Source organism: Pan troglodytes, chromosome 1, assembly GCF_028858775.2.
Source record: "Pan troglodytes isolate AG18354 chromosome 1, NHGRI_mPanTro3-v2.0_pri, whole genome shotgun sequence".
Taxonomy (NCBI): domain Eukaryota; kingdom Metazoa; phylum Chordata; class Mammalia; order Primates; family Hominidae; genus Pan; species Pan troglodytes.
The window spans coordinates 31,694,031-32,847,463 of NC_072398.2; the positions used below are offsets into that span (position 1 = coordinate 31,694,031).

General features: G+C 37.6%; 2 protein-coding genes, 1 long non-coding RNA gene, 1 other non-coding gene and 2 pseudogenes across 49 annotated transcripts in view; all 6 read left to right on the forward strand.

Annotated features, from left to right (window-relative positions):
- Nucleotides 1–99,702: 99,702 nt before the first annotated feature.
- Nucleotides 99,703–99,785, forward strand: LOC112207313 (small nucleolar RNA SNORD45). Its single transcript, XR_002941746.1, has one exon. It is a non-coding gene; the product is annotated as a small nucleolar RNA SNORD45 (small nucleolar RNA).
- Nucleotides 99,786–203,851: 104,066 nt separating this feature from the next.
- On the forward strand, nucleotides 203,852–211,225 carry LOC134809570 (tigger transposable element-derived protein 1-like; annotated as a pseudogene).
- Nucleotides 211,226–220,599: 9,374 nt separating this feature from the next.
- Nucleotides 220,600–244,181, forward strand: LOC112208633 (uncharacterized). The gene is made up of 2 exons (XR_002943135.2): nucleotides 220,600–220,757; nucleotides 243,913–244,181. It is a non-coding gene; the product is annotated as an uncharacterized LOC112208633 (long non-coding RNA).
- A 26,489-nt stretch (nucleotides 244,182–270,670) lies between these two features.
- ESRRG (estrogen related receptor gamma) lies at nucleotides 270,671–911,371 on the forward strand. Of its 46 annotated transcripts, XM_063791977.1 has the most exons (13): nucleotides 270,733–270,818; nucleotides 338,476–338,633; nucleotides 450,061–450,184; nucleotides 465,032–465,122; nucleotides 470,739–470,830; nucleotides 504,518–504,636; nucleotides 544,918–545,035; nucleotides 732,759–733,174; nucleotides 759,148–759,264; nucleotides 846,497–846,607; nucleotides 850,214–850,375; nucleotides 895,163–895,432; nucleotides 907,432–911,371. In XM_063791977.1, the coding sequence occupies exons 8-13, from the start codon at nucleotides 732,772–732,774 to the stop codon at nucleotides 907,674–907,676; spliced, it is 1,308 nt and encodes a 435-aa protein (XP_063648047.1). In that variant the 5' UTR covers nucleotides 270,733–270,818; nucleotides 338,476–338,633; nucleotides 450,061–450,184; nucleotides 465,032–465,122; nucleotides 470,739–470,830; nucleotides 504,518–504,636; nucleotides 544,918–545,035; nucleotides 732,759–732,771; the 3' UTR covers nucleotides 907,677–911,371. The 46 variants fall into 46 exon arrangements, with proteins under 46 accessions (XP_063648010.1, XP_063647995.1, XP_063648048.1 ...); XM_063791903.1 differs by lacking the exons at nucleotides 270,733–270,818; nucleotides 465,032–465,122 and adding an exon at nucleotides 317,996–318,877 and having other exon boundaries at nucleotides 850,193–850,375; XM_054658893.2 differs by lacking the exons at nucleotides 270,733–270,818; nucleotides 465,032–465,122 and adding an exon at nucleotides 325,726–331,475 and having other exon boundaries at nucleotides 850,193–850,375.
- Nucleotides 545,042–581,488, forward strand: LOC134808119 (tigger transposable element-derived protein 1-like; annotated as a pseudogene).
- Nucleotides 911,372–991,999: 80,628 nt separating the features above from the next.
- The window catches only part of USH2A (usherin), a 798,713-nt gene continuing 637,279 nt past the window's right edge, over nucleotides 992,000–1,153,433 (forward strand). The window contains exons 1-10 of the mRNA XM_016938662.4: nucleotides 992,000–992,553; nucleotides 995,727–995,892; nucleotides 1,049,199–1,049,331; nucleotides 1,086,644–1,086,707; nucleotides 1,088,691–1,088,985; nucleotides 1,089,938–1,090,122; nucleotides 1,090,595–1,090,816; nucleotides 1,092,312–1,092,405; nucleotides 1,121,901–1,122,096; nucleotides 1,124,894–1,125,024. Of these exons, the coding sequence (XP_016794151.3) occupies nucleotides 992,069–992,553; nucleotides 995,727–995,892; nucleotides 1,049,199–1,049,331; nucleotides 1,086,644–1,086,707; nucleotides 1,088,691–1,088,985; nucleotides 1,089,938–1,090,122; nucleotides 1,090,595–1,090,816; nucleotides 1,092,312–1,092,405; nucleotides 1,121,901–1,122,096; nucleotides 1,124,894–1,125,024 (1,971 nt within the window). The 5' untranslated portion in view covers nucleotides 992,000–992,068. The remainder of the gene's footprint in view (nucleotides 992,554–995,726; nucleotides 995,893–1,049,198; nucleotides 1,049,332–1,086,643; nucleotides 1,086,708–1,088,690; nucleotides 1,088,986–1,089,937; nucleotides 1,090,123–1,090,594; nucleotides 1,090,817–1,092,311; nucleotides 1,092,406–1,121,900; nucleotides 1,122,097–1,124,893; nucleotides 1,125,025–1,153,433) is intronic.

Here is a 1,153,433-nt window from a genome sequence, read left to right on the forward strand (position 1 = left end):
TAAATTAAAATGCTGTTGTTAGAGGGGAGAAAATCATTTGAACACAGTGTGGGGTGGGTTTTTTTCTCTCTCTCTCTTTTATTTTTCAGGCAGCACTGACTTTCAGAATGATCTCTAACAAATTTCCCCTAGAGCCACTGAATTTGTAACACTCAGACTCTCCCTCTCTCTGCAGATTCTTTTCAGGCTGAATGTGAAGCCCACCTGAGAGTAAATTTACAGTTCCCTGGACAAACCATATCTATATTTATATGGGCCTTTGTAAATCAATGAAATATATTTTCTTTTTAAAATGTAGGTAGGCATTTGTGTGAATTTAAACATAATTGAAGCTGTATCCCAGAGTTCCTGATATGATGCCATTCACCGTTTGTTGGTCCTTACCTGGAATATTTAAAAACAAAATTCTGGCTATGAGCTATCGATTTGCATCAGTTACACAAATGTGTAGGTGTGTGTATATGTATGTGTGTGTATGTATATATGTGTATGTATATATATGTATGTGTGTGTGTGTATGTGCACACACACACAATTGTCTTTTACCCCTTCTAATCATATTCACTTTATGGCTCTAGATAAAGAGACTAAATCTACCCTAATTAGGATTGCTGTGTAGTGTTTAGTGGGCTGTTTTTTGTTGTTAATTCTGATTTATCATTTTTTTTTTCTTTTCCCATGGTCAGCCCAAGAGCTATTTCTTCTGAGGAAATATTTTGTGCAATATTTCAGGTAATCTATTCCATAAGATCCACAAAAATGTGCACCAATTCAAAGAAGCAAAACAACATTTTAAGTTAAAGGCACAAATGACCCTGAAAAGCCATATTAACATTTAAAAATGTTCATACTACCACTGTTATCAGAAATAAATCATTGTAGTTTGTAATTCAATCTTAAAAATTCCTTTAGGTTAAAGATGCTTTTGTGTCAGTAAAAACTAGTTAAAACAATAATAACAATATTTAGTTATTTATTGAGCTCTCACTATGTGTTAGAGTTTTTTTTGGCATTTATGTCTATGTTAGGAAAAAGAAATCCATTAATTTAAAAATTGTTAGGGTAGTAGATAGAAGGAAACAGCTGGCAATGCATGTTAAATAAAACCCTCAAAGAACAGTTTCATCTTTTGTTTACTACCTACAGTACAAGTTTACTGTATTTACATAGTTATTTTTGTATAAACACAGACATTAAGCAGTAATATTTACCACAGATTTTCATCAAATTATTTAAATAACATGAACTTTTAAGGATTGCAAAGAAAGCAATATAGATGTAATAAAACTTTTATTTAAATGTAAAATAACTCACACACACAAACACACACACACATACAAACACACACATATACACATACATATACATACATGTGAGGGAAAAAAATATGTCAAGTAATGGTCTGTCATTTAGGAAATACAGCTTCCAGGTCTGGGTTAGTTTCTAGAATAGCACAATGTGAATGTACTCTTAACTGGGGAAATATCTTTGATTTCTGGAATTGTCATTACCCCCTTGATTTACCTTGGTTTAAGGCATAACATAGCTTTAAATAAGTATTTTAATCTGTTATGTTTATCTTATTTTTATAGGTCTGAATAAGAAAAGTAAAAATACTCCATGTTTAAATCAGTAGCACAGAAAAAATATGAAAGATTAATTTACACTTTGCATTTTTCTTAATAGAAAAAACCCATAAATATTAAGGAGGACGAAATCACTCGTGTCAACTTCAATAATATCCGCATTAACTCCTCTGTGTACTATGTACTCTTACATTTTAAGAGTGTGCCTTTTTTGAATACAATAATGACGTAAATTCTCCGTCCTTATGAAATAGCTGGGTACTCTTTATTCTACCCTGAAACCCTAGTGATTTTTGATTGACAGGAAGATTACCTAATAAACCTTCACTACAAACTAATTAATCACTTTGAATACAACACTAAATTGTCAGGCATAAAAAAGCAAATGAGATGGGTGTTGAAGACCATTTTCAAATGACCTTAGTTAAAAGCCAAGTACAGACTTAATTCTTCTTTACCATGCCTTCCTCATGTTCATGGAAACGGGTTCAAATATACACTTGCGTGTCCCCTCCCAGATGCCTCTCTGCCACTCCCTAACAGACATTTAGCTTCTGCAAATGAAACCATACCACAAATCAAGTATTTGCTGAGCTCTAGAATAAGGCTATAACAATGTTACCAATTACAGTACAGATTATGAAGTTTTCAGGTATTAATAGTATCCTGGACCTCCCACCTCTCTCAACGTCTACAGCACTTCTGGTCCATATCACTGTAACAGCATTTATTGCACTGTAGCATAGTGACTTTTACATGTCTTGGGGCACATGAGAAGAACATCGCTTATTCATTTCTGTATCCACCATGCGTGACACAATGTCTGGCGCTCGATACTTGTGTAATAAATACATGAGGTCTAAAACAGAAGATGGTGGGTGAGTGATATGATTTGTCTGGGTCCTCACCCAGATCTCATCTTGAATTGTAGTTCCCACATGTTGTGGGAGGGATCTGGTGGGAGATAATTGAATCATGGGGGTGATTTCCCCCAGACTCTTCTCATGGTAGTAAATAAGTCTCACAAGATCTGATGGTTTTATAAGTGTTTTCCCCTTTTGCTTGGCTCTCTCATTCTCTTTTTCCTGCCGCCATGTAAGACCTGCCTTTTGCCTTCTGCCATGATTGTGAGGCCTCCCCAGCCACCTGGAACTGTGAGTCCATTAAGCCTCTTTTTCTTTATAAATTATGGTATGTCCTTATCAGCAGCATGAAAACGGACTAACACAGTGGATTTCAGACATCTTTTCTACTCACTGTATTTCCATGCAGACTCAATAAAGTTAAAAGGAGTACCGCCTATTTTGGCTAAAAGATACTATTGATACTCAATAGTATCAAGATTTCTTGTCCATTGCTTTTTTAAAAAAAAAAAGAAAGAAAGAAAGAAAGAAATTTCTTAGTCAGTCTTGATCATTAAGGCAATTTTATGTTATACACAGGGCCCACAACTTGATTGAAGTTTGAGACAGTTTATTATACATTAGTCCTGTCAGTTTCATTTGTCACTGCCAATTTGGTGAGATGGGATCCTCCTGAGCTTCTTTTCCTCACTATCTATGCATTACCACTAACGGGTTCATCATTTTGGTCCCACCAATCTCTAAAAGTGATACCTCTGTTAAGGAGAAAAATATTAAAAGCAGAGGTTTTTAAAATCCACTCAAGGCATAGATTTTACCAAGTCCCTGGTCCACTTTCTTTTGCTGTTTATCTCAAAAAGAACAGTCACAGTCCTCTAAAAATCTATCTTTACCACCATCCGCCATGTCCAACTCACTGAACACACAAAAGATTCCTCCATCTTTTGTGCTGCATGCGTTATACAATCAAACTACTACAGGTGGGAGTACAGGGCCCTGCAGGAACCAGAAAACATCTATAGACTCCCTCTGTTCCCACTGGCAACAAGTAACTTCTCAAGGTTTACCTGATACTCATCTTCTAACCTCAGTCCTAAAAATAAATGAAGACAAAACAAACAAACAAACAAATAAGGGACAGTCTAAAGAAACACAGTACTAGTAATTTATTACTTTGGAAGGGCTCTACCCACCCCCAGCTCTATCATGAGTTGGCTCCTCTCTGCTTCACAGTGTTGCCTGCTGTGGCTTTTGTTTGCTGTACTCATTCATGGCTGGCTGGCTGTGCTGGATGAGTGGGTAGGATACGTCTGGTCTCAGGATCTGTCTGTTGAACTCCAAACATGGACATTCCTCCTACCAGACAAGCAGAGGCTTCTTGGGATATTAATGAGTCCCCAGCTATTTCTTGGGCCTCCCTTTCCCCATCCCCCTTTCTCTGCCTGGCTGTCTCTCTTACTGCCTCCACCCAACCCCGGCAGTCCAGCCCCGCTCCTCCAGCTCCCTCTCCTCACAGCTTTTATCCAAGCTGCTCAGAAACAGAGAAGGAGAGAGGAATTATTTATTGTGCGTCTGTTTAAAATGAAAGGCTTTTACATTTTAATGGGCACTAAATAGGTGCGAGGAAATATTGTTCATTAGCTGTAATCTGCGGAATTGCTTGAGTGAACTTCCTTTGGAGGCTGCTTTAAACGGTTCACTCAAGTAAAGCAGTTTGTATGGTAATTAAGGGAGCATTTTTCTGTCAACATCTGTGCTGCTATTTATAACAGGGGAGGTAGTTTGCAGCTCCACTGGAAGAGCTGGAAGGGGTAGGTGCTGGAAGAGGCAGGTGGGGTGGGGCTAGTCCTTTGGTTGACAGTTAGCACTGGCACAACCATTTCTTCCTGGCACTCTTTACCATGACAACAAGCGCCTTTTTCTTGCTCTCCTTCCATTCAAACTCTAACACTTCTTTAAAAAAAAAAAAATCCTTCCCACTCTTCCTGGATAGAAGAATTATCTCTCTGACATCTCTTCATTAATCACATCCTTCACTTGGCAGCCCAGGCAGGGAGATTCAAGCTGCTTTGGAGAAGCAAGCGTTCTTCAGCTTTGTCAGATGGTTTCTTTCTGTCTGTCATCCATTTTTCTCTCTCCCCATCGCCCTTCCACACACATACAGTGGCAGCAAGGTACCAGGATTAGGACTGTGGAATTCAGGGCAGGGATAGATTGCTGGGAAACAAAGAACTAAATTGGATACTTCAAATCCCTGCCAGGATGAGAGGACCAGTCATCCCTCCATAACATATGATGGCCAGTCTTAGCAGCACCAGCAACCAGCCTGATTTGTGGTTTCCCTGGAAAGACTTGTAGGATGACGAGCATCCTCTCCAAAGAAAGTGACCTCAGCTCTCATGCCCTCAGACCAGAGAGTCTCAGGACAGGGTGCTGATCTGGAAAGTTCCAGGACATAGTGAAGGCAAGAGAAGTTCATTAGGAAGGTGGCTTGGCTACACTGAAGCCAGGATCAAGAAAGACGAGAGCAGGCAGTCAACAGTTGCAGGAAGGCAGACAACAATAACTGATGGTCCTGCAGTTAGGACTGGATTGGGCAATGCCCCAGTGCCTGGAGGAACCACAGAGGAGCAAGTCAGAGCCACAATCCTGGGTGAAGTTGGAATTCATGAACACAGGGATCAAAGAGGGAAACTTTGTATGGAGAATAAGGCAAGGATTCAGTTCCTAGAACCAGTGAGGCATCAGGTCTGGGCAGAACCAGCAACTATCTCAATTGTATATATTATCTTTGAAACATTAATAAGTCTCCCCTTCTTTTCACTAAAGGCAGAACCAGTGAAGATTGTTGAGAAGAGCAGTTACTTTCTCCAGCCATGAAGGTTATAGCCATACCGGGGCAAGGAGCCAAGCAGATTTTAACTGCTGAAGGAAAACTAAAGACCGTTTACCAACTAGACTGTAGGATTCTTAAAGGCAAGGAAAATATTCCATTTTTCACTACTTTTCTTTCTGTTTTTTGGGGGGGTAGAGGGAAGGGGGATACCTGGGAAGTATCTGACACATAGTAGGTACTCAAAGAAAATGTCTTTTTAATCAATAAATAAATGATTGAGGATTCTGCCAGTAATGGGAATGACTTACAATAATGGAATCATGGATAAAACTGAGAGTGGCGATGGCCAACTTTTCTTCTCCTGGGGACCTTTTATTTAACTGAGGAATTGGTAAAGAATCAATAGCCTTAAAATTGAATATTCTTGTTCATTCCATTCAATATCTTGATTTGGAAAAATACACTGAGAAACTCCCATTAAGTGCCTGCTGAAAGTAAGTATAGTAAAACCACAGTGTTCTATTTCTGACCAGTTTCATCATAACTCTGACTATCAGGAATTCTCGTCCCTTATTAAATATCATCTTCACGGACAAAACTTGTTATTAAGCACAGTGTTTTATGCCCATGCTATTTTTGCCTTGACTATATTTGATTTTTTTTTTTTTTTTTTGAGGCAGGGTCTTGCTGTGTCACCCAGGCTGGAGTACAGTGGTGTGATCTTGGTTCACTGCAGCCTCCACCTCCTGGGATCAAGTGATCCTCTCACCTTTCAGCTTCCCAAGTAGCTGGGACTACAGGTGTGTATCACTATGCCCAGCTAATTTTTGTATTTTTTGTATTGACTGGGTTTCGCCATGTTGCCAAGGTTGGTCTCAAACTCATGGGCTCAAGCGATCTGCCCAGAGTGCTAGAATTATAGGTGTGAGCTACCGCACCCAGCATGTATTTAATTATTAATCCATCTTTAGATTCTGTGTTTGGTCCCAAGGCAACTTCAATAAATGACTAATTTTGAAGTCAAAGGCATAAACAAATGACTGAAGATAACTCACACTGAGAGATAGCAGGAATAACACAAATCTACAAGTGACCCCCAAATTACTCTCAGTTTAAAATAGCTGCCCTACCCCACTCCACTGGTATAATTAGGCTGGGAAAACTCTGTCATTTGCATGTTTTTCTCTTTTCTCCATGGTACAGCTCTTCTCTAAGTGAGCGACGGTAGTAAAATATGGGAGAGAAAGCAACAGAATGGAGAAAAACAGAAATAATTAACACTAGATCATTTCCCAAATATTTATTTAAGTGTTATCTATGACCCAATATATGTAATATATACTTGCAGCATCTGATGTGAGTGCTGAACGGCAGGGATAGTGGAGCCAAAGTATCATCTCTAAGAGTTTTGAAATTTAATTTTTCCACAGGACACATTGTCACTCTGTAGATACTGTGTTAAGCCTGATCCTAGCCATCAATGGGCTTTAAGTATATTCATGGAGACAGATTATAAGTGAAAAAAAGTACAACGGAGGCTCCTAGATCCCATCACATGTGTGTATACCGGATAGAGTAGGAGCATAAGGAAAAAATTATCAATACTATCTGAGAGAAGGGGACAGAAGGAAAATATACGGGACTGGAAGATGGATGGAGTGGAAGTACAGTGAGTTGTACGGGTCAAGGCAAATACTCATGCATGCATCTTGAGGAATTTCACTCTCACTAGAGTTTGTAGACAATGGAGAATCACTGAAAATATCAAGTAAGACACAAATACGATCCAATTTGAATCTTAGGCAACTTGGGCAGCAGTGGAGATGGGATTAGAGGAGTGGAAGACTTGAAGTAAGGGAAACCAACTGGGAATCAATTTTAAATAAAATTATTGTTTTGTAATATTATGAGTGTGGGGGAAAGTACATAGAGAAGATAAGATCTAGAATGACAAGATCCAGAATGTAGGCAACCATCCTGATGACAGTGAGGAGGAGTTGGATTTTCTACAGACACAGTGACTGTGGGACTTGCAGACTGATTCGACATGGAGGGTAACGAAAAGAGTAAGTTTAAGATTGGTTTTAAAATCTATCTGTTCAACACAACAAAGTGTAATTGTTCATTATTACTGTTTGGACTATATTATTTTTGTGTTATGAGTTAGGCACAGAACCAGGTCCTGAGAATATAATGAAGCATCAGACTTGAACTGTGCCCTAAGATTCCAAAGTGGGTAGTTGATGGTGGCACCTCTTGTAACAGGGAATATTAACATAGGAGCAGGTTGGTAACCATTTTTCTTTTTTTCGATTGAGATATAGTTTACATGCAATAAAATCCACTCTTGTACAACCATTACTACTAATTCCTGAAAATTTCCATCACCCCAAAAGAAACTCTGTGTCCATTAGCACTCTTTCTTCATTCCTGACAGAAAACATGTTGTGTGAATTTGGTATCTTAACCTGAACTCGCTTTAGGAATAGTGAATTAGAGATGGCTGTGGGGTGTCCAAGTGGCGCCATCTAGGACTTGTTCAGGTCTGGAGCTCAGTGGGGAAGTCTGTATTGGAAATGGAGATTTGGGCCTTAGCGAATGGGAGCTAGCAGAAACCATGGAACAACTATTTCTCAGAAAAAGGATCTCTAAGGACAGGCCCTGAAGAATGCTAACATTTAAGATTTGAGCAGACCAATGGCAATGTGATTTGAATCATTCTAAATGTGCCTTTTTACAAGTATAAAACTCATCTGGTCGTTGGCATATCCATGAAATTTGCTGTCTATAGAAAGCTAGATATCTACTATCATTATTTTCCTAGATTGGCCAAAGTGAACACATCCAGAGGGTGGTCATTATTCACGCTCCTTTGACTATCTTTTTCTGCAAATTATAGTACATGCTGTACTCAGTTATAGAAATTCTTAAAATATCAAATCTTTACATTTCCTACCAATGACATGCTGAGTTCCTCAAGGAGAGGGACCAGGTCCCAAGTTCCCAACTGGACATAGTGCTTATATATAGGGAATGCAAAATAAATGTCTATAAACAAGAAAGGAATGGTTCCATGGGTACTTATTTTCTGATAAGACATTTAATCTCCATGGTCATTCATCCAATCATTTATTCATTCAACAAATACTTATCAAGTGCCTCATATGTGCTGCTACAATCTTACAGATGCAGGCTAAAATGTAAAGAATATTAGATATTTTCTTATTTTACATTTATATTTTATATTCACATTTCATTCTGTTTATTAATAATAAAGCAAGGTAACTATTGAATCAGTTCTAAGCATCAAGTTTAAAAATAGGTATGTAAATTTTTAATGACACTAGATATTATCTTTTAAAATTATTTCTCTTTATGGTTGGTTTATGTGATTGCTTTTTGTCTTGTACATTTTTAGCCCATTTAAGTAAGACAGTCAAATATTTTAAAGTAATCTTTTCCGAACTGACAGAAGGAGTTCCCTTTTGCTGGCTTCATGCCCAATTTGATTATTTAGTATTTATGAGTGAAGCATTGCATAATGGGTGCTATCAGATTATTTTAAACTTGAGCCAATTTTTATTACTGTATGTGAAAAAATAGATTTTGTCAATGGAATTTGACATATGTAATCAATAAATTGCCATGTTTTGAAAACTTCACTAACAGTCAGTTGGGGCTTCTATCCTAATTTAGGTGTCATTGCAGGTATTATCATACTAAAATTCAGCGTTAAGACCCAACAGGGCATATTTTGGTGCTCCATTAACATTTGCCTTGGAATTAAAACTTGATACATTCAACCGCTTGCTGCATATATTAATGGGCTCCTAAAACATGCCCCAGAGTGACTTTTAGTACATACACAAGATGGCTTTTCTTTAACTTTCCACTTAATTCTAATCCTTCTCCAAATATTTTTAAAAAGTGTTTTTCTCAGCCTAAAACACATTTTATAAAAAAGTCACAATAGAGTATAAAAGACAATTAGAACAAATTGATTGGACTGCTTTCTTCTATGGTATGCAAAACATTTAAACGAATATGTAACTGGAGAAATAGAAACCACCATTGAGGAAGAAATTTTGCTTACAAATGAGTTAGAGAAGGTCACTTACAAACTTTTTTTTTTTTTTGAGACAGGGTCTCACTCTCTACACTGAAGTGAAGTGGCACCATCATAGCTCACTGCAAGCTCGAACTCCTGGGCTAAGTGATCCTCCTGCCTCAGCCTCCCAAGTAACTGGGACTACAGGCATGTGCCACTACACCCGGCTAATTTTTTTAAATTTTTATTTTTAGTAGAGACCAGGTCTCACTCTCTTGCCCAGGCTGGTCTTGAACTCCTGGGCTCAAGCGATCTTCCTTCTAATTTGCCTCCTAAAGTGCTGGGATTACAGGTGTGAGCCATAGTGCCTGGCCTACAAACATATTTTTAAAGCTTCTGTCATGGCCTCATCTATCTCTGAAAATGCTGAATTGAATATGGGGGGGTGGGGCAGGAGCTAAACACAGATAAGTTACTTTGCATAAGAAACGGTAAATATGGGGATTATGAAATAGAGATAGGGTCTGAGAAGGGTTGAAGAGAATGAGATGTGAGTGAAGGCCAATCATTGCAAGCAATATGGCACAGAGACTGTTAATAATAGGGATTTGTAATGTTCAAGTTTTGTTTTGCTGCAATAGAAATCCCTCCATATCTTCAAACTTCTGTAAAGTCTGATATGCACACGTATGCCTTGTTCTGCAGAACAAATTGCAAGTCCTAGGAGAACACAGAGGGTTCCTTCTCCCTCCAATGCTCCTCTATGTCTTTTTCTCTGGCTTCCACAAAGCCTATCTTTAGCTCTCACCTTCCCGTGGGAAACAGTTGTGTTAGATGTTTCTTCTCTGGGCAACACGATTTTCCCTCATTGTATGGTAATTGATTGTCTCTTCCAGTAAACTCATACTTCTTGAGAGCTGGAACTGTGTTTTATTTTCTGATTTATACCCAAGTGTAAGCACAGCATGGAATACAAAGTTGGTGCTCCATAAACATTTGTTAAATTAACAAATAGAATTTGTGGGAGCATTCTATGGAAGATACTGTTGAGGTGGCTGTTGAAGGAATGACTGTCAACTATTGTTTAGTTTTGATTCCTTGCTTTTTCTTATGGTCCATAGTTAACCTTTCATAAATCCTGTCAGTTTTGTCTCATATCAAGAATCCAGACTTTTCTGTTCAACAGATGCTATGGCTACTTACTGGTAAAAAAGATAGCGGGACTTACTAGTGAGTACAGGCTCTCACATGAAGGAGACTTCAAACTTGGACAAAAGACACACCACACATCTATTTGTTGTCACTACTAACATCATAATAATCTAGGACATGTGATTTATAAAGCTCTTTAACATTCAAATTTCTGATTTTTTTTTTTCATAAGGTGCCCTTAGAGTAGGTGCTCTTGTGTCTTAATTTGGGGGTGGGGAGGACAGGGTAGACTCAAAAAGATAGAAATATGCCCAGGGTGACATAAATAATTTAATAGAATTGGGATTAGAACCAAGGCCTTGTGATGCCTAGTACAATGCTGATTCCACAATGTTTCAAAATTCAGATATTGTGATATAATGTTAATATCACTAAAAATGTTTTATGATCCCAAATTTATATTACTTTTTCAAGTATGTGAATTAAAACTTAAGTTAGATGCCCCAGGGGGTTAGATAAGCACTTTTTTCCTGAGTAAACATGGGGGAAAAACGTGGAAAATCTACACACAAATAATATTAAAATATAAATTATCAGAAAATAATGTACTCAAAATAGCTAAGTCTTCTTTCTGAAGCCTGCTGAATATAACAAAAAAGTAGTCTCAAAGACCATGTAAAATGTGATCTCAGGTTTGATTTTGTTGTTTGAGATTACCCATCTTTCCATGGGTTGTAACATTTATTCCATGTTAACATTTTTTAGCTATTGATTTTAATCTGATTTAATATAATACTATAAACATGAACAGATATGATGTATAAAATATTAATATTGTATTGTTCTCTGCCATTTGCATATAGGCAACTGATATGTTTTTCAAAATTGATTTTTTACTAACTCCAAGGTGATGACAATAAAGTTGAACAAATAGTTAGAGGCGTACAGGGGTACTGATGGCCAAGAAAGAAGCCTACATGTCAGAGAATCACTGGTCATTGATGTGTTTATTCAGAGCAGGTATCTTTGATGTGCCCTTTCAGCCATTGGTATCTGACTTGGATTGTGTGATCCTTGAAGGGAGGATGTACCCTTACTGCCATCTTTGTCAGTGCTAACTCAGTTGCAAAGAACAGAAATTAACTTAAAGGAGCTCAAATGCAATGCAGAGGAGGAGGCTATTTTAAAGATGGAGGAGAACCCCATGGTAGCATATATTACTGGGAAGAGGGCACAGCCAGACTTCGTGGGACTAGAAAATTGCCCGAGAGCTCCTCTAGCAATCTCTCTTTCTAAGGTTATGTTGTTTATCTCTGCTTGTTTCTGCTTTCTGCACCGTTATTTTCTCTACTAATCTCCCCTGCAAGGCAAAATTTTGGATTCTGCTCATTAAACTTACCTTGTTCTGGTTTGCTGTGCTTCCAGTTGTAACCTCAGCTCTAAATGACATTTTAGTTCCAATTTCTGTGTATCATAATTGGAGAGAGAGAAAAAGAAGGGAGTAAGGAAACAAAACAAACCCAACAACCTTACTAGCTCAGTCCAAGCCAGGATCAAGTTCCCCTTGGGTGGTGATGGTGGTAGGAGGTGTCGTGCATCTACCTCTAGTCCAGTCAGCTGAAGCTGGAGAGGGATCATGAGGCATAAATAGGGATGCCTAAGCTCACTGATTTCATAGGGGCTACGGGCTGGGAAGGAATTTCAAAGAAGTAGCAGCTGAAGACAACGATAATTGTTGCTACCATGTCTGTTTAAGTCACCTGATAGACCCCTTTCATGAACTGTTGATGACAAGTCTTGAAGGAGATGAAGGACAAACAGGGAGAAATTCTTTCTTTTCCTCTCCCATCCCTCTTTCTCTCTTTCTTCATCTTCCTCTCTCTCTCACACATGCAAATACACACACACACACACACCCCAAGGTAATAATTTTAAATAACCTTCTTCTGTCTCTTTTTTCAACTTTCTACAGATTTCACCTTGCCTTAATAAATATCATTCCACATGCTTCTAATTTTACAGTAATAATGAGGAAAGGGAAGGAGAAAAAGGAGACATGAAGTCAGATTATTATTACAGTTGAATGTTGGAAAACCAGCTGGCAACTTATAATTTACTGCTGTTCATTAATCAGGTACCGCTTAGATCTCAAATATAAGATTTCCTCCATGCATATTCTTGTACAAGGTTAGGAGATGAGCATAATAAAGATAAATATTCAATGATAATATAACGTTTTGCCTTGTCTGGTAAATTACTCTTTGAATATATTTTAAAACCTAAGGGGTTTTTTGTTGTTTCTCTGTCTAGAGCTTTATTATAAACTTGTATGTATGCCATGAAAGACAACCAAATACCATTTAAAAATTAATGTTTTTATCACATCAACCATGGAAAGTCAGTACAGGGAAAGAAGTTTGGGTTTGTGTATCCAAAAATAAGAAATAAGAGTGATGAAATACAAGCTTGGATGGGAGCATTGTAGGCTTGGGGAAGCAAGCCAATGATGAGAGCAGAGTTAGGATCTGGAATCCAGACCTAGAGCACATTTGGGCAAAGCATCACGCAAAGGTCAGTACCTAGCAAGCAGGTGCTTGGCAGGCATTTGCTGCTTGAAGATGGGACACAGCTTCAGATCACATGCAAGCCATGGGTCTGCACTACAGGCAGATATGTAGCAGACACTCAGAAATCTAGCCAAAGAGAGCCTGAATAAAGAGGCAATGCCAGACCCAAGTGAAAAGTCTGACCAGCAAGTAGAGGGCACTAGTGCAAAGCAAAGAATTTTCTGACCAGAGGGTTTCTGCATAGTGGATGTAACTGCTCTTGGCATGAAGAACAAGAAACCCAGAGAGGATGAAAATTCCTAGGGGGTAGGGGTAAAAGATAAACCCAACACTTTTTATAAGGAAAGACTTAATCTTGCTTATATTGTGACGTAGATCCTACAGAGATAGCTAAGAATATAATCTTCTCTTGGCTTCAACAGACTATTATACATGACACAAATATAGAAAAATTCAAGAAGCAACATATATATTAATAAATTCTATACAATTATCTTTGATTATATTATACGGCCCCAACTTTGGCAGGTATCTTGTACATTTAAGGAAAGTTTTGTAAAACCCTGTTTAAGTTAACCACATAAACACCCTTGAACATGTTCTTTCTTCCTTCATATATTCAGATGTTTCACTAACTGTTTAAAAATACCACTCTCTATATCGTGTTAGTAAGCTGTACTTCTTGCCTTCAACAAAATTAGAATTTAATAAAAGTGTCTGATTTTGCTTAGTATTAAATTATTAATACATATTTTTACTTGATGGTGAAATTAAACTATAGTATTTTAGTTTTGGGAAGAATATTCTCTGGGGAAGCAAAATCGTTAACTTCTACCAAGCAATTTACTAAAGCATTTTCTAGATCAGATAAACGCCCACATTTAAAAATGTTTAAACATCATTTATATAATAGTAAATATAACTATAATGATATATGTTGATATAAAATATATTAATGAGAAATTTTAGAGTAATGTCAATACAATGTTTATATTATTGCATTTATAACAAAGATAGTTTTTCAGGGCAAAGATTTTTCTTAAAAAGGGTTAACTACTTTATGATTATAGAAGGAATGCATTCTAATTAACAAAAGTCACAAACAACCTGTTTATTTAGCATATTTGTGGGACCATTTCGATTTAAAACATTCAAAGCACCTTAACAGGGTGACAAAATATCTTCATTTTACAGAAACTTGATTAATTTCCTGCCTCAAATTGCTAAATGTTTGTAATCATATCTTGCAATGGAATTTCACTTCACTTAAAAAGTGCTAGAAAAAGAGAGTTTCGTTCATGCAATAAGAAAAGTCAGAATGTAATGTAGTGTTTACTGAACAATATATATAAAATATGCTATTTTTTCCAATGGCACGCTCCAAACCAATGAGATCGTGATACAACACAGATATGAAAGAAATAAAAGCTAAAGGAAGCACAATGATTGTGCCAGTTATAAAGCTCTTTTCAAACATGGTTGCGTCTAGAATTATACTGTTAGCATTAACTACTCTGCTTAATGTAATTTCAGAGCAGCTTGGCTATGCTGGGACCAATAATGTTTCAGCAGATGTTAACAGTGAGGGAATTTAAAGATTACAGAGTTTCATGGGTGTAGTAAAGCTGCAGTGGGAACAGAAATATTACCGTAGCTGTTATGTTCTGAGTGCATCACATTTACTGACAAGTAATACATGAGTGATAGTGAGGACCAAGGGAATGGAACTTTATACTTACTGGTCAGCAGCATATAAATTCCATAAATTAAACAAAGTTTTATGTATTCTTCATTTCTTTTCAGACTGATCTTCCTCAGAGGGCCTTTGTTTCATGTTAATTCCATCATCAAAGCTTTGTTCAACCATCCTGTTCTCTTTAGGAAATGTATATCCTTGTTCAGGGTTTCCTTCCACAAATACATCTCTGTTATTTTTTAAACTTGTAGTGATCTCCATGTGGAATTTGAGGGAGCCTCAACATTTTTTATTATGGATTTTATCAGACTACACACTCCTTGCAGAAATCCCATCCTTGTCCATTTAAAAGAGACAATGTTCAGCATATTTCTTCCCTTAATGATCTAAAAGGAACAATACTGTGATATCTGAAGATGTGAATGGGAGAAAACTTGGTTAAGGACATTGTCTTTCCTTACGCATAATCTGGAGGTGAGGACAGTGGAGGGGGGGTCACTCTATTCACCTGGGGGCTAATGGACAATGGGCATAATAGTTCATATAATCTACAGTGTGACCTCCAGCTTTTTCAATGGGCCAAATAATCAGCCACTAGAAAATAAAAAATTCATGGTGGACTGAACATATTTCATCCTAATAACTCCACTGGATCTCAGAACAGAGCCAGAGTTAGATTATGAGATTTCTTACTTACAAGACTGTGAGAAGCAGGACTGATATGACACTTTCAAGTCAGCAATGCTTACAAAATTTAGACAGTATGAATGTTGGAAATAAGAGCTAAACTAATAGTATTTGGTGACTTCTAATAGACGTAAAGTTAGCCATGTACAAATGTAGTTTTTCCTGGTCATATAGATACAAAGAAACAACTTCATATATCATGGACCTCATCTCACCGCACTGAGACATTGACCAGATCCTGGAGTAAAATTTTCAAGTAATATGTAGCATATAGATATTCCCACTTAAAATCCAGAGGCCAGAATGCCCATGTGGAGCCCTCACCTGGTACTTCCGGACACTTCCGCCCTCTTCCTTCTTTGTGGCTCACTTGACTCATGTGTGTGTCTCACTTGTTGCTAGACAGTGAACCTGATTGAGAGCTTGGATTGTCTTATTTCTTGTTGTTCCCCTGACCACTAGTACTTTTCCAGTGCTTTGCAATAGTAAGCAAAGAGATAATAGAGAGTGAGAGAAAGGCAGAAGACATTGCCAAAGATCCTAGCCCTAGTTAGCTAGACATTATGTAAATTACTGAAAATCATATTTAAAATTATGTTATTATGCAAATACACATTTCTAAATTTTTATATACAGTAGTATGTTAGTTTTTCTACTTACCATACATATTTCTTTTCTTCCTATTTAAAGACTTTTTTTTTTTCAGAGCAATTTTAAGTTAAGAAAAAAAAATGAAGAAGAAGAAAGTTCAGAGTTCCCAAATACCTCCTGCCCCCACACATGCACAGTCTCACCCATTATTGACATCCTCACCGGTGTGGTGCAGTTGTTACCACTGGTAAACCTACACTGATACATTATTATCACCCAGAGTCCAGAGTTTATGTTAGGGTCCACGCTTGGTTTCGTACATTCTATGGGTTTGGACAAATGTATAATGACATGTATCTATCATTTTAGTATCATACAGAGTATTAATACTGCCCTTAAAATCCTCTGTGTCTGCCTTTTCAACCTTCCCCCACACAAACCCCTGGCAACCACTGATCTTTTTATTGTCTCTCTAGTTTTGCCTTTTCCCCAGCATTGTATAGTTGAAATTATACAGCATGTGACCTTCTCAGATTGGCTTATTTCACTTAGTAATATGCATTTAAGGTTCCATCATGTCTGCAACTTGATTGCTCATTTCTTTTAACACTGAATAATTGATTGTTTGGATGTACCACAGTTTATTTAACCATTCACCTAGGGAAGGACATCTTGGTTTTTCCAAGTTTTGGTAATTATGAATAAGGCAACTACAAATATCCATGGGCAGGTTTTGTGTGGATGTCAGTTTTTAACTGCTTTGGGTAAATACCAAGGACTGATGGGTTTTACAGTAAGTATATACTTAGTTTTGTCAGAAACTGCTAAGCCATCTTCCAGAGTGGCTGTACCATGCTGCATTCCTACCAGCAATGAGAGTTCCTGTTGCTCCACACCTTTGCTAGCATTTGGTGTCAGGATTCTAGATTATGGCCATACTAATGGGTATATAGAGGTATCTCATTGTTGTCTTAGTGTGCATTTCCCTAATGACATATGATGTAAAGTATCTTTTCAGATGCTTATTTGTCAGCTGTATATGTTCTTTGATAAGATGTCTGTTCAGGTCGTTGACTTATTTATTCATAGGGTTTTTTTTTTACCATAAATAATTCTTAATATTTCAATAACCTTCTGAATTGAGGAACTGGAAGCGACATTACTTTGCCACTCTGTCATTTATTAACATCTTTTTCGTCAGAAGGCTGAGGATATTTTTACCCCCCAGAGATTCAAGAACGTGAAGTTTCCTCAATAACCCTCCCTAATCTTCATCTTTATACTAGCTTCTCACTGATTATGGTCAAAGGAAAACTCTACTCTTTTAAATGTGGAAATCTGGTGGGAAATAGAGATATATTATGATGTAAAGTATTTTTATTTTAAATATTACACATACTACTTTTCTGACTTCACATTGCTGATGATTTTATCTGTTTCTAAGCTAAGAAGTTCGACTTATTACTTATGGCAGGCAGGAGCCAGTGAATCAGCATTTGCATCAGTTCCGCGATCCCCAGTTCCCATAAAGCAACGTGAAGAGGACCAGGTGGCACCTGTACACATAGTGGATTGTGTTCCAGGAGGACTGCTGAGCTTGAAGCCTGGCCTTGGCTCCAGAGGGCGACCCCATCTCTCTCTTCTAAGGCTGTTCCCTGTACAAACATCATGGAAAGAGGAGTCTAGAGCCAAGAGAGAGAGTGCTTCTGCTAACAGGATCTACAGACATGTGAAAGACACATGGAGAATATCTCCCAACAGTGATAATCTGGAAGTGTCAGATTGTTCACCTCTTATCTAGAAAACTGTTTTTTTTTAATTGAAAGTCACTTTCAGACTCACATGGTTAGGCCCCCTGTAGTACTGGTAAGACAGCTGCAGGGTTTTCTGGCATTAAATCGCTTCTCATAGACTCTAAGACAGGTCTCCCTTCAAACAAATTCTTATGCCATCGTAGGATGTATAAAGGGTAAAAGTTATGCACTATTGAAATATAAGTGGTGAAAGCAGTTTTAATTTTCTTGCTGGCGCTATTATCTTTTAAGTCCTAATAATCTCTCCCATGCTCAGGCCATGAGCCTATAAATCGTACAAGTGCAATTAGCAGTGCAGGAGAACTTTTCCTCAACAGTGCAAGGGACTGATAAAAGCAAACAATACAATTCTAGCATGCTGCTTATTAAAAAGAAGACACCCACACAGCCGACGGCAGACTGAAAGCCTGTTTATTTTGACGGTACTCTTTGACTGTCTATCATAAACTTAGCAAAGCAGGCTTTCTCCATCCTGCTCTTCTTTTATTGGATATAAATCACCCCTGACAGGAAGTTTTATGTTCGAATCCGTTTACTGTCCTTGTTGGTAGTCTTTAAATTAATATTTATAAGCTGAAAGAGGCCTAAAAGGATGCAGCAGCAAAATAGCTAAATGCCTTAGTTGGGCTTGAACCGATTTCCACCTCCTTGGCCATTGACATGTTTTAATTACCCCTGACCCAGGCATCCATTGTCAATGCCGTCCCTATACCCACAAATCACTGGCTTTGGAGGAACCACGGTGGACAAAGGAGGAGTTCAGAAGGGTTTAGCTTCTGTGTCACATGTGATTTTTGAAAAGCTTTAGTAGTCAAGGATAGAGACAGAAGAAAAGAAAAGAGAGTTATATGAGTTAAGCAGTGGCTGGCCGGGTATGGTGGCTCATGTGTGTAATCCCAACACTTTGGGAGTCCGAGGCGGGCAGATCCCTTGAGGTCAGGAGTTCGAGACCAGCCTGGTCAACAAAGTGAAACCCTTTGTCTACTAAAAATACAGAAAAATTTTAGCTGGTCATGGTGGTGTATGGCTATAACCCCAGCTATTCGAAAGGCTTGAACCCAGGAGGTGGAGGTTGCAGTGAGCTGAGATCATGCCACTGCACTCCAGCCTGGGTGACAAAGCCAGACTCTGTCCCCCGCCCTCCCCCCCAAAAATAAGAGTTAAGCAGTGGCTGAAAAACAATGGCTTGGGAATTGTTCTAATCGGAATTGTATAATAATGGATTTTTTTAATTCCATAAAAATGCACAGCATAGCCTAAGATTACCCGCAAATCAAAAATTAAACTAACTTAACCACTGAATTTTAATGTACAGCATGAGCTTTACACCTTGGGATAATGTTGGTTCCATGCCTCCATCCTCCACTATTACCTTTGTCAGTAACCCTTCTGATATCAGCCTCATTGTGATCATTCCTGTTTTATTTAGGGTTCTACATTTTTCTTCCTTTGCCTAGCCAAATGCTGCAGGCAGGCTGGCCCCAGCCTCTGGGGATAAATTTTGAATGGTTTAAGTCAATCATGGTGTAGGTATGGGCGCATGACACAATTATTGGCTAATATGACATTAGAGAAAGTAGAGGAGGGCACGTCCGCAAAATCCGTTCTCACTTTCAAGAGCACAATCAAGGATGGCCCTTTTAAGTTCAGTGTCCTTGGAACTAACGTGGCCTTCTTGGCACTATGAAGGGAGCCAAGCTGAGGTCAAATTCAACACACAGAGGAGGACAGGTCCAGTGGGATCTCAGAGAAGCAGAGCTGATGCCCTCACATGCCACTCCTAGATACTGCCCTAATAGGGACTTCTTATTCCAAAGGTAATAAAGTCCTTTAGTGGTTAAGCCAATGAGAGTCAACATTTTCTGGTACGTGCATCCAAAGTCATCTACTTTCTCTAAATCAAGATATATGGTGGCTGGGCATGGTAGCTCACACCTGTAATCTCAGCAATTTGGGAGTCTGAGGCTGGAGGATCACTTGAGCCCAGGACTTTGAGACCAGCCTGGGCAACACAGTGAGACTCCATTGCTACAAAAAATTAGCTAGGCATGGTGGCACATGCCCCTGGTCCCAGCTACCCAAGAGACTGAGGTGGAAACATTGCTTGAGCCTGGGAGGTTGAGACTGCAGTGAACTATGATCATACCACTGTACTCCAGCCTGGGTGACAGAATGAGACACACACACACACACACACACACACACACACACACACACACACGGTATTAAGTAGGATATTGAGACCTTAAAAGTTCAGCATTTATATTAAAACAAAGCAAGATAAGCATCTATATGTTCAAGTTTTCTACAAGTCCTTACTTTTTGCTCCATAAAATCAATATGTGCTTCTGTGTGTTGCATCTCTTTAGGAAAGCTTGTATTTAGAATTCTACTTTTCCTCCTCTACAATCCCCATCTATAGGATTACATCTGTTCTTGTGAATGTTGTTCCATATGCTTATTGTTTCCAAGCATACCTGTTTACTCTGCATCTTGCTATTCTACAGTCCTCTTTCTCCAGCTGTTCCAAGGGTGTATAACTTTGGCTTGGAACACAAGTACAAAAAAGTGAACTCATTGTCTTTCTCCAAATAAATTCAACTTCCTTATTTTTTTTCCATCTTTTACAATGGCAATAATCATGCATTCCATACTTCCCTTAGGAGTTGTCTTTGCTGTCTCCATCCAGTCAGTCATCTAATCCTAACAATTTTTCTCCTATAGTGTCTCCTGACTGCAGTCAGGGGTTTGAGCTGCAAGCAAGAGAAAAGAGATCTGGCAATATCTTGCAAAATGGGATTCTGTTGAAAGGCTATAGGCAGCTCCTAGAACTGATGGATGGCTTATAAAGCAAGCAAGAGGTGAGAGGGCTGGAAGCCCAGGCAGAGGAAGTCAGTTCTCTTCACCTTTGCTGCATTGCCACTGCAATAATCTCACCTTCAACTTGTTCCATATACCTTTATCACCTGTTCAAGATTCAATGTCCCAGGAGAAAACATTACATTTGTCAAAGTGAAGGCTCATCTTCCATCCTCCCCTCTCATTCCTGCTGTTCAGGAGAGAAAGGGGGAATGTGGTCCCTTTAGATTCCAGAGTGGGAAATGGAGAGATGGAGAGATGGACACCAACCCACCAAGACCATATGCAATGAGGGATTCCTTCAAAAGGGAGATCACAAGCTCATAGACAGGGGTGAGTGTGAGGAGTTAGACGCTCAATGGTTAAATAAAAAAATTATGTACACTAACCATACATTTTACCTTTCTTTCAATTTCCACAATATGGTTCTAATCGAGATCTCTGACACTTTCTGTTCTTCTTGCTGGGTCAGCCACTTATATGGCTTCCCACCTATACAGCTGTACACTCCCCAAGCCTACTTTAATCATCTTCAACTTCTAGAATTAGTGACCTCAAATATGGCCTCAAATTTAGAGATTTTCCTGCTTAAGGACTTCTCTGTCCTAACCCAAGTAGCCCATCACCACTTTTCAAGTTCTCTTGCTTACTTTATCTTCAATATGACTCGTAAACTGTATCCTAAATTTCCATGTTGCTGCCACATCTGTTTGATTTACACACAATCCATTTTGCTTCTGTTTTCTTTTGCTCCCACACTTACTATTTTTAAAAAATTATACTTTAAGTTCTGGGATACATGCACAGAATGTGCAGGTTTCTTACATAGGTATACATGTGCCATGGTGGTTTGCTTCACCCATCAACCCATCAGCTACATTAGGTATTCATCCTAATGCTATCCCTCTCCTAGCCCCCAACCCCACAAAAGGCCCCAGTGTGTGATATTCCACTCCTTGTGTCCATGTGTTCTCGTTGGTCTCGAGTGAGAACATGTGGTGTTTGGTTGTCTGTTCCTGTGTTAGTCTGCTGAGAATGATAGTTTCCAGCTTCATCCATATTCCTGCAAAGGACATGAACTCATCCTTTTTTATGGCTGCATAGTATTCCATGGTGTGTATGTGCCACATTTTCTTTATCCAGTCTATCATTGATGGGCATCTGGGTTGGTTCCAAGTCTTTGCTATTGTGAACAGTGCCGCAATAAACATACGTGTGCATGTGTCTTCATAGTAGAATGATTTATAATCCTTTGGATATATACCCAGTAATGGGATTGCTGGGTCAAATGGTATTTCTGGTTCTAGATCCTTGAGGAAGTGCCACACTGTCTTCCACAATGGTTGAACTAATTTGCACTCCCACCAACAGTATAAAATCATTCCTATTTCTCCACATCCTCTCCAGCATCTGTTGTTTCCTGACTTTTTAATGATCGCCATTCTAACTGGCATCAGATGGTATCTCATTGCAGTTTTGATTGCATTTGTCTAGTGACCAGTGATGATGAGCATTTTTTCTTATGTTTGTTGGCCGCATAAATGTCTTCTTTTGAGAAGTGTCTGTTCATATCCTTTGCCCACTTTTTGATGGGGTTGTTTGTTTTTTTCTTGTAAATTTGTTTAAGTTCCCTGTAGATTTTGGATATTAGCCCTTTGTCAGATGGATAGATTGCAAAAATTTTCTCCCATTTTGTAGGTTGCCTGTTCACTCTGATGATAGTTTCTTTTGCTGTGCAGAAGTGCTTTAGTTTAATTAGATCCCATTTGTCAATTTTGGCTTTTGTTGCCATTGCTTTTGGTGTTTTAGTCATGAAGTCTTTGCCCATGCCTAAGTCCTGAATGGTATTGCCTAGGTTTTCTTCTAGGGTTTTTATGGTTTCAGGTCTTACGTTTAACCTTAATCCATCTTGAGTTCATTTTTATATAAGGTGTAAGGAGGGGGTCCAGTTTCAGTTTTCTGCATATGGCTAGCCAGTTTTCCCAACACCATTTATTAAATAGGGAATCCTTTCCCCATTTCTTGTTTTTGTCAGGCTTGTCAAAGATCAAATGGTTGTAGGTGTGTGGCATTATTTCTGAGGCTTCTGTTCTGTTCCATTGGTCTTTATATCTGTTTTGATACCAGTACCATGCAGTTTTGGTTACTATGACCTTGTAGTATAGTTTGAAGTCAGGTAGCATGATGCCTCCAGCTTTGCTCCTTTTGTTTAGGATTGTCTTGGATATGTGGGCTCTTTTTTGCTTCCATATGAAATTTAAAGTAGTTTTTTCTAATTCTGTGAAGAAAGTCAATGGTAACTTGATGGGGATAGCGTTGAATCTATAAATTACTTTGGGCAATGTGGCCGTTTTCACAATATTGATTCTTCCTATCCATGAGCATGGAATGTTTTTCCATTTGTTTGTGTCCTCTCTTATTTCCTTGAGCAGTGGTTTGTAGTTCTCCTTGAAGAGGTCCTTCACATCCCTTGTAAGTTGTATTCCTAAGTATTTTATTCTCTTTGTAGCAATTGTGAATGGGAGTTCACTCATGATTTGGTTCTCTGTTTGTCTGTCATTGGGGTATAGGAATGCCTGTGATTTTTGCACATTGATTTTGCATCCTGAGACTTTGGTGAAGTTTCTTATCAGCTTAAGGAGATTTTGGGCTGAGACAATGGGATTTTCTAAATATGTAATCGTGTCATCTGCAAACAGAGACAATTTGACTTCCTCTCTTCCTATTTGAATACTCTTTATTTCTTTCTCTTGCCTGATTGCCCTGGTCCAGAACTTCCAATGCAACGTTGATTAGGAGTGGTGAGAGAGGGCTTCCATCTCTTGTGCCGGGTTCAAAGGGAATGCTTCCAGCTTTTGCCTATTCATTATGATATTGGCTGTGGGTTTGTCATAAATAGCTCTTATTATTTTGAGATACGTTCCATCAGTACGTAGTTTATTGAGAGTTTTTTTTAGCATGAAGGGGTGTTGAATTTTGTTGAAGGCCTTTTCTACATCTATTGAGATAATCATGTGGTTTTTGTCATTGTTTCTGTTTATGTGATGGATTATGTTTATTGATTTGAGCATGTTGAACCAGCCTTGCATCCCAGGTATGAAGCTGACTTGCTCGTGGTGGATAAGCTTTTTGATGTGCTGCTGGATTCAGTTTGCCAGTATTTTATTGAGGATTTTTCGATGCAAAATCAGGGATATTGGCCTCAAATTTTATTTTTTTTGCATGTATTTCTGCCAGGTTTTGGTATTAGGATGATGCTGGCCTCATAAAATGAGTCAAGGAGGAGTTCCTCTTTTTCTATTGTTTGAAACAGTTTCAGACGTAATGGTACCAGCTCCTCTTTGTACCTCTGGTAGAATTAGGCTGTGAATCTGTCTGGTTCTGGGCTTTTTTTGGTTGGTAGGTTATTAATTACTGCCTCAATTTCAGAACTTGTTATTGGTCTATTCAGGCATTTGACTTCTTCCTGGTTTAGTCTTGGGAAGGTGTATGTGTCCAGGAATTTATCCAGTTTTTCTAGATTTTCTAGTTTATTTGCATAGAGGTGTTTACAGTATTCTCTGATGGTAGTTTGTATGTCTGTGGGATCAGTGGTGACATACCCTTTATCATTTTTTATTGTGTCTGTTTGATTCTTCTCTCTTTTCTTCTTTTTTAGTCTGGCTAGTGGTCTATTTTGTTAATCTTTTCAAAAAAACAGCTACTGGATTCATTTATTTTCTTGAAGGGTTTTTTGTGTCTCTATCTACTTTTCTTCTGCTCTAATTAATCTTAGTTATTTCTTGTCTTCTGCTAGCTTTTGAATTTGTTTGCTCTTGCTTCTCTAGTTCTTGTAATTGTTATGTTAGGGTGTCTATTTGAAATCTTTCTACTTTTTCCTGTGGGCATTTAGTGTTATAAATTTCCCTCTAAACACTGCTTTAGCTGTGTCCCAGAGATTCTGGTATGTTGTGTCTTTGTTTTCATTGGTTTGAAGGTACTTACTTATTTCTCCCTTAATCTCGTTATTTACCCAATAGTCATTCAGGAGCAGGTTGTTCAGTTTCCACGTAGTTGTGCGGTTTTGAGTGAGTTATCCTGAGTTCTAGTCTGATTGCACTGTGGTCTGAGAGACTGTTTAGTATGATTTCTGTTCTTTTGCATTTGCTGAGGAGTGTTTTACTTCCAATTATGTGGTCAATTTTAGACTAAGTGTGATGTGGTGCTGAGAAGAATGTATATTCTGCTGATTTGGGATGGAGAGTTCTGTAGATGTCTATTAGGTCTTCTTGGTCCAGAGCTGAGTTCAAGTCCTGAATATCCTTGTTAATCTTCTGTCTCGTTGATCTGTCTAATATTGACAGTGGGGTGTTAAAATCTCCCACTGCTATTCTGTGGGAGTCTAAGTCTCTTTGCAAGTCTCTACAAACTTATTTTATGAATCTGGGTGCTCCTGTATTGGGTGCATATATGTTTAGGATAGTTAGCTCTTCTTGTTGCATTGATCCCTTTACCATTATGTAATGCCCTTCTTTGTCTTTTTTGATCTTTGTTGGCTTAAAGTCTGTTCTATCAAAGAGGCTAGGATTGCAACCCCTGCTGTTTTTTGCTTTGCATTTGCTTGGTAAATGTTCCTCCATCCCTTTGTTTCCAGCCTCTGTGTGTCTTTGCACGTGGGATGGTTCTCCTGAATACAGCACACCGATGAGTCTTAACTCTTTATCCAATTTTCCAGTCTGTGACTTTCAACTGGGGCATTTAGCCCATTTACATTTAAGGTTCATATTGTTATGTGTGAATTTGATCGTATTATTATGATGCTAGCTGGTTATTTTTCCAGTTAGTTGATGCAGTTTTTTCAAAGTGTCAATGGTCTTTACAATTTAGTAGGTTTTTTTTGTTTTTTTGTTTTTTACAATTTAGTATGTTTTTGCAGTGGCTGGTACTGGTTTTTCCTTTCTATGTTTAGTGCTTCCTTCAGGAGCTCTTCTAAGGCAGGCCTGGTGGTGACAAAATCTCTCAGCATTTGCTTGTCTGTAAAAAGTTTTATTTCTCCTTCACTTATGAAGCTTAGTTTGGCTGGATATGAAATTCTGGATTGAAAATTCTTGTCTTTAAGAATGTTGAATATTGCCCCCCAGTCTCTTCTGGGTTGTAGGGTTTCTGCAGAGAGATCCACTGTTAGTCTGATGGGATTCCCTTTGTGCATAACGCAACCTTTCTCTCTGGCTGCCCTTAACATTTTTTCCTTCATTTCTACCTTGGTGAATCTGAGGATTGTGTGTCTTGTGGTTGCTCTTCTCGAAGAGTATCTTTGTGGTGTTCTCTGTGTTTCCTGAAGTTGAATGTTGGCCTGTCTTGCTAGGTTGGGAAAGTTCTGCTGGATAATATCCTGAAGGGTGTTTTCCAACTTGGTTCCATTCTCCCTGTCACTTTCAGGTACAACAATGAAACGTAGGTTTGGTCTTTTCACATAGTCCCATATTTCTTGGAGCCTTTGTTCATTCCTTTTCATTCTTTTTTCTCTAATCTTGTCTTCGTGCTTCATTTCATTAAGTTGATCTTAAATCTCTGATATCCTTTCTTCTGCTTGATCAATTCAGCTATTGATACTTGTGTATGCTTCAGGAAGTTCTCGTGCTGTGTTTTTCAGCTCCATCAGGTCATTTATGTTCTTCACTAAACTAGTTACTCTAGTAAGCAATTCCTCCAACCGTTTTTCAGGGTTCTTAGCTTCCTTACATTGGGTTCGTACATGCTCCTTTAGCTTGGAGGAGTTTGTTATTATCCACCTTCTGAAGCCTACTCGTTCTTAGTCCAGTTTTGTCCCCTTGCTGTCCAGGAGTTGTGATCCTTTAAAGGAGAAGAGGCATTCTGGTTTTTGGAATTTTCAGGCTTTTTGCGCTGATTTTTCCTCATCTTCGTGGATTTATCTACCTTTGGTCTTGGTGTTGGTGACCTTCGGAGGTGATTTTTGTGTGGACATCCTTTTTGTTGATGTTGATGCCATTCCTTTCTATTTGTTAGTTTTCCTTCTAACAGTCAGACCCCTCTGCTGCAGGTCTGCTGGAGTTTGCTGGAGGTCCACTCCAGACCCTGTTTGCCTGGGTATCACCAGTAGAGGCTGCAGAACAGCAAAGATTGCTGCCTATTTCTTCCTCTGGAAGCTTCATCCCAGAGGGGCACCCGCCAGATGCCAACCGGAGCTCTCCTGTATGAGGTGTCTGTCGACTCCTGCCGGGAGGTGTCTGCCAATCAGGAGGCACGGGGGTCAGAGACCCACTTGAGGCAGTCTGTCCCTTAGCAGAGCTCAAGTGCTGTGCTGGGAGATCTGCTACTCTTTTCAGGGCCATCAGGCAGGAACATTTAAGTCTGCAGAAGCTGTGCCCACAGCCACCCCTTCCCCCAAGTGCTCTGACCCAGGGGGATGGGAGTTTTATCTATAAGCCCCTTACTGGGGCTGCTGCCTTTCTTTCAGAGATGTCCTACCCAGAGAGGAATCTAGAGAGGCAGTCTGACTACAGCATCTTTCCCAAGCTGCGGTTCGAACTTATGCCCAGTTTGAACTTCCCAGCGGCTTTGTTTACACTGTGAGGGGAAAACCTCTTACGCAAACTTCAGTAATGGTGAACGCCCCTCCCCCCACCAAACTCCAGAGTCCCAGGTCAACTTCAGACTGCTGTGCTGGCAGCAAGAATTTCAAGCTGGTGGATGTCAGCTTGCTGGGCTCCAAGGGGTGGGATCTGCTGAGCTAGGCCACTTGGCTCCCTGGCTTCAGCTCCCTTTCCAGGGGAGTAAATGGTTCTCTCTTGCTGGCATTCCAGGTATCACTGGGGTATGAAAAAAAACTCCTGCAGCTAGCTCAGTGTCTGCCCAAATGGCTGCCCAGTTTTGTGCTTGAAACCCAGGGCCCTGGTGGTGTAGGTACCAGGAGAATCTCCTGGTCTGCAGGTTGTGAAGACCATGGGAAAAGCGTAAATCTGCATTGGAATGCACCGTTCTTCAGGGCACAGCCCCTCAGGGCTTCCTTTGGCTAGGGAAGCTTTCCCTGACCCCATGTGCTTCCTGGGTGGGGCAATGCCCCACCCTGCTTCTGTTTGCCCTCTCTGGGCTGCATCCACTCTCTAACCAGTCCCAATGAGATAAGCCAGGTACCTCCTCAGTTGGAAATGCAGAAATCGCCTGCCTCGTGCATTGTTCTTGCTAGGAGCCGCAGACTAGAGCTATTCCCATTCAGCCATCTTGCCCAGCTCTTGCCCAGCTCTCCCTAATCCTTTTTTTTTTTTTTTTTTTTTTTAGATAGAGTCTCACTCTGTTGCCCAGGCTGGAGTGCACTGGCATGATCTCAGCTCACTGCAACCTCTGCCTCCTAGGTTCAAACGATTATCTTGCCTCAGCCTCCTCAGTAGCTAGAATTATGGGTGCCCGCCACCACACCCAGCTGATTTTTGTATTTTTAGTAGAGACAGGGTTTCAACATGTCGGCCAAGCTGGTCTCAAACTCCTGACCTCAAGTGTTCTGCCCAACTCAGCCTCCCAAGATGCTGGGATTTCAGGCATGAGCCACCACACCCAGCCCTTCTTACTATTATTAAGCCCATGAAAAATGTTTTATTCAATTATTAGTTGATCATTGTTCTCCAGGAGTGCCTCTTACCAAATCCTACCATCTTTATGTGACCTTCTCATATCCAATATCCTTTAGTATTTACATATGAAGTAGTTCAGTGAGCTGTAAAACATGAATTAGGCAGTAAGATGCAAGAAGGGCAGGAATTGTGCCCTAGATCCTGTTGTAGGTTAAGCACGTAGGATTCGGAAGTAAGAAGACATTCAGTAAATGTCTCTCATCCTGTTTATCTCAATTCAAATGCTTGCTTCTCTGAGGCAAGTGCTTTCAATACTTCTGGGTGTTTTTTGTGTATGTGTGTGTTTATAATCTATTTCTAAATAACTTGGTTTTCTTGATTTTTCAGTTTTCGGTTTTTATATCCTCCTATGAAAAGAGTATATTTACCTAATATCCCATTTAGGTCTTAACCTTCCCACTTCCCTGCCTTAATACATCCATATACCGTCACTCCTCCTATCTTTCCGAATTAGTTATACTGACTGCTATTTTGGCTGAGACTTTATTTAGTATTTACATTATTAGGACTATCAGAGTAGTATGTACAGCTGGATCACACTCTACTGTGGTAACATTTCCTTTTTTCCATAATCTTTTTTCCCTGGCTTCAATTACTTGATTTTCATTAGGAGATTAGGCTTTTATTCACCAGATATTAGTTTATCCCCAAACTCCCTAACAGATTTCTACAGGTTATTTCAATATGCCCAGCTATACAAGACAATCCAATTGGTTTCATGTTTCTCTTGGCAATGTCTCTCCTGGAGCCCTCTGACTTCCTATGCTGCTAGCCCTCTAGGCTCCCACCCACATGGCACTATGGACTGCTCTTCACCATCATCTTGGAAATCCTTCTTGTCTCTCATGTGTTAAATCCCTGGTCTTCTAGATTCCATGCCTTCAATCTCTTGTTTTCACAGAGCACATACTTTAATAGTTCCCTAAGAAAATAGTAATAGGAGGTAAATTTTTTTCCCAAGCCCTGCATGTTTACAATGTCTTCATTTAAACTCACACTTGATTGATAGTTTAGCTAGGAACAAAATTCCAAATTGGGATCATCACTTCAGAATTTTGAAGATATTTCTCCTATGTTTTCTAGCTTCTAGTGTTGCTCCTGACAACCTGTGACATCCTAACCTAATCTCTGTATTTCACCAGTTTTTTATTTTAGTTTGTCTGGCTTTGCCTTTTTGGAAGATTTTAAAAATCGTTTTACCTCTAGAGAACTGATATGCATGATGGTAGGCCTTGGTGCAGATCTTTTTAAAATTCGTTGTGCTATGAAGGAGCAGGCCCATCAAGAGCTCAAATTGTTAAATTCAATGTGCAATTCCTAAGCCTCATCTTACTTGACTTATCAGTGGCATCTGACCTCATTGGTCAGTCTGACATTCTTTGCCTCCTACTTCACTGCTCACTCCTTTGCAATCTTCTTTACTAGTTCTTCTCTACTTCTCAGACCTGTTAAATTTGATGTATCTCAGAGTTCAGTTCTTCCCTGTCTTCACCCACTCCTCTGGTGATCTTCTCCATGCCACCTCTCTTTACACACCAGCTATAAGCTCCAGAACAACATGTTCAACAGCCTCCTTGACATCTTGACTTGGGTTGCTGGTAGACGCTTTAAATACCAGGTATGCTCCTGTCTTAGGGCCTTTGTTACCTGGAAGATTTGCTCAACTTTATTTTGTATTTATTCTGTTCAACTTTTTTGTTTCTCTAATAGTTACAGGAGTTCTTTTTCCTGTCTTTTGAAAGCACCCTTTTTTTGGTGGTTTTAATATCTTCTCTTATTTTTTGGAAGATTTTCTTTTAATTTTTTTTAATTTTTTTTTTTTTGAGACAGAGTCTCACAGTGGCATGATCTCAGCTCACAGCAACCTCTGCCTCCTGGCTTCAGTGATTCTCCTGCCTCAGCCTCATGAGTAGCTGGGAGTACAGGCATGCGCCACCACATCTGGCTAATTTTTGTATTTTTAGGAGAGACAGGGTTTCACCATGTTGGCCAGGCTAGTCTTGAGCCCCTGACCTCAAGTGATCCACCTGCCTCGGCCTCCCAAAGTCCCAGGATTATAGACCTGAGCCACTGCACCCTGCCCTTTCTGAAGATACTAATAGGGTTTTGAAAACGTTTTCATCTGCTTCACAGTTTTTCTCAAATCCCTGCATTGCCTTTCTTCTCTGTAGTTTCCTTGCTATTAGTCTCTGCTTTTCTTGGTAGAAATTTTCCTCATATGTCAGGTGATTCTGAGCTGTCTGTTTATATCTCAGATTCAGCCACTAGCAAGACCATAAAGAGCCATGTGTTTTTGTAAGACTTGTTGACTGATGTGCTGTACTATAGATGACTCGGTGAGAACTAGGCCATTTCACAGAAGGACCTTTGATAACATGATCTTCTTTTAAATGTGTCTTTTTTCTTGGATTTCGCATAGTCCTCAGTCTCCTTCCTCATGGGTGTAGTTCTGCATTTTGGTCACCAAGCAGAAAGGAGGTGGGTGTCTCAGTGTTCAGCAGATTTTCACTTATGGCCTATTTCTAGTAAGGACTTTCATCCTTGCCTTGCAGACTGTTGTTCCAGAATGCAGGTGTCTCTGGGTTGGACTCTCCAGAGGATGGCACTCACTTCTTCTGCTGGGTTTGGGGAGGAACTGTTGCCTGGCTGGGGGAAGGGATCCAGGTGGGCTAATTTCTCTTTATACAAGTTTTCAATGAATCTTCTTTTTTTTTCCATCCCCATGCTACATGCCTGCCTCCTTGAGTTACTTGTCTCCAATTCCCAAGGCAGGGTTCTGAGGTAAAATTAGTCTATCACCTAACTTTCCTTATGACAGGCTCAAGTTTCAGATTTCTTGGGTCTGCTAAGTCCATGGCCACTTCTCCATCTATTTTCCAGTTTCTTAAATACTGATTCCAATTTCTTCCTGAACCTTCTTTCTCACTTTGTCTTTGCAGATTTATGCCTTTTTTCTTTCTTCATTGTCACTTTAGTATAGTTTCAGAAGGAGGCTGACATAAACAGGTGTGCTTATATAATAGATCTTCTTTTATGACACATTTGACTCAGAAAGCATAAGAACTAAATCTGCTAAGTAATAATGCATCATCCTTCTGGGTAATGCTGTTTTTTGTCAAATGCATACTGTGATGTGAAATAACAAGATTGGCTTTCTGATGTGGCTCATAATCTACCTTCAAAGGCAATTTAAAAAAATCAGTGTCGAAATGTTTTGAGCAACAGCTGCCTGCTTAGGATAAGTGTCTAACCTCCAAGGGAACTGCTTCGTAGGGGACAACAGTCCTTTAGATATTTTAATTCTGGTTTTGTATAAAAATCCATTTTTTTACTTTGTTGGATCATACTTTGAAATTGCCCTTTCATTGTTTCCCTTGTGTGTGTTTTGTCAGTGAAATCATTAATTCCACCAGGGAACTTTGTGACTCTCCAAGAGTGGTCGTCAGATTACATCTATCAAAACCACCTGGGAAAGCTGTAAAAATGAACTTTCTTGAGTCTCAAACCAAGCTGACTGCATCTGAATATCTGGAAGACTGTGGCCTGGAATTAGATTTTTCACAAGCATCTCAGGTGATTTTTATGAATAGTAAAGTCTGAGACCCACTACTTTAGCATTTTGTGTGATTTGTAGTAATTGTGGGGCCAGGAACAAGGGTGCAGATGGAAGCTCACATTCCATATGTCTAAATATTTAAAGGTTAAAAATCAACCTAAAAATTGTTAAAAATAATACATTTCATTCTCCCACCTTCACAGGTATTCTTTTATAATGGTATGGAGGGACAATTTCAAGTGTGGCATTTTCAGGCTCAGTCCCTTGAAGTTCCAACTGGAACATGGAGAGAGGTGACCCCAGCCCCTGGCCCCCAGCCTGTAGCCTCATCCCCTTCTCTTGTCATCCCACCTCAAACTCTCACCGTGAATGACCTGAGGAGCACATGTATCAACACTGCAGCCCTGACCTCCAAGCCTAGCTCCTCCATGAAGAGCACCCCTTTAGTCCAGGGATGCATACATCAGTGGTACAATTTTCCCTCAAAAGTTCAGACCCCAGGAAGAGGCCTGTGTAGGTCCTGAAAGTGGACAGAAGACCAACTTAGCAGATAATTCTGGGGTCTACTATGCCTGGAACATGGTCTAGAGGGAAGGTGTGGACTCCAGGTGGCCCCATAACTCTTTGCCTGGGGTGGGGTGTGGCCAGATGAAAGCTGGAGGAGAAACCTTTTACCTAAATCTAAGGGTGGCACTGCTCTTCCATGCCTGGTGCGATATGTGATGATACTAAGCGTTTAATTAGACACAGTAAAAATGAGACACAATCCAGTTTGCTTTATCCTGCTAAATGATTTTTAGGGCACTCTATTTGTGATCTTCAGTGAGGCACTGCTATTGTTTTAATCTCTACAGACAGAGAAGCACAGAAAGACCAGGCCTGGCCCCTGCTCACTCAGGTGTGTCACCAAGAACATCCTGGCTCTTTGTCCTTTATTTTGCATGCCAAAACAGCCAGATAGTGCTAACTATTAGGATCCAGATTCCTGAGAAAGGCTCTGCATTACTTGAACCCATATGAAAAAATTCTAACAGAAGGTTAGAGAAGGTATTTGCAGGGAGCATCTACAAATACTGATTAATGTGAATTGGTTTCAGAACACCCCGCCTCCGTGAGAACTTGTATGCTTTTTCAGACTTAATTCAGCTTATTTACATTTCTGAAGCATACAAATTCCAGCCAGAGGAAGCATTAAGCAAGTCTTGCCTCCTGAGGTTAAAGAAGGATGACAAAATTTGCATAGTGCAAGGATTTTAGCCATAGTGTCATAGGATCCTTGGGGTGTTGCTTTGCTAGCCAGAAACCTCTGTGGCCAGTGGCGCCTTTGCCTGAGTTTTCATTCAGGCCTGCTAGGCTCATTCTGCCCACTTTGCCTGGCAGGCTGCACTCAGCTCGCACTACCTGAATCTCATGCCTGCCAAGGGTCAGTCAGGCATGAAGTGGTGATGGGTGTGCGAGCAAGCAAGTGTAGGGTCCAGCCACTGCACACAACCAGGCATGCTGGCTATGGCAGGGCACCAGCTCCCTGTGAGGCTGTGGCTGGACCTGGTATACTGCAAGCAGCTTCCATGGCTGGTGCTGGGGAATGCTGTGGAACCTGGAAGCTTGGCGACACTAGGAACCGCAGAAACCCAAAGAGGGAGTCACAGCCTTGGCTTGGGGAGCTGTTAGGTCTGGGCTCCCCAAAGGGCCACAGCTATTCTCTCCTTTTCTCTTTTCTCCTTCTTGTTGCCCACAGATCTTTTTGGCCCACCATTTGGCGGGTCCTGAGTTCTTGTCCTATGTTCAGGAAGAATGAGGTACCCGGACAAGTGGAGGATGAGCAAGGCAAAGAGGAGCTTCATTCAGTGACAGAACAACTTAGAGGAGACCCACACTGAGTAGCTCCTCTCTGCAGGCAGGGTGTCCCAATATCTGCTCGGCTCTCAGCAGAGAGGAGACCCTGGAGTGGGTGGTTCCTCTCCACAGCTGTTTGAACCAATGTCTGCTCAGCTCTCAGCAGAGAGGAGACTGTGAAGAGGGTAGCTCCTCTCCACAGGCAGGTCTTCTGGTTGTCTCCTGGAGTCTGGCTGAGTCTGGGGTTTTTATGGACTTCAGACAGAAGGAGGTGCAAGCTGATTGGTTTCTGGGCAATCATGGGCAGGCCCAGAAAAAGTACCATAAATTCCCATTCTGTCTGATCAGCTCAGCCCCCAGGCTTCAGGCTGTCCCTGGATTGAAGGTGGGGCTTCAATGGGGAGCCCCTATCTACACAGGAACCTACCTGTCTGCCTCCTGCCATCATCCACAGCACCCAGGCTATTTATGTTGAGGGGTGCCTGCAGGCCAGTGTTGAGCTGCTCTCAGCTCCCGCTTGGCCTCCCTCCCCATGCTCATTGACACCCAAAGTCCAGAGGGGTCCAAGGCAGCAGGGAGCATTGCTCCGAGAGTGCAAGCACCCAGCCGGGTGTACCCAGGCTCAGTCTCAACTTCGGTCTGAGATCAGAGTGGATGCCAGGAGCAGGAAGCAGGCACTTATGAGGCTGCAGGGGGAGTGGGGCTTCCTGGGTCCCTGAGAGTCAGAGATACTGGGCCTGCACCTGCCACTGGTAGGCTGCAGCTGTGCCTGAAAGTGCAGGGCTCCTGCTTGCTCCAGGCCCCCAAGAGCACAGGGATGCCCGGGTCTGGAGCCATGGCTGAGTGGCTGCAGCTGTGTCTGGGGTGCATGAGACTCCTGCCCTGCCAACTCAGAAGTTGGTGGGGCTTCTGCCTGTTCCAGCTCCTGCAGGCTCTGTGGAGCACTCAGCCCCAGCCATGCCTCCCCCACTGCCGCCTGCGCCATGGCAGCGGCCACTCCAGACAGGCCACTGCTGCAAATAGGACTGTATTACATTGCTTCAGAGTGAGAATAGACAAAACTTTGCCTGGTGGTGGCCTGGAGGCGACCTGGTCAATAGCCCCAGGACCATATCTGGTGTCTCTGGCTCCTGTAGACTCCCCTGGGTGGTGGCACAGTCAGAGGGAAAAGAAAGGCCTTCTGTTATTTTCTAACTCAACTCACAGGAGGAGGCTGCCATTGACTGGCAGCTTACTTCAGACTTGAATTTTATCTCAGGGGGAATCTTTTCCCATGCATTTCTCCAGGCACTAGTTTAGGCAAAGTATGGGTGAGGAAAGGGGAACAAACAAAGAACTAAAACAAAGATAAACTATGCATAGCAGGACAGCATGGCTCTAGGGCCACTGCCCTGAAGGATCTGTGCACTGTGTCCAAATGATTGTGCATTTGTTCTAAGGCCAAGCAATAAATGTTTGGGCTTTATTGCAGAAGGAACATGGAAATATTACTCAGGGCTTTGCAGTCTGAGTGACCAAGATTCAAATCCTGAGTCTTTGTCTCACTTGCTGAATGCTTTTGGGAAAGATACCTAAACTCCCAAAGCTTCTATTTCCTTTCCTGGGAAATGCCAAAGATAACACCTTGTGGCAGGGCTATTGAATACTGAACAAGATAATAAATGAGCTCCAAAAGAGCAAGAGGTTTTTCCTGTTTGTTTACTACTTGTAATCCCAGCACTTAGAACAGTGACTAGTACATAGCAAGTGCTCAATAAAAACGTATCTAAAATAACTGCAGTCATTGGCATATGAGAAATATTCAAAAAATAAATTCTCTTTAATTGAATTTTATTTAAAGCTTTATGATGGTAGTACTGTTTGTGTTTCTATAACCCTCATAGATCAGAACTTTTGAATATGTTGAGTTCAGTCATTCTTGTTGATTGCAAATAACGACATCTAGATTTAATATAATTGAAACTCCAGTTGAATAATAATGTAGCACAATTTTTATTTGGGCCATGATTCTTGTATGTCAGAAATCACATATAGCTTTCTGAACAATTTCATCAGTATTGCCTATTATTTGTATATTATATTGAATGAAAGATGGTGAATTAAATTACCATCTGCTTCATGATGTGATAGAAAGAGCACAGGATTTAGTCTCTGATGATTAGATCCCACGAGATGTATCATATTGTATCCATATAACATTAAGAAGTCACTTAAACTTTCTGAGTCTCATTATTTTAAATGTGTAAAATGAGAATGAAAACATTTATATGGCTCCAGAATGACTGGGAAGAAAGGATGAAATAGGTGAAGTGTAAGTAAGTACTTGTATGCCTGTTCTGTTGGGCAGGACTGGCGTGGAGAGTGGATGAAGGCCACCGTGCTCTTCAATTGTGAGTGAGGGAGCCAGCATGGGGGACCCTTTTGACAGCGAAATTTGGTGACCTGTGTTGAGAAGTGGCTTTGGTGAACAGGCCATTTGGGCAGTTGTCAAAAAGAGAGGCAAGATTTGAGGTGGACCAGAAGGCAAAAAAGCAAGTTACCGGTGAAAAGCTACGGATACAACCACAAATACAGGAAAGACTTGGCTGTGCACGGATGGCTGGGACTCCATGGTGGTGCTCAGTTCCTGTGCAGGTGGCCTGGCTCCATCCCCTCCGCACATCTGCCAGGCTTTCTCTCCACTGTAACTCTCAATGTTGTCACTACAAGGCTTAATGTTTATTTAGCGCCTACTGGTGTCAGGTACTGTATTAGATTGCTAGGGCTATCCTAACCCAGTCTCACAGACTGGAAGTCTTAAGCAATAAATTTTTTTTTTTTTTGAGATGGAGTTTTGCTCTTGTTGCCCAGGCTGGAGTGCAACGGCGCAATCTTGGCTGACTGCAACCTCTGTCTCCTGGGTTCAAGTGATTCTCCTGCCTCAGCCTCCCAAGTAGCTGGGATTGCAGTCATGCACCACAATGCCTGGCTAATTTTTTGTATTTTTAGTAGAGATGGGGTTTCTCCATGTTGGGTCAGGCTGGTCTCAAACTCCTGACCTCAGGTGATCCACCCGCCTTGGCCTCCCAACGTTATGGGATTACAGGCATGAGCCACCTCGCTCGGCAAACAGAAATGTTTTTGTTGAGAATTTTAGAGGCTACATGTCTGAGATCAAGGTATTGGCAGCATTGGTTTCTTCTGAGGCTTCTCTTCTTGGCTTGTATTAGATTGGTGCAAAAGTAATTGCGGTTCTTGCATTAAAAGTAATGGCAAATTACTACATTAAAAGTAATGGTAAAACCCTCAATTACTTTTGCACCAGCTTAACAGGAGGTCATCTCCTCCCTGCACCCTCACATGGTTTTCCCTCTGTGCTTGTCTGTGTCATAATCTCCTCATTTCATAAGAACGTTAGTCATATAGGATTAGAGGCTACCCTAATGACCTCGTTTAACCCTATTTACCTCTTTATAGGCTTTCTCCAAATTCAGGCACCTTCTGAGGAACCGGGAGTTAGAACTTCCACATACGAATTTTGGGGAAGCACAACTCGGCCCATAACTGGGGCTTTACCCAGTGTCTCAGGATGGTTATTCTTTTTCTCATTTAAGAACTTTGGAAATTGAGGAACACGGAGGATGAATTAGTTGCCAAAGGTCACACAGAATTTCTAAATGCTGAATTTAAATTCAGACCCCTTGGACTCCACTGGTTCATGCTGGTAAGCAATTTAGAGAGAGTCCCTAACCCTAACCGCAGTGAAGGCACTGGCTGCGTTGGCAGTATATGTAAATAAAGACCCTTTAGGCTTCCTGTTGGGTTTTTCAAACAACTTCTCTGGTTTCTGTACCTGAGCTGAGCAGGATTAGAGTCCTGTGACTGATTAGATCTGCCGGCAAATCTCTGACACACCAATTAATGTGATCTCTATCTTAACCTCTTCCTCTCCTCCTTTCCCCTACCCCAAATTTCCCATGCTCTTAGCAAAAACAACTTGAAGTGTTTTTTTTTTTAATGGTAAGTGTTTTTGAGGAATGCATTTCCTCTCTCCTTGTACGAACTTGTTTCTATTTCTGTTCTCTATTTCAAATGACATGAAACCCATATTGCTCAAAATGTTCTCTCTTCTGGTGTATAAGTTTGATAATTTATGCAAATTTACCATTTATACGCTGTATTTGGCAGGGCCAAAAATGCACAATGACCAAGGCCAGACTTGTAACACCCATTAGCCCTAATACTAACATTGGGCAAATAAGAGAGTCAGTAAATGAATGTCAGTGAGCTATAAAATACATGATAGTGAAACAGTTCTCTCAGTCACCTTTTGTAGACAAAAGTTGGCCACCAGAAGATATATAAGCCCAATAAATCAATGAGAAGGAATTCCAAAATGGATAAATCAATACTGAAGCAGTCAGAGAATCCTACAGGTATATGAAAATGACCAACTGGGGCCTTTAAACCTCAGCCAGGAGGTTTAGCCAAGATAGTCTATAATGATAAATATCTCTGTGGAGGAAGCTTGTATTGTTCGTATTTTTCTAAAACACCCTTCATACAATGGCAATATAAACTGACTTCTTTAAACTAAAGAACAGTTTCATAACAGGTTCCAGTTGTAAATCCATACACCTGGGGAAGATCTCCAAGGACTTAGGGCATTTGCATAAATAGTTTCAGGTGTGACTAGTCTACATAATTAAGTTGGTTACCATTTGCATTTTACAGATGTGCAATCATGCAGTGGCTGTTAATGGGAGTGTATATCAATGCCTTCCTTCTGGAATAGAATGTGACATATGTAAAAACACTAATTGCCGTTTACTGGCTATTTGACTTCTAGGAGGCCAACCTAAAAAGGTCATGTGATGTTGATAAAGATGTTCATTTCAGTGTTATTTATAACTTAAAAGAAAAAAACAGAAATAGCCTCCCAAATGTCCAATATTAGGAGGGTGTGTAAAATCACAATAATATGTTCACAAAAAGATATTAACAGGCAAACAGTAAACAGATATTATCAAGTAAATTTAATGATACAAGAAAGTGCTTATGATTTAAACTTAGATTTAAAAGCAGGCTGCCAGACTGTATTCATATCCCAATATAATTGTAATTATGTTTTACAATTAAAGCCAGAATAATATAGCATTAATCTCTTCCTTAAAGAAGAAATAGGCAGACCTAGATATTAGATAATGAATAACTAAGGAGGTTTTCAGTTTCTGGGGCTCTTTGGAGAGCTGCATCTGATGAGTTAAATGTTGATTTTGTACAGGCAAAAAGTTAGAGTTACTACCAGGTTGGCTGAAAACTCCATAGTTACTAACTAAAGAAATTTAATTTTGCCAGGTGAATTTTAGACATACATTGTTATTGCAGACAAATAATTAATACTAGAATTTTAACTTTTCAAAATTAAAATATGAAATTATCAAAGTAATTCTGAATATTTTCTCATTGTTACAAAAACTCAAATATACAGGAATCAGCTCTCCTTACTTCACCCCACTAATTTAATCCTGTTTGCAGAGGCTACCACTGTTAACAGGTTACCGTGTATAATCCTAGATTAGCCCTGTGCATTTTCAAATATGTTTGTATGCATGTAAGTGTATTGTATATTTAATATAAATGCACATTTTAACTTGTTTTTACATAAATATATACATTTATACAAACATACACACATACCTGTCTGTTTCTTTCTTTTAACATCAATGTTATTGAACTGGATGCATTGTTACTCAATATACTTTTAACTGTTAACCATATATCATGAATATATTTCTGTCACTACATACATATTTCTCCTATTCTTTTTAACTACATAAGTTTTATTTATGATGCTGATGGTATTATGTTTTTATTTGTGAAGAATTTTATTTGGAAACTAATATACAAATATAAGAAAAATTCAGAGTAAAAAAAATGACAGAAAGTAAGCCTAGACTTCTTCTTACTCCAGACCCTCCGTTGCCTTATACACTTCCATATTAGTTCCCTATATTTCAAAGGCATTCTATGAATATATAATCAAAAAATATATATACATGCATACATCTATAATACATATGATATGTTTTATATGTAATGTATCTATGGTATACTTCCTTTTGTGTTAAACATATTTCTGTGTGTATACGTGTATGTAGGTCTATCATATGTACATAAAATACATATAATCCTTTTGACAATTGACACCCTTCTGAAATGTCATTCTTTCATTAACAATGTATCTTGTGGCCAGGCACAGTGGCTCAGGCCTGTAATCCCAGCACTTAGGGAGGCCGAGGTGGGTAGATCACGAAAGTCAGGAGTTCGAGACCAGCCTGGCCAAGATAGCGAAACCCCGTCTGTACTAAAAATAAAAATAAAATTAGCTGGGCATGGTGGCGATTGCCTGTAATCCCAGCTACTTGGAAGGCTGAGGCAGGAGAATCGCTTGAACCCATGAGGTGGAGGTTGCAGTGAGCTGAGATGGTGCCACTGCACTCCAGCCTGGGCGACAGAGACTCAAAAAAAAAAAAATGTATCTTGTAACTTTTTCATTTTGGCATATATGGATACATCTCATTCTTTCATAAAACTGTATAATCTTTTCATATGAATATTCCAAAATGTATTCTACTACCTCCCAATTAATGGGCATATATAGTGTTTCCAGTCTTTTTCTATAAGTAACATTCCAATGAATTTTCTTGAATTACAATATTGCATATGTCAACAAAAACTCCCAGATGAGCCATAATTTATGTACTTATTCTTCTACTGATATTTAGTTATTTCCAATATCTTGTTATTATAAACAGTGCTGCAACAGACAACCTCATACATAGTACTCAGTGTCATGTATGAGTGTTGCTCTAGGGCAAATATCTAGAGTTGGAATTCTTGAAGGTTTATTAAAATGTAATTTGAATAGATGCTGTCAATTTGCCCTCCAAAAAAAAAAACTGATTTGTTTCCACTAACTGGTAATAAATAAACTTTGTCCATACATTTGCCATCACATATTGATTTTTGACAATTTAACAAGTGGAAGAAATGGTATTTAATGATTGTTTTATTTTTAATTATTTCCCTGACTCCTGGTGAAGTTGAGCATATTTTCATGTGACTATGTTCTTTGCAGTTTTCTTTTCTGGAAGTTGTCTATTCCTTTCCTTTTCAATTTAGTTTGTTTTTATTTATTCATAGGTGTTCTTTACATATTTCAAATATTATTACTCTTTATTCTGCATCATTGCAAATGTTTTTTTCAGCTTTTGGTATTTGCTATAATTTCTTTTAACATAGAGTTTTCAATTTTTTATTCTGTCAAATTTATCCATTTTTTTCCTTCACAGCTAGCTTTTATGTTTTATGTCTTATTTAAGAATATCTTTCACACATTTCTTTTCTCTTTATTTGCAACACTTTTATTTTTAACCTTTGGCTCTCTAATCAATCTGTAATTTATTTTTGTGAATTGTGTGAGGTAGCAATCTAACCTTTTATTTTTAAAATGGGTAATCTTCCAACACAATTTGTTAATGCATTTTTCTCCATGGGCCTGAGATTCTACCATTATTATAAAAGGAATTTTCATATCTTTTATTTTGAAATAAATGTGTTTTGAAATAGATTTGTTTCTGAATTCTTTCTACTGTTTCATTGATCTATTTTTTTCCTGAACCAACACCACGGCGATTTAACTATTAAGCACTTAAAAAATATTCTGAAATTTGATAGGAGAACCTACTGTCCTTAACCCGAAGAATTCTACTCCTTAAAAAATATTCATAGCTTTTTTTTTTGGTATTTTTTGGTATTTTCTTTCTTTCAGGTGAATTTTAGAATTAATCTATCAAATATCTTTCACAAATCATATTGAGGTATTAATTGAGGTTGCCTGGAATTCAGTGGATAATTTTGAGAGTACTGTCAGCATTTAAATGCCAAATTACTCCATATAGTCATAGTTTTTAAGAGGATAGGCAAAGAATTTCCATGCTAATTGAAGAAAATATATGATCGAGTTTATATTTGGAATCCTCTACTTTAAACTTCATCATTCAATAAAATTTCCAACACAGTTCTATAGGCGTCTTGCCTATACTATCCACTAAGTATGAATCAGCTTAAGTGGAATTTTATTTTTAATTAGAAGTGGTTCTAGAAAAAATGGCATTTTCAACTAAAGGAGAGCCAAATCAGGTTGAAAAAGATCTACTTTTCCTTGTTACCTCAATGATTAACAAAATATCTGCACTATCAGTTTATTTGGACTTAACTTTATGCGTGTATTTTTACCAACTTTGTATGGGAAAACATAATAACTTAGACTTCACTTATTTTAGGTTTCTGTGATACTTCAACTTTAGCTGGACTGATGATTCACTTTTGTCCTAATTAAAAAGAAAGGTTTACTTAGCAAATTAATAGTATAAATAGGCAGTGAGCATGTTTAAGCCATTATGAACACTATTTTTAAGGGCTTTAGCAAATTAATTTTATGCAAATGGTGTTTCTAATGCTAGAGCTGCTAATCTGTTCATTAAAGCCAGAGGAAGCAAACCTTATTTTGGCAATTAGTTGAAGTTACTATATGTATTAAAAAGCACAAAACTGCATTTCTTTTAAAGTGTACAATAAATTTAGATTTTTCACGAATTCAGACTTTTCTCCATTACATAGTATGGAAATTATGAGCTTAGATGCTTGCCTTTGGTAGTAGTTACAGGGAAGTTGCATTGCTGACAAATTACTACAATAAAATATCATAGGTGCTTTGAGTTCAGGAAAAATGTATCTAGTGAACTCATACCTGTAATTGAAAGAGAAAAGCAACTCACCTGTCTGGAGGCACATGGCTGCCCCTCTGACTGAGGGAAGCAGGGAGACTGCACGGGTTCATCTTTCAAAGGCAGAGAATTGCCTTTACTTAACAGGACAATGATGTGCCCTGATCTATTATCAAATGTCAGGCTGCTGCTGCATTTGACTTCTTTCCCTGCTCCAGAAACACCATGTTGTCTGATAGTGTTTGGAACGAGAGACATAGCAGGTGGCAACTATCGATGTGACCTTTCGGGTTATCTACAGAACACTGAGTGCATTTAAAGGAATAAAGTTGACATTTGTTGTTATGATCATTCATATTCTTGTCATCTGTCCATTGATCTAAGACACTGGTCACATCAATGTCTGGAAGCCCAGTGACAAATGTGACATCTGACTGATAGGCAAAAGCTCAAGTGAATTTTGCCATTTATTATTATAATTATTGTTGAGTCAATTTTCCTTTCCCCAATTATGGGGCCATAGGGTAGTGAGCTGTCAAAAGAAAAGATATGGCTGCCTAATGTCACAGCAAGCTATAGGAAATATTTTGATGGAGATAAAGTTTGTCTTTCAGCATCCATGCCTTCCTCTTCCATTATTTCCTCTATAAAATAAGTTTCAAAATGATGAAAACTATCAGACTATTTCGATATGCACCGGGGTCTACATTGTCCTAGATGTTTTATATGCCGTATTGTTTTTATTCCCATGTGTGTTAGTTATTTTTTGCTGTGTAACTAGTTACCTCCAAATGTAGCAGCTTTAAACAACAAACTTTTCTTAGCAATGAGTTTCTGTGGTCAGGAATCATGGCACTGCTTACTAGATACCTCTGGCCCAGGATTTTCCAGAAAGCTGCAATCAAGGGATCAGGTCAGGTCTTTCACAAGGCTATACTGAAGGTAACAGCTGGGCTGCACTCTTCTCAAGGCTCAACTGGGAAAGGATCTGCTTCCAAGCTCACTCATATGGATGTTGGCAGGCCTCAGATCCTTACTAACTGTTCGCTGTATACATCAACTCCTTACCACATGGGCCTCTCCACAGGGCAGCTCACAAGGTGGCAGCTAGCTTCCCTTAGAATAAGTGAACTTATTCCAGAGAGAATACACGAGGGTGAGAAAGAACACCTGAGATGGAAGCCACAGCTTTTGGAAATTAATCTCAGAAGTGGCATCCCATATAGCTTTGGCTAGAAGTGAATCACTAGGTCCAGCTCACACTCACGGGGGTGGAGTTGCCCCAGCGTTGAATACCAGGAGGCAGGACTCATTCGAGGCCATCTGAGAACTTCCTACTAGACTAGGACAAATGGAGGAAGTGTGTTTCACATTGTTTATGTGCTTTAGAGAAAAGGCAACTAACATTTACGGAGTTACTTGTGTGAGAACATACAGCTAATCTTCTAGAACAGGGATTTGAATCAGATCAAGTCACTCTGATGCTTTTAATCACTGCATAGAACTGCCACTCCAGGTCAGGGCACATGACTGACCCTCAGGTGTGCCAGAAAACGAATTCTGCTGTCTCAGGAAAGGCTAAGGTAAACACATTCCAGCAGCTAAGCCTTACTCCCAGGACCAACGCACAAGTTTTTAAATTAAACCTTCAGGGTCTGACATAGCTGGCTTTGTTCAACTAATGGCTTTAACACTCAGTGGCTCTGTGATTTTAGTCATGCTTCTTAATGTCTCTGATTAAGATCAAAATAGATAATTTGTGTAAAGATACCTAATATTCATATATTAATAAAATGCCAATTCATCTCTTATGTATGATACATGATAAATATATATATCATATATATATTTATGTGTGCGTGTGTGTGTGTATAATGTAGTATAATGTATAATTGATACTTAATTGGTTTTCTTTCTTTTCCGACCCCACCCAGTTGTGGAAATTTAGCAGACAGAAATGTTAGCATTTTCTTCAAGCAAAGGAACTTTTCTTGAGTTACAAAAATCAGTTTGCTAGTTATTATTGCCTACGCTTAAGGGTCAAACCTGTAAAGATATTTCACTCCTCATTAGGGGGAATTTTAAATTTCTTTACCTAAATCCTTCACTCACAGTCAGGGACATGTGCTATGGCACCAGGCTAGGACTGTGGAAGACTCTGACAAGATCAGCTGGATTACGTATAAGGGGTTGGTGCCTGTGGATGACAAAGGTGCTTTGGGTGGGACATTAACCTTAATTTCACTTTTGTTTTCACCTCTCCCTCCCTGGTGCATATCTCTCAGTTGAACACCATGAATTGAACACTACTGCAGATGAGACAGAAACACATGTTCTATCCACCCCGTACTCTGCCCCGTCTACCCTAGACTACAGTTATTCTGAATCCCATTCTTCTGATCCTTACTGAACCCATAATATCCAATTCTTCATTGTGTAATGTTGCTCTTCCCGATGTCGTAAATCTTTCCAAAGGCCAGACCCGCGAAACACCAGAAGGGGTGGAAGTGAGTGGATGTAGAGGGCAATTTCTGTTTTCCCTCTGTATTTCTTTTGTAAACACAGACTTTTCTTGGAGATATTTTGTTACAGAAAAATCTCAACCAAACTTTTGATAAAATGTATTTTGTTCTGCAGCTTATCTAAAAATGAGAATGTTGTTGGTGTTGGATGGTTTCACACACTGAAGTGTTAAGAGATTAAGCTGCAATGTATCCTTGGGCAGCTTATGATCATTGATTTTTTCTTAAGCTGATTTTTCAAGAAGAATGGTGGTCGGCCCCATTGCCTCTACAGACTTATGGACAAAGATACCATGTGCATTTAAAAATTGGACTGGAGTTCTAAATCATGCCTTTTTCAGACTGTCAGGAATGCAACATTAATTAAATTGTATTAACTAGTATTTATAAAGCAAGTGCTACGTGGAAAGCACTGGGCTAAATAGCTTCATCTCTATTATTTAATACTTATATCAACCCTATAAATTATTACTATCATTGCCATTTTTTAGATTCAGGGGATAAGCTTAAGGAGATTAAATGATTTTCCCAAGGTTATATAGATAGTACTTTGCAGAGCTAAGATTGGAACTTATTTTTCTGATTCTACATAAAAAGCTCCTTCTGTTGCACATCAAACATTGATAGCAACGTGTGGCCACATTTTTAAATACATTTGCCATAAATTATATAGGATAAATATATTTCTGATGGCATAGATTCTTCATGTTTCAAAAAAGCACTTTTGGGGTCTTACTGTTTGGCAGAGGAGCAACAGGAACTTCTACTTTAAATTTCAAATTCTCTGCCAATTTCCTTGCCCAAATTGCTTGCCATTAGAATCACAAGATTAGCATTTAAGGATGAGGTGTTCTCTAGGACTGAAAGCAGTCATGGCTGAAAAAAGAAAACATAGCCAGCTCTCCACTAAGATAATAGGGGACAGGAATTGTGTGCATAACTGGATCTGCAGTAAACTTTGATATTGTATTTTAGCCAGTATGTTAGGCTTTTTCTCAAATCATTCTGTTTCTAAATTTCACTAAGAAGAAGCAAAATTAAATATTGTTATGTTAGAATTAGGTTCAGCTATGGTAAGCCATACTCCTCAAGTGGTGAATAAAACAGCTAATTTCTCTGTCATATGAAAACAAGCTGGAGATAGTTGGCTCCAGAGTGAGATGGCAGCTCATCGTCATCAGGACGCAGCCTTCTTTTTTTTTTATGTTTTCATATTTTTAGTTTTTATTTTTATTTTTTTGAGATAAGGTCTCACTCTGTTGCCCAGGCTGGAGTGCAATGACGTGATCTCAGCTCATTGCAATCTCCGCCTCCTGGGTTTAAGCGATTCTCTTGCCTCTGCTTCCTGAGTAGCGGGGATTACAGGCGCACACCACCACACCTGGCTAATTTTTGTACTTCTAGTAGAGACGGGGTTTCACCATGTTGGCCACCAGCCTTCTTTTAGATGCTGCATTGCAGCATTTCCAGGCTCTGGTCTTTGTGCTCCTGTCTAAGATGGCTGTGACCAACAGCCATCACAGATATATTTCAAGCTGCAGGATGGCAGAAGGAGGGAACAGGATTTTATCCTCCTTCTAAAGAGACTTCCTGGAAGTCTTACGTAATACTGTCACTTATATCATGGTGAGCAGAATTCCTCCCTTGGGAAGCTGAAAAACAGTTTTAAGGGAATATGTCAGTGTATCTGACTGAAAATAAAGGTTTTGATAATTTGAGGGAGAAGTTGAGGATATATCATTGGTGGGAATGAGGAAAATTGACCTCAGTTGTGCAGCTACTTTTAATTTTTAAAGGTATACAAAAATGATAATGTCTGGTGAAGTGGTGAAAAAGTTGGAGATCGGAAGAGGTTTGAAAGGTGATGTATGTATCAATTCCTGAGTAAATAAAAGTAGAATTTCCACTTTACACATTTAATAATGGTCACTATTGGGAAGTGTGAAGTTCAATTAAAAAAAATAGGAACAGCAGTGTATGGCCCAACCGATGATCCAACTGACTTTGACTGTGGCAATAAGGGATATTTATAAGAGAGAGGAATCATCTCCTTGATAAAAAGCTGAAAAGTCTGTTTTCTCACATATTTTAGTTTTGAATACTAGCCTACATGGCCTGAGCACACGTTAATTTATTGAAGCTAGGTTTGAACTTTTATTATTATTATTATTATTATTATTATTATTATACTTTAAGTTTTCGGGTACATGTGCACAATGTGCAGGTTAGTTACATATGTATACATGTGCCATGCTGTTGTGCTGCACCCATTAACTCATCATTTAGCATTAGGTATATCTCCTAATGCTATCGCTCCCCCCTCCCCTCACCCAACAACAGTCCCCAGAGTGTGATGTTCCCCTTCTTGTGTCCATGTGTTCTCATTGTTCAATTCCCAGCTATGAGTGAGAATATGTGGTGTTTGGTTTTTTGTTCTTGCGATAGTTTACTGAGAATGATGATTTCCAATTTCATCCATGTCCCTACAAAGGACATGAACTCATCATTTTTTATGGCTGCATAGTATTCCATGGTGTATATGTGCCACATTTTCTTAATCCAGTCTATCATTGTTGGACATTTGGGTTGGTTCCCAGTCTTTGCTATTGTGAATAGTGCTGCAATAAACATACGTGTGCATGTGTCTTTATAGCAGCATGATTTATAGTCCTTTGGGTATATACCCAGTAATGGGATGGCTGGGTCAAATGGTATTTCTAGTTCTACATCCCTGAGAAATTGCCACACTGACTTCCACAATGGTTGAACTAGTTTACAGTCCCACCAACAGTGTAAAAGTGTTCCTATTTCTCCACATCCTCTCCAGCACCTGTTGTTTCCTGACTTTTTAATGATTGCCATTCTAACTGGTGTGAGATGGTATCTCATTGTGGTTTTGATTTGCATTTCTCTGATGGCCAGTGATGGTGAACATTTTTTCCTGTGTTTTTTGGCTGCATAAATGTCTTCTTTTGAGAAGGGTCTGTTCATGTCCTTTGCCCACTTTTTGATGGGGTTGTTTGTTTTTTTCTTATAAATTTGTTTGAGTTCATTATAGATTCTGGATATTAGCCCTTTGTCAGATGAGTAGGTTGCGAAAATTTTCTCCCATTTTGTGGGTTGCCTGTACACTCTGATGGTAGTTTCTTTTGCTGTACAGAAGCTCTTTAGTTTAATTAGATCCCATTTGTCAATTTTGGCTTTTGTTGCCATTGCTTTTGGTGTTTTAGACATGAAGTCCTTGCCCATGCCTATGTCCTGAATGGTATTGCCTAGGTTTTCTTCTAGGGTTTTTATGGTTTTAGGTCTAACGTTTAAGTCTTTAATCCATCTTGAATTGATTTTTGTATAAGGTGTAAAGAAGGGATCTAGTTTCAGCTTTCTACATATGGCTAGCCAGTTTTCCCAGCACCATTTATTAAATAGGGAATCCTTTCCCCATTGCTTATTTTTCTCAGGTTTGTCAAAGATCAGATAGTTGTAGATATGTGGCATTATTTCTGAGGGCTCTGTTCTGTTCCATTGATCTATATCTCTGTTTTGGTACCAGTACCATGCTGTTTTGGTTACTGTAGCCTTGTAGTATAGTTTGAAGTCAGGTAGCATGATGCCTCCAGCTTTGTTCTTTTGTCTTAGGATTGACTTGGTGATGCGGGCTCTTTTTTGGTTCCATATGAACTTTAAAGTAGTTTTTTCCAATTCTGTGAAGAAAGTCATTTGTAGCTTGATGGGGATGGCATTGAATCTATAAATTACCTTGGGCAGTATGGCCATTTTCATGATATTGATTCTTCCTACCCATGAGCATGGAATGTTCTTCCATTTGTTTGTATCCTCTTTTATTTCATTGAGCAGTGGTTTGTAGTTCTCCTTGAAGAGATCCTTCACATCCTGTGTAAGTTGGATTCCTAGGTATTTTATTCTCTTTGAAGCAATTGTGAACGGGAGTTCACTCATGATTTGGCTCTCTGTCTGTTATTGGTGTATAAGAATGCTACAGAGGTACAAGGAGGAATTGGTACCATTCCTTCTGAAACTATTCCAATCAATAGAAAAAGAAGGAATCCTCCCTAACTCATTTTATGAGGCCAGCATAATGCTCATACCAAAGCCGGGCAGAGACACAACCAAAAAAGAGAGTTTTAGACCAATATCCTTGATGAACATTGATGCAAAAATCCTCAATAAAATACTGGCAAACTGAATCCAGCAGCACATCAAAAAGCTTATCCACCATGATCAAGTGGGCTTCATCCCTGGGATGCAAGGCTGGTTCAATATACGCAAATCAATAAATGTAATCCAGCATATAAACAGAACCAAAGACAAAAACCACATGATTATCTCAATAGATGCAGAAAAGGCCTTTGACAAAATCGAACAACGCTTCATGCTAAAAACTCTCAAAAAATTAGGTATTGATGGGACGTATCTCAAAATAATAAGAGCTATCTATGACAAACCCACAGCCAATATCATACTGAATGGGCAAAAACTGGAAGCATTCCCTTTGAAAACTGGCACAAGACAGGGATGCCCTCTCTCACCACTCCTATTCAACATACTGTTGGAAGTTCTGGCCAGGGCAATTAGGCAGGAAAAGGAAATAAAGGGTATTCCAGTAGGAAAAGAGGAAGTCAAATTGTCCCTGTTTGCAGATGACATAATTGTATATCTAGAAAACCCCATTGTCTCAGCCCAAAATCTCCTTAAGCTGATAAGAAACTTCAGCAAAGTCTCAGGTTTGAACTGTTAAAAATAAATATGGAAGCCATCTGTTAGATACACCTTAAGGCCAACCACTCATAACCACATAGCCAAAATTTAAGTCATCCTGATTTCCCTGAAATGCCATCCCTAATCATGGGCACAAATATGAGCTTTAGGTCCTTGTCACCATGATTCAGTGAAATTAAACCGATCAGCTATGGACAAATCAGCTTAAACAGCTCTATTTGTCTTAAAAAGAATGATAATGTATAACAGCAAATCACAGACAAAGGTCAGAATACTTCCTCCTTTATGCTTTAAAAACTGGTGGCTCATGCCTCTAATTCCAGCACTTTGGGAGGCCAAGGCGGGCAGATCATGAGTTCAAGATCAGGAGTTCAGGACCAGCCTGGCCAACATATGAAACACTGTCTCTACTAAAAATATAAAAAATTAGCCGGGCGAGGTAGTGGGCGCCTGTTATCCCAGCTACTCGGGAGGCTGAGGCAGGAGAATCACTTGAACCTGGGAGATGGAGGTTGCAGTGAGCGGAGATCACACCATTGCACTCCAGCATGGATGACAGTGTGAAACTCCATCTCAAAACAACAACAACAATAGCAACAAACTGCCGTCACTGCTGTAAGGCCAGCCTCTTCCCACTTGGTTTGAACTCTCCCAGATCACAGTCTGTACTTTCTCTTACTGTATGACAATAAACTTTTAACTTTTTTTCTAACTAGATCTGATTGTATTTTTGACAGAGCCTATTCAATCTTCCATCTATTTCTTGATGTAATGAAAAATGTATTACCCACAAGATAAATTAGTATTTGCTTCATTTGTCCAAAATTTATCTCTGTCAAGCTTCAAGTATCTCCCCTTTGAGCTGCCTAGTGTTCTAGGCTGTGAACAATGTTTGGCCCGTTTTACTTAGTTCATGAAGAAAAAGTCATATAGGGCCCCACCCTGATATTCCAGCAATTACTAGTTGATCCTAGAATTCCCTTTCCAAAAGAAATATGCTTCTATTATTTTAAAAAATGCCCTCATACCACCCTTGCCAGTATTTCTTTGTTTCATTAGCAATGTTTCTTTCCTGCTCCTGACAACATTTTTTTTCTCGCTGACAATGCCCTGACTAACCTAGAAACTAGTGGTAATAGCATAACTAGTTGTACATAAACATTGAAGACTTAGCACTTTCTAATTTTTCTTGTCTGGCCTCATCAGTAATTATGTGGCATTTTATCTCCCTGGGCTCCAGTTAACCTAATGGTGAAATAAATGAAATTGGGCTAGATGGTTTCTGAGATCCCTTACAGCCCAGGAAAAGTCAATGACCCTGTGACCCTACTGGTGTATGAGCTCATAAAAATGTTTCAGAAAGTCCCATTCTTTTAAACGCACAGTAGTGAGAGATATGCCTAGTTCTAAAAATGACACAAAGGCTCCACCTGCCCTCTGCTAACTGCTAATGGCAACCCAATTGTCTAGTCTACATTCTGTACACTACTCAAGAGTGAAAAGAAATTACTCCATGACTTAACGTATAGTCAATTCTCAATTAGCTAAACCATGAAGGTATAATGGCATGGACAGAGATTACATTAATTAAAAATCACTCATATTTGGTTTTGGCACTGTTACATTTTCTGTGGAGCACTGATTTCTGAATAATTATATATTGTTCTGTCTAAAAAATTACTCTTCTGTATTTTCTGATGATTCACATTGCATTACATTGCTCCATAGCTCAAGCTAGAGGAAACCAGCCAAAAAGAGTGGTGGGTAATCCACAAACAGATAGTTGAAAATGTAATTTTATCTACCATCTTTCATTAAAAATAACTTGAAGCAGTTTATAAAACTACATATGACACCATGTAATTGAGAATTTATCATATTCTGTTAAATCGAAACCTCATGTTGGGGCAATTGAAACATTCAATTAGGTGAATTTGTCTTTGGGAAGTTTGCAACTAGTCAAGATAGACTCTTAGTCCGCGTAAAACTTTTACAAATAAGGATAATAACAGCTCCCCTGCTGTATCAATAAATTACCGGAGCTCCTATGTGAGAGACTGACAGCAGCTGTCAGAACACAGTTTCTTTGAAATGCTTTATAAATACCATCTAAAGAGCCAGATTGTTCTTTAACAGCCTTGTTATCCTAATGAAATCACTCTGCTTCCTAATCTTTGCTCCAGACACAACCAAGGTTGGGCAAAGGAAGCCCCATCTCCCCAAATGACTCTAAACACCAAGTTTGGATGACAGATTAATGATTGGATCTGCCTCCCCATTAATTTATTTGCAGGAGACACCTGTGCCAATAACCTTGTTAGGGTTTGGAGCTTGTCCCTAGAAAGGCATGCCTTCCCTCTCACTGAATCCGCTTCCCATAATTCTTAATTACTTTCTATTGCCTAGTGGGGAAAAGGCACATGACATGGAAAATTTTATAGGATGTAATCATTAACCAACTCTATTCTTGAGTGGAGTTAGAGTCTCAGAGAAAATGGTCTGTCTCAATCCCCCTAGCTACTTTCAAAATCACCGGCCAAAGGAATTTTCCACATGTATTTTCTGCTTGAGAGCCATTCCCTCAAAGATAACAGCAAATACTTTCAAGGCACTTGCTTTGTGTCAGGTACTGCTCTAAACCCTTTACATAGCATTCATCTAGTCCCCCAGCAACTCCACAAGGGAAGTTACAATAGTTATCTCATTTTACAGATGAGGACACTGAGGCACAGAGAAGTGTCACTTGCCCAGGTAGTAGAGTCAGGATTCAAAACCTGGTTGTCTGGCTACTGAGCTCTTCCTCTTACAAACATGTTCTTCTTCTTCTAGAAAGGAGACTTTAGGAAAGAGAGAAACAACTTTTGAACTTGGCCTTCTTTGTTTTGATAACTTATCAAAATTATAGTGGAGATAAAGGGAGTTCTGAGATATCCTTTCGGATTCACAAAACTAAAATGATCAGCAATAATGTAGAGATTCCAATTCCACTCTAGCAGTTGAAAGTCTGCTTCATGTGTTTAGCTCCTGCCCTCAAGTCCTGTGAATCTCAGCCCTGGAATCACCTGGAAACCTTGAAAGAATCCTGATGCCCATGCACTAGCTTGCAAGTGTGCTTCACTCTCTCCTACATCCTCTCTCTCTCATCTATCTGTTATCTACCTACCTATATACCTACCTACCTGTCCATTCATCCATATGTATTAGTCCATTTTCACACTACTATAAAGAACTACCTGAGAATGGCTAATTTATAAAGACAAGAGGTTTAATTGACTCACAGTTCCACATGGCTGGGGAGGCCTCAGGACTCTTACAATCATATTGGAAGGAGAAGGGGAACCAAGGCAGTCTTTCATGGCGGCAGGAGAGAGAGAGAGAGAGAGCGCAAAGGGGGAAGTGGCACACTTTTGAACCATCAGGTCTTGTGAGAACTCACTCACTATCATGAGAACAGCATGGGGGAAACCACCCATATGATCAAATCAGCCCCCACCAGGTCCCTTTCTCAATATGTGGGGATTACAATTTGAGATGAGATTTATATGGAAGCACAAAGCCAAACCATATCTCTATCTATCTATCTATCTATCATCTATCTATCTATCTATCTATCTATCTATCTATCTATCTATCTATCTATCTATCATCTATATCTATCTACTATCATCTATCATCTCTGTCACATATATCAATCTATCTCTATCACATCTGTCTATCAATCATCTGTCATAATGTCAGATAATGATAATGCTATGAGGAAAACTAAAGACAAATGAGAATGGGGTTGTTGGAGGAGGGTATTTTTTTTTGAGGACGTCATCTTTGAGAAGGTGATATTTGAATAGAAACTTCATTGAAGTGGGGGAGCAAACCTCATCGATATCTGGAAAAGTGTGTCAGCAAGTACAAAGGCCCTGAGATGGGATCACAATAACTCAGTTTGAGGAACAGCAAGGAGCTCAGGGAAGTTGGCTAGCAGGCAAGTGAGGTGGATACTGCTAGCGGGAGAAGAGGTTGAAGAGGTGACCAACCACAGATGGTGTGAGACCTTGCAACTTATGGTAAGGAGCCTGGATTATATTGTGAGTGCACAGAAAAGCTCTTGGAGCTAACAAGCAGGAGAGTGGCATGATCTCACATATTTTAAAAGGATCACTCTGGGCATGTGTGGAAAATGAACTAGAAGGAGTGAGTATAGAAGATGGGGAACTAGTTAGGATGTGTATGTAGTTGCTCATGAGAAGGAGACTGTTGACTTTAGCTGAGGGGTGAGCAGTGGAGGAAGGAGAAGGGAGATAAACCCTGTTAATTGAACATAAGCCAAGAGGGAAGATGAATCAAAGATAATTTTTACGTTTTACTTCCAAAAAAACTGGATAATGCTATTTATAGAGGTTATAAAGAAGAAATGAAGAGTAGGACTATGGAGTGGGAATAGGGATCAAGAGTCCTGTTTAAGACAGTAAATTTGATTTGCCTTTTGGATCTCCAAGTGGGACTGTCAAGTGAGAAGTTTAATAATCAAGTTTGGAGCTCATTAAAGCAGTCAAGCATGAAGATATAAACCTGGAATTCATCAGTATACAAACAGGTGATTTCTGAATGCTTTATAGACCTCCTAAATTATATTTTTAAAAATATGTTCACTGCTTAACTATTTTGCTAACATATATTTCTAGATGCTTTAATCAAACTTAACTGTGACCGAAAACATTTATGAATCATGTGCAGGCACCTAGATTCTCCTTGTCCCATCCCAGATTGAAAGTAATATAGTTCTTTCCCATTCAACTTCCAACTCATTTTTTCCATTTCAACTTCAAATTCTTTTTCTTATCTCTTCTTATCTTTACTAGACCCTTCCCACTCCTTACAGGCCAAATCATTTCAAAAGGGTATTTCTTTTACAAAGACACTAAAATCCTCCAGTGTGAGTTGAGCTATGAATGCCTAGGGATCGGGGTGGTTCAGTGAACTAATAACTGCCTTCTCACCTCTGGGATTCACATTCCAATATAGCCTTCGATTAAAGTGCCTCTAAATCATCCTGATTATCATTGCCCTTATTATAAAGTGTGCACCACTCTAATTTGTGTTGAGACACTTTAAGAAGTTTTCTGTCATTCATGTAACTGCCTGCCCATGAAACTCTCATTAGATTTGCTCTCTTACATCTTCTACATTTGAGTGCGTATGTGTGGATGGCCTGATGAGAAACAAACGTCTGGCAATCACTTTTTTTAAACATAAGACTTGCAGGGGGAAATTTACCTGCAAAATGTTCAGGTTTCCAAAATGTTCAGGGTCCATTTCTGCCTCACTACTTCCTCCTCCTTTTCTTTTTCTTCTGCCTCTGTTTCTTCCTACTCCTCCTCTTCCTCTTCTTCTTCTCCTCCTTCTCTTTTTCTTGCATTAGGTATATTAACTGATTTTACTGCTAAAAAGAGAGCTCAAGAAAAAGAAACTGACAACTATCCACAACTCAAATTAATCCCTAGGATATTTGTTTTCATATTTGCCCCAAACATTGATGGGAAGCAAACATATTGATGATAGATGTAAGAGTCAAAATAAACCTAACTGAAATTAAAATGTATAGGTATAAAGGTAAAGTCTTACACTGAGATTAAAAGAGCAATGACATGAGTGCAACAAATGGGTGGAGGAGCTTAACAGACCCAAACTCTAAATGAGCTAATAGCCTCGGAAAACACCTAGATAGCTGCAAGAAACAAGCCTCATTAATGGAAGTACAGCAATCAGATTAAGGGAAGCAAGGGTTCCTTTAATCAAGCCACAACTAGATTTTATATGCATATTGCCACCACAGAACATTGACAAGATGGAAGCCATTTAATGAAAGATGATGATGGTGAGTGCAGAAATTCACATCTTATAAGGAACCGATGAAGCAAGTGGAGATCTTCAGCTTGTGGAGAGGTAACAACAGGAGAGGAGGAGGTTAGAGCATGAGAGTTGTCTTCAAATCTTTGAAGGACTATTGCGTAAAAAGGATTCACCTTCTTTGAATGTTAACTGCAGAGAACAGAACTAGAAACAGTGAATGAGAAGAAGACATTATGATAGAGGTTCTTAACCCTGGCTATACTCAGAATCATGTGTTCTTAACCCTGGCTGTACCTCAGAATCATCATAACCTTAAAGTTTAAGATTTATGGGCTCCTTCCCTGTTGATTCTGATTCAGTGGGCCTTAGGTGGGGCTTGGTAATCTGCAGTTTTTAAAACGTTTTATGGAGAGTGGTGCTCAGTTTCGTTTGAGAACAACTCTAAGGAGGTCAATTTCACTTTAATATAAGAAATAATTTCTAACAATTACAACTATTACAAAACTGATATAAAAATTAGCCTGTCCTGTAGGAAAATAAGACCTTTAGAGCTGGAAATGTCCACACAGTGACTACATGCTGAAAGGAGGATTTATCTTTGTAAGGCAAATTGTATTTGGTGACTCCAGAGACTACTAGGTACTTTAAAGACCTGTAAGTTCTCTGAGGGCAGAAATGGGATCTGGTTGCCTTTTTCCCTGGGCCCAGGATATTGCAGGTGCTAAGATATCTGCTATTAAATGAATGAATGCCAAGGACCCTTTATCCAGCAGGTAATAGGGACACAGAGGCTGGCATCTGATTTCTGAGACTCATTTCTAAACCTATGCTGTCTCACACTCAAACTTCGCTCCCTTTCTGCAGCATATTTTTCCCTTACCCTTCACACTGGTGCAATGGAAAGTTCCAACATACAGAGCCAATGTCACAGAATGTCAAATTCAGCTAAAACATAATATAAAGGGTAACACATAAAAGTGTCTTTCCAAGAGAGGAAATAAAGCACAAATAAACATAGACAATTGGGGCTATTTTGTAGCAATGCCAATGACTACCACATCCTTGGACTCCAGACCTCATACCCATCCTCACTGTTCACCTCCCGAGCATCTCAACCAAGCCAAACCCCAGCATGAGTTTCCCCATTTGCCTACTCTTTTGAGTCACCAGAATACCGAGGATCTGCGCTCTTCAAAATATCATGTAGTACTTTGGAATTTTTTAATCTCAAGATTCTTTAACTCTGACAGGAGGAAATTACAATACTCTTTAGTGCATTTTTCTGTCAGCTCAGCATTAGAAGGATGTCCTTACTGTGCATGATACACACCATGTTTATTTTCACTTCTGTGATTTTATTATATAAATATTATTTTTCCTTTCCATGAACCCAAATGTATCCATATTTTATGATTCAACTCAAGCTACATTTTCCTCATAGTTTTTTTCTCAATTACTCCAGAATTTGCTAATCTCTCCTGTCTCTGAATTCCTAAAATATTCATATTCGTCTCTCACCAACTCCTTGGTGCCTTGACCAACTCCTGTCTTGAAATGTTGTTCGGCAGTGTGATCCTGTGAGTGAAGAGGATACAACGTATTTCTTGGTATTTTCCAGTGATTTGATCTGGACTGTACACAGCATATTTCCTCGGAAAATGTATGCCTATGGATTTCATGTAAAACTAAGTGTGTCAATCTGGTTATGTTGAAAAAGCATCTGACACTGGAATTTCTTTGATAAATCTACAAGAAAAGATTCCAAATCCAAATTCTGGAATGATACACAGCCTCAGAAGCTCTTTGTGTGTGTACTTGCTTATGTGCTGTGGCTATGCCCAAACTCCCTGCCTGCCAGAAAGCTCCATCTCCAATTCTACCTCATCTCCATTCTCACCACAGGCCTCACTCTCACTCAAGGCTGCAGAGGATGATGAAGTCCAACTTGTCAGAGGTGGTTACTTGCTAGCAAAATATTCACACCTTTGACGGAGCTGTCAGATTTTTGTCCCCAAACCAAATGATCACACAAACTGAATTTTCCTCCCACTAGACTGGAGGGCAACGCTTTAAATCAACTCTCAGAAATAGTTCAAGTCAGTGGCTCTATACCAGCAAAAAGCCAAGGGAGAGTAGCTCTTCATCCATAGTTCATGAGGCTCCTAAGAAAGGTGCTTTCACATTAAAAAAAAAATTAACCATCCTTCCCTGGGTCGGGGGCAATGGAAAGCAGTAAAGGGACGCTAGGGGTCAGACCGTGTGAATGCTTAATGCCTTCGTAAATAGCACGCAATCACCAAGTTTGGATTTTCACAATGAATGAGGAAGCTAGATTAGTAAATATTCTAAAGAGTTATCCCCAGAGACTTACAGAGACCAACCTAGTGAAAAAACAAATAAGAAAATATTAGCAGTAGTTAATAATTTATAAAGGTAGTATATACTCTAAATGAAACAATATGAGTTGAAGATGATAGATAGTCAAAGATACACAAAGTTAAGTGGTAAAGAGATAGAGAGGGAAGTGGATTCCTAGCACATACAGGCCCAGATCTGGGCTTCTGACATTTTAAATGCCATCTAAAACATCACTTGTAATGATTTTTATGAGTAATAGCTACAGGGTAAACAATAGTAGCAAAACCTCGTTTGATTTAAGAAAGATTTTATATGAGTGATTCTGGGAAGACAGTATCCTCAATATGTCTACCCTCCCTGGTCAATGCCAATCTAGACATCATCAACAGCCCATGGTGTTCACAAACTGGCAGGTCTTGGACAGTAGTGAAAGCTGAGGCAAGATTTCTTTACCCCTGGGGAATACTTGGCCTGTAGAAATCCATGGACCAGAGAAGGGAGGCAGTGCTGAGCTGCGTGACTGTTCCTGTAAGAGGGACTGAGGGATTACTAAAAGATTTAGCTAGTGCTCCCAACCCCCAAACCTTAGGAGAGCATGAACTTCTGCAGTTGGAGAAATGGGGAACCATTTATCAACAAGGAATTGGCTACTTGCTGGCTGTTATATCACCAACTCACAGGGCAGTGGTTTCTGCTTCTCCAACCTGTATAGATTTGCAAATGCTTAAGCTACCTCAGCAGCAAGAGCTGACCCTCAAGGATGAATTGAACCATGAAAAAGAAAAGGGAAATATAATTCATTTAAGAGGATCAGTAGCAAGAAAAAGGGAAAACAAGCAGAACACCCAGAAAATAAACTAGAGTCTTTAGAGGAGACAGGCGGAAGCTTAAATGGCTACAAAAAAAAAAAAAAAAAAAAAAAAACCCAAAACCAAAAACCAAATAAACAAAAAACATATAAAAAAGACTTAGTCACAGTATTAAAATGCTTCCTCGAAAAAATACTAATTAAATGTTTAAAATTGAGTAGTTCCAGGATCCCTAATGCACAAATAAGAAGGGTTCCAGAAAAGGGAATAACAAATAAATGAAAAGAGGGAAAATGTAAGCATGTAATAGAAGAATTAAATACTTTGGTCAGCATATTAAAAGTTTTCATAAAATTCTAGGCAGACTGATAATAAAGCACAAGTTTAATGTGTGGTAAAGTTCCTGGACTCCAAGAGAAAATTTTAAATATTCTAAATCAAACAAGTTACTTAAAAAAGGATAAAGAAGAATAATCAAATGAGCATCAGACTTCTCAGGTGCGACACTGAAAGCAAGAAGATTTTGGAACAGCAGCTGAGGATAACTGGGTGTAAAGACTGTGGCCCAAGAGTTATTCCCAGCTGAGATAATAATTACCTAAAATAATTTTTAAAAAGAGAGAGAAATTGCTAGATGGGCAAGAGCTCAGATAATTTTTCTCCAGGTACTTTATCAGAAGAGAGCCCTCACGAACAGGCTTTAGTCAAACAGCAAATGAATCAGGGCAGAGATTTGAAGGTAGGAGACGAAGAAAAGGGGAAGCAAGGAATGAACAATAAACACACCATGACAGACGTTTAAGTGAATAACGATAGTGTAACCAGCAATGTGTGATATAAATGCTACATAAAGATCCTTAATATAGAAATGGCATTCTATAAGGAAAAGCCCAGTGATGATCTAAAAGAAAAATAACTAAACGATCTAAGCAAAATAGGAGTTTGTGGGGCAGGAAGAGTGGGGAATAAAAACATCTCAAACATTGTATTCATGGGAGACGGTGTGGATGCTGTGGACTGGGTCAGCAAAAATTTTCCGAAAGTCTCATTGAGATGGGCAGGAGCAGTGGAAGAAAGAAAATAGAGGGAACAACAATAGGTGTGTAGTTTTCATAAAATAGTATATAAATATGTGATTAATTATGGCTGTTAATAGAAAAGTAAACACTAGTGGAATTATAAAAAATAAAAATAAGTTGTTATGCTAAAGATGAACGGGTTGAATTCTTCTAATGAAAGACAATGGCATATTGAGTTAAAAAGCCAAACTCAATTATGCTATTTACAAGGAACATATTTATAAAAAGTGATTTTAAAATATTGAAAATAATGGGACAGTAAATTAAATGCCTGGCGCATGCAAAAGAGGGTGGAAAAAGAGGTGGAGGAGGAAGAAAGGGAGAAGAAAAATAGGAGGAGGGAAAAGGAGGGGGAGAAGGAGTGGAAGAAGAGGAAAGCAGAAGTGATATGAATATTAGTTAAGGCAACACAGCTGCTGTAGTGATAAACCCTGAGATTTCAGGGGCTTAATACGATAGAGATTGAATCATCACTCAAGTAAAGTCCAAAACAGGGGATTCCTTGTGGATCTCTTTTAGGCAGTGATTCAGGAAATCCTTTTCCTTTCACCATTTTATTCTATTATCTTCAACACAAGAGTTCTGAGCTACTGTACTCATCTGCATAAAACCCAAAGGGGAAAAAAAGGGTGAGGAGATCAAATACAAGTTTTTATGGGCTAGACCCAGAAATAGTACAGGCCACTTCTCACATTTCATTGGCTGGAAGCTGTCACATGACCACACGTGCCTGAGCCGCTGGCCAATACAGTCTAGCTGGGTGCCCAAGAAGAAAAGGAAAAGGATTTGATGAGTAGCAAGTCAATTTCTGCCACTTCTATATTACCAGTTACGCATTTTAGGAAATTAAAATCAAAAGAGAGAAAGAATTTTAAAAGTTTCACAGATAAACATACCATTTATAATGATAAATAATCTTATTTGTGATTTATATATACATCTGTATATGCAAAATCATATGCATGAAAGGATGATTACTAAATATTAATAACGGTTATTGGATCACGAGGTCAGGAGATCGAGACCATCCTGGCTAACACAGTGAATCCCTGTCTCTACTAAAAATCCAAAAAAATTGCTGGGCGTGGTGGTGGGCGCCTGTAGTCCCAGCTACTTGGGAGGCTGAGGCAGGAGAATGGCGTGAACCCAGGAGGCGGAGCTTGCAGTGAGCCGAGATTGTGCCACTGCACTACAGCCTGGGCGACAGAACCAGACTGAGCCCCCACAAAAAAAAAAAAAAAAATGGTTATCACTACATGGTGAAATTTCAGGTGATTTTTTACTCTCTTCTCTTTACCTTTATTGATTGGTTGACTTTTAAAAAATTGATGCATAATTGTTTACATGTTTATGGGGGCACATGTGAGTATTTGTTACATCCATAGACTGTGTAATGAGCAAGTCAGGGCACTTGGTGTATCCATCATCTTGAATATTTATCAGTTCTATGTGTTGGGAACATTTGGAGTTCTTCCTTCTAGATTCTTTCCAATAATGTAACACATTGTTGCTAACCTTACTCTGCTATGGAACATTGTAACTTATTTCTTCTATCTAACTGTATGTTTGTACCCATTAGCCAAACTCTCTCCATCCCACCCACACACCCTTCCTGTCCTCTAGCATCTATCCTTGTACTCTCTACCTCCATGAGTCAACTTTTCTTTTTAGCTCCACACATGACTGAGAACATGCGGTATTTGTCTTCCTTAACATAATGTCTTCCTTAACTTAACATAATGATTCCAGTGGTTGACTTAATTTTTTTTTTTTTTTACAGTGAGCAGATGTTGTTTATATAACCAGAAAAAAATGAAACTAATTTTATTGTGGGGAAAAGAGTCTTTATGATAATGAAATGAAGTTTACTTGCTCCCATCTTTGGTTTTTGGTTCTTGCTAAGAAAAATGTAAGATACTGACAACACAGTTCATGTCAAATTGCCACTTAACAACAACTACATCCACACCATGGATGATTTAATTTTCAATATCATAATCTTATTTCTAAATTTTTATTCTGCATATATTTTAGGAGCTGGGAGGTAAGAAGTACCTACCATTTACTGAACATTTAATATACATCAGATCTCTTATGTATGTATCTCAATTTTTTCCTCAAATAATGCTATCAGGCAAAAATAATTATTTTCATTTTTAAGATGAGAAAATTAACAAAAGACTACACAGCTAATTAGCAAAAGAGTCAGTATTCAAATCCAGGACTAGTTTTAGAGCTTGTATAATTTACCATTATCTCAATTTTTTTCTCAGATAACCCTATCAGGTAAAAGTAATTATCTTCACTTTTAAGATAAGCAAATTAACACAAGACTAAACACGGTAAAAGAGTCAGTATTCAAATCCAGGACTAATTTTAGAGGTTGTACAATTTACCATTATGCTCTATGTAAGTTTTCAAAAATAAATATGTCATATATCCTCATGTTATGTGCCTTAAGTTTGTCTATGTATCTCAAAGGAAGCAGCTCATTTAATTCTCATAACAGCTCCATGAGGTAGAAATATCTATTTTTAGAGATGAGGCAATTAAAGCCTAGAGAGAAGTTAAGTTCTTCCCAGCACTTCACAGGGTATAAACAAGGGCCAGGCCTTCTGCAGAGAGTAGTTCCTAAGCTCACCTCAACTGCACCATTTTATTCTGGCTGGAACTTTTGTGCTTTAAGATTTCTCCCTGACTCCTGCCTTGAAGCAGCCTATGTGGAGGTCTGCAACTCCAGAGAAACTGTAGACTCATCTCACACTAACACTGAATAATTAAGGCTGTGAGAGGATTGATGAGTTCCTTCCAAGTTATCAATGCCACACTAGACTTAATAAGCCATCTTTCCCGCAAGGCTTGGAGTTTTTCTTTCCATGGGAACCAACAGAAGCAGGATTTTCCCTCTTGTGCAGAAGAGGTTTAAAAGCACTGGAATCACCAAAAAAAGACAATGTTCTTTGATATTCAAGTGTAATTTACATTTCTCTATTCAGCCTCAAGCATGTGCTCAAATGTAATTGACTATACAGGCGACTCGCATGCTGCCCATTGACATACCTCAGGTCACAGATGTCCTACCCATTTGCATGGTGTGGCCTAGTTTTGTTCTCCTCTCAAGATAAATAAATATGCTGCAGACGTGGGGAAAGGGAGTAAAGGATTGGAGGGGGTTATAACATTTCTGTCATAAGACCTCTTTCTCTTTACACCACGGGTTGAGTGCAAGCTGCTTTGCATCCATGAGTGGTTTCTCCAGCCCACCCCACCCCCATCTCTGGCCCAGACCCCTTCGTATGGTCCTGAGGCCTGTGTTCATCACCTGGAGTGAAAGCTGACAGGAATGAGCACAGGCAGGGAGCAGCGAGACACGCGGGCATTGTCATGCATGACTGACCAGCAGCCATCAACGGCAATTAAACATGGAGAGCTCGGGATCTTTTTGGACAGGTTCAAGTTCCCTGGCACTGCTGTGATTAGATGTTTTGCACTGTTTCCCTGAAGTCAGGATGTGACATATTCCCTTTCCCTTGCTCTTTTCTCATCTCCTTTGTGCTGTCCTGGTGCTGCCTGATCACCCAGCAAAGACATTTAGACGACTTTATTTCGATGAGAGTTTGGTTGAAGCAGATGCAAGAGGAACAAAATCAGAAGTGGTCCTAATTCAGGGAAAATTAGGGTTTTTTAGATGCATTTTTTTTTTCCAGATGCATAAATTTTAGCTTATTAGATAGAACCTGCCAAGGGAGGATTCCTGCCGCTATTTCCTTTTCTTTGTGGTAATTTACATCCTGAATTGGATTCTGTAATTTGGTTCTATAGAACTCTGCTGTTTTCAAGGGAACTGAAAGAATGCTAAGCTGTGCTTTCTGAGTGTCTTTGGTCACTTAATTCTCACAAAGTTGAGATAGTTTAAGTTGCTGTGATTTTTAAAATGGCTAGTATGAAAGTTGGCATAATTAGACTTATGAAATGGGCCTTCCAGGGAAAAGGAACTGGATCACTTTAGCAGGGTTAGATACTTAGTTTGGGGTCTGGGAGAAAAGGAATTGATGAAGCGAAGAAACCCTGTCTCTTTAAAGATACATGAAAATAGAGGAAAGAAATGATCATTGTTCTCTGCTTCTAAGATCTACCTATGATCATGATTACCTCCCTATAGTCTGGTCATTCCAATTGTTCTTCCATTAATTAATGGTTCACAAATATTTAGAGAACTCCTTTTGTGTGCAGAGTAAGGCAATGGGTAGAGTGAGGATACAGAAAGGTATAATTCAATGTAACAAACACTTATTAAGTCCTAATATGTGTCAGGAAGTGTCCTAAACATTGAGATATAATGAAGACTAAGATCAGGTGCCAGGTGTTAAGGAAGGGACACAAGCACATCTAAATACAGTGCAACTGAGGGTCTGAGAGGCAAGGTACAGGAAGTGAGACTCTGAAGTCACAAAATTATAAGGGCTTCTGGTGCTGGAGCAGACAGAAGACAAATACCTGTAAATTAAATGCAACAAAGTGAAATGATTTTATAAGCCTGTAACTGAGGGGAAGGAAAATGCTAAAATGTATCCAGCAGGTAAGAGATGATCACTTAAATGAAAAGCACAGTGTCCCTATTTAGTACTTTAAGATGTACAGAATATCATTCATGGGGACGGGTGTGCTATGCATTGTTTTATTATTAGGAACATAAAAACAGTTATAAAGGCTGTTCAAGGCTGACCTCTGTTAAATTTTTAAATTCTGAGGTCTCCTTTGTGGGGTTTTTAGAAATTCAATTCAGAAGTTTGGGAAGATAGGTACTATTGTAGCCTATTTGACTCTGAGTTAGGAAAAAAAAGCATCTAGTTAATAAGATAGTGTAGTTCCCCTTTGCCACCTTAAAACTTGGATTGAAAAGTAAATGCTGTGGACAAATAGGAGGCTTTTCTAGGGGTCTACCAAGGATAACAATCTTAAGTTATTTGAAAGTGAAATCACTTACAGTTTGACACATGAGAGAGATTTTGCTTTCTTGTTGAGGAGTAGTCCCTGCAGGTATCCTTGAATGTGGGGCTCATGACCTGCATCCTTAATATATGAAAGGAAACAGGAATTGTAGTGCAGTCAATGCAAAGGAGGCAGGTGGTACAGGAGAGACTACATAGGCTAACCTTGGTTTCAATTTCAGCTCTTGTCCTTACTAGCTGGGTGGTTTGGGGCTACTTTCTTAATTTTTACAGGCCTTAGTTTCCTCTTCTGTAAAAGGGAAATTGTACTTCCTAATGTGGTTATTGTGGCATCAGAGAAATGCATGTGAAAAGTACCTAACACTTAGAAGATGATTAATGTATTATCAATAATTATTGTCATTATTTTTTATATGGGTTGTAGTGACTGCAGTGTTGGAACAGCCTAGGTATTTTGTGCACAATTGATCACTGCTGGTTAGAAAACAAGAAGTAAATGAACAACATCATTTTCTGGCTTTATTAACTGTATAAACCCTACTTAAGCTCATGCTTATTGTTTTTGAGTCCAGCTTTTGGAAACTGTGTGTCCTTAACTTCCTAATGCCTTTCTAAACATTTTTAATAGCTGCTCTCTTAAAAAGTGTCGAAGGAGGACTTATCTGTAATGCATGGGATCTGAAGAATTAAACATGTCAGAGCATCAATACTAGAAAAGCCTCTTGACATTGATTTTTCCTCTCTGTGAAATGGGGATAAGTGGATCATCTCCTAGGGAAGTGCACCTGAGTTACAGCAAATAAAGGTGACTGGAAAGCAATGTAGGACTCACAGCGAGTGTATCAGTAGTCTTTCCTGAGTAACAAACTATCCCAAAGCTTAGTGATTTAAAACGCAAATCATTGTTGTCAATTTCAGACTGGGTTTGTTAAGGAAATTCTTTTGATGGTTTTTTTCTCAGGCTCACTCATATGTCTATATATAGTGCAAAAGGCAGATAGGTTTGAGGCTGGATGGTCTAGAATGGACCCACTCACACAGTTGCTAGCAGTTGGCTGGCAATCAGTGAAAGCATCTTTTCTTTTGCAAGGAAAAGAAACTGGCGCATTCTAATAGGGTTAAATACTTAGTTTGGGGTTTAGGAGAAAAGAATTGATGAAGCAAAGAAACCCTATCTCTGTAAAGATAAATGAAAATAGAGGAAGGAAATGGTCATTGTTCTTTTTCTTCTAAGATCTGCCTAGGATTATGATTACCTTTGTAAGTGTTCCTTTATATGATTTCTCCAGAAGGCTAGCTTGTATTTTTTTCTATGGTGGCTGCAGGATTCCAACTGCAGCAAGAGAGGGCAATACAATACAATACAATAAGCAAAAGCCGCGTTCAAATCATATTTGTTAATATTCTATTGGCCAAAGCAAGTCACATGGCTAAGCCCAAATTCAAAGGGTCAAAAAGGAGACTCCATCTTTTTATGGAAAGGGCTGCAAAAGACTGTCCCCATTTTTTTGAATATACCAAAGTGAGGCAATATGAATGACAGCATAATCCCAGATCTGTCATTTAGGCAGAAAGGTGGGAATAAAAAGAACTAAACAATTTACAGAGCATCTGATAAGACTAGAGTTGATTGATATTACTCAAGAAAAACTTCAAAAAGATAAGATCTGAGCAGGACTGCTGTGAGTGGGGTTGGATAGGGAGAGTTTCTGCTTAGTGCAGTAGAGAATTGCTGCTGTTAAGAAACAAACTATGTGTTGTTGGTTTGGTTGGCTGGAGTACAGAGTTTAAGCTGGGCAGTTAGGGTGAAGTTGAACAGTCAAGTTGACTGGTGCCAGTGGGAAAAGGCCCTTTAATTAATATTTATTTTTCTGGAAGTCAAAATACATAAATTTTACTCCAGGCTCTATAACTCACTGAAAAATAAAACCAGTCAGGAAGAGTGGCTCATATCTGTAATCCAAGTGCCTTGGGGGGGCTGAGGTGGGAGGATCACTTGAGGCCAGGAGTTCAAGACTAGCTTGGGTAACAGAGCAAGATCCTCATCTCTATAAAAATAAAAATTCAAAAATGAGCTGGGCATGGTAGCACGCACCTGTAGTCCCACCTCCTCAGGAGGCTGAGGCTGGAGGATTGCTTGAGCCTGGGAGGTTGAAGTTATAGTATGCTATGACTGTGCCACTGCATTTCAGCCTAGGTGACAGAGCAAGACTGTGTCTCTACAGCAATAAAAATAAAAATAAAAATAAAATCTTGTACAAATGATTTCACTTCCTTGAACCTGTAAAATGAAAATTCTAGAATAAATACTCTCTTAATTCCATCTGAACTCAAAAATTGGTTTTACATTAAATACATTTTTACTCAGAGAATTTACAACCTGCCTGCTTACAAAATAATGTAGAAATAGACTATTTATTCCTCCAATATATACGTATAGCATAACAGACCCTGTGCCAGGGACTGGGAAACATCAATGACCAAGGTGGACAAGGTCCAAGTCATAGCTGGTGAGTGGGTTGGGGGCAGGCGAGTGATAATACAAGGGAAGCAAATCAGTCAACATGACAGTCACCAGTCATGTCAAATATCATGAAAGCAATAAATAGAGTGAAGAGATTTTGTGTGTGTGTGTGTGTGTGTGCGTGCACGCACATGCCAAGGGCTTCTTTATTATAATCATGGAGGGCCTCTTTGAGGAGATGAAAATTAAACTGAAACCTAAAAATTAGAAGAAGCCTGTCATGTAAAGAACAGACATAAAATAATGTTCCAGGCAGAGGGAATAGAAATCCTAAAAGTAGTGAAAATAGAATATTCTGGTAGGGAAAATTCAAAGTGCTACCATAAAATTTTGTAATATCAAAGAAGAGAACTTCTAGCATAGACAGAGATTCTCCGTAAGCCAAGTTGTTAAGCACTGAATAATCCTATAAACAAAGTCTTCAAAAGAAATCCTAAAAGATACTCCAGACAGCTGAAAAACACTAAGGAATAAAATTCTAGCTTAGTAATCACAAGCACTCCATGACCAGAAAAAAAGTATTGGTAGGTTAATCTACAGAAACCAATGCAACTGACTACATAAGAACTCATATATAAAACTGCAACTGCAGAAAGTTAGGCCTAGAGAGGCCAATGATGGGCAAAGTTCATGAAACTGGAAAAAAACATAAAAGAAAAATATAACTGTATTTGGAGACAGAGGCCAAAGATGAAAGAGGTATGTACATATTTGGGGGTTTGGGGTAATATTTAGCACACAGGTTAGAGCAAGAAAGCCAAGTTATTCAACTCCCGTTTGACCTCCATCTTTCTCATCAAGAAGAATGATACTCGAAAATTAAGCATATTGAACAAGAATGTTGAAAAAGTCATTGAACTCCAGGCAATAGTGACAGAGACCCCTGTGCAGATGAAGCAAGTATAGAAAAAGAATAAGCTGAAGTGTTGGGATATGCCTATGAAATTTTGACATTGCAGTGAACAGCTATTTGTTGGTAATACATCCTTAATTGCATTACAAGCCTGTATTATTGTGGCTTGGATTTTGTTTGAAAATCAAAAGCAAATAAATATATTCTGTTTATGAGTTTTTAATAGCACTATTGGATCATTTCTATAATGATAAACGTTTACATTCTCATGAAACTTCTTTCTGAAAGAACTATTTTTCCATTTCGACCACCTTTTATCACAAAGCTTAGTCATTTTTCTTGAAGACATACTAAAGTAATTGCCTTGAGCTAATAATTCTTATCATCATCTTCATCCTCATCATCTTCAACACCTTCACAGAATGTATAGTGCTTTGGCATTCTTCATCTTATAGATCGTTTAGATCTGTATATTTACTCTGTGAGGCAGGCAGAACAAATATAAATTTACTCCCTTTCACAGATGAACAAAGAGGAGGCTCAGAAAGTGTAATATTTGATGATAATAGAGATATGGAGCTGTTGATATTACTCAGAACCAGGTCTTTGAATTCCACATCCAGTGCTCTTTATACTTAGCCATTGTATGTTGATTAAGTGCATCTCCCTCTTTCCCCAAAATGTGGAATAAACAATTCTCAAGTTTGACTTATGAATGTACCATTTGCATAGAGAGGACTGGACCAGGTTAGATTTGAATTCCAAAGAGCTAAAGAAGCTAATGTCTTTGATTTTTCTCATCCCCATGCTCTTAACATATATGCTGCTCCTCCCATGGAGATAGTTCTGTGGTCTGATTTTGCCTAGTTTTAGTGATGAAAGGCTCAGTGGGTTCCAACACATGGAGTTATTAGGGTCCTGTGATCACATGCTCTGTGATATTGTGTGGTCAAGCAGATTGCTTCAGGGGGACCCTATGAGTGTCTGATCACAGGGCTGGAGCTATCAAGTCATTCTGCAGATAAATATTTTAATAGAGCAGGTATGTAAGATCTCCATTGCTACCCCAGAGGAACCAGTTCCTGGATAATCCTCATGCTGGCTTATCTCACCAAATCCCTCTCAAAAACACAATGCTGTTCTACTATGATGAGCTAATCTGTAGGGGGGGAAAGCTTACACTTTAAGGAGGGAAATGGACAGAGTGTCTGGCATTTTTTGTTAATTTGGTAGCTATTTCTTAAACAACTCACAGGCATTTGAAATGAGTTGTTTATTTTGCTTCTGATGCCCCTGTCTCAGAACAAAAGCAAATGTACTATTAATTCTCATTTGCAACACTAGTTTGATTTCGATTTCCATCTCAATTTACTTTGATGTTTTGTGGTAGTGTGAGTATGTGTTTAGGATCTAGAGATGTGGCAGTAGAAAGGTTGGATTTATTAAAATAAATGCTTATGAAGTTTTTTGTTTTGTCTTTAGAATTTACCTGTCTTTTGGCAAGTTTTCCTTCATTCTTTAATATCACTAATTTGATGATACCTGTTCTTTTAAAAAGTGACCCTTTCTTTTTTTTATTTTTTAAGGACCTCTGAGTATTCCATTAACTGCTAGATTGGTTCCACAATGTCTTTCTAATGGCTTTTTGCCTCCTGGGAGATCTCTGTCTATTTTATATCCTTAATTATAAGTTCTTTACCAATTGCTACACAATAATGGAGTATTCTTTTAAGCTTAGCGAATATGTTGGTGCTTGTTAACTCATTCTAGGACCTAGATAATTTGAGTTGGTCCTGCTGATGGAATGTCAGTGGACATAACTGTAGGTACTCTAGTCCTAAGAGAAAAGGATGGCGCAATCCATTCTCGGGATTTCAAGTGAGCACAGGGAGGTAACCACTTGTGAGTGGGAAGGGTTAAGTGGCAAATGACAGCAACAGATATAGGAGAACAAAGGTTAAGAAAATCATTTAGATTCTTGAGAGCTCTTGAAGAAAGATAAAAACAAAAGATGGCATTACCAGTCTCCAGTCTGGAATGCATCTGACCCTAACTTTCCAGGGGCTAGTAAGATGTAAGCCATGGTATGTCTCCCTCTCACCACCTCATTGACTAATTCATTCATTCATCCCTCATATTTTTCAGCCATTATCATGTACCAGCCTTGGACTGACAATGAGGAATAAGATATTCTTCTTACTCATAAGAAAAGGGCCTACGTCAGCTTTTTCCCTAGCAGACCAAATGATTAAGAGAATATAGAGTGAGGTAGTTCCCAGTTGAATAGTCTTCAGATGCAGTAGGGCAAGACTACTCCATCTTGCATCCTAAAGGCTTATATGCTATACTGAATGATGCGTTAACCTGAATTTTTTTAAAGAACGAAGAGAGTCCAAAGGAAGAAGATGAAATGTTACCACAAACTGAGGTGGAGGAGAAACGGAGGAGAGGAAGGGAGGCCTTTTTAGTTTATTAGGAGTTTGATAAGTTTTACAGAATTCTAAAATATTAGAAATCAGTAGGACTGAAGGTCTCTCTTTCTGTAGATGAGAAGACAAGCAGAGAGAGGTTAAGTCTATTTCCTAAGACAAAATAGCCAATTAGTGGCAATATGACTCTTGCCTTGCCTTTTCCCATTCAGTCCAGTGATGTTCTACTAGATATTTCTGAGCTCAGGTGTCAAATTCATCTTTTTTCACATTCCCTCTGCTCTACATTAGGCCCTCATTGTCTGCCATCCAGACAATGAAATATCTACCTTCTTGACTTTTTTCTTCCAGTGTTTTTTTCTCTCCATCGTATCATCCCCCAAAATAATCTTCCCCATTAAAAGCACCCTGTACCAAAGTCTTTGATGGATCCCATGCCTTACTGAATCAAGGCCAATCAGGCACAGCATTCAAAAGTTCCTAGATCTGCCTCCAGCCTGTCTTTCCAGACTCTACATTTTCTTGTGCATCCTGTACTTCCATGGCCCCACCCATGCCTTTTACAAGCCAACTCTAAGTGTTTGCTCATGCTTTCCTCTCTGCTCTCCTTCAACTAACACATACCAGGGACTATCTTAAGCATAGGGGATAAAAAGTTCACCAAGATATGCAAGATCCTTGTTTTCTTGGGAATTATCTTCCAATATAGAGGTTCCCAAATTGTAAGATGCAAATGAATTATGTATATGCCCAAAATACTTATTCCTTCAGCCTTCAGAGCAACAAAGTTTGTTCAGCTTTGGTGGGAACCTGTGGCCAATTGCCTTTGGTCAGTGTCCTATATAAATATTATCATTCTCTTTATGTGCTATGACCCAGAGAAGATTAGGAAACACAGTTCCAGTAAGTTACTTGAATACCTTTAACTTCCTTCACTGTCTATCAAAATCATACCCATTTTTCAAGATTCAGATCAAGTGCAAACTTCTGTATGAAGCCATCCTCAACGTCCCTCATTGGAAATTTCTCTTCTGTATTTATTGGCCACTCACTGGGAATGCTAGACATAAATTTAGGTTTTGGGATTACAGCAATGAAGAATTTATGACACTTTCATTATACCATAAGCATACTGGGGACAGGAACCATTGCTTAGTCATCTTGGTATCCTTATCTTCTTGAAAAGATTTCTTGATTATTTCATTATTTTCTAGATCTATTCCAAAATATTTGCTTAATATAATACTAATAGTGGATTTCTGTGCACTCTCATTTCATCATCACAATAATCTTATGAAGTAATTATACTTAATCAATATGCAAACCGAGAAAATTGAAGCACAAAATTGTTAGCTAACTTCTCCAAGGTCATCTAGGTGGAAGGTGGCACGGGTATTCGATAAATGCCTGATGAGTTGAAGTACTTCACATACTTAATCACATCTTCAGGGGAAGGTAGTACTTACAATATAATTACTAAGAACTTTCTGGCATATTTTAGTGATTTTTGAATCCAAATAACAACCTAAAAATCTGCATAATCACTTTATCCCCAAACTAAACCTAGATATTAACCCTGGGGAACTGAACAATAAACCATTTGCCAAACCAACACAAGAAACATAGGATGGTTTAGCAACACTCAAGCAGTAGGAGTTTCATTTGAAAATAAGTTTTCTGCCAGAAGAGTGATGAAACTGGCTATCTAGCTCTAGAGGGTTATGGAGCCTTTATAACAAGAAGTAAATAAATAACATCAGTAGTTTAATGATGCACCTACCTAAGGGAGGAGAAGGGATCGGGGGATCTCATGTGCTCTTTCATTCTTTAGGGCTCTCTGGTCATTGTTGCTTTCCCACCTTTACTTCGTTGTATAATTCTTTTGCAGATAAAATGCAATGCCAGTGGGCCCACCCATCTCTGCCTTCTCATTGAAAGGTAGAATCTCTTCAGAAAAATGCTGTCAAGAGCAATATGCCACAAAAACTAAAGACCACAAGAAGACATACGAAAGGACTAAATCTGCCAAGGGAGGATTTGGGTAAGGGAGAATGTAATTACCTGAGTTGGAACTTGGCCAGCAAACAAAGATTAATGCAGAAACAGGAAGGCTTCTATCCTGTGAGAAGTTCCAAGCAAGCCTTTGGGACCAGAGGTGGTCAGGGCCTGAGTGTTATATTTCATTTTATTTCTGCCATCCCTGGGAACACAGTGGCCCCTTGCCGAAACATTAGTTCCAAACTTACTTGAAGAACAGCCTTGCTTACTAAAGCATCAGCATTATCAATTACACTGGACAGTCTAGGAAGCAAAAGGGATTTAAGTGTTGGCAGGATTATGAAACGCAATCCAGTGTGTGAGGGGAGAGGAAGGGAGGAAGTGCTATTTCAGAGGCATGGACAGCTTGTACTTAGCAGCTCCCCAGTGGCTCTCAAATTGTGTCCCTCCTTTCCCCTCTGTCTCCACCACCCCTTCAAGCTTTTTGCTTGGTATTTGCTATTTTGGGGCCAAATTGTTGCAATGGAGACACGAAACTCTAGGGGGAGCTCCAGCCTCCCTGGTGGGTTCTATGCCCTAGGTTGGGAGCAGAAACTCGAGATGAGGCCTCCAAATTCACAGTTGATGAGCAGTGTGGCTAGAACCAAAAACCTGAACGCCGTCCTCTGTCAGGAGCGCCTCCTTTTGATTGCTCTACTCTCTTGTAGAATTCTATCTATGTCGTGCTGTGGCAAAGCAGCCTGGTACTTCTTACAGAAAAGCAAAACAGTTTAATGATGAAAAGCAAGGGCAGGTTACCAGGGGCTTGGGGGAGATGAATGGTGGTGATGATTGCACGATGTAAATGTACTTAATGCCACTAACTGTACAATTAAAAATGGCTAAAAGGCATATTTTACCACAATTTAAAAAAATGCTTAAGTGTATATTTTACCACCATTTAAAAAAGTCTTTCATTACTAGTTTGAATAGATTCAAAGGTCTAAATTCTTTGGTATATTGTAATAGTGGGATCTTTAAATGAAGCTATGACATTGCTCTTAAAAAACAAAATAATCAAACGTCATTGGAGGCATTTAGACCTGAGTGATCCTCTCAGGTAAATTTCCCTCCAAATTTACTCTCTCCACAGGAAATGTGCTCAGAGAAAGTCAAGACTGGAATCTACCCTGCTATCTTGCAGAAGAGAAAACTTAGACCAATGCAGCAACCCAACTAAATCTCAGTCTGCTGTTCCCATGGTCCTGGAATCTTTATCTGCACCTTTGATGCTCTTATTCATTTCCACGCTTTTGTTATGCTGTTATTCCAACAAGACTCAACTCAGGTGTGGGATAAGTTCAGCTCCCTCTTCTCTGTGCCCAGCTGCATTTGTTCTCTTTCTCACTAAATTAGACAGTGAACTTCTAGAGTGTAAGAACTATCTTTAAATCCTCAATACATAACCTGGCACATAGTAGGTGCTCCAGAAATATTCGTCAAACTCAACTTTACATGCTATGAATCCCTTAAACATATCCCCTTTCCCAGTTTCCACAAAGACACCAGAATATCCAAGTTTAGAATATGGCCCACCCTATGCAAAGATAACTAAAATTCCTGTGCAAATAGATCATTAAGTATGTAGATGAGAGAACAGGGGCCGGGAACAGAACCAAACACCCAAACCCTAAATACAACTCTTTAAACCCGAAGAAAGTTTCACAGAATGATAATCTTCCACCACAGCACCAAAGTAACTTGGCTGTTTCATTCACTCCTGCATCCACCTGATGTCACTCTCACTGCCCAGTAGAACAATGTGTCAAAGGCTTTTGGTCACAGAGCTCCTACATTAAGAGCCTTTGGAAAAGCATAGCTATACCTGGTTTGGGAGGAGTTGAAGGTTCCCTGAAGACAAAGAACTATCTACAATGCGTCATCCTTCTTGGTTCTCTCTTTCTTACTCTAAGAACAAGATACCCTCAGCCTGTTTCATTTCCAAGTTCTTTGTCCTGAAAACACTCAGAGAGAGATCTAGTACTTGTGGAGCTTGGCACTGAGCCAGGCCTGAAAGAGTGAATGTTACTGTCTGCCTGGGAATATGGACTTAAGATTAAATTCAGGAGCTTTCCTTCTTGTTCTCATCCCATAGAAACTTATTGTTTTTCTGCTGTGAATTCTCCGTTTTATGAATTGACCAATTACATTTTCCCCCAAGATAGAATTTTGCTATATGCTAATTTGTAGGTCCTGAAAATGCAAAAATAAAACAAGAAACATAGGCTCGCCCACTGTAACAGTTAAAAAGAATTGGAATATCTGGGTTCTATTCCTGGCTCTTCTACTCACTTGCTAGTTGACCCTAAATGGATCATATAAACAGGCTGTCTTTTAAATGTGGATTTTTAACTAGAGCGCATATGTGAATAGTTTTAGGGTCATGATGAAAAGAATTTGGCAAGCTTTCTAGAGAACTTTTAAGGAAAATTCACAGCATAAAGCCTGGCTGGCATGATTCTCTTTTCCAAACCCAATTAGTGACATAACTTTGGGAATTCTCAGCCATAAATATACAGGAGCTGAACTCTCAGATGCACTTTCCTCTCTTCCCTCTTTCACCCAGTAGTAGTCTCATCAAAATGCCACAGGACAGAGGACAAAATATTTTGCTTCTTTAAGCCTGGATTTAAACATTGTTCACAGTGAAACCCAGCTCTCCCTGTGAGCTCTTCATTGCCAAAGTCCATTGGCCAGGATGAAATACTTTGAGGACGGTCATCTGCTGCTCTGTGGAGCCCTGATCCTCTCACTGCTGTCTGCTTGCAGCCTGAGTAGCAAACACTTTGTGTCAGTTCACAGACATCTCTTGGTGCCACGGTCCAGATCAGATCTGACGCTGCTGCAGGATTGTGCTTATTTTTCCTCACCAGCCTGGCCATGAGTGTTCTCTTTTTCTTTGTGCCTTCTTCATAATCAGCCAGTTGTCTTGAGCTCTCAGACAGCGTCGAAGAGAGACCAAGGAGCTGTTTGACAGTGTTCAATGACTCAGCAACACCTCCTATTCTTCCATTCTCCCAGGTGCCTGTGCCTGTGTGTGGCCCTTGCTGGTACTCAGACAAACGTCATTCAGAATGTGATTGATTGATTGAAAAAGCACATTGTTTTTTTTAACCCAAATACATAAATCCACCGACAAGTTCAAACTACTTAAGAAAACTAAGTGATTTCCATAAGTTTTTACTTCAAATCAATTACCATTAGTGATATGGTTTGGATTTCTGTCCCCCTCCAAATCTCATGTCAAATTGTAATCTCTAATGTTGGAGGAGGGGCCTGAGGAATATGGTTGAATCATGGAGGCAGATTTACCCCTTGCTGTTCTCATGCAGTGAGTGAGTTCTCACAAGATCTGGTTGTTTAAATGTGTGTGCCACCTCCCTCCTCTCTCTCTCTTCCTCCTTCTCCAGCCATGTAAGGCGTGCCTGCTTCCCCTTCAACTTTCACCATGATTATAAGTTTCCTGAGCCCACCTCTGCCAGCCATGTTCCCTGTACAGCCTGCAGAACTGTGAGTCAATTAAAGCTCTTTTCTTAATAAGTTATCCAGTCTCAGGTAGTTCTTTATAGCAATGTGAGAATGGACTAATATAGAAAATTGGTACCAGGAGTAGAGTATTGCGTTTAAGATACCTGACAGTGTGGAGGCAACTTTGGAACTGGGTAGTGGTCAGAGTTTGGAAGAGTGTAAAGGGCTCAGAAGAAGACAGGAGGATGAGGGAAAGTTTGGAACTTCCTAAAGACTTGTTGAATGGCTTTGACCAAAATGCTGATAGTGATATGGACAATGAAGTCCAGGCTGAGGTGGTCTCAGATGGAGATGAGGAACTTATTGGGAACTGAAGTAAAGGTCACTCTTGCTATGCTTTAGCAAAGAGACTGGTGGCATTTTGCAACTGCCCTAGAGATCTGTGGAACTATGAACTGGAGAGAGATGATTTAGGGTACCTGACATAATAAATTTCTAAGCAGCAAAGTATTCAGGCTGTATCCTGGCTACTTCTAACAATGTATGCTTATATGCATGAGCAAAGAGATGATGTGAAACTGGAACTTATATTTAAAAGGGAAGCAGAGCATAAAAGTTTGGAAAACTTGCAGCCTAGTCACATGGCAGAAAAGAAAAACCCATTTCCAGCAGGGAGAATTCAAGCAGGCTTCAGAATTCAAGCAGGAGCTATGTGCTAACAGCCAAGACAATGGGGAAAAGGCCTCAAAGCCATTGCATATACCTTTGTGGCAGCACCTCCCATCACGGTCCTGGAGGCCTAGGAGGGAAGAATGGTTTTTGTGGGCCAGGCCCAGGGCCCTGCTGCCCTGCACAACCTCAGAGCCCTGCTCCCTGTGTCCCAGTTGCTCCAGCTCCAGCCGTGGCTAATGAGCCCCAGATATGTCTCAGGCCGCTGCTTCAGAGGGTGTAAACCATAAGTTTTGGTGGCTTCCATGTGGTGTTAAGCCTGTGGGTGTGCAGAGGGCAAGAGTTGAAGTTTGGTAGCCTCTGCCTAGATTTCAGAGGATGTATGGAAATGCCTAGATGTCCAGGAAGAAGTCTGCTGCAGGGGAAGAGCCCTCATAAAGAACCTGTACTAGGACAGTATAGAGGGAAAATGTGGGGTTGGAGCCCACACATAGAATTTCCACTGGGTCACTGCCTACTCTACTAGATCTGAGAGAAGAGGGCTACTGTCCTCCAGACCCTAGAATGGTAGATCCACTGACAGCTTGCACCGTGCACCTGGAAAAGCCACAGGCACTCAGTACCAGCTCATGAAAGCCGCTGAGTGGGCTATACCCTGCAAAGCCACAGGGACAGAGATGCCCAAGGCCTTAGGAGCTTACTCTTTGCCTCAGTGTATCCTGGATGAGAGACATGGAGTTAAGGGAGATTATTTTGGAGCTTTAAGATTTAATGACTGCCCTGTTGGTTTTTGAACTTGCACAGAGCCTATGGCCCTTTTGTTTCGACTGATTTCTCCCTTTTGTAATGGGTGTATTTACCCAATGCCTGTACTTACATTGTATTTTGGAAATAACTAATTTGTGGGGTTTTGTTTGTTTGTTTTTTGTTTTGAGATGGAGTTTTGCTCTCTCACCCAGGCTGGAGTGCAGTGGCATGATCTTGGCTCACTGCAACCTCTGCCTCCTGGGTTCAAGCAATTCTCTGCCTCAGCCTCCCAAGTAGCTGGGATTACAGGTGCCCACCACCACGCCCAGCTAAGTTTTTGTATTTTTAGTGGAGACAGGGTTTCATCACCTTGGCCAGACTGATCTTGAACTCCTGACCTCATGATCCACCCACCTCAGCCTCCCAAACTGCTGGGATTACAGGCGTGAGCCACTGCACCCAGCCACTAACTTGTTTAACTTGTTTTTCACTTCACAGCCTCATAGGCAGAAGGGACTTGCCTTGTCTCAGATAAGACTTTGGACTGTGGGCTTAAGAGTTAATGCTGAAATGAGTTAAGACTGGGGGACTGTTGAGAATTGATGATTGTACTTTGCAATGTGAGAATGTGAGGAGGCCATGAGATTTGGAAGGGGCCGGGACAGAATGATATGGTTTGGATTTGTGTCCTCACCCAAATCTCATGTAGAACTGTATTTCGCAATGTTGGAGGAAGGGCCTGGTGGAAGGTGATTGGATCATGGGGGCGGACATCCCCCTTGCTGTTCTAGTGCTAGTGAGTGATTTCTCACAAGATCTGGTTGTTTAAAAGTGTGTACCACCTCCCTTCTCTCCCTCTTCCTCCTTCTCTGGCAATGTAAGACATGCCTGTTTCCCCTTCACCTTCCACCATGATTGTACATTTCCTGAGGCCACCCCAGCCATGTTTCCTCTACAGCCTGCAGAACTGTGAGTCAGTTAAACCCCTTTTCTTAATAAATTACCCCATCTCAGGTAGTTCTTTATAGCAATATGAAAATAGACTAATACAATTAGTAATATATAGCTATACATTTTGTTTAAAATTGTTTTCTATGCAGCTGGTGAATTCCACAGGAGTAGTGACTGTGCACTTTTGTTCTCAGTGAACTCCAGAGCCCAGGATGGTGTATGGCTCACAGTGTAGTCAGTAACATTCCATGAAAAAAAAAATTAACCTTTTTGGAAATCTTTATTATATAGAATCTTAAGGCGTTAAAGCCAACAAAAGAATGTTAGTGATTGTCTTCTTCAATTTCCCTCTCTTGAAGATCAAGAAATTCTGTCCAAAGAGTGAAGTAACTTACCTAAGATTACATAACATATCAGCAGCAGAGAGTAAGCTTCAGGCAGTCCATTTCTACCAACTCTATTTTGTTCCCTTCTGTGTCCCCAGAGCTCAGATACTTCCTGGAACATAGTAGATGTTGAGCTACAGCTCCAGGGACCACAGTTTGAGATCCACTGGTCTTGTAACACCGAACGTCTTGTACTTAGCTGACATATCATCTACTTAACCCAATCATTTATGACCTGCTTTGCCTCCACCCAGGAATTCCTTTCACAAGGCCTTTTCTCAGTGGCAAACACAGCATATACTTCTATGCAGCACATACCATATTAGAATGAAACTTGTTCTGCATCCTAGTCTCCCGCATATGACTGCAATCTCCTTGAGAGAAGGAATTCCATTCTTGCTAATAGCACCCTCAGCCTAGCACAGCACTTGGCACATAACAGGAGCCCCTTGAATGCTTACCTGTGGGAGAACTGAAGGCAATTGTGAACATTCACCGTACATATTCTTTCAAACCTATATACCAAAGGTATTGTTTTCTCACATTTTGGTCTTCCAAACTCAGCAAATACCAGATAAGAGTTAAGGACAATTAGAATCATAGGGAATGTTTGCAAGAGGACTTGTTCCATTGTACTATAAGCATACAACATAACGTGTGTTCAATGACAGAAGGAACAGTGCAAGAAAGTGCTGGAGGAATAAGGAGGTATGTGAACAGAGAAGTGGTGAAAATATGATAAATGTGCATGTTTGCTGGCAAGGAAAATCTACTCTCAAATGTTCTTATTGTTTATTGTGAATGTTGAATACATCAGATGTGGTTTCCAGCTTTCAAAATGAATAATATACATTGATGTAACTGCACAGGGTTAAAATGCAACAGTGGAATCCTGGAAGACAGGCTGCAGAGTGTCACCTCAGCTGCTGAAATGGGGTTGTGGAGTGCATCACCACTGTGAAACTTCTGGGCGAGGCAACAGGTACAGATCCCGAAGGCGAATATTCTAGATGTCAGGAGTCCTGGCAAGGGCACATGCTTTGAGTTGGGAGTGAAAATCAGGCCTCTGCTACTTTCTGACCAGAGCAAAGTACTTAACCTGTTTGAGCTTTCCTTCCTTCATCTGTAAATCAGAGCTAAAATCCTGGCTTATCTGAGTATTAGATATCAAGCCCTCAGCACAAGGGAAGGCATATGGTAGATGATCAATAAATATTAGCTATATTATTCCACAAGCAACTCCATAACACTGCATATAATGCATGTGTTCAATGGATTATCTTAATATTTTCAATTAAGAAATCAGAGGGACCTTGATCAAATGATCAAAACACAATTCCACCTTAACATGACAGGACCAATGACACTAGTGTTCGAGGAAAGCTCTGGCACATTTATTTGGAATTGATTATTAATTTGTCAATATGGGAGTGAAAATTGTCACTCAAAATAAATACAAAGTTGAAGTAGTAATTAAAAATGGTAATGTTATTGTTATTATTATTAATAGCTCCCCTTTAATGAGGCACAGATATATGCTGGCAACTGTGCTAAGAGCTGTATAACCATGATTCCCACTTAATCCCCCAAAGGACTATGAGGGATTACTCTTATTAAGAAGTAGATTCTTTGAAGTAGATACTGTTATTGTTCCATGCAGCAGGTACTATGAGAATCCCTATTTTGCAGATGAGGAAACTGAGGCTTAGAAACAGGCAGCTCAGGGATGAGCCCAGAGATGAACACACATGGAAAAAGCAACTTGCTAAGGTCACATGGCAGAGAATGGCTGCACAGGAACTTAAACCCAGGTCAGACTGACTCAAAACATCATGCCTTGCCCCACAACCCTAGATGGCTTCCCATGTATGTAATACGGAACAATCCCATTACACCTAATAAAATCATGATCCGTAGTTTCTTAAATCCCTAAGCATGGTTTATTTTAGAGATCGACTTAAGAAACATTTAATGGGAATGGCATTATGTGCAAAGTTCTGCGTTAGCCACACTGGGGAATTTAATAAATGAGCAAGTCTTGATTTTGTCTTCAAAGCAATTTACAAGTAACTCAAGGTATAAAAAGAATTAAATCTGGGTACAAAGTTAGGATCAGACAAGGGGCTGAGTAAGAATTCAGCAACTTTTATCTTCCAAGTTGAAACTGTTTTTCTAGCGTGGGCCTCTTTTAACTCCTGTCTGAGTGGCACAGTTAAAGGCAGACTTTTACTGAAGTCTGGGGCAGACAGGCTGGATGGACTGCTTTTAAATCCACAAACTCCCTCAGGTCTAGCCCATCAATCCAGGGTGTTATTTCTTTCCAAGATATCTCAGACACAGCTCTCTTGGCAACTAAGTAGCATATCTAAGTTGAAATCATAGGTTCAACACTGCTGGTATCTTCTTGGTAGGCTGACTTCTCACCTTTGCCCCTCTCTGTCTTTGAAAAATGTCAGCCTCTCATTTTAGCTGGCAAGAGAGTCTTTACAAAGCTCTCTCTCTCACACTTCTGTGCTCACTTCCTCAGGGTTTTCTGATTTCAGTGCCTTCTGGGCTAAGGCTGACTGGCTAGAAGTGAGGGTGGCTGGACTAACTCGCAAAGCTGGATCAGCTGGTGAGAGTTTCTTGCCATGCATTTTTACCATGTCTGCTGGGTATGTGGGGAGTGAACGCACTGGGGAGTGAACGCACTGACTTGATGGAGTTCTTACGATTATTGGTTTTAAAAATTAGTCTATGATTGACTTTTGGGGATTTTATCTTTTTTATTTTTTTGAGACGGAGTCTCATTCCCCAGGCTGGAGTGCAGTGGCATGATCTTGGCTCACTGCAACCTCTGCCTCCTGGGTTCAAGCAATTCTCTTGCTCAGCCTCCCAAGTAGCTGGGATTTCAGATTTGCACCTCCATGCGCGGCTAGTTTTTGTATATTTAGTAGATACGGGTTTTCACCATGTTGGCCAGGCTGGTCTTGAACTCCTGACCTCAAGTGATCCACCTGCCTCAGCCTCCCAAAGTGCTGGGATTACAGGTGTGAGTCACCACGCCAGGCCTGACTTTGTTTTTGCTCAAACACTGGTTTCTATTAGAAATGAAGGCAAAACTTGATTTTAGTGAAATGAATGAAGATCATGTCCCCAAATGGCTTTAATATAAATACATATAGATGATAGCAGCTCATCTTTAGCCCAGTAGCAGTGGTTTATGAACATAGAAAAGTGTGAAGTACAGGAAGCAAACCTATACGGATAAGAAATATGCAAGAGACATTTCATTGTTCTTGAGGGGACCAGGGCAATATCAAGAAAAGATAGTAATAAATAGTTCTGGACTGGTTGTGAGTGCCTGGAAAAGATAGATGGAAACAAGGTAGTGAAAGTGAAATAGACCCACATGGACGTAAGGAGAAGGTTGTAATGCTTGGGAGAAGGAGAGAGCTGGAGACAAATTCCTGTGTCGTCATTGTGCTTAGGTCTAGGAACACTAGAGTCACGACAGCAACCACACATAATAACAGTCATAGTGAAAGTAGTTATTATTTATTGAATGCTGTTTTTCTTGTGCCAAAAATTGTACTAGGTGCCATCCAAACATTTTCTTTATTCTTCATAACTACCCTGCAATATACATATAAATTATATTCCCACACAGAAACTGAGGCACAGAGGGATGATTTGAGTAATTTGCCCAAGGTCAGACTCGTAAATGGCAGAGCAAAAACTCAAACTCAAGTCTGTTTGATCTTAATGTGCTCAAAAGTGCCTCTCCTCTATGCCTCATACAACACTTTCCAAGGTGGTAAGACGACTTGGGGAAGGGGAGAGACCCAGCAGCACCTACTGCTCATTGGTCGTAAGGGCAGAAACCATGCCCCTTCCAAACCCTAGTCATGACACATCAGAGCCTGGAACGAGCCACTGTTGGGCTGGAAGAAACTCTCAGAGTCTTCTAGTCAACTGGGTTCATTCTTGGAGACACAAGAGAGACGAAGGACTCAGGTTTCCAGATGGCTGGTCCCAAGTTTTTCTACTTCTCTATAATTATTTCTTATCAATAATAGTGTTGGGACTTGGAACTCAGTCCTGTCTAGAATAAATTCCTTACTCTTTCCAAGTTACTGTGTTAGATAGACACTTTTATTTGCCTTCCCAGAACGCTTCCATCCTTTGTCCTTAATAACAGGATCCAGTTTTGCTCAGGGTAACAGAGCTCCAGGTGATGGATCACAGCCAGTCCTGACAACCCTGATGCTGGGCTTCCCAGCCTTTCTTGCAGACAGAGGTGGCTGTGTGATGCACTCAGAACTCTGCTGGGGAAAATTTTGGGGAAATACTTTGTTTTCCCTATAAAAATAGACAGATGTGGCTGGTATGCATCCTTTCTCCTAGTTCACTTTATCCTGACTTAGATGTTGACATATGGTTGGGTCTAAAGAAGCTATCTTGGAACAGTGAGAGAAAAAGTCAAGGGAATTGGAGAGATACATGCCTCAACATGATTGAACTGCTGAACCAATACCAGAAACCACTTAATTTTTACATCAGAAAAGTATGCTACTATAAGTCAGGGTTTCTTCTTTCTTTCTTTCTTTCTTTCTTTTTTTTTTTTTGAGACTGAGTCTTACCCTGTTGCCCAGGCTGGAGTGCAATGGCACAATCTTGGCTCACTGCAACTTCTGCCTCCCGGGTTCAAACAATTCTCCTGCCTCAGCATCCCGAGCTGGGATTACAGGCACCCACCACCATGCTAATTTTTGTATTTTTAGTAGAGATGAGGTTGCACCATGTTGGCCAGGCTGGTCTCAAACTCCTGACCTCGTGATCTGTCCACCTGGGCCTCCCAAAGTTCTGGGATTACAGGTGTGAGCCACCGTGCCTGGCCAAGTCAGGTTTCTTACTTGCAGCCAAACACATTCTCACACACTAAGCTCTATTCTGTCACTGAAGTCTGTCCTCCTGTTTCTCAAATATGTATCTGGTGAATGGTGATCAGATATGTCATCTTTTGACCCCCAGCATAAAAGGGAAATTATTGCTCTGACTCACAGACAATGAGGAAATAAGGATCTTGCCATTTTGTCCCAAAAAGATGCCTTCATAAATAAATGATTGTTTATTTAAAGGAAGCTCAGATTTTCTTCTTGCAAAACATAAGGATACACCATGCCCCCACTTTACCATGACATATTCCTTTTCCTTTAGTCCTGTGTAAAATGTGCTTCAGTGCAACTAAGTAAACTGAAGTGTTTGGAAGCAGAAGAAATTGAGTGGCATGCACAGGCATTTTTGTGTGCAGCTCTTTTCAGCATGTAGCTCTCCTGCTCTGTTGCTGTGTGAGGAGGAGCAAAGGCTCCCCTTCTGCTTTCACTTCCTCTGTGCTCTGTGGTTCTAAACTCTAAGAGGGCTAGGAAATCTCTCTTTCCTCCCCAACCCTCACACCGAGGGCAGTGCCTTCAGAGAAGAAAAAAAAACTCCTCCTTTGTCAATCCATGCATGCTTGAAAAGGAAATTTTCTTTCCTAATTAAAAAATACAGATTTGGGAACAGTCTGGGGTCATCTGATTCAATCTCTCATTTTAAACAAATAAAAATTCAAGTCAGACTACCTGTTTTTAGGAAAAATGCTATGGAGAGAGATATCACATTCATCTTTGGTAGAATTGGATCAAACTTGTGTCAAGTGGCCTAATTGACCTATATTTCTTTAATTAAAAACGGAAAATGGACAAAAGAAAGAGCAAAAAAAAAAAACCCCTCAGATTACCTCTTGTTCTCAAAATAATATTTAATGAATTTGCAAATAAATACTAATTCTCCTTTCTTCCTTTTCCAAGATGAAACAAGTCCAAGTGAAAATCTTATTAGACTCTTCCCATTTTCCATCTTTTCATTTTCATCTTTCACAGTTAGTCCAGGTTTTATTGTAAAATTGGGATGTGTAGGCCATGTGGCCCTTCAGCTGTACTCTGGTCACACACCAAGTCCTTCTCAAGGTCTTTCTCTCCTGCCATGTGGCTCTCATCCTTCACTCCTCCCAAAACACATCTAGATTCACGTCTTCTTTGGTTTTTGGCATCCAGACCCACCTGCATCTGATGGAGATGGTATATGCTTACATGAGAGGCTCCACATACTCCCCGTGGGCTGTACACACTTTACTTAGCCTTCAACTAGTTTTCTTTGCTATTCTGCTCACTACCTGCAGTAGATCCAGATTTTTTTTTTAATGTAGCAATCCAAACTAGATATGGGTCTGCACCCTCAAGAGGATGTAAACATAGTGCTTTCTTGCCTTTTTTTCTGTTTTTATTTTATGTGTGAGAAAATGCATTTTCTCTTCAGTCAGAGACCATCCCGGCCTGGCCCACGTGCCCCCATCCATCAGGCTTGGTATAGTCAGGGTGGAAGGAAGGGAGTCTAAAAGTAGGACTCATTTCAGAATTAAGTGCAGGGTGAGCCAGCGTTATCGACAGAAATTCTTTCTTATAATTGGTCTGCTGATATACTCAGAGACTTGGAAGACTTCGGGCTTTGAAGAGGAGACACTAGGTAGGGCTGAGTCCTGGCCTAGCCCAGCCAGCCGTTGCTCTTTGAGTGATGGCTTGACACTACCGTCCTCTGTCAGCACTATTGTTTCTGTCATCCCTCGAGACCAAAGCAAGTGCAAAAGCTAAGAAAACCACGACCTCGAGAGCACATGGATTCACTCTCAAGCTTCATAAGGGAATTCTTCCTCAAAATGTGGACTAATTCCTTTGCATCTTATAGCACAGGAGGAGAGGCCACTGCCTCCCTGTCTCTGAAGAATATGATCTATTTTTAAAATTTTATATGCCCCCAAATCTGGGTTTTCCCTGTGGGTTCCATGATCGCTTCTCTTTATTTACTTTTTCCCCAAATATAAAGCATACACTGCACGATGGTAAAGACCACTACATAGATCCATGCTTTTTATTTTCTCTGTCTTTTTCCGTTTCCTACTGCTACTTTATGACAGTATCCATGAGGATTTCCACAATCTTATTAATATTTAACGTTTATTGTTAGTCTCTTGAGCCACCACAGGGACATATATTATCTCTTTGCAAGATTTAATGTCACCCTTAGTGATTCATATTCTCAATGGTATGCTTTCTACTTAGAAAAAAAAGACCCTTCTTCATCTCCAAATTAAAGCATTCTGTGCTCAGCTGAAGTTCTAGCACTTGGGCAGAGGAGTGAGTAATAGACAATGAGGGATACTTTGTCTATTATACTTTGTCAGCCAGGGATCAGAAGTTTTTCACAAAAACTTTTGGAATTATTTAGCTCATGTCCTGTGTTTATATTTATATTTATATGAAGTGCCTTAAAATATAGACTTTAAATGAATTAAAAACGTAGTAAAGTCAGACATTTAACTTTGCACAGTCTTGAAAGCAAAGTTTACTCTGCAAGCAAATATTATAAACTTAATATCATGGGACTGATTTACTCCTCGATGGGAAGAAGTTGTTTTTGAATCTTTTAATAGTGTCCTTCGACATACTAATAATTAGTGTACTAATTGAAAATGATTCTTATATATTCAAAAATATGATCGGCAGAACTCATTTATAAATATGTTGTTGGCTTACTTTGACCAATTGGAACTCCCGATTTCAATTGACAGATGCCCAATTTATTTAAAAGAAATATTCTCCAGTGCTGACTGTATAGTTTTTCAAATTAGTAATTGACCTGACTAGCACTTTTGGCTTCAACCTGGCAATCAGAATTCAAATTTGCCCTCTAGCATATGCAGCTCAAAACATCTAGGTCTGGACCGCAGACAGGCCTCATTTTAATATTGGCTCCTCATTTCCTTCCTATGTGACATATAGAACAAACATTTAACCTCTTAAAAAATATTGATTTGCCTGGGTACAGTGGCTCATGCCTGTAATCTCGATGCTTTGGGAGTATGAGGCGGAAGGATCACTTGAGGCTGGGAGTTTGAGACCAGCCTGGGCAACATAGCAAGACCCAGTCTATGCCTGAAGTCCCACCTACTTGGGAGACTGAGGCAGGAGGATTACTTGAGCCCAGGACTTTGAGGCTGTAGTGAACTATGATCATGCCACTGCACTCCAGCCTGGTGACAGAGCCAGACACTGTCTCTAAAATAATAATAATTAGCAGAGTAGCAAGAATAACAACTGCACTTATTGAGGTATAACTATGTTTTAGTAACTTTCCTTGGTGCATCTGCTGGTCATTTCTGATGTACAGGAGAGTCCATGCATAACTCGAATTAGGTATCCCTGGCCATGTATCTTAGCTCTATACAAAGCCACATTAAGTCACAGCAAAATGTTGGCTTCAGTTTCCCCATCTCATTGAGACCAGATGCAAAGCTTGGTGAGTTTAGTAAAAGACTGGTGCATCCCTGGTGATCCAAGGTAAGTGTTTTACTGCTTCATATAGGGATGTAATAATTACCACTTTTCAAGAAAGATTGTATCTTTCTGTAGCTGATTCTAAGCAGAAAGCATATGTCACCTCCAAGTATTCAATCTACGATTCAAGTATGTCTATAATGTCTTTCTTTTTATTTACTTAGTGCCCTCCTTCAATGTAGTTGAATTGGTTGTTGCATTTGCTCCTCCCTTTAAAGATCTTGAAGATAAATGCTTCTAACATGAAGAATTAGCCAGAAAGATCTAGTCTGCAGTGTGAACAACAAGGTACAAAGCATGAGAGAACACGCTACCTTCCTGAATATTCTGTTTGTTTTAATAACTAATGCTTATTAAGTGCTTACTAACATTATTATTCCCACTTTATAGATGAAGAAACTGAAGCCCCCAGAGGTTGAGTGACTTGTCCAAGCTCCCACAGCTTATAAGGGACAAAGCCAAGGTTCACACAGGGTAACTTGCCTCTTAAGCTTGAGTTTGTAAACTTTGCCCTGTCTTGCCTCCTTCTGTAATCAAACAAACCTCCTCTAGCCTCTTTTGTTTTATTTTCTCACTTGAGATTCTGCCTCTACTTCTTCAATGTACCCCATAGGAATAAATGAGTACATTCCTGCTAATGTGTCCCACCTCTCTCCAATAAACATCTCATTCAGCTTCAACTCCCAATAAGTTACCCATGAATTGCCTGAGAACTTTATCTTCTTTATACACCTCCTTCATAAAGTTATTCCATCAAGGGTCTTTTTTTTGTTGTCAGAGAGAAGGTTGCATAAACAATACATATTTCTTACTCTTCCAAGTTAATAACCAATTGTCGTATGGATATAAGAGACAGGTAGGTATAGACTTTAATTGGGTTGTTTGTCTATTACTGAGTTTTAAGAGTTATTTGTATATCTTGGAAGCCAACTCTTTATCTAATTATGTATTTTGCAGATATTTTCTCTCTCCCAGTCTGTGGCTTGTCTTCTAATGTTCTTAGCAGTGTCTTTCACAGAGCAGAAACTTTTCATTTTAATGGAGTCCAACTTGCCAGGTTTTTCTTTCATGGATTCTGCTTTCAGTGTTATGTTTTTAGTCATTGTCATACCCAAGATCACCTAGATTTTCTCTTAAAGTTATCTTCTAGTTTTATAGATTTGCGTTGCACATTTAGGTCTATGATCTATGTATGAGTTAATTTTTATGAAAGGCATAAGTTTTTTGTCTAGATTAATTTTTTCTATGTAGATGTCCAGTTGCTCCAGCACCATTTGTTGAAAAGATTATCCTCTCCCCACTGTATTGCTTTTGTTCCTTTATCAAAGATAAGGTGACTATATTTGTGTGTATCTATTTCAGGACTCTCTTTTGTTCCATTGATCTATTTGTCCATTCTTTCACCAATACTGTTTTGATTACTGCAGCTTTATAGTAAGTCTTGAAGTCAGGTAGTGTCAGTTCTCTGACTTTGTTCTTCTCCTTCAATATCGCATTGGCTATTCTGAGTTTTTTTGCCTTTCCATATAAACTTTAAAACCACCAGTTTGTCAATATCCACAAAATAACTTGCTAGAATTTTGATTGGGATTACATTGAATCTCTAGATCAAGTTGAAAAGAACTGACATTTTGACAATATTGAGTCTTCTTATCCACATATATGGAATATCTCTCCATTTACTTAGATCTTCCTTGATTTCTTTTGATTAGAAGGTTTTCATTTTCCTCATATAGATCTTGTACACATTTTGTTAGACTTATCCCTAAGTTATGTTTGTTTGGGGATTTTTGGTGTTAATATAAATGCCATTGTGTTTTTTATTTCAAATGTCAATTGTTCACTGATGGCATATAGGGAAAAAATTGACTTCTGTATATACGAGAAGATTTAAAAAATCAAATATATTACTGATCAAAGCTGGATTTCAGGATATGAATAGAATTGTGGCTTTTTAAAACTATATAATGCATTTGACATTTTTTGCTACCCACTTTCAACACACCTGAACAGCCACAGGCCTCTCCCAGACTACTGAAGGGAGATCACCACAGAGAGAAACTGAGAATGTGCCCTGAGAACAGGCATCTCCACAAGGAGAGAGAAAAGCCCAGGAGGGGCAGAGCCAGCGTTACCAGCAAACAAATCACTCCTTCTCTCTTGGGCAGGGGCAAGGTCAGTGGCTGAGAGAGTCTAGGAAACTCTACTCAAGCAGAGCTGCCCATCAAGGACATCTGAGACCGATGAAGGGGAATTCTCTCAAACATTCTCCACTAGTCACTACAACTTGAAAAGACTTAAAACATTAAGACAGACAGTGAAAGTTAAAGGTGGCATCAAAAACGTACTTTACTGTGTGTGTGCTTATGTGTGTGCATATGCATGCGTATCCCTTCCATCACGTACATCAAACCTCTGTAAAAGCAGTCCTATTAAAATATTGTCACTTAAGGCCTGGGCTTCCTACATACATGGTATGTCACCAGGAATTCTGTTTTTTGTTTTGTTTTTAAAATAATATACCATTTATAATAAATCATTAACCTAAAATGTGGAAAATAGAAAAAAAGCACAAAACAGCCCCACATTATGTCATCAGAGTTCAGTATTTTCCTCTATGTGTGTGTATATATGTATATGTATATACAGACACACATATATACACACATATACATATATACACACATATACACATTTAAAAGAGGATTGCAGTCTACATATATTTTTATGACCTGATTTTTAATTAATATATCTTGAAAATTTTCTACTCATTAAATAGTCTTCTACAAGATTACTTTTAAGGTATGAGTAGTATTCCATCATATGTAGATGTGTATGTATCATAATTTATCAAATCAACCCCTTACTGCTGAACTCTTAGATTATTTATAAGGTTTTCTCCATCATAAATGATTCTACAGTGAACATTTGTGTTCATAAATCTTGCACAATTGTCTAATTATTTCCTCAAGTTATAGCCCTGTAACTAAACTTACTATGTGACTAGGTATGCACTGTTTTTTTAAGCCTTTTGAAGCATAGTGTCAAACTATGCTCATATCTGCAACTTTTAATAAATTGATTCTCCCAGTTTCTCAACTACTCGCTGGTACTAAGTTTGTCATCAGTGAAAACTGTTTACAGCCATGTAGTTCATGTTTAGACCATGGACACATGTAGTTCATGTTAGACCATGGACACATAGATTTGTTGAAATCACCCTAGAAGAATAAATGAATTAATGTAGATTCTAAAATTAGGAAGTAGTTGAGCTACAAAACTAACCTACCAAATACCATGGTGCACACACTGTTGTACTTTTCTCCAACTTTCTAAACTTCTCAGAGAAATTGAGACTGCCTCTTTGGATAAAAATGCTCATATGGAGAGAAACTCCTTAAGCTCTGAAATACCTTTTTACCTAGATCCTGATAGACAGCAAAATCTGTGGTGTGACAAATGGCATCTGACATCCAGGAAGGAACATATCCTAAAAAATAAGTCCATATCTCTCATCCATCTCTAATTTCAGGGGACAGGCTTTCGTGCAAGATCTGTATCTGCCTCTGCCTTCCACAAACACCAAGTCTTAGTTTTCTGGCTCTATAATCAACTTGGCTGAAACACAGCCACAACACAATTTGAGTTAAACTTTGTTCCCATAAAGAACCCTGACATGCTGCTTGTGTGAAAGTGATTTCTAAGGAGAAAAATATAGGTAAGTAAGCTATCAATCAAATCACAGATATTTTCCGAGTTTTAAGAAGTGTGCTTAAAGAGTTCATATTTTTGCATTTATATATAATATGTATCAATGTATTTGAGCTATTTCAGGAGAATATTTATAATAGACATTAACTTTTTAGGACCTTTCTTGTGAGGAGTTCAAAGCACAGTACTGTGTATTAGCCAGGGTTCTCCAGAGAAACAGAACAGGTAGGAGAGATAGGTAGATAGATGAAGGGATTTATTAGGAAATTTGGCTCACATGATTATGGAGTCTGAGAAGTCCCATGACAGGCCTGCTGCAAGCTGGTGACACTGGGATGGTGACAGTGTGGCTCAGTCTTAGTTCAAAAGCCTCAGAAGGGGGGGACACAGATGATGTAATTCTTAGTTCAGTGGAAAAGGCCTGAGTGAGACATGGGGAGGAGTGGGCACTGGCATAGTCCTGGAATCCAAAGGCCAGAGAGCCTGGAGTTCTGATGTCCAAAAGCAGAAGAAGAGCATCCCAGCTCCTGGAGGGTGGAAGAGAAAGGATATCTCTTTTTCTCTCCCTTTTCTGTTCTATCTGGGCCTTCATCCAAATGGATGGTGCCCACCCACATTGAGGGCAGATCTGCCTCACTCAGTTCACTGACTCACATGCCACTCTCCTCTGAAAACACCCTTGCAGACACAGCCAGAAGCAATGCCTTACAAACTCTCTGGGTGTTTCGAAATCCTGTCAAGTTGACAACTAAAATTAACCATCACAAGTCCACCCCAAGTCAACTTGGCACCCATATGTATTTCTTTAAACCATACTTAATCTCCAAACAAAGGTAACAACAAGGTAATAGTTCCTACTGAAAATGTACTAATCCTTCCCTCAAGTGAAGTCCTTGGGTAATGTTTACTATTCTCTGGATATCCCATAACTTAAATACTATGATGTAAAATGAACAGTACTTAAATATTGTTATAAAGTCAATATGTCTTATGTTACATGATAAAGGAATAAGAAAAGAATGAAAACAAAGATATTTGCCTAATATATGTCTATATACACACAAACATATTCTTAACCAAGTAAGGAAGAAATAGTCATGAAATAGTTCTCTTTTCTGTAACTGGTCATGCTGTGATAGTTGATATTTGTAACTACCTTCTGTAAACCATTCTGTATTCCCTTTGCCTTCAGCAAGCACCCCAGCTGGTCATTGTTTTTTATTTGGCATGGTAACTCAAACCTTCATTCCTGAAGGGTCTGGACCATTTGTAGTCCTGCCTGGATTGGACGGTTGTAATTTCCCATTGACCTTAACCACAGGGCATGGTAATACTAGGACACTTTCTAAGTGATCTCCTGTATTCCAGCCATACTCTTCCTTACGTCCATTATGGAGTAGTAGTTTCAATTTCCTCTGGGAAGCCTGGCTCAACCATCCCAGCCAACACTACAACTTCTTTCTTAGTCTGTTGACTCAGAAGCATAAAGTGCCCAAAGAGCCTAGGTGGCAGTCTTAACTTCCAGTTCAGTGGAATCATTATTGTCTCCTGGTGGAAGTTTTCATCCTCTGACTAGCAGAGCATAAAGTTGTGGGAACCGGAAACAAAAATATTGCTAGTCGGTCACTAGGGGAAATGGTGAGTGGTGCCACATCCATTTCTATTCCTTGATATCTGAACCTATGAATCCTCACTATGAAACAGTACCATATATTGAATGCTGATTCAGAACATACACAACCTTCCAGAGAACTTTTCCCAACCCTACAAAGTATGACAGTAGGTGACAATCCAGCTGGCATTGTAACCGCAACTTCAAGTCAGCTGCTTCAAATCAGTGAATGCCATGAGCATGAGGCCATTACTGCACTTCTTTGGCTGTGAAGTGAGTTGCTTGGTCAGAAGCAATGCTGTGTGGGACACCATGATGTTAGATAAGGCATTCTTTAAGTCTGTGGGTGCTGGTTTTGACAGAAGCATTGAATGCAGGAAAGGCAAATCCATATCCAGAGTAAGTTTCTATCCTAGTAAGGTGCTGTTCCTTCCATGATGAAAGCAGTACCGTGTAATCAATCTGCCGCCAGGTAGCTGGTTGATCACCCCAGGGATCATATCAGTGACTCAATGCTGGTCTTTGCTGCTGGCAGATTGAGCATTCAGAGGTGGCCCTAGCTGGGTAGATTTTGGTGAGTAGAAGTTCATTTTGCTGAGCCCATATACAATTTCCATTCCTGCCACTATGGTTGCTTTCTTTCATGAGCCCATTGGGTGGCTGGGAAAAGAATGACTAATATCCATAGAATGGGTCATCTTATTTACTTGATTATTAGAATCCTCCTCTGCTGAGGTCATCCTTTGGTGAGCATTCATATGGGACACAAATACCTTCACATCTTTCGTTCACTCAGGGAAGTCTATCCATACTTCTTTCCCAGATGTCTTTGTCATCAATTTTCCAATGAAGTCCCTGACCATCCAGCCAAACCTTTGGCTACAGCCCATAAATTGGTATCAAATTGCACATATGGACATTTTTTTTTCCAAGCAAAGTGCAGAACCAAATGCACTGCCTTAAGTTCTGCTCATTGAGATTTCCGTTTACTATTGTCCTTCAGAGATGCTCCCAAAATGGGCTGTAGAGCTACAACTGTCCACTTTTGAGTGGTCCCTGCATATTGTGCATAACAATCTGTAAACCAGGCCCTAGTCTTCTTTGCCTCTGTAATCTTATCATAGGGTACTCCTTATGAAGTCATAAGTGCAGACGGGGAAAGAGAAGGCAGTGTAGAAGGAGTAAGAACCATGGGCATTTGGGCCACTTCTTCATGTAACTTTCTTGTACCGTTAGGACCTGCTCAGGCCTGATCATGTATATACTACTTCCATTTGATGACAGAGTGCTGCTGTGCACATCCAACGCTTATGGCTTGATGAGTCAGATAACATACAATTCATGACGGGCAGCTCAAGTTGCATGGTAACTTGGTGAATGATAGTCAAATCTTCAGTTTCCACTAAGGCCCAGTGGCAGACCAAGAGCTGTCTCTCAAAAGGAGAGCAATTATCTGCAGACGATGGTAGGATTTTACTCCAAACTCCTAAGGACGTCTGCTGTGATTCATCTATAGGGGCCTGCCAAAGTGGCCAAACAGCTTCGTTATCTGCCATTGACATCTAAAGCACCATTGGATCTTCTGAATTATATGACCCAAATGGCAGAGCAGCTTGCACAACAGCTTGGCCCTGTTGCAGAGCCTTCTCCTGTTCTGGGCCCCACTCAAAACTAGCAGGTTTTCCAGTCACTCAGTAGATGCACTGGAATAACACACCCAAATGAGAAGTGTGTTGCTTCCAAAAATCCAAATAAGCCTACTAGGCATTGTACCTCTTTCTTGGTTGCAGGAAAGACCAGATGCAGCAATTTATTCTTCACCTTAGAAGGGATATCTTAACATGCCCCACACCACTGGACCCTTAGAAATTTCACTGAGGCAGAAGAACCCCAAACGTTAGTTGTATTTATTTTCCACGCTCTGACATGCAAATGTCTTACTAATAAGTCCACAGTAGTCACTACTTCACTACTCACTAGGTCCATTAGCAGAATGTAATCAGTGTGATGGACCAGTGTGATATCTTGTGGAAGGGAAAATTGATCAAAATCCTTGGAAACTAAACTATGACATAGGCCTGGGGAGTTGATGTATTTCGGATGTAGGACAGTGAAGGTGTATTGCTGGCCTTGTCAACTGAAGCAAGATGCCTTACAGACAGAAAGGGAGAAAAAGGCATTTGCCAAATCAATAACTGCATACCAAGTACCAGGAGATGTGTTAATTTGCTCAAGCAATGAAACCACATCTTGTATAGCAGCTGTGATTGGAGTCACCACTTGGTTAAGCTAATAATTCACTGTTATTTTCCGGAATCCATGTCTTCTGCACAGGCCAAATAGGAGAGTTGAATGAGGATGTGGAGGGAATCACCACCCGTGTATTTTTCAAGTCCTTGATGTTGGCACTAATCTCTGCATTTGTCTCCAGGGATATGGTTTTGGCTTTAGTTTACCATTTTCTTAAGTAGAGACTGTTCTAATGGCTTGTATTTGGTCTTTACCACTACAATAGCCCTCAGTACACAAGTTAAGGAACAAAAGCTGCTGAGTATGTCTATTGTAATTATTCATCTGGAACTGGGGAGATGACCACTGGATGGGTTTTGGGTACCCACTGGGAGGCAGACTTGAGCTAAAACTACATTGATTACGGGACCTCCAGAAGCACTTACACTGACTGGGTGGCTGCAGTGATGTTCCAAGACTCTTGTTAGTTGAGATCCAGGATCTAGTAATCCTGAAAGGTCTGATTATTTTCTTTCCTCCAATGCAGTTACCCTGGTAAAAGGCAGGAAGTCCCTTTGGGGAAGAATGGGGGATAGATTAATGGTAAATTCTCACTAATGTACCAGGTTTCTTCCTGGAGGGGACCCAGCCTCCTCTTCATTCAAGGGGTTCTGGATCTGTAAACTGGCTCAAGTCTGGGAACTGATTGAGGGGCTGTGATTCCCTCTTTTAATCATTCAAATTCAACTCTTGTTCACTTGACCTGAAAGTTTTCTGCCAATACAGATCAAGTAAGAACTTAGTAGGTTTATTCTTTATTTCACTTCTAGGAACATCATGATTTACTAGCCAGCACCACATTCATTCAGCATATGAATCTACATGAGTCAGACTATTCTGAATGTTGCTTTGCTTCTGCTGTCCATTATGGTACCTACGCCCACCTTGTTATGGATGATTGAATGCTGCCGCTTGTCCCCTGCCACCCTGGGATCCAATCATTACCACTGCATTTTTTTTTTCAATTGAATGACTGCAATTCTCACTTCAAGGACCTGTCTTCAGAGAAGAGCAATCACGGAACTCTTCAGGGATGTTGGGGCTCCCCTTGCAAATCTATTTATCAAAGTATTGGTGAAAGGTATGTGTGGGTGAGGAGGTTTTAAGTGACAAATCCACTCTAGGATTCCAGTCTCCCTAAGCCTTTGCATCCCTTCCTCTATTGTAAACTGGGAGATAGGGTGTTTAGGTCAGCTCCTACTCACTCATGGTGGGCTATCTTTTGAGTCAATCAACCAAAGTGTTAGAACCTTTCCTAACTCCCTGAACTGCAACATTAAATGCATAATCTCAGCTTAGTAGGCCCATACCAACAAACTTGGCCTGATCCAACTTTATGTTCCTTCCACCATTATCCCACACCCTTGATATCTATTCCCATACATGTTCCCCAGATTTCTGCTTATATAAGTTAGAAAACTCAAGTAGTTCCTTTGTAGTGTAGCGCACCTCCTGGTGGGCCACACTTTGTACCTCACTCTTAGGGGCCTGCTGGGACTTGAGTCTCTTTATAGATCTAGAAGCAAAGAGGGGTGATAGAGTTGAGTCCTGAGGAGCATCAGCAATTGCCTTGCTTGACAACTGACTCAGAGGAGGACATTGCCATTTACTCAGGCAAATGCAGAGTTAATCCCCTGTGTCAGAGGTGGAAAGGCTGATCGCACTGTGGGTGGGAATGCGCTGCTGCTAGGAATGGAGAGCACTGGCAAACAATGCTCGTCAGAATTTAGGAGCTTGATGTCCCAGCCTCACCTGGATTTTCCCACACCATTACACTCTGACTTATGGGACCTCATTCTTTACCAACAAATGCCCTCACTTTAAGTGGACAGCCTTCGAGACTGAGAGTTCAACTTTTGTTGTTATTCAGCCAATTGCATGATGAGGGCTTGTGTTTGATTTTCAGCTATTTCAGCCCTGCGTCTACAGGAGAGAAGATGCTCCCTCAGGGCACACTTAGAAGCTCTTAGGCTGTTTATGGTTTTCCACACATGTTCAAAGGTATCATATACACAGTTACCAAGCTCCTTGCCTTTTATAAGTGGTTAGTTAGGAGTACCAAATACAGATGTTTTGTGTATCCTGATAAACAGTTTATACCATGAACTATCAGTGCTGTCTGTGCTATTATAAGTAGAGTTCTCAGCACTTTTAGGTCTAATCAGATTAGGCAGCCAATTCTAGAAACCCCCAAACCAATTAAGAAAACTCATCCTAAAAATTCTGTTCTTCTAAAACCATTCCTGGTACCAATTCTCTGTCTTAGTCTGTTTTTTGCTGTTATAACAGAATATCTGAGATTGGGTAATTTATAAAGAACAGACATTTATTTCTTATAGTTCTACCTCCTAGAGTTCTAGGAGGTAAGGGGGATGAACTCATCCTTTTATCAGGAACCCACTCCCATGTTAACTAACCCACTGTCAAGATAACAACATGAATTCATTCACGAAGCCAGAGCATCTTAAAGGTTCCACCTCTCAACACTGTTTTTTTGGGGATTAAGTTTCCAATGCACAAACTTAGAGAAACACATTCAAACCATAGACATACACAGAAACCATGCCCCAGCCCTTAAAATTCATGTTCTTCTCACATGAAAAATGCATTCATTTCATCCCAATAGCCCCATATTCATTTCATCCCAATAGCCCCCTTACCTCCTCTTGCTCTCACACTCTCTTGCCTTCTCACTTTCTTCCATGTGATCATGCAGCATAAAAGCCCCAGTTGTGGGGCCCTTGATCTTGGACTTTCCACCCTCTAGAACTGTAAGAAATAAATCTCTGTTCTTTATAAATTAGTCTCAGATTTTTTTTTTTTTTTTCAGACGGACTCTCACTGTCTCCCAGGCTGGAGTGCAGTGGCGCGACCCCGGCTCACTGCAAGCTCCGCCTCCCGGGTTCACGCCATTCTCTTGCCTCAGCCTCCTAAGTAGCTGGGACTACAGGCATCCATCACCATGCCTGGCTAATTTTTTGTATTTTTAGTAGAGACGGGTTTCACCGTGTTAGCCAGGATAGTCTTGATCTCCTGACCTCGTGATCCACCTGCCTCGGCCTCCCAAAGTGCTGGGATTACAGGTGTGAGCCATCATGCCTGGCCTCAGATACTTCGTTATAACAGCACAAACAGACTAAGAGAGAGAATTGGTACCAGGAATGGTTCTAGAAGAACAAAATTTTTAGGATGAATTTCCTTAATTGGTGTGGGGGTTTCTTAACTTGTTTTCATCATCAACTCAAAAGTCCAAAGTCCAGAGTCTCATCTGAATTAGATATGGGTGAGACATAGGCATGATTCATTCTGAGTCAAATTGCTCTCCAGCTGTGAACCTGTGAAATTAACAAATTGTGTGCTTCTAAAAGACAACAGGTGGACAGGCATAGGATAGACATTCCCATTTCAAAAGGGAGAAATAGGCCAAAAAGAAGGAATAAGTAAGTCCAAAACCCAAAAGAGAACATTAAGTCTTAAAGTTGGAGAATATTCTCCTTTGTCTCCATGTCCCACATCCTGGGCATACTAGGGTGGGAATGGGCTCCCAAAGCATCAGGTAGCCCTGCCTCTGTGGCTTTCCTGGGCTCAGTCCACTCAGTGACTCTGCTGGGTTGGAATCTCATGCCTGCAGGTTTCCCAGGCTGAAGTTGCATGCTGGTGACCCTACAGCTCAGGGGCTTCTGAGGTGGCCTTACCCCCATGGCTCCACTAGGCATTACCCTAGTGGGGACTCTCTGTCGAGGCTCCAACCCTACATTTTTACTCTGCATTTCCGAGCTGTCCATGACATCCTTTGAAATCTAAGTGGAGGCTACTATGGCCTCGCAGCTCTTGCATTTAGCACACCTATAGAATTAACACCACATGGACACCACCAAGGCTACTGTTTACATCTTCTGGAGTGGGAGCACAAGTTGCAGCTGGGCCTACTTGAGGTACAGCTGGGATTGTGAAGAAATGCTGTGCTGGAATGAGAGAAGCAGAGACTTGAAGCATTTCAGGGCAGCAAATACTGATATCCCACTGGCACCTCTCTGGAAACATTGCCCTCAAGATCCTGTTCTGGACCAGTAATGGGAGGGGTAGACTCGAAGATCTCTGAAATGACTTTGGGGTCTTTCTCCTATTATCTTGTTGAATAGCACCTGGCTTACTTCTATCCATGCTAATCCCTTTGTCAAAGGGTTGTTTGGCCCTTGTTCTCCTAAAGATGCCTTCACTCTTTTTTTTTTTTTTTTTGAGACGGAGTCTCTCTCTGTCACCCAGGCTGGAGTGCAGTGGCGCTATCTCTGCTCACAGCAAGTTCCGCCTCCCAGGTTCGCACCATTCTCCTGCCTCAGCCTCCTGAGTAGCTGGGACTACAGGCGCCTGCCACCACGCCCAGCTAATTTTTGTATTTTTAGTAGAGATGGGGTTTCATCGTATTAGCCAGGATGGTCTTGATCTCCTGACCTCGTGATCCGCCCGCCTCGGCCTCCCAAAGTGCTGGGATTATAGGTGTGAGCCACCGCGCCCGGCCAAGATGCCTTCACTCTTTACATGTCCAGGCTGAGAACTCTGCTCTGCTTGCCTTTTAATTATAAATTTCACCTTTAAATTGTTTCTCTCCTCTTGCATCTTACCGTATGCAGTTAAAAGTAGCGAGGCAGCTCCTCCAATATTTTGCATAGAAATTTCTTCCACTAAATATGCTAGTTCACTGCTCAATTCCACCTTTCATAATGCCCTAAGACATAGATAAAATTCAGCCAAGTCCTTTGCAAATTTACAACACAGATGGCCATTACTCTAGTTTCCAATAAGATATTTCTAATTTCTGGTCAAAGTGTGTTGACATGTATTACCTGAATTTATTGCTGATGTATAATAACACTTTAACTCTAAAATAATATAGCTTTTGGCTGAGAAAACCAAAACTTCCCCCAAATTTTGACAAACTTGGTTCCCAAAGCCACTATTTTCATTCATATAATTTTTCAGAGGTCTCCAAATTCTAGTTAAGAGAATAAAAGAAAGTGCTCAGAGTACTTGATTATCTTGTTTCCTTTTTTTTTTTTTTTTAAAGAAATTACTTGGCCGGGCTCGGTGGCTCATGCCTGTAATCCCAGCACTTTGGGAGGCTGAGACAGGCAGATCCGGAGGTCAGGAGATCGAGACCATCCTGGCTAACACAGTGGAACCCTGTCTCTACTAAAAATACAAAAAATTAGCCAGGTGTGGTGGCAGGCGCCTGTAGTCCCAGCTACTCAGGAGGCTGAGGCAGGAGAATGGCGTGAACCCAGGAGGCGGAGCTTGCAGTGAGCCAAGATCACACCACTGCACTCCAGCCTGGGTGACAAAGTGAGACTCTGTCTCAAGAAAAAAAATGACTTTTATGTTTTTATTGTGACTTTTTAGAAATGCAGGAACGATTCCAATAAGGAAAAGATAAAATGTAAAGAGAATCACAATTAAAAGCCTTAAAGGGGCATACACTTAATAACACACACACACACACACACACACACACACACATGCACACACAGATATTCCTAATTTCTAAGACCTCATCAGAATGGCCTTTACTGTTTATATTTCTACCAACATTCTAATCATAACCACTTAAGTAATCCCTAAGAAGATTTAGGTACTTCCTACAGCTCGTCTTCTCAGCCCTCATGGAATTGTCCTTAAGGTTTCATTCATGGTAATATGGACTTTTTCTAGCTCGCTCCTCCAGATTCTTCGGGCTTCTACCCATTACCCAGTTCCAAAGCCACTTTCACATTTTCAGGTATTTGTTATAGCAGAAGCCCCACTTCTTTGTTCCAAATTCTGCATTTGTCAGGGTTCTTCAGAGAGTCAGAATCAGTAAGATGGAAAGATAGATAGATAGATAGAGAGATAGATGATAGATAGATAGATGATAGATAGATAGATAGATAGATAGATAGATTAGATAGATAAACAGGTGATTTATTAGGAGAATTGGCTCACATAATTGTGAAGGATGAGAAGTCCCATGACAGGCTATCTGCAATCTGGCAACCCTGGGATGCTGATAGTGTGGCTCAGTCCTAGTCCAGAAGCCTCGGAACCAGGAAGCCAATGGTATAATTCTCAGTCTGAGGCTGGAAGACTGAGAATCCAGGAGGCTGCATTATAAGGCCTAGCGTGCCAAGGCTAGAGAGCCTGGTGTTCTGCTATCTAAGGGCAGGAGAAGAGGAGGATTCCAGCTCCAGGAAAGAGAGAAGAAATTGCTCTTGCTGTTCTATCCAGGCCCTCAGCCATTTGGATAGTGCTCCATTGAGGGCAGACTTGCCTCACTCAGTCTATTGATCCACACTCCAGTCTCCTCTGAAACACACTCACAGGCATACCCGTAGTACTGCTTTACCGGTTCTCTAGGTATTTCTTAACCCAGTCTAGTTGACACACAAAATTCATCATCAAATACTGATAAAAATTAAATATGTATTCATTCTTTTTATAAATATTACTATAAATGTATCCCTATGATATGTCAGTTTGTATTTGGTTCCTGAGATAGTAAAATAAATAATATTTGGGACCCACACTTAAGAATCTTCCAGTGTATATTAAAAAATGCTTAGCATCATTAATTATGTAGAGGGACTCATTATTAGTCAGGGAAATCAAATCAAAACCACACTGAGTGTGTTAGGCTATTCTTTGCATTGCTATAAAGGAATACCTGAGACTGGGTAATTTGTAATGAAAAATTTAATTGGCTCATCGCTCTGCATGCTGTAGAAGCGTGGCGCCAGCATTTGCTTGGCTTCTGGGAAGCCATCAGGAAGCTTACAATCATGGCTGATGGTGAAAGGGAAACAGGCATCTCACGTGGCGACAGCAGGGGCAAGAGGTAGGGGGAGGTGCCATATACTTTTAAACAACCAGATCTCGTGAGAATTCACTCACTATGGTGAGGACAGCACCAAGCCATGAAGGATCCTCCCCCATGATGCAGTTACCTCTCACCAGACACCACCTACAATATTGGGGATTACAATTCAGCATGAGATTTAGAGGGGACAACATTCAAACTATATCAGTGAAATACCACTTCATGCTCACTGGGTTGACTCAAGTCACAAAGATGGAGAATAGCAAGTGTTGCCAAGGATGTGGAGAAATTAGAAACTTCATCCACTGCTGGTGACATTGTAAAATGGTACAGCCACTTGTACAGCAGTTTGGCTGTTCCTAAAATGTTAAACGTGAAGTTGCCATATGATCTAGCAATTTCACTTCTAGGTATATATACAAAAGAATTGAAAATGTATGCCCACATAAAACAAGCACATATTTTTTAATGAATTAATGATTTTAGAGAATTATTTGATTTGACATTGTGAATGTACATGGCAGCATTATTCATAGTAACCAAAAACAACTGGAAACTACGCAGATGACCATCAACTGATGAATGAATAAACAAAATGTGGTATGTCTATACAATGAAATATTATTTGTTCATAAAAAGAAATGACATGCTACAGCATGGATGACTCTTAAAAACATTAGTAAATGAAGTAAAAGAAGGCAGACACAAAAGCCCACTTATTTTTATTTCATTCAAAAAATGTCCAAAAGAGGCAAATCTATAAAGACAGAAGGTAAATTAGTGGTTGCTAGGAGGTGGGGGGAAGAGGGAGTGGGGAGTACATGATAATGGTATGAGGTTTCTTTTTGGGGTGATGAACATGGTCCAGAATTAAATCACAGTGATTGACACATAATGTTATGAATATACAAAACCTATTGAATTGCACTCTTTAAATGAATGAAATTTGTGACTTGTGAATTATATCTCAATAAATGTGTTATTCAAAAAAAAGAAGAAATTCCCAGGATAAAGCAACTTACTCTACTCATTCTGGTTGAGTAGAATGAGTCACACTATCCTGGAAGTTCTACCATGCCATCCTTTAAGAAAGGGTGGGGAGGGGCTTCATGAAGGCACTAACATCTTCCTTAAATATTCAAGGATAAGTAGAAATAAAGTTCATGCAAGGAGAAGGAAAGAACAACCAGGTAAAGGGAATGACACTAGCACTTTGTAGATATTGAATAAAAAACAAACAAAAAATAAATTAGTGATTTTAGAGAATTATTTTATTTGACAGTCATGAGAACTCCCTTTCCAGGGGCCAAGAAAACTAGGGACCTGCCCCAAAACTATAATGAAACTGGGACGGGAACCACTGTTTATTGGCAGATTGCACAATAACAAAGTTATTATCTTATTAGTTTCCTCTGATATAAAACATCTAGCAATTTCTGGATTGATCTCTGATGAGATCTTAGAAGAAATCTTTGCTATTTCTTTTATCCTAGAACATGTCTACAAGATACATGCATAAAGCATGGTAAAATATCAAGCAAATGCTAATCATCTCACATCGTATAAATAGGCAAGATTAAGTTGAATTTTTCCTTTTTAAACTTTTCAACCAACTTTTTTGGAATAGAGGACTATAGACTCATGTCTATAAATTCTATACATTTTATAAATTATGGATGATGTTTATAGAATTCACAGCTAATCTTTTTCTATCCCTAGATTTCAAGAACATTTAAACAAGCTAAGTGTTCAAAATATGTTAAAGTTAAATTCAAAAACCACAGTTTGAATCCCAATAGGGTTTCAGCTATAGAAAAATTTAGTTAAACCAGTGAAGGTAGGAGATGGCAAATGGAGTTGAGTGCTACATAATTTAACTTTAAGAAAAACATAATTAACCAGCCTATCATTTTATACAACTGATCATTTATAATGAGAAGATATGGGGTAAAAGCCAGGCGTGGTGGCTCATGCCTGTAATCCCAGCCCTTTGGGAGGCTGAGGTGTGTGGATCACGTGAGGTCAGGAGTTCGAGACCAGCCTGGCCAACATGGTGAAACCCTGTCTCTACTAAAAATACAAAAATTAGCCAGGTGTAGTGGCGGGTGCCTGTAATCTCAGCTACTCAGGAGGCTGAGGCAGGAGAATTGCTTGAACCCAAGAGGCAGAGGTTGCAGATTGCGCCAGTGCACTCCAGCCTGGGCAACAGAGCAATACTTCGTCTCAAAAAAAAAAGAAAAAAGAAAAAAGAAAAGATTTGGGGTGGGATGATAACAAGAACCAACCTGAGTGAAAAACATTTTGCCTAGGTGAAACTGTCAGTGGTTTGCGAAAGTGAAGAGAAGAGAATAGATGTCTAAGAGGGTGGGTTAGAGGTAATAGGATTTTGCCCTACTATGGAAACTTAAGCTAAAGATTGCAAAGCTTTTATGTGATATCGCCTTTGGAGTGACAACTGCCAACAGGATACGAACGGTGCCGAGGTCAGTATAGATTTTTTCTAGGTCTCCCTGCTGCCATTTCCTGTCATGAGAGTTGCCATCTTCAAATCACTTACATACACTCAGCTATTTTACTGCATCGGTATATAGCAAAAACATTGAGGTAGGAATATTTATTTGGTTTGAAAAATTTTCCATTTTAATGTATACCAGGTTGGGAAATGCTCTGAACACTGTTGAAAAATTCTTTCTTTAAAAATAGGTTAATAACCTGCAAGTAATTTTTTTCAAAGGCTTGGATAAGTGTATTTTATGTTTCCTTTAATGAATAGAAAATTACTCCTGTTTAAAAGACTTTCATTTACTCTATTGTACATTTTTCATCTGATGGAGAGAAAAATCAATTACTTTAAGAGTTAAATTCTTTCTGTCAGTTCATTTAAGTAAATCCTACTAAGTTAAATGACCATCAGTATTTTTTTCTTATTTATCAACTCCAAGAAAAGTGCTATAATGTACAGAAGTGGAATATAATTTGCTGTTGAGGAAATGGCATTGATTTTTCTGTCTGTTAAAGACTGCTAGTTAGAAAACAAGAATGATATTTAACTTCTACTTGGAAAAATTTTCTTGGTAAGAATTATTCTGGAGTCAGAAAAGAAGGCAGCTAGTCCCATATCCTCTATAACCAGCTTTTGCCTGAGTGTTAAATGCTCAGGTAGAAATAGAGAAAGGATGTTACATATGGAATAATTATAACCAAAATGTTTTACAATTTTATATGCATAATGTTTTTTGCAATATATAAAAGACTTTTACATACATGACATAATTTAATTACTAATACATGAATTTTATGTAATCTGGCATTGGATGGCTAAAAGGAACGACTGCTTCCAAATTGCAAATTAAATTATAAAATACATCTTAGGGTTTGCCGGATTTGATCAAAACACATAATGTACCTATATCTGTTTTATTTCTTTAAGTGCTAACATCTGATTAGATGTCCACAAAACTGTCAAAATACATAAACCATCAAAGTATAAAAACTAGCAAAATATATAAACTTCTCAAGGGCCAGGAACATTTCTTTTCATTGTTGATTTTTTCTATTGAGGTCCAGATATGAAAATGATATCAATAGCAACAATTTTGTGTGTTGTTTCCCCTAAAGGCATTAAATAATAAAGACATATTTGTTGGTCACTTAAGGGGCTCCAAATGGTTTCCCTTGATGCCCACTTGGATTCAGAGCTAACTGAAAGAGAAACAAAAGAGCAAGGCACAAGGAGTTTTGGGAGAAAGTGGCTTGGTTGTGTAGCAACAATGGGACCCCAATGCCCTCACTCAGCCCCTGGGTAACCTGTGGTCTTCAGGACCCCTTCACACGGACAGAACCTGTGGCGGTAAACACAATGGCACAGAGGAGCAGAAATGAGAAAGAAGAAGGAGTGAAAAGAGATAACGCTATCAAGTCCTCTTTCTCATCTAAAACTCACCAATCTGATCATTTGGAGGAGTGAGTGAGGTAACACAGCCCAGGGGGGCTAAAATGGTTGTCCCATCATGTTAAAGTGCCTCCACTTAGAAACTCAAAACATGGGGATAACTACTGTCAACAAATAACAGAAAATAATGCATAATTATAATATTTCTTTAATATCTAATGTTGCATTATAAGACATGTCTTCAAAAATAATTTTTAGAGGGAATTTGGCCATTACTTGTAAAGTATTTGATTGAGTATACCTGTAAAAAATGAGATTCGGTTAAGGATTTATCCTTTTAAAACCCAGATCTAAGAGAAACACCTCCCTGATTATTTCTTGCGTTATAAATTATTTCAAGTCAAGAAAGATTTAAAATAGTTTGAAAATGTGTATTTAAATATTCATGATAGAGCTGAAATCTATAATACCTCCAATAAATTTTTAATTTAAAAATTATAACCTTTAAATATATGTTATATGGCAGATAATAATAGTAATGGTCAAAATAATATGACCAAGATTGATTGAATTGATGGAGTGCATATGATATTACAAGTATTATATTAGGTAAATGCATGGTTCCATTAAAACACAACTGCCTTGTGAGGTAAGTACTATTACTATTTGCATTTGAGAAATGTCTACTTGGCTTGAAAATTCCATATGAAGTGTGTGAATGAGACTCTATTTGTGCTGTTTTTCCCTTTCACTAAAAAGAGAGACAAATATAAGCCCTGTCCTTTATGCTAGTAAATAAAACCAATATCAGTTTTCCACAGGTTAGCTCTTATAATTGTGCTAGTCAGGGATAGGAAAGCTATCATATGCCCACAGAGATGCAGGCATTGAAGAACATAAATAATTAGTTCAGAGAACCTACATGTACCTTTAGGAATTATCAGTAAGAAAATAAACAGAATGACTTGGATTCAAGTCTCACCAGCCCTCTTTTCTAGCTGTGTACCTTAATTCCTTGAAGATTTGGTCTAATAATCTCAAAAATGGAAATAATAAATGGTACTACCTCACAAGGTGTTGTGAGAATCAAATAAGATATTAAAGCAGCCTAAAGCAAATTGCCTATGTAAACACAGCCTTTGCCTCCCCTGTATGTTGCTGGGCTGCCACTTCTTTCTCCAGCTCATTCATCCCTTTGTGCTCTTTGGCACATTCCTTCCCAAAACTGGCTTCCTCCTTGGTAAGGATACTGGGCTTAATCTTTACCTGCCGGTGATAATGATATCTGCTTCAGATGCCATTTCCTCTATCTCTGTGGTCACATCATGGGTTGCTGTCTGCATTGACTGTGAAATACTTACTTTTGTTATAGCAAATACATATGCAAACAAAAAAGAGGGAAAATATTCAATTTTGGGGTGAAGCTTAGGAAAAAACCACTTTTTCTTGCAAAAGTCAAAGGACTTGGAAAGGACATCTGTTATCAAAATGAGATGACTTGCTTTAGAAATACATATTTTTTAACTAAAATGCTTATATTAAATAAAGCTCATGACATTCAAATCCTTAAAGATCCAAGACTTTGGATTTTGTTGTGAAAATGTCTTCCTAAGACATGGCTTTGATCAAGCTTTCTTGGATTCAGTTCCAGTCCATTTAGGTAGTCATTGAATTTTATTTGGAAATGAAATTGAAAACCCATACTAATAATTGGAGACTGTCATCTGAAAGATCAGACATGAACTGGAATCAGCTTTTATCAAGACACTGAAGCAGGCATAGCCATTGTGTCTATCCTCTTTGAAACATAAAATGCTTGGGTTGAAGGAACATTAGAGATTAGGTGGCTCAGAGATTCCCCTCCATCATTTGAATATCAGAGGACCTACTATAAAGACACATGCACACGTATGTTTATTGCAGCACTATTCACAATAGCAAAGACTTGGAACCAACCCAAATATCCATCAGTGATAGACTGGATAAAGAAAATGTGGCACATATACACCATGGAATACTATGAAGCCATAAAAAGGATAAGTTCATGTCCTTTGCAGGGAAATGGATGAAGCTGGAAGTCATCATTCTCAGCAAACACAAGAACCGAAAACCAAACACTGCATGTTCTCACCCATAAGTGGGAATTAAACAATGAGAACACATGAACACAGGGAGGGGAACATCACATACCGGGGCCTGTCGGGGGTGAGGGCTAGGGGAGGGATAGCATTAGGAGATATACCTAATGTAGATGATGGGTTGATGGGTGCAGCAAACCACCATGGCACGTGTATACCTATGTAACAAGCCTGCACGTTGTGCACATGTACCCCAGAACTTAAAGTATAATAATAATTTAAAAAACACATTACTTGGACTTAGCTTAAATGAATGGGTGGGAGAAGCAGACACTAATTTCTAGATCTTAAGTTCTGGAAGAGAGCAGGTCACCAAACATGCTGCATAAAATACAAATCCTGCAAAAAGACTTCTAGCCTGTCTACCTCTGCTGGAGAGTCTGAACGAATTTCTTCACCAGGGTTGAATGTGTTGCTTATTTCTTCTCTTTCCATGATGGCTCATCTCCTCCTTTTCTACTGCAACGCTTCATCAACTCACTTCATTGCAACAAGATGAATCTCAGTGTCCTAAGGTGTATGAAGAGAGGTGACTTCCTTTTTACACAATTGAACATAATCTTTATTTCAAGCTTTCATTCTACCAGAGCATAGAATCCCAATGTCAGGCCACTGAGAATTGCTTCCGAGGCAGTTTGTAAAACTTAGACACTGGGGTGGAGATGAGCATTGGATTCTGACTGGGCATCCTCTATTCCCTCAGCATTCCTCATTCCTGTGATCTATGGGCACCCCGTCCTCCACCTCAGCCCACCATAGTCCACTTCAATAGTTTTTGGTAAGATCACTAATGCTCTCCATTGCTAAATACAAGAGACATTTTTCATTGTCACCTTGCTAAGATACCCATTGGCGTTTGACCTATTTTCTCCTTAAGGCACTTCTTTTCCTTAGCTTCATCAGACAGTTTTCCTCTGCTATTTCCTGCCAGTTTTTTTTTCTTTTTAAAAGTCCATCTCTGTATCTTTTAGGGGCACTTCTGTTTCTCAGGTTCTCTCCTCTCTCTCTATTTTCTTCCTAGGTGATGTCTTTCATTTCCATTGCTTCAAATGCAACCCAATTCAGATGACTTAGCATTTATATCTTCAGGCTAGAGAGAGTGTCTCAATTTATAACTGCATATTTGATGACAAACATTACATCTCTACTTAGATGTCTCAAAGACACTTCTAAGAACAAACCCAAAAGTAAATTCAGGGTCATTGTCTCCACAAAACATGTTCCTCTTTGAATTTTTCTGCTCAGCATGTAGTATATTCTTGCCTTCTCTCTATTTCACTTCTTCCCCTATACGTCAAGTCCTGTAATGCCTATCCTCCAAATGTATCTTAAATCCACCTACATCTTACAATCTCCACTAATGACATGAACCCCTGCACTGACCTTTTATGTGGTTACCTTGTACTCACTCTTGCCTTCATCCAATTCCTTCTCTACAGAGTAACCAGAGTGACCTCTTAAAAATGACTCGAATCCCATTACACCCTTCCAAAAATGCTTCAGAAGGCTTGTGATTGCCCTTATAATAAAGTATCTAATATTGAAGGTACCCTACAAGGACTTACATGAGGTCCTTCCCAATTGCCTCTCCTGCATCATCATCCTGCATCACTGCTCTCTCAAACATCATGGGCAAGATACATTTTCTCAATTTGTCCAGCAAAATATCTCAGATTTTTGGTACTTTCCTTAGAATGTGCAGCTTTCCTCTACTGTAGTGGTCTGTAGCCTCCTGTTCACCTGGATAATAGTATGCATGTGGACACTCCTACCCATACTTTGCCTTATTTAGGGCAAAATCTTTCTCAAATCCTCAAACTATACCCTTATTTTATATTCTCACAGTAGCATAAGTAGTCCATTGGTTTAATGTCTACCTTATTTGTTACCGTATACTCAGCCCCTAGCACAGTGCCTGGCAAACAGTTGACAGTTGATAAGCAATTACTGAATTTGAAAAATACAGCCTTTATTAGTTTCTTACAGCTGTCATAACAAACTTGGTGGCTTAAAACAATTGAAATTTATTCTCTCGCAGTTCTGGAGTCTAGAAGTTCGAAGTCAAGGTCTCAGCAGGGTCATGCTCCCACTGAAGGCTCCAGATAAGACACCTTCCTTGCCTCCTCCAGCTTGTGGTGACCCTGTGCATTTCTTGGCTTGTGGTGGCATAACTCCTATCTCTGTCTTCATCTTCATATGGCTGTCTCCTCCTTGTGTCTCTCTGTGTCCTCTCTTTTTATAAGGCCCTGCCATTGGATTTAGGGCCCACATTATGTCCGGGATGATTTCATTTTGAGATCGCTAATTAATTATATCTGCAAAGACCCTATTTCCAAAGAAGTCACATTCTAAGGTTCCAGGTGGACATGAATATTGGGGATACTATTTATCTCTCTATGCAGCTCATCTCCCAATACCTCTTGCTGTTTCCGCTTTTCTTCCTCCTTCCCCCTCATCAGCTGGAGTTCATTAGAAAAGCTGGCTTCATCATTAACATTTATTGCAGGATCTTTCTCAGCTGCTCAATTAGAGCTTAATTCCCAAGATCAAAATAACACCTTAGGGGGCAAAAGTCCTCTGTGATTATTTTTATCAGTGAAACAAGAAATATCTTTAGAAAATATAGTCATTCTCAGTAAACTATCGCAAGAACAAAAAACCAAACACCGCATATTCTCACTCATAGGTGGGAATTGAACAATGAGATCACATGGACACAGGAAGGGGAATATCATACTCTGGGGACTGTGGTGGGGAGGGGGGAGGGGGGAGGGATAGCATTGGGAGATATACCTAATGCTAGATGACGAGTTAGTGGGTGCAGCGCACCAGCATGGCACATGTATACATATGTAACTAACCTGCACAATGTGCACATGTACCCTAAAACTTAAAGTATAATAAAAAAAAAAAAAAAGAAAATATAGTCCAGAGGAGGGAAAGAATTACTTAGCTTCCAAGAGGCTGAAAAAATGACACACATTACTCTTACTATGTGTGCCTTGCTTCCAAACAAGAAGTGAACTTAAACATTAATATTGACTTATGTGTAAACACAGAAAAAAAGGAAGTGTGCAATTTTTGAAATCCACAATCATGTAATCAACTGTGAATAGTGAAGGGTATAAAAATTATTACTTGACCCAAAACAAGCATGAGCACTGCCAAATGCTCACTTTTCAAATGTGCTTGGAAAGGACACTATGACACGGATCTTCTCATTCATAAAAAGACCCAGTCAGAAGCACTCAGGGCACCACACTCTTTAGGTAACCCCAAATCTCTGTTTCCAACCTACTACCTGAGAAATATAAGGTAATGATTTTCATGTTTCTAGTATATGGTTATATTTTCTAGCATATTTCACACTCTGCATGCCCCCAGCCCTTGCCCTGCCACCCTTCCACCATTGCTGGTCATGTGTAACTTAGAGAAAAAGGTAACACTCAGTGCAGGTGAGCAGATGATGAAACTTACATTAAACTTCTTCCACTTTTGTGTTCTGGTGACAATATAAATGAGTACAAATCATTTGTAAAGTTATTTCAGGATATATTTTTAAAAATATAAAATTAATTGTTTAGGCCTAGAATAAGTAAGAGATTTACATTTATTGAGCATGGCCAGCCCTAGTGTCCGACAGTGGGCAGACAGAAGTCAATAAGGAATGGTTCCTGCCATTGAGGAGCTCAAGTTTCATAGGGGGGGGAGACATGTAAATAAATAATTATGAAACAGAGGAAAAGGTTAAATAATAGAACTCTGCTCTTGGTTCAGAAATAGTACCCCTAAACCCACAGACAATAACAGAAAAAAGCAATGTTTAATCTATTTGTGTACAAAAGCAGGAAAAGTTTCCCAGAATAGGTATCTGAACAGTTTTAAAGGATGAATGGGGATTTTTCCAGACAGTCAGTCTTGGGGCGTGGTTGGGAGAACCAGGTGGAGGGAGGGAAGGAGCAGCAATGTTGAGAAAGGAAATAGATGTGCAGGAAATAGGAATAACAGTGATTGTCCTGGGAACTATAAATTATTTTATAATATCAGGACATAAAGTAAGTTCGGTGACCAGAGAATTGACTCTAGACCTAGAAGGCTAGATAGGAAGGTCTTATGCACCATGCTAAGGACCATGGTCTTAGACCAATGAAGATTTGTTGAAGAGATTTAAGCAGCGTGTGGTGGTGGTGGTGTGGGGTGGGGGAGATCTGATCATATCTTCATATATACTCATTAATCCCATTCCTATACTATTTCAATACATATTTATTCCTGATAATAAAATAAAATACATTTTTCTTCCAGACACAAACATTGTTTATTATATTTTGCACATCAAATTAGAAAAATATTATGTCACACTTAAAGCATAATAAAGGATTTTGTAACTACGTGGCAAAAATGATATACTTTAAGCATGCCTTACTATAAATAAAATGAGATGCAATTATAAACTGTGAAGTTATTCTTTTATTTAATTCCCTGATTTTCTATTGAATTTCTGATGGCCTATAAATAAATGTCATAATGAACATAAAATGTTTAACAAAAATTAAAATATCTAATATTTATGGATTTCATTTGTTACTAGCATTTTTTTAAAAGAAAATATGAAATTCACCTTTTTAAAGAAAATTCTTAATTGTTACCACATTCTCATCCCGCAAAATATATTCGAGCTTTTTCTCTTGTTGTTGGTACCAAAGAATGCTCATTGTCCTCTAAGTGACTGAACCTATCAGCCCAGGAAAAATAAGTGAGTATAAATCACAAAGTTCAATTCCTTTCATTTGTATGCTGCTTTGGAATTTGTAAAGGCCTTTAACATAACTTATTAAAGCATGTGTCTGACACACAGGTATAATCCTTTGAGTGAACTGTTTGTTACAAGAGTTTAGTTCTTGCCTGGGAAGTTCAGAGTATTTGGTTCTTCAGGAACAGAATTTAGTTTGTCTGGGTTCAATCTTCGAAGCAGCATCAAGTGCTGAAACTGCTGACAGTACAACTCTTCTCAGAACGTATATGCAGTATCTGAATTCTCCATGTAAGAACAACTCCGTATTCTACCCTTCTGTATGGCTTAGAGCAGACACTAATGGTCAGACTACCAGGAAAAGTGTCATGTCATAATGGATTTGGGTTTTAAATAGTAGTTCACGTGAACCAACTACAATAAGAAGTCTGGTTCAATACTTAAAGATCTATAACTAAATTCTTCCAGTAAGGGCTTATTGGCTGCCTATTAATATCCAGCCCTGTGTTTAATGCTGGGGGGAATCAAAAGAGATGTAAGAAACTCTATAAATTTATCAAAAATTACTGAATGTGTACTTACACTGAGTAAATTGCATGATATGTAAATTATACCTCAATAAAGCTGTTAAAGAATAAGGAGGAGGAAGAGAGGGAAGGGAAGGGCAGAGAAAGGGAAAGAGATGAATCGATTTACCCAGCTGCTGCAGCGGGAATTCTAAAAGGACAAGGCAGGATGGAATACAGTCATTTTTACCAAACTGTAATTCTTCATTGGTGGCTTTTCCATGTTGCGTTATCATGTAATGTCTGTATTTTAAATTATTAAATGGTTTTCTATTTTTGGCTGTTTTTTTAGTCTAAAAGCTTTATGTTCTCTTTAAACCAGCTCATCTTTTTGTGTGTACCCAAATAAACAGTAGAAAGCAAAAAAGATGTAAGAGATGTCTTTGCCCTCCAGGAGCTTACAATATATGTAAATTATCGGCTGCCTACTAGTGCCCAGCACTGTGTTTAGAGCTGGGAGGGAATTAAAAGAGATGTAAGATAGAAAGAATAACTAAGATTTTAGTATTTGATAGCACAACTGGGTGACTATAGTCAATAATAATTTAATTGTACATTTTAAAATAACTAAGAGGGTATATATAAATGGATTGTCTGCAACACAAGGAAAGGATGAATACCTGAGGTGATGGATACACCATTTACCCTGATGTGATTAATATGCATTGTACACCTGTGTCAAAATATCTCACATATCCCATAAATATTTACACCTACTACGTACCCACAAAAACTAGAAATTAAAAAAGAGAGATGTAGTAAACACTAGGGAAGATAATATATGTAAATATAGCAAGTCCTCAATGTCATCCAATGTCATCATTAAGTTCTTAGAAGCTGTGACTTTAAGTGAAACTTTGTATAACAAAACCAACTTTACCATAGGTGAATTGATATAAACAAGAGTTAAGTTCCCACGGCATATCTGTGATCACAAAACATAACCAAACTTTTAAATAAAGACCAAAACACTTGTAATAATATTAAACTTTGAAATAAATGTGAGCTATATATACATTTAAGAAAGATGAATAACAACGAGTAAGATAATTATTTACCCAATTTTTGGTGAATCAGTAAATGGCTACCATCGTCGTGGTTGTAGGTTAAATCAAGCAATATATGTTTGCACAGCAAAAATTGTAAGGAGCACTTCCTATCACCAAGCAGTTCAAAAACAAACACAAATAGCACAGACTCACTGAGCAATTTGGTACTGCATGATTCATTGGCATGCATTTGTGTGATTATTGTAGAGTTGAAGAATATTTAGACAACAATTTGTATCCATTCATTTTCCAACCTGCTTATTCCAGTTCAGGGTTGAGGGTGGTCAGGCCCCATCTGGGCAGCTCAGGGCATCAGGTGGGAACCCACCACGGATAGACCACCATCCCATCACGGGGCGCCCTCACACACACCCACACTCACTCACATTGGGACTAGGGGGACACTCCTATTCACCTAATGGGAGGAAACCAGAGTACCTTGAGAAAACCCACGTAGACATGGGGAAAATGTGCAGCTCCACACAGACAGTGGCCTTGCCAGGAAGCAATTTTTGTCACCCATGTTATAACAAAACGACATTCAACAAAATGGCATTATTTGAGGACCTATCCAGGCAAAGCAAATTTCATAACAAATCAAATCTCATACAGTTAAGTGCTATAGTTAATGAGCAGAAAATAAACATATAAATTAAGGGAAAAGTGACATTAATATGGGCTAAATTTGTGAGGAGAGTAAGTCACAGAGAAACTGGGACTTGAGCTGGACATTGCAGAATGGACAAGATTTGGAAAGTGAAAGAAATGAATTTTATCCAATATCCATCATTTATTGTGTCCTTCTTATATGCTAAACACATTATAGGCAATTCACATACAAGTGTCATATATTATCTTATTTAAATACCATAGTGATCATTTAAAGAAGTAGTACTCAGTTTACATATGAGGAAATCAGACCTCATACATGTTAATGGACATGCCCAAGGTCACACAAGTTGTCTAGTACTGCCAGATTTCAAATCCATGCCTGTTTGATGACAAAGGCAATGTTTCTTCTGGAGGAAAGAATATTTTAGATAGGAGAAACAGTGTGAGTCGGGGCATGAAGTCATGTGCATGGCGTGTGAGGAGCCTGTCCTGCTGTGAATAGAAGGTTCTTGAAAAATAACTCACCCTCTATCTCCACAGAATTACAACCTACTTATGATAGCATATCTCTCCACAGAAAGAAAAGGGGTATTTACTATTAGAAGAGAGAGAAGACTTGGATCCCAGGGATTTCTACTACCAGCCATTTGGATGATTTAAGACTATGTGGTTATTTTTAGCAGGACTATATTCTTTAATAAACTGTATTTTTCTTTGTCTCTGCAATGGAGTTGTTTCAAGTATTATGACTCTACTAGTCTACTACAATTATTTCATTATTTCATAAGCAAACTTGAGCATATGTAGGCAGAAAAGATGTAAGAACTCCCCGCCTTCTACACACATACACACATGGCTATCGGAGGGCATGAAAAGTAGGATGAGAGCATCTTTTTTTTTTATTACAGTGAAAATTTATAGAAATCTGTAGAAATTATTACATATTAGACAATGAGTACTAGACTGACAATATTATTGTTGACCCTTAAAGCAGAATGGAATTCTATTGACTCACACCATAATTTATGTAAATCAAGCTCCCAATAACAGATGAATGGATAAAGAAAATGTGGTATATATACACAAAACTACTCAGCCATAAAAAAGAGTGAAACTGTCATTTGTGATGACATGAATGAAACTGAAGGCCATGATATTATTAATAAATGAAATGAGCCAGACACGGAAAGGCAAATACTGCATGATCTCACTCACATGTAGAATCTAAAAAGGAAGTTGATAAAGAATCAGAGAGTAGAATAGTGGTTACTAGTGAAGGGTAGGGCAGTGGGGAGGGAAGGATGGGGAGAGGTTGGTCAACAGGTACAAAAACAGTTAGATAGGCAGACTAAATTCTGGTGTTTTATTGCACATTCAGGTGACTATGGTTAACAGTAAAATATTTTATATTATGAAATAACTAGAAGAGAGGCTTTTGAAGGCTATCAACACAAAGATATGATAAATGCATGAGGTGTGGGATATACTAACTACTCTGGTTGGATTATTCTAATACATAGATATGTATCAAAATATTAAGTTTTACCCTATAAATATGTGCAATTATAATGTGTCAAATAAATACATAAATAATTTTTAAAATATATTATTACACTTAGTTTGGAGTTTAAAATGATATATGTTTTATTATAAAGTTTAGAAAGTATCAGAAGACATTAAGAAGAAAATAATAATTATCCCAAGTTTTATTACCCATAAAGGGGAAGGGAAAGCGAACACATACTTCTTCACATGGTGACAGCAGGGAGAAGTGAGAGCGAAGTAGGGGAAAGCTCCTTAGAAAACCATCAGATCTCCTTAGAACTCACTCACTTTCAGGAGAATACCATGGAGGTAACTGCCCCCATGATTCAATTACCTCTCACCAGGTGCCTCCCAAGACATCTGGGGATCACTGGAACTACAATTCAAGATGAGATTTGGGTAGAGACACAGCCAAACCATATCAATATTATATATAAATATATTATATAAATGTATTTAACATTTATATTATATAAAATTTAATATATAAATGTACTATATCAAAGCATATCTTTAAATATATAGTATATATTTATATGTATTGTATATTTAAGTTTCAAATTTTTGCTTGTGTAACTCTGAATGAATGTCATTTTACTGAAATAATTTTACACATCTTTAACTGTTTCTTTAGGAAAAATTCCTGATATGTAATTGCTGGGCTAAAGGGAATGTATTATGTTTAATGCTCTTCATTCATACTTCAAAATTACATATTAGATAGTTTATATTAGTTTAAACTCCAGCCAACAGTTTTTGAGAGTGCAGCTTCTACATGTCAACTCCCAGCTCCGTTCCTCACCACATGGTTACTATATCATTAAATTGTGCATATATACTTGTTAATTTGCTATGTGAAAAGTGGCATTAATTTCATTGTAATCAGATTGACATTTTATGCTTAATTGATCATTTGTATTTCTTCTTTTGTAAATTACTTTAAAAATATTGCTATTTTTTCATTGATTTATAAGATTCTCTCTTTGCATCAATAACGTAAATTTTGTCATATATGTTGTAAATGCTTTTTCTAATTTTCATGGGTTCTTTAATACCAAGTTTCAAGGTTTATGTAACATAATATATCAATCTTTGCCTCATGGCATCTTCCCTTCTTATATTTTAAATTTCTATAGAGAGAGGGTCTTACTTTGTTGTTCAGTCTGGAGTGTAGTGGTGTAATCCTAGCTAACTGTAAACTAGAACTCCTGAGCCCAACCCATCCTCCCACCTCAGCCTCCCAAAAGTAGCTAGGACTACAGACACGTACCACCATGCACTGATTTTGTAATTTTTTGTGGATATAGGGTCTTGCTATGTTGCCTAGGCTTATCTTGAACTATTGGGCTCAAGCAATCCTCCCACTTTGGCCTCCCAAAGTGCTAGGATTACAGGTATGAACCATGATGCCCAGCTGGCAGCTTTCTCTATTTAATGTTAGAAATGTCTGCAATGCAGATGGTTTTATTTTTTATATGTAATTATTTAATCTATTTTATTTTAATTTTGTTACATAGTATGAGGTAAATATACTCTTTTTTGCCCAAGTAATTAACCAATTGTCCCAGAATCATTTAAAAATAATCCAGATTTCTACCCATTGATTTAAAACCACCAGTACTTAAGTATGTTTCTGGTCTTTCATTTCTGTGTCATTTCATTCATCTTTATGCCAGTTGTATCTCTGTTAATTAATTAGTACTGCATTGCATTTTTACTATCTTTAACAGTTTTCTGTTATTATTTGAAAAATAAATTATTCTAGATGAACTGTGAAATCATTACATAGATTAAACATTTACATTGTACAGATACATTGTTTCCCCCTTTCTTCATTATATAAAAGGCAGCACAACTCTTATTTTTACACTATTCAGTCCCTCAGGAATGAAGTCTCTCTATAAAAATATTTCTTCATGTCCTTCATTATAGTCTTGTATGTTATATATGCAGGACAAAACATATAGGTCCTATACATTTCTTATAAAGTTTATTCCAATATACATATTTTTAATTAATATTTCAAGTAACTGCTTTTTCTAACTATATGTATATGGTACTTATTTTACTAGTAGTCATCTGAATAAATTTACCAAATCTTACTAGTTTTAATTGTCTGTGATTGGGTTTTCTGAATTTTCTAGTAGATTACTATAGTTTTTACATCTTTTAAATTAGTTTTTTCTTATTTCTGCCTTATCATCTATTGACTAGAACTCCTTGAACAATGTCAAATAAGTAATTGGTTTGTGTTCATGCCTTTGTTCTAACTCTCATAAGAGTACCTCCAGGAATAATAAGCTACCATTTGTTAAGCTCTTACTTTTTGGCTGGCATAGATTACTTAAAGTAATCATAGAAACCTCTTTTAGGTAGGTTCAATTATTGTCCCCATTTTACAGGTGAACAAACTGAGTTTTATAAGTTAATTTGCATAAGATCAAATAGCCACAAAGCTACTGTTGAATCCAAAGGAGACTAAATATTGAGTACAGTTGCTTAACCACTTTAGTGTCTCATCATGAAATATTATTTTGATTGATAGTTTGAAATAGTTATTCCCATTTAATCTAATATCTTTGTATTAATATTCCTTTTTTAATTTTAAATTTATAGTGAATTTTATATGCCTTTTTCATCTATTGAGCTATCTTTTTTACCCATTGAACCATCCTTGCATTCCTAGAATAAAATGATTTGACCATAACATATTATTATTTTAATATGTAGATGTTATGATTTGCCTAAATTATTTTATAAATTATCTATACCTCTACTATTATTTTTTCTGCTTGTCCAATTAAGAAAGAGATAGTGAAATCTTTCAATGTATTAGAGATTTAAATTTTTTCTCCTTCAAATAGGAATGCTTTTACACTATTGGTGGGAGTGTAAATTAGTTCAACCATTGTGGAAGACAGTATGGCAATTCCTCGAGGATCTGGAACCAGAAATACCATTTGACCCAGAGATCCCATTACTAGGTATATACCCAAAGGATTATAAATCATTCTACTATAGACACATGAACACATATGTTTATTGAGAACTGTTCACAATAGCAAAGAATTGGAAGCAACCCAAATGCACATCAATGATAGACTGGATAAAGAAAATGTGGCACATATACACCATGGAATACTATGCAGCCATAAAAAAGGATGAGTTCATGTCCTTTGCAGGGACATGGATGAAGTTGGAAAGCATCATTTTCAGCAAACTAACGCAGGAACAGAAATCAAACACTGCATATTCTCACTCAAAAGTGGGAGTTGAATGATGAGAACACATGGACACAGGGAGGGGAACATCACACACTGGCGTCTGTCGGGGGATGGGAGGCTAGAAGAGGGATAGCACCGGGAGAAATACCTAATGTAGATGACAGGTTGATGGGTGCAGCAAACCACCATGATATGTGTATACCTATGTAACAAGCCTGCATGTTCTGCACTTGTATTCCAGAACTTAAAGTATAATAAAAAAAATTCTCCTTCAGGTTTTATAAATTTTTACTTTTTTTGTTTTTAGTCTATTTTAATAGAAATATGCAAGTTTAAAACTGTTATGTCTCTCTGGTTACCTAACCTCATATAATTAAGTAGTTGAGTCTTAATATTGCTTGTTTGTCTCAGAGTCTACTTTGTCTGACAATCATATAGCAAAACTAGCTTATCTTTGATTTTGAATGATGTAATTTTCCTTCTTTTAGTTTTATTCTTCTCTGTATTGTATTATTTTAGTGTATCCTTTGTAAACAGCATATAACAGGATATTTTTGTCTACTCTGAGAATACATTTTAATGAGTTTAATCTCTTTAAATTTATTAAAATTTATTATATAGTTGAATATAGCTGGAATTTTGCAACCATATATATCTTGCACTTTACAAGAACCTCAGGACACTTAACTCCAACATTTCCCTTTTGAATTAAGACTATTGCTAACAATATTTTAGTTCTGCTCTTAATACATCTGCACAAATTAAACATTATTATTATTTTATGCAAGCAATGTTTACGTTTACATTTTTGGTTATTTTATATTCTCGGTATTTCTTTTTGAACATCAGATAATCCTTTCATAAATCATTTTTGTTCTTCCCGAAATGCATTCCTTAAAAGTTCCATTGGCACAGGCCTATTGATAGGAAAGTTTTCATTATAAAATTATAAAACAAGATACTTTTATTATAAAATCAAATGTCCATTATTTTATTCTCATTCTTGACTGACAGTTTTTCTGGATGCTGAATTCTTGGCTGATAGTCATTTTCTATTAGTGCTCTGAAATCATTATTCCTGTATTTTTTGGCTTCTTTTGCTGTTGTTGAGGAGTCTCTTGTAGTCAAATTGTTATTCCTTTGTAGGTAATCTTCCTTTCCTTTGCAGCTACTTTTAAAAAGCAGAATTTTAAAATAGCTATTGGAAATGGGATTGCTTTCTTGATTTCTTTTCAGCTAGTTTTGTGTATAGAAGTATTACTAATTTTTGTATGTTAATTTTATATTATGCAACTTTACTATACTTATCAGTTCTTAGAATTTTTTTAATGGAATTTTAGGTTTTCCTATATATATAATCATGTCATCTGCAAATAGGGACAATATGATGTTCTCTTTTCCAATTTGGATGCCTTTAATTTCTTTCTCTTGCCCAATTGCTCTGGATAAGATAAAAGAAGTTGAAGAGGAAACCAAAAAAAAAAAAAAAAAAAAAAAAAGAGAATGCTATCCTTTGTTCATGGGTTGGAAGAATTAACATTCTCAAAATGACCATACTACACAAAGCAATCTACAGGTTCAAAATACCAATGACATTCTTCACAAAAATAGAAAAAAAATCCTAAAATTCCTATGGAACCACAAAGGACCCCAAATAGCCAAAGCATTATTGAGCAAAAAGAAAAGCTAGAGGCATCACACTACCTGACTTCAAAATATACCACAAAGCTGTAAAATCCAAAACAACATGGTCCTTGTATAAAAATAGATACATAGACCAATAGAACAGAATAGGGAACTCATAAATAAATCCACATATTTACAGCCAACTGTTTTTCTACAAAGGTGCCAAGAACACATATTGAGGCAAGAACACCCTGTTTAATAAATGGTGCTGAAGAAACTAAATATACATAAGCAGAAGAATGAAACTAGCCCCCCATCTCTTACCATAGACAAAAATCAACTCAAAATGAATTAAAGACTTAAATGTAAGACTCAAAACAATAAAATTACTAGAAGGAAGGGAAATGCTTCAGGACATTAGTCTGGGCAAAGAGTTTATGAGTAAGACTTTAAAAGCATAGTTACCAAAAGCAAAAATAGATAAATGGAATCATACTAAACTAAGAAGCTTCTGCACAGCAAAGGAATAATCTTCAAAGTGAAGAGAAAACCTGCAGAATAGGAGAAAATATTTTCAAGCTATTTATCCAACAAGGAATTAATATGAAGGATATACAAGAAACTCAAACTACTCAACAGCAAAAGACAAAACAGAGCAAAACAAAAATCAAATAATTTGATGAAAAATGGACAAAGTGTCTGAATAGACATTTCTCAGAAGAAGACATACAAATGACCAACAGCTATATTTAAAAATGCTCAATATCATTAATGATCCAGGAAATGCAAATAAAAACCACGAGATATCATCTCACCCCAGTTAGAATGGCTATTATCAAAAAGACCAAAAATAGGCCAGCATGGTGGCTCATGCCTGTAATGAGCTTTGGGAGGCCAGGTGGGGGTGAATCACCTGAGGTCAGGAGTTTGAGACCAGCTTGGCTTACATGGCGAAACCCCGTCTCTACTAAAAATACAAAAATTAGCTGGGCATGGTGGCACGTGCCTGTAATCCCAGCTACTCAGAAGGCTGAGGCAGGAGAATCGCTTGCACCCGGGAGGCAGAGGTTGCAGTGAGCTGAAATCTCACCACTCTCCACTGCACTCCAGCCTAGGCGACAAGAGTGAAACTCCATCTCAAAAAAAAATTTTTTTAAAAAAAGACCAAAAATAACAAATGCTAGTGAGGATGCAGAGAAAAGCTAACTTATATACTCTTGGTGGGAATATTAATTAGTACTGCCATTATGAAAAACAGTATGAAGCTTCCTGAAAAAATAAAAATAAAAACAGAACAACCATATGATACAGCAATTCCACTACTACCGGGTATTTATCCAAAGGAAAGGAAATCAGTGTGTTGAACAGTTATCTGCACCCCCATTTTTATTGCAGCACTATTCAATATAGTTAAGATACGGAATCAATCTAAGTGTTCATCAACAGATGAATGGATAAATACAAATTGGTATATGTACACAATATGCACAATACATTACAATTCATTCATAAAAAAGAATGAAATCTTGTCATTCCTGGCAACATGGATAAGCTTGAAGGATGTTACGTTAAGTGAAATAGGTTAGGCATAGAAAGAGATACTGCATATTCTCACTCATATGTGGGAACTAAAAAAGTTGTACTCACAGAAGTAGAAAGTAGAGTAGTGGCTACTAGAAGCTGCAAAGGAGAGGGGGGATAGGGAGAGGATGGTTAACTGATGCAAAATTACTGCTAGATAGGAGTAATAAGGCCTAGCGTTCTATAGCACTTTAAGAAGACTATGATTAAGAATAATTTATTGTAGTCTCAGCTACTCGGGAGGCTGAGGCAGGAGAATCACTTGAACCCGGGAAGCAGAATTTGCAGTGAGCCAAGATTGTGCCACTGCACTACAGCCTGGTGACAGAGCGAGACTCCATCTCAAAAAAAAAAAAAAGAATAATTTATTGTATATTTTCAAACAGCTAGATTATAGCATTTTGAATGTTCCCAATACAAAGAAACTATTTGAGATGATGGATAAGCTACTTACTCTGAATTGATGATTATACATTGTATACATGTATTGAAATATCACTATGTGCCCGATAAATATGTACAATTATTATATGCCAATTAAATCTAAACTTTTTAAAACACAGACTTTGGTTTTCTGCAGTGTCACTGTGCTGTGTCTGGGCATGGATTTGTTTTTATTCATTCTGCTTGAGAAATGTTAAACTTCCTGAAGGTGGGTTTATATTTTTCATCACTTAGAAAATTCTCAGCAATTATGACTTCAAATTACCTTATGATCTTCTTTTGGGACTCTGATTACTTGTATATTAAGCCTTATGTTATCCTTTACCTCTCTTAATTTTAATTTCATGTTTTATATCTTCTTGTTAATTTGTGCTGCATACTAATTTTTCAGTTATATCTTTCAGGAAATTATCTCTGTATTCAATCTGCTGTTTAATCCATTCACTGATGGCTTTGCTCAACTATTATATTCCCACTTCTGGAACTCCATTTTGTCTCACTCAGATCTATGTAATCATTCCTGACAATCTCCTGTAGCTGCTTACTTTCATGTGACTCCATCCTTCAGTTCTTCATGTATTTCATATATGACTATTCAATTCTGTTTGTGATGAATCAAATATATGAAGTCCATGGGAGTCTATATCTGTTGATTTTTAATTTTCCTTTTTAAAAAATGCCCCCCAATGGAAACTTGCTCACTTTTGAGCTTGATGATCTTTGTGAACTCCAAATTGCACCATCTTTATCTGTGGAGATTCTGCAGGATTAAATTGGAGGTGCTTTCCTCCAGATACAATTTATACTTGCCTCTGCTAGGAGCAGATGGTGCCACCAATCTACACTCCCCTGGAAGGGGGTTTTGCTCCCTTCCAGGGTTATGTCTTAATGAGGAGTTGTCTAGCTCAGCTCCCACTCATTACCACTGGCCAAAGACTTGCATCTTACTTGTAGGATGGAGGGCTGCCACTGGCATTGCTGTCAGGATAGTGTGGGTCCTCTGGCCTGTTCATAACTCACTGCTCCCAGCAGTCATTCATCTCTATGGTTGGTTCTCCCTCTTTTGAAGTGGGGTAGGAGAGAGATACTTGGAGATTTCCTTTCTTCCACTAGGTAGAGGAGTACATTCACAAGTATGTTTTGCAGCAGGAAGTTCCCTCAGTTTATCTGGTATACCAAACTTCTGAAAAGGGAAGACCTCTCTTTAAATCGTGGCAGGAAAATTATACTCATTGAATATAAAAATAAGAATAAAATTCTAGTTGTTATTGTGTGAAATGCAAATAAGATCCAGTTCTGCCTGATGCAACATATGTTGAAACACAGTAACAAATTATTTAACTCTGCCTGAATGAAAACATAAAACTTACTCCCTGTGATAAAGAAGTACCTCTACTTACAAATAGTTTAGATTTCAAAAGGCTTTTCCCAGTTCCATTTGTTAGCAAATCCAATGTGACATATTTCAATTGATGAGGGCATGGTATCTTGGTAAATTTGAGGTTCACTTCTAGGTCTATCATTATCGTTTACCTCTTCCAACCTACTCAACATTGTCACATTTTTTACACTTGTATTACAGCGAATAACCTCAAATAAGTAGAAAAACAGTGATATACTGTAGACTGAAACTAAAACAATGGTCTATGTTTGCTAACACTGTGCTGACAGTAAAGGTAATGTTCTCTTGCTCTGGCCATAGCTTTGTTCTAGCTACAAATCTCTTTAATTCCCTTAGAGGCAAAACTAAATCTTTTAATAGTTAGTATAGATGGAGAATAGATGGAGAAATTGCAGCTCCTGGGGAAAAAAGATAAGTACAGGAAATATGCTATATTGTTCAACATAAGTTTTTGTCAGAGCACATGTTTAACATTTAATTGCATGTAGTACTCTGCTAAGTACTGTATTACATAACCATATAGGTGTGCTCCTGGAAACTAGAAGTATGCAGTATAAATCAGCATTTATAGAGTACAATCAGGTTCCATATAACAGCATTCTGGCCAATGATGAACCAAGCATATGGCTATGGTCCTATAAGGTTACAATACCATATTTTTACTGTACTTTTTCTATGTTTAGATACACCAATACTTATCATTGTGTTACAATTACCTGTAGTATTCAGTACAGTAACATGCTGTACAGGTCTGTAGCCTAGGAGCAATAGGCTATGCCATATATCCTAGGTGTGTAGTAGGTTATAGCATCTAGGTTTGTGTAAGTATGCTTCATGATGTTCACACAATGATGAAATTACCTAATGAAGTATCTCCATCATTAAGCAAAGCATGACTGTGTGTGAAAGAACTACTGAGAGCAGAGTAAAAATATAAATTCATTCAAGAGTAAGGTGTTTATAGTATCTATGATTAACAATGTATGCATTTTGGAAGTAGATAGGAGAGAATACTCATTTTGGGAATAAAATAAAATTATAATAATTGGAAATCTAAGTAGAGCTAGGTTGACAAGAAAATATCAATAATTTTGTGCCAATTTATTCTGTGAAGAAGAGAACACTGCTTTCCACTCCTAATGTTGCATTCATTGTCATTGACATAGAAAATATTGCTGGTAAAATAGGAAAGAATGAACTGGGAATGCCCAGTCTAGTGCTACCTTCCTTACTGAAGCCAAGCTGTTCACAGCAAACAGTCATCCTTCCACCTGCCTCCACCAGGACAGGTTCTTTTCTTGTCACGTGATGGGTAGTGGTGAAAGGATGGGGCTGTCATCCACCAGCCCTACCTGAGATTGGGCAGGTAAGTCTGCCAGATCCTCTTGTTCAGGTAACAGGTTGATTTGTCTCAAAATACCATGTATACTGTATTGTTCAAATTACTCTTTAACAGTAGCAAAAGTGACACTTTGGTTTCACCTGCTGACTTTTGTCTTATTCTTCAATTGGCACAGAATTCACAATGGCAAGATACATGCTATTTATTATATTATTCTTTCATCAGTGGCAGAACAGCTTAAGCATTCTTTTTGTTTTGTTTTGTTTGTTGTGTTCCTCTGGTGGGATTAGAAACCCAAATACCTCTTGTAAAATACTTTAAGAAATGTACTATGCAAGAAATGTCCTATAGTATCACCACACCCACAGAGCCCAATTCTCATATTTGAACCAATTTTTATCATGCTTTGTACAAGGTAGTAAACACATACTTATTTTTTTAATTTTAATTTTAATTTTAAGTTCCAGGGTACATGTGCACAATGTACAGGTTTGTTACATATGTAAACGGGTGCCATGGTGGTTTGCTGCACCTGTCAACCCATCACCTCGGTATTAAGCCCAGCATGCATTAGCTATTTTTCCTCAGTCTCAGTGTGCGTTGTTCCCCTCCCTGTGTCCATGTGTTCTCATTGTTCAGCTCCCATTTATAAATGAGAACATGCGGTGTTTGGTTTTCTTTTCCTGCGATAGTTTGCTGAGGATAATGGCTTCCAGCTCCATCTATGTCCCTGCAAAGGACCTGATCACGTTCCTCTTTATGGATGCATAGTATTCCATGGTGTATATCTAGTCTGTCACTGATGGGCATTTGGGTTGATTCCATGTCTTTGCTATTGTGGATAGTGCTGTGATGAACATATGCATGCATTTATCTTTGTAATAGAAAGATTTATATTCCTTTGGGTATATACCCAGTAATAGGATTGCTGGGTCAAATGATATTTCTGGTTCTAGATCTTTGAGGAATCGCCACACCATCTTCCACAATAGTTGAACTAATTTACATCCCCACCAATAGTATAAAAACATTCCTATTTCTCCACAACCTTGCCAGCATTTGTTGTTTCTTGATTTTTTAATAATCGCCATTCTGACTGGCAAAGATGTATCTCATTGTGTTTTTTTTCTTTCTTTCTTTTTTTTTTTTTTTGAGATGGAGTCTCGCTCTGTCACCCAGGCTAGAGTGCAGTGGCGCAATCTCCGCTCATTGCAAGTTCTGCCTCCCGGGTTCATGCCATTCTCCTGCCTCAGCCTCCTGAGTAGCTGGGACTACAGGTGTCCGCCACTGCGCCTGGCTAATTTTTTGTATTTTTAGTAGAGACAGGGTTTCACCACTCATTGCGGTTTTAATTTGCATTTCTCTAATGGTTAGTGATGTTGAGCTCTTTTTCATGTTTGCTGGCTGCATAAATGTCTTCTTTTGAGAAGTGTCTGTTCATGTCCTTTGCCCATTCCTTAATGTTTTTTTCTTGTAAATTTTAAACACATACTTCTTAATTCAGCTCTTCTTCAATGCATTGCCTCAATGTTATCCATAGTGTTGCTTCGATATGTCACATTTGATGCATTACAATCCTGTAGGACAGATTTTAAGTTTGTCTTTCAAATTCACTTTGCAGCAAGAGCTCTTCTTGTTGCATCTCTAGCAGTAGTGATTGCCAGAAAGAATGTGCAGAGAGAGGCTGCATTTATCATTTCTATTATCAGTAATTTGAGATAGTTTAATGAATTCATTTACCTGCTAAGGCAGGATTGAGAGAAGAACAGAGCAAAATCGTAATTTTTAAAATAATGAATGTAGGAAAAGGTATATAGATAATCAGACCATGAGAACATTTAGTTCACTGCTCAGTGTGTTTTGTCCCATTTCATCTCTGCAAAGAGCTACATGCAGTGACAGAAACCCTTTTCCCATTTATTCTGAATGCCAGTGCTGGTGTTCCTTAAACCAGTGCTGTGAATCTGTTTCCATGCATTGAGGTGATGTCACCTTCAGCTCTGTTTTGCCCTCTGCTACCTTCCTTGGATTGCTCTAACACAATACCATGTTTCTGTCGACTGTGGCAGAAAAGCTTCCTTTGGCTTGCTAATCATCATAAGTGGGTTCCAATGAATGTTTTATTCAAGGTACTGATTCAACTAGCTGCTTTTTAAATATCAATTTCTGAAAGAGATTACTTTACAGTTGCTCCTATTTGTTCATGGGGATGACTGAATACCCACCATATTGCCAGTGATGAAACTGACTCCTGGGCTGTGTCTATTCAGTTTAACAGTTCAGTTCAACAAATATTCACTGAGCGCTTACTATGTGCCATACACAGTGCTAGGCCAGGAACAAATGCATATTTGCCTTTTTGCCAATCAAGTAAATGGTTACTTTTAAATCAATTTGATTTGTTGACATTCTAAAAATATTTTCATCTTTTTAGGTTTTTGTTTTCTACTCTATGCAAACTACAACCAACTGTCATGTTCGTTGTTACAAATTTGAAGAATTTCTTTCATTCACTTAGTGGAGACCAGTTTCTAGGGCTGCCAAGAGGGTTGATGACAAGGAATATTCACGAATGGGCAATTTGGGGATTAAAAGTTTTAGTAAATGATAAAATCGTTTTAAATTCATATTTTATTTATTTCAAACAGGAGCTACTGACATAAGATATAGATTTCTCTGATCGTGTTTTATTTCCAATTGGGTTTCCAGTCTGTGAAGTAGAACTACGTGTAAATATAGCAAGAAGTGTGTACATATATTCAGTCTGGGCTAAATACTTTGTCTAACTGGATACTGACATTAAAAAAACAGGAGGGAGGCAAATTCAAACCCTTCCACTTTTGTGTCTCATACACACACATGCACACACACACTATAGTATAAGTATGAAAAAAATTATAACAAAGGTAAAAAAGGAATACGAGGAGAAAGGTCAATAAATATTGCTTTTAAAATACTCTATCTCTCTAACTACCATAAACTTTTCAAATGTCTGTGTTCAAACACAACATAATCATCTGATAAAAATGTAAAGCACATTACTCATTATCTAACAAGCACTGTCACTTTTTCATTCTTTTCTAGAAACAGGAGAAATAATTTATCCATGAGTTTCTCAACATTTATTTAACATCTATGTGTCAGATTCCATGAAATGTGCTGCAAATACGAAGTAAAATCAGGTTTCTAACCTTGGAGGATAATAGCCTGTTTGGAAAGACTTACATATAAACTCACAAAAGTGTTTTATATAATTTGTGCTATATATGGTTACTAATGGCAGTTTAAATTCAATACATTGTATATTTTGCCTTAAAATAATAAAAATGATGAATCAAAAACCAGTCAGGAGAAAGTAATCATTAGGAATTTTCTTAATTCTAGCAGCATCTTTTCCAAGGGGCAATTGTTTCTCTTTAGTTTGGTGTCTTTCAAGGTTCCCTAAAATGGTTGAAAATATATGAATATTTTATTTGCACTCCTGTATATGAGATCTGTGAGGAGTTGTGGCTTTGTAGAAAATTCCAAGTTTATTTTACACTATTATTTTTACCGCTAAAAATAGTCTCCATTTATTGAGCAAGGTATTAGTCCATTTTCACACTGCTATAAAGAACTGCCTGAGACTAGGTACTTTATAGAGGAAAGAGGTTTAATTGACTCACAGTTCAGCATGCTTGGGAAGGCCTCAGGAAACTTACAGTCATGAGAGATGGCAAAGGGGAAGCAAGGCACCTTCTTCACAAGGCAGCAGGAATGAGAAGTGCAGTGTGAAGGGGGAAGAGCCCCTTATAAAACCATCAGATCTCGTGAGAACTTACTATCACCAGAACAGCATAGGGGAAACTGCCCCCGTTATTCAATTACCTCCACCTTGTCTCTCTGTTGACACACAGGGATTATGGGGATTACAATTTAAGATAAGATTTGGCTGGGGACACAAAGCCTAACCATATCAAGCAACTATTATGTGCAAGGCTCTATACACACATTATCTTAAAACAATTTTTATTTCAACAGGTTTTTGAGGAACAGGTGGTTTGGTTACATGAATAAGTTCTTTAGTGATGATTTCTGAGATTTTGGTGTACCCATTACCCAAGCAGTCAGTGTACACTGTACCCAATGTGTAGTCTTTTATCCCTCAGCCCCCCACCCTTTCCTCCAAGTCCCCAAAGTCCATTGTATCATTCTTATGCTTTTGCATCCTCTTAGCTTACCCCCGACTTGTGAGTGAGGACATATGATATTTGATTTTCCATTCCTGAGTTACTTCACTTAGAATAATGGTTTCCAATTCTATCTAGGTTGCTGTGAATGCCATTATTTCATTCTATTCTGTGGCTGAGTAGTGTTCCATGGTGTGTGCGTATGTATATGTATATGTGTATATATATATATCACATTTTCTTTATCCACTCATTGATTCATGGGTATTTGGGCTGGTTCCATATATTTGCAATTACAAATTGTGCTATTATAAACATGCATATGCACACATTATCTTATTTAATCCTCATAGCCATCCTAAAAAGTAGGATATTATAGATAAGATGTCTGAGGCATGAAGAGATTGACTTTCCCAGGACTGCACAAAAAGTAAATGGTGACATGAGTATTTGAACTAAGGTCTATCTTAGTCTCCAGTCTCTGTTCTTTCCCACCAGCTCAATTGCCTCCCATTTTGTATAGAATCTTCCATGTGCTCTTCTGCATTTCCAAGGAATGATGGCAATAATCCAAATAAAAGGAATGAAGTACATAGGTTATATTGACAATTTAGAAAGTTAGAAGCTATTTAAATTGTAGGGAACTGTAAAAAATATCCAGATAAGGGAGTCTTCATTAATATGTATCTCTGTGTTACTGATTGTTGTTTTATTGAAATACACCTTAATCTCTAGCCCAATAAAGCAGGAGTTAGACCAGTGGTTCCTTTCTACTTTTTAGCAAGATCTTCCCACCCTGGTTTGAGGAGTACAATGAGGGTGAAGGATTAAAACAAATATTAGTTCAGAGTGAGAAACCTGGTGGGAAACTTTAGTTCTCTGAAACAAATTGTTTCTCATAATACCCAAGACAAGGTATCTGAAAATGAGTCTGGCTCGTGGGCCTATTTATAAAGTAGATCTTTTGATAAAAATGTATCTTGCAGCACATCTGGTTTGATTTAGCAAAGTCCACAGAAACAGTGCATTTGCCTTAGCAGCTTCATCTCTAGGGGTTTGAGCAAAATGAATTATCCATGAATATTATCTAGACATAAATAATACAATGTTCTTGCCTTTATTAGCTACCTAAATCAGTAGTCATGAGCATTTATTTTTGATGTGTCATGTTACTTTTCTGATGAGTCATGTTACATTACATACTCTTTGGCAGGGAAGAGGCGTGTCATTTTGCTAAAATGAGTTGCAGCCGGACATTGAAACAACCCACAAAATAAAGTACCTCGTCAGAAAAATCACCTAATCAATAGTCCTAAAATATCAAACAGCTATGATGAAAAGTACAGAATGTTCACACTGTAAGCGAGCAAACAGTTCTCATCCTGTATACTTTTTACTCTGCAGTCTCTCCAATGAGCTGAAAAGGAAAGCCAAGTTTTCAGTTCCTAACACTCTCTTCCAACATATCACTCTATTTTAAAACAATAAATCACCTCCCTTTGCTCACATGCTAAACAGCATATCATACTGACAAGAACCTGGCTTAGAGTCAGAAAAACTTAAGTTTTGAAACCTAGACGAGCCATTTACTAAATCCGTGACTTCAGCCAAGTTAGTTGAGTTCCCCCAGCTTCTCTGTCTCATATGGAAAACTTTTTGGAGTTATCATGTGTTTTGAAAGATGTAACAGAAACAAAATGCCTGGCATAATGTTTGTGGAGTCAATGAATTAGTGGGGGCTACCCTGGTACTGGTGTCTTGCTACCCTGCCTTGTATAGATACATGAGCAGGATGCCTCTCTTCATGTGTTGTGATTATTCAATTCAATCAACAATCTGTTTCCCTTTTTAGAATATCCGTCATGAAACTGTGTGAAAAAGTGGCACAGGCCATAAACTATGAGTCAGAAACTACTAATCCTGTATGTTCAGAAATCAGTCATTTGATCTCTCTGGAATCCCATTTTCTCTACAGTATGTGGGAATTGAAATTCATTCTTAAGTTTCCTCACAGCTCTGACTTGCTATAATATTATGATTTGAACTCTCAAGACAGACAAAACCAGATCAAAGATACTTTGGGTCCCTGATAATTCCTTTAAATAATAATATAAGCTGGTTATTTTCTAGTTTGTGAACCAGGCCTATTTGATGAAAGAATCTCATAGTCAGAAAGAAACTTATCTAGTGACATGCAGTCCAGGCCCACAAGAAGGGTATAAGTGAGTGGTCAAAGAGAAAATTATGTCAGATTTAATTGTGACTTCCTATCAGTGTAGAGAATCTCCTAGATATGTTGAAAAAGAAAACAAGTTCTTTTGTAGACAAATTGAAATTGAAATTATTTATAATGATGGCTAATCGATCTTTGTGACAAAAGTTTGATGATATTAACATGAAATGCTACAAATTAATGCTAACAGTAGGATGCTATCATATTATCATTATAATAGGTCATTATAATAAATCGATATAATAAATAGGTAAATCATAGATATTTGATAGCATCAACAGTATTCAATATTCAGTATATTCTATGACTGACATATACACAAAACACAGTGTTTATTCTTTAAGGTAAAGCATTTCACACAAAAAGTGAACATTGATTTCCACTGAGTGAAGACTTTGCCTTTAAGAGGGATCACATTTTCTGAAACATTAGATTACACAATGTTGGGAACCATGAGGGAAAATGCTGCACTATTTAAAAGCTGTGTGGGTGGTAGACTTTAGTTTCCTGAGAAATTGGAGGACCTATTTCAGTTTCAGCATTCTGGGGAGGTGATGACTTGCTAATGGGTACTTACAGTCTTGGTAATAATGTGTGTAGCGGCACATGGGAAGCCTACTTTTATCTGTAAAATAAGAGGTAGTAAGAGTATCTATTTTATAGGATTGCTATGAGGATTAAAAAAGATATAGTTTTGCATATAGTAAGTACTCAATAAATGTAAGTTATTATTAGTAGTAATTATAACATACTACCAAGGAGTACTTGGAAGTGTCCTAGAAATCGAAGTTGCCAAAAGATCTCACATCCAGTTTAAATATGATATCTTCAACCGTATTAGTGGTTTTTTTTTCGTAGATACTAAACTAAAGCGATAAAGCAGTCTGTACCATGAGAATATTCTGTGTGTACTTTAGAATTAAGAGCATTCTCAATGGAATGTAAGCTCTGGCATTTCCTTTTTTGAGAACTCATAGATTGGAAAGGGCTGGAATAAGGGCAGATTGTGGTACGTGGAACTATTGGAGAAATGAGTAACGTGCACAAATCTCTTAGGATCCACTGCATGAATTGTAATGCAGGAAAGAGCAGTAATGACTCCCGATTGGCCACCCTGAGTCTAGGACACAGAGCCAAGCCAAACCATAATGAGACAATTGTCTAAAGAAGGGGAGAGGAGCCGGGCACAGTGGCTCACGCCTGTAATCCCAGCACGTTGGGAGGCTGAGGTGGGCGGATCACGAGGTCAGGAGACGGAGGCCATCCTGGCTAACACGGTGAAACCCCGTCTCTACTAAATATACAAAAAATTAGCCGGGCGTGGTGGCGGGTGCCTGTAGTCCCAGCTACTCGGGAGGCTGAGGAAGGAGAATGGCATAAACCCGGGAGGGAGAACTTGCAGTGAGCCGAGATAGCGCCACTGCACTCCAGCCTGGGCGACAGAGCGAGACTCCGTATCAAAAAAAAAAAAAAAAAAAAAAAAAAGGGAAAGATTCTTTGCCTGCTTCAGTGATGGGGAATATCACCAGTTACAGCAGAGACTGATGTAATGGAAGTATATATTTTCTTCTTAGACAAGATTTCTGGACAGTTAATTCATCTCTCAGGATTTACTTCTGGAAATGCAGGTAAAAATAACAATCTGTTAGAAAATTTTCAAGCGTCATGATAAAAACATTTGATTTTCATCCCTCTGAGAACTGGAAAAGTATGTTTGTAGGATGTTTGCTTCTTAGACAACTATGTAGTTCAAAAATTTCATGTCTGTTTGGTAATAACAGAGATAAAGCCATTATTCACAGTCTGAATGCAGGATCAAACAACTGAAAAGCATTAATAAAATCTCAATTGAGTATACATGTACAGTAATGATTGAAGAAATAACTGAATTTGAATCAGCTCAAACTGAATTTGAAGATGAGAGAGTTGTTTCTTGAAGTGACTTATTTAAAACTCAAATTACATGGTTCCCTTAGGTGCTAATTGGGTTACTTGTAAAAAAAATTTTCTGAATTTTTTTCTCAGTATTGAACTAGGCAACTGCAAGAGGCCTCAGTTTAAAGGCATCCACAACACTTTATTGCTCGGTCATATTTGGCTTTGACTGTTTCAAGACCATCAGCCTGATTCTCTCTTCTGCCTCCTGCAAGAATAATAAAGCTTCTTCTGGAGCCAGAGATGCGAAGGTATTCTCACCGCTGCTCTTGCAAAGAAAAGAAAGATTCTCTCCTCTGTACACTTGGCAGTGCTGCCCTTCAGGGACCTTCAAACACCAGTCTCTACCAAGTGCCATGTGGATAGATCTGCTCTTTTAATTCTTTAAGTGTCAATATACAAATGGATGTGTGCTATTAAATTCCATGTTAGGCTAGAACATTATCTTTTATAAATTCAAAATCCTCATAAACATTATATCTATGTGGAGTACAAGTTGGTGCTTACTAGAGAAGTTTCTTCATAGACACTCAGTTACTGGGATTTTTGGCGACTGTTTTTCATTGTTTTGAAATGATTCAGTGGTTTCCAAGGGGATCAGATGTCCTAGACTACAGCCTGTTATTTTGCTGATAAGGTCTTATAGTAGAAAAAATATTCTTAAAATACCACCTGGTGTCTTTTTAAAATTTCCAGTCGCTCCTAGAGTCTCCTGGTTGCCTACATACACATAACTTTCCACTCATATAATAGCATTCATATTTTTGAAGAAAAGGCAGATTCAGGCTTTTACCCAGCTCAGAGTTTCCAAATGAGTTTTTCAGAGCTCATAACAAAGATAATGGTCTGAAACCTCAAAGGGTTCTTTTGGTGTGTAGGAACCAAGCTGATGAAAGAGACACATTTTGAGGAAATGTAAAAATATGGTTTGCTTGGATATATCTTAAAACACAGTCTAGGAATCTTTGGTCTATGGGCTTTACTTTTTCTTCTTTATTCATTGTTGAAGTCTAGTTCAGTGAATGGGCTGAGGGAAGCAGGTGCAGGTGCAGGGGGGCAGAGGAATGGCTTCTTTTAGCTAGAAGTGGACTGTGAATATGGGTGAATGTAGGGTTTTGGAAGATGAGGCTGAATAGAAAGCCAGAGGTCAGAAGAGGAAATGTCCTTCATGCCACCCTGAGGTATTCAGATTTGATTCTAGAGGGCAAGAGGGAGCCATTGAAAGGTTTAGTACCGGAGAGTAACATAAGCAGGTTTTCCTTTAGCAGGACTTCTCTGGTAGCAGTGAGGAGAACTTATTAAGATAGGTGAGTGACATCTGAGTTACATCATTACAAAGTTAGGAAGTATAATAATTAAGAGAAAGCATTAAAAGGGTCTCAATTAAGAATTGGAGGGAGAAAATTATAGGTCAGATTATTTAGGCATAAAATATGTGAAACCTGGTGACTGAAGATGTAGGGGAAAAAAGGAAAAAGAGGTTCATAGAAAGGCTTCAGGGCCAGGCATGGTGGCTCATGCCTGTAAGTAATCCCAGTGCTTTGGGAGGCTAGGGCAGGAGAATCACTTAAGGCCAGGAGTTCAAAACCAGCCTGGCAACATCATGAGACCCCTGTCTCTATAAACATTTTTTAAAAATTACCTGGACAGGGTGGAGCATGCCTGCAGTCCTAGCTACTCAGGAGGGGGAGGCAGGAGGATCGCTTGAGCCCAGGAGCTTGAGATTACAGTGAGCTATGATCATGACACTGCACTCCAGCCTAGGCAACAGAGAAAGACCCTGTCTCTATTTTTTTAGAAAAGACATCAACATTTCCATCTCAAGTACTGGTTGCATCATTCATGGAGCTACGAAACTGAGGTCAGAAAAAGAAGATGGCAGGGTGAAGTGGGTTTGAAGATGGTGTGAATTTCAGACATTTTATGTTTGAGGAAGCATTTGGAAGGAGGTGAGGATTTGGTAAATTTGGTAAAGCACTTTTAATTTCTTCAGGCCACAGGAACCAGGCAATTAAAACCATTTTCCAAAACAACTTCATTATATTCTGTGATTTACTATAAGCTCCCCTACGTTAGGAAAAAGTGGATTTGTGTATCTTCAAAGCATACAAACTGTCTTTGCATGACCAAAGCTGATTTTCTTGATTGAGTTCTTAGGACTGAGTTTTGAATTAGATTCCAAATCTAGTTTAATTCACCTTTTCATGAGGAAATTAGGACCTAACTTCAGTGTACCTTCAGAAGGTCATCCTTCTACTAGGGTTCCATTATTTTCTTCTTTTCTCCCTTCATCTACAGCCTAGCTATTTCCACCTCTGGTTCTTACGGAACTACCCATCTTCTTTATCTTTTTTTTTCCTCTCAATATTTCTTCAAGCATTCCACAGAACAAGCTTTCATTCTATGAAAAATTAAGTGATGAAAATATGTGTCAGTAATATTTGATATCTTTACATGGAAAAGATAGGTACCCTTAGGGTTATAATAAGTGAATACCCTACTTGATATATTTTACACATTACAGAGGGGGCATTTATAAACTTTTTGTTTGTTATGGCATAGGTCTGTATATGCTTTCTTACACATTGAAAGAGTCTGATGGTATTTTTCTGTCTACAAGATGGTGTGCAGTTGGGTCTCAATGATGTATAGTGGGACTGATATATTTTTTATGCTTCATGTACTAAATTTTAAAAAAGTTACACCTGCAGATTTTTATCTGTGTTCCATCAGCATAAACGCTCCAGGATCAGCACTTTTCAGTTCTCCCATGAAAAGTGATGAGGTCTTGCAAGGGCTGAAGTCATATGATCTGTCTCAGTGCTGTCTTAAACGGTTGCCAGAAGCTAGGGCATAAAGTGAGTGCTATTTTGGCCACACTTTATTGAATTCCCTCTCCAGATGCTCTACATATTTCACAGCAGAATTAGCAATAGCAATCATCGTGGAAGATCATAAATGTCCCAACTCCTCTCTCAATCCCCAAACCAGTTCACAGCTACTACTAGCCGAAGATGATGACAAACTTATTCCATCCACCTGACAATGCAAAAAGTCCACGTGCTTGAGGGCTGTGGGACTCCAAGGGAGATAGGAGGGATGTTAGGGGGAGCATCATGGGAATGCAAAAAGTTTGGCTTTAGTCTGACACTTTTCCTTGCTCGACATTCTGTGTATTTTATAAGGCCTAAGGGGGCAGCCAATAACTCTCAACTGTGTTTCATACCCTGAGCCCCAAGCTGGTCTTGTCATTTTCATTCCAAGCTCACATAATCCTCCTGCAAGCCATTGCAACCAGATCCATTTTAGCAGGTAATTTGCATAGCCAAACATTTCTTGAAAACTCTCTCTGGGGTGAATTTACCTGGGAATCTCTGAGGTGTCATCTGAAATAAAGTGACCAGGATTCTAGTTTTCACTTAAAACTGCAATCTAGCTCAGCAGTTCTGTCAAAATGATGTTAATGCATACTAATATTCATAAGGGTCCATGCCTTGTGGGAAGATATATTTAGAAGTTTTTCTTTCCGTGCATCTATTTAAGGCCTGTGGATTGGTCTCTTTATCATGGCATCCCCTGAAATATAGTAAGTGACTTTCAGCAAATAAGTGCAAAAGTCAGACTAAATCTTCAGTTTTTTTAAAATGCTAGGGTTAAAGCACATGCCTGAACCTCAGGGCTCTGTGATAATCTTGATTGAACCTCAGGGCTCTGTGATAATCTTGATTATTGGGTATCTATTCTATGTGGCCAACATGACCTGATGATAATTTTTGCATATATTTCTCAAGTATTTATTTTCCTGATCAAGCTCCATGAAACCTTAGAGTGGAGCCACTCTCCATCTCCACGTCCATCCGTAATTTCATACCTCCAATACATGACTCTAATATCTGCCCTCTGAAGAATTAGAAATGCTAGAAGATTCATTTATGTGAATGATATAGGAATTTTATGACCTGTATTTTTTTTTAATCCTATGTCTCTTCACTTTAATTATGATTGTTGTCATAGTTAGATTTAGACTATAATCTTAGGTCCAAAAAGTGTCAGATAATCTATAATAATTATTATAAATACATCCACTTATTTCCCCAGATTTTCAGGCTATTGGCTATAGTGATCAACATATTTTGGACTGTAGCCCTATTGAAAATTGTCACATGGAAAAATGGTTTTCAGGAGTTTATACAATAGATTCAGCTCACTGTATGCTTGATCTAGTTGATTAAACTATTTAAGGTGCTGATAGTAATGAATTAATGAAAGAGTGGTCAACTTCGTGTCATCAAGTTGAACTGAGTCACATTGCTTTCCATCTTATTTTGGTTTATTTGTTGAAGTTTGACCTATAGACTTTGTTTAATTATAGAGCAAACATGTTCTGCCATCCTTAAATCTCTCAGAAGAAAATCATACATTCTTCAGCCTAGAAGCTATCTTGAGAAATCACCCAGTCCATAAATTGCCTTTAGGCAAAAATATACCTAAATTAGTCTATGTGATTATATTTTAAGCCTCAGAAATAATTTCACAGCTACCTGTGATGCCCATTCCTGTTCCCTTTTCTATATCTAGAATGGTGTGTCTTCTCTTCTCTAAGGGTTCTGCTTTCCCTTCATTACTGACAAATGTACACACACACACTCCCGTGTACTATACCCTACAATTGTAGCCCATTTCCTGTGGTTTTATCCTTTACAGAAACCTTTGTATACAACACTGACTTTACAACAGTTTAAAACACATCCTAGTTTTCTTACCCAGGTTTCTCCTTTGGCTGGGGTTGTGAGAATGTTAATGGTGAATGGTGTGGGGTGAAGTGGAGTCCCTGTTATCACGCAAGCAATTGCTAACTGTGGACCTCTGACTTTGTAATTTGTTCTTTATGGACTCGCCTGCAGCCAATAAGCAAAATCAATAGTCTTTGCTGAAAAGTAAGCAAGTGCCAGTGTGTTATGTGACAGGTGAAGATACATGTGCTTACCAGGGGTCAGGGGGCCACATCAGATTTCTCTCTGACTTCTTTTCAAAAAGCTAAATCCATTTAGGGAGCATTCGTCATTGGAAAATGTTGCAGCGGGGAATAAGAAAGGCTGCTGTTCTTCTTTTCTCATTTAACGATGTTTGTTTTCAACAGCCTGTTCAATAATGTCACTGGGAAGAAATTATGTGAGAAGAATAAAGTGCTTAGAGTCTATTTATTTATTCATTCATTCGTTTTTGTAGAATAACACTAGGTGTTTCTTTCTCATGTATATTAATACAGCTGCAGTTGTCCAACCATTTGTTTGTTCTGTTCTTTTCCAAGAAATAGGTAAGTCTCTTTCTATTGCCATGGAATTGATTACCTGTAGTTTAAGTCAGAGGGAAGGTTATATGAGCTTGATGGGAGACATACATATCTCTAAGCCAACCTTATGGAGGGATGTAAATCTACTCAATAATTCGGCTTCTGATAAGATGCCAAGATCCTTTTCCATTTTCTCTTCAGAACCATCAGACATCAGGCAATTTTGGAGAAGGATGTAAAATAAAAGGCTAATGAGAGAAAGATTCAAAAGAACTAAAATAAAATAGGCTTTTAATCTTTGATATTTTATCACTGCACTTCTCTATTTGGCTTCTTGTACTGCAATTTGTTTGAATGTTCAACTCAGAAAACAGGATTTCATTCACAAGTAGGATTTCTTAACTTGGTATTAAATTGAAACAATAAGTGAACAGGGGATTTTCTTTCCCATTTCTTATTCAGGAGATTTTAAGGCATCTGCAAAAGACCATGAATCAACATATCTAGCATTTATCAGGCACGGGTGTCAAAGGAAGAAAGAGCTGACTAACAGCCATGTGGCTGCCCATTGGCAGTGTCTGAGCACGTGGTTTCATGCGGCATGGGAGTCTCCTATTTTGACTTGGAAATTCTCAAGGAAAAATTAAATTTAGGACATGTTTATGTAGAATACGGCTTGACTTCAATGGTTTCTGTGGTTCTTAGTGGTAAATTTGATTTTGTTTATATTTTACAATCATAATCAGTATTTATTTTTGTAGTCATGTCATTCCAAGGGCAAACATACATGGTTTATTAAGAACCATTACAAAAACTAAGATGATACCACAAGAACTGCTTGTATGTATGTATGTATGCTTTTGAGACAAGGTCTCACCCTGTCACTGTCACCCAGGCTGGAGTACAGTGGTGCTATCATGGCTTACTGCAGCCTTAACCTCTTAGGCTCAAGGGATACTCTTGCCTCAGCCTCCAAGTAGCTAGGACTGCAGGCACTGGCCAGAACGGCTGGCTAATTTTTTAATTCTTTCTACAGATGTGGTCTCTCTATGTTGCTTAGACTGCTCTTGAAAGGCTGAGCTTAAGTGATCCTCCCACTTTGGCATCCCAAAGTTCTGTAATTCCAAAGGGATTGCAGGTACAAGCCACCATGCCCAGCAAGAGCTGTTTTAAGTGTACTATGGGTTACTTTGAAATCCTCTGAGAATTCAAATTTCTATGGCATCAGAATTGATGCTCAGTAAGATTACTGGTCATCTATTACATGAATTCATTACAATGAAAATTCCTGCCTGCCAAAAGGATATGTAACATCTATCTAATATCTTGTGTATTTCATGTTATATTTAACATTACAGAATTCCAGTGTGTGAAGGTAATTTGAGCAGTATCTTAGAGCACACTGGAGCTCCTGCATTTAGACAGAGTATAGACATTTTTCCTCAACTGGAGTGTAAATTCCTTGAGAGCAGGGACTGTCTTACATTTTTTATATTCCATATATTTCAGCTATCTATTCAGAGTCTTTTATGAGCAAAATCTGAATCTGATTTTGAGGCTGACATATATACAAATTTATCTACTATGTGTATATGTAAAATATGTATATGAGTTACATAAGGCTATGCCTGTCAATGTAACATAATTTGTTTTTGAGTTAGATAAAGCTATATATACAAGCTTCATTTTCAAGAACATATTACCATATTCATTTTGTATTTATGTTTTTAAATAACTATGATAATAAAAAATGGGATAGAAGTCTTCTCTAAGGGAGTTTAACACCCATTCCAGTAAGTTTCCCTGCTACATCAACATGAAGTAATTGTAGAGAGACAAATACTCTTATAATTTTTAGATATATAAATTGCTAGAGAGAATATAAAGCTTCACTTTCCAATATTCACTTGGCAATTGAGCACTTGAAATGTAGCTAGTCAAAACTGATATGTGATATAAGTGTAAAATACACACTAGAGTTGAAAACTCAATGTGAAAAATATGTTAAATATCTCATTCATCATTATTTTATTGATAAGATATTTAAGTGATAATACTTATTTATGTTATATTTAATAAAATAGACTAATAAAACTAATTTCATGTGTTTCTTTTAACTTTTTGAAATATGGCTACTAGAAAATTTAAAGTTTCATTAGTGGTTCTTATTATATTTCTATTGGGCAGATTTGATAAAGTGTGACTTATCCAGGTTAACACAGGTTGACAGATCCAAATTGCCACATCAGATCTACTTGACCATTGACATAAATATCATTTCCTGTTTCTCTTTGCTATAATTATAAGATCATATTTTTTGTATTTTTTCCTTCAAAAAAGGCATCTAAATAAATAGCTCATGTGGTTAAATATTTCATTTTTTTATGCTTCTTACAAAAATGAATTTATAAACTGAACCAAAAGCTTTGTTTGACCTAGTGTTCTGAGTTTTGTGACATAAAGAAGGAGATTCACATGAAGCAATTTGCAACCTTATTCATTGATAAATAGAAAGCGGCTGTAGGTTTTTCCCAGTTAATAGTATTTACTTACCTACTTGCTGTCGTCTTCCTCCTCCTCCTCCTCCTCCTGTGACCCAATGTTGTTTCTTCATGATTATCCTCAACATCACTGCACCCTGTTTCACTCCAAATGATCTAAATCAGGGTTTTCAGATTTGAACAACTCTAACATTGGGAAGCAACTTATAATCAATGACGTCATGAACACTGTGTTACAGTGTAATTGACAACATTTTTTCTTTCCTAGAACTAGGTAAAATAATGCTCCCATCTATAGCTGATTGCATTTTAGATTTGTTGAAATCTGGTAAATCATGTAGAGAACAAAATACAGCTTTCAGGGTATCATCCTATGCACAAGGAACCATACTATTTGGATGGTGCAGCATGGTAGTTTGCTCTTGTTAAGCACTGTCAAAGTGATCCTGCTGTAGCCCTAGGACCAGCATTTCAAGAACCACTGATCTCAACTCTTATTTAACACAGTGTGGGTACCCTGACCAATGGTGTCAATTCAGTCCAACTAAAAAACAATCAGTTAACCAATGAACAATTTTTGCCTAGTACCAGCAATTGCTAGTTACTGAGAAAGCCATTAAAAATGGGTAAGATAGTCTTTTTTTTTCCTCAAGAAATGTATAACTTGCCTTTTACATTGCACTGGAATTTTTTTAAGTTCCAACATTGTCCTGAAGCTCAAATGTTATATCCCTTCTGCCATTCTAGATAATAAAAAAAGAAGCATTGTTCAATGAGAAGTTGACTACAACCTTTGTGAAGAGACAAGATTGTATGATGACCATTCTGGAGCAAAAGGTGCCTCTTGGTTAGAAGCAGAGACTGCAGGCCCACACCTATGGCAGTGATGTAATCTGAAAGCTAGATCACAGGAGCAGAACAGGAGGTAATGAGTTCCCATTTTTGACTTAATTAAGACTTTAATGGTTATAAGGACCAAAGACTCCCCTTAATTCCACACCAACCGAGGATAGCAATTTCAATCACTTTTATAATGTTGATGCAAAGGTACAAAAAAAGAGGAAAAAGTCTGACGGTACTAAGGATCCTGTGTTATCCAGGTCACTTTAAGCCCAGGGCAAGGACAACATTACTATCCCATTGCTTAAATTATCTCCTAACTCTAACCTAGCTGCTTGATGTAGAGCCATCAACCCTGCAGGGCCGTTTGGAGGAAGATGAGAGTTCACAGTCACAGAAAGGGAGCTGGAATGTGACACACTCTGAGAATGCAGGCAACTATCCTCAATATCTTATTGTATCTTATTGCAGGGACTAGAAGGTCACTTATGTGGCATCCATTGAAGAGTGATAGGAAGGAGCACTACCCCTTCCCACGGAGAGTTTTCTCTTCGTCATGTTGAAGATGCTTGAAATTTTCTATTGGAAATTCCTTTAAGATATTTTCTCCCCTTGCCTGAAAATGCACTTAGTATATAGGACATATTAAACTATCATTAGTTATCCATACCTTGAACTTAAATACTTACTAATCCACTAAACAATTATTTATTGAACCACAAGATGGGTCACATACTGTGTGAGGCACTGGGAATATAACGCGAAGGAAAAGTAGATACAGCTTCTGATCTCATGAGGTCACAGTCTAGTAGTAGAAACAGGTACCGACAGAAAAAATTGCAGCAATAAATGGCTGATCATAAACTGAGGTAAATAAAAGAGCATCAGCTTATGTGTTAGTCACTAATAACCGGTAACAAGTGAACTTAAAACTAAACCAAGAAAAAAGGAAGGAAAGCTTCTTTGAGGAAGTGACCATTGAAATACATCTGAAGGCTGGGCTCGGCAGCTCATGCCTGTAATGCCAGCACTTTCGGAGACTGACGTGGGCAGATCGCTTGAGTTAAGGAGTTCAAGACCAGCTTGGCCAACATGGTGAAACCCCGTCTCTACTAAAAATACAAAAATTAGCCTGGCATGGTGGCGCGCATCTGTAGTCCTAGCTAGTCAAGAGGCTGAGGCAGGAGAATCGCTTGAACCCAGGAAGCCGAGGTTGCAATGAGCCGAGATCGCACCACTGCACTCCAGCCTGGGTGGCAGAGCAAGACTCTGTCTCAAAAAAAAACAAAAAACAAAAACAAACCAAAAAAAAATGAAAGAAAATATATCTGAAATAAGCATAAATATAAGTAGAAATTGACTAGATAAAGAAGGAGGGCAGTGCTTGAGCCTAACTGGGATAGTTTCAGCCCTCTAAAAGACAGATTTTAATAGGTTTTACTATTAACAAATCAAGGAGAATGGTAAATCTGCTGAAACATGAAAAATATCTTTGACAGGTTATTTCTCGAGTATTAGTGAAATAAAATTTTACATATTTATAAAACATTAATTTAACCGTAAATAGTAAGTAGAATGTATTTAAGGGGGCAGAGAGTAAAGCTCAGACAATTAAAATCTACAGGTAATATGTATATTTATTTTAGAAAACACTTTGCTTCCTTCTTTGAACCAGAATTTTTCTGGAGTATATAAAAATAATAAGTGCATGTGTGCATGTCTGTGGCAAGTGTGTGTGTGTTTGTGTGTTCAATTTCTAGCACAGAGGCTGCTAAAATAAGGAACAACTGGTCATCGGGGGAAGGATAAAAGAAAAGACAAAAAGCTAGAAGAGAAAGGATATAAGGGTTTAGAAAATTGATTCGCCATGGTGGTAGGAAAAGTCAAGTTTCTGGGGAAAAGGAAAAATATGACATTCTAACAACTAATGGTTGGACAGATTGACGCTGTTCAAAGAGTAGAAATTGAGGCTATTGAGTCATTGGTGCTGCCATGCATCTTTTGAAAAGGGACACATGCAAAGACTTATCTTTTTTCATAAATGAATTGAATTGGTTTAAATTATGTATAGCAACAATGTCTCATCTTACATGCCAGGTCCTATAGATGGAAGACCAATACCTAAGAGCATTGAATACAGGCTACGGAAACCACGTCTAGGTTTAGTAGGAAACAGCACACTGATTAGCAATGCCTATCATAGACAAGAGAATTGCTTGTCTATGAGAACTTTTGTCATCCTTGCTCTAAATAGTCTCATTCACCTGAATTTTACATGTTTTACCTTTTTTTTTTTTGGCCACCTAGAGCTATTCCAAGAGACAGAAAAGAGGAAACCATTTTTAACATCTTTAATAACTGTCATTATTACACAAGCAATATTAGCTCATCAGGGTTTTTTTTTCCTTTAATGATTTTAGAGAGGAAATAAAACCAGCAAACAACAAAGGCAATTTCCTTAACATAAAGATGAAAGTTTTAAAGAAATTTGCATTTTCATTGTTGAGAAGTGTCAGGCCTTTTTTGGACTCAAATCCGCTATGTCACACCAGGGCAAGAAGGGTAATGTTTATAACATCTGAATCTCTGAACCAGTGACTATAAGATGTAAGTGTTACTTAGCTGAGATATGAATAAATATTTATAACAATGGCACATGCATAGCTAATTGAGTGACTTTTGTTAATATTAAACTAGATATTCATCGACATGTGCCTTTTTCTATAATGAAAATACTGCCTTGGGCTAGTTTTGTTTTTCTTGTCTAGAACAATTTATGTGCTTTCAATGAAATGAATATAAACTCCTATTCTCATGACAAAAGAATTCACCATTAATTTGAGTAAAGAATTTCTTTATTCCCTTTGTAGTATACTTTATTGAGAAAGCAAAGCCTCAATGTATCTTGAAATTTTGTTCATGCATTTTATTTAATTTCAACAACATATTCAATGTCTATAAATAGAGATTTCTAGGATTATTAGAACCAGATGTATTGTTATCAAGTTCATGAGAGATTTTCTTTCAATTAATTTAAAAAGTAATAAAAGCAAAGCAAAAAAGCAAAGCAAAATAAAATTCCTCTGTGGTGGTTTGTGTGAAGTTTGAATCCAATATTTTCCTCATTTCCTCAATCTTTTTTTCTCCCTTCTTTTTCTTCTCCTCTTCATTATTCCTTACGTGCACTGCAATATATATTTGGTTTGGTTTTTTTTTGAGACCGGATCTTGCTCTGTCACCCAGGCTGGAATGCAGTGGTGCCATATTGGCTACTGCAACCTCTGCCTCCTGGGTTGAAGCGATTCTTGTGCCTTGGCCTCCCAAGTGGCTGAGATTGCAGGTGTGCACCACCACACCGGGCCAATTTTTGTATTTTTAGTAGAGACAGGGTTTCACTATGTTAGCCAGGCTGGTCTTGAACTCCTGGCCTCTCAAAGTGCTGGGATTACAGGCATGAGCCACTGCACCCATCTGGTATTTATTTTTTATTGGCTGCTTAGCATTTACTCTCTCTTCTTAGTAGGACCTGACTTCCTTTTGAACAATGAGCTCTTCCTTATTGTGATCAGTCCTGCCTCCTACTAGGAAATCTGGGCTGTTGAATCTACTGTCTCCCTGCTACTGGTGTAATCAAGGGAGCTGGCAATGACCTAACTTTGATCAATTAGATATTCTTCCTGAGAACTTTGGATGATAAACAAGGTAGGCATGGCCAGAATGAGCTCTTGCTGGTCTTCTATCCAAGAGCTATGGTGGCAGCATCTTGACCAGCCTGTTCCTGCTAATGAGTTGGTTGCTCTATTTCTTGCTTCCTAGACCACCAAACTTCCTTAATTTCTGCCCATTGACCAGCCCTTTTTTCCTACCTCCAGCCAATTTAGTGAATCCCTAATATCCTTCCGACAAATTCCTTGCAGTATAAAGTAGCCAAAATCTAAGAAATGCTGACACAAACTCATCTATTCCCTACTCTGTTCTCTTTCTTTTAAGTGATGCATTCATAGCTCAGTCATTGGAGTTATATAATAGTTAGATCTTAGATTGCCAATACATTGATCTATCCCCTAAAATTTGCCTGATATGGTCTCAAGAAAGATTTCGGTGACCTGACTAATGTACTAAATACAAGAGCATATAAAATTCACAGTGTGATCCAGGGTTTTCTCCAGTTCACAATCACTCTGTAGTGATTAATTGAATTGAACTTGAAGGTGTTTGAGTAATTAGACATATCCTGTCAGAGCCTCAGTGTTACTCATTTGTTGTTTTCAGGGTGTAGGAAACCAAGAGAGGATCCATAAAAACATAGAAAAAATACAAAGGCGTTGGTTGCTATATAATCTGTTATTTGGGCCTTCCATATGTAGTGATTTCCTAATTTGACTGGTAATAAAAATTACTTAAGATCTTCTGTGCAAATGCAAATTGTGTATGCTGGCCCCATCTCGGGTGTTCTGAGTAACTAGATCTGGGGTGGGATCAATATTAGCAAATGCATGCACTCCAAGAGAGGAAGACTGTAGTAGAGGTGATTCAAAAAGAAGATGAATTCAGTGATTCAAAGGAGAAAATTTGATGTTACAAATTAAAGCATTAATAATGGGAAATGAATAGGAAGGAATGAATTTGAAATTTATTTAGGAGGTAACATAAGCCAGTCATGCTTATGATTAATTTAATGGAGTTGAAATAAATATGGTTAATCTTGAATTCTAGGTTTTTAAATTGTTCAGTTGGGTAAATGGTGGTTCCATTGCTAAGGCAACAAATAAGGGAAAAAGATTTAGGAAGAGGTGTGTTTGAACTTAATGAGGTAAAAGTTTTTGTGTGATAACCAGGAAAAATGTTCAGCATGAATGTAAGGTCCAAAGATCAGGTTAAAGATAATGTCTAAGGATATAAATTTGAGTACTGACTGCATACAGGTAGTTCTAATCATACGAAGGATAAGATCATTCAAGGAAGGTGTGGGAAGGGAAGCGTGCTGAGTCAGAATCAGGATTACTAACATTTAAAGAGCATTAGGAAAGGAACCTGGGAGGAAGAGGTGAGTATGGACAAAGGAGAAGAGAGTACTATGAAATAGGAAGCAGTTACATTGTCAGATACAGTGAAGGTTCATGAGTATAAAGACTGAAAAGTACAGGTTGAGCCCGTAGAAGACCTCCATATATTTTTTACCAAGATTGTCAGGTGAAATTTTGAGAGCAGACTTTGGGTAGAAATGGGTTAAGGAATCAATATAACTATACATGTAGGCAATTCTTTTAAGAATCATCAGGTTTTTTATTCATTTCAGATCTTCTGTCCCATGTATAGGCCAATTCTGCGTTCACAAAAGTTCAAGCATCTGAATTCAGGATAACTATGCCATGAGATACTACCATGGTGTGTTCAACTCAAAGGTAGAGATGGTCACCAAAAATTTACGCTCCCTCTTTCATGGTGTAGAGTTGTTTCTGATTGATAACTGTGCAGCCATAGATATTTTCAGAAGCCTTTGTATTTAAGTGTGGCTATGTGACTAATTCTCAATGGAATATAATAGAAGCAATAGTTAGCACTTTCTGTCTAAGGTTTTAAGAGGCAGGATTCTCCACTCTTTCCTTTTCTTTTCTTTTTAGAGTTGGGGTTTTGCTCTGTTGTCCAGGCTGGAGTGCAGTGGAGTGATCATAGCTCACTTCAGCCTCAAACTCCTGGGCTCCAGTGATCCTCTTGCCTTGGCCTCCTGAGTAGCTAGGACCATAGGTGTGCACCACCACACCTGACTAATTGTTTTTTTATTATTATATTTTAAGTTTTAGGGTACATGTGCACAATGTGCAGGTTTGTTACATATGTATACATGTGCCATGTTGGTGTGCTGCACCCATTAACTCGTCATTTAGCATTAGGTATATCTCCTAATGCTATCCCTCCCCCCTGCCCCCACCCCACAACAGTCCCCAGTGTATGATGTTCCCCTTCCTGTGTCCATGTGTTCTCATTGTTCAATTCCCACCTATGAGTTAGAACATGCGGTGTTTGGTTTTTTGTCCTTATGATAGTTTGCTGAGAATGATGGTTTCTAGCTTCATCCATGTCCCTACAAAGGACATGAACTCATCATTTTTTATGGCTGCATAGTATTCCATTGTATATATGTGCCACATTTTCTTAATCCAGTCTATCATTGTTGGACATTTGGGTTGGTTCCAAGTCTTTGCTATTGTGAATAGTGCCACAATAAGCATACGTGTGCATGTGTCTTTATAGCAGCATGATTTATAATCCTTTGGGTATATACCCAGTAATGGGATGGCTGGGTCAAATGGTATTTCTAGTTCTACATCCCTGAGGAATCACCACACCAAATTCCATAATGGTTGAACTAGTTTACATTCCCACCAACAGTGTAAAAGTGTTCCTATTTCTCCACATCCTCTCCAGCACCTGTTGTTTCCTGCCTTTTTAATGATCACCATTCTAACTGGTGTGAGATGGTATCTCATTGTGGTTTTGATTTGCATTTCTCTGATGGCCAGTGATGATGAGCATTTTTTACTGTGTTTTTTGGCTGCATAAATGTCTTCTTTTGAGAAGTGTCTGTTCATATCCTTTGCCCACTTTTTGATGGGGTTGTTTGTTTTTTTCTTGTAAATTTGTTTGAGTTCATTGTAGATTCTGGATATTAGCCCTTTGTCAGATGAGTAGGTTGCAAAATTTTCTCCCATTCTGTAGGTTGCCTGTTCACTCTGATGGTAGTTTCTTTTGCTGTGCAGAAGCTCTTTAGTTTAATTAGATCTCATTTGTCAATTTTGGCTTTTGTTGCCATTGCTTTTGGTGTTTTAGACATGAAGTCCTTGCCCATGCCTATGTCCTGAATGGTATTGCCTAGGTTTTCTTCTAGGGTTTTTATGGTTTTAGGTCTAACATGTAAGTCTTTAATCCATCTTGAATTAATTTTTGTATAAGGTGTAAGGAAGGGATCCAGTTTCAGCTTTCTACATATGGCTAGCCAGTTTTCCCAGCACCATTTATTAAATAGGGAATCCTTTCCCCATTGCTTGTTTTTCTCAGGTTTGTCAAAGATCAGATAGTTGTAGATATGTGGCATTATTTCTGAGGGCTCTGTTCTGTTCCATTGGTCTATATCTCTATTTTGGTACCAGTACCATGCTGTTTTGGTTACTGTAGCCTTGTAGTATAGTTTGAAGTCAGGTAGCGTGATGCCTCCAGCTTTGTTCTTTTTGCTTAGGATTGACTTGGCAATGCAGGCTCTTTTTTGGTTCCATGTGAACTTTAAAGTAGTTTTTTCCAATTCTGTGAAGAAAGTCATTGGTAGCTTGATAGGGATGGCATTGAAGCTATAAATTACCTTGGACAGTATGGCCATTTTCACGATATTGATTCTTCCTACCCATGAGCATGGAATGTTCTTCCATTTGTTTGTATTCTCTTTTATTTCATTAAGCAGTGGTTTGTAGTTCTCCTTGAATAGGTCCTTCTCATCCCTTGTAAGTTGGATTCCGAGGTATTTTATTCTCTTTGAAGCAATTGTGAATGGGAGTTCACTCATGATTTGGGTCTGTTTGTCTGTTATTGGTGTATAAGAATGCTTGTGATTTTTGCACATTGATTTTGTATCCTGAGACTTTGCTGAAGTTGCTTATCATCTTAAGGAGATTTTGGGCTGAGACGATGGGGTTTTCTAGATATACGATCATGTCATCTGCAAACAGGGACAATTTGACTTCCTCTTTTCCTAATTTTTAATTTTTTTTTTGGAAACAGAATCTTGCTATATTGCCCAGGTTGGTCTCAAACTTCTGTCCTCAAGAGATTCTTCTGCCTTAGCCTCTTGAGTTTCTGGGATTATAGGTATGTGCCACTGTACTTAGCTCCCACTCTTTCCTTTTCTATCAGTTATATGCAACCAAGTTCAAGACTCAAGGTCATAGCAAAGCACAGGGTGGAAGGAGTCTGTGAATCCTGATCATTCAAGAGGAAAGCCACCAGCCAACTAGGAACATCTGTGTTATATTACCAAAATGTTAGTACTTATTTGTTTTATCAGCTTTAATACAAACCATATCTAAGCATGATATGGACCAAAATTTTAGATAACTGACTTATAGCTTAAATGTATTAAATATAAGGATGTGTTGGCATCATATAAATGTAGGTGACAACATTTATTTGATGGAAATCTGAGATAATGTGGTCCGTGGTCCATGGTCCAATTCGTTGTTTACAAACTTTAATAATTTGAAGTTTAGTGATGCTATTCAAAGGTAACAAGTGGTATTAAGCACTAAATTAACTAATCAATTAATTCAATTCAGAAAGTAAATTGAGATGGTCTGGTAAATTAAAGACAACTCTTTCCACTAGATGATTAAAGCTTAAAGGTCCACCAACTATTATTTTCCTTGTGGGTTATATTAAGATATCATCAATCCATTATTTCTGTTCAGAGAAGAGAGATAATTGGTTGATAGTATGCTTATGTGCCAAAAGAACAGATGTTTTTGTTTCTTAAATGCCATCTTTAAAAGTAATGTAAGTGTTTGATCTGGAGCCAAGGTGAGCACATATGGCTCTGCCCTCCACAAGGGTGTGAGATTGAGGAGGTGAGTGAGGCTAAAATCTTTTCCTGCCTCATTCACAAGCAATGGGTCCAGACAACAACTGTGTCTATGCAAAAGAAGAGGGCATCTTTTTCTAATTTTTACAAAAACACCATGTGGGGCAGCAATGGTCCTTGATAGTGACCTTTTTCTCCTCTTAATCTTGGAGGTCATTACATACTAACACAGTTTTATTTTTAGTAGTTTTAAAAGTCTGACTGATGGACATATTGAGTTACTTTCAAACATTTGCTCTTATAGACAATACTCCATTGAACATCTTTGTACATGTATATGAATATTACTCTAGAATAAATTTCTTAAACTGGGATTGTTGCATCAAAGAGCAGATGTATTTGTAATTTCTATAGGTATTATCAAGTTGCATTCCATAAATGGGTTAATTTACAGCCCCACAAGCAACATATGAGAGTGCCTGTTTACTCACACCTCCAGACAACCAATGTGTTATCAAACTTTTTGATCTTTAGTAATTTGATAAGTGAAAAGCCCCTTCTATGGTAATTTTACTTTTAACTACTTTATGAAGAAAAGTTCTTTTTCATATGTTTTAAAAGCAGTTTATGTCCTTTGTAGTTAACTGTCTTTTTTTTGTATAACAAACTTTTGTACATTTTATTTTCAACCTTTCTTTGTCAATGTGTTTTGATGGTTTTTTTTTTTTTTTTTTATAGACAGGGTCTCACTTTGTCACCCAGGCTGGAGTGCAATGGTGTGATCTTGGCTCACTGCAGCCTTGACCTGCTGGGCTCCAGCGATCCTCCCACCTCAGCCTCATCTAGTAGCTGGGACTACAGGTATGCGCCACCACACCTGGCAAATTTTCATATTTTTAGTAGAGATGGGGTTTTGCCATGTTGCCCAGGCTAGTTTTGAACTCCTGAGCTCAAGTGATCTGCCCACCTTGGCCTCTCAAAGTGCTAGGATTATAGGCGTGAGCCACTGCGCCTGGCCTTATCAATGTATTTTAAATATGTGTTTATTGTATATATCATATGGTTGGATTTTATATTTTGATCCAATTTGAGAGGCTTTATGTTTTAATAGAAAAGTGTATCCCATTTATATTTACTGATATAAAATATACCTTTCAGTTATGGAACTGTTACCTTTTAATGTTATTCTTATTTTTGTGCTTTTATTCAATCTTTTATTCTATGATTCAGATTTTCTTTGTGCTTTTTAAATAAAGGTTCCTTCTGAAAGCTTCCATTCTGTCTAGTGATATAATCTTAGAAATTATAAATTTAGAACAAATTTTTTAAAATATTATAAACATTGTCTCTTTAGGCAACATCTATCTCCCTACATCAAACGATGGCAAAATTCCTATATTTGTATTTCTTCCTAACTCCCATTATTCCTCACTTGATTTTAGCTAATTATATTATTGTTTCATAGAGCTTTCCTATATTTCTTTAAATATGTTTAAACATATACTACTTTATTTGTTTGGTTGATGTCTTTTGACACTCATCTTTTCTCCTCCACTATAAAAGTTGAGCAAATCAGCCTACATATATGGCTTTCCTCTTTTTCATCCCTCTTCTACTTCACTATTATTTATTGTATTATGTTGTTTCTATTGAAGTGATATTAGAGAGAAGAAAAAGAAAAGGCTTCTTTACTCTGCTGTCTTAGAAGTTCTAATCCATCTTTATCTACTCCCCAGTACCAAGAACATTACTCTGCATGTAGTAATTACACAACAATCTAAAATACTAAGCTTGACCTGTTCATGGTTGAGCTGGCCTGGAAGAGTGGTCTCATCCATTTGAATATATCGACTCAGTTATATGCAGCACTAAACAAAAATTACAGGCCTTCCTCTACAGAGGCAGGGCATTTACCCCCTGAGCTTAGGCTGTGGCCAAGAGTGGACGAGTGCTCATGCTCCCTGCTGGCAGACAGATTCCAAATGTGACCCTCAACAAGAGCTGAACCATGCAGTCCTTGTTCCGCCTCCCAAAGTCACATAGTGGTGGGGAAGAATGAAGGGAGAGTATAAGAGAGGCCAGGAGTGTTTTACTAGAGAATCTTTCTCCATATCGAAAGAAACATCAGGAAAAGGAAACATGTGCACCCCAATCTCCATCCCAGTATCTCACCTGCTTCAAATAGTTCTGTAATACTTCCCGGGTAAACACAACAGGACCTAATAGTCACAAGAAATAATTCTAGAAGGAATGTAATGACATGAGGACACATTACCCCATAATTACCTATCTTTTGGCATTTGGTATTGTGGTAGGCAGGATAATACCTTAATCTCCAGAACATATGAATATGTTATGCTACATGACAAAAGGATCTTTGCAGATATGATTAAGTAACAGAGCTTTAAATAGGGAGATTATCCTGGATTATCTGGTGGACCCAATCTAATCATTCAAGCTTTTGAAAGAGGAAGGCAGAACAGCCAGTCGCAGAGATGCAGCATAAGGGGAGGAGGGAGAAGGGTTCAATGCACTGTTGCTGGCTCTGGATGCAGGGAACTAACATGCAAGGATGGGAGAGAGACCTCTGGAACTAATGGCAGTCCTCATCAGACAGCCATCAAGAAAACAGGACCTCAGTCCTACAGCCGCATGAACCAAACTGTGCCAACAATCAAAAGGAGGCTGGAAGTAGATGCCTAGAGACTTCAGAAAGGAATGTAGCCCTGCCAACACCTTCATTTCCACCTTGTGATATTCTAAGCAGAATATCAGCTCACTGTACCTGAACTTCTGACTTACTCAATTTGAGGTAATAAATTTGTGCTATTTTAAGCCACTTAAGTTTGTGATAATTTCTTACAGCAGCAATAAAAAATACAGGGCTAATTCAGGCAACAGCACAACCCACTTTGGAACCTGGTAGTCTACAGTGGCTATCCTCAAGATCTGTGTAGCCCAGTCTGTGAAATGCAGACATCTAATAGGCACCTGCAGCAATCACCAGGTTAGTATGACTGGAAGATCTAATACTTTCAGTTATTAATATTTCTGTGCTATTAGAAAACAAAATAAATGAACAGAAATTGGTAATTTTACCCATTCATTTGATAATTGAAATATCCAAATCAGCTGTAGGCTTGGTTTTTCTAGTTTGTGTAAGTTTTAAATTCACAATATAACTTTCAACACTCCCTCCTTACCTACTTGAGATCATACGAACTGGGTCATGAGGGTAAGCTCTGTTAGTCAAAAAAAATGTAAGAACTAGGAGCTGAATGTGTCTTCTGTCTTCACTTGATATCCTGGATTTCCACAACAGCATTCTTAATAGTGAAACTCACATTTCTATCTCTAAGATGAGTGGACTTGGCCTCAGAGAACAAACTAAACCAGTAGGTATCTTGTTCAATCAGATAGCTAAACAATAGTGACAGTCTAAAAGTAAATCAAATTTTAAAAAACTTGCCTACTAGCCCTATCCCTCACTCTAGTATTATTATTACTAATTATACCAATTATCTAAATGATTTTCTTTGGGGATACTTATTTCATTTCATCCTTATATCTGTAGATTACGGATGACCAAGGAAGCACAAAGTTAAGTGGACTGACAGAGATAACACAGCAAGTTCCGGGCAAAACTAAGGCTGGTACAAAGGTCTTAGTTTTTTATTACTACTTTTGTTCTTCTCTGTTTTTTTATTTCTACTTATTGTTCTCTTTACTTTGACACTTTGATTTTTTTCCCAAATAAGTAAAATCCTCATTGTCCATTAAAGGTCTAGTCGGATGAATGGCCCTAAAACCCATCCATTGTCTTTCACTATAAGCCAGTGTTTTACCAGCCCACTGTCATGATTTTTCTTTATTCACAGTAGATGGTTTATGTTGAGAGAAACATTTTTGTCACTATTGCTTCCTAGTACAATGATGATTTGCTAATTAATATATGGGAAATTCAACCTCATTGTTGCTCTTTTCTTCTGCGTGTCATGTAGTACTCAATAACTTAACAACTTTTAGTTTGTTTCACTTTTGCTTATGGGATGTCATCTTTGTTCTGGGTTCCCATGCAGAAAAGAATTGATTCCTTTAAATTAGAAGACAGAATTGTAAAAAGGGATTACATGTACATGAAGCAAGAGACTTGGTGATTTTTGCACCATGCAAAATCTGTCTCACGGGATATTTCTGAAAGGATATATAGGAGGGAGATTTTTTACACTACACGATTTTTGACATTTTTTATTTTATGCAAACTATACCCATTCCAAAGGTAAATTAAACCTGAATCTTAAAAAGAAAAAGATAAAAGTAGAATTCCTATAAATAAAACAAAAAAAGGAAGCACATGAACAAAGAGAGAAATAGAACTGTAGCAGGCAATATTAGTGGTCTGCCCAGATGCCTAGGATCCCTTCTTTCCCTCTCTGTGCACTCTCACCCCACCACACCCACTTCTCCATGCCTGCCCTTCTGTGGACCAGCACCTGCAGCTTTTCTCTGGAAGATGCCCCTTGGGTCATTGGAGCCATTGTGCCCACACTACACAGAGGTTTGGAAATATCTAGTCATTTGCAATCCAGCTGGGTGGCTGTCGTCCAAAGACAGACAGATATAAAGGTAGGAAAGTCCAGCTCCTTTACTTCAGGCTGGGACAGCTCTGAGATTTCACACTCCAGAGTTCCCCTCTGAGATCAGGCCGAAGTCTACCTTTAGAGTGACCTTTGCCTGAGATTACACCCATGCTAGACTTCCTCTCTGTCCCTATCCTGCATTTCCTGTTCTTTTACTAGTCTCCTCCCAAGAATTTTCTGAATATTTTCTGAAATTGTTTGCATATGAATCCCCACTTCAGAGAGTGCTTCTGCAGAATGGCCCTGAGATAGTTGATACCAGAACTGGTCCTAGGAAGTAGGAAATGCAGACCAGATTCTGGAATTGGATATTTGATGGCCATCTGAAAACACAGGGTCCCTTTATTAGTACTAAGTCGGGGAGTGACTATCCCTGGCAGTAGCACAGTTAGTAAGACTTCCATCTCTGTTAGGTTGGGCTGGAGTAAAGATGGGAAGGATTCTTTGACTCATACAACGTTGCTTGCATTTGAAAGAAATGGAAAATTCATAATTATAAGAACAATGACATTGATTGGGTGTTACTGAGTGTCACTGGTGCATCAGAGAGAAAAAAAATACAGATTTAGGTCAGTCAGTTGTCAGCTTAAGGCATAAAATGAAAGCCAGCAAAACTTTAAACACATCCTTCAGCCAGAGGAAGGACATACTTAAGACCGGGCATAAGACTCAATTGTGAGAGTAACCAAACTTCAGAGAAGACTGAATTTAACAAACAACCCAAATGCCCTACACCAAAACTGTGGCCCTAACAAGAAAGAAAGGGGACCCTGAGACTCAAGACAGGTATATCTGAGTAGATGTGCTATAGAACGTTGGATCCCTAGGTTCTACTGGACCCTCTGAGCCTGCAAAATTGCCACGCTCTCTCTCCTTTTCTAGCGTATAGCAGTCCCCTTGATGCTTGGGGATTACTTAGAAGCCTCAACTAAGGCAGATGCATTGAAACGCAATACTTGCCCTCCTCTTGATTTGCCCCCACCTTCCCTCCTAACTAGACAGACACCTAAGGTGAGGCTTCAGCATGACTGAACTGGGGAGATTTTGGCCTTATGAAGCAGGGAATGAATTATTTGCCAAAAAAAATCTGTAGGACTTGAGTAACATGTACTCTCAGATACTAGCAGAGCATGACTAGAAGTAGATTTTGAGGATGCCAGTTCAAGATGGTGAATAAAAGAGAGTTGACTGATATAGGGCCCTCTCCTGTGACTCAGTATTTAACACAGCAGCACCTGGAACTGTTCCTCATATGCCACCAGAATAGCTCATTGAGGCTTGAAACAAATAATGACCTGGCAGACTATTGAGAAAGGGATAAAAGGATTTAGAGGTGTATGCATAATTATGTTCTTCATGAAAGCGCAGAGGGAACTTCCTTCACTGGAGCAATGAAGAATGTGCTGGTGAGTAGGGCATAGCATTATTGTTAAATTCAATAGGAGCTGGGAAGAATCTAGAATGGATGGTAAAAGAGGGGATGATGAAACATTCTTACTTCAGGACCAGTTTGTGGCAGTAGAGACTGTAGCTTGTTCCACTCACCTTCCACTTACAAATTTCACCGCGAAATTTTGAGCAACCACTGCTTTGAAGAATTAAAATGTAATAGAATTTGAGCAGGTAAGGGGTGGACTGTAGCAGAAAATGTTTGTGCCTTGCCCAGATCTTTTGAGGTTTCTCATGATATCTTCTGTGCACAACCTCCATTGCCCCCAATACTAATTTTCGGGTTTTTTTTTTTTTTTTTTCTTGACAGAGTTTTGCTCTTGTTGCCTAGGCTGGAATGCCATGGCATGATCTAGGCTCACTGCATCCTCCACCTCCTCGGTTCAAGTGATTCTCCTGCCTCAGCCTCCCGAGTAGCTGGGATTAAAGGCATGTGCCACCGTGCCCGGCTAAGTTTGTATTTTTAGCAGAGATGGGGTTTCTCCATGTTGGCCAGGCTGGTCTCGAACTCCCAATCTCAGGTGATTCTCCCACCTCGGCCTCCCAAAGTGCTGGGATTATAGGTGTGAGCCGCTGTGCCTGGCCCCCTGTGTTTTTAATGACTGGAACTTGAAGCTTTTCTTTGGAGAACTGCCTTCAGGTTACTGGAACTGCTTTACCTGAGAGCTACACATGCTTGCTTGGGGTTTATCTCTTCCCCAGGGTGGAACTGACAAATGACTGTTAGAATATGGAGGTCCAGCTCCCTTGCCTCTGTGGAGCATCTTGCCTGAGAGTACAATTTTGCATGACTTCCTTCCTTTCCCTGCTATGTTCCTTACTTCCTTACTCATCTCCCCAGGAAGTATTTCCTGAATATATCACTTGCATCAAGATTTTTTTTATAAGGTTTGCTTCTAGAGACTCAATCTAAGATGTCAACTTTTAGTCTCATATATTTTTGATGGAAGTAAATGTTAGTAAGTCTTTTTGGACAGCAGTTTAACAATATTGCCAAAGACAATCAACAGACTTTAAAATGTGTATAACAGTTGCACTATCCATCTCATATAAATATTTATGCACAATTAGGTTTAATGCAGTGCGGTTTATAATAGCACTGAAATAGAATGAAAACAGTCTAAATATACAGTGATAGGAGATTTTGTAAGCTGTGATACATTCACATCATGGAATATTAGTCAGAGACTGAAATTCAATTAAGAAGCAAGAAGTAGACAAAACACAAAAATTATTCCCATTTTCTTCAGCTGGTCTTCACCTTCCAACCTGCCTCACAAATGTCTTCTAATATGGGGAAATAAGTTCATTCATGAATCTCAGAGTGATTTAGAGGGTACTTTTAAGTCATCTGGTAGTTAAGGGGGAACAAAATTGTACTTGAAATGCCAAAACCTCAGTTCATATCCCAGTTATTCTATTTACTATCTTTGAAGATTTAAACAAATCATTTTACTTTCCTGGCTACAAGAAAAATTTGTGTTCTTTCTATTTTGAGGACAAGAAACTACTGGGGTTAATCCCCAATTGGACAGACTGGCTTCATTGCAGAAGGAGCCCCCAAAAAGCTGGCAACATTATCCAATGGCTTAGTCAGAGGAGCCAGGGTGCAGCATAGCAGCAGGGTTATAAACATTAAATATTTGATTCAGGAATGTCTAAATCCATTTGAGGATGTGGGTGTAGAAAAGATTGACAGTTGTCCCTCAATATGAATTATTTCCTTCTTTGATAGTGGTAGAACTTCTGATCTGAATAACTTTTCTCAGCTTCCCTTGCAGTTAAGAGCCTCCATGCAATTAAGTTCTACCCAATAGGATGCAATCAAATATAACTTGCAATTTCTAGGTAGGGACTCCAAGGGAAGGGATGTTCCTATCCTTCTTTCATGTTCTTGTAGTTGGAAGGTAGACATAGCGGTAAATCATCTTGGACTATACAAAAGAAGATAACAACCTAGGAATATTTTCCTTTGTAAGTGTCCAATAAATATTGGCTGTTTTTATGATGCACAGATACTGGCACATAGCAGATAATAAATATTAGTTTACTTTTCTATTAGATTTTCAGGATGCCATAACAAAATACCACAGATTGGGTGGCTTAAACAACAGAAATTTGTTTTTTCATAGTTCTGAAGGATGGAAGTCTAAGATCAAGGTGCTGGCAAATTCAGTTCCTGGTGAGGGCTCTTCCTGGTTTGTGGACAGCCTCCTTCTGGCTGTGTCATGACAAAGACTTTTCTCTATATAGATGCAGAAAGACAGCAAGCCCTAGTATCTTTTCTTCTTTTTATAAGGATATCACTCCTATCAGATAAGGGCCCCAACCTGATGACCTTATATAACCTTAAAGGCCCTGTCTCCAAATACAGGAGCATTTAAGAGTTAAGGCTTCAACACATTAATTTGGTGTGTGTGGGGGGGTGGGGACACAATTTAATTCACAAAAATCTTGTTCATCTGTCAGCCCATGTCCCTCATATATAATTGCTGTAAAGAAGAGACAGAATAAATAGCAAGATTCCTGGTAGTAGAGCACTTGCATTTCCTAAGCATTGGTATACATTTGTTGAGTCATTTGTATTGGATATTCTGAAAATCATATTCTTGTTATAAAACTATATCTAAATGCTTGGTATCAGTACATTGTGGGGAATTAGATTTTAAATAGATTAAATTTGTAATTGGTTTTCACAGTGTCAAAGTTAGAATACTACTTTTTTATTTTTATGATAATAAAAAGTGTTTAAGTTGGCTGAAAATTATGGCTGAGTTTTTTTCTTTTTCTGAGTGTGTAGCTTTGCCTGGAGACTCAAATCTGCAAATGCAGGAATGATATTTTTCTAGTGCATCACTGGCACATAATAAGTGTTCAATAGTATTTATGAATAAATTAGTCTTTATTTTTTTCTTTGCTTAGACTATAAGCTTTAGATGAATCAGGTTCCACCTTATGACTTTTCAACTGATTTTATTTATCTCACTCAGTATCTAGCATGTTGGTATCCATTCAGAAAACACTTTATAAGGCTAAATGCCTATGAAAACATATCAAACGGCAATATTCTTAGAAGATCAATTGGTAAGACTCCCTTCAACCTAATGAGGCTTTTTATTAAAAGTCTGTATGTCTTAAAGAATATATTGTATATTTTGGCCATAAAAATATTAAGCAATGACTACTTCTGGGCTGTTTCTCAAAAAGCAAAATACAAAAAATATATAACCAACTTATTGATGTTATTTGCAAGAAGTTCCTTTTCCAAGAGATAATTTATCTTCTAATGGAATATTTGTTCAATGTTTAGTAATTTGTCTGTGAACACTACACCATTTTTAATAGAAAAGCCCTAAACTACCTGTAATTCAGATGGACTCAGAAGTAGAGACCAAACCATGGGCTCTACCACATGAATGAGAAGTCCGTTGTCAGCTACGTGTGCCAAGCAATATGGAAAGGGGGAATGAAAAAGGTGTGGGAAAGAAAAATGTTGGAAAAGGCCACACAGGTAGGAATGGGCCTGGGTGTACAACACATGAAGACCGTGACAAGACTGGCTTCACAAAAATAGAGAAAGAATATTTTCATAATTTCCTTATGAATGAGGAAAAAAACTTTTCAACTTCATATGTGAAGAGTTAGAGAGCTCATGAAAGATACACTCATCATATGATCATATGAACTCCAACTTTATCATTCTGTTGGATTTCAGTCTCTTCTTTAAAATACAACACACGCGCAACACACACCTAGAGCCCAGAGGTCCCTCTGGCTACTTACCTATCTCTCTCCTTCCCTTGGTAGTTACTTGTCCTCTCTGTCTGATACCACAAGTTAGCACCTACTTGTTCTCAAATTTCAGCTTAGTTCTCTCACCTTCTTACAGGGAATCTTTGGCTTTACACTGGTTATTATGTGCTCTTAGAGCCTCATACATTTCTTCCATTTAAAAATGAGCACAACTACAATTTCACAAATTTGTGTATGACAATTTAATATCTGTAACTCCACTAGACTGTAAGTTTAATTGGGGTAAGAATCATATTATTGATTGTTATTATTCTTTCTATTTCAAATTTCTATTTCCCAGATCTTAGCACTTAAGGAAAGAAAAAAAATTGGCATTAGGGGCAAAGAATTACGAAAATATGAGATGGCTCCAGTCCCTGAACAACTCCTGTGTGTCACATGAAAGCCTTTATTCCAAATAATTAGGACTCCTGGCATTCTCTGGCACTTTTTGAGGTTGGCACCCAGTGTGACTGTAGTTTTCTCTTATCGTATGCTATAGCTCTTTGATTTGCCATGCACCTGAGCTGCCATGAGCATGTGTCTCCATGCTGAGCTTTGCCTTAGCCTGTTTTTTATGATGGCCAGATAAACTGTGGTCAACGCAAATGGACTTGAACCTTGCTGGCTTTCTTCCATGCAAGCTGCTCCTGGGTAACAATACTTTTTTCATTTCCAGATGAGAAGTCGCTGTCAATCTACTTGAGACTGAACCTGGAGATTATTTCCACTGTGAATCTCTTTTCTGGGGCTTGCTTAGCTGAACTGATTATATATTTCTGGGTCTCTTATGAGCAAGCTGCCAACCAGGCCAAACTGTCTGCTGGGGAATTTGAGGAAAATGCTAACTGGAGCTGAGTATAAGCTTGCCAAATTCATGGCTCAACCTGACATTTAGTGGAGACATTTGGTTCACTTAACACAGTATCCCAGCACCCCTTGCCTTAGTTAGTATGATGATTAATTCCTTCCTTGCAGGGTGGAGTTCACTGAACCAAAATGCATGCTTACAGCCTACATCTGGCCAGAGGACAGATTTCCCAGTGCAACATTTATAGAACCCAGGCAGTTGGTCTTATGGGACCCGAGGCCTTCTTGGAGTTCAAGCGCCTGAACTGACTATTTGCCACGGTATCTTTGGATGTTATCAATCCTCCCTTCAGAAAAATGCAGGGGGATTTGGGAGTTTGCCATTAGGTCACATGCAGCTCTGGCCTCCACTGTGTCTCAATGCATATATAATCTCTGGTGGGAACAATTTAAATGCATCATTAATCCCTTGATGGTCACGAGTAGTTGTACCCTCTGGGGTTTCAGTGGCAGGGCAACCGGCATCTGCTTTCTCACGATTTCCCAATGGAGCCAACAGTTTTTGGCTCTGCATCTTGGTCCCTTTCCACAGTTTTAGCCCTGACTCAATTTGTTAATTTTTTTTTTTTTTTCATGAGAACTTTCTTTGGCTTCACCTATGTGAGTGCCAATGCTTGGGTATGAAAATAATGCTTTTGCTTCTTTTAGTAGGTGATTGCATAAAAGAAAGGACTGGGTCTTATCTTCATCTGTATTCCTAACATGTAATACAGCACCTGGAAAATTGTGGGTGATAAGTGCATACATAGAATTGAACCAAATTGTTCCAAGTCTTCTAAAATTAATTTCCTACTGTATTATTTCCACTCCTTTAATAGAAAATTATATACCAAGGATTACCATTATGATGATACCATTTTCTTGGATGTTGGTAGTCATCCTAGAAAGAACATTTTACAAATGTAGTTTTGCTCCTGTAGGACTAAATCTCAGGATTGGTAACATTGCCCTGGGGCTATGTTACAGAAACACAAGAGAATAAAAGCTTTGAATCAAAATATAAATGGTTAGATCGTACTTAGGTGGTGGAGGGAATGTTTGAAGTGGGGACTCAGATCTTACGTATACCAATGTTGGACTTGGGGAGAGGATGAGAGTGTCTTGTCAACAGAGATCACAAAGAGGGAAGCACATTGCACACATCCAGGAGACACCACTAACATGGTGTATTATTGAATAGAGTCTTATCTGAGCCCTCTTCTAGACAGGGGCCTGCCGTTTGTCTAGAATTACTAAAAGTTAACGCCTGGAAGAAACTATAGATGTCATCTAATCTGACTCCTTCATTTCACAGTCGAGGAAACTGCAACCCAGACAGGTGAAAATAACTCTGAGGTAACACAGTTAGCTGGTGGCAGAGCTATGCCTAGAATACAGATCTCTGAAATTCAAAGTTAACATAATATATAGAGAGTGTCTAGAAGAGAACTTGACATGTACATTTAATAATTCCTGTACCCCAAAGACAGGTCCATGTCCACATCCCTGGAACTTGTGAATGTTACCTTATTTGGAAAAAGTGTCTTTGCAGATATAATTAAGTGAAGGATCTAGAGATGAGAGCCTTTTGGACTATCCAGGCAGACCCTAAACCCAACCACAAGTGTTCTTCTAAGAGACAGAAAGAGAGAAGACGTGGACAAAAGAGGAGGAGGCAACATGAACAGAGGCAGAAATCAGAGTGATGCAGCCACATTAAATACCAACAAACACCAGAAGCTGAAAGAGCCAAAGAACAGACTCTCCCCTAGAGCTTTCTTCATGCTTCTGGACTCCAGAACCAAAAGAGTACATTTCTGTTGCTTTTAGCCATGAAGTTTATGATGATATGTTACAGCAGCCTCAGAAACCTAATGCAGTAGGTATTAAAGAAGTAAATCCTATTCCTTAATTCTGCTTCTCACTTCTTGCCTCTGCATAAGGATGTTCACAGATCACTTGTTATTTTAAGTAAGTGGCAGTTAGAGCTACCAGGACCTCCGCTCAGCACCGTAGCCTCCCTGGGATCCAGGGTAATGTAGTAAAGAGAGAGACCAGTGTGGCTCATTGAATCTTAGGAAATTTTATCCATCTCAGGATGCTACTGGCATCTTGGGAGAAGGCAATAAAATATCACAAGTCTAGTTTCCAGGAAGAAATTTTCATGACGATTTATATGGCTTCTGTCCTTGTTCATGTTATCTAATTTTTCCTAATTCACCCCACACTGTAATTACCATAACTATCCACATCCCACAATAGGCTACAGATGATTTATCAGGCGATCTGGAAGAAATAAACCCACAGGCGCGATCTTAGCTTCTGATTCAGAGAAGATTATGACTTGAGATCTCACCCAGTAGCCTCAGCTGCTGCTTATGAGCTCCTGGCATCACGTGAAAAATGTACCAGCTTGCACACACTGGAGAAGTCCCCGGGTAGACCCAGACACTTTCAACATTTTGACACAGGGGTGTATATGTGTCCTCCGCAGTGCCCAGCCTCATTAATAGAGAAGACAAAAATACAAATACAGAAATCACATATGACGGCCAAGGGGAAAAGAAAGGGCACTTTAAAAGTTCTGAGACAAAAGGGGATGCCAGCTACCACCAGATAGCGCTACATAAAGTGAGATGTTAAATTGTAGAGAATAGTAAAAGGTATTGTCCAGGAAGAGCAGGGGTGGGGAATAGTCAAGGCATGCTGACTGCAAAACCTGTCTTCCTGAGATGGGCTGGTACCGCTTAACGCAGTTTTGAAAGAGTCTGCTCTCCTGCTTTCCTGAGACCAACAGTGACTGCCAGGGAAAGAATGTCAGGAGGAGAAAACGGCCGCTGACATCTGAGAGGTCAGAAGGCCTGTGTGAAGACCCACGCACAGCTTGACACAAGCTCCGGACTAAGGCTTTCTCAGTGAACCCCACAGCTGCCATCACCATGAAAAACAAGATATTCCAGAAAATACTTTTTTTAAATGTTCTGGATTTTGCCTTGTGGAATGCAATTCTCTGTAAAAGGGCCAATATCTCAGGGAGGTTTAAGCACTTTTTTCATCTATGCTACCATAGTCCTTTTTTCATAACACTAATATAGCCCTCATCTCCCTGTGCAAATTGCACACACACCTGTCTCTGGAGGATCCAGATGGCAAGACAGATAATAATGATGGATGATGAATAAATGAATGAATCCAATATGGTTTCTTTTATGATTGTGCACAAGAGTTTTTGTTCCTTAAAACAAGCATATTTTGCAGAGACCTTACGATACAAAGATGTAAGTAACTCATCTGGGAACAGGGCAAGTATCTTTATATATAGATAACTATTTCCTCTTCCTTCAACATCTAAGGCATAATCTTGGATAATAAACTCAGTTTTGAGGGAACTCGTGAATCTTTTGGTCAAGTATTTCAGGCACTTCAATTTCACCCTAAATAAAAAGCTGTGTAATAAATTGGTACGGTTCATTTTCAGGCTTTCCCTAAAGACTCTTTCATTCCCCAAAGGGCTCAGCAAACTGACGATGTTCATTAAATTAGGATTACTATTTGGCTTTGACAGGCAAATGTGTTTCCCGGAGCAATGTTGCTTGTACATTTAGAGTGTTGTATTGCTTTGTTTTAAAAGGCATCAGAGTGTTTCTTGGTATATTACCAGAAAAGCAATATTAATCCTTCTGGCCTCAAGTAGGAATATTTTTCAGCAAATATAGCAATGGGATTACATCACTCAGGAATATAAATCTACAGATTTTGCTGCTAGAAATCTAGGTTTTTACAGATGCTTGTATTTTAACCAATAAGTAACAAAATTCTGTAAGATTTGCTGGTTCATTCAGATATTTTCTCCTTCAACACTCAATGCATATCTATTCCTCCAAGTACTTATTCTTCTTCCTTTATGGCTGAGCGCAAGTTTCTTAAAATCTTTAATAGTAATAACCTAATTGGCTTGTCTTCCATGAATATTTAAGTTTACCACGATTTGCCTGTTTGGTCTTACTTGGTTCTTTGTTTCTCTTGGAACTACTCTTCTCACCATCAAACTCCTGGAAACTGCTTATTGAATACATTTAAATATTTTCCTAAACTGAAAAGAGAAATTTGCATTTTCCTCTCAGAATATCTTACCTTTGAATAATTTCTAGGGTGGCTTTGGTAAATATTAGTAAGAATTGAATTCATCTTCCTTTTCTGTAAGAGAAGAAAACTAGCACAAATCCCTTAATGAGTTGATATTGTTCTAATGTCCAGTGTAGTGTTGCTAATCTGTCAGATATTTATGGGCTAGATAAATAGCTTTAGAAATAAAAGATCTTTCTAGCTTTTTCTGTTCCTACATGACTAAGAAAAGCAACATTCCTTCACGAGCTTCTGATAAAGACATGATCCCACCACTGAAACTGAAAGGAGAAAGGCTCCTGGCCTTACACAAATCTGTAAATCAGCTCAAGAAGGAAAATGTATTTTAAGAGAGATTTCATTTATGAACTGACTCTTACTGAAACCCTCAGGAGCTGGTAACCAAAGTTTTGATTTTTTTAAGTTATTAGTTTTAAAAACCAAGATAGAGAAATAATCTTAAAGTGGATGAATTTCTTGGACTCAAAAAAATTAAAGTTAAAACATGGAAAATTTAAACAAGTGTGGAGAGGATAAGACATCACAAATAAGAGTTGAAACCAGGATAAAAGAGTAGAATTGATGAGGGCAATTTAAATGGGTTTTTGTCAAATAGTCAGAGTGAAAAAAACCTCAAATAAATCAACTGGCTTCATTTTTATCAGAGGCTGACACCAAATGAGGACATTGGGCTGGACATCAGTCAGTCCGTGACAAACAGAATCTATCTTATTTTTCCCTTCACAAAGTGGTATACAGACATAGTTCAGCACCTGAATTAGTGTTCCTTATTTCACTTAAACCAATCAATATTTATTCATCTCATTTACAATAGAGCTCAGAACATAACACACAGCTGCTTGATCATTAACTTAAACTCACATCTAATCTCCTAGCTTACGTATGTGCGTGTGTGTGTGTGTGTGTGTGATGTAGGCAAAATAAGTGGACAAATAGCCAATAACCATTTTGGTGTCTTAATAAGTTGCTTTTTTGGGATCTTAATAGGTTGCTTGTACTGAACATATTCAGTACTGGTAAAGTTTGAGAGGAGTACCAAAACAATATTCGTTTCTATCCTTTACCCCCTATATAAAGCCAATTCTAATGGTTGTGATTAAACCCTACCTCTTCCAAAAATCTCTCTGATTGCTCCAATGCACAGCATTCTCTCTTCTGAAATCTTATAACATTGTCAAACATAATTCTCCTAATAGACTTGATATATATCACACACTACTCTGCAGTGTGTTTGTTTATGTGTTGCTTGTGTGTGTATGCCTTATGACCTCAGTGAAACTACAAATTGCTCAAAGATTGGAATTAAGCCTTAAACTTCATGATCTGCCTACTTAGGAGAGAGCTAGACACACACAGGATCTTTATTCATTATTATTCATCTTTAAAATATGTATTTAAATATAAACAATTGGATTAATTAACAGTTAATAATTATTGATTTACTCTACAAACATTTATACAGGATCTACTATGTGCTCAGCACTATTATAAGTGCTAGGGATTTAAAACGGATAATATCTCTGCCCTCATTGAGTTTGTATTCTACTCAGGAAGACAGGCAATAAACACATAATAAAATAACAAAATAATGCCAGATTGTGATAAGGGTTATGAAGAAAAATAAAGCCGAGTGAGAGAATAGAGAGAATTGGGCTATTCTAGATAGGGCACTCCCAGACAACTTCTCTGAGGAGGTAATATTTGAGCTGCAGCCTAATATAATTGAGGGAAAAAGCCATATGAGTATCTGGGCATTGAGTTTTCTGGGCACTTGATGTTGGTTTATTTAAGGAACAGCAAGAAGACCCCAATTGCTAGAGGAAAATACATGTGAAGGCAAATGGTGGATTAATATATATGAAATAAAATACTTGTTTTTATATATTATAAATATATAATATATTAGATATTATACATTATAATATTTATTAATATATAAATCTATATTTATTAATAACTATAAATAATAAACATTATTTATTTATAGTTATTAATAAATATAAATTAATAAATATAAATAAATAATAAACATTATTTTCCAAGAAGTTTCTCACTCTTTTGTATTTATTATATATGCATTTTGTTCTCATTGATACCTCCAATGTGTTTTGATTCTGATCTTCCAGTCTTTTACCTTCTCCTGTATTTACCTCTGTTAGGCACTCTTGAATCCAGACCAACATTCTCAACTAGAGAAATACCAGAATCCTGTTTCATACTGGACCCCTCTCACTTATTCAAGCATGAATATGTCCCAGCGATCATCTTCTTTACTCTTACCACCAAGTTCACGTGTGGTTGCCAGAAGGCATTTCCGTAGTATGTAATGGGTTCCACAGTATCCTGAGTTCCCTGGTCTCAACAAAGATCTGAAATCCTTTTACTCAACTCCGTTTAACTCCTGTCTTAGTCTGAGGTTCCTAGTAAACAGAGACTGAACATAGATTAAATGTTGATCATTTGTTTGGGAAGTGATACACAGTGGCAGTGAGAGTAAAATAAAAGGGAAATGAGGCGGGAAATGAGGCAGGAAAGGCTGAGTAGCAATGCAAGGAGACATGCTACAGCTAGAGCCACTGCTTCATGGCAGGCCATGAAGAGACATAGGCAGTCAGTCAGCGAGTGTGTCATTTAAACTCAGTAGTGTGTATAGTAAATATTTAACAACCATCCCTCCATGGAGTGCAGTGTTTGCCAATTTCCGTGGTGTAAATAGTCCAACCATGGCTGATTTTAAGCTACCAATGTGACATCACTGAATGCAGGATTGGAAAGGGGTGTATGTAATTGGCTCTTAAAAACCTACAAAAGTCAGTTCCATTATACCACTAAATGACTGCACAAGGTATATTCCCATAGGCTATTGAAAAAACATGCATATAAGAATTTCCTTGGAGAGAGAAGAAATTTATCTACTTGACTTTTTTTCATGTCCTTTCCCCATTGGTCAAATTTCACCGCATAAGTAGATAAGTACCTTGCACTTCTGGGCATATAATTGGGCCCCTTTGACAACTACTTGAGAAGCTAGATTCCTCATTTTGTGGTGTGGTATTTCATCAGATCTGTAAGTAGAAGGAGAAGTCAGAAACTTGGATGCGAGGTTGGTGGGGCTCAGGCTGCAGAACCACAGATTTAGGTCAAAGTGTTGGTTTTGGCAGAACGAGTAGCAGAGGTTCTAGAAGGCAGATGAGGCTGAGAAAATCTGAGCAAATAAGAAATGCTTAATACAGTTATGCTGTGAATCACACATCCTCCTAATTTATGTCTAGTCTGCATACTTCAATATAAGGTCTCCTTTGTGTGTGTGTGTGTGTGTGTGTATGTGTGTGTGTGTGCGTGTGCGTGTGTGTGTGTGAATAAGACGTTCTTATTTCTTCCTGAGAGGACAATCATAAACCCAGACAGTTTCTTAGTCCTCTCATGGCAATAATCCTTCTCAAAATCCTGAAAAACCTAAGGCCTGATGGGATAACCTGGACCTTTGTCCCCAAGGAGTCTGAGACATTGGTTGCCCTTCTTTATTGGGTTGCAATTGCTGTAATTGTCCATTAACAGTATTACTAGGCCTGGAAATTAAAAAAAAAAGATTCCCCTGGGATCCAGACATACTTCTCCCTGTCTAATTGCATTGTGTAGTAGCAGGCCCAACTTCTTATGGTAATCAGGGTCAATTGCTCTTCATGATAATCAGCTACAATTATTCCAGCAACTCCTGCTGATGTGCTGGCATGAGACGCCCAGAGTGGCCAAGTGTTAGTCAAAGCTTCCAGTTCAAATGAATTCTTGCTGTTTCCTCTGGAGGAAGTGTTCCATTTCTGACAATCAGGACTTTATTCTGGTAGAGGCTTAGGCTGCAGGTGCATGAAATACAAATTCCAAAAGTGAGTCATTGGGTGTGAGAGCGGCTGTTCCAACTTTGTTTCCCAAATCCATGTATTCTAATATTAGAGAAATAATTCCATATATCATCCTTTGGCTTAATGAATATTCTGCATGATGGAAAACAGAGCCCAACCCTGCACAATGTCCCCCATCTTGCATCTTAGCTAAGCTGTCAGAAGCTGACTGCTTTTGGACAAGGGGGTACCTGGTAAAACCAGTGGCTCTCATGGTTATAAGCCCACTATCATCTTTTTGTTATAAAAGCAGCCCTCTAGTCTGAGGTTATGGTATATGGGTTATCATGTTGATGGCTAAGGCATTTTGTAAGCCCTCAGATTCTACAAGTGTTTTGATAGCAGAAAACTAACAGCAGGAAAGGAAAATCAATAATTATATTGTGTATCAATTTGAGTAACAATGAATCTCTGCCTTTTCGAGGTAGAAAGATCTACTTGATTGGACCACTACCGGTGGCTGGTTAGCCAATGGTACCATAAAAGGGGCTCCATTGTGCCGTATGCCACTAGCAGCACTCAGCAGTGTCAGCAGCTAGAACAATCTTGGTGAAAGAAAGCCCATGCAGATCCCAGAATAGCCTCTATCCTTGCCACCAAGCCATTCTGATCATAGGACCCTTGCACTAAGGTGACTGTGGAGAAAGGCTATCTGACATCCCTAGGGAATGTTATTTTTTCCTTCCGGCAGGTTAATGAGAATCTCTACTGCAGTGAATGTTCTTTGGCAGCCATGCACCTGAGACACAAGGATCTTCATGTTTGGAGCCCAGTTTCATATGTTAAATTATGTACTTCTTCCCCACACTCCTTATCCCCTAATCTTACAGTATTATGCTTTCCAGGGCTCTGATCAATTGGGCAAACTATTTGCTTCTGCCTAGGAATAAATGCATATCTGTATTTCAAACTTCATGTCATCTCCCTCCATACAAAGTATAGGACCAAATGTATTTCTCAAAGTTCTGCCTATGGGGAGGATTTCCTTTCACTTCTATCCTTAGGTGGGGCTGTAATTCAGCAATGGTCCATTTCTAGCGATTGCCAACATTGTGCCAACCCATCTATAAATGAGGCCTATGCTCATTCTCTTCTCTTGCTTAGCTTAGGAATATCACCACCTCCCACCTCACATACACACACACTTACCTGCAATGAGGTCATGATGTGAATTGAGGGAAGTGCCATTGGGGAACAGCCCAGGAAGCTGATGAGGTAGTATGGGCTCCTCTTCTTAAAATTTACTTGTGGCTTTCTGGATCTGCTTGAGCTTTGTCCTGAATACATCACTCCCATTCTATAATCAATAACTGCTCTTTCTGCCCAAATTTATAACTAGGTGAATCTAGTAATAATGAGTTCATGATGGCTAACTCAGGTTGTAGAGTCATTTGGGCTCTGTAGTGAGATGCTTAGTGTCTACTATGGCCAAATAGTAAAGCAGAAGCTATTTTACAAATGTAGAGTGATCCTTTGCCAGTTACAGCATAGTCTTATGCTAGCACCCTAAGGTTCTGAGCTTTATAGGGGCTTGCTAGAGATGATATACTGCAATCTTATCCATCATAGAAAGTTCTAGCATCATAGGATTTGCTGATATGGCCCAAGTATCAGAAAAGCTTGCACCACAGCATGGGACCCACTACAGAGATCCCTCTTGTTCTGAAGTTCACTCAAAACTAAAAAGTTTCTGGGTCACTTCATAAATGGGTCATTAGTGTTCCCAAATGCAATATAATATTGCTTCCAAAACCCAAAGGGGTCTAACAAATATTGAGCTTCTTTCTTAAGAAACAAAGTACAACAATTTGTTCTTTATCCCAGAGGAGATATCCCAGCATGTCCAACTAAACTAAAAATCTTCACAAATGAAGGTCTATGAATCTTGATGATTTTCTCCCATAGTCTGGTATGCAGCTATATATTTTACTGGGGCTATAGCATACTTACCATTTCCTGCTTCTCGAGGCCAGTTAGTGTGATATCATCATTACAGTAGGCTGGTGTGATATTTTATGCAATATCAGGTGATCGATCAATCAAGATGATTGAGGTCCCAGTAGATTATATTATGTCAAAGGGCAGGAGAACTAACAGGACTCATGAATAAGATAATGTAGGTATATTCCTGTCTTTGCCATGTAAATGAAAATTGCTTTTTAATCTTCTGTATTACTGAGTTTTGAGAACAAAGGATTTGTCCAATCAATACCTACATACCAAGTGCAAGAGGTTGTGTTCATCTTCTTAAGAGAAAATACTATATCCACCACAACAGTTGCAACTGAGTCTACAAGCCAACTAGTTACACTTATAAAAGTTCACTATCAGCTGGGCATAGTAGCTCATGCCTGTAATCCCAGCACATTGGGAGGCTGAGGCAAGAGGATCACTTGAGCCCAGGAGTTCAAGGCTGCAGTAAGCTTTGATAGCACCACAGTACTCCAGCATGGGCAACAAAGTGAGATCCTGTCTCAGAAAAAAAAAATGTTCACTGTCATATGTTAAGATCCGCTAGATTTTGCAAAGTCTAAACAGGTGAATTAAATGGATAGATGAGAAACCACCATGCTTTCTATTCTTAATGACATTACTGATGTTTTTCATTGCTTTAGGAATGTTATTTTGCTTTTGATTTACTACCTTAACTTGGGTGGGGAGTTGGGAAGGACATTTTTAGGGACTTCTACTTGGTCATTTTCCTATAATAATATCCCTTATTCCCATGTCAGGGAATAAATATGAAAATTCTGATACCTATTAATTATAATTAACCCAACTAAACATTTGGAAAGCACAAAATGGAAATGGGAGATTATAAGTGCCAATTGTGAAAGGAACTCAGACCACATCTGTATTTATCACTTGGCTTCCATTGAGTCCTCACTCTAACCAAAGAACTGCAATGGCACTGAAGTTACTCTGGGGTTAAGAACAGCTCAGTACCGTTTCTAATAGTCCTCAAAAATACTGAAATTCCCCTTTATCCAGAGTATACCGTAGGAGGCTGCAGATCCCACGGGGAAAAAGGATTGAAAGAATATTTACTGGATATACTTGTGCTGGCATCTAAGAGGTCCTTCACCTGGAAGACCTGACTTCCTCTTCAGTCAATGAGCTCTATCAAGAAGCTGACTTAGATTTGAAAACTGGTGAGAGACCAGGATTTTCCTTTGTGGTGACTGACATCAGCTTTCTTAGCTCTCAATTTTGTTGTCACATAACTGAGCAACAGCCTTGTGGGTTGCCTTCCCATTTTCCCCCTAGGACTACCATAGTTCCTGCAGATCAGGCACATTGATTGCCACTCCGACCTGGATAACTTTATGGTACATAACTGTGTGTAGTCTCTGATGATTAACAGTTGCCACTTGGTCTCTGCCATTCTAGGATATTATTTAACACCACTGATATTAGTGGGCTCAGTTTTATGGTAGTATTTCTCACTGTCAAACTTGGCCTTCTGGGGAAAGTCACCACTGAGCTTTTCCAAAATGCTGGTGCTTTCCATCCCCCACAACTGGTGCATTCTTTACAACCTCTCAGAGAACAGAGATGGTAAGCTCTCAGGCCATACCTAATTATCCAGCATTCTCACTTCCCTGATACGCCAGCCTTACTTCCATGTTAACAAAGAAAGTTTTGGCATCTCCATTTCATTTACTGAAAGCCATCTTTGAGTTAAGTCTTCAAAGAAGTATCTTGATAAACCATTAGGTCCAGTGCTAGTTGTCCCTGTCAAGACATTGAACTGAACCATGGTTGAAGGCTCCCATGTCAATGAATTCTTTCCTCTCCAGCCTCCATTCTTCCCTCCCCTCTCTTATCTAACACCTTCAAGATATATTTATCCACTTCTCACAAGTGTTCCTCTAATTCCTTTGGCACATAGAGTGTTTTTTCCAAGAGAAGAGCTCGTAATTTCTTGCTTGGGATGCTGAGAGGTGACTCTATTTATCAACCTACAGGCAATATTGGGTGTGGCAGATGGAACTTGAGGATAACAGGCATCATCTTGCAAGGGAACTACTTCCTATGTGGTCGCCGCATGATCTTTAGGAAAGGGGAGGCTATTTAGCAGTAAAACAGAGTCTGCTTCTGCTGGTCAGGACAGTTAGAGGAATCTGTGGGTTCAAGAGTCCCAGGCTTGTCCTAAATGTTTTCATACTAGGTTTCCGAGTCCCACTTTTCCCCTGTCAGAGGCAATGCCCTGTCATAGGACACCTCCAGGCTCTTTGCATTTAGTCTTCTGCAATTCTACCACTTTACAACTCAACCATGGATCTGATTTTCTGATCATCTGTCCCACAGCTGCATGAGATAAGAGTCTCTTTCGAATTTTCCACAGAGACTCTGTGGCTTTTAGAGTGTGTCTTATGTTAACAGCTAACTACTTTCAGCCTGTTATTTTATTTTTTTTGCAAGTTTCCAATTCCATCAAAATGTTGCACTCACCAATCTCATAATTATAGTTGCTCCCATTACCTTAAGTGCCTCAGCTAATTGATTTCCCAAAGTCCTCTCCTTGCTTCCACCTCATCTCAGTTAACCATGATTGTATTCATTGTGATGCTGTTGATTGCCATGAATTACTCCATCCTACTGGCCAACTACACTGGCCTGCCTCTTGCTTTCACACACACTGGGAGCTCCACTTCAAAATCCCATCCTGTAGGTGTACTTTTTAAAACACTGTAGCAATTATCTTTGACCTGGTCCTTTAGAAAACAGAGACTGGGACAGGAATTAACCTTTGATGCTTTACTGTGGAGGTGAAATTTCAGTGCATTGAGAGTGAAGGAAGTGAGACAGGGAAGTGGGGGAAGCCAGACAGAGTGATGGATTACTATAGAGCCACCACTTCATGGGGGCAGCAAAGAAACAGCCAATCAAACAGAAACAAAAATATTCACACTAAATGGGATCAAGTAAGACAATAGCTTAAGGCCAAATCTTGCCATTGAATGAGTTCAGTTTAGGTCAGGTTTTGCTATCAAAGAAATTATGAAAAAAAAAAAAAACTCTTCCATTTTTAGACATTGACACTGCAACTAAAAGGTTGTAAAGATAGATTTCTCCAATGGCACATACCTCATTTTGTCTTTTAAGTAAGCTATTTTATATCTTGTATTCTAAACTGGCTTCCCTTTCTCTCCTACTGCAGGGTAGACACTGTCTTACATACATTGGTATCCCCAAGCATATAGCGAAGAATCTGGGAGTAGACACTCAGTAAATGATTTTAGAAATTAATTGAAAATAATATTGATGAAATAATAAAAAATCAGTAACTATGAACATTTATTGTGATCTTATTACATGATAAACGCTATGCATGTTGTCTGTATTAGTCTTCTAGGGCTGCCATAACAAAATCCTACAGACTTGGGAGTTTAAACAACAAAAGTTTGTTTCTCACACTTCTGGAGGCTAGAAGTCTAAGATCAAGATGTCAGCAGGTTTGGTTTCTTCTGAGGTCTCTCTCTTTAGTTGCAGATGGCCATTTTCTCATTGTGTTCTCACATGGTCTCTTCTCTGAGTTTGTGTATGTCTGTGCCCAAATCTCTTCTTCTTACAAGGATACCAGTATCACTGGATTAAAGACTTCATTTAAGTTAATTATGACTTTAAAGACATCATCTTCAGCTGGGCATGGTGGCTCATGCCTGTAATCCCAACACTTTGGGAGGCTGAGGTGGGCAGATCACCTGAGGTCAGAAGTTTGAGACCCGCCTGCAACATGGCGAAACCCTGTCTCTACTAATAATACAAAAAAATTAGCCGGGCGTGGTGGTTGGTGCCTGTAATCCCAGCTACTTAGTAGGCTGAGGCAGGAGAATTGCTTGAACCTGGTAGATGGAGGTTGCAGTGAGCTGGGATTGCACCACTGCACTCCAGCCTGGGTGACAGAGCAAGATTCTGTCTCAAAAAAAAAAAAAAAAAAAAAAGATATCATTTTCAGGCCAGGTGTGGTAGCTCATGCCTATAATCCCAGCACTTTGGGAAGCCAAGGCGGGTGGATCACCTGAGGTCAGGAGTTTGAGACCAGTCTGGCCAACATGGTGAAACTCTGTTTCTACTAATAATACAAAAATTAGCTGGGCGTGGTGGTGGGCTCCTGTAATCCCAGCTACTTCGGAGGCTGAGGCAGGAGAATTGTTTGAATCTGGGAGATGGAGGTTGCAGTGAGCTGAGATCACACCATTGCACTCCAGCCTGGGCAACAGAATGAGACTCTGTCTCAAAAACAAACAAACAAACAAACAAAAAAAAAACAAGAAAAGAAAAATAAATAAAGACATCATCTTCAAATATGATTACATTCTGAGGTACTGAGCTTTAGGACTTCAACATACAAATTTGGGGAAAATGCAATTCAGCCCATAACATGTCTTAAGTTGAATTCTATAAAATCCCATTATCATGAAATAATATATTAGGGAATTCAATTTAAGAGAAAATTCTGAGCCAGCTCATTTATTTTTAGGTTAGGCTTCTCCTATTTCATTCAAAATAAGCCAATTCATAAATAGTCTAAATATAAGTTCTTAATTGGGCTTATGGTATACATTTTTTGAAACACCAGATGGTGCATGCTGCCTAGTTCTTGCTCATACCCTCTTGAATTCTCTGGGTGCAGACTTGTTAAAATGCAGTGAGCCTGGGTCAGCGTGTGCAAATGTTTCTTCTAGCATCTAGGTGTTATAAAATCATTACTGAGGGATCCCACAAATGATGGTTCTCAGGTGTTCCTGAAGCATTGACACCCTGCACAGTTTGCCCAGGAAAGCTAAGTATCACTGTTGGTGCTCTCACATGTAAAGTAAAGAGGAGAATTGAGTCAATTGCCTGAATAATTATAGCTTGAACGAGCTCTTCTTTTGCTTATCTATTTCAGGAAAATATTTGAGGGCAGTAGCTTAACATAAGATGACTGGAAAACGGTCTCTATTCTCGGCTTTTCTTAGGATATATATATATATATATATATATACATATATATACACACACATTGTCTACATCAGTGATTTTTTAACTGGGGTGATTATGCCTCCCCCACCCACCTTTCACCCCAGAGATATTTGGCAGTATCTGGAGGTGTTTCTGATTGTCACAACTTGAGGGTGCTACAAGAATCTAGCAGGTGGAGGCTAGGGGATGCTACCAAGCACCCTGCCATGCACAGGACAGCCCCCTCTACAATAAAAAACTTTCTAGTCGAAAATGTTAATATCATTGAGGTTAAGAAATTAAACCAGGCTCTATACACATCTACATCTATGATAGTTATACCCAAAGATTTGTGTGGGAGAATTATGGCCAATTAATAGGATATGTTTTCTTCTTTGATTGAGTTTACTGAAATTATTAAACAAAATCACTCATGCAAAAAGAAAAGGAGAGGCAGTCTTACCTAAAATACTATATAACTAGCTAAATTGGACTAGGACAGGCCTAGAATGCATATAGAAAACCCCTTCAAAAATTACAGTTGTAATTTTATTTTTAATAGATAAATCTCACATTTGAAATCCTAGCCTATCACTGCAGATAACAGCTGTCTCTGGTCAGATTTAAGTGTTTCTGCTCTACACATGGTTTCATGTCATGTAGTTGGATTCTAAATTTTCAAAATCTTAATTTTTCAAAGAGATTATCTTTTTCAGAAAATTATACATCATGAAGAACAGTAATTAGTGTGACTGCATTCTTTAAAGTGGCAGATCCAAGTGGAAAATCCAAAACTTTTCTTGGGCTTTTCTTGGCTCTTCATTAATTTTTCCTTAATGAAATGGGGAAGTGATGACTTTATCCATTGTTGGTCTTCCCTGACATAAGAAAAACACAGCTGTGTATTTTGAGAAACCTAATAGTCAGTCCTTAGATGAGGCATGTGGCCCTATGAAATCACAGAAATCCTAGCTATCAAGAAATGTGATTTTTGATTCCTGCCTCACATCTCTGTGAAGTACCCCTAGTGCGAGGACACAGTAGGGTTCATTGTTTTCCCAGTTTGTCAGATTATAAGGATTTTCAGAGGTGTTTTTTAAAACACATTTGCTGGTGAGTGTGTTTATTTTAAAATCTTTGCAGATTATTCTTTTGATGCAGGAATGTTGAGATATACCATCATAGAAGGTGGGCCAAAATTGGCCTGACACTTGTATTTGTATATAAAGTTTTATTGGAACGCAGCCACATCCATTCATTCACTCATTGTCTGTCACCTCTTTTGTGCTATAATAGCAAAGTCGAGTAGTTGCATACGAACGGCGAAGCTGAAATATTTACTCTCTGGCTCTTTACAGGAAAAGTTTGTTGACCCCTGCTCTAGGCTAGGATAAAGTAGGAAGGTAAATGTGGGCAAAACAGACTGTTCCCTGCCTGGAGCTGCAACACAGCACTTGCTCCAAAATAAACACAGACATTTAGAAATTTCAAGGATCCAATTTTCTCCTTCAGTTAATCAAGACTTACAGAGTCCAAAAATGCATTTAGGAATATTTTAAAATCTGAATACCCCTGTCCTTTGGGAAGATGGCCAAATATAACATATAAAAGCCAATTAAAGCAATATTTTGGGCTAAACTGTATGTTACTGACTAGAAAATCAGGAATTTTAAGAAGGAAGACATGAGTTCAGATAGGATTAGTCTGGGAAGATAAGATAGGGAAGGATCTGATGTTAAAATGTGAGACTATGCTGGGCATAGCAAGAGTGAGTAGTAAACACATACTTAGTTGGCTGATTGACTAATGTATTGGTTTATACATGTCAGGAGAGTTTGCATCTTGAAGAGCAATGGGAAATGAGGTTGAATACTAAATTAGTTGTCTGTTGCTACGTAACAAATTACCTCCAAACTTAGTGGCTTAAAACAACATTGATTTTCTCACCCATTTTCCGAGAGCCATGAATCTGGCAGCAGCTTAGCTGAGTGGTTCTGGTTACGAGTTTCTTACAATGTTGAAGTCAGATATAGGCTGAGACTGTAGTCAAATGAAAGATTGCCTGGGGATGAATATCCACTTCCAAAATGGCGCACTGACAGGGCTGGAGGGTGGAAGCCGCAGTCTCTTGCTGGCTGTAGGCAGAAGGGCTTTGTTCTTTAACAAAAGAACCTTTTCTTGTGGCTGCTTAAGTCTCCTCATGATACCGTGGGTGGCTTCCTTCCGAGTGAAGGACCCAAAGGACAGAGAGTAAGAAGGAAGGTGCAATCCTTTGTATGACCTAAGACAGACAGACCATCACTTTTGTCATAGTCTACTTATTAAAGATGAGTCAGTAAGGCCAACCCATATGCAAGGGGATGGGAATTAGGTTCCAACATTTAGAGGGAGGGGTGTTGAAGAATTTGTGGACATATTTTAAAATTGCTACAGATGGTAGATGAGAGTCAAAGCAGGAATCCAGGACTAGAATAAAGAACTGCTATTTTCTCCAGTGTCAAGAAGACATGGGGTTTGTTTCCACCTGTGAAACCCCAAAACCATCATCCATCATTAATCAACTGAATTATCTTGTTTGTGGGTTTTTTCAACTGGCCTTGCTGTAAAACAGCAGAAGGATGTTTTGTCTTGATTTACACAGGACAAAGAGAGGTCAGTTCAACAGGCTCCTCTCTCTACATACCCCTTCTCTTTTACCAGGGGAAAATATGGGGAAGGAGGTGGAGTACAAAACATAACATCTTGTCCCTTTCGTGGCTCCAGTGAGTATACTGCTAAACCATGAAGAAAAATCAGAAACTTCATGTTAAGATACTATAAACAAAAAGGAAACTATGGCTCTGGAATCCTTTATAAGAAGACATATGAAATCTTGTTTTTCATAGGTATTTAGTAATAGATCTTGTTTGTAAGTAAAGTCATTAATTTCATTTGTAGTATTGGCTTGGTGTTAATACAGTTGCATTTTTATTCTTACGTTTTTAAAAATGATATGAACCTGTGTGCTTAACATTATAAGTTTCTGGTGATAAATTATGGGTACAGGCCAACTTATCACCATACTTTTAAAAGATGATTCTAGCAGTAGCATGAACTAATTCAATAAACATTCCTCAAACCTGTTTTACCTGTCTCTACCAGTGGTTTTGGTCATACAGTATCTTCTCATCAGTCTTCTGGTAAAATAGTACCTTGAATTCCTTCTGAAAAATCACTTCTGATGGACACCTCAATACTTGCCTTGAGATGGTATGAATCCCATTCTTTTTTTTTTTTTTTTTTTTTTGAGACAGAGTCTTGCTCTGTCACCCAGGCTGGAGTACAGTGGTGCAATCTCGGCTCACTGCAACCTCTGCCACCTGGGCTCAAGCTTTTCTCCTGCCTCAGCCTCCTGAGTAGCTGGGACTACAGGTGCCCACCACCACATCTGGCTAATTTTTGTATATTTAGTACAGATGGGGTTTTACCATATTGGCCAGGCTGGTCTCGAACTCCTGACCTTGTGATCCACCCCCCTCGGCCTCTCAAAGTGCTGGGATTACAGGCATGAGCCACCGTGCCCTGCTATGAATCCCACTCTTAACGTCAGGATGTGATGTCAGGATGTGGCCTTAATTGAATCAGTACATCCTACCCCTCCTGCCACAGAGATAGGAATGAGCGTGTGACTCTATTCAGGACCCTCTTCAAGAGGCAGGAACTGGGCTTTGTTTTTTTCAGCTATTACGGGAAAATCTCAACTCTGTTCCTTGGAAGCCATTTCGCTGTCACGTGAAATGCCTTGCTTTCACCTGGAGAATAAGGATGAAGTTGACACCAACAAGGAATGAACGGAAGGAAGAAAAGGAGGGAGCGTATGTAACATCACACGAGCCTCTGGATGGAGACTCAACCAAAGCTAGATTTGAGTTTTCTGTTACTTGAAAACAAAAAAATCATAACTGATAAAATATGCACTTGTTTGAGCTTGTTGAACTCTTTTTGTTTGTCTGTATATGTCTTGCTTTCAAAACGTTTTGTGTATAGACAGCACACATTTTATCACTGGACACTTGCTGGGCCATTTTTCAAGTCTCTGATTCGAGTAAATATTATTACAGTTGACTTGTCTTGTTTTTATGTGGGCTTAAGGTGGGAGAGTATGATGATTTTTTTTTAAATGTAAGTCTCCCTGTGGGTCATGTCATTTGAGACTTCTGTTTGTCATGCGTATGGTGCAGGCAAAAACACTCACTAAATTCAATCTTTGAATTAAGCTGTAACCAAGCTTGTATATTCATTAGAGGAGAAAAATTCTCCTCGAAGAAGTTCAAATTGTTTATTGATTTTCATTTCTGTGTTCAAAGGAAGCCTGAGTAAGTCTGTCTGAGCACAGTCCCCATGGGGCTCAACAGCCAACAAGTGCATCACATTTAAACCCAACTGAACAGCTACCAACCAAAACGGGAGGATTCCTCTAAAACTATATTAATAAATAATAAGAGGATGATATTTCCAGTTCAATAAAGTTGATTCTTAATGAGGAATATCAAAGGTGCCACAGCTGGCAAGGAATGGCAATTTAGGGGAAAGCTTGGGGAAAAAAATGAAAATAAAATAATGGAATTTTGTTGCATTTGGATGGTCTCCTTTTGCCCATGGGCTAGGGGTTAAGAGAGGGTGCTATTAAAAAACTACTTCTTCCTGGCCAGGCATGGTGGCTCACGCCTATAATCCCAGCACTTTGGGAGGCCGAGGCAGGCGGATCACCTGAGGTCAGGAGTTCGAGAACAGCCTGGCCAACATAGTAACACCCCGTCTCTACTAAAAATACAAAAATTAGGCAGCGTGGTGGTGCATGCCTGTAATCCCAGCTTCTCGGGAGGCCGAGTCAGGATAATTGCTTGAACCCTGGAGGCGGAGGTTACAGTGAGCCGAGATTGGGCCACACATTCCAGCCTGGGGGACAGAATGAGACTCCGTCTCAAAAAATAACAATAACAAAACAAACAAACAAAAAACTACTTCTTCTTTACCTTTGATGATCGAACTACATATGTGGTAACTCCACTGCATAATCATTGAGAGAATGTATTAAATAGGTCATGAAGAAAAAATATGAATGTTCCATTTGTCAGTGATCACAGCTATCTATGTGAATACTCTCTCAGGCATCAGCGAAAGAGGGAGATACTAGTTTCTGGAAAATGAGTATAAATGTGAATATTTTATGTTTCTTGAAGCAAAATCTAAAAATTGGCATTTAAAAATAAATATGGAGGTTGCTGACTTTTTATGGTCCTTTGATAGATGTCCACTACCAAAAAATCCTCCCCACACACTGATACAGCACAGTCACCACGGGAACTGGAGGCAGTCTCAGTCTGTATCAGGCTGTAAAGTCTTCTTTTATTGTCTTCATTTTAGAAATACATTTGGACAGAATTTTACCCTTCTAAGTACAAAGATAGCTTAGGAAGATGTATCTTCTCTCTTGAATTCAAGATTTATAATATAAAATATAATATTTGTAATAAATATATGATAAATATAATATATTATAAAATAAAAGATATTATAAAATATATATTTGTATATTATAAAATATATAATTATATAAAAAATATTTATAATTATATTATAAAGCATATTGTATTTTATAATATGTATTATATATAATATATGATATATAATATTAATTCTAATTTGTTATTATTTAATAATTAATATGTTATATCTTGATTATTAATATTATAGCAACAGTATTAATAATATATTAATATAATGATGTATTAATATTAAATACTAATTTATTATTGATACTTAATAATGAATATATTATATATTAGCTAATACATAAAAGTATGTATGCATATTAGCCATGTGTGGTGGCACATGCCTATAGTTTCAGCCGCTTGAGAGGCTGAGGTGGGAGGATCACTTGAGCCCCGCAGGTCCAGGCTGCAGTGAGCAGTGATTGTGCCACTGCGCTCCAGCCTGGGTGACAGCAAGACCCTGTCTCAAAAAATAAAATAAATAAATAAATAAATTAATTAAATAAACCAATTTTTGAATTAGAAGATTATGTAAACTAAATCTTTACCTTTGTTGTATAAAATAGGAGAGCAATTTCCTTGCCTATTCTATTCCTTGAAGACTCAGGTTTTGGCCTCTGTTCTGCCAATGTCTTCTGTAGACCTGAAGAAAATTACTTCATCTCTATGTGTAACAGCTTCCTCATCAGTAACTGAGAATAAAAGCATTTGTTCTGCCTCAAAAGGGTGTATTGAGGATAAAATATGGTAATGTCGGCTGTAATATTTTTGCAAGAATAAAAGCATGTAAAACTATAAAGTTTAATAGCATGAGTGATGTTACATGATGCATGTCAGGCAAAAATCACACTGCTAGAAGAGCAACTGTTCAGAGCTAATATTAAAGCCAAAAAATGCTTTCCATGAAAACAACATTATAACAGAAAAAACCTCCAAGTAAATGATTGCATCCCTTCCATTCACACCAGTAAGCATAAGAAGTTCTGGGAAAGCTATCTGAAAGATATAAGTCAAGATGGTTCTCAGAAACTCAACATTGCAGGACTAGATTCAATTTGGGGAGGTTGAGAAAGAACTTGTAATTATAGGATATCAAAATATTCAAATTAAAATGAATAATCAATCAACCAGATGCTTTATCTATACAAAGACAAGCAGTCAATATCTAGAAACCTGCATCAGGTTGCACATTTTTATTGGGTTTGATCCACATGTTTGGCCCTGAAGAATTTGTCCTGGACACATGGCTTAATTCTTCGGTGAGCAAAATTCCATCTCTGTGTATTGAAATAAACTTTATCAAATTTAGGAATCCGTAGTAATGTTCAGCGTTATAAACTATCTCAGCATCATGACATAAGTGTGAGAAGCCTAGAGAAAATCCCAGGGCTAAGAGGATGCTTTCACTTATCAGCAAGGCTTCATTAAGATGCATAATTACATTCCTAAGAAAGTAATTTTCACCAGTACTTTTGTATTGAAATCAATTTGTTATTGAAAAACAGTGTCTGAACAAGACATCTATTAAAAAAAAAAACAGTGAAGTCTAGTGTAACAAAGTTCAGGCAAAAATCTTTTCATTCTGGTCCTAGATCAAGCACTGGTTTAGTGTGCACACTTAAGTCATTGACTTGTCCTTCTCATGTTTATGAAGACACACCAAACACCCAGATAAGACTGAAGAGGATGAAGGCCTTAACCGAGTTATCTGTTAGGGCTTCAGGTGTGTACCTTTCTCTGGGGACCAGGAGGTACTCAGCAGAATCCCAAGGGCCTGGAGGTGCTTTGGGGTCCTGTGTGCCACACAGAAACTGTCACAGAAAAATCCTTTGCTTTTAAAGTCCGTGGCATCTAGCTAAGCCAACCATCCTTCCCTCATAAAAGTATAATAAATTGGCTTCAGGTAATTGCCTCATAGTCATTGGCTAGTCCATTCTCCAACTTACAATTTTCCTATTGAGTCCACTTCCTGACACATTCCAAGAAATTACAAAATGCATGCTAATGATACAGCCAATACGTAAGTTCTTAGACTTCCTTGGCTTCAATGATTCTCACTTCCAGCCCCTTGAAGCCCCTTGAACCTGGAGACATTCTGGAACTTCTCCCATAGTGTAAGTCCTTGTTAGGCTCTTTAAATTCAGGCATTTCGCTCTCAGGCTATCCCATACTCTCCGGGAAGCTCTCACTGCTCTTTCTCTCTACCCTATGGAGAGACCAGGTCTTTGATCCTCTAAATGTTTTCCAGTCTATCAGAGCTCTTCTAGCTTCAAGGCCTTTGCTTCCCAGCTTGGATCATGTAATTGATCACCTTGTCTAACTTTTTACCTGTGCTCACCTCCAAGGCCTTATTTGATCTCCTCAGTAACCCCCAGACTCATCACCAGGCCTGTCCTGCCTCATCCTCTGTGCAGAAAGAGGATCAACTCTCGTAGAGTTCTCTGCAAGCATTCCACTCAGCTGTTTTATGTCCTGGGAACTTATAGAAGGTTGCCATACTGTCTGAAGATTTGGCATTGACATCCCCATACTTAGGCATCATCCACTGGCACTTTCCCATTCTCAGATAAGGGCCTCTGCCCCTCACACTCTGCTGTTATAACCATCATGGTACTGACCACATGCTTGTGACGAGATCTGCTATCATTTCTGTCTTTCCCAGTAAACTACAAGCTCTCCTAGAAGAGAGACTTTATTTGTTCAATTCTTGACTCCTGTCAAAATATTTGGGATCTTATGGTGCTCAGTAAATATTTCTTGATATGAAATGAATGATACTTTTGCCTTTCTTCCATATTTGCTTCTCATTTTTTTTCAATCTGGAGCAATTAAACAACCGGCCTTCTTTATTTCTTACACCAGAGAAAATGCCATGATTGCTATCCCTCCAGAAGATGAACTACATAAAATATTGGCTGTATCCCTTGTGCCTAGAACAATGAAGCACATATTAGGTATTTAAATATTTATGGCATTTCAAGGTTCCATTTAAATATATGCTCTTCCAACATTAGGTGGGCTCAAAACATAATTGAATTTGTTTCTTGCCCTTGACCAGGCTTTTCTCCTATTTTCTTCAGAGATTACTCCACAATGCTCTCAGTCTCCTCAAGCCTTATAACACATCTCCAACTAATTCCTCTGCTTCCTATTTCTTTGGAAAAAATGGACTATCAAGTATGTACTTTGTCAACCTCCCTCACCATGATTTGCTAGTGGCTCTATGGTCTACATTAGAAATGGTGAATTTTGGCCGGGTATGTTGGCTCATGCCTGTAATCCCAGCACTGTGGGAGGCTGAGGCAGGTGGATCACCTGAGTTCAGGAGCTTGAGGTCATCCCAACCAACATAGTGAAACCCCGTCTCTACTGGAAAAAAAAAAAAAAAAATTAGCCGGGCATGGTGGCAGGCCCCTGTAATCCCAGATACCTGGGAGGCTGAGACAGGAGAATCGTTTGAACCCGGGAGGTGGAGGTTGGAGTGAGCTGAGATTGCGCCATTGCACTCCAGCCGGGCAACAAGAGTGAAACTCCATCTCAAATAAATAAATAAATAAATAGGAAATGGAATCCATGCTAAATACCAGCATTTTCATCAACTTGATTACTGATTAACATTAGGATTATAATTTTGTGCTTTCTAACAAGCACAAGTAATATAAATAGGTCTATTGAAAAAATTATTTTTCATTACTGCTAATAACTCTTTGTTTTATTAAATTATCTTGTAATAACAAAAAGTTATCTTTCACTACTATTATCAACAAATTATTCATACAGCCTGTACACATGGATGTCTGATCACATAACCCATTATGGAAAACTATAAGAGAAGAGGCATGGAGATATTTAATCATTCAGTACTCTTGTTACTAAATATAAGAAGCAATTTTCATCAGGGCTGGGGCACTAGAAACATTGGATGGTAGTTGAAGATAATTGTAGATCTCACAAACAGTAACATATCTAAACATTCCCTTTATGCCTATTTATTCACAAAACAAAAATCCAGATGAAAATAAAGAGATTAAATATGTTTGATCTTTTATCTATATTTAATCTATGTAAACCACAAGTCTAACTGTTTCATAATTTTCAGACTTTGGCTTTAATTTATTCCTTTGCATATATGCACCATGTTTTAGCTCAAAAACTCTTCTTATCATAGCTTTCAGAAAAACTGTAAATAAATTCAGGTAAACCACTTTTACAAAACTCTCAAAGGATCAAACTTTCCTTATATTAGGGTTTTGTTACATCAAATATTATTTGAAGTAGGGGCAATGAGAGTTAAAAGTCTCTGGCTCTAAAGAAAGCTTTCATTGCAATGTAATTTGTTGCAATGTAATTTAACCCTGGATATAAGCTATAATCAAAAAGCAGAAAATGGATCATTTGCAAATTAAGAGGCATGACCCACCAAAGTACAGAAGCTTTATTTATTACTTAAAACACAGAAAATTTATTTATGACTTTAAAATGATGAAGTTAATTTTTAAAAAGTATTGAATTCAGCAATAATGGGTTTAGAAACAATTAAATTAATATCATTGATTTGAGACTAAATAAAAACTTTTTTATTATTGTCATTATTTTTGAACCCATGTCAACTCAATAAATGTTTGTTACTGAAGTTAATTGTTTTGCCTGAAGAAAAATAGACTTTTACATTAATGTCATCATTTGTTTCAATCCTTGAATCAGATATTTTTCACACAGGGAATGCTTCCTGCTGGTTTGCACAATATTTGTCCACTTTTCAAACAAACTGATTTTGTCACAAGGACCATTATATTCACTCAAGGTCTAGAAGACTCTCAGAATAAATGGAAAGATTGGAAAGATCAAACGTGATTTATACTGATGAATGTGCTCTTCCTAGACGAGACTAACCTTACTACAAGAAATGAATATTGAGTTGAATTTTTAAGAGAAAGAATCTGAACCAGCAATTTACTTCTGGAAGGAGACATACCATACATAAGGAAAAGGGGCAGAGCAAGATGGGGAAAAGGACTACAAAACATATTTACCTGGAGATAACACACTCTACTATGATCTTTCATAAGAGAAAGGCAGACTTTTTACACAAAAAAGTCTGTTGTTAAAGGCCACATATTTTTACATCATAACCCTTCTGGAGACATTGTTTCCTATTAGGAAAATAAGCTCAGAAAAATACGTGTTAAAAATCTGTATTTCAACATTTATTCTTGTAAGCTACTGGAGAAAAACATCTTTAAATACATTCATACATGATTATAGCTCAACTGGGTTTATAGTGACACCATATTTATCCAAGTCAACGAGAATTTGCCAGATTTTGTTGCAGTCATTTGCTTACAATACAATGGATATAATTTGGATTTTCTGTCTTGAGACCACAGCACAAAGTTAGGGCATATCCACTCATGACTAAGAATGCTACCAAATTGCTCACAGATAGCCAAAATCTAGTTACGTGATCAAAGGAAGACAGATTTTGGAGGACAGCTATTAGTCTATACCACAATGAGTGTGGGCCACCATGTGTGATCTGAAAATGCAAAGTTGGTTTCTCGAGGAACTCACAATCCACTAGGAAGTCAGACACAGAAATAGATCATTATAAAACAATATGAAGATCCAGTGGTAGGGATGTGCATTTATAACCCTCTCACACTAGGCCTTCTATTACCGTTGATAGTATAGAAAGCATTTAGCTGTCCAACTCTGATTTTAAAAAGAACTCTGTAAAGCAAAATGGCTCAACAATTTTGTGAACTTGGCCCAATCATCTTGGCCAAGGATTTTACGTCAATTTTAGTGTGTCATTTTATATCTATGGAGCACATGGGATAATGAACAACCCAAGAGTTGATGGTTTAAAACTGGCCTGATTTTTAGATGGCTAAGAAAATTATTTCATTCCAATTTAATACCCCGTGCTGTTCTGAAAGTGTCCCAAACCTCCCTTGGTGTATACACTGGTAAAAGCTTACTTGTTGCAAAGTAATTAAAATTAGAATTCAAATTGGGTGCAATCTTAGAACTTATGAGAAAAAAATTTTTGCTAAAGGCCTTGCTATAGTAGTTCTTACAAAATAAGGTTCTGTTCATCCTTTCCTGAGTGTACCCATGGAGATCCACATTTGGCCACTGCCTTTTGAATGGTGTCCAATGTGCCAAGGTGAGACCCTGAATGTCCACATGCTGACAAAGCTGCAGCTTCCACCCCTAACAGTCATTGTGTGGACATATGCCACTTTTATTTATATCAGTTTTTGGGTTGTGTTCAAGTTTCTTAATATTCCTGCCCTGAACCTCAGCACACTTGCCTAAAGACCTGGTCCTCTAACTAGTTTCCACTTTATTATTCTCTCTTAGAAAGTAGACCTTGCTACTTTCTAAGAATCTAATAGAATTCCCTACAACAATGATTTTGGAACCATACTCATTACAGACTCCTGATGCCAACCCTTGCACCAGATTTGATCCTTTGGATAACGACCCTCTGAAAGAACTGAATTTGCTACACTCCTTTGGAGGTGAAAACAATAACACTCCCCAGCCCCAAGTCCACTATTCCCATAATAATGTTCTCTTTCTGTTGACTTGCTATAGTTTCTTAATATCCTGGGGGAAAATGAAGGTTATAACAAGCATTTATTTGGAAATTACAGCAAAATTTTGTAAATGCTGTTCTTTCATTTCTAAGATTGTCACAAGGGCTAGAAAAGAGATTTGGTTATAGACATCCAACATGGCAGAGGTGGTTCAAATATTTTTGGACCCCTACTATGTTGCAAGCATGGTGTTTGGCAGAAGGGCTCTTATGGTAAACCAGATACAGAAACAGCCATAAAAAATGTTCATAGTCTCGTTGGAGAATTGAGCAAATGAAAAGGTGGCAACATTTCACTGTGCACATGCTATCTTAGGTGCAAGAATAGGGTGTTATGGGGACATATGAAGGAATCCTAATTCAGCCTTAAGAGTACAAGGAAAACTCTTTATTGACACTGACAACTATGATTTGATATGAAGTATTAAGATAATTGATGGGTAAAATGGGAAGAAGTAGAGAGAGGCTAAAGTGTTACAAGCAGGGGAGCTACAGAAAATAAAGCATGCAAAATAACGGTGATGAGATGAGAGAGTATATGATGCTTTTGAAGTACCAGAAGTATTTCATTCTCACAGGATTGTAATGGCTAGAAGTAGATAGTTATGTAAAACCTAGAAGTAGGCTATTCTATTGATTTAAAATACCCACCATCAACAAAATTTACCTCCAATTTTTTCCATGAAAGGCTTCCCAAAATATTTATCTGGCAAATGGACTAAAACTCTCTGACTTCCACTATGATCATTTGTTTTGATTTTTCAGTCTATTATCTTAAAATTGATTCTTCCCTAGTCTCTTTGCCTTCTAGTCTTCAAGGGCTGTGATGAAAGCAGAAGTGGAAATTAAAATTAAACACTGAAGCACAGCTTGCATTGCTGCACCACAACAGCAGCCAACAGTCCCAATAGGTGTGTAATAAATGAACACAGAGGTGGGGTGGAGTAGGGCGACGATGGTGGAGGGTGGTGGGCCAGGAAACATCTTCAATAATGATTTCAGAACAATTAGCTAATGGAGAATAAGGGATTTATGTTATTATTCACAGCATTGTATGAGATTATGCCTATAGAATATAAGGCTCAATTTTTTGTCTATTGCTTGATTGCCTGTAGTCAATTGCTTTAGACAAATCAACTAGAACACTCAAGTCCAGGCATAGGCAAAATAATAATATTGTCTTCTGGGCTTTCATAATTTCCTTCAGAATATTGACATTAGGTAGCCAGTATAGTTATTTCCTTTCCTCCTCTCCTCTATGAAAATTTCTTTCTCAGGTGCCCCATTCCAACCAAGGTAACAAAGGCCTTATAATAATTAATGTTCTCACAGGAATTTATAATTTAATGGATAAGTGCCTGGCTCCTGAGTTTCTAGGCATTCAATTACTGATTATGTAAAAAAGATTTCAGGAAGGCAATAGCACCTTCCTGCTACCCAGAATCCACATCAGTAGGTGGGCACCTACTCTGCTCTAATTTGTATTCCTCAGAGAGACCATCCAAAAGTGTCCTTTTTAGGCAGGAAGGCTACTATGTCTGAAGGGTGTGAATATGGATGACAAACCCAGGCTCAGGAAACTATCTAACCTAGGAAGATCAGACAAATAAAAGATAGCAATGGGAAGACTAGGCAGGACTAAAGAGAGTAGAAATATACACAAAAACCATGTGATTATCTCAATAGATACAAACAACAACAAAAAAGGCCTTAAATAAAATTCAACATCCCTTCATGTTAAAAAAAATAGGTATTTTAACATGTAAACTCAGTAAACTGGGTATTGATGGAACATACCTCAAAATAATAACAGCCATTTATGACAAACCCACAGCCAATATGATACAGAATGAGCAAAAGCTGGTAGCATTCCCTGTGAAAACCAGCACAAGATAAGGACGCCCTCTCTCACCACTACTATTTGACCTAGTATTGGACGTTCTGGCCAGGGCAATCAGGCAAGAGAAAGGAATAAATGGCATTCAAATAAGAAGAAAGGAAGTCAAATTGTCTCTGTTTGTAAATGACATGATCCTATATTTAGAAAACCCCATCATCTCAGCCCAAAAGCTCCTTAAGCTGATAAGCAACTTCAGCAAAGTCTCAGGTTACAAAATGAATGTGTGAAAATCACAAGCATTCCTATACACCAACAATAGACAGAGAGCCAAATCATGAATGAACTCCCATTCACAATTGCTATGAGGAGAATAAAATACCTAGGAATAGAGCTAACAAGGAATGTGAAGGACCTCTTCAAGGAGAACTATAAACCACTGTTCAAGGAAATAAGAGAGGACACAAACAAATGGAAAAAAATTCCATGCCCATGGATAGGAAGAATCAATATTGTGAAAATGGCCACACTGCCCAAAGTAATTTATAGATTCAATGGTATTCCCATTAAAGTACCATTGACATTCTTCACAGAATTAGAAAAAAAACTACTTTAAAATTCTTGTAGAACCAAAAAAGAGCCCATATAGCCAAGACAATCCTAAGCAAAAAGAACAAAGCTGGATACATCATGCTACCTGACTTCAAACTGTACTACACAGCTGTTGTGGAAGACAGTGTGGCCTTTTCTCAAGGATCTAGAACCAGAAATACCATTTGATCCAGCAATCTCATTACTGAGTATATACCCAAAGGAATAGAAATCATTCTATTATAAAGATACATGCACGTGTATGTTTATTGCAGCACTATTGACAATAGCAAAGACATGGAATCAACCCAAATGCCCATCAATGATAGACTGAATAAAGAAAATGTGGTATATATACACCACGGAATACTATGCAGCCATAAAAAGGAATGAGATTATGCCCTTTATAGGGCCATGGATGAAGCTGGAAGCCATTATCCACAGCAAACTAACACAGGAACAGAAAACCAAACACCACATGTTCTCGCTCATAAGTGGGAGCTGAACAATGAGAACACATGGACACGGGGCAGGAGGGGGAGAACAACACGCATTAGGGCCTTTTGGGGGGTCATGGGAAGACAGAGCATCAAGATAAATAGCTAATACATGTGGGGCTTAATACCTAGGGTTGATATGTGCAGCAAACCACCATGGCACACTTTTACCTCTCTAACCTGCACATCCTGGACATGTATCCCAGACCTTAAAATAAAATAAAATATTTTAAAAAAAGAATGGTAAGTGGTAGGAGAAAAGTCTGTGGTAGTAAGTTCCCAGATTCAAACTAAAACTGAGAGGCAGTGCTGAAGTCAGAAAGAAGACAGTTGCCCAATTATTTGACCAGGAGAATCAGAGGTCAGAGCTAGACTTAGCAGCAAGACTGATGATGGTGAATCTCAGACACTATCCTTCTTGATTTTAAGCCAGCCCAACATACCCATCGGATTGCCGTGTAACCATAAACGTGATGAGGCAATAGTCAAAGACCTCCTCAGATCTTCTTGGCATTTAATCTCCCCAGGGCCTATCTCTTACATCAACTTTTTTTTATGATCTTCTTCCTCTCCCTCCACATTTCAACCTCCTTTCCCAGGCTAGTACTTACCCCTTGGCTCTCCTTACTTCTTTATCACCTTGATATTCTTGCCATGGCCAGTCCATCATGAGGCAATCCTCAATCTGGAACTTTATCTGACTTTTCTCCCTTTTAAGGGATGGGACATTCAGACATTAGTATATTGTCCTAAGAGCTACAGGCAGGACTAAATTTACAGGTGAAAAATTCAAGTAGTCCATGCTTTAGGAAAAAATATGAATAGGATAACAACTACTAGACACACTTTTAAATATAAATGACTTCTCAGACAATGCCCAGTATCTCTAAAAACATAAAGACAACATTCTGAACAGACTTTCAAATGTGAATTTATTCCCTGTTTTTCTCAACTCGTAAAAAGTCATAGTTTCAAAATTAGCTTGGTATTGAGAATGATTATTCTCTTTCCAGCCCTGTGTGGATACCTTCCTCTTTTTACGCTACTATTGCACGTGTTCTCAATGTTATGGCACCTGGCTCTTAATTCTCTCATGCTATACCTGCCCATGATCACTGGATGGACTATGATATATGCTTTTACATTTTATATCTTTTTCAGAACAAATTCAAGATGATTAACCATAGTGAAATCTAATTCAAACATTGAAACAGTATTTTTATTTTTTATTTTTACTATTATTATTATTATTTGAGATGGAGCCGTTCTCTGTCATTCAGGCTGGAGTGCAATAGTGTGATCTCTGCTCACTGCAACCCCCGTCTCTCAGGTTCAAGTGATTTTCCTGCCTCAGCCTCCCGAGTAGCTGGGATTACAGGCCCTTGCCACCATGTCCAGCTAATTGCTGTATTTTTAGTAGAGATGGGGTTTGACCATGTTGGCCAGGCTGGTCTCGAACTCCTGACCTCAAGTAATCCACCCATCTCAGCCTTTCAAAGTGCTGGGATTACAAGTGTGAGCCACCGTGCTCAGCCTGAAACAGTATTTTTAAAACCCTGGTGTTTGAATTGGCATACTTTATGCGTTAAGAACCCATGTAATTTGATTTTTAAATTGCTTTTTTTTTTTTTTTTGAGACGGAGTCTTGCTCTGTCACCCAGGCTGGAGTGCAGTGGCCCAATCTCGGCTCACTGCAAGCTCCACCTCCTGGGTTCACACCATTCTCCTGCCTCATCCTCCCGAGTAGCTGGGAATACAGGCGCCTGCCACCATGCCCAGCTAATTTTTTGTGTATTTTTTTTAGTACAGACGGGGTTTCACCGTGTTAGCCAGGATGGTCATGATCTCCTGACCTCGTGATCCACCCGCCTCAGCCTCCCAAAGTGCTGGGATTACAGGTGTGAGCCACCGTGCCTGGCCTAAATTGCTTTTTTCGTAACACCCAGAAGTATGCTCCATTCTCCATGTCAATGATGAAAATCTTAAAAAAGAAACAATGGATCTAAGACCTATTCCTAAAGGCGATCTCTTGTCAGCAAGTCAGCTCACATTTGTATATTTCCATTTGTAGGAAATATTTCCATTGCTATGAAGATTCTAATCTAAAAAGTTTTTACAGTGTGTCATTGGCAAGTCAACTTTCTGAAGAGCATTCTAATTAGTAATGTTGAAAGCCTTCCATAAATAAGATGACTGTCACCAATATTCTTTTTTCCTGTCCTGAGTGACAATAAAACAGAACAAATAAAAAGAGAAAACTATAATTGGTCTGGCAATTGAGCCATGAAATTGTAACTATAAAGAATGTAAACCTAAAAGAAAGCCACAGAAATTGTGGCATTTCAAATAATTTAACTAGCATTCCAAATAAGTCACCAGTTCATCCTGGATGGCACACCTGACAATGGGTTTTTGTTTTTATTTTACTTTTTAATATTAAAGGAATGTCAGCTACACTTTGGAAAACAACAGGATTCACTTCTGGATTTCCTCACTTCACTAGTGGAATGCAGAGACGTCTGAAAAGCTGTCATTTTATTTAGAGCTTCACTTATTTGGGGCTTTGTCCTTATATTAGGGGAATAAAAGGACACATTTATTACAGCTAGCTAAAACATAATAATCTGACATTTTTCCTGTCTCCTCTGCCCTCAATTCATTGTTTTCTATCTAACTCCTTATCCAAGGAAATTTATTAACAATTTATGTTGTGATATCATCCTACCACATAAGACCTTAGATTTATGTCTAATTAAATAAGTACTATTTCTTTTGGATGAAGTTGTAAAATCTAATACTGTACTCTTTGGGCACTGTTCTCTCACAAACAGACTAAACTTTTCAGAGTCTGGGGAAGACTGATTAATACTGATTAAGAAAAAGATGTTTTTCCCTACAAATATACATATTGGTTTTACATAATAACTATAAAAACCAGATCATGGTGTGATATCTATTTGGAAAATAGAATGAGGCTTCTGTTTTTCACCATGGGATGGTAACTGACACTAGACTTGTCCTCCCACTGAAAAACAACTATAAAACTGGACAAAATGTATGAAACATGTATTTTCAGGCATTGAGCAATAAGTAGAACAGAACTGTGATCCTTAAGAGAATGAAAACACACCAGATGAGTCCCATGATTTTCTTGCCTTCCTGCCTGAACCATTTACCTGTCGTGGTGAAGGGAGTTAGAGCCCAAGAGTAGCAGAGGTCTAGCTGAGCAGAAGAGGCAGACATTAGAATTCTAAGCTTTTAAAGAAGCTGGAATTTTTCAGGACAAAGTACCAGAGAGAATAGAGTTACACACAGAGAGAATCCCAGAAGTCTAGGTAGGGATTCTCTGCAGCTTCCTGAGTGAGTTTTGAGAAACGTACATCCAGAGAGAGGCTTTGTGAAACCTAATAGGGACTTTTTCCTATGGGTCTGAGAGCTGAAGAGTAATACCAGAGATCATGCTGTGTGAAAAACATTAAGCATCTCATCAAGCCTGAGTGAAAAGACCTCACTGAGCACATTGGGCTTTCCACTGAAATCCCCAAAAACCACAGTTTAGTAGTAAAGATCATGCCTGAAATGAGAGCCTCATGAATAGCACTTGTTCACATCAGAACGAGGCCTGCCCACGCAAAAAGTAACAAAGCCTGACAGGAACAAAGGATCTCACAGAACAGTATGCAATCTCTTTAAAGAAAAATAAATAATCTAGACTATAAGTCATATCATTTACACTGTCCAGCATACCATAAAAATTACCAGATATGGAAAGAAGCAGAAAAACATGAAGCCATGTTTGAGAGGGAATAAAAAAACCTTCACATATTGAGATGAACCAGATATTATAATTAGCAGACAAGATATATACAGAAAATGTTAGAATATGACCAAAGACATATTCTAACAAAGAAAAAGTGGTCATAATGAATAACAGATGAGGAATCTAGAAGAAATGGAATCCGTGAAGAACCAAATGGAAATTCTAGAATTGAAAGAAACAATAATTTAAAAGAAAACATTTCTCTGTATGGTCTGAAGAACAAATAGAAAATTACAAAATGAAGGAGTAATAAGCTTGAAGATAAAACAACAAAATGATGTAATCTAAAGAAGACAAGAAAAATACATTAAAAATAAATGAACAAACCCCCCAGTACCCATGAGGTTGTATCAATCAGGCCGGCATTTTGAGTACTTGGAGTCTCAGTGGAAGAGTAGAGAGTGACTAGAGAGTGAATGGGATAGGACAAGAAATGTGAAGAAATAATGGCTGAAATCATACCAATTCAATAAAAATATTAAATTATATGCTTCAATAAAATCTCCTTGAGATAAGCCTTGACAACAATTTTTTGGCTATCATACCCAAACTCAAGCTACAAAAGCAAAAATAAATAAATGGGACTACATTAAACTAAAAGTCTTCTGCACAGAAAAGGAAACAACTAAAATGAAAAGGCAACCTACAGATTGGAAGAAAATATTTGCAAACTACATGTCTGATGAGGGGTTAATATCCAAAATTTATATTTAAAAAACACACACGACTCAATACCAGAAAAACAAATAATTCAATTAAAAAAAAAACTGCAAAGGACCTGAATAGACATTTCTCCAAAAAAAGACATAAAAATGGCCAACATTATATGAAAAAGTGCTCAAACTCACCAATCATCAGGGAAACGCAAATAAAAGCCAATATGAGGCTGGGTGTTGTGGCTCATGCCTGTAATACTAGCACTTTGGGAGGCTGAGGCAGGCAGATCACCTGAGGTCTGGAGACCGAGACCAGCCTGGCCAGCATGGTGAAACCCCACCTCTACTAAAAATACAAAGATTAGCCGGGCATGGTGGTGTGGGCCTGTAATCCCAGCTACCCAGGAGGCTGAGGCAGGACAATCTCTGGAATCCGGGAGGCACAGGCTACAATAAACCGAGATAGTGCCACTGCACTCCAGCCTGGGTGACAGAGCAAGATTCTGTCTCAAGAAAACAACAACAAAAAAAGCAATATGAGATATCACTTCACACCTGTTAGGACAGCTATTATCAAAAAGATAAGAGATAACAAATGTTGACAAAGGTATAGAGAAAAGGGAATTCTTGGCCAGGCACAGAGGCCCATGCCTGTAATCCTAGCACTTTGGGAGGCCAAGGTGGGAGGATCACTTGAGTTCAGGAGTTCAAGACCAGCCTGGGCAACATGGCAAAACCTGTCTCTACAAAAAATACAAGAATTAGCCTGGTTTGGTGGTGGATGCCTGTAGTACCAGCTACTTGGGAGGCTGAAGTGGGAGGATGACTTGAGCCTGGGAGGTGGAGGTTGCACTGAGCCGAGATCATACCTCTGCACTCTAGCCTGGGTGACAGAGCCAGACTCAATTTTATTTATTTATTTATTTAAAAAAGGGATTCTTGTACACTGTTGGTAGGAATTCGATTGTGTAGATTCGTGCAGCTGTTACAAAAAAGTGTGGAAGTTGCTAAAGAAACTTAAAATAGGACTGCCATATGACCCAACGATGCCTCTTCTGGGTATATACCCAAAGAGAGTGAAATTACCACTTCATAAAGATATCTATGTCAGGCTGGGCATGGTGGCTGCTGCCTGTAATCCCAGCACTTTGGGAGGCCGAGGCGGGCGGATCACGAGGTCAGGAGGTCGAGACCATCCTGGCTGACACGGTGAAACTCCGTCTCTACAAAAAATACAAAAAATTAGCTGGGCGTGGTGGCGGGCGCCTGTAGTCCCCGCTACTCTGGAGGCTGAGGCAGGAGAATGGAGTGAACCCGGGAGGCGGAGCTTGCAGTGAGCCGAAATCGCGCCATTTAACTCCAGCCTGGGTGACAGTGCGAGACTCTGTCTCAAAAGAAAAAAGAGTGATCACCAATGGCAGAGGTGGGAGGAGAGAGAGAATGGGGAGATGTAGGTCAAAGGATACAAAGTAGTAGATATGTAGGATGGACAAGCCTAGATATTTAACGTGCAACATGAGGACTATAGTTACTGATATTATATTGTATTCACGATTCTTACTAAATGAATAGACTTTAGCTGCTCTTACCACAAAACTAAAAGGTGACTATGTAAGATAAGATGATAGATATGTCAATTTGCCTCACTGTAGTAACCATTTTATACTGTATTTATGTATCTCACAACCTTATGTTGTATACCTTAAAAATATACAATAACTTTTTTTTTAAAATCACATACCCCATTGCTCAGCAAACCTTAAGCAGGGTAAATACAATGAGAACCACACTTGACTTATACATCATAGTCAGAATGCTGGTAGTCAAAGAAAAAGATAAAATCTTAAAAAAAGACAGACAATAAAAGACATTTCTTATAGAATAGGCAATAATATTACTGAGGGCTGCTATTTATCAGAAACAATTGAATGACACCTTTAAAATGCTTAAATAAAAAAAGCTGTCAACACAAAATTTTATATCCAGTGAAAACTACACATTAAAAGTAAGGGTTGGCTGGGTGCATTGGCTCATGCCTGTAATCCTAGCATTTTAGGAAGCTGAGGCAGGTGGATCACTTGAGGCCAAGAGTTCGAGACCAGCCTGGCCAACACGGTGAAACCCTGTCTCTACTAAAAATACAAAAATTAGCTTGGCATGGAGGCGTGCACCTCTAATCCCATTTACTTGGGAGGCTGAGGCATGAGAATCACTTGAACCAGGGAAGCAGAGGTTGCAGTGAGCCAAGATTGTGCCACTGCACTCCAGCCTGGGGGACAAAGCAAGTAAGACTCTGTCTCAAAAAAAAAAAGTAAAGGTCAACTAAAGACATTTTCAAAGAAATAAAAGTTGAGGACCTTCAGCCCCAGCAGATGTACATTAACAGAAATACACAGGTAAAATTGTTTAGAGGAATGGAAATAACACTAGATAAGAACTTCGATATACCAGAAGAAATGAAGGACACTAGAAATGATAAGTATGTGGGTAAATATAAAAGACTGTTTTCTTCTCTTCTTTTTTTTTTTTGATGGAGTCTCATTCTGTTGCACAAGCTGGAGTGCAGTGGCACAATCTCAGCTCACTACAACCTCTGCCTCCTGGGTTCAAGCAATTCTCCCTGCCTCAAGTCTCTCGAGTAGCTGGGATCACAGGCACCCGCCACCACACCTGGCTAATTTTTCTGTTACTTAGTAGAGACAGGGTTTTGCCACGTTGGCCAGGATGGTCTTGAACTCCTGACCTCAGATGATCCACCCTCCTGGGCCTCCCAAAGTGCTGAGATTACAGGTGTTAGCCACCACGCCCGGCCTTTTCTTCTCTTAATGTCTTTGAAAGGCAGTTGATGGTTTAAAGCAAAGAAAATAACATTGTATTATAGAGTTAAATATATTAAAACAGTATTAGAAAGGATAAGAGGAAATGCAATTTTACTGTTGTTAGCTTTTTACATTTTACATGAGCTAATGTATTATTCTTTTATTAAGAATGCATATTATAATCCCTAGCGTAACCACTAAAACGCAAAGATAACGGCTGTATTAGACCATTTTCAAGCTGCTGATAGAGACCTACCTGAGACTGAGCATTTTACAAAAGAAAGAGGTTTAATTGGACTTACAGTTCCATGTGGCCATGGAAGGCAAGGAGGAGCAAGTCACATCTTATGTGGATGGTGGCAGGCAAAGAGAGAGAGATTGTGCAGGGGAACTCCTCTTTCTTAAAACCATCAGATCTCATGAGACTAATTCACTATCATGAGAACAGTGTAGAAAAGACCTGCCCCCATAATTCAATCACCTCCCACCAGGTTCCTCCCATGACACATGGGAATTGTGGGAGTTACAATTCAAGATGAGGTTTGGGTGGGGACACAGCCAAACTATATCATGCCACCCCTGGCCCCTCCCAAATCTCATGTCCTCACAACTCAAAACCAATCATGCCTTCTCAACAGTCCCCCAAAATCTTAACTCATTTCATCAACTCAAAAGTCCATAGTCCAAAGTCTCATTCGACACAAGGCAAGTCCTTTCCACGTATGAGCCTGTAAAATCAAGAAGCAAGTTAGTTACTTCCTAGATACAATGGAGGTACAGGCATTGGGTAAATGCACCCATTTCAAATGCGAGAAATTGGCTAAAACTAAGGGGCTAGGGGCCCCATGCAAGTTAGAAATTCAGTGAGGCAGTCAAATATTAAAGCTCCAGAATGATCTCCTTTGACTCCATGTCTCACATCCAGGTTATGGTGATGCAAGAGGTGGATTTACACTGTCTTGGGAAGCTCTGCCCCTCTTGCTTTGTGGGGTACAGGCTTCCTCCCAGTTGCTTTCACAGGCTGGCATCAGTGTCTGCGGCTTTTCCAGACACATGGTGCAAGCCGTTGGTGGATCTACCATTCTGGGGTCTGGAGGACAATGGCCCTCTTCTCACAGCTCCACTAAGTGGTGCCCCAGTAGGGACTCTGTGTGGGGGCTCCAACCCCACATTTTCCTCCTGCACTTCCCTAGCAGAGGTTCTCTATGAGGGCACCACCCCTGCAGCAAACTTCTGCCTGGGCATCCAGGCATTTCCATACATCCTATGAAATCTAGACAGAAGTTCCCAAACCCCACTTCTTCACTTCTGTGCACTCGCAGGCTCAACACCACGTGGAAGCTGCCAAGGCTTGGGGTTTGCACCCTCTGAAGCCACAGCTCGAGTTTTGTATTGGCCCCTTTTGTCCATGGCAGGAGTGGCTGGGGTGCAGTGCACAAAATCCCTAGACTGCACACAGCAGAAGGACCCTGGACCTGGCCCATGAAACTATCTTTTCTCCTAAGCCTCTGGGCCTGTGATGAGAGGGGCTGCCGTCAATGTCTCTGGCATGGCCTGGAGACATTGTCTTGGGGATTAACATTCAGCTCCTTGTTACTTATGCAAATTTCTGCAGTCAGCTTGAGTTTCTCCTCAGAAAAATGGGATTTCCTTTTCTATCACTTTGTCAGGCTGCAAACTTTCCAAACTTTCATGCTCTGCTTCCCTTATAAAACTGAATGCCTTTAACAGTACCCAAGTCACTTCTTGAATGCTTTGCTGCTTAGAAATTTCTTCCACCAGAAACCATAAATCATCTCTCTCAAGTTCAAAGTTCCACAAATCTCTAGGGTGGGGGCAAAATGCCACCAGTCTCTTTGATAAAACATAATAAGGGTCACCTTTGCTCCAGTTCCCAACAAGTTCCTCATCTCTATCTGAGACCACCTCAGCCTGGACCTTATTGTCCATACCACTGTCAGGCTTTTGGTCAAAGCCATTCTGCAAGTCTCCAGGATGTTCCAAATGTTCCCACATTTTTCTGACTTCTTCTGAGCCCTCCAAACTGTTCCCTCCTCTGCCTGTTACCCAGTTCCAAAGTTGCTTCCACATTTTCGATTAGCTTTTCAGCAGCACCCAACTCCTGGTACCAATTTAGTATTAGTCATTTTCACGCTGCTGATAAAGAAATACCCAAGACTGGGCAACTTACAAAAGAAAGAAGTTTAATTGGACTTACAGTTACACGTGGCTGGGGAAGCATCACAATCATGGTGAAAGGCAAGGAAGAGCAAGTCACATTTTATGTGGATGGTGGCAGGCAAAAAGAGAGATTGTGCAGGGAACTTCTCTTTTTTAAAACCATCAGATCTCATGAGACTTATTCACTATTATGAAAACAGCACAGGAAAGACTCCCCCCTCCCCCATAATTCAATCACCTCCCAATGAGTTCCTCCGATGACACGTGGGAATTGTGGGAGTTACAATTCAAGATGAGATTTGGGTGGGAACATAGCCAAACCATATCAATGGCATGTAGAAAAAGAGTCAGTTAAGAAATTAAAATGGAAAATGAAGAATGATTCAATTAACATAAAAGAAGATAGGAAAAGCTAAACAGAGGATGAAAAATCAACTGAGATAACTTAAAAGCAAATAGTAAGATGATAAACTTAACACAATCATATCAATTATCATATTAAATATAAATAGACTATGCACTCTAATTAAAAGGCAGAGGCTGCGAGGCTGGATAAAACAGTAAGAATCAGCTACAGGTTATGCACAAGAAGCTCACTTTTCATATAAAGACACAAATATATTAAGAATAAAAGAATGAGAAAAGTTATACCATGCAAACAATAAGTATTAAAAATGCGATTTCATTATATCTTTATTAACCTTTATTATATCTTTACAATATAGTGATATATTAATATATCTTTTGCCTAAAAAACAACATCATGAAAGAAATTAGAAAATATCCAGAAGAAACTAATAATAAAAATATTACACATTAAAACATATAAAATATATCATTCAACAGGGAAAGGACAGTCTTTTTAATAGTGCTGGGAAAACTGGATATCCACATACAAAAGAATGAAGCTGGACTTTTGCTTTACGTCACATACAAAAATTAACTCAAAATGGATCCAAGACCTAAACATATGAGCTAAAACTATAAAATTCCTCTAAGAAAGCATAAGGAAAAAGCTTCATTTTATTAGATTCAGCAGTGATTTTTTGGATATGACACTAAAAGCACAAGAAATAACAGTAATGTAGATAAATTTGACTATGTCAAAATTTAAAATGTCTATGCATCAGAAGACACAATTAACAGTGTAAAAGGCAACTCATGGAATGCAAGAAAATATTTGCAAGTCATATCCAATAAGGGGTTAATATACAGAATATATAAAGGAACTGTAATTCAACAATAAAAAATGAACAGTCAAAATTTAAAAATGGACAAAAGAATAGCTATTTCTCAAAGAAGATAGATCAATGTCCAATAAACACATAAAAAGGTGCTCAGCATTACTAATCATATGGTAAATGCAAATTGAATGCACAATGACATATCACCACACATCCATTATTATGGCTTCTGTCAAAAAAAAAGGGTTGACAAGGATATGGAGAAATTGGAAACCTTGTGTACTCTTGACAGGAATGGAAAATAGTAGAGCAGCTGTGGAAAACAGTATAGTGGTTCCTCAAAAAACTAAAAATACAATTACTATATAACCCAGCTATTCCACTTCTGGGTATACACTCAAAAGAATTGAAAGCAGAGTCTCAAAGAAATAGTTATATACTCGTGTTCATATTAGCATTATTTGCAATGAGTGAAAACACCCTAATATCTGCTCATCAACAAATGAAAAGATAAACAAAATGGGGTATACACCTATAATGGAATATTACTCAGTCTTAAAAAGGCAGGAAATTCTGATATATGCTACAACATGAATTAACATTGAGGACATTATGCTAACTGAAATAAGCCCGTCACAAAAAGACAAATATTATATGATTCTACTTATATGAGGTAGCTAAAGTAGTCAAAATCAGAGACAGGAAGTAGAATGATGCTTTCCAAGGGCTGGGGGTAGGGGTGATGGGCAGTTGTTATTTAATGAGTATAGAGTTTCAGTTTTGTGAGATGAAGAATTCTGGAGATTGGTTGTACAAGAATGTGAATGTACTCAACATTATCAAACTGTACATTATAAAATGATTAAGATGGTCAGTTTTTGTTATGTGTATTTTACCAGAATTTTTAAAAATTGAAATAAACAACATATAGCATGCAGCTAAAAAGGTGATTAGAAGAAAATGTACGCTTTAAATGCTTCTAATACACAAGAAGAAAAGTTTATAATTAATGACCTAAGCTTTCACATTACAAAAACAGAAAAAGAAGAGAAAATTAAAGTCAAAGTAAGTAGAATGAAGTAAATAAGTAAATAACAACCATAAAAGTGGAAAGAGATGAAAAAATAATAATTAAAAAAAAGAAAATGAAAAACTGGTTTATTAGAAAAATAATTAAATTAACCCCTAGCAAGACTGATCATGAAAAAAAACACTAATTTCACTATCAGAAACAAAATTAATAATATATCTATAGGTCCTACAGATATTATAATGAGGGAATATTATAAATAATGTCAATAAATTCAACAACTAGATGAAATGGGCATATTCCTTGGGAAAATACAACTTACCAAATTCTGAATAGACCAGCACTATTGAAGAAATTAAATAAATGATAGGGGTCCTTACACAAACAAAACTCCAAACCCAGGTTGTTTCACATGAGTTCTATGAAACATTTAAGAAAGAAGTAATGTATTCATGCATAAATGTTTGGGGAAAATATGAAACAGTACATTTTATAGGTAAGCATAACCATAACCAAATTTGGCAAAGGCATTACAAGAAAACAGAATTCTAGGCCTCTATCCCTCATGAACATAGAAATAAAAATATTTAGCAAGTTGTTAATAAATTAAATCTAGAATTACATAAAAAGTTTATACATCATAAGCAGCTAGGATTTATTCCAGGGATGCAAAGATGGTTTAATAATTGTAAATCAACCAATGTAATTTAACTGATTAACAGAAAAAGGAAGGATAATATATGATCTATATGATCACCTCAATAGGTGCAGAAAAAGCATTTGACAAAATTAAGCACATATTCATAATTTTTAAAAAACAAAATCCTGAGAAATCTAAGAATAAAAGTAAATTTTATCAGTATGATAAAAGGCATCTATGAAAAACCTTTGGCCAGCAACCTGCCATGGTGAAACATTAAACACTGTCCCCTTAAAAACAAAAATGAGGAAAGTATATCACCACTACTTTTCACCATTGCATTGAAGATTTTAGCCCATGCAATAAAGCAAGGTTAAAAGGACAGATAGAAGAAGAAATAAAGTAGTCTTTATTTACAGAAAATATGATCATAGAAGTAGAAAGTACTAAGAATCTGCAAAAAATTTTTAAAACACTTTATTAAACTAATAATTTAGCAAAGTATTAGTATATAAGGTCAATCTACAAAAATCTATATTTCTATACAATTGGACAATAAAATTAAAAGATTTTTATAACAGTATCAAAAACATAGGACAACTCACATAATAGGAGAAAATATTTTCAAGTTTTCTATCTGAGAAGGAATTAATAACCAGAATACATAAGGTGCTCAAACAACTCAATAGGAAAACAATCTAATAATCCCATTAAAAATAGTGAAAAGATCCGAATAGCTATTTCTCAAATATGAATGACAGTCAGGTATGTGAAAATGTGCTCAACATTATTGATCATCAGGGAGTTGCAAATCGAAACTGCAATGAGATATCATCTCACCACAGTTCAAATGGCTTTTATCCAAAAGACAGGCAATAATGAATGCTGGTGAGGATGTAGTGAAAGGGGAACCTCTCATACACTGTGGGTGGGAATGTACATTAGTACAAACACTATGGAGAATGGTATGGGGGTTTCTCAAAAAAACTAAAAACAAAACTACCATATGATCCAGCAATATCATTGCTAGTTGTATACCCAAAAGAAAGCAAATCAGCGTATCGAAGAGATCTCAGCACTCCCATGTTTATTGCAGCATTATTGACAATAGCCAATTTTGGAGTCAACGTAAGTGTCCATCAATAGAGGAATGGATAAAGAAAACGTGTACATACACACAGTGGAGTACTATTCAACCATAAAATAGAAGGAGATCCTGTCAGTTGCAACAACATTGATGGAACTGGAGAATATTATATTAAGTGAAATAAGCTAGACACAGAAAGACACTCATTTATTTGTGGGAGCTAAAAATTAAAACAATTTATTCCATAGGGAAATGGAGAGTAAAATGACAGTTACCAGAAGCTGGAAAGTGTAGTAGAGGGGGTAAAGGGTTATGATAAATGGGTACAAAAAAATATTAGAATGAATAAATTCTGGTATTTGATAGCACAACAGGATGACTACATTTAACAATAATTTATGATACATTTATAAATAACTAAGAGTACAATTAGCATGTTTGTAAACATAAAGAAAGAAAAAATGCTTGAGAGGATGGATACCTCTTTTACCCTGATGTGATTATTACACATTGTATACCTGTATCAAAATATTTCATGTGCCCTGAAAATATATACACCTACTATGTACCCATAAAATTAAAAAACTTTAAAACTATATACAGTATTTAGAAATAAACATTTTTAAAAGACGTGTAGTACCTCTCCACTTGAGTCTTCAAAACATAACTGAGAGAAATTTAAAAAGGCCTGAATAAACAAAGAGACATAAAACATCTACCATTTGGAAGAGTGTCATTATCATTTCATTCCAAATTGATCTATGGAATAAACACAATACCAATCAAAATCTCATGGACTTTTTTTGGTAGAATTGACAAGTTGATTCTAAAAGTTATATAAAAATTCAAAGGACTTGGAATGGCTAAAAAAGTCTTGAGAAAGAACAAATTTGGAAGGTTCACTCTACCTGATTTCAAAACTTACTACAATGCAACAGTAATCAGGATAGTGTGGTATTAATGTAACTAAAGACAAATAGGTAATTGGAACATAATAGAGCCCAAAAATATACCCAGACATATCTTATCAACTGATTTTCCACAAATGTGTTAAGGCTATTCAATATGGACAGGACAATTGTGCTAAAGCAACCAGAAAAATGTGAGAAAAATAAATGAACCCCAACATCAACCCTTAAAATATACACAGACATTACTTTGAGATGGACTGTACACCTAAAATTAAAATCTGTAATTATAAAACTTCTAGAAGAAAATAGAATAAAGTTGTGACCTTGGAATAGGCAAATATTTCTCAATGAGAACAAAAATGTACTAATTATTTTAAAAGTCAGTGTTCTTCATCAAAATTAAAAAGTCTGCTAATCAGCAGACATATTAGGTAAATGAAAAAGCAAGCCTTAGATTGGAAGAATACTTGCATTACACACATGTGACAAAAGATTTAAAGCTAGAAGACAAAAGACAAGTATCCAATAAAAATATATGCCAAAATATGGAACAGACACTTTGCAAAAAAAGTTACATGAATGGTCAAAAAATACATTAAAAGTTGATCAAAGTCATAAGTTATTAGGGAAATCCAAAATAAAAATCACAATGGCCTATCACTTCAGACCCACAAGAACAGGTAGAATTAAAAAGATTGAAAACACCAAATGTTGGCAAAGATGTGGAAAATGAGAACCAATGGTACAACTACTTCAGAAAACTGTTCGTTACTTTCTTATAGATTTAGAGGTTTGCTGACCCCAGAATTTCTACTCCTAAATATATGCCAAGCATAAATCAAAATATGTGTTCACAAACAGGCTTCTAGAGGAACATACTTAGTCACTTTCTTTATAATAGAAAAACACAGTAAAGAATCCAAATATCCATCAATAGAAGAACTAAAAAGTAAATTGTATTATAGTTACATAACGGAATACTGCTTAGCCATAGGAATCTCCACAACACTGTGTTGAATTAAAAAAGCCAGACACAAGAATATATATTGTATGATTACATTTACATGAAGTTCACAAATAGGCAAAAGTTATCTATGATGATAGAAATTAAAATAGTGATTCTTTTGAGTACAGTGGCTCATAACTGTACTCTCTGGAGGCTGAAGTGGAAGAATTGCCTGATCCCAGGAGTTTGAAGCCAGACTGGACAACATAGCAAGACTCTATCTCTAGAAAAATAAAATTTCCAGTTGATAGCAGAGAAGAGATTGGAAGGAGGCAAATGGAGACTTTCTGGGTTGATGGAAATGCTCTATGTCCTGATTAAGCTGTTGGCTATACAAGTGCATATATTTGTTATAAATCATTGAATTATACACTTAAGATTGGTGCATTTCACACAACAAATTTTTACCTCCATTACAAAAAAATTAAATTTGTAAAAAGATAAATGAACAACATTCATAGACAAATCTTCCACACAAATAACTCTTGTGGTAGCTGGTAGTCCTAAAAAAAAAGAGAATACTTTAGGATATGTGCCCAGGTTCAAGATGTTTTAAGATATAACATTAAAAATTGTCTTTAGGGCTCAGAATTTGATCTCATGTCTTCAAGTACAACAGTATAGTTATACATTAAAGGTAAGAAGATTAAAAACAGAACTTTCTAAATTTCCCCAGAAACAGATTAGCTGATGAAGGAGTAGCAGCAGAAGCAGCAGCAATGACAACAGAACCAGAGTCCAAGGTTGATCTCTGTTGCTGTCTTTGCTCAGCTTTGCTTTGCAGACATAAGTGGGTCATTTGGTCTCTGTGGTTTTCACAGAGGCTTCTAATAAGAGGGTTAGTCAGGTCATTGGCTTTCTGAGAAACATCTTCCAAGAAGCACACTCAGATTGACTGTTTTCTAAGTGAATCTGATGGAATGCAGTTGCAAACATAAATATTGGAGGGGATGTGTGCCCCAAATTCACCTGGTTAATAATTACCATAATGATGTATTTTCCTGCTCTGACCCCAGTTGCCCAGCTCTCCAACAGACTAAAAGGGAATTATGTGAAGTCTTGATACAGAACTTGGTACAAGGAAGCCTATTCTCTGCCTTACTTCTCTGGCTACCCTTAAGTAGTAAATGAGCCCTCTAGAAGATGGACAGATGGGAGCATGGACTGGTTCTTATACAGGCACACCTCGTTTCATTGCACTTCACGTTATTGTGCTTCTCAATCACCAAGAGCAGTTATCTCTCTGTGGGACAGGACAATATTACTGAGATGGCCTGATATGCCTGTTTCACAGTGTCTTGGTTCATAATTAAAATAAAATTTAGGGTACATTTGGATCCTGTTGGTGTGAATGATGATCATTTAAGATTCTGTAGAATCTAGGATGACAGCTGAACAGTATAAGCATGAGTTTTATACTGTGGCCTTAAGGAATAAAGAAAGCTATTATTATAATTATAGGCATACGTCAGAGACATTGCAATACTGCATTTTTTTTCCACAAATTGAAGGTTTGTGGCAACTCTGCATTGAACAAGTATATAGGTGCCATTGTTTCCAACAGCATGTACTCACTTCATGTTTCTGTGTCTCATTTTGGTAATTCTCACAATATTTAAAACTTGTTTGTTATTATTATATCTGTTGTGATGATCTGTGATCAGTGATTTTTGGTGTTGCAATTGTAATTGTTTTGGGGTGCCACTAGCTGTGCTCATATAAAGCAGCAAACGTAATTAATAATGTGTGTTCTGACTGCTGCACTGTCAGGCTATTCCCCCATCTCTCTTTCTCTCCTTGGGCTTTTCTTATTTCCTGAGACACAAAAATCACAAAATTAGGCCAATTAATAATCCTACAGTTGCCTCTAAATGTTCAAGTGAAAGAAAGAGTTGCAAGTTTATTTAAATCAAAAGCTAGAAAAGATTAAGCTTAGTGAGGAAGGCATGTTGAAAGCCAAGATAAACCAACAGTTAGACTTCTTGCACCAAACAGATAGCCAAATGGTGAATGCAAAGGAAAAGTTCTTGAAGAAATTGAAAGTGCTACTCCAGTGAACACACAAACGACAAGAAAGTAAAACAGCTTTATTGCTGATGTACAGAAAGTTTGAGTAGCCTAGAGAGAACATCAAACCAGCTCCAACATTCCCTTAAGCTATAGCCTAATCCAGACCAAGACCCTAACTCTCTTCAACTCCATTAAGCCTAAGAGAGATTGACAGGCTGCAGAAGAATAGTTGGAAGCTAGCACAGGTTGGTTCATGAGGTTTAAGGAAAGAAGCCGTCACCATAACATAAAAGTGCAAGGTGACGCAGCAAGTGCTGATGTAGAGGCTGCGGAAAGTTATCCAACTTATCCAGAAGATCTAGCTAAGGTCATTAATGAAGGTGGCTACATGAAACAACAGATTTTCAATATAAATGAAACAGCCTTCTATTGGAAGAAGATGCCATCTGGACTTTCATAGCTAGAGAGGAGAAGTAGATGCCTGGCTTCAAAGGACAGGCTGACTCTCTTGCTAGGGGCAAATGCAGCTGGTGACTTTAAGGTGAAATCAATGTTCATTTACCATTCTGAAAACCCTAGGGCTCTTAAGAATGATGCTAAATCTACTCTGCCTGTGCTTTATTAATGGAACAACAAAGCCTGGACGACAGTACATCTTCTTACAACATTGTTTACTGAATTTTTTAAGTCCATAGTTGAGATCTCTTGCTTAGAAGAAAAGATTTTTTTCTAAATATTACTGGTTATTGACAATGCACCTAGTCACCCAACAGCTCTGACAGATGTGTACAAAGAGATTAATGTTGTTCTATGCCTATTAACACAACATCCATCCTGCAGCCCATGGATCAAGGAGTAATTTTAACTTTCAAGTCATATTACTTAAGAAATATATTTCATAAGGCTTTAGCTGCCATAGACAGTGATTCCTCTGATGGATGTGGTCAAAGTAAATGGAAAAACATCTGGAAAGGATTAACTATTTTAGATGCCATTAAGAACATTTGCGATTCATGGGAACTTGTCAAAATATCAACATCAACAAAAGTTTGGAAGAAGCTGATTCCAACTCTCGTGGGTGCCTTTGAAAGGCTCAAGAGTTCAGTAGAGAAAATAAATGCAGATGCGGTGGAACTAGCAAGAGAAGAAGAAAAAAATGGAGCCTGAAGATGTGACTGAATTGCTGCAGTCTCATGATGAAACTTGAATAGACGAGGTGTTGCTTCTTATTGATGAGCAAAGATGTTTTCTTGAGATGGAAATGTATTCCAGGTGAAGATGCTGCGAACGTTGTTAAAATGACGAGAAAGAATTTGGAATATTACATAAACTTAGTTGATAATGCAGCAGCAGAGCTTGAGAAAATTGACTCTAATTTTGAACAAAGTTCTGCTGTTGGTAAAATGCGATCAAATATCATTGCATATAACAGAGAAATCTTTCATTAAAAGAAGGGTCAGTCAATGAGGTAAACTTCACTCTTGCCTTATTTTGAGAAATTGCCACAGGCACCCCAACTTTCCACAAACTACCACCCTGATCAGTTAGAAGTCATCAGCATCAAGGCAAGACTTTCCATCAGCAGAAAGATCACAACTTGCCGAAGGAACAATTGACTGTCTGCCTTTTTTAACAATAAAGTATTTTTAATTAAGGTATGTACATCGTTTTTTAGACATGATGATATTGCATACTTAATAGACCACAGTATAGTGTAAATATAACTTTATATGCACTGGGAAACAAAAAAGTTTACATAACCTGCTTTATTGTGATATTTGCTTCATTGTGGTTGTATTAATCTGTTCTTATACTGCTATGAAGAAATACCTGAGCATGGGTAATTTATGATGAAAAAGAGGTTTAATAGATTCACAGTTCCACATGGTTGGGGAGGCCTCACAATCATGGTGGAAGGTGAAGGACAAGCAAAAGCACATCTTACATGGCAGCAGGCAAGGATGTGTGTGCAGGGGAGCTGCCTTTTTTTTTTTTTTTTTCTGAGACAGAGTTTCACCCTTGTCGCCCAGGCTGGAGTGCAGTGGTGTGATCTTGGTTCACTGCAACCTCCACCTCTAGGGTTCTGCTGCATCAGCCTCCCGAGTAGCTGGGATTACAGGCAGATGCCACCACATCCAGCTAATTTTTGTATTTTTAGTACAGACAAGGTTTTACCATGTGGCCAGGCTGGTCTCGAACTTCTGACCTCAGGTGACCTGCCCACCTCGGCCTCCCAAAGTGCTGGGATTACAGGCGTGAGCCACCGTGCCCTGCTGGGAACTGGTCTATATAAAACCATCAGATCTCCTGAGACTTATTCATTATCGTGAGAACAGCATGGGAAAAACTCACCCCCATAATTCAGTTACCTCCCACCAGGTCCTTCCCATGACACATGAGGATTATGGGAGTTAATATTCAAGATGAGATTTGGGTGGGGACACAGCCAAACCATATTAGTGGTGGTCTAGAACCAAATCCACAATATCTCCAAGGTATGCCTGTAATTATAGTAATAGCTTTCTTTATTCCCTAAGGCCACAGTGTCAAACTCATCCTTATATTGTCCAGCTGCATCCTAGATTCCACAGAATCTTAAACGATCATTATTCACACAAACAAGATTCAAATGTGCCCTAAATTTTATTTTAATTATGAACCCAGACACTGTGAAACACACATCAGGCCATCTGAGCAGTATTGTCCTGTACCACAGAGATAACTGCTCTTGGTGATTGTCAGAAAATTTGATTACTTTTCTATTGACTTTATGTAGAACCATAAAAATTTTGAAAAATTAATTAATATCTCAGTATTCATTTAGCTCGCTTCCACAATTGAAACTGCTCCTAGGCAGCTCCTTGGCTAGAGCATGATCAGTGACAACAGTATCACCTAGGTACACTTTAGTGACACTAATGGGTGCAGTAAATGGAGAAATGTTTGGCAAATGCTGTTACAGGGAATACTCCATTTTTCATTTACCTCTTAAGTCCTGCTTATCTCCTATTTTGTCACTTAGCCCGTTTCTCACTCCAAAGCAAACGACCAAAACCTAGTGTCTGGCTTAAAAAAAAAGACTTTATGCCAATCGTGCAATAAAAGGGAGTTCCCCAGAGGAAAAAAAAAAAAAAGCATACAGGTACACACACAACCACCCAACAAGACCCTCCATCCTTTCTTCACGATCCTATAAAAGGGACAAAGGGGAAGACAAACATTTATGGAGAGGGAGATTTTTCTCATAATGGCCCCAATAAATATGTTTGTTGTAGAGAAATAAATGTGAAGGGAAGACATGCAAGTCTGATGTTGAAGAAAGGCTTGTTCATGCTTAATACATTGGAAAAATTTTCAAGAGCTGTTCATCCATGTTAAAAAATATTACCCCTGTAATGCTGCCAAGGACAGGGAGACCTATGGTGACCAGCAGAGTAAGTGCTGGCCATCCAAGTTAAAGTGCCTGGGGGCAGAAATAATTTACGTACCCAATTTTTCCAGCATGTCAACAACTGAAATTTCAAGGAGGAATACATGTATCATGAGCATGCTTGTTTATAAACACACACATGCACACACATGGATGCACATACACCAGAAAGTCCCTGAGATATGCTTTTTGAAATATGCTTTTTGAATACATCTATCATGGGCATGTGGGCTACTTGTTTATAAACACACATATGCACACACATTAATGCACATACCCCAGAAAGTCCCTGAAATATGCTTTATGAAAGAAAAAAATAGAGCAGAGGAAACTGTGTTGACTACTTCTACTGACAAGCATCCTACTGCCTCCCCTATATCCCAGGATTATCTGTGGGCTGTGAAAATAATCTGAAAAACAATCCAAGGACACAGGATAATTCCAGAATACAGGGTTAAGGACAGTGGTATGCTTCAGTGACAAATAATAAGAAGACAAGCCACATATCTACAAGCTACTTCAAACCTTGTCCTCCAAGGCAAATTTCTGGAATTATTAAAGCCGGAAGAATTGGATAAGCATGATACCTTTCTTATGATTTATATGCCCAGTTAATTATTTAGCAAAAATTTGAGGGGTAATGAATATGTTTTGGTCACTGTCCTTGGTGCTGGGACTAATGCTTGAGAATCTGGCATTGTAAGTTAAAGCTCTAAAATAGTATTTTAAGCACATTATAAAGATAAACACAATGTTGTATTATTTGGTGAAAATGTTTATTTTTATGAGCTCTTTTTTTCCCCAAAATGTTCCAAACAATTCATATTCATTGCTTTGTTTCTTTCCTGCAAATGAGACTGTTCACCAGTAATAAGATAGTTAAAAATTCAGATTTCACAGTGGAATCGGGGTGGTACCAAATCCCTCTCTGCCTGTAGCAAAATTTATTGCAACTCTGAAAGCTCTCTGCCAATCACAATTATAATCACGAAACTGAACTAGTATTGCAGGTCATATAACCAAGTCTTCAAGGAGAGGATGACAAGATGGATAGGAATTTAATGGATTTATGGTATTAGACAATGATGAAAAATACCTGTCTGGACTAATCATAAACTTTTCTTTAGCTGCAATTAACCTCATGTTGAAATACTATGTGGCGGCTATGTAACTGATAGCACTTAAGGAAAGCAATGAATGTGTAATTGTCTGGTGCTTTTAGGAAAAAAAAAGACTCTTGAAAATGAACATTTTCACCCAATAATACAGCATTGTGCTTATATTTAGAATGTGCTTAAATATCATTTTAGAGCTTTAGCTCACAATGAGAGATTCTCAGGCATTAGTCCTAACACGAAGGACAATGACCAAAACAGATCTGTTGCCCCCCAAAAATTCTAAAGATTTTCTAAATAATTAACTAGACATAAAAGTAATAAAAAAGTATCATGCTTATTCAATCAATATAGTACAATTTGAAATGTATATTTAACAACAGAATGAAATCTATAGTTAAAGGACTAGACAATAAACTCCTTAAGAGAAGTGATCTTATTGTTTATTATCATTATGGTAGTTTTCTTCTTTTCCTCTCAATTTTGCATCCACCACATAGCACAAAACCTGAAGCATAACATTACTCTAATATTTGTTAAAAGTATATTCTGTAAATAAAGCCACTCCAGACACTGTCTCCGGTAAAAATAGTGCCTGCTCCCTGACCTACACTTCAAACCAGGTCATCTGCCTTCAGTTACCTTCCTTAGCAAGTATTTCGTCCTATAACAATCAGGAATTTTATTCTACCAGAGTGGGAAGGAAAATAATCAGTTAAGTTTGGAAAGATGAATGAATCATCATTGGATTTTACTTGATTTCTGTGGCATTTCTATGTTCTTCGTCCTGGATTCTTTACCTGATGTTTGACCTCAGCTGCTTGGGTGAACTTATCCATGTAGGTACTTGAAGGGTATTACCTCTTAATTATTTGCTGCCAGGATTTGCATCCACAGTTTTCTATGACCTAGATATGCCTATGTCTTCCATTTTAACTTACCTCTTCAGTGTCTCCTCTCGTTCTCTTTTCCCTTCTCAACCTTATTATGATCTATAATTGTCTTTAGAATCACAGATCATGGCAGAGCATTTCTGGTCTTCTACAACATAATAGAATTGAAAAGTGGGGCTCCATTAATATATATTATTGATATATTCATAGTTTCAGAATACATTACTTGATTATCTTAGTTTGGGTAGATAGAAATACTTACTTGTAGGCTTGTAAATTTTTTAATTAAAAAACTTTATTATTAACTATAGAACTAAGCCCACAAAATGCATAATGGAATTCAGAAAGCATAGAGTCACATTTGTCAAACAATTTGAATTTTGCACATAAGCTGAGTTTGAATTTAATAAATACTTACATTTACTATTTTAGTGTGTGTGTGTGTGTCTGCGTGTGCATGTGTGTGCATGAAGTACTGTTCTAATTTGGAATGTATAGTTCAACGCATCATAGAGTGACCATATATTGTCCAAACTGCGACACTTTTGAGAGTGAAAAGTGCATAGGGAATAATTATACCAGAACAATAGTCATAAATTGAGATGGTCCTGAGAAACCCAGGATGTCTGGTCACCCTCAAAGAAGTGACTGGGGCTCATTTTAACAGAACTGACAGACACCTGAAGGTAACCTGCCTGGGAACCTGCAACAGAGAAACTGGTCAGCAGGTGCCCCACACGTAGCCAGATTGTGAGTCATCAGTCTGGGAGAAATTGAGTTTTCAGTTTGGACTTTGGTGGTGTGTTGTAATCTGTTCCCTAGAGATCTGCCAAACTCCAGGTTGAACACATGGATCCTTAGAAATTATCCATCTTGAATCGTTTGGTATAAAAATAGATTTCAGAAGTCCCAGGGCAGATATTACAAGATTTCTATGAAAAAGAAATAAAGAATAGAAGTATAAACCTACAGGAATGGTGAAGCAAGGGGGATAATGGATGTTAGAAATACTGGCAAAGAGGGCAAAAATGTGCAGTTAGCTAATGATTACATGAATATAAATATGGAATATTTATTAAATAGGAAAATTAGGCCCTAAAAGAAGTCTTCTGTCACTGTTTTAATATCTCAGTTTTTGGTCATTTCCAAAACCAGGAGTTGAAGTGGGATCTATGTTACCTTGGAGATATAGTTTGGATGTGTGTCCCTGCCCAAATCTTATATTGAAACGTAATTTCCAATGTTGGAGGTGGGGCCTGATGGGAGGTGACTGGATGATGAGGGTGAATTTCTCATGAATGGTTTAGTACCATCTCCCTTGGCACTGTCCCTGCAATAGTGAGTGAGTTCTTGTGAGATCTGGTCATTTTAAACTGTGTGACACATCCCCCCTTGCACTTTTTTGCTCCTTCTTTCACCATGCGACATGCCTGCTCCCCCTTCACCTTCCACCATGATTGTAGGTTTCCTGAGGCCTCCCCAGAAGCTGAGCAGATGCCAGCATCATACTTCCTGTACAGCCTGCAGAACCGTGAGTCAGTTTAACCTCTTTTCTTTATAAATTACCCAGCCTTGGGTTTTTCTTTATAGCAATGAGAGAACAGCCTAACACACTTTGAGTTCTTAAAGATATGCACCATCTGTAATTTGCTTGTGTGCACCTAAAACCCCTTAAAAAGCAGATTCTTACATGTATCTTTCTGTCCTGAGTACAGATAGTTTGTTATTCTTTTGGTATAAGGTACTGGGTAGGCCTTCCAATATCCCCATTTCCTGGTCTACCTGCCCTGTGTGATCCCCTTCCCATCAGTATGGTTGAGATGTATGAATATGATACGATAATCATTCCCTTGATTGCGTAACATTATTTGACAAAGATAATGGAATAATCACTCCCATAATGAATTTGCTGGAAAAGCTGATTTTTGGTAAAGCTTAGTGTAAAGACCAAATGGGCTTCTTAGGATCTTCTGAATTGAATGAAACCTCCCAGGCACATGCAGTGGCTGGAAAACCACAGGCTAAGACATCATTAAAGTGGAAAGGAGGAGAAATGACACAGTCCCTGCACACAACAAATCCCAGAGCCAAGAGCTTCACTGAACTCACTCACAAACTTTCCCAAATTCACCAATCAGCTAGCTCTTTAAACTCACCCTCTTGGTGAAGGGACAGGCAAAGAGGCAGAAAGGCAACTCTAGGTGAGCTGCCTCTATGTAGGGCACCATGAAGGCAAGGGAAAATATGTTTCTCCCCCTACAGAGAATTGGGGATAAATAGTCATTGTTCTGTTTCTTTATCTTAGGTCTAGCTGGCTTAAATATGTCTCCCATCAAGTGAAGACATATGTGAGGCTAAATACAGAAGTCTTTAATAAAGCAAATTTTCAACTCAATAATAAAGCAAACAATCTAATTTTAAAAAGGGAAAAGATTTGAAGACATTTCACCAAAGAAGATATGTGAGTGGCCAATAAGCCACTGAAATATGCTCACATCAATAGTTATGAGGACTAATGTCCTTAGTCTAACTAAGGAAATGAAAACTGAAACCACCATGAAATATCAATACATTCCCTAGAGCAGCTGCGATTAAAAATCTGATAACACCCAGTGTTGATAGACATGTGCAGCATGTGGAAATCTCATATGCTACTGGTTGGATGCAAAATGGCACAGACACTTTGGAAAAGAGTTTGGAAGTTTCTTATAAAGTTAATTATATATTTACCTTACAATCGAACAATTCCACTGCTACATACTTACCTGAGAGGAATAAAAACATATGTCTCACATACAAAGTTGTAAGTGAATGTTCATAGCAGCTTTATTCATAATAGCCAAAAGCTGGAAAGAATCCAAATGACTATCAACTGGTGAATACCCAAATTATGGTATATCCATATAATACAGTGCAGACTACAAGTACACACAACAATATATTTGCATTTTAAAAGTATCATACTAAGTGAAAGAAATCCTTTATGAAAGACCACATGTTTTGTCATATATAAAATTCTCTAATAGGTAAAACTATAGTGACAGAAAACAAGTGAGAGATAGCTAAAAGCCAACATGGGGAAAAACGGTTGACTGACTGAGCACGAGGGAAACTTTCAGGCTGATGGAAATGTTCTATATCTTGAGGATGGGGGTTGCTACATGTTAAATCTCATGAGACTGATACTGTCTAAAGTGAGTAAATTGTATTTTACAAAATTATATTTCAATAAAGCTAATTTTTTAAAAATGCTGTAAAAATGACAATTTTGGTTTTAAGACTATTTAACCCTCAGGATACTGGAAAGTGACGATCAGGACTGCTGCATATGGTTATGTAAATTGTGTGTTTACGTAACTGTTCAGTTAAATGCAGACGCTCACTCAAGAATCCGAGTAGTACCAGCTGTCCACCGGCATGAATCATTTTCCTACTCTTGCCTCACCCAGAACAAGGGGCAGAGACCATCCAAAACCTGAACTGGTAATTAAATTGCCTTATAAGGTTTTAGTTAAGAAATCTTATCCACAAAAGTTCAGAAACTTCAACGAAGTACCAGGTTTTATTAATGTCATATCTAGTAGAAAGGGGACTGGATAAATATTAATACAGGTAGTACACAACTCCTTGTTTGTCTGCTTCATACCCTTTTACATGGATACCATGTCTCCCCTATGTTGCAATTACCCAGTTCACTCAGCATAAATTAGGTGTGATATTGCTCTGCCCTTGCTCCAGGTCCCAAGGGTGGGCTTATAACCCAGGCCCAGGCAGAGTATTTCATCTCCTTAGCTATGATATTTGATTCATGGAAGGTCATGTGACCCAAGAAGGCCATCAGGAGATTGTGAGGTAAAAAGACCGTATAAAACTGAAGCTCTTGGTAGCTTTCTTTATGTCTCATAGAAAGAGCCGGCCTGGGAATGTAGCCAAGAGCTAAAAGCAAAACTGAGAGATGAAAACAAACAGAGCCCTGACAATACATTTTGGGCATTGGAATCTCACCGTGCAGGGACTTTTCAGTTACTGGAGCCAACATATTTCTCTTATGTTTAAGCTAGTCTGAGTTAAGTTTCTGTCACGTGTAACCAAGAGTGCCAAATAATACTGAACAAAGGCTATTGGAGACTTTCTATGACAGAACCAAAAGTAAAATATAAAAAGGTTTACTCAAAAATTTTTTTATAGTTAATTTGTTTTTAGATTCTCTTTCTTTCTTTCTTTCTTTCTTTCTCTTTCTTTTTTTTGAGACAGTGTCTCATTCTGTCACCCAGGCTTGAGTGCAGTGATGTGATCTTGGCTCACTGCAACCTCCACCTCCCAGGTTCAAGTGATTCTCCAGCCTTAGCCTCCCGAGTAGCTGGGACCACAAGTGTGCACTATCACACCTGGCTAATTTTTGTATTTTTTATAGAGATGGGATTTGCCATTTTGGCCAGGTTGGTCTTGAACTCTGGAGCTTGAACCAATCCACCCACCTCTGCAGGCTGGTCTTGAACTCTGGAGCTCAAACCAATCCACCCGCCTCAGCCTCCCAAAGTGCTGGGATTACAGGCATGAACCACCATGCCTGGCCTAGTTTACTCACAATTATAGGTAGCCAATGTATAGAATATTGAAGTCAAGAGCCTCACCCTAATCCTAAAATTACCACTGACTTATTTTGTAACAATGAATCAATATCTCAATCTGGCTAGGAGCAGTTGTCTTATATCTAAAATGAGAGCATTGAATTAATCCACTTTGAGCTCTCTAAATTCACAGGGACTCCATGGCTGGCAGAGCTAGAGCCCTAAAGCTGTTAGTGCTAATAACCCTCCTCCAAGCCTTCCCAGTAATGTTATCAACTATTGATAAGCATAGATTTTATTTTATAAGCAGTAGAAAAGTTTTGGGCCTGGGTAGGATAAAAAAAGTGCATAGCAGTAGCAATACTTAGACTTCTTCCTGGGATTTCACAAGCCATGTTAGAGGGAAGGCATAAAACAGAAAAGAGCAGCTGATTGTGGTGGTACATGCCTGTGGTCCCAGCTACTCAGGAGGCTGAGGCTGGAGAATCACTTGAGGCTGGGAGGTGGAGGTTGCAGTGAGCCAAGATCATGTCACTGCACTCCAGCCTGGGGAAGATACTGCTTGATGACTGCGGGGTGAAGGCTTTTGTGGGAGGTAATCTTCTGGGGACTCAAAAAAAAAAAAAAAATAACTGAGGTATATTTCACGGGGAGTGAGGAGGAGAGATATTTGTCACAATTAAGCCAGTGGTGGCTCAACTTTAATACAACTTCATTAAAAACACTGAAATATGAAAATATGCTCAACTCCATTCATAATAAAAATGGGAATTAAAATTATGCTAAGATAATATTTTAAACATTTTTATTATTCAATTAAAAATCACTCTTGCAGCATATATTTAGGGCATCTTGAGTCTCTATACTCTTAGGTTGCAGGGGAAAAAAATCACTCTAGAACCTAGCAGCTTGAAATAACAATGGTTTATTATTTCTCATGATTCTGAGAGTTGATGGGGCTCAGCAGGGTGGTTCATCTGGAGGTGGGAGCTGGGCTACAGTCATCTGGGGATCTGAGTAGGCTGGAGCACTCATGATGGCCCACTCATATGACTGGTGGCTGGTTCTGACTGTCACCTGGCAGTTCATCTGGGACTGTTGACTAGAACACCTTGGTTCTCCACATATCTTCTCCCTATGGGCTGGACTCCTTGTTGTCTCAGCTCCACAGGGGTAAGTGTTCCAAGCTTGAGAAAGCAGAAAATGCAGATTTCTTAATACCCTTTTATAACTTCTGAGTTTTGTACTACATGATTGTATTCTTATTAAAAAATAATTGAATATATTTACATTTTCTTAAATCCAAACAATGAGACATAGAAACTCCAATTCTGAGCATGAACTCCAAGAGAAATGTAGATCCCTTATAAAAGGAGACAAAATTAGAAATGTTATTATTGCAGCCCTGTTTGCAACAGTGTAAAAAATGGAACTAACATAAATGTCTACCAAGAATAGATGGCCAATAAATCACAGTGTAGCCATATTATGGAATACTATACAAAAGTTAAAAAACTAAGAGTTATATACTTACTAACATGGAAAGATTTCCAAATGATAGTGTTGCATATTAAAAACTCAGAAAACATATTATGAATTCAGTGTCAAAAATGATTAAAAATAAATATGCATATACATATATGCATACATGTACAAACATAGCACAGAAAATGATCTGAGAGTTCTAGGGAGCTTCAGTGTCTCTGTGGTTTCCTTTTTACAATAAAAATTACATTTTTATTACATGTATTATTATATATTAATGGAATTAAATTAAAAAGAAAGTCAACTTTTGTCTCAAGATGGTGGATTAGCCATTCTCAAACAATGAATACTGTGCTTGTCTTCTAAGGCTCACTTTAACCTTATTTTTCTACAAACCTCACCCCACTTGATTGAAACACATGATAGAAAGATATAACAACAGCTAAAGCAAACAGTAGAGTTAAATAGAATGTAGTAATAAGTAACAGGAAGGAAGATTCGAGAAAATGACTAAATAAAAACAAAAGAACACCATCATTTCCACGACAAAGATACAATGTAGTTTGCTAAAATGCGCTGTAAAAAATAATTATTTTATAGAAAGCAGTGTATGTGATTCAAATCAGTGAAACATGGGCTCATTAGCTGTCCTTCACATATTCTTGAAAAAAATTTAAAGCCCATTTTCCAATAAAGAGGAGGTTGATAATGCACTATAAACTGTCATAAGGAATTCTCACTGAGTTGCAATGGGTGTGAAAAAAAATGTAGCTTATTCTGCATTTACAGGAGCAGTAGAGAGAAGTTTTCCATTTCCTCACTAATTCATTCAAAGACAGGTCCTGAGGCTTCCATGTGAGACGCACACATCCTGCAGAGCCTGTACGAGGAGACAGACTTTCAAACAATTACAGCAAGTGTCTGGGAATATGGCTGATAGACTACTTATCTGGACCTAGGAGAGGCATAAAAGAATGATTAAAAATTACTAATAATATGGTCACATCTAATACTTTGAGTCCTTACTAAGTGCCAGGAGCTGTACTGTGAGTTTTACATACATTCACTCTTTGATTCTTCCATAATTCTTATAATGTAGATACCATTGTTATTCTTTCTGGTGAGGATTCTGCTGGTTAGTGACTTAAGTAATTCCTTCCAGGTCACGAAGCCAGTCAGTAGTGGAGCCTGGATTCCAGCTCGTGACTGTCTGGACTTCATGCCCTGACTTTTTCCAAGATTTGTACAATATTGCTGGCCAGCTGGCTCTTGATGAATTGGTAAGCTGGCACTATGCTAGTGTGGGGAGGCATAAAAGAAGGTAGTATCTTTGAAGACCTACTGGTGGTTTAACTTGGCTGAAACTCAGGAATGAAAAGTGGCAGGACATGAGGCTGAACACGGAGGCATTGGCTGAGCCATAAATGGGTCATAAGCCAGGAAAGGAATTTAGGTTTTATCATATAAACTATACAAAGATACTGAAATGTCTCTGGGAACAAGTCAAGTCAAATATCGTAATTCTTGTAGCATAGAGTACAAATTATTCTAAAGGTATTAAGAAAGCAGAGAGATCATTTAGGAAGATGTTTCAAAGAGTCTAATCAATACATAAAATGAGCTTGAACCAGTAAGAGTAGAGAGAGATAGTCAGTATGAAAACTGTTCTCTCGAATCCATTTGTTGCCATCCTTCTGAGACAAAAGTAACAGAATCATGCTGAACAAAACTTACCTATCGAGGCACCAAATGTACTGTGTTATTAACATTCACATTCCAACCCAGTGGCCACAGCCATATGTTGCTATTTCCTACTCGATTTTAATTCCTGGACCATTGACCTCAGTCCCTGAGAAATTCCTGTGTTAACACAGGGCTGAGAGAATGTTGATTTGAGTTGTTAGGATTTCATAGCTCAGAAGAAGATTGAAAGATACAGTGCAGAGTTAATGGATTTTTCAGCAACTTTCTAAATACAATGTATGGCCTTTGCTAAATATCACCTTGTTTACTAATGTATTAGCCAAGATTCTCCAGAGAAACAGAATCAATGTGATATATATAATAGGAATTGGCTTGCACAATTATGAAGGCTAAGAAGTCCCAAAATCTGCTGTCAGCAAGCTGGAGGTCCAGGAAAGCGAGTGATACAGTTTCAGCCCAAGCTCAAGAGCTTGAGAACCAAGAGAGCCAATTGTGTTAAGTCTTGGTCTGAGTTCCAAGTCCCAAGTGCCAGAAGTGCCAATCCAAGGACAGGAGAAGGTGGATGTTCCAGCTCAAGCAGAGAGAGAGAAGAATTCATCCTCTCTGCCTTTCTATTCCATTCTGGAATTCATTGAATTAAATGAAGCCCACCTAAATTAGAGAGGGTCATCTGTTTTATTCAGCCTACTGATTCAAATGCTAATCTCTTCCAGAAACAATCTCACAGACATACTCCAAAATAATGCTTTACCAGCTATCTGGACATCCAGTCAAGCTAACACAAAAAATTAACTATTGCAGCTAATGTGTGAGGTCTTTGTGATTCATATTTCCCTAGTGTTCCAGGATGAAATCATCCACAGTTCTTGAAGGGAGAAAAAGACAAAATTCAAGTAGGTCAATTTTATTGCATGCTGGAAGCTCTGGTAAAAGAATTGGTACATGAGGAGATTGAAAAGATTAGTTAGAGTGAGACTTGGGATTATTGTTGTTTTTCCAGTTATCCATGCTTACACTTTACCCAATGGCCATGGAAAATCAAGACTCAGTCACATTGTCAAGAATCCTCTTGTGAATGGCACACGTCTCATGTAAAATAATATTTTATAATAGGGAATTATTTGGGGCTACCTTTTCAAATAGAAGGGTGCTGATATTTTAAATGTGTCCACTTTTCTGTAGTATTGTAGCTACAACACGGCACTCTTTAGGCAAGTATTTGGGCACTTGAATTTTAAATACTGAAGACAATTTTTACTAAGGAAAACTGTTTTACTAAGGAATTTTACTAAGGAAAATCTTTAAGTTAGCAGAGAAAAAATATTTTTAGAATTATGAATGCTAATAACAATATGAATCAAAAATAATTGCTTTAAGTCCTTCTGTCACAGAAGAGGCGTACTACGCAAAGAGTAAGGGTGTGAACTGGAAGCTGGGAGAGCTGGCTTGGTTCCCTTCACCGGCCATCACTGGGGTGCGTCACTTGATATAAAGGATTTCTGTTTATCAACTACAAAGTGGTGGTAAAAATGGCTTTCTTTACCACTGGCTTCTGAGGTAGATAAGTGATAGCTAGACTCATGCCAACTACTTGGTAAAATGTGAAGATTCCAGTTAACTAACCTTTTTTTTTTTGACTGCCATAACAAAGAGTCAATTGAGTTTTTCCACTAGATTAAATGACTTTCAGTTTTTTTAAATTGAAGGAGTTGGCCAGACATTTTGATTTGAACTGTCCCTTCTTCCTAGACTAATCCTATATCCAATTAAGCCCAAGCCCTGCTGATTTTACTTTCTAAATGTTTCTCATATCTGTCTACTCCTCTCAACACCCATTCCATTTCTCTAGTTCAGAGCTCATTATCTTTTCAACAAACGCTACAGTAGCCTTTTAATCTCCCTGTCTCCATTTTTATTCTGTTTTAAAATTTCCCTCATCTTGCAGGCAGAGTCATTTTCCTAAAACTCAGCCTGACCATCTGTGGCTTCCCATTTCCTGTGGGCAAAATCCATGCTCCTTAGCCCAGCTTGCAAGAATGTTCTTAGACTGTGTCCCCCTTCTCTCTTCCATTTTTGCTCCCTCTACTATCCATTTTGTATGGCATGCCCTAGTAATAGCAAACCACTTGCAGTTCCTTGCATTTACCAGGGCATTTTATTCCTCTGTGTCCCTCTGCCTGGGACAATCCTACGTTTTTTCACCCAACTTAACATTTCTCGTTACTTAAGGCTTAGCTAGTCATCATCTCCTCCAGAGGCCGTCCCTAAACATTTCATTTGGCTTACACTTTCTCCTCTGTTTTCATAGCCTTCTGGGCTTGCCTTTTCCAGTACACTTACCTTTTATATTAACATGGCATTTCCCCTACAAGACTACAAGTTCTTCAGTGTCAGGAACCATATCTTGATCGTCTGTGTCTCTAAAACCCTGGACTGTGGGAGGTTCATGCTAACCTTCAATAATGTCCCTTGCTCTGATTCTTCCTCACTTTTCTATCCTTATTCATTTGCTTCTATAGAAGTTTAATGCTGGAATTAGAGACCATCTGGTCCAATTCTTTTCTCTCTCACTCCATTTACAGAAGAGAAAATGGAAAGTAGGATGTTGTGCCCAAAATCATACAAGCAAATAGTAGCAGGGTCAGATACAGAACTCAGTTCTCCAGAGAACAAGGGTTAAACTACATGAAATAAAAGTTATGGTAAAGTTTTTGGCAGAATGCCTGGCATGTTGTAGGAGCTTAGTATGTGATAGGCCATTTCTGTTCTAAGCCAATTGTCTTTCCATTATACTCCATTGCCTTTCTGCAAGAGTAACTCTTCCAGTTGCTTTCTTTTTGCTCTTCAGTCTCTTAGGTTGATACAGCTATGGAGATTATAGCTTTCAAAGTGTTTGAGAGGAACCATATTTTATAAATTAAACATTGCTGACTGCTGAAGGTATGCTATTAAAAATGTTAACTCACCAGGACCAGAAACACCCCAATGAGGGTGCAGAGTTTTCCTGTTACATTTAATTAAAAGATCATTTTTATGACAACATCATATTAGGGGTGATAAAAGGATCGTAAATTGCTTCATGAGGTCACCAAGAAAGTTCCAATGCCCCATTAGTTTTCATTGTCCAGTCCCAAGATATCAACACTTACTTTTATCACAAAGTACATAAAACATACTGACCTTTCTGGTTGCCATACACAAATATTCCCCAAAATCATATTGAACTTGTTTCACATCTGAAACTTATTACTGCCAAGGGCAGATGTAAAATGCAGCTAATATTTTATATGCTATAAAAGGATGAAGTTCTGGAAAATTACACATGTTAAGTGCTTTGATCTCTGAAACTTACCATGTCCTTCTGTAAATATAACAGCTTTGACCTCCTGTTTTTGATTATAGAATTACAACCTAAAACATACAGTGGGAAGCCATGTATCAGCAAGAATATGGATAAGCAGGGATGATTATTTAACTGAAGCACATGCTTGTTGTTTAGAATCAAAGGAAAAATTATTTTAATTTTGTTACTTATGGAAATATAGATGTTACTCTACAAAGATGTATTTTATCATTGTAATTAAGAAATGGTTTTACACAACGTCAAAAAAAGGCTAAACTACTAACCACAATTTTATGAAGAACGTGTCAATTTCCACAGAAGTGACAGAATCTTCTGTGTCTTTGTTACTTTGGTTTGGACATGCCTGCTTAATATTCAGAAAATCACAGTGCAAAGGAATTTCCAGAAGTCAGGTTCTCCAAAGTGGCTTTACAGAGCACTAATTTCTAAAACCTTTATAAAACGATTTTATTAAGACCTTCACTGAAAACCTTGATTTTTTTTTATCCCCTGGTTCGCTCCTCTTTCCAAAGGAAGTGACCAGCCAAAACTGTCTGTATGCAACAAAAAGATAAAAATTTCAATTAGGCTCAGTGCTGTCATAAGCGGACCACATGAGAAAGCTTGAGATAATCCACATTACATATTGATGTCTATCAGCTTCGAGACCACAGCCGTGATTCATTCCAGGCCCCTTTTGTAGGTTTGGCAGCCACTGCACCCAATAAAGGCCTAATCATATTAATTTATGCCCCTATCAATTATACATTCAGATTCCCCAGATAGCTTGTCAGTTTTTATTCACTATTTTCCAAAAAATATGCCTATTACAGTTACTGTGCAAATAGTAGGACTGTCAGAAATGGAGATTTAAAGAATATTACTTAAAAGAGGTGGGCTTCCTTAATTTATAAATGTTGTATTATGTGTCATACATGTGCTAGTTTTAAAATCTAGAAAGGGGGAGGGTGAACCTTCTCAATCCTTTTGTGGTGTTTTAATAGTTCTTTAAATCAAACAATCTTTGGTCTATCTGTAAAATATCTCAGATACTATTATTTGAGACATCATTTATTTTTGTCTTTCAAACAAGAATCATCAATTAAATTGCTTTACAGGCACTATCTTCATGCTATATTTTGCCATGTGGCTGAAGGTCTTGTGAAGGTGGTCTCAGAGTATCTGCGTATTATCTTTGGCGATGGTATCAAAGGCTGCTTCAGGCAGGTATAGGGTGCCTCAGCATGGTAGAGGAATCCTTGTTCATAAGCAAGGGAGTATCAGGACCCCAGGAACCAGGAGCTATGGGCAATTCTGCAGTAAGGAATAATACCAGTTATAAGGTACTGGGAGTCAGGCAGTGAATTAGCCAGAGCAAGGGGTAAAGTAAACCAAGCCTAGCTCTGTGCCCTTCTGCTTTTTCTTTTTTTTCCCCTCCATCTCCCAAATCAGCTGCCCACTCGTGTCCACGCTTGCAGAACTTTGTCCTCCTCTAGCTGACATCTAGTTCTTGATGACATATTTGTGAATCGCCACAAAGCTGAGCCTTTTCAAGGAGAGATGTAGAGAAGAGCCTCTGTGTGGGTGACCTGAGCAGTCACCTAACTACCACAGGGAGGGCTAGAGGGATTGGAACTGTTTAGAACCTACAGGACAGTAGAAAATCCTTTTTTTATTGAACAAAAACACATAGAGATCTACAAAAAAGATGTAGACTCTGATTCATGGAGCCGAGACTCTAGTGGTTGAGTGGTAAAACAACAAATAAAGATAAAATTACAAATTGTGTTCAGGTTATGAAGACTAATATATGATGTTACAAGAAAGCAAAAGAGGAGACCTTTTGATGGGAAGATCCAGGAAGTTCCATTCAAGCTCAGGATTGGGTACGACTCAGCAGGGGGAGAAGAGCAGCTTGAAGACACACGCTACCTCCACTTCTTTCCTAATCCCACAGACATGACGATAGAAATGTACAACTATAAACCCATAAGGGGCAAAAAGAGTTAGAGAAGAAACTGCAGCAGATGTATTGACAAGACACTGGCAGCTGGAAAGTCTAATTGGAACATTGGGTTTGCCTAAAAGCTGAAGATGAAACAAAACCTTATATGGAAAATGAACCGGGACTGCAGAAGTGAGAAGGTGGGGAATGTGAAACTGGAAGGGGGCTCATGAGCTAGCTGACTCCTATATTGCACAACTGGGTCTCAGATCCCTTGGGGGCTTTCAGAGGAGCCGTGTTGAAGCAACTTGGAGCAGGCTAGAGCATGTGTTCATGACTCCCTCCCCTACCTGTAAAGGGCTGCCTTCAGGAGGATTAAAATCTTTATACCTCTGGGTTGCTTTCAGGCAATGACTTCAGACAAAACTTTGGGATGGCAAAGCAGAGACAGGCTGAAGTCCATGCTGGATGTGGGAAACAGATCATGCACATGGGACTGTCTACCGCTGCACTGAAATCAGCTGGGCAGACAGTTTGTGGCACACAATGCCTTACAAGTGGTTGCTACAGGCAGGGAATAGAGAAACCAGGATTCCAACTGTCTGCAGGGGAGAATGCCAGTAAGAACAAAGATAGCTGCTATCACAAGCCCCACTACCTTTGAAGGCTGGAGTGTGATGTGGAGTTGATAACAGAAGAATGGCTTGGAAACCTGTACAAGGAGCATTCATTAACCCCACCATGCCTGCCCCAGCTCCAGGAATCAGGCAGTTTCTCCTTCCCTTGCCAGAAGAACGGAAGCTTTCTTTCCTAAGGAGCCCAATGTAGACTACTGCTGAAAGTAACTATTATTGATAGTAATTGCTCCTGCTCCCTGGCTATTCATTTTCTCTTTTCTTGCGCAGGTCTCTGAGTAGCTAGACTTTTTCTCTATACGTTTTCACTTTCTTATTTTATGTGGTTCTGTTAGTTTTTAGTAAGAAACTTCCTCTGTGCTTGTGAATCTCAAATGAACTTCTGTGTGGATGTCACCAGGAGTTACTGAGCATCATATGAATGTTTCCCAAGTTCTAATCTCTTAATCTTACCCCATGGGAAGAAAAGTCTGCTAAGTTGCCTTTTAGACAGTCATCTTTTCCCATTACCTTCATATTGATGGATAATCCTCAGAGAATTCCATTCTTTAATTGTGTCAAGCTCCTCCCCACTTTGCTGCACCAGCCTTGGTGCCAAACCTGAAGGTGGGGTGGATTACTTCCACAAACATATCATTGAACAGAGCTAGACATATAGCCCCACTTAGATGCAAAGGAGGCTGGGAAATGAGGGCTTCTTATGACCAGAAGGAAAACAAAACAGCAAGTAAACACATAGTATATTCTTTTCGCAGTGACTTTGGTCAATAGCCACTTTCAGTATTCTAGAATCCCAGGAATATTACTCTTCTGCCACCTTACTCCCACCACATTCAATTTGCACTCATCTCTATTTGCACATTGACTTTTAGGAACCAGATTTAAGATATCCAGTGCAGTGCCTGGGAAGTTCTCTGCCTATTGCCAGGAGAATGGAAATTTCCCTGGGGTATATGAGAGGAAGTTGATGAATGCTGGAGTAAACTAGAGGAGACAAGAATTGTTTCATTTGAGAAAAGTGAATGGCGCTGGAGCAGACAAATGAATCTGATGCAAGAACTAATCAGAAAATACAAATGAAACAAGCTACAGATGTCCCCTGGAAAACAGAATCACTAAAACTGGTTGAACCAGAAAAAATGGGCTTAATGAGAAAGAGAAAGAAAATGGGGGAAAGGAGGGTAAGGAGGTATCTTAGCTCAGGCTGCCATAACATAATACCATAGACTGGGTGACTTAAGCAACAGAATTTACTCCTCACAGTTCCAGAAGTCTGAGACCAGGGCATCAGCATGGTCCTGTCCTGGTGAGGGCCCTCTTCCTGGCTTTCAGATGACTGCTTCCTTGCTGTGTCCCCACATGGAGGGGAGATGAAGGTCTGGTGTTTCTTCTTCTTGTAAGGATATTAATCCCATCCCAATGGCTCCACCTTCATGACCTCATCTAAATATAATTGCCTCCCAAATCCCATCCCCTAATTCCATCATATTGGAGGTTAGGGCTTCAACATATAAATTTTGGAAGGACACAAATATTCAACCCGTAATAGCCGGTCAGTTGAGAAATAAAATTTGTTAATGAGTGGCTTTTTGGCAAACATGTCAGAAAGGACAGGAAGTAAGTATCAAGGACTTTCCTATTCATTAAAGGATATTTGACGACTTGTTATGAATCAGAAGAGAACAGTTGAAAATGAGTGGCTGGCAAGATACTAATCCAGGGACCTGGGCACTGTTACATCTGAGTCACATCACCAAAAGGGAACTCCTTTAAAAAGAAATTTAACATTGTAAATTCCTTTAAAAGACAGTGAATATTACCTGAGTGTCTAAAAGACATATTTGTTTCCTACTTTAAAATAGTTTTCTATTCTTTTATCATTTTAGTTATACAGATTTCATATAAATTTTAGCTGAACCGAGGTTGTTCAATTATAGTCAGCTCTCAGTTTCCCATAAGAGAAAAATACTCTTCATTTGGCATTTGAGAATGCTATTTAACAGTTGCTTAAATATCCACTACATGCAAGGTGTCATTCTTGGAATAAACAAAATGAAATCCCTACAGTCACAGAGCTTACTTTGTTTGTTTGTTTTTTTTTTTTTTTGGAAGGGGGTGGTGGTCATGCACATGAAGCAATAAACAAACTAGAAGAAATCAAGTGATCATAAATATTATAAACAGAATTTACTCAGAGGATGAGATATGAGATAGAGAGTGATCAGGATATAGGAGAAGGCCTGTCTCAGAAGAATACATTTAATCTGAGGCCTCAATGCAAAGGAGGAGCCCGTCATACCAAGATTTGGGGGAAGTGCATTCCAGAATAAGTTCCTGGGAGCTCAAGTACAGCACGGTGACTACAGTTAATAATACTGTATTGGGTATTCAAAATTTCCTGAGAGTAGATCTCAAATGTTCTTACCCTACACACACAAAAAGATAACTAGGTAGGGTGATGGATAACTTCATTGTGGTAACCATTCCACAGTATATGTATACACGAAATCATTACATTGTATATCTAAAATGTGTACAATTTTATTTATCAGTTATACCTCAATAAAGCTGGGGAAACAAACATTCCAGACAGAAGAAACATTTCAGGTTCTTTGAACCAAGAAAAAGTTTGTTAACTTATGGAAAGACAAGCATTTTGGCTCAAGACCTAGGGTATAAAAGAGCAGATGGTGGGGGATGTTGGTAATGGGGGAGGCTATGCATGAATAGGAGCAGGGTTTTATGGGAAATCTCTGTACCTTCTGCTCAGTTTTGATGTGAACTTAAAACTGCTGCAGAAAAAAATAAGCCTGCTTAGGCTGGGCACGGTGGCTCATGCCTGTAATCCTAGCACTTTGGGAGGCCGAGGTGAGTGGATCACGAGGTCAGGAGATCGAGACCATCCTGGCTAACACAGTAAAACCCCGTCTCTACTAAAAAACAAAAAATTAGCCGGGTGTGGTGGTGGGCACCTGTAGTCCCAGCTACTCGGGAGGCTGAGACAGGAGAATGGCGTGAACCTGGGAGGCGGAGCTTGCAGTGAGCCGAGATCGCGCCACTGCACTCCAGCCTGGGTGACAGAGTAAGACTCCGTCTAAAAAATAAATAAATAAATAAATAAATAAATAAATAAATAAATAAAAATAAGCCTACTTAAAAAGAAAGACAGAGAATAGAATGAGATGATATTAAAAAGAGAGCAGGGGTCAAATCATGCCAAACTTTGAAAGCCAGAGTAAGGATTCAGAATTGTCTTCTAGGTGCAGTTTTAATTCTTCCTGGCTATTCTTTGCATATTCCTCTTTGCAGTGGGCCTTTGTAGTGCAGTGGCTCTCATCAAAAGATACAGCCTATTTCTCCACCTCCTAGAGTCTGGGTAGGCCCAGTGACTTACTTTGGCCCGTGGGACATTAGCAAACATGACGTAAACAAAGGCCTAGGAAGCTTCTTGTGCATTGGGGTTTGCTCTCTGGCTGCTCTTTGGAACTCTGAGTCTGCTGTTGGAAAAAACCTGGTACAGCTTGCTGGAGAATGAGGGATCACATGGAGAAGGGAAGAGATATCTCAGCTAAACCCTCTACGACTTGGCCAACTAAGCAACCACAAGACATAGGAATGAGGCCATCCTGGATCATCCAGCCCCAGCTTAACACTGGAGAGCAGATTAAATATTCAATAGACCCACAGAATCAGGAATGAAAATAAATGAATGTTACTTCAAGCTACTAAATTTTGAGGTGGCTTGTAATACAACAAAAGCTAACTAATTTGGTGTGATGGAATCCTTTGGAAGATATTAAACAGAGTGGTGACCTTATCTGATTTGCATGTGGGTTTAAAAAAAAATCCCTCCAGCAGCAGCATGGAGAATGGATAGTAAAAGGGCAGTGGAATCAGGGAGACCACTGGAAAGTTAATGAAGAAGTCCAGGTGGGAGATGGAGGGGGCTTGGACAGGTTTGGAAATATTAGTAATAATTGCTGTGATCTCATCTAGTTTTAAGGTTTTAAATATCATGCATTTGCCAATGACTCCAAAATGTATTAACGTATGTCCAACTTGGACCTCACCCATTATTCCTAATTCATACACTCAAGTGTTCCTTCTGGACATCTTCACTTTGATGTATACTTGGAATTCCCAATTTAACAGAATTTGTGATTCTTACTGATTCAGTCTGTCAAAAAGATATCAAGCCTGTTCTTCCCATAGTCTTTCCATTCTCAGTCACTGAACATTCCAAACGTTCAGTTGCTCAAGCCAAACATCTTGCAGTCATCCTTGATGTCTTTCTCTCACACTCTGCATTCAATCCATCAACAAATCTCATTGGCTTGACCACCAAAAGATATGGCATTACTACCCTGACCCAAGCCACCATCATCTCCCATCTGGAGAACTGTATAGCCTCTTAACTACATAGCCTCTCTGCTTGTTTTCCACCATTGCCATTTTCTATTGCTCTGTAAAAAATTGTTACATACACAGTGGCTTCAAAGAACATAAATTTATTATTTATTATATTTATTTGTTTATAATTTATTATTAAAACAACAAATTATTTTCTTACAGTTTCTATGGGTCAGGAGTCTGAGTACAAGTTAGCTGGTCTTCTCAGTATTTCATCAGGCTGATTTCAAGGTGTCAGTATAGCTGCAATCTCATCTGAGGCTCATAGTACTCTTTCAAGCACACAGGTTGTTGGCAGCATTCAGTTCTTTACAGTTGTGGGACTAAGGTCCTTGTTTTTTAGTAGCTGTCAGTGGCCAGGGACTACTCTCAGCTCCTAGAGGCTGCCTGCAGCTCTTTCCCATGTGGGCCTCATAGACATGTCACAACATGGCTCTTTGCTTTCTTCCAGGCCAGCAGGGGTGCACCTGCTGCAGCTGCTTTTCTTTTAAAGGGCCTATCTGATTAGGCCAAGGTAACTAATTAATAACTGGATCACAGGTTCTACCCACCCTCAAGGCGAGGGAATTATACAGGGGGCAGGGTTCTTGGGGACCATCTAGAATCTTGTCTACCACACTCACTTTGTTTTTCCATTGTGAACGCACCAACTTTAGCTGGGTTCTCCAAAGAGCAGGTAGAACAATCCTGCTTTTGTGTTTTAAAAAGTGAGATCATGTCAATCTTCAGCTCAGAACATTCCAACAGTGTTTCGTCTCTGTGATAGAAAAAAATGCAGTCTTTATCTGGGTCTATAAGGCCCTAAGAGAGCTGGCTCTCCACTGCTCATCTGCCCTTATCCCCTACAGTTCATTCACCCCCTTGCTCAAGTCATGCCAGATATCTTGGCTTCTTCTTGGTCCTTAAACACACCCAGAATGTTCCCATCTCAGGGTTTCTGCACTTGCCAATGCTTTTGTCTTAAATACACTCCTTCTGGATATTGGCATACCTCACCCACCCACAGATCAAAAAATTCTCTCATCTTATTAAATAGGCATTCAGTAAACACCCTGTGTATCTCTGAGTCACTTTCTAGCTCCCTGACCCTGTTTTATTTTTCTTTTTAGCACTGGGTCAGTTTGGGTCTCCCAAAAAGCAGATGCCAAGATGGATTTAGATGTGCAAGAGGTTTACAAGGGAAAATGCTTTAGAAGGATAAAGGGGAGAGGGAGGAGAAGTGGGTGGGTAGAGCCTTCAGACAGCAATACAGGTCTGATATCTGCAAAAGAAGACAGGTAAGAGGAGGATCAGAAGGGAAGAATGGGTAGGAGGATCTTGGATTACAGTGCAGCTCTGAGAAAGCCTTGGACAGGCTGGTGGGAAGCCCTGGAGCAAAGATGGCCTGTTAGAAGAGTCTCATGTTGAGCAGAAATGACCTGGCTGTAGCACCTTCTGGTCAGTACTGTCTAGGATTAGCCTGGGGAAATCCAGGCCTGTGTGAACACAGTAGGAGGTCCAAAGATGTTATAGGTAGAGGCCATCAGCCAGCTTCACTCCTCATAGCTCAACCTCCATAGTAATCACAAACACTATCATCACTTAATGTACATTACTCCTTTATATCACTGGATATCCACAGTGCCTACAACAGTGCCTTTCACAAGATTGCCGCCATTCTATAGCATTTATGAACAAATGACTAATAACAGCTAATACTTTTTGAATATTTACTGTGCACTAGGGATTGTTAAAAGTGTGCACATTTTTACTGGACTAATTATCACAAAAAACTCTATGAGGTAGGTGTTATTTTGTCCTCATTTAGAAGTGGGAGTATAGAAAATGTAAGCAATTGAACCAAGATTTCACATCTACCAAGAAGCAAGATGATAGACATATTAATTTGCTTGGCAGTAGTAATCATTCTACTATGTACCTGTATATCAAAACATCATGTTGTACATTTTAATATATACAAAAATAAAATAAAAGTTCCTTAGAATACTTAAAGAAGAACCCAGATCCCAGGTGTTTAACCTCTGCTCTGCATGCTCTGCTCCTCTAGAGAGAATAAATACATTCAAACTCAGGATGTGATTGTAGGTGCAATCAAGAGAATTATTAAAGAATTTAATGAGAAAAGTAAAAGAAACAGAAAAATCAAGAAGAGTGCCTCAATATCTATCTTGGCAAATAGTGGGTGTTGAAATGAAAAAGATTGGTGCTTTCTCCAATTCTTTTTAGTTTTAAGAAGAAATTGTTTCGGCCAGGTTAATTTTGGGAAATGTATTAAGCATTCACAAAGTCGTAAAGTAGATATCTGAATATCCAAGACGGAATTTCTAGGAACCTGGAAATAAAGATTTAGAAGTCATTATCATAGAGTTTATATTTTTAACTACAAGACCAGAAGAAATTATAATAGAGGAATTATAGAGATAAAGAAGTGAAGTAGTGCAGCTATTGTGGAAAACAATACGGTGTCTCCTAAAGAAACAAAAAATAGAGCTCCCATATAACACAGCAATTCCACTTCTGGGTATATACCCAAAAGAAATGAAATCACAGCCTTCTAAAGATATCTGTGCCCAGCCACGCGTGGTGGCTTACGCCTATAATCCCAGCACTTTGGGAGGCCCAGGCGGGTGGATCACCTGAAGTCAGGAGTTCGAGACCAGCCTGGCCAACATGGTGAAACCCCATCTCTACTAAAAAATACAAAAATTAGCCAGGCATGGTGGCAGGAGCGTGCAATCCCAGCTACTCAGGAGGCTGAGGCAGGAGAACTGCTCAAACCCGGGAGGTGGAGGTTGCAGTGAGCCGAGATTGTGCCATTTCATTCCAGCCTGGGAGACGGAGCAAGACTCCGTCTCAAAAAAAAAAGAAAAAAAAAAAAAAGTATCTGTGCCCCATGTTCATTGCAGCATTACTCACAGTAGCCAAAGTATGGAAAAAACCTTAGTGTCTGTCCATTGGCAGATGAATAGGTAAAGAAATTGTGCTATCTACACACAATGGAATAATATTCAGTCTAAAAACATGGATAAACCTAGAGGACATTATGTAAGAGGGAGTAAACCAGACTCAGAAAGAAAAACATTGCATGATCTTTTTGCATCATAGAATCTAAAAAAACAAAACTGGAATACATAGAAACAGGAAGTAGAAGATGGGGAGATGAAGGTCAAATGGTACATAGTTACAGTTATGTAGAATGAATAAATTCTAGGGGTCTAATGTACAATATTAAGATTATAATTAATAATATTGTATAGCATACCGGAAATTTGCTAAGAGAGTAGATTTTAGGTATTTTCACCACACATGCTAAAACAGTAACTATGTAAGATGATAGATATGTTAATTTGCTTGACCGTAGTAATCATTTCATATGTATATGTATGTCAAAACATCATGCTGTACATCTTAAATATATACAAAAATAAAATAAAATAAAACTTACTTAGAATACTTAAGAAGAAAAAAGAGAAGGAGAAGAGAAGGGGGCTCAGGGCAAAGCCCTGGAGGAACCTCAAGCGCATTGCGCTGAGTGAGAAAAAGTCGATCACGAAACATACGTGCTGTATAATACCATTCATGTCACATTGTCAAAATGACAAAATTATAGAGAATAGATAGAAAGTTGACAGAAATTGGCCGGGCGCGGTGGCTCACTCCTGTAATCCCAGCACTTTGGGAGGCCAAGGTGGGTGGATCACCTGACGTCAGCAATTCAGGACCAGTCTGACCAATATGATGAAACCTCGTCGCTACTAAAAATACAAAAATTAGCCAGGCGTGGTGGCGTGTGTCTGTAGTCCCAGCTACTCAGGTGGCTGAGGCAGAAGAATCGCTTGAACCCAGTAGGTAGAGATTGCAGTGAGCTGAGATAGCGTCACTGCACTCCAGCCTGGGCAACAGAGCCAGACACCATCTCAAAAAAAAAAGTTGCCAGAAATTAGTCTTGTGGGCGGAGGAATGTCACTGTAAAGTGATAACGTGAAGGAGATGAACACAGTTCTGTATTCTGATTATGGCGATGGTGGAACAAAACTATAGATGGGATAAAAGTTTTTAGAATTCTAAACAAAAAAAGAGTATTTGTAAAAATTAGCGTCTCAAAAAACTTAAGTACAGCCCGTATTCTTATAATTGTTTGTACTGCAGCAAAGTCAATTTCTGGGTTTGGACAATGTATTCTATATGTAAGTGCTGGGTACACAGGAACTCCCTGTACCATGCTGGCAACTTTTTGTGAATCTTAAACTATTTCAAAATAAAAACTATTTAAAAATATAAAGACAGTTTGTCTGCAAAAGTGGTATCTGTACATTTATTTAGATGTCTTTTTATATTTTTAAGAAACTTTTATAATTCTCTACAGTCAAAAGAATTTAAAAAGTATAGATTTGAAATGAATTCTTTTTGATTCTAGATTGAAATATTTTAATAAAAGAAATAGAGTGCAGGGAAGAATAACTTAAACTGCTGGAGGCCATTTAATTTATGTATTTATTTATTTATTTATTTTTGAGATGGAGTCTCACTTTGTTGCCCAGGCTGGGGTGCAGTGGAGCAATCTCGGCTCACTGCAAGCTCTGCCTCCCAGGTTCACGCCATTCTCCTGCCTCAGCCTCCCGAGTAGCTGGGACTACAGGCACCCGCCACCACGCCCAGCTACTTTTTTTATACTTTTAGTAGAGATGGGGTTTCACTGTGTTAGCCAGATGGTCTCGATCTCCTGACGTCGTGATCCGCCCACCTCGGCCCAATTTATTTATTAAACTAAACCTGATCACTCGTTATGTGGTATGCAATATGCCAGAAGAAGGGGGATGCACAAGTAAATAAATGGTGCACAGTCCTGGTCTCAGGGAGATCCCAGTCTAGTGTGGGACACACAACAAAACTCATAGCTACAATGCAGTCTTTTACGGGTGATTTCAATTTCTCATTGTGATGATCTTGTTATGGGAGACATGGAATAAGAAACAAGTACCGGCTTAAAATTCTATAAATACTTACATTTTTTAAAAAGGCAGAGACATTAACATTGTATATCTCTTCAAGGTCTGAGGACAAGATTATTTTGGTTTCCAATTTTACCAGACTTTGGCTTCTAATAATATTAAATAGTTTCCTAAGCAAGAAAAATGACTTGGGTCAATAATAATTAGGCTATCTTTCTACCACTCAGACCTCAGAAGTAAATAAACCAGTAGAAAGCCTGCCTGGTTTTGATGTACATTTAGTGAAGTTGGAATAGGCAGGAAGGGATCCCTGCTTCTGATGATAGGAGGAGAGAGGAGAATTCCAAGTGGACTGAGTCCTGACACCAAGAAAGTGCTGTTGGGGTTGGTTTGTTATTTTTACTGAGACTCAAATTAACTCCTTCAGTTTTCCCCTAAAAGAAGCTTTGTATGGACCCAGCAGAGACAAGTCCTAATTTTAAAGAGACAACCCTGGACAATCATAGCAACCTGCCTTGGTACCAGGGACAGGGAGTTAGGAGTGACTGGATGTTCATGCCATTTCCTTTTGTTGCTCACTATTCCCAATGAATTGTCCTCTTTTCCTTTTAAAAAAGTGGCTGGAGTTTGATGAGGAATAGCATACTTACATAGGCTCAAGATATCTTCCGCAAATTATTTAGAAATTTAAAATCGTAACTTTATAATAGAGAAAGCTGGCAGACACACCTTAACCAATCATCAGAGTTAACATCATGACTATCTGGACAGACAGCATCATGTGACTGCTGATGTAAGACATTGAGAAGGACAGAATATCATTTCTGGTATTCCTGCCAAAAATGAAGAAGCTAAATCTAATCATATGGAAACATCAGACAAAACCATATTGCAGGACAGTCTACAAAATGAGCATCCTGTCCTCTTCAAAAATGTCAAGGTCAAGATGCAGAAAGGCAGAGGAAGTGTTCCAGATGAAAGGAGACTAAAGATACGTGACAACTAATTGCAATGCATGATCCTGTATTGGATTTTGGACCAGGGAAGGGGAGAAGGAATAGCTATTAAGGACATTATTGGCACATATATCAAAATTTGAAAAATGGACGATGGATTAGATAATACTACTGTATCAATGTTAGCTTTCATAATTTCGAGTATCATATTCTAAGTATGTAAGAGAATGTCATTGTTTTTAGGAAGTACACACTGAAATATTATTTACGGGCAAAGAACTATACAATGGTTCCAACTTTCAAATAATAAAAAGAAAAATTTACATACATGTATGTGTGTGTAGAAATGTTTATATAGATAGAGAATTATAATACAAATGGGGCCAAATGTTAATTGGTGAATCTGAGGAAAAAGGAAAACTTTTCTCTAAGTTTAAAATTAAATCAAAATCTAAAATTTAGAAAATATGTGCTTGGCATTGAGTGCTCAATGTGATCAGCTTCCTTGTGTTCATCAGGTTGAAGTAGGGTAGCAATTTTCCTCAGCCGCTGATGCATCTGGCTCACGTGGGATCTATTCCAACAGCATGATAACCACAATAATCAAGGTCTGCCGAGAGGCTGTAAAAGCACAGAGGACAGCTCCCGACTTAAGCTGTGGGTAACAAATGACTTCCCAGGGTTGGTGATCCTTAAGCTAAGTTAAAAGGAGGAAGAAGAGGTACCCAGGCAATGGAGGGCCTTCTGGGTGACAGCTATGTTAGCAAAGGCAGAGAGAACTTGTATCTCTTTTTGCCCCTAAGATCAGTTCTCTGCCCTTCCTTCTCTGTGTCCAGGAACCTGACCTCTTTGGCCTGCATCTCTCAGATCCCCTTGACCTCTGTCTTCCAAAGACTTGATCAATGGAAGACACCAGTAGGAGATGCAAAGGCAGGCAGGGGAGAGGCTGGGGTACTTATTCTCACTGATTTTGACAGTATCTGTGTAAAGCTATTGCTCCTGTTGCCTGGCCCCACTCCATTGTGTCAGTGCACTCCAGACTTTGTTATCAGTATTTATTCCTCTTGCCTCTTCAGTCCTGGGGTAGTAATGACTTCTTGTTCTTGCTAGTCCCTAGGTGCCTTGGCCAGCCTTTGTTGGTTTCCCTAGATATCCACTTTTCTAAGAATAATTCCTCATTATTTTCAGTTAAACCTTTTTAAGTGTGCCATGTGTTTCCCGCTAGGAACCTTCCTAAAACACAAGGTGTGGCTGAAGCTGAGGCCATATGGAGAGATGGTGGGAGATGAGGCTAATATGGTGCAGGGACCAGACCAGATAAGGCCAGCTTTGGCTATTATTCTGATACGCAGCAATCCAGACATTACAGAACAGACGTGCTGTGTAGAGGAGAGACCTACACAGCTCTCCTGTGTTAGATAGTCCTCAATTGTGTGACCTTGGTAAGTGACTTAATCTGCCTGAGCTGTTTCCTCATTTATGGAAAGAGATTAACCTCACAGGGTTAATGTGAGAAATAGATGGGGATATAGCCAGTTCATCTCCTTTTATAACTATATCCAGACAGTATTTTAAAGATCAATTTCAGTACCACCTCCTTCATAAGACTTCTCTGACTGTATCAATCTCTAGTGACCTCTCCCTTTTCTGAATGTCTGCTGAGCATATACTCAATCCAGAGTTTTATATTCCATCATTTCTCATTGTTTCATATGTGTTTATGCACATTTCTTTGCTGTGATTCTCCAACTAGGTTTTAAACTGTTTCAAGCAAGAGGCAATGTCTCACAGGTCTTTTACTCTCCCATTGCTGAACATGGTGGGGACTTATTAGGACTTGTTGGTTGACAAAAGGAGAGGAATGATTTTGAGTGTCATAGCACTTAAGGGCAACATTCTTAATCCTCTTCCATTGTTTCTTACCTTTCTACCTCTACCTCTATTCTATTATTATTCTAAAACCAAAACAAATGAAAATTCTTTCATTCCTTCCTTCATTCATTCATTCAAGCATATCTTTTAGCACTTACTATATAAAAATCCATAGACATTTCAGATATTTTGTTAACTTTAATCATTTAGAAGAGAAGGATTTGTAATAGACATAGAGTTCCAAAATTAAGTTACAATTATGCTCCCCAAAAGGGCCGGGATGAAATGATAAAGAGGAGATGGTACTTTAGATTTGGGTATAAAAAGGTCCCCCTCTATGGCTGAGTAAATTTGCTATTTTCTTTGCTAAAGTTGTTTCACTAATGACTTTAGTTTTTTTCCTACACTCTTTGTGGTACTAGGCATTTTTATTTAACAAATTTTTCCTAAAAGAGAAATGAGAAGCTTAAAAAAAGTAGAATTAGAACTAACATTACCATAGAACTTAATAATTTTCTCACATTGTCTCATTAATGCTCAGGGCACCCGGGAGGTCACTAAATATGATGATTATCACTTTCAGACAAATTAAAATACCAAGGAACAGAGAGGTTAACTGAATTCCCTATTCCCTACACATGAAGTTATTGTTGAAGCTTGTAAATGGAACTCATTCTAAGATTCAGCCTGATTTTCATAGCTTCTTAGGTCCCTCTAGATGCTTTCTCTAGCAAAGAAAACAAAAAAAGAAGAAATCCTAGGCCAGGGGGATCTAGAGTTGGTGTTTCTCAGTCTGGAGGATGTCTACCTCTTCCTCATGCTCACGAAATGACCCAACACATCCCTGGCCTGGGCATGGTCAGAGGTGGGACTGGTCAGTAGCATGGGCCTGGTGTCAGGCCAGCATAGTTCTTGCAGGTCTATGCTTTTGTATTCTCCTTTCTAGGTATCCTCAGAAAGTGAGGTTTCCTTCTGGTCCTGAGCGTCGGCTCCAGGGATGAAGTAGGAGGGAAGTTTCTGAGTCTTTTTTTTCTTAATGTCTGTGCTGAGAATGGGACAGCTGTCCATCATAATCAACACCACAGGAGGAATGACTCCCAACTTGCCTCTGTGCATTTACTCCCCCATATTTATCAGTGAGAAAACGCCCAAGTCCAATGCCCATTATTGACCCAGTGCCTCCAGGGATCTGATGGATTTTGTCCATGAGAAAGGGAAGCAGGCGGTATCTGTATTTGCATTCCTAAAATGAGTCAGGCCTGGGCTTAGCTGTAGAGTGCAGGACCAGTCTAAGGAGAACAGTCACCCCTCAACACCTATGGGCTGCTGTTTGGGTGGGCGGATATGGGACAGTGGATGTAAATAGGCCAATGTTTTTCAGTTTTTTTTAGAGATGGCATCTCGCTATGTTGCCCAGGCTGGACTCAAACTCCTAGCTTCTAGCAATCCTCTCACCACAGCCTCTTGAGTAGCTGGGACTACAGGCATGAGCCACTGTGCCTAGCTCCAACATTTTCAAAGAACCAGAAATGTAGATTTCTGGGGGAAGATGATTTACAAAACTGCTAAATGTTGTTAAAAACATCATGTAAAGCAAATATCCTATGAGAACCCAGTTTATGGCCCCCCCTTTGATAAGCAGATTTCCCTCCTTATTTGCCATTGCATGGGATTTGGTGGCAGACTTGAAGCGTAAATGATCCAGGTGGAGAGAAAGTAGAGATTCCAGATACTACTATTAGGACTGTTTCTTTCCTGCAAGTGGCTCTAGCTAGAAGATAGAAAGGAGATGATATGGATGTTCTGATGTAGATTAGAACTTAAAAGGAGGAGGTAGAACAAGAAAGTGCTGATGCAGCAGCATTTTTCTTTACTCTTTTAAGACAAGCAATTTCTAAATTAGTGAATGAGCTAAACTTGTACGTTGTCCAGCCATGGGCTGGGAGAAGCTTAAAGTCGTGCTCTGTTGTGGGATTGATATTTTGCAGAGTAGGGAAAAGCTGACTTACTTCGCAAAGATGATCAATCTCATAGAAAGATACAAAGGGACCCTGAGAGGTCATTGATTCAATTCAAAAAGTTTTTATTGAGCACCAGTATTAATCAACCCACTAAAGGTCTATCTCCAAATACAGTCACACTAGGCGTTAGGGTTTCAATATATGAATTCTGTGGAAGCACAATTCAGCCCATAAGTGGTATTATTAGAATTTTAATTTATAAATTTCAATCAAAACCATTGTATATAAATAGGAAAATAATTCCTGTAACAAGATTCATTTCTATAAATGTAATTTGTTTCTATTTCTCCCTTATATGGTAATTTAGCCAATTTCCTAGAATCCTTTTGTTAGTAAATTTTATATATAGACATAGATATGCACTGTGTACATCTATCTATAGCTGTCTGTTTATACCTATATATAAAATACATCTATATATGATATATAGATATATAGAGCAATACACATATATATCTATCTAAACTTATCTATGTATCCATAACACATCTATATTTATATGGATGCAACATATCTTTATATGTATATACAATGTATATATATATAGATTGATAGCTAATATAGATAACTCTATAGTATGTACTTATATACTGAAACCTCAAGTTGCTTCTATGATTCATCAAATGAAAGACAAAAATGTCCCATCCCCAAATTACCAAAGTATAGTTGTTTTCTTGGACTTACCCTCTGCTCTAGCCAAACTTATTTTCTTGTCATTTGCATTCATTTGTTTTTCACTCGGCAGACTAAACATGCCCTCCATCCAACTTTCCACTAATCTTCATCCTCACTTTTCTCCTAAAGTCTAATTAAAAGGTACTTTGTGTAAGGAAAGGACAGAAGGAAGGAGATAAGGAAGGCAGGGTCAGTTTTTCTACTATGTCTCCTTCCTCTAGAAATGTCTCCCTTCAATCCAGGAGTTTGTGGGCACCACTAATTGGCATTTCTTAGATTTGTACAATTTGTGTGTTCTTAAATACTTATTTGTACTTCCTCAAAACACAGGGACTAAGACTGAAGCTAGAAGATACCAAAAAATTCATCAACTGAGTTGGAAAAACATCAGTCAGACTCTTGGCTGAATCCCCTGTCTACAAGATAGAATGACTTCTGCTTCTTCCACCTTGTTTGGATTTGCCTACAACACAGCACATTATGACAACCTATGTTCATTAGGCTGTCTCCAAGAATGTTGACACAGGTTACATCTATTCCATGGAAAACTAACTGGCTTAAAGCAAAATTTTAGGTTAATAAAATTATCTACAGAATGATCTGAATTTGTAACCTTATTGAATTACTATAAGGAATGACCATCTGATTATTTGGGTGGAGGGGAACACAGAAAGAATTGTTTTTATGTCACAGTACTTGCATTGTATGTGTGTTTGTGTGTACATATGTCCTATACATTTCATGTATCGAATATATATTTATATGTTATACTTATATATTATATATATATACATGTGTATTTATATATGCACGTATACATATATATTTATAGGTATTTGTATTTTCTCTTTCTATATGAGGAAATATGTATATAATGAGATTTTATATTGGTCTAGTATAATGAACTCGAATTTCTTCTGTACAGAATATGTTTTATCATCAGTATATCTTAAGTGGCATTACTACAGAGGATTTATTCACATAAATGTACACACGCAGAGTAAAACCTTGTATATGAATATACTGATAGCACACAAATCAGAAAAGGAAGACCATAGTTCAAATTTGCAGGACTTTCCCACACTCAAATTTTACATTGCGATCAATTGTCACTGTTATTTCTTTTTTATATATATAATCAACCAAGGAAAGGCTTGCTGCTTATTTTGTACCTCCAAAATTGTGTTCTGCTGCTGAGTGTGCAGTTTTGTTGAGGATGTTTGTATCATCTTCTGTAAAACCAAACCAAGCAGATCCTTTCAATGAAAAGAAAACAATAGGTCAAAATTTCTTTTTTTTTTTTTTTTTTTCTTTTTTTTTTTTATTATACTTTAAGTTTTAGGGTACATGTGCACATTGTGCAGGTTAGTTACATATGTATACATGTGCCATGCTGGTGCGCTGCACCCACCAACTCGTCATCTAGCATTAGGTATATCTCCCAATGCTATCCCTCCCCCCTCCCCCCTCCCCACCACAGTCCCCAGAGTATGATATTCCCCTTCCTGTGTCCATGTGATCTCATTGTTCAATTCCCACCTATGAGTGAGAATATGTGGTGTTTGGTTTTTTGTTCTTGGGATAGTTTACTGAGAATGATGGTTTCCAATTTCATCCATGTCCCTACAAAGGATATGAACTCATCATTTTTTATGGCTGCATAGTATTCCATGGTGTATATGTGCCACATTTTCTTAATCCAGTCTATCATTGTTGGACATTTGGGTTGGTTCCAAGTCTTTGCTATTGTGAATAATGCCGCAATAAACATACGTGTGCATGTGTCTTTATAGCAGCATGATTTATAGTCATTTGGGTATATACCCAGTAATGGGATGGCTGGGTCAAATGGTATTTCTAGTTCTAGATCCCTGAGGAATCGCCACACTGACTTCCACAATGGTTGAACTAGTTTACAGTCCCACCAACAGTGTAAAAGTGTTCCTATTTCTCCACATCCTCTCCAGCACCTGTTGTTTCCTGACTTTTTAATGATTGCCATTCTAACTGGTGTGAGATGATATCTCATAGTGGTTTTGATTTGCATTTCTCTGATGGCCAGTGATGATGAGCATTTTTTCATGTGTTTTTTGGCTGCGTAAATGTCTTCTTTTGAGAAGTGCCTGTTCATGTCCTTCGCCCACTTTTTGATGGGGTTGTTTGTTTTTTTCTTGTAAATTTGTTTGAGTTCACTGTAGATTCTGGATATTAGCCCTTTGTCAGATGAGTAGGTTGCGAAAATTTTCTCCCATGTTGTAGGTTGCCTATTCACTCTGATGGTAGTTTCTTCTGCTGTGCAGAAGCTCTTTAGTTTAATTAGATCCCATTTGTCAATTTTGGCTTTTGTTGCCATTGCTTTTGGTGTTTTGGACATGAAGTCCTTGCCCACGCCTATGTCCTGAATGGTAATGCCCCTGCCACCAATCACCTGGGACCAGCTAGCAAGAAGGAAGAACACGATCTTCTAGCTTTAAAGATATTTCTGTTGAAACCTGTTTGAAGCAATGTTTAATTCAAGTGTCTTATGAAAAACATGTTTCAAATAGATGCTCCACAAGAAAGGATTCTGTGGACAAGCAAGTTTGGAAACCCTGACTACTATGTCTTACTTTAGGAGATTCTTAATGTGCCTTAACCTATTACAGGCACTGCAAAACCCCAAAGAAAAGCAATCTTTTTAACTATGTTTAAGGCAATATTTCTAAATATAGGTGGACATTAAAATTGTTTTCTCATATCATTCCTTTGGGAAATGTTGGTGTAGAACATTTTAGTTTGGTCTTGGAATAAGCAAACTGATGCAACTTTTCAATGACAGGGAGATACAGAAGACACTTTCCTTTTCATGGTTAATTAATATAAAAGAAACCTCAAAGCTTTTCAAAAATTCCTAAGGAAAGCAATTATGACAAAAAGCCCACACTATACCCCAAAAGACAGAAAATACATAGTACAATGTCAAATGTCTGGTATAGCCTTACTTTTTCCCCACTGTTATTAAGCTGCCTTCCAGCTGATTCCAGCCCCATGCTATACAGACTTACCTAGTAGGATCGCTGCAGGCTATTTCATATGAATTTACTGGGGTAAGATACTGGAGAGGCTCCACTGTATACATTTACACACAAAGATTATGTACTGATGAGAAATACATGCTGTTCTATATTTAAGTAATGACCCTTTGAGAGCTCTTATTTTGTGTCTTTTGAGGTGGTGCCTCCTGCTAATACATCTTAGAGATGATATTTTACTGTGAGAATGGTGTGTGTTTGCGTATGTGTAAATCTCTAATAGTAATACCATTTGAGAAACAGAAGAAAAGCTACTGCATCAGACCATTGGTTCTTCCAATGCTGTATTTTATCTGTGCTTTGTTGTACCAAGAAAGGGTGGGATGAGCGTTTGTCGCATCCTTTGCTTTCGTCTAGGTAGTATGTTTTCTTGGCTTTACTGTCATCTTGAGCCTTGTTTTGGAGGGCAGAAGAATGCTTAGGTCATGTTTAGTTTTTATAGCCTCATTTAGTGGAAATGGATCCTTTGGGCCCAGTCTATGCCCATTGCCTAAATTTAAAGTTCCTCTTCTTGCAGGTGGCTTAATTTATATTTGTTGATGGCACAAGGAATGCAAATAACCACACAGGTGACCTTTAGGAGGCTGTGAGAGCCAAAGCAGTTGTATGAGTGACTTGAATTCAGAAAGAGATTTTGATCTATTTTTAGCATTTCTACAAATATCTTTTTCTTGAGGAAAAAAAAAGTGTTTAATGACCCAGTAGGCATTTTGGAAGCATATAGAGAGCTATGCTGAGGTAAATGATCATATATTCCAATACTATAACACTAGATGAGTGATAAGGTAAAAGGAAACCTGAGCAGAATTATAGAACCATTAGAATGGATCAGACTTTGTGGGGATTATCTGTTCAACCCATTTTATCATAATGCTTTCTATCCTGGCAGGTCTAGACCTATACCTCAAGTGAGAACATAATTGAGGGTGAATCATGACCTAATATGAAGTGATATATGACAGAAATAAATTGTTTTTTCATGATCTGAGAGCTCTTTTCGGAGATTCTGTCCAAGAATCTGTCCAAAACGATGCTTCGGCTGCTGCTAATAATGAAATTAGGTAAATGAAATACCTGAACTTTACCACCTATAAGTTTCTAAGATACCTGCTAGGTGGTCAAATGATTTTCTTTTTCAAGAAAAGGTGGGGCCAGGCACAGTGGTTCACACCTGTAACCCCAGTACTTTGGCAGACTGAGGCAGAATGACTGTTTGAGCCCAGGAGTTTGAAGCCAGCCTGGACAACATGGCAAGATCTTGCCTCTATAAAAAATTAAAGAAACAAATATTAGCCCGGTGTGGTGGCCCTCGCCTGTGGTCCCAGCTACTGAGGAGGCTGAGGCAAGAGGATTGCTTAATCCCAGGAGTTGGAGGTTGCAGTCAGCTATGATTGTGCCACTGTGCTCCAGCCTGGGCAACAGAGTGAGACCCTGTCTCAAAAAAAAAAAAAAAATGCATTTATAGACATGCTAAAATGAAAGAGATTTTCTATTTAGAAACAAAGTAGAAGTTTCAGAACTTTTAAGTATTTACTCAATTTGATCAATATAATGAATTCCATAAATCTACATAGTTGAAATGAATTAAACATTTCAAATATAAACATCTCTAATTTAAAAATTGATTTTGGAAATAAGAATAAAGACCCGTCTGCATTGTTGGGGGTGGGTGAAAGGGAGAAGGTAAAGATGAATGAAACCTGCCACGTATGTTTCACACTATCAAAATCTGTGTGGTTTATTGCCTATTCTTCCCTCCTCTCCCCACATGGAGGTTACTCCCTAACCCACCTCTAATTCCTATTTACTGTTGGAATGTCACTGTTGAGCTTAAGTAAGAATTTCAGCCCCACACGTTGGAGTCCAGTATTATCACTGGAGGCACTCTTACTGCTGGCACTCCTCAAGACTGACCTTCCAACTATGCCACTGTACCTGATTCTCTGTGTCAGGAACCCACCTTTATTTCAGTCTCAAGAACTGGCTTCTTTGGGCTTTTCAGCAAATTAGAGACTAAAATCTGATATCTGAAGTTCACTCTAGTTGCCTTAATTTGAACTAGGCTCCTGACATCTGCATGCTTGGGGCACCAGTCATCTGAACGTGGCTTCCCCATATTCTTTACTTGAAAGGTGATTCAATTAATTTAACCATGTCCAGCTGTATTCTGTGACATAACAGGTATCTCATTCATAATTTTTTGAAAAGCTATAATATCCTAGTGTTCTTAAAAGCGAAACTCTTCATTAGAAAGTTGCCAAATTAATGGGAATTTGACAATCTTTGCTGATTTATTAGGATCGTTTATCTTTATTTAAAGAATTTTAGTATGCTTCAGTATGTATGGGAAGTAGGGGCATTTAAAGTGCTTCAAGTTAATAAAGAATGAACACAGTTTCATCTGGTTTTCCTTGGTGACTCCTTTGGTGGAAAACAAAAAAGTGAACACTACTATGTAAGGAGCAAAGATAAAACTTCATATGATGATACTTATAAGAAACAGATTTAGGCTGGGCATGGTGGCTCATTCCTGTAATCTCAGCACCTTGGGAGGCCAAGGTGGGCAGATCACCTGAGGTCGGGAATTCAAGACCAGGCTGACCAACAGGCAGAAACCTCATCTCTACTAAAAATACAAAATTAGCCGGGCATGGCACCTGACTCTAATCCCAGCTACTTGGGAGGCTGAGGCAGGAGAATCACTTGAACCCTGGAGGTGGAGGTTGCAGTGAGCCAAGATCGTGCCATTGCTTTCCAGCCTGGGCAGCAAGAGCGAAACTCTATCTGAAAAAAAAAAAAGAAAAAGAAAAAGAAAAAGAAACAGCTTTAAAACGTATGAGATTAGAAAGTATACACTATGTTAGACCAAAAATATGAACACCGAAACTTGACTGGGGCTACCAAAAGTCCTCGCCTGTGCGATAAAGTACGAAGAGGAAATAAAAGACATACAGATTGGAAAAGAAGACATAAAACTACTTGCAGAGAACATGACTGTCTATGTTGAAAATACCAAGAAATCTATTTAAAAAAATCTAGAACTTATAAGTGAGCCTAGCAATGTTGCAGCATACAAAGTTAACATGCAAATATTAATCTTATTTCTATATAGTAGCAATGAACAACTGGAAACTGAAATTGAAAATAGTAACATTTACAATACTACTGAAAAATGAAGTATTCACATATAAATCTAAGGAAACATATAAGAGATCAATAAGCTGAAAACTATAAAAAGTTGATAAAATAAATAAAAGAAAACCTAAATAAATAAATGGAGATATATACTATGTTCATGGGTTGGAAGAGTCAATATAGTAAAGATATTAATTCCCCCCAATGATCTATAAGTTCAACATAATTCCTGTCAAAAATACAAGGATAATTCTTTTTTGATATAGACAACATGGCTCTAAATTATATGTAAAGGAAAGGAAGTAGAATAGCCAAAAGAATTTCAAAAAAGAATAAAGTTGGAAGAATTGCACCTCTCAATTTTTAGACTTACTATATAGCTCCAGTAATCAAGACAGTGGAGTATTGACAAAGGGGTAGATATGTTGATCAATGTAAGAAAATTTAAAAATCCAGAAATAGACCCATACAAATAGGGCCAGTTGACAAAGATGCTAAGCCAATTTTATGGAGAAAGAATATTTTCAACAAATGGCATTAGAACAAGTGAACATTTATGGGCAAAAAATAAGTCTAAACCTAAATCTCATACTTTATACAGAAATTAACTCAAAAAGGACCATAGATCTTAATGTAAGATGTAAAACTAAAAAAAACTTCTAAAAGAAAACATATGAAAAAGTCTTGGTAACTTAGGATTCAGCAAAGAGTTCTTATTGATGGTATCAAAAACACAAGTCAAAAAATAAAAGACAGAGAAATTGAACTTAAGCAAAATTTAAAACTTTTGCCTTGCAAAAAAACAATATTAAGAAAAAAGACAAGCTAGACTGGGAGAAAATATTTGCAAATCACATATCCAACAAAAGACTTGTTTCCAGAATACATAAAGAATAGCCAAAACTGAATAATACACACACACACACACACAAACTCCCTATTAAAAATTGGCAGGGCATGGTGGCTTATGCCTGTAATCCCAGCACTTTGGGAGTCAGAAGTAGAAGGACCACTTGAATCCAGAGGTTTGAGACCAGCTTCAGCAACATGGCAAAACCTTGTCTCAACTAAAAAAAAAAAAAAAAGCTGGGTGTGTGGCATGTTCCTACCTGGGAAGTCGAAGCCGCAGTGAACCTTCATCTGGGTGATGAGAGTGAGATCCTGTCTCAAAAACAAAAAGGAGGTGTGTGGAGGCAAAGACTTGGATACTTCACCAAAAAGAATATAGAAGGAGAATAAACATATGAAAGCATGGTTAACATCATTAGCCATTAGGGAAGTGCAGAAACCACCATGAGATACCCTTACATATCTACTGAAATTCCTAAAATAAAAATTATTAATACATTGTGCTGGTGAGGATGTGGAGTAACTAGAATTCTTATACATTGATATTGAAAAGGTATAGCCACTCTGGAAAAAAGCTTGGCAGTTTCTTACAAAGTTAGGCATATGTTATTCATTCCAGCAATCCCACTCCTGCATATTTACCCTAGAGAAATGAAACCTTGTGCACCCAAAGACCCGTACACGAAAATTTATAGCAACTTTAGTCATAACTGCAAAAGACAGGAGACAACCTAAATGTCCTTCTACAAGTGAATGGATTAAAAAACTGTAGTACATCCATAAATGCAATACTACTCAGCAAGAAAAAGGAACAAACTGTATTAATAATGCAAAAACTTGGACGAATCTCAGAGGCATCATGCTGAGTGAAAGAAGCCCATCTCACAAAATCATATATACTGTATAATTTCATTTTTATGACATTCTTGAAAAAATGAAGCTATAATGACAAGGACCAGATCAGTGACTCTTTGGCAATTCAGGTAGGTAGAGAGAGGGTGTGGTTACAAAATGATTACATATGGGGGCTTTTGGGAGTAATGGAACTGTTCTGTAGGAAAATAGATAAACCTCTCTCCTGAAAATGAATTGTGAGTACAGGAACCCATCCAGACAGAGAACACAGAAACATTTACTTTTTATTTTAAAATAATTATAGACCCAAAATTAGTTGCAAAAATAGTACAGACTAGTCCCATGCGTCCATCACTCAGCTTTCCCCCGGTAACAGCTGACATAACTACAGTAGATTATTAAAACCAGGAAATTGACATTGGCACAGCAGGTTAGCCTACAGAAGGAAAGCTATAAGACACACATTTGAAGATTGGCAGAGTGCAGTCATATAAAGAATTAAAGGAAACTTTTAAGGAATTAAAGGGGAACTTTGGTGTCTTGTATCCTGATTTTATTGGTGATTACACAAATCTATGTATGTGTTAAAATTCATAGAACTGTACCAAAAAAGGGTCATTTTTACTGTATGTTAATACATTTAAAAATAAAAAGTGAAAAAGCCATAGCGCTGAAATTTCATGCTAAAAGGAATATGTGCATATTTGATATTTAATGTATCTTTATGAGAAAATCTCTTTTAATGGAGGGATAGCCTTCTAACTCCTATTGAAGATGTGAAATTGAGCAATTGCTTTAGACTTGTGAATATAAGGTGATTGCTTACTACATGTATGTATTTTTTTGGAATATCTAAGAAAATTTTGGGTTTACCATACATATATGCATATGTTTAATCTGTTAGATGTATAGAAGTTATTTATTCCTTGCAAATGTTTTATTTGTTAATTCAGATAAAAATAAGTGAATTATTTAAAAATAAATCTAGAATAAATAAAATTATAAATCTTTTCAAATGCTTAAAGGTATTCAATAAGTCTGTAAAAGGGAATAAACATTTTTGAAATCCTCCTTTGAAGTTATTGATCAAATCTGCAGATTTAAAAATAACATAATATGTATAGCTGATCTTAAAAGGGCATGAAAAAACTGACATTTGGCCGAGTGCGGTGGCTCACGCCTGTAATCCCTGCACTTTGGGAGGTCGAGGCGTGCGGATCGCTCGAGGCCAGGAGTTTGAGACCAGCCTGGCCAACATTGTGAAACCCCATATCTACTAAAAATACAAAAATCAGCCAGGCATGGTGGCACATGCTTGTAATCTCAGTTACTTGGGAGGCTGAGGCAGGAGAATTGCTTGAACCCGGGAGACGGAGGTTGCAGTGAACCAAGATCACACCACTGCACTCCTGCCTGGGTGACAGAGTGAGACTCCGTTTCAAACAAACAAACAAGAAAAAAACAAAAAAACCCTGACATTTTATATGTGTAATGTTAATATATTGAATATCACTTGTAATGCTCAAAATGAACTTTCTGGTGAAAAATAGGCTTGATTGATTAGGGAAGGTCAATGGCGGTAGAATCTAGGACCAAAAGCAAACACACATGTAAGACTAAAAGGGGCCACTTAGGAAAAATCAATAATCTAGTTTAAAAAATGAGAAACTGAAAAATATTCTTTAGATTCTCTCTTTAAATTAAGAAGCTTGACTACAAAATTCTATTACATAAGTAAGACAAAATATAAAAACAATCTTGGTTTCTAAATTAAAGCAAAGTAAAAGAATATCCAAGGTGGAAGAGAAGAGGGTCAAAGTATTACCAGAAAAACAGAGAGCTGAGAGACTTGGGGGGACAGCCCCAGAGAGTTTCTCACAGGAGACACAGTCACAGAGTGATATATGGAGGAAAAAAGTTCATTAAGTATTTCACAGCCTGTGATTTCTTAGGATATTGCTACTATTTAAAGTAATTCTCTCCCCATCCCCCACCAGCAAAGATAAAGCAAAGTAAACAATTTTTGTGGTTTTTGCTCCTTAAGCCAGATAAAAATAAATTCCAAACTTGGATATTTTAATAATATATGGTATATTAAGAAGAACATCTGACTAGGAATTAGAAAATACAGGTTCAAGTCTTAGCTTCTCCTGAGAAAGTACACTCATCTTCTCTGATCCACAATTTTCTCATATTTAAATGGGAATAATAATCACTGCTTTACCTGTGTTACAGAATTTTTATGAAGATCAAAGAGATAATACATGTGAATTTTGAAAATTGTAAATTACTGTATACATAAGGTATTATTATCATATTTAACAGATGCAAATGAAGAACTCCAAAGAAGTATTAATTCTATTTGAATACATTTCATCGTGACAAAGACAACTTTACGTGAACATGCAAAATATTTGTGCTTTTGATTAGCTCCTTCTTAGACATCACAAAGCGATCTCTTTCTTATGCTTGTGCTTAAATCTGTTTCTCCTCCTGTCCCCTCATGCTCTACCATCCAGCTCCCAAAATCCCCTCTCCAAAAGCAGTTAAAACTTCAAAATAGAAGATAACTCCTGTAATAAGTAAAACAATCTCCCCTCCCCAATACCTCACCCCAACAGTAATTCTGAGTTGCATGATTATTTTTAGAGTGCAGCAACGTTTTTACTCACATGTAATTATGAGCTGTAGGTGAAATTAGCTTTTAGTATGAATACGTCTGATTTTTAATTTTTTTGTTTAGAAATAATTGCAGACAAAAGAATTTGCAAAACAGTGCAGGGAGAGCCCATGTATCCATCACCCAGCTTCCCCCCAATGGTAACATCTTACACAATTATGGTAGCTTATCAAAACCAAGAAACTGACATTGGCGCAATTAATCATACTACAGAAGGAGAGCTGAAGACATCAGTTTGAAGAGTGACCGGGAATCAAAGGAAACCTTTAGAAAAAGAAAGATGTAAAACCCAAGGTGGTGGTTTCCAGAGTGTCCTGATCAAGTTGAAGGCATGGGAATATGGTTTATTACAAGAGAGAAGACAGAGTTCACAGGCAACATATGTAAAGAAGGTGGCCAAGATGGGGTCCGGAGAAGTGTTTCCATCAGTTTCCCAGTGACTAAGGATGATATGAGAACCATCCTTAGGTTTACACTAGAAGTTTTAATGACAAGGAAAGAGGAAAGAAGAATGGTTAAAATGTTTGCAGTATTTGGGAGTTTGTCTACTGGAAATGAATCATACTGAGATTTTTCTAGGCATAATTTGTCTTACTTTTGTACAGTTTGTACTTTCACCCTGTGTAGCCAGCTAGCTGAAGTATCTCTGGAATGCTGGGCAACTTGCACCAGGAGTAGACACCATGCGTGGGGAGGGTGGCATTGCAGAGAAAGAAGATATATCAGGAAGCGGAAGGGAAAAATTCTAATTCTTCCAAGAACCCAGCCTTTGAAGGAGAAAACCCTAATTTTTTTGGCAGGTGGTGAAGTAAAATCCACTTTCCCGAACAGAACATTTTCTGTTTGCCAACTGCCAGAGGACTTATTTTTGTATAACCTCAGTGAAGATTCTAAAAGCAGCCCAAATCAAATTCTATTCAGCAAATTAGTCACAACCAAAATTTATTAAAAGTAAAACCACTCAGTATTCCAGTAGGATAAAATAATTTTAATTTAATCTTTATTTATGTTATTCTCTTTGGTCTAGAACAAATCATTTATTTAATTAACAAATAACTTCAAAATTCTCCTGCTCTCCTACAAGTCATACAGAGAGTTGGAAAAGAGGCTAATTTATGTCTTTGATGCACTCTCTGTGATCTTTACATTTTGACCTTGTTTATATTTTCAGAAGCCATGTGTGAGATTGTGGAGTTAGTCAATATTATAATCCAATCATCAATATAATACAAACTTCTTGTTTATTAATACATGATTAAAAAATGTATATGATAAAAAGATATCGACTGTAGCCAAGTGTGTGGATGACAAGAACAATTATGGTGCAGATTCCTAATCACTATGTGAGCTGTACACTCCAGTGAAAGTCAATAGTCTGTTTAAAAGTCACGACGCATCCTTTTCTTTTCATCTCCTCTTTTTTTTTTCTTATTTAAAGTCCAGCAATGGGACTTGTTAGCTTTTATTTTATAGCTGGATTTACTTTTGTAACTTTAACTCACTGAAGAAACATTTACTGTGCAACCAGCCTGACTCTGCCTCCACACCAGGCTCTGATGATACAGAAAAATATCCTGCCCACAAAGGGGCCAAGCTGACTGAATGCTACCTAAATCTGCAAATGAAAACAAAGTGTATGAGACCAGGGGTATCAATGTTTTACTCTCCTCATTTGAAGACGCATCATCAGTAAGCATGAGCTCTGAGCTGTTTTAGTGAGAGTGGCGATAACTTGTGATCTGCCTGCCTTCTCCCCCAGTAAACACATTTTCAAGAGACTGTGGAGACTGGGAGTTCACTCTGTGACCAGCGACTGTGTACAGTGAGAAGAACTGACTGTACAAGAGCTGCAACTTCACCTTTGGCCCCATTAACCAACTGAGTTGCCCAAACAACTAAATTTTTGTAGGAAATATGGTTATTCTTTCCAAATATAGACAGCTGTATGCATGCATGTATGATTTACATTCCAGTGAGTTGGAAATGGCTAACCAGAGAGCTTCCAGGTGGCTGTAGGCAAAGGGGATGGTTGCTGTTTATATTCGATATAAGAAGGAATCTGTTTCCACAGGACAGAAGTTTTTTTTTGTTTGTTTTTGTTTCAATCTCAATATGTTAAGCATTCTTTCCAGCAGATTATAAACTGTGCCTTCCTAATGCCCAATCTCGGCCCCCACAAAACACAGAACATAGGTAGGAGAGACAGAGATGGAGAGACAGAACTGCAGTATTACAAACACCAAAACTATTTCCAAGTAATAAATAGCTGGTAGCAGTCACTTCAGAGAGCCCATTGAAGGAAAGCAGTCCTCTTAAATGCTGGCTTTGAACAGATCTGGAGAGTAGCTACAGCTTAGCAATATGGTTAGCAATATGATAAAGACAAGAGGTGGAGTGTAAACTTTGGAGAACTAACACTAGGATTTGAGAGCCTTGGTATTCTTTGCAATTATTTTGAAAGCCGTTAGACAAGGAAATGATTTCAATCCATCCTGACAAGACAATTGGATGCACAGGGAAAAAAAGGATGAAGGATGATAAAAAATATAAAGGCATTTAGTAAAGCCATCCATGCATGAGAGTTTCAAATTTCTTTAATAAATTTGTAAATAAAAACTATAGAAGTTAATATCCCTCCTGTATGCCATTTGTAATTGCTTTTATCTTTTTGCTAATATTATATCATCCTTATCCATGGTACAGATTCAGACATTCTCAAATAATTCTTTTGTAGCCATTATGAAGTGGCTACTTCACTTTTAATAAAAGCACACGGGAAGATAGAGGCATCAGGAAAAAGGTCAGTTTGCTGCCTGCCACAAGACTTTCCATGGTAGTATCTTACAGTCCTGGAGAATTTACCAGGTCCAGAATATGGTGCTTCAGAAACTTGATTTTGACACTATGTCAAGGCTGTCCACTTCCGAGGACTAGACTCATGTTACCAGAGCTCATGAAAGACTGATGTATAAAACTAGGAGAGTGCTTCGGAGTGTGGGTGAGGGTAAAACAAACTAGAGTTTGAATCCTGGCTCTGCCATATACTTGGCTCTATTACCTACCCAAGTTATTTTTCCTCCTCACTTGCAAAATGGGTATTAAAACTTGCTTTAAAGGGTTTTACAAAAAGAATTATTTGGAAAATGTAATGTTATATAATGTAAATTATGCTTCCCAGTTGTATTGTATTGTATTGTTCCACTTAATGTAATACTAAAAATCCTCCAAAACATGCCTGTTTTCTGTCTTGGAAATATTTCTTGGAGTTGATTTTGTTGCATTAATTCATGCTATTTACAAGGATATTTTCACATTCAGTATTATATTCACTCTCCCTCATTGTTAATGAATAGAAATAAAAATATTTATGGAAAGATTTTACAAAGCAGCAGGACCTAGTGCCTAGGAGCTGAAATATGCTAATAACAATTTATTAATATCATGACAAATCATTGGCTTTTAAAAATAACTAATTAATAAATTTTATTTTATACAGTAGTTTTAAGTTCCCAGCAAAAAATGAGCAGAAAGTTTCCATGTGCTCCCTGTTCCCACACACCCATAATCCTTCCCACTGTCAACAGTGGTAGGTTTGTTATAACTGAGGAACTCAAATTGACACATCATTACCAATGTCCATAGTTTACATTAGGGTAAACTTGTGTTGTACATTCTATGCATTATGACAAATTTATAATGACATATATCCACCATTCATCATACAGAAACATTTCACTTCCCTGAAAATCCTCCATGCTTTGCCTATTCATTCCCCCCTCTCCCTTAACCCTTGGCAACCATTTATCTTTTTAATGTTTCCATAGTTTTGTCTTTTTCAGAATGTCATGTACTTAGAATCAGAGTATGGAGTCTTTCAAATTGGCTTCTTTTACTTAGTAATAACTATTTAAGTCTCCTCTATGTATTTTTATAGTTTAATAACTCATTTCTTTTTAACACTGAATAATATGGATGTATTACAATTTATCCATTCACTTATTGAAATATCTTTTGTTTTTTTTCAATTTTTGACAATTATTAATAAAGCTCCTATAAACATCTATGTGTAGGTTTTCGTGTGGACATAAATTTTCAATTCATTTGGGTAACAACAAGGAGTGTGACAGCCAGATCACATGGTAAGAGACAGCATGTTTACTTTTGTAAGAAACTGCTAGATTGTTTTCAAAAGTGGCTGTACCACTTTGCATTCCCATGAGCAATGAATGAGAGTGCTTGTTGCTCTATATCCTTGACAGCATTCGGTGTCATCAGTGTTTTGGATTTTGTCCATTCTAATAAGGCTGCAGTGGTATCTGAATTTTGTTTTAACATGCAGTCCCCTAATGACATATGAGGTGGACCATCTTTTCATATGCTTACATATCACCAGTACATCTTCTTTGATGAGGTGTCTGTTCTGGTCTTTTTCTCACTTTTGAATTGGGTTGCTCATTTTCTTACTCTTGAGTTTTATATTTTTGATAATATCTTGTATATTTTTGATAACAGTCTTTCATCATATGTGTCTTTTGAAAATATTTTCTTCCATTCTGTAGCTGTTTTTCTCATTCACTTTATATTGTTTTCACAGAGCAGAAGTTTTTAATTTTAATGAGGTCCAGCTTATTAATTGTTTCTCTCATGGATCCTGCCTTTGGGGCTGTATCTGAAAAGTCACCACCATATGAAATGTCAACTAGGTTTTCTCCTGTGTTATCTTTTAGGAGTTTCAGAGTTTTGTGATTTTCATTTAGATCTATGATCTATTTTGTGGTAATTTCTGTGAAGGGTGTGAAATCTGTGTCTAGATTCTTTTTTTTTTTTTTTTGCATGTGAATATCTAGTTGTTCTAGCATCATTTGTTGAAAATACTATCTTTGCTTCATTCTACTGCCTTGCTCCTTTTTCAAAGATGACTTGACTCCATTTGTGTAAGCCTATTTCTTGGCTCTCCATTCTGTTCCACTGATTTATTTGTCTGTTCTTTCACTAATGCCACATTGTCTTGATTACTGTAGCTTTATAGTAAGTCTCAAATTTGACTAATGTCAGCCCTCTGACTTTGTTCTTCTTCTTCAATATTGAGTTGGCCATTCTGGGTCTTTTGCCTTCCATATAAACTTCAGAATCAGTTTGTCAATATCTACAGAATAACTTACTGGGATTTTATTGAGAAAACTTGCTGGGATTACAATAAATCTATAGATCAAGTTGGGAAAAACTGACATACTGACAATATTGTGTCTTTGTATCCATGTCTCTTCATTTATATATTTATTTGATACCTTTCTTTAGTCTTGTAGTTTTTCTCATTTAGATTTTGTATATGTTTTGTTAGATTTATATGTAAACATTTCAGTTTTTCTATCTAATATAAATGGTAATACGTTTTTAATTTCCAATTCCATTTGCTCATTGCTACTATATAGGAATGTGCTTGGCTTTTGTATATTAACCTTGGATCTAGCAACCTTGTTATAATTGCTTATTAGATCCAGGAGGTTTCGTTGTTGTTGTTGACTCTTTCAGATTTTCTACATAAGCAATTGTGCTGTCTGAGAACAAAGCTTTTACTTTTTCCTCCCCAATCAGTTTATTTCTTATTTCCTTTTCTTGTCTTATTGCATTAGCTAGGACTTCTAGGATAATGTTGAAAGGCAGTGGTGAGAGGGGACATCCTCCCCTTGTTCTTAAACTTACTGGGAAAACTTCAAGTTTTTCATTATTATTATAATTTTAGCTGTAGGTTTTTTGTAAATGTTCTTTATCAAGTGGAGAAATTTCCCCTCTAGTCCCAGTTTGCTGAGAATTTTAGCATACGTGAATGTTGGGTTTGTCAAATGCATCTATTTATATGATTATGTGATTTTTCTTTTTTAGTCTGTTGATATAATAAGTTACATTAATTGTTTTTTTTGAATATTGAACCAGCCTTGTATACCTGGGATAAATCCCCTCGGTTGTGGTTGATAATTATTTTTATATATTTTTGAATTATATTTGCTAATATTTTGTTTAGGATTTCTGCATATATGTTCATGAGAGATATGTGGTCTGTAGTTGTCATTTCTTGTTATGTCTTTATCCACTTTTGATATTAGAGTAATGCTGGTCTAATAAAATGAATCAGAAAATAATCTCTTTGTTACTATTTTTTGGAAGACATTGTAGAAAATTGGTATAATTTCTTCCTTAAATGTTTGGTAGAATCCACCAAATACATTTCATTCTGTTGAGAAGATTAATTACTGATTAAATTTCTTTAATAAATATAGACCTATTCAAGTTGTCTATTTCTTTTCATGTGAGTTTTGGCAGCTTGTGTCCTTCAAGGAATTGGTCCATTTCACCTAAGTTATCAAATTTACAGAAATGCAATTGTTCATAATATTTCACTATTATCCTTTTAATGTTCATAAGATATATAGTGATGCTCCCTCTTTCATTACTGATATTAGTAACTTGTGTCTTCCATGTTTTTTCATAGATAGCTTGACTAAAGTCTTATCAATTATATTGATCTTTTAAAAAATAGCTAATGGTTTTGTTGATTTTCTCTATGATTTCCTGTTTTTAATTTCATTGTTTTATGCTCTAATTTCAGTTATTTCTTTTTTTCTCTTTACACTGAATTTAATTTACTCTTCATATTCTACTTTCCAAAGTTAGAAGCTTAGATTGTTTACTTTAGATCTTTCTTTTTTTCTAGTATATGCATTCAATGCTATAAATTTTTCTCTAAGGATGCTATAAATTTTCCTTTAAGCACTATTTTCCCTGCATCTCACAAACATTAATATTTCAATGTTTCCATTTTGATATTTTGTATTTTCATTTTCATTTAATTCAAAATATTTTTTAAGTTCTTTTGAGACTTCTCTTTTTTTCAACCCACACTTAAAAGTGTGCTTTTAATCTGCAAGTATCTGGGGACTTTCCAGCTGTTAATCATTGGTAGTTTAATTCCACTGTGATCTGAGAGCAGACATTGTATGATTTCTATTCTTTTAAATTTATTAAGGTGTGTTTTATGGCTTAGAATGCGTTCTATCTTGGTGAATGTTCCATGTGAGCTTGAGAAGAATGTGTAAACTGCTGTTCTCGGACAATGTCATGTATAGATGTCAATTATGTTCAGTTGATTGGTGATGCTGTTGAGTCCAGCTATGTCCTTAACTGATTTTGTGCCTGCTGGATCTGTCCATTTCTGCTAGGGATGTTTTAAGTCTCCAACTCAATCTAATAATAGATTGATATATTTATCCTTGGAGTTCTATCAGTTTGTGCTTTACATATTTGATGCTCTGTTGCTGGGTGCATGCATCAAATATGCTATGTCTTCTTGGAGTATTACATCATTATGTAATGCCCCTCTTTAACTCTGATAAATTTCCTTACTCTGAAGTCAGCTCTGTCTGAAATTAATATAGCTCCCTTCACCTTCTTTGGATTAGGGTTAACAGGATATATCTTTCTTGATCTCTTTACTTTTGATCTATATGTTTCTTTATATTTAAAGTAAGTATCTCATAGACAACATATAGTCAGGTCTTCTGTTTTGATTACTTCTGACAATGTCTGTCATTAAATTGGTGCATTTAGACTATCGATGTTCAAAGTGGTTATTGATATACTTGGACTAAAATATCTACTACATTTGTTACTGTTTTCTATTTGTTACACTTGTTCTTTGTTCCAATTTTGTCTTCCACTCTATTTTGCCTTTTGAGATTTTTAAATGAGCATTTTACATTATTATAATTTCTCTTCTCTCTTAGCATATCAGCTAAACTACTTTTTTATCATTTTTTTTTTAGTGGTTGACTTAGAATTTGCAATATACATTTATAAGTAATCCAAGCCTACTTCTAAATAATGTTTTCTACTTCACAGGTAATATCAGTACTTTATAATAAAATATTTCTATTCCTCCTTCTCATGTCTAGTATTATTGCTGCCATTTATTTCCCAAATACGTACACATACATAAGCCGATATATATATGTATAAATGATAAAATACATTGTTGCTATTATTATTTTGCACAAACTGTTATTTCTTTAATCAATTAAAAAGTAACAAAATAAAAGCTTTTGTGTTACCTTATTTTTTCTCTGATGGTCTGTCTTTCTTTATGTAGATCCACATTTTTTACCTATATCATATTTTTTTCTGATGAACTTTTAAAAAGATTTATTGCAAGGCACGTCTACTGGTAACAAAGTCACTTAATTTTTTTTTTGAGAAGTTGTCTATTTCTCCTTCACTTCTGAAGAATAATTTCACAGGGTATAAAATTACATGTCTTAGAGTTTTTTCTCTCAATACTTTAAAAATTTTACTCCATTCTTTTCTTGATTGTGTGATTTCTGAGGAGAAATTGGATGCAATTCAGATATTTGCTCCTCTATAGGTAACATCTTTTTCTTCTCTGCCATATTTAAAGATTTCTTCTTTATCTTTGATTTTCTAGAGTTTTAATATGATATGGCTACACATAGTTTGGGGGATTTTTGGCGTTTATCCTGTTTGGAGTTCTCCAAGCTTCCTGTATCTGTGATTTGGTGTCTGATACTAATTTGGAAAAATTCTGTCATTATTGCTTCAAATGTTGCTTCTGTTCCTTTCTTGTGCTTCAGGTATTCCCAGTGTGTGTATGTTACATCTTCTGCAGTTTTCCCACATTTCTTAGAAATGCCGTTTTTTATTTCAGACTTTTACTCTTTGCTTTTCAGTTTTGGAAGTTTCTATTGACATAGCCTCAGGCTCACGGTTTTTTTTCTCAGCTGTGTCCAGTTTACTAATGCGCCCATCAAAGGTATTCTTCATTTCATCTACAGTGTTTTTGATCTCTAGCATTTTTTTGTTTCTTTCTTAAAATTTCCATACTTCTGCTTGCATTGTCCATCTGTTCTTGCATATTTTCTACTTTTTCTATTAAAGCCTTTAGCATATTCATCTTATTAAAAAAAAAAATCCTGGTCTGAAAATCCCAATCTTCCTGTCATATCTGACTCCTTCTCATGCCCATTCGGTCTCTTCAAACTTTTTTGCCTTTTAGTATACCTTGTAATTTTTTCGTTAAAAGGTGAACATGATGTACCGGGTAAAGGCAACTAAAATAAATAGGCCTTTAGTAATGTGGTGACAAGGCGTAGGGGAAGGGAAGTGTTCTATAGTCCTATGATTAGGCCCTAGTCTTTTGGTCAACCTGTGTCTCTGGGCTATGAGCTTCACCAGTGCCTCTCTGTCACCACTCCCTATGTTGGACGCAATGGCTAGTGATCACTGGAGTTGGGCGTTGCCCTTCCTCCAAGTAGACTAGGCTCTGATAAAACCCTAATAAGGCTCTGGAAAAATAGCTTCTCCTGAGGTTAGGCCTTGTTCAGAAAAACAGAATGCTCTGAAGTATTTCAAAATGGTTCCTTTTCCTTTCTCCCTGCTGAACATACAAGGGGATTTTTCTCAGATATTCACTGTGAGAACCTGGTAGAGTTCCAGGAGGAGGAACAGAAAAAAATGTAGGGGCCAACCTACGAATGAGATTTTTGGAGTCTTTAACTCTCAGATTTGTCCACATTGAGCCTCCAGCAATTTGTCAATTACAGTTTAGGTTTTTCTACCCTGGCACTGGTTCCTACAGAGGTTTCTACTCCTAAGTACCTGCTCCAGTAAGTTATGATTCTCTTAACTGCCTGTATGTCTCTCCAATTTTGGGGACAGTTGTTTGCCCTATGACTTCATTTCTCTGGCAGATCTAAGAAGATTTGTAGATTTTTCAGTCCGATCAGTTTTTGTTTTTTTTTTAAACTTGTTGTTAGGATAGAGTGGTGACTTCTAAGCTACTTACTTTCCAGACTGCAATCATTGGCATTTGCACAGACATTACCTAGCTCATAGTTCTTGGAAATGAGTATGAATAAATGGCCATAGAATTAAGTACTGACTTAACAAAGCTTCTCTCTTGGAAATGAGTATGAATAAATGGCCATAGAATTAAGTACTGACTTAACAAAGCTTCTCTCTGTTTTTGATTTGTATCTGCTGAACCAAGGATGATGAGTTGTAATGGTCTATGTTTTATCTTTGTTAGCCATCATATTTCAAAGAGGCTATGATATTATGACCCATAACAAAGAAAGTCTTTGAGAGAGAAATAGAATTATTCTGCAAGCATAACCAAGAGATAAATGAATAAGCAAACATGTAACTCCTTCAGATCTCCCATATCCTAAGTTTACTGATACCATTAGTACTTCCAGAAATGTGTAATATCAATATCCAAACTCAAAGCATGCAAACAAACAAATCTTCTCTTTACCTTAAAAAGATAAAATGGATATACTTTGAAGTAGTAGCACCCTATCTATAAAAGTTTTAAATTATATACCAATATCAAAGTAGGTATAGTAGTTTTCTTCATCATGCCTAAGCTCTCTTTGTAGCCTCAATTAGGTATTCTTTGCTCCCTTTTTCTGCTCTCTCATAAATTTTGCCCAAAAGATTTCATTTGAATTGCAAACATATACTCCCTCTCTTCTGTATTTAATGCTGCAAGTAACATATGTTCTTTTTAAAATAAGGTTTTTCTTTGACATGTGCAGATTCATCTACATTCTTGGTTGGCCCTCCAATCACCTCTGGCACACAAGTGTCCAGGGCTGATTGGATTAAGGGATGCAGTATGTGACTCTCAAGTACAGGCACAATTAACCACAGGATCAATTCTGGACCATGTTCTAATCTGAACAGCTAAGCTAGCTAGCCCCAACAATTGGATGTTCTAATTATCACTGAAATAGTTGAGTAAAATACTGAAGTTGGTAATATTTTCCATTATATAATATCAAATAACAGTTTTTACTTTCACCCATATTATACTGAATTACTGTTTTAAAGTTAAAGAGGTTTTTTTGTTTGTTTGTTTGTTGTTTTTTGCCAAAAACCTTTTGTGTAATGGAGGGCAAGAGAAAGTTGTTCCATGTGATATGTAAAACACCTAGGATTTAATTAAATGGCAGAGATCTTAGCTACTTTTTGGTTAGGTCAATTCAATGTACTGGTAGTATTTGCAAACATCTGGAAACAAGACATTAAAATAGATTATTATTTAGACTCACGCATATTTATGTGTCATTGCACATGCACATTTGTGCAATAGTGCCTATTAGTTCCAAGTATGTTAGAAAAAAATGGATGGCACTATTTTACTAATTATTGTCATTTCATTTTTTTCTAAATACCTTTTTTTGTGCCCAAAACACTACAACATGGATGAAAACCCATATCTTTACTAGCATATCTTGTTAGTCATCATAATTCCTGGTAAGGGTTATCTTTTTGTTTGCTTGTGTGTGTGCGTGTGTAAGGTTTTTGTTTCACTTTGCAATATACCCACACTTTGAATTTGACTTACTAGAAACATCTGAGGATGATTCAGATTATTTGCAAATAATTCCATGAAACATTGACTTTGACCACAAATGAGAAGTGATTTCAAAAAATGTACTTATGCTATATCTCTTGGTTTTGAGTCCAAATACTTCCTAGTTACCCCAATGTTAAAATGCACAGTTTTCTTTTTTTAAAAAAAAAAATGCCCTGAGTGACTGAACTGAGTCAGACAAAATAATAATTGAAGTTTTTTTCTGATTCCAATTTGACATTGTAGTTCCTGTGGCTTACAGACCACTGGAATTCTCAGAGAATCAGACACATGAAATACAGTATTGGTAGGATTCAGGGCAGACAATTGCTGTGGATGTTAGACAATGGCCCCTGTACCATCATACAATGTCTGGGAAAGCAAACATCTTCCAGAACTGCTGTTGTGCTCTCTGACATCATCACTACATGCCGACATGCCAAGGTCTTAGCTACCTTCCTTCAAATGTATTACCTCCATCAAGTATCAAAAAGTGAAGACTGATGGCATAAAGAATTATCTAATGAAAAGTTCCTCTGGAATGTCTCTAAACAAATCAGAAGGACATTGATGACAGTGTCTTTTTTTGACTACAGAGTTGAATCATCAAGGCCTCTTTCTCTAGATAATTATTTTATTATATTTCATACACTGTTAATTCATTATTTTAATTTTAAAAAGTAACCAGGGAGGCTAGTTACTTCAAATATTCCAAAATCTTCCAAAGAAATAGGTTGTTACAGGCCACTTAGGTGCTGAGGGCCTGAAGGAAACAGGAAGATTTACACATCTTTAAAGTCTATATGGTTTTCCTATAAGCCACTTACCTACTTCCTTTGAGAAAGACAGAAGGGAGAAAAAAAGATAAATGCTCACAGGAACTGATGATATAACACCGTGCAGCTGCTAATGCATATGGATGTGTCATGCAAATGTCCCCAGCAGAAACACATTCTTCAGTTTAAACCTGCAACCATATTCAGCAATAAAAGAGTTTCCGAAACAAACTGCTGACTCCTTTTTTTTTTTCCTTTTTCTTATCAGAACACTCCAGCATACATCTTACCAGGCAGAGTAAATCAAAAGAAGAATCAACTGGAGTTACCAACTCTTGTTTTCCCCTGGATATCAGGTGTGGGCTCCAATTTTGCAGATCAATTTGTGAGCTGAAATAAGTAGCTGTGGCCCACTAAAACTCAAAATAAAGCTGGGTTTGGGTGATACTTGTGCTAACTTTCCAAAGGCCTTATCTTTGCAAAGGGACATTGTAATTTACCAGCTGATTGGTTTTTCCCTGTCTAAAGATATAGGTTGATTACACCTTTATCTGAATATAAAAAGATGTGGAGGAGCTGAGAGGAATACTGAGTAATAGAACTTTGTTTTCTTGTCTTTATCTTTTCTATTCTTTTAGTCTCAAATTTTGCAGATTCTCTGATAAGTGGGTAGGAAAAGTAGACTCAAGAGAAGGACAAAAAAAGGAGAATAAGAATAAGGAAAAAAAGAGGTGGAAGGAATTTGGGGAGCAATCTTGTCACATTAAATTTTCCAAAGCATCGACATAGTTAGAGCACATAGCTGTGAATTTATTGTGACATAGGCTTCTCCTCACGCTAGCACTGCTTATTTATTGAAAAGTTCTGTATTGGGGAATGAAAAATGTCAAACAGGAAACTTCAACTGTTACCTGGAGGGGACGTTAAATGGTGACTTGGGAGTGATTCACTCCAACTTCTTTATGGCTGGGAGAAGGAATACCACTCTGACATTTTTTTATAGGCTTGTGTGCAGAAGCTAAGCACTTAGAAGAGCGAGGCAGTTGAGATTAGATGCGAAAAGAGAAAATGAGTACGTATTTGGGGATTAACCCGCATTTGTGCTCTACAGGGAAGCAAGCTAGGCACTCACTTTGAAGGCATCACTCCAGTGAAACGCCATCAATCCTGAATGAAATTACTTAGGGTGAAATTGCATATCTGCAGGCGGCATCATCTCTGCTGTGCTCCAGGTTTATTTATCCCTCCAACCTGAGTTTGACTAGCCTTTGCTAAATATCACCCCTGAATAGCCTAGACCTCTGGGAAAGGGCCTGGAGTCCTAAAAATAGACACTCATTTCCGTTACCCTATCTTGACTACAGCGTGCTCCAAGCAGGGATACGGCGAAGGGGTGGGGGAGGGGGGAACACAAGTATTCCTTTTTCTGGGACCCGGAGCCCTAGAGTTTGTGGCTTAGCCTCGGAGAGCCTCCGGCAAAGGCGAGGAGGTTGGAAGGAGGAAGAGCAGAACCGCAAAAGGCAATCAGTGGCTCGTTCTCTCCTTCCACCAGGATCCTAGGGCATTCCCATATTCATTAGTAGAATTCGGTCCACTCCAAGAGCCCAGGCTGGAGTCGTCACTCAGGCCCAAGGCAGGTTGGTTAGAAAATAGCTCTAGCAGGCCTTCCCTCCCATTCCTCCAAGCCCCCTGCCTGAGGTCAAGTCACGCCTAAAGGATGTAAGAAGCCTGATTCAGGAGCCGGTCATTTACTCTTTTTCTTTGTTGTTTTCCTAGAGGTGAGGCGAGAAAAAACGCTCACAGAAAGAGAGAGAACGGTTGCAATTTGCACCCCCTCCCGCCCCTCGACGCAGGCAATTCCTCGCTTGCATCTGGCGGCGCGGGCCGAGCCGCCTCCGCGTGGCTAATATACATATTTAGAGGGGGAGGCTGGGCGGCTGCTTCTTCTCCGGGTCAATGTGTTAATTAAAAGTTGGTCTGAGTTGGTCAGCACACAGTCCCAGATGTGCTTAACAGCATGCAATTAACACATAAGGCAAATCTTTTTGAAGATACCAGAATTGAAAACCCCCCAAAGAAACTCCACCCCGCCCCCGCCCTTAACGTGGAATAGCGATGGCAAATAAGGGAAAAGTCATTAAAAGACGTAATTAAATGTGGGCCGCCATTCTTGAAGGGGGTCGGGCTGGAAAAAAAAAATTCCCTAAATCTATATATTTCAAAAATAAATAGCAAATTGATTTTTTTTTTTCTGCAGGACAGGCAGGCTCGGAGATCCGCTTCCCTCCGTTCCCACCCCATGTATATTAAATAGCCGGCGAGCGGCGGTCGCGCGGCGCGGTGACCTAGCAAGCGCCCGAAGTCCCCGGCCTCTGCGCGGGCCCGCGCACCGCCGCCGCCGCCGGCAATTGCAGAGGGGCCTCTCCCAGCCAGATTGGTTTCTCTATCCAGGGATAATTACCGCAAGCTCACTTGCCTAGCGTCCTTTATATTTTCAAAAAGTTCAGGGGAAGAGTACGTATGTATTGGAGGGGGAGTGATAGTCATTCTAGATTTAAAAATATTTATATGAAAAGTAACAGTATTCGCGGAGACACCTAATATCATCATCGACCTCATCGGAGGAGCAGGTCCAGGTTCCACTGGCCCAAGGCTGCATCTGCCAGCTCCCGCCTGCCCGCAGTTTTCTGCCTTATTTAGCCCTTTGCCCTAGGTTCTCAGGCCTCCATGTGTCACTTTGCTTCTATTTGTGTTTTCATTTGGGTTGACTGTGTGTATGTATGTGTGTGTGTTACACTTCTCAGAATCCACCAAAGACCTTGAGTAAGAGCTGTTGACTGCATCTTCCCTCTCTCTGAAATCTGTTAGCACCCCCCGGCCCAACCCGCCTCATTCTCCTGCCTATACACATTCACAGGGGCAGGCGCTCCTATGCACGCCCACATTCACCCACACTCCCACACATCGTTCATTGCAACTTCCCCACTTGCAGAAGCCAGATGAGGACTTGGTGCCGAGTTGGGCACCTTAAGGCCACACCGACCTCTAAGTCAACTTCTTGGTTATCAACCTAGACTTTTGTCTTAACATGTTTTGGTTTCAGGGATGCCACATGATCCCATCACCAACACCACCCAAAAGGAGGCCAGGGATAGCAAATCTAACCAATTAATTATGTGTGTCGTATCTAAAGGGCGTGCCTTATTGATGACACCTAATGAAGCAAATAATGGATTTGCAGTATCTCGCTATTCATCTAGTCCTTCCAGAATACCAAGTATTAAGGAGAGATGGATAGTGATGGATAGAGAGAGAGACAGAGAGGAGAGGGGGAGGGGGAGAAGGGGTCGGCTACAGATCCTTGGAAACAGACCAGATTTGTTGAGTGTCGGCTTGAAGAAAGCAGTCTGAGCTATGATTTAAACACCAGAGGCATCATTGTTAACTAGTGTCCGACGACTGTCCCCCGCCCCCACTGTGCCTTCCTCCCGCTCCTTTCTTTTCTCCCTTTTGTAGGATACAGAAGGTGAATAATGAAACCATTTTGCTAATAGTTTATGAGCCATGAGATTGGAAATGTATATGGATAGACCGTAGCACCAGACTAAAATCATTTGAAAGAAGCATGAGGCTTGGCAGAGAGAGAAAGAAACCCTCCGTGTCCTGTCTCCCCAGCCCGAAGCGGAAAGGGACGAATGAGGTGGCCTCGTGCCTCTCCCTCTCCTCTCCATCCGAGGACAGCGGCTTGGCCGGTCCTTCTGCCAGCGCCTCGCCCTCCTCGTCTCCCCAAGGGGCTAGAGCCAGAGGGAGATGAATTGGGGCGATGGCGAGATAGCGCGAGCGGGAGATAATCGTTATCACCGGGGTTTTTCTTCCACTGATGGATCTGAAAAGATCTCTCAGGCGGGGTAGCTCTCCCGGAGGCATAAAACAATAGACGTGAACCTCGCGCTGCAGACAGCCACAGAGACGCTGTTAGTGCGTCTGTCATTTCTGCCCCCCTAGGGCCTGTTCCCCTAGTTACGAACACCCAGAACCTTGAGAAATGCCGCGAGTACCCACCCACCTATCCACCCGACCTCCACATTCGGCCCTCTAGGAGGTTTTCCCAAAGGCTTTCTTTGCGGAGTTGCTGCAGTTTCAAAGCCTGGACTCTGGAGGAGGGATGCGGGGGCACCTAAGGGGACTGGAGATGGAATAGGGTGGAAGGTGAGGCGCTGGCCTAGACCCACAAAAGGGCCGCAAAGCCTGGGGAAATCCTAGGAGCTGACTCGGAACGGTGGCCCAAGCCAATGGCCCGCGAGAGACCGCCCCGCATTTGGCCAGGCGTCCCGGAGAGCGGAGGCGCGCGGGGGAGGGCGAGGGCGGGCTCCTCTGGAGGCGGCGGGCTCCAGGCCGGGCTCCCTAAACGGGTCAGCAATTGGAGCGGGAAGGCCGGACAGGTAGGTGGCGTGGGGCGCACAAGCCCGGCAGCGATAACCGGGGACGTCTGTACTGCTTCCAACCCCGTCTTTGAGAACTCTTAGGCAAGCGCGCTGGGGACCGGGACCGACAGGCGGTACCGCAGCCTCCCAGGCCCTTGGGGCAGCCTGGAAAGGGCAGTCCGTCAGCTCTCGAGCCCCAGGCGCGGTCTTCGCGGGGGCTAGAAAGGGAGACGCGCGCAAACGCCTGCGTGGAGCCATGGGCGGTGGGCACACCCCGCAGGGGGAGCTACTGCCTGAGCCCCCTTAGTATTTCTGCATTTTTCCACTCTTTCCAAACTGGATTCTGGGACAGAGTAACTTTTGCGTTTAAGAGGAGGTAACTAGTGGGAAGCCGTCTTAGGAGGAGGTAACTGGTGGGCAGCGGTGTTAGGAAAGGCGCGATTGGGTCAGCAACGCCACTACATAAACTGCATGGGGGACCCTGTTTGGTTTTTGCCCTTTGGGGTACCAGTAGAGGTTAGGCGTTTGACCTCTTGTGAGTGTACGGGCTGCTGGCATTGGGCAGAGGTGGGGCACTGGAAAGAAAAAGCACCACTGTCCGGCTCCCTCCCCTCCCCTCCCCGCCCCTCCCCCCCAGCTACTAGCCGCTTTAGGCCCACGGGACGGGCTTGACTCCCACTTCGCAGGCCTGACACCGAGGCAGAGAACGTCCAAAGAGGAGCAGAGCAACGTCCCTGCATCTGCGGACTCTCCTCTCCCGGTACCTGGCGTCAGCTGCAATATCTCCAATTTCCTCAATCCCCACACCCATCCGTGTTGATCGTCCTATTGACCCTGGTTTCTGTGCGACATTCAGGATAAATTTAGCGTAGCAACCTCAGGAACTGGGGAGTTTGGTGTATGGAGCGAGTGTCTGTTATATTCGGGGGGCTTTATTTTTAAGGAAGCACCTAGAATGAAAATGAAAATCCTACTGAGCCAATCACCACCCACAAGCCGGCCTGGCCAAAAGGAAAGGGGAAGGGCGGGCAGTAAGTTGTGTTCAGGAATCTCAGTCAAGTAGATCCCATCCGTTGGTCTGCAGATGTGAGCGGGTGCAGCAAAAGGGCGTCCAGGGACAGGGGTGAGGGCGTGCGAGGTGATTAGTAAGCAAGACCCCATGGCAAAACCCCACGGAGCTATCTCGCAGCTCAGGCTTACGCTAGAGCTGGCGCCCCCAAGCAAGCGATGACGTGACCCGGGTGCCCGCGTTTGCCCTCCCGGTAGGCCAGAGCCTAGGGTTGAAGTAAAGTTGCTGAGTGGGTTATTGTCGCTTCTGGGAAAGGAAATCTGCACTGCAGGAACTCCTTTGTGCCTTCCGCACTCACCTTTCGCACTTCCATCTAAAATTCTGGGTTACCTAAATTCCTGTCCCAGTACCTCAAGAAAACGCCAACTCCTGGCGTTGCTTTCCCTTTCCCTCCCACTCACTCCGGTACTCCCAGAGAGAAACCCGGCTCCGGATCGCCCTCCGCCCCCTGTCTTCAACAGCCACCCTCCCTGGGAGCTCCGCTCTTTGCCCTTCCCATCCAGTGCCAGTTGTTGGGTGGCGGAGAAGGGTAGCAAAGGTAGGTGGGTAGAGAAGGTCAGATAAATGGCGAGATTCTTACCCCCTTCCGCAAAAAATAACACCACTACTGTAAATTCTAATAAAATTAAATTTCATCTCTCTCTCCCAATCTATCCCCTCACAACTACTGCAAAGGGGGCGGGGGTGGGAGTAAGGTCGTCCCCAGAAAAGGGGGGATCTTGAGCAAAATGCACGCCTGCTCCTCTTATTTGTTAGTTGCTTCGGTCAAAAAGTTTGCTATTTATAGGCTACACGCGGCAGCCCGAATCCCCGCGCCCGCTTCCGAGTGCAAAGTGAGAGCGATCCCGGAGGCACCCAGCGGCCCGACTCCGTCGTGTCCCGTGATTTGTTTTGTTTTATTTCTGCTCTCACGCGGCAAGCAGCCAGGGAGAAGACCGTGGGGAGCCCCGAAACACCCTCTGGTAGTGGCAAAGAAAACAGTTCTGCAGTCGGTGAATGTGAGTCCGCGCCTGACCCCGCTTCGCGCGCGCGGGCGAAAAGGCTGGGAGGAGGTGCAGCCGCCCTGCCGCCGCCGCCGCCAACACCGCCGCCGCCGCCGCCGCCGCGCGCGCGCCGCTTGCTCAGTCCTTGGCCTCCGCCTCTGCCCCTTCAACCTCCAGCTCCACACGCTTTATCTTGTACCTCCTCCCCCTTTGATTTCTCCCTTCTCATTCTCTATTTCGCTGTATCTCTTACCCTCCCCTCACCTCTTTGGCCCTACCCTCAACTTCCAGCTGAGTTTGCATCTGGGCGCAAAATGAGTCAAGACTGGCCTTTACGTGGGAGGCGGGGTGGGCGTGTGTGTTTCATAAAGAATAAAACTGTACGGGGCTGGGCGGAGTAGGGGGTGAGGAGGGGGAAAAGCGCGTGCCCGAGCTGGCCCTAGAGGGCTGCCCCGCGCGCTGGGGGAGGGGACGAGGTGCTTCCAGATGGAGACCTTTCCTTTCGCAGTAGCTCTGACCTGGGAATGAGGACGCAGTGCCCAGGAAGCCTGGCCATTTGGCACCATCCCTCTGCGGTGCGGGGACAGATCTCTCTTAATCAAAATCTCAGAACCGCCCTGGGCGGAAAGCGGGGAAAGGAGAGGAAGGAGAGGCTGGGACTAGCCGGAAATAGAGTCAGGGTCAGGTCCCTGAATTCCAGGTAAACTGGGCGCTGCGGCACCTTTTTCCAGCGGCTGCGGCCAGGACTCGCTTGCTGTGAGAGCAAAAGTGCAAGCGGATCGCGGCGGTCGGTCCACAGGCCTTGACCTTGTCCTCTTTTTCTAAATGCCAGAGCCGCAGACTGTGCGGTTTTAGAAATCAAACGTCAAGGGGACGGGACCACAGCAGGCTGGCGAGGTTCCTCGAGCCTCAGCCCGGAGCGAGAGAAGCGTAGCGGCGCCAAACGCGCGGGGAAGAGCTGTGCGCTCGGAGCCGCAGCCAGGCGCTCTTTCTCTCAGGCGCGCAGCGGCTGGCTGGAAACTCGCGCACGGCGGGTCAAAGTGCCCTTTCCCGCCTGAGCTGAGGTACACTTTTGGGGGTACGGGGTGTGGAGAAAGTTGTGACTGAAAATAACCTCGGGGCTTGGATCCATGAGGCCGAAAATGAGAGGCCAGAGCGGGGGTAGGGAGGAATTAAGAACAAGTAAGGGGAGACCGCTGGCTTCACTTCTCTGGCGCGCAGGGCCCTGTGCCCTCACTGCGCGCATCGAGATCAACTTCTTAGGCACCCCCAGTTTCTCCTTCCTCTGTAGATGTCGCAGTTAGAGTCCCCTTTTGGCCACATTCCCCCAAAAGTGCCCAGGCGGTCTTTGCGGATAGATTAGCAGGGAGAGAAGATCCAGCGCCAGTCTGTGTCGGTGCCATTTGGAGGAGACCTACTCCCCAGGGTGTGTGCGCCCGAAGTTCCCCGTCACAAACCATGGGGGCTGGAGCGCGGTCTGTTCCCAGCTCGCATCCCCAGTTCCCTCCCGAGCTCACATTGCGGCAGCAGTCTGGTTCAGACAGGATCCGGGGCGCCCACATCTGGCCCGGAGCTGCCCAGATTCTCAACCTGGCCCTCCCAAAACCGCTTTCCAAAACTCAACTGCCAAGTTAAAAGCAGAAACAAGTTTCTGCCACTAACTCTGGGCCACATTCGGGGATATGGGTAGATGCGAAACTTAGTACATCTTCATAGGCAGAAACCGGTGGCTCTGACCTCTAAATGTTGGAATTCAGGTGCTGGAGGTGCGATGTCTCAGTATCTGTCAGCCCCATTCCCCAACAGTAAATGCGCTCAGCTCTTTGGTTGAGGGTTTATCTTAGCTGTTGATCTTTGCCCTAAGCCCTAATGGGAAGGGAAGGAAAGAAGGAGAGAACAGGTCAAAGTAAGAAAGGCAGAAGTACTGAGGAAAAGAGAGAAGGAAAAGACTCAAAGTAAAAGCACAGTTAGAAAGAAAGAAAGAAAGAAAGAAAGAAAGAAAGAAAGAAAGAAAGAAAGAAAGAAAGAAAGAAGGAAAACACCATTGCTAGCTGTCTTTCTTTCCACCTTGTTCAGTCTGAAAAGCCCAGGACTTTCGAGAGTGAAGGAGTTAGTTAGCCAAGGACCCTCAGACACATTTAGATACCCCATCCCCAAAATGTTTCTATGACACGCGTCGCTCAAGTATTGGCCAAAGTTGGAGAAGGCCCGATCGTGGGCTCCCAGTACCTCCGGCAATTTTACTTTAGCATAAACTCTGGGTCCTGAAGATGGGGCGCTAGGCGCCAGGCTCCTGGGTAGCGGTGGGAGCATAGTGTTTGTAGTCCAAATCATTCATTCCGCTTTCAAGAATTTTGTGAAGCATTAGGGCTTTTCCCGCCTTTGACGGGGAGCTTCCGTCGCTTAGGAAAGTGACTTGCTCTGGCTGTGAGACTCACTCGCTCAGCTCTCTATGCGGCAATGCTGGCCATAGCTTTCTAGTTCGCTCTCCCAACAGCAGGCTCCTTTCTGGCCTGTCCTTCCCGCGCTAGGCCTCTGTGGCCTGACCTCTAGAGCCCTGGGTCTTTCCTCACAGTCTGGGGCTCTAGATAGGAAGGACCCCAAGTTCTCTTTCTCCTTGTGAGTAAAGATGACATTTCCACCATGTAGACAAAACTAGACAAGAAACTTTCGGGGTATGGAAGGGAGGTGGTGACAGAGAACGGAGAGGCCCATTTGTTTCCAAATCAGTTAGTGAAGAAAGAAGAAATTTCATTTCCTCCAAATTAGCTCGTTTTCAAGCAACTCTGGAAAATGGCAGAAAGAGGAATTGTCCTCTTAGAAATACTTCAGATCTGTGACCTGTAACCCCCAAAAAGAGGCAAGGAAGGGGTAACCATGCACCTGTAACCCCCAAGAAGAGGCAACAAGAGAGTGTCCATGCAAGTGGAATTGGACAGAAGTGGGTACCTGTGCCCATCTGCATACAGGCCCTGCTTTTCTTAGACGACCGACCTTAGATCATGGTTATAAGTGGCAGCCACCATTTTACCAATAATCAGAGCATAATCTCTTGACAGTTCCTAAATTGTGTTTTTCGTGGTGCCACTGGCTGCTAAGTTGCCAGGGATGCGATAATCAGCTTGAACCATCCCAGACCAAGATAACTTTATGAGCCTTGAAATTCCCCACCTTTCTCAATCCCACTTGCAATTCCTCAGCCACCGTCCTTCCTTCTCTACCAGCATGGCTGTGTCATCTGGGTGCTAAAATGGCCTGAGAACCAATCCCAGTTGTTCCTCTCCCTTTTCCCAGCTAGATCTTTGACTAGAATACAGAATTAATTGGCCTAGCTCAAGGTGTCACACACCTGTAATCCCAGCACTTTGGGAGGCCAAGGCAGGAGGATCACTGGACTCTGGGAGTTTGAGACCAGCCTGAGCAACACAGTGAGACCTCCCTCTCTACAAAATTAAAAAAATAAAATTACTGAGTGTGGACAGATGAAGGCAACGGCTAAACTTTTCCTAAAAGTTGGAACAATTCCTTTCCTCCCTCCTTTTCCACTCTGATCCCCAACATCATCTTTCTTGGGTCAGCAACTCCAGAGCTCCAGCAATGGGGTCTTCCTAATCTTGTGCCCTCCCTTATTGGGATTTCTTTTTCTAAGAGGTCAGTGTCTAGAGGAACTGAGTATAGTCTCCTTCCAGGATTTTATTTGATCATCAAATTTACACATTTCAAGGCAAAGAGCTGAGGCCTGAAATCCAGATGGCAGGAGGGAAGGAATTAGGGAGAACCGAGAGAACTAAGTGACTCTTTGACAAGGAATTTCAATTAACTTGATACTTTTCTATTAGGTCTCACCAATTTGAACTCAAATTTTTCCCCTTAAGTGAAGAAATAGAATTCTCCGATTATGTATTAGCCATATGTTCAGGGCTGTATTCTGGCTGAGCATTTTTAGAAGTTGACCACTGAATACGTATACAACCTCCAAAGTCTTCTGCGCCCCCCAATATCTCACTTCATTTTGACATAAAATAAAAGCATTTACTTTCATCCAGTTCTTGGTCACCTTCAACAGGTTGGTTTCAGTTGCCGTATTTCTCAAATTTCCTTACAATAACAACACATGAACCAGATATGTTTGGATTCTGTGGGACAGGATTACTCCCTCTTCAATTCTCCAGGTAGTTCTAGCTAAAACTGCCTTTGCTTTCACCTGAGTTAGACACATGCTTGAGATCAAAGTGAAGATATTTTTTTAACTTGAATTATTCAAATACTTGCTCACTGTTTTTTTTTTCTTTGCTATTTGGAATAAACCTAGTCATTAATAAATATGGTCATATTAACCTTTAAATAGACATGTCATAAAAGATAAACATGCCTTTTTATGTAGAAATTTTCTTTGAGGTGTTTAAAAATCATAGCTTGGGTATTTAACATAGCTTCAGGAAATTGGACCTTTGCAATTAATGGACAACTGAACTTATTTTCAGAACTTTTCATTTAACTTTAGCATACTTCTTCAGAATTATATTCTCTAATCCAACTGAATCTGCCTTTAATTGCTTTAACAAGTATGTGTTTAAATGAGATTGTTTTCAACATATCCACCTGTACAACCTGTTTGACGGGAGTTTACAATTCAGAAAAATTAAATTCGTGGCAATATAGTATATTCTACTGATCCATTTATTTAAGCTATATTTTATTGCTAACGTCTTAATAGTTAAAAAAAATGACAATAAAAGGCATTTCTTCGTGGGAGAAAATGTATGTGTTCTTTTTCAGGAAGGCTTGATGAATACTTAGTTTGTCTCCTATGTTCTTTATTTTTTCTGTCAGATACATCATTGCTTCTGATTCATTGATCCCATATAAGTTAAAAGAAGATTCAAGTTACTGATTTCTGAAAAATTATATCCCCCTCTTACCAGAATAATTAATAATAAATTATTTTTAATCAAACATTTTAATGTAATTTAGAAGAGAGAAAACTCCTACACATATTCATTAATTGATGATTACCAAATTAGCTAAACTATTGACAGTGAACATTTGGAAGTGGAGATGTAACATCAGGAAGGGTGACATTTCGGGACCAGTGCAGTGGCTCACACCTGCAGTCCCAGCTCTTTGGGAGGCCCAGGAGAGAGAATTGCTTGAAGCTAGGAGTTCAAGACCAGCCTGAGCAACATAGCAAGATCCCTTGTCTAAAAAAAGAAAAAGAAAAATTAGCCAGGCATGGTGGTGCATGCCTGTAGTCCGAGCTACTCAGGAGGCTGAGGCAGGAAGATAGTTTGAGCTCCAGAGTTCAAGGCTGCAGTGAGCTGGGATCCCACTGCTGCACTCCAGTCTGCACAACATAGTGAGACCCCCTCTCTCTATAAATAGGTAAATAAGTAAAGTTGCAGTTTCTGCTATCAATGTGACAAACCAAAAATGATATTCAAGATCAAAGGGCAAATGATAAGTGGCACAATGAAATAAAGGGAATAAGGACAACTTGTCAGCTGCTATCTTCTAGATGTAGTATTCCACTCCTTAAAATCATTTGGGTGATATATTGTGTGAAATTATTTTGTATAGGAAGAAGCTTTTTGCTTCTTCTGCTGGGGGTTCAAGTTAATATTTACTTTATAATGAGGTAAACTTCACGTAACATCACATTTATCATTATAACTATTTTAAGCAATATAATTCAGTGGCTTTTTTTTTACAACATTCACCATGATGTGCCACCTTCATCGCCATCTGAATCCAGAACATTTTTATCACTCCAAAGGGAAGCCTCATCCTGTAAACAGTCACTCCTCATTCTTCCCTCCCCTTCAGCCACTGTCAAGCCTTAATCTGCTTTCTGTCTCTATGGGTTTGCCTATTCTGGACATTTTATAGTTGGAATCATTTAACATTTGGCCTTTTGTATCTGGCTTCTTTCGCTTATTATCTTCATATAACTTCATTTGTTATGAAGGTTCATCCATATTGTAACATGAGACAGTTCTTCATCCCTCTTTATCGCTGAATAGTATTCAATATTATGGATATATCACCTTTTGTTTACACATTCATCAGCTGATAGGCATTTGGGTTGCTTCCACTTTGTGGTTATTATGAATAATGCTGCTGTGAACACCTTTGTACAAAGTTTTGTTTAAACATATGTTTTCTGCTCTCTTGGGTCCAACTTTGTTTAGGAACCAACCATACTTCTTTCCACAGCAGCTGCATAATTTTACATTCCCATTAAAAATGTATGTGGGATTTAATTTCTCCATTCCTCATCAACATTTATTTTCCTTTTATTTCTGATAGCCATACTAGTGGGTGTAAGTGGTAATTCACTGTTGTTTCGATTTGTATTTTCCTAGTAACTAATGATGCCAAGTATATTTTCATGTGCTTATTGACCATTTGTATATTCTCTTTGGAGAAATGTCTATTCAGAGTCTTGACGATTTTTAAATTGCGACTTTTGTCTCTTTGTTGTTGAGTTGTAAGAGTTCTTTATATATTCTGAATATTAAATCCTAAGATATCGGATTTGCAAATATTTGTATTTTCTCTTATTCTGTGGGGTTTTTTAATACTTTGTTGATAGTGCTCTGTTATTCATAGAAGTTTTTAATTTTGATGAATTCCCAGTAGTATTTTTTTGAGACTGGGGTCTCATTATGTGGCCCAGGCTGGTCTCCAACTTCTGGGCTTAAGTGATCCTCCTACCTCCGCCTGAGGAGATAGCAGTAGTTATTTTTAACAATAAAGACATTACACATCCATGAAAAGACTCAGATTAAACACAACACAAAACAAAAATTTAAAACCCAAGTAAGGAGAAGACACTTCTTTAATGCCCAATCAACTTTACCAAATGCAGATTATCAGGGAGTATGTAAAGTTATTGCTGTTCAAGAAAAGGAAACAGGTGGGGCTACATTGACCTTTTTCTTCGAAGAAGTCCTGAGCTATTCAGATAAGGTGTCTAGCCTATGAATGAGATCTTTTATCTCAGGATGACAGTAGTTATTTTTTTTTAAATTATCATTATCAAATTCATCTACCAAGAAATTTCACATAGTCTCCTCTGTTTAAATAACATTAAGGAGCTGCCTTAAACCAACAATAACCAGGAAAATCAAAAGGTTGACAGGGTGTTTCTAATTTAGCAGTTTCTAACACACAGGCCACAGTAGTCAGATGACATGCTTGTAAAGTTACTGAGAGAAAGTTCTTGGAGTCAGAGAGCAGAGAAACTAAATCATTGCAAAACATTTTTAAGACAAAACTTAATAAAAGAGTAAGGATATCAATGGACATTATTAAATGTAAAGGCTTTGCTTATTATTTTAAATTGGTTGCTTTTAGGTAATTAATTTATTGATTGAAAACAACGAATGCAGTGGTTTGGATGAGATCTTCATTTTATTTTAATTAGTTATTGAGTAAGAAGACTTATGGTGGACACTGGTTTGGAGACCTCCGATTTTGTCCACTAGAGGTCTTGGATCAAATTTCTGCATTTGTCATTTTATGGAGTGTGCTAATGGGCAAACCCCCGGATACTGCCTAAGTACCTGTGCACAGTGCTCTTGCGTGGCCAGCGAGCACATGTGTGGCTGTCACCTGAACACATCCTGAGGGATCCCAAGGGAAATTCTGTTTCCTTATCTGCAGAATAACGCCTTTATCTGATAGTTATTGTGGGGACAAAAAGGAATAACATGTGAAAATATTTTCTACATATGAGACATATTTATTTAAAATAATGGAAGCTTTAGTGTGTTTCCTTTTTAACGTAGCTCTTACATTCTACCAGATATTCTCCCAAGATTTTAAAAATATTTTAAAATTAACTGAAACAGTTCCACAAAGTAGGTACTATTATTTTCCCCCATTTTACAAGTTAGAAAACTGAGGCAGGGAGTTTTTCTATAACTTGCCCGAGGTCATATAGCTGATGAGTGGCAGAGCTGGGTTTTTAAGTCAGGCAGTCTGATTCAAGAGTCCATGTTCTCAGTTACTTACCACATTATGTTGCTTAGAATAAAATAATCCAGAGATTTCAGATGAAAATCTGAATCTCTGTATTGAATCAACAAATACTTATTGAGTACCTATTATGCATTAGACTTCTCTTGAAACACTGGAAGGTCTAGCAATGCTGTGGCTGCTCTCCTGCATTCTCTTATGGCAACCATCAGCTGGAGGTGAGTTTTCAAGGCCATCTTTTGATGGGGTCACCAAACTTGGCATGATTTATTCACCTGTTTACCTGCATAAGTCCTGTCATTAATCACGTTTGTTACTGCTAACGTAAGACACAGGCACGAAAAATAGCTTATAACCAAAACATATAAGCAAAAGGCAATAATAAACATAGAAAATGAACATTGTGGCACAAGTTTAGCTTTGCAAAGTTCTCTTGCTGTTAGCATTAATCACAGAGCAATGAGACTTTGAACAAGCATTTACAATTAAGTGTTTAAAATCAGAAGAGTAAGAAACACCAACACAAAAAGCAAATGGATATAAATCAATATACCGTGAGTATAGTTGACACCCCGTAATTGGAAATCTCTAATAATTAATCTTTTAGGCAAAGATTTTTCAGTTATAGAATTTATTTCCTTATTTTATGCACAAAAGGTAAATAATAAGTGATATCACATCTATTTCAAAAGGCAGGCTTCAGAATATGCCACAAATTTGGGAAACAATCAGTCCAATGTCTAATGCTTTCAAAGTATTCATGCAATGCAGTTGGGCAGTGTTCATAGCAATTAGCCTGAGTACTGTGGGCTCCAGAAAGGTCTCTTGAATGGAGAGATAATTGGATATGCAGAGTACCATATTATCATTACATGTATTCCAATGCACTCTAATTTTTTAACAATTGTTAATTATTATTGATGAGGATACTCGATTAGCAGGAACCTTCCCTTTGTAGGTGTGTCTATACCAAGCCAAGTTAATTCCTGCTGTTTGCCTACTTAAGATTAAAGAGTCTGCTTTTTGAAGATCTGGTACCAAGCAGAAGAAATATTTTAATATTCTATGTGTTGTGACCAATGTCATATAGCTTGACCCTCACCATGATTTGGCCAACAATATTTCCATAAACATGGGCCAAGTGTACTATGGGATTTGCCAGGCTGATGGCATGGGTGTATACAGCACAGTTGGTTCAGGCATTTTATCTATGTCTAAATAACCAGCAGAAAACCTTTCTGCACTGTACCACTTGGTGTGATATAATTCATTTAATATTATAGAATGTTGAAATAACTGCAAATTTATTGATTTATTGAACAACATGTGTTAAGTATCTGCTAGGCTTCAAGGCAGGGTTTTATAGATACTTTTTTCCTACATGGTGCTATGGGGTGGGTGGGTAGGTAGCTAGGTAGGTAGCTAGGTAGGTAGGTAAAGAAACATATTTTGAATCCCACAGAGAGGAAAGTGAGGCTTAGAGATTGCTGCCCATGACCGCACAACTAGTCTGGATGCAGAGCTGAGACTCAAACCTAGGCCTCTGATAACAAGTTCAGGCCTCCTCTACCACAATATCTCTTGATCAGCTTTTCTGAGAGTGCATTCCATCCAAAACCCTATGACAGAGTGACCTGGGTTATTTGTGTAAAATGTAGAGCCCTGGGCCCTGCTCTAGAAATACCGAATCCCTGGGCCTCAGAAATTTCAATAATACCCTCAAGAGGTTCTCATACACAGCAAATTCAAGCATCAGGGATCTAGACACCAAACATCTTGAAATATTTAGTTAGATTAATTTGATACTAAGAAAAGATAGTTTGAGAGGAAAGAAGAAGTTGTCTGACCACATATGATAATAATAAATACCAATATATTTTTAATGTTGCCTTACATGTTGGGATTTAAATAGATTCAAAGTGATCTTCCAGTTCAGTGAGGTTGTTCTTACTTGAGGTGTTCCATAGATATGCCAGGTTTTTATCATATAGTTTTACAAAGCTGGTTCTTTGAGACCCTACTTCCATACAATATTCATTAATTTGTCAAATATTTATTAAAGTATCAAATACTATGTTAAGCACTTGAGGAAAAGAAATGACCAAAATGGCATGGTTCCTGACCTCATGGAACCAACTCACAATCTATGGAGGGAAGATGTCAACAAGTGTTTTGTCTGAAGATTTTTCTTGTAGACAAATACATTTGTGAAACAATGGATTCAACAGATTTCTTCACTATAGGATGTTTCAGAGTCTAGTATGTACTATTATGTACTGCAAATATCTGAGAGAGGACTATGGTATGTAATGTTTTCCAGATTTATCACAGCATCCTTCATACAGACAACAATTGCTAGGTCTAGTGCTATACAGGATACTCCAGTGAAATCCTGTGACCCCTGGAAGGCCCAGTACACTTGTGGTACTGGTATGGATATAGAGTATATTATAAAAATGGAGTCCCACTGCCCTGCCTCCCCAGTGTAGTATTGTTCTGATAACCTAGCAAGCACTGGGATCTAGGATAGGGAATGGGCAGATTTGATACAGATCAGCCCTGAGCTGTCTTCAGAGGACCTGGAGTGAGAATTTAGAAATGGAGTGGATCCCTGGATATGTCTCTGGTCTCTTCAGCTGGGTGATGGTTAAGACAGAAGGGTTGTTTTAGCATCCTTCAGGAATTCTGAGGCCATTTTAGACCATTTGGTGTGAGAAGGGCAGCATGAGAGGGGATCATATACCATCTCTTTACACAGAAGCTGTGTATTATTTGAGGGATACTCAACCTTTGGCTAGGGGCATAGAATGAGTTTCTTTGCTGAAACATACCTCCTTTCTATGTATTGCCTACTTTTATGAGGACCATTGGTGGATAAAGGAAAATACAGGCATTTTCAGTGAGCTACCTAAGCCCGATTACCTTGGTTTTTTTCTTTCTTTTTCTTTTCCTCAGGCAGTGGCTATATCTAAGTAGAACAAAGTGACCTGGCAAGTGTTCAGATAACTCAAGAGTGGTGTATTCATCTGATGGATGGATTTAAATAGTTTGGTTGTTGACATTTATCAAATTACCCAGAAAACTGCCACATCACCACCTTGATTCATGCACGTGGAGAGTTCTTAAGGAAGCCTCTTTAGAACTGTTTGTTTTTCTTAGGGATCATAATATTTAAAGATATGTTGCTTTATTGTTCGTTAAGTACATGCTTTATTCATGAGCAGGTCTTGCCACACATGCTTCCTCATGGATTTACAAGGTAAAATCAAGAAATATAGTACTATCCCAGTAATTTAGGTAGTCATCACCTGAGTAAATACTTGGGACAAACTGCTTTTTTCCTCCTTTCCAGAGTTGTGGAATAAATGTTTATTTCTTCATTCATTGCTAGGAGACCTCAAATCTCTAAGTGTTGGTGTCTTCCGTTCAAAGTCTAGATTCAGTTTACTCTTTTAATCACTTTGAACAAAGAGGAGTTAAATGCAATTGCTGCCTTCAGGGAGCTTACATCTTAGGCTCAGAGGTAGTCAGGGAAGGTGAGTGCACATATTGTTATATCAAACCAACATCTGGAAAGTGCTAAATGTAAAGGTTATATGTGGTGTGATAGTGGCTCAAAGGTGTTTCATCTGCCCATGAAGAATTAGAGAAAGCTTATTCCAGGAGATTGCTTTGAGACTAGTCTTTTAAAATGGGTATTTTTAAAAATTATTACTTTACTTTTTTAAGCTCTGGGGTACATGTGCGAGATGTGCAGGTTTGTTACATAGGTGAGCGTGTGCCATAGTGGTTAGTTGCACCTATCAACCCATCATCCAGATATTAAGCCCAGCATGCATTAGCTCTTTTCCCTAATGCTCTTGCTGCCCCCCTACTCTCCCCTAACAGGCTCCAGTATGTGTTGTTCCCCTCCCTGTGTCCATGTGTTATCATTGTTCAGCTCCCACTTATAAGTGAGAACATGTGGTGTTTGTTTTTCTTTTCCTGCATTAGTTTGCTGAGGATAATGGCTTCCAGCTTCATCCATGTCCCTGCAAAGGACATGATCTCATTCTTTTTTATGGTTGCATAGCATTCCATGGTGTATATGTACCATATTTTCTTTAACCAGTCTATCATTGATCAGCATTTGGGTTGGTTCCATGTCTTTGTTATTGTGAATAGTGCTGCAATGAACATACATGTGCATGTAAAGAGGTGGAACTGGTGGAGCAGAAAAAGGAAGAATCGTGCTTAAAATTTTGTATACAAAGGCAAGAATGTAATTAATACACTGAAATGGGAAAATTGAAGGCCTATTTGGGACATAATACAAGTGTGTAAAGGATGGAGGAGGGAGGAGAATGACAAGGCAGCAGATGAGTGCTAACATTATGTAGGGCCCCTTAGGCATGATATACTGTTAGGTATATCATCTATTCCTTTTCATTTCCACGAGAAACAGAGCAGAATATTATTGAAGCCACTGCTTCACTAAAGATTCATGCACCATTTCCATTGGTCAGCTTTTCTGCTGGGAAGTGACTGCTAGGCGGATAACATTTCCTAGGCTGTTTTGCATCAAGTTGGGATCAAATAGTTGCTCTCAACAACGAAATATATATGTCACTTCTGGGCTAAAGTGGTTAAGAAGTGTGTGTGCTGGCTGGGCACGGTGGCTCACGCCTATAATCTCAGCACTTTGCGAGGCCGAGGCAGGCGGATAACCTGAGGTCTGAGGTCGGGAGTTCGAGACCAGCCTGACCAACATGGAGAAACCCCGTCTGTACTAAAAATAAAAAAAAAAAGAAAAAAGAAAATTAGCTGGTCATGGCAGCCCATGCTTGTAATCCCAGCTACTCGGGAGGCTGAGGCGGGAGAATCGCTTGAACTCAGGAGGCAGAGGTTGCAGTGAGCTGAGATCGAGCCATTGCACTCCAGCCTGGGCAACAAAAGCGAAACTCTGTCTCAAAAAAAAAAAAAAAAAAAAGTGTGTGTGCCTTTCCCGCCATGGACTAGGGAAGGAAAGTCGTTGTAAATGAAGGAATTTAAGATCCTAGGGGAGGAAGAACCACCGGATGAAGAAGCCTGGGTCCTCCTGTATATACACCTGGGCTTCATCTGAGTAAGAAATCTTCAATGTATTAAGCTACTGAGATGTGATGATTGATATTTTGTAGCAGTTAGATACCTTAATACAGGTATCATTACAGGCCTATAGAATATAGGCTTTTAGAGGTAACTTAGTCAAAATCACATAACTAATAGGAGGTGGGGCCAGGATGCAAATCGAGGTATGTCTTCAGATTGCTTTTCTTTTTCTGGTCTATTCCCATGGTTTAAACTACTACTGTCTACATGCTAATTTATATTAGTGCTCCCTTGTCAGCCTAGGCCTCTGGAGAACCAGACCAGTGTTGGCAGTTGTCTCTTGGATATCTCTACTTGAAAGTCTATATTATTTAGCATATAAAAGAAGATCCCTTAAAAATGGAACTCCAATATATAATGGATTAAATAAGCAGTTTCTTTCTCACAGAATAAGTGGTCCAAAAAGAGGAATGATTGATGTGGCCCATCTGCTTTATCTCCATATTGCTTCCCTGCCTTCCTCTAAGGTGTTGTGTCATTTGCATAGTTAACCTGACTCGTGGTTATCTGAACAGAAATTCAGGACAAGCAATTTCCTTTTAAGCAAATGGCACAGAGGTTGCCTTCTTCTGCTCCTATTACACCATCAAGAACTTAGTCATATGGCCACATCTAGCTGCAAGGGAGGCTTTATAATATGGTCACTAGTAGGTGGTTATGTTCTTGGCTGAAACATTATTAGATGAAATAGGAGGAAAAATCATTTCAGAAGATAGTTTTCTTTCTGGCACAAGAATCTGGCTCTCCGATGTTAAATCCCAATGGATTTAAAACCATACTCAGCCATCTTCCCAGGTTAACTTCTCAACTTGCATTCCTGACTTGGTTAATGGCCACACCACCCTCCCAGATGTCCAGAGAACAGGGTGGTGTGCTTTGACTTTTTCTTTTTCCTTCCTTTCTATCTCCAGTCATTTTCATCTCCTAAATGTCTATTGAAACTGCCCACTTCACTTAATCCTCTGTTTTTATCTCAGTTCATGCCTCATCATCTCTCACGTAGACTTGTAGGATGGCCTCCTAACTGGTCACCCTGTCTCCAGTATCAACCTATCAAGGACATCCTTCACACTACCAGGAAAATGATTTTTCTAAAATGCAAATCTGATCATCATTTTACTCCCTTTTTACAACCCTTCAGTGATTTCCCATGGCAAAAGTCCAAATTGCTTTGTAGAGCACAAAAGTTCCTCTGTGGTTTAGTCCCGGAATCTCTCCAGCCTCATTTCTGACACTTTACTATTCCCCTCCCCAAAATGGATCACACCTACAGCTTTGGTTATACTGAGCGATTTCAGAATGTTGCATTTCTTTTTGTATCTGCTCATGTGTTCCTTCTGCCTGATAAATGAGTGTGTGTGTGTGTGTGTGTGTATATTCTTTAAGACCCGACACAGCTGACACCTCTGCTGTAACATTATCCCTCCCTTCCCCCAGGCAAAGTCCATCACTCTTTCCTTGCTCTGTTTCATTTATTCCACAAATGTAATGGATTGGTTGTGTGTCTCTAGGCACTGTGCCATGCCTTGGACACAATGAACAGAAATAGATATGGTCCTTGCCCATGTGGAGCTTATAGTCTAATGGCAGAGACAGACATCAGTCAAAGATTCCCACAGACAAATGTGAAATTGCAACTGTGATAAATACTATGAAGATGAAAAAAATGGTACAATTTTAAGTCCATTATAGGAGGCCTACTAAGGGAGACTTCACCAAGTTGGTACGTTTGAGCTAAAATGTAAAAGATGAATTAACCACATGAAAAAGATGAATTGTAGGCAGAGGGAACAGTGGTTCAAAAATCATATATTAAGAGGGAATTTGGGATGTATGAAAGGGTTGAATAAAAACCTAGTTCAATGGGGCTGTGGATGGCAGAGTGAGGTACAGGATAAGGCAGGAGAGGTAGGGGCTAGATGCTGAAGAACGTCATAAGTCATGTTAAGGAGATTTCTCTTTATTCTAAGGGGAATGAGATGCCATTTTAAATGAGATAGAGAAGACATGATCAGATTTTTTTTTTTTTTGGAAGAGTTCATTTTGGCTACTGTGTGAAGAATGAATTTGAGTATTAGCTGATTGGATGATACTAGACTTGTTAGTTCAGGGAAGAGATTCCGATATATTGAATTAATGTTGTGATAGTGGAGATTAAATAAAGTATTTCTAGGATTAGGTATGAAATGAAATAAAATAAAATATTTCTAGGATGAGGGAGAGGGAGGTGTCAAGAATGGTTCCAGTATTCCTGGATGTATGGCAAAGGTGGTCATGGAGGCATGGAACCTGGAAGAAAATTAGTTTGGAGAGAGTTTAAATGTGGGGTGCCTTGGAGAAATCTAAGAGGAGGCATCTCACTGTACATTAATCATATTTCTATTACTTCATATACTTTGTGATCACTTTTGTGTATGTTTCTCTTTATTAGACTGTGAGCTCCTCAAAGGAATGGAGCAACATCTACGTATTATTACTGTTAATCTTTTCCATTTTTGTATCCCAAGTACTTATTACACTAACTTGTACACAATATTTGCCCAGCAATGTTTGTGAATAAATTATCTAACTGGCCCCAAGGCCCACCCAATTTCTGCCACACCAGTAATAGGAAGGAAAACAAACTGGAAAGGCAAGTTGGGGCTCAACTGTAGAGTGTTTTAAATCCCTGGCTAAGAAGTTACATTATGACACAAAATGTAATTAAACCTTAAGTTTACATTTACTTTCCAATCCAACCTTTGTTTCAAATAATGCCTCTGTTATTTTTAAAATCATATAATGTTTACTCAAAGGATATTCTCTCCTAAGTAAATCAAAGCCAACTGAGCTACAAGAAAAATACAGAGATCATGCTAGAAAAACAAACTATGCCCTTATGCTGCAGGACAAAATGAAATTAGAATGAATTCACAGGAAAAGGGATTGTGGTTACAAAAGAAATGTAATCAGGACTATTTATTTTTTAGCTCTTTTTCTTTTCATTTGTATAGGATGTTAGGATTCAGTCGTTAGGGCAGACGTAGAGAGGGATTCAGATTTACATGGTCCATTGTTGGATTATTTTCACATCATGTATCTGAAGGGATTAATGTTGAAGAGCTACCACTGTTTCTTGGAGTCAGAATGGCAGAACAATATTTTAAATCTATTGGATTTAGTCATAACGACACAAACAGCCTCTATCTGTGGTGAAACAAAGCTAATTCAATAAATGGTCTGTGAAGTGTTAGGGATGTGGACACCTTAAAATTGACTTGTGCAAGACCTTCTTTGTGCACAGTAATGAATGGTGCTATTTTAATTGCATTAACCCAAATTGGCATAAGAATTCTTTTTATTCTACTCCTGAAATTGGATACATCATTCTTTATTGTTTTCTTGAAATATATCTATCTGTATCTGTATCTGTGTCTCTATCTATCTGTCTGTCTGTCTATCTATCTATCTATCTATCTATCTATCTATCTATCTATCTATCCATCTAGTTTCTAGAGATAGGGTCTCACTCTGTCACCCAGGCTGGAGTGCAGTGGCATGATCATGGCTCACTTCAGTCTCTAATGCTGGGCTCAAGTGATCCTCTAGCCTCAGCCTCTGGAGTAGCTGGGGCTACAGAAATAAGCCACCATGCTTGGCTACTTTTCTATTTTTTTTTCTAGAGATGGGGTCTCATGTTGCCCAGGCTGGTCTTAAACTCCTGGCCTCAAGTGATCCTCCGGCCTTGGCCTCCCACAGTGCTGAGATTACAGGCGAGAGCTACCACATCCAGCCTGAAATCTACATTTTAAAGGCTCCATACCTATCTTAACCCCACATTAACTGTGCAGATAACTGAGGCCAAAAAATGTATTTTTCCCCTTTGTATGCATTCTTTTTGCATGTGTGATTCATTTTCTTCCTTTGTAAGATTGTATAATCCCTTTCTAATGTGAGCAGAGGGAACAGTGGCTTACTTGAATGAACCCACAGTTTCTTCTTGTCGATCTTGATGAGAATCAGAATTGAGCATCATGTGACTGATGGCCCAATCATATTGATTTTAATGACTGGCTGTGGCAAGCAGGACTAGATAGAGCTACAGACTTTGAGGCCAGACCTACACAGTGCAAAGTATAGATGTGACAGTTATTCAGTAACTGCAGGCCACAAAGACAGCCAAGCTGAATGTAGGTCTTGGATCTGCTAGTGTTTGCATTAAGATGTTTAGTAGAGTGGTTAAGAGCCCAGGATTCAGAATCAGACTGTTTGGGTTAATTTCTTTCCTTAGCTATTTACTAGTGATATAGCCCTGGGCAAATATGTTACTCATGGTTTCTGAGTTTCCCCACATGGATGAAGGGGTGAGTAGTATACTTATTGCATAGGGTTGTTGAGAGAATTTTTAGTGTTATTATCAGTAAAATGCTTAGAACAGGCTCTGGCTCATAGTAAGTACTAAATAATTTCTAGCTATTATTATTAGATTAGGAAGATGATTCAGATATGGATTTTATGGTGACAAAGATGAACTTTTGAAAGCAAGGTCAGTGCAACTTTTGGTGAAATGTAAAGAATTTTGAACTTTTTGATGAAGCATTAAATACACATCATCTGCTTGACCTCTTTAAACTGAATTATTTTAGAGTGCTTTCTATAAATATGCTCTAAAAGTAATGACAGTATCGAAAAATATTCCAGAGAAGCTGAAGATATGATGTCATTTAGTGAAGATTAAGGACCTCCGTTTGGTAAAGAGAAAGCCAAAGAAAATTACCAGGTTGAACTTGGAAATGGGTTTAATAACATATATAATAATATCAAGTACTTGTTGAGTGCTTATTATTCCATAATAACTTTATTTGATTTCATCTAATTTTTAAATTAATTTTTATTGTTTATTTATTTATTTATTTTTGGAGACAGGGTCTCGCTCTGTCATCCATGCTGGAATGCAGTGGTGTGATCATGGCTCACTACAGCTTGGAACTCCTAGGCTCAAGTGATCAATCCATCTCAGCCTCCAGAGTACCTGGGACTACAGGCATGCACCACTACCCTTAGCTAGGTTTTTTTGGTTTTTGTAGAGATGGGGTCTTACTGTGTTGGCCAGGCTGGTCACAAACTCCTAGCCTCAAGTGAGGCTGCCTCAGCCTCCCAAATCACTGGGTTTATAGGTATGAACCACCATGGCTGGCCAACTTTATTTCATTTTAAAATTTCATTTAATTATTTAATCATTTTACTTAATCCATACAAAACTCCATAAAGTATTGTTATCTTCATCTTACATATAACTAAGCTGGGGCTTAGAGAAGGGATGTGGCTTTTCAAGGTTCCATAGTTTTTTAGTATGCAATTCAGGATTTGAACCCAATTATGACCAACTGCAAAGTTAGTCTTTTTAACCTCTATACTATATTTTTCTCTATATGCTGTTATTATTTATATTAATAACTATCATCAATGTGGCATTTTGGGGTTTATGAAACACTTTTAACAGTCCTATAAGGTAAGCATTTTTTACATCCCAATTTTACAGATAAGGAAATTAAGGCTTAATGAGGCTGACTGATTTGTCCAGGAGTCTTCAGTTACTGCATGCCCATTCTTAAGGTTCTAAATGTTTAAATTTATCCTCAATCCTCTAGTAGTAGAGATTCTTGCCAACTCCATGCCTACCACCATCCCAATGGGCTGATGTAGGGAGAGAGAGAATCAGCAGAGTCATCAATGGGGAAGGTATTCAAAGAGGAGGGAAAGCAGCCAAATGTGGGAGAAAAGCAGAGCCCAAACTTTGCCCACACTGTCTTTGTAAGTAGGAAGCATCTTGGTTGCTACAGTCTCAGTAACAGGATGACTGACTCTTTTCATTTTCTGTCCCATCAGTAATGTCAAAATTATAACAGGAAATATCAAAGTTAGACTTAAGTAAGAATATTCTGACAGTATGGGTCTTGAAATACTGAAGGATTATGGGAAACTGCTTTCCCTATAAGATTGTAAGACATAATATTTGTTCTATTATCATGTTGTATTTCAAGTAGGCATCTTTACAGTCAAAACACTCAGCTTTTTGGTCAAACGTCGCCCATAAATCTAATAGATGCTGCAGGAGCTCTCTTCTTAAAACACATCAGGAAACTCAGGGATTGTTAATAGTTTGGTTTGAATTAGCAGCAAACCTTTTTACTCTGTTTGGGAACTTGCCAGTGAGATGACAACCAGAGTTAGGACCTGTCAGCAATCACTGTTATTCCTGGTGATGACTTTATACATTCTTCTCAAGATAATTAAGATATTTATATCCATAAAATGGAAAAGTGCCTATCTTAATCTATTTTATCTATAATGCCTCTGTAGAATCCAGACATGTTAACAGGCTGAGCATGAGATCAGGATCTTGGGAAAAAACACACACTAATAAATCTTTTATTGTTTTCCCTCCTTTCTTCATCCACTTATGATAAAAATTACCCTTGTGAAATATCCTCAAAACTGCTAGTCTATGGATTGGAAGTTAGCCTGCCGTAAACTCATTCATGAATGTATTCTTTTACTTATCAACTTTATATTGAGCAGCTATTACGTATCAGGCACTGTTCTGGGGGCTGAGTAGTCATGAAACAGACAAAAGCCCCGGGGCTCTTGTGGCTTATGTTCTAGTGAAGAGATACTTAGTGAGCAATATGAGTAGGTAGATCGACAAGAAGAAACTGTTTCATATATCCTCAGATAATGAAACCTGCTATGAAGAAAAGAAACAGGAAGGGAAGACAACATGGGAGGGTGAAATCTGGATCAGGCAGACAAAGAAGGCATGCACGAGACAGTGACTTTTGAGTGCAGACCTGAAGGAAAGGAGGAAGCTAACCTTACAGAAGTTTCAGGGAGGAGCATTTCAGATAGAGAGGACAGCAAGTACAGGGTTACTAATGGAGGAGCATGCCTGGTATGTTCGAGCAAGCAGGAGAGTGAACCTGGAGAAGTGTGAATAAGGGGATGAGCATAGGATATGCAGTAGAGAGGTTGTTGGGTGGGTGGGGAAAATGTTTACGGATCATATAGGGCCCTGTAGGGTGCAGCTTGCAAAATTTGACCTCCTATCATGCTAAAGCCAGGCTGGTTGGGGCAGACAGGAAGGGGCTGTTCTGGATCATGCATGGATTTATCGCATAGGAGCCACATGGCATGTACTCTGTTGTGCTCTGAAGATCCAAAGAAGAAAGATAAATATATTTTCCCCAAGTTATTCAGTCTGGGAGAGGAGACTTAAAATGCCGCATTCTAAACTTACTTTTCCCCAGGTGGAGAATTTTAATACAGGTAAGAATAAATGCCTAGTCATATTTTCCCTAAAAGATGAGAGAAGGAATTTTTAAAGGGAGGAGTAGCATTGTGAAGGCACACAGTGACACATGGAAACCTCTTTCCCTCAGCAGCACGGAGTGCCGCCCTCTTCCCTACACAAAGCAGATCCCTCCAGAGAGAAGACACTGTTAACTAGAAAAACCTTGCCCGGGCATGGTGGTTCACAGCTGTAATCCCAGCACTTTGGGAGGCTGAGGAGGGTGGATCACGAGGTCAGGAGATCGAGACCATCCTGGTCGACATGGTGAAACCCCTAAAAATCATCTCTACTAAAAATACAAAAATTAGCTGCGTGTGGTGGCAGGCGCCTGTAATCCCAGCTACTCGGGAGGCTGAGGCAGGAGAATTGCTTGAACCCAGGGGGCAGAGATTGCAGTGAGCCAGCACTCCAGCCTGATGACAGAGCAAGACTCCGTCTCAAAAAAAAAAAAAAAAGAAACCTTTTGGACCTCCATGCACAAATGACAGGTGTACCCCATTCAGGACAGTAAAAATGTTCTGCAGATAAACTGAATTTAGGTTCAGTTAATTATTTTCAGAGTCAACTCTGAGACATTAGTAACACCAATAAATGTACAATTGGAATGAAGAAGCACCTCAAATTGATTTGGTAAGCCTAAATGCTCCCATTCTGTTTTATCCTGAAGTTAGACCACAGCTGCAATTAGACACCTTGATCTGGGAAAACTAATTTTTTTCAGCCTTGTCCAAATTGCTGTGCAGCAAGAATGCAAGATCTTGCTGGCTGAGAGGTAGTGTAAGGAATGTAAGGTGTTGCTGGTACTGCCCTCTGTACAGAGACCACAGGTGTGAGGGGATAACATAACTCAGAAAGTGCATGAGGCTTCCTGAAACTTCTAAGGCCCACAACAAGGTTTATTTATCACTCACCAGAATTTTTTTGTGTGTTGGTTATTTTCTTCTACCTAATACTTATTTAAAGTTTCATATATCAAACTAACAGTAATCTTTAAATCTTAATAGTTTTTACTTTTTGTGGTACAGTATAAGGAAAGATCCCAAATCTCTTTGATGAGTTTTATCTATAAACAGTATTAGGTGTCCTACTCTCTCCCAGTCCAATTTCCTTTTTTTTTTCTTTTAGAAACATGGTCTAACTCTGTTTCCCAGGCTAGAGTGTTTGCAGTGGTGTGTGTTCATAGCTCACTGAAGCCACTAACTCCTGAGCTTAGGCAATCCTCCTGCCTCAGCCTCTGGAGTAGCTGGGACTACAGGCATGCACTGCTACACCCAGCTAATTATTTTTAAATTTTTTGTAGAGATGAAGTCTCACTATGTTGCCCAAGCTGGTCTTGAACTCCTGGCCTCTAGTGATCCTCCTGTCTCAGCCTCCCAAAGTGCTGGGATTACAGGTGTAAGCCACTGTGCCTGGCCCAGATTCTTAAAGGGAGGAGTAACAAAATGTTTGTAGACATCTTTAATCAAGTAAGGTTTTCCTTCTGAGAACAAACTGTTTCGATTCTTCCCAAGTGAAAAATGGTCCCTCCCAAGCCCCCAAAAGTCTCTTTCTATTGTAGCATTGGTTTAAGGTTCAGGATTTTGTCATCTAAGTCATGTCCATATGTGGATGGGCTCCTGGGGAGAGGAGTAGTTCCTTGAAAATGATTTCTCTTAATCTGAAGATAAGTTACCTGCCCCACTCCTACTCAATATATGTTGGTGGTACACAGATAAGATAACTCCTATGAACACTCCTATTCAGAAACAGGGGAGGTGGGATGGGAGACACACAGCAGTTACTGATCCACAGCAATTCTGAAATCAAGCCAGTCACATGTTGCCAGTTCCTTGATTAGGGTCCAGTCTTAACTGTCTTGGAACTACTCTCTGAGGCTCTTGTCTCTACTGTCTCATATATTAGTTCCACCTTTAATCAGCCTTCCTAAGAAACAGAAAAAAGCCCATGTCTGCAACTGAGCTACTTTCTCAGACTGTTTCCTGCTGGTAGAAAGGCCAGGAAACAGTCTGGCCTCTTTTCATTTTGTATTTTCTCTGTCTCTTTTAGTCTAAGTGGGCAGCTCTTCTATCAATACGATTCTCTTAAAAAAGTCTATGGGTTTCCCATGACTTATTGGCACTTATTCTATTAATAAAAAGCCTCACCTACATATCTTTAAGATACATCCTTATCTGTCTTGAGTCCTATATGAGGCTCCTATAGATTAACACAGTTCAGATACTTACACATTCTCTTGATTCACAGAGAGGGTCTACAAAGCTTTCTCTTAGATCCTTAGAAAGCCCTTCATGTGGCTGAAAGTTTATGTGGGGCATCCCTTTAAACCTTCTTGAGGTCTTAAGAAAGACTGGATTTGATCTTTATCCTGAAGTAATTAACCATTTCTTACATTGAAAACCCTTTTAGAGAGAGACTGGAGATGAGAAGCAATTTATTTTGAAACCTAGCAAATCCTAGATCCTTTGTAATTCCTTTAAATTCTGTTAAATTGTTTTGAAGTCTTTTCTTTAATCCATCCCTCTCTTCCTGAATTTATTATAGGCAACTACAAAAAGCACTTTCAACATTCTGCCTGGAAATCTTAGTCAGATCCTGAAGACCTTTAGGTACACTGTCTCTTCTATTTTCCACGTTACTGTAGGCAACAGTATTGCTAACTGTTGGCCAGTATTTAATTCAGGTGCCCTTTCTCCAGGACCCAAATATAGTTCCCTCTCTCTTTCAAGTTCTTATCTCCGTGAAGGCCTTGCAGCTTTCATATCTATCTCCTCAAGGTCCTAAGATCTAGTGCTTGCTACTTGGTCCCAAAGCCATTGTTGTAGATTTTTATGACAGAATCCCTTTCTGATAACAAATTCTGCTGTAGTTATACATGGCTATGTGAAAACTCACCCCAAAACTTTGTGGCTCAAACATTTTATTTTGCTTGTGTGGTTTTGTGGATCAGAAATTTGGGAAGTGTTTGGCTGGATAGTTCTTGCCTGGGTTCTCTTCTGCAGTTCCAGGCAGGTGCAGGGCTATACTTATCTGAAGACTTGAATGGGTTGTATGTGCAAATGGATCACTCACAGGGCTGGCCATTATCTTGGAGCTCAGGTGGGGCTATCAACCTGAGTACCTCCATATGGCTTCTCTCTGTGGCATTGGCTGCATTACAAGAGGGAATGTCCTGAGAGAGAACGTTTCAAGAGATCTGGATGCAAGTGGCAATGTTTCTTAAGAGTGAGCCTTGGAAGTCCCAGATGTCATTCTGCTGAATTCTCGTAGCTCATGTTCAATGAGTGAGTCTGTAGTCTTCTCAATGAGAGGAAGAGCACACAGTTTGTGGCCATCTTTAATTTTTCACAGTGACTATCAGAGCCCTCCCAACTACCACTCTCCCAGGGAGATATTGGTGGCATGAATGCTTACTGACAGCCAGCAGCTGAAAATTTGGGAGATGGTTCAGGAGCCTCTGTGGTTTCACAGTGGGGTAGGGGAGACATAAGAAATTTTAATCCAGAGAAATCTTGCAAAAAAACTTCTGCCTTGAAAAGTTTCTGAAGTTTATGAAGTCTTGCCAACTTTGTGAAGATGACTTTCTTCTTTGGTTCACTCATATTGTTCCCATAGTTTTGAATGCCATGGACTAATCTGTACATAAATTTTGAAATCATGTGAACCCCTGTCAGAATGGCCCATTTGTTAACTTACAGCTGGATAGTCCACCCTATTTTATAGTCTCCTGCAGGACTCAGTGACCTTTTAACAATGGTGCATCAAAATGCTGACCTTTTGTTTGGGTGAGCTGGGTGCTGAGAGGATTGGGGTGATGAAATAGTGCAGTCACATCCCATGTGTGAGAGAGGTGTGGTGAGCTCCTAAGCTTATACCTGCCCTGGGGACTTACTGGCTCCAAAGTTATGTGTTGGAAGAAGTGATAAGGGGGGCCCTGGGAGAATTTCAGTGAACCTCTGATGGTATCCTGGGCTCCTGGTCCCCAGTGTCTGACCTGTATTCTATTTCTTAACTGAGGGCCTTGCCCTAGGACATTTTCTTGTATGGCTGCACCCTTGGAGCAAACAATTAAAAACATGAAGACTCTTCTGGAACACTCACTAACACTGAGTTGCATTCATGATAAAACTTTGGTAGAAGCAGGCTGACCAGTAGGAAATTGAAGTCAAGAGTCGAGGTAGGTAAAATTCAAGGTCAGATACATGCAATGGCTTGGAAACCGAAAAGACACAGCAAAAATTAGAGTCAGTGATTCCCTATGGTCAGCAATATAATAAGCCAGGTTGGGAGGATGATATCGAGCAATATAGTTTCAATATTTGTCCCTGCCCAAATCTCATGTTGAAATGTAATCCCCAGTGCTGGAGGTGGGAGGTGTTTGGATCCTGGGGGCAGATCCTTCATGCCTTGGTGCTATCCTATGATAGTGAGTGAGTTCTCGTGAGATCTGGTTGTTTCAAGTGTGTGGGGCCTCATCCTCCATTCTCTCTTGCCTGTTCCTGTTTTCACCATATGATGTGCCTGCTCCCCCTTTGCCTTCCACCATGATTGTAAGCTTCTTAAGGCTTCCCTAGAAGCCAAGAAGATGCCAACATGCTTCCAGGAAAGCTTTCAGAACTGTGAGCCAAGTAAACGTCTTTTCTTTATAAACTATCCAGTCTCAGGTATTTCCTTATAGGAATGCAAGAATGGCCTTACACATCAAGAAAGAGGCAAACAGGCAATGGTTTGCTATGGTTGTGAGCAAGCTGAAGGTCTGGGTTTCGGGAAGATAAAGTGATGAGAAGTAGTCCAATTTTGGAAGCCCAAAAAGCAACTTTCGGTGATTTAAAGGGATTGCCATAGCACAGGAATGGTATAATGGTTTCATATCACTCTGATTAACTAGTAGTTGCTTTTCAGTGTGCTGCACTGAGAACAATTTTGAGGCCATGTTTGGCGTGTGCATGAAAGGATGTTGTGATTGATGAGCAATGTTTTCCATGGGTGCCAAACCTGGGTGGGGCTGGCAGCCTGGGTGCCATGTGTTTGGTGACTGTGTTCCAGATGATGAAAAGCAGACTGACACATGGACTTTAGGAAAGCATTCTCCTTAGTAACAAATCAAGCCAGATGGGCTTAGAATTAGAAGCTAAATAAACAGGGATGATTTATCCCTTAAGGAGGCTAGGGCTCACCTACTCCAACTTAAAGACGCTTTAAGGATATGGTGTGCTCTGGAAGCCAGATATTAAAACCTTTTAGAATTCACTAACACCAGAGCTAAATATGAACTGTGGCCATTTTGCCCCTAGCCTCTTAGGGTTTTTTGCTTTCTTTTCCATTCATGTTTTGTAACTTTGCCACATTCACCTATGTCATTCCCCAGATTTTTTCTTGACTATTGGATGCCTTGAGATTTCCTTCCATCTGGAGTACTTGGCTCCCTTGGTGAGGAGAGCAGGTGGGGCAGGTGAAGGCAACCTCCCACTAGCCCCCATGGCAGGAGTGCATTTTATGGTAGGGGGAAATGTATGGTTTAAGAAAGTACTTAGGTGAGAATAGTCCCCTCCACTACCTTTAAAAGTGGAGAATGTTTGCTATCTCCTGGGCTCCTTTAATGGTATCTGCGGAACTACTGGGTGCTTCATTTAGTTCAGCCCAGAACATAAGCAGGCAAACACATGGGAATGCATTTGGTCATTAGAAAAGGGACTTTGCCTTTTACTGCTTGCTTGGGCTAAAGATGCTTTCTGGATCTGGGTCTGTGGGTGTTGTGAAAAAGTATATAGAAAAGAGTTTGTAGTCCATCTCTTTTGTGTTTTTGCTCAATGTCCATGTAAAGTGGGCTTGCATAGTGTTTAAATGGAAGGAAGCTTCTATTCCCATTCCATTCTATGAAGTTCCCTTAGAATATTCTCTTCACTGGTTTATACAGATTTAAATATTTTCTTCATTGGTTTATACCTGAGCATCTTGGTGGGAAAACCAGCTGATACTTTGCTCTCATATATTTGGTGTTGTTCAAAATCCCTCAGATGGGTAAAGCCCTTAGCTTTTAGGCTGTCCCATTACATTTTTGTGGATGGGCTATCAGATACCACAGTTTCAACACATGTGCCCATGCAATCTGTTGTAAAGATGTTGTTGTAATGATTTTTTAAAGATCCATTTAATGTAACAGTTTTGTTTTATTTCTCTCTGGTGCAGCTGTTTCATGTGAGGTTGGGTTAGATGCTGAATTCTGCAAAGATGAGCAGGACATATCCTGTGTTAGGCTGTTCTTGCATTGCTGTAAAGAAATGCCCGATACTGGGTAACTTATAAAGAAAAATGGTTTAATTGGCTCACGGTTCTGCAGGCTTTGCAGGAAGCCTGGTGCTGGCTATCTGCTTGGCTTCTGGGGAGGTCTCAGGAAACTTACAATCATGGCAGAAGGAGAAGAGGGAGTAGGCACATCACATGGTGAAGCAGAAGCAAGAGAGAGGGAGAGGGAGGGAGGGAAGGCGCCACACACTTTTAAACGACCCGGTCTTGTGAGAACTATCACCAAGACAGCACCAAGGGGATAGTGCTAAACCATTCATGAGAATTCTGCCTCCATGATCCAATCACCTCACACCAGGCTTCACCTCCAACACTGGAGATTACGATTCAACATGACATTTGGGTGGGGACAAGCATCCAAACTATATCACATTCCTATCCTTGAAGATTGTATGGACTAATGGGGGCAAGGGAAGAATAACAAGAAAATGATACCCACAAGTATGCAGCAAAGCAGAATTGTGGCAAATACCATCGGAGAGCTGCAAAGAATGATGGGAGTCCAAGTTGTAGAGAAAAATTTTTAGGAGGAGATGGGGAATAACTAAAGGAGGTAGCATTTAGGAAGAGATTTGAAGGATGACTAACATTTTGACAAATGGAAATAATGGTGAAGTTTGAGACAGAATCAAATGTTTCGGCAAGTGGCAACTGTATTTGGTCTCTTTTGGCAAGTTAAGAGTTTGTGTTGTCAAGAATTAGGAGAAAAAGCAGGAAAAATTTTTGGAAAACTGGGTAGAGACTTTAATACCAGTTTAGAGTATTTGTTTTTAATTTGGTAGGTTATGGGGAGGCACTGTTTTTTTTTAAACATAGCAGTAATAGCATCAGAGTCAGGAATGACATGCTTTAAATAGAGTTCATCTCAAATGGGTTAGTCTGTTTATGAAGATTTTTATCTATATATGCACATAAATATGTACATATAAATTTTCACAGCCAAAGGAAAAGGTTGTATTTTATGGCATAAAATTATATTTTTTGGCTCTGACTCAGCAGTCATAAAACCTAACTATTTCCAAGCATAAGAAAGGTGGAAAATACTCTCTTTATAACATCTTAAATAATTGTATGGAGGCCAATCCTATGGCCCTTGTGCATAAGTAGCTCAGACTGAATTTTAGAAGAGTTTTTCATACATTTCAGCATTAAGTTTGGGCACTGAAACAGACCATATATCTAATAGGTAACTTCCTTGTGAACTTTCAGTCCCAACTACCCACAATGAAATGTTCATATATGCATTTAAATGCAACTATTAAGAAGAACTGATACCTTTTCCTATGTCTGTTGCCTAATAAAACAAACGTCACAAACTAACCCCAGGGGGGAAAAAGTGCAATATATAAGTTTTAGCTTCCAAGTAAAAAGACATAACTAGAAATCACACAGGACTCTATCAGGGAAGCACTGACATTTGATTCACCCATGAATAAATTATTGTTGTTACCTGAATGCTGGGTAAAGTCATCAGTAATAAAAATTAATGTGAGCTACACTGTTAATCCAAAGCAGAAAATTTGGAATCATGCAGAATCTAGTGAACATTAGAAAGGGAATCTTATCCAAGCGTCCGAAGGAACAGGAGATTTGACGTACTCTTATTTGCTTATCTTTAATTTTTCTGATGTAACATATCAGATTGGCAAATTTCACTTTTTTTCTTTCAAATTTTAAGATTAAGCCAGACTATTAATATCAGTCAGAGGATATTCAGATTAATCAGTTTTAGTTCTGCTGTAATATCTCTGCTGAGCTTGCAAAACAGATGAATATATGAACAATGATCAATCTAATCCATACATCCAGATCTATGAAAACTGTCTTAGTTGTTCTGGTTTAAAGGTTGTTTTGCTCCAGGTAGGTGACGAACTGAAAGGGAGAGACAGGAGACTGACTTTTAAATCATCATGGACACGCAGAGCTTGGTGAAAGTATAAAATGAGGCAGAATCTATTGTTTGCCATGAAGAATTTTTACGGCGATGCTCACTTTAGAGTGACAGGAGTGAGTCTGTCACAATTCAAAGTCAGGCAAAGGAGGTTGTCAAGGTTACAGGCAGAGAGGCTGGAGATAGGGTTGAGGGTTGGTCACAGTGGGAAGGAGGCAAAATTCAAAGCTAAGGATCCCCGTGTCAGCAGAACTTCAGGTTGGTCAAGCAGCTTGTAACAGGATAGGGAAGAAGACTGCTAAGGGAATTTCTGTTTCAAAAAATCCCTCCTGATCCATGAGGTTCTTTATGCAAAACAACTCAGAGCTTTTCTTCTTCCTTAATATCCAGTTCCTAAAGTAAAACCATCAATGTCTTTTACAACCCTGTCATCTCGATTCACACTGAACTAAATACTTTCAGGAATTAGTCATAGAATCGCTTAAAAAATAAAAAGGCTGAGACCAGGTCGTCTGTGTGTGTGTGTGTGTGTGTGTATGTGAGTGTGTGAGTAGATGTATGTGTGTGGTATAAACGAGGGGCTTCCCGAATGGTGGCTGAACAGAGAAGGACAACCTAGAAGAGGTCTGACCTTCATTCATGTTGCCATTTAGTCAGAGATGCTGCTCTTTTCTTTGGATTATGTATTGAGAATTTAACTACCATTACTTACAAAAACAATGTTTCCCTTCCTTAAACACTATTTGAAATCTATCACTTAGAGACTACTGCATTTAAAGACATCAACCTTATCTCAGCACTTTATTCTTTTTCATTTTTGGAAGAAAGAACTTCTTTATTTATGGCAATTAAGTGTATCATTGCGGCTGCCAATTTTGGGATGTTGCATTAATGTTTAACTTCTATACAAACAACTGAATTCATCACAGTCTGAATTTGGTCACTCTCATTTAGTTTTTAAAGTGATAATTACACAGTTTCAAGGTTTATGCTGTTTACCTAGAAAGTGAAATAGGGTGAAGGTGAGTATTTTTGTTGGCATCTATGTCATGGCCTCCAACGTTTTCACCTAGCAGACTCCAAGGTCACACAGCCAACTTCGCATGCTTGGAAATCACAGGCTGGAAAAAACTGAGACTTGAGACACAGAGATGGCTACTAGAATGGGGCAGGTGCTAGGCTGATTGTCCAGGTGCAGAATGGGGGAAGAAAATCTAACTAGGAGAATAGTATGCAGGATCTGTTACCATGGAGACAGGCAGGCGCTCCTACAGGAGTCAGCATCGGGGAAATCCAGCAAGTGGTAAGTGGTGGCAATTCCAGCCAGCCAGGGAGTCCAGGGGAGGCCACAAAGACAGGAAGACTTTAGAGAGGACCCAGGCACAGGGTCAGCATTCAGGAGCCAGGTTTGAGCACTCGGACCATTCTGACTAAGGCTGGGGAGATGAACAGCTCGATCCAAATCCTGATTTCCCCAATTACTAACACATGCCCCTGAGCGAGTATTTCATCTCTCTGAACTCCAACCTCTACAAAGTCTATTAGAAGACAGTGACTACCTTGTAGGGTTATTGTGATGTTAAAAATAATGAAGGACTTAGCACATGTCTGAATCACACTAACAGTGTAACATATAACTGCTTTTTAAAATCGATTATTAGGATTATGCCTAGAGCTAAATGGGGATTTGATACAGAAGTAAGGAGTTTAGTTATTGAAGTTAGGATACCAGTCACCACAAGGCCAAAGGAAGGGTGATCATGACATAATATTAGCCTTCTTGGATTGTCCCTGACTAGGGGTCCAGATAGACGTCATGCCTCAAATTGAGCTAAATTTGCATGTGGTTTTGGTGGAGTCCTCTTTGGGAAAGAGAGGGTCACAGAGTATAGGTAATAGATGGAATCTTGCCCTTAACTGTCCAACTGAATTCACACAGAACATGATTAGCCATGATCATTCAAATGCTCTTTCCTAGAGATGAACTGTCATGTGAACTTTCCCCAAGATTTGTTACTCACAATGGAAGCTGCATCCCTAAGGAAGAGTGTTATGATACATCTGAAACCATAGAGTTTATCAAATTTTTTATTGTCAATTAAAAAATATTGGATATAAAATCTATTATGAATGGAAAAACTGTGGCTGCTGATCACATGATAAAGCCACTGTTTCTTTCCCCCGCTTTTTACTTAAAGCCCAATGCCCTGTGCCACCAAATGCTTGATTCTCTAGACCCTTTCCTACCTACATTCCAGTTCTGTGACTTCAAGACCTTGCTTGGGGACCAGTCAACTGATAAGATGAGGATATCTCACTCTCATTTACCCCATCATCCTTTAAAAATTGCTTTCACTCATTTGATTTCATTTGTATCACCCACCTCAATACTGAGGCAGGAATTACCTTCACTGAACAGTTGAAGAAATGAAGCTCAGATAGTTGAATTAATTACCCAAGGCCACTCGGCTGGTGAGTGATAGAGCCATGTCTAGAAGCCAGGCTTTATGGGTTTTTCCACTTTACCATGTTGACTGCAAGTTGATGGTGGCTTACTATTTGCTCCTTTCCCATTTCATCTATGTTTTAAACAGTAGCTTCCAGCATCTTCCACAATTAAGAACTCAATAGGTACCAGCGCTGTCCTTGAGTAGCTCAAGGTGCTGTCCACACCCATGCTGTTCACAGGGGCTGCAAGAGACACAAAGACAGTCCCATCTTCGACTTAGATCATTTTCTTCTTTAGTCAAAGGTGGAAGAACAGAAGTATGAATCTGTGAAGCTTAACAAGGAATAGGTGCTGAGGGAAGAGCAACATTAGAGGATGTTTTGGGTGCCAAGCTCTGTTCTAGGAATAGTTACGTATCTTTATGTGATATCAAGGATCAGAGCAAACAGTGCTTCTTTTCATAATAAGCCAAGTGAGGTCGATCCTGCCATCAGGACCTTCCAGTGACTCCCATCTCTCTGATATTTTCCCCTACTATTTCCAGTGCCCCACCCTGTCTCACCTTGGATTCTACTTCAGCCACTCGAGTCTGCTTGTTGTTTCTCAAACAGAGAAAATATGCTGACACCTCAGGACCTTAATGCTTGGTTCCTTCTTTGTGCATGAGGAAGGCACTTTAGAATTGTGAAGCTTGGAGGGGCATTCGTCATCTGAATATTCTATTCATTAACATAAATACAATCATGTCATTCCCTTTAAAAAATTCTTTAAATTAATTAATTAATTAATTAATTATTTTTTGGAGGCAGAGTCTTGCTCTGTCACCAAGGCTGGAATACAGTGGCACAGTCCTAGCTCACTGCAGCCTCAAATGCCTGGGCTGAAGTGATCCTCCCTCCTCAGCCTCCTCAAGTAGCTGGGACCACAAGCACATGCCACCATGCTTGGCTGACCTTTTTTTGATTTTTTTTTTTTTTTTTTTTTTTTGTAGAGATGAGGTATCACTGTCTTGCTCAGGCTGGTCTCAAACCCCTGACCTCAAGTGATCCTCCTACCTTGGCCTCCCAAAGTGCTGGGATTACAGGTGTGAGCCATGGTGCCTGGCCTAAAATCTTTTAACTGTTGCTCATTGAGCAGGAAGTCTAGATTCCCTGACCTGTCTGGGAAACCCTCTTTCTCCTCACTCTCTGCCTCACACTTCATCTTCCAGCAGTACCAGTGGTAGTACCAAGGTTGACTGAGGGAGGAGGCTTCCATTCCTCTACTCTCGATCAACTTCCACTCCCTGCAAGCAAGCTCAAATGAACAGAATAAACATGTAAAAACTCTGTGCTTTCTATAAACCAAGCTTCAAGACAAATCTCCAATCCAAGCCTTCCAGACTGGGTACCTAAACCCCTTTGACACAGAATGACAGAATTATTTGACAGTATGATTTGCAGTCTCCTGCTCACAGGAGTCTCTCTGCATTTGTTCATATTTCCCCTCTGCCAAGCAGGCCCTCTCTTCTTTATTCTCCTTCTCTCTCCCCCATCAGCTGCCTCGCTGACTGTATAAGCCTCTCAGCTTGTGCTTAGCCTTCTTTGACCCATTCTTCTCGCCCGCCCCTACATGCCACCTTAGAGGCCTTTTTCTCTGTACCTCTACAGGACACATTTTACAATGTTTAGAAATGATGTTTATGTGCCAGTGTCTCCCAAAGAGTAAGAGCTTGTTGTAGGCTAGGGACATACCAGATTTACCTGTGAATGATGGATTAGAAAAACATTGCTTGGAATGTAGTTTTTAATAAATATGTGTTAAAGAATAAATGAAGGACAAAAACCATGCTTTGGGGAAGGTTATTCAGAAGTCTGAGTGTAAAGTAATTTGAAAAATTTTAACTTTTTAAAAGTGTGCAGAGAAAGGTTCAGAGAAGACGTGGGAGGGTAATTTCATTAGCCCAGGCAGTACACAATGGAGACCCAAACTAGAGAAGTGGCAACTCATACACTACAGGTTTCAACTCCCTCATCTGTAAAAGAGTTTTAACAGCATGTACATCATAAGATTATCATAAGAATATGTTGTATTGATAACACATATTAATTATTATTATTTTAAAAATAATAGCAGCAATGCTGTATGGTGGTGAGAGGCATAGCTCTGGGCCATGCTGCTGGGATTGACTCCCAGATCCCACACTTACTTGCTGATTGAACCCCAGCAAGTTTCCTAACCACTTTGTGCCTCCGTTTTTACAGATTTAAAAATGGATGTAACAACACCCATTGCATAAGGTTGTTAAAAGATTTCTATGAATTGATGCATGTGCAGTGTTTAAATCTGGAATGTAGTAATTTATTTTAAAATGTTGGTTTAGGCAGGGTGCGGTGGCTCACACCTGTAGTCCCAGTACTTTGGGAGGCCGAAGCGGGGGGATCACCTGAGGTCGGGAATTCGAGACCAGTCTGACTAACATGGAGACACCCCATCTCTACTAAAAATACAAAATTAGCCAGGCGTGGTGGCGCATGCCTGTACTCCCAGCTACTCGGGAGGCTGAGGCAGGAGAATCACTTGAACCTGGGAGGCAGAGGTTGTGGTGAGCCAAGAGCGCATCATTGCCCTTCAGCCTGGGCAACAAGAGTGAAATTCTGTCTCAATAAATAAACAAATAAAATAAAATGTTGTTTTAAACCACAAACACATACACACACAAGAATGGAAAGAAAACTTGTTGAGGTAGAATCAACATGACTTTATAAACTAAATGAATATGCATGTGGGTGTGTGTGTTTGCTGATGTGGGAGGTGGAGTGAGGTAGGAGAAAGCATTTGAGATAGATTTGGTTTGGAAACTAAATGATCCTACAGATGATGATACTTTGAACCAAGACTAGGAGCCAAGGAGCTAGAACCATTTAGGAAGTTGGGCCAATAATTAATTCAATTTTCTATCTTATCAGTTTGAAATGCTGATGGGCATCTATGTACTAATGGTAAGGAAAGAGGTTGAGATTTCTGATCTAGAATTAATGATTTAAGAATCATTAACACATGTTTCAAAAATAATAACTGATATTAGTTGAAAGCTATGATCACTGTGCTAAACATTGCATATACATTATCTCACTGAATCCTGTCAGCATCCCTAGGAGGTATTAGCTACATTTCACAGATGGGGAAAACTGAGGCACAGACCGATTAAGTAACTTGCCTTAGGTTACCTGATTAGGTGGTCAGGAAGGGTTTGACTGCAGGCAGTTTTATTCTGGAGCATGTGCTCCTTATTCTTTTTCGTTCTGTCTCCAAAGAAAAAGTTGAAGTCATGAGGTTGGCCAAAAGAACCTGGCAAGAAAGAGGATGTGTCTCATAGAGGCATGTTTTAGGCTAACCGTCAACACTTTTTGCTTGACTTTCTCATTACCAATAGGTTACTCTTTGTAAAACAAATGGTAAGGGTTCCAAAGATGCTATGTCAGTGAATGAATGATTAGATGTTAGAGGTTCAGGCTTTGTGGCCGTAAAGTAGAGGAAGACTAATGATATAGTTTGGATGTCTGTTCCCTCCAAATCTCCTGTTGAAATGTAATCCCCAAGGTGGGAGGTGTTTGGATCATGGGGGCCGATTCTTTGAGAGTGGCTTTGTGCCATCCTTGGGGTAATAAGTAAGTTCTCACTCTGCGTTCATCCAAGATCTGGTTGTTTAAAAGAGAGTGGCACCTCTTACTTCTCGCTCTTGCTCCCACTCTCGCCATGTGATGTGCTGGCTCACCCTTCACCTTCTGCCATGATTGTAAGCTTCCTGAGGCCTCACCAGAAGCAGGAGCCAGCACTATGCTTCATGTATAGTCTGCAGAAATGTGAGCCAAAATTAAACCTCTTTTCTTTACAAATTACCCAGTTTCAGGTATTTACAGCAATGCAGGAATGGGCTAATACAACTAACTGGCTCAGGATAAGGTTTAGACTCCAACCCTGTCCTCCAGCAAGGCACTCTAACCCACAGTTTGTGAAGAAAACTAGATGAGGGATAAGTAGGATTGGAAAAGATACTGTCAAAGGGCACCTAACAGAATCGCCTGGGATGATCCATCATTCAAAGGCAAACTCCCATTTCCAGCCCTGACCTATTAGAGAGTGTTGGGGTCAGCCTGGCATGCTGTGCTTTTAACAAGATATCTTGACTATATTGACCACCCAAGTTGGCTTGGGAATGAAATGTATTTTTGTCATATAAAGTACAGCCTTAGAGAAATGATACTGGTTTTCTGTATGAGTCCTAAACCATCTATGAAGGTGATTTTAAAAGAGGAATTCCCAGAATGTCTAGAGCAATCTCAGGATCACTAAAGTAATTACATAGCTTCCCCAAGTGACCATTTTGAAGGGAAATACTTATTTGGATTTGCAGTTTCTGGTGTGTTTAATAAATACCACTTTCATTACCAAAATAATTCACTTCACAAATGCATTTTTTTTTTCTGGATAAAAAGAAAATGTAAAGGAACAGAGTATTCATCCAACATTATTACTATGGATTCTCCACTTCATTGATATTCTCTGTGTTTGGAAAGGAACTGGTCAACTGGGTCATTTTCTGAGCTTGATGGGCCATCATCACCCCTGCTTATGTTTGAATTGCTCACAGCACTTCGACCTTTACAGAGAAAAGCTCCACCTGGATGCAAAGCATTGTTATTGTGTAGTGGAGCCCTTGTACAATTGTGGGGAGGATCCAACTAACACCTGTGTTACAGGCTGGCTGCCATTAGAACTCTAGAGAATGTTTCTCAGAATCATGGTTTCACTGATGGAGAATCTGAATCCAGACAATGATGACCATTTTTGCACCAGAGATCTTCTGAATTTTTATATCTCAGCCTGGTCTGGTGTTGGTGGCTAGAAAATAGCATCCTGGGCTGATGTATTGGTCCTTGGTACAATTCATGGCTATCCACATTATATTAGATTTCATAGATACTGTTGGAAATATCTAGCACATGTGCTTTATCCCACAATAATTACATAGAAAATTAAAAAGAATTAATTCTAATTTAACCATCTTTTTACTTAACTATTTTTTTTTTTTGCTCTGCTCACAGGTCTAATTGTTGTTATTCTCACTTTATTTTTCTATAAGGTAGGAATAATATCCACTTCATTAGCTCATCATGAGGGATAAGTAGGATTGGAAAAGATACTTTCAAAGGGCACCTAACTGTGAAGAAGATGCCTTCATTTGCATTTCTTTCTTGGCACATTTCTTGTTATCCAGTCATTCATTAGGACTCCATGTTTATTGGACACCTACTCTGTGCCAGGCACTTTTCTCGGTTCTGGAAATATCACCATGTAAAAACAAATAGCTGAAGAATGCCCTGCCCTCATAGAGCTTACAGATATAGAAGACGAGACACTAAACAAAATAAATGAGTAAATTATGAAGTGTATTAGAAGGTGTTAAGGGCTATGGGGGAAAAGAATAAAGCAGGAAAGCAGGTGAGGACTGGGCTGCGGGCAAAGTTAGGTTTCTGTTTTAAATCAGGTGACATAGGTAGTCCTCCCTAAGAGGGTGCTACTTTAACAAAGTCTTGAGGGAGCTGAGGAAAACCATGGCAACATATATCAAATCACATTCCATGGGACGTTAGTCCTGAGAAATGCTGAGTTAAAAGTGGTTTCACCGTTCAATCGCTTTGGAAATAATAAGTTTTGGAAACTTAGAATGATTGTAGGCACATTAAATAATTTGAAAAAGCCTGCTGGAAAGGAACCTGTTTAACTCAAAACATAATGAGCAGTATTTCCCTCCCTCCCTTCCACCCTCCTTTTCCTCCTGTTTTCCTTCCTAATCTGATAGAGCAGCTAGACCGTTGCTCTGTAGCAACCTTCAAATGTGGATACACTCCTACTTGCCCATCATCAGTGGAGCTTCTGAGGGGCTCCAGGAACAGAGCATCGATTCTGGAATCCCGGATCTCAGTATGAGACTGGAATGTGCCACTTTGTCCCTGAGCAAGCTAAGCTTTCTTTTTGGCTTTATCATCTATAAATTGGGCATAATAATAATGCCAGCTATGCAGGCTTGTTGTAAAGAGTAAATAAAATCAGGTGTTAAAGCACTTTCTAAATGGTAAAATACCATAAATATGAGTGTTTTATGATGTACTTTTTCACTTGCTTTTTGGTACTCAGAGAGTCAATTCACTGTGATGACTCTGTCTAGGGTTCATTTATAAAGAGCTTGCTGATGGAGGGTTGAAGGAGAAGGGATAAGCTTTATGGGTCTGTGAAAGTGTAAAGAACTGTCATGTTCTGGACAAGAATCCAACACTTCAGCCTTATTTGCATCAGGCTCCAGTCCATGAAATTAACTGGCCACAGGCCCATTTCCCTACATTTGCCAGTGACTCTCAAACTTTGAAGCACACTAGAATCACTTGGGGATTGTAAAGCAATACTATTGCCTGGTTCCCACCCTCAGATGTTTGACTAATTGCTATGGGGTGTGACTGGGGCATTAGGATTTTTAAAAGCTTTCCAAGTGATTCCAATGTGTGGCAAAGTTTACGAACCATGGTCATAAACTAATCCCTGAGATCATCTTTTTTTTTTTTTTTTTTTTTTTTTAAGCAGCCTGGCCAAAAGAAATACTTACAAGTTGATCATGGTTGCAAATCGATGAACTTGATTCTTTTCTTATGGGAAGGTAAGCAGTTAGGAAGAAAGAAAGGAAGAGAGGGAGGAGAATTGCTTTTATCAGCTGCCTACTTTGACAAGGGATTATGCCATCACATGCATTATCTCATTTAACTTTCCCAATAACCCCGATACTTAAATATTATAAAATTTCCATTTTGAAAGTGAAATACACAATCAATGAGAGCTTAGGAAAATTCCTCAGGAATTTGAAAACAGGACATTCGGTTGTGCAGCCCTCCTTTACATTTACAGTGGCTTCTCCTGCTGTCATTTTCTTTTTCTTAGCTTTCTGGCAAAGCCTGTTATTGAGCATTTACATATCAGTGTCAAATGAAGTCAGTGTTATTTTCTTGCCCGGAAAGTCAGCCTTTGAGTTTTAAGTCTGATTGGGAAATGACAGACTTTATTCCCTACAAGAACTGTACACATAAGAGTAAACAGTAAATGTAGGAGTTTTATAATAGAGAGGTGCCTTTTTTTTAATTTTTAGAGGGGGTGGAGTGCAGTGGTGAGATCACAGCTCACTGCAGCCTCATCCTCATGGGTTGAAGGAGAAGGGATAAGCTTCATGGGTCTGCGAAAGTGTAAAGAACTGTCATGTTCTGGATAGGAATCCAAAACTTCAGCCCTATTCGCAATCCTGATCCTCCCACCTCAGCCTCCTGAGTAGCTGGGACTACAGGTGCACATCACGACACCCAGCTAATTTTTAAAATTTTTGTAGAGATGGGGTTTTGCCATGTTGCCCAGGCTGGAGAGGTGCCTTCTAAGCAAAGCATCTGTATGTAGCCTACAGCCTAGCAGTAAGGCTAGCCCAGCTTTTTTCCATTTTCCAATTCATCTTAAGCATTTTCAGAGAATTGGAACAGATGCAGGCAAATGTTCTCCTTGATCATTGTTTATTCATTTAGTATTTATGGAGCATCTACTGTGTGCTAGGCACTAGGAATAAAAAAATAACTAAAACATCTTTTACACAAAAGGCAGCAAAGACAGTCATATTAATAATAATTAAAGCATAAATACAATGATACCAGTTTGTGGATGGAAGTAGAGACGAAAGAGAGATTAACCTCAGTGAGCTGTCATGGGGAGGACAGTGGGAGGAGTCATCCTGGAGGAAGTTAATCAAGGAATTGGCTTTTTAAACATGTGATTGGGTTCAGTCAATCCACCCCTTTGGCGACTCGTAAACACCAGTGCTCTAAGGATCGTTACCTGAGGATTGTTGGAGGATGATAGGGCAGTTACTAAGAGGAAATCCAGGTTCTGGGAAGTTGAATGACTTGCCCAGGGTCGCAAAAGCAGTAAGAGGCAGAAATGAGACTCACACTCAACTGTTCTAAGTTTAGTGTTCTTTCCATGACGCTGAGTTTCCTCTGCTGGTTCAGCAACTGGCAGGTCCACATAGCTGAGAACGTAGTTGGTAGCTTGTGGCATCAGGTGACATCTTGATTATTTTTTCCAGTTGAACCTGGTTGCCAAGGAAAACTCTTTCTCCCTTCTAAAACCAGGCAGTGAATGCGCTATCTCAAATGGAAAATTGAGTCTTGAAATGCAAGAACTCCAGAAAACCCACAATGTAAAATAAAATTCTGAGGTGGATAGGTTTTTTCAGAAATGTATGGTACAAATACAGTTGTATAAATATTTAAAGTCACCAACACTATTTTTCCTTGGGTGTTATATAATTTCATGTTTTAAAAGTAAGAACTTATTCAAATAAATGCAGCTTTATTTAAGACTCTCCTAAGTCATTTACATTTATAATTTTTCACACTTTTATTACCAGCTTAAGCCATCACTAATTTACTGATGATTCCCAAATAAATTTCTTCAGCCATAAATGTCTTTTTTAAAAAAATATGTTTTAAAATGTGGACACAGAGTCTTGCAATGTTGCCCAGGCTGGCATGCACTGGCTATTTACAGGTGTGATCAAGGTGCACTGTAGCCTCAAACTCCTGGGCCCCAACCTTCCTCCCAAGTAGCTGGGACTACAGGCATGTGCCACCATGCTTCATAAATCTCTTCTAAATCTTTCCCAAGACCTGTGGAATCTGGATGTTCCAGAGGCCTTTAAATCTAACATTTTAAACCAAATTCATTATTTTCTTACCAAAACCTTTATTTGTACCTGTTTAATATCCTACCATTTTAATTCAGTTGCCCAAGCCAGACATTTAAGTCTGTTGATTTCAGTTTCCTGCCAAATATCCCTCCAGTTCCTCCTCCCTCCCCAGTGCCAAGGTCCGGCCTCAGTCCCCCATTCTTTGCCACCTCAACAAGTGCAGTGGACTCCTAACTGCGCTTTCTGAAACAATGCATATTTTTCTACACTAATCCACCTTGCTTAGAACACAGAGACTTGCCCAGCTGGCTTAAACAAAAGCAGAAACCTCATTTTAAATCAATATTCAAATCTTTCTAAAAGGCTCGTTCATTTTCCCATGTCAGTTAAGTAAAATACCTTGAAAATAAATGTCTTTGATGACTGAGGCTTTTATTGTGTCTCAAGGCCATCATTCTGAATACTGGTGATTATTATACACTATCTGTGTTGTGGCCATCATGACATTTGGCTTAAATGAATGTGTTATTCTTTATAAGTTCAATTTTTAAATAAATGATTCTTACATCAGTGGTTCTTAACCTTTCTGGAGTCATGCACCCTTCTGAGAATGTGACAAAAGTTATGGATCTTTTCTTGAGAACAATACACACACATACACACACACACTCACAGACACACACTTTGCCTACAACTTCAAGAGTTTCTTAATTCATCCATGGATCCCTAGAGCTATAATGAAACCTGGTTAAGGAATTTGCCTTATATAAAACTGTTTTCATGTCAGAGGCTTGATATACATTTCTATTTTAAATAAATGTTTGAATGAATTTGGTCTTTGGTGAGATGTGATTGGCTGCCTACTTTCCCAGAGTTTGTACCATGTCTTTTGAGAATGGTCTGTGGAGAGGGCAGTTTATTTGTATAGCCAACTCAATTCTGCTCTTCACTAGCTACAGGACCTTGTGAAATCCTATAACTAGCAAGATGTGCAGAAATCAGCTCAGATTCTCAGCCAGGGGACCTGACATCTTGTCTCCACATGCTCTGCTAACTTGGTAAACTTTTTAGAAATACAACTCAGATGTAAGATAAGGCACATCTGACATGATAATATTTTGTTGTATTGGTAGAGTCTGTCTCATTTCCACTACTTCATTTTATCCCAACAAAAACCTGATGAGAAAGTCAATGAGTTGTAATTATTCAACACATGAGGACAAATAAGGAAAAGAACACAGGCTTACTCAGTTAAACAGGAAACATGCAAAAAGTCTCATTCTGATTCTATCCCCCAAGTCTCTGTAGACCTCTGTTCTTCATGATTTAATTCAAGCTACACGTGAGTTGAAGACATCAAGGCAAAATAGGTTGGATCCATTAATATCAAATTAGGTCTGTATGATTTGATAGTGTTAGAAAGAAAGTTTTAGGCACACATGAATAATGACTAATAACATTTTGGCTGATATGGTAGGCTACATGGTTGTTGATAATTTCATCTTGGGGTCTGGGTGCAGTGGCTCATGCCTGTAATCCCAGCAACTCTGGAGGTGAAGACAGGAGGATTGCCTGAGGCCAGGAGTTTGAGACCAGCCTGGACAACATAGCGAGGCCTCATCTCTACAAAAAAGTTTAAAAAAATAGCTGGGCATGGTGGCACGTACCTGTAGTCCTAGCTGCTCCAGAGTCTGAGGCAGGAGGATTGCTTGAGCCCAGGAGTTCGAGGTTACAGTGAGCTATGGTCAGGCCACTGCACTCCAGCCTGGAATACAGAGCCAGATCCTGTCTCAGATAATAATATTTTATTATTAATAAAAAATATAATAATAAATAATTTTATCTCATTAAAAAAGGGCAGTTTTGTAAAGTGTAGGGTTTTTATATGTGTGTGTGTGTGTTTTCTTTTGAGACAGGGGTCTCACTCTGTCACCTCAGCTGGAGTGCAGTGGCACGATCACCGCTTACTGCAGCCTTGACTTCGGGGCTCAAGCAATCCTCTTGCCTCAGCCTTCTGAGTAGCTGGGACAACAGGCACATGCCACCATGCCCTGCTAATTTTTTCTATTTCTTGTAGAGAAGTGGTCTCATTACATTGCCTAGGCTGGTCTCAAAATCCTGGGTTGAAGCGATCCTCCCGCCTTGGCCTCCTGAAGTGCTGGGATTACAGGTGTGAGCCACCGGAAACCGTAGGTTTGAACATATTTTTGCATGGATTTTTTTTTCCTGAGCTACCTTTAACTCTACACAGGAATTAGAGACATAAACTTGTCTAACTTTACCTGAGCTCTCCAGCATTTTTTTCGCATCCTTCAAAAAAACGAGTCTCACTCCAGGCTGAGTGTTCTTGCTCTTTCTCCTCTCTCACATCCTGTGTCATACTTGTAAGCTTGGAGCTGGAGGGACCTTGGAGACTGGTTCAACCCTTCCTTGTGCAATTAGGGAACTGAGGCCCAGAATGGTTAAATAATTTGCCAGAGGTCACACAGCGAGCAGTAGCAGCAGCTCCAAGATGAGATCACATATCTCCTGCCTACGGGTTCTTATTTGTTTTCCTTTCTTTTTAAATGGAAATTTTAATATCTTGACATCAAAAATTCAAAATATAGCAGAGAAAGACTCATAAGAGCTATAAAGTCATAATAATTAAGTTTACAGTAGCTTTTCAAGTACTATAATTATATACCTGCTCACCCACCCCACTCCCCATATGAAGTTCTACCTTATCATAGAATGCTTCCCTAAATTGTTTTCTAGGGACTGTCTAAAATATGGAGAAATTAGCTTGTCATTTCTTCAGCTGAAAGGATAACACTTTTGCTACATAAAACTTTTAATTTCTGTCAAATTGAAAAGTGGCATTCTAGGTCTCCATAAGGCAATTTTATGTCAATTAATGCATCAGAAGGTATTTAATGAGAGCCAGTGTTGTACTTAGCACTATGTTAGGTAAACCCGAAGAGAAAGCGGAAAAATGCATATTTGTTCAGGAAGGAATTGGGAAGTGAAGAGGGAGTTGAAAGCTTCGACACTGGGATCGCAGTGTGAGTCAACAGAGTGTATGAGATGAACAGTGGGTGACCAGCCTGACTGAACCATGGCTCAGTGATGCCAGTAGTTGGAAATAAGTTTGAATAGGTAGGTAGGTAGGTAAGCAGAGAGCTTGATAGCGAACACTCAGGGCACTTTAATTTGAACCCCATCTGTGTAATTTTGAGCAAATTACTCAACTTCTCTGTGCCTCAGTTTCCTTGGCACAGAAATGGGGATAATAATACTTCCATTCCCATATTGTTGAGGAGGTTTAATTAGATTTACAAGGTCTAAGCACGAGTAAAGTTTAGGGCATTGCCTTCTATGTCTTCCATCTACCTTAGTAAGCATTTTTATGCCCTTTGGTTTGGTTGGGAAGTGAAACTGAACATGCTCCAACAATATTAACTATTATATTTTGGGTGAAGCCGGAAAATAAAGACTTGAAAGTAGTCTGCAGAGTTTGAACTTGAATAAGCAACAGAGAGCGGTTCCTAGGCAGAGTTGGATTTAGAGAATCTGGGCTTAGAAAGGATCTATTCAAACTCCAGAGTTCTTGGGTACGCTGCCTCTACTCTTTGCTAGTTGCTCAAACATCTCACTCCTGGGGAAAGAAACCACTCGGCTGCCTGAACTGGCATGTGGAGTGGTGACAAACAGCATGGAAGACATTTGTCTGAAAAGAACAAAACAAAATTGGATTTCAGAGGATTAAAGTTAGTCAAATTGTTATGGTTCTTTCGCTTTGTGGTGAGTCTTTAAAGGTCCAATTCCAAGGTTAATAAGTAAAAAAGCTGGAGAACCAGGATGGTAGATTGAATATTAACGAGTACCTCTTGGATAGTTACTGGAAAGTTACCAATAACGCCTATAGTAATCCCTCCTTGAGTTCTCAATAGGCCTTTGCCCTCTTTGGAAACATCTATGACTCTGGTAACATCTAAGCACCCGACAAGACTGCACCAATTCATCCTTCTGGCATGCCAAAGGGACAGATAAGCAAAGTGAGCCAGAGAAGCTATGTCCAATTTTCAAGGTGGAGAGACATAGGCCAAGTTTTGGGATCTGGCCATCAGTCAATAGTCCTCAGACCCTCTTAGTCTAGTTTCTCCAATTCAGATCATCTGGTCTCTGCATAATTACAATATCTTCCCTGTGGAATTTGCAAATGATTCTTGGACTGTGACTCTAAAGGGAAAAGATCTAGTAAGTTACTTGCTGTTTTCATTAAACTTATCCGATCTCTCAAATAGGTAAACTATTTTTAAACCTTCGAGCAGCTGCAGATTATTATAGATGAATTCAAACGTTTTTCTCTCAATCGGCTGTGCTTTTCAGATTCAAAACTCTCCTTGTGCTTAATTTTTTGCAACCTCGGCCTCTGCTGTCATCTTTTAGGAATTTGGAATTAGTAGGAACAGTGACTCCACCAATACATGATGGTGACAAAGGTCAACTACAGGCTCGGTGAAAATAAGAATTCCTAAACAAATGTTGTTACTCCAAATGGATAATTATTGATAAAGCAGAGCAAAGCATTTGCCAAACCTGGTGCTAGATACTTATTTATCAGGAATATGCCACATGTTGGGTAATATACACAACATTATGATTAAGAGAAGCTACATAAAAGGTACCAGACAATGTACAAATAACACAAATATTAGAAAAAGAAGTAATCTGTGCTTTACCTGTCATGTGGCCACACCATCTAAAAATGCATTCTCATATTTGCAGAAGTAAACATTAAGGATTATTCTTGAGACCACTCCTACTGATTCTGAGCATAATTATAAAAATAACAGATACAGTGCATAATTAGCAATAACATCTTTGTATTAAAAAAAAGTTTTCCTGCTGTTGTAGAATGAGTTAAATAAAATCTAGTTATCCTTCTTGCCCTTCCAGACTCCCCTGGTGGGCCAGATGCCGGAGCCCCCCAAATTTTATGATGTGTCAGTCGAGTTTCTCAACTAGGGGTTTGGGCTTCTCTCTGGGTCCCTTTCTCTCTATTTGTCTCTCGCTCTTTCTTCCCTGACCCCTCCCCATTTTTAAAAGGCTTTAAAGAACATCTCTGGGAGACAAAAATAGCTCCAGTTGTGAGAGGCCTACACACCGGGAATGCAACTGAGAGATGCAAGTCAGCAAGTGCGAGCCGCGAACATGAGTGTCTGGCCCTGGGTGGATGCTCCTCGCTGTCTTGGTGCCGATTCTCTGCCTGGGCCCGGTGGGTAGAAGGGAAAATGGTTTTTCAGGGTTGGGAGGTGGGTTGGGTAGGTTTGGGATCCCTAGCCATAGGAATGGAAACCCCAGCATTCGGGCTGAGGGGGCTCTTCCTTCCCCTCCCCCCACGTTTTTCAAATTTATTTTGCCCAGGCGGGGATTGGTGACGGTCAAAAGGGAGCAGTTGGCACTGAATGTCACCCTGAAGGTAAAATGAAAGACAAAAGATGAACGCATGCTTGCTTTCCGTTTGCAGCGGCTGCGGCGGCGGCAGGAGCAGCAGGATTTAAAGGGGAAAAAAATCACACGCATATGCACACATATATACACACCCAGAGGCGTCAATTATGCAAACGCAATAATGCAATCAAATCATGACAGTGCCGGGAATTTTTTTTAGAAAAATATAGATATTTATTTTTAAAAAGAGAAACGCATGCAAACAGAATCGTGCACATACCACGTAACCACCCGAGGAGAACCTGGCAGCCTCTCTCTTCTTCTGCCAAGTTATCATTGAGAAAACAGACAGGCATCATGACGTCCTGGGTCACAGGGAGTGCGGACCGACGCTACCAAGAGAAAAGGGAGGCGCCTTGGCGCTCCGGCTAGCCGTGGGCGCCCCTCTGCCCCTCGCAGCCTGGCTCGGTGAGTGCACAGCCGCTCGGGACGCGGACCCCGGGTGCCAGGCCGGCCCCGCGCCCGCGGGGGCAGAGCGGGGGGCCGTGCCCTTGCCACCGGAGGGCCGGCCAGCACCCCCTCGCCTGCCGAGGTCGCGGGAGCCCAGTTAAAGGAGGCGTGTGTAAGATGTGCAATGTTCCTGCATGGGGGTTTTGTAGACTTTCATAGCCAAAGAAACCGGCTTCGGCTTCTTTAAAATCCCCGACGACTCACCTGATTAACCTGCTGCAGTTCTGACCCTGCCAAGGTAACTGGTCCAAATCCTTATCATCAACATCTGGAGACAGACATTTGCATCTGGGGCATTCTTTATTTGCAGTCCTGGTTGAAATCTAGATTGCTACCCCCTTCCCCCTTCACTTGCTTATAGTCTCTTGGAAAAAAAAAAAAAGCAACCCCTCCCTGAATAACACAACCATAAGTACTGCCCACCTCTTGTAGACTTGCCTTACCATGACTGCAAAACTGTGAGCGTGTGTGCTGGAGACACAGATGAATTCTAATTGCAATTAGATTTGTTCTTTAAACACCCCTCCCATCCCCCTTCCTGGATAGAGACTTCAGTGCTTGGTAAAGTGGCAAAGAGTGAGGGCAGAGTTAGGGCGCTGGGAGGGGAGGGGTTAGGGTGAGGGGATATGGAGCAGGGGTCGTTGGGGGAGAGGGTGGTGCCAGGAGTTGAGGACTGCTGTCATGGGCTGGAAAATCCTTCTGGTGATTGCTGCTGCTGTAGTCCTAGGTGTCTCCCTCCTGTCCTCTACGCTGCTTTCCCTCCCTTCTCTCTCCCCAACCCTTTCACCTTCCCGAGGGAGTCGCTGAAGTTGCACGGAGGTCACCCGATCATCATTTAACTATTTTAAACCATCTACCTCCTTCTACCCCTCAAGTCTGTTACAGCCTCTGCAGGATAGACCCCTGCACCCCTTGTTTGGTGATGGGAGAGTCTCAGAGACAGAAAGACACAGAGGGCAAAGCTCCCCTCCTCCCTTTCTTTTCCCTTCCGGCAACCTTTTCCAAGCTACACCCTCTCCCCCTTTCAGAATCTTAATGAGCAATTCTGGAAGAGTCCGGAAGGGCCTGTAGAAACCCCCGCCTGCCTCAGTGCTGTGGAATGATTATGTATGTGTTTATTTATTGTGCTTGTCTCGGTTATGTTGTGAATTGCCACATGGGTCTGCTTATGTTAGGGAAGCACGTTTGCTATGTTTGTGTTGTAGTACCAGAACCAGTGGCCATGCAATAAGACACAGACACACACAGAAAGCAAATGATTTCACTAACATAAACCAGAGGGCAATGTTGAAAATAGCACTCTCTCTCTCTCTCAAAAAAAAAAAAAAAAGACAGGAAAAAAAGAAATTCTCAGCATGTGGGTTAAGAGAAGCTGTTAGGTCCATATGACCTCCTACTACTTTCAAAACACTCCTGCTTAATACTTTAAGTCAAGATCAAGAGACCTGCGGATGTTGTGAAGTATGTTTCAGAGCAGCTGAATGACTTGGTCTAGTTTTGAAGAGAAACTCTCATTTGTTTCTCACACTGCCCAAAGACCAAATAGGGGAGTGTGTTTGGAAAATGTCCAAATTCAGAAGCAGCAGGCGAGAGAAAAAGAGTCGGAAATGTCTTAGAGAAAAAGACAGAAAAATGGGATTGAGGAGTGGTTTCAGGGTTCTCTCTCTCTCTTTTTTTTTCCTGTCCAGCAGATTTGATGTTGTCAAAATGAGTTAACCAACCTGAGAAACAGTTCTGTCATTGTGGGAAAGAGAGGGAAATTTGAACATTTCTCAAATCCCGAGCTGAGGAATGCCTGACAGGAAGAAGAGACATGAAAACACTGATGGAGACGAAGTGACATTGATGGGGTTTCATCTCCTTCAAATAGAAAAAGAATCAAGTATATAAGGAAGCAGGCCTGGATGATCATTTAAGCGTACATTTGTCTGTTACGCATGGCTTTGTTATTCTTACTAAAGCAATTCTCATAACTCTTTAAACTCGCATTAAGTAGAATTAAACGTGTGTATATCGAGAATGGTATCACATAGCACATAAAACTGTCCATTGACTGGGGTGATGAATGTAGACAGAAGATTGTTCTCTTTCTTTAATAAATCAAAATAGCATCAAAGTCCTCGTGCATGGTATATACTGAAACCTGCTGGTCTTCTTTACCGGGAATTGCCTGGGGAGCCAGGGGAGTTTGTGATGGGTGTTGCTTTAACAAACTAGAGCAGATCAATCGATTAGGTTTCCGTGTGTGCTGCTCAATTTATTCTGTACAATTTTTCCAGAAATTAAAAGGTTACCAAGAGAGTACCATGTTCCCATCTCTGACTGAGCACCACTTATTACCGCAACAGTATTTCAATATTAAGTGATCTTCAAGATATTTCAGCTTTCATTTTGAGTTCTGAATGTGAATCAGCATGAGAATGGCAGTGCAGCAAGATAAGGTATAACTAACCCGGCAGACAGCTGAAGGGCTCCTAGGAAAGTGTTGCTGAGAGGAATATCTGGGGCTGTTCTCAGTAACCTTGTTTACAGGGACATTTCAGTTGCAGCTAGAATTTTAGCAAAATCCCGCCAGAGGTAATGGACTTATGTTTGAAATGGATCCTAAGCGTCTCTTTTTTCTTCTGCACAGACATGCTATGCACCTTAGCTGAATACTCAAGACAAAACTTTTCTGATGCCCTATGACATTTTCTAATGCAGACAAATCCTTGGATGAGTGTGTCATTGGAAAGGGGGTTATTTATGAAGTTCTCCTTTTGTTTACAGATGTGTCAATACAAGTAGCTTTAGTCTTTTAAAAAAAATGTCTTGTGTATTTGACTCTGTTAGATGCAAAACAAATCATATCCAAGGAGGTTAAAGTATGCCTTACAGAATGACCTATGAAATTGGTTTCAATTAGACACTGAAGGTGTCATTATCCTAGTAAAGGAGATTTGTGACATAATATAGAAATTCTGTATTTGTTTCAAAATTGTTGGAAAAATGTGGGAATAGAAAGATTTTGAGGGAAATGCCAAAAGCCACATTAATGAAGAAAAACATTGTTGAGATACTTTTGAATAATAGATAGGTTATGTAATGGTCAACCACAAGATAAAATTTTTACACAGTATTTTTATGGCTTTAAATTGGCTGCATTGTAAACTAAGCTTACTACTCTATTAAGTCATTATACTTTTCAATTATTTAACATTTCTGGCCAAGCTATCTTCTGTGGTCTTTTTCTGTACACATCAGAAATGATGCGTACAGTAGTAGTTGTTTGTTGTTAGTGCGAGGACTTTGTGATGGAGCAAGCTTTAATTTAAACTTTTCGAGACAATATTATGAAGAATGCACAGAGGAAAAAGAATGTTATGGATATAATTTGAGCCCTATGAAATGGGGATAGCTACAGCATTGAAATGTACCTAATACAATTTGAGTTATTTTCACTAAGAAACCTTGATGGTATCTGCCTTCTAGGTACTGTGCTTTTGGAAATACTATATATCCATTTAAATGCAGATCTTCTCTTTTCTCCAGGGAGCAGTTGGTGAATCTTTCAATTGAACCACGGGTATGATAAAACCAACTGAAAATTTTTCCATGAACAATAGAGTCTGTCGTTTTGAAGTAATGATTATCAAGTTTCATAATATTGTGATTTTTAAAAATTCATTTAAAATATCTTTATAAAGTCAAAATAATGTACCGGGACTTCCTGTGCAAAGGAAGAAGTTTTCTCTTGTCACTTTGTTGTCAGTTTGTTAAAGCTGTGAAATCATATGGCTTTGCAATTCAGTTTTTAGGTTGGCACTGCCATCCCAGTAGAGTAAGTAGGCTTTAGGAATCAGAGCAAAGAATTATAAGTAAGTTCTATGTGTTCTCACCTTCTCATGCTAGTGGATGAGCGTGTGGTGCTGTAGGAGAGTTTAAAGATCTTTCTTGGCTGGGCACAGTGGCTCACTCATGCCTGTAATCCCAGCACTTTGGGAGGCTGAGGTGGGTGGATCACGAGGTCAGGAGATTGAGACCATCCTGGCCAACATGATGAAACCCTGTCTCTACCAAAAATACAAAAATTAGCTGGGTGTGGTGGTGCGCACCTGTAATCCCAGCTACTCAGGAGGCTGAGGCAGGAGAATGGCTTGCACCTGGGAGGTAGAGATAGCAGTCAGCTGAGATGGCGCCACTGCACTTCAGCCTGGGGACAGAGTGAGACTTCGTCTAAAAAAAAAAAAAAAAAAAAAAAGAAAAGAAAAGAAAAAGAAAGAAAAAAAAATCTTTCTCCAGAACAATCTTTAGATAATTTTGAACCTAATCTATAATATGACGTTTGTATTGGAATTAGTGGTGGTGCCAAAAGGGAGAGCCAGAGCCCCACGGGGCCTTCTTTTAAGAGATGATTGCAGAAAGTAACACAGCTTTTTGAAATAGAAGGTCAATACACACAGTCTTATGGTTCAGAGAACTAGAAAAATTCCTGCAAACCTTGAAGCAAAAATTCTTGGTAGTATGTTCCTGATAAAAATTTCTGTGAAATTATTGCAACTCTTTATGTCTATCACACAGAGAAGGAAGTTTTCTTTTTCTTGGAGGTTAGATACCATTCATTTACTCATCCTTGATTCACAACCCATTGTGAAAAGCCACTCTCTCCTTAGCTTGCCCCCTGCACTGTACTGGGGATAAATCTCATCTCCCGTTCCTCTTGGACATGTAAACCATATACAGATGTTTATTAGTATATTTATAATATTATGCTTGATAATACCTATAGTTGTGAAGAATAATCATTTATAGTTTTAAATCAGGCCTTTATTTACATTTTTATTATGAAGGATACTTTGTTCATTTAAACAAGGTAATGATCATAGTTATCACACACACAAAAAAGATTGAGTGTGTTTGGAATACCTGTGGTAAAATGCAAGATACTGGGGAGTCAAAGATATTTTATTTATTTATATGGCTGTTTCTTATGGTGTATCTGCTAAAATAAATAACCTGGACACTTAAAAGGATGTTAACAAATGAATTTGCTCATTTTACTTTCCCTATACAAATTTTTTTTAACTTGGACAATATGCATGCCTGACAGTGATTGTTTACTAGTTTGAAGATTTAAATTCAGGTTGCCAACATTATGTGAAGTATAGCAAAACTTTTGCATTCCTATTCTGATAGATACTAATGGAATAGGATAAACCATGTTTCCAGATATCTACGTTACAGAGTGGCTCATTTAAGTTTGGTCTCATTCTAAGATATATTAGATTAATAAGTCTGATTTTATGACCAGTGTAATTTATATTCACAAATACCTATTTTTATTAGCACACTTATAGGTTGTAAGCAAATTTCCATATATGTTAAATACTCGCAACAAGAATAACTAATATTTGTATAGTGAGTTACAGTTTATAACCATACATTATCTACAAGCTGTTCTTTAGAAGAATATTTATTGCACTTTCTTCCTTAAGGAGGCAATCAGTTTTTACATTGTAAACATTATTTGAAAATAGATCCTATTGTCAGAGTTCCCTCCCTTCCTTCCTCTTTCTTTCCTGTTTCTTGTTTTTTTTTTTTTTAATCCATTCTTCCATTTTTCTTCTTTCCTCCCTTAATGGGGAAAAAAACCTAATGACTTTTTTTTGGTGGAGCATGTATAATTGCTTATCATACATTTCTATGAAAGAAGTAGATGTAGCAAGCAATCCCACATGATTTTTGGAATATATCTTCTGCTCACCAGTGTTCTTGAGGAAAATGTAAGGTTGCAGAAATCATTTCATGCCCTGTATGTTTTCAAACATAAATCAGGAAAATTGTTAGCAAGTTATAGCTTTTCTTAGAGACTGTAGCTATAGTACTATAGTAAACATGGGCTATATATTTTTCCAAGTTATTATGTGTGGAGAGAAATCTGAAGTTGGCTATTTAGATGAACAGTTTAATTCAGTTATTAGAAATTCATTTTCTATTTATTATGAACATTTATTTTCCTAATGTTGCAGAATTGGGATATAATACCTGATGATGCTTTGGCCCAATCACCTTCAAAGTTAGAACTGTGCTCTTTGTAGCTAATGTGCATACTAGCATATGGCAGTCCTCAGCTAAAGGTCACTCGAAATGGTGCTAAGCTGGGTTTGTAGTATGAGCTAGTTACCCACTTCATCAGAGGGCAGTAGTGAACCTTTGTTTCTTCATTTCTAAAATGAAGGGGTTTGACTCCATGGTCTCCAACTTACTTCACCCCTGCGATTCTGAGTTTAGTGCATGATTGATAATGATCAATCAATTAATCATAAGCCTATTTATTTCCTTTCTATAAACTAACTATTTACTTAAGTATGGCCCTACGCCATGACTAGAAATATTAGTATACCGAGTAGTAAATGAGCTCAGTATCTGTGGTTTCGAATGAAAGCCTCATGAAATTTAGAGTCTGGTTTGCATTAAAATTTTTCCATTGTAAATCAATTAGTAGATATTTAAAACACTTTGTTTTTTTGGTCTTGCAGAAAACAATCTTAAATTCTGATTAGTTTCCTAGGCTAGACCATACAAGCCCTTTGTTGCTTATTGGAGTGAAATAGTGTATTATCAGTGATGAACAAAATGTAAAGAACAGTTCTATTATGATACAAGTGATAAGCATAATACAAAGGCAGTAAAACAGAATGAGAGTTTATCATTTATCTAGACTTGCGATGGTTGGTGTTTAAAAGAAAGCACATATAACAGGAAGTTTAAAAGAGACAGAAATGATTGCAGAGTATCTGAAAGGGATTCTTAGAAACTTTCGGGACTCTTTGAGGCTGGTTGCAAAGTATATGGCTTTTCTTTCCCTGATACACTGAAATATTAGCAGTACTTCTAAGTTTATCACTTGTGATAAGATGTGGCTTTTAACACCTAAATTCATTGAACAGGGGGAGTGAGGAAAAATGGAGATAGAAAAAAAGCTATTCTCTGAAGTAGTTGGCCAAGTTGTGAGAGAAGGAAAAATGGAAGCAGTTGGATGAAGAAGAGGGTGAGGTGTGTGTGTGTGGGGTGGGGGTGAGGGATGTGGATGAGGGTGGGGAATAGCCTTGTCTGTACTTAACTGAGCTGTGAGATGTGAAGCCAAAAGGAAAAAGAGGCAAACTAGTGTGTGCACGTATCCCCTGAAGGGAAAGGACAGTGTGTTATGAGAAAAGGCTTTGGAATTAGAGCTCTCATTTCAAAATCTCTACTGGATCACTTATTGCCATATGATTTTGAGACATTATTTAATTTTAATTCTTTGAACCTTTATAATCATAAAAATGTGAATAATAAAAGCATCTGCTTCTCAAGATGGATATGAGAGTTGAGTCAGACTCTTGGCTATAAAAGTGCTTATAAATGGTAAAGTTACTTGGTTTCAGATGGTGAAGAAGAGTCATTAGGTCCACCAGTTCTCTGTGCTGAACAGATCTGGCCATTCTGAGGTGAATTTGCTCAGCTCCAGAGTGGTCTTTTGTTGGTACATTTCTTGTCTACTGTAGAACATGCATTGTGGTTGGTACTTTACGTATTACTTCAGGGAGGAAGCAGGAAGTAGTTGCTGGGCAACTGCTAGTTTCTCCCTGAAGTAGTTGCAGGGCAGCTGGGCAGCTGGACATCGAAGATGGTAGTGAGACTGACAATTCTCACGTATGCAGTGCCAGTGCTTGAGCATATTTACTTTCCCTTACAGATGGCTACAGCTTGTCTAAACAAACAAGTGACTGACTTTGGAAACAAAAACAATGTATTCAGTAATTGTGTGCTTTATCTCAAATATCGCCTGTCATTGGCACTTTTGCCATGACGTTGCTATTAATCTAAATTTCCTGGATTTTTGTTAAGGCTGAAGGAATCATTGTTTGGTAGTAAATACTTAGAAATAGTATTATAAATTCCATCTTAAAAGATGCCCAGGGTATAAGATTAGAACTAATGTACATAGTAAGTGCTGGGTGCAGTGGCTTACACCTGTAATCCCAGCTACTTGGGAGGGTAAAGCTTGATGATTATTTGAGGCCTGGAGTTAGGATCTGCCTGGGCAACATAGCAAGGCTCCATCTCTAAAAAATGCCAACCAACCAAACAGAAAGAACTAATGAATGTAATACATTCGTTGAAATCCAAGTTCTAGATACCATACATATGTCTTTTAAGAATATTTTTGGCCTGGCACGGTGGCTCACGCCTGTGATCCCAGCACTTTGGGAGGCTGAGGTGGGCAAATCACCTGAGGTCGGGAGTTCGAGACCAGCCTGACCAACGTGGAGAAACCCCATCTCTACTAAAAATACAAAATTAGCCGGGCGTGGTGGTGCATGCCTGTAATCCCAGCTACTCAGGAGGCTGAGGCAGGAGAATCACTTGAACCTAGGAGTCGGAGGTTGCGGTGAGCCGAGATTGTGCCATTGCACTCCAGCCTGGGCAACAAGAGCAAAACTCTGTCTCAAAAAAAAAAAAAAGAATATTTTTACCTATAATTCACTGATAAATGTCTAATCAACTCGTCCATCAGAAATGGGTTACATTTTAATGCATAAAATGAAGCAGTAGATCAATAATTATTTAAGAAATTTGAGCTGTTTGTACAGATTATATATGTATAAAAAGCAAACTCTACCCAAGATTGCTGGATACTGTGCTCTGATTTATAAGATAATGATCAACAAAACTCTACACTTTTGTGAACTGTTAAACCTAGAAACTGGGGCCGGGCGCGGTGGCTCACGCCTGTAATCCCAACACTTTGGGAGGCCGAGGTGGGCGGATCACGAGGTCAGGAGATTGAGACCATCCTGGCTAACACGGTGAAACCCTGTCTCCACTAAAAATACAAAAAATTAACTGGGCATGATGGCGGGCGCCTGTAGTCCCAGCTACATGGGAGGCTGAGGCAGGAGAATGGCGTGAACCTGGGAGGCGAAGCTTGCAGTAAGCCAAGATCGAGCCACTGCACTCCAGCATGGGCAACAGAGCGAGACTCTGTCTCAAAAAAATCCCCCCCAAAACAAACAAACAAACAAACAAACAAACAAAACACTAGAAACTGGAGTGGACCCAGAAATCAGGAGATGTCTTCGGGTCAGGCTTGAATTAAAAAGTAAATATTTAATCACTTTTACCAAAATTCATCAGGGCTACAGTGTACAGGATACGTGCTAAACAAATGAAGAAAACAATCTTCAGGGAGTTTGATGATGAGTCAGTGTTAAGAACTTTGACATGTATATAATGATTTGGAAGTAATGACATAGACAGCATGAGCACTGGAAGGCCACATATAACCTCCAAACCATCATTTATTGAAGGGTTCCAGCTTTCTGTGAGGACGATTTTGGGTAGTAAAATTGACCCGACTTGAGTTTTTTTCAATTTAGGAAAATTTATTAAACAGGTAATATCTTTAACATCATGCTAGGCCTGTTTGAGAATATAAAGTAATTTTAAGATATAGTGCCTCTCTTTAGGGGACTTATGCTACCTGCAGGGAAGTGCATTATATGTATATGTGACACTGCGAAGATAACAAGTATAATATCTAATAATGCAAAATATGAATGCTATGTGGTCAATTCATATATATTTATATATATCTTAAAGAGAACTTGACAGAATCAGAAAGCTTGGATTGATGTTTAGGCTGCAATTTACCAGCTGTGTGACCCTCACTTTCAAGCCAGTTTTCCCATTAGTAAACTGGGTGTAGCTTCATCTATCTCATAGGACTGTTGGAAGGATCAAACGAAACAGAGCATTTAAACAGAGACTGCACAAATTATGGGAGGGAAGGAGGAAATATGTAACACTTGTGGAACTGCACTTGAGGGTAGAGACCATGTCTTAATTGACTTTGTGCCCCCAGTGTCTGGCACTGTGCCTGGCTCTGAGAGGAGGCTCAGTAAATGTTTGTAAATGCATGCGTGCCAGGCACTGTGGTAAGCCCTTGACATGTGTTATTCTTTAAAACTTCACAAAAAATTGCGTATGGTAGTTACAGTGTCTCCATTTCACAGATGAGGAAACAGAAGTTCGGAGATTTTTAAGCAACCTCCAACCTCATGTAGGTAGAAAGTGGTAGAGATAGGAAGTTAGATCTACTTGGCACCAGAGCCCAGAGTCTATTCATTACATTATGTGGACTCTCAGATGTAAGGGAATTATCATTATTCCTAAACAATAGTGTGGCCAAAATGAAAAGCAAACACCTTGGATAATTCACCAATTGCCCAGGCAGCTCCTGGGCTGGCTTTCAGATAAGTAAGGGAACATTCTCTTGAGCTGCCTGACACATTTAACGTGGCCTTTTGTTAAACTGTCAGTTCTGATTTCTGGCCTTTGAAGTAAAAAGCACAATAGTGAAAAATACCATATAATATACCATAACCTGGACTTGTCATAGAGACAGAAGAGAAAGGAAGGGCAGTGAGGAACTCACAGTTAATGAAGTGGTTAACCAATGACTTGGATTAAGTTTGTTACTGCCACTAGCAGCCGCCCTTACCTTCTATCTCTGTCTCTCTCTTTTTCTCTGTCTCTTACTCTGTCTTAACTTTCACTACTACAGTTGGTAAGGTCTAGAATTTTCACTCTCTTCTACGTTAAGGATGATAATAAAGAAGGTGATTCCACTGCTAAACAGTGGAATATTTCATGTTCTTCATTGCTTGTCTGTTCCAACATCTCTATAGCTCATTACAATAGTTGGTTCTGTTGGAGTGAAGTTTTGCAGCCATCCCCAGTTTCTAATGAACAATACTAAAATGGCCCCTGACAACACATTAATGTTAAAACTCCAGCCTCTGCATTGGGAGACAGAATGCAGAAGTTGATACCAGACTACCCGATCTTACATTATTTTGTCCTCAGTTTATTTCTGAGGAAAAACAGAGGAACCTTACATACAAAGGTTTCTATAAGAAGCAGAGGGAAATGCATTTAAAAAAATCCTGATTCATTTTAAAGCTTCTGTTAAAATATAGTACACTGTAGGTCAGGACAGCAGAGACAGGAACTACGTATAAGTCCCGAGAATACCTTACACTGTTGTCAGAATCCAGCCAGTAACAGTGTGTGGTTTCCCAGGGACTGCGCTAACATACCTGAGATGAAACCTGGTAGGGAGATACTTTCCACATTCCTTTCTGACCTGTGGTGAGTCTGCTGGGGTGCATTGTGTGAAGTTGTCAAAGGTTGCTCTGCTCTCCAGCACTTGGCACCAGCTCCGCTGAAATGTGATGCCATTGGTTTTCAGTAAAGGTTCCTTTCTGCAGGGCTGCAAATACAGATCAGCTGCTACTGTGTATACACAACCAGGGAGCAAATCAACCAGCACATTTAAAGCAGCCTTTTTAACCCTGAGACTTTCCAAGATCTCCTCTTCACACAGGAAGTTTCCTTCTCTGTTGTCAGATTTAGCACTGTGCTCTTGTCATCAGATCCGAGCTAGGCTCCCTGCTGCACAGTAGAGAGGCTTCCTTAAGACATTTGTCCTTGAAACTGCACCAAACTCTTGGAAGAACCCAGAACGTGTAAGTATGTATGATTTAGGCAGCAATAGTACAGGGCAAAGCTGCAATCAACCATTATACAATATCCGATTAGCAGTGCAGGAGGGATTTTTCTGACGTTATGTTACATTCATTTTCAATTCGTTCTGAGGAAACAAATCAATTCTAGCTTCTGATACAGTGACTTTGCAGTAGATGGGGTTGTAATATGTTAGCTTTAACTATTTGCTGTTCTCATTTAGCATTTAGATGTGACTTGTGGGACAATTACTGTGGGCATTAAACTATAAAACTTCTAAATTTTTATTAGGAATTGTAATTGTTGGTCATGTCCATCTTGAGAAACAAGTTAGCTTTGGGGAATGTTTTTAAAGAATTAACCACATAAATTCATGGACAAAAGAATGAATTTGTACTGTTCTTGCTCTCAAAACATATTAGTTTGCAGTTTTAATTTACTCATAAAGAGCATTCCACTGAGGTTTTGTCTTAATTGAATCCTACCTAGTGCTGTCTGTTTGGTGTTTTACTGTCTTGTATATATCTGTTTAAGTTACTTTGCTAGGATTGCAGTCTGGTTAAACCTGTATTTAGCCACTACCTAGATTCTAAGAACATTCAGGTCAGTAAATGCTCACAGAATTTTGGAAAGTGGTGGATTTGTTTTCAAGGGTGGTCGTATTACCCTTGAAAGCTTTTTAGGTGCACAGTGTGAATGGCTGTCAGATGGAGACCACAGACTGAACACTCTGAGGCTCTAAGTCAAATCTCGGCTTGTCCACTTTCATAACTCCAATTAACTCCAACCAATAAAAGCCCATGCCCCCTTTCTATCAATTTTTAATATGCAACAATACTTATGTTTATAAGATTAATTTCTCTCAGATTAGTCTGATTGATAGCTGGATTGTGGTTTCTTAAGAGCTTGCTCCCTGAAACCCACAGCAGAGCTGCATTCCATTTAACTAGTGAATGTAAAAACGGGTAACCATGGATTCAGCCACCACTAACTGCCAGTGCAATGACTTGTTGTAAACAATACAAATGAGCCAGGAGAGCAGAGGCAACCAGACATGAAATGATTTTAATAGAAATTACGGTAAAAGGTCATGTGATTTGGTATCAGCTTCTGTTCAGTTTTAAAGGGAAAGTCTTTATTTTCTCCCCCTTCTTCCCCCCTTACCTATTTCCAACCAACCCAAGTAGGTATCTCCACAAACTTGGCAGGTCCCACTCTGTGCTTCCATGGAGAAGGGCGGCCAATGTGATTCTGGGCAAAGTGTGGTGACTTGTGGGTTTTCACTGGTAAGTACCTTTATTTTAGAAACAAAAAGGAAGTCTGTATTTCAGGGCTTCCTTTATGGAAGGTCAAGCTAATTGCGTACTAGAAGTTCTCACGTCTTGACATAAGAGGAATAGGTCATTTCGTTCCTTAGCTTTTAAATGGTACAACTGTCTTTTCTGTCTCTCTCCCTGTCTCCAGATTAATTCGTAAACTCGGTCTTTCTGAAAACTGTTATTTGCTTTAGAAACAACTTCTGCCATATGGTAATAAGCACATGCAGATACTGTGAGAAGTGCTGTGTCCTAACTTCAGAGTTTTCATCCACCCAGATATTTTCTGAGTTCTACGAGGACCAGATATCACAATAATATTTGCATTTCTCTGGTAGAGGTGGTTTCAGTGTGTGAAAATGATTGTATTCATAAATTTGCCTTCAACCGAGAAAAATGAGCAAATTGTACCTGTGTTATGTGCTAACCTCGTGGTTTGTTTGGTGTGCTGTTATCTGCTATGCTTATTTTAAAAACTAAGTGAGGAATGTCTAGTAGCCAAATCTGGGGGGAAAGGGGACATTTGGAAGCATAGCCGTGTCTTTATCCAGATTTGGAGGTGGATCTAGTCAGTACACAGCATGCATGCAGGAATGAAGATGCTCAGAGTCAGTCTCAAGGAACCACAGGCACTTTAAGCAAAGGACTCTGTCTAGGTGTGCTGAGCTTCAAGGTGAAACAGACCTGAACTGGTTTCTTGAGCCATACCTCCTTCCACATACAGATGGTATAAATAATTGCATCATCCTGGAACAAAAGATAATGGCTCTTTTAACTCCTTTTAACATATAGATTCTTCTGAATAGATGCATCATTGTACATATACAGGTGTCATACTGAATGATAGAATTTCAGGTGTGTATTTTTCTATTAATACCTCTACCGTAATAGAACCAATCAGCACATGAAAAAGCATGAGGGTTATAATTTAGAAGCTCAATAAAATGTAAAAGCATCAACCCCCTCTACATACACTCCAGATTTTATCTGGCAAACTCTTTGTTTAGAACTGTAAGTGCTAAGTGTTAACATAGTGCTTATATTTAAGCTTTTTTTAAAATCAATCTTTTTAAGATGTTGGAGAGCCTTATTGCATGCTTAGACTGAAAAATGTTTCAGAATATCATGGTTAATACTGTGATCTCATGGTGTGTTTTCTATTCTAATACCAGCTATGTTTATCAAAAAGATATAAAAGAATAGACTCTAGTAATTAATGTTGGGGGGGAAAGGAGCAATTTGAAGCAAGTGTGGGAACACCAAGTATAAGTGGAGTTTGGGGTAAAATATAATAAAAATATGCTGTTTTTACTTTTCCTCACCTTGATTCTCCAAGCTGAAAGATAGGACTAAAAGTGTTAGGTACAGGGTGATTATTAAGCATAATATTCAGAGTCAGACATGGGTTGGGGTTTTGCTCTGGACCTAACCATGTTTAATATTTTTAGGCAAAGTGACTTCACCTACCTGACCTTCCACATTCTCATCTGTATAGTGAGGGTAATAATGTATACCAATGTTGGCTGAAAGAGTTACATGAGATAACATATGGAAAGTATTCAGCAGTGTGTCTGGCAGAGTAAGTGTCCAGTAAACTGTTGCTGGTTTCATTATTATCTTGACCCTCGAACAACATGGGTTTGAACTGTGCAAGTCCACTTGTGGGTAGATTTTTTTACAACCTAACACCGATCAAAACTACAGTGTTTGTGGGCTGTGAAACCCATGTCCAGAGGGCTGACTTTTCGTGTACGTGGGTTCAGCAGGGCTGATTGCAGGACTCGAGTATGTTTAGGCTTTGGTATATGCAGGAGTCCCAGAACCAATCCCCAAGGATACTGAGAGATGACTGTATTTTTGATTGAGGAAAAATATCATCAAGTAGAATCCTGCTCTGTGTGCTTCACAGAGAAGGACACTATTCACACCATTGTTTGGTCCTGTCATAGTGACAACTGTACATCACAGTAGCTTTCATCACTTGGGAGATGGTGATTCATTTTGTAGCATAGTATAGTGTTTTACTTTTAAAAAGTATGTTTTTTGAGATGGGGTCTTTCTCTGTTGCTCAGGCTGGAGTGCAGTGGCACAATCATAGCTTATTGCAGCCTTAAACTCCTGGGCTCAATTTTTTAAATGTTTTGTAGACATGGCATCTTGCTTTGTTGCCCAGGTTGTTCTCGAGTTCCTAGGCTCAAGCTGTCCTCCCACCTTGGCCTCCCGAAGTGCTAGGATTACAGGCATGAGCCACTGCACCTACCCTATATAACATTGTTATTAAAAACCAAAAGTAATATTCATATTCATTATTTTTTAAATTTTCATACAAATTACTTAGAAAAACTAGTTGAGTTTTTTTTTTTTGGGGGGGTGGATTTCTGATACTATGGGTATTGAGGCTAAATGCACATTTTATGTGTGATTCTATTGGTAGGGTCAAGGCAGAGGGACATTTAAAGGGATTCATGGCTGGGCGCGGTGGTTCATGCCTGTAATCCCAGCACTCTGGGAGGCCAAAGTGGGTGGCTCACCTGAGGTCAGGAGTTCGAGACTGGCCCGGCCAATATGGTGAAACCCTGTCTCTACTAAAAATACAAAAAATTAGCCAGGCACGGTGGTGGGCACCTGTAATCTCAGCTACTGGGGAGGCTGAGGCAGGAGAATTGCTTGAACCTGGGAGGTGGAGGTTGCAGTGAGCCGAGATTGTGCCATTGCACTCCAGCCCGGGCGACAGTGTGAGACTCTGTCTCAAAAAAAAAAAAAAAAAAAAAAAAAAAAGCATTCATAATTACACTAATCCTAAAAGCTTTAAAGTAGGGGTTCACAAAGATAATCAAATATACTAAAAAGCAGTAATAATGAACAGACTAGTAAGTATGGAGTGTATATGCTACCAAAGATATATTTCTTGGGAGTATTGTCTACATGTTCACTGTGTCTTTTGCCCTTCTTGAAATCTAAGGTTCTCATTCTTTCATTCTTCTCTCGTGTCCCTCCCTTCTTCTCTTCTCTCCCCTTTTTTCCTTCGCTCTTTTCTTTACTTCTCTTTCTCGCTTCCTCCTTTCTTCCTTGTTTTCTCCCTCCTTTTCTTTCTTCCTTCTTTCCTTCCTCCCTTCCAGCTCTTATATATTGTCCCAGCTACATAACATTTCATTTTTACTTGTGAATCAGAGAGTTCAGGGGATGAAAAAAGAGGGACAGGAGACCCACAGTCTTTTGATGCCAGCCCTGGTTTTATAAACGGAAACTTTAAGAGGAGTCAGAAAAATCCGTTTTTCTTTCTCCTGCTATTGAACAGGAGAGCCACATTTGAAGTGACCTGCAGACCCTAGGGAAGCCTTGCTCAGTAACTATTTGTTGATTCATTGATTAAACAGCATGGAGAGAAGGGGCATCAAGCACGGAGATCCCCTTAGTAGTGAAAGCTTTGAAACCCCAAGCTGCAGTGTGCAGTAGGATGGCTTCTCTGTGACCTTCCAACAGCTAATCTCCTTTAAGAACTGAATCAAAGCAGTTAAGAGATTCTGTCAGATGGATTTTGCCTACAGTTGGGTTTTTGGCAGTTGCATGTAGAAGGCAATACATTCTTCATGAGGATTTTTTTTTTTTTTTTTTTTTTTTGTCCAGAAAGGAATGAAGACAAGGTGCCAGCAGAGATCTCTAGAGAGAGACTCTTATTTAGCCATGGTACTATTCGGGCAGAGACAGCTGCAAGGTGGATGACTTTCTCACACTTCCCAGCCAACCTTCTTTTTAACCACCCTTGTCTGATGCTCCAGTCAACAAGCACATCAGTGCAGTGGGCTTCTCTCTACAATCTTCTTTCCCAAGGGCAGAGAACATGCCCTTGGGAGATATCATATGACTGGATATCATATGAATGACAATGGGTATTTGTCATGTTTTTCTAGGGAAATCATAGCAAGTAGCAGGCTAGAGATGAAATTCCTCATTTTAATAGATAAATAAGTTGCCCACACAACACATGAGCTGCAAAACCAGGGCTATGGCTTGCGATTTCAGATTCCCAATCTAGAACTTTGTTGAAGGCTTCTGCTTTCTAATAAATAGATAACAGAAGAGACAGCTCGTGTCATAGGAGAAAACACACACACACCCCCAGTTTAGAAAATAGTAAAACTATCTTAAAGGGACTGCTCAAAAGAATCATTATAGGTCTGGTTCAAATCCTGAAGCTGTAATTTCAAAATTCCGCCATCCTTGGGAAAGATGCTTAGCCATTCTGAGCAGTGGTTCCCTTTGTTGTAAAGCTGGGGTTAAAATAACTATAATGTCTATATTTTAGGCCTATTTTGAGGATTAAATAAGATTATATATTTAAAATGCCTATTCCAGTGATTAACACAAAATAAATACCAGTAATGTTATTGTACTCTTCTTTCCCTCTTCAGGTCAGTGGTATATGGTAGAATTATGAGAAAAGTCTTATAAGTATGCCTCTGGAATAGTGTAGCTCAGTGGTTTTCAACATTTTCTTCTGCTGTAACATATACAGAAAACATATGTGAAGAATCACCACATCCCTGGCATAGAGTGATCAATATATAATAATACGATGGTGGTGATGATAACTGTGGTGGTGATGACAGAGATGCTGATGCTGACGGGTGACATGCACATACCGCAGATGAGCACTGGACTCTGAGTAATTCCAGAGCTTTAGCTTGGATTGCACTGCTTTCTTTTCTACACTAGAGAGGAAATCAGAATGTTACTGAACATCAATAATTACATTATAAGTGCAACTGCACCCATTTAAATTAAAAAGAAAATCATCAGCAGACTCCAGTACTTTATTACTGGTAACAGATTACTGGCAACATACCAGTTGGTTTAGAAGATGCCATCTTTCCTGGAGGAAGATGATTTTGGAAAATGCTTTACATCATAGCTCTAGAACTAGACCCCAGGGGTTTGAATTCTGGCTCATCTATCTGCGATGACCTAGGGAAGTAACTGAACTACTCTTCATCTCTCTTTCCTCATCTGAAATTGGAATAATAGTTATACCCACTTCATCAGATTGTTGTGAGGATGAAATGAATGAACACATGTAGATTACCAAGAAAATGTCTGGCATACAGTAAGCATTCAGTGAGTATTAGACATTATTGGAGGTTTTTGTCTCCAAGCTATTTGATGGGGCAACATCCTATTTTGAAATTCTCCCTACAAATTGCCAATATTGAAGTTAGTCAAGGTGCCATTAATATATAAAACTGATTTTTAGTTTTCACATAATAGTATCTGCTCCTTACTGTTCACTTACCATTTAACCAGGCATTAGGCTATGTGTTTTACCGGTATCTTAATTGATATAATTCTCTCATTACTCTTATCAGATAGATATTGTTACCCCTATCTTATACATGAGAAAATTGAGCCCCAAAAATGAAACTTGCCCAAGTTCACACAGACTAATAAGTGACAGAGCCAAGCCTCAAATTCATAAACTTCCCTACATATATACATATTGCTTCATTAAGTTAGAGAAAATTTGCAGGGCTTGTGGGAAAGGTGTTTTTGTTTGTTTGTTTGTTTTTTGTTTTTTTGCAATGAAGGAGAGACCCAATACATAACTGCATTTATTCTAGGGTATTCAAAAGTCTCATAGCAGAAACATGGAAGGCAATCACAATAAAAAGCAATTTAATTTTGCTATTTAATAATCACATAAATATCACAGAACTCAAATTTAATTCTGTCTTATGGAGAAGAAGAAATGGCAGTGGTGGACAAGAATAATGGGACAATGAGGAGAAGAAAGAGGAGGAGGAAGAAGAGAAAGTGGAGAGAAGGAAAGAAAGAGAAAGGCAGAAGTAGGTGGCTCTCATTTAACAGGTCACCAGTTCTGGAAGTAGAGTGTCTGGGATCATCATTTCCATTTCAGACATTATTTTGTCCAAGGTAACACAACTAGAAATAGTGGAATTGAGATTTACATTGTGGTATTTTACCTTCGAATCAAGTGAACTCTTCTACTCTATTTTGCTATCTTTTGAGACAGAGATTCATGTAAAAATATAGACACAGAAAGAGGCATGGAGAGAAGTATAGGTACATTTATGTGAGGACAAACAATGTTAAAAGCATTATTTTGCTTTTCCAGATTTTAACATTGGTCTGGAGTGGTGGCTTACGCCTGTCATGCCAGCACTTTGGGAGGCCAAAGTGGGGTGGATAACCTGAGGTCAGGGGTTCGAGACCAACCTGGCCAATGTGGTGAAACCTTGTCTCTACTGAAAACACAAAAATTAGCCAGACCTGGTGGCACATGCCTATAATCCCAGCTACTCGGGAGGCTGAGGCAGGAGAATCGCTTGAACCTGGGAAGCATAGGTTGCAGTGAGCCAAGATCACACCATTGCACTCCAGCCTGGGCAATAGAGTGAGACTCCATCTCAAAAAAAAAAAATTAACTTTGGAGATTTTCTAAAGTCCTCTTATACTTTTGCAAATATAGACATAAATTAGATTAATCTATATTAGAATACTAGGTGTTTAATACTATTTGATGATTTTTATTTTAAAATAGCTTTTACTTCTCTTAATTGATATTTTAAAATATTGTGAACTAAATAAGCCGCATTCTTCCTAATTTTACAGATGAAGAAACTGAGTTATGTAGTTTCCCTAAGATCACCTCAACTTACAGCCAAAATGAGAGTCATTCTCTGCATTTTACCCCCACTTCCTGGACCCTTGCCCCAGAAAGATTTTTCTCTCTACTTTGGTGATCTCTTCCAATTAGAATCAACTTATAGGAACTTGGGGACATGTGGATGGAGGAGAGTCACATCTTTGTATATAATGAGGGTCTTCCTGGGAAATGGAAATAAGTGACCATTTTTTGCAGGTTTTGCTATTGCCCTTGAGTCTGGGACACCATCATCTGGTCTTTAAGGAATGATGTGAGGGCTGTGATTTACAACATTATTTTTTTTCTTAGAATCCAGGCTGGGGCCTGGAGGGAATCCTGTGCCTTCTTGTGCTGTAGCTTCCTGGAGTCCACCAGACACTATGGTGTCTTCCCTAGAGAGTTGCCTGCTGCTTCTGTGATGTGGCCGACTGGCACTCTGTAGAGCAGACGGAATTCCCTTCTGAGAGGTACTTCCTGCTTTGCATGTTTGTTTTGAAGATGTGGGTTTTGGTAAGCATAGGGGACCAGAAAAAGAGGAGAGGCCCTAGACTGTTGTATGAGAAATGAGATGCAATATAAGTCAGAGTGGAAAGAGGAAGATGAAAAGTCCTTGTATTTCCAAGGTTAAAGTCAAGGTTAGGCAACCTTCTTAAGTCAGTTTAATTATTGTATTAGGGTTCTCTAGAGGGACAGAACTAATAGGAGCTATCTATATATGTGTGTATATATATATATATCTATTTCTATATCTGTCTATCTATCTATATACATACACTTTATTATATATATACAAAGGGTAGTTTACTAAGTATTAACTCACATGATCACAAGGTCCCGCAATAGGCTATCTGCAAGCTGAGGAGCAAGGATAGCCAGTTCCAGTCCCAAAATTGAAGAACTTGGAGTCTGATGTTCGAGGGCGGGAAGCATCCACCATGGAAGAAAGATGTAGACTGGGAGGCTAGGCCAGTCTAGTCTTTTCGTGTTTTTCTGCCTTCTTTATATTCTAGCTATGCTGACAGCTGATTAGATGGTACCCAAACAGATTAAGGATGGGTCAGCCTTTCCCAGTCCACTGACTCAAATGTTAATTTCCTTTGGCAACACCCTGATAGACACACCCAGGATAAATACTTTGCATCCTTGAATCCAATCAAGTTGACACTCAGTATTAACCATCATAGGTGTAATCTCTGAAGTTAGACCACTAGTCAAAGGCCCTAAGGTACTTCTTGGGAAAATACTGGGAACTGCCCAATTATTCTTTTTAAATGCTGGATGTGGAGGGGAAGGATTAAAGTTAGGGATTGGGGTATTTTAATGCTGGAAGGGAGAAGAATGATTGGAAGGGGGAAAAAGTGATCGCTTTTTACATTTTTCTTTAGAAGGTCATGTGACCAGCTCTGAGTAAAACTGCTTGAGAATAATTGTGCTTGTTGATTAGATGATTGTTTTCTTATCGTTTCCACTAAATAACATGCAAAACACCTCCCTTCTACTGTTTTTCTCGATGTATTTCTTCTAATAATACATGATATTTTTGTAGTGAAAGTTTATGAAGTCACAACTTACCTGTCTTTTACAGCTGAGTGAACTTAGCAAGATTATGTGGCTTGTTCAGAGTGACACGGCTTGTTAAAAAAATATAGCAGAAGACTAGAAATTGGTTTTCTGACATCTAGATCTAGGTTTGTTTCACCTCTTAGAGATTCCAGTCTTGGAAGAGGGTTGGTGCAGGAGAGGACTGGAGATTAAGTGTGAAGAAAGTTAGGAAGGGGATTAAACACCCCTGGAGATGTTAAAAAAAAAAAAAAGACTCCTAAGATCATATTGTGTATTGAGTGTGGTATCCATGGCTACCAGATAGTGCAAGGATTCTGACTTGGTCCTCAATTGAAGAATTAAAGAAAGGAGACAGGGAAGGGCACAGCGGCTCCTGAAGGCTCACATAGGATGCATATCACTTATTTTTCCTCCTGGGTCCTCAGGCTTTCCTGTCATTGTGAGATCACATGGTAGCATGGAAATCGCAATCTCTGCTCCTCAAAAGATGGAATTGAGGTAGCTCTATGCAAAGAGAAATGACCTTGTACTTGCAAACTTAGGTCCCGTGTTTGTCTGCAGTCCTACCCACTTTACCATGTAATAAGAGAGTAATCCCTGTCAGTAACATCATCTTAGAAAGAGAAGGAACAACCAAATGAGATCTAGTGTGTGTGGAGATGGTGCAACATTCTTTCATCAAAGCGACTAATACCCTTAGGGGAATTGGCTTGATACTTTGCCAAAATATGGGTGTCAGTGTTGTGGGGTTTTTTTTCCCCTTTGAAATGAGACTTTATTAGTCATGTGGTTATCAGAAGGTGAAGAAATGAATGTGTGTCTTCTCTCACATGAACTCTATTAATATCAGTTAAGTAAGATCCTAATACAGCTCTGTGTATTAGCTTGGATTTCTTGGCCTGGGTTAATTCTAAGACTATGACAAAGAAATTATGTCTTATGATAATGGCTCTGAAATCTTCAAGTTGATATGGCATTAGCCAGCATTTGACCATAGATTCCAGGTAGATAGTTTATTCAATCTATTACTAATGCCTCAAAAATACTGTATGTTACTGGCAGACTGTACAAACTGGTGTCATATAGATGTCAACTGTTTGTCCTCAAACCATCATTAACTGGCAGCAACTAATATTTCAACATTACTTTTAGAGTGTCAAGCTATTAGTTATCATATGTGCAACACCTATGTTCAGTTGAAGGTTACATGCTTATAAGCAAAATGGTCTTTGGTTTACCTTAGTGTTGTTTGTACATTCGAGTTGACTCTGTATTTCCCTCCATTGGATTATTTAATAATCAATTTAATTTTAGGAAAGTTTCACTTTAGTACTCCTAGAAATTAGAGGAAAATATTGCCTACATTCATTTGCTATGTTGCACAGACACAGTACACAGTAAAGGTAAAAGATAAAGGATCAATTCTTATGGATCTCATAGTTCCAAGCTTTTAAGGCTGTATTATAGAAACTTTGTAATTATTGTGGGTAATCTTGCAGAAAATTAAATGTTGAGTTTGCATATGTGAACAAGTTTAGACTATTTTGCTCACCGTAACTTGTTAGTGCCAAGCATCTCACTGTTCCTGTTAGGCAATGGGTTTCAGTTTACTTCTAGTAAAATGCTATTTGTGGTGTAAGTGAAATCCTTGGTGAGAGCATACCATCTCACATTTGAGGCACATTTTAGAGAACTTACATCTGTAGTTCATTCGTCTATTTCAAAATGGCTCAGACTAGTGGTTCTCAGTTAGGGGCAATTTTGTCCCCCAAGGACATTTTGGCAATGTCTGGAGAGATTTGGGATTATTAAGACTGGAAGAGGGTGCCACTGACATCTAGTGAATAGAACCCAGGGATGCTGCTAAACATCATGCAGTCCACAGGGCATCCCCCCACACAACAAAGAATTGTCCAGCCCCAAATGTCAACAGTGCCTAGGCTGAGAAGCCCTGCTCTAGACACTTACAAAGTTTAAAAGGTAAGAGAGAAAGTAGGTAGCTTAAATATTTTCATCCTTTTTAAATGGCTGCTTTCATGATTAGAATTCTCCCCATGGGAGGCCAGGCTCAGTGGCTAACGCCTGTAATCCCAGCACTCTGGGAGGCCGAGGCAGGTGGATCACGAGGTCAGGAGATCGAGACCATCCTGGCTAACACGGTGAAATCCCGTCTCTACTAAAAATACAAAAAATTAGTGGGCACCTGTAGTCCCAGCTACTCAGGAGGCTGAGGCAGGAGAATGGCGTGAACCCGGGAGGCGGAGCTTGAAGTGAGCCGAGATCGCACCACTGCACTCCAGCCTGGGCGACAGAGTGAGACTCCGTCTCAAAAAAAAAAAAAAAAAAAGAAAAGAAAAGAAAAAGAAATTCTCCCCATGGGATATAGAATACAGATGAAAACTACAAACAAGCCACATATTTGCTTTAAAAATATTTGGCATGTAATATGTGTGTTGTGGCTAATTGAGCCGCATTTAACAACACCAGCACAACAATAGCAATAGCTACGACTTATAGAGAGCTTACTAAATGTACCAGACACTATTCAGAGTGACTGTCCACATGATAATTCAGCTATTCCTCAAAGCAACGCCACTGGGGAGGGACAATGACTGTGCACTTCGGTCTTGGAGTATGTAGGAATATGGTGAGCTCCTGATAGAAAATGTAAGGAACAGGGCAATGACAACACAATACTTGGAAGTGGGAAGGCTTTATTTTTCTAAATGCCCCTGGTCGCTCAAGCTTTTTTTCTATGGTGTTATTATTGCAAAAGTGCTTCTCTGGGAAACGAGGACTGCCATCATAAAGTAGGTTTATATTTGCTTCTAGAGGGAGAAAAAGAAAACTATTGTGTAACTCTCTCTTTGCCAGTTCTGCAGCTGATCCCATGCATGTCTGTCTTTTCCTCCCCAAAAACCATATGGGACTGAACTGTTCTTCAGGTTCTGTGTAAATGGCAGACAGTATCCAGTGTGGCTCAGTCTTGTAAATGTGAAGTGGTCACTCCCACCTGTGGCTGTCACCTTTTAGTTGACTGTTCTCTAAGCCTCCTTCCCAGCATTTTCAGAAGAGAGATGAGGCTCTCCTTTTAGATTTCATCATCAGAGTGGGTCAGATCCACTGAAACCTCATGTTTGAAAGAGAAATAGGTAAAATTTCTCTAAGCAAGCCTCATGGGAGATTCTCCAAGAACACCTTTAACAACAGAATTTCCCCTAGAAATGCCACATCGAAAGTCATATTCCCAGTGGAGATTTCTATGGGAATTGGCAAGTTAACTAGATTTGCTGTTTTCACACCTGCTGAGGGTTTTGAGTCTAGGGAATTAAGTTTGTCATAGCTAGACATTTTACCTTTGCCAAACCAGCCTATTGTATGAAACCTAAGTTGCCATCAAAAGCTGGAAAGGAAAACATCACAAATCACTAGAAATATATCAGCATTCTGAGCAGCAGAATTTATGGGGCATTAATGGATATCCTAGGCTATTTATCTTTCTAGTAGCAGTTGAAACACCTCTGCCTTTTTCTTAACATAACAGGGCTTCCTGTCAAGGAGCTATAGAGTCCCCAAGCCTGGTACTTGAGTCAGGAAAATGTGGCATTCTCACATTTGTTTTGGGGCATTATAGGAGGGAGTATAATTTCTTTTTCTTCTTCTTTTTGTCCCTACTTCTTCCTCATTAAAAGCCCAGAGTAAAACCCAGTCAGGATATATTGAGGTTTAGGGAGTTTATTCAGGGTCTAGCATCACCAGGGTAGGGTAGAGAGTGGAATAGAAAGAGACCCATTTCACATGTCCTTTATCCCCTTCTGATTCAGAGGACAGCCATATTTCATTTACTCATAGCGGGCTTCTCTGTGCCTAAGGGCTGATATCTACTTGAAATTTATTAGTGCAAGTTGTAATACACTTGGTAAGGAATGCCTGTATTTTGGACAACTTCTGATATTTTGTACCTGTTAGCTGCAGGCTTTTCTCAATCTCCTGGCCTCATTCACTCTTGTCTTCTGTGGAGGGAAGGCCTGAAAAGCAGGTGAATTAAAACACATCAGGAAGGACTGCAGCTTCTTTGAGACTTCTCTCCATGGTGCTCTGTGGGTCCATTTGGTAGGGGCACATCTGGGTTCTGCACATGGCTTTGCCACTTATTAGCATGTGACCGTGGATCAAGTTACTTAGCATCATTCAGCCTCAGTTTCTGTGGTTATAAAATGAATCAAATTATATATATGTGTGTGTATATTTTTCATCATTTACTCTTCACAACATACATATATGTACTTATATATATGCACATATATACATATCATTTAATCTTCACAACATACATATATACATACATATATGTATACATACACATAACACATATGTATGTAATGTACATACAACATATATACACATACAATATATACACATATACATACATCTATACAACGTGTATATATACATGCAACATATATATGTATGTTGTGAAGATTAAATAATGAAAAACACGCACATATACTAAACCCTTGTGCTTTGTGTATTTTACAAATATATATATATATATAGGGTGTGTATATATCTATTTATTGTGTATATATACACACACATATTTATTGTGTGTGTTTATATGGTGAAGATTAAATGACATAAAATATATAAAGCACCACAGGGTTTAGTAGTTTCTGGATAATAGGTGCATACTACTGGAGTCCTGAGAAACTTGCTTCAGTCCTTACCTTTCCAAGAAGTGTAGTCTGAGAACCACAAATTTTGAATCACCATTATACTCATTAAAATGCAGATTTTATGTCTCTACCCCAATGCTTTGAGTAAGACTCTCTAGAGGGTTGCATCCAGTAACTGATATACTTAGAAACACCTCTTATGATTCTGATGTATTCCAGAGTTTGATGATGTCTGGGTCAGCTGGTCCCTCTTCCCACCGTGTGGTGCTCTTTCTCTTCTGCCTCAGGATAGCTTAATCTAGAGAGTTTTAGCTTCTCTAGTTGGAGGTTCTTCCTACCCAGGTGGAGTCTGTCTTTGAGCCTGTTAACTCACTATCCCAGTTTATAAGCAGCCCTTTTTATGGTAGGCCCCACGTGGTTGGGTAACCTAACTGATGTGATAATGAGGACAGACTAAAGGTCACGAGATTGTTAACATGTGTGAGGAGATTGTAGGCTTAGCCTATCAGGTGAGGGAAAGGTTAGCGTACCAACTGTCTCCACACTTCAAAGCATGTAGCTAGTTTGCTGCACTAACTTAATTATCTGTGCTATTGATATCTTTGAGGAACATATCTATACCCTGGATACAGTTACTTCACAGTAGGAGATAGCAGGAGGTGGCTTGTTCGGTTGCCAACTTCCTAAAATGCTTTTTAGAGTCAGCTGGGTTGCTTAGTCCTCTCTTGCTCTTGGATTAAATATAAAAATAACTATGTAAAGCATATCAGCCCTCTTTTCCCTGTCTGCTGAAACTGCAATCTCCTATGCTTTTTCTAGAACCCATTAAATAGGGAGGAGGAGGAGGAGGGGAAGGGTAACAATATATAAAACCCCGAAGTCCCAGATCAGATATTCTCCTAGAATGGATCCTGCTGTTAGATCTCAACGGAGATAGAAAACAGCTGGTCACATAGGTACATACTAGAGTTCCTTCTTGATTAAGAGCTGATGAAGTAGCGTGCACCTTATCCTTGTTTTCATGATTCTTCCTGCTCTCTGTAGCCATATTAGTTTTATTGCCATCTTCACCAGAATCCTGGAAGGGAAAGAAATACAACCCAAACCAGGTGATGTTTTCATTTCCAAGCCGTAAAAGTGTTTGATGTTAAGAAACATTTGAAACTGTAGACTGAAGGGAGGTATTCGTTTGTACCTAGTTTTCACTGATCTAAACTGGCTCTGTCTTGTTGCCACAAAACCAGTAGTGCTGGTTGCAGAGGCTTTCCAAAGAGAAGACCTCAAGCTCTGACACTCCTCTTTGGTTTTAGCTCTTGAGAACAGATTTTTCTCTGCCAGATGTTATTTTAATTTCTTACCTCCTCACAAGGAGTATTTTTGTGTGAGTATGCCTGACTTGTGGATATTATTTTGGAGCAGCTGATTCTGTTGACTTTTCTAGAAGTGCTGTGATCTCAAATGTAAAGAGACAGGATTACTCAAACCCCTCACTGCACCGAAATTGAATACAGTGCCCTGTTCTTTGACACCAAAATGTGTCCTGCTGTTGTAAAGGTAGGGTGTTTAATAGGCAGAGGCCAATAGAGAAATTTCCAGCTTTTCATCCTTCTCACTCTTATAAAGTCTCTCACACGGTATGTCATTGCTTTTAAAACATGGTCATTTTAATGATAAAAATGCTGTGGAGAGAGTGCCAGAGTGTCATGCAAAACCAGCTGCGGCATCCTGCGTGACATTCCAAATATTAATACAAATAGAATTAATTCACACGCCAGGGGTGTCTCGGGAATCCATTTTAAGTTGGCACTTAACTTGGGCTTGAGATTTCCCTGTGACTGCCCATGTTGAAAAATGTTTGCTAAACAAGGCAGTGCTGGGCTGCCCTCAATCTATAAATTCACTCAAACTAATTCATTAACGAATGCTTGATTTTAACTAGAAGCAAACATAGGTTAAAATGTAGATGGCTGTTTCATGTCATTGGTGAGCAGGGAGGTTTTTTGCAGATGTTATATCTGGGACAATACTCTGAATTTATCTTATTTGTTTTATTTTGAGGAAAGCACATAGATGACATATTTATCATTAGTGGATTGTTTAATTGCATAATTTCTTAGTTCATTAAGGATTTACTCTAGGTTTTTACATGTATCTGATTTATAGATACAGTGAAGAGGAGGTATCTTGGCATTAAATTTAGATTGTGGCAGTGCTTAGGCTGGACAAAAGTAAGACATTCTGTGTCTTTCTAGTTCTCCCCTGGCCTTGTTTTTCTATTTCTGCACAGCAAATTTAATAAAGAAACTATCTTGGAGTAATAATTCCTACAAGCCCTGGACATTCCTTTGGGGGAAGAGGACTGACCTTTTCCTGTTTTTAATAAAACCTCTGTGAATTTGGGCTTACCTCTTCTATAGTCCGGTGCAACTGTCTTTTTATTCCATATTTAAGTGTGGGGGGAGCTCATTTATATCCTTTGAATTGGAAGCGTGAAAGCAGTCCTAGGCAAGATGGCTCCTGTGAGGTTTGCATTACTCATGTCTGTTAAATTTAGTACTTATTTACATGCATTTAGCTATTTTGATACATGTTCTCTCTCTCTTTGGGGGCTTAAATTTTGTTATCTATTTGCGATTTCAAACTCCACCTCTTTCTGAAGGAATTGGGAAGGTAATGCTTCGGTAATAGGGTGTTGAATCATGCTCTGGTGATAGGCAGGTTGTTTTATCCTAACTGTGACAAGGGCAATTTAAAAAGCTTCATTTTTGTCTTTGTCTTGAACAAGGAACATTTTACACATTGTTAACTCCTGAAAATCCCCCTGGATAGATAATTTGGAATGGAAGAACTGAAGACTTTTTTTGGGGGAAAAAAAGCACAAATCCATAAGATCCCTTATGATTATTCTTTGTGGTCACTAAAAATATTTAACATACTAAAAAAAAAGACTACCCATGGAAGTTTGATATATTTCAAAATAGAATAATGGATATAAAGTAGTTATTTCTAAGGAATATCTTCTCCACAATCTCAAGAAGATTCCTGTACATTTGTTTTGAGCTTTCAGGCATTAGGAATTCTCAGAGGCATTTATTCCTTTTTTTCTATCTATCTATCTATCTATCTATCTATCTATCTATCTATCTATCTATCTATCATCTATCTATCTATCATCTATCTAGTGTTCAATATCATTTTGATTTTATTACTCAAAGTTGACTTTTTTCTTCTGGGTCCTGTCCTATTCTCTGAGAAACTGAGGAATTTAGATGCTTGAAAAGGCAAAAATCTTAGGATAAACTTAATTTTATATGCATGGCACAGTGAGTGGATTTCTATTAAATCACAATAAACAGGGTTAAGGTGGCTGAATCCAGGAACGTGGCACCAACCCATCACTCTTCACCTGCCTGACACTACTTGTATAGCAAGGGTTTATTTTGCAGCATATTTCTTTGGCTCTCTCATCTTAATTATCCAAATAGGAGAATCAAGTAAATGGTGGAGACATTAAGAAGTTCAGAGGAAAGGGGGAGTTGCTGGACTCATGAAATCTTTTAAGAGAGTCTACATTATCTTCCAAATTAAATATAACTTTGCAAAGATATTTGTGAACCTTCACAATATGACTTCAGTCATGATTTGCTAACATTATTTTCCACTTCAACCATGTGCTTTATACTGTCTTCTCAGTAGGAGATTGGATGGCAGTGAGAAACTCATAGTCTTTTAAAAATATATATATTTTTGTAATTAAAACACAAATAGAGAAATCCACATGAATACAATGCATTGCCTAGTATATTGTATGTTTATATATTGTATTAATGTTGCATAAGTATATACATATATATGCATATTATATATGTATTGTATGCCGGCCAGGACAAGAGATAGAATTTTTGCCACCCCCAAAACCCCTTCATGTGCTTTACCCAATTATAATCCTTTGTATTCTTCATAAGTAATCATGATACTATTGTAATAATAATTTCTTTGTATTTTTAAAAAATGCATTTGTCACCCAGTGTGCATCCTCAAACACTCTAGTCTAGTCTTTCCCATTTAAAAAATGACAAGCCCTTGAATGCTCTTTTAATCATTAAGTTCCTCCTTAATTCCTTTTATTTCCTTACAATTTATCTATTGAGGGTCCAGAGCCATTTGACCTGTATAGTTCTTCTGAGCCTGAGTTGTATATATTATGTACTCACAGTGCAGTTTGATATGTCCCTCTGCCCCCTGTATTTCCTGCAAATTGGTACCTGGGACTGGATCACACTCAGGTTTGATCCCTTTGGCAAGACTATAGGTGGTGGTTGGAAAGACTACAGTCATTATTGAAGTTCAAACAGTTCCACATTAGCCAGCAGGGGCAACAGCAAGTTGGTTCTTGAGTCCTTTTGTCATAGCCTTAAAAGCCTTTGATAGCTCTCCTGCCATGGAGCAATATAAGACTCTTCAGGCATATCTATAAATTTCCCCTCCTAGACCTGAAATCAGCAGTTTCTCCAAGAAGCTCTGCTTTCTTTGGGTAAGAAATATTATTTGAAGACTACAATCTAGGTGCTAGGGATGCGCGTTGGTACTGGGTTGGTCATTGTTTCTTAACATTTGTAAAGGGTAGAATAGGGGAGACTTATAAAAACTATATAAACTAATAAAATAAACTATATGTAGTTATATACTATAGTTACACTATAGCTTACTTTATTATATAATAACCATGGTTATTATATAGTATATCATAATTATTATATAATAATAATGTAGTAACTAGTATAGTTCACCTGAGCCTGAGTTCAGGCTCACAGTGCAGTTCAATATGTTCCTCTGTCCCCTGCATTTCTTGTAAACTGGCATCTGGGACTGGATCACACTCAGGTTTGATCCCTGTGGATATATAGTATATTATTATATAGTATACTATAGTTATTCTATAATATGCTATAATTTATTTTGTTTATTCATATATTTTTATTATTTTATAGCTTATAATGTTTATTATTTTATAGTTTTATATTTTACTTATAGTTTTTATTAGTTTATATTATCTTATATTTTATATAGTTTATTCTATATTTACATTATAATATCTATAGTTTATTGTATTATGTTTTATGAACTTATGAGTTCATATTAGTACTCCAATTCAAATTTACTTTTACAGAGTTTTATTTAGCCTCTTCTGCATTACAGTTAGATCGCCTTCCTTCCCAAAATATCTGGACCCTCAAGGACACAGGGAATAATAGAATAATAATATTCTAATAGTGATCATTGTTTTATCACATATTATATGCACAGTAATCTCAGGAGGACAATACTAATACTAGTACTAATGTGGTTATTGAAAACATTACAACAATTTTTTGCATATGGTTGTCCCACCTTCCTTCATTTTTAAATAGTTGTGCTCTATTTACATTGTCAGAGCATAGAGACATCAGATACCCTGCTCTCTGTTAGTCCCCTTTAAACTTAAATCCACAAGTAACTATATACTTAATATTCACTGCCAGTCCTTATGCTGATGTTCTCTCTAATTATTTTGATCATCGGAAGCTCATTCTCAAATATGCTACTCAGAAAGGACTTATGGAAACAATATTCTCTAAGTTCTTGTCCATATTCATAACAATTTGTTTGAGTCCTTCATACTTGCAAGTCAGTTTTGCTGGATATAAAACCCCTTTCTTTTTTCTAGCATATTAAGAAGGCTACTCTATTTTCTTCTAGCCTAAAGCGTTTGCTTTAGAAAGTCTGATGATAGTTTAATTTTCTTTATACTATAAGCCATGTATTCTTTTTGCTCAGAAACTCAGAGAGTTTACTAGAATATGTCTTGCTATTGTTCTTTTTTGGGTCAGTATTTTCAGATATATGGCACAGCTTTTCAATATCATTTCAATTTTTTGTACTTCAGGACATTTTCTTGAATTATAGTTATTAGTATTTGTTCTCTTCCCTTGCTTTCTTACTTATAATCTCTGGTTATCCATATGTTCAATTTTCTTTGCCTATGTTCATTATTTTTTTTTCTCTTAATTCAGTGGTGTCCAATCTTTTGGCTTCCCTGGGTCACGTTGGAAGAAGATTTATCTTGGGCCACACATAAAATACACTAACACTAATGATAGCTGATGGAGCTAAAAACAAACAAACAAAATCTCATAGTGTTTTCAGAAAGTTTATCAATTTGTGTTGGGCCACATTCAAAGTCATTCTGGGCCACATGCGGCCCACAGGCTGTGAGTTGGACAAGGTTGTCTTAAATCCTTTTTATCTCTTTATTGCTTTCAGAGTTTTCAGTTTTCCTCCTTTTCACCTTTATATTTATTATTAGATTATCCGTTCTGTTTATTTTTTTCTAGTTTAGTTGACATTTCTGAAGTGAGTTTTTCTTTTATTTATAATCATTTTTTTCAGTCCTGTCTCCCTATTTATGAGCTTTTCTAATCAGATGGTCATGTTCTTTGGTAGTTTGTATCATTTCTTAATGTCTTTAAGTTTCTTTTGAAATTATAGGTAACAGCTTTCAGCATGTTTTTATAAGATGCTATTCTGCTCCTTATTCTATTTTGTAATTATAATCACTTTCTATGGGATTTGACCTTGACCTTGATACTATTCCATTGTTCATTTTTATGTGAACTTAATTTTTCTGACATTTTAGAATGAGGTATGATTCAGGAAATCTCACTAACTTCACAGAACTTCCTTTTCATGTGTGTGTAGCATTTTAAAAATATGGTAGATATGGTAGATGCTTCCTGAGATTCCCTGGCTGTTTTCTCCTCAACCACTTTGGTCAAGACTTTCTCTTTCTTTAGACTCTTGTTCCATATGGCTCAAATGTGAAGCCACTCTCAGTAGTTTCTCACTGGTGGGGTCTTACGCTGGAAGGGTGCCAGGTGGCTGCACACTTCATGGGGAGTAAACTGCTCCATCTCCCTCAGTCCTTCCCATGTGCCCCTTGTACTCAGATGGTAAAGAGGATAAAACCCCTCCCAGTGAGAGCTGTTGTTTCACAGTGGCCCATTGAACTTTCCAGTGAGTACTATTAGCTCTTCTGGGTTCTCTTGTTCTCAGGTCCATAGATACCCATTGTTTCCTTCTTCTTCCCACCCAGGTGCTGATTCCATGCAGAATTTCTGGCAGTTGGTGATTTGCCCCATTAACTGGTATTTTGGGCTTCAAGAGGAAACTTTGTCTCCTAGTTTTGTTTTAAATGTTGTCAGGGATTTGGGGTTTTGTTATCTAGTTGCTCTATTTGTGTAGTAGTCAAAGGATTGAAAAACTATGCTGCCATCATGGCCAGAATCTTTCCAGAATTCCCCCTACCCTCATAGTATTGTAAATTGTGTCCTTTATGTTTGGTGGCATACATCTGAGAAACAGCAGCTCAGGAGAAAGGAATGTAGCCTGGGCCCACAGAAGGGCTTTCTTCTGGACCCCTCAACACAATATCAATGGCACCATGTTCTAGACAACTCAGCCAGTCAGCCCAGAAGTGGAAAAAGTCTTGCATACTTTTGCTTTTGTTTTAGTATAAATTCTTTCCTTTAATAAACATGAGTTTCTATTTATACCCAGACTTCTTCCAGAAATAATATATGGTGACCTATAAAAATAACCACAAAGACAATAAGTAAAATGTAATTAATAATATCTGGTTGAGTGCACTGGCCAAAGTAGACTAGCTAACAAACACCCTAATCCTTTTGGTGTCTTAAAGTATTTCTCACTTACGCCACAGTCTAACATGGATTGCAGGGTTTGGTGAGTAGGCTTTTCTGCTCCAAGTAGTTATTCAGGGACCCAAGGCCACTCCCAAGGGCCTCAGAATTGGAATCACTGGGAGAAAGAGAACATGGAGGATCTCAAGAAAGGATTTTAGGGACCAGAAATGTTAAATATAATTTTCACCCATGTTCCATTGGCCAGAGTTCCATCATGTAGACCTACCTGACAGCAAGGGAAGCTGGGAAGGGCAGTGTAGCTGTGTACCCAAGGAGAAAAGGAGATACAGTTTGGTGAGCCTAGGATCTACTATGAAAAGGAAAAGGGACAAGGAAAGAATGAAGGAATATTTTACTAGAAAAGAGAGGGCATTGCAGCCAGAAAAGAATTGTATAGACATCTGGATGTGGGGAAGAGGACAGTGGATGTGGAAAACTGAAAGAATTTTAGTATAGTTGGAGACTCAGATGATCTGAAAAGGAGACTCTAGTGGCCTCATGTAGTGTAAATGTACCTGAGAGCAATAACTTAGGCATACCCTTAGAATGACCCTGTGTGGCAGACATATCTGAAGAGGGAATCCAGAAGTGGCCAACCTGGAGATTCATTCTTTGTCTATGAGGAACATCTGAGCCCCAGCCTATCCCATGGCTGTACAGGGGGTTGAAGCCCTGGTTTTGGGGTACATGAAGGTTGCCAGGTGGAGGGCATTAAGGGGAGGGTGTTAAGTGGAAATGTTATATAAAGTGCATACTGTTTGCAAGTGGTTGCAGTTTTTTTCCTGCCCAACCTGCCACTGGACTGTAGGAAAGTGGATATCTTGTGCAGCTCACTGCCACTGGACTGTTTCTGTATATAAGGTGGTTCTCCTGTACAGCCAGCCACCACTGGACTCTCTCCCCTCTATAATTCCCTAATGAAACCCCACATCTTGTTTATTGGCTCTGAGTCTCTTCTTCTACCCCTTGAACCTCATGCTTTCCCTTTGAGGTTAATAGGGGTTCAGAACAACACCTCACCAGAAAGGCCTTGCCTATTGTCTAAGGATTCTAAACCTCATCATGCATGAAAAAAAGGGCTATTGGTGGTTTGTAAGCAAGACACTGACATAATTAGATTTGTGTTTTTGAAAGTTTGTTCTAGCCCCTAACTGTTACCAGCAATGTCCCTTAAATTTCAGAAGAAACCTATTCTGAACTTTTCTTGATCGCACACCTAGTCATCTAAACCCAGGAAAAACTGAATTCACCTCTGCCTGTGCCCATCTAAATCATGCTTACTTGGTAGGCTCCCATTAATGTGCTACAATCACAACCAGAGTCTGCAGTGAGTTCTATAAATTCAGACTGGAAATGTAATTTCAGATCTCACAGGGCCTGTGTTGTTTCAGTGATATTATAATCAATGACCGTAGCTCCCTTTGAAGCTCATAAAGTGACCTCTTTTGACACTGATTTCTCATCTGTTTTTTTTTTTTTTGACCTTTCTTCACCTCCTATGTCTCTTTATTTGCTAAGGCATAGTATTTTATTGCCAGGCACCTGTATAATAACCACAGTAGCCATACATTTAGCTTTGTTCAGGTCATTACAACCTAAATAGACACAGTTGTGGCAAGATCTAGTCCCAGGAACTGGTGTTGCAACCTCCTCGAAGGGAGACTGTTTTTCTTCCATTAGAAGATACTGAAATATGCTGTTAAGTAGTCTTTGCTTAGACTAACATCTAGGAAGATTGTTACACATATTTTGTCCTTTCTTTTGAGTCGACCCTCAAATTGAGAAAATCTCAGAAAATGATCCCTATACCAAACCTCACGTGGACATTTCCAAGACGTTTCTGAGTTTTGGTATTAATAAAAGCCCATATGAGGTTAAATAGGAAGGCAAATAAAATGTGCCTCTTACTTAGAGAAGTGTGTGGTTTCTTGAGCATTTATGCTCCCCCCCAGTAGGACCTTTAGAAGAAAGTATGATCAATAGCCTATTGGATCATCTCTAATCTGGCTGTCAAGTACAGGAGGGGGAAGTTGAGAGATTTTGATGAAAAACAACTGAAATGGCTAAGTGCAAACTTAGTAGAAAAATACCCATGTTTTGTCAATAGTTTCCAGAAACTTCCTAAGCACCTGATGTACAATGGGCTTTTTTCATTGTGGGCATCTGCTGTCTTTGCCTAGCTCAACATTCCAGTGAGGCTTTTTTTTTTTTCAGAGCTCAAAACCAAACATGTCAGCAGTAAGCAGCCACCCAGCTTTGTAAAGAACGCCACGGCTGACAACTTCACAGCTGCTGAGGAATTGGCTGAGCCTTTCTTGTAAAGTAGTACCATACACAAGAGCCTTTGTGCCATTGGGACCCACCATGGAGTTTCCAAATGCCCTTACTCCTAGAAAAATGTGCCAACCCCTTCTTCCCATGTTGCCCCCATGTCTGGTGATAATAACCATGATGATAGCCAGCCCTTTGGTGGCTGGCAAAAGAACACAAAGGGACTCTTCTTCTGCACTATCAGGGTAAAAAACAAAACAACTACCACATTTTAGAAACCAGGCCAATAATTTATTTGTCATGCCATGCAAATTATTTGGAACACAAGAACTCATTTTGGTAACATGCAATTTTTTGTATTAATATTTATTCTTGAATAATCTATGGACATCTAATGACTAAAACACAAATGACATAATTTTTCTACAGCATTTTGAGATTTTGTTTTTGCAACCCCATTACAGCAGGCATTTCTTTCTTTCTTTATTTCTTTTTTTTTTTTTTTTTTGGCTTTGGGACAGAATCTCACTCTGTTGCCCAGGCTGGAGTGCAGTGGCGCAATCTCGGCTCACTGCAACCTCTATCTCCTAGGTTCAAGTGATTCTCCTGCCTCAGCCCCCTGAGCAGCTGGGATTACAGGCACCTACTACTATGCCTGGCTAATTTTTGTATTTTTAGTAGAAACTGGGTTTCACCATGTTGGCCAGGCTGGTCTCGAACTCCTGACCTTAAGTGATCTATCTGCCTCAGCCTCACAAAGTTCTGGGATTACAGGCATGAGCCACCCTGCCCAGCCTTTTCTTTTTTTCTTTCTGGTTTTTTTTTTTTTTTTTTAAGATGGGATTTTGCTATGTTACCTCAGCTGGTATCAAACTTCTAGGCTCAAGCAATCCTTCCACCTCAGCCTCCCAGCTGGGATTACAGGTGTACATCATTGTGCCTGGTAAAGGATATGCAATTTTGATATAACCAAGGAAGAATGAATGAAGGAAGTTGAAAGCAAGGTACCTCTGGATCTCCATGTCCATCTTTAGGAGGTCTATTTATTTTCATCAAAGCTCCCATGATATGTAAAGCCCTTTTAGTGATCAAGGGTGACTAGTCCATGGACTCTGGCTGGAAGATGCAAGATTTCTTAACCAGCTGCCCCAGAATGCCTCTAAGAAACCACTTAAGGAATGCCCTGCTGTTGTTAATGATCAACATTAGCCAGATTGCAGTCCTCATTATCCCTCACCCCAATAGGAAGGTAGAAGCCATCCTCTTCTAAAAGTGCTTATTTAGTTATTGACTAGCAGTTGTCCCTTTGGAAGTCTAGCAATGTTCAGTCAAGTCAAGGGAAACCTTTGGTTCTTTTGAAGAACTCTTGGATATTCTGTCAAAGATGTTATTAAATTCCTGGTTCTGAACACCTAGGTCTCTCTTAGATCCTTTTAGAAAGATGGGGAGTGAGACAGAGTAACATTCTAACCTGAATGTAATATGTGGTTACTACTCAAGCTGTAACAAATAATTCACGTGGAGTGATTTACAGATGGAGATTCTTTTGATGTTGATGCGTTTAGTCACTATGAAACCTGCCCCAGCATCTGCTTCAGGCTTGCCCAATGTGCCTTTGGATATGTGGAGATCATTTTCTGCACCAAATCTTAAAGTTGATCTGTTTTGAATCATCTCAATTCATTCTCTGGCACTTCTGCTGAAGTTGCAGTGACACTTTCTTCATAGTTTTAAAATTCAATCTAAAAATCCAAGGTGTAATTCCATTTTGCATTCTTAGTATGTCTTCCTCTACATCTTGAAATCATTTTGATCGAGTACTTCATCCAAAGTGATTTCTATGCTCTTGCCATTCTTATTTTCACAGAACCTTTCTGTATTTTATAAATGGGAAATAGGCTGAGTGTAGTGGCTCATGCCTGTAATCTGGGCAACTTAGCAGGCTGAGGTGGGAGGATTGCTTGAGCCCAGGAGTTTGAGGTCAGCCTGGGGAACATAGCAAGACCCTGTCTCTAAAATAAACAAATAAATAATTATCTGGGTGTGGTGGTGTGAGCCTGTGGTTTCCAACTACTCAGGAGGCTGAGGGGGGAGGATTGCTTGAGCCCAGGAGTTAGAGGCTTCAGTGAGCTATGATTGTGCTACTGCACTCCAGCCAGGCCAACAGAGTGAGACCCTGTCTTTAAAAAAAAGGAGTATGGGGATGGGAGGGCAGAATAGGACTCCAGATGGGATAAGTTGTTTTGCATATGGCCATTCATCTGTTTAAAAGCATGGTCAGGCCATAACCCAGGTATCTTGTCTCTCGGGCCAACTCCTATTCCATATGGCTCATTTCTCTCTCACCTCTTAATACAGAAAATGGAACAGTGATTGTTTCTGAAACATAAGTAAAGGATGGCCCATGCCAGTGGGGTGCATTGACTCATCATCATTGCCCTTTTAACTGGAGGCTCCAGCAGATGCAAAGTTATTTGGATGTTGCAGTAACAGCAAAAATAATGTTGGCTTCCTCTCAGTTTTTGCCTGGAGAAGCCCAAGAAGCCTGTTTCTTATAATTAGAAGGTGCGTGTGAACCTGAACAGTAGGACAGAGTCAGTCGTTGTAAGCGTTAACTGATTCACCTTTTAGAAGTGACAAGTGAAGAATCAGCCTAAGGTTGCCTGGAGCTTTCTTCAGGATAATACCTAAAGGGAAACCCTCTTAGGTTCAAGCGAAGAATGACCCAGTCTTACAATTCCCCTGGCCCCCACCCCCGCCCCCATTATCCACTCCTTCTGCTCTTATCTCAGAACCACCTGAGGACACGTAACTGCTGACTTCAGCCTTCTGGCCAGTACTAGGCCTTAGATCCTGGATATGAAATAAGGAGGAAAAAAGTCTTTCACAAAACCTTTCTTCCCGATTTCATTTTTCCCTTTGTCAGTCTATATGCATGCCTTAAAAAAGATTCCTCTTTCCACCTTGGAGTCTGTTCTGTTCACTGAGTCCTTCCCACACCTGGCTATTTCTAACCTGAATGGCCAAAGCAATGTTCCTTGACCAGAGCAGTCATCTAAAACAGCACTATTTTTATCATTTGGAGCCCTAGAAGGGTCTTCTAATAGCCCGTACTGACATTCAAGCCCAGGTAACACAGTGAGCTGGGCTATGACTGTCCCCAGACTTACTGAGTATTAGCTTTGTGATTCATTTATTTTGGTGAGAGTCTATCTGCTGTGACCATTTGTAAACAAAAACATTGAGGAAAAGGCAGTGGCTAAGAGAATAGAGATGTGGTCCACATCTCGGTTTGGGTAGTGGATGGCCTGAGCTTTCTCAGTCTACCCTGGAAATTTTGCTCTGTCAATCATAACATCATTCTGAGAGTATTGGCTATTGGAGATTGCCATTTTGTCAATTGATCCCCAGTCACCTGCCTCTCTGTGTAGTTTCTTATGAACAGGAGGAGAGGCTTGGCTTCTCCACCAATAACCTCCAGGTAAGGCTTCACTCACGTGCAGAATGTGTGGTTCCTCTTGTTCAAACTTGAGTTGTCCCCAAATGACCTAAGACCTCAGATGATAAAGCTGCACAGGTTATGTGGTCTATCCCATCTAATACAAAATAATGTAGTTTTTCTGGAGAAGGGCTATATTTTATCAAGATCTTTCTCATGTGTAACCTAATTTTTGTTGGACTGCATCTCATTTTACTACTTCAGCAACTTCTCTGGGCCAAAGAATCCATTTATTAAGCTGTGTTGCCAGAAGTTCTTTTTCACCCCCCCGGCTCAAATATCTTGGCACATCACTGTAGATGATCCTTGAGGTCCAGGTCAGAGGATCACATAGGTAAGATTGCCTTCTAATAAGGTTCTTTGACATCTCAGTTATTAAATTCCCTTGAATGGGATTCAAACACATCTGACTTACAGTGACGTTTGCTCCTTGTGGATAATGCCATAAATCTTCTGTTGTGAAGTGTTCTCATACTTCTGCTCTTGTTCATAGATGTACTTATTTTGCTTATGCAGAATGATGGCATCTGTGTCTCAGAGCTAAGCCCTTTCCATCCAGTCTTCCCAAATGGGAGCAGAGAAGACCAGCTGCTTTCACTTCACTTTCTGCCCCATTCTGAATCACTTTCTTTTCTTGTGGCCTCTTTCTTCTGGCTGCCAGAAAAGCTGCTGTTGACTTCTCACAAGTGACACTGGCTGGTCTCCCTGGATTGGAACCAATTCTAATGCAGCCTGTGGTGCTTGGAGCTCAGGCCGCAACCATGGGCCAAGGAATTGGGTGGAGGACCTTGCCCAGTGGGGAGATCATGAGTGCCCTACACAGGGCAAGTTCCTACACTCACCTCTAGATCTTCTTGACAGTACCAATGGACACACAAGTTATTCTTTCTTCTTCTCTTCTCTGCTATATGACTGCCTTAGCACCTTCTCAAAACAAATTCAACAGTTTCTCCCCTTGATAGGCATAGTATATCTTCTCTTTTCCAAGAAGCTTTACTACTTTTAGTTATGCTTTGGTCTTCAAAGAGACATGATTCTTGGTTCTGTGAATCTCGTAAGTCAGCAATTATCAAATGATTTCTTGCAGATAGCAATTCTGTGAGATGTAGAAAATTGTACCCCAGGCAAATAGGTTTAGGAGACTGTGCTGGCTTCATTCTCCTTCTTGGAGATTCACAGTAGCATAGTAAAGGCTCTGAGAATTCCTACACTCAGAAAATTAGTTTGCATAACCAAGAATTTTTCAGAGATGAAAATCCTGGTCAGGAAAGGCTTATCTAAGGAAGAAATAGCTGAGTTCCAACCTGAATGATGAATAGAATTTGGAGTGAGGGAGGAGCTTTGGAGATAGCATTTTGTGTTGAGAGAATGTTAGCTCGAGAAACTGAGGAGACCATGATGACCAGGGCCCTGGAGTGACAGAGGAGCTAGGCAAGGCAGGAGGTGGTCATGGAGAGGAAAGGAGTGCCTGATTATGAAGGGCTTGTTAGCCACAGTGAGGATTTTGATCACTATCCAATGGGCAAAGGAAGACATGGGAAGCGTTTTCACAACCTGTACTGTATAATTCAATGTGCATTTTCAAAACCCACTGTGGCTACAAGTTGAGAGCAGATAGAGTGGGGCCAGGGTATGTTGCAGAGTTGAAAATTTACTCACACTATGCTCAGACATGTAAAGAAAATGTTGACGTCTTCATTTTCTCTGGCTACTCTGATTTTCCTCGTAAGTTCTGACTCCAGTGGGTAACAGGGAAATACATCATATCCTAGTCTCTCCAGATACATTTAGTCTCCTTTCCTTTAAAATGGCTCATTTCAGGGGACTTCTGAGTCAAGAGTTATCTACCCAGTTGGAATGCAAGAGCTTCTTGTGCCTGTGGCATTGGTGGAAGGGGGCCTGGTTTCTGCATAGGAGTGTTTGGGTGACTTCTGGGTCCTCACTGCTGCCCTCTGCAGGAATAGCACCCTTGTTGTTGGCCTGGTCATGCAGCCCTGCCTCCATTTGCAGTTGAACTCTGTAGCTGCTGAACTCAATGTCTGTTCTATTTCAGCTAGATTGGGGCCTGGCAGTCCCCTCTGCTGCCTCGTTGCACCTGAGCTCTCTCTGACACTATTGCATCATGGCTGTCTGAAGTCTGACTCCGTGTTCCATCTGGAATCCAATAGAATACCCTCTACTCTCCACCTCCCAGCCCAAGCCCTCTGTGGCCTCTCTAGCCAGTACCGTCAGCGACTGCCCTTGTCCCTCCACTGAGCACACAGGACCTCCTAGATCCTGCTTTACTACCTTGAAGCCAAAGAGACAACTGGGAAGCTACCCTTACACTTACTCTCTGCTAACTCGTGTTTCCCTTCACCTCTACTCTGGGCTGCTCTAGTTAGGGAGGACCCTGAAAGACAGACTCAAATAGGAAGGAGAGAAAGACTCTTTAGATGCCCACCTGATCCAGCACTTCAGAGAAGTGAGTTACTACACATATTTCTTGGTCTGCTACAGCTACCTCTGTCCATCTTCTTCTTCTTCCCCGATACCGTGGTCTGGAAATGTGGGCTACTTCTTTTCTCTAGTTCCATTGCATATTCTCTCTCCCTTGGCCTATAGTCAAACACACAATCTAGTATAAAAGCCAAAGCACTTAACTATGGGATTTAGAATTCCTTTTCTCTCTTTGTACAAAGCCTGGCTTTTGAGGCTTCTGTCTAGCTACAGAGATCAAGCAAGTCAGCTTTGAGACTCAAAGCTGAAAAATGTCTTCTTTCTTCTTGGTCATTCCCATCTGCTTCCCCCATTGGAACACTGATCATCATGGCCTAGCTGTGAAAATGGATAGGTGCAACAGAATATGATTTAATGCATCTATTTATTATTTCCAAAATATTCTCCCTACTAAAAATAGAAACAAGGTCTCCTCAGAAAGATATTCATAGCTTGGACTTGAGTGATGACAATGGGGATGGAGGGGAATTAATGGATTAGAAAAATATCTAGAAGGTGGGATTGACAGTATTTGGTGCTTAATTAGATGAGGTGAATTGATTGAATGTGAGAGTCCGAGGTTTCTGGGTTTCATGGATGGATGACAGTGCCATTTACCAAGATGCAAAACACTGGAAAAAGAATTGGTTGGGAGGATTAGCCCAGTTTTGGACATGCCAAATTTGAGGTTCCTATGAGACATCCAAGTGGACATATTTAGTAATCAGTAGGATATACAGATTTATGGCTCAAAAATGGATACTTCTGTAGGAAATCACATTATAATCATAAAGTTGGTAGATGGGTATTAAATTAGAAGATGGTAACTAGATTATTCAAATGATAAGTAGTTTGATACAACCACTTCATGGTAGGCACAGGCTTACCATCGAGACCAGATGTTATGTAAGTCTATTGATTAGTACTCCTTCTCCCATGGCATATCCCATGGCTGATCATGCTGCCTCCCTTTTTAACACATCCTTCACTTACATATGTTAATATATTCAATCAGCTTACAACAAATCTTACCAACTAAGGAATAATTTTGTTTCTTTCCAATGATGTTGCATATCTTCCATTCCCCCCCTTTTTTTTTATGAGACAGGATCTCACCACTGTTGCTCAAGCTGAGTGCCTGTGGCATAATTATGGCTCATTGCAGCCTAAAATTCCTTGGCATAAGCAATTCTCCTGCCTCAGCCTCCTGAGTAGCTGGGACTACAGGTGCATACCACCACACCTGGCTAATTTTTTGATCATTTGTAGAGATGGGGTCTCACTATGTTGCCCAGGCTGGTCTCGAACTCCTGGACTCAAGAGATCCTCCTGCACTGGCCTCCTGAAGTGTTGGGATTACAGGCGTGAGCCACCATATCTCCATTCTTATCCCATTCTGTGTGATTCTTAAGATTTTCCTCTCAAAAATCAACTTTATTATTACTTTATGCCCCAAATACTTGCAAAATTCTTGATGAGAGATGAAGCTATAAATGTAGGTAGGAGCTAAATAATTAGAAGATTCTTGAATGTTATCTGAAGGTGGGTAATGGAAAGCCATCAAAGGGTTTTAAGCTAAAGAGTGAGTAAACTAATTTAGGTGTACTTGGCTAACATGTCTTTCATGATGTAGTGCTAGCAGGTGGATTCATTTGGTCAATCCAACACCTATTTCTTGATCATCTCTTTTGTATAAGATACTGTGCTAGGTGCTATAGGGATATAAAATTAAAAGTTAGGAAGTATCTCCTGGTATTATGCTAGTATCCATCAGGGGTATAAGTAGAAAAAGTTAGCACTAATTTTAGGTTTTTTTTTTTTTAAAGGAATGTGCAGCATAGGCTCTCTGTGGTTCCTGACATAATTCCTTTTATTGGCGACATGCCTTAACTCTTTTGGGTCACAGTGAGCTGCACGGACATTATGTTTTTTAGCACTGGAAATGCCAACCTACTTGCTCTTATTGTGTTCCTCTTGTCTGCTAAATAATAATTTAGCAGAATTATTATTTTCTTCTGCTCCCAAATGGAAAGGCATCTCAATCTATACTAACTATATACTTTGATTTTATTTTTAAATACTTAAAAAATCCTAAAGAAGCAAACACTCCAAAGATTTTTTTGTGAAAATTACATATTTCAAAAGAAACATAGCAGCAAAGGACAGTGTGCCTCTGAGGGAAAGCGCCCAAGGGAGGCTTTCAGGGTTGGATTTTAACATCTCTGACCAGTTGGGTGAAAATTGTTTTGAAGATGTATTACATTCCCTGATCAAATGGAAAAAAAACGACAACTGCCATCGTATCTAGGAAACGCCCGGTTAACATGGCCAAGAGCCACACGTGCTATCCCACATGGCCTTGCTGTGCAAACCTTCCAATATCCCATCCTTGGCAACTGGGGCAACCTCGTGCCTCCTCACAAAGACCAGCCATCTCAGGAGATCAGGGAAAGCTCGAGACTTCTCATCATTTTCCTTTGGGAGGTCCCAAGGGTAGTTAATGGGTTTACTCTAGCAGGTCCCCCCTTTTCTCCCACTTTTAATACCCGAGTGAACTCTGCAGATCCTTTCACTTTGAATATATGAGTCTGGAGATTTTGTGGGGAGACTGTTATGTTAGAAGTTTCTCTTGGGTTCACTTCTGGGTTGTGTCAATGGTTTCCTGGTTCCTGAACTTCCTTTGACCTGGTCTTATGGGGTTTTTGTCGTTTACAATCCCGCAAGGGTTAATTTTTTTTTTGCTGCTTTTAGGGGTTGATGAGAATCCTCCTATATTAATGTGGTTTTTGAAATGACAAATCTCTACATGCACAAAGAGTGCCTTGGATAGTTTTGCATTTGCAAATAAAGCCCTAACAAATGCTCATTTAAAAAAATATATTTCCCCAGCTGAGCACATTAAGGCTATATGCTGCATCTTTGTATTCACTTCAATAAACCAGGTGTGCTTCTGGAGATTAGCTATTTTTTATAAAGAATGATTTTAAAATAAATGACAATGGGCTCATTTCTCTTTATGCTGAGGATAACATTAAAGGAAAACTGCCGTGATTAGTTTTAATATCTCAGATAGCTTAATGAGTACTTACTAAAAATGTGAGTGTGTTTGTGTGTGTCTGTGTGTGAGTGCACAAGCATAGAAGGTAGATATATGTGCACACGTGTGCCTGAATAATTTTCTAACATCTTAAGTAATACCTGTCAGGGATTTTAATAACCCAGTGCCAGTGAATTATTCTGGTGGCTGTTTTTGCTGAGGCTTTCGGCAGGAAGTCCATTTTCCTGCAGAGCTGGTTTTTTTCTTAAAAAGTGCCAGTCAGAAAATATAAAAATGGACTCAGACTTTATGTGTCATTTATAGTCAACGATTGTGTCCCTCTTTCTAAGTTATCTGGAGCTGCAATTGCCCTTTAGTCTCACTGGTAAGCTGAGATGGAGGTCAGCATAGGGAGTGAAGGTGTACAGATTAGGTTTGGAATAGTTAGTATGTGAATTACGTTAGGAACCAACAAGAGATGAATTAAAGATTTCCAGGAATGGGTCACATTAATTTAATTTAATATAGAAGAAACTTGCAATGGGATACAATTGTCATTACATGAATCTTTTTAGTACAGACCTGTAGTTAATGAACACAGTGAGTGTGTACAGATGGCAGGAGGGTCCCCATGGTTGAGAAAATTAGGGAGGCAGGAGAGCCCAAGGTATTAGGGAGGCTAATGTGCAGTGGCTAGTCACAGAGGCCAATCTGGGCAAGGACTTCCATGTAGCCAAAAGGGAGGGTGGTCAGTGGACAGAATGTCAGAATGATCTATTATACATCCTATGGAGGAAGAAGACATGCCTTGAGCTTCTGCATTTCAAAGTCTGCTACCTATTTCTGTAAACTTGAAAGCCAATTATTGCCTTATTCAATAATTGACTGGGTCTTGAGATTGAGGGTACAATAGTAAAATGATCCACACTTTTTTTTTCTATTTTTATTTGCCTTTGGCTATATTATTCCTATCGGTATCTTTTCTAAAAATTGGAGAAAGGTAAAGTTAAAATCTGGCAGTTTTTTTTTTCTTTTCTTCAGAGCTCTGGGTAGTGGTATTAGGGAAGGGATGAGATAGAAGCTGTTGCTAATATGTAGTGAGTTAGTATTAAGGAGGGACCATTATCTATATTTTCTGTAATCCCAGATAACTGACATTTAGCTCTCTATTTTGAGTTCTTAGTTTTTGACTTGTTCCTGTATGGGCACAATCTATATAAAGAACATTAACACTTTTTTTTAGTAATATGACTCAAATTGTTGTTTATATATGTTTTTAAGAGCCAGGATGGGGGTGCAAAAAAAATCCCCATTATTCTTTGCCTCTTATCCTGAGAAGTTGGCTCAATGTAAGAGTAATGAAAATAAGTACAAAAGTAGCTAAATTTAAAATTCTGGTTAAGATGATGGCTCTTTAATGAAAGTACTAAGGAATGGTATTGTAAGACCAAAAAGGGCCAACAATGACATGTTTCATTTTAGGAAATATAACTGAGAATTTTGGTTAATTAGAGATAAGTTGTGCACTATTCATTTATTATTGATAGGCTTTGAAAATGACACAAACTTTTCAGGTTGAGTCTGGCAATTTTATATTGTTTGTGTAAATGGGAGAGAAAAGCTTCCTCTTTGTAACTGAACCCAGCTTCCTTCTTTCCATTTATGGAAAGCATCTTTGAGGCCCAATTTAGCTGCAGTTGGTGAGGGCAGCTTACTTTGCTGGGTCTAGGATTGGAATGTGGTGTGATAGCCCTACAGATGTATGAAGTTTGTCTTCTTTGCTGAGTTTCTTGATGGATGTCAAGACTTGAGCATCTATACAGAGGTTATTATTAAGTCTTTGTGTGTGTGTTTGTGAATGCCAAGTAATGCTTAATGTTTGGCATTAAATTTGCACTGGAGCTGGAAGCAAAAGGAAAAATAGGAATTTATGAGAATGCATTTTAACATGTTTTTGAGGTTATAAAGGGAGATATCAGGCCACCGAGTAAAGAGGTGTCATTAATGTCCTGTCCCAGAGAAGACAGTATCATACTATGACAATGGATGAGAATCATGGCTTTCTTCACTAGGAACTAGGAAGCATACCTCATGGCACAGTGGAAATGCTGACAATTAGCAGTTCCCTGGCTGTGTCACCAGAGTTCACCACTCCTTGCCAAATCAGAGCTTACTGGCTGCTTTATTTAAATAGACCCTTTTGGAGAGCTTTTTAATTTTTTTTTTTTTAAAGTGAACAGATCGGGTTTCTAATTTTAGCTTGGACTGTTTATAATTAGAATTAGAAACATCTTCAAAGTTCCTTGTTTACAAACACTTATACTGATACTGTTTGCACGTTTAGAATGGGCCTGTGGGGCAAGGGCAGGGGGGAGTGTGGGGAGCTAGGGATGGGTAGTGGAATTCCTCTGTGTGTTCTCTTACTGCTGCAGGATGTCAGAGCACATGCAGTGTGTGTGTGTGTGTGTGTGTGTGTGTGTGTTTGTGTTTGTGTGTGTATGTGTGTGTGCATTTTTTCCTTTACTTTCCTCCTAGGTGAGTGCTTCAAGCTGAAACAGCCAACACTCTGTGCCTGAGTCACACTGCAGTGCTCTCCATTCTTGGGAATCAAAGAAATTGGTGGTCAGTTGTTATTTGGGACAAGGTTAGATTTGAAATGCCACCCTAGTGGGAAATTTTAGTGACTCATTTTTAGCAACTCAGGATCTGCATTGGATAAAATGCTTTCTCTATTTCCATAATTTCTATATTTATATGTCATTCAGCATACTGTATAGCTGAGTGATTCAAGAAAAACAAATAGAGCTATCCATAATATAAATAATTCTACATTTTTATCAAAGCAGAAATACGTATCTATGGTTAGAGCAAGCCCACCTATTAGAGTGATGGGTTCTTTGAAACTGAAATGGAATGCTATCAGGGACCATCAAAAGATGACAGCAGCACAGCCAAATGACAGAGCCCTCACATGGTACTCATGGGTTTCAGATGATACATGCCAGAATGATGTGAACCTACTGGGTGCATTGCTTTGAATATAACCCTACTGGTTTCTTGGGATAAGCATACTTATTCCCTTCAAAGAATCTAAAAAGATATTGCATGCCAAAGCAAGATTTAAAATAAAAAATAAAATTAGAACACATACTCACAGACCAATATCTAATTCTAATTAAAGTGACGATTCTGTAGGAAACTAAGCAGGTGTGGGCTTTAGCTGTGACACTTGAATCTGCCAGCTGGTAGGGTGACAGTCAGATGCCTGTTTACTCTCTGATATCCAAGACCACTTTAATGTTCCAGGGAGGAAACAATAAACAAAAACTATATATACTGGGCTTGTTGTGGTGACTGATTTTTCCAGAGAAGCAAAAGATGGAAAATGTACTCCTTAAATCTAACTTGGACATAGCTAGCTTCTTTACTGTCATACATGTCATCAATTAGATTAAATGACTATTTTAAGTCTCTACTGAACCTATTTTTTTAAAAAAACTATGTAGTATTATTTGTGGATGGATATATACATATGTGTGTGAGTGTGTTTATAGACATTCTTTCAACTCTTAAAATGTACTACCTTTATACCAACTTGCTATGAATGTTTAAAGGATTTAATGCATTTGCTGTCTTGTATCAGAAAAATGATGGGGGATTAGATGAGGAAAAAGGGCTTTTGGCACAGCTTGCAGGCTGTTATTTTCACCAACTGTGGTGTCAGCTATGATCTTTTTACAGTGTTTCTGACTATGGGGCCTCTTAGCTAGAGATCCCTGGGTCTCTGTGATTTCGTGTTTTTTTATGAAAAAGATGAGAATATTTTTTCATGCTTAGTTTAAAATTCTCTACACCCACTCTGTGGAGAATTTTAAACTAAGATTGGGGAGCAGGAAAGGAACTGAACTAAATGTAAAAGATTATCTGAGCTGTTGAGGGTTCCCAATGTAAAAAAGGAGTAACTGAATATACTATAGGGCAATGGGATATATTGCCAGAAACTGCAAATCAAACTCAGAATTCCCTGTGTTGATGTAATTGATCTGGTATGTATTTCCTTTAGGTCCAGGAAATTTCTGGCCCTCCATCTGTGTTGAGTGGAGTAGTAGGCCAAATAGTATCTACTGAGGTCCACTGTGTAGCTAGCATAAGTACAAAGAGTAGGATTTGGAGACAAATTGGTTTGGTTTGAGTCTCAACCCAAATTTTTGCTAATAGTGTGTTATTGGGCAAATTACTGAACCTCCCTAATTCAGTTTTCTCAGAATCAAAACAAATAAGCTCACAGGATTTTTGGAAGTGTAAAGGTGTACTAGCAATGTGAAGATATTTCACAGGATATGAAAAAAATTTTAATAGAAAAATCTTGAAATATTTCAAAACTAAAACAGTCATCAGCATAAAAAAAGTTTTTGATTGCTAACTTATTGCTGAAAAAGCTTAACTAAAGCAATAGCTTTACTTACTATATCCTGAAGTAACAAAATGAATAGTTTGAAGAGAATTATGAAATTCTAGTCCAAGGGCAGGTGATGTAGAAAAAAAGGGGGATATTTTTCTCTCTGTGGAGGCTGGGTTCAAGGCATCCTCTTAATTGCCTTCTTCATTGGACTGTAGACAGGGAGACAAGGCAATGACTTCCTTAACTTTCTCAGCAAAGCCACAGAAGAGACAGAATTTGAACTCACCAGCCTAGTGACTTTTTTCTTCCATGACCAGTCCAAATACCTATTTTCTTACTGTCTAAATAACCCATTTTGCAACCACCAGCCTGAAATTTAAAAAAATGTATAGCAACGTAGTTCTTATGAACCAGAAGATTTAAGAACATGAGGGCAATTAGGGATGTTGTGCAAGATATCACTGCGTTAAAATAATTTAGCCATTGTTGCCATTCCTCACCTTACACACACTCTCTGTCTCATTCTCACCCTGCTCTTGTGTGTGGTGTGTGTTCATGTGTGTGTAGGAGAGGGGTGTTTATCTTTATTTCCATATGTTTCCATGGAGCCTAACCTACAAACCTTAAGACAGAGTGGATGCAGTTATGTTGATTACTTTGTGACTGTGTATAGAATACTACAATTTGGGAGGCACTGGGATGGGGTGGAAAAAACAAAAGCCAGTCTTCAAATTGTAGGAGGATGAACAGAATATAATGAGATACAAACTGAAAACATATCAAAAGGTTGTAAAAACAAATACAAATAATTGGTAGGGTAAAGCCTTAATTTAAGTGCTTTAAAGGAAACTTATAATGGATTTAGTGAATGAAGTGGTTTGGCCCTGCGTACTCACCCAAATCTTATCTTGTGGCTCCCATGGTTCCCACATATTATGGGAAGGAGCTAGTGGGAGATGACTGAATCATGGGGACAGGTCTTTCCCATGCTGTTCTTGTGATAGTGAGTGGGTCTCACGAGAGCTGATGGTTTTGAAAATGGGAGTTTCTCTGCACAAGCTCTTTCTTTGCCTGCTGCCATCCACATAAGATGTGACTTGCTCCTCCTTGCCTTATGCCATGATTGTGAGGCCTCCACACTTACATGTGGAACTGTAAGTCTAATAAACCTCTTTGTTTTGTAAATTGCCCAGTCTCGGGTACATATTTATCAGCAGCATGAAAATGCACTAATACAGTAAATTGGTACCAGGAGTGGGGTGTTGCTAAAAATATACCTGAAAATGTGGAAGAGACTTTGGAACTGGGTAACACACAGAGGTTGGAACAGTTTGGAGGGCTCAGAGGAAGACAGGAAAATGTGGGAAAGTTTGGAACTTCCTGGAGACTTGTTGAATGGTTTTGACAAAAATGCTGATGGTGATATCAACAATAAGGTCCAGGCTGAGGTGGTCTCAGATGGAAATGAGGAACTCAATGCAAACTGGAGCAAACGTGACTCTTTTTCTGTTTTAGCAAAGAGACTGGCAACATTTTGTCCCTGCCCTAGAGATTTGTGGAACTTTGAACTTGAGAGAGATCATTTAGGATATTTGGCAGAAGACATTTCTAAGCAGCAAAGCATTCAAGAGGTGACTTACTTGCTGTTAAAGGCATTCATTTTTAAAAGGGAAATGGAGGATAAAAGTTCAGAAAATTTGCAGCCTGACAATGTGACAGAAAGGAAAATCCCATTTTCTAGGGAGAAACTTAAGCCAGCTGCAGAAATTTGCATAAGTAACAAGGAACTGAATGTTAATCCCCAGGACAATGGGGAAAATGTCTCCAGTGCAGGTCAGAGGTCTTCATGGCAGCCCCTCCCATCACAGGTCCAGAGTCCTGGAAAGAAAAGATGGCTTCCTGGCCTGAGCCTAGGGAACCCCCTGCTCTATGCAGCCTAGGGACTTGGTACCCTGTGTTCCAGCTGCTCCAGCCCTGGCTAAAAGGGACCAAGGTACAGCTTGGGCTGTTGCTTCAAAGGGTGGAAACCCCAAACCTTGGCAGGTTCCATGGGGATTACAATTTGAGATGAGATTTGGGTGGGGACACAGAGCCAAACCATATCACTGTCATTTCACAATCCATCTATCCTGGGATAGAGTGATCATGGAATTCAAGATAGAGTCACAGTTTAACTGTAAGGAGCTAATGGTGTTGAGACTGTGGGTGCACAAAAGTCAAGAACTGAGGTTTGAGAACCTCCACCTAGATTTCATAGGAGGTATGGAAACACCTGGATGCCCAGGCAGAAGTTTGCTGCAGGGTCAGGGCCCTCACAGAGAACGTCTGCTAGGGCAATGACAAAGGAAAATGTGGGATTGGAGGCCCCACACAGAGTCCCTTCTGGGGCACTGCCTAGTGGAGCGGTGAGAAGAGGGCCACCATCCTCCAGGCCTCAGAATAGTGGATACACCAACAGCTTGTACCTTGCACCTGGAAAAGCCAGAGACACTCAATGCCAGCCTGTGAAAGCAGCCTGGAGGGAGGCTGTACCCTGAAAAGCCATAGGGGCAGAGCTGCCCAAGACTATGAGAACCCCCCTTTTGCATCAGCATGACCTGGATGTGAGACAGGGAGTCAAAGGAGATCATTTTGGAGCTTTAAGATTTGACTGCCCCACTGGATTTCGGACTTGCATGGGGCCTGTTGCTCCTTCATTTTGGCGAATTTCTCCCATTTGGAATGGCTGTATTTACCCAATGCCTGTACCCCTATTGTATCTAGGAAATAACTAATTCGTTTTTGATTTTACAGGCTCTTGGTGGAAGGGACTTGCTTTGTCTCAGATAAGACTTTGGATTGTGGACTTTTGAGTTAATGCCGAAATGAGTTGAGACTTTGGGGGACCATTGGGATGGCATGATTGGTTTTGAAATGTGAAGATAGGAGATTTGGGAGGGGCTGGGGTGGAATAATGTGACTTGGCTGTGTCCCCACCCATATCTCATCTTGTGGCTCCCATGGTTCCCATGTGAGAGGGACTCAGTAGGAGATGATTGAATCATGGGTTTGGGTATTTCCCGTGCTGTTCTTCTGACAGTGAGTGGGTCTCATGTGATCTGATGGTTTTGAAAATGAGAGTTTCTCTGCACAAGCTCTTTCTTTGCTGCCATCCACGTAAGATATGACTTGCTCCTCCTTGCCCTCCACCATAATTGTGAAACCTCCCCTGCCATGTGGAACTGTAAGTCCATAAACCTCTTTGTTTTATAAATTGCCCAGTTTCCAGTATGTCTTTCATCAGCAGCATAAAAACAGACTAATACAGTGAAATAAGAAAAAATTTGAAACATTTGGAGTAGTGCAAATAGTCTTCTCTTAAACAAAGGAGGGAAGGGATAAATATCTACCTTATCTTGGTATTAGAGAGGAATCTCAGATCAGGGGTAAAAAGGAAAACTGAATATTTGTTATCAGGGAGCAGGATCAGGCTCCCTGAGACATTTGTCAGTCCTTTACCATTTGTGCAGAACAAACTCAGCCTTGTGGTCCACAGGAAGCAGCTTGGAAGTGATTCCTCTGGCCTGGGAAGAGAGATTCTTCTCTAGTGGTCATCTCCCAACTCGGGCATGACTGAGGAGAGCTAAAAAGGAATGAGGTCAGTACCAGCTTGAGGGAAGTGTCACGCTGCTGACTGATTGGCTGGTTTCCATCGCCTATACTCTTTTTTTTTTCTTTTCTTTCTTTTCTTTTTTTTTACTTTTAAGTTCAGGGGTACAAGTACAAGTTTGTTACATAGGTAAAATTGTGTCATGGAGGTTTGTTGTACAAATTGTTTCATCACCCAGGTATTAAGTCTAGTATTAATTAGTTACTTTTCCTGGTCCTTTTCCTCCTCCCAACCTCCACCCTCCAATAGGCCCCAGTGTGTGTTGTTCTCCTCTATGTGTCCATGTGTTCTAATCATTTAGCTCCCACTTGTAAGTGAGAGTATGCAGCATTTGGTTTTCTGTTCCTGCATTAGTTTGCTAAGGAGAATGGCTGCCAGCTCCATCCATGTTTTTGCAAAGGACATGATCTTGGACCTTTTTATGGCTGCATAGTGTTCCATGATGTATATGTACCACAATTTTCTTTATGCAGTCTACCATTGATAGGCATTTAGGTTGATTCCATGTCTTTGCTATGGTGAATGGTGCTGCAATGAACATACACATGAATGTATCTTTATAAATAGAACAATATATATTCCTTTGGGTATATACCAAGTAATGGGATTGCTGGGTCAAATAGTATTTTTGTCTTTAGGACTTTGAGAAACCACCACACTGTCTTCCACAATGGCTGAACTAATTTACACTCTTACCAACAGTGTATAAGCATTTCCTTTTCTCCACAGCCTCACTAGCATCTGTTATTTTTTGACTTTTTAATAATACCCATTCTGACTGGCTTGAGATAATAGTATCCCATTGTGGCTCTGATTTGCATTTTTCTAATCAGTGAAGTTGAGCTTTTCTTCCTATGATTGTTAGCTGCATATATGTCTTCTTTTGAGAAATGTCTGTTCATGTCCTTTGTCCATTTTTTAAATTAGGTTGGTTTTCTCTTCTTGTAAATTTGTTTAAGTTTCTTACATATGCTGAATATTAGACCTTTGTTGAATGCATAATCTGCAAAAATTTTCTCTCATTCTGTAAGTTGTCTGTTTACTCTGTTGATAGTTTCTATTGCCACATCATCCATACTCTTATTAATGGGGAAGGACACTGGGCAGAGGCATAGATATGACTTGGGCTAATAATGGAATCCTAAGTCTCCTTAAAACTCTGACAAGTTATTTATACTTCCTTTGGAATGGTTCTGCCTCCAGCTCCTGATTTTTTTTTTTTCACGGAATCCCTAGAGTTTTTACTTTATTAAAGTTTTTGACTTTTGTATTAAACCAAAACATCCTATTAAATATCGCAGGGCCTAGTAACTTTTTTTTCTGTTTATAGCTCACTTCTGTGGCCAGACACATTTGGAAGGGGGTGGATTTGTGGAGAAGATTGTCTAGGGGAGAAAACTGTCTGAAATTTAGTAAAAAAACAGGCCTCCTTTGACATTGGCAATATTGAGTAACCTTGGTCTCATTCCTCAATTTCTGAGATCTTATGTACCCACTAGGACTAGCAGTAACAACAACAGCTATTCTTTACTGAGACACCACATTGGTACTTGGCTCAGCACTTTTTTTTTTTTTTTTTTTTTTTTTGAGACAGAGTCTCGCTAGGCTGCCCAGGCTGGTCTCGAACTCCTGGCCTCAAGTGAGCCTCCTACCTCTACCTCCCAAAGCACTGGGATTTCAGGTGTGAGCCACTGCACCAGGCTTCTCAGTACTTTTTATACATCATCTGTTTAATTCTCACATCAATCCTAATGAGGTAGATATTATTACTCCTACTTCAACAATGATGAAACTCAGGCCAAGTCCTGTAAGGAAATCTGGCCAAGGTCACACCACTAATCCACTAAGATGTGAACTCTGGACTAGCCTGCTCTATCTTGTTCTCCATCAGCAAGGGGGATTTGACATTTAATTAGAAGTCTTTTTTAAAGCCTTGTTAAAAATAAAGTAACATATAGATACCTAGAAGGCGTTATTTTCCATGTTTTTCCATGCAATGCAGGAAATCCTGGGTCTTGACCCTCTAATTTACGGTGTAATATTTCATTATGGATTACTTGCCCACCATTCGTCTGTGTTATTACAATTATCATTAGGCACAGAATGTACCTGATGTTACGTATGGTGCACTGCAGCCTGGTCCCTGTCCTCCTGGACCTCTGAACAGGATGCAAGAGGAGCAGGAGCGTGGACCAACGCTGCCCTACCTGCTTCCATGCTTTGGGTTCGCTCCTATCTTTGCTTATCTGTATTAAAAAGATTTTGCAGGACAAAGTTAGCTTTTGTCTCATGGGAAGCAGTGATTGCCCTAGTGGTTTAGATGTCAGTACCCTGGATGACAGAGCAATGTGCTTAATTGTTTTGTGGCCAGAGTGAAGCTTGCTGCAGAAGGCCAGGTCCGCCAGTGGTTCTCAGAACTACACTGAATTGGGAAGACAATCCTCCGGGCCTATCCGAGCTAGACCCAGGAGTGGCAGCATTTCAGACAGACCATCGGGGGCCAAAAATTTTCAAAAGAACATGTCTCAAACTGTCAAACTCTAACAGTTGTCAGAATACCTTGCTTGAAATAAGTGCAGCCTAAAAATGTGGCTATATGGGTACGAAAGATATTTACCATTTTTATTTATGTAGGAGCCAAAGAGATCCCTTTCTACAGCAAGCCGTTTTATCCCTGGATGCTTTAAAATGTAATTCAAGTTGCAAAATCTCATAGACATTATTATTTTCAGTAAATGCCTATTAAATTATAGATTATTGAGGATCTATTATATGTAAATAACTGTTTTGTAGGTCCTATTGTATAAAATCAAGCCATAGCTAGATGAAAGAACTTGTCTGGCTCTTCAGAATGATACTAACATTAAGGATGATTGTTGTTTATAGTGAAGGGCAGTCAAAAATCAAGCCAGTTCTAGATGTTCAGATAAGCGCAGTGTTTCAGAAACTGAGCTCTGGAGATGGAGGCCTCGGCTCCAATCTCACTGCCATTCCCTAGTAACTGCATAGCTTTAACGAAGGTATTTAAACTCTTTAAGTATGGAGTTCACATCTGTGAAATAACAGTGTTTCCTTCCTCATAAGCTTACTATGAACATTAAATAAGACCCTATATGAACTGCCTACTCCAAAGAACCCACTCAAGCTACTTTAGCTATTATTATTCACAGCAGAGGGTTACTAGGTCAAATTAAGCTAACTGGTAACTATGCGTCTTAATTACTTGAAAGTAAGGTATTTGGATTTCTATGGCTTTTTGAAAACAGCTTTATTGAGATATAATGTACATGCCATACATCTCTCCCTTTTAAAGAATACAATTTCATGGCTTCTAGTATATTCAGAGTTGTATAACCATCACCACAATCTGATTTTAGAATATTTCACATCTTTTTTGGGCTTAATAAATTAATGTCTTAAAAAAAAGACATCCAAACATTAATCATTTACAAAATCTCCAAAGCGTGACTTTGACATAAAAGGAGTTCAGAAGTTAGGAGGGAGAATTTCAATAATGTGGAGGAACCCAAAATATCTTCAATATTCAGAGGCCATCTCTACTGTATGAACTCACAGGGGTGGAGAGGCGTCAGTGATAGTTAAGGTAGGAAATGGCCTCTGAGATTTGTGGGTTTAGCATAGGTGGAACTGGGTACTGCACAAAAAGGGGACAGGTGCTTCTGCAAAGAGGAGAAGGGCTAGGACACAGCAGAACTTTTTGTCTTTCAGTGTCTTCCCTCTGTCCTGGGCATCGGCCACTACATTTCCCTTAGCAAACTCCACTCTGGGCAAAGCCCTTGCTGAGGACTTGACACAGCACTCAGCCATTGCTAATGAGGTTTCAGGGGTGACTTTCTAATATAAATAAAGGATTATAGGTGCACCCCCTTTGAATCTCCCCCTCCCCTTCCATAAGCCTTAGTCATGGGTTGCTGCAGGCACATGGCCACAGGGGACGGTCTGTGCCTAAGGCTATCAGTGGAGATAGCTATTTAAGAGGTTTTACTTTTACATGTGAGCAGCCAAATTGTGCATGTAACAATGGGGACCAATTATTGCACAATAGAGCATCCCGATGAAACATAGAGAGTGTGTGTTTAATATGCAATGAATGACACCATCTTTTCCTAAACAATGAGAATATTTTCATAGCATTTGGGAGATGGAGAATTCCATTCTTGAAGTTTCAATTGTTTGTGAAACTGATATGTACTATCATTTCATCCACAGTTTTCAAAACAATCACCCCCAAATAATGAAACAAATAATAAAATATCTCCATTAGGTTTATATGTACAGAATATATAACTTTTTTAGGTTTGAAGTACCATTTATATAATTTTTTCTTTAGAAGCTGGATCATGTTGAGTTCTACGTTATCTCCAATTCAAGCAATTACAACATTGAACAATTTAAAACACTTTAAAAAATCCATCTTATGGACAATTGTTGTCTAGTCATCCTGTATTGACCATCAATCTTGAATTGTGAATCCTCAATTGACTCAAAGTTCTTTGAGTCTATTGTTTTATCCTCCACTAGAAGTAACTGGGAAGAATGCACTATCTACTCAGTATATTTTTACAGAGGAAAAAGTGAGGCCCAGAAATGGTAAGGGATCTGATCCAAAATCATAAAATGAAAGAACTGAGTGGTCAGTGGAGAACTAACTGAAAATTTAATTTTCAGTAGTTAAAAGGCAAGGAAAGTAGAAAAGGCAAAAATTCAACAGGTAGCTTGTTAAAGAAGGTATTTCTATTTTAAAAAATGTGATTAGTATTGCATTCTTTATATAACATAGTACCATATTTTTAATTGGTCAGATTTGAAGTGACCAACTCATTCTGGTTTGCCCAGGACAGTCCTGAATTTAGCACCTTAGCAAGGGGAAAATTCCACATTCACAGAAAGCTCTTGATCCTGGCAAACTGGGGCAGTTGGTGGATTAGTCTGTTCTCATGCTGCTATAAAGAGCTGCTGAAGACTGAGTAATTTATAAAGAAAAGAGTTTTAATTGACTCACATTTCCACAGGGCTTGGGGGGCTTCAAGAAACTTCCAGTCATGGTGGAAAGGGAAACAAACACATCCTTCTTCACATGGCATCAGGAAGGAGAAGAATGATAGCTGAGCAAAGCGGGAAGCCCCTAATGAAACCATCAGATCTCCTGAGAACTTATTATCGTGAGAATGGCATGGGGGAAACTGTGATTCAGTTATCTCCCACTGGCTCCCTCCCACCACATGTGGGGATTATGAGAACTACAATTCAAAATGAGATTTGGGTGGGGACACAGCCAAAGCATATCTGTTGGTCTCTGTAAATGTGTCCCCCCAAAATATGCTACAAAATTAGATTAAAGTTGTCATATGTTTCTCCCTTGGCTGAGTTTCTTCATGCTAAGCCATTTTCTCTTAAGAAGAAAGCTGAAAGCTGTAAGGTTGAAATGTGTGTAAGCATTGCTGCTACTCTAGTTAGACAAGGAAAAAGTAAGCATTGAGTGTGGACTCTCCTTTCCTTCTCTTTCTGCGATTCTCCTCTTATTCTCTCCCAACACCTTTAGGACAATGGTGGGAATATGAAGATTGGTAGGGGAATTCTCTCTCAGTGCATGTTTTCTGGCACTGTGTTGAAGACTTGGGTATTACTGTAGTACCCGAACTCTGGAAGGAGAGGTGTGAGCAGTGGTTGGCAAGCTGCTTTTGTAAAGGGCGAGATAGTAAATATTTCAGACTTCACTGGTCACACATGGTTTCTACAACATAGTTTTTTTTTTTAAAATAACTCTTAGAAAATGTAAAAACTATTTTTAGCTTTCAGGATATATCAAAACAGACCATTGACTAGATTTGGCCTGCAAGCCATAGTTTGCCAAACTCTCCTTTAGAGCATGGCTGTGCAACAGAAATACAATGTGAGCCACATTTTTAATTTTAAATTTTCCAGCAGCTTCATTTTAAAAAGTAAAAATAAACAGGTAACTTTAATTTTAAGTCTCATGCTCTACTGACTGAGCCAGCTGGGCACTGGTGATTTTAAAAATGCATTCTGTTTATCCTAAATATTAGCATTTCAATGTAACTAATACAAAAATTATGAATAAGATATTTTTGCACTTTGGAGGTACTCTCTGAAATCCAGACTGGCCACATTTCATGTGCTCAATAGTCACTGCATGTGGCCAGTGGCCACCACATTGGACAACACAACCCTGGAACATGTTTATAATGTAAAATTTGACAAATGCTCAGCCCATCTCCTTTAGTTTATTGACATATCAGTGAGCAAAGAAAAAAATAACAATGAAGACCTTAGAACTGGGAGAAGGCTTAGAGATCTTGTCTAACACTTTATTTTGTAAATGAGGAAGCTGGGGATCAGAAAGGCTAAGCGGTATGCTCAAGGTCACACAGCTAGGCTAGCAGCAGACCTCATACTATAACTCAGATTTCTAGACCTGCCAGTGGCCTTCCCACCACACTGTGAAGTTTTTCATAGTTAAACCTAAAAGGTAAAGTGGGATTAATGATTCTCTACCTGGGAGTCATAGGAAAATGGTTGAGTTTCGGGTAATGGTGGTGTGTTTATCCCATGCGTGGCTCAGTGTCTGGTTCTACTTATGGTCTGCTGCAAATCTGTGAAAGGTCTGGTTGGGAAGAGGGCTGTTATCTATGGCCACAGAGAAGAGTGAAGGGACAGGGAGGCTTGTGGTTTGATCACTTGGTTTATGGTCATGTCCATGAGAGAGAGAGACAAAGAGAAAGAAAAAGAGAAAGAGAAAGGGAAAGGGAGAGAAAGAATCTCTGTGTAGGCACTGCCTCTGCACCACCTTATTCTTTCTTTGACATGGTCAGCATCCCAGTAGAAGGTGGAATCTAGGGCTGTAGTACAGTGTGCTAGTGAGGATACCCAGCTTCGGTTTTTCTCTTTTCCCTGCCTGGGAAATGCCTGTCCCTGTGCTAAAGGGAGGGCTAAGCTGAGTAAATATTAGTTGTGTCATCAAAGCAAATGGAAGAAAGAGCGTTTCATTGCTTCATAAGTAACCTCAAACCCGCGCCTTTCCTTAGCCATTCTTTTCTTTTTGGTCAGCTGCGTTTTTATTTTTTGGACCTGACTCCTTTTCTTTTCACTTAAGGGAGTTGCAGACCAGCTAAAGAATGTTATGAATAGGAAAGGCCTGTAGTGCATTTAGCTTGGGAAAATATCCCCTAGAATAGATTGTTTCTGAGTCAAGTGTATAAATATTCTGGCTCAAGACTATACCCTTTTTCTTAATGAATTGGTCTGGCGGTAGTTAAAGCCAAGTGTGGTCTAGCAGAGTGCTCCAGAGAGAAAATTGAATGGACACAGAGCCCAGTCATAGTTTTCAACTTTATATAATGCGTTTCGCAACATATTAGAAAATTAACTTTATGAAAACTGGCAGGACCTGTTGTGTAAGTCAGTCCATTTGGAAGCAGTTCAGTGTCTTTTCCTGCTTCACCTGGGCCTCCCTACTTAGTGAATTTTGAAGACACAAACAGCAGCCGTGGGCCTGCTCAGTTTCCTGGTGAGTCATTCAAGTTTTTCTTCCCTTACGGTCGGTTTCTGAGCTAGTGAGTATAAAAAAAGGAATTTTTCATGGACTACTTTAAAAAACGACCGCTAATCAATTTTTCTTATTATTTTATGCCCTCTGCTTTTACACTACCCCCACCAGCTGGTTAATCATGCAAAAGCTGAACACTTCATTAGCTAGTACATGTTCGCCCATGGGCATTTCTGTAGTAAATTAGTTCTTTCTATTTATACAGGTAAGTCATGGCCAAAAGTCTTATAAGATGCCAAAGGTAAGGGTTAGAATTAATTTCTTCTTCTTTTTTTTTTTTAAGTTTTTCAGAGAGCTCGTTTTAAACTCTGAGCTGTAATGGTACACAATTACTTTTGAATTAAAGATAAATTAAAGATAAAGAGGGGTCCAGTGTTGTAGCATAGAGATGGCTAACATAGCTTTTGGTGCAATGCTTGCATTTCAGAAAGCAGGGGCATAAGGTGCAATACTTAGTATTTTTTCAAGGTAGGGCCTAAAAAACAATTGGGAAGAGGCTTTTTCAATGCAAGTACAAGGCAGGATAGAGGCTAGACAGAGCCATCAATGAATTCTGTGCTAGGGTTGGTGCCAGATGCCCATGTAATTAGGCATATAACCCATGCACAAACCTATGAACTACCTGTGTATTTTTTGCTATCTTGTGAAAACTTCCTGGAATTTGAAAATATTCTTTGCCAATTTTATTTTGTCAGAAAAACTACTTGTGTAATTGGAAGGAAATAGTGATGGTGGACTCCTAAAATGTGCTATTCCCAAAGACATAAAATTGAACCCAGAAATTTCTCTCACCCCTCTCCTGGGAGAAATTATTTTCACTAGGGGCTCTGCAATTTGGCAAATTCACCTAACAGGAAAAGCTCAGGCCCCTCTGAACTTGGCATCAAATATCTTGACATGTCTGTCCTCCAAAGCAGTATTGGACTTCTGTATTTACCAGCCACAATTCTTTGCAGGTATTAGGAGAGTTGCTGTCTCCAATGTGGGTTCTCTCAGTCTTTCCATTTTCTGTAGAGCCTTTTCAGCAGGAGCATCTTCTGGCAACACCTACTCTAGTTGTTCCTTGCATGTTTTAAGTCCTTCCAGGTCTATACATGGAGAGGTAATGGAGATAGAGGCTGAATTAATTTCTTCCATAAAGCTGAAGTAAGATGCTATTCTGTAAGACCGATATCCCTTTGTAGATTATAATGAGAATGTACATGCACTGTGGAGGTGATGGGGTGGGGGCGTGTATAGAAATTCTAGACATGGGATCCAGAGGGAAATGCAAGGCCAAATCTGTGCGCCACTTGAGTTTTTGTGATTCTCGTGACAGTTTCTATAAAATGGAATGAATTTCAGTTGATTGTTGTTTGTTCTCTTTTCTAACCCTGTTAGTAAGGCATTAGTTTAGAAAATCTTGGTAGGCATAGAGGTTGGGGACAGGCTGCATTGAGGCAATGATTATGCACAAGGGATACTCTTAATACAGAGGCTTCTTTTATTCATTTAACCACTAAAGGTCAAGTGTTGTCCTGCATTGTTATTTGTCTACTTTATCCTGTCATATTTTTATGCCTGGGGTTTTCATAAAATCCCATCCTAAACTAGGAACCCAAGCTTTACCTCCTGTGTTCCACCTTCCTTCTGATCTGTGGGTAGTTTCTTTTTGCATGGTAGGCTGATGATTGCTGGGAGTGAAACTTTTTCTTTTCACATATAGCTTTAATTCCAGTTTAATGGTGTGGTTTGCGGCTCTCTGCTTGCAGTTTCAGTTCCTGTTTAAATACTAAAATCTATTGTTTGTCTCCATTTCTAGACAACATAATTGTGTTGCTAACTGGCAAGAGCAATTAAGTGTACAACATTATGAAGAAATAAAGGTTCCAGGCCCTAAGATTTAACTCGATTTCTAATTACACTGAATCACCTCTGTAAGGGTGGTTTGTAAGGGCTGAAGAATGCATGTAATGAAGAACTAGGGTGTAAGGAAAGAGGACAATAATTCAGTGGAGTTTTGGTGAGCTGGTCTTCTCTAAGGGGGTGCTTGTCATTGAGCAGAAGATTAGTGACTATTTCTATTTATAATGTGGGTTCAGGATGTATTTATTCTTTTCTGGTTACTGGAGACAGTAATTCTCTGTGGCTTTTCTGGAATTACTATAGACATTAGGAAGTTGTTCTTGGGGACAGTATGTTTGGGGAACAGAAGGAACATGTGGCCTTTGTGGTGAGAGATTTAAAACAAAATCTACACAGAACATTTTGAATTCTTACCTTTAAAGATACATCATTTCAGCCAATCTTGGGGGACTTGACCTGCAGTAAAACCTTGAAGGAAAAGGAGTCTTACATAGTCAGAGAAAATCTGGCAATTGAATAAAACCATGATACCCTAGACTGGGCTTCTCTCTCTCTCTCTCTCTCTCGCTCTCTCTCTGTGTGTGTTTGTTTGTGTGTGTATGTGTGTGTGTATATGTGTGTGTTCGGGGGTGGGGTTCTCAGCCAGGATTGGCAGGGTGGTCCTTTTGATGGAACACAATTTTTCCTGCACTGGGGACTCTGCATGGAATGTTTATTGCCAAGCAAGTCATCCACATGGCACTGTAGGCTATTTGTGTGTAACAGTATGTTGCAGGCTGCAAAGTTAATGTGGTTAATATTCAACTGAACTTTTGGGGGGTGACTAATCCCTTAGGCAGATTTGCCAGGAAAGGCTACACATTAATAGTACTCCAAATTAGATACCCACAAGCGGATAGCCACATGTGTTATCAAATGGGAAGCATTCCACCGTTTCACCCAAACTCAGGACCTAGGTGCTATTTAATAAACTGTAAGCTGGAGCCCTCACCTGCCTTGAACCCATAACTCTTTGGGAAGAAGTGAATCACCTTGAGTGCACATACATTTTACCTATTCTTTAGTTAACTGTGAGTGGTGTCTTCAAAACTCTTGCCATTTGCAGGGTCTTCTAATAAATGTGACTGATTTGGTTCTGATTCTCTGCTAAGTTTAATTGAAATGAAGCATTTCTTGGCATCTCTTCCTTTTCCTTAAAGGGGAAGATGTTCTGTCCCTCCATTTGGCCAATGGGATGGATCCAGAAGGGCATCTAGTCAGCAGGTAGAGCTGTGGCTGTCACACAGGTGACAGGTCAAGCTCCTTTTATGCCTCCAACTCAGACAGGAATTAAATCATGAGTTGCAGAAAGTTGTGTGGGGCTCAGCAGGCCAGATGAGAGGTCGGGCAACTAAAGGCAAGGTGTTAAGTCACCATGCACGGGTGACCTCAGTGGATAAAAGTGGGGCAAATGTGGTCCTCTGCTGGGGGTCATGGGCTTAGTTCTTATCATTTTACAAGAATTTTCCTTTTTTGGCTATTTCTTCTCTCATCTCAGGCCATGTATTATTCCAGATAGTAATAATGTATAAAAGAGAGAATAGAAAAACTAAATGAAAATGACTTACCAGGACTATGGAAATTAAATGGTAGTGTAACTATATAACCATATGTTAGATATTTTCCAAGATCTTCCTAGGACATTGGCATGGCCCTTCCTCTTAAAAACAATTTATTAATGTAATAAACATTCACCCAATAATTTTCAGGACATTTGACTTTGATTATGTCCTGATCCTGAGTTTCTATAAAGTAGATAGGGGCTGTGTTTGGACCCATAAGGGTTTGGCCAAAGACAAGGGGCCAGGCTTGTAGAGATTATGCTTTTTTTCTGGCAAACAGCTTTGGCAGGTGGGAGGAAGAACATTAGCATGCTAAAATGACTAAAATAGAGTTTTCAATGATCTGTGGACATTCTTTGATTTCCCCACTGTCTTTGAAAAAGAGTTAAATTTCTTGTGCATATACTTTTTTCCCAATTGATTTACCCTAGAAGTTAGAACCAAAAGCCCTGGACAGACTTTATTTATTTAGTGTAGAGGTACAGAAAATAGCCAAATCAGTTATCTTTTATCAAACCATTACTTTTTGTTTTTAAAGCAGAAATTTATTTTTGGCTACAACTATTTGAAATAGATGTCACCCTACTAAGCATTTATTTTTAATGACTGACACTGGCAAAATCATTCTGCAGAAACATATGCTAAATAATTCTTGCCTTGTTTTCACAAAACAAAAGCACTCTGTGGATGCCTTTTCCTGATTCCCTAGATTTCTAAATACGTTTTTTAACCTGATTATGCTGTAGACTCTGGGACTTATCGAGCACAGCTGTTTGGCTTCAGCATTGCTCCTGGTCCCTTAAGCCTTCTAGCTTTGGGGTCCTGAGCAGGATAACGAGGAAGGTGGTGAGTGTATGCAGGGGCTCCACAGTCCTGGTGCTGCTTCTTCCAAGCTGAGTGGCCTTGGGCATGTTACTAAAACTCTTCATGCCTCAGTTTCCTCCTATGTAAGTGGAAGGATGTTTTAAAGTATATCTCTGCTGCTAATTGGCTGAGTAATCTGGAGCAAGTCACCTAATCTCTCTATACCTCAATTTGCTCATCTATAATAAAACGCAGACAATAATAGTGCCTCCCTCATAGAGCTGTTGTGAATATCAAATGAGGTGGTGAATATTAAAGCTCTCAGAATAGTTCCTGGTATAACAAGTGCTTATTATTCCTACAACTGCTAGGAAGGAAGCCCTGAGACATAGTCAGGGAGAACTAAAAGATGATAAAGTGGTTGAGAAGAAATGGGGACAATAAAGGAAAGATGGGGTGGAGAGGAAAAAATAGAGATTAAAAATTAAGAAAAGAATAATTGCATTTGATGGTGATTTTGAATGATGCTCATGTCTCCAGGCTTTGGTGTGTTTGTCTTTTACATGGGAATTGGAGTGGGTGTGGGTGGGTGGTTGTGGAAGGGGTGATTGGGAAGGTCCTTCTTGGCACTAACTTCTCTGGTGTTGTCCTCAGAAGCAGCCATGACAAACTACCTACCTGTCCTAGCCTGAAGTTATGCAGTGCTCTAATTTTTTTTTTTTTTTAAATGGACTCTCGCTCTGTCGCCCAGGCTGGAGTGCAGTGGCGCAATCTCGGCTCACTGCAAGCTCCACCTCCCGGGTTCACGCCATTCTCCTGCCTCAGCCTCCCGAGTAGCTGGGACTACAGGCACCCACCACCACGCCCAGCTAATCTTTTATATTTTTAGTAGAGACGGGGTTTCACGGTGTTAGCCAGGATGGTCTCGATCTCCTGACCTCGTGATCCGCCCACCTGGGCTTCCCAAAGTGCTGGGATTACAGGCATGAGCCACAGTGCCCTGCTGTACAGCTCTAAATTTATTTGAAAACCCCCTACAGTTATGTCCCTGCTGTTAATCACAAAACCATTTTGTGTTTCAAATGTATCTTTTAGGTTTATGATATCTTGAATTTCCTTGTATGTCATGACTGTATCTTCTAGCTACCATCTCTGTTTAAAGGATGGCTCATCTGCTCATGCATTGCCATGCATGGTGACTTCACAGACTGATCTGGAACTAGTTAGCTCTGATGGACAGTTAGGGATGGCTGATGTTTGACAGAGGTTCTGATTATTGGGTGGGTAAATATTCTCCTTTCCCATCCCTAACCTTTAGTTTTTGGGGCAAGGGTCGGGGTGGGGAAGTGAGTGGGCAGGGAGCAAATCATTCCGTGACAGAGACACGCCAAGGAAATCCACACCCTTGTGATTGTTCCAGGAAAGCATCTCAAGGAAGGAGTTTTCCAGAGTTGTTTGAATATGGGTGGAAATTACTTTTTAAATTGCAACTAATGTTATATAAATTTTGCTTTCAAAGATTTTGCCCTCCTTCCAAGTAATTCCAGAAATGACAAAAACCCACCCTCACTCCAAAGGGTGATTTCAGTGTCTCCAGGCTCTACCCCTGCATTGAAGAATTGGCTTTGTGGCACATCAAACTTCTCCCATAAGAAGTGGGAGTAACTTGAAGCTCCAGGAAACTCCCTCTGGATGCCATGTAGGTGCAGATAACAGGAATAGTTTCCCTGAGAGTCTCTGGGAACCCTCCTCCTGGTGTCTGGTATTCTGCTTTCCTTCCTGTACCCTCCAGATGGACCTTATTGGTTTACGTGGTATTGATGTATGATTGCAGCTGATTCCATTTCTGAAATATATTAATGGAGAGGTAAATTGCAGGAAAATCTTAGGGAATCTTTTAGAGACACATTGGTTTTTGTTTAAGCTAGTGTACATTTTGATAGTACATGCATTAAATTAATATATTGCATTAGCTTCTTTTCTCCATTGTGAATGGATCTTGGCCAGAGTAGAAACAAGTAATGGTTTGATAAAAGATAACTGATTTGGCTATTTTCTGTGCCTCTACACTAGATTAGTTTTCAGAAATGTGTTCATCCCAGCACACAAAAGGAATATTTATTTAGAAGACAGCACTAACTTAAACTCTAGGTCCCACTGGATTGTTAGTCTGCCTCCTTTCCTGCCTTCCTTCCATCCATCCTCCCTGCCTTCCTACCTTCCTCCCTCCCCTCCTTACTTTCTTCCCTCCTTTCCTCCTTCCTTCTTTCCAGCACATACAGCTTGAGGGCCTACAATGGACAGGTATTGCTCCAGATGTGGGGGATGCCAAACTGAACAAAACAAAGTGTACATTGCTTCCTAAAGCCCTAGAAGGGCCATTTTACTCGGTCATGAAATGCTACAGTCACTAGACATACCTGTTGAGGTGCCAGGCAAGCACAGGGTCGATGCTCCCATTAATCCAGCCTGGGCAACTGCTGTTGCTGCAGCCTTCCAGCTGTGAGGACCATTGGGAAAAACTCATTAGCCATAAAGTACAATCAGCGTTAAAAAAAAAAAGTGACTATCAGTAAATTTGGGAAGTCTTAGTTTTAATTTCCTCACCTCACTGTGTGCAAATGAGCAACTTGCCGTTTGCATATGGGAATCCTGTCATAACAGTTTCAGGAAGTGATTTGTTAATAATCAAGTTCTCTGAATGGCCCTAAATTGGTAATTGATGTGGGTCTGGATAAAGCAACCCTTCCACCCGCCTATTTTGGGGACCATTTTTTTGGCAGGGTCTGAGCCCAAATGAAAACTAACCATCAGAACAAAATTTAGGACAGCTGGGATGCTTTGCAGCAAAGACTTTTGGCTCCACAGTTCAAATAATCACAATAGCAGCTCAATTTAGCCTTTGGCTGAATGGCTTTGGCAGGGCACAATGAAAAATAATTATTTCATGGCCTGCTTATTTTTCCCTTAACCAATAAACTCTCAGACCTCTTCAGGCTTATGTAAATATTCTGCTGTGGATGAGACCGAGCACACCATAATATCCCTATTTAGGAAATGATTGTATTTTACCCTTGTGGGGTGGAAAGCAAAACTTAACAACTTTTTGCAGTATCTATTTAGAATGGGGAAAAGAGAAAAGATGGGAGGACATTTAAGAGCTGGAAAGCGAGCCCATAGTCACAGCTGCAGAGGAAAAAAGTTTAAGTCCCAGGCCCTCACTTAGAAGACAGGGCATTAGGATGGGTTATTTTATCCGATGTCGAAGAAACAATATTGCACAAAGGATGCTAAGTGTAGTGTAATATCAGCAAGAGACAATGGTTCAATCCTTTGTAGCTGCAGCTTTTTAGACTATATATAACAGTTCTCAAAACTTTTTATTAAGTGCTTGCCTGATTTGCTCTCATTACATTCAATGTGCTGTAACTCTCTGTCCCTGTTTCGTAAGTCCTTGCTTTTGCCCTGGGTGATTTGAATGGAGTCATGGAGAGGTGGATGGGATAAATTAAGCATGGCAACAAGCCTAACAGCTACCCTAGACCTGAAGCCCTTCAAGGTTTTTGCTCAAATCCCATCAATCTCCTGCATTTTATATCTGCCTTTTCAGGTCAGCTGCATCTTAGTGCAGGGCATCTGTGCCACTTGATGACCAATTCCTATTCAATGAGAGTCCATGGCTTTACAGCTCAGTTGGTCAAAGCAGAGTGTTAATGAGATCGGTCATGGGTTTGATCCCTGCAGGAGCCAGTTAACTCCATTCTGTCCCATTAACCCCTGCCAGCTGCCTTAGGTCATGGGTGGAATGGGGTGAGAGATTGTGAATGGCTCACCATGAACCATCCACTCTACTGGGCAACCAGCTAGTCCCACTAACAATGGGTCCAGAGTGTTGTCTGTGAACGTGAGGAACAGCAGATGGGTCATTAGAAAAAGAGAAACAACCACAAGCCTAATGCTATTTCCTCTCCCTTGTGTGAGTGAGTGAGTGTATCTCTCTTTCTCTCTGTGTGTGTGTGTGTGTGTGTATGCGTGGCAGGGTTGGGGGATGGGGGGGTTCTCCTAGTATGAAAGGGTAGTGTTTCCTTGCTTTGAAAACCCTGTACCAAATCAAGCTCATACTATGATCCTCATGATCTGGGTTTAATGAGTGGCATTTCTTCTCAAAGTATCTTTAAAAAAATTGGTAGTCATGTCATGCGTCAGGATGAATTTCTAAATGTAAATGAGATTCTCTCAGTAATTTATTTACATTTGTTTTCAGCACAACAAATGAGACATCACGTAGCTTTATAATTTTCCATGACCGAGTCACCAGCATGCAGTGTGTAATTTACCATGATTTAAGATGCTTATCCGTAGATTTTTCAACAGCACCTTATAAGTCTTAAACAAGAGAAAGAGCTCGTCTGTCCCATTTCACTTCCTGTTCTTTTTGTCCTTGCCCCCCTTGAACAAGTGTTCTAGGCCCTCTAAACTCTGTAATTGTGCTTTCATCTTTGAAGCATTTTGTATGGAGGGTAGAAGATACTGGTCATTTCTCCATTTCAAGTAGGGCTGTTATCAAGACAAAGCTCTGATATGAAGGAGAGGAAGGCAGTACTTCCCTTGGATATTAGAATGTGTGAACTTGCATAAGTTACCTTTCAAGTCTCAGTTTCTTCATTGTAAAATGTTGTGGTAGATAATCCCTACAGTTAAGCAATAGCACTCTAGGCCAAGGCAGAAGAAGATAGACTGTGTCTGATGGACAAGTGAGTATTTTACAAACTCCACCCAGAAGTTCTGCAAATTTGTCATATTTTACTGGGGCTTTCCTACATTGTTATTTTTAAAATATGGTACTGTGATATCGGCTCTCCTTAGTGATTAATTCATTGTCACTGAAGTGCTGTTTTTCCCCGGGATTATTTCATGCCTCCTTATTTATTTGAGCAAAACCATGTGAGGGAATACCAGGACCTTTGTGATTCAGGGAAGAGGAGGAAAGGGAGAGTGTTCTGTCACTTATTCTGTGGCTTTGACTGAGCCTGTGGCTGAAGGTCCATGGCAAGTAGTATTAGGGATACCAGAGTTCAGGTCATTTTATCTGGGTACCTGATCCTCGGGTAAAAAAGTACCATGCCCTAACTCCAAGCAGTCACCCAAATCAGTACATTAGAAATACTTTCTAATTAGAGCTAAGATGTAGAAAGAGATTTTTGAAAGTATGTTCTCTAAGTGAAAATTTTTAGTTTTGTTCAATAAACAAGAGCTTTCTATGAGACAGACACTATACTAGTCATGGAAGATGAATAAGATAAGACAGAGCCGTTCCCACCTGGAGATGACTCTGCTCTTCCTAATGTAAAAAGAAACCTGGTTTCTATAAAGACAAAAATGATAAGTGGAAGAAAAGAACGAATATGACAGGCTCAGTGTTTCCTAATACATAAAGTATCTTTAATTATTCATCCCAAATACCCTTGGAATGTACTAGTTAGTAGTGTCTCTGAATAGTATCTGAGTCCTTCAGACATGTGTTTTGGTCCTTGCAGGTTTTCCTGTCAAGACTATCCTTGCACACTCTAAGCATTTTTCTTTCTGGAACATTTTTCTCCTTACCATGGATATGCTTGTGTGGTAGATGCCAGGGATTTTCAGACATTGGCATGTAGAGCAAATGTCACCAACACATGAAGTAACTCCCCTGGAAGTGGTGGGAAAGTCATGCCTTTATGAAAAATTCTATGGACCTAAGTCCTCTCTCTGCATTTTTCTCTCTCTGAAAGCTTTGCAACTTGAAAGCAAACTCTTGTTGGCTAAATTCTAATCTTTGTCTAGTGCTAGTGATACCTGCTTAAATGCTTTGTATTTCTTGTTTTAGGAATAGACTAAGGTAAAAAGCAGAGAATTTTGTTCAACTTGAGCACCAGACTGTTTAATAGTTCTTCCATGAGAACTACAGTTAGAGAACAAACCTAAATTTTATCTGAGAAATAAAAGACATCTGAACTTTTCTCCAACTTTAAAGTTAGTGAGTGGTGGCTTTTCATATACCTTGAACATCTGTAGTTTTGATGAAAAGTTATAGGAAGCACTTTTATTCATGAAGCAGATGCTCACTAAGCACTCACTTTGTAAAGTGCCTGTGCCAGTTTGCTGTACCAGGGATGCCTATTTAAGAGTCTGGGAAGAGGAGTAGATGCATAATTATAGCAAGTAATTGTGCCATAATGCGGTCCGCGTGGCAATGTGATTAGGGCATGATAGCTGCTGGCTTAAGACGGCATGAGTGTTAGAAGAAATGTGGAAAGGACAGGGTGGACTTCAGAGATGAAATTTTTTTTTGAGAGGATGGACAAAGGATGAGTAATAGTTACCTGGCAGACCTAACTGGGGAAGGACAGTCATAGCAGAAGGGACGGTGTGAGCAAAATGCAGAGGTAAGAAATTGTATATTGACTTGTATATTCGCTGTGAAATTGTATATTCACAAATGCAAGTCATTTGGCTGGACTGAAATATGGGCTTTGTGGATGGGGAAGGAGGGAGCCAAGCAGCAAAATGAGGCTGGAAAGAGAGGCAGGAACCAGCTCAGAAAAGGCTTTGTGCACGATATTAAAAAGTTAGATCTTTGTTGAGTAGAATTATGGAAGGGCATTGAAAGATTTTAGCAGAAAGGTGCCACATCTAAATTTTCATTTTAAGAAGATCTCTCACTGCTAGGTGGAGGATGGGTTGGAGGGAAACGGGACCAGTCTAGGAAACTGTCATCATATTTGGGAGTGTTTGTCTTCCTATTATGCTTGGAAACTTGTCCTAGCAATGTAGAGACTGGAGAGTATTAAAAGAAGGGCAATGGAATGATAAGTTTAAAAAAAACAGTTGAGGTATTAGATTAGGAAGGAAAGTGAAATGAGAATAGTTGAGATGCAGAACAGCTAGGAAGACATTTAATAACCATTATTTCCATAGTAAAGTGTGGCTCGTATGTTGGTTTATTAGTTCAAATGCAAAATCTATTTATCCATAATTCTGAAATCCAGAAAAAGTTGTTGCTGGTTTTTATTTTTAAATTCATTTTATACATTTGGCCACAAAACTTATTAGGCAGCAAAATCTGACCTTGACTGACAGCAGGCAATTTATATTCTTTTGTTTATTCCACTAAGTGTCAATATTCATATCTTTTGCTGCAGGAATATTAACGTGTTTGATTATGGCCCTGCTGAGGGGTTATGCAATCGATGATGTGTGCCTTTTGTTATTGCTGTTTCTGCTACTGCTGCCACTATGAACTATTACTGTCAACTAACATTTATATAGCATAATACAGTTTTCAGGATATTTAAGAATTTTTTATTTTAATTGATTTTTTTTTCCAGAAATCCTATGGGGTAGATATTATTCTTACCTCACTATAAACACATGAAGAAAACTGAGGCACAAAAAAGTTAGGTGACTTGCCTAAAATAACAAATTTGGGAAGGAGTCAACCTGGAAATTAAACTCTAATTTTCCCTCTCTATGACTTTAAACAGGATAATCCAAAATGTCCTGAGAGTGAACACTGCAAACAGTGGAGTGGTTTTCTCCTTTTTTTTTTTTTTTGAGTTCTGTAGATTCTCTTTTCTCTAGGGATCTTGTAAATAAAAAATCAAGCTAGATTCAGTTGTGTCTGATATGACTCAGATATGATCCTGTCTGACAGCAGCATGAATAATAACATTTTCATTTATTCCCAGTGTGAATGAGGCTGAGAGGGGTTATTTTTATTATATTAGGTTTTCTGCATTTGTGTATTGGTAACTTTCACTGTAATGTATTGCATTTTCCCCCTCCCTGGGTAGAAGCTGTAGTGAAAAGACTAGTGTGATGGCCATAGATTACACTCTACTCCACAAGATAGTACAGCTGTACGGCTGGTCATTGGATAAGCTAACTAACTGTCTACAGTTCTAAAATAAGAAGCTTTTTACTTGTATATCATAGCAGAGCATTCTGTCCCAACTTCTGATCTATAGCATGCTTATTGCTGAAGTCAACATCCTAATGCTACCAAAAAGTAAAGCCCTACATCACTTATTGATTTGCAGTCTGTTAAAAAGTGACAACAGGCTTTTCGGTTATGTCTCTTAGTAAAAGAGTTTACTTATTGGATTTTCAATTTTCCTGTATTGCATGAGGATAAACTGTATGGACATATGCCTAGATATATAGGCATTGGATATTCTAATTGACAATTACAGTTTGTCAGTGAATTACATAAATACTCATTGCTTACTCCAGATTAATAATTTAATATCATTGGCCAAATTGGATCCATTTATAGCAAAATGTAGCAGAACACCTAGCTTTAGAGATATGATCAGCAAAGTCAAATAGAGGAGATATAAGGAAAATCTCTTTTGATGGTTCTTTTCCGGAATTTGTAGGTAAATCATTTATAAGTATGTGACTACAGGGAACAAATGCTAAAACAGGATTTCCAGCCCAGATACTTTCCCCTAGTGATGATAATGACAATGATGATGAGGATGATGATGGTAACTGGTAGTAGAAGTTGGAGAATGAAGGAAAGAAGGAGAAAAAAGATGAAAACAATAATAATAACTTAGATTTGGAGAGTAGTTTACAGTTTTTCTAAATGCTTTCTGGGTTGTAGGGAGGCGGGGTGTTGTTTGGAGGAAGAGATGGTCTCAACTAAATTGTTACTTGCCCAAGATCACATATCGGATCACATGACAGCCAAATTCTAGCTCATCTGACTCCAAATTTAGTAATTGTTCCATTATACAATCTTAAAAAAAAAGGAAATGGCACTTGGCTTTATTAAAAATGTACAAATAATGTTATACTTGCAATGAGTAAGCTGCAGACTATCTCAGTCTGCATTATGATAATATATTCTCAGCACTTTTTAACATTTTCTTCAATTGAATTTCATTCTCACACTATCACTCGCTTCTTTTCCTAACCTCTTTTATTTTGTTCATCATTTTTCTCTGTTCTAAGATCTCCCTTCCAGTCTACTCCTGAAATCAGCCATAAGATCGACACAAACTTTCTCGGCATATTTCTTTCTCACTTTAAATCTAGCCACCCCCGTTCACCTGAGGTCAGCAGTTCGAGGCCAGCCTGGTCAACATGGTGAAACTCCATCTCTACTAAAAATACAAAAAAATAGCCGGGCGTGGTGGCATGCACCTGTAATCCCAGATACTCAGGAGGCTGAGGCAGGAGAATCGTTTGAACCTGGGAGGTGGAGGTTGCAGTGAGCCAAGATCATGCCATTGCACTCCAGTCTGGACAGTAAGAGTGAAACTCTGTCTCAAAAAAAAAAAAAAAAAAAAAAATCTAGCTGCCCCCTCTCACCCCCCACACAAACAAAACCTGAGGTTCCTGAAATATCAAACCATGCTTGCCATATGTAATTAAGATCCTCACAACTCTCTTGCATCTTGTATAGGTATTTTCAGGAGGTGAGAAAATATGATGGAGTACACAATTTTAGTTAATTAAGGAAATTTCCATGTATCAAGATGACATAAACACTTAGAGCTCCTGTGTAGAGAAAAACAACCCTATAAACCTCCTCCAATGGAATGATGAAAGAAAATATACTAGTTTGAGCCAAGTTTCAAGGAAATAAATTTATGTTTTATATATTTTACTTTGTCTAAACTATGAGTTTAATTCTTGTTTAGGTAGTGTACATCTGAAACATTATTAAGGTGAAATTTTGCTTTTCCAGCAGTGTCTGGATGATGGCCCTTAACAAATGCAAAATTTGACATTCATGTAAAAGGAAGCAAAGAAAGACCAGTGAAGAGATGGTAGAAATTGAATGCAGCCAGAAAAACACAAAATAATGCAAACAATCAGCCCCTGCACTATTTTCAGAAATCCAGAAGCTAACCTATACGGGGTTCTGCACTGTGTGGGTATGTGGAGTAGTATAGGGAGGTACCTGTTGTCGAGAAAAGAGATGATTGGATTCCGGTTCATAGAAAGCTGAGTTTAGAGAAGGGTTGATCTTCTTTATTTTCAGAGCAGATTGTTCAATGGGGTTTCTGCTTTTTTTTTGTCATTTTTCTAAGTGATGCTTGGAATGTATTCAGAATTCAATTGGTTTGGGAGCTGTAATGAATCGCTGTGGAATGAGCAACCTGAGAAATAGAAGATTTGGGGCTGATTAGGATTTGATGTAGAACTCCTGCATCTTATTTAATCATCTACTCAAATCTCCAAGAGGCTACTAAAGGTAGAGAATAAATAAATGAATAGAGATAAAAATAATTGAACCCAACTTAAGTCTAAGATAACTTATATGCTCCTCTTTTAACTTGCATGTATTTTCTCATCTCCTGAATTTCCTCTTTAACATCCTAAGATGAAGAAGTTGCCCAGTAAATAAAGCACCAGGATGGAGCTTATAGGTCGCCCAAGTCCATGGTCACACTAGTTGAATGTTTCTTTGGGATGACTGTTGGATGCCTTTTATTACTTTGATTTCCTTACCTGTATGATTTTATAAAGGACCAGTATCATAGGGGAAATGTGGAGAGCAAACAACCAATGAGAGAAAGCCATATTGGAAAGCACTTGTTTTAAAGAAAAAAGTTATGAATCCATATGCAGAACAGAGCAGTACAGAATGAAAACTATTGCAGGTTTTGATAGGTATGTTAGAAAAGAGTCACTGAACAATTTCCTATTAATTCTGGGGCACTTATACTATTTTTAAAATATCCCACAAACCTTTGCCTGACAAAAGAAGAGTAGGAAATAAAGCCTTAGTCTCTGCAATGACAGCTGTTCCCATAGCAACCTGTCTGTCAGTCAACACCCACTTCATCCAGCTTCAGAAAACACCCCCAGAAATAAATGTCAAAAGTCTTATGCAGGTTCCAAATTTAAATCAAACTTTAAAATAAATTAAAATAAGAACCCAAACACCCACAGCAGTCACAAAAGTAAATTTTGGAAGGAGGGAAAGGGGGTAAAAAACAAAGGTCAAAGGAATCCTCCAAGCAGATGCAGGAAGTCAAAGAAGGGTGGATAGGCACCCTTCACTCCTTTTGGAGCATCGCTCTGATAAAGCATTATTTACCTAGGTGGGCACTAAATGCAATCCGTTCATGTCTTGTTCCTCTTGCTTTAATAGTTGGCTTTCATTTTCATGATCATCAAATCATATTTACCCTCTTCATTCACTCTGGTGTGCTAATGTTTCAGCCCCTCATTTTAATGGTAGGAGGTAACAAGATTCTAATTACCAGTCAGGTGGAGCACTGTGCTTGGCCACTCTTTCAAGGGGGATGACATTTAGCTAATAGTGACTGGCCCTCCTAGCAATTAAAATGATCTCACATGCCATCCTTAGGTCCTGTGTTGCTAATGTATGCTTCAAAAAGTAAGCACTAAACAATCTTTTATCCAGAGATGAAATACATTTAAAGCCTAATGTCACACTTCAGGGGTAAGTGATAGGTCTTAACCTCTCTTTTCTGTGAGCCCTAAATTATCTGGCAGAGAGGCATTTAAAGGAACTATAGATTGTCAGAGATTATGGACTGTCTGTCCTTCAAAAAGCTGTAATGTATTGAGTTTACTTGCTCAAATGTCCATGGACATGGAAGCAAAACAACAAAAGTTATGCAATTTTACATTATTCTTTGCCAAATTTATACTTGTTACTTAACATCATGTTAGTTCTCAATCTGTTTTTTGCATTAGTGTAATGCAATCTTCAAACACCCCTTTGACATCCTAAGGTAATATCTGCTTTGCTCAGTGAACTAATGGTCACCTTAGCTGCACATACTTTTTCTTAGCATCTAATAAAGAGAGCTGCTTATAGTTTTGTTATGGGTTGAATTGTATACTCCAAGAAAGATATTTTGGAGTCCTAACGTCCAGTACAGAGGAATGTGACCCCGTTTGGAGATAGAGCCTTTCCAGAGGTAATCAAGTTCAAATGATGCAATTAGGGTGAGCTCCAATCCAGGATTATCCTCTTATAAAAAAGGAGAAATTTGGACACAGAGACAACATGCATAGAAGGAAGACATGATATGAAGAAACTCATGGAGAAGACAACCATCCGTAAGCCAAGAAGAAGAGCCTGGAACATTTTCTCACAACCCTCAGAAGGAACCACCCCTATCAACACCTTGATTTTGAACTTCTAAGTTGTAGAGCTGAGATAATATATTACTGTGGTTTAAGCCACTCAGTTTATGGTACTTTGTTACAATAGCCCTAGGGCAAACTATGAATAGAAATCCTGAGGATATAATACAGTAATATTCAAAGAACTCAGGAAAAAAAGGAGCAGGGATTCTTGCTCACTGGTCTGTGTATGAAATTAGCTTGAGAACTCTCTGGCCAAATTGTAGCTACTGAGGGCAAAGTGGGAGGCCAGTGGGGAGAGGCAGCTTGAGGAACCTGTGGAAGGAAAGGACGGAAGAAGTGTTCTTGTACTCTGTAATTTCCTTAGCCTAAACTTAGCCTCTGAGTTTGCCTTTTCTAAATTGCCAGTGTCAGTGTCATTTTCTTGCTCTCAGTAACTCGAAACAAGGGTTTTCTAATACTATCTAGTTAGGAGCTATTTCAAATGCTATCAAGCTAGGTATGTAGCAGTAGCAGTTTCCAAGATAACAGGTGGGATTCATGAGCTTCTTTTTCCCACATTTTATGCATTGAGAGTTTGGGGTCCCTGTGATCACATCTTATCATTTTTATTATTTATATTTGCAGATATTGATTGCATACCTCTTATGGGCATAAACACTTTCAAGTTTTATTAAAATCTCAAATTCTCAAGGAAAAAGTCCTAAGTGCTGTAGAAATAGATGGGTTTCTCAGAAGACGGGCCAAAAGCCTTTAATGGCAATCCACTAGAATGACGGTGTCCACATCAGAGGCAGATTTATTAAGAAATGGATGAAACTCAAGCTCTAGGTCACCTCACTTTCATGGGTCCCCTCCAAAGTTTTGCTTATGACTTTACATTTATATTTGTGTACTCATCTTCTTAAAAAGAGTCCCTTTTCAATTGCATGCATTTCAGATACCTCAAAACCTGAATGTGTCCCTCATTGCAATGATGGTGGGGCTTCTAGGAATATGTAATCCTGCAGAGGGGGTACAAGCTAGCACGAAGAAAAGTGAAAACAAGGTTGTATACAAAACTCGGGGCTAAAGAGATAAGTAGTTCAAATTAGGTAAGTACTAAGAAACTAGACATCCAGGCTGAGGTGGGCCAGAGGGTGAGCCTGGGGACAGAGTAGCCACAAGAGGAGGAAGGCAATCGCAGCCTGAAGCTGGGAAGTCAGGATCACAGAGGAATCCCTGGGAGAATTTAGATTAGGAACTAGATATGAGGTACCCACAGTGAGGTGTGTGTTTGTGCATATGTGGACATTATGTCTTCTCCAAGACAAAACCAATCCCAAAGCAAGGAGAGGAGAGGCTAGGTTCTCGACTGGACCTACTGAAACGAGGAGTGAAGTTTTTTTATTTCCTTGGGAGAGTATCTAGCAAATGCTTTGCATGTAGGCAGCCAACTAATTAGCTAATGTATAGAGGAAGCGGGATAGTATGCAACCATTTAGCCACTCATAGCCTCTGTTCCCTCCAGAGCCAGTGCAATGATTCAGCTTAATTCACAGTTTACCAAGTCACCACTCAGACTAGCTCCAAGGAAGGCCAGCCTTGGTTTCTAGCATTGTAGTGTCCACCAATAAACCTGTTTATTGAATGTCAGACAACTCTCATTTCACTTGGGACTTCCTTTTATGTTCCCCACAGAACCTAAAATCAGGAGAAACAGGTTTGGAAGACTGATTTTATAAATCACATTCACTTGGCATCTTTTAGTGATAGTCAGGCAATGTGTCATTTTTTCTGTAGAGTGTGTACGCAGCTGGGAAATGAGTTATTTATAATAATCAGACTTCACACGTATGTACACATTTGCATAGTAAGCAGATCATATGGTACTATGAGTTGATGGCGTTTGGTGGTAACCTTGGTATCGTCAGTATATCTAAGCAGTTAATGTGGCTTGTTGGAATTTGCAGGCTGTTGCCCATGAATATTTTAGCCTCTTGGTGCTGCAACCTGTCTACCAGAGATGAAAGGCATTTTAAGATCTAATCTGTCTCAAGGGATGGGTAAGGAGGTAAGGGGCTAATATTCTATAGAAGAGAATTAAACTTCCCTATCCTCTTAATTTTCCTACGTTAGCTTCCTGGTCTACACACAGCTACCTTAATCATATTTCCCATAATTTTCCATTCAAGGTCATTGTTTTCCTGGTCTTTGCCTGTTTTATTCAAAGTCTCTTGGCCTCTTCAGATAGTCATTCTATAGCTTCTTTTCACGGGGCCAAATTTTGTGTGGAGTTACATCTCCATCTTTCATTTTGTACCTTTGAATGAAAAGATAACCTCTGACAAGGCTCAGTTCTTTATGAAGATCACTGTCAAGCGCATTGCTTGATGCATGGCATATATGTGGGAGAATTCATTTGAACAGATTTTCTATCAAAGGATAAATACACCCGCAAATCACAATGGTAATCAGAGCCAGCCACCTCATTTCTGATGATTTTACAAATCAGTTGGTCTTCAGAGATGAGTCAACATGACACTGTTCCCACACTGAGTTGTTTTGGCTGCAGGGGTGGGGTTGCTTTTCACTCTTTCTCTTTAAAAATTTCAGCTGCATTTGTGAGTGTTTTCATCCTTTGCTAAAATATGTTTTTAAAAATGTGATTAACAGTCATTTTCAGACCCAGAAATTGGCTCTCTTTTGCCAAAGAGACACAGCATGAAGAACAGGCAAACAGCAAAATAATGCAAGAGGGTACGTTTATTCCTCAGAAATTGTGTTAATGACTACATCTGCCCCCCTCATTTTGGACTGGCTGGGATCATCTCTGCACTTCTGATTTGCTGATGTTTCCCCCTACAGTGAAATCTCTTCGTATTGTACTCCATCAATAAAAAAGTGCCCATGGCTAGTCTAATGTTTATGCTCTGAGTGTAAGTTAGAGCAATTTAAAATTTGAAAACTATACTCAGGCCGGGCGTGGTGGCTCACACTTGTAATTCCAGCACTTTGGGAGGCCGAGGTGGGTGGATTATGAGGTCATGAGTTTGAGACCAGCCTGGCCAAGATGGTGAAACCCCGTCTCTACTAAAAATACAAAAATTAGCCGGATATGGTGGCAGGCACCTGTAATCTCGGCTACTTGGGAGGCTGAGGCAGGAGAATCATTTGAACCCAGGAGGTAGAGGTTGCAGTGAGCCAAGACTGTGCCACTGCACTCCAGCCTGGGTGACACAGCAAGACTCCATCTCAAAAAAAAAAAAAAAAAGAAAAAGAAAAAGGAAACTATACTCAATGGGATATGCTCATGGGAGACATGGATGTAGAGGTCTGGCACTCCCAGTGTTCCTTAAGCAAACTTTCAGGCCTAAAGCATTCTTGCCAAACACCATGAACAATAGACAATGAAGCTAATGTAGTAGCTGCACATCATGGAACAATGGGAAGTTTTATGCTTGTTTTATAGCTTGCCATTTTAATTGTTTATGATTGTTTACTTTTCAAATGAAATAAAATCGTGAGCTTATTTGAATGACTTGGGCTGTCCCTCTGTGTCTTTTGGAATTGAGAGCTTTAAGCCTCAAAGCCAGTGATCTGATCCCTTAAAGGTGTGGCATCCCTTGTAGGCAAGTCTCAACAAAAATGTACATTATCTACCATCCTATGGAATGAATTTTAAAGAGCAATCTTCACTATTGTGCATTAAAAAAATAAGTCGACCAATGTATAGATCCCGCTGTGGGCCCTGCATTGTGCTGGGTGCTGTGAGAGCGGTAAGGGGGTAATATCTGGTTTCAAGCATGTAGCATTTAGATGGATCAGATTGACTTGAGCAGGAAGCATTTTAGTAACAAGGAAGCAAGGTGAAATTACAGAGATGCAAGTGAATGTGACATATTGAGCTGTAAAATATTTTTTACCATGAAGAATGAGAATATTTTCACTGCTTCCAAATAAATTTCTGGACATATACAAAAATGATCCCCTCAAATATGATCACATCAGGTGATCTTGAAATCTGGCCACTAAAATCTCTGATTAAAGTCTCAAGATGGTGTTTCTTCAGTTTCTAAGCCCTGCAGAATATACCTGGTTTTTGGTGGGAAGACGTTCATTTAGCTAGCAGTTAGTTGGGGAATGCTAGTCTATTTAACTAGGTCTCTTTACCACAGAAGCAAGTGGAATTTGTTTCAACTCAATCACAGTGCAAAACCCTGGAGGTGTGGACTTAAGTGGTATATCAAGAGCCACTTTCCCTGATTAATAAAATAAAACCTTTAAGATTTCTGGTAGTAGAAGTTGGTATGCTGCTTTACATGGCAACTTGTCACAGATATCTGTGTTGCCATTGGGGTTTAATTCATTATCAATATGTGTCTTCTCTGCTCTTCTCTCTACTCCAAGAGTTCTCACAGTCACTAGCAACACCAGCCTAGAACTTAGAGAGTGCAAACAATCTAAGTAAATGTAGTATGTTGCCTATGCAACTTCAAGGAAATCTTTCCCTACTGGTTGCCTTCTAATATTCCATTATGTAGATATTCTAGAGCAGTCACTGGAGTCCAGGGTTTGAATTCAGTTGCTAGATTATACTTTCGTTGAGCATATATTCTGACTGTGGAGAAATAATGTATGGAAAAAGCTCTGCATTTGCAATCAGAGGTCTATGTTCCAGATCTTAGTTCTGCTACTGAGCTTTGTAACCTTGAACAATCCTTTTGCTAAGAATCAAGTTACTCATCTGTAAAATGGGGAGAATAATAGTTACGTTGCCCATATCTCACAGTGGCAGACAGGCTGAAAGGAATTAAAAGGTGTAAATGGTTTGCAGTGGTGAAGATTTTAATGTCTGCTGCACTGGGTTTAAAGTTTCTGTTGTTGTAGCTGTTGGTTTATCTTAATTGCCTAGTTCTACTTTAGGATACATTTGAGCATAGCAGATGAAATGTAAGACTATAATGTGAGACTAGACACATTGTGCAGAAGATCTGATGTCTGTGGATCCCTTTGATAGATCATTCTTCTTGTTTGTATTATGGCTCTTCTCTTGGACTCATCTCTTAATGCTCTTTCCTCCCCCTGCACCTGCTTCCACCTCAATTCCATAATTGGCTTGGGATTTTTCCCCCCTTATTTGCCTTTGACTGTCTAGCACCTAGAACAGTGTTTGGCATATAGTAAATGCTTAGTTCATATATAGTGAATAAGCATCAGAAGAAAAGAGGGAAGGGAGGAAGAAAAGATGGAAGGAGGAAGGAAGTCAGTCGGTCCAAGTAAAATCTTCTTTGATAGGTTTAGAAAGCTCAGTTTCATCAAAATAAATAGCTTAAGAATAAGAAAGGAAGGAGAAGAATTTTATGGAGACTATTCTGATAATGATATTTACAAGACTGAAGTTTATTATTCTCTTATCCTCCAAAAGGAAGTCATAAATGGTTTTTGACAATAATCCTTGCAAGTATTTTTAGACATTGAGCTGAGGGTGAGGATAATGTCCTTGAATTATCCAACAGCACCATAACAGTGTTTCAAAGTTTGTTATGAAAATGTCATTGACTTAGTGTTTCTTTCCTTCCCCTTTTCCCCCCTTTGGAAGAAGAGACTAAAATTGTTGAGTTAGCAATAACATAGAAGTATGGGAAAATATTTTTAAAATTTTAGCCTGAAACCATATGGTGATGGTGTTGGCACTGGCCCTCTCCCTCTTGACCCACACAATTTTCAGGAAAATTGAGAAGTCACATTCACATCTTAATGCTTTGGGATAGTAAAACAATCTACTACATTAGAATGCTGTATGTACATGTATATGGGGTGATGAAATATTCCTTTTGCTCTCATTGTGAGTATCCTGTAAATTTAATCTCTATCATCTCTGAACTCATTACAGTTCTTTTAAAGATCTAAAGAAAAATCCTGATGGATTATTGAAAGCATTAAATCACATAGAATTAAAATAGTTTTTATAAGCCTTAAACTGGTGATATGATTGATAAAGTACTTATGGGGAAGCTAGCCTTTATCGTTGATGGCAATAAATAAAACAGCACAGCAGTTAAAAAATTACCTTGACCACAGTTCAGTTTACTAAATACAGGTGGAGCATGCCTAATCTGAAAATCCCAAATCCAAAATGCTCCAAAATCTGAAACATTTTGAGGGCCAACATGACACCACAAGTGGAAAATTTACACCTGACCTCATGTAATGGGTTTCAGTCAAAGCACAGTTAAAACTTTGTTTCTTGCAAAATAATTTAAAATATTGTATAAAATTACCTTTAGGCCGTGCATATAAGGTGTATTAGAAACATAAATGAATTTTGTGTTTAGACTTGAGTCCCATTCTCACGATATCTCACTACGTATATGCAAATATTTCCAAATTCAAAAACATCCAAAATCGAAAACACTTCTGGTCCCAGGCATTTTGGATAAGGGATACTCAACCTATAGTTAAAATTAATCTTTGTTATTAAGCCAGTTCCAACGTAACTGTAGTGCAGTGTTGGCTCCACACAGCCTGTGAGACTTATTGAAGTTATATGTATATTGTAGTATATTGTATACTACTATATAGACATAACTTAAGATTACTAAGCCAAATTATTGATGGTGTTATTTGTAGAATTAAAGTTGTATATGTTGATTACTCAGATAAGCCTAACACCAATAATATTAAATAAAGACTATGGGTCTTTATATTACCTAATCATCATATTATTCAGTTACATTTTACTTTTTAACTTTTTTTTTTTACTTTCTTTTTTTTTTTATTATACTTTAAGTTTTAGGGTACATGTGCACATTGTGCAGGTTAGTTACATATGTATACATGTGCCATGCCGGTGCGCTGCACCCACTAACTCGTCATCTAGCATTAGGTATATCTCCCAATGCTATCCCTCCCCCCTACCCCCTCCCCACCACAGTCCCCAGAGTGTGATATTCCCCTTCCTGTGTCCATGTGATCTCATTGTTCAATTCCCACCTATGAGTGAGAATATGTGGTGTTTGGTTTTTTGTTCTTGCGATAGTTTACTGAGAATGATGGTTTCCAGTTTCATCCATGTCCCTACAAAGGACATGAACTCATCATTTTTTATGGCTGCATAGTATTCCATGGTGTATATGTGCCACATTTTCTTAATCCAGTCTATCATTGTTGGACATTTGGGTTGGTTCCAAGTCTTTGCTATTGTGAATAATGCCGCAATAAACATACGTGTGCATGTGTCTTTATAGCAGCATGATTTATAGTCATTTGGGTATATACCCAGTAATGGGATGGCTGGGTCAAATGGTATTTCTAGCTCTAGATCCCTGAGGAATCGCCACACTGACTTCCACAATGGTTGAACTAGTTTACAGTCCCACCAACAGTGTAAAAGTGTTCCTATTTCTCCACATCCTCTCCAGCACCTGTTGTTTCCTGACTTTTTAATGATTGCCATTCTAACTGGTATGAGATGATATCTCATAGTGGTTTTGATTTGCATTTCTCTGATGGCCAGTGATGATGAGCATTTTTTCATGTGTTTTTTGGCTGCATAAATGTCTTCTTTTTAACATTTTTAAGTGATTTATAAATTCATTCTTAGCATAACTTATGTTGAACATTGAGTGTATGTTTATTTTTCTACACTGTATTGTAGAATACACAAGAAGTCTGATAATAAGCCAAAAGGACTCATTCTATAAGTTCAAATTCTATGAGTTCAAAGCCATTCTATGAGTTCAAAGCCATTCCAATTCAAACTGGACTCAGTTGTGTTAGTTAATCATTAGTCTCTAGGTTTTAAGAGTGAACCAATTCTGTCCCTAATTATTAGTTATTGTTCTACTGTAAGTAAGTTGTTACATAGTTGGGATAAAATATCCATTAATAAAGACCACAGTGATTAACATAGTAATGAAGACTGGCTCTGAAGTTGACACATTAAAAGTAAGCGAAAGCACTTTTCCTATAAATTTGTATAGGCTACTTGACTTTAAAATGCTTAGAAAAAAAGAAGAGAGAATTTTGACATAGAAAGCTATGGTTTTAGACCTACTATTAAAAATTTTTTTCCTAATGGTCAGAAGAACCATTTAAGAACCAATTCTAATGTTATTATACAACATTGTAGGGAGAATTTATGGTATTGTAAATGTGAGGTTATCTTTGGAGTTAAAACACAATAAACAGCAGAACTACCTCTTTGGTTGACTCTGACACTTTGAGAGGGAGAACATTACATAACAAGTCCTTCTATTAGTTGTCCTATCTGTTTAGCATTATCCTAAGTGTCTAAGAGTTCCCTGTTCTTTTAGAGGGCTTATCTGTGTATGCCAAGCAACAGTTGTGATTGAAATTTTTATTGATTTGGCTTATTGAGCTGGTAGTTGTCATGGGCAAACCTCCAATCATTTTAGCACAGTGGAGAAAAGGCACCAGTCTGTTTTAATATGTAATTTACTGTCCAGCTTATGCCACTATTTAGCTGTGTCCTTGGACTAATCATCTACCGCTCTGGTCATGATTGTCCTTCAAAGGAGGTGGTTGGATCTGAATAGTTCTTCTCATTTAGAATCCTTGGAGGAAGTAATAGGGGAATGACTCACTTTCAGTATTTAAAAAAGTCTAATGAAAATAAGACATAAAATCACAATATACACAAGCTAACTAAGACATCTCTTTGGTTTTGGTCTTGGTTTGGCTGATATAAACTCACCTCTCCCTTTTTGACAACACTGAGTTATCTTGTGCAAATCACAAATTCTGATCGGCAATAAATAGCTTTTTATTAATAAGAGTAGAACCATTATTACTAACTAAATGCAGTTTGATTGTCAAAAACAAAACAATGTGACTCATGGGGGAAACCGCTAAAAGGTATCAAGTGTCCTTGGTAGTAAAAAGTCCAAAGTCCCTTTTACTATTTTTAGTCCCGTGATTTCAAAGTGATATACCATTTATCATGGCAGCTAGATTCCAAGATAATATCATTCTCATTTCACAGGCACTATATATATAATGTGTCAAGCAGCATCATTCATGAGAATACATATTTTCAGAATAAATTAATTGATTGATATAGTTATACAGATTAATTTCTTAACCAGCACAATCTGTTTTCTTTCAAATAATTAGATTATATGCCCATGGCTTACCATATTTGGGGGGAACCTTGGGTTGGGTACTGTTTACTTCATTGTTGGTCAGTATATTAGTTAGTTTTCACGCTAATAAAGACATACTGGATATTGGGTAATTTATAAGGGAAAGAGGTTTAATGGACTGACAGTACTACACGGCTGGGGAGGCCTCACAATCATGGCAGAAGGCAAAGGAGAAGCAAGGGCATGTCTTACTGGTGGTAGGCAAAAGAGCTTGTGCAGGGGAACTCCCATTTATAAAACCATCAGCTCTCCTGAGACTTATTCACTACCACTAGAACAGTTTTGGGGAAACCATCCCCATGATTCAATTATCTCCACCTGGCCCTGCCCTTGACACCTGGGTATTATTACAATTCAAGGTGAGATTTGGGTGGGGACACAGCCAAACCATATCAGTCAGTAATCCATTCTTCTTTCTTTTAAAGTCCTCTCTAAAACTTGTGAAAACAGGCAGGATAAGTAAAAGAACTGGGAAAATATACTTCATCGTCTGTCAATTTTACATTGTAGAAATGTAAACATTGTTTAATAACACAGTCTATGCATTGGTGAATATTGTAGATATTGGGATCAAGATTCTGGTAACTTCTCGCTCCCCTTTACCCCATAAGACAGTATGTTATTTATTTATGAGATTATGATTAATAAGATAATTATGAATATTCATTGTGAATCAAACCATATTTCCAAATTTGAGGTCACAAACTCAGTTAATTGTGCTATTGAATTAATGATGACTTCTTTTTTTTTTTTATTTTTTTGGTCCATCCATGTATGTACCCATATGTCATCTGGACATTGAAATTACATTTATGATGAAAAACAACAGACTGAAAATAAGTCTCATATCTGACCTAGTCTTAGAAGTCACACAAATATTATGGGTAATCTGATTGGGCAATGTGTTTGTTTAGTTATTTCCTGTTTCCAAAATGTAAATGCCATTTCAGTGGCCAATAACAAATGAATTACTGATTGTAAATACTCTTGAGTTTGGTTAGCTCAATATTAGGCCTAATGTTAGTATTAATATTGATATTAATTAATATTAATTAATATTAATTAATATTAATACTAATATTTCAAGCCTAATATTAGTATTAATATTAGCCATGAGACAAGCAAATAAAGCTTACATAATACATTAAATTATTATTTTTAGAGTATTTGTCTTTACAAAACAAACATGGCTCAGATTCATTTTAAGAAAAGGGAAACTAATGTTTATTGAATAAAATTATTTTTTCATATTATCTCACTTAATTTTCTCAACAGTGTAAGCTAAGTATTATTTTCCCTGTTTTATAGGTTGAGAAACTGAGGCTTGATTAGTTTAAGTAATTTGCTCAAGCTATTAAGTATGGCCATTATTCATATCCATTTTTTTCTGACTTCAAAGTCCATGCTTTCTCCAACATTATATCACTTCAAACCAGTACTTTTTCAATGTGATATCAGTCAAATGAAGATTTTTTTTTGCAACTTCCTGATGTAGTTTTATCTGGCTGTGATCTTACTACTAAATGTTTAGTTGAGTTCAGAAATTCAAAAGCATATCCCACAAAAGTAAATGTTTTGAACAGTAGCTAACTGATGATCACTGTACAGATTATTTGGAATATAACAGTTATCTGTGCTTGAGTAACAAAAGCTTTCATGCCTTAAAATAATACTGTGGACTTTATTTATCATGATTTCTGTTGATTGGAAATTTAGAAGCAGCTTGGTTGGGCAATTCTGGCTCATGGTCACTCATGGGGCTGCATGTCACCAGGGGGTTGCAGTCACCAGTTGTTGGCTGGAGCTGCAGTCAAATGAAAGCCTGCGTGGGGCTGGAGGTTCCACTTCCAAGATGACTTGCTCATATGGCTGGCAAGTTGGTTCCTCTCCATGTGTCCCTCTTCTTATGGCACAATGGCTGTTTCTCCTAGAGCAAGTGATTCAAGAGAACAAGGTAAAAGCTACAATGCCTTTTATGACCTAGCCTTGAAAGTCACACACCATCACTTCTGCCATATTGTATTGGTCATACTGGCCAGCCGTGATTTACTGTTTATTCACTGTAAAGATGTGAATATCAGGGGCAAAGATCATCCTAGATGACCATGGAGGCTGACTCCTACAGTATTAATATACTGTATATATGTAATTTTATAGATAACTGTCAGAATCAACTCCTTAATTTTAATGAGTAGGAAATAAAATCTAAGCTCATATAACTTTAGGGACAGATCTGCCCTAAAATAAATATTATACAATGTGCATAATCTCTGTTTCTTTCTTTTCTTTTCTTTCTTTTTTTCTCTTTCTTTCTTTCTTTTTTTTTTTTTTTTAGACAGAATCTCACTCTGATGCCCAGGCTGGAGTGTAGTGGCACTATCTTGGCTCACTGCCAGCTCTGCCTCCTGGGTTCAAGAGATTCTCGTGGCTCGGCCACCAGAGTAGCTGGAATTACAGATGTGTACCACCATGCCCAGCTAATTTTTGTATTTTTAGTAGAGATGGGGTTTCGCCATGTTGACCAGGCTGGTCTCAAATTTCTGGCCTCAAGTGATCCACCAGACTCGGCCTCCCAAAGTGCTGGGATTACAGGTGTGAGCCATCATGCCTGGGTGCTCCTTTCTTAAAAAAAAAAATTATAATGGTGCCAAACTTATTAGCAGTTGGAGACTTGAGCTGAGATTGTGAAGGGCCATTTCCACGTGCTGAACTGGCTTAAGCTATCAATTCTTGGCCTTTCACTTTTGATGTACAAATGACTTTTAAGGTAAAGAGATTTTAAAACAAAAGTCTGGTCATTCTCTCTGTTCAAAATGCTGGTATGGTTCTCCATTTCCTTCAGTAAAAGTCAAAGTCTTTGTAGTATCCAAGAAAGCCTTATGTGAACCGGCCCCTACCTCCTCCCTGACCTCCACTCTAACTCCTCTCCTCTCATTGTCTCTGCCCCAGCCACCCTGGCCTCTTTGCTATTCCTTGAGCTTACCAGACTTGCCGTTATCTTAGGGTTTTTGCATTGGCTGTTTCCTCTACTTGAAATATTCTTTATATATATTTCATGATCAACGCCTTTTGTAATTTAAGTCTTTTCTCAAGTGTTACATTTTCAATGAGGTCTATATCCACTACCCTATTTAAACCTAAAACAGTGAACATGAGACAAAATATGTGTTCAAAAATTGTGTGTGATTGAATGAAGGAATTATTAATGGAGGAGTAGGGAAAAGCTGCGGCTGCTTTTTACTGCCCAAGGCAGTTTGGTATCATCCACGTGACTCATTTTCAGACTCTGGTGCTTGCGAAGGGTCTGTAAAGACGGTAATCAAGTGTGGATTTGCTTTATTTCTGTGGGAGAGTTCCTGTCATTCAGAAATCAGCACTGCGTCCATTCCTATTTCTTTACAGAGTTCCAGCAATAAAAAAAAGAACCGAAGAAAAAAAGGCAGCTTCCACTAAGGTGTATTATAGTAGACAGGTTGATATTACTTAAAGGAAGAAATTAGTTGAACCATTTCTGTAGACATTAGACAAATTGTTTCACTCAGAGTTAAAAAGCACCTTGGGAGTATTAAAGTATAGGGTGCTTGCATGCACTTTATGATGGTCTTAGCTTATGATCTTATATCACTTTTATTTCTCCATTAAATCAAGATGTATCTTATTGAGGCCACCATCCTACATGACAGCATGGTTCATTTTGGTGCCGGTGAACGGCATTGTCCCTGATTGAATGGAAAAGTGTATCTGTCTTTAACATGTGCATAGTGTGGATAGCTGGAGTTTCAATTGGCATGGAAGTCTATGGAACATAAACAGAGTGCATAGGCCCTTGCTGCATGAGACCAATGCTTTGCTGAATGCCTGCCCTTTCTAAACATGAAGCTGTGTCTTGTCTTTTTTTCTGTGGGTTTCCAGTGACGATGTTGCTACATGGTCCTTCACTTGGAGTTAGTGCAACAAGGAGACACCTGAGCTTAAAATTTATGAAATATCTAAAGAAATCAAGCTTTATATAGGATCACCTTTGTGGGTTGAATTGTGTATCCCCAAAAGATGTTGAAGTCCTGACCACCTCCCTATACCTTACAATATAGCCTTTTACGGAAGTAGGGTCTTTGCAGAAGATCAAGTTAAGATGAAATCATTTGATTGGGCCCTAGTTCAATATATCTTATGTCCTTATAAAAGGAGACAATTTGGACACAGGGACAAGGGGAGAATGCCACATAAAGATTGGAATTATGCTGCCATAAGCCAAGGAACTCCAAAGATCGCTGGCAAGCTGCTAAAAGCTAGGAGAGATTCATGGAACAGAGTCTCCGTCATAGCCTACCAAAGGAATCAACCCTGCTGACATCTTGATTTCAGACTTCTAGCCTCCAGAACTGTGAGACAAATTTCTGTTTTTTAAGCCACTGGTTTGTGGTACTTTATTATGGCAGCCCTAGCAAACTAATACAATAACTGTTCGCTTACGTATAATAAGGCAAGCATTAAGCAGCATTCAGATGAAAACATAGCACTCCACTTAGTACATTTTACATGTAAAAAATCTTGGGGATAAGCAAAGATGTATGAAATAGGTTATGCTCTTGTAATGAAGTCACTGTTTAGCCCACATTTCCATGGAATGCTTATTAATTAACAATAGCTTGATACTGGTGTATCTGCTACAGAATAATAGTAGATACTGTTTGAGAATTGGAACAGAAGCATAAAGAGTTTCCCCTTTTAGAAACAAACATGGGAATAGTCATGTCTAATCTTTTCATATTGAAGATGCAAGGGTTGAGTGGTTTGCCATGGTCGGAACACAGAAGCTAAGAAGGAGGCTTATCAGTTTATCTCAGAATCAATCTGAGATTCTAAACCACCCTTTTTTAAAAAGCAAAAAACAAAAACAAAAACAAAAATACGTTTCTTCTCACAAACTATGAATCATCACAGAGTAACTACTCAACCAATGTTTGCTGAACGAACAAGCGAATCTACAGATTTTTCAGCCAGGGTGTTGGTAAAATACTGGATCTTTTTTAGTTTTTAAAATCCATGTCACATACCTCTTGAACTAGGAAGAAAAATGAGAAATTTGGAGTCCGATAGACCTGGGATGGGCTTGAATCCCAGTGTATCCATAGCAGCTGTGTAAAGTTGGTCTAATTAACTCCTCCAAGTCTCAATCACATCCTCTCCATAACAGAGAAAAAATACCTTGAAAATATTTTGTAAATATGAGATAATGTATGTAATGTATTGAGCACAGTTCTTAGCATGTATGTGCTTGATAAAGAGTGGCTCTTTTGATTTAAGTATCCTTATGGATAGTACCCATAACAACAATATCTTTACATACACCTAGACTGTGCTGCCACTGTGGCAGGTGCATGTGAGTTGGCTTTGTAAAATAATGATAAGATGTGAACCCAGTTTCAGCTCTTGTCTTCCCCTAGTCCTCCTTTAACACAAGAACTGGGCATACAGATTCAGGTAATTGGGGCTGGGCATGCAGTCTGTGGTGCAGAGAGGGCAAAACTAAATAGTTCACCCAAGCCACTGATCCACAGCATTCTCTTTTCTGACATATTATTGTACTCAGGCCCAGGAGAGTCACAAATAGTCACAAGAAATAGGACCATGCTGTGTGTGATTACCTCAGTAGTATGCAGTAGAAGTGGCACACTAACTCCAGCCTATGGTTCATGAGTTATATGAACCACGCAAATGTGAATGTCCATGTTTCGTTAGCTTTTCTGAAATCTCATTCAAAGGGTGGACGTCACCTGGGTGCTCTCAATGGCCATTTATAATTTTGTCATAAGATTTTATAAATTGTATAAATTTGTTGAAATGTGTTATAAATCCATTTATATTCTTCTTACTTGTCCAATACCTTGGAATTTATGAGATATAGAATTTTATTTCACGCTGTGTGAAGGAATATTTCTAATTATCTCTTATAAATAGCAATTAGGGTTATCCTCATATATGCACATTGCTGAGATTAAAATCACTGAAAACCAGTTCTTAATTGTGATAACAGAAATAACAAAATGTAAGCAAAATGCTAAATTATGTAGGGATAATTAAACAATAACAATATTGTAAGTGGATTTATATTTGCAAAAAAGAAGTAATGTCTAGATAAAATATGCCATCATGCCATCTTCAAAGCCTATTTTTAGATTGCTATCACTCCATGAAATGAGGATGGTATAATACAATAACAATATGATTGTCCAATGTTTGTAGGCAAACAACACTGGCAAAGGTGTAGAGAAAGAATGTTGTTAACATTCAAAATTTCATTTTTAGTTTCTTTTGTCTATTTGTCTAATTTTTTCCTGGAGCTTTAAGAAGTAGAGAATCATAGACAATGTTAATATCTATTTTCAGATAAAACATCTGTTTGACATTTTAGGTGTTTAGTGTTTCTTGCATTTTATTATCAGAAACAATGGCTTGAAAACAGGGTCTTTGTTTCACAAGAGGTTAGCTGCTTCTACTTGAAATCACAATCCTTTGTGATTTTAAAATTAGCTCCTTAGCCAGAGCTATGATGTCACCAAGGTGCAGAAGAAGCAGTAGTAAGTACCAAGTGGATCAATCCTTAGGAAACAAAGATCCTGTTTTCATGCAAATATCTTTCATAATTAAAAAAGGGAAGAAAAAAAATCCCTGAGCATGGGTGAAAGAGTTATTGGTTCTACATTTTTAGAGAAATTGCTGAAAGCGATTTAGCCATGCAAACTAATGACCTTTACAGTTCTCTCAAGGTTAATGGGGTCCAGGAAAATGGTAATGTAATAATTTGGGTTCCTTGGATGTCCCAGTGACTTGTCTGTTCCTTATATTTGCTAGTATTGTATGGTGGAAGAGAATAGTGTTCATTATAAAATGTATTTGGAATCCTCTGTCCCTATTTTAAATGCTTTTCCATATAGAATAGCAAAAGTATTTAGGGAAGATGACCTCAGTGGGAAATTTTGTAAATTCTCTCTTTATGCAAATTAAGTAGGAAGCTAAAATTTGTAGCCCAAATGTAAAATAGTAAAGAGACTTTGTTACAGAAAATCTATAATGTAACAACTCAAAGTCTAAGACATTCATAACCAGGAAACATCAAAGGTTGGGGACTCAGTAGAACCATGTTCCTGCAATATGTACCTTAAAGGCCTCCCTCATGAGCAAAGGGAAGCTGTTCATTCTTTTTCTGTACATCTGGGGAGGAAAAGCTAGACATTGGTCTGTTTCACTGCATGCCAGTCTGCTAAATGAAGTGGCTGCTAGTTCCTTGCAGGAATATCCTGCTAGCGGCATGTTCTGCAGGGTTGTCTTTAAGGAGCTCTTGAGAGGCCAAGTGTTTTGGTGTTATCAAGAGGGGCTCATTATACCGAGGGAATCAATTTAGAATGACTTTAATGGGACTGGGAGTCAAACTGCAGTACAGCCCTATGACAAAGAGAATTTAAAGTACCCTGTATTTATTATGCCTTTCTCTCTTTAATTATGTCTGTCTTTAATATTCTACTGTTAGCTCCTTTAATGTTTTTCTTCTCCACGTTTTTGGCATTTTTATGATTTGCAGTTCCATTCTAAATGGGCACATGTCATAATGTCATCTAATTCTATTGAGAAAAATGCCCCTGTTTCCTGTGGCTTTTGGCCAAGACATACTATTACTTTTGATTTTGATTTTTTTTCACAGATTATATAGCCTGTGCAATATAAAGTAAAAGATTCTTTCCAACTTGCAAAAGATATTTAATGCTTTCTTTTGCAGTCTCCTTGGGGCCATAGGTTGTGTGTCTTACAGTCAAATTCTTAACACCTAATGTAGTGTCTGCTGGCCGACTGAGAGTGTTTAGTGAATATTGGCTGAATGAATGAATGAATGATATTAGCATTCAGATTATTCTTCATATTGCTATAATAGTGTTTTGCTCTCCATTGACAGGAGTAGGGGAGGACTCAGCACTTTTTGAGTATAATGCAGAGATTATTATGAATATACAGCGTGGTAGACTAGAATCAGATTGTAAATATTTTTACCTTTTTTGGCTACTCCTTGACTCTTTCTCACCTTTATTTCTCACCTTAAATTATTCATTTATTTATTTAACTTTCAAAATAAGGCCCCCAGTGTGCATAAATTACTATATTCCATTTCCCCCTTTCCTTCTTTTTGCCTGTTATTTTTCACTTTTTTTCTTCTCTGATTTATCTATACTGTTACCTATCTTCTTCTGTTTTTCCTCCTCTCATCCCCTTACCCTGTCCATTTTTCCCATTTCCATTCCTCGTTTTCCTTTAGTACTTACCATTTCTACTTCCAGTCCTCTGCATGTACACTTTTTATACTCTCCTTTTAAAATATAGCATATCATCTTATCTAACTCTTCCTCCTCTTTTCCCTCTTTGCCTTCTCTGTAAAGTCCAAAGAAGCAGAGACACAGTCATGGAAGAAATTATCCTAGACTCTTCCCCCTCATTTTAAATCTGCACTCAGATTTGTTTATAGCAATCACTGATCCAATCTATTTCATTATCTTCAGGTAGGATCATGCCTAAAACTCTTTTAGCAAGGGGATAAACTGCCCTTAATTTTTTTTTTTTGTTAATAAAAGCCCTTCTACAAAGCTTATTACTTGATTTTCCTTTGTAACCCACATTTTGAATCCTGGAGTTGAGTGGAGATTACAGCTCACTCTTCATTTCTGCTGTCCTGTTCTTTATATGCATAGGAGTGAATGGCAAGAAAGAAAACACTAGAATGGGATCAGGACACAAGTTGGTTTATGATAGAACAAAAAGAATAGGACAAAATGTAGTCAGGAGATAGAGGAAATGGTGTAAGCAATTCTTAAAATTCTGACCTCATTTATTTATTCATATTATTAGAATCTAGATATTACTAACCAGGGACTTGACAGTGAATAAGATTCAGATTCTGCCTGAAGGAGGTTCTAGTATAGGTGGAAAGTGAAATGATAGGGCTATAAGAATAACACCCAACCTAGAATTTGGAAGGATCAGGATACCCTCTGGAAGAAATGACAGCTAGGTTGAGTCAAGAAGGATCATTTAACAGTAACTAGGGAAGTGGTGGAAAGCGGCAATTCATGCCTAGCCATTGGAAGCATGCTCCTTACAGGAATGACAATGAAGGAGCCCACAGGGGTGAAATCCTAAAAATCTTATTGGCTAAGCTGAGGATTAGGGACCTCATCCTGAAGGCAATGGAGAGCCACTGAAGGGTTTTAAGCAGAGGAGTGACATTTTGGAGAGACACTCTGATAGTATCATGGAGAATGAATGGAGGAAAACCACAGACAGGCAACAGACAGTGAGGAAGTCGTTGCAGTCATCAGGGTAAGAGATGACAGTGGCCTTCCCTAAGGTGGTGATGATGCAAATAAGTGATGAATTCAGGGTATATAAAGAGAATAGAAGAACAGGCCATGCATATGTATTGGATGCAAGAGATGAAGGAGGGGCAGGGGTCAAGAATGGCCTTTGGTCTCCTGAGTCCTGAGGAAAGGTTCTATTTCGGAAGAGTCATCTCAGTTGTCTTTGACCTTTAAGTGCAGGCTAGTGTTCCTAAAAGCTTCCAGATTGACATCCCTGAAGACGAATGCCATCTTCTGTTTCATCACAGTGAACAGCAAAGCTGGCTTGTGAAGGTGCTCTCATCTGTGTGCAGAAATCTGCACAGCAAGAGCAGGATCACTGAGGGTTGTAGGCAAATTCAGAAGTTGTTGAACGGGGTCGGGCACGGTGGCTCACACCTGTAATCCCAGCACTTTGGGAGGCCGAGGTGGGTGGATCACGAGGTCAGGAGATCGAGACCATCCCGGTAACACAGTGAAACCCCGTCTCTACTAAAAAAAAATACAAAAAATTAGCTGGGCGTGGTGGCGGGCACCTGAGGTCCCAGCTACTCTGGAGGCTGAGGCAGGAGAATGGCGTGAACCCAGGAGACGGAACTTGCAGTGAGCCGAGATAGCGCCACTGCACTCCAGCCTGGGCGATAGAGAGAGGAGTCTCAAAAAAAAAAAAAAAAAAGAAGTTGTCGAACGGTTAGGACTGAATTGAGTGTTGTCAAATACAAGGCCAATATATACTTTTTTACCGTCTCTTATGGATAAGCACAAAGTAGTTGTACCAGGATGTCTGTGTGTGTGTGTGTGTGTGTTTACACACATGGGTTTATATGTGTGTGCAGTCACATGTATCCGTGTGTGTGTTTGTGCAGATAACATCCCTTCCGGGTGCCCCATCACTGGGAGGGTCTCCTTTAATGCCTCCAAGATGATGGTTGGTATTTGTAAAATGCATACCTGGGACTAGAGAGGAGCTACTAACTCATCTTCCACAAAAGTAAGCCAAACAATTGTCAGTTGAAATGATTTTTTTTCGCTGCTTAATGTCTAGACAAAATTTGAACTGGTGGCTTCAAAGTGAGTGACTCTATAGCCCATTACCAGTCCCCTGAGACATGTAATCTACTTTAAAGATACATTTTAAATAACCTACTATGGAAAATGTAGTTAGCAAGCTCAGAGACATGCTTACATTTAAGATCTCTCAGAAATGCACTTACAGATTTTTTAAAAAGTCTTTGCAAGGAGTAAAATGAGAATGAAAGAGATGATTCATTTTATTAGAGCAAATTAAAACATTAGCTCCTGTTTTCATCCATCATATTCATGAAATAAAAATATATTAGAGAAAAAGTGATATTTACCTGGAGATAAAATTTGAAGTATAAGGAAGATAAAAGTCCATTTTTCTGAAAGAAGTAACTGAAAATCTGCTATAGGTTATAATTCAGGCAGAACCTCATCATTATGGACCAGGAGCTGGAGTGAGATCATTGTGGAACAGGAGCCAGAGTGAGCGCAATCTCTACCCAATATTTTTTGAGCCACAAACCTAGCCAGGAGTGAGTCATTCAACAGGGTACCTCAGAGGTGGAGGGTCTTGGATATAAATGGGCAAGACTGCGGTACGGGAAAATCTGTCACCTTAACCTTGGATCTGCCCTCATCATCTCCGGGTGAGTTCAAAGTAATCGACGTATCTGATTCCGGTCTCTGCCTTAGGCCACGTTCACACTGCAGGGCTGCTTCAGGTGACTCAGAGATGGTTCTTAAATCCAACTGTCTCTGCTCCCAAACTCCAAATGATATAACTTTTTCTTCTTGGGTTGCATATAAGTTATATAAAAGTAGCATGGGAAATGATTAATATGTGTGGATTTTGCTCATTGTGTTTCCTGAAAATGGGCAAGTGAAGAGAGAAGTGGAGATTTCAGTTGTGCCATAGAAAGGTAGGAGAAGGATGGAGATGGTGAGGGAGGAGGGCTTTCTCTCACCTTTTTGTTTATTCAACACATGTTTGCATGAGGTACCAGGAAGAGTATGAGACTTAGAGAAATGTAGGTTCAATTTCTTGTGGCTAAATGTACTACTTTGCAGAGTTGTTTTAAAGTGTGAATAAAATAACTCATTCATTCATTCATTCATCAACTACTTGTTGAATTTCTACTAATTGCTAAAGATCTAAGAGTAAAAAATGAAGTTAGAGCTCCTACTTTTTTGAAACTTACATTCGGGTTGGTAGAGCTAAACCTAGTAAACAATTGAAACAAATATATCAGTGGGTGGATGATAAAACAAGGTGAGGAGTGAGAGGGATCAAATGGAGGTGATATTTTAGATGGTGATTATAGGAAGCCTCTTTGATGTGGGAGGTGACATTGTGTAGTGACTTGCTGAACAAAGACGGAAGGACATAATGAGGCATCTGGCACCATGGTTAGCACTTAATTAATGTTAACTATTGTTATAATCACTGTCATCATATTCTTTGATAATAATGGTATACATTAAGCCTGCATGAGCTTTGTAAATTTTGGGAATCTGTAAAGTATTATAGGGAGTTTGGTTTGAAGCACACTTATATTGGAATTTGATATCTATGTTTACAAATAATTTTTATTTTCAGTCACAGTTTAACTTTGGAGATATCTAATAATGTTTAAAGGAAAAGTAACAAAAGCTGAGTGTTTTGTGTGGTTAAATATCTTACAACTTTCTCCCACATTAATACAATTAAACAAACATTTTTTGATCATTTACTTTTTGTCAGGCACTATGCTGGGTACTGGGGAACAAAACAATGTAAAATAAAGTCTTTGCCCTCAGGAAGCTTATAATCTGATTTTATCTCTAATAATTCAAGACTCTTGCACTGTTTGTTTTAATAGAACTTGCAGGAGGGATTCAGATGCTGACAAGGCTCTGAGAGTTTAAGAACAAGTTGCATTTGAGTGTTAACTTTGATGTTTGTTTAGTTTTATAAAATATGTAAGAGGCTTCTCCATTAGTGAATAAGACTTTCAAAAAGCTTTCAAAATCTCATGTCATAAGTAGTTAAATATCACTGAAGGGGAGTCACAAAGACTGACAGCTTGGAAGCTTAAGCACTGTATGTGGTTTAAGATGTGTGATCAAGGTGAAGCCCCCATTCCCATCTTAATTGAGGTTAAGTAGGTCCAACCAATTCATTTGGTCTGAAAAATCCAGACTGCATGGGAATCCAAAATCAACTTGGCAACCCCCTATTATTTTTTGGCCTCTGAAAGCAGCATATCACACACTGTCTGGTAAAGGTTAGGGATGAAAAATCACAGCCCAGGAGTATCCCAAGATGGAATGAAGTGGAACTTGGGCAAAGTGATTTACAACAGACACACATACATATGTTGCACATTTAGTGGCACAAATAAAACACGCCTGGAAATTGCTTTCTAGGGAGAATTCATGCTTATTTGCAGAATGTATAGTTTACATTGGGACCAAACATGGCTTGGATTCAGAGGCCTATTCTAACCTTCTCTAACATAGCCATGGCTTATCACACTCTACCTCTCTTTCCTGTTTCTTGTTCTTCAAGGAATATTCTAACCCATCCCATCCCATCCCATCCCATCCCATCCCATCCCATCCCATCCCATCCCATCCCACGCTATCCCATCCCAGCCTATCCTATTCTGCAGTTCTCTAATGGGAATATATTTACTTATCAATTAGCTATTTCCCCCATCAGATGTGTAAACCTCATGAGAGTGGACACTTTATCTTGTTCGTCTGTTCATCCAGTGCTTGGCCCAGAGTAGGCTCCCAATGAATATATGCTGAGTTAATAAGTTTTAGCAATGATAGATGATAACAGCAGCAGCAGCAGCAACAACAAAACGCTTGGGATTCCCTAGAGGTTGGCTGAGGACAGGAAAAATCCTGTGACATCAGAGCAAGGATTCTATGTTGGTTTCAGTGGTACAGTATTAGTGCTCTTTATAGCAACAGTCCCCAACCTTTTTGGCACCGGAAACAGGTTTTGTGGAAGACAATTTTTCCATGGATGGGTGGGGGATGGTTTTGGGATGAAACTGTTTTATCTCAGATCATCAGGCGTTACTTCAATTCTCATAAGGAGCACGCAAACTAGATCCCTTGCATGAACAATTCATAATAGGGTTCATGCTTCTATGAGAATCTAATACCACTGCTGATCTGACAAGAGGCCGAGCTCAGATGGTAGTGCTCGCCTCCCTGTCACTCACCTCCTGCTATGCAACCAGTTTCCTAACAGGTCATGGATGTATATGGGGTGGGGTTGGGGGGCAGTTGGGGACCCCTGCTTTATAGGACCACATGAAATAGCAATACAGTACAACTGACCTTAGAAAAATGCAGAGTTGAAAATCCACCTATAACTTTTTGACTCCTCTAAACTTAACTACTAAACAGCCTGCTGTTGACCGGAAACTTTAAAACAAACATGGTTCAACACATATTTTGTATGTTATATGTGTTATATACTGTATCCTTACAATAAAGTAAGCTAGAGAAAAGAAAATGTTATTAAGAAAATCATAAGGAAGAGAAAATATATTTACTATTTGTTAAGTGGAAGGAGATTATCATAAAGGTCATGACTCTTGTCATCTTCACATTGAGTAGGCTGAGGAGGAGGAAGAGGAGGAATTGGTTTTGCTGTCTCAGGGGTGGCCGAGATGGGAGAAAATCCACATACAGGTGGACCCACATAGTTTAAGCCCATGTTGTTCAAGGGTCAACACTATATGAAATTAACTCTTTAACTCTTTTTGCTAAACTTTAGGATACAAAAAGGTACTATGCACCAAATGTTTAAAAAATATATATAAATGGGGCTAAAACGTTGTTTGCATTGATTATTTTTAAAGTTATATGCTTTTTACTTTAAAAAATATTTTTGAAATTTGGATAAGTAGTGCTATTATTCAACTTTAACAATAGGACTCATTTGTTCAGTTTGCAAAACATCCATTTTTTAGGGTTGGGTTACACATTGATCAGCATCCATTGTTCTAATTACTGGGTATATACCCAAATGACTATAAATCATGCTGCTATAAAGACACATGCACACGTATGTTTATTGCGGCATTATTCACAATAGCAAAGACTTGGAACCAACCCAAATGTCCAACAATGATAGACTGGATTAAGAAAATGTGGCACATATACACCATGGAATACTATGCAGCCATAAAAAATGATGAGTTCATGTCCTTTGTAGGGACATGGATGAAACTGGAAACCATCATTCTCAGTAAACTATCGCAAGAACAAAAAACCAAACACCGCATATTCTCACTCATAGGTGGGAATTGAACAATGAGATCACATGGACACAGGAAGGGGAATATCACACTCTGGGGACTTTGGTGGGGAGGGGGGAGGGGGGAGGGATAGCATTGGGAGATATACCTAATGCTAGATGACGAGTTAGTGGGTGCAGCGCACCAGCATGGCACATGTATACATATGTAACTAACCTGCACAATGTGCACATGTACCCTAAAACTTAAACTATAAAAAAAAAAAAATGTTATCTTTGCCTGTCATGCCATCCCTTCACTGACACCACTGTGAAAATCTGAATGGTTTGACCCAAGAGTAGAACCATATTGGACAAATTTCTGGTGACATTCCTTTGTGAGTTCAGACAATTTTTTTTTGACTCTAAAGAATTGTTGGGTATAACGGAGAATTTCTCAGTGTTCCTGTAGATCATTATGTAGCTTGTTAACCGTCCACATCTCAACTAAGACACATTATAAAAAGCTCAGGATATCTTTCTCTGTCTCCTCCCCCATGCACACTGTTCATGTAGACTAAAGCCAAGCCACTCATTTTAGAAAGTAAAGTTAGAAACTCATTGAAACATACCAACAACCAGTGATACAGAAGAACTTTCTTCTCACCAGGACTTTCCAGTGGAAAGTGCCTTGTAAATACCTATTGCTAAGCCATAGGTAGAAGCCCATGGAAACCAAGTCATATTGCCTGGAAAAAGGAAGCTGCAGGGACACACTTTTTCTCTGAATATGAAGGAAAGTGTAAGCCATCACTGAGCTGTTTGACATAGGTGAATAATAAGTATGTATCAGAGTAGGAAATTGCATGAAGGAAATTTGGGGCTATATTTAAATACACACATGTACATCCATGCTATCAAAAATTTGGGTTGGGTTTTTTGATTGATGGAATCCTCGAAAGCCTATTTTCACCTACTGGTTGATGATTTCAACTGGAGAAAACATGATACATTAGATAAATTTATAAATTACTCCCACTGTGGTTTTTTTTTTTTTTTTTTTTTTTTGAGACAGAGTCTCTATCATGCAGACAGAGTGCAGTGGCAACATCATGGCTCACTGCAGCTCAATTGTTTCACTTCAGTCTCCTGAGTACCTGGGACTACAGGTACGTGCCACCATGACTGGCTAATTTTTGTATTTTTTTAGAGATGGAGATGGGGTTTTATCATGTTTCCCAGGCTAGTCTTAATCTCTGGGGCTCAAACAATCCACCCGCCTCAGCCTCCCAAAGTGCTGGGATTTCATATGTGAGCCACCCAAATCTCCCTTTTTAAATAAAAAGACACCGATATCTGGTGTTGAGTTTTGATGTATGAAAAATTACCCACTCCAGAATATTCAGACAGGTCATTAGATACAAACAATAGGCACTTACAGTTGTGTGGGCAAGAAAGGCTCTATCTCCAACATCTGCCTTTCAAGTCTCATGGTGGAAGTGTGATTGTTGTAATCCCAATTAAAGGGCTATGACTGTGGTTAACTCTCATCCATTTTAGTGGACTGGAAAACTTGAAGTACTTCAAAACGTGAGGCCCTTTCATTTTCTTTAGGCACACTTATTTTTCATTCAGTTTTGTCTGAACGTCATAATAGACATTCTCCTTGGGGCTGTGGTAAATGACTAAGGTTAAAGGAGAAGAAAGCCCAGAAGTGTCCATTGCTGCTGTCTGAAAGGCATGAATCATCTAGGAAGATATCTAGAATAACTCCTTCAAGAGTTTTACCTTCAAGTACCAGAATCTAAGCCAGGGAAATATACAAATATGGTATTATCAAGCTCAAGTAGCTACCCCTAAAGAGGAACTAAGTATGGATTGAATATTCAAGCCACCATATCAGAACCCAGTAAATCTGAGGGTTGGGGTTCTCAAACAGAAGGGCAGAAATTAAGAATGAGTCCACAGCCAAGAGCTAGATGGACAGGGAACCTGAAGGAGCCCCATGTAGCAGCTAGGAAGAGGGAGGCAGTGAGTTTTGCTGCTGAGTTCCTGTGTTCACAAGCAACATACATTGAGGGTTGAAAATTACAATAAGGAAAACAACTGATAAGTATGGGAGATCAAAAATAGTCTTTTACAGGTAATCCAAAAAGTTTCTACAGTGATAATGGAATACCTAAATCCTGATGGTAAGTAATTTCTCACCCTCAAATGTCACATTCAGGGTAACCAGAAAGCAACGATGCTGTTGGCCATATATGGCTTCTGGACTTGATGATAATAAGTAAAGTAATAGGAATTATGCAACTCTAGATGTACCTTTTCTTCCAATTGTGTTTTCTCTAATAAGGCTTCAATAAAGCAACACCTTATTTTGAGTTTCTACAGGAACAGACTCCAAGAAAAAGATTCAGGGGCGTATAGTTTATCTGGGAGGTGATCAGAGTAGAAAAATAAGGAAATAAGACAGAGAAGGAAAGGCAGCCAATAAAAGGTTTTGTTATTAAGTTACCACTGTGGATAACTGGAGTTCAGTCTTGCTGGGAAACTCTGGGAAGTTTTAGAGTGATGCCACCAAAGGGTGAAAAAGATGGAATATTTGTATACTAACTCTTCTGTCGATCATTGGTTAGAGCTTGGGTGAGGGATCAATTCCCTGGTACAGCTCCACTGCCATGCAAGCAGATAGGCAAACCATCATAGTGGCCAGAGAATGCCTTTGAGCAAAAAAGTTTTAGGTGACGGCAGATAAGCCAGCCTTCACTAACTTGGTAAGGAAGAAGGGATGGGAGTGGGGCACTGGCAACTCCTGCTGTTCCCAGGGAGTGCCTGTCCTGGACTTAAGCTCATAGGGTAGAAAGTGGTAGAAAGGAAATGAGTACTTCATCAAACTCTTAACCAAACTCTTCTACAGAATAGAGATAAAACTCTCTGTATCCCTTCATTTGTCTTCTTCCCCTGAAATTTGATTTCACCTCAAAGAGGAAGTAGGATTGTAATGGTATCATCACATCCCTCTTTAAAGTACACACACATTCAGACATCCCAAACGTTCAGTATGAGAAAGACATTTCTAAGCAGGAGAGGGAAGCTGGACCAGGCAGCAGCAATGACTGTTCTCCCCTTGGAGTCCCTGGTGCCACTAGCATTGTATTCCTTCATAGGATGATGGCTTTTCTTTAAACTGAGTCGTGCACGGAAGCATGCTATTTTTCCTTAAGCACAGCTATGTTAGAGAAAGGATATCAAACTAAAAATGCAAAATTAGGTGCAAAAGTGAATATTTGTTCAGAATGGGAAAGAAAATCATGACAAATTTTAAATGTAACAAAGCTTACAAATATCACAACTTTTAAAAAATCCAGAAAAATAACGAAATTCTAATGAACTGTCTGGCACTCCTCTGTAAAATATTTTTTTCTGTATTTTTTGGCTACATGCTCTTCGATTGCCTCTTCTTTGACAACAAAGATTTTGTAATGTCATTTTCTATAGAGAGAATAGAAAGAAAATTTAGTCTTTTCTCTAACATGTTGACTGAAATTTGTTTCTTATTATTGATGGTTTAAAAAGTCTTCTTTTAGTTACACTACTCATTATTGGCAACATTATGTAAATTTTTAGGATTGTTGTCGAATTTTTGGAAAAACTCTATCAAGCTTCTTTCATATATGAGCTGGGAGATTTAGAAGAATTTTCCAGACTAGGTCTATGCATTTCAAGCCCTTTTTCTTCTTTTAGTTCATTTTATTTATTTATTTTGAGACAGAGTCTCTCTCTATTGCCCAGGCTGGAGTACAGTCGTGTGATATTGGCTCACTGCAATCTCTGCCTCTCGGGCTCAAGCGATCCTCCAGCCTCAGCCTCCCGAGTAGCTGGGACCACAGCCATGCCCTGCCAGTCCAGGCTGATTTTTGTATTATTATTATTATTATTATTATTATTATTATTTTACAGAGACGAGGTTTCTCTATGTTTCTCAGGCTGGTTGACTCCTGGCCTCAAGTGATCTGCCCACCTTCGCCTCCCAAAGTGCTGGGATTAGAGGCATGAGCCACCATGCCGGCCTCAAACCTTCTCTCATCTATGACTCATTGGTTTGGAGCCAGGCCACATGTTTACGTCTCTATACAATTTCTGTGCATTCTCAGACATGGTACCTGTACAGAGTGGTTGGAGTGGTAGAAGCGTTCCTACAAGTTATTCCTACACGGGAATAACTAACAATAATTTAAGTATATGTGATTGTGAGCCACCTAAATATAAACTATGAAACCCAAAATAAATATATTGACAACTCAGCTGTTCCTTTGCCAAATACCAGGAATGTCTGGGATCATTCCTGGGTCACCCAACCGAAGAGACATGTGGAGGGAAAGCCAGAGATCAATTGTGGTTAAAATATCTTGCTATAGGAAATGTCACCAAAATATACAACTATGTGTACACAGGGCCTTGAGAAGAGCTTCCGTAGTGAGGGGACCTAAAGATTAGACTCCTTTAGCTTTGTGGTCAAGCTATCTTTGCCCATATCATGGTCTTAGAAGTTGTCATGGTCTTTACCTATTTCATGTCCTGTCTAAGAGACCTATATTTTAATTCCCAAGGACTGGTATACATTTGTATGACTCTTGCTTAGCTTTTTGCTTTCTAATTCCTTGTCTGTCTCTGTGTGGCAGATGCCATCTACCTTGGCAGCCAACCCATATCCAACCTCAGTCTTCTGGATCAAATCTAAGGTAAAAGTTTGAATACATTTACCCTCTAAGAGTTTTGCTACCAACAGTCCTGACTGCCCCTCACTATAAATGATAAGATTATGGTAGTTGATGAATGGTGTCAGACAAATGGCCTTCAAGCAAGACTTGACCAACATTGCCTTACACAATATAGAAGAGGTGAGTTTTATTCCATTTAACCCAATGGGAAAGCAACTTCCTAACTGAAAATAAAAATCATACCATTAACATCAAAGATATAGAGATGGGGAAGATTAGTCCAGCACAGGGAGATATAAAGCCATTTACTGGAATTTAGTTATGAAGGGAGCAACTTTGCCTTTGAAATATTTGGAGAAACCTTGTACTACCTCTTCCTTCTCCAGCCTGGATCGGAGGGTAAAGCTTCGAGCATGCTACTCCGAGTTGTAATGGCTCACCTCTTCCAGTGTGTGGAGGTGGGTTGGGAAAGGCACATCTTCTGGCTAAAGAATTCCTTTACCAGAGGTTCTTTCCTGTGGTGTTGGGAAAAACTGAAAGGTGATTTATTAGGCTGTTCAAAAGAATCTCCTGCCCTACCACACCTGCCTCTGATACTTAGAAATATGTTTTGAAGTTCATAGTTATTCACAGATTCTCTCCAGCTGATCTTTTATGGGTTAGGTTTTGTAAAAGTAGCCTTGGAAGCTGCACCTGCCATAAAGGGGTTCCATACTGGCAAACCCAGCTGTGATTCTGAAACTGGAGCCATACTTTAGCCTGTGAGGAAACCATTGAAATAACAAGAAATAATACTTACATACACTGGTGATTTGTATGAAATTATTCTTGAGTTTATTATTTAATAAAGAATATTCAGAAATAGGCAAGTAAAAAATGTCATTGATGTCACAGATGAAGAAGCTACATATATGTGTTAATGGGATTCATTCACTGGTTTATGGACCCAGACTTCTCCTGGGATGCCACAAATCCACGGGTATGTAGACCCCCTTCAATTTGACAGGAATGCAGATTAGTCACCAAATATCTGTGAATAGCCAAGGATTATGCAAATAACTCTCCTGTGGGCTCACTAAGGGATTCTCTTCTCTAGCATGTAGCCTAGAAACATTTTGAATGGAGACAGCCTAGAGATTTCAGCAATGTTGGTTGTGCTTTTGCTGAGCAGATGTTTTTATGGACACCTGGGCCATCCTTACTGCACAAAGAATCTTTGTAAACATTTCCTCTAGTCAGCACTTTCCCATTATAGGAATGGTTAAAATTATCAGGTGTCGTCCCCAAAACAGATGTTTGTTTCTGCGAAAATATTATAAGAAGCTTCCATATTGGAGATGTTAGAGAAATACTTGCAACTGAAATATGTACTCTGCTTGTTAAGCCTTTGCCAAAATACCCTTTTATGTTTAGGGAGCTATTTTGCATGAAGCTATTGTCAGCTTGTGTGGGCAGGTCATTCTCTAAGTGTAGTAAGGATGCATTTTGGGGATTAGAAGATCTTAAAATGATCACGAGGATTTATTTTGAGTTCTCAGTTCTTCAAAAGAAAAAATATACGGAAGAGTATATTCCTGCCAGGGGCTCCCAGAAACCTGAACGAAGCTCTTGTTTCTTTTGTTTCAAGAAACAAAGCACAAGATTTGCTTGAATTCTACACATGGGAAGTTCTAAATGTAGTCGTGTTCTTTGGTTATTTATAGTGCTTGAGCCTTCACATACCCCCCCTTCTTATTATCTCTCCACCCCCTCTCCCAGCACCATGACCCTATATTTAGATCTGAAGCGTCATCTTCTGTGACCACAGCAAGGTTGTGTCTCTGAGAAGGATTGCAGGTTATAAGGATATTTCACCAAATGGAGGAGATATCCATTTAGGACATTTTCACCTTCTGGGAGATAAGACCTCTATGTAAGAAACCCAATTAGCAGGCAGGTTATCGTTTATATCATCTTATAGAAGAATGCATTTTTTATAATAACTTGGTATGCATTGCAAAAAACACTGCTGCCATTAGATATTACTGACTTTTTGGAGTAGATCCTTATTGTTTACACACACACACACACACACACACATGCACATGCACGCGAAAGGGATTATTTTATTCGGTAAAATTTAAAATTCTAGTATAACAACAACAATATCAACAAAACTTTTAACCCAGGAAGATCTTTGATACCTGCTTTTGAAAAAGGAAGTAAGTCTTTGAAGATGTGTCATGGAACTCCCTCACCAAAAAAATCAGTACATCACGTTTGTAATCCTAGCACTTTGAGAGGCCAAGATGGGAGGATCGCTTGAGCCCAGGAGTTTGAGACCAGTCTGGGCAACATGGCAAAACCCCGTCTTTGCAAAAAATACAAAAGTTAGCCAGGTGTGGTGGCGCATGCCTATAGTCCTAGCTATTAGGGAGGCTGAGGTCAGAGGATCACTTGAGCCTGGGAGATCGAGGCTGCAGAGAGCCTAGATCACACCACCAATCTCCAACCTGGGTGACAGAGCGAGACCCTGTCTCAAAAAAAAAAAAAAAAATCAATACCACTGTCTTGGTATACTAATTCTAATAATTCTAATTCTAATACTAATTCTAATAATAGTTATAAAAGTGCTAAGCACATTTAATGAATTCTTTCATTTAATCTGTATGTTACATATCAGGTATGTAGTAGCATTCCCACTTTACAGATAAGAAAGTTTAGGCTTAGACAGTTAAAAAAAAAAAAAAACAGTTCAAAGTCACATAACTAGTCAGGTTTCAAATTCAGATGGTCTGACTCCCGGACCAGAGCTTTAAACCATTATCCTAATGCTCATAGATATAATTCTCTGATGACTCATGTTATCTTGTGTGTGAAGATAAAATTATTGATGATTGTGACCTAGGCATCAGCAATTGGCTGGAAAAAACAGCGTCTGTGATGTCACCTTTTATATGTGCCAGGTTCTTACTGCTCATTAAACTCTGGGTCTTGATTTAGAAATCACCAAAGGAACCTCTTTGCCTATTGCTTATTGTAAAGTGGAGTTCTCCTTTATAGTTTTCTTGCTACTGAAACCCAGCAGTTATATGGCTAAAAACACTTAAGTTTGGAAGCCAAAGATTGGTTTTAAGTAAGGTGCTCTTCTACTCTCTACTATTCCATTCTTTTTCAATATCTTTTTTTCTCTTTTCTCCTGAAGGTGTCTAAAACCATAGCTCTGCAGAAATTGCCCTTGTCACCCTCCAGTTGTATTTCTATCCATGAGTACAGTGTTGGTTGGGCAGGTGCTCATTGTATGGGAAGAATGGTGAGGAATATACTCCAGGTATGGCAGTGCTTTGTTTATGGGGAGAAAAAAAATCAAAGAATGGGAGATAAGTGCTCAGATCTCTTGCTTAGATAGCCTATCATTGCCCATCTAGAACATTAAACTTTTGGCTCATTTCTTTTCAGATCCAAAAAGAAAATACTTTTTTCTAGAAAATATCCAACTTATACCTGCATGTTTCTATCCAGTGAAAGGCTGTACTGTGGTATCTGAATCAGAGAACTTACACTGCATGATTTTCTTCTTTTTCTCAAAGTGGCACTGAGTGCAGCTAAGCTGTTAAACACTTGATGTAAAATTTTTCCATTTAAAAATCACCCATCTTTAAAAAGGGAAAAAATAGTCCTGGCATTTTGGGGAAAGAGTTTTCTCTGAAGGAGGTAGGGGAAAAATATGGAGAATAATGAATTCATCAAGCTGAAAATGCACGAAGCAGCGAAGCGCTCAGGCTTCAATACACGGCAAATGGAAAGAGAGCTCCCATTACTGTCGAGATGCACAGACACAGCCCCGCTAATCGCTTGGTCATGCTTGGGAGACACTAAGTCATCACAGGCCATGACATGGTGAGAACAGGGTGCCAGGGGTTTGTTGTAAGAAAAAATTGTTTATTTAACATCCATAACCAGCAGCACTCCTTTCTCCGACCCTCATCCTCAGGTGACAAGTCTTGGTTTGGAAAATGCATATGTATGTGTGTGCTGTGTGTGCATGCGTATGTGTGCATGTGTGTGTGTGTGTGTGTGTGTTTAACTCTTTAGGTTCAACACAATTGGAGATTATATGGGTAGTAAAAATTATAGCATAAGTAACTATTTGAACCAATAAATTAATTTTTATTTCTTTCTATAATTTGTTGTCTCATATGTATAGATGAGCAGTATTAAATATAAAATAATAAAAGTTAACATTTATTGAAGAGTTGTTTTGTGTGAGGTGCTGTTTTGAGTTATTTACACGAATTGCTTCATCGGCTCCTCATGACAGCACTATGAAATAGGGTACCATTATTGTCTCCATTTTACAGGCCGTAAGTAGCCTGTCCAAGGTCACAGAGCTAATGAATAGCAAAGTCAAGTTAGGGACTGAGATTGTTTGACTCCAAAGCCGGTATTCTTGACCACTGCCCCTTGTATTAGATTACATTCTTTGAGAAATCCAGTGAAACCAGAGGACAAATTAGTTGAAGAGACAAATTATAGTTTTTCATTCTTTCAACATATATTTTATTGAGTATTGTGCTTATGATAGAATGGAAAGACAGATATATACATAACTCCCACTCGATAACATTCTTGCTGTAATGGCAAGAGGTATTAGGGGCAGAGGTAGCATGGATGAAGGGGTAATTGTACCTTTGGATATTGCTTCATGTACTCTGCTACATAATTAGTGACTGACATGGTATCTGGCCTTAGTAGGTACTCAATAAATAGTGCAGTCAGAAAAGGATGCAAATGGGTAACATTTGAGCTGAGACTTTATGGATAAATAGTAGCTTCCCTATGGATAAGGTGGGAAATGGTATTCCGGGATGAGAGAAGAGCATACGAAAGGCAGGAGACCGCCTGACCTGTTCAGGCAACTACATTAGTTCTATATTGCTGAAGCATAAAACGGAAGATGACTGAGTAGAAGCAAGCGAGGGAGCCAGGATTGTTCAATTAATGAGCAGAGTTGTAATGGGTATTGTATGCCATGCAGTGGGATATGCATTTATCTGGAGCAGTGGGGATGCCATTTAAGTAACATGAGTATTGTGGAGGGGTGGTTCAGCTTGAGGTTACAGAAACAGCCCCTTGGAAGGTGAATTGAAATGGGTGGGGGAGCAGTCAAGATTAGAGGCTATTGCAGTGATCCTGGATGAGATGATGTGGGTAAACAGTATAGTTCCTGTGGAGTTGGAGAGGTCCCACGGACTTACTAAATATTCAGTAGATGGGCATAGATATGGCTGGTCACTCATTAGATAGATTTCTGGAAAGTCTGGAAAATATTGGTAAGCTATGGTGCCATTAACTGGGATGGGGAATAAAAATAATAAAACAGACTTGGAGTAAAACATTGCGCATTGTCTCAATGTTGTCAGGTTTGAGGTTTTTCTGGGACATATAGCTGGAGTTGTCTAAAAGGCAGTTGAACACACATGACTCAAACTTATACAATAGGATTGTGTTTGAGAAAGTATCAGCAGCAGACATGGAGGTAACAGCTGGTGAATTTTACTAACCAAAGTTACCATTCTGTGCACAGTGGTGCGACATGGAACGCAAGCATTAATGCTACACAAATTCATAATAAAACAAGAAAAAGTAGGATTTAGTAACCATAGAGGGGGTTGTTAAATGGACATCATGAAATAAAAGAATTGGGATGGGAAAGTGAGCGTTTTAATTGGGTAGAAAGAAAATAAAGGGGAAAAATAGCATTTTGTATGGAAGAGTCCTTAGGTTTAGCAGTGTGATGCTTTAGACACTTCCTTGGGAGGTGTCCATTTTAAATATTGCATCATTTGATTCTGGAGGTTTTGGAGCTTTAGGAATTACTTTACAAAGAGTGAGTGGCTCAATGAAATATGTGCATTTTTATTAAATCACTTTTAAACCCTCTTTTGAAATGGGCAAGCTGACTATATAATAGCATGATGTCTTAGTGCCAGTTTTCCTCTAAACTCTAATTTAAATTTTCATTCCAATTATTAAACACTTATTATAGTCTTTACTTCGGGAGCCAGAGTTCTAAGTCCTTTACATCTATTAATTCATTTATTTTCACAACATTCCTATGAGTTAGGGGTTATTATCATTCCCATTTTATAGATGAGGAAACAGAGGCACAGTTTGAGTGACTTGTCAAGCAGCTAGTAAGTAGGTGATCCTGGATTTTGAATTCAGATGTTGTGATTCCACTATCCTGCATTATATTGTCTCTCTGATATCATAGCCAGAAGACCCAAGAATCTAAGAATCTTGGCCATGATCAAGCTTCCCACCTCTTGGAATCCCCAAGGGATATTTGTGAAGAAGACAGTGACTGGCAAATGGCAGATTCAGGTGTGGAATGGGGGATGGAAGAGAGATAAATGCATACGGTATTGTGGCTGGCTGTTTCATGTCAAATCTCAAAGGAGAACTCTAAAGTTAGTTGAGAGTTGGGAGGAGAGGCATTTTATCCCTTAAAGCCAATCCTGAATCACACATTAACTCCCTGTAAGGAAAGGCTTGTTCAACATGTCCATACCATAGTCTGAGGAACTGGGGCAGAAGAAGATAGGGCCAGTGATATGGGGTGGGAAGGGTAGGGGTTTAGAGAGACTTTGCAGTTTGGAAAGTCAAGCCAGTCTAAGCTATATTTGTGAGTATACCCAGCTAACTTCCAAATAAAAAGGCAAAAATGGGAGGAGGGGAGGGAGAGAGAGCATGGAGCAAACTTCTCCTCTCTAAGGCTGGATAACTGTTTAGATTAAGTGAGTGAAAGAGAAGAGGTCCCAGTTCATGTGCACATGGTCACTGTGGCTTTTGGACCTGGGAATATTTCACTTCTTTAAGCATGTAGCCTGATCAGCTCCAGGAATTTGAGCTCTCTGGGGAAAAAAAGCTGAAGAGGACAATAAAGGAAAGAGACTTTGGCCTCCTTCTTCGAGAAGCCACAGTGGCTCGCAGCTCTCATTTCATTAGTGGACATGTGGAAAAAACTTCCTTTTCAACACAAAATTACTATACCTTAGGGGAAGAGAATAGGGTACTTGCATAGAGATGGCTCTTTCTGCTCTGACTGTCATGGAAGAGATTGACATTCAGAAGCACTGCACACAGCATTGGGGTACTGAGAAACTGGGTCGTCCATGAGACTAGAGATGTGGATAGAGGTTGAAAGATAGATATTGGATGTCCCTTTGCAGAGCTGAGGCCACAGTGTCCGAGAGATCCTTGTTGATTCTGGTAGGGTGAGTATTAGCATGTTTGACTAGATTAAATTTTATTCTCTGTGTGAAACAAGTTACTAGACGTGGGTTTTAGTACCAATTTTGGCACTGTCTGTGTACCTTAGGCCAGGAACTGGCAAACTTGTTCTGTAAAGACCAGAGAATAAATATTTTCTGCCTTGCCAGCTATATAGTCTCTGTTTCACAGCTACTCAACTCTGCCATTATAGTGCAAAAGTAGCTTTAGGCAATATGGAAATGAATGGGTATGTCTGTGTCCCAATAAAACTTTATTTTAAAAAGGTAGGCGTTGGAGGGTGGGAGTTGGGAGTGGTGAATTTGGCCCACCAGAAGTCATTTGCCAGCTCTCGTTTTAAGCAAATAAGTTCTCTTTGTCTCAGTTTCCCCATTCTTCCGTGTCTTAGTTTGTTTCCTTCTGCTATAACATAATACAGCAGACTAGATAATCTATAAAGAAAATAAATTCATTTCTCACAGTTCTAGTGGCTGGGAAATCCAAGAGCATGGCTCCAGTATCTGACAAGGGCCTTCTTACTGCATCATCCCATGGTGGAAGGGAGAAGGACAAGAGAGCACGTGCAAGCAAGAGGAAATTGGACCAAACTCACCCTTTTTATCAGGAATCTGCTCCTGAGATTATGAACCCACTCCTGAATAATAAAGCATGAATCCATTCATGAGGACCAGTCACCCATGGCCTGATCACCTCTTAAAGACCCCACCTCTTAATGCTATTACAATGGCAGTGAAATGTCAATATGAGTTTTGGTGGGGACATTCAAACCACAGCAACCCAGCTGGTTAATTATTCTTAGCCACCAATGCAGGATGTTGCAGATACCTGGCATGATAAATGGTGCCTAGAAGAAAGAATGCTGAGTAGGGAGTCAGGACACTTGGATTCCTGGAGGCCCTGGCACCCGCCAGCTGAGGAAACTTGGCCCTGTACTTATTGTCTGTGCTTCTATTTCTTCTATTCAGTAAGGGTTACAGCTTCCCAGTCCTCACATTCTATGTAGAAGGGTTTGAGAAAGTCCTCTACAAATATTAAGTAAAATAAAGATGATATGTGTAGATAAAAGTCTACTTTTAAAATTTAGTTCGCATTATATCTTAGGCATCTATCTATATGTATATATATGTGTGTGTGTGTGTGTGTGTGTGTGTGTGTGTGTGTGTGTATATATCCTCCTTGGAAACTTTGTTTGTGTAGTCTCCCATTTGTAAGGATTTTTCCTTCTGATACCATTAGGTTGCATTAAAACTTGACTCTTAAGAGCTTGACAGATAGGTCCAATACCCTAGAGTAAATGTGCGAGTCTAGAGGACAGTAAAGGAAATTTATGCTAAAAAAATTTTTAAGCCAAGAATGGAGCAAGTATGTAATTACTTGCTCCAATAAGACTCCCAGGATTTCTCCAAACAATGAAAGAAACACCTTGAAAATAAGAGAGAGCGAGCAAGATTCTACTGGCTTTCACTCTTTTATGACTATAGGCATGACTTGTACCAAGTGAGCACTATATAAGAAAGGAAATGACTCCATCTCCATTCCAGATGCTCCATACTGTGGTATCCACTATAATTAAACTAATAAAAAGAGTAGGGGAAGCTCCAGATTCACTTCTTTTCCCTCTAGTGAACTTGACTTAGGCTGGATATGGAATACAATTACCTAAACTCTCTCTCTTTGTTTTTCCTTCTTTATGAAAACCGTAAGAGTAATAAGGAGGAAAGACAGACTTGTTTGACTACAATCCATCATTTAAGCACAAAACAAAACACAAACCACATCATTGAAGGGTAATAAAAATGAGTCTAACTGGCAGTTAGGTTCCTACAAATCAAAATTGCTACCATTGCTGCTGTTGCTTCTCTTTGTAAATGAAGAGATGAATGCTACCTTTGTTCAATGAGCCCCTAATTAAGAGGTGTTTAGCATTGAAGGATATTGCTTTGAAAAGATATTGCCAGGTAAATGTCAGACCTATGGAGACACTGGGTTATGAAGGTTACATCTACTGAAGGTAAACTTAATAAAACAGCCAACGGCACAGACATGGTTTAGAGATTCACCTAATAGCTTAAACATTTGCAACCTCATGGAGTAGTGTCCTAGTTTAATTCTCTCCAACTTATTTTTATTTTAAGCTATGGAGGTGGGAGTGGATGAGGGAAGAGGAGTAATCATTTTCATACACACACACACACACACACACACACACACACACATTTAGGAGCATTTTCTACTTTGAAGTGCTGGGTTATGCTTATATGGCTTTAAACGGGTTACTCATTTAGAGTTATTAGAGTGATTTGTATTTTTTATATTTATCTACCTTTAATTTCTACCAATTTTTTTCAAACTTTTTGGATTAATGTAGGACTCTACTAAGAATTTTGTTAGATACACCTTTCCAAGAAACTTGGATTGGAAGTTTCTATTAGGTGTTAGATAATTGCTTAACCTGCTCTGAAGGAAACTTCAGCCCTGGGAGAATTGTGAAGCTCATGGACATTTAGAAGGTGGTTGGATTTGTCATGGAAAGCAGCCCTTTTTGAAATCTTTGTCATGGGTCAAGACCATTTCCTGCTGAGCTTTGTGGGATAAGAAGGTAAAATGATTTGTCCTGGGATCTCTTCCTTCAAATGATATATGTGAAGAATCCCACAGGGAACCAGCACATGCATGTACTCAACAAATGTAGTTCTTTCCCATTGACAAAAGTGATGTCCGGGTTATTTGACCAGTTGCCTATTCCTTAACCTCTTTGATTAAAGGGCATTCTACAATCAAAGGGATTAGATCCCAGACTACCTATTTTTCTGTAGTACCTCTCCTCAAGACTTAAAAGTAGAGATGCAGACTATATAAAGGTTGAGAATTGAATATTTTCAGAATTCTGAGTGTCTTTTTAGTGAGCACTGTATATTTCCAAAGTGCTTGAGATCATTTATTTCTGTGATTTAATAGAGACTAGAGCCAGAATAAAGGAAGGGCCCTCCAAGATTTTCCGCCAAATTGGCAGGGCAACTGCATCATGATAGAAGAGTTTATGGCTCCTGTTACCTGGGCTCAACCCGTGCACCTAGCTTTTTGTACTTTCTGGTTTTCCTTCTTTGAATGCTGGTTTTACCAAAAGTTAAACAGAGGTTGCTTCTTTTTGTCTTCCCCTTTCCGTGTCTGTCCTTGATCTGACCAGATCATTGTATTTAAAATGATTGGTAAGAGAGAGGACATTGAAAGAAGAATATGAACTATGTGAAATAGAACAATGGTTGTTCCTTAGTTGATAAAGCAATCTGATCTCATTTCTGAGTCCACCCAGTTGTTGTTTGTTTTTATTAAAAATGTCTGTAAGGGTAACTGTTCTGAGTATATATCCAAGATAATAACAACGTTAACTGGCTTTGCTGCAGAATCAACAAGAGTAACAAAACCATATGTCTGTTGATTAAGAATGACATAAAACAAATTTGTTAACTAAAACAGATAGTGTCAACAGTTTAAGCAGATATCATATGATGCTTAAATCCTATATTTGCAGTTCTTTTTTCTGGGAAAAAATATTTGTAAATTACTTTTTAAAGCATGATTGTAGCCTGCTGAGAAAATTCTGAAAGAAAATTAAAAAAAAAAAAAGAAAAAACACAAAAGGAAGTGTAACCCAGAAACTGCCCTCCCTGTCCTCCGAGGGGAGAGAGAGAATGAGAGAAAAGGCTGGGGGTGGGGAGGGAAAGAGACCCATATAGTTCATCCAGGGAAAGTAATTGAAAATGCTAATTCTCTGCCCACAGACTGAAACTTTGAAGGACAGGTCCTTGTCATTGGACTCCTCAAGAAACAGCAGAGCAGAAATAAAAATAGATCATTGACCAAACATATCTCTTTCAAACTGAGAAGTTTTAAAGTGCTGCTGCCCATTTTTTTCTGTTTAAAAAATTATAAACCTTTTTATTTTTTACCCTGAGAACTTTGGAGGCTAATGTATATGTGGTTTAGGAATAAAAATATTATGAATCTCAGCTTAAGAAATGTTGAGATCTTTTTGTTGCTATTTTTTTCCCCTTTGGAAAATGAATACCTGCAAGAGTTAGGTCTAGGTTATTGTCATATCAGGAGTTTCAGAGACATAAGTCAACTGGAAAGATTTAAAAAAGATATATAATAGTTGCATGTATTTTGGGATATATGTGATATTTGGATGCATGCTACAATCTGTAATGATCAAATCAGGGTAATTGGGATGTCTGTCACTTCAATCATTTGTCTTTTCTTTGTTTTGGGAACATTCCAATTCTTCTCTTCTAGCTGTTTTGAAATATACAATAAAGTATTTTTAACTATAGTCTCTCTAATTAGCAAGACTTTTGGGAAGATGAATATAGTTGAAAGTTACCTACTTATGTTCTTTAAAAAGAAATATTAATGATAATGATTCCACTATGATAATAATCTTTTTCTATTGTAATTGTAAGCTCGAAAGTTACACCAGGGTTTGTGACTGAGTTACTGTGTTGTAACTAGTGGGGTTGGGACAATTAGGATAACACAGTTTTTGAAAGTGGCCCGAACATATAGTTTGTTAAAAACCAGGGATATGCTTATGGGTTTTTAAGAATCAAGAATGCTGTTATAGTAGCTAGATTTGGGATTCATCTAGTCATTCAATCATCCTTTTATTTATTTATTTATTTATTTTTGAGACAGAGTTTCACTCTTGTTTCCCAGACTGGAGTGCAATGGCACTATCTCAGCTCACCGCAACCTCTGCCTCCCAGGTTCAAGCAATTCTTGCGCCTCAGCCTCCCAAGTAGCTGGGATTAAAACCATGTACCACCACACCCGGCTAATTTTGTATTTTTAGTGGAGATGGGGTTTCTCCATGTTAGTCAGGCTGGTCTCGAACTCCCGACCTCAGGCGATCCACCCGCCTCGGCCTCCCAAAGTGCTGGGATTACAGGCATGAGCCATTGCTCATGTTAAGATGTTAAAGCCATCCTTTAACATCTGCATATGGGTCCAGCACTGGTTCTGGGCCCTGGGGCTACAGCAGCCACCTGAAGACACTGAGGGAGTGGTTGTGTAGATGTCTGGGAGGGGTGTATTCCATAATGGGAACAGCAGGTACAAACATTCTATGGAAGGGGACTGAGTGGTATGTTCAAGTAAAGCGAGGACAGCAGAAGGACTGGGCTGAAGTTCCTCATGGAGAGGACAATGAGAGGTGATGTCAGAGGAGAAACAGGAGTACTACAGGGTGTGTAGGCTCATTAGGCCGGTATCATGGCTGTGGCTTTTACCCTGAATGAGATAAAACCATTTATAGGATTTTGAGGTGAGGAGTGACATGATCTTACTTACCTTTTTGAAGGATCATCCCAGCAGCTGTTTAGAAAATAGACCGACAAGGGGCTAGGACAGAAGCAGGGAGCCTCATTGAGAGGCTGCTGCAGTTCTCCAGAGAGGGCACACAGTGGTTTGGACTCCAGTGGTAGACATGGAGGTGGGGAGAAGTGGTTAGATTCCCTGGGTCTGCTTCAAAGGTAGTGCCAACAGGATTTGGCGATGGTTTAGATGTAGGGTAAAAGAGAATGAAAATCTTCAAATCACAGGCTCCCATTCCACTACCTTAAATACCTTAATCTCTCATTTTAATATCAACCAGAACAACACAAACTTTTACACGCACCTGCACTGTACTTTAAAAGTTTAAAAGCTTTTATTTACTTTGTTCTTGTTGCACTTATGTAGTACATACTAGTTCATCTTTCAGATGAAATAACAGTGGCCTAGTGACATTAAATACTCTGACTAAGCGTATGCAGCCAGTCATTGGCAGAGCAGACACTTAAACTTGTGTTTCTACAGAATTGATGTCATAAAGATAATCCTCCTTATTAAGTGCTGAGACCATACCTTCTGAGGTTCCAGCATGTCAGTGACCCAGACAGTCCGTTGATGAGCAGAGTCAATGTGACACATTCCTAATACTGTTAGAAGCTACTGCTGTATGTTAGCATGGATTATAGTTTGTATATGAACATGGAGGTTCTGGCCTACAGTGAAGTACATTTGACTGTGTACTTGGTGTTATTTTTTTCTGGTAACTAGCAATTAATGTACTCAGTTTTGGCCACTTCACTCTTATCCAGTGATTCTTAGGTGTCCCATTGGCAATTATTTGTGGTTCAGGGATGTTTCCTGAGTTACTAAGATAGGAGCAAGCCTAATTAGCCAAGCCAACAACTATAACTCTGACTGTAACTCCTGATAGATTGCTGACCACTTGACTCACCTATCACAGTTGCCATCTTTTTATGAATGTGGACAAAAACCGGCATAATTTTAGCATATCAGGTTGGTAGTTGAGAAAGCCAACTGGCACTCCAATTGGTCTGATAGGTGGATTCAAGGCTAAAGTGCAAGTTGAACTATCTATTAATGGAAAAAAATATAAATAGAAAAAAAAACTCTACCAATTTTGTTCATCAGAGATAATAATGTCTAAACACCCTAACCTCAAAATCATTAGTCCTGAATATCTCAATCAATATGAATCTCTCAGAAATCAATTTGCTGCTACAAATATGATTGTTTAATAATTCACAAGTTATGGGCCTTCAGGCTAGAAGAGATTAGCGTAGCTGAAGGAAAAGAGATAATCTTCACCTCAGATAAGATTTCAATTAAAAGAAGACAATGTCTACGAAATACAATTTAATGTTTGACGTGTTACTCTTTTATGTGTGTGTGTTTTGAGCTGTATGTCCTACTGGGGAGAAATCATTTAGTTCAGTCTCGTTGTTTTCAGATCAGAGCTATTTAGCTGTTTTCCTGAAGCATCATAAATATTTTATTAAAATAAACCATTGCAAATTTCGGCTTTACTTACTAGATTAAAACCAATAATTTTAAATAGCTAATGACTGGTGCCAAATCACAGAGACATTTTTCTCTGCAGTATTGAGGAGAAATAACAGATGAATCTTTTGAGGCATTTTGGTAACTGTTTCATGGCTTTTCTGTTTTATATCAGAGAGGGGAATATTGTTTTACGAATTTTGCCTTTGGAATGGCCCGTGCCCAATGTCATCAGTTTGGATGACATGCATTTCCAATACTTGTACTTCTTTCTAACACGTTGCTTTCGTAATAAATCTGTTCACTGTAAAGATATTGCTAAGCCTGGCTTCATGAGTGCTCTCCCTCTGTTCTGCAGTTATGCAATGTGGACATTCCAATTATTAATGATTCTTATAGATCTCACTTTGATTCTCTTAATTGTCTATTCTTCATCAAGAGTTCTCTGGCCTAAGAATCTCTTTAAACTGTTGTAAGGAGAGAACATATTTTTTTTTCTCAAACAGTATTTTCTGCAGTCAGTGGCTGAAATGTTCTTCTACACTATTTTATAATGGAGCAGATAACTATTGGAATGAGGGTTGCCAGGGTCACTGCTATACACCCAGGAGAATGTCCTGTCACCTGAATGACTTGGTTCAGCCCCCACCCTGGGCCACACCCCCATGTAGGGCTGGGTGACCTTTCTGTCTATTTGCATAATCTTCCTTCCTTGGATTTATTCTCTGTGCCTGGGTCAAAAAAAGGGGCTCATTAATAAACATTTATTGAGCACCAACAGGGTATTATGTTCCAGATATATTCCCTTCCCTGTAGGTTTGGAATCCACAATTTTGGCTCCCAGCAGTCACCTCTGCCCTGATTTTGAGAAGAGTAAAGTATCTAAGCAATTGAAAGGACATTCAAATATTTGTGAACTTCAAAGGGAGATAGTCCTTCATCTAAAATGTCCTTTTAGATGGTCAAAACTTCTAAATATTCTACTTGTCTAGCAAAGCACAGTGAACTGTGAGTTTCTGGGATGCGGATAAACCATGATTAGGTTAAAAATATTAACACTCATAGATAATAATTAGGTTCTCAAGTTAAAAACATCTGTTCTGTTAGGTGTGAGGACCAGAGAGAAAAAAAGAACCACATAAAAATTGAAGAACCTTGTCAAGGTCATTGGCATCTAATTTTTAAAGTTATCTGAGCTAGGTAGCCATTGTGCTAAAAATTCCGTCAGGAGGCAAAGTTGAAGAAGACACTATGTTGTTAGAATGTATGAAGCTTTTTACTGAAGCATGATACATAATTGAAAATGCCTTTAGCAAATTCCTGCTTTAATGGGAAAATACTTTGTCATGCAGTTTTTCAATTAGTATTCACTAATTCAAATTGGTTTATCATTTACCCAACTGCACATTAGATTTTTAGTGATGCATTTTCTCATTTTATTTGTGGATTTTCCAGTTGATAGTAAAACTTTGGTGGCTTCAGTAATGTTTCCATGGGTGATTCTCAGCATTTTTCTGTCTAATATAGTGGCCCACTTGAACTTGACTCTGGTGAAAAGCTATGGGGTTGTAGCTGTTTGAATTAGAATCTGGGATGGGAGGAAGGGAGAAATTTGAATTTGAAATAAAGAAGGTGATGATTCTTTCATGTGCCATTGTCTCTTCCCCTCAGATTCAAGAGAATTCACACCTCAGTTATGAAAGGCATCTTCCATCACAAATTTAACATTCTTGCTTGAAAACATCACAAATTTAACATTCTTGCTTGAAAATTTCAGCTGGGCACTGTAGCTCAGGCCTGTAATCCCAGCACTTTGAGAGTGCTGAGGTGGGTGGATCACCCGAGGTCAGGAGTTTGAGACCAGTCTGACCAACATGGAGAAACCCTGTCTCTACTAAAAATACAAAATTAGCCGGGCATGGTGGTGCATGCCTGTAATCCCAGCTACTCAGAAGGCTGAGGCAGGAGAGTTGCTTGAACCAGGGAGGCGGAGGTTGCGGTGAGCTGAGATAGCGACATTGCACTCCAGCCTGGGCAACAAAAGCAAAACTCCGTCTCAAAAAAGGAAAGAAAATTTCTATAGAAGGGCCAATAGTCCAAAATGTGGTTCCTAAAACATCAGTCAGTCAATCACTTAAGTATTTACTAAGTACAGAAGGTAAACTTATAATTATGTTAGATCATGGGTTGTGGTCAGTGGAAACATAAAATAGGTTTACCTGTTTTTTATGTTTTTTTTCTATGTCTTTTTTCAATTTGGATGAGGAAAAACTTAATCAAAAATAAGTTCCTTGAACACCACAAGGGTCAGAAAATTTCAACATTCATTCATTCGTTTAGTCATTCATTCATCGAATACTTAAAGAATCTCTCTCCTCAAGTGGGTTACTAATATCAGATTTTCTATGTTTACATTTATTCTCCTCACTGGAAGGTGAGCTTTATGACAGTAGAAAATGTTAGGCCACTGCCATATCCTCAGAGATTAGAATAACAACTAACACATAGTAAACACACCATATATATTTGTTAAGTAAATGCATGAGTGAATGAATGAATGATTAAATATGTGCTTAAGAAAGATTTCCCAAAGTAAGAATACTCAGACCTGAGATTTCTAAAGGAGTTAGTCTAGGAAGAGTGGAAGCAAAGAAGAAAATTTCTTGCAGAAGAGTAGTAGACTATTTACATTAGCACCCGAAAAAGTAAAACACTTGAGTATAAATCTAAGAAAATATGTACAAGAGCTATACAAAGAAAACTACAAAACTCTAGTTAAAGGATAACTAAATAAATGGAGATATTCCATGTTCATGGATAGGAAGACTCAATATTGCCAAATGTCAGCTCTTGCCAACTTGACCTATAGATTCAATGCAATTCCAATCAAAATTTCAGCAAGTTAGTCTGTGGATATCAACCCATGGATTCTTAAATTTATAGAGACAAAAAAAAAAAAAAAAGACCCATACTAGTCAACACAAGAATGAAAGAGAACAATATGAGAGAACTGATACTACTTTAAAGCTACAGTAATCAAGACAGTGTGGTATTGGCAAAATAATAGGCAAGTAGATTAATGTAACAGAATAGAGAGCTCAAAACTAGACCACATAAACACAGTCAGTTAATCTTTGACAATGGAGCTGGGGAAATACAATGGAGAAAAAATAGCCTTTTCAACAAATGGTGCTTGAACAACTGCATATCCACATGCAAAAATAAAAGAATGAATCTAGACATAGATCTTACACTCTTCACAAAAATTAACTCAAAATGTGTCATATACCTAAATGTAAAATGTAAAACCATAAAACTTTTAGAAGAGAACATAGGAGAAAATGTAAATGACTTTGGGTATGCCAATGACTCTTTAGATACAGCACCAAAGGTACAATTCATGAAATAAATAATTGATTTCATTAAACTTAAAAATTTCTTCCCTGTGAAAGACACTGTCAAGGGAATGAGAAAACAAGCCAAAGACTGGGAGAAAACATTTACAAAAGACATCTTATACAGGATTGTTATCCAAAATATACAAAGAACTCTTAAAACTCAACAATAAGAAATCAAATAACCCAATTAAAAAATAAGCAAAAGACCAGAGCAGAAAACTTACAAAAGAAGAAATACAAATAGCAAATAAGATAGACAATCAACATCATATGATGTGACTCGGGAATTTCAAATTAAAACAACAATGAAATACCACTGTACACTTATTTGAATGGCCAAAATCCAAGACACTGACAATACCAAATGCTGATGAGGATGTGAAACTACAAGAACTTTCATTCATTACTGATAGGAATGCAAAATGGTATAGTCACTTTGGTTTAGAAGACAGTTTGGGCAGTTTCTTACAAAACTAAACACACTCTTACTATATGATTCAACAATCATGTTCCTTGGTTTTTACCTAAATAAGCTGAAAACTTGTGCCACACAAAAATATGCACACATATGCTTATAGCAGCTGTATTCATAACTGCCAAAATTTGGAAGCAACCAAATTGTCTTTCAATAGTGAATAGTTAAATAAACCATGGTACATCCAGACAACGGAGTATTATTCACTGCTAAAAAGAAATGAGCTATCAAGTGATGAAAATACATAAAGGAAACTTAAATGCATGTCACTAAATGAAAGAAGCAAATTTGAAAAGGCTATATAGTATATTATTTCAACTATATGTCTTTCTAGAAAAGGCAGGGTCCTATGGAGACAGTAAAAAAAGATCAGTGGTTGCCAGAGGTTGGGGACTGCAGGGTGAAGAGGTGAGCTGCAGAGGATTTTTAGCGCAGTGAAACTATTTTGTATGATATTATAATAATAGGTACATGTCATTACATTTATCCAAACCCTTATATAACCCCAAGAAGTAACCCTAATGCAAAGTCTGGGCTTTGGGTGGAAATGCTGTGTCAATGTAAGTTCATCAGTTGTAGCAAATGTACCCCTCTGGTGGGGAATATCAATGGAGAGGGGGGGCGGTGCTGTGTATGTGGAGGGTAGGTAGGTGATACTTAAGAAGTCCCTGTACTTTCCTCTCAATTTTGCTGTCACACCAAAACTACTCTAAACAGTAAAGTTTATTTTCTTAAAAAGTGTAGAAGACAAGGCCAAATGTAAGATCTTGTTTAGGAAACTCAGGTAGTCCAGTTCAAATGGATGTGTACACAAGGCTGGAGTGCTGAGGGATGTGGCATGAGATGCAAGTAGGGCCAGCCAGAAACAAATAAGGTGACTAAGAGTGGGATTCCATCCTTTTCACTTTTGTATGTATAAGTTTTTGTTTCTTAAAAAAGCAACCACCCTCTGTAGGATGCATGGGTTTTGACAGCTGGAAGGCCATTGGTTTATGGTGGCTTATAATACAGTGGAATTTGCAATGTGGAATTTTAGAGGCACAGGGAAAAGCTTGGGCTGGTTTTGTTCAGCAGGAATAGACTGAAGTAGACTGAGGTTCCCTGGGACCTCAGGACGATGCTAGGATAAGAAAACAAGAGCCGGAAGTTGAGCACCATGATGAGGGAAGGGCATGGAAGAACAGGCATGGAAGGAAGGCCATCCTGGGAGATGCCTATATATCTAAATTCCTTACCGGTGAGCCTGCACCCACTGAAGGCATATGTTTTCCTAGTAGTGTGGCTAGTTTCTACCTTCTGGTCTTGTTCTTCTGGTTTCTGTTTACAAGATGATTACTCCTAGAGGTGGAGCCCAAGGGCTTGGGAATAGTAAAGATAAGTAAGTGGACTTGCTGCCAATGGACAACAAATCCTTACTTTGCTCCTAGTATCAGAATTCATATGTATAGACAGCCTGAACAACCATCTGGTGTATCATCTGAAGCAGAATGAATGGATACAAATAATCTTTTGTCGACACATTATACTCCAACATGATTCTTCCCTTAACATGAGATTTCTGTGGAAGTGGGCAGATCATTCTGATGAAAGATAAATGCAAGAATCTCCCTAACATTTGCTGGGCTAGGACACGTGTCCAAATGGAGACCCAGGTACCATGAATGTACCTGGCTTATAAATTGTTAAATAAAACATGTTCTATTGTTCTACCTTGACAAATGTACCTTCATGATCCTTTTTACTTAAAATGTGGCCCACATACCAGCAGTGTCAGTATCATTTTGGAGCGCATTAGAAATGCAGACTTTCAGGCCCTACCTCAGATTTACTGAATCAGATCTGCATTGGAACAAGACCCCCAGGTATTTTGTTAGTACATTGAGCTTTGAAAGGCAGTGTTCAGAATGAACTGGAAGGCCAAGCTCTAATTTAGAATCCACAGACTTCTTAGAGTAGTGCACCAGACCATGGCAACATGACAAGAACTCTTTCTCAGCCCTCAGCCTCTAATCTGACCCCCTTCCTACTCCCAGCTCCTTCCAATATCTGAGTGCCTTGTGCACACCTGTATGGATGCCCTAGTCTGCACATTCATATCCCTTTAATATAGCTTCCCTTTGGCCTCCCCCCAGGCCTAGGAATGTATCTAATAGACTAGTCAGCCACTGGAAGGATGGAGTCAGGCCTGAAGTAGGCCTAGAACCACTTGAGTAGGGAATTCCTAGAAGACGGGCATAGGCTCTAGATGGGCATGTCCCCTCGGCCATACCATGGAGAAGGGTATAGCCACAGGAGGTCGGGGCCTCTCATGCCCTGGTTTGAGTAGTACTTGGTGAATGTATTTCTTTCACTGGGGATGAGATGATTGTGGTGATAACATTCAAACTAGAATGCCTTCAATAAGTTGGTGATTAATAGATGAGGACTTGCATTAAAAAATTCATCTACATCTTGAAAAAATGGAGCTGCTGATAGGCATCCAGGACCATAGAACATCTTAGGGACTGACAGCTTATACTGAAGTCTGAATTTCTTGCCATTCAGGTTGGGATGGTTTGGAGGAAAGATGTGTCCTGAGGGATTTAAGAGATTGACTCTTGACATAATGAAGTCAAGAAGTAGGGAAAAAAAGGCATATGTGTAACTTTTCGGTTGCATAACATTTGACTTGTCCATGATACATTTGACTGCATTTTCATGGTTAGCCAAAACTAGCTTCTCAAAAGATATTTTGTGCCCTCTTTCAAAATCTGACACTCCATCAATGGAATTTCTTTTTAAAAATGTAATGAAATGTGATTAGTGCAAATGTCTGTGAAATTTATTGAAATATTAAAATCCTATTGGGTCTTTGTTTATGAAATGTATTTTTCTGTGTTTGAGGTTTAGGGAAGCTTGATAATGAGGCTGTGAAGATTCATGGCCTCTTTTCTATGGCTTAATTTAGGCTCTATATCAAATATGTAAAATAACATTATATCTTCCCACCACCTCTGTGGATCATACATTTTGTTATTATTTCTCTGCCAGAGGTTTTTTTTTTTCCTTCTCTTCTCCTTTTATAAAGAACTACTAATAGTAGGAACATGTTTAATATAGAGAGCCATTATCTAGACCAGAAAGAAGAAGTGAGTTTGGGTAATGATTTTTCCTTCCAGGTGTGGCTTTAGGGTTAGGTAGACACATGCAGATTCATGCTCAGTGTCAGCTGCCACCCTCACCCCTCTATACACTCATTCCATTTTAGGACATGCATATTCCATCATATACTGCCATTATCTAAACTCCCCAGAGCCATCATCAGCTTCTGTGAGGCAAATGACTTGCTCAGCAGAGTTGCCTATGGGGTAGGGAAGTGGAGATGATCAGGCTATACAGTGTCCTTTGGGGATGGGGGTATGGAGTGGATGATGTTGCTGTCAGCAGACCTGTTATTTAAGGAGGCAGCCAGTGATCTTTTATCTATTTCATAGCAAAGCAGCCAAGGCCATCCTTGATCCCTTCCACATGCAGTTTTTACATCTGTTCTGTGATTTACTTTCTCTTCACCTATGTTTACTTTGTGCCAGTGACTTTGCTTTGCTCTGAGGATAAAGACCAAAATCCTAAGCATTCCCTCAAAGTCTAGTTAATCTGGTCCTACCCACTTCTTGCACCTCATCTCACTCCATATCCTCTACTCTGTGCATCTGTCTTCCTGCCTTCTTTTAGATCCTTGGAATCACCATGCTCCTTTTTGCCACAGGACCTTTGCACCTGCTGTTCTGTCTGCTTAGAAATCTCCAGGTAGTATCTTTGCCTGATTAATTCCTACTCTTTTCTCAGATATCTACTTTGTCTCCTCATCTTTAGGGAATCCTTAGCTGGCTTTTGTCTGTCAGTCAAATCTCTGTTTTGTGTACTTTCAGATCACTTCTTTTCCTAATGTGGCTTTCAGTAATGGCTGACTCTCCCACTAGACTGAGACACTTTGAGGCAGAGACTGTGTCTGCTTTAGCTTCTCCTCTGCCTTCCTTGTACTTTCCATAGAGCCCTGCACAAAGTTGGCCTCTGGTGTCCCTTATGGAAGGCATCGGAGAGCACAACGTGATTTTCCTCTTCTCGGGTTTCCCTAAGGACACCACTGCGTGGCTTAATATTTGGCAAAATGTCATCAAATTATTTTGTATAGATTGGTGGCTCATTTTTAAAAGCTTCATTTTAGGATAGTAGAGGAGGATAGACAAGTCTTCATTCAACTTGTACGAGAGGAAGCCAGCAAATGCTCTAGAATTACGTGGCTTGACTCTGTTAGGTTCCTCAGGACCTCAGGAAACATGGTTTAAGCCTGTCTTTAGAAGACAGAACTATCTAATGAATCGTATTAACTTTGAGCCCAATTATTTTTATCCTGGGTGGCACCAAAAAGTGTCACATACTCTATGATTTTACCTCTAAGCAAGATTGTTTTCATTCTGTCAGGCAGTGGTGGTTTATAACCTCAGAAACCAACTCTGTCGCTTCCCTAGTAATCAGTGTCACAGCCAGGATGCTTGTCCCACTGCGTGATATACATTCCTTTCACTATAATTTCATAGACTCATTTCCTTTTGTTCTTTCCTCAGGGATAATCTGTTTTAATAATTATTCTTTAGGTAGATGAATCACATTTATATAGCGCCTTATAGTGTACAAAGTGCTTTAAGCACATCATGTCATTAAATCTCCAAACAACTCAGTGAGTTGAATATTATTTTCCTGTCCTTTCACAAAACAACCGAGAGAAATTATAGAACTTGTTCAGGGTCATATGGCTTGTAAGTGACACGTATGGGTCTCTAACCCAGGTATGTGGATTTCCACATTTTCACAATATCAGGAGCCATTCTCTGCACACAGGAACTGATATTCTACCTGGTTCTTTTTTAGACTTCCCGTCTTGTCATATTAATTGTATATACGTTCTCAGTTGCTATTTTCTACACCTATGTTCATGTTCACTGTTTTTTCTGAGCTCTAAGTTTTCTCTGTGTAATGTGTTGGTTATGTAGTCCTGAAATACAGTGTCTTTTTAGAAAGCTTTAAAGTGATTAGATTTCAATGGTTCCTATACAGTGCACTTCTGTTCATACATTCTGGTAGCGTGCTGGCTTTGTTTTTTAGCAACAAGATTTGTTAGCCTAGCAGTGACTTTTATAATTTAACAATAAGAAAGAAAAGAAAAAAAGAGAAAAGAAAAGAAAAAAGAAAAAAAAGATTCCTACTTGTGGAAACACACCATCTAATGGATGAGACAACAGATGCAGGACTTTACAGATTAAATTTGTAGCCTGAAATGTTCATTTACACCTCTGTCTCTGCCATGCTTTCAAGTGGGAACACGTTTTTAAACATTCACAGACAAGGGAATTTTAGGCACTTAGCTACACTAAGCCCTGTCTTCTTGGAATGAAGACAGAGAAGAAAGCAGAAAAACTCAAAGACTTGACCAGAGATTCCTAGTTGGGAGGAAATAACCAGGTCACCAACATTCAGTAGTACTTAGGCAATGCCAGGGCCTCACACTGAGGTTACCAGCTTGCCAGCCATCTGTAGTAAGGGAGCTACTCTCAGATTCTCCCAAACCACTTTCTTTCTCTCGCTAGTTCTTTTGATTCCTTTGTGTTTATTCCATAGTTTCGAATAAGAACAAAGCTTAAAAACTGGACTTTCTATTTGCAGTTAAAAAAATAGCAGAAAGCACTGACAATTTTTCTTTCTTTACGGTTGTAACAATTACGTCATGTTTGACTATAGGGTTAGAAGTATCAGATAATTTCTTAGGTAAAATAATTGCAATAATGATCCTGTAACAAGAATCATAGTGGGAAATTCCTTTAAAGTGAATAATCTGTAGTAAGATTATGTCACAATTTATTTTGTGTGTGTATATGTGTGTGTTTTTCTCTTTTAGCCAAATGGTTTTCAATAGCAATTACTGAAGTGTCAATGACCTTCTCATTCAATTGAATTAAAAAACTTAAATGAAGTTTTACTAGTATCAATCTTTGCTGTCATGCAGGTAATTGAGAACATGATATATGTTACAACAATGCCACCTATAGTTAGTAGCCTTTGTTTAAAGCAAGGTAAAATTTTACATATGCTGCAGTAGAAAACAGCCTAAAATAAAAGGTTGTTAATCAACAGTGTATCAAGTACCAGTTACCCTTCCAAGCTCTAGGAAGAAATAGACAAAAAACCAATAAGAGTAAATTTCTCAAGTTGTGACTATTTCAGGGAAGGTAGGAATATACTTAAAAAAGAAATCCTTAAGAAGAGGTAGTTTATGTTCTAAATATCTTCTAATAGTTTGTGGTTTCTTTTATTTTCTTTATGGTATCCTTTGATAAAAATAATTTCATATCCAGATAGACTTTATCATTTTTTTATGGTTGGTAATTTTTGCACTGGCAAAATAATTTTCTTTTTGCTGACTGAGAGGTCATAAAGATATTCTGTTATATTGTCTTCTTAAAGTTGTAGAGGTTTGCTTTTCACAACATTTAGTCCAGCTGGAATTTGTTTTGTGTGGTATAAGGTAGGGTTTCTTTAACGTTTAATCAGTTATCTCAGCACAATTTACAGAATAGTTCATCTTGTTCCCATGGATCTGCAATTTACTTTGTTAGATTCCAAGTTACCATCTGGCAACGTCTTTTTTGTAAACTCTCTATTTGGTCCCATTGATCACTTTGTCTCTTCCTCCTTGTATAAATATCATATTGTCTTACAGTAGCTTTGTAATATGTTTTGATGTCTGATGAAAGAAGCTTGCAAAAGGATAAGCAAACAAATTTGGTATGTTCCTACAAGGAATACAGTAGAGCATTAAAATCAATGAACCACCACAGCTATGTGCATTTACATGAAGGAACTGGGCCAGGCCTGGTGATTTATGCCTGTAATTCCAGCACTTTGGGAGGACTAGGTGGGAGGACTGCTTGAAGCCAGGAGTTCAAGACCTGCCTGGGTAACACAGCGAGACCCTGTCTCTACAAAATTATATTTTTAAAAATTAGCCAGGCATGGTGGCATGCACCTATAGTCCCAGCTACTCAGGAGATGAAGGCAGGAGGATCACTTAGGCTCAAGAGTTCAAGGCTGCAGCTAGCCATGATTATACCACTGCACTCCAGCCTGGACAACAAGTGAGACTCTGTCTCCACAAACAAACAAACAAACAAACAAACAAACACATGGAGGAGTCATAAAAGCATAGTATTGAATGAGAAAACAAAAAGCAACCAGAGAGGACTATAGATAGTATGATACCATCTTGAAAAATCCCATAGAAATAACCTAAACAATACCTCATTTAGGGACACATTCATGTAATCAAATTTCTAATTAAAACAAAGGAATGATATGCACACAATTCGAAGTGGTGTTTACTTCTGGTGAGGAATGCAGCTGAATGGAATTGAGGAAGGGTCCACAGGCAGCTTTGATAGTTTGGCAATGCTCATTATTTAAGCTGGTTGGTAGATCCATGAGAGTTTATTCTGTTATTATGTTTCATAACCTACATATATGATATACATGTAGTCGCTAATGATTACAAAAAGAAAATTCAAACACCATAAAATATGTACATAATGATAGTGTTATAAAAGCATAGGAAGGAACTAGATTTTTTTTTTACATTACAGACTTTATTCTTCAATGTTCTATTTGTAATTCAAATTAAATGTACATACACACACATATAATATTTAGGCAAAGTGATACAATGTAATACAGTTTAAATACTGACTCTGGAACTGACCAGCTGTATGAATTTAACAAATTACTTAAACACCCTAAGCCTCAATGTTCTTATCTGTAAAGTGGGAATAGTTCCTCCTGGAATTCTTGTGAGGTTTAACAGTTCCTCAGTAAGTGCTCAGTACAGGTTAGTTTATTTGTCTGTTTTATTATTACTTAACAAATTCTCTATACATGTATATGTACAGATGTATGTATACATGCAGATGCATATATAAAATATATAATTTTTCACTTTGTTCTATGAAGTCTATTTGATTCACATGCTCACTCAGTCTCAGTTTTTAAAAAATCTTTTAAAAATATTTATTTATCTATTTATTTTAGAGACAGGGTCTTGCTTTGTCACCCAGGCTGGAGTGCAGTGCCACAATCAGAGCTTACTCCTGCCTTGAACTCCTGGGCTTCAGGGATCCTGCTGCCTCGGCCCTCCAAGCAGCTGAGACTACAGGTGTGTACCACTGCATCCAGCTATTTTTTTTTTTTTAAGACAGGGTCTTGCCATGCTGCCCAGGATGGTCTCAAATTCGTGGGCTCAAGTGATCTTCCTGACTTGGCTTCCTAAAGTGCTGGGATTTCAGGCACGAGTGAACATTCCTGGCCTCATTTCTTAAAAATCAAATTGATTTGGTACAGTGTTTGGGAGCACAGTTTTAGGTGTTTTTTTTTTCTTTTAAATAGATATATCTGCCGCTTTTAAAATATAGTTAAAGACTAAAATGTTATGACTTTAAGTTGGTAAAGAGTTCAAATATATAGTCCTCTCAACACTTCTGGAGCGTTAAAAACTTGTTCTAGGATCTGGGAATCAGTAGTGAGCAAAAGTTGTGGAATGAATGGGCAAAATTCCTTGTCCTCATAGAGCTTATATTTTGGTAGAATGAGAAAAACCATAAATAATAGGAAGGAGAGAAGGAGGGAAGGAAGGAAAGAAGGAAGATAAAAGTGCAAAAGGGAGGGAAGGAGAGAGGGACGAAGGAACTAAAAATAAGTGTAAAAATAATCACGTCTTCATGGGTAAGTGTTATGGGAAAAATAAAACTGGATAAAGGGAATAGGGAATGCTGGAGATCTGGTTGCTATTTTGTGCAGAATATTCCAGAAGGTACTAAAGGAAGTGAGAAAACAGGCAGGTGGATCTCTGGGACAAGAAAGTCCCTGCAGAGGGAACAGGAGCTCTGAGAGGTCTGGTGATTGGTTGCTCAAGGACACCAGGATAATGAAGAGTCTAAGCAGATGGAGCAGTACTAGGAGATGAGATCATAATGTTACCCGAGTGGCAGATCGTGCTGTGCTTTAGTGGATGCTGTAAATATTTTTGGCTCTTAGTGAGTGATCTGAAATGCTATTGGATTGCTCGGAGCAGAGAAGTGTTAAGAACTAACATATTTTTAAAAGATCCCTTTTTAAAAATGGGCAAAAGACTTGAACAAACACCTCACAGAAGAAGATATACAAATGGTCACTAAGCATATGGAAATACACTCACAATCATTCATCATCAGAGAAAGACCACAGTGAGATGCCATTGTATACCCATTAATATGGCCAAAATTAAAACAAACAATATCAACAAGAACCCACTGACAAATGCTTACAAGTATGTAGTGTAATCTGAACTTTTATCCATTGCTAGTGAGTGTGAAAATAACACAACACTTTGAAAAATAGGCAGTTTTTATCAAACTAAAAATTTTTACCTATGACCCAGCAATTCTACTCTCAGGTGTTTACTCAAGAACAACAAAAGGATAAGTCCACAAAAAAGCTTTGTGCAGTGTTTATAGCGTCTTTATTCATATAGCTAAAATGTGTGAAACAACCCCAAATGTCCATCAACAAATAATGAATTAATTAGGGGATATTTATACAATGGAATACTACTCATCAATAAAATGATATAACTATGAATACTCTCAATAACAGATGAATCTCATAAATGTTATGCTGTGGTAAAGGAAGCCAGGGACACATGGTGGTGCGTACTATACGTTTCCATTCATGTGACCTTCTGAAACAAGCAAAACTAAACTTTCATAGCAGGAATCAGAACATTGGTTTCCTCTGGGAGGCGATTGAGTGGACAGGATCATAAGGGAAACTTTTGGGTATGATAGGAATGTCCTGTAACTTGGTGGAGATGGTTTTACATTAGTCAAAACTCATCAAACTTTACTTTTGAAATCTGTGTGTCTTATCGTAGGCAATAATTAGTTATTTAATGGATAATTTAATACTTAGACTTTCAAAAAAGAAAAACATGTCACTGTGGCTTGCCTATAGAGAATAGACTGAAGAGGCCGAGGGTGGAGACAGGGAAACCAGTCGGGATGCTGTTGCCCTGGTCCAGGAGGGAGATGCTGGTGCTGTGGATAGAGGTGGCAAGGATGAAGTGAGGGGAACTGGTCAGCTCTGGATATCTTTTGAAGGAAAAGTCAAATGGATTGCATGGATGGTGTTAGAGAAAGAAAGAGTTGAGGATGTTTCTGAAGTTTTGGGGCTGTGCAACAACAAGATGTAAAATATTGGGGAAGGATAGATTTGCTTAAAGAGTGAGAGTACTGTGGATTCATTTTTGGAAATGTTAATTTTGAGATGCATATTAGACAAACATGCATATTCGATCCAAATAAATGTGCTGAGTAGGAAGATAGATAAATGAGTCTGGAGTTCACAGGAGACATCTTGGCTAAGGTTATAAATCTGGGATTTGTAAGTACATATATGGTATTCAAAACTATAGAGACTAGCTGTGACCACCTAGGGAGAGTGTAGAAAGATAAAAGAAGAGATCCAAGGACTTGGCTTCTTTAACATTTAGAGGACTGGGAGGTGAGCAACAATCAACAGAGAGTAGATAAAAGAAGCAACCAGTGAGGAGGAAAGCAAAAAGAAAGTGATATTCCTAATGTTCATCAAAGAAGTATAAGAATCTAACCAAGTCCTTTTCACATTTAAATTCTTTGGAATCACTTTTATCCACCAGTCAATATTTTTAATATCACAGTGATATGATGCTTTTCATAACCTGCCTTTAATACCTTTAAGATTGAAAGTATAATTTCAAGACTTGCAGAATATTAAGATTTCATCTCATTTTTGTTCTATTTTGTGGTTTTTCCTATTTGGCTAACCTTTTGGTTTTGTTTATTCCTTGATTGAAAGCTTTTGATAGATAAATATTGGTACACAAGTGACATAGGAATTGTTCACGCCAACCTCTGTTAGCTTTCAAGATTTTATTGTTTTTTCTGAAAGACTTGGCTATTTCTATTCTCTCTAACTGCACTGCCAGGCATGTGATAGGATAGCTCCTTCGTACACAATGACATTATACCTAGTGCATCACCACAAGACAATCCTTTTTAAGGCATTTTAAGAGATTCAAATTCAACTTAAAACAAATTCCATAATATGGAACCACAAAAGACTTCAAATAGCCAGAGAAATACTAAAAGGAACAAAGCTGGAGGCATCACACTACCTGACTTCAAAATATACTACAAAGCAATAGTGATCAAAACAGCATGGTACTGGTATAAAAACTGACACGTAGACCGATGGAACAGAGTAGATAACCCAGAAATAAATCCACATATTTATAGGCAATTGATTTCCCACAAAGGTGCCAATAACATTCATTGAGGTGGTGTTAGAGAAAGAAAGAGTTTAGGATGTTTCTGAAGTTTTGGGGCTGTGCAACCACAAGATGTAAACTATTGGAGAAGGATAGATGGTGTTGGGGAAAGTGGATATCTATACGCAGAAGAATGAAACTATATCCCTATCCCTTGCCACATACAAAAATAAACTTAAAATGGATTAAAGACTTAACTGGAAGACCTGAAACTATAAAGCTACTAGAAAATAACATACAGGAAACTCTTCAGGACATTGGTCTAGGAAAAGATTTTGTATGTAAGACTGTAAAAACACAGACAGCAACCAAAAAGTAGATATTAAACTGAGAAACTTCTGCACAGCAAAGGGAACAATTTATGAAGTCAAAAGACAACCTGTAAGTGGGAGAAAATATTTGCAAACTGACACAGACTAGCTGTGACAAGGGACCAATATCCAGAATACACAAGAAACACAACAGCAAAAACAAAGCAAAACAAATAATTCAATTAGAAATGGGCAAAAGATCTCAATAGGGATTTCTTAAAAGAAGATGTACAAATAGCCAATAAGTATTTGAAAAAATGTTCAACATCACTAGTCATGAGGGAATTGCAAAAATCAAAACCATAAGGAGATATCATTTCGCTTCATTTAGAATGGCTATTATCAAAAAGACAAAAAAGAACAAATGCTGGTGAGGATGCAGAGAAAAGGGAAGTCTTATACACTGCTGGTGGGAATGTAAATTACTACAGCCACTATGGTGAACAGCATGGAGGGTTCTTTAAAAAAAACCTAAAAATAGAACTACTGTGTGATCCAGCAATCCTACTACTGTGTATTTATCCAATAGAAAGGAAATCAGCATATCAAAGAGATATCTACACTCTTATGTTTATTGCAACACTATTCACAATTGCCAAGATATGGAATCATCCTAAATGACCATTAAGGAATTAATGAATAAAGAAAGTGTGGTATATCAACACAATGGAATACCATCCAGCCATAAAAAAGAATGAGATTTTTGTCATTCACAGCAATGTGGATGAACCTGAAGGACATTATATCAAGTGAAATAAATCAGACAAAGAAAAGAAATACCCTGGATGTTCTCACACATGGGAGATTAAAAGTATTGAGTTCATAGAAAGAGAGTATAATTATGGTTATTAGAGGCTGGGAGGGGTAGGTGTGAGGGAAGGATGGGAGAGGTTGGTTAACAGATACGAAGTGACAGCTAGATAGAATAAGTTCTAGTGTTCTATAGCACTGTAGGTTAGATATCATTAATAATAATTTAGTGTATATGTTCAAAAAATCTAGAAGAGAAATTTTGAATGTTCCCAACGCAAAGAAATGATAAATGGCTATGATGATGGATATTCTAATTACCCTGATTTGATCATTACACATTATATACATGTATCGAAATACCACTCTATATGCATAAATATGTACAATTATTACATGTCAACTAAAAGTAAAGGGAACAGAAACCCAACTCCATATGCTGTTGCCAATGCAAATAGTACCAATGAAGTGACAATCAGATGAACAGCTAAGTTCACACATGCTCAGGCAGGATCACTACTGAGATGTCACAACTTACTCCTCTGCCTGTCAGCTGGCAAGTGTCTTAATTGAAGAAACATAGCATATATATTAACGTGAACCATACTGCTTTATATGTGATAGCCTTGATATTCTGAGGCATACATTATACATACATTTAGAACTTGATTAGGTAATCAGAATATTGTTCAACTGGTGGAATGCTCAAGGCATGATCTTTGACTCGTTTTATATAAGGTCTTATTATTTACATATGCCTAAATCAAGTAATTAGGAGCCTTTAGTGCATTATATTGAAAATTGCATAATGCACTCTGCTCTTGTTTCCCTAGAAGAGGCCAAGATTCATCATGTTAAATTAAGCAGCAAGAAGTAGGAATAATGATGGAATTTCCAGGATATAGAATGAAGCAAACTGAACTTGGTTTTGATGGCCCCAATGCAGTGATAGGGAGTTCTTGAGTATCTTTACAGAGCTTTCCTGAAAATGGCCATCCAAGAGGTGTGAAGACTTCTTCAGTGGAGAGGGGCTGTGTTGAAGTTTTTATTTTTTTTTAATATATTGAGTTATTACTTATAGCATTTTTTTATCCATGGAGTAGTGCATGGATAATTTTTTAGTTAAAAAAATACTGATTGCACTCATATTAACAAGTCCATTATCTCATAATCTAAAAAATACGTTCAGAGATGAGATATGATGTAACTTGGCTCATAAGCTAAAGAACCAAGATGACAATTAAGTGATGTTTTAGAGATATTTATCTTCTCTTTAACAATTGAAAAATAGGAAGGAGCATGGAATCTATAGAAAATCTAAAGTAATGATAGTAATATAAAGTGTCTGGGCCATTTTCGATTTTGCATAGGTTTTTTAATGTTTTCCTTCTTACTTGTCTTATGATTTCTTTCCATTGCCCCCCAAATTGATATATCATTAATGATAAACCATATGATTGTTTTAATATTTATAATTATATCTGTTATATTATTTCTTTAAGCATTTTGAAATAAGACACAAAAGAATACTTGAGCTATATTTTATATAATTTCCAAATAATTTTAGCATTCTTCCGCTTTGCAAGTAGAACCTTTGCCTGTACAGCTCTGTGATTTATGATGACATCACGTCCTTTCAGAGATAACACTAATATGTCACTGAACCTGAAGTGGTGAGGTCAGAAGTACATGTGAAGTAATTATGGGCCTGAACTGAAGACCATGCCTCAGTTCAAAGGAAAGCAAGCAGGGCCAAGAGGGAGGATGAAGGTATCGGGGATAGGGAACAGAAAAGAAGACAACAAATCTCTGAAATATGGTCATTGGCATGAGCAGAGATTTTACCCTCAGTATTTTCATAGTATGCTTAGGAAAATGAAAAAAAATAATGATGGGAAAAAAAGCCTGTGAGTCTTTAAAACTTTGCTCTATTGCATTACTAAGAAAGGCTTTGGAAAACAGGGGGGTTACATAAATGAGAGCAGGTGCGGTCGTGCAGAGGTAACTATTCAGCATATGTAAGTGCAGTTGGAAAATCGTTGTCTTGCAGAGAATACTCGAAATTGGTCCCTAATGGCCTTGGTTTTTGTCATATGGTCTTGATTATAAGGCTAAAATTGCATTGCCATGCCTTTAGTGTGAACGAGATGGATGGATAATTATTACGTGTGCTGAATACCTTTCTGCATGGAGGAACTAGGCCATCCCCTGGTCATTGTAGCTACCATTTTGACTGGCTGTCAGAAAAGCTCGAAGCGGCCAATTCATCACCATATTTATGTGGGGGAGAAATGGAAATGTGCCTCTGTGGTTGGGTGTGCTTACTCCCACATACATATACATATGCAGATTGTAGACATGCTGAAGTGGCCCAATGTGAGTGATTGTGAGGCAATGTTCAAAGAAGCAGTTCAATTAGTGGAAGTGAGGGGTACAAAAATGAAATGGCGAGCTCTGTAGAAAATTGATGACTCTTGGTGGTGTCCATGTGCTAGTAGCTGACAGCAAAACAGTGCCAGGAAAGATCTGGGGGCTCAGTTGGAAATGTTGCAAGAAGTTTAAAATTATTGACAATAGGAGCTGTTTCTGGAAGACTGATGATTCTAGGCATACTAAGAAAAAAACCCTTTTCTTTGTTATGCATGTATTTTTAACCAATTTTGCTATCTTGCATGACTCTCAGGATCCTCTCAGAAGGTGGATATAATGACAGTGACAAAAATTCCAGCAGCTATTTTTGCCAAGAATAAATTTTGTGTCTGTTTCATAGTTGCTACTACCATCTTTACTGGTTAGGATGCCACAGGAGGATGCCATGGGGGAATAATAACAAACCTAGTGCTCTGTCATATCTGAATGGGTAAGATTCAGGAATGCAATAAGATCCCCGACCATGACCACACAACTCATTCATCACGGGAATATTTATTAGGGATCCTGTCCTTGTAAGGCTGTGGCTTCCCATTTCCATGCTGCCCTTTGCAAAATATGGGCAATTAGCTATGAGGGCCACTATCTCTTCTACACTAAGCCTTGAACTTTGGGGCCAGCACTGAGGGGAGAAAACAAATCACCCTTTCCTGAAGAGGTTGTAGAAAGTCTAATGTGAGAGCAGTCACAGGTTTGAGAGGACAGTGTTCTGAGCCCCAAATCAGCATTTGAAAGTTTTCGGGTTGTGGTATATAATTTGCCACTCAAAGACCAGTGGGGGTGTTGGCAAGGTGTGGGGCAGAGATCGTTTACACAAGTTGATTGATCAGATGTAGCCATCACTCTAGCTGTTCTACTGATGATATTTAGATTGTTTGGATGCAGGTTGTATATTTATGGTAAGAAGTGGCCAAAACATTAAGGAATTCAGGATGTGTGTTTCTTTGTCAATTAAAGAAAGAGTAGGAAATAGAAGTGCAGAACCTTTATGTATATATTATATATATATATATGCAAACATATGTATATATAGTATGTGTATATGTCTGTGTGTGTGTTTTCTTATGCAAAATACTTAACAAGAGTCAGAATTCTGTAACAATTATTTAAGCATATTTAATGCAAGCTTTTATTTTTTGCTGTATACACACACACACACACACACACACACACACACACATATAGTGATAGTTCCATTATACCCATTATTATGCTATATAGTAGTTAAATCTGGGATTCTAGGGCAATAAAACATGAGGGTTACACTATTTTGGTGCTGTTTTTAGTTTTCATTTCTATTGGAAAGTGCTAAATTAGTAGCATTTTGTGATTCCTGATTTAGCTCTTTTAATAAGAAGCAGAAGCTAAAAACAGCCCAACCAAGCAGTTGAAGTCTTATCACAAGCCCGTAAGATCAATAAGCTAAAAAAAGTATGAAAGTTTTTGAGTGACAGCTTAAAAATGGAAAATTTAAATATATATCACTGCCTTCTGCTCCATTGTGTAATGCATAAAGCCCATTTTGGCAGTACATTTTTAAGCAGTCAAGAAAGTGATTTATTAGTATCACTGGATTTGTGTTTATGTTCCATGCTGTAAACTATGCTTATAGCAATATATCTGTATTAAGGCATTAATACTAGGAGTGCTACCTAAGCTTAACGTTACTAATATTGTTCAAAGTATAGTTTATTGGGCTATAAATAGTGACATCAGTATTGACACTTGCTGCATCATCTAAGTCCCTGAATAACTTGTGTCTGATGCTAAATGAACATGCTGCTGTTGACAGGATATAAAACATAAATAGTGGATACAAGTGATATTTCATGGCTACTGCTGGTCTTTTCCATTCTCTTTTGATCTGCAGAGAAGGAGTTCTGTGTGTGCTGAGACCATCATAGATTTTCCCAGTGTTTGTTAGAGGATTGTAATTAGAAGATGTCACATCTCGGTTTTAAACATGCTCATTTCATGTGACCACTAATTTTAAACTAAATTTCACGGTCAATGTCTCATGCAAGTTCTATATTATGACACCTCTCAATAGGTGGATACTCCATATATTTTTTTAAAAATAAGAGAAATGTGCTTTCAGAACAGGGATACAACTAAGAATACGAATTTCTGAAAGAGTTTTTGAACATCTTCAATAATTGTGTAAAATGGTCTATGTCACAAATAGATAATCATTGCTTATAATAATAGACAAATAAAATATAGGATAGTCAGCAAATCAGGAATTGAGTTTTTGTTTAACCTTTTTCACTCAACCTAGGTCTTTACTTTGATATGAAGCTGGTTGATATTAATTCATTTAACAAGTTTTAATTGAGAGTTTACTACTATATGGTGGATGCTGTTTCCATAGACAAGTATTTTCTAAGCTTGATTTCTTTTGTTGAAAATCAAGGCAGTATTTCAAGTCTTTTGAATTTCACCAGATACACTCTCCTTTACTAAAAGCTATAAACAACAAAAAAACTCTTTCTTAAAAGTTACCTTCAGAATAGGGGTCAAAACAGTCACATAAATCATGAATTTCCTAATTTATCTAGGTGTTCCTACTTTACATTGTAAAGTCTAATGACATATATTAAGTTTTGAGTTCATTAGAATTGGAAGATAGTCATCTCTAGTAGTTCATTCAACATACGATTATGGAACACCAATTATGGGCCAGAAACCACGTTGCTCTCTAGATAATAGTAAATGAAGCACATTCCTTATCCTGAAGACATAGTCAAATAATACCTCATTTTGCTGAAGTAACTCAAAAGAAGTAAGGGCTGGGTGTGGTGGCTCATGCCTATAATCCCAGCACTTTGGGAGTCCTAGGCAGTTTGATCACCTGAGGTCAGGAGTTCAAGACCAGCCTGGCCAACATGGCGAAACCCCTTCTCAACTAAAAATACAAAAATTAGCCGGGTGTGGTGGCATGTGCCTATAATCCCAGCTACTTGGGAGGCTGAGGCTGGAGAATGGCCTGAGCCCGGGATGTGGAGGTTGCAGTGAGCTGACATGGCACCACTGCACTCCAGCCTGGGTGACAGATCAAGACTGTCTCAGAAAAAAAAAAAAAAGTTTGGAAAAAGTCAGTTCTTTCCCCTCCCTAAACTAGTAAAAGAGAATAATCAAATGATAATGATGAAACACATTTTTGGTTCGTTTATAATTTCTTGCTCATTTGTTGTAGAAGATGACAGAGACAAGCTCACAGAGATGTCAAGATATTCATGCACTTTCCTTGCCTTTTTCACCTCAAATATTGTAATTTTTTTGAAACTGATTAGGTGGTGACAGGAAAGAGACCAGTTTAGGTAACACTTATGATCTCAGACGTTAATATCATGGGTGCTAACTATGATGGACATTATTAATCTTGTTAAAAATGAAGAGAAGCAAGCATTGACTGCCTTTCTTTCTGTTGAAAGAAGGTTAAGTACAAAGTGGACGGTGTGCCAGGAGAGGGGTAATGTTCTCATCCAGAAAACCAGAAACACATGCTTATCTTTTCAAAGCCATAAAAGTTTGTGACTTGATGAAACCTTTTATTCTCCCTTAAGAAACCTTCAACATTATTTCACTTATTTTGCAGTAAATAAACCTGTGCCTTTGCGTGTTTGCAGATAGTGGCCATGTGGTTAATGTACAGAAAACAAAGAATGAGGGAATCACCAGGAAAGTTTTCTCTCTCCTTTCATCTAAATCCAGAAGGAGGGAGCTGGAGACGGATGTGGCTGGTCAAAACAACCCAGTGGGAGAAGCCAGTTAAAACAGGAAACATAATAAATTCTAGAGCTTCAGCATGGTGAAGGTGTTGGGAAGGCAGAGAGCTCTCTTCTTTCCTAGTTGATTCACTGACAGCATCCAGAACAATGCTGAGCCCAGGGGAGAGGCCTCCTTCTCCCAAAGTATGCTGGAGTCCCATAAACTAGAACTCAAAGTGCTCTAAGCTTATGTTCTTGTTTTGGGGGCCCTAAGTAGATCCTTGGAAAAGTGCACCAAATGGTGTCAGAGTGAAGGCAGGAAACCCAGGGACTTGTGAAATCCAGTGGTTTTTCATTAATTCCTCAGTGCCTTATTTCTTAGTGGAAATATTCAGCTTTGGTCTAAAAAACAGCTAAAAACCTTATGCAAAGAGCTTGTAAACAAACACCCACTTGAACCATCTGGTTTTGTAACACATACAAGTGATTAAGCCTCAGAGCTATGATTGTTAAATTTTTGAGAACACAACAATCCCAAATACCCCCAAATAGATTCCTTATACCAGTTTATGGGGGGAGAGGGGGTACATAATACTATATATAGTAGATAATCTGGAAAGGTTAAGACAGTTTTTTTGTTTCCTTACATTCCTCCCTCCCACCCTGCCACCCTTCCTCCTCCTTTTCCTTCCTTTTTTCACTATGAGTATTATAGAAAGATACAACATATGGACTAAAAACATGTTTGTAGTTCCACTATACTAAGTCTACATTGTTAACAACTTAGAATGTTCCTTATCTTTACCTTCGTTATTATTTTTGCCCTTGATAGAGTGAGAAACACGTGTGCTTGAATGTGTGTGTTGTGTGTGTGTGTGTGCGCGCACACACACACAAGGGGGTGTCTTAGGTCCTTTTAGAATACATTAAACAATCTGGGCTATTTGCAAATAATGAATTCATACTTTTTGTTCATAATGACTAAAGAAAGTCAGGTCATGGTGGAAATTAAGTATGTTAAGAGCTCTCATTTTAATTGTATAATATCGATACAGTCTTTATAGTTAATTTCCTTGACAAGTCGTAGGGCATATGGATTGGATTCTTCATATATTTCTAACGTGGAAATGATTCTAAATTGGAACATTTCACTTAGGTGACATCACCGTAGGAAAAATGAATAAGCTGCACCCTGTACTGCAAGTATATGGAAATAACACAGTTCTAGCTAATGACTTTTGAAATGAATTGCCCTAGCAGGCAGAACCAAAAACTCTAAAATGAAATAAAAACTCTAGGTGAGAAAACAATATCTATTAGGTCCTCTGTTTCTTTCTTTCTTTCTTTCTTTTTTTTTTTTTTTTTTTGAGATGGAGTCTTGCTCTTTTGCCCAGGCTGGAGTGCAGTAGTGCCATCTCGGCTCACTGCAATCTCTGCCTCCCAGGTTCAAGAGATTCTCCTGCCTACACCTCCTGAGCAGCTGGGATTACAGGCGTGCACCACCAGTGATCCACCCGCCTCTGCCTCGCAAAGTGCTGAGATTCCAGGCATGAGCCACCATGCCTGGCCAGGTCCCCTATTTCTTTCTTCCTAATCTTGACCATTCCTCATCTCCAGATTTATCATAGTAGCTGGTGGGAGGAATTGTTGAAAGATGAGGGGAAAGAGAGTGTTTAGTTACAGCAGTGGTGGTTGGGGTATCAAACAAACTCCCAAATATTTGATGTTCAAACATAATAAAAGTTAATTTTTCCTTCACATAAAGTTTCTAATGGGTATTCCTGATTGGGGTGAGTCTCTTTCAAGTGATGATTTCAAGGCCAAGCTCCTATCTTGTGGCTTTCTGATCTCAATACACAGCATCCAAAGTTGCCTGTATCTATCATCTGCAAAAAAGGAGACCATATGGGATATTGTTTGGGGGAGAGTTTTATGGACCAAGTATGGGGAGGCTCCTGTCACTTCTACTCTCTTTCCATGGAGGAAAACTCATCTCATGACCTTATATAAGCTTAAGAGTGGCTGGAATATGGTTAGCTGTGTGTCAAGGAGCAAGAGGAACTGCTGGTTAGTTTCCGTGGCTAAAGGAAAGGAGGAGAAAAAGATGGGTGTTAATGAAGGACACTATGGATCTTTTTATTTGCTAAGAAGGAAACAATGAAAGAAAAACCCTTTTCAGTGATATGCTGGTAAACTGGCTCTTCCAGGGGGAATAAAACCACCTCACCTGATTTGTATTGTTTGCCAGTTTCCTTGGTGTAAATACTCACGTACAGCCCCAGCCCTAGAAAGCTAGGAATAAGCCATTGTAGCTTGTCATTTTACTAACTAATTCTGAAAAAAATACATCTGAGGAAGCCCATTTATGGGAAGGAAGTAAGCATGCATTTTGACTTTGGTATTTGACACAAGGAAAGATTTACTTTAGAATGAATCTCTTTATCATCTGAAAAACCATCAACATGATATATTCGTATCAACCACAAATGTGGGCATACAATTTTGAGTCAGAGAAAAATAGCACCAAGGGCACAGTGAGTCAAGGGTACCCATCTGGCCTGAATCCTGGGTCATGCTCAGGCAAAATGTAAAGCGCCTAGAACCACTTTCCAAAGAGTGTACCGAGAAGACAGATGCCACTTCTGGGATATGTATATTTATATTTTTTTCTTGGAATTTCACGTGATTGTTCCTGTAATCATTTTCCAAGAAGAGGGAAAGACTTGGAGATGAAGTGGATAATGGTGATTAAAAAAAAATAGATGCTAAGGATAATTTCTCTGTTTCTGATTATAAAAGAAGTTGGATGTTGGTGTCACTCCCTGCGAGAGAAGCAAAGAAATCAGGCTGGGTGTGGTGGCTCACACCTGTAATGGCACTTACGGAGGCCGAGGCGGGCAGATCACTTGAGGTCAGGAGTTCGAGACCAGCCTGGCCAACATGGTGAAACCCTGTTGCTACTAAAAATACAAAAATTAGCTGGGCATGGTGGTGGGTGCCTATAATCTCGCTACTCAGGAGGCTGAGGCAGGAGAATCACTTGAAACCAGTGATCTGAGATCATACCACTGCACTCCAGCCGTGGTGACAGAGGGAGACTCCCTAAAAAAACAAAGAAAGAAAGAAAAAAGAAAGAAAGGAAAGATATGGGGGGAGGGTGGTCTGTGTTTTGAGAACACAACGTTAAAATTTAAATGGATGCTCAGATCTTAATTGGCTAATTAATCGACATTATTAGTAGACCAATGGCTGTATATCCTTTGGAAATTTTCACTATTACTTGTCAGCTTTTGCTGGCCAAAGAATGAGACCCATGTAATGATCAGTTTGATTTGCTCTTTCCATTCTGTTTGATCTTTGCAGATGTGGGTGTGGTGTTCCTGAATCATGGTGTAGTGGTCCAGATAGCTGGTCAAGACATGCGAGGGCCTATGCTGCAGCCCAGTTTCTTTTGTTGTGTGTGGGTTTGTTTTCAGAAGTGTTAAAGATAAATAGCACCTCTCAAACCGATGATTACTCTGAGTCTTCACTGTAAAGGCTTGGAATTTCCTATGAGGTGCCTGTTGCTTGGTTTTACTTGGGAGGGTTCTGATAGCATCATGAAGACTGTGGTCTCTCTACGATTCATTTGGAACACAAGCTGAGGCTGATCAAAACCTAAAGATGAATTAGATCTCTGATTTCTTGGTTCTAGTTAGTACTGGTTTATTTTATGTCAATTGCTATTTTTGGAAAGTACTAAAACTGGTAATGACAGACTTAGGTACTGAGGTTTCTCAAAAAGTTAATTCATTCATTTAGTAAATAATGAGCTGTTCCAGGGAGCAGCTCTCCTCCTCCCATATTTCCTTATGATGGTGAAAAGTAAGCTCCTCTGAAACTAACTTTTCTCCTGCCAACCATCTCTATTGAATTTTTCCTTAACTGTGGTCTGCCAAAAAAACAGAACTGAGGCTTGGCACACCAGTTTTGATCAGACCAACCATCAGAATCATAATGTCCTAAGTACAAAGCCCACTAATTGAATTTCATTCACTGGACTGAAATACAGCAGCCAAGGCAGAGAACACTGTCGGCTCTTTTTTATGAGGTGCAGAGTCTAAAGTCATTTTTTAAATGTGAGTGATGCAATTTCTTGTATTTTTCATTTAAAATGCTACTTGGTAAACAGTGTTTCAGATTAGCGTATTTGTAATTTAAATGAAGACAGTACATCAAGCTGAATCTGAAAAGAAAGGAGAAGTTTGCAAAATGATTCATTCCTCTTTTTGTGTGATCTACTGTAGAAAATAATAAATAAATAGGTATAGAGAGGGGAAGAAAGATTTGTGGATTTTAGGAGACAAAATTGAACCATTTCTAAAAGAGTCAGTTCCAATAGCTAAATCTTTGTTTTCTTCAAGCACACTAATAAATTCTGCCTAATTCATTTTTTATTTTCTCTCGGGGTCTGCTTGCAGATTTGCCTCAACAAAGGAAGCATCATGTTACATCTTTTAAATAATTGATGGCTCTCAGTTCAAGCCAGCTTGAAGGAAATTCTGAAAATAGGTACTGATTGAGCAAATGCCTCCTTCCTTCCCACATTCCCCTCCTCAGCACTCTCTCTTCTCATCTTTGTTTAACAAAACCCACTTTTCCCTCCCCTTTTGTTGCTTTGCCTCCTTGGTTGAGAGCAGAGGGTGCTTTCATTTGGGTTTAGGCTTTAGCTAATTCTTGGTATCTCTCTCATTTATTTCACATCATTCTATTTATTAAAGATAGGGGGAGCTATTAATTATAAGCTGACTAATCTAATGAAGAGCTTTTAATTAATCATCAGAAGTGTTATGTCATAATAACCACTGGAGACGGTTTGTTGGAATTATGAAAAAACTGGGCTTAGAGCTTGTCCCTCTAAATTTGCAGTGTGTTATTCTCCAACTGTCAAATTACCCTGGAAGCTGGGTCAGCTGCAGCCTTGCCCAGCTGTTCCTGTAGGTTCTAATACTGTTAGTTGATCTCTGTTATTCCCCCAGAGAGAGAAAAGCATCTCCATTTTACCTCACTCTTGGTGTCATTAGCAATTGTCTAAGACTTGGAAAAGCCATTACCACTTTCAGGCAGATATGGTTGGTAGAACATTAGACTGGTCTATTGTGATTCTGGCTTCTAGTCATGACTTTATAAGTCACTTTGCCTTACAGGACTTCCCTTTCCTTACTGGTAAAATGAAGGCTTTGGAGTGCATTACCACCAAGATCTTCATCAACATAGCCTTCTTTCATTCTCCAGGGAAAGGGATGATAAACCAAGAAGAACTTGCACTGCATTTGATTTTGGGTGCATTAATAGTATTCTGACTTTGAATGAATGGAGATCATGTGTTCCTTCTTTATTAACCTTCCTGTTTCTTTCCATCATATTTCTTTTCTCTTAATTTTTCATTTATGTCTTCTTCTCTTATTTATTTCCCTTCCTTTTCCTTTCTAACTTTCCATATTTCCAGCGTTAAAGTGGAAGGAAAATGATTGGCAAAGTGCTAGACTCAAGGATCTTGGCCAACTTAATGAAGAAATCTCTTATTTTAAAAATATTTTGTCCTCACAGAAAAGCTTCCTCCGTCAGAGTATGCATCAGAAAGTAGCCAATATTATTGAATTTGTGAAGACTAAATATAGAGTGGCAAATATCGGGAGATCTAAATCTGGAATTATATGCTTGACCTCAGTTTAACTGGAAGGAGCCTTACATTGTACCCATCACTGAAAAAGCTGTATCTAAATTGATGGATTATTTTCCACTCTCAAAACTATTTCATAATCTTTGAGGCACTTTTCTTTTCAAAAGATGCATCACATAGATTATATCATGACATTTTATCTCTTAATAGAGCAAGTTTCCTGGCAGCGGGAAGCTGAAGTTGTCTTTGCCCTACATCTCCCCAGCATCCAGTAGCTTGCTTGTATATCCTGTGCCTGCCCAAGATAATCCTGCCTGATTGCCTTTATTGAAATCCTGAAAAAAAAATCTTCAAATAATCAAACCCCCATGAATAACATATGGTAGGGGATCTAGAAAGCTGAGGAATTTCTTCTGTTTATCTTTTCCTGGCTGTACACTAGGGTTATCTTCAGAACGACTAAAGGAAATATGTGTGTTTCCCCTTTTAAAAATCTTTACTTCTGCTATCCATTCACTTTTTGAGAGTATATGCTGTTCAGGCTTTTGTATCTGTGCGTAGTAATTAGATTACAAGTAAACCCTCACAGTAAGATATACACCTAAGGTTTTGGAATTCAAAATGTGTTTTTCCCCAAGGACAGCTGGGTGAATGGTTGGGTTCCACTGTCATGCTACCATGTTTCAGGAATATCATGTGCCAAGTGGCTTCTCCTTTTATTGGAATATCTATTCTTAGAACCTGTTTGAGACCTGAAGAACCGATCTTTCTTGCTCTGTATTTAGAGAGGCAATTCCCCTTCTAAGAAGGTTCCTGCAACAATGCAGAGGCAGCTGCTGGTGATGTTAGAGAGTGATGGTAGGGATGGTGTAAGTCCTCTTGCCTTGGGGTCACTGACTTTGTGAGTGAAGGGATACTGGTAATTTAGTTATCTATATTTGTTTTAAAAATATTCTCTGGGATAGCAAAGAGAATCCAGAGGCTTTCTCTCCCTATCTCACACTCCACAACCATGGTAGGGCAGATCATTCACGTTGTAATACATGTGAAAAGTACACCCTGGGAATCTTGCAATGCAAAATCCAGGCAACTGCACTTGATAGTTCTTAATCCTGTATTTTTTTTGTAATAAGTTTATATGCCCAATCTTAATAATTAGTTGGGCATAGGATAGGCAATCATCAGCTTACAAAACAGTTGTGAGTTGTGTGTCAGTCTACATTTTAAAACTGGTTATTCAAAAACAAAAATTGATAACTGAGACCTAATTAAACTAAAGAGCTTCTCCACAGCAAAAGAACTATCAAAAGAGAGACAACCTACAGAATGGGAGAAAATGTTTGTAAACTATGCATACTACAAAGGACTAATGTCCAGAAACTACAAGGAACTTGAACAATTGAACAAGAAAAAAACAAATGACCCCATTAAAAATTGGGCTAAGAACATAAACAGACATATCTCGAAAGAAGACATACAAGTGACCAACAAGCATATGAAAAAATGCTCAACATCACTAATCATCAGGGAAATACAAGTCAAAACCTCAGTGAGATACCATCCTACACCAGTAAGAGTGGCTATTATTAAAAATGAAAAAATAACAGATGTTTGTGAGGTTGTGGAGCAAAGGAAACATTTATAACTATTTGTGGGAATGTAAATTAGTTCAGCCTCTGTGGAAAGCAGTTTGGAGGTTTCTCACATAACTAAAAACAGAACTACCATTCAACCTAGCAATCCCATTACTGGATATATACTCAAAGGAAAAGAAATTATTCTGCCAAAAAGACACCTGCCCTCATATGTATACCACAGCACTATTCACAATAGCAAAGACATGGAATCAACCCAGGTGTCCATAAGTTGAAGACTGGATAAAGAAATGTGGTACATATAGAATATGGAATACCATGCAGCCATAAAAAAGAATGAAATCATGTCCTTTGCAGCAACGTGGATGCAGCTGGAGGCCACTATCCTAAGTGAATTAACACAGAAACAGAAAACCAAATATTACATGTTCTTACTTACAAGTGAGAGCTAAACATTGGATAGAAACAGACAAAGATGAGAACAATAGACACTGGGGACTCCAAAAGAGGGGAGGGAGGGAGGGGATCAAGGGTTGAAAAACTTTCTGCCCGGTACTATGTTCACTGTTTGGGTGACGGGATCAGTAGAAGCCCAAATGTCAGCATCGCACAATATACTCCTGTAGCAAACCTACACATGCACCCTCTGAATCTAAAATTGAAAATAAAATAAAACAAAATAAAACTGGTTGTTTGGAATTTAGAATATTTGCAGACAAGGGAAAAAATGAGATAAATAGTAGTGCATTTCCTGGGTTACCCACAAAATTCTTCTCAATCATATTGTTACTGAACTTCTAAAGGCTGTTTATAATCTTTTTTCCCCCCATTCTTAGTAAATTACCTATAGTATTGAATAAGAAATCTTTTATCTGGATTAGTTGTCACCATTTAAAACGAGATTTATCTGGGGAAATGTATACTGCATTTTGTAATAAGAGGAAATCATAGGGGTAACAGGAACTGATTCCACACACCCTTCCAATGCCCCACCGTCTCCCCTTGCCCACAAACGGAATCTCCTGAGGTGAATGCCTCTGCTTAGAGATAGTTGTTGGTGTGGGATCAAAAGGAGAACTGGTTCCCAAAACCATCGTTTTAACATTAACATTATTTCAAATTTTCAGCCATTTCAGAAATGGGAGTATGACAAGTTGTAGAGTTTAAATGTTAGCTTGAAATCTACGGCCACACTGGCTATGAGCATTAGCAATATTACACAGAAAGCAGCCATATAACTGTTGAAATCAGCACCTGAAGGATTTTTCTTGATTCAAATCCTGTTTTTGTACCTCCTGAGTCCTGTGCTTTCTTTTTAAAAAAGCAACAACCTAAATTAGGTCTTCTTGGGCTTCTGACCCTCTAGTGTCAGTTGGGTGGGTCCTCTCCTAGTGTTTCTTTATACTTATATAAATTACAGCTTTTTAACAGGCTCTTATGTTCACAATCCTAGAAAATAAATAGGGTTGGATTCTCACATTTGAGTCATCTTGCCTCCTGTCTCTCTCATGAGTGTGTTTGAAACACCATCCTAGTTTTATATGTAAAGCACCCTCCTTTCTTGATTCTAGACCCTGTCAAATTCCAACCTACACTAGAAACCTCCTCGTTCTCTTGTCTTAGTTGATCTTCAGCTCACTTTATGCAAGAAATTATTTTAAAATGATCCCTTCGTTTTCTAGTATTCAAATAGTTTCTGTTTAGCATTACAGTAAATTACCAAGATATGATTCCAATTGCTGGGTGTAGGGGGAATTTGGGATTGAAACCTCAATCTAGTTTATTTGTCAAGCATTTTACTTTTAACTTCATTCTTGAAAGAAAGCGGGAAAGCTATCAGTCTGAAGGGTGTCTTTAGTGAATAGATTTAGAGGTCCCTCTGAGGGTCTTCTAATGCAATACAGGCATCTCTTTGAAGTGTTCACTCCCCAAAGTCTACAGTTACCACATTCATGCCTCAAGGGATGTGATGCAAAGTGGCCTGGTGCCACCCGAGTAATTATTTTCTCCACATCTTTTACTTAATAAATTGCACCAGAGCATGCACCAAACAAACTCTCAGGGGCATTCCAGCCTCCTGTTGGTCACAACCTTCTCTTCTCCCTTCTCACCCCCTGAGCTGCAAGTTCGGCACAGAATTTCCCCGGATATCCAAGGGATTGCTTTGTTGCTCTGAACAGTCTTTTTATATTTTAGTAAAGATATGAGAAGCATTAAGTTAAATCATATGGAATTGCCGTTTTTGTAGGTTGAAATTGATAGAATAACAGCAACTTCATGAGGTTCAACCCAGTAGCTTCCTTTGACAGACATCTCCCTAAAACATCATTAGTGTATGTTTAGTGAAAACCCACTTGGAGTTTATTTAAAATAGAAGCTTCAAGTTTTTCCACTTAGAAAGCTTGAGCCTCTCTACTCGCTCTCTTGTGTTTTTTTCTGAAGATCAGAGAATTAGGACACAAAGCCTTCACGTTTGGAGAAATGCATACATTTTGAGACTAATGTGAAGTAAGTAAAAAGTCCCTTGGTCTTGGAAGAATTTTTTTTTTCTGAAAGTTATATATGGGTATTATAATGGAAAATGCTTTGAAACCCTAACCAGAGCATTTGCTATAAATAAGACAGGAGCAGAAGATTAATAAATCTGATAAAGCTGAGAAGGAAGAAATCTTAAAATAAGAAATGAGGACTGTACCTTCGTTGGAGTGTTAATACAGCCCTGAGTGTATATATAGGAAAAGCAAAGACTTGCTAAAGGCAGAGCATACTAAGTCATAGCTATTAATGTGTGCTTAACTCTATTGCCTGGGAGATTTTATTAAATGCAGTGGCCAAGAAAATTGACCTTACCTTTTTTTTTTTTTTTCCTTTTTTGGGTTGGATCCTTGCTCACGTCACATAAATGAATAGAGCTGACAATTTACTGGTTCATCAATGAAACAATATTAAATTATGAAGATGTAAGGAAAAAATCCTACGCTAACACTGTCGCAGTTTGAAAGGTAAGCTGCTCCCTACAAGATTAGGAGATATTAACATTCTTTTAAAATCTACATAACATAATGCCACGTGATACACATTAGAGGGTTAAGTGGCCCCTTGACATCTTTGACTACTATTGTGGTGTTGGCAAGTATTTCATAGTAAGGTATAATGTTTTCCGCATTCTGCCTTTTAAAATGTAAAAACATCATTTTAAATGCTTTTAAAGTGTTTTTTTTTTTTTTTTTTTTTTTTTTTTTTTTTTTTTGTCTATGTGTAGGATATTCTGGAAGATTGGAGTTTACCAAGTGTGTGTTATAGTGATCATGGAGGTGCTTTGGAAAGGTTTTGCCCTTGTTTCTATTGATTCACTATACTGACCAGTAAGCTGAGGTTGTGAAAGTCAGACTATTTCTTAATTCTTGTCTTTCGATGGTGCCTAAGAAGTAAAATATTACTCTTCTTTATGTCTTGTCCTGTGTTTAAGATAGGGATCCTTCTCTTTCTAATTCTACCTTCTGTGAGCTTGCTAAAAGTTCGTGGTATCAATTAGATTCCTATTGAATACCCATTTCTTTCTAGAGATATCTGTCTACTTCACTCCATTTTTGAAGGGAAATTATGTAATACTAACATTCCCAGGTTACCATCCATTAGTCAATTAATATCCTAGACCCAGGTCCTTCACTTGGATCCATGAACTCTGTTGTAGTTGTAATGACTGTCATATGAGGATCATAGCATGGAAAGATTCTTTTGTTGGAGAGTGTCTGTGCATTCACCATACCCTCACATGGGTTTGTAACTCAGGAAGGATGAAGAGCCACTGCCTCCTCTAATGCAGGATCTCTGATGTATTAGTTACTCTGAGTTCCTGCTGCAGAGGCCAGTGCGGAGTAGGTGCACAGGAATCCCTGTGCACTCACTGCCAATGATGCCTTTCAATGGTACTTGCTAGTGAACCCTTTGGAGTAAGGCATATTTTTGAACAGCATTCAGCAGACTCCTGCTTCAGTGTGGAAAATGGCATTTTAGAAGTTGAATTACCTTTTTCATGGCACCCAGGTTGCTTAATTTGCAAATTGAGAGTAATTTAGTCAGCGGGAGAATGTTTTCATGTTTGAAGTCCATTGGAATGAATTTGGCGTTTTCTCTGCTCCTTCAGCTTGAACTATCATAAAATGGAGTTCTGGCCCCAAATCATTCAGTTACATGATTCTGGGATATCATCTGTTGTTTTGTGTAGCATCGGTTTAGTTTTAAATATTGGTGATACCTACATCTACTTCTCATGGACTACAGGTGTGCCCTGCTTTCAGAAAACTTGGATATGCTTCAAATTCATGCTTACTATGCCATTGCAGGAAGGGGCAATGATTTGTACACTAAAAATAGATTGACTTTAAAAAATAATTTATCACAAGATTCCTTTAAATAACCAACTCTCTTAGAGCATTTAAAATATGATTTGATTTGAAAAATCAATAGCTACATGCTCAACTTTTCAAGAACACATCTGCTTTGTAATGTGAGGCAGGTGAAAGCAGGGGCACCGAGCCACAAGGAATGAGGGTCTTAAGTGAGCTGAAGAGGAATTAATTTTAATTTAGAAAAGAATTTGCTTTTCCAGAGTTTCCCAAGAAAAACACCCTCACCTTTATCACCTCCAGAGTACGTAAAGAAAAAAAAATAATAAAGCAGGCCAATTTCAGTTTGGAAAAGGTAAATCTATTTCTTTGGTGGGTCACATTCTGCATTATGCATGTGTGTAAAAGTGAGGTTTGCTTTGATCCTGACTATAAAAAGTTTATTTTTAAACTCAGACTGGGCAGGAATCCAGCAATGCTCTTTCCCCTGCAACATCCTGGGTTTCAGGTCCCCAGCCTGGCGGAATGCAGCTAAGCAGCAGGAAGTAGTTGAAGAGTGTAGAGACTTGATGGGTGCTGAGGTTTTTTTCCCCCCTTCCTCCCCTCCATTTTTGAAATTCAAATTGAATGCAATTTTCAGCTCATTTGAGCCAGAATATACTGTTGCTGAGCTTCAGTGGCTCTTAAATTCAAACTCACAGGAGAAAACAGAGATCATCTGTCACAGAGGGTGGGAGAGAGAATACTCCCCACATTTATTCACAGGAGGCAGAGCTCTAGTAACTAATTCAAACCTTTCTGACTAATTGACTAATCACCCACCTGCAAACTTATCAACTAATCAATGAAACCTTTAGGACACCCATCTTATGTAGTCTGGGAGTAGCTACCCCCTTCCTTTAGAAAAAATTGTTCAAGCCTATTTTTATATCATTGGTACTTTAATACCTTTTTGGCAAAATGAGACAGAATATCACGGCAATCTTTTTTTTTCGGCTCTTCCTGACTATTTTTATTGTTTCCATCTTTAATGTCTTTGTCAATTCTATTTATTTATGACTGAGAATTAGCAGAAAGCTTATGGCTGGCTAAGTGGAACAAAAAATTAGAGTTTTTTTTTTCTTTTTTTGTTACTATACAGAGTACTTGAAAAATATCTTTCTTTCTTTCTTGGGGGGCAAAGATAAGTACCAATTACAAGGGAAAAACCCACTCCTACAGTTCTTGAGTTTGCAAGTGTGGCCAATCTGCAGGGGGGATGTTTCAGGATGGCTTGAGAATGCCTCTCGGTTAAGTTCTGCCCCTGGGTATGTGCCCAGGGAATGCAAATAGATTTGAGCAAATAACAATCTGAAATTTCTCCTTTGATTTCAGAAAGGGTGCAAGGTGGCAATTTTGATTCTGAAATGTAGGTTATATGATTTACTGCTGATGCTTGTCCTTGAGTGTTTTAATATAAGCCAAAATTTACATGGGGATATGAAGGCCATTAGCTGTCTCTTGCTGTTTGTCTTCTCCTTCTTCTTCTTTTTTTTGTTCCTCAAGGTCCATGAGAGAAAAGTTAATTATGATGTTATTTCAAAGTAAGTAGAAGTAAAACAATTTGATCTCTAAATACTATTTTTAATGAAGTTTGTTCATAGCTATCATGCTTGGAGTTTAAAATTGTTTTACATAAAGTAAGTATATGGTCTGGCTATATATATTTATATTTATACTCGTGTGTGTGTGTGTGTTTGTGTGTGTGTGCGTTTACCCATCCCCAAAGTCTCTAAGAAGGTGACAGCAGGAACATCCAAATGGTGGTCATTTTCACATTAATGGTCATCAACCACTGTATTCTCTTAATGGTCATATGCTTGTGAATTAGATCCTTCATAAAAGACATTCATTTCATTTCTTTTATAAGAATGATACTGACATGCTAACTTGTTTTCTCATGATTATACCTCAGTACAAGTACCACAACCATATTGTTGTTTCTTGGACACATGGTACAAGAAGCCAAACATCTACTATGAGGTTGTGATTTATAAAAAGAAATACATATTTTTTCTTTGTTGCCCCCACAACACCCCCAACCTTCACATTCCTGACTACAGAGCTCTTTATCCCTTGGAATTTCCTGTTTGACAGGAGTGTCTTTCATTCTATTGAGGTGACTTTTGGAGGGCTCCCAAATGGGTTCTGGTCACCAGAAAAAACAAGCCATGATTACAAGCTTGGAACTTTCAACCATACCCCTCATCCTCCAGGAAGGGGAGAGAAGCTGAAGATTGAGTTAATAATCGACCATGCCTACAGGATGAAGCTGCTATAAAAATCCCTAATCTGGGCCAGACACGATGGCTCACACCTGTAATCCCAGCACTTTGGGAGGCCGAGGCAGGCAGATCACGAGGTCAGGAGTTCAAGACCAGCCTCGCCAACATGGTAAAACCCCATCTCTACTAAAAATTTAAAAATTAGCCAGGCATGGTGGCAGGTGCCTGTAATCCCAGCTACTCGGGAGGCTGAGGCAGGAGAACTGCTTGAACTTGGGAGGCAGAAGTTGCAGTGACCCAAGATCACTCCACTGTACTCCAGCCTGGATGACAGAATAAGACTCCATCTCCAAAAAAAAAAAAAAAAAAATTGCGGGATTTCAATTTGCAATTTCAGAGAGCTTCTGGATTGCTGAACATTGGGAGCTTCTGGGAAGGTGACATGCCTGGAAAGGGCTTGGAAACCCCATGCCCCTTCCCATATACCTTGCCCTATGCACCTCTTTATCTGGCTGGCTGTTCATCTGTATTCTTTATAATATCCCTTATAAATATAATAAACCAGTAAAAGCAAGTGTTTCTCTGAGTTTTATGAGCTGCTCTAGCAAATCAATCAAACCAGAGAAGCGGGTTAAGGAAACCTCGAATTTATAGCTAAATCAAACAGCAGTTGTAGGTAGCCTACAACTTTCAGTTGATGTCTGAAGTGGAGGGAAGTCTTGTAGGACTGAGTCCCTAACCTGTGGGATCTGATGCTGTTTCCAGGTAGGGAGTGTCAGAATTGAGTTAAATCGTAGGACACCCAGTTGGTGACCACTGGAGAACTGACATGTGGGAAAGCAAAAGCAAGCCCACACGTCTGAACACAGAAGTGTCTGTGTTGAATGTGAGAGTAGGAAAAGCAGTTTAATTTTTCCTATGTTATTACACCTACATTGACCAGGAATCTACATTTTCAGCTAACTACTAGTTATTAGAGCTTAGTTTTTCTATTAAAATATCTTAAATTTTCAGTTTACAAGTAATTACTGAGTGCTTATTACATACCGGCCATTCATTGTGCTAAGATTTATAATGTATAAAATAGTGGTTCTCTAACCTAAGTGAAGTGGACATTGCAGGTGAAATATCAAAAGAGTCACCAATATGCACTCTCCCAACCCTTTCTCTCAGTGGATAACCACTTTTTAAAAAACAATGGATATGGTTTGGCTGTGATCCCATCCAAATCTCATTTTGAATTGTAGCTCCCATAATTCCCATGTGTTGTGGGAGGGACCATGTGGGAGATAACTGAATCATGGAGGTGGTTTCCCTCATACTATTCTTGTGGTGGTTAATATGTCTCATGAGATCTTGTGGCTTTGTAAGTCTCACAAGATCTGATGGCCTTTCTCTTAGCTCTCATTCTCGCTTTTCCGCCGCCATGTAAGACATGCTTTTTGCCTTCCACCGTGATTGTGAGGCCACCCCAGCCATATGGAACTGTGAGTCCATTAAACCTTTTCTTCAGAAATTACCCAGTCTCAGGTATTTCTTTTTATTTTTGAGATGGAGTCTCATTCTGTCTCCTAAGCTGGAGAGGAGTGGAGTGAACTTGGCTCACTGAAACTTCCGCCTCCCAAGTTCAAGCAAGTCTCCTGCCTCAGCCTCCCAAGTAGGTGGTATTATAGGTCCCTGCCACCACGTCCGGCTAATTTTTGTATATTTAGTAGAGATGGGGTTTCGCCATGTTGGCCAGACTGGTCTTGAACTCCTGACCTCAAGTGATCCACCCACCTCAGCCTCCCAAAGTGCTGGAATTACAGGCGTGAGCCACCACCCCCAGCATCTGGTATGTCTTTATCAGCAGCGTGAGAACAGACTAATACACAAATATCATCTAACTTTGGGAGAAAGAGTTGGGAGAAAGGATGATACACAAAATAATCAATAATAAGGATAAAAAAATACGCATACTGAGCTGCTAAATGTATAGTATTCTTCAAAATTCCTAACAGAATCGGGCAAGGAACGGGCCGGTGGGGTGCTGACATCCTGCAAGAAGGCATTGCAGGGTTGATAGGCCAGGGGTCAGTGGAGGGAAGATGGGGGAGCAGACCAGGAGGGAGGCAAAGCTATAGTCCAAGGGAGAATGCAATTGAGGAATACAAGTGCAGAGCTCTTGAAGCAGAGAGTTCAGTGATGCACCAGAGCCTGTTCTTACTAAGAGAATCACTTGTTAAATTTCTAGGAATTTTGTGATCCAGTTATAATTTAATTTTCTTAAAAATTGAATGATATGAACATATAATAAGTCAGTATGTTAAAACCAAAAGTAATAAATACTGCAAATTAATCACTTTCCAATTCTTCTTCTTCACCACATTTTGGTCTTATCCATGTTCTTGAGGTACGGAAAGTCTGGAATACTGCACTTCTCTGCATCTCCTCATCAGCTCCATGTTCACCATGTCATGTTGGTAGCTTAAATCAGCCATGGAGGGAGTATTTACACCACAGAAATTGACAGTGCCCCAAATTTTCAAACGAAATTTTTTTTTTTTTTTTTCATTTGAGAGCCAGTTCTTAAAATTTACCAGATGAGCATGGGGTGGGAATAGAGGCGGGGCTAGAAAATTAGAAAGCCTAAGTGAAAAACTTTGAGAAGGCAGTGCTACATTAGAAAAGTGGCTCCATCTCATTAAATTAGGCCAATGGTTTATAGTCCATTTAGAAATAATTGGGAGCCGTTGTCTTCCTTTAAATACTTTTTTATTATAATTAGCATATATTGTCAATATAGAAAATTTGGAAAATGGGAATAACAATGACTATAATATTTTCTATATGTTGCACACTTTTTAAGTGCTTTAAATATAATAAATCATTTAATCCTGGAAACAGTCCTATGAGGTATTTGCTGTTATCCTATTTCAAAGATGGAGAAATTGAGTTACAGAGAAGATAAAAGCTTTGGCCAAGTAGAAGAGCTGTGATTTGAAAGCAGGAAATGTTTTAATTCTTGTGGTCTTACTCCTGTAGGATAGTTATCTAGAGTAGGATTGCTAAGCCAAAGTGTATCTATATTTTCAATTTTATAAGAAATTGTCTGTGGATCTAAAAAAATTATATAAATTGGCTGGACATGGTGGCTCATTCCTGTAATCCTCGCACTTTGGGAGGCCAAAGTGGGAGGATTGCTTGAGGCCAGGAATTTGATACCCGGCTGCACAATGTAGCAAGACCCTTTTCTCTACCAAAAAAAAAAAAAAAAAAACAAGTTTGGTGGCATGTACCTGTATCCCTAGCTACTCAGGAGACTGAAGTGGGAGGATCACCTGAGCTCAGGAATTCAGGAATTTGAGGCTGTGGTGAGCCATGATCACACCACTGCACCTCAGCCTCAGGGACAAAGCAAGAGAGACCCTATCTCTAAACACACACACACAAACACACACACACACCCATACCAAAATTGTGCGAGGACGCAATTCCTAGTTACCCATGGTTCTAACAGACCTTACTTTTTGTCAATTTATTATCGGGAAGTAGTATCTTACCTCAATTTGCAATTTTAAAATTATTAATGAAGCTGAAGATCTTTTACAATTTTATTGGTCATTTGTATCTTCTTTACATGGATTTACTGCCTTGCCAATTTTTTTTCTATTGAAATCTTGTCATTTTCCTTCTTTGTTGAAACTTCTTGTGTACTAACAATATTAACCTCTTTTTCTTAAATGTGTTCTAAAAATGTTTCCTTATTTTATTTTTACCTTTTTTTCACCCCCAAAGATGGAGTTTCACTCTGTCTCCCAAGCTGGAATGCAGTGGTACAATCTCAGCTCACTGCAACCTCTGCCTCCTGGATTCAAGCAATTCTCCTGCCTCAGCCTCCTGAATAACTCAGATTACAGGTGCATGCCACCATGTCCGGCTGATTTTTATATTTTTAGTAGAGACCACGTTTCACCATGTTGGCCAGGCTAGTCTTGAACTCCTGACCTCATGATCTGCCTGCCTCGGCCTCCCAAAGTGCTGGGATTACAGGCGTGAGCCACCGCGCCTGGCCTTATTTTTACCTTTTAATTTTGGTTTGGATTATCTTTCATGATAGAAAAGAAGTCAAATGTATTTATTTTGTGTTTTTTTTTGTGGTTTCTCATTTTTCTGTCTTGATTAGATTGGCTTCTCCTCTGAAAGAAAGAAAAATAATTTTTTTATTCTAAATATTTTGTATGTCTTTTCAACATGATCCCTGCTTCCCACAGCTCATAGACAAGTCGGGGAGATGACTGCAGAGCACAGGGATTTCTGCTTTGTGTGATCAGCGCAGTAACCAAGGGTGCTCAGAGTCCCAGGAGAACCCTGAGGAGGGCACCTGGGCCAGTTGGGCCAGTTGGGAGGCGGGGTGTGGCTGGTCCTCCTGAGAGCAACATCCCAGCTGAACCTCTAAGGCTGAGGCAGCAGGGGTGGGAAGATTTCCAGGGGAGGGAAAGAGCAAGTCAGGGAGCTGGAAAACTTTGAGAAGACAGAGTCCATTTTCCAGAATAAGGAAGGAGCATTTTCTCAGTGTGGGTCAAGGGAAAACATTTTTCATAGGAAGGGAGAATTATTTTCCTGAATTTCTCTTATTTTACACAAAGGGTAGGCCAGAGAAAGTATTTTAAGCTGAAGACAAAGAAAGTTCTGAAGGTGAGGTTAGAAAAAATGAAATAATAAGTCAATAAGGGTAAGGAATACCTTCCCCCAAAATGATTAGGGATGGAAGGGACAAGGGTCCTCATATGAGAATTAGGAGAAACGTGCATGTCATCTTTAATATCCATGTACCTTCTCCTAGATGCTTTGGGACCAGACAGTGACAGGTGCCCCCTCACTGAACTTGGCCATTAGCCTCTCAACTTCCAAGTCCCACATCAGCCACACTAGAATAATATAGCTTAACATGCCAGCTTTCCTTACAAAAATCACATGAGTTTCCATTATCTCTGGTGAGATCTGTCCTCATTGGGCAGTTAAGCTCTCCACAGCATTATCCCATCACCCACTTCTAGTTGCTCTTCTCCACTTTAAAAATCGTAATCATTGTGGAACCTTGTGTGTTCTACAGACAATGCTTCCCATTTGCAGTTCCTTCTTTTTGGGGCCTTCTCCATTACTCTTTGACAAGCTAACTGGAGTCCCATTTATCTTTCAAGGCTCAGCTTAAATGTCACCTCCTTCCTGCAGCCTTTCCTGACACCTTGAGCTAGAAGAAATCTGGATGTTGAAGTGTCTGTCAGTACTATTTAAGACTTATGCTGAAACAACAATGTATTATAGTGCTGTATTTCTACAGGTTCTTAACTAGATTGAAATTTCTGGAAGGACAAGAACTGTGTCTTATACATCTTTGCAGTTTCCAGGTCTTTAACACAGTGAAGTCTCATCCACCCTGACAAAGACTAGAAGACTAAACTTCTCTCTAGAAACAGACCTATGGGCAGCAGAGGCAAGGGCAGAGAGGACGCCCACAGAATAAATAGAATGTAAAGTCAGTCTGAAAATGGGGGGTTGAAGCTTGAAGAGAGAGTAATTCTAAATAAACCTCAGAAGGAAGTGAGCCGGGGAATGCTCAGGGGATGAATAAATGGATCACCTGGTATTCATGGGGGAGGGCAAAGTTGAAGTTAAATAGAGTGAATTGGTAATGAGCCATGTTCACATCTTCCTTTGCACTTGAGAACCAAAAAGCAATATGGATATAGAAGAGACCCAGAATATCTGAAGCAGAAGGAAAGAGGTTAGAAGGGAGATTAAAGATGCAAGAGAAAAATAAGGATGTGTGAGAAAAAAAAGGGAGAAGTGAGTCAGAGAAAGGTTCTTCGAAGGGGATGTGAGTCAGAAAGGAAGATGACATATTAAACTTGGCAGAATGTCCATGAGGTGAAGACAGTGGTGAGGGGTCTCTCCTGGACTCAGAGAGGAAGGATGTCCAATGAAATCAGGTGGTGACTAATAACTTAGATAAGGTAAGAGTGATACAGTATGGGTGTTAGGGGGTTTCCTGAGGGCTGGAAATCAGGTACGGTTTCTATGAGAACATGGGGAGGTTGATGGCAGGACTGGCATGGCAGTTGTGCTTGGAAAGGGATCACAGATGTAGCATTTTATAGTTGAATAGCATCATAAAGGAGGAAGAGACCTGGGGGGTCTGGTCCAATATTCTCATTTGGCATTTAGGACAAAAAGTCTAAAAGTCTTAATGCCATCTCCTAGGCCCCCTGTGGTCTGCACTCTGCCCACCTTTCAGGCCTCTCATCATGTACTTCTCTGCTTTCCTAAACTCCTGCAAAGCCAAACCACCTGTGATGCACTAAGCCTTGCATTCTTTCTCATTTCAAATGCCATTCTCTCTGTCTGGAATGTTCTTCTACATACTCCTTGTTTTTTTGCCCAACTCTTATTCAAATTCCAGGTCTCAGCTTAAAAACATTTCTTCAAGCACTCCCTCTCCCAACTCCCCTCCACACACGCACTGGGTCAAGTCTTCATTATATGTTTCCAAGCATTCATTTCCTATGTTTAAAATTTGATGGGAGATGTATTGCCTTTTCGATGGCCCCTTTTCTCTTCTGGGTTGTGAATTCTATTGAGTCACATCTTTTAGTATTGTACTTGTCACAGAGTAGTTGCACAATAAATATTTCTTAAGGGAAAGAGGGAAGGAAGGAAGGAAGGAAGCAAGGAAGGAAGAAATTTGAGTGACCAAGTTTCACCACCAATTGTTAACAGAGCCTGACAAGTGTCTTCTGAAACAATCAGGTGTGACTTGAACATTCACATTCAAACTTGGGAGACCAGTGTGGTTTTTTTTCCAGTATTTTTTTTAATTGTGGTGAGAAAATTAACTACTTTAGCCATTTCTAAGTGTACATACAGTTCAGTGGCATTAAGTGCATTCCCGTTCTTGTTCATCATCCATCTCCAGACATTTTTCATCATATCAAATTGAAACTCTGTACCTATTCAACAATAATTCCCATTTCCGCTCTCCTCCTGTCCCTAGCATCCCCCATTCTTTCTATCTCTGTGAATTTGACTACTCTGGGTGCCTCAAATACGTAAAATCATACAATGTTTGTCCTTTTGTATCTGGCTTATTTCACTCAGAGTAGTGTCTTCAAGGTTCATCCTGGCTGTAGCATGTATCAGAATCCTAATCTTTTCCAAGGCTTAATAATATTCACTGTATGTAGCGACCACATTTTGTTTTTCCATTTGTTCGTTGATGAATATTTGGATTGTTTCCATAGGAGACCATTGTTTTAAATCCTAAAATACATAATCCTCCATGTAATCTAGTAACCTGGGTGATGGTCAGTGGCATGCAGCTGGAGGATTTAATCAGGGAAGGAAAGGATAGATGGAAGAATCATCAATGTGCTTAGGAAAGTCATCAAAAATGTCCACGAACATGGAGGCTGTGACAGGAAGAAGAGGAGATGTTCCCAATGGGTCATGGCAGTCTTGACGTGAAGAAGGCAATGAAGATGGATGCTGTGAGTTTCTTAATGATAGTAAATATTGAGAAGTGGGGTTGAGAGATGCTCCTCTTTTTAACCTTCCCTTGTTATTGAAATGGAGGAGTGGGATGGCTAGAAGGGGCAGAAAAAACTGAGACATCCTCTGAGAGGAGACACTGGGGAAAAGAGGTGAGAAAAAGTGGAGGCTAAAAGGGAGTTTGCCCACAGATATTTTACAGGGGAAAAATTCAGTGGTGAAGGAAGAGTCAATCAATTCAAAGCCATTCTACAAATTTCATGCAGGGAGAGCCCTCAGCACAAGATTGATGCATATCTATTCTATAATTAACAACAATATGAAGGAAGAGATTCCACGGTCACCATTAGGTTCCAATCCCTCATGGTCAAGACTTTCTTCTTTTTAACTAGACTATTTTGGGCCCTTTTCTTCTCTTTGTCTTTTCAGTAACTGGAAAAGAATTACTAAAACTCACCCCATGAAAATCCCTCATGTGCCTGAATTCTTTCGAAGTTAAAGATTGGAACTGGATTAAACTCTTTTCCCTTAACAACTTCTTAGCTACAGTTTTCTAAGCCTTTAATGCCCTTTGAATTGTCTGCTCTAAGTTCTCTTGGGTTAAAGTACACCAGTAAGAATAGTCAGATTTCGTCATATCCCGTGCAAAGCTAGTGCTCTCCTTCATGATCTGGGAGCCCCGTCCCGCAGTGCCAGCATCCAGTATGGCACCAGTCCTGCCTTGGAGTAAAAGAATGCCATATTCCTGAAGGAAATTTCTCAGCCTGCAGAGAGGGGCCTATGGCGTGCCTTAGCCATCAAGCTCAACCTCTCAGCCTAAAGGCAGAGCAAGTCACTTTCCAAGATATGGCTGGCCCTAAGATTGTCTTAGCCTTTTGGAAGTATTATCCTTTTTCTTTCTAGTTCAGAAGCTCAGCACGTTGGCCCATTTCAAGTTGCCTCTGATCTTTAACTGCTGCTCCTCAGCCCCTTGGATCCATCCTTGGGGATATTCTCACTGGTCACTTTGCAGAGCTCCCTCAGGCCAAGAACGCCTCCCTCCCTTTGTTTCTACTTAACCCTTGCCCTTCAGGGTGGTGAGGGGCTGTCTTCAGGCTCCCTCCCTTGTAGTCTATTATTACTTGCAGGTGATTAGCAGGCAGGTCCCTTCTAAGCAAAAAGGAACATTGCCCCAGGCACCGCATTCCCATAGGCTCTTGCCATTTTGCTACAAAAGAGAAAAATCGAGCCTTTGAAGAGTGTATATACACTATTCATGTACTTAGAAAGAGAGGAGTGTCTATAAAATTTCAGGAACAGCATTGGATTTTACTCAGTTATCAGACGGCAGAACTCTTGAGTTATGGTTCGGATTGCTTTCAGAATTAAAAAGAAGCAGTTGCCATTTCTAAGCATCTAGTCTTTTAATAAAAGTTTATTTGAGAATTTCTCTCTAGACACTAATCCCCCAACAAGCTGTATTCCAGTGAGACAGAGTGTCCATGAAATATAGTAATTGGAGCTCTGTTGGGCTATTCTTCGTGCAGGGAGAGCTCGCTTAGTGACAGCGTGCTGCATTCAGCATTCAGCATTCAGCATTCCACCCTGCGCTCTGGCTACACATTTGACCGGATGAAAGCTTCCTTCTCTACCTCAATCCTCCAGGTTTTTTTTGTCACCTACACTGCTACCTTCAGATCCCCCAGGGGAAATATTATATGCTTCTTTCAACATCTTGAGCTACTGTCCCCAGCATTAAGTGAAACATTATACTTTTTTTTTGTATCTCTATGGCTGCAAGTGCAATGTCCCTCTCAGACCACAAAAAAAGTAGCTAGTTGATTTTCCAGAGTTTTAAATGGCTAGTTTTTCTCCTATTATTTTTCATTGAAAAATAAAATTTTAAAAATAAATGTAACTTTTTCCCCTTCGCTCCTCTGCCAAATAAATATTGCCAAACCATTTGGTCTTTGGACTCCGTGGATTCACATTTCATGTGTAAGAGTCACAGGAACGAAACAGGAGTGATTTTTTTTTTTTTTTTCATAGGTGTTCTCAGTTTTCCTGGGATGGAAAGTGGTTGAGCTGAAGTACCTGTTCCCACAGAACAGGCCAGGAAACAAGTCCTTTGTCTCCTCAGTTTCTTTGGCTCTGGATTTAATTTTTTACTCAGTTATGAGAGTGTGGTGTGTCCCTTAGAGCACCTGGCCAAATTCATCTGATCTGGTGTTTCCCAGGTGTGTGCAGATCTGCGGAAGCAGCAGCTCGAGGGCAGGGGCCTGGCATCTGTGTTCTAATAAGTGCCCGAGGTGCTCCTTTGGGTCTGGCAAGTCTGGAAAACACTGGTCCATCCATCCCAGCGTTTTGCTTGCAGACCTGTACCAGATTTCAGGGCTGTCTGAGGGCTGTGGAGTTGTTTGTGTGGCCTTTTTCTCATGCTCGCTCAGATTGTTTTCTCCTGAGGCGATCATGAACTGTGAAGAGCAGACCCACTTTGGTTTTTTCTGGAGACAGAGTCTAGCTCTGTTGCCCAGGCTGGAGTGCAATGGTGCGATGTTGGCTCACTGCAACCTCCACCCGCCGAGTTCAAGTGATTCTCCTGCTTCAGCCTCCCAAGTAGCTGGGATTACAGGAGTACACCACCACGCCTGCTAATTTTTGTATTTTTAGGAGAGACAGGGTTTTGCCATGTTGGACAGGCTGGTCTCAAACTCCTGACCTCAGGCGATCCTTCCTCCTCGGCCTCCCAAAGTGCTGGAATTACAGGAGTGAGCCACCACACCCAGCCGAGCAAACCCACTTTGAATAAACCAGGAAAAGAGGGAGCATTCCGCACCCCCCCAAAAAAACAAAAACCCAATCCCTGTCCCCCCAAAAGCAGAAAAACCTCAGGGGCATGTTATTCTCTTGTATTTGAGAATAACCTTAGAAGGTATAAAATTGAAATACTCCTTCCGGGAACCGCTGCTGTCTCGCTTGTCTCAACATGTTTGTCATTGTTGTTGTTGTTGTTTTTGAGACGGAGTCTCGCTCTGTCACCCAGGCTGGAGTGTGGTGGCGTGATCTCAGCTCCACCCGCCTCCCGGGTTCAGGCAATTTTCCTGCCTCAGCCTCCCAAGTAGCTGGGACTGCAGGTGCACACCATCATGCCCAGCTAATTTTTGTATTTTTAGTAGAGACGGGGTTTCACCATGTTGGCCAGGCTGGTCTTGAACTCCTGGCCTCATGATCTGCCCGCCTCGGCCTCCCAAAGTGCTGAGATTACAGGCATGAGCCACCACACTTGGCCAACATATTTTTATAACAACAGTCATGCAGCCTGTTGAGCCATCCTGTTTAAGTCCCCAAACCTTTGTCTCCCTGCGGGAGAACTGCCTGTGGTTCCTATTGCTTGATAACGTGGCTCAGAAAAGGGACCTGTTTCAAGGACCTGGAAATCTTCTTGGGTAAATAGTAGCAGATGATACAGAAGAAAACCAGGAAGCTTTGGGGTATGCTGGGGAGAGCTACTAGATGTAAATATGCATAAGAAAGACCATATACTTTTATTATCTATGGAGTAAGTCAGGCTAGGGGCTGAGGAACAATTGAAAACAGTATCTTGGGTACATAATGAAGTTTTAGAGTTTCTCACCTCACCCGCTACGGCTTCCTGTTTGCCCAAGTCACATTTCCACCCTGTCATAAATACACCCTGGCTGGAGCTGCAAACTCTATCAATAACAACAAAAAGCCATGACGTGAGCCTTTCCTGTATTTGCAACACTCTTTGGATTGCCATGGCAACAATAGTTTTAATTATGGAGAGGCAAAATGATAACTTGTATATCAGATGTGGCTCACTTTTCCCTGTGGACAAAACTCTGATTTGAGAGAGGCTTTGCATGTGGATTTTCCTTCTAGGCTGGATTTTATTATCTGCTCTAACAGACAGCTCTTTTGCTTATGGAATGAACCAGAAGAAGCCGAAGCCCTGGCTGAAGGGGCTGCTGGACACTGGCCCTTGTGGAGGCGAATTGGACCTTTTGGTCTCGGAGGCAGCCTGATGTGCTTGTCACATGTGCATTTAAGAACCAAGTGAGCCATTGCTCTCGAGGGCTGCTTTTGGCCTCCCCTTTCAACCAGTGGAAATCTGCATGTTAGGATAGAGACTTGCGTGAAGTATCATCTGGTAATCATCCTTGACAATGTTCAGGATTATGCTGGAGGGACAAACAAGTAATTCCATTGCAGTAGCAGTCATGGAAATATACAAATCATAGCAGCTTTCCAATCAGAGCTGTGGAGGGGGAAATGTGGGAGAGAAAACCTCTTCCTCTGTCTGCTCCCCCTGCCCTTCATTTCTGGATCCACTTGCTCACTCCTTGAATTTCTCTTCGGGTTTGGAAAGGTATCACACCATCTCTAAATAATTCTGGGCTCCCTCATTTTGAAAGCTCTTGCAAAGCTAAATAATCTTCTTCGTAGGTAAACATAAATCATTGTCTACCTTCTTTGCTCCTTGAGTAGACCTTTTGATACATTCATTAATTATGGCCACTGCCTGGTGGTGCAGTAATGGCTGAGTCACTGCCGTGAGCATCTTTCCTGGAACGCTCCCATTTCTGACACTGAACCCGAAAATCCAATTCAGTGTTAAAGAGGCCCTTCATTGTGACACTGGACAGCCAGGTGGTCAGGCAAGTAAAAGAAATATGCCTGAAAAATGCAGCAGTGTGGTTGTAGGAGTGAGGGTTGGAGAAAACGGATGCGTGGAATGTTGATGGAATGATGCTGTCCTTAAAACCTGCTGCCACTGTTTCTAATCTCTGGCAACCTCTGGAATAAGATCTTGATCCTCTGCTCGGATCTGCCGACTCCACCAACAGTCCAGTTAATCACAATCCCAGCTTTTGAAGGCTAGAATGCCCATGCAGAACTATGGAGTAACAGGCACCATGGTTCTCATTTCTAATCCTTTCCCACATTATTTTTTTGAAAAAAAAAAAAAAAAAAAAACAGAAAAGTCCCGATTTTTGGTAAATCTTGCTTAACAAATGACACAGTCTCTGTGTTTGTTTTGTTTCCATATTCAGGGAGCTTTGCAGCTATGATTTTGATTTTGGAGTTTAGGCATGTTAATTAAGCCTTTGTATGAAAGCAGAGGGGTTCTGTTTCTTGTTTGTTAGTTTAATAAGATTTAGTGTTAAGAATGGCACTGAGAATCTGTCAGAATTAGCTTGGCTGCATATGTGTAGCTCAGCGCTTTGAGACCCTTGAAATGTCTGTTTTTAGGACATCAGCAGGGGGCTAATGAAAAGGCTTTGTTGATTTTAACGAATTGCAAGCCACTGTAGCCAAAATAAATATAATCTGCTTTTTGGATTAGTTGTCACAGTTGATTTTACCTACTAACAGTGATTAAAGAACCCGAGTGGACCAGAAGCATAGCTGCTCTCTGGTGACTCTTGTTAAAATAGCAATAAACAGAAGTAAATAAAGACTTAGGGCATAGTTATCTTTAATAAACAGTGACACCAAATATACAGTGTGCAGGCGTGAAAGGGTAGGAGTGGAGGCTTAGGGAAGACTGGGGTGTCAAATACCTGTATGGCGCACAACAGTATGGCTCTTGCTGCCACAAAAACTTGCAATTGTTAACAACAACAGAAAACCCACAGGAAACACTAAAGTGCTTGCTGGTATTGTTCATGTGTTGCAGTTGTGGTTCATTAGAAAGTGGTTAGAAACCCAGGGCTATCTTCTTGTTTCCCAGCTCCTTTTCCAAAGCCAATCCAATTCATTGCCATTCTGCTCTCATCTTCCTTCGGACTCAGGGACCAAAGTTGAAATCCTGCAACTATAGGATTAGAGTATGAAAATGAAGGAAGTGTGAATTACTTGTGTAATTATTAACCTTCTTGCTGCAGTAATTCTACCTAGTTAATGAACAGGCGACCAGCACTATATCCTTCTTTGTATTTTTCTACCCTGATGAAAAGAATGACTTGCCCCCATGGACAAATATGATCCTTAGATTTCCCCAGGAAAGTCTCAGTCTTGGTTTTCCCTCATTACTGCTTAACGGCAACTCGAACTAAAACGGTTGTGTCTGAAACCCTCTTAGGCAGGGCCTGGGAGTGCTGGCTGAAAGTTGCCTTTAGTAGCCAGAAAAATTATCAGGTGAGAGAAGCTACAGTTTTTCCTATTATTTTTAATTTTATCTAATGTTTTAAAAAATGCTGTGTACGCTTCATCTGTGATGGCAAATCAAGTGACAGTCAGAGCCTTCCTTAGCTTCTCTTTGCCCTGGAGGGTAGATACTATTGTATCTGTTTACAGAGGCAGAGACTGGTGTGCCCAAGGTCCATGGTGAGACATAGAGAGAATCAGCAATAGATCATAGCCTTCCAGTTAGTTCCTGGTGGTAACCGCAGTGTTATCCCACTGTTGACTGGCCCAAAGCAGTGCATACCCACTCACAGTTTCAAAGATTACAACCTTCACCCTCCAGAACTAGTAGCTGTCATTATTAAGGTTTTACCATGTGCCAGGCACTGTCCATTATAGATAGCATGCCATTTGATAATGCACAATAAATGTGTTCATCTCATAAATATTTCTTGAGTGATCCCAAGTACCAGGTTCTGCCTTAGAGATGCAGCAAGGAATAAAATTAATACAAATTGCTGCCCTCCTGAAGTTTTTATTCCAGTGAAAGGAGTTAAGACAATAAATGCAATATATTTTTAAAAATTCATTATATTAGAAGGCGGTAAGTGCCATGGAGAGAAAGCAGGAGAGTAGAGTTGCAATTCAAAATAAGATGAGTGTAAAAGCCCCACTGAGCAGGTGATCCTGGAGCAGAGACTTGAAGGAAGTGAGTGAGCAGCCACCTAGGTGTCTGGGGAAGAGTGCAAAGTGAAGAAGTGCAGAGGCTGTCACCAGAGTGCCGTAGGAGGATTGAGGGGGTCAGAGTTAATAAGAGGTCAAGTTCGTAGGAGTTTGCAGTCCATTGTCAGGAACGTGTCCTTTACTCTTTGGGAGATGGGGAGCCCTTGGGAAGTTTTAGACAGAGGCTTGGCAGTATATCTCTTACATTTCAAACCTTGAGAAATAGGTAATGTTATCCTCGTCTTACCGATGGAACACAGGGAGCGCAGAGTAAGTTCAGTTAAGTACTTGAAAAAAGTCACCATGCGACTAAGAGGCAGAGAACACAGTCTTACTCCTCCACGCTTCTACTGCTCTCCACCTCCTGATGAAAGATGTGTCTGGTGTCTACGTGATGTCTTTCTTACCATCAAATGGGAAAAAAATCTTGCCAACTTTATTTTTTAGATGATATACTCTTTGAATATCTGGATTCAAAGTCATGTAGTAATTGGACCATTCAGGATACCATTTGCATCATTAAGTTTAGTTTCCAAATGAGACAGCAGAATTTAGGGAAATCTTTAAGTTGGGTAAAACTGCTTGAGGTCACATAAGCAGGTAGTGTTGGGTCTGGGATTTAAACTTAGTTCTGCTGCCCAACTCTGAGTCGTGTGCCTTGCTCACAGCATAATGCTGCCTCTACAACACTAATAATTTTAGACACTAAGATGCATTAAACATATGTAGGGAATGAGATGCCTGTAATAGTGACCTTTTCATGCAGCTCCTTCCCTCAACTTCTTCCTTCATGTTCCAGGACAGATCCTGGGGCAGATGTTCAGTTATCTGCTGGATCATATTGACATTCTGTAGCTAGAAAAGGCAGCAGTGTAATAAGTGAAAGCATTGTGTTGAAGTAAGTGTTTGGGGACTGTCCTTAGATTTCATTTGTCTCGGGAATGTATTTTCCAAATCCTACAAACCACCACAAGGTGATATAAGTCTCTTTCTTTGTACATCAGTAACAATCTATTCTGGCTTGTTTCTTTTATGGTGAACTTGAAAGATAAAAAGGCGTCATTAAATATTCTCATCTAATTCTTATAATGAATGTGAAAGGCTATGCCATGGCCGGCAAATGCAGGCACACAATTGTCCCTACAGAAAAATATGCACACACACACACACACACACTCCCATACATTCACACACAACTAGAGTTCTCTATTTTCTAGGTCTTGTTTGTAATTTTGACTCATGTTGATTATCTTGATCAACTCTATTTGAACGATTTAAATCATTATTTTCCCTGACTGGAGTCCATACCAGCTTCTGGACATGACTTTTTAAAGAAGGCTTTACGTCCACAATCTTTAGAATTTTGACGGACTAAACAAACACTTTTTGTAGTGCGAGCACAGCATTGCTCTTTTCCTTCATTAAATAACTTTGCATTTCAACCTTGTATTTTCTGTGAAGGAAACACTGCCATGTGAATGAATGATATATTATACAACTTCATCTTGCTGCAGGCAAGTTCTTCCCCAGTGCATTTCTGATGTTCTTTTGTATCGTAGTGCTACCCTTTTGTAGACTTCGCCTGGCATCTGCCACCATTTCCCTGAATAACATAACAAGATGCCAGTGATACTCAGTCTTAGACTTATTAGAATAAAATTTAATGCAGGTGCTCTGTTCATTTTCCATGGACTCTTACTTGGGTGTCTGGCATTTTGAAATGAGAGGAAGTAATTATCTTGTTCTCCTACCATACACTGACAGGTGGGACGGACCCAAGCAAAAGCATGGTTCTGCTTAAAATTCAAATTAACACCTGGGTCAGGTCTGTGGTGGTATAGAAACATGATATTTCTCCTCCATGCAAGACTAATTCGGATATGCAATGCGAATTTTTCTTGTCTGATTTCTAGAGAGGGGGCCTAGCTATGGTGATAGGCTGTTTGTTTTTTCCTTGAATTCTGTAAGAGAAGAATAAATAGAAAATATTCTGTTTTAATGCGTTATTGAAGAAGCAACTTTGTTTACTAGAAAACATTGTTAACCTAGCAACGGATTTATACTGGTTGGTGTTCAAATTTCAGAGCTGCTTTTCAGCCCAAGCCTGAGTGTTCTAGCTGTATGATTGGTCTCCTCACCAAAGCCTTTGAAATATGTTTCTCAGCTCAACGCCGGAAATGCTGTTCCTAAAGTGATTAACATTTTGACAAATTGAATATAAAATTATCCGTGCCACGTGGATGGCATTTTCTCTATGAAGGGAAAGACTAGTATCCCTTGCTTAGCAGGTGACTTGGAATTAGCAAACCCTTGGCTCTAGGAGAAAGAGCATGAAACCAGAGCCAATAAGCACGTGAGGCCTCCCGTTTGTGAGTTTCAAAGTTATGGCAAGCTAATTTCCCATAGTTTCCTTAGTGGCTGGATATAAGTACTTTTACTCTGAAATGGAAACATTAGATAAGGAAGTGAATTTATACAGGTTTATATTCTTTGAAACTGACATAAAAATATGTAACAGCTAATACCAGATATTAAGTATTATCATTAATATTTTTTGTAGTTTATAAATGTTATATTATGCATTTGATATTCATAAGTGTGTGATGCAGGTAGTATAGGCATCATTATCCTCATTTTCTAGATTAATAAATGAGTTCAGACTTTATCTGATTATATATATATACACATATCTATAATATATATATTATTATATATATATCTACGATCAGAAATGTTACTCTGGTTTTCAGGTTCTCTGATTTCAAATATAGGGCTTTTTAAACAATATAACCTTGACTTTTATAGTTTTTTTATTTTTAGCTAACATTCTGCTTTATTATAAATATTTTAAAATTTTAACTCAAAGCACAATCAGTTTATCACTGAAATTTGAGTTATGGAAAGGTTCCGTTAGGTCATTATCATCTTTATTTTTAAATCTCGTAGTGAAAAGTTAAATAATAATAGAGAACAGGAAGAAGTCTCTAGAGACAGGAAGAGGATTTGATGAAGTTTGCATGTGAGGAATAAGCTGAGCATGTATATATCTTCGTAGAGAAGCTTGCACTATCTAGAATTATAGAGAAGAAAAATTTGCAATTTGTTTCAGCCTTAAAAATAGGTAACACATAGCAGGCTTATTTTCCCCACACCAGTTTATAGAGTTGAGGCAGAATCAGATGACCGAGACAGCAAGGTGTTCCTTTGAAAGAGAGAGCAGGGCACATATTGCTTTTCCAAACTCTCTGTGTACATACAGCTGATTCCATTCATTAGTACATTTAACATGAAGAATATGAGAATGTGGAATACTTAAAATAACCTTAAAAGTCCATATTTGAAAAGAGGAATTTTCCCAGGAGTAAACAAAATTAACTGTCCCAGAAGCTGATGTTTGGAATTGAATTACAAATGCCTTTGTAGATTTTAAATTTCGCAAAACATGTTCTAGCATCATTTAAAAATAACAACTTTAAAGGGCTCATAAATAAAGACATAAAAGGCGTTTTGACATTTAATACAAAAACAGCATTTTGATGAACTGGGTAAAAATGAATCAGAGACATATGGATTACATATTTCTTATAGTGCGCCTGAGTTTTAAAATTGAGGCAGTGGAAATCTGGCAAAATATTTTTGGGGAATTTGCTACATATACTATATTTAAAAAGAGGTGAAGATGAACTCCAGACTGCTATGATTGCTCATGACATTGAATTTGATAACTTTTAATTTGCGGATAAGAAATTCTTGTGAAATAGCTCAATCTGTCTATGTGTTGTAGAAGTGAGTGGTTGGAGACAGTGAGTACCAATTCATTTGATCACATAATCATTCAACAAACACACAATGCCAGGTTCTGTACTAGGTACTGGGGTGACTTCTATGATGGCTAACATGAACTGTGGACTCTGATCTTGTGGGAAAGGTAGACAGTTGTAGGAAGGGACTCACAAATTTCTGGGTGTTACAAATTCCAAATACTTTGGGATATATGAAAGAGACCACTTACAGAGTATTTACTGGGTGTCAGTCACTGTGCTAACCACATCACATTCATTATCATGTTTAACTGTGAGATCTCTATAAAATAGGAATTATTATTTTCCCTTTTAATGGATGAGAAACATAACATCAAAGTGTACAGATCAGGTGACTTGTTGCGTGTCAGTGGTAATTGGCTACATTGGTTGCTCACAGTGAACCATGTTTTTTATACTCACACTCGTGTAGTCACTACTCCTTGAATCAAGGCTGGCCCTGGGATTCACTTTAACCACTAGACTGTGGCAGAAATGATCTCGTTCCAGTTCCAGACCTAAGCATTAAGTAGACCTGGCAGATTTCACTTCTGTAATCTTGAAAGCCCTGTCACCTGGTAAAAAAAAAAAAAAAAAAAAAGAAAGTCTATTTACGCTGCTGGAGAGACTGTATGCTGAGACTGTGTAGAGAGACACAGGAAGAGGGAGAGACCCTGAGATTCTAGGGGAGGAGAGAGGGAGGTTCAGTTGAGCCCAGATCCCAGCCAACTAGCCAGCTGAATGCAGCCACATGAGCAACCACCAGTAAGATGAACGGAACGGTGCCACTGAGCCCCGCCCAGATTATGGACTCCTGAGCAAATACAATGGTAGTTGTTTATAACCACTGAGTTTTGGGTGGTCAGTTACATAGCAAAAAAAAAAAAAAAAGACCAAAGCTGAGTGGAATTTGAACGCAGATCACCCTGGCTGTAATGTATGTATATTTTTTCTCACTGTGTTTGCTCATGAGATGAGGGTGAGGAGTGGAGGAACGGGATCCCGTGGTATTTGAGCACTTCTTAAAATGGTCTACATCTGACATGAATGAATTCTGAAAAAGAAAATGTTAGAAGACTCTTTACTTTGTACTTTAGAGGAAAAGAGGAACACAGCAGTGGTATAGGACCCATCCCCAGGGCCTTCTTGCTGCGCGTGCCTGGCGGTGCGTGTATCAGAAAGAACATGAGCATGTGTCCCCAAATTCTCATTCCTCATCCTCTTCCTGGGCAAATGCCATGTAAATGTTTGTATTGACTTTATTTAGAATTATCAAACTAATAACGGATGCTAATGAATTCCTGTCTTTCACTTGGGAGTTTATAAAGTTAGCACTGACAGGAACTTTGAAAAGTACACAATTCAACACACACATACACACATGCGGGGCATGATGAACGGTGACATGAAACAAATGGTGATCAAAAGATTTGAAACAGGGGCAGCATGCAGCGGTCAGGGAGAGCTGAGGGTCCCTGGCTGATAACACAGGGGAGCACTTGAAAGGATAATTTTCTGGCAAGTCCGTGTTTGAAGTGATGTCATCTTTTTTATTCTCTCAACTCAATTGCTTCTCTGAAGCTCATTCTTTCCATTCTGATGAGGAGCAAAAATGTTACATCAAAGGTTAATGCTTGAATTGGGGCTGAAAGGGAGAGGAGAGTGGGTGGGCACATGTACACACACACACACAGTGGTAGAGAAAGAGAGAATCACAAATGACTAAAAGTTCTTAAAAGTACGATATAAAGGAAAATAGCCATCTTCCTCCCTCCCGTGGCGAATAGTTCACAAGATCTCCTAGAGTTTGGATGTGAACTGTCACACTGCATACCAACGAGGGTACTATCACTGGCTGTTTCCTTTGGAAGCCCAAGGTAGTACAGTGTGTGAAGAGGGACGCTGTGATACCATCAGCACTTCCGGTGCGCACAGCAAGCTCCTGATTTGCCGAAATAGACATTCCTGGGTTCTTTTCTCAGCATTACCTGGATGTCAGTTAACACTGCTCTTTTTCCAGTCTTCCTCAGGAAACTCTCTTCAGTAGATGCAGCCTTGCATCCTGTGCATCTGCTACTGTAACAGCGGTTCAGATTTCTCTTTGTAATCAAGTGCTCATTTCCAGGGTTTGTTTGTTTGTTTGTTTGTTTTAGCTATCTTGGCTGTTTTGGGTTGGATGGTAGATTGATTTGATTTTGTATGAATGCAAAATGTTGCTTTCAAAATGTTGAACTTTGAATGTTCAAAGTGTTGAAAGAGCACCTTCTCCCTTCTTCTTCTCCACCCCATCTGCAGCCTCCTTAAGGAGAGAGGAATGCGTGGTGGTTTTTCTCATAGGTTGTTTTTTTCTAAGTTGTGGTGACATATTTGGACTCTTCATGCCAACCAACAGATGCGAGGGTGAGGGACCACCTGGCTCTTGGGCATCCTTTCAGATGCAGAGCAGTGGTGACCTTGCTGCTTTATGTATCTTCTTTGTCTTCTTCAAGTTGCCCCACACAGTGGTGAGCCAGAAGCTTCCTGGGTAACTAGTAACCACAGGATGTGTGCTGCAATTCATGAGGTGGTGTGGCAATCTCTGGCAGTCACACCAAGGGAAATCCAGCAGATGGAAGAGATTCTGGGGACCCTCCCATGTTTACTGATGGAGAGTTGAGGGAGAAATTTGGAAATCGTGTACATACTTTGGCACACACTGGTGACTAGCAGTACCATTCTCCCTCCAGTTTCTTCAACTTATATTTAGATCTTTGAATAAAGGTCTGGGAAACTAGTACTTAAAAACAAATCCCTCCTGTGCTGTGAACATTTTTTCAGAGCCTGAGACTTCTGGATGGAGTAAAGAAAGAGGTAAAGGGTATGTTTCCTGTTGCCTGTCTGTCTTTTGAATCCCTCTGTCCTCCGCCCAGACAGTGGTTATGGTGGCCAGTGCTTCATAGACTGCATTAGGATGGGAGAGACGGTGACCTCATGCAAATGGTCAGCACTGCCAGATTATTATGTTGAGCATCAGAAACACTGGCATCAGGTACGCTACTGGCTTGGCAGAGGAAGTATCAAGGGGTAACATGCGCAAGATCAAACCACTGGCACTATTAAGTGAGCACTTTTGAAAATTGTACAATTCAGTTTCTTTTGGTAATGTCAGCAGACAATTGGACATGTTTACATGGTCAAAGTCTCTTTTTTCATACTGAGATGTTTTATGTGAGCGTTCCTTCTGAGAAATGCTGAAAATTTTTAGAGAGTTGCAGGGCCACTGATGGTTTGAAAAATGGCCGCTTAGCAATGTGTTTAACTTACAATGGGAAAAAGAGTGAGCATTTTTATAAGTAACATTGTATTTCATTTGTGTGATAAGGCTCATATAACAATCAATGTTAAATATGCGATACTACACTAGAGTCAAGTACACATATGAATATGCTGCTAATACTAATAAAAAACCAGAATTTTCCTCTTCAGGAAACATTACAAATGTTTGTTTATTAATCCCCCGTGTCAGAGCTGAGATTAGAACTCAAGCTTTTCCTGCCAACGGATTCGCTTTATCTTCAGCTGATAGCAGAGCTCATGGAAATAGCAGTACAGGAATACAGTGTAAAGTTAAAAAAAAAGGATGGCGGGGGGAGCTAATATGATTTTTAAGAACTTGAAATAGGTTTTTCTTGACCAGGACCTGCTGGAATGAACTTTTCCGGTGCTTTCCATGTTGTCATTTCTGTTTGCAAAAATAACATTGTAGTTTGCTGTTTATTAGTATAGAAATAAAACGCATTGATTTTTAAAATTTTTCTCCTCATCCTAATTCCCCTAGATATAACTGTGGACCTCTCAAAGTCAGAAAAGGGTAAAAACCTTGCAACTACTGCTGTAATTATAATGATAGCTAATTTCTCAGGCTTCCTCAAGGTTTATAATTATCATTAATAACAATGACTTACAGCATATAGAGTTTTATACATTGTAAAGTGCTTATCACATGCACTACATCATTTGATATTCATAACCACCTTTTGAGGTAGACAGGGAAGCTATTTTTATTCCCATCTTAGAAATAGGAAACAGATGCAGCACGCTTGAGGAATCGGCAAGGGCCGTAGAGTGAGTAAGCTTGGAAAAAGTGCAGCGCTCATGCTTGGACCCACGTCTCCTATCTTCGAAGCCACAATCCACTGATTATGTGAAGCAATAATGACACATTATTTTAAACCCTAAATATTAAACATAATGTTTTCTACACTTTCCTTTGATATCATTGGAAAAATATAAATATAAAGGATGCATATTCATTCATTCCTCAGTATCCATGAAGGATTGTTTCCAGTAGCCACCCCCACCCCCGACCGAAATCCATGAATACTCAAGTCCCTGATATAAAATAGTGTAACATTTGCATGTAACTATGCACATCCTCCCATATACTTTAAATCGTCTCTAGATTTCTCAATATAATGTAAAACTATGTAAGTAGTTGCTATAATGTATTAGTTAGGGAGTAATGACAAGGAAAAAAAGTCTGCACATGTTGAGTAGAGATGCAACTATTCAATTTTTTTCAAATATTTTCTTTTTTCTTTCTTTCTTTCCTTTTTTTTTGAGACAGAGTCTCGCTGTGGAGTGCAGTAGTGCGATCTCGGTTCACTGCAACCTCCACACCCTGGGGTTCAAGTGATTTTCCTGTCTTAGCCTCATGAGTAGCTGGGATTACAGGCATATGTCACCACGCCCAGCTAATTTTTGGTATTTTTAGTAGAGATGAGGTTTCATCATGTTGGCCAGGCTGTTTTTGAACTACTGGCCTCAAGTGATCCACCCACCTCAGCCTCCCAAAGTGCTGGCATTATAGGTATGAGCCACCATGCCCAGCCTCAAATATTTTCAATTAATGGTTGGTTGAATCCAGGGATGTGGAACCCAAGGATATAGAAGGCTGACTGTGTGTATATATATGTAATTGTGTGTATAATGTATTCAATAAAATATATACCTATATATGCACACACACAGTGTCAGATGGACATACCTCATGATTTGTAAAGTATTATTGTATCAGTAGTATCTAATTGAACATGTAGTAGGTGCTTACTTAATAGGATGTAATTACATATTATTTACTAGTATGAATAAAATCACAAATGTGTTTGGGGAGGGACAGATGTAAAAGAGACTGACTTGAGTGAAGATATGTGTATCCCCCAAATATTTAAAAAATATAAATAAGCACAAGGAAAATAGGCTTTGACATTACACAGGCCTACATTTGAATCCTACTACTGCCATCTTGAATGACTGTAAGGCTTTAGGGAAATTAATGTCCTTTTTTCTTTACCTTTCCTTTCCTTCCCTCCCTCCCTCCCTTGCTTCCTTCCTTCTTTCCTTCCTTCCTTCCTTCCGTCCTTCCCTCCTTCCCTCCTTTCCTCTCCTCCCCTATCCTCCCCTCTCCTCTCCTCTCCTCTTCTTTTCTTTTCTTTTCTTTTCTTTCTTTTTTTACAGGGTGGGTCTTGCTCTGTCTCCCAGGCTTGAGTGCTGTGGGACAATCTCAGCTCACTGCAGCCTTGACCTGCCAGGCTCCAGCAATCCTCCCACCTCAGCCTCCAGCAATCCTCCCACCTCAGCCTCCTGAGTAGCTGGGACTACAGGTGCACATCACCACACCCGGCTAATTTTTTTTGTGTGTTTTTAATAGAGTCAGGGTTTCACCATGTTGCCCAGGCTGATCTCAAACTCCTGAGCGCACGTGATCCACCTGCCTCGGCCTCCCAAAGTGCTAGGATTACAGGCATATGCCGCCACACCCAGCCTGTCTTTTCTTTTTTTAATAGACTTTAGGTTTAGAGCAGTTTTAGGTTGACAGCAAAATTGAGAGGAAAGTACAGAGAGTTTCCATATACCCCTCCCTGACACTGGCACGGCCTGCTCCATTATCAGCTTCCCCTACCAGAGTGGTACATTTGTTACGATTGAAGAACCTGCACTGCCACATCATTATCACCCAAATCCAAAGTTTACAATAGCATTCTCTCTGGGTGTCGTGCATTCTAGGGGTTTGGAAAAATGTACAATGACATGTAGCTACCATTATAACATTATACAGAGTAGTTTCACTGCCCTAAATATCCTTTGTGTTGCACCTATTCTTCCCTCCTCCTTGCCCAACCTCTGGCAGCCAATGATCTTTTAATTGTCCCCACAATTTTGCCTTTTCATATTATTGGAATCATATGATGTGTGCCATTTAAGGTTCCACATTTAAGGTTCCTCCATGTCTTTTCATGGCTTGATAGTTTGTCTTTTTAGCACTGAATAACAGTCCAGCGTCTGGATGTACCATAGTTTATTTATCCTTTCACTTACTGAAGGACATCTTGGTTGCTTTCAAGTTTTGGCAATTAAAAATGAAACTGCAATAAACATCTGTGAGCAAGTTTTTGTATGAAAATAAGTTTTCAACTGTAATGTACTTTTGCCAAGCTTTTTTCCTTTTCTTTGCAACTGTTAAATAACAATTAAAAGGCCGACAAGATAAGATGATGTATATTAAATAAATAAATGTAGAATAAACATGTGTAAAGTGCACTGTACTGAAAAATTATTCAATAAATGATTACTACTAATAAACTAAAGTAACAGATGTATGGGCCTAACGTTTATGTTGAAGTGTAGAGTTACCTGTGCTTGAATATTTGCTTTCTAATGTAGACATGCCTATAGTCTCAAAGCTTTCTTAGTAGTGATCTTTGCAATTCATCTTTTCAGAGTCCAATTCTTATCACTGTACACAGGCAAGTTTTTAATATAGTAAAAATCCTATTAAGGAGTGCTTCACTTCACACATTTGGTTGGCCCCACCAATAGAGTCTCCATATAGTCGGTGATGTATAATGCCCCTCACCGTAACAAAGAAAGCATTGTCGGCCCCATTTCCTGACATCAAGAGTATAATAGCCTTCTGTCAAACTTATTCAATAGTGTCCTATTTATTAGAAATGCCAAATTTTTATCCTCTGTCCAGTCCTGTGACTTGTGCTGAATTAATGTGAATTGCTTTTGTAAGGTCAAGGCTTTTATGAAAATATAGTGAAAGTTTCAAGGAAGGTGGTGATGGCAGATTTTTCTTTAATTCATTGGAGTGCTTGTAATAAAACTAATGAATGGAAAGGACTGAACACTTTCAATTAGCGGCGTATAGTAAAATCCTAAAAATAATTAGTGGCTGAGATGGTGTGCAGTTATTTAAAAATACTGTTTCTAGTTTGTAAGGATCTTGGTTTAGTTTGCTTTGGAATCAAGCCATGTGAGAGACAGAAAAACCCACAATGTATGCGTGTGTGTGTGTGTATGTGTGCCTGTTTGTGTGTGTGTGTGTGTTTCAGCCAAACTTTTTCATTTTCATGCAATAATATAATGGATAGTAACTAATGGTTTTTAGTATTTTATTACTTGACAATTTTTTTCTTATATTCATATAAACTCATTCCTTACAACACTGTAAGGTTAGTATTATTATTCTATTTATCTTAATGAGGAAATAGGATGTATCTGATTGAAATTATCCCCTTTAAGTTTATATAGCTAAAATGTTTTAAAAATCAGGGAGTTAAGCCAGGTTTTATGACTCTACATCCAATGTTCTTTGTTCTGAATTACATTCATGTTTCTGGGTTCTTTTGTTTTTGTTCATTTGTGGGTTTTGCTTGTTGTTATTAATGGTGCTAGTTTCATTTCTGAAAAGAGCCCATAACAATTTAGTGCTTTTAGGTTTAATTGAATCTGTCCCTCAGATCTCTATTCAACAAATAGTGGTTCTGATAACATTTACTACGTGCCTAATATATTGGGTGCCTAGTATAAGCTTTGTGATTGGTCTAGGAAGTCACAGATAAATTAGGTAAGGAGGCCGGGCACGGTGGCTCACACCCATATTCCCAGCAATTTGGGAGGCTGAGGTGGGTAGATCACTTGAGGCCAGGAGTTTGAGACCAGCCTGGCCAACATGGAAAAACGCTGTCTCAACTAAAAATACAACTGTACTCCAGCCTGGGTGAGAGTGACACTTTATCTAAAAAATAAATAGATAAACAAACAAACAAACAAATAAATTAGATAAGGCTTTTATCCTCAAGGAGTGTTTAGTGTACCTTATGATGTCAGTTCTTTCTGGCCTAGTGTTACCTGATGGGAACTGGTTACTATCCATGGTATTGTGATTTGGTAACTCATAACCACCAGGCCACTCCCTGTGCTCTTACTTTCGTAGACAGGGGAGGGCTGTAGAGGTCTTGGTGAAAACTGAAATTTTGTGAATCTAAATTGCATGTGCTTTTGATTGAGATTTTATAGTTATCACTGCCTCATAGATGATGATATTCTTCACATATACATTTGAAGGCACCCAGTGAAATATTATTACCGTCAGTTTAGAGTCTAAGGCTCAACAAGGTCACACCATTGGGTCTCATTTTCCTTTTCTATAAATGTGATCTAGTCAAATGTTTCTCAGAATTTCTACCCATGTACTCGAAAAGTAGAGGTCGAGGAAATGTATGTGTGCTTTGTGAGGATCTGGCCTGAAATGACCAGTAGCAAACAAAAAAAAATTTTTAATCCCCTCTTTATCTGTTGTGTGCATGTGAAATTTGCATTCTACTCCATAAAATATGTTTTAATATTGAAAAAAAATTGTTCCCTAAACCCAAATTTAAGAGCGAAATCTATGGTGTAGAGGATGCTCTATGTTTTTTTTTTCTAGGAGTGTGTACCCTACGGCACATTGCCTTGTACCTAGGGAGTGCCCAACAACATTAGGTAAATTCCAAGTCCTTCCAGGTCTCACTATTCTGTTATGTGATCTTGTGTTTTGCCCAATATTTTACAGTTTGTCTTTCTTTGTTCTCTCTCTTTTTGTCCAATTCATTATCTTACTTTACTCCAAGATGATTTGAGGGGACTCTCACAAAGACATATGGTATAATCTAAAACCTCTGAAAATCAGGGTGAAAAAAGCACACTGTCCTAGCAAGCTGAAATTGGTGTGTGTGTGACAATACCTATATTACGGTCCTGCAAATTTGCTGGAAATAGACAATTGATTTGGCTCTAAACTGCTTCCCAGCACCAAAATTCTCAGCCCTAAATTTTTGCCTTGTCTGCGTGATCCACTCTTAGGAGAATCCCAGGCTATCCTAGCCCTGACGTCTGAGGGCAATTTCTCCTTTGGGTACACATAAGGTGGACATGCTCTGTAATTGCCAACCATCCTGATTAACACTCCCATGGCAAAGCCCATGCAGAGTGCTGTTTGCCTGCCTATGATAGCTTCCCTCAGGAAAGCTGGAGGATATAATACCAAGACACAGTGGGCAGACCTCAACCCAGGGTTTCTGCCAGCAAGTCCACTGTGACTTCCGACAAGGATGGATTATACTCTTGTTTCTTTTCCATCCAAATAGCATTCTGGATAGAGTTGAGAGAAATTTGTAATAATATTTTCAATGTACTGTTTTTCTCATTAGGAAAGAACATGAATAAGTTGGAATTTTAATGGTGAGCCTTTTAATAAGCAGTGCTTATAATTTATTATTCTTCTTAAGATTTTATTCATAGTCTTACAATCTTAATAAAAATAGACATAAAAAAGAGGTTTTGGCTTCTCCCTGTGGAATATGTTTTAACATAAGAGAAGAAGGGTACATTTGCACAGGGGACTCAGAAAGGGTGATCTCGATTCTTTGTGCCTGGCTTCCTTTAGATAGATGTGAATTAGAGCCAGCAAGAACAAGAAATACGTCAACCGGCATTGTTCTGATCAAACACTCTTTGAAACTTTTGATTTGATGGGGGAGGTGTCTTAGATTATGCACTCTTTAAAAAGATGCATCTAGAATTTAGATATGCCTGGTATATTCTATTTTGCACACATAGTAAACCACATGTGATTTCAAGTCTGTGAGCTATCTACTGGTGGTGGTGGTTACAGGGGTACAAGGGAAGGCGCTATTCCTTGGCTCTTCAGCGAGGCCAATAGTAGTGATAAAAAATTACACAGGATTACTTAACCATACTTGTTCATTTTGAAGTAGGCTCACAAATTGCTGCTAAGCCCTCACTGTTCATCTACAGTCCTTTTTCCCAGTTCCAGACGTTTGATCACAAGTGCGGCATCTCCCTCCTAATGCTGTGCAGGTTGATAAAACAGTTGCCGAGCCGGAATCCCTAAAGAAATTATTAATTATCTGGTTAATGTGCATCAGGCTGTGGGAGTGTGAGATTAATCACCAGCAGTGGGATGAGTTGCTGAAGTGGATTTTGGTTTTTTGTCTCCTGTCACTCGGTAATGGCTTTTCCTTCCTTCACCATCAGGTGAACAGGTGCAGAGATGCTGTATTTTCATTTTCCCAGAGTCAGTAACAGCCGGTGGCCAGGCGATGCCTTTTCCTCAGTCCTGCTGCATGAGCAGTTTACAACGTAGAGTATTACCTACTCAGAATATTCCAGCTCTTGGACATTCTCCCAGTGTGACGGGTCCTACCCCAACTTTTTCAGTGTTCCAAATTAATGCACATGTCCACACACATCCCCACCATATACACTCACATACACAAATATATACACATGTGCAGACAGTTATCAATATATACGAAAAACATTAACAGCACCTCTGGATGCTATGCATGAATTCATGCTTAGCACTTCATCTCATTTCTTGTTTTAGAAACATGATCTTTATCTCTAATGTACAAAAATTAAAAGGGAACCAATGTGTTGAACTACTTCTTTAAGAAAGAGAAAGAGAAGTTCTATACTAGTCATTTGGATGTAGGTAATATTACAAAAATTCCCTGGATTCTTTCTTTACTTTCTCTCTTCTAGGTGTTGGGTCCCATGTCCTAGGAAATAATCTTCATTCAGGTCAATCACTAGTGTGTGACATTAATCTTTTCATTATGATAAGTGTATTTTCACAATGCCCATCTTTTGTTTCCAGGATGTTAATGTGTGTTGGAGTCTATGAGGCAATTTGGCTGGTAGGGAGGGAAGTAGGAGGGAGAGTGCATCCCTAGGGTGAGGCACGGGAGGGCTTTGCTGTTCAATTGAGGCTGTACTTTCCTGGCCATATGTCTGATGGACAAAGGCCCAAATAGCCTGTAGATGCTGGAGGATTGTGTGGGTTGGGAGAGTACAAGTCACTACTTAGCCTCTCCCTCCACCTTAGTCTGGAGACTGAGATTTTTTTCAGGAGCATATTCTGCTGCTTCACAGTCATGTTAAGGAAATAAAACTATCAGCAGCACATTGATTTTAGTTTATTATATTTATATAGAGTTTGATAGTTCTTCTCTTTCATTTTAGATAAATGAAATGGAATGGAGGGGATATATAAGGGAAAGGTAGAGAGCTCGCTAGTTCAAACTAAGAAAAAGTCTGAAATGTCAAGTTTAAGAAAGTATGTTTTGTTAATCACTAGTACATACTGTGCATATCCTCAAATTGTTTCTAGGTAGAGATCTTTCAGAAACTTCTTTAACAGGGCTGGGCACAGTGGCTCATGCCTGTAATCCCAGCACTTTGTGAGGCCAAGGTGGCCAGATTGCCTGAGGTCAGAAATTTGAGACCAGGCTGGCCAATATGGTGAAACCCTGTATTTACTAAATATACAAAAATTAGCAGGGCGTAGTGGCATGTGCCTGTAGTCCCAGGTACTCAGGAGGCTGAGGCAAGACAATCACTTGAACCTGGGAGGCGGAGGTTGGAGGTTGCAGTGTGCTGAGATTGCTCCACTGCACTCTAGCCTGGGTGACAAAGTGAGACCCTGTTTCAAAAAAAAAAAAAAAGAAGAATAAATTTATTTAACAGGTATATTAGTATTTTGTAATTAATTTTCCTTTAATAAATAGTTTTTGGAGTCTACTAATCTCCAAACCCTGCTCCTGACCCTGAAGCTACAGTGATGACGAGGAGACAGAGCCCCAGCACTCACAGACCTCAATGTCTAGTGGAGGTGTTCCGTTATTACGTAAGTATACAAAGAGGACTATCCAGAATTCTAGAGGGTGGTGGTAGGAAGAAAATAAACTGAGGATATGAGAGAGAACAACTGAACATTCAGAGGAGGGTTGAACTTTAAGGGGTAACCTTTGAGCCGAGAGCTGAACAAGGAGGAGGAGCTGATCCTGTGAAGATTTGAGGGTGGAATGTTCTTGGCAGACTGAAGAGCAAGTGCAAAGGCCTGGAGGTGGGAATGAGCTGGGGTGGTTCAAAGAACAGGAAAAAAAAAAAGGCAACATGACTGGAGCCTAGTGAATGAAGGAGTGTCTGGACTTGAGGCTGGCAGGTAAGCTGAGACCCGATTGCATTCAGCCTTGTCGCCCCCAGTAAGGCATGTGCAATGCATTCTGTGTGTGATGGGCAGCCGGAGTATCTGCTTACAGACAGTGTGTTGAAAGTCTTAAGGTTTATTGAAGTTCCGTCCCTGTAGTATCCCTTGTATCTTTAATTTGCTTGGCTAATCTTTCCTTACATACAGTATGAAGGAAAATTCAGCCTATATTGGATTTTCACAAGAATTCTGAAACCATCCTAGTTTGAATGAAATAAAATGCTATTTTGTGTTGGATGGTATTGAAAGGCTGCCCTATCTGCACTGGGCCCTTCATCTCATTTTGGGTGCAGAAGTTTCCTTGGGCAGTTCAGAAGAGGGTAACTTTCTGTTTCGTGCATTCTTATCACTGTTCAGTGCAAAGATCCCAGCAACCTCTTCGAACCCCAGAATGCCTGCCTTGTCGTAGACTTCCAAGCAATGGCTGGGGTTTGCAGTCACATACAATTCAGATGACACATTTGTGTTTCTAAAATCTGAACCCACCTAATGATCATGCCACAGCCGGGGAGTTATTGGTGGAAAGCTGTCTTCCGGGCTTCTCGTTGAACATCTCATTCTCTGGTGTTTGTGTTGCCCCTCCTCTTAGGGCTTCCTGAGCTCACTCTGATAAGTAAAGCCAAGTTTACTTTGTTAAGCTCAGCAGTTCCCAGCAGTAAAGAGATAAGAAGGGGGGAAAAATAGTATCTTTGGGAGAAAAGAAGCTGTTTCTGTTTATAACAGACGCTAAGTGCGCTTTTCAATGACTTTGTTTAATTTTAGCAATCTCACACTACATTTACCAGAATATCCAGAATATCCCCTAAACTTTGAAGTTTAACAGAGGGTTTGATGAAACTACTTGTCTCTTGCAGAATCATCACATCTGCAGGTAGAATCCTCTGAGTTATTTGAGGAATGTCAGTTTTACTATGTCATCTGTGAGGGTCTGTTGTTGTTTATCTTGTTTAGAGAATTAAGAAATTATTATCTCACTAATTATCAGTTGGGGGGGTGATGATTGCAGCTGCAGTAAATGCCATACTAAAACTTGTAGCCTTCTGATGAATTTTCAAAGAGGTTACTGCTTACTGAGTCCCTTTGTGCTAGGGGCATTTTTGAAATAATCTTTAATATGTACAGCAACCCTGCAAGGTAGGTACGGTCGCTATGCTTGTTTTGCAGGTGAGGAAACTGAATTATCAAGAGGTTCAGGGATTTCCCCTGAGTGGAGATGGGAACCCAGGCTCTTTGAATCAGGCCCACTGCCTCCTCCCTCTTGTGCCCCAGGGTTTGCGTGTCCTCCTTAAAACAAATGCTCAAGTGTCCAAGCAAGAACATAATTGGATCCTGCAGAGAGTTACCTCTTGTCTTTTTAACCAAATAATGATCTATACCTGGTAGCATGCTGCCAGAGCTGCAGAGGGTGGTTGGTGTAGATGGCATGTCAGGGGCATTTAGTTTAACCAGGACATCCCCTGTCCTCATCCTCAATTCCCCAAGGCACTTCTTACTCTTCAGAGTGTTTTTTTTTGTCTCTTCTGCATCTCTGGGTATTTCTCCAAATGAGATTCAGTCTATCCCCTGAGTATATAGGCCAGCAGGTACCAGCTGTACAGGGTTCCACTGCCTGCTGTTTCCTCTGTGAATCATGTTCACACCCTCCATTCCTTACAGCTGAGCAATCAGATTCTAACCATATCACCTCAGACCTATAATCTCGTTCTTTCCATTCTTTCCTCCATAGTCCCCCGACACACACACACACACACACACTTGAACACACACAACCACACATATATATGCACATACAGCCACAGACACACAAACACACACGGCTCTCTTTGTCTAAGTGCCTTTTAGCTTAAAAAAGATCTTGGCCCGGTGCTACAAGAGTCATGATCTTTCAAAAAGCACTCCATGAAGAATAACATGCTGGGTAATGTCTCCTGTAGTCATTTCCCATGACAGGGATTCCCTGCCGTGCAGCATTATGTAGCACTGGCAGTCTATGCTAGATGGTATAGGCCTGGGACACACAAAAGACTAAGAGAATAACAGTGTACACGATTCCAGGTATGTTTTGCAAAGCTCAGAGAAACATGTATATACATACACACAAACATGCAAACAAACACATGTATACAATTATGCACAGGTGTTCCCTTAAAATTGGGCTATGAAAGTAACCCCAGGACTGTGCTTTTCACACAAAGGCCATTCATAAATGCTTGATGAAACAATGACAGCCTTGTACTGTTTCAACAAGTAGGAACGTGCAAACAGGATGGAGTTCAGTTGGCTAGCAGTCACTGTGAACCACAGGCCAAATGTGTCAACAGTAAAGAACTGCCACTAAAAATGCTGGCAGATCCAATGCTATGCATGTGGTCATGTAGTAGATCAGCATGTTCCTTGAGGTAGTGCAGCCTAGGAACTGAGTGTCGTTTCAGCCATTAGTGTTGTGTTCAACATGGAGCTGCATAGCCATTTCAAAAGCTCTTCTGCTTCCTTAGCTGGTGGAAGTCTCAGAAGAGATGGGACTATTTACCAGCTCACTATAGAACTCTCAAAGATGCTAAGAATGGGTCCAGCATTGAGGAGTATGTGGGCAATATGTGGGAGCATGAACAGAAGAGACTTCGTGGTTTCTCTCCTCTCTTTTGTCATGGAGGTAGAAATAATTCTCATTATTTTCCTTTTCCTTTTTTTTTTTTCTTTTTTTTCGAGACTCTGTTGCCTAGGCTGGAGTGCAGTGGCACGATCTGGCTCACTGCAACCTCCGCCTCCTGGGTTCAGGGGATTCTCCTGCCTCAGCCTCCCAAGTAGCTAGGATTATAGGCACCCACCACCACACCCAGATAATTTTTGTATTTTTAGTAGAGACGGTGTTTTGCCATGTTGGCAAGGCTGGTCTGAAACTCCTGACCTCAGGTGATCTGCCCGCCTCAGCGTCCCAAAGTGCTGGGATTACAGGCGTGAGCCACCGCGCCCAGCCGATTCTCATTTTTAATGTCAGAACCACCTGGACTGCCATACGGGATTGTTATAGAGAATAAAGAGATGATTCAGAAATTAGAAGCTTAGGAAATAGCAGTTGGGAGAGATGTCTTGAGAAGATCATGTAGATGAACTTCAGATATAAAAAGGAAGTATTGACTTGCCTGTTATTCCTGCAACTTGGGAGGCAATGGCAGGTAGATCACCTGAGGCCAGGAGCTTAAGACCAGCTTGGGCAACTTAGTGAGACTCCATCTCTATAAAAAAATAAAAATAAAAAATAAATTAGCTGGGCATGGTGATGCATACCTGTAGTCCCAGATGCTTGGGGGGCTGAGGCAGGAGAATCACTTGAGCCAGGAGACTACAATGAGCTATGATCATGCCACTGCACTCCAGCCTGGGCAGGAGAGTGAGACCCTATCCCTGAAAAAAATAAAAGAAGTATCAGTAAGCACTTTGCCACTAATTACTTTTTAAGAATACAGCTGTAGTGCCAAAGAGAATGCAGGTAAACATTAGAAAGATGGGAGAAGGCTGGTGTGGTGGCTTACACCTGTAACCCCAATACTTTGGGAGGCCAAGGTGGGAACATTACTTGAGCCCAGGAGTTTGAGACCAGCCTGGGCAATATAGGGAGACCTTGTTCCTACAAAAAAACTTTAAAAAATTAGCCAGATGTGGTGGCACACACTGGTAGTCCCAGCTACTTGGTAGGCTGAGGTGGGAGGATTGCTTGAGTCTGGGGGTCGAGGCTGCAATGAGCTGTGATCACGCCACTGCACTCCAGCCTGGGAGGCAGAGAAAGACTCTGTCTCAAAAAAAGAAAAAGTAAAAGCCGAAAGACAAGGCATAACTTGAGTTACATACTGAGAAGTATCTCTTAAAAATGAGATCTAGTGTCCTATATGTCAGGAAGTTGAGAAGGGGGAATTAATTCTCTCTAATTCTTTACTTGGGGGACCACATAAATTCCCAAGGAGTTTTGTAGCTTCTGACTCTGATTCTGTACCCATCCTGTAACCCCCGCCCCCCATGCACACAACAAGGCAGATGCAGTTTTTGGCTCTCCCAGCCCATCTCCATGTAGTTTTTCAATTCCAATCATGTTTTGTTAACATAGATACATCATCACAGGGTTAAGAAGCAACCCCCAGCAGCAGTGAATCTGGGATTGCTTCTCATAGTCTAGCCTTAGTTTCCTCTGGTTTGACAGCTGGGAGCTAGCAAGTGAGAAATTTGGGCTCCCTGCATGAATATTCTAGAAGCTTATTTCACTTGGCAATGTGACACCTTTAGTGCACTTCTAACTCCTGCTATTTCTCTTCATAGTCATTATCTGAGATTCACGAGAACTGGATATGGTTACATGTCCTGGAGTTCTCTCCAGTGTACACTTTGCAATTTAAAGATACAGATATAGTAAATGTATTATGATTACCTGTGAGCCCTTAGTGTAACTAAAGGGGATCAAGCTGCCACAGTTTAAAATGTTATTATATAATCTACCCTTGGTCCACTCCTTAAAGTGTCAAGGTCCTTATGATTTGGGACCAAGAGAGAAAACGTGAGGCTGACTCTTCATATAAAAGTTTGAGGTAATATGGCACATAGCTTAGGATTAAATTTATACACTAGGTCAAAATTCTTGCCCTCCTTAACAGACCAAACAATACACACACACTCTTGCATCCACACACCAGATATAATTTTGCTCAATTCTCTAATTGCTTCAGGGAGTGTTCCCATTACTGCTTGATTCTGGGAGCTTTCCAGTGTCAGCAGCCTGAACACCAACATGAGTGGGCGATATCTTCCTCCATGCTTCTGGGGAAGCAGTAAGCATCCTGAATCAAACCTGAATATTTAGGGTTTTTTATTTGTCTTTGGCAAAGCTCTAAAATTCCAGATTTGCGAGTTGTCGGCCCAGGAGCCCTGGCACATTATTTGAGATAACTCATCTTCTTTGACTCTTCTCTGTAGCTCCTGACCATGGAAGTCTGTAGTTAAGTGCAACAAACACTTATTTATGGGATATCCATGCCTTATTGTTTAAATCTTTTATAATGAGGTTATAAAAGCTCCTGATTCTGTAGGGTAAAATCGCTAATTTGGATTTCTTAAGCAGCTTTGGATAGCATATAGAGACGACAAAACTGTTGAATTTACAAAAGCGAGGGATGAAGGAAAACACCTGCCTAGTGCATTGTGATATACAGTGAGTGATTCTGATGTACAAGCCTTAGGCATAAGACATAACTCAGATGAAGCAGTGCATTATGGCTCCACATCCAGAGACTTGGCAGGTAATCCAGCTACCTTTTGGGCCTCTGTATCTGCCAGCATCTGCCAGACTCACCTTCTTGGTGGGCTGATTGGCTTCTGCTGCTTCTGTCACCCATCTTTTGTTTGGATTTTAGCCAAACATTCCCTGTCTTCCCTCATAAGCACATCAATGTTAGCATCATCCCAGTATCTCTGACAGCTTCTGTATGTGCCGTGTGAGATCTGTAACTGCATTGTATGCAGATGGGAAACAAGGCTGCAAGAGGGCTTATGCAGAGCCCCTATAACTGCCACCATGGCTGGTGATTACCTTTAAGTGTTCACATGTTGAAGTCAGAGAGGAATGTTAGCAGACATTCTGTTCCAGGGGAAATTTCAAAATGATCTCCTAAGCGTCCTAGGATTGCAAAACATAAATGAAGTATTTCTCTTCCTCATCTTCAGTGGCCCTAAGCAGACGACCCAATGCCTTTGAGACTGCTTCAAAGCCTTTGTTTTCAAGGCTAAAATTAGTGGATGAAGAGTAGAAATATAACATAAATGCATTTCTTTTAAATCACTTCTCAATGATATGAAAGAACATAAACATCGTCAACATTGTCTATAAAGTTTCGCACTAATAAGAATATTTATTCAAAGGCTAAATTCCAAGTGTCCCAGATTATGCCATTAATGACAGTGGTCAAGTAGTGATACAGAAACAAAGTCCAGGTGTCTTTAGTACTTAGCCCTGAAACTTTCTTGTCATTATCTATAAAGTTTCTTAGCCATTTATTTCCTGAAAACAGCCCAAATGTTTTCTTTTTAAAGAATATATGTACAGATGATCATTCAGTCACACCCTGTTACTACTTCTCCTGAGACCCTTAGGAGATGTTTCCAGTCCTACCTGTGACTCAGGATCCTGCCAGAGGAGAGAATGTGCTGTTCTACCCCTGAGGCACTTGAGCTAATGGGAGTGTATTGAGCAGAAGAGGCTAGGGCTCAGTGGCCTTCCCTACTGCCTAAGATTTCCTTTCCACCTGGGACAACAGTAGAAGAAAATGTATCCCAGTGTTCCATAGACATGTTTTCCCATAAAAACAATAGTTCATTTACTTACGTGTTCTAGAGCTGTGGTGCAGTGACCTAGAAACCTAGGCTCCATTGATGACTTGGTTTCTATGGAAAAATTCTAAATACTAAATGATCATTAAATCCAAATGCACTTTCAGGGTATAAAAGCTGTGACTACCTCTTGGCCAATGGTGTAACATAATGTACCAACTTCTTTAAATAATTAATTAATTTATTTTTTGAGACAGAGTCTCGCTTTGTCGCCTAGGCTGGAGTGCAGTGCCATGATCTCGGCTCACTGCTGCCTCTGCCTCCTGGATTCAAGCGATTCTCCTGCCTCAGCCTCCTGAGTAGCTGGGATTACAGGCACCCACCACCACGCCCAGCTAATTTTTGTATTTTTAGTAGAGATGGGTTTTCACCATGTTGGCCAGGCTGGTCTGGAGCTCCTGAACTCAAGTGATCCGCCCACCTTGGCCTCCCAAAGTGCTGGGATTACAGGCGTGAGCCACCGTGCCTGGCCACGTACCAACTTCTTATAGTAGTCTCGGCTTAAGGGTAATGGTATATGAAATGAGTCCCACCTTCCACTGCCAAATCTTAATGATTCCTTAAATCACTTCAAGGGAATAGTAATTCTCATAAATTGAGTGGAGAAATTCATGGTGCAAACTGAGTTGCTGAAATGTTAAGTCCTCTTGCTTAGTTTGACTAAAAATCTAAAATCAGATCTTTCTGATTTTTTCCCCCTGCACTTCTCAACGGTCCAGTCTGTATGCTAAGGACACAACTTTATTATCTCATTTCAACCTTATAATTTGCAAAGTGGTGGTTTAACATGTGGATGCATATTCATTGTGCAGATGAGGAAAGCCTATTGTATGCCAGGAAATGAGCCAGGCTCTGCCCAAGGTCTCACTGATAAAGGGTGACAGGATGGGACAGTACATAGAACCACCTCTGTTTCCTTGGCTGCTAGGCTGCCCATCTGGGTACACCAATACTGAGCTAGTAGCTGCTCTCTCAATAGTGGGGTGATAGCTCACTTTTTTTTTTTTTTTAAAGGACTGGGTTCTTCAGAAATTGTGTCCCCTGCAAAAGAAATGATTGCCAGTTTTCCTAAAATTGAACTGAGGCAATTGAACCCTACCATGACAGTTAGAACACCACCATCCTGTATTTTGGATGAACAAGGTTATTTCACATATTTGAGCCATTTATTGATTCTTCTTCTAATCTCCTGCTCTCCTTTGCTCCCTTGCTAATTACATTCCTGTAGGCTTGATTATAAGTCAAAACTGTGTACTTTGCAGGGAAAGCCTATATAAATGGGTTGTAAGTCTGTTTGAAATGGCATTTGTCATTTTTAAAAAATATGTGTGCTTTTAACATTGTAGAGCCATTTTCTCAGTGTAGTCCACAAACTCACTGGCAGTGCTAGTTAAAAATGCAGATTCCTTGATCTGTTTAATCCAGATCTCTCAGTTTGGCTCAGGACTCTGAATCTTAAACACTTCACAAGGTGATCCTTAGGCACATTGATGTTTGAGAAACTACTGACCCCAAAAAAGGTCAACTAAGGCAAAAATGGCCAGTGGCATCTCAATTCCCCACAACCCCAAGAGTAATTTAGTGATTTTTCTCAGAGGTACTTTGTATGGCAAATCCATTGGGTCCTTCTCATTTGTACATTTTCTTTCCTCCTCATTCATTTCTTCCCAGGGTTACTTTTCAAACTTCCGTGCTCTTCACAACGGCTGATCAATGAACTTAAACATAAAAGACAAACTTAAACTCTTCTCATCTCTTTTCATCCCCTCCACAGCAAATGCCCTTTCATCTTCTCAGACATTCCAAAATGTGGCAAAAAAAGATGGCTCTGCAACAGATGCAATTCTTTCTAGGTCTCTAGGTAACATTTTAACCTGTGTAATGTTCACTGCACAGCATCTTAAGTAATATTCCAGGAAATACGCTGCTGCTTGTTAAAAAGGATAGGACCCAAGAGATGTCTTTAAATATGCCTGTAAAGTGAGAGGTGCCAAGAGAAAGATAATATGGCTGATTATAGTTATTTACCTTACATTTTCATTCGCTTTTAACTGGGTGTAATTTAGGGGCATGAAATCTCTTATTGGAAGTGTATTTGCATTAAACAGCTCTAAGCAACCATGAAAGTGCAGAAACTGAAAAATTGACAGACTGGGTTCCTAGAATCCCAAAGTAGCATTTCTGTAATAGGCATACAAACAAATCGAATAAACATGTTTTGCTTCAGCGATTTAAAGAATATGGTCTTTGGAGTAATTTGTCTTTTTTTAACTATCATTTCTAACCTTTTCATTGCCTATCTCTAGTTTGCAGCTCCCCCTAACAGTCTGTGGCAATTTCCCAACCAGCTGTTGGTGTTCTAGTACTGGTGTTTTGTTTCGATTTCCGTGAGCTATCAAATCAGCCTATAAAGGGGATTACCTGAGTGCTGTTGTTTCCCAGGTTTGCATTTAGCAGTGGGTTTGTTTTTATGTTTGTGTTTTTGTTTTCTCAAGATACTTTATTCTATGGAAAATATGATTGAAAAATTGCAATGGCCCTGAATCGCGATGCTCAGGCCAAGTATCAGATGTTTCCAGTAACATGAGTAGTTCTTCTTTCCTCCCAATTAATAGCAATGACCCTTAACATCGATCTGCTAAAATTTTAGCCTATTTTTTTCCAGATATGAGTAAAGGTTTGCATAAACTTTATTTGGGAGAGAATTTGTGTATATGTCATTTGTCGTGATGTAATGTAAGAAATCAATCATTCGTATACTCTTACCCTTGGTATAAATAAAGTCAGTGTTTACACTTGGACTTGGTAGACGAATGAGTACAAGGAGAAATCTGATATTTTACTTTGGATTTTGAATCTCTAGTTAAAGAGAAAGCAAAGAAACCTATTTTTGTGTCTTTTATGGTTAAGTTCTGATTTCCATTTGAACTCACTGCAAACACTGATTATTCTGTATGATGGGGGAATGCTGCCACTTGTTAAGTTATTAAAAAGAAAAAGGGAAGGAGAAAATAAAAACAGGCACAAGATAAGAGCTCTTTTTGGGTCCCTTTTATTTCTTTTCCTTGCCCTCCCTTGCCCTGTAACTCACATTTTCATTCAGGTCAGTCGGACTATAGCTAGTGAATGTGCTTTCACTAACATCTCCATCATTAGAAGGAAAAGTTGACTCTAAGCCTATTTCCAGAGTTGTGAATAATATTTGCACATTTGAGAAGTCCCTTTAGTTTATTGGAACTTGCTAAGGTAGAAGAACATTTGTATCCTTCAGAGGAAAATTTTATCTTCCAATTAGAGCTGAAGAAAAAATTCTCAAAGAGAGACTCTGTTTAAACTGACTACCCTGTTTTTCCACCATCCTGATAAAATGAAAAAGATTTTTTCACCCTAATTGGCCCTTTAGTTTTGGATCCCCATATATGTCATGATGTGCCGTCTATCAGTAAATCCCAGTGATCAATAGGTCTTAATTAATAGGTTTTATGAGTTTGCTCTTAGATGGATGACAGTCATATTTTTAAAAGTAAGAAACAAGCAAAAATTTTCTAAGTAATTTTCCTCACACATGAAAGGAATGGCGACAGGGTCTTATTTGCTGTCAACAGTATTTCATTCACAGTGCACTTATTAAAAAATTAGCTCTGTTTTACACTTCAAGGAAATGCAGTGATGTTTTAGAAAATAAAACTAATATGGATGTCTATCTAAAGATGGGAAAAAGAAAAAAGCATATTTCTGGCATGGTGCAAGGGTTTATTCCCCCCCCCCCCAGCCCAATTTGCATGGTTTGTCCACACAAATTGAAAAACAGCAATTATAGGGAATTATAATAGAGATACATAAATCAGAGCTGTACTAGACTTGAAAAGAAATATATTTTAGCAAGTTTAAATCTTTTTAAAAAAAATTAATGGGGATGGGGGAGGAATCAGGATAGAACAGACTAAAAATAAACAGCTGTATACTACTTCATTAAGCTGCTGCTTGGAGTGATTTTCCCATTGATTAGTCTAGGGGCTAATGCTGGTTCATTCCTCATTTCATTGCTAATTAACATCAGTGCTGCTCCTGACCACTTGACCGTGTTCTCTGGTGAACATGTGCTGGTTTGGCAAGTAATCGCTCTCTTGCTCCTCCCTCCCCATACTGCCTCTTTCCCGAGTCCCCAGCTCCCTCGTCTTTTCTTCTTTCTAAAAATAAGATTTTCAGCTAGGAGGGAAGGAGGAGAGCCTTTAAGTTATAGCCTGCTAGTTCCTCTGTAAAGACAACAAACTTAATAAAGAGATTAGGTGCCACCAGGAGAAATAAACACAGCTACTCTACCCAAGCATTTGATTGAGGGGCTGTGTAAATATAGATGATTCACTCCAGCTACCATAGGACCTGGCTGGTGTAGTTCATTTTGCGTTTGTCTCGTTGATTCTGACTCTTTCAGAATATTTGCAGGACAAATTACCTGACTCAGGGAGTTATGACCAAAGACCTTTAAAAGAGAAATTGAGCATTGGCTTTAAGGCATCTATTTTTTTAAGACTGTGTACATTTTGGCTCCTGAGTCTGTGAAATGAAATTCACTACCAGGTCATAGTTTCCTGATCTGACCCATAGTTATAGCTTTTGCAGGATGATCCACAGTCAAGCAGAACATAGGTTATAATCGGGGCAGAATACTCAATTTGGCAAACCGGGATTAGAGATGGGAAAAATCCACAGTATAAACACAATGAAAATCACTTGCCTCTGTTCCAGGTCAGGAGGTCAACATTTCCACACACTGAAGCCAACATGCATTTTGGAAAAAACCTTTCCAGAATCATTGAATAATGTGTTGTTTTGACTCAATTCCAAATCATATCATCTCTTTTAATTGAATCAAACATTACATTGCATTTAGAAAATAAGTTTGAATTAGTTTTGATTCCTGTAGTTTGGTGCATTCGATTCCCTTAGTAATCATGAAGCAGCCTTCCTTCAAATGTACCTTTTAGGAGCAGTCACTAAACAAAGTTTACATTTATTTTACTTTGCAGCATGTCATTTTCCTTGCCAACATTGTTTTTCCAATAAGCTTTTTAGTATGTACTTCTACGTACTTAGAAATAAGTACGTAGAAATACATACTTTAGTATGTATTTCTTGCCTGTGTGTTTACATCTTATACATTTCTATAAGATTTTAAGCTCCTTGAAGGAAGGAAATATGTCCTTTCCTGTTTACAATTAAATGAAGATGTATTGATGGCTTACTGCTTGCCAGACACTGTGTCTAGGACAAATGACATGGACAACTGGATGAATGGAGGGCTGAATATTTCTTTAATAGCAACATAATTATTTCATGATTTATCTTTAAAGTTCATTTTATTTATATCCTTAAAGCTCCTATTTATTCCTGTGTGCCTCATGGGGCCCTGGCACTACATAAGACACTGGAATTTCAGTCTTATCTGATATAGAATGGAGTAATTCTTGCTGAACCTCAAAGGATGGTGTAGATGTTGAGTAAATTGTAAGCTCCCTCCATTCAGGAACTGTGTCTATTTGGCCACCAATAGATTTCCATTGTCTGTGATATTGCCTGGCAGAATGTTTGCTCAATACATGCTGTTAAAGGAAACAGAATGGATGGAGGAGCATTCTAGGCAGCAAGGACTCCATGAACAAAAGCTTGGAAGCCAGTCCCATATTTGTTTTGTTTCAACGAATAGCAAATAGTTTGTTGAGTTTGGTACATATCAAAAGGAATCACTGAACCTAAGTTTGGAAGGGTAGCTTAGGACCAGATTGTGAGTAGTCTTAAATGTGCAGCTAAGGAATTTGGACTTTATTCTTGTGGGCAGAAACTGGATATGGTTAATGACTGATCACAGTAAACTTTATCTGAAGAAAATCGCCTTAAAACAAGGCAAGGTTGGCCATCATATATTAAGAACGCAAAGAGTGAGGGGAGGAGTTGGGCTTTTATTCTGGTTCTAGAGATGCCAAGCAGGGCGGGTGGTGGAGAGGACGATTAAATAATTCAGATGTGCTGGCTGTAATTGCTGTAATAGCTGAGTGCTGTTAAAGTATGTGAGGACAGTGCTGTGTTCATTGCCATAGATCAGCTTGCCACTGCTTCGTCCTTTCGCTGAATTTAATTTCTCCTTACTTTCTTTGCCTTCTAGACGGTTGGTATAAATTGGTTCAAAACAAATCCTACAGACTCAGCCTGCATGAACTGAGGTCCTCCAAACCCCCAACATCCACTTTGGCTTCCATAAAGAGGATAGAAGGAACTGAAATATTTCCTCATAGCTTGAAATACCACAGCTAAACTCCCCATAATATGATTTTTTGTTACATAGAGGCTAGTTTTCTTTCCCCCAGGAGAGGTAGTATATAAACGCTGTAGGGAACCTTCAGAAGTCAATGCTCTTACTAGAAATCTAGGGCTCCAGGGACCAAAAATCAGAAAGTATGCCCTTTCCTCTTAAAACTGCAAAATAAACAGATCTCTAGGGAGAGGGTCTCCTTCTTGGTAGGCATGCCTGATATATTTGCCCCTAAAGTATCATATTCTAAGATCAGAGTTTAACATTATGTTCTAGTTATCTGAACGCCATAAGGGGCACACTAAGTTTTCCATTAAATAATGTTTTCTTTTATTCATTATATAACTTCAAATTTAAATACCTGCTCACAAAGAATCTACTTGCTTAAAAGTGAGCACCAGCCGGGCACGGTGGCTCACGCCTGTAATCCCATCACTTTGGGAGGCCAAGGCAGGAGGATCACAAGGTCAGGAGTTCGAGACCAGCCTGTCCAACACAGTGAAACCCCGTCTCTACTAAAAATACAAAAATTAGTCGGGCATGCTGGCACATGCCTGTTGTCCCAGCTCCCAGCTACTCGGGTGGCTGAGGCAGGAGAATTGCTTGAACCCAGGAGGTGGAGATTGTGGGGAGCTGAGATGGTGCCACTGCACTCTAGCCTAGGCAAGAAAGCAAGCCTCCATCTCAAAAAAAAAAAAAAAAAAAAAAAGTGGGCACCACACTAAGAGTATATTTGTTTTCCTTAAAAACCTCCTCTTCTTTCTTGATAACTTTATTTCCTCTGCCCCCTAAAAAAGGTCTCCATGAATAAATTCTAAGAGACTAAGATGGAAACTTTATTGACAGTATACCTGTTAGTTGACCCATGTTTTGCTCTCTCTATGGTATGGATCCTGTCTAGGATCTAAGCTGATGAGCACGAGCAAGTGGCTGTTGCCAAGCTTGTGTAGTTTCTCAAGACAAAAGCAGGCTTATTCTTCCAGATCATAAGTGAACCACCTAATATGTACGTGTGTATGTGTCTGCTCACGTATGTGTGCATGTGCACGTGTGTGCATATGCACGTCCCCATGCATGTGTATGTGTGCAAAGGAAAGGATTTTCTATTTGAGGTTCTGGAGAAAAGTAAGTTTCATTAGTTGAGCATCAAGGAGAGATTCAGCCACAGGATTGATTGTAATAAGCTTCACCGTTTTACTAAAACTCCATTACTTGTTGAGCTATTAAGTGATGAAAAGGATTAAGAGAATGTAAAAAAAATCTAATAAAGATGATAACAGTGGAGCATTTTATAAAATTTGCATGTGAATTTATAACGTTATAATCTGTCGGCAGACAGCGTTGTTCAAGAAAAGGGAAAAACTGTACCATACATATAGGCATAAAAAATGCAACAACAGAGTTTCCGGCCAGGAAACCTTTTTTTCCATATGGGCGTCCATATGTTTTTTCTTGAAATCCATATTTTTGGCCTTGATACCCATATGTTAGCTTTTTGCCCAAATAAGATCGTGTAATCATTCTTTATTATTTCTTCTTCCCTAGAAGTTATTACTTGAAGGTTCAGGAGTTGGGTGGGGAAATTAAATGGACGATTTTGCATAGTAGGGACACAAACATGTAAAAGAAACAGTGCGATAGGAGAGACATGCACACAGTTTTCTGTGTTTTTGTGTATGTGTGTGAATTTGTATTTATTTTGAAACTACATGTGTGTTTATTTGGTCTAGGCAAGACTCCCATAGTTTGGGTTTTTATATCACAGGTCATGTGTCCCAGGTTGATGCATCCATGTGTCCATCTAGGCAATGGAGAACACTTTCAGGATGAGGGCAATAAGGGGATGTATTTGGCTGAGTTTATTCTTCTATACATTGGAATTGCTCAATAAATGTTCACTGTAAAACCCTCATTTTGTTATTTCCAGCCCAACAGGAGCAGTGATAGGGTCACATAATTTATTATATCATAGTGGTCAGTTATATTTAAGATTTCCTCTCTGGACCAAAAACTCCTGAACAATAAAGTTGGAATTGTATTGTATTCACTTTTGCATCCACAGCTCATAGCTTGTGGCTGTATTCCAATAAGTGACTAGGCTCATTAATCTATCAAAGTTCATTCATAAGGACAAAATGATATGGGCTTTATAAAACACCCCAACTCAACAAGTTTTCAAGCAATCAAGTTCAGTTTATTGCAAGCATATATTTATTTTTATTTTTATTTTTATTTTTTTGAGACAGGGTCTCACTCTGTCACCCAGGCTGGAGTGCATTGGTGCTATCATGGCTGATTGTAGCCTCAACCTTCCGGGCACAAGTGATCCTCCCACTCCAGCCTTCCAAGTCACTGGGACTACAGTCATGTACCAGCACATACAGCTAATTTTTGTATTTTTTGTAGAGACAAGATCTTCCCATGTTCCCCAAGCTGGTCTTGAACTCCTGGCCTCAAGTGATCCTCCCACCTCAGCCTCACAAAGTGCTGAAATTAAGATGTGAGCCACCATACCCAGCCTATTAAAGTCATTTAATGTGGAGATAAGATTGACTTTATTCAATCTACATGCTGGGCTATCTCCATATAAGATTTCAGTATTTTTAACCTGGTTAAAGTAAATAAAAAGAGACCTTTTCATCTTTTCCTCCACTTTCTGTACACAGTAAAATAATTATTATACTTAAATGTCTTCACATATATTCACCTAGAAGTCACTTGATTTATTGAGAATTGATTTATCAGGAAAGCGAAATCAGTGGATATGTGAGATGTCCTACCCACTGAGAAATACTGTTGGCAAACAAAACAAAAAAAATGTTAAAACTATAAATACCTGCTTTTGTGGAAATTGCTAAAAGTGGTGCCCTTTTACTTTTCTGACAGCACCTCATTTGGCTTCCAGAGATTTAGGTGAAATCAGAGTATGGTGCACGATGGGTTTGCAAGGAAGACCAGAATGGAGAAACTCCTTTTATAAATAGATTAATTTCATTTTCCTTCACTGGGGGGATTTTTGCTGTCAGCCACTTTCTATGCTCCTTGTCCTGATAGCCCAGCAAGGTCAGAAGTGGGTGTCCATGGTCTGTCAGCCTCAGGACCTTTGATTGACAGCCTGCTGAATTGCTTTCTGCAAAAAAGCCTGCTGCAGTGTGCCTAGCATGTGCAAAAACCCTCTACATTGACCATTTCCTAGGCATTTTGGCTTGAAATTTGTGCTTCAGCAAACTTCCTAGAAATGTCCAGTCAGAATATGTGTCAGGGCCACCCCTGCTGGATCTCTCAGTGTGGAGAGTCAGCATTTTGACCCCCTCCCACCAAACTGGAAGGATGTCAGCAATCTTTCGCTTATTACATTCGCAGGGAAACATGCTGAGATAACACTACAACGGCTCAGGGTGTAACTTCAGTTGATAGGCACAGGAAGTAAAAGTTCACACTTCTCAGTTCCAAGGGTTTTAAACTCTGAAATTCTGTCCTTTACCTTTTCTCATTCTTCTGAGGATTGGGATGCAAGGATGAGCTTATTTTAAGATTCCTCAGGGCAGCATTTCATTCCTTGACTCTTCTATTCTTTGCCGCATTACCTCACTGCATTAGTACTTGTATCTCCCTCTGATGGCATCTAGTTTCCTTTCCATTCACAGTGGCTGGGGATCATATCTCTGATCCACTTAGAAACACAGTGAACTCTAGCCCTGAGAAGGTAAACGCTTTCTCAGTCACATCTATTGATCTTCGGGGCTCTATTTCTGGATTTCCATTCACACACTCATTTGGCATTGGGGATATTGGCTGTTCCTTTGAGGGGCAAGTGTTAAGATGGGTGCTAGGAACTAGATAAAGAATATTTCTGTGATTCTGTAGAAGCAAGTTTTGATATAGGTATTGGTGAGAGTCTGTAAGAAACCCATGCCCCTGTAGGTAAAATGGAGAAAGGTGAACTATAGTAAATTTATCTTGCTGGACTTGCTGAAAGAAATGAACACTTTAAAAAAAAGATTTTAACACTATAGTTTATTGAAGCTTGTTATTATAAAGCCTAAGTGTAAAATACATGAATAAATAAGACAAACAAGCAAATAGTCTCAGAAATTTAGCGAATTATTCCTAGATTGAAATTCCTTTTTCTAAAGGACAACAGAGCATATTGCTTTGAAGAGCCTGAGATTACTACAATTTGAAGGTAACACATTTTATGATGCCATAGGAAATAAGGAAAAGGAAGCCCAGAATTGGATTTTAAAAATTCTGCAGCTGTAATAATGAATTGTTGCCATGAGAAAAACACCTAAATTAGAGGAGAGTGACTGTCAGTCTTAATAAGAGGCATACTGGAAAGCCCTTCTTGAAATAGAAGTAAAATAAAGGAAAAATTGCATTGTTTCAGGGCTAATTTGATGAGAGGACCTCAGTAAATTGTGATTGCACAGTTAATAATAGAGCTTTTTTTAGAAGACAAAATTAGTTGTTTAGTGGTAAAAAAAAAAAATCAATTACAAATTGTGTTGTCTTCTTTAACCAATCAGGCAGAGAAACCACCATAACAATGAATACTCAAAGTGAATAGAACTTCACTGCATCTAAGATTTAGCTCCTTTTTGTCACCAGGAGACTGAAAACTAACATTTTTAAATGGGGAAAGTGCTTCTTCTTATGGCTTTAAAGAAATGTTTTCTATCCTTTTTATATGAAAGTTCTATGGAGAGATATGAATGCATTTATGTATATCTTTTAATACAGTTCAATGATGATGAGTACCTTGTAGTTTTTCAGAGAGGGAAAATAAGCCATTCAGAGGAAGTGGGTAGGAGTTTCAGCCTGTGGCAGAAAATTCTAAAGCATTTATGAATAGGTCAGTTACATTAACAAACAGAAAAAAATGGGGTTCCATAAACAGAACCATAGTATACATACTCTTTAAAAAATTAAACAATCATCATCACTTTAAGGAACAATTCCAAGTACATGCCAGGATGTACATGCAATATCATCTTTGTATAAAAGCGACAGCATGTTTAACAACCAAGAGTAAATTTTCCTATTTTTCTTGACCTAATTCAGACATGTACTAGCATAGAGAGTCTCAGAATTTAAAGTGCTTGTGTTCTAATAGTTCTGTTAGTTCAAGTTTGAAATCAGTTCCATGAAATTAAAAAGCTATTTTCCTACAGTATGAATGTAATATATATAATTTGGCTATTCCAGGAAAGTTTACTTAACTGATATGTAGCTGAAATACTGTATATATTAAACTGTGAGTCAGCGTGGTTCTGTGGGAGGATCTGGGCTTTTGAACTGGCCAGAACAGAGTTGGAATCTCTACTCTGTATGCTTAATGACTGTGGACAAATTAATTGCCACTTGGACGATCGGTTTTAAATCTGAAAAGTGAGGAAAATGATATTTTCTTAAAGAGTTGTGGATAACTGCCCAAAGAATGGAAGCAGTTGTTATAAGGGGCGGGGCGACGTGGCTCACACCAGTAAATCCAGCCCTTTGGGAGACCGAGGCGGGTGGATTGCTTGAGCCCAGGAGTTTGAGACCAGCCTGGGCAACATAGCAAAACCCTGTATCTAAAAAAAGTACAAACAAACAAACAAACAAAATAGCCAGGCATGGTGTTACACGCCCGTAGTCCCAGCTATTTGGGAAGCTAAGGTGGGAGGATCACCTGAGCCCAGGAGGCCAAGGCTGCAGTGAGAAGAGATCATGCCACTCCACTCAAGCCCCAGTGATAGAGTGAGAACCTGTCTCAATCAATCAATAAATAGAAAGAAAGAAAGCAGTTGTTATAAAATATTTGTGGATCCTGGCAATCTAGTAATTAAGATAATAGAAAAACAAAATGCAATTTTTAAGTGGAATAAAAATAGTTGTTAAATGACTTCTTGAAGGAATACAGGCATATTGGAGGATGAGGAAGCTTTTCAAGGCATATTTACAGCACATTCATGGATTATGATGTTGGTATTGCCAATTCTTTACTATACTTTTTTCAAACCCAAAGATGGCTTCTATTTCTTATATGTTTTGTTTGCCATTAGATATATTTCCTCTGTGACTACATCTTCTACTGCATTTAAAATAGTAGACAGTAGCTATCAGTTTAAATGAACATCACCCCACCTTCACCAAAATAGCATTCTTATGTTATCCAGCCAAATAGATCAGGAGATCTGGAATTGTTTTAAGCTCTGGCCAGTTAGGTATACGGAGAGAAAATTCCCTGTTCCAGCTCCAGGTGACCCTACAGGACAGTGCATTGTCTCAAGTGAAATGTAAAATGAAGTGGATGCATATAGTTCAGGTTGGCTGCAGCAGGGTAGGGAAGAAGATCCCAGTTGTGTTCAGCTGGTTGTTCCTACCTAAGGGACACATCTACTCAGAGATTATTCATACTAGGCTTACTCTAGCAATTCAAAAATAAAAATGAATTACACAACAAGGAAAGTATCTTCAGAAACCCATGACATCAATTGGAAGGTCAAATAGAGGAAAAGGAGTTTTTTTTTTTTTTAAAAGGGACGAAGATGGTTACAGGCTAGAGGTTCTACGAAGGGATTTTTGTAGGAATGAGGCATGAGTTTGGCCTTAACGAGTAGTGGTTGAACGAGTGGAAGGAAATGGAACTGGGAGTAAGCATAGCTTGTTTTATCTGAGGGAGGGAGGAGGGCCACATGGAGATCAACCTATATGAGAAAAAGATAGCCCGTATATTTGGGGAGCAGCAAAAATGAAAAATAGCGTCAGAAGACACTAAAGGAAACACAAATATATTTAAAACTTTCCTATGCATCTAAAATGATCTCAAAATATTTTTAAGGAAAATCCCTGGCAAGATGAAATTAAAATTGATGAATAAGGAAATACATGGGAATCATTAAAAAAAAACCTTTAAGATTGCATCAACATTCAATAAAAACAAAAATGACTATTAAAAAAAAAAGTAGTGGGAGAATGGGTGACTTTTCCCAAGCAAAATCTAACTTGGAAACTGGGAGCCTTAATTTATAGATGGATAAAATGAAACTGCTCAGACTAGTGGTTCCTCATACTCCACCTGCTCCTCGGCACCCCTCATCCCATGCCTCCTCTCCCCAGACGTCTTTAGAAGCCAATCTGTGAAACTCCATCTCATTGTTCTGTACACAGGCATACCCATATGTCTGTAGAGTGAACATATATCCTATTTGTGTATTCTACTATGTACTATATATTCTCATATAGTATATACCTTATGTGTTCATACATATTTTATATATGATTAAATGAATATGTTAGATGAACACAGATTTTAATATAATTCTATTTTTATTTAAATGAATCAAACATCTCTCTCTTTCTGTCATGTATCTTGCTGCCTTCCTTAAATCTGCTCTGAACCATAAGTCATCTAGCCACTTTTCTCCTCCTACTTGGAATAGTTGGACTATGTGGTGTAGTGATTGATTTATCCTTCCTTTCAGGGACCCAGTACAAGCTGAGAGGAGAGGATTAGCAGAATACAAAGTCATTTGACTTCATCCTATTTCCTGTTCCATAATAGCAAAACATAACACACACACATGCAAAACAAAAACAGAAAAACAAAAGAACAAGGCAGAACATGTGTGTGGAATGTGGCCGGCCTCTTTACATACTGCTGTATCCTGTGGCTGTCACCAATGGTTTCGTTAATTTATTAAGAAATTATTTATAAACCAGAACAAAGCAGCTGTAAACCTCACTGCAATTACAGCAGAGCCCAACATAGAAAGCAGCCAGTCTGTGTTCAGGCATGTTCTAAAGGAGACGTAATGTCCATTTCTCTTTGGATCTTTGACAAAAGGTGCCAGAGAAAGGTGTCTTGTCCTAGACTAGAGGAAACTGAGAAGACTGCTCCAGGTACTGAAGAATGCCCAAAGCAAAGATTTTAGCAGCTAATGAGAAGTTTTGAAGGCCTCTGACAAGCCTTCCCTTTGCTGATATGATTATTCTAAACCTTGAACCCACGAGAAGCCTAAGGAAGTTTCGGGCAGCCACTGCACACATAGACCAGGGCAAATAAATTGATCTAAAAACAAAGATAATGTTATCAGTAGCTGGCACAATGCCTTGAACATAGTAGGCTCTCAGTAAATGTTTCATGAATTGAAATGTGTTTTCTCTGGAATCGTGTGTGTAACAAAGAGTGAATTTGATTTTGTTGGCTTTTGAACATGGCATTTGCCCTGCTAAGTCTTTTTTTGCAAATATATCTGTCATGCAGCATGCTGTGTTCTTACTATATATTCATAAAGCAGGAGATTTATGTTTCAGTGTAAAACCAAATTGACAAACCTAGTTTCCTGCAGCAGAGCCTTAAGTGACTTGCTGATGGGATTCTGGAATGTTCCCTCCTAAGCCAAAAGGGGAGCCAAGCAAAGGTAAAACTTTAGGAGAACATAGTCAACAAGGTAAGAAGTTTGGTAATGCTGATTTATAAAGACACTGGAACTTTTAAATGCATACTTTCATTCTGAAGGACTGCAGTGGGGATTTAAAATACGACTATTTAATTTTTTTTAATTACATAAATTAAGTGAACAGCCCATTAGCAGGACGCCATCAGGATCACATGGCCAATTCAGATCAAGTTATATTATCTTGCTTGCCAGATTTGAATAAGAATTAAGAAATTACTATTCCAAAGTGGTGTTGGACATTGATCCTCATTTGCAGTGATATTCTTCACAGTAACTACCTGGAACTGACTGCTTTTACAGGCATGCCCCTGAATCTTTGTGGTGCTACCATTAGGGGGTGTATTAGTTGGAGAGCAGCAGCTAATTAATCGTTCTACCTGCCTCTGATGAAACCTTATACTGCAGGGACCTCATGTTGGAGCAGGAAGACATACCTAATGGAAAAGGACTCTGATGAGACAGACTTAGAGCTTTACCTTTTTGTCTACTCCTCTGGATTAAGCTTAAGCTTTATGGCCCCATCGAAGCAATAGAATCTCTCGGATTCCATTCGCTACTGTCTCCCTTCTGTAACCTGTATATTCAAACTATTTATTTTAAGCAAGTGTTCATGGCAATCACACTGAGCAATGTATTTTTTTTTTTTTTTTTTTTTTCTCAGAGAAGTCTCGCTCTTGTCCCCCAGGCTGGAGTGCAATGGCTAGATCTTGGCTCACTGAAACCTCCGCCTCCCAGGTTCAAACGATTCTCCTGCCTCTGCCTCCCAACTAGCTGGAATTAAGGCGCCTGCCACCATGCCTGGCTAATTTTTTTTGTATTTTTTAGTAGAGACAGGGTTTCTTTCACCAAGTTGGCCAGGCTGGTCTCGAACTCCTGACCTCAGATGATACGCCTGCCTCGGCCTCCCAAAGTGCTGGGATTACAGGCGTGAGCCACTGCGCCCAGCCTGAGCAAAGTATCTTAAGAGCAAACCCTGCTTAGGATTTAACATGCCTCTGGGTCTGCCATTGTCTTAGCACATTGTTGGTACTCCACATAGTTTAAATAAGGAAAGCGGTAGATTTCGGTCAATATAGACTTATGCTTTTAGAGAGCATTTTTTTTTTCAGACAATGATTTCCAAATCGTGACTCTTAAAATAAAAGAGTGAAAATATCAAAACATGATTTCCCTCTTGGACAGCTGACAAAGTATGAAGTGATTAGGTTTCTTATTATATAAACTTAGACATTAAAAATAAAATGAATACATTTTCAATTTTACTGAGATCATTTTTAATGCTACTTTAAAAAACTCTATTATTTTTCTTCTGCTTTCTTTTTAGTGTGTTTAAAAGCTACCTTCTACCCCCACCCATTTTCTGCATTGATAATAAGTTTATTATTTCCAAATACAGCTGAAATCCTAACTTCTCTGTGAGATACTCTTGACTACACAAATATGTATGTTTATATTGAACAATTCAGTTCTTATAACAACTCACACTTTGCACTTTCCATTTTGATGGTCTTACTGGGACACAGTCTGTATTTTGTTTATTTATTCCAGCATCTATCATGTCGTTGAGTATATTCTAGGTACTAGGAATTACTTGGCTTTCCTTTTTTCATTACTTCATTCAACAGTGCTTTGCTGTTCTCCTGAGAAAGTTAATTTGCAAGGCACTCAGAATCCTTAGTCTCTCCACTCAAGGAATTTACACCTTGTTCAGAGCAGTCTGGTGAGCCACAGGAGGATGGATACTCTGGTAGCTGACAAAGCTTGCATTTTGTTTCAAAGCTGATGGACCATCTAAGGAAGTGAATAAATCAAGGAATGTATAGCTCAAGGTCCTGGCTATGCACCCATCACCCACATAACCTTGGAAAAATCACTGACACTCTCTGAACTCAACTACATCATCTGTAAAATGGTGGTTATAATTATAATGCCCACCTGCCCATAACGTGGTTGTGAGGGCTAAACAAAGGTATCACAGGGAGAGTGCTTATGTGAATCAATAAAACACCATACAAAATGTCATTAGAGGTCAAGTCCAAGCCTATTTTCTTAAGGATTAAAAAAAAAAAAAAACCCAGTGCATAGCAAACTCATTGCATTCAGAAGACTCATCAGCACAGTTTTGGAATTCTGTACTTTGAAAACATGACAACAGATGCTAATGTATGGGGCTATATAAGTCAGTTACCAGATGGTTCACAACACATCTTTCCTATTAGATTTATGCCATAAATCTTCATTCCCCTTGAAACATTTGCTTGAATGTGTCCATAACTTCTTATCCTCCTTTCATATGTTTGTGTAGTACACATCTGGCTTCCTTAACGTCGGATTATCATTAGGGTCAGGTATTCTTTTCCTTGACCAATATGGTAAAATGAATCCCATTTTTTGTTGTTGTTGTTGGGGGAGCTGGGAGGTAGCAACGGAAGGGTAGGCAAGGATGGTGATGGGAACCCTAGATACATAGAAAAAAAATTTTTTGTTCTTGATTTTTCTTTACTCCTCCTTTCGTATAGCTACCAGACCTGTCTCCCCACCAACCCCTAGCTCCATCCCCACTCCCCCTTAATTTCTGTGCAATATTAGAAGAGGACCAGAGGAAGTTGGTGTGGCAATTCATGGGCACAGGAAATGTAGCTTATATCTGTTAATATCTCTGAAAAATGACTTTCCATTGTTATTGATGCTTGCTAACTATAGTTAATTTCTTCAGATGAGGACGCTATATTTGACAAGCTACCAATCTTTGCAATTATTTTGAGGATAATCTGCATCTGCTTTCTGTAGTCTTTATACATCTGGAGAATATCCTGTCTTAGTGAGGAAATTGCGGAATATGTTGAAAAAAAATTGAGGGTTTATTTAGGAACTGGTTCACTCCAATTTTTACCAAGATTTTCTTTGGTATCATTTATTCATACTCATTATAAAAAGCATGTAATGTACATAAAAGTAGAAACATTTAAACTTTGCCAGTTTAATTTATGCATTTTTTTCTTTTATGTTGTGTTTTAGGGATTTTCCCCATGGCTGACTGCAGAACAACTCATTTTCAATTAATATTTATATTTTATCTTTAGGTTCAATTGTTTTAAGGTAGGAAGAGAGCATATTAAAAGGCAATAATTATTCTAGTGTGTGTTCAGTAATAGTGGGTCAGCAATGCTTTTTATCTTTGTAAAATAGTTACAATTTGTCTTTCATTGAAAACTTTTAATATAAATAAGAATATATTTTGAGAATTCCAATTTTTCTCATTTGTGGATTCATACCTCATATTCCTTAATATACTTTCCTGCCATATTTAGTGTTTTACTGTTACAGATTATAAATCAATATATCCAATAGCTTCTAAATTAAATAAAAAGGAGAGAGTAACTGATGTTGGTGTTATAAATGTAAATACTAATATGTTAGGAACATTTACCTGATTAAAGTCAAATGAAACATTAATAAGTGTGTTAGAAAATTATGAATGCAGTGTTGAAACTACATTTGGATATAAGCTAATAAAATCTGGCTTCGTAGAAATCTTTGGGTGGCTGCCTTAATGATGGTATCAAGTTCTTTTGCTTTTCAAAGCTTTATATTCCTCATCTGTAAGATAAATGCTAGACAAAATTATCTGCATGGGTTTTGTTTTTAGCATTAATGTTATCAATCCTCTAAATGGGTGTTCTGAAAGTATTTAAGGTGCATGAAAACTTTTTTTTTTTTTTGAGAGGGAGGCTTGTTGTCGCTCAGGCTGGAGTGCAGTGGCACAATCTTGGCACACTGCAACCTCTGCCTCCTGGGTTCAAGCAATTCTCCTGCCTCAGCCTCCAGAGTAGCTGAGATTACAGGCGCCCACCACCATGCCTGGCTAATTTTTGTATTTTAGTAGAGATGGGGTTTCACCATGTTGGTCAGGCTGGTCTCCAACTCTTGACCTCAAATGATCCAACCGCCTCGAACTCCCAAAGTGCTGTGATGACAGGTGTGAGCCACCATGCCCAGCCTAGTTTATCTTTTTAAAGTAGTTTACTTTTAATTACAATAATTTTAAATAAATACACACCTTGTCAATACAGAGGCATTTAAGATGAACAACTATATAGTTCACAAATATAAAGTTCAGGACATCCTAGTTAGTGATGTATTATTGATTTCATTGGTGCCACCAAGATATTTTGCCAGTTTAAATATGGTGTAGCTACACATATGTATACCATATTTGGAAAAGGGCAGTGGGAGATGGAGACAGATTAAAAGAGGGAAGACTGCTGCTAACTTCTCCTACTCTAGAGGGAGGATGATATTGGGATTGAGGTAATAATGGAAGGTAGCCATTTTATTGCTCAGAAAATTCTATAACAGTGCTTCCATTAACTCTCTGGTGATATTGTCACAAAAGGAGTAGAAAAGAAGAAGAGAAATGAAACAGCAAAATAGAGATCCTCTCTTCACTCTGCTGTGTTTGCATTAATGCAGCATCGTGGCAGCTGGTGTCTTTTTTAAACTGCCTTTTTCTTCTTCTTTTTTTTTTTTTTGGTGGCCTTTTTTTCCCCTCAAGAGTAAGCCGACCAGATTTTCACTTTATGAAACTGGGACAGCCTAGCAGGGGATGAGAATTTCCATGAACCATCTTCTGGGGATAATAATATCAGTAATCAGAGACTGTCATTGCAGAGAGAGATGAATTGCAGTGGACAGGAAGTCAGCACTGTTTTGTTTGTTTGTTCTTTTGAGAGTGAGTTCAGTGCTCCATAACCATTTACCAAAAAGTTGAGCTTCAGTGCAACCTCCTGTAAACTCTTGAACTCCAAGTTATTTAGAGACAAAGACAGATGGCAAAACAGATTTTCTAAAGAATTACATAAATGGGCTATATTTCAATAGCTATATGTTCACCTATTTGCCTTTAAAACTAAACTATCCTGCTAAAGCCGAATTGTTGGTTAAAATCCAGTTTGTCTCATCTCACATGTAGTCTTTGGCCGCTATGCTCACCTAGCGCTTTTTTGTCCATCTACATAGTTGTAATTTAATCTTTTTTATTCAAAAATGTATTATTTGGCCTATTTTGTCTCAGGTACTATGCCATGTACTGGGAAATATAAGGATAAATACGATGCGTAAATCTGAAACTTATGTGGAAGAATAAAGATCTCCTAGCCATTTATCCATATTTTTATCAAGTTAAAATTTAATACTTTTGCAGTGTTTTTTAGTATTTTGAACAGTATTCTTCGACACCCTATTTTGAACATTTTGAAAAGACAAGCAACCAATAGTACTGAATAAAAGCACAGAGAAACATAAATTGTGAAAACTTAACGTTTACTAAAGGTGGCACCAAAAAAGTAATGGGGAAAAGACAGACTGTTTATTGTTGCTTTTTGAAAATGTTACTACATGGAGGGAAACAAAACTGGGTTTCTTCCTAATGCCTCTTACCAAGACAATCTCCAGATGTATTATAGAGATAAATGTGGAAGGTAAAACTATGAAAGAAATAGAAGAAAATGCAGGAGAATATCTTCATGATCTACAAATGGAAAAGGAGTTTTTTAAATCTCAAAGGCATAAATTAAGGCAGACATTAACTTATTTATATAGAATTTAAGTATGTATATTTAACGAAGAACATATTAAAGTTAATACTCAAGAGAACAAAATAAATTATTTACAGTGCCTAATACTGATGAGGGATTAGTATCTAGTGTATAAAAAGAAGCCTGCAAATTAAGAAGAAAAAGATAGCAATCTCAGTTTAAAAGATAGGCAAAGTATATGATCAGGCAGTTTACAGAAGAGGAATCCTAAAGAAATAGCTGGCATAGTTAGGGCTTAAACTCATTAAGTGAAATGCAAATTCCAACAACATGAATTAAGTAAAAATTAGAAATAGGTATTATATAACACCATGTTGGCAAAAATGTGGAAATTTGAGACTCCTCACATAGGTTGTAGAACTGTAGACTGCTGTAGCCAGTACATGCATACTGCATGACCCAGCAGTTTTATTCCTGATATGCCTCCCAAAGAACTTCTCACACTGTCCATGACATACATGCAATGGTGTTTGTTGCAGTATTAAGGAGCTGGTGTGTCCATCACTGGACGAATGGATACATAGAACTTGGTAGGTGTACATGTGGAGTACTGCTCAGAGGTTAGAAGTAGTGGTCTAGGTGTGTACATAGCAAATGCGGATGGATCTGTAAAGCATAGCGCTGAATGAAAAAAATAAGGAAACATAATGGATTACACAACACAATACCATTTACATATATTAAAAACATACATATAGGCTGGGCACGGTGATCTGCCTGTATGTATGTATAGGCACCTGCAATCCGAGCACTTTGGGAGGCTGAGGCAGGTAGATCACAAGGTGTGGAGTTCGAGACAGCCTGGCCAATATGGTGAAACTCTGTCTCTACTAAAAAATACAAAAAAATTAGCCAGGTATGGTGGTGCGTGCCTGTAGTCCCAGCTACTCGGGAGACGGAGGCAGGAGAATTGCTTGAATCTGGGAGGCAGAGGTTGCACTGAGCCGAGATTGCACCATTGCACTCCAGCCTGGGTGACAGAGTGAGACTCTGTCTCAAAACTAACAAACAAACAAACAAATAAACAAAAAAACACCATACATATAAAAAAGCATTGCATACTTTGCAAGAATACCTAACACGTATGAATGAGAATACTTGCAGTTTTGTGGGAGGGGAATGAGAACAAATATATAACATGAGATGAGTCTTGCACAGACCAGTGATGAGGATGGTACAGGTGGTGGGTTAGGGATGATTACTATCCATAAGGAGTTCATAGTATAGTGAATGAGATAGATGAATACATAATCATAATGAAACATGATGAGTACAATTGGGGGATCTGAACAGAGTATTAACATGTATTGCTTTTCTACTAGACTAAGATTTTCATTAGGGCAAATATTGTTTTGTGGTAATGTTGTTTACACCTTTATTCTTCCATGCTTCATAGATCACACACACACACACACACACACACACACACATTAGTGAAGAGATTCTCGAATCAGACAACACATTAACATTACTTGGGAAAGTTTGAAAAGTACTTTCCTTCATCTTTGACACTATGCATTTGTTTTTGTTCAAGAAGATTCTATTAAAAGGTGTAAAGTATTTAACCAAGGTACATATTGTTTCATGTTGAGCATTTAACATGACTGCGGGTAGGTCAGTGGACTGCAGCCTTATGACACGGTGCTGGTTAAATCTGCTTCAGGTCAGTTATCTCATGACTGAACAATTGGTTCTATGGGTTCTATGAATAATACTGCCCATAATCAATCATCTCACAATTTCCAAAACCATAAGATGCAAGTGTACAAATGCCTCAGCATTGATTGATCACCCCTGAAAAAAAAAGGTATGACAAAAATGATATTATCATTTGAAAAAACAAATAAAAAGTAGATTTCCTTTGTGTTTTTTCCACCTCCCTGGAAATATATATTCTAGATACAATGATCAATTGGTCTTTAAGACAAATGGGAATTATACTGGAAATTTCTGACATTATAACAGGCTTGTGGGGGATTCTTGTTTGGCAGGTTAGGGCCTTTTGAGATTTTCAAAAACATTCCCCAGGCAGCCCCATATATTTCCTTCAGAATGTCAGTAATGAAAGGTAGCTCATAACTTTATATATTTGACTATTTGTTATTTAAAACTTTTCAAAAATGTTTGTAGTACTTACATTTTAAGATCTATTGGGTCTCTTTGAACCATTTAATTAAAGGTTGGAGCACTTGCAGTTAAAAAAAATCTTATCAGAAAATAATATTTTAATCTCTCTGTGGGATAATCCAAGATTGTACTGTTCCGGGAAACATATACCTTTATTTTATTTCATATTTTAAGGCTTTTCTTATTTCTTCTATGCCTTCAGCTTTATCAGTTTAGAAGGGAATCTTCCAGTGATTACATTGGTCATAAGCCTGAAGGGCAAGGTTTAAGAAAAGTCTAGGGAGCATTGTCATTATAGTTTTTCATTTTTGCCTGATATCCATTCTAGATGATGACATTTCCCTCTAAATAAGGCTGTTTGTGTCTTAAAAAATACCTTCCTTCTGGAACTGGAACGCTCATATCTGCTGGTGGGAGTGTAGATTGGGAAAACCACTCTGGAAAACTGGTTGTATGTACTAATGCTGAACATATGCATAGCCTGTGACCCAGCAATTTCACTTGTAGGTATACACCCAACAGAATATGCACCAAAAGATACATACGAAATATCTTCATAATATTATTTATAACAATAAAACACTGGAACAAACCCAAATTTTCATCAACATGAGAGTGAAGTAATAAATGAGTATAAATAAATATAATATAAATATAGAATTCATATATAGGAATACTATATGGCAATGAAAATCAACCACTGTGCTATATGCAATAAGGTTGGATCTCACAAATGTAACCTTAGGGAGAAGAAGCTAAACATATAACATGCGTTCTGTAGGTTTCTATTCATATGAAGTTCAGACACAGATAAAAATAATCTGAGATATTAGAAGTTAGCATCTTTGTTCACCTTTTGGTACCTTTTGGTTACCTTTGGGGAAGAAGGTAGAAATAGTGATTTAGAGGGTCTGAGGGGACTCTGGGGTGCTGGTGATACTTTATATGTAGATCAGGTAATGGATAAAAAGTGTGTTCACTTTGGGATAATTATTCAACTTCTAAAAGCAAGATCTGTGCACTTTTCTATATAATACTTAATTTAAAATTTTAAAGTGTAAAAAATAAAAGCCAAACACTGTCTTGTTCAGGGCTCATATTAGGGTTCTCTAGAGGAAGAGAATGAATAGGATATATGTATATACGAAAGGGAGCTTATTAAGGAGAATTGACTCACATGATCACAAGGTGAAGTCCCACCACTGGCCATCTGCAAGTTAAAGATTAAGGAAACCAGTGGTGGATCAGTTCAAATCCCAAAACTTTAAAAGTAAGGAAACCGATAGTGCAGCCTTCATTCTGTGGTCAAAGGCCCAAGAGCCCCTGGCAAACCACTGGTATAAGTCCAAGAGTCCAAAAGCTGAAGAACTTGGAGTCTGATGTTCAAGGGCAGGAAGTATCCAGCATGGGAGAAAGATGAAGTCCAGAAGACTCAGCAAGTCTGCTCTTCCATCTTCTCCTGCCTGCTTTATTCTAGCTGTGCTGGCAGCTGATTAGATGTGCCCATTCAGATCGAGGGTGGGTCCACCTCTCCCTCTCCACTGACTCAAATGTTAATCTCCTTTGACAACACCCTCACAGACACACCCAGGAACAATACTTTACATCCTTCAATCAAATCGAGTTGGCACTCAATATTAATCATCACAGAGTTATATACTAAAATGATAAAACTATAAAGGGATACAAGAGAATGGTTACCTTTAAGGTCAAGTTACTGATTGCCTCTGTATGGAAGGAAGAAGGCTAGGCATGGAAGGCACAAAAGCTTCTCAGGGAATAGTTTGTGTGTTAAGTTTTTAAGTTAGATGAGGGTACACTGGTATTTATTATATTATTCTTCAAACTTTATAGCAGTTTTATTTCTTATATTTTGTGTGCATAATACATTCAGTTTGGAATCTGAAACTTTTTTACCTGAGTTTTGGTTTTGGATATAATGGAATAAGCACAATTCACCCTATGTCTCCTACTGAATTTGAGCTATGAGAGCTGGACAGAATTCAGAGTCACTATGTGAGAATTTTGAAAGGCAAAGAGTAGGAGATCAGAACTGGAAATACCCCTAAGCTTGTAGTGAGTTTATCATTGTTCCCCTTCTGGTAGCTTCTAACTTGATCTCATAGTTGAAACCCAGAAGTGGACAGGGAGAGGTCCAGAAGACCTCTGGTTTGGCTTAAGGAGTGGTAGAGGCAGAGAGTGGCCTTCCTACCTTCCTCCCTTCCTTCCTTCCACCTCTCTCCCTCCCCACTCCCTCCCTCCCAACCCACTCCCTCCCTCCTTCCTTCCCCCTCCCTCCCTCCCCTCCCCTCCCCTCATCCCCCACTTCCCTTCCCTTCCCTTCCCTTCCCTTCCCTTCCCTCCCTTCTCTCCTGTCCGTCTCTTCTTTTTTCTCTGTTCCTTGCACTCAGGCTCCAAGTGCTAACAATGATGGCAACAGGTGCCTACAGGGGCCAGATGTCTGAGGAAGAGGAGACTTCTTCTCATTTCAGTGGAGCTGTGGTCCCAAGAGGGTGGAGCACATCAATGTTACTTTCCCTCTCCGTCTCTGTCTCTCTCCTTGCACTGTGTGGAAAAAATGTGGGCCTATGTGGCTGAGTAGGATAACTAAAGCCCCAGATTTCTAGTTGGAGGACTGAAAAGAGGACCCCAAGAAAATAGAAAATTAAGAGAATCCATTGGTTAAGAGCTTGGGAAAGGGACCTCATAAAGATGTTTATGAACTCCTGGCCGGGCCCGGTGGCTCATGCCTGTAATCCCAGCACTTTGATGGGGACTGAGGCAGGTGGATCACCTGAGGTCAGGAGTTCGAGACCAGCCTGGCCAATGTGGCGAAACCCCATCTCTACTAAAAATACAAAAATTAGCCGGGTGTGCTGGCTGGCGCCTGTAATCCCAGCTACTCAGGAGGCTGAGGCAGGAGAATTGCTTGAACCAGGGGGGTGGAGGTTGCAGTGAGCCAAGATCACGCCATTGCATTTCAGCCTGAGTGACAAGAGTGAAACTCTGTCAAAAAAAAAAAAACAAAAAAACAAACAAAAAAAAAACTGAAAAGATGTTTATGAACTCCTGGGCTCCCCAGTGGAGTGAGAATCCAATCCTAATTTAGCATATCAAAAACTTCCAGAATTAAACCAACAGATCCACCTGCACCTATGACCATACTGGACACTGGGTGGTGCACACACAGGAAAAATCTGAATAACTGCAAAAACTTTGAAAACTGACCTAGTTTTGAAACCATAGCTATGAGAAGGTCAGTTGGAACTTGTGGACTGAAACTCATCAATTTGATTGGTTGGTAAAACAAAAGTATCACATATTCCATAAGAGTTAAGCAAGACACATAGTCTCAAAACACATTAAAAATGTCCCAGATACTATCTAAAATTATTTGGCCTAAGAAAAACCAGAAAAATTTCAACCTACATCAAGAAGGCAATGAACAGATACGGATGTTTAGAAGATACAGATGTTGGACTTTTCTAACAGGCTTTTGGAGAAACTGTTATAAAAAATGTTCCAACAAGCAGTCACAAACACTCCTGAAACAAAGTTAAAGTAGAAAACCTCAGCAATAGGAAATAAGAAATAGAAAGAAAAATCAAATGGAAATTTTAGAATTGAAGAATACAATAACCCACAATAAAAATCTTATTGGGTCTGCTCAATAGGAAAATGGCAATGGAAGAGGAAAGAATCAGTAAACTCGAAAATAAATCAGTAGAAATTATCCAATCTGATAAACAGAGAAAAACCAGACTGAGAGAAAAAATAAACAGTCTCAAAGATGTGTGGGACAATTTTAAAAAAAAAGGTTTAACATTTGCATCGTAGGAGTTCTAGAATGGGATGACAAATAGTGTGGTGCTAAAACACACTTGAAGAAATAATGGCCAAAAAATGCCAACACTAGGAGAAAGAAAATAACCCATAGATTCAGGTTCAGTGAAAATCAAACAGTATGAATCCAAATAAATCCATGTTCAGACACATCATAATCAAAATGCTACAAAAATAAAGACAAAAAAAATCTTGAACAAGGGCAGAGATAAATTATGCATTTCCTATAGAGGAACAATTTAAATGACTGTAGATTTCTCATCAGAAACCATAGAGGGTAGAAGGAAGTGACACATATTTTAAGGTGCTGAAAAGAACTGCCAAACCAGAATTCTATATTCAGCAAAAATACTGCTGAGAAATGAAGGTGAACTAAAGACATCCTCAGATGAAGGAGAATTAAGGGAATTTGTTGCCAGCAAGTCAGCTCTAAGATAATTTCTAAAGGAAATTTTTCAGATAGAAGAAAAATAATACCAGAAGGAAATTTGGAACAAGGATGAAAGAACAGCAAAAGAAATAGTAAGTATTGGGGTACCTATAATAGACAATTCTTTTCCTCTTGAGTTCTCTAAGATCATTTGATAATTTAAAGCAAAACATTTAACATTGAATGATAGAGTTTTCAATGTATACAGATCTAATATATATGGCAACTACGACATAAAGAGGAAAGGATAAAGGGGACTATAGGATGATAATGTTTCCACATATTGATAAAGGAATCAATTCACCAAGCATATGTAACAATTCTAAATGTGCACTGAAAATACAGGAAGCAAAAACTAACAGAACTGAGAGTAGAAATAGGCAAATCTACAATTATAGTTAGAGACTTCAAAACTCTTCGTTCTGTAATAGTTAAAACTAAGAGAGAAAAAAATCATCAAGACTATAGAAGAACTGAACAACACCATCAACCAATTGAATCTAATTGATATTTTTAGAGCACTCCACCCAGTAACAGGAAAATACACATGCTTTTCAGGGGAGCATGGAACATTCATTAAGATAGACTATATCCTAGTTCATAAAACCAATGTTTAAAATGCAAAAAATGAAATAATATAAAATATGTTCTCTGACCTCACAAAATTAATGTATAAGTGAATAAGAGAAAGATAGGAAAATGTCTGAACAAATATTTGACAATGCATTTCTAAATAATCCATGGTCAAAGATGAAGTCTCAGGGGATTAGAAAATATTTTTAACTGAATGAAAATGAAAATGCACATATTAAAATGTATGTGATACAGCTAAAGCAGTGCTTACAGGGAAAGCTTATAGCATTATATGCTATTAGAAAATAAGAAAGATCTTCAGTTAATACTCTAAGTTTCCACCTTAATAAAATAGAAAAAGAAGAGCTAAATAAACTGAAAGTAAGTAGAATGAAGAGTATACTCATAAAGATATAAGCATAAATTAATAGTTTAAATCAGAAATACAATAGATAAAATCAGTAAAAACAATGAGCACGGTTTTAGAAATCAATACAATTGATAAATTTCTGGCAAGATCGACAAAGAAAAAAATGAAATACACAAATTGTCAATATCAGGAATAAATAGGGGATATCATCACAGATCCTACAGCCATTAAAAGGATAATAAGATAATACTATGAAAAAAATCGATGTAAAGGAATTTGGCAATGTAGATGGAATGAACATATTTTTTGAAAATCATGAAGTACTACCAAGATAACATAGGCAAACCAATACCTGTTAAAGAAATTGAATTATTGTTAAAAATCCTTTTGCCAAAGAAATCTCCAGGTCCAGGTAGTTTCATTGGTGTATTTTACCAAACAATTATAGAAGAAACAATGCCAATTCCAAAAAATTTCCTTCAGAAAATAGGTGAAGAATGAACACTTCCCAGTTCATTTTACGAGGCCAGAAGAGTAATCCTGGCCTCCAAAGAGTAACCCTTGTACCAAAACCAGACAACAAAACAGACGAGAGAGAGAAATACAAAGAAATATTTCTCATGACCATAATGCAAGCATTCTCAATAAAATACTAGCAAATCAAATGAAGATGTAAAATGAATAACATGTAATAACAAAGTGAGGTTTATTTTGTAAACCAGGATTGCAAGGCTGGCTCGATATTAGATATCAATCAATGTAATCCTCCAGAAAAAAAAAAAAAGCACATTGACAGGTTTATGTCAATTGATGCAGAAAAAATGTTTGCCAAATTTTAACATCTATTCATGATAAAATTCTCTGCAAAGTAGGCATAGAATGAAACTTCTTCATCTTGATAAAGTCCATCTACAAAATATCTACAGCTAATAGAGTTAATGGTGAAACACTAAATGCTTTCTCCCTATGATCAGGAACAAAGCAAGGATGGTCTACCTACAAAACTTCTATTCAATATTGTACTAGAAGATTATTGGAAATAAATAAAACACAGGTGACTTGATTTTCTAGGTAGAAAATCCCAAGAAAATTCCAAAAATCTCTTAGACATAATAAGTGAATTTAGCAACTTTTCAGGTTACAAGGTTAACATACAAAAATCATTGCATTTCTATATACTAGCAATGTACAATTGGAAAGTGCACTTAAAAAATTAAAAAAAATTATAATAGCTCCAAAAATGAAATATATAGTTATACATTTAATAAAATATTTCCAGGATCTATTGCTGAAAACTACAAATATGGATGCAATAAATCACAGACTATCTAACCTAAATAAATTGAGACATACACTATGTTCATGAATCAGAAGATTCAACAAAGTAAAGATGTTGGTTCTACCCAATTTGATCAATGGATTTAATGAAATTTCTATAAAATTCCTAGGCGGATGTTCTTGTGGACATAGACAAACTGATTCTAAAGTTTTTATGGAAAGGCAAAGGAGCTAGCATAACTGAACTGATTTTGAAAAAGAATAAACTTAAAGGAATCATACTTTCTGATTTTAAGACTTACTATATAGCTACACTAATCAAGACCATGTGGTATTGAAATAGACAATTACCAATAGACCTCAACAAGAATCCAGAAATAAACTCACATAAATATGACCAATTATTTTTTGACAATGGTACAAAAGCAATTTTGTCCTTTCAGCAAATGATGTTGGAAAAACTGAACATCAACAGGGGGAAAAAAGTTAAACCTTCACCTAAACCTCACATCTTATACAAAAATTAACTCAAAACTTAAAAGTGAACAAAAATCTAGATGTAAAACATAAAACTATAAAACGTTTAGAAGACAACATAAGAGAAAATTATCATTATCTAGGGTTAGGCAAAAAGTTCTTAAACATGGCACTAAAAATATAATCCATAAAACAAAAAATTGATAAATTGGTCTCCAACAAAATTTAAAATGTTTGCACTCTCACTATTAAGAAAATGAGAGGACAATTCTCTTGCTGAGAGGAAATATTTGCAAAGCACATAGCAGACAAAGCTCTCATAACAAGAGTAAATAAGGAATTTACAAGACTGAGTAGTAAGAAAACTAACAACCTAATTTTAAAATGTGCAAAAGACTTGAACAGACATTTTAAGAAAGGAAATATATGAAATGCATATAAACACATGAAAGGACGTTCAATGCCATTAGTTATGAGGAAAATGCATATTAAAATATTAATGAAATTTATTGCATATCACTAGAATGGCTAATTTTTTAAAGTGTGACTATACCTAGTGCTGATGAGACTGTAGAGCAACCGAAACTTGCACACATTGCTGATAGAAATGCAAAATGAAACAGCCACTCTGGAAAAGAATTCAGCCCTTTTTAAATACAGTTAAAAGTGATCTACTGTAGGATGCAGAAATCCCACTTGTGGATATTTACATTTGAGAAATAAAAAATGGATGATCACATAAAAATCTGTATATAATTATTTATAGCAGCGCTATTTGTAACTGTCCAAAACTGTAAACAATGTGAATGTCCTTCAAGGGTGAATGGATAGATAAACTGTGGTGCATCCATCCAATGAAACACTACTCAGCAATAATAAAGAACAAACTATCTGCCTGGCGTGGTGGCACACAGGATCCCGTAATCCCAGCACTTTGGGAGGCCGAGGTGGGTGGCTCAACTGAGATCAGGAGTTTGTGACCAGCTTGACTAATATGGTGAAACCCCATCTCTACTAAATACAAATAAATTAGCTGGGCATGGTGGCACATGCCTGTAATCCAAGCTACTTGGGAGGCTGAGACAGGAGAATCACTTGAACCTGGGAGGCGGAGGTTGCAGTGAGCCCAGATCGCTCCATTCCACTCCAGCCTGGGCAACAGGAGTGAAACTCTGTCTCAAAAAAAAAAAAAAAAAGGATCAATATACACAATAATTTGGACAAATCTTCATGCTGAGTGAGAGGCCAGTCTCAAAAAGTGACATACTGTAGTATCCCATTTTATGACATTCACAAAAAGATAAAATTGTAGTGCTGGAGACAGATCAGTGGTTGCCAGGAGTTAGGGGTGACAGGCAATTTGCCTATAAAGGGATTGCTAGTAGGAGTTTTGTAGGGCAGGGAATTGTTTTGTACCCTGATTCTTGTGATATTTACATTAACCTATTCATGTGTTAAGATTCATAGGGCTGTACACCAAAATAACTGTTGATTATGCTGTATTATAATTTAGAAAATAAAATTTTTACACTGATAAGAAAAAATAACCTTAGCACCATGGAATTACAGTATAGTGGAGAAGAGGTCGGGGAGAGATGATGGTTGATAAAATAAATGTCTCAAATAAACAGAATTGGACTTGGACTTACAAAGCATGCTAATAAAGATGTTTAGAGTCTTTTTTCTTACAAATTTAAGAATGATTGCTTATCAATTTTTCTGCAGTGAAATAGTTGCTTTCAAATTAACAGGGACCCACAAAGATATATTATCTTAAGTAGTTAAATATCCCCTACGCAAATTTGTTTCACTATTCATTTACTTACAGAAAACTTTCTTCAGGAATATATGAAGAGAAATTTCTGCCCAAACTTTAAAATTATTATAAACTTAAGATAATGATATTTGGGTTGACTTTCTGGTTATTGCTGAGAATTTGGCTGTGTAAAAAGGAGAGGTTAGAAAAATATTATCAAAGCAAAAGGAGAATTCTTTTGATAAGTGATTTGAATTAAATTATATCTCCCTCTCAATTATTTTCTGTGCACACTTACAGTTTCTACAAGATGTTGGACAAGTGATTTTGTTCTGTGCCTCAGTTTTCCCATATGCATAATGCAAAGATAGTTATTCTTGCAGCTAATATACTTCCTGAGACCATGTCAGCATGCACGTTGCATACATACTGAAACAGAAGACTCAAAGGCCTTTCAAAAAGAGCACCAGTATCACAAAGTTTCATCATTTTATTTTTTAAAACCAAATATATCTTTTCATCATTTCATAGTTTGAAGACTGATGAAGAAAATGACAGAAACTTGTAATTAGGGAAATGTAAAATATTTAAAGTTAAAAACTGTCTATGTAGCAGAAAATAAAGAAGAGAGATTACTTTATACTCTCTTTTTAAGTTTGAAAACCCACATCAAAAAATGAAAGAAAATCTAACCATGGATGCCAGAGTTTGAAGACTGTAAGAAAGGCCACGTGGAGGAAGAAATATGGACATACTTTAAGCTGTTTTAAAAGATAAAGAGATTAGCCAGGTGTGGTGGTGAGCACCTGCAGTCCCAGCTACCCAGGAGGCTAAGGTGGGAGGATCACCGGAGCCTAGGAGGTCAAGACTGCAATGAGCTGAGGCTGCACCATTGCACTCCAGCTGAGTGATGGAGTAAGACCCTATCTCAAAGAAAAAAAATAAAAAAAAAGAAAGAAAGAAACAAAGAAAGATAAAGATATCATGAGATATAGATATTTCTGCTACATTGGAGAGCTAGTATATATGATTTTAATATGGTTGTTTTAAGAAAATAGATCTTCTGTAGAAACTAATGTACATGCTTGTTGCTTTCCCCTAAAAAATATATATTTCAATATTGATAAGAACATATATGTTAAATAACAATAAGAGCAATCCTTAAAATGTCATTGTATTGCTATAGTTGCACCATATAAAGGAGATGTACATATGTATGATATTGGATGTGAACACTTCAACTGTGGTCACTTACTACACTGTGCAATAAAATGTGTGTATGTATGTACATGGCTTGTATGGAGAACTGTTTAATAAATATGTTGATTACTTGATAGCATGTTTTACAGTATTACTTTTCATAAAAATGGGAGACATGATATTTGCTGCTGTTAAACAGCATGTTCACAATATTTGCATTTACTGAGCAAGAACTAATGGTAACAGAATTTCTGTGTTAACACAAATATCTGGGCAGCTTATTTCAAGCACAGTTTATAATTATACATTCTAAAGATAAACTGAAGACTCTGCAAAATGTCATGTCTGCTTTTGGATGGCCTTTCCTTAAACATTTTTGTTGGCACTACTATAAAGCGTTAAGACTCTGGAACTTGTACAATATAGGAAAAAAGAATGTTATATTAGGTATGGATATAAAAGATGCTAATATTATCCAATATAGGGACTCAGCACATAGAGAATGCAAAGAAAACTTTAGTTCTGATTTCTCAAAAGGAATGCCATTGTAAAAGACAGTTCTAGTATCACGAGAGAAATTCAGTACTTTCTTAACATTATTAGTCAAGGGGTGAAAGTAAAATCTTGAAAATTAAATGGTCCATTGGATTATATTTTTAATGTGCATTGGAATTTTGTATTGTTCCAAGTGCTAAACAAGTGTTCCATGTTTGCTTTTTAAGTTTACTCCTTTTCCCTCTTTTAACTGTAACAAAGTTTTCAAAGACAAAAATGAACAAAGACCAGCAGTCCCAATTGTGCTATGAAGCCAGGTAGGAAGCTTGGCTAGTTCCCACTACAGCATACTTTGTAAATGTGTTTCTTAAACCCTTAAGGTAAGACTTAAAAAAAAAAATGGACAGTTGTCAAGGATGGTTGATTTTTAAGGCTTAACTACCTGAGCAATGTTCATTTAAAATAACATATGAGTCTCAATCCAAATGATCTGAGCTGAGCAAACGGCCGCTTTGTCCTTCCCTTCCAAAGGAAGTTCTGAGGTGCTACAAAATCTATGAGAGTGAAATTTCTTTGGTTAGTGCTCTTTATTCCTTTGTGATAATGTTTTTTTTTTTTTTTTTTTTTTTTTTTTGCTGCACAGCTTTAAAAAGTTGAAGTCTATTGGAAACCTTCTTATAAGAAACCTTCCTAGTCAGAGAATTCAACTTTCTTCTTTTCTTCATTCATGAAAATGCAGATCCACTGAGAAAGGGAATAAGGTAAAAGTATCATTTTCCTTTGGGAATCAGGTTTTTCTGTCAGAGGAATAAAGGCCTTTCTTTCCAGGTCAATTCCTGTTGTGCTGAAGGCTGGGAATCATCACGCCCTTTTGGTGTGGGCCCCAGCTTTGAGCCTCTGTGATGATGGTAGAATCTGGAAGTCAGAAGCCCATATCCTAGATCAGCTGCTTTGCTGGGCTGACCTTCTTCAGTGTGATCCTGCATCCCAAACTCCTGACCTCTCCAGAGAACTCGGGGTGTTCTCCCAAGATGCTGGGCCTCTGGGAAGCATCTCCTTAGGTGAACAGCCCCAGATGCCTCCTTCTTAAGTTGGTCTAAGTTACTCAACGCTGACTATCAACCCCCAAGTGTGAAAGATCACATTTATTCCTGAGGGAAACACGGAGTTGTTCCTAACTCTACTTTGCCTTCTTAGAACACGTTTGCTTCTGGTTGAAATGAAAATTTTCAGTAAAGTGTTTTGGTTTTTTTTTCTGTATTATTTTTGTTTTTTTATTTCCTTAAACCTCTGTTTTGGGTGAAGCACTACAGCAGAAGTCTAGTGTCATACAAAAGTACAACTGGAATCTTTGAATGTAACCCTCATCCAATAGCAGACATTTTAAAAATCACTCTTATAAATGTTTTAAATGTGTTCCAAACAGCATTGACCTCCTCAATAGGTAATTTTGTTAAAGGACTGGGCTTTGGCTGTTTTTTTTTTTTTTTCTGACTTGTTGATTTAGAGACCAGCTGCCTCCTAGGAAATTGTGATCAAAAGCTATAAAAGCAGACCATAACTATGTCAAATGCATGAGTAGGAATTGGGAAACTTGATTTGTCCTATGATTCAATCTGGGTTAAAGATTGGTGCCACTTGAAATTACTATCCTTAGGGAAGTCATTAACAACCCCCCAAATGTTTGTATGTGCCTGTATGCAAGTGTATGTTGTATATTTACAATTTCATCCCATGTTCTGTCTCTCCAATTTTATGATTCTAGCTTTGGTGACCTCTGACTCCTCCTTCTCTATTCCTAACACTGTGTAACTTAGAGAGGATCAGGGAAGCTAGGATGTCCCAAATGCAATTTCATTAAATTAAAGAGAAATACGCTATCTAAGAAGTAGAAAAAATGTGATGAGTGTGATAAAATGATTTAGTGCAAGATGGCGGATGCAGTAGAGACAAGGAGCACAGAGTAGGAGCTTCCTGTGCAGCAGGGTGAGCAGAAGTATGCCCAGGAAAGTTCTGCAAATAAGTACTGTCTATCCCAGGCTTAAAAGGCAAATTAGAATTAGCCAGATGAAAGTGAGCAGGTAGGACAAAAAGTGTTGCAGAGGGAATAGCAAAGAACAAAGCCCATGACTCCTGAGAAAGAAAAACTATTTTTATTTATTTTAAACCTACAATAATAACTATTTCTCAAAAGGGTATAGGAGAAGAATAATTGAAATATGGCAGAAAGTGGAAATAAAAGGTTTGACTAATTGGACTATACCCTTGCCCTATTCTTAACTTATTCGCTGGTTTGATATTTAATTGCTCTCTAAGAGGATATTGACTGTCTCTACGCCAGTGAATTCTGCAACTAGGTAGTATGAGATCTACTTGAAAACTGTGGAATTTTCAGTAGGAACACAGAAAAATTTTGAAGGAAAGAAATTCTGAGAATAAAATAAAATTTTATTCACTTGAATTCTATTTCATTGTGAGCTTAAGGAAAAAATAAAGCTTTTCAAAAAATGCTATAATTTCTCTATTTTCTAAATTGGCCCTTTATTCTACATTGTCCTATTCTCATATATATCAGTGATTCTAAAAGTGTGGTACTGGGACCAGCACCATCGGCATTCACAGAGAGCCTGTTAGAAATGCAAATCCTTAAGCTCCATCCCAGGCCTACTGAATCAGAAACTCTGGGCATCGGACCCAACAATCTATGCTTTTACACTCCCTCCAGGCGATTCTGATGGGTATCAAAGTTTAAGAATCACTGGTCTCTACTTTTTTTCATGTATTTTGTACAAAACAGTTTATATTATCTTCTTATTCATTACATTAATTTTGTACATATATTTTCTTTCAATAATTAACTTTTAAATTCCTTATGGACAATAATCCTATCTTTGTTTGTACCAGCTCTATGAGTTATAACTGAAATACAATAAACTGCACATTACAGTATATAATTGGATCCATTTTGACGTACATATACATCCATGAAACCAATACCTTAATCAACGTAATAAACGGGGATCTCACCCTGAAAGTTTTCTTTTGCTACCTTATAATCCTTTTCTCTGACCCCTTTACTGACCTACTTCCCCCATCTCAAGGCTAATCACTTATCTGCTTTTTGCCTCTATGGATAAGTCTTCATTTTGTAGACTTTCATGTAAGTGGAATCCTACAGTATATATTCTTTTTTATCTGGTTTGTCTCAATCAGTATAATTATTTTAACATATATCCATGTTGTTGAATCAGTAGTTAGTTCCTTTTTATTACTGAGGTACCATCAAATTGTATAAGCTATGATGTGTTTATTAAGTTACTGTCAGTGGATTTTTGTGTTATTTTAGCCTGGGCTTTTGGGGGGGTCACGAGGTCGTGAGCTCGAGACCAGCCTGGCCAACATGGTGAAACCCCATCTCTACTAAAAATACAAAAATTAGCTGGGCATGGTGGCACACACCTGTAATCCCAGCTACTCAGGAGGCTGAGGTAGGAGAATCACTTGAACCCAAGAGACGGAGGTTGCAATGAGCCAAGATCACGCGACCGTACTCCAGCCAGGGCAACAGAGCAAGATTCTGTCTAAAAAAAAAAAAAAGGGAAACTGTTACAAGTCTTTGCATGGACATAGACTTTCATTACTCTTTGGTAAAAACCTGAGGACAGATCATATATTAAGTGTATGTTTAACTTTTCAGAAAACTGTCAAGCTGTTTGTCTTCCAAAGTAGTATCACTTTACACTCTCAGCAACAGTGTATGAGAATTACACTTGCTCCAAATCCTTAGTTTAGTCAGACTTTTCAATTGTATTCATTCTAATAGATGTGTAGTAGTATCTTGTAGTTTTAATTTGCATTTCCCTAATGACTAATGATGTTGAGCATCTTTCATGTGCTCATTTATCATTCATATATCTTCCTTGTTGAAGTTTCTATTCTAATCTTCTGCCTACTTTTGTATTAGGTTTTTTGTTTTCTTGTTATTGAGTTTTGATAGTTCCTTCTGTATTCTAGATATAAACCTTTTATTTGATTTTATGATTTGCAATATATTCTGCTAGTGTTGGCTTGTCTTTTCCTTCTCACAACAGTGTCTTTTAAAGAGTCTACATTTTTAATTTTTATGAAGTCTATCAATTTGATATTTTATGGGTTATGCTTTTCATATTGTACCTAAAAGAAAAAAATTTTGACTATCCCAGGTTACAAAGGTTTTTCTCATGTGTATTTATTTTTGTGGGAAACATATAGCTGAATTTTGCTTTTTTATCCAATCTAACAATCTCTACTTTAAAAATTTTTTTTGCTTTTAGTACTTTTAATTGACGTATAATAATTACACATATGAGATGCAGTGTGATATTTTGATACATGTATACAATGTGTAATGATCAATATTAGGATAATTAGCATAATCACCACTTCAAACATTTAGCATTTATTTGTATTGGAGACATTCAAAATCTGCTCTTTTAGCTATTTACAAATATACAATAAATTATTGTGAATTATACCCCATAATGCTATAGAACATTACTTTTTAATTAGAATATTTAAACCACTTTTATTTAATGTGTTTATTGATATGGTTAAGTTTAAATCTAGCATTTTTCTATTTATTTTTTATTTCTTTTTTTTGTTTTCTTTCTCTTCATATTTTTACTTTCATTTGGATTAACTGAATAAATTTTATGATTCCATTTTATGACCTCGGTTTGCTTATTAGCTATAACTCTTTGCTTTATTATTTTAGGATTTGTAGTATACATGTTTTACTTATCACAGACTACATTCAACTGATGCTATACCTCTTCATTTATTGTTTGAGACTTACAATAATATATTTCCATGTTTCCTCCCTCGACCTCTGTGCTATTCTTTTCACATGTTTTGCTCTTACATATATTATAAACCCCACACTACATTGTCATTATGATTTTTGTTTAAACAGTACATTGTTGAAGAGATGTACTACTAATAATAGCAAATAAATTAACTCACCTAGTTACCATTTCTTGTGTTCTTCATTCTTTTGTGTAAATTCATATATCCATCTGGTATCATTTTCTTTCTGTCACAAGGACTTCCTTGAATATTTTTGTATTGCAGTTTTGCTTGCGATGAATCATTTCAGCCTTTGTATATATGTACAAATATGTTTTGTTGTTTTGTTTTTAAAAGCTATATTTCAAATTCTCAGTTGACAGTTTTTTCTTTCTTTAAATATATTGTTCCAATATATTGTCTTCTTGCTTTCACTCTTTCCAATGAGAAATCTCTATTTTATTTACCTTCGGGTCTCCATGTAGTGTCTTCTGTCTCTGGCTACTTTTAAGATTTTATACTTTATCAGTCATTCTGAACAACTAGGTTATGATATGCCCTGGTGTCATTTTCTTTATGTTTCTTATTTGGGGATCTGCAGAGCTTCACTAATCTGTAGGCTTATAAATCTCCCTTGCCTCCAATTTGGGGACATATAAGATATAGTTATAATAATTGTTTTAATATCTTTGTCTGCTATTTTTTCCTTTTTCTTATTTTATGTATGTATTTATTTAGTTTTGACAGAGTCTCGCTCTGTCACTCAGGCTGGAGCACAGTGGCACGATCTTGCCTCACTGCAACACTGCCTCCCAGGTTTAAGCAATTCTTCTGTCTCAGCCTCATGAATAGCTGGGATTACAGACATGTGCCACCATTGCCAGCTAAGTTTTTATATTTTTAGTGGAGACAGAGTTTCACCCTGTTGGCCAGGCTGGTCTCGAACTCCTGGCCTCAAGTGATCTGTCCACCTTGGCCTGCCAAAGTGTTGGGATTACAGGCATGAGCCACTGCTCCTGGCCTTTGTCTGCTATTTCTAACATCTGGGTCACTTTGGGGTCTGTTTCAATTGATTGGTTTTTTCCTTCTCACTTTTGGATGATATGTGCCTGCTTCTTTTGAGTGACTGGTAACTTTTGATTGGATGCCAGACATTGAGAATTCTATCTTCTCATATGTTGGATATTTTGTATTTCTGTTAATATCCTTAGCTTTTTCTGGGATGCAGTTATTTGGAAGTAGTTTCATCCTTTAGATTCTTACTTTTAATATTTGTTAGGTAGACTGGAACAGGGCTCAGTCTACAGCTAATTATTTACCATTTTTGAGTAAAGACCTGTCAGTGTACCCCACCCAACGTCCCATGAATCATGAGGTTTTTCCAATCTGGGTGATGAGAGCAAGCATTATTCCTAGTCTTATGTAAGCACTGGGCACTAGTACCTCTAAACTTTTTAATGATTCTTTTCCCAGCCTTCAATAGTTTCCTTGCATGCATGCACTGTTTAATATGCAATTGAACACTTGAAAAGGACTATCTGCAAATCTCTGGAGTTCTCTATCTTTGCAGCAACATCTTCTCTAGTACTCTATTCTACACTTGCCTTGATTTCCTGAGCCTTTTAGATGTGACTCCTGAATTGAAGGAGTCTGTTGGCCTCTGCCTGACTTCACCTTTTGCATTTGGCCTGGAGCCTCTCTCAAGGAAGTAAGCTGAGATGATCATAGGTCTTACCTTATTTGTTTCTAATCTCTTAGAGATCACTATATCTCTTTACCTTGCTCTAGGATCTTACACATTGTTCTGTATATTTTGTTTGTGTTTTTATTATTTTAGATGGTAGGGTAAGTCTGGTCCTTGTTGCTTTATCTTGGTTAAATGTGGAAGCTACTGATCCTATTTTATGCTTATTTTACAAAGTAGAGTTTCTCACACAGCGCTGGAGGATAAAGTAATAACACACATTCACATTTATTGAATATTTTTCTAAACATTATACATGGACTTATTTGATTCTCACAAAAACCCCTGTATTTTACAGATGCAAAACTGAGGAATTAATGGCTGGCCCAAAGGTCCATGCCAACTAGGGTCAGAGCCAATATATCAGTACAGGTTGCCTGAACTCATCTCTTAACCTTGCTTCACAGAACTGCTCTCTTTTACAAGATGCTTACCATGGAAAGTCACCTTAAGAATGGGTCACAGCTGGGGACATTTATTGAGTGTCTTCTATGTGATTAGTACTGTGATTCAAATCTCAACTCTGCCACTTAGGCCAAACACCAAATCTCCCTAGGCCTCAATTTCCTCATTTGTAATCAGAGAACGATCATCCCTGCCAAGAGAGTTCTTGTGAGAATGCAATAAAATGCCAAATGTGAAGAACCTAGGATAGTACCTGGCCCCTTTACCAAATCTTGCTGAGTAAATATGTTAGGTCTGGCCATGCCCAGCATTTGAGAGTCACTCACTACTAATCAGAAAATAAAGATTTCAGTGCAACTCTAGTGAGGTCGCACAACAACTTCATTTAATTAATTATTTTATTTTATTATTATTATTTTTTGAGATGGAGTCTCACTCTGTCGCCCAGGCTGGAGTGCAATGGTACAATCTCAGCTCACTGCAAGCTCCACCTCCCAGGTTCACACCATTCTCCTGCCTCAGCCTCCCAAGTAGCTGGGACTACAGGCACCCGCCACCACGCCTGGCTAATTTTTTTTTTTTAGTAGAGACAGGGTTTCACCGTGTTAGCCAGGATGGTCTCGATCTCCTGACCTCGTGATCCACCCACCTCGGCCTCCCAAAGTGCTGGGATTACAGGCGTGAGCCACTGCACCCAGCCTTAATTATTTATTTTAATTACAATGTATTATGGTTTAATTTTCAAAGAGTTTTCATATCCGTCTTCTCATTTCATCTTTACAATTGTGCTTGAAAAAGGAGCTATTTTTCTCATTATTTTACAAATGAAGAAACTGACACTCAGAGAGGTTACAAGATTTGGTTGAGACCCAAGATTCGCAGGTTTCAGGGGCAAGGTTGCAACTCAGACTTTCTGACTTATTTTATTTCTCCTTATACCATGGGGGAAATGTTAGTGAAAATTTGAAAAGTTTTTTAACAAAATTAGTGAACTTTTATGTGGGTATGTTTATATTCTGTATGTTATAATTAAAGTTCAAATAAAGGGTATTTTTCCAGTAAATGGGTGTGTCATTTTTGGTGAATGAATCCTTATATTGCTAAGAATGAAGGGACTTTTTTTTTTTTTTTTTTTTTTTTTTAAATCTGGCTTTGTGAAAAATTAGCTTCTGGACTAGACTTAGTTTTCAGAATGCCCTGTGACTCTCTAGCATGGTCCCCAGAGAAGATGAGATACACAGAGTTGCAGAATTCGATTTTTCTTTCTCTTTCTAGACTTTTATATTGTGTGCATTTTTAAAGAATACTTTTAATGTTTATTTTTAAATATGATAGTATGTGGGTGATATTGGTGCATTTCGTTTTATGTGTCCAGAATTTAAACCTGCAGGCAATAGGAGTGTTGAAGTGAAATTGGTCCTAGACAGTTAATAAATTCTAAGCAGAGATGCATAAATCAGCAAAGCGTATTTTTAAAAGTTTTTTTCTTTTTTTTTTTCCCAAAGGGTGGTTAAGGGAGAATAGGAAAGGAATGTCTTCAGAGAATTGTTTTCTATCGGTTCGGGAAATAGAGAAAAGCACTGAGCAATGCCCAGTGCTGGTTAGCAGATTGTCATTTTTAGGTTTGATGTTCCAGGGTTTAATTGTCTTTCATGTGAACAATAGCAGACACTCTCTGGTGTGCTATGCTAGCATGATAAAAGGGGGTCGTTCTTGCATAGCAATGCCTTTTTTTATTATTAGCGTAAAAAATTAGCAAGCTGGAAGTCGTTAGAAGGAGTTCCACTGGCATTAATTGTAATGCAGCCTGAATTTGTTTGCAGACCAGTGCAGCAAGACAATAGCAAGGAGAAAAAAAAGAGCAATATTAATAGCCTTCTACTTATTGTATCATTTTAGTGGGCCTTAATAAGGTGTCGGCTGTCAACTGGAATTTATTTTTAAAAAAAGACATAGTAATTGATGTATTGCAGTAAGTATGGATAAGGGCTCAACTTGATTAATGTATGAGTTGGCTTTTTAAGGCATTTTAAAAAGGCTTCTTAACTGGGTCTTAAGAGACTGGCACAAGCCCACTGTAAACTATCTCTTTGCAGTTGGAAAATAGCCTGACAGCTGCTGATGTCTCTTGTGGGGTTTTCTCTTTTTTCCTCTTCCTGATCAGAGAAAACTGAAGTAATATACTCTTCGTCAATAATTGCAGTGCTTAAAAATCTTATAAAGGGATTTTGACTCTTCTCTCCAGAGATAACTTTCCAAAGGTTAAATTAGTTTTACTTGTGTGTGCTTCAAATATCACCACTTTCAATAAGGAGTGGATTTGGTTTTTAAATAAGCTGCTATTTTGTGGGTTGCTTGAACCCAGACAGTTTGACAGAAATTGTTTTGATGTCAGAAATGGACTTGTTCCAAAAGCAATTTCAGGTCAAGATGAATTTCTTCACTCTCGAATCGCTTCTGTTCGTTCCAAGTGTGTGTGTGTGTGTGTTTGTGTGTGTGTGTGTGTGTGTGTGTTGAAGAGAGAAGCAGAGACAGACATATTGATTAAGCAACTGGTAGTATCTATATGGGAAATGTAAGGAGCATGCTTTCCAGGAAATTTTCCTTTACATCAGTTTGAGATCCATTCCTCCATTTTTCTTTATATTGAACACACTGTGTATCAACTCTATTCTATATTTTCTTTTCATAGAAAGTTTTTTTTTTTTCACAAGAAACAAAGCAAGTGAGTTACAATTCCAGGGAAGACCGGGAAAAAAAGGAGATAATCGAATACTTTGCCTCTTTGGTATCCATAGGTGTCAACACAATGCCCCAGGTAGTAGGTCACCTCTTTTGATAACAACAAAAAGAAGACATTTGAAGAATTCCAAGCTGGCTGAAACTATCAGGCTATCACTGTGCAGCACTGGAGGAAGCACCTCATCATTATTCAGCACAACTGCCTTCACTCAAATTGAGATAAAGTCCATAAACATGAAAGAAAGAAATGAGAATGGAAAGAGTGGGAGGGAAAACACACTCTGCACAGTCCTTTGCACAACTGCATTTTCAAGCGGGGAACTGTCACAAGGCGTGTCGTGCAGATGCAGCAGCCACAGGATCTTTGCAGCTGCATTTATCTCGTTGGTTCCCAGGTGTTTTGCCTTGCTGGGGAGCAGGGGAGGGGGCAGGTGGAGACACCTAATTGGGTGGATTAAGTGCAGATGTGTCACAGAGAGGACTCTTCCTTCCACGTGCCACAGACTCAGACTTGTTGGACCTTGGCAGTCTCGTTGCGGCCTTGACAGTATCATCTTTACATTAAATTCAAAAAGCATTTTGTTTTGCACTTTAGCTGGCCTCAGGTTCTACGTTACCTTTTGAATTTGTACAGGTTTTTTAGTCTGTCAGAGTTGAAATTTTATCTGTAAAATGGAGAAATAATATACCCACAAATTTTTTTTTCTAACAATTAAATGAGATAATTCACAGAAAGCTCTTATCCCAGTGACTGGCACCAAAGAAGCATTCAAGTCAGCTACAGTAACAGCAGCAACAACTTTAAACTAAAGCGAGAGCTACTGTTTATTGTTTCTTAGATGCTGTTGCCAGGAACATGGCTTTGTACCTAAGCCCTGTTATCATTCAAGCCAACTTTTGCATGTTTTTGTTTCGGAATATTGAATCCAAGTGTCATATCAGCGGCCCATAGGTCCTAAATTATTTTGAAAAAAAGCATTACCCTTTCCTCTTCGGGGTGAAAATATATATGGGAAAAATTCTTCCAAAATGGAGCCTGACATTGACCCCTAGAGCTTAAAGCCTAACCGGACAGACTCTCCAGAGAGGAGCTTTCTGTTGGTCCACGGGCATTTTCAGAGGACCCAGCACTTCTAGAGGATTGCTCAGTGTGACCAAAAGTTGAGCAACCAAACGTGAGCAAAAATTCTATGCTTTATGAGCATCTTATAAACCAATATTTTATTCAAAATTCAGTGAAACTTAACATGTAAGTGCTTGCTTACCTCAGCTCAATTTTGTCAAAATTTTTTTTTTCTTGCCTTCCGGGAGTTTACAATTTCACTGTAGAAATAAAACACAAGATACGTTAAATTGTCAAAATGTGTAGTAAACAATGCTTAACAGAGAAAGTGAGCTACTTTTTTGCAATTATATCAGAGCTCTGGTATCCATCAGCCAAGACTATTGTACAGCCATAAGTAGTTACCTCAGGCGCCATACAGACATGATCATTTCTCCTGCCCTAAGAAGTGAAAGTGGAAAGGGTGAGTGCTCTTAGTCTGGGCAGTTAATTAACTGGCATTTCTACAAAATTTATCAGTTCCTGTTGATCCTCAGACTTGTGTACACATTTGTCTACCTACCTGGTATTCGTTAGATGCTTCAAGGCGTGTAAAAATGGATAAGACAACTGCCTGATCTTCAAGAATATTACAGTCTAGTTAGAAATACATCTAGGGAGTTTTTCTTTTTTTTCTTAGCTTTTTTTTTTTTTTTTTTTTTTTTTTTTTGATGGAGTCTTGCTCTGTCGCCAGGCTGGAGTGCAGTGGTGCGATCTCGACTCACTGCAACTTCCACCTCTGGGGTTCAAGGGATTCTCCTGCCTCAGCCTCCCGAGTAGCTGGGACTACAGGCACACGCCACCACAGCCAGCTAATTTTTGTATTTTTAGTAGAGACAGGGTTTTATCATGTTGGCCAAGATGTTCTCCATCTCTTGACCTCATGATCCACCCGCTTCAGCCTCCCAAAGTGCTAGGATTACAGGCATGAGCCACCGCGCCCTGCCACATCTAGGGAGCTTTTGTGGCAGCTGCAGAAGCAGCCAGCTGAGCCTAACTCCCAGCTGATTCACAAAGTAATTGATGGCATTGTGTCTGGGCTCATGCTCTATGTCAGGATTAGCACAGTGTTTCAGTTTCAACAGAAGGCACACATGTTCTGAAAGGTATAAACAGACTTAAAAACCTATAAATGGTGAAAAGTGTATGTCCAATGAAAAGATAAAAAAGCAATTGAATCAGTTGAATCATTTCACCAAGAAATTATCATGAAGTGCTTGAAATGCAGGAAAGATGAAATAAAACAGATGAAAGCTAGAAACAGCACTCAAAGCAACTCGCTGTTGAAGTTTGCAGAAATGAATGCTTTACTGGCACTTGGGGAATAAGGAATGGCATCTTGGAGGACCAGTGAGTTTACCCGGTCTTTGGAAGAGAGGTAAAATGTGATGGGTGGATACACTGAGTGTGGGAGACAGGGGTCTTAGGGAGTCTGTATGTTGTGGGACCATTGAGGGTTCTGGGGCTGCATGAATAAAGACAAGGAAGTGTGTGAAAGAACAGAAAAATGGAGGAGCTAGAGGAAGGTGTGTGTAGAAACTGAGTATAATTGCTAAATAGAACACTGAATTGAAGACAAAATAGGAAAGATCTCAAGTATTACATAAGGGAGTTTGGACTTTATGATTTCTCACGTTAGAATTTGTACCATTGAACTTTTTTGAAGTTGGACGTGGCATAATCCGCGCTGGATATTTCAGGGCGAACTGGCAGCATGTGAAAAGTAGGTTGATAAAGGCATAGGATCTACTCTGAAAGTGAAGCCTCAATCAGGAGGACTTGTCGTTTTTCTTTGCTACCAGTCAGCCAATTGGCCTATATGCACTGCTCTACAGAGTGTACAAAAGAGGTTTGGCTATTTTTACCATTAACTTGATTCAGTCCTTTAGCATAATGCATACCTGTCAGAGTATAAACATTTTTGATATGTGTTTGTGTCCTTGACTAACATGTAGAGTACTACAAAGTTTGGGAACTGTTTGTAAAGGACAGGGGTTCTAATACGCTGAGAGATGCAGGCTAGAAGCACTTTTATAAAATCTCACAGAAAATATGTAAAACAAGTAGGTAGTACCTGGTGCATATTAGGTTTCCTGGGACCTAGGAAAGTAAGTGAGGCCATAGTCAGAGTGACTCAAATGTGTTTCAAGACAGTCAAACAATTAAATCTTAACATGGAAAGAGCCCTGGTGGGAAGAAGTAAGAAGATAAGGTAGGATGAGTCCTATCTCTAGACCTAAATGTCTGGACTTTGGATTAGATTCTCTGACATTTAGGGCTTCAATACCTTAATCTGAAAAATCAGATTATTCAACTGTTTTTGCTCAAAACTTCTATGCTTATTGAGCATCCTATAAATCAAATTTTATTCAAAATTCAGTGAAACTTAACATATAAGTGTTTGCTTACCTCTGCTCAATTTTATCTTACATTAAACAAGATAGTATGAACACATTTTTTTTCTTGCCTTTCAGGAGTTTACAATTTCATTGTAGAAATAAAACGCAAGATATGCTAAATTGCCAAAATGTGTACTAAATAGTAAAATGCTTAACAGATAAGTGAGCTACTTTTTGCAATTATATCAGAACTCTTTGATCTTGTTTATGTCTTCAGTTGCTAATTTGTGTACCACGGTTTCTTCTCCAAAGAATTTCCTATACAATGTCCTGCTCACCTTGGTTGTGTTCACCATCTTGATTAACTAATAGTGCTTCTTTACTAATATCATTGTAAGAGAGTGCCAAGAACCCAGCATATATCCGTACTGTCTATGAAGAAGCCAACCTTTATCACTAATCTCTTTAAAGGTGGTGATGATGAATTTCAAGAGTGAAGGACTTGGACAAAATAATACTTTTAAAGGGGTATTTCTTAAGTCTCAAATAAACCAAGCCTAAACAACCCTTTTGGGAAACTCTTTTTTCTTTGCTTTAAATCTTTATTCATCTATCTGACAAACTTCTCAGCCGCAATAGGTTGCATGTAGTTCTTTCTCATATTGCTTTTCTTTCTTACTGTCCCTTCTAAGGGCTCTTTGTCAAAGTTTTGAATTCTCTTCTTTGAATCAATCCATTTGGTGATTTTTTTTTGTATTTTATTATTTTGTAAAGTTGATATCAGTGTGGCCCCACTTGGGTGATTTTTCTACTCTTCCTAAATACCAGTTTCCTAATATTTGTTTGATGGGTCTTGTTTATTTCTATAATGTTCAGGAAAAAATAAAAGGATCCTTAGCAGGGTCAATGAGAGATGCACATTTCTGCAAATCAGCAGCCAACAGTAGTGTCTTAGTTCGGCCTACTGTAATGAAGCACTGTGTGGCTTATAAACAACAGAAATTTAATTTCTTACAGTTCTGGGTGCTGAAAGTCTGAGATCAGGGTGTCAGCATGATCAGGTTCTGGCGAGGGCCTTCATCCAGTTTGTAGACTGTCAACTTCTCCCTGTATCCTCATACAGTGGAAAGAGGGCAAGAGCGCTCTCTGGCCTCTTTTTATAAGGGCACTAATCTCATCTATGAGGGCTCCACTCTCATGACCTAATTACCACCCAAAGGCCTCACCTGCTAATACCATTACCTGGTGGGGAGTGGGGAGGATTTCAACTTGTGAATTTTGGAGGAATACACACATTTAGTCCATAACAAGTAGTTCTCTCCTACACTACTGTGTTTCAAAAGTAACTTTGATGCCAAAACAAGAAAAGCAGCACATGCATCTTGTTGGTTTCAGGTCTGCTGACTCAAAGCACACAGCTTTTAGTAATGAGTGGGCACTCTGAGAAGTGTAGTTATTCTTTCTTTACAAAAAATTATCTTTCTAATTAGTCATAGATCTTTAACCTTTCTTCCAGTCCTGCTAGGATTCTAAGGGTTCAGAAAAACATACTCACGATATCTGATAGGTAGTATAGAATGTATTCAATAAAAACAAAATATCATGTTGGTGGAGGAAGTGTTATACATACTAGATAAGGAGTCTACACATCTAAACACATGCATGTAAACCATACCTTTTTTAGTGCTTAGACACACATTTCTAGAGGGCCGTATCTTCCAGAAAGATAAAACATTTATCAGCACTTTACATGACAGCCTTGATAAAATATTGTGATATTATCTAAGCACATCTCTTTCTTAACTAAGCAATATTTCCATAGATCTTTTGTCCCGTTCATTCTTGGTAAATGATTCATCAATAGATTCAATGAAAAATATGAAACTTATGATCAATATCATCAATCTTATTCCCATTTTGTAAAACAGCACGGTATTTATTACAGATCACAGGAAGAGTTTAATTCCTAGGGGAAATGATATATATCTTTTCATGTTAAACTCTGCTACCTTTAATTTTGCATATATTGAAATGTCATCAAGAATTACACCTTTGATTATTGGAACAAAGGAGATAGGAGTACAGTGTATTATATAATTACTAGGCTAAACATATACATTATATATTTCACTGTATCTTATTTTTAGCCTGTTTCCAGACATGGTGCAACTTCTACATAAGGTTTTGGTTTAAAACTACCTGTGGAGAGTTGGATAGTGACTACATCTTTTTAACAATGCAAGTGTTAATAAACTTAATGTCACTCACACCAAAAATAATATGTTTATACTAAGAGTTCTTTAACTAATGAATTGATGTTTTCTTCTGGAGAAGAGGAAACATAATAGGTGGCATTTATTAGAAAGTATCTTCATATTGACAACATTGGTAGAAAGCAAAAATTCAGCTGTCATTTAACAAATATTTTCACCATTCATTTCTTTTGAAGAAATAATTCAAAAGGAGTGATTTTAAAGAAAATATTTATTTGGATGATGCCAATGGTTTGGCCATCTACATTTTAAATTGTGTATATATTTCTATTTGAAGTCTCAGTAAAAATATTTAGCTCATTATAGACATAATAAATGTTCTGTAAAACTGGTAAGAGAAATAAATCTTATCTTGCAGAAGTATATAAAGTGCATTATACCTTTCAGTCTCCATTTATTTAGAATGAAAATTTTAAAGTGCAATTAGAAATATTTACAATAAATCATTCACTAAAACAAGAGAGTTCATAAACTTCTTTCTGCTGAAGAAGATACCTTCCATGTGAATAGTTGAAAGAGTCATGTCCTGTTTTTAACCCAAGACATGGTCTGGGAAAACTGTAGTATAGATGGCTCAATATTACTGTTGTTTGTATAAGCTACCTCAAAGGAATCCAGAAAAAGTGCTATTGGGAAGATACTGAAATTTCTACTAAAGTAGTTGACATTTTTCAATATTTGAGGAGCGTGGGTCTTTTTATTTTCTTATTAATCTGTTTCCTAAATAATCTGTATCGAGGAAAGTTTTTCAAGCAGATTGTTCCCAGTAGCCAATGCTGAAATGAAGTAGGACGAATCCTTTTGATCTCTTGGTAGTAAACTGTGCAGATAATACCTAACAAGGGCATTTCTGTTCGTTTGCTATCAAATTTAATAGAAACTAGTGGAATCTGAGTTCAGCAAAAGATAAATAAATAAATATATAAAAGCCTTACATAGTTTTTGAATGCATACCTTTAAATGTCGAGAGATAATGACTTGTGTAGCATTGTTATATAATGTATTTCTTGTCTTCTGTTGGGTTCATGTGACGAATTCCAGTTGATAAGCCCCAGACTCTGGAGTCAGTTGTCTGGCTAGTTATTAAGATTAAGATAAGTACTAAGAACGAAAGATACAGTGCATTGTACTACCTTTATGGGTTTGGGCCACCTAGGATTCTGAGTGTAAACAATGAATTAGTTCACCCTGACTCCTTTTCAGACCTGAAGTGAACAATGTAAATATTGGTGAAGAATGATTAGAGATTATTTTTTAATGGAAAATATATTTTAATTACCAAAAATTCTAAAATATGTATAATTGTGGCAATAAGTTTATAGAAAAGAGATTTACTGTCTCATTTTTCTTTTTATATTGGTATTCAGAAATAAGAAGATAATTATTTAATGGGTCATAGGTAGTTCATATCAGAAAGGCATTTCATCCTCATAAAATACGCCAGGAGGAAAAAATACAAGATATTTAAGTGCAGTTAAGGGACTTTCAGATGAAGGACAATATTAGTAAAACATATATTTCTAATGCATATTCAACGCTAGTATTACCTATTAAATGTTTCTCGGTGATTCTTCAAAGAGTGAAAAAAGTGCATGCACTGTTCTTTAAAGCTGATAGAATGTTCCAGAGGCACACCAAACAGAGACAAATATTTTCTGAAGTGCAGTCAATTATTCACACTAAATATAGTAAATATGAGCTTTGCTGCAAATTGGTAGGCAACATTTCCAGCAGAGCAAAGTTTAAGTGTCTATGAGATCGCTGGAGGAGTGATAGAAAGGGGTAATTTAGCAAGCATACCATAGCAACATGCTGCGCAATGTAGAGCACTGGGTAGCTATTAATTTTTGTTAATGAATTTAAAACTAGATGTATGGAAATGGTTATATGAAATGTATACACTGCTAAACAGTTAACTAGCCCTTAGGGCTTAAGTTTAATTATCTCTATGTAAATCATTTTGAGCAGGGCGACCTAATGAGTCAAAAAAAAAAAAAAAAAAAACAAGCCAAGAAATTCATATCTAGCTTTGTGATGACTGCTGAGCACAACAAGCCAGACATTCTAAACCTCAGGTAGAGAAAAATTTACATGTCCATGTAGGGCTCAGTCTTTCTGGTGTCTCTTCCCAGGGCTGCATTGCTTTCTTCATTCCCACCCCAGAAGCATACTTGACAGAGGAGATGGGCAAGTGCAGTGTGTACTTTTACATGTCTTTCTGCCTTTGGGTTGCCATTCTAGGTCCTTCTCAGTCAGGATGATTTCACCCCCCACCATTACCCCACGGGACATTTGCCAATATCTGGAGTCATTTTTGGTTGTCACTAAGTGGGTGGCAAAAACCATGGATGCTGCTAAACATCCTACAATGCACAGGACAGCCTCCCACAACAAAGAATTATCTGCCTCTAAATGTTTATAATCCTGAGGTCGAGAAACGCTGTCCTATACCAACACCTTGGAACAGCATTTGTTCATGATTAAAAAACATTAGCCACAGGAGACAAGAATGGAGTGTCCCTCTTCTGCTCCCTGAACATATTATTGTACACTAGAGAGTTAGAGGGCATAGCCACCGCCACTGTGTTTCTTGCCAACCAGATGCCCAATGTCTGTATTTAGGCATGGACCCCTCAGCTCAGCAGTCATGATGCTTTGATAATAGGCCATGAATGAAGAGCAGGTTCACCCAGGGTTTAATATCCATTCATATCATAGTAGAATCACAGACCTGGACATGCCCAGTTTAGAGAGAGACGATATGCTTAAGAATAATGAGAACTGCTCTGCTGACACAGGAGCCTGGACTAAAATGACTCATGGGATTCATCCTGGCTCTCATCATCTCTGGTTGGTTGCCGAGAAAGGATGTGTTGGTGTAGTTAAAAAGAAAACATGACAGAATGCAAAAAGCGTTCATACTCCCCCGAGGAAAATCATTTTGGGAATTAAAATGTATCCCTTTCCTTTCTACTCCAGTTAAATCATGGTACCTTTTGAACTCTCTTGAGAATATATTTAAATTCTTTGTCTGTTGAGAATAAAGATAGCAAATAGGCTGTCTGCCCCTATACAGTTTATTAAGTAAAACTAAAATTGCAACTTAATGCCATGTTAGAGCATATTTATAGTGTAAATACTAAACATTACTTGAAAACTTTAGATAGGGGTCATTTATACCCTCACACATCTTCAAACTTTAATAATATAGAGCCCTAGTAGCAGAAATTGTGCACGGCAGACCTTGATGTACTGTAACTGGTACTGTCAACTCTCCTTTGTGGCCTAAGCAGTAATCATAATACATGATTAACAAGCCTCTTATCTTACTCATTTTACACTAAAAAAGCAGTAGTCACCCTGCTGGTGACTGCCATTGAATTATTTACCTGGAAGGAATGTTGAGTTATCAAAGCCCTGAGAATTCAAGAAATTGTCTTTTCTTAGTTTAGTGACTGCACTGTTGCAGTACTCCTGGAAACTTGCTTTCTGCATCTGAATTAGTTATATATATATAAATATATACATAAAAACTATCTTTAAAGAGAACTACATAAGGGGAATGTCAAATAAAACAGAAGATTCAGGTTCAGCTTTATCTGGGCCTCAGTTTCCCTCCTTTTTGAGGAATGTTAATTGGGTCAGGATTCCTCTAAGTTAACTAAATTAGTGACTTTGTTATTGTGAAAAATCAAGCATGCAACCATATTTAAGATGAATAATAGATATTTCAGTATCTGTTACAAATGTTCACCCCTTTGGCTCAGTGATTACACTTTTATGCATCTTGAGAAAGCAATCAGAGATCTAGGCCAGGGGTTGGGTTGGCAAACTGCTGCCCTCAGGCCAAATTCTGTCCAGTGCCTGTTTTTGTGAATAAAATTTTATTGGAACATAGTCACAGCCATTTATCTACTCATTGTATCTAACTACAGCAGAAATGAGTAGTTGAAACAGAGACCATATGGCTCATAAAGCCTAAAATATTGACTATCCGAACCTCTACAGAAAAGTTTGCCAACTCCTCTAGACAAAGACATATGTTTATTGTTTCCTTGTTTATAAGTAAAAATAACCTAGTAATTTCTTATAGGGCATTGTTAACTAAATGGCAATAAATCCCTATAGTGAAATACGCTCTCCTGTCCAAAATGGTGATCAAGAATACGTAAGGACGTGGAAATATTTTCACAATATAATAAGTGGGGGAAAACTAAATATAGCATACGATATTGACCATGTAAAGATGTCCAAAGAGAAGAGACCAAAAAGAAACAAACTACAAAGTTGTTATTTAGGGATTTATAGGTTAAATTTTGTTCTTTTTACATGATTTAAATTTGCTACTGTGTTTTTAGAAAATTATTTTTACGATCAGGAATGAATACGGTTAAGTGGTTACTGTGACAAAGGAAAGAAAGACAAGAGACACTGGGAGCCTTCTGTAGACGATTTCCTTCTTGGTGCAATAGAAACACAGCTTTCTTTCCCTTCCTCTCAAAGAGGAGTGGAGTGGAGACATCCTGAGTGGAGGGTGTATCACTCTTCCAGGAAAGTGGGGTCCTGTTCATTATTATTGCCAGCTGATGCTTTTTAAGTCCAGAGGTTTGCCAGGTTAGCTTAAGCCTAAGAATAGCGACTGGGAGAATATGATGCCTGAATCTGGATGTTTTGGAAGAAAGACAAGGATAGGATGAGTCAGAAAGTTCCAGAGTAGGAATGTTTTCAGGGGAGGGGAAAACTGAGTCAGGTACTGACATGAAGGCCACTGGATGCTTCAGAGTAGAGGGGATAAAACAGTATAGCTTACAAGCCAGGAAAGGGCACAGAACAGGAGAGATGGGGGCACAGCTTGACAGGCAACACCTGTTTTCCAATTTTGTCCAGAGGTAGCTTTTCTCTAAGCCAGACTTTTCTTCAGAGCTCTTCTGTGTCTCCTTACCAAAGCCGATGATAACTACCATGACCAGCTTTGTTTTTCTACAGTAGGTGGAATAAATTATACCCTATCAATGTTATCTTTATACCAGGTGAAGAGAGTTTGTGTCATCTACAACCCTATTTTGATAAAGGCTCTTGCACGTTTGACTCCCTCTGGTTCAATTAATTGCATACACATTTAACAAATATTTATGGTACTCCTTCTACATGCCAAGTGCTGTTCTTAACACTAAAAACACCAAATTGAACAAGACAGAAAAACATTTTCCAACCCTCATTAACTTTAATAAGATAAAGAAATAGACATTAAACATATGCAAACATACAAACATATGTACGTACATTGGTATTTCAGATGTTGGTTGTCTTACTAAAAAATAGTAAGACAATAAAACAAGGTAATAAGGGAGAGGATAGAGAAAGTGCTACTTTAAATAAGAGTCATCTGGGGTCCTCTGTGAGAAAATATTGGATCTGAGACCAGAATAATGAGGCAGAATTAGCCATGCAAAAACTCAGTTCAATCCAACTAAATAAATATTTGAATTGTGCCAGGTACTATTCTGGTTACTTGTGTTCTGGTAGTGAATGAAACAAAGTTCCTACTTGTACAGTCATTGTTTTTGAGTGTGTGTGTGTGGTGCATATATTACTAATTTGCATGCATGTGTGCACACCACACACACACACACACGCATGAATGCTATGAAGAAACATGAGGTAGGGGAGGAAAGAGTGCACGACTTGAGAAGGATGGGGGCGCATCAGTATTATTTTATAGCAGGGTCAGGGAACTCTATAAATTCATATTTGAGTAGAAATCTGAAAGGAGTGAGGGTGAAGTCTCAGAGTAGAATGCCTAAGGCAGAGGGCCTTAATGGAGGAGGAGCGTGGTGCACTTGGATGACAGGAAGAAGCTGCATGAGGACACAGCCTGGTGCACAGGTTGGAGAGCAATCGAATATGACATCAGAGCTGAGCAGGAAGAGCATGTAGGACCTTTTAGACTCAAGTGGGGAGTGCAGATTTCATTCAATTTACCATAGCAAGCTTCGGGGAGGTTTGACGCAGTGATGCTATGTGATTTCCCCTTAGTTGAGGGACTTAATGGAGATTAAGTTGGGAAAGAAGGTCAAAATCCTTATTTTGAAGTTTAGAATATACTGACAATACCCACCTATTTAGTTCTTCCCTAATCAGAACTTTTACTTTAACTGTCTCAGAAAGAGTGAAAGATTTAGGGAGGATCTGGATCTTAACTCTCCAAGCCTGTAATGAATTTCAAGTGCTATCCTCCGTGTTCATAATGAGGTTCATGTGGCTGGAAGGAAAGAGAAGCAGAGCCTTCTTCTTCTCCTTTTCCCCCTCTCCTTATTCCCTTAGTTTTTTAAAGAAAAGAATTGTATTTTCATTGTCTAAGTGCTGCATATTAAGATAACAAGCTCAAAGAAGAGTGCACCCAAACAGTGCACGAGGTAAAATGAGGACAATACTTGGATTCCTGAGGGCTGTAATTAAAGCTATCTGGATTAAAAAAGAGTTATTTCAATTCAGATTTATGTTCCAAGGAAACAAAAAAAAAAAAAAAAGGAAGAAAGAATGAGAAAGTGAAATACAGCAAAAAGAACTCTTAATTCCAATGTATTCAACTCACCCATCAGAAGAAATGGCATTAATTCAGGTACCCAATTACAGTAATGTGGTTCAGAGCACCTCAATAGGTGTTTCAATCTCAAGCCAGGACTAACATTTGTAATCCTTTAAATGCACTTAAGAAATTGATGTTACAGCCCCACAATCTGTTAGGGGCCTTGCTTGCCGGATGATTGCAAAGTATCCCACCATTAATTGGATCATCAGAATGTGATCCGCGTCTTGGTCCCTGGATTATGGAAGACTGACTCTGCTCTGACGTGTTGAACCAGAAGCTCTTTTTGTGAGAGATTTTGACCCTTAATGTAGATAAGTGGTATTTTTCATCAATCTTAGCTTGCATTAAAAAAGGAGAAATGTCAATTCAATGTGGGGCATTTAACGTAATTCAACATCTTTTAATTTAATACCTTGAAAAACTTAGTCTTTCCGACCTGCCTAACACTTCTGCTGATGGAATATTTTGTAGAGCCCTGTTGAAAAAAGGTTGTCTTCTATTCCTTAATAAAATCACAATCTTGAAACTCCCTGCTTGCCATGTTGTAGTAGCAAAAATAGCCTCACAAATCTCATATAAAATATTAAAAAAAACAAAATTTCATTCTTAGCCCCCTTTCTTGGGACAGTATTGTAAAGATGCATGGAAATTTAAGGAAAAAAAAGACTATTTCTCATTTATTTCCCATTCATGAGTGCTTGGGCTGTGCAGCAACTAGGTTTTCTGTCCAATTCCCTGATCATCATGAATTTGGACAAGGTAGAAAGGTAGTTTTAGTCTCTTTAAGGCAAAAAGAAAGATTTAATCCAGACCAGCATTTGTTCACAGTCACTAATATTTTGATGATATATATCTCATAGGTCTGAGTGTGGATTCCAGCTTACTGGTTTTTATGAAATTCTACCAGCTCAAAAAAGAATAATATCCCACATTTGTGTATGTCAGATCACAGCTGGCACATGAGGCAATAAAGCAGTTTTCAACTCTCTTTTACTTCTTCAAAGATTTGTGGTATAAATGCACTATCAAAGTTAAAGCACCTTTGCTTCTTGGATTAGTAGTATTGCTTTCCTGCCAATGGGTAGATAAAGATGCATGTCTTTACTCAGTAAAATGGGCAGGTTGATCTTTGGCTGGGTTGCCTTAGAAGCATGTCACATACCACTTAATTAGAGTCTTGGGTGACAGTCTGGTTGCTGCCACATCTCCGGGCAGAAAGCACATCTGCCTCTTACATTAAGGACACTATGGATTGGAGAGAGAAGTGGAGTTTGTGACAGAATACATATATTGTCTGCTGATGCTCTGAAGACAAATAGAATCTCAGCCATAGCTGCTGCAACCAGCATCTGGGTGTTCCCTTTCTGACAGCTTTCAGTTCAGACTTCAGTGTGCCCTTCTTTCCTAATAGGCTCCCTTGGTAGTGAGTGCCACGCAAGCACAGGATGGATGAAATGCCCTACGGACCTGCATCGGACCTCCCTAGAAAGCAATGTCTTTCTGAACTATGAACCAGGGTTCTCTTAAGCCTCAGTATAAATATATAAATTCAACTCTGAGACAAAAAATGAAAAGGAAGTTAAAAACTTCATATAGAACTAGGCACAGCGAATAGGTTTAATAGCAAAGATTTCCTAAGAGTAAGATGGTCCTGCATCAAAAATGATCTTTGGTTGTTGGGTGTTTTGTTTTAGTCTTTTCTTGCTACTATGAATAATGGAGAGGCTTATCTTCTGGCCTTACTTTTACCAATCTGACAACAAGCTTCTAGATCAATTAATTTTATTCTCTTTAATGGCCGAAGCTTATTTTATATTAGAGGGTTACTTAATTTAGCCTTGAAAAATGAAAACTAGATATGAAAACTGGACCTGATTATGGAAAGTAATGTCCCTCTTTTTTTTGTAAATCATCTGTACCATTCTAAACCCAGATATTTTCTTCTTGTTTTTTCTTTCTTTTAATGTAAAAATTAACGAGGAAGTAAAGATTGCTCTATTTGCTGAACCCAGATGAACCAACATGTGCATTTCCCAAAGGTTTTATGTTAGAACCAGACACTTGCCTTTTTTGTCTTTTATTCCAAACTACAAGCTACATCTGGCCTTGCAGGCTGAAGGGGAGGTTAAGAGGTGCTGGCGTGATCAAGTAAACCTGCCATAAGCTACCTGTCTTATTCTTTCAGGTTTTCACCTGGCCTGCCACTGTCCTGAGGAGGCATTATTCTTAACAGCTCTCCAAAGTGGGCTGCAAAATGTTCCTAGACCTTGTTCCTTTATGTTAAAGTTCCATCCTAAATGAAGTTGGCAGCTGTTTTTGCCCAGTGTTCACGTACTTCCACAGTTTGCTTCCTGATTGAATTCCTGTAAAATCCCTCAGGACAAGGATAGTGTACAAACTGATGCTGACCAGATTGCCAGCCCCTGTTGTTAAAAGTTAGATGTTTGCCCTGAAAACAGGTCTGCTTCTGTGCTCTAAGAGCTTCTCAAAAGGGAAAAGGCATGTGGGGTGGAGAGGCCAGTGCTGGGAGTCTACCCTGAGTGTGCGTGTTTCTCTCTCTCTCCTCTGTGCTGATGCTTCTCTCTCACTCCCTCCCCAGAAATTAGAAAAAAAAATTCTATTTTAATTTAAAGATCCACAATAACCTTTAACAAGGGGGCCACCAATTTGGAGTGAGTTGATGATGACTACAGATATATCTCGTTCATTGCATTTTGATTTACTGAGCTTCACAGATCTTACATGTTTCTACAAATTGAAAGTTTGTGGCAGCCCTGTGTCCAGCAAACCTACTGCCATTTTTCCAACAGCCTGTGTTCACTTCAGGTCTTTGTGTCACATTGTGGTAATTTTTGCAGTATTCTGCTGTATTTCAAACTTTCCCATTATTATTATATCTTGTATGGTGATCTATGATCAGTGATCTTTGATGTTATTATTGTGCTTGTTTTGGGGACCGCAAACCATACCCATATAAAACCAAGAACTTAATCAGTAAATGTTATATGTATTCTGAGTACTCCACCAATGCACTGTTTCCACGTCTCTCTTCCTCTTCTTGGGCCTCTTTATTCCCCCAGACACAACCTATTAAAATCAGGCCAATTAGTAACCTTACAATGACCTCTAAGTGTTCAAGTGAAGGAAAGAGTTACACACTTCTCACTTGAAATCAAAAGCTGGAAATGATTTAGCTTACAGAGGAAGGCATGTCGAAAGCTGAGACAGGCCAAAAGCTAGGTCTCTTGCACCAGTTAGCCAAGTTGTGAATGTAAAGGGAAAGTTCTCGAAGAATATTAAAAGTGCTACTCCAGTGGACACACCAATGATAAGAAAACAAAACAGCCTCATTAGTGATATGAGAAAGATTTAGTGGTAGAAGATCAAACCAGCCACAACATTCCCTTAAGCCAAAGCCTAATCAAAAGCAAGGTCTTAACTCTCTTCAATTCTGTGAAGGCTGAGAGAGGTGAGGAAGCTGCAGAAGAAAAGATGGAAGCTAGCACAAGTTGGTTCATGAGGTTTAAGGAAATAAGCCATCACTGTAACATAAAAGGGGAAGGTGAAGCAGCAGGTGCTCATTTCAAAGCTGCAGCAAGTTATCCAGAAGATCTAGCTAGGATCGTTGATGAAGGTGGCTACAGCAAACAAGAGATTTTCAGTGTAGATGAAACAGCCTTCTATTGGAAGAAGGTGCCATCTAGGATTTTCCTAGCTATTAATAGAAAGGAGAAATCAATGCCTGGCATCAAAGCTTCAAAGAACAAGCTGACTGTCTCGTTAGAGTCTACTGCAGCTGTTGACTTTAAGTTGAAGTCATTGCTCATTTACCATTTTGAAAATCCTAGGGCTCCTAAGAATGATGCTAAATCCTTCTCTGCCTGTGCTCTATCAATGGAACAACAAAGCCTGGTTGACTGTTTACAGAATGGTTTACTAAATATTTTAAGCCCACTGTTGAGACCTCCTGCTCAGAAATAAAGATTCCTTTTAAAATATTACTGCTCATTGACAATGCACCTGATTACCCAGGAGCTCTGATAGATGGACAAGGAGATGAATGTTGGTTTCATTCATCTGTTCAATAGATGAATGAAAAATACATGAAGCTGTGGTTACCCAAGAGCTCTGATGGAGATGGACATGTTGATGAATGTTGGTTTCATTCATATACACAACATCAATTCTGCAGCTCATAGATCAAGAAATAATTTTGACTTTCAAGTCTTATTATTTAATAAATAAATGCCTTTTATAATGCTATAGCTGTCATAGTGATTCTGAAGGATTTGGGTAAAGTACATTGAAAACCTTCTGGAAGGATTCATCATTCTAGAGGCAATTCAGAACATTTGTGATTCATAAGAGGTGGTCAAAATATCCACATTAACAGGAGTTTGGAAGAACTTGATTCCAACCCTCATTAATGACTTTGAGGGATTCAAGACTTCAGTAGAGAATGGAAGTGCAGATGTGGTGGAGATAGCAAGAGAACTAGAATTAGAAGTGGAGCCTGAAGATGCAACTGAATGGCTGAAATCTCATGATAAAATTTGAATGGAAAAGGAAAAGACTTTTACAGATGAGTAGTTTCTTAAGGTGACACCTACTCCTAGCGAAGGTGCTGTGAAGATTGTTGAAATGACAACAAAGGATTTACAATATTACATAAACTTAGTTGATAAAGTAGTGTCAGGATTTGAGAGGATTGACTACAATTTTGAAAGAAGTTTTATGGTGGGTAGTAAAACTTCTTTCAAAGTTTTACCCTGTGTGCAGGATAATCTTTCATGAAAGGAAGACTCCATCACTGTGGTAAACTTCATTGTTGTCCTTTTTTAAAAAACTGCTACAGCTACCCCAGCCTTCAGCAACCACCATTCTAATCAATCAGCAGCCATCAACATTGAGGCAAGACACTCCACCAGCAAAAAGATTACGACTCACTGAAGGCTCAGATGACCATTAGCATTCCTTAGCAATAAGGTATTTAAAAACTGTTTTTTAGACATAATGCTATTGCACACTATATTATGGTATAAATGTAACTTTTAAATGCACTGGAAAATCAAAAAATTCCTGTAACTCACTTGACTGTGATATTCACTTTATTGCAGTGGTCTGGAGCCAAACCCACATTTTCTCCGAGGTATGCCTGTGTAATTACTTGACAATTATTTTCACCTTAAACAATTGTTATTTAAGGTAAATTTACTTGGTTATACCCTGGTGAGTTGAGGCTAAAGTCAGGAATTTGATCCCTGTCTAGGCCAGTTGTTTTTCGTCTTCAAAAAAAAATCACTGTATTCCTCTAAAATTCATTGAATGTCTTACCCATGTGTCCCCCTAGTCACTAGAGTATCAGAAAAGGGAGAGTCACTGTTTCAAAGGCATTATCAAAACCAGGGAAAAATGACAAATTTGTAAATGCCAACTGTCAGTGGTGTGATCTTCATGTACTAAAGACAACACTTTTATAGACTGAAAAACCGACTAAACCCAATTTCTGTTGCCACACTAGAGCTTGTTTCATCATTATCAACATGAGAACCAATTTTTACTTGATATTGAGAATGTATGATAGGAGTAAACACATAATGATCTCTGTTCCCTCGCAATTCCTGGCTTCAGGTGCTTGGCTAGGAGGAGATCTAAGGCAAGAGAAAGGTGTTTCACCAGCTGAGTGCAGATGGAATGCAACAGTCAACTGTCATGGTGGCTTTAGTCTCCATTTCATGCCTTCTCATGTGCAGTTATATATAAGGCATAATTCTGGGGAACAGACTAAAGAAAAGCTCATCTCCCAAACCTAGGCTGTGGTAAAGAGACTTTCATTTATATCCATATTTTGGGCTTGTAGCTGCATGCCACCCTAAGTCTACTCTCTCTATTGGAACAACAACAATGACAAAAACACCTCACAATGTAAAGCTCTGAAAGCTGGCTGACCTTGTAACCTACTTTGTAAAAAGTCTGCAGCCACAACTATTTGAAAAAATTCTCTTCAACCCTTTTAAATTGTTAATCTTACAAAAGACAGCTCCCCACAGGTCATCTTTCCTCAGGGTGGAAGCCATGGCACTGTAAGCTGTGGTCAAGGTTCGTGGCTCAGGACCCCATCAGCCTGCTTTTTAGCTCTCTGTTGCCTTTCATGAGGAATTCCTCATCTCCAGCCCACTCTCTCAGATTCTTTTGATGACCAGGGGATCTTTGGACTCTCAGCACCAACCCACTGGGCTATCTTTAAGCCAAAATTTGCCAGTCCTAAATCAGTGACTCCCGTCTTCCCCATAGTCACAGCTATTAGACATCAGCACATTTATTTAAATATGAAATGGCTGTTTTAATATTCTAAAAATTGGAGATTTCTATGGAAAAAGTTGTATTTTTTTTTTTTTTTTGATACGGAGTCTTGCTGTGTTGCCCAGGCTGGAGTGCGGTGGCACGATCTTGGCTTATGGCAAGCTCCACCTCCCAGGTTCACGCCATTCTCCTGCCTCAGCCTCCCGAGTAGCTGGGACTACAGGCACTCACCACCACGCCTGGCTAATTTTTTTTGTATTTTTAGTAGAGACACGGTTTCACTGTGTTAGCTAGGATGGTCTTGATCTCCTGACCTCGTGATCTGCCCGCCTCGGCCTCCCAAAGTGTTAGGATTACAGACGTGAGCCACCTTGCCCGGCATAAAAGTTGTATTAAAAAAAAAAAATAGAATATATCTTTACCTGTGACTGGACAAATGCTTATCATATGTAATTTTATTATTTATTTTTATTATAAGCTGGTTGCATGTTTGATCCGTCCAGTACTAAAGCTTGGAAGCAATTATGTTTCTGCTCTGAGTGTGTGTGTCTGTGGTGTGTTTTTGTTTGTACACAGGTATGTATAGCAGCCTGTTTTATCTGGGATTATTCTCAGTTATTTCTCTGCTTTGCCCCTCTTTTGTCTCTGCCACTCAAACCAATTTCAGCCATCTACCAACTCTCATTTGGGATAATAGCCTCTCTTTTTGCCATCGTCTTGTCATGTTTGATTCGGCTGCACAAGGATTTTAAATTAGCCAAAATGTTTGCATGCTGGGCTCACTCTGCCGCCACGACTCATTGTGGAGCCACTGCACCACTTGATGCTGATATTGATGATTGCTCAGAAAAAAATAAGCAATGGCTGGTGGCTGTTGTAAAACTCATTTATGCCAAGCTCCTTGTACACACAGAGAGGGAAGAAGAGAGAGATCACCTGTTTTTCTGGCGCCTCCCCGGTCATCCTATTGTGCTGTGCCTGGCTCCCACTGGGAGATTACAGTGTTGGTAGGCCCGTGATTGTAGAAAGAAAAACAGTAAAAAGTAAAATAAAATAACAAAAGATGTGCAGTTAAAGTCAATGGCTTACTGCTGATGGGTTTCAACTCACTGGTGAGACAGCAACCTAATTTTCTTGTTTTCTCTTATTCTTCCTGTCCTGAAGTTTTCTTTTTGGAGATGAACAGACAGATTCTTGAAACTTGTGGGTATGATAACAGAAAGGAAACTAGAGGAGAAGGAAGTTTTTGTTTTGTTTTGTTTCTAAAATTGTGCTGCGAATATGTCAGAATTGAGTCTTTACATTCTCCAAAACCTTCCTTAATTATTTTTGTTAGGTTTGAAAATTGATCAATGATAAAAATATAGGTTTCCAATGTATCATTCTGGATTTCTTTCTTTTTTTTTTTTTTTTTTTTTTGAAATCGCAGCATCGGCTGTGTCCCTCACTCTGCACAAGCAGAACCTAGAGCTCCTAAAATATTTCACTTGATTGAGAGGTAAACACATAATTAAGCAGGTACTTTTTCTTAAACTCTGCTTTTTGATACAATGGGACTCTATCGAACTAGGGCCACATGATTTCAGAACAATGGAATAAAAAGTAGAAGCTTCAATAAATCAAGCGGTTTTGTTCTCAAGACATTAAAAAATCGCTTTAGCTAAGTTCCCTCATTAAATGTTGTAATATAAATATTACGGCTGTGTATTTGTTGAGCCTTGTTTTGCTGTTTGACCTGACTCCCGTTCCTGGTAGCCTGTAATTCTTTTAAGAGACTGGAAGTCGTCACCCACTTCATTGGCAGTTCTTTTCCATTGTTAAGTTAAATGGAGGTTTAGGCATCTTCTCTCCTCTCTCACCTCTGGTGGAATGTACCTCCCTTCCAAAACTGATGCCAACCTTTCCGGTTGTTAAAGTGAACTAAATATGGCCTGAGAAGGACTCCGTATTTCTATATTTGAGTCCTTGAGGACGAACTGCAACCTAACTTTATAGGTAGATGAGATTGAGAACCTAACTTGGGAGTGTGCGCCTGTAACAGGCTGGCCAATACCAGCAGCCGTGTCAGTGTCAACCACTCATACACTGTAGAGTGTTCAAACTGTGTTCAAATAAGGCAAATGCTGAGTGTAACCAATCCAGATGTTTCTGTACCTCACTTCCGATTTCCGTACGTCACTCCCCTTTTTGTGTATATAATCTTCTTCCACCAAGTGGCTGCGCTGGAGTGTCTCTGAATCTGCTATGATTCTGGGGGCTGCCCGATTTGTGAATCACTCATTGCTCAGTTAAACTCCTTTAAATTTGATCAGCTGAAGTTTTTCTTTCAACACGGTGTTACCAAAGATTCAACTCTTATCAGTTGGTTCCTCCATTTACATACCAAAGTTCTCTTATTCCAAAAACAAAGCAAACAGCAACAAAAAACTCCACAGCTGCCTCCCTTGCTATTGTCATTCCTTCATTATCAATTTTATCATGAAAATGTTTCATCTGCCTGATCTCCCCCTGATTATCATAGAACATTTTTTAACCGCTTGTAATCTGGAGTCTGCCTCCCTACTGTACTTCAATTGCTGTCTCTAAGGCTCCAATGACCCTCCAATCACCAAAACCACTGACTGTCTCAGTGCTTTCTGCTGTATTTAATGGCCTTTTCCTTATCGACACTTTCTTCTTCTTTAGGTCTCATGAGCCTATCTATGCCTGACTTTCTCCCTGTTTCTTAGACAACATTTTGTTTTCAAATTGCTAGCATCTGTTGTTGTCATTCTTCCATGAGTAGGGCCTCAAAGCTCATATCTATGCATGCAATACCCAATTGTACATTCCAGTCTTGACCTGTCTTGTAATTTTCAACAGCACTTCAAGATGCTGGTCAAAGACAATCATTTTTCAAACATTTTTTATCTTCTTTTCCAGGTTATCACCTCCTGACTATGATTTTGTTAATGACTCACTGTTTTACTCCAATATCCATCTCCATTGAAAAATACCTAAGTCATCTTTTAAAAAAATAAAAAATAAATGACTTTTCTTTATTTGTCCTTTATATTACGGGTAGAGTTATGTTGATTTTTTATTTTATTGTATTTATTTTATTTTATTAGAGACAGGGTCTCATTCTGTTGCCCAGGCTGGAGTGCAATGATGCGATCATAGCTCACTGCAGCTTCAAACTCCTGGGCTCAAGTGATCTTCCTGCCTCAACCTGCTCAGTAGCTGGGACTACAGGTGCAAGACACTGTATTTGGCTAATGTTTTTATTTTTTGCAGAGATGGAGTTTCACTATGTTGTCTAGGCTGGTTTCAAACTCCTAGGCTCAAGGAATCCTCCTGCCTCAGCCTTCCAGAGTGCTGGGATTACAGGAGTGAGCCACAGCACCCGTCCCTAAGTCACCTTTGACTCTACCTCTTTCTCTTTCAACTTTATAGCTTGCAAAATGTGTGAATTGTACAATATTTCATTTCACCCTCACTGCAGCGCTGTTATTTGGACCATGGTGTCCCCATGATAACTGTACAGATGAAGAACTAGAGAGACTCATGGTCTCACCTCAGCTTTGATGGTCAATGCACTCTAAATGCCATTGCATAGGGAATAACTCCATAAGTGACAGTTGGGGTGCTCCTGGAGCCAGCCTCAACATATGTGCTATCCGTATTATTTTACTGCCACTTGCTTGTTCTATGGAGCTATGCATGGGTAGCACAATGCTGGCAGATTTTCCCCAGCAAAATCTCTGAAGAACACTTTTCAGATGAACAGTGATATATGGTAGCCTGAGGGCAGCTATACTCAGAGAAATGTGGTAATTGGATTAACCACCTTGATTTAGACAGATGATCTTTCTCTCCCCTAAATTTAGCCTTAAGCGGTATCTATTGGCTGCTCTTTTTAAAGAGGAGTAGGAAAAGAACAACAAATGATGGTACTAATTGGCTAATTTTGTGTGTCAAATTTGTCACAGAAACGATGAATCTAGATCTTGAAGAAGGACCAAACTACCTAGAAGCACTAAAGCATCAACATACCATAAAGCCTACAAATCTACAAGCAGATATCTTGTAATTATTAGTACAGATAGCCCAGGAAATTGTAGCTAATGCTAGTAACAATACATACAGCCTTGGAACTGGATATCAAATGCTGTGGATCTGACTGAATTCTTATGACTAAATTGATTTCCTCACCTTACACGTTATTTCTAAATTACACATTTTCAAAACACTATGTGGTTGAATAATTCTTTTATAACATTTGAAGTGTAACATTGGGTGTTTTTTTTAGAAAATATGCAATTTTCCTTGCAGAACGGTCAATCCATAGGTAATTTCTTGAGCACTTACACTGTGAAGGATCCTGACACGCTGACTCTGCTGGAACTGCAAGTGTTAGTGCAGTCAATGCCTTGGAATTGTTCAGTACTGCTGTAATTCTCCTAAATCTTGGAGAATTTTGGGTGTCCTACAGAGAAAAAAAAATAAAAGAAATTAATTTACAAAGCATGATGGCAGTAGAGGAATTTTTTTTTTTTTTTGACTGAGTCCCACTCTGTCGCCCAGGCTGGAGTGTGGTGGCGCAATCTCGGCTCACTGCAACCTCTGCCTCTGGGATCCAGGGATTCTCCTGCCTCAGCCTCCTGAGTAGCTGGGATTACAGGCACACATCACTACATCTGGCTAACTTTTGTGTTTATTTTTGTATTTTTAGTAGAGATGGGATTTCACCATGTTGGCCAGGCTGGTCTCGAACTCTTGACCCCAGGTGATCCACCTGCCTTGGCCTCCCAAAATGTTAGTATTACCGGCATGAGCCACTGCACCCGGCCAGTAGAGGAATTTTAAAAAGAGTAGAGGGAAATCAGGTAGGCTTGTCTCCTCCCAGACTTTGGTGAGTTGGGTGCACCACCAGATGGGCCAGTTTACTCTGTTAGCAAATGTGGCCATTTTGCTGAATGAGCTTGCAGGGTTTCGTTCAGAGTAGTTGAATGTAAGATGCTCCTCAGGCAGTTGCTGTTTATGTAAAGGGTTATACAACATGACCCTGAAGCAGGATGACATTTCAGCAGGTGACTTGTCTCTAGCTCTCCTGGATTAGGAGAATAGTGCTAGTGTTCTCCACCTACCGGAGAAACCTGGCCAAGACTAACAGTCAAAAGGAACTTTCAGTTCAGCTTAGCAGCGTCAGTCAATGTTGAGCAAGGAATTCCTGGAAATGTATATGATAATTGTCCTTTTGTCCATCTAATGTTTTACTTTTTGCTAAAATACCTGCTGTTGCTGAGTAAAGATGAAGGTGGCCTTAAAAGTAAGGGGGTACAGTGATGGAAAAAATTAATCAAAATGATATTAAATGTACAATGATTCATTGTAAATGAGCTATTGTGTAGCGCTTGCTCTTAAGATAAAATGCACTGCCTTTTTTGGCATTAGCATATTGCCAGTTGTATAACATGAGAGAGCCCAGAGGGACCTGTGGGCACCCTGAAGTCTCTGTGTAGCAAAATAAAGCCTGAAGAATCATTTGCAGACAGGCAGCTCTTGGCTATCTACCCAGGAGAAGTGTAGCAGCATCTTTGGGGAAAAAAGAACAATAAATAATAGTCTTCTATTTTAAAAAAATGTATATATATTCACATGTAAGTGCCCAGTGACTTGCAAACATCTTTCTCCTCATTCTTGGGCTTTATTTTCACCCCATTTCTGACCAGGCCCCACATTTCAAAACCAAAGAAGGTCTTAGTAATAAGGAATCCTGGTTTTTCTCACTTCATTGCCTGGAAAATTTTTTGTAAAGGATCAGGAATTGGCTATATCCAAATGCATATCATGTTGTATTTAGTAGGAATTATCTAAATGTTTTATCTAATATTAATAGTTTACCTTAAGTAATGTCGCATTATTCACGATTTCTATTAGTATTTAGTAATCTTTTTCTCTTCTTTCCTTCCTCCCTTCCTCTCCCTCTTTCTCTCCCTCTCCCCCTGCCTCTTTCTCTCTCTCTCTTTTTCTCCTCCTCTTTCCTCCCCCCGTTGAATGAGAGGCTGAAAAACCTTTGTTTTCCCTTGTTTTCCTCAGAGCTCTGTCTCCTCAGGCTTCATTTGGTAAAAGCGAGTTTAGATGAGATAATTTTAGTTCTTTGTGTGAAGCTATTTTTAAATGTAATTTTTGCTAATAATGCAATTAGTTGTGGTTTTTGCATAATTTGCAATAAGGTGATGAAGTTTAAGAAGCTTCATTTTATTTTAATTAACAGTTGATCAGTGCTAATAACCAAGCCTCTGCTAACAACACCAGCTTTAACTCTTAAAAAATATGCACCAGACACATAACTCCTCCTCCTCCTTCCCCTCCCCACTTTGAAATATTTAATAAGAATGCCATGTATAAAATTACCCTGTTGGAGAGAACAGGAGCTGCATCCCAATATAGATCACAGTGGAAAATCACTCAAACATTGTGTGATGCGTTTCCTCCCCCAACCTCCCCACCTTGCCCCTTTCCTTCCTCTCCTCCCCCTGCTCTTTTCCAATTGTCTGTCTCATAGTTCAGTTGTAGGAGGTGAGAGCACGCCCAGGGTTGGGGGTATTATGACATTTCGGTTTACTGTTCTTAATTCCTTTGCACATTCCATTAGCACATTATTTATAGCTTCATAAAAGCGTCCTTTTTTTTTCCTTCTAACATTATCCCTGTATCTCCGATGATAATGCTATCTGAGGATTGAACAGTTATTTTTTAAAAATCTATTCCCTAAGTTGACTCCTCATTGGCTCCCGCTATCCAGCCTCCCCTCCTGTCACACTTAAAAGTCTGCCCACAAATCCTCTCAAGAGACATGGCTCAAATCTAGCGGGTGAAAAAAGTCTGAGTGAGGCTTGGAGCCAAGATCCTGCATCTTACAACCTGCAGTTTCTGAGGCTGCCAAGAGCCCTGAACTCCAGATGCTTGTATAAACAAGACTTCCTAGAAGTCATTACCTCATAACTCCTGATAAGCTTACACCTGACAAGCCTCTCAAAGCGAGAGGGCTGTGTTTTCCCTAATAAATTCCTTTTTGAACCCACTTGTTAGTCAAGCGTTGTGCACACTAACTACAGAAAGGACCCTGTGCCTTGGGCATAAATTATTCTTCTGTGCCACTGTTTCTGAGCACCCCCCAGTTATGGATTACTTCGTTCTCGACTTGACAGGAACATAATTAGAACTGTTGATGAAATCTACCAAATTGTTCCTCCGTGGCCTCAGTGGTCAGGAAATTTGGCTGAGTCGTATTTGTCACCGATGTGGAGGCTCTAAACACTTCATATTAACTACGTTATTAATGTGCCCTCTAATCTGCCCATGAATTGGTAACACTTGAAGTGAGCCTGGCCTTAATGGCACCTTGCAATGAATGCATTGTAGGCCCGCATTAAAAGTTTCAGCAGGGAGAGGATGTTAATAAAATTCCTGTGTGTGTGCATGTGTGTGTGTCTGTGCTGTCAACGCCTTGATGCTTCCATTTAGAAACATGATATTGCTTAGGCCTTTGCTGATACCAGTTTGTGCATTATCAAGTTGGCTGGTATTTTAGCCACTGCTTTGTTCCATGAATCCCCCTCCTGAGGTGAGAAGGCAGTGAGGTAGGGTGGTTAAGAACGTGGCATTTCAGGCCAGGCGCGGTGGCTCACACCTGTAATCCCAGCACTTTGGGAGGCCGAGGAGGGTGGATCATTCGAGGTCAGGAGTTTGAGACCAGCCTGGCCAACATGGTGAAACCCCATCTCTACTGAAGATACAAAAATTAGGTGGGCATGGTGGCGGGCGCCCATAATCCTAGCTACCTAGGGGCTGAGGCAGGAGAATCACTTGAACCCAGGAGGCGGAGGTTGGAGTGAGCCAAGATGGCGCCACTGCATTCCAGCCTGGGCAACAGAGTGAGACTCCATCTCAAAAAAGAAAAAAAAAAAAACTGTGGCATTTGGAGTGAGGCAGGTCTGGGTTGAAGTCCTAGCTTCTGCCCTTACTATCTACAGGTTTCTTAAACATGCTAACTTTGTTATGCCTCATTTTTTCCATCAGTAAAATAAGAATAATAGTATCCAACTTATAGGGTAGTTGTAAGGAACTAAATGGAGACACCTCTGAAAGAATCTTGCACAGTATCTGGTCAGTAACCAGTGAATGGCCCTTTCATGTTGATGGTGATGGGGGTTAACAATTGCCTCACCCCTCTTGTCCTCAAAGATTTCTTGCTGTAAAAGTGTGTATGTTCATACACACACTCCAGGTGTGTCAGGCTCTGGTGCTCTTCAGGTAACAGTTATAGTACTGGAGAAAGAATAAACTTCACAGGTTCACAAAACAAAGGGGCTGTTGGCTGTAAATTGATTTTCACAGCCATTCTATCAATACGATTCATATTTACTGAGATAGCTTAATCTTCTAAAATACAGGAATAAAAGAAATGTCACTTAAAGACATACATATGTACTTGTATCCTAGTGTTTTTCATATCTTTAATAAGGACTTGAGACCCTTCTCTGTGTAATGCTGCACATAATAAGATATCCCTAACCATGGGGCATTGAGACATGAGTGGGTTGACAAATGCTCACTGAAATGTGCACCATGATCAATTATTATAAATACCACACAGACTAGGATGATAAATTAATAAAAGAGAACGGGTAAAAGATGAACCACTAGCAAGAGGACATATGGGTTCTAGCATCAATGAGAACACAGCAACAAAGTTATTGGTCACTTAAATATAGCCTTTGGTTTCATCTGTTAACTAGGCATGAAAAATTAAAAACCTAACATTTTATGACAAGTTGTTCTTTGGGGGTTTATTCCCTGTGCCCGAGTTTTCTACTTGTAGAAAGTACAAATGCCAGTACTTGTAGAGACAACAAATAATCTCTAAAATATTAAGGTAAAGATCATGGCGAAGGTGTGTATTCTGGTCACATGATTTTGATCTTCCTTGTTTTAAATATTTATAAAACTCTTACTATTGTTATGTGCTTTTAATAAGAGCCCTCTGATACAGGAGCTGTTGGCATCTCCACCACGCAGATGTGGTAACATACGAAACCTGGTCTCCCTCCATCTCTGTGAAGGAAGTGCTTTGCAAAAAACCCAACTAACCAACCAAACGAACAGGTAAATAAATCCATGCATTAAGGTACTTTCAGGGTTTTAAACCCAAACCAACCAAACAAAAACACAGCTTGTTTTCAATCCTTAAATTTGCAGAATATATATACAAATTTTGCTCAATAAATTACTGTTAAGTGTCACAGGAATCCATTTCCATAATAGCTAGGAGGACTATGAAGATCCCAGGCTTTCCTCTCTCTGAGAAATTGCTCCCAGGTGCAAGCTCTGGTTCTTTCTTGAGCTTGAGAGAAATGTTCAATCCTTGATAGTTTCAACCAGGAAAGAGTTAGTTTTAAGCAGAGAATAATGAACAATGAAATGGTAGGAAATGATTTGTGTAGGCACAATACTAAGAGGTAGAGATGCAAAGAAAATTCAGAAGTTCACAATTTTTCTTGTATGTGAGTACCAGTTTCCAGCCTATGAAATTCTGATCCTCCTTCAAAACCCTAATTCAAATGCTACCTTATACATTAAGTCTTTCTTCATTCAGATTCTATTTGGAATTAGGCTTACTCTTCCCCAATTTCCCTTCCCATTTAACTTGTATTGTGGTTATTTACATGGTTCTATTAGGTCCTACTTGACTGTGAGTGACTAGCTTTTATTTACCCTTCATTTTATCCATACATCCTACTTCATACTGTATGCACCCTTGCATACCCTTTCTTTCATTTATACATTTGACCAATTTGTGAGATAGAATACATATACAAACTGTCAATTTAAGATGTCAAATGAATTACATGAAATAAGTTTTATATTTATGAAGAGGAAAAAATTATGGATAGCTAGAGAATTTTAAAGAACTTCACTTGCATACGAAGACATAGGTCATAATTATTCCTGTTTTATAGATGATGAAATGGGGAGGCTGAATTACTCCAGGTCATGTAGTTAGTGAGGGATAGAGCTAGGATTTATCTCAGCATTCCCTGCAGTTATTGTCAGATGCTAGAAATCAGAAGACAAACCAGAGCAATGAATAAATAACAGTGTAACTATGGATCACATTTGAATATATTTTAAAAACCAGGACAGAATAAGGTGAGGGTCTTAATACAATAAGGGAGAACATTTTACAGACTTCTTTTTCACTAAAATCAGATCAGTATATCACTGTTATTTTTAAACTAATTCTTTTAGTAACAATATAATGCATATCTACTGTAAAATATTTTAAGAATAAAAAACCTGAAGAAGAAAATGAAAATCACTCATTATTCCATTACATACAGAAAGCCACTGTTAACATTAAGTATAAATAATTTTTTCAGGCTTTTTCTATGATCATAATCTGTAGATCTGAACTGTATTTTTCTTTTGGTTTTGAAGCAATCAATCCTTCTGTATCAATGTCTGTGATGGACAGCAGGGATCACCCCCCTGCTCATATAGTTGGGAAAGAGAGATGAGCTTAAAGGGCCCTCATGAAAATTGTAGATACTGAAGGCCACTTCACGTGATCAACTGATTATTGCAGAGCTTACCAAGCCCTTCTATAACCAAAGTGTGTAAAACTATGAAGGAGCAATTTCAGATTCCTTTCTGAACCAAAGTCCAGAGTAATACTAACGTCATTCTAGCTAAAGACTCTGGGATCAAATCTGAAAATGGAATTTATGTAGTATGGCCTAAAATTAAGACAAAGACTTTTGGACTCAGAAAGATTCAATTCCTTACCCCTCACTTTCCTTATCTGAAAAATAGAGTCAATGATATTCACCTCCAAGGCTTATTAGTATAGGGATGAAATTAAACCAGGAAATGTTTTATAAATTGAGAAATATTTATAAGAACAATTTCTCATTATATTCAATAATATTGTAATAATCTAATAATGGTATTCTAACAATAGCATTATTGTCAGTAACCTCTGCTTATCACCTATCTTGACTTCTGAGTTGGGTTGTAAACTGTGCTGATAATGGCTGGTGAGCCCAGATCATGCAGCTAACACTCAAAGCTCAAGGTCAGTAGGTGTACCAGCTCTCATTATTCTACACTGTACGTTTGATCCTGATACTACATTTCATCATACCATTTATTTACCGGTTCAGATAAATATATTATATTAGATTGTACCTTTATCTAATGTGCATTGACATACTGATTGCATGCCGTCCGTATGTCCCTATGGGTGGGTGGGTGTGTGTTTTTTTTTTTTTTGTCCTTAAACAATTTGCTTGGTTCATAGTGACTTGAGCACTTTATCATTAGAACTTAGTTTAAATTCAAAGTAACTCTACCTGCCTGTCCTTTACATCTTTGAAGATGAGAATTTTAGATAAACTTTGCTGCTCCTCTAGTTTTGTTAGCAAAGAAAATATAAGCAACTTGAGTGGGAGTTTGTACTCCCAACTTGATGCTACAAAGTCAACACTGATTGACCCGTCAACTCAGACAATACGTGGACTTCATTGGTTGGGAGGTTTTTGCCACTGAAGAACTAATAGATTTAGTTTAAATCTGGATAAATCGAAATGGGAAGCCCATCTGCCTGCAACTATGTATCTTTCAGTAGTGCTGGGCTGAAGATTCCCTGTCATTACATTTCCAGAAGGACCTTGTTAGGATGCTAATGCTAAGGAATCATGTGACCTCCAGCTCTTCTCAGACTAAAATGCTTTGTAGAGCATAAGCAATCTCAACTGGTTCATAGCCCAAGGCTGCCCAGCTTACCACTACATACACTTCTAGCATCAATAGGAACCAAACTTATTTGTCTTGTGCATTTATTAACTTATTTTTCTTTCCCATTTGTCTTCCATTTAAGTTATATTAATTTAAATATAACTTAGAACTCACTACCTCAGATTTTCTGGCTGTGCCTTCCTTCTCTCAGCCTCTGAATTGTTGCTAAAAAAAAAAATCAAAGGGCTGATTTCTTTTACGATGATATATTGCATTTGCAAACCTCCTTATCTTTGTCTGCTTTATCCCAGTGGACACTTACAACAACCCAATTTGCCTATTACTGTATCCACATTGTATTGTTTTCATTAGGACATTTAAGCAATATTCAGCTGTATAACCAATGTGTGATGGAGCTCAGTTCCAAGCACTGTTCTTCTGAGGCTTAGGCCAATGATTTCTCTATTTAAACATTTCCTTAAGGGGCAGGAAGGTTGTGGAAGAAGGACTTGTCTCTGGGCCCAGAAGCTTTCACAATTGACATGTAGAGGTAATGATGCCTGCATTTCCTGCATACTTTGACATGAAGAGGGGAGGAGGGCTCACCATTACTGAAATGATGTTTATGGTGTGGGACTAGAAACTGATGGCAAAGGGAAGCACTGGTAAAAAGCAAGCAGATGGATCAAGTCTTCAAGGACAGGCCTCTGTCACTGTGACACATTCTGTAGACTACAGACCTCCTGATGTAGTGAATTCTCTGTCTCCAAGCAAGACTACATGCAGACAGATAGTGATTATATGTTTTTAAAACATTGTTCTTCACCTAGTAAGGCAAGGCAGGTAGACAGCAAACTCAATGTGGTTCATGGTTCGTTACTTGCCATCTTCATTTCTCAGATAAAAATCTGCGACAAATTTGCCATAATAAGACACTAGTTTGGTAAACTGGCAAGTGCCTTGCAGCATTTCTTGTGAGGAGCATATGCTAATGGATGCTTGTATTTGAAAGGATGACTCACAGTTAATCATTATAAGAAATAGGCTTACCACTTCATAAACTCTAGGAAAGACTGTTTTCTTTTCTAAACATTTAAATTGCTCAGCCATTTTATGCATTAAAACCCAATTATAACTTAGTATGTTGGAGAATTTCAAAAGCTATTCCCTGCAGGATCTGTGCCTAAGACTACATTTTATCATTCCGTAGTTCACACTCTGTCTAATACAGGCAAAAAAAAAATTAAAATGACTATTTATTATTATTATTTTTATTTTTTGAGAGGGAGTCTCACTCTGAAGCCCAGGCTGGAGTGAAGTGACATGATCTCCACTCACTACAACCTCCCCCTCCCCTGTTCAAGTGATTTTCCTGCCTTAGCCTTCTGAGTAGCTGAGATTACAGGCACCCACCACCATGCCCGGCTAATGTCTGTATTTTAGTAGAGATGGGGTTTCACCATGTTGGTCAGGCTGGTCTCAAACTCCTGACCTCAAATGATCTGCCTGCCTCAGCCTCTCAAAGTGCTGGGATTACAGGCATGAGCCACCATGCCCAGCCTAATAAAATAACTTAAAACACAGCAGGACACTTGAAAAGATGTTGGGCGTTGCTCCCTAATGCGGCCCTGGGAAATGTAGGGGAAAGAAAGTCGTTTTACAGATTTTCTGGACTTTGCTTCATCATTACTGGTGATTATATCAGAAAAAAAGATAAATAAGAAGAATGCATTGCAGTTGGAACCTGCCCTCAAGTACTGCAGAGCTCAGCCATGTCCATTTTGTGAAGGGTATATACAAAACAGGCTTCCCTTTCATTGCAATGAAAGGCAGTCAGTCGGTAGCTAAGGATGTGAATATGGCTTTAATCCTTTCTGCACTATAAGTTATAAAATCATAGGCCAGGAGCCAGTAGAAGTTTTGAAATTTTCCTGAGAAACTATTTTAGTCTAATGCGTTGCATCTTGTAAAGAAAGCTTGCATTCCTATCAGAAATGGGTGGCTCTATTAAGTCTGAAATGAGAAGATAAACAGTTCTGTCGAATTAGAAAACCTGAAAGTTGAGACAAGCTAGAATTCAATGTATTTGTCAGCCTAGAAAGGAAAATGGAAATAAAGTTAAGTGATTTAAATTTTTAAAAAAGAATGAGTTTTCTCTTGTGTTTTTCCTTTTAGTGCCAAAAGGAAACCCATATCCAAGCAGTAACTAAAGTAAGATTATGAAATTCCAAAGGAAGAATGAAACCCAGCATCTCCACACCATTGCAATACCAATCTCCAAAGAAACACTGATATTTTCTTCCTAAACACAAAGAAAACAAAACAAAGAATCCATTAGTTTCACTTGAGAATATTTTATGCAACCTTATATACAACAGTACTGTGGCATCTTTCTCTAGCTATCGGTATAAAACAATCAATTGATTTCATCATTGTAAATACATTAAATAGTAAAATAATTATCTATTAGAGTTGAAAGAGGTCTTTGCATCCAGTCTTACTCCCTTCTCTTACAGATTCAAGACTTTGGAGCTTAGGAAGGGTCTGTGACTCATGCAAATTCTTTCAGATATTGGGAATATTGAGATGAAATCCGGCACCGAGATGTTAGTCGAAGGTTCTCATCACAGGATAGCTTTCTGAAATACCTTTCAGTTTGGGAGGAAATAGGAAAGCTGGAAGGCTAAGCTACAAGTCGAAGACATTCTTTCCCTTTTCTAATTGGGTAAACTCATCTTCAATCTCAACAATAAAAATTAAAAAAGAAAACAAAGCAAAACTATTAGACGGGAGCATTGTTTTTGGAACCTTGTCTGAAATTAGTACAGTGTCTTCTATGTGGAATCTAAATGAAGATAAGCATCTGGGTCGTATGGCTTCCTTATCAATCTGTAAGATTGTATTAAGGTTCCAAATAATACTGAGATTTGCTAAGTAAAGTCCTACTTGTCAATAGCTTCTCTTGTTGGATATTTAAAGTTCAAGAGCTTTGTTTGCTTTAGTTAAGTGCTCTGAAGTGTTTCAACAACTATTGGCCCATTTATATAAACAAATGAAGGAACCTGAGACTCAGGAGTAGCAGAAATCCTTGATGACTTAAAGATAAGCCTTCCACACACCTGCCTAATTCACTTTGTTACATAACAACAGGTGTGTGCCAATGGATTTGCCTTGGAGAGGAGGACTGGGAAACATATTTACCACTTTAAGGCCATGATTCCTTCTTTAAATTTATTGATTTGTGAGCATTTTTGTTAAGAAGTACAATGACAACCTTGATGCCATTATTTGTTTTCAATAGATAAATTTTCTTTGTTTGTTGGTCATCTCTTTTACAGTTGAGACAGTTTTAGTTTTTCAGCTGGGTTTGGTAATTGATTTCCTCCAAGTGTTAGCTATTTTGTATAGATTATTACCTATTCAGACTTTAATTAGAGAGTATCGGTATTTATTTCTTAATGAAATCGCATTTTGGAACAGTGACTTTTAGAACAGCTACTTGGGCAGAGCTGCATATTTACATGTAGGCTGGGCACAGTACATTTCTATGCAGAGGCTGAAATTCACCATCAAATGATTTCATTTCATACAACTCTAAAAAAAAAATACATCTCCATCTTTATAGAGAAATGTAGAAGTTCCCAATCTGAGATACTGTGATTTATCATGTCAGAGCTACCAAATACTTAAAAGATGAATATGTTTGTGACAAAGATCTAACTCCCCTTCTGCTTGGCCAGGCAATGGAGAGTTACCTAGGGACATCAGAATATGGAGGTCAGCATCCCAAGCTTTGAACCCACGTAGAGGCAGTTTTAAAGCCCAGCTTTTGTATGTGAGTAGTTGTGTGACACTGCACTATAATACTATCCACCAGAAAATAGCACTGTAAGACACAAGTGAGATAAGGCATTAGGTTGAATCATAAGGAAATTTCATTTTTTAAATTTTTAAAATGTTCTTTTTGTTTTTTTAATTAAATTTTATTATTTATTTATTTATTTATTTTTCCTGAGGCAGGTTCTTGTTCTGTCGCCCAGGCTGGAGTGCAGTGCTGTTATCATGGCTCATTCCAACCTCAAACTCCTGGGCACAAGCCGTCCTCTCACCTCAGCCTCCTGAGTAGCTGGGACTACGGGAATAGGCCACTACACCCGGCTAATTTATACATTTTTATAGAGACAGGGTCTCACTATGTTGCCAAGGCTGCTCTCAAACTCCTGGGCTAAAGTGATCCTCCCACCTTGGCCCCACAAAGCCCTGGGATTACAGACAGGAGCCACCATGCTTGGCCTAGGAATTTTTAATATTTAACCATTAAGATCCCCACAAATAAACCCCCACAATTTCAAATGGTTCAGTGGGATGGGTAAAATATTTAGAATATTTCCCAGCAAATAGAAAATCCCACTAAATAGAGACCGCAAAACAGGGAAAGTATGGTCTGGAAGGTGGGAAACTGCACGTCCTAGTGAGGGTAAATGGACACATTTGTCCTGGAAGGAGGGAGCAAGTAAGGTAAGAGGGGTGACAACCGTAGTTACCAATGGCTTCTCTTTCCAACTGTTTATGTCACTTGGCCTAACCCTAGTGTATTCTTATTAGCTCAGACTTTGTTTTTTTTAAATGGATTAACACACATGCAGCTGAATCTATAAAACTAAGTCAGGCTCTGAAAACTTTGTAACGTAGTTTATTCCTGTTCTAGAAATATTTTCAAAAAGTCCAATAAAATATGATCAGTCCACAAAGGCAGGGAAAGCAAAGTTCGTGCAACCGTAAAAAGGATAAGTAGGCAAGAGAAGGAATGCTTTCATAGGAAAGGGAAGACAAGCCTTCATGAATGGAGTTGGTGTTTGGTATAGAATTTGAAGGTTAGCAAACTTTTACTACTTTCTCTGCCCCATCATATGTGACACCCTTGACCTGTTGTCTACAGTTATAAATAGCAGGTAATTTATTAACCCTAATAAGAACGGGTGGCTAATTGCAAAGCAATGTATTGTTTGTTAGATGCTTTAGCCAAAGGCTGGATATACTCAGCAAAGAATCTCAGAGCAGCTGAACCACCTGCTGTGGGTTGACACATCTTGGTTCACACAAGAACTTGAGAACACTCCTGAATTTTTGAATGAGTGCCTAGAGTCGAAAGGCTTACTGGCATGGGAATTTGAACGGAAAAAAAAAGATGATGTCATGTCGTAGATAAGATCACTGTGTCATGATCAGAATTGAGGAGTTTGCTCTGACACAAGGCAGAGGGAATGTCAAAGACATTAGGTATGATTTTTCCTACAATTTACATAACCCTTTATGAGTTGTTTCTCTTTTCTTCTTGCCATTCATCACTCCATATTTTAAATATTTTTTTCTCAAGCTATTTCATGTCTTTAAAGGGGAATGTAAGAATAAACTTAAAACATTCAATAAAGAATAGAAGGAAGAAAACTGAATTCTCAGTTTATCTCGACTCTGAAATGTATTATGTATTGTGAGTGTTGAATGAAAATGGTGCACATCACTGCTACACAAATGACAAAAGTCTGGAATATGAGAACTTCCTTAAAATTTTCCTTTTTATTAAAATCTTACCAGGCTATGTTATACTTATTAAATTTGGATGTAGTGAGATCTCTCTCCGTAAAGAAACGCTTATTTTCTCCCCTAAATGGAATGATGAACGCTTCTTCTCTCCTCTGCCATATGCCCCTTTGAAGTGTTACATGTCTCTCTATTACTTGGCAATAATGGGAATTTTTATTTCTACAGTTGTATTGTTTTGGTCTGCTCCATACCCTGTAAACATTTCCATTGTTCTACAAAGCTGTGTACTCTTTTCTGTTAGGGTCAGTGTTTTAGGTGGGAAAACAGGCTGGTTTTCTCCACTTTATTTTCTAAAATGGTGTTACATCCCTCTGCTTAGGATTATTAATAGTAACAAACCATGTCCACAACTGGTAGAATTGTCTAATTTGAATAGTGAACTGAAAAACACTGAACATAGCCAAAATAAAACATTTAACTAGCTTCCATCGATTCAATGACAATGACAAAAAAAAAGTACTAAATACCCACAAAGTACAAAGAACTGTGATCAGTATTGCAAGAGAGAAAATAATGGAAAAAAAGACTCAGCCTTTGCCCTGAAAGGACTTAATCTCGTAAAAGACATGCTTATATGGCAAAGGACCATTCCATGAAGTGGAATGTGATTTGGACCATAAGAAATTTGCTGTTAACATTAGCACAAAGTAGGGATCAATGCTTTTGGGTGAATGGAAAAGAAAGTCGCTTAAAAAAGGAAGAAGATACACAGAAAACTTTAAAGAATAGGAAGGATTTGAAGTAGTTTTTGTTTTATTGGTTTTCCTCCTTGTTGTGAGACAATAAAGGGTCATTAATGAAAGAAATAAGCATATGCAAACAAACTGAAAGAACAACAGATGCTGGTGAGTTGTGGTTGTGGAGAAAAAGAAACACATTTACACTGTTGGTGGGAGTGTAAACCAGTTCAACCATTGTGGAAGACAGTGTGACAATTCCTTAAAGATCTAGAGGCAGAAATACCATTTGACCTAAAGGAATATGAATCATTTTGTTATAAAGATATATGTACACGTATGTCCACTGCAGCACTACTCACAATAGCAAAGACATGAAATCAACCCAAATGCTATCAATGACAAACTGAATAAAGAAAATGTGGTATATATACACCATGGAATACTATGCAGCCATAGAAAGGAATGAGATCATGTCCTTTGCCGGGACATGGATAGACCTGGAAGCTGTTATCCTCAGGAAACTAACACAGGAACAGAAAATCAAACACCACATGATCTCACTTATAAGTGGGAGCTGAGTGATGAGAACACATGGACACATCGGGGGAACAACACACACTGGGGCCTGTGGTAGGTGGAAGGGAGGAAGTGAGAGCATCTGGAAGAATAGCTAATAGTTGCTGGGCTTAATACCTGGGTGATGGGATGATCTATGCAGCAAACCACCATGGCACACGTTTATCTATATAACAAACCTGCACATCCTGCACATGTACCCTGGAACTTAAAATAAAAGTTGAAGGAAAAAAAAAGAAACACACAGCAGCCACTGGAAGATAGCTGCTAATTCTTGGCAATGAAGACATGAGCTAAGAGGATGAGGACCATGGCAGGCATCTTGTTGAACAGGGCATCTGATGACCAGTGTGCCGTTTCTTTTTCCTAGAGTTTCAAGTGCCCTCCAGAAGTGCCCATGCCAAACCAGATGATGGTTCCTTATTCCTCTACAATTTTCTAGTCCTTGTTACAATATTGAATAACGCCTGATAGGCACTCTCATCTCCCTGCAAGGGAAGGTGAGTGAAGCAAAAATAAAATGCCAACCTTAGCTCTTCTCAGTATTTAAATGCAATATTATATTATAGTATCAATCCATTAACTGGTAATTAAATGACAAAAAACATCACTTCATTTCCCCCCATGAATAATGACAACTTTTCTTCTTCCCAAAAAGCTGTTTCAGGAGGTTTTAGTGGGATGAATAAATGTATTCCTTTTTAACACTTTTGTTGTTTAAAAATGCTATTGTTTCATTTGAGGTGTGAGGAAATGTGCTAACCCTGTCATTGTTGGTGCAGCAGTGCAGAAATGATAACTGTATATAGTTTTTCTTTTTACAAAAATAGAGAGGAGCAAGAAGGAGACAACTTATTTAAATCCCGAATACAGTCAGACCTCATATGCATTGTTAAAAAAAAAAAGCCCTGAAGAATTGCATATGGATTAGAGGGATGAATATTCTATTATTTCAGTCTGTTCTGCTGATCTTCTTATTGTGACTTTGTGCTTCAGAAATCTGCTACGAATTTGGCTTTGCCGTAGTAGGCAGTAATTTTAAATGTGTATCAAGCACTTGATAGTGTATGATTTGCGTGCTGTTGCATTCCTATTCCCTAAATTTTCCACCAATTTATTACTTTTTTCATACTGTTTTAATATTTCAGGATGATGAATATATACAGCATCATTAAAGGTAAATAAAAAATGCATGAAATTAAAAAATGGAATATTAGATGTTTCTTTGCTGTAATCCCTCGGCCCAATAGGAATGAAATGTCTCTGTTCTGTCGAGTAATCCCTAAACATGATTAGGAACCTGGGAGTGTCCACACAGCCCACATAATATTTGTATCATCTAAGCCTATTTATGTAAGGTTTGAGTAAAAGTTGTTATTAGAAGACCTATAAACCCATTTTACAATTCCGAAAGATATGCTTGCCTCTTAATCTTTTCTACCTTTATTATTTTTCCTGGAGTTGATGACAATGTGTTCCTAATTCATTTTTCAGAATGCTATTATGGTACATCTTTTTCATACTCAGATGATACATTGGCTATTCTATTGAAATACAGTTTTAAGACCACGGATTGAGTTCAGCAGTTCATTTGCATCTGGTAGCTGTTTTCTCAATATTTGTAGAAAGGAGAAGAGTTCATTTCCTAGGGTCTTTTCACAACTTCCAGACATTATTTGAATGTGTGTTTAGGGTAAGTTTTGCCAAAATATTTTGCCTTTTAAGAAAGTCTGCTCCATATTGACCCACAAAACCTGTGTGTGTGTTTTTTTTTTTATCATTTTCTTTCTTTAGTAACAATGGTTTGCACTCTTTGATGCTTTCCTACAAAATTGTTTAAATTTGGTTGTGATATTTGAAAGAAGGCGGTCAGTGTTTTCTAATGAGAATATCTGGTTACTGAAAGTTTAAGGAATGTTTTCTCTAAACCTTGAGTAGGATAATGAAGCCGTGATAGATGCCCCACATTGTTTGAATCACTTATTTGGGAAGATATTTTTCTTTATTAGCAAATCTTCAATGTTTGCCTTCTTTGAAAGCCTTCTTTTTAGGGGAACTTGTTTCAAAACATCTTAAAAGTCGTATGTATGATTCGTTTATTTCTCTTCCCTTCAATGAGATTTTAGTGGATACAAAGCATCTCTTAACTCAGTTTAGATCTTTTAAATGTGCAAATATTGATCTAGCAACTGCATCTCAAAACTCTTGAATTTCAGGAAACTTAGGCATGCCCCATTTGCAACCCTATTCCAGATATGTTAAAGTACTCGGGTGTGTTTCTTAGAGTGTGATTCTTTTACTGTAGCTTAATGCTTATTTGCTTTTGGCCTAGCCACAAAAAGCATTATGTTAGTATTCACTGTTTAACCAACATCATGGAATGTGAAGATCAGTGGCTCTTTTATTTAAATTGACAAATAAAAATTGTATATATTTATTGGGCACAACATGTTTTGAAATATGTGTACATTGTGGGATGGTTAAATTGAGCTAATTAACATGTGTATTACCTCACATACTCATCATTTTTAATAGCTCCTATTAAGTCCACAATTATGAGATGTGTGATTAAATGACCACGGTTTGTAATGAACACCCATGAATGTGATATATTTTGAAACCATGTTCCATACAGTACTCCAGGATGTGATGTGATAAGACCTTTAAACCTTTGCTCCCATTTCGGCGAGTTAACTCTGATGACCCACGATGAATGCTGGTAGTGAAAGAGGTATTTCATTAGCATCTGTGCAAGTCAAGTTCAAGTTGGCTTTTCCTACAGACACCAGGTTTGAGCAGAGGAGCTGCAGCGTTGTTCCTTTACACTTTGCATGTGAGCCATTTGGTATCCAGGCTGCCAGCAATCATAAACATTTTCCTCTGGAAGCCACTTCCTGTGTGTGTGTGTGTTCCCCAATATGCAGAAAAAAAAGTGACACCAAATAACATATGGCCAATAGACCCCTGGATGAACTTGACTCCTAGGCAGGCATTTAAGAGCTGGGGGCGGGGAATAGTTTTAAATAGTCTACACCCTTATGCTACAAAAATTAGCCAGGGAGCATGTGCTTTCGTAATGGTCCTGTGACAGGGCTGCTTCATTGTGTTCAGTGCGGCGGAAATCTGAGCCTCCCTCCACCAGCTGCGCTGAACCGAACACAAATGTCTCGGGTTCAGTTGGCAGATAAAGCACTGCTGTGTCGCAACTGCAGTATGTGGGGGCTACCAGGTGCAGCCAAGCCAGGGAGGCCTGAGCCCGGGTGGTCTTTTTCCCAGGGCAGGTGGCACAGAGCCCCAAAAGGAGAGAGAAAAATCTGGGCCACTATTCTGGAAATTTTCTGGATTAGGTGTGTAGCATATCCCACTCCACAAAGCCCTTCCAGATAATGCCAAACCAACAATTTAGAGGGCAGTGTTGTCTGTGGGTTAGAGCTCAGCCTCCACAGTTGGCTCCCAGCTGTGTGGCCATTTACTTAATGTCTCTGTACCTCAGTTACCTTATTTGTAAACTTTGGATGATAATATTATCTACTAAGAAGTAGATACTAACACTGTACAAGGTAATCCTTTTAAAGTCCTGAGCATGGTGCCTGGCACATAGTCAGCACTGAACAATGTCAGCACAGTGAAGCTCTCATTTTCAGTGTGTGCAATGCTTTTGGTTTTATATATGGAGAAACTGAGGCTGTAAATAATGTGCTCACCTAAGACCACTTGGCCCAGAATAGATTTCACATTTCCTGGCTTTCATGCTATTATGCTAACCACTAATCTATGCTTCTTCCCTGCGTCAAGCCCTTAACATTCCTATTCTTGATTAAAGTGAGGGGAGGATTTAAGAAAATAATGGTAAGAAATAACCTCGTAGAGATTAACTTAATCTGCTGCATCTCATCTTTGGTGCTGAACATCTTTGAAATAAATAACAATCTGTTTTCAGTCAGTATCTCCTCACAGCTAAAATTATCAAATTTTAAAAATATAAGTTTTACGTTCTTGGGGAAATTGGCAAGTTTTGACAATAATTATTTTTGGCAACTGTGGAGTCTAGTATGTTTCTGAAACTATCCACCGACATTTAAACGGGCTCTGAGCCTTGGACAGAAAAAGGCAGAGAAATGTTTACAGTTTATAGTTGTGAAGGTGTGCTGGAGTATTTTGCCTTAAGCAATACAGAAACTCCTGGGATGAGCAAAAAGCGCACTTCAAAGTGAAAGACTGAGGAAGGTAGCAGAAATATTACATGGTTAGGTTAAAAACCATTTATAAGGCTGGATTTAAAAGCATAGAAAATGAGAAATCTTTATGCTGCTTCTATTAATAATGAGTTGTGTCTGTATTCACAAATTAGTTTGCAAGTTAATATTTGGATTTGGCTAAACAACTGCTTATTAATTTTTTGAGATGAAAAAGTTGAGTTCACCAGTTATTTGAGTGATTTTGACCAGCAATTCCCCAAACAAGCAAACAAAACTGTGTATATAACCATCGTATAATTCAACTCCCTGTAGGTTGTGAATTTCATTCTACAGATGGAATTCTCTTCCACCCCAAAAATAAATACTAAATAAGCACAGGTCTGCTGCTCATGTCCACAGTGCAGTCAGGCTGCTAATTTGGTTTGATTACTAGATATGGCCCAGTGGTCCAGGGGTGTTTCTTCTCAGCAAATGACAATAGCATTGTGGTGGGGAGAGAAGCATCATTTTTTTTTTTTTCATGACCAAGGACTTAAGCCTTTTGGGCACATTAGCACTACTTTCAGCAGTAATGCAAAATGGGAAATAATTGGGTTGAGGAGCTCCTGGGATATTAGTGGTGCTGCAGGCAGGAAAGCAGGCATTGGAAAATAAATGACAAATTAGCATGCTTAATCTCTTTATTGTGAATCAGATGCCACAGCAGAGGCTCATAATACATTAATAAACACCAGTTAATGCAACTGAGATACTATTCCTCAAATTCACAAGAGTGGTAAGAATTCTTTCCTAGGGGAATGAGTGTGTTTTCTGAATGATTTCCCCCCGACATAAGCAGGACTTTGTAGTACAAATCTAGGGAAAGAAGAATAACAATTATGTGTGTATAGTGTGCAGGCACTTATGATCACTTTCATGCATATCCACCTGTCTGAGCTTCACTATGACATCCCTGAAAAAGGCAGGTTTTACTATTTCACCACTTTACAGACAAGCCACAGATGGACTTAAATGACTTCCAAACATTGCTCACCATTGGTCAAGCAAAGAATTGAACCTTAATTTTCTGGCTTCAAAACATATATGTTCTTGGCACCCTATCACCCAACCTATGTAGAATTAAAATAGATACTAGTTATGAGTCTGTATTATACAGATTCGATATCCTCTGAGTTGGGACATACTCCATGACCCATTATAACTAAGTTCCATAATATTACAAGTATAACGGGATTCCTGAATATTATTAAGTTACTGATACCACAAAGTCTTCCTTTACATGTCCTTTATAACTCAAAAGAGTCCCATGACATTTCCCATATGGAAACTCTGAGACACACAGAGGGTCACAGCTGAGCCACTTAGTGTCCAGAATTATCACTAACCAGGCTTGGCAAGGTTATGACTTGAGGTGCTCTGACTTGTAGCTGATCATATCACGTGTTTAACAGACGAATGTATCTGAGTCGTGGGTTTTCTACTCTAGCATTTCCAGAACATGAATCAGCCATCACAGCTCACGAGATCTGTTAGTGACTGGGCATCTGTGTAGCAACTGCATCCAGCTTAATTCTAGTTACTCCTCTAGCTTGTACTCCACAGCATTCAGCTGTTCAGCTGCACAGCATTCTTTTGTCTCAGTTAACATCATGTTTTGTAATTATTCCAATACTTGTTATGGAGGCTGATATTTTTGTATATGGAACCCCTTCTGTCCTCATTTATATCAGCCCTGTCCTCATTGCTATATGGCATAGAAAATAGACCCTAAATTCATGTTTTTTGGTCAACTGACCTGAGGGACTTTGGGCAACAATGAGTTCTTCTTGGATGTTTATTCAAGAGGATGTACTATACCATCAGTAAGGATATGATCACAGTAGTAATGAGAAAGAGAAATGAGTATCTGGCCAAGGTCATGGAGAAAACAGGGTGGATTAAAAAGATGAGCAAGAGCTGGAAATCATAGAAATTGAATTTATATTTGAGCCAGAGTTACCAAATTTATTTCTAAGAAAGAAAGACTGATTGCTAAAGAGAGGAAGACAAAACCTAGTACATAGTGAAGAATGCCAAAAACAAACCTATATTCTTATAGCATCTATGAGTGCTATGTCTGCGTGGTCAAAAATAGTTATTCTTTTTTTTTTGCCTTGTTCATTATGCAATCTACTACATGAACACACAGCTCTGCAGAAATTGGAGACCAAGGGACTCCCCAAAATAAGTAAATAGAAAAATTACCCATTGAGTGGTTGTGCAGATATAACCTTATTTTTAAATTTGGTTTTTGCAAAGCAGTTCAATGTATATCTACTTATGGTTGTTCAATAAAAGCAAAAATTTCCCTATTCTTTCAAATTGAGCTTTAAAGAAATATGTTAAAAACAGACAAGGTTAAAAAAATCAAGGATTTACTTATTTTATATAGTAACTCTTTAAGCATATGTTTGACTCTTTAACGTAATTATTTCTTTTGGTATCTTCTCTGGAGAGTGGGACTTGGAGATTTCCAGGGTAATTATGCCTCCTACCTTTCTAAGGACAGTCTGTTACTGTTTTCCCTAAATAACCTTTGATCATGTAATGGATAAACAGTATTACCTCTGTTTTAATGACCTCCCTGATTTGACAGTGGCCGGCCGTGTGCCAGAGTCAGCTCCTTGGACACTGCTTTTGTTCTGCGTTCCTCAGTACTATGACAAAAATTATTTACGTTTTGCCTGAATAGCTTAAACACCATTTTAGAAGACTTTAGATTGCTTTTGAACATATTTGAATGCATCTTTAGCCATCACTAGGCTTAAAATGGAAACCCTTTTTTCAGCTTATCTGTATTAAACACCTGTAAAAATCAATGGTACTGTATTTTTTTTCTTATAATGCTCTGTTCCTTTAACTAATGCCAGAAATAATGCACAATTTATTCTAGCGTGTTCTTTTCCCTTTGCCTGATGTTCTCCGGTAGTAAGTGGCATAGTGTATAAGAACTCACTTCTGCTGACTTAATAGTAAAATTGCCAGGTTGATGTTGAAATTCAACCAATTGGAGCCTAATCCTCAAGAAGACATTTGCTGTCTCTCCTACTGATTGTCATCCGTCTTCTTCATAATGAATATGCAGAAAGTTTATTTTATTTTTTGCAAGTGCGCATACTTACATAAATGACCAATAGGAGAGGTTAGAGTTAACGAGTGATTTTTTTTTGAGCATTGTTATGTTTCCCTAAAATCAGAAGTCATTACATTTATATTGAAAATATTGAGTGGTTTGTATGAGCTTTATGCCAAACTAAGATTAGTGTGCTGTAGCCCATTATAAATGTGGATGATAGACCATTTTTTATGAGTTAGAATAAAAAATATGGTAATAATGTCTTCTCATCATCATAAAGAGATGATAACGACTAAATGAAATATTTATATTATCTCATCTTATTTGATAGGTCCCATCTTCTCCCATACCAAACATTTCCTCAAGAGCAACCATCATCTCCTATTTAAAAAGGAAATCTTTGTAGAATTCACATTCTTCATATTTGTGCTAAATCCAGTAATCCAGTATTTTACTCATTGTTATTCTCTTTAGTTTCTGAAATTTATTTTTGCCTCTCAAAACAGGGCCCAGTGATCTGGTATGATCAGGGCTGTGCATAAAGGCAGGTTACATTTTAGTTTCTCTATGCCTCTTCTATTGGTCTGTTCCTAAATATATTGCTTTTTGGAAAGCGAGGCTACTTAAAAATGGATAGATGTATATGTATATCATAACGTTATATATATGTATATATATACACACACATATCATAGAGTTATATATATGTATATATATCATAGTTATATATATTAGTTAAATATACATGTATATATATCATAGTTATATATATCATAGAGTTATGTATATACATGTGTATATCATACACAGACACACACACATCCATTTTTGTTTAAGAATTAGCTCTACTTTCCAAAAAGCAATACTTGGAAGGTAGATTTTATATATAAACTATATACCATATAGAATATCATGGAGATATATATATTATATATATATAATATATATATTCTGCCCTCTATTACTTGACCACCACATTCTGTATACCTCTGTCTTTTTATCAAATATATTTTGAGGCTTTCCAGCTGTTCTCTAACATTGTGTCTCCTCCCCTTGTGTACTGTCTTGCCATCTTCCCAGCTGGATGCTTTCTGGACTTTTACATTTTCTTTGAGACTTAACATACAGAAACACTGACATATATGCCACTGTGAAATCATGTAAGGATTAATTTATACTGCTGCATGCTCTGAACATAGATAAGCAGGTTGTAAGCAAGAGCAAAAGGAATAGATGGCATAGAAAAAAGGGCCAAGTGTTTCTGCCATTTGCACAAAGGCATGGAGGCATGTCTTGAAGTGTCTGGTGCAGGTGTGGGGAAAGAACTTGAGTCCTGGTGATCTGAGTGCAGGAAAGTGGTAACTTGGCCCTGCTGCTTCTCTGTTTTCACCACCACCACTCATAAAAGATTCTAAGAGCTCCTAGGAACAGTTTGCAGGTGTGTAGCTGTGTCATAGTGCTTTCATGTGAACTGAACTGTCCTTTTTTCCTCCCCCTTTCTGTCTCTGTCTTCCTCATTCATTCCCTGAGCTTATGCACTCATCTCACTGATGTCAGAGAAAAGAAAAAAGATTTGAGGCTTGCTCAATTTGTTCTGACATAAAGAGATGTTTAGCTCTGTGCAAGGTGGTGGAGGCGAGCCAAGTGCCTGACTGCCATTTCAAGAATGTGTCTATGAGGACAGCTCATTTCATGCCCCTTAGCTGTGCCACATCCTGGTCCTTCCAGAGAGCCCTCCTCTACCCTTACCTCTGCAGTAAGAGCGGCAACAGTCCTGTTGGCTTGAGGGGCCCACCTGTTAGATGGGCTGGTGAAGACGTTGCTTTCCGTTGAGTATTGTTTTCTGCACATGTTCAAGGTTTGCTTAAAACTGAAGAAAACATTTCTGAGGAATTTTAGGTTTTATGGAGAACAACATACCAAAATACCTTGTTTTCTAAACACACTGATTTGTCTTAAAATGTTCTTAAATTTCAGGAAAGCATTTGGAATTCAGCACAAAAATGTTGCTATCACTCAGCATTCCTTAAATCCCTCATCCTCAAGACCTCAAATGATAGAAATGTAACTCATCATACTGCTTCATAGGATGGAGCTAGCTATTGTCCCCAATTCATTTTGTTCCATTTTTAATGATGACAATTGGAGGTGTTCTCATGGGTTTTTTTTTTAATTTTTTACTGTAAAAAAGCAGTCAGACCCTTGTTCAGTTCAGCTTTTACAATAAAATTTTAAAACAACAATAAAAACACCAAACAGCCTTGTGCATTTGGAGGGAGTAGAATTTTAGAGTCAAAGTTAGTTTCAGAGCCTTGGCTTAATTGTCCTTTCTAAGGCTTCTTGACTTATCACTAACATTGGCAAAAAGATATAGTTGGAAAAATAGTACACAACTTGCAGGGTTGCTATGAGAACTTGATGAGGTAGTACAAAAATTTAGCGTAGCGCCCTGTATGAAAGTACATAGACATGTAAGCTAGCACAGTACCTGGCAACTAATAGTGACTTTACAGTTTCTTCTCTCCCTCCTTTCTTTCCTTCCCTTTTAACTCTTTTCTTCTTTCTTTCCCATTTGAGAAAAAAAAGAAAAAAAATAGGAGGAATATTCTTTGACAGAATTATATCATATGAAACTTGATGTTCTGCTTAATGATTTTTATCAACTGAGGAATGGTCAAATTGGGACCTGAGCTGGGAGCAAATAATATTACAAGTAAACCTTTGCACTTGTTTATGATCAAACCTGATGTTATAGTCCCCACATTTAAAATTTTATATTCGGGCCAGGCATGGTGGTTCATGTCTGTAATCTCCGCACCTTGGGAGGCTGTGGTAGGTGGATAGCTTGAGCCCAGGGGTTCAAGACTAGCCTGGGCAACATGGCAAAACCCCATCTACAAAAATTACAAAAATTAGCCGGTGGAGTGACACCTGCCTGTAGTCTCAGCTGCTTGGGAGGCTGAAGTGAGAGGATTGCTTAAACCTGGGAAGTTGAGACTGCTGTGAGACATGAGCATGCCACTGTACTGCAGCCTGGATGACAGGGCTTGTCTCAATAAAGAAATACATAAATACATATGTAAATAAATTTTAGATTCATTGATGCTCTCTCATTGAGACTCACCCAAGACTCTCGTTCAGACAGGACTTTTATTCAGCCAAGCCTTTTTACATGGATTTTGTCTTGTCCTTCCAAGTAACCCAAGTTCAGAAGTGTAGCACCTCATGTTATCTATGAGCTCTGCCTTAGCTTTACAGTAATATAATAGCAACCAAACATCAAGAATTCTACATTTTCTTATCAGCATGAATCCAAAAACTTTTGGAACATATTTGGATGTTTCTCCAAATTCCATCAAAGAGACCCCTCCCTGAAAGGAGTCTCAATTCAATCTGTCAGGGCCAGTACAGAAAGAATTCCACACTGGAACGGAGGTTAAGTATGTCTCTAAGATTTCACTCAACTATAGGGTTCTAAGACCTTTTGATTCCAAAACAGGAGTGTGTCAGACACACTAGAGTCTCCATGCCCAGCTGTGAAATTAGCACATTTCTTTTGTTGTTAGCTACCTCACATACTAAGCCCATGACTCTATTGGGCTTTGTGGTTTGTCTGAAATGTAGAAAGGGACTAGTACTATACTTGGCACCAAGAAAGCACTCAGCAATGGTTAGCATTAATACTATTTAATGAGCCAGGCTTCTTAGATAGCCATCCTCATCTTGGTTCTCTTTCACCCATCTACTCCCTGTAAAGACCATAATTACAATTCATGATTTTTTTTTTTTTTTATTGGCAAAGGGTAGAGAATCTGCTGCAAAGAGATTAAGAGAATACCGGAAACTTACTGTTCTCTCCCGTCTAACACAGCTGAGATCTGCCTCCTTTCTGTCAGATATCTGTACCTCAAGGTTCTTTACCCTGCATTACCAAAATGAGAAACCCATATTCCAAAAGAAAAAACATTGCCCTCTTTATTTAATATTTTCCATATCATATTTTAAGGATTTTAATTATATCAGAAATAAAAGAAACTATGTTGAAAGATGGAAACAAGTTAGAACAGAAAGTCTAGTTTGTAAATTAAACTGATCCAAAAATAGCAATGTGATATGTTTTTCTCAGACTCTTGATCAACTTTCTAATATGACTGTCAGACCTGAACCACATCCAGAGAAAAATTGAAGGGTTTTTAAGCACCCACAAAATGGTAACACATTTCTCATAGACAATTATGAGATCCCCAAGAGAACCTCTCCCAACCGTCTTTGCGGGTGAAAGGATGCCATTCGACGGTGGAACAATTGTATTAGACTTCGAGGGACTTTGAAATTGTTCTCCAAACCAGAAGCTAGTTTGCTAATATTCATGTCAAACCATGGCGTAAGTCTGCCATGGACTTGATTGTTAATTGTCAGTTACTGATGGTAGCTACTCCCAGAATGCATTAAAGCTCAAGAAATTCAGAATTGGTTCCTTAATCAAGAATGTGGAATTGCCAAGCTATCACATACGAGAGGAAGCTACAGATGAGTTACAGAGCCCTGGCCTCACAGATAGGATTCCTTTACAAGCCCATAGGTGCCCATTATGCATTCTGTCTCTACCATATTGAGGTAAAGGCAATAACATCATTTGATGATGGGTTTATTCTCTCCAAATTTCAAGATTGAAAGCTGACACCTGAATGTAATTCCCAGGGCAGTCGAACACTGTCCAGCCCTGGCAAGATGCACAAAAACATGTGAGACCCCAAAGAAGTCTATTAGGGGATTTGTTTCCTCAAGCTCAGTATTTCTTACATTCGAGTTTTACCCGATACTTAATTTAACTCCACAAGTAATATAATACACTGGGGCAGGACTAGAGTGAGGTGAATGGTATTGCAGCCTGCACATTATGCCTGACCTTGCAGCTGGGTATTAATTTGAAGTAGTGGAATTAAAATTTTCTATTCTTTTGCATCGTCATGCCTCACGTTGATAAGCACAAAGAAATGTAAATAAAAAAGACCTATTTCAAAACCTTTCGTACAACCTTTTTGTTTTATGACAAAAGACAGTTAATTAACATACTAGCAGTAAGCAGCCTTCCCAAACTCAAGCTAATTATGTATTCTGTTGACCGTGACTCTAGTCATAAGGTAATTGGCTTGCAGCAACATGACATTTCAAATCATCTCTTGAAATTACATCAAAAAGCCAGCCTGTTTTGTTTTGATAGGGGAACAATCAATTTGATAAGTGGTAACACAGCTCATTGTTTCACATTAATTAGACTAATTGCTGCATGTTAGCCTCTGAAATAGACAGAACTTGGAGAAGACAAAGGCTGCGGCCTTTAGCATGCAGGGCATGTGATGGTTCCACTTGCTTGCACATACTGTAGGCAGAAAACAGAGCTATTAGGAGGCAGCCTTGCAGGAGGCTGGATGTTAACAGTAGTCTGATGTGTTATGCTTTATATACTGGCTTTCAATTATAGCATCCAGGTTCCAAGTCCCATAGAGGAAAGAAAGGATGGCTCTGAAGAAATGCTGTTTCCCAGCTAACCACGTTTGGGTTCTGAGGGAGTTATAACAGCCTTCTAGTCATGTTCTCTCCTTCAGAATCCATACACTCTTATGTCCCTAGCAGGGAGGCTGTACTTATTTCCCTTTGTAGTATTCTGGGCTTAAATGCCTTGACAAACAGACTGAAACAAAAACAAATAAACAAAGCCAAAACAAAACCGAATACCTAAAGGTTAAAAAAAAAATCCTTTTTTTTTTTCCAATTACAAAACAGTGTTCTAACAGACAGAGATTCAGCAAATTGTCACTGCGGAAGCCTAACACTTGAGCACGGCAAATGCCTTTCAGTTTGACAGACTGTAGACTGTACCTTTGTTTATTCTCAAGACCACCAATTTGACCAAATTGGACAGTGTGATATTTATGACAACAGCACATGTCAATCTCAATTGGCAACGAAGGGAATTTCACTTGTGACCCGCCCGGACTTGTGATGCTCACATAGGTTCATGGTATCGTGTTACTGGGTGTCTGATGCAATGGAACAGAGCTCTTTTCCAAGTAAGAGGCATCCAGCACTTTAAAAACCCAGATGCACTGCCTCTGTCACTCTGACACTGTCTAGTTATCCACACACAGCATCGGAATATTGCTAGCCAACTCAACAAATGTGCAAATCAGGGGACTGTTGTGTGTGTACCGATTCATGTCTATACTGTTTTTATTGGTGAAGTAGGAAATTAGTCTAAATATTTGATTCTGCAGTTGCATGTCACCAAATTCAGAGAGGTTAGATGTTAAATCATCTTGTTGGCTTTGGGCTGAATTTGATCTAAGAGACAAAAGTCTCAAACAACAGACTACTTACTGCCACCACATCTCGATTCAAAGAATAGTTTTCACATGTTCGTGGTGTGGAAAGGACTTTCTGTTTCTCACTAATTTCTTCAGCTATACCAAGAGTGGTGTTGTCTTTGAACAGGAAGGACAGCAAAAATAAACATAACAGTTTTTTCATAAGATACACAGCTGCATTACACATCCCAAAATTGTAAGTACAATGTTCCTCCATTTGTAAATGCTATGGGCTTTCATTGAAATTGCAGAGGGAAATGTGACAATGAAATTCTGACCTGGCTTAGAAAATGAATTGGAAACATTTAAAGGAGAAAGATTTGCTTCTGTAATATGAAGGTATCTCGGTTGGGGAAGGGGGGTATGTGTGGACATTTGTACCAAAGGAGAGCATTTCAATTCTTTTTATCACTCCCTCAAAGGAATGATCCTTTTGCATGAACTTCAAAGCACAAATTTGTGCAGCAGGTTTAATTTGGTCATTTAAAAAAAAAAAGTGTGTGGTGTAGCAGAAGCAAGCAATTAAATGATTGCTCCTACAAGTTAATAAATCTTCAACAGCCTTTTAAAAAGATACAAGGATTTGTGATTTAAGAGTGCTAATGTGCTGTTTTCTCTCTAAAATCCCAGGGTTTATTCAGAAGGTAAATGATGAAAAAAAAAATTTAAAAAAGTACCAAGATTGAAGCCCCTTAACATTCAGTTTAAGTGTTGGTTCCACTTGCCTGAGCACAAGTTGGAAGTAGCTTTGTTAGGATTCTAGCCGGCATCCTTGCTGTCACTACTGGTTCTTGTATAGTCAAGCCCCACTCTGTGCAGAGCAAATCTTTGCTCAGTTAAGCGAGCGTCAGTCACTGGTAAGCTTGGCTGCCGGCCCGGGGTTGTTAGGCTTTTCCATGCTACACCTGAATGAGATATTGACGAGACATTGCTACCTAAACAGAGTTGAGAAACTGGATAAATAAATAAATTAAATTGTCACAGGGCTGACAGAATAATTTTGAAAATGCAACTTACACTTCCAGTGCAGAAACAGATCAAGGGAAGTACTGCTTGCTTGGTGTGAGAGGGTATACCATTTGGGGGTGTGAATATTTTTTTTTTTCTGCCTTAAAATTGTGGATTTGGAAAGGGAGGGCAGATGGAGGGAGAGAGGTACTGGCAGATTAACCTGTGTTAGAACCTTTTGGCCAGTTACTTGTTTAATGTGAGTAGGCTTTGCCCTGTTATCTACTCAACAAAAGCTCCCCAAAACAAAACGATGTGGAATAAAGTTACAAGGCTTTGGAATGGGAATAAAACTCTTAACAGTGGGTAATTTTTACTGGGGAGAAAAACAAGGATCAGAGAAAATCAAGTAAAAAAAAAGACATAAAGTAGGAATAGTTTTTAAATAGGAATGGCTGGCAGAGCTATTAATCACACTAAGGGCTCGGAGCTGCAGGGATTGTGTGAGTACAGCTAAGACCAAAGGCAGAGGCTCGACAGAGAGCCCTGAATAGACCACCAAAACCCCCAACCAAAATGTAAGAGGAATGTCCTGTTCAAATAAGCTAAAAAAAAGTCTAGACAAAAGTCTAAGGGATATTAGTAAATATTTAGATTCTTTGGTGCTTACTGTTGAATTAATATTCCGTTGTGATTGTGGCAGTTCTTATTCTCATCTGTAAGTGGGAAAAGTGGATTTTATTGATGGTCATAGGTTGGTTATTCAGCAGCATTTGGTGATGGGGCGGGGGACACTCAAGAGTCTGAACACTACTGAGCCTTTGTTTTAAGAAACTATTAATTGGAGGTTTGCAGGGGGAAATCAGAAATTACCGTAGATTCTGAAGATTTAATAACTTATTTTAAAATAGATTTTGTACTCGTGTAGTGTGGATGTGCTATTTTAATGTAAAATTTATCCTTAGAACTGTGTCTGTATTGAAAAGGGACATTTCTGAGTGTGCCAGCATTCCGTTCCCTCCACATCCACCCCACGTTCTTACCAGAGAAAGCTGTTGGGGGACACTGTGGGGTAATGTCATTGGAATGGTGAAATGTGGCCCTTCTCACTCCAGTTTTTACTAATATGAGCCCAAACTCCCTGGCTGATGTCACAGAATCTGGACTTTCATGGCCCAGGCAAACACGAGCCCATAGAAAGAAATGAAAATACCAAAAGACGATTGAGCACTCACTAAAACAGCATGGCATGAGAAATTGAGGGAATGTCTTCAAGATATGTAAAATCACTTTTCCTTTTAGTATTGCTTTTCCTCTCTTAACTTTGGTTTTATAACCTATAAGTGGGGATAGTAATATCTAGCTCATAGATTTGCTGAGAAAATTAAGTGAATTAAGTTCCCAGCCTGGTGCTTAGCACATATTAAGTGCTTCTTGGTCATCATTTTGATAAATGGGGGATATTTAACTGGGGTAGTAAAGGATGGGCATAAACATCTGAAATTTTCTGTCTAATACAATCAGAATTCATGGATGTGTCACCTGTGCAGTCACACAGGGCCCCATGCTCAGAAGTGCCCTGTGCTTGGTTTACTACTCTGCTGTTGCCATCTTGAAATTCTGAATAATGTTTCAACAAGATGCCTGATATTTTCACTTTGCACTGGGCCCCACAAATTATGTAGCTGGTCCTGAATATAGTTATTTGATTTTGTTCATGCATTTCTATTTCTTTTCCAACTACAACTTTTATTGGATATTTTAAGCTAGCTTTTGGCAATATCAGACACTTCTCAGTGAATTCTCTCTTTTTTGACTTTTCTTACTGCCATGCTTCTTCTAAAAATACCCAGTTTGACCCAACCAAACTACAATTCTCCCACTTCCTTTGTCCCAATGCCCCATTTTCTTGGGAAGATGTGCATTGCTATTCCCTCTTCCCTGGGTAAAACTTGCTTGGCCTCCATATGGCTCAATTTCCACACTTCCTCAAACAGAAAAAAAGCACCCCTCAGGCTTTCCACATAGCATCACAGCCTAGTTTGATGCTTCTCCAGTCACTACACTGGATGGTTTGCTCTTTGGGGGAAGGGACATTGTCTTTTTTTAACCATTATTCTGACACATAGTCAGTATTCATGGTTTGTTGATTGAATAAATAAGCAAACTAACTGATTACCAGAGCTAACAAGTGTACAATGAACTCATTTTTGTCTCTCCTTTTTATAAAAATGTTCTCTACTTTCCATCTGCAGAGTATTTTTGAGTAATGGGATGCCTCAAATGTATGCAATAGGAACCAGATGGAAAAACAGATAAGCAGGATTCCCTCTGAAGTAGAAATCAACTCCTAATTATCAAGAATTGGTAACTCACACAACTCAATAGCAGGAAAACCATCCAATTTTTAAAAGAATGGGTAAAGGACCTGAATATACATTTTCCCAAAGAGGACAGAAAAATGACCAACAGGTATATGAAAAGGTGCTCAACGTCACTAATCATTAGGGAAATGCAAATCGAAACCACAATGACATATCATCTCACACCTCTTAGGATGGCTATCCTTAAAGACAAGAGATAAGAAATGTTGGCGAAGGTGTGCAGAAAAGGAAACGCTGTACACTCTTGGTGAGCATGTAGATTGGTGCCCCCATTGTAGATACTGGATGATCTCATTTATATGTGGAATCTTTGAAAAAGAAAAGTTGAATACAGAGTGATAAAGAATAAGACAGTGGTTAACAGGGACAGGGGGCAGGGGGTTGTCGGAAATGGGGTGGGTAGTAGTAGGTCACAGGATACAAAATGGCAGATATAGAACTAGGAGTGCTGGCATGCCTGTAGCCATAGCTACTCTGGAGGCCAAGGCAGGAGGATTACTTGAAGACAGGGGTTCGAGTCCAGCCTGGACAACATAGCAAGATCCCATCTCAAAAAAATTCAATTAACTTTTTTCTGAAATAGCAGATATGTTGGATGAACAAGTCTAGACATCTAATTTATAACATGAGGACTACAGTTAATAATATTGTATTTGGAATTTTTGCTAAAAATGTAGATTTTAGGTGCTCTTGCAATCAATAAAAAATGGGCAACTGTGAGATGAGGGATATGTTAATTTGCTCCATTATGGTAACCATTTCACTATATGTATATCGAAACATATTGTATGCCTTAAAAATACACAATAACATTAAAAAAAGAATTGGTGTGAAATTGAATGAATATCATTGTATACCACACAATCAATTAAATGAAGTGTTTCTTATAATTCCTATTCAGTTTGTTAATATGTTAATACCTTCAAACCCTTATCCTAAGGTCGGAATGCATGTTTCTTTAGCACAGGGCTTTATAAACTCATGGATTTATAAGCCTTTAATACATGAACCCACAAGATAACAGAGAACTCATGTAGGGATGAGTTTGACAATGGGCAGAGATGGGAGTTAGTAAACTCTGTGAAATGGAATACTAAATTTTATGAGCATATGCAGTTTTCTTCAGAGAAAGTCCCCAGCTTTCATCAGATCCTCAAAGAAGCTTCTGGCACAAAAGTAATTAAGGACCCCTGCCTTGTTATTTCAATTTGAGAAAATGATGTTTCTTTCTTATTAAAATACAGTACTGTATATTATGACTTATCATTATTAAAGGGATGCTTTTGTGCCTTTTAACAACCCCCTATATATATCCCTGTTTATTAACTGTGTATTTTGGATAGATGTTTCTTAAGCGGTCTTATGTGTTGGTTGAAATATTTGTACTTGCTTTTCAAAGTTGTCTACCACTTCCCTCCCTTTTCTGTCCAGCCTGTGTTCTTGCTGCTTTTGCAAATTTTTCAGTGTACAGTGGCACACCATGAAAAGGCAATTGAGAAAGCCCATGTGCCATTGGTTCCTTGGTGGTTCATTCCTTTTGTTGTTCTGGATTGTTTTTAGAATTCATATAATCAATGTGCTGGGGGCATTGGTGACAATATGTTAATGGTTTCCTGACTGGGCAGACAGCTGTGTTGAGAGGTGTTAAGTTTTCAGTAAAATCATCTGTTTTATTAGTTCAAATTTACCTGCAATGTTAGCTTATTTACAACCGAATTTTTAGTCTACATTTCTTAATTTAGCAACTTCTGTTTCTTTTCTTTGTTTTAGCATAATTTTATTTGAGTGCTGAGATTCCTCTCCCCCTCACAGCAATAAGTAAGGATATTTTTATTTGCAAATAAATGTGGGTTTTTTTTGAGGGGGAGACTCCCCTTCCTCAAGAACATTACATGGTTCTAAGGCTACATAAGTGATAATCCCAAATTACTGACTAATGAGACATGTGCATTTATCATTCCAGATAAATTCACCCAGTCCCATGGAAGTGCCTGGAATGTTTCTGTTTTGCTTTTTCTAGTTTGTGTTTATGAATGTATGATGTGCCTGGGATTGGTAGAAGCAAAATTTTGTCCCCTTGGTTTGTAAGATTTTGCAAACCTTTTACTGATATGAAAACTTAATTGTGATTATATATGCCAGTGTTCTTGGCTCTTTCTGTCATTGCATATTCCTCATTTTCTTTCGTATACATTCTTTCCAGTCCATCTAGAGTCTGAATTGAGAAACCATTCATAACTTCTACATTCTTATATTCAGTCTTCTTTTGTATGGATTAACCTTACCTCAGCAGGTAAATTGTGAGCTCCTGGAGGTCAAGGGTCCCTCTTCATTGTGCCTCCCTGCTTGAGTGATTATAATCGTCACCTCCTATCCTGAGGAATCAAAATCATCATTTAAATTGTGGTTGTGTGAGTGGTGTCTTGGGATGTATAAAGCTTGCTGGGGAAATACTTTTAGAATATGGAAGAAGAAGCAAGACAGGACCATTCTGAAACCAACAGAAATAGTAGACCAAATTCTGCTGAATGTGAAATGTTTAGGAATGAAAAATCAATTTTATGTTTATCGGAATTCCTGAGTCAAGAGAATATTCTTCCCCCTTTGTCAGTGTTTTTGAAAGGGTCTGATAGGAATTGCAATGGTATAGGTTAAGTAAGATAAAGTCACATTTACTGAGTGGGCTCTTTGGGGACAGCATACATCAGAGCATATAGTCTTCTTGGTCTAGCAAAGAATAATGGTTATGAAAATTAACCATTTAGGGCTAGAGAAGGTCTTGGAAATTGTATAGCCAAGCCTCTTCATTTTGTCAGTGAGGGGATTGATTCTCCAGCTGATTTAGGTCTAAATCTGTGACAACGATTTAGATACCTATTCATGATCATTTAACTGGTATTATTAATGGCAATTAATATGAGTCAAGCAGTGGTTTAAATGCTTTGCATATATTAACCCATTACTCCACAACAGCTCCATAGGTAGGTGTATTATTATCCTGCTTGTAAAGATGAAGAAACTAAGGTAAGAGAGTGTAGTTCACTCAGCTAAGATCACATATTTCAGTCTATTTGTCAAATCTGTTCAATTTTCTCTATTACCACAATCCCTACTCTGAGCCAAGCTACAATCACCTCAATCTGGACTTCTGCAAAGGCCTCCTAACCAGTCATCCTACATCCACTCTTACTACCTATATAGATTCTTCCCTTCTAACAATCTATTTAAAATTCCAATCTGATCATGACACTGCCCTGCTGTTGATGACCACAAGTAGCTTGCAGGATTTTCAGGAGGCAGCCCTTCCTGGCTTTCTGGAGGCCTTTTTCATCCTCTTTCCCTTGTTCACTGTACTATAGTGCTTCCTCTCCAAACTCCCTCACATGCCAGAACTTTGCACATGCAGGGCCTCTATCATGAATGCTCTCTTACTTATAGTGGAATTTGTTCATATACTTACCATTCAGATCTTAAAGTTCACCTCCTCAGGGAAGCCTTCTGTGACTCCCTAGCTAAATTGGATGGCACTATTACAAGCCTTTGGACCCTCAGGGACTATGTCTGTTTGGCTTACTGTTGTGTTTCTAAAGCTAATACAATGCCTGGGAGGTTGCAGACAAGAAGTATGTGTTGAGGAAGAGAAAGAGAAAAAGAAAAGAAAAGAAAAAAGAAAGAAGGAAAGATGGAAGCTCTAAGGTCCCAGGAATAATTAAATTTCTCTCTCGGTTCAATGAAAAGAATCAGGGTTTTGCATTACAATATCTGATTCTGGCTCTAACCATACTGCTTACTTTTGGGAAAATGCACAAATTGAGGAGGAAGGACAAAAGAGGGGTCAAAAGTGATGCTGAGAAAAATTCCAAATAATCCCTATAGATACTCTGCCCTATAGGAGGTGGAACATGACTCCCCAGTCCCTAAGTGTGAGCTATACTTCCTTCTAAAAGTACAATATAAAATAAGGGGTGGAAAAGAGTAACTTTACAGTGGAGAAGCTGGCCAAACACTACCTTAAGCAGGTGATCAAGGTCATCATCAACAGTATTAAGTCATGTTGGTAGTATACACCCTTGATACGACGTGATGAAAATAACATCTAGGTCTGTGGTCTCCCTCCCCAAAAAACCCTCAACCCCTGTCTGATCCCAAAAAACATCAGGCAAATCTCAGTTGAGGAATTCTACAAAAGACCTGACCAGAACTATCAAGGTCATCAAAAACAAGGAAAATCCTATGGTAATGGGATTTTTTCCCCCCCCTTTACATAACCTGTGTTTTCCCAATAGGAATTTATCAGACTATGTGGGTTGGTGGATCTGGAGGGATGGGTATACTGTGAAGTAGCTATCGGAACTAACTCCTGGTACTGCAGAACATAGTTCCCGCTTATGGAAACTGAGAAGGTATTTGGTGACATTCAGGAGAAGCCTAAGGAGTTACAGCAGCTCAGTGTAACATGACATCCTCATCCTCGGTGGGATCCTGAAACAGAAGAAGAATAGGTAAACATTAAGAAGATCTGAATAAAGTATGGAGTTTTGTTAATAATAATGTATCAATATTATTTTGTTATTTGTGGCAAATGTACTATCCTAATGCAAGATGTTAACAATAGGAGGCCGCGCACGGTGGCTCACACCTGTAATCCCAGAACTTTGAAAGGCCAAGGCAGGTGGGTCATGAGGTCAGGAGTTCGAGACCAGGCTGACCAACATGGTGAAACCCCGTCTCTACTAAAAATACAAAAATTAGCCAGGTGTGACAGCACACGCCTGTAATCCCAGCTACTCGGGAGGCTGAGGGAGGAGAATCGCTTGAACCTGGGAGGCAGAAGTTGTAGTGAGCCGAGATCGCGCCACTGCACCCCAGCCTGGGCAACAGGGTGAGACAAAATAAATAAATTAATTAATTAAATTAAGGAAGTTTATTTTTTAAAAAAGTGATGCTGACATTTTGAGCTTGGGTGACTGGGAAAGAGTGTCATAGAAGCAGGAAAATCAACCAAGAAGTTTCTGGCTTTGAGCATAAGAAAGTGTGGAGAGGGCTGGTGGTAAAATCAGAACTTAGGGTTAAAGAGATGCCAGGAGCTCAGGAAAATGGAAGATAAGGTTCCTCAGGAAGTGAGACAGGGAGAAGAAGGAAAGAAATTGGATTAAAGCTAGAAGAAACAGTAGAGGCCAGTGAAGGACTTTTTCTTTTTTAAAGATTTGGAAGACTGTGTATTTATTAATAACAGAGAAGAAGCCGCTCAAATGCTGGTTTCATTCATATTTAAGAGTGAGGCACTACAATAGCAATCCTTAGATGCAAAGATAGGAACTGTGAATGGGTTCTTTCTACTTCAGGGTGATCTTCTAGGGAGCCAGTTTTGCTATTGTTGTTGTTGCTATTGAGGGCATCCCAAAATATCGGTGTCTCTGTGCCTTTTCTCTAGGACATTCTTTTTCTCCAGAGCAGGGTCCTCCAGTGTTCGCCTTGGAGATATACAATTGCCCGAGGGCATCTGGGAGCCCAGTGGGGAAGTGGGGTAAGGGTGTACATGCTTTCCTGTAATGCTCTCGTTTTCAGCAGGGTGTCCCACAGCACCCCTCTGCTTCTTCCTCACCCCACTGCTCCTTCTATTTCTGTTATCAGAACTTCTCTAGCTAATTTTTTACAAAGAGAAAATAGGGAGGAAGAATGGTTGCTATGCCTTTTAGGAAGTAGGTGGAGGATGTTGAGGCCAACTTTCAGCCAGCCCCACTTGTTTTCAGCCCCAGGCCTCACAGGCCCCTGCCCTACAACAATACCTGATATGCAATGCCCCATGATGCCCGAGATTTTGGGGAGAAGAGTCCTGCTTCTTGTTGATATCCCATTTGGTCTGTGTTTATGGTTCACTTCCTGTATACCTCTTGATCAATTACTACCCTGCACTCTGCTTTGCAACTTCATATACCATGGTTCGGGTTCACCTGTGACTCCTATTTCCATCAAAGATGGAGAATGTATTTCTGTTTTTGTCTCCTTGTTTTACAGATGATTCCTGAGAGGAAGGAGACATCACAATCTTTACCTTCTTAATATCAAAATTTGAAGATTCAAAATTTAAAATGCCTTTGTTTTCCTAGAATTGTATTCATGTTTTAAATATATGTATTAAAATTTAGAGGCCAGGTGCAGTGGCGTGCGCCTGTAATCCCAGCAATTTGGGAGGCCGAGGCGGGTGGATCACTTGAGGTCAGAAGTTTGAGACCAGCCTGGCTAACATGGTGAAACCATGTCTCTACTAAAAATACAAAAATTAGCCAGGCACAGTGGCACATGCCTGTAATCCCAGTTACTCGGGAGGCTGAGGCAGGAGAATCGCTTGAATCAAGGGGGCTGTTGCAGTGAGCCAAGATCACGCCATTGCACTCCAGCCTGGGTGACAAAGTGAGACTCTGGCTCAAAAAAAAAAAAGAAAAAGAAAAAGAAAAAACCATAAAATAAAATAAGTAAAATAAAATTTAATGTATTTTTCATCTATTTGTTTATTTTAATGAAAAAATAGATATACATTAAAGAACACAGCTGTTCATTTATTTTTCCAGTGAGCCCAGTTAGTTTAAGGTTTAGTCTTTAGAACACATTACTTCGTGTCTTCAGGTCGGTACTCACATTTTTGAGAAGTAAGCAGTCTCTGTTAAGTGATGCAAGAATCAAAGCTTGTTTTCTGGAATGGAAATTAACTGAACCTGAGGCCCTATTTTGTACCACCCCATTCAGTGCTTTTCTCTTTTAATATTTTAGTGAATTTCTTAGATGACAAAAATAAAAAATGATTCTGGCTGTTGGCTTCCTGAGCTGTATTTAGTTGTCAGCTAGTTTAGGGTGGAGACAAGAAAGACAGCATTTCCTGAGTCTTTTCTTTCCCTGAAGAGAAGAAGGCTAGAGATTATCCTGGTTCATGTTCCCTGAAGGTATAGCTTGTGCAATCCAGGGAAATTATTTCCCAGTGAAAGGCTGTCCTTTTCATTCATGCAATTTGAACTTCCCTTTGGTAAAACTTTAACTGTGCTGAGCAAAACCTTTGCTTTTCTTCTTTCTACTCAGTGAACCCTTTTCACTAACACTCTGGAGTAATAATTCTAATAACTCTCTCCCAGAGGAGATCATTGTCTAGGAAAGGGGCTTAGTCAGTGGGAAAAAAAAGAAATGTTGCTCTGTTAGTAAATGTCAGCTCAAGCAAGCGCATCTCCTAAGAGGTTTCCAAATGGATGCATCTTTATTTCTCTACATGGTAATGGGATTCTTTTACCCCTTTATGTAACCTGTGCTTTCCCGATAGGAACTTATCAGACTATGGGAGTTGGTGGATCTGGAGGGATGGATATACTATGAAGTATCTATCAGAACTAACTCCTGCTACTGCAGAATATAGTTCCCACTTGTGGAAACTGAGAAGGTATTTACTCCCGGACTCCCCCCAAGCGGTCTAAGTTACCAAGTGATACTTACCTTTAGGAACTTTTTCCCCAACTCATAATGAGTGTAAACACTGCTTCCTAAACCCAAGACCTACGGGAGTTTATTTCTTTTACACTTACGTCAGCCTTTAGTCTTTCCCATCATGCTGTCATGTCTTAGGTGGTGAGGCCAAGTTTTAGTTTGTAATCATGAATGCTTATAAGGCAGAAGGCCAAGGCTTCCTAAATTGCTCAGTGAGCCTCATTGTAAATTTATATTGAACTCTTAATGGTAGGAGCATTTAAAAAATTGGACCTTCTGAAAAGTGATCTCATTTCAGAATTTTTTTCTCTTCTATATACTCTGGGTTAAACCACAGTATTAAAAAAAAAAAAAAATCCTTAGTTAAGCCAGAAGTCTGGAAGTGTAATTTTCATTGAATTTACTTTAATGATAAAAACAGGAAGGAGAGGATCATTCATTCAGAAAATGGTTACTGGATCTGTTATGTCCTTAGGCACTCTGCTAAACCTGTAGATGAATAAGATGTGGCTCCTATCCTCAAGTCACTTAAAAATTAGAAGAAAAGGAAAACAAAACAAAAACCTATAGTACCTTTTGCTTTGTATTAGGACACATAACAAATTAATTGAAAACTTTAACAGCTTAAAACAACAAATATCTATAATCTTATACAGTTTCTGAGAGTCAGGAACCTGGGAGTAACTTAGTTGGGTGGTTCTGTCTCAAGGTCTCTCATGAGGTTGCACTCAAGGTGTTGGGCAGGGCTGCAGTCATCTGAAGATATGACAGGGCAGGGGAATCCACTTCCAGGCTCCCTCATATGGCTGTAGCTGGAGGTCTCAGTTCTCACCATATGGATCTCTTCATATGGCTGCTTACAACATGGCAGCTGGCTTCCCCCAAAGCAAATTACCTGAGAGACAGAGAAAGAGAGGCCAAAACAGAAGTTGCAGTGTCTTTTATGACCTAATCTCAGAAGTGACATACCTTCACCCCTGCTGTATTCCACTGGTCACACAGACTAATCCTGGTACAGCTTTGGAGGGGCCTATGCAAATATATAAATACCAGGATGGGGGAATCATTGGGGGAAACCCTGGAGGCTTACTACCCCAGTCATCCATCCAAATACTGAGCTGCTCAGTGTCCAAGATTAGCAACAAAGAAGCATGATCAGAAATATCCAGATTTTAGCCAACACTGTGGGACCAAAAGGGCAGTAAAATTTAGAGATGGAGTGGTGGACATAGAGGATAAATATGGATTTTCCAAAAGGAGCAGGAACCTCAGATACCTGTCTGGGAAATTTGTTTTATAGAAATTCTGAATTCTAACTGTATTGCATGATTCTGATTTTACAAAGAAAGGGATTTAAGGTTACTGATCATATTCCTATCTGCAGCAGACTAGGAGCAATTCTTTTCACTAAGGGATCATGGTGCCTTATGAAAATGGAAATGGGAACAGCATGAAAAGCTATATTGAATGAGTCCCCTGCATGGCTCCTATGGTATGGCATCGAAAGCAACTGTAGCTAAGCAATTTTTCTTCATGTGCCACTACATTTCATGCAGAGTTTGTTGTAAAATAATCTAAGAAAAAGTTTTGTGAGTGCATTTGCAAAATTATTACTAATCTGGACTGAAGTAGCATATTCTACTGCATAGTTCTCTTCTTAATGACTAAATTATTTCATGTAAAGTAGTCTATTAAATAGCATTTATTCAATTTGTGGAAATATGCCAGAGCCTGTATGCATTCTTCCTAATGCCACTGCCTCATCTTTACTTTTAATATGTAAACAATGCCTAGGCAGATTCGACTTTTACCTCCCCTTTTTCCCTGAATAGTTGTTTTTGAAGCAATCGTTGATGACTGTAAGTATCTAAGCATCTTGTCTCCCCTGGCCTTCCCCTGCTTTAACCTGGCAAAAAACCCTGGAAATATATAGAGAGTAATAGCTAGAGGGACAGGAAGAATAAATTATGTTGGTATTACTTTTAGTACTGTACTTATGCTTAGACTGACTTCTAGTTCTTGCATAATACAGGACTAGGTCTGGAGAAAAAGGCCTGATAGAGGATATGATATAAAATGAGATATTTAGCAAATATGCATGAATGTCACAGAGATAATGAATGAGGCTGACCACGTGCTTCTTGTTATTATGTATGTACTTAGGTAGGTCCTTTTGGTTAAGTTTTATTAAAACATTCCACTTTAAATTTGATATTTTAGATGCATATGTTATTTATAAGATATACTAATTATAGAGAATTCCAGGAAAACTTAACCCTTCTTCTTAGAGATTTAAAATAATTTTTCTTATATTTCTTATTCTGAGAACAAAGAGAAAATCTACTTGATGGCAATGGGACTAATTGTAATTTTTGTGGAAAAGAAAAGAAAAAAAGGAAGGGTTGGTTCTAGGATTTTAGCAAGGTATTTAGTACAGCATCTAGGTCTGAATTTCCTTATCTGCAAAACTATGCAGAAGATCTATTTGATTGTTCTGTTTTTTCCTAGATCTAAAGTTTTATCCAAAAATTTGCACTAGCCAACTTTCTTGTGAATATGTAATTTTTATTCACCAAGTGGTATGATAAAAATGATAGTGCTTATAAGTACAAATTATGAATAATAAAAAATGTTCTTACTTATAAAGTGAATTCCAAGATTACTTTTGTAAATATATCTTAGAATGTGATTGTGAGTATGGGAGGGTCTATGGCTCCAATGTATTGATGATGAAGGGCATGTGTCTGAGAAATTAAAGTGATGATTTCCAAGGAATCTTTTCAGAGATCAAATCTTTCCTCTGTGTATTAGATCATTCCTGCACTGCTATAAAAAAATACCTGAGACTGGGTAATTTATAAGAACAGAAGTTTAATTGGCTCATGTTTCTGCAGGCTGTCTAGGAAGCATAGTGGCATCTGCTTCTGGGGAGTCCTCAGGAAGCTTGCAATCATGGCAGAAGGCAAAGGGGGAGCAGGCCTATCACATGGAGCAAGCAGGAGAAAGAGGGAAGAGAGTCGGGGAAGGAGGTGCCACGCACTTTTAAATGACCAGATCTTGCACAATCTCACTCACTGTCGTGAAGACAGTACCAAGCCATGAGGTATCTGCCCCCATGATCCAAACATCTCCCACCAGGCTCCCTTCCAGCACTGGGGATTACAATTCAACATGAGATTTGGTTGGGGAAAATACCCAGATTCTATCACCCTGATATGTTGTTCTCTGTGATACAGAGTTCACTGCTTACACTTCTTAATCTAAGTAAAGAATGCTTTTGACTACAAGTAACAGAAATACCAATTAATGTTGAAATAAGCATTTCATTTTCCCCTATCACAAAAATCTTGGAGATAAATACTTCCATTTTTGTTCAACTGTTTCACAATGTTGAGGTTCTGGCATCTCTCTGATTGTCTTGGCCTTTGGCTGTCCCAGATCCAAGCAATGCACCTCTATACAACAATGTCTCAGGCAGATATCTGTCCTCTACCAAACATGGATAAAGAGGATGAAATTACTACAACTGATCATGATTCATTATTCTTATTTTCAAGTCTTTTTTACTCCATACAATCTGGTCCTCAAATTTATTTCGCCAGCCTTATTTCCTATTACCCTTCTACCAGATTCCACTACTATAGCCAAACTCTCTTCTGCTATTCTCTGAAAAATGTACTATATATTTTTAATCTTACACCATGATTTTTTCCATCTTTGCATATCCTCTTTGCAAGTTAAAAATCCTATCCAAACCTTACTAAGATTCCTCTCAAGTTCTTCTCTTTAGTCATCTCTTGTCACTCCAGCCAGAAGGAATTGTTCTTTCCTTTGAACTCCTATATTAGTTTATCTTTTATGTTTGTATGAAAGCATTTTATAAAGTGACTTATGCCTTATTCCATTAGGTTAAAAAAAGCAAATATAATTGTGTCCATTTTACAGATGGGGAATGGGCTCAAAAGAAGTGAGTGACTTTCCCACAGCATCATACTACCCAGTGTTAGATTCAGGACCTGAATAACCTGGGGGTAATAAGTTTCTGTGACAGTCTCCAAAATAGTGTGGAGTAAATAATATAAATGCCTATTTCTCTGTCATGTAACAGACTAAAGTGACTATGGCAGGTTGTCAGGCAGCTCTGTTCCTCACAGTTATTTAGGAGATCCAGCCTGATGGTAGTTTTGTCATCTTCAACCCATGACTTTGAAGGTCTCATTGGTCTTGGTCATTCTAACCAAGGAAAGGGGCAGAGAGCAAAGTTCAGGTCAGGACATTTTCTGTTGAGTAAGTGAAGTGGAAATTGCACTTTTGCTCATAATTCATTGGTAGGAGCTTAGTCACGTTGCCCACCTGGCTGGTACAGTGGGAAGTGCAGCCTTGCCTTGGGTCCAGGAAACAGGGTGGAACAGATTTTGATGGACAAGTAGCAGTGCCTGCCAAAGAGCTGGAATACAGATCTTACACTTCCAAGTCTGGTGGCCTTTCTCCTATATGAGGCTTTATCTTTTATATTTCTACCAGTGAAAGAAAATGTGAGATTGTGAAGAATACTGCATCTAAAAGTTTATCTAGTTCAGCCTTGCTACAGTTCCAGAAAAGGCACTTAATCTCCAGACCTTAGCTTTCTCCTTTGTGAAATGAAAATATTAGATTCCAAAATCTAATCAGGTACAGGCATACCTCGGAGATAGTGCTAGTTCTGTTCCAGACCACGTCAATCAAGCAGTTAGCAAAGTAAAGCAAGTCACACCAATTTTTTCATTTACTGATTATGTTTATACATAGACTGGTCAAAAATGTTATGCTTATACTATGCTGTGGTCTATTAAGTGTGCTGCAATAGCATTAATGCCAAAAAGGTAACATCCATGCCTTAAGTTTTAAATATTTTATTGCTAAAAATGCTAATGATCATCTGAGCCTTCACCAAGTCATAAATGTTTTGCTGGTGGAGGGTCTTGCCTTGATGTTGATGGCTGCTGACTGATCAGCATGGCGGTTGCTGAAGGTTGGGGTGGCTATGACAATTTCTTAAAATAAGACGACAATGAAGTTTGCCACATTGATTGACTCTTACTTTCATGAATAATTTCTCTGTTGCATGCAATGCTTCTTGATAGCATTTTACCCACAGAAGAACTTCTGCCAAAATGAGAGTCAATCCTCTCCAACCCTGCTGCTGCTTTATCATCTAAGTTTATGGAATATTCTAAATCCTTTATTGCCATATCCACAATGTTCACAGCCTTTTCACAAGAAGTAGATTTCATCTCAAGAAACCACTCATCCGTAAGAAGCAACTCCTCCTCTATTCAAGTTTTATCCTGAGATTCCAGCAATTCAGTTCCACTTTCAGGCTCCATTTCTAATTCTCTTGCTATTTCTACCACAACTACAGCTCCTCCCTCCACTGAAGTCTTGAATTCCTTAAAGTCATTCATGAGAATTGGAATCAAGTTCTTCCAAATTCCTGTTAATGTTGACATTTTGACCTCCTCCCATAAATTACAAATGCTGTTAATGGCATCTAGAATGGTGAATCCTCTACAAAAAGGTTTTCATTTTATGGACTTTGGTCATATTCATGAGAGGAACCACTGTCTATGGCAGCTATAGCCCTACAAAATGTATTTCTTAAATAATGACCTGAAAGTTGAAATTACTCCTTGATCCATAGGCTACAGAATAGATGTTGTGTTGGCAGACATGAAGACAACACTCATCTCCTTGTCCATCTCCATCAGACCTCCTGGGTGACCAGTACATAGTCAATTGGCAGTAATATTTTGCTTCTGCTTTTTCTAAGAAGGCCTCAACAGAGGGCTTAAAGTACTCAGTAAATCATGCTGTAGTCAGATGTGCTATCATCCAGGCTTTGTTGTTGCACTGATAGAATATAGGAAGAGTAGATTTAGGATCATTCTTAAGGGCCCTAGGACTTTCAGAAAGGTACATGAGCACTGGCTTCAACTTAAAATCACCAACTGTATTAGCCCCTAACAAGAGAGTAGGCCTGTTCTTTGGAGCTTTGAAGTCAGGAATTGACTTCTCCTTCCTGGCTATAAAAGTCCTAGATGGCATGTTCTTCCAATAGAAGGCTGCTTCATCTACATTGAAAATCTGTTGTTTAAAGCCACCTTCATAAATTATCTTAGCTAGATCTTCTGGATAAATTGCTGCGGCTTCTACATCAGCACTTGCTGCTTCACCTTGCACTTTTATATTATGGTGATGACTTCTTTCTTTGAACTTCATGAACCAATGCCTGATAGCCCCAACTTTTCTTCTGCGGCTTCCTCATTTCTCTCAGCCTTCCGGAAATTGAAGAGAGTTAAGACCTTGCTCTGGATTAGGCTTTGGCTTATGGGAATGTTTTGGCTGGTTTGATCTTCTATCTAGGCACTCAAAGTTTCTCCATGTGAGCAATAAGGCTGCTTCACGTTCTTATTATTCATATGTTCACTGGAATAGCACTTTTAATTTTCTTCAAGAACTTTTGCTTTACATTCACAACTTGGCTAACCATTTGGTGCAAGAAGCCTAGCTTATGGCCTATCTTGGTTTTCAACATGCCTTCCTCACTAAGCTTAACCATTTCTAGCTTTTGATTTCAAGTGAAAGACATGCAATTCTTCCTTTCACTTGAACACTTGGAGGCCATTTAGGGATTTTTTTTTTTTTTTTTTTGATGGAGTCTTGCTCTGTCACCCAGGCTGGAGTGCAGTAGTATGATCTCTCTCACTGCAACCTCTGCCTCCCAGGTTCAAGCAATTCTCCTGCCTCAGCCTCCCAAGTAGCTGGGACTACAGGTGTGTGCTACCATGCCCGTCTAAGTTTTTTATTTTTAGTAGAGATGGGGTTTCACCATGTTGGTCAGACTGGTCTCGAACTCCTGACCTCATGATCTGCCCACCTTGGTCTCCCAAAGTGCTGGGATTACAGGTGTGAACCACTGCACCCAGCCTTTTTTGGGGTTTTTAAATGGCCTTATTTCAATATTGTTGTGTCTCAGAGAATAGGGATGGCCAAGGACAGAGAGAGAGAGACCAGAGAATGGCCAGTTGGTGGAGCAGTTCGAACAGACACAACGTTTATCAATTAAGTTTCTTGGCTTGTATGGGCACAGGTCGTGGTGCCCCAAAACAATTACAACAGTAACATTAACGATCACCGATCACAGATCACCTTAAAGTTTGAAATGTTATGAGAATTACAAAAATGTGACACAGAGACGGAAAGTGAACACATGCTGTTGGAGAAATGGCACTGATAGACTGGCTTGATGAAAGGTTGCCACAAACCTTCCATTTGCAAAAAGTGCAATATTTGCAAAGCACTGTAAAGTGAAGTGCAATAAAACAAGGTATGCCCGTACTAAAATGTTATGTATGTCACTTATAATAAGTTCATTCACAGATGGTTTTTAGGTGTCCTAAATGTGCAAAGTGGAGTCTTAGACACTTAGTGTGTATTTCGTCTATTGTATAATTGTATTTTTGCCTAGATAGTGTGTGTCAATAAATATTACCTGGCTAACTCCAATGCCTCTGTAAAGAAATCAGACTGGAATTTGATGATATTAGTGCAAAGCACATATGTACTCGTTGTAATATAGCCCGCATTCTGTTATTTGCTTTATGGATTATCCAGAGCTTCCTTTAGTATTAGCTAAAATTATGTTTTTGGACTATATGTGGCTTTATTGATGCTTATTTTCTATATTATCTTATGTAGGAGTTTGTGTGTGTGTTTCTGTTAGTTTTACTTTCTCAATGTATTTGTTTGCTCCATGAGGGCAGCAAACATTTTAAATTTATTTCTTTGGTGTTAACCCCACATTTACTAGTCCAGAGCTTAATACATGGTAGGTCACTCAATACACATTTTAAAAATCAAATTATTTGCCATTACATGTACTTACTTTATTTCTGTATGAATTCAACGTTTGAGATCATATTCCATTATATTTAGTTTGCTCTCAATTTCTGTTAAATATCATTGGCTTTTGTTTTCCTCCTGTTATGAAGCCAGAAGGGAAGGAAGTCTATTGCAGGTCTTCATCCTTGCAGCACATGAATCTCTAAGTGAATTGCAACAATTAAACAATATAGAAGAGAGAATCCCTTAGTACTCCTGGGCCTCTCACATCCCATTTTAAAAACTGTGAACAGCAGTTTTCTTTGATAGACACAAAGAAATAGCACACCAGACATTTTGCACTTCCCTGGTGGCTGACCTTTAGGGAGCAGCGGATAGACATGTTCTGTTCCATTCCATTGATTGTACTGTTCCTAAACTCCCACCACTATGATCTAGGCGTGCGATGTGTTATCCTTGCTTCAAGCATGCAGCAAAACATGCAAAATGTTATGATTTGTTGCCATGCTGACAGTGTCAACTTAACTACGGCTGACAAACAGTTTTTAAATAGAACATGTCAGTTCATTATAGTATTTTCCATCTGTGTTTTTTTCCTTTCCCACACTTAACATTGAACATTTGAAGAATGTTGCTACAAAGGTTTAGTTTACACTTCTGTCACTTAGGTTAATGACTTGCTAAAAATTATATTTTGGAAATGAGCAAAAAAACAAACAGTGATTTTCTTTTTTTAAAGGAGACCCTTCTCTTGTGGAGAATGCAGTTCTCACAACCATTTTTGGTTGTTTGGTTTTTATTGCATAACAGTCTTCTTTCTCTTTTTGCTTTCTTCAGTTTCTGTCTTGATATTGCCACTGAAAATAGCTTTTCCCTCCCACTCTGAGCAAAATTCCTACTGCTCAGAGGTAGGGGCTTGCTGTATGAGGTACAGGCCAGTGCAGACTGTGCCCTAACACTGTGATGTCTAGAATACTGACCACCATAAGGGCTTACCTCGCAGTGCTTGACATTTTGCTGATGGTGCAAGCTGCATGTCTATTCCTACACCCTGCTCAGCTGCTTTCCCTCCTCTCCTCCTAAAGAGAAAGATTGACATTGCCCAATAGTAACTTTTAATGCCAAAACCACATTAAGTGCCTTAATTGTGTTTTAAATGATGCCTTGGGTCTGTGTGCACTTGTAATAAAAATACAGGGTGACAATGAAAGTCTTCAAAGTCTGTTCCAGTGATGGTTCAATATTGCTAGCTTTTGTGTCACTAAAGATTTTTAAATTCTAAAGAAATTTGATTTTTTTTTTGAAAAAAGTCTTGTTAATACTCTACTTTTTATTCTGGGCACTGAGGGTATTCCTTGCTGTTTTCGTAGTTTAGGCTTTGGCTGCAAATGTTTGGACATCAGCTCAGACCATCGTCTCGGAGGGAACATTTTGCAAGTGTTATCTCCTTGTTCACAGGAATCCAAGGTAGACCTAGTGGAGAATTGTTTAGTGATAGAAACTGAAATAGCAATATAAAGAGGGATGGCCAAGTTATGTAAAATCGGAGTGCATGAATAATTCAGTGCTCGCTTGAGTGTGATTTTTATTTTTATTGTTAAATAATACTAGCATTTCCATGAACTAATAACACAGAGACTCACCAACTGGTAAGCTTTTTGTTGGGGGTTTGGGGCAAAAGGGAGGAGGAAGGAAGAAAGGAAACTAGGGCCAAGTAGTAATTTTTAAAAAATTAAGTGTGCTCAGTAAAACATTGATACAATCATCTGTTTTATAATTCTTTAACTCTATGAAGATAAGTAAATGAAACCACAGAGAAATTCATTAGTACATATTTGTTTATAGGTAATCTGGAATAAATTGTTATGTTTTATGAACTTCCTTCTCTATTGAAACTCAGAATCTTAATCTAGTGCTTTATATGTATCTTTTACCCATATATTCTAGATTGTGTATGTTGTGTTGATAGAAATAAAGTATATGAGGATTTCTTTCTTTTACTATGACTCATGAGAAGTAACTCAGATAGAGAATTACTATGGAGTAGAATGAAGGCCTCTGCGTATAACTTATTTTAATCCAAAGCAAAAGTATTCTTATCTAAAAAGAGAAAAATCTTGACTACAATTAACTATAACATCGTGGATATTTTAAACACTTTAGGAGAGAAATGGAAAATGAGAAAAAGATGTTAAAATATTGAGAAAACACTAAGCATTGGATATAGGAAAAAATAAGACATAGAAAAAAAGAAACTCTCAGAGGAATAATATGGGGTAGTAAGAAATTTTAGCTGGTATAATGAATGGCCAAACACTGTTTTTAATGGCCTTGTTTAATTGAATGAAATGTAATTTGCTCAGGAGGAACTGCCTTAACTAAGAGATCAAGAAAGAAAAGCAAGAGGCATGGTGCAAAGCAAGTACATGGCACCCAAAATGATGGGGAAACCATCTGATATTGCAGACAAGTGCAAGCTAATATGATTTTGAAACCACAACAGTATTCTTTTTATTCTAATTCTTCGAGAGAGGGTGCAAGAGATTTTGTAAATCGATAATGGGAAATATTTCAGACTGAATCCAGCCTTGAAAACGTCGGAAGAGTCAGGACAAAGCTTAAGTAGGAGTCCTATGGGAAGAATTTTGGGAAGTCCCTTCTAATGTAGTTTTGTCATTCTAGATATTACTGCAGTACTGTCACGGTCCAAGAAAGGGTCCTAGGAGGACTTGAATTCCTTCAGGAATTTGTGACCAATTGAGGAGGGAATAGCTTAACCTCACCTGGGGACCTCAATTCCCAAGTGAGGTTGGGAAACCGAATACATCAGCAACTAGTCTTTTAGCACGAGAAGATATATTTATAAATGCACAACAGAAGCTAAAGTTGCAATCAGAAAATGTGATTTCCGATGAGGTAAAGTAATTTAAGCTATTTTTTATTTTAATTAAAGATTAAAGATAAAAAATTGAAACTGTAAAAGAGAATTTCTGAAGGAGCTGTGTTATAAGGCAGATTATACTGTTGCTATGTATATTAATGCTAGTAATTGTGCAGCTAATAAAGTAGCATAGCTCTCACAAACATCTCGCATGTGTGGTAGTTGTCATTAGTCCTGTTTCTCAGACATGGTCACTCTGTGGAGGGTCCTTCCTGGTAAATGTGTTGTTCTAAGGGAATAGATATTGGAACTATTTATAATGTAATTGAGACCTATGACCAGGTAAACCAAGGAAATAATTTCTAAGTTCTCACCTGAAAAGCATTTTCAAATTATATGGATCATCCCCCTGCCCCATGGAATCCCAGCCACCGGGAGATTCCGATATGTCCCCTAACTCTTCTGAGTGGGAATGTAAGGTTGTAGTTATTTCATTTCTCCTCTATTTCATCTTCTGGGTAATTATACATGAGGCTATTTATAATGAACAAAGGGCATCCAAGTAGGATTTTTTTAAGAGAAGGAGAACAGTATCTCCCCAAATTTCTCATTGATTCAAAAGATTGAATACCTGTTAAAACTGACAAGAGATATTTTTTATTTTCAGCCACACATTTCCTGTCACCTCTAGCATGCTTATTTTATTTATTTGTAAGGTGGAAAATGTTTACTCTAAAGCTATTTTTGTCTAGATCCCACAGTTTGGTAAGAGAAATCAAAAGGAGGTCTCAAACTCACAGTGGGCTTTCATTAATGACGATCATTAGTCCTGTTCTGAACTATTGACAAAATGTTATAGCATTCTTGAGAGTGGAACTTGTATTCTTTTAAATAAAGAACTAGTTCATTAAAGGTTCTTTCTAATGAAAATGACTCAATTCTGCTGTTAAGTGCTAACCTTAAAAAAGAAAAGAAAGCTAAAAGACAGCTTACAGAAATGCATATTGTTTCACAAAAATCAGTAAGTTAAAAGGTGATTGAGGCTTGAATTTCTTTAGTTTCTAAAATGTCCTCTATCTTCTCTGTGTAACAGCAGAAAATGTTTGCCTGCATTTTGATAACCAATATGGAAATTAGATATTAATATATACAGGGAAAGACAGAGACAGAGAGAAAATACTTATCACCCCAAGAAGGAAGGAATCATGCCATTACTCACAGGTGGCAATGCCATGAGAGACTTACTCAGTCATCCTGTAACAAGTGCAAATCTGTCCCTGGACCAAAAAGAAAAGGGATTTAAAGGGCAGATATACCAGCCTTATTGTATGTAAGAGCTCTTGTGTGTTGCTTGAAAGCCAAGGCCTTTGTAATTGGTCTGTAGCTAGTTACTCACACAAGACTTGCAAATAACAGAAAGAAATGTGAAATCAGTTTCTTTTTTGAAGCTGGAAGAAATGGTGTGTCATAATTATTTTGGAAAGGGAGGCCTAGCTTTTAAACAGCTTATTAGGGTTTATTCTCTAAAAATCTCCTCTTTGTCAGCTGAGGTGACCGCAAGGCCAGGTAACCCCAAATGAAACTTATCGACCTTCAGACTTTTCAATCAGAGGCTTGTCACCTTGAAATCGCCAGCATTTGCACACGGCATGTCTCTCTACCACTGTGCAGTACATAAATATGAAACTGGCCAATCTGCCTGCTACTTTGCACAATAATAATTCTTGGGAATTGTCTAGAAATGAGTTAAAGAGTAAGGCTTGCCACTCCCCTATGGTTTTTGTCTTACCTGATTACATGCTTGGCTTTCTGAGGTAACCACGAAAGGAGACAGAAGTGAAGAGAGGACCATTTGTTCATGTAAAGGCGGTCTCTTCTGCATTAGGTACCAGGGGTGGTGTGTGTGCTGGCTGACTTCTTCTGACTTGCTCTAATTAGTCCACTAAGATTAAGCTCTCTTGAACTGTGACGGTATGTTTGGTGTAGTGATTGGAGTGCAGAAGACATTACGTAAATGTTGACTGACTTGTTGATGGACCTCTTCTGCATATGCTCACACAGGTAAATCCATTGTTGGATGTTGAGAAATGGGAAGAATTTGAAGGCCATTTAGAGATACTTGCAAATGTGGTTATTTATTATCTGCTACTTTTAACACTGCTCTTAAAAAGAAAAAACTAAATACATTTATCTCATTTCTCTATGGCCTTACTCTCCAGCAAAGATTGAGGCAAGCGATTTTTTTTTTTTTTTGGTTGTTCAGGGATGCATTCCTAGCACTGCACACAGTGCCTGTCACATAGTAAGTACTCAATAAATGTTTGTTGAGTGAAAACATGAATATGTTGTGCCAATAGTGAAGATGTTAAAATAGTAATATATACTATCATCTTCTATATACTTATTAGTCATAAACCAAGTGTATTTCTTATTTGTTTTGGATAAGAGATTGACATTGCTTATTAATTTTAACTTGGGTTAAAAATAAGCGCTTAGTTAACCATATTAAATGATACCACAAAATTATTTATTTTGAAATTATACTAGTTGAATTTAGCGCCAAAGTAGAAAGGTACAGGATCCATATATGTTATTGATAAACAAATGATCTTTAAATAGAGTCACAATACTTAGTTGTGTCGTGAACATATGAAGCTTTGTTTCACATTTTAACCTCTCATGCTAGGGCTACAATCAGAGAGGACATAAGGCACGTGAGAATGCACACAGGTCTGGGAACTTGGTTCTGTTCATTGACTTGGCACTAACTCGCTGTAGGTCCTCGAGAATCCCTTCTCCTCCCTGGACTCTGTTTTCTCATCTGTAGGAACCCACTCCCTCTATGTGATTTGTTATACACATAATATAGATTAAAGGAGAATCATCTGGAACCAAAGGCACAGAGCCTCAGATCTCCCTCCACTCTAGTTTTCTGTTTGATAACATGAAGATATTGATAGTAACAGAGCCACAGAATTTCTGTGACAATTAGAGAGATAATGTACACACAGTATCTGATTTTGTAAGGGTTCAGTACATTTCAGCAATTTCTAGCTCTTATTCCATATCTAAATATGTATGATTCCATGAGAAATTGTTCCAATCTATCAATAACTCAACTTAAAAAATCTCCAGGCATTCCCAGGGTCCATCCTGATAACTTCTGTCAGGGAAAGAGAAGAATTGCTGGGTTTTCCATTTCAAATCTTATACATGGAGCATTTTCAATTTTGAAAATGTCAGAGCTTTGACAGTACTCCTTTAAAAGCAGCTTTGTTGTTTTTCAATTACATTTGTTAAGCTTGGAATCCATAATGTGAATGATAGGCCCTGGTGGTATTTATATAAAAATTAAAACTGTCAAGTTGTATTAAGGTTTAATCATTGGCTATGGCACATGAGCCACAATTTCTTTGCATGAGCCCTCTTGACATACTTTTCTTTTTCTTTTTTTTTAGATCTCAGCCATAGAAACATGTACATGGCCTTTAAAACATTTCCTGAATGAGTTTATGTAGAAGAAGACAAGGCAGAAGAAACTAACAAACATGCTTCTATCTTAGGTGTATAGAACATGTTGGCTGCTAGTCACTTTATACATGGCATCTTATTTGATTTTTAATGTGAATCTAATGGTGCATTATGATGCCCTTTGAACAGATGAAAGTACTGAGTGTCAGAGAGATAAGCCAGCTGTCCAAGGTCATTCCCCAAATACCAAATCCTAACCTTTTATTATGTTTTTCTAACATCTGCCTACATGAATCACACCTTCCCTTTTGTGATCTCAAAGATACTTCTAATTACCTCAATATTTGTGACTAAATTGTTAGCAAGAAGTGCTAAAATAGTTTTAAATCCATTACAACTCAAAAAGTAAGACTGTAACCAGTACTTTTTAAAAATAGTGCAAGTTTTTCTAAGGCAGACTGCATTAGGATATTGCCCTAGCCATTTACAAATTTTATATATATATATAATTATATATATAAATATAAATATATATATAATTATATATAAATATAAATATTTATATATAATTATATAAAAACATTTATATAAAAATTTATATAAAAATATTTATATTTATAAATATAAATTTATATTTATATTTATAAATATTTATTTTTATAAATAAATTTATAAATATTTATTTTTATAAATAAATTTATAAATATTTATTTTTATAAATAAATTTATAAATATTTATTTTTATAAATAAATTTATAAATATTTATTTTATAATATTTATATTTATTTAAATATAAATAAATATTTTTATAAATAAATATAAATATTTTATGTTTATAAATATAAATATATTATATATTATATATAATATATTTATATTTACATATATAATTATATATATTATATATATATATAGTTTAAGCCTCCACGTAATAGCAGAGATAGAAAACAATATGAATAACCACTAAGGAAGGGATCTTTACAGTTCAGCTCTGTATTCTGGCATTGTTTCAGCATTGACATAACAGAGTTGATGAGTGACTGAGGAAGAGGCCCATGGCTTCAGGTTAACATTGCTGATTCACTGTGTTCCCCTGAGAACCTGTTGCATAGATAGGTTTCTTTTCAAAAGCTTACTTTCTGTCTCAACTCCAGTATGTTTATCAGATGTTAGTAATGAGCCTCATTTCTTAGTATTTCCTCCTTTCAGAACAATGAAGTTAGATACTTCTTCCACATAGGTTGAATCCCAACTGGATGGCTCTCAAAAGTAGAGGAAGGCTTACTATTTCTAATCAAGTAGTACAATTTTGCAGTGGGTGTACAATACATTTCAGCCAAAAGTATGGCTCCTCCTGCGTGTCTATAGTCTGTTGGGGCCTGTTGACCAGTTCCTGGTCAGGAAGTACTTCAGGGTCACAGGGAGCCCACTTCTGACCTCTGCGATGGGCCAAGAAAGGTAATTAGAGACTGCTGCTTGACTGCCAAGTGACCCAGGGATCTATAGACCCTGACTGTCAGGGCCCGACACAACACTTCTGTAGTGGACACTCTGGTGTGCTGTTCAAACCTTCTTCCAGGACCAAGAAATTCATTCCCTCTGCTACCAAAAGTGATGGTTCACAGTTGAGTCCCTCCCCAGGAATTATCCATGCCTCTCCCAAGGCTCTAATGACTGATCTAAGTAGAGGTACAAAGGACCAGCTCTCTTGTCTCAAGTAAGGACAACTCTGAAGAGGCATTTGAACTTTGGAGCTCCTCGTGGGATCCACTGCATTGCACTTAAACTCCTCCCTCTGCCGTTTTCTACTTCCCTCCCCACTCAGTTCTTAGGAGCACTCTCTAATAACACCCCACCCCCAGCACACAAATCTCAGAACTTGCTTCCCAAGAAAGCTCACCTATACAAGCTTCAACACGTTTCTCTGTTTGGTCTGTTTTATAATTTCTATTGATCCGAGACCAGGTAACTCAAATGACTCCTAGATTCTTACTCTTTAATTAATCTGAGCATAATGCTTTTCTGATCATTAGCAGTGATAGGTACCAGGTAGGTGAAGGCAGGTGGCAAGGCTAGGTTTGACTGTTGATAGCAGGCCTGGTTGTCTTCATAAGTCAGCATGGAAGAGATAATGGAATAGAGAGAACTTGTATCATTCCATGATAAGATATGTAAGTTAAACAATTTATCAGCTTTTTAAGAAAACATTCCTGCATTCAGAAAAGTAAATGCCAAATTTATGTGTATGTGTTGTGTGTGTGTATAAGAAAGAGAGAGAAAGGAGTGTGGATTACTTACAATAGGACTATTACATTGTGTTAGATGTTGGGACCATAGAAATGAAAAAGACAAGATGCCCATTTTAAAGATTAGGAAACTGAGTTCCCCTGAGTATCCAATAGGAATGTAATTATTCAGTGATTGAGTCAAAACTCAGACTTAGATTTAAGTCTAGCACTGTGGTTCTTACACAACCCCTTGCTGATTCTTATCCATCATTTTCAGTGATCTGTAACAGATTACAAAGAAAAACCTCTTCAACAAAATGAGTGGAATAAAAAGTGAAACAGCAGTCTGGAAGTGTGATATGAGATCATAAATGTCTGTGGCAGCTCTTCATTAGCTCTTGTTGAGAGAGTTTTCGTGTTGCGCTGGCTGACAGCTCAACTGCGGGGACACTGTTGGGAATGGGAGGAGCTCCTAGGCAGACTCTTAGCATTGCCTCGGAACACCATCTCTCACAGACTGAAATCTTGGCTCCTCACTGCTGGAGGAGTAGATCTGTAGTGCTTTTAAATTTTGTTACCCCATAATATACAGTGCATTTTATTTATGTTAGCGTCATCTTTTATACAGAGCTGTCACAAAATATGTCACTGCTGACTACAGCCTGGGTAGGCAAGCCCCATCTGTGAATTATGCCCTTCCCATGGATCATGCCAGTAGTACCTCACTGGGAAGAGAGTAGGATAAATCCAGAACACTGATAGATACACTTCAAAAGGTTAAAAGAAGACTAGGTGTGGAGTCCAACCTACAGTTAAAAATGCCTAGAGATGCCCTCGTTTGTCTTCTAACTTCTTGGGTCCTCTCCTTAGCACATGCTATACCCAATGGTTGTGAAGGTGTGTGGCTCTTCTGTCCCTGTCCCCATCTGGCCACACTTCTAGTGTTGCCTCAGTGCTACCCTTCACTGGCTTCCATGACCATCATTACTTTCTTCTTTAATGTGATCAGGACTGGGGGGTCTTGAGATTAGTCCTTGTCTCTTGTGATATTGTCTTGGAAGCCATGGAATATTCTTTTACCTCCTGAACTCCATAAAATCCCTTACTACCAATGTATTTGAAGATGGTTCTATGGAATGTTGTCCATGCCAACATACTGTAATATTTGAATGGATCTTGACCTTTAGATGTAGCCATTTAGCATTTTTTTATTCCATAATTAACTGTACTAGGAACTATGCTATGGACACAATGGAGAATAAGACATAGTTCCAACCCTCAGAGAGTATGAAGTCCAGTGAAGGAATGCAGACCCATGAACAGGCGATTATAATAGAGTGTGGTAAGTGCTAGAACAGGGCTAGGGTTGGGATCCTTGGGACCACCTTGGGATGCAACTCAGGTGCCTCTAAGTCAGCCTTTGAGGCAAGGAAAAGTCCTGAAGGACACTAGGTTAAGTCAGGGAAAATGTGTGTTGGGAGTAGAGTGGGGAGTGGTTGCCGTATGTGCAAAGGACAGGGTATTATGGGATAACTGCAAGCCACAGATTATCATTATTATGGTTTGTTATTAATAAGCTTGGTAGGGAAGGGAGTGGTGATAGTGAGAAAGGATTCTAAATGTAGGCTCAGGCCAGACCAAAAAGCACCTTGTATAACATGTTAAGCACTTTTGCCCTTAATCTAAAAGTAACAGGGAGCTATTATAGGGATTTACATAGAGGAGTGATAAGAAGAGCTCTCCATTTTAAAGTGATCACTCTGGTTTTGTTGGAGAGAATCAAGGTGAGATTATAAACTGGAAATCACTTATAGGTAGCCTTTTGCAATGGTGTTGGTGAGAGGAAAGAGTAGCTTCAATTAAGACAATGGCAATGGGTAAAGAAAAAAGAGTGATAAATTGGGGGTGATATTGTATAAAAAAATAGCTTGGCATGGTAGCTGACATCTGTAACCCCAGCACTTTGGGAGGCCAAGAAAGGCGGATTACTTGAGCCCAGGAGTTCAAGACAAGCCTGGGCAACATAGTGAAGCATCATCTCTACAAAAAAATACAAAAATAAATAAATAAAATAGCTAGGCATGGTGGTGCACACCTATAGTCCCAGCTACTTGGGAGGCTGAAGTGAGAGGATCACCTGAGTCTGGAAAGTCAAGGCTGCAATGACCAGCCTGTGCGATAGAGTGAGACCCTGTCTAAAAAAAAAAAAAAAAAAAAAAAAAAAAAAAAAAAAAAAAAAAAAAAAAAAAAGATGTGACATTTTATTTAGGTGGGAAAGACTCCATGCTGTCAGGGTTGAGCAATTGGCAATAGAGTGGTGTGGTTCACCAACATGAGAAACACAGGAAAAGGAATGGTTCTGGGGAGGAGATGATGACTTTTGAGGTGCTTATTGAACAGTCACGTCATTTCATACATTAGGCCACTTGTTATATGGTTGAAGAGCTCAAGAGCTAGAGATAAAGATTATGGAGATAATTAAAGTGACAAAATGAGTGAATTCCTATAATAAGCATGGGAAAACCAAGAAGAAGCCGATCTTAGAACCCAGGAAACCCTCTTGTTATACAATAAATAGATGAACAACAGGTGACAGAAGGCAAATGGCAAACTGGAAATAGGGCGATATTGCTATGTTCACATTTTTACTACAATACACATATCATATTCAACAATTAAAAACTAAGAAAAGAGGCTGGGCACGGTGGCTCACGCCTATAATCCTAGCACTTGGGGTGGCCGAGATGGGAGGATTACTTGAGTGCAGGAGTTTTAGACCAGCCTGAGCAATATAGTGAGACCTTGTTTCTACTAAAAATAAAAAAAAAAAAAGTAGCCGAGCATGTTGGTGTGCACCTGTAGTCCCAGCTACTCAAGAGGCTGAGGTGGGAGGATTGCTTAAGCCCTGGAGTCCAAAGCTTCAGTGAGCTGTGCTCGTGCCACTGCACTCCAGCACTCCAGCCTGGTTGACAGAGCAAGATTCTGTCTTAAAAAAAAAAAAAAAAAAAAAAGAGAAGAAATTATTCACTGTCTTACTGTCTTATTACCTTAATTAATTGTTTCTATATTCCTTTTTAGATTCTGTTCGTACACAGTCACAGTTTTCACACGCTTTTAATCAGAGTGTGGATTTAGTGCTACATTTGAGCCTTTTCATTAATATGTTATAAGGATTTTTTGTTTACTTCAAAGTCTTTATTTATGAACAATGGCTTTGAAACATGACAGTGCCTTTAGGAAAGTATGCAGTGGTATATTTGAAGGGGGAGAAGAAGAGACAGTTTTGGAGGGTCGAGCAAGAAAGATTTTCATTGATAATATGAGAGAGTAACATGATGATAGCACAGCATGACTGATGTACAGAGGAGACTGAAGTTTAGAATTTCATGTTGCTTTTGCAATTCATAACCTCCCACCGCACTGCGTAATGGAACGTCATGTGCTTTCACATCCATGACATGAGCAGCACTCTAATACAGGCTAAACTGTGGCCCCTGCTGCAGACTTATGACATGGGTTAAATCATCATCTTGAAAGGAACCTAAATGATTTCTCAGGCTTCCCTCTACAGAAGGTAAGGAGGCAGGGAGAGCTACCAAAATACCAGTTCTATTACCACTGACAAGTTCTGACCGAGCTCTCTAAGGAAGCACTGAGGCTAGTGCAGTGGTCTTGATATCAAGAAGTCCATGTTTGGGTTCAAATCTTAGCTCTTCCACTCCTAAGCTATGTGGCCTCTGGCTGTGAACGCATTCATCTTTAAATGGTGGTTAATGCTCTTTATATAGAACTGTTATGAAGAGTAAATGCAGTGGTATATAAACAAAAGATCATACTCTAAGTTATTAGTAACCACTTTACTATTTTTAATAATAAAATTATAATCATCTAGTACTTATATATAAAATCTATTCAGTCCTTGGGCATATTGTGACTAGAATGTTATCTATGACAAGGAACCCATCAGGGGCTGTACTGCCTGATTTATAAAGGCCTTCTCATTTCTAAAAGTGCATGATCCTATTAATACCTTTTACTCCCCACTGTTCATCTTATCTGCTGTAGCCTCAAAACAAGCTGATCTGCAGCTGCTTTCTCAAAAGATCCAAGTCTGACTATTTTCCCTTATATAAAAGATAGCTCTATCCTTTTTCTTCATGAAAGACCTTAGAGAACATGTGTTGGGGATTTGTAAATGTTTTTCTATCTTTTGGATATTTATTGAAGCCCTGAGACCTTCTTATTTTCTTTTTTGTCCCTCTTATTAAGTCTATGTAATACCACTTATACAAAGCATTTTCATAGTTGACTACAATTGACAATTTTTTCAAAAGTGGGAAGATCCCAAAGGTGTTCGGTAATCTTCAGTGGGATCAGTGGTGCAGAAATAAATTCCCTAAGTAAGATACCATATCTACATCAAGGCAGTCCATGAAGTAAAGAAAACTGTATGTTGCTTATATTGGATCATTGCATTTCTGGTGGAAGTTTTAAACCAAAAGCAAGCTATATCTGTGTGCAAAATGCATGAATTCCATGGTGAATCCCTTATCTGCTTGGTAAGCTATCCAATTTTCTAATTCCAATCTCTTGAAAACAAACACAGTTTACGCTATCTTTCACTATGAATATTACAGAAAGGCATACACATTTTAAGTTCAGTTTTTTCCTTTACTTGATTGAGATTCTTTGGTTAAGATTTCTTTCATGCCTTGATTTGTTTGTTTGACTTCTCTGCCTACCCGAATGGTCAGATCAAGGACAGACTAAGACCATTAGAAGCCATGTTGCGTGTTAAAAGGGATGCTCATCTCCTGATCTCCTATCTAGAGGTAATTCCAGATAAAAACAATAACAAACTAACTGGTAGTTTAAGAAATCAATAAAGTTCTGATTTTTCCTCCAAATATTTTTTTTTCTCCTTTTGGAAACACCAAATATCAGCTTATTAAAAAAAAAAATGTGCTAGTGCTCCTGACTTGCAGCTGCCCAAGTGCATTTCTTAGCCTCTCTTTGGGTAATCTGACAGTGGGTCAGATCCACTAAGCTATTTGGGAATCTAGTTCCAAAGCCAGAATGGGTTGTTAAGTGAAAACAAAAAAACAAACAAACAAACAAAAAACTCACTATGCCATTGTTTTCTAAGATTAACTCTCTCTGAAGTAGGTCACTGGTAAATAACATACACCTTTCAAGCTAATGATGCTGTTCTCATGTATTGAGGAATGACAAAGAATATGTTTTGACAGCTTGAAAACTTATGTTAGAGAAGCAGCTTAGGTACTTCAGTGTTCATATGTTAGTGTCACAATTGTTTTTCTCACATTGTGCTCTAGCTATTGGTTAAAGGTAAAGTGATATACATCTAGAAGTTTTTAAAAGGCTGTGGAATTGAGGAATAGTCCCAAACTTGTCATGTGCAGCTTCTATCCGAGCTGCTGAATTCTGGGATGTTAGAGTAGAGGAAGAGAGAGCAGAGTTCTTTTGGGAGCTCAACATCATAGATCCACCGTTTTAGGACTGGAAATTCACAGTCCATGCAGATTTTGCAGCCAGCTGTATGAGGACTGCAGGTATGCTTCGCTTGTTTCTTTTACTATTGGTGTGAACAACGTGTAGCTGTGGTTTTGTTAGATCTGAATGTGAATGCATTTAGATGGGGCCTCCATTCTTCAGCTCACCATGGATCCCTCTACTCTGTATTGCTTAAATCTGTCGGGTACCTGTCTGGATCCTGTACGTATTTGAGTGTGTGAAGCTGCCCCCTTTATAGAACTCCCATCAGTTTATGCTGATGCCATCTCCTCTTCATAAACAGATTGTCTCAGAGGCTATGAGAAGTTAAATGTTCACCTCAGGTCATAGACAGCTAGGATCAGAACTCAGGCCCCTGAATAATATACTACAGCAGTGTCACTTTCACCACACACTTTGGGGTTTGATATTTAAATTTTTACCTCATTAGCTATGTCTTTCAAAAAAAAAAAAACACCACAAACTTAAAAATAAAAATACTGTAATTAAATTTACCACCTGTATTTCTAATGATATCACAAGAAAAATAATACCACAGTACAGTAAATAAACACAGCAGTGCTGTTCCACATTGCTTCCTCAAAATATTTCTAGGTAGAAGCCTATTAATTGTTCTTGCAGTACATAAGGAATCTTTTAAATACAGTGTATGAGCATCATCAAATAAAGGCTTTTTTCCCATGGCAGGAATCTTTTAGATGCATATTTGGACATAGTTGTCAGCATCTCCCAGTTACAAAATTTTGACAAATTCTGAGTTTAGATGTATATTTCACACACCATTAGAATACACTAGAATATATTATAAGTTCCCTTAGGGCAAGGTTCTTCTTCCTTGTTCTACATATTTTACTTATTAGATAACTGTACATACATGCTATGGCAAAGATTATAAGGCATTAAATTAGAAATGTGCCTAATTTTAATTTTCCAGTTGAATTTTTTACATACTGTTATAAGCATATGTGTATTTGTGCTAAAGCATTATTGAGCATCTTTAGTAGATGAGTAAAACTAATATAAAAAGCAAGTATCATTTTCTTCTGTTATTTATTTTAAAAATTTCCACTAATTGAATTATGATAGTTTTGTTCATTTGGCAAAGAAATGTGCCTTTGAGATTATTTGTTAAAAAGTGGAATTGAAGTGCCTGATGGCCTCCTGGCTACTTGGGAGGCTGGAGCAGGAGGATCCCTTGAGCCCAGGAGTTTGAGGACAGCCTGGGCAACATAGCAAGAACCTGTCTTTAAAAACAAGACAAAAAGTGGAATTGGTGAATCAAGGCTGTTGCTTTATCTCATCCAATACCTAGCGTAGAGTAGGAATATTTGATGAATTAGTGAATGAGTGAATGAATGAATAAATGAATGAATGGAAGGATGGTGAATGGGTGGGCGGGTGGATGCATGGTTGGATAGATGGAAAGATAAACGGATAGACAGGTCATTGTGGTAGGGACTTGACAGTGAATCTACTATCAGCTTTTGAAAAAAGGGCAGGAAATGTTGAATAGTTACATACAAAATATAATCCAACAATGAATCAAGTATTTTTTGTTGTTGCTTAAAATGTGGTTTTTTAAAAAGATGAGATAATTCATGTAAAGTATCATGTATTATGCTTAATATTTTAACCTGTTATTTATTGTTATAATGATTATTATTTACTCCTTTTTTCTTTCAATTAAAAATTGAATGTCTGAGAAATATATATATGCAGAAATATGGTCAATCAAAGATATTGATCTTCTACTCTGATCTGATGTTAGGTGGAGAGCAAAAAGAAATATCTGATCTATCTCCCAATGCTAAAAGGCCTTGGCTCATGCTGGAAATATGTACTGGTGAAGAGATGCAAACATTTATAGAGTAAACAATTAATAAATGCTAATTAATGCAGAAGAATCCAGGACAATGGAACTAGATCTCTGGTCTCTTCCTTTTCTTACATGTTTAAGTCTCCTATGTGTTTATAAAAAGTTAAACTCATCTCTATCACAGGGTACTTTTGAATCAGTCCTATTTTTTTTCCCTCTATAGACCACCAGATTTCCTAAGTGATGTGCACCCTTGAACTCCAGTTATTAGCCCATCAAAAGACTCACCAGGGTTTTCCTATTGCCAAATTGGGTGATCTTTGTTTCTCATTTCTTCTCCTTCCTTCTCTCAATGTCTGTGGTATTTTCTATCTATCTTTCACCCACTTGCCTAGCTTCCCTTGCTCTTTTTGCCCTACCCTAATTCACTTCTCAGTTTTCCTTGTTTGGTAGCTCTGTCTCTTTGTTTCTATTCCTGAAAAGTGGACTTATCCTTAGTTAATATTCCTCTTTATAATTTCTCTATTCTCTTCCTTAACAATATTATCTACCCACCATCTCTGTGCAAGAGTAATCTAATATCATAGTTTCCATACCACCTCATATCTTTGTGTGATTTCCATATTTCTGAGTACAATCTCAATTCAGATGTCCATTTAGCATTTCAAATTCAACGTTTATAAACCTGTATTTCTATTATCAGTCACTTGAAAATTCCTGACAATTTGTCCTTAACTTGCTTCCTGATTTTGTCATATCTTGCCATATCCCTATGGCTAGTGTGCCTACCTGTAATAGAAGAGAATTCACATTTTTTCTCACTCTATTGAAGTAAACTTATAACTGTTTCTTGACTATGTAAATGCTCCTGGTCAACTTACATGTGATGGCTTCATGTATGCACTAGATTGTTCTCCTCACATAGTATTATCTTCCATGGCTCACCAAGACCTGTAACTATGCCCATAGTTTTAGCTTAGAAGTTGAGGCTTTTGATGACCTTAAATGATCTTTCCCAATGTCATCTCACACTATTTGCCAACATACTTAAATAAATTTGGTTCGTTTACTCTTTCCCTTCTCTTCATGGTTACTTATGTCATTCCACCTACCTGGAATACCTTGTGAAAACCCATTATTCAATGACTACTTCATAGAACACCCCTGGGAAGCAATCCCTGATCACTCTGTTTGTAGCTGGTCTTTCTTTCATCTGAAATGCAATTATACTGTTCATTCTTATTTTGGGACATTAATCAAACATTCCCTGCCATAATGGTCTTCACTCTCCTCAATTCTCCTGCTAAATTCTAATCAATTGATTGTCTCCTGAAGTAATCCTAAGCTGGCTTCTGAGGTCAGTAGGCAATCGTTTAATCATTATTTTTTTTTGGCCTCCTTTTCCTAAAACATCTATTCCATGCTTCTCATGTCAATAACATACATTAGGCATTTGTTGAAGTATATTATGATTAAAACGTGACTTAATGTCAGTTCTATTTTAAGGCTTAAAATACAGGGGTGCAGCATAGACTCTAAACCATATATATGGGGGGGATTTAATTCCTGACTCTTGTTCTTAGTAGAGTGTAATCCTAGACAAGATATTAACTTTTCTGAGGTTGAGCTTCCTTGTATATTGAGTTTATTTATATAATATTTACCTCACAGAGGCTGGGCACAGTGGCTTACACCTGTAATCCCAGCACTTTGGGATGCCAAGAAGGGAGGATTGCTTGAGGCCAGAAGTTTGAGACCAGCTTGAGCAACAGAGCTAGATCCCATCTGTACAAAATATTTAAAAAATTAGCCAGATGTGGTAGCGCATGCCAGTAGTCCTAGCTACTGAGGAGGCTGAGGAAAGAGGGTCACTTAAGCCCAGGAGTTCAAGGCTTCAGTGAGCTATGATTGTGCTACTGCATTCTAGCCTGGGTGACAAAGTAAGATCCTGCCTCTAAAATATAGATAGATAGATAGATAGATAGATAGATAGATAGATAGATAGATAATGATAGATAGATCTATCTATATCTATTTACCTCACAGGATAATTACATGCAGTCAATGAATAAAGATGATTTATCCTTTCTCCAAGAAATGTTTTTAAAGAGGGCTTGTATGAGGAAACTATAGATATTAGGATATTACAGCATCATTTGTTCTCCTGAAATTTCACATCAACGCTTTCTCAATGGTGTATGAGTGTTTTACATGCTATAACAGGGCAGCATAGTTCAAGGATATGTCTTGGAATTTGGAGAGGCACATTCCTCAATTTGAGAATAGAATTTTACTTGTTAGCTATGGCCTTAGTCTGGTTGCAGAGAATAGTACCTGGCTTTCCTCAACTGAAAGTGTGATTATAACCCCGTCCTTTCAGGATTTTGGTGAGGGTTAGAGACAATGTATGTTCAATGCCTAGCACATAATGGGCCAGCCACTTTCAATAATAAAACATACCAACAATGTGGGTAGGTGCAAAGAATTTGTTGACTTTTCACCTTGACTTTAAAAATTTTATTTTAGTTAATAATCTCAGCTATAGCTTCCTAATGGGTTACTGTCTTCTTATGGAAGAGTTGTGTTGGGAACAAAGCAATTGACAGTTTTAAATCACCTTCTTTTCTTAATAGGCCACACTTTTTCTACCCATTTTGTCCCCACATCTCGTCCTGGGAGCAAATGCATACTTAAGTTTTGAAGCCCAAACTAAATACAAGCTACTGTAATGAGAAAATTCATTTGAAGAAGAAAATTATGTAAAGGATTCTCTTGTGCCATTTGTACATTCACATAGCCACAGGCATGTGACTGCTCTCTAGTTACTCAGTTATCTGCTTTGCACTGTATAAGTTTTGTATCTGTTTAAGTAAACTGTACTAGTAGCAATCAAAGGCTTAAAGATTGCTTATGTGTTTCCAAAATGAGATATATTGAAAATTACAGACATCATGGAGCTATAGCTGACAAAAACTCAGTATCTTGTTATCCAAATAGCTTTAAACTCATTACCATAACCCAGGATAAACATTGCAGGTGATTAGATTGCGGTTAACATATCTAGACGGCATTTGAGTCCGTAGGCTCAAAAATCCCCCCTCTTTCTTTCTGTATGCCCTTATTTTTCAGAAATAGTGTCTTTGAAATTTTGGCCAACACCCACTCCTTTGCGTGTGTGTGTGTGTATTTTTTGTCCTTTCTTTTCTTTTTTTAGAAGCCAATGTAACTTCAAAAATATGAGTAACTAGGAAAGAAAGGAAAACCTTGTTAACTACGGATAGTTTGCTGAGTCAGCATGATGAGACAAATAAAAAAGAACACTTGGAGTCAGGTTCACTACTTATTATGACCTTGGACAAGTGCCTTTCCCTTTACTGTACCTCAGTTTTCTTGCCTGTTAGAACAGGGAGTTGGATTATATGATTGTAAGATCACCTCTAGTTCTTAAGTTCAGTGGTTATAAATGATTCGAGCTTCATCAGGTTTTATTTGTAGGGGAAGAAAAATTTCTTTAGCTCAGAAAAAGATTATGTAATAACCACAATCAAATATATAACATCTATGCTAACTGAATAATGGATAGAGAACACTGGATCTACAGCCAGAGGCATTTGGTCTGAGTCATGTCTGACCCCAGAGAGCAGAATTATTGAGATCAGTGATGGATAAGATAGAGCCTTCTAAAGAGACTCTGACTTTCTTTTTATATAAATGCTGGCAATAGGTCAGTGTCTCTGGTGTAACTTCTGATAAAAATTAAGGACATCTTCTTGATAGGTAGTGAAGCATTTGTTGCCATCACATCAGATATCACACTGGTTTTCCCACTAAATCAGGTACAGAATTCCAAAGTGTTGAGATTTTTTTTTTTTAGCACTGAAACCTATCGAGTGTGCTGCGGTCCCAAAGCAGTTCATATGGTATTGGAAAAGTTCCAGTAAATGAATGAACAGTTTTCTTATTTCTTTTTTTATCTTAGTAATCCCCAAATTTGGACTGGGGCTGTGAGAATGAGAGGGAAAGATGGCAGGAGTGGGGGCATCAGTAAGAATCAAGGAAAAGTCAGGGATGATTTTCGCCCACTCTCTCCTTACATTTTCCTCACTCCTCCTCCACATATACGTCTTCTCTGCATAATTGTACCTCCCTCCAGAGTGCCCCAAGCAGCAGCAGCTATAAATTCAAATATCCAATGCAGGGAGTTATCTTCATCTTTGTGGTGGGCTGAGAATTGATTAAGCATAAGAAAGTGGAGAAAAAGAGAGAGACATAATACTAACATAATAATAAGGACCGGGTTCCTTTGTCCCAGTTTTTCCATGTGAGTGCACCTCCGTGAGGACAAGTATGCTGAATGAAGAGATCAAAACCCGACAGGTTCACTTTACAAGATTTGTGACGAAGATTGCTTTGCTTTACTATTACATTCTATTTTTACCTCCACTGCCTTGAGATATTTTGAGTTTCTGTTTCTATTGCTACTGATATAAAAAGTTACATCAGTCGCAAGAAATGAAAGGTGAAAAAGAACCAGGGATCCGTAATACTCCATTTGTGAGTAACAATAAAGCTGTCTTCAACCTCAGCATGTCGAGTTCAGCTAAAGTCCGGGGATTAGCTCAGTACCCACGTTATAGGAACAGCATGTTCAAAAGCTTTGTCAGGCAGTGGAACGCCCCACTGCCAGTAGGAAAAAAAGCAACTCCAAGGCTGTTCAAGGGTTTCTTGTCTCTCTCCAGATCCCTTAGTGTCTGACTACACCATCATGTTTCATGTTTTTCTCACACCCCAGGCACCTTTATGTCCTCTATTTGTTTGCTCACCTTCTTCCCTCAGCATGGAACCCACCTTCCCTCAGAGAACGCCTTTGGAGAGAGTAGAGCAGGAAAACTGTCAGTACAGTCCCAGGGGACTTGATAAACTTGATAAACTAGGTAAACTTGTCCAGATAAATTTGGCTTCCTGCTAGCTAGCTGTAAACTTGCACAGTTAAGTTAACCTTTCCCTGCCTCAGGTTTCTCATCTATAAGACTAGGGGTGATCACAGGGCTGCCTTATCAGGCTGTTGTGAGCATCCAACAACTTAATGCATAGAAAGTCCTTATAGCAGTAGAACACAATCAAAATTCAGTAAATAGAGCCATTATCATCATTATTATTGTTGTTAATAGTGTTTTAGTCATTCACAACCTCAAGAGCTGTTTTATTTGTGATGTTTTCTCCCTTCCTGCCTCCAGCCCTTCCCTTCTCTTCCAGGCCAGACATCTTCCACCTGCCCCTCCAGGACAATCTGCAGCCTTTCCCACTGGCTCTCTGGTCCAGGTGGCACAGAGAGTCTTATCAATGAATTAGACAAATAAATATTGGTAATGGGGCTCCTGGGTTTTCTCACTTCCACTTGGCTCTGGCCATTGGGAAAACTCAGTAGGAGATTGGAGAGAAGAAGAAGAGTAAGAACAAGATATTTATACTCCAGATTACTGCCCCCGGCCCTCACCAAGCCTTGTTCTGGATGTATCACTTGGTCGAGTGTCACCGCTTCCCTGAAGGGCGGCTGCTCCACACAACTCTCCCTCTCCCAAGTTCTGCACTCCACCACCCCTCTCACTTTGGGCCTTGTGGACTAGTTCCACTGCTCTTCACCCTGGGTTCCTGCAGCATCTGTTGTTCCCCTACCCCTGCAATTAGTCTCTTTAAATTAGACCCTTTGTAAGTCAACCCTCCTGGAATGATCAGAGGTTAAATGAGCCATCTGTTCGCTGTTGGATCTCTTAGGGATACAAATTTTTTTTCTTTCTAGTAGAAAATATCAAATTTTAGTGAACATAACAATCAACTATGTCCCAGTGAGGCAGCACACACCTATAGTCCCATCTACTTGTCAGGCTGAGGAGGGAAGTTTGCTTGAGACCAGGAGTTAAGAGTCCCCCCTGGGCCGGGCATGGTGTCTCACGCCTGTAATCCCAGCACTTTGGGAGGCCTAGGCAGGAGGATCACTTGAGGTCAGGAGTTTGAGACCAGCCTGGCCAACATGGTGAAACCCCATCTCTACTAAAAATACAAAAATTAGCCAGGCATGGTGGTGTGCACCTATAATCCCAGCTACTCAGGAGGTGAGGCAGGAGAATCGCTTGAACCTGGGAGGCAGAGGTTGCAGTGAGCCGAGATTTTGCCACTACACTCCACCTTGGGGGACAAAACAAGACCCTGTCAGAAAAAAAAAAAAAAAAAAAAGAGTAAAAGAGTCTAGCCTGGGCAACCTAGCAAGACTAGCAAGACTCAATCTCTAATTTTCAAAAAGGGGGGCACTGGGGGAGAGAAAGAGAAAAAAAAGAATCAATTAGGTAGTTTGTTGAAAATGCAGATTTGCAGATTTAATCCAACCCCTAGAGACTCTGCCTCTGATCTGAGATGAGACACAGAAATTTGTGTGATTAACAAGAGCCCCTGGAGATTCCAATAGCCACAGAAGTATCATACCTTGTAAGACATTGCTTTGAACTATCTCAGCATTTATTTCAATCTGTCCTGAATTTTATTTACTTTTTTTCCCCAGATTAGTCTTCTCTTCAAGACTATAACACATTGAATACCTACTCGGTGCTAAATATTCTCATAAGTTTTTATGTTTATTATAGATAATAATCACAAACCTACATAGGCCATTATTATTCCATTTTATAGATGACAAAACCAAGGATCATAAACATTGAGCAGTTTACCCAGAGCTGGTAATTATCTCAGATCCATCCACCTCTACATCTGTTGGGATCCAAAACCTTTGCTCTCTTCATTGTATGTGACTGCCCGTGCACAGTGAAAACTTTAACAACTTAATGTTGCAGTAAATTTAACTGGGAAGAACAACTGCAAATCAAAAATAGAATTGAACTTAACCTTACAATATCAGGGGAGGTAATAATCGACTTTAGCCCAAAATGCTAAGCGTATATTAATATTGTGACCAGTTTTCTCTTTGATAATTTATTTTCAGGTTTCTCTTTCATTCTCCTCCCTCTTTTTTTCCCCTCACACTCCCTCTCCCACTTATCCTCTGATACACCTTACTGGTTCGGTAGTGTGAACTCAAATGGGATTTGTAAAACCAAAGGGTTCAAAATCAGTATAACTACTGCCGTTGAGAGCAAAGGAGTTTGTTTTTTGTTTTTCTAAATAATAAAGTTTCTGGTTTTCTTAGTGATTTATTGAAAATTATGGTGCTTCCTAAAGAGACTTCATAGCCAACAACAACATGTTATGGCCTGAAAATACACTCCAGACACTTTTATTAAATATTATATGAAAATATATCTAATACATTTAAGAAAGAAAACCCAAAATGTAGAATTGAGGAAATGAGCTCAACTGATTTTCTCACATCAATGCCATTTCCCAGTGTAAATAGCTTCCCAATATAATTGTCTCCCCTTCTTGCCTGCACTAACCATTTTTTAGTTGATTTTTTAGCCTATAAATGGTAAGAACTGATCAAAAGAAAATTTCTATAGGAGTTAGCACTCTTAGGTAACTTATGAGTTTAATCCAAAAATCATTTGTTACATGCTTGCTTCATAGGCTATCAAAAATTTACAATCTTGAGAATTTCATATGAATAATAATCCAGGGATTTGTTTGTGTAAGGTACTTCTACACTTATATTGGTATTCCCTTTCCTTTGGGAAAGTGTTTTGAGTTCAAGAATAAAGTTTTTAGACCTAAGAACTGTTGCAGAAAAAAAATGCTCCCTAGCCTATCTATTACTACAGGGTGCTCATTCTTTTTATTTATTTATTTATTTATTTATTTATTTTTTATTATTATACTTTAAGTTTTACGGTACATGTGCACAATATGCAGGTTAGTTACATATGTATACATCTGCCATACTGGTGCGCTGCACCCACTAACTCGTCATCTAGCATTAGGTATATCTCCCAATGCTATCCCTCCCCCCTCCCCCCACCCCACAACAGTCCCCAGAGTGTGATGTTCCCCTTCCTGTGTCCATGTGTTCTCATTGTTCAATTCCCACCTATGAGTGAGAATATGCAGTGTTTGGTTTTTTGTTCTTGTGATAGTTTACTGAGAATGATGATTTCCAATTTCATCCATGTCCCTACAAAGGACATGAACTCATCATTTTTTATGGCTGCATAGTATTCCATAGTGTATATGCGCCACATTTTCTTAATCCAGTCTATCATTGTTGGACATTTGGGTTGGTTCCAAGTCTTTGCTATTGTGAATAATGCCGCAATAAACATATGTGTGCATGTGTCTTTATAGCAGCATAATTTATAGTCCTTTGGGTATATACCCAGTAATGGGATGACTGGGTCAAATGGTATTTCTAGTTCTAGAAATAGGCTCATTCTTAATAGCTCCAGAGCCTTGGGCAATTTACACAGCCCTCCAAGCTTCATTTTGCCTATCTGAAGGAAAAAAGGGCATTTAATAATATAACACCCATCCTAGAGTGTTATTGTGAGAATTAATAAAGCAATGGGTCTGAAGCACTTGGCAAAGTATTGGTATGACTATTGTTATTGTTAATAGCCACTACAAGGTACCATTATCACAGTACTTGAGAGTTAGACAACTGGAGAACTATATATACACCCTCAGGGTGTAAAGCATGAAACTGATTCCCTGAAAACTGGGGAATGGATTGAAGAGCTGGACAGCTCTAAGTTGTATACCTTAAGTCACAAACTAGTGGAAAGGAAGAAAGGACTTGTAAATGAGCCATATCAATTTTCTCATTACTTGACAAGTATTAAGGTATTTCAAACTGTGGTCATGTTTAAGCCCAATACAGAAAGCACAGCCTTTTAATGCTTGGTAATACAGGTAAAAGATTAATTTTGCTTCTTTTCAAAGTATTGCCTTGTTGCTGTTATTGCTGTTTTTAATTGTTGTATTCTTTAGATAGTAGGCACTGGCAGAGACAGGAAGAATACAGTGAACCCAAGTCAGCCCATTTGATTATTTGTAACTACTCTGATTTGAGATTTGTTGAGATAGATGCTTCTGGTGACAATGAAATTATGGATCATTTATGCACTCACCAAATATTTACTCTGAGTCAAGATATAAGATTACCTATAAGATTGTTTTACTTTGTTTTCTGGTTTCCATTACTGAAATTTGCCACTTTTCAAAACCTTGTTTGATTCTGAAGACCAGTACACTTATTGTATTAATTGTTTAAATTAGGAAATAATCATTTTACTCAGAGCTGACTCTAGAAGATCTAGAGTTTACAAAAAGGAAATACCAGGAATTGATAAAAAAAAGGAAGTATGTATAAGGTAGTAAAACTCACCTTATTTCTAGAACAAGAAATTTTTTTTTTATTTGTGTAGTTGGTTTATCAGGAAGCAAATCTCAATTTAGATCTTACTTTCCATATCTCCTTTTTTTTCTCTCCTAGACATTAATACCTGTCCCCAGGGGGAGGTTGAGGTGGACTTTGGAAGGGGCAACAGTGGGTTGGGGCTGCTAGATGGAGCCGATATGAACAAAGGAGACTGAGCAAACGAGAGACTTGCAGCCCTTGAAAGGAATGTCCACCTGTCTTTGCTGTCTTGGCCCTCCTTTCTATTCCTCTGCTTATACATTCTTACAACTGGGATGTTTTATCACCTCCCACCACCTCATAATGTCTAGTAGAGTGTCTATCCTATCAGCTAACAATCAATGACTATTGATTAAACTGAATTGAATTCTAAGTACATATTAATAAAATAGTGATTTTCCTGGTTAAAACTGCAAAACATGAAAAGTGTACATGTCCTCCTTCTTCTGATCCCTCTGCTGAAGCCTCCCCTTATCCTTTCTGGGATGTTTTTAAACTCCATTCAAAATGTCCTTTATTCCCTCTCAATTTAAATTAATTAGTTTATGTTATTTTTAGAGAAAAGACCTCCCTGTGTCACCCAGCCTGGATTACAGTGGTGTAATCATAGCTCACTGTAGCCTCAAACTCCTGAGCTCAAGTGATCCTCCCACCTCAGCCTCCTGAGTAGCTGGGACTACAGATGCATGCTACCACACTGGGTTTTCAATTTGAATTTTAAAAGAGCAAAATCTCAGGCCATGGATATCAGTTATTATATATAGTCATATATTGTCTCATATATATACACATATATATGCTTATTTATATTCTTATATTATTCTCTATATCTTTTCTTATATATATTCTTCAGAATATAAATATTCTATCTCCATTTTAAAAGAATTTGAGATGTTTTTTATTGGTTATGAGAAAAAAATTTATTCTATGATACACACCCTTTTTTTCTATGCATCCATCCATGCAGGCAGTATTTATTGGGCACCACCTCTGTACCAGGCACGGTCCCTTGTGCTGGGGAGACAATGTTGAACAAGACAGACCAGTCCCTATCCCTCATGGTGCTTACGGACATGTGGAAGACATGCACAGGATGTGGGAAAATCCTGGAAGCCGTGGAAACCAATCAGAGGGACACTTACCCCTTTTAGGGATGCAGTGAATGGGGGCATACCCCTGAAGAAGTGACATGTGATCTAAGATCTGAAGGTTGAGCAGGAGCTAGGCAAGTAAGGAGAGGGATGATAATGTACTAGGCTAAGGGAACCATATGTGCAAGTGCTTGGAGGCAAAAGTGCTTGTCCCCTCATCCCTTCTAAGGAGCTGAAAATAATTCCAAAAAGCCAGAGCAGAGAGATATGAATGAGGTATGACCTTCAGATTCTCTTCAACAAATTATTAGAACAAGAAAAAAATTGTCCTATTAGCATAGTAGGTATATTAGGAAGCAAATATTAGTATACCTGGTGCCTACCTAGTGCTTGGGACTAACAGGTATTCAATGAATAAATGTTTTCCAGCTTATCAGCTGACTGAGTGGCTACTCAATACTATGTAAGGAGTTTCAGATTTTGATTTCTGCCTTCCAATATCTTTTGGTTTTATTTGGGAGCAGGTGGAGATTTAAAAACAACAAAAGGGTTTTAAAAATCAAAAAAGAACTCAACAGAAGAGCAGGCAAAGGTTTAAAGGCCTTGAGTGAATGGGGGGAAAACCATGTGGTGGGTGGAGGAGACCCTTAGGAGGTTTGCTGGGGTACACAGGGCTGTAGCTGGAACCTGAAAGTTTCCACCTGGGGAGACTAAGTCAGAGAACTTGGACAGAGCCCCTCCATTAAGCTATGGTGGCAAAACTGGGTAGTTATTTGTTGAAGCAGCCTTTGCTATCTGAGCCTGAGCAGCAACAGGCAGGCTTCTGCTGCTAGAAACTGTAGCATAGAACCATAATATTTTCCACTAAAAATCTGGGGCACATTATCTGGCAGAGGTACAAAAACTTGCAAATTAGAACTCTCCCAGGGACTGCAGAATATATGATTGTTACAGACATGGATTTTCAAATTGGTGTGATGGCCAGTTTTAATAGGGCCTTATGGCTAGGAACATATGCTTCAAAGCCAGTTAGACCTTGTTTGAAATGATGGTACCAGCAGTGTGACCTCCTGCAAGTTTCTTTACTTCTCTCAGCCTTAGCTACTTTATCTGAAAATGGGGATAATAATACCTTCTTAGGGGTTATTTGGCTGTTTCCATGAAAAAAAATATATAGTAAGTACTCAAGACCATGCCTATGCTAAATAATAATATTATTATTAAGATACTAGTGATTGAGCCTAATTTATGGGGGTAATCAGACTCTTTTGGGAGTACATAACCCCTTGAATTCTTTGACTTTCCAAGTACCCATCATTCCCAGGTCTGTAAATGTGTTTTTGTTCTCAGTTTAGCCTTTTATCAGGGTTCCCAAACTCACTGATTAGGCTGGCTTGTAGGCGCCAACCTGAAAAAGAATTTGACTTTCTCAGTATTGGGAAAATATTTGTAAAATAGTACAGTCAACAAATAAATATACTGTAGACTTTGAGTCGCTTTAAAAAAAATTGCCCAGGAGGTTAAAAAAAAAATTCTGGACTCAAAATGTTAACTGGGTTTGGTTTAGTATTTGGACAAAGAAATCCCTGCTCTGAACTGAGCAGAGAGATAAGCGCCTTGACTTGCAATAGATTAAGAGACTTGCATTGGTGAGAACAAACCACGTCTGAGGCTCTCCCTGAGTGCCGCCACATTTAGATTTAAGATTAACTGCAGCCGAATGGTGGAGCGGCTGTTTGTTTTATGAAACAATCGCTAATGACATTAAACAGACGGAGGCCCTTCCAACATGATTGTTCATTTGCGATAAACTGAGAGAAGCCCACAAGAGATTGAAAAAGAAAACTCATAAGTGCTTCATTTTGAGGCTCTTACAATATTCTATTGGAGGTGACAATTAATGGAAGTGAATGGGAATCTAATTCAGAGCACATTTAGATCACGGGAGGAGGAGGTATGGCAGGAAAGAATCAACATGTATTTGCTTGCTTTTATATTTATATTAAGGAATCAAGTCATCATAATTTCATGACAAGTTTTCCAAGGAGGATTTTCTTTCTTTCTTCCTCTTCTTTTTTAATGCTGTTTATTTGTTCATTTCTCTTATTTCTGCAGCTCCTGGGCTCCTAAATCTGGCACTAAGCATTAACTGTATTAAAGAGTACTATCTATTGGTTCAATTAGACATTAGACATTTACTTTTCAATGTATTTGAAGCCTGATTTGATTTGGGTTCAGTCATTTAAAATTAAGAGAGCAGAACTGTGTACAGAACTGTGTACAGATATCTGTGGCTCTGAAGTCTTAATTGCAAATTCAGATAAGGATTAGACAGGACAATATCTCTCTAGACCAAAGGTATTTGCTAATACCTGAGATAGAAAGGTTGTTAGATTCTAAATTTACTACTTCAAGCTTTTTGCCTTTGGATTTTTGTTGAACTTTAATGTTTTGGTTGAAAACAACACAGTTTGCACCAGCATTAAGAGTGTGGATGTGGGTAAAATCTCAAACAAGCCTCACTTACATTTTCATTATTTTGGTCTAGCTAAAAACTGAAATAGTGTTTATTTTTGCCAAAAAAAAAAATTGTCAAAGGCCATGTTGCAGCATTAAGCTTTTGTTTTATACACAAAGAAATATATTAATGAAAAGTGTTTTAAGTGCTTATTATAGAGATGGTTTGTTTTGAAACATGGGCTTTTTCACAGCAGTTTTACACTTCATTGTGTACCATGAAAGACATTCTAAGTAGAGGTTGTCAGTCTCCCATCAGAAGTAGAGTACTGCTGGGGAATGGAGCCATTTAGGATGTCACTCAAGCAGGACTAATCTAGAGTAGATATCTTATAAATAACCAGTAACGAAAAAACAAATCATTCCTCTCCCCACCAGAGCAGAGAGAATTACTGCTTAGGAGAAGGAAATCTTTATAATAAAGATTTACAGTCTGAATTAGTGAATTGTTTAGAGCAAAGCATTGCATAAAGTTGCAATGACAACCTTAGATAGGAGTTCTGGGAGCTGTGGAAATGCCTTTATGAGGAGAGGGAATGAGTTTAGAAGGACTCTTGTATACTGGCATCTCCCACCTTGGTCTTGGGGAGATGGGTGTGCGTACCCTAGACATCTCAGTTATGAGATATGGGCTTATTTGTGATAATGTTTTTCAGTCTCTACTCTAGGACATGCTGTTCCTGTTGGATCCCAAAGATATTCCCAAACCCAATGAGGACCATTCTTTGCATAGAGAATTGTTGTACACATTTAAAGTGTACAACTTTTCTATTACATGATAGAATATAATGAGAGTACTAAGAGTATTTTCAGCTTTCTGTTATTTCAGTGTCAACATTTCGCTCTTTAATTTCTTGAAGTAAATACTGGCGTCTTTAGATATTTGCAAGTTCTGTAGCTTTGGAAATCTTATTCATAGCTCCCCTTCCCTGCCTTGTTCTCTTTTAAAGTAGCTAGAATGAGCTATCTCTCAATTCCTAGTGGGGAAAAGGCTTTATTGAGACCCATTGTGAGAACTATATCTGTCAGAGAGAGAAAAAACCTGATTTTCTTGATTCTGATAAGTACAAATTCCTCTCGTTGAAGCTCCTGTTGTGTCCAAGTTGTGGCGATATGCAGAGAAAAATGAGTAGGAATGCCTGGCTGGTTAAAATAATCTTCTCAATCCCCTACCCCAGATCGTTCTCTTATTCCAGGACCAAGAAATGGCACATTTCCCAAACTCTTTGAACTTGTCCACCATAACATGTCATTCTGATATCCTAGAATACAAAAAGAAGAGAAAAAACCCTAATATTTATATATTGCTTTTTTTCAGTAGTTTGGTTTTGATGAGATTGGGAAGAGAATGGATTTTATTGAATGCCAGGGCTTTCCATTTTATTGCATCTATTTCCACACATGCCTGTGAGTTAGATAGAGCAGATGCTATCTACATTTTTCAGATGAGAAAATTAAAGTACACAGGCTTCCTTAAGATCTGGCAGCAAGAAGCTAGATTTATCTGGGGTACAACAGCATTTTGGGAATGCACACTACTTGGGTCCAAACTATTTCAGGTTTCTGGGGGAAAGTTAGTTTTTTTAGATTCCCTGTAATGTGCAGGGGGGCCAGGGTCAGGCAACATCTCTGGATTGCTACTAATAGGGACCCCTCATCCAGGAGGAAAGTATTCACTATTTAACTACAATCATTAGCAAATACAAATAGCCCCTGGAATAGAAGAAGTTGAAAACTTTTAAACAGTATATATTGCAAAGTAAATCCTTAGCATAAAAATGCATACTGTTTCTTGTTGTTTCTGCCATTGATGGTCTACACTAAAGAAAGAAGATTCAGTTCTATAAACATCTACTGATTGCTCTGATTCAGCTACTTGAGACTCCACAGAATTTGGAGATTGGATTTTGGGGACTGACAGCAAAGATTGAGTTAAAAAGGTCATTCTTTCCTTATATGTGGGGACCATGTGAGGTAAATATAAGAAAATAGGAGTAAAAAGGAATTTTATTTTCACCAACAACAGTATAATATGCTATTGAATATAACAAAGCTATTTTCTATATAGTATGTAGTTTGTATATAATTGATAATTCGGGATATGATGTAGTCACTTTGATAATTTAGCCATTTATTTAACCAAATGCTCCTTTTTACAATATACAGTAGCTGCGTTTGGGGGGCTCTAAGATCTAGAGTCCTGGTCTAGGTGGAATGAAGGCAAATCATGACTTGAAATTCACAAATTAATTTTTGCTTTAAAGGCAAATCATGTAATTTGCTACCACTCTGGGAGGAATGACATTTAATATAAAACCATAATTCAGGAAATTACAGAACATCAAAAATTCACCAGTTTGCTGCTTTGAAAAAAAGTAAAGTCAGTTTTTATTTAAAATATCTTATTCAAAGAAAACAGTAGATGTGATAAAATCATGAATTGCTTTGGAACCTATAAAATATCCGCTATGCAGCCCCTTTCTCTTCATTGTTCTTTGTAAATGTGTTCATGGAATACCCAAAATATATAAACATGAAAGCTATACTCTCCTTCTTCCATAGTCTATCATCATCTGCCTCTTTTAAGAAGGCCTAGTTACATGTAGCAAATTTGATGTCCCTGTCATCATCTTGAAATATTTGTTGAATGAATGGATGGATGCATTCCCCATCTGTGTAGTCAGTTCTCAATTATCCATTATAATGGAGTTGAAATAGAAAAGGAACGTTTGAGAGTGAAATCCACAAATCATTGAGAAAGTTCATGTGATTCATTACTTTCAAAGTTTCCCACCAAATCTTTTACGCAACTAGATTAAAATGTGGCAAAAAAAAAAAAAAAGTTACTTCTCTTTTGCCTGGTTGTACTGACTTAGATACTAAGGAATAAAATTTGAAATTAGTGACTGAAATAAATATATAAATAGAGCTCGGCAGCTGAATGATTATCTCTGAATCATCACAGCAGTAGCTTAGGCCAAACTCATTGTTTCTTATATAGAGTTCCTAGGCAGATATTTTTTAACAGTTGCTGGTAAATCTGAACTAAGGGTACAGAAGGAAAGATGCTCCCAAAAGGATGTTGAATGATAAAAGTTGACTGTCACCTTTGCAGTGTGATAGAGAGGGGAAAACACAATTTAAATGTTTTAGGAAATACTGAAAAAGATACGGGACTCTAGAGTGAAAGTTCGAGATACTTCTGTTCTTTTGTAAAAGTTAATCCTGAGACAGCACTATATCATGTGAGTATGTGTGTAAGTGTTCTGGAGGGAAGGCCTGGGATTCCCCAGGGTTTAGACCCCTTGGTGAAATGTATAGGCTGGGTCAAGGTCACATTCATTTTGGGTCTTATATTTCAGAATATTTGGAAGGAAGAAGGTTTCGGGTTTTTGTTTTTCCTCCATCTCTTTTAAAATGTCTAGCTGCTTCCCATTAAGTTACTTTTGAAAGCTCTTATGTTTTGGGAAGAAAAAAATGGCAGTAAAATCAGCATGGTTTCTGACAAAAGGCCTGAGAGCAGCAATGGTAGGATAACCAAATGCCACACAGAGTTGATAACACTGAGTGGAGTCACAGCTGAGCAGAACAAGCCCAGGAAGTCCAACTTTATGTTGCATGCAAGATCGCTGGTGACTGATTTTATTCCTGCTCTGAAGAAAATGTAGACAATGCATGCACACCCGGTCCTTCTTACGACTCCCCACCTCCTCCCTCCTGTTATATCTGAAGCCAGGGTTTCTGACACTCTGATACAAAGTCATAATACATAATCCTTAATACTTCCAAAGGGTCTTGGCTTTTCAGCTAAGAAATTAGGTATGCTTTAAGTTTATTTGGACTATACCTATACACTTTGTTAAAGGGCTATACCACAGGAATATAAGAATATATACACTTTTATGTATTTGCACAACTATTATAAAATATGTGGAAAGCCCAAATGCACCTCTGAGATTAACTTTTTTAAAATCAGAACATAGACTTAAGATAAAAGGAAACTATAAGCAGTAGCAGTATTAGTTTGTTGAACTCCTTTCCTGACATTTTCTTTCACTGTTTTTTAAAAGGAGGGTGGCAGTAATCATTAATATGGACTTTCAAAATACCCTTTGATGGTTTTCTCTTGCCATGTCTCATAAATTCCAACCTTCTTTGATAAGAAAAGTGTCTGACATTACAGACCAGGCAAAACTCTCTGAACATTAATTGAAAGCATCCAATTGAATTGTCATATCTTTGCAAAGAAGTAATCATAAGCACTAGTGTGTAGTTTGAAACTTTCGATACAGGAATACAAGAAACATGTTTATGTATGCATAGGAAGTTCTAATGACAGGTACTACTCTGTGTATGTGTGTGTGTGTGTATCAATATATAGATGTATGGTCCTTTGCCTTTGGTTATCATTTGCCCATGTTAATTGGTAATGCTTATAGGTTATAAAGACAGCAAAGCCACACATATTATTTCCATTAATAGAAGTGAGACATCATCCTCATCATCCTGGTATAAACCTACTGGTGGTTCTGCATCTACCTTTCTTTTATTTTGATAACTTTTAATCTTGATAGAGAGAAAAAAAATTAGTGAGAAGGCAGCAAAATATTCTTCTTGAAACAGTTCTGTTCTAATCACTGTAACAATTTTACTATTTTAATTCTCCCAACAGTCCAATGAAGTAGTTACTATTCTAAGCCCATTTTATAGAGGAAGAAACTGAAGTACAGTAAAGTTAACTATCTGGCCCAAGACCAGAGAGCTAATAAGAGGCATGGATGGGACCCAGCCACTGTTCCAGAATACATGTCCACTATACTCTACTGTTCTAAAATACCCTAGTATAGGAAGAAAGAAATGTCTCAGACTCAAGCAATTAGTAATTACCATCATACTGAATCCATGCTGGGCTAAACAGTTCTTTGACTTGGCCAGTTTTAGTTCAAATGCCCAGAAGTTCTTTCTGAAGAGAATAGGACCTCTAGCAGTGTGTTCTGAACTGCTTTCCAGAGGTAAAGAGAGGTATGTTTCTCCTGTTTGCTTCAGGAAAGAAACATAAGTAAAAGTAAAGTATTCATTCCTGTCTGGCATTTTATCAACTTCACTAAAAAAACTTTTATTTTTTTTCTTTAGAGGCAGCTGAGATGAATTGTTGCAGAGTGCCTACCTCTTCAATAAGAAATTCATTCTCTCCTGTCACATGCACCCATAATTTCCATTGATAGAACCTTTCAGAAAATGGAAATGAAATGTATCTGAAATTTCTTATACAGCTAGAAAGCAGAGAAAAACGGAATCTGCTCTCTTGCTATTGAAGCAAAGGAAAAATTGTACATTTTTTTTACTGGATTTTTTACAAAAATACTTAACTCTTTTACATCTCAGTTTCCCAATCTGTTAAATGGGAATAATAGCCCTTCCAAGTGCCTGAATATTCTAGGTTTAAAAGGCCAAGTGAGCTTAGAATGAAAACATCTATTTTCTTTCAGTGCTGTGGCTAAGGACGCCTTGAAGTAACCAAGCCACAGAGCAAGGATGATGGCCTTTATCGTGTAGAGAGTGGACGACCAGATGGCAGAGCCCATTCTACATAATGACTCTCACTCTGGTGGTTTGTAATTTATGAAGTAGCCTTCTAATCAAAGGCGCTGTTGGCTGCCAGAGAGCTCAGCCACAGCATGGAAATAGCTTCTTCCAAAAAGAAAAAAATATATATATCAGCTGAATATTCTTCCATCTAATACGATAAACAGTCTAAAACACAAGAAAGGTTATCACCAATGATTCTGATTTTTATTTTGTAAACCTTGAGGAAAGAAGCGAAAGGACAGGTTATCTAGGCAGGCCTTTTCCCTTGACTTTATCAGGGAAGAAACAGGAACTATTCTAGCCATCTTGTGTCTTTTGGGTCTCCTGGTGGCTCCCAGGCCCTGATGCCTAAGCAGGGAGGAAAAAAAGGGAAAAGAATAAAGGGAGTGGAGGGGCAGGCAGTGAAAGGGCAGATGAAAGGGACAGGAGAGAAATGATGAAAGGGGTTTGCACAGCTGGGCTGAGGCAAAATACCCCCCACCAAATGTCAGTGGTTGCTCAGAGACATCAAAAAGGCATTGGAGGAATTTCTCTAATTTCCATAACCAAAGTTAAAATAAATCAGAAGTATGATGAATATGGTAATAATTCTGCAACCTCTTCTCACAGTCCCTAAGATTTTGTCCCTCCATCTCTTTTGCTGTGACTAGCATTTCTATTGTTCATGATCCCAGTTCTTTCTCTAATATGACAACAGCCTCACTAATCTAGCTATAGCTGAAGTCATAGTTTCCAAAGAACTTCACTTGATTTAGAGACATACACTGCCCCATTTTCTCTTAAGCGTGTAAGGAGACTAAGAATAACCCATCCACTACTTGGTGTTGGGTACATTTTCAATCTGGCATGCCAAAATTCCCAACTCCAGGGTGAGAAATAAATCTGTTTCTTTGAATAGCAATGAGAAAGATGGGTAAGCATTTTAAAAGGGTAGATGATGAGAGCGGGTAGCAGTGCTAAATGGAATTTTATGTTCTTATGAACCATTCAGTATAAAATGATAGGGTGTTTTCTGATTAGGTGATTTTAACTTTTATGGTGAGAAAATGGTTAAACACAGAGCACTCTCCTAAGGTATTTCTTATGAAGCCTTTTCTTCTTTACTGAAAGCACAGCAGGGAAATGGATGATGCATCTCATTTGATTCAAGTGAAACAGTTTAAATTGTTATGGCTTTGAGTTTTTTTTTTAAAAAAAGGTAAATAACTCTCTTTAGTGAAGAACTGTATCACAGTATGTTCTTCTTCGGGTGGTGGCCTGGTGCCTATCAATGTATTAATTTGTGACATTTGATAAATACATGCCACTGGACAGTAGGTTGTCAGGACATATATTTATAAAGGGTCCTGGCCTATAGAGTTTTCATTTTTAAGCCAAGATCCTAGCAAGTAGCATCATCTCTGAATGAATTGTATTTAAATAGGGTTAGAAAGAAGATCAGTAAGGTACGAAGAAATGCTTTAAGAACAGCCATTCATAATCAGAAAAGCCAGGAGATATTTTTTAAAAGACCACAAACTATTAACTGAAGAACAGCTTTTTAATGCAGAGCTTTGAAAACTGGACATAGAATATCAACTAATAGAGAAAGAACAGAGGTAGCTTTCTTAGGAGAGAGAAAGTCTATCACAAATGGAATGTGGTACTGAGAGGTTGGCTAGCTGGAAGGCAAGCCCCAAGTAGAAGAGTGATTTTGTTCTCTCCGAGGCGATGTCTGCCAGATTAGAAGCATCAGTGCCCTCTATTGTTCACAGGAGAACTGCAGAATTGCCTGAGAACACAGGCCAGGCATTTTTTGCCTTGTAAACAGACTTCTCTACAAACTGCAATGGATGATAATCAATAAAGCTGAAGGAAGGGAGGGAGGAACGAAGAAAGGAAGGAAGGAAGGTTGGTTGATTGATTTGTGGTCCTCTTTGTAATGTTTGAGCACTATTGTCCAAATGTTTAAAACATGAAATCTTTAAAATGTTTTTCCTAGACTAGCTATTTGAGTTTATTAACATAAGACATATTCCTCAGAAAAAAGGTGCAATTTACATTTAGTGATAGATGGGGACAAAGTTTATGATGCAAAAATTCTTCTGTTAACTTCATTATACTTCTTTTTTGTTTGTTTTGATAAACCTCTATTTGCCAATTAGCATTTGACTAACTTAGGTAGAAAAATGCTGATATTAATATCTAGTTTTCTCCTTTGCTTAATTATATTTCCCAGTAATGATTTCGATTTGTCATCGTCATGGAAAATATGGGGACTGGAAACTTTTTTAAAGCTAAAATAATATTAAAAATAGCATTGCTCAGCTATGTGTTTTACCAAATTAAAGATTACTGCAGGAATGACAACTTCATTCAAGCAAATCATTTGGAATTATATTAAACAGCTGCTGTTAAACAGCTGACGACAAAGGAGACCATTTTGATCTCCACAGCACAGGGAATCTAGCAGGGCGCTCCCTGCATGGGGTTATGAAGAACATTGTGCTCCTGTGGACCCACACACAGCGTACTCCCCATCGCGCTTGTTGCCAAACACTAGGCTCTCTAATCACTTTGTATTCAGTCAGAGATCCAGGAAGTCCAAATCCAGCCAGACAAATGCAGAACAGCTTAGCAGAAGCAGCTTTAACAGGTGCCGTCGGTATGGTCTTAGGGAACCTGAGAGACACGACAAACCATGGGGAGCATTGGTCATTGGTGTCAGTTTGCCCAGCGCACTGGATGGCACCAGTCACTGAACAGCAGTTTGCCACAGAGACCAGTTAATTGATCCTTAAGTGATGGCATAACAGTGCAAAAAAAAAAATATTTAGACACCTTAACTGTGCAAGTTCCCAGCAAACAGGCTGCTGCTGGGTCTCTTGCCTGCTCTCCCTGCTCCTTATAGTGCTAGAAAGAGAATGGACTGGAATAAAGAGCATGTAGCCATGACAAATTAAAAGGGATGGATGAGAGATTTGATTTAAGCAGGTGTTGTCTTTCTACGTCGACCGTAGGCAACTGAAGATTGCCACCCCATAAGCATAGACTCAAATGGATGGGCCCCTCCCCAGCTCTATCCCTGTCTATAAGGGTATGTGATGCCCCCCAGGAGACCACACTCACATACCATGTTTTGAGATTATTTCTAGATGGAGACAACCACTGCACTCAGATGTGGACTTGCTTTCTGTGCGTCGTCTGCCTCAATAACAGCACTTGATTTAAGTGAGTTTGAAAAAGTTGGCTGGCCTGACAACATCCTTCCAGATTCTGTCACTTTATAAACACAGGGATGACTTATATTCCCCACAAAAAAATCAGAATTTGTGTATTGGCAAAATGTTCATGAACTTACTTGTGTAACTTGAGCAAACACAAGAGAAAAAAGCGGTTTCTGTGTGTTCAGATACAGCAAGTTGCAGAAGAAATTTGAAAAATCTGCATTAAGGTGGACAACAGCCTGTATAAATAGTTCTATTAATATTTAGACTCTTGGCTTGGTACTGATAGTAAAAAGGAGAGAGAGAGAGGGAGAGAAAGCAAGGCTACATTTTAAATTATTTGGAATTACTGGCAAGGTGTTTGCTTCTGCAGTTGGGAAAACATTTGACTTTCTTGTATGTTTTTCTTATTCTGCTACTACTGCATTAAAAAAATGGGGTCCCAGACAGCTTAGAGTAGCTAGGCATTCTGGTGCCACAAAATGTCCATTTCCATTCCGTCTGGGTAGCATGGATTAACTAGTGTGACACTTGTAACCTGTTCTGAGCAAGTGTGGATCTAGGCTATACATTGACAAGTGAATTGAGAGTCCACTGCTTATGAGGGATTCCAGCTTTACCCTCTGCTTCCAAAGCTTCTTATTTTCTAAATTTTATTTGTAAATCAATAATTACATCCCAATATAGTCCTATCTGAATGCCCTACATTTTAAGAGTAATAACTCTATTTCAATAGTATCTTTTATTAAAGTTCATGTTACCGACATCATAGAATTAATCTTTATACAATCACCTTTCTAGTTCATTTGCAAGAAACTAAAGCAAAATGGAGTTGATAGAATAAGCAACATTATATGCAAAATGAGGGAGGAAACCTACTGGATTTTATTAATTATATCTTAGCCTCCTGAGCACTGTTGTTTTTTGAATTATGCCACATACTGTTTTCATAGATTAATAATATTTTCAGGTTTGAATAGACTTTGTATAAATTAGTCCTTTTTTCTCACAGTAAAGTTGGTAGGCTGAGGCCTAAAATGATTGAAGGATTCGCTCAAAGTCCACAAATTGCTCACAGCAGAACCAGAATTATACCAGTAAGTATTTTGGTATTAAGTGTTTATGGATTATTTGATAAAAATCATCATAACTATTTTGGAAGGAAATGCAGTCATTGTGGGCCATATACCCAGTTGCTCTACCTTCCTGTGTCTGGGATATCCAGAGAAATCAGAGAGAAGCTGTGTTGCTGGGCATAGGGGTAGGGGAGAGGGATTTCACCAAATCTATCATTATATCCTTGTGATGCTATAAAGGACCTGTGCAGAGGAACAGAGCCGTATGAATGATATTGTGAGGACACAGCACATGAGACAAAGAGGTATATGAACACTGACATTATTCCCATCATATGGCATTGCCACAGAGTGAGGCAGAAGAATAAACACAGGGCTAAGACAGAAAGAAGCCTGGTGGGATGCGGGTAATTACTCTCAAGTTTGTCTCTGCCACTTATGGGTTGATAGAATCCCAGGCAATTTAAATGACGTCTCAGAATCCTTGTTTCATAATCTATAAAACTGGAAAACTAACATCATTTATCTCACAAATAGGTAAAATCAGATTAGGGGTGTGTAAGCATTTTTGGAAGCTTTAAAGTGAGATGTTTGTGCTAGAAATTAATAAAATAAAACAAACAAGTCTACAAAATACAAATTCGATGAAGCCTGTTTTATGAGTTCTTTGATGAGGTTTCCTTTGCTAAGTCATACTGATAATTACTGATAATAATCTAAGGTCTTTTGAATATGTTGAAGGAAAAAAATTAAGTTAAATAAGGCCGTTTTAAGGAAAATGGTTACAATTCCTTGCAAACAGGTATAGCACAAAATAAAGCAAAATAGTGTGTGCACGTGGGTTTACATGCTTCATTTATCTGATGAACAGACAGTTTTTGGAAAAAGGGACCAGTCTTTGTTTATTTAGCATTTGACAACTCTGTAAGAGCTTTAAGTTAGGAGATGAAGATTCAGTGCATATGTTTATTATTTCATCAAACATTTACCAGTTTTATCTATTTAAACAGGTCACTAATCAGCTATAGGATCTAAATAAATGGTATGACGTTCCAAGTGATACCTTTAAAAATGAATACATCTGCCTACATTTTCAAATTTGACACCACCATTCTATCATTAGGCAAGCAAAAATACTATGAAAATTAAGAATTTTAAGCAAATAATTCTTTTAAAAGTTAGCTTTGGTAACTTCTGTTATTTACAGTTATGTGGATGTCATACTATTTGGGATATAAAACACTATATATATTAAATTAATATTTTGCCAACGAGGGCATTTTGCCTGTAAATATGAATATTTTATTAGTTTGGTATCATTTTTCTTTTCATCAGCCTAGCTTGGGCCTCCTCTATTATACATTGCTTCCATCTAGGAAAAGCATGTGTTGTAGCAGAAAGAGCTCAGACCCTGGCAGCAGATAGTCCTGGGGTCATATTCTGGTTCTGTCACTTACTAGCCAGGTTTCCTTGGATAAGTTAATGTTTGAGCTTCATTTCCTTCTTTTTATTTCTTCATAAAATCAGAATCATTATCACCATAATATCTACTTTTTACATTATTAAGATTGTTAGATAATTGCACAATAAAAGAAGGCTGTTATTATTTTTACATTATTGAACTTTTTTGAGGTTGAGCAAAATACTATAAGTAAAGCTCTCAGAACAATGCTTAAGACATAGTAGGTGTTCAACAAATATTTTTCACTTCTCTTTGACACAAACTCTACATTAAAGCCTATATTAAACCCTGTATTAAATAATAACACCACATTACATTTGTATACTTTTTTACAATTTACAGAATGAGTTTGATACATAGATAATTGCCTTCTACATGAGGACTGAAATATAAATATACATCACCATAATACAATTTAAAGATAATAGCCATTCTTTATTGAGTGTGTCTTTTACAGATGAGTAAACTGAATACAGAGAGGTTAAGTAACTTTCTCAAGGACAAACTCCTAGTAATACACAGAGCTGACATGGAAACTTACCCAACCTCCTAACCAATTGGTTAACCAGCCTGCATTGAATACACGCATTGAGAGACTGGACAAAAGGAAAGGAGGGGGCAGGGGGAACCTCAGCCTTCAACTCAAGAGAGTAAAAACTCCTATGCATAGCACAGTGTCTGCAATAGAGAAAAATATTACTTAAGTGAATGAAAGAAGCAAAAACATATTGGGCATGGTGGCTCATGCCTGTAATCCCAGCAACTTGAGTGGCCGAGGCAGGAAGATCGCTTGAGGCCAGGAGCTGGAGATCAGCCTGGGCAACATAGCAAGACCCTGTCTTTGGGAAAAAATGATGGGAAACAAACAAACAAACAAACAAACAAACCACATAGGTGTGCATGATGGTGTGTGCCTGTTGTCCCAACTACTTAGGAGGCTGGAAGTGGGAGGATCGCTGGAGCCCAGGAGTTTGAGGCTGCAGTGTGTCATGGTTGTGCCACTGCACTCCAGCCTGGGTGACAGAGTGAGACTCGACTTAAAAACAAACAAACAAACAAACAAAAAAAAAAAAAAAAAAAAAGGATGAAAAAAAAGCAAAATGTGAAAGAATATAGCAAAGTCCAGGGAGTATTGTCTTTAATAGGCACACCTCTAACCGACATCCCATTATAAAAGAAAAATTGAGACCCTGGGCTGAGTTCTCTCATGGCTCAGCCAGCAATTTCTTGAGGAACTTTAGACTCTGTTTTCTACTCTATCGAAATAGTTTGCAAACTTTGGTAAATAGAGCAGAAACATACACATTTGCTAATATGGAACCAAAGTTAAACCCTGCTCAGAGAACTACAGAAAAATGTATATGCCTGCCCTCACCTGGAGAGCTAAATGAACGGGTACTTGAGAAAACCTAGTCAAACGACATCATGAAGGCTGATGTAGCTTCAATGGCAGTAAGCCAGCAATATTGCTAGAAGAACAGATGGAAGATGGGACACATTTGTAGCCAAAAAGAGACTACTCATAGGTAACACAGCATGTATTGCCAGGAATAAAGATGGTGAGATGTAGAAATAACCTCTGTAAGTCCTATGTGTGTGCATTTCTTAAAATCAGATTATTTTTAATTGTTGGACAAATTTTGAAAGTTTTTGCCTGAAATCTGTGTGTTTTTGGCATCGTTGGACGTTTGCTTTTAGGAGTGTGTACAGAGGTGTGTGTATGTGTGTGTGCATGTCTGTGTGCACATATTCAAGTGTGTGATACTAGACTCAGATGAGATGGAGTTGATTAAAACATCGAATGAGTTACCCTATGAATGTTGTACAGTTGATGTTTACTTCCCAAGGCAAGAATATGGGCTTGCATTTCTCCTGTGTGTAAATATTTTGTTTAGCGCCTAATGCAGTGCTAACAACAATGTAATAAATGCTTGCCAAATATAGTATAAATAAATAAATTGATTTAACACCCAGAAGTTTCATGCTCTTTATTTTATTGCCATTTGTTCAGAGGCACAGAGGAAGAGACTCTAACGGACAATGTATTTCTTACTCCCTCATGGTTCCTTATCCACCCAAGATTGATCTCTATGGCTTTGTTCTCTTAAGGCACTTAACCCTTTAAAACCCTCCTAGCAAAACTTTCTGCTCATCACTTAGATAAAAAGAGGAATACAGCAGATAAATGAACAGAATCACACTCCATGTGGCACCGTGTCCAGAGGAATCACAAGTAAAATCTGGTACCTAATGGCAGTCAATATAGTGATTAAGAGCAAAAGTTTCCATAAGCAGGATTAGAATTATTTCTGCAAGTTACCTACTATGGAAGTTATAGTAAGTTACGAAGTCTCAGCTTCCTAATCAGTAAAATTAGAATGTTACTGAGATGATTGTGAGGTTCAGATGAACTAAATGATGTAAAATTTTGAGCACAGTCCTAGCACATCATAAACCTGTGATACTTAGCAGCACTGACCATCGTGTCAATGACTGTGATCACAACGACAGTGACAGTGATGATGATGAGTGTTATCCATGAATGGTGATGATGGTGATGATGACAACAGTGAAGATGATGGCAATAGTGAGAGCACTTAGTGGCTAACAGCTTGCTAGAAAAACTCTCTAAAGGAATCATGGCACAATGTGTTTTCTAATTTATGTTTCTGGGTCTAAGACTGCCTTCAAAACATGCTATTAGTTTTCAGAAAATTTAAACCAGCTCTCTAAATTAAATTACCCTGAAGAGGAATACTTTTATATTTTTTAATATAAGGGACTTTCTGAATTCTATGCCATAGACAGAACAATAATTTCACACTGAGATATTTATTCCAGGGTTCTCTCCATGATCCTAAGAGTCACCTCAAGGAGGGTGTATTGTTTTATTTCAGCTGCCTTGGCACAGTGTCCCAGCATTAACAGCAAATGAATAGACTGTGCCTGTTTTGTAACTTTCATTCTCTACTCAATGGCTTTTCTCAGGCTTAGCAAATAAATAAATTTCCATTGTATGCTATTGTTGAAAAGTCATATTGTCTTAGATTTTAAAGCACACCTTTTATACAGAGGACCTGTAGTACAGCTAGCAGCCTTATTCCATTGGTCTCTAATGACTATCATGGTGAGACACAGTGACTTTGACAGAAGGAGGAATTCACTCCATTAAGCAAATATACTAGAGGCTCCATACTTTGTTGGAGTTAATAATTTCATCTTTAACAACTGAAGCAAATTTGAAAGATGCTGCACCTCTCATTCAATGCTACATTCATTTTGCCTTGATCAGGGAAGGTTGAATGCTCCTATTTTGAAGTAAAATCTCCCTAAACTGTTAAGTTTGAGGGTTTTTTTAATTGTCTGGGAGAGTCCAACACCAGAGGGCGATGTGAATTCAACATTTTTACTTGTTTTCTTGTACAGTTTACTTTTGGTGTGTAAACAAAATAAGCATATTTTGTGTTCATAACGATTCATTTTCTGAAGTTGTTTTTTCAGTAACTGCAATTTTACTTACTCTGTTCCTCTCCCACTTTTGCATTTTAACAAGGAATGGAAAGATTAAGAAATCAGTCATTCATTTAGCTGTCATTTATTGAGTATCTAGTATATGCAAGGTACTGTATGAAAGGGTCGGATGGAGTTAGGACAGAAATGGATAAAGAATCATTAAAGAAATATTTACTAGTCAGTTGTTGCATACAAAGCACTCTACTGGGTACTAGTGGGAATATAAAGATGAACCAGGTAGTTCTTGTCTTCAAGGAACTTACATTCTATTGGAGAAACATGATTCCATTATTCTCTTTTATCTTAAAGGTTGCTCACTTACCACAAATTTTTCTTCCCCCAACAGTCTTTAGAGACATAGCTCAGAAAATCTGCGTCTTTTGCGCCTCTCTCAAGTCAAATTGGCCATGCCCTTTTTCAAGGCTCTAACCTACTTTATAAAGACATATCACATGTATACAGAGCATTACAAATGGATGTCCTTTAAATATAAGATGGTGGGAATAGCTGAGGCAAAAATCCTGGAAATAGGAATGCATTTGGTGTGTTCAGGTTACGTGAAGGCTGTGATACCCAGGCTCTTTGAAGCAGACTTGTGGGAAACTTGCCAGGAAAGAGGGTTTGGGTCAGGTTATGAATAGACTTGAATTTTCAGGTTAAAAGAATCTTGATTTTGTTCTGTAACAGTGGAAAATGTGGGGTAAAAGTACTTGAGAATGGCATATAGAATGAATTAGAAAGAAGCAGAAAAACAGAGGGAGAGAGACCAATGAAACCACCAGTGAGGAAATTCAGGCAGTTGGAATTTAACTTTGAGAATGTAGAGATGATTTAGAGTGAGAACCAATAGGACTTAAAAGTTGACAAGTGTATTCCAAGCACCCATGTACAAAAGTGTGGTATTTTTTGACATCAAGAGGGTTGCATGAATTCATCTGTTTCATAATAGTAAGAATTCAAAGCTTAGACAGCAATTGCCCAGCTAGGCTTGCATTCATTCATTTATTCATTAAACAGCCTGTTCAATAACATCCAGTCTATCAGGCCCTAAGCTGTGTTCTAAGCATTCTGAGATGAGACAGGGTCTCTGCCTTCAAGTAGCTTACAGTTTAATAAGAGAAGTAAAATCACGTACAGATATGAAAATGCTAAAGGATGGCAGGATAAGAGATGCCTCCAGAGAGGAGGTGATCTTTCTGAGTTTCCATCTGGAAAAGAGGTATATGTGTGTGTGTATGTGTAGGGGGGTATTTTGGGGTGTGTGTAGGGGCGGGGGGGAGTGTTAGAAAGGGGTTGTGAGGTTGGTGTTTTAGCCTGAGGGGTCCACACATGTAGTGACACAGGATTGTGAACAGGTATAAAGAAATAATTATAATATAAATGATAAATATAAACTATATAATATAAATGATAAATATAAACTATATAATATAAATGATAAATATAAATTATATAATATAAATTATAAATATAAATTATATAATATAAATTATAAATATAAATTATATAATATAAATTATAAATATAAATTATATAATATAAATTATAAATATAAATTATATAATATAAATTATAAATATAAATTATATAAATTATAAATATAAATTATATAATATAAATTATAAATATAAATTATATAAATTATAAATATAAATTATATAATATAAATTATAAAAATTATAAATATAAATTATATAATATAAATTATAAATATAATATAAATTACCCTGACCCCAAAGAGCTTTCAATCCTCTGTTTAGACAATGTTCCGTTTTTATATCCAGTGCTATCCCATTATGTTGGACAGTCTTCCCATATGGGGACGGGGACGTGAAAGAAGAGAGAGGGGGGACTGTGATAACTCAATGCCAGTTATATTTGAGAACCAATTTCGTATATGACTTTAAAAAATTTATCTGAGAATTAACACTTTAAATTCTGCCCAATGAAATAGTTAAATTCAGAAGGTGGAAAAATGAAAGAATGTCAATATATATATATAATCCCATTTTGATAAATGTGACATGGTAAATTCAAAACCACTCCAATAAATGTCAAGCTTAATACAGGGGCACCTCTGCCTGCAAATAATCTCTAGGAGTGAGGAAAACACTACAAATAAAAAAAATGGAACACTTTAAGTTCTTGATAATTTTTTAGTTCCTCTGTCGGTGATATAGAAAGGTGTGTAGAAAGCATTATTTCTCCACAAGCATCTAAGGGGGTTACAATTTCTTTCTTTTTTTCTTTCTTTCTTCTTTTTTTTTTTTAATGTTAAGCACGTTCCTTTGCAGGGCTTAGAAATCTCTCTCGTCCAAAATTGAACAAAAAAGGCCTCCCCTTGTGCTTTTTTTGTCAGGCTGATGAAGCTGTATAGAAATGTAAATGCAATATAAGAGATGGTAGTGGGAAGCTTGTGTTGTGCTCTCCTCTTCTCTGGGGCTCTCTTGTAAAATTATTCTCTGATTTTGCTGTGTGTGTGTGCACCTCTTGTGTAAGGGCATTTAATTAGCTACAAGTTACAACAAAGACTTTTGAAAGGAAAATGTATCTGTGGTGCAGATACCTTTATTTTCATTCTGTGAACAGCTAGGTTTTTAACTCCCTTATCAAGAGCTGCATGAACTGCCCAGACTAAATTGGGAACATCTCCACACTGTTTGACAAATAGATTTTTTGTAAACTGATTTAGCCTTTTCATTGTTTGCATTTCATTATATAGAAGACTTCATGTCACAAAATCGGTATTCATTCAAAATAGAGAATTTAGAGATAGGACTGTAGCCAGATAAAAAATATTGCACAGGTTGGGGCTATTAAGCATAGAATAATAGCAAGTCAGTGATCCAAGGGGCTGTTCTTCAGCAGCAAAGGGGCTAACATAGCCGAGGTCAGCAGTCAGACTCAGGACTGAAGATGTGTCTCTGGCCACATTTACAAGACAATCTGCAGGGAACAGAGTGAGGAATGAAGGAGTCTGGCAGGATAAACTATAGGAAAGAGACGTCTTTGCATCTCAAATTTCATTCTCCTGAGGGGTCGGAGGTGGGAATTTTAACAGTTGAGAGGTGTCTTGGTCTGTTTTGAAACATTTGCTCATCAGAGTTTGGGTTCCATGGCACATATAGGAGAGCCATATTAGCAAAATAGATTTTGAGAAGGAGTTAGCAGTGAGCTGGGTTTTCATTTCTTCTAAATCTTTTAGCTTAGACCAGTGGGTCTCAAACTCGAACATGCATCAGAATCACCTGGAGGACTTGATAAAGCACAGATTGCTGAATCCTATCCCCAGGGTTTCTCTGGGGTGGCAGGGCCGAGAATTTACACTAACAGTTCCTGGATAATACTGATATTTTCCTTTGAGAACTACTGGTATAAACTCTACATACCAGTCATCAGACGATCAAATGATTTGCATTTTTAGAGCACCTATCAGTTAAACCCACTGAGCAATGAGCATTGGCAGCTCTTCACTGTTAACCTCAAATAGAAAGTCCAAAAGATCACAGAAGATAGTTTATGTGTAGGACTTGTCTTTGTTTTGTTTTTATTTAAAAAATAGCTTATGTAGAACTATGTTTATATCACATCTTATTCTGCCTGTTTCCCACAGCTGGGGAACTTTTTTTTTTTTTTTTCCCACTTTAATGAATCTTTGGAGATACCTTTTATGCACTTGTCTCTCAGTGTCGGGATTATTTATAAAGATAAACAGGATGCAGTTTTACTCTCAAGAGGCTTACAGTCATGGGAGAATCAGATAAATACGAAGAAAACATTAATAGCATTTGGTTAGTTGAGATGATAGAGGGATGCTGAGGTCTCTATCCTGCTGGGAGCCTCCCCTGACCTCCGCTCCAAGGTAAACTAAGTATTAAAGATAAGTAGGGGCTGGTTGCAGTGGGACATACCTGTAATCCCAGTGCTTTGAGAGGCTAAGGTGGTAGATCACTTCAGGCCAGAAGTTTGAAGCTGCAGAAAGCTATGATTGCACCACTGCACTCCAGTTTGGGTGACAGGCCTGGGTGACAGAGTGAGACCCTGTCTCATAAGTAAATAAATAACAGATAAAATTTTTAAAAAGGATAAGTAAGATTTTGCTAGGCAGAGAGAAGTGAAACATTAGCGTGTATTCAGGAATCTGCCAGTGTTTTGAGAGTCTTAGAATTTTTTTTATTTATAAGTGCACGCTGCTTCATCTTTCTCAGCTCTGGCATTTATTTTACTGTCTCACCATTTCATACTTTTCCCCTACTTAATCCACTTTTTCCCCTTACTACATTCTGTTTGACTGTTATTTTCTGTTAAATAAATAATCTGCATTCATTGTAAAATTATCTAAACAATACATAAGAATATAAGGAAGAAAATGAAAAGCAACTAAATTTTATTGCCTTTTGATACCACAGATTTTGTTTAACCATTTCACATCTGTTTTTACTCTGAAGCATAGTATTTAGAATAGATTTTTACATTATACTCAGCTCTTCATTGATAAGCATTTTATGGTTCACTTTTTTCTCCTTAGTTGCTTGGCAGTATAGGACTTATTTTAGTAAAGTTTCATAAACTGATGGATCCCTGGAAATTTGGTTTCTCAGCATTGTGTCACTACAAAAGCTGGAGTCCACAGATTGTCTTCACTTTACCCTAAGCCCCTTCCTCAGCAGTTAACTTCACCTTTTTCCTTCTTTTTAATGTTGGCTGCAGTTTGAAACCCCAGTAGATGTTATCCCAAAAATACCACTGTATGGACCCCACCCTCAGAGATTTTCACTGGGTGAGACCCAGGCAGCTGTACTTTAAAAAAGTCTCCAGGTGATTCCAATGTGGAACCAGATTATCTCATCCTATGATCACTGTTGGGCTTTGGGGTATTAGCATGACCAAAAAAAAAAAAAAAGTGATGTCTCATCTGCAGAACTAGTGAAGGTCTGGAAGTCACTTGCATTTAGTGATTGGCATCTAACACAAGCCACTGATAGTTTTTGTGGGCTGTATGTAAGGACGAATATTTTCTTATACTTGCATCATTCACAGTGAGCTTGGATTTATGTTATCTTATTTGTTTTCACAACAATCTTACGGAGTAAGCAGATAAGTTTATTGTTTTTTTTTTTAATCCCTTCTTGCTAATTGTTGTTCTTAACAGATGATAACACCAATAATTCAGGTACTTGCCCAAGGTCACACAGCCAACAGTCTGTACAGCCAGGATTAAGACGAGGCCATCTGATATCAAAGTTTATGCTTTTACATACACTTCCTTTACACCATTCAATAATGGTAAAATAATGATTCCAGGACCTGGGCTAAGTAATTTAGCAGTGGGTCTCAGTTGCTACTTTGGCAGCATATTGAATTCACCTGGGAGCCTTCAAAACTCCTGATGCCAAAGATTTTAAATTAATTGGCTGGGGTGAGGCCTGAGGATTGGAATTTTTCAAAGGTTGAAACCAATGCTATATATAGACCATTTCATTTAATCCCCTTAGCAACAATATGAGATTGGAGTCATCACCATGTTGAAAATGAGGAAACTGAGACATACAAGACTTTAACCCACCAGCCCACCTGTCTACCAGCTAAAGAATAGCAGAAGCCAGGCTCATAACAAGGGTGAACCACTGTCTGCAGCTCTTCTGGTCACCATATCTGTCTCCACCAATTTTAAGGCTTTTGCTTCAAACTTTGAAGCAGATGCAGCTGAGTGAACCATGAGACATATACTAGCCAGAGAAAGAACTGAATTTAGAGTTTTTAAAAGTTCAAGGACCACATTCCTCTCTGTAAACTGAGCCGTAGCAGCCAGCATCACTTTATTTATTAATTTATTTGGTATTTCTTGTTGCAGGATTTGATTTTTAAGACTCAATGTGTTGAAACATGAAGTTTAAAAAACGTAGGGGCTGGGGGTGGAGAATATATGAATAACAAAGCGAATTCTGAGCCATTTATTTTTAATAAAAGCTCTGTTCCTGATGATAAAACTGTAGACCTTTAGAGGGAAACAGGTCTATAGAGATCCTATTCTCACATCTTGGCATGTCCCAGAATGACCTGGAGAGCTTGTTAAAACACAGACTGCTGGGATCTACCCCCAGAGTTTCTGACCCAGTAGGTCAGGGGTGGAGCCTAATCATTTGTGTTTTCAACCGGCTTCTACTTGATGGAGATTCTGCTGGTCTGGAATCTCTGCACCGGTTCCCTCTTGTTCACTGAAGCCCAGCGAAATGCAGCAGCTAGCGCAAGGGTACAGATGACCAAAAACCATTCTTCCTCAACTGTTCTTTCTACCACATCTTGCTTCTCTGTGAAAGAGGGGAGCTGCAGAGATGGTATTTTTACTCTGACCCTAAAATTCAGTGTGACGTCAACGTGAGGGGATAAATATCACAGTTAAAATAGTCCTTAACGGCCGGGCATGGTGGCTCACGCCTGTAATCCCAGCACTTTGGGAGGCCGAGGCGGGTGGATCACGAGGTCCGCAGATCGAGACCATCCTGGCTAACACGGTGAAACCCCGTCTCTACTAAAAATACAAAAAATTAGCCGGGCGTGGTGGCGGACGGCTGTAGTCCCAGCTACTCGGAGAGGCTGAGGCAGGAGAATGGCGTGAAACCGGGAGGCGGAGCTTGCAGTGAGTAGAGACAGCGCCACTGCACTCCAGCCTGAGCGACAGAGAGAGACTCTGTCTCAAAAAAAAAAAAAAAAAAAAAAAAAATAGTCCTTAACTCCTTAGAAGCACCATATTTTGGATGGATCATAGGGTCTAGAAAGGTTACTCATTAATACCCTAGGAATGGGCATTTGGGAAACTCCCCTCCTGTTCTCATCTTTCTCAAGTGAAGGTGAGTATAGTGACCCAGGAAAGCAAATATATGTATGTGTGTGTATATATATATATTTTTTTGAGATGGGGAGTATTGCTTTGTTGCCTAGGCTGGAGTGCAGTGGTGTGATCTCAGCTCCCTGCAACCTCTGCTTCCTAGGTTCAAGCAATTCTCTGCCTCAACCTCCCGAGTAGTTGGGATTACAGGGGCGCACCACCATGCCTGGCTAATTTTTGTATTTTTAGTAGAGACGGGGTTTCACCATCTTGGCCAGGCTGATCTTGAATTCCTGACCTCATGATCCACCCACCTCGGTCTCCCAAAGTGCTGGGATTACAGGCATGAACCACCACTCCCAGCCTGAAATTTTTAAGTAAGTTAATTAATTGAGACCAGTCAGGGTCACGTAAGTATGTAGATTTATTTATAAATGTAATGTTAAAGATTGAAAACTAGTGAATAATTGTTCTAGAGGTTCTCTCATGGGTGACAGAGGTGGAGGCAGGGCAGGGATTTGCCATTGCTGCACAACCTTGTCTTAAGAAAAAGATGGGCCAGGTGTGGTGGCTCACGCCTGTAATCCCAGCAATTTGGGAGGCTGAGGCTGGAGGATCCCTTGAGGCCAGAAGCTTGAAACCAGCCTGGGCAACAAAACAAGACCCTGTCTCTACAAACATTTTTTTTTTTTTTTAATTAGCTGGGTATAGTGGCACACACCCAGTTCAGGAGGCTGAGGCAGAAGGATCACTTGAGCACAGGAGTTTGAGGGTGCAGTGAGCTATGATCTCATCACTGCACTCCAGCCTGGGTGACAGAGCCAGACCCTGTCTCAAAAACAAAAAAACAATGAGGCTGGGCATGGTGGCTCATGCCTATAATCCCAGCACTTTGGGAGGCGAGGAAGGCAGATCACCTGAGGTGAGGAGTTGGAAACCAGCCTGGCCAAGATGGTGAAAACCCATTTCTACTAAAAATACCAAAATTAGCCAGATGTGGTGGCAGGCACCTGTAATCCCAGCTACTTGGGAGGCTGAGGCAGGAGAATCACTTGAACCCAGGAGGCGGAGGTTGTAGTAAGCCGAGATCACACCACTGCACTCCAGCCTGGGCAACAGAGGAAGACTCCGTCTCAAAAAAAAAAAAAAAAAAAAAAGAATATGGAACTATGTAGTAGCCAATTTTTTTAAAAATTTATTTACAGGGTAGAGGGGGAAAATTCATAAGTCAAAATGTTTCATTTAATGAGTAGCTAATTTTGAAAGGGTAAATATATTAGCCCCATTAAAATACTGACAAAATTTCTTCAAAGAAACATTGAAACTCATTTTTAAAAAACTCAAGTTGTATGAGTGCATTAGTCTATTGCTGCATTGCTATAAAGAAAGACCTGAGACTGGGTAATTTATAAAGAAAAGCGATTTATTTTGTTCACTACAGACTGTACAAGAAGCATAAGTGCCAACATCTGCTTCTGGTGAAGCTCCAGGAAGCTTATAATCATGGCGGAAGGTGAAGGGGCAGAGGCATATCACATGGTGGGATAGGGAGCAAAAGAGAGGGGAGAGGTGCTACACACTTTCAAATTTTAAACACCCAGTTTTCTAGTGAACTACCAGAGTGAGAACACACTCATCACTGCGAGGACAGCACCAAGCCATTCCTGACAGATCTGCCCTCATGACCCGAACACCTCCCACTAGGCCCGCCTCCAACACTGAAGGTCATATTTCAATATGAGATTTGGAGGAGACAAAATAGCCAAACCATATCAATGAGTGTGAACATTTTTGCCAAAATCAGGAATTTATTTGGCAGATATTTGTTGAGAGTCTAAAATGTCTTGATATCAGTGCTAGGCACAGTGCAGAGGATTAAAGGCCATCAAGAAGTTTACTCAATGGAAGGCAGAGACACATAAGGACAATCTACCTTGACACAAACCATTTAGACCAGTAAGCGCAAAGCATGATAGGACACAGAGGAGAGGGCCATTGATTCTGCCTGGTGCCCCTTCAGGAAGGCTTCCCAAAGGGAACACTTGAAGGTGAGTTTTTTTTTTTTTTTTTTTACAGAGTCTTGCTCTGTTGCTCTGTTGACTGGGCTGGAGTGCAGTGGCGCGACCTCCACCAACCTCTGCCTCCCTGGTTCAGGCAATTCTCCTGCCTCAACCTCCCAATAGCTAAGATTACAGACATCCACCACCACACCTGGCTAATTTTGTATTTTTAGTAGAGACGGGGTTTTGCTATGTTTGTCAAGCTGGTCTCGAACTCCTGACTTCAGGTGATCCGCCCCCCTCAGGCTCCCAGAGTGCTGGGATTACAGGTGTGAGCCACTGCGCCCAGACTGAGAGTGTTTTATCTACCCTGTGGATTGTGTTGCTAAATATTGTAGCTGACTAAATGAGAGCCAGTATTACAAGAAAAGGAACCCACCGCTTTTTTTGCAATGGTTTATTTATAAATATGTAACTTTCTCCTCCAATAAGAGCACATGAATTAAGTATGGTAAAAATAAACAAAATATTTACATTTACTTTCTTTACATCTTGAAATATTGATTAGGATTGAATAATTGAATAGATTTAACTGCTCAATGACGTCAATGAAGTCAATGTTGGGGCAGAACGTGGGCAGTACTAGAAAGCTCTCACCACAAAAAACAGCCCTTTAAAGCTAATATTGTCTTATTTAAGCATCTTTGCTAATAGGGAAAGCAACATGTGGCCCTGTTTTCTCCCAAGATCTTCTTAGCAGTAACATACCCAGGCCCCAAAGCACCTGGTAGCGTGACAAAAAAAAAAAAAAAAAAAAATGCCCTTATACTGCAGGCTAGCAAAATTATAGAGATGAAACAGAATAATTCTGAAGAAAACACGAATGTTTGAAAGCTGTTATCTTGTATGGGTTGATCATAGTTCTATTTTATTAACAAGGGAATCTTTGAAAAACTGTAAGCAAATATGGTAGTTTTAAAGTTGAATTATTTTTTTTTTTGGATTGTTGTTGCTTCTGTCTTAATGAGGAATGATTTTGCTCCTCTTTAAGTCTCTTGGTTCCTTAGCTCAGATATCCTAGAATTTTACTGTGGTTGTATGGCTGGGAAACTTGGGAAAGAGAAAGCAGTCAATCCGGAGCTATGCCTAACCAGAGTAAAATTCCTGACAGAGAAGGGAAATTATTGAGACCACAAGATTCCCCCTCCCCCCCCCCCCTTTTTTTTTAATTTTAGAGATGGAGTTCCACTATGTTTTCAGGCTGGAGTTCAGTGGCTATTCATAGACAGGTGTGATCATTGATCATTGATCATTGATCACTGATGCCTTGAACTGCTGGACTCCAGCAATCCTCCTCCCTCAGCCTCTGGAGTAGCTGGGACTACATGTGCACGCCACCATGCCCAGTGGTTTCCTTTTCGTATTGTACATTTTCACTAATAGGGCAGATCAGCTGAGGTCAGGCATTCGAGACCAGCCTGTCCAACATGGTGAAATCCCGTCTCTACTATAAATACAAAAATTAGCCGGGTGTGGTGGCGGGCACCTGTAGTCTCAGCTACTCTGGAGGCTGAGGCAAGAGAATAGCTTGAATCCGGGAGGTGGAGTTTGCAGGGAGCTGAGATTGTGCCAGTGCACACCAGCGTGGGTGACACAGTAAGTCTCTGTTAAAAAAAAAAAAAAAATCAATAAATCCAGATGTCAACTTTGCAGCATGAAAACTGAGTGCTGTTGGGCAATCAACAAACTCTTTGAATCTCAGTGTCATCTATAAAATGGGGATGATAATATAATAATAATGAAGTTTCTACCTGCTACAGCAAGTTGTCGTGAGGAACAAAAGGAACACGTGTGAAATTGCCTTGTTAATGTTAAATTATAGCAAAAATATTGGGTATTCCACTTCTTTTTTTTTTTATGTTGACAAAACCTTTCTTTCTTTATTTTCTTTTTTATTTTCTTTTTTTATTCCACTTCTTAATTCGAATTTTTAAATGTTCTAAACAGCTAACTTTTCTGTCTATATTTTAAACATATAAAAATTAAAAAAATATTTCTTTGTTAAATTTCACTTCTTTGTTTAACGTTCTGATTTATCGAAGGATGAATTAATCCATGTCTATTCTCACTAATGAAAATGGTCTTTGATTTATTTAGTTTCCGAATTCAACTGGTAACTGAACTCTTGCTTTTCGATAACACAGTTTGATTGGATAAACTTTCGTTATCCAAATAGCTGTGCACTTAGTTACAAACTGTAGGTGAGATAACAGCCCCAGGATTTCAATGTCCTGAGTACAGGCCTCATGCCCCTCCCCCATCACCATTCCTGGTAATTTAATCTACCACGGAAATGGGAAAGGAATTCTTTGTCTCACTCTTTTTAAAATTGATACATAATAGTTGTACATATTTTGGGGGTATGTATTGAGTTTTGATACATACATATGAATGTGTAATAATTGAACCAGGGAATCTTACTCTTTTTTGCATCCAAAATGTGGTTTTCTAGAGATAACAGTTGGCTCTCTAGAATGTGATATGTTCTCATCAGGGCCTTGCTCTTGCAATGAAATCATCAAGCAAAACACACAGGTCTTGTTTTAAAAATTGCAAGGAGTAAAGAGAGGTAAACAGCGGCCTAAAAGTAAGACCTTTGTCTTTTTCTGCTGATTAATTCCCTTCTTCCTCTCCCCATAAGAGGAAAAATCCACCTTCCCACTGAAAGTATTCAGTGTTCACTGCTGCTCCAGTCATACATCTCATAGAAATAGGAACTCTGTGACCATTCTTCATGGGATCCTTGTCAACATTTAACCAAATAAATCTTTAGATAATGAAAAGTACTTAAAATCCTGAATACAGAAATTTTTATGTTGCATACAAGAACCGTTTTTGAACACTTAAAAATATTTGGGTTCAGGACATATCTGGGATCATGATTTTTAAAAGCACTTGCTGTCAGATTAAATGAGAATATGTTTCCATGTTACCCTGGGAAGGGTCACAGTTTTAGGTACTGATATGGCAGCTTTGTTTGCTTTTGTTTTAATAATAATTGTTTTCATTATCCAATACTTAATCAATATGAATATTTACAAAACATGGAAAATTAGAAAGTAGAGGAAGAAAGCAATCATTGTACATTGCTCCTTCTTAGCTATCAGAAGAATAAATGATGATGGAGTGCTGGTGCCCCTTAGTATAGCATGGAGCAGGCCTTGTCCTCAATCCTTTTTTCCTCTTTTTATCTTTTTCTACCAACTTTCCTCCTCACCATTTACCTATTTTTTCCAATCATCTTATCTCTTAAATTTTTCCTATATTACTCTAGTTACCTGGCTTGAATTATCTCATTAAATTTGGCAGCCTCCCTTAAAATGAATAATTAACTGAGTAATAGCATTGGTCATTAGTTCATTCATTCATTCACTCATCCAAGACATATTCATTGTGTTCCTATAACATTGACAGGAATACGTCTTGAGTTCCATTACTGGCCATGGGCATACTGTCAGGCCCAGCCCAGCTCACAGATTACAGTCAGATAGAGTTTAGAGTAGGGAAAGGTGTGGCCATTTAACAAAACTCAATCCCTGAAGGAAATGATAGTTAAAATGTGCTTGTAAAAGGACAATAATTAGCTGGGGAGAAGACAGAATTTATTTCTACCAGTACATTCCCAATTCTTTTTAAATATGTACCTTTTTTTCTTTCTTTCTTTTTTTTTTTTTTTTTTTTTTTTTTTTTTTTTTTTTTTTTACCTTTCTAAGCTTTTGGAGAAAGTAGAGGACCATTTGGTTTACACTTGGATATTTATCTCTTAGGTTCAGAACTCCCTTGGCTTTTACTGGACCCGTGTCCTCAGAGAGGTCAGATCTCTGTCGGAGTTCTACGCGCTAGTATAGTGTCAACAATTGTGACACTAACATTGGTGGCTTGTTGCTAACGAAGCACTGGAAAGGGGAGAAATGTAATCTTTTCTAATAGGAGCTTTCCTACTACCTAGGTATGTAACCTGGGTTAAGGCTCTTAACCATTCTGAGCCTGATTTTCTTTACCTGTAAAGTAACCAAGCTGGACTCATAATCCCTATGGTCTTTCCCAGCCTGTAATTCCCCATTGCCCAGACTTTATGTGCTGCCATAGATTAGTGGCCATTCAATGTAACAAGAGCAAAGCCTTGTGAAGAAATTGAGTTTTTGGGATATCTGATCAAAAGAGCTCCTAGGTGAATGAGCTTGTGCTTGGGATAGTAATAAAATCAACAGCATTATTGACTGAACTGCTAGAGTAGAGGGATGTGGAAGAAGTGTCTTAAAGGAAGAGAAATGGAGTACAAGCAATTTCTCTCTCCCCTTCTTTCTGGTAAACAATGTACAATTGAATTCTCTGGAGAGTCAGCAGAATCAGTTAAATTTCCCAAGTCTGTCTTCCTCATCCCCATGCAGAAAACATCATGGTAACTTTAAGGGGAACATCTTTTAGTTTTCCCTTTCATTACATGCAGCCAATGTATATGTGGCAGTATGGCAAGCAATTCATAATGTAACATACTTGCACTTCACTTTCTTTTCTGTATCCAGTATCTCCCACTCCTAGTCAGAGATGGAGGCCAAATGAATTACAATGCCTTTCTCTTGCATCTCTCTGTTCAGTTTTAAAATTTTGTAAAATAATTTTTAAAGATTTAAAAATAATATAGCTAACATTTATGGAAGGCTCACTAATTGTAGGATGACAATGAAATGTATTCTCCAAACGGGGGCACTATTGAGGGTGTAAGAAGGTGCTACTGTAAATTGTTATGCTAGGACAACTGGCACAAGCCAAAATTTCCTCAGCGCACGGGATCATATGGTCCCCAAACTGGGGCCAGATATTGTGCTAAATTGGTTTAACCTGCTTGATCCCCATAAGAATTCTATAAGATTGTTATAGTTATTCCCATTTGGTAGCTGAGGAAACTGAGATTAAGATGGGTGAAGCTGACTCCGGTACAAAGCCTCATCCCTCATAATTAGAATCTGAACCCAAGGCATGTTCCAGAATGACCTGTAATCCCTTGCTCTAAAACCTTCTTTCAGGTCTGACAAACATACACCTCTAATTAATTTGCCTTGGTTGGGGGAAGGAGACTCTTATCAAACATAGTCATTTATAAAAAGAAATCTTAGAAGTGTGTCAGAGAGTTCAAACATCAGAAAAAGTATAACTCTTTAAACCTGTTTATATGGATACCAGATGTTAATATCTTACTTTTTTTTTTTTTACTAGTCCTTTGAAAATTCGGACAAAAGGATTAACACAAGCCACAGGAAAAGGGAGCTTTTAAATTTGTATTGAACATCCATATACGTCAGGAAAAAAATACATTGTGCTTTTTTTTGATGTTTTATGATATATATATTTTTAGACTCAAATATATTATATGTTGAATGGGGTGGTTAGGATGGGTAATTTGATCATTTTACTTGTATCAAAGCATGGATAGCTTATTCTGGAATCTGTCATGTTTGTTCCACTTCCCCCCTGCTTCTCTATCTCCACTACCCGCCCCCACCACCTTCCTCTCAGAGTTAAGCTACCCTTTATTTTGGACAACACTATCACACACATGATTGAGTCAACAATTTATGGCTTTTAAAAATAGGGATTTTGTCCTCTCTTAGGTTTATTGTTTATCATAATCATCTTTCAAGTGAAAAGGCTAATTTACTCTTTCTATAGGAATATTTTAAGCTTGATTATCATAATATTACAGCTGCCTCAAAAGGTCTAAAATGGGACATTGACCTTGAATGTTTTCTGCATTTAGCTCATGGTGCTTAACATTCAGGAAAGAATATAACTGCAACTCATTTATTAATGTATAATCTCAAAACGTTAACTATTGCTCTGTAAATACATGCCATGCAGATTATAGAAAGCTTGTAGGATACTGTAAAATGCATTTCGTATCTTACCAGGGTAAGTATGATGGAAATACAACCTAACTAAAGTCAGTTTTCCCATTGGAGCTACTGTAGTTTATAATTTAATTTTTACTGACATTTCACCATGTGTATTATTAGTTTGACAAAATGAAGGTGAAATAATCCTGAATTAATTAAACAGAAACTGAATTGCCTCTATTAGTTTCTGTCTTTCTCTGATTCTTTTTTTTTTCCCCTCCAACTTTCACAAACAGTGGGAAAAGAGTTTAGTGTGTTATGGAGGTGAGACAGTTGCTCCCCAGAGAATGGGCTTTTTTTTATATATAGGCTCCATAATTTGGGAATGGGATGGATTTATAGGACAAGAGGTTTGTCAAAAGGAAGGGTTTTTATTAGTGCTTCTGTGGAAGCGATCACTTTCAGCAGAAATGATTGCTTCTTGCCAATCGAGACAATAATTTAAATATCAAAGCCCGTGCCCTAGAAATGAAAGGCAACAGAAAATGAGGAATGATGAATTGATAGAGGGCTGGTGGTAATATAGTGTAAAGCAGTCATCCTGACTTCGAAAGAAGTCTGCGTGTTCTCAGTGGGAAAGGTGTGTTCTTAAGCAGGTTTATAGCACAAAAGAAACCCCAATTTTCAGGTGAGGAAATGAGGGACAGATAAGCGAGGCGACCTACCCATGGCCACACAGCTCATGAGGAGTAGAAGGGAGCCTGGTGCCTTGCTTCTCATTTTAGGTTCTTTTCCCAAGGTTGTCTTTTGGAGTTAAAGATAGTAGTTTGTAATTGTCTTGGTTTGCTTTTTGCAGGATGGTATATTATACTATATATGATACATTTAAAACAGCAGGGAAAATAGTTCAAAAAGTTAAACAGCTTTTCAAAGATTTTATAATCCTGAGGAAAGATTACTAGGCAATTTGAAAATCTAAATTTGTTATGCCTTGTTTAGTTTTACATATTTGGTAAATGATGAATGTGTAATATAAAATAAAAACCTGCTTCAAAAATGACTGATAAACTTGAACATTTTAATGAAGGTTAGTCCTGTTAATTTTCAGAAAAGAAAGGTAGGAGCTAAAAATAGCTATTAATATGCAATAACAGCAAGACTAAGCATTTCTCATCACCTTCTAGCAACATAAGAATTCCTAGTTAGAATGTTGCAAGAAATGATTCTGACTTAAATGTAATAAAATGTCTGGTGTATATGACTATAGGAATCTTCCTGTTGTTTCCACTTGAGCTTTGCTTGTTTTCATTCTGTTCTTTGAAATAGAAATGAAGTATATTCTCTGCTTGGTGACTGTGCATTAGTTGGGGACTGAGAATGAATTTGTTTGGATATTTATGACTGCATTGTTTAAGGAAGAAGAGATTGAAACTATGCATACACCAAGAGCCTGATGCATAATAGACTGATATTAACTAATTTATTAATATTCTTTGTGAAACAATCATGAGAGATCCTTTTGTTTGGTTCAGTTTTTCTTGATTTGGGTAGACTCCTTGTGGTAAGATTGTGAAGTGTATAGACTGGGAATATATGTGTATCCTAGGCTGTTTATCTGTTTGTTTGTTTTTTTTTTTTTCCAGATTTTTTTTGTAATTGAGATTCTTGAAGGTTTAAGCTCAGTATTACTCATGGTGCATTTATTTCCCATGATTATCCATTGTTTTCTCCTGCAAGGTGAGAAAAATCTGGGACCAGGGAAGTTTCTTGAGATGACTGAGCTGTGTATTTGTAAAATATTCTGGAAGCTGTCTCACAAGTTTAGTGAAGAGGATTTTTAAAAAATTTTAAATTGGTTAAACTGGATTCAAGACAGTAAGTACAGTCTTTAGGTCCTTGACTTGTACAGGTGACACTTTGATCCCAAGGGGAAAATATCCAAGTCTACAAACCTAGTACACATCTGGTCACTCAGAAAGCAGCGAGCTCAGTGAACACTGCACCTTGCGTAGATGAAATATGGTTAGTGAAAAATCAGTGGGGATGACACTATGTATGTTTGTACATGTATCTCTGTGAGCACAGAAAAATGACTTACGCATGAGTCTAAATATCTTTAAAAATATACACCAGTGAAGTCAAATGGATCATAATGAGGGCAAATAAGTACCCAAAGGGAAATAAGAAAATGATGGGAAATTAAAGATCACTTGTACGACATTTGGTGACTTGAGATCCACCGGTAAATACACTACAAATCTTGTCTTTAAAAAGCCATTTCAAAGGAGTAATAAAGAGGTTCTGTCACAGCATAATGCAAAGAAACTGAACACAGTACAGGATTCTGCACCGGTGCAAAATCGGAATGCATTCTTTGAGTACATTAAGATGCATTGAGTACATTAAATAATTTATATTTTTTAAAGAAATATCCATAGCCAAACCAAGAAGGAAAGTTTCTTTCTTTTTTTTTGTGTGTGTATCTTTTTTAAAGTATGTGCAATTGAATCTATTAATTACCCTGAGAATTTTAGTTTATTCAGAAATCACGATAGTAATCATATGAATCAAAGGATGTTTTTCTGTCTTTGTAATGCAGTATTAGCTTCCATATTTCTTTGAGTGTATTTTAGAAAAATCATGTTTCTTTTGCAAAATGCCTGTTTTATTTATTTTTTAATTGTAAAATGATTACGTGTCTTATTTTAGATTGAATAGACATTTTTTTTTTTCTCTCAGTGTCTGCAGAATGCTTGGATTTTCTTCTACATCTCAAAGCTCTTTTAATTCACTGCTCACAACCAAATTTACATCTTAATTGCAGAGTTCACATTTAACAATATAGACAGCATAATGCTACTGGTAATTAAGCTTTTACTACCTGCTTTTATACAGTATTCTGAGGCACAGTTTTTGCTATGTGAGTTCTGATCTAGAAACTTTGTATGCATTTAGAACACAAATAAAAGGAATTAGGCCTATATCTTAGATATAGCTAAATACAAGGCAGTGAAATTGCTTTCTTCTGTGGGGGGACCAAATCATGTCTGTCATTTTTATATTCTGAATTTTAATGTGGCTGCTCTATTTTAGTGTTTTGGTTTTTTAAAGACCTAGAAAATTTGAGAGGGTTAAGGGAGTTGAGTCCTAATTTAGTGAATTTAACATACGATGAATATCTGAACTAATTTATTTTGATCTCAAAGATTATACTATTTCTATCATGTAGGACTTAAGATGTAAAAGGTTGATAAGCAGTAGAGCTGAATTATATCAAAATTGTGGGTTTTTCACTCTCCATAAGGTAGCAGTTATCTCTTTGCCATAAATAGCTGGTATCTATTCCAATGTACATTTGCTAGTATAAAAAAATCCTGTAGATTAAAATAGGACCTAAGCAAACTCTTTGTTATATGGAAATTAAAGACACGGTATACACAATTGAAGGAGGAAAAAACACACTTGTCCTCTTATATACTCCTTTTATTTTTATTTTTTTTGAACACTTTTGATTGAGAATTCTTAGTTTTGTAAATTATTATCTGTTTGAAACTAGTTCTTATAGTGACCAGACTGTGTGATGGTTTATAAAATGTTTCTGGGTTGATTTTTTTAAAGCATATAGGGTGCCTTATGTATAGAAACAAATGTGTACACTGTGTTTTATTTGAAAGCAGGATGTTTTGGGTAAAATCATATATAAAATTATATGCCTCCTAGTTTGGAAGCTTGTATTGAAATATATACATATAATTAAGAATACTTTTAGTGCACTGTTTAGTAATGCTCTCCCTACAAAAAAAAATGCTGTCTTTATTTTGTCAAAATGCATTGAGAGAGATTTAATTCGCTATTTACCCCCACAGCCCTCAGTCTCCCCACCCCTAAAACTGAAGAAGCCAATTTGTCCTGCGGCTGTTTACCGTTGTTTTGAAAAGCTATGCGTTGTATCTGTATGTAAAGAGACAGTCGCAGGTATAGAAAGGTTTACACATATAATTTACTTAGGCATTCTTTCAAATTGTATTGTCACTATCTCCTCTTCTGTAGTTGTGTAAAACTGCATTCCACCTCAGAGATGACGATCCCAGTTCACATGCTCAAACAATTTAGAAGAATGCCTTTATTATTATTATTTTTAATGCCCAGCATACATCAGGAAAACAGGAAAAGACATGATTAGGAATACATGAGAAAGTACAGCACCAAATAAGCCGCGGCCCCCGGTGTAATAAAAACACAGACAACGGCAGGACAAACTTAATTCTCTACCTTCCGCAGAATCCTTTCCCAAATTAACTGAGAGTCTGCGTGAGTTCTCCTTTTCAAGGCAAAAGAGATCTTAGGTTAGAAATCAAAGGCAAATCCCTCCAGTGCTTAGAGAGTTAAGTTAGTTATGTTTCTTTTGTAGCTTCCCAGAAGAAAAAAAAAAGAAAGAGAGAGAAGGGAGGAAAAAAAATCAAACCCGAGAGTGTGTATTGGGAGCGTTTCAATCGCTCCCTTCTCCGCTCCCTTTTTCTCTGCCCACTCTCAGTTTCCAGCCCCCTTCGGCTCTCTGCACCCTGCCTACCTGCCTGGCTCCTCTCGCTCCGTGCAGCCTCCCGTCGCCTCCCTCCTGATTGGGCAGAGGCCCCCCAATCGGCTGCGCGGCTGGGCCGGTGGGACTGCATATGTAAAGCCCTACTTCATATTAATAAGCTCCAATCGGGGCTTTAAGTCCTTGATTAGGAGAGTGTGAGAGCTTTGGTCCCAACTGGCTGTGCCTATAGGCTTGTCACTAGGAGAACATTTGTGTTAATTGCACTGTGCTCTGTCAAGGAAACTTTGATTTATAGCTGGGGTGCACAAATAATGGTTGCCGGTCGCACATGGATTCGGTAGAACTTTGCCTTCCTGAATCTTTTTCCCTGCACTACGAGGAAGAGTAGGTACCTTTTTTCTTTCCTTTTTAAACTCGTCGTGGGGGTGCGGGGGTGGGGGCGGACAGACTATATCTTTACACGCTGATTCAGGTAATGCCCTGGGTATTTTGTGTGCACGAGTGCTTGTTTGTGTCTGTCTTGTGCCTTTTGTGTTGAGGGTGATCTCCTAATTCAGTAAGTCGAGAATTGTTCTCTGACTACAATGTTACCTTTGAGGCAAAGCTCAGTGACTGTCAGTAAAACAGCTGTGTGACAGTCACTTCTTATTCAGGTGCTAAGAATAGGCACTTGGCACAAATGCTTAGTGAACTGTTAAAATGCATCTTTTACTAGGACCCATTTTCCCAAGGAAAGATGTTTTAAAATACAATATTCAAAATGATTTATACTATTGAGTGCCTCTTATGTATTTGCAGTTTGACAGATATTTTCAGCTCCTTGTCATTTCTTACCGCGCAGAGTTAGAGGCAAAATTGCACATTTAGTAATTCTCCTTCAGAGAACAATTTAAAAGCTAGCCCTATGCAATTCTGAGCTAGAATAATGTTATTTGCATGGTTAGCGTTAAGTCAGCACTTAACTGACAAATCAGTCCATTAAGTAACATGAGATTTTCACACATTATAAATATTTAAGGGGGGAAAAAAAACTAAAGAAGAAACAGTAGTGACTTTAAAATTTTCCCCTTAAATACTGCTCAGAGTGTGGATTTGTCTCGTTTATTGTGTCCAGAAAATATAGAAAAGTACTTTCGTTCTTATAAGCAGTTTAATTAGTATTTATGGATATCTTTATGCACATGGAAATATATATTTAGATGACTAAAGGGGGGGAGTGAGTAGGGGGTACGAGAAGTAAGTTAGGCATTTTTGTGTAATTGAGTAGGTGATAAACTTAATTTCAACCTACTGTTAAGATAAAATGTTAGTATATCACCAGAGCTGTCACTGGTTTATCTCCCTTTCTGTTGAGTCAGTTATATTGCTTTGCTTTCACATTACAGTAATACCAACTGTTATAATTCTGAAAAGAGTGCCCTTGGCAAACATTTCTCTCTATAGATTGTGAAGAAAATATCAAACTCTAGAAGATGAGGTAGTGCATTATAGGTAGATGTCCACTAGCTGTCCTTAGTGACTGCATATTGCATTGCTTTGTAATTAAGTAAGAGATGAAAAGTGACTTGCAGTCTCAGTGGCTGCTCCTGTATGTTTGAGCGTGAGTGTGAGTGTGTGTGTGTATGCACGCTCACACATGCACATCCACCCACATCCATGCTCACACAGGGAATATTAGCCAAGAGATGGATTTAGGAGGAACTGAAAGATTATAAGGCTGTGCTTGCATCAGTTTGAAACACTCAAGGGAAGAAACAACCTTAAGATGTGTAAAAATAAAAATGAAAAATAAACAAAGGTAGGACTGCCCACTCAAGTGTAGTTTGAAGGTTAGTGTACTTCAGGCTGTAGAATTGGAGAGTTTAAGACGTCTTCGTGTCAGGAAGAATGTCTTATCCAAGCAAGCCCAGATTCTGAACTTTCTCTTGTAAATAAATAAAGAAAACAAACTTTAAAAATCCCCCAGAGGCTTCTTTTTGAAGTAGTTTCCTTGAATTTAACTTCTTATAGCTAATTTGAATAATTCGTTTAGATAAGCCTCTTAAAGCAGATGCATTTAAATGAAGTCAAGGCACATGTCCTTTTGGCTTTGGCGCAAGATTCAAACTAGCTTTCTTTTGGGCTCAATTAAAAGTCATCTTTAAAAAATACAGATTTGTTGTCTGGATGCAGTTCTGATGGTTACGTGGTTCACTGGACAGACAGAAAGATCTAACGCTAAGCAACGCATCTGCCTCTCTGTCTCAATTAATAAACCACAGAATTTATACATGCTATTAATATTCATAGTAATTGTACCGGGTTAAACCCCATCACGTGTGTGTATACACAGAAATGAAACCAGAGTTATACAGTTTTAGAGGCAAATATTGGACAGTTTCTGCTTTGGAGGCTGTTAAAAAGATTCATACCATTTATTGACCACCATTAAGAGAGCTTAAAATGTTAACCTCTAACTATGTATTTTTTTATTTTAGGAAATGTGCCAGCACATTAAAGAACATAATACTTGAAAGCTTGTTTCACATTTAATAGCAGTAATAGCTGATAGCATAAATAGATGAAAATAATATATCTGCTCATTTTGACATATGTGTCAGTCTAATCATTCTAAATGAGTGTGCTCATCACATGAATCCCTTTCAACCTCTGATTAAAATGTAACATTGACTACAGGATTATAGAGCGGACTTAATTTTACTGACTGTTTTAACAGTTGTCACAGCTGTTGGAAGAAGGAAAGGCAACTGAAACACTCCAAAACAGACAAGGCGAGGAGGGAACAGTTTAGTAAATTTCAGCCTGATCACTGAAGTCCAGACATTGAAAATTTAAGTTTCGTGTTTTAAGATTCGTGTTTGGAGCTACACAAGTTTTATTTTGTATGTTTCACTCTTTCTGTTTCAGGGTTTTCATGTTTTTTCTTTTTCTCATCTCTTCTTTTTAAAATCTATACTAATTAAAAAACAAGACAATCCCAAAGTAATTCCATAATGTCAAATTATAGGTGATAAAATAGGCAGAAAGGAAAAATTTATACTGTAACAGTAACAACAACAAAAAAGCCGAGATCAGAGGGGATGCCTTTTTTTTAGGGAGTGATAAGAGCTTGGCCAAGTCACTTTAGATGTGATATTATTTGAGAACTCTGAACAGACACTTTAAGTTTATTTTTTCAAGTAAGAATACTTAAACTCTAGACTTGGAGCTCACATGACTTTTCTTCATGTTTTGTTTTTTATTTTTTTTCCCTACAAATCTTGAAAACACCTGCAGCCTTAAAGGTATGTGGTGTTGGTGGAGTTTTCAGATGATTTCTCTGTAAACTGCTTGAAGTGACAACCAGCTGCAATTAGTTGTGAGCATTCTTGAGCTGTAGTTTTGTAACCTTGCCCATTACATTACTAAAGTGAGCGGATTAATTCTGTTTTCCTAAAAATTAAATAATCATTGTACATGTTCCAAACTATATATAGTTGAAATGGCCAGATGACTAGTATTATGTAATATATGATTTTCTCCTTGAAGTAAACAACAAAAAAACAACTGTTCCTGAGTTAATGAAATATATATTGAATGGGAGTGGTGGATAAATGATGGGTACCCCATGTTCCACTAGCCCTTTGTGTCAGGGTATTTATGTATTACCCTATACACATTTGGTGGTAAGTTTAAAAATCCCTTTTTTATAGAAAGGACTAAGAAACAGCTTTCATTTCCTGGGCAGAGCTAAGGGTGATGGTGTTGGCTATTTCTTCTTACAGTGATGGTTTCTCATCTTAATGTGTTTATGGCACTGCTGCTTTATTTACTGAGCCTAGTGTGTTGCAGCGGTAATTAACCCATGTTATTAGCAAAGCCCTTGTGGATATCCATTAATTCTCTTGCATGGATGATCATTTTTCTAGTGTTTTCCCCAAATAAGGTATCATTGTTCTGTTTTTTTTTTCCTAAATTGACGGCATTTGATATATTTCTTTGATTTAATCTGACCTGTAATATATATTGGCCATTTTATAAAGAATAATAATTAACTCAGCTTTTAAAAATGCTAATAGAAGCAGGAGGAAAGATTTTTTTGTTGTTGTTCTTTTTAAAGTGAAAAAAGAAAAGAAAAGAAGGTTTAAAAATAATGCAGGAAATCAGCTTTAACTCTAAATTTTTCAGATCTTACAATTTATAACAATTTATATCTTTGAGGTATTTTAATCAGTTTTTTTCTTACTTAGTTAATAACACTTCAGGCATTTTTGTAAAATATTGAGCCAGCAGAAAAATACTTGTGCTTCCTGGCTGAGAAAAGATAAGGACCATCTCATTAGCCGGGCCATACTTTTGCAATTAATTTTAGATACCTGGTGCTATTCATCAAAGAGGGAAGCTAACTTCTCTATGATTCTATTTAACAATACTTTTGCAATACCTCACTCCTGCAAGAATTACAGACAAAGAAGAAGCCGTTCTTTTGGAAGGTAGGCATAATGCCCAATCTCAAGTCCGTATCACTTACGAAAAATTCCTCAACATTTGTTTTAGCTCAATGACTAAAGAAAATATTTCTCTGTCTTACTTGTAAAGTGATGTTAAGCACCGAAGGTTTTGCTTTGTATTATTTTATAAAATAAATTATATGCCGATGAGAGATACTTTTTCATACAAATGGCAATTAATAGCAATGATTTCTATTAAACCAATTAATATCAAATAAACTTTTTAGCATCACTTATCCAGCTTTTAGAAATAAGAGGAGAGGATCTGAGGGATCTCAGTAGAACTTTAGAGTCATTGCAGCAGATAAGCTTTGCTCTGAATTTTGCTTCATAGCAAATTCATGGAAGAGAGAAACAATACAATGTTGATCTGTTATAAGTGCGTATGAGCTCCGGCCCTAGCCAGCTCTCTGGAGAAAATCTTTGATTACACTGGCCCAGTTTGTTCCGTTTTTATCTCTTTTACATCCACTGGCATTGTATTAAATTGTCATCGTCCTAAAGCACAACAGATAGAATGAATTGCAGTTCTCTACATTCTCTGACAGTGAGATATTTAGCCTCTCTTTCTCCAATCATACTTATGTGTATATTTGATAGTGCAAGGATGACACCAAGCACCTCTGCTGCTTGACAATCTTTCCATTGCATTTTGTATGTTTTTGTCATTGATTTTTTTGATAGCCATGTATATGTGGATATACATGATCTATACTATTATTAATAAATAAATACACACATGGTACTTTAAAACTCAAAGCAGTCGATAGGATACCCAGGAGTATATTTGTGTGCATGTATAGTATGCATGTGAAATATGCATGTATGTGGGAAGAGGTAATGTATACGTAGATTATAGGTATACTGCTAAAAGTATTCATGTACATTTATATAATACAGTAGGTCTCAAGTATTATTCTAATCAGTTAGTTGCCAGTTAAATTTGCCAGGCATGATTTTAACCTGGAATTGGTATTTCAGGTATTTACAGATCTGATTTTAAACTGAGTTTATTTAACTACTGTGTATTAGACAGGTAACAGGTAACCTAGTAAGTCAATTTGTTTCTGATTTTAGAATTTTCACATTATTGTTATTCATGTATTCAGTATCTGGAAATCATAAATAATTTGTAAAATAGGAAAGAAACTACTGATATTAAATGTATAATTTAATGGTTTGGGCCCATATCCAAGAAACAATTTTGAATTAGCTCTTGGCTACATTCTTTTCTTACACAATTGGGCCTGACAAATACATCTTAATGTAAAGCATGATAGCTTTCAAACGAATGCAAAATATGAATTTCCTTTATCTGTACTACATAAACATATCATTTGCTCTTTTTCTAAAAGCAAATATATAAAATTGTAAGTATTATGTTTCTATAAAGTACATTATAGATTTCAGAATTATTTAATTTTATTCTAAGAGGTAAGTTTAGAAGTCTGTGAATTTACTTAGTAAATGACTGTTGAGAGAAAGCACTTATGCAATTGCTTTTTCTATTCTAATTCTTGTTCTAATTCATATTCTTTTTAAAATTCCTAGATTCATTGCCTACCTTTATTTATTTGCATAACATGTTAACAAATTTACTGCTATTGTGTTTTTAAAAAAATTCTGCTAACCGCTTCTTTATGCCAATCTATCAGATCAAAGTTAGCTCCTTTATTATCTGAGGGTGGGAAATGACAGCCTTTTGAAGGATTTACCTGGCCTTTTATTCTTGTTTCAAGTTCATTTTTAGTCTTGTACTTTGTAAGGTCTAGGAAACCTTAGCTAATAAAATAATTTCCATTCAGAGTTTTAGCACACACATCTCTCCACTCTACTTTTTCTTTCCAGAAGTGACACATGTTTCTTGTCCTATGATTTGGACAGTATTTCTCAGTATTTTCCAAATGTGTTTTCTAATCAATTATCCAGGATTTTCCAAAAGTATCTTCCACTCAATTATCCAAAACTATTGAATTGAGAGAGTTTAGATTTATTGAGTGTTGTATATATGTGTGTATATACACAAATTTCCCCTTATAATGTTTAAAAATAATTTTAAATGTTTGAGGGAAACTTGCTTTTGATGTTTTGATTTCTTCAAATGGTATGTCATTTTAATTTATGACAATGCATGTATACTTGGAAGGTAACTTACTGAGGCAAAACAATGAAAGAAAAGGTACAGTTTTAAAGAAATTGGCTTCTTTCTGGTCAGTTAAAGTCCATTTCAGTATACTGGCAAAGATCTATATGTGCATTTGAATGTAGCTATAAACCACGCAACACTAACAATTAGAAATACAACCTATGGCTATATGGAATTCTTTCAAACAATATGGAAAAGGAAAACACTTGGTTTTGGCATTTAAAAAATTTTAAATACCTATTAAATTGCCAAAACTTACAGGGAGCCTACTTCAGATTAGATTAAATTCTAAACGAAGAACTGAAAAGTACATTTATATTTTAATTATAAAAAATAGTCTTTGTCATATATATTCCTCTGTGACTTCTCATTTTTCTTTGAGTGAAACAAAATTTCATATATACTTTTCATCATTTTGGTTGGAAGTACACATTATGTGTAATATGCTTTGGCAGGACTTACCTAGCCAAAGAAAACAAATTAATATTGGGCATACTGAGGGCTGTCAGGCATATCACAGACATGTCAATTTAACTTTGCTTCATTATACACCTTTTCTGCAAACAGTTGGCTAAGATGGTACTAAATAAAAGGGAAGCTACCAATAAATTCTCATATCAGATTGATGGCTAGTATAAATGTAATGAAAAAACAGCTTGCTTGCTTACTTATCTTTAAAAATGAACTGCAGGAATACAGATAGCATAGATAGCAATAAGTTTCCAAGAAAAAAATAAATTAGGTTCATTTAAATTTTTCGACTACCTTGAAAGTAAAATAGGTTTAGAAAGACAAAAGTCTCTGAAGTGGTGAACCTCAGTGGCTCTTATTTATGAAGTAAATAAAAACTTGAAGAAGTGGAGAATTCAAAGGAACATGGACAATCCACCTTTATCAGGGGACACCTCTTTTTGTTGCACTTTGCATATGTTTTCTGGAAAACAAAAAAATCTTACGCTTTCTTTTTGTATGGCATATTCAATATGCAAAAACAAAAGAAAATTAAAATATAAATTAAGAACTTATGTACAGAAAATAGGCAGAAGCACACTAAATTCTTTTTTTTCCATGATCACAACAATACCTTTGTAAATGATAATTCCTTTTTCATCTACTCTAGAAAGATTTTACTCATTTTTCATGGCTTTTGAGAATTTGAACAAAGGATTCATTAAAGAAATATATATTTTTTTCATACTCACAATGTGAGTTAAAATATCTTAAAAGGATACTTTTCAAGGCAGTTATTATGTAACAATATTTATAAGAACTTATGTTGCTTTGAAAATAATAGTAAATGCATATTAGTCATATATCCAGAACTGCATCCAAAATTAACCAAAATAACAGGTCATATAAAAAATTATAGACTGAGGTACTCATTAAAGAGAAAAAAAATAAACTGTGAGGTTGTTCAATTGATTGCCCTTTGCCCTCCATAATTCCAAATTATCCTAGTACATTAACTTCTCCAAAAATGTAAGATGGGCATGTTAAATTGTATTCATTTTCCCATAAATAAAAGAATATTCTGATAATTTTTAATTTCTTTTCAGCCATTAATCCATTAAAACAGATCAGATATTTTGAGGAGGAATATCATACCCGTAACCAACTGTTCATGACCAAAGAAAGGGAAAGATGTATATGGTTGGTGAGAACCATGTCTTTTTCCTATGAGAAAGTGACTGTATACAGTTGGTGCTGGGTCCTATGAAATGACAGAAACATCCCTTTTATCCATAGACTTGAATGAGACCTGCCTCATCAGTCATGGGATCATAGTGTCACAGATGGAAAAGCAACCATCAGCTGAATTGTACTGAACTACACACTTGGCTAATTCATCTTATTGCTCTACACATCTAAAGGAAGGCTCATTCTGTTCTTGGAGTCTAGACAGCATCAGGAGTTGGGCTCAGGTGGGAGCATGTGGCCGCCTTTTTCTGTTCTCTCGTAGTCGTTCAGCAAAGGGAGGTGAGGAATAAATGAACAATTTATGCACAGAAGCTCAGGCAGAGATTCTTTCCCAGGGTCAGGAATTTGTTGTTACTCAGTCATTCAAGTAGATTTCCGATTTCTCTTATGCTTTAGAAATGTCATTGTTATCTTTCATGCTCCAAAGTACTACCCGTAAATGATTAGGTGTGTCTTTCAATTCGTATGAGCCATGACCTAGTTTAAGCATTTTTTAATAGATAGAAATGGAGAACAGATCATCTATTTACATTAATGTGAATGATGATTCTTTTTTCATGTCTTTATATTGAACTATTCAGTTGGTTAAGTCTGAAGAATAAGACAAATAATAAGAGGTTAAAAACTCAAATTGTATTTTTTTATTTCTTTATTTTCTTATAGTGAACAAAACTTTAATGTCTAGAGCATTTATGAGGGTTTTAATGATTGGAAAATCTATCCTGAGAATGTGGTCACCATATGTGACAGCCTTGCTTTCTATCTTGTCTTCAGTTTCTGGGGTAAGTTCGGTGATATTGTCTATTGTCTTCCTTTGCTTACATTATAGAACTTCTCTGCTGCCACATTGAGATAACCTGAAGTGTGGGGGGAATGCCTGCTAAGTTCTAAAACACTTTCCTAAACACCTTCCCTTCCTCTATCCCGGCAGTATTTTCCTTTACAATTTCTGTTTCTATTCATCTGTTTTATTAAAGGGTCATTTACTTTGGTAAAAGGTAAGTGCATGATATTCACCCATATTTGCATACAGAGTACACCTGATTTTCCCTCTGAATTCCAAAGAGATTGCCTTCAACTTTTTATATTTGTTTTTCTTTTTGTTTCTGTTTGTAGTGCATTCTAGTTGAGTGCTTTTATAGTGTTTTCTTGATTGTTGTCAGTTTGGGATACTGGAGGCTGACATTTTTGCTAAGTTAATGTCACAGCAGAAAAACCTATGGTAAACTGGAATCTGGCTATAGTGCATAGAAGATACAACTTATGTTTGATTGTGTGTAAATACAGTTAGTTAGTTGGGGGTTTATCAGATAGCTTGGCAGAAAGAGAGAGGAGCAGTACAAACTGTTTTCAGTTAACTGTGCTGTTCATACACCTGATAAGAGTGAGAGAGCTTTTCGAAATGCTGATAGGCTTTGAATAAGAAAAGAATAATCACTTCTACTGGCACCAGCTTATCAGGAATGAAGTAAAATGCCAACACTGTTACATTAGCAAAAGTAAATGTTTTAGACACTCTGTGCCTTTTTTCATTCAAGTTAAATAGGAGGGGTGCTTTTGAGTGTGCTGTTATGAATAGAGGGATTTATTACCTTGATGAAATTACAGGTGAATATGTTGATAAAAGAAACTTCAGCATCAACAGCAGCTTCTTTGATAAGCAGATGCGTCTCTGCTGTACATTCTCTGGAGAAATTAAGTACTCCTTTCTCCACTCCAATTCTATTAAACATCATTTCTGATGTTAGAAGATGCGGTTATGCCCTATGTCAATCCAGTCTCCCTCTTTTTTCAGCAGATGGGTTACAGGTATTTGAAACTTAGCTGATCAGACTTGTAAAATGCTAGTGTGCTCTGGTTGAATAAGTTAGGGCATCTGTGAGTTGTGCTGAACGAGCAAACTCCTACAGGAGAAATCTTTTTTTTTTTTTTCAAGAAAGGAATGAGATTAATTATAAAGTTAGGATTCTTTAATGAGAAGATAAATGTATTTGTCCAAGTAATAGTCCATCTTAAAGCACCTCCCTTTGAAAAAAGAGATATTGGTTTTTTTCTTCAATACAAACCATTAACTCTCCCAGTTCTGCCATTTTCTCTTCTTTGTAATTTGACGCCTACAAATAATTTGGCGTATTCAGATTTGATAAATGATAGTGCAAGAGCAGATTGATTGATTTTGGATTACTATTGATTACTCTCAATGAGATCACTGTGACACACTCAAATCAATAGTATTCGATTAAGCAAGGCACCACCGTTCTATACATTCAGCAGCAGTGGGGAATTCAGGAACAGAATGTTCACAAGCTGATAAATTGACAAAGCGTTCAGCTTTAAATAGCCCTTTGTTCAGCACTAGTTCCTTAAAATATATTTCATTGGAAAGTTCGTTTTTGCAACTTGGGACCTTTCTGTGGAAGAAAGGTCATCAGTTTAAGGTTTATTAAATTTTAACTAAAAACAACTGGGCTCCATTTAGGTGTAAAATAATTTAAGTACTTACTGCAGGCAACCTTCATGCTTTTAAGCTGTTGCTCAAAGGTTTCATTCTTTTATGAAGATGTCAATTGTAAACATAAAAATGCATCACTGGAAATGTAATGGTTTAAGATTCAACGGAAATAAAAATTCCTGCCCGAGGAAAGCACTATAATCAAAATAAGGTGGTCTTCACTTTCTTCAGAAGTGGGCAAGCTTAGCAGCAGTGGTGGGAGGCAGCAGCAGGTAGCGCACCTTGATCAAGCGCACAGCTGCTTATATTTTTCTCCTTCTCGTCTGAGGGTATTCATCACGTCGCCAATACTACATGCAAAACACTAAATATCATTTGATCTGAAAACCGCCACTACTGCTGATACACTGAAATCTTTTTGTCCTGAGTAAACTTAGAAAGTCGCTGGAAAAAAAATTATCCAGGTCTCAAATCCTTTAGCCAAGGACCTCAAGGATAAGATTTTCTATCATATTCCATTATTGTGCAGTCTTGGCACTTGGAATGAAGCATTTGCTCTTCCGTTATATAGCATTGCTAAGTGGCTTCACCAAAAGGGGACCATATAGTAAACACTCCATTGAATACGTAAATGTTCTTACATGCAAAAAACTTCATTTCACATGAAATGTTTACCACTAGGGCCTATGTACCCAAGACTTTAATAGGTTCCAGTCTTAAAATAAACTTAGATAAGTTCTCTCATTTTGATATTAATTAAAAAATTGATGTGGCTTTCTGAGGGAAAAAGGAATAGGAAGGTCAAATTTGAAATCATAAAATTCCTTGATGAAACATCAGACTTTTTTGAATGAAAGCAAGGTAATAGAATTCTAATTATATTAGAAAGAATCATGTGAAGTTGCCATTTTTGTAGGTCAAACAATGGTCAAATATCAGTAATTTCATATGATTCAACACAATAATTGAATTTATTTCTCTACCATTCATATTCCATAATCAAATTGAAAGCAACAACTTTTTTAAAATTATTTTTCTGATGGGCTGTCACAGATGATGGGAGACACATGAATTCTATCTACAATTATACCAAGTATATTATAATATCATTTTTAGCAACTTTTTTTCTCTAACATCATTACAGAGCTGCCAAGTATAAAGTATTGTACACACTGAAAAAGTTTACATTTATCTGATATGCCTTCTGTGGTTGCTTAGCTTCTTTTGAGAATCCATGTAAAATTTGCATCTGCTGAGGAAGACCATGTCACAAATGCCAGAGAAACCTCCTATTAGAACACAGTAGTGACCTAGGAAGAGCACATTGCTAAGGGTAAAGGGTTTCAAAACAAATTGGGGAAAAGATACCAACACCTCAAATATTTCATCCTCACATTCATTCGTTAAGAGAACCTTAATATGCTAGTTAGTGCTTTTTGTGCTTCCCCCAGAGAAGTATTAAAACTGTGCTCCATGAAATCTGCACCGCTGTGGAGCGGGCAGCTGCAGAACTCCCCGAGTTGGCAGTGGAGCCAAGGATGCTTTATTGGCTATTGCAGTCAGGAAAGGTGCTCCAGGAGTTGTAATAAAATGATCCCAGAGCCACCATTTGACCCCCAGATGTGCAGCTCCTATTGGAGCTGTCCTGCAGTGGCCAATAGGAGCTTTCCTTGCCCACCTGCAGCAGAACCTGGCTCCCAGATAGGAAGGAAATTGGCTCGGTCGATAGGTAGGAGGGAGGGGCTCTGATGCCACCACTAGAAATGTCAGCACAAAGTGCTTCTTAACTTAGGGTCACGTCAGGACTCAGTACGTTTTTCTCATTCTGGGTAAATGCACGACAGCTTACATCTTGTTTCAACGAGAAGGGTGGGCATCGTTTACTGAAACTTGATTGAGCGAATGCCTCTGCCTGGTCCCACTGTCAGTCTTGGAGTTTTCCCTTAGTAGTGCATTTCCCCCCTGTCTGTGGCACTGAATTTGATTTATCGCTGGTACTAAGATCAAAAAAGAAATCATTCCTTTTGATGTTTGCTATTAGGCGCATGCAGTGCAGCGGGGTGGGGGCGGTGGGAAGAGAGCAGTCTTAGTACACAAGTCACTGTCCTGGCCACACCATGGACACCAATGGCAGAATATATTTATTCTCTGTTCACTTTGGATGCAAAATTCCATGAGTAGAAAGGTTAGCCATGGAGTATTTTAAATGAATAATTATGTTTAAATACAGATTCTTTTGCTAAGGACTCAAAGTAGTGACTCACATGTACACCTGATTACAACAGCATTTTTAAAAACTATTTGCATCAATTTTACCAAAAGACATAAAAAGCTCAGGAATATAAATAACCCAGTGGCGGTCAGACTTTTCAAAAAAAGCAATTGGTTGCCTTTTTTTGTTTAGTGGCAAACTTGGGACATTGGAGCCTTATCTGCAAATGACAGGAAAGATTTTGTGGGGTTGTTTCTCTTGTCTTCTGGACCCTGGGCAGGCTTTGTTTCCAGCTCTGTACAGTAGCTTTTGTCCAGCTTCTTCGTTAGTTTTAGTGGGATTTCTCTGAGCAGCGTGAGCCCCAGCCCATCAGCAGGCTGCTAGTCAGCAGCAGGTGTGAACAACATAAAACAGGATTAACACTGAACCGAAGTGTGTACTAAAAACAGAACCCCTGCCTTGTTTTTTAAAAAGACGGCAGGACTGGAAGATAGAAGCCACTCTGGACTTGTACCCGCCTTGTTTACTAAACAGTGTTCAATGGGCTATGTAAATGGCTCTGTTTAGGTGCAGAGAAGGCATGCGAGGGAGCATGCACTCATTTTCTCTTTTTTTAAAACTATAAACTCAAAACACATGCAGAAAATTCTTCTAAGACTCTCAGAAGAGAAAAGCAAAATAAAACAAAAATTAGGTAAATCCTGAACCAGGATTACAGGTTAATATTGCAAAGACACTGTCCTTATTTACAAATTTGGTGTGTTGTATTTTCCAGCTCTAAAAAAAATTATTGTTTCGTTTATTCTAGGATTTTTTTGTGTGTTTAATTATGTGACTTAATTTATATTTTCACCGAGGTCGGCAAACCACAAATAAGTACAATCAGTAATTTCATTAGAGAGTATACGTACTCCCTCCAATTTTTTTTTTTTTAAATCAGCACTACCTACATAGGAAAAAAAAGCTGGCAAAAAAATCATAGTTAATAAAGGGGTCTGTATGAATTCAGAAAATGGATTATTGCATTGAGTCATGGCATTTGAGTCACTTTGTGAATATTTTGTTTGGCAAAAAGAAGGGGGGCATTTAAAAGTATGTTTCTCTTTTTAAATTCAACTAATTCTAGTATGTATTAGATTAAAGGTTGGATATATGTTTTCTTTATTAGGTTCAGAATAACATGTATTTTGAAACTTCAGACTTGGCCATATCCAGGAAAAGGTCTGAAATAAGAAAATAACAATTTAATTAATTAGAGAAATTGAATATATATATATATACACACACACACACATACACATATATATCTGTACACACATGCACATACACATAACTCTTCTTTGAACACATGCAAATGTAAGCTTTTTGCATGTATATGTATTGTCATTACACTGATTTCTTTTTTTTAAATTATACTTTAAGTTCTGGGATACATGTGCAGAACATGCAGTTTTGTTACATAGGTATACACGAGCCATGGTGTTTTGCTGCACCTATCAACTCGTCATCTACATTAGACATTTCTCCTAATGCTATCCCTCCCTTAGCCCCCCACTCTCCTGCAGGCCCCAGTGTGTGTTGTTCCCCTCCCTGTGTCCATGTGTTCTTATTGTTTGACTCCCACTTGTGAGTGAGAACATGCAGTGTTTGGTTTTCTGTTCCTGTGTTGGTTTGCTGAGAATGATGGTTTCCTGCTTCATCCACGTTCCTGCAAAGGATGTGAACTCATCCTTTTTTAATGGCTTCACAGTATTCCATGGTGTATATGTGCCACATTTTCTTTATCCAGTCTATCATTGAAGGGCATTTGGGTTGGTTCCAAGTCTTTGCTATTGTGAACAGGGCTGCAATAAACATACATGTGCATGTGTCTTTATAATAGAATGATTTATAATCCTTTGGGTATATACCCAGTAATGGGATTGCTGGGTCAAATGGTATTTCTAGTTCTAGATCCTCGAGGAATCACCACATTGTCTTCCACAGTGGTTGAACTAATTTACACTCCCATCAACAGTGTAAAAGTGTTCCTATTTCTCCACATCTTCTCCAGCATCTGCTGTTTCCTGACTTTTTAATGCTCACCATTGTAGCTGGCGTGAGATGGTATCTCGTTTTGGTTTTGGTTTGCATTTCTCTAATGACCACTGTCATTACACTGATTTCTAACACTCCAAAAATGTGTCCAAATGTAGACATTTATATAAGGTGGATCTATTTGTGAATATAATGTAAACTTAACTAAAAGAATACTATTGAAATGTAAAAAATTAAAATTTTGTTTATAATTCTCTTTCAGTAGCATCTTGGTAATATATATTACTTTTATTATCTTTTATATTCCAGGCTTAAATTGTAATTACATACTAGTTTCTTCATTCTTTATCTACACTTATTCTTTTATTTTTTTAAATGGCTTTTTTTTCTGAGACTTTGCTACTAATTTTATTTTAGAAGTAATATTGCCTACCAGTTTAATTACGACTGTCTTAACACACGTTGAATATACCAAGAATATTCAAATCATTATGAACTACATAAATTCTAAAAATTGTTTCCATTCCACAGTTGCTATCTTAAAAAATTAATCTAACACCACTTGTCTTCCAGTGTATTTTTTCTTAAGAAATGTTTATTCTCTTCTGTTTAGTATTTTTAAGTATCCTCCATTATGTACAGTAATTAGGTTATGGGTACATAGCTTAATGATAGTTAATAAAATCAGAAAATATCAGTTTAAAATTGATTTTGAAGTGTATTCCATATAACCAACTCTCTGGTGTCAAATTAATTGCTTATAGTCTCACATTGCATCAAAAAATATTACATGTGTTCTTTTGCAGTTTTTAAAATCATTAAAGCTATCAATTTAGTGCATTAAACTGCATTTTCTTGATCATTCAAAAGTATTTGGCTACGTGGAGACACTGTCTTAAGCACTAAGATCTTGAAATGAATGATAAAAATATGTGAATGCATGTAAAACATTTAAAAATGGGATTTTTCATACCTAAGTCTCCAATGTAAAAAGGAGTCAGTCTTCATAAAATAAATTCAGGACTTAAGTAGCTGTAGTTTTACATAAAACTTCAGCAAATTGCAACTTTCACCCTAACTTTCTGGTTTTGGCTTTTTAGAACTGATGTAAAGTTCACATCATGAATGTAATTAGGAATTGTGCATTTAGATCCTGAATGTGGCGAGAATGTGATTGGGGTCTTGGAGCAGTCAAGTCTGATCTGGCCTGTGTTCCTTCAGCTAAAAGGTGGGCCCGATTATTTTTCTTTGTGAAGACTTGATCACCAAAGTTGCCATTAAATCTTAAAATGCTCAACGTTACTTGTATATGGTTTGATTTTTTTAGACTGATTAATGAAAAGAAAAAAAAATGCTTTCAAAGATCATGTAAGACAGTACATTTCCCAGGTAGCAGAGAAGGTAAGAAGGATTTGTTTGAACTCTAGAAGGTTTATGTTGTTTGACTTTGAGGGAAAGGTTTGAATTAGTAAACTCATTCCAATCAAAGTAAATGACTATTGAAAAGTAGTTTTTATAAGAAAACCTTGCCCTTAATCTTGAGAGAATCTCACAGCTATTGTCTTTGTCCAGCATTCCTGCAATACTGCCTGGTAGTTCCCAAAAGCCTGGGATTTCAATTTGCCTGAGGACTCAAAGATTGAATTCAAAGCAGTTCTCTGTTTGCAGCATCTCTTCAGTGGATGCATTTTATTTAGGAGTTTTATTTATTTATTTTTGAAGATACAGATTGGTTTGCTCCAGGTCATTAAAATTATTGTCTTTCACATTTTTAGATGTTTTTAATTAGATGATTAGTGAAGTTAGGTAATAAGATTTATATTGGCATCAGTTAAGTTTATAGAAGGATTAAAATCATGGTATCAGGGCACCATTGCCAATCGGAATATGCCAGAAATATCTCGAGAGAGTTTTTGTCAAGTGTTTATGCTCAATTAAAATTTATACTACATGTTACTGAGCGCTTGTCTCAGGATAGCTTGGCATCATGATGTTGTAAGTTTCCAATTGCAAGTGATATGCAATGCAGTTTTTTTGTGTGTTATAGTATTACAGGATTGCAAACTTTGGAAGGGAAATGCCACACTTTTAGAAATGACACCAGAAATATCAGACAAAGAACTATTGCAACGTGGGCACAGCCAGCATTTTCTGCAACATCAAAAGGCTGTAAACATATGATTTTTATCTTTTCCACTCCATATATGCAAAGGACCTTTATGTAAGCACTGCAGACATGAGCTGAGTCATCTCACCTATGTTTTTGCTTCGTTTGTGGGGTTTTTTGCAAAATATTTGTGAACATGCTTTATCCAGCCCCCCACCCCCGCCATAGTCTTTCTGAGTTTTCCCATATCACTCCCTTTGAATTCTCTTCACTTTTTAAAGCTGAGGTGGACTGTTTAAAATGGATGCATTCTTCATCATGTATAGTGCCAGAATGCTTCGGAAACCTTCACCGTAGTCTTAAAAAAGACAAACTCACTAACAAAGCAACAACATGAAACATCAGGGGTTGCTGGGGGTGGGGGACGAGGAGGAAGAGGGCAGCTGGTAATTTATGATTTCTCTAGTATTGCATGTAAAGGATTTGCCAATGCCCCACTTCCACCCCACCCCCAAACTACACACCGCTCAGTGTTAGGATGATGATAATGTACCTGGAAGGAAAAGGCAGTCCATGCCCAGGCAGGCAGCATCAGACAGGGCGCCTTGCCATCTGCCCCACCTGCTGCATTCATGAGTCCATCTGGTGACTGCAATAGCTCATTGTAGGCCTCTTCTGAGGAACATTCGGGCTGAAAAGCAGGCAGTGTGAATTATTTAGGTAGCTAGTATAAATAAATAGAAGGAAAGAAGAAGAGTAACAGGGGAAGGATCTGAAAGAACCTGCTGCTCCCTTGGTCCTGGGTGCTTTGGAATGCTTTAATGCCTGAAAGCATTCGATTTGCATATAGATTTAGATGTATAGATCATTGTGCAGATTACAAACCAATGAGTTTTATCTAGATTTAGATAATGCTCAGCCTGTTTTGCACTTCAAATATGGGCAATTCCAGGTAGGGAATCTTTGGGACTTTCAACGTAAGTGTAACTGAAGAAAAGTAATATTTTTGGGTATTGATTTAGCAAAATAAAACAACTGTGTGTCCTTTTGGAAACAGAATTTTTTTATAGTGGGGATAACACATTTGACTTTTTAGTGAATAATTTACACAGATTGTGTCCTTTTTTTCCTTACTAGATAAAAAAAAATAGAAAATAATTTCTATGTCAATTATATTCATTTATGTGGCCATTCAGAATATTTTAGTTGGCTACCATGTACAAAGCATTGTTTTGGATTTTGCATATACATTAATATATACTAACTATTAAATGAAAGTCTTAAAATGTGTAAATCTCTATGTAACTGTGTGTTTTGTGCCTAGATAAACCACATGGACAGGTACCTACTTGATTAGCCCAAAAAAGAAATACTTAAAGCGATTGTAAACTAGAATCAAACAAGTCATTTATACTGAAATAGACACTGTTGCAATTAGGAAAGTTTAAACATACTATTTTTAAAGACTTACTGGTATCATTTTGTATCTAACAAGATAAGTTTACAAAGCTGTAGTGTCATTGTGGTCTAGGAAGAGCTAATTTGTATAAAAATGATTATAAATTGTAAATCAAAGTTCAGAACTGTGAATGGAATTGGTAGCTTCCAGACTTGAATCAAATTTTCCTATTTTTCTTCCTCAGAATCATTCAGAACACAGTATCATTTTGGGCTGTGGGTAGGGGGTTTTATTTAAATTATGATTTAAAAAAATCTACTCCTCCAATTTTTACATTATAGATTAACATAGACATATACGTGTGGATAATATTATATGTTATATCTAGTGATTATATCTTATTATATCTTATTTGTTAACTGAGTACCTATGATAAAGTCATGAAAAGAGAATTTGTTTTTTAATATTTCCTCTGGCTCCATATGTACAGAAAGGCATGTGATGTTTTACACTTTAGAATTTACTAGATCTTTTTTTCTTCTCCTTCTGCCTCTTATTTTGGAGAGAGACAGAGTTTTGCTCTTGTCTCCCAGGCTGGAGTGCAATGGCATGATCTTGGCTCACTGCAACCTCTGCCTCCTGGGTTCAAATGATTCTCCTGCCTCAGTCTCCCAACTAGCTGGGATTACAGGTGCCCACCACCATGCCTAGCTAAATTTTTTTGTATTTTTAGTAGAGATGGGGTTTCACCATGTTGGCCAGGCTGGTCTTGAATGCCTGACCTCAGGTGATCCACCCGCCTCGGCCTTCCAAACTGTTGGGATTACAAGCGTGAGCCACCCCGCCCAGCCGAATTTACTAGATGTTTAGGGTTAGTTAACAGTATCCCACTTGACTCAATTCAGTTCCAAAGTAAATTTAAAAGATCTGCTTTTTTTGAGCCAGTGAAGTGCTAGCCTTCGTTTAAATAAGCAAGGTCTATATGGGGAACGGAACATACATGAAAATGAATCACATTGCTAACTCAAAAGGTAACCAGTAATCCTTTTTATATTTTTTCAATACTTTTTACTTCAAGAAAATTTATTTATACCCAGCCTTTTCCCAAAAAGTCTTTGAGGTGATTGATTCCTTTTTACCTGCATTTAAAACCATTTTCCAGCACCAAATAAAATGAGATATTTTCCTTACGTCAAGCAACTCTGTAAAATTTAAGGGCCGTCAATAAAATTCAGGTGAGTTAGGCAAGACTGAAGTTTATCCCCCACTCACCCATTCTTTTTTGGCTCTACACTTCCTCCTTTGACATCCCAGCTTTCTCTCTTCCCACCCCCACATTCAACAAAAATCCCACTCCTGCACACACACAAACACACAGAAACATACACACACAAACATACACACACACACACATCTATCCAGCTTTGAAAACATGCCATTAAAAAAAGCCATTGTCTATTTTTTCCTTGCAGTTAAAAAAAAAAGCAAAAAAAAAATTACATTTATACAGAATTAGTAACAAAGACCTTCACTTATTCTTAAATTACCTTTTCCTGAAAATCAGGCTACTTCTCACAGAGTCACTGGAACACTGTTTGCTACTCTAGACAGGCAAAGAAGGACAAAGTTGACAGAGACAAAACTTAATTAAAGGTAACCTTTATCAAGCTTTTCCAACATATGGCCCAGGACGGCTTTGAATGTGGCCCAACACAAATGAGTAAACTTTCTTAAAACATTATAAGATTTTTTTGTGTGATTTTTTTTAAAGATCATCAGTTATCATAGTGTTAGTGTATTTCATATGTGGCCCAAGACAATTCTTTTTCCTATGTGACCCAGGAAAGCCAAAAGCTTGGACACCCCTGCACATGTTAGTTGTTGGTTAACTGCAAGAACAGTAGTTGGCTCAGTATTTATTTGACAACTTCAGGGAACATCTATAGATATCTTGAGACTCCTTAGATAAACAAAGTAATTAAATGTTTAAAAAATCTTTTAACTGCATCTATACAAGAATACTTAAGCTTTTTTCTCATTGCCTTGATTGGTTTGTATTCACCACAACTCACAGTGCTGATTTATTATTATTTTTTTAAAATTTAAGACATACTGGCAAGAATCCTCCTGAGCACTCTTTTCTTTCCTTTTTTATTCTGCTGTTAGGGTATTAGAATTTCTCTGATCGAATATGGACAGGACTAGAATACTAGAATAATTCACATGTACATGATTTCACCAACTCATGTGCTTGAGTCAACTTTGCCTGGAATATCTTTTTTTTTTTTTTTTTGAGGCAGAGTCTTGCTCTGTTTCCCAGGCTGGAGTGCAGTGGCGTGATCTCGGCTCACTGCAACCCCGCTTCCCTGGGTTCAAGCGATTCTGCTGCCTCAGCTTCTCGAGTAGCTGGGATTACAGGCATATGCCACCATGCCTGGCTAATTTTCTTTTTTTTTTTTTTTTTGTATTTTTAGTAAAGATGGGGTTTTGCCATGTTGGCCAGGCCGGTCTCGAACTCCTGACCTCAAGTGATCCACCCATCTCGGCCTCCCAAAGTGCAGGGATTACAGGCATGAGCCACCACACCTGGCTTGCCTGGAATATCTAATAACTTACTTTATCCTAAGATCACATAAAACATATATTTGTTTTGTTGGGGGAAGCCTAGAGTGGGTTTATTTTCATAAAATGGGAACTGAAACTTAGTAAATGAGCATGAATCAGCACAGCCTACTGGCTGTGAATGTCTCTTTTTGGCCTCTTATAGATTTCTTTCTTCACCCTCTCTCATAAGACTAGAGAATCTATAATCTGGATGTTAATTTTATTTTTATTTGATCAGCGTTTTCATCAAAGGTGTTATTTAAAGGAATAAATGTCACCTTTTAAAGAAAGCTATGGTCTAACTATATGTAAGAAATTTTAAAAGGGAGATATTATAATTTGTCAAGGAGATACCCAGAAGAAAATTAATTAGCAATAACTACTTGCTTTTAAGAATTCTGACTTTATAATTACCTAGCAAATTGGTAAGTCTAGTGATTTCATTAGAACCAAAACATAAATAAAACAAATGTGAATAAAAGCCTTTTTGTAATATATATTTTAAAAGTAAATCTCCTTTTAGTGGTTCTTCTTGAAATTTGCCATTGACAGTTTAGTCAAATCAGCCATATTTATGATAGTCTGGCTACTTTAAATACTGCTCTCTAATAGCAGTTATGGTGTTTTTAATTATATGGGATAAGTAGCAAATAGTAGCATCCATGTTGCTTCTTAATAGCCTCCCATAAAGAACTTCATTATCAAATTCAGAGGGAAGAAGGGGGATGCAATAATAAATCATGGGCATTTTTATGGATTCATAAGTCAGGAGGTAAGGTGACCATTTGGGGTTTCCCCAAAGCAAGGCTAATAAATAGGGTGGTATTTACTTAAGCACTGAAGACAGTCAGCATGGCCTGGTGATCTTTTGTTTTGGGATGTCACAGCTGGTCCAGGCATAATGTCAGATTCCTTTGTTTTCTTAAGACATATAGATTAAAACCTAGTTGTATTTGCAGGAGAGAACCCCTGGCGAGAGAGGAGACAGGTCTGCTGATGAATGCAAACAGAAGGAGCAGCATCTGTGCATAGAGGAACGAAGCAGTTAAGAGAAATCTATCAGGTCCTTTCTGCTACCATTTCCTGACAGGATCTCACAGAATGTCAGACTGTTAATCTCAGGGTCATACAGTAAGGATGATATTGGGTGCAGGTTTTAAAAATAATGCACTTTATTTTGGGAAGCAAGATAGTGTGGTGCAGACTATGAGTTTGAAAGCCAGAGAAATTTATGCTACTGCTTAAAGGATGTTAAGTCTAGCGATTTCATAAAATAGCATGCAAAAAATGCTTGGCAAAAGCAGGCACTCAATAAATATTTCATACCCCCCCAAACTCCGCAAACTTGCTCTTAATAATGGGGTTGTTAATAGCACTAGAAGGAAAGTACAAAACTGAGATTTTACTTCTCAAAGCCAAATTAGCTTCTTACCTCAACCGACAAGTTCTGAAGTCGAAATGAGTCATAATAAGGATTAGTCAGGGAAGCTTGAATTGAACCTATTTCTCTTGCATGTGTGACTCCTTATCAGCCTCACACTACTTATAATTGCTGGATTCACTTTCTGAAATTAGCAAAGGGGGAAAGCAAAGTAAAGACAGAAACCTAGCCACTCACTGGTTTCTTCTCTGCCTAGAGTGTTAGGGTAAGAATAGGACTATGAAAATATAATATTTTCTGATATTAAAGGAAATGTCAAAATAAAACTATAAGTCACCTACTAAGGGTACTAAAGGAGAAAGTGTAGACTCTAGCAGATTACACTGAGATTAAAGATATTTGAAGAGGTTCTCATCTTCAGTTTCTCCTATCTTTTGAAATGCATAGGAATACCATCTTTCATACTAATCCAGTAAACAGTACTATCTGGCTCTGATGTTAGGAGGGCTTTACGAGCCTTGTTACCAGTAGTACGAGAGTCCAGCTTATATGTTTAAGAGTGAGCAAATGAGTGCGTAAGTGTGTGTGTTTGTGTATGTGTGTGTCTGAGAGGTGGTCCTTAATCTATTTCAGGTGAGTTTCTTGAAGGACAGGTTAAATCAACTGAATGAGCTGATTTTATCATCCTGTGGTGATTTTTTATTTATCTGATAAAATGCTTAGAAAGTAATTAATTTGTCACGGAAACATCTTGCTACTGTATATTTGCTGAATGTGTGATAATATTGCCATGATACAGGTGGGAAAATGAAGTTTTTTAAAAGTGAAAATAGCCAGAGTCTTCCTATATTTCCATCAGCTCATTTTTACTCAGACTTCCCTCTTTAAAAACAACAACTTTGCAAGACTCCCCGCTTAATAGTTAAGCGAGGTATCTAAGCTAGTGAGGTTAAAAAAAAAAAAGGTGCGGGGCTGCGGGGAGTATAATGGAAGCAGCGGAGATGAGGTAGTAGATGTTGGTGCTTCGTTCTCTCTCTCTGGACCAACGATGACTGATACATCCATTAAATTTCAGCCCAGGCTGATTGACTGAGTGGATTTATATAAATTAAAAAATGCAGGTCATATACCTTTTCTGATAGACTGTAAATGAGAAATAGGAATTCCTTTAAACCTCAAAGGAGGAAACCCATAGGCGAGGCTTTCTAGTCAATAAAGCTCTACAGCGTCACTCTTCTTGCTGTGTTTGTACAATAAGTTTTAGTTAATAGACAAATATTATGCCAGCCTCTCCCTGACTCTTTCAGCAAGAGGTATTTTGTAAATTAACTCACATGGTGTTGAAGGTTTTCCAGCTTTTGTTGCAGTTTGAACTCCTGCATTTTAGACATGAAGGGGGCAGAAATCATCCCTCGCTCCATTTTTTTTCAGTGTAACAAGTGAAAATGGCATTAGTTAAGGAACAGTGACTTTTATTCACACCCATTCTCTCAGCTCCATGTCCATTTGTCCATTGGAATGAGCCACTTATCATTCTTCCAGGTTTTTCCTCTTTCAACATCAAGAGTTATGAAAAGAAAATTCCATTTTTTTCTGGCCCTCCATGACAGGCAGACTGAAGATTGTGGTCATTTGGTTTAAAAACATATCCATCATTACCAGCCGGCAGGTTATTATGATGTCTCCTTTGAATATATGAATTTCATACCCTGCATGTTGGAAGTCTAAGAATGCCAACTTTTTAGATAAATAGTTATCCCATTGGTGATGTACAGCACACTGTTGCCATATTTTCTCACTTTTACAGCATTCTTGCCCTTATCACCCATAATATAAATCTTTTGCTTTCATATTTAATAAAACTACTAGGTAACAACCCCCTGTACTCAGTACAATCAACCAATCACACACCATCATTTGGCTATCATTTGTTTTCTTGTGGCAGATATTTTAGTAGCTCTATAGTTTAAATGTGACAGCATATTTGATACAGCAATGCAGGTAAATAAGCAGATGACCTTATGTACGTGCTGGCGATGGCCTCGGCACGCAGCCCTCAGCCTCGTGAGGTTCCAGGGATAGAAAGATAGATGAATGAATAAAGTTCACAACATCAGTCAGCATTATAACCTGAACTGGCTAATCTGTCAGCCAAAATTTGGAGAGTGGAGAGAAATATGTACATGTGGGCGTAGGCTAGGATGGAAGTCGCCATTTTTCAAGACATTGTTTTTCCTAAAGCTCAGTTCCCTGAGGCACAGACGCTTTGGTTCCTTAGACACTGGAGAGAGGCATCTCTTCGATAGAGGTTTCTGAAGTGATGAAACCAAACTCCTTACTTCATTTCCATTTCTTTCTCTGACACCCCGTTAGTTTATTTCTTACTATCGAAACCATCATATTGTTTTTTTAATCTGTAAAGGTAATGCCTCTATACTGACCGTTGCTTACTGTTTGGTTTGTGATTTTCCCATTAAAAAAGAGGCTTAGTTATGAGCAGAGTTTGCATGGGGACCTATGTGCTCCAGGAGGAAACTTGCAAATTTTTTTTTTTTTTTTTTTTTGAGACTGAGTCTTGCTCAGTCGCCCAGGCTGGAGTGCAGTGGCGTGATCTCGGCTCACTGCAAGCTCCGCCTCCCGGGTTCACGCCGTTCTCCTGCTTCAGCTTCCCGAGTAACTGGGACTACAGGCGCCCCCCACCATGCCCGGATAATTTTTTTTGTATTTTTAGTACAGACAGGGTTTCACCATGTTAGCCAGAATGGTCTCGATCTCCTGACTTCGTGATCCACCTGCCTCGGCCTCCCAAAGTGCTGGGATTACAGGCGTGAGCCACCGCGCCCCGCCAAAACTTGCAATCTTATACATCTAACTAGTTAGCTAATATGTAACATTGGCCAAGTGTTTCATGAGATGGATTGCACTAATTTTTCCTTTCCCGTTTTCCCTCAATAATTCCTACTGAGCATTGGATAAGAACAATAAATATCCCTGCCATGTCTAGTTCCCTTCTAGAAACTGAACAGATGAACTGTCAACATCTTAGGGGCAAACGGAGGGACAGGGGCTTAAGTCTCTAGGGTGTGGCCAGCAGCTACTGAGGCTGAGAAGTGTTCATACCGTGGATTGTTAAAGGAACTCCACAGAGAAGTTTCCATGGCTCTTGGTTGAGACTATGCCTTTATTCATAGTAGTCATTTTTATTTCCAGAAGTAGTGACAGATAGGTTTCACACTATCTTGATCTTGTCTTATTTTCCTTGTGTTTAGTGGCTAAGATGGTTGAATGTAGCTAAGCAGTTTTAGAAGTTGTCTCCACATTTTCCCCTGACCTGTGTTAAATTAATTGTTATCCACATGGAATCTGATGGAGGGCTCTAACCTCATTAGTTTCTTGCATAACTTCCACACAACCTTAATTCTTAGCATGGCTATTTTGACCTTCCCTGAAATTCACCACATTTTCCTTTGGAAAAAGACCTCATTATCACAGCTAGCACCATGCCTTGTGCTTCAAAGATACTCATAGAAGATCTGTGTGTTGACTGAATTAAAACTGCTATAAACACCTAGCATAACCTCTTAATCTCAGGTACTGAGAATTAAGGAAATCATTTGGTATAACATTGTGTAAATTGATGAAAGATTGGTAAAACTCAGACTACATTACTAAAGTGCTTAAACAAACACAAATCACAACAAATCTCAAAAATTGAATAACTTTTTGTGAGTATTCCAGGTAAGTTTGGATTTGTATTACAAAATCAGATGCAGATTTTAATACTTGATTATTCCAAAAATTAAAAATGATATTTTGGGCCAGGTGCAGTGGCTCACGCTTGTAATTCCAGCACTTTGGGAGGCCAAGGCGGGTGGATCACTTGAGGTCAGGAGTTTGAGATCAGCCTGGCCAACACGGAGAAACCCTGTCTCTACTAAAAATACAAAAATTAGCCAGGCATGGTGGTGCACGCCTGTAGTCCCAGCTAGTTGGGAGGCTGAGGCATGAGAATCGCTTGAACCCGGGAGGTGGATGTTGCAGTGAACCAGGATCATGCCACTGCACTCTGGCCCGGGCAACAGAGTGAGACTCTGTCTCAAAAAAAAAAAAAAAAAGATATTTTGTTCTACAAATTTGTAGTAGTACTTTAATTTTGCATAATGCTTTAAGCTTTTCAAAAGATTTGACACCTATTTTATCTTGTGAGTCTCAACATTTCTTTACATTAGATAGGATAGGTATTAGCACCCCATTTTATTTAACAGATGACTGAGGCACAGTGAGTTAATTAATTTATATTAATTATACATTTTAATACAGTTAATTAATGACAGCAACTATTTGGCCAGGAAGTTCTACCTAATATCTAGCTCCAGTTTTCCATGGTGTGAAATAAGTCAGCTTCTCCTTATTAGAAGACTCTAATTCTGTACCAATTAGGGAGTAACTATGATATAAATAATCTTAGTATGTTTTATTATCCTATGATATAAATAATCTTAGTATTTTTTAAGTTGCTCTGTAATTTTGACTTTTCAACACTATTATTCTTTGTTCTTGGGCATTTATGAAGGACTAAGTTACCTTTTTTGTTTTTATTTTAATTTGGTCACAGTTTTGTTATTTTGGGGTCAAACAGTCAAGACAGGTACATCATGGCACTTACTGAGTATACAGTTGTTTAAGAAAATTAAAGAATAAAAAAATCTTTAGAAGATGAAAGTGTTAAACATACGTATGTCTACAGTTGACATATTAAGTTGGCTGCTATAAAATATTGATATTAAATCTTTGAGGTACAGCTTTTTGTAGTGCAGAGTGAAGAATTTCAACAGAAAATTTAAGTTTGTTTCTGGTTCTACTACAGCTTTCTTTCCTCATCTGTAAAATGGAGATAACACTCATCTTACAAGGTTGTCTTGAGAACCAGTAGGGTTGTAATTTTTTTCCCTCAGAGAAAAGAGAAAGAACAAACTTTCCATATATCTTTTTGGGACATATAAAATTATATCAGTATTTCTTAAGAACATTATTTTGAGAATTCACCATACACTGTGAGATGTGGTGGCAGAAGAGAGAACCATCCAAGCATCTATGCCAGCATCTCCAACGATCTAGGTTGGTGTAAATACACTTTAGGATGTTCTCATAAGGAAATTGCCTAACAGTAACTTTCCCAGAACATATCCTTGTTGATAAATAACACATGGCTGTATACATGCAATGCTTAATGCTTTGTGAGTCCCCATGCTAACCACCTTTTCACACTGGTGAAATCTTCATGATCTTGACTTCATGGTATCTAGAATCAGATACTCATGATTCTATTATTTAAACTAATGCCATAAACATATATTTCAGACATAGAAACTCATAAGATCAGGTTCATAACATTAGTAAACAGAGATGATGTGTTTATTTGATGTGATGCTTTGTAATTCATTCATTTACTTATTCAACAAACGTCTCTTAAGTGACACATTTATTAAGTAGCTGACATGAACTCAGCATAACATGAAGTACTGGGGATACAAAGTCAAATATGATCTATAGTCTAGCCCTCAAGGAAAATGTTAATTAAAAAACTTTTTATTTTGAGATAATTATAGACTCACATGAAGTTGTATGAAATCATAAAATCCTGTTTACCCAGTTTCCTTCAGTTGTAACTATTTGCATAACTATTGTATAATATTACAACCAGGTAATTGCAGTTCATGGACTTTTCAGATAGCACCAGTTTTACTCATATTCATTTGTGTGTGTGTGTGTGTGTTTAGTTCTACATAATTTTATCACATATGAGATTTTTGTAACCACTACCACAGTTCAAGAAAATGATCAGTTCCATGACAAAGCATTAATTTGTTTTTATATTATATAATATATTAAAAATCGTACTTTGTCAAAGAAATTGTAGCTTGACTAATTATTATATATTATTTGTAGAATACTAGGAGTGCAAAAACCTCCTCCGATGATTCCCATAATATTCATCTCCTTTCTTTTCATTCTCTTTTCCACCATCTTAGTTCAGGCCTTTTCCTCATGATTTATCTTCATTATAAATGAAGATAATATAATAGCTTCATAGATGGGCTGTAAACACTGAGTTCAAAGATGTGGTCTGTTTTGTTTACCAGGTTATAGGCTTAAAACATGATAGGAATGAATGAGTGAATACATGGAAAATGCTGGAGCCAAAACAGTGTTTAACAGAAACAAAAAATGGGCCAGGTGCAGTGGCTCATGCCTGTAGTCCCAACACTTTGGGAGAGACCGAGGTGGGTGGATTACTTGAGTCCAGGAGTTCAGGACCAGCCTGGGCAATATGGCAAAATCCTGTCTCTATTTAAAAAAGAAAAAATAGCCAGGTGTGGTGGCACGCACCTGTAATCCCTGGTACTCGGGGCTGAGGCAGGAGGATCACTTGAGCCCAGAAGGTCAAGAGGCTTCAGTAAGCTCTGATCACGCCACTGCACTCCAGCCTGGGTGACAGATCGAGACTGTGTCAAAAAAATAAAATAAAATAAAAAAGAAAAGAAAAAGAAAAAAGAAAAGAAACACAAATTGGCTGATTTCTTTTTTCTCCTTAGTTACCTTCAGTAGCTTCCCATTACCTACAAAGTGACATCTAATCTAGGTAGTGTGATATTTCAAATCTTCTGCAATCTGGCCCCAATGGACTTCTGAACCCATTTCTGATTCCATATCCCCTACAGTATTCTTCAGCACCACCCCCTCCTACATTCTCTGAGACTACTCCCTACTTTCTCACTTTGAGGATCATCCTACTTCACCCTAAAATGGTATTTTTCTTCCTTGCTCAATGATATCCTTCTGATTTAATGCAAATAATTTTTATTTAATCTTCTTAAAATTCACAATGAGATATACCTTCCATTTAACAGCTTTAGCAACCAAGTCTTGTAGATACCATGTCAGAGTTTACCTTTAGCAAATGACAGTACTGGTGAACTCAAAACCAGGCCTTCCAGTTAAAAATCTTATAATCATTTTACTACTTCACACAGCAGGTTTTTGGGTTTTGTTTTGTTTTGTCTTCCATAAAATTGTTTTTCTATGCTTGATGCTTTATTTCACAGATTCTTGAGATTGTATGAACAACACTTTTATTTAGGAAATGTGTGATCCAACATTTAAAGTCCACAACTTTTTTTGTGTGTGAATTCATGGTTTGTTCATTTACTCAACAACCCAGGAACAGGGTTAAATAGAAGTATAAAACAATTAATTCATAGAGGAAGGATTGAAGCATAAGTTTGTACAGTCATTTCTCCATGTCTGTGGTCTCTGCATCTGTGGATTTGACCAACTGCAGATAAAAAATATTAGAAAAAAAGTGTGATTGTATCTGCACTGAACATGTACAGACTTTTTAATTGTCATTATTCCCTAAACAATACAGTATAACAACTATTTACGTAGCATTTACGTTGTATTAGGTATTACGAATAATCCAGAGATGATTTAAAGTATATGGGAAGATGTGCATAGGTTGTATTCAAATACTACATCAATTTATATATGGGACTTGAGCATCTGTAGACTTTGGTATCTGACGGGGGTCCTAGAATGAATCCCCCATGGATACTGAGGGACAACTGCACATTAAAAAGGATGTTAAAACTGGATGTGGTGACTCATGCCTCTAATCCTTGCACTTTGGGAGGCCAAGACAAGAGGATTGCTTGAGGCCAAGAGTTCAAGACCTACCTGGCCAACATCGCAAGACCCCATCTCTATTTTTCTTTAATTACACACATAAAAAAATTTGTTAATTACACACACCAAAAAATTTTAAATTACACACACACAAAAAGATGTTAACTGTAATTATAGAAATAGGTTCATAGTATTATGAGCCTAAAGGAAGGAGTGTCAGGAAAGACTTGCTGAGGAAATAATAACCGAATTGTACTTTTACTGATGAATAGAAGTTGCGCAGAAAATGTTGCCAAGGGCAAGGAAGTTGAATTCCAGAGAGAAGGAAAAGCAGTGTGAAAAGCTGATTAGCATGGGGACTTACAAAGCATTAAGCATTGCATGTATACAGCCATGTGTTACTTATCAACAGGGATATGTTCTGGGAAATTTCTTGTTAGGCAATTTCCTTACGTGAACATCCTAGAGTGTATTTACACCAACCTAGATCATATAGCCCACTACATGCCTAGGCTATGTCATATAACCTAGAGGCTACAAATGTGTACAGCATGTTTCTGTGCTGAATAATGTAGGCAATTGTTACATAATAGTAAGTATTTGTGTATCTAAACATAAGGTACAGTAAAAATATAGTAAAAAGGATCAAAAATGGTACACTTTTAGAGGACACTGAGCATGACTGGAGCTTACAGGGCTGGAAATTGCCCTGGGTGAGTCAGTGAGTAAATAGTGAGTGAATGTGAAGGCCTAGGACATTACTGTATCCTACTGTAGACTTTATAAACACTCAACACTTAGGTGACAGTACATTTATTTAAAAATTTTCTTTGTTCACTAGTAAATTAGCCCTAGCTTACTCTAACTTTTTAATTTTATATAAACTGCTAAAATGTTAAACAACTTTTGGCTCTTTTTATCATAACACTTAGCTTTGAACACAAACATGTACAGTTGTACTTTTTTTCTTTATATTCTTACTCTATAAGGGTTTTTCTATTTTTTAGATTTTTTTTTACTTGTTAAACTCTTTTGTTAAAATCTAGACACACACACACACACACACACACACACACACACACTAGCCTAGGCCTACACAGGGTCAGGAGTATCCATATCACTGTTTTCCACCTCCACATCGAGTCCTACTGGAAGGTCTTCAGGGCGGTAGCATGCATGAAGCTTTCATCTCCTATGACAACAATGCCTTCTCCTGAAATACCTCCTGAAGGACCTGCCTGAGGCTGTTTTACAAGTAAATTTTTAAAAAATTTTTTTTAATAAGTAGAAGGAGTACATTCTAAAATAATGATTAAAAAGTATAGTAAATACATAAACCAGTAAAGTAGTCATCTATTATCATTATCAGTACAACATACTGTACATAATTATATGTGCTATACTTTTATATGACTGGCAGTGCAATGTGTTTGTTTACACCAGCATCACCAAAAACATGTGAGTAATACATTTCACTGTGACGTCACTAGGTGATAGGAATTTTTCAGCTCCATTATAATTTTACAGGACCAGTGTCGTATTTGTGACCTGTTGTTGACTGACGTGTTGTTACATGATGCATGATAGTTTAAGATACAAGGCTGAGGTTGAAGAGAAAGGCCAGGTCAGCTCAGGGAAGGCCAGGTCTGGACACCCAGATTAAGAGACCTGGTATCCTGTAGCACGTGTGAAGCCATTGAAAGGGATGGATGGTGAACTTGGCCAGATTTGTCTTCAGGGATATACAGTTTTATTATTCTACAGAAACCCCTTTTCAGGAAAACATGAATTAGCTGTATAATTATGTTGTTTCTCCTTAATACTAAATGCTGTAACCTTTGTGTGTGTGAAAGTTAAAGAAGGCAAGAAATGTGCTCTATGATTTATTTCCTTTCCTGCTAAGGAAAGTCATCTAGGTGTTACTACATCAGAAGCATTTGGCAAATTGGTGATGAAATAATTTTTAAATTTATTCCAGTTGCTATGCAAGTTTTCTTGCCTGGTAGCCTCTTAGAAATTATACATTTCTTTTGAAATGTATCATTTTACCTAGTCAGGTTTTATATGTGGCATTTTTCTCCCTAATATGTTCTACTTTGTATGTATATACTTATAGCTTAACCATATTTTAAAAAATCAAATGACTATCCTGTTTTTCTTATTTCTACTTCCTAAATCCTGCATTTTTCTTTATTGTATATTCTATAGCATCTACTTCCTTATTGCCAAAGCCAAACCAAAGGAAACCAAGAAAATGTTTAAGCCTACCTTGACTGGCTTACACTGACACATTGTGATTACTCACACATTGCAGATTTCCTAAAGCCATTTTATTATTGGACATATTTTGAGGGAAGAAAATGGCAAATGAAGGCAGATTAGCTTTCTTTTCTTCCAAAATATACACATAAATGCATTTATGTTATGTTTACAGTTGCAAGGTTTTTATAAGTTTTTAAAAACAGAATATGAAAAGCATTTTATCATTCAAGTCAGTGAAATATTTTTCACTGCAGGCCTTAGTTAAGAAAAGAGCTGGCCTAAGAGATGGAAATCTGGAATTTGAACTGGGTTTTGCCTATAATTCTGGGAGTCCTTTAATAAGTCCTCTCACTTCCCTAGTCCTGTGTGTAAATGAGAGGTAGAAGTAGGCACTGATAAAAGAATATTCTAGATCTGGTTATTTACGATCTGGTACAGGGCATAGGAATCAAGGAAAACTTCTGGTAATGCATAGTTATTATGTTTAACCCATTGTTTAAAATTTTTTTAGATTACCTTTTAGATACAATTTACAACAAGACATATTTTCTGTGCAGTTAGATGGGGTTTAACAAATATGACCCATATAATTCATAAAACCACCAGCTTCCCTATGTTCCTCTTTAGGCAATCCTCACTCCTTGCTCCAGAAAACCACTGTGATTTCTATTATGATGATTAGTTTTCCTTGTTCTGGAACATCACAGAATTTTACAGTATATATTCTTTTGCATCTAGCTTGTTTTACTTGGCCAGGATGTTTTTAAGATCTAGCCATGTCATTGCATTTATCACAGTTCATTTCTTTTTATCTTTGACTAGGATTCCTTTGAGCACACACACATGCAAACACACACACACACACCACACACAGGTATATATTTCATAATTTGTTTATTTGTTCATCAGTGATGGACAGTTGATTTGTTTTCAGCTTAGGGCTAATATTATATTATAAATAAAGCTGTGATACACATTCCTAAGCAGTTCTTTTTGTGGAGATATGTTTTCACTTGTAGTAAATATCTAGGAGTGGAAATGCTGTGTTATGGTGTCCATTTAACTTTATTAGAAACTTCCAAACTTTTTTTTCCAATTTTATACCCTCCCAGCAACATATGTGATTTTCAGTTCTGCACATCTTCCTCAGCATTTATTGTTGTCGGTCTTATGAATTTTAGCCTCTCTTATGTGTGTGAAAAACTGAAAATTTTATTTAATTTGGAACTGAAATAAGAACTCTAAAAATTATGGAATACATATTATAATTTAGAGATATCAGAATTAGCATATTACTTATTGAATAATGAAAATATTAAGAGTGTTGCCTTATAATTTTTCATCTGTATAATCTTTAATCAGTTATATTTGTTTATGACATCCATTGATGTTTTTATAGGGAGTGTATAGATAATATGTTTGTGTGTGTAGGCATATTTATTCAGGTCTCAAGTTTTTTGTTTGTTTCAGTGTTATAAAACAGTTTATCTTCTTTCATAATCTCCCATATCTCTTAAAAATCAGGCTTTTATTACCTCTAATAGTTGAAATCCAAATTTTTAAAAATCCAAAAAATCCCAACATTTTAGATTTTAAAAAAATGTATTAAGATACTACCAGTTCAGCCACGGACTTTACATGTTAAAGTCTTCTCTATAAAAATGTATTTATGGATGATAATCAGGCCTGTGATAAATATAAATTTTATATTACAGTCTCTCCAATTATTTCTGAAAGTAAGGGAATGATATTATGTAACCTGGCTGGTGTTCTATAATACTGGGTTAGAGAACAAAACGGTAATTCCTGTAATGGTCATAGGAAACTTAGGTAGTGAGCCAGTTGACTAAATGTGTAATCAAAACTCACCCCAGTATTCACATGGTACCTTTTTTTCATTTTGTAATGGATGCCTGTGGATCTTTATGTACTATTGCCTTTAGAGATAACAAATTTCCACAGACTTGGAAAGCAATAAAATACATTTAACACTAAATCTTTACTGAGCATAGTTTAATCTTTCTCTGATGCAGAAAGCACTTTCTAATTTTATAGCTCTGCAGACTCATTATTGCGAATGCCAGTTATTATATTGGCTAAGAGTAGAAGCAATGGCGAATCAAAAGGATGTGCTAATAGAATCTTAGATTGAGGGAAGTTAATGTGTGTTTACCCATATGCATCTCTGTATTTTAAGATATATATAATTGTTTTCCATTTCTATTTCTCCTAGGTTTTTTCCCCAACCCTTCTCCACTCTTTCTGAATATATACACCACTCTCTCGAGTTTCCTTACCAAAAATACAGTTTCAGCTTTTCTCTGTATGAAAGCGATGACAAAGTGATTTTATAGCCAGTTCTGAAAGTGACTAAACTTGACAAAAATTGTATTTTATGACAACCTCTGCTTTCATGTCCCCGGCCTGCTTTTATATCATCTTTTTTTTTTACCCCAAATATGAACACTTTCATATCTCTGCATTGGCTGAAAACAAATCCCCTTACCAGGAATACATTTTAATGGAAGAGAGCCTGCTTCACATAAGTCACCAGAGCCTTAACATCTTAACTCTGTAATATTCAATTTCTCACTCACTGAGAACCAAAGCCTTGTTTTTTGTTGTTTTATTTTTGTTTTGTTTTTGTATGGTTTGTGTTCATAAAGGTTGGGGAAGAATTAGTATTATGGAACTAAACCAGATTAAGGGGGAATGTGAATTAGATTTGGTAACAGATGGTGCTGTGGAAATTAAAGGTTCTTTGCGAATGGAAGCGACAGCAGCTTGCCTCTGTTCTCTCTGTCTCTCGTTCGTGCACTTGATAGACGGGTGTAAATCACAACAATCCTGTCTTGACAGCCAATTTCGAGAATTTGATCTGGTTAAAGACATGGCTTTCCCGCTCCACTCACCGAAACCTGCTTCTATTTTATTTTTACACAGCACCTTGTCATATTTAGAAAAGCAGGCTCGCCTGCTTTCTCTTAATGAAATTTTTTCTTAATTACAGTTTTAGCTGTTTAGCGTTAATTACTTTTTCATTCAGCCTGAATTTTCGTAATATCTCTCAGGGATTATTTTTTCTTTTTTTCTCACCCTTTTCACTCATGCATATTCTTTCGTTTTTTTTTCCCAAAGATCCTTTTCATTGTCAGAAGTTGTTGTCAGAGGCACTATTTGAGACACCTAATTACCAAAGTTATTATTTTTAAGGAGAAGGACTTTCATGTGATGTAGTAAAGTTACCAAATCAGAAAAATTTTTTAAAATGCCAGAAGCAATCACCAAAACTATCACTGATTTCAACAAAATTTCACAAAAAGGTGAATGACAACACTTATTTTCACCTAATAAGGGCTGCAGAAATATCTGTTCTGTTGGCTAAAATAAACCCCACCATGTAAAAAGACATGGCCACAATGTGGCAGAACCACTTCATGCCTGTGTTGACCTTGGAGTGGTCTAGAGATTCTGAATTAAAATGCAATCTTCAGATGCAGGAGATGCTAAATGAGAGACCAGGAGCACTGAACAAATTGCATGGATCCCTTGCATCCAGATTCTCAGATCTGACAAGCTTAGGGGCCAAGTACTGTACTAAGGTTTCGTCTTACAAATCCACGTGGCATTTGGGCTTCCGACATATCAAGGAACAGTAAATAGAAGAGAGGGAAAAAATCACTCCAAAAATGAAGAGAAGATTCTTTGAGCAAGCAACTAACAGTTGGTAGAAATGAAGCTTCCTACTGGCAGTCAAATCAAATGTAGTAACAACTCAACAGCTCCCCGCTGCTTGCTGACAGCGTGGTGTCACACACTGGGACAAACATTCACTTAAACACTGATTGCAGGGAATTGCCCTTCCGCCAACGCCTCCCACCAAAAACGTAATGAGCAAAAGCAGAACCATTTTTAGGAAAAAACCAAGAGTCCCATTCCCCAGCTCCCCTAAAATGATCACGTCTCTGTCTGTCTTTTTGTAGCCCACTGGGAGTGAGTCTTCAGTTGAATGTGGTTGCTGCAGTTTCATTGTATGTAGCAAGTTGCTTAATTATTCTCCTGCAACACACACACAGACATATACATCACACACACACACACACACACACACACACACACACACACACACACGGGCCCTGCCATGTCCCTGAATGGTGACTCAGTGCAGTGGCAGCAAAGGAAATGGAAGTTTGGGAGTTTGAAGAGTGCTCCTCGGTGCAATAGTCCTTGCTCTCAAGGTCTAATCAGACTTACAAGCCAGTGTTTTTTATCTGAGTAGAATATATGGTTTTTAAACAGGGCTGAAGTTCTTTACAAAACATGTAGGCAAATGCTCTCATTTTATAAATGAGAAAACTGAGAGTCAGGGTGGTACAATGACTTGCCTCAGGTTACACAGTGCCTGGATCCAGAGCTAGAACCCATGTCTCCTACTCTGTCGAATACTACAAGAAGTCAGGGCTCCCTGGGAAAGGAGAAGAGAAGAAAAGCAAGTGGCAGAAACTCTGGTATAGTCTTTTTTTTTTTAGTTGATTTTTTAGAATGGCATTTTATATTTAGAAATTTTTCTCTGCATGTTTGCATTTGGACTTTTGAATGTGACAAACGACAAGCAGGTCCTGATTTGAACTCTTGGCTTTTCAATGGCTTCTACTGGCTTCACTGGATGCTATATTGCTGCTGAATAATCCTTTTTTGTTTGTTTGTTTTTTGGTTAACAATACCGGTCATGCTACAAAATAAATCCTTAGTCATTTCCATGGCTTGAATTAAATATATGTGCAGATATATGTTATTTTCCCTTGCCTGTAAATAGTGGCTTGTGTGTTTTAGCTTTACTTTCTCTTCAAGTAACTAGCTCGATGAAATGTTTATTTAAAAAGAGGATAGAGGAGGAATTTTTAGGATTAATAATTAGCTGAGTTCCCCTCCTCCCTGTCTCCCCACTACTCTCCTACTTCAGCTGGACAACACCTGATACCAACAATATAATGTCACCTCTGCTGTAGATCACCCAAGACCAGCTGCATTTACATCCAGATGTTAACTACTGCAGACTAAGCTATTAAGGTAAAAATATAAATATAGTTTAACTGCTACCCAACAGATGGGGTTTATTATCTCTGATTGTGCTGCAAATCTCCATCTAACACAGAAATTTTCATATGTGCTTGAAGCAACCTTTATTTCAACAATGATTTCCTAGCATTTAGATTTTCTCAACACTGTGATTCACTCAGTTGCAGAGTACCTTTTAGAGTTCCACTCCTGGTGAACTGATCTATGTCTATAGAAGCAGCTGGTTTATTGGTCATTGTAATTGCTTTTGCAAAACATTATCTTAATGAGTAAAGATTGACATCAATACTGTGATCTCCATATCCTTATATCAACTTGTGATAGCATTTGCATTTCCTCTTTCAGTATAGCAGAGAATAGGAAAGGGAAGTTCAGGAAGCCTGAGCTTTCATTGACCTCGATTCGATTTGTGAACTCCATCACTGGAGCGTCTGTGAGTAAAGCATCTATATTCAATGTAATTTGTAGAGATCAGTGCATAGACTTTCTATGAGTTGATTGTTTGTTTATTTCTTCTCTAGTGCGGTGCTGTGGGAAGATCTTCATTTAGCTGTCAGTCCCCTTCTGTGTCGAGTTCTCTTTGGTGTGCTCCTTGACTGCTTGAAAACAGAATTGTCTGAACACAAGCAAACTTTATTGATCCATATTTCTGTTTGAAAGACCAGAGATTTGTAGAAGTAGGAGACTATTGCTTTCCCCTAGAAAGCTTACTGCAGAGGAGGTCTGCTCATGGCATAGTAAACCTCTAACACTGCATAAATGTTACATTCAGCATACATTGTAAGCTTCATTTTAATGATTTATCTTGGGTACTTTTTTTTTAAAATCTCATAGAAACCTTTTGTTTTAGTGGTGGTGTCCACCCATTGCCTAGGGCTGTTAGACTCTACCCTGGGCATAGTGACCTGGCCAAGACTGGGACATGTACTACCCAAATGGTTGACTATAGCACACTATTCGAAAGCCCTTCAGTCTTTAGGCTTTTGGTTCGCAGAAGAGTAACTTGTGTAAAGTAAGAAATATTTTCAGGGATTGGAGACAAAGTGCTTGTTTTTCCATCTGCTGTGCATGTTTGTTTCCATCTAGGAGGTTTTCGAGATTCTCTCTTCGGATCCATTGGCATCATGTAGTTGAGCAGTTGTGAGGATATAGTTAATTAAGCTGCATTAGGACAAACATACACACTTGTTAAAACACTTAATTTGCCTCAATAATATTGATTACATGGCAGAAGTTTGTTTAAACTAAATGGTATTTCCCCCCTACTGTTACAGTTTTTGAGTGCAATCTGTATAATAGCTAATAGCCACCATCAGTTAAATATCATGTTAGTTATAAAGTAATGTCATAAGAATTGATTTGGACTTGGCAGTGGAGGAGAGCTCTCCCTTCAAAGCCGATGTAGATGATTAGCCAGAGTTTTAAGCAGAATCACGGTTCATATAAACTGTGTATATTTTATAGACTTATAGCTGCTCTATATTACATGAGTGCCCATTATATTAAAGAAAAGCTCAGATGGTTAATTATGCAAAACATCATGTATGCAATTACTCGGCATTATTATGCATTTAACAGTTTTATTGATTTGTCAGTAGCTCACTTACTGTATTTAGAGCCATAAACAAGAGATGCTCACCACCAGATTGAAATAGGTCCAAGAAAACAAGCTAAGGATAAATTGCACTACTAAGCGCCTCTGCATCAGATCGAATCCTTAAATACAGAAACTGTCAACAATCATAATGTGCAACACATTGTGATATCACAGGACCATTTCTTTTCCCATTAATAAAGTTTATCAACCAGGAAGCATAAGAAATCACCTGGCAATACAAATTGAAGCAACTGCAATTTCCTACATCTAAAATAGTCTGGATGACTTAAGGAAATCAGCAGTCACTTCCAGCTTGCACAGCGTAGTAAAATGGGATGCTGCTGTGTCCACAGACACTTACACTACATACATACTTACAACACCCCTAGTCCTCATTAGTTTAGTCGATCTTATTAGTGCATTTCTCTTGCCATATTTCTGGGCCTCCATTGCAAGAAATGAATTTTCTCCATTTCAAAATCCCTTATATTTTGCAAGAGTGAAGACATAGGATTCTACAGGTATCTTTATATGTCAGATTGAGTGACAAACCATCCTGGTTTACCTCGGATTTAGGGGTATCCAGGACATGGGATTTTACTGCTAAAACCAGGATAGTTGACCAACCTAATATTAGAAAAAAATTAAATGAGAAAGGACCATTGAACTCTACAACCCTAAAAGCAGATAGGGTTTCAGTGAGGTCCTGCTGTTAAGAGTTTGGTCAGTAGATATGAAATTATAATGCATGGGACACTTTTATTTCGATGATCAGCCAGAAATGGGTTGAAGGTCTTGATTACTTGTACTGAATTTCCTTTTTGCTTGCAGCAGAGAGCCTTTTACAGAGTTGGGAGAGCTTTCAGCTCTGATTTTTCTTTTTAGGGGGCTGGCTCTATGTCCCCACATTACATAGCTCTATCTCTTGTCAGCAACTCAGGCACCAGCTTTGAGGGCAGCTGTTTTCTTACTCTTGTTCTTCATGGAGTAAGCTAGAGAGAGTCTTTTGAACTAAATGCACAAGTTATTTGTTCAAAGAATCAAGAAGCAGCATTACTAAATCTAAATCATTCTGATCCTGGTATAAAGAAATCCATTCTATTAGATAGGGCTCAATGTTTATTAAAGGAGGCCTTAAAATTATACAGAAGTATGTGTGCATAAGTTGTCCATGTGTTTTTATCTTTCTGAGCGTGTGGGTCAGGATTCACAATTCTTTCTTTACAATTAATGATCTCCTTCCGTTAGGTTAACCAGGCAGACCTTAAGATATTTCTTATTAAAAGAAAAAATCCTTTCTCTTCTTCTCCCAACTAAGCCAGTGTACCTTAATGCAATGATGATATGTTAGACCCAGCAGTTGTCAAAGCATCGTATTACTGTGATGCCATAATGACACCCTGTCTCTGTAAAGTAGTCATGTTTTCTCAAATCACACGTTGCACCGTTGATTTCTGACATGACACTTCATTCGGTTGCTTTCCCTTTCTTCAGCATCACCATTCTCTGACAATAGCAGCTGGTGCCCATTTTGTTACTAAGTGATTCACATTTTGCCACTTTATGAGAGTGCAATTAGTTGAAGCAGGGGGGAAAAAAGCTCATTGTAAAGTAGCGTGCTTGAAGTTGTAACTCAGGCTGCCATGGGAGCTGCTGGGGTCATGGGCTCTGAAGCCTGTACCTCCAGGAGCTGCAATATTAGTCTAGAGGTTTTCTTCTAAAAGCATAAAACACACACACACACACACACACACACACACACACACACACACACTATAGACTATTAAGAGCTTTTTATTTTTCAAAACACAAATACTTAAATATTTAATCTGGTAATTTCAGAATGTAGAAAATCAACCAGTCCCCATAGATTCATTTTTGTTTTGAATCAGTAGTGATTAGGTGGTGGTACTTGATAACCTTCTTTTCTGTCCCTGAAATTCTGTGATTCTGATGAATCACACAGAGGAGCTGAGGACTCTTCTTATCTCTGTATTTGTATGTAAACTTGGAGATTTGCTGCATTGTGTCCTTATACAAAAACATTGGAAATAAATTTTTAAAGCATTTGGAATTTATAATGATGATGATTACCTTTCCAGGCCCTTAAGGATGACAAAGAAGAATAGCAAATGTGTTAACTTCTTTAATTGACATTTATTTAGCCTACCAAAGGGTTTACTATTGGTATAGATATAGTAAAAGTTGCAGAAGATATTGCCTTAGTATAACAAATGAGAAGATCTAAGATGATCTGTACACACATTCCTTATGAGAATTTTATGCACCCATTTTCCCATTTATTTCTCCATTTGTTTTAGGGTGGAAATACAGTAGCAAATGAATTCAAGATCTGTTAATATTCACATGATGAAATACAGCTGCTTGTTAAGAACTTGTATTTCGGTGAAAGGGTTAATAATGTATAACCCTATGGAACATTATCGTTATACCAGAGTTTAACAAATACAAGCACTGGCTGAGCTTCAGACCTTCCATCGAAATGCAGACCACTTTGAACATCAGCACGTGCATGTGGGAATTCAAACTCCTGACGGTTCATTCACGATCACACATTCACCTGGATGTAGGTAGAATCTCCGAAAACAATTAAGCTTGATAATTACAATGGAAATTGAACATTAACTTACAGATTATCCTTTTTTCCCCCACAGCAGCAACTTTAATTGATTCTTATTCTTTCTTTCTCTCACTCTCTCTATGTGCACACATATACACACCATTAATTAACTTTCAAAAATTACTTCTTTAAATAGTGAAACAACTAAGACATTTTATTTGGCTGATCATTAGTATCTAACACCAAAGATAATTTTCACCCTTGCTGACCCTAAGCGGGGCTAGGAAACGACTTCCTAGGTTGAAGTATGATCATCAGAATTATTTGATGCTATATCTCAAACTGTTTTGAAATGCTTTTTAAAGCCCTGAAATTTCAGGTAGGCTGTTAAATTCCTCAAACCTAGTGTCTCATACAGGAAGGGGAACATCACACACTGGGGCCTGTTGTGGGGTGGGGGGAGTGGGGAGGGATAGCATTAGGAGATATACCTAATGTAAATGACGAGTTAATGGGTGCAGCACACCAACATGGCACATGTATACATATGTAACAAACCAGCATGTTGTGCACACGTACCCTAAAACTTAAAGTATAATAATAATAAAAAAAAAACCTAGTGTCTCATATAGAAACTAAAGGTTATTCTTGACATTGTTATTTCCCCCTCTAGTTTATTCTCAGGGGGTTCATTCAGAGGTTTTGGGAAGGGAGTTAGTTAGCTGGTCTTGCTCCCTGTTCATCTCACCATTTCTCTTAAAATAATAATAGTAACCATACTAAGACTTTAAAATAAATATTTCCCACATATTTCGACACATGTTATTTCTATTCATAATTCTTAACTAAATTTAGATTTTTATTAATCCAATGTGACTTAAAATTTCTGCATTAACAGCACAATGTGGAATTGGGCTTATTCTCTTTGGCTACAGATAAAGCCATCATTTTGAAAATGGCTCTTTCTGACAAAAAGGTGTTCTTTTGAAATAAAGTCCTATTCACTACATTCCTCTTAGAGTTAATGTGAATTTTAGTGCCTCTAATTTTAGATTGAAGTGAAGTCTAGAATAAAACCCACCAGCTGACAATTGAATTTATAGATAGTTGTGAATATTTCAGGCTTGAATAATAGAGCTGTAGAATTTCAGAGACAGAGAGGCAGAGAATTAAGACTCGCTGTAGTTTTAGGTTATAATATAATAGTGTCTAGGAAGTGTTCAGTGTAATGAGCTAAGTAGTAATTAGGAGACAACTGTGTTGGTTCAGAGATTCTGTTTAGGCGTCACTGCACACCCTGGGTGGGTGATGCAGTAGGGCAGACCTGCAACCAGCCAACCAGCGCAGTGGCCCCTTCACCCCTTTTCCACTTATGCGTGGGCTGTGGATATAATTGCTGAGAAATAAAAGTAGTAGATCTCTGCGTGCCACCTCTACCTTGCTTGCTTGCTTATTTATTAAAATTGAGTAAATAAACACCATTAAAAACTCTGTTGTCTTCAAGACATTTCTGCTCTGGACTTTGAAGTCAGGCCTGAGTTCAGATTCAGGCTGTACTGCTTCCTAGCTGTATGACCCTCAGCAAATTTTGAAAGGTCTGAGGCTCGGTTTCCTAAAGAGAAATACCTCCCTTACGAAGTTATCTTGGGGATTCAATGAGGTAATATTTGTAAAGTGCTCAGCTCAGTGCCTGGCACATAATAAGCACTTGATAAATGGCAATTCTGACTTTTATTATTTCCACTGGGCAAAAGATATTAATTAAGGAAACAGTTCGTGGCAGGCCAAAAACACGTACAACCTACAGCACAAATCCAGTTGGTTCACTTTCATGTGTGGCTCCAGTGGCCAGACCTTGTTTAGGAGAAGACAGTGCTTCTGTTTCAAGGACCTTTCTGGCAGCTTGTACCTCCCGAATTTCCTTGTTTTATCCAGCCTATTGCCAAGTTATGGACTGAGATTTTCGATGAGACAACTTGCTGGAGAGTCCCTATGTTTCAGGGACTTTAACAACATGCATTTGACACATAAATATTTGATGGCTTAGCAAATAACTGATCCATAAATGGGAGGGCAATTTCTGGCCTTGTTCTTTAAATCAAGAGTTCTGCAAATTTTCCAAGTCCATGAGGAAGAGCCTGAAAAAAAGAAAATTGGGGTGAAAGTGACCATGGAAGATACAGGAAAAGAGAGAGAGGAAAAAAAAATTTAAAAAGAGGGCTGAAGATCAAGCAGCCCCAAGCAACTCTCCTCTGGATTAAAAAAAAAAAAAAAAAGAAAAAAAAATTCCAAATTAAAAAACGGTGCCTTGTAGGCAGATGGTGAAAGAGTTAATTGTCATAGCTGTGGGAAATTCAGTGCTGGAGAGAGGAAAGGGGAGCAAGCATGGTTTAGTACCCTAATAACTTCTAACTCTAGTCTAAGATCATAATGTATGTGCGCACAGTCCAGTAATTATAAGGTAATAAGTGAAGTGGTGGTGTAAGTGCTCTAAATTAAAAGGAATTCACAGGGCTGCTGTAAGTCAGTGCCGACCCGCTTTCTTTCAAACGATGACTTGAGGAAAGTGCTTAGCCCAGAGTGCTAAGGAGACAAGGAGAGCGATCTATTAATTACAACGTTCATTAACAGTGACGGGTACAAGGCAGCAGATGCAGAAGAGAGAGGACGCCGTAGTTCAGGCTGGCGAGGGGGATATTTTTTTCTTTCGCTAGTTCTTGAGGAAAGGACAACACAAGTGGGTGGGCGAAAGTACGAAGATATTTTCGTGGCTTTCGCCTTTCTATTTGCTTTCTTCACATCCTGATACTGCTTGACTTCAGAAAGCTGTGCAAGATTTCTCAAAGTGAAATATCTTTGGTAAGAGGCAAATCTTGCCTCAACGCTTTGCTCCTGAGACCGCCTTCTTGGAACAGTTAAGTGAAACTTCCTGCCAGAAAAGTTCCATATTTTTCTTCATTTTTAAGTAACAGAACAATGGAGGACCTGGAGGAGGGCATGAAATTTGTGCAATGATCAAATATCATTAGATTTATAGTGAAAGAGATAATTGCATCCCTTTGGTTATCCTGTGACGAGTCCCCCAAATTCTAGTGAATGACCATTACCCAGAGGGATTCCCATAAATCAATTTTCCACTGGGAGGCAATTATCTAAGTCCCTTTCTTGACTGTCACCTCTTCTTTCTGTAGTGGGCTCTCAGAAGCTTCTTAGACATTTTGCTAAACGAGGTTTTGCACAATGGCTAAATGAAAAGAAAATAGGACCAATTATATCTTTTCATCTAATTACCTTTCCAGAAATTCGGTCACTTGTGAGAACAACAAAGAAAAAGGGATGAAGTGTTTCTTCTAGATAAGAGAAACAGTGTGTCAGATTAGATGCTTCATCATTTTTCCTTTTAGGAGGTATAATGTTAAATGGCAAAAAGAAGTGGGGGAAGGACCATCACAAATATATTTTTTAGGACAAAATATGCTACATTTCTACTTTACTGAATATAAATATAACATCAGATTTTATAGTATCAGATAATATAAATATAATATCAGATTTGTGGACTTACAGGTATACTGAAGGCTCAAATGGCTTTTACTGATTCATCTCTTAAATAATGGCAAATCACACACAAGAAACACATGCACGTATTTATTAATCAATGTTGGTGATGAGTCACTAAGTTTTGCAGGCTCTAGGAATAATCTTTAAATATTGGCTGGAATTTTATACTTGATGTCTTTCTATATTGCCAAATGGCTATGAAATAGAGCAATTTAAAGAAACAAAGTGATTGAGGATATATTCCATATGTGTTTTAGTCAGATCAATAAGACACAGTTATGCTTATAGAAGCGTGCTGACAAACAGTAATTACAGAGCTGAGGATCATCTGTTCAGTCTTGAAAATAAAAGTTTTATTCTGCTCATAATAAAATGATTGCAGCATCAGAATGAGGAAGGAAAGGTAGAATGAGGATAAATACAATTTTAGAAATGGTATAGACTTTGCAAATCACCACCTCTTCCATTGATAAATTTAGAATCTAGAGTTGATTTAGATATTGACACTGGTTCTCCAAGAGAAAGGTAAAATAAAAGCAATCGGACCCTTTAGAGCTTTTGTTTATGGCCTGTCTGGGCCCTTTGTTGTAACCCTGTCATGCCCTTATGCTGATTACCTTCTTGTAGAACAAGAAGTATTGACTAGAGAATGAATGATGTGTAGTCCCTAGCCCTTAGGAAACACTCTCAAAGAGCAATGTCTTTAACATATGAATTCTGTTTTTTTCCTCCTTTTACCTTTCCCTTTCCCTTTCTCTATTTTTCACCATCTCTTTTGTTTCTACCTCTTTTGGTCTCTGTGTTTGACACTCTCTCCTCTTTCTGTCTCTGTTTGTATCTCCTCAATCTCAGGCTTCTCTGCAGAATGTCAAACAAAGATCGACACATTGATTCCAGCTGTTCGTCCTTCATCAAGACGGAACCTTCCAGCCCGGCCTCCCTGACGGACAGCGTCAACCACCACAGCCCTGGTGGTTCGTCAGACGCCAGTGGGAGCTACAGTTCAACCATGAATGGCCATCAGAACGGACTTGACTCGCCACCTCTCTACCCTTCTGCTCCTATCCTGGGAGGTAGTGGGCCTGTCAGGAAACTGTATGATGACTGCTCCAGCACCATTGTTGAAGATCCCCAGACCAAGTGTGAATACATGCTCAACTCGATGCCCAAGAGACTGTGTTTAGTGTGTGGTGACATCGCTTCTGGGTACCACTATGGGGTAGCGTCATGTGAAGCCTGCAAGGCGTTCTTCAAGAGGACAATTCAAGGTTAGTGTCGGACCTGGGAATACTCTCCCCACTTCCAACCTCACATGATGGGTTTTTGTTTTTCCTTATTCTTATTCTCATAAGTCAAGTACCATAGTTTTAATTCTCTCTTGAGTAGAAAATGGAAATAGATTACAATTGATAGTGGAAGATTTATAGAATAAAATCCCCCCAGATATACTCCATATCTATTAATTTTCCTCTTACTGTTAAGCTTTAATGGTGCAAGGATAATAAACTTTGGGTAGAGTTTACAAGAGCATAGTTATTATTAGAGCAATGTGGGTCTATATAGCAACTGTACAAATGCACATTGGACTAACAGTGTTTTTGACCCCTTTGGATCTTCTTACAGATGCATGGAAATAATAAATACTTTAGACCAGTGATTTACAAACTTGAGTGTGCATTAAAATCATCTGGAAATCTTGTTAAAATGCAGATTCCTGGGTCCTACCTCCAGAATTTCTGATTCATTAGATCTGGGGTGGGGGCCTGCCTGAGATTGTATATTTTTAACAAATTTTCAGGTAATGCTGATGATGCTGCCGGTCCAGGGACCAATTTTAAGAATCACTGCTCTAGACAAATTTAATTACCTACTCATCTTTCTTTTTTCCTTATGGTTGGATATACTTTTTCTAACTTTTAAATGAATTTATATTAAAAAAACCTTCCAAATTATACCAATAAAATGTCATTGAATGATAAAATATGCCACCAACATATATAAGTGATATATACCCCAAACTTCATAGATTTCAGATTTATAAATAACATTATTTCCCCCATACAGTGTAGAAAAATAGGACTGAAATTTGTTTATGCCCGTTTAAACTGGTAATCTACAGATCTTAGAATTCAGTTCATGAAAAAGCTATAGATATATATTCTGGCAAAAAAATTAGATTTCACGTTTTTAGGTCTCTTGTAATTCACTTTTGAAGAAAATAGGGGGAGAAAAAAATATATTTTGAGGATCCACAGCACATCAATGGTTCTGCTCAGTGATTTACAAAATGTGTCTTCCTAACAACCAGTTATGGACACAAAGTCTATCTTCCCACATATCAGTGGTTCTCAAGCTTGCCAGCTCATTGGAATCAGTGGAAGACTTAAAAAAACATGCTGATGTCAGGGCTCATGTCCCCAAATTCTGAATTAATTGGTCTTGGGTACAGCCAGGGAAAGGGGGGTTTTTGAAAGCTTCCTAGGTGATGCTTAATGTAAAGGCAAAGTTAAGAAACACTGCACTGTACTGTGTTGTATTATTTGCCAACAGTTCTCAAAGTGCAGTGGCTGTACCAGCAGTACCAGCATCATCTGGGAAAATGTAAGAAATGCAAGTTCCCAGGCCCCATCCTGTATTAACTCAGAATCTCTGAGGGTGGGCCTAGCAATCTGCATTTTACCAACCCTCTGGGTAATCCTGATGCTAATTCAAATTTAGACCCCCTGCTCTAGACCATGCTACTGCTGATACACCACTGACCATAGACCATCATCATCTAATGGCCCCTTGCTGGACAGAACTGAAACTAATTTATTTGGAGCCTTCATAATTTTGTGACGTACTAGTTTTCAAAGTACAAAAGAAGTAATGTTTGTTAAGTGCTAATCCTTTTAAATATTTTCACAAAACATGATTCTGAAACCCTTTATGTGTACATAGAGCAGTCTCCCACCTTCTCCCTTTTTTTTTTTCTTTTTGAGGCAGATTTTTACTCTTGTGGCCCAGGCTAGAGTGCAATGGCATGATCTCGGCTCACTGCAACCTACATCTCCTGGGTTCAAGTGATTCTCTTGCCTCAGCTTCCCAAGTAGCTGGGATTACAGGCATGCACCAACACGCCCCTCTAATTTTGTATTTTTAGTAGAGACAAGGTTTCACCACATTCGCCAGGCTGGTCTCGAACTCCCGACCTCACGTGATCCACCCGTCTCAGCCTCCCAAAGTGCTGGGATTACAGGCATGAGCCACCGTGCCCGGCCCACCTTCCCTTTTAAGAGCATCTGGAAATTCAACTCTTCTTCATCAGTTGCACCGAATATTTTAGTGACAATCCTTACTTGTACTGGCTCTCCCTTGCTTTTTTGTTGTCTGTTACATAACTTCCTTGATCTGTGGCTGATGAGAACACAATCAAAATGTTTACTTAGTCAGGTGCAGTGGCTCATGCCTGTAATCCCACCACTTTGGGGGGCTGAGGCTGGAGGATCCCTTAAGGCCAAAAGTTCAAGAGATTAATCTGGGCAACAAAGTGAGAACCCTATCTCTATAAAAAATTTACAAATTAGTTGAGCATGGTGGCATGCGCCTGTAGTCGTGGCTACTGGAAAGGTTGAGGCAGAAGGATTGCTTGAGCCCAGGAATTGGAGGTTGCAGTGAGCCATGATTGCACTCCAGCCTGGGGTGACAGAGCTAGACACAGTCTCAAAAAAAAAAAAAAAAAAAAAAAGTTTACCCAAAGCACAATTTCTCAAGACATCATACTCTTACATAGTAGATGAGATACTTAATCCTAATCTTTTCATAGCCTTTCATAGTTTTAAATGAAGAGCACAAAACCAAGTTAGTATGCAGTACATATGAATGTCCTAAACATCTTCATAGCTGTATCTTTATAATTTCTGGCTCATCATTGCTATATTTATTGATATTTTCTTACAAAAATCTTTCATTTACTGGATTTTTATTTTCTTTATCCTCATCTATAAATTGAAGGCATTAACCTCAGAATACTTAAGTTTAAAATGAAATATAAAATCACATGGAAAGCGAGAAAGCTAAAAACAATGGTCTGTGCACAAGGCTTTTCATCACTTCTGGGCATTTGAGAAATCTCTTCAGTCTATTTGGTAACACTACAAAACTTGAGAATGAAAGCACACCTCAAATCTTTGGGTGTTTACCAGCCATTGTTTCACAGTGTTATAATCCTTATGGTTACAAAGTATATAAAATTCAAACTGTTATTAATTTGATTTTGTTAACTCAGTTTACACAGTTCTGAATTTTAACTACACAAAGATAAGCAAATATTTTGGGATAAATTCATGAGCACTGAGTGCGCTGATATAAGCAAGAGGTTCTCAGTGTGAAAACCACTCCCATTTATTCAACGAATATTTACTGAGAACCTGTGATTCAGACAGCAGGCTGGTTGGAGTGTCCTCTTATCCACATTTTATTAAAGCTTTGTTCCCAAAGGTTGTGGATTGAGATGAATTCCTCTAACAAATGTCTCCTGCCTTGAGGAAGTAACAATTTTTAGGGTTGAGGGGATTAAACCCTCGAGTCTTCGGTATGTTTTGTAAAGATAGAATAACAGTGTGAAAAAATTTCCTGATACATGTCTCAAAACATTTTATAGGTTAGACATTAATAGCTCTGCAATAGTTATTTACTGAGCAATAATTAGAATAGAGCAATTGGAATTCTATGCATGATTATTCTTTAGGATGCTGAAATGCTACCAAAAGCTTAACAGAGCAAAGCGCAGGGTGATTCTTGGCATTGATGTATGTGCTCAGTTTTACTCCATATTGGAGAGAGCAAGTTTCAAGGATTTTGAGCAGGAGACAGAGATGTCACTGTCCAGATTAGCACTCTGGACTTGCCCACCTGGCTGTGCTTGTAGCTGGCAGCTGCGCAGCACTTGGTGAGGCTACCCTGCTAGCTACATCATCAGACATCACACTGTGGTGCTCACTTAGCCCCAAAAAGGCAGTGAGGCAAATAAAGGGATTAAATTGTGAAAGTATAATGTAATAATTAGAGCGGTAATTGTAAGGAAGATTGGAACGGCCCCTCCTTTCTGTGGCCAAATACGGTAGTGATAGCAGTTGAACTCCAAAGATGTTGAGTGTGGCCCAGACTCTTATTCCAATGCTGAAGCTGCCTTAGAGTTCATTCTCATGCCTTCAGACAGCATTGCAGCCAAACCACCCTTAACAGATCGTAGTCTCTCCCTCCCCTCCATTAAAGCTCTCCAAGGAAAAGGAAGAGATTATGTAACTCCCCTTGACAACAAGCCTTGCTAGACTAGAGCCCCAATGGACAGGCCGTTACATAAATGTGACTCCTGCCTCACCAGGGCCTGGTTCTACTCTCATTGACTTAAGGGACGTGTGCATCCATAGGCATTTTCATGTACACCATCATCTGTTAAGATCTTTCCTTTTTAATATATCTTCTTATTATTTTTGAGACAGGGTCTCACTGTGTTGCCCAGGCTGTTGTACAGTGATGTGATCTTGGCTCACTGCAGCCTCCACCTCCTGGGCTCAAGTGATCCCTCCCCCTCAGCCTCCCAAGTAGCTGGAAAACAGGCATGCACTACCATGCCTACCTAATTTTTCACTCTTTTGTAGAGACGGGATCTCCCTATGTTGCCCAGGCTGGTCTCAAACTCCTGGCCTCAAATGATCCTCCTGCCTCAGCCTCCCAAAGTGCTGGGATTACAGGCATGAGCCATCTTACTTCTTATTTTAACAATTTATTTTTAGGATTGGTTATCGAGTGTGTAATAAATATATACGTTTAAAAAGTTGGGAAAAATACTTCTTAAACTTGGCACTAAAAGAACATGTATCCAGACCACATCTTGAGAAAAGTAATACAAATTGTTCTTTTCAGAGCTGAATGTGCTATTTCTGTTGTGAAAGACAATTAATCATGGATTTCAATGAAAGGTAAATAGAAAGGAATATTTTACTTGTTGACTATTTTCAAGGTATCATTGAAAAACTATTGAATTATGTCAGCATTTAGTTGGGTAGAAGCCAAAGTTTTGCTGTTTTGTTTTTGTTTTTGGCTGACCAAAATACTTTTTACAAAACTTTGACAGCTCTACCCTGTCATGCAATAGGGTTACAGTGGCAGCAGTGATTTCATGTCATTTTCTAGGCATAGTAATTTTGGGGATTTGATATTGTTATTCTTCTGATTTTTTTTCCAATTCCAATTTTGGCCTTAATTCATAAATGATTGGAGTCTGCCTTCTTCCCTTCCTTCCTTCCTTCCTTCCTTCTTTTCTTTTCTTTTTTTTGGGAACTTCTCATTAAGAGTTTCCCCTAGACTCTTGTTAAGGAGGAAAGAGAAGGAAAACATCCTTATACCCAAGTATAAGTAATACCCAAGTATTACATATTTCATTATTTAATAGACAAAACACTAGCCTCCTGAAGTTTTTATGTCCATATAATAAAGACAATAATTTTATAAATAGTTTTCTTTGTGTAGATAATATAGCCATTCTAACTGCTCATTATAGTGCTAGAAATAAAGTATTCTTCTTTCCCCCACATTTAAAGGGTGGGAAATTGCATATTTAAAAATATGAGATTTTAAAAAGACGTTCATTATAGCATCGGTTTTGGATTTATATAAAGCCAGGCCCAAGTCTCAGCCACTTACCAGCTGTGAGACCTTAACCCCTCTTTTCCTCTGTTTCCCAAGTGATGAGGGTTACATGAGAGAATGAATATCGAAGTACTTGACCCATAGTAAATGTACACTAAATTATTAACTTTGGTTGATATTGGGAATATGACTGGGATACCCAGAGGCTGGATGGTTCATGTAATCTAGCACAGAGTTATCCTTGATGCTAAACTAGAAGGACAGGTATGTCACCTTCCAGAGCTCACAGCTGTCTCCACCCTTTAGCTATGATCGTAAACCCTCTCTCCCTGTAGCCATTTCTCACTGATGGTGCCTTTATATGATTGGAGGCATTTAGGTGAACTGTCTGGAAATTTGTTTAGTTATATTTAGCTTATGGTGCTTAATTAACTTTATTTCCCTGTGAATATGGATGGGAAACTGCATACATCAAAAAACAAGCCTGAATTTTGGAACTTGCATAAAACATAAAATTCTCAGTTAAGCTTCACATGTGAAATTTAGGCACTGAAGTAGTAGCATATCTTCCCTGTGTGAGGTGTGGGAGTGACCATTATGGAACTAAGTCCACTCTGAACACTGCAGGACCTAGGACAAGAGTACAGCAAGCACCCAAATACTGCATAATATATGTAAATATGTTAATGTTATAAATCAAGATACCAAATCACTAAGTGAAATTTGTTCTAGTCTCTTATTTGACCAACTATACCTTCACAATAGCCTGAGAGACTGACTTTTTATAGGTCAGTCTTTGACTCCAAGTAACAATTTTCTGTTAGTGAGAGGCAGTGCAAGGAGAGCTGGTTCATAGCCTGCAGCCCATCCCCTTTCTTTCTCACTCCTCTATCTCCCAATCTTGTACATAGTGTGGACACCCTTGCCCACATGTTTAAGGCCCAGTGACCCCCTCCAAACAGCTGTTCCTTGACCACACACAGGTCTAATGTGCACACCAGAAGGGCAGTTTAGTCCAGTCTAGCTTCCAGAGAACAGACCCAAGAGACAGTCCCGCTCAGGCTCTGGCACTTCCACGGGCTTGTGGTGATCTAGCCAGGGAGATTGAGGGTCTCAGGTACTCAGGATCAAGGTGTACGCAGGGGACGGCTCCAGCTGGGCTTTTTTCCCTTCACACTTCGAGTGGGATCCTTGTGCTACGTATACCTTCTAAAGCCCACAGCCTTCAGGCAAGGGCTTTTCTTGTCTGAGGCTAAAGTGGCATTAATGTGAGCCTAAATCTCACCTTAAACATGGGGCATTAAGATTAGTCATTTTCCTGCAAGCCATGTGCTAAAGGCATGCGGGCATAGCCCTTGGATGTGATGCAACCTACTGCTTTACTACACTAAATTGTATGACTCCTTCCTGAAGCAGGCAGTGTAGTCCTAGAGGATCTTTCCTGGTGTTGCATTTCTTTTGCCATCATGTGCTGTTTCAGTCTTAGAATGTTTTCAGCCATAGAGAAAATAAGAACTTACAAATCGAGTGTACATGACATGAACCTTCCAAAGGAAACTAATAAAATGTATTTAACCCAAATAGTGTCTAGAGAAAATAACTACCTCAGTTTATAGTAATTGGGAGCTTTAAAACTCTAATATGTTATAAAATTGAAATCCAAAATAATATGGAAATGTCTAAATTGACTTGATGAATCGCAGTGATTATCAGTTTGAATGCAGTGTTAAATTAAATATAGAAGTAATATTTTCCAAAGAAATGTTGTCTATAATTCATTGCTTTAACTTTTTTTTTCTTTTTTTTGAGACAGAGTCTCTTTCTGTTACCCAGGCTAAAGTGCAGTGGTGCCATCTTGGCTCAATGCAATGTCCACCTCCCGGGTTCAAGTGATTCTCCTGCCTCAGCTTCCCAAGTAGCTAGGATTACAGGCACACACCAGCAAGCCTGGCTAATTTTTGTATTTTTAGTAGAGACAGAGTTTCACTATGTTGGCCAGGCTGGTCTCAAACTTCTGACCTCAAGTGATCTGCCCACCTTGGCCTCCCCAAGTGCTGGGATCACAGGCATGAGCCACCGCGCCCAGCCTGCTTTAACTCTTAACTTGCTTTCGTTGTATGTTTGACTTTTCCACTTGCATTTGATGCCAGTTGTCTGAGTTTTTGAAATGCATTAAAGTTGCCAAATTATAAATAACAAATATCATTCTACTCTTGCTATTTTAATTGTTAGGTTCAGTGTTTATTTTAATAGTAAAAGTATTGCAATCTTTCTTTTTTGGTGATGAAGTACTGTATGAATGGGTGTCCTAAAACGGCATAATTTAGTTTTTCTTCTCCTGGTTTTGACTTACTGGAACCACTTCTTGGGACAAATGAGTAGTGATTCCTTTTCCACGGTTTGTTCTGACTTGGGAAGTCACCTAAATTATACTTTTGAGGTTGTCAAAGAGCTACTGGTCAGCAGGCGTTTTCAAGAGACAGATAATAAATTAGATAGTTTAAATATCTTAGGTTATCACATATCTCAGGATCTGTGGGCCACATGCCTTCTCTGTTCCATACTCTTTGTTTTGTTTTTTTTTAAGCTGTTTAAAAATATAAAAAACCACTCTGAGCTTGAGGGCATTCAAAAACAAGCCCAGACCTGGATTTGACCTGCTGGTCGTAGTTTGGGTAACTTCTAAATCAAGACACCCTATTTTTCTTCCTTGCAGGCAACATTTATGAAAAAGATTTTTATGCCAAAGGATTTCCTAGGCAGTTTTGTGTACATATCATTTATAAAATTGAAACCCAATCTCTATCATAATGACTTTTTTTAGTCTATTATTTCCCTTTTCAGAATATTTTTACTTCTTCAGAATTTTCTAGTCTCTTTTCTCTGTTTGGATATTTCAAGCCTGTTTGAACTACACATCTGTGAGCACTATAATATATATGTGTGAATATATGTGTGTGTGTGTGTTGGCTAGCTAATTAGAAAACAGAATCAGTGTAAATTAAGACAAAGTAACAGAGTGGCTGATGAAAAAAGATCTTTGGGTTGTGCAAAATCAGAGTGATTATTTTCAGAGATTGTATTTCATGGTTGATCTTTGATCAAGGAAAGAAAAATAGAATAAAATGTAATGATCCTCACTAGATTTTTGTCCTTCAAATATTAGAAACTCCAGTTTGCAGAAAAAAGAATCTCTGGTGTGATTTACATGTTTATTAAACACATAGCATTACGTTACTCTATTTTGAAAGTCATTTAAAATAGGCATATCATTTTAGCTTTGATTTGTAGGGTATATTTTCCTGTTGGGTGACACTACGTAAGAGCCTATCCCATGTAAGGGGTATATGCCAATGGTATTCAGGATGGGCACAAATTTGCAACAAAACTTTTAATGCCCAACTATAGCTCATGTCAAATTAGGCAAACAAAATTAACTTTCCTAGCAATGTATTTGCAAAAGGGTAACCTTCTTTCCTACTGTCTCTGTTACTTCACAGTGATCTGGAAGAAGTGATAGTATGGGTTTCATATTCCTCTGCTGATATTAAATATTTATTTATTTATTTATTTATTTATTTATTTATTTTTTGAGATGGAGTCTTGTTCTGTCACCCAGGCTGGAGTGCAATGGTGTGATCTTGGCTCACTGCAACCTCCACCTCCTGAGTTCAAGCGATTCCTCTGCCTCAGCCTCCTGAGTGGGTGGTATTACAGGTGCCAGCCACTACACCTGGCTAATTTTTATATTTTTTAGTAGAGACGGGATTTCACCATGTTAGTCAGGCTGGTCTCAAACTCCTGACCTCAGTTGATCCACCTGCCTTGGCCTTACAAAGTGCTAGGATTAGCGTGAGCCACTGTGCCCAGCCTTATTTATTTTAAGTAATACATGTTGTAGTAGCAATATCACTAATTCATGATAGTTACATTTAATAAAGGGATAAGCTTTTTCATAATTTTTCAACTTCGTTCTATCTTTTTTTTTTTTTTTTTTTTTTTGAGATGGAGTCTTGCTCTGTCGCCCAGGCTGGAGGGCAATGGGGTGATCTTGGCTCACTGCAAACTCCGCCTCCCGGATTCAAGCGATTCTCGTGCCTCAGCCTCCTGAGTAGCTGGGATTACAGGCATGCACCCTATGCCTGGCTAATTTTTGTACTTTTAGTAGAGACAGGGTTTCACCACGTTTGCCAAGCTGGTCTCACACTGCTGACCTCAGGTGATCCACCCGCCTTGGTCTCCCGATGTGCTGGGATTACAGGCATGAGCCACTGCACCCGGCCTAAACTTAGTTCTATCTTTATATTTTAACAGAACTTATAAAGTACCTGTTACATAAGCCCATATTTCATGGATTCTACTGTGTGATATGGCCTATGTTAGAATCCAAAAAAATACGGATGTAATTCTGGAATAAATTCTCTTTACACATGCATACTTAATCAAAGCATGTACTCTTATTTATTTTTCCTTGAATAAAACCCTCTGCACTCAGAAAATAAAATCAATTCCCTATAGATCTCCTGAGCTAGTGTCCTCGGACGGAGTAGCGTGGATGGAAAGCTGCCCTTCAGGTGCTGACTGTGGGTGCAGCTGGCATAAGACCTGGTGCCTCTCTGGTTCCAGTGTGGGAGCATCCCCTATCCTGACCCGTCTGGGTTACTCAAACATACCTGTTCCCGATTCAATCATTCTCTTATGGAAAAGAAGCCCTTGCATTACCATTTCTTCCACTGATTTTTTTTGGGGGGAGGAGAGTTCTCTTAACCTGCCCCAAACTACAACCTGTTAAGTCTCTGAGCTCTCCTAGCAAGTAACTGTTGAGAAGGAAGTTTGTGTTGTTTTTATGTTCCAGTCTAAGGGACTTCACAGATCACTTCCAATTAATTCTTATAAAAATGCCATTGACTTTTCTGCCTTTTGCAAGGTGGAATTTTACATTTGTGAGTGGACTTTCAGGAAGCGGGTGTGGCTGACTCTTTGCCTACAGATCACTGGACTTTCCCCAGAGGACATGCCATCCATAATCTCTATTATCTGATGACTATTTGTTTTGATGAAGGTACTGGAGGCAGTTCTTTGATTACAAGATAAACTCCCAAACAAAGACATCAGTGCCTTTCTTTGCACTCTAATAGCTTTCCTTCATTCCTCCTTGTGCTCCTTTAACCCAGAACCAAGTCATGACAAATAAGGCTGCTTCAGACCCTGCTAGAATAGCCTCAGTATACTGAACAGCATGTTAAATGCTTGAGAGCAAAACAGTAGGAATGATACTTTGTGCTTTATATTTTTCAAAATGCATGTTTTTGTACATATGTTCAAATAGTTATACAATAAAAGCCATTCCTCCAGTAAACTCAAAATTGGTTATGGCTAAAGCCAGATAGGGTATATTAGAATGTTCGCTCTAAATGTAGGAAAGAAAACAAAAAATGAATGATGAGAGTTGTGTTGTCAGAAGTTCCTATTGATGTGGGTCACTTTTGCTTGGTAACTAGTTGTGGGGGAATATGACTCAATATGATTTGCTAAATCTGTAAGAAAGGGAACATCAGTTCTTGTTAAAAGTCAAACTATAGAAGCTGTTAGGTAACTCATGAGGTATGGCTGGGTGGGGTTCAGAATTTGGACATGAGTAAAAGTCATGGGTCAGGATTTTATTTTCTTTTTTTGGTAAAGCCCAGGGCAGTGATGTGTTTTCCTGATATACTACTAGATGAACTTAGACAATTTCTTAGAAGTTATAAAACACATTAACTCACTCAAGTTATAAACCACATGAATTCACTTTCTTTTAAAGTTGCTGATAATGAGACTTCAGTGATGTAACGGCCTAGTCATTGGAGCTGATTTATACAATTTAAAAAGTTTCACATAAGCTCAAAATTAGGTACAGGATGCTGGTGTAGTATTTTAGCTTTTATACTTAAAAGCTAATCTGTTTGTATTTAAAAGAAGTGACATTTAAACTTGAAAAATGTGGTAAGAAACATAAAATTTACCATCTTAACCATTTTTTTAATGTGTAGTACATTAGTGTTAACTATATGCACATGGTTGTGCAATAGCTCACGAGTCTTTAGTATTTCATCATGCCAGATGTAAACTCTGCACTCATGAAACAACTCGTCATTTCTCCCTACCCCCAGTCCCTGCTAGCCACCATTCTTCTTTCTGTTTCTATGAGTTTGGCTGCTCTGGATATCTCATATAAGTGGAATCATGCAGTCTTTGTCTTTTTGTCACTGGCTTATTTCACTTAGCATAATACCATCAAAGTTCATTCATGTCATTGTGCATGACAGGATTTCTTTTTAAAAATGGAATAATACAGGAGTCCCCCATTATCTGCAGGGGATGTGTACCAAGGCCCCCAGAGGATACCTGAAACCACAGATGGGACTGAACTGTATAGAGATGAGGATTTTTTTTTTCTATACATACATATCTTGATAAAGTTTAATTTATAGATTAGGCCCAGTAAGAGATTAACAAAAATAACTAATACTAAAATAGGACAATTATAACAATATACAGTACTAAAAGTTATGTGAATGTGGTCTCTCTGTCTCTCAAAATATTTTACTGTACTGTACCTTGGGTAATTGAAACTGCTGAAAGTGAAATCGCAAATAAGAGAGGACTACTACATTCCACTGTATGGATAGACCACGTTTTCTTTGTGCATTCCTCTCTTGGCTGACATTTATGTTGCTTCCATCTCTTGGCTATTGTAAATAATACTGCAGTGAACATGGGTGTACAAATACTTGTTTGAGATCCTATTTTTAATTCTTTTGGATGTATGCATACACCAAGAAGTGAAATTACTGGATCACATGGTAATTCTATTTATGATTCTTAGAAGAACTCCCGTACTGTTTTCTAGAGCGGCAGTACAATTTTATATTACCATCAACAGAGCACAGGTGTTCTAATTTCTTCATATTCTTTTCAGTGCTTGGTTATTTTCTGTTTTTTTTTTTTCTTCAGTAGCAACCTTCCTAATGGGTAGGAGGTGAATGTTTAAATATTTTTGAGAGATTTTATAGATATACCAAATTTATATATACACCAAAGTTCTAATCTTTTATCACCTTAGGCTTATCCATAAGTAATTTTATATATATGGATAATGTACATAGCTGTCTTAAGATTCCTGAGCTTAATGCAAATGCCTTTAGGTGAAGAATTTGTTAACCAATAATATTAATAGTAATAATAAATATATTAGTTTAATTTATAATAATAATGAATATATTTGATTTTGCAAAGTGTCACATATTGTTCTATGTGCTTTACATTAATTATCTCATTTCTTTAATCATCCCAATGAAGTAGGCACTTCTATCATGATTATATTATCTTCTTTTATAGATGTGGAACTTGAGGCACAGAGAAGTAATTGCCCAAAGAACAACTGGGTCCCCGAAATCTTGAACCCAGAGCCTGTCCTCTTAACCCCTTCATTACACTGCCTTATATATTTTAAAAGCTTTTAAAAGATTGAATGATTTTAGATTGTATTTTTCTTGAGAGAATTTTAATCCATGGGCAAAATTGTTTAAGTTATTAAAATAAAAATGAGGAATTAAGAATATGCCAAATGTTATGATTAGATAATATTCAAGGTTTTTAGAAAGGAGACAGTAAGAACTAAGTCTTAAAAATACCTAAACGTTTTGTAATTCATTTTTAGAAATCCCTTAAATGTGAAGCTTGAGAGCGCAACTCTTCAGTGCCACCACCATTTCCATTTCCTGTGTCAGTTCTCTGGATTTTTATCATCTGACATTCCTTTATCCACCCAATTTTTGTTTGTTAGTCTTAAACTGATCCTAAAAATCTGTCACCACTAATGACACTTCTGTATTCTTTAATTATTTATTTTAGGAAGAAAGAGGCTTATTTCTCTCCTGTTTTGATGTGAGAATAATTGTCCATTTGCATAAACTTTGTGACCACTCCAGAAGGCAGCTCAGAATCAATCCCTTTTTGTTGTTGTTGTTGTTGTTGTTGTTGTTGCTCTTGGTCTCTTTTTTTGTTTTTCTTATGATGAATGATAGAAAGAGAAAAATTTTTTTAATCTATTTTTAACAAAAAGTTGCTGTATTATTTGGAATTAAATCCATTTTATCTTGGTTTGAGCAGACTTAAGAAAAGGGCATCTCTGATAATACTAGAAAGAATACTACTGAGAGATTATTTAGTTCAAGGACATCTTTGTTAATTTAGAATGTAGAGCTGAAAATATGAATTTACCTTTAGAATGAATCTGAATACATATCCCAAATCTACATTCTGTTATCCATTTTCTTTTCAGTGCATACTATTTACAGTTTCCATTTGAGGACGATCAGAGATAAGCACAAAAATCTTCAAAGGAAGGAATGTAGCCCAATGTGTTGTCCTCAAGTGTACCTTTTTTTCCCTGCTTTTGCCTCCAGAGCATCTTCACTACTCCCAAAGTACCTCCTGCTTTTGGAAAAACCTCACTGTGCCCCAGAGCTTTCGCCTATGTTTTATATGGAGAACAATTTCCAATTTTGTGATACTTAAAGTAAAAGTTTTCCAACTCATTCTTCCATTTGTTCTTCTCAGTTATTATCAATTTACAAAGATTTCTTTAAAAAGTTTCTGTACCTAACTTGGGGGAAACTACCTTACAGAGTCGTGAGCAAGAAAGGAAATAATGGATAATAGAATGTAAAGTATTTTTGTCGTTGCAGCCTTTTGTCCATATGGTTTAGACAAGAGATGGCTAAACCAAGGCCTGCGGGCCAAATCCATTTTGCTAAAGAAAGTTTTATTGGAACATGGCCACACCTATTCTAGTATGGTCTGTGGCTGCTTTTGTGCTACAGCAGCTGAGTTAAGGAGTCACAGCAGAGACTGAATGACCTGCAAAGACAAAAATATGTACAATCTGGCCATTTCAAAAAAGCTTGCCAACCAAACCCCTGCTCTTCTGTGGAAGAGTTAGAGTTAAACAAATATCCCACAGTGGAGGAGGCATTTTTATCCTATGTCCCTTGGACAATCATCAAACAGGAACCCCCCCACTCTCTCTGCTAAGTTTTCCTCTATACTTTTCTCTCTTACTCTTCCTGGGGGATGTGAGGCACCTATCTGAAATCCCTAACATAGAAGACAGTTCAGGTATACAGATTTTATTTTAAACTTCAGGTACCGACTACATGCCAGGAGCTTCCATTGTTTTCTGGGCTTTCCTCGCCTTTCTCTCAATCCAGCCAGCAGAGCTATCTGAGTTCCCTGACCCTTGGGGTAATTACTGTTTTTTGAATGTTTTACCTTCTTTTATGACTGAGTCCATGGCATACTCTTTGGTTGGTTTGTTTGCTTTTGCTTCTCACAAAGTGCCTTTTGACTCAGACATCAGTTCTTTGTCTTTTGGCTGACAAGCACAAGGCCAGAAGAAATTCTCTGGCTAGCATTTCCTTACTTCTGTGCTGAGAACCATTACCTGGGCACTTCTTGAGTCCCTCTTAGCTCTTTCTCCTGCATTCCTTCCCTGAGTACAGTAATGATGTTGTAATTATTGCTAATATTATAATCAATACTCACTCTCTGTCAGGAACTCTGCTAAGCATCTTAAATACATGATCTTACTTAATGTTAATAGCAATCCCATAATGTATCAATTATTATTACCCATCCACATGTCATTCATAAAGAAGGTAACTCCAAATTTAAGAGCTGCTCCAAAGTCACATGGAAAATGGTAGAACAAGGCAGCCCAATTTGACTCCAGTATGTTAGCTCGTAATCTATATGTTATACTGCCTCCTACAGCTTACACACAGATCAATTACCATTACTTATGTCAAGGAGTTCCCCAAATCAGTATTAATTTTAGAGGATGCAGATATTTGTTGAATATATGAACTTGATCTTAAAAGCAAACTCTAATTCCATTTTTTCTTCTCTGACAAACTTTGGGCACATTGATAACATCCAAGAACAGAAGCACTTAGGGATGGTATTAGAAAGGGTTATACTTGTTTAAGGTAGAAGGGAAATCTCAAGAAGTAAAATTTCTATTTAAGAATCAACTGCTTTTATCATATAGGGTATCATCCAAATGCCTCTAACTGGTCATATGGATTTGTACCGGTCTGCAAAAGTCACCATAAAATGTACACATTGAAACTGTTTCCATCCAAAGATAGTGAATGCATTAGATGTAATTAGCATTGCTTTCTTTTCCAAGAATATTTTATTAACAAGGCTTTTGTTGTTGTTGCATGTTTTGAAAGAAAGATAAGCAGACTTGCATCAAGGTTGTTTAAAATTCACTGGTAGAAGAATGACATGTAAAAATTGATGTTGGATAGAGAGCACAGCAAATTTGGAGGTTATAGTCAGCTCAGACATCATATATTTCTTGTGGCAGTGGTCACCTTTAAGCTCTTTTATAAGGACATCTGTGACATGATCTGTGTACTACAAGAGCTTAAAAACTAAGAAGAAGAGACTGTACACATCATGTAGGATATGCATTTTACACTGTAAAAAACAGTTGCCTTTTACAAGAAGACATCATTATATCAGAACTAAAAACATTGAATTTCTTTAGTCCTTGGATGAGAGACATTTATATTCTCCATCATTTTCACCAATGTATTTTTATTATACACTTACCAGTCCTTTTTAAATGTATTCCGAACACACCCTCATGATTATGGATTACTTTTTTTTTCCCATCAGGAACAAGAACATTATTTTGGGATTGTTAAAATGCATTGTGTACAACCTGACACCTGTTGCTTTGGTGACATGCTCTGTTTGGTTTCTGTGGAATTAAACCAGCCACCAACCATACTGGTACAGAGACAAGTTGAGGGATTTCTTTTTGAGGTGTTGAGAGATTCCGTTCTCTAAAAGCAACCCTATCCTATCCCACAGCTGCCCTTACAGCATAAGTCTGACAACAGCAAAAGACAATGCCAAGATCCACCCTGAACCTATCACTCTCAGGCTCCTATGTCAGGCGTCAAAATTTCCTTTCTGACTGGCAACAATAGCAACAGCAACAGCTACACAAAGTGCTCTTTCAGAAGATGGAATGTTCATTTTTATTTCTATTCTAAACAACATTCAATTAATTACTTTTAAAAGATTAGAGTTAGGCAGCATGCCTCATATTTAAGAGCACAGACTTTGGATCCAGATTGCCTGGGTTCAAATCCTGGCTCTAGTGCTTGTTAGCTATATGATTCTGGGTATGTTACCTTATTCTCTCTCTGCCTTAAATCTCTAATCACAAAATGGTAGTTCATAATGTAAAGCATATCAAAGAGTATCTGTGAGTCTTAGTGTTTGTTATTCTCCTGTTCTTAGGTATTGATATCTAAGTATTTGTGGATGCATTTAAAGACCATTGAACTGGATGTTGGGATATCTCAGTTTTAGTCTCATTTCTGCAGTTAACTAGCCCATATTCTTATAAAGAGGGTGGAGCAATCATAGGTTCTAGTGATAATAGATAAGTCATTACATATTTACCCCTTTTATGGTCTTCTATATAAAACAAGGGGGCTGAAGCAACTGGAATTTAGAATCTCTTTGAAATCAAATATCCTATAAGTCTGTGTTGTTTTATGCCAAATAATATACTACTAGTGAATTGCTAACACTTTTATTCTAAATTTTTAATGAATAATTTGAAGCTAAACACTAAAATGGGGGAATGAATAACAGACTCACTAAAAATTAAGTTGACAAATGAATGTTTCCTATGGGTCATTGACTTGACCTGACACTCTCTTGGACACAGGGGATTCTGAAAGGAGTAAGACGCTGCCCTCAAAGAATATACAGTTGGGACAGGAAGGGGGCAATTCCACAGACACATATAATAAGGTGTGTTAAGTGCTAAGAGAGGGACTCACCTGAAAGGTAAGTACGGGATGAACTAGTTACATCCACAAAGACCCCTAACTCAGTCTTGGGAGCCCTGGGATCATCTCACTGAAGAAATGATAGAAGCAGCACATAGAGAGGAGCAATAGGAAAGGATGCTGCTTTCTAGGAACTTCAGGTAATGCCATGTGGGTTTCAGACAAGGGGGTGAGCTTGAGATGGGGTAGCAGTCGACCTGGGACTGTGGCAAGAGATAAGGCTGGGATAAGATTTTTGAAGAGCTTTGCAAATGTTTTGCCCTCTGTTCTAATCAGATCATACCCAGCGATAGGCACTGTGTGTGCTCCAAGGTAGAGACAGGAAGCGTTCATGAGATGTGGTTGATGCCTCACAAACTCACTTCTCAGACATTTTGGTACTTTTAAGAACAACTCTCTTCCTTTCCTTCTCAATATCTGTAAAACATAGCTAAATGCTCTGCCTAGAAGTGTTGCAAGGACAAAATCTTCTTTCAGTGTTTCTGAGTGAATGGCATATTCATTTTCACATCCTTGTATAAATCTGAGGAAGGTGGTTTTATTTTATAATATTTGCAAACTGGAGATTAAAGCCTTAGGATTCAAGGTAAATAACAATAAATGGGATCTTAAGACAGTTCTCTCCTTTTTCCTCAGAAAAGGGACCAAAACTGTATGTATATGATCTTAATATCTTCATTTCACATAATTCTTACAAAGTTATAAAGCAGATATGATTATTCCTCTTTTGTACTTTAGCAAACTGAGGGTAACAAAGGCAACTAGTTCAAGTTCACACAGCCAATAACATGGTAGAGCTGGAACTTGAACCTAGGTTTGCATTTTCTCTTCTTTTCTTTTCTTTTCTTTTCTTTTCTTTTCTTTTCTTTTCTTTTCTTTTCTTTATTTCTCTTCTCTTCTCTTCTCTTCTCTTCTCTTCTCTTCTCTTCTCTTCTCTTCTTTTCCTTTCTTTTTTGGAGACAGTCTTGCTTTCTCACCCAGGCTGGACTGCAGTGGCACGATTTCAGCTCACTCCAACCTCCGCCTTCTGGGTTCAAGTGATTCTCCTGCCTCAGCCTCCTGAGTAGCTGGGATTACAGGTGCGCACAACCATGCCTGGCTATTTTTTTTTTTTTTTTGTATTTTTAGTAGAGATGGGGTTTCGCCATGTTGGCCAGGCTGGTTTCGAACTCCTGACCTCAGGTGATCCACCTGCCTCGGCCTTCCAAAGTGCTGTGATTACAGCATGAGCCACAGTGCCTGGCCTCTTTCTTTTCTCCTCCCCTCCTATCACACATTCCTCCTCAGACATTTTTCTCAACTGTATGCAAAGTAATATGCTAAAGATGGACATAGAATGGACATACAAAAATTTTGTCCTAAAATGAACATGCACAATGCCTAGTGTTTAGTTGATGGTTGCAGAATTAAAGTGATAAAGGAATGCCCATGTTTACAAAGTTAGGGGAACCTGAGGGAAGATGTAGTTTTTTTTAAACTGGAAAAAAATCAAGGCTAAGTAATTTGTCCTCATTTTATAGCATTTTTAAAAGCTAAGCATTTTTCATTCAATACAGGGGAGGAATAGAATCTTACTGTTAGAAATTTTGCACAGGGAGGTGGCCAGTACTGGCACAGACTGCAGCCTTGGTGACTCTCCCAAACACACGACACTGTAGGATGAAACCAGACTGTGTGATCTCCAGTCACTAGACATTGCTGAGGGTTTAAAAGCCTGCCTGCTTGTGAATGTCCTTCCAGTCTTTTTTCCTTAAGGGCAAAGCATCATCCATTCCTATTTGGAAGTGAAGCTTGAGTTTCACCTTGAAAATGCAGCAATTTGCACCGCTATGCTGTATGCCTCTTATATACTACATTTATGATTGTCAGAATTTAATCCTATAGAATGCTAAAGAACCAACCTGCAAAAGGTCTTGTCTATACCCTCCTCTCCCCCACCTCATTTTTTATGGGGTAGAGAGACAGTGCAGAGGCAAAGAGCATGAGACTTGTGCACACTCCTGTGTATGAAATTGCTTTGATAAGAGCCAGCTCTAACTATTAACCTGATGTGATGCTCCTCTCCTCCCACTTCAGTATGCCACAACCTCACCTGGCAGGTGGTCTGGGGTCCCATTAGTAGAGTGATAGTACCCATTCCTTATAGTATTTTTGGAAATCCTCTTTTAGAGCCTGAGACAGAGTCTCACAATAGCTTCAGTGATGGCAAATCATTGACCTTTAAGGGTAGACTTAAAATTTAGTAATGAACAAAAATCATCTGGCTTCATGTCAAAATGCAAAGGGCAATACGTTTGGGTGAAAATGAGGTATAATATAGGGCCTCCCAAGCCCTGTTTATACCTTGTAAAGTGGCTCTGGTGGCAGTTCTAAAGGAAGCACCAAAAAGTATTTGGTGGAATCCCTTGAGAACAGATGTAGTGTTCCTACACAACTTGTTTAAAGTCGAACTGTGGACGCCTTCTTTGAAAAACAAATAACTCCCTTAACTTACATGTGCATTGATGTAATTATGACTTTTTAAAAGTTACAGATATAGAATAAATTACTATTCCATAATATGAATCTCAGCCATAGATAGTATTATTTTCTCTTTCAGGTGGAAATGAGCACAGAATAGCTAGAAACGAAGCATTGAAAATAAGAAAGAAAAACAAAGAAAAAAAGGAAAGTTTGATCGCTGTAAAAATGGAAAAACCTTTGCCACTATACAATAAAGACAGAGTTTTCTTTCTTTCTTTCTTGTTTATGTTTTAGGGCCTTTAAAACAAAAATACTACAGATTATTGCCTGCATGATTCCAATGCTCTGTAATTGTGTACTGAGGCAAATCCCATTATTTTTAAATCACTTAATGTTGAAAAGCAACTGGATAAACCCCACTTGGAGTGCCCTGTGGGTCATTGCAAGCTATTTGGTTCTGTTAATAAAATTAAAACAATTGGGAGAAATATACAGATGCCTTCAAATTGGCTTTACAATTATGATGTCTGTAGGTATGAAAAAGAAGACAAGTCTTAGGAACTACATAAATCCAAATGCATCATTACCATGTGGGAGTGATGTGATTCAGGAATAAAGATTTGACATATATTTTTATTTTGAGATGCCATGCTAATTTACATCATTCAGCCCTTTCACTGCCAAACTGTAAAAGTCCATTAAGTGACTGAAAGGAATATACAAATTATCCACTGGCACTCCAGGCTGGAGTTTTACATACACCCTGTTATTCTATCCGCCAGCTAGCTGCAAGATTCTATTAAGCAGTAAGTGAGAAAATTATATTGCCTGCAAACTAATTGCACAAAAGACTCTGAAATAAGTAATCAGAGCCCGGGACTTTCTGAAAAGCCGCCAGGAGATATTATAAATTGCTCTATCTTTCTTGTCAGCCTGGTTTAAAAACCGAGAGCTTCCATGTTGATTTGGTTCCCTCTGCAGCAGAGCACACTTCCCTAGCTATTGACAAAACTGGGAAAATTCCAGTCGTGTCATCAGTAGCTGCCCAATTCAGTCCCTGGTGCCATCTAACAAATGTGTCCCAGAAAATAGCAAGCTATAATCCAAGAAAACTCCGTGTCTGAAATGAAAATCCTATGCTGTGAACAATAACTTCTGCATCCTCCTGAGTGAATATCCAGTGTTCACATTCCAGGTGCCCATAGTTGCTATTGGAAATATTTTCGTCTAGTTTCCACTTTTAGAGAATGGAAGGAAAACAAGTGCCCCATAGAGATCATATGGTCTACTGGGAGTCATGTCTTTGAACCATTACCAAAATAGATGTAACATTGTTACCCAGGTGCTTGGGGCAGCACATTTTTAGGATAAAATGCTTTCTTTATTGAATAGAAAAAGCACCAGGGAAGGTTTTTCAAGGGTACAATCTCTGTAGACTCTAACATGGATCAAAGTCTTTGTTGGGTGGGTGATCATAGCCTACAACAATGAACTAAGTAACTCAATGGGAGGGCCTGGAAATTAGAGAGGTTTTCCTCCAGCAAATAAAGCAAATAAGTTATTTAGAATGATGTTGACTTGTTTTTCAAGATATAAACCAGAGTCACTTAGTGAAATCAAGGTTATTATCCGTATGTGTCAAGGCAACTTTATTGAAAGAAAATATTTGTGAAAGAGACCCCGTTTATCAGAAGCAATTTCTATACACTTCAGCTGAAACTATATCATTTGTGAAGATGCTAGGACCACTGATTTCCATCCATTCATGGTGAAATTTTTACACGTATGTTGTATTTGCTGTCGCTCTGGGAAGAGTCCTTTACCCCAATGTAGTCATTTCTTTACTTTTCATGGCATAGTTCAAGCATTTGCTCCTATTTGGAGAATTTGCTGATCTTCCTAAGCATAATCCCTGAGTTTGTGGGAATGTATGTACTTGCCAGTACGCCAGTACTGCATCCTGAACCATGACACCACCCACTAAAATGTATTGTGTATTTACACGTCTTGTCTCCTCTCGGTGGACTCCTTAATATCAGGAACCACCTCTCTCTAATCCAAACCAGCCGTAATACAAAACTCCTGGCTGATTGATTAGCACTGAGGATTCAACAAGGAATAAGACAGAGGTTCTACTTTAAGACTTCATTCTAACACACTAGGAAAACCTCCCCTGCTTTTACATTTCTCCTTATCATTGAAGAATTACAGAATGTAATGGATAGAAAGGAGACCAGAGTCCTTTAAATGTGATCTAAAACTCTCATATCATTATTTGACAGATTCCCTTCTGCCTTTTTAAGAGATTTAAAATCTTTACGTAATTATTCCTAGATGAGTCATTCATAGATTTAGCTGCTATTATTGAATCAATCCTAAATATTTTCTCCAATGTAGCTCCAATTATAAAGTAAGATAAAAATTATGTAACTCATTTAGCACCATCTATCTGTATTATTTTGTTTTCCTTTTATTCTTATCCTATTCATATCAGTATGGATTTTTATTTCCTGTATATATAATTTCCTTTATGATTTCCTCTTTTATTCACACTTTACTCCTCAGAAGCTTTTGTATTTTTTTCATAATCTTTCCCCTTTTGCCACACTTTTTTTCCATTTTTGTCAAAGCTACTGTTGACGATTTCAAAAAATTAACTAGACTTTTTTTTTTTTTTTTTTTGAAACAGAGTTTCGCTCTTATTGCCCAGGCTGGAGTGCAATGGCACGATCTCGGCTCACAGCAGCCTCCTTCTCCTGGGTTCAAGCAATTCTCCTGCCTCAGCCTCTCACGCAGCTAGGATTACAGGCATGCACCACCACACCTGGCTAATTTTATATTTTTAGTAGAGATGGGGTTTCACCATGTTGGTCAGGCTTGTCTTGAGCTTCTGACCTCAAGCGATTCACCCTCCTCGGCCTCCCAAAGTGCTGGATTACAGGTGTGAGCCATCGCTCCTGGCTTTTTCTTCTATTTTTTAAATTATTTGTGGAATGATTTTCCTACTGTTTTTAACATTGCTTCCTAATGGGACATGCAGCTCACTTGATCCTGTGACACTGCATTATAACACCATAATTAATGTTCATAATAATGACCCTGAGATAAGAAAATTCTAAGTTATTATAAGTATATTCTTTTACTTATATATTACTTTTTGGTGGATTTTTTTTTTTTTTGGAGGGTGGGGATGAAGTCTTGCTCTGTTGCCCAGGCTGGAGTGCAGTGGCATGATCTTGGCTCACTGAAACCTCCGCCTTCTGGGTTCAAGCAATTCTCCCACCTCGACCTTCCAAGAGGCTGGGACTAAAGGTTCATACCACTATGCCTGGCTTATTTTTCTATTTTTTTTTTTTTTTTGGTAGAGATAGGGTTTTGCCATGTTAGCCAAGCTGGTCTTGAACTCCTGACCTCAAATGATTCACCTGCCTCGGCCTCCCAAAGTGTTGGAATTACAGGCGTGAGCCACTGCACCTGGCTTGGATGGTTTTTATACTGCATTAGAAATGTCCATTGTCCTCTAGTGTCTTACCATCCAATGGGTAATATGTGTATGAAAGGTATAACAAAATATTATCTGTCTGGATGTGATGAGAGTACCTGAAAAAATATGAAAACCAAGAAATCATTTTCTGCTGGGATAGTCAGAGAAGTTTTCGTGAAAGATTGGGATGGAGTTGGAGTTGAACAAGGAGGCTTGGAAATAATTTTAAGAAGAAAAAGTGGCAAAGATAGATAATTCTCAGAGGAAAGTCTGAAGGACACTTAGCAAAAACTGAATAAATCAAATTGGCTGCCTCAAAAAGTTCATGTCAGGTAATAATAGCAATTTTGCTGGAAAATAAATGAAAGGCTGGGAGAAGACCCTGTTCGTAAGCCTTATAGTTTATATTTCATTCAGGAAGGCAAATAATTCTATTGATTTTTTAAAATCAGCATAATGACGTGATCAAAGCAGTCCTAGGGAAAGGAAGATGACAGCGGTATGCCACATGGATTAGAGTGGGTCAGGACGGAGGCAAAAAGCCCAGGAAGGGGATAACTGCCATAGTCCAGGTGTGAGCTCACACATGCCTGATGTGCATTCTTGTCAGAAGTTTGTTGATGTGAAGGATGGGGATACAGTTTTCAAAGAGGAAGTGGAACAGGTTTTAAAAGAATGATGATTATGTTTGTGGCAGTGGATCATCCTGGTAGAAGTTTTTAGCACTGGGTTAAAGGTGCGTAGGACTAGCACTCATGCCTTGATAAGGGAAGTGATGAAAGTGTTACTTCATACTGACTTTTCAGGCAGAAAAAAGGAAAAGAATGCTGTTTGGCAAACTTTTTTTTTTCTTTCTTTCTGATCCTTTTAAGCAGTCACTGTTCAGTCCTTCCTAAGACAGCAAAGGCCTGTTTCTTTTTAAGTAAGTATAGGGGGAGCCGAACAGGGTGGAAGGATCTAGTAGTAGAATACTAATTAACCCTTAGAAAATTACTAGCAACACTCTTTTGATGCAAAATAAATATTCAGAGATGGTTGAAGAAACTCTGCAGTGAAGAGTGGTTCATCTAAAGTTCAGATTATAAATCCTTTTATTCTTAGCTGTGACCCGGCCACTCTGGTTTCTTTGACTTATCCTTGGTTTTCTAAGAGTATAGCATCAGTAATATCTCCAAGGAAGGTGATGGTATATACTTCTGTTGATGCAATGAATATTACTCTTATTATTTAACCTCCTGTTAAAAAGTAGTTGCTTTTATTATTATAAATGCCCTGAATTAGAATGCTAATTTAGGCAATTCTGATAGGCTATCTCAAACTATAATGTGTTTTTTTCAAGTCATGCATACTTAACCAGTTTTCAGTAGTTAGAAGTGGTTAGGTATTACTTCTTGTTGAATTAGCAGTTGCTGAGTAGTTGAGTCTTTGTACTACCCTGCAATCCACTAATGTGATATTTAATGAGGAGACGTCAGTCTGAAGAAAGGTAGTCAATATAAATCAGTGTTTACAAAGTGTGATTAACTCTGAAATATTTCATCAATGCTGTGTTCCCAGGCAGACTCTATGCTAATTACTAGAATCTGCTCATGTTTCAGGGGACTTGGACGGACCCTGAGTATTGCAAACACGGAGCAGCAAAATTGCAATTATGCTCGGACCGTCTCTGATGACAATTTATGCATTTGGTGTGATGACCTCCCCCTTCCCAAGAGGGCAATAAACGGAATGCATTTTCATTAAGATACTAATGCACTTAATCACAAGGGGAAAGGGTTAGGAAGTAACGAAAGACCTTCAAGCACTATGTGACAGAGCTGATTGGGGAGAAAAGCTTTATTTTAAAGGCAGCTTCTTTACAAAGCTGTAGGCAACCCCAGAGCACATCCCACACACTGCCATTGGTACTAATTGAAAAAAAAAATTTAGTTTGGATCTTCTTCTGGTTTCTTAGTTGCCATTTTAAATATGTAGGTACTACCATAAATGATACAAAGTCTAATCTTAAAAATATATAATTTCATAGCAGTTTATTCTTTGTTCTAACATCAGGGAACTTCAGTGTTTGGAATTAATTATGCAAATTATGTAACACACATCATGATGAGGATGATAATGATGATGACCATCATCTTCATTATCATCACCATGATCAGTAAGCATTTACCAAGCACAGAATTGTGTTGTAAGGCTCTGGTAAGTGCTAAAGCAACAACTATGTAATTTCTGTCCCTACCCTCTAGGAGCTTACTATAACATGCCATATTTGTTTACATATCATTTTCCACAGTGAAGTTTATACTGTTCAGTGTCAGAAAGACAATAAGCCTGATGCACCAAAGTATTAGGAACCAGAATAAATCCAGGATTGACAATCCAAGAATCTGGTTTTGATATTTGTGTTTTCATGAACATAATCTATTTTGAAATTCTTTTGGATCATAAGACTCTGGAAGACTCTTACTTTGCATGGGTGGACTCAGCATAATGTTTTGAAGGCTAATTTTAAACTTCATCTTTTGAAGCATTTCACCATGTTTGTTCTCCTTGCCCCACGTATCTTTTGTGATTATAGCAGAGCATCCAGCTTGATGATATTTATGACATTTCTCTTGAGTCTCATGTGACATTTTTGGGGGTGGGAGAGTAAGAATAATAGAGTTGACATTGCCTTTGGGAAGCTAATGTTTCCTGGATCTTGCAAATATGACAACTTTTCTTCAAACTTGTGTTTTAGGCAATATAGAATACAGCTGCCCTGCCACGAATGAATGTGAAATCACAAAGCGCAGACGTAAATCCTGCCAGGCTTGCCGCTTCATGAAGTGTTTAAAAGTGGGCATGCTGAAAGAAGGTAAGGCTCTTTGCTAGTGCCCCTGAGGTTTTGATTTTGCTGTGGGGATGGGAGGCAAAAAATTCCACCAGTTTTAGAGAAACCAGAAAAAGATGAGGTAACAGTAAGTACCCTGACTCTGATGGCAGAATACTCCTTTATACCTGGACTTTCTGATAACTTATGGCTAACCACTTCACATTGACAGGAAGGGACAAGGTAGGAGGATCTGATGTACAGCGAAACACACCAGGTATGCTTGACCGTAGTGCTTTTATCTTCTTTACAATTTGCAGAAAGCAAAGGATGAAGACAAACCAAGAGGCTACTGTCATTGAAGTTTTGGTTTTATTCTCATTACTAGGTTTGCAGAGAGATTTTTTTTTTTAATTAATCTTGGGTTTAAAGCACTCTTTATTCTTTCCCAACCTTATCTTTTAGACTGTATTTTCTATTACAAAGAATTTAAAATATGATATTAAAATTGCTTTCTCTTTGCTTTCAGTTGGGGATAACAACAACAAACATAAAATAGCAACAATGACATGTGTTCTGTGCTAAACAAATTGCTTAAGCTCACACAGTTTATAATTGGAGCCAGGAACTGAACCTATTGATTCTAGATGCCACTCAACTATTCCACACAGGTCAAAAGTCCTGAAATATTTGTATATTTCATCATTTCTAGTGAAACTCACATGTTAGCTTGGAGATGGATAAAAAGTTTTCTTTACTTCGTGAGGCCTGTGATTCAGTTTTTGTTCTTTAATGCATTGCTATACTTGTGTGTGTGTTTGTAAATGTGAATTTTACATACTGCATTTAGAATTTTCTGTTTCCCTTTCTTCAGAAAATTCACCAGAGTTTGAAATAAACACAGTGTTATAAAGTAACACAATGAAAAGGTGGTAATTAATGTTTGACAGGAAATTAGATTCATTAAATATTTAAATGTATAACTTCTGTTGCATCATAGAACTATGCTTTGTTTCTGGGGCTTGTCCTATTATTATATTTTGTTCTTACTGGAGAGCCCCTATTTTTTAACTTTTAAATCCAAATAGGCTCACATATTAATTCACCAAGAGTGAACCAGAATGTCAATGAGTGTTTGCCATCACGCGGTGTCATGATTTTTCCTGGTTTGTTCTTCTTTCAAGATTTTTACTGTGAACAATATTATAGGAAGATGAGTGGATCAGATTATGTTTGGATATATGGAATTCACATTGTATTTCTCTGACTTGCACTTATCAAATAGGAACAAAGAAGACACTCTCAAATTCTTCTAGTCTTCAACTTTGCTCTTCCCTTGAGAAAGAGCTATACACAAAGAAGTGTATAATGTTATAATAAAGTTTTATAAAAAGATGACCAAGATACATTACTAAGTAAATATATATATAAGAACAAGTTTTTTAATAGTATGATTCATTATATTTGTATGTGTGTGTATGTATGAGTGTGTGTGTGTGTGTACGTATATATATATGTGTGTATAGAGAGAGATGGAAAGGAGAATGGACGGCAGACATCATACACAGTGATGGATATACATGTGTATACATGGAGAAGTGGAAGGAAGGAAGGATACCTAAAGATTGGTGACAGTGTCACATTGGTGAATGAAAATGAGGATGGGGGTACTTTTTATGGTATAGCCTTTGGCCCTTTTAGGATTTTTCAGAGTTAACATGTTTTACGTTTGTAATCCTTTTGCTGAATATGTACTAAGGTCTTCCCATGTTCCAGGCACTATTCCAGGCTCCAGTGATACAACAGTGAACAAGACAGATAAGGTGGTTCTTGCTAAAGAAAACTTATGTGAAATTGCCAGAAGGACAATTTTGATAAAGGAAAACATATAATTAAGACAACAACAACCCAACCCACATGACAGAGTTTTTCTTTCAGTTAGGATGATGGTGGTAGCTTACGTTTGTGAAGTGGAGCTCTTTATCTTAGCCATTGCCTTAACCCCTATAGCAGAGTAACAAACAAAACATATTTCTGAAAGTTAATGATCAGTGATTGACAGTCAATTTCTGGCCTTAATTATATTTATGTTGCCACTTAGTTTCATCGTAGAGACTCAAACTAAACTTATGCTCATTCAAAGAGAATTAAGAGTGATTTCAAGTCCTTGAAAGTTGAGGAATCATTATTTTTCAAAAGCAAATCCATTTTTTAAAAAGTTCTAAAATTAATACAACAATGAACACTTGTATTGATGTGGTATTGATCTATATTTAGGTTTTATTTTGAAAAACTGAATTAATGGAGACACCTCCAATTTTAGGAATATATAATTTTTTATTAACTTGATTTACTGCTATGATTTACATACCATTTGCTTTTCCAGGTTTAAAGAAGATATTTTTCCTTAAATATTTTTTCCATTGTGATTTCTAGCAGGAACAATCCTGAAGGGTGGTAAGAGTGAATGAAGAGGTGTGAACTGTGTTTAATTAAACATTGTTGGTGAAAGTGAATGGGACAGTGCTTATCTATAATTCACACCTCTTCAGTTGCTGTTATCAAGCAAGTATCTGTTTTCTAGGGAATTGCTGCTGTTGCTGATATACTCAAATAATAATTTATTTTCCTTTACTTCTTAATGCCCACTTCGATGGCAAAACATCAGTTTTTTAACCACCTCCCCCCACCTCCCACAACCACCAAATCGAAAGGATGGGATGGTTATGAGTAAATGTGGAATATTCTTTTTCTATTATACTTAAAAAATGCGGTGAAATATTGCATTGTACCCTGCATCTAAATGCACAATTATCTTTGGCCATCTCCTTGGCTCAAGAGTTGCTTTCTAAGCCTGGAGAGAATGATACTGTCTGAAATGTATCTTTATGGATGGAGAGGGATTTCAGTCCCATGAAGTATGTCAGAGAACATGATGTAGTAAATCTATTCAAATGTAAACCTGTTCAATTCAATTACCAGTCTGTAATAAAATTTGCTGCTACAACCCCCGTGTTGACCACAGCAGTCCATACAGGCTGATGGCACAGCAGGTCTGGAAATTGACAGACAAAATCTATTTAAACAAAAAACAACATTAGTTCTAGAATCTGAAATGAAATCAGATTTCAACAGCTTCGATGGGAACTTTCTCTCCTTTAACAGGTATTTTTATTCAACTGGCCAAATCCATTGTAGATAAAGTGTTGCCTGAAGGAAATGAGGTTTTCATTAAAAGGGTAGTTGATAGAAAAATGAGAATTACACTGTTTTAAAAATAATAATCGTTAGCTTTATTGACTGGCATTAATTATGGCATCTCACTTTGAGAAGATATCTGAGCGTTGGTGGGAGTGTGAAGGAGAAAGCAATGGTTTAGTAGGTAAACAATTCCAGTTTCATCACATTGTACATAATTAAAATTCTTATAAGATATGCTTCCTCATTAGCAAGCAATGGAATTATACTTGAATACACTACATTTGATTTTAATGTTAGAATTTTTCAAAAAAATTGTATCAGTTGAAGAAAAGGAAAATGTGTTGTCTTAGAGAAAGCAACAAAATGCTACACTACAACAAAACTTTGAGAAGTACCGTAAAACAAGTGATAATTTGTTGAAATCCAAGTGGTGGCACCATTCAGCATCCTGAAAAAATCCTCTTTGTCTTTCTCTCTGCTCTACTTAGCTGGTAAGTGTCACAAATGATGGGCCAGCATTATTTTTTTGTCATTATACCATACTGTATGTCAGAGAAAGCCCATCTGTTACATGATATCTGGTCTCAACATTCCCTTTTCATTTTTTTCAGGTATTGCTTATTTGAAGGAAAATAACAAGAACTAATCAAGGTGCACCTATAAATCTGGTCAAGATTTATTTTTATTTTGATCTCTCTCCTTGGTTATTTAAAGGCTGTTGCAGGACAGACTAGCTCAGTTTGCTCACTGTCAGTAGCAAACAGAGACATTTTATGAAAGCAATAATCATTTCATTTAGGTATAGAATTCACTGATCAAAGGATTAAAGTGTGTCTTGATGTTTATTGGCATGATGGCTTTCACCTTGGCAACTCAAATATTTTTCTTTTACGTTTGCAGGTGAGCAAAAGACTCACATTCACGCACATTATATTCTTTAGCCAGGCCAGCCTGCATGCCAAAGTGTAGGTGAAACGAGGCAACTTAGAGGACCAGTTTTGTTATTTCATGCCAAAAAAGTGTGCTTTTTCCTTTGCCTTAAAAAAATGCTACTTAACTTTTCTAATCTCCTATTTTGTCATCTGTAAAATGATGGCACCAATAATAGTATTTGCAAACAACATGTTATAAATAGCCAATGAGATACTGCAGGTTGAGAGCTTAGCATACCATGTGGCCTAGTGTAAGGAAGAGGTCAACATTAGCTACTGTGGCCAGAGACAGTAAGGGTCAAGCTTCAGGGCCAGGTGGCTTGTAGATTCAAGCCCTGGTTCTACCACCTCTGAGACTTGGAGCAAGTTAAAGAACTTCTCTAAGACTAACTCGCTTTAGCCTATTTATTTATAACTATGAGACTGAAGGTGGAACTTAGTTTGTGAGGTTTTTGTGAAGACCAAGAGATTTAATGTAGATACAGGGTCTAGTACATGCTTAGCAGGAGACACTATGAGCTTGACTTGCTAGACCAACCCAAGGTCATGTAATTTGTTATCCTTTGGCAATGTCAATGGCCTTAGGGGTGCTTTCTAAACTTTTTATAGAAGCACATCAATAAGTGAAAATTTGCTCAGAAATTTCATGAGGAAATTTAGTCTTTAATATCTGACCTTAGGTCAAATGAAGAGAGACAACAGTATAAAAAGGAAAAAAAGGGGCTTTAACCCAAGCAGAGGTTTTCACTAACAATATTCGAGGTGAAGAAAGCTTTAAAATTACTGGTTTAGCTTCAGAAAGGAGAACTTACTCCTTTGTCTTGAAAGGAAAAGGAAGAGGAGGAAGAAGAGAAAGCAGAGAGGGAGGAGAAAGCTAATGTCCCACCAAAGAAAATGGACAAGTGGCACACATTTTAAAATGAGCAAGGAGAATTGTAAGAATCCTGTTAACTTCATAAGTAAATTTTTGTGGGCATTTTTTTTTTTTTTTTTTTTTTTTGAGAAGGGGTCTGGCTCTGTCCCCTAGGCTAGAGTGCAGTGGCATGATCTTGGCTCACTGCAGCCTTGACCTCTGGAGCTCAAGTGATTCTCTTGTCTCAGCTTCCTGAGTAGCTGGGACTACAGGCACATGCCACCATGCTACTTTTATTTTAATTTTTTCCGTAGAAATGGCATCTCACTATGTTACTCAGGCTGTTCTCAAACACCTGGCCTCAGGTGATCCTCCAGTTTCGGCCTCCCAAAGGACTAGGATTACAGGCATGAACCCCTGTGTCTGGGCCTACGCTTTAGTTTTTAATTTTGATTTCTCGACTACCTAATACTGTGATGTGATTTGGAGCAAGTCCATTCATCTCTAAGAGTCTCCATTCCTGTATCTTCAGGGGACCAGTTAGACTATATTCTTTCTTAACCCTTCAAATCTGAAATTATATATATTTTATTAAAAATGATATAATGCCTATAGAAACATTATTCCAATATATGACACCAAGAGACTTATAATTACAATGATGATGATGATGATGATGACTATATCAATGAAGTTGGAACTACCATAGGAGCTCTGGTTTGATAGCTATGGATAATGAGACGTTCTATTTGTGAATTTTGTCTTAACTGAAAATTCTTCTGATGCTTTTCATCTTCCTAGGGGAGCAAGAAATATGTTATTTTTTTCAAAGTTAACAGACGTGAGAGTTGAAGGCACAGTAGAGCAATTAATAGGTATTTAAATAAGTAGGAACTGAAGTATTGATTGTGTATTTTTGCCTGTGTGTGAAAAACTTTTGCTCTTTATTTCCTCACATTTCCTTCCAGCTCTTGTCAATATATTGAAGTGCAGTCAGTATGGTTTTATTTCTGTGGGCATCTGAAATCTCCACACAGATTGCTGTGATTGCTACCAGTCAGATTTTATTTGAAGTTTGTTACTTTTTAAATAAAAATATTGACAGCAGTAGGAAAGGAGAAGAGCAGGCTATATAATTTTAAATGGCTTCTAAATATTTCCTCTGGAGGAAACAATAAGTTATTAAAACAAGCAAAACAAATCATATAGTTATGTGTTTTATTGATACCCATTTTTGATTTTCATACTTGATTTGATCTCTTTAAAGTATCTTTCAGCCAGGCACAGTGGCTCATGCCAGTAATCCCAGCACTTTGGGAGGCCGAGGTGGGAGGGTTGCTTGAGTACAGGAGTTTGAGACCAGCCTGGGCAACGTGATGAAACCCTCATTTCTACCAAAAAAATAAAAAGTAAAAAATTAACAAGGTGTGGTGGCGCACACCTATAGTCTCAGCTACTCCAGAGGCTGAGGTGGGAGGATGGCTTGAGCTTGGGAAGAGGAAGTTGCAATGAGTGGAGATCGTGCCACTGCACTCCAGCCTGGGTGACAGAGTGAGATTCTGTCTCAGAAAAAAAAAAAAAGAAAGAAAGAAACATAAAGTATCTTTTAATTACAGAGGTGCTCAGTGTTGTGTATGAATATTTTCTCCACTTTGTAGAAGTCTAGAAAATACACACAGTATGAAGATTCCAGGTAGGCAGTGCAAACAATGTAGTAGAATTGTGAGTGCCCATGTTCCAGATGAAGTAAAAGCAGAGGTTGAGAATTGGCATTTGCAATAAGTCACCATTTGTGGTGAGACAATACATGGTATTAAGATTTAATTATCATGTTAAGACCCCACCCAGTATAGAAAAGTGGGACCCTGGGTGTCAGATTCTCATTAGTCGGATAAGGAACCCAAGGTCAGAGAGTTTTAGTGACTTGCCCACGGCCCCACTGCAGATAAAGTGGAAATGGGATTAAAAGCCAAGTATGTCATATGCCTAGGACCTTCCTGTATCTATGCCAAGCTGTGTGGCAACCTTGGCCAAATAAGAGGTCTTTCCTGCCCCATGCTTGGGTTGATTGCCTGCATCTGTTGGTAGGCCAAGAGTGACCTGAACTACTTATTTGGTGGGTGGACAAAATGGGAAAAAGTCCTGGAAATCCCGATAAGCAGCAGAGTTTATGAGTCTAACAAGGGGTTTTGAGCTTAAGGTATATAAATAAATGACATAATTTAGGAGGTGACTTTTCCTTAGGATTCTGTTCTGAGGGAACCAGGCTTCTTACCTAAAGTTTGATGGGACTGCTGAAGTCAGAGATAATGATGGTGATTTGTCCAGGAAAAGTCTTTATGGGATAACTGAGCAGGCTAGAGTATTGGACTGATTGTGAGTTAGAGAAGGCAATGTACATCAGGAGTCATGAAGGTCAAATGGTAAGGTTGAGGACACTGTATCTCAAAAGGGTCATGCCATTTTTGCCCAGCTTAAATCCTTTAGCTTGACAAATTATTTTAAATCCATCCAGAATTGCCAGTCTCTATGAAATTAAAGGTCTTCATCTTTTTCTCTGCCTCATAGATTAACAGTGCTGACCTAACGTTTAGGAAATCCTTGGGTGGAAGAAATGGTAGGAGTATGGAGATCCTCTTCTTTTACATTAGGGAATTGGTTGTCCAGATGTTCTGTTTATTCTGAGTGATCTCAACACAGTCCATGGAGTATATTTTCTGTTTCCACCTTTTTAGAGAAGACAATTTGTGCATGTCTACATATACACACATATATGAGAGAGCACAGATTATACATTTACTCATTTAACTGCCATTACATCTCTCCAATCAGCTGGGCTGAGCCTCCAGGATATAAAGAAAAATTATCCCAGAACTGTTTTGCTGGAACCACAGCTTGAGTCTTGATTTATATATGGCAGTGGGAACTCTGAGAGTCTTCTGAGTTTACCCTATCAGCAGGAGTAGCAAAGAGCAACTTACTTGTCTAATTACCCTTCTGTTTCATATTTTCCATTTTAACAAAATGTTCATTTAAAGAGCCTAGTGTTTTCCAGGTAGGTTCTCTTTAAAAAATATAAAACTACTCAGGTCATTTAGTTAAAAGTGGATTTGTTTTTGCTTAGTTAAAAGCCTACTTAGTATAATTTATCCTAACAAAATATCTTTTGTAAAAACCTCTGAAGAAGACATTGCCAAGGTGATTTTTTTTCCTCAAGTCTAGCATCATTATGCTGCCAAGTCAAAAACAGAAATTATTGGTAGGGAAATTTGGGCTCCTACTGCCTTCAAAAAGCAGAACAAAGAAATGGAGAAAGCTTTAATGGTATTCAGGAAAATATTTCTGTGTTAGATGACAGTTAATAGAACTGCATTGACCTCACAGGTATTTCTTGCACTCTCTGTTGTAATATTATCCTAAGAAGCTCCCTCATTAATGCAGAGTATTAAACAAAACTCCCAAGTTATAATATAAGCAATAGCGAAGAGCACCTTCTCTGTGAGCTTCGTCTTGACATTAAGCCATTTGGGAATGTACTTAAGGTACCACAAAAAGTTATTTTATGTGTGGATACTGCATTACTAGATGGTGATTTTTTTTCACGTTTTGTTGATATGAAACTTGTATAGTCAGTCTCAAAATGAATAGTAAAGATTTTGAAGGTAAGACTAATAACACAGATTTTTGAGAGCTGAATATACATTAGGCTATGTGCTGTGTGCTTTTGTTGGGGTTGGTTAATCTTTATAATGACCTCAGTGGTAGCTATTTCCCAATTTCACAGAGCAAAGGGAAGCTTAGAGAGATTCTGTTACCTTCCAGTGTTCTCATAGTGTATGAAGGAGTCTAGGTTCTGTAGCGGGTATTTTGATTCTACTGCCTCTGCTGTACATTTATTTAATGTAGTTATTCTTTGGGAACTTCAGAAATATTCATGTATGTATTTGGCTTGGGATTCTTCAGAGGCTATGGGTATTATGAGATACTGAGCTCTTAAAAGATGACTTAAGTAACCCATCCCCCTTTTTTTGAACTATGGCTCACTTCAGTGCTTTGAATTCTTCACTTAATGTCCAGAAATAGAATGAACTATGTTGGAAGGCAGTAAGTTTCCCAGCACTGTGAGAGATGTTGTAGGGAACAAGTTCAAGTATCATGTGAGGATTAGACCAGACTATCTTTTACAGTGACTTGCCACTCAAAGACCTGACATCCCAACATAAACTTTGGAATAACTTAACAGTTACAAACTATGTGAATAAACATCAGTAGTACTGAAGCTGTTCAATTCCTGGGAACTCTATTTAGGGGTCTGTGTTTTTGTCAGTGTATGACATCTTATTTAAATCCAAATTGGAACATAGAGAAAAATTTTGCCTTGTGGCATAGCTTTAGTCTCTGGCTGAGTTTTTAGAAAATGAACTCCAGAACCACATTTCTTATAAGTCGTGCTTTTGTAGAGAGGAATGAATCTGATCCACTGACTTTGTGCACCATCTGCCTCAGTTGTTTTGAGGATATGGCCATGGTGTACCACTGGAGTATTATAATCTCATCTATTATATAAAAGGGGAAAATTGAAGTTCTAATGTTTTAAAGATTTGTCTATGATTCTCCATGTAATCCGTGTGGCTCATAGAAGACTATCACATACTCCCTGCATACCTGGTTCTCCAAAACAATTTTATATTTATGTATATATTTTAAAATCACAATTACATTAGAAATGAAGTAGATAGAATCTTTGATGTGAACTAACCAGTTGCAGCACTACAGATTATTTCAGCTGAATAAATCTGTGCTCCCTGCATTTGTCTTAGAGAGGACAGAGAGAAAGGCTGAAATCCTAAGAAACAGTTCCTTTAGCTTTCTTCCCCCTGATTTAGTAGGGATACTATTAAAAGTTAATCATTTATTTGATTGTCCCCATTTGTCATTTCCATTTGTGAACTTGAATTAGGAAGCCAGCATTTATCTAATATGTTACATATTTTTATTCTTTTTGGATTAAAAAAATCCCTGATGGATTTAGCCCCAAGCGGGGGAAACCTGCTTGAACATTTGCTCAGGCACTAGAAGTCCAGCCTGGTAAGTGGTGAGGGGTGGCCAGAACCATATAGGACTCTGTTTAATGTGGATTTTTTCCCCACCAGCCTTCAAACAACAGATTTTTGTTCCTTGTCACCAATGCATACGTATATCAATGTGACATTGATGATGATGACATTGTGCCTGAATGTAACTAAAGGAATTCAGGTGTACACTTGAATAAGACTCATTTAACGAAGTGCTTCATGGTTGTATTTCATTTGGGCCCCATTCCTAAATGCTTAGTTACCTTTCTGGTTAAGGCTATGCAGAGTTCTACTCCACCTACTAATATATCAGGTATGAGGCACGATTTTGTTCATCTCTAAGTCCCCGTAATTGACACTGAGCACTGGTCATTTTTTGAGAGATTGTTCTGTAGTTCATCCTCTCTTGCTCTCTCTCTCTCTCTCTCCCTCACTTAGTAGGTTGAGGAGCCACCAACCAGCTTCCCTAAGGCAAGCTGTCTGCAAAGGAACAAGCCAGCTGGCTTGGCCAAGGTTGATCAATGATGAGAAGCAGGCTAGGTTCCAGGTTCACAAAAGCCACTCAGTGGAGAGTAGGTCAGCGGCTTCCCCAAAGCCAATTAGCTGGCAGAAGTCTGAGGTGCCCGGTGCTAGCCAAATTCCCTGAGCCTGATGGTACTAGTGGGGAGTCCATCCTTGGGCTTGCTGGCAAACCAGACTTAAGTGAATGGCAGATTGTGCTTTTTGAGAGCCAGTGCGGCTTTGTGGCTACTAGAACAAATATCAGGACCTGCCACTGCCACTCAGCCTTACCTACGTAGACTGCACAGCCCCAGCACAGTAGTAACTGACCCTCAGGTGTGATGGATTTCAGCTGATTATCCACAACATAAATTTGTTTTTACCTTACTTTGGCTTCAGTGCTTTTTCAAGTTGACATGAATATGAATCATGCCATTAGAAGAGAGTGATACGGAAATGGTTTTGGAAGCAGGAAACATTACAGAGCCCTTTGACAGGAATGTCAGGATTTCTACTATTTTAATAGCCCCAATTGTAAGATACTCTTCTTTTATAGATGACTATCTGAGATGAAATGGGACCTATGGCAAAACCCAAAGGGAGGGTACCTTAGCAATTGCCCTTTGGTTAACCTGTTTCTCGAAAGATTATGTGTATCTAGGATCAAAATCCCTTTCCTATTTTTCTCAAGAATTACATTTTCATCTATTAAATCTTTTCTACATAGGCTGCACAATCATAATTTTATTATGTCTGCACCATTTTACTAGCGTTTGTATGTGTCTTGGGGATATGGGAAATTTAAGGAGTATAATGTGTAAAAATGAGGTAATTTACATTACCTGGTTTAACTTAATATGTGTTTCTACTTAGATCTGGTTTCTGTACCAATTTCCGGTTTTGTGTCTCAGTTCAAGCCAGCATGTGGCCCCTATAGGAGGTCAAGTCCGTTTTGCCTGGCCTCCCTCTCAGTTCTCAGCTGTAAGTGTTTTCCTTGAGGCCACCTGAGCCCTTATTTAGTGGCTTCTCCCTGGATTGTCCAATTAATATCCCCCAACCATGCTTCTGCACACAGAAGTTTTGGAGCAAATACAACTTTCTCTCCCTTCACCCTCTCCACCCCATTAAGTTTGTTCTTTTTTGGGGGCGGGTGGGGGAATGTTGTTATTGTTCTCATAGTTTCCTCTAAAAGCCAAATTTCTTCACAACCCTACTGAATTACCATTTGGTGATTTCCAAACTTGTGACTTCTATAATGGTCCCCTCCCTACTCCTGGCTCCCATTAATTCACCTCTCTGCTCTCTTAGACATTTGTCTCCAGGCCTATTAGGTTCTTCAGTATCAACATTATCATAATCATGAGTATATTTGAAGCCAATTAAATGGCAATTACTCTGACCTTAGCCAGTCTTAGGTTATTATCAATTCATACATAATTTGGAAGTATTTGGAAGGAACGTGGATTCATGCCTTATGGTTTGATCTGTGTAAATATTTCTATCTGCTATGGCAGAAGTACATCCTGTTCTTTACAACATCTCGAGTTGGGGTGAGGTTATTCTGCCCAGGAGCTGTTTTCTAGCTATCAGTCCAAATAATACACATTGTAAGTCTATCTCCAAACTTTTATTCACTCATCCTTGACTCATCCATTCAACAAGTGTGTTTTCAGAGCTGGCTCCATATCATTTACTTTGTGAACATGGACAAAAGAGTTTCTATCCTTGTGGAGTTTATGATCCTTCATAAGCCTAAAGACTTAAAATTACAGAGATGTTACCCTTTTCAGAATTTCATGAGCATTTATATTCAGTTTCATACTGTTTAGCATTTAATTTCATGTTTTCCACAGAGGGAAATAGAGCATAAAGATAAAGAGCATGGACTCTGGGTCAAATGGAGTCTGTGACTATTGATTGAGCCCTTGAAATGTGTCTAATGCAACTGAGGAAGTCAGTCTCTAATTTTGTTTAATTTTTATTAAATTAAATTAAGTAGCCCCCACATGGCTGATGGCTACCATATTGGATAGTGCAGAGATAGACTCAGGGTTCACTGTCAAGTTTACTACTTACTAGCTGTGCCATCTCAGACAAGTTACTTTACCTTTTTAAGCCTTACCTATGAAATGGAGGTTGTAATTATACATACATCAGAGGATAGCTTTGAGGGTTAAATGAGATAATATATGTAATATTCTTGGTACAGCATCTGGTAAATGACAGCATTAGGAAAATAATAGGTATTATTAATTTTTAGTATTCCATTCTTCACTTGGGATGTCTCATGGAGCAAAGCATAGACAACTTGAGAACAGGAACTGTTTGTATTTTAGTCTTTCATGGCACCTAGCACAATAATGATCACATAGTAGGTGCTCAATAAAATGTGACTTTTTTTTTCTTTTTAAATCATACTTCAGTATACTTTTCAGTTGCATTTTTGTAATTTGGGTGCAGGAATAATTTTTCATAAATAATGATTTTTAGAAAGTTTTCATATATGCATTACAAATAAATGTTCTTTTATATTCATATGACCATGACAGAATTGTATTTCAGAAGTCCTGTTTTATTAAAAGTATATTGACTACACTGACAATATAGTAATTGGTATCCAAAAAAAGGAGAAAAAAAAAACATGAGGAATAATGTTGGTTTTGATCTGTCTTCTCCATAGACATGTGATAAGTTAGTGAATATAAATGAGATAACAACTAAGACTTATTCTAAATAACTTGATAAATAACTTGCCCAAGATCAGACATCTATTAAATGGTAAAGCCAGGATTCAATCCAAAATTCTCTGACTCTGAAGCTCATATGCCGTACTGATGTTTATAATGATGTCTTTTGGTTCTTCTCTTAATTAATCTTACCAGAGTGTCAAAAGGTGAAATATCCTTTAAGTCACATGGAAGCTGCTGTTCTCTGCTATTACTTCCTTTGTGAGCAAGGAGACCTTTATTTTAGGGAAAGGTGTTCGTGCTGGAGCTCTTACAAAGTCCAGTATCATTTCTTGCTGTAGGCATTCTAAAACAGGAGGGCTTCTGATTTCTGTAAATATTGCTCTTTGCAGGACTAGAATGTGATTGCTGAAATGTCTGTATAGAGTATTTCTGCTTTATTGTAGAGATGGTTTGAATAATATTTGAGCTACGTATATTTCTGAGTGGCACCCCTTCCGTGTAGACTATCATAGCCTATTGTTTAGTGGAAGAGGTCCTGCCATTGCCCAGCGTCTGTCCCCGAGAGGCTGTCCAGGTTGCTGTCTGATTATTTCATTTTTCGTTTGTAGCATCACTTTCATGCTCTGTAGGTAACCGGTCCAAATTTGTGGTCCGTGAACAAATGTACTTCTCAACGATTCTGTATATGTCTGCAGGTCTCCCCAGCAGTCATTAATTAGGATCTGGAGGGGATAGTGTAGAAAAATAAAGCTTCACTAATGGTGACAAAGTAAAAGGAACAGAAATTCAATTCAAACCCTGGGTGCCTAAGAAATGTTAGAGAATCTCCTGGTTATCTCACAAATCTTTAACTATTTGGTTATGTGCTCCAGCAGAGAAAATCTATCAAAAGTTTTGTTAAGGTAGGAAAGAACAAAATCCCCCAGCTTTTACAAGTAATGCTATTTCTATTTTAATGCCACTCAGGAACTGGCCTCTTTGAAAGTTCCCAAGCTTGTAAAGCTAGGAATTCTTCCCTTCCTCACCTGTCTTACTTAACTTGCAGTTCTAGAATCTAACTTGCAGCCTCAGTTAATGCATTGATTTTAACTGGAAACCCAAAAGGAGACAGTGCTGTAGTCAGCTGAACTCTTAAACAGTCCTGGGAGACCAGAGTGATTTGCACATTGGAAAATAGCTAATGGGCCAGAGAAGCAGAGGTTAGTTGCAGGGCCTTTACTACTGTCTCTTTTCGATCACAATGAGAGAGATCACTGAAAAAAAATCTCTAACGCAAAGTGCTAAGGCATACCTTATTCCTTTTCTTTATTTTGGCTTTTATTTTTCTTCAGGGCTGGGTATTTTAAAGAAACTCAAGGCTGAGAAAAATGGAGGAAAAAATTATGGTCATTAATTTCTTCTCCCATTGCAAAATTTCAGTAAGTAGTATAATATCTTACAAAGTTACAGGTTAAATACAGTTGAAAAATGAAGAGGATGCATTTGGAATTGTATTGTAAACACATTATTCCACATAGCATACTAGTAAGATCATAGAATTTGCTAATAGACAGCCCTGAGTTGCTATTAGGTCGCCAATTACTGGCAAGATTCTTTATGTCTCTAGCCTCAGTTTCTTAGTCTGTAAAATAGTGATAATAATAATGGCCTATCCTACAGAGTTTGCTCTGAGGATTAAGGTAATGTATTTAAAATGCTTAGCACAGTGTCTGACAAATATTAAGTCCTCAGTAAATATTCATTATTATTATCATCACTATTATTTTGTTGCTTAAATGTTTAGGACCTTGCATAGCTACACCAAAGATGAATTGGTTCTGCTTGGTCTCAAATGTCATCTTGCTGGAATTTTTTTCCCTCCAAAATGACCAAGTGCTATGTTCACAGCAGGCTTAGGTTGTCTTCACATTGCTCGCTGTCCATGTCTCACTGGGGTCAGAGGTCCCCGATAATGCTCTGTGTGACTCTGGCCCAAGACCCTTTCCTGTGTGCAGGAGAGCTGAAGGTGACAGGCAGGGTCAGCAAAACCTGCCAGAATTACAGAGACCCCTCAGTGGATTGTGAGGAGACAGCAAGAAAGTCTGTCATGGACCAGAAACAAATGACCTTGAATCCATGGAATCACTTCTCATCCGGACATTGCTAACTTTTTCTCAGGAGTAATTTATGAAGGCATCTACAGTTACTTTTGCACATGCTAATCTGTTCATTCAGTTCTAGCATTTCAGGACAAAAAAGATATATTATAGGTGAAGAAAGCACTTCTATCACCACCTAGAATATTTAACAACCATATTATCCCTTAAAAACCATTTGCTATAGTTGTTGTTTTTAAGTCTCTAAACAACTTGGGTTCAAAGCTGCGGGTAGCTTAGAACCTGTGAGCTCTTTACTTGCCTGCTCAAGTTCTGCCTCAAAGGCATTACTCTAGCCAGAGAAGTAGCAAGTACAAATTGTTCATGCATAGCAATTGTTTCCCTCTCTTCTCTGCTCTTTCTCCTTCCCCTGCTACCTTTCCACCCTTGTATTGACCCCCGAACATCAAATTAATGGCAGCATATCAGGATTCTGTGTGGCACTTATATCCTTTGATGCTGGCTTTGTGCCTGTACTACAGTTCTCATGGCAATAGTTTCATGGTTTCAGTCTCAAAATATGGGGTTTGGAAGGAGGCTTGGTGGAGAGAGAGAGAGCAGAGAGAGAGAGAGCAAAGAAAAAAGGAGGGAGGAGAGAGAAAAAGGAGGGGAAACAAAGAAAGAAAAAAATAGGCTTCCATAGTGCAGATGACTTTGTTTTCTGTTCCCCTTAAAACTTGGATTCTTTAACACACTTTCTGTTCTTTTTCTGTATGTATAATGGTAAACTGCCAGAATACTGATGAGGCCAGAATGATGTTTGAATCTTTCTCTGTAACCCACCAACCCACACGCATCCTCGCATTTTGTTTTGGGGAAGGAAGAAATGTATCCACACCCCTGTCTGTCCCTTCACCAGTTGCATCGGTGAGGTGGAGACTGTCCCCCCTGGGCAGTCTGCTCGCTGGGTGGACGCACTGCCTGTCCAGCTATTCTGCACTGGCTCGTCTCTAATTAAAGTACTTGCTATGAACGATTTTTAAGTACTGGAGCTTAATGAAGTTAGAAAAAGGATTTGGATGCAGTTTGTGAAGACTTCAAATTGTTTGAGTTTTTTCTCTAGGGAGAATTGTAAAGTCTGGAGGCATTCTGAATTACTTACAATGTATTCCATTTTGTTCTTTTCAAAAATTCTCTCATAGTGGTGAATAGCTGAGAAAAAAAAAAAAAAAAAGCCCACTGCCCATCTTTTCCCCCAGGAGAACACTGTAACTCTTGCTTTGCAAAGTGGCTTCTTGGGAATTTACAAGTCTTTGAATACTGTTATCTAATTAAAGGGATCTTTAATTCTCATTGGCAATTCTACCTTTGACCCTACAGTATCTAAGAGTTGAAAATAAAATCACATTCATCCAAGATAACCCGAAGCTTGTACATTTGGAAGCTTATCCCTTTCACTGATACCTGAAGCATTATGCTTCAGAGATACTGGGCTGAGCGTGGAAAAGGAATGATCAGTGTAGTTCTATGTAGATCTATGAGGTGAATTTCTTTGTCCATTGGTGGTTTACTGCTGACCAGTAAAATGCTGGCTAATACCTTCTGTTAGAGATTGGAGTTGCAGTAATTTGTCATCAATAACTGTAATTAGGTTTATCTACCCTTTTAACCAATACCATAATCTTTACCAAATTGTTATTGTTTAGAGCTATTGAGAGAAATTCTGGAAAACTATTTTGAAGATTGATCTCAAAGCAGTTCAACTCTGTAGGGATTCTTCCTTTTATCCATCTCTTAATAATTTTCTTCTGAAATATTCAAATGCTTTCTCAGAATAAAATGTCATGAAAGCATGTCATGTATCTGAAAAATAATTAAAATAATTGACAGGAGTGTCAGTTTTCTGGTGAGGTGTGTTTCTCCTAATCCCACTGTGCAATCTTTAATATTGATCCAATTGTTAGGAAATCTTGTCACTCTCCACTCACCATACCTGGGCTAAATATTTTCAGAACTGAGGATCCTGAAGGTATAGAATATTTACATCTGTATCATAATCATCATTTGACAAAAAGAGGTTTCCTTTCACTTATGTGCTGGGGCATTGTGTACATAATATCTATGTATGTAAGAGGTATATGCAGCATGTGTACAATGCTTGCTCGGATTTGACAGTTTATTCATTGTGTACATTGCATATAATATTGCAAATGACACATCAGAGTATTGGAATCTAGGCAATAGGAGTTCAGCACTTAAAGTGTCCAGGTTGCACCTGAACTAGTTGGAGCCTGCCAGCCCCTGCAAGCCCACTGAGAGCATCTGTCTCGCCACCACCTTGCTCATGCTGTCTCCTCCGCAGGCCCTCCGATTCTTCTGACTATGAGCATAAATCATCCACCTGTCAGGAGCTCTTGCTGCCTGGATTATGCAATGTGCCTGCCTTCATTTGGAGGTGGTGTGAGCAGGAGATTGCTGCAAATGGTTTGCATTCATTTTAATGCCATCCCAGCATTTCTTTAGCTTTAATGAGGGGATTAGGGTGGTGACAATGACTTTCAGAGACAATGAAAGTCTTCAAGATTCTGGAATTTGCTTTGTATGTTGAGGATAGCTCAATTTGAGATCTCTCTCCCTCTCTCTCTCTCTTCCTCTTAAAAAAGAAAATCCCAAATGAACCAATAGTTTAAACATTTAGGCAAAGGAAAAGGGTATTATACAAAGCCAGCTGTCTATAACTCTATTTATTGACTTTATAATAATTCCCTCCAGCTGACAAACTTAAAATCAGTCAAATTTATTGCTGATTCTCAATGAGTTACTTTCTTTCGGGCATTGACTTTATACATATTGGGGAACCTCCCCACTTTTTTTTCTTTGATGCCTTTTCTTACTCTGGAATTAAAAAAAAATAAAAAACCTAAAAACTCTTCAATAATTTTAGCTTCACTAACTGTTGACTAGTACAGGTAAATCATACCTTCACAAAAATCTCTAATTTGTGTTTTAAATTTTAATCCTTCCTGGTATACCCAGGATAATCTCTATTGTAAAAATTGAGATCCCCCTCCTCAACCACCAAAATATATTAATTTTTAGTTAAGAAAACATTCTAGTCATGTCAGCTTTGTATCTATGATACATACAAAAGCATGAAATTATCATTTTCTTTAATTAATAAGTCCTTTTGGCATAGTCAGACTTGAACTCAAATGAGATATAACTAGATTGTGTTTATTTTACTTGAAATTGGAAGAATGAAAATTACAGTTGTTTTCTTGCTTATGAATAGCAAAACTTTTTCACAAATGCTATCATCACCTATAGATACATAAGCTGCATAGAACAGATGAGTGAAAGAAAATATTGCTTTGAAAATGAGACTTAAGTCAGTGAGCCATTAGCTAAAGTCAGGGTAGGGAGACACAAGGTTATGTATGTTTGGTAATATCTTTAAAAAAGTGTTTTGATATATAGTTTAATATAGGCATATTGGTGAATTAAATGACATAGTAGTACACTGGATAGAGTATGTGTTTTCTAAAATATAAGATTCTTTTATTGTCACAGAGTTTTAGATAAAGTAGGCATTAGATTTGCATGTCTACCTATGTTTTCTTTCTTAGAAGCCTTCGGGACCTCCTGTATGTGTTTATTTGCTTATGGTACGGAGGGCACCTCAGGAGGGAGAGAGTGACAGTTCTTGCTGGCTTCCTGTCCCCCTGCTTCCTCATCCCAATCCTTGTCCCACCTCTTCCACTGTCAAAGCCAGAGAGCTTCTCAGTTTTCCTTGGGCCCATGCATGTGAATTTTATCAAATTCTGAGACACTAGTATTCACAAAGAATAGACACTTGTATTATTTCTACTATGTGTGTATGTGTGTGTACATTTGTACCTATGTATGAATGTATATTTCATATACATATATAATATACGTATGTGTGGTATGTATTTTATATATCATATATATACTTATATACGTACATATATCCCTTTTGAGGAAAGACCTAAATTAGGTTTTTTGCATTAAAACTGAACACACTGAGATTTGGTCTACATTGGAGAGGGACCAAAGGAAGAAAATTAAATGATGTTTAGAGAACCTGGGCTGTTTATAAGTCTTCATAACACAAGAATAATTATTTTTCCCTTGACAATAGTACTTCTAAACATCTTAGTCACACACAAAAATCTTTAACCCATTGAAATAAGATGTAAATGCATTTTCCAAGTATTCATAAAACAAACACTATTTACCAAGATAATAAGTAGCCCGTGAATCTTGAAGTATGAGCTTTCTCCTTGCTACTAACATGGTTACCGATTTTCATGTGCACTGAGAAAGTGACTGTATACATACACAGTTTGAACATAGCAACTTCCTGTGACTATTTTTGGGGATGCAATTGGCCTTATGAATGACGCATACAGAATCTGAGTTCCATCCTTGAAAGTTTATTAGGTGAGGAGTTAACAAGTTAGCCTTCTACTTTTCTGCCCGTTTTTAATGTGATAGAAAAGTATCAGGATTTTTTTTTTCTTTTCCCTCTGTTTAACCTGATGGACTCAGCTTCCTAGAACACAAAATGTGTTTCATCATCATTTTTCCCCGTCACTGACAAATCTAAATTTATGTATATTTAAAAAAAGAAAACAGGAACATTTGAAGAGATAAATGCAACACAACACTGACAAAATCTGATGAAAAATCTCACTCTTTTATCTATGGAGAAATTAGGTTTATCATCAGGACAGCATTCTCTTTTCATTTTCTGAAAGGTGCTTTTTGACAGACCCTTTGCAGTGGACGTCACACTCACAAAACATGCTGTCACAGGGCTATTTGAATATGGTGACAGGCTCATTATCATGTTGAAGACTCCTGACAACACTGCAGAGGGGAAATGGACAGGGCTGCCAATCAGCTGTTGAAAAGACTGTGGTTGAAATAGGGTTTTTTGTTCAGAGAACAGTAGTACAAATTGACTGCATTAATTCTTTTTATTATAGCTGTGCACACTATAGTTAAAGGCTCGGGAGGGTTTCCATTATCAACCCCTGTTTTCAGCAGGTTTATTAGCTAACCATAAAAATTTGTTCCCAGCTGAAATTTGGCAGAGGTAGACGCCTTTTCCTATAAGATTTAATTGTGTGTGTGTGTGTGTGTGTGTGTGTTCACACACACATGTGCATGCACATGTGTTAGTCTTACTAACAATTTTAAAAATTGTCAAAATGGAGTTTGATGAGCAGGTAGACATGACTTCCAAAGTCTAACTGTAATTCAGTCATCATTCTATGTTGAAGAGAAAAATAATTCAGGCTGATAGTCTATGATTGTGATTTAGAGCACTGAAGTCTCTCTGATCAGAGAATGAATGAAACAAAATGAGAATGAAAGTAACAAACGAAAATTCATAAATGTTGCTGTCATGAAGTAAATAGTTTTTCATAGCACTTCCCCTAGTATTTATTTGCCATCTAATCCTGACTTCGTGATAAGGAAAGCAACATGTGCCTGAAAGTCAAGTTACTTCCCCAGTGTTTTCAGTGACTTCACCAGGGTTTTACTTAAAATGGTGATGTCAAAAGTTTTCATTTTCATGGGTAATTTGTGGGGAGGGAGTTGGCCTCAAAAATTACTGTGTATATGTGGCCCTTTTTCTTTTAAAATTTTTACAAGCAAAGAATTAACTTGGGAACATTATTCAAACAGTGTTTGAAGCCAACAATAGACGAGAGGAATTGTAAACTGGCATTTCCCCGCTCTTACTTTGAGCTCTGTGACTGTGGGTATGATTTGGTATTTTGCCTAAGTCTCCACCCCAAGGACACCAAAACAAAATCATCAAATTCTAACCTTCACATAAAGCAAGGGTATTTCTGTTCATAAGTTTTGCATAACTGTTTCTAATGATCCCTGTTCTGTTCAGTGCGCAAGTTACTTCCTGGTGGTAAGACACTTCAGGAACCCACAAGAGGAACATTAATTCTCCTCTGCCATTTGGTGTATTGCAGCATTTACACACTTGATTAGAGTCTGCTCTGGTGAAAAAAAGTTAGCATTCCTATATAAGAGCCAAATTCTCCCCAGGGAGTGACTTAGATATTGGAGTTAATAAGTCCAATAGGGAAATTTTACTTATTTTTCATAGGTATTCCATTCTGACTTGACTTGCTAACTATGTCTTAAATTTGCTTCTCATGGTGGTGTCTTATATCCATATAAACCCAATGGGCAAAATTATGTGGCTTTTATACTTTATGCTTAAGAAAAAAAAATCTTTCCTTCCCACTTTTGTCTTTAATAAAACAACCCTGAAATTTTCCACTGTCAGCTTATTGGTTTATGTGCTGATGTTTCTCTCATGTCTTGGTTTCATTCCTTCCTTTATACATTGACTTATTTAGCAAAGATATATTGACCATCTCTTGTTCCAAGTGGTAATCTAGGTGATGGAGAGTTCTAGGTGAACAGGAGTTTGAAGAGTTTGCCATATAACTGGCTGTGGGGTATAGGACAAAGTGGCATGGGAGCACAAAGGAAGGGCATCTGTCCTAGTCTTGTGATGTGCAAAGTGAGACCTGAAGAATGAGCAGACATTAACTCATGAAGGGTGGAGGGAAAGAGAGCAGATATTCCAAGTGGAGAGGTCAGTCATTGCACAAGCTCAGAGGCTGAGAGAGAGTTTTGCTCCTTCGAGGAAATGAGAGTTATTACAAATGGCCAAAGGGTCATGGATGATGTGAAGAGGCAGGTTACTAGTGATGAAGATGGAGTCAGAGACTTGATAATGAAGGATCTTGAAATCAATTTAAGGGTTTTGGACTTTGCCTGAGGTTAATGAGAAGTTTTGAAGGTTTTGCTTTTTCTTGTTTGGGATCATATTAGATTTATGTTTTAGTAGGAACACTATGGCTACAACTTCAGGGAATGAATGAATGAGCCAATGGTGTTGGCATCAGGTTAGGGTATGCCTAGACTTGTTGTCATTTTCAGAATGAATTTTATTTCTTTCCTTCCTAGTTGATTTCTATGATCTTTCTGTCCCCAATCAAATTTAAAAATAAGACTTTTTATTCATTTGATGATAATAATTGGCCCCATGTTTATTCACATATTTCTCAACTCCAGAAGTAAAATCATAAGGGAATCTACTCCAAATTGGCTGTTAGCTTGAGTCTTTAGGATTTGATCCTTGGCCAAGCACAGTAGATCGCACCTCTAAACCCAGCTAGTCAGGAGGCTGAGAAAGGAGGTTTGCTTGAGCCCAGGAGTGCAAGTCCGCAGTGAGCTGTAATTGTGCCATTGCACTCCAGCCTGGGTAATAGAGTGGGACCCTGTCTCTAAAGTGAATGAATGGATGAACAAATAAATAAATAAAGATTGGATCCTATCAGGTTCAACAGTTATTTGTATTCATTGAGTGTACACTGGAAGTATAGAAAGGACATGAATTAATATTTGTGGCTCTAGACTCTAAGATACTTTCTAGACCTAAAAATCCATTATTCTAATCGTGAAGATATCATACTTAGATTCATCAGGATACATCTGAAGAAAGTACACCATCAAGCTGCTCTAAGTTGATTGTGTAGTTCATACGCAAGAATATTGTAAAATAACTGTCTAGATAGAGGAATATATGTTTTCCAGAGAATCATACCCATGCCTTTGTGATGAAATTAATTTTCACATGGTTCCAAGTATACCTTGCATACTATAAATACAAAAACAAGCATAGGAATACTTTCATTTTCCTAATAGTTTAACTTTTGTCATTCAGTACAAGAAAAAAAAAAATAAACTTCTTAATGGTCCCTGGAGCATATTTCACAATTATCAAATAATTTACATTAAGAAGACTATGCTAACAAAGCTTAAATAACAGAGAAAATAATCATTTGCCTTTTATTTCTTGATGGAGTAGCCGTTTTTGAGCCTAATGCTGCTATTGGATTGAACATGTTTCCACTTTCTTCACATAAGCATGCTCGTGGAATTCTGGTTTCTGTCCAGGTATTTGGGAAATGATACTTAACTTATCTATCAAAGGTTAAAGTTTGGTTTTGTTTCAATGTTTATTTCTTGACCCTGCGCAGCAAAGTAGAGTAAGCAAAGCTGGCACCATACTGTAAAAATCAGCATTCCACTAGATGGAGCAGAGTGGAAATAGAACTAAACAGGACTGAGATGTGTTGAGGAAGCCGAGTTGGCATCTCAGAGAGTAAAAACCAGATACAACGTGACCAAAAAGAAAAGGAAGGGAATTCAGGAATGGGGTGCATGGGAGGTAGAGGCAGAGGGACCTGGTAAAAGAGAAAGGATTGAGTGACCAGGAAATTTATACATTTTAAAAAATGGCACCTATGAATTAAGAGGTTTCCAAGTTTACAGATACAATCTTAAAATTTGTAGCTACAAACTAGTTATTCCTATCTGGATTCGAGATGTTTATTATTGATTTCTACAAAGAACAAGGCTTTCCGTATCAAATCATGCCATCATAACCATATGTAACATTTCTTCCAGTTCTAGAAACAAGTCCCTTGAAAATGGGTTAGAAAATCTGCTTTGGAGGATTTCCTTGCCGTTTAATAGACTTTAGTGGTCACAAATTCCAGAAATACTGCTTATCTTATACTTTAGGTCTTTTAGGTTCTGGCAGAGCCCTGGGCACAAAGATAGAGAAAAATAAACCTTAGCTCCATGGAATAACTTACAGTGCTGTTACTTTTGATTCTAATCTATTTGGCTATCTATGCCCTGACTCTCTCTAATATAAATAACTATACTGCCTCTTTTGAACATCAGCTGATCATCCCTACTTTTGCCTTGTGGTCACACAGAAGTCTACACTTTTGTGTATATGTTAGTACTTTAAAAATCAGAAATTGTTCATTTTCCCCCCACTTCATGCTTTTCCAAGTTAAGCTATCTTTTGTCTTTAGCTCTTTCCAAACTCTAACTGCAGACTCCTTATTCTGGTTGCTTTCTTTCATTATTTTTTACATAATAAATGTTCTTCTTTAAAGCATGGTTCTCAGACCTGCACAAAATGGTGGTGTTTTAATGCTCAATATTGCTTACCCAGATCCCTTGGCTGCAACAGCTCTCTCCATGTTGTTCATGCTATTAACCTTCTCATTGGCTTCAATCCTTAGGTGTTTTTTGTGGAATTATCTTCTAGTTTTCACTCTCTTGTTCTTTATTTACCTAATTGATTTATCATCCTAACCTTGAACTTTACATTTAGCCTTATTACATTTAAAAAAATCTTGAATTGTACCCTTTAGAATAGTTTTGCTATCCTACATAAGCTAAGTATTTTCTTCTACATAAGCTAAGGTCACCTGCAAATATAATCAATGTGTATTCTTTATCTTCAAGTCCTTATAAGTAATGTTGACATTTTCATTTTATAAAAGTTTCTAATCCACCTCTGGAGTTCTCCTCCCCTGCAAATTGACATCAATTCATTAATACACAACATTTGAGTAACATAGCACATCCAGCTGTGAGAGTGCCTAACTGTAATATCATTTAGCCTTAAATTCTTCTAAATTTACTATCATCCACTCCACATGTTTCTGTCTTGTCTACAGGATTTTCACGTGGATTTTGCTAAGTCCTTGGTAGAAAGCACTATCAAGATCTGTGGTATTCCACTCATCTACTAGGAGAATAACTCCATCAGAAAAGGAGATGAGGTTTTTTATGGTATGATATGATTTGACCTTTAAGTTTTTTCTTCTGTTTTAAAGGATTAACTACTATTCATTATAGAAAATGAATGTAGAAAATGCAAAGTACAGGGAGGAAGAAAAATTCACCACCAAAAGACAACTCTTTTGTGCTTGAGTGAATGCATGCTTGCTCATGGGGCTTTGAACTTAATTTACTCTAAAATTTGGTAAGGGATACACATCAGGATCTGTAGTTTATAAAATTTTCTATTTCCTCTCTTCTAGAGAATCTAGACTTGGTCACATCTGCAGATGGGATTCTTTTATTCCCAAGTTTTCTTAAAGATTAAGAAAAGTGCTTCTTTAGTTTCATGAGCGTATTATTCTAGCAGTCTGGATGTGATTTCCCTGCGATTTAATTCTTTTTAATAAAAGAAATTTGACACATTAAAGTGTGTAGATGCTCACTTATTATTTTATTTTGTGGTTTATTCATTTGTAATCTAGTTAGAGGATTGTTCTCTTTGATGGAGAAAATGGGGGAAAAATCTCTGACAAAAGAGTATATTATCACTTGGCCATATGTTCTGTTACACTATTTTACCAGCCAAGATTCTTGCAATCAATATAAATTGATGTTAGTTAAACAGAAAAGGAATAGATATGGGCAGGAGGATCAGAGGCTTAACAATAGATGGGAATACTAAAGAAACTGGCTCAGGAATAGGTGGGGACTGTAGGAAGCTGAGTGACTGAACCACAGGTAAGTTAGGGCCCAGGAATATCCCCCTAAGGACACTGCTGTGGCCACCACAGGAGCCAATCTCACTGGGCACTGAGGGCTACTGCAGTGGGCCCTGGAGCGAATTCTCAACATTCCCCTCTTCTTTGATTCATAGTCAGAGATCAGGCAGGGTTTTCTGATTGGCTGAACACCTACCCATCCCTTCACTGCTGTGTTTGAGGTTAGCAAGTGTTTTGAGCTTTAGTTGTCTTGTGGTGGGAAGTGGGACTCTCATCAACAGATAAATAAGTACATGCTATAACTATCCTTCCTAAGCAAATGAAAAGCAAGGCAATCAAAACAGACTAAAAGATACTTGTTGTTTTGATGTCTTTTATAAACCTTGGCTAATTTGGGAAAATACATTTCTTATTTATAATTTCTTTTCTTCCTCTTGAATGTTTTCATTGTTCCCTCTCTTTACTTCCAAACTTTTTGTTTGTTGTTTTTAAATTTTAATTTGTGAAAAAGTATCCTGCCATAGGTTGATGCATAGAAAGGTTCTGGGCCAGAACAAAGGCGTACTTGAGTTTGACTTTTGACTGTACCACTTAATAGCTTTGAGCCTTGGATAAGCCGTATAGCCTCTTTGAGACTCAAAGTCCTCACCTATAGAATGGAATGAAAAGTACCTACATTGTAAAGTAATTATAAGGGCTAAAAATAATATTTTTTAATCTTAAAAAGTTTTTATTGATGTGCAATAATTGCACATATTTATGGGATATGTGTGATATTTTAATAAATACATACACGGTATAATTATCAAAGAAGGGTATTTAGCATATTCATCACCTCAAATATTGATTATTTCTTTGTGTTGTCAACATTTCAAATCTTCTTTTCTAGCGATTTTGAAATACAGAATGTATTATTGTAAACTATAGTCACCCTACTGTGCTATCAAACACTGGAACTTATTCCTTCTAACTGTATGTGTGTACCCATTAGCCAACCTCTCATTATCCCTCCGCTGCTTTCCCAGCCTCTGATAACTATCATTTTACTCTCCACATCCATGAGAACAACTTTTTTAGCTCCACATATGAGTGAGAACATGCAATATTTGTCTTTCTGTGCCTGGATTATTTTACTTAATGACCTCTGGTTCCATCTATGTTGCAATAAATGACGGGATTTTATTCTTTTTTTATGACTGAATAGTATTCCATTGTGTATATATACACCACATTTTCTTTACCCATGCATCCACTGATGAACATTTAGGTTGATTTCATATCATGGCTATTGTAAATACTGCTGCAATAAACATTAGGGTGCAGGTTAAAGATAAAATGTTTTAAAGAACCTAGTCTATAATAGATGTTCAATAAGTTATAACTTTACATTACCATTAGCCACATTGGATTTTGAAGATACTGGATTATCTTCTTCCCTTTGAAATTGTTAGCAATTTAACACATAATAAATCTAATGTTTTTAAATAGAAAATTTAATGTTTTAAAAATATTAGATTTTGTTAACAATGTAATGGTTTTAATTTTAAAAATCTACAAAGACATAATTAGATATCTAAAAACTGACTTCCCAATTGAATATAATGTGTTTTAATTTTTAACTTTTCTATATTGAAAGCAAATTTACAGTGAATATAATTTTTATTTTTTTATGATCTCTTTATTCACGCATTTGTTTTGTAGTTGTAATTCTAGTGTGTAAATTATTTTTTACATATGCTTTTGTATTTTCAAAACGGTATGTCACTAAAAACTAATGTTACAGTTAACCTAATTATTTACTTGATGGGATAACTTATTGTTTCTCTTTTTTTCTTTACTATAAATAAGATCACCCTACGTATCTCTATAGTATTTTTCTTCTTTTGAGTAATTTCTTTAGGGTAAATTTGTAAAAGGAAAAACTGGGTCAAGTTGTGTGGGCAGTTTTATAGTTCTCGATATGACATACATATCACTCTGGATTTTTAAAGAACTGTATCTATATATCCATAAAAATATATATAATATAATATATATGAATAATATATATGTGAATACATATATGAATAAGGCATGGATCCTGTCTCTTAAGAGGGACAGAAGGTTATTGTAAGATAGTAATAATTGCAATATTATATATATTATATATATATATGAACTGCAGTTATGTTCATTCATTCATTTAATAAATGCATATTAAACAGCTACTAGGTACTAGTTACTCTGCCATGCACTTGGGCTAAAAATGATGAATAAGGCATGGATCCTGTCCCTTAAGAGGGACAGAAGGTGATTGTAAGATAGCAATAATTGCAATATTATGGGTATGCAGGAGATGCAAATGAAACACAAAGAAGGAATACCTGGTTCAAATTTGGGAAATCAGGGAGGGCTTACTGCAAAGTGACAGCCAAACTAACCTTAAAGGACAAGTAGGAGTTAAGTAGGGAACCAGAGAAGGAGAGCACAAGAGAATTCCAAATAGAGGGAGTAGAATCTACTAGAGAGAATGGCACCTTTGGGAATGACAAGTAGTTAATTCTGGTTCAGTTTAGTGTCTAAGGAGGTGAACGATAAGGGATGAAGCTGACAAGGTAAGTGAGATCTTGAAGAAGAGCATCCCTAAAGAGTTTGTATTTTGTCCAGACAGTAGTGGGAGATCCAATGAAGGGTTTAACCTGGGGACTGATATGATTATATTCTCATTTTTAGAACAATGAGTCAGACTGCAGTGTGGCCAAGGGATAAGGCAGCGGGCAAGGCCAGTTACAAAGATACCAGCGAGGAACCTCCTGCAATACTCTAGGGTAGAAACAATGACAGACTGAAATAAAATATTAGTCCTGCCTTGAAAGAAGTGAACAGAGTGGGGAGGTAGTAAGACAGTGGAATGCACCGAATGTGGCGGGAGGGTTGCTGGACTAGGACAGGGACAGGCATCTCTGACTGTCAATGGTGCTGCATTTCACTGCCCCAGGGCACCCAAGATGAATGGGATTTGGGGAGTGAAAGGGGAGAAGGTATGCATATAGCTTTTGAAGTCCTGAGTTGGAAGTGCGATAGCGGAGCCACAGTACCCAGTAGGCAGGATGGAGTGCTAGAAGAGATCTGGACTGCAGATGAAACTGTGGAAGCTGTCAGTGTTTGGATGGGAATGAAAGATAGAAGTCATGGGAAAAATGCTTTAAAACCCAAGATGGGAAGTGAGTTCAGGACAGAATCCTGGGTTTGCTGATAATAAGCCGAGGGTGGGAGAAGAGGAATTTAAAGGAGATGAAGATTGGAGTTGTAGGAGGAAAACCCAAGAGAATGTGGTATTGCAGAAACTCAAGAATGGAGATTTAAGGAAGAAGTGGTAAAAAGAAATGTGAAACACTACAGAATTGTCAATAAGGAAAACTGAAAATATCACTGGGATTGCCAACAAAGAGGTCAAAGCTGATTTTGGCAAGAATGGTCTCATTAGAATGGTGTGGGCAGAAATCAGGTGCTTTGAGGAATGCATGGGATGTCATGAAGTAGAAGTAATGAGAATGAACAACTCTTTCCTCCAACTGGATTGTGAAGGGGAAGAAAAACAGACAAAGGGAGTGAGAGAGGAGTCAGAGAGAGAAAGGCATACGGAGACAAAGATAGAGACAGTAAGACAGGGAGAGATATAGGGACACAGAAAGACGCAGAAAGAAACAGTGGATAGTGGCTAAAAGAAATACATAATTACTGAAAATAATTGAGTGAGTAAAATGCCATGTCCACCTCTAAGCACTCTATATGTATGTAGAAGCTCATTTGATTCTTATAACAACTGTATGAAATAGATATTATTATTCCCATCTTACAGATAATGATGGACACGAAGACACAGAAGTTAAAAGGCTTGCCTGAGCTCATATAACTTTTAAGTGCTGGAGCTGGAATTTGGAGTTGAGCAGTCTACTCCAGAGTTTGAATCTTAATTACTACAGTATATTGCTTCCTATGTTATCATCTCTAGACACCTGGAATTTAGTGTTTGTGTAGGGAAGCATGATGTTTCCAGGTGAAAATAGGAAAAGCAAGACGGTATTATAAGGATCAACTTCATATGGAGAACAAGTGTTAATATAATTTTTTTTTTTTTTTTGCCAAATGAGCATCAGTAAAGAGTTTTCATAAGTATAGTGAGGACAAAAATGATCAAATGGTACTATTGGGACATTTGGTAGGTGATAAGGATTGATAAGCAGGGTGGACCCAGTTTAGAGAAACATTAGAATAGATGTGGTAGTTAAGAGTTAATATAACGACAGTTTTGAGCCAGTATGTGTTTCTGAGAAAGGAACAAAGCTATTATTATTGTTATTATTTCATGAATACTAATCCTGTAGAAATAGTAGAATTAGATGAAAGTGGACAGAGACAGTTCATAATTGGGCTAAAAGAGGAGACAGTTTCATTGGCCCGCGTATAAGATGATCACTGTCTGAGGGTGGTAGCATTCAGAATTAAATCTGACAGAGTCTGTTATGAAAGAATTGAGATATTTGGCGAGCATTTTGAATGAAGGTTCAATGAGGGGAACAACGTAAGACAACTCAATTATTTCAGAGAAACAAAGTAGGATACCAGAAGCCAAGTAACAGAATTGAGGAAATTGAGAGTAGAAACTCGGATGAGAAGAAATAGTAATTTACTTAATTAATATTTAGAGTACTTTCTCTGTTTCTTATAAGCCCTCTGATAAGTACTGAACTTATATTCATCATGAGTTTAGTTAAGGTATGCTGGGTTTTAGGTAATAATGGGGTGTCCAAATCAAAATGACTTAGAAGCAAAAAATTTGAAGCTTGAATTTGGGTGAGACTTTCAGGGATGGAGATATTAACTTGAGAACAGAGGCATAAAGATGAAGGTTCAGTTATGTATTAGCTCACGAATAGCCTAAACTGAGAAAGAATGGCAGTTTTTTTCCCTTTGTCTCTGTGTGATTTTCCATGTGGTATTGAAGGCAGGTATGCTGAATATTCATTTCAAAAGATATTATCTGTTCCAGATAGGGCATAAAAATGATGTCTTGATCAGCTGTCATCAAATATCTCATGACACTTTTTTAGAGTTAGCACTTGGACCTGAGGGTCATGGCCACAGTCTACCATAGGGTCATTGTTTCTTACCTCTGGGATATTTTGACAGGTTTCTTAGAGGGCTGGAATTATTTCTGTCCTAAACTGTCTACTATTATTAGACACCGTTAAGTATCTGAATGCTTTTTCATCTTTGCAATGATAATTGAACACAGTAACAGAAACTCACAGTATTGCTGGAAATGAGCAAAGACATGTTTCTATTCATGTTCTAGGAATTTATTCCTCTTTAGCCTTTTAGAGCTCTAACATTCTCCTGCCTATGGCTTAGGGAGAAAGAGACCAAGGACGGCCTTTGTTGATTGCTCATGGGTCTTTTGTGCCTCCCTGGGTATTTTTCTAGGTGTTAGTGGGAACCATATTAGCTTAGTGTATCTTAGAGGAACAGAGAGTGTTCCAGATCTTTTCCAAACATTATTGGTCTTAGGTATGGACTTGGCTAGTAGAGTCTGAGTCATAAATAATGATCCCACTGGCGTAGTACATTTGGACCACCTGAATATATGCCCTTGAGTGCAATCAATATCTGCTCTTGGTGTAGACCTGTCTTTGTTCTATATTTGTTTGTGTTTCTGGGCATTTTACTATGTATGCACACACATGGGCATTTTCCTTTCATGCCCATTCCAGCCTGTATACAACTCTAGCAAATCCTCAGTATATTTTTCATATTTAGTTATTATTAACTTTAACACCATTTAGAGGTTATGTCTCCTAGAAAGGTCAGTATTTAACATGACATTGGGTAAGTTTTCAGTGCTACATGGTCTATTTATTCTTATCAGTATTTGTAAGCATTTGGCTAGCTTTGTTTTATGTTTCCTTACACCCTCAGAAGTTGATAAAGTAACTCTTCAATGTCCTTGGTCCCTCAATAGTATAGTTTTGTCACTGGTACCTTTTCTGTTTGCCAGAAGAACAGGGGCAGGGAATATTTTATGTTGGTATGTTCTGGTCTCCACACGTGGGTGTGTTATTTACAGGATGCAGGAATTTAGTGAGATAAAAATGGTATCACCTATATGGGTGATGCTAATCTATATAATGCTGCAAGCAGTATCTTCCCTGTTCTATGTATCATATTTTTTCTTAAAAGTTAGAGTTTAGTCAGGAGATCGAGACCATCGTGGCTAACATGGTGAAACTCCATCTCTACTAAAAATACAAAAAATTAGCCGGGCATGGTGGTGGGCCCCTGTAGTCCCAGCAACTCGGGAGGCTGAGGCAGGAGAATGGCATGAACCCAGGAGGCAGAGCTTGCAGTGAGCCGAGATCGCGGCACTGCACTCCAGCCTGGGTGACAGAGCGAGACTCCATCTCAAAAAAAAAAAAAAAAAAGAGTTTAATGATTTCAGCTGATGACAGTTTTAGTCATAAGTTGCATTGAACTGTAACTACAGAAGTAAATATTTTGTACTTCCAGAGGAAAAAAGGATGAATATTTTAAACATGATGATATCTTCTGTAAGAACTGTTTAGCTTACTTCACATGGTTGTATCTCCCTTTTTCCTTTATTTCCATATCTCTAATAAATGCTAATCCCATCTAAAAATAGAGAGATTTCTTTCAAAATATACTAGTAATTTATTTTCAGGCTTCATATGCTCAAATTAATGTAGAGTATTTTGATAAAGAAATGTGTAACCAGAGTGGTTGATACGCATCTAAATTTCTTCTTCAGGAAAATTCTGAGCTTATAAACTGAGTTTACAAGAAGCAGAACACTGATAAAAGGCATGCCCTACTAATGAAATAATTAGATGCACTATCGTATGGGAATTGTGTGTGTGTGTGTGTGTGTGTGTATAATTTTCATTTGTGTTCCATTGGAGCTACTTAATAAAAAGAAGGAACATACCTTTCTCTTAATATCATAGTAAACAAAATTTTTACAACGTGTAGGCCATTCTAACATGTGAGGGAATTTCAAGTATGGAGCCTGTATTCCTAAAGGGCTGAAGGTTCAGTTGAGAAGGATCAGAGAATGCCTAAAAGAAAACTAATAATTCAAGAAAGCAGAGATGAGTTTCCATTTAAAATGGCAGGCACCAGCCATCAGGGTTCGGTTCCTGAACTGATTTAAGATGACCAGAGTGTTTTAAGCAGTCCTTTAGAAGTGAAATTTCTACTGTTCTTAAAGAAATGTTAGTTCTTAGAACTGCAGAGGTCAAGACAAAGGACTTTCTCCATTGAGGTCATTGTGGTCAAATGAAGCCTCACAAGGACAACTTTCATGGTGTTTTCCTGATATAGTAAGTATCATTTTGGCTAGAGTCAAGTTTTTGTAAAAGGCAGAATTTGGAGCTAAGGATAGAGAAGTAGATACGATCCAGCTCATGGAAGGTGTTGCTTGAATTCCATGCCAACTATTCACCCTGTAGTTTGTAGACAGTAGTCATTCAGCTCAGGCCTTTGTGCAGGGAAGTCACAAGTGCACGTCTGTGATGGCAGAATGGAGAGGATAGGCTCAGTCTAGTGAGCACATCACTGCAGATACACAAAGTGTCAAACAATGAGGGCCCTCATCAGATTGGTGGCAGTGGGACTAGAAAGGAAAAGATGGACTTGAGAAACATTCCTAAGGCAGAATTAACCTGACCCAGTGCCTGACTGGATTTGGGAATATTGTTGGAAGGAGCAATAATCACTTCATGAGGAAAATCAGTGGAGCCATCTGTTGCAATAGACTAATCCCCATATGCCATCAGTCTGCAGTTCTGAACAGCAAAGCCAAGATGACTTCGGAGAGTAAAATTTTGTCTTCAGTGGTTGACGGCCTGCCCCAGATGGCCTGATCAATCATGGGACATTCAGTTTCCTCAAGATGACAATGTAGAAATGGGACTATGGACAACTTGAGATGTTGACTAGAGATGAGGAGTATCAGAAGGAATCCTTTCTTCTAAGGGGCGTGGCTTTACCATCACATACCCAACATATGTGGGCTAAGATCTTTCTCCATCTCCTTTTTCCTTACCTAGCAACAAACGGGCTGCAACCAACAGTCATCTTTTGATTCAATGTATGGAACTGACAAAAAATAATTACTCTGTGTGGCTCTTGATATTGCACATCTTTGTCAAAATTCTTTTAAGCACAGATCACTGGGATGGTTCTTTTAGTAGTGCCATGAACTAGACAGGCATAATTTTCCAATAAAACATGAAGAAAAAAATGTTTAAATTGGATAATAAACTGAATTTTTGCCCATTTCGATAGGGTAGGTCAAGGTTAGTACTTTGAATGTGTTAGCCTAGAATAAATAAGCAAAATTTTATACATAAATATCACTTATTTGCCACTTACATTAAGCTTCTACTGTGGATACATATCCAGGGCTGCTTCTAGGATCTTATCCATATTCATTGGATGTTGTAAAAGCAAAATGGGATGGGAATTTTCATTGGAAAACACCCTGCATCTTGACGTCTGGTGTCCAAACATGATGTCAATATTGATATTATCTCAAGGGATAGCAGATTTCAGATTGGTAAGCCAAACATATCTAGAGATTAATTCCTTTTTCTATATCATTCAAAATACTGCTTTGCCTTGAACTATTTTCTTAAAACAGAGAATAGTTAAGTAGCAGAGATGTTCCAAATGGTAACTATAGACACAGTTCAAAGGACAGTGGATAAGGGTATATTGCCACCTATCAGCAATGCACCTTCTTCTAAATACTTACATATTTTTTCTCTAGGTCAAATAAAATATGTCTTAAGCATCGTCCTGGGTCACATATAAATGACTAAACCCCTTATTCATTTTGTTACCACAATGCAATGTGAATGAATTAGAGGTGAAGGGAGGATTGGCTTATATTAGTCAATGACTCCAGCTCACCAAAGTGCACGCTTATTGTCACAATTAGGCCTCATTAATTCTTTTTATAGGTTTGCCAGTCCTTAAGTGGTATATCCTTCTCCAAACTGTTTTTGAGAAAATGAACAATGGAATAAATGAGTGGATGAAAAATTAAGTAGATAAATAGGATTCTCTGAGGGCAGTGTAACAGTTAAACTAGCAAGTTGGTCCTGTGGTGGTGGACGGGTCTAAAATATATTAGATAATACTGATGGTTTACAATTAGGGCTGACCACATGTTCTAAATGCTTTACACGTATTAAATCACTTCATCCTCAAAACAATGCTATGAATTAGATATGATTTTTAACCCATTTTGTGGATGAGAAAATTGGGGAACTGAGATATTAGATAATTTGATCAGAATCACATAGCTGGTAAGTTACACAGTAGGGATTGAAACCCAGAAATTGGCTTCTGAGCCTGGACTTAAAAAAACTACACTATATTCTTTGCTATTAGAGTGTGGAAGCCTCCTAAGTTATAGGAAAAATTTTTCTCTACATGTATTTATGTAGATTTTTAGTACCTAATAACAGGATTATGTTTGACTTGTTGAAATTTTCATAGACAGAGAAAGTGTGTGCTTTCAATCTTCTTGACTCGGTGTTGCCTACTTAGAGCTTTTCTAATTCACATTGAATAGGCATATTAGTTTGAAAACATTTTAAGGCATTTTACTGACTAGATATTTGTAGTTCAGCTTGACTCTCTTGGCCACATGCATTGGGTGTACTCCGTGGATTATTCAGTTATCAAGTCAATTCCTTAGGCATCTGTTAACTCTTCAACTAAACAAACCATTCTATGTTTGTGAAAAAAACAAACCATTCTATGTATGTGAAAAATACAATTGGATTTTAATGTTAACCTCAAAAATTATGGTTGGGAAGGTAAGCAGGCTTCAGGAAAAGGACCCATATATTACTTGTGGTCTTTTGTCTTCTGTCACTGTTGCATATATTTCAGAACATAACAATATTTGTAGCTTAGTATTAGATACCGTTTTGCAGAGAAAAAAATACTGCCCTTCCTGGAAAGCTCTTACGGCTGCCATATGAATTGTTGCTCAAGCCTACATATTTGAAAGCCAATGAAGGTAAGAGATCTTACTTCCCATTTCTTTGAAGAGAGGAAGCAGGAACCGAAGATAATGGGCTGTTTGATGAATTGGTGATCCACAATAGAATGAAGGTGGCCCCCAATATTTCCAATGATGTCTTTTCTTTGCCTATTTAGATAGACTTCTGGAAACATCATTTGACATTTTGTTTTGTATTTAATATTTTTAAATAAATTTCTGATTATAGGAATCATTAATGTTCCCTCTTCCACACATGTGAGCATGCACACATGTGCTTAAGCGTGAACGCACATACACATTCCAACCACCAGAACTGTGCAATATTAGGAAGTCTTTCCCTTCTCTGATTTCATAACATTAGATGTTGTTGTAAATGCATTAAACAAGGAAAAGAGCTAAGAATGCATATATTGGTGTGACTTTTGTATTCCTCATGGGATCTGGTGGAGCTGAATGCCTCACCAAATTAATTTGCCACTCATGAGACTCAAATTCTGACAAAGCCTACAGGGTTCTAGTGGATGTATTTGCCAGTAAATCACACGTGCCAAGGAAACCACAGTGACCTGTGTCAATGGCATGGGCTGTTCTCAGTAGGCTTGGTCGTTGACCCCAGGCCACCCATCTTCTCTGAGTGCCTACATATATCTCTCTTTGAGAATTTCAGTGACCTACTGTTCACTCAAGTTCATTGAGTTTACAGTGATAATTCCTAACCTTAAACATAGAAGGCAAAGAAAACAAATCACACCTTTTTTTTTGAGGTTTATGCTCTCCCCTGGATTAGGAAAATTTCGAAAATTATTTTCTTTAGCATTCTAAGATGCTGTGAAAATCAACTAAGATGCTAAATATCAAAATTGTTAAGGGCTACAACTTGCATAAATACTGTCAAATATTGAAAATGAAAGTAAGCCACATAATGTATACATACGGATGTCTGAATCGTTATATACATATTACTTATTTATATATATGTAAATTAGGTAGATGAATATGTAAGATTGTAGCTGAACAAAATAGGACATGGTACCAAATGAGGCTAAGGTGGCAGATTCAATTCCTGTATAACCTGCCTAGTTAATTCTGTTCTTTATTCATAGATTGAACCCCTGATTCTTAGTCAGATCTTGTATAATGTTTATAATGTTGCAGCTGGTCCAAAAAGGCAGTGTGAATGAATCAGTGCAACTCGCCCCACTATTGGGAAAACACGCAAACCTATCAGGGTATATCCATAATGTATCTGTTCTTTTGAGGGCAAGTGTAATTTTACTCTCAAATTCAATGTGTGATTTTGATATTACTATGTGAGTCTTGTTAAAATATGTAAATAGGGCATTTGCTAAACTGTCTTTATTTAGTGTTCTTTTAAGTGATCGTAAAATTTTAATGACTATTATTACTGATACTCTAATAAGTACTTCAATGAATTTTTTGATGGTTAAATATAATTTGTATGTTACTCTAGAATCTCAATATGGGGATTTTAATATTGAAGCATTACCGTAAAATATTCATGCCATCAACCTTCCATATTGCTGTACCATAGAATAAATGCATGTTGATTTGAACTTAAATCTTTCTGACATCCAATGGTTTGGGTATCACAAAATCTTGTAAAGCATTAGCCATTCAGCTGAGGGAAAGTGACTTGCATTTTCAGAGTATTTGTAAATTGATGTTAAAAAACATTTTATTCTAGTCAAGCAGGCTCTTGCTTTACAGTCTAATTTTGGACATATATGTGGGTTACTTAAATAGAGAGATAACATTAATCTTTCAGGAGCAACAAGTGCTGGGTGGGGTTAAGGCCAAGAGATTAGCATTTCTGTTATCAACATGCTATTGTTGGACTTAAGTACCACAATATATGATCATTGCAGAATGTTCAAATAATTTAGATTCCTTTGAACTCTGCTGTATGATACTACATTTCCTCACATCGTAAGTCCCCATCCTCAACTTTTTTTTTTTTCTAAAGGCCAAGCAGCAATTAGTAGGAAATGTTACATCTAATATGCCTATGATTTGCTTGAGGCCAAACAAAGCAGCTCATGATACTGCGTTGCTGCTGCTATTTATGTAGACATTAGGCACAGGAGCAGGTTTTTAACAATAGGACTGCTTGGGCTTTATGTTACACATCAAGAAACATTTTGTTTATGCTTTATAAATAGTGTCACCTATTTATAACCTTCAGCCATGATTCTTTTAATGGCATTCTCAAGTGGCGTTTGGTTTGGTTAACATCAGCCACTCATGCCTTCTGTTCTGTTGCTTGAGAAGTTAAATGCGAATATGTGAGTTTTAGCTGGCCAATCTAATAAAACTCTGGGAAATCGTTAGGGTAAAGGAAGTTAAGCTATAATTGACATCATATAACAAACATTGAAAATGTTGAAAAGAAACAGATTGGATGAGTTTTATATTATGAAAATGTCATCTGACAGATGCAGTACAGTAGTTTCATTTGAAAAGATCTCTACATACACTGAGTCTTCTATTCCATTAAAAGAAGAAAAAAACCTGAGGTGACAGGAGATTCCTATGGGGGATTAGCTGTCTATGCATATCTCAGGGAATCTTTGGGGGACATTTATTCTCATCTTGGAGGTAGAAGGAAGATTTTAAAGTTAATAATATTTCTGCCACCTTACTCTTTCCTCCCCTTGTGCTTACAGGCAAAGGTGAAAACCTGCCCTGTATCTCCTGTGTCTAATGGAGAATCTACATCAAAAGCAGGAAGTGCTTTTAGAGATAATAGAGAGAAGAGGGAGGAAAGTGAGATCAGCTCAGTGGTTTGTGGCGGCCTATAAAATCAGCAAAGGCCTTTACAGAAACAGGAGCCAGACAGAACTCACAAAAAGTAAAGGATGTAATCTGTTCACAAATGCAGCCAGTTGGCAAGCCTGAATGACTGCCCTCTGTCATCACAGTAGGCACAGATCAACACACAATCCTAACACATTTGCATTTATAAACAAAATGTAGAGAAATCGATGAGAGAAAGAGGGAAACAAATCAACCTTTCTAAAATTTTTTTAATCAGACACACTTGTTTTTTAGTCTGGCACTTTTTGATTTGAGAAAGATAATTGTGAAGAGGACATTAGCTAAAGCTGCATTTTTCTATGTCACTGCGCCCATTCCCCCAAATGGTTCAGAGTAGAGCATGTATCTTGAATTTACTACCAATCTCCTGGTAGGCTTTCACTGTTAACAAAAGCCACCTGCACCCACAGGTTTGGGTAGCTTTGGGGTAGTTACTTTCCAAGTCTCTGTGGGCACACAGTAGTGACATCCAGGATCCAGTGGACCCTCTTCTGTGATCATCCACCACAGCGACCCTAGTAGAATCCCGACACATTGGGCTTAGGCCCTGGAGCCTTCTTATATGGGGTGAGATGCTTTATCCTGGCTATAGAAAGCAAATGCCTGACACCCACAATGTGATCAGGCTGAGGTGGAGACCCTGCCTGGAAATAGGCAAGGTTGGCTGGGCATGGTGCTCACGCCTGTAATCCCAGCACTTTGGGAGGCTGAGGCGGGCAGATCTCCTGAGGTCGGGAGTCTGAAACCAGCCTGACCCATATGGAGAAACCCTGTCTCTACTAAAAATACAAAATTAGCTGGGTGTGGTGTGGGTGCCTGTAATCCCTCCTACTCAGGAGGCTGAGTCAGGAGAATCTCTTGAGCCTGGGCAACAGAGTGAGACTCCGTCTCAGGAAAAAAAAAAAAAAAAGAGAGAAATAGGCAACGTCTGCTGGTCTTATGGACAGTATTTCTTCTTTCCACATATGGGTAACACTAGAGTGAGGACAGCATTAAAGCCTGGAGAGGATAAAAAGGTCTATGATGGTAGGGGGAGATTAATGTTTCTCACAATGCCATGTACCAAACACAGAGTTGACTTTTCAGTACCAGCTGACCACTCTGAAATGCCATGAACTGGGGTCTTCCCTGTAGCTAGCTGGGCTTCTGATGCAAAGTTATTAACAGAGATTGTACGTCAAGCAGGAAAGCTACCTTAAAACATGTGTAAACAAGCCCTACGTTAAGGAAATAGACCAGGGTGAGTAGACTAACCTACAGAATGAGCTCCGTAGTAGAAAAATATGCCAAAGAACTTGAAAGTATAACCCGATTTCTTTACGAAAGAAGTGCTCAAAGAGTCTAGATATATTTTTGTTCTTTGTAAGCAAAGTTATTTCAGAGTGATTTCCCTGAAGGTTGGTGTTAACCTGCCTAAAGATTTGTGGTCAACAAAAGTCTTTTGAAAAAGCTCCTCAGTCACTTTGAAGTAGGAAGTCAATGCCTGTTCTGAAATGTGACAGGCTCATCACCCCCAGACAGGTCTGAATAGAGTGGAGGCATGAGAGAATCAACTCTCCCTGCCATTCTAGTAGTTAAAAATACTAGAAACTATCTTCAATCAGTCTCTTGAATTTTTCATTTTACTCCTTATGACCAAGCCGCCTATAATAACCTAGCAGATTATATAATTACAACACACCTAGAGGTCTGCTCATTTATCTGGGCCTTGGGTTCTATTGTGCATTTCTCCATTATTTCCCATAGTCAGTATTTTTTAAAACCTGGCAATAATGTCAACTTCAGTAAGTTAAGATGCTGTGCTCCCTTCGCTGTTTATGCTTCGGTTCCTTATTAAATGCACCAGCTAAACAGAAAATGCGGTATAAATATGTTTCATGAGTCATTTAAGGATTCAGCCAAGAGACATTGCAATTGACTTTTGAGTCCATTTTTAGAACCAACTCTTTCAAGACTCTTCTCAACAGGAACACTTCCCCCTGCACTAGAACTGACAAGACTGTATGCATTACTTTATTTTGATACTGACATTTAAACAATAAAATAAAGCCATTTAAAACAAATAGTAGTGCTTTAAGTGTCTGGGCTGTCAAGATATCAAATTATATAACTTGGAAAAAATCAGAATTCATTGTTAATGGTATGCACTTAACACAAAGGGTCGCTGGAGTACTCACCAGATATATATTCAGCTACCATGTTGGAGCTAACAGGCTGTATTCCTTTAGATAGAATTGACTATATTCACTTAAATGGACTTGACTCTAGTACAATCACTGTATTCAAATGTCAAAAAAAAAAAGAGAAAGAGGATGTCACAGAGGGTCACAAATTATGTTGGATTTTGACAGATTGTAGCCTTGCTTTACAAGAGCAGTAACATCTCATTTGTCACCGTTTGATCTGTAAGTGCGGGAATGGGAGCGGAAGGCCCTCCATCTCCGCCACAATTTAATCGCTCTGAGGCCGAGAGTGGTGGTGGGAGCCACCTGCCCATGCACCGCACTGCTGATCTGTTTTAATTTAATCGTCCGTCAGCTAGATGAAAGCATAAATCGTCTCTCTTTGATCTGCAAAATGGTGTGTTTTTGTAAAGCAGGGTGTGGAAGTCAGGGAGAAGGGACTTACAATTTAGTGCAGCTTGGACAATGTGGCCCTACGAAGACACCAAAGTTGCAAATCAAGCAAAGACTCTCCCATGAAACTTAGGACAAAGCGGGGAAAATGGCAGAAGGAAATCTATTTGTGTTAAAGGTTAACAATAAGATAAAAGCTTTGTGCATAAGATATTATTCCAGAAAACTAAAACTAGTTCTCCCATTCATATCCATCATCTTTCAAATATATTTTCCATTGTTAGTTTTCGAACGTTGGCTTCAAGAGAAGAAAAAGAAGAATGATAAAGGAATTTTTATGTTGCCACTGTGAATGGTCAGTATTATTAATGTAACCTGAAGTTTTCTAAGCAGGATGTGAACAGTAAAATACAACATTGTTAAAATTGGTATACGTAGAGAAGCACACACTTTTGAGTAAAACAAATGATGTAATGGTTGAACACAACAATGTTACATCACAGTAGTTATTATGAGGCTTTACGTGGTCTCATACATAAAGATTTTAAGGTGCTTTCCCGTCATTTTATAGTCAATTTCCCAGAATTACAAATAATGTATTTTTATAAATAAAGAGGGAAAACCTCATAGCACCTCTGCCAAAAATAATTTGGGTCATGAAGAATTGTAATAAACACATTCTGTGTTTGGCGCTTTAAAAAATAATGACTTCTTACTGCAGAGATTAAAGCAGTGGTATAGGGTTTCATACAGTTAATAGAAATATTGTCACCATTACAAGATGTTACCATTACAATAATATTCTTGTAAATCCTATAAACAGAAAATTGGGGGCACATTACAAATCTTTATGCAGAAATTTTCCAATATAGTATTTAAACTAATGACCAAAAGACTTCCAAAGAAGAAGAATCCATTTCAGGAAAAATTCCCAACAGTAACCCAGAAATTTCCAAAAAACTTCCCCTAGTCTGCAGGGAATCACTCCACAAACCAAACAAAAATTCCCCCTGAAATCCCTTTAAGATACTATGGAAAGCAGAAACAATTTACAGTTCAATTCGAAAAGCTGAAAATTTCTTCACTGGTAATGGTTCTAATAAAATTACCAGCAGAGGAGAAGGCCCCTGAAGACCAGTTGAATCATCCTGCTTATTCTGACCCATGTATTTAGTTGGCTTTCCCCTTCCATAATTCCCATTAATGGCTTTTCTAAGCAGTATTTGCATAGGAAACATAAAGGTGTCTCTGCCACTTCCATTTATTAAGTTATTCCACTGCTCTGCTGCAGGCTCACAGGTAAACATCACTGAGCTTTTAGGTTAAATAAGTCCCACAAAGCAGTTTTGGAAGAACCTGAGTTTTTATTGTGGGATTTTGAGGAGTGTAAAGTAAACTGTGGTTGCGACACTGATGTTACTATGAGGGAAATGGGAAAGCAGATTATATGGATTCTTCCTGCCTTGTGGGGCTAAGCTCTGCTGATGTGTTTGGGCTAGCACAGACCAGAGAAGTGGGGAGGGAAACAAGAAAGGAGGGGGGTGGAGAGGAAGGAACTGTAAAGAATGTTATGCATACATTTTGGGAAGTGATAAGAGTGCCAACAAGTTTCTTTGGATGACTTCTCTGTAACCCAAGATATCAGCTAATCTACTTAAATTTCATGACACCTGAGGATTGAAACAGTTCTATTCCCGCCCCTTCCTTCCTTCCCTCCTTCCTCCCTTGTCTTCCTTCCTGGTTGAGCAACAGTAAATGTTAGGATTATTAAATATACAGATTGCTACCATTAGACACATCCTGGAATTCATCCTTTTCCTTCTCCCTACATCTCTTCAGTTACTAAGCCTAGTAGGTTCTACCTACAGAGTATCTTTTGAATCCATCTCTTTCTGTTCATCCCCTTTCCCGCTACTTTAGTATAGATCATTTCCCTTTCTCACCTGGGTTACTGAAATAATCTCCACTAGTCTATATATCTTTGGTGACTTGTGCCTGACCTGTCTTTTTTACTGCATAGGAAAAAGTCCAAACTCTCTAGTAGTTATATAAGCAGCCATTCACAATTGGAACTTAAAATGTTCTCTCCCTAGCCTTCTTTAGGCACCAGATGTTTCAGCCACTTGCCTGCTCATAGCATGCTTTTCATGCCTCCATATTTCTGCTTCTTCATTCTCTCAACCTGGAATGCTCTTCTCACCCTCATCTTTGCCTGGAGAAATTCAACATATCCAAAAGAAAGCACTTCTATTTTGTGAATCCTCAGGAAGAATTGTTTCTTGTCCTATATTCCCATAGGAATTTTTTTTTTTACATACCTCTAGCACAGTACAAAATATATGACAGTGAGTTATTAGAGTCCCCCGGTGGATTCTGGGCCCTTGAGGGCAGGCAATAAGTTTTATTCTTGTCTCACCTCCTCCTCTCACTGCCTCTAAACCCAGTTTTGTGACCAAAACCCATAGTTTTGTGACCTGAGTTCATGTTCCGTCAATACTGATAATAAACTCATTGGCAGCAGATATTCCAGGAGACTTTCTTTGAAGGCTTATTTGAATTTCCTATGTGTGTCTGAGTGCACACATGAGTGCATGAGTGTGTTTATGTGTGTGTTACATTAAGTAGACTTCACATTTATACACACCTTTATAAGATTTTGTATCTAATGACTCCCTGCTAAGATCTGGTATACCAATTGAATTAGGTCTTCAGGCTACTCTAGGAGAATCTGATTATTGATTTATATGAAAAGAAAACACAAGAAACAGACAAATGGAGAGAACTTACCACTTATATCAAATACCTGCCGTGTGCCAAACTGTGTCTGAGATGATTTTTTTTTTTTTTTTTTTTTTTTTTTTTTTGAGGACGGAGTTTCACTTTTGGCTCTTATTGCCCAGGCTAGAGTGCATTGGCATGATCTTGGCTCACTGCAACCTCCACCTCCCGGGTTCAAGAGACTCTCCTGCCTCAGCCTCCCGAGTAGCTGGGATTACAGGCACCTGCCACTACGCCCAGCTAATTTTTGTATTTTTAGCAGAGACGGAGTTTCATCATGTTGGTCAGGCTAGTCTCGAACTCCTGACCTCAAGTGATCCTCCCGCCTCGGCCTCCCAACTGAGATGCTTCTTGCAATGTTAGTTACTCCTCTCAGAGGCAGTACAATAGCTAGATTCCAGTTCTGCCTCTACCATTTTAAGGTAAGTAAACCTGGGCACTTACTTAACCACTGTTTCCTTTCCTTTTTTCTCACAGGTTTGTTCTAAGGAATAAATGAGTTAATACATGTAAAGCACTTAAGACAATATTTTTCACAGGATTAGTGCTCAACATTATCAATAAATAAAATACACACACGTACATATACATATATATTTATTTATACGCACACACACACACAATTTTTTTCTTGGTAGCACTTAGCTATCCTCATATCCTTACAGATGAGGAAGTATTTGGTTATCCTTCCCTAAGTCACATAGCTAGTAGGTGGCAGAGCTAGGGGAGAGGAATATCAAATTAAGTGCTTTAGGCAACTTGTTTCTCCTACACTGCAGTGCACCTTCCCCTCAAACACTAACGATCAGAGACTGTTTAAGATGGTCTTATCACGCTAAAGCTAAGTCAAATGGAAAAAAAAAATGTTCCTTTAAATATTCTTCAAATGCCTTCAAGCCCTGCAAGCTGCATGGACTTAGCCTATTATGGAGATGGGGAAATTAGGCAGGGATTAAGCTGGTTGATGGGCATATTGTAAGCCTATATTTTTCTCAGCTCAGCGTTATCCTGCCAACAATGGGAATTCTGGTTTGGGCAATAGCAGCATCTTTAGAAACATTTTGGAACTGGAGCAAAAAAAAAAAAAAAAAAAAAAAAAAAAAAAAAAGCACTGAATTTTGTACAATTATCTACACTTTAAGGTCACCTAATTTTTTTTAAAGATGACAAGCCTATTTTAATAACTCATATTTCTATTGCTAAATGTATGACCACTAAATTGAAGGCACACCTGCTATGGTACACTCTGCCTCTGTACCAAATACCATATAGGGAAATAAATGAGGGCTAGGCCCTTCTGTGACAGTGAACTTCACTTTTGTGGAGACTGATCACTCTTGAGAGGTGATAAATGCCAGTGGAAAGGTACAGTAAGCCATCATATATTAAATATGGAAAAGTACTTTTAAATAATATTGAAACGTGCAAAATACAAGCTGACAGCTACCACCAAATAGAAATGTAGGCCAAGATTTTGCTTGACAGAATTAACCCCTAATGAAGATTTTGACAGGAAATGCCAGAATATACAACATCTATGTTAACTAATGCGTCAATAATTTTGCTATTTTTATGCTTATGTCTCCTGTCTTTTTCATGGCAGATTATCTTAAGAAAAAAAAGACCAGTTATTTCTAAAGTTGTTTTTAGCTAAGATTATTTAGTGAATCACAGAGGATTCCATTTTATTGAATCTGACTTAAGTAGTTAGGGATCCTACTTTTCATTTTTTCATAAAATGGATATTATTGAATTATGAAACTTCAGTTATTACTTCTGTTATTTCTAGAAAGAAGTGGAAATACAGGAGTACCAGGGACTATACTCACCTGGGGTTCAGGGCTCTGCTGCAGAAGCCGTGGCAACAATGAAATGTGTTCTCCAGGGTAGATAAAGGTGTGACCCACTCAAAGGCTCTCCTGAGACAAGTACAGAATAAGTGTTGACTTCTTTGAGGGATGGTCTGTGTTCTTTTCATTTGATGAATGTTAATATGCCAGGTATTGTGCTAGGCTTCAAGTTATAATCATAAACAAAAGCCACGTTCTAGAAAAGGTTATAATCTAATGTGTGAATCTGACATAAATCAAATAATTTCATGAATAAATGTAGAATAAATGTAAGTGGGAAATCCTATGTAGCAGAGGTATATGATGTCATAAGTGTGTGTAATAGATTAACAAGCACAGCTGGTATGAACATCTAAGGTTCTACACATTACAACGTAATAATTTTTGACAGATTCATTACCAATTGTTAGTTTTCATTGGAGATTGTAGAGTACAAAAGAGAAGGTGAAAGAAAATTCAAAGCCTGTAGCCAAGAAAGATGCTCATATGTACTGGAGACCACTGTGCTACAAAGAAGACATGTATGTCATTTATTTGTACATCTTTCAGAAGACACAATTCCTCCTCTTTTTTAGCTATATTACTCTAGATATATTAATTTCAGAGGTGTTTTGTGAACTAGAGGGAATTGGTAAAGTGGTTTTTATAACAAGATGCAATCTGATTGCTTCATTAGATTTTAATAATATGGTTAGTGATTTCTGCCTATTTTAAATGAGCTTAGATCCCCAAGAACCATCAGACCTAAGGAACTGTTTAACAGTGCCTCTGGTTGAAAAGGTGGCTTAAATTAAAGGTGGCTACTCATCAGTAAAGAGCCAAAAATGGAACACTGGCTTCTGAGTTCAGTGTCTGGGCTCTAGAATATCCACACATTCCATGCACAAGGGCCTGGTAATGTTGTCCAGTCCTATCATTTCTGTGAATTGAACTCCAGGAGCTCCAGGAAGGATTAGGTTATGATTTGGTGAATCAGTGATTCCCTAAGAAGGTCTTAGATGTCTAGAAGTATCTCCCTCCTTTTCTTTCATCACTTAGAGGAAATTTACTTCATGATCCCCTAAGAAAGAAGATTGAAATGAATGTATGACCTGAATGCCTATATTAAATATTTGCCCCAAAAGCAATGAGACCAGGGCAACTATGCATACGTGAAATACGCATTGTTTCAGGAGAACATCTTCAGAATCTACAGTCATGACAAAAGCAATAAAGGAGGATAATATTTAAGTTGATAAAAGATGCAAACATGGCTTTATTGGGTTTCTAAATTCAAATTAAAAGAATAAATATTTCATCAGTGATACTAATTAAAGATTGGTCAAAGATTTGTCTGTGTCTCATATAGCAAATACCAATCAGAACTGATTAAGAGAAGTAACATTTATTGGACTGCTCAGTTATAGAAAGAAATGATTACTATGAAGTCCATTTTACTGAATAATGGTTATTTGATTATAACTTGATTTTCAAATGACATTAATACTCCTTGATATCATGCCACCCTCTTCTTTCAACAGAGTAAAATTGTGATCTAGGAGAAATAATGCTTTGGGATGTTTAATTATATAAACTTATTAGTGGTTTTGTGTGATTACATGTGCTTTCAGTGTTTTCATTTGTTATCATCCTTGCTTTTTAAAAAAGCCACGCAAAGAATTGATTGCAAGGATTATGATATTCAGGCACTTATCATTTGATCATCATAGTCACATGTTTCCTTTCTATTTTGTTTATACCTCTCTTTAGATGCAAAATTCTGATAATAAAATAGTTGTGGTCTCAGTAAAAAATAGCCACTGAGAAAATAGGGAATAAAGGAGAAGGAAATGTAATATTCAGGTTGTGGTTACTGGCGTGGGTGCTCTGGTCTATCAGATTAGAGTCATTTTATAGTAAGGTCTAGGGAGTGGTGTTTCAGAAACAGGCATGAATATGCACACACAGAGTTGATGCTGTAACATCTCTTCATTCAGTTTCTTTCTTTCAAATATAAAGCATGTAAATTGCCGTACAAGCGCCCGCTCTGTCCAGCCTTCCTGACCATTGTGCTCACCCTGGATCTCATTTACTTTTATTTTGTAAGTTAGGCTGATGCCGAAGTGTTCTTGCTTGTCTACATAATAAATGTAAACAAGTGACAGAGAGGTCATGATGGTCAAACCTGTACTATTGTCAGTTTTGGTGGCCAGTTTTTTCCACATCTAACTCCATCCACTTTTCTCCAGGCCAGGGTCATGGGGGTGTAGGGTTTGTGGTCAGCATTCAGCTGGAACTGTCTTTAACCCTCTCAGGAGTCTGAATGTGATTGGAATAGACAAGATTTCTTTTATACTTTCTAGGTAACATGATTTTATGAATGTAGAAATTCTTTACAGTTTCCTAAGGACAACAAAACCATTATGGGTTCAATTGCTATTATATAACAAGAGGGTTCCCTGTGAACAGCCTCTTTCAAGGATTCCCTAGAATATCTACAGATCAATCTGTGGGTTTATCTAATGATAAATTACCTTTCTCTGTTAACCAGATGAAAATCTTTTCCTTTCCACCCCTCAACAGTGGTGCTGTGCAGTTATGTAGACACATGTCTACTTGAAGCCATTTTTGCTAGCAAATATATGAACAATGAAGAGTTAAAATAATTCTCAACTTGACCTATGCATGCTGCTCCCACACTGTCTCTTTCTGTATGTATGTGTTACATACCAGGTACATTAAAATTCACATTTAAATTTCAAATGAGCTAAATACACCATTGCTTTCAAATAAGTGACTGATTTTTGTTCCTCTCATGTTATATTAATATTAATATTATGGAATCTTCTGTACCCTTGCGTTCCTTGCTGACTATCTGATAATTGGGTTGTGGGGGGAGTGCTGAGGGTCATCTTGTTTAGCTTATCTCTGCAAGAGAAAGAGTGGCCAATAATAAGGGAAAGCGGCAATAAAATGGTAACAAAAAATTGAAAAGAAGATTTAATCTCTGGCCAATTTGAAACATATCCCAGAGAATCCATAGAGAAAAAGATAAAGTGTGACTATGAGTAAGTTAACTAAACACATTACACTGTGTGAGAGCAAATGGAGTTAGTCCATTGTACATGTTTAATTTCCTATTAGTCTCTGGCGTTTACTACCATGTCTGAGTTGGGGCATCTGTAAATTCAGTTAAATACAGTGCATTGTCTAAACATATCACAGCTCCAATCAGTCACCCCAGCTGCTGATAAGAAGCCTCTTGTATTATTGAATCTACAATGGGGAGGCTCTGCAGGCACCAAGATAACAGCTAGGTATTTCACTTTTAAGTGTGTGGTGGTTGGGGTTGGGTGGGGGCAGTGAAGGAACCTAGCTGCTGCCTTTGCTGTTACAGCTCTGACATTTATTACTGCTCTCTGATTTGCTTTATATCAGTGATGTGATTTTGTTTTTGAATGTATTACATCTCTCTTTGGTTTTAGCTTAAACTCTGTGAAGCAAAGAGAAGGCGAGCAGGGGCAGCAAAGTATTGCAAACAAACAAAATCAGCTTTCTTGTTGTTAAAAAAGATAGCCAACAGCTTCTTCAGAAGGGTCTTTTTTTTTTTTTTTTAATTTAAGCTCTCTTTATTGATTTTTGCTTTTCTTGCAGATTGGGTGCATAAGGATGAAACCCAGTCTTTCGTTTACTTTTCTCTTTCATAGTTTCATTGAAATTTTTATTAGAGTTCCTCTAATGATTGATCCTCAGAAAGCAAATCATTTTGGCACTAATGAACTAGACGGCAGATCTATACATAATATAGCAAATGTCTTTCCCGAGTTCCACACAAAATTTTTCTTTCCTTTTGTTATTATTATCTTAATCTTGTATAATTATAGTACAACAATCATCTTACTATTGGTGACAGTATACATAGACACATATAGTTATTTTTAGATATAATCCTCTTTCACATCTTAAAAATTTCCTTTTGTAAGGGAGATGTTGATGCTATTCTCATTCCTGAGAGACATTCTCATACCCTTTTCTAAAATCTTACTCAGATACTGGCTAATGTGTTGTGTGAAGATCATAATGTTACCTGTTTCACACTTTGTTTTTTTTTAATAGAATGATTGATAATCTTTTGCAAACTGCTCCATATGTCTAGTTTTCGCACATTGTGAAAGTACAGATCACATTGCCTTCATTTGATTTTATGAGTTTATATTTCCTCTTTCCCAAACAGATGTTTTACTACAGCTGCTATTTGTTTAGTAAATTGGTTCACATGCCATAGTACTGTTTTCATATAACACTGCAAATCTGACCAACAATATTATTGCAAAAAAAAGAAGAAAATGGAAAACTCCTTTAGTAAGTTCTAACTTAAGCTCTGTTTCTTGGTTACGTTTACTGGCCTAGTTCTGCACTGTGTGTTTCTTTACAGTCACAGCCTCATTGTACACACATATTCATACCTCCCACTCATATAAGCATCTCCCCCTCCTCCTTCCATCCACCTGTCCATCTGGTAATGAGCCACAGAAGCCCTAAAGCTAGGCAGAGGGCTAGAGTTTCAATATATTCCAAAGATAATTCATCCTACACAAAAATGTTACAGTGTATTTGGTGAAAAATGATGATATACTTTGTGGTTTTAAGTTAAAAAGGTCAAGAATGCATGTTTAGATCAAGGAACAACAGGTAAATATTTTAGATGGTACAGGCCAAGGAAAAGAATGTATGCAGGGTGGTTAGGGAGTGAATGCTAGGTATTAGCAACAGATTATTGGATCAAGAAAGTGACCCAATCCCATTCTAATGTCATAGGATGCACTTTTATGGAAAGGTCACTGTTTTTTAGAGATGAGGTTGATGATCCATTTATGAAAGCTCTCTTAAGCCTATATGCCCCTTATTAAGCTATTGTCTCTCAGCTCTAAACCCGCTCTTCTTTGTGATATGGGGGGCTGGGATTCAGGACACTAGGAGAGAGAACGAATTGTATCCTTGTGTCTGTTTCCTATTAACTTGTTCCTGACAGTGCCACTCTATTAAAGACCCATTGCCCTGACATTGACAGTTGGCACAGTTTCTAGCTTTCTGTGACACTCTCAGATGAAGCCCCATTGTGCACTTGGGAAAGCCAAGCACTGGCCACTGGCTTTGACTCCTCTGATACCAGTCTCAGTCCAACAGGCTCTCTTCACTGAGCTTCTAGATTCTGATGTGCCGAACACTTCCTTTTATTCCCACAATTTCCAGAGGCAGTAGTTGCTTCCTGTAGTTACAATCCCTGTTCAGTTTTTGCTCCTGTAATTCTCCAACACCCTTTGGACCAAGTTTTCATATTGAATTCTCCCTGTTGAAGTGCCTACTGTGGTTTCCGATTCACTGTCTGGACTCTAACAAAGGTGGAACTGCAGTTTCCTAATTTTATATACACTCTTTCTTTTAATGTCACACCCTCATTTCCTCACAGGATGCTAGAATGTGTGACTAGGGTGTGATGGCATAAGTTAAACAATTTTTCTTTCCTTTTTTTTGTTTTTTTGTTTTTTTGTTTTTTTGATTCAGAGTCTCTGTCGCCCAGGCTGGAGTGTAATGGCACCATCTAGGTTCTCTGCAACCTCCGCCTCCTGGGTTCAAGTGATTCTCATGTCTCATCTCATCCCGCCGAGTAGCTGGGATTACAAGTATGCACCAACATGCCTAGCTAATTTTGTATTTTTAGTAGAGACGTGGTTTCCCCATGTTGGCCAGGCTGGTCTTGAACTCCTGGCCTCAAGTGATCCACCTGCCTCGGCCTCCCAAAGTCCTGGGATTATAGGCGTGAGCCACCGTGCCCGGCTGATTTTTCTGTCTTCTTTAATGGGAATCTCCAAGTTTTATAGAATGGCTTGAAAATTACTGAGGTCAGTGAATAACTGTCTTTGGTTTTTTATTTTTTGCTTATGTCTCCAACTTAAACTGATCTGCAATGAAAGCTCTTTTGTAGAATATTCACAGGGTCTTTAGCATTCAATAGTGTCTTTTTTTCTGGTGAGGATTAAGTACAAATCTTTCCACATCTAGCTAAGTCAAACCAGATAAGGCAGATAGGTAAAGTTATAACAAATATTTGCATGCTACTTCAATGAAAGTTAGGGTGAGTTCACAGATTGTATCAGTCTTTTGGAGAATGGATGCCTGAGATAATTTTGAAAAATTTTGTGTAGAACATGGGCTTTGAGTTATATTTTAAAATAAGGAGTTTATTGTTAAAAAAATAAGAGGGAATGCTAATGAAAATGAAATATTTTTAAGCTACATAGATTAATTTCATTCGAAAATGTCATTTCAGCATCTTTAATCATTAAAATGGGATTTTTTGTAATATCAACTATAAAATCAAGAAAATTAATGTGGTATTCTGATCAGTGTAGATAGCAACTAAATTCAGTAATTCAAGTAAAAAGATAATGCTTTAAGATCTCTATTATTAGATTTTGCTATCTATAGCAATTGAATTAAAAGAGTCTCTTCATCTATATAGATGGGGCTATATAGATGTAGTTTAACACTAAGTTATAATACAGCTGAAAAACTGTTTTGTCTTAGTTTTCTTCATGTAGACAGTGAAAACAATGTCAGATTATTGATCAAGTATTAATTTAAAGACTAAATTAATTTATAGCCAATTTGCATTTATTTTCTGAACATTGAGCTTGTGGAAAATCATTTCAGTGTTCGGTTAAACTGTGAAGATGTTGCTTGGCTAGGCAATTCGTTGTATCATTATTTTGAAAACATAGTTCATAGTAATATATAGTGTATGTCAGGGAAATTCTTGTGAAATTTTAGAATAATCCTTGCAGATCTTCTCTCCGCTGCACAAATCACCAATCCACTTGGGAACATTTAACTCAGAATAGATAATCCGGGGAGCTTGGTGTTAAAATGGCCAAAGCGTTCCAGGTCAGGCTGGGGATTAAACGGACACAATAGTTCATGGAAAAATTCTATTAGCACCTGTTACAGTTGGCCCTAGTTCTGATTTTCTTATCTCAGTCTTATTGTTTGAAAAATGTAAAGAAACAGATTATACTTGGTATTGATGAATCTTTGCCTTCACAAACAACATTTTATTTTTCACATTATGTTTTGTATCAAAAGCTTGTTACATGTATGTACCTAGAACAGTCACAAAGTCTTTCAGGCTCATGACAAGTGAGGGTGTGTGACCCTTTAGCCTCTTCTAGTAAATGTAATGGAAGAGGAACCATGTACAACATAGTTACTCCTCAGTGATTCTACAAAATCCCTGAAAATTTTGAAAGCTGCCTTTACGACGGCACTTTCTTTGCTAATGGGGATAATACCCCTAACTGTGTGTGATATAACAACTATATTTAAAATTGAGGAATTTAAGTAGAACACAGAAAGGCTAGGATTTACTCAGACATTCCATACATTTTTATCCAATGCTTATTTCCTAGCTGTGTGATCTTGGGCAAGTCATTCAACCATTTTAAGCCTTCACTTTGTTGTTGTTAATTAAGAGGATTTTAATAATGCTCCCAAAGGCCCTATCGGTTGTAGGGCTTTGAATGGATTTCAGTGTTTAAAGATAAGTAGGGTACTTTTTAAAAATTCCAGAATGTTACAAAGTGTATTATAGAAAGCCTGGCAGATAACTAATAATAATTAAGGAGCTATAAACATAATACTCTTTTTTGAACTTGATGCAAGCCCCTTCATCTATGCCTTTATTTCTCCTTCTAAATCTTAAGTAACATCTGCCTCCTGTTGTGATTAATGAAATAATATTCCAACTTGTGGGCAAGAGGGGAGTGGGTCCAACAGCTCTTGCAAGGGACCTGGGAAATACGCCACTGAAAAGAACACAACTTGTACGAAATAGGTAAATCCCAAAGCCACCACATTTCTGCCCTGAATAAGGGCACCCCCTTGCTTATTCACTTTGAAGTCTTCTTCCTCTGTCATAACCAAGACAACTCGCGACAAGGAATCCTCTTCAGGAAATGTGTTAAGTCTTATCCGCACTTGTGTGTCTGATGCGCTCCCTCCAGCTTTCTTTTCTAGGATGCTTGGAGCCCCCCTCCTTCGCGGCGTTGGAGCGGGCTTTGGTTTCTGTTTGAAGCCCGGCGTCGGCTCCGGACGCGCGCAGCGCCCTCCGCGGTGGCTCCCAGGAAGTCCCTGGGAGTCTGCGGAGGGAGCCCCTGGGAGGCCCAGGGGTGGGCGCGGTCCGACGGCCGGGTGTCCTTCACGGGGCGTCCTTTCCACCCAGCTGTCCATGGAGCGAGCAGAGCCCCTGGCCGGGCGCCCGCCCGGGAGCCCGGGGCAGCCTGCGGGTGGCAGTGGGCAGGAGCCCGCGTTCCAAGCCGGGCTTGCTCCCCCACCCGCTGCTGCCGCCCGCGCTGCCGGGCTTCCTAGGCCTCCGCGAGGGCCTCAGCAACCCACGGGAGCCCAATCCAGGCAGAGAACCGGGGAGGAACGCCGAAGCAGCTCTTTCTCCCTCATAATTTGAGATGCTATTTTATCATCAACAGTCTGTGTTCAGACAGGAAAGATTGGGCTGAATAAATGTGTCCGGGAAACAGGATGCAGCCTGCGTCCAACCAGAGCGCGGCGGTTGTGTCCTGTGACCCGCTGTGAGGCTGATCATTCTGCATTGTTTACTCTTGTGCGTACATTTCAAAACACGGAATTACATCCGGAAATCTGGGTGAAAACGACATGGTCCCTAATTGTAAAGTTCTTTCACAGGACTTCAGATAAATGCAGTCATCTGTATACCTCAAGAGTGGATTTATTTATTTGGGATTTTTTTTAAGACTTTATTTTTAAAATAACTAATGGGTACTAGGCTTAATACCTGGGTGATGAAATAACCTGCACAGCAAACCCACATGACACAATTTTACCCATGGAACAAGCTGCACATGTACCCCTGAACTTAAAAGTTAAAAAACAAAACAAAACAAAAACCCAGCACTTTTAGGCTGACAGCAAAATTGAGCAAAAAGTACAGAGTTAATATCCCCTGACCCGTCCCCCTTCATCCATACCCTCCCTCATTATCAACATTTCCCAGTAGACTGGTACATTTGTTAACAATCGATGAATCCACATGGATACGTCATTATTACCCAAAGTCCATAGTTTATGTGGGGGTTCACTCTTGGTGTTATACATTCTGTGGGTTTTGGCAAATGTATAATGACACGTATCTACCATAATAGTATTACATAGAATGGTTTCAGTGTCCTAAAAATCCTCTCTGCTCTGCCTATTCACCCTTCCCTTCCCCAACCCCCGGCCAAAATGGATTTAAAAGAAAAATAACGTATCAGACCAGAAGTTTCTCCCTAATTAGTTGCTTGTTTTCCTCATGGACTGCTTCCGGCTCCTAGAGAAGACATCGTAGCATGAAGCATTCTTGCACGGTTTAGGTTTTGTTAACAGGGGCTATTAGTGTGTGTGACTTCTTAATCCCCCTTCTGCTGAGGGGCATCTCCAGCCCAGTTTTAATTAACAGGGAAATGCTCATATTATTTTGGTACACTGATTATAGGCGAAGCCTAAGTGGAAGTCACTTTGGTGTCCCAAGGGATTTCCGTGTTAAAAATGCATAGGGTACCTTTTTCTTCTCTTTCTTTTCTTTTTTTTTTTTCCTGTTAATTCTCCTCCTCCATGAACTCCAGATAAGCAGCAGGCCCGAGCCAGATTTCATTACTATCACGCACTCTTCATGGTCATCTTTTAATATTTGAAAGGATCATTTGTTAACTGGAAATGGTCAATTTTTTTTTTCTTTGGCTTTTGAAATATAATTTTCAATTTTTAATTTGATTCATTTAGATGAAATCATTAATCAGGGTTGAAACTGAGTTAATTTTCTGGAAAATAAATGAGGTTGTTAGAGTGAACATTATTAAGTGGGCTCTTTGTAAGAAAGGGATAATAGCTGAAAATATGGAATACTTGGAGAACTGTAGCACTTGGGTAAAAATCGAAAGGATTTTTTTTCCTTGTTAAGTGGAATAATTCATTTTCAAAATTAGATCAGAGGATTTTTAGCATTAAGCATAATAAACACCCCATTAATTATATTAGAAATTGTAAATAGGAAAGCTTCAAGAAATTGTAAGGAAAGTACACTGTGTAAAGTTCTTCTTGTTGTGAGATGTTAGGACATATACTTTCTGATGTGGTTTTACTTTTTCTTTTGAAATGACTTGTGAACCAGTACTAGCTTTGGTATATTTCATCTCTTGTGTCTCTGGTTAAATTTTCAAGATCTTTAATTGTGGGTTGATTATAAAATAAATCAGAAAAAATTTATTGGAACCCCCTATGAATATCTAAACCTATAATATTTTTCATTTTCTGACACTTTGCAATCTGATTTGCAACCAATCTCCTTCAGATAATCTTCTTTTTTAACTACATGTACCATACCCATGACTTCACCTAAGTTCCCAGATCCCTCTTGCACTCAAGCATTCAATTTATAACATATTATTTTAAATATTGATTATTTAATATTTCTTTCTATAGGTATGTTTTCTTCCTTACCTAGATTTCAAAAGCTTTGAGTGTCAGAATTGTGTCTTTGTATACCATATGCTCTTCTCTGCACACAGTAGGCATTAAATTAATTCTTTTTGACTGACTGACTTAGTGAATTATGGGAAACTGATGAGGTATACAAATAGCTTAGAAGCAAACCCAGATCCCAGACCATATCAAGCCTCTTTTTTTTTTCCAGCCAAACCTGGATCAAGTTTTAGCCATTAAAGAAGAAAGCATATTTCACTGACTTGCTGTGAGAGCACAGCATGACTTTAAGTGATTAGGATGGTGAGCAAAATACCCTTCCCAAGAAAACAAAGAAAGCTGAGATTTGGCCAGACATCCAGCCACCTCAATTCACCATTTAAGTAAGATGCAGGTCACTGGAGAATTCCCTGCTCATTGTTGCTTCTAATTGTTGCCTCCATTTTTTCATTTCTTACAGTCTCACAAGGTGGGTTGTTCCATATGAACAATTTCTTTCAGGGATTTTTGTTGAATATTCTATATAGAGAAGTTCCCATTAATGCAGTTCAAGAGATTTTTATTGGCACTCCCACAAATGCCACATCTATTTGCAGATACATGTAGCAGCCACAGTCCACTCAGCCACCAGGTTCCAAGCTAAACCTGCTTAGAGCTTAAATTTAGCTGGCAGGATGAATTGCACCATAGATTCAACCTGTCTATATGTTTCTCTACAGTTTTTCTATTCACAGTTCTATATTTCCTATAAAACAATATAAATGGAGGATTAAATTGAACTATTGGTCTTTAGAAGTCAACATGTATCTCAAAGATGCCCTTCCATTCCTTGATCTTGGTAAGTTAATATGTATGAAGTATTCAGGGCAGTGAATGTTCCACAATATACATTTAATAAATGTAAATTATTGTTATTATTATTCACTGAAACAATAAAGAAGGGAAAAGCCTATATGGGTTGATAGGTATACTGTGGAATATTGTATGTGAATGTGGATGTACATATGTGTCACCCTTCACACTGTAGGTTGAATGAAGGTCTTTCTAAAATACGAGTATGATCAAGTCACTCATTTTCTGTCCCCTTCATTTATCCACACTACGTCACTCCTTAAATCCATCAGTGGCTCTAGAAGTATTATAAGCTGAAATCTCCATTTCATTGAGTGATTTCTCAGGATCTACAGGACCAAGTCCCTTCATACATTTCACATTTTGTAGTATCTCAGTTATCAGTAATCCACATTTCCAAATCTGCACTGTCAAATAGAACTTTCTGCAGTTATGGGAGTGTTCCATGATTCCACTGTCTAATATGATAGTCACTGACAACATGTGACTGGGAAGCATTTGAAATACAGCTAGGGTACCTGAGTAGCAGCATTTGAAATTTTATTTTATTTTAATTAAGTTACATAACACATGTTAGAAAACACAGTTCCAAATCCTGCTTTTTCCTGCTTTTCTGCCACAGCTGTTCTCTGTGACTGAAATATCCTTCCATCTTCTTCATGCACAGACACCTTCGCAACTCAACACAGTGATGCCCAAGTTCCTTCTTCGACCTCTCCAGAAAGAGTTCAGTTTTCTTTCTTATACTCCTTCTAGGGTCTAGCCCATGCTTTTATTAAAATGCAAGCATTATACGGCTGTAATTATTTTCCTGTGTACCAGCCTGACTGTGACAGTGAGCCCTGGAAAGAATGCTCTGGTATTGTCCCATGCCTAGCACAGTGCCTGGTGCGTAATAAGCACATTGTACACATTTGAATAAATGGAATTGGGTGACTATAATGAGGCCAACAGGTAAAGCCAATTTCTCTTAGCTGTAATAGACAATTAAATGTGGGTAAATGTGGGTTCTGTTTATTACTATTATTGTTATTATTATTATTGGATAGGGAAATTTTAAACATTTAAAAAGGATAACAGAAACTCCTGTAGTTGGTCAGCAGCTCTTACCTGTATCACAAACATGGTAGATCTCCAAAGGGCCAAAAAAACCCAATATATATATTTAATTAATTAACCTGCCCCCTCTGGTATTTACAATACATTTAACACTAGGAATTGTATAGCCTTAGTACTCAGGATGCCATGGCCAGATCAGATTTGGCCCAAGTCATATTGTAGACAGATGCAAACATATGCCACTGATTGCAAAAAAATTAAATTTAGTTACTGTTTGGACGAGGAAGCCTAAGCTGGGATTCACTTATTTCGAAATTGACTGCATTGTAATGGTTTAGCCATCTGTCCCACATGTGAAACGTTCAGCTCACATATACTTGGAGCATTGATATTGGCTAGTGGTGTTGGCCAAAGTGAATGCAAATGTTTAATGTTCACAAACAGAAATTGGTTTAGAGATAGCTGGTCTGTTCTCCCACTCTCCCTCCCTGCACTCCCAAGCCTTTAGGCATTGTAAAATAAAAGTGAAGCTAGCGGAGGAGTATAATGGCTCCGCTTTAACTTCCTTATTCCACGGGAGGCTCCCTAGGTCAGTTTCAATCCCTTTCAAACATCCTCCTCTGACTTTGAAGAGAGAGCACTACCCCCTCCATCTCTGAAGCTGGGCAGTGGCCCTTTTTGTTTTCACGCACTGAAAATGAAGTGTTCACATGAGCTCATTTACAGAGAGTGGAGTTGGCAGTCTTATCAGGAGAGGAGAAAGAAGCCCTGAAGATGAAAAGCTCTCGCAGTGACAGAAGTCTTTATTACTTTGGGCAGTAAGGGAATGCGGTGTACACAGGGTAAAGTGACGGCTACCTAGAGCATTTAGGGAAAACTAGAGCAGTGATCGTGTTTTATGTTGTTCCTCATTCGACTTTCTCAGTGAGCCAGTTGACCCCAGGGATGGGGCTTGTTCAAGTTGGAAGCAACGTAAGAAACGCATGTTCTTCTCCAGAGTATATGAAGTTGCTGCAGTCCCTGACTGCTGTTTGAATTGGCTTTGGGGCAGCATGCATCAAAATCATGCATATGAAACATGGCAATAAACCCTTGTCTTTTCTTCTACACTGCTAAAAACACCCAACTTGTTGCTGAGTTTTATTCTTAAAGTCCTATAGTTTTTCTACCAAAATTATGTGGGAAAAAAATGCTATTGATGCTGTGTTTTCATAATCCAGCATTGTAGAAAATAAAATTGGCAGTTGATCCCAGGGTCTTTGAGGGAGTTTAAGCATAAATTCAGCATTCTAAAAAATCAGAAGTTGAGAGGAAACAGCCAAGAATACCCTTAGCTTTTTCACTGAGTTGTGCTTGAATAGACAGCTAATTAGGCTTCCTCAAAATTTATTTGTCTCCAGAAATAGAGAAAAGGTGCTAAAAGCATAATAGAAATGAAATGTGCTGCACCCTTTCCGAGAAATTGACATTTTATGTATTTGACATTTGATACTAGCAGTTTATTTTTTGAATTATTTGATATTTAATTGTTTAAAATAATTTAACCAGGTTCTTTTTGTGCATGTTTCTCAATGCATTTCCAGAATATATTTTATCAAGTGGAAAAATAAATAAATTCAATCATAATTGATTATGCAAGAATATAGCAGCTGTGCCATGTTGGAGTTTCCTACTTCTATATGTATCATGCCCTGTCATTTTTGAGCTAACCTGAGTTCTTAACATGATGAGCACTGAGTGCCATGAGCACTAGATAATTTTAAACATAAGTAAGCCTTCCCAGGTAATAATATCAACTTTGAAAAAATGAGCTATGTTTTCTATCATTAAACATTTTAAAAATGTGCTATGTAATGTTTAGTTTTAATCATACTGGTTTTTTCATTTTCAAACGTTTGTCTAGAAAAAAAAGTCCCTGTCCTCTTTCACAGAGCAAGGGAGATAGATTTCCTGCTCTCACACAAGTACTTGCAGAATTTTTCCTTGGGGAGTTTATAGAAACATCACCTCTAGCCATAGTCTACTTTCTGCAGGATGGTTGAAGTGGTTGCCTCTTGTGATATGACAGATGCTAGAAATACTCCAGGCCTCAAAATATCTTCCCTACCAAGGTACTACTGAGTCCCAAAGTTCTACCACTAAAGACGAATTTCTTTGCATTGCGATTGTTTTCTTCTTATGTGCATCCTCCTAGAAGGGAGTGAAGTGAAGGCCATAGATAATTAATATTTACTGAGTGACTGCTGTGTGCCAAGTAATGTGTCTTTTAGTGATGCTGTCTTTCTAAATCCTAAGTCTCCAGGAGAGGAGGAAGGTGATAATGGTGTTAATGAACTATGTATGCAAAGGTCACATAGCAAGAAAACGATAGAGCTGTGATTCAAACTCAAACCATTTTTTTCACTTCACTTTATTGTTAATTGAGTGCTCAGATTTCACTAGCTGGTTCTAGATGCTGAGTGCTCCAGTGAGCTGATGAGGTGGAGGTAGAGGACCACTTTAAAAGGCAGGGTTGATAGAAGACAGTTTGCCTAAAGTCTTCCCTCTAGAGTAGATCCCTGGCCATGCAATAGGGCTGATGGCAATACTGAGCAAATAGATATTCTCAGGCATTTTGCTCTCCTTAAAATATTCCAATTTGGAATAGCATTCAAAGAAATTTAAATAATATTATTGTCTCTAGATTACATTCATTTCCAGAGATGAGAGTATTTATATTTGTAATACAAATGTAAATGCTAACAATAACGAACATGTTTTGTACCAGTGACACCTCATCTCATTTAGACATCATGGGTCTGAGAGATACATAGTATTTTTACCCCCATTTTACATATGAGCAAGCTAAGGCCCAAAGAGATAAAGGGCACACATCTGAGAAGAGATGAACCAGGAATTTGACCTCAACTCTCATAAATATGAAGTCACAATTGCTTCCTTATGCCAATAAGTTTCCTTATAACAGGTTTCTCTTGAGTTTCAGAATTCATACTATTAAAATTCACTCATGCCTATAATCCCAGCACTTTGAGAGGCTGAGGCAGGAGGATTGCCTGAGCCCAGGAGTTTGACACCAGCCTGGGCAACACAATGAGACCCCTGTCTCTACAACAATAAAAAAAATTTAGCTGGGCATGTTGCTGTGCAGTTGTGGTACCAGCTTTTTGAGAGGCTGAGGTGGGTGAGACCAGGAGGCAGAGGCTGCAACGAGCCATGATCGTATCACTGCACTCCATCCTGGGTGACAGAGGGAGATACTGTTCCCCCCAACACACACAAAAAAAGTCAGTATGAATGGAATAAATCCTAGAATTATTCACTGGGAATCCGTTCTAACTTATATGCAGTTTATTTTGACTTAACATTTGCCAACCTTATCAGATTACTTCAAACTAGACAATGATTCAAACTTTACAGAAGTGTAGAAAGCAGTGGACTTGTTATTAGTTGGATTTTTAGAGGAATAATTAGAATGCAGGTAGTTATTTACAATTGGCTGTTATCAGAATCTAATCTTCTAAACCGTGGTTAGCCTAGTTGTCCTAGATGTTCCACTTAAAACAGGTGGGGTTGGGATATGGGGAAGGCCCAATGTCAGGGTTTGAATTGTCTTTTTATTGTCTTTAAAACAATGAGCCTATATTTCCATTTAATTAAAACAGTAAAGTTGTGCCTCAGATATATGGAATTCACCAACAAGTATAATTGATTTTATTCATTTTCTTTTTTTCCCTCTTCTTTAAAAAGAAAACAATTAACAATAGAAGACTGTCCATTTTAGTTAAAAAGCTAAGCAACAATGGAAAAGAAGATAGATTACTACAGTCATCCATTCATTAATTGAGATGGCATAGTGACTGTGATTCATTCACATTGAGCAACCTGAACAATACCAACTTATTTCGGTGGCTGTTCTTTCTCTAATAGATTTCTTCTTCTTTTTGATAATGCTGAAATGCAAACAGTCCCCTGTATGTAGGGAAGACAGCTGTGTAGTACTGATGTTAGAAGTACTCACTGTAATTCACAAACCTTGTAATGGATTGAATCTGCCTCACCTTCCTCATTTTTAAAATGAGAAACATAGTAATACCTATCTCATACAATAAATATGCGAATCAGATGAGGTAAGCTAGATGAAGTGCTTCATAACCTGAAAAACAGTACACAAATTTCCTTCAAATTATCACCTCTGCCAGATTATAACAAGATAGTAACACCAGCCCAGGTGTGGTGGCTCACGCCTGTAATTCCAGCACTTTGGGAGGCTGAGGTGGACAGATCACCTGAGGTCAGGAGTTTGAGAACAGCCAGGCCAACATGGAGAAACACCATCTCTACTAAAAATACAAAATTAGCTGGGCGTGGTGGTGCATGCCTGTAATCCCAGCTACTTGGGAGGCTGAGGCAGGAGAATCGCTTGAACCTGGGAGGTGGAGGTTGCAGTGAGCCAAGATCGTACCACTGCACACCAGCCTTGGTGACAGCAAGACTCTATCTCCAGAAGAAAAAAAAAAAGATAGATGACAGCACCATCATGAAATTGTAGCAATGTCAGTGCCATTAAAATGAATGGAAAATATAAGAGGTGTGGAAAAAGAAAATCAAGATCCACTGGAGGTAATATTACTTCCAGGCAACAGTAACTTTTTGGAGTCTGGAGAAAAGGAAAAATATGGAAAAAAGGAGAGAATAAAAGAAAAGAGAGTGTGAGCCACATGGAAGGAAATAAAAATAAAGATATTCAAAGGATTACTGGAAATTCTAAGACCAGTTTAATTTCATTGACACAAAATATGAGTTTCTAATTAAATTGACATTCTTTCCCTGACTTTCATGACTAGCAATTTTGAAGATTGCAGGCCAGTTATTTTGTAGAGTGTTCCTCAATTTGGGCTATTATGGTGTTTCTTCGTGATTAGATTCAGGTTATGCGTCTTTGGCAGGAATATCACAGAAGTGATGCAGTGATCTCATCACATTATATCAGATGGCACAAATTGCCCTTTGTCTCATTACTGATGACATTATCTTGGTCACTTGACTGGGGGTATCTACCAGGCTTTTCCACTATAAAGTTGCTCTTTCCCCCTTGGAGAGTAATAAGAATTTTGTGGTGTGATAAATTGAGACTATAATTATTCCATTCCCCATCAGCTTATTCACTTATTTATTTATGTCAAGGTAGACCGATGGATTCCCATTTTATTCAATGAGTTATAATCCATTGCTATCATTATTTATTTTGATCCTCAAATTGTCCCAGATTTTTCCAGAGAGAGCCCCTTCAAGCTGCCTTCTTGTGACTTATTGACACATCCCCATAACTCTTGGTTCATTTTCTTACTTTTCTGGCACAAAAAGATGCTCCAGGCTGGTTTTGTATGTTCCATGCCACAACCTTAGTGTCAGCCATGTCTCCCAGGAGCTTTATTTATTTGTGGTATAAAATGAAATTAAGAAACCAAGATGTAGATACTACTGTTATTGTTTTTGAATGTTTTCAAACACCAACAATCAGTTCTCTGATTCTCTAGGCACCAACTGGGTATCCAGTACTTCAGTTCAATTCTGATGCTATCTACAATGCTACTAGCAACAGATCACACATGTAAAGAGCTCAGTCCCATAAGCCTGACTGGGAGGGGCACAGAGCTTCCATGCTCTCTCTGGCACACCACCTTCCAGCATGTTGATGTGTTCACCAGCCTAGAAGCTCTTCGAGCTCCATCTGTTAGGTGGTGTTACAATGTTTCCATTATGTAGGCATGAATGATTAAATCATGGTCATCAGTGATGAACTCAGTCTTCAGTCCTTCTCTTCTCTTTGGAAGTTGATGGGAGTGTGGCTGAAAGTTCTAAGTTTTTAATCAAGACTTGGTATTTCTGGTGACCAGCCCTAATTCTGAAGCTATCTGGGGGCCTGCCAAGAGTCAATTCTTTAGAAAAAAAGAGGTTCTCCTCACGCTTTTCACTCAGGAAATTTCAAGGACATTAGGAGCACTGTACCAGAAACCAGGGACAATGACCAAGCATCTTCCTATGATACCACAGTTGTTGTTTGTTTGTATAAATGGAACATCACCTTATCGCAGGGTTGTGGTCATGTGTCAGTAAAGCTTAAGCTTAGAAAGTCATGTACCAACAAAGTGTAAGCTTTAGGAGATAGAAAAAGGAACTTACGTTATCATCCCCTTCTTTAGTTATTGAATTGAAGTCTAATTGAGATACTTACTGTCTTGTGGCTTATACTTTCTTGTATAAAAAAAAACAAAACCAGGTTTGTAGTTGATTACATTTCTCCCATACTCTCACAATACTGTCTAAAGACTTGAAATTACTGAATAATACTCAGTCTTTTTGGCAATTCTATTGCCTTCTGCCTTCATTTTCTCCAAAATTCTGTAACCAAATCTTTAGCACAGAAAGCATATTAATGTCCTTCGTAAGTGAAACAATTTTTCAGGGTGTAAGATTTCAGTAGACTTCTTATTTCTTAAATTCCAGACAGAGAGGGAAGAAGCCAGTTTGGACTTTTTAAAAATGTATTCATCCAAATTATTTTGTCTGTTCTTAACATATGTGACATCATTACATAAATCAGTGTTGATTGTATGGTTTATGTTCATAATGTTCAGTGTAAAGCACTCTAGAGTGGTATCTCATGAGTTTTTTTTCTGGAATTTAACAACAAAAATACCAAAACTAATCCAGTTCCATACCACGAATCTTAGAACTGTTGGAAGTATGTAGCTTTGTGGTTTTTCTAGAAGATACTAGACTACTAACATTTTCTAGTTTAATTATAATATGATGCATTATTATATATTAGTCATATTATTAATAATCAACAACCATTACTGTTAGAGGGTTTTGGCATAGATAAGGATCTGTGATATTGAATATATTTTCATCAGGAATGATTGAAAAAGAAACATCTTGGAGAATATGCATTTATACTATTTTTAAGATACTCACTTTTAAGTTTTATTATCTTGCAGTAATATCACCATGTTTTCATTAAATTGCTGTTATATATATTTTTTCAATTTTACTCTATTTTTTGGGCTAAATTTCTATGAACCTCACTTTTTTTTTTTTTTTTTTTTTTTTTTTTTTTTTTTTTTTTTTTTTTTTTTTTTGAGACAGAGTTTCACCCTGTTGCCCAGGGTGGAGTGCAGTGGCACGATCTCGGCTCACTGCAACCTCCGCCTCCCAGGTTCAAGCAATTCTTCTGCCTCAGCCTCTCAAGTATCTGGGAGTACAGGTGCACACAACCATGCCCAACTAATTTTTGTGCTTTTAGTGGAGATGGGGTTTCACCATGTTGGCCAGGCTGTTCTTGAACTCCTGACCTCAAGTGACCCACCTGCCTCGGCCTCCCAGAGTGCTGGGATTTGAATATCACTTCTTAATGGTTTCTCTTCCCTTAGTTTGGATGGTACAGTAGTCACCAATTTTCTCCATCCTTTCTTAGTTTCCTTCTCTGGTTACACTTATTGCTTCTCTTCTATTTTTATGACTGGTTTCCAAGATTAATCCTTGTCTTTTCATTCTACATCAGGGGTATCCAATCTTTTGGCTTTCCTGGGTCACATCAGAAGAAGAATTGTCTTGGACCACATATGAAATACACTAACACTAATGATAGCTAATGAGCTAAAAAAAGTAATAAACACAAAAATATTCTCATAATGTTTTAAGAAATTTTATGAATTTGTGTTGGGCCACATTCAAAGCTGTCCTCAGCCACATGTAGCCCACATGTGGCCCACTTGTGTGTCGGATAAGCTTGTTCTACGTCCTGCAAAGCAAATCTGCACTTATATTTTCATATATCTATGTTGGTGGCTCAAGTTTACAGCAGTAGTCCTGCATTCTTACCTGAATTTCAGTTTTGAGGTCTGTGCAATACATCTTGAATTTCTCAAAGTCATCTCAAGTATAAAACAATACTTCTTATCTTTCTTTAGAAACTGATTCCATCTTCCAGTTTTTCCATTTTGGTCAGGTGCACTGTTTTTCTTTCCTTTAAAATCTGAGTTTTGGCATTTGCGTTGACTTCATCTTCTTTTTCCTTACACCTTCAGTCATGAATATTAATGATACACACTTGGTGGCTTATGGATTCTTGCCTTTCACTTTGTTCCTATTGACTGAAAGTCCTCAGAGAAGTACCCGATAGATTCCCAAAGCGCTTGTTTTGGGGGTGGGGAGAATCAATGAATCAATTATCTGCTTTCCTTGTTTCCCTTCTTTTTCTATTTCTTCTTATTAAAAAATTTGTTTAGAGTTTTGGAAAATGGAGATATCAAATGATAGTACTGATGCTCTTTAAAGAGGACTTGGAATTAGAAAAACAGGTGCAGAGTATTAATCGTGAATTGCTTAACTTCTCTGAGCCTATAAAGCAGAGACAGTAATCCTATACTTACAGCACAGAATTGTAAGAATTAAATAAGATGATCTATGCAAGTGCTTTGTAAACATTAACGAATCGCTTGGGTGTAATAACTGATTTTATTCCAAAGTCTTTGAAATGCTGATGACTAGTATATTTGAAATATCTAGAACATAAAGGCCATAAAATTATAGTTATTTATTTCTATTTTATGTTTGATAATGCCAGAGTTAAATTTATTAATAAAAACAGTCCAGATTGCCTTGGCTTTGTTGTTGTTGTTTGTTGTAGTAGCTCCTAACCCTCAGATCTTTGCAAATCAAAAGGTTACAGAAGAATCAGTAGCCCAAGGGAACAAGAGACATAATAGCAATATAATTTGTAAGTTTGCTAAACTCAAATAGTACCAATTTCATATGGGAAATCCCTAATTATCAATGGACATCCATCAAGTTAAATCGTTAGATTGAAAATAAAGGTGAAGTCACAGGTATACTTCACTTATTTATTGATATTGGTTCACATAATTAGTTGAGCATCCACCAGGGGGAATACATGTTAATGTACCATACCCACAAAGACACAGAAAAATTCACAGGACTATCTGTGATACATTTTATATTTACTTCCTATTTATACTGTTGCTGCTAAAATAGGATCTTACTCTGTTCAGAGCACATGGAGTTTCACAAGATGTTTAATGTAGGATTAGGATTAATGACTCAATGTAACCTTTCTAAATAGTCATGCTTAGAAAATTGACACACTTCAGCAATAATGCACTGCTTGCATGAACACTAAGTTTCATGTCTTATGTTTATATCAAGCACTGTATTTAAACTGCAGGCTCTCCCTGTTTTAAGAAGGTTTATTACTAAGGAGGTGAACTATACATGCTTCTTACTCCTTAATGGTTTCCTTGCAGATTCTTTTCCTTTTGTTTCTTTCCAAATGGTTTTATTTAAAAATGTGAATTTTAAAAAAATTCTGAGCATAAATGCTTTTCTAAGAGGGGGAAGGGAGACAAGTCTTCTCTTGTGACAACAATTATTGTCCTTTTTTATTTATTCATTTTTGGGTTAATTTAGTCTGGCTAAAATTACATACATATTCATGTTTCTTAATAAGAACAAAGCTTTACTCTTGGTTATTTTCCATAAATTTGTCCTCATAAGCAATTTGATAGACATCTACTTTAACTATTAGAATGAAAGTTCACAGTGAATCCATGAAACCCGGTTTCAGATCTATAATTCATTAACTCTTTCCCCAAAGGTCCAAATGCTTCTTTATCAGATTACTATAAAATTGCTATTCCTTCTTTTTAAAGTTCAGAGTGGGCACATACTGTAATCAAGGCATAGATTGTCTAACCATTACTAAATGCACTAGAGTTTTTTTCAGATGTAATTCCATTTTGGTCCAAATTATTAGTTTGAAGCAACATTATGGATTGTGAAACAAGTTATAATTGTGCAAAAATGATTTTCTTGTCTATTTCATAGACATACTATGGAATGTATGTCTAAATTTTTACATGAAATTTACAGCTATTTTACTTCCATTGTCATTTTATCACAGATATATATAGGATTTATAATGTCTAATTTGTATTGAAGTATCAGTAATGTGATATTATTTATTAAACACTTACTCATAATACAGGTATTTGTTGAACAGCAGATGTTGAAGTTTCAAGGAGGATAAAATGTCACCTTAAATATTATGTTGGTGCTGATAAAAGAAAGTGTTGAAAGCTTAAAATTTGGCCGGATGTGGTGGCTCACTCCTGTAATCCCAGCACTTTGGGAGGCCGAGGTGGGCAGATCATTTGAGGTCACGAGTTTGAGACCAGCCTGACCAACATGGTGAAACCCCGTCTCTACAAAAAATACAAAAAAAATTAGCCAGGCATGGTGGTGGGCGCCTGTAGTCCCAGTCACTCCAGAGCTGAGGCAGGTGAATTGCTTGAACCTGGGAGGCAGAGGTTGCAGTAAGCCGAGATGGTGCCACTGCACCTGGGTGACAGAGTGAGACTCCATCTCAAAAAAAAAAAAAAAAAAAAGCCCAAAAGTTACTTAGGTTACTAGTTTCTTTGTATGAGAAGAAGTTGACATAGAGTGCTCTATGATTTCACTTAGTAGTTGTTTAATTACTACATATTATATTTCGGAAATAATTAGCCCATTCCTCTAATGGCCAAAATTAATGAAACTTTTAACTTTGCTTTTAATTTACCTTAAGCTTGATTTAACAGAAAACATTAACTATTATTTTTACAAAATGTGCTTCTTTCATCTATGACGATGATTTCTTTAGAAGCCTTTATTTTGAAATATTGTAAAAGTAAGTTTTATTCCAGCGTCTTAAAAAAATTATGCTAAAATTTGTTTTGGTAAAGAAGCTGAAACCCAGGTAACTTCAGAAATCGGGCTTATACAATACTGGAGGGTGGAAAAGTTCATGAAGATTTGAATGTTTAACTTACAGAATCGTTACTCTGGTTGTGAATTATCTGTTTAAATTTCCATTTTATTATATGAAAAGTGGGATATTGTTTTTACTAAGACTTTTAAAAAATAACTATTTATTAATTTATTTATTTATTTTGAGACGGAGTATCCCTCTGTCTTCCACACTGGAGTGCAGTGGCGCAGTCTCGGCTCACTGCAAGCTCCGCCTCCCGGGTTCACGCCATTCTCCTGTCTCAGCCTCCCGAGTAGCTGAGACTACAGGCACCCACCACCACGCCTGGCTAATTTTTTGTATTTTTAGTAGAGATGGGGTTTCACCATGTTAACCAGGATGGTCTCCATCTCCTGACCTCGTGATCCGCCCACCTCAGCCTCCCAAAATGCTGGGAAAAGTAACTTTTTAAATATAAAATTTAGCTATATTTTAATGTACTTTTTATTGGAATCAGTTATTAGGATCAATAAAATTTATATGATTTGATTGGGCCTATTTTTCTGTTTATGTTGCCTTATTCAATAGAATATGTCATAATGATTTTTTAAACTTATTCACAACTGTCCACAAACATCTGTTTTGACATTGTTTAAAATAAGTAGACTTCCTTTGAAGAGTCATTTTTCTCAAAGATGTTAGATCAGATTTCTTCCCCCATTTTTTTTTCAGTGAATATTTTGGGATTTATTTACTCTTTTAGTTTTTACTTTTTGATTTCAAGAGAAATTTTACAATTATGTATTCTAAATTCAAATCTGTTCTCCTTGTTCTCTTCTAAATAGGCAAGATATGACTCAAACTTAGAGACTGCAGCTTAAATTTAGAGAACACATTGGTGCAATTCCACATCAAAGATTTTACATGAAAATTAAGAGGATGTTGGCAGTTTACTAAATGTGAGTTAATATAAGTCTATAGAGCTCGCCATATTCTTTATTTTTCCATATTTCCCTAAATGTATCCTATCCTTGAAAAACAAAATCCATAATGCTCATCAAGGAATCGTGAAAAATGTCAAGCAATATTTTCTGTAGGTGATTTTTTTTTAACCTTTCTACTAGGCCCCTACCATCTTAATTAGCTTTTTAAACTTTTATCAATTTCAGGCTGAACACGTATTGATAGATGAATGAACTCTCACTTTATTGGAGCCAATAATTAAAATAATTCCAGCTATTTTTATTTCATTCTTGTTAGCAATGAATTTTTATTGAATAACTTTGGCCCTATGGCATCTGAAACGTTTAATACTTACCATCATTTAGCAGACAGCTGGTCTTAAAACTACTCTGTTACACATTGATATTCTCCAATCATATCCTCAGCAACAAAAAAGTAAATCAAATTAGGGAGGAAAATATAGGGAATTATAGAGCTGAGCTCTATTTTCCCCATCTGTAACACCAGGTTACTAGTACCTTTCTTATTCGCCTTGATTTTATAAGTAGCAAGTAAAGTACACGTAGAAGTAATATGAAAAGTTATAAAGGATCTTAAATTTCTTATTATTGCTGGGAAATTTTTTAAAATCTGGGATAATTTGAGTAGTGGCTATGCAAGGAATGCTCAGAAGAGTTTACAGATGTATTATGTTTTTTCCCATTTATAACTTGTAAGTTTTGGGCCGGGCACAGTTACTCACGCCTGTAATCCCAGCACTTTGGGAGGCCGAGGTGGGTGGATCACGAGGTCAGGAGATCGAGACCATCCTGGCTAACACGGTGAAACCCCGTCTCTGCTAAAAATACAAAAAATTAGCCAGGTGAGGTGGCGGGCGCCTGTAGTCCCAGCTACTCGGGAGGCTGAGGCAGGAGAATGGCATGAACCCGGGGGGCAGAGCCTGCAGTGAGCCGAGATCACGCCATTGCACTCCAGCCTGGGCAACAGAACAAGACTCCATCTCAAAAAAAAAAAAAAAAATTGTAAGTTTTTAAAAAAAATAGAATTAAAAAAACAGAGAGCACCTTGGTTTAGAAAAAAGATAATTTAGTTTAGAAAGATCTTATAAGCCCTATATGTATACACATAATTAAAGTGTTTGGCCAAAGTGGGGAAGGAAAGGAGAATGAGAGGAAGAATGGCTTTTCTATGTATTTTCATGTCAAAGCATATATTAACTCTTGGCTATGCTCTCTCCTTTATGACATGGTGATATGGTTTGGCTGTGTCCCCATCCAGATCTCATCTTGAATTCCCATGTGTTGTGGAGGCAACCAGTGGGAACCAATTTAATCATGGGTTCAAGTCTTTCCCATGATGTTCTCATGATAGTGAATAAGTTTCATGAGATCTGATGGTTTTTAAAAAGAGGAGTTCCCCTGCACAAGCTCTCTCTCTCTTTGCCTGCTGCCATCCATGTAAGATGTGACTTGCTCCTCCTTGCCTTCCACCATGATTGTCAGGCTTTTCCAGCCACGTGGAACTGTAAGTCCAATTAAACCTCATTCCTTTGTAAATTGCCCAGTCTCGGGTATGTCTTTATTATGACATTAAAGCATGTTCCTGGGCTGCTTTGGTGGCCCAGTTTCTGTGCTTTCTTTACCTACTGTATGGTAACTTGAGTTCAATTTCACAGTCTTTCATTTATTCAGCCAGAGGGACTCTGAATGCTAAGAGGCCAGCCATGAAGCCCCTGTAGAGGGAGGGGATGTCTCATGCTGCCCAGCAGCAACCTTCTTGACTGATGAGGGCACTGCAATGACAACTTCCAAGGGGATTCCAATCTAGTTCCCTCAATGACAGCAGAGATGAGAGGCTTTGTAGAGTGAGTTTTTGAAATACATACATTGGGAGAAGCCAGTACTTCTGTCAGAGGCCTTGCTGAAGTGATTTGGCATTGACAGGAATTATGGAATAACCATTGACTTCAGTAGGTGTACACATATGACTTTCATCTGTTGCTGTCAAGTTCATATGTTTACTGTCTCTAGCTGCAATGATACTAATATTCTGGTGGTCTAGGATATATTGCTGGCCATCCAGTATGTGTCATGTCCTGTTTAAAGATTCATTTTTTCACCCTATGTAATGTGCTATTTGGCATATGGGCAGTTCTTCATAATATGTCTGCATAGTCTTGAAAGTTGATAGAAAAATGATTTTTACTGCCTTCTTTCAAATTTAAATTTACAGTTTTTTTTTTCTTCAAACACTCAAGACTCTTTTTAATTTCCTTCCCTTCCCCCTTCCTCATGAAGTCTTTCCTGGCCATTTTCCCATTCTCACACCACTTTAGGTTTTCTATTCTAGCAGTTTCTTCCGCTCCTTTGTACTCTAGGATTGACAAACCCTAAGAAAGCACTATTAAAACCGAATTCCTCCTAGACTGTTCCAAAAAGCATTTAGGATCCTTTTCATCTTTTGCCACTTCAAAGACCTTCTCTTTCATACAATGCAAGAAATTAGAGAAAAAGCGTCCAGGCCAAAAGAAGAAAAATTCTTTGTCAGCTAGTTATCAGTGATGATGAACTTGGTGTAATCTGAATGAAAATGGAGCTCACCACTTGTGCTTTAAGAATTGACCACTTAGACCAGCCTGGCCAACATGGTGAAACCCCATCTCTACTAAAAATACAAAAATTAGCCAGGCATAGTGGCACATTCCTGTAATAACAGCTACCTGGGAAGCTGAGGCAAGAGAATCGCTGGAACCTGGGAGCAGAGGCTGCAGTGAGCTGAGATCACGCCACTGCATTCCAGCCTGGGTGATAGAGCAAGACTCTGTCTCAAAAAAAAAAAGAAAAGAATTGACTTGCAGTTTCCAACAGATTTCACTCGGCAAAAAGATATTCCTTCAGAGCATGAAAACATTTAGTAAACAAAATGGATGAATTTAAAGACCCTTTGTTGCCACCTGCTATAACTACCAGTGGAGACCAGAGCTTAGCAAGAAATTCTTTAGGAGGGGTTTTTGGACCAAAACAGGTCAGCTTTCTTAATTAACAGGTTCTAGGTCTGGATGTGTGGGTGATTAAATTTTTACTCTTGTTTGAAATGATTTCTAATGAAAACACATGTATTTTATACATTATTATTATACTTAAAGCCCTACAAAATGACATTTTAAAATCAGGATTTCAAGATGTAGCCTATAGTACAACTTAAATAGTTAGGTAATTTAATCTATGCAGATATAATGGAGGGCCTAAATAAATAAAAGAGTAAGTTCTAAATAGTGACCAACTTATAATTTAACCAGCCAATTGTCAAACTTGACTTCTATCAAGAAATTTCTAACATTTAGCCCCTGTGTAACTTTGGTATAGACACCAAAGACTAGAAACGGGTGGCCTGAGGGCCACACAATTAGCAAACATTTTTGGGAAACACTTAAACATTGGATGATTTTATAGAAAGATCTGGATTGCTGCCTTCTTTTCGGAGTGGAAACTCTGATAACACTGAACTCACAGTCAAGATTGCCCACCCCACTCCCACAAGGCAATAAATATCTGACTGGCACTGAGCAGTGGCTGTGTCCTTTGGGGGTAAATGCTCTTGAGTTCACCACAGTTCATGCCCATTGTTTTTGTTTTCTCTCTCTCTCTCTCTCTCTTTATTTAAACACATAGTCCCTTTCATTCACTCACTTTGTGTAGGTAGTCCCTGTAGTTGTCTGAATTTGTGACTTGATGTAAATGCTAATATAAACTCGTAGAACATGGGTTCTTTTGGGAGGGAAACTTGTGCAAATGAATAATTCTCACAGAATCATGTGGCTGGGCCAAATCATTATCAGAAAAATAAAGAAATTTGATAATGTCTTACTGGTTTAGGATTGTGTCTGTGTTTTTATGTTTATCTCTATGTATGTATCCCTGTGTGTGGATATATGTACAAGTATGCATGTATATACATATATACAGAGGTATACATATATATCTATACATAATGTGATTTCTGCCAAAAGGGTGACTGTAGATGTTGAGATGAAACATTAATTTTCACCATTGTGGCATACTTAATGAAATCTGGTCATCTTTAGCCAAATGCCTTTTGATTTTTAAGACATTAGATGGAATTCAGCTAAATAACAGAACAGTCATTATCTATTCTTTGGTTGCTTTCAAAATATGTTATTTAGTCATATCCTCCTCAGCTCACTTTTAGTCTATATGTTGTAAATTTCTACAAATCTGAAGCTGTATATTATTTCCCATACTTCAGTTTCCATAGTGATGTGCAACAGACATTGATCTTTTCCTAATGCAATAATAAGCTAGAAGCATTTTTCAAACATGGGCACTTTATTTGCTTTATTATCATCAAGAACAAAAGGAAATGCATTTGGCCAAGGTCAGCGTGAGGGGAACGCTAAAACCTGTGCCAGAAAGCCTTCTGCTCCTCTGGTTCATTAATGCTATCCATTTGGCTCCAGTCTTCCCTGATTTAAGATATGAAGTATGTTGATGTTTCCAACTGCCAGGGCAGTTGTCGGACTCTGAATCTGTGGGTCAATTCCATCTTTTTAAGTACACCATTTCATTCATAGACTTTTAGAACTGGAAGAGAGCTTAACACGTGATCAAACTCATTCATCTGCTTCCAGGCAGGAGAGCAATAAAAATGTCTCAGGAAGGGAATGGTTTTCCTCATTTGTCAAATTTCCCAAGTATAGCAATCTATGATCTTTCTTGTTCAATATTCAGTATCTAAATATAATTCTCTCATCAGTCAGTTCTTCTTAATATCTAACTGAGGTTTTCACAGCATATCAAATGCTGTTTTATGTTATCTATGATGAATAGTTAAAAAATAAAACTGAGTCTACCTTTCAGCCAACTCCTTTTTTTTCTTCAATGCTTCATGATATGTTGTTATCTTCAAGTTTTCTATACTTTTCTTAATTTACTGTACACTGGTGCATTAAGAAAACACGCCAAACAAGAATTACTGAAAAAAATTGACAAGAGACTCATATTTGTCTGTGTACATTCCAGTTTTAGAATTACCAAAAGAAAAACAAAAATCATCATAGTGCATGGCTGTAAAGCATGTTGTACATTTATTTATTCACTTACTCAGTATTTTTGAGTACCTACTGTGTAGCAGGCATGTGATACATACTGCATGGCTAATGATGATGTATAGACACTTACAACATACACCAAAATCATTTGATTATGTTTTGATCCTTCAAAGCTTTTTCAATTAGTATGTCATTTTCACTATGCACTCCACTCTCAAATTTTTATGGAATTAAGCTGAATATATGTAACAAATGAAATACCTTGACGTTTGCAGTTAGGCCGGTCTATATTCCAAAAACATAGAGGGAGACAATTGACAGAAAAGACTAAGAAATTTAAGTTTGGAAAATGCAAGGAAGTTTTCATGGGGAATTCTGCCTCCTTCTACATGAGGGAGTGACATTTGAAGTCTACATTCTCAACATCTAGCCTTCAGCTGCCTTGTGAATGGGAAAATGTGTTTGTTTTTTTCTTGGCACACACTAGAATTTAAAGATGCATCCTTGCATTGAGGATCATGTTGACTAGACTGGCAATTGCCCTTCCTACAACCCCTCATATAATAACAATACACAGGGAAGTCTGTCAGGAAATTCATGACTTGTTACAAACACAAACTTTTTTCAGCCAAGACTCAGTATGTTTGGTGTCTGGATATATCATTGGTGTTTTCTATATTTTCACACGTTTCACTCAGTCTGAGAACAAAAATACAGGCTATGGACTTCACCCTACCACAATACTTCACATGTACAATTTCCTCACTGGCCCTCAGAGTATATACTTTCCCAACTGTTAATTTCTTTGACAAAAAATTTTGGTATGTTTAGATGGACATGTAACTATGCATACACATACGTATAACTCTCCTCCAAACCTTTAACATGATATATCAATTTAATGTGAATCTGGAGTGGATCCATATTAAGACCTAGTTGCTCAGAGTAGCAAAATAAAAATAACATTGAATATTTAGCTTATAATCCAGATGTCCAAATATAATGCCTTTTGTATGCATATTGTGTGCATCAAAGCAAACAGAATTTATAATCATCTTAATGAAACCTGATAGAATTGAGATTCTGAAAACATACAAGAGATCAAAAGATGCTAAATGGAAATAAATTGAACAGGAAACATTGCTTATTTAGTGTGTCTGTAATCTATAGTATTTTCATATTTGTGTTCATTTTAATGAATATATATCATTTATATATATACATAGATTTCTTATTTTCACCAGTATTCATAATTCTCTTACCTCAGTTTCTCCCATGAGACCTTACATTCCTCAAGAGTTGAATTGTTAACTCTAGGAGAGAAAAACTGTATATTAATTGGCTTGAAAATGTGCCCTCAGGGGGCTACATGCAACTGTGGATAGCTCAGGTCTCAAGGCAGCTGAGAATGTGCTCTGAATCTTTTGTGCTTTTCTTTTCAATTTCTGAATTTCTACAGAGCTTATATTTTTCTCTCATAATCTCTGCTGTTTTTTCTTTACTAACTTTCCTCATGAATATTTAAGAATACCATTGGTAGATTCATGGGGTTCAGTAATGGTATATAGAGTTGGTTGAGAAGGGGATGGAAACCACTGTATTCTCTTGATTTCATATCAGACTCTGAATCAACCCATTTTAGAGTATCCTTCTAACTGCTTTTTCATGTTCCTTCATTACTTCTTGTTTATTCTACTAAGACTTACAATGGAGTCATTAGACTCCACTTTATTTCTCTCTATTGGATAAACAGAGAGACTGTGGCTTGCAACCAAGCAACCTGAAGACCAGCTTGCTTAGTTTTATATTTAGTTATTTTTTATGGGGTTTTGAATTTTGAATAAATAATATTTGGGGCTTCTTTTACACAGAGCATTCCCATGGGGGTGCTATGCACTGTTATTACTACTATGACTGTGTTAGATTTATTGCTACCAATGTTACAAGAAATAAGAAGTGTCGCAGTGTAACAAGACATCTCTCGCTTGTATTGTATTTACATTTAATCTCTATTGAACTATTCTTTTCCTAAGAGGAAACATTTTTTCCTAAAGAGGTATAATTCTGTTTACACATGACCTGGGAACATATACCATATTCTTTATACTAGATTTACTTTATTTTGAATTTCAACTTTGCCAAGTTATAATGATCACCAGAGAAATATTATCAAACATCATGCCTCTCTTTGGTATCTAATAATTGACACACTCAGGATTTCTGCGCCAGTCTGGTAATACATTTTGTTGTCTTTAGTGAATTACTAACACATTGGCTCAGAGATAAAGTTTTCCGCTATTAGAATTTCCATAAGTTCCCCTTTGAGCTTCATAGGCTCTTCCTAGGTTGCCCGTATGATCTAGATTCACATATGCTGAAACCAAATGCCCTCCAGGCTCATATGGCACCTTTCTCTGCCATCTATTTCCTTTTTTTTAAAAAAAATCTATATTTTAAATCCATGTCTGCTTTTTTGATCATTAGACTCTACTATATTCCACTATATTCATTTCCATCAGATGAACCAAAGTGACTGTGGGCTCTCAACCCAGCAACTTGTAAACCTGCTTGGTTGATTTCATATTTAATTCATTTTACAGGGCATTGAATTTTGCATAAATAATATTTGTGCTTCTGTTTATACAGAGCATCCCCATGGGGTGCTGTGCACTGTTATAACTATTATTATTGGGTTAAACTTATTGCTGCCAGTGTCACATTTAATTGTGAATTAGTAGAATCACTTCTCCTGATGTTGATGTACAACCCCATTTCATGTCTTTACCCATGAATTCATAACTTTATTCATATGAGAAAGCAATTTTGAAAAGGATAAAGAGAAGATTCACCCATCTTAAATAGTAACAAGACAAAATATAGTTTAGATATGTATGAACCATAGTAGTATCTTTTTTCAATAGTTTAGGAAATTTTTAGCAGGCAAAAAGAAGGAAAGGGAAGATTTTCCTTTTTTCTTTAAAGACAATCCCTATGTTCAGCAAATGCAGGCCAAGCATCCTCTCATTCTCGTTCTCTCTCTCTCTCTCTCTCTCTCTCTCCCTCTGACATCAAGCAAAGTAAGAAATAGTGCCTTTTGAATAGGAGATTTCCTTTAATTACATTGGGGAAGTGATAATGGTAGGTATTGCATGTTTAATGTAATGTTCTGGATGCCCCTTTTCTTTCTTTCTTTTTTTCCCCCTTCACAGCCACCTCCTCTTGAGCAGAAATAAAAGGTTCGAGGCTTGTCAGCATCAGTTTATAGATAGCTGTTTAAAAATAATGAGATATTGGGTATTGTAAGGCTCAGGGCTGTCTTGCCAGACTCATTTATTTCCATTCACCTTTTGTCAGAATTGCAGACAGAAGACATTCAATTAAAACTTGTCACCTGTTGCAGATGACATAATTTGTACTTGTATGTGTCATAGATTAGGGCTCCATGCTTCAGATGAAGCAACTTTACCCCTGGTAGAACAACATCTCTCCTGTTAAATATTTTGTTTATGGCTATTCAGATTTCTGTCATTGCAATCTCAGCTCCAGTGCAGATTATAAATTTAGCACATGATCCCCAGAACCAGCTAAGAGCAGTCGATCACATTGTGGAGGGGAAAAAAATAGAAGAAGAGACTTCTTTGGGGTTATGTCCTATGCACAGAAATCCACAACTGTATTTTGGATGCAACTTGAATCTGAAACGGAGGGAAGCCTTTGTAATTTCCTATGCAAGCCTCACATGTTTAATAGTCCAGATAGCTATCAGGAGACCAAAACGAAAGACTTCCCCTTGCTAATTGTTAATTCATCTGTAGAGCAAGGAAGCTTTAATGTGAGTCATGGCTTTTATCTCTTTTAGTGACTGAGGACTCTGTTTAAAAAAAAAAAAAAAAAAAAAAGCCCTCCTAATGGATATGCATTTTCTCTCCCTGTGTGATTTTTCTCTTTTATATCATCAGACCTTATAATGTTTCCACATGCAGCCAAGCAGTTTCCAATGTTTCTGAATTGTTGTCATGATATTCCTGCACAAGTAAATGTAATCATTGGCTGGGGGAGTTTAGTGGAAAATAGACTCTGTGGGACTCCCTCCTGAACTGTAAAATTCAACTGGAAGGTGGCTCTGCCTCCCTGGCCCTTGAAATACACACCTTGTCTAATCTGCAGTGAAGACCAGGAGCAGGGAAATTAATATCCCTCAGTCTCTGCCTAAGTGGAAAAAAAGAGGAATGGAATCTTTTTATCACTTTTGGTTTGTTCACAATCTCATAGCTGTGAACTTTTAAAGGTGAAATCACCTTATCAAGTGATAGAGGCAAAATCGCCTAGCCCTTTTGAGTAACAGTGTTCATTATTTTTTCCTCCTGCTAGTTCATCATTCTTCCTACCTTTTATATGTGCCCCATATCATGATGCAGGTATTGTTTACCTCCATAATTGGTTTTCATCTGCCTGTGTTTCTGCTTTTGGAATATATACCAAATGCTCTCTTCCAAAAATAGACTTTGATGGCAGAGAAGCAGTTTAAACATAGTGCTTAAGAACGTGAGTTCTGCAGCCATTCTCCCCACTTCCACTCCTGTTTCTGCCTCTTACTAGTTCCGGTTTTCTCATCTGTAAAATGGGATGATAATAGCACCTGCCTCATAGGATTGCTATAAGGATTAAATGTGTTAATATGCATTAAGTCATTAAGCCGTTGCCTAGCACATGATAAGTTCTCAATAACCAATGACTGCTAGTCACCGGCCACTATTTTGTTTTATCCCAAGATGCTTCATGCACACATTGATTAATTCATTTAACAACAAAGACGTTGCTTGGTAGGGAGAGGAGGTAGGTATGATGAGTTAAAGACTGTTGAAATAGGAAGAAAGAGGCTAAATAATGAACCATATTTAACAATATCATAATCTATTTTGAGAACAGGCAATATAATTAGAGAAAATATCTACTGTTTGGTTTCTTTAATTATCTTATATGATCCTCAAGAATTTAATATGCTTAGATCCTCCTTGGAGTATACGTGTGAATATGCAAATAATGTTCACTACTCCTCTTACTGAGAAGCCTGTAAGTATGCACAGCTACTCTAGGTTAAACTGGTACACTCTCTCAGGATATTGTCCCGAAGGAGAACCCCATCAGAGGCTGGCACTAAAATTGCCACTGCTGTGTCTGATACTGCTAATCTGCCTTTGCTTCTTTTCCTGCCGCTCTTCTAAGGGGTGTTTTCTCTGTTTATGATGGTTCCCTCATAGAAATCTCAGGAGAATTCAAGGGTGCTGTTGGATATTTCTCTTTCCCAAGGGAAGGAGGGAGGTGGCTTTAGGCAGCAAAGTGAACTACTGTATCAGGAAAACATATAGTGCAGGAAAAAGTTGCTGTCCTCTTTACCTTATTGTTTCAGAAGTCTTGCCTTTCCATTCTGCTCCCTATACTCAATTGCAATCTATGTTTGATAACATTTATTTAACACAGCAGTTTGCTTATTGTAGTGTTCATTAACGATCTTTTCAAAATTATTATTACTTTAATGTGAATATTTGCATCTTTCTTAACTATTCCATGGGTCTAGATAAATTAATGCTTTTCAGCAAGCTTTTATTTGGGAATAACATATTAAATGTGTTATCTTTAAATTGGGAAAGTAGGCTAGAGTATCCTTGTGTAATTCTCTGAAGGGAAGATTTTTTATTATCCTATGAAATGCCTCTGACTTTGTGCTATTAAAGATGTGAAAAATACTTTTGACTTTGGACTACAGAATATTATAAAAATTTGCATTTGGGCACAAAATGTAGTCTCAAAATTAGCTGACCTAAGAAGACCTTGGGCTGAACTATTTTACTTCTATTGGTGTTTATTTGCCTCACAGCATTTTTTTTCCTCCTTGCCCTACTCTTGCTTTCTCAATTTTGTAAATCCTGACAATGTATAAGATTTGTAATTCCCTTGTGGCAATGTAGGCAAATGCAGTATATGAAAGAAGAAGCAATGTGAAACATTCTGGTAGGTAGGTAATGCCAGCTATTAAAATCTTTTATTTAGAAGAAAGATAATGGCAGTCTACACATGAATGGAAAATCTAATTGCCTTAATTTACTTCCAATCCTGTCAAACACTGAACACTGTGGGTCTTTTATTTCCTGGGAGAAATCTTATTTTTAAACTTCTTCAAAAGTGGTTTTCAAGTGGAGTCCAAACAGAAATTGTTTGTGTTTAAGATTGAAAAGGTATACAGAGACAGGCTTTGCCACCTTTAGTAGAAATATTTGGATTATGTTGTTGTTTGTTTATGACAAATCTGGATTTCCCAGGTTCTGATCATAAATATTATTATTGTTTGTTTCTGCTAAAATGGTTGGTTTGAATATTTTAAATGTATTAGTTTAATTAGATAATTATAAATTCTCTATTTAACTTTGTGTTGTGTACTTACAGCTAAACTCAGGAAAATCATCTTTTTTAAAAAATAGAATTTTGATTTGTTTCTGTATCTCTTCTAAAATAATCACAATCTAAATAATATTATTAGTGATGGGAGGGGGCAGGAAATAAAACGTGATACTAGATATTTCTATAAATCACTCAAACATCAAATAGTATTATTATTTGGCTGTCATCCTTTACGTTATTTTACCGTTCCATCATATCTCAAATCTGTTTACCTACAGAATTGATATGGGATAGATTGTAACACTCTATGCAGATAGATGTTCAATAAATGATCTTGACATTTTAAGATTTATAAAATATTTTTAAGTACATTCGTATAATAACCATAATATAATGTTATTGGATCATTACAGCAAAACATCATGGAGGATATACTCTTTATATCCATCTTATATTTGGAAAAGCAAATAAGTTAAGAGACTCATCAAAGTTTATAGAAATAGTTATGGAAAGAGCCAGACAAAGAATTGAACCATTCTGACTAGCAAACTATGCTTTATTTGCTTTGACATATTCTTTGCATAATATTTAAGATAAAGGATTTAAGATAAAGTATTATGTTAATTACAGTTGAAAACCTTAATAAGGGAAACTTTAATCTTCACAAAATCATGATTGCGGACAATGGCCCAAGCTCATAGGGATTTAATGATTGATTATTAGTTATCCTTCATTTTGATGTATGCAAGGCTAAAAATTTTAGGCCAGAGCGTATAATAAAATTACTATAAATTAGTGGTAGTTAGAAACAATTACATAAAAATAATCTTATTTGGTAATTTGTATTATAGTTCTCTTTCTCTGACCTCTCTTCATTTTTTGTTCGATTTGTATTTTTTTTAACTCAACATGTTATTTGCATTTATTACTACTAATGAGAAATCATAGCTTAAGTCTATGTCCAGGGAATGGTGATAGAGATAGAATTTTCATTCAATGTTTTTGACTTAGAATATTTTAATCTTCATAGCATTACTTTTTGGTTAAATACTTCTGTCCTTTGCAATGTACCTTTTATCACTATAAAATTTGCTTTTTAATAAGAAGAAATGTAGTATCCCAATTATGCAGAGTTTGTTTTCCAATGACTTTTCTAAAAGTTATGAGAGGTGCTTTTCATAATTTGATGTTTGATTTTCTGAGATCCTGCCTCATTTATGACATGGTGCTTTAATTTTATTGGTGTCTTTAATTTTTAAAAATTTGTTTTTCTGGGAAAAACATTAAAAATAGAATTATGTTGAAAATATACAGATATCTTCATGATATCTATACAGTATTGTTTTATCTGACCATTTAAAATAACGTTATTGAATTTAAGTACATATATTATTATGATTTACATGAATAAACCTATTTTCAAAGTTGCACAAATAAAGAGGCTTTGTCCACATGTTTGAATACATATTTTGGACTGTTTTAACTTTTGGAGCTATGTCCCTTGTGTGTAGGTTTTTATTTGATTGTCCTGGGGGGAAAAATCTGGTTTTACTGGGTGGTGTTTTCCCCCAGTGTAACTAAATAAATTGATGATTACTTTCAGTATGATGTGGAAGTAGTTGCGTCTGTCTTTTACTAGGATTTTGATTCAAACATTTCACCAAGCATGAAATCAGGTAAACCAAATAATACCAATAATAAGATCATCATCCTACTAGACAATGCATAAAAGACAGATTTTTCCAGATTTTGAAAACGAGTTAAAAGCAGTATAAATATTTTCTACTTGAATTGAAAAAGTTGGAGTTGGAAATATTTGCCTGCTTTTGACAGGGGATGAAAAATCACGAGTATCAGTTCTTATGATCCTTTAAAATATACTGGCTCTAGAAATTTTTACCATTAATCGCTATCTAAACTTGATGAGTATAATACTGCATGTGGAGTCCCTGTCAATTTTTACTATATAATTATGTAATCTGTTTTTATGAGTATCAATAACTAATCATTTTTCTACTATCATATTAATAAAATTACAAATCATAAAAGAATGCATTATCTAATTAGTCTTTATTTTAGGAAATAAAGTGTAAAATCAGGACTTAGGTGAAAGGTTTTTCACTGGATAGGTGTATAGCTAGGATAAATGAATGGATAGATGGGAAGGATGAGGTAAATGTACGAGTGAATGCATAGATAGTTATTGATCTACACACACACAGGAAGGGATGTGGGGGACATAAGACAGCACCCCCTTAGATTTGTGACGCATGGAATAGGTAATATGAATTTTTCTCTAGTCCCCTTTTGAAGTTGAAAGAGAAATGCATAGTAATGGAATGTATTTGATAATACTTTTTGTTTGTTTGTTTTATGTTTGTTTGTTTGTTTGTTTTTTGAGATGGCGTTTCACTCTTGTTGCCCAGGCTAGAGTGCAATGGTGCGATCTTGGTTCACTGCAACCTCTGCCTCTCAGGTTTAAGCGATTCTCCTACCTCAGCCTCCTGAGTACCTGGGATTACAGGTGCCCACAACTACACCCAACTAAATTTTATATTTTTAGTAGAGATGGGGTCTCGCCATGTTGGCCAGGCTGGTCTCGAACTCCTGACCTCGGGTGATCCACCCACCTCAGCCTAATAATCCATAATACATAATAAAAACCCTGTCAATTGATCATGCATATTTTTTCTTCGTGATGTGTAATAGCTAGCTTTCATTGTTGCACTTCCTCTGTAGACTTAGCCCAGTTGGCTAAACTACTTGATGGCTTTAAAGTGATATAACTGTATGTCTGAATTGTTTTCCACCAAGATCTTAAATCAAGTCACTCAGCTATGGTCTTTTTCCGCAGATCTTCATGATGGACAAAACTCCATTGTCACAAACTCACTAGCTCTGACTTCTGGGTTGGAGAATATGTAGTGTTTTGTTCAATATATGAGGACATATTGCTAACAGTGAATACATTCCTTGACAAGCATGAAAAGCAAATTTAGGGAGTCTACAAACTCAATCAAGATTTATTCTGTCAGCTTTCTTGGCTCTAACAATTTTAGTGATGTCCAAAAAATGTTCCCTCTCTCTTTAGCTTTTGCCTGTCATTGTTTCTCTCTCTCTGCCTGCCTTCTCTTCACACTTCTAATAATATCAGATTAAATGTTCTCATTGGGTTGGAATTGGATAACAAACATGTGAGGATATAATTAGTGTCATATGCTTTTGATTTTCTATTAAGATTTTTAATTTTCAAAATTCTTATAATGAAAGAGGTTTGAATGTATCTTAGATGACCAGAAAAAATGTGGTCACCTCCAACTGGAAAACTATTCTGAAGAAAATTTTGAAGAGAAAGAGATGAAAAAAAATAAATCATGATGAAAGTGGAGAGAAGTAGAAGGCATTAAACTTTATTAAATATAGATGCAATAAAAATAGAACATTAGAAATTAGATGAACAAAGGAACACATCTGCTGTAGGCATGAAGTGCTTTAAAAGCAGCAATAAAGAAATATAACTTCTTTGTGAACAACATGCATGGCAATTTTCAGTGAATGCTTAATAACCTTACCTAACTTTTTTGGGTTTTGATATTTGTTTGTTTAACCTATTTAACTTTTCTCAAAGTTGTCTCCTGATGTTATTTACACTATATTCTGATACTTCAATATGACAATTCAGGCTTTATCTAGAACCAAGTTTTTGTGTGTTCTCCTAAAAGATAATCAACGCTTAAAGTAGTATTGTTAAGATAATATGAAAAATTGTTTTCCTAATAATCTTTAACATTTGAGTAATATATTCACTGTAAATATTCACATAGAAATAGATCTGCTTTTCCCAAATCGTTTCATGTAACTCAGATAACCCACAGCTCACATATTCTGCATGACATTAATCAGTATTCCAAAAAAACTGGAGCTCTGGTTCAATTGGTTTGCAAATCACTGCATGTGCTATGTAGCTTCCTCTTAGAGTTTTACAGAGCCCGTCACATATGAATGGCTCTGAGGGGGCTTAAATAAAATAGTAATACTGATGATGCTGTTAAACCAAATCTATTTCCTAAACAGTTTGAGAAATGCCAAAATATGTACAATGAATTACATGGTTGAACTTCTTAATGGATACTTTTACATTGTTATATCAATTAAAGTACAACATAATATTGCAAAAGAGTGTCCCCTCACTTCTGCTCCCAAGCAGTCATCCCTGTATTTGGTAGGGATTTATATGGTCCTGTGCTAGACTTTACAGTTACAGTCTGGAAACTAGATTGACAAGCTCTTCCCTATCACTTCCTGATATTAATGAAATTTTCCTATATTTGTAACCCCATTCATTCCCTTGGCTTTTTCCTTAATCTTTTAAATCCACTGCCAGAAAATCCCCTTTGAATCTTGACCCAACCCATCACTATTTGGGAAAAAGTTCTATTCCTGTCAGTCTACTTTTGCCCACTTTCCAGCTTCACCCTTTAGCCCTCTCCTATTAACATTCACTTCCTTCGACATCCAAGCATTTGGAATTCTTTGGGAAGCTCTTCTTTTCCTTCCTTCCTTCCTTCTTTCCTTCCTCCCTCCTTTCCTTTCCTTTCCTTTCCTTTCCTTTCCTTTCCTTTCCTTTCCTTTCCTTTCCTTTCCTTTCCTTTCCCTTCCCTTCCCTTCCCTTCCCTTCCCTTCCCTCCTCTTCCACTCTTCTTTCCTTCCTTCCTTCCTTCCTTCCTTCCTTCCTTTCTTTCTGTCTGTCTTTCTCTCTTTCTTTCTTTCACAGAGTTTCACTCTTGTTGCCCAGGCTGGAGTGCAATGGCACAGTCTCAGCTCACTGCAACCTCCGCCTCCTGGGTTCAAGCGATTCTCCTGCCTCAGACTCCCGAGTAGCTGGGATTACAGGCATGCACCACCACGCCTGGCTAATTTTGTATTTTTAGTAGAGACAGGGTTTCTTCATGTTGGTCGGTCTGGTCTCAAACTCCCAACCTCAGGTGATCTGCCCGCCTTGGCTTCCCAAAGTGCTGGTATTATACAGGCGTGAGCCACCGTGCCCGGCTAGGAAGCTCCCCTTTCTATCCTGTGTTCAGCCCAAACCTGCTCTCAGTTTTCTCACATATGAGAGGAAATACAAATTTGTGCCAAAATGTAAATAACATTCCCCTTGAGACATATTGACATTTTGATAGAGAACAATTCTTGCGTCTCTCAGGACTGAATCTGTGTAGTGTAATTCTGGCCTCCCTCCTCCCCAGCACATAGGTGCTCTTTATTCAGCTCAATTCCACAGGTCCATCCTGAGGCCTCTGGCAGACTGGAGGGAAGTTGGATAGCTCTTGGTCTACTCAGTCCTACACATTGAGCTTTCAGGGCTGACTGATGAAAAGGATGCTAAATGCCAGGGTCTTTAATTTAAGAAACTATACTAGCACCAAATAGCGGCTTCTTTGTATTAATCTACATGGAAATCTGCCTTTTCTTTGATGTGCAAATAGTGACTCTGATGGCTTTGCATAAAATGTCTTTCGGATCTGTCATCTGCTGATAGATTTGGTTTTCAACCTCTGGCAAGTTTGATTTAGCCACCACTTATTTACATTATTTGAGTACCCCTGGTCCATTCTGCATTCTACTGTTTGTCACCTATGTCCTCTTGGGGGATACCGTCTAGGTATTTGATTGGTCTCAAACATAGCTACCTTAATAGTAAGCCGGTGCCTGTCTTTGCTCACAGGGGTGCGTCTTGACAGAGTACGTGGAGGTCGGCAGAAGTACAAGCGCAGAATAGATGCGGAGAACAGCCCATACCTGAACCCTCAGCTGGTTCAGCCAGCCAAAAAGCCATGTAAGTACAGCAGATGTGTCTGGCTTCCCAGAACACGAAATCCTCCCAGTTGGCTCTATGTACATCAGCTTTGGCATGCCCATCCCTACTGACTCCAAGGAGACTTCTCTTTGTTGGAGAACAGTGGCTCTATTCCCAAAGATTGTCTGTGAGGAGCGACAGCAACTCAGCTTATTATCTTGTTTTTTTCTTTTAGAGATATCTGTGGTTTTCTCTCTCCAGCCTTTTTTTAACCTAGTCATTTTGTGGAAGCATAAGCATATTAATGCATAGCTTATATAGTGTGAATTTTACATTTACTGGTTATCTTTATTTGCAGAGGTACATAAAATGGATCATACTGTGATCATTAGTTCATTGGAGCTCTTAGTTTCAGATTTCACAAGAAAGTGATTTTTGTAGTTTTCACTAACTAAATGAGTTTGACTGCTCAACCTCCCAATGAAAATACATTAGGGGCCTCATTAATTTGGAGCTATAGAAGGTTAACACACTAGCTAGCAATAGATTAAAACAAGAATGGGCACTACTAATAACAAGCATAGGTGGCTGGTTCCATCTGAGATGCCCTTATGGACGGTATGAATTGTTTTTAAAGAGCTCATGGTTTTATGGAGCCAAGTTGCAATTTGAAAGGATGACTGGTACATTGCTAAAATGCAAGCCCCATTCTTTTTGTCATTAACGAAAAAGAGTTGGAATATAGATTGAGGCAATCACTGTATCCTATTTTCTGAAAATCAGTTAATAGTTGTAGTGCAACAGAACTAGCGTTTTAGGATGTTTATGAATAGGGATCCTACTGGGCATGGAGGAGTGCTTTGGTGAAAACGGTTTTCCAATTTAGTTGTCTTTTTCTAAGAAGACACAACCAGCACTCACCAGAGGAAAATGCATCTGTAGCAGTTCTAGGAAAGACATGGGTAATTTTTGATCTGCCTTCAGGGGAAGAGAAGATGTCCACTTCTAATTCAGATTCTCCAGGAGGGGTCACTGCTGTGCATCATATACATGTGAGCATATGGAAATCTGTTTAATAAATAAAACAGACCCTGAACTGTAAATGAAAGGACATTTTAGCTATGTCAAAGGAAAAACAACCAGTTTTACATAAAATTAAAGCTTAAGTGAACATATGGCATAGTTTCCTTTTGCCTTTCCAAAAAACATTATGTTGATTATACCTTCAATTGTCCAATCTGGCATCTTCTCCTCAGCCTGCATAAGCTGTTTGGCATTCTGCAAATACAATTGAGGACTGCATTAAACAGATTTTGCACATTATAATAAAAAACCTCTCTGATAATACAATAATATGCAGTAAACACTAATGCTTAATTTCATTAGAGGTTTAGTTTTTCTGAATTCACTAATATACAGACTGCCCATTTCTCATTTATTTTATACAAACATTGACTGAAACCATTGATAATTTCCTCTACTGAAAGAAAAATGAGCACCAGCCCATGTGTAAGTTGAAATGATAGAGGAGCATCTATGGTTTTCTTCGTAAACCTGAGAAATTGGGAAGTGGCTTGTCAAGTACCTTTAAGAAGATTACAGCAATTTCAGTGAGCTCCATTTGTCTCAGATAAAGAGGACTCCTAATAAATCATTACTCATTATCTAAAGGCCTCTGTGTTAATTTTCTTTAGTCCGTCCAATTAGTGTGTTTTTGTAACAAACATTTATAAAACTTAATTTTCAGATCCTGTCAGATAAGTGTCAAGAGACTGTGCCTGAGCTTTGCTGAGAAAGTGGCTGGGGAGGTTTCTGGACCCTGACTGATTGTGTACTACAAAGAACCAAGAATGAAAATTGGGTTCTATTGATTCTAATTAGGGAAACATTAAATAAGATTTACCTAGAAACAGTGCTGCCGGCTATTCCATTTTCTGAATGATGGGAATTTCTAAGCTTCAACCAAATTTCTCTGACCTCTCGTGTCAAGTATCCATTGACTTGGATAAAGCCAGTGCTATGTTCCCTGTACTAAAAAAAAAACAACTAGAATCATGATTACTTTCGGATATACTTTTATGCTCTTTACTTTTGGATTTTCTTCTAATCCTGAGAATCTAATGGTTGCTGACAGGTTTTGTTGCATTGTCAGAGCAATGAAAGTTGAAACTTTTCCAAGCATAACTAAAAGTATGGGGTGTTGTTTCTGTAGCATATAAAAAAATCCAAATTAAATATTAAAAAATTAATCTCTATTTAATTTTTAATTCTTTTCTAGTCAACGTAGTATTTGGGAATATTTCCTCCCAAATCTGCCTACTCAATTTGATGATGGTAGAATATTATCTGTTGTCTATTTGAAATAAGTATAATTAATATGGGAGCCATATTCATAAATGTTTAAATGTTATGTTAGAAAAAGTGCTAATTCTAGCTTGGACAAGCCTCATTCTTCAATAAAAGGAGATAAAATGAATGCTATATTTAACTCTAAGTTATGTGAAGTGTTTTTATATTGGGTTTAAAAAGTTAAAAACTTAGAGCGAGAGGCAAAGAGTCTGATAAACACATTGGGAACTTTGGCTGTGTTCACAAGAACCTCATTTAAAGTCCTGGTTTTCTACAGTAATAGTACATAGAACATTTAAATATGTGGGTTTATTCTTACCCGTTTGTATCTCCTCACTTAGAAGAAAGCATAAAATCTTAAGCTACATATAGAAATTGAAAATAGGGCCAACAAGAAAAATCATTCTGTTACCAAGACTTTACAGCCCCTTCCATAACTCTCACATGCCCCTGAGCAATAAAACACATTTGATGTGATGCTTTCCATTTGTCTCTAGTGTTTATTTTTTGAAGGATTTTTAAAACATATATCACAAATTTCAGACAGATAAATCTGAACCAGAGAATGAACTAAGGACAACTGATGAAAATAGAGGATTAAAGAATTTGACACACAGAAGAGAAAATGACTGTAACATTTAAGGAGGAGTATTTTTATGGAAACATATTAGCTGTATTTGGAAGACTGGCTGGGTGTGTGGGGAGGGGGAGAAAAAAATAAATTCCTATTTAATGCATCCCACGGAGATAGAGTTATATAGTCAGTAATTCACCAAGGCAGAAGGGCTCTGACCTTTGCTCTTCTTTAAAGGAATTAAGACAATTAATGACTTTCATGCCCATTATGACTACAGGCATTAGTAGTTCTTTGCCTCCTGTGTTATGATCTATATTTCAATAGTTTACTGGGGGTTTTATTTTAAGCTATTTTATACCATTTAATCTACTTCACCAAATCCCACTTAAGAATCAAAGCACAAACCCAGAAAGCATCTAACTTCTCTTATCTGTTTGCTATAAAAATTTTCACTACAGGACAGACGCTTCATTCCAGCAAAAGCAGGTAGAGCAAAGAAGGAAAAAAAAGACTACATTCTATCACGACTGCAGTGGCATATGTCTTGCTATGAGTTTTCCTGCACACTGTTTAATATATACCTATTGAGCCATAATTGGAATATTTAGGGTTTATTGTAGGATATTTGGATTGTTTTTCAAAACACAAAATACTCTAGGGTTTATAAAAGAGGGATGATACTACTAGTGATCTTGTAGTGCTCTGGTCTGATCCTGCAGATAACAAGATTGTCTCACATTTGTTGGTGGCTGAACCGGAGAAGATCTATGCCATGCCTGACCCTACTGTCCCCGACAGTGACATCAAAGCCCTCACTACACTGTGTGACTTGGCCGACCGAGAGTTGGTGGTTATCATTGGATGGGCGAAGCATATTCCAGGTACATTTTCTGAAAAGAAAAAGAAAAGAAAAGGTTGCAATTAATTCCCTAGGTTATGTATATAGATTTGGGTGAATTCAAATTTTTCTCATTTAGACTTAAAAAAAACCCTTTACATTTATTTTTAATCATAATTTAGAGTTTTGCATATCCTAATAGAATCCTTAGACTTTATATTATTTATATTGGTACCACCTTGAGTTCTTGTTAGTTTTTCATATGTACAGGTACTACTGCCAGTGTAAGCTAACGAGAATATAAATTTAAAACATTTCTTTATCCTTTGTCAAAATTCTTACCTTTTTCCTAGCAAATACTTCTACTTTTTCTTTTCACTTTAAAAAATGTTTTTGTCAGCGGTAGCCTAATGTACTATTTTCCCAACTAAGAATCACTAGTTTTGTTCATAGTGGCTAGTTATATCCTATTGCTGGTCATATTCACAAGCTTTGCTTTGGTTTACAATCAGATATTTATCTTTACAGATAAATTGTGAAAATAAATATTAAATGGACATGGTAACTTTTCCTATATGGTAATTTAAAGTTAGCATTTAAAAATATTTCTCTTCTTTTTTTCTTGACCCATCCTGTAATATGAACAAATATGTACATGCTTGTAAGTTTTGAGAATTTTAGTATTCTACTTGAATTATTTTTTATTTGTTTGGAGTTGAATTTTCAGATAGTTTATAAACAAGTTTTCGAATGATAAGCAATGTTTTTCTGGTACAGTTAACTTATTTCTGTCTCCTTAAACTAGTTTGTCTTTATGCTTTGAATGCTACAGTAATTTCTTTAATCAAATTGATGGAAGTCCCTTTCCCAGCCCACACTGAAACCAATTTATTGGTCATGATACGCCAGCTATGTTGCTAACAGTCGTAACGAACTGTCAGGCGATATCGCAGTGAAGCTAATTTGAAGTCATTAGGTGTGCAGCGTTCAGGCGACAATTTGTTACAGTGGTTAGGAACACAGCTGACATTTCTGAATGGCTTTGTTCGTTGTAGCTCTAGATGAGGCCAAGCAAATTGTAAACTAATTTAAACATCACTCTGTATTATACCAGCTACTTTGTCTTACACTGTTTGCTAATAAAGCCCCCCAAATTAAGTCAAAACTAGTTAAATAGGTGAGCTTGTATATTCTTTAGAGGACACCTACACAAGGATTACTACATATAAAAGAAGAATAAGAATTTGATTGTGTGGATATTTGATATTGCAGTTGGATTGTAATCACATCTGTATGACTTTTAGAAAAATAAAAAGAAAGGATTTACTGCAAGATGTAAGACAATTGTTGATTAATGCAGTGGGAACAGCCGGAATTTACTTCAACAGTGTATGAAAACTTATTTGTAAGGAAAGCACTATTGAAGGGTTTAGAGATGAAAGAAACAAGACTCACATTTGTTGAAGTGTCCATAGACACTTTTTTAGATGATTGATATATATCATTTATATTAATATATCATTATGATATATGTATACACACATTTTAAATATCATTATTTTCACCCAGGATTTCTCAGCCTTGGCATTATTGATATTTGGGACGAGATAATTGTCATGAGGGGCTGCCCTGTTCATTGTAGGAGGTTTAGCGGCACCCATGGCCTCTACCCACTAGATGCCAGTAGCACCCCTGAATTGTGAGAAACAAAACTGTCTTCAAACAGCCCCAAATGTCCTCCAGGAGATAAAATCGCCCCAGCCTGACCCTCTTCCCCCAAACTGAAAACCACTGTTCTAACCCAGGAATCAGGTATTATTATTCTCAATTCAAAGATAAGGAGATTTGAGGTAGAGAGAGGTAAAAAACACTTGCACAAATTCACAGCCATATCCAGTACCTTCAGAGTGGCTTCCTGGAGTAGAATCAAGATATTTTAGTCTCCAGTTTATTGCATTTAAAAAACCTATTTCAAAATGATAATGATGATAATATTGTTATTAACAACAGCGTGAAAAGCTGTGTCACTATGGTTCCAAACCACCCATTATTTCGGAGAGTTCTGCTCAAGTTGTCCCTGAAATAAAAGATTTGTAAGGCCAATATTTTGATATCATACAGATAAAGCATAATAAAAACCAATAAAAGTCAACAATTTCTTTTGAACTTTCTAGTAAGGAAAGTGAGTGATAAATATGTAGGTCCGACTGTGCATCCAAGTAGAAATGTCAGCTTACAAAGGGACTTGTCACAGTAAAGGGGCTCTAGTGACTTTTGTAAAGACAGCAACTTTAAATAACTATGAGTAACACCATTTCCAGTGGTGGAAACAATTACTATACGATTATGGGTTCAGTCTTAAGCTGAGGCTTAGAATTGGTGGGGACTGACGTTATTCTCTCTCTATAGCAAATGTCAGAAGAGTTCACTGTGGAGTAGTGATTCACAGCTCTGATTTTCGTGATACCCTGAGGGTGTTTTAAATGATTGCAAGGAATATCTTGGCTTTTCAGAAAGGGATTAGCAAAACAAGAGTTAACAGAAATAAAAAAAAAATTAATAATACCTATGCCATACAGTGCTTGAGGTAGAAGGAGAGGGTGTTCTGATATCAAAGTGTGCTGCCTTACCCTGGGTTCAGGAGGTTGGTCAGTAGAGGACCACACTACAGCTATATGGACTGAGAGACAGGGAAGTAAAGGCTGGAGAAAGCAAAGATAAAAGTCACATTTCCGCCTCGATAAAAGTAAAATTGTGTTCTTGATAACATGAACCAATCCTGATAACTGGGGTCATAGCCGGAATTAAAGCCAAATCAGAACTGAAATTTCACCTGTCTTGGTCTTAACTTTAAAACTCTTTGTTTTTGCAAAGCTTATGTTAAAGTGAAGTCATTTTTTAATACACTAAAATTCAAGCTCCTGTTATCTTTATGCTGTTCTCAGTTTGTATAATTACACCCATACACATACATATATGTTTTTAAAATTAAGCTTAGCATCGAAAATGAGTAGTTTTTCTGTGCTGCTTCGAATGTACTTTTGCACACTTTCTTTATAAGAAAGTGAAGGATACAACAAAATAAGATATTGAAGAAAATACATATGGAATAGGTTTTTTATCAGTAAATAGAATTAGTTGACTTACATTAATAAATCATATAAATGGGAAAGTGTGTTGTTATGAAACATGACCATACTTTATCTCTAGAAGAAAAAAAGATCACAAGGGCTTTAGAAAATGCTTGACTTTAGTTGGAGGAGCATAAGGGCACAAGAACAGATGATGGTGCCCTAATAGCCCTTTTTAAGGATGACAGGGCCCAGCCATTAGCATCCTTTTATATCCTTGGAAATTGCTCATGCCTCGCTTTTCTGGTTCCTATCTGCCTGACTCTTTTTTATTTCTCTTTCAATTTCGTCCGCGCTCGGATAAGCGCATGCTAACACAATATGATTGAGCTGTAAAATGGAACGCTGTCGCCTCTAATCTCTTTTATGTAGATACGGAGGTACTGCACACTCCACTTCACTCCCTCTCCATTGTTGGCCTTTTTTAGAATGGGTTGCCAAGTAATGGAGGCTCTGTCAAATATTAGAGCTAGGTTTCACAGGGTGTGATAAGACGATTATCAGCCCAACAGTCAGATCTATTATTGTTCTTTTTGGTTGATTAAAATATTATTATGTACTGTAACTTTGTTAGCAAAATGCAGAATGTGCTTAGTCAGATGGTGCTTTAAAAAGCATAACCCATGTTAGCTGACCTATATAAATGGCTTAAACATATTTATGGATCTTGCCAGACAACTTAGTTTAAAATAACAGAATGATATTTTAACAATTAAATGAATGAATGCATTTCAGAAAAAATTGTCTTTGTTTATTAATATGGCAAATCTTCAGGTCTGCTTGTTTATTTTTAACGTGACAAATTAAATAATTACCCATTGAAGAAGGAGGACTTTGCTCAAGTTTGGGGGGCCTCAGTTACATTTTTCAATTGATCTCTATTGTAATGATATCAAATAGAAAAAAAATCCTATAATTTTTCTACCTATCAACTGGAGGCAAGAGATATTAAACTCTAAAAGAAAACTACATAAGGAAGACGATGTAATAAAATAGTCTTTAAGTATATGTATTCACATAAGAAACAGAAATCTAAGCCACATAAACCAATATTTACTATTTGCCCTGAAACATTTTTAAAATAAAAACATTCAGTTAGGAGAACATATCAAAAATTGCTCATTGACTTAGCTTTTTATAGTTTTCTCAGAAGTATTTAGACTTTTCTAGCAATGAAAGGAATCTATAAAGAACATGGATAAACTGTTTCTACATTTAGGGTATAAACTTTGGAAAAGAATAGCCAAGCATGTGTAAATATTTATTGCTAAAGATACTGCTTGAAGATATATTTATTGTTCTAATAAATTTTACAGAGTCAAATTTTTAAGATTATATCATCCACCAAGCAAAATTATGGAGGTTTCATTTTTAAAATACTCATTACTGGGTACTGGTGGATAAAATACCCATCTTAAAATAGTAGCACCATTAAGTGATTAGGATACGTGCAAAAGCACAATAAAATGTGGCAAAAATAATTTAATGTTATGTTTCCGTTTATAATGTAAACTATGTTTCTATGTATATATGTGTGTGATTAAGGTTTGATGTACAGGACACAGGACATGGTTGACTAAGGGTGAGTTATACCATATGTTAGTCATACCTTATATTCTGTTTTGGGTCTGTATCATTGGCACTTGAAAAATGTTTATTGATTTGTTGACTAAAAATGTGCATAGCACAAAACTCTTAATTGGCTCCAAGTTTCCACCCTCTGCTGCATCCCGTAACTCAATTTACGTGGACTTATAATATTTCTACTTTGCTATGAATGAATTAAAACACTTGTAGCCTCTTTTTTCAGGATTAACTTTTCTTTTGTGTATGTAACCTAATGATTTTAGAACTGTGAAGTAGTTAAGTCTTTTAGTTAAGTGGAAGAAAGTTAAATATAAGACCCAAAACCTTGGCACTTAATAAGACTGTTTAAATTATGAGAATATTCAATTATGGAATGGGTGCGGTGGATCACGCCAGTAATTGCAACACTTTGGGAGGCCGAGGCAGGTGGATCACCTGAGGTCAAGAGTTCAAGATCAGGCTGGCCAACATGGCAAAACCCCGTCTCTACTAAAAGTATAAAAATTATCGGGATGTGGTGGTGGGTGCCTGTAATCCCAGTTACTCAGGAGGCTGAGGCAGGAGAATCACTTGAACCCAGGAGGTGGAGGTTGCAGTGAGCCCAGATCACGTCACTGCACTCCAGCCTGGGTAACAAGAGGAAGACTCCATCTCAAAAAAAACAAACAAACAAACAAAAAAAAAAACAGAATACAATTATGAAATATTTAAAGGTTATTTTTAATGTACCTGGTAGTTATATACCTGTATACCTGTAGTTGTGATTAATAAGGGTCGAATGATTCTGAAAGTAAAATCAGAAAACTTGAGCTGTCATTGAGTAATTTTTTGTAAGTTACTTAATTGCTCTCACTATCAGTTAAAATAGAAATCAAATGAGGAAAAAAATACATGCAAATTATTTATATGTATAAATAATTTTCAAATTATAAAGCATGATCTAAATGTACAGCATTCAGTGTTCGTTTTTATTTTCTAGATACTGCCATAGATTGTCATTACAATTAAAACCAAGTGATCTAAAAAGTTCATATTCATAAAAGCAATTTATAAAAATTCAGAACAAACATCAATTTTAATAGAGAGGGGAGAAAAGCTTATTTAACCAAGAGAATCATTGTGTAGATACTGTCATAATTTTATTCTACATGGGCAGGACCATTGGCGTCTAAACGATTTAGTCCAGCCTCTTTGGTTAAGCCTAAAACAACTGAAAATTTACCAGTTTAATAGTTTCTGAAGTCATAACTATGGCATCGAAATAGGAACCAGTAAGATGAGAAATAAGTTTTGAAAAAAATAATCTGAAGTATTACTTAGGGACTCTATTTTCTGCAGCTACCCTTGCTGGAAACAAAAAAGTAGACCAACAGAGAAGTAGCTAGGTTTCCTAGGCAGAGATCTAGTTCAAGAGACAAGCCAAAGTTGTGAAAAATGCTCAGAGAGGCCTGTCCTCACCACTCATGCCATTGTTTTTGACCTAATATACAATTCTGTCATCATACTAAATATCCTGTGTTCATGTGTCTCCGTTCCAGCATTGCTTTTTCTTGTTCCCAGGACTCCCCAAAATATATTTGCCATCCATACATAACCAAGCTCTTATATACCTGTGATCAAAGTGAAATAATCATTTCATAGTAATCACTGAATGCAATTTAAGTATTTGAGTGTCTCCTGTATATTTAACACTACATTTTGTACTATGGGAAATTTAAAAGATGTGCATGACATGACATCTACCCTGAATGATGGATCTATGTCTGCATAAATACATATACATGTGTGTGCATACATTTGTGATAATCTATTTGGTTTACAACTTTATTAGTTCCAGAATTTATTCAGCTTTATTTTTTTTTCATGGGATTAAGCTTTAAATATAAAACTAACTAACATCTCCATAGTTATTTATTGTTTACAAAAGACCCTTATCAACTTTTATGTGATGTCCACAACAATTCTGTAGGTAAGTTTCAATCTTATTAGTCCCACTTTATATATGAGTAAACCTGAGGTTCAGGAACCTTGACACACACCGTTGACAATGATACTTAGACACATAGTATATTTAACTTAATGTGTTTTTTTGTTTTGGTTTGGTTTGGTTTGGTTTTTTAACAGTGGCTTCCTTATATCTTTCTTTTCATTCCTTGTCTGCTTTTCTGTTGTTCATTGTCATTTGTTCCAGATTACCTACTTCTGTTTTATAACAAGTTAAGGCAAATGTAACATATTTGCCCTATCAATAAATCTTATCTATACATTAAAAAATGAAAGATTAAAGGGAAGGAGAGTGAATTTAAAAAGGAAATGTATGTCCCATAAATCAATAAAAATCAAGGTGTTTGGACAAGAGTGTATTTTAAACATTCCTGATTACAAGTTTTACTGAAACAAGTCAATCACTAACTGCTCATGTGAAGAGCTGGCGAAGTCCTGAAATGATTGGTTGCTAAGATTGGATGCTCCCTGTCTCTGACTCTCTTCAGATCACTGGGCAATTAATCTGATTGAAAGTTATAGGCAAATTGGAGCAGAAGTGAGTAGTTGTGCAAGACTTTTGACCATATAAAAAATGTTAGCTCTACCACTTAACAGTTTCTTCTTAGTTTCTTCCTCTCTCCTTCTTGCCTTCCTTTCCTTCCTTCCATGCATAAGCATTTAATGAGCTCTATGTCAGACCCTGTGCGCTAATGATACACACATGAATACAGCACAAATTCTGCTTTTAACATCTTCACTGTGTGGTGGGTGATTCAGGGAGGTGATTTGACAACTATAACTGAATTATGAGGGCTATGATAGTCCTCTCCTACAGAGTCACATGGAGACTTAGAAGGAGGAGCATGGGAAGAAGATGTGACTTGAGGCTGGAAAGATCTGCAAGGACCCCATCATGAAAAACCTTGAATTTTATGCTAAGGAAAACAAATTTTATTCTGAAGGCAGTGAAGTGCTATTGAAAGTTTTAGCTGAAGATGACCTGAGTTGAACTGCATTTTGAAAAGATTAAAATTGGAACTTTTGAATTATTTTACACACAGAAAGATTTCCCAATACCTTTGAAAACAATTCCTGAGTGCTGAGGATTTCTACATGTACTATGTCCTAAAATATGTTATCATTTTAAGGCAAGTTCATGGTAATTGCTAAGCTCTTTTGAACGATAAAGTGACAGGATGAGCTTAGTCAGTCAGTTCACCATATATTATAATCTTTTAGAAGCCTGACATTTCCTGAAACGTACCTGAGGATTATCAAAATATCAATATCCTATAGACCTGGCCCAGGTCACATATTTTTTTTTTCTGGCACTCTTCTTTTTTGTTAATGGAGCTGTTACCTCTGACTTTTTAGTTATTCTTAAGCTACTTGATAAGTTAAAGAGAGAAAGCCTTGTGGTTTTGTGAGAAAATTGTTATAGAAAAGCTGGCATAATTAGTATAATTCATATATGCTTAAATGCTTGATTAAAAAAGCTTTTTCCACCTCTAAAAGAAAAGTTGGGGGAGGAGTGCAGAACACGATGCATAGAATGTTTTGTTTTCCCCTTTGCTCCTTTTTGACCCTCTCTCCAACCCTAATCCCACTTCCCTTCAGTGGGCTGGTTGCACTTTTTCCCCTGCGTCCCCCTTTATCTGCCTCAGCCAATCTCCAAATGAATGCGTGTCTATCCTGGCCTTGGCTTTGACACTCTGGATATATTGATTAATAGTTGCCCTAAGCTCCTTTTAGCAAATCAAATTTTCACTTTTAGCAAGGATTTCGCCTCTGATTTATTCAGCAAAGTGAAATGCACTAAATTGACTTTGACATTCAGGGAAAATGGCTGAAAAACAAAGAGCAGAGGAAAGAGATATAAATTGTGTGGCAGCTGGAGACATCAGGCATCCGAGAAACAGTTTTCTATAGAATACAGTCATTTAAAAGCACTTTTTAAACAGGCAGAGAAGTGATTTCTTAAAATTGTTTTAACTATTCAGGTTTTTTTTTTAAAGAGGGCACCCGTATTACTCAGCTGAACTTAGAATTTCTGATATGATAACACTATATTTTGTGCATATAATAGCTGGGTAATCCAGCTTTGTACCTATCAAAATTAGTTCGTGAAAACTGGAAAGTAACCTAATTATTTTGGAAAAGAAATATTCAAGTCATTTTAAACACAAAATAGAATTGTTACCTTGGAAGTGCTAGTGATTTATAGTAAAGTGTGTATGTGTTTTAAAGGATAGAGCTTTTTCCACTAGAAGGAGAATTTGAAATAATTTTGGATCACAAACCTCAGTAGAGAAAAGCCATGTACCTTTGCTCATCTGTATGCTTTTTTTCCCCCAAGAATATCAGCCTTGGCTGTGTTCTTTTATGTGACTGAGTCAGCCTACCTCCTTGTTAGACCAAGGTTCAGTGAATATGTAACCACCAGGTTCAAGAAACAAAGTGTGGTTTTGATGTGTAAAAGGCAATGGTGCTGGTGTGGATGAAGAAAAGAGAAAGGGAGTTGAACTGAACTCAATATGGACACTTGGGGAGGAATTAAAGGTGTGAGGAATATCAGGGAATATTTTTGATATTGAGATCTAATAGACTGTTGCATCACCTCTGTTGAGGGATTATCAGGGCAGTGAAAGGAGAAGAGGAAGGCAAACGCTACAGCAAATTCCTTTGCTGTTCATTTCCCTCTTTCTTGTTGACGATGAATTTTCCTTATTAATCACAGTAAGGGTCCACATAGATGTAGTCGAAGCATTATTCTCCCTTTAACTACACATTTTTATTATTCTCTTTTCTTTAATTTTCAACAAATCTAACAGGAAAGTTGTACTAACTGACATCAAAAGTGACCCCAACTATCCATATTAATGGCATTTTACAAATTAGTTTTTTTAGGAGATGGGGTTTTGCTCTGTCACTCAGGCTGGAATGCAGTGGCATGATCATAGCTCAGTGCAACCTGGAACTACTGGGCTCTAGCAGTCCTCCATCCTCAGCCTCCTAAGTAGCTGAGATTACAAGCATAAGCCACTGCACTCAGCTCAAATGAGTTTTTGTTTTTGTTTTTGTTTTTGTTTTTGTTTTTTGAGACAGAGTCACTCTTGTCGCCCAGGCTGGAGTGCAGTGGCATGATCTTGGCTCACTGCAACCTCCGCCTCCTGGGTTCAAAAGATTCTCCTGCCTCAGCCTGCAGAGTAGCTGGGATTACAGGTGCATGCCACCAAGTCCGGCTAATTTTTGTATGTTTAGTAGAGGAGGAGTTTCACCATGTTGGCCAGGCTGGTCTCAAACTCCTGACTTCAGATGATCCACCCACCCCAGCCTTCCAAAGTGCTGGGATTACAGGCTGAGCTACTGTACTCAGCCTCAAATGATGTATCTTAACACCGTACCAAGTGTGTCCACAGCACTAGACTCTTACAGAAATATTATTTCACTAAAATCCTGCTGCTTCCTCCCCAATTCAGCCATCATAAATACCCTCAATTAGAAGATTTCAAGTAGAAGAACCAATTTAACCTGCCAAAATCACTCATTGGCAACAGTCTAAGCAGGCTATGTTGTATGCTAAATGGTCATAACGCCTCCATTTGTTTATACATACTTTGCTATGACTCTTAAGAAGAAAACTTTTTTTCTCTTAGGAAAAAAACACACTTTTAAAATTTTTGATTTCTGGAGTAGTCCACAACTTTTATATTAATTTTTGACAGGTTATTTTTTTTTCCTATAGCGACTGTCAGGAATGATATACAAAGTATGTAAACTCAAAGTAGGGATTTTGTTTTAGCTTTTTATGTACACTTGGATCTCTTATGGTGCAGTAAAATATTATTTTCATATGAATTTAAATGTACTAGTGCATTGTATTTTGGAAAGGAGAGAAATATAATGAATAAACCCAATCCATGATAATTCTGAGAGCAATAGTCAATTCAACTTAATCTGAAACTCTGCTAGTCTCCAGTAATCACATAGCTTTGCTTCCAATGAGGAAATTATATTTTCATTGCCAGAATGGGCATTATTCTGGCAACCACAAATTGTTAATATTAGAAAGTCCAGAAGGGGAAAAGACCAATTTCTTCAACTGGATTTCACTTAAGCAAGTTGAAAACTGAATGTCCAGGTCAGCAACACACCTACCCAGTTTCTGAGAATCATCTGAGCCCAATTAAATACCATAACACTAGGGGTGTCTCCAAAGAGCAGCCACCTCCTCTCCGTATGAGGGAGGCTTCACACCTGCTTAACCTACATTAGGAAAGGATTAATTACCTGAAGTGCTGGGCCTCCTCCACCAGTCAGCACGTTTGTGCCAGGGCACATGGTGGCCTGGGCTGCAGAGGGAGAGAGGGAGAAGGAGCAGCTGTGAGTTCCTGGAGAAACTAACTCTTCCTGACATGGTCAGCATTTTAGGAAAAAAAAAAATAAGTCAAGCTGCTCTTATTCTTGTGATTTGTCTGTGTCATGGCAAAACCCAGTGGCAGGGTGTCCTCAGCACAGATTTGCATACCTAAAAGAGGAATGCACTCTCAGAGGTTCAACGCAATGTTTCTTAGATTCATCTTTTGTGGAAAAACATGGAATAATTACTTCAGATTTTTCAGCTTTGTTTCTGTGAATTGCTGTTATTCTAAAAGAGAGAGCTTTATAATAAATGTTCCCAAACTTTCAAAATATGATTGTTTATTTAAAAGCATGTCTACAGGAAGCTTTGTAACACCCCTTTCTAATATATGGAATAATATCAAAGCTAGATCCCTTTCCTCAAAAAGTCGATTCTGGGATGATAGAGCTGGAATGGCCTTTGGAGATAATTTGCTAGACCTTTGTATTTTAAGGGGAGGCACCATATTGTAGTCAGCAACGTACTGTCTTTGTAGTTAGAGACCCTCGTTCAAATCTTGGTATTGCCACATCCCATGAGCTCAGTATGCCCATATATAAGTTGGGGTTAGCAATACCTACGGTATGGATTGCTGAGATAATCCAATGAGCTAACATAGGCCAAGTGCCCAGTCTAATCTTTGACATATAATTTCAAGTGTTCAACAAATGTTAAATGCCTTTACTTGCACATTCACTTATGGATAAAGATGCTTAAGATCAAGAAAGTTGAATGATCTGCATGAGGTCACAAACTAGTCAGAGACAGAGTTGAGACTAAAACTCAGGTCTATTAATGCTCAGTTGTGCATTATTGATATTTATCATTATCACTAACAGTTTTTCAGAAAACAGTATACTATTCCTGCTTATGCATAGTATTAGATATTTAAAAATTATCATCTTAACTTTTTCCTATATTATATCACATTTGATATATATATAGATATACATGATTTATATGGACAATATATTTCTTGAAGATAGATTAATAGCAGTGAATATGTTTTAGGAAAGTTATTTTGGATATTTGAAAAATTAGATATCACAAAGTATAAACAATAGGCCTATGTTATTTGTTATAGCCTGGGTATACTCTGTGAATATATCAGATTAAATCTGTTTCTGAAGGACTATTAATTTATAGATATGGTTCAGAATCTTTCTATTTTGTGCGGAGAGATATAGTAGAGAGACTGACTGAGGTTTGTGATTGGGGAACATGGCCAACAGCCCAAGTGGCCGAGAGTTTGGTTGATGGAACAACTGCCAAGGATCTTGATGCAGAGCTAAATAGTAAAGACAACAGAAGGATAAAATAACATGAATTTAAAGATGCTTTAAAGGCACACCCAATAATAAATCTCCGTCAGCCTCTCTACTATATCTCTCTGCACAAAATAGAAGCATCTTTGAACATACCATGTAAGCATTGATGCTATCTTTGAACAAACACTGTTTCTGGCAGATCAGTACATAACATTTGGTTAAAATTAGCTTGTGAATAATCCACGGGTTTTAAGTAACCCGATCGGTTGTCTGACCCTCTGCACTCTGAGGGTTTTAACACGTCTGTGTATTTGCCATGAAACTTTAACTCAAATTTCCAAGGCAATTTTTTATAGTTAGAATAGAATTATTATTTAATTTAAATCTAACCGTACTATATTGTATGGTTGAGTACATTTTATATGGCCTGAGAATGGGTAGTGAGGTTATCACAAAACATCAACTAGGATATTTTTTGAGACATCTGAATATGGAAATAAGCTTTATAAATTCAGTTTGACATTTTCCTAAACACTTTGTAATATTCAGTTCCTCAACAAAAATACCATGTGCAATATATTTTTGTAGCAAGCTCATGCCTATTCATTTATGCACTAAACAAAGTATATATTAAGAGCCTACTATATGATAAGCTTTACTAACACTGCTATTCTTGGGAGACTGTCTCTGTGAGTATTTTATGACTATGATGCATGGTTTATGCATTATCAAAATATTTTTTGAAATTTTATTTCAAGACTGTTGTTCTGCAGCCTATTCGTGATCATAATTTTAATTCTTCTGTCTCACATAGTCAAGAGTCTTGAAGAAGTGTTTTGAGAGTGATGTAAGTCAGATGTCAACCACGCCTCCTGGCCTAGTATTTCAGCATTGACCGTTCTGCGGCTCTCTATTCCCATGTTCTGATTATCAGCCATAGTCTGTGGACTAAACTGAGAGCCAGAATCTGCCTGAAAAGGCTTTTATGCTGTTCTTAAACTCTATATGCATGGTTGTTCTGAAACCATTTGGATTTTAAATAGTTAAACTACTTCAGAAATGGAGTCTCTTTATGAACAGAGACCTATTTTCTGCATTAAGTAGAATGGCAGTATGTTTACTTTAAGAAAAGATTCTTCATTGACCATGACTTAATATGGGAATATAGAACTGATTACAACCATTGTTTTTCTCAAGATTGTTAAGGTTGTGTTACATCTCCTGCCGTTGACTTTTGTTCTCTCCGGCAACAGCACAGTTCAGAGGTGTGGGCTCCATGTTGCGTCCATACTTGGCTTGTTATCCTCTTATCAAGCTCTTAGCATCCCTTTGTTTATTTGAGGTGACAGGAAGACTGTGTAAAGGCTGCTTAGTCAGGGATATCAGCCTTGTTGGCAGCGGAGTGATTGCCAGTTGAAAAACAAGGCATTATTGCTCATTTTTTCCCTCTTATTAGTTTGATTACATTTGCAAATCAAATCAATCCATCAGACATGATCAGGCCTCGTCCGCATTTTAAGGAATAGTAATCTCCGTCTAATAAGATGCAAATGTGTCACATCGGTAAGTAACCAATAAATCATCGTCTTTTCTTTGGCAATCATTAAATATCAGAACCAACAGTCAATTTTTAGTATTTTCAATTTGCGATATGCCGCTGGAATATAAAGATAGATGGACGTAATTACACAAACCAAACACTATTTCAGTTCATTCCAGACAGCAAATTTAGTGGAAGGTATAACTGGCTTGTCATCACACTACATTATTCCTAGCGGTTCATGCAAAGTTCACAGACAAGCTTCAAATGGACATTGCTTTTTTTCAACTTCTAACAACGTCCCCACAATGGCAAGCAAACTTTGATGTAAGGACTTGAACTGACTTCCGCACGGCTGTTGCAGTCAGATGCCAACATGACAGAAAACATATGCTCTCTCCCATCAGAAACTGCTGGCAGTGCCAGCTCCAATCTTCTATATTTCCTCTCTTAAAAAAAATGAACTTACAAGTGTAAAAATAAAGAAAAACAAAAACAATCAAGAACTCTTCAGGTGATTTATGCCATCCTCATGTATTTGGATGGAATGGTTTTCCTTCAGGGGGAAAATGTGAACAAAAACTTTATTTCTCTAAGTTTCACATTTTAGAGCTTCTCTGTGTGGGCAATGTATTCTTTTGATCTAAGCCATTCTCTGTGAAGACGTGCATGTATGCAGTGCCCCAGTATGGCCAGGAAAGAGAAAGAGTGTGTTAATTTGGGGCACATACTGAAATCTTGGTAGATATAAGATGTTATAATTCAAAGGATAAGAAATATAATTGTATGGATGGACTATCTGATCTGAATGTCTTTTCTCTAATTATGCTCGCCTGGCAACTCAATATCTGCTGATGACCTGTGACACTTGTCCCTTTATTTCTTTATTTATTTGAAGAAATTGTCCTATCACAAATGGAGGACCCTCCCCAATCTCTCTTGGTTCTATTTGATTATCTCAATGCAATCAATATTCATACTTTTCCCTCTTTTCCAATATTTTTCTCTTATCTATTTCTCTTTCTTTTGAGTTCTGATATAAAAAGTTCTTTTCCATCATTGATCTTACGGTATTTAAAATTTGCAACTCTCTGATTTTCTTTTTGGTCTTAGCCTTACCTAGTTACTGACATCACTTTTGTTCATTTTCTTTCTTCTCTGTAAAAGTTATTTGCCTTCTCCAGTGTAAGTTTCTAAATAGCATGTGAAGAACATATTTATATGACCTTGGTGCACCTGCTACTTATTTCGGTGGCACTTGAAATAGTCATTGAGAGATTCTATTTTGTCTTGACAGATTTGTCATATTCTATACAGTTAAAATTTAGAGCTTAACATTTGGCAGTACCAATCCTTTGGCCTGCTAGGTCCCTTATTTGCATGGAGAAAAGCAAATTCTTTGGAATCTTACTTAATAAACACTCTCATTTGAAATTGACAAAATTAAAATTTTTACTACATTATTTACTTAATTATTTTAAATGTGTTGGGTACCTTTACGGTAATTACTCTGCAAGGCAATATACAAAAGTAAGTAGGGTAGATGGGGGCACACTTTCCTAAAGCTTAGAGTCTATTGGGGAATACGGACAAGCAAGGAGGCATTTATAACAGTGCTCTATGTGCACTGATGGAGTAGCCCAGCGTACTATAGGTGTACCATGGTGGAAACTCTAACATTTGGAATCAGGGTACATTTCTTGAAGAAAATGACATCGCAGCTGGATTTGCACAATGTAGAGTAATCCAGTAAAGATAAATGTATGGGAAGGTGTCAAGGTGTCAAATGTATGTGAAGGTTTAATTACTAGCTTTGTTCTTTTGGTTAAACCTATAGTATAGGTTAAACAAATCCATTTTCAATACCTCTGCCTCATCTGTTAGCAGAACTGAAGGACATCATTCATCGAAGAAAGAGCATTCTTTTAAATTTTAAGGAATTATACTATAAAAGTTGTGTTAGACTCTGGTTATAGACCAAGCCAGGAGGCTTCAAATTTAGACAATGAGAACATGCAGTCACTTGAGAGAGAGGTCAAGACAAATTTTTGAATCAACATAATCAACTTATAAAATGTCACATGTGTACCCGTTTGATTCACCTTGCATGCCATACAGGTGGGCAGGCAAAATGAGCCAAACCTTATGAAAATGAGCCAAAGTTTACAAAAGCAATTTTATGCCACTTCCGTACCTTTTCTTTTGTCCATATCCACTCAAAGTTTGATTTCCGGAATTGTTTTTCTTTCTGCAAAACCGATGTGAATTTTTAAAATTACTGTCCTGGTCTTTCTAGGTGATTGTTTTGCTAGCCAACCCACGTAGCTCAAGGAACCCCATATATAGCAGCAATTGCCAGGAACCCCTATGAGTTACTGCTGATGAAAGCCATATAGCTCATGCCTTTGAAGCTTTGTACCAGAACCTTATGCTCTCTCTAACCAATTTACATACCACCATGGTATGTTTAATTTGCTTTTTCATCAAATCAATAATGGGTCTAATTGAAAAAATTGGCAGTGCTACGTGCAACCTAACTACTGATCTCAATGTTTGCCGGCTAAAGGGAATGTTGCATAGCTCTGTGTCAGACACCTGCGTTATTGGTGTACTCCTGCTACTAATGTGTACAAAAACAAACATTAATACAGGTGGAGCATCTGCACCAATTGATCACTATGCTATGAGAATTAATCACCTGGCTTTCAGCTTGAAGAATAAAATTTACATCTTTAATGTATGAAATGTATTAACACACACGCTTGCACCATTGACAGGGTGATGTCAGCAGACGTGTATGTGCAGCCCCATTAAATGTGTGCCTCTGGACAATTGTACCTGGGAGTGTAAATGTAGGGCTAAGTTTTAAACACTTGATAGCATTTTTAAAATTTAGAATTGAGCCTTCTTTTCAGCAGTGATGGAAAAAATTTGGCAGTAATTCAAACAAATGGACTAACATTGAACTCTGGAAATCTGCCTTCAAAAACTGCATGAGGAAGGTTTTGAGGTTGAATTTTACTCTTTCTTATCCCAATCCAGAATGGATTTTGGTATCATCATCATCATCATCATCATCAACAACAACATCAACATCATCCAGCTACATTCACTGAGCTCTTGCTAGGTGCCAGGCCTGATACTGATTATTTTACATATATTATCTCAATTAATCTTAAACCTAGATTTGAAGATGGCCTCTCCTACCGTTTTATAACTGTGAAAATTGAAGTTTAACGAAGTCAAACAACTTGCCTGAGATCCCAAAGCTAGTAAGATAGCAGAGATGAGCATGTTCTCACTCACTCATAAGTGGGAGTTGAACAATGAGAACACATGGACATAGGGAGTGGAACATACACACCGGGGCCTGTCAGGGGATGGGGGGCTAGGGGAGGGGTAGCATTAGGAGAAATACCTAATGTAGCTGATGGTTTGACGGGTGCAGCAAACCACCATGGCACATGTGCACGTTCTGCACATGTATCCCAGAACATATATATATATAAAGAGATAGCAGAGGTGAAATTTAAATTTAGGTCTATGATTCCAAACCCTGATCATTATCCACTTTGCTAAACCAACCAAATTACTAATGTAGACTAGTCCTTTTTAACTTTCAACCTGATTTTTTTTTTAAAGCACATAGTATCTCCAAAACTTAGGCTGACAAAATGTAGATTTCATTGATACATCTGATAATGTTGATTTGATCATTATTGCAGGACTGGCTACATAACTGGCAAAGTCCACTGCAAAATGAAAATGCTGATCCTCTTGTTAAAAATTTATTATGAATTTCAAGGTGGTGACAACAGAGCATTAAACCGAGCATGGCTTCCTGCAGTTTGCACGCCCATGAAGCCGGCCTAGTATTGCTATGAGAGTTGGAGATTTTGCTTGGGAACAAGTTTAGGAAATAGAGGAGGCCCTTTTGTTCATGTTTGTGTAGATTAGGTTTCCAAAAATGCTGCATAGACCCAGACAAGCTTTTTTGATACCGTTATTCTCAACAACGAATAATTCATTTAGGAAGGAAAATGTTTTACATCATCACAAGCCAGTAGTTGACACATGGGGCAATTTTGCCTCACAGGGAACATTTGGTAATGTCTGACAATATTTTGATTGTTACAGTCAGGGGAGGGAGATCCAGTGGGTAGAGGCCAGAGCTGCCGCTAAATAGCCTACCTTGCACAGGACAATCCCCCCACCTCCTGCTCTCATCAAAGAATTATGTCAATAGTGCTGATGTTGAGAAATCTGACTTAAACCATCCTATGAGTGAGTTTTTTAGTTTCTTATTCAATTTTGCAAATCTTATAAATTAATACATAAGTAGGATAGTTTTATTATCATCTCTAGTCTCTCACTTGACAAGAAGTCATCTCCATCAATAAGATCAATAAATATTTTTTGGGCAGAGCAGACAGGGTATATTTGCATGAGCACTCTGTGACCGAGCAGTACATTTTATCTTTGGTATTTAAAAATAAAACAGAAAAAATAGTGAACTCTAAAAAGTGGTCAGGGAACATTTGAATTAAGAGTTTTCTTGGAAATTTCGTGGGAGATATTTATTGCATTGTTAATTACATATTCACATATAATGGGGAGAAAGAGGCCATTGTAGCACATCGAGTAAACAGTATGCATTTTAACAAACATATAAGTATGTGTGTATTCATCAAACAATTTCTTATTATTTGAATATCAATAAAATTTTGAAAAATTTATAAACAAGGGATAAATGTTCTAAATACTTAGATCAAAGCTATGTATATTTGAAGACATTTGAATTTTTAATAGGTAAGTCTTTTATATGAATTTATACAAATAACATCAGACTAATTCTGAATGTTAATGTTAATCTGGACATTTTTAGAACGTATGCATTGGGGTGGGTATGTTACAAGCTTGACAATGAATTGTTTAAAGTTTATATGAAATCATTAATACAGGCCAGGTACAGTGGCTAAGGCCTGTAATCCTCGCAGTTTGGGAGACAGAGGCAGAAGGATCCCTTAAAGCCAGGAGTTTAAGACCAGCCTGGACAACATAGTGAGATCCTGTCTTTAAAAAAAAAAACATAAAAATTAAAAAATTAGCTAGGCATGCTGGTGTATGCCTGTAGTCCTACCTACTGGTGAAACTGAAGCAGGAGGATTTTTTGCTTGAACCCTGGAGGATGAGTAAGCTATGATTGTGCCACTGTACTCCAGACTGGGTGACAGAGCGAGCCCGTCTCCAAATGAATAAAATAAATGGGTACATTTTAAAAAATCATTATATGTAACATATTGTTATATTGCATAAATACCAGGCAATTACTTGAAAATATATGAGGCTACATAATTCAATTCTTATTGTCATTTTCTAATTCTTAAATTGTTTTCCTAATCATTTAAGAGAAAAACACCCATAAAACCATAGTTTTATGCAGAAATTTTTATTAAAGTCAGTTTCATGTCACTGTCTTTCAATTCAGTTTCTCTCCATCTAGGATATATTTTACCAAATTTTGAATAACTCCAACTCCTTACAGCAATGTTACAAAAACAAAACAAAACAAAAAGTGTTTTTTCTAGGTAACCTGAGAAGGTATTATATTTGTAATAGAGTCCCTCAGCTCTTGAAACTCGTTCTATGTACCATTCTAACTAGATTAACTCTTCTTCCACTCCACAGCAGTTTTGAGGGGAGGTTGATGCTAAAGGGAATTCCACGGACAGCAATTAAAAGTAAGAGAGCCTGCATGAAAAAATATGAAACTCAGATTAAGTACCAAAAAGCCTAGCACTGAAAGCTGTGTAATGTGGGTTTGGGTATCCCCCGTATTCCTCAGTAACCTTGGAGGGCATCTCCTTACAACCCTGGATCTCCTGATTGGTACCTGATATTGTGCAGATTCTGAGTCAGCAGGAAAATTAAATATGTATGTAATAGACTTTGTTTAGGAAGAATGAGAAATATGTAATTATTTTTAAGGAATTTAATCAGGGTGACTAAAATCTTTAAAACATGTTTTGGAGTTTTATATAATGAAATTCACCTATGTGAAATGTCTCTTCACTTTGCAGTTCTGAATTATTATTTCTCTTGATGAAAAAATAATAATGACAATGATTATCATATGCACAATGATGTTCAGATTATAAAATCATTCTAAATAAATTTAATATTCACTTGCATTTGATACCTACAACATCCCTGTGAAATTGTTGTCGTCATCCACCTATTTTCTGAAACCAAGACCCAAAGTTTATTTCCAAGTGCACACAGTTAACTCTGTATGAACATTTGCATCCTGAATAGTATCACTCAAGTAATTGCTATTCACATTTTACAACACATATGAATTCAAGTTATCAAAAGTTTCTATTCAATATTTGAAACAAATCTCTAAGTTTTTTTGCATTTTCAGCATTATTGAACATAAATGCAAAAAAATAAGATTTTATAATCTCTTCATGTTTTTAACTGAACTATCTCTTAAAAAGACATGTTAGTAACTTCTACTTGTCATTATCGTGTTAAACATAAATAAAATCCTGCAAATTGTAGAATACTGTTTCAACCCTGTTCATCTGATGGTGGATACTATTTTTCCAATGAACAGACTGAGAGACTACACAGCAAATGTAATCATAGCTTTCGTAGTGAAGCGCCAGAAACACATTAAAAAATGTGATAGTACATGTTGAAATTCCATGTATTTGTAATCCAAAATTTAGTGGTAAGCCTCTAAGAGGCAACAATTAAACATGAATATTAAGATGATAAAACAAAATTAGAAGCTTGCTGGGATCCTGGTGTGATATAAACCCATGTTTCCAAGATGAACTTTAAACCTTGAGGTTCAAGGCAGTTATTTCTTTACTCATCAAGAGCTGTCAGGGATTAGAAGAGGCATGGAAGAAGTTTCTTGGATGTTTGTACAAAAGAATAAAATAGATTTTTATCCCTAAACTTTTTAATGATGATAGAAAACTTCAAAAAATACCTGATGAATACAAAATGATAATCTTGAAGGCAGGTTTGGAAACAATACTATAATCCAAACAAATAGTGTCATTCCATGGATTTAATGGATGGATAGTACAGTGCTGCAGGCAATATCAGAACACACAATTTCTTGTCAGTGATTTGAAGATTGTCCCATGTGCATTGTTGCACGTGGCAACTAGGTAGTCAATTTCCAGTTTTATTTTACAGTGCACTTAATTCACAGTGTTTGTCAATAGGGTGCTATGGCTATTTTGAGTGGAAACGTATGTGTTTTGTGGAACTTTTAGCATTCTTTGGTTCTTCCACTAAATCTCTCAGTTCAAAAACACTGCTGTACATTTTCAAATGCCATGTGCTTGGGGGGAAGGGGGAGATAGAAAGTAGTAGACTTAATTGAGAAAGATTTGAGTGCAAATAAACACTAAATTAAAACCAGTCCCCAACAAAATGGGATTATTCATGCATGAGACATGCAAGACTCTATTGTCCATGCAAAATGTGGACCAAGAGCTACATTCATAAATGAATAAATAGGTAGAGAGAAGAAAAATTCAATCCTACAACATTATTGATGTATTTTTGTGTGGAATTCAATGTTTTAAAACACAGTTGGAGTCATTAAGAACTTTAAGTTTATTTAGTAAATGAGTACAAAAATGTGAAAGTTTAAAAAAGTTTTGAAGGACGATTAGAGATATACGTGTAACAAATGCTACAAAATAATAGTTTTCTGAATATTATTGAAGTATAAGCCTTCATATGGCAGCTTTCTATCTGTTAATTCTCCCTGTTACATTGAGACCTAATAGGAAATTCCAGGGATATGTGTGATGCATCATCCACTGCTGCTGAGATGTGGCTCTCTCTTTCATTACTACATGTTGATGTTTCATTTATATTTGTATTTAAGAGCTATAGCTACTTTTAAAGAGTTGCTTTATAAGGAACCAAAAAGAATTGCATCTTTTTATTCTTCCAAGAGAGAAAAAAGCCTGAATCCTACTGAAGTGGTTAAATAAGAAGTCCCACATCTGGGAGGAACATACCAAATAGTTCAAAAAAGAGGAAAAAAAAATGGAATTCAGCAGGATGTGAGCATTAAAAGAGATGCCCTTTATAAACCAGATGAAAAGGATAGGAACTGATCAACAAGGATTAGTACTAGAATCAGAAAACATTCTCTCTCTCTCTCTCTCTCTCTCTCTCTCTCTCTCTCTCTGTCATAGACACACACCTTATCCCCACAGAATGTAGTATATCCATTTCATGAAGAATTACCAAAGAATACATCTTAGGCCAGTTCATTACCAGGGAACGTCTTGGGTTCGGCTCCCGAAGTATGGCCAGAATGAAAATCCCAAACCCTTAGTAGTCAAAGCTCCCAGGAATCTTCTGTGTGATCACTCTCAGGGATGCACAAGAAGGTTTGGTGTGAGTCACGATTTTCAGGATAAAGGTAAATGGACTATCTGAGAAAAACTAAAGGTTTGGCTGAAAGGAATTCAGTCACAGTATTGGTCTAAAAATGATTACAGACGTAGAACAAAAATAGAAGTTAAAAAAATTGTAAGCTATTCCCTATATCCTGGCTTTGTTTAACAAGCAAAGACTTTGGTCATTATAGCTTCTCTTTATATGTCCCTCATCTTAAGCTCTTGGCCAGGGTATGAATAGCTGATCACATACACACACACACACACACACACACACACACACACACACACACACTAACCAAAAGACTCAAATAGCTGAGCGAGCTTCCCTTACTTCAATATCATTATTTCCCAAACTTATTATTAAACTGAGGTTCACACTCCATAATGTGTAACAACATACAGGAAATGATAATGCCATTGACTAAGAGATAACATTTAGCTCTCAATCCTTCTGTGATCCTATTGAATTTGCCTGTTAAGTTCTTGGTGTAATTAAAGCAGATAGAAGCATTCATACATTTTGTTGCAAATTGATATGATCTCTTTTGTCTGTGATCTAAGTGAGATTGCCCTGTAGTTTTTAATTTAGCAGGTTAAGAAGCACAATTAAAATATCATGAAAAAGATCATAATCAGAAACCGTCTTTTGGGTTGTTCCTGCCAAGTAGATAAAGGGGTTGGTGTATTTAATAATTACCTCCTTTGCTGTACATTTGTTCTATTTGTGGGTTGAAGTGTTAATAAATACCTTGCACTATTCCAGTGGGAAAAGCTTTCCACCTAATTAATAAAACTTGGAAGAATACCTAGGACATTGAACCATATCTTTCTTATTAGTGTTGCCTGCCTCAAAAGAGAATCCCTGTCTCTTCAACACATTAGTAAATGTCATCTTCCCGGGTTATAAAGAAACATCTTGAAAAACTGCCTGTTTTCAGAAGGACTAAAAAAGCAAATTCTCTGATTTTTTTAAAGAAATAATTCTACTGTTAAATTTTAAGTAGTGAAAAATACTAATCAAGCACAACAGGAATGATTCTATCTAAAGAGCATACCTTAGTAAAAGCACCACAATAAAGAAAGGTTCACATTGGGATATAATTGGCTTTGAATTAGTCTTTATTTCTAGCTATTGTTTCTCCTATATTTCGGTTACTCAAGTGCTTTCTAGGTCTTGATCCTAGAGAAACTGAAACAGAAATTAGCATGTAGCACTATTACATCTACATCTTTACTGTTATTAAAGGCCATGCTACTTGTAAATACATTTATTTATATTAAAATTGAATTTAGAAATGAAAAATTTGAAAACATATTACTTTAAACATAATATTGACTGATATAGAGAAGTTGCTCTTGTGAGTTGGTACATTTAATGAATATTTTAGCACATATTTTGTGGTTTGAAAGATAGAATACTCAACAAATTAAATAAGGTCCCTTGTCTATGGCCACGTCTAGTCTTCAGTTAGAGGCTTTAATTATAAGTCTGATATTTTACATTTTCGTTCTAATTTAAAATGTGTAATAAATGAAAAATATGTGTGCCACATGATCTATAGAATCTTTTTCTGCATAGAGTACGGAAGTTTACACCTGTTTTATCATATATGAATTTCTGAGTCTATTGGCTTTTCTGAGATTCTTCCAAATATGAAAATATAATAACAGTATATGAATTCTATGGGAAATATTAATAAGAGAGAAGGCTCACAAGGCTACCTCTATAATAGATATGCAATAAGGTGGAAATATTAAAGTACATAAATTCTACATACAATGTGGCCAGACAGCATCTCCAAGAATGATTAGGTTAGCAGAAATAGGGCCTATTTTAAATTTCTTGGTTAAATTATGATTTTTTAAATTTTTCACTTCATTTCAAGATTCTTTTAATAAAATTAAAATTTAAAGTAACTTTTTGACTGTTCTTTAGAGGGTAGAATTAAGAAATATTTTGGTAGTAATGATTTTTGTATGTATTTTTACATCTCAAATTAACTTAATTCCCTTTTTTTTGCGTCAAAGGTGAGACAACAAACTAATATATTTTGAGCACATTCCATTATAAAACTACTAAATTCACAATACACTGCTAATGCTGTGCATATTGTCATTCATCTCTTCATTCATTTTTTCATATATTTTATAGAGCACCTAGTATGTGTAAGTCTCTGCTAAACACTAGCGATCCAGCAGTGAACAAATGTAACCAAAAAATCCCCACTCTTGTGGAATGTAAATTCTAGTGAAGGAGACAGAAAATGGACAGGAAGGACAGCATATGCAAAGGTCCTGAGGCAGGAGTGTGCTTGGACATTCCAGGAACAGGAAGGAGGCCCAAGTGATTGGAGTAGAATGAACCGAGGGTCAGGGAGGGTGGCTGAAAACAAGGTAGGGGGGAAGGGGAACTGACTGTCCTGGTATTTTCAAGTGTGTTATCTCACATAATAACCTATGTGTTAATGGCCATACTAAGCAACCAAACGAAAATTGTATATTTTCAAGTGATGTCAGGGACATGCCATTCTTACTAAAGGCTTATATATATATATATGAAAATTCTTCAAATTCACTAAATAAAGAAATTGTCAGCAAATATATTTAACCATTAGCTAAGATGTGGATTGGTATATATATATATATATATATATATATATATATAATCTCCAGGTTAACTTTTTCCTTCCTTATAACTGAGGAGCAATCCCTCCAAAGATCTGAAGTTAGACTTTATTTATACAACTAGAATGGTCTTCCTCATCTTCTAGACTGTGTTTGAAATATTAGAATTATGATTTGAGAAATGAGCATGTATCTCAAAATCTGTTTTAAATGTATGTCATGACAACAAATGTTTAAGTCCTATGCTTGCTAGAGTAATTGTTAATTGACATGACATGCCTAATATAATGGTGGAATTTGTTTATCTAGGTGGCATCATCTCCCTTGCCTGTTCGATGAATATTCTGCATATGATAACTTCTAAAATCATTTCCTGAGCTTATTTTCTATTATCTTATGGACTTTATTTAATAAACATCTTGCAACCTCATCATACTGGTGCATTTAACTTTTCAGAGTTACCTTGAAACAATTGCTGTTAATTGGGTGCATGCTTGCTCTAGATGTAAACCTAAGAATGTGTAGCAGTAACTTGGTGTTAAGCTGAGGGATAGGAAGAGGTTTTAGCTTGTTCCTTTTAAACTAGGGGATGCATTTGCTGCGTTTTCTCTCTCAAACTCTTCAAGCTTCTCAGGCTTATCCTGCGTTTCCCTGGAGGAATTACTCAGCTGCCCGAGTCACCTCTAGCTGTGCAGTAGCAGTGGAAAGGTTTCACCACGTTCTGATTTCCCTTTCCATTAGAGCAGAAAGACAGACAGTAGTGGGGTGGGGAGATAGGTGCCAGGAAGAGCTCTAGGGGCCATGCTCTTAAGCGCTTCTCACAGACTCATGCTTTTGTCCTCATTCAAGATGTGACCATTCCCACCAGTTGTTGATTTTTCAATTCTGCAAACATGAATTAAGACAATTTAGGTCCTTGAGACCTTCCAAGTTCTGGGCATACACACACACACAAAATTTTTAATTTTTTAAAAACCAAGTATTTGCCAAGCACTAGAATTACAAAGAGGAATACATTTTGATATCGTAGAAGAGATAATGACTTTAGTAGTGTCGACACAATGCAGTAATAGAAATAGGGCCAAGTAGTAGAGGAGAAAGCAGGAGAGAAGGAAGTGCCTCTCTGTTTGAGGTTATTAAAGAAATACTTAGAGAAAAATATTTCAGATATGTTTGGATTGTTTAAGAGGTATTTGCCTGCAGAAAGGAAGGGAAAAGGCATTTCACACAAAGGTGAAGAAATATCCAATGCACAGAAATACAAAACAGCATGGCTTGTTTGGGAAAGGGAAAATGATAGTTGGAACACAGGAAGACAAACAGTGCTGCATGGTGGTTAAATTCTAAGTTCTCAAATGGCATCGGTACAAATCATACCTCTAATAATTTTAGTCAGGTGACTTGGAGTGGGTTTGCACCTCAGTTTCCTCAAATGTAAAGTGGCAAAGAGAATAATGTGTTCTCCATAAGGTTTTAGTGAGAATGCTTTTGACTGCCTTACTCCTATCCCATACCTAGTCAGCTTTCAAAATACAAATCAGATCCTGTCTCCTTTTTGTTCAAAGCCCCCAGTGACTTCCCATCTCACTTAAAGTAAAGGCTGCAAAAGTTTGCACAAAGTTGCAAAGCCTTTGTGACATGCCTGCCCCATTCTCCAGTCAGCACCATCTCCTGCTGCTCCCCTCCAGCTGCACTAGCCTCTGTAAAATTCTCTGAACCAAAACGAGAAGGCTCCTTCTTTGGTATATGTGTCTTTGCCATTCCCTCTGCCTGAAAGTTCTAGTGTTCTAGTCCGTTTGGGCTGTAACGACAAAAATACCATAGAATGGGTGGCTTATAATTAACAGAAATGCATTTCTTATGGTTCTAGAGGCTAGGAAATCCAAGATCAAGGTGCTGGCACATTCGGTGTCTGGTGAGGGTCCCCTTTCTGTTTCATAGATGGCTGTCTTCTCACCATGCTCTGTTATGGAGAAGGGGCAAAGGGAGCTCTCTGGTCTCTTTTATAAGGGCACTAATTTCATTAATGAGGGCTCTGTTCACCTTCATGATCTAATCGCTTCCTAGACACCCTCCTTCCTAATGTCATGCCTTTGGCGATAGGATTTCAACTAAGAATTTTAGAGGAATATAAACTGTCAGTCTATAGCACCCTGATAGACAAAGGACTTGCTCTCTCACCTCCTTCAGATCTCTGCTCAAAGCTCAGGTACCAGTGAGGCTTTCCTTGACCCCCTCTCCCACTGCTTACAACAGCAGCTCCTCCTTCCCCATGCTCCATCCCAGGGCCCATTTTCCCTCATAGTTTTGTATTCATGTTTCTCTATTGCAGTATTATACCACTGCCTGCTATATTTTTATTTATTCCACCCCACCCCTTGAATATAAGGCCCCAAAGAATCCATATTTTTCTTTTGTTGCATTCATAATGCCCAGCTCATGATAAATGGAAGTGCTAGCATGGTGACTGGAATTTAGTACTGAGTGAATTTTACAAATTTTAATAGTAATAATAATTGTCATCATCATCATCATTCTTACCAAAAAATGAAGAAAGAAAAGTAAATTGGGCCCTGACAATGAAGGATTCTGTGGACCTCACAGAGAGAAACCATCACAACAGGGAAGAGGTGACCCCTGATTAATACAGATCTAGAAGAAAAGAGACTTGAGTCAGGGAAATCGTAAGTTGGGAGGCTATTGACTTAGTTCAGGTGGAAGACAATGAGGAACTGAGCTAGACAGTGGGACTAGAAATTAGTTTTGGAAATGAGATATTTCATAGGAAAAATTGGACATAGAAGTCAAAACATAGCTAACTCCCAAATTTCAACTCTGTGTTGTTCAGTATTTAAAAATGATCTAAGTCTGGGAGGAAAATGAGTTCAATTTTAGACATTTTGATATGAGTTGCCATTGAGACATTTTTATGGGAATGACCTGTAAAAAACCAGAAATATAAAGGCTTGCTCTTTGGGGAGAAGGGGGTACTGGTGATATAGTTTTGTTACATCCATAGATATGTATGGATGGGCAGGTAGAGGAAGAAGAGAAGAAGTGAACACAGAATTATTTAAAGTATTACATTAAAAGGATTGGCATAAAAGAAGAAAGACCAAGAGAAAAATGTCTTATCAGTGCAAAAGGAGGAAAGAGCTTCAGGAAGTAAGAGAGGGGTCAGTCTGGACAAAATAGTCCAGAGAGATCAAATCGGATCTGAAAAGGCCATGGGATTGGGCAATTAGGTCATTGGTGATTACAGTATGATAGAGCTGAGATGCAATCCAGACTTCAGTGGAATGGAGATGAATTTAGTGCAAAAGTGCATGTACACCATTTTGTCAGGAATTTTCGTGGTGAAGGGATGCAGTGAACAGAGAGGGAAAAAGACAGATAAACAGATAGGCAGACAGACAGAGACAGAGAGCTAGCTATTGGGGAAGAGCCAGTATGGAAGTAAGATTTTATCAGAATAGAGGGATGAAGGAATGGAACTTGAGGAGAAGGAGAGATTATAAGTATAAGAAATGGAGAGGGACCAAGTAGAAAATTGGTGGATCAAAATCTTCAAGGTGGCCAGAGCAGATGGATTGAGAACATAGGAAAGGCCTTCCTTAGGAAGAAAGAGCAGTCTCTTTAACTTACAGACAAGTGAGAAGGTGTTAAGAATTAGTCCTGCTACAGACAAGAAGGGAAGTAGGTCAAGGGTATTTATATCTGATGTCCTTCATTTATCTAAAATATGGGAGGTGAGATCATGTTTGCAGGATAAAATACACTCAGCCTTGATTCGGGCAGGAAGACTGTCCATTCATGCAGGAAAGGCTTGTTTTGGATTCATGTTTTCCCTGTCCATATTGAGGAACATCAAAGATGTTCAGTGGAAGGTTTAGTCTGGAGCATACCATAGACCAGAGAGAGCATCATCCAGTCTAGCAACCTTATTTGGCAGATGAGGAAATTGAGCAATTCAGTGACTGCCTGAAGTTTACACAGCTAGTTAGTAGCTGAGATTGCACTGAAGTCAGCTTCTCTCACTCTTAATCCATACTTTCAGTGAACAGTCTCAAGCTGTGCTTTCTGGAGACTTGATGTCACTTCAACCAATATTACATCCTTTTGCCTATGAACACCCTTGTCTCTTACATACACACATACACCCTAACTCTCTGTCAGTCATCAACCCCACACTCAGCCTCCATGCATCCTGCTGCTTTTCTTGCCTTCTCTGCATGGTCCATCATTTCAGTTTGCAGGCTGACTTGGATTGACCCACTGATGGGCTTTTCCTTTGGGATAAGCCACATTGCAGACAAGCTATCTGGTCACATTCGTGAAACGAGCCAACATGAGGCTGATGCCGTCAAAAGGACCGAGGGCATCAGCTCCATGATGTTGCCACAACCTAAAGGCAGAGTTGAGCTAGATGTTCCCTGGAGTGTACCCCTACGGTTGTCAAACGAACCTCCTAGATGACCTTTTTACATTTATGTGTAAAACAACTTATGGAAATGCTTAATTCACCAAAAGAGATATGTCAGAAATACGTTAAGCAGAATAGTTGCATCAGTTATTTGGCTACATGAACTCCTACATTCCAAAATGAGTCAATACATGTGAACTACAAACGTTTTAGTTATGTATAAATACAATGTTATTTTCCCTGCCTACATTTCAGCATGAATTTTTGTTGTTCTTGAATTATTGTTTTAAAGATATTAATATCCATGAAAGAGATACTCATGAGCTATAATCGAATTTGTCTCAGAGTACTTATTTTGGATTGCTGTGTTAGTGCTATGTGCCAGGAATAACATCCCATATATCTAGTTTTCTCTTTCACTACTGAAATAGACATTAGGATATCTGAGTAGTCTCTGCCCTTTAAATAATGCACTAAATACAATGCTCATGGACACCCTTTCCTTCTCTCATTTGATTTCGAGATACGGAGAATAAATGAGATGCTCAATGGGGTTTTGCTGTCTTTTATAAAATCCACCCCATTCTGGAGTGAATGAGCGAGAAGCGCAGGAGGCGGCCTTCGTGGGAGCAACTACCTTTCCCAAGTGTCTCATCCTCTCTCTTCTGTCATCCCCAGGCAACGTGCCTGCATTTGTGTGTAGATTTATAGTTTATCTTTATCTATGGCTTCATCTGTAGGTAGCTATTATAGCTGCCTCGCCTGGATATTGTTTGGGCCTGATAGATCTGTCTGTAGTTCATCAAAAAGGAGCCTAGTGCCTAAAAGCCATTGGGTCCAGCTGAGGATGAATTACGAGCCATCAGCCTTGATAATGGCTGTAAAATTTCATAATTACACGGCCTTTATTACATTGCATAATGATCCTGAAGCAGTATGGAACAATTAATTAAGATTTTCAACCGTGGCTCTTTCAGAAATTAAAAGGTGCTAGTAGCTGAAAAATGGGATCTGTCTTGTCCTAAAAGCATTAGGGATGCTTAGGAAATACTTTCCAATTGCACTTTTATTTTTTGTTAAGAGGAACATCCGCTAGTTAGGGAACATGCATTAGTATACCATGCCTATTATCGAGTTTTTATTTCAACTTCAAAACTGATACTTTAAAAAGAATGGGAGTAAAAGAGGCAGCTAAGGATCTCTAGAACTCCCCAACTTCCCTTTTCTTTTCTTTGAAAAATTCTATTCTGCCTCCTGCTGTAGCCATTTATCACATTTATGGTTGTTCATCTCTACACATTAAATAAATGCAGGCTCTGAGATAGGGGGTCAGTTAACTGCCTACTATAGTATACTGACCAAGGAGTTTTTCTTATACACTCTCTCATATCTTGAGGCATTAAAATTCTTTCAAGATCTCTACAGTTTTGACAGGCATCCCCAAAGGAAGACTTTACCGTTTTCATTTATTATCCTGCGAATGCAGCATGTCACATCTAATATATACCTTTTATTTTTTTTCATCTCATCTTCACACCCAATAAAGAATAATTAAATTTGGTGAGGGCCTGTAAGTGCCACTAGGAATTTGCTACATTTAAATAATAACAGAAACTAAAGTATTTAGTATTTATACACATGGATGTGCATTTACACATACAAATTATAACCCATCCTGGACTTTATTTTCTATCAAGGAAATTATAATTGAGCTAGTCAGGTGCAATAAAATGCTAAAGAAAAGATAGTGAAAACAAGTCCAATATTTTTATTATAATTATTCTAAGCTGTATCCCGAGCTTTCATCCATGTACTCGGTAAGAAATAGATATGCTTCCAGGAAACATCATCAATGGTATTGTCAATTTAAATGAGAGAATATGAAAAAAGAAAACCCCCAACCTCGTTGTGATTTACACATAACTTCTGGATATTTGTTCCCGTCAAGTCTAATTGTTTTTAAATTGACAATCATCATATAATGTTTTACGGATCTAAATATTTCATGGGAAACTAAAACTTCCCTTGGTCCTCCCCAATAATAAACTTTCAGCAGAAAATTTGGAAAGGATTATGTGCTTCAAGGAGGAGCTGGTGCTCAGAGTAAACTCTCTTGTTGAGGCATTTAGTCCCTTAATAGGAGTTTTCTGATCTGCTGTCATTCTTGCTCACACATCGAGTGTCACTGCCTGTAAAACACTTGTCATTCTTTAATGGAAACAAAATAGTCATTGCGGCCAGAGCCGCAATGTCATTCCACTACCCCTTGCTGCGTCGGCAATAGTGAAAATGACAGAGCAGCTCTCAGTAGGGGTAATTAAAATGTAAATATTGATATTTTATTATTTGAAATTACTTTCCAGTGCGGCATTTAATATCCCTCCATCTGTGCAGCTCTGTTTAGCGGTCACTTTAGTGCAGCTCTGGGATACCAAGCAGCGGCTTGATCCCCGTTATGTCAAAATGCTTGTTGCTGCTTAATTTTGATATCTAATTAAGTGGAAAAGTACAGTCCACACTGTAATCCATGGCATCTTAACCAGCTGCTTGGGTATATTTAGAATTAATCTCCACTATGGAATCATCCTAATGTATGCAATTAAGAGTCTGCCGATGGCTAATTAGGTGTATTAGAATCAGGCAGCTTTTTTTTTTTTCTCCATTTTTTCTCCCCCTTTCATTTTGGACTGTTGTAGACAGAAGAGTCTCTGCCTCCAGAGGTAATGTTCATGCTACTCAAATCTAGTTAGGAAACAGGACAACTTCCAAATATGGTAACCCTTGTATTTTCCTTCACGTATTTCCTTGAATCAACCTGATATAAAAACTTCTAGGATTTCCTGGGGTTTTTTTGCAGGGTTTCAGTGACATGAAAGGAAATGGTCACAGCCTAGGAGAGAGGTGGGATACAAAGGTAAATGCACTCTCCAGCAGATCAAAGCGGGAAGGTTAGAGGGACTGCTGTGGGTGCTCTTGTTTATTTGGGGAGGAGAAGAATTATGGCTTTTAACTGCAGCTACATTTGCCTTCTCCGTTCTACTTTGAATGGAGGATCTTCACAGAAAGAATTATTATAAGAGGCACAGGTTTGGTTTGTGTATCATATATCCATAGTAAATATATACCACCGGCAGCCTTTTACCACTGATAATGATTCTGCATTCATATGGTTGAGGAATTCCGAGAGCTGTGTTGTTTGATGTTTTTGTTTTGGTTTCATTTTAACTTGGCTAGTCATCCAAACTGGGGATAGTGTAGAGAGGAAGAAGGGAGGGCTGAGAGGAATCGAAGGGGTTGCCTCTATTGTCAATGAGAAGATAACTGGTCGCCTCCCCAGTGGAACGTATGCCAAGCCATAATGACTTAGCTCTGCTTGAGCCAGCAAACACCAGCCGTGAACTTGGGAGTAAATATTCACAAACAGATCTTCATTAGCCGCAGAGAAAAACAGTGTGGGAGCCTGACTTTAAACCGAACTCTCAGAGATAGAAATTCAGAGAAGCTGTTTTTCCATGCTGTCCAGAGCACAAATTATGCCTAGGTCTTTAAGCATCAGTAGTAAGGATTTCTAATATTATTTGAGTGTGGAGTTTCAGGGTCAGCATGCTATAATTTCATATCTGTGACATGCATCTCATGGATAACATATTTCTTCTACGTTCTTTCATGAATACATATGGCACTTTGTTTTTAATGGCCTATGCTGTAAATCCTTTAACTTCCATTTACGCAGAAGACCTCCTGTTTTGTTTTGTTTTTTCTGCCTCTCCTCCTCCTAGGGCATATGTTAGAGACACTGAGTTATAGTTTCTATTTTAGGAAAATTGAGAAAAGCACACCTGAAGGATTTTCATTTTTTTTTCTGCTTTACCTGTAACTAGTAATAGTAAGACAAGAAGAGATAACAGCGTTAACTCCACAAACACTAAGTCTATAATAATTAGTGCTTTTATTGGAATTTGTATTTCTATATCAAGGGACCAATTAGGTAACTCTGAAAGGATTTGAAGTTATGTTTTTAAAGGCAGTACAGAAATTATAAGCAATTTTTCTTTTAGAGATCCAAGATAGAATTGATTCTTGGTCATTTCAGTGAAAGTACACAAGATAATCACAACTCCCTTTTGTACGTGGCAGCTTAAATACAATTTTCAAATTTTTAGGTTAACCCATATGAAATGACCCAGGTTCTCACAATGCCTGTCATTCTGTGCTTAATGTGCGTGTAGGTGAGGCCTTCACAAACGGGAAAACAGTTACACAAAGATCTTTTTGACAAGATACCCTGAGCCTTAAAGCCAGCAACTCTACCTTCATTAATGCAAGCAGTATTAGGAAAAACTTTGAACTTTCACCTTACTTGAATAGGCAGTGTTTAATCCAAAATCAGATTGGGGTCCAGTGAGCACTTCTCTTTTCCTTCTAGTTTTGTCTCTTGTACTACATCAGTGAAGATAGATAGATAGATAGATAGATAGATAGATAGACCTTAATATATCTATCTATATTTTAATCTAATTCACTACAGCTTATTTCAATTTATTCAGTGTGTGGAATGTGCTTTTTAAAACGTTCTTACAATATTAGACTCTAATGTTGGATTACAAATAACAGAAATGAAGCAACCATAACAGTTACTATTCTTTCCCCCACCCCTTTTTTTTTTTTTTTTTTTTTTTTTTTTTTTTTTTGATGGAGTCTCACTCTGCCACCCAGGCTGGAGTGCAGTGGTGCAATCTTAGCTCACTGCAACCTTTGCCTCCTGTGTTCAAGTGATTTTCCTGCCTCAACCTCCTGAGTAGCTGGGAATACATACCCATGCCACTATGCCCAGCTAATTTTTATATATTTAGTAGAGATGGGGTTTCACCATGTAGGCCAGGCTGGTCTCGAGCTCCTGACCTCAAGTGATCCACTCACCTCGGCCTCCCAAAGTGCTGGCATTAGCCATGAGCCACCGCACCTGGCCAGCTAAGTCACTAATTATAAATTTCTTTTAATTGTGGGATATTCCCAAGAAAAGCAGTTCAGTTCACCTTTAAAAATATTATTATTAAACTTCACATGTGGGAAAATGAAAATTCATAAAAATTCATTTTATACTTTAAATATATTTTTGAGTTAGAAATAGTGAAAATCAAATCTTAAAAAGTAGAAAGGGAGGCAGAAGTGCCAATAATTTGTTGTTTGAAAAAAGTTAACCAAAAATTACAGCTGGGATTGCCTCTTCGACAGCTTTAAAGAGTTTTAGAGGCATGCCTATCTCTTTTTGAAGCCCGACAAATGACATTTTCTACTAATAACATAGTGGTTAGTTTATTAAAACTTTGCATGACTCAAAAAGCATATTTTTGATCCTAAAATGTATAGTCACAAAATTCATCTGCTTGTGTTTCTCCTCATATCTCTATTTTCAATGAAAAATTATAATCTTTAACAGAATAATTTTCTCATGAATCCAAACTCTCAGCCAGCCATAAATGGAAAAACAAAGTTCATATCAAAATAATGTGATCCTGGTTCTGACCTATTAAAAAATGTTTTTGGTTCCTGCTTCATTTCCTCAAAGTCCCACCTGATTTCTTTTAGATTTAAATAGATTCTGCTTGACTTGCCCAGATTATTTGCATAGAGCTATCTATAGTTATGCAGGTTCCCACAGCAGGTAGAACTGGTTCCTGTTTGAAATTATTATGTAAGAATGGATACACAAACTAGTCTGATAAACCTGAAACATGTCTAAGTGGCATTTAAATTACATTAACACCTGTGTGTAAAGACACAGTGAAAGGACATAACAGACAAGAACCCTCCTTGCTGTTTGTAACTGTCTAATCTGCTGCTTTATCATAGGAAGGGCCCTTACTCCCTCGGTGCTGCAATGACTGTAGTGTTGCAAGTACTTCTGACAAGTGAGTGCTTACCTAGTGAGGACCCATTGTTCTAAACTGGACTGAGAAGGGGACGCCTTATGTATGCATTTTTATTGCCTTGTCTCCTCCTTGCTGTTTTTGATTCAGAGTGAAGCAGCCCATAATGATAAAATGCCAGGATTTCTCAATCTTCTTGCAAATTTTTTAGTGTGGAAAATGTTCTCATGAGAAGCTCCTTCTTACACTTGACAAAAATTAGGTTGGGATTGCCTAAAAATTTACGTTAAAAAAGTAGACATATAATATTTTATTCCTGCAAGTAGAAAGAAGCAATGAGCATTGTTTTCATCCATGACTTCACTAGGTTAGTATTTCAGAGGCTTAAAATGCAAGCTACAGAATATAAATGTATACATATTGTCAAAATAATTGTACAACTAGGATAGGTAGATAAATTAATGACAGTACTTATAAATAACAAAAAAGTAATTGTGACATTATCATGAAGTCTGTTGTGAATGGTTACTTATAAATATAAGAGAAGCAGCTAGTCCATATGACTGAAACATCAACTTTACTTCTAAATTGAAGAGAACTGGCTGAGGTTAATAAATTTAGGCAGGACTTTATCAGAGTCTAAGTGGCTCCAAATAAAAATCCTATATACTTTATAGGCACTTATAAGCAAAGAGCATTATACGAAATCAGTGCCTTAATAAACATTCATTGAATTAATGAAAAAGCATTAGGCACCCCTTTTTGTTATATGTTGATATATTTTCTGTGGGGGAGGGATCTGGTTCCTGCAACGGTCTTTTCATTCCTAACGTCACATCTTTTTGAAAGCCAGTCAATGAGCTGTTGAGGAATTCTCTATTCATTCATTTAGCACATATTTACTGAGTACCAGCTATGTGACAGGCACTGTTTGAGGAGCTGGAGACATAGCAGGAAACAAATCAGAGATCTCCACCTTGAAGAGTTTATCTAGAACACGGCAAACCACTGTCCAGAGGATACAGATATATCTATCAAGCAGCAGATCTTCACATCCACTCCCTTACTTCAGGGGTCACTTACACTCAGCTCTGTGTCTCCTGCTTATGTCTTCATCTTCATCTTCACATTTATATTTTACAAGTGCCCTTAGATGCTACCTAGTGACAACGATCATGGCAATGAGAATGGAAAGAAGTGTGTGTATTTGAGAATGATTTCACATGTATAAAAGAGAAAACTTGGTGAGAGATCAGTGAAGGGCCAAGAGTAAGGTGGCAGGTGGATGGCGGTGCTTAGGGAAATAGTGGAGCTGTAGGTTTTGACATTAGGATTAGGAAAATGAGCTCACTTAACATGTTAGGACATCCATGGAGGAATTACTAGAGGAAGATTTTTTAGGAAATATGGCAGGGAAAGGGAAAAGGAACAAACAATGAAAGAAATTCTGTATTCTACCAGAGAGTTTCAGTTTTATCATGTAGGAGATATGGAAACCAAGAAAGCATTTTGATGAGGGAATGGCGTAGGTTTCATATTTTAAAGATTGCTTGACTAGCCCTGGGTAGGATGGAAGAAAGAAATACAAGATATAAAAGGATTTTGGTAAGGATGCTGTTAAAATTTACCCCAAAAGGATGATGAAGGCCTAACCAAAACTGGGATGGAGGGGAGGAGAGAAAGTGATGGATATGGATACATTTAGGAGAATGTGTACAACCAAGCACTAAACTCTCCTTTTCTGCATAGACATATACTTGGATCCATCCTTGCAATACTTTTCTTTTTTGGTTGTTATGGTCTTATCCACTTTTACTGTGCTATAAAATCTTAGATGACAAGGATTATGTCTTATTCATTTTGCATATTCCAATGGTACTGAGCATAGTGCTTCACTTGTAATAGATACTCTAAATACTAGGTGATTTGAACTTTGTCACAGTAGAACCATTGGAAGCCTAATAATTTAAGGCTGAAATAAACCTTCAGGAATACTTTTTCTACCTTCTAGTTTTACAGATGAGAAAGCAGAAACCAGCAAAGTTGAGTCATTCCTCAGAGTTTCACAGTTCTTTGGTGGCAGAGATGGCACCCAATTCTAGGTCTATTTACTCCCAGTCCATGGATTTTGTCTGAGGTGCTCACCGTTACCCAGACAGCCTTGTGCTTCATGATTAGCTCGGTTTCTTATTCTGAATTAGAAACTGTTGGAACTGGAAGATTCCTCAGAAGTGTGTAGTCCACAGTTTGCAATTGACACATAAGAAGGTCACCTGTGGGTCTGTATTAGTTTGCTAAAGCTGCTAAAACAAAGTACCAAAGACTGGGTGACATAAACCACAGAAATACATTGGCTCACAGCTCTGGAAGTTGGAAGCCCAAGAGCAGGTGGCAGGAGGTTTGGGTTCCTTCTGCGGGCTCTGCAGGCGAGTCTGGTCCTCCTGTCTCTCCTGTCTCTCCTTCTCTCCTGTCTCTCCTGGCTTCTGGTGGTCTCAAGCATCCCTTGGCTTGTAGGTAGTATTCTCCCTGGGTCCTGACATCATCTTCCCTCTGCACATGTCCATCTCTGTGTCAAATATCCTCTTTTTATGAAGATACAGTCATATTACATTAGGGCCCACTTTAATGACCTCATCTTAATGTGATCATCTACAAAGACCCTATTTCCAAATAAGGTCATGTTCCCAGGTCCTGGAGGTTAGGACTCTAACATCTTTTGGGTGGGATGGCACAAATCAGATCATCACAGGGGCTAAGTTAATACCATTGGTTGTAGTCAGATCTCTAGACCTCAAAGTTATAGTTCCCCTCACTATCCTCTCCCCCCAGACATCACTTCCTGACTATAAACCTTTATCTTACGGGCATTTATTGCTAAATGTTTTCCACAGACTCTTTAAAGGCTTGTGGAGATATCTGTCAGCTTTCTCCAAAGTTCAAGATAGAGCCTGTATGTGTTTATTTTGGAGGCTTGAATTTTAAATTATTAGACCAAATTTGATGGGGACCCCTTGAGAATTTCCTGAAGAGGATAGTGTTTAGATATCTGGTTCCAAAGTGGGACTGGTTTTCTATGGACCGCTGGTCAGTTCCCTGAAGCACTCTGATATTTCTTGACCTAGTTCTACCAGTACATTGGTAAAGCAAGTCAGATTCAAGCATAGATCCTTTTTCTTTCAAATCAGAAGTGTGGCTTCCAAATGGTGTTTTTCCCTATTCAGTATCCATCTAATCCCAAAGTTAGACTGAAAAATGCCATTTTTAAATATATTTTTTAGAGTCCTATATTATATGGCATTGCTTTCCTATTTTCTTGATGGCCAAACAAATTTCAGTCAGTCTGCTTTCCAGGCAGAACTTATTTTCAACTAGTAAAAAATAAAGGTTGTAGGAAAAGAAAGCCATTAGATTTCCCTCTTTAAGGCAGCTCAGCCTATACTTGCCTCCATGCCCCCCGACATTTTTTCTTTCTTCTTGGCTTAGATGAAAGGACAAAAGAAGTAAACTTGAGGTCAAGTAAGAGGGAGTTTGGGAAAAGCTAAGGGAATTATTTCAGATCCTCTCCAGTCATTCAGAAGTACTAGGTAAGTAGGGGTAAGTAAGGACTTCCAAAGAGGAACTGCACACTCCGTGTAGATGGTCTTTACATTCTTATTAGGCATTCATTGGCCCTGTGTCTAGTACTTTTCAAAGTAGGCTGGCAGTTGTTAAAAAAAACTCCCACTCACAGGAAAAAAACAAAACTAAACAAAACCTCTTGTCATCATGTTGAGTCTTTCCTGTATTGTCACTTGAAATATTTTTTCTGAGCTGCTATTGTATTTTAAATTTTTCTAGCAAGCTGATTGGAAAACCAGGAATAATTGCTAAAGAAAGCATTTCACCACGTCTATGGGGGCATGTTTTCAATTTCTGTTCCTATGATTGGGCTAATTGTAAACTCATTTGGTTGTTTATGTAATCAGCATGAGTAGTCAGTGGTCAATTGCACCTGTAAATTCAGTTAACAGTGATAATTCTGTTTTGGACTGGTAGATATTACCTTTGAGTTTCTGTTCTCCTCTCTTTTAGTTCCTCACAACTGCTTAGATCATTTGCTCAGTTTTATGGAAGGTGGTCACTTCTGCCCTTATATACAAAATTGTATTAAAACCTGAGTCCTGCCTTTTAGATTTTAGGAATATGTACTTGTCTTGTTTGACCACTATTTTAAAATAATAGTTCCATAAAATCAATGTGAAACCTACTTAAAGTATAAAAACAGAGATAAAGAAATAGATTTCTTATGGAATCAACAAATGTTGAAACAAATGATTAAATTAGCTAGCAAGGGACCTATTTTCCATTTTTGTCAATTATTCTTACATTTCACCCAATTGTGATTGAATCTAAATTATTGAAATCTGGATTAAGGTCAGCCCAAAAGAGTAAAGATTCAAAGAATAGTATTATAGGTATTGTATTTAAGGCTTAAGTACAAACATAATATAATCATTATCATCTCTTTTAAAGAAAAATTGTAAATAAAATGCTTCTGATAGCACCATGTAGATGTTCCAGCTTTCACTTCTGCAGTTAACCATCTGTAGCTGCTTAACTCTAGCTCCTACTGAGTTCCAGTTCATGAAAAAAAAGTGTGTGTATATATATATATAGTCTCCTGCAAGAGACTATATATATATATAACTTACATATATATGTATATATATAACATATATATGTATATATATATAACTTATATATATATGTGTATATATATATATATAAAGTTTCCTACAAGCTCCTGAGCTGTGTATTTTGTGAATCATAGGACAAAGTGATATGTCTGCCCCATATGTGAAAAGAACATCTGGCTTAAAAATACAAAATAAGTTTATTTCTAACAAGGGTTATGCATCTGTGTGTCTATTGGTAGCTAAGACCAAATGTTAGTGCCACTGTTATTCTTTTCTTCTCTGGGTCCTGTAAACATTAGGTTTATTTGTACAGGAAAGAAAAGAATCTAGCTTACGTAGCATTGCTTAATCAGCTTTTCAAAATGAACTTCGTTTGTGATCTCAGTGAGTCATTATGGCATAATTACAGTTCTAGCATGATATGCTAGTTGTTGAAAAATGTTGATTTTTTTTTTCTGTGTGGAACAGAAAAACTACAGTTCAAAAACTGTGATCAGGCAAATCAATGCCATGATTAACTGATATTAACAGATGCCCTGAAGATTTAAAATGTTTGCTCTCTATTTCAAGAAAGCAGCCGAGAAGAAAATGCCTAGCAGGGGTTAAACCCAAATGCCTGCACTGCAGCCTATTTCTGTCAACACTCTGTTCAGGAAATAAACATTTATGCTTTCTGAAATGAAAGTGTATTTTTGAAGACTAGCCGTCAGATATTTTTTGCCCTTCACACTTTCAAATGCTTAGCCTTTTTTGTAAGTTGACTGCAAAGTGCATCAGTTTGCCAGGCTAAAAAAAAAAAGCAAAAAAAAATTAAACAGTGCTTGATGAGTGCCCATGGCACCACTGTCAACCTCCAAAGTTTCCAGTAGAAGAAGGCAAGACGGTTGGCACAAAACATGCTTTCTTCAAGCCTATTGCCTCAGGGGTACCTGCCTCTTGAGAAGCTTTTCAATCCTTCCAAATGATGTTATTCCCAACTGTCATCTGGTTTATTTGGAGCACACTGTATTGCAGATAAACATGCTATTTAACTGCGGGTCAAGGTAGAGAGTCATTCTGCAAGCAAAATGCCTGAGATACATTAAATGGCACTGACTCTGGGACAGAGATGAAGAGAGATCAGAGTTGTCAGCGATATGCAGGGAATGGGCTATAGCTGGGGAAGAAAAAATGTGCCATGGTATCAGTGTATTTTAAAAAGCTGTAATACGGCTGAACATTTAAAACTATAACCTGTCACACACCAAAGATTAAGGTCCCAGGATGTACAAAACATGAAGTTCAAATGACACAACTGCAAAGCATATTTTATTTCACTTGGGAAAGATGTTTCTCTCCAAAGATAGCTAAATATTACAGATGATGAAGACCTCTAACTTGTAGCCCAAGAGCTATAAACTACCATTAAATACCTGGTAAAAACATAAACAAGTAATTATCATTTGGATACAATCATGTGTAAGCCAATAGAGCAATTATGTTTTAAGAAAATTCCTTAGACTCAGCTTATTAAAACATGCATTTTCATTTAGGCCTTGGTTATTTAGAATTTTATACATTGCTCAGGTCTATTGATAAAAATGTTATTTTATCCATGCGTTTTTATGTATGTGCAACGTAGCTAGTACTCCTAAAGAAAAAGTAAAATAATTTTATGGAATTAAGATAAAATTTCTATTATGTATTTGGTCTCCTTAGTGACCAGATGAACATGACTATCTTATAACAAGGCTGTCTTAACTGCTGCTCAGGCATTTGGGCAGGAGAGCTCTTGGTACTAGCTTCCAGATTGCAGTGGTGTGGTAGGAAAGGGGTAAAATGAGAGCCAGCAATTTCTAGACCAAGAAAAGATAGAAGTTCAGACTTTTATTTTATTTTGTAAGGCATAGATTGTCCTTTTTCCTTTGGATTTGCAAAAAGTGTACTTCCTTTAATCAGCTGAAATATACTTGAGGATATCAATCAAGCAAATGTGTCAAACCTTTTGTGCTATATCCGTCTCCCCATGCTCCCTCACCAAAAAAAAAAAAAAAAAAAAAAAAAGGAGAGCTGTTTCTTCCCCTTTTTTCCTTCTCTTTATTTCATAGAGAAGCAAAAGGAAAAAGTTAGGTTTGCAGGAAGGATAAACACACACACATGCACACACATACACACACACAACCATCAATATAGAAGAAACAAATTGCAGGATCAGCTTTAAAAATGAAATTTTATTGTTTTTTGTTCAATTAAACCCCAAAGAAATGTGCGAAATGTTGTTATGGCTGTAACATTGTTAATTTGTAAATCACAGGGACAAAGGGGGCCCGGTGCAACTTTAAAGTTTCCGTGCACGTAAATGTCGATAGCGTGCCTTCTCCATCATCAGCACTAAATTCACATTGATGCCTCTTTTCTTCTCCGTATTGATCCTTCCATGAGAACGTAGATTTGTATCTGTTAATTAATGCGTCCTGAAACAGCGTTTGTATTAATCAGGCAGATAAGAAAAATTGGATGCCTGCACCCCCCTGACAACCGTAAAAGTGCTGGCCCTGATAAAATCGTGGATGGACCTCAATAAAAAAGTTCCTCCTTCCACTCAATAAACTAATCATCCTGCTTTTAATTATTCGGCAGAAAGATGTGTGGAGATTGGAGAATGTGTAAATCTATTTACTAACAGCAGTGTCTGGGAGGGAGAATAGGGCTGTCACAGGAAGGTGCTGCGGGCTACACGCTCTGTCCATCTGCTGCTGCAGAGAAACTGCGACTTGGGAGCATGAAAAGGAACAAGAAAACTAAGGCAAATTGAAAAGACCCATTCATTTTTGCTCCTAACTTTCCAGATGATTTTTTTTTTGGTATTTTAATTTACACAAGAAATTCTTACTTAGTATGTTTTCTTGAGATTGATATTTGGATTTGCATTGCACCTTTTTTCCTTGGACGGGAATAGAAAAAAAGAGCAGTGTGGTTTTCTGTTTGTTTGTTGTGAATATAACATTGCTAAAATTAAAAGCATCTGGAGCCTAACCTATTTAGGTTAAATAATTTAGTTTTCTGTGTTGAATCGCTGTTTAAAATGTTATCAGCTATTATATCCCTAAAAGGATATTTATTAATTTAACCCCAAATGCAATGACAAAAGCAGAATAAGAAACAAGACTTACACAGCCAGTCCAAAAGAAATCCTGTCAAATAACATGTAAGCACCATGATAAACAATGAAAGAAATGCATTTTACACATATCTTAAAGATTCCCTTAAGAAAAGCTTGACTCATCTCTTCTGATGATTTTATTAAGCACTTATAATTAATGGTACCAAATGGCAAATCACTGTTTTTCACCAATAGGTCAGGAAATCCTTTCCTTTTCTTTACTGTGCTGTAGTTTCTAATATCATATGGGATACCCACAATTTGATATGATTGAAAAGGACAGCAACAGTGACCATAAGCAGCAGCCTAAAAAGGGTGGGCATCAGTGGCTACTTATGATTTGGATAATAATGTCTAGAAAGGGAGTAAAAATAGATTTCTTAAGTTGCATTATTAAAAATGGTCCTTCCTTTCTGTAGAATTACTAGTGGCAGGACCTTAAATGATGGTACCACTGTCCTCAGAAGCCATGAGGTGGATGGTTACCCTTAGAAGTCTTAGGCATACACTTGGAAATAAAAGTGAAGTTTTAAGAAACATTTCTTTTTTAGGACTTGAGAAAAGCTTCTGATCATCAGGTATCTTCACTTTAGAATACAGATCTAGTCCCTCTGATATATAAATATATATCTTCACTCCTAAGTAGGCTTAATTGTACTGCTTCCTCTTTCTCTATTGAACAACATTTTCTTTTTAATTTTTTTGCATATGTTTTCTCAAGCTCAGAGGGACTTTAAATATGCGTGTATGAATGCATCCCAGATTTGCAGAAAAGAATTGAAGTGATCACATAGGTAATTCAGATAAAAAGAACATATATTAATCATACAACAACACTTACTGAATTTCAGGTTATAGCTTAATGTTTAGGTAGGTGATATTTTATATTTCCCAAATAGGAAATTTAAGAGACAAGTTAATTTCTCTTGCTCAAGGTGAAAGAGCCAGTAGCTAAGTGGAGCCAGTATTTACATGCAGAATCTGACTCCTTTGCACCAAACCCTGTTACCTTTATTTATATTTAACTTTTTAAACAATTGGATCTTAATAACAATAGTGAACGAGGCTTTTCTCTTTGGTGGGGAGGCCAGGCTGCTACATATTACACTTTCTTTTATACCTATTATCACTAATTTTAAAAGAAAGTCATGTTAAATATCAGTGGGGAGAAATAGCCAATTAAGAAGGCTCACCTATTTGTAACTCATCATCCATTGTGCTTGTAATTATTAATATTATACAGAAATGTTTCCAAGTTGTGCTGAGCTCTATGGCCTAAATTGTTTGTTTACCTTTTATTTTAAGCTGCTGCTTCTTCTCCTTCTTCTTCTTTTTTTTTTTTTACTTTTATGTTGTTTACCAATAGTAGTTTTTAGAGATGAGATAGTTGAAAATCTGACTTCTTGTAAGATTTTCCTAAAGACTTCAACCAGAAATCAAGTATATTTAAAGATTACATGGTATTTTCTCCTCGAATGAAAGAAAACAACATCTCTATTATATTCCCCTAAGCTGTGTCTATAAAACTTATAGCAAATACCCACAAATTGAAGAAGCTGGTTTGTGACTTTCACTTTGCTGTTCGCAAAGTGATCCAGGGAAAATTTTAAGAGCTTCTAATCAAAGCTCAGCATAATTTTGAGCACTGATGCAGAAGCCAGCTACCATATGAAACTAATGTTGCATTATGAAATTATGGCTTTAAAGTAACTTGATCTGCCCATCTTTCCATGCAGGCTTCTCCACGCTGTCCCTGGCGGACCAGATGAGCCTTCTGCAGAGTGCTTGGATGGAAATTTTGATCCTTGGTGTCGTATACCGGTCTCTTTCGTTTGAGGATGAACTTGTCTATGCAGACGATTATATAATGGACGAAGACCAGTCCAAATTAGCAGGCCTTCTTGATCTAAATAATGCTATCCTGCAGCTGGTAAAGAAATACAAGAGCATGAAGCTGGAAAAAGAAGAATTTGTCACCCTCAAAGCTATAGCTCTTGCTAATTCAGGTTGGCATACTGACATAGTCATTGTTACATTTTTTTTAATATGTCAGTTTTACCCCTCTCCTTAACTTCTTTAGGGATTTGCTAGACCTGGTTTGTAAATTTTGTATGAGTCAGCAAAATTATAATCAGTATAGCTTTCTAGTGAAAAGTTAGAAATAAGAAAAATATACTTAAAGGGAATTAATTTCATTTTACTTGCTTATTGAATGCTTTGAAACTTTTATCAACTAATGCATGTACTAATTTGGATCATGGCAAAGCAAAAGCTCTTGTAGTAATAGCATAAATGGACACTCCCAGGACAAAATAATTTCTATTGTATTTTATGCATAAGTTAAAACAAGGGAATTGTTGATACACACAAACCATTTTTCCCTCAAAAATGCAAATTGTGCAATTGGGAAAATATATTTAGTGTTGCTTTGAGTTTTGGTTATCAAAGAACAGTTTTCTTACATTCTGGAGTTCTTTAGAAGTCCAATTCTGCCTATGCAGTAAGGGTTAAGAATTATGGGAATAACTGGTCTTTACATTCGAACTGAAACATGCTAAAATAGCAACCTCTAATAAGTAAAAATCGTTGGTGCTTTGTTGTTTTTCCCTTTGTGCCTCTCTTAATGCTTTATTATGGTCTTAAGTCTCTTTTAGCATTTGCATAAAGTTCAGGATAGATCCCTCCTTAATGACGTGCCGATCATTAGATACCTGTGTGTCAATAACGTGCTCTGATGCTATGTACCATTGACAGTCACACCGTGCCCCTCCATCTGCTTTTGTTTTGACCCTATCTTTGAACTTTATCTTGGTTGCCGGCCAGTAGTTTTCCCTTTAATTACAAGAAGGAAACTGTCAATAAAATCTGTTAAATGGGATGCAATGAGTGGCTTGAATGGGCGGACGGCTATTTGTTCAAATTCTGCAGCATTCAAGGTATTGACAGTTTGTTTTCTGGGGCCATATGTGACGATCAATCTCAGGCTGGGCTCAGCCGCGCTGAAAAATGAAAAACCAGATTGCTTTTGCTTACTTGTGGATGACGACTTTGTGATTTGGCGCGGTCCTAGTGAGATGAGACCTTCTGCCCAAATTGCCCCCATGAGAGCCAGGGACGCGTGACTGTTTTTAGAAATAATTTTTAATTGATTTTGTAATTAACAGTTCATCTACAATATTGATGCATGAATCCTTGGACTGATAGGAGGGAAATTGTTTTCAACAATGGAGTTGTACTTTCCTATTTGTCTTCATAATGCAGTTTAGCATTTCACAGTTTTAATTGTGAATATAACCCTCTTCCTCACCACACCATGCACCTCTCTTCTTCTACGCTCCTGTGAAATTATAAAATATGATTTCTTATGACAAATGACATTGTTATTATGAACCCTGAAGAATCCCCTGCCCTCCCTCTCCAGAAGATCAAAGTGAGAGATGGGGTAGAAATTTTCTGAGGATTTATTAGTTTGTATGGACTTCACATTATACCATCTCTCATAATGAGATGAAATATTTTATAACAGTGGTTTTGGGAAGAATTTTTATTTGGCAATCATGAAACGATTCTAATTTAAAACATTTACTTGGTTAATTGTTTTTAAAATATACTAAAGCCTGTGTTAAATCTTTTATGTTTCAAATTGCTTTTAAAAATTATTAACTAACCATGAATGCTGAGCAATGCTAAAACTTTATCAACAAAATTTCTAAAAATGTATAATTTTAGATATTGGATGTGTACTTTATGACTAAGTATTATAATTTAGAGTAACTGAATTAATTAGTAGCAGCATTTCTGTCTCTGTTGCTTAGAAGTATAAGCATTAATATTTCTGATAGATAAACATCCTAATCCACATATTCTACTTCTGGGAGAGGAAGTGACTACCTCACAGCAGTGACTGATGATTAGAAAGTCTTTAAAGAATTAGTTCATTTATTTTTCATGTCTAAAGTCAGAAATGGTCAATAAGCTCTCCTTTCTTCTCTTATCATGGTAGTTGAGTAACATTGCTTCTTCTAAAAAAAAGTCTCTGTCCCAAAATATTCTTGCAGGTGATTCCATCGTTGATTTATCCCCTCAATACGGAGAAAAATCAATTGAATCAGAGTCCCTTCTAAAGAATAACTGATTAAGAACTCTAAGGACTATTTTAATCTCCAAATCGTGCTACCTCTACAGTGTTGTGTAATTATGGCCTTTTCTTCACCCACCTAACCTGCAAGCCCCATCATTTTAGTTTGGGGTAAACAACTCAGAAAGTCATTTTCTTTGATATTGTTGATATGATGTTATTTTATTCCATTTTTGACTGTTATTTGGAGCACAGCAATAAAGTTGTAGATCCAAGATTGAATGTAGACTCAAACTTGCTTAGATCCAATGTAGGTTTTTTAAACTGCCCATACACATATCAGTATAAAAATATTTTAATACTTTAGACACCCTAAAGGGCTTCTATTTTTTTTGTCGTTTCTCTCTGTGTGTGTGTGTGTTTGTGTGTGTGTGTGCATATGTGTGTGTGTTTAGGAATTCCAGATTAACATAAGTAACTTTTTGTGCAAAAATGAAAATCTATTTCAGTGTAATTTAGGTAGGTATCTTAGCTTTTCCTGCATGGCTGTAGGTGTTAAAAACCATTGTCTCATTTACTTAAATTGTAGCTTATTTTAAACATTGGTCTTTATTCAATCATTATAAATGTTGTGCTTATGCTTGGAAAACAGGCAACTGGCTTCCTAATGATGGCTTTCATATTTTTATAGCTTTGTTTCTGTCATAAGTGAATTCAGGACTACTTATAACACCAGAACATCACTGGAAACTCTATCTTCATGTGTGTGGCCAAAACAACAATATGTCATGAACTGTTATAATTCTGCAGTTTTCACATTCAAATATTTTAAAACCCTAAATAATAGTTCCAATTACTTTTGAAGATAAGGAACTTACAGTCTCATTTAAGCTATGTATTCTCTTATTTTTTAGTATTAACAACCTCTTGAGTAATTATTACATCTCTGATATATCTCTGTGCAACTGAATTTTAAAAGAAAACTCTAGGTCACAATTTTAATATTGTAATTCTGAGGCCCTAGTTTTTTCATGTATATAACGAGGTTTGACTAATATCAAATTCTTTCCAATTCTGGAATTCTATGATTCTATAATTAATTTCATTTCTGTATTAGAAAATATAGTGAAATATTTCTATAAGCACCTAGGTAAGATTATATGATGGGATTTATTTCTCTTCATTGAATCTCTTGATTCTTATGTTAAGAATTTGTTTGTTTGAAATTATATACTATAAGATTAAAAGCAGTTTAAGCTAATGAATCACTTTAGTCTGACCATTCTCTGTTGCTCGAGTCATAAGAACTTCAATCTCTAAATCTGCCACTCACATCCCAGTCTTTGCCACCCCTACCCCACCCCAGCCTGAAGCCAGGTGAGTCCAATCCATTCAAGAATAAACATTTTTCAAGTCAAGTTTTCTTTTTTACTTCTACGCATTATTTCCAGAATAATAGCACCTATTGATATCAAGCTACAAATAATGATTTGGTTATCAATTTAAAATCATAAATAACTCTAACAACCTCAGGACAGCATTCTGTTGTTCTTAAGGACAAATGGTTATGTATGCAGAGTTGTGTAATTTCAAGGTATAGAAAGTTTATGATTTCTGTAGGGTACTGGAATGGGCACCATATTTAATTAGGATATTTGGACTCTCATATAGGTTTGACTTAGTGTGTTTTCATTATCACTCCATTAGGGGAGCCTTTTCAGATATGGTTTTCCTAATAACCCCCTGATGAAATAGTAATGCCATCTATTTAGGATATATATATACACACACACATACATACGCACACATATATACATACGTGTACACACATCCATGCATATATATATATTATATTATATATACGCATTTTACCTAAAAAGAGGAATATTTTCTATTCTCTAATTCCAAATTTCACCTCCTTTGAGAATACATCGCTTAAATACATAACTGTTTTCTCATCTGTAAAATAAGGCGGGTGAATTAAATAACGTCTAATATCCCTTAAATGGCCTGAAAATTTTAGATTGATTACTTTTAAGTAAAGGTGGCCAGTTTGGTTTCATACATGTATATATATGTGCATATGTAAGTGTGTGTTTTGTGTGTGTGTGTGTGTGTGTGTGTATAAAGTAAAACTGGGCCTTAGCCAGTTTTACAAAATTTTGACTAAATTAGTTGATTTGATATTCTGGAGATAGTTTTAGCTGCTGGTCAAGAGATTATCCTTTTTCAGAATCTTTCTGTAGACATTTCCTTTTTTAAGCTTCTTCTAGGGAATCTTATTTGATTTCCACAACATGCCTGTGCACTAGGCATGTCCAGTACTATTTCACAGGTATGCGAAGAAAGCTGATAATCATGCATGGCTATTATGAGGCAGAAGGTGGGACCTTCTGTCCTTTGCTATCAATGAGCTATTTCTATTCCACAAATAATTATATACATGTTTCTAAAAGGATTAATGCAGAAGACTTTACCCATTACAATTTCACATCTGGGAGCCTAAATTGGTATTTTTAATTTGATTGAGAATTTCATGCCCACTTCCTTTATCTTGCCATCTTCTTGGAGTTAGAGGACTATAAAACTACCCAAGAAAGTGACAAAATTGAACATGAAATGTTTACCAAGAAATTATAAAATTTTATGAGAAATGAATATATATAAGCTTTGTGTGGCAGGTAGAACTTTGTTCCTAATTTTTACCCAGAACAAACCATAAGTAATACTATCAGGTAAATAAGAAATCAAAATTATAACTTTTCATCTCTTAGTTTACTTTTCATTGGTTTTTATTCAAGGCTGCCTTTACTGGATTATTTTAATTCTATTTAGAATAAGATATTTTGGAAGTGAGTTTTTTAAATTTAATACAACCCTTACATTTTAAACATATTACAGTATTGCAATTTTTAGGTAAAAAACATAAAAGCTGGCTCTTAAATATTTCTTTTCATGTCCAATGGTCACTGTGTCTTGGCATGGCATCAGAAATGTTTGCTGCAAATAGCTTTGGTCTTCCAAAGATATTTACCTGAGTAAATACCTGGGTAATATGTGCTTATTACCTGGGCAATAAGCACATAAAATACTCTGCAGTTGCTTATTTCCAGGAAATGATTATAGCATAAGATAATGAGCTCTGTTACCAAACGTCATTAGCATGGTGCAGATCATCTATGATGTTTTGAAATGTTGAACTATTCACCACCCAAATTGATATCAACATTCACTTACCCAGTATACTATAATTGTCTTTATGACTTTTAGCAAAATGAGTTAAAAACCCCCTGGAAAAGTGTAAGATATGGAGAGAGAGATGGAAGGCCTTAAGTAATTATAGAAAAATAGAAAAGACCTAGCAGGTAAATCCCATTATGCAAGGTAAACATAACAATATTAATAGTAATTTGGGACTTGTAAGAAGCCTGAAGGAAAGAAACTACAACCACAACCATGGAGGTTTTCTGTGGTTCAACATTTTATATAAATACAGTCAGAGTGATTTGTGTGGCTGGTGTAAATGTCAAAGAAAACTAGCTTTTTAGCCACAGCAAGAAATAAGGAAAACAGGCCTTCTAAAAAAACTAAAAGTATCTTAATGGAGAGCTCTGAAATGGAAAGTTCTATTATTGTCACCATGGTTAAGCAGAAAAATCAGAATTATTATTACTATTTTCAATTTTAAAATCATAAGATTTCTGGGTTGGAAGAAACCTAAACATTTTTTTGATTCAGCTCCCTACTTGTTATGTGAAAGGCTTCCTTGATATTTCTGCCACATGTTTCTACAGCCGCCATAGAATTCTGCTTGATTCATTACTTTCTAGAAGAGACCATCCACCAGAAATTTCTCTCTCTCTCTTTTTATCTATATCATTTTAATGCAAAAGAAAACACAAAAAACACATAAAAATATAGACCTTAACGGGTGTATGAGTTTCTTATGCTACATTGACAAATGACCATAACTTGATGGCTTTAAATGACACATATTTATTCTCTTACAGTTCTGGATGTCAAACGTCGATCAGTTTCACTAGGTATAAGACAATGTATGGACAGGTTTTCACTCCCTCTGGAGACTCTAGGGAAGAATCCGTTTCCATGACCTTTTCCAGCTCCTGGGCCTGAATTCCTTGGCGCTGGGCACCCTCCTCCGTCTTTAAAGCCAGGAGTAGCATTTTGCCTCAGTGGTAACATTGCCTTCTTCTTCCTTTGCTTCCAAGGACACTTGCTTTCATTGAGGGCCCACCTGAATAATCTAGGATAATCTCCCATATCAGGGTCCTTAACTTAATCACATCTACAAAGTTCATTTTGCCATAGCAGGTAACATTCACAGATACTAGAGATTAGGACCTGAATATCTTCAGGGCCATTTTTCAGCCTACCACGATAAGTACATAAGCAAGGTCAAGAATAAAACTTGTAACGTAACCCCTGAAAGCCCTTCAAGTGTCTTGTTCCTATCTCAGCCCCTTCCCTTCCCACAAAAGTAATCACTATCCTATGCTGAGTTTTATAGTCATCACTTCCTTTTATTTTATTATAGTTTTTTTTAAATAAATGTATATACTTAGTTACTACAATTTAGTCTTGCTCATTTACCCATAAAAAAATTATGGATGAATTTTTAAGTCTGTACTCCAAAGTTCCTCCTTCATTTTATTTTTCCTACAATTTATTAGTTGAAGATGCCAGGGCATTTGATGTACATGGTTTTCCAGTGTCTGGATTTTGAAGATTGCATAGTCTTGGAGAAGTTCATCATGTTTTTTCTGCCCTTTGCATTTTGTGCAAATTGGCTACTGGATCCCGAGACTTAATCAGACTCAGGTTCTATCCCTATGGCACCTATAAGTGATGTATTGTTCATTGCAAGATACATAATGTTTGTTTCTGTCTCTTTTTGTGATGTTAGCAACTGTTGACGTTCATTACCTAAATTTATTAATCACTGGGGGCTGAAAAACAGTGATTTGTAATTTTGTTGTTTTTCTTCTCTTTTTTCATTCAGTAGGTGGGATATGTATAAAGTAATGCTTTCTCTTATCTCTTATTTGGTTACCAGTGTTACAATTTGTTTAGGAAAAGTAGTATAAATGCTTGATTATTTCTCTTTATTTAGCAGCTTTCAGAGTAAATAATTGGTGTCCTATTGAAAAAAATTATAAACACATGTACTCAAACATATTTAATGGATTTCAATCAGTTGCAATTATAATCCTTTTTGAGGCCCAAATTGTCCCATTTTTTTCAGTGGGAACCTCTTCGGGTTGGCTTCTGAAATCTTTTTGAATACCTAGTAGTTCTAGATAATATCCTTTCTATTTGGTGTGACAAAATATTCCATGTTCATTTTAAATATTTTCTGGCTGAAGCCTAGAATCAGATTACAACCTGGGCACTCAAGGTGCCTTCCAGGGTTGGCCATTCTTCCCAGGCCAACATCATCTGCCTACATAAGTATGGAGCTGGGGATGCAGACACACATAGACCTCACTGTGTATTTGTCTGTGTGTGTGTGTGTGTGTGTGTGTGTGTGTGAATTTATGTATATTTTGGGAATACCCTGTCACCTAGTTTTTCTGTAAATGTCCCTGAGTTTTTAGTTTTGTCATATAGTTTCTCTGTTTGTTGTTGTTGTTGTTGTTGTTTATGTGATCATTTGGAGAGGTTAAAAAAATTCTACCATCTCTGTTAACTTAGAGTCCATTTGACATGGCAAACAACCAGTGTTCCTCAGTACCCTAGCCAATTGCTACCCGAAGAACCACTCTGTTAGGTGGCATATATATGGCATATGGAAATTTAAAGATACAAAGTATCTTTTAGAAAATAGACCTTTTTCCACTTCTCTATTCTTTCCATGACATTCTGTTTCATTCATTCAATGATTGGAGAGAGTCCCATTCACCCTTTCCTTACTACCCATCTTTATGTAGGCAGTTCACAAACATCAAAGAAAATCAAGTCCTGCGTTTCACAGAAAAGTTTACACTGACTGTTGGTTTATGTTATATACTAGGCTCAACTCTGAATATACTGTGCCTGTATCTAATATTCAATTCCATACTCAAAATGAGATTTGGCACTCTTGAGAAAGTATTGCCAAGAATGGTCTAAAAGTCCAGAAGAAAGTTCCCAAGCAGGACTTAAGTATTTTGGAGTAGCTATGTCTGTGCACACAATGATTAATGTTTTCTTCTTCTTTTTTTTTTTTTTTTTTTTTTTGAGACGGAGTCTGGCTCTGTCGCCCAGGCTGGAGTGCAGTGGCGTGATCTCAGCTCACTGCCGTCTCCGCCTCCCGGGTTCATGCCTCAGCCTCCCGAGTAGCTGGGACTGCACGCGCCCACCACTACGCCCGGCTAATTTTTTGTATTTTTAGTAGAGACGGGGTTTCACGGTGTTAGCCAGGATGGTCTCGATCTCCTGACCTCGTGATCCGCCTGCCTCGGCCTCCCAAAGTGCTTGGATTACAGGCGTGAGCCACCGCACCTGGCCCACAATGATTAATATTTTCTAACATAGAGAAGGTCAGTATTTTATTCAAGGGAAGATATAAAAATAAAATCTTCTTTTTCAGTGGCTCTGTCTTATTAAATTTGCAGCTGCAAGGATGATGATATTTAGCTATCTTCCCAAAGTGAATGATCTGAACTAGACACATTTTTTTAGGATCTCTTTCACAGAATAAAATATTGGAAGTTTTGATAAAGTTCTATTTTATTATTAGGTGTTAGACTTAATATGTAGGCAATAATATGTGTGTCGTATACACTCTGGTTATCTTTTGAAATATTTATTCTTTTAGAATAGTATTTGCTTGTCTTATTGTCTAATTCAGTAGTAGTTCTTAATCCTGGCTTGGCAGTAGAACTACCTAGATTTTCAGCAATGCTAATGTCCTAGTTCTGGTCTCTTACTTCATAGATCTAGACTTGGGCCCAGTGTCCAAGATTTTTAAGAGCTCGCCATTGTTTTTAATATGTAGCCTAGTCCTGTCTAGTTAGTTCATAAACTTATGATATCCATTAAGTTTAGCTGGTTCCTATTAGCACAAATACTAGGAATATTTCCTTTAAAGCATAGTTAAAAAGAAACCAGCATGAACAATGAAAACAAAATAAATTACATACATTAATGCCAGTTCTATTGAGCCTGGTGTCAACGTGTAAATTTAACCAAAAGAACAAAACAGAGATTAAAACCACAGATCCAGAACTTGAACTAGGATCCCTAATGGAGATTAATATTTTCTTCAGCAGTCTGCCAGCTGAATCATTGTCTAATTAAATAGTTCAAATTTAGTGAGTTTGCATTTAAAGTATTAGCAGATCCGAGAATGGATAAAGCTAAAATGAGTTAGAATCTTTTCTATAAATGGGAAGTTAAATTATCATAGTAATTTGATTAAATCATTTTTAAATCTCTCATGCTAAATCACAGCCTTGAAAGAATAGTTTGAAATCTTAATTGCTGTTTGTGAGCATATCTCTCTGCTATTTTTTCTTGCCTCATTTCCCATGACATCCTATAATATATCTCCTGCTGGGCAAGAGTAGTGGGAAAGGCAAGACTATGGGTAGGGCCGAGGTAACTGTGCAGCTGACTTCAAGCACTTAAAGATATGCCATGTAGAAAAAGGAAATTTATCCTGTATTTTTCTAGTAATTAGAAACAGGACCAAATGTAGAATTTGGAGACAGATTTAGGAAAATTTAAAGAGGAAATTCATAATAATTAGTTTTGCCTCTTATCAAGGAGAATACTCTACATACTTTTCATACGACTGGCAATGTCTTCATTAAGAATGTTGTAAAGAAGACAGCTGATGAAGATAGGAGTTTGAATAGGATGTGTTTAGAGGACAATTCATCCCATTTTTTAAGGGAATGCAAATTTAGTGTTCTACATTCTAGCAGCATTATTGATTTGAAGAATCCTGAATTTAAACCTGTGTCTGACACATATCACCAGTGCCACGTGTCTTCTAGGGTTTGGGGAGGTAAAAGGAGGCCATGTTCACCTGAAATAGGTGCTTAATAAATGGTAAATGTATTATTTTTATTCTGGTGTGTTTTTGGTCTAGTTGGAAAATAGTTATTTCGTTTGTTTTGTCACTGCAGAGTGTAATTCCCATTTTCTCCTTCCATCTATTACTCTGTTTTCATGTAGAGAGCTAATTATTAGGCCCAGGATAAGTTGGGAAAATCCAACTCATCTCTGTTCCCTTATGCACAAGGTCCATATTGCAGTCTTTTGTGTATCTAGAGACTCACCATAGTGTTTCCCCATACCTCCCATTTTTCCTTCAGGTAGCATTTAAGTGCAAAAATAGAGAGAAAGAATATCAGATCATGTTGCCATCATCTCTATGAATGTTTTTCTGTCCCTAACATTACCAACCCCTAGACAACTTTAGAAATTATGTGTGTTTGTTTCTAAGAGACAGCACCATAGGAGGTGGATGAGATTGCCATGCTGAGAGGAACCAGACTGGAGAGAAGCTGGGTAGAAACAATCCACAGGGAAAGGCCAGGCGTATGTTGGGGAGTGACTTGAGTCCCGCTCCAGGGCACCACTATCAATGCTATTTCCCACTTGGAAAAATTCCTTCTTTTTGCTCTGCCAGGCAGAAATTGAGTCTCGAGCAGTAAATACTTATAAGCAACTTTATTCCAGATTATTCAAAAATTTTTTAAAGAGGTGTCATTAAACTACCTAATGTAAATAGTGGTCAGTTCACCAGTGATATGGTGGAATGATTCAAAATGACAATGTAAATGAAAAAAACACTAAACAAAATACGAATAAATTGTTAAGACATGCTACTGGTTATCTATCTTTTAATTAGTTTGCCATATTTCATTTTTATTATATATTTAGCCACTTGATTTTAAATTACATTCCCTCTCTTTTTGTTCATGTGATCTATGTTTGAATTGTATGAAAGATTAGGCTAACTACATATATCTTAGAGCTCAGCATTCTCAGAGAACTAGAATTATTAAACATGAAGAATCCCCCAAAGACTCCATTATGTGTAATTAACAGATAAACTGTCATCAGAATCAATAAAACGTGCTAAATGATTCAAACTTGTATATAATTAAGTGTCTGCTTTAGAGCTGGAGCTGTAACTTTTATTTTTTCCCCACATCTCACGATTCTCACAAGAATAATTTGGCAACCTTGTTAACCCTTTCTTTGCTTGATTGAATTAGATTTTCAAATTATTCATTTAAGGGCAAAGTTCACCTTTGCAAATGTGAAAAATATTTCAGAACTCAGTGATCTGAAGTCACCATTTGTTTTTCATCAGGGAAGTAGACTCTGTAAGGATGCTTTAATCAACTGATACTAGAACATTAAACATCCTAAAAGGATAAATAATTTATTGTGATTTCTGTATAGTGCTAGATTCAATGTAGTCACATGGAGTTCTTAGGATCTTAGTCATCAATTTTTTCCCCTGTTTGGGAAATATTGGCTTTTCCAGGCAAGATCAGAATTTTAAACAACCTTCCCCCACACAGCACTAAGATAATACTTTCAATAGATGGCCTTCCGTGGTTGTTTGTTGAGTGAATGAATATATACCTGGATGAGACAATGAATAAAATAGTCAAGACTGTAATCTGTTAAAAGAAAGCCTTCTCTTGCTCAGCCTGAGAAAGAAAAATACACATTTTAAATCATAGATCTTTTCTAATAATTCCCATCTTCTAAGCTAGTATTAGAAATTATGTAGGGAAATTTGGAAAGAAATAGAGATTGTAGAAATGCACGACTGAACAAATCATAGGTTCAAGCTTAGAGAAGTTCAAAACTAATTAAATTAATAACTAATTTTATAACTCTAGTCTACATAGGTTTGCTATTATTATTATAATTACTCATATCTTTTGCTTCATTGCACAGACTCCATGCACATAGAAGATGTTGAAGCTGTTCAGAAGCTTCAGGATGTCTTACATGAGGCGCTGCAGGATTATGAAGCTGGCCAGCACATGGAAGACCCTCGTCGAGCTGGCAAGATGCTGATGACACTGCCACTCCTGAGGCAGACCTCTACCAAGGCCGTGCAGCATTTCTACAACATCAAACTAGAAGGCAAAGTCCCCATGCACAAACTTTTTTTGGAAATGTTGGAGGCCAAGGTCTGACTAAAAGCTCCCTGGGCCTTCCCATCCTTCATGTTGAAAAAGGGAAAAGAAACCCAAGAGTGATGTCGAAGAAACTTAGAGTTTAGTTAACAACATCAAAAATCAACAGACTGCACTGATAATTTAGCAGCAAGACTATGAAGCAGCTTTCAGATTCCTCCATAGGTTCCTGATGAGTTTCTTTCTACTTTCTCCATCATCTTCTTTCCTCTTTCTTCCCACATTTCTCTTCCTCTTTATTTTTTCTCCTTTTCTTCTTTCACCTCCCTTATTTCTTTGCTTCTTTCATTCCTAGTTCCCATTCTCCTTTATTTTCTTCCCGTCTGCCTGCCTTCTTTCTTTTCTTTGCCTGCTCTCATTCCTCTCTTTTCTCATCCTTCCCCTTTTTTCTAAATTTGAAATAGCTTCAATTTAAAAAAAAAAAAAATCCTCCCTTCCCCCTTTCCTTTCCCTTTCTTTCCTTTTTCCCTTTCCTTTTTCCTTTCCTTTCCTTTCCTCTTGACCTTCTTTCCATCTTTCTTTTTCTTCCTTCTGCTGCTGAACTTTTAAAAGAGGTCTCTAACTGAAGAGAGATGGAAGCCAGCCCTGCCAAAGGATGGAGATCCATAATATGGATGCCAATGAACTTATTGTGAACCATACCGTCCCCAGTGACTAAGGAATCAAAGAGAGAGAACCAACGTTCCTAAAAGTACAGTGCAACATATACGAATTGACTGAGTGCAGTATTAGATTTCATGGGAGCAGCCTCTAATTAGACAACTTAAGCAACGTTGCATCGGCTGCTTCTTATCATTGCTTTTCCATCTAGATCAGTTACAGCCATTTGATTCCTTAATTGTTTTTTCAAGTCTTCCAGGTATTTGTTAGTTTAGCTACTATGTAACTTTTTCAGGGAATAGTTTAAGCTTTATTCATTCATGCAATACTAAAGAGAAATAAGAATACTGCAATTTTGTGCTGGCTTTGAACAATTACGAACAATAATGAAGGACAAATGAATCCTGAAGGAAGATTTTTAAAAATGTTTTGTTTCTTCTTACAAATGGAGATTTTTTTGTACCAGCTTTACCACTTTTCAGCCATTTATTAATATGGGAATTTAACTTACTCAAGCAATAGTTGAAGGGAAGGTGCATATTATCACGGATGCAATTTATGTTGTGTGCCAGTCTGGTCCCAAACATCAATTTCTTAACATGAGCTCCAGTTTACCTAAATGTTCACTGACACAAAGGATGAGATTACACCTACAGTGACTCTGAGTAGTCACATATATAAGCACTGCACATGAGATATAGATCCGTAGAATTGTCAGGAGTGCACCTCTCTACTTGGGAGGTACAATTGCCATATGATTTCTAGCTGCCATGGTGGTTAGGAATGTGATACCGCCTGTTCTGCAAAGTTACAGACCTTGTCTCAGAAGGAGCTGTGAGCCAGTATTCATTTAAGAGGCAATAAGGCAAATGCCAGAATTAAAAAAAAAAAATCATCAAAGACAGAAAATGCCTGACCAAATTCTAAAACCTAATCCATATAAGTTTATTCATTTAGGAATGTTCGTTTAAATTAATCTGCAGTTTTTACCAAGAGCTAAGCCAATATATGTGCTTTTCAACCAGTATTGTCACAGCATGAAAGTCAAGTCAGGTTCCAGACTGTTAAGAGGTGTAATCTAATGAAGAAATCAATTAGATGCCCCGAAATCTACAGTCGCTGAATAACCAATAAACAGTAACCTCCATCAAATGCTATACCAATGGACCAGTGTTAGTAGCTGCTCCCTGTACTATGTGAACAGTCTTATTCTATGTACACAGATGTAATTAAAATTGTAATCCTAACAAACAAAAGAAATGTAGTTCAGCTTTTCAATGTTTCATGTTTGCTGTACTTTTCTGAATTTTATGTTGCATTCAAAGACTGTTGTCTTGTTCTTGTGGTGTTTGGATTCTTGTGGTGTGTGCTTTTAGACACAGGGTAGAATTAGAGACAATATTGGATGTACAATTCCTCAGGAGACTACAGTAGTATATTCTATTCCTTACCAGTAATAAGGTTCTTCCTAATAATAATTAAGAGATTGAAACTCCAAACAAGTATTCATTATGAACAGATACACATCAAAATCATAATAATATTTTCAAAACAAGGAATAATTTCTCTAATGGTTTATTATAGAATACCAATGTATAGCTTAGAAATAAAACTTTGAATATTTCAAGAATATAGATAAGTCTAATTTTTAAATGCTGTATATATGGCTTTCACTCAATCATCTCTCAGATGTTGTTATTAACTCGCTCTGTGTTGTTGCAAAACTTTTTGGTGCAGATTCGTTTCCAAAACTATTGCTACTTTGTGTGCTTTAAACAAAATACCTTGGATTGATGAAACATCAACCCAGTGCTAGGAATACTGTGTATCTATCATTAGCTATATGGGACTATATTGTAGATTGTGGTTTCTCAGTAGAGAAGTGACTGTAGTGTGATTCTAGATAAATCATCATTAGCAATTCATTCAGATGGTCAATAACTTGAAATTTATAGCTGTGATAGGAGTTCAGAAATTGGCACATCCCTTTAAAAATAACAACAGAAAATACAACTCCTGGGAAAAAAGGTGCTGATTCTATAAGATTATTTATATATGTAAGTGTTTAAAAAGATTATTTTCCAGAAAGTTTGTGCAGGGTTTAAGTTGCTACTATTCAACTACACTATATATAAATAAAATATATACAATATATACATTGTTTTCACTGTATCACATTAAAGTACTTGGGCTTCAGAAGTAAGAGCCAACCAACTGAAAACCTGAGATGGAGATATGTTCAAAGAACGAGATACAATTTTTTCGTTTTCAGTTTAAGTAACTCTCAGCATTACAAAAGAGTAAGTATCTCACAAATAGGAAATAAAACTAAAACGTAGATTTAAAAAGAACTGCACGGGCTTTAGGGTAAATGCTCATCTTAAACCTCACTAGAGGGAAGTCTTCTCAAGTTTCAAGCAAGACCATTTACTTAATGTGAAGTTTTGGAAAGCTATAAAGGTGTATGTTTTAGCCATATGATTTTAATTTTAATTTTGCTTCTTTTAGGTTCGTTCTTATTTAAAGCAATATGATTGTGTGACTCCTTGTAGTTACACTCGTGTTTCAATCAGATCAGATTGTTGTATTTATTCCACTATTTTGCATTTAAATGATAACATAAAAGATATAAAAAATTTAAAACTGCTATTTTTCTTATAGAAGAGAAAATGGGTGTTGGTGATTGTATTTTAATTATTTAAGCATCTCTGTTTACCTGCCTAGGAAAACATTTTATGGCAGTCTTATGTGCAAAGATCGTAAAAGGACAAAAAATTTAAACTGCTTATAATAATCCAGGAGTTGCATTATAGCCAGTAGTAAAAATAATAATAATAATAATAAAACCATGTCTATAGCTGTAGATGGGCTTCACATCTGTAAAGCAATCAATTGTATATTTTTGTGATGTGTACCATACTGTGTGCTCCAGCAAATGTCCATTTGTGTAAATGTATTTATTTTATATTGTATATATTGTTAAATGCAAAAAGGAGATATGATTCTGTAACTCCAATCAGTTCAGATGTGTAACTCAAATTATTATGCCTTTCAGGATGACGGTAGAGCAATATTAAACAAGCTTCCACTTTTGACTGCTCTTTTGTATTGTGTTTCTTTTTTTTCCCCCGCTAAAGAACCAAATTGATAAACACTGCCCTTTGTTGCTTCCATTCAAAGAGTATCTCTGAGTACCTGTTCCCTAAAAATAAAGTCGGAGTTTAAATAAGTGCTATATAAAGGCTTGTCAGAATGAATTCTAGGGTGCCAAGAGACATTTTGCATATTTAAGAGTATGCAAAGTGTCTCATGGCACATTAGAATTCATTCTGACAAACCTTTATATAGCTCTTATTTAATCTTAAAGCATCTCCACATCATCCTGCATTACTCAAAATCATCGCCTCTATGTCAATGTCATAACAGAAAACTCTCCCCCTATTTTAAGATCATATTAAAACCTGCTAGAGATACCCATTATTTCCCTCTATCAACAATTAAATCATGCGCTTGCTCCGAGCTCTTTGGCAAGCTGCAGGCTGTGTGGAGCAGCAGTAGAGCTGCTGCCCAGATTTCCTGAATGAGAAGTCAACAAGCAGAGCTTAGAGATCCGTGTGAATTAGGAGGGGGAGCTGTCTTCGAATTCAAGAGGGTTAAACAGCACTGCTGACAGCAAATGGCCTCCTCTTGCCTTTTACACTCAGAGAGGTTACAGCCCTTGCTGCTCAGGGTCAAGTTGTAGCTTCCACTGGACCCTCCTGGAGCCATCACCGAAGTGCTAATATGTGCTTTCTTGGCTTCTCTGCCTATCTTGAGGGTGTTTTGTCATTGTGTTTGCCCACCGTATTTCTCACCTTTCAGAGGTGGTTGGTTCTCTGGAGAAGCAAGCTGATGACACAAAGGCCACTAAACTGAATTGGTTTTAGGGGCACGAGATTACCTAAATGACTAAGATGCACTACTGAACAAGATAGCTCAGTATTGTCTTTTTTATATTTTAATGTCCTTTGAGTGGCAACAGTTCAACATAAAATCTGACATGTTTTACTTTTGATATTTTTTAAGTGCTTGGATGGGACTGAAACAACGCAAGATACAAACCTAAAAGGAAAAATCATGTCTGTAATCTTCTAAAGAGGTCTTCATTTTAAAATATGTTAGGCATAAACACACACACACACACACACACACATACACACACACTTTAAAGAATTCCTGTTAGAACTGTCTTGCTGTTTTTATAACTTAAAATTCTTACAGGACAACTTTTCTGGTACTGACATATTTATCCTGGTTGCCATAGGTGTAAAAGAAAATGAAGTAGGATTTTGACATTTCAGCATGTTGTGTTTCTCAATACATAAACAACAAGTACCTCTGACAAATGCATTATCTTTTTAAGGGATCACTTTTATTTTCACCAGTTGTTTATAAGTGGTTTATTTTTAAGCCAGTGGTCCCCAAATTTGTCTGCATATTGAAATCACCTGGGGAGTGTCAAAATTCCTGATCCTCATGTCTCACCCACAGAGATTGTGGTTTCATTGATCCAAGATGTGTCCTGGGTTTTGGAATGCTTACAAAAGATCTCCAGGTGATTCCAACATGAAGACAAGATGGAGAAACACTTGCTTAAAATTTTTATACTTTTCTCAAATAAACCAAAAATAATGAACTTTTTAATATTGGTTCTAAATTTTTATTAGTGTTTCTTTTTAATAACAAGATGAAAGTACTTAACCTTTTGTTTCCTTACCAAACCAATGAAATGCACTTTGTTTTGACCTCCACAAAACATATGAAAAATACATTTTATTTGATGACTGCCAAGCCACATCTTCCTGTTATATCTCCATATAAAGATGGAGATGGATAGCTACTCAAAAACTTGTTTGCAGAATGTCTCACAACTTCCCCCCACCCCCCACTGCTTTTTAAATCCTACTCATTTGACCCATTAATGTGCTTTAGAATTAATGTAGGTGGGATCCAAAAAACCTGTCTTTCCCTATTGACAAACAAAAGAGCAACAAAGTTAGAAAATTTTCATTTCTTGGAAGGACTTCTCTTACCTATATTTTTCAAGTTGTTGATTTAGGTGAGAGGTAGGAACGAGATAGAATGCTTCATCCTGGGGCCTCTGCAAAAAACTTTAGGTGCGCTTTGCTTATTATAAAATTTAATTTGTGATTAACTTGTGAAAGAAAAGAGAGCTATGCTTAAGGCTTTTGTTTCATCCACAATGGTTTACATCCTGAATGGATAGCACCATAGACTAATAGATGAGAAAGTGTTGAAGTCAGTGCATCTGGCCTTTCGAATCTCTAAATCTAGCTTCTCATGCCCCCTGGTAGTGTGGAAAAAAACAAAATGAAACAAGTAGCAGTAGATGGATTGTGTACTGCATCTTATTGTGAAACAAATAGAAAAGAAAGGAATTTCAAAATATAATCCCGCTTTCCCAGGAGTATTTGTCTTGTTCTTCATGAAGTTAAAGGTCTGAAATAATGTGACCATCAGGGGCTCAATGTTGCATATCCATGCCAGTTGGTCCAAGGGCTTGTTATGATGGTAATGACCTACTGAAACGTGAGCTTGGATTGCACAATACAATCGCTACCAGCTCACCCGCTGGGAGAAATATTTTATTATTGTCAAATATCCTCCATAGAGATTTGTTTTGCCTGTTTCTGTTTAAATTAAATTCAAAGCAGAACTGCATTACTATTGCTCTGGAGTATATTTCTGATAAACAACTAGTCTCAAAATTTAGGATTCCTGGCTAGTTCAAATTTGTTTATTAGCAGAAAAATTACAATAGGTGACACCATAGCTGCAGGAATATTATGATTGCAGCAACACAAGAGATTTACATACTGAGTCTGTGGCCTAAAAGCAAGAACTCCCTTTTTCATTACAGATACCAGCCAGATTAATAATTAACCATTTCATCTATTGTACAATCTTAAAAAAGTACCAATATAATCATGTATTGCCATAACATATCACAGAATTTTAAACATGAGAAACTTTGCTCCAAGTAAGAAGTGTTTTTTTGATTTAAGATCATAAACCAAAAGTGTATATGTGTGTACATTAAAAAAAGAAACAAAGTAGACATAGCAGAGCCCATGAATGAAAATGCCCTTTAAGCATAATATATATTTAACAGTATTATTTTTTTAAAGAACTGAAAAGAGGCTGGGCACAGTGGCCCATGCCTGTAATCCTGGCACTTTGGGAGGCAGAGGTGGGAGGATTGTTTGACCCCAGAAGTTTAAGACTAGCCTGGACAGCATAGTGAGACCCCATCCCCTAAGAAACTAAATTTAAAAACAAAAGAATTTAAAACAATGTCTTAGGGTATATGGGATTATTTGGATAATTTTGCCAGAAGTCCTATATCACAACTTTGATGAACGATTCTGAAACAGTGAAGCTTTAGACTACAAATTTTGTTACATGCAATCAAATGAGAAATGGACTTTACTGTGAGAAAAAAAAAGTGTTTAGCATTGTGAAAATAATAGCAGTCTGTGTGTTTCGCAATGTGGTGAACTTTGGAGCGCTGATTTTAGGTAATGCAAACAAACTTTTGGGAGGGGTCGCTAAAAGGGCCTAACAGGAAAACATTTCAGACTAGCGGGAGCATTAAATCACACTATTCACACTCCAATTCAATCTGCCATTCTCAGTCGAATTTCACAGTTTTATTGGGAAGTGAAGAACTGTCTGCTATTTTAAAAAGCACATAGAAAGCTAAAGTCATAAGAGCAATTTCCAAAGTGAAGTCTATAGCCATACAAGTGTTAACTTTTTCCCTTAAAATATGGGATTTTATATCATTATGAATGAAGAATACTAGCAATTAATATTAAACACTATTTTGCAGGTATTTTTGTAATAATCTCTCAGAGATTCTTTATATCCACTAGACTTTTATTTTGCCTGGGTCTTCCTTTTGAAATAAAAATGAATTGGCCATCCCTAATGTACCAAATTTGTTCATGCTTATAAATCAAAAGAAGATTTGTAGCCTATATTTTTAACTGTACATATAGAAAAAAAGCCACTTTCTCCTCAGAAATAAGTAAGTAGTTCAGAGTAATTCTTGTGCTGGTTATTAAGTAAATAGATGTTTAATATGAGTATGGTTTTACACACAAGGAATTATTTGACACAGGACTTACTTGTTTGGGTTTAATAAGATTTGCTGGTGCTCAAATATACTGTGGAAAGTGATGAGAAACAGTACGCCATACTGGTTACATGCATAAACTGAGTTTTTAATGTATAGGGTCAAAGCCAACTCTGCCACTAACTAGCTATGTGATGTTATTCCTAGTTAAGTATATTCTGCTTAGATAAATGGGGATAAATATACTATCGAAGGGTTGTTATTACGATTAAATTAGATAATTTAGGGAAATACTTTGTTTCATTTTTAAAAGTTCGATATGTTGAAAATGTAATTTCTTTCTTCCTATTTATGTCTTTTCCAAGAGTGGCTACATGATACTCCAGGATAATGTAATTTAAACTGGGAGAAAAGCCTTCAGGGCAGGGGAAAAATGCAGGTGTTTGGGATGCAGATGCATAGGAGGCTGCTTTGGGGAGCTTCTCTTGAGTGGGAATTAAAGTAGTATAGAATCAGGGTTGACCTGATGCACAATGCAGGTCCAGCCAGAAACCAATCGTGGGCCTAACTGTGTGCTGGACACTATGCTGAGTTCTTTAAATACATTATACAATTTAATATTCCCAATTTCTTTATGAGGGAAATAACATTAATATCTTCATTTTATAGATGAAGAAAAGGAGTCTCAGAGAAGTTAAATAACTTGCTCAAGGACCAAATAATTAGTGCACGAGTCAGCTAAATTTGAATGCAGCTTGTCTAGTTCCTGAACCTAATATCTTAAAACACTAACCCTATGTTTAGCAGTTTCTTGGAACTGAATGATAGTACTTTTTAAAAAATTGTTGAATAGGTAGAATACAGAGTGAATTAATTCTGTTGCTTAGATCAAGAAATACTATCTCATTCCCTCATGTCTCTTTCATTCTGCAATGTCTCCTTGTGAGTCCTTGAAAAACATATAATGTTGGTTTGTGTAAGACTTTTAATATACAGAAATGGTGCTGTGTTGACTATCTTATTCTGTTTTTTATTTTTTACTCTACACTAGATTTTAAGACTTATCTGTGTTTTAGGAGGAAATCTGCCACATAGTAAGCCATTGAAGGCATATATCATATTTTATCTATTCCCCTTGTGATGAACAATAAGTTTGCTTTCAAAGCCTTAATACAATATGCAATGTTACAATGAACATCTTTGGATGCTTTTCCTTATGGACCAATGTAATTGTTTTTCTGAAATATATGTCCAGACGTGGGGTTACTAGGTCATTGACCATTTCTATATTTATTTTCAGTACAGAAATTATCCTATAGAATTAGATTAGTTTGAACTCCCACTAGTGGTATGTTTATTTCATTTCCCCTCAGCAGCATGTACATTTTATGTGGTTATTAAACTTTTTCTAATCTCATTATTTTAAAAATACTGTATTTTTGGTTAGATTTATATTTCTCTGAGCTTCTTTTCTTGTTTTTTGTACCTACTCTGTCTCTCCTTTCTGTGAATTTTGTATTTATACACTTTGCTTTTTTTTATATTGGGGTTTTTTTTGTTCATTTGCAGGAGTTCTTTGTATATTCTACGTATTGATCCCTGTCACTTTCAGTTTTTGCAATGTCTTCTCCTAGTCTGTCATGCATCTCATAACACTGACCTTTGCCTTTGTTGACTAGAAATTATTAACTTCAATAAAGTCAAATTCATCAATTTCATCCTATGGCTTCAGAGTTTAAAATATATTCTTTCCTTTTTATGCAATTATTTTTATAATTTAAGTGTCACATTTTGGTCTTATTTAATCTAATTTGAATGTTTTTAATGTATATAAGATTCTATTTATATCCAAATCTCTTTTATCCACATCGATTTGTGATGTCACTTTGATATCATACAAAACTACCCTAGGTAAAGAAGTTTATTTTGTTTTTTTTTTATTCTGTTCTTTGGACAATTTATATGTTACTGCCATAATACCATATTATTTTATTACCATAGTGTTATAATTCATCTAAATATCTGATAGAGTGTATCCTGCACCCATGCCCACAAAACATAAGACAACACACTTTGTCTTATGTTTCAAATTCCTAGTTACTTGGGAAATTTTATTCTTCCGCTTGAAATTCAAAATCTTATTTTGAATTCTAAAACTGATCCTTCTATAAATATTATTAGATTTTTTAATGTAGAAATTAATTTGGAGAAAATTAACATTTTTGTGATTCAAATTCAATGAATGTTTATCTCCCCATTTATTCTCATATATTTAATTTCTTTAATAGAGATATTTTTAAATTGTATCATCATAAAGTCTTTCTTTAACCAATTCCTAGATACTTCATAAATTTGTAGCTTTTGCAAATTACAAGTTATTTTATATGTTAGTGCATTGTTTTGTTGTGTTTTTGAACAGAGAAATGCTATTTCATTTTGTATATTGATCTTGTACTTAGAAACTTTGTTGAATTTCCTTATAATCATTTGTTTATAGTCCTGGATTTTCTAAGTAAATAATCTATATTCCCTCTAATTCAGCTTGCAAACTGACCAGTTTACTTCTGAGTGTATCTCTTTCTCCATATTATAAATCCATTTATCTTATTATAGGCAGTTAGAGCAATCAACTCATGCATTTATCATTTTGACTATAAGCCATCTTTCCCAAGTCCATAAATGTGTTAGATTCATTTTTTTATTCCATGTTACTGCAGCCAAAACTGTTACAAATGAGTTGCTAGAATGTAGCATAGATTGCCTTCCCCACCCCCTCCCCCACCTTCGATAACATTCTTTTTCAGCTCTCCATAGATGTGTCCCCTGCTGCCTTTGTCCCAAACCTACTTCCAGATATTTTGATTTTATGTTATGGCAGCAACTCAACTTCTGATTTTTCTATCAGTCAGTTTTCGCTGCATAACAACCACAAGATCTCAGTGAGTTATAAAAATAAAGCACTTAATTCTTTGAGGTGGTTGTTATGGCTAGACAGGGCTTGACTGAGTGTCTCTGCTTCACCCTGCAGGTCTGGATGGCTGAGGTCTTCTCCACTTATCTCTCTCTGGGGTCCAGACTGCTGAGGTGGCAGCTACTCAGAAGACAGTTTTATCAGGATGATTGCAGAGGTACAAGAAAGCAAGTCTCAAGGCATAAATACATTTCAAGCCCATTGCTTGTCTCTTGTCTACCCACCTGCCATTGGCCAAAGTCAGTCGTGTAGCCAAGTCCAAAGCAGTTTTGTGGGATGAACTGCACATTTACATGGCAGATATACAGGAAAGTAAGTAAATAGAAACAATAATTCAATATATCACAATTGCTTTGATAATTTCTATTCAATTTCCATTTTTTAAATGAATGTGTTCAAAGCTATACATTTCCCTTTAGATACTGCTTTAGCAGTAGTCCACGAAATTTGACGTTCAGTGCTTTTGCTGGCATTTAGTTCTAAGGATTCCACAATATTTCTTATGATGTTCTCTTTAATTGAGGACTTTTTAGCAACTTGATGTATGTGTATATGTGTATATTCTCAGAGATGTATTTTAAAATATTTGTTATTAATGATGTAAAATTACATGTTGTTTATTTTCAGACAATGTAGCCTGTATGTGGTTGAGTCATGTAATTTTTTAAACATTTCCTTTGTGGTTGAGTGTCTACCCAATTTTTGAGAAAGTTCCACTTGACCTTAAAAAACGTGAATATTCTGAGTGGTAGGTGAAGCACCTACTTTTAACACATTGTTAATGTTATTTAAATATTTCCCAACTGCTTACTTTTTGTCCAGTTGCTATTAGTTTCTAAGAGAAATGTCTCAATCTCTAATTACAACTATTGATTTATTTCTGTCAGTTGATGCTTTGCGTATTTGGGGGTTGTGTTATCAATGACATGTTTGATCATTGTCATCGTGACATTTTAATATATCATTGTCTTTAAGAGTACATAATATCCCCTTTAAAACATTTTTAAACATAGCAAAGTGCATAAAACATAGACATTTGTTAATGAATTCTCATAAAGTTAACACTCATGACAGCATCATCCAAGTCAATAACTGAAACATTGTAAGCTTCAAAAGCATATCTATTCCCCTTCCGCAAAACAAAGGTAATTGTGACCCATTTTTCCTTCTAAATACACATCCAAAACATCATAGTAGAAGTTTGTCTGCTTTTGACACCTCTATAATTTGAAATATACAGTGTATAATATTTTGAGACTGGCTTATTTAAATCAATATTACTTTTGAGAAATTCACCCATGTTGTGCTGTGCAGTCATTTGCTTATCTCCATTGCTGTATTCTACTGTTTGTTTCACCAAATGATGGAATTTGGTTTGTATAGAATTTTTGCTCTTACAAATAATGCTTCCGTGAATTTACTTGTTCACACATAGCACATGGCTGAAAGTTACATGCATTTGTTAATACATTCCTAAGAGTAGTATTGCTGTGTCATAAGGTCTATATAGCTTTCAACTTCAGCAGATAATCCTAAACTGTTTTCTGAAGTGGTTGTACCAATATACTTTTCTAACAAGAGTGTGGGAGAGTTTTTTAAAAGTTTGAACTTTATTGCATATTTTAAATTTTTAATTATTCTGATGACTGTGTAGTGGTATTTCATAAAAGTGTTCATTTTCATTTTCCTGAGGACTAATAATATTGAACACTCTTTTATACATGTATTAGCCATTTGGGTATCTTTTTTATGAAGTTTCTGTGTAAGTAAATAATTGCCCTTTCAAATTTCTGGTGGTCTGTACTTACTGATTTGTAGATGTTTTTAATTTATTCTGGGTATGATCCAGTTATAAGAAAATAACTTCTGTAACTCTGTCTTGAATTTTTACTCTCTTAATGGTCTCTTTTAATGAAGTTCTTAATTTTAACATGATCCAGGTTATCAGTCATTTTCTCTGTAGTTTGTGCTTTAATTCTGTTTGAGAAATACTTTCCTTCTTTGAGGTTAAAAATACTGTCAAGGCTGGGCAGTGGCTCCGCCTGTTATCCCAGCACTTTGGGAGGCCAAGGTGGGTGGATCACGAGGTCAGACGATTGAGACCCTCCTGGCCAACATGGTGAAACCCCACCTCTACTAAAAATACAAATTTAGCCAGATGTGGTGGCACATGCCCATAGTCCCAGCTATTTGGAAGGCTGAAGCAGGGGAGTCACTTGAACCCAGGAGGCAGAGGTTGCATTGAGCCCAGATGGCGGCACTGCACTCCGGCATGGTTACAGAGGGAGACTCCGTCCCCAAAAAAACCAAACAAACAAAAAACTGTAAATCATTATTTTCTAAAGGTTTCATTGTTTTACTTTTCTCTTTTAAAAATTCAAATAAGCTGTAATTCACTCTTGCGTGTGATATAAAATGGAGGTTAAGTATTATATCTCTTTGTTTTTCTATACAGACATCCAGTTGTCTAAAACACCCTTTGTTGAAAAGACTGACCTTTCTCTGCAGCTTGAAAGTGTTGCCTTTGCAATAAATGGGTCTTTTTCTGGCTCTCCTTTTCTGTTCTATTCGTTCAACAATCTTTGCATCAATGCTACACATTCTTAACTACTTCCTAAAATACTTATAAGGCTTGATATCTGACAGAGCAGTTGCACTTTACTGTTGTCTTTCCCCTAAGTATCTTGGCTTTAGCATTTCTATATAAAATATAGAATCCTCTTGTCAATTACACACACACACACACACAGACACACACCTGTTAATATTTTAATTAAGAGAGCATTGATTCCATAGCTCAATGTGTAGATTTACATCTATGTTACATTGAGACTTCCTATTAATGGGCATGTTATCTCCCACACTTTATTTAGGTCTTCTTGAAATTTTTGATGCTTTTATAAAATAGCATCTTAAAATTTTGAGTTTTTACAACATACCATAAATATAAATAATTTGCTGCTATTGTAAAGGGAAACTATCTTTAGCTAATTTTAAATTTTTCATGTTCTGCTTTTTGCTGATATATAGAATTAAAATTGATTTTATATACTGATTTTGCATCCACCAACTTGGATAAACTTGCCTGTTAATTCTAATAATTTATCTGTGGGTTCTTTGGAAATTTTTTACACACACAAACATATTATTCACACATAATTATTGCTTTATTTCTTCCTTCTCAACTCTTTAACTTTTGGTTCTTATTTTTGTATTATTGCACTGGTAAAGACCACTAGCTCATGTTGAAAAGAAGTGGTGACAAGGATGGGCATGGTGGCTCACTCCTGTAATCCCAGCACTTTGGGAGGCCGAGACAGGTGGATAATGAGGTCAAGAGATCGAGACCATCCTGGCCAACATAGTGAAACCCCATCTCTACTAAAACTACCAAAATTAGCTGGGTGTGGTGGCAAGTGCCTGTAGTCCCAGCTACTTGGGAGGCTGAGGCAGGAGAATCGTTTGAACCCATGAGGTGGAGGTTGCAGTGAGCCGAGATTGCGCCATTTCACTCCAGCCTGACGACAGAGTGAGACTCCATCTCAAAAAAAAAAAAAGTGGTGACAAGAGGTAACTTTGCCTTATTTTCTACCCAAAAGAAAATGCTTTTAGTTTTTACCACTACATTTGATATAAAGTTCCTTATACACATCATTTAATAGACTAAGGATTTTCTCTTATTTTCCACTGATTTCTAAGAATTTTTGTATTGGCATGGACTTTCAATTTTGTGTTGTTGTTGTTGAGACAGAGTTTCACTCTTGTAGCCCAGGCTGGAGTGCAGTGGCACCATCTCGGCTCATTGCAACCTCCTCCTCCCAGGATCAAGTGATTCTCTTGCCTCAGCCTCCTGAGAAGCAGGGATTACAGGTGCCACCACCACGCGCAGCTAATTTTTGTATTTTTAGTAGAGACAGGGTTTCACCATGTTGGCCAGGCTGGTCTTGAACTCCTGACCTCAGGTGATCCGCCTGCCTCAGCCTTCCAATGTGCTGGGATTATAGGCGTGAGTGACCGCACCCAGCCAGACTTTGAATTTTATTAAAAATAGTTTTCTTGCATCTATTGAGCTATTCTCTTATTTTTCTTCTTTAATCTGGTAATGTGACAACTTACTTTGATTGCTATTTTAAAGTAGAATTGATTTTGCATTCTTAAAAAAAAATCTAATTTTAACATGGTGTATTAATCTCTTTATATATTGCTGGATTTGGCTTGCTTTTTATTTTATAAAAGATTTTTTCTATCTCTGTTTATAGAAAAGAAAATACTACAATTTTCTCTTTTTATAAGATGATTTCAGGCTTTGATATTTGTAAAGTTTTTACAAAACAATTTGGGAGAGCAGTATCTCTAACTTTTTTCTTTGAATCAATTCATAGGAGATGGTGTTCTTTGGTAAATGTGTGGTAAAATTTGTCAGGGAACTGGTGTGGGCTTGATATTTTCTCTAGATAAAGATACTGATTTAATATTATATTTTTGAAACAATTATAACACAATTCAAATTGTGCATCTCTTGATTTTTTTAACCAAACAAGCCAATTAAAATATGCATTACCTCACATACTTATCTGTGTGTGTGGTGAGAATCCTTAAAGTCTATTCTCGTAGCAGTTTTCTTTCTTTCTTTTTTTTTTGATTATACTTTAAGTTTTACGGTACATGTGCACATTGTGCAGGTTAGTTACATATGTATGCATGTGCCATGTTGGTGCGCTGCACCCACTAACTCGTCATCTAGCATTAGGTATATCTCCCGATGCTATTCCTCCCCCCTCCCCCCACCCCACAACAGTCCCCAGAGTGTGATATTCCCCTTCCTGTGTCCATGTGATCTCATTGTTCAATTCCCACCTATGAGTGAGAAGATGCAGTGTTTGGTTTTGTGTTCTTGTGATAGTTTACTGAGAATGATGATTTCCAATTTCATCCATGTTCCTACAAAGGACATGAACTCATCATTTTTTATGGCTGCATAGTATTCCGTTGTGTATATGTGCCACATTTTCTTAATCCAGTCTATCATTGTTGGACATTTGGGTTGGTTCCAAGTCTTTGCTATTGTGAATAATGCCGCAATAAACATACGTGTGCATGTGTCTTTATAGCAGCATGATTTATAGTCCTTTGGGTATATACCCAGTAATGGGATGGCTGGGTCAAATGGTATTTCCAGTTCTAGATCCCTGAGGAATCGCCACACTGACTTCCACAATGGTTGAACTACTTTACAGTCCCACCAACAGTGTAAAAGTGTTCCTATTTCTCCACATCCTCTCCAGCACCTGTTGTTTCCTGACTTTTTAATGATTGCCATTCTAACTGGTGTGAGATGGTATCTCATTGTGGTTTTGATTTCCATTTCTCTGATGGCCAGTGATGATGAGCATTTTTTCATCATCTGTGTCTGTTCATGTCCTTTGCCCACTTTTTGATGGGGTTGTTTGTTTTTTTCTTGTAAATTTGTTTGAGTTCATTGTAGATTCTGGATATTAGTCCTTTGTCAGATGAGTAGGTTGCAAAAATTTTCTCCCATTTTGTAGGTTGCCTGTTCACTCATGGTAGTTTCTTTTGCTGTGCAGAAGCTCTTTAGTTTAATTAGATCCCATTTGTCAATTTTGGCTTTTGTTGCCATTGCTTTTGGTGTTTTAGACATGAAGTCCTTGCCCATGCCTATGTCCTGAATGGTAATGCCTAGGTTTTCTTCTAGGGTTTTTATGGTTTTAGGTTTAACGTTTAAGTCTTTAATCCATCTTGAATTGGTTTTTGTATAAGGTGTAAGGAAGGGATCCAGTTTCAGCTTTCTACATATGGCTAGCCAGTTTTCCCAGCACCATTTATTAAATAGGGAATCCTTTCCCCATTGCTTGTTTTTCTCAGGTTTGTCAAAGATCAGATAGTTGTAGATATGCGGCGTTATTTCTGAGGGCTCTGTTCTGTTCCATTGATCTATATCTCTGTTTTGTTACCAGTACCATGCTGTTTTGGTTACTGTAGCCTTGTAGTATAGTTTGAAGTCAGGTAGTGTGATGCCTCCAGCTTTGTTCTTTTGGCTTAGGATTGACTTGGCGATGCGGGCTCTTTTTTGGTTCCATATGAACTTTAAAGTAGTTTTTTCCAATTCTGTGAAGAAAGTCATTGGTAGCTTGATGGGGATGGCATTGAATCTGTAAATTACCTTGGGCAGTATGGCCATTTTCATGATATTGATTCTTCCTACCCATGAGCATGGAATGTTCTTCCATTTGTTTGTATCCTCTTTTATTTCCTTGAGCAGTGGTTTGTAGTTCTCCTTGAAGAGGTCCTTCACATCCCTTGTAAGTTGGATTCCTAGGTATTTTATTCTCTTTGAAGCAATTGTGAATGGGAGTTCACTCATGATTTGGCTCTCTGTTTGTCTGTTGTTGGTGTATAAGAATGCTTGTGATTTTTGTACATTGATTTTGTATCCTGAGACTTTGCTGAAGTTGCGCTTATCAGCTTAAGGAGATTTTGGGCTGAGATAATGGGGTTTTCTAGATATACAATCATGTCATCTGCAAACAGGGACAATTTGACTTCCTCTTTTCCTAATTGAATACCCTTTATTTCCTTCTCCTGCCTAATTGCCCTGGCCAGAACTTCCAACACTATGTTGAATAGGAGTGGTGAGAGAGGGCATCCCTGTCTTGTGCCAGTTTTCAAAGGGAATGCTTCCAGTTTTTGCCCATTCAGTATGATATTGGCTGTGGGTTTGTCATAGATAGCTCTTATTATTTTGAGATATGTCCCATCAATACCTAATTTATTGAGAGTTTTTAGTATGAAGTGTTGTTGAATTTTGTCAAAGGCTTTTTCTGCATCTATTGAGATAATCATGTGGTTTTTGCCTTTGGCTCTGTTTATATGCTGGATTACATTTATTGATTTGTGTATATTGAACCAGCCTTGCATCCCAGGGATGAAACCTACTTGATCATGGTGGATAAGCTTTTTGATGTGCTGCTGGATTCGTTTTGCCGGTATTTTATTGAGGATTTTTGCATCAATGTTCATCAAGGATATTGGTCTAAAATTCTCTTTTTTTGTTGTGTCTCTGCCTGGCTTTGGTATCAGAATGATGCAGGCCTCATAAAATGAGTTAGGGAGGATTCCCTCTTTTTCTATTGATTGGAATAGTTTCAGAAGGAATGGTACCAGTTCCTCCTTGTACCTCTGGTAGAATTTGGCTGTGAATCCATCTGGTCCTGGACTCTTTTTGGTTGGTAAGCTATTGATTATTGCCACAATTTCAGCTCCTGTTATTGGTCTATTCAGAGATTCAACTTCTTCCTGGTTTAGTCTTGGGAGAGTGTATATGTCCAGGAATTTATCCATTTCTTCTAGATTTTCTAGTTTATTTGCGTAGAGGTGTTTGTAGTATTCTCTGATGGTAGTTTGTATTTCTGTGGGATCGGTGGCGATATCCCCTTTATCATTTTTTATTGTGTCTATTTGATTCTTCTCTCTTTTTTTCTTTATTAGTCTTGCTAGCGGTCTATCAATTTTGTTGATCCTTTCAAAAAACCAGCTTCTAGATTCATTAATTTTTTAAAGAGTTTTTTGTGTCTCTATTTCCTTCAGTTCTGCTCAGATTTTAGTTATTTCTTGCCTTCTGCTAGCTTTTGAATGTGTTTGCTCTTGCTTTTCTAGTTCTTTTAATTGTGATGTTAGGGTGTCAATTTTGGATCTTTCCTGCTTTCTCTTGTGGGCATTTAGTGCTATAAATTTCCCTCTACACACTGCTTTGAATGCTTCCCAGGTATTCTGGTATGTTGTGTCTTTGTTCTCATTGGTTTCAAAGAACATCTTTATTTCTGCCTTCATTTCGTTATGTACCCAGTAGCCATTCAGGAGCAGGTTGTTCAGTTTCCATGTAGTTGAGCGGTTTTGAGTGAGATTCTTAATCCTGAGTTCTAGTTTGATTGCACTGTGGTCTGAGAGATAGTTTGTTATAATTTCTGTTCTTTTACATTTGCTGAGGAGAGCTTTACTTCCCAGTATGTGGTCAATTTTGGAATAGGTGTGGTGTGGTGCTGAAAAAAATGTATATTCTGTTGATTTGGGGTGGAGAGTTCTGTAGATGTCTATTAGGTCCGCTTGGTGCAGAGCTGAGTTCAATTCCTGGGTATTCTTGTTGACTTTCTGTCTCATTGATCTGTCTAATGTTGACAGTGGGGTGTTAAAGTCTCCCATTATTAAAGTGTGGGAGTCTAAGTCTCTTTGTAGGTCACTCAGGACTTGCTTTATGAATCTTGGTGCTCCTGTATTGGGTGCATATATATTTAGGATAGTTAGCTCTTCTTGTTGAATTGATCCCTTTACCATTTTGTAATGGCCTTCTTTGTCTCTTTTGATCCTTGTTGGTTTAAAGTCTGTTTTATCAGAGACTAGGATTGCAACCCCTGCCTTTTTTTGTTTTCCATTGGCTTGGTAGATCTTCCTCCATCCTTTTATTTTGAGCCTATGTGTGTCTCTGCACATGAGATGGGTTTCCTGAATACAGCACACTGATGGGTCTTGACTCTTTATCCAATTTGCCAGTCTGTGTCTTTTAATTGGAGCATTTAGTTCATTGACATTTAAAGTTAATATTGTTATGTGTGAATTTGATCCTGTCATTATGATGTTAGCTGGCTATTTTGCTCGTTAGTTGATGCAGTTTCTTCCTAGTCTCAATGGTCTTTACATTTTGGCATGATTTTGCAGCGGCTGGTACCGGTTGTTCCTTTCCATGTTTAGTGCTTCCTTCAGGAGCTCTTGTAAGGCAGGCCTGGTGGTGACAATATCTCTCAGCATTTGCTTGTCTGTAAAGTATTTTATTTCTCCTTCATTTATGAAGCTTAGTTTGGCTGGATATGAAATTCTGGGTTGAAAATTCTTTTCTTTAAGAATGTTGAATATTGGCCCCCACTCTCTTCTGGCTTGTAGGGTTTCTGCCGAGAGATCCGCTGTTAGTCTGATGGGCTTCCCTTTGAGGGTAACCCGACCTTTCTCTCTGGCTGCCCTTAACATTTTTTCCTTCATTTCAACTTTGGTGAATCTGACAATTATGTGTCTTGGAGTTGCTCTTCTCGAGGAGTATCTTTGTGGGGTTCTCTGTATTTCCTGAATCTGAACGTTGGCCTGCCTTGCTAGATTGGGGAAGTTCTCCTGGATAATATCCTGCAGAGTGTTTTCCAACTTGGTTCCATTCTCCCCATCACTTTCAGGTACACCTGTCAGACGTAGATTTGGTCTTTTCACATAGTCCCATATTTCTTGGAGGCTTTGCTCATTTCTTTTTATTCCTTTTTCTCTAAACTTTCCTTCTCGCTTCATTTCATTCATTTCATCTTCCATTGCCGATACCCTTTCTTCCAGTTGATCACATCGGCTCCTGAGGCTTCTGCATTTTTCACGTAGTTCTCGAGCCTTGGTTTTCAGCTCCATCAGCTCCTTTAAACACTTCTCTGTATTGGTTATTCTAGTTATACATTCTTCTAAATTTTTTTCAAAGTTTTCTACTTCTTTGCCTTTGGTTTGAATGTCCTCCCGTAGCTCAGAGTAATTTGATCATCTGAAGCCTTCTTCTCTCAGCTCGTCAAAGTCATTCTCCATCCAGCTTTGTTCCATTGCTAGTGAGGAACTGCGTTCCTTTGGAGGAGGAGAGGTGCTCTGCTTTTTAGAGTTTCCAGTTTTTCTATTCTGTTTTTTCCCCATCTTTGTGGTTTTATCTACTTTTGGTCTTTGATAATGGTGATGTACAGATGGGTTTTTGATGTGGATGTCCTTTCTGTTTGTTAGTTTTCCTTCTAACTGAAAGGACCCTCAGCTGCAGGTCTGTTGGAATACCCTGCCGTGTGAGGTGTCAGTGTGCCCCTGCTGGGGGGGTGCCTCCCAGTTAGGCTGCTCGGGGGTCAGGGGTCAGGGACCCACTTGAGGAGGCAGTCTGCCCGTTCTCAGATCTCCAGCTGCATGCTGGGAGAACCACTGCTCTCTTCAAAGCTGTCAGACAGGGACATTTAAGTCTGCAGAGGTTACTGCTGTCTTTTTGTTTGTCTGTGCCCTGCCCCCAGAGGTGGAGCCTACAGAGGCAGGCAGGCCTCCCTGAGCTGTGGTGGGCTCCACCCAGTTCGAGCTTCCCAGCTGCTTTGTTTACCTACTCAAGCCTGGGCAATGGCGGGCGCCCCTCCCCCAGCCTCGCTGCCGCCTTGCAGTTTGATCTCAGACTGCTGTGCTAGCAATCAGTGAGACTCTGTGGGCGTAGGACCCTCCGAGCCAGGTGCGGGATTTAATCTTGTGGTGCGCCATTTTTTAAGCCCATCGGAAAAGTGCAGTATTCGGGTGGGAGTGACCCGATTTTCCAGGTGCTGTCCGTCACCCCTTTCTTTGACTCAGAAGGGAACTCCCTGATCCCTTGCGCTTCCCAAGTGAGGCAATGCCTCGCCCTGCTTCGGCTCGCGCATGGTGCGCGCACCCACTGACCTGTGCCCACTGTCTGGCACTCCCTAGTGAGATGAACCCGGTACCTCAGATGGAAATGCAGAAATCACCCGTCTTCTGCATCGCTCATGCTGAGAGCTGTAGACCAGAGCTATTCCTATTCGGCCATCTTGGCTCCAGCAGTTTTCAAGAATACAACACGTTTTTATTAGCTATGGTCACCATGTTGCACAATAGATCTCTTGAACTTATTTCTTCAGCCTAACTGAAATTTTGTAGCCTGTGACCAACCTCCTTCCACACCTCCCTTCCAGACCAGGTAACCACTATTTTACTCTCTAATTCCAACTTCAACTTTTGAAGATGCTGCATGTAGGTGAGATCATGTGGTATTTGTCTTTTTGTGCCTGGCTTATTTTACTTAACATAATGTCCTTCAGCTTCAAGTATGTTGTCCAAAATGACAGGATTTGCTTCAATTTTTGAGGCTGAATAATATTCTACTGTGTAGATACACTAAGTTTTCTTTATCCATTCGTCCATTGATGAACACTTTGGTTGATTCTATATCTTGGATATTGTGAATAATGATGCAATAATCATGCAGGTGCAGATATCTCTTTGACATACTGATATCATTTCTTTTGTATATATACCTGGTAGTGGCATTGCTGGATCATATGGAAGTTCTATATTTAATCTTTTTAGTAACTCCCATAATGTTTGTACTAATTTATATTCCCACCAACATTGTGCAAAGGTTCCTTTGTCTCTACATCCTCTCCAACATTTGTTATCTTTTGTCTTTTCGAATAGTAGCCATTTTTAACTTGTGTGAATTGACATATTGTGGTTTTAATTTGCATCTCTGACAATTAGTGATTTTGAGCATTTTTTCACATATTTGTATATCTTCTTTTGAAAAATGTCTATTCAGATCCTTTGCCTTTTTTTAGTAAAAATACAGAGAATTATCACGAAGTGAAAAGTACACACTCCAGAAAGGGGAGTAAGGGGATTTGGGGTTTCTATCGTTATGGGTTTGTTTAACCAAGGGGTGGAATATCCATGAATATTCCTGGAGAAAGTGGAGATTTCTCAGAACTGTGGTGCCATCTGTTTTTACACCTAATATGGATGCTCCCAGAACTGATATGGCACTGGTGGGTGTGTAATTTAGTATGCTAATAAGCATATAATGAGGTTATAGGTGAAACCTAGGTCAAATCCATCACCATGTTGGGTTCAGTCTGCCTTAGCCAGCTTGGTCCACAGCCCGGTTTTCAGGGTCTTATCGGCCCCTTGCTTATGCAACTGCTTTAAGTTTCCTTTTGCTAATCATGTGCAACTGCTACCTGGCATTTTCTATTCTCCTGCGACCACCCTGTATTATTCCTATCTCATTTTCCTCCCTCAGAGATTTCCATTCCTTATTCTTAATGGTTGAAGAGGGAGGAGGTCAGTCTTCTGTATCTTCTTCCTGTTGATTAGGGCTGTTGGTCCTCCTAGTGAGGACATGGAATTTTCTGGTTTCCTAGTTTAAAAGTCCCATGGGTGGGTCATTAGGAGAGTGAATCTGAGGCAGATATTGGTTGGCACGCTTGCATGACCAATATTTTGACATGAAACTGTTGCAACCTAGAAGACACAAACTTTACAAGGAGGTTAAACAAGCAAGGACCAAAGGTTAGTAGTAATAATATAGCTGTTAAAGGTCACAGGAAAGGTAGGAACCATGTCACATTTGGTAGCCATTATTTGATGGAATCCCAGATGGTTTGAGTGGTGGGGTTATTGAAATTATGTAGCCAGGTAGCCTGCTGTTAAATCTTTTGAACTTGAAGTTTAACCAATCATTAATTATTAATATAAGAACAACTGGTGTGGTTTATTATTGCATAAACCTCTCTTTGTTCAGCTAGAAGCTAAAGTCTCCTGTTCTTTCCCTGACCATTTCAGTGGTTCATGCTCTGACCATGTTAGGATCTCATACAATGGATTAGCAATGAGCCCAAATCCTAGGATCCAAATCCTGCAAAATCCTGCCCTAACCAGAAAAGTTCTGAGTTTCTTCTTCATTTGTGGAGGTAGCCTTTTCTGTTGTTGTTCAATGGACAAGGTATGATTACCTGGACTTAGAAGGTACCCCAGATATTTTAGTTACAGTTTAGACATCTAGACTTTGGATGGAGAGACTTGATACCCTCTTTTTCCCAGGAAGTTTAGGACTTGAGTGGCATTCTTATCTGAGTCCTCTTTAATGGGACTGCATTATAGGGATGTCATTCATGTATTGCATATGGCTTCCCTTTCTAGCTATATCTACCTTATTTCTTGTGCCAAGGCATTTCTGAACAAGTGAGGGCTATCCCTAAAGCCCAGCGGCAGTACTGTCCAGGTATACTGCTGGGTAATATAGTTCCAGGATTAGTCTGCTTAAAAGCAAACAAATATTAAGGGTCAGGGTGCAAAGGGATACAAAATGAAAGCATCCTTGAGATCTAGTATCATGAACCAACTGTTGTCTCCCAGTATTTGGGTAAGTATGGCATAAGTATTTGGCACTATAGGATGTAAGGGAATTAATGCCTCATTAATGGCTCATAAGTCTTGAACTAGACAATATTCCCCATTTGGATTTTGGATAGGGAGGACAGGAGTATTACAAGGAGAGTGACATGGAACCAGGAGGCTATGTTTTAAAAACTTCTCAATTAGAGAGTGTAGACCATGCCTGACTTCTGGTTTGAGAGGATATTGATGCTTGTGTGGGAAATTATTTTTGTCTTTTAAAGAGGCAATCACTGGCTGTGAGTGTATTGCTTTGTCAGAGGTTTCCTGGTCTCACACTTGAGGGTCTACTTGAGACGTTATTTTGAGGGAGATTTCCTGTTTTTCCGAGGTTGACTTAGAAAAAAGAAGCATTGCTAATAAGGGAGGGCTCCCAAAGGCCTGATAAATGTAAAATGACTCAGAGGGTGGCTAGGAAGTTCCATCCCAATAAAAGAGGAAGACACTGGCATAACTAGAAACTCGTGAGTTACCACATAGTTTTCTAACCTGCAGCTCAGGGGTAAAGTAAAGCATTCCTGGGGGTGCCATTGACACCTGTGACGGTGCAGCTTTTGGAGGGATAAAGGCCCAGAGTGGCTGTTTAAGACAGAGTAACCAGCCCCTAGGTCAATTAAGAAATTAATATTCTTACCTACCAGGTCAAGAGTGACCCGAGGCTCCTCAGTTGTGATGACCATGCCTTTTATGGGAGCTAACAGGAACCTCAGGCCCCTTCAGTCCTCAGTTTTGGCCATTATAGCATCAGGTGTCCTCCTCTCCCTTTGGAGCTGAGAGCAATCCCTTTTCCAATAGCCCTCCTGGCTTGCAGTGAGGACAGGGTCCAGGTGGGCTCCCCTGGCTGGGACAGTTCTTGCTTCAATGTCCTGGCTTCCCGCACTTGAAGTAGCAACTACAGGTTTGCTGGAAGCATCCCCCTGGGTGACCCTGAGGTTGCAGGGCACTGCTTACAGCAACTGCTATCATTTGGGCTGGCTGTCTAGCCCGTTGTTTGATACACTGGGTCAATCTTTCAGGCTCTTCAACCCTGTCCCTATTATTGAATATCCCAAAAGCCACATCAAACATTTGATTAATAGGCGTTTGGGGTCCCAAAGCCAATTTCTGTCATTTTCTCCTGATGTTGGGTGCTGACTGGCTACTAAAGTGCTTCCCTAGTAGAATTTGCCCAGTACCAATACTGAGGTCGATGTTAGTATATTTTCCTAGGGTTACTACAAGACATCCCTGGAACAAAGCTGGGTTTTCATCCTTTCCTTATTTCTCTTATTTTATCACAGTTTACAGGCTTAGTGGTACATTTTTCCATTCCCTTCCCTAAACAAGCCACCATATGGTTCCTTATTCTTAGATAAGCCTAGCACTATTGGTAGCTCCAGATTGGGTCATTGTTAGGCACAGACGTGGCCCCTGCAGTGTATTTTTTCAGAAACCCCTGCTGACAAGCTGCCAGCATAAGCCTGGGCCTCTACCCAAATACGCTGCTTTGCTTCATGGGTACAAGACATGGACAAGATAATATGAATATCTCCCCAAGTTAACTCAAATGAGAGTGAGGGCCCAAAATTCCTCCATGAATTTAGTTGGGTTATCTGAAAACCGGCCCAGCCTCTGTCTGCATTGTGCTAGATCAAACATTGAAAAAGGCACATATACCTAGATGGCCAGCATTCCCATTGGCCACCTCCCTAAATGGGCATAACTTAGAATAATCAGGAAGGTAGAAAATGCCAATGCTGGTGACCCTGGCAGGGCTCTGTTCCTTTGGTAGGGAAGGGCATATAGGTTGGTAAGGAGGTGGAATAGCAGGAGTCTGGGGGCTGAAGACGGTGGAACTAGCAGAAGACTGGGGACTCAAAGGTGGAGTTGGGTAAGAAGGAGGAGCTGGGGGTGCAGGAACTGGGTCTGGGTTAGGAAGTGTGAGAAGGCTCTCGGGAGGTACATTTTTTAAAAGGGGATCATCTAGGGTATCTAGTTCCCCATTTAGTTCCCCTAAAGGGGTATGACCATAACAAAGGTGGCAATTTCCATGACAGTTAAAGCTCTGATGATAAGTCATGAAGGTCTGTACATATGATATTTCAGTCCATTTCTCCCAACGTTTTTAAAAAGATCTAATTGCAAGATGGTATTAAAAATTAAGGGTCCTGTTATCTGGCCATTGCACCGCATTTTCTAAATTACAGTTACCCATAGCCTTGACTTGTCCTTGGCATGACCAAATGCTGATGGTACTAAAATGGGAGTGATGATGCTCCTGGCTGGTTCACCATGAAGATAGTGCTGGTGGATTTGTGGGGGGTGGTCCCCAAATGTGGGTGGGACCTTGACCCCAGCCAGTATCCAGGCTTTTGATAACTTCTGAAGAAAGAATTCAAGAACGAGTCAGAAAATAGTGAAAGTATGGAGATTTATTACAAAGTGAAACGTACATGCTCAAGAAAGGGGAATGTGTGTGTGTGTGTGTACTCAAGAGAAAGAGTCACTCCTTTGCCCATTTTTAAATTGAGTTATTTGTTTTCCTCCTATTGAGTTTTTTGGGTTCCTTATATATTTTAGATACTAACCGCTGATGAGACATACAGTTTGCAAATATTTTCTCTCTTCCTGTAGATCTCTTCACTCTGTTGATTGTTTCATTGGCTGTGCAGAAGCTTTTTAGTTTCATGTAAACCCGTTAGTCTATTTTTGCTTTTGTTCTCTCTGCTTTTGGGTTGATATCCAAAAAATCACTGCCGATATGAACCTCATGGAGTTTTTCACCTAGGTTTTCTTGTTGTAGTTTTACAGCTTCAGGTCTTAGTTTAAAGACTTTAATCCATTTTGAGTTGATCTTTGTGTATGGTGTAAGGTAAGGGTTTAACTTCATTCCTCTGCATGTGGATATCTACTGAACTCAACACAATTTATTGAAGAGACTCTCCTTTCCCAATTGTGTATTCTTGGTGTCTTTGTCAAAAATCAATTGACCTTATTTACATGTATTTGTTTCTGGGCTCTTTATTCCTTTCCATTGGTCTACATGCCAGTACCATGCTGTTTTTTTTTGCCAGTACCATGCTGTTTTTGATTACCTTAGTTATTTAGTATATTTTATGGTCAGGTAGTGTGATGCCTTTGACTTAGCTATTTTTGCTCAAGATTGCTTTGGCTATTCAGGGTCTTTTGTGGTTCCATACAAATTTTAGGATTTTTTTTTTGAAAAATATCATTGGTATTTTGATAGGGATTACACTGACTGTGTAGATTATTTGGGGTAATATGAACATTTAAAACATATTAATTCTTCCAATCCAAGAACAAATATATCTTTCCATCTTCTTCAGTTTATTTCATCAAAGTGTTATGATTTTCAGTGTGTAGATCTTTCACCTCTTTGGTTAAATTTATTTGAAGTATGTTTTTCCATGGAATTGTTTTCCTGGAATTTTTTTTTTTTTTTTTTTTTTTGAGATAGGTTCTCACTCTGTCACACAAGCTGAAGTACAGTGGCATGATCACAGCTCACTGCAGCCTCGGCCTTCTGGGCTCAATTGATCCTCCCACGTCGGCCTCCTGTGTAGCTGGATTAGAGGCACGTGCCACCTTGCCCCACTAATTTTTATATTTTTTGTAGAGATGGAGTCTTGCTATGTTGCCCAGGCTGGTCTCAAAATCCTGGGCTCAAGTGATCAGCCCAACTCAGCTTCCCAAAGAACTGGGATTACAAGCATGAGCCACCATGCCTGGTTTGATATCTTTTGTGGATAGTTAGTGGTTAGTGTATAGAAATGCTACTGATTTTTGTATGTTTATTTTATATCCTGCAACTTTACTAATTCATGTATTAGTTCTAATAGTTTTTAGTGGAGTCTTTAGGGTTTTCTATATGTAAGATCATGCCATCTACAAATAGGAACAATTTGACTTCCTCTTTCCAATTTAGATACCTATTATTTCTTCTACTTGCTGAATAGTAACTTCTAACACCATGTTGAATAGAAGTGTCAAGAGTGGACATTCTTGTTATGTTCCTGATCTCTGAGAAAAAAACTCCACTTTTCACCATGGGGTATGATGTTAGCTGTGGGTTTGTCATATGTGGCCTTTATTGTGTTGCAGTATATTCCTTCCATAAGTAATTTGTTTTATAGTTTTTAGTCACGAAAGGATGGTAAATTTTATCAAATGCGTTTGTTCCTCTACTGAGAGGATCATATGTTTTTGTCCTTCATTCTGTTAATGCAGTTTATCACATTTACACATTTGTGTACATTGAACTACCCTCACATCCCTGGGATAAATCCCACTCGATGGTCATGAATGATCCTTGCAATGTGTTGTTGAATTCTGTTTTTCAGTATTTTGTCGAGAATTCTTACATATATGTTCATCAGGGATATTGGCTTGTAATTTTCTTGTAAGGTTCATGTCAGGCTTTGGTATCAGGGTATTTTATCTATTATTATATCATATTCATTAGTTGATATTTTTGTAAGAATTTGTCTGTTTTATCTATGTTTTCAAACTTATTGGCATAAAATTGTTCATAGTTTTCTCTAGTTAATGTCTTAGTGACTTCAGGATCTATAGTAGAGTGCTTATTTTAGTTTTCTGTGGCTGCTGAAACAAATCACCACAAACTTGGTAGCTTAAAACAACAGGAGTTTATTTTCTTACAGTGATGGAGGCCAGAAGTCTGAAATAACCTTCACCAGTTTAAAATCAAACGTTGACAATACTGTGTTCTCTCCAGAGGCTCTAGAGCAGGGGTCCCCTACCCCTAGGCCATGGGCCAGTAGCGGTCGATGTCCTGTTAGGAACTGGGCCGCACGGAAGTGAGCGGTGGGCCAGCGAGCATTACCGCCTGAGCTCCACCTCCTGTCACATCATAGGAGAATGAACCCTATTGTGAATTGCACATGCAGGGATCTAGATTGCATGCTCCTTATGAGAATCTAAGGTGGAACAGTTTCATTCCCAAACCATCCCCCACCCCCCTGCCCAACACATCCATGGAAAAATTGTCTTCCACAAAACCAGTCCCTGGTGCCAAAAAAGGTTGGGGGCCACTGCTCTAGAGAATCATCCACAACTTGTTTTTTCCTAATTATGGTGGCAGCCAGCATTCCTTGCATTGTGGCCATATTAATTCAATCTTCAAGGCCAGCATCTTCAAATTTCTCTCTGCTCCATCTTCACATGGCTTCACCTTTGCGCATGTGTGATATCTCCCTCTGCCTCCTTCTTATAAAGATATTTATGATATCTTAGCACTTAGGCACTAGGCTAGTCTAATATAACCTTCCCAACTCAAAATTCTTAATTTAATCACATCTGCAAAGATCCTTTTCCCAATTAAAGTTACATTTTCAGATTCCCAGGACTAGGACCTCATGTCTTTGGGAGTATAAAACAAACTAGACAGTGATGTTCCCGTTTTTATTTCTAATGTTTGTTATTTGTATACCCTCCTTTTATTTATTAATCAGTCTCCCCAAGGTTTATACATTTTAAAATTTTTCTCAAAGAACCAACCTGGATGTGTTCATTTCTCCTCTTTTATATGATTGCTGATAGGTTAATTTCTATTCTTCCTCTATCCTTCACTATTTGCTTTGATTATTTTGCTTTTGTAAAACTCCTTAAATTCAATGCTTCCTCATTAGTTTTTATCTTTGCCTCTTGTCTAATACACACTATGAAATTTCCTGGATGACAGCTTTGTCCCCGGTCTTCCTATTCCTTTTTCCTACCTTATTTTTCTCCGGAGCAGTCATCACCACTGACATTTCTATATAACATACCTTAGTTAATTATTTTGCTTTTTGCTCACTTTTCTCCTAGAACATAAGCTCCATGAGCAGAGTTTTTGTCAATTTTTCTCATTCCTGTATATGACATGTACCTAGAACACTGTTTGTGACACAGACTGATGAAACATAGCTGGAAATTTCATCACGTACTGGGCACTGTGGTACCTGAGGAAGAATGGGAAGAAATGGGTACATTCCCTGAATTTATATAGTTCTGGGTTAGAAGGAGGCCAGGCTTTGAGTGAAAGATTAAAGTCATAGTAAGTCCTTAAACAGAGGAAGTACTGCCCACTAAGGAGTATGAAATGAGAGCACTAATTCAGCCTCTGTAGATTGAAGAAGGCATCCCTGAATAAGAAATAGATGAAACAAGGATAACTAGCTGTTAGCTTCCCAGAAGAGAAAGTAGAAGAGAAGAGGAATAAATTGGTACAGAAGATCTTAAGCAAAGCTATCCACCAAATACATGCTGAACGATAACAATTAGAGGTCAATTGCTGATCTCCTAATTGTACCATATTCCATGATAGCATGGAATCCACTTGGGTGCCATGGGTGTTTGCCTTTCTGATTGGTTCTTTCAACTCCCAGTAACAGCGATGCTTTGCCAATGTAAGTGCCCAGGCTAAAATTATCATACACCTTTAATATATGTTCTAAGGGAAAGCATGAACATAAAGTAATAAATTAAATGTCCGATAAAGCAGTCATAATTATGAATATATTGAGTAAATTCTGGCTATTCAGCCACAAAAGTTCTTATTTTTAATTTTTCAAGATTGCATTTTGTGCTTTCTTATACAAAATCTATATGGCATTTCTGTCCATAGAGCATTCCCTGGCCTGTGTCAGAGCTTGGTACCATCTGGACTTGCTACTGTTTTCCTTGTGCCAGATGCTTTTTATGGATGGGGAATTTGTTCTCATCCTTTTGCCCACAGCCCTCCCTTCAGTTTAAGAGTTACATTAAGTGAATTCAGATTAAAAAGTAGAGAAGAGATATTTTACTTGAAAATAGTTCTGTCACTATCAAGCCTTCTGTATACATCCTGTAAACCTACCGAGTGGAATTGGAGAGGGATTTAATTGCTTATTTCAGACTAGCTTTAATAAAGTTATGTAGGAAGCAGTTTTCAAAATTTAATATCTTTGATTTCAAAGAGGCATAGCTGATATATAGATCTTTTCACATCAAATCTATACTTTTTTGGCCTTCATCAAAAGGAGGCAGGGCAAAAGTTTAATCACAGGAAGGAAGCATGGGGCCAATAAAAAGGAAAATTAATAAAAGGGGAAAAAGGAAATAATAAAATTTCAGTGAATCTTTCCAGGACCACTGTGGGATCTGTGTTATCTCCATTTTAGGGGTTAGAAAACAGAAAAAGAGACAGATCAGTCAGAAAGCAGGTATAAGAGTCTAAGATTGTTATCTGGGTCTGTATGACTCCACAGTTTGTGATTTATCCAACATCCCAAGTTGCCTATGAGAACAAATGAATGTCTGAATAAAGCAAGGTGAAGATAAGAGAAACTAGAAAAATGAGAAAGAAATCATTTGTTTCCTTCATATTAAGCTTTCATTCAACAACTGCATGTAATGAAGTGGATTCCTGGCTATGATGTTACTCTTTGCTAGTTTTATTTGGGAACCAGTATTTTCTCTCCCTTTCCTTTCCTTCCCTCCCTCCCTCCCCCTCCCTCTCTCCCTCCCTTCCTTCCTTCCTTCCTTCCTTCCTTCCTTCCTTCCTTCCTTCCTTTCCTTCAGCCTCCCGAGTAGCTGGGATTACAGGCATATACCACCACACCTGGCTAATTTTTGTCTTTTTAGTGCAGACAGGGTTTCACATATTGGCAAGGCTGGTCTCGAACTCCTAGGCTCAATTGATACAACTGCCTTGGTCTCCCAAAGTACTGGGATTACAGCTGTGACCCACCACACCTTGCCTAGAAACCAGTATTTAATTTCTGATTATAATATTGACAGATATTGGAAATTCTTTTTACCTACTTTCTAAAAATTAGAACATCAGTAGAATTTTCTTTGCACCAAATAACAACCTCGAATATTTGTGTCCATGGGATGTGAAGACACTTACATTGCAAAAAGTGAGTTGTGAAAAATAAGAGAAACAACACGACAGTCTACTATGTCAAGTTAGAGCAAGATAGAGGTTAAATGGGAGGAAGAATCATAACTCAAATTCTCCTCCATTTCTCTTTACTTCCCAGAAGTCAGAGACAAATGGCCCAGTGTGTTCTTGATCTAGTTCTGGAAGTTGCTCTTCTATAGACAAGAAATAATATAAAATGAAATGAAATAAAATAAAAGAGAATGTTTGGTGACTCTTCCACAGAGACCTGTTGGGTGATGAGTGAGTAAGTAGCTGTGTGAGCTTGGCCCTCCATGGATGTAGAGTCTAGGAAGGGAATCAAACACATCCATGTATTTGGAGCTATGAGAGCTCAAAAGAGAAGAATAACCTTTACCAGGGATGTTCAGGAAAGGTCTCAGTGAACATCCTTTGAGGTGACACCATAGTACAGAAAATCAAGGATCAGGATCAGGGAATAATCCCTTAATAAACCTTGTCTGAAAATTAGACATCAAACAGGGTAAATATACCTCGTTTGGAGTCTTCAAATTGTAAAAGTGACCTGAGAACACAGAATGTGTTAAGCAAGTCTTATATAAAGGATAGAATGATACATAAGAAACAGTTAAAAGAATTCATGTCATTAGACAATGGCTGGAGAAAATGACTTACCTTCAAATTCAGTGAGTTTTATCTGGAATGAGCATTGGGTAGCGTCCCAGAATATGTGGAGTTTTTTTTCTTTATAATTATACCTGTGACTTTGTACAAGTCATGTCACTGTTTCAATACTTAGTTCCATCATCTATAAAACAAGGAAGTTGCATGCATTATATACATGGTCTCTCCCAGTTGTAAAATCGTATGATTCCAGATATGTAAAGGATGTATATATAAGAAAGTTGATGAGAATCCATTCCAAGTATTCAAAAAAGACAATCAGGAAAAGCAATAGGTTTCAATAAAAGAAAAATAAATTATATAATTAAAAAATTAAGAATATTCTCATCTCCTTGGATTTTCATTAGGTCTCCTTAGATATACTATAAAATTATGACATGACCAGTAGCTAGAGAGAGTTTTAGCATAATAGCTACTACCATTTATGTGCTTCTGAAGGGTCAGGTGCTATAATTAACACTTTACATATTTTATTTAATACTCAGTATCTATGAGGTAGGTTCTATTATTGCCACCACTTTGATAATGCAGAAACTGAAGCTTGCAAAGACGCAATAACTTCCCTTGGGTTACATATAAACTTAAGAGGCAGAGCTGGGATTAGACCTCTGTCTGTCCTATTGCAAAGTCCTTGCTCTTAGCTTTTATAACCTCCTATCTTAGACCAAGAATGGGCCCAATCAATTTGTAAGATCCCTTTTTTGATTTTGCAATCATGAAACAGCTGACAAAATTTGAGCACAACCTTTTTTTTCCTTTCAGATGTTACTTATCATGGAACAAATATCTCGTGTTTACTGAAATAAAAGTTCTATTACATTGCTTCATGTCAGAGTATACAGAGGGTTTATGTGCTTCTCTGGGAAGAAAAGGAAATACAGCTGTTTTGCAGGTAATAACAGTTTATTTTATGTCCTATTTTCTTTAACAGTGATTGCTCTTACTTGGAAACTCTCCTGGCATTTTGTAGGCAATAAAGATATAAGAAGAATGCTCTTTGCAGAGAGTTTCACAAGTCTTGCCCCTATTTTGTAATCTGTGGCAGAAGGCATCTACAACCTGATTGCAGGGTGGCTTATCAATACTTCCAACAGACACACAGGGACCAGGGCCACTCTCCTGATGTGTTTCAGGTCATCTCTTCCATCACTGGAGCCACCGATACTCTTGTGAGAAAAGAAGCACCATGCCAGTTTGAGAAAATGCTAAGGAAAATATTTTTTACAAGGCAGAAACAGAAATGAAAACTTGACCATTGCAATGTAAAAATTTGTAATTTGATGTTAATAAGACTTAATTGCTCTCCAATTAAATATCTTCATCCAGGCCCAGGGCTAGGCTAGAGCATAATTATACAACAACTACATTTGATCCCTTGGAAGGTCTGTTTTTAGGTATTCTCCTTGTTTGTTCCTCCTCATTGTTTGCTTCTTCTCCCTTGATGTCTTAATGTCCTATTCCAGGTGGTCCCTAGAGGATGAGTCTTGTACTTGCAACCTTTTCTGCTTTCTAGTTGGATCTCATTGAGCCTGACTTGCTACTAAAAAATTAACCTGGATTAATGGACATGGGCATCACTACATTATATGACTTTTTAATTTTTGAAAAAATATAGTATCTATTTAAAAATCACTATTCTATAATAAAATCATGCTAGGTGTGCATATGGATGAGCTTGAGTCTTCCAAAAGCCCATTGAGATGGATATTTATGGGAGAGGAATGGGGGCCTACAGAGGTGAAGGGATTTTCCCAAGGCCCTTCATTCAGAAATGAAGCAGGAGATGGTGGCAGCAAAACCTGTGCTTTCCCCACTCTCCTCCATTTCCTCCCCATGATATTTAATCATGGCTATTGGATATATTGGTAAAATTATAGGCTTCTCAGCCTTCAGGCAGACCAGTGTGTAAGAGTGAGAAACAGAAAGGATGCCTAGCAGGTCCGTCTCTCTTCAAGTGAATTAGCTCAGGGATTTTCTATCCTCCTTGTTCATTCTTTCACTGGCTGCAATTACTAAATAGCATAATAATAATAATAATACCCTATCACGCTCTCTTATCATTTTAGAATACTTCATTATATTGTTTCAGCTCTCTCCAGAATGGGACCTTGGTCCCAGTATTGTTTGTTTCTCTTAGTCACTCTTTGAAAGTTTGGAGTAGCAACAGCACATTCAGAACACCTTGAATTTATAGAACTTGGCACAGTGGAAATTAGGGTAATTTTATATTAATTATTATTATTTTATCCCACTGCTAGGGAATTTGAGGAAACATTTCACACATGTGAATAGTTGATGTTTGTTTGTTTTAATGGCAGTGGCTGTTCAGGAAGAAATCGATTAAGAAAATGTCATAACCTACTACAAGTTATTGCTATTGAGGTCAGAATGTTCATGAGGATCTGTCAAACAGTATTTTGCAGTTTTTAATGATGCTCTCAGGTAAATTGATGACTAAAGGATAGTGATAGTTTCTGGTTTGAGAACAGGACCTCCTAAATGACCTCCTAAGCACACAGATTTCAGCATTTTAAAGATCAACTACTAGTTCAGATCACCAAGAGCAACACCCTGGAACACCTTCAGTCTACAAGCATCAGCAATGGGTACTGTAGTACCTTTTCACTGATTAGAAAAAGAGCAGCAGAAAGTGCCCACAGGGAAAGTGTGCAGAAGTCCCAAATCATTCCCGTGTGGTGAGCAGGAATCCGGCACCTGTGTGCAAGCCCAAGGCAGGCTTCAGAAACATTTGCCTAGATACAAGCTGCTGGGAGAAAAATACAATAACATTTAAGCATTTATTGGCTATAACATCCTGCTGGAGGCAAGCTGACCTTTTTTTATCTACTTTTGCACAAATGGAAAAAAAAAGATCTAAAAATATGGACAGCGGATGTTCAGTGGCAATGCTAGAAACCTGGTATCTCATGTAAGAATTTCCAAATGGTATAGATGTCTTATTCTCAGAATATGAAAAATGTCAACATTGTTTACAACTTATCTAAGGAGGAGTCTCTCCCTTGCTCGGATATTTTGTTTCCAATAACTTTTTACATTTTCCCATATAGAAGGGTTGCTGGTATCATTAACCCTTAAGAAGTTAAATAGCCAAATCTTAATAAAGTGTCTTTGTAATATCAGCAATGTTACTTGAAATGCAGTGGTTTTTGTTTTTATTTTTTTAAGTCTTGAAGTTCCTGATATTATCCTGCAAATATAGCTCTTATACATTATCTTAATATTCCTAATACTAAAAGTTATCCCATCCGGGCTAGATGGTTTTCCTGACACTCTTGACCACCAAGTCAAAAAGTCTTACCAGCATTGCTTGGGTAATAATCAGTATATATTTATAATAATAGATAAGTTAAATGTGACTGGAAAAATACCTTAAGAAAAAGCCAATCTAGGATGAATGCACGTCTTACATAGGTATACAATTTCATTTGTGATTAACATCATTCATTAATAAAACCACTTCACACAATCTTTGGGTCGTAGTAGGACTTAATTATGGTATATGTAAGCTGAAGTGTATACAATTGATAATAACACAGAGATTTTTTTAAAGGAAAAGCAGATACTACATAATAGTTTTAGCAAGTAGGTCAATTGCCCTGGCAGCCTCAATACAGCAGGGAAGACCTAGATATTAAAGGATGAAGACTGAATATACCCAATAAACTAATATGAAGTATATGTGCATATTTAGCTGAACTGACATGTATATGTGCCAGGTATTACATTTAGAGTGGAAAAATCATAGATAAAAATATAGCCCTATTTCCAAAGGTTTTGATGGGTACTTAGGCACAAGTGTAGAATTTACATTTCACATTTAGTTATATTGCATATTGCATATACACTGTATATAATTTTATATATACAGTTGTCCCTTGAACAACACGGGTTTTAACTGTACAGGTCCACTTATAAGTAGATTTTCTTCCTCCTCTGCCACCCCTGAGACAACAAGACTAACCTCCCCTCTTCCTTTTCCTCTTCAGCCCTACTCTATGTGAAGACAATGAGGATGAAGACCTTTATAATGATCCACTTCCACGTAGTGAGTAGTAAATATATTTTCACTTCCTTATGATTTCTTAATAACATTTTCTTTTCTCTAGCCTAGTTTATTGTAAGCATACAGTATATAATGCATATAATAAACAAAACGTGTTAATAGACTGTTTCTATAATCAGTATGGCTGATAAGTAGTTTAAGTTTTGGAAAAATCAAAATTGTATATGGATTTTTCATTGTGTAGGGGGTTGGCACCCCAAACCCCTCGTTTTTCAAGGATTAACTATAAGTGTAAAATTGTATGTGATGTCTACATCTATTGATCACCCAGAAACATCAGAGAATGGGAAGGGAAAAGGCGATTGCCGATCTGCTAGGAAAATATCTGCTATGAGAAGTATTGTGATATTACTTAGCACATTTACGTACTATAATTCTGATGATAATCCTCATTCTACAAGGATACTTAAGTTGAGAAGAACAAAGCAATTTCTTTAAGGTTATGCCGCTAGTTAATAGAAGTTGTGTTGATATCTTTTGTATTGAATAAAGTATTTCTGGCTTCAAAGCCATTATCCCCAAATTTTACCTCATCCTCCCTTTCCTTCTATCCCCATTCACCATGCTGTCTCAAATGATTCACACATTTTGAATTTATTTGTTTTGTTTTCCCTTGATAATGCATTTCAAATATGTTTATTGGTCCACAACACTTGCTTTTGCTGAATGTGTAGGGACAAAAGAAGATGAGAGATAGCCCATCAGTGTCTGACTGTGCAAGGCTTACCTGCTGCTAAAAAATGGATAATTCATAAAAGAAATTGAAATTATTTTCTATTTAAAATATAAAATGTAGAAGCTGCAAAGGACCTGAGAAGTTTCCTCTTTCATTTTACAAATGAAGAAACTGAGCCTCACAGTGGCACAGCTGGTTATACTCCATTAACCAATCACATATCAATGCGGCGGCAGATAATTTTGTTTGAGCATTTTTCAATGATTTGCAGGAAAATATCTATCATTTGTCATTTGGCTTTTTGGCACCACTTTTAAAACCATGTTTGCTAAAATAAATGCATGCCTTCAGAACAAATGAATTACTGGTATGTTCTTGACTGGGATTATGAGTTTCCTAAGTGTTGGATGGAATCAAACTATAAGAAAAAAAACTAGAGGAGACTAATCTTTACAGATTAATTTGGTTCTTCCACCCCAGTTTATGAGGCAGCAATCTTGCCATGCTTATTGATTATCAGACAAGACTACTAATCCCCTTAAGGTCATTAAGTGTACTTAATTAAACAGCAGTTAGCAAGCTTCTCTTTACTAAAGTAATGTGGCTGTTAAAAGTGATTTGTACTTTACCAATATGGTAGCTATTAATCTGAAGGACAATTTGCCATTTATATTTTCCCAAACAAATATATTTGGTAGGTCAAGCGAGCACTGATATTTATTATGAACCCTCTTGATGCACTGTATCTGTAATTGTCAGTTAAGAAAGAAAGGCTCCAATCACCCCGTCTGTTTAATAGAACAGTCATTTCTATTTTTCTGAGTGCTGCAACCAATTATTGTTTGCTTAACAGTCTGATGCCCTCCTCTTTTGCCAATATAGGGAACAATGTATGCCAATATAAGGAACAGTGTTGATTTGAAAAATAATGCTATTTCTTTATAACCTGCTGTATTTAAAAGAGAATTTGAACAAGAATAAAGGAAACAGCTAAATTCACATTATGGAGTGTTTCCTGAGAATAAGTAAAACATAAAAACTGGGTTGACAGAATTCAGAGTTGGAAATCATAGGCTGTGGTATTTATGGTAAATAACTTCCTGGTGTAGTTGTAGGAATAGTTAGATGATTGAATTGTTAACTGGCCTCCCACAGCATTCTCCATTTCAACTTATACCCTTTTAATACCTTCACACATAATTGTTTCAAGACTATACGGGCAATAAGGTAAATGCTCAATGGCATTGTACCTGTTAACAAACATTCATGTGGATGATAAGGTACTAAGGAGCTCCTAACGAAAAGGAAGAGTAATCACATAAAACAGTCCCGGCTTTCATAAACGCCACAGGCTACTCCAACACCGTTCAATTTGAGTTATTTCAGGAAAAAGTGGAGAAGTTTCCCACACTCAGAAAAGTGATGGCGAAACTGGGTGTTAGTAATGAATTACCTTTTAGACTATTTTAATTCCCTCGCTCTTTCTTTGAGGCTTCATTTCTATTTCCCAGTTGGAAAATGAATTCGTAAAGATGACCATCTTATTTGGGAACACATAAGAAAACATTCAGTTCCCTGGAGAAAAGAAAATGCAACAAAGCAACAAGATTTTATTAACAGAGGTTATTTTCAGTCTGTTTCTCCAAATTACAGTTCGAAAAGTTAGACCATGATAAATGGGGAGAGAAAAAAACTGTGTGTTTTGTGAGGTAAGCAGCAGGGGAAAATATATCTAAACATCATGTCATTGAATGATGGGAAGAGAGATTATTGACCCATTTTAACTCCAGATCCCTTTGCAACTGTGACATGCTTCTCCCAGTGGTATCCTCCCTCAGAACTGGACTAAAATTGTAAAACCTAACAATATAATGGCTGCTGGGGTTGGCACGAACTCCAACCAACTAACATCAATCAGATCTCTCTTTTTACTGTAAGGTATCAGTGTTATGGCAATGAGACTGTCTAGTGATTCTAATCTTGCAATTTGGATGGAGATAAATGTTTTACAATACTTGGTTCTTTGGGACTACCTCTGTTTCTCTTTTGCATTTTTAAGCACAATTGATTTAGCATGCAAATTTAAGATTCAATATTATGGTGCCAGAGAGCAATTTGACAAACTATGACCCAAATTAGGGGGTTCTCAGATGGCCACCGGTGATGGCTTGAACCTTTGGTTTGGAGGAAGTTGGTAAGGCCTATGAACTAGAGGCGTGGTGTGAGAAGTATAACAGCAGGTAGTATTTATTGAGCTTGCTGGCTTCACCAGGAACATGATTACGTCTCTTATCATACAACCAGCTGTGAGAGGGAGTCCATTTTACAAGTTTGGGGGCTGATGCCTAGGAAGATCACACCTAGTAAATTGACTGGAGAGTGAAATGCTTCTCCATTATTTGACCACTTCAAGAAGGGAGAAGGACAGATGAATGAGCACTTAGAAGGGGTAGAAGGAATCATCCCCCAAATACCTACCATCAGCACTCAAATATTGAAGGAATCAAGATGATCATTATTAGTGATCATGACTCTTACTGTTAAGGTGAATGGTGGAAAAGAGGGGTGGTAGCTCCAAGTATGTGTGTTACAGAAGGCTGAATAAGCTCTTTCTAGTCCAGTGGAAGAGTTGACTTCTAAGGTAAAATTAACCAAATTCCAGTGAAAAGCATTTGGCCATGTTTTATAGTATGAGAATGGTGTAATTATACGTTAAAACATACTATATTATTCACCACATTTATAGGTCTGGGGATTGATCTAACTAAGGTTGCTGAAACCAAGACTTAACTAAATTAACCAAATTCTTAACTTTCACCTTGTGAATTGTTTTCCTAGCTGTTTTTTTTTTTTTTCTGTATGTTTCTTTAACTTTCTTTATACACGTTCATGTTTGCCAATGTCATAGTCATATCCAGGACATCTCTTTAATATTCCTTCAGTGACTATTAAATTTGATTTAAAAACACATTAATTTAGATATTTTCAAGCTGCTTACCAGTTAGCAGTATTTTTAATGTCCTATTTATCTAATACAGTTGCTTGTGCTGTTTTTATAATCAGATAAGGGTCATTAAACCATTTTTGAGATTAAATAGCACAAAACCATTTTTTCTGTTTATGTGCCCCATTAATATTAGAGCTTATGCTTACTATGGCTTAATGTTTCAATTTTTAAATATAATTTATGTTAATATGAAAAGGCTCTATTATCTAATTGTAAGGATTACTTCCATTACTTTCCAGCATAATCTCTACAAATATTGGCCTCCGTATTGCTTTGAAGCTGACAGATTTATAACCTTGGGCATTTCTTAGGACAATATTTGAAATGCTGTTATTTACTCTTACTTGATCAGTTTACTATGTTTGGTGTTTTGTTTTTTCAAGTGTAACAAGTACCTAAATGCTTAGCTTCTTGTTTTGGTCCAGCTGTTACCTGAAACATTCGTAATATAGAAGGCTCAGTGAACCTTCCTATTAAGTCTTCTGAAACAAGACAGAGAAAAAGCCACAGGCAGAAAGAAAGACCAACAGAGAGCAAGTGGGTAACCAAACAAGTTAAGGCAAGCACGTCTTAAGCAGCCAAGCTTTTGATACATAATCACTCAAACTACACTTTTTCAAAACAGGGAAAAATGTCAATTGACATACAGTGTCTCAAATTATGCACATCATAGTAACCAAAAGTCCCTTCCATGACCATAGGTTATAAATTCTCTGGAAAGTTTCTATTTCAAATATTGTCTTCCATTATTGATGTAAATACATCCAGGTGTCCTGTTACTTCCAATTATTACAAGAAACATAAAGTCATTGTAAATTTTATCCAACATCACTTACAATGAGTGGAGAGACCTTTTCATGCCAAGACTACCAAAGTGTCTCTTTGTTCAGCCTTTCAATACACAGAAGTGGGGTTGCTCTGTGCACAGTACACTCTCCCCTAGGTGTAGCCTCCTTAGGTGGCCTTGCTGACTTGGATGTATCAGTCCTACAGGCTAGTTTCTTTCATCAGTGACCCAGGGCACCCAACACTTCTTCCTGTGCACCCAGCCAATGTCATCAGTGAATCAGACTCTTTTTTTTGAAATGGAGTCTCGCTCTGTCGCCCAGGCTAGAGTGCAGTGGCGCGATCTCGGCTCACTGCAAGCTCCGCCTCCCGGGTTCATGCCATTCTCCTGCCTCAGCCTCCGGAGTAGCTGGGACTACAGGCGCCCGCCACCATGCTTGGCTAATTTTTTTGTACTTTTAGTAGAGACGGGGTTTCCTCGTGTTAGCCAGGATGGTCTCTATCTCCTGACCTCGTGATCCGCCAGCCTCGGCCTCCCAAAGTGCTGGGATTACAGGCATGAGCCACCGCGCCCAGCCCAGACTCTTTATATATTAGCTGCCTCTGGATAGAGTGGTTTAGTTATAGCTTCCTAAAAGGAGAATAATCCATGTCAAGTATAGTTGAGAATGCAAACATTGTGGCAAGAGCACTTGATTTGGATCCAAGAGCCCTGGGTTCAAATCTCCACTCTCTAATTTACGAGAGAGATCACTTAATCTCTCCAAACTTTAGTATTCTTTCTTAACAATGGTGATCAATATCACCTACTTCCCAGGGCTGTTATGAAGATTAAAATAAGTTAGTATACATAGATACGGTTTTTAAAATTTTAGATACCGTGTTAAGTTTGGATAGCACCAAACTTGCTGCTCATAATAACATATGTGCATGTAAACACCTTAGTAGAATCTATTACGTGCCAGACTCTGTTTCAAGTGCTTTGTTATATTATACCTCATCTAATCCTCCTTACATCCCTCAGTAGTTGGTGCAGTGCATATACCCATTGCATAAGAGGGTAAACTGAGAGGTTAAGCAACGTGCTGCTGAGTCACATAGCTAGTAAATGAATGAGCTGAAATTTGACTCCAGGGTCCATGTTCACAACCAGTATACTATTCTGCCTCTTAAACAACATAATAATGATCATGATAATAGTAATTACACTCATATCATATATATACATCTTCTGATGAGTCAGTATGTTTGACATTTTCTCTAACTATTCCGTACTCTTTAATCGTTGGCCCAGCTCCTGAGCAAATATTTTTTGGTAAAGTAAGGGAATGACTCAGTGTGTAGAAATTTAAAATACATGTCCTAATACAGTGGGTCAACAATCTCATCTCCCCTCTGGGTGACCATATTATTAGGAACAGCGAAATTTAAATAGTAATAGAATATTTTCATTTGATATAAAATATTAATGATGGTTTAAAACTATATTTTCAAGGAAATTACTGGTCACATCTGTGTCCACAATATATTCTGCCACCTCTTTTATTTTAGCTGTCTTCAATTTAGAGAAAATGCATTAAACTTGTATTTATCTCTTCTCAGGTATTCATGACACTTTAAAGATTGCTTAGTTACACTTATGCTTGTCATCCCCAGCATGTAGTTTGCCAAATGTAGTTACAAAAGATGTGACTGCTGTCTGGTCATACTGTAAAACTTTTTATCTAACACCATATTGAGCTCCCATTCCTCCCAATGGCAGAAAGTGTTTTAGTCAGTTCTGGGTTTTCTCAGTCATTTTAGACTTTAACTTGGTTAACTTAAAAATTTTCCCTCTTTATTCTACTCCCATATGTAGTGTTTAATGCCTGGGGCTCATGCTGTCATGGAGAAGCCTAGTCATGATGCCATCTGCTGAGGTAGCCACGGTTCTGCATCATCTCTGGTCTTCTAGCTTCCTTGTCTTGAACTCAGGGCCCTTTCTTTTGACATTGGCCAACCATCAGCATTTACATAATTCTTTTGGGGGCATAGGCAAGTTGGGGATAGCATCTTGTGCTTTCTGGGATTTGGGAGATTTGCAGGGGTGGACGTGGGTGAGTTGGGGGTGGACAGTGTCTCCTGTTTTCTCTACCCAAACCTGCCCCTATTTAATACCCTTGACTTCTGCTGCTGTTACCTTTCAGCATAGGATCTCATTTACTTGATTGGGTTCCTATTGACCTTAAAGCCTTCCTATTCACAGGTAATCAAACTTACTGGGGATTCATTCAGCCCTTTCAACTCTGCTCCTCTCCCCTCCCTGAAGGAGGATCTTACTTTTTCTAGTTTGAGGTTTAGAGATGGGCAGAGTACAATATAAAATTAGTTCTGTATGCTTCCACATGCTTACGAATCTTTCCCTGTAGGACTAAGCACTTTGATGTGACAGTCAAGGTGACGATGGTTTTGCCCAGTGATCCCAGTGTAACTAGGTACCTAGCTCTAGGTGCTCCTGAAATGGGAGAGGGTGGAAGTAAACAGAGAAATGGACTGTGCGGGGGTGGGGGGATGTCCTGTCAGTATCCTCTAGCCACATCTATTTAATTGCATTTCTTTTCTTTCCCTTCCTTTCCTTTTAAAGACAAATGATGGAGAAATGTGGTGCAGTTTGTGTTGTTTGAAGAAATGTTTGGAGTTCTGCTTTTCTGTCCGATAAAATTCCTGCTTCAGCTATCTTGTCTGGCTGCTCATGGCAGAGAATTCAATCTCTATCTCTCTCTCTACTTGGGCTATATTATTTCCTTCCATTTAAATTTTTATTTAATTATGTACATTTATTTTTGTTAGCAACCTAAAGTTGAATTCCATAATTTACTGAATTTTTAGCATTTTAATAAATAAGAATTTGTAAATTAAGGCTCAAATATCCAAACAGCATACGCATTGCTTCTTTTTGGCTTATTTATTTTTCAAATTTTTATTGAAGTGCCCATATAATTCCTTATGCCATCATTATGCTGGGTAGTTGAGATATGGCAGTGAAAAAGTAGATTACAGTCTTCACTTTTACGGAGTTTGTAGCCTATCTTGGAAGATGATTACTAGATACTAGCCATAAAAGGTGGTGAGTTCTATAAAGGTGGAAAAAAAAAAGGTTGTCTATGTTATAGCCATAATTTTCCAAATATGCCATGTGATGTGGTGTAAAAATAGAAGAAGAGTTATCTTGTGTACTTGAGATCAAACTAAGTTAAATTATTCCATCACCATTCTTTGTGAGTCAGAAGTAGGAATGGAGTTGGAATGTTAAGTAATGTCAACATTACTTAAAAAGATTACAATTGACTACGTTTACATTTGATGCTTCCCAGGGTATTAAAGAGATAATCACTGACTAGGAGACACTTATAATGAAAATACCATCTTTTATTATATAAGGAGGTACAAAATATATTTAAATAAATACACTTTATTTCATCATTAAACGTTCCAGGCATATAGCATGCTACTGATGAGTTTGACAAAACTATTCTAGAGTGACATGCAGCATATTCTTCTGCAAAAATGGTCCTGACTACATTGGAATTCAATGTTAAAAATAAGCCAGCATGGAAATATGACTCACTTGCAATCAACTGAAAGTTTTTGTTAGGAAACCTGTCCCAATGGGGCAAACAGAAATATTTAGGACACATAGTTGTATGGTACTTCTTGGTGGCATTTGTGCCAATATTTTTAAAATAATCACCAGAAATTTGATTGATTGGCCTTGGACTAGGCAACCAGAAACAAAATCCATTCCTTGGGAGTCCTCATCACAAATTGTATTTGTTTCTATAACACTTGTTTCTTTTTACCTCCAGGACTTAAAAAAAAAGATTTCCTTTCACCAGAATTGTGCCTGTAATGTGCAGCCGTATCTCTATGAACAGTGCCTGCCCTATGTCTATCCAGATGAATATGCAATTTGCATGTTGCTGATTAAAATGAAAGTCTGCACATGTATATGAATGTCTGGTCACATTTTAAAAGGAAATCTCAAATGCTAACAGAATACCTTCCCCCTTTCTGTACAATCCAACAGCTGGAGTTCTTGTATACACACTAAGCCTTATGCCATATCTTTTAAACAAAGAATGAACCTGTATATGAAAAGCAGCCAGGAAGACTTTGGCTCCATGGCTCTGCATGAAACAAATGCCCCCTGAGAGCCTCTTCCTGCTCCTCTACTCTTGTGCTTCAGAATCCCTGGCTGTTGGTATTTGAGTGATGTGGCAATAGATGCTCTTGGGATTTCTACAGGCAGTGAGAAGCCCAGTTTTAGATTATAATAGACCAGGTACTGGTGAAGAGCACAGAATGTTATCAGTCAGCGTTTATATTGGTGTCTTGGGAAGGGATTTGGGGAATGGGGGTGGAGAGCAAAGGAGAAACTGGGTAGGAGAAGATGCTATACCCTGTTAGTCTCCTGAGTTACACTAGGAGACCACGAAGACATTTATTCTAAACTATATGAAAAGTAGCCATTGGTAAGAATTCATGTTCTTTTAAGAAGTGGCAAGTTGAGAATAAGACAGCCACTGCTGATATGGTCAAAAGGGGTCATTTTGTATACTTACATCTTAAACTGTAATTAGATAAGTGCTCACAAAACTTTTAACTGCTTGGAGTAAATTATGTGAAAGCTCACTATTTTCCTAGAACACATCAAGGCTGCACATATAAGAAAAATGCCCTGCCTTCTAGTACTGAAACCAATATGTCCACCTACGTCAGGTTTCCTATTTAGGTCATTTATTCACTTTCTAACTGGGTAATAATAATAACAATAGTTGAAATGGTCAAAAGGCAAAGTTTCTTCCTCCCTTATCCAGAAGAGATAAGAGTAGGGTTTATTTTACATTAATTTGTCTTGCCTCTGCTGTCAGAACAAGGCAATTCCTTTGACCACACTACTTTTTTATATTTACAAAGTGGACCTAGAAAAAAAATGTTACCTGACATATGTTTAATGCTTGGTGGCCATTGTGTAAAGTGTCAGGAATTATAAAAAAAAGAATAAATAAGTAGAAAACTACAATTCATCATCTAGCACTTAGCTGTTGGCTATGTCGTAGAAGTTGAATGAAAGTTTATTAATTGAAGGAAGTCTATTGTAGGAATAAAACCCTATGGGTAGCTATAACAGAGTAGTCTACCCTCTCTGAGAGCCAAGAAATCTTTCTTAGAAGAAGAGACATCTGACTTTGGTATTTATATATGATTAGGAATTCACAATTCAGAGAGAGAAAAAAAGAGCAGATCATGTTAAAATAGAGAGCCTAGAATGTGTGAACAATACGGAAGCACAACACACAGAGCATATTTAGGAAACTCTGGGAAGTGTGGTGTGAATGGAGCATAGGGTGGACGTGAAGTAGGGAAAGAGGATGGGGTTGAAGCTAGAAGGTGTGATAAGGGCCAGGGCTCAGAGAAGGCATGGACTTGTATTTTACTCCCTATTGCACGTTCAAGACAAAGAGTACCCGGTTTTTAGGAGGGGTTGACTATTTGTTGAGTAAATGAATGGATAAATAAATGAATAAATGGATGAAATGATGACAATGAAGCCACTAATTTATTGTTATAGACAGGGAGAGGTCAATGAAGACTTTTAAGCAGGATAGTGACATAAGATATATAACATTTATGGAAGAGTTTCTGGGCTGGTTAATGGAGAGACTGGGGTTAGGGAGGTCCTTGAAGTAGCTATGTATTGTCTGCTGATGAATTTCTAAGGAGAATTTTGTTTAACGTAAATATAGTACTGAGAGAGCTACATATAAAGCAGAATCAATAAACACTGTTGACTCATTAGATGTAGTGGGTGGACAGTTGAGAATGCCTGGCTGAGCAATTGATTCAGACAAGTGGCTTGTAAGGAACCTGAGCAGGTTTTAGGTAGAGATGTTCTATAGGTTTTTAGACACGCAGGTCTAGATGTCACAAGAAAAATGAGAACTCAGGATAGAGCCCCAGGCACCCTTACACTATAGATGATATCTGAGAAAAAATGTGAGGGTGGAATTTTGAGGATCATCAAACAGAAGGGTCTAAAAAGGAGCTAAAAAATGCACTGAAAGGGAGATTACAAAACAACAACCAGGTAAGAGGACCAGGAAGAAGTAGGACCGGCTATTTCTTGTTTGTTCATTAGGACATTCTGAGAAATGTCATCTACTGGAGTTACTGAATGTAAACTCTTTTTTCGGTCAGTTTCCAATTTTCATTTATTATAATGCTCTAGCACTTTTCTTTGGTTGCTCATTTAATGGGATTGTGCCATACAACTCGGCTTAATGAATATTTAGGATACAATGGTGCTTTGTGATAATTTTCAGAAGCCTGCTTCACTTTCTTTATCTGTACTTTATCTGTAATACCAGGTGAAAACTTTGCCCCACATCCTCACTTTCAAAGTAATAGTAATGACACAGGTATTCTGTTAAAATCAGGCCCAAACCTGGGGAAAAAAAAGTAAACATACTTAAGTTAGGACACAGATTATTTTCCAAAGAAAAGGAGGAAGGAGGAGTAGAATTCAGGGGTTGGGCAGGGGGCAAACCACATCAATCCTTAGAGATTAGAAAATTTCAAGTTTCCTTTCTTTTTTGAAAACTATTTCCCTTTTGGGATTTAACAGCTACTCAGAGTAACCAGGTGAGTCAAACAGTCTCAAGTGGGCATTTGTCCAGATCCCCAAATTGGAAACCATTTAGCACAAATTGTCAGTCTATGCTGAGAATAGCAGGGGCTGCTTTTTGCAGTTCTCTAGCTCATTTGACAGATCTTTGAGGGGAAATCCAAGCACTTACTGGCACTAAGTCATTAGTCAGTGTTTCAGTCAGCACTGGCTCACTATGTCTTTCAGGCCCTAGAAAGCAATTGCTGCCCCTTCTAGAAAATCAGGGATAGTGTGGCAAAAGGGAAATCAATTAATTTAGCAAATAATAACAAATACTCATAAGGTAAATGAGATCATGGAAATAAATTAAGAAATGTATTGCACTTTTATTTCCCTTACCATACAAATTGGTTTTTATAAATTAGGACATTAATGTATATATAAATCTGGTTGCTGCTTACACTATTAATTCATTATCCCTTCCCGAGACAAATGACAGCGATTTAGATTCTATTAAAAGTGTTAGTTGAATTTTGAGTTCATTTATGAAATGAGAACTAAATGTCCAGTTTCCTTTGGTATAACTATCATCTATTTTCATTCATTATTTACTTTCTGAGGTTAATTAAAAAGATAGTTTTACTGTTACCTTTCAAGGCAAAGTATTTTTTACCTATCTATAAACTTAGAGTTAATATACCAAAATACATAGGGAGAGAGCTTTGTATGGTAGAGTATTGTGTTATAATAAAGGTTTCCTTTATTGTAGAACCCTGAGAAAGTTTGGCTGACTTAAACCCAACTTAGCCTTAATGTGAACACTACAGACATTCATAGTTTTAGATAAAGCTCCTCCCATTTTTCTCCTCTTTTTCTAAAAATTGAAGTTCCTTACTGATAAAGGCAAAAGAGTACATAATACAGTGAAAAATATATTCTTCCATTGAACGACCACTGATTGCCTTCTATGTTTTAGAAACTGTGATAGGAACTATGAATACAACAGTGAATAAGATGTTTCTTGAAGAGTCATGTGACATAATTAGATACGTATAATTATTGATTTATACCAGCTAGAATTTTTAAATTATTAATTAACTTACATACTTGTACTCAGTTTACTCCACAGAATATTTGAAGTGAAACACATGCACACACACACACACCCCTTTACAAGAGTAAAAGTAAATAACCAAGACAGTTGAATATATGGGCAGTAAAATAATAAATAAAAACCAGGGGTAAAGTTGCACTCAGAAATGTATATCATCTGGGCCCATGCAGTTGCAGTTACCAAGACAGTCAGAAAAATTGGTCTGTAAGCTTCCCAGAGACCAAGGCAAAGAGGAAAACAGAGTAAACAGTCATTTACAAGATTAAATGCCCACTATTTCAATGATATCATCTGTAGTCACCATTTATATTGGGCACTTATATTTTTTTGTTGATTCTCCCAATAACTCTGATGGAAGAAAAGTTCAGTAATTTGCTCAAGGATCCACATCCAGTAAATGGTAGAACTAAGATCAGAACTCAGGGCTGTTGGACTTCAAAGCCTGACTTCTAACTAACCTATACAGTCCTCTCCTCTAAAGTTCATTGTCTCACAGAGTGCATGGGAGAAGCCTTGCATGGACTCACTGTAAGGTGATATCCTAAAGGAATTTCGGAAATTCTGTGGACACATAGAGAAGGAAATCCTCCTGCTCGTATATGTGAGAAGAGACAGTGAATTTATACAAACATTGGCATATATGTACATACTTATAAAAGAAATAATTTGTATGTTTTTAGAAAACAGTTTTTACAATCACTCAGATTCCTTCCTGGTTGTTTTATTTTAGACATGTGAGCACACCACTCTACATATCATCCTGTTCTGCTCCCTAAATTTGTCAATGATTCCAGAAGATAGAATGCTAATTATTGAGATTGGCTCACAAATCTCATATTAAAACATAATCTACAGTGTTCAGAAGATAGACACAGGCCAAAATTTGGTGGTGACCTGTCATATTTCTTTAATCAATAGGCCAAGCACAAATGTGTTATTTCAGAGCTGTGTTTGAACATTGGTAATGAGTAAATTGTATTTTTTTATGAGTTGTATAAATGCTTTGTGATGTTACTGAAATATCTTAATTGCATTTATGAATGTATTTAATGAGTTCCATTTAAAATGTGATGTTATGTACCTCATGGGACTAAATGGCTCATTCTATCCAGACACAGTGCAAACCCAAAGGAACATTGTTTTTTTGCCTGCGGTGCAGGGTGAACCAGAAAGCTCTAATCCAACTGTTAGTCACTCTGCTCTGCCTGTGTGAGCTGTGTGCTGTGCCCACAGGAGATCTGAGCTGGGGACTCTCTGTCCTGGAGCCTCTGGTCTGGTATCCAGGCTTAATTGAATAACAGCAGGGGCTTCAGCTGGAAGAGATAAGATGGCCAGTCAAGATGGCTACAAGGTCAAGAAACAGCCTCAGAGGAAGCAATGTTTATGTCACAGAGTTGGTAGAAGATCAATTTCAGACAGTTAGTGAGTTGCTGAGAAGAGATTTGCTTTATTACAGAATGAGAAAGAGTGAAGGCAAGTGTAACACCTACTTTGCTAGAACCCTGATAATTAGTGTAGTCCAGAGCCAAAACTCTGATTTTTCTTTCAAATCTTTTTTATTCCCATTCCTCCTCCGTGACTTTATAGTTCATTTATGATGCATATGCTTAGTAATAATAGCTAATTTAATAAGCACCTACTATGTGCCAGCCACTGCACTAAACACTTTTACGTGCATTATCTCCTTTAGTTTTCTCAGCAATTCTATGCAGTACATATTGCTATTACTATTATTCCAGTTTTATACATGAAGAAACAAAGGCTTGGCAACTTTGCTCAGGGTTATGTAGCTATTAACTGCAAGAGGTAGAATTTGAATCCAACATTTAGCCACTAAGTTGTCTTTTCATTTATATACTTATATTTATTTATTGTTTTGAGCCAGGTTTTTGAGTTATAATTAACATATAGTAAAATTTACTGGACAGTTCAATGAATTTCGAATGGACAGTTCAATGAATTTTGCCAAACGTACACAATCATGTAATCATATCTCAATGAGGATGTAGATGAAAATATTTCTACAACCCCAAAAGTCTCCCTCATGCCCCTTTGCATTGTAGGAATATTTTGTACAGTCAGTCCCCTCCTCTCTCACACAGCCCCTGGTAATCAAATTTATTTCTGTGTTTATGGTTTTGCCTTTTCCATATTCTTTTCCATAATAAAATAATACAGTTTTGGTTCTTTGTTTCTGGATTTTTTTCACTTAGTGTATGTTTTTTGGATTTGTCCATGTTGCATGTATTAGTAGTTTCCACCTTTCCGTTGCTGAGTCATTTTCGATTCTGTGGAGGTGCCACAATATATTTATCCATTCACCATTTGATGGACATTTCCAGTTCTAGGTTACTATGACTAAAGCTGCTATTAACATTTGAGTATAGGTCTTTGTGTGACATGTCTTTATGTTTTTTGAGTAAATACCTAGTAGCGGGATTAAGTTGTGTGGTGTGTGCTTAACTTTATTAGAAGCTGCCAAATTGTTTTTCAAAAATGGCTGTACTATTTTGTGTGCATTTTAGTTACTCCATATCATCAGCACTTCCTATTATCTATCTTTTCACATTTAGCCACTCTTATATGTGTATAGCGTTATCTTGTTGTGGTTTTGTTTTGTATTTTCTTCTTTCTTTTTTTTTTTTGAGACGAAGTCTCGCTCTGTTGCCCAGGCTGGGGTGCAGTGGCGAGATCTCGGCTCACTGCAAGCTCCGCCTCCCGGGTTCACGCCATTCTCCTGCCTCAGCCTCCTGAGTAGCTGAGACTACAGGCGCCCGCCACCACGCCCGGCTAATTATTTGTATTTTTAGTAGAGACAGGGTTTTACCGTGTTAGCCAGGATGGTTTCAATCTCCTGACTTTGTGATCTGCCCGCCTCGGCCTCCCAAAGTGCTGGGATTACAGGCGTGAGCCACCGCGCCAGGCCCCTATTTTGTATTTTCTTAATGGCTAATGTTGTAACATCTTTTCGTGTTTGTATTTGCCTTGTGCATATTTCCTCTGTTGAAATGTTCGTTGAGCTCTTTTGTCCATTTAAAAACTTGGATTCTTTGTCTTCTTATTGAGTGAAACCACTTTTATACATTATGGATATAAATCCTTTTGTTCATTCTGTTATTTATTCATTCATTCTACCTATCAAATAATCAATAATCATTTGTTGACTATTTATCAGACACTTTAGTGGGTTGATTAGTGTGCCCCCCAGAATTCATGTCCATCTGCAACCTCAAAATGTGACCTTAGTTGAAAATAGGTTCTTTGCAGATATAATTCATTTGGGAAGTTCAAGATGACATCATCCTGGATGGATGGTGGGCCCTAAATCCAAAGACCAGTGTCCTTATTAGAAGAGAAGAGGACACAGTGAAACATACAGAAGGTGGCTATGTGAAGACAAAGGCAGAGATTGAAGTTAGACGGACAAAGGACAAAAGCACCAGGAACCACTGGACACTGGAAAGGCGTAGAAGGATTTCCTCCAGAATCCTTGGAGGAAGTATGGCCCCACTGACACCTTGACTGCAGACTTCTTGCTTCCAGAACTGTGAGACATAAACTTCTGTTGCTCCAAGTTAATGGTAATTTGTCCCAACACCCCTAGGAAATGAATACAGTCACTATTCCAGGAAAATGGGGCTACTACAATGAATAAGATGCAGTAATAAGATTCTGTTAAGAAGTTCAAGGAGAGCTGATATGAAGTAAACTGGCAGCTATTTACAGAAAGCATCTGCAATATTTTTACAAAATTAGCAATATTTGAAATTATTTTTAAAAGGATGATTAGGCATCACTTGGTCAGATTTAGGGTGGGAGGAAGGAACAGAGATGCAAGGTGGGCAGAGCAGACATAGCAAAGAGTGAAGCCATGAGAGGTCTTGGTGGGGAGGAAAATTATGTGTCTGTGAGCAGAGCATAGAGGGGACAGGGCAGGAGATATGGTCGAAGAGTTTGGGAGGTAGACATAATCTGAACGGCTTTGTATGTCATGCTAAAGTGTCTGTTTTATTCTATAGGCAATGTAGAACAAGCCAAGATCTTAAAGATGGAAAACAATGTAATCAGATATCAGTATAGGGGAGTGATTAAGAGCACATGTGCCTGGGCCTGAATCCTGGCTCTGCTGCTTATTAACTATGGAAACTTGAGCAGGTTTCTTATCATCTGTCTTTCATCTATACAATGGAGATAATAATGGCACCTATGGCAAAGTGCTGATGTGAGGAGTAAATGAGTTAAACAGGCATAATTCTTAGCAGTGTCTAGCATATACGAGACACTGAACTGAATGTTAGTCATTATTATCTGGCAAGCATTTTATTAATGGAAAGTTCATCCTGGCAGGAATGTGGAGATAATTGAGGCAGAGAAAATGTGTATGAGATAGTAGCAATTATTTAAGCAAATGTGTGAACAATGTAGGGAGGAAGGAGAGATTTGGGGCTGTTTCTTATGTACAATCTGAGTTATGCTGGTCAATACACTGTGAAGAATTGGAAGAAAGAAAATACATTGGCTCAAAGATTTCTGCCTTGAGACCGAGTAGATAGATATTGATGCCGTTAGCAGTGAGCAGAATCATAATATAAGCAATGGCATTTGGGGAAGGTATGGCGAGGAGTGGGGAATACATTTTATTTCAGAGATGTTAAGATTAATGTGACTGTGACATCCAGGTAGAGAAGCTTAGAAGGCAGGTTAGAAGGCATCTTCAAAGGAAGGGAATAGATGTAAATTCCTAATGTTTCTCAAGGAGGGCCCCTAGAATACTTTTTGAGCATCATCTGGAGCTCTTGTTAAAAACATAAATTCATGAACCCTATTTGTATTAGTCAGGGTTCTCTAGAGGGATAGAACTAATAGGATAGATGTATGTATGTGAAAGGCAGTTTATTAAGGAGTACTGACTTGCACGATCACAAGGTGAAGTCCCACAATAGGCCATCTGCAAGCTGAGGAGCAGGGAAGCCAGTCCAAGTCCCAAAACCTCAAAAGTAGGGAAGCCAACAGTGCGGCCTTCAGTCTGTAGCCAAAAGCCTGAGAGCTCCTGACAAAGCACTGGTGTAAGTCCAGTAGTCCATAAGCTGAAGAACTGGGAGTCCAATGTTTGAGGGCAGAAAGCATCCAGCACAGGAAAAAGATGGAGGCCCAAAGACACAGCCAGCCTAGTCCTTCCATGTGCTTCTGCCTGCTTTTATCCTAGCTGTGCTAGCAGCTGATTAAATGGTGTCCATTCCAGATTAAACGTGGGTCTGCCTCTCTCAGTCCACTGACTCAAATGTTAATCTCCTTCGGCAACACCCTCACAGACACACCCAGGAACAATATTTTGCATCCTTCAATCCAATCAAGCTGACACTCAATATTATAACCATCACACCATTCAAGTCCTACTGAGTTTGAATTGCTGGCAGGCAGTCCTTAAGAATTTGCATTTAAGGACTCTTCTAAGTCATGCTTGTGTATATAAGAATCACTGGCTTCTGGAAAACCTGTGGGCCTCCAATCCTTAGTTGTTCATGAAAATCACCTTGAGAACTTTAAAAGAATCACCTTGAGAACTTAAAAAAAAAAAAAGCTGATGCCAGGGCTCCACCTCCAAGATAATCAGATTTAATTGGTGTGAAATGGGGGCCACAGCTTCAGGCTGTTTAAAAAGTACCCCAGGTAATTCTAATTTGCAGCCAGAAACTAGAAGGAAAAAAAAGGTAATATTTAAGAAGATGCGAGAAATGACCTGGTGATCAGAAGAGATCTGGATGTCAGGTGAGGAAAATAGTTTTAAAAGTAGGAAGAGGTAACATTACTAAATTTGACAGCGCTGATAGCTGCAAGAGACATAGAACTGAAAATAGGTTAGTGGATTTGACCAACAGGAGTTCAATGATGATTTTACGGAGGGTATTTTCAACGGAGTGGAATAGATACAGAAACGAGAGAGAAAGATTTAAGAGCATGGAGAAAACAAACACAGACTATGCTTTCACAAAGCTTGAAAAGAGATGGAACACAGCTTACAGCAAGGACAATACATTCTCTGTGTGTGTGCACACATATGCACGGTTGACCCTTGAACAATACGGGTATGAACCAGCAAGTCCTCTTATACATGGATTTTCTTTGATTTCTGCCACCTCTGAGACAGCAAGACCAATCCCGCCCCTTCCTCAGTCTACTCAATGTGAAGGCAAGAAAGATGAAGACCTTTATGATGAGGAGTAAATATATTTCCTCATCTTTATGACTGCTTCTCTTATTGGTAAGCCTTCTTTTCCACATTAGACCACTAGTAGTTAAACTTTGGAGGAGGCAAAACTTACATGAGGATTTTTAACTGCACCGGTGAGTACCCCAACCCCTACTTTGTTCAGGGGTCAATTGTATATGTTTTTAGAATGAAAATATGTAGAACTTTTTTAGGCAAAAAGAAAGCACCAGAGGAGAACATGTTGAGGATATAATTTTAAATAGTTTCTTTCATGGAGCAAACTCTAGAAAAGGAGAAGAAATTCAGTTTTCGATGTGCAGTAAGTCTTCACTCAACACTGTTGAAAGGTTCTTGGAAACTATGATTTAAGTAAAATGATGCATAACAAAACCAATTTTACCACCAGCTAACTGATATAAATAAGAGTTAAGTTCTTACATCATATTTCTGCTCATAAAAACATCACCAAACCTGGAGGAAGACCACACACACTTCTAATATTAAACATTGAAGTAAATATGATCTATACATCCATTTCAAAAAGATTAATAAAAACATATAAGATAATTATTTACTCAAGTTTTGGTGAGTTAATGAATGAGTGTGGTCATAGTGGTGAGTTCAATGAAGGAATAAATGTTTGTAAGGAGCCCCTCTCCCACTACGTAGTTCAAAAACATTAACAAGTAGGGCTGCTCGCTGAGTGCTTTCCTACCATTTTTGTTTTTGTGCATTTGTATGATTATCATTTACTTTACAAATTTTTATTTTATAATAATTTGTATTCATTATTTTCATTTTCTGACATGCTTATTCCAGTTCTGAGTCATGGGTGACTGCTGGGTGCCCAAAGCCTCTCCCAGCAGCTCAGGGGCAAGGTGGGAATCAGCCTTGACCAATACGCTATTCCATCATAGGGTGCACTCACACACACCCACACTCACTCAGATAGGGACCAGGTAGACATGCCAATGAACCTAACAGGCACAGCTTTGGTTTGTGGGAGGAAAATGGAGTACCAAGAGAAAACTCATGCAGACATTGGGAGAACGTGCAAATTCCACACAGGCAGTGGCCCTGGCCAGAATTGCTTTTTTTTTCTCCGTCATCAGTGTTATACTGAAATGATGTTGAATGAAATGACATTATTTGAGGATTTGCTGACCAGAGGAAAAAGACTGTTCTCCCCCTGAGAATAGGAGGTAAGGATAAAAGAAGGGGTAGTTTGCTGGAATGGGACAATATTTGCTATTTGTGGCCCCACTTTTCCAGTGCTGTATGAGGTTCAATCCTCTGTGAGAGAAGGGATTGGGGGTCATTGGAGAGCTTGAAGAGGCAACGAATTGTTTGCATGGAGAATGTGAGAGGAAGCTGAATAAGGACCAATATAAACAGTGCTGGACAGTGTTCGAGAGTCCCATTGGGATGTGAAGTCATAGATTTATAGTGGCAGCAATTCACAGAGCCAGGTGATTTTCTCTAGCAACACTTAGCAGTTCATACTCAGGAAATAGGAGGCTGCCTCTGGGTTAGGACTGGCAGGGGCGGGGTGGAAGAAGAGAAGGAGAAGAACTGACAGCATTGTTAGAGCACTGTTAAAGTGATTGATATAATGAGTTTGTGGTGTGGGCAGGAGAGGCTAGCCTGGGATAATAAAGAAGGATGATGCAAAGAGTAATAGTTTTTAGGAGCTCCTGATATAGGTTTAATAAAAGTAGGAGAGTGAGAAAAAGGTGGAAAGAGTGAAGGTTATGAAAAGTAAGTGGGATCCTTAGTTTAAGATTTCAGAAGGGGTAAAGATGTTGGTAGCTATAATGGCCTTGGTTTAGTTAGGACAGTGAATTGATGATTGTAGCAGAATAATGGTAAAATGGGATAGGAGAGAGAGACACTGAGATCAGATGCCCGGGTTCTTCATGAACTTAGGTAGCAATCTGGTGGGTGCTAGATATGAAGGATAAAAATTTGACAAGGTGTGGGGTGTGGCCCAGATTTGAGCAAGTCAGAAGGAGAGATGGTCCTGCGTTGAATCCTATCACCACCTGGGGAGTGTTGGCCATGTTATTTCTGTGAGACTCAACTTTTTCATTTATAAAACCAGATATTACAGTAGTTACTTCCTACTGGGTTTTAATTATTTTATTTCTAGGATAAGAAACTTAATACACGTAAAGCACTTAGCACTGATGCTGATGCTTACAAATGCACATGAAATACTAATTCTCCAATCTCCTCCCACCTCCCCATATTCTTGTGCCTGAGAGGCCATCAAGTAGATACTTACTTGATGAAGTGCTGTGTACTATGAAAATCTGTAATTAAGGCATGCAAAACTACACTTTTTTTTTCTAAGTTTAATTTCAGCTCATGGAAGTTTCTTTCCAAATTGCAACTAAGTTTTGTGGAGCTTACCTAGCATAAGAAAACAGTGACTAAGGAATCCTCTAGCCTAATAGATGACCAGCCTCCAGGTTTTTCTTTGGCTCTTGATTCAAGCATGCTGTATGGAGAGATTCCTTTTTGCTTCTGTTTCAGTGCAATACTTTGGGGTGTGTGAATCAGCCTGTTGCTTCTGGACCATTGAAGGGCAGGAGTAGTATCTGTAAGGGTTTTGATCTTGTTCAACCTAAACTCACTCTGTAGCCTTTCTTTCTTATGGCGCTTGTCACTTTTTCATGATGCCTTCTGAAGGAACAGGGCATAAGATTCTACTGTCAGAGACTATAAAATGATCTTAGAACCTGAGAACAAAGGACCCATTCCCCTCTCTCATCTTCTGATCTCCAAGATTCTTGTTTTTTTTTTTTTTTTTTTTTTTTTTTCTCCATCCCTTCCCACCACCCCCACAGCCTCCATCCAAAGTACCATAGGTTAGAAGATTTGGGAAGGATTGACTGGGAGCCCTACCCTTTACAATTCTCAAGACCCCTGCCTACAAACATTTTATGACTGTCTAGGGAGCTCTTTATTTTCTGAAGGGCTTGAGGGTTTTTGATTTATTTTTATTTTTTGAGATGAAGTCTTGCTCTGTCTCCCAGGCTTGAGTGCATTGGAGTAATCTTGGCTCACCTCAACCTCCACCTCCTGGGTTCAAGCGATTCTCCTGCCTCAGCCTCCTAAGTAGCTGGGATTACAGGCATGTGCCACCATGCCTGGCTAACTTTTTTGTATTTTTAGTAGAGACTGGATTTCACCATGTTGGCCAGGCTGGTCTCGAACTCCTGACCTCAGGTGATCCACCTGCCTCGGCCTCCCGAAGTGCTGGGATTACAGGTGTGAGCCACTGTGCCCAGCCCTTAAACCAGTCATAAACAGAACTCTTTTGCCCCCTCACGCCTTTTCTGCCCTATCTTATCTCACCCTTGAGGCAACAATCAAACAGATTAGTTATCCAGGGAAAACAGGATGTGAGGGAAAATAAATTTTGTGGAAAAAATAATTCAGAAGGGTCACTCCACTATCTGTATCTATCTATGTCTCTTGTAAACTGTCCCTCTGTAGTTAATGCACTTTCAAATCTCTTATCTAAGCCAGGCCAGAAAAAAACAGTGATGAAAATTCCAGACACAGGAGATGGGGCATTTTGTAGGTTTGTCAGCTCAATTGAGGAGCTGAGACTCCAAAGAGGGAATGAGAGAGAGACCCTGGAATTAGACTGAGTAAATAGCAACCTATTTGGCTCAGCTTCTACATAGAACATAGGGCTTTTACACTTGATCAAATGGTAAATAAACCTTTAGAGAGATTGTATAATAAGGCCGGGGCACTGTGTGTTATTGACTCATCTCAGAGGAATGCTTATTTCCCACTTTAAAAATTATTCATCATTATTTACCTTAGAGTAGATGTTTCTTGTTTTTAAAAGTCTAATAGAATACAATAGACAGAAATGGTTTTAAAAATCAAATCTAAAGGGCTTAAAGACAAATGATAACAATTTTCTTTTAAATGTTCAAAACATTCTGTTAGCCTAACTAATGTCATCTAACTGCAGATCACTCTTTTACCTTAACAAATATCAGAAGAGAAAATGTTACCCCTCTGCTTTTCTTTCAAAATAAACCTGCCAGGACTATAATATTGTACTAACACATGGGATGCTATTTACATTTTATTGTACATGAAGGGTTTTTTTAAAATTTTATTTTATTTTATTTTACTTTAAGTTCTGGGATACATGTGCAGAACATGCAGGTTTGTTACATAGGTGTACATGTGCCATGGTGGTTTGCTACACCTATCAACCCATCATCTAGATTTTACGCCCCGCATGCATTAGGTATTTGTCCTAATGCTCTTCCTCCCCTTGCCCCCTACCTCCAGACAGGCCCCAGTGTGTGATGTTCCCCTCCCTGTGTCCATGTGTTCTCATTGTTCAACTCCCACTTATGAGGGAGAACATGTGGTGTTTGGTTTTCTGTTCCTGTGTTGGTTTGCTGGGAATGATGGCTTCCAGCTTCATCTATGTCCCTGCAAAGGACATGAACTCATCCTTTTTTATGGCCTCGTAGTATCCCATGGTACATATATGCCACATTTTCTTTATCCAGTCTACCATTGATGGGCATTTGGGTTGGTTCCAAGTCTTTACTGTTGTAAATAGTGCTGCAGTAAACATATGTGTACATGTGTCTTTATAGTAGAATGATTTATAATCCTTTGGGCATATACCCAGTAATGGGATTGCTGGGTCAAATGGTATCTCTAGTTCTAGATCCTTGAGGAGTCACCACACTGTCTTCCACAATGGTTGACAAGTGGGATATAATTAAACTAGAAAGCTTCTTTTAAGACACAATTCTATTCACCTGCTATGTGAAAGAAGCAGCAATGTCAAGAAATTAAGAATAGGGAAACTAGGAATAGCTGCGATGTGAAAGACCAGAACAAGAGCATCAAAATCTATTAAACAGAGATCGAAGTCAAGTTGTCCTAAATTTGTGTAAAATTAGTCTGAAAGACGATTCATATAGCAAATAGCAGAAATAAGGATTCTAAACATTTAAAAAAAATAGGACGTTAGATCAGGAAGAGGTAATAGTAGAGAGAAGTAAAGGTATAACTATTTCAACACTTAAAACTGAAGGCAAAATACCTTTGGTTGTATTAATAACTTTGACAATTGTAAATGTGTTAGGAAAAGTTTTGAGACGTGTGATTCAAAATGATTGAATCATGTTTTAGAGGTAAGGTCGGAGGTGCTATAGCATGTAAAACATGTTACAACACAATGGCATGTGCCTGTAGTCCCACCTACTCAGGAGGTTGAGGAGAAGGGTTCAAGTCCAACCTGGGCAACATAGTGAGACACTGTCTCACTTATTAATAAGACACTCACTTATTAAAAAATAAGTATTTTTTTAAAGTTAGTAAAATGATTAAAAATCAACACAAGTACACTGGGAGAAAAAGGATAAACCTCAATGCCAGAAGCTATGGGAGAAAATTAGAGATGGTAAGCAGATGGATCCAGATTGAAGAACTAAATTGTAGTTCAACGCTAAATGGCATCTTAAGACCAACAAAGGTGGAAGTAGCACCTGGGAGCAGGATGGGACAGAGAGGCATTTATAGGCTGATGACTTCCAGCTGCACTTGTTGGTCGACTGTTGCATCCTCCTGCCCCTTTTCCTTAGTCTGGAGAGAAGCAACAGATACAGAGGTGAGGGAAGGGAGCTTGAATGGAGCCAACTGGAAGGCAGTGTACCCAGAGCCTCCTTAGATGTGAGAACAGGTAACACCAGCAGCCATAAAACCAGTAACCAAGACATCTTGGTGGTTTTTTTTTTTTTTTTTTTTTTTTTTTTCTGAGACAAGAGTCTTACATTGTTGCCCAGGCTGGAGTGAAGTTGTGTGATCTCGGCTCACTGCAATCTCCACCTCCCCAGTTCAAGTGATTCTCCTTCCTCAGCCTCCCAAGCCCAGCTAATTTTTGTATTTTTAGTAGAGTTGGGGTTTCACAGTGTTGGTCAGGATGGTCTCAATCTCTTGACCTCATGATCCGCCTTCCTCAGCCTCCCAAAGATTTTTTTTTTTTTTTTTGTCGCTTCAGTGGCCTTTTTTTTTTACTGCAGGAATACAGTGTAGCCTTAAATTCCCTATATCTTCTTAAGTAGGCTGCCCAAATAGAAACTGCAGGCTAATGGACAATTTCTACTAAACCGAATTGTACATTCAGAACTCATCAAACACTTGAGGAAAACTTGCCATTTGAGAGAGGACAGATGCAAAAAATTAAAAAGTTTCTAACAGTTTGTATTATAAAAAACAACTGTAGAATAAATATAACAAATGTCATCACAAATGAACTACAAAAACAGATTAAAGCCAGATAAATTAAACTTTTATTGTTGCAATAAAAAGCTTAAAACCTGATTGAATTGGCTGAAGGGACATAGCCAAAGAGACCAGTTATAAACTGGAAGATGAACAAAGATTACCCAAGATGTGGCACGATAGATGAATGGAAATAAGTAGGAAATATGTAGGATGAATATGTCGGTTTTTATAATTTGGCTAATAAAATATCTAGAAGAAAAATATAGAATTATGAAAAAGGGAAACTATGTAAACTGGAAACAGGATAATTTCTAAAGTAGAACTTTCACATTGAAAGGGATACTTCTGACTAGCAGCAAACAGTTAATAAATGACCCCACACCTATACTCAACATACGGAAATTTCAGAAAGAAAACTGTAAAACCCCACTGATGAGCATGGAGTGAAACCCGCTTAGCTACAAAGTCATGATAATCAGATTGACATCATTTTTCTTAAACTGGATATAAGAAGGCAGAGGAACAAGATATAAGATCTGGGGACAAGGAACTTTAAACCTAGAATCTACGCCAAGTCAAAGAATCATTTAAATGCAAGAATGAGATAAATACATAATCAACAAGTAAGAACTCAATAAATCTGGTCATTCACAGACATTCTCTGGAAAGGAAAATATTGCTTCAGAAAGAAGAAAATGAATGTAGGTAGTATAAATTGAATGCAAGAATAAACATTTAGGGCCGGCGCGGTGGCTCATGCCTGTAATCCCAGCACTTTGGGAGGCCGAGGCGGGCGGATCACGAGGTCGGGAGATCGAGACCATCCTGGCTAAAACGGTGAAACAAGTACAAAAAATTAGCCGGGGGTGGTGGCAGGCACCTGTAGTCCCAGCTACTTGGGAGGCTGAGGCAGGAGAATGGTCTGAACCCAGGAGGTGGAGCTTGCAGTGAGTCGAGATCGGGCCACTGCACTCCAGCCTGGGCGACAGAGCAAGACTGTCTCAAAAATAAAATAAAATAAAATAAAATAAAATAAAATAAAATAAAATAAAATAAAATAAACATTTAGTTATGTTAGTAAAACTCATGGGTATGGCCAGGTAAATTTTGGCTATTTATTTAAAATACGACTTGAAACAAACATTCCAGATGGCATTTACATGATAGGGAGAGGAGAGGACAGAAGTAGAAGTAAAAATATGCCAAAATTCTTGATTTCTTTATGTAAAAGACACAGATTCTGATGAACTCTATACATTTTTCTGGAAAATAATATGTGGGCAAAAAAATGGAATGATTATTATAAGAAAGTGAATAAAATATGTCCCTTTTCATCAATGAGGAAAATAAAATGAATCAGAAAACTTTTTCAAACTGTATAAAGGGAAGAAAGGAGAAAAATAATAGGTAGAATAAATAAATTCTAAGAAAGCAGAAAAAAAACAAATGTTCATGGATTCAACTCACCCATTAAAATGCAGACAATGTCTGATTGGCTTCTTTCTAAATGTTCTATTGAATTATAACATATATACAAAGTGTACCAATCATAAATATATATTATAGAACTTGAATGTTTGTGTTCACAAGCTGAACATACTTTGGAATCACAGTCAAAATCAAGAAACATTTATGGACCTGCAAATGCATCCTCCCTCCTTTGGCTTCATACTTCACCACTACCATCTACCGCTTTAACACTACCTCCATTCAGACATTACCTTTTCCAAGGGAAAGCACTATTTTGACTTCTATTATGATAGATTTAGTCTTCCCTGTTTCTTATTTTTATGTAAATGTGATCTACATTATGTAACCTTTCATGTCCAGCTTCTGACACTCAGCATCATATTTGTGAGATTCGAACATGTCATTGCATATAGTTGTAAACTATTCAATCTCAATGCTGCAAAGAGTTTTATTGTGACAATATTCAACACTTTATTATTCATTCCATTGTCGATGAACATTTGGATAATTTCTGGTTTTTGGCTATTATAAATAGCACTGTTATAAACATTCTAATTCATGTAAGTATATGTCTTGTGGTACACATATGGGACAAATTTCTGTTGAGTTGAAACCTAGGAATGGAATTGCAGTACATGAGATCTCTAGTTGCACTGCATCTTTGCTACGCTTGGCATTTCTTATCTTTTTAACTTTATTTTGGTCGAGGTGAATTGTTTTTAAATTCTCTGATCACAGGAGAAGCTAAGTACCTATTTGTATTATTGTTGATTTTTTTTTTGTGTGTGAAAACCTTCAAGTATTTTACCCATTTTTCTATGTTGTTTCTATTTTCTCATTGACTTGTAGGTGTTCTTTATATACTCTGATAATAATTGTCACATGTATGTATTGCAGATATTTTATCCCACTCTGTGACTTGCCTTTTTACTCTTTTAGTGATGTCTTGGATAAGCAGAAATTTCTAATTTTAATATACAGAAATGGATTAATCTTTTCCTTGTGGATAATCATTCCATGTCCTGCTTTAAATATTCCCCCTAGCCTAAAGTCATGAGTATATTATCCTACAGTGTCCTCTAGATGCTTTGCTATCCTACTATTCACATTTATAAATATAATTCATCTAGAATTAATTTTAGTGTATAGTACAATTATTATTTTTTCTTTCTTATTATAGCAAGTCAACACAGAATCACTAGTTTTTAAAGCAAAACCAAAACAATAATAAATCTTTCCACTACTCTGAAGTGCATCACTTTCACATTGTGTCTATATATGTCTGAATATGTTTCTGGACAGTCTATTCTGCTTTCTTTGGTGCATTTTTCTATTCTTTTCATCAGTGTCACACTATCTTAATCTAGCTTTATTACATCTTGGTGTCCATTAGTGTTCTTTGTTCTTTGCTTACCCCCATTTCTTCTTCTCCTCCTCCTCCTCCTTCTTTTTATTCTTCTTCTTCTTTTTTTTTTTTTTTTTAATTTAAGATGGAGTTTTTACTCTTGTTGCCCAGGCTGGAGTGCAGTGGCAGATCTCAGCTCACTGCAACCTCTACCTCCCAGGATCAAGTGATTCTGCTGCCTCAGCCTACCGAGTAGCTGGGATTACAGGCACCCACCACCACTCCTGGCTAATTTTTGTGTTTTTAGTGGAGACAGGTTTTCACCATGTTGGCCACACTGGTCTTGAACTCCTGGCCTCAGGTGATCTGCCCGCCTTGGCCTCCCAAAGTGCTGGGATTACAGGCGTGTGCCACCGTGCCCAGCCTCCCATTTCTTTTTACCTGTTCAACTATATTTTTCTTCTTCATAGTTGTCTTGACTATTCTTCATCCTTTCAGTTTTATATACATCTTATAATTAATTTGTCAGTCCCCACCATCAAACCTTGCTTGGATTTTCTTTGGGCTAAAATTAAGTTTTGTTGCTCAATTAAGGGAGAATTAACATCTTTATAACACTAAGTCTTTCAATTCATTAATATAAAGTAGCTTTCAATTTATTCGTGACTTATTTTACTTATCAAAATAAAATTTTAACAGTTTCTGTGTCTTTCATTAAAGTTATTTCTTTGATTTGTGTAAGCTATGCTTATAAAAATTTTAAAATTTGCTTTAATTGCATGTTGGTAGATAAAAATGTAACAGATTTTTCTTTGTTTTGATCTTTTACCCAGCCACTTTGGTAAATTTACTTATTAATTTTAATTGTAGATTTTTTTGGATTTTCTACATGTTCATTAATATTGTCTGTAAATATTGACAGGTGTATTTATTCCTTTCCCTGTATTTCTACAATTTATTTCTTTTATTTACCTTATTGCACTGGTCCAGATTTTCAGTTTCATGATAAATGGTAATGGTGACAATGGACATCTATATCTTGTTCTCAATCACTTCATTTTATTTTTCACAGGTTTGTATATTTGACCAATAACTATAATATCTACTATAATCCCTTTATTTTGTTGGTATTATTATTAGACGAGGGAATTTTTTTTCGATTCCTAGCTTACTAGAAATTGTTTTTTTTTAATCAAGAATGAACATTAAATTTTATACAATGATTTTTCTGTAATCACTGAGATGGTCACATGCACTTTCTCCCTAGTTAAGTGGCATATTACACTGGCTTTCTAAAGGGTAAATCAAACTTGCATTTTAGGAATCAACTTGACTGTGATGCTTTGTACTTTATAGACATTACTCTATTACGTATGCTAATATTTTTCCAGATTTTTTCACATTGGAGGAGAGATTAACATGTAAAGTTTCTTTTTTTTAATATATCTCCTTTTCAGATTTTAGACTTATAAAACTATTTGAAAAATTTCTTCTTTATATAGTCTCTAGAAGAATTTCTATAATCATGACATATCTTCTTAAAGGTTTGGAAAAATTTCTTGGCAAAGTCATTTGGGTCAGCAGTTATTTGTGGGAATATTTTTAATTATAGAACTACTTAATTTAACAGACACAGAAATATTCAGCTTTTTGAATGTTTCTAAGCATTTTCTCAGTTCATATAATTTTCACTTTTATTGACATACAGATGTTAATAATGTCACATCTTTTCTGTAAATTTTGTAGAATATTGCTGTGATATTGGTAAATTTTGCTTCTTTTAGTTTTTTACTCATTGGTTATTAATTTTATTAGTTTTTCCAAAGAAATAATTTTGGCTTTCTCTATTTTTCTATTATACAATTTTCTTTGCATTGATTTCTGTTTATTGGTTTATTTCCTTTCTTCTACATTTATAAATTTTAATTTATTCTTTTCTAAGTATTTGAGATTAATACTTGAGTCACTGATTTTTAATCTTTTTATCATAAGTGCATTTAGATTTCTCATTTCCTCTTAAGGAATATTTGATGTCTTATTTTGATTATTGGTAAGCTCAAAATATTTCCTAATACTTATTTTCTCATTTTTCTTTGATCCATGAATTACCTTAAAATGTATTGCTACATTTCTAAACTCTTGAGATTTTCTGAGTATCTTTGTCATTGATTTCTGGCTTAATTTCACTGTGGTCTGAAAATATACTCTGATTGACTTAAATCTTTTGAAAGTTCTTGGGAATTGCTTCGTGGCCAAGCATATGATAAATTTCAGGAAACAGGCCATGTGTGCTTGAAAACAGTCAATTCTATTATGATTAGAAACTGTGCTCTCTGTATGTTGAGTGGGTAAAGTGTGTTAACTCTCCTATATTAAAAAAATCATTATTGATGTTTATTAATTACTATGATGGATAAGGTAAAATCTTTTCCATATGGTTGTGGGTTTGTTTATTCTTTAATTTTATGTATTTTTCACTGTATATATTTGGAAGTTGTAACTACAAACATATATAATTTCTTATGCTGTTTTTGTGGATTGACCCTTTCAGCATTATACAATGTACCTTTCTATCTCAACACTTCTTCTTTAAGTCTATTTTCCTGAATATTTTATTATGATTACCACACATTCTTTTAGTTAGCATTTGCTTGGTATATCATGTCCACTTTCAGCCTTTCTAAGGTAAGCAGCATATAATCTGATAATCGTGTCTTAAAAATTTAACTATAAACTCTTTAATTTCATTTAATCCCTCCAAATTTTTGTTTTACTTTTGTTGTTAAATTATTTTTTGGGGAGCTGGGCATGGTGGCTCACACCTGTAATCCCAGCACTTTGGGAGGCCAAGGCAGATGGATCATGAGGTCAGGAGTTCAAGACCAGCATGACCAACATGGTCAAACCCCGTCTCTACTAAAAATACAAAAATTAGCCGGGTGTGGTGGTGCGTGCCTGTAATCCCAGCTACTCAGGAGGCTGAGAAAGGAGAATCTCTTGAACCCGGGAGGCATAGGTTGCAGTGAGCTGAGATTGAGCCATTGCACTACAGCCTGGATGACAGAGTGAGACTCTGTCTCAAAAAAAAAAAAAAAAAAAAAAGTTTCAATTTAAATGCCAAAAAACATTACATCTATTATTTTGTACAGTAGGTATTTATGTTTACAAACACATTTGCTTTTCATGTTTCTTTACATTCTGCCTAGCATCTCCCTCCCAAGCTCATTTTTCTTCTGACTGAAGGACTTCTTTTAGTTCTACTTTAAATGAATGTCTACAGACAACAAATTTTCATAAATTTAATTATTGGAGAATATCTTTATTTTATCCTTGATTTTGAAGGTTATTTGTAATGGGTATAGAATTCTAGGCTGTCATTTACAATCCATCAACACTTTAAAGGTGCTGTTCAATTGTCTTTTGGTTTCCATCGCTTCTGTTGAGAAATCAACTCGCAGCTTTGTTTATTTAAACCTTGTTATTAACTTGTGGTTTTAGTCATTATGGTTGGAGAATGTGATCTCCAAAGCATCTTCTTTTTGTAACTTATAGAAGTTTCCTTGGAGTGTAATATGCAATATTTATACATGTTTTATCATGCTGGAAAGGAATTTTAGTCTCACTAGATACAAATATTAACGTATGTCCATATCAATATATTCTAATTATTTTGAAATTTGTCTATTCTAATGTAAATTTCAAATTTTATATTTAAAATGCATTAGAATAAACACATTACATTTTTTCTTTATATTTAAAATTTCGATCTCAATGTATCAACTTTGGGGAAATACATATGTTAAAATCTCTATAATAATTTTCTAAATATTTCTACTTGTATTTCTAATTATTTTTGCTTAAAAATTTTTGACCTCTTCTCATAAATCCCATGCTAGCTTCATGTTCATTGTGAACTGCACTTTGGAGTAGTTTTTTCTTGACTTATACTTTCTTATCTCTGTTTTTATGTGCTTTATATTATTTTTTTACTTTTGTTTCAGTACAGTTCCATAATGATTAACTTTGGTTTTTCAGTTATGCAGATTGGGTTTCAAATATGACCTCTGTCATTTATTGGCCATCTATTATTGAATTCCTCAGACAATAGTTTTCTCATGTGATAAGTATTCTGAAAAATGAGAAGGTCTGAAATATCTTAGCATAGTAAGTGTATCACAGTGTAAGCACTGTCACAGTGATCACCTATCAGAGTGTAAGCACTCAGTAAAAGGCACTGATATTGTAATTGCCTGAGTAATATTAACATTATTTAATGAGAAAAAAACAGTAATTGAATATGCAATGCCAAGTAAGTCCAAGAAAAGCATAAGGAAGAATTTAATAGGGATAAAACAAAAAAATGACCAAGAATATAAAAACAGTTTATACATTGATAAATACATTTAAGAATGAATGCTTAAACTAGATAAATTTCTGTCAAATCTAATAGAGAAAAGTAGAAAACCAAGTAACAATAGGTAGAGGTCAGTATAATTATGAGACCATTTCTATGGTAATCAATTTAAAAACATTGATAATACACATAATTTTCTAGAAAAATACAAATGTAAAATCATGCCAGAGAAAACATGTCAATAATACTGCGACATTTTAGTTATCCAGTAATTACACCCCCTCACCAAATAAAAGCACCAGGGCCAAATGGTTTTGTTTTGAATCCTTCCCAATTTTCAAGAACTTTTAATCTCTATGTTACAAACATTTTTTTCAGAACTAAGTTGATGAAGGAAGGAAAATCTTTCAAATTATTTCATTTAATTAACAAAACTCTAATATAATTGTCTTACAAAAAATACCATCTGATGCCATGAATATAAGTGTACAACTTCCAAATAAAATCCTAGCACATCTAATTCACCATCAAAAGAAGCAGCCACCACAATGAAGTAGGGTTTTTCCTTCCATAAATGTATAAAGCATTTCATTGCTCTGCCAAAATAAAAAAAATCTGTTCACAATATGAAAAATGAGAACACATGGACACAGGGAGGGGATCATCACACACTAGGGCCTGTCGGTGCATGTGGCGCTAGGAGGGATTGCATTAGGAGAAATACCTAATGTAGATGACAGGTTGATGGGTGCAGCAAACTACCATGAAACGAGTATAACTATGTTGCAAACCTGTGTGTTCTGCCCATGTATCCCAGAACTTAAAGTATAATAAATAAAAATCTTAAAGGCAATATGAATAGCACCCTAGAAATAAAAAAAAAAAACCCACATTGGTGACATTTTAAAAGAATAATTGATTTTTGCAGTCAAACTCTGGGTGTCTTGGCCTTATAGTTTTCCAACGGTGTGAGAAGCATTTATATTACATGAAGGAATAAGATAACAATGCCTGCAGTTACCCTTTATTATTAAGTACTGTATAAAATAAGAGGAATTACTATTAGTATTATTAGAATATAGAGGATAATATTATCAATATCATCACTGATATTCTGTAATTAAGATCTAAATTAATTAATTGAAAGCTTAATATATGATAATATTGTTCAATCAGGTAGCCAGATACATAATTGTACAAAAAATATCAGTAGCTTTTTCACATATGGCAATGATCATTTTAACAATATAATGAAAATAAATGATCCTTACATAATATGTTTAATATGTAAATTACGTAAGAATAATAAGAAATATGTGAGACTTTTATGAATAATTGCAATAAAACACTTTCCTGGGAATTTTCAAGAAGTCTTGAATAAACAGAAAGAAATATCGTGTTCCTGGAAGAAAAGGATAAACATTTTGAACAATGTTAATTCTTTATAAATTAATTGCATGTTTAGTATCATCTCAAATATGTTTAATTTCTTTATTCAACTTTGAATAAAGCATTTATAATAATTCTAAAAGAATACATGTGTAAGAAGACCAATGAATTTTTCAAAGAATAGGGAAATAAAGGAGTAACATGTTACTTGTTACAAAAACGTAATACAGCTCTTCAATATTTAATTAAGTAATCTATAAGATTCAATGGAACACAATAACAAGAGTTCAGAAACAAAACTTAGGAAACGTATAAGGATTTTTGTATATGATAAAAATCCATTATTACATTTGTGGAAGAAATGGAAGTATCTTTAATAAATGGTGCTCTATTAATCAGTTAACTTCAAAAGTAATACTTGAGTTAAAACTTATAACAAAAATGATTGGAATATATAGATGAATTTCTTGCAGATCATGGGATAGTTTGTTGTTTTAAGCATGAAATAATAAAGCAATCACAAAACAAGGTTGATTTGGATAAATTAACATCTAAAGAAATAGAAATTACTTACATTAAAACACATAGTCAATAAATACATAAAAAGATGCTGAACATCACTAATCATTAGGGAAATGCAAATCAAGACCACAATGAGATACAACTTCACACCCATTAAGATAACTATTAAAAAAACAAACAAGCAAAACTGTAACAGTTTTTGGCAAGGATGTGGGTAAATTGGAGCCCTGTATGTCACTTTTGGGAATGTCAAATGGCACTACCACTGTGAAAAATTGTATGGTAGTTCCTCAAAATATTAAATAGAATTGCCATGTAATCCAACAATTTAATTTTTGGGTATATACTCAAAAGAATTAAAAGCAGGGACTTGTTATTTGGACATCTATGTTCATGGCAACATTATTACAACAGCTAAAAGGCGCAAGCAACGCAAGCATCCATCAATAGATGAAAGAATACACAAAATGTGGTATTTGTGTATATAGTGTATTTGTGTATAAAAAGGAAAGAAATTCTGACATATCCAACTATGTGGATGATCTTAGAGAACTCTGCTAAGTAAAATGCACTAGCCACAAAAATAAAAGTATGGTATGATTTCACTTATATGAGGTGAGGTACCCATAGCAGTCAAATTCATGCAAAGTGGAATGGTGATTGCCTGAAACTGGAGTAAAGGGGAATTGTGTATTGTTTAATGGGCACAGAATTTCTGTTTGGGAAGATGAAAAAGTTCTGAGGGGAATGATGGTGATGGCTATACAACCACATGAATGCACTTAGTGCCACTGAACTATGCCTTTAAAAATGGTTAAAATGGTCTGGGTGCAGTGGCTCATGCCTGTAAACCCAGCACTACAGGAGGCTGAGGCAGGAGGATCACTGACCAGCCTGGGCAACCTAGTTGCCCAGGGTGTTCAAGACCAGCCTGGGCAACATAGTGAGACCTTGTCTCTACAAACAATAAAAAATTAGCTGGCTGTGGTGCTGTGTGCCTATGGTCCTAGCTACTTAGGAGGCTGAGATGAATCACTTGAGCCTGGGAGTTCAAGGCTACAGTGAGCCATGGTCACACCACTGCATTCCAGCCTGGGTGACAGAGCAAGACCATGTCTCAAAAAAAAAAAAAAAATTAACAAAGTAACAAAAATGGTTAAAATGATAAATGTTATGCTATGTATATTGTACCCCAATAAATAAAATCACATTCACATTCCTTGAAAAAATAAGATACACAATAATCTAGAGAAAATGTTTTCTGCAAGCATGCCAAATTAACATTCTCAATACATAATATAAACCTTTTTTTGAAAACCTAACTCAACAAACACAAGCAAAGAATATGAACTGATGAAAAAGAGATGGCAAATAATCATAAAATGTTCAACTTTACTAGCAAATAATTTTAGAACAAGAATAAGATTTTATTCACCCCCTATCAAGCTGGTGAAGAGTAAAAATTGGTAATATTCGGTGCTGATTTTGGTGAGGTGACATGAACACTTTTACATACTGCGTAAGAATGTCAGTTGGTTATGGCACTTCTGGAAAGCAATTAGAACAATATGTTTTGTATCTTTACAATATCCATAGTCTTTGATCAAGTCGTGTCACTTTTAGGAATTACATTTAGGACAATTAGTTATAATGGAGGCAAAAATGTTCCTGATATCATTGTTATAATAGGCAAAAAATAGTGTTAAATACAAAAATGCTAAAAACAATTAACCAAATTTTGTTAAAAATATACGGACCATAAAGACTGGAAGAAAATGTAACAGTGTGTTAGTTGTGGTAATCTTGGTGCTAGACTTATGGGTGTTTTTTCTTGCAAGTTTTCTGTGTTGAAAAATGAATACTGACGTATTAGTTTTATAATTTATTCATAAAAGGATTATTAAGTAAAAACATATTCTTCATTTATTTTTATCTTATTTCATCTCTCCTCCTGGCTTGTTAAATCATGCTGGGGAACTACTGCGTTTGTAACTGAAGAGGAAAAAAATAATGAAGAAACAAAATGCTGTAAGTGGCTTAAGACAGGAGTGTCCCAAGCCTGCTGAAGTGACAAAGTACTGGGTACAGAGCAGTTGCTGCTGGTGCAGACTCTCTCTTTGCACCTAGAGGCAAATTCAGTAGACTTTATTTTTCAATATTTTGTCCTGACAAGAACAAGCTAAGCCAACATGTTAACAATGGTGTAATATTTAACAGAATGCTGACTTTTAAAGGCAATTTTATTTTCATTTTCCCTCTGACTCTTTTGTTTTCTCTTTCTTCTCTCCTACATCCCTCTTCACCCTAAGTTGGTGTTTTTAGGAACTCTGAAAGCTGTTGAGTCTTGTCATGGTTTTTTGTTTTGCGGGTTCCTCTGATGCTAAATCTGGAGCCCAGAGCATGGCTCTCAGCTTCTGAGTTGATACCCCAGCTATCATCTGCATTATAGATCTGGGTCATCCCAACATGCAGAGTGGCCCTTTCTTTGACTGAGCTGCTGAGGATACAGTGAGTCCCTCAATCATTCTTCCAGGGATTCTCCTTGTGCCCCACTTCCTTCCCTGTTATCTGTCCCATTTGGCCTTTGCCCACACTACTTGAGTTTTTCTAACTACAGCTACATTTGGTGGGTCATTTGTCGACTGTACTGTTCTATTTCAGTTCTGGTAACCAGCCCTGCAACTGCCTAACAAAGAGCTTTTCTGTGGTCATAGTGTCTTGTCAAGTTAGGCTCCTCTTTATTACATTCTCACTGCAAGCTGCAATTCAAATAGAGAATATTTATCCAAGTAGAAAGAATTTTACAGCCCCTATAGTGGTACTTTAGGTTAAAATTATAGTCGATTCATTTGCCCCTACATAAAGTGATTCCCTTATTACCAATAACTTCAATCGTATCAAGTAGTCATTCAAAACTATGCTTTCCTCCTCATTTTTTCCATCCTTGTGGCTTTTTCTCAGATGATCCTTCTGAAAGTGCCTACTAATGTTCTAGAACAACAGAATTGGAGGCATCTGAGTACACTACAGTCCAGCAGGGCCACCTTTGTGGATCTCAGTTAAACTAAGGGCTTTCCCTTTTGCCCTAAAATAAAATCCTTTATTTATTTATTTATGAAGCAAAAGGTCAGTGCTTAATTTCAGGAGTTGTCTTAGGGTTAGTATCCGTTCACCAGACAGTAAATATCGACAGTATTCCAGGCACTCTGTTACACTACCACCTAAATTACTTTAGAGGATACATTTAGAATATAAGAAAACGTCTAATCTTAGAATGTTCTTTGAGATTGTTGCTTTCAAGGACAACTGGTATTGTGATAAAAGTTTGGATGGAGTTTGATTTGAATCTCTTTTTTTCTTGCTAAATATTAATTGTCAGACTTTAATGAATTATTTACTGTCCAAGACTCAGCAATCTCATATATATGAGTCTCAACATTCATATATATATATTCAAATCTCAACATTCTCATATAGTGGTAGTATTATTGCTTGAGGTTTTTTGTATAGATTAAATGACATAGTATTTCTGGGCCTTTTTTTTTTTTTTTTTTTTTTTGAGATGGAGTCTTACCCTGTTGCCCAGGCTGGAGTGCAGTGGCACGATCTCGGCTCACTGCAACATCTGCCTCCCGGGTTCAAGCAATTCTTCTGTCTCAGCCTCCCTAGTAGCTGGGATTACAGATGCATGCCACCACTCCCAGCTAATTTTTGTATTTTTAGTAGAGATGGGGTTTTGCCATGTTGGCCAGGCTGGTCTTGAACTTCTGACCTCAGGTGATCCACCCGCCGTGGCCTCCCAAAGTGCTGAGATTACAGGTGTGAGCCAGCACGTCCAGCCAAATGACATAGTATTTCTAACATGATGCCTGACACATACTATGCACTCAGTTAATATTATTATTAGCATTGTTACTATTTCAAAAGGATTGCTTACATACTTACGTTGATTCCTTTTTTCATGAATATTTTGATTTTACATAGTACTTTAATATGTTTGTGGGTATGGAAGAAGGTAAAAATGCTGATCCGGTCCTCAGGGCCCATGGACTTTGGTTCAAGCAGTAACAGTAATTAGCCCCATCAGAGTTGAGCATCATGTCACTTCTCTCATATTTAATTTTCTTTTCAGTAAAATATCTTATGTCTCACATTGTTTTAATTATACTGATAATGATGGTGTTTGCAAATGTTTAGAAACTGTACTGCCAATGCATTTTGTTCAACTTTTATTATCCTAATCATTTTTCTAATTCTTGCTTTTCTCTTCTTTGAAGGCTTTGTCTACTGAACCAAAAAATCATATTAATAAACCACATGAGTAAATTACATAGAAAAGAAGTTACAGAACATTTTTCAAAGAGTTTATTGACAAACCATACTCCCTATGATTTCCTTTCAACTAAAACAAACAAACAAAAAAGCTTTCAAACACCCAATGCTGCTTTTTCTCCCAAACAGAACTATTTTTGTTCCTACCGTCATGACTTTTATGTCTTCCATTTCACTCTAAATGTCGCACGCATTTTTTCACTCCATGGGACTGTGTTAAGTGTTATTCAAATGGATTGAGTTTCTAAGACCAAACATACCACCCTTCCTGCTTAGCTTACTGTCCCCTGAATCCTGATGTTTTTGTCACATTTCCTCCCTCAATATATTGTCACCTTCTGAAAAACATTTTTTAAAACCACACACTCATGGGCTTCAGGCAATCCAGTGCATTCACACTTTGTGAAAGGGGGACCATGTCATTGCTAGGAGCATAGCTCTTTGTAGAAACTTGACCCTTAATTACTGCCGATTGCCTGTTTGGCTGGAGATCAGTTCTGTGCTCCGCTTGCCTGCTGTCCCCCTCCACATTGTGTCATTTTCATTTTCAGATCCACACCCACCTCTTTGTCCTGCTCGCCAGCCATTAACTTGCCTGCCGCTACCTGTCCCATACTGCTTCGCAGCTGTTATCTCACTGCCAGGCTCAGACCTCGAAAGCCACTCTTGAATTCACCTGCCAGGCTCAGTCTGGGCCCTTGCCCAGGTTGACGAGAATGAATGGACAGGAATTAGATGGCCTGCCACATGCTATCAAAGGTATCAAGTTCTCCCCTTGTCCCAGGCTAACCTGAAATATCAACGTGAAGCTTTTATGCCTCAGACAAATACAACCTTGGGGTTCCTGAGAGTTTGCATAATTTAAGAAGTATAAAAACATGTGTTGAAAAATTTTGACCAAGCCAATAGAATATGAGCTACTAAGACCCAGGTATTGAATAAAAAACTGAAGCTCCTCCAAATTACTTATAATACATTTGTTAATGCTCTGGAAATTTTGAGAAAAATCTGGAAATCTGGTAAGTTCTACATTTGAGATCTGAATTCTGTTACTCTACATATTTCTATAGAAAAAGTCCCACAAATGCAGTACAATCTTATTCCAAACTCAGTTCATGTCTCATGAAATTCTCATTGTTTTCTCTTCTGTCTACAAAAGTCCTCAACTTTCAAGGCACAGTTCAACACCTTGTCGTGTCCACAAAACCTCTGATCAGTTCAGCCTTAGTGCAGGGGGACTAAATGTGTACTAGGCTTAATCTAGATAATCTGGACTTCTTCCCAGGATTTTCCACTTGCCAATGAAGTGACTTTAACTAGGCCACTTAACCCATGGTTCTCATTTTCTTCCTGTGTACACTGGGAGTGATATAGGCTCTGTCCAATTTGTAGTGTTGTTATAAAGATCAAATAAGGTAATCTATAAAAGTGTTTGGTGAACTATGATGATAGAGAAATGTAGGGTAGTCTTTCCTCCAAATGTCCTTATTCTCTCTATTATCTTTAATGTACAATTATAGAAAATGTGGTAACTCTAAATTGGAAAAAAAATACATACAGAGAGCTTTGGTCATTGTTCTACATTCTTCATATTTTTTTGTGTGTTTTTTAAATATTTCTTTCACACATGGATCAGGAGCAACATTCTTCACACTGAACCCCTCAACACCCCTAGGAAGTGGGTAATATTATTCCCACTTTACAAATAAAGAAGCCACAGCCAAAAGAGCTTAACTAACCTGCCCAAGAACACACAGCTAATAGTTGGTTGAGCCAAGATTCTAACCCAGGCTGCAGTTTGCATTCTTTTTTTTTTTTTTCTTTCTGTTTGAGATGGAGTCTCACTCTGTCTCCCAAGCTGAAGTGCAATGGTGCCATCTTGGCTCACCACAACCTCCACCTCCTTGGCTCAAGTGATTCTCCTGCCTCAGCCTCCTGAGTAGCTGGGATTGCAGGCATGCACTACCATACCTGATTAATTTTTGTGTGTTATTTTTAGTAGAGACAGAGTTTCGCCAAGCTGGTCTCAATCTCCTGACCTCAGGTGATCTTCTTGTCTTGACCTCCCAAAGTGTTGGGATTACAGGAGTGAGCCACTGCATCCAGCCCAGTTTGCATTCTTAATCACCAAATGGTCTTACCTCTCATAATGCTCTATGTGATGGAGAGTATATGCTCCATTAATTTAACTTTATCTTTTTTTTCTTTTTTGAAATTTCCCTTAAACATACTATGTCCCTCATTGTCTTCTCTGGATCTTATGGGAGATAAGGCAGAGCAACAACAGCAAGACAGGGTACTTTGCTAGTCTTTTCAGTGACTGCCTCTTCAGGCTGTAAAACATTACTTCACTGTGGCCTCCCTAGCCCTCAATGGTCCAGAGGGCAAGTTTCTGGCTACCCCATCAGTTAGTGCTGTGTCATGTGGCTTGTCTCCTTATGTCTTATTTTATTTTTGGCTGTGACAGGTTCTGAAATTTACAAAGTTCTCTAGAAGGCAAATACTCTCTTATCTGGATTCTAGGCCTGGCTTTGGGGATCAAGCAATTCCAAGAAATCAACTTCCACAGAGCGCCTAGGTGAATCCATAACCTCCAAGGAGGGAGGCTTCCCTTATGTGGGATACTGGGAGATTTCCTAGAATCATGATGCAGCTTCTGCCTGAGACTTATATGAATGAATGTGGATGGTATAAAGGGGAACTTCCTACTTCTCTACTAGATAGGATGTTTGACTGACAGTTTCACACGTAATCCCCCTGCCAATGTTTCTGATTGTTTTCTTTGACTTGACTTTGTATAACCTCTGCTGCTTGAGTTCCAGCCATGCCCATACCTGTCATCTTTTTCCCACAGACCTTTGTTTGGAGGTTTCTCTATCTCTTGAAGAGTTTTGCTTGCTAGAATGATATGCTAGTACTTGGTAAACTGAATTATCTCTGTATGTAAGACCCATCTGAGAAGACTGTGGTTAGTTTTGTTTGTTTTAAAAATATGTTTATTCTCCAACCATGTCCAACATTTCTAAAGAAATTCTAGCCACTTGTGGGCCAAATAGCTACTACTTCCTCAGCTATAACTGAAAAATTAAAGATACAATCACTCCCTTTCAGGCCTCACAAGTAGCTGCTTCCAATCTGCAAGGTCAGGCCTGTCAGCCAACTGAAGGAAATATGTTTTTGTGGATGCAGATTAGGTAATGCTTAGTGTCCACTGAGTGCATCAAACCTTGCTTCCAAGTCCAGTGGATAGGAGTGTCAGTAATTTTCCTAGTGCAGGTAGAGCAAGGTGATGTAATGTAGCAGGCCCTGTGCATCATATAAGGATAGTCTATATTATCATTACAATCTTAAAATCTGAGTGGTTGAAAACCATATGGGTTTGTTTCTGCATGGTCTTCATGCTACCTGTTCATCACAGGTCCTCAGGGTGTTCTGGGTATTGTAGTCATTCACAGACCTGGATGGTGGATGTTACATTTCAATATTGACACGTCAGGGGAGAGGACATCTTCAGCACTGGCTCTTCAATTTTTACCTGCAAATGGCACGTCACATTTGCTTGAATACCATTTCTTAAATTTTACCTTGTAGGTATTAGCAACCTTAGCAAGAATTCAGAAACAGCATAATGTGTGCATTATTGCTGTTCATCAAGAAAAAACTGATTTAATTTGCTGTCTGAAATTTAAGCACTGCAATGAATTGTACTGGTTCAAAAAAATCACAAAAGAAAATAGACAGGAATTTCTGAAAATAGACTGGCTAAATTTTTCAGAACATTGAATCTGTTTTGTGTTGTATACATGTATTTCATGTGTATAGAAAAACTCACAATTCTAACAGAAGGAGCATAATGGATAGATGATAGTGGGAGGTGGGTGAAGCCTGCAATTTTGTCTCTCCATGTTGCTTGAAAAAAATCTTTTTCTACAGTAGTCATATATTACTTGTGTAATTTTAAAAGACAAAGAAAATGTATGGGGTGAAGGAAGGAATAAACTGATTTTTCTCACCTCGTTAAATATGCCTTGACATATATTTAAAGCACATCAGTCGGAATGGGTACCCCTTAGCCTACCTATCTCAGATTCTGGGAGGTGTTACCTCACCTTCCTTCTCTGTTTCAGGATCAATCTGCTGATGCTGGCAGTCATACTCCTTTCTGTACTGTTTTCAGTAACAGCTCAGTAATTTGCCTCTCTCCCCATTGCCTTCCCTCTCCCCATTGCCTCTCTCTCCTTCTTTATGGGATATTCATTCCCTGGTTTTAAAATTGCCGACCATGCCTTTGTCTTTCCCACTATTCCTATGTTATTTAGTGAAAGAGAAAACATAGTAAATGCACATGGTACTTGTAGCTTCACCCTGGTAATGGCACAGGTCACTTCTCACATTTCATTAGCTAAAGCAAGTCATATAGCCACTTTTACAATGGGTAAAATGATATGTGCCTTCAAAAAAAAAGTATATATATGTGTATATGTGTGTGCGTGTGTGTGTGTGTGTGTGTGTGTGTGTATACACAGTAAAAAATTGATGGACAGCATTTGTGATGTGTGCATCTTCTCCTCCAGACACCTAGGTCAAATATTTATCTTTAGACTGTGTTATCTAAAGTGATATACAAATTTGATGATCTCATGTCCAATACTTTTCCTTTAGTATTTATTTTCCTTATTTTAATTCACTGGCAACCAAAATGTTAAATAGAAGCAGTGGTAGTGGTGGCTTTGTTCTACTCCTGATTTTAACAAAAATGCTAATTATTATAAAGAAGGTTTTTATTTTTCATGATGTTAGTTGTTTTCTTGCAAATGACCTATGTTAAGTTACAGAAACTTCTTTCTGTTTTTAGTTTATTCCATATTTTGGGCCTAAATAAATAAATCCTTTAGTCAGGATTTTGGTCCTAAATAAATCATATGACTTTTTCCCTTTAAGATATTTTATGGTCAATTATAGTAATATATTTTCTAATTCAAATCAGTTTTGCAAATCAAACCAAACTTGGTCAGGAGACAATCTTTGTATACATTCCTTGATTCAGCTTGTCTATGTTTCATTTAGAATATTTTTTGTATTTATATATATGAATGCAATTGGCCAGTAATTTTTCCTTCTCATATATTCCTGTCTTTCCTAAATATCAATGTTATATTAGCCTCATCAAATAAGTTGCGAGAAAGAGAAAACTATATAAATTGGGAAATAGTCCCTCTTATTGCTTTAATAAGAGGGTAAAGATTGGAATTACATTTTCCCAGAATGTTTGGTATAACTAATTACATCACTATCTGGACCCATTGTTTTCTTTCAGGGAAGAAATTTAACAACAGACTGCTTATTCAGTGAATAAAATGATTTGTGTTTAATATTTTCATTTTTTAAATAATTTATTTTCTTGAAGTATAATTGGGATCAAGCGCACAAATCTTGTGTATAACTTGATGAATTTTTTTCAAATGTGACCACCTGTGTAACTGCAACCCGTATTAAGATACAGAATACTATTCACGGCACTCCTGCAGGCTTCCCTGAACCCATTCCCATTTGATCCTCTGCCCTAAAGAGAGTATTATTCTGACTTCTATCACCAAAGATTAACTTTGTCTATGTTTGAACTTCGTATAAATGGAATCAAACAGCATGTTCTTGATGTGTCTGGCGTCTTTCACTCAAACCATGTCTGTGAGATTTATCCATGTTGTTGCTTGTAACAGTAGCTCATTTTTCTTTCATCGTGTTATATTATTGGATTGTATGAATATACCATAATTTATTCATGCATTCTATAGTTGATTGATTGACATTTGGGTTATTTCCAACTCTTTCTTCTTAGAATCAGCTTAGGTTGGAAATTGTTTTAGGTATTTGTCTAATTTGTTCAAGAATTCCAGTTAATTGTCATAAAATTATCTACAATATTTTGTTATATTTGTAATCACATTGTATCTGTAGTTTATGCCTCTATTTTTATATCTAATATTACTTATACACCCACTGTTTTTTATATTGATCAGTTATGCCGGAGTTAGTCAATTTTGGTAGTAAATCCATGGGTGCCAAAATACCCAGGAATAGGGGATACCCCTTGCTTCTTCTCCATTAATAGAGCTAATCCTCAAGCACTTGAAAAACTAAGCTGATTATAGGCTTATTATAGTAAGCTTTTCCAGACTAATGAGCAGAACTTGCTTATAGTTGTCTAACTAAAACATCATTTTCTTGACTTTTTCAAAACAAGAAAATCCTGATGCAATGTGACTTGGTGTTTTTATAACTAGAAAAAGAAGTTGCTAGTTACTCTGTAGTAGCTTGCAAAATGTTCACAAATTCTTTCCGTTCCTGTTAGCTGTGTTCCCCTTTGCAGTGCGACTTTGCCATTCGGTCTTTGATAAGGGGAGTTGATTTCAAAACCCTTGAATCTGTGCTAGGTCACACGACTTGCTCCAGCCAATGGAACATTAGCAAATGTGATGTAAGCAGAGGCTTGAAAATACTTTCACATTAGGACCTCCCACGTTATGTTGCTGGAAATTTTTCTGCTGCTATCAGAATGAGCCTGGAGTAGACTCCAATGCCTGTCAATCCAACTGCTAAATGAGTGAGGACGAGTCAGACCATCCAGCCCCAGACAAGCTTATGCAGACCAGAACTACCTGGTGAATCCACAGAAATGTCAAGAAAGGAAATAGCCCATGGCTACATATGTTTAACTAGAGGTGCCCCCCATATACATCTACTTTCCTTTTAAAAAATCTGTACTTATTTCCCAGGCACTTATAGGGGTGATGGAACTCTTAGTGTCTAATTCATTTATCAGATGCACCCTCAGGATTGATAGCCCTGAATTGCAAAGGTTGAGGGATATGTGAATCCATTGTTTGCCTTTGCAAATAATAGGCAGAATTTCTTAATGGGGACTAGAGTTGCTAATCTTAGATTATCCATTTGAGTCATGATTTCCTACTATACAAAGCAGGAGTTGTTATGGGGTAGAAGAATTTTTATCCCAGGAACGACAAAGATAAGTTGAAGCACTACAGTAAAAAATTAGAGTTAGACATGGACACGTAGAAGGGAACAACAGACTCTAGGATCTACTTGAGGCTGAAGGGTGGGAGGAGGTGGAAGATTGAAAAACTACCTATCGGGTACTGTGCTTATTACCTGGATGATGACATAATCTGTACATCTAACCCCCATGACACACAATTTACCTATATAACAAACCTCCAAATGTACCCCTGAACCTAAAATAAAAGTTTAGAAAAAATTAGAATTAGTTCTTGGATTCACAAGATATAAAGAGAAGCCAGCCATTGAATACCTTGTTTGAAAGTAGGTTGACTTCATGTTTTGTAGCAGGTCTGAAAAATCCATTTGTCTAATTCACTGTGCTCTATAATACCTATTTTCAAAGATAGTTTCCCAAGTTCTGAGAAGTCCTTACATATTAGCTGACTTTATACTAAAATTTGGGTTTAAAAAAATTTTTTTTTAGAGACGTGGTCTCACTCTGTCATCCAGGTTAAAGTGCAGTGGTGTTGTGATAATAGTTTACTGCAGCCTCGAAATCCTGGGCTCAACAACCCTCCCACCTCAGCATCCTAAGTAGCTGAGACTACGAGTGTGTGCCACCATGCCTGGCTTAAATTTTTTTATTTTTATTTTTATTTTTATTTTGGAGACGTGGGATTTCACTATGTTGCACAGCATGGTCTTGAACTTCTGGCTTCAAGCAATCCTCCCACCTTGGCCTCCCAAATGCCTAGGAGGCACAAGCATGAGCCATTGTGCTCTGCCCTAAAATTTGTTTTAAATTAAAGTTTTTCTGGTAAGAATGTAATAGCGTATTTTGACAAAGGGTGAGAAAGGCTTCTTCTGGGAGCAACTAATGCTAATTGATAAAATTGATATATAAATGGGTTGTGGTTTCCAGCTCTCTTCTGGGAGAGAAATAAAAGGGAATCTAAGAAAGAACAATGTTGGTTTTTCTCTGGCTGCTTTACTAACAAGAAACACCATGAAATATTTCTCTCATTTCTAAACATTCCTATAAAAAAGATAACTTATAGAGAACAAAATCACAATCGACCAGTTATTTCCCAAACAAATTTTCCGTTTTTACAATACAAAGGGAAAGCTACAAGTATTAGCTGATTTAGAATATTTCTCATCTAGGATGAGATGTCCCAGATGGCAGAGTAGAGAGAGTTTTGGATATAATTGAAACTCTATAGAATTGGTGGCAAATGTGCACATATACACACACACACACGTTCCTATCCAATTAAGCAGCCAAAAAGTCAGCAATCCCATTGCTTCTTTAGTTTAATTAAAGTCACTGATTTTCCAAACCCAACATTTAGAGATCACATCAGATGCTACTCATAATGTAAGGAAGCATGTATTATGGAGAGGTTATCCTGGGTGAAAGGTACAGCAACAACTGAATAGTCAACCGAAACTTCTATCAATGGGCCAAGCTTTGGGAGCATCAATATGTAAAAGTTTAGAATTCCATTTTGTATCCTCTTCTCCCCCAAAAAGAAAGAGCACTGGAAATTATTCCTTGTGTGGTGTTTAATAGTGGTAGATCATTTCGATTAAGGAATTAAATGGATTGAGGTGCATGAGAGCAAGAAAGAGGAGGGGCAAGAGGGGGGATTATAGGATAAGGTGTACTGCTACTTTAAAATTATGTATGCATGATCCCATCCAGGTCCCTCCCACTGCTTGAGGTACCAGCGGAAAGCTTGGGCAGCTCAGTTCCAAGAGGGCCACCAAGCAGACCACGCTCTGAGCTTCAGGTAACCAAGTGTTTGCTCTGCAGAATACTTTACCTGGGCACCCAAGTCTTCCTTCCAGCATTCCTGCTGCTACAGCCTATTTGCTGAGTAACCAGGGGTTACAGCAGCGTTGCCAGGCAACGAGGGACAGCGGTCCTGTTGAAGAGCCATTTGTCACACTGAGGGGACTGGTTGAAATGCAATAAAGAAATGGTAACTCAGCTTATTTATCAATACAATTACTTGCACAGTATTAGGGATCCATGTGTAACCTACAAATTCATAGTCATATGAGGAAACACAGAAACATTTTGCTAAATATTAAAGCATAGGACAGACAGATGGTGTTGGGTTTCTAATCAGCTTTACTCTGAGCTTAAAGTTGCTGCACATGCTGGGATAAGGGGAAAGGCCCAAAGTCCTTTGCCAGCTTTATTTTGGGCATCTGTAAGTTAGCTCTGGGTTACAATGTACAGTGCATGTGTAAAGAAAATCTACAAGATTCTTTTCCCTGTTAAGTAGAGCTGGTAATGCCATTGCTAATTCCCTGGGGTGAAGTAACAACACAAAATTATTGTATGTGTAATATATTATTAATAATTATATATATATAAAACACACACATATATTATATAAATATTTATGTATAACTGGTTATAAATATTACTGGTTGTCCTGTGGACTTATAAAGTGCTTGATTTGCCCAATGCAATCAAGAGATTTACCAAAAGGATGAGTATTTTACTCTAAGCACTGTGCTTCAAAATGTTTTTTGAGAAGTTCAGTAGTGTTGCTTCTAGGAGCTCAAAGTCCTCAGGCCTGGGATGAGCTTCAGTTTTAAAGGTGCAGCAGCTTTCCCTTGACGCCCTACGTTTTTGATTCCCAGATACCAGCAGCTACTCATGTCTTCGCCATTGCTAAGAACGTCGTTGGTATTACCTTACTCTGAGAACGTGTCTGCAGTTTCCAGAAAATGGAGTATCGCAACATCACTTAAAGTACCCTGCTTCAAAGTATTGCTGGCAAGTGGCGTGGGCCTGATTATTTATTTAGAAATGCTTTATCAGGAGGAGAATGCTTTTTTGTAAACATGAATTGCCCAGTTCTTTCATTGGGCTCTGGCTTCTTGTTTCAGGTCATTGAAATGTTGATCTTTGCCTATTTTGCTTCAATATCCTTGGCTGAGTCACGAGGTCTTTTCCCAAGGCTGAAGAACGTGGGAGCTTTCAAGAAAGTTTCCATCGTGCCAACCCAAGCAGTATGTGGACTCCCAGACCGAAGCACTTTTTGTCACAGCTCTGCTGCTGCTGAAAGTATTCAGTTCTGTACACAGCGGTTTTGTATTCAGGATTGCCCATACAGATCTTCACACCCTACCTACACTGCCCTTTTCTCAGCAGGCCTCAGTAGCTGCATCACACCAGACAAGAATGATCTGCATCCTAACGCCCATAGCAATTCTACAAGTTTTATTTTTGGAAATCACAAGAGCTGCTTTTCTTCTCCTCCTTCTCCAAAGCTGATGGCATCATTTACCTTAGCTGTATGGCTGAAACCTGAGCAACAAGGTGTAATGTAAGTAGTAGTGTGGGTATAAGCTTTCATAGGTCCCAAAAACCAGTAGTAGTGAAGATCATTTCAGCCTGAATTCCAAACCGGAAGTGAAGGCTATATAGAACTCATGGTATTGAAGACTAACTCTTCCAGTTGTTTCCCCAATTAAAATTTTTTTCTCTTCTATGGATGAAATGGACCATGAAAAAAAATGTGAGAATAGTTTATCGAAGGCAAATGTGTTTATGCAGGAATCATTTATTTTCTATAGCTTAGCGCGACCTTTGGTCTTAGCCTTCAAAGCCTAAAGAAGACTCAGAGTCAGTTTTAAGGCATGGAAACTTGTAATTAATACAAATAATTAATATTTTCAAAATCTTGAACTGGGTTTATATAATCAACATTTCCTTACTAGGGTATAACATTTTCATTAGGCAGATAGTTCTCCCAGTCCTTGGGACTGTTTTCTTCATCCTCGTTTCCCCAAGAAGAGCTGTTTGTTTGACTCATGGAAGATGTTCAGTAATATAAATTGAATATATAAATAACCCTCCATCTCTAAAAAGATATAGCTTTTAGTTCTTTATCTTGTGGTATTTTCATTTTCCAATTAGTTAGGAAATATGTAGGTAAGTGTGAGAGATTCTCAAAAGCTTTCATGCTGTTCATCCCAGAGAAATGCCTTCAATGAGTCTGGGTCTTATTACTGCCATTTTTTGTTATTTAATCACCAGTTTTTCATTCTGTAATCTTTTCTCAAGCTGATATCTAATGAGTTTCTCCTAAATATTTATCGCCAACCTGGAGATTTTAATATATAGGACAGTTTTGAGGAATTTTTTGCTTATCTTTTTTCTTCCTAGAGGGCTTTTGGCCCTTTCTCTTGTGACATTTTCTGTGTGTGACAGCGTTGGCTGGATATCTAAAAACTTGTGAAACAAACCAGAAAAGGATTACAATCTCATAAGCAAATAGGACTTAAATGTCTTTGGTGTTTAGTTTCAATTTGCCAAGTGAAAGGTGGCATGTCTTCATTTTGTTTTAAATTTGGAATAATCACAAAATTAATCACAAACCATTCCCATTTCTACATCTCTCCTCAAAGAAAACCTTGTTTTCTTATTGTTTGAAATTCTAGTAAATTCAAGCTACTCAGTTTATATAATTAGCATCTGAAGAGTCTTAAAACATTGTCTTTTGACAAATAGGGCTAAGATAAAATATCCTTCTGAGCTTGTAGGGACATATCTGTACCAAATTCATCTTCTATTGACATCATTTTGTATAAATAAGACAGAGAAGTATTTACAGGGTTGGAAGAACATGGTTAATGGTTTTGAGAGTTCCTTGTATCAAGGTCGTTTCCATTTTCAAAATTAAAATACCTTTGGGAATTGGGGGAATTTCGGGGTGTTTGCACTAGATAAGTAAAACAAACAAAACATGGATTATCCAATTATTGTTTATTCAGGAGCAGAATAAATCCAGTTCCTAAATATTTTGCTACCTGCCTTCCTCTCACATTTATTATCTACCAAAGCTAGTATGTTTACAAGCAAACAAAATAGCAAGGAAGATAATCAATAACATATTAAGAAATGCATTTTCAGTAAGCTTGGGGAAATAAGTCTGCATTTGGTAAATACATTCTTGAGTAATGGTCGAATTCTCACTCGTAGATTTAAACAGAAGAAAAATGAATAGGGGCAAACTCTTTTCAGGTTAAGACCTGATGGGTAGGGATAAAAACAAATTCACTTCAGTAAATTAGAAATATTCAACTACTGAAGGGTTAAAAATATAATTTGCAGTAGAATTTATATAAAACTTTTATTTCTACTTATATAAAACCTTTATGTCATCTAAATCTATTTGCCTAAATTAAAAATATACTTGCACTCATAACTTTATACCAAATATACATACAAAATATAGTAAAATTGTGACAGTAAATGAGGGACTATTAGTGTTTTACCATCTTATTCTTACCTCCCAACTCATGAAAAAAATAGATGCAAGTGATAGATGCAAGTGAGAAGAAATTATGTGTGAAAAACGTGCCCTTTAAGGAAAGCTTTAAACCATCTTTAGCAGTAATTCTTGATTGGCTCAATTTTATACATTTGCCTCTCTGATACTTCCTACCAAATTTGATCACAAACTCATCATTTTTTGAGAGACTACTGTATCCTAGGTGTTTGTGTGTGTATCCTCAGAATACTCATGATCTAAATGATCTAATGGAGTGTACAGATGGATGAGTGCTATTACCTAGGCAGCACAGTGTGTTAAGTGAGCACAAAGTGAGACCCCTCAACCGACCCTGAGCAGGAAGAAGGGTGCCAGGACCAAGCATAATCATTCAGATGCCAAAGCTAAGTAGGAGGTAACCAGGTGAAGAAGAGAACTCAAGATCTGAAAGGTGTGTCACTCTAATAAGGGTAGAGATAACTTAAAATAATTTGATAACTGCCCTGACACAAGACCTGGAAGTTTTCTGAAAACTCTTCTACTTTTTCAAAATCTTATTTCACTGTGTTCTAGAAGGCTGAATGACCTTTCACCTCAGATATTTAACATGATCTCAGTACCTCAGTTGGACTGTATGGTCATGGAGAGGTAGCCAGTCATCTTACAGACACTGGCTTTGGCTTTGGGCCAGTTGATGATGGGGTGAGTAGAGACTATAGCTGTCCATTCTTCATTTCACCATGGGAATTAAATAGAGTGATTCTGACTTCAGGGCTACCAATTTAGAGCCTTCCATGGACACTACATTTGCTTTACATTAAAAAAAAATTTTTGCACTGATGACTTAATACTCAAGCGGCCTGTAGTGTGTTGCACCACTTCCTCTAAAAGAAATAGCAGGAGAACTAATGAGCCAATAACCTAAATGTTAGTTTTGCAGAATGATTCAACCACTTTAGTTTCCATCATGAATCTCTGATGAAGGGTGCTGAGGCTCTGGGGAATATATTGTAAATAAGAATTCTATTTTTTATTGAAATAAAGGGGCTTCTTCATTGGAATAAAGCTTTCATTGAATATAACGACATTCAGGCACTTATTCATAGTACACCATTTTGAGCAAAGTTTGAGGTCATTTTAACACCACTGTAACTGCACAATACCTTAGCATGTCTTTTTGGTTGGATGCTGACCTTTTCTCTCTTTTCTGGTTGCTTCCTAAGGTGTGTTATAGAAAAGACGGTAGATGGGCAGATTGTGTTCAAACTTACAATATCTGAGAAAGAGACCGTGTTTTATTATCGCACAGTAAATGGTTTGCAACCTCCAATAAAAGTAATGACACTGGGGAGAATTCTTGTGAAGAAATGGATTCATCTTAGTGTGCAGGTGAGTAAAATAAAAAATATTTAACATTTGGTTAAACACAAGGATTTGTCTTCCTTTCTCTCTTTTAAATGGCATCTACTCACAAAATCTGCAGCAGTATCTTTTAGATTTCAGGTGTGTATAAATGATAACTAAAGAAGAAAAATATTTAAATGACCTAATGATGTATCTCTTGATATACTAGCATTTCCTCCCCCAAAATTGCTGTAAAAGCTGTCACAGAAACTTAAAGACAATGCTATCTGTAATTGTAATATCCTCAGAAAATTTTTGTTTTCTTGGGTTCATATATTCTATTTTGTTTAAAAATGTGTAAGGGCTCATTTGATGTCTGGTACTAATTTTACTAGTCATGGATGTATTAATACCCCGGCTTGATTTTTACATCTGTCTTTCTCAGATAACAGCTGATGATGTGAATAAAATTTGTCTGTTGCATTAAAATGGTGACCTTAGAACTAATGAACTTTACACTTGAGGCACTCAAAAGGTGTTATATTATTATTTTAGTTGTCAACCACAGTTTGTATGAGCCTTAGAAGCTGCTGAAGGTTGAGAGAGCTGTGACATGTCTGGTATTTACAGTCTCCAGAAGAGAGGCACAGTTCATCCTTTTGTTTTTTCAGGGCACTGGAATGGCCCAATACAGTTAAAGCCACACCTGCCTTTCAAACCAGGTGTATTAGTCCATTCTTCCACTACTATAAAAAATATCGGAGACTGGGTAATTTATTATAAAGAAAAGAGGTTCAATTGGCTCATGGTTCTGTGGGCTATACAGGAAGCGTGATTCTGGCATCTGCTCAGCTTCTGGGGAGACCTTAGAAAACTTACAATCATGGCAGCAGACAAAGGCTGAGCAAGCACTTCATGTGGCCAGAATAGGGAGGAAAAGAAAGAAGGGGAGGTACTTCACACTTTTAAACAACCAGATCTCATGAGAATTCTATCAGGAGACTAGCACTAGGTGGATGGTGTTAAAGTACTGATGAGAAAACGCCTACATGTTCCAATCACCTCCCATCAGGCCCCACCACCAAAGCTGGGGATTACAGTTGGACATGAGGTTTGGGTGGGGACACAGAGCCAAATCATGTAACTTGGGGTGCTGGGTACCACAGTTTCCAGTATGAGCTCTCATATGAGCATCCATCCAGTGGCTCATGTGAACCTCATTTGAACTAGAGGACATTTACATCCTTGTTCATTTTATAAAAATTATCTTTGATTTCTCACTTTTTTTTTTAATCGTGAAGCAGATAATGAGTGTGTGTCCTCAGAGGGTCTTGATAATTGTTCATTGTTTTGGCTTTCAGATACTAAGATATGAGTTTAGCAAATGTGATTGGCAGGGGTCAGAGTTTTCATACACAACTAGGGTTGAAATGATACACAAAGGGGACATCATGTCTGACGTCAAGCCTTGTGCATGGGACATGACGGTTTCCGATTCTCAATGCTTATTCTCCATGTGTTCAGTAGTTAACAGATAGGAGACCAATTTGTCCTAGTCTTGAAGTTTCCATTGTCTTGAAGTCTCCATTCTGCCCACTGACCAGTCCTACAGAATTGGGTTTTAATATTAAAAATGTAGAAATAGAAACTTTTAAAGACAGTGCCATCTTTGCAGAAGATGCCAAATAGATATGTTTGTTGCATATTTTTGTATCAACAATGACAAAAAAATTATCTTTACTTGCCTTTATTTTGTGTTATCTGTGAAACTGTGCCATGTTTTGGCAGGCAGTAGTACATTAAAAGCTTTACAAAGAAAGTTTAAAATCTAAATGCAGAGCGGTAACCATGACTGAATTACTCTCTTGGGGAAAAAATGCTCTTAGAGTGCCTACTGAAATCAGCATTATCATTTCAATACATGTCAAATATGAGTCATTTCCTAGTTTAGGCAAAATTTCTTCATAAATCTTTAAATCTTTCTCTTCTTTCAAGAAAAGGTTGAAGTACTTATGATTTAATGAGACTGCTTTATTTCATAACTGTTTGACTATCAAGAGAAAACTTGTCCTTTTCGATTTGTACACTCTTTTATTTATTTTTTTGCATAAGTTTTAAACTATTCTGCATTTTATATTAAAATTACAGAACTAGGCAGTCACAAAATGTTAGAAAACCATTCAGGTCTGTCATTTAATCATCTAGCACTTATTAAATATTTGAGGGGTATGCAGCATTATGGGAATCTGGATTTATTCAAATGAAAATTAAAGAGCAATTATTTACTCTAAAATGGAGCTCTATATAAGGTTCCTTTATATTGGACAACAGTCTGAATATGTTTAGGGTATTATGAAATTTATAAAAATCCATATTATAGATTTTTTTTTTGAGACAGAGTTTCTCCCTTGTTGCCCAGGCTGGAGTGCAATGGCATGATCTTGACTCACTGCAACCTCCGTCTCCTGAGTTCAAGAGATTATCCTGCCTCAGCCTCCCAAGTAGCTGAGATTACAGGTGCCTACAACCACACTGGCTAATTTTTTGTATTTTTAGTAGAGAAGGGGTTTCACCATTGTTGGCTAGGCTGGTCTCAAACTCCTGACCTCAGGTGATCCACCTGCCTTGGCCTCCCAAAGTGTTGGTATTACAGGCATGAGCCAGAGTGCCCAGCCTAGATTTTGAAAAAGGAATGTACTAATTACTCAAAAGTTGTTATAAGAAATAGTGGAGGCCAGGCGCAGTGGTTCATGCCTGTAATCCCAGCATTTTGGGAGGTAGAAGTGAACGGATAACTCGAACCAGGAGTTCGAGGCCAGCCTGGGCAACATGGCAAAACCTCATCTCTACGAATAAACACCCTAAAAAAATTAGCCAGGTGTGATGGTGCATGTCTGTAGACCCAGCTACTCAGGAGGTTGGGGCTAAAGTGAAAAGATCACCTAAGCCTGGAAGTCAAGGCTTCAGTGACCCATGATCATGCCACTGCATTCCAGCCTGGGCGAAAGAGCAAGATCCTGTCTCAAAAAAAAAAAAAAAAAAAAAAGTGACAGGAAGGACAGGAGATTAGGAGTTGGGAAATCTGATTTAGGTTATGCTACTCTGTAGTCTTAAGAATAAAATTTATAGGAATCCATATGATAGTTGTTTAATAAGGAATGTACTAATTGCTTAAACGTTGTTATAAGAAGTAATGGAAGCTGGGCACAGTGGCTCACACCTATACCCTGCCCGCCTCGACGTCTCAAACTGAGTCATTTGACTCAGTTTTCTTATTTACATAAGAAGATTGAACTAGATGAACAAAATGAGGGCCTTTTGAATTCTTCATAAACAAGTAAGTGGAATGTGGAGTGTAGCACAAGTCATTAAAGTATGGCAAGCTGTTGAGTTGTGTAGGGTTATTTAGATAGTAAGTGACAGAGCCAGCCCCATTAACCAATGATCAGTCTTGTGCTTTTTTTCTCTTCTCCCATGCTGCTTGGCATTTACATAAAAACATTTTTTTTGCTAGATTTTATGGACAAAATATAGAGAAATGTAGATTGTTACTATTCCATCGTATAACTGCAAGAACATTTCCGGAAAAAATATTTTAGTATAAAATGTAACTTACTGTTGCATGATTATATAATGCATCTAACCTCCATTTAATTTTGGGATTAGGGACTTTTATCATGCTGGGCATAGGACAGAACAAATGATTAATAATCTTGTTTAGTCAAGTTTCAAACTACAAACCTGCACTTTATGTATATGTGGATTTTCACCCATCTTCCAAATGGCCACAAATTGATGAATTTATATAGTGTGTGTGTTTCTGTGCATGTGAAAAAATAAAACATACAACTCTATTCATGGAATGGCCCAGAAACCAGAATTTTAGTTCGTTGCTTATAGTGATTTTTTACTGGTTAGCTTATACCTGGTGGCATAAAATTAATTAGCAGATCTCAACTTATGCTTTATCTAAGACAGTTCACTTGTATCAGCTTTCCATCAGTAAAATCAGAATTCTAATTTACCAAAATAAAAAAAAGTGATTTTAAATAATTAAATATCTGGGGGAAAAGATGTCAGGAAATCCAGACATACCAAAATTGGAAATCGAATTTCCTAAACAAACAAATAGACAATATGCTCAATATTGCTATGATAATGAATCTCACAGCTTTTATTCCAAAACTAGCATTTTAAAGTGTCAACCTGTTGGAAAATGATTAGTGTTTAAATTAATATTCATTTATGGACTTGAATCTGACAGGATTGACAATTGAAATTTTACTTTGGGGTTTAATATATTGGCTATTTCAAATTATATCAAGCTAAAATTCATTATGTCTTTTTTTATACTAAAACTAGAAAAAATCAATTCATAGTTTTTATTATCATATAGGGAACACTGATCATATTAGCAAAATGTTTAAAGCTTAGTTTTCATATTAAATCAGCACATGCTGTAGTTATAAGATTTCCTTTGGTTACTCTTATAAAAGTTTTGAAATATGTAAAAAAATTTACTTTAGCATTTCGTTATGGATTGGTAGGTAAAACAATATGGAAATAAGTATATGTGTTTAGTGGCATTTCATTTAAATGTAAAACTTTAGGGTTTTCTTTGACAATATATTTTGCCTTAAGCAATTCCACACATTTTATAGCGCAAATGGCATCAAAGAATCATCGGTATAGTCATCCTTCTAGTAATTATGCAGAATTGCAGTGAAACAATTACTACGATTTGAAGCTGATGAAATACTATAGCTGTGGAACCAAGAAATGATTTAGCATTGGGCTTGTTCACATTTTCTATGCTATTTTCAGGGCTCCTTGATACATTGACAATTCAAGAGCCATAGATGACTCTAGCTACAATAGTGTGAAAAAGAGCAGTTATAATATGATACAATGAAGAAAAAAATGCATGGGTAAATAAAGTTTTAGGAATCAATAGATGAAGGATAGGAGTTTCATAATCATAGTTCATGAAGTATGCTCTTTTGATTTATGTATTCAATCTAAGAAAGAAAAACTATTGATAGTTCTGGAGGAAAACAAAATGCAATTTAACCAACATTTGTTAGAATAGATAAACCAAGTCTCTCAATTAATCTCTGAACTGTATGCCCATGTGCACACTTTATAAAGGTGTTTCCATGTTCCTATGGATTGAGGGAACATAAAACATCCATGTCACCTTATGGAAGCCTCCTCATTCAGTTCAGTAAGCTCTATGGCATAGAATTGTCATAGGAATACCATCCCAGCCCCACTCCCACTCTAAGAGAATCTCAATCCATATTATTTCTTTAATATATCATTGCATTTAGCTCTGACTCTGTGTGTGTGTGTATGTGTGTGTAAGTATGCATGCATATGTGTGCTAAATGTTTCTTTGTGCAAAGCCTTCTCTTTATATCTAGCCAGCTGGGTTAACAGCTCAAGTTAGTTGAATAGTTTTGGGTTATTCAAAATAAATTAAGATCAATAGAATATAATGAAGTTTTTCAGAACAATCAGTTACAAATTATCATAGCTGCTATTAATCATTGATTCATGTGCACTATATTAAACATGTTACATATTTGCAGTTATACAATGAAATAGTGACATGCTTGTAACATGTTTAATATAGTGTTAATAATAGCTCTATGCCACTGACTTATATTATCTCCATTACAGAGATTTTAAAAAATTAGCCTTAGGAAGTTTAAACTACCTGCCTACATTTATAGTCTCAAGTTTCTCTGACCTTAAACTAAAAGTAATAACTTGCCATGAACATGGGTCACTGAGCAGATCTAAATAATAGTTTTTAAAATTCTCCAAACCAAAAAAAAAAAGGCACAGAAACCCAAAAGAACTGAAAACACATATTTATAATGTAAATATAATTTTGTATATTTATACATATTTGCACATATTTGTAATATAAATATTTTCAATGCTTCAGATATTTACATGATTTATACAAATAATTAAAGTCAATATATTTTTTAACTATACCCCTCATTGATACAAGCAATTTAAATGTACAACAGAATGTAATTTTGTATAAAGTTCTGCTCAATATTTTCATGTTTTATGGCAGTTGCGATAGACTACAATGGCTTAAAGAAAGAATATTTCCCTTAAGCCAGCCTGATCACCTGACCCATGCCTTATAGAATCAACCCTTATTGCAATAAAATACAAAGAAGGAAGCACTTCCTACTTTATTATGGAAGAGGTAAAACCATCCAAGTAAAAAAGTAATTATTCTCTGTACGTTTTTTGCATGTGATTTTAAAATGCAATATTTAAGCAGAAGGCAAGGCTTTAATTCTTGACCTTTTAGTAAAAAATTGTGCAACCCTGGGAAAACTATGTAACTCCTCAAAATGTTAGGATACCCATTACAAATTGGAAACAAACAAACTTGACCTATTTAGCTTACACCATAAATTTGAACATGTAAAGAAAATATTGTCTGCTAAAACACTTTATAGCCTATAACTTCCTGCTATGATGGAGCTTACAGTCTATTCAGAGGATAAGCAATCAAATAATTACACCAATAAAGGCAAAATTATAGTTGTGGTAAGTGCTACATGATCACATGAAGAATGATTTGGTCAAACCACTGAAGTCAAGAAAAGCTTCCTTGAGTAAATGTTATTGAATATGTATATTAGTTTTCTAGGCCTGTACTAAAAAATTATCACAAACTGGTGGCTTAACACAACAGTTAATTCATTGTTGAAGAGTTCTGGAGGCTAGAAGGCTGAAATCAAGTTGTTAGAAGGGCCATGCTCTTTCTGAAACCTCTAGAATCCTTCCTTGTCTCTTCCAGCATCTGGTGTTTGCACAGACACCAGAGTATGTGATTGTGCTACCTCCTGGGGTTTGTCTGCCCACAGCAAGGCCGGGAACCCAGAAAAGGAAAGAGGAGTGCCCAGTGTAGCCACCACCCACTGCATGAGAAACAGAGCTGGCAGCAATCCTTGATGCTCCTTAGCTTGTAGCTACATCACTCCAGCCTCTGCCTGCATTATCATATGGTCCTCTCCTCTGATCGTGTGTGTCTTCTCTTCTTATAAGGACATCAGTCGTACTGGATTAGGATTCTTCCTAATTCGGTAGGACTCATCTTAACTCAATTACATCCAAAAAGACACTACCCAAATAAGGTCAGAGTCACAGGCACATAGGGTTAGGGCTTCAGTATGACTTTTGATGGGACACAGTTCAACTGATAGTAAGATTTATTCAAAAGAATGCATAGGATCCAACTGGGCAAAGAGAATTGATAAGAACATTCCATAAATGCATAGCAAATAGTGTAAATGCCCTTGTATAAAAAGAAATATGTTACATAGACTAAAAAACCAAAGTGGTTAGAGTGTCGCTGGCAAAGTGGGACATGGTGTGAAATGAGGACAGAACAGTAGGAAGAGGCTATGTGTTAAAGAGAATCACTGGATATGTTAAGATTTTTTTTTTTTTTAAATGGGACTCTATTGAACTGTTTTATGTGAAGGACAGGAGATGAGGGATGAGGGTAAGGAAGGAAAACGTATGACATGCACAGATTATTTTTTCCTAAAGATCACTTTGGCTGCAGTGAGGGAGAATGGTTTGCTTGAAGACAAGTGTGAAGGGTTGTTATGGTATTTTCATGGACCAAGTCAGATGTAAGTGTTACTTACTTACAGCATGAAGACAATAGTGAATATGCAAATGAATGATCAGCTTTGAGAGGAGTTTAAGAATTAAATTAAAGGGCTTATTGATGAAGGAATGTGTAATTTGAGGGAAAGGGAGTTGATGAATCCCAGCTTTCTGGCTTATGTAATTGCAGGTACAGTGATTTCTTTTTCTCAAATAGAAATACTGGTAGAGAATCAGATTTTGGATGTGGAGCACATATGAATTAGATTCCAGTTTAGGGTAATAATTCTCAACTATAGAAATTATTAGCATTATTGAGAAACTTTAAAAAATATTCTGATGTCCATATCCCTTTATGTCTTCATTGGTCTAGGTGGGGCGCAGGCATTATTTCTTTCTTTCTTCCTTCCCTGATGGATTTAAAAAGGTGTAACAAAAGAAAATATCAGTCTACCATTGATGAGCATTTAGGTTGGTTCCATATCTTTGCTATTGTGAACAGTGCTGCAACGAATATACATGTGCATGCGTCTTTATGATAGAATGACTCAGATTCCTTTGGGTATATACGCAGGAATGGAATTGCTGGGTATAATGGTAGTTCTGTTTTTTTGGTCTTTGAGGAATTGTCACACTGTTTTCTGTAATGGTTGAAGTAATTTACACTCCCAACATCAGCGTATTAAGCATTCCTTTTTCTCTGCAACCTCACTAGCACTGTTGTTTCTTGACTTTTTAATAACAGACATTCTGACTGATGTGAGATGGTATCTTTCATTGTGGTTTTGATTGACATTTCTCTGATGATCAGTGATCATATGCTTGTTGGCCACATGTATGTCTTCTTTTGAAAAGGGTCTGTTTATGTCCTTTGCCCACTTTTTAATAGGGTTGTTTTTTTCTTGTAGATTTGTTGAAGTTTGTTATAGAGGCCAGCTATCAGACCTTTGCCAGATGTATAGTTTGCAAAACTTTTCTCTCACTCTATAGGTTATCTGTTCACTCTGTTGATAGTTCGTTTTGCTGTGCAGAAGCTCTTTAGTCTAATTTGATCCCATTTGTCATTGCTTTTGGCATCTCTGTCATGAAATCTTTGCCTGTTCCTATTTCCTATGTCCAGAATGCTATTGCCTAGATTGTCTTTCAGGCTTTTAGTTTTGGGTTTTACATTTAAGTCTTTATTCCAACTTGAGTTGATTTTTACGTATGGTATAAGGAAGGGGTCCAGTTTCAATCTTCTGCATATGGCTAGCCAGTTATCCCAACATTTATTGAATAGGGAGTCCTTTCCCCATTGCTTGTTTTTGTCAGCTTTCTCAAAGATCAGATGGTGGTAGGTGTGGTGGCCTTATTTCTGGGCTCTCTATTCTTTTTCTTTGGTCTATGTGTCTGTTTTTGTACCAGATTCATGCTGTTTTGCTTACTGTAGCCCTGTAGTATAGTTTGCAGTCAAGTAATGCGATGCCTCCACCTTTGTTATTTTTGTGTAGGATTCTCTGTCTATTTGGGCTCATTTTTGGTTTTATATGAATTTTGAAATATTTTTTTCTAGTTATTCCAAGAATGTCATTGTTTGTTTGATAGAAATAGCACTGAGTCTGTAAATTGCTTTGGGCAGTATGGCCATTTTAATGATATTGGTCCTTCCTATTCATGAGCATGGAATGTCACACAAACCAATGATATTTGTTTGTGTCATCTCTGATTTATTTGAGCAGGGCTTTGCAGTTCTCATTGTACAGATATTTCCCCTCCCTGGTTAACTGTATTCCTGGTATTTTATTCTTTTTGTGGCGATTGTTTCACCTGCTTCTAATCAAATCTATTTAGTAGCTGTTATTAAACTGTGTAGCCATTAGTATACAGTAGTACTCCATTACCCTTGGCTTTGCTTTATGTTGTTTGTCACCCACAGTCAACCACAGTCTGAAAATATCAAATGGAAAATTTCAGAAGTAAACAATTCATAAGTTTTAAATTGGGTGCTGTCCTGTGTAGTGTGATGACATGTGAGGTGGTCACCATACCTCCTGCCTGGGAGGTGAAGCATCCCTTTGTCCAGCAGCTTCTCCTTATTGTCTATGCTCCTAGCCCTTCAGTCACATAGTAGCTCTCTTAGTAATCAGATCAGCTGTTGCTGTATCACAGTTGTCACTTGTATTCAAGGAAACTGTATTTCACTTCTTAATGGCCCCAAAGTGCAATAATAGTAATGCTGGCAATTTGGCTATGCCAAGAAGCCATAAAGTCCTTCTTTTAAGTGAAAAGGTAAACACTCTCAACTTAACAAATGAAAGAAAAAAGATCATATGCTGAAATTACTAAGAACTTCAGTGTAAGAATGTATCTTCTGTCCATGAAATTCTGAACAATGTATTGTTATAATTATTCTATTTTGATAGTTATTGTTAATCTCTTACTGGGCCTAATTTATAAAAATTAAACTTTATCTTGGGTATGTATGTATAGGAAAAAACGTAGCATATATTGAGTTCAGTAATATTCACGGTTTCAGGCATCCACTGGGAGTCTTGCAACATATCTTCAATGGATAAATGGGGACTACTGTATGCGCAATATATGTATACACTTAAAAAGTGTTTTGTCTAGCTAGTGTGTGTAAGAAGATTATCACAAGTCACACTGTAGTGTTTGCCTTTTGCCAGTCTGAATGTTATCATCAGTCTAATATTTTATAGCAAAGATTTAAGTTCATTGAAAACTTCCCTATGGAAACACTTCCAATCAAGACCTACAGCAAGCCATGAATAAATTAACATTTAAACTTGAAAACTGATATTTGAAGAAGAATTAGCAATTAATAATTTCTGCTAGAAAATGGTGGTTTCTCAGCCAATAGCTGTAAATTGTATAATATATGTAAAAGGAAATATATACAAATATCATATTGGACATATATCACATATACTACTAAAATTGAAAATTGCTATAAATAGAAGACTATGTTCCAATGTCCACTGATTTTTTTTTTTTAACAATCTCTAGTCTTGAAAATGCCACTATGGTAATTCTGTCAAATTTGTAATGGTTGGGATTTGATGGTAGTGCTTTTGAAAACCTGTATTATCTAATGGAATTGTCATTTATATTATATCATTTTCACCTAAAAGCCAAATACAATAAGACTTAAATTATTTTTGCTTTTTTTGTGGACAGTCATTTTTGTGCCCAAAGGGCTAACTGATGCCTTCAGTTATACATGAACAATTCGCACTAACGTCAGGAAGAACAGTGTGCATATAACCTAGGGCAGAATTTGGTCTATGGAATGTATCACTCAATAATGGAATGGAGAATATGACTTTATTTAAACATGGACTTGAGTAGTTTTATTTTTCCTTACTGTTTCCCTTGGCATTTCTTTCTCTAAAGTGCAACATTCAAAAGTATTCTATGCAGCTGTAGTGTCCTGGATGCATAATAAGGGCATATGTTCAAGGCAAGTTTAAATATCCACATAAGCCAAAGACAGAGTAATTAACATTAAAAAAATTAAGACAACTTTTCCAAGAATGAAAAGCTTTAATAGATTAGCTAATTTTAGAATTATTTAACAACAACCATGAAAAATTATTAGTATTCACAAATATGTATATATAAATATATGTAATGTCTTATGTTAGACAGCAATTTCATTCTGCTCTCTAATGATTACATGACATACTTCTGAAAAAAGTCAAACAGTGTGTTCTAGAAGGACAAAGAAATAATTGGTTCAGTTTTGCTTATACTTAGTGTTCAATTGTTATCAACCTGGGGTGGGAGGAAGGGAAAGAAAGAGGGAAGGACAGAAGAGAGCAAGAAAAGAAGGAAGGAGGAGAGGAAGGAGAGATGGAAGTCATGTGACATAGCTAAGGATTTGGGGCAAAATTCAAGACCCATGTTTTCCTTGATGGAAAGCCAAGGAACCTGAGGAGGAGAGTCAGCCCATGCCAATTTCACTGTGGTAGAGGTGACCAAGAAAGTTTACATTATGGATGTATAGTAGGTAATTTTAGGTTGTTTTTGTCTGGGATATAAACCCATTGTGTTATTCCTGTTATTTGGCCAAAATGTTCCATGCAACCATTTTGGAGTGCTAGCACTTTAGGGAATTTATAAAAAGGGGTGGTGTTCAGTGTCTGGGTTGAATACAAGGTAGGTAGAAAAGGACAATCAAAGGAATTAGCTGCAAATTAGATGAAATCTATGGGAACATATATTGAGAAAACTAGTGACCATTATAATTTAATCCTCTGAAATACCTGCAACAATCTGAGAACAAGGTAGGTGGCAAGATGCATTTATAAATATTAAAGAAACACAAGACCCCATACACTTTGAAAACTGGGGAGTACCGAACTTGGAGAGGTCTAGTATAGGTAGTGCTTGTTGGTTTGCATATTTTTAAAACCACTTTATTGAGGTCTGATTGACATAGAAAAGTCTGTCCATGTTGCATGTATGCAACTTAATGAGTCTAAAGATAAATATATGCCCATGAAAGTATCACCATAATCTGTGGCATAAACATATCCACCTATTTGTTTATTTTTAATTAAACTTTTTCCTGAGATAATTGTAGGTTCACAGGCACTTGTGAGAAATAATACAGAAGTCCCATGTACCCTTTACTCATTTGTTCTCATCAGTAACATATTTTATAACTATGGTACAATATTACGACCAGGATATGGACATTAATATAACCAATATTATTCACATTTCCCATTTTTCATATATTCCTATGTGTATATGCTTAGATCCATATGATTTTATTAAAATTTTATCCACCACAGCCGAGTTGCAGAAAAGTTCCATCCCTACAAGAACACCTCAAGCTGCCTTTTTATAACCATGCCCACTGTTTCCCTTCCCCTACTGCTGCCACAGGTGTCCCTAACTTCTGGCAACCACTCACTTGTACTCTATTTCTAAAATTTTGTCTTTTCAAAATGTTGTATACATGACATCACACAATATGTACTCTTTTGGGATTGTTTCTTTCTTTTTTACTCAACATACTTCTGTGGGGATTCATTCAAGTTGTTAAGGGCATTGATAGTCCACCTTATTGCAGCATAGCATTCCACGGTATGTGGGTACCATGGTTTGTTTAACCCTTCACCCATTGAAGGACATCTAGGTTATTTCTAGTTTTGGGTTGTATCAAACAAAGTTAAAGCATTCGTGTGGATGTTTTTGTTAACATACATATTCGTTTCTCTGGAATAAATGCTCAAGAGTGCAATAGCGTATGGCAGTTGCATGTGTGTGTTTTAAGAAACTCATTTCCAGAGTGGCTGTGCCATTTTAGAATCCCACCAGTGATGTATGAGTGCTCCAGATTGTGCACATCCTTTGTAGCATTTAAAATAAATGCTACATTTATTTTACTATTTAAAATAACGTTTTAGACATTCTGATAGATAATATATCACTGTGGTTTTATTTTGCATTTCTTTAATGACTAATGGTGTTCAGCATATTTTCGTGTGCTTATTTACCATTCATGTATCCTATTCAGTGATGTCTCCCCATGTCTTCTGCCCATTTTCTAATTTGATTGCTTATTTGTAGCTTGCTGTTTTTATTTGTTTTACAGGGTTTTGCTGAGATTGATCAGGTCCAATTTATCAATCTTTCCTCTTATGTATTGTGTTTTCCATGTCAAGTCTATGAAGTCTTGCCAAACCCTAAATCCTGAGTATTTTTTCTAAAAGTTTTTTTAATTTTATATTGTTAAATTTAAGTATGTGTTTCAGGCCAGGCATGGTGGCTCATGCCTGTAATCCCCACACTTCAGGATGCTGAGGTGGGTGAATTGCTTGAGCCCAGGACTTCGAGACCAGCCTGGGCACCTTGTCTTTACAAAACATTCGCTGGGCATGGTGCTGTGTGTCTGTAGTTCCACCTATGGGGGAGGCTGAGGTGGGAGAATCAGTTGAGCTCTGGAGTTTGAGACCAGCCTGGGCAACTTGGTGAAACCTCGTCTCTACTAAAAATACAAAAACAATTAGCCAGGCATAGTGGAGTGCACCTGTAGTCCCATCTGCTCAGGAGCTGAGGAAGGAAGATCACCTGATCTCAGGAAGTCGAGGCTGCTGTGAGCAGAGATCATGCCACTGCACTCCAGCCTAGGCAACAGAGTGAGACCCTGTCTTTAAAAAAAAAAAATAAGCCTATGTTTCACTTTGAGTTAATATTTTTTTAAGGTGTGAGATTTGGTTTTGGCCAGTGGATGTCCAAATAGCCCTTAGTTGAAAAGGCTATATCCTTCCTTCACTGAATTGCTTTTGCACATTTGTCAAAAATTAGTAGAAGATATTTATGTCGATTTATTTCAGAATTCTATGTATATCCTTCCACCAATACCACATGTTCTTGAGTGCTATAATATCTAGTAGAGCAACTCCTTCTACTTTATCCTGCTATTTCAATTACAAAAAATAATAAACCTTTTAGGGCCTATGATTTTCCATATAAATTTCAAAATAAGCTTGTTGATGTTTTCAAAATATCTTGTTTAGATTTTGATAGGAATTGCATTATATCTATAGATGAATTTGTAGTGATTTGAAATCTTTTACTATGTTGAGTCCTCTAATATATAAACATGGTGTAAGTATCACCATTTAGGTCTTCTTTTATTGGCATTTTGTAATTTTTAGCACATACATTGCATTAGTCTGTTCTCATCCTGCTATAAAGATACTACCAGAGACTGGGTAATTTATAAAGAAAAGAGGTTTAATTGACTCAGTTCCACAGGGCTGGGGAGGCCTCAGGAAACTTACAATCATGGCGGAAGGTGAAGGGAAAGCAAGGACCTTCCTCAGGTGGCGTCAGGAGAGAGGAGTGAGGTGTGAAGGGGAAAGATCCCCTTATTAAGCCATCAGATCTCGTGAGAACTCACTCACTATCATGAGAACAGCATGTGGGAAACTGCCCCCATGATCTAATCACCTCCCGCCAGGTCCCTCCCTAGACACGTGGGGATTATGGGGATTATACAGTTCGAGATGATATTTGGGTGGAGACACAGCCAAACTATATCATACATCCTGCACCTGTTTTGTTGAGCTTACCCAAAAAGTGTTTCATTTTCTTTTTGGTGATTGTAATTGGTTTTGTGTTTTAAATTTTGGCTTCTGCATGATTATTGTTGGCATATAGCAATGTTATGAATTTTCTAGGGTGATCTTGTATTTCAAAACTTTGCTGAACTCACATTTATAGTAGTTCTGGAAATTCTTTATTTGTTGGAATTTTCTACATAGACAATCATGACATCTGAATTTGGAGCAGTTTTTTTAATCTTTCCAATATGTAGTTTTTATTTCTTTTTCCTTACTGCAGTGACTAGAATCTTTAGTAGTATGTTGAATTAGAAAGGTAAGAGCAGAGATTCTTGCTCTTCTTGTTCCTAATCTTAGGAAGAAAAAGAGTTCAACCTTTCACCATTAAGTATGATGTTAGCTGTAGATTGTTTGGGTAAGTGTTCTTTATCAAGTTAATGAAGTTCCTCTCTATTCCTAATTTCTTGGAGTTTTGAGTATTAAATATTGTCACAAGGCATTTTCTGATTCAATTGATATGATTATATGATTTTTCTTCTTTAGTCTATTAATGTGGTTGATTACACTGATTGATTTTCAATTGTTGAACCAACCTTACATACCTGAAATAAATCCTACTTGGTCATAGTATACAATTATAGTATATGTAGTATACAATTCCTTTTATATAGTGCTGAATTGATTTGCTCTTCTTTCTCTAGTTTCTTGAGGTAGAAGCTTAATGTTTTAAGATCCTTCCTCTTTTCTCATATAAGTATTAGATTTAACTTAGTGTTGTAATTTAATGTGTAATTTAATTTAGTATTTAATTTAGTTTAGTGCAATAAATTTCCCCTTCCACGCTGCTTTAGCAGCATCTGACATATTTTATTATGTTGTATGGTTGACTCTTGAACAAAATGAGGGCTTGGGGTATTGACTCCCGATAGAGTTAAAAATTTGCATTTAACTTTTGACCACCCCAAAATGTAACTACTAATAGCCTACTGTTGAATGGAAGCCTTACCAATAAGATAAATGGTCCATTAACACAAATTTTGCATGTTATATGTTTTACGTGCTGTATTCTTATAATTAAATAGAGAAAGAAAACATTGTTAAGATAATTATAAGGAAGATAAATTTATATTTACTATTCATTAAGTGGGAGTGGATCATTATATAAGTCTTCATGCTCATTATTTTCACATTCAGTAGGCTGAGGAGGAGGAGAAAGAAGGGTTGGCCTTGTTGTCTCAGGTGGCAAAGGCAGAAGAAAATTTGTATATAAGTGAATCTGTGTAGTTCAAACCTGTGTTGTTCAAAGGTCAGCTATATTTTCATTTGCATTCAGTTCTATGTTTTTGAAATTTCCTTTGAGGTTTTCAAAATTTTCTTTTACAACTTTCTTTTTGACTCATGGGTTATATAGAGATGTATTGTTTAGTTTCAAATAAATTGGAGATTTTAAATATTATAATTCTGTTATTGATTTCAAATTTGAATCATTTTCAATCAGAGAACACATTCAGTCTGAGTTCAGTTCTTTAACATTAGTTCAGGATTTTTTAACAGGCCAGAATGTAGTCTATCTTGGTGAAAGTTTCACAAGTATTTGAAATTAATGTGTATAGTTTGTTTTGTGTTTACACACGCACAGAAACACGATGCATACACATAGAAATCTTCTGTTATCTTTTTATTTCTATTTAAAGAACTTCTTTTAGTCATTATTTAAGAGTAGGTGTGAAGAAAACCAATTCTCTTATAAATAGAACTAAGTACATCTACTTTGTATACTTTTCTTGAGTGATTCTATACTGTAATGATGTCCTTTTTACTAGTTCTATCAATTGCTGAGAGTTTGCTGTTGACGTCCCTGATTTAATTGTGGGCTTATCTATTTCTCCTTTCAGCTGTATCAGTCTTGCTTCATGCATGTTAAAGTTCTGTTGTTAGGTGCATACATGTTTAGGATCATTAGGTCTTTCTAGTGGAGATATCATTTTATCATTATGTAATGTCCCTCTTAACCTCTAGATATTTGGTTTGTTCTGAAATCTATGCTATTTGATAGTAACTAGTTATTCCTTTTTTCTTTTGATTAATGTTTGCAGATATATTTTTCTGATTACTAATTTCAACTGACCTGTGTTGATGTCCATGAAGTGAATGTTGTACAGATAGCATATTTTTTGGATACATTTTTTAAAAATTAAGTTTATATTCTAATACACTCTGCTAATCTCTGTCATTTATTTGTATATTTAGACCATTTACATCTGAGATTCTTACTGATATGCTAGCCTTATGTGTGCAATTTTATTTTTTCTATTTCTTGTCTGTTGTGGGTCTCTGCATTTCTCTTTTCTCACCTTGCTGTAGGTTACGTGAACACATTTTAGGATTCTATCTTGGTGTTTTAACAGCATTTTGGGTATATCTTTTTTGTATAGTGTTTTTAGTGGATCTAGGTATTAAAGTATATGTAAGTCACTTATCTACTGACATGGACATATTACTACTTCCATTAAAGTGTACTTTTATTTCCACTTAGGTCCTTTACTCATTCTACCTTTTCAGTATAATTGTCTTAAGTGTTTCCCCTACATACAATGAGCATCACATTACACTGAGTTGTAATTTTTGCTTCAACCGTGAAATATTATCTAGCAAACTAATAAGAGGGAAAGTCTAACTTATTTCCCCCTAATTTTATTCATTCTGATATTCTTATTTTCTTTATAAGTTCTGAAGCTTTTATTATCATTTTGTTTCTATTTAAAGAACTTCCTTTAGTCATCCTTTAAGAATGGGTTTGATGAAAACAAATACTCTTATTTTTCACTCATCTGAGAGTGTCTTGATTTTTCCTTCATTCCGAAAGGATATTTTTGCTGGATATAAAATTTATGATTGACAGTTAATTGCTTTCATTACTTGATAAATGTTGTGCCACTCCTTCTGGCTTCTAATTTTTCAGATGAGAAATCTGTTGTCATTTGAACTGGTATTTACTTATAAGTTTTACATCATTCCTCTGGCTGCTTTCAAGGTTTTCTCTTTGCTTGTTTTGTATTTAGCAGTTTAATAGTGAAAGCCCTAGCATGAATTTCCTTGGTTTTATCCTATTGTTTGAGATTTGCTCAGCTTCTTGCATGTGTTTGTTAATGTCTTTTGCCATATTTTCAGTATTTTCAGACATTCTTTCTTGAATACATTTTCACTGCCATTCTCTCCTCTTATTCTAGGATTCCAGTTATACAAATGTTAACTCTTTTGTTTTTAACTCACTGGTTCTTGAAGCTCTCTTCAAGTTTTTTTTTCCTTTTAATCTCTCTTTTCTTATTTGTTCAAATTAGGTAAATTCTTTTGATTTCCTTCAGGTTCAGGAATCCTGTCATCTTCATGTTACCCTTGAACCCATATAGCAAGTTTGAGTTTGTTTCAATGGTTGTATGTTTCAGTTATTTAGTTTCCATTTGGATCTTTTTTATATATATATAACTTTTATTTCTATGCTGGGGTTTCTCTCATTTTTTTTCTTGCTTAAAAGAATTCACAATTGCTTGTTGATGCTTTTTTATTGTATCTGGTTTAAAATCCTTGCCTGATAATTCCAACATCTGATTCATATCACTGATGGCATCTGTTGATTTTCTTTTTTCATTCAAGTTGTGATTTTGTTGATTCTTAGTATGACAAGTGATTTTTATTATATCCTGGATGTTTTGGGTATCGTAGTATGAGACTCTGGATCCAAATTCATCTTCTTTTTTTATTCAGAAGCTGTCCTTACATTGAGGTGTGCACAGAGGCCAGGTGGGTGTGTATGTTCATTCATCACCCCGTTGTCACTGCCAACATCATCCAGCAGAAGTGGAGCACTGACTCACACTGCAGCAGATGGGTAGGGTGAAACTTCAGCTTCCCTGCTGACCCCTTCCCAGTGAAAGCGGGCCGCCTATTGCTGCTCCCTTGTTGCCCCTCATGGTGACATATTCCTAACTCCCCACTGAGCCACGGAAGGGAAAAATTCATTGCTTGTTCACACTGCTTTGTTGCTGCAGGGTAGGGGTGGAAGCTGAGCTTCCTGCTGGTCTCTGTGACACCAGGGGAGGTGGGGAGTGGAGTGTCAAGTAACCCTCCTCCTATCACCTTATTCTGCCTCATTGATGCTAGGTGTGAGAGAAGGTTCTGCTTCTCTCCAGAACTCTCCCAGTTCTTGTGAACTGGGTCCAATTCACAAGAAAGGGAAGAAGGATGTAGAGTATTGATTGGCCCTAACACCTAGCACACAGTCTCACTAATACCACTGGGAATGGGGGCTCAGCTCCCCACTAGGCCCTGCTCACTTAGTGAGGGTGGGGTGGGAACAGAATGGAGACTAACCCTGATACACACCACCTCATGTGGTCTTGTGCTGTGAAGAGAGTGAAGAGGTTCATTCCCTCCTTGGTCCCACTGACACCAGAGGTTGGAGTAAAGTAAAGTGCTGATGAGCCCTGACTCTTGTGTCCTTGTTTAGTCTTGTTAATATTGGGTGGGTGTTGAGCTTCAGCTCCTGACTGGGGCCTTGCCAGAGCCGGGGGGAATGTAACGTGCTGACTAGTCCTGCCTTGCACCACTTCACTAAGTCTTGCTGCTACCAGGTAGGGGTGGTGGAGATGGTTTAGCTACTTGCTGGGCTGAGGTGACACTAACTTAGTAAAGAGTTGGAGCATGGCTGACTCCTTTCAGACAGGGGATGAAAGATCAGCCCCCTGCTCACTCTGCCAATGCTATTTAGAGAAGAGAATCAGAGTGGCACAACTTCCACTGAGCAGAGGACAGAAAATAAGCTCCTTATTTGGTCTCATCAAAACCACCCCTACCTACAGTTAAATTAGACAGCTGCCGGTTTCAACAAGTGGCGAATGGAAGTTCAGCTCTCTGTTTGGTTTATTGGAACCACCAGGCAGGGGGAATTGGAACACTGACTGCTTCTGCCAGTGGGAATAGAAGATTAGCTGCCTCTTGGCCCTGTCAACACCACTGTGAAAGGGAATAAAAAACTACTGCTTACTTCTGTTGGGTGAGAGGGTGGGGTGAAAGATTAGCTCCCTGATGAACTCGGCTGCTGGAACTATGAATGTGTGTGAGTGTGTGTGGGGAGAGTGTGTTTGTGTGTGTTTGTGTGTATGGGTGTGCGTGTGTGTGTGTGTGTTTGGTTTTTCCATTGGAGTTTGGCTAAAGTATGACAGGTACTTTTTGCTAAAAAGCTTTTCTCTTGTAGGCCAACATTTTCCTGATCTTCTGTCTAGGAAAATAAGGCTTTCCTTGGAGCTTATTTTGTCTGTGCCTGTTGGTGGTTCTAGGTTAGATGTTTCTGGATATTAAAACAACAACAAAAACTAGGGAATTTGCCATGTTGTTCCTCAAGTCCTCAGATTCCTAATTTTTTTTTTCTTCTACCTACTTCGCAAAGTCATCTTACACTTATTTGTTTTGTTATGTTCAGGGCTTTTTAATTATAGAAAGAGGAACTGGGAGGAATAAGGCTGCTCCATCTCTGTCAGGATCAGAAGTCATGTAGTGTTACAAAAAGGACTTTGTCTACCATTTTAAAATAGCTGTTGGCTATAAGCTCCTTATTATATTTAAAGTATATTGGCTAACATTGTGGGAGGTAAGGAAAACTCTTTGTAAAGTGAACTGACATGGTGAAAAGAGAGAGAAGATATGCTTGTCAAATATTGCAAAGTCTATTCTGATCAAGCTAGACATGGTCTGTATTAGTCAGGGTTCTCCAGAAGAAAAGAACCAATAGGAGGTGCGTGTCTCTGTGTGTATGAAAAGGAATGTATTAGGGAGAATTGACTCACATCATTATAAAGGCAATGTCCCATGACAGGCTGTCGGCAAGCTATAGAATGATAGAAGCCACTAGTATGTCTCCCAAGGAAGGTGGTACTATGTCTCAGTCCAAGTCCCAAAGCCTCAAAACCAGGGAAGCTGACAGTGCGTCCCATAGTCTAAGGCTGAAAGCCTGAGAACCCCCAGATCCCCCAGAGACCACTGCTGCAAGTCTCAGGGTCCAAAGGCTAAAGAACCTAGAGTCTGATGTCTAAAGGCAGGAGGAAGAAAGGGCATTCTGCACTGGAAGAGAAAGAGAGAGGCAGCTCACAAAGCAAGAAAAGCCTGCAAGCTGAATATCCCCCTTCTGTCTGCTTTACTGTAGACACACCTGCAGCTGATTGGATGGTACCCACCTACATTGAGGGTAGGTCTTTCTCTCAGTCCACTGACTTATATGTCAATCTCCTCTGGAAACACCGCAATAGATACATCAAGAAACAGTGCTTTACCAGCCATCTAGATATCCCTCAATCCAGTCAAGTTAATATTAACCATCACATGGCCTATTCACAATTTAAAAATTTAGCATAAATTGCAGCAGTGGTCAAGTGTATTGGCAAGTTGTAAAGTGCCTGTAAGAAACCTATACACAAGCATTTGCAGATTCCCTTAACACTTTTCAGCAAATATTTTGTTACAATTGAAATTAAAAGGTAGTTTGAAATTGTTCCTCTACTAAATATCACACTGGATATGAATAAAATAACTAGGTAGACTAACAAGGTACGTACTTTATTGCCTGTGATTATTGCAACTACCACTCCTGGTGGAGAGCCATTATTCTCAGGTGTGCAAGTGGAAGATTAATTCTCAATCAGGAATATAGATTTGATACAAGGAAAGCATTTCACTTGGCATTAGTGTGTCAACATTTCAGCTAATTTGCCTAACCACAAATACTTCAGGGGGAAGAGAAATTGCTAGTGCTTTATATTAAACATTGGATGGAGCTGGCGGAGATAATACAATTTGTACTTTTTTTACATAGTTTCAATGAATTTTGGCAGATATGTCTTATTGAGGCAGCTTTAGATGTTGAAAAGCTGCTTGTGGATCCTCAAGACTTGTCTTTTTTTCATGTTACAATGACCATCACCATAGTTTGTATCTGATTTTTTTTGTGTGAATTGAGGAACGTGGAGTCATAATGCAAAAGTCATTGCCATAATTCTTTGCAGATCTTATGACTGGAAATTCTTGTGTATGTAGTTTGATATTCATTTGTAACACATGTAACTGGTTCGTGTAATGATTAAAATAATAAGTAATGCTTGATCATGATTAAAATACATACCAAGGATAAATTCTTCTATTAATTAGTGTAAGCTTATCCGAATTAACATCTTTAATTATGGGCTGTTGTTAATTTTTGTCGCAACCTATTAGATATACTGTCCTAAATCATTAACACTAGTGTAACTGAGCATAAACTCTAGGTGACTCACTGCTACAGTGGAAGTGCCCATGGAAAATATATATTTCTAAGTACACAGTTTAGATAATTTCAAGCAGAATCAGAAAATTCTTGTTGAATTCTAAATTTAGTATAAACAGAAATGTATTAGGTTTGGTTATTGAGCCAAGCTTCAAACATTGAATATCAGAATTGTGTCCATTTGCAATGAGTAAGTCTTTGATTCAAGATTTTTTTTTGTACTCAGACTCATTTTTGTATATCTTTCTGTTTAAGTCATATTGTATTTACTGCGATTACAGATATTTTACGTATTTCTTAAACTGGTTCTATGTTATGCCATTATATAACAGGTGATAAGGAATGTACTGTCACTGCCCCTTGACAATGAAAAGGGGACATCTCTACTAGTGTATGTGTATGTAGCTGTGGAGTAGTTGAAACAGTGTAAGTGAAATGCCTAGAAATTGTCCTGAGTTTTGATTTTGTTTGTGCTTACATTTTTATTAGTATATGTACTTTCATGTATAGATAATTGATTTGGGGCAATATTTCTCAATCTCGGCACTACTGACATTTTGGACTGGATAATTATTGGTTGTGCCTGGCTTTCCTGTGCATTGTAGGATGTTCAGAAGAATCTCTGGTCTCTACCCACTAGATGCCAGTAGCAAAACTGTCACCTCTCTGCCTACTTCCGTCCTGTCTTGCAATAGTCAAAAATGTCTGCAGACATTGCCAAGTGTCCCCTAAGGGGCATGAGCCTTGGTGGAGAGAAACTGCTTTAGAGTCTCGTCCTTGGCTATGTCATTTCCTTATAATTTGCATAGTTAAACATTTTTGTTTTGAGGAGCATAAGTTGTGATACCATACCTGTACAGAAAAGGCTTGGATTTAAGGTTAACCATATTTAACTGAGAGAATTTTATCAAAGCATGAAATAAGAAAAATAGGGGCAAAAAATGAAATTCTAAAATGGCTTATGCAATTTCTAAGGGTAGCTAATAAGAATTCTGAATTGGTGACATTGTTTTTAAAAAAAGTAAAGCATTAAAAGAATTTCAAAGATAAAATATATTTTTTGGAGTGTGAACACTGTAATTAAGGAGACCCAATAATGTTAAGTTACTTAAAGGATGTATTTTTATTTAAAGTAGGATACAAGTTGGAGAAATTAACATTCGGTTGATTGTTAAATATTTTGATTCAAAGAAAGAACATAGAATTGTCAGCCTCAAAAAATGTGCTTAAGATAGAAAAATAATTTTGGTTGCATGAAAAGAAAAAGATTTTAGTAAATTGTTGACTTGAAAAGGGGAACTATTTGACAGAAGTCTCAACAGTGTTTTGGAGTGGCATAGTGATTGGGGGGTGACATCAGATGATTAGAGTTAAAAACGACTGGACCGGCTGGGCGCGGTGGCTCACGCCTGTAATCCCAGCACTTTGGGAGGCCGAGGCGGGTGGATCACAAGGTCAGGAGAGCGAGACCATCCTGGCTAACACGGTGAAACCCCGTCTCTACTAAAAATACAAAAAATTAGCCGGGCATGGTGGCGGGCGACTGCAGTCCTAGCTACTTGGGAGGCTGAGGCAGGAGAATGGCATGAACCCGGGAGGCGGAGCTTGCAGTGAGCGGAGATCGCGCCACTGCACTCCAGCCTGGAGGGCAGAGCGAGACTCTGCCTCAAAAAAAAAAAAAAAAAAAAAAAAAAAGACTGGAGCAGTTATTAGGCCTTAAGTTGATGTAAACTATATGACAAATTGACAATTTAGAGACATTGTGATGACATTTCTATGAAACGTCTGTTTATTATCCATTCCTGTGATGATTTTGAAACGGCAAATAAAATCATAATCACATATTGTATAATGCTTTTTGTCTTTCAAAAACATATACATTAAAAATGATTTATATAAAGCAAAATGTACCTTTTTGTGCACAATTCTATTGGTTTTTGTGGATGTATACTGTTGCATAACCACCATCCAACCAATACACAGAAGAGTTCTATAACTTCAGAATATTCCTTTGTGCTGCTCTTTTATAGTTATTCCCATCTTCCCACCCCCACCCTCTATTGACCCGTAAACTGTTTTCTGAATAAATATCTGGGAAAAGGATTGCTGCGCCACATGGTAAGTGTATGTTTAAAGTTTCTCAGAAGTTGACAGACTTTTTCCACGGTGGCTGTACCATTTTGCCTTCTCACCAGCAAAATGTCAGATTACAGTTGTTTTGCATCCTGGCCAGCACTTGGTATGGCCACTTCATTTATTTATTTAGCTCTTCTTCTGATAGGTGTTTAGTGGTATCTCATTATGGTTTTAATTTACACTTCTCTAATGATTGATGATTTTCCCCGGTGACTGATGATGATTGAGGATCTTTTCAGGTGCTTATTTGCCTCCCATGTGTGTATCTTCTTTAGTGAAATGTTTGTTCAAATCTTCCCATTTCAAAAAATGTTGGCCCTTTTCTTATTATGAAATTTCTATGGCTCTCTATGTCTTGTGCATAGAAGTCCTCTGTCAAACAGATGTCTGTTTTGCAAATATTTTCCTGATTTGTAGCTTGTCTTCTCAATATTTTAACAGTGTCGTTTATAGATCAGAAGTTTCCAATTCTTCAGGTCTGGCTCCCCTCCATAATCTGTTTGCTTTGATTCACTTTTCAGCATCCTCATGTAGTTGCTTTTTGTGTTTGGTCTGAGATTTTACTTGTGATTGGCAGGGAGAGATAGGCTGAACGTGACTGAGTGGAGTATAGCATGAGAAGACTTGCATAATATTTTTTTTAATTTTCAGTGTTTTGCAAACATTATTTTTGATCCATTAATAATGTTAATGATTGCCATTTTATATATGAGAAAATAAAAAAATCAAGAGGCATAAGAGTTTAAGTTCATAAATAATAAAAAGCCACATGGAAATAACCAGTGATCTAAATCACCTGGAACAACTAAAACCTTAAGGTATTATATCCTAGTTTGTGTGTTCTGACCACAAGCCCCTAGAATGCAAATTACTTATGTACCTTATTTAATTATGTTTGTTTTACGTAATTTTAGTACTTTAGGAACTTCCTTGATTAAATTTCAATTCATACATTTGCTGAAAAATAACAAATTTTAAAACTAAGTAAGGTTATTAAGTAACTTTTTTCCATATGGAGAATTGTTTTTGTTCCAGATTCTTTACTGACACAATAGTAGCACACTCGAATAAGTGCATAGTATGCTTCATGGAAGATCATGTGTAAAAGCCAGGCTTAGTCAATGTTTCTTCTGATAATACATGTGAAAAGTTGAGAAGAACCTTTATGGTCATTTTCCTAGTAAGCAAGTCAATTCCTTTTGCTTAAAGCATTTTAACTTCATTAATGTAAAAGACAATAGATATCTACTATGTATACAACACTTTTTAAGAGATCTTGAGGTTACAGAAGATAGTAAAGCCATGGTGTCTATCCTTAAGAAGCTATACATAATAAAAAAGAAAGAAATCTCACTATGATATTGAGTATAGATTTTTGGAAAGTAATTTTTGAATAAAATCAGATGTTTTAAAAAATCGTAAAAGGTTTTGAATCAACATTTTCAAATATTTAGAAAATAAATGAGAAGAAAGACAAACCCAACCAATTCCTTCCAGTAATTTTGCTCTGATATTAATGTAATTCCCTGCAGCTTTTATGTGCATATTATATATGTTATTAACCATAGTACATCTTTAAAACATATGTAATTTTGTCTGCTCACTTTTTTTAAAAAACAGCATTGTATCACAGTTTATTTTCATGTACCTTCATAGTTCAAGGTACGAGGGAAGTAATAGAGATTCCCTGAGAGAAGACAATGGATGTTCCTAAGAAAGACCTAGTGTGAGAGTTCAGGGAACTGCTATACTTTGGATTTTTTTTTTTTTTTGAGACGGAGTCTTGCTCTGTCACCCAGGCTGGAGTGCAATGGCACGATCTCGGCTCACTGCAAGCTCTGCCTCTTGGGGTCATGCCATTCTCCTGCCTCAGCCTCCCGGGACTACAGGCGCCTGCCACCATGCCCGGCTAATTTGTTTTGTATTTTTAGTAGAGACAGGGTTTCACCGTGTTAGCCAGGATGGTCGGGATTTCCTGACCTTGTGAACTGCCCGCCTCAGCCTCCCGAAGTGCTTGGATTACAGGTGTGAGCCACCACACCCGGCCAGGATTGGTTTTTTAAAATAATGTAGAATGTTTTGTATTTGTCCTTGCATCCTGTAAAGATTTATCCTTAAAAGTGCAATTTGTCTTTGGACTATAAACTCTGCGAGGGACAGGACAGTACTTACATAGCATGTTAAAAATTCAAGTATGAATCTACCCATTTAGGTCTATTGGCTCTTTACTGAGTCAAGGGTTTTATTTACATGTATCACTGGATGAATGGCCTTATGAAGAAGGTACAGATGAGACTACTGAGGCATAGAGAGATGTAACAGAGGCAAGCAGAGCATCACAAGCAGTTTGGAACTCAACACATTTTTCTTGTTTGAAAATATGCACAGACAAAAGAGGGATGGATAGAAAGTTGGTTCAATATAGGATTAAGACCTGGAACAAAAGCACATGGGCACCGGCAGAATCTACTTGAGAGGTCACAGCGCCCAAGGGGAAACAACCCTAGGCAAGTCACTTAACCTCACTCACCTTAGTTCTCTTGTTGGTAAAATGCAGAGTTTATGCAAACTCAATACATGTCAAGAAATATCTGCAAGGCATTGTTTAAAATTGACCCTCTGGATTTTTTTTCATGCATGCCTGGTTATTATTTATTAAGATGTACTAGGGGCAAGTCTCAAATGGAAGAAAAAATAAAAGGCACATCTGCAAAGTGAGGAAGTGGGGTTAAGCGCAATGCAACAGAAACTCTTATACTAATCCAGGAGGACTTTACCTGTCAATCAAATCTATATTCATTTTTTTTAAAGATTAATAATGGTTTGTTAACTGAGTAAGCTGGCAGATGGTAAAGTAATGTGATGAGATCTTGGGGCATCTATGACCAGTTGATGACTGACTGACCAATTTCAAAAGATGCTATGAAGGATCATAAAGTTTAGTTCCATGTGGATTTTGATGATAGTTGCATCTATATTTAAAGCTTTCTGTCACTGGAAGCACTCTTGGTGTTGTCAGACTGTCTATTGGACTGGATGAGCTGCAACTTCTCGCAATTGAATGTCAATAAGACCAAAGCAATTTTGGTTGATTCATAGCACCAGCTTAAGCATATTCACTTGCACAGATTACATTTGACAGATAGTTACCTTCAGCTGAACTCTGTGGTTAGAGGCTTGGGCGTACTCTTGACAGTGAGCTTAGAGTTGATGTCTAATGTTTATTTCATATCCTGTTTTTACCTTCCCTAATATTGCATGTGTAAATCTATATTTAAATATATTCACAGTTGATGTTCTTGTCGGTCCACTTGTTATCTCTGGACAGAATGCTGTAATGATTCAATTTAATTATTTTAATAAAAATAACTTGCACCCCTCCAGTTTTAATTTCAATAAATCTGACGAGTAATGATTAATTTTAAGGAGTCTTATCGATGAGCAATTGCAACACTATAATGCAGGAAAATGCTCAAGTGGTGGGAGCATGCTTACATCTATAGTAAACTTAAAACCTTCAAAATTTGGTGTGTGATTACAAACACCGAGTAAATACATCCACATTTATTTACCAAATTATTATTCCTGTATCTTTTTTAAGTTATTTAGGTCCATCAGTTATCTTCAAAGTTCAGGTTTAAAACTATCCATTTCAAGAATATTAGCCTTTTAAGATGAATATAATTTAAATAACATATTCTAAAATGTTTTAATTGAACAGTAGAATGCATGTAACCCAAAACATTATAAAATTTAAAAAGTCATGTCCATTTTTGAATATTTAGATTGGGAAAACACTTAAGATGTGGTTTTATGTTCAAGAAGAGGTGCAATTATGGTATGGATTCATTCATCATTATGGTATTGTATTATCAACTTTTCAGTTATGTTCAATTTTTAAGATGCTGCGTGGGAAATTTAAGGGACATATAGATCTAATAATCTGAGCCTAAATCTCCTGCTCTATACAAATAACTCTGCAAAGCTTTGGAATCCCTTTATTTGACTAGGTGAATGGCAGTTTTGTTTGCATCAGCCTAAACCTAGCTTGGAAATCATGATTTTAAAGCAAACACGTTTTCCTCACACATTTCCATATTTCCTAGAATCTATGGTTTTAAGATATCAAGCAATTCAAATTATGTAGTTATACATTTCACACAGGACAAAAACTCATGCTGAAGTAGGTAAAATATTTTTCAAAATTATTTTCTCTACATTTACTGGCATACTTTCTCTTTCTTACTGTCTTTTAAAACTGACAGTCAGGTTTTTTTTTATTTTTCTTTTTTACTGACAGCTAGTAAATGTACTGACAGTTCAGAAGCAAGATGTAAATGTAAGTCACTATTATTTTGTTCACCTGATACCTGAGCATTAGTAGAAATGCATGGCTATATTTTAAAATAAAAACTAGATTATTTCCAATGGTTCTGAAGGGAAGATGTATAGAAAAACTGTCCTCTGTAAATAAAAATGTGTTTGAGGCAAGATTGCATTACATTTAGAAATAGCATACTTTCCTCATTAGGATGTGATTGGTATTTGTACTGAAGAAAATGGGCTAATTATTTAAGTAAGATGTATATTTACTTTCTGTTTCGTTAGCTGTAAATCTTTATAGCATATAAATCTCCTTTAGAAATTAATGGGAAGTATATAAGTGAGGGAAAGAAAGCAGGTTATGAAGTTAATAAATACCATGTTAAAAATTAGTTTCTACTTAAATATAAGGTTCAAGATTAAAAATTAAAAATTGTTTTATTTTAATTAGAAAATCTTGCTTAGTTAATTTCTCTGGAAGAAATGCTATATAAGCAGTTAAATGTGGAGAATTATATTCTATTGATAAAAGTATGTTGGGCCAGACTGAACCAACAACATCATAGAAGGACTGATTCCTTACTTCCTTTAAAAAGTGATCTGTCATTTGTCTACATTATAAATAACAGCTGAGTTTTAAAACACAAGGAGATTTTTTAAAAGTGGCAGCATTTATTTATTTACTGCTTAGACAGTATTCACAGTATTTTATTTCATCCTTAAGACTCTTTTTTTGTTTTGCTCCCACATTATTGTTACACATATGGGAATTGGTAAAGTGGGAAAACTTAGCATTTATAGATTTTTATACTGAAGCATGCGATGATAAAGTAGTCACTTTCATCCAAGAAACTTTTCCTCTTTTCACTTACACTAGCTCTTCCAGAAATGGCCCCTTTAGTGCCTTTAATGGTTTTATTCTCCTTCTGTCACTATTTTTAATATTCTTATTCTTATACTGCCATCATATATAACTTTGTGAAAATTTGTCATATAAGGTTAAAATTGATTTGCCTTTAAATACAGTAGTTTCCATTTTCTGTTAACTGTTTGAAGAACACCTATTGAGAGGCAAGGAAAGACCTGCGGGATAAGTTACAAAAGGCAAGAATTCCTCACAGAAAAAGCAGCAGGAGCTTCCTTGGCAAGAGCTTCAGCAAGTAGTGTCAGCAGCTTAGAAGTTGCTATTGGACTGCTGAGTGTTATGCAGATAAATTGTGGCTCTAGCTTGTCCTCCGATGTCATTCTTTGATTTTTCTCTGTTAACACTGCATTTGCATTTGGGTCTCACTGAGAACAAGGACCAGTGCAAATGCCTTATGGCATGTGTAGAAAGCTGCTTTTATGTTAAAAGTGATATGTTTTCTTGTTCACTGTGTTCACAACAAAAATTCATCTTCTGAGTCTTGGAATTCCCTTATGTATTTGTAATTTTCCTTCCAAGTCATAATATTCATATACAAAGAGTGGAAATTTTTCTTATAAAAACCTACCAAACAACAAAAACAGTAAAGTTAGTTGGTTACTAGCAGCAACAACTGAAAAGCAGCATCACCAAAACATATGCAATTCATGGGTTTCCAGCAAAAGAGGAAATCCGGAAAGAGAAGATCCTTAAGTATTGCTTTAAAGTGAGCACTGAAGGACAGCCATTAAAACAATCCCAATTTTTAGAAAAGGTATTATTCCCTGACATTTACTTGTTTTATTCCCTTCTCAATCTGAAGACACATTTTGGACAGATGCTCTTGTCTTACATGAACATTCAATTCATTTGAGAAAATAATGGTTATACTTAAACTCGTGAAGTGAAATGTATGGAAGTCTGTTGCTTTATAACTTTAAATAGCCATGTAACTTGTTCATGGCAGAATATAGTCAAGTCCTGGGCAAGGACTTTTTTCTCTTCTCCAATAATGCTATTCAAGGGGAAGCTAGTTATTGTGTGACACATGCTTGATTCTCAGGAGGTTTGGACAAAAGAGAGGGTTAGAAGGTCAGGAGAGCCTGACGCTATTCAACTAGATATTTGAGTAGAATTCCCACACCAGAATTTTGCCTCATACCTAATTCAGACAGTGTAATAATGGGGGAAGGGCAGAGAGAGGGAGGGCAGATGGAGGTGTCCTTTCAGGTTAAATGTTAAAATAAGGGTCTTCATTTCTGTCTCTGGTGGCACAGAGCATTAAAAACCCTGTGACACATTTTGGAAGTGTTGCTATAAAATAGATTTTAACGTTTGAGGATCTATAAAGGGTATTATTGAGTACTTAATAGATTCTGTGTTTGCCTACAGAAATCACTACACCGCCGATATATACCTCATTAATTTGTAAAGCAGTTTGGCCCAACTTGAGACAATGTACTGTATTAAAGCAAAGTCTATATCCCAAATTTTCATGGCTAATAATTACAAAACGTTCAGCATCTGAAGAAAATTATCTAAATGTGACAATATTGGTCTTGGATAGTTTAACTTGCGTGAAATATTTCACACAGAAACATTTGATCTATATTGAAGAGTTGTTTCTTTTCTCATCAGATCAGCTATATCACAGTAAATTGTGGAAATAGAAAATGGAAACTAAATTGTTGAAAATGCATCTGATAGTTTGTTTTTATTGCCAAAATGTCATTGTCCTTGAGGTCCATCACTTTGTAGCTTAGAAAAAACAGATTTAGGCATTGCAAGTGAGAAGTCATTGACTGTTTTCCTTGTAACCAATTTATTTATCAAGTTGGTAAGTTTCAGAAGTATTTTCAGTGTTCAGCCTATTTCTTCACTTTTCTATTTTCCAAATTATATCCTATTACTTCAAAGATGTATAAAGTTCACACATTCTGGATTCTTTATCTCTTTTATTGTTTTCTCCTTCATACAAAGTAATTAAATTATGTTCTTGAAGTAATTCCTCCTATCTTACTTAAAATCACCTTCATGATCTGTCAAGAGTTTTCAAGTTGTTCTGTGATAAAGTTCTTAGAGTTTGAGAAGCTAAATGGTGGAGTTGGTGCTTAAGCTCTTCACTGAAAGCTGCAATAGTATAAACGAAGTCAGAAATTACTATTATTATTATTTTTTTCTCATTGAGACGGAGTCTCACTCTGTCGCCCAGGCTGGATTGCAGTGGCGCGATCTCAGCTCATGGCAAGCTCCGCCTCCCGGGTTTGCTCCATTATCCTGCCTCAGCCTCCCGAGTGGCTGGGACTACAGGTGCCCGTCACCACGCCAGGCTAATTTTTTGTATTTTTAGTAGAGACAGGGTTTCACTGTGTTAGCCAGGATGGTCTCGATCTCCTGACCTTGTGATCTGCCTACCTCGGCCTCCCAAAGTCCCAAAGTGCTGAGATTACAGGCATGAGACACCACGCCCAGCATATATATATATATATTTTTTTGTTTGTTTGTTTGTTTGTTTGTTTGTTTGTTTTGAGACGAGTCTCGCTCTGTCGCCCAGGCTGGAGTGCAGTGGCAGGATCTCGGCTCACTGCAAGCTCTGCCTCCCGGGTTCATGCCTCAGCCTCCCGAGTAGCTTGGACTACAGGCGCCCGCCACCACGCCCAGTTAATTTTTTGTATTTTTAGTAGAGATGGGGTTTCACCGTGTTAGCCAGGATGGTCTCAATCTCCTGACCTTATGATCCGCCTGCCTTAGCCTCCCAAAGTGCTGGGATTACAGGCATGAGCCACTGCACCCGGCCTGAAATGACTATTCTTTTTAATAACTTCTATTTATTGTTTTGTGTTATTCATAATTGCTGTGCAATTTAATTTATTTCACTAGTAGAACACTATGTACAGGACACTGTACTGTGTGGAGGTTTTAGAAGTGACAAAACCAGTTAACTAGGCTCTTGGTCCAAAGGAATTTAGTGAAAGAGATAAGACATAAACACTAATGACTGTAACATTTATGGAATAATAAATAGGAGCTGCTGAAAGTTGTGATTTCTTCTCATTATGATAGTGCTTCTTGGATTATAAAAAATTTAACCTAGAACATGAGGTTTCAAGAGGCAGACATGGGGAGAGAAAAATTCCACGTTCGGGACTAGGATGTAGAAAGGCAGAAAGGTGAAAATATTCTTGTGATGATGGCAAACAGTGACTGGTCAAGTTTGCCAAGAGTAGGTTTTATGCAAGAGCGTAATAAGATGAAACCCTGAAGGAATTTTACTGTCAGATGATAGAAACCGGAATAAAGCTGAGAATACAGTTCAATAATCAAAGGGAACCAAATGAAAGTTTTGAGCAAAGAAGGGATCTTATTAAAACAGCCTTTTATTATTTCTTTTAAGCTAGAGGTAGTTTGGCATTATCTGTGCCAGCTCAGAGTGACCTTCACCCCAAAATTCTAGTTGGATTATGGAGCAGTTAATCTTACAGGCTCTAATAATTCTGTCACCCTTTGTTGTCATTCTATATCTGTGTCCCTTCAGTTATGTGTCTTCTCCCATATTCTCATACCATTATTTCTCTGTCTTTCATTTCTTTACTTTCATCATCCACATCAGGACAATGTTTTTATTCTATGTAGTTTGTAAACATGTCACGTTCTTTAGACTTTGAAGCTCTTTGTCAACAGTTTTTCAAAGTCCTTGCCTTACATAAACACTAATTCTTTCCCTTTAGGGACCCCTTTCCTGGCCCTTCCAAGTAAAAGGTGCTCATTCATCCACTCCTCATGCACCTCATTGCTGGGAGCAAGTAGAGATGTAGGGATTGCATTCTTCTTTTTCTTTTACCTCATATTGGAAAGAGATGTTTCCTTTAAAGCTCATGTTAAGTTGTTGTGTACCTTTCTTCAATTTTTGCATCAATTTTTGCAAACCTTGCATCAATTTTTGCAGCTGCTGACACCTTGGGTACCCCAGCCACCTGCCTGCCAGATACAATGAAAAATTTCACCTCTGACTCATAGTGTTTCTTTGCATCATTATCAGCTTTTGGTTAATGACCATGAAGCTTCACTTTTTCACCTCTTGATAACTTTTGGCTACAGAATGAAGTTAAGCGCCTAGGTGCTTATATTGTCTTTGAGTCTGTTGGGTTCCTTCTAGGTTCAGTTTCTTCACTTCTAGCCTAGCCCACAAGGAAAATATCTTTAGTAGTCTTTTAACCATTTTCTTTTATTTCATTTTTTTTCATTCTGTTGCCACCAGACACCTATTCTCAAATCATTCACCTGACTGCCTTCTTAATTCCTGTGTATAGATTGCAGAATATTACTGAAAAAAAAAACAGGTGTGTGGATTGAGGCCACTAAAAATTAATGATTTCCAACTAGAGATGGACCCTTAGTGCAGCCTTAGGGTAAATTTCAGAGGTGCAGCTGATTCAAAGGGTGTGCACAATTTCAGGGGTATATATTGACATACTGTCTTCAGAAAATGTTTGACTAGTGCAGACTCCTACCGAAAGAGAATCAGAGTGCCTATTCCTCAAATTATTGTTAATATAAGGAATTATCTTTTCTCATTTTTTTCTAATTTTATGGGCAAAATAGTATGAGTGTATTCTTATTTCATTTAGCATTTCTTCCCCTACCTTGTACTTATCTTACCTTACATAGGCTTATTAGCCAGCCACATGTATTTTTTGCTTCTGGGTAATAGCTTTGTATTGTTCTCTTGTTTTTTTAAATAAAGGGGTCTGCATTTTTATTAATGACTAAGAAATCTTGATATATTTAGAAATTATATGTAAAAATAATTTTAAATTTTTTTATTCTACTTTAAGTTCTGGGGTACACGTGCAGAACTTGCAGGTTTATGACATAGTTATAAAAAAAGAAAGAAAGCATAGGCAGAGAAGGAAAATCACTCTGGACAGAAAAAAATAATTGGTTAAAATATTAAAGAATAAAATTTGTAGGTAAAAATAATAAAATTTAAAATGACAGTTTAAAAATTTATATGTAGGCTGGGTGTGGTGCCCCATGCCGATAGTCCCAGCACTTTGGGAGGCCTACGCAGGAGAATCACTTGAGTCCAGGATTTCAAGGCCAGGTTGGGCAACATAGCAAGACGTCATCTCTACAAAAAAAAAAAAAAAAAAAAAAAAGGAAAGAAAGAAAAAAAAATTAGCCAGGCATGGTGGTGCATGCCTGTAGTCCCAGCTACTCAGAAGGCTAAGATGGGAAGATCTTCTGAGCCTGGGAGGTCAAGGCTGTGAGCCATGGTCGTGCCACTGCACGCCAGCCTAGGCAACAGGGCCAGATCCTCTCGCAAAACAAACAAACAAACAAATTACATGTGAAAAGAATTATACGTGAAGATAATAATTTCAGACATACAATCCTATGTTAACTCCCATAGAAAATTAAGGGAGTTATCACACCTTTGCTTTTAACAATTCTTTCTCTTCCCACATTCCAGTTTTGTTGAAATAAGCAGAGCTTCTTATCCCAGCTTATTGTAGCAAAATCATTATAGTAAAATGATATTTTTATTTCAAGCATTACAATAGCACTTTATAACTTATTTAAAAATTTATATGATGTTAAAAGGATTCAATACTCATTGAGTATCCTTTCATAACATACATCTCTAATTTCTTAATTTGAATTGAGCTTTCTATTTGGTGAGAGTATTTCTATTCTGAAAAGGAACATGGCCAGTGATGTACCTTCTGAATCTTTGCACAGTTGAGCCTGTCTTTCTAATGCCTGTACCCATGAACAATGTCTGGATGATGATGGATTTTTTTTTCTTATACCCTTTCATTTGTGAGCTTTTAATACATTGCATCGTGTTTCTGAAGAGAAATCTGAGACAAGCTTAAGGATTATTTTTCACTGTGGGTGACCCGTTTTTGTGTGTGTGAGTGAGATTCTTACAGGTTTCTTTCTTTATCCTTAAAATCCCAGGACTACCAGCCTATAGTTTGGTGTTAATTAATCTTTGTTTTCTTGAGAATATGGTAAGCTTTTCTTAGCTGAATATTCAGGTCATATTTTTAATCCCTTAATTTTGGTTTCTATCATGTCTTTGAGTTCATATTTTCATTATTTGTTTTCTTCGGGCTTTCATCCTGTGAAATTTAGTGACCAATATAGTTTTATTCCTTTTATGTCCAAGATACATAAGAAGTTGTATGTACTCTAGTGTCCATTCATTCATCAACTTATTCCAATTACCCCAAACCCCTATTTCCAAGGGCTTTTCTTCTTCCGTTCAGACTCTTTATTTGGGTCTTTTCGTGGTTCCTTGCTTAACACTATGCACTTTTCACGGCACACACTTTCCCTGGGAATTCTTACTCACAACCATGACTCCTAGTACTATTTTCATATGCATAGTTATAAAACCTGTAATTTCTAAATTTATATTGCCACAGTGCTATCAGTGAGCTTTCAAAATTCAAATTCAAGTATGATTTTTCTTAGTTTTAAGATTTCTTCAGTTGGAATGGAGACCCTTAATGACTTAGCTCTGACAACTGTTCAGCCTCATGTTCTGTAAGGTCTCTTCTGGGACCTCACATTCTAGTAACACTGAGCTGTCTAGTCTTTAATTGTATCCATCTTTCTTATGTTGCTACAACTGCACATGTTCTTTACCAAGAATACACTCCCTTACTATTTATTCTGCTTAATCCTACTTTTTCCTTTCACTCATTTGGCATCAACATTTTCAGGAAGCCTTTTCTTATCTCAAAGTCTGAGTAGACATGCACTCATCCTTTCTATGAAATTATCGCAATTTATTCAATGTGCTTTATTTGTGTCCATCACTAGACTCCAGAACTTTTAGATCAAGAATTTTACCTTATTTAGTGTTGTTCCCTTCAGGGCTCGGCATCATGTTTGAATGTGATCCATTCTCAATAAACAAAGTTTGATTGAATGAGTGATGGCATCATCCAGTATTAGAACAAAGTTGATAGGACAGTTTGTTTAGAAGCTCTTGCAAGAATACAGTTGACCCATGAACTACAAGGAATTGAATTGCCCAGGTCTGCTTTTATGTGAATTTTTTCGAGCTAAACACAGATTGAAAATACAGTACTTGCAGGATGTAAAATCCGACTATGCACAGGGCCGACTTTTTGTATCCCTGGGCTCCGCAAGGCTAACTGCGAGACTTGGGTATGATTAGATTTTGGTTATTTATGCCTGGATCCTGGAGCCAATCCCTTGAAGACTGTACAGATGAGAGATATTAGTTGATCGAATATGTAGCAGGAGAAAACTGAAAAAGGAAAAGAAATTTATGAAGTAAATTAACGAGACCGCTGCATTTCATTACTACTTTGGAGATTAGAGGATCAATAAAGGTGACTTTAAAATTTTGAACCAACTTCTTTATAACATGGCTTACAAGTGGTAGCTAGAAAGAGGAGGGTTGGTTACTTTTGCTTTGTATATTGCAATACATTTCTGATTGTTCCCTTTCCACTTTTCCCCCTAGTATTGTTGATTACTTTGTCTTTGTAAAAAACTTCATCGTGAAAATTTCTTTCTAAAATGTAAATGTGATTACCTCCTTCCTCTCCTTAAATAAACACTATGCTCACGATTGCTCACACTCCAGAGAATGAAATTTCCTTCCCTTAGCAACATGTTCAAGATCCTTCAAAATTTGTTAGATGGTGCCTCTATAGCTTCATTGTCCTTCTATGTACTTTGAGTTTTAACCATGATATTTTTTTGCCTCCCAAAATCATGTACTTTGTGGTTTTCATGCAAGCTCTTCCTGTTTGCCTTATTCAGTTGCTTCTAGCTTGTACACTTTTCCCTCTCCCTCTTCAACTCCATTTCTTTGTGTACGTATCTCAATGACCACCACAAATACAACTTCCTCTGTAAAACACACTAATTTCCTCTCTCCTTTTCTCCTCTCTGCTCCTATAGCACTTTTTTTTCTTATTGGCTGTATGACATTTATTACATAGGCATATTTTATTAGATATTAAGTAGGTTTCGCATTAGGTATATTTTTGAATGTACTGAAAGGCAGATACTTTATTCATTCATATGTGCTCAGAAGAGCAAAATATCTCTTATGTAATGTATGTTTAATATAAGTAAATATATAAACAAATAGAAATATTGAGTTTGGTAAAAGATGATATTGAGAAAAAGCGATATGTGATAGAATGAAAAGCTACATATATTTTCTAAATGATGGGTGGACATTTACAACTTTGCTAAATTATATATTAAATCATCTCTTTATCCTGAAAAAATTATCTTTTCCATGATTAGTAAGTACTTTACAGTCTCTTCTAGGTTATAAAGCTCAGTACTCTAATTAGTTTTAGAAAAACTGTGACTAAACTAGCAGTACTGTTTTTTCTCCCATATTTTGTCTCACACTGAAGTCAGTGATATTTTTTCTGTTCACAGATATATTCACTCTTAGCCTTCCCTGAGCTCTATTACAGCCTGGAAAATAACTGGAATTTCCTTTAAAATAATACACATTTTCTTAACTTATCATATTAAATGAAAAACACACAAACACTGGCCTCCTTTCACATTCCCTAGAACTTTTTGTTTTTTCTGTATTTGGCATTTCTGATGTCTTTAATTTTTTGTGATTCTGGCTCTGTATTCTGGTGCCTGGAACAGTGTTGCTTCCAAATAAATAGGCAGTAGTGATAGTAATACTCATAAATATTTTAAGCTATTTGGGAAAAGATATTTTTTAGAAGCTGTGTTTTGAATGACCTTCCCATTTAACTACAGTGAATTTCATTCTTAGTTCCTTCCCAATATCTACCCTCTTGCATCTCCTTTTATGTTGTTTCTAACGTCTTTTGCGGTACCTATCAACTTACTGTCATCTACTGTTTTCATTAAGATTGCTACTTGTAGATCATTAATAAAAAGGTGAAATAAAACTAAATTCCTTATCAATTCTCTCCTTAAGTCAATAAGTATCCAGTTTTACATGACAGTGCTTGAATTCAAGTTCATATTAAATGTTACTTCAAATAAGTTTGGGAGTTTACACATACATGGCTCTTTGGTTCAATTACATTTGTCTTATTTATTTTGTTTTCTGTTCCCTTGTAGTATTCTTTGATAAACTTGTCCTTTAAAATATATATTCCAACTAAACTCTGCTTAGGGCCTAAGTGGTGTAGCCCTCTGGGGAGGGTCGCAAATGTAATTTGTTTGATTGGATACTCAAGCTTTTCAATTGTTTTCTTTCCCTTAGAGAAATAGAACCTTTCTAGCTTTCAGGTCAATTGATGTAATGGTTGGATTCAGATGGAATGACAGTTTCTCCCCGTTGTAAGTCTCTAGTTCCTCAGAGAAATCCTTGGGAAATCTGTTGACAACTTGCTGTCATCCAGCTGTTCTGATGGTATAAATGACTTAGACACTGATTCCTGGTAGTTTAAAAGTCTAATGGAACAGTGAAATTTTGAGATCTCAAGTGCATCATGAATAAAGCACTTAAGTAGCACTTGTATATACTTCTTACAATTTGTTAACTAGTTTTCTGCTTTTTTTTTGCTGGAGAAAGAGATTTACAGTTTTAATCTGATTAGACATTAGCAGCTGGTTGAAGATGCTATTACTGTGAAGTATGGAAAAGAACACAATCATGATGAAAACTTTTTACTCAAATCCTTAGAAGAAGAAAGCAGATGAAATTAGATTGGCAAAGGAAACCACAGCCCAAATTACACACAGGAGAGAAATGTAGCAGAGGAGAGTACTGAGTTGGTGCTGCACGCATAGAGCTGACAGCCTCCATGGGCAGGGGACATGTGGGTGTGACTGCCAGGGACATGAATTGCAAACAGGATTTGGAGTGACAGTCTGGGTCAGCTTCTCATGCTCTTTCCCATCACCAGGCATCAGCGAGTGGAAAGATTTGACCTGATTTTGGAGCACAGAGTGTGGGCTCTAAGGCCACAGGAAGGCAGGTGAATGGGACTAGGATGTAGTGGAGTCCCCATGGCTAAAAAATAAGTTGTATTGCATACCTGCCTTTGCCCCACAATTATCAAATCCAATCTAGGGTGAATAGAAACACATCTGCAGACAGATCCAATGCCCACCTTCAAAAAGTTTCAGAAAATGAAAACAGATGGAGAAAAAAAATTATAAAAATATAAAGAATTCTGGTAAAGTTGCCAAAAGAAATCAGTCTTCTAGTCAAATGGGCTTTGTTCTATTAGTAGATGTTGAGATGAATGCAGTGAATTGATTAGAGCTGATGTTATTTGTTTGGGTGCATACATGTGTGCCTGGTGAGGGGTGGGTGAGGGAAGAAAAAAAACTCAAACAAATAAGAAATATATTGAGAGAAAAATAATACCTAGAGAATTAAAATAGTACACTATAACAAAGTTTGTGAGTGATTATTAAGGCTTGTGTGGGTATTCAGGGGCTCTCTGAGGTGTCAATATGTAAACTGAGATCTGACAGTAAAGACTCAGCTACCTTATATCTCTTCATCCCTACATCTTGTTCTAAGAAAACATCAGAAGTCCTGTGATCTCAGCATAAGTTGAAAACTCGTAAGTAGTCATTCAAAGGTGGATTTGTGGAGGGTAGAGGTAAACTACCTTGATTATATTTACATAGAACGGAAGTGATGCTAATTTAGAAATGTCCATTGCTGTAAGTCTTAGGAGATGTAAAGTACCAATGAAAGATCCTGAACAGTATTATGTGACAGAAAATGAGTGTTACACTTTTAAAAAAATATTAGACGTTGTAACTTTAGTCATTCTCACCTTTACCTTTTAAGTATTTCACCACTTGATATCAACCTTCATTATTGATTTATTTCTAAAGATATCTGGAAATAGTTTAGGCTCATTAATTTTCTTTTTAAGGAGTCAAATCAGCATGCAAATGTTTCTCCCACCAAGAAATTTTTTTCCTGGACTTCACCTTCTGAGGCATGTCCACCTTTGAGGCAAGCTAAGCCAGGCTTTGTGAAGGCAGAACCATCCGAAGCACACAGCCCCACCAAATTTCTCTCCCTCCTTCCCTCCCTCCCCTGTTCCTCTCTCCTTCTCTTTCTTTTTTCTCTTTCTTTCTTTGTCTTTCTTTCTCTTTCTTTCTTCCTTCCTTCCTTCCTTTCTTTCTTTCCTTCTTTCTTTCTTTTTTCTCTTTCTTTCTTCTCTTTTTCTTTCTTTCCTTCTCTCTCTCTCTTTCTTTCTTTCTTTCTCTTTTTCTTTCTTTCCTTCTCTTTCTTTCTTTCTTTTTTTTTTCTTTCTCTTTCTTCTCTCTTCCCCCCTCCCCTGCTCTCCCCTGCTCTCCCCTCCCCTTCCCTTTCTTTCAGCTGCTGCTTACCTGGGGTAACATGGTTTGGGAAGAAACATGTTAGAATTGGAGTGAATAAATATAAATGATAAAAAGACAAAATGAATATTATTTTCAAGAGTAATTACCAGTATGAAGTTCTTAAGATGATAACAAAAACTATTGACTTATTTTGTCTAAATCAATGCCACTATCTTATCTGTGTGATTGTGAAGGGAGGAAAGGAAACTGTTCACTGAATATTCTGCATTTGACCCGTAAATACCTACTTTTGTATTCAGGGATCATATATTCTTACCTTAAATTAATGACTGTTTTCTACTGTTCTTTTTTGGTGCAAACAAATTAAATGTGTGCACTTCTCCATGACTGATTGTGCAAAAACTGCTTAGACAATTACTATCTCTCTGGCTTTTGATCAGAAAGGACTACCTTGAAACAATGGCCACAATAATGGTATTATTCTCAATTCTAGAATTTATTTAAACAAACAATTCAAATCATATTTCATAATACAGTTCTCTGAAGGAGCTTAAAGAGATTCAGATTTTTCCTTTTGTTTAACATGGCTCTTCATTTAGTTTTTGAGGCATATTTTTAATAAATTTTGCTCAGTACTGTCTACTGGAGCTGAAAAAATCTAAGAAGACACAAAATGGCTGAAGCATAGGTACTTACAGAAAAGCATGCCTTTCTTTTAAGAATATAAAATTAATACATTATTTATTTATTATATAATGGGATGTTCTACCCTTGTTGAAGATTTTAGCAGATATAACTCATGCACAGTGTAAGTGAGCATTCATCCCTGTTTTGTTTATATGGCAGGACTATTTCTACAAATTTTACAAATTACTGTTTAGGATCTTTATGACATCCATTGAGTGCTGGCATGATAAATGATTTTCTATATATCTGTCTACATATTGAGGGCCTGATTGATGGCCCTTCTGACTTGGGGTCAGCAGTGAGTTCACATCTCTTGGTATACTTTGGCTTATTCCCTGGAAGTATAAACAGAAATCCAATGACCACTATTTTCATTATTTTCCTTCAGGCATAATCTGACCTAATGATATGTAACTGTATTACTGTGATTTAAGAGATTTTTTAAAAACTATAAACATTTTGAGGAAAAGTGAAAATGGTGATTTTAAATTTAACACATTTAAATATTCATTTTATGAAAGGAATATTTGAAAGAATAGGGATTTATCAGGATCAATAGAAGGCTTGGAGTAACCTAATCATTTTAAATTTTATTCCTTCTTGTTTTTTTCTGTTTTCCTACAACTTATTCACTACCCTCTATATTCTCATACTTTGCTAAATCATATTAATCCTTCAAGAGTTGGTTTAGATGAAGCTTCATTCATTTGATAAAGATTAAATGAGTGTCCAGTAGTTGCTAGTTGCTAGCTTACCTTGTTCTATTGTGCTTCACAGACAATGTGTTTTATTTTTATTTTTATTTTATTTTTTTACAAATTGAAGGTTTATGGCAACCTTGCTTCAGGCAAACATGTCATATATTAGTGCTATTTTTCCAACAGCATGTGCTCGTTTTGTGTATGCCTCACATTTTGGCAATTCTCACAAAAATTTAAATTTTTTTCCAATCATTATAGCTGTTATGGTGGTCTGTGATCAGTGATTTTTGATGTTATTATAATTTCAGGGGGTGCCATGAACCACATCAATATGATATGGCAAAGTTAATCAATAAATGTTGTGTGTGTTATGACTTCTCCACCGACAGAATGTTCTTCTGACTTGTTCCTTCTCCTTGGGCCTCCCTGTTCCCTGAGATACAACAATATTGAAATTAAATTAGACTGAGTAATAACCCTACAGTGGCCTCTCAGTGTTCAAGTGAAAGGAAGAGTAACATTTCTCTCACTTGAAATCAAATGCTAGAAATGAGTAAGCTTAGTAAGGAAGGCATGTAGAAAGTTGACAGGTTGAAAGCTAGTCCTCTTGCGCCAAACAGCCAAGTTGAATGCAAAGGAAAATTTCTTGAGGGAAAATTAAAGTGCTACTCCAATGACCACAAAAATGATAAAAACTGAAACAGCTTTATTGCTGACGTGGAGAAAATTTGAGTGGTCTGGATAGAAGATCAGACCAGCTACAATATTCTCTTAAACCAAAGTCTAATCCAGACAAGGCCCTAACTATTCCATTCTGTGAAGGCTGAGAGAAGTGAGCAAGCTACAAAAGAAAAGTTGGAAGCTAGCAGAGATTGGTTCACAAGGTTTAAGGAAAGAAGTAGTTTCCATAACATAAAAGTGCAAGGTTGAAAGAGCAAGTGCTGTTGTAGAAGTTGCAAGTTATCCAGAAGATCTAGATAAGATCACTGATGAAGGTGGCTACACTAAACAACATAATTTCAATGTGGATGAAAAAGTCTTCTGTTGGAAGAAGATGCCACCTAGGACTTTCATAGCTAGAGAAGAGAAATCAATGCCTAGTTTCAAAGCTCCAAAAACAAGACTGAGTCTCTTGTTAGGGGCTAATGCAGTTGGGGACTTTACTGCACAGGTGGTAGGTGCCCTAACCCCCATATTGTTAAAGGGTCAATGGTTTATAGAAATAATATAGAAGTAAGTGTGTGATTCCATCTAATCTATCTATCTAGTAGTATCTGTCTATATTCATATTCCCTATATATCCATAGTCCCTACAGCCATCCACTGAGGGGAGAGAGTGGGCCTGGGAGTAGTAACACTGAAATAGCACGAATCTACTTAGCACCGAATCTTTGTTCCTAAAGACCACTCATCTCTTAGAGGAACCAGGATTCCTTGGAGAAATGGCTGATTCCAGGGCTGTGGTGGGGAAGTACAAAATGAGCCTAGAACATCTTGTGTCATAAAGTAAGAAGATACTTAAAGAATTATTAGAACATGTCAATATGATCCAGAATGCAGCTGTATGGGGTCTATACTGTCCAAACCTGGAACAACTTGAGCACTGAAATACATATTGAGAGTAATTAATTATATCCCACTGAGTAAAATAGAGACTCATGAGTCTATATAGATAAAAATAAGCCTAAGCATATATTGAATTTTTAATAAGCAATAGGATATTTATACAGTCTCGAAGTATCTGCTCGCAAAATGTTTGCTAATTGCAAAGGGGAAAATTGTATTTTTACAGTGTGGAAGCCTGGCAGATATATTAATGCAAATGATTAAAGTTAACATCATTAATAATGGAACAAATAGAAATGATGTAAGACATGATAAGATATAATATGATCACTGTATCACCTGAATTTAATCATGAGGAAAAATTAGACAAACCCAAATTGAGAGGCAATCTACAAAATAACTGGGCGGTCCTCTTTAACAGTATTAAGATCAGAAAAGCCAAGGAAAGATTGAAGAACTCTTTTTTTTTTTTTGGGGGTCGGCACTGCTTTTTTATTTTATTTTATTTTATTATACTTTAAGTTTTAAGGTACATGTGCACAATGTGCAGGCTTGTTACATATGTATACACGTGCCATGTTGGTGTGCTGCACCCATCAACTCATCATTTAGCTTTAGGTATATCTCCCAATGCTATCCCTCCCCCCTCCCCCCACCCCACAAAAGTCCCCAGTGTGTGATGTTCCCCTTCCTGTGTCCATGTGTTCTCATTGTTCAATTCCCACCTATGAGTGAGAACATGCGGTGTTTGGTTTTTTGTCCTTGCGATAGTTTGCTGAGAATGATGGTTTCCAGTTTCATCCATGTTCCTACAAAGGACATGAACTCATCAGTTTTTATGGCTGCATAGTATTCCACGGTGTATATGTGCCACATTTTCTTAATCCAGTCTATCGGTGTTGGACATTTGGGTTGGTTCTAAATCTTTGCTATTGTGAATAGGGCCGCAATAAACATACGTGTCTCTTTCAGATCAAAAGAAACCTTAGAGTCATGACAACTAAAGGCAACATGTGATTTGGGGCTGGAGGTGTTTTTTCTATAAAAGACTTTTTGGAGTCATTGACAAAACTTGAATGGGCTTTAAAGATAAAATGGTAGCGATGTACGAATAACTTTGATGTTTACATCGTGCTTATGTAAAAGAATGTCTTTTTGTAGCAAATACACGTTGCGGTATTCAGGGGGAATGGGTCATTAGGTCAAAAATTTAATCTCAAATGGGTCAGAAAAAATTCTTTGTACTACTCTTGTGACTTTCCTGTAACTTTGAGATAGTTATTTTTTAAAGTAATAAAAAACAGAAACTACTGATTGAGCTGCATTACAGATAGAATGGGAAAAGAGAAAATGGACAGAGGAAGTACAAACAACTTACTTGAGGAACACCTCAATAGAGAGAAGAAGAGTAACAGGGAAATATTTGGTGGAGGAGACTTCCAAGATATTTTCACGTTCTCATCTTTGTTCCTAACCACTTTATTCATATTTATTTATTATATTGCCTCCTTTCATTGAAAGTATTTTATATGCCATTTCTATTACAGATTGTAAATTCCTTGAAGAAAAGGTCTGTGCTTTATATACCCCTTATGTGTAGTATATGTAGCATCACACTTAGCATATCATAATGTGCTTGTTTCATATTCAAACAACAGGACAATTTTCAAACAAGTGATTGGATTTTAGTAAGAGTATGAAGAGCAGTTTTCTTTATAAACATGGGAGACAAAAGAGGTTGACTCACTTTTAAGGAGAGGACATTGTAGTTATAACAAGTAACTTCTAGCTCATTGGGATGTAACATGCTGAAAAAGTTTTCTAAGGTATTTTACAGATAACTTGATAATCTTTTGGAAATCATCTGTTCTCCATGAGTAAAATAGAAAAAGGCACAATGATATATTGAAATAATTAAGAGTATCTAATATTGTGATGAAGTGTGCACCAAAAGCTTTCTTAAATGTAGAATTGTACATGACACCTCTTTAAGCAGTATCTACAAAAAACCAGCTGGAACTCTCCCTATTCCTTAGGAATTCAATAAATCAGACCATTGGCAGATTTTCCATCATGTATATGTGTAAATTAATAGCTTTTTTTTTGGCAGTAGAGAGAAGAGAGTAATTTAAATGTGTAGGAAGAAGAGGCCATGAGAGTTTCACATCCAGTCAAGATAGGACAAAAAAAAATCTACTTGCATTCCTATGTTAAATTTTTAAAGATCAATTAAATGGAGACTTGTTTGGTGGAGGTTGCAGTATATGAAGAGCTTTAATAGAGATGAGGGGAGAACAGCAAATCCGGAGAATCATACCCAGGGCGCAAATGTAGTACACGTAGGCTTTTTCTGTAGATCGCTTCAAGAGCCTGGCTTGGCTTGTCTGAGTTACTCAGAGAGGAAAAAATGAAAGTGAGTGTATATGTTGGTTTGGGGTGTGTGAAGGTGTGGGAATGGAGAGAAGTGGACAGAGGGAAAATGTGTTGAAATAAAACACCAGGAGCTCATGGAAAATGCAAAACAGAAACAAAACCAAGAAAAAATCTTCGAGGGGCATACCTGTGTATGAATTCATTTTTCCATAGCACCTTTAACATAGTCAAAACAAATAAAATTTAAGCAGTTATTCAGTCAATTAAACTAGTAGCAGGTGCACACACACATTCCAAACATTACAAATATTTGTGGGCCACCCACCTGGTTAATTTCTGCCAAAGCAACTATCCCTGAATAATTTCCTCAAGTACTTATTCATATTGTTTGTATAAATGTCACTCAGTAGAGAATATTTAATAAACTGGAGCATTTATAATTATATAAAAATTCATATCAGTAAACAAGGCCACTCTGAAAAGTTATGTGAAGAATCACAGTATGACACATTTTGTTAGAAAACGATGCCTTTTCTTTATTGCTTAGAGTTGTAACATCACGTAGTTCATGTTGTTGTTTTCATTTTCGGGGTATCAATTAGTCGATCAATCAGTTAGTGTTTATTAAGCTTCTGTCCAGCAGGTAAAGCATGCTAATCAAATTTGCAAATGACATAAATCTTAGAGGGATGGTAAAGGCACTGCATGACAGACATAGCATCCAAAAAGATTTTGACAGCTGGGAGCAATAGGCTGAATCTAACAAGATGAAATATAACATAGATAAATATAAATGCCTACCTTTGGGTCCACAAAGCCAACTGCATATGTATAGCATTGAGTAGATGTGAGTTAGCTGTTGATGTAAGCAGGAAAAAAAAAGACAGTATTTTAGTTAATAGTCAGCTCAACTTAATTTATCAGTTTTAGCTGCATGATGTCATTGCCAAAAATCTAGCCTGCAATTTTGAATTGTATTAAGGTGACAATCCTGTACCAGTTTGACAGGTCAGACCACATCTAGAGATTGTAGTATTTCTGGAGCCACATTTTAAGAAGAGAGACACTAAAAACTATGTCATATTTAGAACATCACAGAAACTAAACACATTTATCCTGAAGAAGACTTAGGAGAGGAATGACATCCTTCTTTACGTTTATGTAAGCTCTCACATGGAAAAGGGATTAAATTTGTTTGGTGCAGTCTCAATAATTAGAACTGGAACTTGTGAACTGAAGTTATAAGGAGATACCTTTGGGTTCAATCATTTATAATAATTACATATAATAGTAAAAGCTGTTCAAAGAGAAAGGCGTTCCCAAAATCTGCAGAGGCAGAATACTAGCACAGTTTAGCCTGAGTGTCCTCCTTTGCAAAGTGGGGACAACACCATTGTGAAGCAGCGATCTGGGAAGGCAGTGGGATGATATAGGGAAAATGTTCAGCACAATGAGGGGCACGTAGTAAGTAAGTGGTTATAGCACACAGGGGATGTCACCTTTCCTATTGTGGGAGGTGGTGACACCAATCCTGAATCATCACTGGGTAGAGGTATAGGAGAGATGCTAAATGGATGGATTTGACAAACTGACTGTTACTTCAAAACCCTAACTGACTATAACTTATTAATTAAATTTGCCATTTAAAACTGTCTCTGAAACCACCAGTCACGCTTCTATAGCACCTTGAGTAATTTTTTTTTTTTTTTTTTTTTTTTTTTTTTTTTTTTTGAGACAGAGTCTGGCTCTGTCCCCCAAGCTGGAGTGCAGTGGCGCGATCTCGGCTCACCACAACCTCCGCCTCCCGGGTTTAGCAACTCTCTGCTTCAGCCTCCCGAGTAGCCCGGATTACAGGCTCGTGCCACCACACCCAGCTAATTTTTGTACTTTTAGCAGGGACAGGGTTTCACCATCTTGGACAGGCTGGTTTTGAACTCTTTACCTCTTTACCTACCTCGTGATCCACTTACCTCTGCCTCCCAAACTGCTAGGAATACAGGCGTGAGCCACCGCACCAAGCTATTCTTTTTTTCTTTTTTGGATAGAGTCTCACTCTGTCGCCCAGGCTGGAGTGCAGTGGCGTGATGTCGGCTCACTGCAACCTCCACCTCCCCGGTTCAAGTAATTATCCTGCCTCAGCCTCCCAAGTAGCTGTAATTACAGGAATGCACCACCACAACTGGCTAATTTTTTTGTATTTTTAGTAGAGACGGAGTTTCGCCATGTTGGCCAGGCTGGTCTAGAACTTTTCACCTCAAGTGATCCGCCTACCTCGGCCTCCCAAAGTGCTGGGATTACAGGCACACGCCATTGTGCCTGGCCAAATTTTTGTTTTCAATCCTCTGTGCTTATTTTTAATTATCTTTAAAATGGAGAAAAAGGTAAACCTGTCTTAGGTAACTGTAAAGTTAAAAAGAATGAATATGCATAAATATTTTAGAACAATGTCTGACATACTTTTTTTTTTTTTTTTTGGCAGAGTCTCACTCTGTCACCCAGGCTGTAGTGCAATGGCGCCATCTTGGCTCACTGTAACCTCTGCCTCCCAGGTTCAAGAGATTCTCCTGCCTCAGCCTCCCGAGTAGCTGGGACTACAGGTGTGTGCCACCATACCCAGCTAATTTTTGTATTTTTTTTTTTTTTTTTAAGTACAGACGGGGTTTCACTATGTTGGCCAGGCTGGTCTCAAACTCCTGACCTCATGATCCGCCTGCCTCAGCCTCCCAAAGTTCTAGGATTAGAGGTGTGAGCCTCCATGCCCGGCCCATACTAGCTTTTTAATATATGTTAACTACTTTTGTAATGTCAAAGTAGGTGGCAAAGGATTATTGGAGAATAGAGGACTTGAGATGTGTGTTTTGAAAAATACTAAAAATGTAGTTAAGTGCCTATATGGAAATAGCTTGAACACATCATGAGATTAAGTGGTGTGTGATCGTCAGACAGTGAGGAGACTTTACCAATTAGATTGGAGGTCGGCTATTGGTGAAGGTTAGAAATAAATTGGGTGAGATGAGTGAGGAAAAAACTCAGAAGGCCTTAGGTTTAGGATGGTAAGCAATAGGATGGGATGTGTGGGGATTCCACGTGTTCGTAGGTAGGGGAATACAACATACATGTGATTTTTAAAATAAACTTATAGAGTTTTCAGGATACATTGCCTTACTTTAGCTTAAAAATTATGGATGGAATAGTGGAATCTTTTTATGCAAATCCTTCTTTCACTTAGAAATAGAAATTTCTATTTCAGGGCAATTTCTATTTCAGAAAGTCCAAGACTTTTCTCCTCCATAAAGTTTTCTCTTCTGATTCATATTACAGTGGTTTTCTTTTTTGTTTGAATTTCTTCGCATTCAAAATGATGTTCCTTATATTTGTATCATCCATCATGATCTTTTAAGGAGAAATTTAAATTTAAGATACGTTGTCAAATCGCTTAATGTTAATCTATTAGAAAGGTGTTATTCTGAATGCATAAAATGGTTTTGCTTTAAATGAGGCCCTCCAAATTAATCAAACTGCTCTTCCTGGGAAGCTTCTAAGTTGGTTCTGGGAAAGCAAGTCACACAGAGAAGGTCCAAAAATATGTTATGCACCACATATATTAACAAATTAAGGCATAATTTCTCAAAGCAACTCCTTGGAAAAGATAATCCTTCTTGACTGCATTAAGATTCCGTATTTAAGTTAGAAACAACCATCATCATTTATAGTGATTCAAACACTATCTAGCATATTAAAATGTATTTTGTTGTCATCATACATACAAGCTCCTTGAGAGAAAGGATCATGACTTAACTCTTGTTAGTGTAGCTCATAGGGCCACTGTGGGTACCGAGTTGATGCTTTATGAATTCAGTTTAAATTAGAAGAATGTAGGCAATGGGAGTACCATTTGTCCAGTAAGAAATTCAGCACACGTATTCTGTCTCTCTATTTCCCAGCCTGAGTCAGCAGTTTCTTTTAGTTTTGATGGCCAGCAGAAGTAAAATAGCAGCAAAGATCTGGCATTTCAGTGGAACAGGTGATTGTGGAAAATTGCTGTAGTCTAGGTGGACTCGATTCTATTTTCCCCTTGCTAGGTACTGAGCTATTGTGTAACTTTCTGGACTTTTGAATTATACTTCTCACTAATCTAGCATGAGAATGGGAGGATAGTGTCAAGAATTCTACTTAAAAAAAAATCTAGTGTACTCTTGTACTCAAAGGGATGAGAACAATCTATCACAGGGACACAAATGTGACCAAAAAAGTGGTTAAAATAAAATATGAAACTGAAGAGAATGAAGATTTGAGCATGACCTTCTCTGTATCTTCTTTCCAAAGTGTTTTTGGATCTCTTATGAAGGGCATTTAAAGGCTTTTCTACAACTGCTACTGCTTTTGTCAATTCATTCATTCAAGACACACCAATAAACATGCACGAGCTCCTCTTATCCTCATAGGGCTAGAGAATGAGATAGGTGCGAAGTTTATTTTAGCAGAAGGCTTTCTTTTCACAAATCAGAAATTCCATTGTATGTATTCCCTTAAATAACTGGCAAGGGGACCATCGGAATGAGCTATGGCAAAAATCCACCTCAGTCTTTACAGCTTCAGGGTGATGGGGCCCCAGATCAGAATTGTAAAATAGTTTAGAGAATCTTGGAACATAAAACATGGTGCGGAAAAACCAAGAAAGATTTAATCCTATGTATGGAAAGGTGGTTGGTAGGGGAGGGGGCAATGGAAGAGAGTGGCTTGGGATCATCATTAATCGTTATTTAAGTACCTACAAAGTGAAAATATCCTTCTGGAATTCACTGCAAATGACACTGAATTCTTCTACTAAGCAAATATGTGATGAGTTGATAAAAAAGAAGGTCCTGAACTCTTGACAACAGATATAATACAGTGAATACAGAAAATCAAAATCATGCCTTCTATCTGACTCAAAATAAAGGTGCACTTAAACTTGTAAAATACAACATTTTTATTTGAATGATATGACAGAAGTGTCACGGGAGTGTTACCTGCTATAAAGAAAGCCTAAGAATTATTACCTTTATTAGACCAGTGACACTGAGCTTTAGCCATACATTTCTAACTTCTGTCCCTCTACAGAGACAATTTTCTTTTCTTAAATAAACTGTCATGCTAGTGTTAATATATTGTTGGCTCTCTCATGCTCTGAGAATACTGCTGATATAAAATATGTATATGTTAGATTGGTAATAGTATCTTTAGTGTAGCTGACTAGAACAAATGTGCTTCCCTCATGGCTGTGCTAATGTGATAAAGGAAAATTGGCTGTTCATCAGCTTTTGGCTGGGTAAAGACAGTAGAGATGGAACCACATTCTTTTTTATGCATTAATACCACCGAGAACTTTTCACTAGTTATATTTCATGTGCCTGCATGTTGTGCAAAGATGTTGTAAAACATGAGATAATGCTACAAATAACAAAGTAGAAAAGCCTGTATCTTTTATAATGATAACAGTCAAACACCAAATGACAGTAACAGGCTGTAAAAAATGGGATGCAAAAAAAATGCAGCCCTACTACCCAACAAAGCGGAATATATCCAGGCCCTTGAGGACTTGGTATATGATTTGAGGTATATTAAAGCTTTGTTTTAAAATTAAATCAAATGCAACACTAGATCAATGGATTTAAGAAAGAACATAGTTTAAATGAAAGTAGGGTGGTTAGAATGGAGAAAACCATTGTGGGTAACTTCTTGAAAAAATCCGTATTACCAAGTAATTATTGTAGTAACTTCCTGTTTTTTTTGTTTTGTTTTGTTTTGCTTGTTTTTTGGGGGGGGACATTGAAAAAGATTTTTAAGGCAATAGTTCACATGATTTTAAGGTGTTTGAGAATAAATGTTTATCTTCATTAATTATTGCAAGTCTTTTTAACATAAAAGCATTGAAAGTATAACCAGTTTCAGGCTCACGGCAAAACTGAGTGGAAATTTCAGAGATCTCCCAAACATGCTGTACCCCCATGTACCCACAGCCTCCCCCTCTATTAAAGCCCTGCACCAGAGTGGTGTTATATTTGTTACAATTGCCGGCCCTACACTGATACATAATTACCACTCAAAGTCCACAGCAGAATTGCATGTTGAATGTTTTGCTATCATTTTAATTAAAATGTTAACATCCAACCTTTCCTTTGCATGACCTTAAATCTCACTCTTTCCTCCCCTCTCTCAACCCCTCCCCTTTCCAGAGCCTTTTATTTGCCATTTCAGCTCCTTCACTAATTAGAGTACCAATTATTCCTTTTTCATTTAAGCTAAAAGCACTTGAACAAAAAGACTATTTGCAGAGATGAAGTTGATGTCCAAACAGCTGATTAGTTTATTTAGAAGTGTATGCAATTAAAAATTTTGTGCAGGTATCTATGGGTGTTTTCCATAAAAGTTTGATAGCATTGGCTATTCTGGGCTCCAGTCGCATAAACAAAAATCCCATAGCTTTTTAATCATGTAATCCAAGAGTTATCAAGCTACAACCTGTGGGTCAAATTGGCTGGCCACCTGTTTTTATAAATAAAGTTTTATTTGGACACAGCCATGCTCATTTGTTTATATATTGTCTGTGGATGCTTTTGCATTACAGCATTAGAGTTGGGCAGTTGTGACAGTAACCATTTGGCCCATAAAACCAAACCATTTGACTTGCAGAGAAAAAAACATTCTCTAGCTATTTACAGAAAAAAAATTGCTAATCCCTAATATGTGCAGTTATTAGGCTACTTGCTTGATTGATTAGTCTAGAATATGATTGGCAACTTTTTGTTACCCTACATTGGAAAAGTATATCTGAAAATCACCAACCGGATACCAATACCCAAGACAGTAAATTCAAGAAATATTTGATCCTAGTAACTTGAATTATATCCACATGCAATTCTTTGTAGTTATATCTGGTTTTAATTATTTCTTTCCCTTGTACTCATTTTGCTCTATTTCCAAATATAGCCATAACAAATTTAATTTGTATTTAAAGAAGTAACATATCCTCAAAAACCCTGTAAAAGCATGGCAACCAGAGCTGTTACATGTATGGGACAAACTATTATGTATACCTGTGAACACCCTGGGAGATATCATCACAGCACAAAATGACACTATATAGGTTTATATCTAGATAAACACATGGAGATATCACTGAGCTATTAAAATAATGTTTTCAGTCTTCCCAGCTGAACAAAGTAAAGAAGAAAGAAAGTTACTTAATAAAAACTGCTGAAATGTGTTTAATATAAAATAAAAGTTTATGCACTTAAACTAATAATGGTGGTAATTTCTTACAGGTGCATCAGACAAAAATCAGCTTCTTTATCAATGGCGTGGAGAAGGATCATACACCTTTCAATGCAAGAACTCTAAGTGGTTCAATTACAGATTTTGCATCTGGTACTGTGCAAATAGGACAGAGTTTAAATGGTAAGTTTCTGACTTCAGAATGTTATTTATTTCATCCAATTACATTGTTCTTAAAAATGCATCAAACAAATAATATTTTAAAATATCTACGTGTATTCATCTTCTAGGGCTACTGAACAAATTACCACCAACTGGGTGGCAGATTAATGAAAGTAAAATTTATTTTTTCAGTTTTGGAAGCTGGAAGTCAGAAATTAAGGGTTCAGTGGTGTTGGTTCCTTCTGGAGGCTCTGAGGGCAAATCTATTCCATGTCTCTCTTCGTGGTAGCTGCTGGCAATCCTTAGTGTTCCTTTACTTGCTGTTTCCTAACTGCAATCTTGCCTCAGTCTTCATGTGGCCTTCTCCTCTGAATCTTCTCCCCTTTGCCTCTGTTATAAGGACACTTGTCATTGGATTTAGGGCCCACTCACAGTCAGGAGGATCTCACCCTGAGTTCCTTAACTTAATTATACTTGCAAAGACCCTTTTTCCAAATTAAAGTCATAGTTACAGGTTCCAGATGGATAATAGATCTTTTGGGATCTACTATATAACTTACTACATTTGGGAAGCTTTCAAATATAAACTTCTTTATTCTGATCAGTTTTTAAGTAATTTCAATGTGTAATAAACTATATTTCCTTTCTGTCTCTTTTCTGAGGGGTTTGCATTTTCATGTAGAGAATTGTTAAAGTAGAACTACGAAGTATTAGATGGAACCTGAGAAATAGTATTGACATGTAATTAACTGGACTGATGTTTACATTTACTACATTAAAAATGGGCCATATAGTTTAAGAAGATATCATATACTATATATTGAATAAAACCAGAAGTTGAAATAAGAAATTATCTTGAAATATCTAGTACAGTGGTCTTTAAAATGCCTGCATATTAAAATAAAAATAGTATTTTATATTATTATATAATATATGCTCATTATGAAAAAATCTAAACAATATGGAACTCTGTGAAATAGAAAGTATTTTCCATATTTCTATCTTCAGAGATAGATATAATTTAACTTTTTTATACTCCTACAGATTTTTAGTACATTTTTAGCTAGAGATATAAATATATTTTTCCAAAAATAAAATTACAATACACATGCTTCCTCTGAGCCTTCTAAAAATAAATACTTCTCCTTCAAATGTTATAAACAACGTTTCATGTCAATGTATCTTCTCATTTAGATATATGTTCTCATTTAAAATGGCTGTATTCTATGCAATTGTATAGTTGCAATCTATGAGATTTCTTAAGCTCCTATAATGAACATTTAGGTTTTCTTAATGTTTCAGTGCAATTAGCAGTTATTTTATAGAAAATATCATATATATATATATCCACATATATTTATCTGTGTCTATATCTACATTTCTATTTATATATATCAACCATCAATCTATGAATCATATACATAGACGTATACATACGTCTATGTATTTGAGCAGTTGCCTGATTGCACAGTTCCTTAATATCCTATTTGGTGCCAACCTGCGTGAATTCATATCCCATTTCCTCACTTACTAGCTATATGGTCTGGCAAGATATTTTAATATCTCTAAAGTGTAGTCACCCCAACTTTAAAATGATGATGATGATGATCATAATATTGATTTCCCATAGGGCCAATGTAAGGATCAAATGAAGCAATGTCGTATAAAACATTACTGTGTTTCAAGCACCTGGCATGTATTAGATACTCAATATTTATTTGTTAAATGAATGAATGGATGAAGTGCTAAGCACAATGCCTGTATATAAACTATATTTTCTCTTTCTTGGGCATGGGGCTGGATTTTAATGTACAGCATTGTTAAAGTAGGACTATACAGTATTAGATGAAAACTGAGAAAAAATATTAACATATAATTAACTGGACTATGTGGTTTATATTTTCGCACACTAAAAATTGGCCATGTAGTTTAAGAAGATAACATATATGCTATATATTGAAAAAAATTACTAAACTATATCAGTAAATAATAATAATATTATTATTTTATTATGATTATTTTTTGACATGGAGTTTCGCTCTTGTCGCCCAGGCTGGAGTGCAGTGGTGCAATCTCGGCTCTCTGCAACCTCTGCCTCCTGGGTTCAAGTGATTCTCCTGCCTCAGCCTCCTGAGTAGCTGGGATTACAGATGTGCACCACCACGCCTAACTTTTGTATTTTTGGTAGAGATGGGGTTTCACCATGTTGGCCAGGCTGGTCTAGAACTCCTGGCCTCAGGTGATCCACCCACCTTGGCCTCTCAAAGTGCTGGGATTACAGGCGTGAGCTACCGCACCCTGCCATAAATAATAGTATTATTAATGTTATTATAATTATTTCCTGAAAATAAATCCATAGAAGTTGAATGGCCGGGTTGAAGTATATGGTCATTTTATATTTTAATACATATTACAGAGATTGCTCTAATGCATAACAATGGGCTACCTCCAGAAAGGTTGTGAAAATTTATAACCTCATTAAAATATATAGCCAAGTACTTGTTTCCTTAAACACTAACTATCCTTACAAATTATCCACTTTTTTTTCACCCTTGCCATTCCTCTAAGTGAAAAATATTGTTGAATGCTGACTCAGAATTATTTGGCCATTAATGAGTTTGAGTAGCTTTTTACATATGTCTTGATCATTTGCATTTCATTTATGAATTCCTTATTCATACAATGTGTCCATATTTATACTCTATAATTCCTTATTTATTTATAAAAACTCATTTATGTTAAGAATATTATGTTGTATATGTTTTCTTCAGTTTTTTGATGGCTTATGAACTTTGTGGTCTAGATATTTTAAAGTAATCCTTTAATATTTAAACAAAATAAAACATGTATGCAAGATAGTGCATAAATATAAAAGGTATAGCTTGATGAGTTTTTAATATTTATATACACCTGTGTAACTCTCATTTAAAAAAAGTCATAGAACATTTCCAGAATCTCAGAGTCCCCTAATGAACATCCACTGTAAAGATAAAAACAGAATAGCATCAATGTAGCCCTCTATAACCATAGATTAATGTTGCCTGTTCTCAAGCTATCATACAAATAAAATCATGAAGTAGGTACTCTTTTGTGTTCTTTTTGCTTAGCACTATGCCAATGAGATTTTTCCATAGTGTATGCAGTTATATCTTTAGCTTTAGCAAATAATTCTGTAAAGTTTTCCAAAGTGGGTGTCCCAACAAGCAATATTTGAGGATTTCAGTTGTTCCACATCCTTATCAACTGTTAGTTTTGCCAGATGTTATCATTCTTTGCCATTCTTGTAGCCATGTAGTGCATTTCCTGATCATTAGTGATACTGAGATCTTTTCATGTGCTTATTTGCCAAATGAATATGCTTTTTTGTGAAGCCTTTTGCCAAGTTTTAATTGGACAGTTTGTATTTTTCTTAATAATTTATAGCAGGTCTTCCATATTTTGAATATGAGTTCTTTGACAAATACATGATAGCAAATATGGTCTTCTGGGCTAAGGCTTACAGTCACATTCTCTTGATGGTATTTGTCGATAAGCAGATCTTCTTAATTTTAATGAGTCTAATTTAGTCATTGTTTTATACTTAATACTTTTTGTGTTCTGTTTAGACTATTTTTGCAAACCCTGATATCACGAAGATATCCTTCTACAGTTTATTCAGGAAGCTTTATTATTTTACTTTTCAAATTTTGGTCTATGTTCTATCTGGAATAGATATTTTGAGATTATATAAGGTAGGGGTCAAAATTTTTGTCCCACCTGAATGTGTAATTAACCTAGAAAACCTTGCCTCTTGAAACAAATCAATGTTTCTACCATTCTGCAGTGGTAACGTTGTCGTGAATCAGGTCTCTGTATATGTGAAGATGGGTTTCTTTCTGAACTTTCTATTCTGCCTCAGTGATCTGTCTGTCTATCTATACTTGGGCCAAAATATTTAGTTTTAATTACTGTAACTTCATACATGTCTTCATATCTAGTAGTTCTCCAACTTTTTTTCTTTTAAGATTGCCTTGGCTATTATATATGAATTTTAGAAACAGTTTTTCAATTTTCATAAAAAATTCTGTTGAGATTTAAATTACTAATTTGTATTTAGGAGAATGGGCATCTAAACAATATCAAGTATCCAGCCCATAAATGTAATATATTCCTTGATTTCTCCCAGCAATGTTTTTAGTTGTCTGTATAGAGGTCTCACTCCTATTTGTTAGACTTGTTCAAATATATTCATTGGTTTTCCTTTTTAATAGACTGTATTTTTTTAGAGCAATTTTAGAGTCACAGAAAAATTGAGTGGAAAGTATAGAGAGTTCCAGTATACTCTCTGCTCCTACACACGCACAGCCTTCCCCATTGTCAATATCCCTCACCAGAGCGGTATATGGTATATTTGTTACAATTGATTAACCTACATTGACACATCATTATCACCCACAGTCCATAGTTTACATTAAAGTTCACTCTTGGTGTTGTACAACGACAAGTATCCACTACTCCAGTATCCTACAGAGTAGTTTCACTCCCTAAAAATCTTCTATGTTCCTCATATTCATCCTTATCTCTATCCTAACCCCTAGCAATCACTGATCTTTTCACTGTCTCTGTATTTTCACCTTTTGTAGAATATCATATAGTTGGAATAAAAAATCATGTATCCTCAGATTGGCTTGTTTCACTGAGTAATATGCATGTAAGATTTCCCCATGTCTTTCATGGCTTGGTGGTTCATATCTTCTTAGTACTAAATAATATTCCATAGTTAGATATAGCATAGTTGATTTATTCATTCACCTACTGAAGGACATCTTGGTTGCTTCCACGTTTTGGCAATTATGAGTAAAGTTGCTATAAACATCAGTGTGTAGGTTTTTGTGTGAACATAAGTTTTCAACTTATAAATACCAAAGAGCGCAATTACTGGATCATATGGTAAGATATGTTTAGTTTTGTAAGAAACTGTAAAATTGTCTTCCAAAATGACTATATCATTTTACATTCCTATCAGCAATGAAAGAGAGTTCCTTTTGCCGCACATCCTCACCAGCATTTGGTATTGTCAGTGTTCTGGCTTTTTGGCCTGTTGGTTTTCATGCAATTATACTTAGTATTGTTTTTGAACTTCACTTGCTAATTTTGTTACTATTGCATTAAAATATAATCAGTTTTTATATTTACCTATGTTCAGTGACCTTGCCAAACTCATTATTATGATAGGTACACAATCCTATCATTTGCACATATCAGGAACTCAACTCTTTTTGAATGTTTGTAATAAATGTATATAATGGACATGCCATAAATATCTCCTGTAGATATTTTTGTCTGATGCACTTATTAATTCTGAAATAATATAAAATGTTAGTTCTGTTTTTCTGTATGACCTGAGTTATTAGACCAACGTCTAGTTTTAAAAAAGAAGGTATATATTTTTGATATTCAAAACACTGTGGTTAAATTGCCAAGCTCTGGTTTAAATATAACCCAGGTGTACTTCTTTGATCAAAATATTCACTCTCTTTAAGTCTGGTTTCTAATCTATTAAATGGTGGTTTAATATATAATTCATAGGAATCTTATAAGAATTATGTGAGATGATGTATGTTTAGAATATAAATTGCTTGTTGTATAGTAAATGTACATTAAGTGGTAACTATTTTTAAACTCTTTGAACATCGATTTTCTTATTGTGAAACAATAAGATAGGGATAACACTATATTTCCATATGATTGTTGTACCAATCAAAAGAGAAAATATGAAGACCGTATTACTTTAGTTTGTGTATGCTCTTAGATCAAGCTAAACTCATGTGAAGAAGCAATCTTTTAAGGAACTTATATATTTAGGAACTTGGTTTGAGTAATTAGTATATTGCATAATCTTATAAAATACTCTGTGTGCAGAATTTTTAAATAACACATTAAATCTTGTGAGCCTTATTTCAATATTTAATCCCCATTATACTTCTAAAAGTGTTTTATTGCACCAAATGTTGCTCAAAGTATTTGATAGCGCCATAAATTAGTCCCCTATGCACTGCAGGGTTAAAATGGCTTGCTTCTATTCTACTTCAGTATACTAAATGTTGGATTAATGCTTCAAAAGAACAGTGTGAACTGAAGATGATATTTTTAAACTGTGTAGAAATAAATTTCACTCCTGACTAGAAAACATGTAACAGGAAACCGGTTTATTTCAAATATTATTTAGTTTTTATTACAACTTTCTCTGTTATGTTCTTGACATCTGAGAGCTACAGAAGGAACAGGATATTTTAAATAATTTTTATCTTTATTCTATCAATTTATATGTACAGTCGTACCTACTGTATCTTTTCTCTAATTAGAGATGGCATATAGACTGGCTCATTACTTCTGCCTAATGAGCCAGGCTCCATGCCACCTCTCTAATCAGAAAAGAGATAGGTACAGAATGTTCCTATGGACTTATTATAAATCATTTTCTTTCTCTCACTTGCTCCTTTTTTTAATCAAAAAATTAAGTCACTGTCCTCCATACTTTTGTCCATATCCAAGATGGTTTCATTCAAAAGAGGTAATTGTGCAAGCGATTACTGAGCTGAATTAAAGGTGCTCTCATGCAGTGCCAGGCCGGCTGTCTCTGCTTTGGAACAGACACTGCCTCAAACACAAGCACATCAAATGAAGGCCTATAGCAGATCAAGATGGATCTTTTCTGTCTTTCTCTGATTAGGTTTGACTTGGTTCTCTGTTTCTGCACCCAGAAAGTAACAACCTTCCATATGAGTGTTGGCTACTACAGAGCTTTTTCTTTGAGTCTTATCTCTAGCATAACTCTCAGAAAAATGTGTTGCCAGTGACACTTTCTGTTACTGCAGGACTTGTCTTTGCTTTCCCTGGAAAAGTAATCAATGGACCAAATGCATGCTTTTTACTGAACCCTCATTTATCCTTATTAATGGTATAATCTGATTTGATCAGGCTGAATTTTATGTATACAAATAGAAACACCTTAGACCATCTATATCAACCAAAGTGTGATGGCTCCTTTTTAGAACATTTTCTTTTAGTTGTAGATTTATTTTAGTGCTTCCAATTGGGTATATAACCTGGAGCACTTGTGTTAGCAGATATGTAGTTATGAGGAGTCACCAATGTCATCGTGGTAATAAACCATACTAGCTCTCCAAATTTTGGATTTAAAATTACACAACTACATGAATCAAAACTTTTCCCAGTTATTTCTGAACTCATTTATCAACAGAGTTCTAGTTGCCGATTAAAGGTGAGAATTTCTACATTATACATTCAAATGTGCATAGCACTTTCTTAAGAAGATCATTGGTCATTAAGGAATCAATAAATATTTGTTGAGTGTCTGTTAAAGTGAATATGCAGGGAAGAAAAGGATCATCGTCTAAAGCTAACTCCTACTTGCCTTCCTTTCTGTGTTTTCAACGTTGTGTGTCTTAGCCCATATGCTTGTACTTGATTCTAAAGTTGGAATGCTACTTTAGAGCATTTGAAATTTCTACCAGTTTCCCATGGGTTCACATTTCTAACCTCTGCTAGATACACAAACTCCATTTTAGTTCAGCTGAAATCATGCTAATTTTTTTCAGAGAGAATTATTTTTGGGAATTAGATTAAAAAAAACTTAGAAAGTATTGAAATTGACTAAGAGATTGGAATGGAAGAAGAGTATAGGAATACAGTATATAGATAGAGAGGAGTTTACTTAGTTTCAGAACATTGCAGACAAGGTATCTAGCAATATTATCAGACAAGTTATGTTGTATATTTAAAATGATGTTAATGTAGCTCTCTCAACCATACTAAGTAAAAACTGCTGATTAATTAAAATTTGAATGCAAAGTATGCAATCATAAGGTGGTAGAGGAAAATGAAGGCAAGTGTTTCTATAATTCTAGCATATTATGGACCTTTATTAGCATGATACCATGTCCAGAAACACTAAAGGAAAATATTGAAACATCTGACTATTAAACTGGGACTTTAAAATTCAAACAATGATTATCATTTTGTACTTGATAGTTTGGCAAGGACTAGAAAAGCAATTATACCGGTGTTGGAAATAGTTTGGGGTAACCTGGCAAACTATCAAAAGTAAAAATGCGAAAACTACTTAATCCAAGATTTCTACTTCCAGGACACTATCTCGAGAATATAATTAGACAAAGACTTAAATACATACTCAAAATGTTCATTGTAGAATGATTTAAAGTAACAAATAACTGGAATCAGTTAAAAACTTCAAAAAGGAATTGATTTAATAAATTATAATTCATGCCTACTGTGGAATAGTATACACCATCAAGAGGAATGAAATATGTCTCTTTCTATGTACATGGCAATGGGTTCATGATGTGTTATTACATGAAACAAACAAGATTGTATAGTACAAAATTCTATAAATTTAATGTATATGTTATAAACATACATATACATATTAAAGTTCTGGAAGGAAATATGCCAAAATGTTCTTCAGAATGTTAGTAATGTTAATCTCTATGAGTGGGATTGCAAATAATTGCTTTTTAAATTTCTTTTTGTGCAATTTTTTTCAGTAAACTATAATTTTATAATAAGAATTAAAAATATTTTCCAATTTTGGACAAAATAATAAATGGAAGCATTTTCAGAATAGATTTATTCTATGAACGTAACAAGTTCAGCCAGAGACGCCTAATTTGTATAGTACAGAGGGTGGTCTTGAAAATGTTAGTCATTTAAATTCTGTACTTGTCACATGGATTCAGGAAACACAAGCGTTCATTGGATATTTAACTCATTGTACATATAATTATTATTACTATAATAATTTGTGCCTGAGAAGCAAAGCATGAGATTTAGAATCAGACAGATTTTGGTTTGAATGCTAGTTCTGCTTCTTAACAGCCAAGTGACTTTGGCAAAGAATATAACTTCTCAATCCAATTTCCTAATATGTTTTCTCATTTATAAAATGTGTTTTATATACATACTTTTCAGGGTGATCAGAGAGCTTATAAATAATACATGTTTGATTCATGTTAGGTATTCAATAAAATTTCGCTATCATAAATATTATTGTTAATTTAGTTATTAAGTTTATTGACTGTGATACTTAAAATTTTAACATAATGGCCATGACCATATTTAATTTTTTTTGGCTGAAAATCAAAATTTACTTAGGGTGAGGGAGAAAAAAAGTCCAGTTTAGATTCATTATGTAGCAGATATTTTAAAATTCTGTGTTTTGTCTATGTAAACCCCACAAAATAATTTCTCTCTCTTTTTAAAGATCTGTCCTTTCTAGTGTTCTTCAATGTTTCCTGTTCATCCTCACTTCCACCTGATGCTATTTCTTCTTAACCCAAAGAACCTCCCTTTTCATTGCTTGTAGCTCAGCCTGCTGAAGCAAATTCTCTCAGCTTGTGTAAAAATGTCTTTACTTTTGCAGGATATTTTCATTTGATATAGAATTCTACATTGATTACTGTTACTTCTTTTAGAACTTTAAAGATGTTGTTTCATTGTCTTCTTGCCTTCATTGTTTCTGGTGAGATATCAGCCACTATTTATATAAATGTTTTCTTGTATACTATATGTTTCTTTCTCTTTCTTTCTTTCTTTCTTTCTTTCTTTCTTTCTTTCTTTCTTTCTTTCTTTCTTTCTTTCTTTCTTTCTTTTTGAAGCAGAGTCTTTCACTCTGTCAACCCAGGCTGGAGTGCAGTGGTGCGATCTTGGCTCACTGCAACCTCCGCCTCCCGGGTTCAAGTAATTCTCATGCCTCAGCCTCCTGAGTAGCTGAGATTACAGGTATATGCCACCATGCCAATTTTTGTATTTTCAGTAGAGACCGTGTTTCACCATGTTGGCCAGCCTGGTCTCGAACTCCTGACCTCAGATGATCCACCCTCCTCAGCCTCCCAAAGTGCTGGGATTACAAGTGTGAGCCACCATGCCTGGCCTATATATTGTTTTCCACTTGATGCTGTTAAGATTTTATTTTTATCTTTCATGTTATCAGTTTATGATATGCCTAGGAATGATTTTCATTATATTTGTCCTGCTTGAGGTTTGCTTAAATTCTTGGATATGTACGTTGGTGTTTTCATTACATTTGGAAGTTCTGATAGTTGTATCTTCAAACTTTTCTTTCTTTTTTTCCTTTTTTTGCTTCCTTTTCTTTCTTCTGTAATAAGACTCTAGTTAGATTGATGTTAGAGCACTAGATATTGTCCCATAGATATTGGGTACAGTTTTGTTTGTTCCTTTGTTTTCATTTTCCCCACTCTTTTTTGTGTTTCAGTTTGGATACTTTCTATTTGACTTGTCTTTATTTCACTGGTCAATTTCTCTTTTGTGTCTAGGCTGCTGCTAAGCCCATCTAGCAAATTGTTGATTTCTAAATTATACTTTTCATTTCAAGTATTTTCATGTGGCCGTTTTGTAGACTTCATCTATTGGCTCAAATTCACCCATCTGTTTGCATGTATTATTCACTATCACCCCTAGATCTTTTAGCATTTATATTATAGGTATTTTCAAATCCCTATTTGATAATTCCAACATCTGGGCCATGTCTGCATCTCCTTCTATTGACTCTTTCCTCTCTTTACAAAGGGCCACATTGTGTTGATTTCTCATGTGTCTTAAATATTTTTATTGTGTGAAAAACGCTTTGCGTAAAAGAATGAAAGAGGTGGAAGTAAATCATATTTTTTTGCGTTTTTCCCTTTACAAAGAAGAGCACTGCTGGTTCTATGAGACCTTTTGAATGGGGGTGGGCAGTAGGAAAGAAAAAATATCAAACTGACTTGAAGTCGATCTGTATGTGGGCTTTACTACAGTTTTAATATTATTTAGCTCACTACTGGTTTCAGATATCTGTGGATAGAATTGAAAATAGTTAGACACATGTCTGGTGGGGCCTCCTTAGAATTCTAATATGTCATTCTGGCCTCTGTATGGCTGCTTCCTTCTTACTACTTCTATGCCTGAATCCTCTATTTCTTACCTCTGAGCTAAGTATGGGAGTAGCCCTGGGTCTCGTCCAATGAGTTACATGTCCAGTAAATGTTTGTGTTTCCTACAAAAGGCTTATTACTTTCTAGAATTTAATTCATTTAGTTTTTTCTGTGCGCTCTACATTTTGATGGGTTAAAAAATAATGACTTTAGGGCTTATCTGGCTTGTTTTGGTTGTTAGATTGACAGCAAAGTGATGGTCCCTTACAACTTTTTACATTTAAAGCAGATGTTGAACTATTATAACAACATCTAATTTATACCCCTTTTTTTCTTTGGCACAACTCTGTCTATACTTAACTCTCCAACCCTCTAGATTGTTTCAGCTATGGCTGGTCACTGACTCTGAACAAAAAAGGTGCATATTACTTGGCCCCAAAGATTATTTTGGTAGAATTCAGGCATCGACGTTTTAATTACCTCCTCTAATTTTTCATGGGGATTTTCAGCTTTTGTGGGCCCTAATTTATCCCTGACTCTTAACTTTTATAACTGCTTCTTTGGTTTGCCCGAAATCTGTTTACTGCTAATATTTAAAACTGAAACATGTTTTTTTATAAATCTAGCCATTGGATCTTGTTTCACTAATGATCATGTGGCATCGTTTAATCTTGGTGCCCCCCAGCGGCTCTGTTTGTTCAGTTTGTATAGCACATGCATCTCTTGTGTTTCTTTTTCTGTCAGATACATAATCATATTGATTAGTGTATACCCCTTATACCCTGAGTCCAAAAATTCCTCATCCCTCCCGGGATCTTCAAATGATTTAACGACTTTCCACTATCTCTCACTTTTTGATGTGGTCTGTTCCCTCCTTACTCAACTTAAGTTTCATGGCCAGTTATTACAACCACTTCTTTTCATGGAACTGGACTTCCCTGCCTTTTTTTCTTCACTTCTACTATGATCTTGGCACTACCACAGCATAGGCTAAATATACCCAAAGAGGATGACTCTTCCCACCTTAAACTCATGACCATGAACTTCCTATGTTTCTTGATGCTGCCCTGTAATCATTCCATATTTCCCTCATTCATTCACTTTCCTGTCTTATGCCAACTATTTATACATTTTCCTTTCTCATTATCCTGATCATCAGTGATTATATTACCTCCAACTTTACCATAAAAATTAACAAAAAGAATAAAAGAGCTTCTATAGATTTCCACTGCTATATTTATCCACCACTGGCATACCATCTATTAATAGATCTGACCAAGAATATCTTGCCTCATTTTTCCCCAATTTACTCCTGTATTGTAAAATTTTCTTGTATTAATGGAACATTTTCAAGGGAATAAAGGCATGTTGTTATTTTTCCATGAAAAATTATTCTTGACCCTCCCCCATTTCTTCCACTAGCCATTGTTTTATTTATTTGCTCCCCTTTTAGCAAAACTTCACCAAAGTATATTCAACCATAGGAGCCTTTAATTCCTCTTTTCAAATTCCACCATCTACAGTCAGACTTTAGCTCACCACTGCACTTAAGCTACACTTGTCAAATCTCTACTCACCTTCACATTATAAATCTAATAGTTAATTTCAAGTCTTTATCTTTTTGACCTATTAACATCATTTAATGGAGTTGATCACTCCTTCCTCCTTGGTATACGTTCTTCACTTGGCATCTAACACTCCATCATCTCTCTGAGTTTCTAGTTGCTGCGTCTCAGTTTGATTTACTGGTTCCTCTTCATCTACTTGACATCTTAGTATTGGTACTCCAAGCCTTAAGACTTAGCTCTGCTCCCATGTCTACAGACACTCACTCCCTTAAAGATCACCTCCAGTCTTATAGCTTTAAATGTCATCTAAGTGACTTGACCTCCAAATATAAATCTCCCCACCCCAGCCTCTTTCCTGAACTCCAGACGACTCTGTTACATGTATCGAACTACCCAAAGTCTCCATTTGAATGTTTAATTTACATTTCAAAATTAAACTTAATTTTTTTCAAAATGAAACTGGTTTTCTTAAGCTCTCTCACTTTGATCCATATACTACTTCTTCCATGGTCTTCCTCATCACAAGTGAAGGCAATTTCATTTTTCCACTAAGACAGAGAAAAAGATTTGGAGTCATCCTTGTCAATTCTCTTTATCTCATGTTCAACATTTTTTTTGTTTTGTTTTGCAAAATCTTGTTGGTGTTAGAATCAAAATATATCCAGATTTTGAATACTTCTTAGCACTTCCACTAGAATCATCCCAGTCCAATTCATGGTTGCTTCTTTGCCTGGATTACTACATTGTCTTTTAACTACTTCCACCCTGGCACTCCACTTTATTCTCAACACAGCAGCCATAATTGTTCTGTTAAATATCAGTCAAGCACATTACTTCTCTGCTCAAAATGCTCTATTTTTTCTCCACTTTACCAGAGTGAAAACCACCATTCTTACTATAACCTACAAGACCTAACTGAGCTAACAGCCATTACTTCTCTGGCTTTATTTCTTACATTTGTTTATTTTGTTCTCCTTGTTTTACACAAATTGGCCTCTTTGCCGATTTTTGACTATGGGAGGTGCACTTCTGCCTTGATACCATTCACTGTTCTTTCAACCTAAAACTTTTCACCTCCTGATGTCCATCAGACTGACTCCCTTACCTGATTAGGTCTGCTCAATACCAGTTTCTTAAATACACCTTTTTTATCACCCTGTTTACATCTGCAAACACCAACTCCCCACTTTGGGTCTCATTATGTTGCTCTATTCTTTTCCATAGCAGTTAGCATCTTTAATGTATTATAGAGTTGACTTATTTTTGTTGAATATATCTGTTTTTCCCTCTATAATATAAAAGAGAATGCAAGATTTTTTTTATTTGCATTACTCACTGATATATCCCAGGATCCAGAAGATTGCCTATCACATGGTAGCTACTCAATACATATTTTCCAAGTAAATGAATGGATGGGCAGCTTCCATGCAGCATTAAGCCTGTGGATGTGCAGAATGCAAGAGTTGAAGCTTGGGAGCCTCTGCCTAGATTTCAGAGGATGTACAGAAAAGCCTGGGTGTCCAGGCAGTGGCCTGCTGCAGGGGCATAGCCCTCATGGCCCTAGAACCTCTATTAGGGCAGCAAAAAGGGGAAATGTGGTGTTGCAGTCTCCACTGAGTCCCCTCTAGGACATTGCCTTGTGGAACTGTGAGAAGAGGGCCACTATACTCCAGAACCCAGAATGGTAGCCACTGGCAGCTTTCACCCTCAGCAAGGAAAAACTGCAGGCACTCAGTGCCAGCATATGAGAGCAGCCACTGGAGCTAAGCCCTGCAAAGTCATAGGGGTAGAACTTCCCAAGGCCTTGGGAGCTCACTCCTCCCACCAATGTGCCCTGGATATGAGACGTGGAGTCAAAGGAGATTATTTTGGAGTCACTAAAATTTGATGACTGCTCTTTTGGGTTTCACACTTGCATGGGGGCTGTAGCCTCTTTTGTTTGGCTGATTTATCCCATTTGGAATGGAAATATTTACTCAATGCTTGTATCTGAATTATACTTTGGAGGCGAATAACTGGGTTTTGATTTTACAGGCTCATAGGTAGAAGGGAATTGCCTTGTCTCAGATGAGACTTTGGACTTTGGAGTTAATGCTGGAATGAGTTAAGACTTTGAGAGACTGTTGGGAAGGGATAATTGTATTTTGCAACATGAAAAGGACATGAAGTTTGGGAGGGGCCGGAGGCAGAATGACATGGTTTGGATCTGTCCCCATGCATGTTCAGTTGTAATCCCCAGGGTGGAGGTGATACCTGGTGGGAGATGATTGGATTCTGGAGGTGGATTTTTCATGAATGGTTTATCGTGATAGTGAATGAGTTATCACAAGATCTGGTTACTTTAAAGTGTGTGGCACCTCCTCCCACTTTGCTCCTGCTTTCCACATGTGACGTACCTGCTTCTCCTTCACCTTCTGCCTTTATTGTGGGCTTCCTGAGGCCTCTCCAGAAGCCAAACAGATATTAGCACTATCCTTCCTGTAAAGCCTGCAGAACTATGAGTCAACTAACCCTCTTTTCTTTCTAAATTACCCAGCCTCAGGTATTTCTTTATAGCAAAGCAAGAATAGACTAATACGTTATCCTTTGTTACTGATGTCTAAAAATCTTTTTTTAAAAAATTAAAAGCAAGTATATTAAGACAGTGAAGGGATAAAAAATGGCTACTCCATAGGCAGAGCAGCCCCAAGGACTGCTGGTTGCCCATTTTTATGGTTTTTTCTTGATTATATGCTGAATGAGGGGTGGGTTGTTTGTTAGTTTTCCCTGAAAGGGGTGGGCAATTCCCAGAATTGAGGATTCCTCCGTGTTTTAGACCATATACGGTAACTTCCTGATGTTGACATGGCATTTGTAAACTGTCATGGTACTGATGGGAGAGTATCAGTGAGGACAACCAGAGGTCACTCTTATTGCCATATTGGTTTTCGAGGGTTTTAACTGGCTTCTTTACTGCAATCTGTTTTATCAGCAAGGTCTTTATGACCTGTGTCTTGTGCCAACCTCCTATCTCATCCTGTGACTTAGGATGCCTTACCCTCTTGAGAATGCAGCCCAGTAGGCCTCAGCCTTATTTTACAGAGCCCCTATTCAAGATGGAGTTGTTCTGGTTCAAAAGCCCCTGACAATTACCCCCTCCCTTTTAAAAGAAAGCTCTTAATCTTAAGAGTTGTAGAGGGATGAAGATCCATCTTCTCTAACTTCTTCAAGCTGAATAGGGGTGATGATATTCCTGCCTAACAATTAGGGTCTCTTGTCTTTGGGATAGAGAGGAACTCAATCAGAAAATGTTGGTATGTCAAGGTCCATTCAGAATACTTGAGTTCTGACAAAAGCTGATACCTGGAAGATTAATAAGTATTTAATTTAAGAAAACATTCAGTAAGCTTATCCTACACAAAGAGTATAACAGCAATACATTCCGCAGCAGTAAAGCAAAATAAATAAAATTATCACAATTAAACTAAATTAGAAGACTTTCCATGAACTGGGCAATTGTTGGAACCAAGCTGATATGTGGTTTCTAGTAAATCCCAGTATGTGCCCAGAATTAGAATATTGATCCAGATTTTGACATTGCCCATTCATTTTGTTTTTTTTTTTTTGAATAGTAGTCAGAGATCACTTGGTGATACACAGAAATAAGCAGAGTCTGTCTAAATTACAGAAAAAAAACCTTAAACACAACTAATGAGACTAGAATCTAATAACAGGTGTACCATAGTTTTTGAAGCAATTCTTTTTCTTTTCAGTCTCTCATTTTTACTAAAGATAAATTGTAATAGAATTGATTTGTGTGCAAAAATGAGCTTTAGTCTTATACTTGGCCTGATTACTTGTATAAAATGCTAAAAAATAACTATTTTTCACATAGGATTTTAAAATTGGCTTTGATGGAACTTTGTTCCATAAAAAGGAATCTCAGATAAGACCTTTTTAAAGCTGAGCCCAGCCCTGGGTTTGTACAATCAAATACCTATGAGTTGGGTTAATTCCTTTACTCTTGAGGTCCTAAGACATCTTCGGGCTCCTGAGTCTATCAGAAAGTGACATTCTTTACTTATCACAGATCAGGAACCCTGTACAGGGCATGTGTAAACAAAGAATGTGACCAGTTTTCCCAAGGGGTTTTTATTGGCTTTATAAGTCAAGATTGATTCCTTAAAGGAAAGCACACCATTCCAGTGAAAGTCTTGGTAAAATAACAAATTTTTCCAATTGTGTCCTGTTACAAAATAAAACAGATGCTTATTGCACTTATGCAAATATCTATTGTCATAAGTTAAGAATACTCACAAATAGTTTCTAAATTCTGAAGAAATGAGGTAGAATCAAATATGCCCCAAATTTTGTTCACAGGAGTAAAATTTACTCAATTGTTAAAAAGCTGTAAATAGCTTAAAAGAAAAGTTGCCTTGGCTCTGATAGCAAAACAAAGGATCAGCAACATTTTAAGCAAAAAGTTTTAAAAGATTACTTCAGCTATCTATTATTCAGCCCATGCAGTTAACTCTTGTTCAGCTTGATATTCATGAACATTTCAGCTCTCCATCAGTACTGAAAGTTTTATCCTCTCTTCTAATGTCACAATCTTCAAAGTTATTAGAAACGTGCATTCAAGAGCACCTGTCAAAATCCTATAGCTGACTCTAAACTTACTTTTTAAAGAGGATTAAAACAGGTCAACAACTTTCTATGGATGACAAAAAGTTTTAGAACGGCATATATTAAAGCCACAATTGATAAATAAATTTTGGTTAGTTCTGTGGCATACAATGATTTTACTGACAATTATAACTATTACTGATAATGTACACTAAGTCATATCAGAATTACAGGACTTTCCCATAATTTTGGAACACAAACCAATAACATATTTATACAAATACAGTCCAAAGAAAGCAAAGACCATTTCATATTTTTCCATGCTTCCTGTATGATATTTATACCAAATAACCTGAATATGCCATTTTGGACTTTAGGCCACCTAATAGCTAAGAGATTAATTAGGTCAGAAGAAGACATACTTTGTAATTTTATTTTGGAAAGCTTGTCAAATATTAAAGGTTTAAAACACTGGATATCACAAAATATAATTCCAGGTCATCATAAGTCATTCATTAGGCCAAAATAATAACTGAAAAATATTTAAAAGGGAAAAACCTTTACTCATTAATAGAGGGAAGACTTAGATCTCCAAACCATCTGTCTCTTTTCTTTCCTTTCCTATATAAAATTTCTTTTTTAAAAACAACCTCTTTGCATAGTTGGGAATATGGCTAATTCCACATGTCCCCAGGCCTTATCTAGAATCTAAAGTCTCCAAAGTAGGTAAGTTGAACAATTTTCAAAAGTCAAAGAAGCAGTTTCTGACCTTAAAGCATTTAGTAAACTTAATATGTGACCTGCCTAATTTAGACCAAATGTCTTTATTTTATCAATAATTTTTAAAGCTGTTTTTATTTCCCAAACATTCCTAAAGTCACATGAACTAAAAGTGATTACACTTTTTACTTTTCTGACAAAATATTTGATTTAGACACTTATTATTTTTAAACCAATTAATCAAAGCTCTTTTATATCACATATGCAGCACATATAAATACACAGACAGAAAAAGATCCAGTAAGATTTTTCATTTTTCGGCTTCTTAACTGGATTACTGGCTTCAGGGTGGAGCCTTAGAGGAACAGAGCCAGGAATGCGTGAAGTTTCTGAAGCCTAATAAGCAGGCACAGCTGGAAGGCAAACTAGATCTTCAGGAATTAAGGGTTCCATTTTAATACCAGATTCTGGATCCCAAAAAGAGGGAATTAGCCCATCTCCCATGGGAGTCTTACCTCTCAGTGGGGAGTGGGGGCATTTCCATAACTTCTAAGTGATCAAGAGCATGCTTCTCTGATCCAAATGTGCAAAGAGCCAAGTATTCCATAACTGCCATTAGCCATTCTCAAAAGTGTATTTCCTACCTAGTTATTGCACACCAAAGCTCTTTCCTAATGTAAAGTGATTTCTGATACCCCCAAAAGTAAAAAACATCAGATAACGCAATGCGAAACACAAGACAGCCTTAGATTTTGAGAGGGATCTATCCATTTCCAATTCCTGGGGTTTCATGAGGAAAACAGATGTTTTTTCTCAAAATGGGGTCTGTGGTGCTCCTTTTTTTCCCAGGGAGTCCCAGGCTGTTAGAACTTAAATATCTGCTTTTAATTAAGCTGACTTTTAATGGTACTGCTGTTTTTAAAAAGTCCTTTTAAATTTCTTATTAACTGACTTTAGCCAGGCAAAACTGTCAATAATTCTGGCTTTTGAACTTTATCAAAGGTAACCTCCCAGGTGTTCAGAGAAAGGAAAATTCAAGACAGACCATTGAGGGGAAGAGAATCAACAAATGTTCATGCGCATATCAAACCAGAAAGGACTCATTCCCTAAGCTGGGAATTGAACCCTGAACCTGGGTCACCATCGTGAAAAGAAAGCCTTAGCTACTGAGCTACTCACTGGGCAGTTTCCATTGCTCTTCCCAGAAGGAGTCTAGAGCAGCAGATTTTGAGTTTGCAAAGGTTTTAAATGCTCAAGATAATTTTGTAGAGCTAACTATGACATGAACCCCCAAATTCCTGTTTTCTGGATGGTAGAGACCTAGAGAAAGTACCGCCATGTGGTCACAAGGTCAAGCTCCCAAGGACATAACTAGCCAGTTTGCTGGGCCGTCTTGAACAGTAGGCTTATGGGGTCCTAAGCTTGTGTTCTATCCTAAGGTACCCCTCTTTCTAACAGAAATATACAGGAAGACAAATTCACAGTGCAAAGTACAATAGATTCACTACAGCTTAAAACTAGCCTCACAAATCCTTTTTCACATTAATCAGAACTTTACAGAAGAGATAAACAGTGATTTTTACCATTCTTTCAACTAGTTTGCACAGAGAGAAAGAGAGAGGACAGAAGTCTCACTGGTAAGAAATTCTTACCCTTTTGCTGCCATGCCAGGCTTCTGGGTTCCCTTTCCCTGAGCAGTCCTAGTGACCCAGCTTGCCGCACCATAGCCTTGGGGGCCAAGCTGCAACACAAAGGAAAATTGTCTTTTTTTTTGTCCTGGCCAGAGCAAAATATGTGTGACATAGACATTAGCCACTCTGCTCAGCACCCAATATCAAACTAGCAAGGCTCAAATTTGCCCCTGGTTGGACCCTGTCATCATTAATCCAACCTCTGACCAGAAGTTTCAACATGTGGTCTCTGGGCAAGATGGTCACCCTGAGTAAGAGAAAAGGTAAGAAAGGGAAAGGAGAGAAAGAAAGAAAAGCATTGGCTGCATACGGCAGGGTGGGGAAGGCAAAATACTCAGGGATACCAGAGAAAGACCCTCCCATTGCGCAAAAGTTCAGGCTGCCGCTTGAAGGGATCTGTCATGAAGGGATCGTTTCCAGCAGTCCCATTAGCTCTCAAACATCCCCCTTTTGGGAGGAAAAAGCTCCCCAAGTCCCACATTCACGTGCGTGCCTAATTATGTCACCCACAGCCATCAGCAAAGAGGGCAAGGCAGATTAACCCAACGAGAATAGCAGTTGATATCTCATATTGCCAAACCCATTATTAGCTGAGAGGGACTTTACTGAGAGGGGCCTGAAACCCCCTAAATCTTAGGAAGGACTCTAACCTTCTTAAGTTGGGCCTTGAATCCATGTTCTGTCAAGTGTCCTTGTCTTTTATTAAGAGGGGCCTTTAACCGCCTCTGTCTTAAGAGAGACTCTAATGCCCCTAAATTAGGCCTCTAACCCATTTCCATCCTTTACCCGAGCAAATGTACCGCACTGACCCAGAGTCAGCCAATAAGTGCTGAAGTCTATTTCCTTTGGGTCAGGGGAGTCTCCTCAGTGTTGTCCCTTCCATGGTTCACCAGAAAGATGTTACCAGAAAGAGGTCCAGATCCAGACCCCAAGAGATACATTAAAACAAAGCAAGTTTTCCTTTTGAACTTGTCAAAAATTCCATCTTGTAAAGGATATTAAATGTTGCTTTAAGCTGAACCTTGAGCAAATTAGGTGGTTTGTGTGACCATACATGTATGTGGTGGCTTCTTGTTTGCAACTTCAAGGAACAAGTATTAATAGTTCAGTGTATGATGTTGATTTGAATTGAGCATTTGCACAGTTTGGATAATCTTAAATTTTGACAGACACTAGCTGTAGAGACTCTTTCTGTTACTAAATCCTTTTGTTTTGAAGCTATTGCCATTCGTCTTTCTCTTGTCCTTTATATTTTTTGTCTGTTTCTTTAAGCTTTTATTGGAAATGCGCATAAGTAAAGAATTACTTGTGTTACTTGCCAAGCAATGCACATTTCATAGTTTTAAATCTGTAATCAGCAATAAAAATCCTAAAATATGTATCTAAGAACATCTTAAAAAAATTCTTTCTCACTCAAGAAAGAATTCAAGGTGAGTCCATAGAGTAAAGTGAAAGCAAGTTTATTAAGAAAGTAAAGGAATAAAGAATGGCTACTCCGTGTAGAGCAGCACCCCCAATGTCTAAAAATCTCAACAATGATAATAAAAGCAGAAAACATATGGTAATTTTTTGGCATAAAACCCTTACTGTAATGAGCATTAAAAACAAATAAATTGCTTTGGTTCTTCATTCTAGAGACATCATATTTAAAAACTTAGATTTTATTATTTGATTTTCATTTTGTTACAAAATAAAATATTCTTAGTGTCACACTAAACAGAGATCAGATAATTAACCTGACCCCATGATGCATAATTTTAATTTTAATTTCAATTTGAGTTCTTAATAGAAATAATGAAAGGCTGTTACCATATTTTGGTTGAATGGACACAGATCTATTTTTTATGGTACCACATTGAGAATTTGTTTTTTTACATATATAAATCTATTAATGGTATTGTCAAAATACTGCCTTTTTTTTTTTTTAAGATGTGGTCTTGCTTTGTCACCCAGGCTAGAGTGCAGTGGCATGATCATATCCTAGTGCAGCCTCAAGTAATCCTCCTGTCATAGCCTCCTGCATAGCTGGGAGTACAGGTGCACACCACCATGCCTGGCTAATTTTTTTTTTTTTTTTGTAGAGATGGTTCTTACTATGTTGTCCAGTCCAGTTTGAAGCAATCCTCCTACCTCAGCCACCCAAAGCATAGGCATGAACCATCAAGCCCAGCTAGTCTTTTAAGCTTTATTGTTTTGAAAATAATGAGGATTATTACTTTGATATCATATTAGAATTTTTTCTAAAAATTTAACAAGAAATTATCTTTAGTTCCGTATAATCTGTGGGCAGCTATATCTGTTTATAAGCATCTATGCCAATTATTACTTTACTTCTAGTTGTAATTTAAATTTTTTTTAGTTTTCAATGACACAGCTAGTCTTAATAACTTGATTTGTTTTTATTTCCATTTATTGAGTTTAGCATTTATAATAACTTAAAAAAAATTTTTATTTCACTTCAAGTTCTGGGATACTTGTGCATAACGTGAAAGTTTGTTACATAGGTATATGCGTGCCATGGTGGTTTGCTGCACCTATCAACCTGTCATCTAGGTTTTAAGCCCCACGTGCATTAACTGTTTGTCCTGATGCTCTCTCTCCCCTCCCCATGCCTGACAGGCCCTGGTGTGTATTGTTCCTCTCCCTTCATCCATGTGTTCTCATTGTTCAGCTCCCATTTATGAGTGAGAACATGTGGTGTTTGGTTTTCTGTTTCTGTGTTAGTTTGCTAAGGATGATGGCTTCCAGCTTCATCAGAGTTTCTGCAAAGGACATGATCTTATTCCTTTTTATGGCTGCATAGTTTTCCATGGTGTATATATACCACATTCTCTTTATCCAGTCTATCATTGATGAGAATTTGGGTTGGTTCCATGTCTTTGCTATTGTAAATAGTGCTGCAGTAAACATACGTGTGCATGTATCTTTCTAGTAGAATAATTTATATTCCTTTGGGTATATGCCTAGTAATGGGATTGCTGGGTCAAATAGTATTTCTGGTTCTGGGCCTTTGGGGAATCACCACACTGTTTTCCATAATGGTTCAACTAATTTACATTCCCACCAACAGTGTAAAAGTGTTCCTATTTCTCCACAGTCTCACTAGCATGTTATTTCTTGACTTTTTAATAATCGCCACTCTGACTGAAATGAGATAGTATCTCATGGTTTTGATTTGCATTTCTCTAATGATCAGTGATGTTAAGCTTTTTAAAAATGTTTGTTGACTGCATTAATGTCTTCTTTTGAGAAGTGTCTGTTCATATCCTTTGCCCACTTTTTGATGGGGTTGTTTGTTTTTTTCTTGTACATTTGTTTAAGTTCCTTGTAGATTCTGGATATTAGACCTTTGTCAGGTGGATGGGTTGTGAAAATTTTCTCCCATTCTGTAGGTTGCCTGCTCACCCTGATGATAGTTTCTTCTGTTGTACAAAAGCTCTTTAGTTTAATTAGATCCCATTTGGCAATTTTTGCTTTTGTTGCAATTGCTTTTGGCATTTTTGACATGAAATCTTTGCCTATGCCTATGTCCTGAATGGTATCATCTAGGTTTTCTTCTAGGGTTTTAATGATTTTGGGTTTTGCAATTAAGTCTTTAATCCATCTTGAGTCAATTTTTGTGTAAGGTGTAAGGAAAGGTTCCAGTTTCAGTATTCTGCATAAGGCTAGCCAGTTTTCCCAGCACCATTTATAAAATAGGGAATCTTTTCCCCATTGCTTGTTTTTGTACAGCTTGTCAAAGATCAGATGGTTGTAGAAGTGTGGTGTTATTTCTGAGGTCTCTGACCTGTTCCATTGGTCTATATGTCTGTTTTGGTACCAGTACCATGCTGTTTTGGTTACTGTAGACTTGTAGTATAGTTTGAAGACAGGTAGCATGATGCCTCCAGCTACGTTCTTTTTGCTTAGGATTGTCTTGGCTATATGGACTCTTTGTTATTTCCATATGAAATTTAAATTAGTTTTTTCTAATTCTGTGAAGAAAGTCAATGGTAGTTTGATGGGAATAGCACTGAATCTATAAATTACTTTGGGTGGTGTGGCCATTTTCATGTTATTGATTCTTCCTATCCATGACGATGGAATGTTTTTCCATTTGTTTATTTTCTCTCTTATTTCCTTGAGCAGTGGTTTGTAGTTCTCCTTGAGGAGCTCCTTCACGTCCCTTGTTAGCTGTATTCCTATGTATTTTACTCTCTTTGTAGCAATTGTGAATGGGAGTTCATTCATGATTTGGCTCTCTGCTTGTCTATTTTTGGTGTATAGAAATGCTTGTGATCTTTGCACATTGATTTTGTATCCTGAGACTTTGCTGAAGTTGTTTATCAGCTTAAGGAATTTTGGGGCTGAAACAATGGTGTTTTCTAAATATAGAATCATGTCGCCTGCAAACAGAGACAATTTGACTTACTCTCTTCCTGTTTGAATACCCTTTATTTCTTTCTCTTGCCTGATTGCCCTGGCCAGAACTTCCAATACTATCTTGAATAGGAATGATGAAAGAAGGGATCCTTGTCTTGTGCCAGTTTTCAAAGGGAATGCTTCCAGCTTTTGCCCATTCAGTATAATATTGGCTGTGGGTTTGTCATAAATAGCTCTTATTATTTTGAGATATGTTCGATCAATACGTAGTTTATTGAGAGTTTTAACAAGAAGGGGTGTTGAATTTTATTGAAGCCCTTTTCTACATCTATTGAGATGATCATGTGATTTTGTCATTGGTTCTGTTTATGTGATAGATTACATTTATTGATTGTGTATGTTGAACCACCCTTGCATCCCAGGGATGAAGCCAGCTTGGTCGTGGTGGATAAGGATATGCTGCTGGCTTTGGTTTGTCAGTATTTTATTGAGGATTTTCGCATTAGTGTTCATCAGGGATGTTGGCCTGAAGTTTTCTTTTTTTTTTTTTTTGTCATGTCTCTGCCAGGTTTTTGGTATCAGGATGATGCTGGCCTCATAAAATGAGTTAGGGAGGAATTCCTCGTTTTCAATTGTTTGGAATAGTTTCAAAAGGAATGGTACCAGCTCCTCTTTGTACTTCTGGTAGAATTCAGCTGTGAATCTGTCTAGTCCTGTGCTTTTTTTGGTTGGTAGGCTATTAATTACTGCCTCAATTTCAGAACTCGTTATTCGTCTATTCAGGGATTCGACTTTTCCTGGTTTAGCCTTGGGAGGGTTTATGTGTCCAGGAATTTATCCATTTCTTCTAGATTTTCTAGTTTATTTGTGTAGAGGTATTTATACTATTCTCTGATGGTAGTTTGTATTTCTGTGGGGTCAGTGGTGTTATCCCGTTTGTCATTTTTTATGTGTCTATTTGATTCTTCTCTCTTTTCTTATTTATTAGTCTAGCTAGCAGTCTATTTTGTTTGTTTGTTTGTTTGTTTGTTTGTTTGTTTGTTTAAAAAAACAACTCCTGGATTCATTGATTTTTTGAAGGGTTTTTCATGTCTCTCTCTCCTTCAGTTCTGCTCTGATCTTAGTTGTTTCTTGTCTTTTCCTAGTTTTTTTATTTGTTTGCTCTTGCTTCTCTAGTTCTTTTAATTGTGACACTAGAGTGTCAATTCGAGATCTTTCTAGCTTTCTGATGTGGGCATTTAGTGCTATAAATTTCCCTCTTAACACTGCTTTAGCTGTGTTCCAGAGATTCTGGTATGTTGTTTCTTTGTTCTCATTAGTTTCAAAGAACTTCTTGATGTCTGCTTTAATTTCATTATTTACCCAGGAGTCGTTCAGCAGTAGGTTGTTCAATTTCCATGTAGTTGTGTGGTTTTGAGTGAGTTTTTTAATCTTAATTCTAATTTGATTGCATTGTGGTCTGAGAAACTGCTATTATTTCAGTTCTTTTGCATTTGCTGAGGAGTGTTTACTAATAATTTTTTAAAATGTCAGTGATTTTTCCAGGTAATAGACATTTATGGCTTTGAAATTTCAAAGTATGTTTAAACAAAAAAATTCATCAACAACCTCCTCCCACATTCTGCATTTACATTTATCATTATCATGTGTGTTCTTATACTTTTATTATTAGATTGAAAAACATACAATTGCCATTCTTATAGATTAAAAATGGTCAAACATTGGCTATTTCAAATAGTTCAATACGTACGTATCTCAAAATAATATAATACATGCTGTTATCTTTATGTTGTTAGTATTTATGTAAGTGCTCATATATATATATACACATATATAAAAATACATAGTATATCTTCAACTTGCCTTTTTCATAAATAATTTTTCTGAGAATTACCCATTTTGATAGTTTGTTCATTCATTTTAGTTTCTCTATTAGTATTCCACTTTATTAAAAAAAAGTATGGATTATGTATTTGTTTCCATGTGGAGAGTTAGCTTTTCTCTTTATATAGTTTATAGAAGATTGCAATTAATATTTTGTATGTCTCCTTGTGTGCATTTGTGAGAATTTGCACAGAAAAAGCACAGTGAAAGGTATCGTAGGCTTCTTAAGTATTCTTATCTTCCACTTTGATATATCACCAAACTGTTATCTAAAGTGGATGAACCAATTTGCCTTCCTATGGCAACAGGTAAAATACCCATTTGCCTGTGTTATCAACATGTTTTGTTTTCCAACATTTTTGCCAAAATCATGAGTATAAAATACTCCCTTATTTTCGTTTTAATTTTAATTTCTTTAGTAACTATTGAAATATTGAAACATATGGCATTTGAGTTTTCGCCTCTGTGAATTGCTTGTTCTGGTATATCTTTCATTAAATTTTCCATTGCATTTCCTTGTCAGTAAAAGTTACGCTTATAATCTGCATTTTACATGTTTTAATTATATTGATTGTAAAAATATTTCCTTCAGTGGTTTGACTTTTAAAATTTTTTGTATTTTTGGTCTGTCACACAAGAGTTTTAAATTTTAACATTGGCGAATATATCAGTTACTTTTTATGGTTCAGATAGTTTTATATCTTACTTAAGAAATTCTCTTTTATCCTGATATATATTGCCTTCTATTTTTTCTGAAATTAATTTTTGTATAATGTGTGAGGTAGAGATTTAATTTTAACTTATCTTAATTGGAACATTCTTTTCCCACTGATTTTTATTGAACACACATTATTTCCTCACTGATTTTTAAAGCCACCTCTACTGTATCTCAAGCTCCAACTTGATGGTAGTGTGTTTAACATCTTGTTTCAGAGGTCAATTTGATTAACTTCTTGCCAAAAGCTATAGCACTTGATTAACTTTTGATATCTTGCAGTGGATTCCTTCTTACCAGCCTTCTTCAGCTGTTGTTAGGTCTTACTCCTCCAAATGAATTTTAGGATCAGTTTATATAAAAATGTTTATTGGGATTTTTTATTGGAATTGAATTAAATTTATACAACAGCTTAGGGATAATTTATATCGTTATGCTGATTTTTTCATCCATGATCATAGTATATCATTCTATTTATTTAGATCTTCTTTTATGTCTTTTAATAAATTTCTATAAATAAAATACTCATAACTTATAATAAAAGGGATAAATATAAAATTTATTCCTAGGTATCTCAAGGTTTTGGTGCTATTGTAAATAGTATCTTTTATTAAATTGCATTTTATAGTTATTGCTGATATAAAGAAATATTATAAATTGTTATATATCATTCTTATTTCCAACACCATTTTGGAACACATTAATTCGAATATTTGACTATAGATTTATTTGAATTGTTGAGGTAGAAAACCATGTAATTTGCAAATAATATATTTATGTCATTCTAATTCTTATGGATTTTACTTCTTTTCTTTGTCTGATTGTGAAGTCTAGACATTCCTTTAACAATCTTGGAAAAAAAAGCAGTGAGAGCAAGCATCCTCAACTTGTCATTGCTTTAATGGAAATGGCTTTACATTTTTTCCTTTAAATAAGATGTTTGCCATATCACGTTAAAAACTTTCCCACCTATTCCTAATTGTTTAGGGTTTTCTACCTGTATATTATGTATTTTTCAAGACGTGGCAGATTTAATTTGTTGAGATATAATTTTCATGCCTATGCTACCAAGTGAGATTGGTCCTGTCGTTTTCCTTTCTCTCACTGTCCTTGAGAATATGTTTCAGCTCTCCCATTTACGACCTGTTTTACCTTGGGCAAATTTCTTAATATCTATATGCTTCAGTTTCCTCATCTTTAAAATTAGGATCAAAAGAATATCTTTCCATAGTGTTTTTATGAGAATTAAATAAAATAATATACATAAAGCACACAGAACAGGGCCTGCTACTCAGTATGCAATAGTTATTAGCTGTCATTGTCATCATTAATATTAAGATATTTTGAAACACTTTTCCCCTAAAATACATACAGTACTTTGATGCATATCCTAAGATCTGTCTCTGGCTGCTATTTCTGGACATTTCTTTGTTGTAATATTTCTGGTAGCTCTTACTTGTGACTGTGAATTGTAGACATTTGATGCCCACAGACTATTCAGCTCTTTCAACTTCTACCTTGTTCCTAAGGAAATCTGAATCAATTCATCAGGGTCTTTCCTAAAGAAATTTGTCAAGGTTATCCAATCCAATGCCACGATTATATTTCTTCTTGTATGATTGTGTTTTTGTTGTTTGTCAAAGAAATTTTTGCCCAAGTCAAGGTCACAAAGAATTTTCCTGTAATTTTTTCTAGCTATATTATAGTTTTAGGTTAGTTCTATTATCCATATTGAGTTAAACTTTTACATAAGGTGCATGATATGTTTTCAGGTGCTTTAAAAAACATAAGATATCCAATATTCCAGGACCGTTCTTGGAAAGAAGAGTATTCTTTTTCCATTTAATTTTCTTTGCCACTTAGTTAAAATACAGTGGACTGTGTATGATTTTATTATCAGCATTTTCATTGCTACTATAGTAGGTATGCAATTGATTTTCATGTATTGATATTGCAACTTGCAACTTTGCTGAACTCATTTATAATTCCTAATAGATTTTAGTAGATTTCTTAGAGTTTTCTATGTACAAGAGATAGTTTTACTTCTACTTTTTCAATATGGAAAGATTTATTTCTTCTGCTTGCCTATTTGCCCTGTCTGGTAACTACAGAAAAATGTTGACTAGAAGTGGCAAAAGTGGACATTGTTATCTTGTTCCTGATCTTAGGGAAAAAGCATTTTTTCACCACTAAATATGATGTTAGCTGTTGGTTTTTCACATATACCCTTTATTAGATGAGGAAGTTGTCTTCTTTAGTAGTTAGTTGCTTTTTAAAAATTTTATCATGAAGTGTTAACTTTGACTATGTAACTATTAAGATGATCATGACGTTTTTGTCCTCTATTTTTCCAAGTTTGTGTATTACTTGATTACTTTTCGTACATTGAACCAGCCTTGCATCCTTGTGATAATTCCACTTGCACATGATGTATAATCCTTTTTGTTAGTACTGTATTTGGTTCACTAGAATTTTGTTGAAGACTTTTGCATCTGTATTCATAAGGCATATTGGCCTATAGTTTTCTTTTGATGTCTTTGATGTTTTTGGTATTAGGGTAATACTGGTTTCATAGAGTAATTTGGAGAGTGTTTCTTCCTCTTCTATTTTTTGGAAGGGCTTGTGAAGTAATGGTGCTACTTCTTCTTTAAATGTTTGGTAGAATTTGCCAATGAAAGCATCTGGTCCTAAGCTTTTCTTTGTGGAAATTTTAAAAAAATTACTAATTTGATCTCTTTAGTGGTATAGATCTATTCAGATTGCTAATTTCTTCTTGAGTCAGTTTACATAGTTTGTGTGTTTCTTGGAATTTGTCTATTTTATCTAGGTTGTCTAATTTTTGGCATACAGTTGTTCATAGTATCCCTTATGATCCTTTTTTGTGTCTGCAAAGTCAGTTGTAATTTCCCTTTTTTAATTCCTGATTTTAATCATTAGAGTCATCTCTTTTCTTGGCTAGTCTAGTTGAATGTTTGTCAAATTTGTTAATAATTTCTAACAATCAACTTTTGTTGTTTTTCTTGTTGTTTTTCTATTCTCTATTTTATTTGTCTGCTCCAATCTTTATAATTTCCTTTCTTCTGCTAGCTTTAGGTTGAGTTTGTTTTTCTTTTTCTAGTTTCTTAAGGTAGAAGGTTAGGTTATTGATTTAATAAATTTCTCTTTAAATATAAGTGTTTACAGCTCTAAATATCACTTTAAACACTACTTAAATCCCATAAAGTGTGATATGTTGCATGTTCACTTCCATTAATCTCAAAGGATTTTTAAATCTTTTTGTAATTTCTTCTTTGATCATTAGTTATTAGGAATGGGTTAATTTTCACACATTTGTTAATTTTACAAATTTGCTTCTGTTATTGATTTCTAATTTTTTCTATTATGATCCAAGAATATACTTTGCATGATCTCAGTTATTTTAAATTTATAGAGACTTGTTTTATGGCCTAACATATAATCTATCCTGGAGAATGTACCATATGCACTTGAGAAGAGTTTGTATTCTGTTGTTGTTGGGTGGAGTGTTCTGTTGGTGTCTATTAAGTCTAATTGGTTTATAAAGTCGTTCAGGTCTTCCATTTCTGTTTGTATTCTGTGTAGTTGCTCTCTCCATGATTGAAAGTAGGATATTGAAGTCTCCACTATTGTTGTTAAATGGTGAATTTTTCTCTTTAAATCTTTAAATTTGTCATTTTTACTGTTGTTAGACACATACATGATTATAATTGTTTTATTTTCCTGATGGATTGATATCTTAAAATATTCTTGTCTCTACTAAAAATTTTGTCTAAAGTCTATTTTGTCTGATGTTAGCATAGGAGCTCAAGCTCTCTTTTGGTTATTGTTTACATGGTGTATCTTTCTTTTCATTCTTGAACATTCAATCTATTTGTTTCCTCGAATGTAGAGTTTGTCTCTTTCGGAACTCCTATAGGGGGTCATGTTTGTTTGTTTTTCCATTTTGTAAATATCTACTTTTTGATTGAAGTGCTTAAGCCATTTACATTTAGCACAGTGACTGATAAGGTAGTTACAATGTCACTTTGCTGTTGGTTTTTTAAAATATGATTTATGGCTTCTAAATTTCTCTATTCTTCTTTCACTGTCTTCTTTGTGTTAAAAAGTTATCTTCTAGTGTATAATTTAATACCCTTGTCATGTATTCTACTATGTTTGTTGCCCAGGATGTTATCATTAACATCTTAATTCATAAAAATCTAATTCAAATTAATACCAACTTAATTTTAAGAGTATACAAAATTTTGCACCTATATAGTTTTTGTTCACTCTGCTTTCTTGTGTGTTGTTATTGTCTATGGAGATTTTTTACATTGGATGCCCATCAACACAGATATATAATTATTGCTTTATAAAGTCATCTTTTAAAACAAATGTGAGAGAGAAAAAGAATTACAGTAAAAATACATTTATAATCTTTTTAAATATTTACCTATTTAATTACCTTTACAGGTACTCTTTATTTCTTCATCCAGATTACATTGCTCTCTAATATCCTATCATATCAGCCAGAAGGACTTCTTTTGGTATTTCTTGTAGAGCAAGTCTGATAGTGATAAAACCTCTCAATATTTCTTTATCTGGAAATGTCAATTTATCCTGCATTTTTGAAGGAGAGTTTTGCTAGAAAAAATAGTTTTTGGTGTACAGTTTTTTTTTAGGACTTCAAATATGTCATTCTTCTCCCTTCTGGACACCATGGTTTCTTCACAAGAAATCTGTGATTAATCTTATTGAAGATCCCATGTAGGAGATGGCCTTTTCTCACTTGCTGCTTTCAAGATTTTCTCTTTGTCTTTCAACAGTTTGATTTTTAATGTGCCTAGGGTGTGGATCTATTTGAATTTATCCCACTTGCAGTTCATTGAGCTTCTTGGATGTGTAGATTAATAGTTTTCATCAAATTTCGGAAGTTTTTAGTAATTATTTCTCTAAATATTCTTTCAGTCCTTTTACCTCTTCTCTGAAACTCCCATTATGCCTATGCTGGTACTCTTGATGGTGTCCCACAGCTTTCTGGGGCTTTGTTAATTTCTCAACATTCTTTCTCTTTCTATTGCTCACACTGAATAATCGCAATTGACCTGTATTCAAGTTCACTAATTATTTCTTCTGATCATTTAGATCTGCTAGTGAACTCCTGTAGTGAATTTTTCATTTGAAAGTTTTCTATTTTCTATTTATTTTTTCTTTTTTTGATGAAATGAGGTCTTACTATGTTTCCCAGGGTGGTCTCAAACTGCTGGGCTCGTGATCCTCCCACCTCAGCCTCCTAAAGTGCTGGGATTACAGGCATGAGCCACCATGCTTGGCTAAAAATTTTCTATTTCTTTTCTCATATTCTATATTTTCTAAAGCATCATTGTCATACTTTGCTTTAGTTCTTTGGACACTTTGTTTTGTTTTGTTTTTAGTTATTTGAACATATATAAAATAGTTGATTTAAAGTCTTTGTCTAGTAAGTTTAATGTATGAGCTTACAATTGACCCATTTCCATTGCTCATTTTTCTTCCCCTGTATATTGTTTGTAGGAGTTTCTTTGCATATGTCATATTCTTTGTTGAAAACCAGACATTTTAAACACATAGTGTAGCAAATCTGGAAATCAGATTCTTTCCCTTTCCAGAGTTGTTTTGTTGCTGCTATTTGTCACTATTACTACTGTTTGTTTGTTTAGTGGCTTTCCTGAGCTAATTCTGTGAAGTCTGTTTCTTTGTCATATGTGATAAATGAAGTCATTGTTTGCTTATCTTAGTAGTCAGCCAATGATTGAACAGAGAATTTCTTAAATGCCTAGAACCAATACATTTTCCAGTCTCTGGTGAGAGATCTGTACGCATGTTGCAGAATGCCATCAACACTGAGGCAGTTTAACACTCTCCTTTAGTCCCCACTTCCTGCTTGTGCAGAGCCTCAAAGTCAAGCTGAGGTGAGACCTTAGGACTTTCTCAGGTCTTTCTTTAGCATGCACATATACCTGAGCACATACTTAGCCTTTTGCATGTTCATAATCTTGTAGATTCGCAGGCATTTTTTAAGGATTTGCAAAGCCTTTATGGAAATGATGTTTCACATCTCCTTTTAAGTATTTTGGATTGTTTGTTGTTTCTTCTGACTGTTGTTACTGCCTGGGTCAACTGCAATGTTAAGCAGTTGCCACTGATTATTTTTAGCAAAAAATTGTTCTAAACAAACAGAGTAAATGCTGTTTCCAGTGGATGAACTCTGAGTCAATTCAAGCCTTACTAGTGGGGCTTTCCATGGTACTTCCAGGCAGATCGAATAATGACAATCATCTGAGGATAGAGCTTTGAAACAGCTCCACTCCCATTCTGATCCTCTAGCGGTAACTAGGCTGCTGGTTTTCACCCTGATTGCAAACTGTTCATTTTCAGGGCTTCCAGAGAGTGGCAGAGAGGAGTATGGGAGTAGGAAAGCTAAAATGCCATAGAACATGTTGTTCTTACCAATATTCAGTCATTTAAAAAATAAACACTCTCCACATTGTTGCAAGTCTTTGCTTCATTTCCAGAATTCTCAATAAGTTGATGTGATATTCTTTGCCAGTGTTCCCATTGCTTTTATGGAAGACAGACTCTTCCATTGTTTTCACTCTGCCATTGCTGATGTCATTTTATTCGTTTCTTCAATGTCTTATAGTTTTTACCTATATACATTGCCATGCTTTATTAGATTTATAACTAATATTTCACATTTTCAGTGCTAATAAAATAGTATTTAAAAGTTTTAATTTCCATTGGTTAATCACTGGTATATAGAAATTAAATTATTACGCATTTAACTTCTATCAAACAAAATTAACTAATTCACTTGTTATTTCTAATAGCTTTTATGTACATTCATGGAAATTTTCTGAGTAGATAATTATGCTATCTGCAAATGAGAGTTTATTTCTTTCCTTCTGATTGTTGTGACATTTGTTACTTAGCCTTATTGTCTGTTTTTACCCTGATTTATATGTTGGATTACTTAGTTTTCCCATTTGACTAATTTTGTTGTGCCACCCAGTTGTAATGCATAACAACTTCTTTCCAGTCATCACCTGTCTGTTTTCTGACTAGACAACTATGAGGTCTTTCTTGTATGAGTCATGTCTATTTCCTTGATCAATTTATATAATTTAGACATATCTTTGCCATATGAATATTTTTCAAAGAAGAATTTTTATGGAATGTTTATCCCAATGAATATCTGTTGTTAAAAAATTGGCAAGTAGCGAAGGAATAAGTAAAATTTGTTTCTATGGCTGTCCTTGAAATATTTGATAGTATTCTCACCTCAAATCGTAATTCTTTTATTTGGGATGGATGATTCACATTAACTCTAGGTCTTTAGAAAACTTGCTGTAACTCTTTTTTAAGAAGAATTTCTTCAAATATGAATTCTTTAGCAATGGATATGATTGCAAACTCCAAAATTTAAAACTAAAATGGTTTTTAAAGGTTATAAAACCCAGCCCCTTTATTTTATAGATAATAAAATAGATTTCATTATCCCTCTGCAGCAGAGCTTCCCTTTAGCTATTATTAAAATATAGGGAGTGAATTCTAATTTATCAGCATTGAAAGGTATACCTCCACTTCTAATACCCTGGTCTGACTGCCAACATTTTTCATACATATGACTGTAATATCCTCCTAACTGGCCTCTTGGCTTCTATTCTTATCTTCCATATTCTAGTCTCAGAACTTTTGAATAATCCTGAGATCACATCACTCCTCTTCTCAAAACCCTCCAATGGCTTCCTATTTTACTCAGACCAGAAATCAAATTTCTTACAGTAGGCTATAAGACTTTGTATATATAACAATTTGTACCTCCATCCTCCCCTCTCCCCCAGCCAGCTACTTGTCTGACCTAACCTTCTAATAACCTTCCCCCTTTTATTCTGCTCCAGGATGCTAGCTCCTTGCACCTCCTCTAACATGCCAAGCATACTGATTTAGAGGTCTATGTGCTTATTAATGCCTGCCTGGAACATTTTGCCCCTAGATATACGTATGACTCATTCCCATTCCCCTGTCAATGCCACATGCTCAATGAGGCCTCTCTTGAACATAACATCCCCACTAAAATCTAGCCATGCTCTCCAACCTGCTCTAATCCTTCTGTTTTTCATAAAATATATTGCATTCTAATATACTATATGAATTACTCATTCATTATGTTTATCTACGTGAATGCAAGCTCCATAAAAGCAAGGGTATTTTGTTGTTGTTGTTAACCGATTGTACCTTTGGCACTCATGAAAGTGCCTGGCACATAATAGGCTTCCAATAAATATTTGTGAATGAATCAATACGTAAAAGAATGAAGCCACCCTGACATTTAAAGCCATGGTTCAGGCTTTAGCAACATCACAGTGTTCATCAGTTTTGCTCTCTTTCAGTTATGGTAAGTCTTTCAAAATTATGAATGGCTAGCCCTTGTTTGTTATGATCTGGGTTCTTTGAGATAAAACACTTCCCTAGAGGTTCTATATAAAACATTTTAGACAATATTTTATCCTGAGAAAGCAAATTGAATAACATGAAATGCAGGTAATTTCTTTTTTTCTCCTTGATATCTCATTATGTTGACAAAAATAGGAAATGAAGACTGTCAGTTTTCTAGGGCTGCCATGCAAAAGTACTGCAAACTGGGTGGCTTCTCCCAGAAAGAGAATGCCTAGGACTATAGTGGGACACAGAAAGTTCCCCACAAGGAGTATTTCAAAGCTGAGACATTAAGGGCTGTATGAGGCAGAAAAATTGGAAGCAGAGGCAAAATTGGAATCTTAGGGCTGAGAGAGCCTGAAGGTTGTGGGGCATTAAAAATTCATGCTGTAGATTAGCAGTGTGGGGTGTAAAGGATGCTAGGAGAAGAAGAGCTGAGCATGGTTAGGGATAGTTGAAGGTAAAGAACAAACGGGACACAGGCCCAGCTTCCTTGACAACATTATCTCTTACCTCATAAATAAAATTTATGCTATAAGGAGTGACTTTCCTATTCGTCTTTCCTATTCCCCAAATAAAAGCATAGGCACACAATGGCTTTGCTGTATTTGCATGTATTCTTCTCATCTTTCTTCTAAGAATGACATGTCCATCTTTCTACCATTCCCTCTTTGTTTAACTTTAGATCCTGGATCCAGGTCAACTGATCATAAATCATGTTGCCTGGATGGCCAATTAACTGAAAGAATATTTTACCATGTTTTCTTACCTCTTGTAACTAATTATAAATTTTAGAACAATTTGTGTTGGAAATCTTCTAAAGATTTCTGCAAAGTTTTAGTAGATTTTGTTTTGTCTTCATAACACCACTTGGAGGAATAATTCTTTGCACTTGTGCCAGTTGCCTGTTTTAGGACAGATAGAGTAGAGAAACTCTCCCTACGGGAAAGTCAGAGCAGGAGGCTGCCTAGAGCACATCTTCTTGTGGGCCTCAGCTCGTGGGGTATGTGGAAGACTGAGACTAATGGGTAGAAAGAGAGAGCCTATAAGTGTATTTTTCTTAGACGATATCAGCTGAGAATACACTAATGAAGAAATATTTTATATATAATGTTTTGGTTATTTTCTCAAATATATTATTTAATATAAATATAACATGTAAATATATGAATATACACAAATATATGCATACACACACTCACACACAGACACATACTCTTTTTAGGCTCCTAAGTCTCCCACTTTGCTTGTGAGTTTCTTCCTGATTCTGAGATCACTATCTCAGACTACTTCGTGTGCTAATTCTCCTCTCCATGTTTTATTTATCAGTCATATCCTCACTCTGTCCCAGTTTCCTCCAAGCAACCACCAAGGAGCAGCAGAAAACATAAATCAAACATTCTTTAAAACTCTATCAAGACAGAGTGAAAACTGAATAGTTAAAAGAAAAAACACATTGGGAAAATGGTCATTTGATGATTAAAATTGCTCCAATTTTATTTTTTTAGAACTATTGAAATAAACAATTATTGAAATAAATTTTGTTATTAAAAATATAACAAAAAACTTGGAGTCGGTAGTTTTTCTGCTTTATTCTGTCTCCACTCTCTTGGGCTTATTTGTCTTAGTAAGTTCTGAAAAAATATTTGCCAAATAAATAAAATAATACCATGTGGATTAAGGTTGATAGCTACATTTGCCTTGAAAGTTCATCTAATTCAAAGTAGATTGGTCTTTGAACCTGGTTTTCTTAGAAGATTTTCCCTGAGGCAGTAAAATTCTGAGAGTGAACTATGATACTATTGATATATGTAAATGACACAGAACCCACAAGTAGGAAGTCTTCGATGAGTCCTCATTTGGAGATTTTCTAGAATAGACATTAATTTAACTTTAGAGAGAACCCAAACAGACAGCCTGGAGCTTGGAGCTATAACAGGTGGGATGTGAGAGTGAGGAATCTTCCTTTTGGCATTGCAAATACTCTGGAAATTGCAATCAGAAGCAGATGACAATCAAATTTAGGGCTGATGAGATAACATATTTATGGAGTTAAAAACTAGAGAAAAATTTGACTTGGGAAGGGACTTCTGGAGAAAGCCATGAGTTCGATCAGTAAATAAGCTGGCCAAAGTATTCACTTTGACTTAAATCCTACAATGTCCATGGAGATAACTATGATTATTTTTGTTATTAATGTGGAATTAGCAAACTAGAGATTGATCTGTAAAAGTTTCAAAGGGCAGTGACATAAATATCTTTTTAACCTTAACATCTTCAAAGGAATATCACTTAAATACTTGTCAGATATTGCTTGGTAAACACAGACTTCTTATATTATGTACATGTGTGTATTTGCAGGTTTAGAGCAGTTTGTCGGAAGAATGCAAGATTTTCGATTATACCAAGTGGCACTTACAAACAGGTAAGCAGATGTTGCATTGTAAACCTCAAGAACCGAAAGGATAAATGCTGAATTCACTTAAATAAGAATACTATGTAGATTATACCATTTTTTATCTTTACAGCATTTGGCAAACTTCACCTAATTAATGTTTACAGTGTTTGCTTTGGCTTAGTCTATGGTTGTTATTCACTAGTGCTACTCTTGAGGAACTCCTTGTAATATGAAATTGATCACATTTTTCCTAAGGATATTCTGTAAGAAAACTTGATATTTGAACATTTTATAAAACTTGGGATACAATGCTTAAATTTTCTATATGAGGTAGTTTCTATTAACAATACTTGAGAAACTTCTACATCTGCCTTTTTAAAATTGGTTTGTTGACTTTATACCTACTAGAGAATGTAGAACAATAAACGTGATTAATTATTTTGATACATGGGAAATTCTCAAGAGACTGATCTATTAGACTTGGAGACAAGAAGAATGAGCATTTGAAGTATTGTGATATATTTTTCTATTTTCAGTGAACAAATAATTATATAGACTCAGGCTAGCTTTAATGACATTATTTCCTTATCTTGAGAGTAGATGGGAAATCTTTCTTAGGGCTTCTTAAAAGCACACAGAATTTTTAAAAATTTAAGTGAAATTCTGCTTAGGATGCCTTTGAACTTTCTTCTTCAGCTTATGATATCATGGTATAATAGTATATTGTTGTATGGATGAGTTGATCTTATTTACTTCTATTAAAAATCAAAAAGAAGAATGTTCATTCATATTTCTTCAAGGCAGATATAAATTAGTGTGGTGGGTTTCCAAATGAGAAGGCTAGCCCTTGTAAATTTTGCTTTTGATGTGGTTCTTAGTCCATGGCAGATCATTAACAATATAAACATTCTTTCTTACCAGGCTATATAATCAAGGTATGCCTCAGTAAAGGGTGCCATGGCCCTGGAACACAGTGTTAGGTGTATTTACTGCCAAAAGCCTTACTATATTTTAGATCACCTTTGTCTAAAATGCTGAAGGGCAATGTTGTAGTAATTCTTTGGGAATAAAGTTTTTCCTTGGGAGTGAAAGATTTTATACTGGATTCTATACTGGTAGCTTTTGGTCCCATTCAAAACTTGGTATCAGTTGAAAAGAATTGATGAGATTTAAAGAAGGTATGACTTCATGTGATTTAATGAATGGAAAAGCTGCCTGACTCCTTCACTGCTCCACTGGGGTCTGAGAGGAAAAGCCTGGTTTCTCTGGTAAGACCTTGATTACTAATTTTGGCCTACCTGAAATGTCTGGGAAGGTGCTATGTGGAAGAATGCCTATAAATAGAATGACTAATTCTGGTCTAGAACAAGTATATTGCCCTTAATGGAAAAATTAAATATATCTACCTGGAATTGGCATTCTTTGACTGTTGGCAGCCGCCATATGATCTGAAGCCAATGAAGCATTACAGGATGTCAGGATCTGTACTGATGAGTCACAGGAAACCATTGACAAATGGCCTTGGCCTCAGTCCTTCACTTAAAACAGAAGCAGATAAAATGATACTTGCTTTCGTACTTCTTTCCCATGGATGAACTGAAAACATTATCTATAACTCTCATTGTTCTCCATATATTATTGTTCACTCTCAGTGGTTAGTTTAGCATCCTAAGTAAATGTGATCATTTCTATATTATCACAAATAGACACAGTAAAATATTGTGGTATTTAAATAAGTATCTTAATAATCAGACAAGGGCTTATGCATGCTTCTTGATATAAATAAAAAGTTAATATTAAAATGTGTGGGTTTTGATATACATTTTATGATAATGAATTTGTTTATTTGGCCAAAAATAAGTTTTATTTTATGTTTCATGCATCAAATTATTAAAACTAAATGGATACTCATGAAAGCACTAAACGAGTGACATTCATTTGTAACAACTCCTAGAAGTTCTATTACTGTTAAGCTCTTTGTCCTTACAGTCTCCCTCTTGACTCCCACAGAGAGATTCTGGAAGTCTTCTCTGGAGATCTTCTCAGATTGCATGCCCAATCACATTGCCGTTGCCCTGGCAGCCACCCGCGGGTCCACCCTTTGGCACAGCGGTACTGCATTCCTAATGATGCAGGAGACACAGCTGATAATAGAGTGTCACGGTTGAATCCTGAAGCCCATCCTCTCTCTTTTGTCAATGATAATGATGTTGGTACTTCATGGGTTTCAAATGTGTTTACAAACATTACACAGCTTAATCAAGGAGTGACTATTTCAGTTGATTTGGAAAATGGACAGTATCAGGTAATGAGAAACGATAAGGTGTACATTAATTTCCTGTGGTTATTGCAACAAATGCCCACAAACTTCATGTCTTAAAACAACAGAAATATATTCCCTAACAGTTCTGGAGACAAGAAATATGAAATCAACATGTTGGCAGGGCTACATTCCCTTAAAGATTCCAGAGGAGGATCCCTCCTTGCCATTTGCAGCTCCTGGTGGCCCTTGGTGTTACTTGGCTTGTGGCACCACAACTTCAATCTCTGCCTCCATTTTCACATGGTGTCCTTCCTTGTTTCTCTGTGAGCATCAATTATCCCTTTTCTTTCTCTTATATAAGGCCCACCCTATTAAACCCAGGATGATCTCATATTGACATCCTTAATTATACTGCAAAGACCCTATTTACAAATAAAGTCACATTTACAGGTTTGGACAGTAGTACTTGGACATATCTATTTGGGAACACAATTCAACCCACTACAAGGTGAAAACTGAACTAGGCAATTAAACCTTGCCTCAATAAAGTAATGTATTATAATGTATACAATAAAATATCTAAAAGACAACATGTAGGGCCTTATGTTTGAGATTTGTATCAAAATGATATTTATGAAATGTTGAAAATAATTATTTTTATTAAGTAGCAAAAATTAATACAAACTAAGGTGCTTTTTCTAAATTAAGAAGTCTCTATATATGACATTTATTTCATAGAAGTAATGTTCTTTGTTTATGTCTTTATTTGCATGTTGATTTATAAAATCCTTGAGCAAATGAAACAGATACACAATTATAGAATATGTTGCTTTTACCACAGGGCTATGAAGTTTCTGGATGTCTAATACATATTTGATAACTATAATTATGATGAAGTGAGCCAATATATTTGAATCTAATAATTCCATGGTTTGATATATACTGATGGTTAAACTTAAAACTTTAATTACATTAATTAACTTTCCATTTTCAGGTGTTTTATATTATCATTCAGTTCTTTAGTCCACAACCAACGGAAATAAGGATTCAAAGGAAGAAGGAAAATAGTTTAGATTGGGAGGACTGGCAATATTTTGCCAGGAATTGTGGTGCTTTTGGAATGAAAAACAATGGAGATTTGGAAAAACCTGATTCTGTCAACTGTCTTCAGCTTTCCAAGTATGAATATTTTTAAACAATTAATTTAATAGACTGACTGGTTATTAATAACGTACAAGTATGCTAGCTCTCTAGGCTGGTGGAGACTTCCCTTCACCACCAACTTCCTTGAGGCAGATTCTCCTAAGTCTTATCCCTAAATTGGGCTTAAAACTATGTTTAAAGTTCTTGTAAAAGACATTAGAGTGACTCTTATTTCAATCTCACTGATGTTTCACAATCTGATTTGCAGATTGTTTGGCAAGTTATCTATGTAAATAGAATTTTCATTATGTTTTCAAGGAACTGTTTTAGTGTGGCTTTCTATGATAATCCTGTATTGTTTATACATGAAATATATGGAATATGCTTTTCCTAGAATGAAGAATTTAAGCTTTTATTGATACTGTGTAGTAATTTCTCAACATTTTGATTTCTGTTTTGCCAAAAATGTGAATAGATTTTCATGACATCGAATTTCTTTCATTAACAGTTTTACTCCATATTCCCGTGGCAATGTCACATTTAGCATCCTGACACCTGGACCAAATTATCGTCCTGGATACAATGACTTCTATAATACCCCATCTCTTCAAGAGTTCGTAAAAGCCACGCAAATAAGGTTTCATTTTCATGGGCAGTACTATACAACTGAGACTGCTGTTAACCTCAGACACAGATATTATGCAGTGGACGAAATCACCATTAGTGGGAGGTATTATTATGAATTTTGTTTTCAACAAGGTTTTTGTCATACTTATTGTCTTAACAGCACATTAAGATGTCAGAGCAAGCCAGATTTCAAGCTTTACATTTTGAAATGATTTCATACTCTAAGATTTTAGGGGAAGATCTGTATGTGAGTCTTTTCTCTATATAACATTGTTTTATATATATATATATATAATTATATATCTATAAAACGTATTTTATAAATAAATATATATATATTTATATATACAGGAATTGATTTTCAAAAGCTGTTGCTTTTAGAAGCTATGATACTCTGAATCTGACTTAGAAGTGATTTATCCAATATTTTACTTGATTTGTTCTGGAATATAATTTTCAAATATTCTCAAAAGCAAAGAGATGGAGCTGAATTTGGAGTTGTAACTATAGCACCAGAGAGTTTTTAAGTACAGATCTTGATCTACCTGAGTTCATAGTGCACAGTTCCATGGGTAATACTTGTTTTTCTTTAGTGGAAAGATCTGATATGCCCTAAGTAGTTTATAAATGTCTGATCATAATTGAGAACATGACTCACAATATTTAAAAAGAAATGACAGCTGCAAACCTAGGCAGCATACTGTCTAATATAGAAATGTACATATAGAGTATATTTAGAATGGATTGTTCTGGAGGAATGATAGGCCTTGTGAATAAAATATGTCTTTAAAAGCAGACCAAAATACCAGTATATAAGCATTGTTTGTTTGCTAAGTCATAGCATAATGAACAAAGCAATACTATTAAATATTCATCATCTAACTTTGGGAAAAAAATAAAAAAATTGAAATATGTTAACTGCATTCTGCAGTTTATTGTCAACTTTATATTCTTTTTTCTTTTTTTTTTTTGACAGGCTTTTGCTCTGTCACCCAGGCTGGCATGCAATGGCATGATCATGGCTCATTGCAACCTCGACTTCTGGGCCTCAAGTGATCCTCTCATCTCAGCCTCCAAAGTAACTGGGACTACAGGCATGTGCCACCATGCCCAGCTGATTTTTTTTTCACTTTTTGTAGAGATGGGGTTTTGCCATGTTGCTCAGGCTGCTCTCAAACTCCTGACCTCAAGTGATCTACCCGCCTGAGTCTCCCAACATGCTGAGATTACAGGCGTGAGCCACCGTGCTCAGCCTGAACTTTATGTTCTTAACTGTATTTTAAATAGTGTAGTAAATGCCTTCCCTTGGTACATGGTTGGTATAGATATAAAACATTTCATTTCCCTTTAGAGGTTGGCTTGAAAATTATCTTTACAATACACTGGTTTGGATATTGGTGACAGTCCTTCTGACATTTCCAGATAAATTAAAAACGTGTATGGATATCCACACGATTAAGGAGAAACTGATTTTGTATCAATTAAATATACAAAAATCTTCCCTGTTAAATTCACATAATGCATATAGTCCTAGGACCTTAAATACATTCACAGTTGAGTTGGTGTTCCTTAGGAGTGTGTGATGCTCATGTTTGCAGATGTCAGTGCCATGGTCATGCCGATAACTGCGACACAACAAGCCAGCCATATAGATGCCTCTGCTCCCAGGAGAGCTTCACTGAAGGACTTCATGTGAGTTCTATTTTATGCATGGAAATCTAAAAAAAAAAATAGTAGAGATGGTGACTATAAATTCTATCAACTTAATCTTGGCCTAACAAATGAAAATAAATTTAAAAACTGATATGAACTTAAAATGTCAATTATTGCAGATTTTTTAAGAAAAATAACAGCCATCAATTAAGTTGAAATTGTAGTTTTTAAAAATAATTTCAGCCAGAGAAATTACAACTGAAACCAAACCCTAAGCTTCTTTTCTCTTTTGTTTTTCTTTCTTTGTTTCATCAGCATTATCATGTTTTATAAAACAATTTTTAATGTGTTTGGATAGCATGGCACTAAACAAAAAATAGTTTGATTCTTACTAAAGGGTATTTATACAAAAGTATCAATAAACAAAAGCATCGTTAGATGAAGAACAATTTTTATGTATTTATGTCAATCAAGGTTCATTTATTGCTAATATCAGGCATTTTAATTAATTGAAAATCTATAGTAAAATGATTTATGAGCTATGTTACTTTAGTTTTCTGTGACGATCAGGGGAATTCCATAGTTGAGGTGGAATTTTAGCTTCATCTTTAGGGAAAAGAGGTAAATGGAAATAAAATAAAGAAACATTCGTTGGTAGGAATATCTAGCAACAACATCAGAAATAGCTGATATGAAAGACGGTTCAGCAGCAGTAACAATTATACCAATAATGAGAGTAGATAATATAGACTCTTCAGTAAATATGTTTAAGACAACTGGCTGCTAATTTGCAAGAAAATAAAATTAGAGCTCTACTGATTGTATGTACAAAAATGTATGTGGCTTAAACTTTTAGTGAAAAATAACTATAAATATATTAAAATAAAGATTAGAATTCTATATCTTAAGTTGAGGGCTTTTATCAGCTAAGCAAATGAAATACAAACAGAAACAAACATCTGGAGCTATGAAGGAAATTAATGACATATTCTGTTATATAAATATTTAAAATTCTACACAGTATAAGGGTTAACATAAATGTAAGGTAGTGATAAATGATGGATTGATAGAAAATATTTACATCATGTTAACAGGTAAAGAGTTAAGATTCCTAACACACAAACATTTACAAAATATTAAGAAAAATATAACAGTCTGATAAAAATGAGCAAATATATGAACAAGCAATTTACAAATGAACAAATTATAACTTTAATAAACATATAAAAGATTACCCAACCTCAGTTTTAATCATATTCAACAATTGTTTTTAACATTTCAAATTAGCAGAAAATATAAAGATTGGTAATATTTAGTACTTGTGAGAATATAACCTCTAACACATCACTGATGGGATTGCCAATTGACACAATAGTTTTGGGGAAAATTTGTCCACCTCTACTAAAATTAAATTTTCAAATATAGTGAACTACATTATATAATTGCTGTCATTCTGAAAAGCAGTTCTTCAATGACAAGTGTATGGAATGGTGTATTAGTCTGTTTGCATTGCTGTACAGGAAGACCTGAGACTAGGTAAATATAAAGAAAAGAGGTTTATTTGGCTTGTGGTACTGCAGGCTATACAAGCTTGGTGCCAGCATCTGCTTGGTTTCTGGTGAGGCCTCAGAAAGCTTACAATCATGGCAGAAGGCAAAGCCAGAAGCCAGCCTCTTTTAAATAGCCATGTCTAAACAGCCATGAACTAACAGAGTGAGGTCTCACTGCTGAAGGGAAGGCACTTCATGAAGGATCCACCTCCATAACCCAAACATCTCCCACCAGGCTCACCTCCAACACTGGGGATCACATTTCAACATGAGATTTGGAGGGGACAAACATACAAACTATATAAAATGCTTATATTTCTATCATTTTGTTACATAAATATGGGCTTATATGTTAGTGCATTTTAGCTTTTCATATGGTAGCACTGTCTCATACACTCATGTATGACTTGTGAACATCTCTGCCTCTTGGACCTTGCCCTACACTTGTGTTTTAGTTAGTTACTTCACTTCTCTGTGCAATTTATTTTAGGATATTATAGAGCATCTTGCTTTTTAAAAAACCATCTGTAAAGGTTTTGGCAAATTCCATTTCTGTCTTCTGATTCTTACTCTGATCTAATTTGCTTTTGACTGTAACATTAGTGAGAATAGTTCAATGGTAAAAATATTATCTATAATTTAGACTTTCTCTAGCACATTCAAAATGTAGTCCCACTCCTCAGTTTCAACTAAGAGTCTTTGATTTAGTTATGGCCTACTTTCTTTCTTTCTTTCTATGTGCTCAGACCAAAACTTTCATGTTCTAATTTAGATATTCTTTTGAATTTATTTTCTAGATCACTACTTTATATACATGTAGTCCTCACCATTAGTCAATACTTGCTTTAAAAGAAGAAATCTTTTATGGTTTTCTTTTGGATTTCTAATGCCTAGAGTCTTTGCATTTGATATGATTAGTATATTATGAGGAAAAATCTTTTAGAAGAACTGATTTTAATATGCTTGATTGTATGGCTTATCATATTGTCACAGAAATGAAATTAATTGGATTAACTTGATTGATTTATTCTTTACTGAGCCATAATTGTGTGTTTAAATTTTTGCTAATTTTATTAGTTCTAGATTTTAAAGTTAAAGTAACATTTATTATATTTTTCTACTGTCTTCTTTTGATCCCTTAAGATGGACACTTACTTCCTTATAATCAGTGATTTCTTTCATTAACCTTGTCCTCTCCTCCACAAAGCCACTAACACCCCAATTAAAAAATGCTTTGGGATGAATTTATCAGGGCACCTTGAACTGAATATGTCTAGTATTTGCAAGCTACAGTTTGGCTAATACCTTCATATGATATGTTCTTTTCTGAGCTTCTCTTGCTTTCTGTTGACTAGTCAGTCGGTATTAGTCTCTCTCATTTGCTTGTGATGTCCTGTCTTGTTTTATCTTTCTGTCTTTAATTGCTCACAGTTAAGTGTTGGATATTTTCTGATTCTTGGATGATTTCATGCTTCCCCTTAAAAATAGAGCCATTAAATGAATGAAGGCTCATGATTGGTTTCAGAAGTCAAGTTGGGATTTTCAGACTTGGTCTCAGGTGGTGAATGTTGGATTATGAACTAGTGAATTAATTAACTATAATTTGGGTTGAGAATACATTTTAATGCTTCTTATTTAGACCTTAAGTACCTTTTGAAAACAAAAATGAAAAACTAAACTTTTTTTGTTATTTTCCTCCTTGACATATTTTGATAATTTATGAATTTAGCCATAAATTTTAAAAAGCAACAAATATAATTTACTTAGCAAACTTTGGCAAATGCAAATGCAGCTGCAGGGAAAAAGTCAATAGACTGTTAAGTTGAATGATTTCTCAGTCCTATGATATTTTCAACAATGTGTTGAAAATGAAAAATGATTTTATAGAAGCATTCATAGGCATAACATTCTCCTTTGTTATCATTCAAAGTATTTTAATACAAGTAGAGACTTACATATCTGAGAAAAGTTGTCTTATGGTAATTTGAAAATATACCTATTCTAATGTTTTTCTTGTTGTTCTACTTTTTAAAATTATACGTTTTAATATAAGCCATTCATTTCCTATTGGGATCCATGTTCTTTTTAAGACCTGGACATAATCCAAAAAGAATGTCTTCAATTCCACAGTATTATGCTATCCATTAATAATATTACTCAATAAACAGGGCTTTTGTGAATTATATTACAGACATTTGGCAAACAGATGAAAATGTAAGGACTGAAAATATGCCAATTCTTGGCAATTGTCTTTCCTATGAGAAAGTGTTTTTAGTAGAAACGAAAATGAATGAAGTTGAGAAAAAGTGAATGGTGAATTCAGGGGCAGGTTCACATACTTAGCCATCCTAAGGAATTTTCCGTACAAAATACTCTTCATTTGTTTATAAGGTCAATGTCACAAATTGGTGGCTCACAGGTAGAAACAGTGTTTAAACAGTTTTAATTTAATTGGCTGCAAGAGTTTTCACTTTAAAATATTTATTTATTCTTCAATCTTTTTTATTTTTTTATTTTTTTGAGAGGGAGTCTCACTCTGTCACCGAGGCTGGAGTGCAGTGGCATGATCTTGGCTCACTGCAACCTCAGCCTCTCAGCTTCAAGCAATTCTTCTGCCTCAGTCTCCCAAGTAGCTGGGACTACAGCTGCACACCACCACATGCGGCTAACTTTTTGTATTTTTTTTTTTTTTTGTAGAGATGGGTTTCACCTTGTTGGCCAGGCAGGTCTTGAACTCCTGACCTCAAGTGCTCCACCTACCTCGGACTCCCAAAGTGCTGGGATTACAGGCATGAGCCACCACTCCTGGCCCTCAACTTTTATTTTAAGTTCAGAGGAACATGTGTAGGATGTGCAGGTTTGTTACTTAGGTAAAGGTGTGCCATGGTGGCTTGTTGCATAGATCATCCCCTCACCTAGGTATTAAGTCCAGAAACCATTAGCTATTCCTCCTGATGCTCTTCCCCCCACAGCCCCCACCATCCCTAAGAGGCCCCAATGTGTGTTGTTCCCCGCCATGTGTCCACGTGTTCTCATAATTCAGATCCCACTTGTAAGTGAGAATATGTAATGTTTGATTTTTTGTACCGGCATTATTTTGCTGAGAATAATGACTTCCAACTCTATTCATGTCCCTGCAAATGATTTATATTTCTGGTAATACACAGTAATGGGATTGCTGGGTCAAATGGTATTTCTGCCTCTAGATCTTTGAGGAATTTCCACACTGTCTTCCACAATGGTTGAACTATTTATACTCCCACCAACAGTGTAAAGGTGTTCCCTTTTCTTCACAACCTTGGAGCTTCTGCACAGCAAAAGAAACTATGGTCAGAGTGAACAGACAACCTATAGAAGGGGAGAATATTTTTGCATTCTATCCATCTGACAAAGGTATAATATCCAGAGTCTAGAAGGAACTTAAACAAGTTTACAAGAAGAAAACAACCCCATTAAAAACTGGGCAAAGAACCCTGAGTCAGCGAGTTGTTGCCAGGGGAGGACATGAATGTCTTCTTTTGAGAACTGTCTGTTCATGTTCATTGCCCAATTTTTAATGGGGTTGTTTGTTTGAGAACAGTTCTCAAAAGAAGACATATGTGTGACCAACAAACGTATGAAAAAAAGCTCAGCATCACTGATCATTAGAGAAATGCATATCAAAACCACAATGAGATACCAGCTCATGCCAGTCAGAATGGCGATTATTAAAAGTCAAAAAATGACACAAATTTTTAATTCCTCACTTCTCTTAATCAGAACATAGTCTAACACTGTGTCCATTTCCTGCCGTCAACAACTCGCTGATTCAGGGTGACATTTACCACATTTACAACAGTATCACTCTTGGGCTTGCTACAACATTCACTGCTATGTATATCCTTATACATGGATGACATCACTTTGGTGAACTACCTGGCCTTGAAAGACTTGGAGCTTCTTAACCTCCTAAAGCAAAACTGATTGATAGATTGAGACACTAGAAGCTAGAATACATTTTTAATTATTCTGAGTAGAGAAAGACCAGCTGCTCATTGCTATATTCATTGTTAACTCCTACTTCTTTTACCCCTTTATAAAAATAAAAACTCACAAATAACCAAAAACAACTCAAGAAAATCTATTAGCAAAGACACTGTTTACTCTGAGATGAAATTAAAGCCATGCTTACTTTTTTTTTAATTACATTTTTGACATCTAAAAACATTTACCTTGGGGAGCCTCACTGATTCTCCTCTGCACTCTTTGACTAGGAACTCCAATACATTTTGGTATTGTACTGGCAATTTTAAGGCCTTGACTTGAATGTATGATACATACCATAAATACTTCACTCATAGAGAATACTTTTAGAATACTTGTCACATTTCTTTCCAAGAATGAAAAAAAAGCAGTAAATGCTTAATTTACTAGGCTCACTTTAGAAATGATTTAGGGTGAAACAAATCCAAAAGCCTAGATGCTATTCATTAACTTTCATACAAAGTTAAATATTTCAAAGTAGAAATTAGAAATACATGGTATTGAACTTGCATGAATCATTATGTAGCTCACAAGTTACAAACATATGTTATTTATAAATGTTTAATTTCATTTGAATAAAAAATAGCCACTGTTACTTGCATTTTTAAGTAAACTTTTAATTTTGAGATAATTATAGATTTATATACAGTTGTAAGAAATAATATAAAGACAATTTGTGTACTCTACCAATTTGTCCCATGGTAACATCTGGCAAAACTAGTGTTTTTTTCTTTTTACATCAAAAGTGTGATTTGTGTACAATAAAATATACCCACTTAAAAATATATAGTTTGATGAGTTTTGGCATATGTGTACCCTGTGTAATCCCCATCCCTGTCTAGAGATGGAATGTTTCGCTCTCCCAAACATTCTCTTATGCTTCTTTGCAGTCAGTGCTGTCCCTGAACCCCCAATCCCAGGAAACCGCCAATCTTCTTTCTATCAATACAGATTAGTTTTGCCTGTTCCAAAATTTCTTAGCATAGTGTTATTTGGTATGTAATATTTTCGTACATAGGCTTTTAAATCCCACCTCACCCCCACTTTTAGATCATTCCCTAATTACATGTGCTGTTAGCTTTACTGCAACATAGTATCTCTGGCCCACTTAATCAGAAATCCATTATAAGTATCAGAGTGTATATATTAAGCTCATAGGTACACAATACAAGCTAGGAATTGGAAGCCTGGGTTTATCTGTCAACTAACATATTTGCAAAGCTATAATATATTTATTACTTCTTTTTCTTATCTAGTACTTTCTTTACTTGATCTAAGAGTTCAAGTGTTGAATAGAATCTAGTTTTAAGAAAAGTGTTGTCAGTTGAAACTTGAATCCTTATGAGTTGTCTTTTTCCTTTAATAGCTACATTTACCTTTCGGGGCTCTGGCCAAGAGTGATGCAATAATCAGTGTCTCAGCCAAGCATTGGCATTTCATTGGCTACTTAGCTATTCTTTCATCATTTTGTGACATCATTACCTGCAAGGATAGCCAAGCCTTCACAGAGCAATTTATTAGTAACCATGAACACTTCTTATTCTTTGGCTCTAACTTATGACCCTTTTATAACATTAATCATAGATCTTATGAATTAACTACAATCAAACTATCAGTATAAATTTTTGTTAGCATTATAAATAGCACAGCCAGCTTGAAACTTTTTATATAATAAGCCTTCCTACCACTCAATAATTTGAATGGTGCCAACATCACACTCTAGAATGCTTATTATATAAATGAATATTTCTGTTATTTTTGAAAGATTCCTTTAGAGCACCGAAGTCCAAAAGTATGAATCATCATGACTAATTTGTGTCATATTTATATTATATATCAGGCTTTACCACTGCTTATTTTTTCTCTGTTTGTTCGCAGATTTTACCCTAAATATATTTTATTTATATTTTAATTTTTGTAATGCTAGTAAATTAATTCATTTTTATATAACTAGCATTCACACAGTTCATATTATAGGATCTACATTTGATATATGTTTAGTAAGTCAAGGTAAAGAATTTTCTTTCCTCACTGACATGATGATATTATTAATCTTTGAAAAACACTTGTACTAGTTCTTTCCCTGAGATAGATATGTGCATAAATGCTTTTAAAATATAAGTTGAAAACATGAAAAAGAGGTTATGAGCATGGAGATAAATTAAGACAGCCTTACAGAAGAAGCAAATAGAGATAGCGAAAGTATAAACATAGTAAAAGAAAAGATAATATTTGAAGGGATAAGAGTAAAGAATTATCTAAAGGTGAGGAATGACATGATTTTTCTGAATCCCAAGTAGGCTAAGGAAAGTAAATACATACATAGGTATAATATAATGAATCCAATAATCACCAAAGACCAAGTAGCCAGAAAGACAGAAATCTGATAATCACCAAAGACAGAACAGCATCCTAAAAACAGCCAGAGAGAAAAATACAAAGTGTAAGAAATTAATTTATAAGACACTACTGATATATTTCTCAACAGCCACAATGAAGCCAGAAGACAGCAGAGTAGTGCCTTTGAAATTCAGAGAGAAGGCAACCAAGAAATATGGAATTGTATTTGTAGTAGTACCATCAATTAGAAACAAGAAAGAAAGAATGCATTTTTAGTTTACAAATATATATATCAATATTATCACCAGTAGACTCTCAATAAGAGAATTTTTCGAGAATACTTTTCATAAGGATATATAATGTTTCCAGAAAATACGCCTGGTGTGAAGGAAGGAATTGTGAGCAAGTAAACCTGCAAATATGTGGATAAATATAGAGGAAAATTTACTGCGTTAAATAAAAATAATGTTATATGTAAGAAAGAGTAGAAAAAGTAGCAGGATACCATTAAATGGTCATTAAAAATGGCATTTAAAGGGAAGGGATAAACTCCAACTTCAGCTCCCTCTCGCCATTCTGTTGCACCTTGGGGTAAGAAGAGCAGTTACTGAGAAATACTTGTGAAGTTCACAGCCAATGAGCACAGGGCTCATTAAAAACTGAAAACTAATCCTAGAATCATAGAACAGGGGTCCCCAACCCCTGGGCCACTGGTCAGTAGTGGTCTGTGGGCTATTAGAAACCGGACTGCATAGTAGGACGTGAGCAGCTGGTGAGCTATCATTACTTCCTGAGCTCCGCCTCCTGTCAGATCAGCAGTGACATGAAGTTCTCGTAGGAGCATAAACCCCATTGTGAACTGTACATGTGAGGGATTTAGGTTGTGCACTCCTTGTGAGAATTCCTGATGCTTTGAGGTGGAATACCTTCATCTTGAAACCATTCCCCATGTGCTGCCCTCACACCCAGTTCGTGGAAAAGTTGTCTTCCACAAAACCGATCCCTGGTGCCAAAAATATTGGGGACCACTGCCATAGAACGCTTTCCCTCCCCTCTCATCTTACCACCACACCATGAAAGGCCTGTTTGCCAGAGTTCCCTTTACTCAGTACATCATGTCTGGATTTCAACAAAAATTACAAAGCACACTAAAACACCAAAAACAAACAAACAAAGAAACAAACAACCTCACAGTTTGAAGAGATAAAGCAAAAATGAGAATGAGACTCAGACATGGAAAGGATATGGAAATTATCAGACCAGAAACTTAAAGCAGCTCTGATGAATACACTAAAGGCTCTAATGGAAAAAGTAGACAACATGCAAAAATAGATGGCAATATAAGCAGAAAGATAAAAATTCTGACAAAGAAGCAAAAAGAAAAGCTAGAGATCAGAAACACTTTCATAGAAATAAAGAATGCCTTTAATTGGATCATTAATAGTTGGGGACAGCTGAGAAAAGAATCTGAGTTTGAAGATGTGTCAATAGAGACTACCAAAATAGAAAGGTAAAAAGAAAAATGACTGAACAAATAGAGCAGAATATCTAAGAACTGTGAGACAGCTACCAAAAATGTAAATACATATAATGGGGAAGAAGAAGAAGAGAAAGGAACAGAAGAAATATTTGGAACAATAATGACTAAGAATTTTTCATATTCCAAATGCAGAAAAATCAAAGTTAGGGAAAAATATCTTAAAAGGAGCCTGGTTGAAGGGGGGACATCTAGCCTATGAAAAAGCAAAGATAAGAATTACATTCTACTTCTCAGAAAGCATGCAAGCAAAAAAAGTGGTTAAATAGTTAGGTGTTGACAGAAAAAAAACATCCACCTAGAATTCTGTATCTTGCAAAATTATCCTTTAAAAGTAAAGGAAAAATACTTTCTCAAACAAAAACCAGTAGACTTTTCTTGCCTTGCAAGAATGTTAAAGGAAGAACTTCAGAGAGAGAGAAAAAATGATACAGGTCAGAAAACTCAGATTTATGTAAAGACAGGAAGAACATTAGAGAAAGAATAAATAAAATAACTTTTATTTTTCTTATCCTTAATTGATCTAGTAGATACCAGTTTGTTCAAAATTATAATAAGAACAATGTATTTCATTATTATAGCATGTGTGTAAGTGAAATGAATGATAGCAACAATACAAGACACCAGAGGGAGGAACTAGGAATACTTTATTATTATTAGGTACTCATGCCACCTTTTAAGTGGTATCGTGTTGTTTAAAAGTCAACTTGGAACTCTCGCATGACATTATTTTGTCTTGATAGTTCAAGCTCCACCTGCGGTTCTCCCGTCCTCCATGCCAGGTGTCAGGGGCTGCTCTGGATGTTAACTCTTCCGCCCCATGGCTTCCAGTTCCAAAATGGCGGCACAGAAACAAGCTGCCATGCCACAACCCCACCGCGCCCCTCTCCCGCCAAAAAGAAAAATTAACAAATATACATTGCTGAGATTATCACCAGAAATTGTCACAATAGTCCAGAACTCAAATATGAAGATATAACTGTTCCCAGGGCCATAAGGAAATGAGAAACACCAAGTGGATGATAAGAAACCTGACTTTCACATTTGTAGCACTCGTTACCCCATTTTGCCTGACACCAAATATGCAGAAGATTTTCCTCCAACTCACTTTTTTCTACACTGGAAAAATTAAGATTGAGGTAAACAACCAGCTTCCCCAGCCATTCTGGGTTACCGGAAAGAGACCTGTCCTATCCATGCCTCAACCCACTGGAAGCGTCATGAGTGCCTAAAGGGAGACGTATTCCTGAAGATAGGCAGAGACAAAGGGGGATGTAGGTCTGTCATCCCCAGCCTGGGAAAGTCTGCTCTGTAACTTGACCAATGGAGACACAATGTCAGAGTAGCTGCTTGGCAGCACTATGATGCAGGAGGATTATTTCACAGTTCTCCTCGGCACAAACACTTAGGCAGCCTTCCCATACTGTCAGGATATTCCCTTTGGGACCTCTCTTGTTAAGAAGGGCACAATTGGATTGTTTACTGAAGCCAAGGCGAACCTGGGCTTAAAGCGCCCCCTATAGCTCCCTAGAGGAAGCAATTCAGCAGCAAAGACGTAGATGTATGTCCACAAGAAAAACAGCAGTAGGAAACTATGATGTCTCCAAACAGACAAAGCAAGGAACCAGGGACTGGCCCTAACAAGACAGTAATATGTAAGCTCCCTGACCAAGAATTTTAAAATGCAGTTTTAAGAAAACTCAGTGATCTGCAGTACAACACAGAAAAGTAATTCAGAAATTTATTAGAGAAATTTAACAGAGATTGAAATTTTAAAAAATCAATCAGAAACCTTGGAACTGAGAAATAAATTTACCGAACTGAAAAATTCACTAGTAGCTCTCACCATCAGAATGGATTGAGCAGAGGAAAGAATCAGTGAGCTTGAAGACAGAATATTTGAAAATATATGGTCAGAGGAGAAAAAAAGAACACAAAGAAATGAAGATTTCCTGCAATATATAGAAAATTACTAATACCTCAAAAGGCCAAATGTAAGAATTAATGGTATTCAAGAGGAAGTTGAAGAGGAAGGATTAGAAATCTTATTCAACAAAATAATAACAGAAAATTCCAAAATTTAAAAGTCTACTTGGATTAGTTATAAATGTATATTACAAGCTTTATAGGGCAACCCCCAAAAAAGTTTTAAAAAGGTATAGTTGATATATTTAATACTTACAAAGGAAAGAAAATGGAACCATGTAAAAATGCTCAACTAAAACCACAAAAGGTAAAAGGTATATAGAAAACAAGAATAGAAACAAAGAACAAGGGCAATGAATAAAAAGTAGTAGATATTAATCCAACTATGCCAGTAACTACTTTGAGTGTCAATGGTCTAAATATACCAATTAAAAGAGAGAGATTGTTAGAATGAATTGAAGAATAAAACCAGCTCATTTTATAATGCCAACATTACCCTGTACCAACACCAGACAAAGAAATTACAAGAAAAGAAAACCACAGACCAATATCTCTCATAAAAATAGATGCAAAAATTCTCAACAAAATATTCAAAATAAAACTATTAAGCAATGTGTAAAAATAATTATATATCAGAACCAAGAGGGATTTATCTCAGGTTTTCAAGACTGGTTCAACATTCAAAAATCAGCTAAAGTAATTCCTCACATCAACAGGCTAAAGGGGAAAAATTACAAGATTATATCAATAAATGTAGAAAAAGTATTTGACAAAATCAAGCATCCATTCATGATCAAAACGCTCCACAAATAAGGAGTAGAGGAGAACATACTCAACTTAATAGAAAATATGTATAAAAACCTAGAGTGAACATCATACTTAATGATAAGAAACCAGTCTTTCCTACTAAGATCAGGAATAAGACAAGAATGTTTCCTCTCACCACTCCTTTTCAGCAATGTATTAGGAAGGAATAAAAACAACCTCATTTCAAAATAAGGCAGTAAAGGAGAACGAAAGAAAAAGGATATATAGAAAATAGAAATTCCAAATAAATAAACAATCACAACAAATCTAAATGTGCTGAACATATTAGAATTATGAGACTGTCTGGCTGAAAGAGAAAACAACATCCACCTATTGTCTGAGCAGAGGCTGAATTAGGGCAAGAGAATGTCTTAATCACAAACTTTACAAAAGCACCAAAAAAACCCTATTAAGCAAGATCTATAATATTTTTATGTTATATTTCAAAAAGTCAAATGATTTAAAAATGTATAATTAAAAATCAAAATTTTAAGTAAAGACACATTAGTGTTGCTTGTTTTATGGTCCTGTGTTATTTTGTAATGGGAACTGTTGTTTCTAATCAGTCCGTAATTCCTACCTACCAGTTTTATAAGGTTGGCATGTCCCTGTCTCATATAAGGTTTTACAATGGTCTAGAAACAGACTAGGCATGATGGGACATTATACACAGCTATTTTTTTAAAACTGTAGAGTGTTTATTAACTTTTTCCATTTGGCTCCAAATATTGGTAAATATTTTCTAGTTGTATACAGAGGTTCATATTTTTCCTTTGCCCTCATGCTGCAATGCAGCTCAGCATGGTACTTGTGCTGAGGGTGTGAGAGACATATTTAAAAAACAAGCACACTTCAAGTTTGAAAATTTAAGAAAGCTGGCATGAGCTACATAAATATTAGGCAAAACAGACATTACTGTTTCATTAAGGAAAAAGAGGCTTATTATATAATTATAAAATATAAAATTCTAAGTTTACATGCATCTCATAATATAGTTTCAAAAGTATAAAGCAAAATTTTACAGAACCAGAAAGAGAAATTGGCAAGTTCTACCATCAGCATAGAAGAATTTAATACATCTCTTATTAAAAATGTCTTTTTATAAAAAGAAAGAAAAGCTACATACTAGCAGTTGTCATTAGCAAGACAACACATATATAACTGACAAAGGTAACATTTAAATTAAGCAAACTATTTGAAAAACAGACAAAAGAAGTGAACAAGTAATTCACAGAAGAAGCCAGAAGTGGCAACTGAAATGGTCAATATACATGTAAAGACATGTGCAACTTTACTGGTTATCAGTAAACTAAAAAAAAAGAATGTGATAATATTTTATACCCATCAAGTTGGCAAAGATTGCAAAATCTGGAAATTTCAGGAACTGGTAAGTGGGGACTCATACACCACTTATGGGAAGGTGCTGCTGCACTATGGAAAACAATTTGCAAATGTCTACGTGGAACACTTTACAGTAGTGGATATGAAGGAATATAGCTATCACATCAACATGACCAGACTTCTCAAACAATCATACTACAGAAAGCTTGTTTTAGAATAATACATACACTGTATACACTTATATAAATTTTAAAATCATACAAATAGAAAGAAGAAACTGATAAAAGGATAGGAGACAGGACTAACTTGCAGCTCCCCCTCGGACAGACAGAGCAGCATGTGAAGACACACATCATGAACTTTTCTCCAAGAACTACTGCAGCAACATACCAGGAAAGCCACGAGAATCCACAGATCCTTTGAAGGAAATAGATTGCTGCTGCAGGCTCCAGGAGACAGCTGAAAACTGTAAGTGCCCAAAGTGTGAAAGGGGGATCTTCCACCCCTGAACACATACCCTTCCTGGGGAACCTGAAGGTCCAGGTCACAGGTGATGGATTTGGCCTTACCTGGAGCTGAGACAAACTTAGAGAGCTGAACAAAATATAAGGGTAAAGGAAGCAGGGGGAAGAGCCCTGTGGACTCTCTCAGCCCCCAGGAAAACCATTTCTGACTTTGTCTCCTAGGGTCCTTGGGTAGGACTGCCAGTGGAAGTGGGGAAAGACCACATGGAGAAGGAAACTTCCAGATGAACTCTGTAACAATTTCAACTGAATGCGAACTTTCCTAGCAGAATCTGGGGGTGAGGGTGAACTGGGAGTGCAGACACAGCACAGAAGTTGCATCAGGCAGGGAGGTGTGAAACCTGAAACTCCTGCTTGCTTTTCCAGTGGGGAGACCTGGAGCAGGGGCAAGTCCTCAGCCCTGTTCACCCATTGCCTGGAAATAAACTCGGTGCTGTTGCGGAGAGTATTGTGGGAGTGAGACTGGCCTTTTAGGTTGCATGGGAGCTGGGTGAGGCCTTTCACTGCCAGCTTTCCCCTACTTTCCTGGTGACCTGTATGATGTAGCAGAGGCAGCCATAATCCCCCTAGAAACATAACTCCATCGCCCTGAGAACCACACCCCCAACACCCAGAGCAGCTTCAGCAAGGCCTGCCCAAGGAGAGTCTAAGCTCAGACACACCTAACCCTGCCCCTACCTGATGGCCTTTCTCTACCTGCCCTGGTAGCCAGACAAAGGACATAATCTCTTGAGAGCTCTATGGCCCTGACCACCGCCTGAGAAACTTATCCAGGAGACTCCAGAGCAAGCTTGTATCCTCCCTATACTACTGCCGTTGATGCTCTCTTGAAAGCGCCACCTCCTGTCTGAAGACCAACCAACACAAAACTAGTGCGATAAACAAAAATACAACAAAGGACCCTCACAGAGTCTACTTCACTCCCCTGCTATCTCCACCAGAGCAGGTGCTGGTATCCAGGGCTGAGAGACCTGAAGACTGATCATATCACAGGGCTCTTTGCAGTTACTCCCCACTACCAGTCTGGAGCCTGCTAGCTCCACTGGGTGGCTAGACCCAGAAGAGAAACAACAATCACTGCAGTTCAGCTCTCAGGAAGGCACATCCTGGAGCACCCATATCCAGGGAGCACCCACATCCAGGGAACACCCACATCTGGGGAGCACCCTGTGGGAAGAAAGAATCTGAACAACAGCACTTGAGCCCCAGATCTTCCCTCTGACATAGTCTAACCAAATGAAAACAACCAGAAAAACAGTTCTAGTAATATGACAAAACAAGGTTCTTTATTATCCCCAAAAGATCACAATAGCTTACTAGCAATGGATCTAAACCAAGAAGAAAACTCTGAATTCCCAGAAAAAGAACTCAGAAGGTTCATTATTAAGTGACTGAAGGAGGCACCAAAGGTGAATATGAACTCAAAGGAATTTCAAAAATGTTACAGGATATGAACAGAAAAATCTCCAGATAAATAAATAGCATAAATAAGAAGCAATAATAATTTCTGGAAATTAAGGACACACTTAGAAAAATGCAAAATACACTGGAAAGTCTTAGCAATAGAATCCAACAAGTAGAAGGAAGAACACCAGAGCTTGAAGACAAGGCTTTTGAATTAACCCAATCAAACAAAGACAAAGAAAAAAAATTTTTAAATGAACAAGGCCTCCAAGAAGTTTGGGATTATGTTAAACGACCAAATCTAAGACTAATTGGTGTTCCCAAGGAAGAAGAGAAATCTAAACGTTTGGAAAATCTATTTGAGGGAATAATCAAGGAAAACATCCCCAACCTTGCTAGAGATCTAGACATCCAAATACAATAAGCTGAAAGAACACCTGGGAAATTCATCACAAAAAGGTCACTGCCAAGGCACATAGTCATCAGGTTATCTAAAGTCAAGATGAAGGAAGGAATCTTAAGAGCTGTGAGGCAAAAGCATCAGGTAACCTATGAAGGAAAACCTGTCAGATTAACAGCAGATTTCTCAGCAGAAACCCTGCAAGCTAGAAGGGATTGGTGTCCTATCCTTATCCTCCTTAAACAAAACAGTTATCGGCCAGGAATTTTGTATCCAGCGAAATTAAGCTTCCTAAATGAAGGAAAAATATAGTCTTTTTCAGACAAACAAATGCTTAGAGAACTTATCACCACCAAGCTAGCACTACAAGAACTGCTAAAAGCAGCTCTAAATTTTGAAACAAATCCTTGAAATACACCAGAATACAACCTCCTTAAAGCATAAATCTCACAGGACCTATAAAAAAAACACAATTTAAAAAAAGCATTCAGGCAACAAATAGCATGATGAATAGAATGGCATCTCACATCCAAACACAAACATTGAATGTAAATGGCCTAAATGCACCACTTAAAAGATACAGAATGGCAGAAAGGATAAGAACTCACCAAGCAAGTATCTGCTGTCCTCAAGAGACTCATCTAACACATAAGGATTCACATAAACTTAAGGTAAAGAGGTGGAAAAAGATATTCCACGAAAATGGACACCAAAAGCAAACTTTTGGTAGCTATTCTTATATCAGACAAAACAAACTTCAAAGCAACAGCAGTTAACAAAGAGAGACTTTATATAATGATAAAAGGACTAGTCCAACAGGGAAACATCACAATTCTAAATATATACGCACCTAACTCCAGAGCTCCCAGATTTAGAAAACAATTACTACTAGACCTAAGAAATGAGATAAACAGCAACACAATAATGGTGGGGGACTTCAGTACTCCACTGACAGCACTAGACAGATCATCAAGACAGAAAGTCAACAAAGAAACAGTGGACTTAAACTATACCTTAGAACAAATGTACTTAACAGATATTTACAGAAGATTCTACCCAACAACTGCAGAATATACATTATTCATCAGCAGGTGAAACATCCTCCAAGATACACCATGTGATAGGCCACAAAACAAGTCTCAATACATTTAAGAAAACTGAAATTATATCAAGTACTCTCTCAGACCACCGTGAAATAAAATTGGAAATCGACTCAAAAAGGAACCCTCAAAACCATGCAAATACATAGAAATTAAATAACCTGCTTCTCAGTGATTCTTGGGTCAACAATGAAATCAAGATGGAAATTTAAAAAGTCCTTTAACTGAATTGTTTGATATAATGACACAACCTATCAAAACCTCCATGATACAGCAAAGGTGGTGCTAAGAGGAAAGTTCATAGCATTAAATGCCTATATCAAAAGGTCTGAAAGAGCACAAATAGACAATCTAAGGTCACACCTCAAGGAACTAGAGAAACAAAAACAAACCAAACCCACTCTTATTGACTTAATAAGGAAATTTTAAAAAGTACTGAGATTGCTAAGATCTATTATAATAATGAATCTTCTATCTGTGAAATAGTGAAAAAAAAAGAAATTAGTGCTAGATTTGCTGTCAAACCACAAAGTGCAAAAGTTATGGCCGCAGTGCTAGACAAGTGCCTAGTTCAGATTGAAAAAGCATTAAATTTGTGACTGGAAGACATGAACAGAAAATATGTACTATATGGAACCAAAATATATACTACATAGTACACATAGTACCAAACCCAGTTGCTGTCACTTGGCACATAGAGATCTGGCATCTACTGGAGGTCTTCAAATGTATTCCTTGTGGAAAACAGGACTACTTACTGTATTACTAAATTCAGATATTATTAGTGGAGTGGAATATATATGGCAGTGTCTTGATTCTAAGTTGAGTGGTACATAAAATGGTACAACTCTTTTTTAAATTATTCATAAATTTATTTTTAATATTTCAGTATAATTTCCCTTAAATACAATAATATGATTGATTAATCTATCAGGAATGTATCATCTATGTAAATACTCATGCTACTACTAAAGACAGAGTGGAGGTGACTCTATTCACAATGGAATAACCATTACTAAATTCATGATTACTCTGTACATTTATAGTTTTACTGTGAAGATTGATCATTTGCTAGCTTTAGTCACTCAACAAATATTTATAAATGCCTTCTATGTGTAGTGCATTATGCTAGAGTACAGCCATTATGTCTTGATTACAGATGCAAGTATTTGAAAATATTGAAGGACCTTCATTTGTGAAATTCAAAAAAGATTCCCTGGCAGACACCAATTACTATAATAAATAGAGATGACTTCAGTGCAAACAAATGATTCAGGCTAACAATTAGTAATTAACAAATAATATAAATAGTATAGACATTTTAAATCTTAAAGAAAAATTTAAATGCAGCAATACTTAAGAAAGGGTTTTTTAATTTACTAATGTAGTAATCAAGTCTAATACTACAAAAAATTTCTAATATGAAATACCCTTTATATTTAAATAAATCAAATACCTTTTATACCAGTTGACTAAGTTTAGAGGAATCTTAAATATTAAAAAACATCAATAACGCCTTATACTTCTTAGTATGTGAATTCGTATTTGTATGATGTATATTATTTTGGAGAGTTGCCTGTAAGCAACATATTAATATAATGAATCAAGCTTTTCTTCATTGAAGTCCTTTGTAAAATAATGCATGTTATCCTGAATAAATATGATCTCTATTCCAGGCCATATTTCCTGGAATATCAATAGGGTTAAATTATTATGGTTGCAATAAAATAGAATTGCTTTATCTTGTCCACCATCTACAATCTTGAACAAACTTTAAAATCCTCCTTCTGTTCTCTTAAGGGAACATGGTGTGTCCCCATGTGTCTTTTTTATTTAGTGCCCTGAACAATCCATAAATAAGAGGAAGAAAGAATAAAGAAGGACAGGGATTTCAAAGGAGAAATCAAATACCTAACAACATGCAGTATTGAAAATTAACAAATAAGAATGCAAGGCCTCTCATGCGAATGGTTCCATCTCATTCAACCACTAGACATAATTAGGTCTGTATTCACAAGGCCTACAGTAAGGAAATACTGTTTAAAAAAATAGGCTATCAATTATATTTATATATAGACAACATGTAGACTGAAGGATTATCCGAATAATCCTGCCTAGAGTTTCTGTTTTTCTAAATATAGGTTTTATGTCACGTTATTACAATTTGTTTCATTGGATAATTTTCCAATCTTCCATTTCACTTTACCCATAGAATTAGACTAGGCATTACTTGAATTAGAATGTTTCTAAAAATAGCCACTTATATTAATAGTTGAAATATTGAAGTAACTATGTATGATGTGTTTGTCATCATTGTATTGTCACCTATGTTTGATCAGTATTGTCCAACAGTATTAGTAGTTATTTATTTTATGCTATTAATTTCAGTATCTAGAGAGTGAGTAAGTACATTGTATCTGTGAACACTTTAATTATGTAAGAATTTCTAGCCAAGGGAAAGATAATTACTGAGAAAGGGATATGTCATTGAAGGATAAACACGTGGCATTTCTGTCTTCTCAGTGGTAAAGAATAGTATTTGTTTTGGCTTTTCCAATTGAAATTACATAATCTGTAGGTAAAAATTCACAGGTGAAGTATTATTGCATTTGCCTTTAAACCTTTAATGTTACTATTCAATTAAATGCTAGTCACATTAAAGTACAGTCTTGTAATGTGTCATAAATGCAACGAGTCTGTTAGGACATTCACTCACACATTCACCAAATATATATGATCACCTCCCATGTGCAAAGCACGGAGCCATTTTCTGTCTAGATTCTCTATGTAGTTGGGCACTTTATCTGTGTTCCCCTCTGAAATCTATCACTGATAATAAATTAACAAGTTTGTCTAACATTACCTTTGCCATGGGAATATTAGAGCTACCTAGGGACACTTCCATTGGAAAAAAAATACCTGAGTACACTAAAGTTTTTATGTTTATAAAGATGATTTCTCTACCTAGTAGACAAATCACAGTGAAACTGGATACTTTGAATTACAATTGAATTGCTCCAGCCAGAGGAAAGGGGAAGCCTTGAATAGAGCTGGAGGACAATTACTATTATTAGAGATTTAGGCTCTTAACATTTCCAACATAGGGGGCTTGTTTCTACTGATGAGAAAGGGAAAATGTACAGATTTTCAGAGGGTCTGCAATTCATTCAGGCAATCTGGGAATAGTTAAAAAAAATTACCTCTTTTATTCAGTGAGCAGTACTGTAACAGTACTAAAAAGTGATCATTTTATAATCTTTCACTTTGAAGCAGATTGTCTTTCTCTCCTTCTCACATAGGCAGTGCTGCATCCATATCTCTAAATTTTATAGCCAGGAGTGGAATAACTACATCTTATTGGTTTCTAGGGCTTTGCTGTCCAGTTTAGACTCAGCAGAAAGTAAAGATGGACTGAGCCAGAGTGACTCCAGTCAACACCTCTCTCCCTCGAATACTATTTTCGGTCCCTGAAGCCAGTATAAACATGGAGATTAGAAGTGAGGTCTTTGAAGGAAAACATCCAGATATATAAATTGAGTACCTACTATGTTCTAGGGCTCCTTCTAGGCACTTCTTCAACATATTGAAGACAAGTTGTTTTCGATGACTCATTGTGATCATTATGAACTTAAGCTTCCAAAGGTCATTGACACTGGGAGCTCTCAGGACCTTGAAGGGAAATTTTCTCCCTAGCCCCCAACCTTTTGCAAGGACTTCATATATCTTTGTCTAAGAGGATATTTTTCTTCCTTCTTTTTTCAAAGATACATAGTAGGCATTTAAGATTGTTGTATAAGTGACTGAATAAATAAATTGCTCTTGCAGTTAAATTACTTAAACTTGTATTTTACACAAGTTTGTACTTTCTCTGTAAATTTGAAGGTGTTAAGAAATAAGTAAAATTGAGTGTGTGGCTTGTCACGGTGGCTCCCGCCTGTAATCCCAGAAATTTGGTAGGCCGAGGTGGGCGGATCACTTGAAGTCAGGAGTTTGAGACGAGCCTGGGCAACAAGGTGAAACCCTGTTTCTACCAAAAAATACAAAAATTAGCTGGGCATGGTGATGTGTGCCTGTAGTCCCAGATACTCGGGAGGCTGAGGCATGAGAATCTCTTGAATGTGGGTGGTGGAGGTTTCAGTGAGCCCAGATAGTGCCTGGGCTCCAACCTGGGCAACAGAGCAAGACTCTGTCTTTTGTCTCCAAAAAAAAAAAAAAAAAAACATTGAGTCTATCAGGAGTGGAGTTGATAAAAATGCTTTGGAGACTATGGGTTATCTTTGAAAGATTGTCTTTGCTGCTCTGTAATAGTAACGAAGGAACACTATACTTCAGTTTAATGATCCACAAGAAAGAACTGTCATTGTGTATTATTAGAATATAATGTAATAAAATAAATTTCATCAGTGTCTTCTAGATTCAATGACTATTCAATGATTTTCATACCTGAACATGTCAAAGTATTTGGCTGCAACTTAGCGGAGTTGATTAGTAGCCTTTAAGAAGCTATCAAAATGAAAGCAGTTAAATGAATCAGTGGTAAAGGTCCTTGACCCTGATATAGCCATTGTCTAATCTCATAATTTGAGCATTCAGGGACATATCGGGGGAATCCAGTTGTTACAGAAGAAACCGAAACATAATTGAAAGTGACAAATGATCAACTGGAGATTGGGAAAACATGAAATAGAAAACCATTTGCTTCAGAAGCTGCATAAAATATAAGATACACACCGAGTTCTTGATTTTAAATCAAACTTTAAAATCACTGGTAGAAAAGGCAGATGAAAATTATGAGAATTCAAAAATTTACTTATAATGCACTTACCAATTATTATTTCTTCCATTTTGTCATGGTTATCCTTGTATTATCTGAAACGAGTTGTTAAGAACCAATTATGGGACCAAGAATTTAATACTTCATGAAACTTTATAATCAAAGAATAGACTACAAAGTATTCCTTCTGTCTTTGCAAACCACACAAAATGATAATAGAACAGTATCATCTTTAGGATCAAAGACCCAAATAGGCATTGGTGTGTCATTTAGTTGCATATGTCTTAAATCAAATTTTAAAACAAATTTAGGCATCATCTCTCAAAATCTTTGCTTCTGTATATTAATCCCATTGTTTTGGAAAAAATGTATATTTTTTACAAATCATACTCTGTTTACTGGTGGCTCAAAAACTTTTTAGCTTACATAGTAGTTGAAAAGAGAATCATTTTTTCTGCAGTTTTTTGCTCATCTGTGTGTAATTTAAAACTGAAACGTATTAATTTTCTTAGGTTTTCTTAGTGAAATGTTACATGCAAATGATGTATAATTATCTTGTAACTATCCATGCAGTTACATTTTATTTGCTCTCAATTTTTAATACATTAGTAATAAATGTACACTGTGGAAAAAATAAAGTTATAAACTTTATCTGTAAACCTACCACCCACCGGTAACCCCAGCCAATAATCTTAGTTTATATACTTTCAGGCATTATATTATTGTTATTATTAGTAAACCTGTCTCATCTGTCTCTATCTTCTTAAAATTGCATATTTATATCTATAGATAAGTCCACCTTTATCTAGAATAGAGGATTATACTCTGTATATTATTTTTAACTTGATTTTCAATTCAAACTGTATTATGAATATATTTCTCTATTTATATTTATAAATGTTAGCCTTTTGTTTTTTTAGGAATTGGGACATCTTAAACCACTCTCTTGCTTTTGGGCATTTAATTTGTTTCCTTCTCTTCAGTATTATCAACACCCCATTATTAAAACAGAAAATCTTTATCAAGCAGCTTTAAAAACATATTCTCAGACAGGCGCGGTGGCTCACGCCTGTAAACCTAGCACTTTGGGAGGCTGAGGCGGGTGGATCACGAGGTCAGGAGATGGAGACCATCCTGGCTAACATGGTGAAACCCCGTCTCTACTAAAAATACAAAACAAATTAGCCGGGCGTGGTGGCAGGTGCCTGTAGTTCCAGCTACTCGGGAGGTTGAGGCAGGAGAATGGTGTGAACCTGGGAGGTGGAGCTTGCAGTGAGCCAAGATTGCGCCACTGCACTCCAGCCTGGGCGACAGAGTGAGACTCCGTCTCAAAAAAAAAAAAAAGTATTTTCCTAAATTCTCAGTGGAATTTCTGGGTCCTGTGGAATGTATACATATGTTGCTCCTCCTAAAAGGAATGGATAAACTCCTCTCCTACAAGCAGTGTTCCGCACTGGCCCTTTCTACAAATTCCTTTCACCCTGGTATTATCATAATCTAAAAAATAATAATTTGAGAATCAAAAAATAACAGCTATGCTTCTTTTCTTCAGGAAAACAGAACAGGTTATCCATATATCTGCAGGGTTTTTTCCTCCACAAAAGAAAGGCCAGCCATTTTCAGTAACAAGTAGTTTGGCAGGACCAGAACCATTCCATTGGGTCAGTGGTAAAATTTGTCTTTGGCTTTAAACATTAAGGCAGCCAGGACTGTGTCTTTGGACATTGATACAGCATTTAGTCCAGTCTTATTTACAATTAGGCTTTTTGATAATGGCTTTTGGGCTGACGTTAAGTATAAAATCTGAAATTAGATTTTTTAAAGATTATAATCAAAAAGCAAAAATGTCTTCCTAGAAATAGCAAAGGAATGCTTTTGCTGGATTTGCTCCACTAACTCATGTAGGCAATATACCAAACTCAAACAGCCAGCAGTTGTTTTGTAAAAGACAAACTGCATCTGAAATCAGTATGACAGGACCACAGTTTCCATCTCATCACTTCCACCAACTTACATTTAAGAAAGCACAACTTGAATAATAAAAACCACCATAGAGTAAACAAATTCTTCAATGAGAATGCTTTGAAGTCAAGAGAAAAATAGGCTCAGGGCATTGTGTTACAGCAAAATTTTGCCTTTGGCAAAAGTTTTACGATGGAATAGGGTTTTTAAAATATTGGGAATCAGGTTAATTGCATGGCTAATTGAACTGGGGAAGACAGCTTAATGAGCTCATTTCTCTCCTTCAAATCCAAGAAGTCAGAAGGCAAGTTTTCATCTATTCTTTCATTTATCCAATTAGAACATATCGTCCCCACACATAGGGCTACTAGAAGAAGTAATAGTTATGTCTGATGGCTCTTAGGAAGTATTGTCAATAGATAGGACCTCCTCTGTAGTTATAACTACAGATGATCAAATTAACCAGAAATAAATTTTGGTCATAAATTTCTTCTTGCTCCACTCTGTAGGCTACCTCCTCCAAAGCAGATCATAGACCAGTGCATTTATAAATCACAGAATCACCTTTTAATGGTTATAGACTATATATAGCATAGTGATATATACTGCTGGTGCTGGTCAAACTTGAGATCAACAATTCTGTTGGATTTTTACCCCTCTCTTCCTTCTTTTTCCTCCTCTTCCATCTTCTGACTTTCAGGTTTGAACATGTAATAACTTCCAGGCTTTGTTTTGGGCATTATTTATATATTAACACTTATCCTAAGATTATTTTGAGTCAGATAAAAGTAAGACATTCCATTAAGTTATCTTCATTTTGAAGATGAAGAAACTGAGATTCATAGAAGTAAAGAGGACTCTAGGAGTAACTAACTGTCCGTTGTCATTGTTAATGTTACTTAACCTCTTTAATCCTCTGTCGTGAATCCAATAATGATCAAAGTAGTAGGCAAGTTTGCTGAGGGCCAACTGTGTGACAAGCACTTTGATAACTGATTGGTCTTTACAGCAACCTTATGGGAGAATTATTATTACTCTCATATTATGAGTGAGAAAAATAAGGATTAAAGAGGTACAGGCAATTACTCAAGAACACAGGGCTAGCAAATCAAGAAACAGAAGTTAGATGTGAGATATTGTATCACCCAGGCCTAAAAGATGCAATGAAACAACCCATTTTAAATGTTTAATATAGTAACCAGAGTATACTCTCATTTGATGAGAGTATACTCATCAAATGAGAGTATGCATTTGATGTTACTTTTCACAGTGGCCTTTTTGCAGTTAGGAAACAGCAGCACCAATAATAGAACTAAGCTGTCTGACTCCCAACCTGTACCTAAATCTCTAACTTTTGATTTTATGAAATAAATTTGATTTGCATATGGGCATTGCTGGTGAGGGAAATGTAAAGAGGTCAATTTACCCACTTTAAATTTTTTTGGCTAAAGACCCATAGCTGACAATATTTTAATGGTTGCCACATATTCTTTTATGAAGTGAGTTTCATTTTATATTTGTAAGTGGTTTTTATTGCAAATCATCACCTAACAGTCAATTCTGAAGACTTTCCATAAATGTCACCTTGTTTGTGAATTATTCTCATTCTGTCTCCTCTCTAAATTCCCTCAAGAACAACTTTCTTTGGACATTAATATCATTATTAATTGTGAATTGTCAGTTAACAGCTTAGCAATTGTCTATCATGCTCCTAATGCATGGATGATACAGAGAATATAAAGTCAATAACTTGTATTTCCTGAAAGATACATATACATAAGCCAATCATTTCAGTAGAGTGACAGGAGCAAGATTGAGGTATTAATAGAGTACTCTGAGAGATGAGAAGCGGGACAACTACCTTATCCTAAAGGTTTGCAAATGATTGTGGGGAAAAAATAATCTTTATCACTCCAAAAAGAATATTACAGTGATATTTTAATGGACCATAGAGTTTAACTTGACCATTGTAAAATGACCAAAAGGGTGAATTATTTTTTACCAATTATTAAAAAGTAGCACTACCTGATATAAACAGTGTGACCTAATGTTTACATTCTTATTATTTTTTCTCCTTTTTGTCTTTTTCTCTCTCCCCAGCTAAGTAGAAAAAACTCACTTTGTTTTCATGCTAAAATTTTGGAATACCATTAAACAGCAACACACTGGACAACTAAACTCTTATATTTTATCTTCTCCCTTTAAGATTGTTAAAGGAAGAAATTGAACTAGTGGGGAAAAGTAAATACTGGCCAAAAATAATGCTTTTGACTAGTGTATGTTCCAATGATGATTATGAAATATGTCAAACTGTTCTAAAATACTAAATATGTGTTACTATTTATTCTATATTAAAATAGAACAATAGAATAACCTTTGTTGTCCCAATATGAAAATAGTTTTTAACAACGTTAATATAAAACAAAGAGCAAAGGACCATTATCTTGGATAAACAGAGAGACATTACTTTACATGGTTTGACTCCCCTGATTCATAATTTAACATGTAACTCTGGCATATGCTGGGCACTTAGGGAAGTCACATTAAGTATTTCACAGCAAATGGAGAGTGAGAAAAATGATTTTCAGAAATCCTGTTATTTACTTATTATAAATCTTATCTTGAATTTATTGCACTTTACATGAAATATAATTTGATAAAATGTAATTGGTTTTAGTGTGTATGCAAAATGAGAATTTTCTGATCATTCAGATATTAAAATTAACTTTATAAATACAAATACATATAATTACCTATTAAAATTCTAAGGTGTATTTATTTTAATAAAAGTCTTTATCAAACCTAGATAAATCTCATTTATGATTATAAATGTAAAACTCCTAAACTTTTTTTTACTTGGCATTATTTACTATTAATGATGTTGGGTTTATTAAAAATGCAAGCACAGACTCCAATTAGCCTACTAACCTATTGTATAATTTATCAATTCAATAGGTCAAACAATTAAATCAGAACATTTAATAAAATTGATAATATTTTTTTATTTTTTTTACATAAATCCATATTGGTTGTTTTGAAGTAGCAATTTCTTCTTCAAAATCATAAAAATTGTCTATGTAAAATCAATAGTCAATACTATAAAAGCTGCAACATTATAGACATTTTCATTAAAATGAGTAAAAAGATAATTATGCCTATCACACTACTATACCATATAAATTAACTATTATGCTGAAAATTCTGGCCAATAAAGTAGGGGAAGGAAATAAATATAACTGTATATTTAAAATTATGAACTAAATCTTCACTGTTTTACAGGCAAAGGAAAATTCTAATATCTGATAAAATCTTTAAAGTCAATTAAAAAAGAGTATACTAAAGAAAAATGAATAATTTTCTCAAAAAGGACTATATCTAACCAAGAACTAGGTGAAGATCGTTTGGCATTACTAGTATCCAAAGACATAAATACTAAAACAGTAATTGACATATTATCTAAAATCAAAATAGTGAAGATATAACAATTATGGGCAGAACACAAGAAAATGGACATTCTCAGATATTGCTGGTGTATGAGTTTAATTTTTCTAGAAGGAATTTGACCATATTTAACAAAATCTTTAAAATGTTTATACTCTTTGATAATGTAATTTCATCTCATAATTTTCTTAAGGTAATACTTAGATATATATCCACTCCCGATCCCCAAAATAAAATGGAAAAAAAAAACTAAATGTGTAATGTTTGCAGAAGGGTTGAATGTTATTTTATGAGAAATATAAGAAATAATGCAGCAAAATACATGATGTTTAATAATACAAAACTATGTAGTAATACAAAATACATGATTTTTAATAACACAATACCACGTATATTCATAATTTTGAAAAGAAGAAATATATGCATATACAAATTTGAAAGAAATTGTCTCATGTTGACATTTTGACTTATCATTTGCTAGTCAAATTACCAGTGCTTTTAATTTTCTACCTCCTGCGTTTGTTTTATAAAGAATACTTTTATTATGTCTGTAGTTATACTAAACTCAGTTCAGTTGAATTGTTATTTAAATCTATGGAAAAATTTTTCCTTTGTCCATAAATTGTATTTATATTAGAAAGTTAAAATAATTAATTATAAAACATATATCCAGGTTTTTTTATTTGTTCCAGTACATAACAGACCTATTACGTAATTTGAGTAAATTTTGTCTTACAGTTATACAGGCAGTTCTCTCCTTACACAATTCTGATATGCACGAATATCAGTTATCATAGTTTAGTTAAATGCTACCAGTCCTCCAACAACGTAACTCAAGTGTTGGGTAACCTTGAATATTACCGTGAGTAATTACATAAACAAACATTGCTGCTGGCTCTGCAGTCCACAAATTACCACATAAAATAACAGATGCCCATTGTGGTCCGTGACCGATCACGTTTATTTTTTTCAGTATCTGTTGGTGATTGCACACTACACATTTATCATTCAGTTTATTTATAGAAGAGAAGCGTGTGGTTGTGTTGCCTCCTTGTGAGTCATAAACCCGAGTGACACTTTACAAACACAGATATTCAAAAAAGAAGAGGAATTGGACAGCAAAGAGGAAAACACTGCAAAGAAAGAAAATACTTGAAGTAAAATTCAGATTGAACCTAAGTGGAGTCATAGAAGAAATAGTCACTACTGAGGTTTGAGAGATTCTGAATATGTAGCCAGAGCTACTTAGTGAAGGTGAACTTAACATAAGTGAGGAAAGTGCTTGCCACGAATAGGGTGAAGATGTCCTGGAGGAAGTGACACCCAAACACTTCACATTAGAGGAATTCTCACAGGTACTTCACAACACTAAAAGCATAAAAGTTAAAATGTTGGAAGCTGATTCAAACTTAGAAAGGAGCGTGACAATTCACCAAGGCATAGAAAAGATGTGGCCGGGTGCGGTGGCTCACGCCTGTAATCCCAGCACTTTGGGCGGCCGAGGCGGGCAGAACACGAGGTCAGGAGATCGAGACCATCCTGGCTAACAGGGTGAAACCCCGTCTCTACTAAAAATACAAAAAATTAGCCAGGCGTGGTGGCGGGCGCCTGTAGTCTCAGCTACTCGGGAGGCTGAGGCGGGAGAATCGCTTGAACCCGCGAGGCGGAGCTTGCAGTGAGCAGAGATCATGCCACTGCATTCCAGCCTGGGGAACAGAGTGAGACTCCATCTCAAAAAAAAAAAAAAAAAAAAAAAAAGATGCTTGTGTTCAGTGTGGTAAGTTATAGGTGAGATGAAGGCAAGCACTGTTCAAAGTACTTTTAGTGAGTATTTTACAAAGGAGTAAAACAACTTCTCCAAGTTTTTAATGTTTTAAATTACAGAGTACTAAATGGTCATTTTTACTGGTTTATTTCTTTACATTTATAACCGGCATTGGGGAGTTGTTAACATGTTGAAGTTTTACAAAGTCTTAGAACTATCATAACCTTTCCTGTTGATTATTAAGATCACTTTGCATGTTTGTAACACAAAGGGTAAACACTTGAGGGGATAGATGTCCCATTTTCCAAGATGTGATGATTACGCATTGTATGTCTTTTTCAAAACATCCCATGTAGCCTATAAATACATACACCTACTATGTATCCACAAAAATTAAAAATTAGGAAAAAAAAAGATCATTTTCCATGGTTCAAGCTTGCATGGTCACTTTTACAATTCCACCCTACCATGCCCGTAAATATGCTATTTCTGACTTATGAAATATTTTTCAAATAAAATCATTGCTGACTTTTAACTCACTGATATGTGCTTTACTTCTGGTGAAAGGCCTAACATAGCAATAAAATGAAAGAAAATCACAGCTTTATTTTCTTTACTGTTCTGATATTTTTTGTTCTAGTGTGATCGCTGCTTGCCTCTTTATAATGACAAGCCTTTCCGCCAAGGTGATCAAGTTTACGCTTTCAATTGTAAACCTTGTCAATGCAACAGCCATTCCAAAAGCTGCCATTACAACATCTCTGTAGACCTATTTCCTTTTGAGCACTTCAGAGGGGGAGGAGGAGTTTGTGATGATTGTGAGCATAACACTACAGGTAAGTAGCAAATAAATTCCTGAGTTGGTTTGGAGGCCTGTGTGCTTCTATCTACAAAGCATATTATTTTAAATTATGTTATTGCTATCTTATTTAAGGATGTACTTTCATACCTTTAAGTTTGAAAATCAAAGCTAGTTCACCAAATCTTCCTATTTCCAAATCACTAGGTAGTTTTCAGAAATAGCACTCTAGTCTTAAACTATATCTTTTCAGGAAAAGGATTTTGTTGTTGTTTTGTTTTGTGTTGTTTTGTTTTGTTTTGTTTTGTTTTTTAAAGAGTTCACACCATTTGACTAAACTACAACCATATTTAGAATAACTCAGGAATGCTTACTTTGAACACATATCCTTAAAATAAGTTTCCTTTTGTCCCCTTTATTGTCCTTTATGTCTGGATTCTCATGTGGAGATTGCATTCATTCAGATTTGGCATGGACACTAGTAGTCTGAGAATACTCTTTTTGAAAACACTAATTAAATGGAGATGATGATAATCAAAGTCCTGTTCTAAAACTACAAAGCCTTTGACTAGTCATTGAAAAATACTAGTGATTGAAATATACCATCCTTTTTTTGAAAGGCAAGAAATGGCCAACATCTGAATTTGTAAAATGTAATAGCATATATCTGATGGGTTTCAAAGTGATATTCTTAAGCATGAATCCATTTATCGGCTGATTATTGATAACTTAAATATTACAAGATCTTGGGTAGGTGCTGGGGACATGAAGATGAATAAGACAATGAATTTTCTGTCTTTGGGTTATTGTATAGTGGGAAAGACAGACTATTGAAAGGAATGATTACAAAGTTGTCTAATGATTGCTAAGATAGGGCAAGGACGGTAGGAGTTAACCAGTTGAAAGATTAGGATGGTGAACTAAGGCTTACAATTAGGGAAACATTTTGTGCAGTGGCCTAGAGGAGGGAGAAACATGACACGTTTGAAAAACCAAAAGATGGGCAAACGGCTGGTGGTAAGAGATATTAGGAAGGAAGGCAGGACAATATCATAGAGGACTCTGGAGCCATGATAAAGCATTTGGCTTTTATCTAAGGTCAAGGAGATGACACTTAAGGGTTTTATATGGGAAAGGGGCATAATGAGTTACTTGTTATTAAAAGATACACCTGGTTATAAAGTAAAAAATGGATTGGAGAAGGTTAGAGTGGTTGGGGAAAACCAGTTAGTGAGATGCTGCAATAGTCCAGGTGAGAAATAATGTCAGAATACATTTCAGATGGTATGGATAGAGAGAAATGGATCCAAGAGATATTTAGGATAAAAAGATGAGTGTTTTGTGAGCAGAGTGTAGGCAAGGGAAGGAAGGAGAGCCAAGACTGATACCTAACATTACATTCTAGCTTGAGCAGTAGGCTCAACATTGGTGCCAGCCATTGAGATAGAAAATACAGGAGGATTGAGATGAGGGAGGAGATGGCAAGTTCTGTTGTAGATATGTTCACTCGGTTTCCAAGAGACATAGGAGAAACTCCTAGGGGCAGTTGGAAACACAGTTCTAAAGCTCTTTCCTTCAAGGAAATCCTCTCATGATGCTTTAGAGAAGATCAGAATCACTTATACATGTTAGTGACAACTATGCTTATCATGGTTTATAAATGTGTATTACTCCTGGTATTATTTAGTTAAGATTCCTCTTACCTCCTAGACCATAAGAGAGCTTTGTGAAAGAGATGCAATGGGTATTGTGTATTTAGTTCACTACTGTATTACACAGCACTCAGCACAGTATTTGGTACATAGTAATCATGCGATAAATATTCATTAATTGATAAATAAAAGAGAGATTTCTAGATTGGAGATATAGATTTGGGAGTCAACAGCATATGTAAATGGAAATAGTCTAGAAATAATATAAATCAATTTAATTTTTAACTAGCTCAATAGCCAATATCTATCAGAATATGAGTTTTCATATTATTGATTATTGATTATTTCTGTAGTCTTCAAATATTGGGGCAATTTCAATATTTTTTGAGCAAAGTACATCATGTTTAAAGGGGGAATTGATAGTCTTGAGCTCCACTTCAGCTTATTTCAATTATCTTATATACTAGTCACGTTCACTTTAAAAATTCCTTGTAGTTTAGGTTTTTCATTACATAATATAGCAAAGGAAATTTATAATTATAAATTATAAACTATGGGAATTACCTGATATATCTAATATGTCAGGCTATTCTAGTATTTAGTATGAAAAGTACTTGGTATCTCTAAATATAATGAATTTCTATTTCAATCTTTGAAATGAAAAAAATGGCCACTAACATAATCATTTGTTTTTAATTGTGTTAACTACAGAATAATAAATTATATTAAGAGAAGTCTCCCATTTTACAGGACTGAGTTCTAGAAAAATATTTCCAATACTACATACCTGCTTGCTTCTTACTATATAAGTATCATTTACCACATATGTAGAAATTTCTCCTGCTGTATTGTGTTTAGATACAGTGCCTGGCCCTAGACATAAAGTTTTAAGTTTAGGAACAAACTCTTTCCAAATGTATGGGCCCCTATAAAGCACAGCTTTTTAGAAGTGTGGTATTATATAACAGATGGGAGTTTAATGAAGTAAAGCACAGTTTGTAACAGGTTCATTGTTTCATATGCTCTGGATCACTAAATTGGCAGGTAGAGATGAAAGGTGCATTAAAACGGACGTTCCGAAAATTATAGAATTCCCTCAAAGGAATACAGTCTTTAATTTTGAATTATGCAGCTGATTTTAATGACTTAGAAGTCATAATGCATAACCTTTCCCTGATGCAGGAAGGAACTGTGAGCTGTGCAAGGATTACTTTTTCCGACAAGTTGGTGCAGATCCTTCAGCCATAGATGTTTGCAAACCCTGTGACTGTGATAAAGTTGGCACTGGAAATGGTAGCATTCTTTGTGATCAGGTGAGTTTTTCTGAGTATTTAAGGTAAAGGATTACTCTCTCTGCCAGAAACTTATTTGGATGTTATTTCACTAGTAGAATTGAAGACTGCATTTACCAGGAAATCCTCTATGTGCATTTGCATTTCAAAGAGATGGTTGTTCGTGTGCAACTTTTAGTATGGACATGAAATATAGCACTAGTTCGGTGGTCCTTTGCATATAAAAAGGCTTATTTTAGTTTTAATTTTACAAATGTCAAAAAATCGAAGGGTAGAGGTTCCAAGTAAATTGGGGTATATGTCTTGGAATTATTGGTGAATTAATATTAATACATGATATAAATAAACAAGAATAGTTTCTCCAAAAATTCCATAGAAGATCGTATAGCAAAAGTCACTTACACTTAGGGCCAAATGGAAATTATGATAGCCTCGCTTCTCAATTTCTTAGTCTAACTTTCCCTCTTAAAAGTACAATGGATTTTTTATAATTTTAAAACTTTCTTTTTACTTACATCACAAATATCGATGTCTAGCCTACATGCACACAGATTCTAACTAACCTCAGTTCATGTATCCTACCTCAAGCAAGAAAACAGACTTCTTATTTAAGCTGAAGTTTTTACCTGTTCTGATAATACTAATAAGTGAAAATTGTGAAAATCGGTAAAGGAGAAATTTACTTTGAAGAATCAATTCATTGATTGTATTAATTTTAAACAGTTACATATTCTGTTATGAATAAATAAGGCTAGGAGCATAAACCACAATCCAGTTATAGAATATTTGTTAAAAAGTTATATTGTGAACATAATACACACAAGACAAAATATCTTTCTCCTATAATTTTGAGAATTCATTAAAAATTGCTTTCCCAAATAAAAGACAAATATAAACCAAGACAAAATATGGATTCAAAGACCTTCAGAGTAACCATCATATGTTAATAAGGGGGCATTACATGCTTCATTAGAAAGCTGAAGAGTAGGAAAATTATTAATAAAGACAATTTCTACTATTTTTATTTTATAATATTGAAGGACTATTTTCTCAGAAAGTCATACTACAGTTTTCCATATATTAATTAGTAAACTCTGACTGTATCTTTAGATTATATTTCATTTTTACACATCCACCCTGAGTTTTCAGCATGGCTATCTTTTGCTTATCATTCAAGTATTGATATATCATATTTTGAGATATCTTTGCTGACCACCCAATTACAAAACATTCTCAAGTCTTTCGTATCATCCCATGTTACTCTCATTACAGGCTCTGTAAAATTAATTTATTTGTTTACTTTTCTTCTTCTCTCTTTCCAACATAAACAGAACAGTTTCGGTCATATAAAAAGCCCCCAATAAGTATTTGTCACATAAATGTTGAATGAATAAAGAGAGATTATCTGAGCACTGATCTTATAGTTAGATTATTATTTTAAATGGTCATTACAATAATCTGAGCATTATGTAAATTTTCACTTGCAGAACAGTTTTTCTCCCTGAAAATCTAAGGTCAAGAGCTTTGTTATATAGTATAGGAAGACTGTAAACTATAGTTTTACCTCCCAGAATCTCAGTTACGTGTCTAACCTACACGAGTTACAGTGCATCAGATTTGTCTCTCCATTTCACCATTCAGATCTACAAGAAATTGAAACCTGATTTTTCTGAACTCAAACTTCTATTTCAAGTCCATTTTATAGGGATGCTAGACAACCTTGGGTGGTTCTGTGCTTGTAAATAATTAACAACTGACTAAGAAAAAAAAAGGCCACCATAATCAATTTCAATCTACCAGTGAGATGTCACTGAACATGGAGTTCAGAAGAAATGTACTTAATCTGCTCTTATGAGCCAGTGCAGTGTACTCCAGCATACTACTGGCTCTAGATTTCTTTCTTAACATCTTATAAAGTGGAGCTAATTATTGGATGGAATTATGAAAGACTGTACCATTTATAAGCAGGATATTAGCTGTAGATAGTGTTATTTTTTAAGTTGGAGAAATTTTTCTCTATTCCTAGTTTTTCTGAGAGTGTTTTTTATGAATGGCGTTGAATTTTGTCAGCTGCTATTTCTGCATCAATTATTATGATCATGTGATCTTTTTTTCTTTAGTTTGTTAGTGAAGTAGAATACATTGGTTGCTTTTCAAATGTTGAACCAGCATTGCATCCCTGGAATAAAAACACCTTTGTGTGTGTCTTTGTGTGTTATTCTTTTCATATATTGTTAAATTTTATTTGCTAAAATTTTGCTAAGGATTTTACATGTGTATTCATAAGAAATATTGCTCTATGGTTTTGTTTTTATATATTGTGTTTGTTTCATTTTGTTATTAGGATAATACTCTCATAAAATGAATTATAAAATCTTCCTTCCTGTTGTTTTTCTATAAGAAATGCAGAACTGGTGTTAATTACTCTTTAAAGTTTACCCCATTCTCATACATAGTATTCTAGTACATAGAATACCCCATGTATTAGTCCATTTTTGTACTGCTGTGAAGAAATACCCAAGACAGAGTAAGTTGTAAAGAAAAATAGGTATTTATTTATTTATTTATTTATTTAGAGACAGAGTCTCGCTCTGTCACCCAGGTTGGAGTGCAGTGTCATGATCTCGGCTCACTGCCACCTCCACCTCTGGGGTTCAAGCTATTCTCCTGCCTCGGCCTCCTGAACAGCTGGGATTGCAGATGCTCACCACCATGCGTGGCTAATTTTTTTCTTTTTTTTGTATTTTTAGTAGAGACAGAGTTTCACCATGTTGGCTAGACTGGTGTCAAATCCCACCCACCTCAGCCTCCCAAAGTGCTAGGATTACAGGCATGAGCCACCACACCTGGCCAGAAGAATAGATTTAATGGACTTACAATTCTACATGGCTGGGAAGGCCTCACAATCATGGCTGAAAGTAAAGGAGAAGCAAAGGCATGTCTTACATGGCAGCAGGCAAGAGAGAAGTGCCGAGCGAGGAACAGGGAAAGCCCCTTTTGAAACCATCAGATTTCATGAGAACTAACTCACTATCATTAGAACAGAATGGGGGAAACTGCCCCCATGATTCAATTATCTCCACCTGGTTCCTCCCACAACACATGGGGATTATGGGAACTACAATTCAAGATGAGATTTGGGTTGGGACACAGCCAAACTCACACTTGGCCCCTCCCAAATCTCATGTTCTCACCATTCAAAACAAAATCATGCCCTTCCAACAGTCCCCCAAAGTGTTAACTCATTCCAGCATTAACTCAAAAGTTCAAGTCCAAAGTCTCATCTGAGACAAGGCATGTCCCTTCTGCCTACAAGCCTGTAAAAGCAAAAGCAAGTTAGTTACTGCCTAGATACAATAGCGGTACAGGCAATGAGTAAATACACGCATTCCAAATAGGAGAAATTGGCCAAAACAAAGGGCCTACAGTCCCCATGCAAGTCTGAAACCCAATGGGGCAGTCATTAAACCTCAAAGTTACCAAATGATCTCCTTTGACTCCATATCTCACATCCAGGGCATGCTGATGCAAGAGGTAGCTCCCACAGCCTTGGGCAGCTCGGCTCCTGTGGCTTTGCTGGGTACAGCCCTCCTTCTGGCTCCTTTCACAGGCTGGCATTGAGTGTCTGTGGCTTTTCCAGGCACACGATGCAAGGTGTTGGTGGATCTACCATTCTGAGGTCTGGAGGATGGTGGCCCCCTTCTCACAGATTCACCAGGCAGTACCCCAGTGGGGACTCTGTGTGGGGGGTCTGACCCCACATTTCCCTTCCACACTACCTTAGCAGAGGTACTTCATTCATTAGGGCTCTGCCCCTGCAGCACATCCTCTGCCTGGACATCCAGGCATTTCCATACATCCTCTGAAAGCTAGGTGGAGGTTCCCAAACCTCAATTCTTGTCTTCTGCACACCTGCAGGCCAAACACCATGTGGAAGCTGCCAAGGCTTGGAGCTGCCATTCTCTGAAGCAATAGTCTGAGCTGTATGTTGGTCCCTTTTAGCCACAGCTGGAGCAGTTGGGACACGGCACCAAGTCCCTAGACTGCACACAGTGGGGGGTCCCTGGGCCCATGGGACCATTTTTTCCTCCTAGGCCTCCAGGCCTGTGATGGGAGGGGTGATGAGACATGTCCTGGAGACACTTTCCCCCATTGTCTTGGTGATTAACATTTGGCTTCTTGTTAGTTATGCAAATTTCTGCAGCCAACTTGAATTTCTCTCCAGAAAATGTATTTTTCTTTTCTACTACATTGTCAGCCTGCAAATTTTTCAAACTTTTATGCTCTGCTTCCTCTTTAACACTTACTACTTAGACATTTCTTCCACTAGATACCCTAAATCATCTCTTTCAAGTTCAAAGCTCTGCAGATCTCCAGGGTAGGAGCAAAATGCCACCAGCCTCTTTGCATAGCAAGAATGACCTTTACTCCAGTTCCCCACAAGTTACTTATCTCCAGCTGAGACCACCTCAGCCTGGCCTTTATTGTCCATATCACTATCAGCATTTTGGTCAAAGCCATTCAACAAGTCTCCAGGAAGTTCCAAACTTTCCCACATCTTTCTGTCTTCTGAGCCCTCCAATCTCTTTCAAACTTTCCCACATTTTCCTACCTTCTTCTGAGCCCTCCCAACTGTTCCAGGCTCTGCCTGTTACCCAGTCCCAAAGTTTCTTCCACTTTTTTGGGTGTCTTTACAGCAGCGCCCCACTACCCAGTACTGATTTATTGTATTAGTCCATTCTCACTCAACTGTAAGAACAAACCTGAGACTGGGTAATTTATAAAGGAAGGACGTTAATTGACTTATAGTTCCTCAGGGCGGGGGAGGCCTCAGTAAACTTACAATCATGGCAGAAGGGGAGACAAACACATCCTTCTTCATATGGTGACAGCAAGGAGAAGTGCCAAGTGAGGGTGGGGGAAAGTTCCTTATAAAACCATCAGATCATGTGAGAACTCACTATCAGAAGAATAGGATGGGAGAAACTGCCCCTCATGATTCAATTATCTCCACCTGGTTCCTCCCATGACATATGGGGATTATGGGAACTACAATTCAAGATGAGATTTGGGTGGGGACACAGCGAACACATATTGCTCCAGTAAAACTATCTCAGATTTCTTTGGAAACAGAAATAATTTATTATTAATTCAAAATAAAATACTACATATATATGTACATATATATGTGTGTATATATGTATATATATAGAGAGAGAGACAGAGAGAGAGATACAAGGAAATGAGAGTCATATTAACATCATTAGGAATTTAATATCACTAGAAGACAGTTCAGAATTACCTTAAAATCCCAAAAGAAGACATTTTGAAGAAAAACTTGATACTGAGTTCTATCCAAGCTATGGCACCAACATGAGGTTAAGATTCTTTTTGTATGAGAGATGGTCAAAACATTACCATTCATAACCCCATATTAAAATATTTAATATGCAAAGTGAAAAAGGAATGTAAGACTGGGGACAACATTAAACAAAGGAAATGACAAACAATTATGATCCAAAGAAATAAATACATAAGTCAAAAAATATTTTCAAAGTATCCATTGGTCTTTATGGTCTTCAAGGATAGTTTCCTTACATACATGTTTAGTAATTCAATTTTATTTAAGATCAAATCACAATTTTTTGTGATTTGAGAGAAACAAATAACAAGTAGAGGGCTAAAAATACTATATCCAAATATTTCAGTGAGAAACTGGATGCTTTTTTCCTGAGATCAAAAGCAAGATAACAATATCCCCTAACATTGTACTGAAAGTTCTAGCCAAGAAAATGAAATAAAAGACATTGAGATTGGAAAAAGAGAAGTTATTTGTATTTGCATATGGCATTATCTTATAGATAGAAAATCCTAAGGAATTAATTCAAAAGTATTAAAACTAATAAATTCAGGCTGGGCGCAGTGGCTCATGCCTGTAATCCCAGCACTTTGGGAAGCCGAGGCAGGTGGATCACGAGGTCAGCAGATGGAGACCATCGTGGCTAACATGGTGAAACCCCATCTCTATTAAAAATACAAAAACAAAATTAGCTGGGCATGGTGGTGGGTGCCTGTAGTCCCAGCTACTGGGGAGGCTGAGGTGGGAGAATGGTGTGAACCTGGGAGGTGGAGCTTGCAGTGAGCTGAGATCACGCCACTGCACTCCAGCCTGGGCGACAGAACGAGACTACATCTAAGAACAACAACAACAGAAAAAAACCTAATAAATTCAGCAAGGTTGCAGAGTACAATATCAATACACAAAGATCAATTATATTTCCATATATTTGCACTGAACAATCTGAAAATAAAATTAAGAAAACTTATTTTAAAATATCACCAAAAGATTAAAATATTTAGAAAAACATTTAGTAAAAGAAGTGTAAAATTATATTCTGAAAACCATAAAACATTGCTGAAATAAAGAAGAACTAAATAAATAGAATGACACCCAATGCTCATGTATCAGAAGACTTAATATTATTAAATTAACAACACTCTCCAATGGATCTACAGATTTTTTGTAATCTTTGTTAAATGCCCACCTTACTTCTTTGCAGACATTGACCAGATGATCCTAAAGTTTATATGAAATTCATGGGACTCAAAAATGTCCAAGATAACCTTATAAAAGAAGAGTTGGAAAACTCACCCTTCCCAATTTCAAAATTTACTATAATCAAGACAGCATGGTACTGGGATAAAGATAGACATAGAGACATATTCACTGAAATAGAATTGAGAGTTTAGAAATAAGCCCTCATATTTATAGTCAATTGATTTTTGACAACAGTGCCAAGACAGTTCAGTGGAGAAAGTGTAGTCGTTTTAACAAATGGTCCTGGGACAATTGTGTTTTTATATGCAAAAGAATGAAGTTGGACTCCTACCCCACCTCACATATAAACAAATTAATTCAAATTAAACAAAATATTGAATATAAAAGCTAAAATTATAAAATCTTGAGAAGAAAATGTAGATGCAAATCTTCATGTCCTCGGATTAGCCAGCGGCTTTTTAGATATGACACCAAACGCCTAAGAAACAGAAGATTAAATGTGTAAATTGGACTTCATTAGAATTAATATTTCAAAGCACACCAACAAGAAAGTGAAATAAACAACTCAAAGAATTAGTTGCAAAGTATATAATAAATCTGTAATAATGAAGAAAATATTTGCAAAGCATATATCTGATATGCTTGTCTAGTATATATGAAGAACATGAAGTGAATAATCAAAAGACAAATAACTCAATTTTAAAATGGGCAAATAATCTGAATAGATATTTCTCTAAGGAAGATATAAAATTACCAGCAAGCACATAAAAAGATTTTTGACATTAGTCATCAGGGAAATGCAAATCAAAACTACTGGGCAAGCCCACTTCCCAACCAGTGGGATGACTGCAACTCAAAAAAAAAAAAAAAAAAAAAAAAAACAGACAAAAACAAAAGTTGGTGAGGATGTGGAGAAATTGGAGTCTTCTCATAGACTGCCTATGAGAATGTAAAATGTGCACCGACTTTGGAAAATGGCTTGGTGTTTCTCAAAATATTAAAGATGGAATTACCATATGACCCAGAAGTTTCACTCCTCTGTATGTATCATATATCCTCATAAAATCTTATTGGTGAATGTCAATGCCACATTGTTTATAATAGTCAGAATGTCCATCAACTGCTGAATGAATAAATAAAATGTAGTATAATCACACAATGGAATATTATTTTACATTAAAAAGAAAGAAATTACTGGTACCTGCTACAAAATGTACTCAAGTCTCAGAAATTAGAGTAGGGGAAGGAAGACGGACGAAGAAGAGAGAAAGCTTGTTTTGTTTTGTTTCCAAGTGCAAAAATCTGTTTTAAAAATATATGGAAGGAAAGACATGCTTTAAAATGTTACCTTTTTTGGTTTTAAAAACACTTTTCCTTTTATATAAACTTTTTTCTTTTTCCAAATCTGCTTTATTTATAACTTTTATAGTCAGAAAAAAAGGAGAATTTTCATTCAACCTGATATATAGCCAGAGAGAATTACACATAAGAATAGGAATGTAAATAAGAATGATAGAACTGTTTTCTGACTTTAAACCCCCACATTGTTTATCTTTAAATCACATTCATGTATTATCTTAATTTTTATTATTTTCTCATGCTCCAAGTATAGAGACAAAGTTTATGGAGTATCATTACATGTGGAGATATTGTGTCAAGTCTACCTTACCTAAATAATGTTATAAAAGATTTCAAAAAATGTTTCCAGACATTGTCAATAGGATAACAGAACACACACTAAAAAAGTTGTCAACAGTGTCAGAATTATAAGCTGCAAAATTGAATTCAAGGACATTTTAAAAATTCATGCAATTTCAATCCTTAATAATATTAGGGAGCACACAAGGAAATTGGGCAGTAGTTCAAGTCTCATTTTGTTATAATAACTTAGGAATGAAGCCAGCCCCAAATGGCCTGAGTGACTGTGTCGTGCGCTCTATGTTCTGGAAGGGAACTTTCCCTTTGGCACTTGTCATTTGAAACTCAATCCAATCTCATAAGATATGGCATGTTTGCCTTATTCTTCCATAAGAAATGTTGTTGTAATTCTTCCTTATGTGAATGCCAAAATCTTGAGAGGGGCATAAAGTAATGCTCTGAGTCACTGAATCCTAAAAATACTGATGCCACAGTCAAGACAGAGAGAACATCTAAAGCACAGTACTAATATTAATAGGAGAGAGGAAAATGAAGAGTAATAATGATTATTGAGGAATAACTAACATGGAATCCTTGGATCCCTTGGGTTACTATATGAGTGTATAGTTTATGTCTGTATAAATTGAGTAGGATACAATTTATGTCTGTGTCATACAACTGTAAGTCTGTGTATTTTTCCTTTTTTTTTCTTTTGTCTGTATTTTTGAGGGTGAGAGCTTTCAGTACTTTCATCAGATCCAAAAGGGATACATGAACCAAAAAAGATGATAATTACTTCACCATGGAAAAGAAGTCTATCTTATGAACAGGCTGGGTTATTAGTTCAGGTACATATTATGTGAGTTTTTCAGGATACCACTGCACTTCCTTCTTGTTTGCTTGAACTTAATGCATGAATTACTTGACATGCATCCTGAGTTGGAGGTTAACTGTCCTTTTCCATTTCCTCATCTAGTGCGACTTAAGTTCAGATCAATCAAATAGAGTCCCAGGCCTAGATGATGCCTCTTCTGTACTTTGACATATCTGGAGAAGGGTCTGTGAATCCGCACCTAAAGTGCATACATCTAGAGATCTCAGTCTGATCCTGACCCAAGGTGGGAGTGAGCCGCTTGTCTCCATTCTTTCCCTCCACTGACCCCACTCCTCCACATATTTTCTGGTAGCCCCAGAGTCCCTGCTATAGCCACCTCCACAGGTGATGGTGATAAGGTAGGGAGACCGGTGAAAGTCCCTAACATAAGTCCCTAGCATATGGCCTGACTCATGTAGAATGCATTCAAGAAATATTGTCTGAGTGCTTTCTTGCTTGGGACTTTTTTCATCCCTGCTACCTTCTCTCCCGTTTACTTTGCTTGTTATTGGGTTGAGCTGAGGAAGCCATGGGGGTTCAGCCACTGTAGTCAAGATGGTGGTCGTCAGCTAGGGTAGTCCTCAAACTTTTAATGCACATGTGACTATCCTAGGTATCTTTTTAAAAGACAGATTCTCATTCAGGAAGTTTGGGGTTGGGGCTCAGATTTTACATGTGTAAAAGTTCCCAGATGATACAATTGCCGCCTGTCTGTGAACCACTTTTTGATAACCAAGGAGTTAGAACACTGTCTATCAAAGATATGTAGACCAAAGAAGTTGAATGTAGATGGGGGTAGGGGAGTTGTGAGTGCGTACTCACGAGCACATGTATACTCTTGGTCAGTTGTGGGTTTACTTTGCTCCATCCTCTGAATCCCATCTTAAAAGCAAGGGTTTTCCAAGTCATCCAAATTAAGTTAGGCTTGAATTGTGCCCTGGGCTCTACCTTTAAAATTAGAGTATATCACCTAATAGCCATTTTTAAAAGGAAATAAAAACAACAAATAAGGGAATTAAAAAGTTGTGTGAAAACCAAAAATATAGTTGTAATTATATAAAAAGAGAGAATAGCAGATTGTAATGCTCAATAAAGCATCAATAGGTTACTGCAATAGCAACAGAACAGAAATAAATGATTAAGAGATATTTAAAAATAGATTAATAAGAAAGGAAACTGAGGTTGAAATGAATTAGACGAAATGGAAAGGCATCAGTGAAGGAAGCATTTCTAGGTCTGACCTATGGAAGATGGAATAATAAGGAACAGAGACCCTACTCATGAAAATTGATTGTTCTGGTGAAGTGATAATTTTCAAAACAATACATTTAAAATTTGAACAGAATATACTTTCTCTGCATAATGTACCATTTTTCTGCAGTTCATTAATGGTTTCTCTTCTGTTCAGAATTAGGTATTTGTCATTAATTACCATAACATGTCCAAAAGTCATCAGGTGAACTTCCCTGAAGTATATTCTTATATTTTGTATGACTCAAATATTAAAGTGTACAAATAGAAAAAATAAGTATTGCATAAGTTTCCTTAGCTTATGAGAAACCTGACCATGAATAGTATGATCCACGGATATTGGATGTATACATTGAGGTGGTGAAGGATGTGAAAAGAGGAGAGATTTCCCAGAGCTTCAGTAGAGACAGAAAGGTCTTGGCACAAGCCACGTGGTCTCTCCTTCAGAGAATTAGGGAAGTTTAGTAGTAATATTTCTCATACAGCTGGTAAATTGAGTAATATCTCATTATTCTGAGATTGTAGAGGATGAGATTCACAAAGACAGGAACAAAGGTCCTGGGGTATAAATGGGAAAAGAAGGGAAAAATTAATCTTAGCTGGATAGGAAGGTTAGTATTGAGGGAGTTATCCAAGAATCAAGGTTGTGACAAACTGCCTGAAAGTAAAAATAGATGGAGTTGTAACTGAGATGAGGTCTTAGCCTCCAGTTTATGTTGAGTTCCACATGTTTGAATACATCTGACATCTTTTTGGGAACAAGCTCATCACAAGGGCCCAGGTATACAAAATTGGCCAAATACCAATACCTCAGGCATTTAAGGCTAGATTCAATAGCCCTAAATAGCCATAATAGCACTAGCAGAAGCATTAGGTAGTGACTGGATATTGGAAGAACTGATTTAACTAGTAAGTGCAAGATAATGTGATACAAGGCCCATTGCCTTGCTACCAATAGCAATGTAGTTAGAATAGGCTAAACAGATGTAACAACCCTCCAAATATCTAGTGGCCAAAACAATATACAGGCTCATTTGTTGCTCATATAACCTCTCCAAGACAGCTGTTCCTACCTCCTTGTTGGATCTTCTCTTTGTGACAATTCAGGGACACATGCTCCTTCCATTGCCTGGATATGCCTTTAACTAGGGAAGGAAAAGACAATGTGGAAAACAACTTCCACTTTTAAAATGCTTTGGTCCAAAAGAGGTGTGTGTCGCTTCTGCTATCATTGCCATTGATGATAGCTAGTCACATTGCTAACTAGTTATATAGAAGGCTGAAGACATGTAGTCTCTAGCTGAGTAACCACTTTGCAGCTACATTTGTGTACTACTGAAGACTAGGGAGAGTGAGTCTTGATGGGGAGCATGTCATCTCTGCTTAATACTCATGCAACAGAAGGTAGCCCAAGAGTGAAAGGGGCATTCTCTTCTTTTCTACACACAGAACAGGATAACTTCTGTTTAATGAGGACCTCTGAGAATAGAGTACCCCATGAGCATCTCAGGGGTGCCAAGCCATTAATATTGGTGGGACTACCTGCTTGGAGGTGGACCCTGTAATATTGGTAGATGCACCTGTGAAAACACATATCATAGCAGCATGTATCAGCAAGAGAGAATTGGATATAGGAGGAGAAACAGCTTGTGTGCAAGGTTAAAAGATTTGTTCATGAGCACATGTGAGAGAGAAGCCCCAGGAACAAGGAAATGAGAAAACAATTACTGCCTCCTACATGTTCCCAGAGGAGGGGGCTGGGAGAGCAATTAAGCATAAAGAGCATTAATTGCATAGAAGATGCTGAGGGATGATACATTTGAAAGCAATTTCAAAATATGAGTATTTTAAGACTTTTAGCAAGAATAGACACCATAGGCTGTATATAGTTTCCTAGAGTTATGATTAAAGGATGAAAACAACTCTTGTTTAGATATGTAGGTAGGTAAGTAGGTAGATATAGATAGATATGAGAATAGTAAGTTTGTTTAAACAAATTATTCATTACATCATAGTGACCCTTAGTGCTTTTTGATGATACTGACTGATATGGTTTGGCTGTGTCCCTATCCAAATCTCATCTAATAGCTCCCATAATTCCCATGTGTTTTGGGAGCAACCTGGTGGGAGATGATTGAATCATGGGGGCAGGTCTTTCCTGTGCTGTTCTTGTGATAATGAATGAGTCTCATGAGATCTGATGGTTTTAAAAATGGGAGTTTACCTGCACAAGCTTTCTCTGCCTGCTGCCATCCATGTAAGAGGTGACTTGCTCCTCCTTGCCTTCTGCCATGATTGTGAGGCCTCCCCAGCCATATGGAACTGTAAGTCCAACAAACCCCCTTCTTTTGTAAATTGCCCAGTCTCAGGTATGTCTTTATCACCAGCGTGAAAACAGACAAGTACACTGGCTTATTGAGGAACAGAATATAATCAGCCTCCTTCATTCCTCACTCACTAAACCAATGTGCTGATCATTTCTAGAGGCAAGGATACTCCAAGAATCAAGAAAGAGCCGATGATGAGACTTTCTATTATTCTCCTGGACTGGATGTTGTCTCAGCTTCTGCTGGGCCATAGAACCCTGCCTCTACCTTGACTTACCCACATGTTGTTTTGGTGCCAAGTATTGAGTGCTGCATTTTGGGGTGTACAAGACAGATTGGCATATTGCTAAAAATGTGCGAGGACAGAAACGACAGAAACTAGTCTGTAAGATTCTCACAGGTTCCACTTGTCTTGCACTCGTCATGTACAAAAATATGCCAAGCATTGTAGTTCATTAATTCAGTCCTTACCAAAGCTGGTAAAGCAGTTATTAATTTATCCACTGTAAAGTTGAGGACGTCCAGCCTTTTGGAAATTAAATAACTCCTCCAATATCACACAAGTAATAAGGAGGTTGTGCAGAAATTGAAAACTTGTGAATTTCCAAAGCTCATGCCCAGCTGGAGGTTAGAGACATAGGGTTCCTACCAAAAATGTGTTCCTAGCACTCAGCATAGTGTTCAGCACTTAAGAGGAAACCTACAGCAGATTGCTAAACTGGGTATTTACTTACACTATCCAAAAGTAGGAAGGAAACATACCCATTTGTTTGTGAATTATTGTATCAAATCCTATTAATTTCATCCTAAATATTAAATAAAATTCCTAAATAGGAAATAGCAATGTTCATATAAAGAAGCAGCAAATTAATTTATTGGAATCAACACATTCCTCAAATGGAGATTTGGTTGATATTAGAGACTTAATGTACCTCCCTTAGTGCTTAATGTATAACAGAGATTCCACTTATCTTACCTATATAACCTAAGAAATTTGAATATTTTATAAAGTTACTTTTTAGAAAACCTGATTTATTTGTTTTCCTTATCATCTCAGATGGATACCTTCCTCTCAAAATCTATTTGGAATTTATATTTTCAAGTATTCAATTAACTAACATATTAAGCAGGCATTCTCCTGTGTAAGTTCCTAGCAACTTTTACCACTTGTACTAAAATAAAACAGATAGTTAAGCCAAATGAGTTAACTTTTCTGAAAGTGTATCTTTATACAACATTAACTATAGACATGGAAAATACATTTATTCACGTTAGAAATAAATGCTTCTGTGAGATCTTTCATTTTGATAAAGTCAAAACACCATCTTGTTAATAACTACTATATTAATTTTGCAGCAAATTACAATAAGACCACACTGTATAGTTGTGCCATTCAGATGACATTTATGAAATGCTCTAATTTAACATGGTGACATATATTACCTGCATCTTTTACACATTATAGCTTATATCCTCTGAGCGAAATAGACCTAAACCATCCAAAAAAAAAAAAAAAAAGAGAGAGAGAGAATAATGCAATGGGAAATTATACCCCTTTGAGAACTAGAAGGACTATAATTACATTGCTTCCTCTTAAAACCATTCAAATATGTAACCATTGCTGGGAACAGCAGTATGTGGGGAACCTCTTTACACTCTTTCTGTCTTGAACACTCAAAAGATTGAGAAAAAAAATATTCCTTTCCTACTGTAGTTTTATTTGAGCATGCTTCAGAATTTTACCTTTTTGCACACTCCTTAGAGATTATCGTGGGGAAGTTTAGAAAGCAGTTTCTTGGAAATGCCTTTTGGAGGGAGAGGGGAGCTCTAAAAATATACCAGCCTGACAAATGACAGGCATTGTAGACTGGAAAAGAAAAGACATCTGGGTTTTACACCAATGTAGAAGCTTTTCTTTTCAAATGAATATTTTCGACAGCTGAGCAAGATGATAAACAGCAGTATCACAAAACACTTAAATGGAAACAAGTATTACAATGTACATTATTCACCTGGCATTCTCCAATTCATGACATTTATATGTGGCAGAACCCACTGCAGATTCATTTATTTATTTTTGAAGTGGAATGAGTTCCTTACAAAGGTAGCCTGTTACATTAATGTGGACTTTTCTTCTCTAGAGAGGCAGAAGCTTAAGGAAAAAAGTTATTGTATCTGTACTAGAAATATGTGGTAAGTCTCAGAATCCACATCTTAGGGCTGAGAAGGCTCCTAGCAAGTACAATATACTGTATAAATATAGACAAATAAATATAGATATAGATTTTTTGTGTAAGCACCGGCAGTGTTGCAAATGATTAGATATTTCATAAATGCCTTTTCTAAAAAGGTATTGCTGAAACCAGTCTATTTCTAGAACTTATATTCAGATGTTTAGAGGTATAAATGCTTCAATATTGGCTAAGCTTAGAAAGGCTATGTTTCTCTGAGGCTCAGTGATAGACCTACCAACAATTTGATGAGATGCATGACTAAGAAGAAAAAGAGAGTAAGACTGAGTCCCTGTGAATTGATTGACTTGGTGCAGTGGCAGAGTAGGTAGCAAGTATTAAAGCAATAGTTCTTAAATGTTAGTGTTCATAAGAATCATCAACAGAACTTTTTAAAAATGAAGATTCCTAGGTTTTAACTTTAGCGACTTTTAATTCTTTAGGTCTGGTATATTTGGTTGTGGGAAATCAAAAGACTCAACTTTGGAATACACTGAACCGTTGTTGACTATAGATTTGTATATTCAAAATTTTTTGGTATTTAAAAATGGTATGTATGGTTTATTGAGTCAAATATTTTAAAAACTATGAATGTGTGCTGGTTTTTTTTTTTTCTGGATTGGAGGACAATTTAGGGTAAGCATTCTCTATTTAATAAGTCATAATTAACTCCCTGCCAAAACTAAGTAGAAATTGTGATTTCTATAACTCCTATATTTGATAATATCTCCTAAAAATATTTCAGTGATATAGCATTTAATTGCAAATAATTCATCTAGTCACCAAACAAATATAGGGACGTTCCTATGTACGAGTCACTGTGCATATCAAGGTGTATATTACAGTGAATAACAGAAACACTCACGAAGTGTTCAATTGAATTTAACCTTGAAATGTATTATTTATTATTATTATGTTTAAATAAACTATGTGAGGTTTTTTTTTCATTGCCAATGAGAAACCCATCCTAACTTCAGAATTTTTATCTTTAAGTATATCCTATTTTAACCACCCTTACCCATCCACTCTCAATGATTTCTCCTCAGTGTGGGGCCTTGCCATGGAAGTGTGCCCTGGTCAGTGAGTTTTGAGAGTCCGTGGAAGCTAGATTGCCCTTGGCTCTTCAGTTCCCACTGCAGAACTCTTGCAGTCACTGGCTATTGGATCAGCAGAACATCTCCTATTTTCAGTCGCCCATTTTCAAATTGGCTCACTGAACTTTGGGTTCTCCAGTTTCCAGGTCTTTCAAAAGTCCGACACCCCTTTACTATCATCTGCTTTCTCCTACACAGGGGCTAATGCCATGCAGGTTTTGTGACTGCTGGTGTTGTGTTCCTACCTGCTTTTTTTGGGAGGCTTCTGGGCACAGCTGGTCACCTAGTTTTATTATAAACATTTTTAATGGCTTTGCTGTTGTGTTGCTGTTTAGTTCTGTCAGCTTTTATCCTGGGATTTAGAGAGACCCAAGAGTTCTGTGGCCACATAACCATTGATCCTGATTCCCCTGGAGTCTCTTTTGACTTTTACTGCCTAATTTAAGCTGAACATATGAAATACATGAAAAAACTGAAAGCTCAAGCTCGTTTGTTGTTTGTCTTCCTAGGTTATGGTTTCCATTTCTCCCTCTTTCTCAACCTATTTTGCCCATCAATGTCTATCCTTCCTTCACTTTTTGCCTACTCACTACAATATTCAATTACACAAACGTAATTTTTGCTCTGCTCACCCCAGCGCCAGCATTTTTCTGGGAGTTTAAGTCTCTTATGAATCTGGGAAGAAAGGAACTAAAAATGAGCAGGGATGAATAGCAAAATGAGTGAGTCAACGAGTAGCAGGCAGGACATTAGAGTGAAGCTGTTTTCTTACCCAGAAGACTGATGATGGGAAAGGAAAAAAGAACAATTCAAAATTAGTAGAAGAAAAGAAACAATTAATAAAACATGAGTGGATATTAATCGAATAGAAATTGGACAAAAAATAGTGAAAATGAACAAATGCAATAGTTTGTTCTTTGAAAAGGTTAATAAAGTTGATGAGCAGAAAACACAAAATAACAACATCAAAAACACAAATTGCAAACATCAGAAATTTAAAAAAGAGACATCAGTGTCATTGCACATTTTATAAACATTAAAAAATTACAGTTTTATGAACAGCTCTGCTAATAAATCTGATGTCCTGAATGAAATGAACAAATTAAAACAAAACCAACAACAAAAAATAGAAATAACCTCACATATATTAAAGACATTTAATTCATATCTAAAAACCTTTCAACAAGGAAAATCTCAGTCCCAAATGGCTTCACTGATGAATTCGCCACTAACATAAAGGAATAAATAATATTAGTCCTACACAAACTCTTTCAGAAAACCAAGGAAGGGCATATATTTCTCAGCTCATTTTGTGAGGGCTACCTAACTTTAATCCCATAACCTAACAAAGCACTAAAAGAAAAGCTCATTAGAATATTCCATATGAACATAGATGTAAAATACCTTAACAGCATATTAGCAAATGGAATCCTGCAATATATAATAGGGTAATGCATCATGGCTGATTGGATTTCTCCCAGGAATGCAAAGTTAGTTTAACATCTGAAAATCAATTAATGTAGTAAGCCACATAAATAGAATACAAAAGAATTCCCAGGTAATCATCTCAATAGATCAAAAGACTTTGAAAAAAATTCAAAACACTTTCATGATAAACACCCTCTGCCTACTAGAAATACAAGAGAACTTCCTCAAACTGAAAAGGGCATCTGCAAAAACCCTATAGCTAATATTATGTTAACAATAAGTGTTAAATTTTTTACCACTACATCAGGAACAAAGCAAGGAGGTTTGCTCTTATAACTTCTACTCAAAATTGTAACAGAAGTCTAATGTAGGACAAAATGAAAAAACAAAAAGCCATGAATATGAAGAAAGAAGTAAGACTATTATTATTTGCAGAAAATATGCCACGGTATAGACAATGGGAGTATAAAGATTGCTTGGCAAGCATCAAGTCCCCCACATACACTCCCCTCCTCACACTACTCTCCTTCCTAAAGCCATGCAAAACCGCTTTATATTCTAAGTAAGGACGGGATGTTTGATGTGCAAATGCAGCTGTAAGATAAATCCCTGAGCAACATTTTTGGCCACCCTGCCCTTCCTATAGAAAGTCTGGGGCTGTCACTGAGGTAGGGTTAGTAATGGTATGTGAGACTGGAGAGATATGTGGAAACCACCTCATGGTATTTGGACTTCACTAGTTAGGCAATAGGGAGCTATTGAATATTTCTGAGCACAGGAGTGACACAGAGGTGTACCAAGTAGGTAAGAGGCAGTGGAAACAATCTACCTCAGTGGGGAAGAGTATTGTATCACAAAATTTGTTTAGAATTGCTAGTACTTGGTGATAATTAAAAGCAAAACAATTTTAACTGAATTTTATTATTTTAATTTTACTTACAGAAAGTGCATCCTCTTTTGTGTACACAGGTGTTTCATTCTCACCACCTTACCGTAGGATTATTATCATCAGAATTAAAGTAGATGAGGCAAGGCACAGTGGCTCATGCCTGTAATCCTAGCACTTTGGGAGGCTGAGGTGAGAGGACTGCTTGAGGCCAAGAGTTTGAGGTTATGGTAAGCTATGTTCATGTCACTGCACTCCAGCCTAGGCAGCAGAGTGAGACCCTGTCTCTTAAAAAAAAAAAAAAATTGGAATGAATGAAAATTAATTTGATAGCAGTTTATTAAATGGATTGGGGAGAGGAACAGACTGGCAGATATCATTCAGTATACAATAGCTGGTTAGTGATGGCAATTCTGAAAGAAGAAGTGGTAGAAACTGGGAGGTGTTGCTAGTGTAGTATGACCTTTTAAAACTCACAGAGTGCATAGCTTGTGAATGTATAGAACAATGTGAAAGAATAAATTCTCCAGAAAGGAAGAAGAGGAGTTAGAGATTTTATAAAAGAGAAGTCTATGATGTTCTCTAGGAAAGAAAAAAATTTTCTGAAGAATATATGCATTGATTAAATGATTTCCTTTTGCCCTCATTTATATTTATTTTCTGTTCAAATGAAACACTTAAACTACCACTCAATTTCCGGGACAGACTTCCTGTTCCTACATTCTTCAGTTTGCTTTTTAAATTTTTACTTTGTTTAGCAATATCAACATTGCCTCATTGGCTTTTAGTGAGTTTCTTGAGAAGATGTAATCTATAGAACACTAGTTCTTCTCTCCCACCAGACAGATGAGTGCATAGAAAGACATATAGTTATACTGCTGCTGTTTTAAAAGTGTTGCTTCAAATTACCTAAAATATAGTGACTATTAGATAATCACTGATAAAAACTGTGTTCATCTAATTTATTAATCTTGAAATCATGCTTCATATTTCCTTTAAGCACAAAATAGTTATGTTCACACATGCACAATAAATCATATATGGATTACTTGATGCCTTGAATTCACCCTCATAGAATTTCATCTACTAATGTAAAGAAAACTGACTAGGGTAATTATTGCAGGATCTTACTCTTTTCTGTTGTCAGTAACCTTCCCACCAAACTCATTGTGACAATTGTCACCCAGTTGACTGTGCATATCCACCATTGCTCCAGAGCCTAGGCCAGCAGACTTTTGCTGCATGGTCCAAAATGGTGAGGTCCTGGGTGTGATCACAAGGCAATATGCAGCAAACATTAGTGACCATCAGTGCTAACAAAGAAACTTACAAAATAACAACTTGACCGCTTGGCCAATTCTTCCACTGTGTTTTCAGCTCTTCACAGGTGTAGGTCATGCCTTAAACTTAATTGAGTCTAACACTCTTCCTGTTACTATTATTATATTTGTAGCTTATGATAAGCAGAGTGAATTTAACATAGGTGTTATGATCATGCATTTGAGAGTTGGGCCACTTAGTAACTGTATTAGTCCGTTTTCACACTGCTGATAAAGACACACCTGAGACTGGGTAATTTATACAGGAAAAAGGGTTTAGTGGACTTACAGTTCCACATGGCTGGGGAGGCCTCACGATCACGGCAGAAGGCAAAGAGGAGTAAGTCACATCTTATACGGGTGGCAGCAAGCAAAGAGAGAGCTTGTGCAGGGGAACTCTTGTTTTTAAAACCATCAGATCTCGTGAGATTTATTCACTATCACGAGAACAGCACAAGAAAGACCTGCTCCCATGATTCAATTATTTCCCACTGGGTCTCCCCCACAACAAATAGGAATTCAAGATGAGATTTGGGTAAGGACACAGCCAAACCGTATTGGTAACTGCACCACCTTCAATAAGTAATTTGATCTTTCTAAGGTTTAAATTCTTCTTCTGTCAAATGAAGATTCATGTATTTTCACAAATAATAAAATGACGAAAATTCCTGCCACTATGGAGCTTACATTGTAAAGTGATTTGGGGGAGTTGGAAGAGAAAGAACAATCAATAAATATAAAAATAAGTAAGTTTATTTACTAAGTTAAATGCTATAGGAGAAAACTAGACAAAGTAAAATGCCTTGAGAGTACCATATTAAGGAAAGGAATTGCAATTTTGGAAATGTAGCCAAGAGACTTTTAATTGAAAAGATGGCATTTCACTTGAGACCTGAAGGAGATGAGGGAGTTAGTCATGTGGAAATCTGGAAGAAGAGACCTAGGCAGAGGCAGCAGCCTATGCAAACACCATAAGGTGGAAGCACCCCTGATGTATTCAGAAAAGGGGCTGTATAGCTGAAGTGAGCAGAAGAGAGAGTAGGAATGTCCCAAGCCTACAGGATCCTTGTGCAAGCTGCAAATAATTGGTCACTTTGCAAGTACTGCCCCACATCCATCAAATACTTTAGAAGGGTTGAAAAAAGTTTGACTATCAATCACTTGATGAATTTTCCTGCCCACTCTTTGCTCTATACCAGTGTGAAATATACAGAGTAATACTTCCACTTCATCTTTACCGAGCACTTACTATGTTCCAGAGATGATGCTAAACATGTTTACATTAATAATCTCAGTTAATCCTGACAACAGACCTATGAGGTAGATATTATTATGCTCATTTTATTGATAAATAAGTGAAGACTTAGGTAGATTTAGGTTGTTCAGAGTATAGTTAATACTGTGGCTAGTAATTGTGGCACATAATCCTAATGTTCCAGGAATTTATATCATTTAGTTGAGGAGACACTCCTCAACTCCTGTCTCAGGTGACAGGAGTAAGTGAAATTCTAAGGCACAATATAGCATGGTGCATAAGCAGGCAGGACTGCAGCCACAGAACCCTCAATTTTAATTCAGGCTAAGTCACTTACTTTCCCTTTTATGTTAGAGATGTCTGTTAGTTTTTCTACAGGAAGTATAATACCTCACAGGGTAATTTATTCACAAATACGAAAACACGTATAAAACATCATAGCAGTCTGCCTGCAATATCATAAGTGTTCAAAAGGGTTGTTGATATTATTATTGTTGTTGTAAGCTAAGGAATGCTAGAAAAACATCAAAGATTCAATTACTCAAAATAACTTTTGCTGAGCATCTACTACATGTAAAATATGTATACTGTGGGATCAATGGATGATGTAAAGGTGCAAAAGGTTCTGGCCCTTGGGAAGTGTATGGTACACTGGGAAGATATATTTTCAGACAAGACATAATAATTCCAATACAAGCTAGACCTTAAGGAATTGAATGACAGAGGTAACAAGAAAATGCTGTAAAATGGCTGGGGAGAGAAAAATCCTCTAATTTGGGAGGAGCTCAGTATTGACAAAGGCTAGAAATGGGTAGAGAACACTTTCCCAAAAGAGATGTCATGGTGTCTGGTGAGACAGGCTGTGAACTTGACTTCTCCCATCCCTTCCATTATTAATGTGTGTCTCTGTGCTCTAGCATTCATTTCATCTTGCGTACATGCTATTGTTTCCATTTAAAAACTCTCTTGATCACAATTTCTTCTGTAGCGATGGTCTCATGTCCTGCTCTCCTTTTTGGCAAAACTCCTTAAAAGACTTGTCTAGGCTCATGCCTCCAAATCCTATTCTGCTATTATTTCCTAGAAATATATCTGTCAGGCCTTCACTCTCATCATTACTTTGCAACTTTTCTTGTTAAGGTCTCCAAGGACCTCTGTCTTTTTAAACAAAGCTAAATTCTGTCTTCATTGTATTTGACATACAAGCAGCATTTGACACAGTTGATCACTCTCTTTTCATTTAGAGGACTCCACATTCTCCGGGTTTTCCTCCCAAATCCCTGCCTATTTCTTCTGTATCCTTTTTCTGTGCCCTCCTCTTACCTTTGAACACTTATTGTTGGAGTGCTCTGGAACTCTCTTTAGAGGACTTTCCTGTATCTACGCTCACGCCCTTGGTGATATTTTACTTCAAATACCAATTATACACAGACAATACTCAAATGAATTTCACAATCATATTTCCAATTAAGCACTTAACATGTTTTATATATATATATAAAATATTCTTTGAATTTAATTATCTTTATCTTCGCATCAATACATAATAATCTATCAGCAAATCATGTTGGTTCTGTTTTCAAAAATATCCATAGTCTTTCATTCTTCCTAGATTCAATAATTCCTTTGCTTGTCTATTTAGTTTTCTATATGTCATTAATCTTCCTCATGCTGATGTCTTTGCTACATGAATATATACATATATATGGTACACATACATATATATTTTACGCACACACATACATATTTATGCTCAAGGATAGCTATTCCATCAGCACAGCCCTACCTTCTCAGAATATTCTGGCCCTTTGATCTAGCATGGACCTCCTGCCCTGCTATCAGCCTAGAACTTTTCATATACCTCTACATCCTCATTTCCTGAATCCCATGCCTTCCATTCTTGTTGCTGTTGTCTGTTTACTTTCTTTTTGCTGGAACTTATTACTCAATAGCTTCCTGATATAGGAAGTTAAAGTTTTGAATCCTTGCAAATCCAGAAAATGTTTTTATTCTTTCTTTACAGGCAACCGATAATATAACTTAGTATAGAATTCTGGATTAGAAATAACTTTACTCATAATTTGGAAGGTACCATTCTTAGCTTTTTAGTTTACTATAATGTTGCAGAATACGGCAGTGATATTCTGTATTTTCTATGAGACTTATTTTATTGGTCTCTGGAAATTTTTGTTTCTTTTTTATTTTTGGAATTTGAATGCTTCATGAGATTGCACCTTGATCTGGGTTTTTCCACCAGCATGTGGTGAGCCTTTTTTTAACTTTTTAATATTTAATTTTAATCAATCAACACATAACATTTATACCTATTATGAGATACAGAGAGATATTTCAATACATATGTAAAATGTGTGAGTATCAAATCAGTGTAATTAGCAAATCCATTACCACCAACATGTATCATTTCTTTGTGTTGGGAACATTCAAAATCCTTTCTTCTAGCTATTTGAAAACATATAATAAATTGTTGTTAACTATAGTCACCATACAGTACTATAAAACACAGAAACTTATTCTTCTTACCTATCTGTGATTTTGTATCTGTTAACCAGCCTCTCCCTATCCCCTTCTCCTTGCTATCCTTCCAAGACTCCAGCAACCACTATTCGACCTTCTACTTTCATGAGATCAACTGGTTTAGCTTCCACATATGAGTCAGAACAGGTAATATTTATCTTTCTGTGCCAGGCTTATTTCACTTAACATAATGTCTTCCGGGCTAAACATAATGCCCTCTAGGCTAATCCATGTTGCTTCAAAAGACAGAGTTTTATTCCTTTTCATGGCTGAATAGTATTTCATTATATATTTATATATGTGATATATGATATATATATCAAATTTTCTTTATCTATTCCTTTGCTAATGAGCACTTAGGTTGATTCTATATCTTAGCTATTGTAAATAGTGCTGCAATAAACATGGGAGTGCAGATATCTCTTCAACATACTGATTTCAAAACGTCTGGTTATATGTACCCAGTAGTGGGATTGCTGAATCATATGGTAGTTCTCTTTTTAGTTTTTTTTAAGTGACCTTCATACTTTTTTCCATAATGGTATGCTAATTTACATTCCTACCAACAGTGTATAAGAATTCCCTTTTCTCTGCATCCTTGTAAGCATTTGTTATTTTTTGTCATTTTTATAACATATTTTAACTGGGAAAAGATAATATTGTGGCTTTTGTTTGCATTTGTCTGATGATTAGCAATGTTGAGCATTTTTTCGTGTACTTGTTGGCTATTTGTATGTCTTCTTTTGAGAAATGTCTGTCCAGACCATTTGCACCTGTTTTAATTGGATTATTTGGGGCCATTGAGTTGATTTTCTTATATATTCTAGGTATTAAACATTTCTTGGATGAATACCTTGCAAGTATTTTTCCATTCTGTAGGTTGTCTCTCCACTTTGTTGGTAGTTTCCTTTGCTGCAAAAGGGCATTTTAGTTTGATGTAATTCCATTTGCCTATTTTTGCTTTTGTTGCCTGGGTTTTTGAGGTCTTAGAATTTTGCCCAGACCAATGTCCTGAAGCATGTCTCCTAGGTTTACTTCTAGTATTTTCATAGTTTTGGGTCTTACATTGAAGAGTTTAGTCCATTTTGAGTGGATTTTTGTATATGGTGAGAGACGGGGGTCTATTTTCATTCATTTGCACATGGATAGCCAGTTTCCCCAGCCCCATTTATTGAAGAGGATGTGCTTTTCCCACTCTATGTTTTTGGTGACTTTGTTGAAAACCCGTTGGCAGTAAATAGGTGGTTTTATTTCTGGGTTCTCTATTCTGTTCCATTGGTTTCTGTGTCTGTTTTATGCCAGTATCATGCTGTATAGCTTTGTAGTAAATTTTGCAGTTAAGTAGTGTGATATCCTCAGTCTTGCTCTTTTTGAACAGGTGACTTTGTCTCGAGATTGATTTGTCTAGCTCAGTGGGGTGGCTCACGCCTGTAATCCCAGCACTTTGGGAGGCCGAGTTGGGCAGATCACTTGAAGTCAGGAGTTCGAGACCAGCCTGACCAACATGGCGAAACCCTGTCTCTACTAAAATTTCAAAAATTAGCGGGGCATGGTGGCGGGCACCTGTAATCTCAGCTACTCAGGAGGCTGAGGCAGGAGAACTGCTTGAACCCAGGAGGTGGAGGTTTCAGTGAGCCAAGACTGTGCCATTGCACTCCAGCCTGGGTGACAGAGAGAGACCCCACCTCAAAAAAAAAATTGCTTTGTCTATTCTGGGTCTTTATGGTTCCGTGGGAATTTAAAGAATTTTTTCTTCTATTTCTGTGAAGAATATCATTAGTATTTTGATAGGAATCATATTGAATCTGTAGATTGCTTTTGATAATACAGTCATTTTTATAATATTAGTTCCTCTAATCCATGATCATGGGATGCCTTTCCATTTTCTTGTGTGTCCTCTTTAATTTCTATTATAAGTTTTATAGTTTTCCTTGTACGGAACTTTTACCCTTTGGTTAAATTTATTCCTAGTATTTTTGTTTTTTTAGCTATTGTAAGTGAGATTTCATTTTTACCTAGTTTGTTCTTGTTGTATAGGAATGCTACTAATTTTTGTATATTGATTTGATATCCTGCAACTTTATTCGTTTAGTTTATCACTTCTAAGAGTTTTTTGGTGGAGTGTTTAGTTTTTATTACATATAACATCCTGTCATCTGTAAACCAGAACTAGTTGACTTCCTCCTCTCCAATTTGTATTCCTGTTATTTCTGTCTCTTGCCTAATTGCTCTGGCTAGGAATTTCTAGTTCTAGGTTGAATAAAGAGTAGTGAAAGTGGGCATCACCGTCACATTCCAGTTCCTAGAAGAAAAGTTTTCACCTTTTCTCCGTTTAGTAAGATGTTGGTTGTAGGTTTGTCATATATGGCCTTTATTATTGAGGTACATTTCTTCCATACTAATTTGCTGACAGTTTTTAGCATAAAGGGATGTTGAATTTCATCAAATGCTGTTTCTGTCTTTTGAGATTGTCATATGGTTTGTCCTTCATTCTGTTGATACACTTTTATTTATCCCATTTATTCAATTTGCTCATATTGAATCATTCCTACATCCTTGGTATAAATCACACTTGATCCTGGTATGTAATATTTTTGATGTGCTGTTGGATTCAGTCTGCCAGTATTTTATTGATGATCTTTGCAACTATGGTCATCAGGAATATTGGCCTGTAGTTTTTGCTGTTGCATATTTGGTTTTGGTATCAGGGTAATGCTGGCCTTATAAAATTAGTTTAGAAGAATTTCCTCTCCTTCAATTTTTTGGAACAGTTTAAGAAAAATTGGTATTAGTTCTTCTATTAAAGTTTGGTAGAATTCAGCAGTGAAGCCATTGGTCCTGGACTTTTCTTTGTTGGGAGACTCTTAATTACTGAATCAATCTCATTACTTGTGAGTATTCTGTTCAGTTTTCTATTCCTCCTTGGTTCAATTTTGGCCAGTTGTATGTATCCACAAATTTATCCATTTCTTCTAGGTTTTTCAATTTGTTGGCATGTAGTTATTCATAATAGTCTCCAATGATCAACTGTATTTTTGTGGTTTCAGTTGTAGTGTCTCCTTTTTCATTTCTGATTTTATTTGAGTCTTTTTTCTTTTTTTCTCAGTTTAGCTAATGGTTTGTCGATATTATCTTTCAAAATATCAACTTTTTGTTTTGTTGAGCTTTTGTATTGTTTTTGGTCTCAATTTTATATCCTTCTGATCCTTTTTATTTCTATATTGTGCCTTGCAGAGGACCGTTCTAGTTAAATACATTTGGGAAGTTTTGAGCTTCCTGGATCTGGGTATCTATATCTGTCCCAAGACTTATGAAGTTTTAAGTTAGTATTTCATTAATAGGTTTTTATTACCCTTTTTGTCATCTTGTCTTTCTAAGCTCCCACAGTATGAACAGCTGTTTGCTTAATGGTGTCCCACAAGTCCTGTAGGCTTTCTTTATTCTTTCTTATTCTGTTTTCTTTTTCTTTCTGTCTGCTTGAGTTATTTCAATAGACCTGTCTTTGAGTTCATAAATCATTTTTTTCTGCTTGATCTAGCCTGTTGTCGAAACTCTTGATTGTATTTTTATTTCATTAACTAAATTGCTCAGCTCCAATATTTCTGTTTGGTTCCTTTTTATGATACCAATTTCTTGTTGAATTTCTGATTTAGATCATGAATTCTTTTCCTGATTTTTTTCAGTTGCATATCTGTATTTTCTTCTATCTTGCTGAGTTTCCTTAACATCATTATTTTGAACTCCTTTTCTGGCATTTTGAAAATCTCTTTTACTTTGAGGTCTGTTACTAGAGGATTATTGTGTTCCTTTGGTAGTGTCATGTTTTCTTGCTTTTTCATGTTTCTTGTGTTCCTACATTGATACCCGCACATCTGGTAAAGTAATTGCTTCTTTTAATGTTATGGACTAGCGCTTATAGGGAAAGATTTACTCCTGTAGATAAGTTCTAGAGTGTTAAGTAGAGGGTGATAGCTTTGATCCTGAGTGGGCGCAGTAGTGTAGTCTCTGTGAAGTTTCTTCAACTGTAATCCATGTCAGTAATGTTTGTGAATGCTTCACTGACCTAACCTGTGGGAGTTTGTGGCAGCAGTGACATGACTTTACTGGAATCAGGCTAATTGAGTGAGTTATCAGGATGGAGGCATGTTTGTGCATGTGATGGGTCACCTAGCTTAGGAACTGGCTTGCTTTGGGTGAAGCCGTGGGCTGTTTCTCAGGCCGGGGGCATGAGTGTTCAGTGGATCAGCTGGTTCTGGAACTGGTTCACCAGGAGTGAGGCTGTTGGGTCGTTTCTCAGTTTAGGGGCATAGGCTCATGATGGTTTGCCAGCCATTAAGCCTTTTAAAACTATGGTTTCATGTCTGGAAAATGTGTATTTTATACTAATTCTTTATTAACTTATTCCTTTAATTTTTTTTCCTTTTGGTGTATTTCTGAAAATTCTATATTTTTATTTTGTTTTCATCTCATTATTATTATTATTAGCTTTTCTGATGTATTTTCTTATCTTTCTCTTCTAATCTTTTAGTTGAGATTTTTTTCCAGCCTTTTTTTTTTTTTTTTGGATATAGAATCTTAGTATATTGTCTAGGCTGGACTCAAACTCCTGGGCTCTAACAATATTTCTACCTAAGCCTCCTGAGTAGCTGGGACTACAAGCACATGCCACTATGCCTGGCTCTATATTTTTAATATTTAAGAATTCTTTCTTTCACCAATTGTTTATTCTTTTAGGCTTATTTTGTTTCTATATTTTTTAATGAAGGCAACTTTTATCTTCTGGGGATAACAGAGATATTTTATTAAATTGTTATTAGTTGATGATTTCTTCTATCTCTAATTCCCTGCATTGTTTGTTTCCTCATCTGGATTATCATTTTTCATCGTCCTCCTTTATTTTTGTTTCTGTCATTCACATTGTATATTTTGCACGTTTGATGAATTTTGCCATCTGCTTTATTCTGTAGAGAAATGGTAAAACATTTCCAAAATGGCCTTTACTCATGTTTATGAGCAGCAATACAGCTTTACTT

Bases quoted from the DNA above. Each gene is read 5' to 3' on its own strand.
- ESRRG (XM_009441481.5), top strand. From the start codon at position 686,943: ATGGATTCGGTAGAACTTTGCCTTCCTGAATCTTTTTCCCTGCACTAC. The intron at 733,175-759,147 runs GTTAGTGTCGGA...CTTGTGTTTTAG, and splicing joins CTTCAAGAGGACAATTCAAG to GCAATATAGAATACAGCTGC. The intron at 759,265-846,496 runs GTAAGGCTCTTT...CTTTGCTCACAG, and splicing joins AGTGGGCATGCTGAAAGAAG to GGGTGCGTCTTGACAGAGTA.